The sequence below is a fragment of the Ambystoma mexicanum genome, chromosome 1q (assembly GCF_040938575.1).
Source record: "Ambystoma mexicanum isolate Mex_15411 chromosome 1q, UKY_AmexF1_1, whole genome shotgun sequence".
Taxonomy (NCBI): domain Eukaryota; kingdom Metazoa; phylum Chordata; class Amphibia; order Caudata; family Ambystomatidae; genus Ambystoma; species Ambystoma mexicanum.
Genome location: NC_090922.1, coordinates 1,304,582,172 through 1,305,539,864, shown reverse-complemented (window position 1 = coordinate 1,305,539,864; position 957,693 = coordinate 1,304,582,172). Strand labels below are relative to the sequence as shown.

At 46.7% G+C, this 957,693-nt stretch overlaps 3 protein-coding genes across 9 annotated transcripts; 1 reads left to right on the top strand and 2 right to left on the bottom strand.

Moving 5' to 3' along the window:
* Positions 1–87,739: 87,739 nt before the first annotated feature.
* Positions 87,740–433,088, bottom strand: IFT25 (intraflagellar transport 25). The gene is made up of 6 exons (XM_069642159.1): positions 433,065–433,088; positions 432,512–432,695; positions 304,457–304,563; positions 239,935–240,003; positions 184,877–184,920; positions 87,740–88,133 (listed from the first exon to the last, which is right to left on the bottom strand). The coding sequence occupies exons 2-6, from the start codon at positions 432,610–432,612 to the stop codon at positions 88,044–88,046; spliced, it is 411 nt and encodes a 136-aa protein (XP_069498260.1). The 5' UTR covers positions 432,613–432,695; positions 433,065–433,088; the 3' UTR covers positions 87,740–88,043.
* A 67-nt stretch (positions 433,089–433,155) lies between these two features.
* On the top strand, positions 433,156–733,934 carry LRRC42 (leucine rich repeat containing 42). 6 transcript variants are annotated; one of them, XM_069642154.1, is made up of 8 exons: positions 433,156–433,287; positions 447,934–448,409; positions 543,939–544,070; positions 548,259–548,377; positions 565,343–565,431; positions 604,674–604,787; positions 639,454–639,538; positions 660,234–660,698. In XM_069642154.1, the coding sequence occupies exons 2-8, from the start codon at positions 447,937–447,939 to the stop codon at positions 660,506–660,508; spliced, it is 1,287 nt and encodes a 428-aa protein (XP_069498255.1). In that variant the 5' UTR covers positions 433,156–433,287; positions 447,934–447,936; the 3' UTR covers positions 660,509–660,698. The 6 variants fall into 6 exon arrangements, with proteins under 6 accessions (XP_069498255.1, XP_069498254.1, XP_069498253.1 ...); XM_069642153.1 differs by lacking the exon at positions 433,156–433,287 and adding an exon at positions 433,322–433,399; XM_069642152.1 differs by lacking the exon at positions 433,156–433,287 and adding an exon at positions 433,402–433,650.
* On the bottom strand, positions 696,077–921,876 carry LDLRAD1 (low density lipoprotein receptor class A domain containing 1). 2 transcript variants are annotated; one of them, XM_069642158.1, is made up of 7 exons: positions 921,467–921,876; positions 878,969–879,029; positions 828,740–828,883; positions 820,301–820,438; positions 818,670–818,720; positions 738,345–738,473; positions 696,077–698,113 (listed from the first exon to the last, which is right to left on the bottom strand). In XM_069642158.1, exons 2-7 carry the CDS (start codon positions 878,985–878,987, stop codon positions 697,968–697,970), a joined length of 627 nt encoding a protein of 208 aa, XP_069498259.1. In that variant the 5' UTR covers positions 878,988–879,029; positions 921,467–921,876; the 3' UTR covers positions 696,077–697,967. The 2 variants fall into 2 exon arrangements, with proteins under 2 accessions (XP_069498259.1, XP_069498258.1); XM_069642157.1 differs by lacking the exons at positions 818,670–818,720; positions 921,467–921,876 and adding an exon at positions 911,991–912,160.
* Between the last annotated feature and the right edge of the window lie 35,817 nt (positions 921,877–957,693).

Sequence of the window (957,693 nt, the reverse complement as noted above, 5' to 3'; positions counted from 1 at the left end):
CCCCAAACAGTTTGCCTTTCGCTGCTGCTGCTAACTCAGAAGAAGCCAGCTCTCCCAGTCTAGAGTCCAACTTCATTAGTATGTATCTCCCCCTTTCTGTTGCCAACGCCGTGTTGGCATTCCCCATCAGGCATAGGGTTCTCTGCGCCCATCCAACCACTATCTCCGGATCGATGGGTTCCTTCTTCACCTTGGGTTCTTCAGCGAGTTGCCATATCCTAGTGATAGGACCCAGCATGTCTAACAGTTTATCCTGACAGGATCTCCAGGATCTGTCGATTCCTTTCTTCATGTCCCTGCCATATCTCCCCAGGAACGTGATTATTCTCTTGTCGAAATCTGGGGTATCAGCCACCCCGTCCGGCACTCTAGGCCTGGGGCATTCAGCTCTTAATTTGTTTCTAGTCTGCTTGCTCAGGGGTGTTCTCAGGCTCTTCTTCATATATTCTGAAATTCTTTCGTGGGGTTCACACCTTGGGTGCACCAATTCGTCCGGGTCAAATTTGTCCTTATGGGACTCATCGTCTTCCCTCATGCCTTTTTTTTCCATAGGCTCCCACTCTTCGTTTTCTGAGGAGTTCTGACGTACTATATTCGTCAGATATAGAACTGCTTCTGCAGTATTCATCAGCTGATTCGCTTGAACTGATGTTATGTCTCTCATGAGACCTCGCCTTTCTCTTGTCCGCTCTGGACCTGCGTGTTAAACCCGGAGGGGTCTGGGAGCTACGATCCCTGCAGGTCTTTTTCTTTCTACCCCCTCTATCCCTGCATGCTTTCTTCTGCTCCGACAAAGCAGCCAGGTCCTGCATTATGCCCCTTTCTCTATGGGGTTTTTCGGCACTATTCATCCTCTGCACCGCTTCACTCAAGCGTAGACCGCTAACATGCGGTTCCTCAGAGTCATCAGAGTAACCACTCATCTTAAAATTGTGCTGTGTAATTAATGCACAGTTTTCTTGGGTTGCCCCCGTCAATTTGCTTATCTTTTGTTCGTAGCTAGGCAGGTCTCTGGTAATATATTTTTTCCTGGGACTCAGCCCGTCTCATTGAGAGAGTTAATTAGTATTCAATACTTTAAAAGGTATTACCTCCTAAAACAGGCAGTTGATGAGGGGTCTGCTCGTAGTTTCACTTGGGATTGAGCCTGTCACTTACTTTGAAGTGCAGCAATGGTTAATCAAGCTTGCAGTGCTGCTTTCGGCCACCAGAGGGCATCTGCAGTGCTGTGATAGAGCTTCGCTTTGCTCTATACCCCCGTGAAGTATGCGTTTAGCAAAGGCTGTCACTCGCTGATAAAGAAGTAAGTTTGTCCTTTTATCAGACGCTCGTAACTTGAAATTATTCCTGATCTCTATCTATCAATGTTCGCAATGGCGCCGGAACCGAAAAGTCCCGTCGCGCCGTTGTGAACGTTCCACAGTGCCTCCTAACTAGGCGAGATAAGACGCCGGAACGAAAATCCTGTTGCGTCCACTCCTATGCGGATATGTTCCGCCAATGATCCCTGCCGCGCTGCGTGTTTTGTCATACACTATCTACGCGCGTGCATACATGCATAATAAACGCTATAAACATTCACTCATAATGAGCCATCATATTTTGATAATAAGCAAGTTACTTATCTCGGCTGCTCGAGCAGCAAAGAAAGAGGAAGGACTGTGGTTTAAGCAGTGTTTATAGGAGATAGCGAGGTGATTGGACTGGAAAAATTACATGGTTTTGTGAGCTTATGAAAAACGGACTACAAATTCACTGCAAGTTTTGGGAATTGTAGTTTTTTATGTTTCATGTTGTTCATAATTGTTTATTGATACTTTGCTGCTCGAGAATAAAGGAAAGTTCAGAGCATAATCTGAGCCTACGAGTCTTGACATAGAATCTTATACCTAATGCAAATGCGTAGCTGCCACGTTTTTAGTTCTGGTCAAAGCTTGCTGTCTGCCACCTCTCGGCATAGATGCCAACTTTTCGCAGTGGGCTCGAGGGTCACTTGTGGATGGCCACACTACCATTGCCCGCGCACCATAAATTTGATTCAGATGGAATTCGGTCACCACCTTCGGTAGAAAAGCCGGGTTTGTCCAAAGGACTACCTTGTCCTTGTGAAAGACCAAGAAAGGATGCTCCACCGACAATGCCTGGAGCTCGCTCACTCTCCTCGCTGACGTAACAGCGACCAGAAAGGACACTTTCCAAGACAAGTACTTGAGGTCTACCGTAGCCATTGATTCAAAGGGTTTATGGCACAGCACCGTCAGGACTACATTTAGGTCCCATGGCGGGTGCAGATTACGAACCGGAGGGTAGAGGCGTGTCATGCCAGCAAAATGCCTCTTCACCACTAGATTAGTTAGAGAATAAGAACAAAGGTCTGTAGAAAGGTAAGCGGGAACTGCTGAGAGATAAGTCCTGCATGACAGAACATGAACCCCTGACTCTGCTAGGGAGGACACGAAGGACAGCACCGTGTCAATCGTGGCCACCCTCGGATCCAACTTCTTCTCCAAACACCAATGACAGAACCTGAGCCATTTACTCCTGTATTGAGATCTGGTCGATGGTTTCCTGGCTGCCTGGATAATGCGCATGTTATCCGTAGACAAACTCAGATGCTCTAAAGACTTGAACTCAGGTACCATGCTACTAAGCTGAGCGATTGTGGGGTGGGGTGCCACATCTGTTGTTCCCCCTGGTGAAGAAGATCGGGAGTTACTGGTAACCTGATCGGCGGATACACCGACAGGTGTTGAAGTTCTGAGAACCAAAACCTGGCCGGCCACCACGGGGCTATCAGTAGAAGGGAACAGTTCACAGAGTTCTTCAACTTCCAAATTGCACGGTGAACTAGAGGCAGAGGCGGGAAGGCGTAAGCTCTCATGTTGTGCCATGGAATCTCGAGAGCATCCCCCAGAGAGAAGGCTCCCAGCCCCCCTCTGGAGCCATTCTGAGGAAGTTTCTTGTTCACCGCCATGGCAAAGAGGTCCACCTCCGGTGTGCTCCAACGCGAGAAAATCCATGATAGGACATCCGCCTTCAACTCCCATTCGTAGCTGACCACTGTCCGCCGGCTGAGGGCATCCGCTGTGACATTCAGCTGGCTCGGGATGTGCACTGCAAGCAGCTAGACACCATGAAGCACGGCCCACTCCCAAATCTGGATGGACAGGTCCACGAGGGGGGGAGACTTTGTTCCCCCTTGCTTGTTTATGTAATACATTGATACCACATTGTCCGTTCTTATGCAGACCACCTTGTTGACAATGAGCGGTCTGAACGCCTTGAGTGCCAGAAAGATCGCCAGAAGCTCCAAATGATTTATGTGCAGGAGCTTGTCCTGAGGCGACCAGAGGTCCGAGACCTGAAGAAGATCTAACGTCGCACCCCACCCCAAAAGGGAGGAGTCCGTCGTGATCGTCACCATGGGGGCTGGGTCCTGAAACCCTGCGCCCACCGACAGGTTGCTGAGAGATGACCACCAGTCCAGGTCCACTCTCATGGAAACCGGAATCATTATCCGCTTGGAATCCGGGTCCACAGCCTGACGCTAGGAACTCCGAAGAGCCATCTGGGTCCATCTCATTTTGAGACGAGCAAGAGGAAGAGCCAGTACACACGAGGCCATGAGGCCCAGAAGCCTCTGGAACCACCAGGCCGACATGCTCTCCGACTGCGCAAACATCTGACATGTGGCTAACAGATCTGCCATTCTGTCCCCGGTCAGATACACTCTGCAGTCTATCGTGTTCCAACGAAAACCCAGGAAGATCAGGTCCTGTGAGACCGTCATGGGGGATTTCCGCCAGTTCACTGACAGCCCAAGATGGAACAGGAGCTGAAGGAGAGACTGGAGGTTGCCCGCTGCTGCCAACTGACAAGGGCTGCGTAAGTGCCAGTCATCCAAATAAGGATACACATGGATACCCTGGAGACGAAGATAGGCCGCAATCCCCGACATCATCTTCGTGAAGACACGCGGCGCCGAGCTGAGGCCAAAAGGAAACACCCAAAACAGGAAGTGCTCCTCTCCCAAAGAGAAGCGGAGGTATCTCCTGTGTGGATTCCAAATCAGGATATGCATGTACGCATCCTGACGATCCACCACACTGAGCCAATCGCCCATCTGCAAAGAGGAGCTTATCTGGCTGGGCGTGATCATCTTGAATTTCTCTTGGGGTAGGTAAAGATTGAACTGGGAAAGGTCTAGGATGGTGCGCAGGCCAGCCTGGTTGGGTTTGGGCACCATAAACAGACGGGAGTAAAAGCCCTCCCCTCGCTCCCCAAGGGGAACGGGTTCCACAGCTCTGAGGTCCAGAAGTTTCTGAACTTCGGCCTTGAGGGAGGGTGAGCCCGACAGCTGAAAAGGAGGGTTGAGGGGTGGGGTAGGGAGTAAAGGCAAGCGGAAGCCCGCTCGAGCGACTGACAAGACCCATCTGACTTCTGTGATGGTCTGCCACGCCTCCCAATGAGACGCAATGCGTCCTCCCACCGGGGAGCGCGGAAAACTCTCATTTGGCAGGTTTATCAGTGGCGGTGCCACCTGAACCTGATGAGGAGGCTGAGGAGCAGGAGAAAAAATGCGTGCGTTGTTGTCTACGGCGGTTATTCCACGCAGGAGTATCCACTCTGCGAGATTTGCAGTCGAGGAAGCCCCTAAAACCAGAGGAGGGTCGACTTTGTGACAACGGTCTCTGGGATTTGAAAGAAGCTTTGACCAGAACAGACAATGATTTAGCCGTCTGAGTGCTATCCTTGGTCCTGGTGAGCTCTACATCAGTAGTAGAATGGAAAAGCTCCTTACCATCGAATGGAAGGTCCAACACCTTGTCTTGCACTTCCTTAGGAAATGTAGTAGCATGCAGCCACGCCTGCCGTGAGGTATCAACCCCAAGCATCAGGCCCCAAGCCGAGGTGTCTACGTGGTGAGCCACAGCCTCCAGGAGATCCTGAGCCAAGACCCTGGCATCGGAAAGGCCTCCTTTGAAGTCCTCCAACTTCTCGACCGAGATGTACTCCTCAAACTCCGACAGACCTTTTCACATCCGCATGTTAGCTCCCGCCAATATCAATTCGGCGTTGGCCTGCCTGAGCTGCAAGGCCGAGTTGGCAAAGATTTTCGTCCCGAGGGAGTCGAGGAGCTTGTCCTCCTTTCCCAGAACCTGAGTAGCCGTCGTGGAAGAAGATGCTGCAGGCCTGGACTGCAAAGTGGCCGCAGCCACCACTGCGGAGGAGGGAGGCGGACAAGACGACAGGGCCACCTCTTCCGAAGAATGCAGCCTGTACCTCGTGTCAATCTTTTTATTGACAAAAAGTCTCGAGTGTGGCTTTTCCCAGACTCTTCGGACCTCGGCCAGAACGTCCTTCTGCATGAACAGGCCGGTACGCTCCAAGGGAGACAGGGTGAACGCCCCAGAAAGCATGCCCACCTGTGGAGCGGGTGCCTCGGGCACCGGAACATCTAAGAAACTCATCATGTCCAGTACCCGGTCATGAAAGGCTCCGATAGAGCGGGGAAGGTCCTTGTTGTCCTGATCACCTTGAGGGTCATCTGACAGGTCAGGATCCTGCTGAGTCGTGTCAGGCACTGCCTTGTCCACTGGGGACAATGGAGGAAAAGGCGGGAGAGCAGGGGGGCACCACGGGCAAGGGAGGCGCCGGCGGAACCACCGGAGGAACAGGTGGAGCCCGAGACGCCGGTGGACATATCTCCTTGAAAAGCCCTTTGAAATATTCCCTCAGGGGGTCGGTGCGCATAAGCGCTTGAAATTTACTGAAAAAGGCATCCTCAGGAGATTGTTTTGGGACCTGAGGAGGCTTCTCATGAGGAGGACAAATCCAGGGATGTAACGGGGAAGGGTGCCACACCGGCCCCTCCACCGACATATCCACATAAATCAAAGGAGGCGCCCCCGCGGGCAATGAAACATTGTGTGGAAGAGGCATCCGGGCATTCCAATCATAAACCGGCCGGTAAGGATGCGCACAAGGGACCTTAGTTTCACCCAAGAGACCGAGCCCTACACCAGAAGCCGATGGCGTAGTTGTAGGGGTAGCACCTAAAATGGCTGCCGTGGCGGGAACGCGTGCCATTTTGTCCTCATCTGAGGGGAACTGTGGCACGTGAGGAAGTGAGGCAGGGGTCCCCGTCGATGGATCAGGGGTCTTAATCTCAGCCTTAACATAAGGAACCTCAGCCGAGCCGGTACTATGAGGCCTGGAATGTTTTTGTGACATACCAACCGCCAACTGTGCCTTCGAAGGAAGGACCTCGGCACTGCCGGTAAAAGAAGAACTTTGCTTCTTTGCCCCCTCAACAGATCTGGTGTCACCACAAGAGCGGGAACGGTGCGCTTTCACCGACAAAGCCTTGACTGCCCTCTCAGAACTGTTGGTAGCTTTAGCCTCTGTACGAGGGACGTCGGGCCCAGGCCCGGTAACAGCCTTTTCTGCGCGGGCCTCAAACATCTGTTCAGTAACTACAAGCCCAGCCAAGGCCTCGGAGCGCACCCCGGTTTTGTTTTTGAGGGAAGCCGACAGAGAGGCCTCAGTGCAAACTACGGAACCCCCCGACTCAGTAGAACAGGGTCTACAAACAGCCCCCACAGGAGGGGCCTCGGAGCGTACTGAGGTGTTCAGAGGCCCCTTACGGAGACCCTCGGAGAAAACTCTGGTAGAATTATTAGACCCGACGGGCACCTCAGGGCGAACCCCGGTGACAGAGCGATCAACGCCCCTCCAGGACCGAGAGGAACCTGGAAAGGTATCACCAGGTCGGAGTGCTCTGAAAAGTAAAGAACTTACCGGGCATTTTTTCTTCTCATCGATGAATGCCTGAAAATGCGAAGGAGGAGTTCGTCGGAACACCTCCTCCCACCGCTCCAACTGACGTTGACGTGCCCGGACCGAAAGGGAGTCAGAGTAAAAACAGGAGTACCAACGGTGTTCCGGACCCAAACACTCTAAACAAAGAGGATGGGGATCCGCCCCCGCGAAGCGACGGTGACACGATGAACAATCTGGAAAGTCTAATTTGAAAGACATAGACAGACTAGTAAACGAACGCCAGCGAGAGCCAGAGAGGAAAAAAGGGAAGAAAACCTTCTGAGGATGCAAGTGCGTCCGGCCCCGATCGAGCAGAGAAAAGGACTGATGGGCAATGCGCGGGGCGGAGCCAAGGTGGGCGGGGTTACTGTTACGCTCACCTTGCTCCCACAGGGGTGTCGAGCGGAACTGGACAGCCACGGTCTCCACCAACGTGATGCGTAGTGCAGAGATGACTGACTGGACTGGCCTACCTAGCTTCGTCTGCTTGACCCGTAGAAGTAGGCTCCTAAAGTCAGAGAAAGGGAATTCGCCTCCCGTGGATTTGAGTAATAGCCCCTCACTGCGTCCCCATTTATCACCTCTGATATTCCCGTTCACAAAGCTCACCTTATAGTTTTGAATGATGAGGAACGCAGGGGCGCTAGACAAATCTTGGCTCCAAATCTCTTGGCGAAGGACCGTAAGTATATAGTTCTTAACAGTTCAAAAATGTCTGAATAATCACTCTTGTCCACTTCCTTTGTTTATCTTGCAGCTTAGACCCAAAAGAAGATCGTCTTGTGGCAGCTGAAAGCGTTCAGGTAAGAGTCTGTGTTATCCCACACTGTCTGTTAAATGATGCCAAGGTTTAACTCGCTGCTTTCTCTTTTCTCACAGGTGCGGCGTAAGAAGATTTGGCGTGCTGGTGAATAATACCTCTGGCGGTAAAATCAGGTGAGTATATGGTGGCAAGAGATTGTCCTTGTTTGTTCTCTCGGCTCACCTTGTTGTTTTCTTGTCTCCCTTAGGTGCTGCAATGCGGCAACATAATGATGGAGACTGCGCCGGATCATAGAGATGCTGCGAGGAACGGTGAGTATGGCGCGGCGCTGCTGCTGGCGATGCGACGTGTTTAAAATAAAGTCTGTTTCTGGTTCAAAGGTGCGATGAATCCAGAATCAGGTAAGAAATCCATTAATGTTCTTGTACTAACCTTTCTTCTTCTTTCCCTTCTTTCTAGGCGTTCTGGACTCGAGGCGGGCATGGCAAGAGGCTGGATGCTGACTGCAGGCACGGTGAGCATTACGCTGCAGGATGCAGAATAACGCGAAGCGTGTGCTGCTCTTCGGGCGTGGTTTAAATATCCTCCAAAGTAGTTCCAGGTAAGTATTCCTCCACAACCACTTCCGAGAAACAAAATAGTCCCTAGGTAAAGTAGTCCCTTCCAAGCCTCACATGGGCTTGGATCTCTTACAGCATGGTCTGCATCAGGTAAGTTTTAACATATGAGCATGGCGCCTATGGTGCCAGGACTGATGCCCCATATGAGCCTGGCGCCATAGATGCCAGGACTGTACCCATATAGCCCCTAACAGGGGTTGCTGGGCTTTCTCTGGGTAACATGATGCCTGCTTCTGGGGTTGATGTACTTAGTCTGGATGCCCGGGGGTAGGCATCATGACAGCACTCCCCACAAGGTCCCTCCTAAAGTCGTTCTTCCCCTTGGTCTTGGTTTGTCTGGGAAATTCTGGTGGAATCTTCTCACCAACCGAGGTGCATGAACATGGTCACTAGGTTCCCATGACCTTTCTTGTGGTCCCTAACCTTTCTAGTCGATTAAATAACAAAGTTTTGACTTAACCATTTTGGAGTCCAGGATACTTTTAACTTCAAATCCGGGTTCCCCGTCTATAAGGATGGGGTCAGGGGGCTTGGTTAGTCTTGTTCCAGGTTGTACTGGCTTCAGAAGTGACACATGGAAGATAGGGTGAATTTGCATACTAGCAGGTAATTCCAATTTGACGGCCACCGGATTGATAATGGCCTTAATAGAGTAAGGTCCCAAATATCTAGGGTTAAAGGTCCGCGTTCCCTTTAGAGGTATGTGTTTTGTGGCCAACCAAACTTGATCCCCAATCTGGTATTGTGGAGCATCACTTCTATGCTGATCAGCATTTTCTTGTATTTTTCTTTCGCTTGTTTCAAATGTTCAGTTGCTTCCTTAAAGGCTTGTGTAATAGTAGTGTGCAGATGGTTCACTGCGGGCATTTCTAAGTGTTGAGGGGAGTCAAGTTCTGAGGTTCGAGGATGGTGCCCGTATATGGTATAAAAGGGGCTTTGTCCAGTTCCAGAATGTACAGAGTTATTGTATGCGTATTCGGGAATCCATAGAATGTACTTCCAATACCTTCAGTCTGGTGTAACATACAACGCAGGTACTGTTCAAGAGTCTGGTTGGTCCTCTCCGTCTGACCATCGGTCTGAGGGTGGTGACTGGTTGATAACCTCACATCGATTTGCGCCAATTGACAACATTTCTTCCAAAAATGTGAAATGAATTGACTACCTCGGTCAGAGACCAATACGGAAGGAAATCCGTGTATTCGAACAATGTTTTCGAGCAACTCCTTGGCCAGAATTGAAGCAGAAGGTAATCCCTTTAAAGGAATAAAGTGGGCCATCTTGGAAAAAAGATCCACAATAACTAGAATGGTGTTAAATCCATTACATGGAGGTAGATCTGTAATAAAATCTAACGATAAGGTGTGCCATGGTGTAGGCGGAATATCCAAAGGTTGTAAGAGTCCAGCTGGTTTTTTCTTCTGACTTTTGTTTTGGGTGCAAATGCCACAAGACATTACAAATGACTTTACGTCTTTTCGCCAGGTGGGTCACCAGAATTTTCTCTTAATTTTAGCTTCAGTATTTGCGATACCTGGGTGCCCTTCCATCAGGGTGTCATGATAATTGGAGATGACTAGTTCTTGTAGTTCCTTGTGTGGCAGAAATAGTCACCCTTGATAATAAGGTAGGTCATTGATGACTGAGTAGTCCAGGCCTTTCTTTACCCAGTCCTGCAGGGCTGTTGGATCGAAGAGTTGTTGGATCTTTACCTGAATATCCTCTAGTGTCTGTAGAGTAGTTATGCCAAGAATTCTTTGTTCTGAAATTATAGGTACCGGTTCTGGGTTCACATATGCTTCTCCCATCCCTATTTGGGATAAGGCGTCTGCCTTGCCATTTTTACAGCCTGGTCGATAAGTGATCACGAAATCGAACTCGGCAAAGAACAATGCCCATCGAAGTTGGCGTGACAATTGGCCCTTGGCTGTTTTTAAATACTGCAAGTTCCGGTGATCAGTGATTACAGTAATGGTATGCCTGGCACTGAGAAGATAGTGCCGCCAAGCCTTGAAGGCGGATTTGATGGCTAATAACTCTTTATCGGTAACCGCATAGTTTAACTCGGGTGCCGAGAACTTTCTGGACCAAAATGTTACTGGGTGAAGTTGACCAGTTTCAGGATCCTTCTGGGACAGGACAGCTCCCATGGCTAAACTGGATGCATCAGTTTCAACTATGTATGGAAGTTCAGGGCGAGGATGCTTTAATACAGGTGCAGACATGAATTTCTCTTTCAACTCTTGGAAGGCATTTTCAGCTTCTTCGGTCCACAAGAAGCGTTTGTTTTTTCGCAAGAGTGCTGTGATAGGGTGTACAACATGTGAGAAATCCGGAATGAATCTGCGGTAGAAATTAGCAAATCCTAGCATGCTTTGTACTCCTTTAACTGAACTGGGTGAGGGCCACTTGAGAATTGCGTCCACCTTTCGAGAGTCCATTCGGACTCCTTTTGGAGTCAGGATACATCCAAGGAATTCAACTTCCGTAGCATGAAAAACGCATTTTTCCAATTTTGCATATAACTTGTGCTGGCGTAGTTTCTCAAGGACTGCACGAACGTGCTTCACATGGTCTGATTCTGAAGAGGAGTACACTAGAATATCGTCTATGTATATGACAACACAGACGTCAATGAGTTCACGAAGGACATTGTTCATAAAATACTGGAAGGCTGCTGGTGCATTGCACAACCCGAAGGGCATCACCTGGTATTCTAATAACCCGTACTTAGTGCAAAAAGCAGTCTTCCATTTGTCGCCTTTCTTTACACGTACCAGATGATATGCCCCTCTGAGATCTAATTTAGTGTAGATGCAAGCGTCCTTTACTTGGTCTAGTAATTTGGGGATCAGAGGCAATGGGTATCGGTTCTTAACCGTGATCTGATTCAATGCGCGGTAGTCTATGCACGTTCTGAGGTCAGCTTCCTTTTTTGGCACGAAGAACAAAGCTGAAGATGCAGGGGACTTGGATGGACGAATGAAGCCATTGGCACAATATTGGTCCAAGTATTGTTGTAGGTGAAGGTTTTCAGGTTCCGTAAGGGCGTAGATCCTACTACATGGAGGTTGTGCACCGGGTATGAGATCGATTTGACAATCGTATGATCTGTGAGGTGGTAAGGTGTTTGCCTGTCCTTTTTGGAAAACATCCTGGAATTCTTGATATTCCTGAGGTAATTGCACGACTGGAGTAGTGACTGAGGCCAGGCCTTTGTTCAAGGGTTTTTTCGGGTAACAAGTATGTGCACAATCCGGGAAGGTTATTCTCTTCTCTCGCCAATCAATACAAGGATTATGTGTTTCCAACCAAGGTATCCCCAGCATTATTTGGAACTGCGGGGCTTTGATTAAATCAAACACAATAGTCTCTCTATGCCCATCCTGACCCAATAGTGTCATCTCTGCGGTGGAATGAGTTACAGGCCCAGAGGCAATTTCAGTTCCATCGACTGTGGTGATGACATCCGAAGTGGTCTTTCTGCAGAGGTAGATTCATCCTAGAAGCCAATTCGTGGTCCACATAGTTTCCTATGGCCCCGCTATCAATGTATGCCCTTACTGTGTGCATACGTGATGGCTGCCTTGGATCTATAAGGACCATTGGTATGATGAAGTGCGAGGTCCGAGTATCCTTCTTCAAGCTCGGCAAGCGGACCTCTACGCTTGTCGGGCGTGGTCGTTTCCCGAGTCAGACTCCATATGGCTTTTATCAGCAGCTCCTGTCACGCTCACCTGATTCCCACGGAGGCGCAGGTCTGGCTTCGAGTGCTGATGCTTCTTCAATGGTGAAGCGCAGGACTCTGAAGATGGACAGGAAGGGCCCCTCTACTCTGGCTTTTCTAGCTCGCAGGAATATTCCCCTGTGCGTGAAAAGGGAGTATTACCTACTGACGGAATAATGCTCAAGCCTCCCACTCCCTTTCAACCCTCCACGATACCCTTCCACGATTCCCCGTGAAGTCTCACCTTAGGGTCTGGAAGGATGAGTTCATCCTGCTTCTGATGCAGGGGCGCGTTGAAACCCAGTTACTTCACTGGATTGAGGTTTGATGGGAGTTCAAAATAAGCTTGACTATTCAGGTGAGGCGCTGCAAGTTCAAAAGTTCAAGCTTAATAATAATGTTCATTGGGCCTCATTACGACCCTTGCGGAAATGGAAAAATGATGGCGGAAATGCAATACCGCCATCGAACACCGCTCGTTGCGATCATGACCCGTCACCGTAAAGTACGATGCCATTAGCGACACCGCAGTGAACGGCAACGCTAACTGCACCAAGTACGCGCACGCGCGCCTTGCAAAACCGGAATCACCGCCATGGCGCAACGGTACGCGAATTCTGACCCTAGCGGACATGTACTGAACGCCATCAAGCACGTCGTAAAGTACCATTCCGCCATGGCGAGAAATACGGCAACGCGAACCAACCGTAAATGGCCCACTGAGTGCCTGTACTCCACTCCCTGGCCTCATTGCACAACTCCTGGCAGGCGCAATGTACTCACACTATGCAACCAGTGAAATCCACAATTCACCCATGCATGCCAACGTAGAAAAGCATGCAGGGGCTCAAAGCGCCCCGTGAGTGGGCATCCATGTACGGCATGACACCATAGCCGTACTGACGCAGCACAGGCATGTGAAGCTACAATACATCAAAATGAAAATCAAGAACACATGACACAAAACAACAGTAGCCCCCCATCGCTTGCCACCAGCGCAAGGCAACATCCAAAACAGCATCCTGAGGGGGATTGCACCAGCCCTGTACTCATGCCAGTAAACAAACCAACCATCAGCAGAAGCATGTACCACACAAGTCGGCAGAGTGACTGAGCAGCCAGGCTCATCCCAAGAGGGGCCGATGGGAGCTGCAGGGCACAGATGGCATCAATACAGAAGCTATTCCAATGGACATGACCCCAGTCCCCCTCCAACAAACGCACGCAAACACAGTCACCTGTGACCAGCCACATTCTGAACAACCCATCATTCCACCAATCGACCTGGCTGACAGGCACCAGTCGGCCAAAAGCCAATCCCCCGCCCCTGAACAGCACATCATGTAAACAGTCACAATGGCAGCCCCTATCCGTGACCATACTGTGCTACGTAGGCAAACGCGGCCAGTACTGTACCACACAACTCAACTCAGAAGCCGGAACACAATGCAGATCATCACGCAATACATACCGCCACAAAGCGAAAATCGCCACATCACCTGCAAAGAACAACGCAACACGACAAATATCGGAATACAATTTAAATGCACATCCAAATGACAAAGGCCCCACAGCAATTTGCAAAATACCACCAAAACAACCATCATCACCGAGGGCTGCATCTGCAATAATTGACCGGCTTCCACTTGTGTGACGCCCTGTACCATCATGGCACACAGGGCCTACATCAACGTTCCAAAAGGCCACATGGAAGCGGCAAGAACCGCAGGTCCGTCCCATGAGGCAGGCACTAGTCGAGCTGAAAGGCCGAAATGTTGCACCTAGCCACCAGTACAGCGTAAGGGCATGTGGCCCATTGGCGATCGTCCCATATGATCGAAATGGTGCTCCACTGATTCACCCGAAGCTGCAGGAGTCGAGAGTAAAAACCATCTGGAGGAGTGGCGTAGAGATGGCATCTGCAATAGGGCAGGAGATACCTGTCACCCAAAAGAAACACAAATCAACCGATTGCATTACGGGACTCATGATGCATTACAATCTTCATTCAACACACCAAATCCACACCCATATGCATGCTAGCCCACTCCAAAGGAATATACACACCCCTAAATCAGTATCGAATCATAACGAAACCAATCGAGCTAAATACACCATTGTCAACGTCGGTTACTGTGCATGCGTCCGTCAAGATAGAACCCATGACATGGGATTAGTAACGTGCCCAGACACAAGTGTATGAAGGCGCGTCGAGACAGGGAGGATCCGACAAGGGCAGATAGACGTATGTCCCACTATGGCAGCCTTGCATCACATAACGCAGGGGAAGGGGAGTGAATCAAAAAACCCATGTACATGGCAGACCCTAAACGGAATCATCAGTCCATGCATCCACACATCATTCCCTCATACCGCAATGAAAACGCATGAATATTCACTCACATAATATGTGAAACTTCCATCGCGTCTGTGCGTAATGCAGTCCGCAAAAACCACTGTGCCCCTGGCCGGATCTGTAGTGTTGTGAAGCAAGATGGATTTGGGAACGTCCTGCCTTATCGTCCACTACGCTGTTGCGCATCCCATTCAATTCATATCATTCATTGCCTGCTCGTTATGGGCCATGTCCCAAGGACATTCTACAATAGAACGTTACATTTCCAGCCAGACCTGTGGGCGTATCCTCGCCGCTACTTCAAAACCCAAAATGCTGGCCTTCGAATTCCTCACTTGCAACATTACGTCGAAAAGGCTTCTGTGAACGCTTGCATTCACAATTACATCAATGTAGTGCGGCTGTGTGTCATGATGCTAACTGGATGCAATCACAAATGGCACGCCACGCCCGTCGGTGAAGTACGTTACTGTGCTGCATGAGGGTCGGCCATCGATCGAGCCCTACATACCACTGACTCTTCACAGGTATGTAAGCGGCTGCAATCATAGCATGTGTAACAATGGGAGCATAGCATGAAGATCAGTCAAAGTACATCACACTGCCATCGGGATTTGATACATGATTCAAATCCCAAGATGCCATGCGGCCAAATGCAGCCTTACGTGCGGGACGTGCTCGGCCAGAAGGGATTGCATCTGCCACAGATTCATTCAATCAGCACAGGTGGAGGCCATACAGGCCGAGAGCACATATATTGCAGACCCAAACCCCTCCCACAACCACTCCCACTCCAAAATGCTACCGGCAGGACTAGCGATGTTGGGCCTGGGGTACCAGATAGCACTGCAAGTGCTACAACTACAAGAAGACGACGAACAACAACAGGTACAACAACCGGGCGCACAGGGGAGACGGAGGAGAAGGAGGAGGAGGAGGGCAAGGCAGGGTCAGCAAGGCCCACAAGCACTGCCACTACCACCACGCAGGCGGCCCGCAATCCCACGCCTCCGAGCCGATCCGTTCAACCTCACTGCTGAGCAGATCCACACCCTCTACCGTTTGGACCGGGACACCATAATCGCCATTGTGGACATGACACATGCTGACCTCGTGAGCATGATAGATAGCCCAACCGCCATCCCACCCCTACTGAAGGTGGTGTCTGCACTCCACTTCCTGGCCACAGGCACCTACCAGCACACAGTGGGACAGTTGCATGGCATTTCACAGCCACTGTTCTCACGGACACTCTTCCAAGTGCACGATGCCCTCCTGAAGCACGCCGACGACCACATCACACTACCACGCACGTACCAGGAGATTACCAACGCTAAAGTGGGATTCCATGCACTTGGCGGCATCCCGGGTTGCATTGGTGCCATCGACTGCACCCATGTTGAATTGGTTGTCCCACATGCCATGGAGGTCCAGTACCGCAACCGGAAACAATTTCATTCAATCAATGTGCAAATGGTGTGTGACTCCAACAAGATATTTACGCATTGTTGTGCCAGATTTCCAGGATCTACCCATGATTCTATGGTCCTGAGGAACACAAGAATACCACGCTACATGGAGAGACACGCAGGGCACAGATCCTGGCTACTCGGTGAGTCTCATTCCATGCATGACATCGTGGCCCATTTGATGCGTCAATGACCTTGCAGGGGGGGGGGGGGATACTTAGCACTATCATTCCACTGACACCCTTTATTCGTCTCATACAGGTGATGCCGGGTATCCACTGAAGAGATGGCTCCTTACACCAATCCGGAACCCACAGAACGAGCATGAGGAGGACTACAACCATGCCCACTCACGTACCCGTGTGGTCATTGAACAGGCATTCGGCCTACTGAAGGCTCGTTTCCGCAGCCTCAGCAGGTCTGGCGGGGCACTCATGTACAGCCATGAGAAGGTTTCTAAGATGGTCATGGCATGTGTCATGCTGCACAACATGTGCATACGTAGGAATGTGCCCATGCCCCCTGACGCTGTACTGCATGCACCTGAAGATGATGATGATGATGAGGGTGGGGATGTGGAGGCACCTCAAGGAGTCCATGAGGCACAGGATGTACGTGCAATCCGACAGAGCATCATAGATGCATGCTTCTAGCAACCACGCATGGTGCCTATTACACGGAAAGGGGACCTGTGGCACTGTGTGTGTGTAGTACAGGCACATTGTGGACTGTACGCCTATGAAGGCCTCGTACGCAAATATCAATGTCCACACATGTCATTGGATGATAATGAGGTGCTGTATTGTTAATGTGATTTGATTTATACACCCTATGGACCCGCCACCCAGTGAAGCCCAACACACCCCCTCCACCCTACTACCTCCCCCCCCAACACCAGTGTCCAAATATGCATGCTGTCCGTGGGTAGACGCTATTGCAAGCCCCCTCTACGGGTATCAGGGGCACCCCTGCCCGTGGAGCGCAGGTTCCTGCCAGATCTGCGTTGGGGGCTGCCCTGGACGGAACTTGCCACGGATGATGTCTCTGCCTGCTCGCGTCCATGCATGTCTCTGAGGGTTTGTGAGAGCTCCGAGAGCACACGGCGCACAGCAGCAAGTTCAGCACAAACGTCTTTGGACGTCGCATGCAGTTCCCCCCTCAGGCTCTCGGTGCTTTTCTCCATTTGTGCTCTCAGGCTCTCGGTGCTTCTCTCCATTTCTCCCCTGAGGCTCTCACTACTTTTCTCTATTTGTGCCCTGAGTGTCTCGGTGGATGTTTCCATGGCTGCCCTGGAACCCCCGCATTCATTTGCATGGTCCTTGAGTAGCGTGGACGCTTCCTGCTGTTGCTCGATCAGCAGGTCGAGGGACTGTTGCCTCTGCTGGGCCATGGACATTTGCGGTGGTGTGACAGGGGGGCTGCTCAACACATGTTGCCTTGGCACAGGACTTGTGGGGGTTGGCCAGTCGTCGTCTTCAGGGTGCCCCTGCGTGGTTTCGTCATGGTGTAGGGGATGGAACATGCAGGGGGATTGGGAAAGGTCATGGATGGTACCTACGTCGCCAGCACTGTTTTCCGTGTCGGAGCATGCTGGCATGACAGCTGTGTCACCTATGGTGCTGCTACCACCAGAGGCAGTGCCATCAGATACGTTCTTTGGGGGGACCTGTGGTGCTGGGGTTGTGGACTTGCTGGCTGCTGGGGTGCCTGTTGCAGTCCCCTCCAGTGTGCTGCCACTTGATTCCTGCTGCTGCCGTGTCTTGATCCTTGCACCTGAGGTGGAGGCTCTTGGGACGTTGGTCCTGGCCCTCTTTGCAGGCGTGCTGGTAGGGGTGTCCTGCAGCTCGTCGTTGGTATCGGACCCTGTGGTGGAGTAAAGAGGGGCGAGCGTTAGTTATGGGTCTGTCGGATTTGGAATGGCAACGTATCAAATGCATTGGGGTGGTACATGAGGCTGATTTGGGACTGGGCCTTGGAGGTGGTCTCATTTTCGTGTGGATTGAGGATGCATTCATTTGGCTGCCTGCAGTTAGGGGGTGCATGCTGCACATGTAGGGGTTGTTTATGGCTTCTTGATTGATTTGTTTGTTCATTCTGACTTTTAGAGGGCGCTGTCAGGGCAAAGTATGTATTGCACTATGGGGTCACATGGTACTGCACATGTTCGTGTTTTGTGGATTTCGCATTGTTTCTCTTGGCCAACCTACCTGATTCTCCGGATGTCGGCACTCCTTTCTCCATCCCTCCGACTCCCTCTATGCTCTCCATTCCTATGGTGGAGGCGCAGATTTCCTCCCAGGGGGTCAACTTGATGGGCGACTCTGAACCCCCCCCCGGTAGCTGTGGCGATGTTCCTGTTCGCAGAAAGTATGCTGCGTACGCGGATCCGCAGGTCGTCCCACCGCTTGCGACATTGCTGTGGCGTGCGGGGTGTTGTCCCCACCGCACTTACGCGCTGTGCCACCAGGGCCCATATGGCCTTCTTGTTGGCAAGGGCCGTCCTGGTCATTTGACTGGAGAAGACGACAGCGGAATTTTCCTGGAGGGTCTCGGTGAGCACGGTCAGTTCCTCTCGGGAGAAGTGTACCTGCCGCTTGCGGTCACACGCTTTCTTGGCTACCTTTCCCATATTTATTTTTTTAACTGGGGTTGCTAACGGGTTGGGATGTGTGTCAGGGTCGGATTTTTTATGGTTGTGTTGGGATTCGGATTTTATAGTTGTGCGGCGTGCTGTTTCCCGTTCCGGGCACATGCTTTTACTTCCGTTTCCGTATATTTACGGTGGCCGTAATTTGCGGTGCACGCTCGTTACGGTGACCGCTCATTACGGTGACCGCTAAGATGGGTGGCGGTATTGCACCTGGTGCAGCGTACGGCGGCGGTAAGGGCCGTTTTGGGGTCATTTCCGCCATCGCAGCCTTTCGGATTCCGCCATGGCGTAATGCTCGTGCCCGATGGGTCGTGATTGGCCGCACTTTGCTCCTTCGTGCAATGGCGGAAACGCTATTTACGCTGTTGCGGTCCGGTCAGTCACTTTCCGCCAGGGTCGTAATGAGGCCCATTGTCTTATTGCAGCAAGCGCTAATGCTTATGTCTTTTTCCCCTTAGGGGCCGGGGTTCGGAATGCCGGAGATATGGCACCGACCCGAAGTGAAACGTGCAGTTCCAGTAAATGACAGGTAAGTTCTGGATGAGCGTTCAGGTAATGTTTTTGCATTCGCTCATTCAATGTCTGTCTTTTTTCCCCATAGGGGCCGGGGTCCGGAATGCCAGGAAGCGGCAGGACCCGAAATGAAATGAGAATGACCCAACAGGTAAGTCTTAGAAGGAAACTGAGCTTTTCCTATTCCCTTCCTTCTCTCACCTTGTTTTCTTGTCTTTTTCTCTCTAGCCTCTGGGAAGTGGGTGCAGATCCGGATGATCGCTGCTGAAGATGGAGGCGCCCAGGAAAGGTGAGTGAAATGCAGCGCTGCAGCGATCGAAGCGAAATGCTTTTAAAATGATGTCTTCCCTTTCAGGATCGTCGGTGTGATGTCTCCGTGATGCAGCTTTAGCAGGTAAGGTCTTCTTTCTCTCTCCAATTCTCTCTTATCCTCCTTTGCAGGCGACCCAGGATGCTGACAGGCGTGGCTGAAGTCCAGATGCAGGAGCTGACACGGTGAGCGTCCAGCTGCGAGGAGCAGAACAACGCGAAGCGTGAGTTGCTGATCGGGCGTGGTTTAAATAGCTTTGGAAGAAGTTCCAGGTATGTATCCTTCCACCGATCAGGTATGTATCCTTCCCCGACCACACCCAGGTGGAAAGTAGTCCCACAGGTAAGGTAGTTCTATTCAGGCCTCAAGAGGGCCTGGATGTAGCAGCATGGTCTGCATCAGGTAAGTGCACATTTAAACACTTGAACACATGTCTAGCTTTATGAGCCTGGCGCCTAAGGCGCCAGGACTGTGTCCAAAGGGCCCCAGCTTGGGCCCGCTGGCACATCCCTGGGGGGAATGATGCCTGCCTCAGGGGTTGCTGGGTCGGACCTGGCTCCTTGGAGGTAGGCATCATGACAGTACCGCCCCTCAAGGCCCCTCCCAAGGTTGTTCCCTCCGGGGGTTTTGGCTTGTTCGGAAATCTCCGGTGGAACCTTTGTATTAATCGAGGTGCGTGAACATGGTTACTAGGCTCCCACGATCTCTCCTGAGGTCCATATCCCTTCCAGTCAACAAGATAGAAGAGTTTTGACTTTAACACCTTGGAGTCTAAAATGTCTTTAACTTCGAATTCTAATTCCCCTTCAATTTGAACTGGGTCTGGGGGCTTGGACAGTCGGGTCCCTGGTTGTACTGGCTTCAACAGTGATGCATGAAAAACTGGATGAATACGCATGTTAGACGGTAAATCCAGTTTAAAGGCCACGGGATTGATTATAGCCTTGATGGGATAAGGTCCTATGAATCTGGGATTGAAGGTTCGCGGGCCCTTGAGGGGTAAATGTTTCGTTGCTAGCCATACCTGGTCTCCTACTTGGTAAGGAGGAGTTTTACTTCGGTGCAAATCAGCGTTTTCTTTATACCTTTTCTTGGCTTGCTGTAAATGAGTTGCAGCTTCTTTGAAGGCTTGGGTTATTGTGGAATGCAGATGATTTACTGCGGGCATTTCCAGGGTCAGAGGTGGATCTAGGTCAGAGGTCCGAGGATGGTGACCATACAAAGTATAAAAAGGAGTTTGTCCGGTTCCAGAATGCACTGAATTGTTGTATGCATATTCTGCGATCCAAAGGATGTTTTTCCAATTTAACTCGGATTGGTGTAACATGCACCGAAGATATTGCTCGAGAGTCTGATTGGTTCTCTCGGTTTGTCCGTCGGTCTGGGGGTGGTGGCTGGTGGATAACCGCACATCTATTTGTGCTAGTTGGAAACACTTCTTCCAAAAATGGGAGATTAATTGACTTCCGCGATCCGAGACTAATATGGAAGGGAAACCATGTATGCAAACTATATTCTCCAGAAATTCCTTGGCCAAGGTGGGAGCTGAAGGCAATCCTTTTAAAGGGATAAAGTGGGCCATTTTGGAGAATAGATCCACAATTACAAGGATAGTGTTGTAACCAGCACAAGGAGGCAGATCAGTTATAAAGTCCATTGACAAGGTGTGCCATGGTGCCGGTGGAATATCCAAGGGTTGAAGTAGGCCGGCTGGCCTTTTCTTTTGACCCTTGTTTTGGGCGCAAATTCTGCAAGACAAAACAAAAGACTTTATGTCTTTTCTCCAAGAAGGCCACCAGAAGTGGCGTTTGATTTTTTCCTCCGTTTTAGCGATACCAGGGTGTCCTTCCATTAATGATTCATGATGATGGGCAATAACAAGTTCTTGCAATTCTTTACTTGGCAGAAACAACCGCTCCTGGAAGTAGGGTAAATCATCCTTAACGGTGTAATGAGGACCCTTTTAACTCCATTCCAGTAAGGCTGAAGAGTCTAGAAGTTGTTTTACTTGCGTTTGGATGTCCTCATTAGTTTGCAATGAAGTTAGGCCTAAGATTCTTTGTTCAGGTATGATTGGCACAGGTTCTAAACTCGAATTGGGTTCTTCCATGCCAATCCGGGATAAGGCGTCCGCTTTACCATTCTTGCAGCCAGGGCGATAGGTAATTACAAAATCAAATTCCGCAAAGAATAGAGCCCATCGGAGTTGTCGTGAAGATTGAGCTTTAGCCGTCTTTAAATACTGTAAATTTCTGTGGTCCGTAATTACGGTGTTGGTGTGTCTTGACCCGAGAAGGTAGTGACGCCAAGCCTTGAAAGCAGATTTAATAGCCAGTAACTCTTTGTCGGTAATTGCGTAGTTGATTTCAGGAGGAGAACATTTCCTGCACCAAAAGGCCACAGGGTGTAGTTGGTTAGTTTCTGGGTCTCTTTGCGACAGGAGAGTTCCATGGCCGAACTGGATGCGTCGGTTTCCACAATGTAAGGGAGATCTGGGTGTGGGTGCTTCAATACAGGTGCAGAGGTGAATTTGGTTTTCAGGTCCTGAAAGGCTTGTTCGGCCTCAAGAGTCCATTCAAAGCGTTTGTTTTTCTTTAGGAGAGCTGTGATGGGTTGGACTGTTCGGGAAAATTCCGGGATGAATCTTCGATAGAAATTGGCAAAGCCGAGCATGCTCTGAACTCCCTTCACCGAGCTAGGAGATGGCCATTTGAGGATGGCATCCACCTTTCGCGAGTCCATTCGGACTCCTTGAGGTGTCCGGATGAATCAGAGAAACTCAACTTCTGTGATATGAAAAACGCATTTTTCGAGCTTTGCAAATAGTCTGTGCTGGCGCAATTTCTCAAGAACTGCCCTAACATGTTTTCTGTGATCGGATTCTGAAGAAGAGTACACCAGGATGTCGTCAATATAAACAATGACACAGACATCGATAAGTTCCCGAAGAACATCATTCATAAAGTACTGAAAGGCGGCAGGTGCATTGCACAACCCGAAGGGCATCACCTGATATTCGAAGAGCCCAAATTTGGTGCGAAATGCAGTCTTCCATTCGTCGCCTTCTTTTATACGCACCAGGTGATAAGCTCCTCGGAGATCTAACTTGGTGTACACACAAGCGTCTTTCACCTGGTCAATAAGCTCAGGGATCAGGGGCAGAGGATAACGATTCTTAATCGTTATCTAATTTAGGGCGCGATAGTCTATACATGTTCTAAGGTCGCCCTCTTTTTTCGGCACGAAGAACAGAGCTGAGGAGACAGGCGACTTAGACGGGCGAATAAAACCATTGGCTAGGTACTGATCTAAATACTGACGCAAATGCAGGTTCTCAGGTTCCGTAAGAGCATAAATCCTACTACAAGGTAGCTGTCATGATCAATACTTCCAAGAATGCAGGACCTGCCCAACATCCTTGGAAGCAGGCTCATAACCTTCATTCCGGGCACCAGCCGGCCCCTATTGGGACCTTTTGGGCCTTGTCCTGGCGCCGGTGGCGCCAGGCTCATAAAGATCATCGGTCCCGGCACTGGAAGCGTCGGGCTCATAAGATGTGTAAAAGTGCTTGGGTGGACCTACCTACAGCAGACCATGCTGCATACTCACCAACAAGATGACGTCCACATCCTCTTCTGACAGGGACTACTTTCTTACCTGGGTGGGGCAGGCTCCACTCCTTGGATCAGGAACACTGGGACTCTTCTGGAAACTGGAACTCTTTCCTTACCTAGGCGAGGCAGTGGAAGAAGACGCCTAAGCACTCCTGCACACTATTTAAACCACGCCCGATTGATGCAACGTGCTTCACGTTATTCTGCATCAGCAGCAGGACGCTCACCGAGTCAGCTCCAGTCTTCCAGTGAAAACTCCAGCTCCAGCACCTGTGGGAACAAACTCTTACCTTCCTGGGATCCTGTCTTCAGCCGCACCTGCCAGCATAAAAAAACAACAGGTTAGCAAAAGCCAACTTAAAGCCAAAAGCCAGCATTTTTACTAACCCGATCCATCGGCATCTTCCAATCCTCACGCCGCATTCCTTGGCAGTCCATCGATCCCTGTAAAGGCAAAGAACATTGATCAGTCATTTTGCATATTTTGATCTGCTTACCTGTGCGACGCACGCTCCGGATTCCAACAAGCGCTGCATACCCGCACCTGCAAATAAAGAAAGACAGTAAGGAGCGCTTTTAAAACCATCAGACGCCATTCTACTTACGTGTCTTCACGCGTGCCATCATCCTACTTACGCGCTTGCACGAACTTTGGCGTCCATGAACCAACGCCTACCGCATCCAAAACCTGCAAGAGAAAAAGAGACATTAAAGAGTGCATTTAAAACCATCAGCAGCCATTTAACTTACGTGCCTTCACGCGCGCCATCCACCTACTTACGCGCTTGCACGTACTTTGGCATCCATTAAACAACGCCTACCGCATCCAAAGCCTGTAAGAGAAAAGGACTTCATTAAAGGTGTTCAGATACATATAAGGAACCGATCGTGCAGTTAACGACGGCCTCGCGCTCAAAGTTGTCCTCTGCAAGTAAGAGGTTTACAATATCACCAGTGGAGTAACTGGTACCCGCGCCCCTGCTCCAGTCGCAGGATGGAGAGCCCAGCATTCACCTACTTAAGGTGAGCACACCTATCCTTTGGGCCTCAAGGAAAGAGAGAGTGAGGAAGAGAAGTCCGTCCAACCACCATTCATTAACCCCTTGTTCTTCTGCCTGCAGACACCTCACTCTTCAAGTCAGGCATACCGTGAGAAGAGGTCCAGCCCAGGGAACCAGCCGAGTCGTGCGCTTTACAATTGAAGACACGGTAACAACCCAGTCAAGATCTGCGCCTCCGTGGGAATCAGGTGAGCGTTACAGAACGCGAAGCCCACTGCAAATCTCCCACCCGGGCGCAATGGAAACCTCAGACACTGACCAACTAGCCCAGTTATTAGGGGAATTAAGAGCAGAAGTACAGGCAGCCCGTCAGGAAACAAATGCTCTGAGGAGAGAGTTAATTATATCCAAAGAGCGAACAGATGATCTCGCTAGACAGCTGTTACAAACGCAAGCGGGTCAAACACCCCTGCCTGCTTCGGGGGGAAGTTATACTTCAGCAACCTCACCTAATCCGGTACAAATTAATCTACCCGGAAATGTGCCTTTGGCTCCGCCCGAACGCTTCTCAGGTGATCCAAAAAAGTTTGCAGTGTTCATCAATCAGTGCCGCTTGCACTTTCTGTGTAGACCAGCTGCTTTTCCAACGGACCAGACTAAGGTAGCTTTCGTGCTTTCATATCTTAGTGGCAGTGCTGCAGACTGGTCAATTCCTCTGGTAACACAGGATGACCCAATTCTCCGTAATTTCCAGGCCTTCCAGACCAGTATGGAGAGACTGTTTGCAAGACACTCACAGGGGCAGGCCTTGGATAATGAACTCCTTTCATTACGACAGGGTAATCAGGGTCTCCTGGCTTATATTGCGTCATTCAACAGACTAGTAGTTGAAACCAGATGGCCCGAGGATAAGAGGATTACGCTTTTCTACAGAGGTTTGCGTGGAGAACTCAAAGATGTTCTAGCCCAGGTAGTGAATCCTCCACAAGACTGTTCTGAATATATTGACTTGGTGGTTCAACTGGACCACAGATTACAGAATAGGAAAGCAGATCGTTCCAGGTTCGAAGCTCGAGTTTTTTCAAGACCACAGAGTTCCACCAAAGGAGTTGATACCGTAGAACCTATGCAAATAGGGGTCGTAAAAGGACCATTAACCCAAAAGGGACGAGACAGAAGAAGACAACTGCAATTGTGCCTCTATTGCGGAAACTCAGGACATTTCCTTCGAGAATGCCCAGTGAAACCTTCGAAGAAGACAGTGGGTGCTTCCGATAAAGGTACCGAAAAGCCAGAGCCGGGAAACGACCTCGCCCGACAAGTGTAGAGGTCCGCTTGCCGAGCGTAAAAACCAGTTCTTTGACCTTGCATTTCATAGTGTCAATGGTCCTCATAAGCCCAGAGCGACCTGATCGTTTGCATGCTATTAAAGCATACATTGACAGCGGAGCAATCGGTAATTATGTGGACCGCGAAATGGCATTTGTCCCAAGGCAATTAAAGACGTTATTACCACAGTGGATGGCACGGAAATAGCTTCCGGACCAGTAACTCATACCACCTCGGAAGTGACGTTGTTAAGACAAGATGGACATCGTGAGGTGATCGTGTTTGATGTGATCAAGGCCCCTCAGTTTCAAGTTATCCTGGGAATTCCTTGGTTAGAGAAACACAATCCCCAAATTGATTGGCGAGCAAAGACAATTCGGTTTCTGGAGTGTGTCCCCACTTGTTATCCTCGGCTCGACATTAAGCTGGCAGCAACTACTTCCGAGGATCCCCAACTACCTCCAGACTACAGGGAATTCCAAGACGTCTTCCAGAAAGATCAAGCTAACTCCCTACCTCCTCACAGGTCTTACGACTGACAAATAGATCTGATACCCGGATCCACTCCTCCTTGCAGTAGAATTTATGCCCTTACCGAGCCAGAAAATCTTCACCTGAGACAGTATTTGGACCAGTATCTGGCTAACGGGTTCATCCGTCCTTCAAAGTCCCCAGCCTCTTCAGCTCTGTTCTTCGTCCCGAAAAAGGAAGGGGACCTTAGGACCTGTATAGATTACCGTGCCCTGAACGAGATCACCGTAAAGAACAGATATCCTCTGCCGTTGATCCCTGAACTCCTTGACCAAGTTAAAGGCGCCTGTATCTATATGAAGTTAGATCTCAGAGGAGCTTACCACTTGGTACAAATTAAAGAGGGCGATGAATGGAAGACGGCCTTTCGCACCAAGTATGGGCTGTTTGAATATCAAGTAATGCCCTTTGGCTTATGCAACGCACCGGCCGCCTTTCAGTACTTCATGAATGACATCTTTAGGGAACTTATAGACGTGTTTGTAGTTGTTTACATTGACGACATCCTTGTATACTCATCCTCTGAGGCAGACCATCGGAAACACGTCAGAGCAGTTCTTGAAAGGCTTTGCCAACATAAACTTTTTGCCAAGCTGGAAAAGTGTGTTTTCCATGTTACCGAGGTCGAATTTTTGGGATTTATTCTATCACCCAACGGAGTCCACATGGATTCAAGAAAAGTTGACGCAATAATCAAGTGGCCTTCACCAACTTCTGTAAAAGGAGTCCAAAGCATGTTGGGTTTCGCCAACTTCTACCGCAGATTTATTCCAGACTTTTCCCGAGTAGTCCAGCCCATTACAGCCCTTTTAAGAAAGAACAAACGTTTTGAGTGGTCTGCAGAAGCGGAGCAAGCTTTTCAGGAACTAAAAGCCAAGTTTACCTCCGCACCGGTTTTAAAACATCCCCGCCCGGAGCTTCCTTACATCGTTGAGACTGACGCCTCCAGTCTTGCAATGGGGGCAGTGCTATCGCAGAGAGATCCAGAAACTAACCAGTTACACCCCGTGGCGTTTTGGTCCCGCAAGTTCTCGGCTCCCGAAATCAACTACACCATCACAGATAAAGAACTTTTGGCTATTAAGTGCGCCTTCAAGGCCTGGCGGCATTACCTTCTGGGAGCCAAACACACAGTCACAGTAATCACAGATCACCGCAATTTACAGTATCTAAAGACCGCCAAAGCTCAATCCTCGAGACAACTCGCTGGGCACTATTTTTCGCTGAGTTTGACTTTGTGATCACTTATCGACCAGGCAACAAGAACGGCAAAGCTGATGCCCTTTCCCGGATGGGAGTTGATGAACACATGGTCAATCCTGAACCCGTACCTATAATTCCCGAACAAAGAATTCTAGGTCTGGTCGTCGCGCAATCCATTGAAGATGTTGAAGCAAAAGTCAAACAACTCGTAACTCCGGCAGATTTACAGAACTGGCCACTTAAAGGAGAAAGCTTCACGGTGAATAAGAGCCTACTGTACTTCCCAGGACGACTATATCTACCTTGTGCAGGGTTACAAAAACAGGTAATCTCTTGTTATCATGATTCCTTAATGGAAGGGCATCCCGGTATTGCCAAAACCTCAGAGAAAATCAAAAGACACTTCTGGTGGCCGTCTTGGAGGAAGGACATTAGAGACTTCGTAATTTCCTGTGTTGTGTGCGCCCAAAATAAGAGTCTGAAGGAAAGACCAGCAGGCCTCTTACATCCATTAGACATTCCACCATGTCCCTGGCATACCCTCTCCATGAATTTTATCACTGACTTACCTCCTTGCTCCGGATATAACACAATTTTAGTAGTTGTGGATCTATTCTCCAGGATGGCTCACTTCATCCCACTGAAAGGTCTTCCATCAGCTTCAGTTCTGGCCCGAGAATTCCTCGAAAACATTGTTCGGTTGCACGGCTTCCCCTCAGTGTTGGTCTCTGATAGAGGAAGTCAGTTTATCTCCCACTTTTGGCGAAATTGCTGTCGACTAGCTCAAATTGACGTAGGCTTTCAACCAGCCACCACCCCCAGACCGACGGACAGACCGAGAAGACACACCAAACTCTGGAACAGTATTTACGCTGCATGCTGCAGCAGTCAGAAGGCACTTGGAAGGACATCCTTTGGATCGCCGAGTACGCTTATAATAATTCAATCCATTCTGGAACCGGAAAGACCCCTTTTTTCCTCTTATATGGAATCCATCCTCGAACCTCCAACCTTGATCCACCCCAGGATCTCGGAACGCCCGCCGTAGAACATCTACATTCTGATATCACTCAAGCCTTTAAGGAAGCCACTACTCATCTTCAACGGGCTAAGGAGAAATACAAAAAAGGAGCGGACCAACATCGAAAAGAGGCCCCCCAATATCTAGTGGGAGACCAAGTCTGGTTGTCCACTAAACATTTACCATTAAAAGGACCACGCACCTTCAACCCGAAATACCTGGGACCCTATTTCTATCACAGCCATAATAAATCCAGTGGCAGTTAAATTGGGCCTACCTTCCCACATGAAGATACATCCAGTTTTCCATGTATCCCTCCTAAAACCTATGCAACCTGAGACCCGACTGACCAGATCTCCAGAACCTATTCAAGTTAATGGAGAACTTGAATACGAAGTTAAAAATATCCTGGACTCCAAGATTTCCAACTCGAAGCTATACTATCTGATAGATAGAAAGATTACGGTCTCCAGGAAAGGTCTTGGGAACCTTCAGAACATGTCCACGCACCTCGGCTGATCAAAAGGTTTCATCGAACTTTCCCCAACAAACCAAAACCCCCGGAGAAGACAAGCTTGGGAGGGGCCTTGAGGGGGGGTGCTGTCATGATCACTACTTCCAAGAATGCAGGACCTGCCCTTTTAAGCAGGCTCATAACCTTCATTCCGGGCACCAGCCGGCCCCTATTGGGACCTTTTGGACCTTGTCCTGGCGCCGGTGGCGCCAGGCTCATAAAGATCATCGGTCCCGGCACTGGAAGCGTGGGGCTCATAAGATGTGTAAAAGTGCTTGGGTGGACCTACCTACAGCAGACCATGCTGCATACTCACCAACAAGATGACGTCCACATCCTCTTCTGACAAGGACTACTTTCTTACCTGGGTGGGGCAGGCTCCACTCCTTGGATCAGGAATACTGGGACTCTTCTGGAAACTGGAACTCTTTCCTTACCTAGGCGAGGCAGTGGAAGAAGACGCCTAAGCACTCCTGCACACTATTTAAACCACGCCCGATTGATGCAACGTGCTTCGCGTTATTCTGCATCAGCAGCAGGACGCTCACCGAGTCAGCTCCAGTCTTCCAGAGAAAACTCCAGCTCCAGCACCTGTGGGAACAAACTCTTACCTTCCTGGGATCCTGTCTTCAGCCGCACCTGCCAGCACAAAAAAAACAACAGGTTAGCAAAAGCCAACTTAAAGCCAAAAGCCAGCATTTTTACTAACCCGATCCATCGGCATCTTCCAATCCTCACGCCGCATTCCTTGGCAGTCCATCGATCCCTGTAAAGGCAAAGAACATTGATCAGTCATTTTGCATATTTTGATCTGCTTACCTGTGCGACGCACGCTCCGGATTCCAACAAGCGCTGCATACCCGCACCTGCAAATAAAGAAAGACATTAAGGAGCGCTTTTAAAACCATCAGACGCCATTCTACTTACGTGCCTTCACGCGTGCCATCTGCCTACTTACGCGCTTGCACGAACTTTGGCGTCCATGAACCAACGCCTATCGCATCCAAAACCTGCAAGAGAAAAAGAGACATTAAAGAGTGCATTTAAAACCATCAGCAGCCATTCAACTTGCGTGCCTTCACGTGCGCCATCCACCTACTTACGCGCTTGCACGTACTTTGGCGTCCATTAAACAACGCCTACCGCATCCAAAGCCTGTAAGAGAAAAGGACTTCATTAAAGGTGTTCAGATACATATAAGGAACCGATCGTGCAGTTAACGACGGCCTCGCGCTCAAAGCTGTCCTCTGCAAGTAAGAGGTTTACAATATCACCAGTGGAGTAACTGGTACCCGCGCCCCTGCACCAGTCGCAGGATGGAGAGCCCAGCATTCACCTACTTAAGGTGAGCACACCTATCCTTTGGGCCTCAAGAAAAGAGAGAGTGAGGAAGAGAAGTCCGTCCAACCACCGTTCATTAACCCCTTGTTCTTCTGCCTGCAGACACCTCACTCTTCAAGTCAGGCATACTGTGAGAAGAGGTCCAGCCCAGGGAACCAGCCGAGTACTGTGCTTTACAATTGAAGACACGGTAACAACCCAGTCAAGATCTGCGCCTCCGTGGGAATCAGGTGAGCGTTACAGTAGTTGAGCATTGGGTACCAGATCGATTTGGCAATCATAAGACTGATGGGGAGGTAACGTGTTAGCCTGTTCCTTCTGAAAAACGTCTTGGAATTCTTGGTATTCTGACGGTAGCTGTACAGGGGTGGAAGTTGCTGAGGCTAGACCCATAGCTGGATTTCTTGGATAACAAGTTGGTTCACAATCAGGAAAACATATCTTCTTTGCTCACCAGTCAATTCTGGGATTATGTGTTTCTAACCAAGGAATTCCAAGAATTACTTGAAATTGTGGGGCCTTGATCACATCAAACACGATTGCTTCCCGATGTCCATCCTGACCCACCAGTGTCACTTCAACAGTGGAATGCGTTACAGGCCCTGAGGCTATTTCGGTTCCATCTACTGTAGTAATGACATCTTGGGTTACTTTTGGGCGGAGAGGGAGCTTAATCCTGGAAGCCAATTCACGGTCTATTTAGTTTCCAATAGCTCCACTGTCGATGTATGCTTTTATAGCATGCAACTGCTGAGGCTGTTTTGGGTCCACGAGCACCATTGGCATGACAAAATGCGAGGTCAAAGAGTTTGTTTTCAAGCTCGGCAAGCGGACCCCTACGCTTGTCGGGCTAGGTCATTTCCCGAATCAGGTGTCAATAAATCGTTATCAGTGGCTCCAACCACCTTCTTAGGTGGTTTGACTGGACAATTTCGAAGAAAGTGACCGGAAGTCCCGCAATACAGACAAAGTTGCATTTGCCGCCTTCTCTCTCGTTCCTTCTGCGTTAATGGTCCTTTAACACCGCCGATTTGCATAGGTTCGGATAAGTCTGTACTCTTGGAGTTAGCGTGGGTTTTGATCGGTACTCGGGTTTCGTACTTGAACCGATCTGCTTTTCTATTTTGAAGTCTGTGATCAAGTTGAACCACCAAGTCTATGTAGTCTGCGCAGACCTGGGGTAGATTTACAATCTGAGCTAGAACATCCTTAAGCTCTCCGCGCAGGCCTCGATGAAACAATGTGATCCTTTTGTTTTCTGGCCATCCAGTTTCCACAACCAGTCTATTAAAGGTGGCAACGTAGGACAGGAGATCCTGATTACCTTGTCTTAAGGATAGCAGTTCGTTATCAAGGGTCTGTCCTTGAGAGTGTCGAGCAAACAATCTTTCCATGCTGGCCTGGAAGCCCTGAAAATCCTGGAGAATGGGATCATCCTGATTTACCAATGGAATAGACCAATCGGCAGCACTGCCACTGAGGTAAGATAGTATAAAGGCTACCTTGGTCTGGTCGTTAGGGAAGGCCCCGGGTCTGCATAGAAAATGTAAACGACATTGGTTCATAAAGACGGCATATTTCTTGGGATCCCCCGCAAAACGTTCAGGCGGGGCCAAAGGCATGTGTCCAGGTAGATTGATTTGTACCGGGTTATTCAAACCCATTGATGTGGAAGTACCTCCGGAATTAGATAAAGGAGTGTGCCCTGCCTGGGCCTGCAATAACCTTTTGGCCAGGTCATCTGTTCTTTCCTTTGATAGGATCAGTTCTCTTTTGAGAGCGTTATTCTCCTGGCGGGCTGAGTGCACTTCTGCCCGTAATTCCCCCAAAAGCTGGGCCAGCTGATCTGTCAAGGAAGTCTCCATAACGCCCGGGTGGGAAATTGTGGGTAGGCTTCGCGTTCTGTCACGCTCACCTGATTCCCACGGAGGCGCAGGTCTGGCTTCGAGTGCTGATGCTTCTTCAATGGTGAAGCGCAGGACTCTGAAGATGGACAGGAAGGGCCCCTCTACTCTGGCTTTTCTGGCTCGCAGGAATATTCCCCTGTGCGTGAAAAGGGAGTATTACCTACTGACGGAATAATGCTCAAGCCTCCCACTCCCTTTCAACCCTCCACGATACCCTTCCACGATTCCCCGTGAAGTCTCACCTTAGGGTCTGGAAGGATGAGTTCTCCATCCTGCTTCTGATGCAGGGGCGCGTTGAAACCCAGTTACTTCACTGGATTGAGGTTTGATGGGAGTTCAAAATAAGCTTGACTATTCAGGTGAGGTGGTGCAAGTTCAAAAGTTCAAGCTTAATAATAATGTTCATTGCCTTATTGCAGCAAGCGCTAATGCTTATGTCTTTTTCCCCTTAGGGGCCGGGGTTCCGAATGCCGGAGATATGCCACCGACCCGAAGTGAAACGTGCAGTTCCAGTGAATGACAGGTAAGTTCTGGATGAGCGTTCAGGTAATGTCTTTGCATTCGCTCATTCAATGTGTTTGTCTTTTTTCCCCATAGGGGCCGGGGTCCGGAATGCCAGGAAGCGGCAGGACCCGAAATGAAATGAGAATGACCCAACAGGTAAGTCTTAGAAGGAAACTGAGCTTTTCCTATTCCCTTCCTTCTCTCACCTTGTTTTCTTGTCTTTTTCTCTCTAGGCTCTGGGAAGTGGGTGCGGATCCGGATGATCGCTGCTGAAGATGGAGGCGCCCAGGAAAGGTGAGTGAAATGCAGCGCTGCAGCGATTGAAGTGAAATGCTTTTAAAATGATGTCTTCCCTTTCAGGATCGTCGGTGTGATGTCTCCGTGATGCAGCTTTAGCAGGTAAGGTCTTCTTTCTCTCCAATTCTCTCTTATCTCCCTTTGCAGGCGACCCAGGATGCTGACAGGCGTGGCTGAAGTCCAGATGCAGGAGCTGACACAGTGAGCGTCCAGCTGCGAGGAGCAGAACAACGCAAAGCGTGAGTTGCTGGTTTAAATAGCTTTGGAAGAAGTTCCAGGTATGTACCCTTCCACCGATCAGGCATGTATCCTTCCCCGACCACACCCAGGTGGAAAGTAGTCCCACAGGTAAAGTAGTTCCATTCAGGCCTCAAGAGGGCCTGGATGTAGCAGCATGGTCTGCATCAGGTAAGTGCACATTAAAACACTTGAACACATGTCTAGCTTTATGAGCCTGGCGCCTAAGGCGCCAGGACTGTGTCCAAAGGGCCCCAGCTTGGGCCCGCTGGCACTTCCCTGGGGGGAATGATGCCTGCCTCAGGGGTTGCTGGGTCGGACCTGGCTCCTTGGAGGTAGGCATCATGACAGCTCCTACCACTTTCTTGGATGGTTTTACAGGGCAATCCCGTAGAAAATGTATTTGCCGTCTGCTTTCTCGTTCCTTCGAAGTCAAGGGTCCTTTAACCCCTCCGATTTGCATGGGTTCTGAGGCATCTGCTCCTTTGGGGGTAGCGTTAGGTTTAACCAATACCCGGTTCTCGAACTTGGCTCGGTCAGCCTTTCCGCTGTGAAGTCTGTGATCTAACTGGACCACTAAGTTTATATATTCAGCACAGTCTTGAGGTGGGTTCACAACTTGAGCCAAAACATCTTTGAGTTCTCCTCGAAGTCCTCGATGAAATAACGTAATCCGTTTTACCTCAGGCCATCCAGTTTCCACCACCAACCTATTGAAGGTTGCGATGTAGGTTAGAAGGTCCTGTTTACCCTGTCGTAGGGACAAAAGTTCGTTATCCAGGGCCTGTCCTTGGGAGTGCCAGGCAAATAGTCTTTCCATGCTCATTTGAAAACCCTACAAATCCCGAAGAATAGGGTCATCCTGATTGACTAGTGGAATTGACCAATCTGCTGCACTGCCACTGAGATATGATAATACAAAGGCTACTTTGGCTTGATGGTTTGGAAAGGCTCCAGGTCTGCATAAAAAGTGCAAGCGGCATTGGTTCATAAACACAGTGAACTTTTTCGGGTCCCCAGCAAAACGTTCCAGCGGGGCTAAAGGAATGCTCCCTGGTAGAACCACTTGCACAGGATTGCTTGATGAAACAGGAGTTGAATTCCTCCCGAGTCCAGGTGATGGTGTTTGCCCAGATTGGTTTTGCAGTAATTGTCTAGCAAGATCATCAGTGCGTTCTTTAGAAACAATCAGCTCTCTCCTGAGGGTATTAGTTTCTTGGCGAGTGGCATGTACTTCAGCCCTACGTTCCCCTAATAATTGGGCCAGTTGGTCAGTTTCTGAGGTCTCCATGACACCCGGGTGAGGATTTGTAGGAAGGCTTTGCGTTCTGTTACGCTCACCTGGTTCCCACAGGGGTGTCGAGCGGAACTGGACAGCAACGGTCTCCACCAACGTGATGCGTAGTGCAGAGATGACTGACTGGACTGGCCCACCTAGCTTCGTCTGCTTCACCCGTAGAAGTAGTCTCCTAAAGGCGGAGAAAGGCGGAGAAAGGGAATTAGCCTCCCGTGGATTTGAGTAATAGCCCCTCACTGTGTCCCCATTTATCACCTCTGATATTCCCGTTCACAAAGCTCACCTTATAGTTTTGAATGATGAGCTCTCCATCCTGCGAGGAACGCAGGGGCGCGTTGATGGCCAGTTACTTCACTGGCTTGAGGATATTGGAAGAGTTCTAGACAAATCTTGGCTCCAAACCTCCTGGCGAAGGACCGTAAGTATATAGCTCTTAAGAGTTCAAAAATGTCTGAATAATCACTCTTGTCCAATTCCTTTGTTTATCTTGCAGCTTAGACCCAAAAGAAGATCGTCTTGTGGCAGCTGAAAGCGTTCAGTTAAGTGTCTGTGTTATCCCACCCTGTCTGTTAAATGATGCCATGGTTTAAATCGCTGCTTTCTCTTTTCTTACAGGTGCGGCGTAAGAAGATTTGGCGTGCTGGTGAATATTACCTCCGGCGGTAAAATCAGGTAAGTATATGGTGGCAAGAGATTGCCCTTGTTTGTTCCCTCGGCTCACCTTGTTGTTTTCTTGTCCCCCTTAGCTGCTGGAATGCGACAACATAATGATGGAGACTGTGCCGGATCGTAGAGATGCTGCGAGGAACGGTGAGCATGGTGCGGCGCTGCTGCTGGCGATTCGACATGTTTAAGGTGCGATGGTTCAAAGGTGCGATGAATCCGGAATCAGGTAAGAAACCCATTAATGTTCTTGTACTAACCTTTCTTCTTCTTTCCCTTCTTTCTAGGCGCTCTGGACTCGAGGCGGGCGTGGCACGAGGCTGGATGCTGACTGCAGGCACGGTGAGCGTTACGCTGCAGGATGCAGAATAACGCAAAGCATGTGCTGCTCTTCGGGCGTGGTTTAAATAGCCTCCAAAGTAGTCCCAGGTAAGTATTCCTCCACAACCACACCCTAGTAACAAAATAGTCCCTAGGTAAAGTAGTCCCTTCCAAGCCTCACATGGGCTTGGATCTCTTGCAGCATGGTCTGCATCAGGTAAGTTTTAACATATGAGCCTGGCGCCTATGGTGCCAGGACTGATGCCCCATATGAGCCTGGTGCCATAGACGCCAGGACTGTACCCATATAGCCCCTAACAGGGGTTGCCGGGCTTTCTATGGGTAACATGATGCCTGCTTCCGGGGTTGATGGACTTGGTCTGGATGCCGGGGGTAGGCATCATGACAGTTACGGCCGCGTGCCGGACCCCGCGCATGAAAGAGAGGAGGGACACATTTTTGAAAAAAATGTGGATGCTTTTTACAAAGTGCTCCGGTCCCATCCCACAGGACGGAGAGATGTCCCACAAGTATGGAGGAAAGTGGACGGGACGTAGGAGTATTATGCTTTGCTCTCTCTAATTACCAATCGAGCAACAAAAAGTTTAAACATTAACAGTAAACACTTCCTGGAAGGACAGTCTTTACACATTCCAAACTCGAACGTGACCTCGCCCACCAATCCGGGCATGCCTTCCCACGTAAATGTCCGTAACCGTCGGTTTTCCTCCTATTTCTGCCGCTGCCTCGAGCTCCATAACTGAAACTTGCCAAGTCAAATGTGATGAACTGATCGTGCCCAACGTGGCACAACTTCATCAACTGGCTTACACTGAGCTGAATCCTGCTTGTCATCTCAAGGGCTTGTCAGCTTGTGTCCGTTTCTAAAGAAAACGTACACATTAGAAACACTTGTATCTGTCTGCTATCTGCCATGGGGATGGGAAATCACATGCACTCCTACTACTCACCCTCCCCATTCATTGGCATTGTTGCTTGCCTTCACCCGCATCGCTCGGTATGTGCCTATCGCCCTCTCTAGCCGCTCAGTGATTGCATGGGTGGGATAATACTTTGCCTCTATGTCTTTAATATAATTATGACTTTCCTGTACACTAGTCTGGAATATCTGCATTCTGTGTCAAGACACAGAGGCTTGTATTATGCTTGTTCAAAGCTTGCTTACCAAAAACAAACGGGCTTAAAATAAAAAGTCTTGAAGGTCGATTAATTTGACAGATCAGCGGTTTCATAATGTCCTGAAGCTGCGCCCTACTCACAAAAGGTTTTGAAGCCAAAAACCCTCTTGTTGAATGTGCTCAGAATGTTTCTATGTCGATACCTGCTTAGAGTATGATCCACTTGACCGAGCAAGCGAAGGTGGCCACTCACAGCGCTTTAAATTGCTTACGCAGGGTGACAAATTAACTGCTCTCCACAGTGGGCCTGAATAGGTTGGTTCTTATTTCATATTCCTTAAGGCTTCTGACTGGGCACAATTTAGGCTGCCAAAGAAAGCTCGGGAAAGAAACAGAGGTGATAGGTATCTTTGGCCTCTTCCTAAAGTGAAATGTCACTCCCTCCAGGGAAACCGACTTGCTGCCCACCTCTAATGCTCCTATATCCGACACTCTCCTGCATGCTATTAGACAAAGACCAACTCTCTTGCAGACTTCAAAAAGAAGTTGAAAACCTTCCTCTTCAATGCCCCTTCTTGATAGTGTTCATTGTATCTGACGCTGTTCTACTGTCTCCTGTTTACTGTTTGTTATACATATGCGCCTTGAGGCCTGCAGGCTATCTGGTGTGTTATCAAGAATTAAAATAAATAAAGAAGCATGGCCAACTTGGCAGAGAGCTCTTTCCTGGTCAGCTCATGATTATCTGGCCAACTCTGTTAACACTGCAACACGACATCCACGTCCCAAAGCGTGTATACTTAGGTTTGGGAGGTCAAATGGCTTTAACCCCTTTGAGTAGCATCGAGACCAGAGCCTGCTCCCCTATAGGAGTGCCTGATACGCGCTCGTGTCCCACAGACCTGAAAGTCGTGACGGTCCTGAATGCTTTCCCTTACGCTGCTAGTGCTGCCAAGAAATGGGCTACATATATCACATCCGCAGAAGCGGATGGACGTTCCTAGCCACACACCAATCGCGCTATTTCGGCCATGCTGCTCTTTAGCACTGGGTTGTCTTGGCACCCAGGATTCTCCAATGAGTCGGTCAGCCACTCCTGATAGGCTTGGCTTTCTCAAGGTACCCCGGAAATCAAACAAGCCACCAATTGGATGGTTCCCGCCAGTACCAACGGGTACCCAAGAATCCCAGGCCAACTGGGTTTCAATACCGGATCATCACATGACAGCTCCAGAAGTTCGGGAATCCATGCCTGACTCTTCCAAGCTGGCGTGACGAGGACCAGCCTTGACTTCTGCCTCTTCGCATGAACTAGTGTCCTTGCTATCATTGCGAATGGAGGAAAGGCGTAGACTAGGCTTGGCCACTGAAGGAATGCGTCCATGGCACCTGCTTCCGGGTCCAATCTCCAACTGAGAAAAGTGGTCAGTGGACGATTGAGCCTGGATGCGAATAGATGTCCAGCTGCCAATCGCTGGAGTCCCTGAGGTATTGGGAGTTCTGGTCCACCACCTGATTCGCTAACTCCCCCCCCCTCCAAGGTACTCTGCCCTCATGCTGATTTCGCTGGCTAGGAAGGGATGCCAGAACTCTTTGGCAATCTCTGCTAACATCTTGGACTTAGTTTCGCCCAGCCAATTAACGTACCGCACAGATGAGACATTGTCCATCTTCAATAAGATACAGCATTGGACCTGGTCTTCCGTCAGGCTCCTGATTGCTAAAGAGCAGACCAACAGATCCAGAAAATTGATGTGCAGCCTGGTCTTCGAGGGTGATCAACGCATCACTGGTCACAATCGACACCCGCAGCGGGCTCCCCAGCCCCTGCGGCTGGCATCAGATTCTATAATCAGGTCTGGCAGGGAACCGAAAATGTGCTTCCTGTTCCAGGCCTCGATGTGCTGCATCCACCATAGTAATTATGTCCTCGCTTCCATAGTCAGCGGGATCTTGTGTTTCTATAAGAAGCCCTGCTGAAGGTGTTAAATCTTCAAACATTGCAGTGCCCTGAAGTGAATGGGGCCGGGAAAGATTGCTTGTATGAAGGGCGCAGGCCTTCTGACTATCCTAGCTAACTCCCTTAGTGTTACCTGACCTTTGTGGAGAGTTGCTTTTATCTCCTTTCTGATATGGTTGATTTTTTGCAATGGCAGACTCAGTGTCCTTTGTTCTGAGTCTATGACGAACACCAGAAATTCCAGCTTCTGGGTGGGAATTACTTGAGATTTCTCCCAGACAATTCACCAGAAAACCTAGCCTATTCAGAAGTTGTGTCATCTCTGCCCCCTGTTCTCGCAGAAGCTGGGCGTGCTGCGCCATGATGCAGATATCATCTAAATACATTATCAATCTCACTCCACACTGCCGCAACTCTGTCTCCAAAGGCATTAACACCTTAGTAAAATACCAAGGCGCTGAGGACTGTCCAAAAGGGAGGCAGGTGAACTGCCATCTCTGTACCTTCCAAAAGAACTGGAGGAAACGTTGGTGCAGCTCGTACACAGGGATCGCTAGATAGGTGTCTCTGAGTTCTATGCGCACTAGCTAATCTACTGCTTGCAGAATGTCTTGCAGCAGATTGATGCCCTGCATTTTGAAATGCTGGTAAACCAGAAAACCATTGAGGGCTCCGAGGTTTATGACCGGCCTTATTTTCTCTTTCTTCTGCACCAGAAAGTGATTGCTCACAAAACCCCTGCTCCATAGTCTACCTGTCTGATGGCCCCTTCTTTTAGAAGCTTTGCGACTTCCTTTGTTTGGAGAGTACCAAGGGCATGGGGAGTTCTGCCTGTTCAGGCTCTGTGTAAACATCTAGTTGTAAGCCATGAACTGTAGTTAGCACCCAAGCTTTCCCAGCGATCTCCTGACATGCTTGCAAGTGCGTGGCTACCCTGCCACCTATCGCAGAATGGGCGCCCCCAGCGCTCTTTGCCAGAGCCTGCGCTCTCACCTGATTTATTGCCTTGAGCTCCATTGGCACCTCTCCAACCCAGACATCTACCTCTTCCTCTGCTGGGAAAGAAGGGGTTCGGTCTTCTGGAATCTTGTGTGCGCCAGGATCCCCTGTACGAGGACCTTCCTCCTGCATGGCCGGTAGAGCGTCCTCTTCCCCCGCCAGCCAAGCCAAAAACCTTAGTGCCGAAGACCTTCCTTAAGGTTACCTGTTCCTTATCCAATGCAGCAAAGGTTTGCACAAACTGTGTCACATCTTTAATAAAGGCGTCTCTGAAGAGGCATCCCTTCGCCGACGCGGCCACCTGAGAGGATGTCAATTCCCCTAACTTTGGGTCGATTTTTAACAAGATAGAGCACCATCTTTAGGCTGCCAGAGCACAGTTGGCATTCCCTATCACGCAAACTGGTCTCTGTGCCCATCCTGCTACTACTTGGGGGTCGACCTCACTCTTGAGACACTTGGCCTCTTCTGCCATCTCCATAATCTTAGTGAGCGGACCCACTGCATCCATAAATTTATCTTGGCAACTGCGTCCATAAATTTATCTTGGCATCCGGACCTGTCAATGCCTTTTCTGATATCTTTCGCATATTTAGCCATAAATGTTTGCATTGTGGGGTCGATAACCAGTGTATCCACCCCTCTGTCCGGAAGCAGGTGCCTGGGACATTCAGCCTGGAGTTTACTGAAGGCTTCCTTCGACGGCGGTGTCTTCAGCCTGTCACTCTTGGGCTTCTATCCCTCGTACGATTGCCAATTGCTTCTTTGGCTCTTTTTCAGACTCTGGGGAGCAATCCGAAATCTCTGACTCTTCATCTCCAGTACAGCCAGTAGTGCTTCTATAATAATCACCCCTTTGCTCTTTCTTCAAGGCAGAAGGTACGTCCTAGCACAGATTGCATTTTTTGTGGACCCTGGCAGCCTTTTCTTTGAACAGCCGTGCTTGCTGTGGCACTTGGGCAGAGAACCCGGGGGTGTCAAGGCTTTCTTCGCCACACAGGTATTGACTGCTCACCTCTGACTTTTGTCTTTTGAAATGGGCGGAAAGCCCTGGGGCCTTGCGAGAAGGAGAGCCAGTCCCACTGCAGGTCCGCTTTACCAGAGATAGGCCCCAATTCCGCCCAAAGCGCTGTTTGCAGCATTTGTTCCTGGCCTGCAAACAACCAATGCGAGCCCGATGGCCCTGCTCGTGGAGACTCTGAGCCCGAGGACGAATCTCTTAAATACTCCATCATCTGGCCTGACTGGGAATGCTCACAGGATATTAGGAGTACTTGTACAGCAGCTGCCAATGCTTGTGCCAGCTATATCGAATCAGGTTTCTTGGACCTGCCCAGTCTGCTGGCCGCCATTACTTCATGTCTGCTGCTGGTGCCAATGTAGGATCAGGTCTTCCTCAATCAGGCCTCTGAGCTGTGAAGCTGCGTGCCACTGGCAGCTGAGCCGTGGTGCCTGCAGGCCAGATGAGAGTGTGAGCTGCCACTCCGTAACGATTGACTGGTTAGGCACGTTGAAAATCCAAGTACTGCTGATGTATCTCACCAAGTGCGGACGTGTGGAGCGAGAATTCCGTTGACTGGAACTTCCTGATGGGGTTCCGACACTGGCCTTCCTGCTCTGACGTCCACCGCCTACAGCTATGCACTATCAGGAAAGCACACTCATGCTCCCAGGCGGGTAGCAGCTGTCTCACAAAGATGTGCTCGCACCCCCAAGCGGGGAGTCTCTTTGCTGCGTCATGCTCTTAATCTACCTTCACGTATGCTGCTTCAACTAGCGCGCATATTATGCATGTATTGAAGAGAATAAAAAACACTTCTTTTATCAGCTGCTCCAGCATCAAAGAAAGAGTAGGAACATGGACGGTTATGGACATTTATATGGGAAGGCATGCGTGGATTGGAGGGCGAGGTCATGTGTGATGAGTTGAATATTCAAGTTTGGAATGTGTAAAGACTGTCCTTTCAGGAGGTGTTTACTGTTAATGTTTAAACCTTGGTTTTGCTACTCAAGTGGTAATTAAAGGGGACAAAGAATAATACAAGTCTCTGTGTCTTGATGTAGAATTTAACAGAAGTGTATACAGCATTGTAAATTTGAGTAACCCTTTAATAGACATTCAGCTGAGAATGCGTTGTGAGGTTGGCTTGGCATCTTTGAAGGAGACACAGACAACGTATTCAAAGTTTCAAAGAACAATAGTATTTTATTAAAGAAAAGGTCAGGATGGAGGAAAACCTAACTTGCCCCATCCTAATGTGGGATTTCCCTACCTAAGAAACGAAGGAAAGTCTGTGTCCATATGTTGAACTTAAAAGTCTGTCTGTGTTCAAATCCTTTACTTGCCGTCACAACTAATACAAAACAATGTGCAGAGACGTCAAACATAACTCAAACAGTGTTCCAAACATAAAGGTCTGAGCTGTTTCCAGCTCTGGCTTACTCTTTAGCTTCCTTTCTCAAATGTCAACAAGTTCACAGAGGTCCAATTTATATTCCTTTGAATATTAGAAGAAATACAGTTTATACCTTTGTGAGGTCGTGGTGCCCTTCCCAAGTTCAACACAGTTGAAATGCTAAAATGCTGAAACTAGATCACTGTAAAGAAGCAATTTGTCTAAATCTCAAAAGACATACAATTGAGTGTGCGTTTCCCCAGACAACGCTAATAACCAACCCTACTAAAACCTCGCCCCTCCTCATACACTTCTCAAACCCTAACTAAACACAACCATACCTCTTAAACCACAGCAACCCACATGGACTTCGCTACATCGCAACAACAAACACACCAAACTGAGTCTTACACAACAGTACACGATGGACTCCAACCGGATACCACACCAAAAAGCTCAGCGAACAGTGTTCACCGAACTGAAGCTGCCAACAGCACATCACAGCTCCCTTGCTCTTCCTCCAGAATTTGTCCTACCAACGCGCCCTAACCTACCCCCCTGTTTTCAGATCCGCCAGAACGCCAGTGGACCACTACGGTGGGGATAGTACACGGTATAAATATCCTTTAACATTAACATGAACAGTTCCAGGGTAACACAGTTCCAGGGTACCAAAACCTAGGGTTGCCTTCCCCAACCTAATGACAACACGAAAAAGAAACAACTTGTAACTTTGTCTTTCAACTGGACTTTCAAATTCTTTATAACTCAAGGTTCCCTTCCCCAATTATGATGTCCATCATTAGTTGTCGCGCTTTCATCAAAGCAAACTTCCTTGTTGGCATATAGATGTTCTCTGGTCTAGGCGTCCTTTTAGACAATATGGTCCACCCATTACAGGTCACGCAACCAAGAAGTTCCAGGTTTCTTTCAGAGTTCAATATTTGGCTCAACAAGCAGTTTCCTAAACCATAGTTTCACAAATGTACCACATGTGTTGTTTCTTAATCTTGATTCTGTTTTATTCAAAGTCTTTCATTCAGTTTAACTTCCGATTTGATTTCAGTTAATTGTTCATCAATTGTAACTCATCTTACTTTACTTCATTCAGATAAAAATTTCAGTCTGCCATAGATGATGCTTTCACATATAGATGTGGCTTCCACTTAGTTAAAGGATAGTTCCGGGACTTTTTTTTTATTGTTCCTACGGTTCGGCCATGTGTTTTTAAGCATAAATCGGTAGATCGTAGAAAACTTTCCCATGGACCTTACCCGACTTTTCGTCCATTAACGCACTCGAAATCAGCCGCCATTTTCTGATAATCCTATCATTTCCCCCCATCGCCCTGGCTCACCTGCTTTTGCGGCACTAAATCAAATCCCCCGCCCCTGAGCCTGACATCAGCAGACGCGTACCGCCCATTTCCCAACGCCAAAGCACGTTTCGTGTCAACAATCGCTGCGCCTCAGCTAATGAAGTGTCACCATGGAAATGGCAGGACGCCTCTTTCCTCAATAAGTATAAACACACCGTTTCACAACACACAGCAGCAGATTTTCGATTCCATTCCTCTCTCTGTGTTACTTTGAGTATTCTGTGACTCGTTTCTGTGCTCTGGTCAGCTACCTTCGCCGCTTCTAGGCCTTGTGAACACCTGTACCATCTCTGTAAATTATTTTACTTTCTTTACCACACAATGGCTACAATAATGCCGTATATGTACGAGCCCGAGTACACCGAGGAGGAACTACTGGAAAGGCAAGCACGCGAAAACGATGGGGATTCGGACGGCAGTTGGGAGGACAAGTCAACGGATGAAGACCCTGGACCATGTCGCATGGACGGCGTCTCCACCTGGTGCACGTGCAATCGGTGCGAGCTAATGCCAACTGAGGAGGAGAACTGCTGCTGCCGTGAAAATTCCGGGTGCTTGGCCTACATTTCGGAAGGCGAGCCAAGTCCGCAATGCATCACCGAGCTGCCAGAGTTCAGGGAAGCCTGCCTCTCACGGACCGTGTTGAGGATGATGATGGTGCTTATGCACGAACTTCGCGGCACTGTTCGTCCGCGTAATCCGAGTAACGAGAAAGTATACTCTGGTTGTGATGTCAGTGATGCCACTACTATGTCATGGTCGTCTCCCACATATAAAATGACATCTACATATCATTCAAATGCATGTAAATTGGTTCCATATTGTGCATTTTCTAGATAGAATTATTTTCAAAGCAGAATGACATTTTTTACCTGAATCGACAGTGATAAGAAAGTTTTGTCATTTTAATACAGTTTGCATCTTTCATTTTCACAGGTGGTACAGGCTGGTGGCCTATCGTTGCTTCACTTGGTGGCTTCACGGGAGGCTCGGACACCGCGTTCGGAGAGTAATACCTGCCTGTGCGGTACTTGCCATTAGAGAACATTTCCCCAGCGACAGTGGACAATACCGCGGATTTTCCCTGGATGTGCTGCAACCGGAACTTTACAATGTGTAATGTTTATTATTTATGTTCAATTGAAATTAAGATCTAAAATAAAACCCAACATATATTTTAACAATGGTTGTTTTGATTTTTTAAATGAATCTAGTGTGTCTCCATTGAATAGTCTTCCTGTGCCTTGTCTTGTCACACCACATGTCTCCGGCCAGCATCCTCCCTCACGCTGGCCGCCCACCTTCAATCCACATAACCGTTGAACCCATATGCAGCAGACATACATATGTTATTTTGCGGGTTGGCATCAAGCCTCCCGGCCTTGCCTCCTCCCCCAAAAATACTTACCACACCACTTTGTTCAAGCGTTGGCAATAAAAGGAAGGCCGTTGGATTTTATTGATACAAAACATGGTTATAGGTAAATAATCAATATGGTTGATCATAATAAATCATCCTTTTGGGCACCGGGTACAGAGATGACCCCCTCTGGCCCGTGCCGCCTTGCCACCACAGGCCAGCCTGCTGCTGACTAACTGCCTAGGCATCCAGGGTCTCCAGGGTGAACTGCACCCATATATTCTCCTGGGAGGCTGAGGTATTTATAAACTCACCCCCCTGCCTTCCATGTACTAGATCCTTCAGCCTGCCTCTTACATGCAGTTAGATGGCCTCTCCTTGGTGAGGCCCTGCGGCAAACGAGTCTTGTCTGCACGACCAGCGCCCTAATCCACACCCCTCCCCCCGCCCTATCAAAGGCAGTTCGCACCGGGGTACTTGCGCTGCCAAGTGGAGCTGTCAGGGAGCGATAAAGGCCAAGAGGTGCCAAAGACCATGTACACTTCAAAGTGGTCTATAGAGCATGGGTTGTTGTTCCCATGTCTACCTCCAGACCCTGTGTCTCCTGCCAAGCATCCCCCTCACGCTGGACGCCCCCCTGCAATCCACATAAGTGTGTCTCCATTCACGAGTCTTCCTGTGTCTTGTCTGCACGACCACCGCCCCAATCCACCCCCCACCCTATCAAATGCAGTTCGCACCGGGGTACTTGCGCTTCCAAGTGGAGCTGTCAGGGAGCGATAAAGGCCAAGAGGTGCCAAAGACCATGTACACTTCAAAGTGGTCTATAGAGCATGGGTTGTTGTTCCCATGTCTACCTCCAGACTCCGTGTCTCCTGCCAAGCATCCCCCTCACGCTGGACGCCCCCCTGTAATCCACATAAGTGTGTCTCCATTCACGAGTCTTCCTGTGTCTTGTCTGCACGACCACCGCCCCAATCCACCCCCCGCCCTATCAAAGGCAGTTCGCACCGGGGTACTTGCGCTTCCAAGTGGAGCTGTCAGGGAGCGATAAAGGCCAAGAGGTGCCAAAGACCATGTGCACTTCAAAGTGGTCTATAGAGCATGGGTTGTTGTTTCCATGTCTACCTCCAGACCCCGTGTCTCCTGCCAAGCATCCCCCCTCACGCTGGACGGCCCCCTGCAAACCGCATAATGCCACGACATATACACGTCATTCATTCACAAACACACCCCTGTTTCGAATTCTTTATAACCCACTTCATATTTCTAATGAGCACTTCTTTGCGCTTTGCTAGTCAACCCGTGAAGGTGCTGGTTATCTGCTCTTCGTCTCTGTGAACTTCCGTGACCACTTCGAGGGAAACTCCTCAGTTTGCAACCTGTGAACTGCTCCCTGTTCTACGACAAGAAACTACTCTGATCCCTGCATCTAACTGTTTGTTCGTCAAGGTAAGGCCATGTACCATAATCATTTTGCGTCCAATTTCTTTTCGTTCAAGACAGTACATGCAAGGAACTAGTCACATGTTCTGAGTTTACATTGGTATTCATAGAGAATTGTTGATCTTTACTTTTCAGAACTTTCCACAATGTCTGCCTGTTCCATTGGCGGTTGCCCTTCGAAGACCCATAATAAATCTGAAGGTACTATAATGCATGTTTTCCCTAAGACAATAGATCAGATAAGAGAATGGGTCCGATATTGCGGATATCCACCGTCTGAGCTTGAAAGTAGAGTCCTAGAAGTCTTTGCGGACAAGAGGGGTGATCGATACCGCATCTGCAGCAGGCACTTTAGCTCAGACATGTACTCCACATCAATGCTAATAAAGAAGAACACACCGCGAGCGGGCGAAAAATTGCTCCCAACCGCTATTCCCACTCTATTCGTCCACATCCCTCCACTGGTGAGTCAAGTTAACGTATTTATCTCTCGGCCTTGCGGTAGTGTGTAGCATTAGCTAACAATAATTTCCCCATTTATGTATCCACTCAATATGAAGGCGGAAGATTCTCCAGCCGTGTCGTTATTGCAGTCATCAGCCACTTCAAGCGCCTATCGGGTAATCTTACTTGGCTATTCTGCCACTGACTTCTTTTAGGCATGTAAATCAATAGTTTTAATTGATCGTGTAATTATTTTACCTAATGGTACACCCTTGTACTCGTCCTCTAGTCTTTGTTTTCAGTTATAATTATTGTTATCCAAAATAATGCAAGTACTGTCTTTCAGGGAGATGCTGAGGAGTCCAACGTATTGACGACAACCGTTGATGTCACTCAGATGCTCGAGGTACGTTTCCGGACAGTTCCATCGATGGAGATCATCAGATCTTGCATTCTTCTTGTAGCGTGATTGTTACACACAATGTTTCTTTCGTTTTTAGCCATTGATATGTCCTTCTGTCGTCGCCCTCCTATGTGTCTTCTTTTTTCAATATTGTGTTCATTACTAATGAAAGTCCTATGTTTCAGGGAGTCGATGGAGCATTAGTCCAAGAAGAAGGGGGAGCATGCAGTTACGGGTCGGCGCAACAGCTTGCAGAAGTGTGCACCGCAGTTACATCGTCCCTTGATGTTCTTATGCATTTGGAGGTATGGATACTGACAGTTCGATCAAGCGAAATCATATGACCCGATTACATCCGCTACACTTCCTTCTTTATTAACGCAAGTACTATGTTTCAGGGAGATGACGGAGCTTCTTCTACAAGAACATCACCCCTAGTAGTTGATGCAGATCTCTGGGTGGTGACACTTCCAACGATCGAGCAAATCGAATCATATTTACATATCCATTATTTATTTTAGACAACTGATCATTTGTGCAGGTCTATTTAGATGAGCCGTTGACGCCTGCACAAAGTTTATGTTCTTTTTAACAAAATAGAAAACCATACTAATGCAATTACTGTGTTTCAGGGAGTTACTGAAGCATCATCTTCAATATCATCATCAATGGAAGTCTATGAGGAGCCCGAGGTATGGATCTTGACAGTTCCATCTAACTAGATCAACTATGCGTGAATAATTGTCGTTTGAATGTTCTACACAAAGCGTTCATTCGTGTTTTGCTATTGAGATGTACGTGGGTATTGGTCCCCAAGTACATTTTGTGTTTTCGATATTATTATACATACTAATGAAAGTTCTATGTTTCAGGGAGTCGATGGAGCGTCAGTGCGTGATGGATGTGCTTATCATGAAAATATAGTCGTTGCAGCGCAAGAGGAAGTGGAGACATGCACACACGAGTCGGAGCAACAGCGTCCTGATGTTGAAGTTCGAGGCAAGAAAGTTTCAAAGAAAAGAAAGCAAAAGAAGGTTAGTGTCCTGGTCACTATATTATGTTGTTTTTCACTGTTAATAGTTCAATACTGTAAGTTGTGTTTAAACTGAACATCCCTTTTCCAATCTGTCCTCTAGTTGCGAGTGGGTGTACGAACTAGATCTACACAGACAGTGAAGCGAACGAGAGATGTTGCTTGTCAAACCTTTTGGCAGGGACTTGAGACTGGAGATGCATCGTGCCAATGGGAAGAATATGAAGTGATTGACAACAGAGCTATACCACATCCAGCCATTGATAGTGAATGTCCTCTTGGTAGTTCGGATGCAGTCGGAGATCAATTCACAGAATCCACACCCGCAAAAACTAAGACCGCGAGAAAGTTGAAGAAATTGTCTTATTCACCCATCGCCGGAGAAGGAACAGATGTTGCAATGGAAGAGAATGAAGAGGACTACAATGAAACACCATCAATATCACTGAACATAGCGGAAGACGATATCAGAGATTCTACCTTTCATGTGAGTGACATGTCCTCAATGTTACAGGCCGAACCAGCTGGGATGCAGAGTGACAGTATAAGGAAAGAGGCCAAATTCATTGTATTCGATAGTTGTTTGATTGATATTATTATTCGGTTGAAATGTGGGCATTCGGTAGGTGGGGAAGTATGTGGGGAGCCATTGATTAATGTGACTCGTGCAATTCGAGGCACTAACCTTAAAATACATGCCACCTGTACAAAATATCATCCTTTCTCATGGTCTGCACAACCCATGCTGGGGCAACTGCCAGCAGGCAATCTACTTTGTGCAGCGGCTGCACTTTTTAGTGGTTCAAGTTTTAAAAAGTTAGAGTCTTTCTTTCAGTTTGTGGGAATCCATTTCATTGCGAAAACTCAGTTCTACAAATACCAAACCGATTATCTATTTCCAGCCATTAGCGAAGCTTGGAGAATGGAAAAAATGTCTATTGATAGTACATTCAATAATGTAATGCAAACGGTTCAGGCTAGCCGGTGATGGACAGTGCGACAGCCCAGGATTTTCAGCCAAGTACTGCACCTACCACTTTCAGGACATGGAAAGTAAGAAAATTGTGAGTTCGGTGGTCGTGCAGGTGTCACAAAGTACATCCTCAGTGGCCATGGAGAAAGTTGGCTTTGTAGCATCATTGCAAGAACTACAATCGCGGGGAATGGTGATCGACCTGATAGCCACGGACGGACACGTTTCAATTGCCAAGACAATGCGAGAAGAGTACAAAAATATAAATCACCAATTTGACGTTTGGCATCTTGCAAAAACAATCAATAAAAAAATGTCGGCTGCAGGTAAAAAAAAAGAAATGCAAGGTATTTCACAGCGGTCCAAGTCAATCAGCAACCATCTTTGGCGGAGCTCAAAAACATGTGGAGGGTCGTTGGAAATTCTACTGGAAAAATGGCGGTCAGTAATGCTACACTGTACCAACGTTCACCGTTGGAACACAAACCAACATTTCCACAATTATGAACATGGCCATTTGTCCACAGAGGAGGCACGGAAGAAGAAGTGGTTGATTCCTTCATCACCCACTCACAAAGCCATTGAAAAGATTGTATTTGATAAAACTATAACAAGAGATTTGAGGGGATTCACGGAATTGTGCCACACAGGAGATTTGGAGGTGTTCCACAATATGTGCCTAAAGTACAGGCCAAAACGATTGCATTTTGGCATGGAGGGCATGATAAATCGGACTCTTCTAGCGGTGTTGGCACATAACCATAATGTTGGCCGTCAACAAAGTAGGACGACCGGAACTTTAGGGACGCTTCGCTACAATAAGGCCTTCACTAAAAGAAGTAAACAATGGGTGATCAAACTAGTGTTTGAGGATATTCAATATGAGTTTATTGAGAGACTTATTGTTGACGTCCTAGATAGGCACATAAATGGAGTTGTGAACGAACCTGTGCAGGGGACAACTGCATTGCCACCCAACATTGCCTCTGTTCCATGTCCACCTAAAGAAGAGCTCATTGAGAAATACACATCACGGTTTAAATGATTGTAATTTGATTGTCTGTTCTCTCGAGTCTCCTCATGTCGCAGGCCCATTGAATATGTGTATCTATGTAATGTGTAAATAAAAGTGATTGCTCAGTGTACATGCAATGTGTCTATCCAACCTTGTTCATTTGCGCATTAAATTAAACCAAACAGTAATATAAATCATTTGTCAAAAAATATAGAATGTCTCCGTATTTATGGTTCTCTGGGGCTGCAAAGCACGCAACAAAATGCAAAGATGGAGTGTAAATTTCAAGTCCTGTGAGATGGCCTTACACTGAATGTAGCTAACTAGGAATGTGTGCTCGTTCAAAGTGAAGGTCAGCTGCTTTGATTTTTTGCTCGGGTGCCGGAATGGCCCACGACTCAGTATAAGGTTCTATTGTTATTTGACCTTGACAGGCCGGGACCATCCGGAAAGACTTCTTTTTGGGGGTGTGGGGCAATAACGTAAGAAACGATAATGAATATAATTTCAGAAACGAAAGCCATTTCATGTTCGTTCATTAGAAAAAATGACGTCGGCATAGAAGGAGTGGTATTTCGGGGCTGCCCTACGCACAGACACAATGGAAAATGCAAATATAATGTAAGTAACTCTTTAGATGAGTTTATACCGCAATTTAATTACTATACAGTAGCTTTAAAGACGGGTTAAGTTGTACTTGTTCGTTCTATGTGGCATATTGTTTTGTACCGCGCACTATCTTGAGGAGAACCATCTCCTTTTACGGAAGCACCTCAAAACCTTCCTCTTTGCTTCTGCTTTCTCTCTCCCTCTCCCCTGCTACAACTGGTCCACTGTCTGCGACCTTGGTCCTGGGCCCTTCCACTCTCCACCTGCACTGCCTCCCTGTCAACCCCTGCACTGGGGGACTGTCTCAGTATCCTACAGCCCCCCCTTGACGTATAATACCCAGTTGCACTGTCCTAGCTATGAAATAATTTCCCGACCTAATATATAAAATGAATAATTTTAATAAAGATCTGATGGTGAGACTAATTTCATTTTTTATGTTTTTCAAACAGGTACATCATCCATTATTGCATGTGTCACGAGTACCAGACACCGGCGGATGGGTTTTTTAACCGCCAGTTGCTTCTCCGCGTGAACAACGTTACCACCCTGACCATTTTATGGGACGATCGCCAAGTACAAGTATGCCCTTACGCGGTACTAACGGCTAGATGCAACATACAGACCGTTGTGGTGGCCTAGTGCCTCGTTGTTGGAACAGCCATGCGATTATCAGTGCGACCGAAGAGCTTATTTTATCGTAAACCAACACCCTGTATACTGCACACGAACATCGCTTGCCTCAAGACGAACTATTTTGGATCGAGAGCAAATAAAAATGCAAATCGCTGAATATTCTCAAAACATTTGATGTCAAATAAATGTACTTTGCCAAATGTACAATCTTGCCGTTTGCTTTTAAACCACAGTTTCATATTCCAAATTGTGGCGCTGTATTGTGAGATGATCTAAGACCCTGTGTACAGCAAAGGAACATCGCGTGCCTCAAAACGAACTTTTTGGAACGTGAGCAAATAAAAATGCAAATCGCTGAATATTCTCAAAACATTTGATGTCAAATAAATGTACTTTACCAAATTTACAATCTTGCGGTTTAATTGAAAAGTACAGTTTCATATTCCCAATTGTGGCGCGCTGTGTTGTGTGAGCTCATCTGTGTTGATTTCCTGGTTCTGTGTGGAGTCGCGTAGAAGACGCCTGGGCGCGTTTGCCTACGGAGCTCAGTCACGTCACGGATAGAGGCGGGGAATATGAATGTTTTGATAAAGTCTGTTTCAGGGGCAGGGGATTTGATTTAGTGCCGCAAAAGCAGGTGAGCCAGGGCGATGGGGGGAAATGATAGGATTATCAGAAAATGGCGGCTGATTTCGAGTGCGTTAATGGACGAAAAGTCGGGTAAGGTCCATAGGAAAGTTTTCTACGATCTACCGATTTATGCTTAAAAACACATGGCCGAACCGTAGGAACAATAAAAAAAAGTCCCGGACTATCCTTTAAATATACCTTTGCTTCTTTCTTTCAATCCTGTATTCAAATAAATGCCCGCTTGTTTGTTTCATTCAATGCAGTATCCGATAAGGGTTACTTTTGCTCATTTCATTTAGTTTGGTATTCGATAAAAGTAATTTGGCTCATTTCATTCAATTCAATAAGTTACTTTCATTTATTTCATTCAGTTTGGTATTCAATAGAAGTAACTTGCCTCGTTTCATTCAATTCAATCAGTTACTTTCACTTGTTTCATTCAGTTCAGCATTTAATATAAATCACTTGTCGTTACTTGTTTCCTTGACCGTTACTGTATTCACAGTCTCCTTCGAGCACCCCAGGAAGTTTAAGTGACCCTGACACTTACCCCGGACATGGGAGCTCCTTTTCTCCATTTTCCTCCTTCTGAGGGAAAGCCAAATAGCTGTGCGCTCCACTCAGCACTCAAAGGCTGCTATGCGTAACTTCGCCTTCGCCCCCCCGGCAGCGCCTGCTGCCCGCCTCCCCCTGTATGGGATCTTTGGTCTGCATTCACCATCCAGGGGGACTCCCATGATCTTATTCGACGTACTGGTGTCTCGCCTTCTCTCGCTCCTGCATGGTTTCCACTTACTTCTCTTGCCGTCTCCTGTTCCAGCAGCTCCTCCTTTTATACATCTGGCTAACATAATACAGGTGCGAGTTAGGGGTTTACATTACCTGAATTGACTGACCACAATTAAGCAAATCAGTGGGATATGCCAGACAGCTTCTTCGTCCCAGTGCTTGCATGAGTAAAGGAGGTAATCCTCGTAGCTCCTAGTGTTTCTTCCTCGTCTTAGTACTGTTATGTATCTTAAAGGGGGGATGAAGTGGAACACTCTTATAATGACCAATGAAGGTCAGAGAAAGGTTGGGTAGGGTATCATGAGGATATGGGGAATACCATGATTTGTTACAAAGTATCTCATCCTCACACTTTCTCTTCCTCTGTTTACCATGTCTGGTTTGATAATGTCTCCTACCCTAAGACCCTTAGGTTTCTCACATACCTCAATGCGGATTGGACCGTTCCGCTTCACAAGGAAACCGGTAGAAAGTCTTTACTACCTTGCCTGTGACTTCTCCGGGTTTCCGCTGGAGGAGGAGAATAAAGCACAGCCCAAGGCCTCCCACATACCCCGTAAGCTAGTTTAAGGTGTATCTGAGGGTTCCATTCTCATTCATTATTTTCCTAGTTCTGGGGAATTGCAATTTCCCTGATGAAAAAACCTCTGTTTCATTAGCAGCTTTAGATCTTATATGTGCTATCCCAATAAACCACTGATCGAACTGAGTTAATTATGTTCCTAAAACCAATGGAATTGGCACGTAATGAATTACAGCTACTACCACATGTACCTCTTTACCCAGAATGTAGATAGGCATTTCAACTTGTGGGTAGGTTTCAAAATGGCTGTGTACACAGCCTACCCTCTCTTCATTCTTTCCCTTCCTTTCTGGGAAAGTAACTCTGCTCGTAATGCACACCTCTTACTCCCACTGTCTAATTGAGCCCAAAGGGGTTTACCTTCAAGAATGGCAGGGATTTGATAAGAAGTCTTATGTCCTGTACATAAGAATATCTCTGATGGTTTCTTATCTCCCTGAATTTGCTTATATGCAGTTACTGGTAGCGATTGGGAAGAGTCACTTTCCTTTATTGGACAGTGTCTTACCACGTGTCCATACCCCGTACAAGAAAAACATTGTTTGTAGGGGTCAAGAAGGGGATTAATTCTTAAAGGATATCTGCTTCCCTTTTATTGTTCCTCTGGAGAGGCATTATCCTGTTCCATTGATGTTGTGATTAAGGGAAGATGGACAGATAGTAGTTCTTTCGGGGTAGATGTCAAGTTACTAGAACTGTTTGAAGTATTTTCCCCTATCTTTCTCTGCAAGGTTTCTCTCATAATCCCATGGATAACCGGATCTCTTAGGTTTTCATACCTTAAACTGCCCACCAGTTGGCCCCGCTTAATTTCCTTTGGGTCATCTGTAAAATTCTAAAAGATAAGCTTCAATTCACCTCCCCAGAAGAGAAAAAGAGAGATTTTTAAATCTTTCTCTTCGAGGGGTATGACAAACATACCTATGCCCATTTGAAAATTGACTTGTAATCCCAAATAGATTATTATTTTATCTCTTCCGGGCACTCGGCAGTCACATGGACAAAAGAGATCAGAATCATTCCCTTCTACAGTGTTCCTAGTAGGATGGATAGTTTGAGGACCCTACACCTTAAAGTGTAACCCCAGGGATTGGTTCCTATTGTATACCGGGCTTGAGGTTTATTCTAAGTCCCCCTCTATGAAATTCGACCAGTTGAAGAAAAATGTTTGGTGTTCCTTCATCTTTCTGTCTCCTATTCCCTTATTATCTCCTTGGAATCCTACGTTAGCAAACCTCTCAGGGAGCTTACTGGTTTACCAACGTCTTTGGGTTTCCACATCCTCTCTTGCCTCTTGTATTCTGGGGAGCATAGCTCTTTCCAGCACCCCTTGAACGATTTTATGGCCTTGGAACATCTTAAAGGGATTCTTTCTATGATTTATCATTAGCACTTTTACCTCACCTCAGAAGTTTGGGGCTATAACTCCTGCTAAGATATCGATCCCAAAATTCCAGACTATCCCCAACTTGGTGTCAAAGTGTGCCCCCCGGGACACACTGTATGTCTTGATTTCCAGAGATCCAGGTTACCCCAAGGATCTGGCACTCCACAGTCCGATGCTGTATGGTCCAAAAGCTCACCCCCGGTCTGAGGACTAAACTCAACTAGGAACCGGGAGCCCTCTTCCAGTACCACAGGAAGTACTTTCCCACTAATTATTGTGGCACCAGAACAGTGCAAGCACTGGTGTGGGAGCCCAGAAGAGAAAAGGGAAAACAGTGAGAGAAAAGGAAAAAGAACCACGCAGGAGAACTAAACCAGATGAAGGAAGGGCCCAGGGAGGGGGCAAACAGAGGCAGACAAGGAGATAAAATAGATGGGGCACCTCAAGACAAGGCACCTAGAACTGGCTGAGACTGAACTGGCATAAAGAGTAGGTAGCGTCAAGTCCCCAGGAACAAGGAACGTTGCTACGCATCAGCAGAGATGTTTGTTTCCCCTTAAGTACACCAGGTATCAGAGCGAGGCTCTGTAGTGTCCCTGAGGGCTCCATGGTGACAGGAGCAAGCCGCCAGTCTCCCTCGCATGCGCAAAGGCCGCAAGATGGTGGCGCCCAAGAAACGGGACTGAGAAACCAGACCAGGCAGCAACGGACCCCAAAGGAGGCAGTCCTGGAGTTGCCAGCAGGATCTCTATTCAAGGTAAGCGCGGTACTGCAGGGACAGCAAGGCCGGGACATGCTGCCCACCCCAAAGGGCAGACGGAGCACCATGCTTCCAAGGGCAACACAGGAAGAAGCGGTGGACCAGCCGGGGGGCATGGACACCAGACGCAGGTTGCCAGGAATTGTCACAAGTCTCGTACACTTTCCAGTAGACCAGGAAGAACAGGCGGCCACGATGGATGCAGGAGTCACAGATGTCTGCAACTTTATATTCAGGAGAACCCGACAACAAGCAGGGACGAGGATTGGTCTGATGAAAGTGATCGGGCGATGCAGCTTCAACAGGGATACATGGAAGATAGGATGTACTCTCCAAGAGGAAGGCAAGGCAAGACGGAAAGCGACTGCTGAGATCCGGCCAGAGATCTGAAAAAGACCAACAAAACGGGAGGCAAGCTTCAGTGGGATGTTGCGCAAAGGTAGATTCTTGGTTGACAGCCAAACCATGTCACCAAGCCGGTAGGATGGCTCTATATGATATGATAGGTTATTTATAACGCACTTAATACCCAGAGGTTTCAAAGTGCGGACCCAGGGATTGAACCTGTGTTGCTCCGTGTCATCTTGCTTCCAAGGCGAGCACGTTGCAGCTGGGCTATCCTCCCAAGACTCTAATGAACGGTGCCTGTCACAGTAAGTTTTGTATGTCGCCTTTGCTGCCGCCAGATGTCCAGAGACCTTACAATGTATGTCTTGCAGATGGAAGACAACGTCGTTGCTAGACACCACTGGACTGGGAATCACAGCATGAGTTGGTAGTCCATCAGGGTGAAACCCAATAGAGCAGTAATAGGGACTCACTCTGGTAGCCATGTTGACCGTGTTGTTATAGGTGACTTCTGCCATAGGGAGATAAGTCTTCCTAACAGTCTGCATACCACATGTATAATACCACAGATATTGCTCCAGAGTCGGATTGGGGCGCTCGGTCCGACCATTAGTCGGGGTGTGATAACCAGAACTGAAAGCAGTGGAAATCCTGATGAGTTTACACAAAGATGTCCAAAAACGATATGTGAACTGAGAGCTCCTGTGAGAGATGATTTTCTTAGGGAGACCATGGTAGCAAAAGATATGATGGAAAGACTCCTTGGCCATGTGCACAGCCCTTGGAAGTCCGGCCAAAGGTATGAAATGTGCCATTTTGGAAAAATAGTCTACCACGACGAAAACACACGTGAAGCCGCCAGACAAAGGTGGGTCCACAATGAAGTCCACCGAAATGGTATGCCAAGGGTGAGGGGGACCTCCAGGGGTTGAAAAAGATCTACCAGGTGTTTGTGGTCAGATTTTGACTGTGTACATACTGAACAACACAGGACGTATTCTTTCAAATGATGCTGGAGATCCGGCCACCAGAACTGGCGGTGAATAAATTCCACAGTAGCCTTCACCCCTCTATGTCCGGCTGTCCTGGATTCGTCCATTTGTGCCAACACCAGTCGCTGTAGGTCACAAGTAGGAACGTACAGGCATTCTCTGTGGAACAGTAAACCGTCCCGCATGCAGGTGCCATTGGACTGAAGAATTGTGGGATGCAGGGATCTTTGGCGATAGCCGTTCTGACCTAGTCTAGCAGAGTTTGCACTGCTGCAGGGAAATGGTTCACAGGAGACAACACATATCCTGGGGATTCACGTGCCACAACGTCCAATAAGGATCAAGACAGGGCGTCCGCCCTCTTGTTCCGCAATCTTGGAATGTATGTAATGAAAAAGTCATATTACAAAAAGTACACCCATCATGCCTTTCTGCTGTTTTTACACTGCTTGGTACATAAATACTGCAAATGTTGATGGTCAGTCCTGACTTGCACTTTGTGCGTACTACCCAAGAGATGATGTTGCCATTCCCCAAAAGCAGTCTTAATTGCAAGAAGCTCTTTTTCAATTACAAAATAGTTGCATTCGATGGATAACAATTTCTTAGACAAAAAGGCAACAGGCATTTCAGTGCGTGATTGGGGGTTGAATTAAAGAAGCACAGCACCTAGTGCCCGATCAGATGCGTCGGTCTCCACAATGTACGGTAGAGAATTGTCAGGATGTTGTAGGGTAGGAGCCGAAAGGAACGCCTTTTGCAAAAGAAGGAAAGCCTGGGTGGCCCCTTCATTCCATTGGAAAGGCAGTTTGATGGACAACAAGTAGGTCAGGTCTTGTGCTATCTTGGCAAAATCAGATATAAAGCACTGATAGTAATTTGCAAAGTCAAAAACTGCTGCAGGGATTTAAGGTAATGTGGCATTTTCCAATTTAAGATAGCACTGACTTTCTTTCCTTCAGGACTGATCACATATCCCAAGTACTCAATCTTTTACATGCTGAATTGTCATTTTTCCAGCTTTGCGAATAAATGGTTTTCCTGTAGGCGGTGAATCACCTCCTGCACGTGAGTAGCATGAGTCGTCGGATCGGCTGAAAAGATGAGAATGTCATCCAGATGGAACAACCGATAAGATCAGAAAAGACAGAGTGCATAAACGGCTGCAGCATTACATAAACCAAAAGGCATGACTTTATACTCAAAATGCCTGAAGGGTGTTTTAAAAGCTGTTTTCCATTTGTGTCCTGGTTTAATGCAGACCAGATGGTAAGCCCCTTGCAAGTCGAGTTTGGAAAAGATCTTGGCTTCATGCAGAGAATCGAGGATGTCTATGATCAAAGGGAAGGTATACCGATCTATCAGAGTGATATCCTTCAACAGATGGTAATCTATGCACAGACGGAGGGTGCCTTCCTTCTTGGGTTTGAAGAAAAGTGGTCAACCTACTAGCAATTTCGAACGCACTATGTACCTGTGTTCCAGACGATCATGCAGATATTTCTTCAATTCAGTTATTTCTGGTCCCGTGAGAGAGTAGATGCGACTGTTAGACAAGACCGAATCCGGTATCAGGTTGATTTCACAATCAAAACTACGATTGGGAGGTAAGTAAGTGCTTGCAGATTCCAAGAACACACCTCAATACTGGTGGTATTCCGAGGGCAATGCTAAACAAGAAATCTGTTGGATACGGGCTGCATCTCCCTGTAGTGTATCTGAGGTTACCACAGATGTTTGACAGGTCATGGGACAGCAATGGGAAGTACACAAATCGAAAGGCAAAAATCCAAACCCTGGTAGACCAATTAATTGCAGAGCTATGGGTCATGAGCTAGCGAATAACCAAGACCACAGGATATACCCAGGAAGCAATGACATCAATAGAGAGCCGTTCACTGTGTTGGTTTATGGAAACACACAAAGGCACTCTGTGCAATTTAATAAGTCCAGAAGCTAACAGCGTGCCATCTATAACCTGGATGTTGGAATGGTGTACCTTGGTGTTTCTGGGTAGGTTAATGCGAAGTAGAAAAGAGGCATCAATGTAGTTCCCTGAGGCTCCACAATCCAGCAAAGCGGGAACGATTAAAGTTTTGTCTGGTCAGCACCCCAGGTCAGGTTGACTTTCAGAACAAACAACGGGGCTGGTGGCATAAGACCATCAGCGTCTTCAGGAGTATGTGCTTGAGGCAATAGTGGACCCACCGTCTGCTACCATTCAAAGAGCAGGCCCTTCAGATTTCCTTCTGCATTTTCCCCTGCAGAGGTGACATGGCCAGAATTGGGAAGAGGTATCGTCGTCGTGCAGGAAGTGTTTCATCCTACCAGGAAGAAAGGGAAGATGCACCACCTGAAGAGTGGATGCTTAATCAGTGTAAGGGGGGAGATGTTGAGCCCTCAGCTCCCCTTACCTCGTCCAAGATGAAAGGTGCCAATACGGAAGACGAAGGGGAATATCCATTAAGGGAATTAAAAGCGGCGACGGGGTATAGTAATCCGATATACGAACGACCCACTTATAGCAGTAATGATAGCCCAGAGGACAGTAAGAGAAAAGAGGAGATCTTTCAGATCTTACACGACAAAGAGGGGAAAAGTGAGCGATCGAAAGTATTGACATAAATAGAAAGAGAGATTAAAAGATGGAAAATAGAGAGAAGGATAAAGCTGATGAGGTAACCCTCGTACAGAACGATTGGATGGGGGGACAGATATTGCTCAAACTAGATGAGAAAGCATTAAGGAAGTAAGGCAAAGAGAGGATCAGGACGAGCAGGATAAAAAAGACAGGGAACAAGAAAAGAGATTAAAAGAAGATAAGCATAAAAGGAAGAGCCGACAGCGGCGAGAACAGATGTATCAAGAGGAGCAACAAAAGAAAGAAGAAAGGGAAAAGGAGCAAAGAAAATATGCAACAGGCAGAGAGCAATAGAAGAAAGGCATAGGCAAGAAAGGGAAAGAGACGAGGAGGAAGCGCAGAAATGAAGGGACAAAAGAATACAAAGGCGAAGAGAAGAGGAAGAAAGGAGAGCAGGGGCAAGAAGAGAAGAAAAAAGACAGGAGGAGAGAGTTAGATGAGAAGCAAGAAAGCGAAGAGAATTAGATGAAGAATTAGAACGAAAGAGAAGACAGCAGGAGTGCAATATTAACCTCATTCAAAAGGAGCAAATAGAACCAAGTCCAGTAATACAATGGGGCAGTAAAGAAGAGTTCCTCCCGATACAGGGCGCAACGTCAGGGCCATCTAGAGTAGCCTTAAAAGAGAACTTTTATATAGGAAGCATCGGGGACAGGATCGATAAAGCATATCAAGAATTAATGGAAGGTTGTAAATCGGGAAGTCGAGGGAAGGGAGATCAGGCGCTGGTCTTCCAATCATGAATTGAAGAGGGAAATCCATTCAGCCTCGAGCATAGAGCCTTAGCCCTAAGTGGACTGACCTTAGATAAAGGTGAAGGGGATGAGACTCACACTAGTTGGCGTCTAGATATTTCAGATGAAGAAAGAGAATCCTTCCCTGGGGAATAGGAAGGAGGTGAATGTGCCCCGAAGGGAGGCCATTAGACAGACAAGGAAGTAAGATGGTCTGATCTAGAGCAACCAAAGGATAGGACGCCAGATCCTATAGCATATCCAGAGCATCCTAAAGGACGATCGTATAGTGAGAAGGGAGAATCCCCACCATATGTGAGCAGGTTATGAACGTTGCCAGGGAGGAGGCAGCCAGGAACCATTGTCCCTACTATGGATAGGCAGACGATGGGAGCAGATTGCAGGTTAGGGTTTATGCAGTTTCCCTTATTGGAAAAAGGGAGAGCAAGACCACAGTATATTCCATGGCTTCAGATGGATAAGGACAATTTAAGATGCAAACTCCCAAGTTTGACAACTGTTCGGGAAAATGGATTTAGGAATTGGAAAAATGACAAAAGGAAACACGCTAGCCATAGGGGACATTAAGGGTCTCTTAGCAGCCATTGTTGGGGAAAGTGCTAATGGAAGAGAGCAGGCTATTTGAGTGTGAGAACACAGAACACAGCACACAATAGAGCAATGTTTAATAGTTGCAGAGCAGATGTCTGGAGGGCTCTTAGGGTACAGTATCCAGATACGACAGACATGGGTGCAATCATGACATGTAAAATGAAAGAAGATGAAGATCCTCTCGCTTATATTCAGGACACTCAAGAGCGCTGGATTCTTGAAACGAGGGAACTGTGGGAAATATTTTACCACATTCTATGTCAGTGGTGGCCCGAGCAAGTACACAGGCAAATGAACAAGCAAGTGAGAATGGAAGCAAAGCCATGGGCAGACATACAGTTGACAATAGTGCATCACTGTCGGCTGTTGCAAGAGAAAAACAAGAGACACGAGGTTAGGAAACTTGAGGAAGATAAACTAGTTCAGAAGAAAATGTCAAAATACGCGCGGAGAAGGATTGGAAGTACAGCTAGCAGCGGGTACATCGCAGGTGAATAATCAGCACCCGATGGACCAAGAAGGGAATGGGTTTGTACCAAGAGGTAGAGGCATGGGATATAGAGGAAGGGGTGGATTCCAAAATAACCAAGGTGGGTTTCAAAACACGCAAAATGAGAATCAGAATGCGCAAAGAGGGTTCAACCAAGGGGGACTAGTCAGATGGGCTCCTCCTGTATGTTGGACTTGTGGGATGACAGGGCGCAATTGCGCGCCTATGCGGGAGGCAAGGGTATGTACAGAACGGCCAATTCTCAAGAGGCGGGACAGCTTATCCTCGCGGATATATAGCTCACAAGCTAGGAAAGGGTTTGCCCAAGACTAGACATTGTATCAGACACAGACGACCTCAAATGCAACAGGCACAGCAACCACAGCAACCACAAATGAATCCACCGCAAGGACAGTCAGAGCACACTCCTATGCAGATACAGCAGAATGCAAACACAGAATTATTGATACCTATAATATGGGGTGTCACTATGGTGGGCGGAAATCCTTTCACGGGCACGGAGGTATGCATGTATCCACAATAGGACATCTCACAGGGTGACTTGATGTCAGTACTATCAGTGACACCAGACTCCGAAGAGGAGCCAAGGGTCGTTGTGACTTTAGGAGTCAAATCTTTCTTGTTTTTAGTAGACACTGAGGCTACTCGTTCATGTATAGGAGAGGGAAAATATCCCATGTCGGGAATTGCCATAAATGCTCAAGGGTTCTCTGAAGCTACGAGTCGAGTTTGTTTTACTGATGAATTACAAGTCTCTGTAGGAGAGTGTGATATGCCTGTTCCATTGTTGTATTCACACCAGACGCCAGTTAACATTTTGGGAAGAGATTTGATAAGAAAACTCAACATAAAGATTTCTTTTACTGACGAAGGGAAAGTGTGTTCCACACCTAGAATACATTACATGAATGTGGGAAAATTTATATTGGCATTCACAGGCCAAATAGCTCTACAAGGGTTGTGATAGACCAAGAGGCTTTTCTTTAAGGGGTGAGCATTCTGTTGACATGGCTACCTGGCTTAGTGGGAAAAGCTATGAGAATACCTGATGAATTTTTGTCTAGGCCACAGATACCCATGGACGAAGAGGGGGTACAGACCATACCTTTAGAATTAGATGCAGAATAGTACGAGGGGAAATGGCAATGCTCGCTGGAACGGATGACGAGGGTAGACCATGGAGAACAGTGATAGCTATTGAAGAAGGGTGTAAGTTGATGTCACTGACGATGACATGTTTCACGACGACCAAACAGATGATGAAGTAGTGTTCTTTATGAGTATTACATATTGGGTTAGAATAGAGAAAAGGGCGATCCCACAGCGCATGGCGATAATGCGGCAGCGTCCAGCATTTTTTGACGAAGACTTGGAGAAAGTGCCTTATGGACTACAGGCCCTTATGACGTAGGCCTATTGAAGGGGATAGGGGAAGTTAAAATAAAGCTGAAACCAGGAGCAAATTGACCTTGAGCAAGACAGTATGAGGGGATGAGGGTATTTTTAAGACTATTTCAGCACTAATTGAACAAGGTATCCTGGCACCATCAGAATCATCAAGCAACACTGCGTGTATCCTGTGAAAAAAATCAAAAACGGATCTTCATTTATGTTTCACCAGACTCGTCTGAAACATACTAGGCTGCCCCAAGGGTACTGTGAGCTCCCTTAATCTTTAATAGGGTCCTACAGATGGACGTAGGCAATATTGTTTTGAAGAGTGGTGTGACACCGTACGTAGATGACATTTTAATTGGTAGCACCACAGAAGAGGAGTACAGACAAGACTTGATTCAGATGATGACTATCCTAGCAGATAAAGGATACAAGGTAGACAAAGAGAACTTACAGTACTGTCAAGAAGAGGTGTTATACATAGGCCAGTTGATTTCACATGAGGGAAAGAGAGTAACACCCGAAAGATCTGAGGCGATTATGGAAACTGCAAAACCGCACACAGTAAAGCAGATGCAACAGTTTCTCGGGCTATGTAATTATGTAAGAGCCTTGGTGTTTGACTATAGTTTGTACACAAGATGCCTTTTGCAAGCTTTAAAGAAAGCACAGGCAAACAAGGAGAAAATAGAATGGACTGCGGAAATGGAGGAAGGATTTGAAGAGTTGAAGAAAGCAGCTCCTGTTTTAGGGATTACAATTATGCTGAAGAGTTTTTCTTATTTTCACACACAAATGGAAAAGTCATGACTGCAGTGCTTACACAGAGGACTACATTGGGGTACAACCTCCTGGCGTATTATAGTGGAATTTTAGACCCAGTCATGAAGGGACACTTTCCTTGTGAACAGTCATTGACAGCCGCCGCATTCGCAATTGAGAAATCCACAAGTATTTTAATGGGCTGCTCTATGACGCTTTTTGTGAAACATGCTTTGTTTGCATATTAGAGAAATCCAAAGGTACATTAACACCCCAGAGAGCTTCGGCTTATGAAGTGATGATTTCAAACACAGTGATTATAATTGTCAGATGTAAATAGTGAACCCTGCCGCCTTTATACCTGAGCCAGTGGCAGAGGGCGAGCATGTGCATGACTGCGTGAATTATGTAGAGTTTTATGCTGATATACCACACGTAAAGGAAAATGCATTGTCAGGAGGGGAAATTCTCTTTATTGATGGTTCTTCGAAAAAATTAATCAAACAAGTGGAACAAGGCGTTCTGGCACTGCTGTAGTGAGGAACAGAGCAAATGGTGAGTTTGAAGTAGTGGCGAGTGCAAGACTACAGTCTCACTTTTCAGCACAAGCGGCAGAATTGGTAGCGCTTATTGTCGTGCTCGGGAATCATGAAGGACAGGAAGTGACGGTGTATAGTGACTCCGCCTATGTGACTTCAACCGTACACGCAGGATTAGCATGCTGGTAAAGGAGGGGCTACCTCTAAGCGGATGGCACTCCAGTGCAGCACGCCTCCTTAGTGGATAGGCTTATTAAGACACTACAACTCCCAGTAGCCATAGCGATAGTTAAATGCGCAGTGCATACAAAGCCAACTGATTTTATTTTTACGGGAATTAAGCTGCAGATGCAGAAGCCAAAAGAGTTGTGTATTCACCAGATATTTCATGTTTTGATACTCCAGATGTTAAAGAAAAGGTAGTCACGATTATGGTAGTGAACGAAGGACTTTATCATTTACAGAGTACACAATTAATGGAGATTCAAGGCAATGCACCACAGGAAGAGCAGGAATTATGGAAGCAAATGGGGCATTATTTATCCCCCACTGAAGCATTATGGCGACAGGTCAGCACTAGAAAGCCGGTCATGCCAGTAGCCATGTTAAGGGTAGCGCTACCCATGCGCATATAACTAGGGAAAGTCTTGCTGCAACAATTGCAGAAGACTGGTTTGTTCAAAGCAGTTAGAATATGTTGCATTTTATGCAGTAAATTGCATTTTATGTCAAAAGTTTACCGCTGGGCATACCCTGCAAACAATTAGAGGAGTAATTCCTCTACCGAATGGTCCTTTTCACCATTTACATATTGTAGTGCATGTTTGTAGTGGATACAGGTATCTGATAGTGGTGGTGTGTCCCTTCTCTAGGTGGATTGAAGCAGGTCCATGTACACACCCTGACGCCACTTGCATAGCAAAGCTTTTAGTACGTGAAGTCTTTCCAAGATGGGGAGCCTGTGAAGTGCTGAGATCCGATAATGGGCCACATTTTGTCAATTAAGTATTTGAACAGATAGGATTATTGTTGAGTATTAAGCACAAGTTTTCTTCTGCTTATCACCCGCAAGCGAATGGGTTATGTAGATTCTCAACGGCCTCCTTAAAGAAGGACTTGCTAAGCTCAAGTTGACGCTGAAAAAGGGATGGCTATGTTGCCTGCCCTTAGCTTTATATGCCCCAAGGAATGAGCCTGGTTCAGATCATCACCCCATTAACTAGTGACAGGGAGGCAAATGGGAACGCCTTTGACTCCTCCATCGAGGAGTAGAAGTGATGCCAAAAGTACATCAAAAACGTTAGGAAATGAATTACATGATTATTTGACATGTATGACTGCTAGTATCTCTCTCCTTTCAGATCAACTCAAGCGCCAGGGGGGTCGGTCTCTGTTAGGCAGAAACCTGTGCAGTTCCCTTAGGGACCACTGCAAAAGATTTAAGACTACAGGTGTTTGGCAGTAAACCCACTTGGTAGCAGACTGTACCACACAGATTCACTTGGTAGCTGTGGCTGAGCAGTCAGACTTCCCTCAAGAAGAGTTAGGCAGTATGCAGAGTATACACAATAGGTACAGAGACACAGTAGCACAAACAAACACTGACGAGAGCTTTGGTGTAAAAGTATATGATTATTTATTTAAAGACACACTTGGGATTTACATTAGCAAAAACGAGGTAAGTAAATTCAGCACACAGTCACTATCATATATATACAATCCTATTCACTTATTAGACAAGTCTTAGTGAGAAACACCACTTATTTTCAGACAGAGGTGAGCGCTTAACATAAGATGACACTCTAATAAGTTATAAAGAAAGGGAGGGAAAAAGGCAGAGTTAAGGAAGCACACAAGTTTCAATACTTTTAAAAGAACCACAGTAAGGCAGGATCGGCAGAGTTCTACTGGAGAGCCAGGAAGTCAATTGCAACGCCCACTCTTGGAGAGAGCAAGCAGAAGGGGTCCAGGTTCACACAGTGGGGTTATGCCCAAAGAGTCTTGTAGATAGTTCACACAAAAAGGATGAAATTTAAATCAGGAAAAGTTAGCTAGGTTGTCCCAGGCTAGCCCAGGTTAGAAAGTCGAGGCTTTACTGTCACCCCGAACGATCTGTCGCAAGGCAACCCAGGCGGGACACAGTACCTCAAGTGTGAAGGAAGCTCCAGCAGGGGCAGTTGTTCATGGCAGCAGGTGCAAGTCGGCATTTTGTCCAGAGGAAGAAGAGGTCTCGGCGTGGAGGAAAGATGAAGGTCGTTGCACTGCCAGGGAAGAAACCAGCCGCGGAGTCCTTCGGTTAAAAGGTACTCCCCTTCTCTTCACGATTGTGGTAAACCGTGGTATTCCGGTTGCCGGGGTGCTTGGCACAGGCAAGGCGGCCACGAGATGCTCCAGGAAGGTGAAAAGAAGGCAACACTGGTTATCCCCACCAGTAAAAGGAAGAAGACTCTCCGGACTGGAGATCTCCTCTGTCGTCGGGAAAAGTGGTGAGACGGTTCAGCAGGGCTCCACTGGTGGTGTCGTTGTTGCAGGTCGGCTCAGCTTCTCCCTCCTCGGATTCTTAGGTCCTGTGGCGACTTCTGAAGTTCCAGTCCCAAAGCCCTGCTTTTATGCAGCACACCCCCATTCACTCAGCCTAGCTGTCAATCAAACATGCTAAATGGTGAGCCGGCCGGCTCACCACTTGGGCAATCACACAAGAGTGCGACTTGAGTTACCAAGGTAACTCAGTCCAGGGTGCCTAAACCCCCTCCCACACCCCTGTGGTACCCAGACAGAGTGGCACCACTTTTGGAGGCTTCTGTGGAGAAGCCCGCCAAAAAGTGGAACAAAGGGATCGACTTGTGTTGGAGTCACAGAAGAGAACACAAATTCAATTTTAGAATAGAGTTCTGGCAAAAAATACCAACCAGTGAATTAATATTAATTAAATAACCCGGCGGTATGTTCGAGGCTATAAGAATTAAATAATTAAAGTTGGTAGCCTCGAACAATGGGAAAATCCCATAGGTATATATTCGCGGTCGAATATAAAAAGTAGTATCCACTGCCACCAGCCAAAACTCGATCAGGGGGGACAGAGACGTGCCCCCTTGAACAACAGACCCTGGGGAAATCGAATTGCCCCGACCACTACGTCCACAATATGATGGTTTGTACTGGTTTCTGTTCATAATTTGGGACTAGTAAAGCCAATGGTGACTTTACATGCCCTGGGAGACAGTAGTCAGTCCCAGGGTATGGAGTCTATGTTGGGGGGTCACTACGACACCCCTGGGTTACGGCACGGAGGGTGCTGTGTAACCCACATCAAAAACACATGAGACCCTATGGAGTAAAAGACCCCCATAGCCCATAAAACACATGGAAAGATAAAGGACCACCTCAAATCATGTCCAAGAGTGGGAGTAAAAGAATCTCACTCTTAGCAGCAGAGAAAAAATAAACCCCAAAAATCCAGCAAAGCTGCTGGGGGACTCACTAGGTTTGGGCAATTAGCCTTACAGAGAATTCTCCCTAACAGTCTCAGACAACAGATGAAACCCATTCAGCAACCAGATCTTCTGAACTTTTATCAGCACCAAGACTCTTTGCTGGCGACACCGTGTTGATTAAAAACTTCACTAGGAAGTGACACGAGCCAAGATTTGTTGGTCTATTTGTAGTAGAAAACATTACTCCCACAGCAGTAAAGGTTCAAGGCAGACAAGCGTGGGTTCACCTGAACGACGTCAAGCTCTACACCGGCGAGGCTGCAGCACCCCCAGCCATTGATTCCAAAGCAAGACAAGAAGAAAAATTTCAGCAAAGAGGAAGGGCGATAAGACTACGAACTGATTAATAAATGCAGATTTGCATTTGGACTGTGGCTCCCCTTGGACACTCCTTATAGATATTGTAGTAGGCGTGCAACTCTTTGCTTGAGCCACAGGAATCTTTGAGAATGAACACTAGAAAAATGCTGATATATCATGATTATGCCTAAACGACAACACTTGGTTAAAAATTGGAAACGTGAACAGTAACACGATTCGTTTCTAACTGAATATTTGTTTGGCTGAATTTATGGTCCTCCCAGAAAGTGCCGTGCATCGTCTTGTACTTGCTGTTTTTGTGTTTATTCATCGGGCTTATCCTGCCCTTGTTAGAAAAGATGTGGACATCCACATTTTTATTCATGATCCTAAAAATGGTCCTGTGAATAGAAGGATGCTATTAGCAATAGTAGATGAATTACTGTAGTTACAAATTCATTGCAGTTTTCTGAGTAAAGTGTTTTTTTCTTCCTTAAATTTAATTGAAAATGAGGAATGTCGAAGTTAACACTTTTTCGGATAATGAGCAAACTCAATGGTGTGGATGGAACGGATAGAGTGGATGGAACGGATGGAGTGTATGGAACGGATGAAGTGGATGGAACGGACGAAGTGTACTGAACGGACGAAGTGTACTGAACGGACGAAGGGGATGCAACAGATGAAGTGGATGAAACAGATGAAGTGGATGAAACAGATGAAGTGGATGAAACAGATGAATAGAACGGATTATACTCTATGGAGTGGATGGAAAAGATAAAGTGGACGAATGATGGAGTAGATAGAGTGGATGGAGTGGATGGAAAAAGAATGGAAAGGATGGAACAGATGGAAAGAATACAACAGATGAAGTGGATGGAATGTATTGAACGGATGAGTGCATAGAACGGATGGAGTGGATGGAATGGATGAATAGATAGAACGGATGGAGTGCATGGAAAGGATGGAGTGAATGGAAAGGATGGAGTGAATGGAAAGGATGGAGTGCATGGAAATGATAGAATGGATGTAAAGGATGGAGTGGATGTAAAGGATGGAGTAGATGGAGCAGATGGAGTAGATGGAACCGATGAGTGCATGGAGTAGATGGAAAGGATGGAGCGGATGGAGCGGATGGAGTGGAAGGAACGGATATAGTGAATGGAGTGGATGGAAATGACAGAGTGAATAGAGTGGATATAGTTCTGTAAATCTCTGCATCTCCTATTTATGCTATGTATATGCTAAGTATCTGTATCCCCGTGTTATCTGTATCACATGTTTACCCTATCCATCCATCCATCCTGTCGCTTTATATACGTATGCCGCTATGTACGCCCCCTGTCCTGCTCTGGTGCTTGGTCCCAGGCGCATTACTGATAACCACATCATACTACTACGTTTACTCTAGCCCATACACAATCATTCAACTAGAACACAGCTATGCTATGACACATTAGGCCTTGCTGTTCTCATACTAACATGACCCCACGAACACCTCATCATCCTAATAAAACACAGCTAGCTGAGCACATACTGGCTAGCTTAGGCGTCTCCTCAGGCCTAACACAGCCAGATCTCAGTCTGGGTGTCCACCCTCCAGACTTAACACATTCCAACTGATTTCTTCAGCACCACAACAACGCTAAGAAGCAGCTATCATGCAACAACCACACCAGCTGCACTCATATCCGGTGCGCCCACGCACCATACTACACTATCTCTCTACTGACTTGAACTGCGGTTCCCGAGGGCATTCAACTTACCAGCGCTTTGAGGTCATACCAATGATACATAATGCGCTATATAAATGCCAAGTAACATAACATAACATGTAACACCTGTGACAGATACAAACATCCTTTTTCTGAAAAACATCCCCATCTGTTGGACGTAAAAGCAACACACGCTGGCTCAAATACGTGCCGAGGAAGCAGCAGAGCGACGTGACATAAAAGCAACACACGCTGGCTCAAATACGTGCCGAGGAAGCAGCAGAGCTACTTGCAGCCAGACTTTAGGATGCACGGTTGAGAGCACAGCGATCGTGTTCTGCAGCTTCAGATCTGCTTCGAACGTGAAAGGCTGAGAGTAGCTGAGCAGATCAGCATCAAACACGACTCTGTGCTCAGCAATCACGTGATTATGATCGCTTTGCATTTCAGTACAACCCAGCTGATGATTATAGTTTGAGCCGGCATGTTCTCATCGGCACCATGACTGAAGTGTGTACTTATTGGAAGCCTCTGAAATGTGATGGAGAAACAAAAGGAATGTGTTGCACCGCCGGGAAAATTAAACTGCCTCAACTTGGAGAACCACCAGAGCCATTAAAAATGACCCACAAGCATTGTGAAATTAAACATATTACAAACATGTGCTTTCTCTTTTCTTTCTTTTCCATTTAACCAGGCTACCCTCAGCAATGCATGGCCGGGGACAGCTAGTATATATATAAAACATTACTCACCGTAATAATTTTTTGATGCTTGCACCTGCTTAGATTCACATGCTATGCATAGGCCGACATCTAGTGGAAGCTGCAGAGTATTACAGTTGTTGTTTTCAAAACTCGAAAAGGGACGTCGACAGTGCGTGCCAGTAATACTATCCGTAGCGTGATGTCTACTGTACCCATGGTGCTTCACGCATCAAGGTCCCTCAGATTATTTTGTTTCTGACATGAGGTTGCATGAAGTGTGCGTGAGTACAGATGTAGTAAAGCAGATTATGCATTAGATAAAGCCCAGAAAAACATCTATGCACCTTCTACTCCAAGGGGAGGGAGGGTAGGCGCATGTGAATCTAAGCAGATACAAACATGAGAAATACGATTACGATGAGTAATGTATCCCTTCTGAGGCTTGTGGAATCTGCTTAGATCACATGCTATGCATAGATTAGCGAGCAGTGTTTGGAGCAGGAGGTGGGTCGTGAGAAAGTACACAGGTAAAAAGATGTTTTAGCACCACTTGTCCCACCTGAGAATCTGCTTTAGAGTGTGTGTCAATGCAGTAGTGCGGAGTAAAATTATGTACTGAGCCCCATGTTGCTGCTTTGCAAATGGCATCCAGCGGGACATTTGCGATAAAAGCCAACGTAGCTCCTGTACCCCTAGTGGAGTGAGCTCTTGGTGTATAAGGCAGTGTTTTGCTTAAAAGAGAGTAGCAGCGCTGTATGCATCTGACTATCCATCTGGAGAGGGCGTTTTTGGAAATGCAGTCTCCCTCTCTGCCTGGAGCTACGGAGACAGACAGTTGGACTGTTTTCCTTAGCGGTCTGGTCCCCTCCTTACATCCAGTGTATGGAGTTCTTTCTCAGCTGAGCTTGTTGGATTCTGAAAGAAAGCTGGCAGTTCGATGGACTGGTTGACATGGAACTTTGAAATGAACTTAGGTGAAAACCTAGGGTGTGTTCTTAATACCACTTTGGCCTTGTGGATCACAAAGAAAGGGTTTTGCACTGCAAAACCTAGCAGTTCACTGACTCTCCTTATGGAGGTGATAGCCACCAGGAAAGCCGTCTAATACATGAGGTGTTTAAGGCTTGATTTATGCATAGGCTCAAAGAGAAGTCCCATGAGATTTGCAAATACTACATTGAGGTCCCAGCCTGGCAGCGGGTTTGAAATAGGAGGGTGGAGTATTTTTACTCCCTCCATGAATGCCTTAATGACAGGGATTTTCCACCATGACACATTACTCTGAGAAGTGGTGTACGCGGATAGAGCCACAAGGTGAACCTTTATTGAGTTAAATTCTAGCCCTGAGTCTAGTAAGTGAAGCATGTAATGTAGAATGTGAGATGGAGTACATTCTATCAGGTTTATTTGTTTTGACTGGCACCAAATTACAAATCTTCTCCACTTGTCAAAATAACAGTGTCTGTTGTTTGGTTTACATGCCTCTTTGAGGATTTCCATACACCATTGAGGTAGATTTAGATGTCCAAACTCTATGACTTCATGAGCCAAGCTGCCAAGTTCAAAGAGTGAGGTTGAGGGTTTAATGTTGTCCCCCCATGCTGGGGGAGCAAGTTGAACAGGCACGGGAGCTTGATCGGGTCGCAAATCGCCAGTTTGCAGATGTGGATACCAAGGTTGTCTCGCCCACATAGGAGCAACTAGGATTAATGTCATCTGTTCCTTGTGAATCTTGTTCACCACTTTGCTCATTAGTTGGAGTTGGGGGTAAAGTGTAGGCAAATTTCCCTGACCAACTCATCCACAGGTCGTTCTCCTTGGAATTGAGTTGGGGAAACCTGGACGCGAAGTCTGGGCATTTTTTGTTTTCTCTTGTTGCTAACAAGTCTAGCGAAGGGTATCCCCACTGTGTGAAAATGTGATCTACGACATTTCTGTCGAGCTGCCACTCAGGTATTACCCAAATTGACCTTTTACAATTGACCTTTTGTCCTAATTGACTTAATAATAGTTGTCCTAATTGACCTTCTGCACAATTGACCTTTACCTTTATTTTACTTTTATATATATATTTGTGTGGGGTGGGTTTGGGGTAATACATAATATAATGGGATTGGGTTGCAGGGGGCCTGCAGGGGTTTTTGGATTGAGTGGGAGGTTGCAGGGATTTCCCCCGTATGTATGTCCTAATTGACCTTCATTTCACGATCAATTGTGAAAAGGTCAATTCTCCCGCAATCAATTGGGAAAAGGTCTATTAGTATACATCCGCCACTCAGGCTCTTCTGGTAGAGGATCTCCACTTAGAGAGTCCGCTAGAGTGTTGTGTTCCCCTGGAACATGTTGGGATGTTAAGAACATATCCAGTTTGAGTGCCCACTTCCATATTTTCTGTGCTAGCCTGGACAGATTTTGAGAATGTGTGCCCCCCTGCTTGTTTATATAGAACATTGCAGTGGTGCTGTCTGTGAGAATTTGTACTGACTGATTTGTCAGATGTGCTTCGAAGACATGGAGCGCTTTGAACACGGCTAGAAGTTCCAGCAGGTTGTTGTGGTTCTGTGCTGTGATTTGAATCCATAGACCATGTGCTGTGTGATGAAGTTGATGCCCCCCCCCGGTGAGAGATGCACCTGTTGTAACAAACGCTTGCACCGCTGGGTCGTGGAAGGGTTTTCCCTTCAACAGGTTCTCCTTTGTCCACCAGCGTAGAGCTTATACTAGGGTTGGTGAAATGACCACTAGATCGTCCCACTGACCGCTTGCCTGAGACCACTGTTTCATCATGCATGATGCCATCATTCCGAGCAAGCGCATTGATTTACGTATGGTTATCTGGCGACCGGCTAGATACTGTGGTATTTGCAGCAGTGTGTTTAGTGCTCTTTCCTTTGATGGAAAGACTAGACCTTCTTCTGTTTTTATGACAGTTCCTAAGAACTGTTTGGTCGTGTTTGGTACAAGGCTAGACTTTTTCTCAGTGATAGAGAAACCCAATTGGAAAAGTAGGTTGATCGTTCTTTGGGTATTTTGCTTGCAAATTCGGGGGGTTTCTCCTGTGATCAGCCAGTCGTCCAGGTAAGGGCACACTGGGATTGACTCCATGTGTAGGTGTGCCGCCGCCACCACCACCGCCAGTACCCTGGTGAATACCCTTGGAGCGGATGCTATGCCGAAGGGTAGCACCTTGAATTGGTAGTGCTGGTTTGCCATCTTGAAACGCAAGAAATCTGTGCACCGGGAACATTGAAATATGAATGTATGCATCTTTCATAGCCAAGGTTGCTATGTAGTCCCCCTCACCTTAGCAGTGGGATTACTTCCTGTAGCGTTGTCATGTGGAATTTCTGTGGCTTGACATAGGTGTTTGCAGGGCGCAGATTTAAGACAGGGCGCATCGTGAGATCTTTTTTGGGCACAAGGAAGTACATTGAATAGATACCCTTGTTTACCTGGTTCGCCGGGACGATTTCTACGGTGTCCTTTGATAGCAACGCTCCACTTCTTCCAATATGATGCGCTGTTCTTCTTTTGAGGTGGTCCTTTGTTTTGGGGGTTGGTAGGCGAGTTGCTGTAGCAGCTCTATACAATAACCGCCCACCATGGTTAAAGCACCCACTTGTCTAAGGCGATTCCCATACGTGGGTGAAGTGTGTTATGCATCCTCCTACTGGAGTGGCATGGGAGGGAACCTGTAGTGGGTAGTCATATTATGGGGGTGTTGTGCCGCCACTAGAAGAGGAGGATCTACCCCTGCCACGAGATCTTGTCTGGCCTCTCTGAAAACCTTGCAAGGACCACCCTTGTGGCGAGTCCCAGGACGAGGTCTGACCCTAGTTGTACCCTGACCCCCGTTGTGAATTTTGCCCCATAAAGCAGTGAAAATGATGACCCCCCTCTTTGACCAGAGGGTTTATTGGTAAGTTGGCCCAGTGACTTCAAGGTGTCATACTCTTCTTTGGCACTCTTGAGGGCGTCTTCCACTGCCTTGCCGAACAAGACATACGATTCCATCGGCATGTTAAGAGGAGTAGCCTGTGTCTAGATTAAAAAGCCAGACTGGCGTAGCCATGCATGGCGTTTTATAAGCGTGCCCTCAGCTATTATCCTCCCCACATTATCAGCTGCATCTAAATTATTTTTGAGAATGCAGTTAGCAACAGCTTTCCCTTCTGCATCAGTGAGAGAGAGTTGTGATTTAAGGGGCTCTGGGGGTGAAGCTATGTCATCGGCTACTTCGTCCTACTTATGGCAGTTGAAGCTGACCAGTAAGGTGGTATTATTGGCAATCCTCACGTGGAAGGCTGCCGAGGAGGCGACTTTTATACTGAAAGTATACATTTATTTTACTTTCTTTGTCTGTCGTGCCTCTGACAAGGCTAGAGGTGTTCCCACTCGTTTGCTCATTGTTGTAACAACCAATGACTATGGTTTTATTTGACCCCTGATGTAAAGGGGGTCTGAGGGATCTGGTCGGAAGACCTTTTCAATGCGTGGATTTACAGCCCGTGTTAAGTTCGATGTTACCAAACGAGGGTTGGAGTCGCCACTGTATAGATTGGAGAATTGGAATAAACTGGTAGCAGATTTTTTATCTCCCAAGATGTTCTCTACAAAATCCTTGTCTACCTGGGTCTCCGGCGTATCTATTTTGAAATGTTCAGCTGCCGTTAGTAGCATATCATTATATTGGATTTGGTTGTCGACCGGTGAGTCTGCCACTGGTGGGTCAGAATGATCCGGCGACTGTATGACGTAGACGTCTTCATCGTCCTTGTCATAAAACTGGTCTACATCCCCATGTCCCCTTGGTCCTCAGTGTCCTTGTATTTTCCAGTATCCTTGAAGCTTTGAGTGGGGTCATAGTAAGAAATCTGCCCTGGGTCCTGCAGAGGGGTGCTGCTTGTAGAGTAAGTACAAGCTCTTTTGGCGGGGGGGTTGTGTAAGAGAGGCCCCACTAGCTGGTGGAGTCCCTTGAAGATTTTCTAAAACTTCTGGGTGGCTGTCTCATGACCCTATCTATTTGTTCTGCGGACCACTGGGATGAACAGGTTCAGTGTGTTTCTTGTGCTTTATAGCCCCTGAAATGGTCCCCTCCGCCTGGGTCATGGTCTTTAAACTAAGAGCCCTTCTTTTGCTTTGAGGACTTGTGATCCTTTATTTTTATTTATTTAGTGTATGTATAAAGCGCACAAACAGCCCTTGGGCATCATGGCGCTCTTACAGAAGGCTTACTTAGTAACATAAGTGCTTACAAAACATACATGGTAGTTAAAGAGGTAAGTGAGTGTAGATACAGGTGTTCATTACAGTCAGGTGGAACCAAAGATAGATGCATAACAGAGGAGCCATAGTGCATGTTGCAGGGCTGCTGCTCACAACAATGTACAGCGTTAATTTGGTGGGTACATGAGAGGTGCCATACCTCACATTGCAGGGCGGCTGCAAACAACAATGCAGAGTCAATTCGGTGGGCACATTAGAGGAGCCATAACCCATTTTGAAGGGCGGCTGCACACAGAAATGCAGAGTCAATTCGGTGGGCATAGTAAAGAAGCCACACTCCATGTTGCAGGGTGGCTGCACACAACAATGCAAAGAGTCAATTTGGTGGGCACATTATTGGAGCCATACCCCATGTTGCAGGGTGGCTGCACACAACAATGCAAAGAGTCAATTTGGTGGGCACATTAGAGGAGCCATACCCCATGTTGCAGGGCGGCTGCACACAACAATGCAAAAGAGTTGCTTCAGTGGGCAAAATAAGGCTGCATCAGGCATGCATGCATGGGATAACAAAGGTGCGGTGGATGCATGCTAGGGAGGCATAACCTTTTATTACATGGGCTGCATCAGGCATACAAAAGTACGGTACATTGTAAGAATGGTGCATCCAAGAAGGTCATAAGAAGCAGTACCTGCTAGGGAAGCCTAATCTCAGCGAGAAGCGAGGGTACCAATGAGAATCAGGTAAGCACGTTTAGTTAAGACCCAGCTCATGCAGAAGAGGTAACAGTGAACATGCGGGTAGTAGATTTGGCAAAGTGGGCGATGGGATGTCAGCCAGCCGCAGAGGGCATCTGTTGGCATGGTTGTAGAGAAGGTGCCTATATGAGAGGTACAGGGGTGTAATAGGGGCATTGTAGACTTTGCAGCATGCGTACAGGGCCTGTTGGATAAATACGGCAGAAGGAGAATGATAGAAGGAGTCGCTGGTGGTTACCGGCTGCGGCTGCATCGCACAGTGAATGGAAGGGATCAGGGGAACATAATGCACTGAATAATCACCTGTAACAGGAAGGCTGCAACCCCACTGTAATGGCATGTGGGATGGCTAATGTAGAAGGGACAGTGATCTGAGGCGAGCTTAGTGCGGCAGAGGGTAGGCAGTTACAGACAATTTGGTTACAAAGAAAATCACACAGTGAAACTATGGGTATTAGGAGCAAGTAAATCAATAAAAGTGAAGTTCATGGTACAAGCAGACGAACATGTGAAATGTTCATGTGTGTGAGCCCTCGGATGAACGGGATGTCTGGCTTCCTTAGTCATAATATGTCGTATGAGCAAACAATACAAGTTACTGGCACAAGAGCAATGGTAATACGTATTTACAAGTGAATGGAGGGGTTGCAAGTAGATCGGTCGTATGCATAGAGATCCACATTAAGAAATAGAACGAAAAAGCAACGGCATCACAGGTTACAGTCGAATCAAGTGGATTTACCGGATCTCATGGTGCAGATCTCAGAGGAGGGTGCAGGCAGAGGAGTACAGGAGTCGTTTAGATTCATAACGAGATGTGGATAGAACAGAGGTGCACCAAGGTGGCAGTGGACAGGTACAAATGTCGTGGTTGTAGGAGAGGCTGCACGGAGTGAAGTAGAGCTTACGTCTGACGTGACTGAATCCGGCCTCCCGGGAAGACAGGGAAAGACATAGCATGCAGCCTTTGACGTCCGACCCTTTAGTAAAGTATCCGGGACGTGTTCTTTGATGAGCTCAGACCTTTTTGAGCTCTGAGAGTACTTTGCAGAGGCCTTCGGCGCGTCTTTCAACTGTCGTTTATCGGCATGCATGTGGGCTTTCGACTGTCGTTTATCGGCATGCTTGTGGGCCTTCGACATGTCTTTCGACGCTCGGTCGTCTGCTGAGGGCTTGGATGTTTTGGACACAGCGCCAACAGACTTTTCTGTCGATTTCGGGGTCCTGTCGTGAGGTGAATGCTAGCGCGATGGCCCAGAGGACAGGGAACTGTCGGTCCTGTAAGGATATTTGGCGTGTTACAGCACAGAGTACAGCACTACTGCACAGGTAGCATTTTTTTTTTGATGCAGCACCACCACATGGGTGTGGTGCATTGCTATATGTGTTGCCAGAGTAACATGGACATATAAGTAAAGACAGGCTATTCAGTCAAAAACGATTTTTACATATAAGATGCAAATCTATTTTTACAGTTAAAAGCACACATGTGCACATTCAAAATGCACACTATTTTTCACCTGAAATGCCTATGTTGCAAGAGACACATTTGAAAATTAATAACTAACCTTATTAATAACTAACCTGACTAATAAAACTTCATTTAACATAACCCACTAATAAAAATGTGTCTCCACTGCAGAATTAGGCCTACTCTGAAAGTGAACTTTTAAACGCACATTCATTTTTTTTTCTTTGCTGCTCTGTCCACATAACTACAGGAAGCAAAGAGCTTGAAGGAACAGGAAATCAGTTTGTTACAATTGCCACTGTAGAAGTGAGCCATTGTGTAGTGAGGGAGGAGATGACATGATTGATTCTGATTGGAGCAGTGTCATAGCAAGTATCATGCTAGAGGCTGTGATTAGAACTTTGCTGGAGAAGCTTGAGGGGAGCGGGAGAACAATCGAGATCTTGCAGAGCTGGGAGAAGGATCTGTTTCCTGGCTGGGGCATTCCTGCTGCAAAAGCTGAGAGTTCCAGGCAATAACCCCGGTTTGAGAACAGCGGACGCTTGTTCTCACTGGGGTTGATATTCAAGGGAGCCAAATTCAGAAAGAGAATAGCCGGAGAAAACTCATGCTGAACAGATAAGGTAATTACAGAAGCGAGTGGGAGCTGTGCGAAAGTGTGCAAAACTGTTCAGTCAGTGTATTCGAGGGAGTCTCAGTCTCTTATCAGCATATTTAATGTAACCAATTGAATATATTCTTGCAGCTCTCTGTTCATTTTATCACAAATAATGTTGTACCATTTCATTTATTTCTGTAAAAAAGTTAAACTGTGTTTAAAAGAAATTTCTATAATACAAAAATATTTGAAAACAGATAGCTAGTGTGTATTATTTCTCTTTCATTTTGCATGGGGAAAGGTTTAAACGTGGGTAGATTTTTAAACAGCGCAATTGTCATTTTATGGTGCATGATTCTATTCAGTATGGACAGTCGTGAGTGACTGTTTGTAGCATAGCCTGTTGGAGGTACATGAGTCAACGGGAAGAGAGACTCTGTGGACATAGTTCCATACCGTATATAAGGTAGTGGAAATTACCACAAAAATACCACAATAGCCCATGGTGGCACACAACACTAACACTGAAAATGTGGTATCCCTAAAATGTAGGCCTGAGGTCTCTCTAGTGATCAAGAACAATCTAGATAAAAAACAAGGGATGTTGGATATTGGGGCCACAAATAAACCAACCACTATGCCAACCAGCCACGCAAACTACCGCGCACATCATCTAAATAGGTCTGAATTCTGAAATAATGCAATGTATTATTGTCATGTGTGACCCAATATGAATACAGAGAGTGATTATTGCTAAAGGTATTTTGGCAGTAAGAAAATACCGCAAAGCCCCAAATATCCACAAAATACCCAACAGTCCTCCGCCTTGATGCTGTGTGTGGCCTTTCGGTTGGCGTTGAAGTCGACTTGTGGCGGTGGCTGGAGTGCTTTGTGTGGGACTGTTTGTCCGTGCCAATGCCGCCGGGTGTCGTCACCGTAGCAGAGCCGCATGCCTGCCTGATAGGGTCAGGGGCTTGCACAGGGGCATCCAACTGATCCTGTTCGGTCTCATCTTCACTAAAGACGCTGATGCTGCCGTCACTGTAGGGACCCTCAACGTCCATGGCGGCTTTGGCCTGCATGGCGTGGTGGGGCCAGCACTTGGTCTTGCATTCCTTCAGAGTTTTGAGTTTGAAGAGCTTGCAAGATGTGCAGTGGCCTTCGTTATGGTCCCGTGGGAGACAAAGATTGCACACCGGGTGCACGTCTTTCCAGGGAAATGTTTTGGTTGCAAGATGGCCAAAATTTAAATGGTGTATTTTCATTGTATATGGGGAAGGCAGCCTGGCGAATGAGGTGGGTAGAGGGGAAAATATGCATTCTCTTAAGGAAGCTAAGAAATGAACCACCCCCCACTCTCGCTACTGTGAGAGCCGAGGCCCGGAGCGGCCTTCCGAGGCGTCTGAAATGTCCGTCGATCGAGTTCAAGAAGTCGTCGACATAGGTAGTCCTCGAAGCCGTCGCCAAAGGTCTTGTAGGGGAACGGCTAACAAAGGACAGTAAGAGTAAACTAGATTCAATATATTTTGTAAATAATGGCGATAGCCAGACGGAAACTGCGCTTTCAGCGACCGACAATGATGGGGGAAAAAACAATCTGAGGGACCTTGAAGCTTTAAGCATCATGGGTACAGTAGACGTCAGACTAGGGATAGTATTACTGGAACACCCCGTCGGTGTCCCTTTTCGAGTTTTGAAAACAACAACTGTAATACTCTGCAGCTTCCACTAGATGTCGGCCTATGCATAGCATGTGAACTAAGCAGATTCCACAAGCATCAGAAATATATATATATCCAAGCAAAAAGATGGGTAATAGGGGCGCAACTCTGGGTCCCAGCTGCAATCTGCTCAACAGTCCAAAGATCTTTTCCTCCTAGTGTGCTTTCATGCCTCAGCAATCATCAGGGAGGCTGATTGGTTTCAGGTGTTCAGGGTTGGATCCCTTTTTGGAAGTAGCAGTCGGTAGTAGCAAGGAAATCTGGTGTCTGTAGTATAGTGCCAGCCAGGATCCAACTCCAGTTTGGGCTGCCCCAATTTTCAACATCAGCCCTCAATAGGGAGTGTATGGGGAGTTACCAACAGTGTGCCACTCCAAAGTCAGGCATCTGTAGCCCGGGTGCAGCCCCTCTGGAGTTGTTTCAGACCTGGTCCAAATCTGTCCTGTGGTTTGGGCTGTGCGGTTCACCAAAAATTTACCCTGTTTGTCTATGGGAAAATTAATGGGAACTAGGCCGCAACTTTGTTTTATTTTGTCTTCTTAATACCTTTTATTTTCTTTAACTAATCTTTACAAAAACTTGCAGTCTGGAAGGACCTACACATCCCTAACCAACTTCAGAATTTCAGCCAAATACGTCACACAAGTCAAAAGTTATTAACAATAGAATATTTTGAGGTTCCGCGGGGAGGCCAACTCACCTTAACTACACCACCCTATAATAACCAGTTATTTTCCCATCTATGTGCACCATGAACTGAAGCCAAATGCTAAGTAAAGTGCTGTAACAACATACAAGGTTAATGTCTACATATGTAACACCTTTTGATTTTTAAAATTGTTTCCATCATTGAACCAAACCATGTGGCATAGATATGTCGGTGAACAAAAAGAAGTGTTCCAGATCAGTGATGTCATCGGTGATGTCATCAATGACATTTGTGATGTCATTTTTGATGTCCTGGGTTTTAGTCTTAGCAGTGCATGGAGGTGGCGCGAGTTATGGTTGCTTAGCTTATCATAACTGGTGCATTTCAAGGTTTTTTCGGTTTTACTTGAAACCATAACGTCTCTTTAACAACGATTTTTCAGTGAATATCATGGGTTCTTGTCAGTGCAACTTAACCATAACGTCCATTTAACAAAGTATTTCTGTGAATTTCATAGGTTTTTATGAGTGAAAATGTTTCATGATGTTACATCATTGTATATGTTATTAATAATTACTCTTTTGTAAACCTCCTTTAACAAAACTTTTTTTTGCAACGCATACGGATGTGTGTTATAATCAGCAGCTGATGCTGGAGATGCAAGTCATGGCTGAATTGTCTTAGGCATGAGGCTCGACCATGACCCCAACCACACCAAACACCTGCCGTTATCCACTGCACCTACCCTGCATCATAGTTCAGTGTTCCCTATACCCTCATAATGTGACCAATGGCCAATGCTCATGACTTGCAGCCATTGGCAGTTTCCACAATTCATGGGGCATGGGTTTTAGCCATGCCGCATTCCCAAATAAGCAAATCAAAGTACACATTTGTCCTTGCTCAGAGCTAGGCCCATTGTCAAAGCACCAAAGTTATATATACCACAATTTGTTGCCCTTACATTTTGACCCTTTAGAAAATATAAAACACAGGGCAGATTTGCAAAACCATGCTTTGAGGTCCCTGCTGATGCTCCTCGCAAATGTTTGCTGCAACCCTGTCCAGCACTTTGGGCTGTAGCCACGAGCAGTATTTGTTTTCCCATTCAAACCTAGGCCGATTCCGAAAAACCTTACTGTTAGGGAGAATTCTCTTCTAAGGCTAATTTCCCTTACCTATAGAGTCCCCCAGCAGTTTTGCTGGATTTGAAGGGTTTATTGTTTTCTCCCATTCTTAGACATATTGCTGATGTGTGTTTTAGGCTATTTTGGTGCTTGTGGTCTATGGGGTTTTTCTCACCCTCATAGGTATCATCTTTTTACATGTGTGTTACACAGCACCCTCAGTGCAGTGACACAGGGGTGTCCTAGCGACCCCCAAACAGACTCCATACCCTTGGACTGACTACTGTCTCCCAGGGCATGTAAAGTTGCCATTGACTTTACTAGTGAATAGTTATGAACAAAACCAGTACAAACCATCTTACTATGGAGGTACTGTAAAGGGTTAATAGTTTTTCCCTGGTGTTCATTTTCGAGAGGGTACCATCTAGTCCCTCTCTCCAAAGTTTCTGGGTGGTGGCAGTGGTTACTACCGTAAATATTCGACCGCAAATATTTCACTATGGGATTTTCCCATTGTTCGAGGCTACCACTTTTACTGACAGCCTCTAACATATCGCCGTTTTATTTTAATATTAACTTTGCTCCGGTAGGTTTTTATTGCCAGATCTTTGATAATAATTCTTTGTCGTGTCTTTCTCTGAAATCCTTAACCAGGTCGGGAGTCCTTTGTTCGTTCTTTTGGCAGGCTTCTACACAGAAGCCCTCCTCTCGGCGCCACTGAGTCTGGGTAGACAGGATGTGTGGGAGGGGGGAATAGGCACCCTGGACAGGGTTACCTTGGCAACCCAAGTCACACTCTGCCCTGATAGGCTGGGGGGTTATCCCGCCAGGTAGCCACCCCACTGTGTGAGTGACAACTAGGCTGTATGAATGGGTTTTTTTCTGCATAAATGCAGGGCTCCAAGGACTGGAGGACAATACGTCACCACTGGAACTAAGAAACACAAAGAGGAGAGAAGCTGAAGACATCTGCAACGACTGAACCACCAGTGAAGCCCTGCTGCAGATCCTCACCACTTTTCTCCAAAGACTCGAGAAGATCTTCACCTGCAAGAGTCTTCTTCCATTGAGCTGATGGGGCCAACCAGTTCACCAATCGCCTTCCAGGACCTGCCTTGGTCGAATTGTCACTGCCAAGCACTAGGAGACTGGATAGCCAGGCACCCGTACACCACAACCGCAATTTAAAGGAGCGTACCTTTTACTTCGTTTTGAAATCACCACAACTGGCTTCATCCCTGGGCAGTGCAGTAACTCGAACCCTCCTCCACGACGAGAGTCTCTCTTCCTCCGCTGGATCCCTCGAACTGCAGGAACTGCCAGGAACTACCGCCACTGCAGGAGCCTCTTGCACTTTCAAGGTACATTGTTCCGCCAGGCCTCCCATTTCGTTGGGTACTGCTAAAGGTGTTTAAAATCCTTTACTTACCTTCTGGGTTGGCCACCCCTTTCGTCTAACATTATCTTTTTACATCTGCAACCGCCTTTCCAACTCGTTAAACAAAGACTTGACTGCAGCTACTAGAACCGTTTGATCCTGGGCACTTGCCTTGTACCATTGACTCTGAGTGGCGCCAAAGTTATAAGCCATCCAAAACTGCTTTTCAACAACCCTGTAATTCAGTAATAGGCAAGGATGTCCCTAAACATCTGAGATGTTCGCAAACATCACAGTACTGTACCCGAACAACCGGGTACAGTACTGTGGACTTTACGGAATTTGGAGATGAAAAAACACCTGTTTTTTTGCTTTTTTATGGCCATATCCACTCCCATCTTCATCACCCCTCACCTCCCCAGAGATTGTTTCATTAATTTGACAAGTGCAATGTTATGTTTTTCAATATGTTTTTACTGCGATGTTTGCCGACAACGGGTGCGGTCTGCAAATACAACATGGTGGCTGTTTCCCAAAAATATGATGCACCTCACGCTTTTCACCACCCAATCAGCGGGCATGTCCGATGTCCACGGACCTCACACTGCTATCTGGGTCAATTGGAGGCCCGTCCGCAGAACGAACAGGGAAGTGAGTCCGCGGACCGAATCCAGATATCACAATTTTCTTTTTAACCTATTATCAGGCCATTTAAAAAAAAAAAAAAACTACTGGACGGATTTACACTAAATTTACAAAATCACGCTTTTGGAACCAAGCTGTCGCCCCTGCCGCAAATTTGGTGACATCCGTCCAGCAGTTTGGGCTGTAGGCGTGAGGAAACTTTTTTCCAATGCATCTATGGAAAAAACTACACCTTTTGGGACCCCTCTATAACTTTGCACCCCCTGGACGAAACCTCACCAGACTTCGCAGAATCATTCTGACGGGGCCATATACTTTCTTTGCAAAGTTTTGGGAGGATTCGTCCGGGGCATGGGGGCAAAGTTATAAGCCGTCCAAAATATGCTCTTCCTATGGGTCAAGCAACTTAACCATAACTACACGGCCGCTACCGTGGGCCATGTAATATGCATATATATATATACATATATATATATATATGTACATGTATATATACAGTAAGTAGTCGCAGTGCCGCAACCCACAGAGAAGACTTACCCAAAACCGCACAGAGGCGGTGCGGGACCCTCGATGGGACAACAGTGACAGCGTCGCCTGTGCTGCATGGAGGGACAATGGGGGTCCACCCTGCAGAGTTTCTGTACTGGAGTGCCAGAAGCCAGAACGGCAGCTTGCTCTGCATAGCCGGAGAGAGGATCAGAGACGATGGCAGAGAGGCGCTGCAGGACCTCAGACGAAAGGCCTTAGCCTGTGCCTTTGACAGCGTCAGCTCAAGTCCAGGATGTTTTGGCCTATGGAAGGACCCTGCTTCAAATCCCCATGGAGTACCCATTTTGTCACAGAACATTTTCATCTTACTGTGGAAATTCTGCACGGGAAAACTTCAAATGAGTCTTGGAGGAAATAAAATGGATTAGAGACACCTGCGAGTGAAAGAGGATAATAGAGGATCAGGGAGGATTAGCATACTTTGGGGGGCCTAGAAAGAAGGCGGAGAACTGCACATGAAGAGTGTCAGTGGGGATTTAGAAAACATTTAATGTCAAGTGTTTTCCCATTACCGTGGTAATCTGCAAACAATGCATTACTTTAGGGATGATTACTGTGGAAATACAAGGCTGCAGCCAGGTAAACACGGTAGGTTAATATTGGAATTCCCTAGGGGAAACTATAACGGAACTGAAAGGGGCCGCAAGGGGGCATGGGCAAATAGTCAGTGACCCTTCCACTTATGGTAGTGTTGGTGCGACAGGGACAGCGCCATTGGTATTCAGAGCTGATAATTTCATAATGAGGGACAAATGGGCCTTGCTGTAGACCGGGCCTAATTAGTGCTAAAGGTACTATGGACAAGACAATTGTCACAATGTGGAAGGTGCACATGGCCTAAGGGCACGGCCACTGGCTGGTGGTATCTGGTTAGTTACCAGACAGGAGGATATTGGACAAGGCCATAGGCCGGGTCACTAGTCATTGCAGTCTTTTGTAACTATTCTTGCAAGATGGACAGTGGCCATGGCGCTGGAGAAGATATAGTATAATAAAAGTTTAAAACCTGTGAAATTCAGTTAATAAAACGTTTGTTAAGACAGAGTTAAGATGATCTAAGTCATCGCAATAAAATCCTGGAAATTTGGGGGTTGGTAGAAGCTACAACCATCTTAACTTGGAGTAACCCCTGTTGCTCAACCTATGAGCACATGCATGTGATCACAGCAGGGATAAACAATGAGATGAAAAATGGCATCATGAGTGTCATGGCACATTCACTGCTCCCCTGCTGCATCACTGAAAATTGGTATTGTTAAGGAAAATACATTGCAGACTCCATGGAAACGTTTCCAATAACAAGATGGCCAACTGTAAATGGTTTTTACTGGAAGACACCAACACAACAGACTCCCGGTATCCCATTCATTCTGAACTGGCAGTGGATCTGTTTGCTTCCAGTAGTAAATATTTTCCTTGCTCCCCGCTCCCTCGTTTTCGTACCTGTTTCCCTTCCTTGTTCACCTCAATACTCTAGTCTGACCTGGCTGTCCCATATGTTTGAACATACCCTTCTGTCTTCCGTAAAGTTCCTACACTGCTTGGAACAATGGGGTATCTGTCCCATACAACTCATCCCATGAACATTGCATTGATTCCCGAAAAGACGTGCTACACTTCTAAAAAAAATAAAAAAATAAAAAAATCCTTGATGTCTCGAGAGATCTGGCTAATCAAGAAATATTATAGAGAAGTTTTTTTGGGTTTCCCTCCTTGCACTGGACCTTTACCCACTTGCTTCTTCCCAGCTGTATTATAATCTAGCAACACAGTGTTGTCTAGGAGTGAAGACTGTATCTCTATACTCCTCACTGCCAGAGCATCCCCAGGTGACCTTAGTCACTGACAATGCGTCACATCTACAGGAAGTGTGAGAGACTCTGAGTTAGGATGGGCGTTGGTAGGCAGTGAAAAGGTTTTCTTTTTGCTTTTGTGCGTTTAAAAAAAGCGACTAAAAAAAATAAAGGGGGGGGGGTTGGGGAACCCCCCATTCCGAACAGAAAAAAAAAGACATTCGAATGTTTTTTTTTTTCGGACATTATTTTTTCCACATTTTGACTTTCGACTTTTTGTAATTAGACTATTACTATAAACCATGGCCGTTACTTCCCACACCTGCTGAATTGCCTGGGCTTTATTGCGATTAATCAGATCATGTTAACTCTGTCTTAATTAAAGTTTTTCACTGAAGTTATATATAAAATAAATAAAGTACATTTCGAGCATTCAGCAAATTAGCCGAATCGCATCCAAAATAACCATAAGGGAGCTTGGTAAAATATGTTAGTACGCGTTTCCAAATAGTCTGGTGTGTTCATGCATTTTTGAAGATACAGACGACAAATCCATTCCTTGTGATTAAATCCAATAGCTAGTGTAACAGAAACCAACTAACACTCTGATTCCAATTACAGCGTTAGCCACAATAAACCCTCCAATCAAGGCTGATGCACTAGAGACTGACGGTTCAGTCACCCCAAATCAGCAACCTGCTGGGAGGATAATAATGGCATACCAGCTAATGTAACTGTTCAATATTAAGCCACTAAACTCGATTTGAGGCCAAGTGACTACAATATCTCCACAGGAAGTGAAACCATAAAAATAATTAATAGACTCAAGTGCGAGTAATGTCACCATTGACCATCATATTCTCTCAATACTCTACTTCCACTGCATGAATGTACCTACATTAAATAATGAGTTAATGTTCTACTATATCCACAACTTATATCTGGTGGACTGGATGAAAATAAGAACCAGGGGGGAGGGGAATATAAAAAGGGGCCAGGAAAACCGTTTATGATTATATGTCCAGAGAGCAGATAGCTAAGTAGTTATCTCACCTTCTGATAGAACAACCATGGACCAGATTTATCATGCAGGAAGGTATATAGTTCCTCATCCATTTTCGGGTGTCTTGGCAGTTGCATACCACAATCAACAATCATTTTCCTTTTGAACATTCTCAATTTCTGTTCCATATTGTCCCTCAGATGTTCTCAAACTATACTGATGGCCACAAAATCGTAAATCAGCTAAAGGTTATTTATTTAAAATAACAAATTAATTGATTAAACTATATTAAAAAAAAATTAAAAACATAAAATAAATGAATTTTTGAGTCAGACGAATAATGATATAAAAGCACCTTGCACGCTCGTTGACGCCATTTGGTTGTAAATCTTTGCCTGGTGCATGCATTGGGCTTGTTTAAGAAGTGGAATGATTTGTTAAAGTGTAGGCTGATGGTTAGGGTTACCAGTTCTTACTAAGGCACAGTGTATCATCAACTGGAGGATTTTGTGAAATCTTGGGGGATATCAACTTCTACCACCACAGGATGCATGTCTTTTGTTCCACCTAATTTATGAGGAACAATAGGTGTTGTTCAGAAAGTACAGTGGGATCTCAGGAAACATGATGGCAGTTTTACACATATGGAACTTCCTGGTTTTCCCGCAAATAAATTAGCGAAAGACACTTTTCGTGAAAAGGTTTTGGGGCTTGTGGTGGAAGGAAGCAAGAGAACGTGAAGTGGTCGAGCTCTGAGGGGGCACTGGGCAGGAGGGAGGAAGGTTGCCCACAAGCTCAGGTCAGGGGGAAAGGGAGTCTCGGCTACACTGTAACACACTGTAAGCAACTGTTACAATTTTGGTGACGGACACCTTAGAGAACATATTTGTTGAAAAAAAGGAATGGGTAAAAAAAAAATGTGTAAAAAGCGTATAGCTTGGCTTCATCATAGAACCACACATACAGGTACATTATCAACCAAGTAGGTTTTAAACTTTTGAATGTATTCATTGTGTACAGAACTTTCAGTGAATAAAACACATTTCGAATAAAAACAATACACAAACATTTAAATGCAAACAAGCATGAAGACATTTCAATAAAAGAACAAATCAGGGGGTGTTTATGGATGCAGGTCACGTCTGCTTTAATGCTGTGATCAATATGCAATTTAAATGTTTGCCAATATTTGGCGAAAAACTATATAGAACACAAGTTTACTGAAATGAAACATGACAAGATATATTTTCTATACTGCATGTAAGAATTGTAATCCATAATTTAAGTGAGCTACTAGACGTATATGACCTCTTGTAAGCATGTAGAGCTAGCTGCACAAGATATACAAAATGTACATTAAAATAGTTAACTAAGATAGTTTTTTGTTGTTGCAGAAATACACGTGGGGAGATGTTTTCCACCGCTCAATCTGCAGTCACCTTGTATACTGCAACAAAATGATCGAAACCAGATAATATTAGGAATCGCAGGTAGGTGGCTTGGACTGCAGACATCTGTATGGGAGAAAGATAGGTTCTTTAAACAACACAGAGTTTAAGCACAAGTACAGCCTTTCTATGTGTTGGTTCATACGTGTGCATTAGCATGCATAAATTACACATCCGCCATGTGACATGATCTGCCCGTATTGCCTCCCTTTCTAGGTTTCTGGCATTATGTTAGGTGGCCCAAGTCACAACAGGACCTTGACCCAGGTGCTGTTAATTAGAAATTCCCTTCCTACGCATAGTCTAAGCATTGTCAAAGGAAGTAAATTACTATATGGTCCACAATACTTTGGGAGTGCAAGGTACATTCCTGGAATTTATCGCGGACTAGAGCAGGCTCTGAAAAAGGCTGCAGAGGTTTGTAGAATTACACCCAGGTTCAGTAAGAGCTCAGAGGCTAAAGAGAATGAGTACTGCACCCCAAAGGACCCTGGTAAATGCCACCTGTGAAATGAACACATGATTTATGACAAAGGCACTACTAAGCTTCAGCGCCAGGTAGCTTAAGTGGAGTAAATGCTTCAACAAGGAACGATGAGCATCAGTATGGTGGTGCCTACCTAGAGGAAGGCTCTAATATCACTGCGGTCAGGTTATCCAGCTCCTTGCTGCAGATGCTCAACAGTTATGCAGCTCTGAGGAAGACCTACCATCTAACGAAGCAGGATTGATCAGCACAGCTTTTGTGATGTCTGCCATTACTGAGCCATGGAACACATTGATTAGCTGTCTAGTAGCCAATTTCTCTTCTTTGAGGGAGATGGTTGTCAGCAAGAGGCTGGAAACAGTGCACCTGCAGGAGGTGGAATACCTCACCATACTCACGCGGCCCTGGCAACCATATGGCAGTTTGCATCAGATACAGATACCGTTAGTGGCGACATGGAATCCTTTTGATGCTGCAGAAGCTCAAGTGTTCCAGTCGGTGCAGCAGAGCATCAGCTGCTATAGTCGTGAAGCACATTTAGGTGAGTCTAGCAAGCTATGAGCCGATACTTTCAGCAGGGACAGGCCTGTACCAAATGACAGGAGGGATTCCTATCCCAGCACTGACAGTCTGCACACTGCTGGCATGCTGAATAATGCCGGTTACTTCCCACTTTCCATCACAGGTCGCTGTGCTAGTGTCTGCACTGAGGGGAGTTAGTAGTCTTTTTGTTGCCAATGCAGGTGCTGTGACCACAAAAAGTATTTCCCATCCAACAATCCTCCACTGTTAGTCACTATCGGTATGCTGTCTACCTGCAGTCTCTATCCTCCTCTCTTCTCTTTTTATATTGATATACAGGGTTTCACCCTGTCTGGGAGGAAACAAGGACCCCTTCTGACCTAACTCAAGCTATGGCCGATCCTATCCCAGAGGGGTGGTGAGAGAGTTGGGACCTCTTGATGTGCCTTGCTTGCAAAAAGTGGTACCAATGTCGATCACTCAATGCCTTCTAGTGTCTATTCTGGCCAGAGTTGTCTTTTATTGCTTGTAGGACTTTAAAATCTAGAATACAGCACAGAGACAGAGAAACACAACTAGCAGATAGGACACAGACCAGGAGACTCCAGTGCACAACAGCCTCCAGTAAACTAGCAAAAGAATAACGAAATTCCAGACAAACACCGACTTAAGCAAACTGCAAAGACTGCATAAAAACCTGCACACAGGGGGTAGGACTAACAGGACTTTTGAAACGGAGCAGTGTGATGCCCCAGGGTGGGGGAAAGCAAAGGGCTAGGCTGGCCCAAAGAGCCAGTTCAGGCACACAACAAATGGGTAAGGGTGGGGTGTAGGAAAGAACCAGATGTCATGGGTATAAAAAAACCTGTGAAAACTAGACTGAGTGAAATGTTTTCGGGTGAGGTCAGGAGATGTGATGGCAGACCGAGAGACCAACAATGGAGTGGAGTGCTGTTATGACCGGCTCTTGGTCATAGGGTTCACTCCAAAGGACACTCAGGATACTCAGGCCAGGTACTCTTAGCGGTTACCTTATTAGCTTCTTAGGTTACAGGATCAGATGTCATCAAGTCATTGAGATACAAAGAGGATCAGGGACAAGAGCCCACTGGCTCCCACCACCCAGGCTCACATCTTGTAACTGCCTGGGTTAGAACCAATTCAACTCTAAACATTTTAACCTCACACTCACAACCTACATTCTAATGATGACATCGATCCTGGCACAGCATACATGCAAGCACAGGAGCCAAACCTAACACCTCCTTTCCTACAACAAACAAACATATGTCAAACTCACCAGACTTCCTCGCTCCAACCATGTTCCACTTACCACCGGGAAATTGAACCAGCAGGCTTAACTAACATCCTACGACAGGCCCAGCCGCCACAACTAACACTCCTAACCAATCAAAGCAACACAATGCACCTTCTGTTCCCACCTGCCACGAGGAACCTCAAACTGCCACTTTCGAGCACTAACCGCCCACCTTGGCAACCAAAACAAACACTACCAAAACCCAACCAAACACACAACTCCTTCCGTTCCTCCCTGCCACAAAGAAACCTCGAACTGCCACTTCCGAGCACTAACTCCCAAAACCGGGAAAAACCAGGTACTGTTGTAACAACACGCAACACTTACTAACAACCCAACAATCTACCCGGGTCAACTAGGAACTACACTTACAACTCAAACCGCTGTTAGACCCACTCAGAAGCTCAAGCAAACACAGCCACACCAAGTCACCACTCACTCACCCAATCACACCAAAAATAAAGGCAACTAGCTGTCACTAAAACAACCACAACTAGACCCAACTGCAAATGTTGGCCAGACATTTGAGCCCTTCTGAACAATTCAAAACCCCCAAAGTGAACACAGCCAAAGATGAAACGTTGCCAGGGTTCTGAGATTGACCAAGAGGAACTCAAGAATAATCTCAGAAACCACCTAAAAATTCAAAAAGAAAAACACAAGATGCAATATCACCTGCATCTTCAGAATTTCAAACTAAATCCCTGGACCCTAACAACTCCATGAGGTCACCAAACAACATAAAAGCTTCACACAGCTTCAGGCACTAGTCCCCTGCTAGATGCCTCTGGGCTTCGCAAGACCACAACCCAAAATAACGTAAAAGCTACACTAAGCTTCAAATGAACGCCACAGAGCCACAATTTACGACAACATGAAAGCTTTGCAATGCTTCTGGTACTAGTCTGCTACTAGGTACCTCTGGACCCCACAGAGTCACTAACCAAAACCCATCAAAGCTCCACCAGTTTCCAAACTAGCCTACCTCTAGTATATTTGTATCTGACTTTGCAGGGCCACACACACACACAACACCACCAACTCCGCAGAGTTCTTTGACCAATCACTTCTTGGTCATGCACTCACCCAAAACATTGATGAAACGTTGCCCAAACGTAAATCAGACACCAGATACACAAGATACAGACAACCCCCACATAGAATGTTAACTACTAAGCAGCGCTGCAGTCGCTCTAGCAGTCATCATGGATAGTACTAAAACAAACACACAAACAACGGCTCACATATACAACTTCATCAAAATGGTTATGTTAAACATAGTATTGGGTGATCAGTACTTTGAAACATTGTACATCCAAGTCACGTTTCCTAAAAGTCCATGTCACCATTCAACAAGCAACCTAATATGCTAAAATGCCTAAAAACGTTATACTAAGCATTGCATTGGCAGATGTATAATCACATTTTAAATTGCAGATCTCCTTTTCTAAAAGTCCTCATAGCTATTACACGGGCAACTCTACATGCTGAAAATCCTCAAAAATGTCATGCTAAGCAAAACATGGAAAACATCACTTTGATCATGCACCCACCTGATAAGAGACCCAATAAACCTTTAGTTCACCTAAAAGCCCATGTTGTCACTCTGCCGGAAACAACGCTACAAGCTGAAAACATTCAAGTAATCAAAGCAAATATGTAAAGTAGCATGAACTGACTAACACTTTAATTATATGATAAGACATGTCTAAAACCACATAACACAAAAAGCACACATCAGGCATCACGTACTAAAACATTCCCAAGCACTTCCATTTAAAACAGCGCCACCCATTGCAAACTGATTCCACCCTGCATAGCCCGAAAAATATACCTCTACATCATGTATTGAACAATGTGAACCAAGTGGGACAGTTCATTGCTATCCACTCTACCAGAAAACGATAATATGCAAAAGGAATTAACCACTGCTGTCTAAGCTTTGAACAACACCGTTCCTGATTACAGAACAATACTCCTACCCGCCAGAATGTCACCCTTTTCCTTTTGATTTTCCATGTCACCCTTCTTGAGGCGACAAGACAAACTATTGCAGACTTTCCACGCAAAGCAGGACCAAACCGCATCCCGGTTTATTTGCTTCCGAATGGAGGAGCGTCACATACACAAGGAAATCGAAGAGCTTCCTGGTCACGTTAGGCCACGTCGATAGGTGCCCTCTTCCACGCTTCCAGAGCACTGCAGCAGCTTTACTGTATATCCAGATCGTGACCCCGCACACTCGTTGAGCTTCAAAAGACCCAACGTTCGATCTGATCACAGACACCTCAGGCCCCATGATGACGTCACCACAGCAGCGGCAGTCCCTGCGCCGCGCAGAGCTCCACAGCAGCAACGCCGCTTTGGCTGTCAGCGGAACCGCTGAACTCCATGACCACCAGACTGCACTTCCAAAACGAGAATCCAAAACGAATACAGACCAGAGCGCTCTCAACTCATACAGCATGCCGGTAAGAACATTTCTTTTAACGGAAAGTGTGTCTTCCCTCCAATGATGGACACACGCTCACTTTGCTCCTTAGTGGACAGCAACACAGCCTGTTTTAATCAACTTTGGGTACTCACGCAGACTTAGGCAACCCTGCCTGGGCACTCATGCCCCCTCATGTGCCAGGGTGACTACTGGAACAGGCTGTCTGGCAATTCTTCCCGGGGCCTTTCATCCTGAGTCCCAGGCAGGCCCCTCATCCCAAGTCCTTGGGAGCCTTTCCTGTCAGCCGCTCCTGATGGCGCCTGGCACTGGCAGGAAACTCACGTCCCAGCGCACCCTTGGGACAAGCTGCCTTATTCAGCCCTGGGTGGCTGCCTCAAACAGCCCTGGGTGGTGGGCGCTAAACAATCTATGGGGGGCAGTGGGCTCTCCCTCTCTCAACAGTCACTTTTATCCTCTTGCCTGCACCACCCGCAGCAGAGTCCTCTTCTTTTCTCTCACATGACATCACACAGGTACCTGCTTCTTTTTACTTCCAGCTGTCCACTCCAAGGTCCTTCTTCACCATACCTTGGACCATCCTCGTCGCCAATTGTTATGACTGGCTCTTGGCCATAGGGTTCACTCCAAAGGACACTCAGGCCAGGTACTCTTAGCGGGAACTTTATTAGCTTCTTAGGTTACAGGATCAGATGTCATCAAGTCATTGAGATACAAAGAGGATCAGGGACAAGAGCCCACTGGCTCCCACCACCCAGGCTCACATCTTGTACCTGCCTGGGTTAGAACCAATTCAACTCTAAACATTCTAACCTCACACTCACAACCTACATTCTGATGATGACATTGATCCTGGCACAGCATACATGCAAGCACAGGAGCCAACCCTAATAAGTGCCGAGATGTCCATGACGGTGTTGGAAAAATGCTGAGCTACAAACACTCTGGTGGCAAAAAGATCAGGCTAGCTTTAATACATTGAAACACATATTGTGTAGTGAGCCTGCCTAAAAGTGACCGTTTTCAATAAAGAGTGCATCCTCCAGACAGATGCTTCTAAAGTAGGCATAGGGGTCGTTGAATCCCAATAATATAATGGGATAGAGCATCCCGTTTTATACATCAGTAGGACGCTCTTTGCAAGGGAAAAAAATGATGCTACCATCTAACTTGAGGCCCTAGCAATCAAATGGGTGCTGGGTTATTTGAAATATTATCTGACAGGGAGAACATTCAAATTAATAACTGACCACTCACTTAGCTCAGTTTGTGGAAAGCAACAAACCCTAGGATCATGCGCTGAATTCTTGATCTCTAGCCTTTCTGTTTTCATGTGGAACACAAAAAGAGTAAAGCACAGGGAAATGTCGATTTCCTGTCCCGATTTCCCTTAGAGGGAGATGGGGAAGCCAGCAGAATTAGATGCAGGGTATGTGACGATTCACAAGGTGTCGTCACTTCTCCCCAAGTGGTTTGTCTCTTCTCATGAGGCTAGGGAGTTGAGGCCGCTACCCAATAGTTCCCATAGGGGTGGTTTAATGCATGGTGAGGAACTCTCTCCTTGGGGATACGGACGACCATCTTGGGGTTAGCCCAGCAAATAATAAAACATCTCCACATTCTCTAGCCCATCCTTCTATCCCCAACCTTCTTGTTGAAAGCAGAACCATATACTATTGTGATGCAAAAGAAACAAATGGCCTTGAAAATACGAAGACGAGGAAGAATACAGAAAACACAAAGACTGCTCCCAATACTGGTACTCCGACAAGGTGGACCCAAGGAGGCATAGAGATCAACCTATTAAAAGTAACAAGGGTCTTTGACAGCCTGTCCATCAAGAACGTGCTACAATGTATAAAGACAAACAATGAACAACAGTTTTGATCAATCCCAGGAAGGAGCTCAGCTGCAGCGCCTGTTGGGAGAAGCAACAGACACGGAGAGCGTTCGACGTGGGAAATCTAAAGACTGGTTGCCAACCCAAAGAAAAGAGGAACCGAGGACACCAGTGGTCAGCTGTGTGAGTCCTCACAGGGTTCTGCAGGAGCTGACCGGGACACGATACTAAGAGCAAGATGATTCGAGCAGCCCAGCAACTGCAGATGCCCTAGAGCTGCAGAAGCAGACGGGCAAAGCCGAGCCAGCCGAGAAGTGAGACCGCCATCCCTGCAAGCCCCATTGACGTATCGAATCCCGAAAGCATGTAAAGGTTGGTACGGGAGACCCGGAGAGGACGCGGGATGCAGTCAGGAGGCCCGCAGGCAATCCTTACCTGGCTTTGTATTAGGGATACCGCCGACAGGCTCCCGAAGGGTCGAGAGTGTATCCAACCACCTCCTCCTTGTACCAGTGGGGAAGAGAAGCCCACTGACCACCAGGGAAATGGTCTGGGACCCGGTCCACAATACCAGTGGGGAAGAGAAGCTCACTGGCTACCAGGGAAGGGTCTGGGACCCTGCCCACAACAACAGTAGGGAAGAAGAGACCACTGGCCATACACGAAAGGTCTAGGACCCCAACAGGAGTAAACCAAAGCCTAGAGGAAGTTGTCCTCATTATAGTGACGGAGATAAGTCCACTAGTTACAGGAGAAGGGTCTGAGACCTCAATGTGAATGAACAAAACTCTTGAGGGACTCTTCCTCCTAACAGTGGTCAAGAGGAGACTACTAGAGCCCAGAGAAGGGTCTGGATCTGTGATAAACCAAACAGTGTCTCACTTACCAGTCTCCAGGGATCTCTCTCTCAGGTGGCCAGAGCATGGCCATCACCTTTGGATCTAGACCCTGGAGGTGGACCAGTGCGTGAGGATCCCCTGGGTGAGGGATCTTCAGAGAGTGAGGGTGAGATAAACAAGGGTGAGACACAGTATTCCCCCCTTTTCCGTGCTCATACCCCATCCTATTTTATAGGATTCTCTAATGTTCCAGCTGCCCCGCACCCTTTCTACACAAACACTGGGCCGAGGAAGAGGAGGACAGAGTAAAAAGGTTAACACTTGCATATCTCATTGGACATGTCCCGTTAATAAGGTCAGGCAAAGCCAGGCATTTGCCAGTAATCATATACATCTGATGGTTATAGGTGATCGGACCAAAAACACAGAGCCGAAAAACAAAAGGATTGAATCAAAAGGATCGAAAGTCAAAGTCTCGACATCTGGTATAAAACATGTAAAAAGTAATTTGGTTAAAAAAAAAGTATCGAAGGTTAGATAACATAGTACTAGAAAACTCAATCGATAAAGGGTTACAACAATAGGTAGGAACGACGAGTAAAGAACCTTGTCTAGACAGCATATGCACAGGTGACAGTTGAAAACAAACAGTGCGTGAGAGAAAGTGACTAGGAAACACGAGCTGACACGAGAATCTTATTACGTGACTGAAATCATCAGGTAAGCAAAACGCATGAAACTAATGAAATAATAGTAAAAAGACACACATTAGAGTCAGGAAACAATAATTAACGATACCTTTCGCTATTTTAGATACATAATGAGTGCGAAAATTGAATATATACAATCTCAAATGGGAGGAACTCAATTGGTGTACGAAGGCTACACATATAATCGAGAAATAACACGTAAAGAATCCACGTATTGGAAATGTACCGAATATCGAAAATTAAAATGTACAGGAAAAGCGATCACAGAAGGTCAAAATATCAGATGTACAGTGTCGGGGGGGATTCTGCCGGGGTCGGCCGGGCCGTCCGCAGACCTCCGGGCAGGGAGGCCCCAACTCCTCCCGTGTATATCTCGGATCGAGACAGAGTATGAGGCACACACAAGGAGCAAGGCAACTTCTGTCGTTTATTATGCAAACGGCAGGGATGGGTCAAGGAGCGCACGCGTTCGTCCTGACACACACACAATAGTGGGGCTCGCAGGCCCTTTTTACTACATTATGACGCGCTACTTGCGTCATTCCAAAAAGTTACCAAAAGAACCTATCGCCACTCAACTTGTCGGGGGGGATTCTGCCGGGGTCGGCCGGGCCGTCCGCAGACCTCCGGGCAGGGAGGCCCCAACTCCTCCCGTGTATATCTCGGATCGAGACAGAGTATGAGGCACACACAAGGAGCAAGGCAACTTCTGTCGTTTATTATGCAAACGGCAGGGATGGGTCAAGGAGCGCACGCGTTCGTCCTGACACACACACAATAGTGGGGCTCGCAGGCCCTTTTTACTACATTATGACGCGCTACTTGCGTCATTCCAAAAAGTTACCAAAAGAACCTATCGCCACTCTTGATTGGTTGCTCGAGTGGTGGGGTTAGTATAGTAAGCATATAGAGAATGATATTAGTGGTTAAGGTGTAGTCAGGTGGTATATCTGGGTTGTCCCTACAATTAGATACATAAGAATTGTTACATGAAGACCCCTGAGGATTGGCTAACGTTAGTGACGTCTGAGATAAGAACCTCATGTTCTGATTGGTGCATCCGTGAGCTCCCCAGCCTGGGACCACCGTTGTTCCCAGCACACGGTGCACCTGTGGTTGCAACAGTGTTTCAGTATGGGTACGTGCAGGCAATGTGAGGATTTATTCATAGGTGGGAGACTGACCGTTCCCACTGTAGCAGGTGTCCATTGAGCCTTTCAAGTGTGTCGGCCTGCGTCTCGTAGCGAGGTACCCAGACGCCTTTTCTCTCCTGGGTTTTGGCATCTCGTCAGGTTCGGCTTGGTCACGTGGGGAGGGACCGTGTTTGAGGCATAATTCTGCACAATTAATATTGTTTTTCCACTGTATGTCTGGTTTAATTTGCAGATATGATTTTAACATTGGTACGTGGAGTGCGAGGTTGCAACATCGTGCCTTTGAAGATTTGTTTCTTGACTGTGGGTTTGCAACATTACGACCTTGGCTGGTTGCTCCACTGGGTTCTTTCTGCAGGCTCAGCAACCTGACTTTTGCTTTGTTAATGTCCACGGGAACTCTTGCTTGGGGCCTACTTGGGCCTGGTGCACGAGTAATCCATTTAGTGCATGGATGCTTTAGGTTATAGTGGCATACAGTTTCATGGCCAGTATCGTGTTTCCATTATATCTCTCATGATGGTAACGGGTTTCAAGAGAAGCGTGAGCAAGCGTTATAAATGAGCTCATGGTGCGTCTTGCGTTTCTGCATTCTGAAAGCCTATGTAAAAATAATAAAGATGCACGTCCGTGAATAAGCCTGTCGCCTACGTCAGAGCACTGAGTATGTTCTTCGTGTAGATTGGTGTGGAAATGTTTAGCGTGTATAATAGTTCAGCGGTGCTTCCCGTTATCTAGGTCGTCATGGCATCTCTAACGATGTGTAGATTTCAGTCTAGTTGGTCCGTGCCGCAGGTGTCGGCATGGCCAGTGCGGGCTGTTGGGCAGGCAGATGGACACATCCGTATGTTTCTGTACCAGGGTATTTGGTCATCTGGTAAATGGGCAAACTCTTCTCGTGGCGGGTGTCTGGGCCGCGACCCTCTAGGCCAAGCGCGAGAGGTGAAGGACGGGAGTCTGGTTTTCCATTCTCCCACTTCAACAGGATAACACAACCAAATGCCTGATACTACAGCGATAATAATTAAAAAGTCGATAAATGAAATTTAAAAAAATGCGGAAGCAAATCGAAACGAAGCAAGTAGCTCAATAGTGAACAGAACATATGGAAAAATTCTGCTGCATGTAGCGGCTCAGATGCCGAACACAAAACTACTTAAAAGAAGCATTAATAGACACAAACAGCAGAAAGAAAACCTGCCGATGGCGCCACAAAACTATCTTAACATAAATGTACCTGATATTTTACAAAAAACTGAAAATGGGGAAGTTTCTGTTTGCGACATTGGAGATTAAAGATGAAAAAATATTAATTTTTACTACTGATACTAATTTGTCACATCTAGGAAATTCAAAGATATGGCACGGAGATGCAGCATTTAAATCATGTCCGGAATCCTTTCTTCAATTTTATAGCGTACATGGTACAATAAATGGAAAAGTAATACCGTTAGTGTACTTGTTAATGCCAAGATAAACCGAGGAACTATACAGATGGGTATATGCGAAAATCAAAGAAGCAATACCAGATGAAACACCGAATACAATAGTGATGGACTTTGAACAGGGCCAACTGAAAGGTTTTCAAACAATGTACCTAAACACTCACATACAAGGATGTTTTTTTCATTTCGGACAAGCAATATGGCGAAAAATTCAAAAGCTAGGCCCAAGAACAAAATACAATGAAAACAGTGATTTTCAACACCAAATAAAACACATATTTGCTTTGGCATTTGTACAGGAGGATAAAGTGATTACATATTATGAAACATTGATTGCAACAGCATACTTCACAATAAATGAGGATGAATTACCTGATTTGTTAAATTATTTAGAAAACACATGGATAGGGCAATTTACAAGAGAAGGTACAAGGAGTAGAGCCAAATATCCAATTTCAATATGGAACGGTTACCGAGCGGTAAAGGAAAACTGGCCAAGAACAAACAATATTCAGGAGGGTTGGCACAGTAAAATAAACAAAGAATTCAATGTAAATAACCCAAATTTGTGGTATTTCCTAAAACAACTTAAAATGGGGCAAACACAGGAAATAAAAATCGCACAAACTATTTCGCTTGAAAATACTCAAAGAGAAAAAAAAATACAGAGATTATGAAGAGAGAATAACGAGTATAGTGAACAATTTCGAGTCAATGGAATCAATGAACTATTTAGAAGCAATATCTTATAACTTGAAATGTTAAAATGAATAAGCAAAAACTCACTCAAATCACTGAATCTGCAATCCAAAAAAAGTAACACAATCCAAGAAATCAATAACGAACCAATCCGAGACATCAGAAATCCATAATCCGAATCCAAAATCCATCCAAGAATACAAATTTTTATTATGGCCCATCTTTTAAGACAATACCATTTTTGAGTGAACTTTCCCTTTAAGTCAGAACCCGTTCCTTGCACAAATCCTCAGCCTATCGCTGTTTCTCTTTGGGTAGAAAAATCACAAACAGTGCATGCACCTTTTACCAAAGGCCTCTTTCATATGTAGCCACCACCAGAACCCTATTTGATGCTCCGATGGCTAGCGAAGAAAAACATATCACCTTTGTTCCTGTGACACCCTGGTTTTTGACAACTTTTTCTGATCTAATGTTGGGGAGGAATCAGGGAAACGTGACTTTCATCTCACCTCTGTAGCCACAAAAGAGTAAGACCTGGATTGACTGTGAAAGCACACAAGACCCAAGTGCCTTCTACTTTGTCAGCACAGCTGGTCATTGGTGGTATGGAAGCGGGTGCCTTCAACAACTGTTCGCCAATCTTCCCCATCTTTGGCTTACTTGAACCAGGAAAGCTAATTTGCTTGATCTGTTCAACTTTTCAATCAGCACAAAATCATGTGCTGCATTTGCAATTTTATTTGCCATCAGTTGCATGTAGGCTGGTCTCTCCCGATTGACCACATCTTCCCACGACACATTATCCTCCCTTTCAGCCTCATGAATAGAGTACTCAAGGGAGTACTTCCAAGGCCTGACTGTTGTGAGTGAAACTAATTCATCACTTCACAGATCTTTTTCATTAATACTTGAGGATATTGTCGACCTTTTCTCTACTTCGCCTCTTTGTGCATGTCCCTAGCAATTGCAATGAAAACCTCAGTTAATATAGTGATTAATGACAATACCTTCTTAACAAGGAGACATGCTGAAGACAAGTCCTTGATGAATCACATAGGACCTGGATATATATGACCTTGATGGTAGTCTTGAAAGCTGACTCATCCACAGAGCCACTCTAATCTCCATTAGTGCCGATGGAAACGCCTGAACAACCTCAACTGCCAGAAATATCAATGCTGGATCTTCTCGCAACAGTAACAGTAGCAGCAGGATCTTCTCGCAACAGTGACAGTGGCAGCAGTTTGGCTGGTCTCTTCTTCATCAACAGGAACATTGTTGAAGAAATCTTCACCCAAAAAGTATATTGTGACAAATCCTTGGATGTTGTCCCTTCTCCCAGGGGGGAGAACCCTTCTGATGTGGCCAGGGTGGTGCCGCCACAGTCCATTAATACCCATGGTGGTGGTGCACCATGGGAGGATCACATGGAGAGGGAACACCCTCCTGGGATGAGGGATGACACTCTAGGAGGAGGCGGTACACTTCCGCCACAATCACAGCTCTCTCAGCCTCTTACCCTCTCAATGGTGCAAGACTCGTCAATACTTCTATGTATGCAAACAAAGTAGAAGTTTGTCCTCCTTTCAATTATACTGAGACGATGAAGAGCAGTCATGACATCCGGTCGAAGCCGATGAACAAATAAAAAGCAAGGAAGGACTCCAAACGAAGACCAGTACTCCCTGGAGGAGCTGCAAGGAAGAGGACCGTGTTTGCTGCACCTGGGAAGGAAGCCAGGGCAACTAGGGCAAGTTCGAGAGATTTGCAGCCGGTCCCGAGATACTGGCTGGGACGGAAGGCTAGCGGATGAAGACGGCAGGTGATCGATCCCGTGGTGTTGGAAGCGAGATGACTTACTGCGCCCTCACAATATATTCATCTAAGTTGAAAATAGAATTTAAGATATGCTGATGAAGTAACTAAATGGAAAATGAGACTACATGGCCAGGCCATGAAATGTACAATATATAAATAAACTGCAATAACTTCATATTGTCGTGTTTGGTGTGCACTTATAAATTACTAGTTGTCAAAAGTGAATGGGTCCCCTCTCAGCCTGCGGTGTGAGGCTGACCATGTTGGAAGACAGAGCCAGTCCTGCCCAGACAGGGAAGAAGGCAGTCGGGAGGGCCCCAGTCCCTGTTCCTTCTGTTAGTGATACGCTTGGCAAACAAATCTGCACAATCACCCCATGCATACCCAGCACGATTCTGAACAGTGTCTTTCCTTGTGTCTCACAGACTCCATAATCCCAGCAGCTGTTAGAACATCCAGCTTTCACCAGAAAGGCAGAGAGTGGAGCGAGTGAGAAGCAAAGAGAACCACTCAGCAGTCCGAACGTAGCAGGCCCCTACTTAACCCACTGTACTTGGAGAATCAGTACGGGTGCGAAGCAGTTCAGTAGGCTCAACGCACCCAGAACTGGCACAACGCGGGACACCCACCAATACACACTTGCAAAGGAACATTACACTTATCAGCGTGGGTGCCACAAAGTGGCACCTTTGTCAAATCGTCAATGTCCACCAGCCAGGATGGACTCACATGAAATGGGACAGTGACTGTTGCGTACCGCCATTGCCAGAGACTGGCGGACACGCTTTAAAAAAGGGGGAGGGATTCCCTTGGGTTAAGAAATGGCAGCGATTGTCCCAAGAACCAGTTGAGGCAGAGGGGCAATTGAAGGGGAAAAGGCAGGTCATAAGAAGGATGCAGACACTCACGGACATTTCCAAGATGATTTTATTAAAGAATAAGAATAAGGCCTAACTTTCCCTATCGCTATGGAGTATTCCCTACCTAGATTACTAACTAAGGTGCTTGTCAGTCATTAGTTAATGTCCAAAGGAATAGGTCAGCTGTCCAAAACTAATCGTAGCTGACCCTACCACTATTTTAACCAACTAAGGTCAGAAGAATGACTCGCTTCTCCTGATGGTTAAGTTTTGCACTTGTCTTCTTTTCTTTAGAGTTCTTGCCAATATCTAATTCTTAGATAGTCTCTCGTTCTTCTCTGTATCAGTTCCTGTAGTCCTCTCATGGGACTTGTGGCAAGTCATAATAGTTATAATAAGGTGGCAGACCAATGTTTTCCATTTTAAAGGATGTTTATTGAAATAATAGGGATAATGCCTAACTTTCCTTATTCTAAGGGCTTCCCTACCAAACACAACTTAACTAGGGTGCTCGTCGCCTGTTTGAAAGTTTAAAGTTAAGTCTGTCCTCCGTCCAAAAAACAATTCTTACTGACCCTACCACATATACTAAATAACTAAAGACCAGGAGAATGATTCCATTCTCCTATGTTTGTTTCACCAGGAAGTACTTCTCAGTATCGGATTTTCAGATACCTTCTTGCTATTTAATGAACCAGTTTGTACAGTTCTTTCAAGGGATTTTTCAATGTCTTTTTATTGGTTCCCTTTGAACTCTTATGTTTTTCTCTTTGATCTCTCAGGTCTCTGAATATTTATTTACTCTGTTCCTCTCACTTATTACTGAAAGTGTTTTCCTGACACCAGTTCCTCCAATTTCTTAGCTCCATCATTATTTGTTATCCCTTTTTGTATCTCTGTCTTCACGCTGGGATCTGTGTAATGTACCCAGTGACCTGTTTCACTCCTTTTGTAACCTTTCAATCCACTGGGACAAATTGGTGGAGTTCCTGAACAAGTCTCATGCTTCTAATTATTTATATAATCAGTGGGAGTAGTATACTGCTCCACTATGTTATTCTTACTCTTCTTAATGTATTCTCATTCACTGGGACAAGTAGGCTGACCTGATTCTTTATATTTGCTCCCGTTATTATGAATATGGATATGGATATTATTTATCCTCTTGTTTTATGTGCCTTGTCTCCCACTCTCCCAGTCAGCTGTAGTGTAATAGGGCTGTGCCATCGGGTCGGCACTCACCTTTGGTGTTCCTCCGTCATTCATCAGAATGTCGATTGCAGTCGTTTCATCTCCTCGTTCCAACACACTTCGGTGTCCTTCTCCCTGTGTGGTCTGAGCGTGGAAAGGTGTTGCCATTCCATTTCCTTCTCAGCCACCACCAGGTAAGTACTCTCTATGTGCGTCCACTTCTGGCTTAGGCGCTTCCCAACCACGGCTTCTCCCCTCCATGCAGGGACCGTTACTTGTTTATCAAGCGTCCTTGGACCTGCCCCTCGCACTGCGCAGCTCGGGCACTGCGAGATTCCAGCTGCTCGCTTGCATTGAGAACAGCGTTCTCTCCCAGTTACCAGCTTCCTTCCAGCTGGTTTGAAACTACCTGGTCTCTCTCTGGGTCTCTGGATCCTCCACTTTTTATGATGCTGCTCTGGGTCCTCTCCAGTTTCAAGTAACAGTCCTTGTTTTGTATCAGATTAAAACTCATCATAACTCCTTTGGGTTTCATCATCCCTTTGTCAGGCAATTCTGTATTCGTCTCAGTGACAGATGAGTATTTCTCTTCAATAGAGGTGTTGCAATAATAGATGTAGGAGGATTGGGGTTTTCTGGTGACGGACATAGCAATAGGTTGGTTCTGAGTGTAATGGAAAGGGAGTTCCTCATCGGAACGGGAATCCTTGTCCCCAGGAGGGGAGTATCACCCTGTTAGGTCCCGCTTACCGCCACCCTTTGGGGGAAAAGTTACACAGCAGGCTCACCTCCCTAGCCTCACAAGGAAAGGCTCTCTCCTGGGGTAAAGTGACTGAATCCCTCGATTCATCACAGATTTAGTTTATGTATAAACTTTTCACATACAATTAAAATAAAAAATGTTTCTTTCTAAATAACAATATAGATTCTTATTTGTAAAATATATATTGCTTGAAAACACATCAAAATATTTGGACCAATTCCTTTTTCCATTTGTAGAGACGCTGCCCTCATACATTAGAGATACATCAGCCTACCTTCAATAAATCGACCAAATACTATGAAAGCTGGGCTATCTGCTTATCACTCTTGATGTTGTTGCCCTCTATCAATCACATAGAGGGTATTGAAGCAGTCAAGAGACATCTCTCAACCAGATCGTTGAGCTTCAGAGACCATGTTATTAGACATGCTGTCTTTCTGCCTCACACACAATACGTTTATGTTCGAGGGTTATTACTATAAACAACTATGCGGGACAGCTATGGGCACAGCAGTAAGGCTCATCCTCAATGTCTGAAAAATAGTATACCTTATGGGGAATTTTTGCGAATGAGACGCAATTGCAACGAGTCAACAACATTCCAACAAAATGCAATAACAACAGCAGCCAGATTCTTTGCCAGAGGCTACAAGAGGTCCACCATAAGCAAAGCTTATAATCAAAGTGCTAAACAAACCAGGGAAGAGATACTCAAGAAAAACAAGGAAAAACGTAAGTCTAAGGTTCTGAATAACAAACATGAAAATATCCCATTTATCACAATTTATAATAATGGAGCCAAGGAAATTAGAAAGATTCTAGCTAATCCTTGGTTCCTCTTACAAAGAGATTTGGATGTTAGCAAGTGCATTCAAGCAAATGCTAGTGTGACTTTTCGAAAGGCGAGATCTTTCAATCAGAGTGATCGCCGAGCCTTTTTCAATCTACTCCCATATTATCCACAGTCCCTTGGTTGACCAATATACGAACAGGGTTCCAAAAATGCACAAAATGCAAAGCATGTAGACATGGTCTTTCCACAAAACAATACAAACATCCACGAACAGGAAGAACCGTTTTCTGCTTTGATTGGCAACAAATATTGTACTAAAAAGAAAAAACATTGCTGCTAAGCACTATGCACTTTATGAGTCAGAATTGGGCTTATTTTGAATAGAATGTTTGTGCTATTAAGCGCTATGCAATTCACATTATGAAGGCTCAATTGTCTCTGTTATCAAACAGATACTATTGCTGCTGAGCACTATGCACGTTACACCACGGAGGTATGATAACCAGGATATGATCTGCTTGGATTGGCAACAAATATTTGAAAAACCCATTGCTGCTAAGCACTATGCACTTTAGGAGTTGAAATTGGGCTTATATTCAATAAAATGTTTGTGCTATTTAGCACCATGCACTTTATATTACTTATGCTCAATGACGGTCATAATGGCTCAAATGGATACTATTGTTGCTGAGCTCCATGCATTTCATAAGTTATATGACTATTGTATGTACGTACATTGTGTCACTTTTGAAAAAAATAAAACATGCCGGATATCCAGCAAACTCGTGTAAGGAGCATTGGCAAGGACTTGAGATCATGGTTTTGCAAATGTGTCCATGTTTTATTTTACTTTGACAAGTTTCATAATCTAAGTACAAAAAATAGTGATATACCTTTGGTGAATGAGGTGTAGCCTGTTGCCATGGGCAGTGGCCAGATTGTCCGGTTCATGGCATAAGGTCATGACCTGAACAATCTGGCTACTGGCCATGACCAGGAGGGACGACCAAAGGGGTTAAAGTGGCCAAGTCCACCAGGCACCGGCTATGTGGTAACGTTTTTTGAAATTGGGATAGGTTAGAAAGGGAAAAATACATTTGCTCGTGGGTACAGGTTGAAATGCTGGATGGGATAGCAGCAAATATTCACAAGCAGTGTCATCAAGTACTGGAAAGCATGGTTTTGCAAATATGTTTTGTTTTTTTTAAAGTATAAATTGTAAGTACACAACACAGTGATATAACATTGGAGTCTGGGCAATGGGCCTGCCGTCTGCAAGGAGAAATGTGTACTGTAATTTGCATATTGGGGCATGTGGCATGGCCGAAGCGGTAGGTCTGAATGGGAAAAGATATTCTGGTTGCGGTTACAGCCTGAAGTGGTGGATTAGATTATAACAAACTTGCGATACGAGCATTAGGAAGGACCTGCAGGCATGTTTTTTAAAAATATGTCTTGCGTTTTATTTTTCCAAAGTGTAAGAATATAAGTAGAAAAACTAGTGATATACATTTGGTGCCTGGGTAGTGGCCCAGGCCTTCAGCAAACACAAATGTGTACTCCGATATGCTTATTGGGGAATGAGGCATGGCTGAAGCTTATGCCCCATGGATTTGGAAACTGGCCATGGCTGCAAGCCACGAGCACTGGCCATTGGTTACATTATTATGGCATAGTGGACACTGAACTAGGATGCAGGGTAGGTGCAGTGAACAATAAGGGTGGTTTGGTTCAGCTGGGGTCATGGTGGAGCCGTATGCCGTAGGTAATTGAACAATGATTTCCATCCCCAGCATGCCCTGCTGATGATAACAGACATAAGTATGTGTTGCAAAAAATATGTTTCTTAAATGAGCTTTATAGTCCTCTCATATATGTGAAAAGAGGAATTATTAATAACTTATATACAGTGATGTAACACCATGAAACATTTTCCGTTATAAAAATCTATTACATTGACACTACAAACTTTGTTAAAGGGATGTTATGGTTAAGAAGCATCCCAGCCTTAGGATTCCTTTGCTCCAGTAGTTACCCAGTGGCGTCCCACCTTGGCATTTCCCTCCTGGGTTCTCAAGAGCTGTAGCCCATCCGTACTGCCCCTTCTATTTATGCACTTCTCTCACTGCACAATGCATATGTGCATTTATAGGAGCATCGTGTAACTTTTTTTGGGATAAGTAAGAGAAATGTAGATGGAAAAGATTTGTAAAAGATTGTTAAGTGGCAGCTGGTGTGTGGAAGCTTAATATGGTCATATGGTCTTTGCCTTCTGCAGGCCGGCATGGAAACGCAAGAGGGGCTGTGTACAGAGCCCCGTTTTCCCTTTCCATGGTGGCCATCTTGGAAAAGGATTTCCATTCCTACAGCGTGATGCTGTGCACGTCCCGGTGTACCCGGGGGTGCTAATGGCCTTCATCCCCCATTGCAGGGGCTGGAACAGGGGATAGCGGTCTGGAGCCCTCGTTATCCAGCCTCGCTTCGCTTGGGCCGATAACTTGGGTTGCTGGGCCGTTATCCCCTGTTCCAGTCTCTGGAATGGGGGGGATGAACGCCACATTATTCCCATTCACATAACACATAATGCTAATGGAAATGTTGGAAAATCTTATTGAGTCTATGTACTTTACTGAGAAATGTAAAGTAGATGGAATCTATACGCTTATTTTTTTAGTTCTGTTTTTTAACTGTGAAAGGTGGTTCCTAAAGGAACCTTTTTTGTTGTTGTTAGAACGTAAGGTGGGGTGGGAAATGAGGGAAGAGGCACCAAGCACTAATATGGAGGGGCAGGTGGACAGGGGAAGATGTTGCGCGTATGTTACATCTAAGGTAGGGGGCAGTGTTTCTCATGCTCCTGGATTACAGTCTCAAAAGCACCTTGAAATTGCTGCCCCTGCAGAGTGGTGTTTTGCAGTATATACAGAGGACTGTTGTCTTTCAAAGACATGGATCAACAGCTTCTTTTATTGCTTGCAAGGTAGCAGGTGGGATTTTGTGTCCCACAAAAGTAGGCTGTGTGGTTACAGTATTAGATGAGGAAGATGAGGTGGAGGAATACAGCCTACTACTTTCTAAGAAAGGAACAACCTTACAGAGAGCATTGCAGTGGTTGGATTTGGTGTGGCTGCGCATGGAGGTGGTCCCGTAGGAGTACTGTCCAGGCAGTGCGCAACTGAGTACAACGTTGCACTCCGTGCATTTCACTTTGATAGCTTTTGCCTTTGGTACATTCCCACAGTTTGTTTGTTTATTATTTATAGGGTGCCCGAAACCCTTAGGTAGCTGGGCGAACAACATATCAAGAATACTTAAAGCGTGGTTACAGTTTGCTTAGTTACAGTTTGCTAGTTACATGCATTATATACAATAAATATATATTATATATATTTGTTACATACAGGTATAGACAGGTACAGAGGAACTTTACAGGTACAGTTACACAGTAACACAAGTTAATAGATGAGATGAGGGCAGGGCAAAGAGGAGGCATCATGGGTCTAGAGGTCATTGTGTCTTAGCCAGGTGTGGGTATTACGTCTAAAGCTATCATACGGCTGGTCCTTTCTAAATTCAATTGGTAGTGCACTCCAGTGCTGAGCTGCTTGTACAGGGAAACTGTTCCCTCCTGGTTTTTTTTTACGGAATCTGGGTATTTGGAGGCAATAGGAGTTGGCTGTCCTGGTTGGTCGTGCAGAAGATTTTCTTGATATTCTTTCCTTAAGATATGGGGGGGCTGCATTATTTAGACATTTGAAGGTTAATGTAATGATTTTGAAAAGGATCACATCGCTGATTTTTAGCCAGTTATAGTTTCTCCTAACGTTCGAGATATGCTCTCTAGTAGGGAGGTTCAGGGCCGTTCTGAGCGCATTATTTTGCAGAGTTTGTAATTTGTTAATAATGTATTTATTTGCTCCTGCATACAGTGCATTGCAGTAGTCCAGTTCTGATAGGATGAGGGCATTGGATAGGGTAATGCAGCTTGCTAGTGAGAGAAAGGATCTACAAGCTCTAATAAGTTTGCCAGTATAGGCGGTGGATGAGGCCAGGGAATTTAATTGTTTTTTTTTTTAGGGATAGTGTGGAATCCAGATAGAATCCAAGAGTTTTCACTTCTTTGGCGACTGAGATTATATTACTGTCGATTTTGAAGGTGCTGTAGTTAGTGTCAAGTTTCTTTGAGGTTGTTGGAGGAGCCAAGGATAAGAATCTCAGTTTTTTCGTCGTTCAGACAGAGGCCATGGGTTGCCATCCATGCCTGAATGAGGGTCTAGATCTCTTTTACTAAGGCTGTATCCACGGAGAAATTGCCCGAAAGGGGAATGAGGATCTGGGTGTCATCAGCATAGTTTGTATAGGTGACACCCAGCCTGTCCAATTTGTCAAATAGAGGCTTAGTAAAGATATTGTACATAGTTGGCGATACGCATGAGCCCTGGGGAACTCCACATGTTGTTTGAATAGGATCTGCCGAAGCTGAGGTGGAGAAGACTCGTATACTTCTATTGTCGAGAAAGGATTGGAACCAGGCTATAGCTTCACTTGAAGAGTGGGCGGCCGATGCTAAGTGTTTGCAAAGTACTGCGTGGTCCACTAAATCAATGCTGCCGACAGATCAAGGAGGAGTCGCATAGCTGTGTTTCCTTTGTCATTGAGCTCATCGATTTGGGCTTTGAGATCTATTAGTGCAGTCTCTGTGCCGTGCTGAGGTCTGAACCCAGATTGTCGAGCGCCTAATAGTCTCAAGGTACTTTTGAATTTGAAGATAGGCCACTCTATCAATTATCTTCAGGAGGAATGGGACTGTTGTGATGGGCCTATAGTTAGTGGGGATTGATGGGTCTAAGGTTTGTTTTTTAAGCAAGGGTAGAACCCAGGATTCTTTTAAGCTACTTGGGATGGTGTTGGATGAAAAGGAGGCGTTGATAAGTTTAGTGATAAAGGGTGCTAAGTCTCTGGCTGCATCCTCAATTATTTGGGCTGGGCAGTTGTCGCCTTTGCAATTAGATGGCTTTAGTGAGGCAATGATTTTCTCCGTTTCCTGAATGGAGACTTTAGAGAATTTGAATGGTGGTAGGTTGGGTTTGTTAATGGGAATGGAAATGATAGGAGTTTCACTGAGTGGAAGCAATGGTTTTTTTTGTTGCAATTTTTGATTGTAGTGTTTTGATTTTATTTGCAAGGGCATTTTGGATATTAGTTCACCATTGCTTATCTTTGGGTACGTTATCCGGTGGATGTATGGGAGATTCTAATTCTCGCAGGATCACAAATAGTTCCTTCGTGTTGGAACATGCTTTGGAGATTCTTTCATTGTAAACTTCTTTTTTAGTTTGGATCATTTCATTCTTATAGTTGGTAGCACAGAGTTTGAGTTTGTTTTCTTCCGTTGGGGAATGTTGCCATATCGACAGTGGTAAAGAACTGCCACACCCATGATTCTCTCTGGGTGCTAGAGGTAGGCACTTTCTCTACCCCATCTTCTTGGTCCTCTTCATTGTCTTTGGAAGAACTACGCTTTTTTTGTTGTGTAGGTCTTCCGGCTAGTGGAGGTGGTGGCTCTTGGGGAGGAGGGATGGCAATAGCTGATGTCATTTTTAAGATAAATAGCAGTTTTGATAATATTCTTCCAAGTATGTGCTCTGTACGAGACTGTTAATGGATAATGAGTAAGTGCTGGAGTTGTGCAAGGGTAAATTTTGAGCTCGAACGTTCCTAGATCAGTAGAAAATGCAGTTCTGAACTGTCTGCAAAGCACGGACCTGATCGCAAAGGGCGGACGCGTTCGTGAACATGTCATCATTACGCGCGCATGCAAGGTCACATGAGACGATCCAGAAAGTCTGTGATGACGTCACAACAGTGGAAAAAGTGTACAGAAGTGTTAATAATTATGATAACAGGTCGGAGCTGGGAGAGTTTTAAGGTTTAAACTTTGTAAATTGGAAATTAGCATGCACTGGTAATACCCATGAAATTTACTTTTAAATTTTATTTTTTTAAAGGGGTGTTATGGTTACAAGTAAAACCGAAAAACCCTTCAAATTAGCCAGTTATGGTAAGTTAAGCAACCATAACTCGTGCCTCCAACGTGAACTGTTAAGACTAACACCCAAGACATCAAAGATGATATCACAAATGTCATTGATGACATCACTGTTGACATATGTGAAGTTAATTTGATGAAAGGTCCCTACAAGGGACAACTTATGATGTTGGTAACAAGATGTCAGGGGTGATCGGGAGATCTATCATGAACTACTTAATCTATTAAAGAATGTACTCATCTAAACAAAACATTGTATTCTAGTGTTGTTGTTAATACAGGAACCTAATGATACATAGACATAGGCAATGGTTGCAGCATTCACCATAAAAGTACAACATTTTTAATCTTGTAATTTTGGATAGTAAAATAATGAATACTACCTTATCAGAGTTTTGAGTAAGGTTAAACATGTAATAAATAGCTAACAATTCATGACTTAGTACACACTTCTGCTAGTAGAAACAATACATATGAAGACCCACAATGCATACAAATCAGAGGCACATACAGGGAAACTAAAGTAAGGAATAAAGAAACAGCATCACCAGAAAAGGTTAATAACATTAAAGTTCATCTTCATGTATACAAATGAATTGTGCGTTTGAGGGCTTGTTATTGCCCCATGTACGTGCACCATAAGCTGAGACCAAACCCTAAGGAAAGTACTTTAAAAAAATAAAACAGGACATGGTTAACGTCTAGGTATAAAGCACCTTTTGAATTTTAATATTCTGACTCTCAGTGAACAAAACCACTTTCCTGGGCAATCTCGTGGAAAAGCTGGCCATCTCCCAGCTTAATCTTCACACTGACTCAGTTGGTTATCTCCATTACCATTAGACTGGCTTCAGAGCAGCCAGAGGCACGGAAACCGCTCTCCTGAACATCTGTGAAGACCTGCTCTCTTACCTGGATTCTAATCTCCCCTCTGTCCTCATCTTACGCGATCTCTCTTGCCTTTGACACGGTCAACCATGCCATCCTGCTCAATTGTCTCCATGATAACCTGGGTATCACCAATCACTCACTGGCCTGGCTGAACTCCTTCCTCTCTGATCGACCCTCCCAGATCCAACTTGGGTCCTTCCTTTCCTCTATCTCACTCTCTGCCTGTGGTGTTCCCAGAGGGTCAAACCTCTCTCCCTGGCTGTTCAGCCAATACCTGGAACCTCTCGCCCACCGCATTGTCGCTCTCTGCTCCAACTTTCAGTGCTGTGTGGATGACACTCAGCACATTTTCAGGCTCCCCTCTACCACCTCTTCTCCTTCTCTCATCTCCGACTGTCTGTCTGCTATCCATAAGTGTTGTGTGCGCCAGCGATCTCTGCCTTAATGCCAGTAAGACAGAGATTGTCCTCATCTGCACACCTGCACCCTACTTTCCTGTCGCTCTCTGGCCGGCCTCCCATAGCCCTCTTCCTGCTCCCACCTGTGAGGCTAAGAACCTCTGGTTAATCTTCGACTCCAAACTCTGCCTTTCTCCTCGCATCTCTGACGTCTCTAAGAAGTCAAACTACCAACTGCACCTCCTCATAGGTATTCTTCCTTTCCTCTCCTTCCCCCAGAAGCTCGCTGTCTCTAGAGCTCTGGCTCTCTCTAGGCTGGACTACTGCAACAGCCTCTTTCTAAACCTGCCTGCTTCTACTCTCTGCCCTCTGCAACTCATCCTGAACAGGACTGCAAGACTTGTCCTTGGCTTCAAGCCCAGGGCCTCCCTCTGGAACAGCCTCCATGAAACTTGAGAACCATCTCTGGTTCCGGAAGCACCTCAAGACCTTCCTCTTTGCTTCTGCCTTCTCTCTTCCTCTCCCCTGCTGTTTCCTGTCTGATACTGCACTGGTCACCTGGATACCCTCGGATTTCGGGCCCAGGTCCCTGCCCGCCCAGTTGCACACCTGCACTGTCTCCCTGCAACCCTTGCACTTGGGTCTGTATCTGTAACCCTACAGTCCCCATACCTGCACTTTTGGACACCTGCTGTCTGCACTTACCCTTGCACCTGCCACCCGCCGCACTTCTTGTTATTGTTTTGATCCCATGTACAGCACTGTCCCCGCCCCCTTCTCCTGGCACTTGCCCCTCCCCCGTTCCCTGCACTTGCGCGATCTTAATATCACTTGGCCTAGTAAGATCGAAGCTCTGTCCTCCCTAAGTTCCCCCTTCCTTGAAACACTTGTGTATGGGCGTGTTACAAATGCCATATCATATCATACCTGGCCTAAATATGTCAGTGAACAAAGACAAGTGGCCCAGATATGTGATGTCATCAGTGATGTCATCAATGACATTTGGGATGTCATCTATGATGTCCTGGGTGTTCGTAATAGCAGTGCATTGTGGTGGTGCGAGTTATGGTTGCTTAGCTTACCATAACTGGCGAATTTGTAGGGTTTTTCAGTTTTACTTGTATCCCTAACGTCCCTTTACCAACGTTTTTCATTGAATTTCATAGGTTTTTATTAGTGCAACTTAACCATAACGTGCCTTTAACAAAGATATGTATATTATGGTTAAGTTGGTGTTTCCATAGGAAGAGCATTTTTTGGGTGGCATATATATATATATATATATATATATATACACACACATACACACATATCTATTACATGGCCTGCGGTAGCGGGCATGTAGTTATGGTTAAGTTGCTCATCTCATTGGAAGAGCACTTTTTGGGCTGCATTTATCTGCAAAGTCTGGTGAGGATTCGTCCAGGGGGAGCAAAGTTATAGGGGGGTGCCAAATTTTCTTTTTTTCCCATAGACATAATAGGAAAAAACTTTGCTCACGCCTACAGCCCAAACCGCTGGACGGATTTTCACCAAATTTGCGGCAGGAGCAGCGGCTTGGTCCCGAATGCTTTTGTTAATTTGGTGTAAATCCGTCCAGTAGTTTTTTTTAAACGACCAAAACGTGAGGCAAAAAAATAAGTGATATCTATGTCCGCTCCGTGGACAGGACACCGATTGGCTAACAGACTTGCGTCATGTCCGCGGACACACAACGTGTTCACTGATTGGTTGGGGTGAAGCGTGAGGTGCGTCAGATTTTTAGAAACGCCCGCCATCTTAGATTTGCGGACATCAGCCAGTGTCCGTGGACATCGCGGTTAAATCATATTAAAAAACACAACTTTGCACTTGTCAAACTTATCAAATAATCTCTGGGGAGCTGAGAGGTGATGAGGATGGGATGGAATATGGCTGCAAGAAGCAAAAAAACAGGTGTTTTGCGCCGCGAAAGTCAGCGTACTGTTCTGATGTTCGCGAACAGTCCTGTGAAAGTTCGCAGACACCTCTGCATTACTGGTTTGGTGAAAAGCAGTTCTTGGATGGCTTATAACTTTGGTGCCACTTAATGGAACTGCATGTAATTCTGCAATTACTGACGTGATCCCGAATGAGTTTGCAAAGTTTGGTGGGATTCTGTCAAGAGGGGGCAAAATTAGAGGGGGGGTCCCAAAATAATGTAAAGGCTTATAAATGAGGTGCCATTTGACGAATATACACTTAATTTGGCAAACTGATAATACATATAGATATAAATGCTTTTGCAAGGTTTGGTGGCATTTTGTCAAGAGGGGGAAAATTAGAGGGGGGTCCCAAAATAATGTAAAGGCTTATAAATGTGGTGCCATTTGACAAATCTACACAAAGGTTTGCAAAAAGATTATAGATCTAGATATAAATGTTTTCGTAAAGGCTGAATGGATTTTGTCAAGTGGGGGCTAGGTTATATGACGATTGTATGTGCATCATTTGACCCCTATGAAAAAATAAAACATGGATGGATTTCCAGCAAACTTGTGTAAGGGGCATTAAGAAGGACCTGAAAGCATGGTTTTGCAAATGTGCCCGTGTTTTATTTTTTGACAAGTGTGATAATGTAGGTACAAAAAATAGTGATATACCTTTGGTGACTGAGGAGTAGCCTGTGGCCATGTGCAGTGGCCAGATTGTCTGGGTCATGGAATAAGGTCATGATCCGGACAATCAGGCTACTGGCCATGACCACAAGGGAAAACACATGGGGTTAAAGTGGCCATGATCGCCTGGGACTAGCTTTGTGGTAAAGTTATTCGAAATTGGGATAGGTTTGAAAAGGAAGAAAAATGTGCTCGTGGTAATATGGTCATAGGGTTCTCTTTTTGCCTTCTGCAGACTGCCATGGAAAGCGAAGAGAGGCCCTGTACGGAACCCTGTCTTCCCTTTCCATGGTGGCCATCTTGGAAAAGGATTTCCCTTCCTACACCACGACAAAAAATCCCTTTTTTTTTTAGCACCCTGAGTTCCCACTTTGGGAACCAAGGATGCTAATGGCCTTCATCCCCCATTACAGGGGCTGGAATTGGGGATAATGGTCCGGAGACCTTGTTATCCACCCTCGCTTCGCTTGGGCTGCCAGGCCGGTATCCACCGTTCCATCCCTGGAACGGGAGATAAATGCCACAATATTGCCATTAGCATAACACAAAATGTAAATGGAAATGTTGGAAATCTTATTGAGTCTATGTACTTTACTGAGAAATATAAAGTAGATGGATTCTATACGGTTTTTTTTCAGTTCTATTTTTCAACTGTGAAAGGTGGTTCTTAAAGGAACATTTCTTTTATGGTTTTTGGATGAGTTTTTTTGGCAGGAGAGCTTAGAATGAAAGGTGGAGGGAAATGAGGGAAGAGGTACCAAACACTAATTTGGAGGGGCAGGTGGACAGGGGAAAATGTTGCGCTTGTGTTATTTCTAAGGTAGGGGGCAGGGTTTCTCATTCTCCTTGATTACAGCAGTGGTGGTGTCTCTTGGGGAGGAGGTATGGCATTAGCTGATTCCATTTTAAGATAAATAGCAGTTTTGCTAAAAGTATTTACTGTGTACTAGATTGTTAATGGATGAGTAGGAATAGGTGTTGGAGCTGTGCAAGGGAAATTTGGAAGTTGAAATTCCTAGATCAGTAGAAAATGCAGTTCCGAACTGTCCGCGAAGCACGGAACTTATCGTGAAGTGCGGACAGTTCTCGGACACGTCCTCATGCCCCACGCCAGCATATGGTCATGTGGGACTCTCCGGAAGGTATGCAATGAAGTCAGATGTTCGTAGACATTATGGTTAAGTTGCACTAATAAAAACCAATGAAATTCACTGAAAAAACTTTGTTAAAGGGACGTTATGGTTCCAAGTAAAACCAAAAAAAACCTGAAATTCGCCAGTTATGGTAAGCTAAGCAACCATAACTCACGCCACCACCGTGCACTGCTAAGACTAACACTCAGGACATCAAAGATGACACCCCAACCCCCACTAAAAGTGCCATCTATTACAATAGAAAATGAATGGAGGTCCTGAGACTTCCTCTTCCGCATTGATAACACCCCAGTTAAAATATTACGAATAGAACAGGAAAGGGAACAGGTAAGTGCGGGACCAGGTAGTGTGACATCAGATAGGGAAGAAGGAGAGGAAGACGCAGAATGTTGGAGTGACATTGAGGGATACGGAGAAGGAGTCATGCGAGGGGGCATGCTAGCGCAGTATCTGACACCTTGTGTGGGGGAAGAGGAGGCAGGGTGACAAGGGAGGCTTCGGAACAGGATGGAGAGAATGGCTTTAGCAAAGAAAAAAGGGACAAAGGTAGGTAAAGGAAGAGGGAAGACAAATGTAGAGATGCCTTTAATTCACAAGAGGGCGGGATGGCCCCATTACATACCCTGGGCACAGATGGACAAAAATTATGTATTGAAGACGCTATCCCCACTTTCTGGGCGGGCGGGGAAATGGATATACGTCTTTGAGAAAAATACTGCTGTGGTCCCTTTAGCTATAGGGCATGTTAAGAGCTTGCTACTGTCAGCAGTGGGTGACCAGGCAGACAGCGTGTGGATAAAGGCGGGGTTCCCAGGAGTGACAATGGATTGTAACCGGTATGATGGGGCATCGTTCAATAATGTGAGGGCACAGGTGTGGGATGCACTGCAGAGAACCTTTCCTGATACCCCCCCGATCTACACTCAGTGATGCAATGCACAATGGGGGAGGATGAAGAGACTGCCCAGTACATTCTTCGGGTGCAGGACTTGTGGAGAACGGAGACGGCACAGCTTGGGACCAGTCAACCTCCCTCTTTCACTTTATTATCAAGCGAGGCCTCCCGAAGGAGGTGCAAAAGGCCTCAGATATAATTGCTGGGATTGAAGCCAAAGGCTGGCCAGAAATACAGAGCATCATAGTACACCATTGTAGGAGGATCAAAGAAAGGGAGAAAGAAATCGCGCAGAAAAGGCTGGCAGACGAGGCCAAACTCGTACAAAATAAATGAGTGAAGGTCGCGGCAGTAACAGCCGCCCTACCTACAGAACGACAGGGAGAAGGGGAAACGGGACAGTAGCATTACAGGCCAGGATGGCAGCAACTTGGGCAGCAAATGGGCAGGAACAATTGGCTAGAGAGGAGCAGTACGAGGGCCCCTGTGGCAAGGAAGGCCTGGAAGAGGAAGAGGTGGGTACAGAGGGCAAAGAGGAGGGTACAGAGGACAAGGTCCCAGAGGGAGGAGGAGGAGGGCAAGGAGTATGTTGGTCATGTGGTAGATGGGGCCATTTTGTGAGGAAATGTCACACTCGTCCCATGGCATATTACCCAAACACAAAAGATTTGTTAATGAACAACAGTTTGATCACTCCCACCCAGTAAGCCTGTATGGACTACCTATGGGAGGGTACGGACTGGAAGAACAAGCTGACGCTCATCTCACACAAGGGCCCAGGGCACCATCTGAACACCACCACCGCAGCAGAGATTAACACGTCAAAACCAAATGGGAAACACACACGGTTACCCGTTCGTCACTACTGCCAATGGAGCGCCGGCACCAGCACCATTTAGGGGAACAGTCATACTTGGGCAGAATGTCTTTACTTTCCAAGGGGCAAACACACACCCAGACTAGGCCAGCCCACAGAGAGCACTTGCATGTCCAGTCCTACTAACTACCCTACGTCCAGACGAGGAAACACTGGTGGAGGCGGAGATAGGAAACAGACAGTTCATCTTCATGGTGGATTCAGGAGCGGAAAAATCGTGCCTAATGGAGGGTCGGTTTCCGCTTTCAGGCCGGAAGTTGGAAACGCAAGGTTTTTCTGGGGTTGTGGTCACAGTTGCATACAATAAAGATTTGTACATCCCGGTGGGGGGGGACAGTGCGAGCACCCCTATTGTACCATGAAGACTCGCAAATAAATTTGCTGGGGTGGGACCCTCTTAGCAAGCTCAATATGACCTCCTTCACTGAAAGAGGCATAGTGTGTTCAACCCCGGGGATATACCCCCTCAGGGCAATGTTGCTGATTAACACAACAACTAACGAAATAACAGTGAGAGGGGTGCCGACCAATGCAGACATGTTTGTGTATGGGATACAGGTGTTGGCGTACCTGAAATAACACGGCAGGAATGGAGGGTGCCCCATTGCTGCCCCAGAGATACTGCCAGATATATTTTTACCCTAGATCTGCAGGGAGTGCAAATATCAGCGAAACATATTGTGGTAATAGGTCTGGACACGCAAGGCTGCGAGTGGCAATCAGTACTATGCATAGACCCCAACATACCGATGCAAGACTTAACAGACAAGGACCTGTTCACCGACAATGATGGGGAGATCATAATGGAAATATGTATGCCCTGTGACATAATGGTTCAAAACAGACAGATGTCGAACTCCCTAATGGCCATTGTTGGTGTACCACCATCATTCTTTAATGAGGACATGCAACAGGTACCCACAAACCTGTGGACCATCAACCCTCATGATGTAGGGCTCTTCCAAGAGGTGACCCCCGTCAAGATCAAACTCAAGCCCGGTGCAGTACTACCCCGGGTAAAACAATACCACTTGTCGAGAGAAGCAGAGGAAGGAATAAAATAAACAATCCATGAACTGTTACAACAGGGCATCATTGTGCCATCAAATTCACCTTACAATACGGCTATCTATCCGATCAAAAAAGCAAAGGGCGGGGCTTGGAGGATGATAAAGGACTTACGCCCACTTAATGACGTCATACAGAAGGAGTTTCTCCTTGTCCTGAATCCCGCATCCATTTTGTGCAGCATTCCAAAATCCGCCACATGCTTCACAGTGGTAGACTTGAAAAATTATTTTTTTCTCGATACCACTTCACCCAAGCTCACAATACCTGACTGCATTCACCCTAGGGGATGTTGGGGAGAATTCTCTTATAAGGCTAATTTCCCAAACCTAGTGAGTCCCCCAGCAGCTTTGCTGGATTTTTGGGGTTTGTTTTTTTCTCCTGCTAAGAGTGAGACTCTTTTCCTCCCACTTTTAGACATGATTTGAGGTGCTTTTTGACTTAGTATGTGTTCATGGGCTATGGGGTAACCTCTTTCTACTCCATAGGGCATCATCTGTTTTTGTATGTGTGTTACACAGCACCCTCAGTGCAGTAACACAGGAGTGTCATAGTGACTCCCCAACATAGACTCCATACCCTGGGACTGACTACTGTCTCCCAGAGCATGTAAAGTCACCATTGACTTTACTAGTCCTAAATTGTGAACATAACCAGTACACACCATCATATTGTGGAAGTACTGGTAGGGTAATTCGATTGCCCCTGGGTCTGTTTCTAAGGGGGCACTGTGCAGTCCCCCCTTGTCGAGTTTCTGGCTGGTAGCAGTGGTTGCTACGCAAAATATTCCTTTGGAATATTCTCTATGGGATTTTCCCATTGATTTTAAACGCACCACTTTTTGGTGCAATGTTAAAGATACTGCTGCTTTATTTTTATTTAATATTCAATCCACGGTTGGGTCTTTTTGCCAGAACTCTGTTCCAAAATGGCGCTTGTGTCCGTCTCTGTAACTCTGACCAAGGTCGAGCCCTTTGTTCCACTATTTTGGCGGGCTTCTCCACAGAAGCCCTCCAAATGGTGCCACTCTGTCTGGGTTCCATAGGAGGGGTCGAGGGGGGATTTGGCACCCTGGACTGAGTTGCCGTAGCAAAGACGTCTCTTGGTCGATATCGCCCGTGCCAAGCATCCCGGCGGCCGGATAGCCAAGCTTCACCACTTTGACCGTGAATAAAAGGACTGCAACTTTTAATCGGGAGCTCCGCGGCTGGTTTCATCCCTGGGCAGTGCAACGACTCAAGTTTCCTCCCCGACGAGACCCTCTCTTCCCCTGGTCGAAACAACGAACTGCAACCACTGCCAGGAACAACTGCCACCGCTGGAGCTTCCTCTCTCTTAAGGTACTGTGTCCTACCTGGCCTCCCTTTCTACAGATTGCTAAAGGTTACCCTTAAATCCTTGGCTTCCTATACTGGGTTGGCCCCAGACCTTCTAACTTTGTTTCTTGAACTAAACCAACCTCTTTTGAACACTGTGCAAAGACTTTTAGTGCAACTTAAACTGTGTGATCCTGGGCACATTTCACTTTGCTCCATTTAAAGTGGGCCTGGCCTATGAACTTTGGCTCTACAGTATATTCTGCCTTTATTCCCTTGCTCTGACTGAAAATTGTTGGGACTGTATTATTCTTATGCTCTGCCTTTTTCTCTCCCTCTAACCAAACTATTGGAGTGCCATCTTAGTTAAGCGCTCACATCTGTCTTAACAAATAGTGGTGTTTTAACTCTGACTTGTCTAATAGTTATTAAGGGAGGTGTGTATACTTTATCTGACTGTGTTTTAACTTGCTTTTGATTTAGAGTGCTAGTGTATTGCCTAAAGTGTGTTTTAAATAAATAACTCTATACTTTGGATACAAAGCTCTGGTCAGTGTGTGTTTGCTCTACTGTGTTTTTAGCCCTATTGTGTATACTCTGCATGCTGCCTTACTCTTCTTGAGAGAAGTCTGACTGCTCAGCCACAGCTACCATGTAAATCTGGGTGGTGCAGACTGCTACCAATTGGGTTTACTGCTTACTCCTGTAGTCTTAATCTTTTTGCAGTGTTCCCTAAGAGAACTGCACAGGATTCTGCCTAACAGGGGGGAAAAGATATGAGCATTGCAGATTACTGCAGGGATATTGCAAAAGTCAGAATATTTTTAACAGGATCCTGCACGAAGATCTTGGCAATATTGATGTCAAAACCACAGTGATACAATACGTAGATGATCTTTTGATCTGTGGTGAGAGTGAGGAACAGTGCAGAGCAGATTCAATCACATTACTAAAATTGTTGGCGGAGAAGGGGTACAAGGTGGACAGAGGGAAGTTACAGTACTGTCTAACAGAAGTACTGTACCTGGAACTAATATCAAAGGATGGCAATCGAATACTCCCAGACAGAGCAGCAACGGTGCAAGCAACAATAAGGCCACACACAGTGAAAGACATGCAAAGTTTTCTAGGCATATGTAATTACTGCCGAGCATGGATATTAGACTACGCAGCATACACGAGGCCCCTACTACAAGCACTAAAGGAAGCACAGAGAGAAAATGTACCCATTACCTGAACACTGCCTTCAACACACTAAAGGACCTCATTTCCACCACAACGGTCCTCGTGACCCAAGATTACGAACGAGAATTCTATCTGTTCTCGCACTGTGATGGAACACTCATGACAGCAGTACTGACACAAGGCATCCTTAGGACACAAGCCTTTGGCCTACTACAGCGGTACCCTTGACTCTGTAACGCAAGGACACTTCGCGTGTGAACAGGCTCTCGCAAACCGCTGCCTTTGCGATTGAAAAAGGCACCACCATGGTGATGGGATGCTCAGTGACATTGTTCTTTGATCATTCTTTGTTTGCAATTCTAGAAAGGTCCAAATCAACACTTATGACACAGAGGGCAACAGCATATGAAATAATACTCTCAAGCTCTAACATTCACATAGTGCGCTGCAAAACAGTAAATCCAGCCACATTCATTACTGAGCCATGCACAGTAGAGGACATGCAGGAACATGATTTTGCAACAAATGAAGAGGAGGGTGACGACATTCCCAAAGCAACAGAGAATGCCTTAGAGGAAGGTGAGGTGTACTTTGTGGATGGGTCGGCATCTATTTGCCCAGAGACAGGTGAAAAGCATGTGGGTGCAGCAGTAGTGAAAATGGAGGAAGGGGAATATGAGAGGATAGTTTAAAAACATTTGCCAATGCATTATTTAGCACAAGCAGCAGAACTCTTAGCACTAATTGAAGCCTTGCGCACAGCAAAGGGATGTGCAGTGACAATTAATTCAGATTCAGCTTATGCAACCACAACAGTGCACGCTGGATTGTCTAGGTGGAGAAGGAGGGGGTTCAGAAGAGCAGATGGGTCCCCAGTACAACATGCAGAACTGTTGAATGAGCTGATAGAAGCACTAGCATAGCCATCAGTTGTGGCTTTGGTGAAATGCCAGGCACATATTAATAACAGTGATGTCATATCTTTAGGAAACGCGGCGGCGGACGCCGCTGCAAAACAAGCAGCATACTTCCAAAAACCCCAAACAGCCGAATATGTACTAAAAGAAAAAACTCAAGAGGAAAAGGAAAATGGATATAACTCGTTGCCCAGCGCACAAATAATTGACCTACAAAAGAGGGCCCCAAGTGAAGAACAAGAGATGTGGCCGAAGAGGGGCTGTACCCAGTAACCCACAGATCTCCTATGACGCCAAGATACTACAGGGAAGGTAGTAATGCCTGTGGAACTATTACAACTTGCCTTCCAGCAATTAGATTTTCCGGCACACACAGCAAAACAACACATAGCCGCAGACATCCAGGAAGACTGTTTTGTACCAAACTAAGGAACACATAGCTAAAATGGCAATTGAATGTGTAACATGTCAAAAATACAATTCTGGCATGACTCTCAGGTCACTGCCCTGCCCTGTTGGACCATTCCGTGAACTGCACATTGACTATGCAGACATGGGAGAAAGGTGCAATGGAGCAACATACTAAATAGTGGTGGTCTGCCCCTTTTCACGCTGGGTAGAAGCAGGACCCTGCGCACATCCAGAGGCAAAATGCGCAGCAACATTTTTAGTGAGAGAAGTGTTCCCACGATGGGGCTTTTGTGATGTCATACGTTCTGACAACGGAACACATTTTGTTAATTACCTCTTCAAGGAAGTAGCGCCTCTGCTAGGGATTAAACACAAGCTATATTCCATTTACCACCTGCAAGCAAACGAGATGGTCGAAAAAATCAACAGTCTCCTTAAAAGTAGGTTGTCAAAATCATGCCACACCCTTTGGGTGTATTGCCTGCCTTTAGCATTGTTTCAATTACACACGCAGTCAAGCAAAGACCACCACTTGTCACTGCACGAGATAACAGGAAGACGCATGCAAACTCCATTATCCCCAATAAGGACATTAACTGATGCTCACAAGACCACCACAATTTTAGGGGAGGAATTTAAGGATTATTTAGCACAGTTTACACGGGCAGTAAGGAGCATAGCTAAGCAGATTGCACCTCAATTCAAAAGAGAAAGTGAAACTGACACAAACACTGTAGCTGCAGACAGCCCCATAACACAGTTAATGCCCGGGGAGCTGGTGTATGTGAGGATCTTTGTGAGGAGATTGAACTCTCCAAGATTTCATGGCCCTTACGAGGTATTATACTGCACCCCCTCGGCAGTAAAAGTTAAGGCCTGAAGTATTGGATACACCTCTCAGATGTTAGAAAAGCACATGGCAGTGCAAGGACAGAAGGGGAACAGCCAAATTAACACAAGGTGGCTGTATCCTAATGCGGTGCATTGAATTAACATGACGTATTTCAAAATATCAGCAACATGCAAAAAAGTAAATACAAGTATGACTAAAAAATGAATAAGTAAATAAGTCCATAAATGATTAAAAGTACATATAAATATGGCTCTCTTTCTCTCACTCTTTCTTTCTCCCTTTCTCACACGCTCTCTATCTAAATGTTCTCTCTCTCACTGTCTCTCTTTTTCTCTTTCTCCCTCCACTTTCGCGTTTTCCTCTATCCTAATGGACAAAAAAGATGATATTGCATAACTGAAAGTGCACTTAACCCATTGTATTTCACACTATAGGTACAAACATGGCAGAAACAAGGGTCCTCAATGACAACGCTGCAACTGTAGTTAGAAGTAGGGGAAATGTTAGCGCTACTAGAGCTTATTCTCATGAATGTGGCCTCTGGTTTACGGCCATCACGTTATCAACCTTATTATTATGCTTCAGACTTTGTTGGTCTATATCTTTTATTTTAGTGGGTATAAAAGAAGGGGGAGGGGGTAGAACTGGTGCAAGAAGGAACCCACTTAGTATGGGATGGGCTGAGACTGATATGGGCCCATAATATACCCACGAACCTCACCACCCTGCACAAGAACCGCACAATAAAAGCCCCACAGGGTCAATACACAATACTGAATGCTGATGAAAATCTGTCTGATGTTTACAATGAAGATAATTTACTCTCTGATTTATTAATGCTGCCCATTGATGGTCCACAAACAACATTTTACCCTACCTCAGGCAGCAATTACATGCACCTTAAGTCTCAAACCCCCACTCTACGTACCCATCCTACAACACAGTATTGGCAAGATAATTATAGTCAAAACGAAAGAATGATCCTAGGTTTTTTTTCCTATTCGTTATCAGAAATTAATTAAATTACACACTGGCCAAGGTGGGGGGGAACAGAAGGAAAAGGGGGGCAGGGCAGAAGAGGTATGATGCATACCATGGCCTCACCAATCTAACAAATGGTACTCTGACATGAGTGCCATGGGTAAACAAGCAACTAATAAGAGTTGCTACTTGTGTTCACTGATCCCTCCCGCATCAGGAACACCCAAAATTTGAATACTCCAGAAAACCCCCATAGCGGATGCCCAGTGTCTCATTCATCTGGCACTCTGTAGAATTTGAAGTACCTTCCAAGCACACACAGTAGCATTACAGCTGATCCAGAAGCGAGAAAACGTGTCACAGCAAACCCCAAGGAGTGATCTGCATCAAAGAGCCGTTTTTTGTCATAAAAGGGACAATGTTCACGGGAAACAGATGGCAAGAAGAAACAGTGATGTGCAAAGCAGAAGCACTGCAGGGACAGTCCGAAGAAAAATGTCACTGGACAGAGAAATTATGCACTCAGGTCTGGTCTCAGCACATTGCCAAACTGACATGGGTAACAGCTCTCGAAAAGCCAATCAAGATCCAACGTGGAATACAATACGAACTTTGTTTCCACGGAGAAGGGAAGGTGCCCAAAGGATCAAACAAACATTGCAACAAAACACTTATCCTCCCTGACATGTAGAAAGGAATGGCTGCTCTAATGGGCAATTACTGGGTATGTGGCAAGGGAATAGTTTCTTACCTGTAACTCCATTTCTCCAGCATTGGTATCTTTCATGGATTCACATGCTTAGAATATTCCCCGTCGTCAGGCTGGGAATCCCCGGTACATTATATAGACCCTTTCCCGTAGGAAAACTTTTTCGACGCTTATGCGTCCTATCCACCTCGTTTTGTATCATGCGTGCCCGTGCCGTTAGGACGCCATGATACAAATACAGGACCCGCCCCCGCGCTCCCTCAGATTTCGGCCCCCAAAGTAGTGGGGGAACCAGTTTGCATGGCCAGGGGAGGCAGGCGGGCGCATGTGAATCCATGAAAGATACCAATGCTGGAGAAATGGAGTTACAGGTAAGAAACTATTCCCTTCTCCAGCATCGGCAATAGTTAACATAGAGAACGAACAATATTCAATCATAATTGCAACCAGAACTAACCCCTCAAGCGGGGCCCACCTTATTGGAATAGGTGTCGAAGCACCGCCTGTCCCATTCGAGTATCTTCGGCATGTTGTTGTGGCAGGCAGTAATGGCGGGTAAAAGTGTGTGTAGCCGCCCAGGTAGCCGCCGTGCAGATGTCCCCCAGAGGGACTCCAGACCACAGCGCCGTTGACGATGCCGCCGCTCTAGTGGAATGAGCTCTTGGGCGTCGCAGAAGAGGCTTCCCAGCCTTGGAATGGCAGTATGAAATGGTAGACGATACCCATCTTGACAGTCCTTGCTTTGAAATGGCTTTGCCTTTAGCACCCAGACCATAGGCCACGAACAATTGCCTCGTTTCCCTGAAAGGTTGCGTGCGATGAAGATAAAACTTGAGAGCCCTCTTCACATCTAATGTGTGTAACGTACGCTCCGCTCCCGAGCATGGCTCTGGAAAAAACGTAGGTAAGACAATAGAGGAATGTTTATGGAATACTGAAGGCGCTTTCGGTATGAACTGTGGGTTAGTGGCAAGGACCACCTTGTTCTTAAAAAATCTTAAGTATGGTGGGTCTACCAGTAGAGCTTGGATTTCCGAAATACGTCGGGCTGAAGTGATGGCCACCAGGAAGGCCAATTTCCAGGACAAAAACTTTAGAGACGACAATGACATTGGTTCAAAAGGAGGTTTCATAAGAGACGCTAACACCAGATTGAGGCTCCACACCGGAGGAAATCTCTTCTCGGGAGGGAAACTCCTGAACAACCCTTTAAGGAAGTGCTTAATCAGGCGGTCGCTGAATAATGGTGCGGAATGTCGTTGACGTGTAAACCTGGAGATGGCGGCCAGGTGTACTTTTATCGAAGACACCGATAAGCCCTTTTGAGCTAAGAACAGCAAGTATGGAAGGAGCTGTTCCGGCATAATCGACTGCAGAACCAAACCTGGTTGATCCACACACCACTGACAGAAACTCCTCCATTTGTACGAGTATGAAGTGTTTGTGGAAGGTGCTCTTGCCGCTTGCAGAATACGACGACACTCCTCCGGAATCGTTAGCTGGCCAAATTCGGCGAAGTCAGGAGCCAGGCCGTCAACTTGAGGCTGTCCGGGTCGTGATGCCAGACGATACCCTCCTGTCGAGACAGAAGGTTGGGGATCTTCTTGAACCTCATTGGCTCCGCTGCAGCCAAGTGCAGCAGGTCTGAGAACCACACCTGTCTGGCCCAATACGGGGCTACCAGAATCACTCGACATGGGTACTTGAGGATCCATTGCAACGTCCTCCGGATAAGAGGAAAAGGAGGGAATGCGTACAGGAATTTGTTCGTCCATGGAAGGAGAACGCATCTCCCAGTGAGCCCTGCTGAGGCCATCTGCTTGCATACTGCGGGCATTTTCTGTTGTCCTTCGTCGCGAACAGATCGATGGAAGGAGGTCCCCACTTCTTGAATGCATGTTGTAGTTGCTGGTCGTTCAGCACCCATTCGTGAACCTCGTTCATTTCCCTGCTGAGGGCATCTGCCTCCACATTTCTCACGCCTGGTAGGTGGAACGCCAAGATTAGCATGTTGTGTTGCAGGGCCCAATGCCAGATTTTCTGTGCCTCTGTCGACAGGGACCTGGAACGTGTTCCTCCTTGTTTCCTTAAGTAAAACATTGTAGTCGTGTTGTCCGTCATGACACGCACCACAGAGTCTCTCAGTTGAGGAAGAAAAGATTTTAGAGCCCACCGCACTGCTCTCAGTTCTAGCAGGTTGATATGCAGGGAGGACTCTTGTAACGACCACCGGCCTTGTACTTGTAACGTCTCCAGATGAGCTCCCCATCCGCTCAGCGATGCATCCATCACCACCGTCTTCTGGAACTCCGGTTCCACCAGAGGCATTCCTTTCGTTAGATGAGTAGAAACTCTCCACCAGCGAAGTGCTTGTACCAGTTGTTCGTCGATGACCAGTCTGTCGGACCAGCGACCTTGGCTCTGCATCCAACGGTCCGCTAGAAATTCCTGGCAAGGTCTCCTAAACAGACGGCAGTTGTTTATCAACGGAATGCAGGACGACATGGTCCCTAGCAGGGACATGTATTTGCGCACCGACACCCTGGTACCGCATTTCCATTCCGACACCTTGCTTTGTAGCTTCTGTATTCTTTCGCTGGATGGTCTTACAAGGCTTGTGTGCGTATGAAACTCCGCTCCTAGAAAGACCAAGGTCCTCGAGGGCTCTACGGAGGACTTGCTGAAGTTTATCGCGAAGCCCAGTTCCTGTAAAAGGGACATCGTGGCCCCCAGACTGTTTCGTGTTTGTTCCATGGACGAGCCTCTGACCAGCCAGTCGTCTAAATATGGATAGACATGGTGACCGTCCTTCCTTAAATGGGCCGCTATGGGGGCCAAGCACTTGGTGAACGTCCTGGGTGAGGACTTGAGACCGAACGGGAGGACCTTGAACTGAAAATGCTTTTGCCCGACGACGAACCTTAAATATCTCCTGTGTCGTGGACGTATTGGGATATGAAAATATGCGTCCTGAAGATCTAGCGATGACAGATAATCCATGGGTTGCACTGACCTGATAACCTCCTGGAGCTTTAGCATTTTGAATTTTGAGCTCTTTAGCCATTTGTTGAGTACCCTCAGGTCGAGAATGGGCCTCCATTTTCCATTTGGCTTCTTGACGACGAAGAACCGGGAATAAACCCCTTGTCCTTCCTGTGCCACAGGAACCCGTTCTACCGCTCCTTTTTGTAGCATAAGCGCCACCTCTTGTCTTAGAACTCGAAGGTGGGGCTGGGCCGAAAACACTGGCGGAAGACTTGGAGGCTTGTTTTTGAATTGCAGCGCATGACCCATGCGAACCGTGTCCAGAACCCATCGATCTGTGGTGATGCATTCCCATTGGTCGATATGATGAGACTCGACCCCCCAGGACGTTCCGAAGGCCGTCATTGGTTGCTGGTTTGCTTGTCCTTCGTCGACGAGGGACCCGAGCCTCGTCGTCTGGAGGCTTGATAATCTCTGCCTCTACGTGCCGACTGGGATGCCCGTCTGTAGCCTTGTGAGGAGTATGAGGGCCTGTTAAATCCACGGTCCCTAGAGGCTCCAAAGCGGGAGTTTCCGGAGGCGCCCCTGAAGGGGCGAAAAGAGCGAAAACTTTTACCTGTCTGGAGGGCGCCAAGAGACCTAACGGTATCCGTGTCTTCCTTCATCCCCTTCAAGGCTTCATCAACCTTGTCTCCAAACAGATGTTCTCCTTCACATGGCATGTCTAGAACTTTTTACTGGACTTCAGGTCTAAAAGTAGTACATTTGAGCCACGCTTGTCGACGAAGTACTACGCCATGATTGATTTGTTTGAACCCCGACTCTGCTAGGTCCACCGCAATATTAATTGCATGGTTCGAGGCCTCCTCACCATCCCGTACTAGTAACATGGCTGCTTTGCGATGTTCTTCTGGCAGGTGTTCTAGGATAGGGGCTATTTTATGCCACACCTCCCTATCGTAACGCGATACAATCGCCAAGGAGTTGGCTGCTCTTACCGTCGTGGCGCCGACTGAGAGCACCTTTTTGCCGAAAGCGTCCTGTCTCCTTGCCTCGCTTTCTGGAGGGGTTGAACATTTTTGCTGTACTCAGGCCTTCCTAGCCGCTGCCGCCGATACTACAGAGTCTGACAGTGGCTGTGATGTTAGACATTTTGGAGTGGACTCCGGAGCTTTAAACTTTTTCTCAATACGCCCCTTAATAGCCGGTTCCGAGAACGGATGACGCATCGTTTTGAGGCCTTCTTGCAATACATGGTCCAGGATTGGGATGGCAAATACCGATTTCCTCCTTTGACCCATGTGATCAAAAAGAAAACAATCTTTCTTTTGCTCCTCAGGAATTAAGCCAAACTCGGAACACGCTTTCCCCATCATTGCATGGAAGGCTCCCACATCATCCGGAGGAGATGGTTGTGCCTGGCTCCTCGTAGACTCTACCTCTACATCCAAAGTCCATGTTGGGTCTCTCGACGGTGACAGGGAGATGTCCGACCCTGAGTCACCTCGTATAGAATCGGACTCCGATAGCTCACCCTCCTCCTGCACTCGAGGACGATCCTTCACCACCTGGGAGGCCGAAGGGCTTTTGGTCGTCGTGCGAGCTGCTTGAGCTTGTTCGTCGACGGAAGGTGCAGAAAATATCGACGATGAAGTGCCAGGCTGAGGGATCTGCGTATCCAGGCGCTGCAGGAGCTTCTGAAGTGTATTAAGCACATCCAGAGACAAAACCGTCTGGGGGGTCAGCAACGTCGAGGATAGAGGGACCACACCCCCACTCGCACTCGTCGTCGACGTATTGGAAGGCCGTAGGCCCAAGTCCGACGGCTGCATAACCATGTCACCTTCTCCTTCCACCGACGACCCCGGCAAGGCCGTGTCTTGCAGCAGGACCTCAGGGGGGGCCGGTTCACAAACCTCTGGCTGCCAGGCCATAAATTGAGTCCCCGTCGACGAAGGAATCCCCACCGCTGCTGCCTGAATAGTAATCGGCATCGTCAGCGATACCGGGGTCGACGAGCCAGTCGCCGGCACCGAGCCTTTAGACTTTGTAGCCGATTTCGTTGCCGACTTCCCTGCTGAAGCGTCTCGACTCACGGAAGACCTAGGACGGTCCCCTGAGGAGGATTTTGATGCCGCTTGCCTCTCCGTCTTAGAGGATGAGGAGGACTTTTTGTGTGATGAGGAAGACCCAGCATGCTTCCCCGCATGCTTGTCCGCAGGGCATTTTTCGGCAGGCCTCACCTTCTTCGAGGGAGGTTCCGACTTGCTCCTGGAGGCCGTGGAGCCAACTTCTGATGCCGGATAGGCACCCGCTCCGTCGTTAAGCCAGTCGACCAACCTTCTTTTCCGGTCTTTAAGGGTTTTTTGGGAGAAACCCTGGCATATCTCGCATGTATCCGCCGTGTGGTGCGGGTGGAGACAGTAGATACAATCCATGTGGGCATCACCTTCATAGACTTTTTTGAGTCCACATGTCGCACAAGGACGGAATAAAGCTTTTCCGGACATATTTTCTTCAGAACGTAACTTTGCCGAAGCGAAAACACAACCTAACTTCAATTAGCAGTAACCGCGAGGATCCCACTACTTTGAAAGACGGTTGAAATCTGAGGGAGCGCGGGGGCGGATCCTGTATTTATATCATGGCGTCCTGACGGCGCGGGCACGCATGATACAAAACGAGTTGGATAGGACACATAAGCGTCGAAAAAGTTTTCCTACGGGAAAGGGTCTATATAATGTACCGGGGATTCCCAGCCTGACGACGGGGAATATTCTAAGCATGTGAATCCATGAAAGATCCAATGCTGGAGAAACAGGCATACTTGCACCTCCCACCGTTATGGAGAGGTACTTGTGCCCTGGCCACGCTGCACTCAGCCCTTATGGCAATTCCGGAGAGTCATATCCAGGGGGTGAGGGTGCCCGCCGGCATGTCTCCAGTACTCTAGTCTTCAACCGAAGAACCCCCCGCGTATAATGTGGTGTCAGAAGACAAGCTACAGGACAGAGTCTCACGCAGAAGAAGGGCTTCGAACTACATCTCTAAAGACTCTTCTGATCTTTTGGCAGAGATCCCGGACCAGTTCAAACTTTTTAATACAGCAGAGACATTTTTTGCATCACTCATACCAAGCAGCCAAGCATGAGCAAATGCCAAGTGATTGCAAATAGTCCGGTGGTAGCTGATCCAGTTAGCAAATGACAACGAAGAAGGGTTCAACATCATTAAGGTGGAACTCAGAGCCCTGCGGCTGATGACAATGCAAAACAGATATGTGCTGGACCTACTCACGGCAATGGAAGGCAGTGTTTTCTGAAAAATCGGGAGTGCATGTTGCACATTTGTACTTTCTGCAGACGCTAACAATGGGACATTAACACATGTGATAACTACGGTACACAACCTCGGAGAAAGAATGACGAAAGAAGGGGGTGTGGAGAAAGGTGATTGGTTTGACACCATTTTTGACTGGGTACCATCCTGGTTCGGGACTGCAATGAAGCTACTGGTACCCATCATAGTATTTTTGCTACACATTTTTTGTGTGTGCCAGGTAGGGGTTTGTTGTTGTGCTAAATCCATACCCAGTAGTGCAATGATGATGGTGACAGTGGGCAGTCCAACAAAAGTATCTCATGATGTAAAAGATGTACAAGTGGGATAAGCCAGAGCCTAAATTCTGCATTACAGCAGTATACAACACAGGGGACAGAGTGGATCATTTGTGGCACACAACTATTAAATGGTATAAAGAGGTTTGGGTAGATTTATAGGGGGATGGTGGGTGTATATATATATGACCTGCACTCCTGATGAATATGCAAGAAGGGGTGAAAGCTTAAGATCGGTCTGTAGTGCTTGGATGCCAATAAAGGGAACTCCGGCATGGGATGAAGCTGTGATGGAGCCAGAAGCACGTAGGAGTACTAACAAGCAAGGTTATTCATTACTTAGGAGTAACAAAAGGGGAGAATGTAAGGGAGGAAGGGTATTGTATGCCCCCCCTGTACATTCTGCATGAAATTAGTCTATTTGCTCATCCCATCGTGGGGAGACGTCCTCCTTGTCCTTCTCTGACGACAGTAGAAGAAAGCCATGGGGCGATACACGAAGACTCCATTTTGTGTCACATCCGACATCTTTTTACTAGGCCACAAAATAATCTCTACAAAGCCTTCTCTCCCCTGTCCAGTGCCGCACACAGCCAGCTCTGACACCCCCACCGCCTCCTCTCCTCTCTGCCCCGTGCTGGCCATTTATCACAGATGGCCAGGCACGAATTGTTGCAAACAAGAAAATGTATTTTTCATCTTCCTCTGAGCTCACTGGCGTGACCGAGGTGACTTGACTCGTGCACTCATCCCTCTCCACAAACCTGTTCCTTGACCCCCACCTTTAGGAATTATTGCTTGCACAACCTACTGCCCCTCTACTCTCCTTTTATGTAGCAGTGATGGAACCCGTCCCCACAGCCCACCCTAGATTGCCCCCCATATAACTAACCCAGTGTGATCATATATTCTCCATGAACTAACATCTATCAATCCATTGGTTTGAACCATAAATTACCCGGCGAATAAATCCCAGATTGAAACCCCCGATAAGGCACCTGGGAAGAAAGGACCACCACACCCCTGGCCCCACGCAGGCCTAGTTTAAGAATGTGCATGTTTGCTCACAATTTATAGGCGACCCCGCATTCTGGTATAAGTTTTATGTTTTGCATTAATCTTTGCATGTCAATGACCACTGTGTAGTTGTGGACCCAGCCTGACCTTCACCCCTCCCAGATGAGCCCAGCTGACCTGAGCGCCACGAGAAGCAACAGCACTGCAACAGCCAATCAAGCTGCACCATCCCACTATGGTCTATACTGTATTGTTTAATGAACCAATGAATTGGCACCATGTATCACCTATACAATTCGTCACTGAGATAAGATTTGGTTTTAAAATGTGTTGTTTCTGTATTATTGGCAGAGCGCTCTCAAAGCAGCAGAGTCCTCTGCATGCCCCTTTAACATTTGATAAAGAACCTTTGTTTGACTTGTAATCTTTCTCCTGGTCTCATTCCCTACTGAGGTGTGTCAGTTTATTCTGAGTTTGGGATTTACTTTGGGGAATGACCACCTTCACTACCTCTTTCCACAGCATATAAAGTGCGTTCTATGCTCCCTAATTATTAGTTATTAGGCAATATTTCCAGAAGGATTCACTCTGACTGGTTTCTAACTTATAAACATATTTTCCTAGATTGCACATATAGACTGGTCCAAGCTCCTTACATTCATTCAGAATGTGTTTCCATGTATCAGTCACATTGGGCCTCATTACGAGGTCGGCGGTAACGCACCAGTGCTACCGGCGGTTTGCCGCCGACCTGGAAACACTGAATCCGCAGCCTGACTTCCCGGTGCCACCGGGACATTGCAAGTCCCGGAGAAGCGGGAAGTCAGGCGGGGGATTTGGTAAGTCCCAATTCCCGTGGAGGGAATGTGAAATCGGAAGCACTGCCACCATTGGTAACGGTGCCAGTGCTTTCATGACAACTCTGCCTACCGGGGCTGTTGCACCCGGTGCAGCGGCTCCGGCAGGCAGACTTGTAGTGTGGTGGTCCGGAAACAAGGGTATCGGTAAGCTTACTGGCACCCTTGTTTCCGGACTGCCACACTCATAATGAGGCCCGTTGTGTATTTTACAGATTTGGAAGGATAACCTGTCTGTTGATCATTTTAATTCAGATCCTAGCACAAACAAATACGGGTCAGTAACAGAAATCTATACATATCTGGAGAAGAACAAAGAAGCAGATATTTTTGTGCAACCTTAAAATCATAAAATCTATCTATAAGTATAGGTGCATAGCTCTTCATCTGTGTCAAGTGCTCAAAATTTTGAAGCCAATTTCATCTCTTGGTCTTCCTCAAAAAAGATTGTTTCAAAGTGCAAAAATCATTGTTCCAATTAAGACACCAACATATTGTATCAAAGAAATGTGTTACAGTATTAATATATCCTTTGTCAATATTTTTCTTCATATTGTCACCAAGCAATGAAAGCAGGGGGCATTTTGGATTAGACATAGGGGCCCTCATTACAACACCAGCGCTAAACCATGGCGCTATTAGCACCATGGTTGGTGCCGGTGTTGTAACGGGTCTGCCATGGTTCAATGGGGAATTACCACCCCATTCCAAGGTTGGCGGGGCGGCAATTCCCCATTGAACCATGGCCCTTCCCCATTCCCATTTTCGCCCCATAGGGCTCTATGGGAATGGGGAAGGCGCTAAGTACGGTACCGCAAATTGTGGTACTATACTTAACACCAAGGTCCCTTTGCGGGTCCCTACTTTAACGGCTGGTGTAGACCAGCCGTTAAGGTCGGGTCCCGCAAAGGGACCTCGTAGTAAGGCGCTAAGTGTTTAACGGCGCTGCAGCCTTTTACAGCGCCGTTAAACACTTAGCGCCAGGGTCGTAATGAGGCCCAGGGTCTCATTACGGGTCTGGCGGTAACCGTGCCAGTGCTACTGGTCGGGTTGTCGCCGGACCTGTAAATTTTAACTAGCGCCTGACTTCCCTGGGCCACTGGGAGATTACAACCCAGAGGCCCAAAAAGTCAGGCGCCGGTAAAATAGAAGTCCCCATTCCCATAGAGTGACATAGGACTCTATAGGAGTGGGGGACGTGGAAGCACTGGCACCGTTGTTAATGGTGCCGGTGCTTCCGTGACTGTCTGCCTACCGTGGCCGCAGTGGCCAACAGGGTCAGACCTGTCCGGCAAGCCGGCTCCGGCAGGCAGACCTGTAATATGCTGGTCCGGAAACAACTGTGCCGTTAAGCTTACCGGCACCCTTGTTTCAAGACCGGCAGGGTCATAATGTGGCCCATAGACTTAATAAATAAAATGCCTACTTTTATCATAACATTGCTTTTTAGTGAGGTAAGGCTGATTTCTATCTTTAATAAGGCCGTAGGGACACAGACAGGCAGGCCCAGGATTTTCCTCCATAGTCTACCCTCAAGAACAACCAAACTAGGTCCCGCAAGGTTAATGCTTCAAGACCGTACATAATTGCAGGGCTGAAACACGGTCTATATAAACGAAGAATTCCATCTAAACTAAAACCCGCTGTCTGTGTGCTGAACTTTGATATGGCCTGTGTTAACAATGCTGCATTATTTTTCTTACTCATTATACATTCATCATGTATACATTTGGAATCCATATCGATGCCCAAATACTTTATTTTTTTTAACAACATTTTAATATTTTCACATTTTCAAACAACACAGCACACCCGACAGTGAACGTTATAAGTGTAAAAACATATGCATGAACATATATTTACCACCGCCATCCCATTCCTTCCCCCCTGTAACTCGAGCTTACTCCATTGCACTTCTAGTCTTACTCCTCTATGGGTGCCCCTCCTTCCATGCTCCCGGAGGTATCGTGTTCGCTTGGTCTGGCTCGGGTGGACTCGGTTAATGAGGCCACTAGCTGTCTCCAGGCCATCAACGTTCCCACTTCATCATCCTCCCTCATGCAGGCCGCTTCATACCATGCTGTTTCCGCTTCTGCCCATTTCAGGAGGTCATGCCACCACACTTCTATCCTGGGTCTCTGACCCGCTTTCCACCCCATGGCTATTCTATGTTTGGCCAAAATATAAGCCAAGTCCTTATGTTTGCAGACATGCTTCATTTAACGTGGTCTGGTAAATCCTCCGATCATGCACGCCCACACCGATTCTACGTCTAACTTGACCCCTTTCTCAGAGAGGCAGTAAGTGACCTCCCACCAAAATTTCTGAATCTCAGGATATGCCCAAAACATATGCATCATCCCTGCATTTACTTCCCCACATTTGGGGCACATTTGTGTTTCTGTGCTCTTGAATCAGGCTATCTTTGAGGGTTCATGTACGCCCTATGAGTTACATATAGCTGGATCTGTTGTAATCTCGCGTTTCTGGACACCACCTTGTGGTACCGCTGTGCTCTTTCCCGTTGCCCGTCCTGCATGGGTTCTCCCGCATCCTCTTCCCACTACCGTCTCAACTGGGGCACCTCCTTCCCCACCCTGGACATTACCAGTTCATAAATCCGGGATACCTCGTGCCCTCCCTCCGAGATGTCATATATTGTCTCTATGGCCGAGTCTGGTTGGTCTTCTAGTACTATTTCTGACCATGTGGCTCTTATCTGCCTTACCAGCCTAGTATAGGTAATGTACTGCCCAGGGTGTACTCCGGTTTATTCCATTAGTGTTGTAAATTCCAGTGCCCTCCCATCCCACCACACATCTCCCAGTGTTGCTATGCCCACCGGTTCCCAGTATCTGCGTATTGTCTTTCTTAGTTGTGCATACTCTCCCTTCAGAGCCACTAGCAGCACTTGGGGGGAACACAGAGTCAGGTTCCCCATGGCCTGGCATGCCTTGCGCCATGTCCTCCACCCCAATTCTAACAGCTTCGATAGCCCTTTGAGCTCAGATTTGGGCAGCCATATCAATTCTTTCAGAAAGAAGGGTGGGCATTGTGTCCTCAGCAGTCTGGACTCTGCTGTTGTGTCTTCAGCTAACCATTTTGCCATGTACTGTAGTTGTCCGGCCAGATGGTATATCTAGAAGTTAGGCATTTTTATACCCCCTCTCTCTTATACGCATTTTGTAACTTCCATATGGCAATTCTATTTCTAGTGTTGTGCCAGATGAAACCTCTACACAGGCTCTGTAGTTTACTGAAAAAGCGTTTGGGCAGCATATATGGGATATTCACAAAGAAATGTAACAGCCTAGGCAATACGACTATTCCCATCATAGCCAGGGGGAGTTTAGCCCAGAACTTCATACTGTTTTCGATGTTAACTACTGCTTTCTCCGTGTTATGTATATGTTCCTCTTCTATCTCGTGGTAAATATCAATCTCCAGGTATCTAAACGTGCTAGTCTCCCAGGGTATTTGTAATACTGGTAGGTTGTCCTGCGCAATACCTTTATATCTCCCTAAGAGGAATATGCACGACTTCTTGGGGTTAACCGCAATGCCGGAGAATGACACAAATCGTTCCATTACTTCGAGGATGTATTGCAGGTTTTCCTCTAGATACAACAGCATGTCGTCTGCGTACTGTGATATTAGGTGCGGTCCCTCCCTAGTGTGCACCCCTATCTCTTCATATTGTTGCCTCAAATATATCGCTAGGGGTTCCAGTGCAAGGATATACAACATCGGAGACCATGGGCAGCCCTGTCTGGTGCCCCTACTGAGCTCCCATTTGTCCGAGATGATCGCTCCCGTTTTGACTCTAGCAAGAGGCGAGCTGTACAACAGATTCACCCACTTCAAGTATCCAGGCCCCATTCCATATTCCTTCAGGGCCGTCATCAGTCAGGGCCACCTTACTGAATCAAAGGCTTTCACCGCGTCTAGTGAGACAATTGCGACCTCATTTACATCTCTTTCAGTCTGTTGGATGACGCGATGGAGCTGTTTGTGGTTATCAGCTATACTCCTACACGGGACATATCCTGTCTGATCATGATGTATCAGTTTGCTTATAACCTGTCTGATTCTGTTTGCTAGCACCACCGTGAGTATTTTACTATCTTGGTTCAACATGGACAGCGGTCTGTACGAGCCACAATCTATACTAGGCTTATTTGGTTTGAGAAGCGGGATGATTATTGCCTCTCTCAGGGATTCCGGTAGTTTCCCTATCTCAAAGGCCTTGTTTAACATTGCCATCAGTGGGGGGAGCACCCCCGACCTATATGTTTTATAAAACTCACTAGGGAGCCCATCCTTCCTTGGGGCTTTGCCAGTAGGTAATTGTCTCACCACCATTTCTATCCCCACCAATGTAATAAGGGCGCCTAGGTTCTCTTTCTCTTCAACACTAACCCGATGTCCTCCACTATCTCCCTCATCTCGTTATCATGCACTCCTCCTGCATCTTCGTATAGGTGTTGATAGAATTGTAGGAATCCCTCATTTACGCTCTCTTGGGTATCCGCCATTAGACCACTCACTCCCCTGATCTCCCTCATCACTGATCTAGGTGTCTCCTGTTTGTATAGCCATGCCAACAGCCTACCCGGCTTATCTCCCCCAGCATGTTGTCTTTCTACGTATTTCTTGTAGTTTAAATGGCATATTCTCTCCCAGTGTTCCCCGCATTCTTGCTGCAATTGGCTCATAGCTTCGGCATCGTCCTGTGAGGTGCCCGCTTTACTCATAATTTCTTATAATTTCTTTTCTGTTTTTTGCAGCTCTTTCATTATGCCCCCTTGGAGCCCTTTGGATTTTGATATTGCTGCCCCTCTCACCACTACCTTAAATGCCTCCCACAACGTACTTTCCGATTCTACGCTACCGGTGATCTTCTCAAAATATTCTATTATCTCCTCTCTTAGGTCCTATGTGAACCCTGTATCCTTCAGTGTCTCTGCCCTAAGCCGCGAGGTTGGGATCTTGGCTTTGGGGTGCTGGTGTTGCCACGTTAAGATCAAGGGCGAGTGGTCCAATAAGACCCTTGCTTTATATTCTGAGCTCACTATCTCCCAGTTATGTTCCGGGTTGGCAAACATGTAATCTAGTCGTGTATACAGGTTTTGTGGGGCGGAGTAATGAGAGTAATGCCTATCCTCTGGGTGGTATTGCCTCCATATATCTACTAGCTGAAGATCGCCGAGCAGGGTTCTCAGGGTTTTGGCTGCCGGGGTAGGCCTGTCTGGTTTCCTATCTGATCTGTCCACTCTGGGGTCTAGTGTACAGTTGACATCCCCTCCCCATATGACTGTGCCTCCTATGTACTGACTAACGTTACCGTACAGGGTCTTGAAATAGGCCACTGTATCCTGGTTTGGGGCATATGTGTTGATTATACACAATTCTCTATTGTCAAGCATTCCTCGCATCGCCACCATTCTCCCACCTGGGCCTACTGTGGACTGTATTAACTGAAAGGGCACGTGTGGCGCGACTCAAGTTACCACCCCTCTGGCATAAGCCGAATACGTTGCTCCATCAGTGGTTACCTTCCATTTCGTCTCTATCGTCCTTTGTTTTTCTCTTCTGAGGCGAGTTTCTTGCAATAAGGCTATGTCTATTTTTTGCCTCATGAGGTATAACATGATCTTATTTCTCTTCAGATAGCTGTTGAGTCCCCCCCTGACATTCCAGGTTATTATCTTGAGGTCTCCCATCCCTTATCCGTACCCCATCCAGCCTCTCTCCTCCCTTGTCCTCTGTAAAAGGCACTTTAGCGCTTGGGTGTAAGCTCGTGCCCCAAAAAATGCCAATACAAACTCCCCAAACTTTCCCCCTCCCCCTGTCCAACCCATCCCCAACTACACCCCCCTTCCACCAATCCCCAACTGATGCCCAGCTCCATCCCTGGATCTCATGCTATCCCGCATCTTGCTCCTTTCTTGGCTACTGCCGATACTAGGTGCACAGCGGGGGGTTATCGCCCTACTGGCGATCCAACTACTCTAACTATTAGGGGAAGGTCGTGCTCCGACTGTTCTACTCCCGCTAAACAATAGCTCATCACGCATTAAACATACTTCGTTGAAGGTTTGAGCCACTATGTTCCAGTCCATCCAAGTCCTTATGTTGACATTTTAAAATCGCTAGTGCCTTCCCATTATTGGCAGACCCATGTAGCTACATTACATTTCCCGTTACCGCCCCCCCTTTAGGCTAGAGTTACTGGTATAGCGTTGGTTCACTTATCCTGTCCGCCTCACTCCGACTCCTTTTCGTCGTTCGGACAACCCTGGGTATTAGCCAGTTTGTCGCCTCCTCTGGGCCATCGAAGAAATGTGCTTTGCCCTTGTGTAAGATCTTTAGCTTTGCGGGGTATAACAGCATATATTTAAATCCCGCCGCCCTTAGTCACCTCTTCACTGCAACATAGCTAAAGCGCTGTCTCTGCACCAACATGGTATAGTCACGATACAATGTGACAGTCGCTGTCGCTCGTGTTATTGTTCCGCCCTTTCGAGAAAATTCCAGGATCTTTTCCCTGTCTCTATAATTTAAAATCTTTGCAATGATCGCTCGTGGGGGGCTCCCGGTTGCGGTCTCCGTGTTAGGGCTCTGTGCGCACGTTCGATTGCAAACCCTTGGGAGAGCTTGCCAGCCCCGGTTTCTTGGATCAGCATATTTTCAGCATAGGCAGTGGGGTCTGGTCCTTCTTCTCCTTCTGGCAGTCCCACCACGTGGATGTTGTTGCATCTCGCACGCCCTTCTGCCTCTTCCGCTCGGTCCTCCAAATTACATACTTGTTGTTTTAGTATGTGGACCTCCTTCTGTGTTGTTCTTCACCGAACTCTCGAGAGTACTTGTGCGCTCCGCCAGCTTCCTGACATCTTGCCGCAGAAGTTTAATATCCACGCCCAGCGCATCAATCTTGAATTCCAGTGCCGCTTTGAGATCCGCTATCGTAGTGGTCCACGAGGATTTCATGTCCGTGATGGCCTGCAGGATCAACTGATCCCCCCGTGGCGGGGCTGACGTGTCCTGCGGGTCACTTTTCGCTTGTGCTGTCGTGGTCGAGGATTGTGATGGTTTAGTGAAGATATCCATTGTTGGTTGCTTAACCTTGGTCTTGCCGCTCTTTTGCGCCATAATCTATGCTACCTGCCTGTTGACTCGTCCCTCTGAGTCTTATGTCTTTATTGCCCTGCTATTCTTCTGGTGGGCTGTAGACCCCTTATTGCTGGTGTTTGAGGCTTCCGGTGGTACAGTTCCTGATCGCTTATGCTCTCCCCCTTTGGGGGGAGGGGGAGTTCTTCCGTATGTGACGATCTGCTGCCTTATTTACGCTGGCCTACTGGCCAGTGCTGCCTTTTGAAGGATCCCGTGGAGGTTGTCTGCTGCTTTTCGGTTGGTTTCATGCAGTTTATGGCAGAGCCTGCCAGGCGTCTCTCCAGTGCGCTTCCAGGTTGGGGCAGTCGGTTACCTGCTTTCACTTGCCCAGGGCTGCGTTGCCCTTACTCCCGTTGTCTTAGGGCCCTCCCCGTAGTGCTTTCTCCTTTTTCAGTTCCATCAAAGTTGCCCCTCTGTGTCTCACTCTTTTGTTTTGCTGTAACCGTCCTGGTGTTTCAGCCTCAGCAGTCTGTTTACGTGCATTCGATTAGCACTTTGCGGATCGCGGAAAGAATGAGCTTCCAGCCGTAGCTCTCTTTCCCATCGGCTGCGGGTCCCTGTTCTCTTTCACACAATGGGGGTGAGATTTGCTCTTACACCGTGTGTCCACTGTGTCTTTTACAATCGACCAGCAGCTCACTTGGCCATCGGGCGTTCAAGGGATCACACGCCCGCTGTTCAGTGTTCTGCTCGGCTCTTACAACCGCTTGTAGGTGTCATTCGTCGCAGTCACGTTGTGGCCCCTCACAGCTTTCATTCCAGCTCGTCAGCATCCCTTTGTTCTCGAGCCGGCACCATTTTAATGATTCCCTCCTGTGCTGGCCCTTTATATGGGCTGGACCTCCATTTGTCTTGCGTGGCAGTCTATTGTTACCGTATGCCTTTGCCTCCTGGGGTATATTAAATGATGGTGCTGGCAAGTGGCTGGTGCTTGTATGGTTTATTCCATTAATAAATGATGTGATTAACTGTTGAGATACGTGTCTCAGGCCCAGATATCCTCCTTAGGCTGTGCCTGTGTTAGCATCCATTGTGTGTTCCCACGTTGGAAACCGGAGCCTGTTTCCACTGCGGTCTGCCTCCGAATACGTGCTGAGATTTGTTTTCAATATAGTCCGCCCATCCGTTGTGAATGGGGCCAGTTCACCTTCCGGTTCACCCTGTCGGCACCGGAGCTCGTTTCCACCGCAGTACGCCTGCATATGTTACCCAGTACGCCTCTGTTTTACCTTTGATGCCTATAGCTGTGACCTGAGCGCACCGGTTGCGCTTAGGCTTGCTGTGGAGAGGCGGGGTACTCAACTTTGATGTGGGCCTCATGTCTGCTGTCCCTCTTTGTCGCGGGACGTCCGTTCCTCGGACTTACGGCGCCGCTCACTTCTTCAATGCCGACGCCTTGGCGTCCCTCTGGCTTCCATGCGGTCACCTGCACCTTGGCAGAGCCCACGTCCCGTTGCTGAACACCCAGCTCCTCCTCCGAGTTACGAGATGCTTCCAGCTGGCCCTTTCAATTGTTATTCCTCTCGTGCAGCTGATCTCGCACCTTGGCCCCGGGCAGCTGACTCGTCTGTCTCACCACGTTCTGATCAGACCGGCACAGCTCCTTTGTTGTTCAGTGCGCCTGGGGTCCATCCTTGCGCCCGCCATTTTGTTTCTCTGCCACCAGCCGGAGTATAATTGCTTTTAGCTCGTACTCAGCAGTCTGCCTTCCGCCGCTCTTTTACTTGCTCACAAATCTGCTCGCAGGCTTCATGCGTTGGTAGCTTCAATTGCAGGGGATTTAACCTGCTATTTTCCAGAGTATAGTCCGGATCATGTCGGATCTCAGGAGCACGAGAAGAAACAGGTCTCTACAGCATGGCTGCTGGCCACGCCCCCCCGATGCCCAAATACTTATAGTTATCAATATAATCAAAAAGGCACTCTGGTGAGAAAAAACTGGTTTTGTTAAGCCTCTTATTTCCAAAGTACATAATTATCTGTGTCGATTTTTAGACTATTTTCCGCTGAATGTCGCCACAATTCAGCTATAGATCCATTGAGCCCAGAATAAGCATGGCTAGTAATGTGTGTATGTACATCATTTGGCCGGTATCTTAAGACCCGTTTTAGGCATTCTGATAGATCTGCAATGTACAGGTTGAACAGCGGGGGCGGGAGAGGCAAAACACATCCCTGTTTTACAGATGTTTGTTTTTATGGGGCTTGACACAAACCCCCTGCTGTCTAACCGTACCTGCACACTCGTGTCCACGTGCAAGAGTTTCAAGAAATACAAGCATAAGCAGCAATTTTGAACAGTTTCCCTCTATTAACAGAGTCGAAAGCAGCTTTAAAATCAACATAAAGGACTTATAGCCCAGGAGCATCTCGAATCTTAGATCTAGCAATCAATAGGTCAACCAATCTCAAACTATGAGATGTTGAGGACCAGCTCTGAATCCATTTTGGGAGATATCCAATATTCCAGCTCCATTAGACCTTTTTGTTAGTGCATCAAGTAAATAAGATGCAAATAGTTTTCCTGTGATGTCTAACATAGACAACAGTCTATAGCAAGACGGCTCAGCACGTGAACCCTTCTAAAAAATGGGTACCGTAACCTTTCTCCAATTTATGGGTATTGTAGGGGAGGACTGGTCCAGGAGACCCCCCTCGCCTGCACTTTCTCCCCAGGTGAGGGCTATGGCTCTTTGGGCGTCCCCTCATGCCACCCGGGCCCAGGTGGTGGAGGGTTCACCCACTGGAGACATTGCCCGCACGTATTAATTGCCCACATGTATTAAAATTTAGCTAGGCCCAGAAACCATTTTGTCTGGTAAAGATGGTGTGAGCTCAGCGCACTGTAGCGCGGCCCCCACCCTTGGAGGGTTTCAGTCATCCTTGTTGCCGCAGCACCCTGGCAGATCCGCTGCGAGCACGTTCCCACGAACAAGACGGACATGAGCTAGTGTAATACACTAACATTGTAACAGTTCACCTCCCGCAGTGTATCATCGCTCCCAGCATGACCCGGCCAGCAGGCCTGGGCAATGAAAAGAACAGTAAAATAGTCATCAGGTGGCAGACAGTCTTTATATATTAATGTTGAGACCACTCGCAAAGTATGCTTTCTTCCACAAAATCCCTCATATTACAAAAACCTGTAAAATGTATAACCATAAGAAAGCATGCTTCCATGATATAAGCAATGGCGAGCCCACACCATTGCAGTTGGGTGCTAATAATAAAGGAACGCACCAGGAATCTATTTGTTACGTGTATCACTGGGAAACTTACACCCCATGGGCTTGCGCCATAACTGAACTAATGCTGCTAGAGGACATAAGAAGACGAATGTAACCATACAAAGGGCCCATGTGAAGGATGCACGAGAAGGCGCATATTATGTGTGCATGTCTAGGCCCCACATGTGCCACCACCGTCACGAACAGTGGCGGGTTACTTTCTATGTTCTCCACCAATCTTAATTCTACCTCACTTATTGCAAATATATATGCATATAACTAAATACTGTACTTGTTAAAACATAATGTATGAATAAGGTGCTCAGACTGGGTATAATAGAGACACATCCAGCAAAGTTTAAATGTAGGTTTTGTATTGCTTTGAATAAGTATTATAAAGTGTTCAAATGTTTGTGATGTCTTTACCTAAATCGGCAACACACGAGGGAGATACCTTTGTGAAATACGTGCAAGGCCATTCCCCCTCCCACCCTGCGAAGGCTGCCAAGGCATGAGAGCAGAGGCCGCGCCGTGCTGCTTTACCTCCCCCAACCAGACTGGAGCCTCTTCAAAGAGTTGTAACCCCCTCTGTAGCACCCAAGGCCGCCGCCTGCCACCTGCATTATTTACAGCACAGCAGTAAACCTCTGCCTGAACACACGTGCCCACTCGTAAACCTCACAACCCACCGGACCATCTCAGACTTATGGCCCTGTGCAATCAGGACACCCAACACTTTGACAACACACAGCGGAACATCCATAACAACTTCTAACAAGGCAGAAAGACCTGTACCGTCCGTCCCAGGCCCTGAAGCTTAGCCCCTTGACCTAATGCCCCGGTCAATAGGACACTGGTAACCATGTCTTGACGTATTACCTCCAGACCCCTCACAAGGTGCATTCCTCCTGTGTTGCATTAACCTGTGGTATAACCTACTGAAAGATTTACTAAAGAAAATAATATTGAAATGACTGAATGACTGCGGTATGCATGGTTTAGGGCAAATAAGTCAGGAAAAGACATTCATCTCTGACACTGGCCGCGATGGCACAACAACACCGCCCGGATGAACTCTGCCACCCTGCCAGGCCCAGCCCAACCCACGAGGCTGACCAGTGACGTCTTCCAGCCAAAGCCAACCACATCGCAGCAGCACCTATAGTTAGTCGTCGCCACCCAATCCCCTTGAACTTGTGCCCCCTATAGTGTGTAGGTTCTTATGACGTTTTTTGTAAATATATAAGCCTGTCTTTGCTATTGTCAGACAGAGCGCTCTCGGAGTCTGCAGAGTTCTTTGCATGCCCTATTCTGATTGATAAACTCCCATTTACGCTCACCCGCACTCTGTCTTGGCCTTATTCCCATTTTGGGAGATTCCTTCATTGTCTCTCATTGCGGGGAGGATCGTGCTGTTTGGGGACGCTTGCTTTCAGTGGTGACCCCGATAGCGTGATTTTTATTTCTTCCTAACTCATTATATCCGTCCCCTTTTGGCACGAGAATCTCCGGTCGAAAAGGGATACGCACGGTGAGCCGGCTCCGGGAGGCTGCCCGCCAACGGCGACCGGTACACTAAGAAGTGCGCACTCAATAGAGAGAGGGTACGGGATCCCGGTTGAAAAATCCCCTTTGAGTACCGCTCGCCGGAGCCGGGGCTGACTGTTGAGCTGACGGCGACACTGCCTGGACGGACCCAGTTTCGGAGACTATCGGTTCAAGACGGGCACGTGAGTACCGAGTGCGAGCGATTGTAAGGGGAGCGGGGAGAGAAGTGTAGGACAGGTAACGAAGAGGGGGTACGCAGATCTACTAAGGATCATCTTAAATTTTCCTTGCTTTTTCTTTGCATATGGCCATTAGGATTAAGAGGTGAATAAGAGATAAAAGTGACGGGAACCTAGCTCCGGAAGGGGGTGGAAGGCGGCGCCGCATAGTGCTATATTGACTAGTACTGGGAATATATGACGAAGTGAAATACAAGATGAAAGTGTTCAGCAAAAGGAGGCACTGAGAATATATTAGTGATCGCTATTACTTCTTTCTTTTCTTTTTCTTTAGGGGCAGGGGGAGAATAAAAAGCGAGATTAGCACGAACTTGGGAAGAAAGTAAGAGAAAAAGGGTCCTTCTAGAAGGGGGAGAGCAGGTTAAAACATATACATATATGCATATGCGCATTCATCTATCCAAATAAGACGGACAGGGACAGCCGGCTAGGGAGGAAAGGGAGGGCAGCTTGAATGGTGCATTGAGTGTTACCAAGAGGTGTGTGCACCTCGTATGTGTCAGGGGACAATTTGATGTTGTGAATGTGCATAACGGTTATAAATGTATAATAGTTAAATGGTCATGGTAAGTGTGACCGGATAAAACTTTTTTTTTTTTTGTTGTTAAGGCAAAAGTTGATACAGTGAAGGGAGTGTGTACCTTTTTTTTTGATTTCCGGATTGATATTGTCGAAATAAATGATGGGTTGCCCTTGTATGTGCCCCCCCAAGAGAACAGAGTAGACGCTGTGTATAGCTAGTTTTGTATTGTGCAATCAGGGGAAGGGGGGAGAGCCTGCCCAAACGAGCCCAACCTTGAATGTGAAGTAGCATAAAAAAAAAATATATATTGATACTACATTCACATTGTAGTTGCAGACACACAGAGACACACAAGCACTAGGAGGGCACAGAGATGGGGGCTGAAACACCCTTATCACATATTTGTAAGAGTCTCCCAGGGTACGCGGAGCGGATTAAGAAATATCACAACCAATGGATAACTGAGTTGAAGGGAGAGGGGTTACCCCAGATATGGCCAGAGGGAGGGTCATTTGATAAAAGTGTTCTGGATATGGTGGCCACATGCATTTATTTGAAGTACAAAGGAAAGCAGTTGCAAAATAGGAGGGAAATATTAGATCTTTGGAGGTTATTTGAAGAGATACCACCGCCTAAAACACCAGCATTAAATCCTGATCTCCCATCCACCACAGACAATCCACTGATGATACAGAAAGATGTCAAAGAATTGTCAAGTGTAGCGCCACCAGTAGAGGTAATAAGTTTGTACCCGATATTAAAAAAGCCTGTACCCGCAGAAGGATACAGTGATCCGACGTATGTGCCTCCCCCGACAACCACTACACCCCACCGGCCCACTGCACCCCCACCATACGAAAGTACGAGGGAGCGAGGCCAGGCGAGTACACAAAGGGTGGACATAGAGAAACTCACAGATGATTTACAGTCAAGACTCTCAATAGCAAAAGATGAGCTCTCAAGGATAAAAGACATGTGCGGACAAACAGCACTTAATGCGGCTAGATCAGGGCGCACGTCTAGAGCGCCAGGTGAGAATAGAAAACCTGAAGAGGGGTGGAAGAAAGGTGAGATACTGTTCAGAAATGAAGAAGAACCAACACGCATAATTGAAATAGAGACACGCGAGGGAGATACTGACAATGATGAAAGGCCTATGGGGGATAGAGAGGAATTACTATGCGACATAAGGGACGAGTTAGAAGAAAGTGACAGGTTGAGCATGGCAATGGGAGGGGGAAGCGAAGGGGGGGATGGTACATGTTCAGTGAGAACACTGGACGATGAGTGGACGGGACGACTAAGGAACAGAATAGGGAAAATGGCATCACTGGGAACATCAGCAGCCAAAACGGGCCCGGATGCCACGACGAAAGGAAGGCTACAGCTCCCGTTGATACACAGGGGAGGAGGGAGGCCTAACTATATCCCATGGGCACAGATGGATAAAGCCAATTTATTAAAGCTATTGCCCCCATTATCAGGAGGGGCAAGTAAGTGGATATACGCCTTTGAGAAACATACTGCTGGGGTACCCCTAGCTATAGGAGATGTGAAAAGTCTGCTCGTATCAGCAGTGGGCGATCAGGCTGAAAGAGTATGGGTTAAAGCCGGTTTCCCGGGAGTAACGTTAGACTGTGACCGCCATGATGGGGCCTCCTTTAACACAGTGCGTGCTAGGGTGTGGGATGCCTTACGCAAAACATTCCCAGACACACCGGACTTACAGTCAGTGATGCAGTGTACAATGAATGACGGGGAGGAGGCTATGGATTACATTTTTCGGGTCCAAGAGATGTGGAGAGCGGAAACGGGCACGCCCTGGTATCAATCGACATCTTTATTTTACTTCATTATAAAAAGAGGGCTCCCAAAGGAAGTGCAGAAAGCGCTCGACAAGATAGCAGGTATTGAAGCAAAGGGATGGCCAGAAATTCAGAGCATAATAGTACACCATTGTAAACGAATAAAGGAGAGGGAGAAGGAGGTGGCGCAGAAAAGATTGGCAGACGAGGCGAAGCTAGTACAGACAAAGTTGGTGAAGGTCGCAGCAGCAGTAGCCGCGCTCCCACACAGCAGGGAGGGAGACGATGAGGAGGAGGGGCTGATAGCACTACAAGGAAGGGTGGCAGCTAATTGGGCGGGAACAGGACAGCGGCAGTGGAATGAGCAGGAGCAAGGTGGAGGTCCGCAGTGGCAAGAGTGGACCCCTCGAGGGGGACGAGGTGGGTACAGGGGCCGAAGAGGAGGTGGAACGGGGTACGGGGGAGTGGGAGGAAATGGATGGCAGGGTCCTAGAGGTGCACAAGGAAGTTGCTGGAACTGCGGGCGATGGGGGCATTATTCTAGAGAGTGCAGAAGCAGACCCAATAACGGGTTCCAAGAGGTAGAACAATATGGCCATCCCCACCCGGGAAGCCCATATGGCCTCCCAATGGGACAACAACAAGTAAGAAACCCAGGCCAAGGTAATGCTGGCCAGCAACAGGGACCCCAGTATAGAACACAGAACCACCCACAAAACAATGACAATATGCAATATACGCCAGGTAACCCTTTCGCGACAACAGCAAACGGGGCCCCTGCGCCAGCCCCTTACAACGGCATGTCAGTGGTTTCAGGAAGTGTCTTTAATGAGGGGGGGGGCGATGAGACACCCCGCATAGGACAGCCCACAGAGAACACTTGAGTGTCCAGTTCTATCTACCACCTACAATGCAGCAGAGGAACCATTGGTAGGGGCGCAGATAGGAGACAAGCAGTTTATATTTATTCATGGTTGATTCGGGAGCGGAGAAATCATGTGTCAGAGAGGGCCGGTTCCCGTTATCTAACAGGAAGTTAGAGACGCAGGGGTTCTCTGGGGCTGTAATTGAAGTTCCTTACACAGAAGCTTTGGATGTAACAGTGGGGGGCAAGACTGTGAAGGCACCCTTACTGTATTACGAACAGTACCCAATACATTTGTTAGGGAGGGATCTTCTGAGTAAACTTAACATGACCATATCATTTACTGAAAGAGGAATAGTGTGTTCTACACCCGGGATATGCCCCTTGCGTGCGATGTTGGTAGTGCAAGCCTACACAACCACACAGGAAATACGAGGGCTGCCACAAGATGAGGAAATGTTTATTGAAGGGCTAAAAACTTTGCCCTCGTAATTCCAGAGCTACGAAGCATGGATTGGAGGATTCCAGCGGAGTTCCTCTTCCGCCCCATAGTGTGTCCCAATGCAGCACCAGGATCAGTGGTATCGTTGGACTTGCACGCTGTGCAGGTATCAGCGAAAAGGATCGCTGTGATTGGAGTGGACAGGGAAGGATGTGAGTGGCGCACAGTGCTGTGTACAAACGCCAACCTCGCCCTACGAGAGGTAACAGATGAGGATCTCTTTTCAGACACGGAAGGGGATGGTGAGATAGTAATGGAAATAGCGATGCCCTGTGACATTTTGATCCAAGCCAGGGAGATCCCCGTCCAATTGATGGCAGTGGTAGGAACACCACCGTCATTTTTTGGTGACGACATGAGGCTTGTACCAAACAATTTATGGACAACAGGCCCCCATGATGTAGGGCTGTTGCACGGAGTACAACCTGTGATAATAAAACTAAAGCAAGGAGCAATTTTACCCCGAGTTAAACAGTATCCATTGTCCCGTGAAGCTGAAGAAGGGATAAAAGAAACAATAAATGCACTACTAGCACAAGGAATAATAGTGCCTTCAAACTCCCCATGTAACACATGTATTTATCCAATCAAAAAAGCAAAAGGAGGGTCTTGGAGGATGATACAGGACTTACGCCCCCTCAATGATGTGATTCAGAAAGAGTTCCCTCTAGTGCCGAACCCTGCATCAATACTATGCAGCATCCCAAAAGCGGCATCACATTTCACAGTAGTGGACTTGAAAAATGCATTTTTCTCAATACCCCTGGCTGAAGAGAGTAGATACCTTACAGCCTTCACACTGGGGGGTAAGAGATATGAACACTGCAGACTACCACAGGGATACTGTGAGAGCCCGAGCATATTCAACCGCATATTGCATGAAGACTTGGGAAACCTATCAGTTGAGAGTACGATTATTCAGTACGTAGACGATTTATTAGTGTGTGCACAAGACGAAGCAACATGTAGAAAAGATTCAACAACGCTCCTGACTTTACTGGCCAACAAGGGATACAAGGTAGACAAGGAGAAGCTACAGTACTGTCTGACTGAGGTCCTATACCTGGGACAGCTCATATCAAAAGATGGAAAAAGAATAATTCCCGACAGGGTAGAGGCAATAAGATCAGTAGGAGAACCCACAACAGTGAAAGATATGCAGAAATTCTTGGGGATGTGCAACTATTGCCGAGCATGGATACTAGACTATGCGGCATACACGAGGCCCCTCCTGCAAGCACTCAAGGAAGCACAACAGGAGAATGAAAAAATTAAATGGTCAGAAGAAATGAGCCTATCATTTCAATCATTGAAAGAGCTAATTTCAAGCGCTCCAGTACTAGCAAACCCTGATTATGGACGCGAATTTTACCTATTCTCAAACTGCAAGGGAACACTCATGACAGCAGTACTGACACAAAAAACATCCTTAGGACACAAGCCATTGGCTTACTATAGTGGTACTTTAGATGCCGTGATGCAGGGCCATTTCGCGTGCGAACAATCACTAGCTGCAGCCGCATTCGCGATTGAGAAAAGTGCCACAATAGTAATGGGTTGCCCTGTGACATTGTTTGTGGAACATTCATTATTTGCAATACTTGAGAGATCAAAAAGCACACTGACCACACAGCGGGCAACAGCCTACGAGATTATATTGTCCAGCGCCAACATACATATAGTGAGATGCAAGACAGTGAACCCCGCCACATTCATTACAGAAGCGTGCACATTAGAGGATATGCAGAACCACGATTGCGCAACCTACACAGGAGAAGGAGGGGAGGACACAGTGGTGTGTGAGAATGCTCTAAGCGAGGGGGAAGTGTACTTTGTGGATGGGTCTGCATCAATTGATGTGGACACAGGAGAAAAACACGTTGGCATGGCAGTAGTGAGGTTAGAAGACGGTGAGTATGAAACACTAGTACAGTACCGCCTCCCGTCACATTACTCTGCACAGGCAGCAGAACTGATTGCACTCATAGAAGCACTACATGCAGCAAAGGGTTGTGCAGTGACAATATACACAGACTCAGCTTACATGACGACAGTACATGGAGGTCTAGCAAGATGGGGGCGTAGGGGATTCAGACGGGCAGACGGAACACCAGTACAGCATGCAGAATTGTTAAAAGAGTTAATTGAGGCCCTACAAAACCCTACTGCAGTAGCAATAGTGAAGTGCCAAGCCCATACATCCAACACAGACGTTGTGTCTTTGGGGAACGCGGCAGCGGAGGCTGCCGCCAAGGAGGCTTCCTATTTTCAGAAATATGACACAGGAGAGTACATGCTTAAGAATAAGACAACCGAAGAGCCCCCAGAAGGGTACAACATGATGTCCATATCACAAATACTAGAATTACAGGAAGGAGCTAGTGCAGAGGAAAAATTGACGTGGACAAAACGGGGGTGCAGCCAGTCGGGAACAGACCTACTATGGCGGCAAAATAACTCAGGGAAAGTGGTAATGCCACTACAGTTACTAGAAGTTGCATTTCAACAGCTACACTTCCCTGCACATAATACCAAACAGCACATCGCAGCGGAAATACAGGAAGAATGGTTCGTGCCCTGTCTCCAGGAGCATGTGTCTCGATTGGCAATGGAATGTACAACATGCCAAATATACAATTCAGGAATGACATTACGCACGCTCCGGGGAACAATTCCTAAACCCATTGGCCCATTCAGAGAAATGCATATAGATTACGCAGACATGGGGGAAAGGTGTAACGGCGCACGGTACATGATCGTGGTTGTGTGCCCATTTTCAAGGTGGGTGGAAGCAGGACCCTGTGCGCGACCTGACGCCAAAAGCGCCGCCAAGTTCCTAGTAAGGGAAGTGTTCCCACGCTGGGGAATTTGTGACGTGATTCGCTCAGACAACGGCACTCATTTTGTGAATGAACTTTTCAAGGAAGTTACTACATTATTGGGAATAAAACATAAATTGTGCTCGATTTATCATCCCCAAAGTAATGGCGTAGTGGAAAAGATGAACGGACTGTTAAAGGGCAGGTTATCAAAACTATGCTTCTCATTGAAGAAAAATTGGATTTACTGTCTACCCCTGGCGCTATTTGAATTGAGAAATCAGCCAAGCAAAGACCACCATTTGTCCCCGCACGAGATCGTGACCGGGAGACGAATGAATACAGCACACTCTCCACTGCGCGAACACTCAGATGCTCACAGAAGCGCCGCAATATTGGGAGATGAGTTCACAGACTATTTAAGGAAATTGACAAGGGCAGCGCGCGCCATAGCAAAGCAACTCTCCCCACCCTTCACTAGAGAAGAGGGAAACGTAACAGGATCTGTCACGGAGCCAGAGCAACAGCTACAGCTGATGCCAGGCGACTCAATTTATGTCAGAAGCTTTGTGCGTCGGTGGAATGCACCACGATTCCATGGCCCATACGAGGTAATATTTTGCACGCCCACAGCAGTAAAGGTGAAGAGCTTGAGGTACTGGGTGCACTTGACCGATGTACGGAAAGCATACAGCAATGTACAAGAGGAGATAGATGAGGAGGCACAGACAACAGCAAACGATGCAACTGAGTAGAATGTCTAAATATGAACTTGTGTGTGTGTGTAAGCACTGGACTTGAATGGGAGAATAACTGATAAGGATATTTAAAAAAAAAAAAATGTTTTCTTTTTATCTTGATGAGTTGTATGTAATTAATGAAATGACCAAATTATAGCCTGTATACACCCTTGTCTGTGATTACCCCTCCCCGCATCCCCACCCGCTTCCATTCCCCGTCAAATATATATTGGCACCGATGGTGCTAGCAAAATGTTTACATGCATGCACTTAATGCACTTTTATATCTCAAACAGGAGCTTCCATGGCATCTAACGGGCAGCCTGCAACGGATAGAATTAGTAGAATGAGAGAATTAGTACATGAGAGATGCAGATATTCGTATGAGTGTGGATTATCTGTATGCATCACATTATTTTTTATGATAATGTTTGGCCTGGTTACATATTGGTTTATAGCGTTCATCTCTATCGAGATGAACGAGGGGGGAGGGAGTAACAGCACTACCGGGCCCAATACAACTACAAGTGTCAATACTAGGGAAGGTGATTTTTTTGATATGGGACGGAACTAAACTTGTATGGGGGTATCACACCACACCATCCAGTGTTGTCACCTTACAAAGAAACCAGCCACACGGTGGAATGCAGAACAACACAGTGTCTCCACCAGGAGTATCTAATTACAATGCCCACAGTCTAAATGACCGAAACCCGTCTGCCATATCATGGTTGTATAACACCCCCACCAGCCAGCCTGCCCCCATACTAAAAAACAACCTGCCAGATAACGTCAGGAAAGAAGACGAAAAGCTACTAGCAATGCACGAAATATTATATGATGAATGGGCCAAGGGGGGCGGGAATGAGAAAGGGGGGTCTAGTTTGTCCCTTGCCCAGGGAGTTGGGAAGTACATGAGGAACAAGAACAACAGACGGAAGAGGGAAGCAGGGAGGAGGAAGTATGATGAGTACTATGGGCTAGGTCTAGATAAGATGGAAGACCCACGACACCCCCATCAAACAAATAAGTGGTATGCAGACATGAGTGCCACAGCTAAACAGACAACAAACGAGAGCTGTTATGTCTGTTCCCTCATCCCTCACGCATCAGGTACACCCAAAGTATTATTACCCAAAGAGTTGCCAATTGTAGATGCCCAGTGTCTCCTTCATCTCACGTTATGCAGGATTAAGAACACCTTCCAGGCACACGAAGTGACTTTTCAAATGCTGCAGAACGAGAAAACGTGTTACCCAAAAACGGCAGGGGTGGTATGTTTGAAAGAACCATTTTTTGTAATAGAAGGGACACTTTTTTCTGACAACAAGCGGAAGGATGAAGAAGTACTGTGCAAAGCCGAAGCACTGAGAGGTGTGGCACCGGAGAAATTGCAGTGGATAGAAGAAACATGTACACCAGTATGGAGAGAACACATTTCAAAACTAACTTGGGTAACTGCCATCGAAAAACCTTTCAAACTACAGAGCGAAATGGACTATGGACTGTGTTTTAAAGGAGAAGGGAGGACCCCCATGGGAACAAACAAGAACTGTAACAAGACCCTCACCATCCCAGATCTAAGAAAAGGGACTGCAGCCCTCATGGACACGTACTGGGTATGCGGCAACCAGGCATACCTACACCTCCCCCCGTCATGGAGCGGCAGCTGCTCAATGGCCACTCTGCACTCAGCCCTAATGGTGATACCAGAAAGCCACATCGATGGGAGCAAAAGGACACAGGAACGCATGCAACAGAGTGTGGCTCAACCAACTGCAGAGTCACAAATATATGTCCTGTCTTCCGGAAGCAAGGGAGAGGTGCTGACCCGTAACAGACGAGCATCAAATTACATATCAAAGGCATCATCAGAACTATTGGCTCAGATCCCAGACAAATATCGATTATTCAGCTCAGCAGAAACATTTTTTGCCTCGCTCGTCTCAAGTGTCCAAGCAAGGGCAAACGCAAAATGGCTCCAGATAACCCGCTGGGAATTGATTCAGCTGGCAAACGACACTGAAGAAGGATTCAATATAATAAAGGTGGAACTAAGAGCTTTACGACTAATGACCGTGCAAAACAGGTATGTCCTGGACCTGTTGACGGCGATGGACGGCGGTGTTTGCCGAAAAATAGGAAGTGCCTGCTGCACTTTCGTACCTTCTGAAGACGCAGAGAATGGCTCCCTGTCCCATGTGATCGAAGCAGTCCACAACCTAGGAGAAAAAATGAAAATGGAAGGTGGAGCAGGAGACAGTACATGGTTCGACAACATCTTCTCCTGGGTCCCCTCATGGCTTGGAACAACTGTGAAATTTTTGATACCAGCTGTTGTGTTCCTCCTTTTACTTTTTTGCCTGTGCCAGGTGGGTCTTCGAGTTTGTGCTAACGCAGTACCAAATGGTGCAATGATGATGGTGACAATGGGCAACTCACACGGTACAATAAAAACGATGCAAGAAGCACAAGTACAAACAGGGATAGATAACACACCCAGGTACCAACTGGTGCCTATGTACCACAATAAGGATATTGTAGATAAGTTGTGGCACACCACCATCAAAGAGCCCCGTATACTAGAATGGTATGAGGAAGTTTGGGTAGATTTGGAAGGAGATGGTGGATGTATATATGTAACGTGTACCCCAGATGTATACGCCCGGAGAGGTGAGAGCTTAAGGGGGGTGTGCAGAGCATGGATGCCCATCAAAGGAACTCCTGCATGGGATGAGGCGGTGATGGACGAAGCAGAATGCAGGAGGATAGAAGATTTAAAAAATTTGTTACTTTAGTAACGAAAGGGGGGAAATGTAGGGGAGGACTGGTCCAGGAGACCCCCCTCGCCTGCACTTTCTCCCCAGGTGAGGGCTATGGCTTTTTGGGCGTCCCCTCATGCCACCCGGGCCCAGGTGGTGGAGGGTTCACCCACTGGAGACATTGCCCGCACGTATTAATTGCCCACATGTATTAAAATTTAGCTAGGCCCAGAAACCATTTTGTCTGGTAAAGATGGTGTGAGCTCAGCGCACTGTAGCGCGGCCCCCACCCTTGGAGGGTTTCAGTCATCCTTGTTGCCGCAGCACCCTGGCAGATCCGCTGCGAGCACGTTCCCACGAACAAGACGGACATGAGCTAGCGTAAAACACTAACATTGTAACAGTTCACCTCCCGCAGTGTATCATCGCTCCCAGCATGACCCGGCCAGCAGGCCTGGGCAATGAAAAGAACAGTAAAATAGTCATCAGGTGGCAGACAGTCTTTATATATTAATGTTGAGACCACTCGCAAAGTATGCTTTCTTCCACAAAATCCCTCATATTACAAAAACCTGTAAAATGTATAACCATAAGAAAGCATGCTTCCATGATATAAGCAATGGCGAGCCCACACCATTGCAGTTGGGTGCTAATAATAAAGGAACGCACCAGGAATCTATTTGTTACGTGTATCACTGGGAAACTTACACCCCATGGGCTTGCGCCATAACTGAACTAATGCTGCTAGAGGACATAAGAAGACGAATGTAACCATACAAAGGGCCCATGTGAAGGATGCACGAGAAGGCGCATATTATGTGTGCATGTCTAGGTCCCACATGTGCCACCACCGTCACGAACAGTGGCGGGTTACTTTCTATGTTCTCCACCAATCCTAATTCTACCTCACTTATTGCAAATATATATGCATATAACTAAATACTGTACTTGTTAAAACATAATGTATGAATAAGGTGCTCAGACTGGGTATAATAGAGACACATCCAGCAAAGTTTAAATGTAGGTTTTGTATTGCTTTGAATAAGTATTATAAAGTGTTCAAATGTTTGTGATGTCTTTACCTAAATCGGCAACACACGAGGGAGATACCTTTGTGAAATACGTGCAAGGCCATTCCCCCTCCCACCCTGCGAAGGCTGCCAAGGCATGAGAGCAGAGGCCGCGCCGCGCTGCTTTACCTCCCCCAACCAGACTGGAGCCGCTTCAAAGAGTTGTAACCCCCTCTGTAGCACCCAAGGCCGCCGCCTGCCACCTGCATTATTTACAGCACAGCAGTAAACCTCTGCCTGAACACACGCGCCCACTCGTAAACCTCACAACCCACCGGACCATCTCAGACTTATGGCCCTGTGCAATCAGGACACCCAACACTTTGACAACACACAGCGGAACATCCATAACAACTTCTAACAAGGCAGAAAGACCTGTACCGTCCGTCCCAGGCCCTGAAGCTTAGCCCCTTGACCTAAGGCCCCAGTCAACAGGACACTGGTAACCATGTCTTGACGTATTACCTCCAGACCCCTCACAAGGTGCATTCCTCCTGTGTTGCATTAACCTGTGGTATAACCTATTGAAAGATTTACTAAAGAAAATAATATTGAAATGACTGAATGACTGCGGTATGCATGGCCTAGGGCAAATAAGTCAGGAAAAGACATTCATCTCTGACACTGGCCGCGATGGCACAACAACACCGCCCGGATGAACTCTGCCACCCTGCCAGGCCCAGCCCAACCCACGAGGCTGACCAGTGACGTCTTCCAGCCAAAGCCAACCACATCGCAGCAGCACCTATAGTTAATCGTCGCCACCCAATCCCCTTGAACTTGTGCCCCCTATAGTGTGTAGGTTCTTATGACGTTTTTTGTAAATATATACGCCTGTCTTTGCTATTGTCAGACAGAGCGCTCTCGGAGTCTGCAGAGTTCTTTGCATGCCCTATTCTGATTGATAAACTCCCATTTACGCTCACCCGCACTCTGTCTTGGCCTTATTCCCATTTTGGGAGAGTCCTTCATTGTCTCTCATTGCGGGGAGGATCGTGCTGTTTGGGGACGCTTGCTTTCAGTATACATCCAGAGTCCATTACCTTCATGAAAATAACTTCGAGGATAGATGCCAAAGTCTCTGGGTCACATTTTAATGCAACATTACCTAACCCATTTTGGCCTGTGGACCCTAGATGATTTTCATTTAAGAATGTGTCCTAGTATATCTTCTCTTGCTATTTGCATTCTTATGTCCCCTTTGTTATAGTATAGGACATTATTACCTTCAATTTCTCTGTGGCAATAGTTAATGTGGATATGTTTTTCCCATTTGAATTCATTAATAGGATTAACAACAAGGCCACTTTTTTCCCCTTAGCGGTCCACAATATTTGCCAAATACTTAGCGTGTTTCTAGTTTTTAATGCAGCAATCATTGTTTTGTCACAGAGAGGTGCTGCCTGACATGCGCCACCACTTTATCCAGTAATAATAACGTTTCTTAATCCTCCTTGTTAATTTCAGTTTCCAGGTAATATTATTACTGGATTTGGTTATGTGGTGGATGTACTAGAGCATCTGCCTCTTAGTGTCTCTAATTTTGCTGTCATAGATTGCAGATGTCTTCGCCTCATGTAATATGTAGTTGGCCTTCTGCCAAGCTACCCCTGCTGTAAATTCGTGGACCTAGTTTTCAATTTCATCAAAATTCATTAAATATAAGTTCTCCAACCATTCATAGTCCAGCCCACTAGTATACCTAGCAGTTTTATCAATGTTTCAAACTGTCCACCTAATACAGGAGCCAGCATGATTTACACTTATATCGCCTAGTCTTTTCTTTTCTTTCATTTTTTAAAAATAATTTATCATTTTCAATCCATCAAATACAAGCAGTATACAACAGTGTTAACAAAATATGATACAAGTAAAAAACAAAGGAAGAGTAACGCATGTAATCCAATGAGCGATATTGCAAAAGCAGAACATAGCAATCAAATCATAACATCTCATATTGTTGTAATAATACAGAATAACCCAAACCCAATTTACACCGCCTAGTCTTTTTAACATGTGTGATTGAAGTTTAAAATTACAGTTCATGGTGTATGTGGCGCGATCACTGAATGTATTCCCTCTAATTTGTAGATTCTCAATATAGAGCATCATCTTTCTATTTACAAAAAAAGTAGTCAATTGCCACTAGATCAGGTGTAATTATCAGGCACATCACCCCTAGAGTGACCATTCATTATTACGAGGTCCCATCCGCTTAGATAGTTAAGGCACAAATGACCCTGCTTGCTGGTTTAGGGCCGCAACATTTTACTTTTGCTGGCAACATTACTCACAGGAGATACATTTCTATTGCAGACAGAGTGGGCGCTAACATAACTCCCCAGGATAAGTATATCCTTGTTTTCACCCTCTCTACAGTCCACAAAGATTTCAGTCAGGGTCTCGAAGAGTTACTCAGTCGAAGCCTCACCAGGGGGATTGTAAATGTTCATGACAAATATACCCTTGATGAGAAGGTTGGATCAAGGCCCTTGCTAATACATTGTTAGTTTGTGGAAATATTTTAATTCTTCTGGCGCTTAGATCATTTCTGACACCTATCACTAGGCTGCCATAAGGGCTTCCATATCCACCGTTCTTAGCTTGCGTTTGATAAATATGGTAGCCATTGTAAGGAACTCATGGTGGCAACAGTAACGACAGACACACGTGATCACAGTTCAAGGGTGTTTATTTATTTTTTTTTTTAATTAATTTATTTTCAAGATTTACAATAACCAAACTATACATCATCAAAAGTTCAAACAGAGTATTAAACATAACACTCAGTGTTTAATAGGTACAGAAGCAAAAAAAAAGTCCAAATCATAAATAAATATTGAAACATTTCAGATAATACAAGACACATTTTGTACTATTCCTAAAATAAAACACCTAATCTCAAAATAATTCAACAATAAGTGCAACATAGAACATTACAAAAACATAAAGACCACACACAAACTACATAAGACATAACAAAAACAAAACAGGGGGAAATCCTCAACTGATGCACATAAATAATATCAGATAGTCGGATCCGATAGAAACAACTAATCCTCAGATACATAGTCACCATATAAATCTGTAAATGGTTTCCAAAGATCTCAATACTTATTTTCCTTTCCTTGTCTCACAAACATCACCCGCTCAAAGTTTGACAATACCAACAAATCATTAATCCAATTCTCCACTCTGGGCTTCTTCCTCATCTTCCACACCATCAGTATTTGCTTCACTGAAACCACAAGTGCTTTATCAACCAATTGTCCATACTGACGAGCAATCGCACAACGCCCCTTACCCGACAACAGCAACACCTGCATAGGCATCCTGGGAAAATGTATGGTCAATATCGCCTCCAGCCTATCTAACATTTCCACCCAAAATTCTAACACCTGAGGACAATACCATAACATATGAATCAACGTTCCCTTCTCCTTCCCACACCCCCAACACAGGTCATCAGCAGTCAATCCTAACTTATACATACGCAATGGAGTCCAATACAGATGCCCTAACACTTTCAAATGAATCAATCTCAACCTGAGATCCAACCTACTTCTATAACCTACATTCCACATAAATTCAACCTACTTCTCCTTTTCCGTAATATCACAGCCCAACTCCTGTTTCCACCTCTCCAATGCTCTCTTGTCAGCATCAACATCCTTAGAACATATCGGCATCAAGCTAGTATAAGTGCATACCATTCGCGGCGATGACATAAGAATCTGACGACCCGCCAATACCACCTCCAAGGGACCTGACAGCATTGCCAATCTTTCACTCAATAGAGCTTTCAACTTCACACACCTATTCAGCTCTCTCCCTGCCAAATGAAACATCCTCTGCAACTCCTCTAATGATAATATACGACCATCACGCACCACATCACTGATACATAAAATCCCTTTTGAGACCCAACTCCTCCAACAAAAGGTTTTATTGGCTAATTGTAAACTCGGATTAAGCCAAATGACGCTCCATAGTGTAAGTACAAGTTCCCTTGAAAGAGACTCAACCACCACACCAAAACCTCTTTAGTCACCGCAATAGTCGGAAACCTACTACTCCTCCCAGGCAGACATCCCATCGAGGTAACAGCACGCAATGGAAAACCATTCAATTTATACCTTTCAATAAGCACCCACAAGGGTTCCGGTCCTCTCCCTATCGAAAAATAATATGCAGCCTTTTTCAAAATATACCCTCTATAGTAGCATTCCAAATCTGGGTACCCAAAACCCCCATTTTTAGTACTACGTGTCAAAATAAACTTAGGAATCTTAGGTCTCTTTTTATCCCCCCACAGAAAGTTCTGAAGAACACAATATATACTAGCCAGCATCTTTTTGAACATTTCAGAGGCAAAGATTGCACAACATAAAGTATCTTTGGCAAAAGAGTCCTCTTAATAGCATTGACTTTAGCCCAAATCCCCATCGGTAATCGTTCCCATCTTCTAATATCCTTACTCAAGGCAGCCACCAATTTACCTACATTAAATTCCACCATTTTTTTGACATCCTTAGTCAGATAAAAACCCAAATATTTCACATGGGACGTAGTCCATTTACAATGCCAATCCAAAAAGTAACCACACACACAAGTACTAGCGATTGGAAACACCTCCGTTTTGTCCCAATTAATTTTATGCACCGATAACCCACTCATCCTATCAAAGATATTTTTCAATACTACCCTACCTCGCTCAGGATCCGCAAGAACCACCACCATGTCATCTGCATATGAAAGGACTTTAACTTCCACGTTACCAAATTCCAGGCCCCTAATACTTCGCTCTCCACGTATATATGCCAACAATGGCTCCAAAGCAAGATTGAACAAGTTGTCATGCCGCCGTCTTTTGGTGGTCGCTGGCGGTTATGGAAGGCTTGGCGTTGGCGGCGCCATTAGATGTTCCGTGTGTTTTTCCTTTCACTTCCTGGTTTGGCGGTCTAGTCTTTTTCTTCTGTGTGTCTTTCCTTTCACTTCCTGGTTTAACGGTCTAGCCTTTTCTCTTGTTTCCGTATTTAACCACGCCCCTCTCTGGGCTCTGTGCGTTGCAACTTTGTTTCTTTCGCTTTGTTGCCGTGCTACTGTGTTTCCAGTACTTTTGCCTGTTGCCTGGTTTACTCAGTAACTAAAGCAGTGTTTCTTTCTACTGCTTCTTCCCCTTCCTTATTTACCTGTTTTTTCTGTTCTATCGATTCCCGTGCCTTTCGGGGCTCCTCTATCCCTTCCTGTTTTCCGGATCTCGTTCCGGTATCTGGCAGTGGTGTGTTCCTCCATCCCGGTTCCCCGGGCTTCTCCTGCTACAACTTCAAATACTACAGCTTGACTGCTTCGGAAAGACTTTCCTGTTTTCACTTGCATTCCGGACTCACCAGTCAACTCCTCCGGCACTTATTCGTTATCAACAACATCCGGCGAGAGGTTTTTTTAAGCGGCTGCTTTTTTCCTCTCTTCCTGGCATCTTCGGGACAGGGGCCGGCTGTTTCCCTGTTTATCAGGGAATCAGGGTGGCTTCTTCCCGCGGACGACCGTATCTCTTCACAAAGAAGAAAAGACCAAAGGACAAGTCCTACAGACGAGGAAATCTTCTGGAAGAAACAGGTGAGGAGAAAGGGGAGGTGGACATAGACTTATCTGATTTGGAGGAATCTCCGTTATATCCCAGCACTTGTGACAGTTTGCAACGCCCAGAAGAGAACACAATGTCTATCTCGGAACAGGTCCAAGATTTGCTCACTGCAATGCAGAATGTGACATTAGAATTACAGACTGTGAAAGCCGAAAACGCTGCTTTGAGGCAGCGTGTCGATCACTTCGAACAGTCCCGGAGTGACCTGCCTCCCATGCCCTTAGCCTGCGGTAAATACGATGGCTCTCCAGCTAGATTCAAAGAGTTCATGGAGGCATGCATAATCTATTTCACTTTCAGACCACAAACATATGCCTCAGACTCAGCCCGCATAGGTTTTCTAATTTCTAACCTTACGGGTAACGCCCTTTCTTGGGCTACCCCTCTGGTGACCAGTGCCAGCCCTTTACTCCAAGATTATGCCGGGTTCACTGCCCAATTCAAAATGGCTTTTGAAAGGCAAGAGTCTGCGGTAGTCGCCAGTGAACAGTTACTGGATATTCGACAAGGAAGTTCGGACCTTCTGACATACATCTCCCGTTTTAAACGGGTGGCTGCTGATGCAGGCTGGCAAGAGAACGCTCAGTACACCATCTTTCGCAGAGGATTAAGGGAGGACCTTAAAGACGAATTAGCAAGGGTTAACCGACCAGCTACTTTAACCGACTTGTGGTCTACTGTTATTCAGCTGGACTTCCGCATCTCAGAACGACGGTCTGAACGTCGAAAACAATGTGGATTTCCTGCTACACCTGATCCTGGGATTCCCTCTCCCTCTCCCACCTGTATGTCGAAAGAGGAACCAATGCAGATTGGAACTACCCGAGGGCCACTCACCCCGGAAGAAAGAAGAAGACGCAGAGAGAACAACCTGTGTATGTATTGTGGATCCAATCAACATATTCTTAGAGACTGTCCTAACGTGCCTCCCAGACGTTCGGGAAACGCCAGTCCTCGGAACTAGTCGGGACAAGTTACCGAGGGGGATTTCCTGGTCCCTTCGTCTCTTTATCAGTCACACCCACGCCGTCCACAGAAGACAACCGTCTTATGGTAGTTGGAGTAGAGTTAAGCCTCTCTCAGCAGTCCTGAGCACTACTGGACTGTGGTGCTGCCGGTTGCTTTATGGATTTGGTTTGGGCGGAAAAGGTTGGCATTCACCGTTTGCAAAAAGACGAGGATCAAAAGGTGGAGGGTGTAGATGGCAGACCACTCAGCTCGGGCCTTATCACTCATACTACACCTCCTATGCAGATGAAGATCCTACATCACAACGAAACCATTCAATTTGACCTCATCCGAGCAGCACATTTTCCATTGATCCTGGGAGTCTCGTGGCTTCGGAAACATAATCCGACCATTGATTGGACAAAGAATCAACTGTCATTTACATCAGCCTTTTGTCGTAGTTCATGTTCCTCACAGACCCAACATACTACGGTTCATGTTTTTCCGGAATTAGACTCTAGTTCGGAGGTGCTAAAGGTAAACAGTATCCCCAGAGAATATCTCCGCTACCAGGAGGTGTTTACGGACGATGGTCCTCAGAAGTTACCACCTCATAGATCAGAGGATTGTCAGATCGTTCTCCAGCCCAACGCTGTTGTACCTTTTGGAAGGATGTTTTCTCTTTCTCTTAAGGAAAAGAAGGCACTTAAAGAATACCTGGATGCTAATTCACATCATGGCCTGATCCGACCTTCGTTTTCTCCTGCTGGGGCTTCACTTTTTTTTGTTCCAAAGAAAGGTTCCGATGAACTTCGCCCTTGCATTGACTATAGGGGTCTTAACCAAGTTACTCTCAGAGATAGGTATCCCATGCCACTGATCGGAGACATCCTAGAAGCTGTTCAAGGGGCGAAGATCTTCTCAAAGATTGATTTAAGAAGAGCCTACCACCTTTTGAGGATACGATCCGGTGATGAATGGAAGACGGCCTTTCGCACTCCCTTCGGACACTATGAATATTGTGTTATGCCGTTTGGTCTTGTCAATGCACCATCTGTATTTCAGAGATTCATGGATCGCATTTTCTCCGATCTACTTTTTCATTGTGCTGTCGTCTACCTCGACGACATTTTGGTGTATTCTAGAGACGCTCAACTTCATACTAAACATCTCCACCAAGTCCTTCAAAGGTTGCAAGACAATCTACTCAAGGCCAATGCTGACAAGTGCATTTTTCAGGTCTCCGAGGTCAACTATCTTGGCTTTATCCTGTCTTCAGAAGGTATTCGCATGGATCCCGCTAAGATCGACGCCATCTTGCAATGGCCAACACCTCATACCATCAGAGACGTCCAAAGGTTTTTAGGTCTAGCCAATTTCTATCGCAAATTCATCCAAGGATTTTCGGATCGAGTTCTACCCATTACAAGGTTGCTAAAGAAGTCATCCATGCCCTTTACCTGGTCTTCTGAGGCAAATCGGGCTTTCCAACTTCTCAAGGAGGAATTCTGTTCTGCCCCGGTACTTCATCAACCAGATCAGAATCTAAGATTCATTGTGGAAACTGACGCCTCTTCTGCAGCAATTGGGGCAGCTCTCCTACAGGAACATGAAGAGTTAGAATATCCCGTTGCCTACATGTCCAAAACACTGAACAACAGCCAAACACATTATTCGGTGATAGAAAAAGAACTACTGGCAATGAAATCCGCATGCGAAGAATGGCGACATCTCCTACAGGGAGCTACTCATCCTTTTGAAATCAGAACAGATCATAAGAATCTTAAGGTTCTGCAAAAGATGGAATGCGTCAACTCACGTCAAGCTCGCTGGGCACATTTTTTCTCCCAATATGATTTCGTACTGACTTACTTACCAGGTTCCAAGAACATACTTGCTGATGCCCTTTCCAGAAGACCAGTTCCAGACAGGGTTCTGAAGGAATTTCCCAGTCTCATGCTACCAGAAGTTAAAGTGATCTGTTCTGTGGAGTCATTCTTGGACAGAGTCCGTAAGGTCACGCGGTCCACTTACCCTCTTCCGAAGGATCTATCCATGCAAGGTGGTTTATGTTTTCAACAACAACGATTATTTCTACCAGACAGTTTCACCCGTCAGTCGGCTTTAAAATGGTGCCATGATGATCCAACAGCAGGACACAGAGGTGTAAAGAACACCTTGGAGTTGCTTCTTCGCAGGTTCTGGTGGCCTGGGATGGCCAAAGAAGTTACAACCTACGTCAAGTCATGCCCGGTATGTTGTCGGTCCAAGTACAGCACTCAAAAGGCAATAGGGTATCTCCAACAACAGGACCTTCCAAAGAGACCCTGGAGCGTTATTTCTACAGATTTCATTGTGGATCTGCCACCTTCAGAAGGTTGTTCATGCATCATGGTAACGGTCGACTGCTTCACTAAGATGGCACATTTCACTCCTTTGGCGGGTCTCCCTACTGCAGCTGAGATGGCGGTTGTGTTTGCCAGAGAAATATTTCGCTTACATGGTACCCCGGACAAGATTATTTCTGACAGGGGATCTCAGTACACCTCGAAGTTCTGGAAGGAACTTTGTGAAAGACTGGGTATGGAACGTGCTTTGTCGTCCGGTTTCCACCCACAGACCAATGGACAGACAGAAAGAACAAACGCCACTCTGGAGCAATATCTTCGGTGTTTCGCTAATGCCCAACAGGACAATTGGGTTAGTCTGTTGGTTACTGCGGAGTTTGCCTATAACAATGCAGAGCACAGTGCCACTGGTCTCAGTCCTTTCTTTTGTTCCTATGGTTTCCATCCCAACTTTATTCCTTCTCTCTCTTTTCCTCCTTCTACAACTCCATCTGTTGATGCCCTACTTACCAGTATCTCGGATGCTCACAAGTCTGCCACGAGTTGCTGGCGAGCTAGCAGTCTCCGGTACCGAGCTTACTGCAACCTTAAGCGCCAGCCGGTTCCGGCATGGCGTAAGGGCACCAAGGTCTGGTTGTCTACTAGGTTTCTGCCTCGTTGGCTACACCCCTCTAAACTATCTCCCCGCTATCTGGGTCCTTTCCCTATACTTCGCCAGATCAATCCTGTGGCTTTTCGTCTCCAGTTGCCAAAACATATGCACCGTCTCCATCCGGTGTTTCATTCCTCCCTCCTTAGGGAATGCAAGGGTGATCCCTACCTTCGCTCTTTGCCACGTGATCCGTTTCCCAAGGTGATTCCTTCTGATGAGTATGAGGTGGCCTCCATTCGGGACTCCCGCTATCATCAGGGTCGCTTGGAGTATCTCATCCACTGGAAAGGATATCCACACTCAGAGGACTCCTGGGAACCGGTGTCTCATGTTCACGCTCCGGCATTGATTCAGCGGTTTCACTGTCTGTTCCCGGGTAAACCGGGGGGGGGTGCCGCTTGGTAGGGGGCATACTGTCATGCCGCCGTCTTTTGGTGGTCGCTGGCGGTTATGGAAGGCTTGGCGTTGGCGGCGCCATTAGATGTTCCGTGTGTTTTTCCTTTCACTTCCTGGTTTGGCGGTCTAGTCTTTTTCTTCTGTGTGTCTTTCCTTTCACTTCCTGGTTTAACGGTCTAGCCTTTTCTCTTGTTTCCGTATTTAACCACGCCCCTCTCTGGGCTCTGTGCGTTGCAACTTTGTTTCTTTCGCTTTGTTGCCGTGCTACTGTGTTTCCAGTACTTTTGCCTGTTGCCTGGTTTACTCTGTAACTAAAGCAGTGTTTCTTTCTACTGCTTCTTCCCCTTCCTTATTTACCTGTTTTTTCCGTTCTATCGATTCCCGTGCCTTTCGGGGCTCCTCTATCCCTTCCTGTTTTCCGGATCTCGTTCCGGTATCTGGCAGTGGTGTGTTCCTCCATCCCGGTTCCCCGGGCTTCTCCTGCTACAACTTCAAATACTACAGCTTGACTGCTTCGGAAAGACTTTCCTGTTTTCACTTGCATTCCGGACTCACCAGTCAACTCCTCCGGCACTTATTCGTTATCAACAACATCCGGCGAGAGGTTTTTTTAAGCGGCTGCTTTTTTCCTCTCTTCCTGGCATCTTCGGGACAGGGGCCGGCTGTTTCCCTGTTTATCAGGGAATCAGGGTGGCTTCTTCCCGCGGACGACCGTATCTCTTCACAAAGAAGAAAAGACCAAAGGACAAGTCCTACAGACGAGGAAATCTTCTGGAAGAAACAGGTGAGGAGAAAGGGGAGGTGGACATAGACTTATCTGATTTGGAGGAATCTCCGTTATATCCCAGCACTTGTGACACAAGTAGGGTGACAACGGGCATCCCTGCCTAGTTCCCCTAGTCAACCCAAAAGCTTCAGAAAAAACACCATTTACCCAAATCCTAGCCTTGGCACCACTGTGAAGACAACTGATTATCCCTAGAAATCCATTCCCAAATCCCATCTGCCTCATTGTAAACTGCAAAAACCTCCAACTCACTCTATCAAACGCTTTCTCAGCATCCATAAAAATCAATGCTGCATCTGATAGATCTTCCTGTTTCAAACTCATGATATCAATCTAAGTTCTGATATTATCATAACCAAATCTATCCCGCAAAAACCCCACTTGGGATGTATGAATCAATTTCCCCATACATTTTTCCAATCTATTAGCCATAATCTTAGCAAATATCTTCACATCCACATTTAGTAATGAAATGGGACGATAATTGCTACAATTCTTCCGATCTTTCCCCTCTTTCAGTAACAAGGTAATCATTGCTTCACACATCGACTGGCACAGATCACCTTCATGTATAAACAGATTAAACAACCTACATAAGATAGGAGCCAAATAAGTCTCAAATTTCCTGTAAAATTCAACAGGAATACCATCCATTCCTGGCGATTTACCCACTCCTAGCTGCTTAATAGCCAGTAAAACATCATCCACCTTAATATCCATTTCTAAATTCCTGCTTTCCTACAACGACAACTTAGGAAGATCCAAATTCACAAAGAAACTTTCCAATTCCACCTCAGACGGAAACACATCCTCCGAATACAATTTCTCATTAAATCCCTTAAAACATTTACAAATATCAATATTTTTCATTACCACATCACCACGCTCATCAACAAGACTTTGAACAAAAGGTTTCTCCGTCAGACCCTTCAACTTATTAACAAGCATTTTCCCAATCCTATCTCCACATTCCCAGAATTTTTGTTTCATATAAAAAATACCCATCTCAGTCAATAGGTCATTCTTACTAGCCAACAATCTCCGAGTCTGTAACATCTCATCTTTATCCTTAACCATCCCTGATTGCGCATATATTCGTTGCAAATCCGAAAGCCTATTTTCCATACATTTCAATTCATTCAAATGCTTAATCTGCAAGTGTGCAATTTTGCTTATAAATTCCCCTCTTAATACAGCCTTAAAACTATCCCACACCGTCCTGAAGTCTGTCGACCCTTCATTCTCTTCAAAATACCTCTCCATAACCGTCTGGATACTCTCACAAACCTCCCTATCATCCAAAACTCCTACTTTAAGATGCCCCCTAATATATGTGGGAACCTCCCGATCCATAACCACCCGCAAGTCCATAAGAGCATGGTCTGAGATCTCTCTTTCCCTAATGTTCACAGCAATCGTTTTATCCAACAATGAATCAGACACCAAAATGTAATCTATCCTAGAAAACGTATCATGCACTGGAGAATAGAATGTAAATTCCCTTGAAGAAGGATGAACTTCCCTCCAGACGTCCACTAAACCGAACTTCTGCAGAAAAAAATCAAATTCCTTACAAATACCAAAATTAGTGTACCTACATTGACTAGTACGGTCAATTTTATAATCTCTAACACAATTAAAGTCTCCCCCTAAAATAACCGTCTCACCATGCATTTCACTGAGTGAACGTGAAATGTCCTCAAAAAAGCACTTGCTCGGAGAACACGGCCCATATATACACCCTAATGTGATCTTCATACCACAACACTGGGTATCAACAAAAATCATTCTACCCTCTCCATCCATTACCACTTTATCAACACTGAATTGCAAACCTTTCCTAAATAGGATGCTGACCTCTCTCGATTTAGACAAATAATTAGAAAAATGCCTACGAAATCTTGAATTAAGTAAAAGATGATTATCCTCATCCATCAGGTGAGTCTCTTGCAAGAACACAACATCCGCTCTGGCCATCCACAGTCTCGCCAAAACCTTCCTACGCTTACGCGGGCAATTCAAACCCTTAACATTCCAAGTCACCACTGACAATGTACCTATCTCCCTATAGTAACCTACTCAAAAGACCAAACAATCCGAAACAGGATCACCAACAATTGAACTCCAAGTCAGCACTGAAATGAACAGCGACACATGTACCTAAATTTCCAACAACCCGATTTAACATAATATTCAGTTGAGGATCTCCAGCGACAAACAATTCACAAAGACAAAACAAGATAAACATACGAACACAAACCATCAATAAACATTAGTATCTGGATGAAACCTCCAGATTGCACACGAGTGCGCCCCCCTCCCGCATATAGCATATTCCAACCCATCTCCTCCAGGATCCGAGCCCGTAAAATCAGTATCATCATTAAGTTCCTTCTCATCAAACAAACCCTCTAACCTAGCTAACATATGGAACTCTCCAAGTAAACCCACAAAACCCATCCAACATAGTGTATCCACATAGAGGCATAAAAGCTACAAAAATGCTACATGTAATTTACAGTAAAAAAAAAGAAAAGAAAAGAAAAAAAAAAAAGGACAAAACAGTTGTACTACATTACGCTATAGCAAACAAGTTCCCCATCATATGAAGTCAGAACCCAACCAAGTGAACAACTTAACAAATGCAAATCTCAAGTATATTCTAAGCATATGTCAAAACAATTCTGTGTTTATTAAACTGTATGCACGTTGGAAAAAAGCATTATACTAAACCTAAATCAAAGATGGGGGCATGCGTCAACCATCAAATGAAAATAAGGCAGTCCTTGTGGGGTTGTGTCAAATAACAAGGCCCTATACTAAAAAACCTATTGCCAAACCTTACAACTAATGCAAAAAGGGTGTGGGATGGTTTTCAAGAAAAGAAAGAAGTGTTCACAAATAATTTCAGGATGCGCTAGCTTGGGTTTCCCTTACCCACGTTTTGAGCACGGGGAGAAAGTGGGATCTTGGAGCACAGTACACTCTCGAGCTTCCCCAGCACGAGACGACAGTTCCACTTGCAGCTATCAAGGCAGTCAATGGCAAAGACTGGTTTCTCCTGAAAGTCTCCTGCCTTCGAGGGCCTGGCGTATTTAATAATAATAATAATAATTTGGCATTTATATAGCGCTACAAACCCTCAGGTATCTGAGCGCTGCTTATTGTTACCCACGGTGTGTGGTGCTCATTTATAGACCTCGGAAGGAGGAAACGCTGAGTTTGGCGCTTAATAACAAAAGTTCTTTCAACAAAAAAGAAAGTGTGTTACCTGGTTTTACTTCAGGTGAGGATTCCTCACCGCTGGGTCCCCCTCTTCTGGGCGCTGATCCCTCTTTACTTTCAGCATCCCTCCTCCGGGTTCACTATGGTTTGTCCTTTATTAACCAATCTTAATGTCTTTTTAAATAGTTCCAGTGGACATCCCTCGGCCAGATTCACCTTTGTCAACACTGTGTTTCTTGGGACTTCAGACTTTGCCACCTTCACGTCAGCATCTCTCTTCCGGTTTCCTGCTTGCCAACTTCACATTCATATTTACTTTCATGTTTACGGGATTCACTTCCCTTGCTTTCTCATGTTGCAGGATTCACTTCCCTTGCTTTCTATATAGTTCTTAGGTTAAAGGCTTTCAGCTGTACAGGGATTTTGCTTGACCTCCTGTATGACCACTTTGACTTATCTTGGCGGCTCTTCTACAGCCTTCTGGTATCTGTAGTTTCACTCAGAAGGGGATCGACCAGAGTTTCTCGGAGCAACACCAACGTGGTGCAGGTGCCTTTCTGCAGCTGGTCTACCCTTTACAATTTTACAGTTCTTTAAACTTCTCCCACTTTGCGACTTTCATTCACCACAGCCCGGTTCTGATCAGTTCTCCTTCGACTCACTGGCTGTGATGAACTGCTTGGCTTTCCACATAGCTCGACTCAAGGCCGGAAGCAGGAGTCTCCCTCGCTCTGGCTCATCAGCGTCAACACGCTCTGTGTACCGTTGACATCTGCTGCAACACACTTGGGCTTTTGTATTCAGTCTTACGTTTCCTTCTGTGGAGGTTTCACAGGTCTGCGTCAAAAAGGGCAAGTTGCGTCTCTCCTTGCTAGCCTCTCGATATTCACCGCCTTTCTCCTCCTCTTGAACTGCCGGGTCTGGATAGCTGTCTCGTCGTGCAGTCTACCTTGCTCATACTGTGCTCTCTTGCTCCACCTTTTATCCCTGTGGGGAAGGGAAAAGGCTGTTGTGTGTGTGATTCTGATCAATTGCCTGACCCTTGTATTGGGACATGCCAGGTAAACGGCTCTGGTGTTAGTCTGTTCTCTTGTGTGTCCTGCAAAAGTGTGTGTGTCGGAGGGAGGGGCAGAGGTTTTGAATGTTCTACGTGGTAGGTGTTGAAAGAAGGGGGATAAGGCATCTCAACCGTCTGTGTCCCACTCCCACAGGACCCCCCATTCAGGTGATCCACCTTCACTGGTCACCCCTAGGAACTAGATCCAATAGCAATGGCCATGTCGTGGCCACCTGGATGACAGATCCCCAGGGACTAGCTAGGGAGACACCTTCAGGTTTCTCACACCATCCACAAAAATGTTATTTAAGAGACAACTTTCTTGAAGCAGAAATATATTGTTTTCTATTATCCGACTCAACGAGCTTTCTGAAGTTAACAAATGGGAATGAATATAGTGTTTATCCTAAGGGCTTCTCTGGAACTTCAGTTGACAGTTTTCTCTCTCTGTTTTGTTCTACTCTTTGCTTCTTGAATAGCAGGGTACTTTTCCCTCTACCCAAGCTAGTGATACAAATGCTTTTGCTCTCCTTCGGGGTTTCTATGATTCTTTTTATCGCATTAATACAGTTCAATTTCAACAAGTTTGTTTTCAAGCTTTCATCACTTATACTGGGACAAGTCTCTCTGATTATATAACAAGCCTCTTTTGGCTTCTCGGTCTTCCCATTACCTTCAGTATTGCAGTGGAATGTCTCTGGGGCACGTAGATGCTTGGGACCTTTTTTTTTTTCTCTCTCTCTCTCCTTCCCACCTCTCTTCCCCCTTCGTCCCCACCAAATCCACCCCATCCCCCGCCCCACTATGCAGACCATTTCCTGCTCCTTCCCTGGGGTGGTTTTGGTGTTGTTTGCGGTGTGACCACGATTGCGTCGTGGTCACACCACCACTGAGTTTTGTGGTCCAGCCATCCCAGTTTCTCACTTTTGGCTGGGTTACCAGTGTTTCCTTCTCCTGCTCAGAGCAGTTCTGAGCATTGCATTTTCTGCGGTTTGCTTCAGCCTCACCTTCTTCAGGTGTTATTCTTCCATGGGGCCTCCCCTTGCTGTGTCTGCCTTTCTCCCTCTCTCTTTCTCATTCAGCGTGTCCTCCCTCTTCAACCTACTCGTCAGAGGTAATTGGAGATTTTTATTTAAAGAGACAACTTCTCTTTCTTCCTGGTAATGGCATAAGTTAACTTTCTCTCCAGTCAAGTCTTGATACTTGCAATTATTTTGGTTATTAGATAGTCCCATATATGCCACCATGTGGAGTGGGTTAGGGAGTTCCTCACAAGAACGGGAGTCCTTGTCCCCTAAGGGTGAGTCTCTCCCTTAGGCAGGGTGTTGCGGAGCGGGCTCACCTCACTAGCCTCACAGGGGGTCCCCCTTGGGGAGAAGGGATGAATTCCCTCAATTCGTCACACAGGATAAAAAGGAGGACAGTAAGCACAAAAGTGTGGATTGTTTGGGTGAAGTCAAGAGAAGAGAAGGAGGACCAAAAGACTGAGAGAAAGAGAGAGAAGTAGGAAGTGAAATCAGTGGGTGGAGGTAGGAAGTAGAGAGAGAGAGATGGCAGTGGGGGCAGTAAAGAGCATCAGGGAAAGGAAGGAGAGACCGTGGGTGGAGTGTAGGGAGGATAGTAGTAAGAGGACAGATAGAGCATGGGAGGGTAAGACCAACTTGGGCCTAAGCTTCTGGAGGGCAGAAATCCCCTGAAACTCCATCTTGGCTAATCTTAAGAGCAGGGGCCTTCGAGACTGTTCCCTGAGGGAGTTTAGATAGATAAGGCGTCCGCCTATAGGCCAACATCTGGAATCAGACAGTTTGTAGAAAGTAGTGCTTACCGATCACTAGTGACCATCCTGAATCTAGATGAGAGAATAAAAGACGGTCCTTTTGTACAAAAATAATAGAACCCTGGCACTGTTGTTAAAAACCTTGAATGTCTTTAAGAGTTGGTGTGTCCATGAGGCCATCCCCAAACGAGGATGGAAAAACCTTTTTTTTTCCAAGTATTTCACAGAGACGGCCCTTAAATAACTATGTGGTGGTTGGATCATTTGAGGCTCGGCTTAGCACATGGTGGAATCAATTATACACGAGGCTGTACATGTAGTACCTCATACCTTTCATAAATGGCACTGAATGGCATTACTGAGGCATTTGAGGCTGCACTTTACCTGTTATGGCAGCAATTAGTCATGTGAGGCTCTCCCTTACCTATGGTGGCCATACCATGTGTATGAGTCATTAACTAACATTGAGTGGTATCTGGATATTTGAGGATGCCCTTGGCATATGGTAGTAGCAACTGGATACATAAAGCTATTACATAAAGCTATAACTAATATATTTTGACTGGACATAGGCCGTAAAGCTATAACAGACTAACGAATTGCAGGCATTTGCCACTTCTCCCAAAGGGGAAGGCCCCTCCCCCCGAATCCCATGAGGCATTTACCTCTTCAACCATGCCCCAAAAGGACTTATACGAAGGAGGAACCAATATGTGTTATTGTGAAACAGAAATTGAAACTATCCCTTTAAGGGAAGAACTTTATTTTACTGAGACGAAGATGATGAATAACGAACAAGAGGTCACAAGAGAGAGCAAGAAAGAAGAAGGTAAGCCAGGGAAGGCCCACGTCTACGTCACCTCTGCAACGGGAGGAGACTGGAAACTCTGGAGAGCCTGCGAGTTTCAAACAGGCTGTCAAGCTGGAGAGAAAGCAGAACAGTAAACGATGGCATTGCCACTGAGAGCCAGTGGTGGAACAGAGATACTAGCAACCACGCTGATACAACTACGCGGATGAGACCGAGTAACAAACCGTCAGGAAGGAAGAGACAGAACAAGAGGTTGGAAGAGGAAAAGGCTGTGGATGAGTGAAACAGAAAAGTGAACCCGAACAAAACGGTACGCCAGTGACGTTATCCCCAAAAGAAACATATAACAGGGAAAGCAAGAGACTGGGAGGAAGAAGTGAATGAAAACCTTTATATGAACATTCATACTCGTCCCAGTCCATATAATGAAAATATGTGGGAAGGAGAGAAGTGAATGAGAATCCTTATCAGAATATTCACATTCATCACAGTCAAGACAACCAGGAAGCAGCCAGGAGAATCAGAAGAATAAAAGGAGATTGTTAGAGTACTTATACTTGTCACAGTCGAGATAATACTAAGAACAAGAGGAGAGGAGGAAAATCATTATGAAACCATTGCTACTTGTCCCAGTGAAGACATTTGAGAGTGTAATCCAAAAAGAGAAAGAACTGGTGGATAAGCATTATGAGAGTAATCATACATGTTCCAGTCACAACAAGAAATGTATAACTATCCAAAGGAAATAACCTGCAAGAGAAAGACAACTCAAAAGACAATCTCAGAAAGCTTGGATAAATGTACCCTGGGAAAAGGGAAGAAAAACTTTTGGAAATAGAATTAAGGAAGAAAGTAACCAAGAAAGAATAGATTCCAACAAGAGAAGAGATGTTGAGAGGAATCAAAAGAGTAAAGAAGTACTAAAAGAACTGTAGGAACTAACAAAGAAGTTACAAAGAACTAGTTGAAGAACTATTTGAAGATCAGTTATTGAACATATCTTTGCAAGGAGCAAGGACCCAGGAGAAGGGAGCCATTCTACTGTGCTTAGTTCTTAATATAGTGGTAGGGGCAGTCAGCGTTAGTTTGAGACAGTGGACAGATTCTTATAAGACATTCACGGATGACTGGCAAGCACCATAGCAAGTTTGTTAGGTAGGCAAGCCCCATAGAAGTAGGGAAAGATAGGCATTAACCTTTTTCTTTAATAAACACCTATTCAGAAATATCTAAAAAGAGCCTGGGTCCTTCTTCTGACCCGCCACAAGACATAAGATAGCAGTAGCCTCAAACAGGCTACATTTGGCATACTATATTGTGGCAGCATCTGGGAATGTGGGGCTTTACTTGGAACATCATTTCTAGACCTGAAATGTGCAGCTTTCATTGGTATAAGATGGCAGCAAATGGCCATGTAAGGCTGTAGCGGCATAAGCATGCAGTGCCTCTGGCCTATGATGGTTCAAATGAGGTTACCGCCGCCATAACATGACCCCCTCCATGGCATATCACAGCAGCAATGTAGTTCAAATGTGGTTGGTTCCTAATAAAGTCTTATGTCTGCATTAGTACTGGTTTGGCATTTGATCATATGTAAGTTTATGTAAATTTTCTTTACACCAGCCACTCACGTTAGGTGATATCGTTTGGGTTGAATGTCATGTGATGTTTTTTCATGTGATGTCATCTGGGTCAAAGGTCATATGACCACTTTGTTTCATCTCATTCAGTGTGCGACGCCACTTCTGCTACCCTGGCATTTTAGGGAATTGACATCCCTGCTAGGATGTGCCTAGGATGGTATGTTATTTTACATCCGACCATAGAATGTCAAATGAACAGGTGTTGTACATTAACAGAATATATGATGCCATTCATGAAATAGCTTGTAATTTAGCCTTCAAGGCTTCCTAGGGGGTCATCATCACAGGATTACTGACCAGCTACACAGTTAATGGCCTGAGAAGAGGGCCAGGACCATACATTAGAAAAACGCAGTTATCCATGGTGATAACTACTCCGGCAGTTGGAGGCGTGGCTAGCAGCCAATGGAGTAGGTCGGCTTCTGGGACTACTCCTGTCCGATCCTACAAGATCTGACAAAAAGACAAGCTTACATAAAGCAAATATAACAGATTTTGAAGGAACTTTTGGGTTGATATCACTTAGAACCCTTGCGACCTGATTAAATGCAAAAATGTGCACTGTCGCATTGGTGTGCCATAGAACGGAGACTTCGAGTTCCTCAACTCTGTTTGTTTAATTAGGAAACCAGGCTGCTGTGGTCACACCTTATTACTGCGCCAGAAAAAAATTTATGCTGGAGACTAAGTCCAATTGCTGTTGTGTGATAAGAAAGTTTAATTGATCTGCCCTATGGATTACACGTGTTTCGGCAAGGTGCCTTTCTCAAATCAGGGCTTATCCAACTTTATTTCTCTTGATCATTACTGGAAGTGTAATAACGGGGATCAATCCCAACTGCAAATATCATTGCCGTGTCCCGCGTTCAAGCGAAGTGTTGCTGTGGTCTAGAGACCTTGAGGAAAGAAAAGACGGCAGGCGAAAGACACGATCGCTGTGGTGGGAGCGAGGACCTGGTGCAACGAAGGAGGGACGCTGGAGACCGGGCTCGTTCAGCAGAGGAGCAAAGTGAAGCGGCTACTGGAAGACACAGGGACACTGCGGCCATGCAAGGCAAGTGCTGCGCGGACCCCCTGGTGTGCATCTGATCCACCCCTCTCTGGAAGCAGGTGGACAGTAAACCGGTTCACCCCATCAAAGCGGTCGGAATGGTTGCTAAAAAATCCCTTAGAGGCACACAAAGGAGCCGCATGGGCTTCGTGGCATGCTGACTGGCCACATTCGGAGCACTGGGTACAAGGAAGGAGGGGAGCGGCCAGGAAAGACGAACAGAGGACCTGGGCCGGGTGGTGAAAATATACCAACAGCCCCTGCTAAATGAGGTCAGAAGCTGCTAGGAGAACGGACAACACAGTGAGACATAAATTGGATCACCCAGAAAAGGTGGCAGGAGGCCTGCAGGACATTACTCCAGAGGTGCGCAAGGGGGCAGTGAGGGATATGTGGCGTGCTGCCTTTTCGCGTCCGGAGTACTGGACACATGAGCGGCCCAGGGAAGTGAACAAGGTAATCCGGGCCGAGGGGTGAAAATAAGATAACGGCCTCAGCCGTAAGGGGCCACCAGATGGCAAGGAAGGGATATTAAGCTGCCAGAAGGTAGCAGCTACAAGAGGGGCAAATATATGAACACAGGCCGGGCAGTGATATAGCGGGTACGGCCCCCGCCACACTAGGCCTGCACCGGAAAGAGGAGAAGATTAACAGGTGGCCCATTAGCAGCAGCTGTAAGTGGAGTGCATATACAAACCTCGGCCGAGTGGTGAAACAAAGAGCACCCCCCCTGCCACATCGGGTCTGAAGAGGCCAGGACAAGTGTCCACAGACTGATTCAACGCTGCAGGGAGGAGAGACAGCGGGATCCCGAGCCAGGTGGCGAGCTTTGAGGAACGACCCCTTTTGTGCTGGAACAGAAGTAGCCAAAAAGAACAAGGTAAACGGCTTGCTGGAAGCAGTTACTAAAAAAGACACAATAATACCTTTAACACTAACATTAAAGCTCTAGACATGGGCCTGATAGACAAACCCTGACGATGTAAACACAGGGTAAATTCCACAGGTGCGCAAAGCACTGGATACAGAGAAGCCTCAGGAACCTGAGGCCCGGAGTCAGCCCCTTCCCGGGGAACCACACACGAGGAGCCCATCGACCATTGCACGAGCTCATAAGCACAGCGCCTGAAGCAATATACAATCAAGGGCTCTAACAGCAGCGTCAATCATGCAGGAAGAGATTGAAGACCTCCTGAAAGGTGTCAAGCTCACAGAATGCCTCCCAAGCCGGCTAAAACCAAAATAAACCAACCAACCATGGACAGCTTTGCCATGTCCAAGCAGCAGGCACCTGGGGGAGGTATGGAACTGGCGCTAGAGAAAGAAGGGGGCGCCATGGAGTTACACAACCAAGTGATGCTGGTCAAAGCGGATTTAAAGGCCACATTGGGGACACAGATTGAAGCGGTGAAAGTAGACATAGGATTGCTGCGCCAGAACATGCAGATCCGAAGTACGCAAGTGGATGTCCATGTTCTGCAGCAAAAGGTTAGCCTTCTGGAGAACAGAGTAGAAGAAGCAGAAGGACAGGCCCGGAGAAATAATATACGCATAGTAAGCCTGCCTGAGGAAGAAAAAGGCACAGACCTGACAACGTATGTAGAGAACATGCTGCTTCAGGAAATCGGGCCTGGGAAGCTCAAACAGGCCTTTACTATCGAGAGCGCACACAGGGCACCAACTAGGCCCCCGACCTGTGGGCGCCCCCGAGACCAATTATCGCTAAGGTCCTGAACTATAAGGACAGGGAAAAAATACTGGCTTATTCAAGACAAGGCAGAGAATTGAAGAGAGCCTCAGCTGACCTGCCAGTTAACCCAGACTATACGTTTTGAGTGCAGAAGAACAGAGCACAATTTTCAGCGGCTAAGAGTAGGTTCTGCGCTGCTGGTTTGAAATACATGCTGACCTAAAGATCCATACGCAGCTACATCGACACTGAAGTGTTTCGGCCATGTGGGGCTGGGTAAGAGCCCGAAGTAGTGGTGGTCAGGCGAAATCTTCAAGCCTGAAGGACCTGAAATCCTCTGAGTCGGCCCATGCACCTTAGTGCCATGGGCACCACACAGTACTGCAAATAATAAAGGACTCCCAAGCACAGCACCACAGCTGCAACCACAGCAGACGATTACTCACACGGACAGTACCACGCTCAGCATTCATCCTGATGAAGGCCACCACTACTTCGGGCTCTTACCCAGCCCCACATGGCCGAAACACTTCAGTGTCGATGTTCCGTGACACAACTGTTAAAACCCTGTTGTATATGTGTTTGTAGAAAGTGTTGTGTAAACCGTCTTGTTCAGCAACCCCAGACCTAATACAGTCCTGGGCAGAACTTTGTCGAATCTTGTCCCTACTTATTTGTATTTTGTACTTGTGCATTACTTTGGAAATTTTACCTCGATACTAGAGAGGTTGATACACATCTGTATTTCCTGTGTTCAAAATAACATCTGTCCGTACTACTTTCGTGCTTATCGAAAGTCATGTAAATATTTAATTTTATCATCTGTGCAAAAAATTGGTTGGAGGCAAAATAAAATAGTGTTTTATCCAGATAGCTGCGTATGGATCTTTCATCCTGATTCCTAGCATTTTGTATACAGGTACCCTCCTGGGGATATCAGGACTCTGCCAGGCGCCCTTTATATATCTTTTGTCTATACAAAAACAAGACCTGGTTCTTTGATCTCCCGGAGGAAGCGCAGGCGTGGATTGACAGGGAGAGAATAGGCCCCTGTAAACATGAAGAATTTTTAGCGAGCAAATGAAGAAGGAAAGTATTTGGTTCCCTGTATTCCGCTTTTGCTCATGGGGTTTTGATATGGATAGCGCCCTTGGTACCCTTCAAGGTTACTCACATAAAAACGGATAATGAGGGAAGGATGGTGCTGGTGCAGGTCCTACTGGAACAAGAAGACACATGTCTGGTTAACACATATGCCCCTAATCACAGCCTCTCTAAGTTTTTCCAGACTCTTTATTCATGGCTGGGACCCTATAGGGATAGTAATATGATATGCAGGGAGACTTTAACTGTGCCCTAAATCCCACCCTAGATAGGTCAGACACTAAATACACTAAACTAGCTCCGCCTGCCAGGGAATTACAGACGCTCCTGGACTCCTTTGCTTTGGAAGACGCCTGGAAAGTCCTCCACCCAAACCCCAGACACTATTCACACTTTTCAGCGCCACATGCAGTACATACAACGATAGATGCATTTTTTGTGGGAAATGACCTGGTGCATCACATCACGCCTGCCCAGTCTCATGGTAGGGTCTTGTCGGATCATGCCCCGCTCCGCCTACAGTGGCAATGTGTGCCCGCCAGAGCCCCGATACCCACGTGGAGGCTTAGGAGTGAATCGTTGCAAGATCTCCAATTTCGCGATTGCATTAAAGACTACATCACTGAATGCGTCTCGTACAATTTGGGCAGTGTACCCAGTGCTGGAACTTTTTAGGAGGGACTGAAGTTGTTGGTTAGAGGGGTCGCTATAGAGGGGTCAAGTAATGTCCAAGTAAACATCAACAGGCAACTGGCCTTGACTGAGGAACAATTGAGGGAATTAGAGCAGTCTCGAGAGCAACACCCAGACAGAAATGCAAAGGTTAGAGAACTAAAACAGAAATGCATGGATTGTTGGGAGAGACTGGGCAAACATAGTTTTGATAAATACACAGAGATCAGCATATAGAGGGGCACAAGCCTGGCTGATTACTAGCTTGGTTATATAAGAAGGATGGGCAACAAGGCCCCATACACTCGATAAACACAGGACAAGGGAACTTATGCCACACCCAAAACAGGGTTAATGGTGCGTTCCGTGAATTTTACCAACAACTGTACCAAGAGGGACCCCCGACACCAAGCACCCACCTACTGCTTTTGAGTAGATTGCGCTCCCAGGATTGACCCAGGAGGAGAGAGATAGCTTAGAGGCACCCATCACTGTGGAGGACATACACAATACAACTGTGGGTTTGCCGACAGGGACGACGCCAGACTCGGATGGGCTACCTAGCGAATTCTATAAAGAATAAACACATGTATTGCCCCACCTCTTGCTTAATAACTTCAATGACTCTTACGAGGTGGGGGTTCTTCCACTTAGCCTGAGACAATCCATAATTATACCTCTCCTCAACCCTCATAAAACCCTAACGGAATGTAGCTCTTCCAGGCCCCTCTCAATGCTTAATCAGGATAACAAGATATTGACACCCATATTAGGAACCAGAATGAAAAAAGGTGATACACAAGTTAGTGCAGCTGGATCAGACAGGCTATGTTCCAGGCGTGGCCTGGAACCTGATGAGATTCCATCATGTGATAGATAGGACGGCGTCCTGGGACACGCCGTGTGCCATAGCTACACTGGATGCAGTGAAAGTGTCTGATTCGGTGAGATGGGACTGGCTATATGCCACTCTGCACAGATTGGGCTTCGGGCAGACATACATTAGGTGGATCCAACTGGTATATACGAGATCGATGGCAAGGGTTAAAATGGGCAGATGTATTTCTGGAGCATGGGAATTAGAAAAAGGTACAAGGCAAGGCTGCCCATTATCACTGCTGCCGTATTTCCTCGCCATGGAACCGATTGCCCAGTACCTCAGGACAGAATATGGGGAGGCAGGAATCGAAATAGATGGGGCAAGACACTTGTTATCCCTAAACGCTGATGACACACTACTATATATTCAGAACCTTGGGGACAATCAGGAGCTGTTGCTGGATGCCTCAGAACTTTTTGTGCATCTGTCATAGATTACAATTAGCATGGACAAATCAGCATTATTCCTGATAGCGTGACTGAGCAAAATAGGACGCAGCTTGCTGCCTGTGCTCGCCCTGCAGTGGAAAGTTTGCACGTTCAGGTATTTGGGAGTTAATATATACCTCGATCCAGTGGAAGAACACTTATGCAACATGCTACAGGCCCAAGATGGCATCAAGGGCTCTATGAAGTTCTGGGCTAAACTACCTCTCTCTGTGATGGGTAGGGCGGCCTTGCTGAAGATGGTGGTATTGCGCAGACTATTATACTTCTTTGTGAATGTCCTGTTTCATATACCTAGATCTTTTTTTAAGGCCCTGGAGGGTGTCTGCAGAAGCTTCCTGTGGCAAAATGGGCGGAAAAGAATAACGTTGTCATCACTATACAGGCCGTATGCGGTGAGGGGTATTAGGATCCTGCATTTCGAATTATATAATATAGCAGGGCAGTTGCAATTTTTTGTGGATTGGCTTGCAGAGGACTCTACCTCGGACACATTGATGTTGCAATCCACGGGGCAGTGCTATTATCTAAAGGAGTTACTGTGGGCTAGTAAGCCTTCCGGCAGCCAATAACCACACCTGGTGTCGCTGGGGGTGAAAGTATGTGACAGGGCCCTGCCAGTGATGGGGCTGAGGGACCCATTTTCGGTGCAAATTCCTTTGGTCTTGATAGTGTCATCTTCGACTTAGCCAAGATTGGTTATACATACATACTGGGAAGCCTGCGGGGTGGCCACCATAGGGGAATTGTTGCAAGACACCGCTTTCATACCTTTCTTAGAGCTGGCAGGACAGACGGGCATTCACACCGGCCAATATATGCTATATAGTACTATTAAGAGAGGTATGGCGTAGGTGGCCCGCATACAGCGAACTACTAGAGAAACATTCGATAGTAGATATCCTATATGACATAGCAGAGGGAGTGCATACTATAACGCAAATATATGACCTTCTAGTGTCTGATGGGCCTGCCCCCCCCTCTAGTGACAAGGGGCAAATAGGAAGAGGATCTAGGTGTAGCCTTCAGAGAAGCGCAATGGGGGAGGATACTGGGATCCCATAAGAAGGTGCGCGACTACAGTTCATACAACTACTGGTGACGCATAGGGCATATATGACGCCTCCGCGGATATTAGGGTTTCCAGGGGCGGCAGTACAAGGATGTCCTAGGTGCAATACGATAGACGCAGGGATGTTTCATATGTTTTGGGCGTGGCCATTGGCGGGCCAGTATTTGCAGGACTATTTGCAGGAGGTCGCAAATAGACTACAAAAAAGAGGAGTGGAATTGGATGCGCTTTGTTTTTCACACCCCATAGGCCTGAAACATGTTTCTAAAATGAAGAACCTTGTGTGTATCCTGGCAAAATGTAGAATTGCTATGGCCTGGAAATCGCCCAGAGGCCCTGGAGTGGAGGAATGGTGGAGAGACCTGCATAGGTGGGGAGCGGCCGAAACAGTAGCATGGAGGGGGGTGGTGGGAGGGGACACGAGGAAGCCACGGTGGGAATCACGGAATGGGAAGTTTTGTTACAGACAGTGTTCACCAAGGCAGCCACGGAAGAGGTAGAGGCGAATTGACCCGAAGAGCGCAAAGGGCTCCTAAATGTTTGGAATGTAGTGCGTGTATGTACAAGTGCGATACAGGCAAGGTAGGGGGGGTGGGAACTGGGTGGGTGTGGAAAGGCAAGGTGGGGGAACGTTGGGGTAGAGTTTAGGACATGTTGGAATGTGACGGTCATTGAGTTGTATAGGATTTTGCTGTGTTAAGTTTTTATTTACGTTTCTGTAAAAATCAATAAAACAAAAAAAAACAAAAAAACCTTGCTCCAACCTTAATAAAACAGTGAAAACTCAACAAAATGGAAAAGAAATAAAAAATACTCATGTCATGATTATATTTGTATTGGTAATAACAGTTAAGTCAAATACCTTAATATGATCAAATTGAAACCTGTGTAAAGTTTTCCTTGCATAATTTCTAGAACACTGAGGTTAGAATGTTGAAACAAACATTTGCTTTACTTTAATGTTTATTTGTGTAAAATATCTATTTATTTACCCTTTTCAGCTTAACCTTCAGAGAATTTGAAAGTGAGTTTTGAAAGAGAATTCGTATATCCTTGTAGTTTGTGACAGCACCTGCTGCTGTCAGAATGTTTGCAATACATCTATAACATAATCTACTGACTGCAATCCAAATATTCACATTGGCTAAGTGGAGGTCAATAATGTACACAAGGGGTTAATTACATCTAACTTTCCCCCACCCTTAGACTAGCACCCAACATCCATTGGGGTACTTGTTGGAAACAAAATCAAAGCATGAGGACAGGTGAACTGTTCCCAACTCTGACAAATGATGTATGTCTTTACTTCTTCAGCATTCCCTTTGCCATACATTCACTCGGTGATATTTACCTCTTCATACTTTACCTTTACTTTACCTCTTCATACCTATACTTCGTCTGTCTTCTCTTCTTCTGTCATTCACTTTGTCATTACAGAGGTAGACTCCTGTAACCCTAACCTTACCATATCCATTGCCACCTTGAAAATGTGAAGATGCAGACGAAGTAAAGGTAAGAAGTAAATACATGAAGAAGATGAAGTAAATATAGAAGAAGTAGTGTAGAAGTGGTTTTTCAGGTCAAGTAAAGGGGGAATACCTTCTGAAATAGGTTTATACTCACTTTAAATTCTTCCGTTTGAAGTTGTCCTTCTATATGTTCAAGGGCTAGAACAAGTAAAGAATAGTGCAACAGCTATTATTATTTTTCAAATATGGTGCATCACTAGACAACAGAAAACTGTTTCAGTCAAGCTATTTTTAAAAACTACAAACGGTTTTAATAGAAAGGTTTATTATTTAGAGCTCGTTACACAACATAGCATTTCATTAAAAGTCACCACTCCATATTTTAAAAATGCCTGAAATGGAATGACAACACAACAGACATAGAACTAGCCAGTAAATGATAAACAGACAAAGATTGTCACCCCATTTTAACAGGCATCCCAGCATAAGACTTGGATGCTGCGGCACATCATTTTACTAAGCCCAAATCTTCTAAAACAGGGATGACTAAGTAACCCCATGGCAGAGGATTCAGAGGTAAATATGAGCCCTTTTTTTCTATAGAGCAATATAAACATTATAAACATACATTATAAAGATTCAGGGTCCTCCAGAAAACATGCCTCTGCCAGCCCAGCTCATACCTACTTGGTTGTTCAGCTTTCGACACCCCCATGGAATGAGTCTATGAAAGTAGGATGCATACAAAGCGGTTCAACAATCCACTCGCATCTTTTAATCTCAGCTAAATTTCCATAGGCTGTCAACATTTCCGCCAGGGCGGTCATTGAAAATGTGCTTCCTCTAAATGGCAGTTATATTTATACATCTACTATATACTAGACCATCTCCAGTCAGATGTTTGTGCTAGGCCAGATACCATGTCTTTTTTTGCGGACAGTTACATTCAATCTGTCGAGTATCGCCTTTAAGCAAAGATGGACTTTTGTGGTACCATAGAATGCTTCTGCAGTCATTGCACAATATGATGATCAGTAGTCGGTCATCTGTGTATATATATCTGAGGCCTCTGTCCTATAGCTTTGTTCTTTGCAGGATGATTATTCAGTTGTGTTTAGACTTTCTCAGGCCTACCTACTTCCACGACATTCAACAAACAGAATAGGCCTATGTATGATCTGTTGGCGGTCTCCGGAATGGGCTGCAGTGTTTTACCCAACTGTTCTTTGGGGGTATTACATCATCACACACAAGCCCTTTTGTCCATCACTTATTACATTGACAACATTTGTTACTGGATGAGTTCCATCACATTCTATTTGCTCATTATCAAGACTGCCTTCTTGACATCAGACAAACGTAACCACGTGAAGCAGTTGATTGTGATTCAGTATGATGCTAAATATTACTATACATTATTAATTCAGATACATGGAAAATTGATTTATAATTGGCCTCTACTGAGGAAAGGTTGCTCACTGTAGTCACTACTGTACTCCTAGTCCAAAGTCCCCTTTCCTCCATGCTTATAGGAGATCCCACATGGTGGAGACAGGATAGGCGCCCAAGCACAGCAACTGCTTGCTCTTCTGCAGACAGAGGTGGATGACACATGTGAAGCGCAGCCACGCCCATTCAAACACTCCCCACGCTCATTCCTGCCAGTCCCGTTATCTGTGAAGAGGACCCAGAGGTCTAACTGTACTTTAAGGAAGGAGGGAGTATGGAGGAAAGGGGACGTAGTTACTAGAAGAACAGTCGTCACTACGGTGAGTAACTTTTCCTTACTCTTATGTTTTGTCCTCTTCCCTTAAAACATATTGAAGAGTATCATATATCATTGTACCCCAGGCAGGATGAGCTGAAACTGGCTCAAAAATGTTTCAAAGGGCCGACATTGGGCATCAGCTCTGAAGCGGCTGCCCAAGGAATAATATTTGCAAAAAGCTGATGGGGTACAAAATAGATATTTTACAGATTGCTTCCCATGGTCCATTTACCACTCGTGGATGGATCAAACGTTAACCAGTGATTACATTGCAGTAATGTAACACGATGGCTTTCTGCATAGCCCAAACCCAGGTCTGATTTGCTGAGGCGCACAGTCTAACTGATTTCATGCCACTTTGCTTGTTTAGGTAGTACATCGTAACTACATTGTCCATGAGGATTAATACAATGGAGCATCTTAACAGTGTCAGTAAGGCTTGGAGCACCAGAAATATCGCTTTCAGTTCTAAATAGTTTGAAACCACCATGACAGAGTTTGATCGAGGTTCAGGAAGTTGTTACTGTGGCGAGCCCATCCCTGGCCTACTCTTGTGTCAGGAACACCTTTCCCACTTTGGATTCCGAGAAAAACCCCTATGAATTCCAGCGTTTGCAAAGAAGCAGGGGTGGCCTTTCTAACATTGAAGGAACAACCTAAACTGAATGAACATAGGCTCTAAGAGGTATTGCAGAATAGAGGATACCTGTTCTGGTGACACCGCACTGACCAACCAATCGTCCAGGTAAAAATATAAACGTATTCTCTTCAGTCAAAGGAAAGCTGCCACTGCAGCCATCAGCTTGGTGAAAACTCTGGGCACATTGAAATTCGTCTTCGTTGATCAAGAACCAGACAAAATTCCATTGAGGGGGTCAAATAGGCGCATGTAGATGCATCTGTTGAGGGTCCGCAGCGGCCTGACTGCCACCCGGGTGTAGGGAAGTTCCTATGTGGGAAGATGTTATCATCTTGAAAATAAGAAAAGAAATTTTAAAAAAAAAAGAGTTCCAGAAATGCCCAAAGGCCCACTGTGTTCTTTTTAGGAATAGCAAAGAACCTTGAAAATAATCCCAACCTCCTCTCCCCCGAGAGTGGAACATGATTTATTACTTTAATGTGGAAGGTTTTATATATTTCCTGAAGAGGAAGAATAGAAGAAGATGGTAGAAGGGGGTGAATGGGAAGACAATAGCCTCTGCCCACCAATGAGAGAACCTATGTGTTGCTGGTTATCTCTTTCCACCTGCTCAGGTGATAGCGGACTCTGTCCTCTAGCGAGTGCAGCAGATCCTATGCCTCATGTCCCTGACAATGTAAGATCTGGTGAGGGATGTGGGTGCTTCTTATGGGTGACACTAGAGGACTTGACCATCTGTTGGGCTTTGGTCATGAAACCATCTGAAGCCACCCATGTTTTTTGATGAAAAGGGCAGCCTATGCTGCTGAGATGTACCTGGCTCGGCTGCAGCTTAAGGGAGAAATGTATACATTTCACCATTTGGGCTCTTGTCTTTTTCTTGTTGAGCATATGTATCTGGATAGAAAAGCTTGAACCATTAAAGGGAAATTCAAGGTCATCTGTTTAAACGTCTGGCATAAACTCCCCCATATTCTCAGCCAACGTCCATGCCCCAAGCAGCAGTGTACAGATGAAGGTAGTACTGCCACTATCATGTCTTGAGCCACTTGACGTGCCTTATCTAAGGTGCCTACAGTCTAAGGTGCCTGACTGAGGCACTTCAGAGGATCTGTCGCCGGAGCAGGAGCTCTTCTTCCACTTTTCACACGGCTGGAAGCGCTGCATCTGCCCATTGCGTGAAAGTAAGGCTGTGTGCCCTGGCCCTACTCACGCCTCGCCACTGACGTATTATTTTTACAATTTGCGCCACTACGTGCTACATTTCACAGCACTGCAGCACCCAAACTGTGCTATATCTCTGATGCCCCATTGATCGCCACGATTTGAATAGTGATCCCCGTGCGCATAGTTAACCACGAGGGAATCACTGCCCCAAGATGACCACTGCTTTCTCCACATCGGACCACAGCCTGCCCTCTACCCTTATGTGCTGATTGGCCAGTTGCCATTATTTCAGCCAATCAGGATCGTCGGGTAGGCGAAGCCGGTGCACTCGAACGTGCAGTCTAAGGTGCCTGACTGAGGCCGACCGAGGCGCTGTAAGCCTTGGCCAGGAACCTTTCTCCAACACCACCCCCTCTCCCTATTGAACATACCTTCAGCACCACTGCCTTGAAATAAGGTAATCCTGTATGGTATGCATATAAGCTTGGAATCATCACTACAATACTCACGCTACTATCTTTACTATGACTATTTACTCTGAGTACCTGCATGATACGCTTTTTTTGTGAACCTTTTCACAGCAATCTGCATCTTTTTGCCAACATCCATTAACATGGTATTAGTGTATACCCCTCTATCTGCTGCCTATTATATACCGCACCAGCATATATAAATACATGCACTTCCGCTGTATGCGTATGAATTTATGTAGGTACTACTCCTACATCCACTCTCTCTACGTTACCGCTGCCATCATGTGTCCTCCTTGTCATAATACGACTCTGCGTTCTGCCTGAATATCAGCTTCTGCTGAAATAAGTTCACACAGTAACTAACAGTGCCAGCCTTTGCATGCCACTCAAGTACATTGCCAATATCTTACATGCTACATGTACAGCTCCTCTCAACTTTCTCACTAAGCTTCAGCATGTTCACTACAGCTACCAGCCAAATTATTTGCATTTCATTACTTATATTGAGTTTCACACTCTGCCTTGCTAGACGTCACACACTGGCCCTTGGGGACTTACCTACCATGACACCCCCCGACCTGCCCAACAACACGATAACTAAACAGCCTTTAGTTATGGATGACTCTCCACACCAAACTCCGAGTAACCCTTTTACAACGGAATCTAGGAACACTCGTCTTAGAGCCAGACTAGCCAAAATGTATGAACCCCCTAGAAGCTCGATACCCATCTCTATAGGAAAAAGGACACCTAAAACCTTGCCTGGCCTAATGCCTGTAAGTACCGAGTTAGCACATACCTGCCCTCCTAAGACAATAAGCTGCATAGTCCAGCACTTGAATCCTAAAGACCAGTCAACTTCCCACCCAGTAACTACAGCTCTCACTAGCCCACCTATTAAAGGAGCTCTAATAAATTCTAGATCCCTAGTAGCTCATGCCACAGAGATTACCGACCTGATTCTAAGGGAGAACCTAGACTTCCTCGCCATCACCGAAGCTTGGCTACATGCCGCAGCAGGCCCTATGCTTATGCTAGCAATCCCCAACGGTTATACTATCTTGAGACAAGACAGACAAGGGACTAGAGGAGGAGGTATTGCCATTATCTGCAAATGCAGCCTCTCTATGAGATTAGCCCCCCTTACGACATTCAATCGTGTGAAGTATAATCAGTCAAAGTACCTTTATTTAACTCTCAAACCCTTAATATCCACTTGATATATCGCCCCCCGGGCCCAACTGGGACATTTGAGGAAGACATTAATACAATTAGCTAATAACCCCAAAAGCTCAACGCAAGTACTACAATCAGGTGACCTTAATCTGAGTTTCACTGACCCTTCGGATCAGCCTGCCCTGGCAACGGCAAATATTCTATTAGAACTAGGTTTCACCCAAAGAAGCACAACCCCCACCCACAACAAAGGTAGAATACTAGATTGGGTGGCAGACCACAATTGCCATGCCAAAATCCTCTCCATCTCACCGCTAGCCTGGACCGACCACTACCTACTCTCATTTACGCTCTCCACCAATAGACCCCAGCCCACACCTGCCCCGATGGCTCCACCTACACTAACCACAAACAAAAAGAGTATCACAGCGGATAGGCTTATCCCTGCCTTACTCCCTACCCTTAACTCTCTTCCTGACAGTGCTGACCCAGAGAGCTTGGTTGAGGAATATAACAAAATGATAGCCTCCTCCCTGGACCAGACCGCCCCCCCTTAAACTCAGACCAAGTAAGCCAAAAAACCATCTGAACAAATGGTTCACACCATTCCTAAAAAACCCAAGACAACAAAAAAGAAACTGCGAGGCTGCCTGGAAAATACCACCCACGGAAGCCAACAAATGAAGGCTCACCAAACTCTCATCCCTCTACAAAAATGAAATCTGTCTAGCTAAACGGACATCCTACGACACTCGTATCTCCCAAGCTAACTCCAATATGAAAGAATTATTTACTATTCTCAACAAATTAGAGACTCCCATCGCTATACCAGACACTTTTAATAAAGATTAAAAAAATGGTGCTAAGACATCCAACTGGCACTTGCTAATAAAGTATCTACCTTACAAAATAAAATATCCCAAAAAAAAGATTCTTTAAAGAACCCACCATCACCCAAAATAACTGGGAACACAGCCGAAGCCCAACCTACCCGATTATACTTCTCCAAAGTATCTATCCTTGAGGTGGAAAGAATGATTCTGTCCTTCAAACCATCCAATTGTCAGGGCGATCTCTGCCCTGCACAGCTCATTAAGGATGCGGCTCAAGACCTATCACCTTTCATATCCAAGCTCATCAATGCTTCCTTTGCCAGCGGCACTATCCCCACTAACCTCAAACAATCAAGGGTACTCCCACTCTTAAAAAAAATGACTTTAGATCCCTCAACACGTACCAACTATAGGCCAATAACAACAGACCCTTTTCTTCTAAAAATATTAGACAAAGTGGCCTACACGCAAATACAAAAATATTTCGACTTACACCACCTGCTAGGAGCTAGACAATCAGGCTTCCGCCCACAACATGGAACAGAGACTGCCCTCATTGATCTCAAAGACCCAAGTCGATGAGAGCTTACAGACAGTGGCAAATCAGCCTTGCTCCTCCTCCTGGACCTCTCAGCTGCGTTCGATTTGGTGGATCATACAATACAATGTAACCATCTCGCCACAGCAGCACACATCTCTAAAGACGCCATAACTTGGATTAGATCTTTCTTAAGTGGCAGAACTAGGAGGGTCTTCTCGCCCTCTGCAGTGGCAGACCCCATACCCATCACTTGCTGCGTACCACAGGGGTCCTACATTTCGCCCAAACTGTACAATATCTTCACCAAGCCCCTTTTCGATGATCTGGACCATCTTGGTATCACCTACACTAATTAAGCAGATGATACCCAGATCCTCCTCCCACTTTCAGGGGATTATGACAAGGATTTGGCCTTGGTGAACAGAGTGTACATCATCATCCAGGCATGGATGGCCACGCACGGTCTATGCCTGAATGATGATAAAACAGAACTCATCATCCTGAATACCCTTACTAACTTAAAAAAACTGGGTCTTGACTACTCCTCATTTATAATCGACGGAAACCTCATTAAGGTAGCATAGGAGGTAAAAACATTAGGTTTTTATCTCGACTCTACGCTCTCATTCTCCAAACAGGTCAACATGTTAGCGTCCTCTGCGGCCTACATGTGCAAACTTATCAGATGAGGTAAGCCATTTCTCTCTAATAACAGCTGTACCATCCTGGCCAGAGCCCTCATCCTGTACCGCTTGGATTATTGCAACTCCCTGTACATAGGTTCCAACAAATCCATCATTAGAAGAATCCAAACCTTACAAAACAATGCCCTGAGAGTGGCATTAGGTATTTCCATAAGAAACCACATCTGTGAGAGTAGACGACAGAATAACTGGCTCTGAACTAACGCCAAAATCCTCCTAAAAACGTTGTCGCTTACCCATAAATCTCTTAATAATGCCGCCCCTATCTTTCTTCTGAGAGATTCCATAAACAGACATCCCTAAGACCCACCAGATCAGCAAACAGGGATTGCTTGTCCATCCCTAGATTTAAACTATCCACGATTGGAGGTAACAGTTTTCCTGTTAAAGCGGCTAAACTATGGAACTCCTTGCCTCCTACACTGAGAATAGACCAGTCTTATCTGAACTTCAGAACCAACACTATCCTGTGGCTGAAATCCAACGACCATTAATTCACATGATGTATAACCCTCTGCCTGTGCAACTGAATTGTAACTAATAGCGACCACTGGCTACCACCAGCTTGTAACCTCTGCCTGGTGTACTTTATCTATAACATTTGTAAATATTTGTATATTCTGCCATTATAAGTAATGTATTTCACTCATGATTTACCATATGTTACCCTGTGGAGGCAACTATAACTTTGTACATAATGTCTTGTAATACCTGTAAATAGCGGTATACCCTGCTTTGTAATTAATGTATCACATTTTTGATTCTTTGTAACTAAGCTTCGCACTGTCTTGTAACTGCTGTGCCCTGATACCTTTGGGTCTGACGCGCATTACAAATAACAAACAAACAAACCTCCAATTTTTTAGCCATTGGTGAAACCAAAACGGACTTCTGTGGCAGTGCACCCTACCACATTGGGTCACAAATGGATACCTGAACTCTCATGATAGGCTTTCAACAACACAGGAACCTCCACTATGTCATCCACTGAAAGATTTACCTCCCTTGGATCATCCTCTGCCCAGGAGGAAGTGGAGGCAATAGGGGAGGTCGATCCTTAGTTCGCGGAGGCTACTAAGATATTGGTGGCAGTGAAATTATACGAGGCAGCAGTGGCAGAAAAGGGGGTGTTGGTAGTAGTGGCGATACAGTCTTCATGTGTGGCATTGTTGGAGCCGAGACGGGCACCAATCCACAAGCCTGAGGGGATGTTACTTGGGGATAGACAGTTGAGCACACACTAGACCTTGGCTGAGGCACATCTGGCATTAGAACCTCCCACATAAAAGCCTTTGAAATACTACTCCATAGGGTTACAGTGCATGAGATCCTGGAAACTCACGAAAAGAAATCCTCCCTTGAAGAACCTCCTGAGGGACCGAAAACGCATCTAGACACTGTGATAAGAGGGGCCACGTAGTCCCTAAAACTGGGCTCCACTCCACTGGAGGTAAAAACCTGTCGGAGTCACATGCCCCTGCCAAGTTAGAACCTGCTGGAGAAGTGTCTCCCAGTGACTGGCCTTGATCAGAGCCAAAGACTGTAACCACTGAAGGACGGCTGAGACGCAGAGATGAAGACAGTGGAAACTGAGGCGCATCCTAAAAGTGACTGGAGTGAGGAGCTTGGTGCTACCACATGGCCTTGAGAGGCATTTGTAGATAAAATAAGCCTCCCTTCTCCCAGCATAGACCAGTGAGAAATATCTTCCATCTAAAAAAAGGTAGCAATGTTTGAACGTTTCCCAATATGCTCACTTGCCATGTGTTACTGAAGAATCAGGTTTGACTTTCAAGCGGTGCATTCCACGGAATATCTGAGTTATGTATAATATATGATATGATAAGGCATTTATAACGCGCCTATACACAAGTGTTTCAAGGCATGATGAAGCAAGGGAGGGGAACCAAGGGAGGATGGATAACGATCCTACTAGGCCAGGTATCATTCAGATCGCGCAAGTGCATGGCAAAAGATGATAACACTAAGTAAGTAGCGGCCAGCATGTGGCAAGTGCATGGGTAAGTGCAGACATCAGGTGTCAAGGGCTAGGAGGGGGACTGTAATACGGAACAGTCCCCAAGTGCGGGGGTTGCCAGGTGGGCAGTGCAGGTGTGAGACGCTGGTGGGGGAGGGACTTGGTCCAGAGATCAGAGGGTGTCCAGGTAGCCAGTGGAATTTCAGTTACAGCTAGGAGGTCAGCAAAAGAGAGGAGGAGAAAAAGCAGAAGCAAAGAGAAAAGTTTTGAGGTGCTTCCGGAACCGGAGATGGTTCTCCTCAAGTTCAAGGGAGGCAGGGGGGCTGTTCCAGAGGGAGGCACCAGCCGAGGAAAGAGATCTACCACCAACTCGTTGCTTGGCGAAGCGACTCACCCTGAGGGAGTTGGAGGCGGATGAGTGAAGAGCTCGAGAAGGAAGATATTTAGGAAGAGAGAGTTGAAGGTACTGAGGCCCCAGGCCCCAGAAGGCCTTGTGGACGGTGCAGAGGGTTTTTAACTTAATCCTCGCAGCCACTGGGAGCCAGTGCAGAGATTTCAGTCCTGGAGAGATGCGATCCCTGGGCTACAAATGTTTGTAATTTAATGTGTGATGTGATGGATCCTTCACTGAAGCCCTACCTAAAGTATCCTCCAGGATGGCCAGGGAAAGGCAGATGCTTCCTGATCCTGATCTTGCGGGAGGATCACACAAGAGGAGAAAAGGGGAGTGAGAGATAACTATTGGATGAGGTACAGTATTTAATCTCTTTTCAAGATGACATCCTACCAATACCACAGTATGCAATATTTGTTGTCATCATAATTCTAATGCCCCAAAAGGAGATCATCTGAATGTGAACGAATTCAGCCATGAACCCAATAGTGTTTAAAGTAACACACATCCTGTTATAACCCAAGAAATGGTTACAAAGTCCCCTAGCTCCCAAAAACCTAACAAGAAGAAGTTGTATAGTAAAGGAAGTCTTAAGACCAAAGATCCATGTTCCTCTTCTCAAACCTGCCTTATGACTGACTCTTGCAATATCCCTTTGTTAAATGTTGCAGAAAGTGGAAATTAAGTTTGTAGAGTAGAAGAAGTTAAGAAAACAGACTTATTCATTAGAGACTTCAAGTACCATAATGTCCTCAGTACTGGGACGAGGAAGAGGGGTGCAGAGGAACAAAGATGTAGAAGTGGTCAGCTAATTAACAAGAATGGCCTACACCTGAGGGAGACTGGGAGGCTTAAATGGCCCCCTCTGGTGCAGTTAATATGGAAGCAGAGGAAGCAGGAGAAGCAGTAGAAGAGGAATTGGACAAGGCTGTGCATGCTGGGGGGAAGAAGAAGAAGATGAGCCAGAAAACGCTGGGACCGGTGCACGTCCTGAGAGGGTCTATGCCTTTACTATCCCAAACTGAAGCATGGGGTAGAAACGCTTACCCAGGAAGACTACGTTGTGCAGAGCTTTCTTAGCAGGAAGCGGACGTAGTTGCACCGGAGACTCTCGAGGGTCAGAGTGACTCTAAATCTGCATGGTGGAGGCGGCTGGGCGACCGAAAAGAGAAGGTGCACCGGGTCGGGAGAGGCCACGGTTTCAGCAGTCCTGCAAACACGGAGAGGAGCACCTGGAAGCGACTTACCCGGTGAGTCTGAGCCAAGCGAGTGACTCTGGGGCGCTCCAGTGCAGGCCGCGTGTTCTGCGCAGGCAGGATCCCTCGCGAACGAGTAAAAGGCAAATTAAGCAATATTACAAATACTGAACTGTTGTTAACGTACAAGAACAAGCTAATAAGCATCACAAATACCAAACTCTTGCCAATTTACAAGGGCAAGCTCATAAATCTTACAAATAACAAACTGCTGCAAACTTGCAAGAGTGGCTGATATTCAATCAAACGAAACCTAGAAATGAAAATGTGAGTTTGGGCAAACGCCAACCACCAGGTGGGGAGGCCTTATAAGAAACCCGGGCATACCACCAATACCCAAGCCAAAAGACCTTGAGAAACAGGCAAAAATCACTTTAACAAAGGTTGCCAAACACAAGTGGAGAATGACGGAAACCCACAGGATTATAAAGGTTGTAACTCAGGTGCTGGGGTACCTATCTGTGTGGTTGATATAAATTCACAGTGCTTCAGCCAAGGCAGAAGCAGGTAAAGATTTTATCCTGAACATTATTTTCGGTACTGATGCAGAAGGGAAAGAAAGGTGTCAAACAGGCAGCCCTTATGGAGTTATCCAGAGGGAGATGAGCATTGTTTGTGGAGAGGTCCTAATGAGGATCAATGTGAATGTTAAAATGTTTATACTAAAGAAAACCATTGAAGCTGGTGTTATTCTACTGTGAAATATATCATTGAAGCACTTCTCTGTTTCGGTTCTGAAGAAATAGACGGCCAGGCAAGTATACCCATAGGGCAAGAAGTGATTGCCCAGAAGAAACCTGGTAAAAGGATATGCCAGTGGGTAGAAGGTGCTCGGGCTGAAGATTGGTACAATTAGAAAACAACATGCCGAGTTATGACATTTGGGGAAGAATTGTGAAAGCTGACTGAAGAAAAGTTACAATTCTTCCTGCAGTTATTTTTGAAGCAGACCATTCTGACCAAACTATTTGTTGTTGCCAAAGATGTAAACACGTTCTTATTCTAGGAGAGTTTATGACTTTTTTCCAAGATACTTTAAGACAGTTCTTATTCCAGGAGGGGTGAGAGCTTATGACTTTGTCGAGCTACTTAATAGAAACAACAGAACTTTGTGTTCAATTAGATTTCCTTATGTTTCCTTTGAACTGTGGAGATAACTAGTGTCAACCAGGCTATGTTGTAAGTATATCTGTTGAATTGAGGTGCCATATAATACCTTTTTGCTTTGATTGTTGTATAAGTGTGAGGGGTAGATATCCCTTGGTTAGAGAGGTCCCATTAGTTTACTTTAGGCAGGGAAATCCTTGTTAGGGTAGGGATAGTGAGGGGTTCATTCAACCCGTTTTATTTAATAAAACGGCAAAAGTTGAAAACTCTTTACAAAGTTGTCCGCCTCACATGTCTGTCCCCTCACCTTGAATTTGAAAGATCATTTTTTGCTTGTAATCTGTCATCCATCAGCATTTAAAGAGCACATAGAGCAAACATTTTATTCCAGCTGCTATGCAATTCTCTTCGCGAAGTGAGACTTGTCATTCAATAACTTTTGAATATCCTTGTTCTATGCAGAGCTGATGTGCTGGATCAAGGGAGCTTTATTAGAAACAAGATTGACATCATTTCTATCTTTTTTTTCTTCTTTGTTGAGTTGTGACTTTTGCGAGAGACACAAGTGTGGCCATTAACGTTGATGTTGATTAAATAATTACAAATGTTGAAAATGTATTATGAAAGCTTTATCTTGAAATTAAGGTTATTGAAAGCTGGTGTATCAACTTTACCAGGGGATTTATTTTACTAATGTGGATTTAGCATTTCAATTAAAATATATGTTTTAATAAAAAATAATGTTAAACAAAACCACTGCCAGCTAATATTTCCAAATATTTAAAGCACATTTTTTACCAGAATCATATGGTTCATTGTGCCCAGTTAATCTGGTACTGGGCTCAGTTGACCTGTTCCAATCGTGTGCACGTTTCTGAAGCAGGTAAAAGAAATCTGTAGCAGCAGTAACCAAAAAAGCCAGCAGAATGCTGTAATGGGACTGAGGCACCATATCCACTAACTATAAATGAGAATCATTAGCAGATTATTTTAATTGAATGTATACATTCCCCAAAATATGTAGCATTGCATAAACTGTGTATTAAAAAGTGTCCTCAAACTGCCAGTCTTTTTAATGTTCTGTACATAACAGTTACTTTCCCAATCTTTGTGAAAAATTGCTAGTTTCCAAGAATTAAGGATTATATGTTGAGAACTCCATGACAAATGTGACCAATGACTCACTGCAATTGGAAATCGCATGGAGTACGACTGATGGTTTAAATTGGATCTAATAGTGCACAGAGATTCAAACACAGTCACAGTGCAAGTGCTACATGAAGGAAGTACACAGGATTTCTGGCAGGGCCTGTTGAGGCGCAAGGCTTGAGGCATCATGGTATCAGTGCAAATGCTTTAAGAATCGTTGGCTACCTTAGCACAGTTATTCATCACATATGTTTGGGCAGATTAACCAGTCATTTCTGTGTCCCATACACCTCCGTGTACAGACTGGACATCACTCAGCAGGGAAAGATATGAGATTTCTTATTTGACCGGGTGTTATTCTCCTTTCCTATTCTATCAATTCCCATGTGTCGCGGTTAGCTGGCGATATGTGTACATCATCTCTGTTTAAAACTCTGCTTAGATAACACACAGCTAACACTACCATAGACAGAAAAGCAAGCAATCTCACCTTCATCGTGAAGGCCTTGCTCACATTTCTGACTGCCCACAAAATAATCCCACGTGCATACAGGCAAATTACCTGGTCCTCAATGGATTAAAAGTGGAATTATAATTGAGGCAACCTTTATCTAACTAGTGCAGGAGAAATCTCCAGAGTGGGCTAGACTTTCTATTAAAAGCATTGAGGGTACTTATGGGAAGCCGTTCAGGTCAAAATTACACCTTTATGAATGTGGCATATTGAAATGAATACAACCTGCATTGAAATAGGTATGCATTGAAATGAGTACGACATGTATTGAAATGAGTATGACATGCATTGAAATTCAACGAATAAGACATGCATTGAAATTAATAGAACGCCCATTGAAATGAATATGACCTACATTGAAGTGAGTATGACATGCAATGGAATGCATATGACACCCACTGAAATGAATATGACACACATTGAAATGAATATGACACACATTGAAATGAATATATATGCATTGGAATGAGTAAAACATGCATTGAAATGAATAAGACATGCATTGGAATGAATAAGACACCAATTGAAATGAATATGACCCACGTTGAAGTGAATACAACATGGATTGGGATGAATATGACTCCCATTGAAATGAATAGAACATGCATTGGTATGAATATGACACACATTGAAATTAATATGACACACATTGAAGAGAATGTAAAATGCATTGAAATGAATATAACATTAATTGGAATGAATATGACACCCATTGAAATTAATATGACACCCATTGAAATTAATATGACGAATTGAAGTGAATGAAACATGCATTGGAATGAATATGACACTCATTGAAATGAATAGGACACACGTTGAAGTGAATGAAACGTGCATTGAAATGCATATAACATGCATTGGAATGAATATGACATGAATTGAAATGAGTAGGACACAGAGTGAATTAATCATGCATTGAAATGCATATAACATACGTTTGAATTACTATGACACCCATTGAAATCAATCTGACACATTGAAGTGAATACAACACCCATTGGAATGAATACGACACACATTAAAGTGAATGTAGCATGAATTGGAATGAATATAACATCTATTGTAATGATCGAGACATGCACTGAAATGAATACGACACAGATTGAAGTGAATATAACATGCACTGAAAAGAATAGGACATACAATTAAATAAATAAGACACACAAAGTAAACACGACACATGTTCAAGTGAATAGGACATCCAATAAAACAATTATGAAACCCATTGAAATGAATATGACACACATTGAAGTGAATATAACATGCATTGAAATTAATATAACATGCATTAGAATGAATAAGACGTTACCTCCACATCCCTCTTCCTCGTCCTAGTACTTACGTTTGAGTTGGTTCCGCGCTTACTTGAACTTTTCAAGCTGGCCTCCTCTGGCCCCTCAGCTACCAAGAGGTACAACCTCCCAACCAACCAGCCCACAGCAGTTCTTTCATTCCTGCCAGAACTGGTGAATCCTCTCTGTGCTGGGCAGGAGGGGCAACGGCTGGCAGTCCTCACTCAACGGCTCCTCTGCAGGGCTTGGAGGTTGCCCAGGTGTAGGGATGCCTGCTAGGCCCCCTGCGACGCTGTGGGTTCTGGCAGATGGAGTCCGGTAGCCAAGAGCAAGCAGGGTGTCCTTGTCGGCCTCCGGAAGTTGGCCATTCTGCTGGCTTAGGGCCGAGGGATTCCGTGCCCTGCGCTGAGCATCAGTAATTTGGTGGGAGCTGGCGGCAGAGCTTGCAGGTCTCTCTTGGTGGCCACCAAGCTTCCTTACACCTGTCCGGAGTTCAGGTGTACCCTTACTTGGATGACTCGTTGATCAAGGCCGGTTCTTGGCTCCAGGATGGCTTTTCTTTGACTAGTCTGTCGGGCCCTGTGCAGGTGGGGTTTCTTGCTCAATTTTCTGAAATCTCACTTGTACCCTTCTCAGACTCTAAAGTTCATCAGTGCACAGTTCGGCCTTTCTGCTGTTGTGGCTGGGACAGTCCTGAGGGCGTGCCAGTCCTCTACACTTAAGTCCTTTGACCATCATTGGGCACATTTTCTGGCTTGGTGTTCCCCGGAGGATGTCCTGGGACTGGAGTGCGGCCTCCCATTTCGAAATTTCTTCATCAAGAGTTGAGAAGAGGTTGGCGGTCTCTACTCTCTGTTCTCACTTGGCGGCCATTCGAGATTTCCGGGTTTGCTGGTCCCCTCTGGCTCGGAGGAAGGTCTCTGGTCTCGAGGATCTTCAAAAGCTGTAGCAGATTGTCGTTCTGTGGACCCGGTTGGGGATCCCCCGTGAGACTTTCCTTTAGTTCTGTCATGATGCAGAAGGCTCCATTTGAGCCCCTGGAGGAGATGGAGCTGAAGTGGTTGACGCTGAAGACAACCTTCCTGACTGCCATTACTTCGGCTCAATGTTTGGGGGTAATTGGGGCCCTCTTGCATAGGCCTTCATTTCTGGTGGTCCAAGAGGAGGTGCTGGTGCTGTGCTGTGACCCCTCATTGTTTCTATTGGTTGCATGAGGTGGTTCTCCCGGCTTTCTTTCCTGCTTTGCCCTCTACTGAGGAGGAGGCTTGACATTGTCTGGATGTCAAGTGAGCGATCTTACCTTATATGTCCTGGACTGAGTAATTTCATCTCACTGATCATCTCTTAGTCACCTCTGGGGCGGGGGATTTGGGTCGCTGGGCTTCCACTCCAATGATGAGTCGGTCGATTAAATCTTTGATTTTGCAGGCCTAGGAGTCTGCAGACCTCTGTCCTGCAGGGGGGGTCCAAGGTCAGTCCACGAGAGGGCTGGCTGCCTCCTGGGCACACCTGTGGGGGGATCCTTTGTTGGACATTTGCTGAGATTACACATGGGCTACACCCAACACATTCATTCGGCATTACCAACTCAACGTGAAGGGGCCCCTGTCTACTTCCTTTGGTTTGGGTGTTCTGGAGGCTGTGTCTGGATGAGGTGGTGGCAGGAGTCATGGTCAGACTGCCTTTTGCTTTTTGCTGTCCTTAAATAAATTGGTGGTGGGTGGGTTGCACATTACCCTTGCTGTATGTGTCTTTTGTGATGGGCAAGGGTGTCCTTTCTGTTTCTGCTTTTGTACAACTCAAAGGTAAGTACTTGGATGAGGAAGCGGGACGTGGAGGTAATGCTCAGATTGATTACCGGTAATCTTCATTACTCCTAGTCCTACTCTTCCTCTCCCCAGTACGGACTTCACTTCCCGCCCGCAGGATGGAGGTTCCCATTCCCATGCCTGAACGTCAACCTGAAAAATGTATTGAAGCCCACTGTACTTTCAGTGATTTAAACATGCAATAAAATAAGTTGTGTAATAAACTCAGATAGATATGGAGATTCTTTGTCACAAACCTCCAGCTCGTTGTTATTCATGATGTGGAAAACATTTTATTAGTGATATAACGCAACTTTTATTTTTGGTTTTTGCATGTCATGATGGATATAAACAAATCTTTAAATCGTTGCTTTGTGTTGCTCACTTTAACTATCATAGATTTGCAAGGTAACTGCTGCTTTGCGAGCTCTTTGAGTTGGAAATGTTTCATCATGCTTGTTGCAAGATTGATGCAACCTGAGCCCCTTAACAACTTGCAGAGCCACGGGCGTTGTGTGTGTGTCTGCCTAGCTGTGACTTGGGAAAATGGCAGTGCTTGATTATCTGGTCTGAGCTGATTCCGTATTTGGAGTCAGGAGAAAGAGAAAGCACTTTGGAAAAAACAAACAAACGAGCGGGCCAGGCCCAAAGATATCATTAAACAAAAACACCAAGATCACAACAAAAGATAAACCCTCCAACCGCACATGCTGCCAGCCCTGTCAGGCTGAGGCAGCTGAGCCCAGGACAGTTGTGCAAATAACAGTACTAAACACAGATACATAGTGTGCAGAGGCCCTATGTACAGAGAAATCTAAGTTCTTAACTCTAGCCTTAAAGAAAGACGAGTGACCAGCATTCAGTGGGAGGCTTTGCAGTTTTCATTTCACTACAATATGATTGGTTGACTATGTCATGTGCTTCTCAGCGTGTTATATTCACAATTTAGAGCACCTTATCCATTCCAATACATGTTACATAAATTTCAATCTGTGGTTTTAAGAATTTCAATCCAGGTTATATTAATTTCAATGATTGTCATATTCATTTCAATGCATGTCATATCCATTTAAATGAATGTCACAGTAATTTCAATCAGTGTTAGATTCATATCTATCGATGTTACATTCATTTCAGTGGGTGTCAAATTCAATTCAATGCATGTCCTATTAATTTCAAAACATGCTCGCATTACTTACTGGTAATTTTCATTACTCCTAGTGCTACTCTTCCTCGTCCCAGTAGTAACCTTTGAGTATGTTCCGTGCTCAATGCTAGCCTCCTCTGGCTGCACCTCCCATCGCAGCAGGTATAACCTCCCAACCAACCAGACCAAGGCAGTGATCCAAAGCCCAGGCATGGGAACCTTCAACCAGCTGGCGGGAGGGAAGGAAAGGGAAGTCTGTACTGGGGGGAGGAAGAGTAGGACTCGGAGTAATGAAGATTACCGGTAAGTAATCTGAGCATTTCCTCCACATGCCTCTTCCTCGTCCAAGTACTTACCTTTGAGTTGAACCAAAGCAGAAACAGGAAGGATGCCCATGCCCATCACAAAAGACACACAGCAAGGGTAATGTGAAACCAACCCAACACCAATTTATTCAAGGAACAGCAAAAAGCAAAAGGCAGGCTGACCACGACTCCTGCCACCACCTCATCCAGACACAGGGATGACTAAGTAACCCCATGGCAGAGGATTCAGAGGTAAATATGAGCCCTTTTTTTCTATAGAGCAATATAAACATACATTATAAAGATTCAGGGTCCTCCAGAAAACATGCCTCTGCCAGCCCAGCTCATACCTACTTGGTTGTTCAGCTTTCGACACCCCCATGGAATGAGTCTATGAAAGTAGGATGCATACAAAGCGGTTCAACAATCCACTCGCATCTTTTAATCTCAGCTAAATTTCCATAGGCTGTCAACATTTCCGCCAGGGCGGTCATTGAAAATGTGCTTCCTCTAAATGGCAGTTATATTTATACATCTACTATATACTAGACCATCTCCAGTCAGATGTTTGTGCTAGGCCAGATACCATGTCTTTTTTTGCGGACAGTTACATTCAATCTGTCGAGTATCGCCTTTAAGCAAAGATGGACTTTTGTGGTACCATAGAATGCTTCTGCAGTCATTGCACAATATGATGATCAGTAGTCGGTCATCTGTGTATATATATCTGAGGCCTCTGTCCTATAGCTTTGTTCTTTGCAGGATGATTATTCAGTTGTGTTTAGACTTTCTCAGGCCTACCTACTTCCACGACATTCAACAAACAGAATAGGCCTATGTATGATCTGTTGGCGGTCTCCGGAATGGGCTGCAGGTGTTTTACCCAACTGTTCTTTGGGGGTATTACATCATCACACACAAGCCCTTTTGTCCATCACTTATTACATTGACCACATTTGTTACTGGATGAGTTCCATCACATTCTATTTGCTCATTATCAAGACTGCCTTCTTGACATCAGACAAACGTAACCACGTGAAGCAGTTGATTGTGATTCAGTATGATGCTAAATATTACTATACATTATTAATTCAGATACATGGAAAATTGATTTATAATTGGCCTCTACTGAGGAAAGGTTGCTCACTGTAGTCACTACTGTACTCCTAGTCCAAAGTCCCCTTTCCTCCATGCTTATAGGAGATCCCACATGGTGGAGACAGGATAGGCGCCCAAGCACAGCAACTGCATGCTCTTCTGCAGACAGAGGTGGATGACACATGTGAAGCGCAGCCACGCCCATTCAAACACTCCCCACGCTCATTCCTGCCAGCCCCGTTATCTGTGAAGAGGACCCAGAGGTCTAACTGTACTTTAAGGAAGGAGGGAGTATGGAGGAAAGGGGACGTAGTTACTAGAAGAACAGTCGTCACTACGGTGAGTAACTTTTCCTTACTCTTATGTTTTGTCCTCTTCTCTTAAAACATATTGAAGAGTATCATATATCATTGTACCCCAGGCAGGATGAGCTGAAACTGGCTCAAAAATGTTTCAAAGGGCCGACATTGGGCATCAGCTCTGAAGCGGCTGCCCAAGGAATAATATTTGCAAAAAGCTGATGGGGTACAAAATAGATATTTTACAGATTGCTTCCCATGGTCCATTTACCACTCGTGGATGGATCAAACGTTAACCAGTGATTACATTGCAGTAATGTAACACGATGGCTTTCTGCATAGCCCAAACCCAGGTCTGATTTGCTGAGGCGCACAGTCTAACTGATTTCATGCCACTTTGCTTGTTTAGGTAGTACATCGTAACTACATTGTCCATGAGGATTAATACAATGGAGCATCTTAACAGTGTCAGTAAGGCTTGGAGCACCAGAAATATCGCTTTCAGTTCTAAATAGTTTGAAACCACCATGACAGAGTTTGATCGAGGTTCAGGAAGTTGTTACTGTGGCGAGCCCATCCCTGGCCTACTCTTGTGTCAGGAACATCTTTCCCACTTTGGATTCCGAGAAAAACCCCTATGAATTCCAGCGTTTGCAAAGAAGCAGGGGTGGCCTTTCTAACATTGAAGGAACAACCTAAACTGAATGAACATAGGCTCTAAGAGGTATTGCAGAATAGAGGATACCTGTTCTGGTGACACCGCACTGACCAACCAATCGTCCAGGTAAAAATATAAACGTATTCTCTTCAGTCAAAGGAAAGCTGCCACTGCAGCCATCAGCTTGGTGAAAACTCTGGGCACATTGAAATTCGTCTTCGTTGATCAAGAACCAGACAAAATTCCATTGAGGGGGTCAAATAGGCGCATGTAGATGCATCTGTTGAGGGTCCGCAGCGGCCTGACTGTCACCCGGGTGTAGGGAAGTTCCTATGTGGGAAGATGTTATCATCTTGAAAATAAGAAAAGAAATTTAAAAAATAAAAAAGAGTTCCAGAAATGCCCAAAGGCCCACTGTGTTCTTTTTAGGAATAGCAAAGAACCTTGAAAATAATCCCAACCTCCTCTCCCCCGAGAGTGGAACATGATTTATTACTTTAATGTGGAAGGTTTTATATATTTCCTGAAGAGGAAGAATAGAAGAAGATGGTAGAAGGGGGTGAATGGGAAGACAATAGCCTCTGCCCACCAATGAGAGAACCTATGTGTTGCTGGTTATCTCTTTCCACCTGCTCAGGTGATAGCGGACTCTGTCCTCTAGCGAGTGCAGCAGATCCTATGCCTCATGTCCCTGACAATGTAAGATCTGGTGAGGGATGTGGGTGCTTCTTATGGGTGACACTAGAGGACTTGACCATCTGTTGGCTTTGGTCATGAAACCATCTGAAGCCACCCATGTTTTTTGATGAAAAGGGCAGCCTATGCTGCTGAGATGTACCTGGCTCGGCTGCAGCTTAAGGGAGAAATGTATACATTTCACCATTTGGGCTCTTGTCTTTTTCTTGTTGAGCATATGTATCTGGATAGAAAAGCTTGAACCATTAAAGGGAAATTCAAGGTCATCTGTTTAAACGTCTGGCATAAACTCCCCCATATTCTCAGCCAACGTCCATGCCCCAAGCAGCAGTGTACAGATGAAGGTAGTACTGCCACTATCATGTCTTGAGCCACTTGACGTGCCTTATCTAAGGTGCCTACAGTCTAAGGTGCCTGACTGAGGCACTTCAGAGGATCTGTCGCCGGAGCAGGAGCTCTTCTTCCACTTTTCACACGGCTGGAAGCGCTGCATCTGCCCATTGCGTGAAAGTAAGGCTGTGTGCCCTGGCCCTACTCACGCCTCGCCACTGACGTATTATTTTTACAATTTGCGCCACTACGTGCTACATTTCACAGCACTGCAGCACCCAAACTGTGCTATATCTCTGATGCCCCATTGATCGCCACGATTTGAATAGTGATCCCCGTGCGCATAGTTAACCACGAGGGAATCACTGCCCCAAGATGACCACTGCTTTCTCCACATCGGACCACAGCCTGCCCTCTACCCTTATGTGCTGATTGGCCAGTTGCCATTATTTCAGCCAATCAGGATCGTCTGGTAGGCGAAGCCGGTGCACTCGAACGTGCAGTCTAAGGTGCCTGACTGAGGCCGACCGAGGCGCTGTAAGCCTTGGCCAGGAACCTTTCTCCAACACCCCCCCTCTCCCTATTGAACATAGCTTCAGCACCACTGCCTTGAAATAAGGTAATCCTGTATGGTATGCATATAAGCTTGGAATCATCACTACAATACTCACGCTACTATCTTTACTATGACTATTTACTCTGAGTACCTGCATGATACGCTTTTTTTGTGAACCTTTTCACAGCAATCTGCATCTTTTTGCCAACATCCATTAACATGGTATTAGTGTATACCCCTCTATCTGCTGCCTATTATATACCGCACCAGCATATATAAATACATGCACTTCCGCTGTATGCGTATGAATTTATGTAGGTACTACTCCTACATCCACTCTCTCTACGTTACCGCTGCCATCATGTGTCCTCCTTGTCATAATACGACTCTGCGTTCTGCCTGAATATCAGCTTCTGCTGAAATAAGTTCACACAGTAACTAACAGTGCCAGCCTTTGCATGCCACTCAAGTACATTGCCAATATCTTACATGCTACATGTACAGCTCCTCTCAACTTTCTCACTAAGCTTCAGCATGTTCACTACAGCTACCAGCCAAATTATTTGCATTTCATTACTTATATTGAGTTTCACACTCTGCCTTGCTAGACGTCACACACTGGCCCTTGGGGACTTACCTACCATGACACCCCCCGACCTGCCCAACAACACGATAACTAAACAGCCTTTAGTTATGGATGACTCTCCACACCAAACTCCGAGTAACCCTTTTACAACGGAATCTAGGAACACTCGTCTTAGAGCCAGACTAGCCAAAATGTATGAACCCCCTAGAAGCTCGATACCCATCTCTATAGGAAAAAGGACACCTAAAACCTTGCCCGGCCTAATGCCTGTAAGTACCGAGTTAGCACATACCTGCCCTCCTAAGACAATAAGCTGCATAGTCCAGCACTTGAATCCTAAAGACCAGTCAACTTCCCACCCAGCAACTACAGCTCTCACTAGCCCACCTATTAAAGGAGCTCTAATAAATTCTAGATCCCTAGTAGCTCATGCCACAGAGATTACCGACCTGATTCTAAGGGAGAACCTAGACTTCCTCGCCATCACCGAAGCTTGGCTACATGCCGCAGCAGGCCCTATGCTTATGCTAGCAATCCCCAACGGTTATACTATCTTGAGACAAGACAGACAAGGGACTAGAGGAGGAGGTATTGCCATTATCTGTAAATGCAGCCTCTCTATGAGATTAGCCCCCCCTTACGACATTCAATCGTGTGAAGTATAATCAGTCAAAGTACCTTTATTTAACTCTCAAACCCTTAATATCCACTTGATATATCGGCCCCCGGGCCCAACTGGGACATTTGAGGAAGACATTAATACAATTAGCTAATAACCCCAAAAGCTCAACGCAAGTACTACAATCAGGTGACCTTAATCTGAGTTTCACTGACCCTTCGGATCAGCCTGCCCTGGCAACGGCAAATATTCTATTAGAACTAGGTTTCACCCAAAGAAGCACAACCCCCACCCACAACAAAGGTAGAATACTAGATTGGGTGGCAGACCACAATTGCCATGCCAAAATCCTCTCCATCTCACCGCTAGCCTGGACCGACCACTACCTACTCTCATTTACGCTCTCCACCAATAGACCCCAGCCCACACCTGCCCCGATGGCTCCACCTACACTAACCACAAACAAAAAGAGTATCACAGCGGATAGGCTTATCCCTGCCTTACTCCCTACCCTTAACTCTCTTCCTGACAGTGCTGACCCAGAGAGCTTGGTTGAGGAATATAACAAAATGATAGCCTCCTCCCTGGACCAGACCGCCCCCCCTTAAACTCAGACCAAGTAAGCCAAAAAACCATATGAACAAATGGTTCACACCATTCCTAAAAAACCCAAGACAACAAAAAAGAAACTGCGAGGCTGCCTGGAAAATACCACCCACGGAAGCCAACAAATGAAGGCTCACCAAACTCTCATCCCTCTACAAAAATGAAATCTGTCTAGCTAAACGGACATCCTACGACACTCGTATCTCCCAAGCTAACTCCAATATGAAAGAATTATTTACTATTCTCAACAAATTAGAGACTCCCATCGCTATACCAGACACTTTTAATAAAGATTAAAAAAATGGTGCTAAGACATCCAACTGGCACTTGCTAATAAAGTATCTACCTTACAAAATAAAATATCCCAAAAAAAAGATTCTTTAAAGAACCCACCATCACCCAAAATAACTGGGAACACAGCCGAAGCCCAACCTACCCGATTATACTTCTCCAAAGTATCTATCCTTGAGGTGGAAAGAATGATTCTGTCCTTCAAACCATCCAATTGTCAGGGCGATCTCTGCCCTGCACAGCTCATTAAGGATGCGGCTCAAGACCTATCACCTTTCATATACAAGCTCATCAATGCTTCCTTTGCCAGCGGCACTATCTGTAACGCTCACCTGATTCTCGCAGAGGCGCCGGTCTTGACTGGGCGACTACCGTATCTTCAAAGGTGATGTGTAGCACCCGGTTGGCTCTTTGGGCTGGACCTCTGTGCACTGTATGCCTGACGTGTAGAGAAAGATGTCTTAGGTAAGTGAATGCCGAGCTCTCCATCTGCCTCGGGGCAGGGTGCTGTAACCAGTTTCTTCACTGGATAGGTAGCGCAGGCCTTTTGACTTCAGAGGACTGCTGTCCGTCGTTTACTGCACGAACGGTAAGTTTCGAGTCATTCAAATGTCTTTAAAGTCTTTAGTAATGATGTCTCTTGTTTTGCAGGGTTCCGGCGATGGCGGATGACGGGCTGAAGTGAGTTGAAGATGGAGCCCGTGTGATGAATAGAAGCGCCTGGAAGCACGTAAGTAAGCGCTTGTTGCCTGCTTCACTATGCGCTCTAACTGTCTTTTTATTTTGCAGGTACGAGTTCGGAGCGGCTGCAGGGTGCCGGAATACCCACTGGATTAGATGTGGAAAGGAGTAATGGCACGTGAGTATTAAAGTTCCCCAATGTCTTTAAACGCACCTTGTTTTGTCTTTCAGATGCGGGATGCAGCGCCGAAGGCCTCCGGAGCGTGCAAAGAGTTGGTAAACTTTTGTCTTTCAGATGCCGGAATGCAGTGTGAAGACCTCCGGAGCGCATGAAGAGTAGGTAAGCCTTTGCCTTTCAGATGCCGGAATGCTAACCTGTTCTTTCTTGTCTTTATAGGTGTTGCTGAAGACTGGATTCAGGATGGTAAGCCTTTGCCTTTCAGATGCCGGAATGCTAACCTGTTCTTTCTTGTCTTTATAGGTGTTGCTGAAGACTGGATTCAGGATGGTAAGCCTTTTTCCTTAGGCCCAGGACCGGATGCAGAAGACACGATGAGCGTTCTTGCTGCAGAGGTTGCAGAGTAACGCAAAGCAAGATTCATCCACCGGGTGTGGTTTAAATAGCCTCCTGTAGTGCTTAGGTGTCTCCTTCCACAGCCACGCCTAAGTAAGAAAAGAGTTCCTGGTAAGAAAAGAGTTCCTGCCTTCCAGAAGAGTTCCAGTGTTCTGAATCTAGGGAGTGGCTCCAGCCGCACCCAACAGGAAAAGTAGTTCCAAACAGAAGAGGATCAGAGGCTCAACTGGCAGGCAAGTAAGCAGCATGGTCTGCTGAAGGTAAGTCCACCCAAGCATTATGAGCCCGGCGCTTCCAGCGCTGGGACTGGGCATATTTATGAGCCTGGTGCCACTGGCGCCAGGACTGGGTCCAAAAGGTCCCAATTGGGACTGGTTGGCACTCGGAACCTGGGTTATGGATCTGCTTCCAAGGGAGTTGGGAAAACCCTGACCTTTTGGAAGCAGATATCATGACAGTACCCCCCCTCAAGGCCCCTCCCAAACCGGGCTTCTCCGGGGGTTTTGGCTTGTCAGGAAATGTTCGGTGAAATCTTTTGATTAGGCGAGGAGCGTGGACATATTCAGCAGGTTCCCAGGATCTCTCTTGGGGGCCGTAGCCTTTCCAGTCAATTAGGTAGAATAGTTTAGATTTGGAGATCTTGGAGTCCAGAATGCTTTTGACTTCAAACTCGAGTTCTCCATCCACTAGGATAGGTTTTGGAGATTTGGTTAGTCGGGTTTGAGGTTACACAGGTTTTAATAGAGAGACGTGGAAGACCGGATGTATCTTCATGTGCGGGGGCAAGTCCAACTTGACCGCTACTGGGTTTACTATGGTAGTGATGGAATAGGGACCAAGGTATCTTGGGTTGAATGTGCGTGGCCCTTTTAGAGATAGATATTTGGTGGATAACCAGACTTGATCCCCTACTTGATAGTGAGGGGCTTCCTTCCGATGTTGATCTGCTCCTTTCTTGTATTGTTCTTTAGCCCTTTGAAGGTGAGAAACAGATTCCTTAAAGGCTTGGGTGATTGTAGAATGCAGGTAGTCTACTGCTGGTGTTTCAAGATCTTGGAGGGGATCCAACTCCGAGGTTCGAGGGTGACTGCCGTACAAAAGAAAAAACGGGGTTTTCCCAGTTCCCGAATGGCCAGAGTTATTGTAGGCATACTCGGCTATCCAAAGGATATCTTTCCAAGTTTTTTCAGTTTGTTGCAGCATGCAGCGTAAATACTGTTCCAGAGTTTGATTGGTCCTCTCGGTTTGTCCGTCGGTCTGAGGGTGGTGACTGGTCGATAGTCTCACATCAATTTGAGCCGACCGACAGCAACTTCGCCAAAAATGAGAAATAAATTGACTACCTCGATCCGAAATTAGAACCGAAGGAAAACCGTGCAGTCGGACAATGTTTTCGAGAAATTCTCGGGCCAGAGTTGCTGCTGTTGGCAAGCCTTTGAGCGGAATGAAATGCGCCATCTTGGAGAATAAGTCCACGATTACTAGAATCGTATTGTATCCGGAGCATGGAGGTAGATCGGTGATGAAGTCCATAGAAAGCGAATGCCAAGGGCGAGGTGGGATGTCAATAGGGCATAAGAGGCCTGCTGGTCTTTCCTTTTGACTCTTGTTTTGGGCGCATACTCCACAGGACATTATAAAGTCTCTGATATCTTTTTTCCAAGACGGCCACCAGAAGTAGCGCTTGATCTTTTCTGAGGTCTTGGATATACCGGGATGACCTTCCATTAAAGAGTCGTGATAACAAGAGATTACTTTTTTCTGTAAATCTGTGCTGGGTAGGTATAATCGTTCTTGGAAATACAATAAGTTGTCCTTTACTGCAAAGTCCTTTCCCTGCAGATGCCAATTCTGTATGTCTGCTGGAGTTACAAGTTGCCTGGCTTTATCCTTAACTTCCTCTATGGATTCTGTGGCGATTACACCCAGAATTCTTTGTTCGGGAATGATTGGTACAGGTTTAGGGTTGACCAAGTGTTCTTCCACTCCCATCCGAGAAAGGGCATCGGCTTTACCGTTCTTTGTACCAGGTCGATAGGTAATTATGAAGTCAAACTCGGCAAAGAATAATGCCCAACGGAGTTGTCTAGAGGATTGGGCTTTTGCGGTCTTCAAATATTGCAGGTTTCGGTGATCCGTAATCACAGTAACGGTGTGTCGGGCCCCCAGCAGATAATGCCGCCAAGCCTTAAAGGCAGACTTGATAGCCAGAAGTTCCTTGTCAGTAATCGTGTAATTGATTTCAGGAGGCGAGAATTTGCGGGACCAAAATGCCACGGGATGCAACTGATTGGTTACCGGGTCCTTTTGTGATAGAACTGCCCCCATGGCAAGGCTTGAAGCATCAGTTTCCACGATGTAGGGGAGTTCGGGGCGAGGGTGTTTTAAGATTGGTGCAGAGATAAATTTAGTCTTCAAATCCTGGAAAGCTTGTTCCGCCTCGGTAGACCATTCAAAACGTTTGTTTTTCTTTAACAAGGCAGTGATGGGCTGGACTATTCGAGAGAATTCGGGGATAAAACTGCGGTAAAAGTTAGCGAAGCCTAACATGCTTTGCACACCTTTTATGGAGGATGGTGATGGCCATTTGAGAACTGCATCGACCTTCTTTGAATCCATACGCACTCCGCCAGGTGATAATATGAATCCCAAGAATTCAACTTCAGTCACGTTGAAAACACATTTTTCCAACTTAGCGAAAAGTTTGTGTTGACGCAATCTTTCGAGGACCATTTTCACGTGTTTCCGATGTTCAGATTCCGATGAAGAATAAACGAGGATGTCGTCAATGTAAACAACAACACATACATCTATGAGCTCTCTGAGGACATCGTTCATAAAATATTGAAAGGCGGCCGGGGCATTGCAAAGTCCGAAGGGCATGACCTGATATTCAAATAGCCCATACTTGGTGCGGAAGGCCGTCTTCCATTCATCACCCTCTTTTACTCGTACCAAGTGGTAAGCTCCTCTAAGATCCAGCTTTGTATATATGCATGCTTTTCTGACTTGGTCCAGGAGTTCAGGGATCAAAGGTAACGGATATCTATTCTTAACGGTGATCTGGTTCAGGGAGCGATAATCGATACAAATTCTAAGGTCTCCTTCCTTTTTTGGAACGAAGAACAAAGCTGAAGAAGCAGGGGACTTGGAAGGACGAATAAACCCATTTGCCAGGTATTGATCCAGGTATTGTCGAAGGTGAAGGTTCTCAGGCTCGGTGAGGGCATAAATTCTACTACAAGGAGGAGTAGATCCAGGTATCAGGTCTATCTGGCAGTCATAAGACCTATGAGGAGGTAGAGAGTTAGCCTGATCCTTCCGGAAAACATCTTGGTATTCTAGGTATTCGGGAGGTAACTGGGGAGTCTCTGAAGAAATTGCGGCCAGTGCAACACCAGGTGGAGGGTGACAAGTAGAGACACATTCTGGAAACTGGACCGTTCTTGCTCGCCAATCGATCAGAGGATTGTGTTTCTCTAACCAAGGTATTCCTAGAATAATCTGAAACTGAGGGGCCTTGATCACATCGAACACGATCTTCTCATGGTGTCCATCTTGACTTACTAGCGTCACCTCTTGAGTGGTATGCGTTACTGGCCCGGAGGCTATCTCCGTACCATCCACCGTAGTAATGACGTCCTTTACAGCCTTGGGACAAAGAGTTAGATTCATCCTCAAAACCATTTCATGATCCACATAATTGCCGATGGCACCGCTGTCGACGTAAGCTTCAATTGCATGTAATCGATCCGGATTATCAGGGCTAATGAGGACCATAGGTATCACGAAATGCGAGGTCACGGAACTGGTTTTCACGCTCGGCAAGAGAACCTCTATTCTTGTCGGGCGAGGTCGTTTCCCTGCTCAGAGTTTGTAACTTTGGTAACTGCAGCTCCTACTGCCTTCTTGGCAGGTTTCACCGGACAGTCTCGAAGAAAGTGCCCTGAGTTTCCGCAATATAGGCATAATTGCAACTGTTTCCTCCTTTCCCGCTCCCTTTGTGTTAGAGGACCTTTCAGACCCCCTATTTGCATGGGTTCCCCGGAGTCTACTCCTTTGGAAGGAGTTGGCGGTTTGGAAAATACTCGAGCATCAAACTTGGAACGATCGGCCTTCCTGTTCTGCAGCCTGTGATCTATTTGAACGACCAAGTCTATATAATCCGAACAGTCTTGTGGGGGATTCACTACTTGGGCTAAAACGTCTTTGAGCTCTCCACGTAGACCTCTATAAAACAGCGTAATCCTTTTGTCCTCAGGCCATTGAGTTTCCACTATTAGTCTATTGAAAGATGCAATATAAGCCAAAAGGTCTTGATTACCCTGTCGCAACGAAAGAAGCTCATTGTCCAAGGCCTGCCCCTGTGAATGTCTTGCGAACAGTTTTTCCATACTAAGCTGAAAGGCTTGAAAATCATGGAGAACCGGATCATCTTGATTAACTAGAGGGATCGACCAGTCTGCCGCATTGCCACTAAGGTACGAAAGTACAAAAGCTACTTTTGCTTAATCAGTTGGAAAGGCTGCTGGCCGGCATAAGAAGTGCAACCGGCACTGATTGATAAATACTGCAAACCTCTTTGGGTCACCAGAAAATCGTTCGGGCGGAGCCAGAGGTACATTCCCAGGTAGGTTGATCTGCACTGGATTCATAGAGGATGTTGAAGGAAGATTTGCCCCTGATGCGGGTAACGGGGTCTGTCCGGCTTGTGACTGTAGCACTTGTCTAGCAAGATTGTCTGTTCTCTCCTTGGAAATAATTAGTTCACTTCTTAGAGCATTCGTTTCCTGACGAGCTGCATGCACTTCTGCCCTTAGTTCCCCAAGTAACCGGGCTAGGGGGTCAGTATCCGAGGTTTCCATAGCGCCTGGGCGAGAGTTTTGCGGTAGGCTTTGCGTTCTGTAACGCTCACCTGATTCTCGCAGAGGCGCCGGTCTTGACTGGGCGACTACCGTATCTTCAAAGGTGATGTGTAGCACCCGGTTGGCTCTTTGGGCTGGACCTCTGTGCACTGTATGCCTGACGTGTAGAGAAAGATGTCTTAGGTAAGTGAATGCCGAGCTCTCCATCTGCCTCGGGGCAGGGTGCTGTAACCAGTTTCTTCACTGGATAGGTAGCGCAGGCCTCTTGACTTCAGAGGACTGCTGTCCGTCGTTTACTGCACGAACGGTAAGTTTCGAGTCATTCAAATGTCTTTAAAGTCTTTAGTAATGATGTCTCTTGTTTTGCAGGGTTCCGGCGATGGCGGATGACGGGCTGAAGTGAGTTGAAGATGGAGCCCGTGTGATGAATAGAAGCGCCTGGAAGCACGTAAGTAAGCGCTTGTTGCCTGCTTCACTATGCGCTCTAACTGTCTTTTTATTTTGCAGGTACGAGTTCGGAGCGGCTGCAGGGTGCCGGAATACCCACTGGATTAGATGTGGAAAGGAGTAATGGCACGTGAGTATTAAAGTTCCCCAATGTCTTTAAACGCACCTTGTTTTGTCTTTCAGATGCGGGATGCAGCGCCGAAGGCCTCCGGAGCGTGCAAAGAGTTGGTAAACTTTTGTCTTTCAGATGCCGGAATGCAGTGTGAAGACCTCCGGAGCGCATGAAGAGTAGGTAAGCCTTTGCCTTTCAGATGCCGGAATGCTAACCTGTTCTTTCTTGTCTTTATAGGTGTTGCTGAAGACTGGATTCAGGATGGTAAGCCTTTGCCTTTCAGATGCCGGAATGCTAACCTGTTCTTTCTTGTCTTTATAGGTGTTGCTGAAGACTGGATTCAGGATGGTAAGCCTTTTTCCTTAGGCCCAGGACCGGATGCAGAAGACACGATGAGCGTTCTGCTGCAGAGGTTGCAGAATAACGCAAAGCAAGATTCATCCACCGGGTGTGGTTTAAATAGCCTCCTGTAGTGCTTAGGTGTCTCCTTCCACAGCCACGCCTAAGTAAGAAAAGAGTTCCTGGTAAGAAAAGAGTTCCTGCCTTCCAGAAGAGTTCCAGTGTTCTGAATCTAGGGAGTGGCTCCAGCCCCACCCAACAGGAAAAGTAGTTCCAAACAGAAGAGGATCAGAGGCTCAACTGGCAGGCAAGTAAGCAGCATGGTCTGCTGAAGGTAAGTCCACCCAAGCATTATGAGCCCGGCGCTTCCAGCGCTGGGACTGGGCATATTTATGAGCCTGGTGCCACTGGCGCCAGGACTGGGTCCAAAAGGTCCCAATTGGGACTGGTTGGCACTCGGAACCTGGGTTATGGGTCTGCTTCCAAGGGAGTTGGGAAAACCCTGACCTTTTGGAAGCAGATATCATGACACTATCCCCACTAACCTCAAACAATCAAGGGTACTCCCACTCTTAAAAAAAATGACTTTAGATCCCTCAACACGTACCAACTATAGGCCAATCACAACAGACCCTTTTCTTCTAAAAATATTAGACAAAGTGGCCTACACGCAAATACAAAAATATTTCGACTTACACCACCTGCTAGGAGCTAGACAATCAGGCTTCCGCCCACAACATGGAACAGAGACTGCCCTCATTGATCTCAAAGACCCAAGTCGATGAGAGCTTACAGACAGTGGCAAATCAGCCTTGCTCCTCCTCCTGGACCTCTCAGCTGCGTTCGATTTGGTGGATCATACAATACAATGTAACCATCTCGCCACAGCAGCACACATCTCTAAAGACGCCATAACTTGGATTAGATCTTTCTTAAGTGGCAGAACTAGGAGGGTCTTCTCGCCCTCTGCAGTGGCAGACCCCATACCCATCACTTGCTGCGTACCACAGGGGTCCTACGTTTCGCCCAAACTGTACAATATCTTCACCAAGCCCCTTTTCGATGATCTGGACCATCTTGGTATCACCTACACTAATTAAGCAGATGATACCCAGATCCTCCTCCCACTTTCAGGGGATTATGACAAGGATTTGGCCTTGGTGAACAGAGTGTACATCATCATCCAGGCATGGATGGCCACGCACGGTCTATGCCTGAATGATGATAAAACAGAACTCATCATCCTGAATACCCTTACTAACTTAAAAAAACTGGGTCTTGACTACTCCTCATTTATAATCGACGGAAACCTCATTAAGGTAGCATAGGAGGTAAAAACATTAGGTTTTTATCTCGACTCTACGCTCTCATTCTCCAAACAGGTCAACATGTTAGCGTCCTCTGCGGCCTACATGTGCAAACTTATCAGATGAGGTAAGCCATTTCTCTCTAATAACAGCTGTACCATCCTGGCCAGAGCCCTCATCCTGTACCGCTTGGATTATTGCAACGCCCTGTACATAGGTTCCAACAAATCCATCATTAGAAGAATCCAAACCTTACAAAACAATGCCCTGAGAGCGGCATTAGGTATTTCCATAAGAAACCACATCTGTGAGAGTAGACGACAGAATAACTGGCTCCGAACTAACGCCAAAATCCTCCTAAAAACGTTGTCGCTTACCCATAAATCTCTTAATAATGCCGCCCCTATCTACCTTTCTGAGAGATTCCATAAACAAACATCCCTAAGACCCACCAGATCAGCAAACAGGGATTGCTTGTCCATCCCTAGATTTAAACTATCCACGATTGGAGGTAACAGTTTTCCTGTTAAAGCGGCTAAACTATGGAACTCCTTGCCTCCTACACTGAGAATAGACCAGTTTTATCTGAACTTCAGAACCAACACTATCCTGTGGCTGAAATCCAACGACCATTAATTCACATGATGTATAACCCTCTGCCTGTGCAACTGAATTGTAACTAATAGAGACCACTGGCTACCACCAGCTTGTAACCTCTGCCTGGTGTACTTTATCTATAACATTTGTAAATATTTGTATATTCTGCCATTATAAGTAATGTATTTCACTCATGATTTACCATATGTTACCCTGTGGAGGCAACTATAACTTTGTACATAATGTCTTGTAATACCTGTAAATAGCGGTATACCCTGCTTTGTAATTAATGTATCACATTTTTGATTCTTTGTAACTAAGCTTCGCACTGTCTTGTAACTGCTGTGCCCTGATACCTTTGGGTCTGACGCGCATTACAAATAACAAACAAACAAACCTCCAATTTTTTAGCCATTGGTGAAACCAAAACGGACTTCTGTGGCAGTGCACCCTACCACATTGGGTCACAAATGGATACCTGAACTCTCATGATAGGCTTTCAACAACACAGGAACCTCCACTATGTCATCCACTGAAAGATTTACCTCCCTTGGATCATCCTCTGCCCAGGAGGAAGTGGAGGCAATAGGGGAGGTCGATCCTTAGTTCGCGGAGGCTACTAAGATATTGGTGGCAGTGAAATTATACGAGGCAGCAGTGGCAGAAAAGGGGGTGTTGGTAGTAGTGGCGATACAGTCTTCATGTGTGGCATTGTTGGAGCCGAGACGGGCACCAATCCACAAGCCTGAGGGGATGTTACTTGGGGATAGACAGTTGAGCACACACTAGACCTTGGCTGAGGCACATCTGGCATTAGAACCTCCCACATAAAAGCCTTTGAAATACTACTCCATAGGGTTACAGTGCATGAGATCCTGGAAACTCACAAAAAGAAATCCTCCCTTGAAGAACCTCCTGAGGGACCGAAAACGCATCTAGACACTGTGATAAGAGGGGCCACGTAGTCCCTAAAACTGGGCTCCACTCCACTGGAGGTAAAAACCTGTCGGAGTCACATGCCCCTGCCAAGTTAGAACCTGCTGGAGAAGTGTCTCCCAGTGACTGGCCTTGATCAGAGCCAAAGACTGTAACCACTGAAGGACGGCTGAGACGCAGAGATGAAGACAGTGGAAACTGAGGCGCATCCTAAAAGTGACTGGAGTGAGGAGCTTGGTGCTACCACATGGCCTTGAGAGGCATTTGTAGATAAAATAAGCCTCCCTTCTCCCAGCATAGACCAGTGAGAAATATCTTCCATCTAAAAAAAGGTAGCAATGTTTGAACGTTTCCCAATATGCTCACTTGCCATGTGTTACTGAAGAATCAGGTTTGACTTTCAAGCGGTGCATTCCACGGAATATCTGAGTTATGTATAATATATGATATGATAAGGCATTTATAACGCGCCTATACACAAGTGTTTCAAGGCATGATGAAGCAAGGGAGGGGAACCAAGGGAGGATGGATAACGATCCTACTAGGCCAGGTATCATTCAGATCGCGCAAGTGCATGGCAAAAGATGATAACACTAAGTAAGTAGCGGCCAGCATGTGGCAAGTGCATGGGTAAGTGCAGACATCAGGTGTCAAGGGCTAGGAGGGGGACTGTAATACGGAACAGTCCCCAAGTGCGGGGGTTGCCAGGTGGGCAGTGCAGGTGTGAGACGCTGGTGGGGGAGGGACTTGGTCCAGAGATCAGAGGGTGTCCAGGTAGCCAGTGGAATTTCAGTTACAGCTAGGAGGTCAGCAAAAGAGAGGAGGAGAAAAAGCAGAAGCAAAGAGAAAAGTTTTGAGGTGCTTCCGGAACCGGAGATGGTTCTCCTCAAGTTCAAGGGAGGCAGGGGGGCTGTTCCAGAGGGAGGCACCAGCCGAGGAAAGAGATCTACCACCAACTCGTTGCTTGGCGAAGCGACTCACCCTGAGGGAGTTGGAGGCGGATGAGTGAAGAGCTCGAGAAGGAAGATATTTAGGAAGAGAGAGTTGAAGGTACTGAGGCCCCAGGCCCCAGAAGGCCTTGTGGACGATGCAGAGGGTTTTTAACTTAATCCTCGCAGCCACTGGGAGCCAGTGCAGAGATTTCAGTCCTGGAAAGATGCGATCCCTGGGCTACAAATGTTTGTAATTTAATGTGTGATGTGATGGATCCTTCACTGAAGCCCTACCTAAAGTATCCTCCAGGATGGCCAGGGAAAGGCAGATGCTTCCTGATCCTGATCTTGCGGGAGGATCACACAAGAGGATAAAAGGGGAGTGAGAGATAACTATTGGATGAGGTACAGTATTTAATCTCTTTTCAAGATGACATCCTACCAATACCACAGTATGCAATATTTGTTGTCATCATAATTCTAATGTCCCAAAAGGAGATCATCTGAATGTGAACGAATTCAGCCATGAACCCAGTAGGGTTTAAAGTAACACACATCCTGTTATAACCCAAGAAATGGTTACAAAGTCCCCTAGCTCCCAAAAACCTAACAAGAAGAAGTTGTATAGTAAAGGAAGTCTTAAGACCAAAGATCCATGTTCCTCTTCTCAAACCTGCCTTATGACTGACTCTTGCAATATCCCTTTGTTAAATGTTGCAGAAAGTGGAAATTAAGTTTGTAGAGTAGAAGAAGTTAAGAAAACAGACTTTTTCATTAGAGACTTCAAGTACCATAATGTCCTCAGTACTGGGACGAGGAAGAGGGGTGCAGAGGAACAAAGATGTAGAAGTGGTCAGCTAATTAACAAGAATGGCCTACACCTGAGGGAGACTGGGAGGCTTAAATGGCCCCCTCTGGTGCAGTTAATATGGAAGCAGAGGAAGCAGGAGAAGCAGTAGAAGAGGAATTGGACAAGGCTGTGCATGCTGGGGGGAAGAAGAAGAAGATGAGCCAGAAAACGCTGGGACCGGTGCACGTCCTGAGAGGGTCTATGCCTTTACTATCCCAAACTGAAGCATGGGGTAGAAACGCTTACCCAGGAAGACTACGTTGTGCAGAGCTTTCTTAGCAGGAAGCGGACGTAGTTGCACCGGAGACTCTCGAGGGTCAGAGTGACTCTAAATCTGCATGGTGGAGGCGGCTGGGCGACCGAAAAGAGAAGGTGCACCGGGTCGGGAGAGGCCACGGTTTCAGCAGTCCTGCAAACACGGAGAGGAGCACCTGGAAGCGATTTACCCGGTGAGTCTGAGCCAAGCGAGTGACTCTGGGGCGCTCCAGTGCAGGCCGCGTGTTCTGCGCAGGCAGGATCCCTCGCGAACGAGTAAAAGGCAAATTAAGCAATATTACAAATACTGAACTGTTGTTAACGTACAAGAACAAGCTAATAAGCATCACAAATACAAAACTCTTGCCAATTTACAAGGGCAAGCTCATAAATCTTACAAATAACAAACTGCTGCAAACTTGCAAGAGTGGCTGATATTCAATCAAACGAAACCTAGAAATGAAAATGTGAGTTTGGGCAAACGCCAACCACCAGGTGGGGAGGCCTTATAAGAAACCCGGGCATACCACCAATACCCAAGCCAAAAGACCTTGAGAAACAGGCAAAAATCACTTTAACAAAGGTTGCCAAACACAAGTGGAGAATGACGGAAACCCACAGGATTATAAAGGTTGTAACTCAGGTGCTGGGGTACCTATCTGTGTGGTTGATATAAATTCACAGTGCTTCAGCCAAGGCAGAAGCAGGTAAAGATTTTATCCTGAACATTATTTTCGGTACTGATGCAGAAGGGAAAGAAAGGTGTCAAACAGGCAGCCCTTATGGAGTTATCCAGAGGGAGATGAGCATTGTTTGTGGAGAGGTCCTAATGAGGATCAATGTGAATGTTAAAATGTTTATACTAAAGAAAACCATTGAAGCTGGTGTTATTCTACTGTGAAATATATCATTGAAGCACTTCTCTGTTTCGGTTCTGAAGAAATAGACGGCCAGGCAAGTATACCCATAGGGCAAGAAGTGATTGCCCAGAAGAAACCTGGTAAAAGGATATGCCAGTGGGTAGAAGGTGCTCGGGCTGAAGATTGGTACAATTAGAAAACAACATGCCGAGTAATGACATTTGGGGAAGAATTGTGAAAGCTGACTGAAGAAAAGTTACAATTCTTCCTGCAGTTATTTTTGAAGCAGACCATTCTGACCAAACTATTTGTTGTTGCCAAAGATGTAAACACGTTCTTATTCTAGGAGAGTTTATGACTTTTTTCCAAGATACTTTAAGACAGTTCTTATTCCAGGAGGGGTGAGAGCTTATGACTTTGTCGAGCTACTTAATAGAAACAACAGAACTTTGTGTTCAATTAGATTTCCTTTTGTTTCCTTTGAACTGTGGAGATAACTAGTGTCAACCAGGCTATGTTGTAAGTATATCTGTTGAATTGAGGTGCCATATAATACCTTTTTGCTTTGATTGTTGTATAAGTGTGAGGGGTAGATATCCCTTGGTTAGAGAGGTCCCATTAGTTTACTTTAGGCAGGGAAATCCTTGTTAGGGTAGGGATAGTGAGGGGTTCATTCAACCCGTTTTATTTAATAAAACGGCAAAAGTTGAAAACTCTTTACAAAGTTGTCCGCCTCACATGTCTGTCCCCTCACCTTGAATTTGAAAGATCATTTTTTGCTTGTAATCTGTCATCCATCAGCATTTAAAGAGCACATAGAGCAAACATTTTATTCCAGCTGCTATGCAATTCTCTTCGCGAAGTGAGACTTGTCATTCAATAACTTTTGAATATCCTTGTTCTATGCAGAGCTGATGTGCTGGATAAAGGGAGCTTTATTAGAAACAAGATTGACATCATTTCTATCTTTTTTTTCTTCTTTGTTGAGTTGTGACTTATGCGAGAGACACAAGTGTGGCCATTAACGTTGATGTTGATTAAATAATTACAAATGTTGAAAATGTATTATGAAAGCTTTATCTTGAAATTAAGGTTATTGAAAGCTGGTGTATCAACTTTACCAGGGGATTTATTTTACTAATGTGGATTTAGCATTTCAATTAAAATATATGTTTTAATAAAAAATAATGTTAAACAAAACCACTGCCAGCTAATATTTTCAAATATTTAAAGCACATTTTTTACCAGAATCATATGGTTCATTGTGCCCAGTTAATCTGGTACTGGGCTCAGTTGACCTGTTCCAATCGTGTGCACGTTTCTGAAGCAGGTAAAAGAAATCTGTAGCAGCAGTAACCAAAAAAGCCAGCAGAATGCTGTAATGGGACTGAGGCACCATATCCACTAACTATAAATGAGAATCATTAGCAGATTATTTTAATTGAATGTATACATTCCCCAAAATATGTAGCATTGCATAAACTGTGTATTAAAAAGTGTCCTCAAACTGCCAGTCTTTTTAATGTTCTGTACATAACAGTTACTTTCCCAATCTTTGTGAAAAATTGCTAGTTTCCAAGAATTAAGGATTATATGTTGAGAACTCCATGACAAATGTGACCAATGACTCACTGCAATTGGAAATCGCATGGAGTACGACTGATGGTTTAAATTGGATCTAATAGTGCACAGAGATTCAAACACAGTCACAGTGCAAGTGCTACATGAAGGAAGTACACAGGATTTCTGGCAGGGCCTGTTGAGGCGCAAGGCTTGAGGCATCATGGTATCAGTGCAAATGCTTTAAGAATCGTTGGCTACCTTAGCACAGTTATTCATCACATATGTTTGGGCAGATTAACCAGTCATTTCTGTGTCCCATACACCTCCGTGTACAGACTGGACATCACTCAGCAGGTAAAGATATGAGATTCCTTATTTGACCGGGTGTTATTCTCCTTTCCTATTCTATCAATTCCCAAGTGTCGCGGTTAGCTGGCGATATGTGTACATCATCTCTGTTTAAAACTCTGCTTAGATAACACACAGCTATCACTACCATAGACAGAAAAGCAAGCAATCTCACCTTCATCGTGAAGGCCTTGCTCACATTTCTGACTGCCCACAAAATAATCCCACATGCATACAGGCAAATTACCTGGTCCTCAATGGATTAAAAGTGGAATTATAATTGAGGCAACCTTTATCTAACTAGTGCAGGAGAAATCTCCAGAGTGGGCTAGACTTTCTATTAAAAGCATTGAGGGTACTTATGGGAAGCCGTTCAGGTCAAAATTACACCTTTATGAATGTGGCATAAAGTTGGCTGTAGAGTTGCAGTCTGTGGCAGTCACTCCAACCTTTTCCTCAGAGACAGGAGTCTCTCTACCGTGTCTACTCGCATACGTGGGAGGTCCTACAAAAACCCCACCTAGCCGCGGAGCGGCCGCGGAGTTGGCTGTAGAGTTGCAGTCTGTGGCAGTCACTCCAACCTTTTCCTCAGAGACAGGAGTCTCTCTACCGTGTCTACTCGCATACGTGGGAGGTCCTACAAAAACCCCACCTAGCCGCGGAGCGGCCGCGGAGTTGGCTGTAGAGTTGCAGTCTGTGGCAGTCTGTGCACGTCTGAAACAATGGAAACAGCGGCTCCACCAGCAAATTCCACCCTTATTGCCAAAACCACGGACCGAGACCCAAAGGCCGTACAAGAGGGTCGCCAGCTTCGAAGTGCGCACCCACGCCTCACTGTGGAAAAAAACCCACAACAACACAGCGTTCAATCCCATCTTACGCCGGGAAACTCTCAAAAACACTCAAAAACTCAAACAGGCTCAACTGTGAATGCCCGTTGGAAACAGGATTCCTTAGAAAGATCCGGGCCCAGTACTTTAATTACAAATACAGAAACTACTCACCATGAGTTAGCCCCAGGAGAATCGGAGGACCCGCTCCGGCGGACCTTGGAGGACGCCCTCCTGGCCCCGGTTCCGCCGAGCTCGGACCCCGAGGGTGACTCATCGATGCTCCTGAACCCGCGCCAACGACCTCCTGCACGGGCCACGGCGGAAAACAGCGGCTGCAAACCGCGGTCTTGCCCGCGACTCCCACCCCTACAGCCTCGGGACCCGATGGCCTCCGAAGGGAGGATCGAGAACCGAGAGCGGGGGGAGGGGCTCGCTCGGGCGGGGAGCGTGGATCGCATGCCGCAAAGTGTCCTGGAGGACGAGCGAAGTTCGGCTCCTGCGGTAAAGGCCCTGGCAACGGCCTCCCCGGAAAGGACCCTAAGCGAGGCAGAGCACCCGCAGGTCTTTCTGGGGGCGGGGCCGACTTCCAGCGCAAACCCCGCGGCAGGACGCGTCGCACAGTGGGGAGGGCCGGACGGCCAAAGAGTCACACTCACCGCCGAAGAGGACGTTCAATCACCTCGGCAAACACGAAATGGCCAAAAAGACCCCTCAGCAGAGCCTAGTAGCTCCGAAAGTCAAGAAAGAATCAAGGATAATCATGCCAGCAAGACACCAACAAAATCAAAACCCAAAGTACTCCAAAGCAAGTCTCTGAATACTCTTTCTTGCGCCTCAGTTGTCGATCACACTGCCCCAGGCAACATAGGATATGAAGAGCAGGTCCCAGCTCTGAAAGAGCCTCCGAAATCACTGCCCGCGCCCCCGGAGGCCTTGAAAAAAAAAAACGCACTAGAAATGAGACGGAACCTTCGGACACAGGAAACGAAATTTCCACTTGGAAGAAAGTCCCTTCAAAAACTACAAAAAAAACTCAAAAAAGTACAACCAAACCATATACGTCAAAAAACCAAAAAAATGGCCAATTAATAAAAAATCACCGGGGCCAGAAACCAACAAAACCATCGGTAGCCACCCTTGTAACAGACTTCTTCCATGCTTTTGCGCCAGAGACGCACCTGAGGCAAGCGGACCTCACCGACGAGGAAATACTGGAGGCAATAAAAACGTGCCAACCACCAGAAAAAGCAAGAAAAATATTTGTCCCGATAAACACCTGTGTGCAACACCAAAATCTTGCAAATGATATCCAACCCGCATCTCCTTTAAAACAAGCCTCACAGGCGAAACCAGCAAACAAAACAGTCCCGCTTTTACACCAAACACCGGGTACCCAGGCCACACCTAAGAGGAAAGCCACACCGGAATTAGTCCAAGCTACTGTCCACTCGGAAAGGTCCGATGACATGACGCTTCCAGCCTCACCTAAGGAAAATCTGACACCAGCCATTTGCAAAACCAGTCAGTTAACCAGTGAAGAACCCTCACTGTCAATCCTCCTTAACCCAACTACCTCTCTCGAAACCATAGAGCAGACAGGGCCCCAGCCCTTGCAAGACCCATCTTCTGAACCACGAAAGCAACCTATCCCTCTACTTGACCACGAGTCTGATACGCGCCCAATCAAAGCTGTTGCGATTAGCCAAACTAAGGATCGACCGACCCGCAACAGGCAAGGGGGCTCATTGCCCGCCTTCCCCCCAAACCTACATTTATCTGGGCGTCTCAGTGGTGGCCTTTCGGACCTTCCCTCTTCGCCTACAGTAAGACGGATTCTAAATGAGTCCAGTACACTCTCGCCTGCTCCAAAACAAAGCCCCTTTCCCCAGGGTCCTACAACGGAGCCGGCATCGCAGCACAAGAGAGATCTTCTCCCAATAATGTCAGCTATCACCATTGCAATGAACCCGTTTACTAAATTGTACGAAAACATTAACGAAAATCTGAAAGACAATTCAGCCATTCAAGCCACAATGCTCACGAAATTAAGCTTTCTGGAAGGTTACATCACCGCCCTAGATGATAAATTCAAAATCTTAAAGCAAGCCATAGAAGTTGGCTTCAAAGAAATGGTAATCCCTCCCACCTCACCCGACTTAGGGACTAAACAGGGAGTTCAAATTTCCCCAGTCGATCATTTAATTTCATCCCCCAGCACTCTCCTCAATATCCAACTGACCGCTGGTCTCTTAAGCCCGGAACATCAAGAGGTGATTGATATCACAGAAGAAACAGCAAACACACCGCCCCCACCAAAAAAGCCAGCGAGTGAGTCTGATCTCCCTTACCCTTTGTTTACAGGCATGAGACGGGAAACAAAACAAACCAACCCTAGTGGAAGGAAGTCTGAAACACACCATCAATCCTTAACACTGCGACTAAACTCTGGGTCAGCAAAACAGAAAGAAAAAACAAAAACCTCGGCCCGGAGCCCGTCTGCACCCCAACAAATCCAAAAAGTCTCTCTTAGACCTCTAGAAACCTTCCTAGAAGATGAGGTTCTGATGAATCTCTCCCAACACCTTGATGACATGGAAGACCAACCACCCGAAAAACATGAGAAAACACACAAATCATTAAAGCAGCAGCCTACTTCAACAAAAACTGATCAAATTGCAAAAAAAGAAAACTCAAAAGAACTGTCTGAAGAGGAATCCCCGTATCATTTCTTCACCTTGGAAGAGCGCAGGAAACTTCTCCATCGTCGAAAACCCGCCACCTCTCGTAGCCCAACGAGCTCTAGAGTGGTGTCATTCACATGTCCTGCAGTTCGCGAGGGGCAAACTCGGAAAAAGCTAACCTCTAGCAACCAACTTAGCCCACAGGATGCACGACAATTTCGGGACCCTTATCAAAAGTCCAAAGAAAACTCACACTCAGAATCAAGAAAATCAGAAAAGAGGGGGCAACACTTGCGGTCCCATTTTACTTCAAGGACCGAACAACATCGGAAAAGACCGGACCCTATAGGGGAAGCCCCGATTAAGCTTGAACAACACGCAGAAAACGACGATGACATTATTCTGAACAGACGAGGAATCCTCACGCTATTTAGCCTGATTCCGTCCCTCCGGAAGATCAAGTCCTCAGATTTAAAAATCATAGATCCATATCATTCGAATAAAAGAGCAAAAGCCTATATTCATCTAACTTCGAAGTATATAAGGTCAAAAATTGAGGATGCAACAAGCGACCTGGCTGCGCTAGGCTATACTGTGCAAAGAGACCCGCAAAACACGGAAAAAACCAACGCAGGAAAAAAAAAAATCGACCCGAAAGTCCAAAACGGCGGGGCAAGAGCAAAAAGTGGAGCCACAAAGCCTCCCACGGCTAACCCGAACAGTGGTAAATTCATTCTCAAAGTCATCTGAGAGCCATCGAGAACCAAAACCCGTCACTCCTAGGCGCGACAAGTCAATCGTGTCCACAGAAGAGTCGTCCCCGAAGCGGGATCATCCAAAAGTAGATCGTTCAAATTCGTCCAAGATTGAGTCAAAGTTGGAATCCAACAGGTCAACCCTCAGAGCTCAAATAGAAAATGCCTCCACAGTCCAAAAATCAACCGCAAAACTACAGGAGCTGTGGGCCTGGCTCCCAAAGGCCCTATTACAAGGGTCCAAATCCAAATAGCAATTCGCAGAGATCCCAGTAGAGCCAAAGGGAAATTGGAACGTCAGCCGGCTCATACCTTCATTAAATTTCTGCTCATGGAACACGAGAGGTCACTTACATCTCACCACAACGGGCGATGCAAACTTAGCTTCATTTGACATCATTTGCCTCCAAGAGACTTGGCTCAGGAAAAATCCAGCTATGGATGGGTTCGATATAATTCTGGCCCCAGCCAACAAAGGAGCCCTAGGCCGGCCGACTTCAGGTCTTCTTCTGGCCTGTCGACAGGGAATCGGGTGGACCCTCAAGTCAACCCTCCAAGCAAATCTGTCAATCCTAGCAGTATTATGCGAATGGTCTGAGAAGCCCCCCTGCAAACCGCTGCAAATAGTGGTGATTAATACTTACTGGAACCCGGCGGCAATAAACCATCAGTCTTACCTCCTAATGATGGAAAACCTGATTGACGATATCCAAGCAACACGTCAAGTCTTCTCAATTATCATCTGCGGCGACCTGAATGCCAAATGCCCTAGAGAATTGCGAACACTGGATGCATCCTCGCAAACTACAACAGCACTGAAAAGAGGTCTCCTATGGTCTTCCTTGATGTCCTCTAGGAAATTCGAAAACCTGAACTTCGCCTTCCCAAACAAAAACCGTCTGCCAACTTGGGAACAAGGCCCACTAAAAGCAACCATAGATTATATCTATGTATCCAGACCGCTTTTGAATAAAGTTCAATCCTTTGAAGTCCGACAGACTACAGCCAGCGACCACAATCAGCTGACAATGTCGCTGGCAAATTACCACAAGGCGCCTGAACTCTATTCTACGGAAGTAGAACCAAACGCCCGCGGAAACCGACTAAACCTGTCGACCCGCGCGGTCAAAACTCTCCTGGCAAACTACACTGGGGAAGACAGACCTAAGGGCGTAAAGAACCTTGACTACGTACCTTTGCTGTTAAAACACCGAACGAACTCCAAACAGCTTACCTCGGACCACGCACCCCCAAAACACGCCTATGATGCCACCTTGGTGACCAAACGAAGGGAGTTGCGAAAACTTAAAAGACAATTAGGAAACGACCCGTCTAACAAAGAAAAATTAAAAGCGGCAACCTTAACTTACAAATCATGGGTGAAAGAACACCGTTACCGCCTTTACCAACAAGACGCGGAAAAAATGTTAACAGCCATCAATGGTAACAAAGCAAAAGAATTCTGGTCCTTGTTGAAAGCCACAGAGCCTTCAGTGAACAACTCCATAATTAATGCCATGCCAGAGCACAAATGGATCACGCACTTCTCCTCGGTCTTTCAAGCTCCCGCTCAAATCATCTGTCGGGAACTCACAGCCCAGAAGACAGCCTGGATTCAACTAAACGACCGAGAAGAAATTAGCGACCACATAAAAAAACTGAAGATCTCCAGAGCTGTGGGCCCAGATGGGATTTCAAACATCGATCTGAAAAACAACTACACGGAATGGGCAACCTTGCTAGCCTCAATCTTTCAGAAATGTTCAGAGCAGCAATCTTTGCCGCCATCCTGGACAAAAGCTATCATCGTCCCGATCTATAAAAAGGGGGACATCACAGACCCCCGAAACTATCGGCCTATTGCCCTGTTGGACTGCATAGGTAAAGTCTACGGAAGTCTACTCCTGAACCGTTTTCAATCTTGGGCCGAAAAAGCCCCATGCAACGACAACTACCAATCGGGTTTTAAGAAAAATACTGGAACGATGGCAAACATCTTAGCGATCAGCACCCTAAAAAGCAAAGCCTGGGAAAAAAAATCACGGATTTTCATCGCTTTTATCGACCTAACGCAGGCTTTCGACCTCGTCGACAGACACCGCCTATGGGACAAACTGGAGAGCTGGAATTGCCCTCAAGAAATATTCCAACCAATCAAAGCTCTCCACACGGATACCTCCCTCAGGGTTCGACTCTCCCAAAGAGGCGACCTGTCAGACGAAATCCGGACCGGGCGTGGGGTAAAACAGGGATGCCCGTTAGCACCCGCTTTGTTCCTAGCATACCTTGGAGATTACGGCGATTCTGTCGACCTGGAACACACGTTTCCGCCGTCCCTTGCATCCTCCAAAATAAGCTACCTCTTGTATGCTGACGATCTAATCCTTCTGGATCAGACCCAGATCGGCCTCCAGAGACAACTAACAAGCCTCCTGAGTTACACAGCCGAAAACAACCTAAAAATAAATCGAGAAAAAACCAAAATAATGATTCTGGGTGGAGGACGGAAGACCAACAAATCCTCCGAAAAATTCAAATGGTACTTAGAGGGCAAAGAGATCGAGTCGGTGCCCGACTACAAATATCTGGGCGTCCAGATTGACTCTTCAAAAAATGAAACATCTATGCAGCTCGCTTTGGAAATAAAGTTGGGGAAACTAGCGTCACAAGCAAAAGCAATAGATACAAAATTTGGAAAATTTTCGTGCATCCCCGTAATAGACTTCTACAAGAAAAAAGTCGTCCCCTCAATTACCTATGGAACAGAGGCCATGCCAACAATCCCAGAAAGAACTTGGCAAAAACTGGAGAGCAAGTTCTGGAAATCAGTATTAAATCTTCCACAGTCTACATCCATTGCTGCAATTAGACAGGAACTCAGCCTTCTGTCACTAAGAGCAACAGTAATCCTAAACTCTCTTAGGTTATTCAGGAAATGCATTACGGCCGACACTGACCAAATATTCGGTCTACTGAACACAGAACTACAAAGCGGCAAAGTCACAATGCTAAAAACATGGAAAAACAATATATTGTCCACCTTAGAATCAGTGACGTGCTCTGAAGTTGACCTCATCTTAAACCCCCTGAGAGTCTACAAGAAATTGAAAGAACTAGACTGGATTCAGACCCAAGACCTAGTCAATAAAAATAAACTCCTCTTCCACCTCCCCACCATGCATTCAAAACTCAATGAGCCGATGAAATATCTCCGGAAATTTCCAAACAGGAGAGCAAGAAATTACATGTTAAGAATGCGGCTAAACTTACTGGAAACAAATGAGATCCTGAACATCAGAGGTCTTTCCGACTCAAATACATGCCGTTTGTGCAATGCCGAACTCGAATCTATCAGACACCTATTGATCTCATGCCCAGCAACCCTAGACTTAAGATCAGCCTACATAAAGCACTTTAGCCCAGAAGAATATGGATGGGACGAAGCAACGTGTTGGAACAGATTGATTGGTGGGGACCGAAACTGTTGGTTACTAGCCTCAACCAAAATTCTGCAACTCACCATGCAGAGGATAGAGTCCAAACAGCCTCACCTCTCGTGAAATTACTGGACATTTTCTGGACTTTAGTGAAAGTTACTTCAGTGAAAGTTATTTTTTCTTCATCCCCCTTTTGTAAAGTTCTAAATGAACAACACACACAAAAAAACAAAAAAAAAAAAAAAAAAAAATGTGGCATATTGAAATGAATACAACCTGCATTGAAATAGGTATGCATTGAAATGAGTACGACATGTATTGAAATGAGTATGACATGCATTGAAATTCAACGAATAAGACATGCATTGAAATTAATAGAACGCCCACTGAAATGAATATGACACACATTGAAATGAATATGACACACATTGAAATGAATATATATGCATTGGAATGAGTAAAACATGCATTGAAATGAATAAGACATGCATTGGAATGAATAAGACACCAATTGAAATGAATATGACCCACGTTGAAGTGAATACAACATGGATTGGGATGAATATGACTCCCATTGAAATGAATAGAACATGCATTGGTATGAATATGACACACATTGAAATTAATATGACACACATTGAAGAGAATGTAAAATGCATTGAAATGAATATAACATTAATTGGAATGAATATGACACCCATTGAAATTAATATGACACCCATTGAAATTAATATGACGAATTGAAGTGAATGAAACATGCATTGGAATGAATATGACACTCATTGAAATGAATAGGACACACGTTGAAGTGAATGAAACGTGCATTGAAATGCATATAACATGCATTGGAATGAATATGACATGAATTGAAATGAGTAGGACACAGAGTGAATTAATCATGCATTGAAATGCATATAACATACGTTTGAATTACTATGACACCCATTGAAATCAATCTGACACATTGAAGTGAATACAACACCCATTGGAATGAATACGACACACATTAAAGTGAATGTAGCATGAATTGGAATGAATATAACATCTATTGTAATGATCGAGACATGCACTGAAATGAATACGACACAGATTGAAGTGAATATAACATGCACTGAAAAGAATAGGACATACAATTAAATAAATAAGACACACAAAGTAAACACGACACATGTTCAAGTGAATAGGACATCCAATAAAACAATTATGAAACCCATTGAAATGAATATGACACACATTGAAGTGAATATAACATGCATTGAAATTAATATAACATGCATTAGAATGAATAAGACGTTACCTCCACATCCCTCTTCCTCGTCCTAGTACTTACGTTTGAGTTGGTTCCGCGCTTACTTGAACTTTTCAAGCTGGCCTCCTCTGGCCCCTCAGCTACCAAGAGGTACAACCTCCCAACCAACCAGCCCACAGCAGTTCTTTCATTCCTGCCAGAACTGGTGAATCCTCTCTGTGCTGGGCAGGAGGGGCTACGGCTGGCAGTCCTCACTCAACGGCTCCTCTGCAGGGCTTGGAGGTTGCCCAGGTGTAGGGATGCCTGCTAGGCCCCCTGCGACGCTGTGGGTTCTGGCAGATGGAGTCCGGTAGCCAAGAGCAAGCAGGGTGTCCTTGTCGGCCTCCGGAAGTTGGCCATTCTGCTGGCTTAGGGCCGAGGGATTCCGTGCCCTGCGCTGAGCATCAGTAATTTGGTGGGAGCTGGCGGCAGAGCTTGCAGGTCTCTCTTGGTGGCCACCAAGCTTCCTTACACCTGTCCGGAGTTCAGGTGTACCCTTACTTGGATGACTCGTTGATCAAGGCCGGTTCTTGGCTCCAGGATGGCTTTTCTTTGACTAGTCTGTCGGGCCCTGTGCAGGTGGGGTTTCTTGCTCAATTTTCTGAAATCTCACTTGTACCCTTCTCAGACTCTAAAGTTCATCAGTGCACAGTTCGGCCTTTCTGCTGTTGTGGCTGGGACAGTCCTGAGGGCGTGTCAGTCCTCTACACTTAAGTCCTTTGACCATCATTGGGCACATTTTCTGGCTTGGTGTTCCCCGGAGGATGTCCTGGGACTGGAGTGCGGCCTCCCATTTCGAAATTTCTTCATCAAGAGTTGAGAAGAGGTTGGCGGTCTCTACTCTCTGTTCTCACTTGGCGGCCATTCGAGATTTCCGGGTTTGCTGGTCCCCTCTGGCTCGGAGGAAGGTCTCTGGTCTCGAGGATCTTCAAAAGCTGTAGCAGATTGTCGTTCTGTGGACCCGGTTGGGGATCCCCCGTGAGACTTTCCTTTAGTTCTGTCATGATGCAGAAGGCTCCATTTGAGCCCCTGGAGGAGATGGAGCTGAAGTGGTTGACGCTGAAGACAACCTTCCTGACTGCCATTACTTCGGCTCAATGTTTGGGGGTAATTGGGGCCCTCTTGCGTAGGCCTTCATTTCTGGTGGTCCAAGAGGAGGTGCTGGTGCTGTGCTGTGACCCCTCATTGTTTCTATTGGTTGCATGAGGTGGTTCTCCCGGCTTTCTTTCCTGCTTTGCCCTCTACTGAGGAGGAGGCTTGACATTGTCTGGATGTCAAGTGAGCGATCTTACCTTATATGTCCTGGACTGAGTAATTTCATCTCACTGATCATCTCTTAGTCACCTCTGGGGCGGGGGATTGGGGTCGCTGGGCTTCCACTCCAATGATGAGTCGGTCGATTAAATCTTTGATTTTGCAGGCCTAGGAGTCTGCAGACCTCTGTCCTGCAGGGGGGGGGTCCAAGGTCAGTCCACGAGAGGGCTGGCTGCCTCCTGGGCACACCTGTGGGGGGATCCTTTGTTGGACATTTGCTGAGATTACACATGGGCTACACCCAACACATTCATTCGGCATTACCAACTCAACGCGAAGGGGCCCCTGTCTACTTCCTTTGGTTTGGGTGTTCTGGAGGCTGTGTCTGGATGAGGTGGTGGCAGGAGTCATGGTCAGACTGCCTTTTGCTTTTTGCTGTCCTTAAATAAATTGGTGGTGGGTGGGTTGCACATTACCCTTGCTGTATGTGTCTTTTGTGATGGGCAAGGGTGTCCTTTCTGTTTCTGCTTTTGTACAACTCAAAGGTAAGTACTTGGATGAGGAAGCGGGACGTGGAGGTAATGCTCAGATTGATTACCGGTAATCTTCATTACTCCTAGTCCTACTCTTCCTCTCCCCAGTACGGACTTCACTTCCCGCCCGCAGGATGGAGGTTCCCATTCCCATGCCTGAACGTCAACCTGAAAAATGTATTGAAGCCCACTGTACTTTCAGTGATTTAAACATGCAATAAAATAAGTTGTGTAATAAACTCAGATAGATATGGAGATTCTTTGTCACAAACCTCCAGCTCGTTGTTATTCATGATGTGGAAAACATTTTATTAGTGACATAACGCAACTTTTATTTTTGGTTTTTGCATGTCATGATGGATATAAACAAATCTTTAAATCGTTGCTTTGTGTTGCTCACTTTAACTATCATAGATTTGCAAGGTAACTGCTGCTTTGCGAGCTCTTTGAGTTGGAAATGTTTCATCATGCTTGTTGCAAGATTGATGCAACCTGAGCCCCTTAACAACTTGCAGAGCCACGGGCGTTGTGTGTGCGTCTGCCTAGCTGTGACTTGGGAAAATGGCAGTGCTTGATTATCTGGTCTGTGCTGATTCCGTATTTGGAGTCAGGAGAAAGAGAAAGCACTTTGGAAAAAACAAACAAACGAGCGGGCCAGGCCCAAAGATATCATTAAACAAAAACACCATGATCACAACAAAAGATAAACCCTCCAACCGCACATGCTGCCAGCCCTGTCAGGCTGAGGCAGCTGAGCCCAGGACAGTTGTGCAAATAACAGTACTAAACACAGATACATAGTGTGCAGAGGCCCTATGTACAGAGAAATCTAAGTTCTTAACTCTAGCCTTAAAGAAAGACGAGTGACCAGCATTCAGTGGAAGGCTTTGCAGTTTTCATTTCACTACAATATGATTGGTTGACTATGTCATGTGCTTCTCAGCGTGTTATATTCACAATTTAGAGCACCTTATCCATTCCAATACATGTTACATAAATTTCAATCTGTGGTTTTAAGAATTTCAATCCAGGTTATATTAATTTCAATGATTGTCATATTCATTTCAATGCATGTCATATCCATTTAAATGAATGTCACAGTAATTTCAATCAGTGTTAGATTCATATCTATCGATGTTACATTCATTTCAGTGGGTGTCAAATTCAATTCAATGCATGTCCTATTAATTTCAAAACATGCTCGCATTACTTACTGGTAATTTTCATTACTCCTAGTGCTACTCTTCCTCGTCCCAGTAGTAACCTTTGAGTATGTTCCGTGCTCAATGCTAGCCTCCTCTGGCTGCACCTCCCATCGCAGCAGGTATAACCTCCCAACCAACCAGACCAAGGCAGTGATCCAAAGCCCAGGCATGGGAACCTTCAACCAGCTGGCGGGAGGGAAGGAAAGGGAAGTCTGTACTGGGGGAGGAAGAGTAGGACTCGGAGTAATGAAGATTACCGGTAAGTAATCTGAGCATTTCCTCCACATGCCTCTTCCTCGTCCAAGTACTTACCTTTGAGTTGAACCAAAGCAGAAACAGGAAGGATGCCCATGCCCATCACAAAAGACACACAGCAAGGGTAATGTGAAACCAACCCAACACCAATTTATTTAAGGAACAGCAAAAAGCAAAAGGCAGGCTGACCACGACTCCTGCCACCACCTCATCCAGACACAGCCTCCAGAACACCCACCCCAAAGGAAGTAGACTGGGGCCTCTCCATGTTGAGTTGGTAATGCCGAATTAATGTGGTGGGTGTAGCCCATGTGGCATCTAAGCAAATGTCCAACAAAGGTACCTACACAGGCATGCCCAGGAAGCAGGCATCACTCTCGTGGACCGACCCTGGACCCGCCCTGCAGGACAGTGGTCCGCAGACTCATAGACCGCAGAATCAAAGATTACTCGACCGACTAATCATTGGAGTGGAAGCCCAGCAACCACAGTCCCCCCCGTCCCAAAGGTGACTAAGAGATGATCAGTGTGACGAAATTAGGACAAATAATGTAAGATCGCCCACTTGACATCCAGACAATGTCAAGCCTCCTCCTCAGGAGAGGACAAAGCAGGAAAGAAAGCCAGGAGAACCACCTCCTGCGGCCAATGGAAACAAGAGGTGATCTTTGGCACAAATGAGGGGTGACAGCACAGCACCAGCGCCTCCTCCTGAACCACCAGAAATGGAGGCCTACGCACGAGGACCCCAATTTCCCCCAAACACTGAGATGGAGTAATGGCAATCAGTAAGGTGGTCTTCAGCGTCAACCACTTCAGCTCCTTCTCCTCCAAATGGGCTCAAATGGAGGCTTCTGCAACATGACAGGACTAAAGGAAAATACCACCAGGGATCCCCAACCGAGCCCACAGAACAAGAATCTGCTACCCCTTTTAAGAGCCTCGAGAACAGAGACCTCCCTCCCTGCCGCAGGGGACCAGGAAACCTGGAAAGCTCGAATGGCCGCCCAGTGAGAACAGAGAGTAGAGACCGCCAACCACTTCATGAATGATATGATATGATTTTGCATTTATAACACGCCTATACACGAGTGTTTCAAGGCGCAAACCCCGTATCCCCTGATGGTTGATGTAAGCCAGAGTCTAAGTGTTGCCTGTCCGATCCAGAACATTCTATCGAAGACCTAAAGACCACCAAAGCCCTTAGAACGGCCGCCAACTCCTTCCAATTGGAGGATTTCTCTTGGTCCCTGGGGATAAGGGCACACCCCTCCGGATATGGGACCAGATCAACCACCACCGGAGGGGTGACGCAACTAGGATCAGACAGTTGAACTGAAGAGATGCCAGTTGCCAATCGAACAGAAGATGATGCATCAACAGTCTCAAATACAGCCGGACCCAGGGGACCACAAAACCGCAGGAAGCAATGTGCCCCTGGAGACATAACGATTCCCTGGTCAAAGTCCAATCCCTGTCAATAACAGACTGCAGTAGACACTGGAGCCCGGGAGGCCCTGTCCAGTGGGAGCCGAACCAGTCCCTCCCTGGTGCAGAACTGTGCACTGATGAACTTTAGAGTCTGAGAAGGGCACACGTGAGATTTCAGAAGATTGAGCAAGAAACCCCAACTGCACAGGGCCCGACAGACAAGTCGAAGATGGGCCAACCTGGATCCAAGACCCGGCCTTGATCAACCCATCATCCAAGTAAGAGTACACTTGAACTCCGGTCAGGTGTAAGGAAGCTTGATGGCCACCACGGGAGACCAGCAGGGTCCGCCACCAGCTCCCACCGAATTACTTATGCTCAGAGCAGGACACCGAATCCCCCGGCCCTAAACCAGCAGAATGGCCAACTTCCAGAGGCCGACGAGGACACCCTGCTTGCACTTGGCAACCAGACTCCATCTGCCGGAACCCACAGCGCTGCAGGCAACACCCCGGCAACCTCCAAGCCCTGCAAAGGAGTCGTGGAGTGAGGGCTGCCAGCCGTTGCCCCTCCTGCACAGAACGGAGAGGATTCACCAGTTCCAGCAGGAACAAAATAACTGCGGTGGGCTTGTTTTTTGGGAGGTTATACCTCTTGGTAGGGGAGGGGCCAAAGGAGGCCAGCTTGAAAATAAAAAAGTTCCAGTGAGCACGGAAGATACTCAAATGTAAGTACTGGGAAGAGGAAGAGGGGCATGGAGGTAATGTCTTATTCATTCTAATGCATGTTATATTAATTTCATTGCAGGTTACATTCACTTCAATGTGTGTCATTCAATTCATGGGGTTTCATAATCATTCTATTGCAGGTCCTATTCACTTCAACGTGTGTCTGATTTATTTAAATTCACGTCCTATTCTTTTCAATTCATATTACATTCACTTCAATGTGTGTCATATTAATTGCAATGGGTTTCATAATCATTCCATTGCATGTCGCATTCACTTCAACATGTGTCATATTAAATTTCAATGGGTGTCATATTTATTCCAATGTATGTCCTATTCATTTCAATGCAGGTCTTATTCATTCCAATACATGTTATATTCATTCCAATGCATGTTACATTCACTTCAATGTATGTCGTATTCACTTCAACGTGTGCCATATTAATTTCAATGGGTGTCCTATACATTTCAATGCATGTTCTATTTATTCCAATGCCTGCTACATTCAATTCAATGGGTGTCATTTTCATTCCAATGGGTGTTGCATTCACTTCAATGTGTCATATTGATTTCAATGGGTGTCATAATAATTCATATACATGTCCTATTCATTTCAATGCATGTTCATTCCAAAGCATATTATATGCATTTCAATGCATGTTTGATTCACTTCAATCGGTGTCATATTCATTTCAATGGGTGTCATATTTATTCCAATGCATGTCCTATTCATTTCAATGCAGGTCTTATTCATTTCAATGCATGTTATATTCATTTCAATGCATGTTACATTCACTTCAATGTGTGTCATATTCATTTCAATGGGTGTCATATTCACCCCATTGCATGTCATATTCACTTCAACGTGTGCCATATTAATTTCAATGGGTGTCCTATACATTTCAATGCATGTTATATTTATTCTAGTGCATGGTACAATAAATTCGATGGGTTTCATATTCATTCCAATGGGTGTCCTATTCACTTCAATGTGTGTCATATTGATTTCAATGGGTGTCATAATAATTCATATACATGTCCTATTCATTTCAATGCATGTTCATTCCAAAGCATATTATATGCATTTCAATGCATGTTTGATTCACTTCAATGGGTGTCATATTCATTTCAATAGGTGTCATTAATTTCAATGCATGTTACATTCACTTCAATGTGTGTCATATTCATTTCAATGGGTGTCATTTTCATTCCAATGCATGTCTTATTCATTCCAATGCATGTTACATTCACTTCAGTGCATGTTACAGTCACTTAAATGCATGACATATTCATTTCAATGGGTGTCATATTCTTTCCAATGCATGTCCTATTAATTTAAATGCATGTCTTACTCGTTCCATTGCATGCTACATTCAATTCAATGTGTGTCATATTAATTTCAATGGGTGGCATATTCATTTCAATGGGTGCCATATGCATTCCATTGCATGTCGTAATCACTTCAATGTGTGTCATTCATTTCTATGGGAGTCCTATTCATTTCAATGCATGTCTTATTCGTTGAATTTCAATGTATGTCATACTCATTTCAATACAAGTCATATTCATTTCAATACATGTTATAATCATCTCAATGCATGCCTTACTCATTTCAATGCATGTTGTATTCATTTCAATATGTCACGCTCATAAATGTGTAATTTTGACCTGATCAGCTTCCCATAGGTACTCCCTTTTTGAGAACCTCACGCCCCTAGTGGACTTTCTCAGCCAGCCCCACAGTTTGAAGACCAATGCTCTAGGGAAACAGTGTATTGAAGCATAAAAAACAACGGGAGGTGCCTCAGAAGAGAGCAGCCGAAGTAATGTCAACAATCACATTGAGCCCCTTTGCCCCCTTCGAGAGTCAAACTGGATACCAGTTACGCATTAAGAAGCTTTCCATAATCCACAAAGCGGATTGGAACAAAACTACACTGAACAGGGGTGCCCCAATGAAAGGGTGTGTGGGTCGGTGTACCTCTGTGTAGGGCCGGAGGTGTTCTAAAGGTCAAAGCGGAAGGAAATACATACTGCGCAACTAAAATCACACGTATACGGAGGTAATGTAAATTATTAGTACCTCTGCATTTACAGCAGTAATTGTAAACATTCTAGTGCTAAAATACACGCTGTTTGTGTGCTTATAACTTACTTCTTTCATCGCAAAGTTCAAAACTGGAGGGGTCTTTTGATGTGCTTCTTTCAATTCTTAAACGCTTCACTGAAATATAAAAGCAAAATGCGGATATGTGATTTTGTACCCATTATTGACCATCAGAATGTTAGTCCTCGTACAGAGATGGAACACTCATTTGAAACCTGACCTGCAACATGCCCACTTAAGTAACAAGCAGGGAGGAGGGGGGCTTTACCAGCCAGTAAAGGCCAAGGGCTCGAATTACCTTAACATGGACCATGCTACTATTTTCCAGCCAGGTAAGCCTTCCCCTGTGGGCATATAACTATTAGTGTCCGGTGATACTCAGTGTGTCGTCCCTGGGATACTAAATGGGGAAATGTAGACAACGGCTGTAGTTCGTGCGTGCCCACGAAGGTGTGGCTTGGTATAATGGCGAGGGACCAGGCAGCATGGAGACAAATAGTACATAAGTGGCCAGTGGACATAGGCTGTGGTAGGTGTGGGAAGCAACGTAGGCACTGCTGAGGGGAGCCCACTGGTCATTACAGGTAAGGGAGGAAACTGCGGCCATTACCTGATAGTAATGCCCACTTCTTAGCCAATTGGGACGCAAGGATGCCATGCACCGGGTAATACATTTTCATAGGTGCGAAACAAAAAAAGCTCTATCAATACACTGAAATCATGACCGAGTTGCAGCATATGCATTTCTAATGGAAAACATACACACCGACTTAACCTTGGATGCAAATTCTGAGCAGCACAGCAACGCTCCCTTCTCAGCAGTTTGAAGCCAATGATAGTGTATACCCACGAATAATTTAAATAGCAACACAATACCTTTCTTTACAGGAAAATAAGCAGGGTATAAACTGAGTGAACTCATAAGCACCCTCTAACTAACAAGTGCTAGAAGAAAGGGGATTGACTCACTGAAGTGTAATCATTTCTGGGTCAAATGCATCCTTTGTGTGCACATGTCCTTCCCGGTCAGGGTTCTTTTATGAAAGGTTTCTTTACTGGTCAGAGAGACATTGGAGACCGGATTTCCAGATAGGTTTCACAGATGTCCAGAGTCATTTAGTTTAAATGCTCCCATGGTTTCGATTGCTGAAGCTTTGTTTCCCTTTATTGACCTAGGTCATAGAGGTTCAATGTTCAAATTACAGTCCAATACAGTGATTTTATCCAAATTGCTTAATTCTCACTGATGAATAAGGATAGTATCCAGCGAGTTGGAAGTCCGAAAGAAATAATTGATGACGTTTGATCACATTCAACATTTAGGTTATGTTTAAAGTGTGGCAGAACCTTTTCAATTGTTTCTCAGAAGGCAGCAGTGTTTCTCTGCACTGCTACTGTTCACATGAGAATAAAGGAATCGAGGCTGTGAATCTTAAGGGGTTAGCCAACCTGCACACTTCCAGATGTTTGGCCTACAACTCCTACGATTCCCTCATCCTGGACTATGAAGACTGGGGCAGATGTTTGTGTAGGCTAAAACATCTGGAGAGTGATAGGGTGGCTACCTCGGGTGTGTCTATTTCACTAATCCAATTATGATCACCCACATAGTGAAATGGTCATAGAAATACTACATTGATAGTCATATATATTAGGACCAACAACTACATGTTTGTATAATTACATTAAAACACAGCATACAATGGATGGCTGATGAGACCACATTTGATACCCGACTTCTACAACCAGCCGTCTCCCAGATACTACTCAGAGACTTATTCTGGGTCCCAGTGGATGTGACCGGGAGCAGCCCCTACCTGGTGAAGCTGGGAGTGTTGATCTGGAAACGGGCCTGCAAGGTTGCGAAGATGGAAGACCCATACTCCCCGCAGATCCCCATAGCAGCCATCATGGCGTGCAGGCAATGGGGTCAGAATGAAGTACGGCGACGGTGGGAACCCTGAAGAGTGGCCACCCTGGGGGACTTGGTAGATGACCAATGGATCCTAACATTCGACGAGCTACAGGCAACCTCAGGGCTGCCATCGGGACAGTTCCTGCTCCATGGAGCTATGGTGTGTATGCTCATAGACCGGTGGCCAGGTGAATAGAGCTTAGTGACTGGGTATGAGACCATTGAAAATATGCTGACTGCAGCTGAAGGGGGACACGAAACCTCAAGGCTTTATGACACATTACTGAACAGCACAACTAATATAGACCTCAAGAGCAAAGTGAAGTGGGAAAACGAAATGGGCTTGGAATTCGAGGAAAAAGAATGGGAACACATCGCTCAGTACCACAAAAAGGTTTCCAGGAACGCCTGACTGCAACTCATACAATTCTACGTTCTTAATAGAGCGTACCTTACGCCAGAAGTGATCTCCAAATTCAAAGGGGCGAGAATCATTGAATGTCCTAAGTGCCGCAAACCCTGCGCAGGAATGACACACATGTTTTGGGGATGCCAGGTGATACAAACATTTTGGGCGCAGATTGCTGCAAAAGGGGCCGATGCAGACATTGAACTGGAAGTGCAAACACCTGCAGCATGCATTCTGGGCAGTTACAAAAGAGGAAAAAAGAACAAACCCCTTAACAAACTTAAAGACTTGATGTACACCCTGGCGAAGAGACGCATTGCTTTGGGGTGGAAGAGTGCTAGGGGCCCAAGCATCACACTGTGGTGGGAGGACCTTCGCAAATGGGTGACAGCAGAAACTGGGGCGGGGGAGAATGCGCTGCGCGAACAGAAACTGGACACTAGTGAGGACTTACACCAATGGGTGGCGTTCACAGTGCTGTTACTGAGCCCCAGGGAGAAAGAAGATATTTCTAACGATACGGGCAGTTCATGACGGCAGTCTGGTGTGAGCAGAACTGATGTACAGACAGTGGTCTTGGGGGGGAGGGGTGGGCGGGATAAGGGGGAAGTTACAAGTGTAATTCACAAAATGCAATAATATTATTGTTCCTTTGCAGTTTATGTTGTTAAAACCTAATAAATACATTTAAAAAAAAATGTTTATATAAGAACATCTGCATTTAATGTATTCATTTAGCATTGCCTCTCCTTCACGCAAGCCTGAATAGCAAGCCCCCACCTGAAATAAAACCCCACTACGACAGAATGCACACTAAGGAAGTACAAATCCAAATTTGGCTGAAAGAAATTAACTCGGATGACTCAATTTGACAAACCATTCATTTACATGACTGATTTTACTACGGTCGTCGAAGCCTTGGTCTTCTGCAACTTTTGCTGCAGCAATGCTTTTATTTCTGGTCTCCCCGCCCCAGCTCTGCACCCCTCCGCCACAACACGCCATCATAGGACGAAGAAAGTCAACCACATCTGACCCCTCCGCAAAGAGCCCAACTGACTTCCCCTCCAGGGGCCAGATTACAGAAACTGTGCACCGGTGCAAGTGCAAAGTTTCATGGTATTAGCACTAGGGCAAAGATTGCCCATTTTCAAAAATACTTCGACATATTAGAAAATCTTTGCACCATGACAACCGCAGTTTGGCATGTTACAAGTACTCGGCAAAAATGTCCCTAGTGCAAAAAAGATATGATATGATAGGTTATTTATAACGCACTTAATACCCATAGGTTTCTAAGCGCAGACCCGGGGATCGAACCTGTCTTGCTCCGTGTCGTCTTGCTTCCAAGGGGAGCATGTTGCCCCCGAGATATCCCACCGAAACATTGTTATAGCTACATTATGTAAAGTGTTTATCTTCAAACTGGTGGATGAACACAGCCACTGAAATACTGAAGCAGTTGTATATATTCAAAGCTGTTTGTTTATGTTCAGACACGGGCCTCCTGCCCAGCCTATTGTACCATGACTTGTTAGAATGTCAGGTATGTATAAAGGGAGCCGACTTGGTGAAGCACAGACAGTTGCTGCAGCCTGATTGGAGAGGGGCCTTTAGATGAACCTTAATAAAGAAGACAGAAAAGTATATTGTGGTGGACTTAACTTATTTCTGGATACAACATTTGACGACAAGCTGGAGTGTGCTCCCTGTCCCCATCTTCAAGTTCTCGTCTGGGGATCCACTGCTGCTTTTTCCTCTCCTCTTCCACACACCATTTGGAGCGTTACAAGTGTGGATTACTACCTTGCCCCCGTGGCATCGTCTGGACCAGGTGTGGTTGGCTGTTTTTGCCCCCTTGCATCTTCTGGATTCATTGAAAATCTTCTGGTTGCTTTCTATGTGCCACTGCCTTGAGCACCAATTCCCAGGGTCTCGAATGAAAAGGACCCATGGCCTGATTCAGAACTTGACGCAGTGAAGGTGCTAAAAAGCACAATTCACTGCGCCAAATGAACACGCAGCACTATACTCAAGTGGGCCTGGGCGTCCTCGTAGTGTACGACAGTGCACCGTCTGGATTGCGCCTGTTTAAGTTGTAACAGGCGCAAACCAATCTCTGCAGCATTTTTGTAAAATAACAAAAGGATAGTTATTTTACAAAAATAGGGTGTATATGAACACTTTCATATACAACAAAGCTTCTTGTGGCACTCCTCCACTATAATGGCACCAAAATGGTACCGCATGTGTGCACTATTTTAGCGCACATATTAAACTGGAGGAGTGCCACAAGAATACCCTTAAATAAAGCCAGGTTACGAATGTGGAGGTTGCTAGTTTGGTTTCCAACCCATCCTAGCAACCGCCACATGGATTCCGAAAGTGGCACATTCCTTCCGACTTCGGACGAATGCGCCACCTTCAGAATAGGTCTAAAGTACCGAAAAGGTTTTTAACCCTTTTAATGACCTTTTCGATACTTAACACCAGTATGAGCATCGGGGCCTCAGTACGAGAAGTACCGTCTCGCCACAACGCCTGCATCAGGACCCTCCCCTGAGCACCCGGGAATATCAGCGAAACTCCTGGCGGTGCCGGATACAGGCACCGCTATTCCACAGCGAGTCCTCCTGCTTGTTATGTGTTCTGCCGTGGCAAAGCGAGAGGAAATGACCCTTCATCATCATCTTGGATGTCGGACGTGCACCAGGAAGTGTGCGTCTCATACTGCGGATTGGCCTGCGGCCCCCGCTTGATATCCTGAACCACGGCGGTGATGAGTTTTGACTTCTTGTCGGCAAAGTGAGGTCCCCTGCTGATATTCCAGGCTGCAGCAGTGATTGCAAGGATTTGCTTTTGTTGCCAGCAACACTACTTATCACTACTAATCAGGAAGCTGCCCGGGACCATGAAGGAGGAGCAAACTCCAGCTTCCTTCATTCACCACTGTTTATTTTCTCTGCTTCATACTTGACTTTACATTTGGTCTTGCACTGTATACCTGGAAACTGCATTCCAAGTGTGGGCATTCTGCTATACAGCACTATCGCCAGGGCCATAATTGGCTCCAGGCTTGATTATTGCAATGCCCCGTTCGTAGGTACCTCATGCAAGAATGTTGCTAAACTTCAAATTGTACAAAACAATGCCCTCAGGGCCGCCACTGGTCTCTCACGTAGAGATCACATCTCAGAGCTCAGAAGACATGTCCACTGCTTCCAGTCGGGGAAAGGATCATCTTCAAAGCTCTTGCCCTCACACACAAGTGTCTCCACGGCCAGGACCCCCCTACCTTGCAGAAAGAATCACCAAACCCATCACCCTCAGGCCCTCCAGAACTCCTTATTCTAACTTGCTATCCGTTCCTAGAACATGCAAAGCTCGTGCAGGAGGTTCCAATTTCCCCACCATGGCCGCCACCCACTGGAACTCACTACCCCCTCACATCAGGCTCATTGACTCACACTCCGCCTTTCGCAAGGCCATCAAAACAAGACTCTTTGTTTGATTGTGTAAACATATATCACTGTATCTATGTAACATTCTACTCTTCATTGTACCAAGTCTTTCATAGGGCGGCTTCTTTGTAACCCTTAATTAAGCCGTCTTAAGCTCCGATACAGCGCCTTGATGCCTTTGGGCTGCAGTGCGCTCTAGAAATCTAAATAAATAAAATAAATAAATATACAGCCACTCACTCACGAGTGTCTATGTATAGTGATCAATCAAACTTTAGATGGTGCTGTAAGCCCTGCTCTGCATTTGGTCCAAGCCCTGCTTTGCATTTGCCCATCTGTGTACACATATGTTTCTGAATTGTGTTTGGAGGGGCAGTTGGAGCATCTGTTGTATTTGTGGTACACGTTGGTAGGAATTGAGTGCCCTCCCTATCCAATTCTTGCATAAGCCAGGGGAACCCACTAATTAAGTGGGATGTCTGGAAAGAAGACTTTCCGGACTATGAAAACATACTGAATCTGTTGGTTGCCTCCGTGACCACCAGTTTGGTATTACAGCAGCCAGAAGCACAGAAACTGCTCTCTCCTGGACACCAGTAAAGACTTGCCCTATAATCTCGATGCTAACCTTCCTTCTGTGCTCATTCTCCTCGATTTATCCTCTGCTTTCGATACAGTCAACCACTTCATCCTGATCAATCTTCTCCGTGACAACTGCCCATCACGGGTCAGGCCCTAGCCTGGTTGACCTCCTTTCTCTCTACCACCTCTCTCTCTACATGTGGTGTTCCCTAGGGTGGTAACCTCTCATCCTGGCTCTTCAACCATTACTGGCACCTCTGGAGCACCTCATCTCTACCTTCTCTTCTAACTTTGTCTTATGCGGATGACACTCGGCTCTCCTTCAGGCTCCCCTCAGCCTCCACTTCTCTCTCGCTCATACGTGCAGTCTATCCGCAATCCTTTTCATTGGGACCCCTGCTCCCGCTTTCCCTCTTTCACTCTGGCTGCCCACCCTGAGCCCTCTACGGCACCTTCCTGTGAGTCGAAGAACCTTGGGGTCATCTTCGACTCCATCCTCTCCTTCTCTCCTCACATCTCTGACATCTCTAAGAAGTCACACTACCAGCTGCACCTCTTCAGAGGTATTCTTCCTTTTGCCACTTTCCCCCAGAAGCTCACTGTCACCAGAACTCTGGTTCTCTCTAGGCAGGACTACTGCAACAGCCTCTTTCTAAATCTGTGTGCCTCTACTCTTCACCCTTTGCAACTAATCCAGAACAGGACTGCAAGACTTGTCCTTCGCCTCAAGCTCAGAGACCGCATCTCTCCAGCTCTGAAATCTCTCCATTGGCTCCCAGTGGCTGCAAGGATCAAGTTCAAGACCCTCTGCATCGTCACAAGACTTTCTGGGGCTGGGGACTATACTACATCCAACTCTCTCTTCCTAAGCATCTTCCTTCTCGAGCCCTCTGCACATCCACCTCCAACTCTCAGTTGAGATGCTTCTCCAGGAAGAGAGTGGGGGGTATATCTATGTCCTTGGCTGGGGCCTCCCTCTGGAACAGCCTCACTGCCTCTCCCAAACATGAGCAGGACCGCCTAAGGATCCGGAACAACTTAAGACCTTCCTCTTCGATTACGCTTTCTCGCTCTCTCTCCCCTGCTGATACTCCTGTCTGCTGCGCAAACTGGTTACCTGTCCACCCACTGAACCTCACGGGCACCAGGCTCCTGCACTACCAGTAGCCCCTTGCACTGCCTCCAGGCCTCCCACCCACTTAGGCACTGTATTTGCAACCCTACAGTCCCCTGCCTGCCTGCATTTACTTGAGCCACCCTGGCAGCACTTACCATGTTTTTGCCACTGCACTCTCCCCCTTCAATTCCCCCTGGCACTTCTCCTCTTCCATCCCCCTCGCACTTGCATGATCTGAAAGACACAAGGCCTAGTAAGATCGCTTGTTTTGTCCTACCTCTGTCTACCATTCCTTGTCTTGTCACGCCTAGAAAAAGTTGTGTACAGGCGCGTTATAAATGACTTATATCATATCATATCATATCATGTCATGTCATGGCAGTGCATGGGCCCAATTTTAGCATGGAAAGGCGCAGAGCCTTACTTATGCATAGGTTGGGGTTTGAAGGCAGACGCATCTTAAAGAGCCTACCTGATCTTAATATCCCAGCTGCTAGTGATGAGGGATCAGCAGATGTACCAAATGCTTTTGATTCTATCATCAAAAAACTGGCCAGACATTATGTAAAATAATTGAGCATCGTATTACAGATGTACAATTTTTCTACCAGGGAACAATTAGAGGGGGAATCTGTGGAAGTGTTTATAACTGTTGCACGGGAATTGGCTTACACCTGTAAATTTGGCCCAACGTATGATGAAAGACTGAGACGAATACATGAATACACTCATGATAGTATTTGACACGGTTCACTCATGTACAGTATGAATATTTACAGCAATAAGTCTGTCCCCTCATTCGTAGACCTATAAACCACCAAACCGCAATTGTTGCTCGTGTTAAGGTTCCCACTATACATAGTTCCGTGCATTCCTATGGGTAGTGGGGTCCCCCGCATCGGGGCTACCGCTGGGAGCGGGCAAGTTCTGCATCCTTTCAGCCATGTAATTTTTAAAAGGGCTCCAGTAGTCCATCGGTCTGCGTGTTGTGTATTTTGATTCTCTTTTCTCACACATGTTCGTGGAGTTCAGCCATCTCTGAAAGCATGGTGCGCAGCGTGTTCCCCAAGTCCTAGCAATTAGAAATCTACCAGTTACTGATGCCTAACAGTTTCTTTTCCGCTCAAGAGCTGTCCTCAATAAATATTACGGAAAGTTTGTGAATGGATTTGCTGACAAGTCTAGGAATATAAGGGGACTGTGTCAGAAAGATTCTCCTTTTGTATGGTCTAAACAATGGCAGGAAGAATTTGAGAACATTAAGAAATGTATCATAAATGCTCCAGAACTGAGCAACTTTGATATTACATGTGAATCTTTCGTGTGCACTGATGCCAGTAACACTGGGCTGGGTCTGTTTTACTGCAGGTGCAGGAAGGCAGTGTTATAGCGTATGCATCTAAATGTTTAAAGGGAGCGGAAGCGAAATACTCATTGAAAAAGAGGCTCATGCGTGTTATGGTCCATTAAGAAATTCAAAGCACTTTTATGAGGCAGGAACTTCACAGTGTATACAGACCACAAGCCACTCATAAGTATTTTCAACTCCATAGGTTTAGACGGTGTGTCTAGAAGAATACTCACGTGGGTCACTGCTTTGCAAGGACATCAATTTGTGGTGCAACACATTTCTGGGAAAGGCAGTCATAGCTGATTTCTTGTCTAGATATGAAAGTTATTAGGTCGATGGAGAGAATATCATGGACGAGGAGTTGGAAGGGGAGGTATTTTGGACATGTGGTCCCTCCATTTTGGAAGCTGAATGGATAGGCAAAAAGTAAAGATATGCCATTGAGCAAAGTAATGGAATTTGTGCAGAATAATTGGTCTAATTGGACTATGGAGGATGGTTTGAGTCCGTTTCATAAAGTCCAAGATGAACTGTTGAGGGAGGATTTTTGCTTAGATCATATAGATCCGGTGCAGATTATTAGAAATTGTTCATGAAGGACACTTGGGCATGCCCAAGGCCAACGGACGTTTAAGGGCTAACTACTGGTGGCAAGAGTTGGACAGTCAGGTGGAGAGCTTAATAAATAATTGTAATGTGTGTAAAGAGTCCGACAAGACATTGAGGTGTAGTACTCAACCATTGAGACTGAATTTCCAGAGATGCTTTGGTAGTTTGGGGCCGTTGATATATTAGGACCAACAACAGGATCTAATGGAGTAAGGAAATATATCATAGTTTTAATGGATATGTTCTCCAAATCGGTAGAGACATGCATTGTACAGGAGGCAGACACACATGCTGTAGTGTCATTTCTGGATAGTGTATTCCAGAGAGGACTTTCCCAGCAGAATTCTATCCAATAACAGGGTTTAGTTCAGGTCTCGTATGATGAAACCATTTTTGACAAGCATTGGCATTGTTCACCTCAAGTCATCTCGCTTTCATCACAAAACCAACGGGATGGTTGAGAGGTTGAACAGTACCATAATGCAGGGCATCTGCATGGCCGTAAATGAAGGGAAAGTTTGGGAAAATGAAGTTACCAAAAGAGTATATGCCTACAGATTGGCTCCCCATGCAGCAACAGGTTTGGCACTGTTCAAAGTTCTGAGGAGGAGAAAGGCCCACGTGCAGTGTGTTCACTGTTGCTGGGGAGGTCTAGGTTTGTAGAATGGGACCATGAGGCTTTAAGAGAAAGAGTGGAGAGCAAGAAGGAACTTATGAAATAAAAGTTATGATGCCCAGAAGAGGACCAGACTGGTAATAGTGTCTGAAGGGGACATGGTCTGGATTCGCAAGCCTGGCTTTGTGCACAAGAGAGAAAGCAAGTATGAAGGACCTGTAGTGGTAAAAAAAGATTTCTGTGGGCCTGTCGTTCTGGAGGATAGAAGAGTGTTCAATAAAGCCAGAGTTGCATGCAATAGATGAACCGGGTTTCTGCTCTCAGTTATTAAAAGGAGGGAGATGTGTTATATTGTGTACATCTACATTATGTAAAGTGTTTATCTCCAAAATGGTGGATGCTAGCAGCCACTGCAATACTAAGGCAGTTGTACATATTCAAAGCGGTTTGTTTATGTTCAGATGGGGCCTACTGCCCAGTCTGTTGTATTATGACATGTTAGAATGTCAGGTATGCATATAGGGAGCACACTTGGTGAAGCACATGCAGTTGCTGCAGCCTGATTGTGGAGAGGGGCATTTAGTTGAACCTTAATAAAAGAACACAGAAAACTATATTGGGGTGGACTTACCTTATTTCTGGATACTACAGATACATGTTCACTGCATTTTTGCACCAGGGCAAAGTTTACCCTAGTGCTAATATGGAATGGTATTAGCACTAGGGCAAACTTTGCCCTGGTGGAACAATGCATCAAAGATATATCTTTTTACACTACAGCAATGTTTTCCCTGGTGGTTATACCATGCTAAACTGCAACAGAAGCGTCGCCCCAAGTGCACTTAGCTGAGCAGGCAGAAGTAGACAAGCAGTAGAGGTGGAAGCTACCAGGTAAATAAGATGGAACAGATGAGCAGTGGCGGTTCAAGCCATTAGGTGTGCAGAATAGGGAAGACTAACAGCAGAGGCTTGGGCCTTCCTGATGTGATCATGCAACAGCGTTCTGACCCGCCAGGGTAGGAGAATGCATGGCAGGGAGGTGGAGACAGGAGAGAAATGTCAGCTCTGACCTAATTGATGTGTGCTACCTGTCTTAATACGTTCCTGTATTGCATGTTATGTAGAACATCCTCAGACATGAAGAGGAAACCTTTGGCCCATGTCCCTTTTGAAGTCTCCAGCTGCTCCTTGCAATGCCCTCATGATCGCTTATTATCAAAGACCCCAGCATTGAGGACAACCTAAGTCACCAGTGAATACGCATTTCAACAGATACATACTTCAAATAAATTAGGGAAAAGAAAAAGCGTGCACAGAGAAAATGTAGAGCAGGACATGGAAGACTTTGACAGGTAACATGAAAAGGATGATGGGAGCAGAGAGTAGCACCAACCGAGACTTTGACTTTGGGCGTTATGGCTATGACCCTTTGCGTAACTGTAAGCTGTTGGGGATAGCAGCTACAACTGACAGGATTGTTAGGCTGAGACAACAGCTACTTCATCAGATGTGAATCAGAGAGCAGATACCCAATTCGAAATTCATAGTCAGCAGTGACGGGACACTCCATTCGCTTGAGATTAGGGGAGGGCCTTAAGCTCCAAATAGTACCATCTCCAATGGTGAACTACTCCTGGATCCATGGCAGTTTTTTCGTAATCCAACCCCTGGGTCCGGCTTAAACCCTCACTTACTAAAGGGTATCCTCCTGCAGAGATTCTTGTAATGGCGGCTTTTGGACAAAGATACTGTCAAAGCTCTGCTTCTCAGGAACCAGATTGTGACTTGGCAAAGTTCTAATAATACAGCAAGAGGTACACTCTATACCCGCAAGATCTAACCCACTGAGAGGAGTGACACCTGATGGAAGAAATCCCAGGAGGCATCAACGCTACTTGACACGCTCCCCTGAGATTGGAGATGGTATAGGTCCACATATTTGCAGGGAAGAGAGAGGGCAAATGATTACTTCAGGACAGATACATTCCCTCTACCTCCTGTGGTAGGAGACAGACAAGAAGACATGTTTGAACTGGAGGAATATTATGATGATGGTTCCCTACTCTCAAAAGAAACTAACAAACTAGTGCTCGACAGGATGTCTTACAATACAAGAAATCCATCCCCTGTTCGAACCTAATCTAACCTATTGTCTGTCCCTTACCACAAATACAAAAAGGTAACAAACTTAGCCCTAAGAAATTACTCACAGTTAGTTGGGAAATGGTGACTGGTTCTGTCCCCACCCAAATCTCTCAGTTCTCTCTTAGGCTATAGGTCTGAGTCTTTCTCTTTCGCTCGTAGTGCTTAGTCCAGGTGCCTACCCAAATGTTCTCATCTTTTTCTCCAGGCAATTTGCCTGGCTGACTGTGCGGGTAAAAATTTAGATCGGTCCACACTCTGTGTGTGTTCTCCCCATCTAGGAAAAGAGCTTCTTTCTACTTGGGTATTTCTGCACTTTAAATGGCAATGTCTTTCACCCGACGTAGGGGTTATTTTAAGATACTGCTTTTCGTCTATTCTCCTTTCCTTGATTAACTGCGGCGGTTGGGTTTCTTAACCCTATGTGAGCTATCACTGCTCTCAGCCCTACCTGGGCTATTTGGCCTCTCAGCCTTTTTTGTTTTATCTGATCCCTCATCCCTTCATATCTCAGTTCTCAGCCATGTGTGGGCTATGTGGTTTCTTATCCTTTTTTGCAGTTTCGGTTTTCTTCGTGGGGTATCTGGTGGCCTTACTACCTCCTCCAGCTCTTGCCCTGTAATGCATACTTTTTTTCTTGGAGGTGGTGTTCACCAGGGCAGAAGGCCTCTCTGCCTGGCGCGGACCTGTGCCTTAGACATCTGTCTAGTCCTCCCCAGTGGAGTTTGAGTTTCAGTTCCCCCAGTCTTCTTCTGAGAGGACTTCACCATCTGTTATGGAGGACGCCGGCATGCTGCTTCCGAGGTGGCCGCATCTCTTTTCCTCGGCAGCTCTGAGCTCCTCAGGCTCCCCAAATTTCTGGAGATTGCAGAATTCTGTGTGCTGGCCCGTTCCTCTGCCCACCACACATCATGCATGGCATTGCTCTGCCTCCAGACTCCTCCTCGGAGGGAGACCTTCCCTCCTCTGCGTGTCTACAGAGGCTTGCTTCGCTCAGCCTCTGGCTAGTTCTTCCCTTCAGCATTGGTCTAACAGGGCCTTTTTGTTCCTCCCTGGAATGGGATGGGATCATCCATTGGTTCATTACTTCATGTGGGGGAGCAACAATAGCAGGTCAGAAACTAAAACCATCCATTTCTAAAGGGCCCCGTACATTACTGCCTTGATCAAATCCCATATATCCAACAAACACTTTGGGTTCTGTTTTATAGGGACATAGAATAAAACCCTTTCTTTGGGATTCAATGTCCCCTAATGGGGGTTCACCCCCAGTGGGATCCTGCTTGTCCTGTCCCCTAGAGAGTGTAAAGACTCATGGGCTCACCTCCCCAGTCTCAAAGATGGAGGCCCGCTTGTGGAGAATGGTCTAATTGCCTGGATTTGTGTCACACCCTAAGCATAGGAAGAATTCCAGTTACCTACATGTTCATGAGGACCCACTATGAATCTTAGATGGACAAAGACTTGGTAGTTCAATGCCCTCAAAGCAGAAGTTGCTGTGTGGTCCAGGTTTGAGGTCTGGGGGAACTCCCCCTGAAATAGACAGCTCCCAGTGCCCAGAAGAAAAATCATACAAAACAGGAGAAGAACAGAAGGGAATAGTTTCTTACCTGTAACTCCATTTCTCCAGCATTGGTATCTTTCATGGATTCACATGCTTTGAATATTCCCCGTCGTCAGGCTGGGAATCCCCGGTACATTATAAAGACCCTTTCCCGTAGGAAAAACTTTTTTTTTGACGCGTATGCGTCCTATCCACTTCGTTTTGCATCATGCGTGCCCCTGCCGTCAGGACGTCATGACATTAATACAAGCCCCGCCCCCGCGCTCCCTCAGATTTCGGCCCCCAAAGTAGTGGGGAAACCGGTTTGCATGATCAGGGGAGGCAGGTGGGCGCATGTGAATCCATGAAAGATACCAATGCTGGAGAAATGGAGTTACAGGTAAGAAACTATTCCCTTCTCCAGCATTGGATCTTTCATGGATTCACATGCTTTGAATAGATTACATAGCAGTATTACCCCCAAGAGGAGGTGTGCATGCAAACCCATATACATACTCCGTAACAGGCCATTCCCTATGATCATTTATACATCAGTAATAGTTAACATAGGAAACAACTGACCACATACAGTTATAAATTCCACAGGATGCAACCCCGTCGCCGGGGCTTACCTTACTGGAATAGGTGTCGAAGCACTGCCTGTCCCATCCGGGTGTCTTCGGCATGTTGCTGCGACAGGCAGTAATGGCGGGTAAAGGTGTGCGTAGTCGCCCAGGTAGCCGCCATGCAGATGTCCCCCAGAGGGACTCCGGCCCACAGAGCCGTCGACGAAGCCGCCGCCCTAGTTGAATGAGCTCTTGGTCGTCGTAGAAGAGGCTTTCCTGCCCTTGAATGGCAGTATGAAATGGTAGATGATACCCATCTTGATAGTCCTTGCTTTGAGATGGCTTTTCCTTTAGCACCCAAACCATAGGCCACAAATAGCTGTTTCGTTTCTCTGAACGGTTGCGTACGATGCAGATAAAACTTGAGAGCCCTCTTTACATCCAAAGTGTGCAGCATGCGCTCCGCTCACGAGCTTGGCTCCGGAAAAAACGTGGGCAACACAATAGAGGAGTGTTTATGAAACACCGAAGGAGCTTTCGGAATGAATTGTGGGTTAGTGGCTAGGACTACCTTGGTCTTGAAAAATCTCAAGTATGGAGGGTCTAACATCAGAGCCTGAATTTCTGAAATACGTCGGGCTGAGGTGATGGCCACCAGGAAGGCCAATTTCCACGACAGAAACTTTAGAGATGCTGATGACATCGGCTCAAAAGGAGGCTTCATAAGAGACGTTAAGATCAGATTGAGGCTCCAATCCGGAGGAAATTTCTTCTCTGGAGGGAAAACCCGAAAGAGGCCTTTAAGGAAGTGCTTAATTAGGCGGTCGCTGAACAGTGGTGCCGAGTGACGTCGACGAGTAAACCTTGAGATGGCTGCTAGGTGTACTTTTATTGACGACACCGACAGGTCCCTTTTTGCTAAGAGCAGCAAATATGGAAGGAGCTGTTCCGGCTTAATCGATTGCGGAACCAAACCTGGTTGATCCTCACACCATTGACAGAAACTTTTCCATTTGTACGCGTATGAGGCGTTTGTGGAAGGTGCTCTTGCTGCTTGTAGGATACGGCGACAGTCCTCCGGAATCGTTAGCCGACCGAATTCGGCGAAGTCAGGAGCCAGGCTGTCAGCTGTAGGCTGTCCGGGTCGTGATGCCAAACGACACCCTCCTGTCGAGACAGAAGGTCGGGGGCCTTCCGGAATCTCATTGGTTCCGCCGTTGCCAAGTGTAGTAGGTCTGAGAACCACACCTGTCTGGCCCAGTATGGGGCCACCAGAATTACCCGACATGGGTACCTGCGGATCCACTGCAACGTCCTCCTGACAAGGGGAAACGGAGGAAATGCATACAGGAATTTGTTCGTCCATGGGAATGAGAACGCATCCCCCAGTGAGCCCTGTTGAGGCCATCTGCTTGCATATTGGTGGCATTTTTTGTTGTTCCTCGTTGCAAACAGGTCTATGGAGGGATGTCCCCATTCCATGAACACTTGTTGAAGTTGATGGTCGTTCAGCACCCATTCGTGAACTTCGTTCATTTCCCTGCTGAGGGCATCGGCTTCCACGTTTTTCACTCCCGGTAGGTGGAACGCTAAGATTTTCATGTCGTGTTGTAGGGCCCAATGCCAGATTTTCTGTGCCTCCATCGACAGGGACCTGGAACGTGTCCCTCCTTGTTTTCTCAAGTAGAACATCGTAGTGGTGTTGTCCGTCATGACACGTACCACCGAGTCCTTCAGTTGAGGAAGAAAAGACTTCAGAGCCCATCGTACCGCTCTCAGTTCTAGCAGGTTGATATGTAGGGAGGACTCCTGCAAAGACCACTGGCCTTGTGCCTGTAAAGTATCCAGATGAGCTCCCCATCCGCTCAGCGATGCATCCGTCACCACCGTGTTTAGGAATTCCGGTTCCAGTAGAGGCATTCCTCTCGTTAGATGAGTCGACACTTTCCACCAGCCGAGAGCTTGAACTAGTTGTTCGTCGACGACCAGTCTGTCGGACCAGCGACCACTGCTCTGCGCCCACCGGTTTGCTAGAAATTCCTGGCAGGGCCTCATAAATAGACGACAGTTGTTTATTAACGGAATGCAGGACGACATGCTCCCTAGCAGGGACATGTACTTGCGCACCGAGACTTTGGAACCAACTCTCCATTCCGACGCCTTGTTTAGAAGCTTCTGAACTCTTTCGCTGGATGGTTTCACTAGGCTTGTGTGTGTATGAAACTCCGCTCCTAGAAAGACCAAGGTCCTCGAAGGCTCTACAGAGGATTTGTTGAAGTTTATTGCGAAGCCCAATTCCTGTAAGATGGACATTGTGGCGTGTAGACTGGCTCTCGTTTGTTCCTTGGATGAACCCCTGACTAGCCAGTCGTCTAGATATGGATAGACGTGATGACCATCCTTCCTTAGATGGGCCGCTATAGGGGCCAAGCACTTGGTGAACGTCCTGGGGGAGGACTTGAGCCCGAACGGGAGGACTTTGAACTGAAAATGCATTCTCCCTACGACAAATCTTAAATATCTCCTGTGTCGCGGGCGAATTGGGATGTGAAAATAAGCATCTTGAAGATCTAGAGAAGCTAGATAATCCATTGGTTGCACTGATCTGATAACCTCTTGGAGTTTTAACATTTTGAACTTTAGGCTCTTTAGCCACTTGTTGAGTACCCTCAGATCCAGAATGGGCCTCCATTCGCCGTTCGGCTTTTTGACAACAAAGAACCTGGAATACACTCCTTGTCCTTCCTGTGCCACAGGAACTCTTTCTACCGCCCCTTTTTTTACCATAAGCGCCGCCTCTTGTCGTAGGATCCGGAGGTGGGGCTGAGTCGAGAATAAAGGGGGAAGACGCGGAGGCTTGTCTTTGAATTGCAGTGCATGACCCATGCGAATCGTGTCTAGGACCCATCAATCTGTGGTGATGCATTTCCATCGGTCGAAGTGAAGAGAGAGAGACTCGACCCCCCAGGACGTTCCGAAAGCCGTCATTGGTTGCTGGTTTGCTTGCTTTTCGTCGACGACGGACCTGAGCCTCGCCGCCTGGAGGTCTGATAGTCCCTGCTTCCACGTGCCGACTGGGACGCCCGTCTAAAACCCTGTGAAGGCTATGAGGCCCTGTGAAAAGCCCGGTCCCTCGAGGCACCAAAGCGGGAGTTTCCAGAAGCACCCCTGAAGGGGCGAAAAGAACGAAAATGTCTCCCCGTTTGCAGGGCGCCGAGGGACCTAGCAGTATCCGTGTCCTCTTTCATCCCTTTCAGCGCTTCATCAACCTTTTCGCCAAACAGGTGTTCCCCTTCGCATGGCATGTCGAGGACTTTGTACTGTACTTCAGGACGGAAAGTAGTGCATTTAAGCCACGCTTGTCGACGAAGCACTACGCCATGGTTGATTTGTTTAAACCCAGCTCTGCTAGGTCAACTGCGATATTAATAGCGTGGTTAGAGGCCTCCTCGCCATCCCTCACCAGTAACATTGCTGCTTTCCGGTGTTCTTCTGGCAGGTGTACTAGGATAGGGGCTAGTTTGTGCCACATTTCCCTATCATAGCGAGACACTATCGCTAAGGAATTGGCTGCTCTGACTGTCGATGCTCCGACCGAGAGTACCTTCTTTCCAAAGGCATCCTGCCTTCTAGCCTCGCTTTCAGGTGGCGTTGAACATTTTTGCTGGACTCTGGCTTTCCTAGCCGCCGACACCACCGAGTCAGATAGAGGCTGTGACGTTAGACATTTCGGAGTGGACTCCGGTGCTTTAAACTTTTTCTCGATCCGTCCTTTTATGGCTGGCTCCGAGAACGGATGGCGCATCGTCTTTAGACCTTCTTGCCACACGTGGTCAAGGAATGGGATGGCAAACACCGATTTTCTCCTTTGACCCATATGGTCAAAAAGGAAACAGTCTTTCTTTTGCTCCTCCGGAATCAAGCCGAATTCCGAACAAGCTTTTCCCATCATAGCATGGAAGGCTCCCACATCATCCGGGGGGGATGGCTGTGTTTGGCTTCTCGTAGACTCCAACTCAATATCCGAATTCCATGTCGGGTCCCTCGAAGGTGACAAGGAGATGTCTGACCCCGAGACCTCGAGTATAGAGTCAGACTCCGACAACTCCCCCTCCTCCTGAGCTCGAGGACGATCTTTTACCGCCTGGGGAGCCGACTGGTGTTTCGTCGTCGAGCGAGCCGTACAAGTCTGCTCGTCGACGGAAGGTACCGACAGAATCGATGATGACGTCCCAGGTTGAGGGACCTGCGTATCCAGCCGCTGGAGGAGCTTCTGGAGAGTATTAAGTACATCCAGAGACAAAACCGTCTGGGGGGTCAGTAACGTGGATGGTATCGGCATCATACCCCCGCTCGCACTCGTCGTCGTCGTCGCCGACGTGGAAGGCCGTAAGCCTAAATCCGATGGTTGCAGAACCATGTCACTTTCCCCTTCCGCCGAGCAGGCCACGTCTGGCTGCAGTAAGACCTCCGGGGGGATCGGGTCATAGACCTCCGGCAGCCAGGCCAATGACTGAGTCTCCGTCGACGAAGGAATCCCAACCGCTGCCGCTTGAGCGGTAATGGGCATCGTCAATGACACCGAGGTCGACGAGCCCGTCGTCGTCGTCGAGCATTTAGACTTCGTCGTCGATTTCGATGCCGACTTCCCGGCCGAAGCTTCTCGACTCATGAAAGACCCTGAACGGTCCCCTGAGGAGGATTTTTTCAGCGCCAGCCTCTCCGTCTTAGATGAGGAGGAAGAGGAGGGCTTTTTATGTGACGAGGAGGATCCAGCATGTTTACCCTTATGCTTGTCCTCGGCGCGACTTTCCGCTGGCCGTACCTTCTTCGATGGAGGCTCCGACTTGCTCTTGGAGGCCGTGGAGCCAACTTCCGAGGCCGGGTAGGCACCCGCTCCGTCATTAAGCCAGTCGACCAGCCTTCTTTTACGGTCCTTAAGGGTTTTCTGTGAGAAACCCTGGCATATCTCACATGTATCCGCCGTGTGGTGCGGGTGGAGACAGTAGATACAGTCCATGTGGCCGTCTCCTTCATAAACCTTCTTTAGGCCACATGTTGCACATGGGCGAAACAACGCCTTTCCAGACATAACCAGAATTTAACTTCGCCGAAGCGAAACAGACAAAACAACCTAGTTTTCACTAGCAGTAAAACACGAGGATCCCACTACTTTGAAAGACGGTTGAAATCTGAGGGAGCGCGGGGGCGGGGCTTGTATTTATGTCATGACGTCCTGACGGCAGGGGCACGCATGATGCAAAACGAAGTGGATAGGACGCATACGCGTCAAAAAAAAAGTTTTTCCTACGGGAAAGGGTCTTTATAATGTACCGGGGATTCCCAGCCTGACGACGGGGAATATTCAAAGCATGTGAATCCATGAAAGATCCAATGCTGGAGAACTGCTAAATATCTAGAAATAAGATCAAAAGAAGGTTGTCTTCTGGAGTAGCGGACTGTCGGTCGTTAGGTAAAAGGAACACTGTGAGAATGCTGAGGTAAGGGTGTCCCTGCCCTTTATTGCCTGGGGCTTAACGCACCGAGTGTCCTAGCGCTGAGGGTTGGTGTAAGGAAAGAAACCTCCAGTTGCAGGAACATCCTTCCATTGCTGTGCCGGCGTCCAGGACCTGAAAGGTCCGGATATTGCTGCTAGAACAGCAGATGGAGCTCTTCATGGATTTGCTCAATTCTGAATACATCATCGCAATTCATCCTGAACTATCTTAATTCCTAATTTTTGCTTTGCATTTAATTTGGAACGGATTGGACATTTCATACTGGAATGCACAAAATACATGTCCCACAATGCACCTGTTGGTGGTTGGGAAAACATGGATATCGCTGTATAAGATCTTCAAAAAATAAATTTCCCAAAAGTCCAAAAGGCTTGTCTTTCTTCCACGTTCCAAGGATGAGGAAGATTACTAGTCAGGTTTTCTTTCAGTATTTAACCACCTGGATCCAGTAGTGTTTTGTTATTTCAATATGCAAACTTCCACATCCCTTTGCTTTGAACCCTGGTTTCCTTCTGAGACCAGGTGCTGCTGTCTGCTTTTGCCAGTACCTACGCCAGTTCCCTTGTTATCTGACTGTAGTGCTTTGCTCTCTGCCCCTTTGCCTTTTTCCCCGCAGCCCCTCTGCTCACTGCTCGCAGTCTTTTGCTCTCTGTGGATGGCTTTCATGCCCCGGGGGAGGACTGACATGGCCGGTAACGGCCCACCAGCCCATTCCATGGTAGCATCGGACCTTGATTCGGGCTTTGGGGGCTTGACCGGCAATGTCTCCCCTCCCACCAGGGTATGAAAGACACTTGCACGCCAATCTTGGAAGGACAAAAAAAAAGAAACAAAGATGGCCAGCTATAGGGAAAAGGGGCCAAGTCCCTTTTCCATTTCTATGGTGGCGGTCGGAGAGGGAGATGCGGCACACCAGAGCTCAAACAAGATGGTCACCGCCATAGGGGAAAGGGACCAGGTCCCTTTTCCTGTACTACGGTGGCGGTCGGAGAGGAAGGTACGGCGGACCAGAGCTCAAAGCTCTGGTCCCGCAGTTAAGTGGGAAATTGCACCACCCGGGGTAGGGTCTCGGGTGGCTGGAACAGCAGGTGGAAAAGAACAAATTACTTACCCTTGGTAATGTTCTTTCGAGGAAATGTTCCGCCGACGTATTCCTCATCTTTTATATATTCTTATGTCTGCTTTTTCCCCCATAGTATCGGATGCAGTGAGTCGGCGACTCGTGGCCCACAATGGTCTCCGTCCTGTCTTCTGTAGTGACATTGATTCTGGTATAAGCAGCTTGCATGCTGCTTGTTCATCAGTTCAAGTTTTTCCCGCCTTATGCTCAGCCGTCTTGAAGGAATGACCCAGAAGTTGAAAGAGAGGAAGGTGTAAGACATGGAAATTCTCGCCAAGAGAGGGGGTGGTATGGGAGGGCATTGAGGAATGAGTAGGAGGAACATCCAGTCGAAACAACATTACCTGGGGTGAGTTATTTGTCCTTCAAATGGATTGCGTCATCCCACTTATTCCTCATCTTTGATAGACTATCAAAGCAGTGTTTTGAAGAAGGTGGGCCATTTTATTTTTTATTTCCGATTAATTCTGTGAACCAAATCTTTACCAAAGCTTTCCTCCTGACCTGACATAGAATCCAAGCAGTAATATTTGCTGAAAGTGTGCAAAGAAGACCAAGTGGCAGCACTGCATATGTCCCGAACCAGCACCTCTCTCTAAAGTGCCGAATTAGTGGACACTCCTCTGGCGGAATGCACCCTAAAACCATCAGGTAGGTCTTTACCAGCCAAAGTATAGGATTGAGAAATGCATAACATTAACCAGTGAGGAGTGGTTTGCTTGGTAACCGCTTGTCCCAATTTGTGACCTGAATAGTCCATGAAGAGCTGGTCATCTTGCCTCACTTTGGACATTCTAGAAATATTGGAGCTTGAGGCCATCTTTGGATCTAAACACTGCAGCCTCTCTTCTTCCTTAGAGGGATGAGGAGGTGGGTAAAAATCAGGCAACACAATCTTCTGAGCTAAATGGAATTCTGATACCCTGAGAACCACCTTATCCTTAAAAAAGGTTGTGAAAGGTGGTTCAGAAGAAAGAGCCTAAAGCTCACTCACTCTGCAGACTGATGTAATTGCCGTTAGATAGCCTTAAATGTTAGCATTCTGAGTGGACAAGAATGCAAGGGTTCAAAGGGTGCTCCCATTAGGCACTTCAACAGCAAATTCAAATCCCATACTGGTACAATAAAAGGGACCGGAGGAAAGATAGTCATCAGTCCCTTCAGAAACTAAACTACTATCAGGGTTTTAAAATAGGAACCCTGACCAGTCGAGCGCTTAAAAATAGAAAGCACTGCTAGTTAACCCTTAACAGTGGAAACCTGAAATCCCTGAGGGGCAAGATGTAGTAAGAATGGTAACACAGATGGAATGTTGCAATTAAAATGATCAATATGGGGGGCGTGGCTAACCGCCATGTGAAGAGGACGTTCGCTCCTTGCGCTCCGCTTGATGCGACCATCATAAGCTGCTTTTAACTACTTTTTTCGGGGGCTCCGAACCCCACGAACCGCCTCATCGAGGGCCGACATCCTGCTGCACCTGCGGGTCGATTCCTGTGGCCCTGGAGGACCGGTCTCGCCCTATAGACCGTGCGACACGATCCCGCGGACCAGGGCCAAGATGGCGGCTCCCGAGCCCTGCAAGATGCGGCGGCCCGCACTCTAAAGCCGCTCGCGCCGTAACACTCAGCTGAGGGCCGAGGACACACGAACGCCCAGCTGGACTGACGAGGGGGGCCTGTGGGGCACCCGTGAAGCTTGGAGCGCGAACGACGGTGCCAACGGGACGACCAGCCTGGAACGTCCCGGACGAGGGCGTTGCCAGCCACAGAACCGGGAGCCAGGGTCTCGGAGGCCCTTCGAGGTGAGCGGGGGGGACTAACGCAACCGACACATACAGGCGTGCCCGGCCTGGTAACCCGAAGAAGCGCCCCCGGCGCACACTATCCGTCCCCCCTGTGCCTACGGAGCCGCCCACAGCATACAGCGATCCGCCATCGCGGCCCACCCGATACGGCTTCCTCGGCCACTCCATCGCGGCTCACCCCGGCCACCTCGGTAACAGCGAAGCCCGGAGGCTCAGTCGACATGTCTACCAAAGGAGCAAGGGCTAAGCAACGTCAGACCACCATCGACACGTTCACGGCGGCGGGGCCCACAGCGCCAGATAACATGAGCGAGACTCTTGCTGCAGACCTACCCGACCCCTTGGGGCCTTCAGCGGAACCTAGTAACACACAGATCCTTGAAGCTATCAAACTTTCCCAGGCAGCCGTGGAGCATAAAATAGACGCTGTCGCCATAGACTTGAACCTCCTGCGCCAAGACGTCCGATCCCTGGCCGGCAGAACAGAGGTGCTGGAGGCCCAGGTCCGCGAGAACACGGAAGCTAAGACAGTGCTCCTCAAAGATGTCGATGCACTTCAACAAAAAGTTAAAAACCTAGAAGACAGGGTCGAGGAGGCAGAGGGGCGCGCACGCCGCAACAACATTCGCCTCCTGGGGCTCCCGGAGGGCATCGAGGGATCGGACCCCACGAACTTCGTAGAGAATCTCCTGATACAGGAGATTGGAGCAGAAAAACTCTCTCAGGGCTTTGTAATCGAAAGGGCTCACCGATCCCTCACATCGAAACCCCCTCCTGGCAGCCCACCCAGACCCGTGATCGCAAAAGTACTTAACTACAGAGACCGGGAAACCATCCTCACCTTCTCGCGGTCAGGCGGCCAGATCTGCAGGGGTTCAGCCAAGATATCCATCTACCCTGACTATACATTTCAGGTTCAAATGAAGAGGGCACAGTTCATACACACCAAAGCAAGACTGAAGGCTGCAGGCCTACGCTACATGCTCCTCTACCCCTCCAGATTGAAGGTGATACGAAACAACAGAACTCACCTCTTCGATACTCCGGCAGAGGCCCGAGACTGGATGGACAGGGAGCAGATCCCAGAGGTCGAAGTCAGGAAACGACAACCCCGCTGAGCCCCGTCTCTCAGGGCCCCGGTGCCTTTCGGAGGCCCCACCATGGAACGGCCACTTACGCCGCAGCTGACCGGATTTCATAACACGAGGCGCCCGGACGAACACTCTCCTACCCCTGGAAGTTCTTTCTTGTTAAGGGTACTCATTACCCGCCCGTAGGGCACCATGCGACCGTCCTTCGGTCTAAAGGAGCGGAAACGGGTCTGTCATAGTGAGGAGCTCCTCACTCGACCTGGTTTATGTTGGGGAAGTTCACAGTTACGGGGGGGAGGGATAGGGGAAGTTGGCACAGTTGTTAAGTGCCCGAATCAGGGACAACCAAGACCACCAACATCCATTTCAGTCAGCACGGACGAGGCACCTACCCTCCGCTGGATAGGCTGGCAGTCACTGAAGCAGAAGTTCAGGGGTGCAAGTAACCCGGCTGAGACCCGCATGCTCGAATCTCCAGGAAACCACAAGACCCCCACGATCCTCCGGCCACTGGTGGTGCTCCCGGGGGCGTTGGACATAGCCACCAGAATCCCAAATCTCACATGGCCGATTCGTTGAAAATCCTGACGTGGAACGTCAGAGGCATGAACAGCTTCGTGAAACAACGGCGCATACTCTCCTATATTAAGAGAAGCAAAACCAAAATAGCCCTGCTACAAGAAACACACCTTACATCGGACAAACTGAAAGCATTGGCAAAGGCCTGGCGTGGTACCCTGATAGGTTCCTCCTACTCCTCCTACGCCAGGGGTGTCCTGATCTGGGTGGACCCCTCTGTCCCCTTCCGGTTGGTCGGCTCCAAAGCAGACAATGAGGGCAGGATGGCAATTGCATGTGGCACCATTGAAGGGAGAGAGGTTTGTCTAGTCAGCACTTATGCACCCAACCATGATGCAACCACCTTCTTCCACTCCCTGTATCCACGCCTCGGCCCTTACAGGGACCAAACCATGATATGGGGGGGCGACCATAACTGCACCTTAGACCCCCTGAGAGACAGGTCGGACGATAAACATACACGCCCTTCCCCGCCTGCCAAAATTCTGTCAAGGTTGATACAGCAGTTACAACTCCGAGACTTGTGGAGAGAACAGCACCCAGATGCACGTGTGTTCTCCTTTTACTCCCCTCCTCACGCAGTCCACACTAGGATAGACTACCTTTTCGTGAGCCTAGAACAACAGGCAACGTTCGGCGGTGCTCAGTACCAGCCCAGAGTACTGTCCGATCATTCCCCACTAGTAGCCACCTGGGAGATCTACCCGCCTAGACCCCCGGTCCCCACCTGGAAACTTAGGGCTGAAGCTCTCCTAGACATAGCCCTTCGCGAACACATTGCTGATAGGACTGAAGACTATTGGGAAAGGAACCTCAACAGTGTTAAACACATAGGCACCGCCTGGGAGGCATACAAGGTGGTCCTGAGAGGGGAGATGATTGCAACCATGGGCGGAGCACTGAGGTCGATTACTTCCTCCTTAGAACATGCAGAGAATGAGTTGGGGGAGCTCGAAGGCAGACTAGACCCATCCCCAGAACATTTACAGAAGGTGATTGACCTCAAACAAACCTGTCTCACGCACTGGGAGTCCCTGGGTAGGCTGAGCTATGCCAAACACACTGAACGTACCCACGCTCTAGGTGATAAACCTGGTAAACTTCTAGCTTGGCTGTACAAGAGAGAAGCCCCCAGAACACCCATTTGCCAAGTACTCAAACCAGATGGCTCCCTAGTGCACACCCAGACTGAAATTAATTCGGTGTTCTCTGACTTTTACAGCAATTTATACGCCGAACCCCCACCCGTGGACGTCTCCGACATAGAGGACATCCTGGACGACATAGATCTCCCCAGGCTAGAGCCCCATATGACGGACGCCTTGGACGAACCCATCACCCCAGATGAGGTCAAGGCAATCATTAGGTCACTCCCAACCGGTAAGTCCCCAGGCACTGATGGCCTCCCTGGGGAATTTTATAAATTGTACGAGGAGACCTTGGCCCCACTGTTGGCACAGGTGTTCAACGAAGCCTACGAGCGGGGTGCCCTCCCCGACTCCATGAGGGAGGCGGTGATTGTCCCTCTCCTGAAACCCGGGAAAGACGGATCGCACTGCGGCTCATATAGACCCCTCTCCATGTTAAATGTCGATTGCAAGATCCTAACCTCCCTGCTAGCTAGTAGACTGCGAAGGGTAATTCCCCACCTGATCCACCAGGACCAAACGGGTTATGTGCCCGGTCGCTCCATAACAGAGAACCTGCGTAGGTTGCACCATATTATGTACAGCACGGAGCAGAGGCCTCAGAAATACGCGGTGGCGTCACTAGACGCCACCAAGGCCTTTGATTCAGTGCGTTGGGAATGGCTTTATGCCACTATGGCTAAAATGGGGATAGGACCTGCCTTCCTGAAATGGACCCGGCTAGTCTACACCAACCCCACCGCTAGGGTGCGCACGAACAGGACCTTCTCAAACAAATGGGCGTTACATAGAGGCACTCGCCAGGGCTGCCCACTCTCCCCGATGCTATACATCATCGCCACCGAACCCGTAGCCACGTACCTTAGGCAGGAATACGGAGATGGGGGTATTGTAATCGACGGAGTGACCCACCTCGTCTCTATGTATGCGGATGATACGCTATTGTTCTTACATAACCCCGAACACCTCCTGCCCTACATCCTAGAAACACTGGACGGATTCAGTAGATACACGGGTATCCGTATTAACAAAGATAAGTCCTGCCTCTACCCGCTTGCCGCCCTACATAAAGATGGCCCTGGATCCCTCCCCTCCCTTGATCTAGAATGGCAAGCGACCTCCTTTAGATACCTGGGAATCACCATACACCGGGACCCATTCACGGAACATACACTTAATACGGTGAGAGCCAAAGACGCTCTAGAAAAATCTATGGAATTCTGGGGTAAGCTTCCGCTCTCGATGGCCGGTAGGGCCGGTCTTCTCAAAATGGTTGCTCTCCCCCGCCTACTATATAACTTTACAAACGTTCCCTACAATATCCCCCCCTCCTTCTTTAAAAACATAAACAAACTATGCAGACGGTTCCTTTGGCAGGAGGGCAGACACAGGGTGGCGCTGGACACACTCCAAAGACCTTACGAGAGGGGAGGAGTTAAGGTCCCTAATTTCGAATTGTACTACCTGGCGAGCCAGCTAAGGCAAGTGATGAGATGGATGGCCGATGAGACCTCCTCGGACACTCGGCTCCTCCAACCTGCATTACCCTACCTCCTCCTGAGGGACCTACTGTGGGCACAGGGCAGATTCACACAGCCCCTTCCATACTTAATTAGACTTGGTATAAAGCTCTGGAACAGAGCGTGCAAAACTGTGGGGCCAGCTGATCCTTTCTCACCTCAAATCCCTATAGCAGCAATTATGGCTCATCAGCCATGGGGCTTTCACGAATCACGCACCCAATGGGAACCTTACGGAGTGGCCACCCTGGGAGACTTAATGCGGGATGAAGAGATCATGCCCTTTCCTGATCTCGCTGAAACTACGGGATTACCCGCTGGCCAATTTTTGCTCCATGGGGCAGTGATACACGCCATTAGGGTCAGATGGCCGGAGGCTACCACCCCCATGACGGAAAATACGGTCATAGAAACACTATTGAACACAGCCGAGGGCGGCCATGAAACCTCGCGATTGTACGAAACCCTGCTCCAGGGCACGACTAACACCGAGCTTAAATGTAGAGCAAAATGGGAAATCGAATTTGGCTTAGACTTCACGGATGCCGAATGGGAGAAAATAACCCATTACCATAAAAAAGTCTCCAGGAATGCCCGATTGCAACTCATTCAACTGTACATCACTAACAGAGCCTACCTAACACCAGAGGCTATATCTAATTTCAGGGGAGCCGAGGTCCAGCTATGCCCCAAATGTAGGGAGCCGAAGGCGGGTATGACGCATATGTTCTGGGGCTGCCCGGAGATACGCCACTTCTGGACACAGGTTCAGGGGAGGGTGGCGGACGCAGACATCGAGCTAGAGGTGAACTGCCCCGCAGTATGCATCCTGGGCAGATGCAAACGCAACCACAAAAACAAACCTCTGAACAAGCTCAAAGACTTGATCTACATAACTGCGAAGAGGCGCATAGCCATGGGATGGAAGAGCCCTAGGGCCCCGCATGAGGCATTGTGGTGGGGGGACCTGACTAAATGGATAACGGCGGAGACTGGCGCGTGGGAAACGGCAATCCTTGAACAAAGGCTAGACTCCAGCGGAGAACTACAACGCTGGGTGGCCTTGACTGAGCCGCTTCTGCATCCTAATAACTCTGACGATGCCTCGGATGGATCGGACTTCCCTAGCCATCAATCTGGCCTATCGTAATGGGACAATAATGTTTACTTGGTCTTGAGTTGGGGGGGTGGGGGAGGGAGGGTTACGTTACTTTCTGATTATTCGTCTGATACTCAAGCGATGTATACTTGTTTTTGTTAATCTGTTAAAACCAATAAATACATTTAAAAAAAAAAATAAAATGATCAATATTCTTAGCTCTGCACCAGCTGCAAAACTTGTTCCAACGGCTGCAGTACAGAGACTGTGTTGCTGGCATTCTGGGCGAAAGCAACACCTCCATTACATGTTCCAGAAGGTCCCAATTCTTGTATTTTACATTCTCAGAAACAAGGCGTGATGGTTCTGAGTACTGATTTCTGGATGAAGAATGCAACCTCCTTCTTGTGAGATCTCTGGGGAAGACGAATTGGAGGGCAGATAGCCATCTCTAGAAGGTCCGGGTACCACGTTCTCCTGGCCCAATCCAGAGCATCAGGATCATGGATTTCCCAAACTTCCTCAACCTCCTGATGACATGAGGAATGAAGGGGACTGGTGGGAAATATGAAGGCATCATGAAGTAAGACACAGATAACAGATTCAAAGTTCAAAACAAAACGGTTTATTAAATCAAATGTCAGGATGGTTGAGTCTAACTTTCCCTATGCTAACGTGGGATTTCCCTACTTGAATGAAACTAAGGAAAGTCTGAGTCAAAGAGTTCAACTTAAAAGTCTGTCTGTGTCCAAAACCTATCCTTGCCCTCACAACTAAAGCTAAACAATGTGTAAGACTATCACACATAGTAAAAGAAATGGTGATTAACACAAAGTTCTGAGTTTCTTCCAGCTCGTAGCTTCCTTCTCAGCTAGGACATCATTTAGAGGTCACACCTCCCTTGCTACTCCTGTGGTCTCCCTTGCAACTCCAAAAAAAAAAGGGAAACAAATCTTTTTTTTTTTTAAATGTAAGCTCCTGGGCTGAAGTCAGCACCATGTGGCTCTTTGTTTTTGGAGTGGCTGGCTTTCTTGTTCAGACCTCTTAAAAAAAAAAACAAAAAAAAAAACAGGGGTTTCAACAGGCGTGACCCTAAATAAGAAAGAATAGGAATAACAAATAATGTGTCTTTCTGGAATTCTATTATAATAATTGCTAAATTCATTAAGGGTTGATTTCAGGTACACTTCAGGGGGCGAGTCACTGATTCAGTCTGTTCTTAAACACCTCAATTCACAATGCAGACAAAAACATCCAAAAAGCATTTAGAGTAGAACAAGCATCCATTTCGGACTATGCATTTTTCTTTTTTGCAAGTTGCAAATAGCAAGCAACAGCATGTTTTTTCTGCTGTTTTCTTTAATGATTTTCACAAGGGTACAACGTCCTTTCATCGCCTGCATTTTCATCCCCTGGCATTTTAACATGCATATTACAACGAATATGCTCATCGAATTTTTTAGGGCGTGTGGTAAAGGGCAGATAAGGGTTTGGGCGGGTAGGCAATAACCAAAAATAAGTGCGGGAGGGGGTTTGGCGGGAAGGGAAACGCCCCCGCCCCCCCAAAAAAAAAAACAATGAGCATTTTCTATGGAATGTGCACATTAAAATGACAGGGAATGAAATTGCAGGCGATGAAATGACATGGAACCATCACAAGACATTCCATCCCGGTGTCCTCGGTCACTTGACAAAATCCTTGTGCCTAAAAACTTTTGTACATAAACTGGCCTTTGATTTCATTGTGCCACAGTGAATGCCTTGTAATGTCTATCTTTCTTATCTGCATGGCATGCTGTTCAGGATGTTTGTTTGCATGTATGATGTAACAAGTGCCCAGAGTATGGGATGCAGTTTGAGGCCAACCTCTGAAGCCTGAAAAGTAGATCCATGCAGGCTTGACATGTGGCAACTTTGCACCAGACCTGCAAATGAACTGGCCTGCTGTTAAATCTGGTACCAGCGTAATGGTATCCACTACAGAGTGTAATTTTCTATCTGACTTTGAGAACATTCAGACATCTAATTGCTCATTTTACTACAGCTGGTAAGATAGCTATGGCCGGTAGGATAACTCAGTGGGTTGAGCGCTCGCTGCAGCGGTGTGCATGTGTGTGATCGGCAGGTTGCAGGTTCAAATCCTGACATAGCCAACTCAGTCTTTCATCCTTTTGAAGTTGAAACATGAGTACAAACACAGGTTGGGTGATATTGTATGTATATGTGTTCTATATAAAAGTACGTAAGTGTAAGAGCTATACAATAACACATCATTATCATTTGGCTTTGGACATCTGCTTGCATTCACAGTAATTTGGTAATATGGACCTATACACACTAATATTAACGATACATATGGTGATCCATTCTTGAATGAAATGTATATCACATTACAGTGAAATCGTAACCATATTTTTCGTAGTGTACTTAGGAACAATGCTATGTGATGCCACTTCCTGTTTTGTCAAGGGGTGAAAGGTCATGCTCCATTGCTTACTGTGATGTCACTTTAGGGGTGGGGTCAAATTACAGCACTTCCTGTGATATCAGAGGTCAAGGGTTGTGTGACCATGGCATTTCGGTGAAATGACGTCCCTGTTTTCAGCTCCCCTTCCCCCAAGTTCAAGAAAGTTCCACAAGTCTTGAAATTACCTTTCCCAAGTTCACACAGTTCCCCAGCTCCTTGGGGTTCCCTTTCCCAAGTTCAAGGCAATATAGTTCCAAAGAAAAGGGGTCATGAGGTTCCGTCCTCAAGACAACATTGTGATCATGCTGGGAGCAGTTTTGAGAGTACTTTGGCGGTGATGCCAAAGGAGGTAGAAAGATCTATCTATCAAGAACCTAGCCTAGCCGGTGTGAATGCAGATTCAAATTCAAGTCCTTGCAAGAAAGCGACACCTGCGCCTAAACTTGTAATCACACAATCTAAAGATGGGACGGGGGGGGCGCCCTGGAATTAAGAAAAAAATAAACTTGAAAAGCCCTACACAGCAGCATAACAGAGAGTCTAGGACATTTCTAGGAACTATTTTTAAAGTAGTCAACTAGTGACCAGGAAAAAACCCAAGACAACTGGTGGAGGAGCTAAGTCAAATTCGGTGGACACGGACCAAGCGCCCAGGGGAAATCAGCTACTACGCCCATATTACGGCACTGCCCGGGAATCCTGCCGTTGAATGCTTCAAGGTTCCATCAATCTAATAACTCTATTCGGAGAGGCCAGATTGATCTGGTACAAAATGAGAGTTCCCATGGCACTGGACCTGAGGAGTAGAAGGAATGACAACAGGCCTATTTTTCAAGGCTCGACGATCCACCTGCTTTTTGAATCGAGGTTTGAGGAGGAGTAAAGTGTTCCGCTTAACAGGTCAAGAATCCTGTCGCTACTTGCCTCAATTCTTGAGCTATCTTCGATCTCAACGCAGTATATGAAATGTGTCCATCTGTTGGATAGAGGCCATTTGGGCAAATGCTCGGTTCATTTGGTCTCCAAATTGATTGAAAAAGGTGTCCATTCGCATTAAAAAGACATTCTGCTTTTAGGTTATGAGAGCTACTACATGGACAAGGGGTTTTCACAGACGGACCACCCTTATCACAATTTGACCTGCCACTTTGAACATGATCGTCGGTGGCAAACTCAAAAACGCACTCAGATGCAGGATGGGACTGGCTTGTGAATACCCTGCATCCAATCCCATCCGCTCAAACAGGATTCTAGGGTCAGATACTATGTTGGAACACAAGAGGGTATAATTCATTCAGGCAAGAGGATCAGCCACGGCGGCTGATAAGGCACAATATTTTAATCCTACAGGAAACATGGTTGTCTGAGAATCCAGTGATGGGTGGCCGCCTTATCAATCGCAAAAAGGCCCCAAAAGGTGTAAGGGGCCACCCAAGAGGAGGTCTCTTAACATCAGTTACCATAAGGCAGGGGCGCTCCATGAGCAACTGGCAGTGCAAATCGGAAGCTCTTTTGGCCACAGAACTTACAGATAAATCAACACAGGCCATATCACACATGATGATAGTGAATGTTAACTTCAACTCAATAGGTTCCCCAATTGAGGAGGTGAACAATGAATTGGAAAATGGGTTGATAAAATGGCAGAACAAGTATCCGAACACCCCAATGGTGATAAGGAGGCATGTTAACTCTTGGGGAGGAATCTGGGTCGACTATGGTAGATCTACCAGTGAGCTCAGGGAAGAGGGGGGACCATGGCAGGACATTCATCTCTAGATGGGGGTTTGATCAATCTCATCTTCAATTCAATGGTATCTGGGCTAAAACACAATACCTGTCAGAATTTAGGCATCATATTCTACAATTTACTATGTTTTTCTGGGTAATATAAATCAAGGAATGTTTGTTCCTTTGAGACACTGAAGATGCCTTTAAGTGGTCATTATATGCTCCGCCTCATACTTAAGGGGGGGGCCTTATCAGTACCGATACCAGTGGCCAACAGATTTGGCTATAAATGAAAACAATAATAGGGTGTGGAAACTTGGGAATGTTCATAAAGCCAACTCCACATAAAATTGTTGGTGGGCAACATGTTCCGATGAGCATAAAAATAAATTGTGACACCCTAGAGACTTTTCTCATATATTAGCAAAATTGGGTACGACTATTTCAGAGCCAAGTTCACCTGACATGCGCCCATTTGTTGCGACCCATAAGAATACCTTTGATATAACCATCAATGATAAAAAGAAGGAGGTAAGGCAGAGGCTAAAGGTTCTGAGGCTAGCCACGGGTAACATAGCAGACTTTGCAAGAGGGAAAAGCACTATTAAATCGGCATATATAATGTGGCTGAAGAATTAAAGAGTGCAATCTTAAATCACGGAAAATCGGCGTCGAATTAAAAATATTGTAGACAAATATACCTCTTTGATCTGGCGCATCTTGAATGGCATGGATAGTAAACAAGTAAACTTGCAAGATAGCTGCGTACCGGAGGAAGATTGGTGTGCATATATGGCCAAGAAATATAATTATAGGGGGGAAGATACCTTCGGTGACTGTAATGAATCCTTAGGGTCAGGCATCTGGAATTCAAAGTTTGATAAATTAGACATCAGTTTGGCCATTACAAATTTGAACAACTCCAGAGCAATTGGCCCAGACGGGTATCAAATAATGTTTACAAAGAAGATCCTATTTTATGGTCAGACATTCTATTTAGATTGTTTGCGCAGATTGCCTCAGGAGCCGAATGTCCCAACTCTTGCCAAACAGCTACCTTAGTGCCTATTTTTAGGGTTCCATGTGTTAAACTCGCAGCAAAAATAGCCGTTTACACACAAAAAATCGCAGCAATAAGGCTGTGGTTTTGCTGCCGCAATCCATGTAAAGGATGCGGGGACACCCCCGCAACCCCCAGACCCATTATACCATTTAAGGGGAGCAGGGGACACACCCGCAACCCCTGCTCCCCTTAAATGGTATAACAGGGTATACCTTTACCGGGTCAAACCACAGCATTTTTGCAGCGATTTTTTGTCAGGTGACATTTATGCAGCGATTTTATTACTGCATACCATTTTTAGGGGTGGGGATAGATCAAACCCTTCCAACTACAGCCAAATCGCCCTGACAGACGCAGTAGCCAAACGTTTTGCCAAACTGGTCTTAAAAGATCTAACAAACTTGGTAGAGGGAAAAGGGATATTAAGTCCCCTACGGACGGGCTTTATAAAGGGTGTGGGGACCCTGCTAGGGCTATGCCACTATCTGCTTGTACCTCAGATATAGGTGGCAAGTTTGGGAGAACCCTGTATGTGGCAGTAGTAGACCTAACTGCAGCCTTTGATAACATCAACACTTCCATTTTATGGGCCAAATTAAGAAAGTGGGGAATAGGGGAGGGTCTTCTGAGAATGATTCAGCTACTCTAAAGGAACAATTCTGTTAGGGTAAGACTGACCACTCAGGGGGCTCGCTCATCCGCAAATACCTGTCACCAAAGGCATCGGACAGGGATGTGTATTGGTACCTATCCTTTTTAACCTTCACCTAGCGATATGTGAAAGAAGCGTTTAACTTGGAACGGCTACGCCCCCAAATGGCGAGGCCTTAGGGTAAATATCACCTACGAGGACAATCTAATACTCATGGATTACGCCCCAGCAGGCTTATAAAGACTCCTAGACGGCATTCAAACCTTCCTAGGGAAAAATTATCTAGAGATTAATCCTCAAAAATCCTACACATTGACTTATTAAACTAAACACAAATCATATAAGTGGAACGTGAATCAGACTAGAATTAAGCAAGTAACTTATCTAAATTATTTAGATTTTCCCATCTCAACCAAGAGTCATTTTCTAATACAAAAGCGGAAAATGGAATCGAAAATAAGCCCTTGTATTTCACTGATGAAGGTCCTGAAAAATAAGCCCAGGGACATAAAAACTGGGATACCGGCGAATGCTAAGCGAAAAAGTGAGATAATGTGTTCTGCGTTGCCTGTGATTCTGGACATGTTCCTCTGTGAGTTTCCTGCAGCCACTGTGCCTTTAAAGCACCTACCCAGAAGACTTTGCTGCACATAAAATCTGGGATACCTGAGAAGCGAAGGGTGAGATAAAATGTTCTGCGGTGCCTGTGAATATGGAAGCGTGCCTCCGTGAGTTTCCTGCAGCCTACCCAGAAGACTTTGCTGCACATAAAAGTGTTCCGAAGGAGCTGGCGCAGTAGGCAGGGATGCGGCTTAGAAGAAGCAGACAAAACCTATATACCGTGGTTAGAAGTAAAACATTTTTCAAGATTCCTGGTAAGCACAGAGGGTTGGGGAGCGCAAGGCTAAAAGTTGATATAGGGATTTATCATCAGAGAACTCCCCTAATCCCTCCCTGTGCTAACTTTCTGCGAAGAGAGGCTGGTGTGCTTTCAATTGTTTATAAGGGGTGTTTATAGTAAAGCCGGTACGCCCTTGTAAGAATTCCAAGTGGTTTTTTCAATTAAAATATGAAATTAAGAAGCAAGGCCAAGGGAGGAATGCAATATGAGGAGGTTTTTATTAACTCCCTACCAGAATCAGAAACAGAAGAAGCTTGCAATGTTTTTGACATACGACAGGACTGTGATGAAACAACTGACCAATTGAGACTGGGGAAAATGAACCAGCCCCGAGTATGCCTGTTAAACTCTTCCAATTTGGATTACACCCTAAACAGCCACTCGATCCATAAGAAAATTGGGGAATGCTTTATTACAAATGTGGGCGTAGCGCCTAAAACAGCTCCCTTACAAACTAAGGATGGGCTACTAGCTTTGGACGGTTTGAATGCCCCTCCAGATTCTTCAACCCAGGGCAGGAAACCCTTCCCTCCAGGTGAGGACGCGTCTTCCCGGGGCTACTTGGACAGAGTCTCCTTGTCTAACACTCCTGAGCTGTTAAATACCCCCATGGAGAAAGACTACACTGGGGACTTGGATCAGTTAACTTAAATTCCTCAGTGGGTGGCAATCCAATTGAACCTTGCACTGAACACCAATCTTTAGCTGCACTGAATTTTGTATTAATGTCACTGGTTAAATTATTTGCCATTTTAAAAGAAGAAGCAAATAGCAATACCGAGCAAATTAAGAAAATAACCTCTATTTTAGAACAATTGCCAAGAAGAGACAAAGTAAAGCTCTGTTTTAACAATGAAGTGAAGGAGATAGTTAACAACTTGGTGGACATACAGACTGAATTTACTCAGTTGCCTTTCCATGGAAAGGTCCTTGATTCAGCAATAAGAATTGAAGACATTCAAAAAGAAATCACTAAAATGAGTTCACGAAATTCCCCTTGGGAGAATTCTGAAGAGGAAGAAGGCGATCTTAGTGTACAAATTATTATGAGGAGGCTGTGCAGAAATACTATGGAATTAACAGCCCCTAGGGCAGAATCGCCGGCTTTCATGGATACGCCTCCTGATGTGGAATTAATTGAGGAATTCCTCCAGGGGGGCTCCTTGGAACAGGATTTAGACCAACCCTCGGTCCAATGGGTTAGATTACCCTAGATCTCGAATCTATAAACCAAAGTCAGTTGAACAAACTAAAGAAGAAACAAGAAAATATGGGAAAAATAAATTGTATGACAAATTTGAAGAAAAGAAAGCTAAGGGGATGAAACAACAGAAGTGCCACAGAAACTTAGCTGCAGCACAAAATACACTGTCCATAAAACACAGTGAAAGCAAGAAACGACCCTTGTCAAAAGAAGGTCTAAAAATAGCCCTGATATTCTTAATAAATGATAATGCGAGGGCGGTCAAGGGTAGTAGAGAATTTTCTTCACAGTATTCATTAATAGACATTGACGGATCAGTACTCTGCCTGAAAGATAATGAATCTCCATCGGGGAGGCTGTCGAGCCCCAGCAAAACAAGACCAGGAAATTCTCTAGTGGAAACAGAAAAGGAACTGCCTTTTGTAAACTCTGAGAATGGAAATGTTCCTCAAAGCCCGAATTGAAATATATGGTTGTTAGCTACGCCAAAAGAACATATTTCCGATGACCAACCGGTCCAGGCCTTGCAGGACTCTCGGCAGGTCGGTGAGTCAGGACATATCATGTCATGATATATCATACCAAACAGAAGGGTGACCTGGCCCAATGGATAAAACCCAAACGTTAAATCTATTGACCGCAGGGAAGGAGATCCACTAAAGTTGTGGACATCCCTCAAGTGGGGAGGAAGAACAATACTCTAGATAAAAACCAGGAGCAAGCAGGTTCTTCCCCAGCTAGTTACACACATAGTAATAACCCCCAGCATCCTTCTACGAAATCTAACGAAAACTGGAAGAAATCAGGCCTAGCTAAATTAATGGCAACTGTCTCATCCGGAACATTAAGGGGAGAATCAGCAGCCCGAGAGGCTCTAACAATGAAAGAATTTGATGGACGTCGAGAGCAATACAGACATATGGAAGGGAAATGTCCCACTGACTAAGTGTGCTTCCTCCTCATGGAGACATGCAGGCTCATAAGAACTTCAGGAATGTTTCATCACGGAAGCTCTTTTTGTAGATAGGGACTTAAAAGTTCCTAAACAGAATTAAGATTCTGGCAATTTTGCATCACATTCCAGGTCTTAAACTATGCTCCCGAGATATAGACTGAGTGGAATTTTGTGATGCAGAGAGATGGGAAGTCTCGAAAATTATGGTCTACTGTAGGCTTATAATAGAAGAAATCTTGTATTAAATTGACGAAATTCGTCAACAAGGTTTTGAAATCTGTAACATAATCTCATCGACCACCCAGGAAGGGCAGGAGCCCCCTCGACGCTGGACTCGTGCCCAGTATCCATTCCGTGATCCGCACAGCGCGGAATGAAAACATACGACAAACTTTCCTGCTGCAACAAGTAAGCACTGCTTATCACCAGATTACACAGCTTGAACCTGAGAATCACGCATTGTTGATGTTCTCTGATATGCTGAAATCACATCTCGACCATTCTAAAATGGCCACTGTATTCGTCTGATTAATCTGGAGGCTTGCGCTTCCATTACTGAGCTACTGATTGTCTCCTCTGTTCTATTTACCTACACTTCCCCAACTGGAGGCGGAAGCCTGCCGCTCGTTTGAAAGGGCTGTGACTTAAAAGGGCCTGTCTGTGGCTGTCCGCGGCGGGCTGTGTAGGAGCTGTGCACTCCCCGACCTAAAAATGGTGGTCCCCCTGTGCTCGGATTTGTCCTTTGACACCAGTATGCAACGCTAGCATAGCAATAGACTAACACCGCCTCGCAGCATTCTTTGATCTGCACCATAATCTACGTTGCCAGCCCATCTCCAACAGGACACACCGACTGGGATCGAGCAGGAGCTCTCCCCACCTCACTTCATGCTGCTGGAGCAACACGGAGGACCAGTCATCCCAAGGTAAGCCTCAGGGCTTAATTGGGAGCACAGAACTTTGACGCTCTCCCCCCACGCATTTTGTACAATCCAAGTACCATTTTAACCGTGACCTACGCAACTCCCAAATTTGAAAATCTAGCGGTTATCCATTGTTGCCCTCATGTTGTAGTAACCTTACAATCTACAGACTGTTATCGCATTTATTCGCATACTCCCTTCCTCCCTATTGTGATTTGACACTAGAACGTGTTACTAACATCCCTGCCACTTAGGGATCCACTACCCCTATGCCTATTGTGCCTTACCATCTGATTTATGCATCTAGCCTATTGTGCCTTACCATTTGACCTATGCATCTAGCCTATTGTGCCTTACCATTTGACCTATGCATCTAGCCCATTGTGCCTTAACATTTGACCTATGCATTTTGCCTATTGTGCCTTACCATTTGACCTATGCATCTAGCCCATTATGCCTTACCATTTGACCTATGCATTTTACCTATTGTGCCTTACAATTTGACCTATGCCTTTTGCCTATTGTGCCTTACCTTTGGACTATTGCATTTAGCACATAGCTAAGTTCTAGCATGCTCACTACAGCCACCTACAAGATTGCCTGTATTTTACCTTTCACATTGAGTCTTACACTCTGCTTTATAGGACCTCATACAATATCCATTGGGGACCTATCAAGTATGCCATACCCCGCATTAACTAACAATACTATAATTAAACGTCTCCTACCTTTGAACGACCTTCAATGCCTAATCCCGAGCAATCCTTGCACAACGGAGGCTAGGAACTCACGTCTCAGAGCGAGACTAGCCAAAATATACGAGCCTCCTATCAGCTCGCTACCCACCCTTACAGGAAAGAGAACCCCAAAAACCTTGCCCGACCTAACCCCCACGAGTACAAAGGTAGCATATAACGGCCTTCCTAAGACTAAAAACTGCACAACCCAGCATTCCAAACGTAAAGACCATCTAACCTCCTACCTAGCAACTACAACTCTCATGAGCCCGCTAATTAAAGGAGCGCTAATAAATTCCAGATCTCTAGTAGCACATGCCACAGAGATTGCTTATCTGATCCTGAGCAATCATTTAGACTTCCTCGCAATCACTGAGACATGGTTGCACGCTGCAGCAGGCCCTATGCTCATGCTAGCAGTTCCTGAGGGCTATACAATCTTAAGACAAGATAGACAAGGGACCAGAGGCGGAGGCATTGCCATTATCTGTAAATGCACCCTCTCTATGAGATTAGCACCCCCTTACGACATCCATTTGTGCAAAGTTCTTTCTGTCAAATTACCATTGGTCAACTCCCAGACTCTCAATATCCATTTGATCTACTGCCTGGACATTTGAGGAAGACATCCATACTATACTCTCTAGTAACCTCAAAAGATCTACGCAAGTACTACACTTGCGGACCTCAACTTGGGATTCAATGACCCTTCGGATCAGTCTGCCTTAGCAACAGCAAACATCCTATCAGAATATGGCCTTACCCAAAGAAGCAAAACCCCCACCCACAACAAAGGGAGAATACTAGATTGGATAGCAGACTACAACTGCCATGCCAACATCCTCTTCACTTCACCAGTACCCTGGACTGACCACTACCTACTCTCACAACATACCTGCCCCTAGGGTTCCACCCACCTCAACTAGAAATAAAAAAGTGCATCACAGTGGATAGGCTCATCCTTGCTATTCTCCCCACCCTTAACTCACTTCCTGACAGCACCGACCCAGAAAGCATGGTCAATGAGTACAACAAAATGATGGCTTCCTCCTTAGATCAGATTGCCCCTCTCAAACAGACCAAGTAAGTCAAAAAACAAATCAAACAAATGGTTTACACCATTCCTAAAAAATGTAAGGCAACAAAAAAATAAACTGCGAGGCTGCATGGAAACTACTACCATCGGAAGCCAACAAACTAAAGCTTACAAAACTCTCATCACTCTACAAAAAAGAAATCTGCCTAGCTAAACGGGAATCCTACGACACCCGTATCGCCCAAGCTAATTCCAATATGAAATAATTATTTACTATTCTTAAAGAACTAGAGTCTCCCATTGCAATACCAGACACTTGCACCAAAGATAAAAAATGGTGCTCAGATATCCAACACGCACTAGCTAATAAAGTATCTACATTACAAAATAAAATATCCCAAAAAAAGCATCTTTAAATGTTCCAACCACACCTAAATTATCTGTGAACACCGCTGAAAACTATACCATCCAAGTTAACTTCTCTAAAGTATCGATCATCAAGGTGGAAAGAATTATTTTGTCTCTCAAACCAACCAATTGCCAGGTTCATCTCTACCGGCACAACTCATCAAGGATGCGGCTCGAGACCCGTCACCTTTCATATCCAAGCTCATCAACCCGTCCTTTGCTACCGGCACCATCCCTACTAACCTCAAAGAATCGTGGGTACTTCCACTTTTAAAAAAACCTACTCTAGATCCCTTAACTCCCACCAACGATAGGCCAATCACAACAGTCCCTTTCCTTCTAAAAATACTAGGTAAAGTGGCCTACATGCAAATTCAAAAATACTTGGAATTACACCACCTGTTAGGAGCCAGGCAGTCAGGCTTCCGTCCACAACATGGAACGGAGACCGCCCTTATCGATCTCAAAACCCAAGTCGACGAGCTTAGAGACAGTGGCAAATCAGCTTTGCTGCTACTCCTAGACCTCCCAGCTGCTTTTGATTTGGTGGATCATACAATCCTATGCAACCATCTTGACCCAGCAGCACACTTCTCCAAAGATGCCATAACTTGGATTAGATCTTTCCTAAGCGGCATAACAATGAGGGTCTTCTCACCCTCAGCAGCGGCAGACCCCATACCTATCACCTGCGGGGTGCCACAGGGGTCCTGCATCTTACCCACAATGTACAATATCTTTACCAAGCCCCTTTTCGGCGATCTGGACCATCTTGGTATCACCTACACTAACTATGCAGATGATACTCAGATCCTCCTCCCACTTACAGGGGATTACGGCAAGGATTTGGCCTTGGTAAATAGAGTGTACATCATCATCCAGGCATGGATGGCCATGCATGGTCTATGCCTGAATGATAAAACAGAACTGGGTACCCCTACTAACCTAAAGAAATTAGGACCCGACTACACCTCCGTCATAATTTATGGCAATCTCATTAAACTAGCCCAGGAAGTAAAAACATTAGGTTTTTACCTCGATTCTACTTTATCCTTATCTAAACAGGTCAACACGCTAGCGTCCTCCACGGCATACACTTGCAAACTCATTAGAACCGGTAAGCCATTTCTCTCGAACAATAGCTGTACCATCCTGGCCAGAGCCCTCATCTTGTCCCGTCTGGACTATTGTAACGCCCTATACATAGGCTCTAACAAATCCATCATTACTAGAATCCAAGCCCTACAAAACAATGCCCTTAGAGCGGCCTTAGGTATCAGAAGAGAGCACATCTCCGAGAGTAGACGACAGAACAACTGGCAAATGACAAACTCAAATTTAGTTTGGTATTCAATATTTGCCTTTTCAAGTGTTCACCACTAGCAAAATATTCAAAAATATTAAATTTGTTATCCTGAACTATACTCAATTATTTTCAGATCATTAGATATTCATAGTTTTCTTATTTCAGTTCTTTCGGCATTCTAAGAATACATGGCAGAATTAGCAAGAGCTTCCCTCGCTCTCCCACTTACTGCGGCGGCTGTGGGCTTCGGGCGGAGCACAGCTTCCTGTTTTTGCCATCTGCAACCGGAGCTCAACCAGAGATTTAGACCCTCTCACGGCCCGCATTCGGTATAGGCATCCATCTCCTTCTCTGGACTTGCACACTTCCAGTCCTAGCTCCGACTTGCTTCTCACCAGTCCGTTTCGTCCCATACTCTCCCTGCTCACACACAGGTCCCCTTCCAAGGTGTGCAGCCCCACCTGGCCAGCAGGTGTGGGTCAGTAAGATCAATTGCCTGATCTCTAGTCAACTTATTAGTGGGATATGAATTCCTTCCCCAATGGTATGCATTCACAGTCTTCTTCTTCGTCTCAGTACCAGAGTGGTGAACATACCTATTGGTAGTCATTACTCCTAGTCGCCACTTCCTCGTATCAGTACTGTGACAGGTCAAATGAGGGGAGATGTCTTACAATAAATAGCCCATAAAGTCTGGTGGAGTGTTAGGTTGGTTCTCAGAGGGAAAAGGGGATACCATGTCTCGCTTACCTCCCCCTTAACCCCTCTCTTCTTCACCCCCTTTCTAGTGCTTCTGGTTGGATAATAACTCCTGATGTGTTTTTAATGAGTGGCATAGGCATAGCAATATCCCATAATAATCTCTGGTAAAGAGGGTTCACCATGAAAGGGAAATGTTTAATACTTTGTCTCACCTGGGAATATCTCATCCCCAATCCCCAAGGACCCTCTAGCCTAGTGATCCTCCCTCGCTTCTCAACCCCCAGGGTCAGGATCCGAAAGCAATGGCCTGTCCTGGCCACCTGAGAAGAGGACCCAACGGCAGTAGATGTGAGGACGCCCCGAGGTTCCTCACAGAACGCGTACAGGAGTGGAAAATCACAGTCCACTATGAACACGTCCCTTAGAGCTCTGAGAAAACTCCCTGGAGCAGAACAGGTCACATTTCCTGTTGATACTGGACACAAACAGATCCACTTGAGGGGTTCCCCAGAGGGCGAAAACCTCCAAAAGGACTTCCTGAGATAACTCCTACTTGTGGGAGACAGCGCTCGGCCTGCTCAGAGAGTCCGCCGCTGTCAGCGTTTCTCACCACATTATGTGGCTCTGGGAACGCGTTCGCCCTTTGTCTCTATGGCAACGCAGGAATTTCATGCCAAGATGGCCGTCACGCATGGCCATCACGGAACCTCAGAACGCCGGATCAGCTGATCTAACCGGCACAGAGTCTTCTCTAGGGGTAAAGACGCTGTTTGTCTAACGAACGGGGCGTGGCAATGTGTCTATTTCCCGTTGCTACGGCACTATTGTTTTCCACGTTGTTTCTTCATCTCGCCTCACTCCTGGTAAGCTCTTTACCTTGCATGACTTTCCTGCTCCTTTTACGCCGCGCTACCCTGCAAATCTCCTCCTCTTGTTCCTTGATCCTTCTATTTTCATCTGTGCTGACTGTGAACTCCCTGTTCTCCTGGACTATGTGCTTCACCTAGCAGTTCAAATTTAGCTGCTCTCTGCCTTCTACTGGACTTTGTTTTCTCTGTTGTGCTGCTCATCTTCCACCACATTTTTTATCGCTTTAACAAGGGATTTGTCCTCCTATACTTTTGGGACCAATCTTCTAGGCAGCCGCTTCTGCTCCTGTTACATTTTCAGGAAGCGAGAGTGGCTTCTATAGAAGACTATGCTTACCTCTTCTCATCTACAGCCGGAAAAACTGCCGACAGAGAGATTCTCTCTCGTATTGCCCAAAACTGGAGCTGCATTGTCTCTCTGCACAGTGGCAGTGACCCCACACCTCTTCTCTTGTTTTTGGTAATACATTTTGACTGCGTTGTCCATCATTATCAGGACAGTCTTTCCCCGTACAGAAGGCAGAAACCAATGACCACTGATTAATAGGTCGTTCATGTGAGCACCCTACACTGAGAGGGAGGCATCTGTCACAACCGTTATCTACGGCCATGGTTGCCAAAAGGGTTCTCCTTTCATTATGTTCTCCCGACAGGCCCCACCACAGGAGATCCCGTGCAACCTTGTTCTAGACTTGAAGAAGGTCGGTCATTCTGCCGGAGAACTGTAACCACTGGGATCCGAGGGCCCATTGAAGGGACCTCATTCTCAAACGGGCTTCTGGCACCAGGAAAATGCAGGATGCCACGAGACCAAGCAACCTCAGGAAATCAACTCGGGGGGCAAGGCTTTCCCAGAGGAAGAGTCCAGGACCAGTCCAATAAATATAAGCTTTATGAAGAAGGTGTCACATCGGACTTCTTGAAATTTAGGGAGAAGCCCAGCTTGTGAAGGAAGTGTCAAGTGTATCTGAGATGATCTTGTGCTTGCTTGGGAGAGCAAGCCCTGATCAGCAAATCGTCCAAATAGGGATAGATGTGAATCCCACCCCTCCTTAGGCTTACTACCACCACCGCCATCAGCATGGTGAAGAACCTTGGGGCGTAGGTGAGCCCGAATGGCTGAAATTGAAAATGAGAACCGTCAATAGTGAATCTTAGGAACTTTCTGTGCTTGGCATGGATTGGCACATGAAAGTAAGCATCCTGAAGTTCCAGTGACACAAACCAATCCTGAGGTTGAAGGGCCTGAAAGATCTGTAAAAGAGTAACCATCTTGAACTTGTCCTTCCTGAGGGACTTATTCAAGCGTCTCAAGTCCAAGATGGGTTGGAGTCCTCCATCCTTCTGTCATAACATTAAACCCTGGCCAGGGAACTTGGGGCCTCTGGCCCTCGCCACTGTATTTCTACAAGGCCCCAAGGGCCCAATCGTGCCCCTCTCGGGTACCCTCGAGCCAGTGGCAGGTGAAGTTTCCATTGGGCAATGGACCAACATGGCTGCCCCCACAAAGATCAACGTGGAACTGCAACATGCAGTCTAGCATCCAGGACGTGGCCCACTCCGAAGGCACCTGGGATACCTGCTGGCTATTTAAACCACGCCCGAGTAGAGGCACGCGCTTTGTGTTATTCTGCTCTTGGAGCGTGACGTTCACCGGGTCTTGCTCAGAATCTTTGGCCTGCAAGGGCGAGAGAAGAAGAAGAACCACGTTATTCATCCTTACCTGCTCTGCATCCTGCTCCTTTATCAATCCGGAATCTTCCCTGGAATCCGTTATCCTCCTCCTGCAACATCCTAGAGAGGAGAGACGAGAAGAGGACAATTAGTAAGCGATCATCCATCTGCTCCATCGCCTCCAGGCTCTGCTTACTTACCAAGCTCTCCTGGAGGTCTACCGCCATACGGTCCTCTTCCATCCGATGCCCTGTTTCCATCTGGCGACCTTCCAGGAATCTTTCGGCGACCTGCAAGGAAAGACAGCACAGGTTAGCCTTAGTCAAAGGACGCTCATAGTGCTGCGCCCTGCGCTTTCTCTTACCTTCTCGAGCTCAGCCCTCTATATCAGCGCAACGTCTCTGTCGCCCCTTCTGCATCAACAAGAAAGAAGGTGAAGGTTAACCGGGGCAACTACAATTACAGACATTAATTCTTAAGCAGACTAGAGACTTACCTCAAGAGTGGAGTCGCAGCCGGTCTGGACTCCCGGGCCTAACCAGTGAAGTAACTCAGCGGAACGGTGCCCAGCCACGACGCGCCCCTGCTCAGCACGGCAGAGTGGAGAGTGCACCTTATCGAAACAAAAAGGTGAGAAAGACTCCAAGGGGGGTAACAAGGGGAGCACGCGGAAGGTGGGCCTCGAGAGAAGGTGTTGTAGCTAAAACCGAACTCCTGTCTTCCAGAACGAGCCCTCGGCAGCACGAGTCCCCGGGGAAGGTGCAGCGGCCCCAGAAGCATCCCAGACCAGTCGGGTGGTGTCCCTGTGGATACAAGGTGAGCGTTACACCTTCTTCGGGATTAGAAAATAAGGAGAGTACCAACCTTAATTCCTCTCTGCTACAGGCACTGACTCTATTGCACCTTTTTCCAACAGGGTGAGAATCTCCATTAGGATGAGCAGATCCGGACCTTTCAAGGATTGACTTCCTGAGGGACAATCTGGAGGTCTTTTTAGGAACGGCAGACAGTAGACGTGAGCCACTCTCTGCAGTTCTCGAGCATCGGTGGTTATGCCTTGCCAAGTCTCCAAATGCTGAGTCAGCCTGACACCCACCACAGTCCTGCGAACCAAGGAGTCAAAGGGGTTTGGGGTTGTTGCTGAGTCAGAGGGTGAAGAAGTAGAGGCTGAAAGAAAAGCCTTTCCTCTTTGTCCTCGTGAACCACAAGGTGCTCTCCTCTGACCTCTCTGTGAGAATTGGCCTCTTCCCCTAGTAATTGAAGAATAGAACTGAAAAGGCCGGTCCCCCACAATTATGTCAAGACAAGACCCCTGCGATTGTAGAGGCTGACGTATCGCTGTTCCCAACGATTTAGCTGCCGCCTTGGATGCCTGTTATTTCTCCAAGGTCTTGTCGGCCTTGGAGCCGAAGAGCTGGAAGACATAAAATGGCATGTCCAATAGTCTCGACTTGGTATTGTGAGAAATCAGAAGGACTCACCCACTAGAACCCGAGGATCTGTCATCCAGGTGGCCAGGACAAGGCCATCGTTTCTGGATCCAGTTCCTGGGGGTGGACCATTGCGGGAGGATCACATGGGTGAGGGGTATTCGGAGAGTGGGACACTGGATGATGAGACGCGGTATCCCCTTCCCTGTAAAACCTTTACCCCATCCTACCCTGTAAGATATTTAGGAACTCCCCCTAACCCCCTTTACAACACAAACACTTTCTCACAGACAGCCCGCTATGAGAGAAAACAGACTAACACCCGAGCAGTATACCGGACGTGTCCCAATATAATGGTCAGGCGAGGCCAGGCAATTACTGACCATTACACACATCTGACTTCCATTACACTTCCCCACATGGATAAAAGGCGTAGTACGAGAGCACACTCTATGTGAGGCAAAGCACACGAGGAAACAGCAGTGTCGAGACAGCAGCTGAGCAAGAGGGGAAAGACGGCAAAACCAAAGGGGATCGCAAGGAGAGAAATTCCTTTGACCTTTTCGACACGGAACCGCTACTTTACAGACAAAGTTTGGAAAAGTAAATTAATTTGGTCCGAGCCTGGCTGACATGATTTCCAATATACACTACTAACCACAACCTTAAAGGATATATATATGAACAGAAAGGATAGACGAAGGCTCCCGGTTGGTCTTCTCAACCTTCAAATGAAGAATCCTCAAGGAAGAATCCTTTCTAATGATTCCACTCACTGTCTGAAATATTTACAGCCAGTGTGAAGAATCACTCGAAAGGATGAAAAACTAAGCACCCCTCCAATCTGTTATAAGAAAAACACTTGATAAGTAATAGAACCTTGGCCAGACTTCTCCTAATAACCACTATTATCTGCACTAACCTTTATTGATTAGATGACTTGAAGTAATGTGAAGAACCAGGAATACCCGGATGGATCCAAAGGAAACAACGACAAGGAAGGGAAGGTTAGTGGGAATCTAAACCCGGGCGGAACGAGGGCCGCACTAGAGTCGGGATGGTGCAGTCTGGATAGCGTTCATTGTTCAATGGACAACACACTTTACATAAACTGATAGTTGGTTAGGTTCTCACTCATGTGCAGTCAGTGATTCATCCTTGAACTTAGAGGAGTCCAAATAATATAACATAAGAAACAAAACTTAAACCCAATGGTTTGAAAAGCAGCTTCTCATTCTGAAACTACTATAACTTAACTTCCAGTCCTCCAACAGTAGTAAAATGAGATAATAGAATTCCAACTACAGTCTCATACCTTAAATGAAAAAATGCCTTCATGCGCGGTTATAACAGCTCTTGTGGAGGATTAACTGCAGCTTGAAGTGTAGGCGGGAAGAGATAGCTGTTCTTGTAGGAAACCGCCTCAGACGTGTAGAATAGGAATGGTACACCGCCGTCTTCTTTCACGGGGAAGCAGGCGACCACGAGGAATGCAGCCAACAGGAACGCGGACGGCAGAGAAGCCGCCGCAATTCTTTCACGTAGAAATAGGCGACCATGAGGAGTGCAGCCAGCAGGAAAACGCGGACGGCAGGAAGCCGCAGTGTAATTGAACTGTGCTTAGAATGCACTCGAGGAAAGCCGACGCAACCGGCAGGGAAGCCACAGCGTCAATATAGAAGTGCTTAGGGAAGCACTCGACTCGCTTAAGCTGGCGAGTACAAAGGAGTAGTCAGGAACATCCGCTGGGAAGAATACCAACTTGGAAACAGGATACTCTGCAAACATCAAGGAATTCCGTTCGGGACGACCGCACATAACGCAGGAAAGCTTAATAAGAAGCAACTAGCGTTCTGAGAAAAGGACCTAAATACGTGCCCTAGGCACGTGACTCAACCATGTGATTAGCTTCAGTAACGTTTAACAGGAAGTTTGGAGAACAGTCTCCATTTGGTATAAAATGGCTTGGCCGCCGTTCTAAATGCATAGGGATTCCTACTACCACCTTTCATAGGTGAGTGCATGACACCGGCAGAGGGAGACCAATTGAAGGTTTTGTGTTAAAGAGGGTCTGAGCCCGGCAGAGGAGGACCGGGGGTGAACAATAAATCACCTGAGAAGGTGGATAAGTGACAATCTTGAGAAGAAAGGAACTTTAATGTTTTGCCATGTTGCATCAGGCCCTATGAAATAAGAAGACTTTGAATGGCAAAGAGACTTTGGCACAGAAGGTCCTGATGTTGAAGTTTTGAACTGCATCCTTGTGTTAGAGAAGCCAGAGATTGTGCTAAGTTCAAGTGTGCCGCCTTGTCCCGTGCTGAAGGGAAGCCAACGGCCTGAATGTCTTGACATATACTTTCTTGAAACCTTTCTTTTGCATAAAATTGTTTCCTACACTATTTGTATTTAGAATTAAGGATTGGCAATAGGTTTATTAGCATAGGCCCTTTTATTTTGCTAGACTCGACTAGGACTGCGTTATTATTCGATAGTCGTAGCTTGCTCCCATCTTTAGAGTTAGGATTAGATGGGCCTTTTTCAAACCCAGTTGAAGTTCAATAAACACCCTTGAACTGTCTTCACTTGTGTCTGTCTCACTGTTTGATACCATGCCTTCCTTGCAGCGTCAGATGTAAAACCTGACTCTCAGCCATGCAAATCTTCTGTGACAGTACTCACCGCCACGGCTCTGCTTATGCAGTCCAAGGAATCTAATCCAGACTGGAGAGACTGACACATGGCACGTTTTCCATTTTGAACAAGGTTTTAAAAATCTTCTCTCCTCCTCCCCTACAGGGATGTGCTCCGGTGCCAAAGCCGCTACATCCCACAAGGTGTGCGTGTACTTGACAAGAGCAGAAGTTGCATTAATGATATTCAAGGCCATACTGCCTGCCACAAACACTCTCTTTTCAAAGTCATCAAACCTCTTATCATCCCTATCTGAAGGGATAGTTGCGTAGGCCACCGCCTTAAATGTTGAAGTGGCTGCCTGAACCACCAGGCTCTCTGGGTAGGGAGATATGAAAAAAAACTTGGATCAATTGAGGCAGTTCTCTATTTCCTTGCCAGATCTTTGTTAACAACCGGTGTAGTATCTGGTTTCAACCAGTTTTCTAATATATTGGTTCGTAATGCTGTGTGAAAAGGCAACACAGGTTCCCTTGAAGGACCTCAAATTAGAATGTCTGTGAGATCATCCTTCTCAAAGATAGCCTCTGGTCTGCCCCAGCCCAGATACTCTGTGCCCATGATATGATATGATATAGCATTTATAACGGGCCTATACACAAGTGTTTCAAGGCCCATGACTGACCTATAGGATGGGTCAGCATGTCAACAGAATCTAGAGTGGCAAAGTAGGTTTCTGGCGAGGTGTCAACGCCACTAGCCTCTGAGTGTGCACAAGATTTTGCATTCTGGATTCCTCTGATATTAATTCCTCTGGCACATTAGGAGTGCCGTACTCCATGCCAAAAGGCACATCTGCCTCTTCCTCCTCTACCTCAGATATAGACCCTATGGACCTGAAGAAATCTGGCCTTGGTAAAGGCTTGAACAACTTTGAAAAATCTTTCAACGAATCTCGAAGACTTTGTGGGCATCAAAGACGCCGGGCGTGTTGACAGTTTCAGCGGTTTTGAGAGCAACACTGGCCTCGACTGGCCTGGTGTCCGCTCGAGGAGGAAGGTTTTATGAGGAGACAAAGCTTTCTTCAACAAAAGTCGGGGAAACTTACTGCGGGGGCTCTTAGGCGCACGATTATTGGTAACTGAAGGCGCCCTGCAGGCCTTACTAGGCGTGGTGGGATCCAAAGCCTTCTTGAGTACTTCCGAAGGGGCGTTCGGAGGTGCCTTTTTAAACACGTCCAGCATCTGGAGACCAAAATTCTCCAAATCAGCTCGATATGCCGACTTGCTGGGAAAGCTTATTTTCTTTCTGTCAGGTGAGGAGTCTGTCAAAGACGATCGTGAACGATGGCAACGTTTCTTTGCTTTTTTTTTTAATTCAAGGATGAAGCGGACGAGATCGAGATCTCAAGCACTTCGAATGTTTAGAGAGCTTCTTCGCCAGAGAAATCTCCCTGTACTCGTTTGACGACCTGCTTTTGGAAGGGGTTGTTGAAGGAGATTTAGAAAGAGGCCTACCTGCAGCGAGCGAGCTTCCCCCTTCCTCTCCCTCAAGGCCTTCACAGGAACCGCAGTTGTTGATTTTATGATCAACTCCCAGACTCCAAAGGCAGATTCGAGGTGGGTCCGTAATGGACATTTAGCTCCACAATCAGAACACCTTCTAAAATCAATTTTCAGTGTAGACATCGTCGAAAACCTTGGAGATACTGAAGATCGCAGTGAAATATCGCTGAGGTGATGAACCGTCCGAAGCGTGCTGAGCATATGGAAAAATGGAACTAAGGAAACCGCCGGCACGCATGCTACTTATACCAGCATCAATGTCATGACCGAAAACAGGACTGACGCAGTTGAGGGGCACAAGTCCAAAATGCACAGACCCCAATACTATGGCGAAAAAAAAAATTCTGAAGCTCCAAGCAGACTTATCAATGGTGAGGAATACGTGGGAGGACACAATCCATTTGAATGTATATTCTCGCCTGCTATTTCAGCTACCTGATTGGTCAATGGCTCTTCCCTGGGTGCGAATACAGTTTCCTTGATTTCAGTCCAGTTTTCTGTCCACAGTTCCATCCTGACCAAAGTTCCTTGATTCCAGTCTGTAGTTTCAGTCCATAGTTTTCCTCATTTTTAGCCGTAGGTTTTGTTCTTAGTTTCCTTGATCGCATTCCATTATTTCAGACTGTAGTTTCCTACATTACAGTACGTAGTTTAGTGGACAGTTAACCGATTCCAGTCCATAGTTTCCAGTTCTCAGTGAACTTGTTCTTAGTCTGCAGTACTCTTGCTAAATCTCTTGCTGCTGGTTTTCTTTGCATTCCCTGATTTCTGTGTCAAGATCCCCCTAATAATTTGTCCAATATTCCCTCTTGAACTGTACTCTGCCTATGGCCTTGAGTTCTATTTGTTGTCTTAAACCATTAGTGTCTTAGCTATCCTGGGAATTTTTGTAAAAGGTTAGTTTTTCTGTGCTTGCTCACAAAAGTACTTTGTTTAAGGTTTGGTTCTTAGTAGGCAATCTCCAAACCCCTCAGGTTTGCATCCTCTTGTTTTCCTCGAACTTTGGTCTCTGTAGTCTGCATTTACAATGGGACTAGTAAATCTGCAAATTGCAGACTATAAAGGATACAATCAGAAATTAATAGCATACTCTTGCAAGGAAAAGGAAAATCTGATCGCTCCGAATCTCTGTCCCTTTCTTTTCTTGCATCTCTCTCTTGTCTATCGGGACACATTTATTAACAGTATGCTTGTTCCCATTTCATGAGGCAGTCACTTTTCTGGACTCATTTTGGTTATTGTTGTATGGTAACAGCTTCCCATTTCGTGGGGCAACACTGTTATTGTCTGCACTCCGGGACCCTCAAGATGGTCAATTTGGCATATACGGCATGACTGGCGCCAATAGCAGCTGCAACATTTCACTGCGCTACTATCGTTCGTCTGAACCACGGGGAGCGGTCTAGACTGCCAAGATGGCGAATACCTCGCCCGCAACACTTCAGGTGAGCCCTGCCTGTTGGTGGATGCTTTTTCCTCCTATTAGTCGGTTTCTCCTATTGTTCCTTTCCATTATCATTAATGCTTGTCTGTTCCCTCATGTTCTTCCTCAAGGTCCTTTGTAGTTTCTCATTCTGCTTCTGTCTTTACCACTGCCTCTTACTACTAGCACATCAAAGAGTTCTACACTCACATTTTGCCAGATCCCTGGTGCCTCTTTCTCAAGAGTCCCATCAAGTTATTCTTGGTGGTAGAATCCGTGGTCAAAGAGGTGTTTTGTCTAAAGTGGGCACACCTTTGGTGGTCACCTTGACCCCGCTAATTGGGCTCACCTAGGCACACAGTGGCGTCCGAAATAGATCTGCCTAAGCTCATCTCTTCCCAGCTATTTATGGAAAACAAACGTGTGTATGTAAGTTGTGGTCCATACCCTTTTCTGTTTGCTGCCTTTATTGCTACTATATACTTTGAGCCTATGCTTCTGTGTCTGCGGGACTCCCTGCCTTACTCTATACCATCCTCGCTTCAGCTTAGGGGTAACCATCCGAACTGAAGACTCAGGCACATATTGTGGTTAGAGCTGCTCTGTAATGCCCCCAGGAAGAGAAGGCAAAGGCCTCAATAATATAGGTAAAAGGTGTGCACCATGGGATGGTTGGTAAAAAGACAGTCAATTTTACTACCAAGTTAGGTATATTCGACCAGATCATTTGGGCTAAGACACAAACCTTCTTTGAGTTCGTCAATGATGCACAGCTCAGACAAGCTAAGTTTCTGGTGATGAGGAAACCATTTAGTGTAAGGGGACTTTCTATTACACCAACAAGAATGAAGGTAGATATCATGCACAACTATCCTGTTCGGGATTGTTTTGCTTTCATCCTTTGCTTATGATTTCTTGACATGAATGGCTAGATTGAATACAAATCATAATTACCTATATATAAACACATAAATCTTATGACTAGATTCAAATTAATTCAAAATGTATTGGCCAAGTCTCTTTCATAAACCTAATCATAGAACACATTTTCAATAAAGGACCCTTTGTTTTTTTCACAAGATCACAAGGGCAAATGTATATTTCGAAGAAAGCTTCAGTTTATAAAATAACAAAAAGGGACCTGCCCACATCACTAAGAATATTCTCTTAACAATTATAACGTATTTAAATTCACACTCTTTAACCATCATTCATCCAAAAATGCCTACTGAATTCAGACAGGGTTGTTCATGACACATACTTCCTGCAGAGATCATTTTTAAAAACATTTACATTAATGATATCTTCATAATGTTGATATTTTGTACACTATTTTCATATTTCAAGAACATCTAGTCAACATGAATGTTTCTGCAGACTATGGTTCCCAGGGAACAACACTTAATTCCAGGGATCGTTGATGAAAATCTCTTGTTGTTTTATAAGATTACATTATCAGATGGAAACTCTGGACGGTGAAATCAATTATTCACTGTGTCAACTCTCCTTGTAATGCTTAATACCTCCTATGGTACTGGGTATGCGGGATCCCTCCGGAGGGGACTTCCCTTGGGGGCAGGAATACCTCACAGAGGGGTGCAAGTCATCATCCCTCCCCAGTCACTGTAAGGAAGGCATGGTATCAAACAGTGAAGACAGACAAAAGTGATGACAGTTCGAGGTGGTTTATTGGACTTCAATGGGTTGGTTGAACGCCTATCTAACCCTAAATCTAAGGATGGGAGCAAGCTACGACCATCAAATAATAAGAGTTTCTTTCAATATAAAAGGGCTTATACTAATAAACCTATTGCCAAGCCTTACTTCCAAATACAAAAGGTGTGGGAAAACGATGTATGCAAAAGAAAAGTGATCAAGAAACAATATGTTGGGATAGTTGAGCAGTTGGCTTCTGTTCCCCACATTTTTAGCACAGGACAAGGTCACACACTCGAGCTTCGCACAAACTCTGGGTTCTGTGCCATGAGGATGCAGTTCAAACATAGGTAACTGGGCCTTCTGCGCCAAAGTCTCTTTCCCAATAAAAGTCTCTTTAGCAGAATGTCTGGTGTAACAATCAAGTACCAAAGGTGCCTTTCCCATCAGGATTTTTACATTCACAAGTTTTCATGTTTTTACTGTTAACCACGGGTCTCCCTCTGTCGGGCTCGGACCCCCCTTAAACACAGTTTCACAATTGGTCTTCCTCGATAGGGCACGAACAACTGGTATTCCTCGATCTGGCTCGGAACCTATAATCTCACTTTCTTCGCTTTCTTTCGTTATCAAAATTCGAAGACTTTCGACTGTGCGATGGATTTTTCTTAAACCATTGCAGGACCACTTCATCCATAAAGTTCATTGCTTTTGCTTCTGCCACTTCTTGGCTGGGTACAACAAACAGAGACCTCCGATTGAGCACACCCGCGGTGCCGGACCACTATGTTACTTTGTCTCATACCTTCTCGGATTCATTTTAAAGTTCAAACATCCATGGGCAATTGAACTTTACTCGTGTCTCTCATTACACGCGTTAATATTTTTCGCTCTTGCGCTCTTCATACAATGTTGCCACTTGCAACATTGACTTTAATACAGACCGATCTTGCATCGGTTCCCCCAACTCACCGCCTGTGTTAATCTCTCTAGCGCTGCTTTGATCCTGGTGCCAAGGACGGTACCACAGCAGCTGCTGCTCCTACCCGACTATTCATGTAGGCTGACTTGGGTATCTCCGACACACAATGCAGGATTCGTCAGTCTAGTTTCCTGGCCTTATGCCTTTTAATCTTAAGGTTTCTGGAAAGTAACAGTTTCTTGCCGGAAAGGTCAAGGGTATCACCCTCCTTGCTCTCCCTTCTCGGTTTGCCACCTTTGTCCCCTCGTTCAGCTGCTGCCTGGAAAACACTGTTCCTTCGTGTGCTTTGCCTCGCTCAGAGTGTGCTCTCGTGCTCCACCTTTTATCCGTGTGGGGAAGCTTAAGGGAGGTCAGGTGTGAGTTGTTAACAGTAATTGCCTGACTTTGCCTGACCATAGTAGTGGACTTGTCAGCTACAATGCTCGGGTAGGAGTCTGTTTTCTCCCGAGCGGGCTGTCTGTGTGAAAGAGCTTGTGTAAGGAAGGGGGTTGGGGGGAGTTACAGTTCCTAGGTATCCTACATGGTAGGATGGAGTAAAGGTGTCATAGAGGGGGACACCGTGTCACGCCATCAGGTGTCCCACTCCCACTCCCACTCCCTGAAGACCCCTCACCAAGGTGATCCTTCTGCACTGGTCCACCTGCAGGGTCTGAATCCAAAGGTGGTGGCCATGCCCTGGCCACCTGAGAGAGACCCCCAGGGACTAGCCGGTGAGACACCTTCTGGTTTCTCACAACACTAATAACCCTTTGTGGGGAATGCAGACGCTAGGGTGTATGAAACTGCTATATATCCCTTAATATTGGGCGAGTGTGCTTCTGACCCATGCGCTGCCTGATATCCATGGAAGACAGCAGTGACGAGAGAAAATCAGCCCTCTAGAGGAGTGCCATGTAAGGGACCAATAAGGAGAGGACTTCTGCAAATCCCACAGAGTTTGCCTACACCGACACGTCCACAGGAAGGGAGGCTGGCAAGGAAGGGAAAACACCAGATGCAATTTTCCAGCCTGCTGTGCACACTAGGGAAGTGCAGCCATGCACAGTAGTCGAGTAGCCATAAGTGTGCCGGCCTGCAAGGACAAGAGAGCAGCATACCTCAGAGGGACGAGGGAAATCCTCAAAGAGAGGCCACCTGCCCAACTCCACACAGAGTGGGCAGAGGAAAGGAACCACCACTGGTAGGAGCAGAGTCAAGTTGAAGAGTTGCATAAGTGGCTACGCAACGAGAGGCAAGTCAATCAGACTTCAGATCCATCCCGAGCAGCGCTGGTCAATCCAAGCAGGTACGTGGTGGCTCCAGGGTGTTGGGCAGTGAAGCGAGAAAGGGACAGGATATTTCCAAAGCGGGGTTGGAAATAAAGAAACCAAAGACTGGGGAGAAAGAAGGATACAGACCTAGGAGTGGGGAGGGAACGAAGAAGTCCCAGAGTGAGGAAACTTGAACGAGGCAAACCCACCATTGGGGTGAGAATGGTGAAAGCCCAGAGTGGCCCAAGAGAAAGAGAAGTCCCAGAGCTAGGAGGGATGGGACGTGGGAAAGAACCCCAGAGTGGGGAAAGAAGCAAGCAACTGCAGAGTAGGGAAGTGAGAAAGAGGCACGCCCCATAGTGGGGAAAGGTGGAAAGACACCAGAGTGGGGATTAAGAAAGAGCTGAGCCCCAGAGTGGGGGGAGAGGCTGACGGAATGATTCCCAGATTGGGGAGTGAGTGTGGAACAGACTGAACAAACAGTTAAGACAAATGTCTCTGCGAAGGGAAAAGACAGAGAAAACACCAAATTCAGAAGCAAAGAGACTTAGTGGGAGTTCCGGGACGGCACTCCAGTACGACATGAACCGTTTGCCTGAACTGTACACATAGACAAGGGCCTACGGTGAATAAATATATGGTTGGGTGTCAGAAGCCAGCAGCCAACCTTTTCCATTGGCAGTTATCATATGCCTGTCTTTGCTTTATGGTTTTCTCTTCCAGAGATATCGAAAGAGACTAGGTTGGGTCAGGATGACGGACCATGCACTTTGTATTGCATTGTATTGTATTGTTTATTTATTTGTAGAGCGCACCGGGCCGTTAGGCAACTGGCCGCTTGCGAGAATCTTAGGTTACAGTTACAGCGAAATCTTACATTTCTTGTGATAAGAAGTCTTAGGTTACATTTATATAAATATCTTACATTTCTTATATTACAGTTTCATAGGAATCTTACATTGACATACAGGGAATCAATTACAATTGAGGTTATGTTAGTATTAACAGGGAGGAGCATCTATAGACAGCGTTTAGCAGTGGAGACCGGTGGTTCATGGGGTGTGGCATCAGCGGTCATTGGAGAGTAGCCAGAGTTTAGCATTAGTTTTGATTACGTGAAAGGAGGGAGTGGCTCTTAGAGAGTCTGGGATAGAGTTCCAAAGTTGAGCTGCCATTACTGGGAAGCTTGAGCCTCCAGTTCTTTTGCGATTGAAGTTTGGGATTCTGACACTGTTAGTTTGGGCTTTTCTGATGGGGCGTTCAGATGTACGCTTGGTGAATTTCTCTGTGAGGTATGCAGGTGCTTTATTGTTGAGACAGTTGTGTGTAATGTTCCGCGTTTTGAGTTTGATGCGGTCATTGAAGACCAACCAGTTGGCTGCTCTTCTTTGGTCGGATTGTGTTGTCCTTTAGGAATGCCTAGTGCTGTTCTAAGGGCATTGTTTTCCAAGGTTTGTAGTTTCTTGGTGTTGTGTTTACTGGTGCCTAGATAAAGTGCATTGCAATATTCTAGTTTCGAAAGGATAAGGGCTCGAGCAATGGTGATGCAACTATCCGTGGAGAGAAATTGTTTACATGCATGAGTAAGTTTACAGGTGTATCTGGTTGCTGACACAGTGGCATTTACTTGCTTGTCTAAGTTAAGAGCTGAGTCTAAGTAGAATCCTAAGGTTTTGACTTCCTTGGCTACCTTAATTGTGATACAGCCAATAGTGATGGATTTGTACATGTGGGAAAGTTTGTTTAGTTTATTAGGGGAACCAATGATTAAAAGCTTGGTTTTATCGTCGTTAAGACATAGGCTGTGAGTGGCCATCCATGTTTGAACGATTTGATAGATTTTGTTTATGAGGATAGTGTCTTTGTCGTGGTCTCCTTGGATTGGGATGAGGATCTGGGCTGTCATCCGCATAATTAGTATATGAGACACCCAGTTTGTCCAAGATATCGAAGAGTGGCTTTGTAAAAATATTATACAAAGTCGGGAAGACACATGACCCCTGAGGAACACCACATGTGATGGGCACTGGGTCAGCATCTGAGGTGGGTGAGAATACTCTTATGGTTCTGTTGATCAAGAAGGAGTTGATCCAGGCCGTCGCCTTGGTGGAGAAGTTGGCAGCCGATTTGAGGTGGTTACATAGAGCTTTGTGATCTACCAAGTCAAATGCGGCTGATAGATCGAGGAGTAGAAGAATGGAGGAGTCACCTCTATCTTTGCGCTCAACTAGTTGAGATCAAGGAGAGCCGTCTCGGTTCCATGTCTCGGTCTGAATCCAGATTGTCTTGTGCCCAGTAGGTTATTAATCTCCAGGTACGCTTGAATCTGTAGGTAGGCAGCTTTATCTTAGATTTGAAGAAGGAATGGAACTGTAGTTATGGGCCTGTAATTCGTTGGGACATTAGGGTCTAGGTTGGCTTTTTTTAAGAGGGGTAGAATACAAGCATCTTTAAGGTTGGTAGACACACAGCATGATTGAAAGGATGAGTTGATAAAGGAGGTGATGAAAGGGGCTAGTTCTTGTGCAGCTTCTTTGATAATAGGTGCTGGACAAGTGTCGCCAAGGCAACGTGAAGGTTTAAGGGAAGTTATGATGTTCTTAGCTTCTGCGATGGAGATCGCTCTAAAGTTAAAGTGGTTTTGTTTGGGTAGTGGCAAGTTCTTGTAGGATGACTTCTTGAGTGGAGAGTGCAATGTTGTGGAGGGAGGATGTTTTGGCTGACATTTTGTCTTGTAGCATGGTGATTTTATTACATAGGGCGTTTTGAATGTTGGTGCACCAGACTATCTTTGGTACATTAGTCTACAGGTGCAATGGGTGATTCTAATTCTCCAAGAATGGAAAAGATTTCCCTGGTGTTTGCTTTTTTGATTCTGTCGTTAAAGGTGTCTTTTTTTGCTTGAATGATTTGTTTCTTGTAGCTATTAGTGAGGGCAGTAAGGAGATTCTTGTTCTGCGGAGAGGGTTTTTTTCCAGCAGGTTTCTGCTTGTCTTTTTTCTTTGCGTAGGGCTTTTAGTCTAGGGGTGAACCAGGTGTTGAGATGGGCAGGAGGGTTAGTTTTTGTAAGTTTCAGCGGCGCAATGGCGTCAATAGCTGAGTTAATGGTGTTGTTGTACAGGTCCACAAGGTCATTTGGGTTAGTAATCAAGTTGGAGTGATTAGTGATGGGCTAAAGCAGGGGGATGAGGTTGGTGACTGTTAGTAATCAAGTTGGAGTGATTAGTGATGGGCTAAAGCAGGGGGATGAGGTTGGTGACTAATATTTTTTTTTACAATGGGTGAGGGCTGGAAGTACCAGTCGTAAGGTTGTTTTGGATTGGGGTAGGTCCGAGATGGTTAACGAGATCAGGTAATTATCGGTCCAAAGATATCCGTTATAAGGGTAACGCAGTTGATATCTGCTACCCAGCCCAATGAACGGCCTTTAGCATGCGTGGGGCTGTTATTACGGATGGTGAGGCCTGCTTCCAATATTGTGTTGGCTAGGATAGAGGCATTAGTGTCTTTAGGGTCATTGTAGCCTAAGTTGAAATCACCAAGTAGGATGATTTGTGTCCCCGGTTTGGCATTAATATTTAGAAGGGTGGTTATGTCTTCTTCAAAGGAACCTAGTGGGCCCGGTGATCTATAGATAAGGTGCACCGTGATGGTACGTGAGGCGGAGAATCCTAATTTTAGGGAGAGTAGTTCTGCTGAAGGCACAGTCATATGATCTATTTCTTTGATAGTGAGGTCGGCTCTACAGATAAATGCTATACCACCTCCTTTGGAGGTTTCTCTATCTTTTCTAAGGATAGTGAGGTTTAGGGGTATGGCTAGCATTAGGGCAGGGCCAGCAGCTTTGTGTAGCCATGTTTCAGTCACTGCTAGGGAGCCAAGCTGGTTGCAAGTAATGATATCGGCAATTTCAGAAGCATGGGCTATCAGCGATCTGGCGTTGATGAGGCCACCCTTGAGGTTGTGTGTTACTTTCATGGAATCACTAGTGTGGTCATTGATGATCAGGGTTTCAGATGGTTTAGTGCGAGGTTTCTGAGTATAGATAGGTTTAGTTTTAGATGTGTTGGGGCAGGCACGTGGAGGCTTAGGCAGTCTAGATCCAAGTCTATAGTTTCTTAGGATGGTGGGGCAGATCTGGCGGGTCTGAGTATAAGAATCTAATGACTGCTGATCAGGGGGCTTGATATGTGTCTTGCTAGTTGGTTCCCTAGCTGAAGGGAGTCTATAGTGGAGAGCTGCCATTGTGGATAGGGCCATAAGTGCAGAGAGGATGGCTAAGGAGCAGGTGGATGGATTGGACATAGGAGATGTCATATCTGAGTTGGTCGGGGAGTTGGCCGATTTATCGGCAGGTGTAGGGCAAAAGGGTAGGCTAGTTCAGGATGGCAACAGTCGGCAACAGACTAGACTAGTATAGTATGACGACAGTCAGCATAGGGCCAGGCTAGTACAATATAGCAGTAATTAGCATAGGGCCAGGCTAGTACAATATAGCACTAATTAGCATAGGGCCAGGCTAGTGCAATGTTAGCATAGGGCCAGTCTAGTGCAGCGTAGCAGTGATCAGAATAGGGCCAGGCTAGTACAATATAGCAGCAGTCAGCATAGGGCCAGGCTAGTACAGTGTTAGCATAGGGCCAGGCTAGTGCAGCGTAGCAGCGATCACAATAGGGCCAGGCTAGTACAACATATCAGCAATCAGCATAGGGCCAGCCCAGTACAATGTTAGCATAGGGCCAGGCTAGTGCAGCGTACCAGCGGTCAGCATAAGGCCAGGCTAGTAGTTGAAAAAACCATCCTGTCTTTGAAACCCTCTAACTGCCAGGGAGACTTGTGCCCGGCACAGCTTATCAAAGATGCTGCCCGCGACCTATCCCCTTTCATCACAAAGTTAATCAACGCCTCCTTTTCTACCGGATCTATCCCAACCAATCTGAAACAATCCTGGGTACTGCCTCTCCTAAAACAAAAAACACATTCAACCCAGCCACTCCCACAAACTATAGACCCATAACGACTGTACCATTTCTGCTAAAAATCCTGGACAAGGTTGCCTATGTACAAATACAGAAGCACCTGTAAGAACAGCACCTGCTAGGAGCCAGACAATCAGGCTTCCGTCCCCAACATGGGACTGAGACGGCTCTTATTGACCTTAAAACACAGATCGACATGCTCAGAGATAATGGCCAAGCTGCCCTACTCCTCTTCCTCGACCTCTCTGCAGCATTTGACCTGGTCGACCACTCTGTCCTCTGCACACACCTACACACATCAGCTCACTTCTCCGCCAAGGCCATCACATGGATTAGATCATTAATTAACGGCAGAACCATGAGGGTTTTTTCGGCCACAGATGCAGCAGACCCCATACCCATCACTTGCGGCGTACCTCAGGGATCCTGTGTCTCCCCCACACTGTACAATATATTTACCAAGCCCCTTTTCGATGATTTGGATCATCTCGGTATCACCTACACTAACTATGCAGATGATACCCAGATCCTCCTTCCGCTTTCTGGAGATTATGGGAAGGATTTGGCCTTGGTGAATAGGGTGTACATCATCATCCAGGTATGGATGGCCACACATGGACTATGCCTGAATGATGATAAAACCGAACTCATCACCCTGGGCACTACGGCTAGCCTAAAGAAACTAAGCCCTGCCTATTCATCGTTCGTGATCGATGGCAACACTATCAGGGTAGGACACGAAGTTAAAACTCTGGGCTTCTACTTAGATTCCAACTTCTCCTACAATAGACAGGTGAATTCATTAGCTTCCTCCACGGCCTACACGTGCAAATTGATCTGTGCAGCCAAACCCTTTCTATCTGACTCCAGCTGTTTGACCCTTGCCAGAGCCCTTATATTGTCCCGTCTGGACTACTGCAACGCTCTTTATCTTGGGTCCTCAAAAGCTACCACTGGTAAATTACAAATTCTCCAGAATAACGCTCTTAGAGCGGCGCTAGGCATCTCTAGAAGGGACCATATCACAGCATACAGCCAACAGAACAATTGGATATCCATCAAGGATCAAATTCTCCTTAAAACTGCATCACTCACCCACAAGTCCCTCAATAATGCTGCTCCTATTTACCTCATCGACAGATTTCACAGACAGACGTCTCCGAGACCCACAAGATCAGTATATAGAGACTGCCTCTCTGTCCCCAACTACAAACGTTCCACCATAGGAGGCAACAGCTTCCCAGTGAAAGCGGCCAAATTGTGGAACTCCCTACCACCAACTCTCAGAATGGATTTACCTTACCAAAACTTCCGTTCCAAGACTATCTCTTGGCTGAAGACGCAAGCTATCTAATACTCAGAGCCCCTATGTCGCATATCCCTGGCCATTTGTGCATGATGTATTCACCTGTGTTAACTTGTATATTTCTTGTGCTCATGTGTATGTCTATATTATCGTTGATGTAACTAAGTTTTGCAAATCCATGTTACTGCTGCGCCCTGTTACCCCAGGGTATTTTGGCGCATTACAAATAATAAACATACAAATAATAAACAAACAAACAGACAGTACAACATATCAGCAATCAGCATAGGGCCAGGCTAGTACAATGTTAGCATAGGGCCAGGCTAGTGCACCGTAGCAGTGGTCAGCATAGGGCCAGGCTAGTACAACATATTAGCAATCAGCATAGGGCCAGGCTAGTACAGTGTTAGCATAGGGCCAGGCTAGTGCAGCATAGCAGCGATCAGCATAGGCCCAGGAAGCTGGTGCAGTGTAAAAACAGTGGTCAAGGGTCTAGAATCGGTAGGTAATTATAACAGTTTTACAGAACAGATAGCAACGGTAATGCAAGGCAATGCAGACTGAGCATAATCACATGGAACAGTTTGCAAATACAGGCACTATTTGGAATGGGAGATTTAGTAAAGGTCTTTGGTGAATTTATTGCAAACAGTGTCTGTTATTATGTGCAGGGCAATGGTATCAGGGAGTAAACATGTTGAAACAAACGTACATAGAGTGGCACAATGCGATATAGGTGGATTAATGGATGGTAAGTTTATCGTGAGAAGATGAGTGCACCAGGCGGCAAGTGCAACTCAGTGTCTCATAGTCTAGACAACATCAAAGCTTAACGATGGAGCTCGATCATGTTGGTATCACCGGAGATAACAGGGAGATGGATCTGCAAGGCGGGAAGGTCTTACTTTTGTATGTGCACACAACCTGACAGCCCAACAGGCTCCTTTTTGCTTTTCCTTTGTAGAATAGGGCTGGTGCTTATAGATTTATAGACCATATCTCTCAATTCGGCCCTCTTACGCAGGGCACTTACCTTGTGCAGCTTCTTCCGCCTCCCTTCTTCTGGAATGCTCAAAGTTCTTCCTGTGGCCTCTGTTCGGTGGTGGATTCCGCATGGTGGTGGTCCTCCATTATGAGGGACCTGGAGGATTTGCGGGCGGTTGCAAGAGGGGCTTAGTGGTTGTTCACCCACTCCTGGGTAAGTACTCATTTTTGGTATATAAACTGGAGGACATCACTAGATTAAAACATGTTTTTTTATAAACAAACTATTTCTTTCTAAAGAATCTGTATTTGCCGCCATCCTTTGTTTTGTCTCCAAGTCTTCCTAGGGCTCTCTGGAAACTGCCCTACCTCTTGACATTTGGGATGGACTCTGGGAGGTTGAGGAAGTGGCAGTTGATTGGTCGCCTGAGTTAATTTCTCTGGCTCTTGGTATATGACATCCTTTTTGAACAATTAATTGGACTATTTTGCTCATGCCTCTCTGATTTTTTGGGTCCGCCCTGCCTGTAGGAATATATCCAGTTTCCTTTGGTATAGCAGCAGAGGTGTATAAGTGCATCGTACTCCCTTTATCTTATTTTCTTCAGCAAGTTATGTTTTTTATAAATAAGGTATTGTATTCAATTCAATCTACTCATCAATATCAAATACATGATACAGGAAGAATCAAAGTGAACAATCCTGAACAGGTGATGAAGGAAACAGACATTTCTAACAGATTCATAAACGCATTAGCATATGTTGCTGACCTAGCAGGAAGGGAACCTTAAAGAATGATGCTCAAAATGAAATAGTAGAAACTACCTTTTCAGCATGAAGCCCGTTTGACAAATACACACATACATTTTAAGAAAGGGAATGTAGGAGTGGTTGGTGCCCAGAGGAATTGCTCAAAGAAGCAGTGAGGTTTAAGCTACTTCTGATGAGTGAATTCAAGCATTGGATTAGCAAACATCACTCTACAAAATTCTAAAAGAGACTTAAACAGGTGTAGAGGTCTAGGAGCCGCTGGATAGCCCTCAACACCACCAAACTATATGAACAAGGTCTCCCTTCTCCGCCCACCCGCACAGAGCACCTTGGACTTGATTAGGATGCTTGATTTCTTGCCAGTCGCAAAGGGATGACTACTGATCATTGGGTATTGGAGTTTGTGACACTAGGATAAAGAGTTCTATTTCAAGCAAAGCCATCACATGGTCCACATCATGAAGACATATGCTGAAAGTGGCCAGGGAATATAGATTGAAGTCAGTGCAGCTCCAAGAATGGCAGATAACTAGTCAACCAAATGTTATTCTTTTACTTGCTGGGAAACATTGTTCTAGTCTGCCTAAAGGGTTGAGGCACATTCCTGTCCTGGTATGTATGCTAAATCAAAACCCAACTTCAATAACCCCAATACAAAAAAATACAAAGAACAGCATTCCAGAAAACACACAAAAAAAACGAATAGCTGGTTTAGATGTGCAAGGCGGACAAGAACGAGATGCCACCAACCATATACGTACAACGCCTTACCTAAATAACTCTGCACAGTAAGCGTACTGATTTCTGTGAGGCCTCGAAGACTGATGATAAACTCTTGTGGGAACATTCCTGTTGTCGTCCAACAGGTCCCAGAATTCCTGTTGAGCAAAGAGAATGTTAGATTTGTGCCCAATCTTAGGTTTGTACATTTTTCAAAACAAACACATTATTTGAAGATCGGCTGATGACAAGGCGCTTCTCCTTGAATTTTCTGGATGTTTCCCTTCCATATACAGCTCAGAGAACCCCCACATCAAAGAATGTCTCAGGGGATAGGATTTCCACCTCTTGGGTCCTAAGCTTGCAGTTCTAGGGCCGGCAGCTTTAGGGTTTTACAGACAGGATTTAGACAGCCATGGTAACTGCAAAGCTGGAAAGAGAAAAGATGAGGGCTAGCTGAGACTGGAAAGGGGTGGACAGAGGAAAAAGTGTACTGATTTTGTACCTGCAATTAAAATGATGCTAACATGCACATAATCTGATATTTTTACCTAATTGACCCCCATTATAATAAGTGTTAAGGTTAAATAAATGTCAATGCCTGATATACAATCACTCAGCCTTATGCCCTAGACAACATTTAAATGGAGCACCACCTATAAGCTGAAACTATTGCATTGGAGTACAGGTAGAAGGGAGATGGCATGTGAGGAGGGACACACATCTACTGGGTGTTTGATATTTACCCACCCATTGATTTCCCCTATGGCCATTTCCAGCCACTACCTGCCTTTCCCCACCCAAAACACATCCTCCTAGGATCCCTTTGAGGTTGCCCCATTTTTATTTATTTTTTTTAATTTCTTTATTGGGTTTTCAACAAATATTAACAAACAAACGATCATTGATTAGTCAATGCAGTATGCATAATTCAAAAACAACATAATATAACGTTCCCAAACCCACCGCCCCACCACCTCCCTCCGAGACCTCAGTTACATCCACAGTCTTCTTCTGGACCTCATGCCGGGCCGGGACTGTCCGTACTGACCGAGGCGCTGTCTTGAGCCGCTGGGTGGAGCAATGGCACTGGTAACGCTACCCAACGGAGTAGTTCATCACTGGAGTCCAGCCTCTGTACCTGAATTGCTGTCTCCCAGGCCGCGGTCTCAGCGGCTATCCATCTTTTGAGGTCACCCCACCAAAGGGCCTCGCTAAGGCCTCCGGCGCTTTTCCATCCCATGACTATGCGTCTTGTCGCTGTTATGTATATCAAGTCTATAAGTTTATTTAGGGGCTTATTCTTACTGTTCCGCTTGTAACTTCCCAAAATGCAGACTGCTGGCTCTTGAATTTCCACTTCTATCTCCGCGTTTGCTACCCTCTCTTTCACCTGGGCCCAGAACCTCTGGACCGTCGGGCAGCTCCAGAACATGTGGGTCATTCCCGCCCTCGGTTCGTTGCATTTGGGGCATGTCTGGGTTGTGGCTCCTTTGAACCTCGATATGGCGTCATGTTTCAGGTAGGCCCTGTTGGTAATGTACAGCTGGATGAGTTGGAGATGGGCATTTCTAGAGATTTTTTTATGGTAATAGGTTATTCTCTCCCATGCTTTGTCCTCAAATTCAATGCCCAATTTCCTCTCCCACCTCTCTTTACATTTAAGTTCATTCTTGGTCGTGCCCTGCAGTATGGCTTCGTATAGTCTGGAGGTTGCATGGCCCCCCTTAGCAGTGTCCAGCATCGACTCAATGATATCGTTCTCAATGACTTGGTCGGTGGCCTCCAGCCATCTGTTCTTCAAGGCCTGTGTTACTGCTCTGTGGAGCAAAAACTGGCCTGTGGGCAGGCCTGTGGACTCGCTGAGGTCAGTGAATGTCATGAGCTCCTGTTCGTAAGTGAGGTCTCCTAATACTGCCACCCCATAGGGTTCCCACTGGGTGCGTGTTTCTGTGTGTCCCCATGAGAGCTTAGCCATAACTGCTGCAATGGGGATCTGCAGGGAATACGGGTCTGTTGTCCCCACAGTTTTACAGGCCCGCTTCCAGAGCTGGGTTCCAAGTCTGACCAGGTACGGGTAATGTCTCAGAGCCCCCTTCTCAACCCATAGCAAGTCTCGGAGTAACAGTCGAGGCAGAGCTGGTTGGAGAAGTCGGGTGTCTGAGGTGGTTTCATCTGCCATCCATTGCGTCACATGCCTTAGTTGGCTAGCCAAGTAGTATAGTTCGAAATTAGGGACCTTCAATCCCCCCCTCTCATAGGGTCTATGGAGAATGTCCAGCGCCACCCTGTGCCTACCTCCCTGCCAAGGAATCCCCTACAGAGTTTGTTTATGTCTCTGAAAAAGGAGCGGGGTATGTTAAAGGGGACATTGGAAAAGCAATGCAGTAAACGGGGGAGTGCCACCATTTTGAGGAGACCCGCCCGCCCCGCTACCGAGAGTCGGAGCTTACCCCAAAAATCCATGGACTTTGCAAGGGCATCTTTAGCCCTAACCGTGTTAAGAATGTGTTCGGTGCTAGGGTTACGGTGTATGGTAACCCCCCCAAGTATCTAAAGGATGTCACCTGCCATTGAAGGTCTAGAGGGGGCAGGGATCTGTGCTCCTCACTATACAATGCAGCAAGGGGGTAGAGACAAGACTTGTCTTTGTTGATCTGAATGCCCGTGGGTTTGTGGAAACCATCTAAAGTCTTTAAAATGTAGGGCAGGAGGTGCTCGGGATTGTGCAGGTACAGCAGAATGTAGTCTGCGTACATAGAGACGAGGTGTGTCTCCCCGTCTAGTTCAATGCCTCCATCTCCATACTCCTGCTGGAGATATGCAGCTACAGGCTCCGCGGCAATAATATATAGCATAGGGGACAGTGAGCAACTCTGCTCTGTAAAGGGGCCATTTCTCTGAATATGTCTTATTGGTGCGCACTCTGGCAGTGGGATTGGTGTAGACCAATTGGGTCCATTTAAGGAAGGCGGGTCCGATCCCCATCCTAACCATGGTGGCATATAGCCATTCCCATCTCACCGAATCGAAGGCCTTGGTGGCGTCTAGTGACGCCACAGCATATTTCTGAGACTCTCGCTCGGTGCTGTATATGATGTGGTGCAACATGCGCAAGTTTTCGGTGATGGAGCGCCCTGGCACGTAGCCAGTTTGGTCCTGGTGAATCAGCAGGGGGATCACTCTACGTAATCTATTTGCAAGGAGTGCATTTAACATAGATAGTGGTCTATATGACCCACAGTCCGTCCCATATTTTCCAGGCATCAGCAAGGGGATTATTATGAGTTCTCTCATGGAGTCAGGGAGGATACCGCGTTCGTAAGCCTCGTTGTATACTTGCGCTAGCAGTGGGGCAAGGGTCTCCTCATATGACTTATAGAATTCCCCGGGTAGGCCATCCATGCCCGGCACTTTCCCAGATGGTAAGGATCTAATTATTGCTTTCACCTCGTCGGGGGTGATTGGGTTGTCTAGGGCTTCAGCCATTTGTGAATCTATTTTGGGTAGCTCTATGCTATCCAGGGCATCCTCTATCTTGGTGTCAGTGGGGGGCAGGGTCTTGGAGTATAGGTCATGATAGAACTCGGAAAAGACCGAGTTAATCTCTGCCTGGGTGTGCGCTGTGGTGCCATCAGGTCTGTGTATGTGGCAAATGGAAGTCCTAGGGGTTTCCCTCTTGTAAAGCCAAGCTAAGAGTTTACCGGGTTTATCTCCCAGCGTGTGCGTTTTTTCAGTGTGCTTAGCACACTGCGGCAGACAGGTTTGTCGCAGTTTGGTTATTTCCTGTAGATGTTCTGGAGTCGAATCTGCCCTGCTCTCCAGCTCCCCCAACTCTTTTTCCACGCCCACGAGGGAATTCATGATGGACCTCTGGGCGCCCCCCACCGCAGCAATCATCTCTCACCTCATGACTACCTTATATGCCTCCCACGCGGTACCGACACATTCAACACTGTCCAGGTTGTTTTGCCAGTATTCATCGGTACTGTCTTTTATGTGTTCGCGAAAGGCTGCATCGAGCAGGGCTTCGGCCCCAAGTCTCCACATGGGAATTGGGGGTCTGGGCGGGTATACCTCCCAGGTGGCCAACATGGGGGAGTGGTCTGACAGCACCCTTGGCAAATACTGTGCGTCGCTAAACGTGGCTTGCTGCCCCAGACTGACTAGAATATAGTCCAGACTAGTGTGGACGTTGTGTGGCGGGGAGACGAAGGAGTATTCTCTTCGCTCACGGCCCTGTTCCCTCCACCTATCACATAGTGACAGCTGGCTTATTAATTTAGACAATATTTTGGCTGGGGGGGGTGGGCGGGAGTGCTTGGTATCAGACTTGTCTTTGAGGGGATCTAGGGTGCAATTATGGTCTCCCACCCAAATCATATTGCAGTTTACATAAGGGCTCAGTCGAGAAAACAGGGAGTGGAAGAAAGCGGTGGCATCATGGTTAGGAGCATAAGTGCTAACCAGACATAGTTCCCTCCTTTCCATGGTACCTTGCACAAGTGCCATCCTGCCCTCCTCGTCCGTCTTGGTGCTCACTACTCTGAATGGGATGGTCGGGTCGATCCATATCAGGACCCCTCTTGCATAAGAGGAGTAGGAGGATCCGATCAGGCTCCCTCGCCATGTCTTGGCTAGCGCCTTCAGTTTTTCCTTCGTTAGGTGTGTCTCCTGGAGCATAGCAATTCCAACCTTGCATCGTCGCAAATATGCGTGTATCCGGCATTGTTTCACAAAGCTGTTCATGCCTCAGACGTTCCACGTCATTACTTTTATTCTTTCAGCCATAGGCGTCGTGGTGTCCGTTGCTCCTCCTCGGCCTCGGTCGAGGTCCTGTTAATGATGTATCTGTCGTGAAGTTATCCTGAGGTCTCAGTGTTTTTTGTTCAAATTTCCCAACGTGGGTGCTAACTCCCCATTTCTCCCTCCATTTTAACAAACTTCCCAAACGTAGAACTGGTCCAGCGAGGTGACCCTCGTTATGACTGTCCCGTTTCTGCTCCCTAGGAGCAGTCATGGTCTTTGGGTGCCCTACGGGCGGGTAAAGGTACCCTGAAAAGGAAACTCCTGGGGGTTGGGGTAGCTCTTTCTTCAGCGTTCCGCATAGTAGGATCATATCAGCCGCTTATTAGGCTAGGTCCTTTTGCAGATACGCAGTTGTATTAAGAAAAGTTCTCCTGCAGTTTTGGAAGGCGGTTCAATGCGGCTTCCGCCTTTTGTCTTCGATGTCAGGTAGTTGCTGTCCATCCATCCAGTCCCGTGCCTGTTCTGGGGTGTCAAAGAGGAGGGCCCTGTTGTTGTGTATCACCTTTAGCCTTGAGGGGTATAGAAGCATGTATCTCAATCCCGCTGCTTTCAATCTGGCCTTCGTATGTATGAACTGAGCTCTGTTCATCTGTACTTGGAAGGTGTAATCGGGATAAATCGCAATCTTGACAGAGTTCCTCTTGATCTGGCCACCTGATCATGAATATGCCAAAATGACCTCTCGGTCGCTGTAGTTCAGTACTTTCGCTATCATAGGCCTAGGTGGACGCCTGGTGGTGGTTTCTTAGCAAGTGACCTATGAGCCCTCTCTATGGAGAAGCCCTGCGACAGCTTTTCCGCGCCGATCTCCTGCGGCAGGAGATTCTCCACGTAGTTGGTGGGGTCTGGGCCTTCAATGCCCTCCGGCAGGCCGAGAAGCCGGATGTTGTTGCGGTGAGCCCTCCCTTCTGCCTCCTCCGCTCCGTCCTCCAAATTTTTGACTCTCTGCTGGAGGCCATCCACGTCGTGTAGGAGTTGGGTTTTTGCTTCCGTATTTTCACGTACCTGGGTCTCCAGCGCTTCGGTTCTACCAGCCAAGGAGCAGACGTCTTGGCGTAGGAGGCCCGGATCTGTGGCCACAGCATCGATTTTGTTCACCATTGTTGCTTGGAATGTCTTAATGGCCTCCAGGAGTTGGGTATTGCTGGGTTCGGCCACCGCTACAGTGGGGCCAGTTTCCATCTCAACAGATGCCGTGTCTGAGGCCTCAGGGTTGGGGAGTCTGTTGGCTGTGAAAGCATCTATGGTGGTCTGGCGCTGCTTGGACCTAGCCCCCTTCCCTGTCAATTTGTCCAGGCGAGACATTCCCCTGGTTCCGGCGATGTCTGTGGGCTTTGGGCGCTGAGGGCTGTTTCGGTGATGTGCGCTTTCCTTTGTGGCCTCGGGTGTGGTTTGCGGCTTCGAGGTGTGGAGGCCTGAGTTGTGCGTTGTCTGCTACTGGAGTCTGCCTAATGCAGCGGGGGGCTAGCTTACAAGGTCCCGCTTGATTGCCGGCGCGTGACTTGGTGGGGGGCTCACACAGAGGGCCCCAGGCCAGTGCTCGGCAGCTCCGCGCATTCAGGTTGAAGGAGCCGCAACCTCCGCTGCTCACCACCCCCACTCCACGAGTGGACTGTAGATTCGCCCGGGGCCTCCGGCGGGTAGGGGGGGCCAGGGACCCTTCCAGAAGGGCGACCCGTCTCACAGCTAGAGATCCGGTCGGGTCTGTTGTGGTTCGTTTTTTAGGGTCTCCGGCCAGCCCTCGTGTGCCCCCCGGGTCGTTGGAGTATTGGGGATGCGCAGGCGGTGCTTGCGGTGTGGTCTCAGCTGGGCCGGTCTTGTCCTCCGCTCACCGGCGGGACGTATCCGGGAGTGAGGCGGGGCGGCGGGCCGTCTGCACTAGGCTCAGTGCGCAGCCCCCCCGCTCTGCTCTCACCTCTTCTGGCGGGTCCGGTCTGGTCTTCGTGGCTCCCCGCAGCCGGGACGGTGGTTTCCTCCTATTGTCCACGGTCCTCGAGGGTCTCGGCGGCCCATGCAACGCCGCCGATGCCCCGTTCGGCAGTTGCACCACCAAATCGCTCTACCTCTTCCTCTCACGAGCGATTGTGCAGGTTTTTAGTTTCACGGTCCATTGGGCTGGCGCTGGGCTCCCCGGGCTGAGTGTGTGAGAGCCGCCATCGTGGCTTCTTGCCGAACAGTTATTCGCGGGCAGCAAAACAAGTCTTTCGGGCTTACACCCTTGTGTGTGGTGAGTCTAGGAGCTTCACGCCGGCGTCCGCAGCAATCGTGGTGCTTGCAGGGTCTGTTTAATGTTTCAGAGCCGTAGGATACAGCTTATAAGTGGCACATCTAGCAGAGCTTGCCGAAGTCGCATCCTCTCTACATGGCAGTTAGCCACGCCCCCGAGGTTGCCCCATTGTGGCTGATCCATAAGTCTGTTGTTCTGGCTTCTGATGAGGTGACCAGATCTGTGTTCCGCCAAGCAAATAAAAAGTAGTAGAACAGAAACAAGATTAGAACGTTGAGATGGTTCCTGCTGCACATGATGTGAAACTGTCACACCCCGGTCTCTGTGCTCCTTCCCACCTGTGCGGTCATCTCAGTCCGGACGCTCATTTTGGGACCATTTTCGTCTTTTCCAGCGTCTGGCGGCCCCATTTTGGCACCACTGGAGGTTGCCTAGGAAATGGGTCAGAGCGAAAGAACGAGGTAGCAGTCATGTGTCTAGTCAGCTGGTTAACCACGCTACGCAGGCAAACAGGCTCCGCCCCACGTACCCTGCTCAAAAGGAAGCCAGTTGTTCATAACGCTGCTTCTAATCGTAGCGTTACTCGGATCTTTGTTTTTGTGAACCTATTGACCTCGGATATTCCTATCGACCATTCTCTGTCTTCCCCTTTGTACCGCTACTCATTACTCTGGCTGGCGATACAGTGCAGAAGGCCGTCCATCATCCTGGTCAGTTTCCGCAAGGTCTTCTATTCAACACTCCGGCCCGATCGGCGGTGGTGGGGAGTAACAGAAACACCATTATGTTGCTGGATGGCCAAATCCATACCTAGGGAGAAACACTGTCCTGCTAGAACTCTGCAGAGAAGCTGAATCCAAAAAAGCATGAAAGTGACAAGAACCATGGTGTCAAGATTCCACAAGTGATGGGGGGAAGTATGCAATGCCCCAGTACTGTGGATGGTGGGAATCACAGGAATAAAGCAATCCAGAGGTTAAAACCTCTTTATTTCAGGACCTTGCTTTGTGTTTCATGCAGGCAAAAAGCTAGGTGTAGGCAAACCAGCCTCCAAGCCCTTAAATCCAAAGAAAGAAGCAACAAGACTACAACTCCCAGCAGCCTTGCGTGTACGAGAGTCATCAGGAAACTTCAGGGGAACGCCTTGCTGAAAGCGCATGCGCCCCGGGAACACGTGGGATGCCGCTTGCGCTACGGACTTCTGAAGAGGCAAGACGTGTTTCCAGCGGGCTCCTGCAGGCAACTATCAGCGGGGCCACACCCCGCCTGCGACTTCTGCAGGCCCCGCTGAATTCTCCAGATAAGTGCATCTTTCAGTTCTTTGTTTACTGTCAGCTCGAACACTCGTAGAGTGCGTCGGGTGTTTGTGGGGAATTCGGTTTCACTGACAGCGGTGGTTCGAAGCCCGGCTAGTGTATATTGGAAGCCGAGCAGCTCCGCACCCGGTAGTGAAAGCTATTGAAGTCGAGTCTCTGACACTTTAACCCTACTGATCCTTTGGTCGGAGCACCGGCACTGTTAACCTGCTAATTGGCGAGTCGGAACTCTCGCACTAGCTACACGTGCTTCTTCTAACGTTTTGGTGTAGTTTACTTTGAAACCAGGATTTGTGATATCTATGACTATTAACCTTGATCCTTGAATGCACGCTCACTCTTGTTTTTGGTTCTTTGTAGCGGAGTTCCGTTGTTCGCACAGCACGATAGAACCCTGGTGAATTAACCCCGAGTCTCCCGCTGAACAATCGAAGCCAAGTGCTTTATTTTTGACACAACTAATGTTGTTTGAATATGTTTGTGATCTCATGTTCTTGTTGTCCGATGGGTATGTCTGTAATACTCATTTAACTCAGACAGCAGAAAAGGCAATGCAGTTTAATTGTGAACTTTTGGGGGACTCTAGACAAAGTGTTATCTAGATTTCTAACTGAAGAACGTGAATTCAAGTGAAGGAGTGAATGGGCGGAGTTTCAGCTGTCTTATGAAAACCCAGGAGGGGCATCTCTTCTAAACCTCTCAATCTTTCCTTATCCCTCCCATTCCCCCTTTCCTACCCTGTTACCCGGTTTGCCTAACCACCCCATCCTATCCAACCTGCGGACCCTAACCCTCTCTCCCCGAAGGGTCAAGGAAGCCTGTGTTGTTAACACCCCAGGCCCGAAGACCCAACGGGGAGATAGGTGTACGTGCTACCTCGGTGCAAGGCCAAGATCATGACAGGAGCGCAAGACCACGTATTGTCAAGCGCCCAGGTAGCACGTCGCCATGGAGGAGGTGTTAAATGCCCTAAGAGACCTAAAAACCGACTTGCTTGCCACAAGGCAGGACTATGTCAATTTGGCTGGCCAAGTTCATACGTTGACTGTGCAGGCAAATGCCCAGGCCACCCCATTGCCCGCGGACCATGCACCACCCACCCCGTCCAGGTGCATGTATCTACCGAGCCCCCGCTTCCCTTGTCTGCCCCAGAACGTTACCATGGGGATCCTCAAAAATGTCATCAGTTTGTAATGCAGTGCCAATTGCACTTCATTACAAAACCAAATGTGTTTCGCACTGCCCAGTCCCGCACGGCCTTCATGATTTTGTATCTCGGGGCGATGCTGCCTCTTGGGCCACTCCGCTAGTTACGAAAGATTACGCACTTCTCTATCAGTGGGACATGTTTTTAGAGGAGTTTGGGAAGATATTCAATCGAAGGGCCGCCACTCTAATTAAGCACAGAGAATTGCTCACTTTACGCCAAGGGGGTAAGGATTTGGTCACCTATGTAACCACCTTTAATCGGTTAGCAGTGGAAACAGACTGGCCCCAAGAGAAGCGCCTAGCCATGTTCTACCAGGGGTTAAGGGATGAGGTAAAAGACTTGATAGCCCAGGTAGATCCACAACCCGAAACATGCTCCTCTATGATCGATCTGGCCTTACGGTTGGATCAAAGACAGTTTGAAAGGAGGCAAGATAAGCGCAAGTGGGACACCAAGCCAATGGTTCGATTGGATCACCAACCAAAACCTGGTAAGAACGATAAGCCCTCGGATGAACCAATACAAATAGGAACGATTCGAGGCCCCTTAACTAAGGATGAAAAAGACAAGCGACGACGAGACAAGCTCTGCCTTTACTGTGGGAAGGCTGGATATTTTGTCCTGGAATGTTTGGCAAAACCCAAAGGTGAGCAGTCGGGAAACGCGAAAGCTCGTCAGTGAGGGTGGCCCCGGCGAGTCGATCTGAATACACCCCTAGTTCCTTAGCTAATACACTGCAAAGCAAAGTTGCACATGTAACCATTTCGGGTTATATCACTTGGCAAGACCACCGGATACCGGTGTCTCTGATGCTGGACTCTGGTGCTACCGGAAACTTCGTCGATGAGATCTTAGTGGCTCAACTGGGAATCCCTTTGATACCCAAAGAACGAAGTGAGGAGGTTAAATCCGTGGATGGGTCACCATTAGTCTCAGGCCGTATTATCAAGCAAACTCATTGGGTACGTTTAGAATGTAGTCCACAACACTTTGAGGACATCAGATTTGACGTTATTGCAGCACCACAGTTTGGCATGATCCTGGGTCTGCCATGGTTGAGAACCCACAACCCCGAAGTCGATTGGACCCAAGGATCGGTACGTTTCTTGTCAACGCATTGTAAAGAATACTGCCATCTTGGTAATATCGAAGGTTCAGTGCCCCACGAAGAGCAGCATGTAATTGGAAGTGTTGAAACGACCTTACCATCTGTTTATCAGGAATTTAGGGATGTCTTCAGTAGAGCCGCTGCAGAAACCCTACCACCTCATCGAACATTCGATTGCAGAATAGATTTGGAACCAGGAGCGGCCTTGCCCTGTAGCAGGATTTACGCTTTGACGGAATCTGAGAACGAGCACCTAAAGGACTACATTGAGACAAATTTGGCCAACGGCTTTATACGTCACTCTAAGTCACCTGTGTCATCACCCTTGTTCTTCGTTCCTAAGAAAACCGGGGACCTAAGAACGTGTATAGACTATAGGGCTATTAATCGGATAACCATAAAAAACCGCTATCACTTGCCTTTGATCCCTACCTTACTGGATCAAGTGAGGGACGCCCAGACATATACCAAGCTGGACCTGAGAGGAGCGTACCATCTAGTGCTGGTGCGTGAGGGGGATGAGTGGAAGACTGCCTTTCGGACCAAGTTTGGTCTATATGAATATCAGGTCATGCCATTCGGCCTCTGCAACGCTCCCGCTGCCTTTCAGCATTTTCTGGACGAGGTCTTGCGTGGGTATTTGGACGTGTTCACTATGGTCTATATTGACGATATTTTAATCTATTCACGCAACATCAAGGAACATCAAGTTCACGTAAAAGCAGTGCTATAACGTTTGCGAGAGCATCGACTCTATGCAAAATTAGAAAAATGCGCATTCCACCAAACCACAATTGAATTCCTAGGATTCATTTTATCACGAAGGGCGTTACAATGGACCCGAAGAAAGTCCAAGCCATCACTGAGTGGCCTTCCCCCACATCGGTAAAAGAAGTACAAACGGTGTTGGGATTTGCCAATTTCTACCGCTGGTTCATAGAAGGATTCGCAGCTAAAACACAACCCATTACCCGTTTACTCAAGAAAGGCATAGCCTTCCGGTGGGACGCGGCCACAGAGGCAAGCTTGCAAGCTTTAAAATCTGCATTCACAACAGCTCCTGTACTACTCCACCCCGATCCCACGCATCCTTATATCATAGAAACAGATGCTTCCAGCTACGCTCTTGGCGCAATCTTGTCCCAGAGAGACGATTCTAGACAATTGCACCTGGTAGCCTTTTACTCACGTTCCCTGTTACCAGCCGAAAGAAACTACGTGATTGCCGATAGAGAACTCCTGGCCATCAAAGTAGCGTTTGATGAGTGGCGCCATTACTTGATGGGAGCCCGGCATATGATTACAATACTAACTGACCACAGGAACCTACAATTTCTTAAATCAGCCAAAGCTTTGAGTCCCCAGCAGCTTCGATGGGCAATGCACTTCGCTGAGTATGACTTTGTGGTCACATATCGTCCTGGTACTGAGAACAGAAAAGCTGACACTCTGTCTCGTTACCCAGAACCCGACCCAAGTCTCAATAAGAAAGAAGAACCAAAGCCAATGGTACCACCTGCACGTATTGTTGGAAGCATTGTAGTGGACGATATGTTCAATAACATACGAAAAGCCTTGTCAGCTCAAGAATTAGTGCAATGGGATAATCCAGGAAAAAAGCAAACGATAAAGAATGGTCTGCCCTTCTTTGGATCATCCCTGTACTCATCAACCCCTGCAATTCGTAGACAGGCCATTAGGTGGTGTCATGACTCGCCCTTCGTAGGGCACCAGGGAGTGGCCAAAACCCGAGAATTGGTAATGCGTCATTTTTGGTGGCCTCGTAGGACACAGGATATCCAAGACTATGTTCACACTTGTGAGTGCTGTTTAAGAAATAAGTCTGACCACCAAAAACCAGCTGGCATGTTACGGCCTCTGCCCACTCCCCCAGTATCCTGGCATACCGTCTCCTTGGACCTAATTGTTGACTTACCAGCAAGTCATCATTTTACCACCATAGTGGTGATAGTGGATTCCTTTAGCAAATTGGCACATTTCATACCTTGCAAGGGGGTTCCCACGGCAAAGGAGCTTGCAGACCTTTTCCTTCAAAACATAGTGCGCCTCCATGGCATTCCACAGCACATCGTTTCAGATCGAGGTTCACAGTTTACTTCTCGCTTTTGGAGAGCATTTTGCGACTCAATGGGTATCACCTTGTGGTTGTCCACCAGTTATCACCCTGAAACTGATGGGCAAACCGAGCGAGTGAATCAGACTTTAGAGCAATATCTGCGCTGTATGACCTACGACAATTACTCCTCTTGGGCAGAAGTTCTTTGGTTAGCCGAGTTAGCATATAACAATGCTGTACACGCCTCCACTAAAGTGACACCATTTTTTGGCACATATGGTTACCACCCATGGTTCCAGCCTTTACCCCATGTTATAGACGCTGTACCAGCAGTTCAAAATCATAGACAACACTTAGTAAAAGTATGGCACGTCATCCAAACAAATCTAGAGAAAGCTAAACAAGCATAGAAGACCTATGCAGACCAGAAAAGACGGATTAGCCCACCATACAAGATTGGGGATCGGGTATGGTTAGCCACACGAAACTTACATTTGCAAGGCCCTAGAAAATTCCAACCCCGATTTGCGGGCCCTTTTCCCATCAAAAAGATCATAAATCCTGTGGCTGTTCGTCTGACCTTACCACCTAGAATGCATGTACATCCAGTTTTCCACGTATCCTTGTTGAAACTTGCCCCAACCACTGTGCGCCTCAGAAAACCTCCACCCATCATGGTAAATGGTACCCCAGAGTTTGAAGTAAGAAGCATACTTGATTCCCGTGTTGTGCGAGGTGTTTTATATTATCTAGTAGATTGGTTGGGATATGGTCCCGAGGAACGCTCGTGGGAACCAGCTACAGATGTTTATGCTTCCCGTTTGATCCGTGTATTTCACCTGAACAATCTCTCTAAACCAGGACCTGTTGGGAGGGGGAGTACTGTCAAGATTCCACAAGTGATAGGGGGAAGTATGCAATGCCCCAGTACTGTGGATGGTGGGAATCGCAGGAATAAAGCAATCCAGAGGTTAAAACCTCTTTATTTCAGGACCTTGCTTTGTGTTTCATGCAGGCAAAAAGCTAGGTGTAGGCAAACCAGCCTCCTAGCCCTTAAATCCAAAGAAAGAAGCAACAAGACTACAACTCCCAGCAGCCTCGTGTGTACGAGAGTCATCGGGAAGCTTCAGGGGAACGCCTTCCTGAAAGCGCATGCGCGCCGGTAACACGTGGGATGCCGCTTGCGCTACGGACTTCTGAAGAGACAAGACGTGTTTCCAGCGGGCTCCTGCAGGCAACTATCAGCGGGGTCACACCCCGCCTGCAACTTCTGCAAGCCCCGCTGAATTCTCCAGATAAGTGCATCTTTCAGTTCTTTGTTTACTGTCAGCTCGAACACTCGTAGAGTGAGTCGGGCGTTTCTGTGGGGAATTCGGTTTCACTGACAGCGGCGGTTCGAAGCCCGGCTAGTCTATATTGGAAGCCGAGCAGCTCCGCACCCGGCAGTGAACGCTATTGAAGTCGAGTCTCCGACACTTTAACCCTACTGATCCTTTCGTCGGAGCACCGGCACTGTTAACCTGCTAATTGGCGAGCCGGAACTCTGGCACTAGCTACTCGTGCTTCTTCTAACGTTTTGGTGTAGTTTACTTTGAAGCCAGGATTTGTGATATCTATGACTATTAACCTTGATCCTTGAATGCACGCTCACTCTTGTTTTTGGTTCTTTGTAGCGGAGTTCCGTTGTTCGCACAGCACGATAGAACCCTGGTGAATTAACCCCAAGTCTCCCGCTGAACAATCGAAGCTAAGTGCTTTCTTTTTGACACAACTAATGTTGTTTGAATATGGTTGTGATCTCATGTTCTTGTTGTCCGATGGGTATGTCTGTAATACTCATTTAACTCAGACAGCAGAAAAGGCAATGCAGTTTAATTGTGAACTTTTGGGGGACTCTAGACAAAGTGTTATCTAGATTTCTAACTGAAGAACGTGAATTCAAGTGAAGGAGTGAATGGGCGGAGTTTCAGCTGTCTTATGAAAACCCAGGAGGGGCATCTCTTCTAAACCTCTCAATCTTTCCTTATCCCTCCCATTCCCCCTTTACTACCCTGTTACCCGGTTTTCCTAACCACCCCATCCTATCCAACCTGCGGACCCTAACCCTCTTCAAGAGGGTCAAGGAAGCCTGTGTTGTTAACACCCCAGGCCCCAAGACCCAACGGGGAGGTAGGTGTACGTTCTACCTCCGCGCAAGGCCAAGATCGTGACACATGGGGAGGAACTTGTGAACACCACCAAGAGCAGATGAAAAGAAAGACACCATTGGGCGATAGGAGCAAGTGGGAAGTGACGAGGATCCAGACACAAAGCCAATGTCCAAGACGGAGGATGCAGAGTGAGTGTGTACCAGAGTGTGAGCAGCACTGAGAGACTGAAATAAAGCCCAGCAGTACCGCATGTTGGGAGTTGTGACACCAGCACACTGCACCAGAGGAACACTGAATGACAGAAAGGGCAACAGATAGAATATTGGAAGCAATGAGGCCAAAGAGGGATGGGAGGGGGGAGAGGGAGTGGAGAGAGAATAACAATGAAAAATTATTTCTTGGAAGTAGCAGTTCCAATTCTTAACAATGAAAACCATGTGGTGCTGAGAATAGCACGAGAACCAAGGTGAGCTGTCTTCTGGGAGTTGCAGTCTGTTGTAAGGCCACACAGCCTTGCATGACGGTAGTCCCCGGGCCCCCACAGAGGGACACAAACACGTGTATTCCGTACGGGCACTGCCTGTGCATTGTTGTGCATGCGCGGGCTGCCCCATTTATTCCCTGCGATGGAGTTATGTCACGCCGTCGCGGGCGTAGCGTGACCACATCACCACATCCCTCCTTTTTCATAACAATGAATATAACAGGCACACATAACATGTTAATACTGTAACCATTTAACATTGGCATAGCTGAACTTCAAAACACTACACTTCAACAGTCTGTGACTAGTCCCAGTTCAATAATGATAACATGTTAGTCATCCAACACATAGTCCATCAGACGTGTCGGACAACATTGGGGCCCCCTCTGTGGATACCTCCAACCTGTTTGCCCTCGGGCTTAGTCTTCCTCCCCTGGGCCCGGATCTGTCAGTCCTGTCGGGCTCCAGGCGTGCTCAGGATATGGGTCAGTCTTGCTCTGCACTGTGCTTAGATCGACGGGGTGGTTGCCACTAAGTCTCTTAAAGAAACTGGAGTTTCGGGTCACTTTGCTTCTTCCCGTCCGAGGCAGTCATCATGGACCATTTTACTCCCATGACGTCCAGCGGCTACGGGTCATAGGGCAGCGAGATCTTGCCTTCCAGTTGCCGGTTCCCGACTGGCACCTCATCTCCCAGCGATATGTCGGGTGGTTGCAACTTCACCCTGATGTTCTCCCTCTCATTTCAGCTCCTGCGGTCATCGGCCACCTGATCCTCATTGATCACCTCCGGTTCTCTGTCTGCCCTATCTTGCAAGAGACCGCGCGGGCACCTTCAGAACATTACTTGTGCTGGGGCAACTCCGATGGAGCTGTGTGGAGTGGCCCTTCAAAAATTGACATAGGGCTCGATGCAGAGACTGCCCCTGTCCATTGGCAATCCGGAACGGTGTGCAGTCATAATGTCGACAAAAAAATGTCGACAGACAAAAATGTCGACAAAAAAATGTCGACTTTCTCTTTTTTTAATTATATATTTATTTTAGGGGTTTGGGAGCTAAAAAAAAAGGGAAAAATTTAAAAAAAAATTAAAAAAGGGGGGTTGGGGGGGGGGAACCCCCCATATAAAAAAAAAAATGCATTGAAAAAAAAAGTCGACTTTTTATTTTGACATTTTTTTTTCGACATTTCGACTGTCGACATTTTGACTGTCGACATTATGACTATAAACCATCCGGAACACTTTGTTCAGCGTCCACATGAAGTGTTCAGCTTCCCCATTTGCTATGGGCCACAACTGAGAGATCTTCTTGTGTTTGACTCCGCACTCTCTCAGGAGATTAGCAAGACTCTTCCCTTGAAAAGGCGGGTTGTTGTCGGTGCCTCTGGATATCTGCTCCATTCATCAATAGCTACTAGGAAGTGTACATCTCTCTCTATTGAGCCAAAGTCCATGTGCACTACTTTCCACGGCTTGGTCCACTTCGGCATCAATTCGATCTGGGGTTCCCTCTGCACGGGAGCTGTACCCTGACACCACACACAGTTCCTCACAAACTCGTCGACCAGTAGATCCAGATTGGGGAACCACACCTTCATCCTGAGTCAGGACTTAGTTTTGGCTGATCCCCGATGCCCTGATGTGCCAGTGATATGACATTGGCAACCAGCGCCGATGGTATGACCATCGTCCAGCCCCTCAGCAGCAGCCCCGATTCCGTGAAGGACAGCTCATTCCTCACCTTCAACAGCTGCTCTAGCGTGATCTTCACCTCCTGTGTGCGCTTGTCCAACCCCATCAGAGTCTAAGTACCCACCAAGAACTGGATAGGGTGTCTTGATCTTGGTACAGCCAAGCTGAAAAACCAGGGCCAAGAGTGGCCCAGGTCTCCTCACAGAGGGTGACATTTCCGTTGATACGCACCTCTATCCGCTAAATATAATATACAGAGGTGTAGATCTGTTGAAAGAGCGAGAGAACTACACCATCAGTGTGCCGGGCTGTAAGGAAAAGGATATGTTTTAGAACAGGGTCTAAGTAACAAAAGAACCAGAACAAGAGAGAGTATTTCTCCTTACTTTGGACTGGGTGCTTCTGTTTCTGGATGGTGCAAGGTATTCCCCTGTGATCTACAAAGAATGGTGAATATTTAATGAGTAGTGGGGCAAGGTATTCCCCTGTGATCTACAAAGAATGGTGAGTATTTAATGAGTGGGAACGGGAACTTCCTAGGTAGAATTGGAGTCACATGATGATTCTGACAGATAGAGCATGCAGCAATGGAACGTAGGCCATGAACGCGTCTCCTCTAAGCGTTATATCGACATGTCAACTTCCATCGTTGGTAAAGTCGAGAATGCATATAACGGTATGCACGGGATGAACGTTTCTGTAGAGGGGAGGAGGTAACGGAGTGTCCCTGGTTAGAAGGAACCGTGACACAGGGCCCACTTCCAGTCTCCTTTGCTGAGGGCTTCCTGGAGTAAGCAGAAACACTTCCAGCTGAGTGGTCTGCCATCTCCTGTACCGACACGGAATTCGGAATGCTGGACTTCACCACCATCCTGACAAACTCCTCGACGTCCATCTCTCTATTCTCAGACTCCACTTCAGACTTCCAGAATGTCTGGACACTCTGGCGTGGTTTGCTGCTGGTCGATACACCAAGAGCAGAGACAGCATCCACCACTTGATTTGTGCTGGTGGTTTCGATGATGACCCCGCCAAGATTGACAACGGCTTATGGTCAGTCACCACTGTCACTGGCCTCCCCAGTACATAGAGCCTGAAATGCATGCACCCCTTAGAGCACAGCCAGTGCCTCCCGCTCAATTTTGGAGTACCCCTGTTCCGTGTCTGTCAGTGCTCTGCTTGTGAATGCTACTGGCAGGGCATCCCCCTTCGATTTCTGCTGGGTCAGCATCGCTCCAAGTCCAAAAAGGCTTGCATCGACTACGATCTCTGATGCTAAGGCCGGGTTGAAGAACGCCATGGCGCTCTCAGCCGTCAGGGCCGACTTGATCTCTTTGAATGCATTCTGTTCCAGTGGGCCCCACTGCCACGTGCTCTCTTTCTTAGTCACTTTTCGAGGGACTCCGACAACGTCGTTAGACTCCAGATTAAGCACCCGCAGTATGTCACCAGACCAAGGAAATGCCTCACCTCCGTGACTGACTCTGGTGGTACAGCTTCTTTGATGTCCTTAACTTTCTTGGGGTCTGGTGACACTCCCCCCCCCCCCCCTTGCTGAAATACAAAGCCAAAGAATTCAATCTTCCCCTTGAAAAACTCAAATTTTAACTCATGCAGAGTTAGTCTCAGGGACCGAATCCTCTCTAATGTTTTCTCTTGGCTCTCCATGTGCTCAGTTTCAGACTCAGCAAACACCAAAATGTCATCACTGATGTTGATCACTCCGGCAGGTCAGCGAGCACCCCCGTAAGATGTTTTGGAAAACCTCTGGTGCCGACGATACGCCAAAACTAAGCCGCTTATATCTGCACAAGCCCCTGTGATCGTAAAGTTTGTGATGCATCACGACTCGGGTGCATGACCACCTGATGATAGCCCGCTGTCAGGTCCAACTTGGAGAAGAACTTTGCTCCTTGTAACTCTGCGACGATGTCGTCCAGAATGGGCGTGAGGTGCCATTCTCGCCTGATGGCCTTGTTGGGAAGGCGCGTGTCCACACAAATCCAGACTGACTCCGGCTGTTTCGGCTTCCTTACCACCACTATTTGTAACACCCACAAGGACGGCCCCGCTACAGTCTCGATGATGTCCATTTCCACTAAGCGTTCCGTCTCCTTGTCTACCTGGTCCCCAAGATGAAACGGGACCCTCCTGTGTGTGAGTGCCATGGATGGATTCATCAATGTGTAGCTTAACGGGATAACCTATCAATTTACCAACACCAACAAACACCTCTTCAAATGTCTACATTAACTCGTGGATGTCCTCTACATAGACCCCATTTGTGAAGCTGACAATCTTCAGGGCCTCTGCTGCAGCACAGCTTAACAGCGTGTCCTTACTGACGTTGGTATCGAAGAATCCCACTTTGATGGTGTTCGGCCCATGGCCCACTCTCGAGACGAAGAGTGGGGCATCAAAAGTGAAAAACCTAATTTTCTCTTGTGCTAGGGATGTTGGGCCTGGCAGCACCTCATAGTGTTCCACAGCCATTACGCTCATAGAGGCGCCCGTGTCTATCAATACCGGGATCTTGCACCCATCCACCGACACCGCACATCTCGGCTGCCTCTTCCTCTTGCTTTTCAAGTCACTGAGGCTGGAGATGAAAAACAAGTCTTCCTCTTCATCCTCCGGGTCCAGTTCATGAGCCAGCTGGTCCTCATCGTGATCCACCTGAGCAAGCCTCAGGAATCTTCTCTGAGCAAACATGCCCATTTTGGCAGGGCCTCGTGGGGTGACAACCGGCCCTGGGTCTTTGCACATGCGCACAAAGTGATCTACTGATCCACATCTCCCACACACACGCCCTTTGGCTGGGAAATCAGCTGCATGCGGGAGGTCGTAACTGCACAGCGTGCATTGAGCCAGTGTTTCTGGCCCCCTGTCTCTCCTGGGATCCATGCCTCGCCGACCACCCCTGGTCCCTTGCTGGCCCCCTATCGCGCAGACATCTTCCCGCTTCACCATCTTCATGGCCTCGTCCATCCTGGAAGCTCTTGTGTCCGCCAGCTCATAGGACCGTCCCATTTCAAGGATTCTCACCACGGTGAGCCCCGGCTCCCTCAGGATCTGTCTCCTCAGCTTCCCTGAAGTGCACCCCTGAAATAATTGGTTACCATCTCTTCTTCACTGACCCATGCGCACATGGTCGCCAATTGCCTCAGCCTGCCGTGGAATGAGTCCAGCGACTTGTCATCCCTCTGCTTGGCCACACACATCACAAATCTCTCGTAATCTAAATTTACCAATGGGATGAAATGGTCTCTCAGAGAGTCCTTCACTACTCCATAGGAGTCATCACCGGCCTGAAGGTCTCAAACAGCTTCAAAACAGCCAGACGCGCAGCGTACAGAAGTGTCGACTTCTTTGCCTAGTCATTTACCTCCACAACCGCAGAGATGTACATCTCCAGGCACTTCAGCCACAGGTTCCATCCTGGGCCCTGGGTCACTGGCACCCCTGAAATGTCAAATTCTGGCATAGCAGCCAGTGCCCCTTGCTGGCGACGCACATGGGCCACGGCCAGAGCAGCTGCGGCTGCCGCCTGGCCGTCCTGCATGCTGGCGTAGCACTTCCCTCGCAGTGTCACGCTGTGTGCACAGGCACTCCTTGTCAGAGGCTGCAACTCAGCGTGGCTGTCAATGAGATGTTCGCAGGAACAGCTCCAGAGAAAACATAGTAAACATGGTAACATATCAAACTGGTTCTGGCCCAACGCAGGCAACATCGGGTGGCTTAGTCTTGACCCTGTCAGTTCGAGCTTATTAACCCATTATATAGTCTTTGAATCGTGCCAGGCACCTCCCGTTACTCAGCTGGGGTATCTGCTTTCGCCTGCTTCCTCTGTGGTGTGATCTTTGACCCCGTCTGGTATCAGTGTCTCATCTTCCCACATGCCTCCTGTTCCTGGCTCTGCGTCCGAGGTTCCGGTCAGAGGTACCCCTTCAGCCTGTTCTCCTATTCCCTCCTTTTCACCAACCTTTTGGAAGAAACTGGAGTTTTGAGTCACTCTCCCCATTGGAACTGTTGCGGTCACCATCAAACCTTTGACTTGGACCACCACCAAGGGGCAGGGCTCGTAGTTGACAGATAGCTTCCCCTCTGGGCATCGATTACGCACCAGTACTGTATTTCATATGGCTATGTCAGGTGGCTTGAGATGCCGTCAGAGGTTTTCTTCTTCGTTGTGGATCCTCCGATCCTCCATTGTTCTCTCATCGTCGATGGTTCCTGGGGGTCGACCCTCTATGTCTGGGATGTGCCCCCTGGGGAATCTCTGGAATAGCGCCTCCGGTGGGGCCACACCTGTGGACAGGTGAGACGCAGATCTGTATTCCTGCGGGAACTGGTACAGGGTCCTCTTTAGCTCAGCCCCTCCATAGGCCCGGTGCCGAACTGGCATGACCTTTCGGTGGGCGATTCCACAGTCTGCCAGGAATTCTGCGAAGCTCTCACCTTGAAATAGGGGCTTGTTGTCCAAGCATCTAATCCTGGGGGAGCGGTGTGTTGCAAACATCTTTCCCATCACCTGCGCAACATGGTCAAAAGATGTGGATTCAACTAGCTCACTCTCTGGATACCAAGACCATTGGTCTATCATCACTAGGAAGTGCATCCCACGGCCTGTGGACCCAAAATCTGTGTGAACAACATCCCACGGGTGGTCGCTGCGAGGCATGGACTCTATGACTCTATTCTGGGCTCTTTGTTGACTGGGGCTGCTGCTTGACACCATATACAGTTTGCCACGTACTCATCCACTTTTGCTTCGAGGCCCGGAAACTAAACCTTCAAACGTAGCCTCTACCAGCGCCTATGGAAGATGAGCCCTCGTTGATACCTTGTGTCGGACACCCGCCACAGCTGCTCTAGGTCTTGCTGCACTCCTTGGGATCTTCGGTGTGGGCTGTAAAGTATGGTCTTCCAGTCTCCATTGGCCATAGCCGCTTTGACCACTTCAAAACATCAGTCACAGTTTGATGCGTCTGCCACCTCTTGAATGGAGAACACTACAGGTTTCGTGGCCTCCACTACCATGCGCACATGTTCTTTGACTGCCATCTGTACGGTATCTTCCAGTCCCCCCCTGATCCTCGGGGGGACGCGAGAGGTTGTCCACTGGATTGTGGGCCCCAGGCCTGTATGTCAGGAACACCCCATACTCCATCAGTGCAAACACCCAACGTTCGATCCTCAGGGGCGGTTTGGGCGAGGACCCCACCATGATGGGCAGTAGCGGTTTGTGTTTGGTTACTACGGTTACAGGTTTGCCAAGGATGTAAATGCAAAAATGTCAGCATCCACATAAGACAGCCAGTGCTTCCCTTTCGATTTGGGAGTACCGTTGGTCCGTGTATGGTAGCGCCTTGCTGGCGTATGCTATTGGTCTCATCTGTCCTTGCGCATCCTGTTGACAGAACCGCTCTCAACCCGACAGTGCTGGCTTGAACAATGATCACTGACTCTTTCTGCGGGTCAAATAAGGCCATGGATTCCTTTCCAGTGAGTGCCTGTTTGATGGCTTCAAAGGCGGTCTGCTCTTTCATGGTCCACTCCCACACTCTTTCCTTTCTCGTTAGCAGTCTGAGAGGCTCTGAGAGGGTCGCCAAGTTCTGGAAGAAGCGACCGCAGTATGTCACCATAGCTAGGAACTCCTAGCTTCAGACACGTTCCCTGGCGGGCGTGCATCCTGGAGGTATCGAATTTTCTGCGGGTCCGGGGAAATGCCATTCTCATGAAATATGAATCTGAAGAACTCTATGCTGTTTTTCCGGAATTCGCACTTCTCTCGATGTAGAGGGAGAGGGAGTCCGAGGAGCTGAATCCTCCCTAGTGTCTTTGAGCTGTGCCATATGTTCTGCCTCCGATGTGGCGTACACCAAAATGAGGTTGATGACCCATACAGACCTGCCAAAGCCCCACGTATCACGTTCTGGAATAAATCAGCTGCAGAAGAAATCCCAAAGCTTAAGCGTTTGTATTATGATATGATACGGCATTTGGAAAACGCACCTATACACAAGTGTTTCAAGGTGTGATGAGGCAAGGGGGGAACAGAGGGAAGACCCACAACGATCCTACTAGGCCAGGTGTCATTCAGATTGGGCAAGTGCATGGGAAAGGGGAAGGGGAAGGGGGGAAGGGGGGAAGTGCGGGCGGGGGGGTAGGGGATCGGGACAGTGTAGTACATGGGAATATAGAATAAATAAACAATAAGTAAAAGTACGGCCAGCAGGTAGCAAGTGCAAGAGTAAGACATAAGGCCTTGGTGAGTTGTGAAGGTGGTGTTGTAACGCGAGTCCGGTTGGAGTTCAAGTTGGTGGTACCCGGACCGCAGATCCAGATTTGAAAATACTTAAGCACCCTGCAGTTCCCCCACCACGGTGTCAAGAGTCGGGGTATGTGCCGTTCCCGCCTCATGGCTTGATTCAGAAGTCTCATGTCGACACAAATACGTACCGACCCTGGTTGCTTCGGTTTGCCTGCAACAACGATGGGGGAGACCCATGGGGTGGGTCCTTACACTCTTTCTATGATGTTAGTCTCACTAGGTTTTGCAGTTGCAACTCTACCTGCTTCCTGAGGTGGAAGGGAATCCAATGGTGTTTCAATGCGGTTGGGCAGATCATTTCATCGATGTGCAGCTTGATGGGTTCACCCCGCAGCATGCCAACGCCCTCGAACAACATTTTTAACTTTACAAGTACTTTTTTGATATCTTCAGCATATATGCTAAAGGCGAAGTGAGCAATCCCAAGGGCCTCTGCTGCCGCACAGCTCAGTAATGAGTGAATACTTATATCGGTGACAAAGAATTTGGCTTTAATTTCCTTCCCTTCATGGGCCACTTTTGAGAGAAATACACCTTTGAGAGGTATTGGTTGGGTGCCACCAAATATGAAAATCTTTCCCCGGGCTTCGGACAGTGCTAGAGGCCCCCGTGAGGGCTTTGTAGTGGCGGGTCGCCATCACACATACTGATGCTCCCGTGTATACAAGTACTGGCGTCTTCCGTCCTTCCATGGATGCTGTGCACATGGGTTGTCATTTTCTTTTTTCATGGAGTCTATGCTGGAGATGAAAAAGATCTCTTCTCCCTCTTCCTCTTCTTCTGCCAGTTCTTGATTTGGTGCCTCATGTTTGACAACTGCCACTTGCCTCTGTCGCCTCAGAGTCTCACTGGGCGTCCTGCTTGGTCCTCTGGGGATAGTCACAGGTGTGGGGGATTTGCACATCGTCGTGAAGTGACCTGCTGTTCCGCATCGTTTGCATGCGATTCCCTTTGCTGGGTATTCCCCTGCGTGCCGAAGGTCATAGCCACACTAGGGTCAGGGCATCAGGGTTTTAGCTCTTCTCGTGTTCCACCAAGGTTTTGTTGGACCAGCACCTTGTGGTCGGACTATTACGCAAACGTCCACCACTTTGAGTGACCGAATTGCAGCGTCCATTTTGGTGGCGTGGCTTTTTCCGCCAGTTCGTATGATCTTCCCATTTCCAGTATGCAGGCCAATATCAGACCAGGCTCACACAGCACCTGGCGGCGCAGCTTCCCTGAAGCGCACCCTTGTATCAGTTGGTTTCTTACCATGGCCTCCTCAATCTCCCATGTGCACATGGTTGCCAGATGTCGGAGCCTGCCATAGAAATGATCCAGGGATTCCTCCTCCTCCTGCTTGCACCCCCCGCACATAAACCTCTCATAATCCTGGTTTGCTAGCGGCAGGAATTGTTCCTTAAGACTGCCCTTTGCTGTCTGATATAAGTTGGGCGTGAGGGACCAAGCGGAGTAGAGGAGGGTTGCAATTTTGGCCTCGTCATCAGTCTCACGGTTGCTCTAAAATACATGTCCAGCTTTTCTATCGAAAGCACTCATTTTGGTCCCAGACTCGAGGGGATGCCTGAGGTGCCAAATTCTGGCATCGGGCCAGTGTGCCTTGTTGGCGTTGTGTTCACCTCCCCTGAGGGGGTCTCACAGCACCCTGTCCAGCTGCCTGTTGACCTTGCTCGTCACTGATGGTAGCAGGTTGCACAGGCACCTCCTACGAGAAAGAAGGCTGCGACTTGCACCGGTTGACGCACTTAGGGGGCCTCGTCAGTTGCTGTGGTGCATCAGCTCCGTTCTTCTAAGGGGCCACCACGCTGTAGTGTGGAGCGAGCCAGTACCTCAGATTCAGTACGTCTACCTATACTGTCGACCACTTACTGGGATTGAGAAAAGGAAAAATGTCCTTGTTGGGAAAGGGGCCCTTGTGGCCCTGCTGGCAGTCTATTGTCTTATAGGCCTAGATTGTTGGTTCCAAAGATTTCTCACACAGCGAACGAGCACTCCACGTGTGGAGACGCAGCCGTTGGGAGCACAAAATGGCAGTGTTTGCCGTACCGTGGTTGCAAATGCACCTGAGAAGCGTCGGATTAGGTCGCCGGAGGCAATATCAGCGTCAGAGCGCCTTCCCCCTGCCCAGGTGCATCCTCGTTTCCAGTCTTGTACTTTGCTTAGTGAAACATTCAGTATTCTCAGAAAGGACTGTATCATAGAGAAGATTCTTTTAATTTCTCTCCACAATTTGTTTGCGTTAGTCTGAATATACATTACATACATACATGTGAAAATCCAGAGATTACCTAATGGTCTCTCTTCCTTGTAAAAGCCCTAATTGTGGCTACTCACAAGTAATACAAATAAAAAATATACACATTAATTTGACTATAACCGCAAGGGCTATCGTGAAAGCGTTGACATGACGTATTTGTATGCACGCTAGAGAGTGCAACCAGTATGTAAAGAATGCTTGGGGTTCATACCGACCATTGGTTGACACGTTAAAATATTGCAGACCTTTTAAGAAGTGCACATATTGTTCATGAAAGGTATAGCAACCTGTGGCGAGTCACATATAGGAGACGGACAAGAAGACATGCTGCAAACTTAAGCTGTTTTATTAAAGGAAAGAATAAAATCCCTGATTTAAACTAGGAAGATATTACTTCCCCCTTTTCTTGACTTGTGGTGGCGGGTTCCTGACTGCTACACATTTGTATATTTTGTTCTCTTTCACGCCTCGGCCTGCTGGTATATGATATAAGTCATTTATAACGTGCCTGTACACAAGTGTTTCTAGGCGTGACAAGACAAGGAAGGGAAGACAGAAGGACGACAAAATAAAGATCATACTAGTCCTTGTGTCATTCAGATCGCACAAGTGCGGGGCGATGGAGTGGGAGAGGTGGCAGGGGGAGAGGGGCAGGGTTGTCACAAGATTTGATGAGGCCTGGGGCAAAACATTTGGTGAGGCCCCCTTGCTATTTTTTGCACTGGGCCAGCCGCAGCACCCCTGCAAACAGGAGACTCGAGAAATCCCCCCTTGAGTTTGTTTGAAGGATCCCAAATATGATTTATTACTACAACTGCAAATCAACTACAACAAGGTTAGATTTCTCTAATGAAGAAAGGTTTATGCCAGACTTACTTTTTTATCATATGCATAAATATATATGGGATGGCATGACGGCATGTGGTGCATGACGCCAGCATTAAGGAGCACCTTGCCCCTGTGTGCGCATTAAAACACACATCATATACAGTGACAGATGTACAGTGGAGGCTGGTACATTTCTGAATTTAGAGGCTTAAATGTTTGCAGCAATTATGCAGGATCAACAGAGCACAGTGAGGGAGGCCAAACGAAACAAGGGTTGCTTGAGTGGGGTTCTCACTCCCAAGAATGTTTGAAACATTGGGTTAAAATTATGCATTTTACAACACTTTCTTTGCATAATTTTTGGTGGGGAGGGCAGGAACTGGGGGAGTATTGCCATTTGGATTTGCATGGTCATGATAAGTCAATGTGTGGGCAAATAACTTTCACATCTACAAGCTATGTGCCGCTCCTCATATGCCATTTCTTCCTATCTGTACTCAATGCTGTCATTGGGACGGATCTTCCCAGATCCAGGATCTGGCAAACAATTACTCACCAGATATCAGATACAGCTCCAGAATCTGGGAAACCTATGTGCACTATATGTTTATTTTAGAATGCTGTTGTGTGTTCGTGCTTTAAACTATTTTGACCAGGGATTTGAACCATGGTCGTGAGCATCCAAAGTGAGACTTTTTCTCACAAGACCACTTGAGGGTCTGAGCGGGAGCCCTGTGAAATCCCTGGTCAATGTTGCACTGTACGGGAAACATTGATGTGCATTTTTTAGGATTAAAAGGGGTGCAGGTTTTCAACTTTGCTGACGATAAATCCTCTGAGGGGAAGAGGCAAATGTTCCTGTGGATGACTAAAATATCTAACCTACACCCTCCTAATCCTCCCGTTGCTGGACCCGGCCTCTTTCACTGCAGTAGGAGGGATGCCCCGGGAAGAAAGTCTATTTCCACCACTGAATAGTTTTGGCTTATTGGTGGCACACCCCTAATAACCCAAACAAAAAGAATGCCATGCAGTGGTAGAACACCATTGAGCAGATCAGGCTTTAGTCCCCTCCTAAAATGTTGGACTTTGTTGACTTGATCTGGTTGCATGGCCGGCACCAGCCCCTGGCCACTTTGAGGCAGAAGGCTTCTTTCGAAAGTGTCGCCAGCTTGTAGCCCTCGTTAAGGAGCGGCATCAACATCACACATGCAAAGCACAAAAACCTAGCCATGCAATATCAACAGACTCACTTTGATAAAACCAAAGTCTTAACTTCTGGTCTCAGCTTTTAGATAGCCCACCTGTCCAGAGATAATCATAGCATTATGAAAGTCAACAGCCTCTGAATTGGGGTGAAAGGTACAACTAGTGGCCAAAGGGAAGGTGCAATAGCTATTCAACTTCCTAGCTGGGCTCAGGGAATTGGGACGGCAATGGGAGCAGGGCTGGTGGAAGATTTGTCAGGGCTGGTGAGGGCCCCCCTTGCCGTACTGGTTGGAATATTGACCAAGGCACCTGTGGAGTGCTTAAATAAACAATGAAGGCACAATTTATTTATTTATTTACATATATATATATATATATATATATATATATAGCGTGCAGACAGCCCATGGGCATTGTGGCGCTGTTACTTGCAGGAGCTTAGTTACAGTGGTATAAGAATGGTAGCAGTCATTGGCACATTAGGATTGATACAAACATAGTAGTCATTACAGCTCATGCATTTTTGGTCATTACATTGCAGACATTTGATTGGCAATCGTGGTGCTGCGAGGGACCTTAAGTGAAGAGGATGGTTTTCATAGCTTTACGGAAGGCAATGAGGGAGGGCTCACTTCGGATTGTGGGAGGTAGGGCATTCCAGTGTGTTGGTGCGAGATAAGGGAAGCTGGATCCGCCTACCCATACAATAATGTAGCAAGGTGGGTAAAAGCTGCAGATTATCAGTAGCCTTCTGTGTCATAAGACTGCCAACATGGGGGCCCATTTCAAATATAAAAGCTGAAAGACCCAGATGCCATCCCTCAGTGGGGAGACCGACAGCGCAATGGGTTTATTGGCCCCACTCACTATCCACTTTCAAAACTGTCATCCAACACCTGCTGGGCTGCCAAAAGAGCCGTGGCCAGACAGAACAGGGCGCAAATGGTAAATGATGCCTGGGCTTCGCTGTTAATAAAAGCCCTGCGAATACGAACATAAAACATTTCACTATTAGCAACTGAATTCATATGCATACATTTTTAGGTAATTGAAATTGTCATGTGGGGTTACCACTTGCATACCAGTGGAGTGATTAGAAGGGAAATGGTGACATGAGACATCTCATTCTCACAGCAGTTCTTAAGTGTGACGTTTCAGAAATTAAGGCGAGAGTTAGTTGCTTGTAACATTGAAGCTTCACCAGAATAGTCTCATTTGAATGTAGAAAGATGTTAGATGCCACCACACAAGTAAGTTTGCCCCTCCCTCACAGTCTCTGAAGTTAGTGCCTCTCCCAACATTTTAAGTGTTAGTCCCCATCTCCCCTGAAATGTTTGCCTAGGTGCACCTCTGATGCTATGACCCCAACCCTTAATGAAGTGTCCCACAGGGAGGCTACATTTAAGGGTCGGGATGCACACAAACATACAACACTTTCACCCATGCATTCATCCACCAGTCACACAACTCCTTGCATGCATGCATACATAAAACCAAACACAGCATTGACACAAACATAAACACCAACATGCATGCATTAATTCATACACATATACATACTAATTTAAATACACATATATACACTCTGAAACGTAGACATGCTGCCTGACAGGAGAGAACTCAGCAGAGTTTTCACGCTGAGCAACGTGAACACACTGACTGGAGAGGAGTCCTCTCTTGTCATTCAGCATGTCTACGTTGTCAGCTGAATAATGGGAGGAAGCAGAGCTCACTTCTGAGCCCTGCTGTTTCCCATTATTTTGCTGTTTGTTGTGGAGCCAAGCGGTTTCTCAACAAACAGCAAAATCATTGCAGGGGCAGAGAGCAGACAGCACAGTCCCTCGTGTGAATAAAGGACACGGGTGGACTGTGCTGCCTTTTACTTTGGAGAGGGTGCCGCAAGGCCCCCCACAAGCACGAGGCCAGTGGCAGTTTGCCCCTCCTGCCCCCCCTCATGACGGCCCGGGAGGCGGGAGGGGAGAGTGCAAGGGCACACGTAAGTGCTGCCGGGAGGTGGCACATAAGTGCAGAGAGTCAGGGGACTGTAGGGGTGAAGATACAGTTCCTAAGTGATGGGAGGTCCGGAGGCAGTGCAAGTCAACTGGTCGTGCAGGAGCCTGGTCCCGTAGGTTTAGTGGGTGTGTGGGATGTTTCAACCCACTCTGCTCTGCCCTGCGGCATCACTGTGTGCTGGTGGCACCAGAATCAGCAAAATGGCCGGAAATTTCGCTCTACCAAGCACAAAAAGATGGCTGCCAAATCTACCATGCATGTTGTCAGTGGTGGAATGGAGACCGCACTTCTGAAACATGTCATTGGGCTGCCCAACATGTAAAAATGGAGCACAGATGAAAAGCAGTGCTTGCTCAAAGAAATCCGAAATCTTGCAGTTAAATCTTTTCTTGGTTGCTGAAAATACGAAATGCTAGTCCTAAACACCCACAAACATCCAATTTTCTTGTTGGATGTCCCATGCTATTGAATACAAGAAATTATTGTGTAATTGCAATCCTGGAAAGCTGAATTGGTCACAAAAACATCCACAGCCAGTTAGCCTGCTTGGGAAAGCTGTCAAAATCTGGGCGCAGTACAGGCGGCCGCCTGAAGGACTATTTCAAAAGCCTGCATTTAAACTGTAAATTTGTACCATTAAGATCTAATGTCTAAAATCTAAGTGACCTGTTATCAAGAGCAAACTAGGTTGTAACTATTTAAACTTCATGGTTTAGAGCCTGGAATCAGTGTTCTAGATGTTTGTTTTAAAAATTGCAAGATTATTTTCAACAAAGAAAAATGTAATAAATTGACTTTTAAAGTAAGCCTGATTCAAGTCAAAACTACAAAACAACTTCCCCCACTGGGCAAGGCACCTCCCTTCTGCTCTCTGGGCCAGGAACTCACATTCAGGTGTTGATTAAGAGGGGAGGGGCACTGGTGCTGCTCTGGAAGAGCGCAATGGGCTTCCTCCCAGGCATGGAGATGCTAATCAGGAAGGATTGTAAAGCGCCTCTGCCAGAAGGAAGTGGGCGGAAATTGCTGCTGCAGCTGCAAGGAGGAAAAGGAGGCGGGACAGACAATTTTGTTGATTCACAAATGGACAAAAAGCAGATCGCTAATAAGACGGATAATTCACTGTGGACAATTGTAAAAAAAATATATAAACCCCAGACTTCTGAACCTAAATTTTTGCTGCACATTTTAAGAGGAGCCAGAACTATGCTATGTTCTGGGACATAACTGTAGAAATTGTGGATTTATAGCAAATGTATTTATGTCAGAAGCATGAAACTTCACACGCTGATGCCCACACACAATGCACACATGTGTACCAATTTTGGACAAACTAGGTATTGTATCCCGGACAAAAAGTGCAAAATTCTGTCAATGTCAAATCCAGACCCAAGATCCTACAGAGACGGGGCTTGGCAGAATATTTGCTCCACAAAATATGTGATCTAGATATGCTATTGTTATCAAGTTTGTAAAATTGTAAATATGTATTATATGAAAAGTATATTTCCTGTTTAAAAACCAAGGGGAGGATCCCCTGCCTCATAAAACCACATCATCATGGTGACACACTGTTTTCTCCTACAATCAAGGGAGAGGAAAGATTCTAGCCAAGAGCCAACCTAGGGGGGATGCTTAGGATAATCCAGCATACACACCCCTTTTTCAAATGCATAAATAGAGACAGCGGAGGGCTTAGAGACCAACACATTCACCCACCAACCGATTGCTGGCAGAGCACTTTGCAAGAGAACTATCCATATTCCAGACTCCAGAAACTTGGCAAGCAGAAAGGCCCATTCTAAAGCTGAACCATTCTCAGCTTGGCCTTGAAAAATCCAGAAACCAGAATTTACCCCAGACCTCTAAGGGGAACCAAAGAACCGCCTGTCTGTGCTGTACTGCTTTCCTGCTAAGAATTATTGCCAGAATCCAAAGACCCAACCCAGTAGAGCCGTGCTGTGACCAGATAGCTGTGAATCAGAGCCATTGCAGATCCAGTCTAGTCCTACCGTGCGGTGACCAGAGAGCCTTGCTGATTGCAGACCAGAGCGCCTTGCTGTACAGTCCGGTGTGCCCAGCCGAATTCCTGTCCAGAAATCTTGACTGACCCGAATCCCTGACGGTTCTGTCCAAACCTATATAGTGAGTATCCTTAGTATAGGACTGTCACTAGCCATGTACTGTCCATAGTCATCCCTATCCAAACCCATCCTCTATGATATCCAGAACTGCATTGTTAGAATATTTCTGAATTGCCTGAACTCTCTCTCATCCATATTATCTCCTTCTGTACTAGTAGTGTTACACCGATCTTTGCGCGGATATATTTTCTGATGAAGACGAGCGTCTCGGCAGGCAAAAACCATCCAGAGACGTCCTGGGCTGGTGGCTGTGCTGTCATGTAGTTTGCTTCTTCAAAGTCCGGCCCTAGTGTAAAGAAATCCTGTTTGTCTTTTAAAAGCGCATCTTTGTTTTACAATTTTCCTCTATCTGAAAAAAACCACCTCCACGAAAACGTCCATAACTTCTTCAATTTTCATGCTAGAAACTGACAGGCCGATTCATGGAATAATTAGCACGGCGCAAGTGGCCAAAAACGTGCGATTCGCAGTGGAATAGCGAAAATCGCAGTGCAAGTGCGAAAATCGCACGAAAAGCAGCGCACATCGATTCATGGAAGGCCGTGCGCGAGAAAACCATCGGATGTGCGCTAAAAAAGTGTGCGGCGCACGTTGGCGCACAGGCCATCTAACGGCGTGCGCCAGGTCACAGCGAAAATCGCACATAGCGCGGCGCACACAACAAAAGTAGGCGGAACACGGGGCGTAACACTCGGAATGGGGAACAACTTGCCAAAATGTTGGCGTCACGGGGGAGGTACAGGGTGCAAGTGCACGGAACGCCCACACGCTCGCCTACAACACGTATTCATGGAATTGAATAGGGCAAAAAAGCGCACGGTCAAACCAGCGCACAGGCACAAACACGACCGCCACAAGAAAGCAGGCGGTAGCGTCTCTGCGCCTGTAATAAATGTGCGCCAAAAGGTGCGCCAACAAATAGCACCTATATACAGCTATGATGAATGTCCTATACTGTGGCCCTCCAGGACAAATGACGTGCAAAGGGGTACCCACAAACACGGACACCCGCTGACTGAAAAATAACGTGTGCGTGTATTTCGGGGTGCGTGGGAAGTTTCACACGCGATTTGGCAGGGTAGGTGGATTTCAGGGGTGCGCGGGAAGTTCCACACGCGATTTGGCTGGGTACGTGGATCTCAGGGGTGCGCGGGAAGTTTCACACGCGATTTGGCAGGGTACGTGGATTTCAGGGGTGCGCGGGAAGTTCCACACGCAATTTGGCCGGGTACGTGCGTGGGAATTTCCACACGCGATTTGGCAGGGTACGTGGATTTCAGGGGTGCGTGGGAAGTTCCACACGCGATTTGGCCAGGTACGTGCGCGGGAATTTCCACACGCGATTTGGCTGGGTACGTGTATTTCAGGGGTACGCTGGAAATTCTACACGCGATTTGGCTGGGTGCTCCCAGGTATTCCCTGTACACCCTCCACGGCCCCTGCAGGCAGCCGACACCACAGGGGACTACCCTGCACACGTGCTCATGTCACCCAGCACCCCCAACCCCCAGCACTGTGGGGCACCCTCCACTAGGCCCCCACTCATGTCTCCCTGCACCCCCACCCCCCAGCAGTGCAGGGGCAGCCTCCACCAGGCCCCCACTCATGTCTCCCACCACCCCCACCCCCCAGCCACCAGGGGCAGCCTCCACCAGGCCCCCACTCATGTCTCCCACCACCCCCACCCCACAGCAGTGCAGGGGCAGCCTCCACCAGGCCCCACTCATGTCCCCTATCACCCCCACCCCCCAGCAGTGCAGGGGCAGCCTCCACCAGGCCCCCACTCATGTCTCCCACCACCCCCACCCCACAGCAGTGCAGGGGCAGCCTCCACCAGGCCCCCACTCATGTCCCCTATCACCCCCACCCCCCAGCAGTGCAGGGGCAGCCTCCACCAGGCCCCCACTCATGCCTCCCACCACCCCCACCCCCTAGTAGTGCAGGGGCAGCACCACCAGGCCCCCACTCATGTCCCCTATCACCCCCACCCCCAGCCACCAGGGGCAGCCTCCACCAGGCCACCACTCATGTCTCCCACCACCCCCACCCCCCAGCCACCAGGGGCAGCCTCCACCAGGCCCCCACTCATGTCTCCCACCACCCCCACCCCACAGCAGTGCAGGGGCAGCCTCCACCAGGCCCCACTCATGTCCCCTATCACCCCCACCCCCCAGCAGTGCAGGGGCAGCCTCCACCAGGCCCTCACTCATGTCTCCCACCACCCCCACCCACCAGCCACCAGGGGCAGCCTCCACCAGGCCCCCACTCATGTCTCCCACCACCCCCACCCACCAGCAGTGCAGGGGCAGCCTCCACCAGGCCCCCACTCATGTCTCCCACCACCCCCACCCCCCAGCCACCGGGGGCAGCCTCCACCAGGCCCCCACTCATGTCTCCCTGCACCCCCACCCCCCAGCAGTGCAGGGGCAGCCTCCACCAGGCCCCCACTCATGTCTCCCACCACCCCCACCCCCCAGCCACCAGGGGCAGCCTCCACCAGGCCCCCACTCATGTCTCCCACCACCCCCACCCCACAGCAGTGCAGGGGCAGCCTCCACCAGGCCCCACTCATGTCCCCTATCACCCCCACCCCCCAGCCACCAGGGGCAGCCTCCACCAGGCCCCCACTCATGCCTCCCACCACCCCCACCCCCTAGTAGTGCAGGGGCAGCACCACCAGGCCCCCACTCATGTCCCCTATCACCCCCACCCCCCAGCAGTGCAGGGGCAGCCTCCACCAGGCCCCCACTCATGTCTCCCACCACCCCCACCCACCAGCAGTGCAGGGGCAGCCTCCACCAGGCCCCCACTCATGTCTCCCACCACCCCCACCCACCAGCAGTGCAGGGGCAGCCTCCACCAGGCCCCCACTCATGTCTCCCACCACCCCCACCCCCCAGCCACCGGGGGCAGCCTCCACCAGGCCCCCACTCATGTCCCCCATCACCCCCACCCCCCAGCAGTGCAGGGGCAGCCTCCACCAGGCTCCACTCATGTCTCCCACCACCCCCACCCCCCCGCATTGCAGGGGCAGCACCACCAGGCCCCCACTCATGTACCCTATCACCCCCCCCCCCCAGCCACCAGGGGCAGCCTCCACCAGGCCCCCACTCATGTCTCCCACCACCCCCACCCCACAGCCACCAGGGGCAGCCTCCACCAGGCCCCCACTCATGTCTCCCACCACCCCTACCCCACAGCAGTGCAGGGGCAGCCTCCACCAGGCCCCCACTCATGTCCCCTATCACCCCCACCCCCCAGCAGTGCAGGGGCAGCCTCCACCAGGCCCCCATCCATGTCTCCCACCACCCCCACCCACCAGCCACCAGGGGCAGCCTCCACCAGGCTCCCACTCATGTCTCCCACCACCCCCACCCCCCAGCAGTGCAGGGGCAGCCTCCACCAGGCCCCCACTCATGTCTCCCACCACCCCCACCCCCCAGCCACCGGGGGCAGCCTCCACCAGGCCCCCACCCATGTCCCTTATCACCCCCACCCCCCAGCAGTGCAGGGGCAGCCTCCACCAGGCCCCCACTCATGTCTCCCACCACCCCCACCCCCAGCAGTGCAGGGGCAGCACCACCAGGCCCCCACTCATGTCCCCCATCACCCCCACCCCCCAGCAGTGCAGGGGCAGCCTCCACCAGGCCCTCACTCATGTCTCCCACCACCCCCACCCCCCAGCCACCAGGGGCAGCCTCCACCAGGCCCCCACTCATGTCTCCCACCACACCCACCCCCTAGCAGTGCAGGGGCAGCACCACCAGGCCCCCACTCATGTCCCCTATCACCCCCCCCAGCAGTGCAGGGGCAGCCTCCACCAGGCCCCCACTCATGTCTCCCACCACCCCCACCCCCCAGCAGTGCAGGGGCAGCCTCCACCAGGCCCCCACTCATGTCTCCCACCACCCCCACCCCCCAGCCACCAGGGGCAGCCTCCACCAGGCCCCCACTCATGTCTCCCACCAACCCCACCCCCCAGCAGTGAAGGGGCAGCCTCCACCAGGCCCCACTCATGTCCCCTATCACCCCCCCCAGCAGTGCAGGGGCAGCCTCCACCAGGCCCCACTCATGTCCCCTATCATCCCCACCCCCCAGCAGTGCAGGGGCAGCTTCCACCAGGCCCCCACTCATGTCTCCCACCACCCCCACCCCCCAGCAGTGCAGGGGCAGCCTCCACCAGGCCCCACTCATGTCCCCTATCACCCCCACCCCCCAGCAGTGCAGGGGCAGCCTCCACCAGGCCCCCACTCATGTCTCCCACCACCCCTACCCCTAGCAGTGCAGGGGCAGCACCACCAGGCCCCCACTCATGTCTCCCTGCACTCCCACCCCCTAGCAGTGCAAACGCAGCCTCCACCAGCCCCCCACTCATGTCTCCCACCACCCCCACCCCCAGCCACCAGGGGCAGCCTCCACCAGGCCCCCACTCATGTCTCCCACCACCCTCACCCCCCAGCCACCAGGGGCAGCCTCCACCAGGCCCCCACTCATGTCTCCCACCACCCCCACCCCACAGCAGTGCAGGGGCAGCCTCCACCAGGCCCCCACTCATGTCCCCTATCACCCCCACCCCCCAGCAGTGCAGGGGCATCCTCCACCAGGCCCCCACTCATGTCTCCCACCACCCCCACCCCCTAGCAGTGCAGGGGCAGCACCACCAGGCCCCCACTCATGTCCCCTATCACCCCCACCCCCCAGCAGTGCAGGGGCATCCTCCACCAGGCCCCCATTCATGTCTCCCACCACCCCCACCCCCTAGCAGTGCAGGGGCAGCACCACCAGGCCCCCACTCATGTCCCCTATCACCCCCACCCCCCAGCCACCAGGGGCAGCCTCCACCAGGCCCCCACTCATGTCTCCCACCACCCCCACCCCCCAGCCACCAGGGGCAGCCTCCACCAGGCCCCCACTCATGTCTCCCACCACCCCCACCCCACAGCCACCAGGGGCAGCCTCCACCAGGCCCCCACTCATGTCTCCCACCACCCCCAACCCACAGCAGTGCAGGGGCAGCCTCCACCAGGCCCCCACTCATGTCCCCTATCACCCCCACCCCCCAGCAGTGCAGGGGCAGCCTCCACCAGGCCCCCACTCATGTCTCCCACCACCCCCACCCACCAGCCACCAGGGGCAGCCTCCACCAGGCCCCCACTCATGTCTCCCACCACCCCCACCCCCCAGCAGTGCAGGGGTAGCCTCCACCAGGCCCCCACTCATGTCTCCCACCACCCCCAGCCCCCAGCCACCATGGGCAGCCCCCACCAGGCTCCCACCCATGTCTCCCACCACCCCCACCCCCTAGCAGTGCAGGGGCAGCACCACCAGGCCCCCACTCATGTCCCCCTGCACCCAGGTCCTCACAATCCCCAATCATGTGCGTTATGGTCAGCCTCCACAGCCAAAAGGCCCTACCAAGTAACCCATTCACCCACATGGAAATGGAAATTACATGTTACACCCCCAATGTTCATAAAGCAAATGAACCCACGTCCGTCACACACAATGGTTGCAATTGAATGGGAAAACACCCAACATGACATGCATGAAACAAATGAGATGATACCACACAGTGAAGTTTGAAAACAAAATTGTATTAAAAAAAATTGAATGCAAATGAAATGAAACAAACTACAATGGCAATAAAAAAAAGATAAGCTGCATGTCCGTCAAAAAAAATTAAAACTACAAATCCAAATTAAAAAAAATGTTGTCCAAAGTCACATTAAAAATAAAATCAATCCGAGAGAGAAAAATAAATGCAACGACCATTGCTCCATGGTGAATAAATAAAAACAAAAACAATAAAACAATCCAATGAAGAATTATCTACAAAACATCCAAGGGTCCATGATCCCAACTGAACAAAGGAAACCTACAAAAAACCCTAACTAAAATGCAACTATATACAAAAAGTGGAGCAGTGTCCGTCGACTCCAAATCATAAGAAGAAACAAAGGAAACCTAAAACTAAAGAACTATATTCAAAGGCGGCGGGCAAGTCCAGCGGCTCACTCCATGGTGTTCCGGGACATGGGCATCATCAAACTCCTCTTCGATGTCCCGGAGGCGGTCCTGTTCCATGGCCCCGAGGGTCCGCAGGGACGACGCCATCTGCTCCTGAAACCCCCTGCGGATTGCCTCGAGGCACTTGGCCCGCCTCAGGGCCCTCCGCATGGAGTTCTCCGCCCTGACCATCGTGAGCCGCGCCTCTTCCGCCCGCCGCCGCTCCGCACCAATCTGCTGGCCCAACCGCAGCCACACGGAAGACACTTCCCGTCCTTGGTCCTCCTGCCCTCCGGCCGATGCCTGCCCCTCCGATGTTGATGGCCCCGAGCCATGCTGCCTCCCACGTTGACTCTGCTGCTGCCTCCGACGCAACTGCCTCTGCCAGCACGACGGCATCCAGGCTGATGGAATCCACCGATGCCGTCGTGCACGTGCCCTGCCAGATGATGCCGGCACATCCTCCATCTGCTGGGGTACAGTTGCTGTGGTGTCCACCCCTGCTGGACCTCCGACTCCCGACTGTGGCAGGGATGGGATCCCCACCGAGCTGGCTGCATTGGTCAGGGCAGGTCCACAGGGGGCCCTGGTGGCATCTGGGCCGGAAGACGGCAAGGAGAACGACCGGCGTATAGCCTCCACAGAGGAGGAGAGGGCCGCCAGATTGGCCGACACATGCAGGAAACCCCCGAACATGGAAGATCCCAATTGGGCCACGTCGGCATGGTGCTCTTCGTGATGACGTGCGTGCTCCTCCCGGGAAGCACACACGTCATCACGAATTGCACCCGCGCGCATCGCGACCCCAATCAGGACCTTCTCCATATGGCCACGGGTCCCCTCGTCCACAGGTGGAGGGGAGTCAGGTGACATGGACATCCCCTCTACCTGCGGACGGGCCTGGGACGGGGCATCCCTGCTGGTGCATGGTGGTGCACTCACAGGGTCAGGGACAGCGACATGCACAGGCCCCTCCATGGTGACCTGTGCTGCCTCCTGCCCCTGCCCCTGGACTGCACCACTTGCACCAGCAGGGATGCCCCCACCAGGCCCCATGTGTGCCTCAGTGGCGGCCTCCTCCTCCTCTGTGGAAACCACCAACCTGGATGGCTCCTCACCGTCTTCCGCCGTAGCAGGCCCCTGTGGGGGCTCACCCACCCCTTCCGCTGCAGCCGTGGGGGCATCCCCGCCGCCTTGCTCCACAGCGCCGTCTCCGCCCTCTTCTTCGCTAGCCGCTGCGTAGAGGGAGACATAGAACACAAGCATCAGGGTACTGTACAATGGCCCCCTAGACAGGAAGCAATAGCAGATGAGTACCACTGTCAAAGTACACTTCCATCATGTCCCTCCACAACACATGGGTCAGTCCAGGCAAAACACACACAGTAACAGGCATGGTGCATGCCATGGACATTTCCATACATGTCCAATGGACTCTTGAAACATACAATGATATGGAACTCACATGCATCATGGGTCATGCCTATCACATGCACACACTTCACCTCAGTCACATCCATCTGACCTCATACACCCCAAACACAGCAGATACAAGGATAACTAGGCTGCATCAGTGAATCTGTGCATTGTCACAGACATGTGTCATGCATCCATGGCATTCACAAGTCACAGACACGCAGGTCAGGCACACAGACATGGCTACCATATATGTACCTGGCATCAGCACCCATCCCTCACCCCCACCCATGTCCAGGAACAGAGACTGGCATGCTCTCATGTGTAAAATCTGCATAGGGCTCCCCATGTCGCATTTAAACACATGCACCGACCATGTGGTTCACACATACTGGTCGCACATGCATTACCATGATGTCCCTGCACACATACATGCGTACATGGCCTATGTCACACATACAGGCAAGTATCAGACAACCAGCACACCGCAACATGCCCTGTCTCACACAGCAATGCTTGGCCACTTACCGCTCAACTCCAGACGGGTCTCCCTCTCAAAGATCTGGGCGTGGAGCGCTGGACGTACGCGTTCCAGGACCCTCATCTGGATGGAACTCATGAGGCCCCGGCCCCCCTCCACGAGGCGCCGGGCCTTCACGAGGGTCCTGGACCTCAAGTCCTCCCAGCGCTTCTTGATCTTCTGGACGTTGCGGGTTGCCACCCCCTCCGCGTTGATGGCAACCACACAGTCGGCCCAGATCCTCTCCCGTCCTTCCTTGCTGGCGCGGGACGATCCAAAGAGGGCATCATACTGCCCCAGGACATGCTCCACCAGGACACCAACTTCGGTGGCAGTGAAGCTTGTGCCCCTCTGGCCTGGGGTTGCCACTGGTGCCAGATGTTGAAGTGCCCGACATGGCAACCCCAGAGGCAGGAGTGGGTGGGCAACTGGGTCCTGGGGCTGGGCTGTGGAGCGATGTTATCCCAGTCGGGAGTCTTCTGTTCCAGCAGGGGTGGACACAGCAACTGGACCCCTGCAGATGGCTGATGTGCAGGCACCAAATGGCAGGGCACGGTGGCAGCAGGTAGGCAGGCAGGCAGCAGCAGATGGCACGTGGGAGGCTGCTCGGGGCACTGGTGGGCAGTAATTTGGCCTTCTGGGCAGGAGCGTGGTCTTCCGTGTGTTTTCGCGTGGCCAGCTTGATACGGAGTGATTTGGCACGTGAAAATCCTGCACGTCAGCGTGAAATTCGAGGAAAGGCCCTTAGCGCGTAAGCGTGTCAGCACGCATACGCGATTCTATCGGACCAAAGGCCCTCAGCGCGCAAGCGTGTCTGTGACGTGACCCGCACGGGTGTTTCCCTCATAGCACATGATGATGGAGCACACGTGGAAAGACTGCACGTCAGAGTGTCATCGCGTGTAATTGGACAAAAGTGCGCGTACACGCGATTGGCCTATGTACGTGTATTTCAGGGGTGCGCAGGCACTTACACACGCGAGTACATCAGCGCACGTGTATTCCGGGGTGCGCGGGAATTTCCACACGCTATTGGCCTGGGTACGTGGATTTCAGGGGTGCGCGGGAAGTTTCACACGCTCGCCTACAACACGCGCAAAGAAACACGTACGCCAGTAGGAAGCAGGCATACGTCGACCCGCGACACATAAATTTGCGCGCAAAAAACTAACAAGCTCAGACGCCAGGATGAATATACCGTTCCTAGCAGCAGTGGCCGTGGGCTACCAAAGGAGGAGGAGGAGGAGGATAGTCAGGGCCAGAATTTTCACACCCAGAACCAGCCTTTTTGGGATACCTGATGACCAGGTGTATGGGAGGTACAGGTTTCCACCACACATAATACTGGACCTGGTGAGTGAGTGGGAGGATGACCTCACATCACCCACCCTGTGCTCCCAAGCACTCAGCCCCCTGTAGAAGGTCCTCAATGTACTGCACTTCTTAGCCACTGGATCATTTCAGCGGACAAGTGCCATAGTGGGTGGGGTGTCACAGGCCACGCAGTCACGCTGCCTACACCAGGTCTTGAACATCATCACTGCACGCCCATCAGTCCGCAGGCACATATACCTGCCCAGAACACCTGCAGAAAGGCATGCTGCCGCCCTGGATTTTTACGGTGTGGCACGATTCCCCAAAGTGCTAGGTGCCATCGACTGCACCCATGTGGCTCTACGTCCCCCCAGGGCATCTGAGCACATCTATAGGAACCGCAAGCACTGGCATTCCATCAACGTGCAGGTAATATGTAATGCCAAGGGAATCATCACCTCAGTATATGCCAACTATCCCGGGTCCACCCACGACAGCTTCATTTACCGAATGTCCACCCTAAGCCGGGACCTAGAAGCTGGGCGGCATGGCGATACATGGCTGCTTGGTGAGTATGAATGCCACTGCACATGCATGCATGTCAGATACTGAGCAAGGTCACAACCCCACCAATGATACCCATCACCACCTCCACAGGGGACAGTGCCTACCCTCTCAGCCCCCACATGATGACGCCAATTCGGAACCCCACCACGCCACCCGAGGTAAGATATAACACAGCCCACATTGCAACCCGGGGCATAGTGGAGCGCACATTCGGAGTGCTTAAGTCACGCTTTCGCTCCCTTGACCGTTCTGGCGGGCAGCTGTTATACGCTCCCCCAGTAGTGTGCAGGATCATAGTGGCAGCATGTGTCCTGCACAACGTTGCAACACGCCGGGGCCTGGCCGTGGACATGGTGGTGCCCCCACATCCCCAACCACATGCACGCCCGCTGCGCATGGGAGGGGAAAGGGCACGGGGGGAGGCAGCCCGTACACAGCTAGTGGCTAATTACTTCACATAGAAATCACATCCCTGTGGAGTGCACACTGCCCTGGCACATACCATCTGACAATCAATGATGACTCAACCTGACAATGATCCTGAATGTCTGGAGAATCAACCGTCAAAACCATATCAGCCTGAGATTGTTCACCTGGAAGTGTTACAATGTGTGCATCCCTACCTACACAGACACCACCAATGCAGTTTCGTGAAAAAACACATTCATGCAGCTAAAATGAATACCCACTTGCAAAATGCAACATGAGGAAAGTGCCATATCACCCAACCCATCCCCAGCACCGCCACACGACACACCATGCCAGGTCATGCTATGTGCGGGTAAACAAAGTAATCCCCACAACATGACACAAGTGTCACAAAGTACAGTGTCCCTAATTGAAACTCGCGACACCTGAAATGCTCACAGTAATGCAGGACCAACAACACACTTGAGCAGGTATTTAGCAATAACACTTATCAGCTACTGACCCTCAAAACTACCATTAACATGACATTACGAATGTAAGAAATTAGTAGTCTCACCACCTGGAAATGCCTGCACTCCCACCACTTCCAACTGTACAGTGTGCCGCCATGTAGACTTGTAGGTGCACTGCTGCCAACATGGACTCCATCTCCAAAGTAGAGGGCCTTGTGTAGACATGAGGAAAGGACCTGCAAATTAGGAGGTAGACATGGATGATGAGTTACACATCTATGCAACATGCAGTGTACAACACAACAGCAATATGCACTAGGAATGTATACACAGTATTGACTAGACTACCCACATATGTAGTGGGAGTCCAATGTCACCATGTACGTCAATGTCACTTGGGCACACCCTTTGCAAGCCCATGGAAACGGGAAGCAGGAGGGGTGTGTGTGACAAAAACCCAAGCATCTGAACCGAATACATGACAAGCCTGCATGTGCCCAGCCACAATGCAGCGTATGCCCACGGGAGCCACACAAGGCAACACACTGTCCCCAAAAAAAAAAAAAATCAAAAATGGCCATTAATGGGCCCGGGGGGGTTAGGGAGGCCACCCAGGAGGTCCGAGGACAGGGTGCACACCAAAACCCACCTGTGTGGATCTTGCGAAAAAAAACCACCTCCATGGGCTCATGGCCCACACGGCTACCCTATTGTGGGAGTATCACTGCTGTCGCTATTCTCACCCTGTGCAGCTGCATCCGGAGGTGGTGGCACTATGGGAGGCAGCCCACGCAAGGCCCTAGTCTGTTCCTCCATGGCTGCAAGCATGCGGGTGTGGTAGGTCTCGTTCTGGAGGATGAGTGTGCGGAGGTCCCCATGCAACAACTCACGGGATGCCTGGACCTCCGCCCTAGTTGCCTGCATTTCAGCTGAGAGCGTACGGGTGAGACGCTCCAGCTGCTGTTCTGTCCTTCGGTTTGTTGAAGCCTCAAGCTCAACAAGAATCGTCCTGAGGTGAAGGAGTTCCAGCCTCAGGGCTTCCCTGTGGCCCTGGGACTCTATGGAGATGGCTTCCTGCAGAGTCGCCAGTGCCGCCCGCCTGCCCCTGTTGGACGCCAACATGTCCTCCCTGTGTGACTGGCAGATGGAGTCGGTTGCCTACTGTAGTCGCTCCATCAGCCTTTCGGGGGGGGACAATGGAAGTGGCCACCCTATCCATGGCCTGAGCCATCATCTCTGATGATGCTGCCTGTTGGGTTGCCATACCGTAAATGGATTGCTCCCATGCGGTATTGCCAGGTGGCGTACGGCCACCACGCCGGCGGGCACCACACCTGTCTGTCCGAACTGCGCCTTGCTGTGCCGGCACTGCCTGAGGCTGCAGGACTGCATTCCCCCTCTGATCTGCTGGCCCAGGAACAGGATCAGATGTCGCGGAGTGTGACCCTGCATCCGTAACCACCAAAGGCGTACCTGCCAACACTGACATCCCCATTGAGGGTTCTAACCCTGGTGCAGGTGGGTCAGACAGAACAGAATCCCTCCCAGGAACACTCACCTGCGACGGCACGTAGGTCTCATCATCCGAATCAACACCTGAGTACAGCTCGGGGGAGGTGCAGCCAGAGACACCCCTTGAGAGCACGACCTGCAGCAGTTGTGGGTTCTCACCCACCACCACACCACGTCCCTCACTGGTGGTCGGTCGGCCCTCAGACCCCTCCTGGGTCTGCACCATCTCCACAACCCCAGCAGTATCAGGTGCGTCTTCCCCTGCAAAGACATAAAAGAAAACAAATGGAAACAGGCATTAGCACCATGGCACACAATGAGGGCTGAGAAGCAACAGAACCAGTACTTGATTGACACATGTCCCACATGACTAAAACCCTCCCATGCATGCACCCTCACTGCGTATGAAGGGGAGGAAAATGGCACACATTGATGACACCAAGATGGAAGTTGAACACATTTGCTGCATGCTGCCTAGCAGTGGCATCACACATTGGCCTGTGATTGCCAGGTGAAATACACATGCCATCACACAGATGGCATGTACCATTGCTATTGAGTGAAGATGGAGAGGCGGGCAGCACTTATTCATTCAGTCCAGTTCCCTCATGTAATAGCTTTTCTAATTCAAACAGGTCTGATTTTTCACCTGGAGCTGCCAGTCCAAAATGGTCCGATTGCACAGGGACATGTCTAAACAAATGATATCCAGGTAACAAAGTCACTCCACTTTACCATAGCCATGTCAGACATGTGACTAGAGGACTGAGAAATGCCTAGTAAAAGTGGTGGAATGCAAACAATCTGCCTGAATGAACAGAGAAAAATAAGCAACAATGTTGTGGCAAGGTGACACTTCAAGGGCAACTGGCATGCTGTTGGGCTAAATGTCTACTGTTGGCAGAAGGGATACTGCTATGGCCAAATGCTGCTGCGCAGAATGTATTGCATGAAGCACATGGGTGACCCAAACAACTCAGGCGCACACACCCTCACCTGGCACACAAACAAAAGCCCTCACACACACACCATGCACATGGATGACACACACATGCATGTGCACTCACCGGACAATGCCTCATAATCTGGCAGATCTCCCACGCCTTGGATCTGTTCCTCCGTGACGTAGGTCCCAGCGACTGACTCATGTGGAGTGAGTTCCATGTCTTCTACTGGAGACCCACCTCCAGTCACTAGAGTTGCGGCATGACTTGAGGCCAGCTTATTCTTTTCCCTGCGCTTTAGGTCATTCCAGCGCTTATAGCAAACATTGACTGTGCACCTCACGATTCCAAGGGCACTTACGATGTCCGCAACGGTCTGCCAGTGTGCCTGGCGTTGTGCAGGTGTGGTCTTGGATCCTGCAACAGTGACCATTTTGTTATCATGTGCGGACACATACTCGACAAGTGCATTCAGTTCGGCATCCGTGAAGCTGGGCTTCCTCGACGGGCCGGACTGTGTAGCCGTGTCTGGGGCATCAGCCTGTGCCGGACGAGCACTCTTCCTCTTCCGCTTGGAAGATGGTGGTGATCATGAGTGTCCTACGCCGCTCTGGACACTAGGGGCAGGAGCCCTGGTGGACTCTGTATCAGGAGTGTGGGATTGCACACTCAGCATGGGAGTTGGTGTCAGGGGGAATGTCAGCAGGATGGACTAGGACCGACACTGTCCTGGCTGGGTGTGTGAGAGCTGGGGTGGATGGAGCCGCAGCTGCCCCTGCAGCCTCTCCACCCTGCCTACTTGGGGCAGCAGATGACCTTGCTGCCCCTGATCCACGTGGCCTGATGACATCAACGTGCACCAGCGCACGTGTCATAGGCCTGCTGACCTGGAAGTCAGCCATGGAGTCAGCCAGGTCTGGTGCCACAATGGGCTGGTCCAACAAGGACTGAGCATGGATGGTGTCAGCCACATCACCCTCAACCAGGGGGGGCGGGGGAGGGATTATGGGTGCCCTTGACTGGTCCTCCACACATGGGGGGACAGGGTCACCCTGCAAGTAACGACCACGTCCCCTACCGGATCCACCACGGCCACCACTTGTGGCTCGTCCACCTTTGCCACCCTTACGGATTCCTCGCCTCCCAACCATGGCACTGATGTTAATGTGCGTATGGGAGTGGCTGTAAACTATTGTCCTGGGCAATTGGGGGTCAAAGGGGTTGGGTACCAGATGGTAATCGTACCCTAGTGCTCTAGCAAGGCTGAATGTGAGCCCTGGGGAAAGATGACGGGTCACGCAACGCACAGGAAGCCCAAAAAAGGGAGATAACGTGCACGCAACCCCTCCTAGACCACGTGTGCGGAAAAATAAACCTGCACTACGCTGTGGCACCCAGTAACACAAGAATGAACGTATGCGTGTCACACGCAGCCTAGAATGACCTCTGAAGGGGTAGGCAACACAGGGGGCAAGCACAGATGTTAGATACGTGCGTGACTCACCGTCTGCCAGGAAAAAGAGCGTGAAAAAGAAGCGCGTGTGCGCGTTGGCAACACCCCCGCCAAAAGAAGAATTGTACGCTGTCTGAGGAGACAGGACAACAGTAGAAGGGAACGCTATTTGAGGGAACAGGCCCAGGAAAACCAGAAAAAGAGAAAAAAGAGAAAAAGCTGTCAGAGGTAACAGGGAGTATGAACTTGAAACGCCGTGAAGTAAATTGCGTGTGAAATGACAAGAAGTACAGATTTCACCCACTCGCTCTCCACGAAAAGCACGTACAAGGAAATGGTGTTCTACACGTACCTTTTATGCAGGCCCACACGTCCAGCGTCACTTCCGCGTGTACGCGCTAGGGCCATTTCCACCAATTACACGCTTTGTCACTTCCGCGTGTACGCGCTAAGGCCATTTCCACCAATTACACGCTTTGACACTTGGACGTGTCTTTCATTTTTTTAACACGCAACATTTCAAACATGTGCCATATTCAACGTGCACGTGACTTCATAGACGCGCATACGCTGGTGGCCTTTGGGCCAATGAATGTACAGACGTGTGCTGACGCGCTTATGCGCTAAGGGCCTTTCCTCGAATTACACGCAGACGTGCTGGATTTTCATGTGCAAAATCACTCCGTATCAAGCTGGCCACGCGTTCACACACGGAAGACCACGCTCCTGCCCAGAAGGCCAAATTAATGGCCCCCAGAGCCCTGAGCACGCTCCCACCTGCCATCTGCTGCTGCCTGACTGCCTGCTGCCCACGTGCCCTGATATTTGCTGCCTGCACATCAGCCAGGGGTGATGTTGCTGTGACCACCCCTGCTGGAACCGAAGACTCCCGACTGCTTTTCCATCGCCCCACAGCCCAGCCCCAGGACCCGGTTGCCTACCCACTCCTGCCTCTGGGGTTGCCATGTCGGGCACTGCAACATCTGGCACCAGTGGCAACCCCCGGCCAAGGAGGCAGAGGGGCACCAGCTTCACTGCCACCGAAGTTGGTGTCCTGGTGGAGCATGTCCTGGGGCAGTATGATGCCCTCTTCGGAAGGTTGCGCGCCGACAAGGAAGGACGGACTCGGATCTGGATGGACATCGTGACTGCCATCAACGCGGTGGAGGTGGCAGTCCGCGACTACGAACGTGTCAGGAAGCGCTGGGAGGACTTCAGGTCCAGGACCCTCAACAAGGCCCGGCGCCTCCTGAAGGCAGCGGATGCTAAGGGGCACCGGGGCCACTTGTCGGAAGATCAGATGAGGGTCCGGGAACGCATATCCCCAGCGCTCCACGTCCAGGTCCTTGAGAGGCAGACCCGTCTGGAGTCGAGCGGTAAGTGTACATGCATACTGATTGTAAGCTGTGCGTGTGGTGTGCCAGGAGTGTGCAGGTTGAACATGTATTTTTATGTGGGCAAGTAGGGGGGGGTGTACAGGGCCGTGAGGGTGACACATGCGAGGGGTCTCATGTGTGACACATGGATGGTGCTTGTGTGTGTGGGCTTGCATGGCACAGGATGTGGAGGAATGATTGTCAGGTGTGACATGGATGTCGATCGGAACACTGCGACAGTTGGCGGAGGTGTACACATGCATGCAAGTTTGGTGGTGTGTGTGCATGTGTAGTGCACTCCCTATGTTGCATGTGATGTGTGGATGACCTTTGGCTGCTCATGCGTTGTATGTGAATGGATGGTGCTGGCTGTTGCAATATGGCTGTGGTATGGCTCATGTGTGCAAGTTGAAATGACATGTGTGTTGGGGATTGTGATGCCATGTCTGAGGTTTACCAATGCCACTCATGTATAACTGTCATGTGTGTATGAGTCCATTATACAGTGCCCTGATGCCTGTGTTTTCTTTCTCCCTGTCTGCAGCGTCAACTGATGAAGAGGGCGGAGAAGGTGCTGTGGAGCACAGCGGCAGGGGTCGCACCACCAGCCGGAGACGCAAGGCCCGGATCCCCTCCCAGGTTCTGATCTCGTCGGGGAGTGAGGAGTCCGGTGCCGTGTCCCAGGCCGCAGCTGCCGAGGGGAGGTCCAAGAGGCGGAGGTTGGAGTTGGACTCCTCGGCAGCAGAAGGGGCAGCTGGGACCCCACAGGGCCCAACGGAGGAAGATGGCACGGAGTCATCCAGGTTGGTGGGGGGTTTGGAGGAGGAGGAGGCCGTGCAAGCGACAGAGGCGGGGTCTGGAGGTGGGGATTCCACTGGTGCTAGTGGTGCAGTGCAGGATCAGGGACAGGAGGCAGCACAGGCCGCCGCGGAGGTGCCTGTGTGCAATCCTGGCCCTGCTCCTGTCACTGCATCATCTTGCACCAGCGGGGATGCCTACCTCCAGACCCGTTCTCAGGGAGGGATTGGCTTACAACACCTGGCCTTCCTCTCCCTGTGGATGTGGCTATCTTGCACCAGGTTGAGCCTGTCCAGGGTGGGGTGGCGTTGCGTCAACGGGCCATGCGAGCTGACCTGCAGTCTTTTCATGATGAGTCTGCACGTCTTCTCGCATGGCTCGTTGACTGCGTTGACCCACTGGGACAGCTCACCAGGGCTGGATTCCTCCGTTTCCTGGACCTTGTTCCGACCCCCTCCTCCACAGAACCCCCTATGCCCCAGTCGTCCTCCATGCCATCTTCCCACCCATGTGTCACCTGGGTGCCCTTTGGAGCTGCCTCCGACCGTGCGGCCAGGCTGGTGGACAACAGATCCCTGCCACAGTCGGGAGTCGGACGTCCAGCAGGGGTGGCCACATCAACGACTGCACCCCAGCTGGAGGAGGATGTGCAGGCACCATCGGACAGGGCACATGGACAGCAGCAGCTGCAGCAGCAGGAGGCTGTAGGTGGGAGCCACGATAGCTCGGGGCCTTCAACATCGGAGGGGCAGGCATCGGCCGGAGGGCAGGAGGACCCTGGACGGGAAGTGTCCTCCGTGTGGCAGCGGTTGGGCCACGCCATAGATGCGGAGCGGCGGCGGGCGGAAGAGGCGCGGCTCACGATGGTCAGGGCGGAGAACTCCATGCGGAGGGCCCTGAGGCGGGCCGAGTGCCTCGAGGCAATCCGCAGGGAGTTGGAGGTGAACATGTCGGCGTCCCTGCGGACCCTCGGGGCCATGGAACAGGACCGCCTCCGGGACATAGACGAGGAGTTTGATGATGCCCTGACCCGGAACACCACTGAGTGAGCCGCTGGACTGGTCCGCCGCCATTGTATATAGTTATTTAGTGATAGGTTTCCTTTATAGTTTATTTTTATTTGGAGTCAACGGACACTGCTCCACCTTTTGTATATAGTTCCATTTTAGATAGGTTTTTTGGTAGGTTTCATTTCTTCTGTTGGGATGAGGGACCCTGAATACTTTGTACATAGTTGGACTTTGCATTTGGATATTTTTTTTTACTATGAATATTTTTTTCAACGGAGCAATGGTTTTCTATTTCTTTTTTCCCTTCATTTCCTTTTTATGGACTTGAACTTTGGAAGAAATTTTTTTGGATTATCATTTATTGATTTTAATTTGAAAAGGGACAGCCAGCTTAATTTTGTTTTTTTTTACTTGTGTATTTTGTTTAATTTTGATTGCCATTACTGTTGTTTTTAATACATTATTTTGATTTTTTCATTCTTCAATGTGTGGTTTCATCTCATTGTTTTCATGCATGTCATGATATGGGTTTTCAGGTTCACTTGCAACCATTGTGTGTGTGTGTGAGACACATGTGTTCATTTACATTGTTTCCATTGGAGTAGTATCAGGGGCACATGTAATACTTGGTTGTGTCTTTGGGCTGTGGTGGCTGGCCATGAGGCCCGTGCTTGAGGATTGTCAGGGCCTGTGGGCAGGGGGACATGAGTGGGGGCCTGGTGGAGGCTGCCCCTGCACTGCTGGGGGTGGGGGTGGTGGTAGACATGGGTGGGAGCCTGGTGGGGGCTGCCCATGGTGGCTGGGGGGTGGGGGTGGTGGGAGACATGAGTGGGGGCCTGGTGGAGGCTGCCCCACAGTGCTGGGGGCTGGGGGTGGTGGTAGACATGGATGGGAGCCTGGTGGGGCCTGCCCATGGTGGCTGGGGGGTGGGGGTGGTGGGAGACATGGGTGGGGGCCTGGTGGAGACTGCCCCTGCACTGCTGGGGGGTGGGGGTGATAGGGGACATGAGTGGGGGCCTGGTGGTGCTGCCCCTGCACTGCTAGGGGGTGGGGTGGGTGGGAGACATGAGTGGGGGCCTGGTGGAAGCTGCCCGTGCACTGCTGGGGGATGGGGGTGGTGGTAGACATGGGTGGGAGCCTGGTGGGGGCTGCCCATGGTGGCTGGGGGGTGGGGGTGGTGGGAGACATGAGTGGGGGCCTGGTGGAGGCTGCCCCTGCACTGCTGGGGGCTGGGGGTGATAGGGGACATGAGTGGGGGCCTGGTAGAGGCTGCCCCTGCACTGCTGGGGGGTGGGGGTGATAGGGGACATGAGTGGGGGCCTGGTGGAGGCTGCCCCTGCACTGCTGGGGGTGGGGGTGATAGGGGACATGAGTGGGGCCTGGTGGAGGCTGCCCCTGCACTGCTGGGGGGTGGGGGTGGTGGGAGACATGAGTGGGGGCCTGGTGGAGGCTGCCCCTGGTGGCTGGGGATGGTGGTAGACATGGGTGGGAGCCTGGTAGAGGCTGCTCCTAGTGGGTGGGGGGAGACATGAGTGGGGGCCTGGTGGAGGCTGCCCCACAGTGCTGGGGGGGTGGGGGTGGTGGTAGACATGGGTGGGAGCCTGGTGGGGGCTGCCCATGGTGGCTGGGGGGTGGGGGTGGTGGGAGACATGAGTGGGGGCCTGGTGGAGGCTGCCCCACAGTGCTGGGGGGTGGGGGTGGTGGTAGACATGGGTGGGAGCCTGGTGGGGGCTGCCCATGGTGGCTGGGGGGTGGGGTGGGTGGGAGACATGAGTGGGGGCCTGGTGGAGGCTGCCCCTGGTGGCTGGGGGGTGGGGGTGATAGGGGACATGAGTGGGGGCCTGGTGGTGCTGCCCCTGCACTGCTAGGGGTGGGGTGGTGGGAGACATGAGTGGGGGCCTGGTGGAGGCTGCCCCTGCACTGCTGGGGGGTGGGGGTGATAGGGGACATGAGTGGGGGCCTCGTGGAGGCTGCCCCTGCACTGCTGGGGGGTGGGGGTGGTGGTAGACATGGGTGGGGGCCTGGTGGAGGCTGCCTCTGCACTGCTGGGGGGTGGGGGTGTTGGTAGACATGGGTGGGGGCCTGGTGGAGGCTGCCCCTGCACTGCTGGGGGGTGGGGGTGGTGGGAGACATGAGTGGGGGCCTGGTGGAGGCTGCCCCTGGTGGCTGGGGGTGGGGTTATAGGGGACATGAGTGGGGGCCTGGTGGTGCTGCCCCTGCACTGCTAGGGGGTGGGGGTGGTGGGAGACATGAGTGGGGGCCTGGTGGAGGGTGCCCCACACTGCTGGGGTGGGGGTAGGGGGTGGGAGATATGAGTGGGGGCCTGGTTGAGGCTGCCCCTGCACTGCTGGGGGGTGGGGGTGGTGGTAGACATGGGTGGGAGCCTGGTGGGGGCTGCCCATGGTGGCTGGGGGGTGGGGGTGGTGGGAGACATGAGTGGGAGCCTAGTGGAGGCTGCCCCACAGTGCTGGGGGGTGGGGGTGGTGGTAGACATAGGTGGGAGCCTGGTGGGGGCTGCCCATGGTGGCTGGGGGTGGGGTGGGTGGGAGACATGAGTGGGGGCCTGGTGGAGGCTGCCCCTGCACTGCTGGGGGGTGGGGGTGATAGGGGACATGGGTGGGGGCCTGGTGGAGGCTGCCCCTGCACTGCTGGGGGGTGGGGGTGGTGGTAGACATGGGTGGGGGCCTGGTGGAGGCTGCCCCTGCACTGCTGGGGGGTGGTGGTAGACATGGGTGGGGGCCTGGTGGAGGCTGCTCCTGCACTGCTGGGGGGTGGGGGTGGTGGTAGACATGGGTGGGAGCCTGGTGGGGGCTGCCCATGGTGGCTGGGGGGTGGGGGTGGTGGGAGACATGAGTGGGGGCCTGCTGGAGGCTGCCCCACAGTGCTGGGGGTGGGGGTGGTGGTAGACATAGGTGGGAGCCTGGTGGGGGCTGCCCATGGTGGCTGGGGGTTGGGGGTGGTGGTAGACATGGGTGGGGGCCTGGTTGAGGCTGCCCCTGCACTGCTGGGGGGTGGGGGTGGTGGGAGACATGAGTGGGGGCCTGGTGGGGGCTGCCCATGGTGGCTGGGGGGTGGGGTGGGTGGGAGACCTGAGTGGGGGCCTGGTGGAGGCTGCCCCTGCACTGCTGGGGGGTGGGGGTGATAGGGGACATGAGTGGGGGCCTGGTGGAGGCTGCCCCTGCACTGCTGGGGGGTGGGGGTGGTGGTAGACATGGGTGGGGGCCTGGTGGAGGCTGCCCCTGCACTGCTGGGGGGTGGGGGTGGTGGGAGACATGAGTGGGGGCCTGGTGGAGGCTGCCCCTGGTGGCTGGGGGGTGGGGGTGATAGGGGACATGAGTGGGGGCCTGGTGGTGCTGCCCCTGCACTGCTAGGGGGTGGGGGTGGTGGGAGACATGAGTGGGGGCCTGGTGGAGGCTGCCCCTGCACTGCTGGGGGGTGGGGGTGATAGGGGACATGAGTGGGGGCCTGGTGGTCCTGCCCCTGCACTGCTAGGGGGTGGGGGTGGTGGGAGACATGAGTGGGGGCCTGGTGGAGGCTGCCCCTGCACTGCTGGGGGGTGGGGGTGATAGGGGACATGAGTGGGGGCCTGGTGGTGCTGCCCCTGCACTGCTGGGGGGTGGGGGTGGTGGGAGACATGGGTGGGAGCCTGGTGGGGGCTGCCCATGGTGGCTGGGGGTGGTGGGAGACATGAGTGGGGGCCTGGTGAAGGCTGCCCCACAGTGCTGGGGAGTGGGGGTGGTGGTAGACATGGGTGGGAGCCTGGTTGAGGCTGCCCCTGCACTGCTGGGGGGTGGGGGTGGTGGGAGACATGAGTGGGGGCCTGGTGGGGGCTGCCCATGGTGGCTGGGGGGTGGGGTGGGTGGGAGACCTGAGTGGGGGCCTGGTGGAGGCTGCCCCTGCACTGCTGGGGGGTGGGGGTGATAGGGGACATGAGTGGGGGCCTGGTGGAGGCTGCCCCTGCACTGCTGGGGGGTGGGGGTGGTGGTAGACATGGGTGGGGGCCTGGTGGAGGCTGCCCCTGCACTGCTGGGGGGTGGGGGTGGTGGGAGACATGAGTGGGGGCCTGGTGGAGGCTGCCCCTGGTGGCTGGGGGGTGGGGGTGATAGGGGACATGAGTGGGGGCCTGGTGGTGCTGCCCCTGCACTGCTAGGGGGTGGGGGTGGTGGGAGACATGAGTGGGGGCCTGGTGGAGGCTGCCCCTGCACTGCTGGGGGGTGGGGGTGATAGGGGACATGAGTGGGGGCCTGGTGGTCCTGCCCCTGCACTGCTAGGGGGTGGGGGTGGTGGGAGACATGAGTGGGGGCCTGGTGGAGGCTGCCCCTGCACTGCTGGGGGGTGGGGGTGATAGGGGACATGAGTGGGGGCCTGGTGGTGCTGCCCCTGCACTGCTGGGGGGTGGGGGTGGTGGGAGACATGGGTGGGAGCCTGGTGGGGGCTGCCCATGGTGGCTGGGGGTGGTGGGAGACATGAGTGGGGGCCTGGTGAAGGCTGCCCCACAGTGCTGGGGAGTGGGGGTGGTGGTAGACATGGGTGGGAGCCTGGTGGGGGCTGCCCATGGTGGCTGGGGGGTGTGGGTGGGTGGGAGACATGAGTGGGGGCCTGGTGGAGGCTGCCCCTGCACTGCTGGGGGTGGGGGTGATAGGGGACATGAGTGGGGGCCTGGTGGAGGCTGCCCCACAGTGCTGGGGGGTGGGGTTGGTGGGAGACATGAGTGGGGGCCTGGTGGAGGCTGCCCCTGCACTGCTGGGGGTGGGGGTGATAGGGGACATGAGTGGGGGTCTGGTGGAGGATGCCCCACACTGCTGGGGGGGTGGGGGGTGGGAGACATGAGCAGGTGTGCAGGGTAGTCCCCTGTTTTGTGGGCTGCCTGCAGGGGCCGTGGAGGGTGTACAGGGAACACCTGTGAGGACCCACCCAGCCTAATCGCGTGTGTAACTTCCCGCGCACCCCTGTAATACACGTACCCAGCCAAATCGCGTGTGATAATTCCCGCGCACCCCTGTAATACACGTACCCAGCCAAATCGCGTGTGATAATTCCTGCCTACCCCTGTAATACACGTACCCTGGCTAATCGCGTGTAAAACTTCACGCGTACCCCTGTCATACACGTACCCAGCCAAATCGCGTGTGATAATTCCCGCGTACCCCTGTAATACACGTACCTTGGCTAATCGCGTGTAAAACTTCCCGCGTACCCCTGATATAAACGTTACCCGCTTTGCGTTCCTTGTTTGGCAGCCCTGTAAACTGGTCCAGGGTTAGCGCAGCCCTTTGCAATGATTTAGCGATTTTGATGGCTTTTCCTTGCGCGAGGGCATTCTTGGGGGCGTTACTGGCGCTTCTGCAGGGTCACTGCGATACTCTGTGCCACGGCTGGTTTGGGAGCCTAAAATCCATGAATACGCTGTGCGCGGAAATCGGTTTTGGCGCACGCGCCTGGCACAGACAATCGCACGCGGACACTCTGCGCCAGCCGCTTGCAACACTTTTCTGCGAAATTCTATGAATTAACCTGTAAATTTAAGTGTCTGCTTGTAGCTAACATCCTAAACTTTCCCAAAACCGCATCCCAAATCCTTATAGTTCTCCCGCGATCGCGATTACAACGCATGGAAAAGTTTGCCGCAAATTTTGTCTCAGGAGATTTCTATAACGTGTGAAATAGCTTTTCATTGCACCCGACCTCAAAATTAAGTTTTCCCATTGCTAATTGCTTTCAAATCATTGCTAGTGGTTGTCTACAACCGGATAAAGTGGCACCCATTAGAATTTCAACAATTTCAGTGATTTAAGCCCATTTTTAGTGTTTTCCCCATTCCATTCCAAGCCAACTTTAAAACCATTGTGACAGTTTTGCCAATCAGTTCTGTTACTCTCTTGTGTTTGCTGGGGGGAATTTGGGATTGATATATTTGCTTGAATTCTGCATTCCTGAAACCTGTTCTCTCTCCTCCGATCTCTCTACATTGCATATTGGTGGGTTGAGGGGTGTGCAGGGGGAAATAGTAACCACACTGCTATTTGATTTGAATATACACCCAAATGTATTCTTTCTGTGCTACATTGTTGTTGCTCATTATTACTCCTTATGATTAAAGAGATTGTTTAGTGTGACATCACCCCATTGGTGATTATTGTATCCCCATTAAAAATAGTGTGATTATATTGTGAAATATAAATAAATATTTAAACTTTGCAAACCAGCCCGATTCCTGGTTCGGTGTGACCGAGGGGGTTCAAAGAGAGGGGCGTGATATAAGTGGTACATCGTTCAGAATAAAAGAACCTTTAGACACAAATAAATAAATAAATAAATAAATAAGGGTTTTAGTTGTGCATTCCACGCTAGGCATTGACTTAGGTGAAGTGCCGGATTGAAATTACTTACAAGATTGGGGGCTCGTCACAATATTTCTGAATTAGACATACCACTTGTGACAGTCTAATACTGCGTGCTAACTGACGGGGTACATAAACCCTGTTGGGCTACCACACTGTGCTACACTGTGAAAAGCACCCTTCAATAGGAACACTCTAAGGAATTTGGTCTGTTTGCAAGAATAAAATAACTTCTGTAAGTCAGAAAGGAAATTAATATTTCCGGAATGGTGACCCTGGTAGAAATTAATATGCCAAGGGAACACCTACTGCATAAATTATTTGTCAGGGGTGAATGGACAGAACAGGATCAGAATGTTTGGTTGCAGGAAATTAAAGAACAGGTCACTGCCACATGATTGGGCCTATGGCAGGATCACAGTCTATTACACATGGCACTGAGTGAACTGTACATGGCCCTTAAGGTAAAAGAAGAGCAAAGTAAAATCGCCAAAATAGCGGCACATCTGTACCTCCATATTGGAGCAATACAGGAAAAATATGCTGAAAACCTAGATCTGGCAAATAGGCGTGTCCAATCACTAGAAAAAGCCCAGCAAAGGCTACAAAGAAAATGAAACCAGGCAGCACCTGATAAAAATAAAAGGAGATTTGGATATCCTGCAGTAGGAGAAGGTAGAGCAGGATACCAAAGTACTGGCGCTGCAGAAAGAGTGCCAAGAAAGTTTGGACTCCCTACTACGGAGCCAACAAAAACTGGAGCAGCAACTCAACTACAATAGAGGATGTGCAGAGCAGATAGTCAGCCTGCAAAACCACCCAGACCAAGAAAAGGAAGAAAATAGTAAATTAATTCTCAAAGACCTTGACACCCAGTCAGAATTTGATGAAGAGCGCCAGAAAGCTGGTGCAATTCAAAAACAAAGGGATGACCTGGCTGCACAGAGGGGTACTCTCATTCAGGAAAGGGATACCTTAGGCCGGGAGATCAGTTATTTAAAAGCCAAAATGGAAGAAAATCACCTGGCCCTTCAGGGACTGGGTTAACTCCAAAAAGACCATGTAAAACTGTTAGAGCACGCCAGGAGGGTGGAAGATGCTTTAGCCAAGAAGGACCAGGCCATTAAGGACAGGACTCAGGAGGTAACCCTCCTGCAGCAAAGATTGGCCCAACATTCTAAAATTACTAGGACGCTATGGAATGGTTAGACTCGCTGAGCTGCCCCCAAGAGTCGGCACCCAGAAGGAAGACGGCGCAGATAAGTAATACGCGACTGTGGCACCCAGGGTGTCGCAGTCTATGACATTGGGACTTGAATATAGTACTTGATATACTAGTAGCCCTAGTATATGTATACCCTGCAGGCGTGGTATACATATGTATATGTATACCACGCCTGCAGGAGGCGTGCTACTAGGGCTACACACATAGGCAAGATCCTTGAGCACGGGAGACTTAGCTAATGTTGTAGGAGCCTGACGGGACAAGCCTTCATACCCCCACAGTGAATAGATTAGTTGGGTCACCGGTAGACTGATGACATCCTGCCGGGTTCCTGCCCTCGGCATTCCGAGGCAGGTCCAAATGCAGGGGAGCCTGAGATCCAGGGATGGAGCTGGGCATTTGTTGGGTTGGGTTGGGGAGGGGGTGGGAAGGGATTGTGTGCAGTGTTTCATAGTTGTGTAGGGGCGAAGGGGGGTTAGTTGGGGAGTTTTTGTTGCAAGCGGAAGGGAAACGAGCCAAATCTTGTGTCAAATCAGGCGGGAGGAGAAACTGAGGGGGGAGGCGGGATATCCCAGAGATGGCGTTGGGTAGCCTCAGAGTAGTCATTTGGAATGTGAGGGGCCTCAACAGCTATTCGAAGAGTAATAAAGTGATGATGTACCTAAGAAGGATGAGGATTGACATATCATTGTTACCGGAAACCCACCTCACTAGGGAGAAGCTGGAGGTGGTTAAGAGAAAGTGGAGAGAGTGCACTACGGGAGCCGCATACTCATCTTATGCGAGGGGAGTCATCACATGGGTGGCACCGCATGTACCATTTCAGCTGATTCAGTCCACAACGGACCCAGAAGGCAGAATGATAGTAGTGCGGGGGATGTTGGAAAACAGGGAAGTGAGCATCATAAACTTATACGCCCCTAACCAAGATACAGCGGCTTACTTCAGGACCCTATATGGCAAAATTAGCCCCCTGTTGGGCGGAGCGATCCTATAGGGAGGGGACTTTAACTGTACATTAAATCCTAAATGGACAGATCAGATGGTAGACCAGACAAACCCACTCCGGTCGCAAAGGCGCTGCAGGCCCTGCTGAAAGATTTTGGACACAAAGATGTCTGGAGGCAGCTACACCCAGCAGATAGGCAGTACTCACATTACGCAGCCCCACATAACTTGCACACGAGGCTGGATTATATGTTTGCTGCTGCTGAATCGGTAGGAGAAATGACGGGTGCTGAGTATAAGGCCAGAGTGCTCTCTGACCACTCCCCCTTAATCCTGGAGTGGCGACATCAGCCCCCTAGAGCGAGAATCCTGACATGGAAGCTCAGAGCTGAGGCCCTGCAGGACTCGGGATTCCGGGATGACCTGAGGGAGGCAATTACTGAGTATTTCGACACTAACACCGGAAGCGTTCAATCGGTGGGAACCTTATGGGAGGCATTCAAAGTAGTAGTGCAGGGCGTAGCCATATCAAAATCCAGAGGGCTCCAAGGGGGCATAGAACGGGAGTTGCAAGAAACAAAGAGGGAGTTGGAAGACATGATGCGTAAAGGGGGTACCTCACAGGAGGATAAGGCAAGGATGATGCGGCTACAACAAGCCAGCAGGGAGCACTGGGATAGATTATGTAAGTTGAGCTATAAGAAATATGTCGCAAGGCAGCACGCGGGAGGAGACAAGCCGGGTAGACTGCCGGCCTGGTTATATAAAAATGAAACATCACAACCAGTGATCAGGAAAATCAGAGGGGATGAGGGCCAGAGCAAAGATACCCAGGAGGGAGTAAACGAAGAGTTCCTTAGATACTATAAACACCTCTATGGGGACGCAGGGGATGAAATGGAGCAAGAGATTCAGGAAACATTAGAGGACATAGGCTTGCTCAAATTAGACGATCAGAAGCGTGCAGATCTGGACGCCCCAATCACATCAGAAGAACTAGAGATAGTGATTCAGCACCTGCCCACATGCAAAGCCCCGGGGTCGGACGGGCTCCCCAGCAAATTCTATAAAGCATACAAACAAGAGTTGCTCCCCCGCTGCTGGCCGTGCTTAATGAGGCGTTTGAGCACTGTAGGATGCCGGAGTCCCTACGGGAGGCGGTGATCATCCCGCTCTTAAAACCAGGTAAGCCAAGCACAGACTGAGGGTCATACAGACCCCTATCGATGCTTAACCAAGACAGCAAAATCCTCACAGCAGTGCTGGCGAATAGGCTTAAGCGAGTCATCGGTAAACTAATACACCCTGACCAAACAGGATACGTGCCTGGCAGGAACATAACCGATAATCATAGGAGACTTCACCACATTATCGACCAAACAGAGAAGGACCCCGGCGAACTGGTAATTGTCTCGCTGGATGCCATTAAGGCCTTCGACTCAGTCAGATGACCTTGGTTTCTAGCGGCTCTGAGAGAATATAGGATGGGGCCAGGGTACCTGAGGTGGGTCAAAAAGTTATACAGTTCCCCAATTGCAAGGGTCAAAACGGATGCTAAAATCTCAGACAAATGGCAACTGAGCAGGGGCACTAGACAGGGTTGCCCCTGGTCGCCCATGCTGTATATCCTTGCGTTGGAGCCACTGGCAGTCTGCCTCAGACAATACGAGGAGATAGGGATCCACACGGCGGGAGGTTCGCATCTCATATCATTGTATGTCGATGATATACTGCCATATCTGCGCTTCCCAGAGGATAACCTAGAATATGTCCTGGAGGTGATGGAACGATACACCACCCGCTCGGGCATAGCAGTGAATCCCAAGAAATCTAGCATGTTCCCCCTGGGGAGGTACAGGCGTGTCCTACCGAGGAGCCTACCGGTCTTGCCAATACCATGGCATACTGAGACTTTCCGATACTTAGGTATTGATGTATACCACACGACGGGAGAGGAACATAAACACAATATACAGAAAAGGCAGTTGAAGGTTTTAAGAATAGCATGGGATTTTGGTCCAGATTACCCCTGGCCATGATGGGTAGAGCGCCCCTGATTAAGATGGTGGTCCTGCCCAGATTGTTACACTTTTTTGTAAAAATCCTGCATGTGATCCCTAAACGCTTTTTTGTTAAACTCAACAGCCTGTGCAGGGGTTTCATATGGCACAATTCCAGGAACAGGGTGGCCCTCTGGAAACTACAAAACTCGTGTGACAAGAGGGGTATAAACCTGCCGAATTTTGAGTTATACTACTAGGCGGGACAGCTGCAATATGTGGCCAGATGGTTGTCTGAGGAAGAAACGGCTGAAGCCAGGCTGTTATGTAAGGACACCGCCCCCCTCTTTCTCAGAGAGACGGTGTGGTTGCCCAAACCAAAAGGTACTAGGTATGGCGAGGCTGTTGGTGCTTGGTTGGGAAATGTGACGTAGAGAATGGCAAATTGTGGGAGTCCCAGCCCCATGCTCCCTGCAGATGCCGCTAGTGGCGCTATGCGGAGAGGACTCCCAATATCATGATTCCTGCCCCTCATGTCCCCAGCCCTCCAAGATGTCAGGCTGGAGCCAGGCCACGATCACCTATATGGCCCTCAAGGGCCTCTCCATCCCTCCAAAGACCCACTTGGAGACAGACTTGGCGCTTGTGGCACTAGACTCACTCACTCCATAGGATAACATTTGGGATTGGACTTGTAGTGCATTTATGGGGACAAGATGGATGCCCCCACATATTTCGGTTCCCAGAACTGCATGTGCAGTCTAGTCTTTTGGGTATGGTTCAGCCCAGAGACACCTGGGATACTCAGAGACTATTTAAGCCATGCCCAGGCTGAGAAACATGCTTTGTGTTTTCTGCACCTGCAGCGTGACATTCACTGTGTTCGTATTGGTCTCCAGTAGGCCTGCATCTTTCTTCTGCACTCAGCTCCTGCAAGAACAAGAACACCGTTAGGAACAGCCTTACCTTGCGGCGCTTCTGCCCATCATTCATGGCTTCTTCTGTTCTGCGGGCATCTTCGGCGGTGTCATTCCCATCCCGGCATGTCGCTTCTTAAGGAAAAGGGAAAAGAACAGAAAAAAGGCATTAGTAAGCCTTCAGCAAATCTTCGCTTATTTTTAAAGACTGTACGAGCTTCAAACGCTTACCTAAATCCCAGCCGCTCTGGGGGAACTCTGTCTCCGGAACTTCTCATCCATCTGCAAGAGGGAAAAGACACTCCAGGTTAGCGTGGAAACATCTAGAGGCGCTACATACCGCGCTTACTCACTGCATTTCTTCTTCACAACCAGCATCCACGCTGAAAACGTTGCAGCACCTAAAAGACACAAAAAAATAACTCAGTTCAATACAAATACAAAAGGGTCGCATCGCGCATCGCCCTCTCACTCACCTTCAGCGCTACTCTTCTCAGCAGCACATCGCCATCCCCGGACGCCGGCCATCATCTAAAGAAGGAAAGGAACGAAGTTAGAGAACTGTTCAAAAGACTAATTATACTTACCTGTCAGACTCTTTCCAGTGAAGTAACTAGGCAGCAACGAGCCCGCATCAATCAACGCGCCCCTGTGCTGAAAGCAGGACGGAAAGCACACTTTCCAAGAAAACAAGGTGAGCAGTGGATCAAAGGGAAGGGTTGGACCCCGTGGAAGAAGGGGTTCAAGCACACAGAGACAATAGGGAGTTAAACTCTACCAATCCTGTGTTTCAGGCCCAGTCTTCAGTCGAGTAGACTCCAGGGAAGGGTTCAAGGTCATAAGAGGTCAGAACAGGCAGAGTGAAGTCCCCGTGGATACCAGGTGAGCGTTACACCCAAATGATAAAAGGGGTCCGTAGATACTGGGAACCGATGGGCCTGGCTACCCTCAGAGACATTTGGCAGGAGGGAGTGGCATTGGATTTTCAGAGGCTAATGTAGGACACCGGGGTACACAAAGGCCAACACATCACTTACTCCAGAATTATTAAACGGGTGCGAGAAAGGTGGCCGGAGGCAGTGCTTGCGGAACAACCCGATGCAACCATTGAGACAATGTATGATATCTCGGAGGGTGGGCACGAAATATCTCGCCTATATGAACTACTGGGGACTAGGTTGGGAAAGGAGCTGCTGCAATTAAGGCGAGACTGGGAAGAGGAGGTGGGAGAACCCATGTCGGACGGGCAATGGGATAGAGCCCAAAAGGTATCACAAGAAGGTGTCCCGAAAGGCGAGGCTTCAGCAGATCCAATTATATGTCACTCAAAGAGCATATATGACCCCCAGTAAAATTGCAGGTTTGGACGCCCGATGGCACAGAAATGCCCTCGGTGCGGGGGGGGGGGGGAGCTGGGATGTTACACATGTTTTGGGCTTGCCAGAGGTGGGAAGGTTCTGGACAGAGTTGAAGATACGTTTAGCGGGAAAGGGGATTATGCTGGAGGTGGAGTCAGCTTGGGCATGCATGCTTGGGGGATTTACCAGACCACACAACCTGAAGCACATCAGTAAGATGAAAGACCTGGCCTACATCCTGGCCAAACGGAGAATTGCAATGGGCTGGAAGGCAGCCCAACGGCCTAGAATCGAGATGTGGTTGGCGGACCTCATGAAGTGGGCGGAAGCAGAAACTGCTGCGTGGTATGAAGCAGTCAGTAGGGGGGGGAGTGGGACCCCTAATAGCATGGAGACAATTGGTGGCCTCGATGGTGGGACCCTCCCAGGCCGACCACAGTGATAATGACACAGAAGAAATAATGGAAGGAGAAGCAGGACGATGACATGGAAGTAGGGCTCGAGTTAAAGGTGTCAGAGGGGGGAGGACTGAAACGCTTAATTTGTAATGTAATCTTGTGAAGTTGAAACATGGATGTCCTTATTGTTTGTAATGTTTGGAGTGTTGTTAATAAAATAATTAAAAAGAAAAAAAATATTCTAAAATTACCCAGGAAGCACAGAGAGACAATGAGGCTCTCTGTGAGAAAAATGACAGGCTCCACAGACAGGTGGCTATGAAGGAACAGCTAATAGAGGCTAGTAAGGCATTGATAGAAGAGCAAAAGGGACAGATTCTTGCATGGCAACAGGGAGTAGGGTCTGAGAGAGGGGAGGTCCGCTGAGAGAGGGAAACACCCGAGCATAACCTCAGGAACCCTAGTACCAGAGACTTTCATCTCCAACTCCCTGGACTCTGCCACCCCCATGTCCACTAGCACACATGAGCCAAGGGCCACGGGGATGGCAGACTTCAATCCAATGAGGAATATGGGGCTCATAGATCAGCACCTCCTAGGAATGGATGGGCGGGCATCTGTGTATGGTTTCCCAAGTACTAGGGCCATCTTCTCTGATCAGGGAGACTCCAAGGAGGCGAGGGTCAGAGAAATGGATCTTCAAAAATATAATTTACCCAGAGACCAGATGGTAAAATTTGGTGGTGAACTCCACGAGAATAGGCCCACTAAGGGCATCCTGAAAACCTCTTCCCAGCTAGGACAGTGGGTGGGGATGGGGGGTACTCCACCAATCCTGGGAGCAAGGAAGAATCAGAAGACTCTTCTGAGCACCACAGGACTCAAGAAATTAGGCCCCCACATTCTGCCAGCCATTCCCTAGCTCAAAGAATCCGGGAGAGCCTAGAAGACCAGACAGGTAGCAGTGCCTCTGAGTCAGAGGATGAGTGGGCCAGGGTCACCCGAACTAAGAAAGCCAACAAGGTCAAGAGGGCCTTGCTCAAGGATCCCCTAAAACAAATCAAAGCCATTAGGATCGTCATCACGCCCCATCATAAGAATGCAAATTATTCGGTTTGGGAGCACCTTGAGCTGTTTGAACAAATGATGGCCACTTTCTATTTGAAGGACAGCCAAAGCTGTATTCAATATGTAAAGTGGACATTTTCTCCCGAGTACTCCAGCTTCTTTGCGGGGCTGGAGGATCAGAATAATTCCAGATGGTCCACCTATAGGGCGGCCATCTTGAAACATATTTCTATTCACAGGAATCCTCAGGAGGCTCGCAAAGCAGCCTATAACTTGCAATATGGGGAAGATCAGGCCCCACAAGAATTTGTTCAAGAGTTAAAGCGTGCCTTTGTGCAGACCACTAGATGGGTGCGCACTGACATCAAAGAGTTTGTAAATACTTTCTTCCATGCTCTCCCTAAGTACATCATGACCCAGCTAGTGAGAGACTTTCACAAGAAAAGATCACTAGACTGGGTCATTGAACAAGCCACGCACATTTATGAGATGCAAAAGCCAGTGGAAAATAAAAATAATCCCAAAAGCTCCAAAACAACCAACACCCCTGCTACTGCTAAAGTGGCGGAAGAAAAGGTTGCCCCCATTTTAGATTTAGAGATGGGGGGGGCCTAAAAACCTGCCCGCACAGAATCAAAACAACCCCAAACCCAGAAGGCCCTCGGGTCAATCACAAACAGGGAACCAGGGAGGCAATCCCACAAATGGGACCCCTAACTCTCCTGACTACATCAGCCCACGCTACAAGGGGAATATACTCATCCTGGGTTATATGTGGACTCCTCCGGCCCAAGTGGGGGGGGTCCAACCAGACAGCAGCTAACCCAGGGAACTTCCCTCCTCACTTACCCCAGAAGGCAGTAATCCCCCCAAAACTGGACAAAATTTATTTCCAAGGTACCCGCCAAACTTTAACCCTCAAGACAATCCATCCTTCTTTCCCCACTTTCCTGAGCCCAGACAGCCAAATCCCAGAGAGGGGAGGCCAAGGGTGGAGGGGTACCCAAACCTTTCTAACCTGGGGTATTTTGGGAGAAGGGATAGCTACCCTTCCCGGGATCAGCCCAGGGGAGACATGAGGACCCCGTACCAGCCAGAGCGTGTGTCACAACTAGAGCACCAGGTCCAAGACATGGCACAGGATCTGGGTCGCATGCTGAGGGTTCAACAGAACCCTCAGATGAGCATGGCGGCGCAGAATGCCTCCAATCCAGGACCTGGTGCTCCAGAGCAATGACGGGGGAAGAACCTCGACGACCCACCGGTTCACAGGGAGGAGGCACAAGGGGAAGGGGGTGTAAAGCCTTGGAGGAAGCTTCCTTTCCCACTTGTAAAAAGCCCCTGGAAACCCACGAACCGGAACCAGAATCTCCTGCCCCTGAAAGTCTGCAACTCAAGGAGCAGAGAGGGGGTAGGAGAAATAAAGAGCCCAAAAAGACCCATTTTGAGGAGGAGGAGGTACAAATCTTCCAGTTTGAAGGAGAGGGATCCTCAGAGGATCCTGGGAAAAGGATCTTCTCCTTCAGGGATGGGGGAACTCCTCCCAAAGAAAAATGGGTCCCAAAGGATTCACATCCAGACTGGGTAGATGTGGGGACTGAGTTAGCACTGCCCTTTATCAAACTCCAGAATCACTAGCATGAAAATCCCCTGGTTCAAACCCATCCTGGTTTCTGTCTCCAAAAAGGGGGGGGCAGCCCAGAATCAGAGCCAGGGGAACCGAAAGCTTCCCCCATATCTAGCTGTCACCTTCCAAACATCTCCTGCATAGCAGGTGTATGCGCAGAATTTCCATAGGCAACAAGAGCATAGTCCATAATTGTTGGGTCGTGCGAGATGTCCCTGCCGCATTTTACTTAGGCAGTGACATTCTCAATCGCTTTGCCATTAGTTTGGACCTAATAAACTTCAAAGCCTGGTACTGATTAGCGGGTAATCCCATGGACTTTGATGACCCAGAGAAAGCATTTAGGTCAGCTCAACTGCTGCCTTATGCAGTTGAAATTCAGATTGGAGAGGACGTCACCATCCCAGAAAGGACCCGACAATTCTCACTGGAAGTGAAAGTTAAAAGAGGACAGAAACTGAAAAACCCTGACGCCTATATTCATCTGAATGCTCACTTCCAACAGCAAGGCTTGGGGGTAAACCCAACACCACTAGTCAATACAGAACACAACACCATTCCAATAGAGGAGGATAACAGCGACATAAAGAGTACCACTCTAGCCGCAGGCACCATTATTGGAATGGCGGTTGATGACCGACATTTTTCCATAGATCTAGATAATGAACTGTTAGGACCAATCCCCAAGGACTGTTTTGACAGTGATAGTGACGATGACACAACACCAGACAGGATCTTTACCCGGCTTGGGGGGAATTTCCTGGTGTACACTTCCTGCCCTTATGGTAAGGAAGATGTGACCTGTGACTTCGGGAGGGATGAGATGATATTCCAAGTCCGCGAGGACTGCCTTCCCCACCTGAAGCCACCAGTCCAAATCAGCACTTTGACCAGTGACTTCTCCACCCAGCTGGAGGAGGCAACTGAGATAGCAAAACTGGAAGTCTTTCCAGGCTTCAAGCAGATGGTTGAAGAGAGGGTCAACCTTGCTGATGCCTGTGAGACTCTGGAGCAAAAGCAAAAATGGAAACAAGTTTTCTTATATTTTCAAGATCTCTTTGTAGTGGACTCATATGACTATGGTCGCACCGACATCCACACAACAATTCCCACGGACCCTGGCATGACTCCAGTGTTAGTGAAGCAATATCGATTGCCTCTCGCATCAATTGAGTCCCTTACTGAAATAATAAAGAACCTTGAGTCCTATGGGATAATTCGTCCAGTCCACAGCACCTTCAATAATCCGGTGATGGGGATTTTGAAGCCAAACGGCCAGTGGAGACTCTGTGCCGACCAAAGGGAGCTCAACAAACAGGTCCATACTTCCCGATGGCCTCTTCCCTACATTGACCAAGGGCTGGCCCAGGTCCAGGGGTCACAGGTAGTCATTGCAATAGACCTGACCAATGGGTACTGGACTGTACCTGTCAGTAGGGAGGACAAATACAAGCTGGCTTTCACCTTCGGGGGGCAGCAGTCCACATGACCCCGACTCCCTTAGGATACATCAACTCCGGAAATGAATTGAACATTTTTCTACACAAGGCCATGCCCGACCTGGGTGAAAGGGGTAACCTGGCCTATGTAGATGATGTTTTAGTCAAAAGCTCAACTGTGGAGGAACACATAGCGGAGATCACAGTGGTGCAGAACCCGTGTCAATTTCTTGGGGCATGAGATTACTCCTCAGGGTCTCTGTCCCCAGGAAAAGAAAGTGGAAGCACTTCAGAAATTAAAAGACCCCACAACTCTGTGGGAACTAAGGAGCCTCCTTGGACTGACTAATTACAGCAGAAAGTTCATTGAGGACTACACAGAGATCACAAGACCCCTGATCCATCTTTTGAAAGGGGGGGGGTCAAGTGGGAGTGGGGTCCAGAACAAGCCGAGGGAGTAAGGCAACTCAAAAGAAGCCTCTCACAAGCGCCTTGCCTAGCTTCCCCTGTCAAAAACAAGGAGTTCTTCTTGGAGACAGGGTTCTCAAATACATGCTTGACTGCATTATTATATCAAAAGCATGACAAGGTCAATAAAGTAATCTCCTATGCGAGTAAAACTTTATCCTCTGTGGAGGAAAAATTCAATGATTGTGAGAAGGCACTCCTGGCAACGGTGTGGGCATTGAAGAATTACCACCCGTTTATCCAGGGGGAACACATCATAGTGGAGACTCCATACCAGCCTCTGCAATATCTCCAAAGTGACAGAATCCGGGCCGGAAATGTGAGTAATTCCCGAATTACTTCCTGGATTCTGTCAATGCAAGGCTTTCCTGTGGAGGTCAGATATGGGCAAAACAAGAATAGTCCCCTCGCGCAAGGTCTGGCTGACTTGCATGATTGTGCCAGAGAAAACTGTCTCGAGGATGAAAGTCTTAAAATCAAGGACAACATGGAGGCATACCTTAATTCCCCACACAAAGTCTTTGAAGAAGACAAGTGTGAGGGAATGTCCACTGTCTACGTGGATGGATGCTTCTACCATGTTGACAACAACGGGGAAAAAGAACTTGTGGCCGACATAGGGAATGCATGGGTGAATGATGCCCCAGAACCCTCCGCTGGGTACAAAATCGGTCCCTGAAGTAGTCGAATGGCAGAGTTGATGGCTGTGCATCAAGCCACCCTCACTGCTGTCCAACACCAACTCCACGAACTGGCCATAATCACAGATGATTATGTACAGAACGGGTTTGTGGAGCACCTGGTTAATTGGAAAACCAGAGGCATGCTATGTGCTAATAACAAACCATTGAAACATGGGAAACTAATCCAAAATATTGATGATCTGGTCACCTCGAATGGGATGACCATCTGCTGGAAAAAGATCAAGGGTCATTCTAAAGTAGAGGGACCAGACAAAACTGGAAATGACCTGGCTGATCAGCTGGCCAAAACCGGAGCCATCCAAGGGGATCTACTTGAGATCGAGTCCCTGTTGGGGGAAATCAAGGTCACTGCTATCACAAGGTCCCAGACAAATGCTCACAATGAACTCTCAACTGCACAATGGAGTAACGAGACCCCAGATACTGATTTGATTACGGCTCAAAAAGGGGATCCAATAATTGGTAAGTTTTATCAACACATTGAGGACCTGGAGAACTTTCCCCGGACGGTTACCGATTACACAGGGAAAGAGGACCTCAGAGTGTTGATGAAATGTCCAAAAATGTTCCAAATCCAAGACGGTTTGTTGGTGAGGAGATCCAAAGTTGGCCGATCATTCCGAAGCCTGATGCTAAGACAAGCCCATGATGCGGCCACAGCCGGTCATAGGGGGTTTCATACAACACTTGAAATCTTAAGAGGTTGCATACTGGCCACACATGGGGCAGGACCTCGACCAATACTTGAAGGGGTGTCTTGTGTGTGCACAATTTCAGCCAACATCCCTCACACACCCTGCGCCTCTCCAAAAGAGGGGGATGACACTGCCTTGGTCAGATTTACAAGTCGATTTTATCGGGCCCGTGATTCCCTCCTCTAGGGGGAACAAGTACATGTTGACCGTGACATTCTTGTTCACTAAATGGGTGGAATATCTCCCGGCCCCAAATTGCAAGGCAGAAACAGCAGCTGCCCTGATGATCAACCACATGTTCTTGCGTTTTGGACTACCCCAAAGGATCGAGTCAGACCGAGGTAGCCACTTCACTAGCGAAGTGATGACAAAGATGTGGGAGATACTTGGGGTCAAAAGGAAATTACACATTGCCTACCGACTAGCCTCTAGTGGTGGAGTTAAGAGATACAAGGCAATTGTGAGCATATTAAAAAAAATTGTGGCAGATTCTGGACAAGTTGGGACATTTGATTACCTCTTGTCCTAATGGCCATCAGATCTACCCCGTCTTCTGCAACTAAAATGTCGCTGTTTGAGCTGATGACTGGACGAAGGATGGTGCTTCCCCAGCATCTGCTCTACAGAACCCAAGAGCAGACCTTGAGCAATGCCTCCACAACTCATGAGTATGTTGAAAATCTGAGAAAACACCTTCAACATGCTTTTGCCTATGCTCAGCGAAATCTAGAAAGATCTGCGGACAGTATGAAGACCCACTATGACCTTAAAACAACTAGAAAAGAATACCAAGTAGGAGACCGGGTCTACTTGTACAATTTCCAAAGGAACCAGGCCAAACAGCGCAAATTTCTTCCTAGCTGGCGGGGACCTTTTGAAATTGTAGACAGAATCTCACCAGTCGCCTACAAAATCCGTATCCCCAAAGGCAGTTTGGCAGAGGGGGAAGATAAGTGGGTCCACGTTAACCAGCTGAAGTGTTGCCATCATCGGCACACTCTGCAGCAACTAGATGATTAATCTGGAAACCCAGAGGGGGAAATTCCAGCTCCCTAGAAAATTCTGATTGTAAAAACCATTCCATCTGCTATAATTAGTAATAAGTATAAGCGGTTAGGATTGTATCTATCAAATGTACGCGTCTGCCCCACTACATGAATAGTGGTAGGGAAATATCTACAAATATGCTCTGTTTTGTCATCCTAGGACTGAAACCATGGATATTAAGCCCAAGGAGGACCACTCGGGGACCAGGAGGAAAGACCCAAGGGGCCCGGGGTATTGCTCCATACACTTCCATCTGGAACCTGCGAGGAGAACCTGTCGATCCACCACTGATGGGAGAAGTAGACAAAAATGTTCCACTTGGACCGAAAAGAAAACTGAACATCCCAATCTCCCGACTTCCCCTTGACGGGCGGTCAAGAGTCAAGTCGCGAGGGGGGACTTTGTGGGATGCTTCAACCCACTCTGCTCTGCCCTTTGGCATCACTGTGTGCTGGTGGCACCAAAATTAGCAAAATGGCCACGAAAACCCCATGCGTGCCAAAACCTAAGGAAATTGCGCTCTACCAAGCACAAAAAGATGTCTGCCAAATCTACCATGCATGTTGTCAGAGGTGAAATGGAGACCGCACTTCTAAAACATGTCATTGGGCTGCCCAACATGTAAAAATGGAGCACAGATTAAAAGCAGTGCTTGCTGAAATAAATCTGAAATCTTGCAGTTAAATCTTTTATTGGTTGGTGAAAATACGAAATGCTGGTCCTAAACACCCACAAACATCCAATGTTCTTGTTGTATGTCCCATGTTATTGAATGCAAGAAATTATTGTGGAATTGCGATCCTGGAAAGCTGAATTGGTCACAAAAACATCCACAGCCAGTTTGCCTGCCAGTACCAGCGGCCGCCTGAAGGACTATTTCAAAAGCCTGCATTTAAACTGTAAAGTTGTACCATTAAGATCTAATGTCTAAAAGCTAAGTGACATGTTATCAAGAGCAAACTAGGTTGTAACTATTTAAACTTCATGGTTTAGAGCCTGGAATCGGTGTTCTAGATGTTTGTTTTAAAAGTTGCAAGTTTATTTTCAACAAAGAAAAATGTAACAAATTGACTTTTAAAGTAAGCCTGATTCAAGTCAAAACTACAAAACAACTTCCCCCACTGGGCAAGGCACCTCCCTTTTGCTCTCTGGGCCAGGAACTCAGATTCAGGTGTTGATTGAGAGGGGAGGGGCACTGGGGCTGTTCTGGGAAGAGCACAATGGGCTTCCTCCCAGGCATGGAGATGCTAATCAGGAAGAATTGTAAAGGGCCTCTGCTAGAAGGAAGTGGGTGGAAATTGCTGCTGCAGCTGCAAGAAGAAAAGGGAGGCGGGGACAGACAATTTTGTTGATTCACAAATGGACAAAAAGCAGATTGCTAATAAGACGGATAATTTACTGTGGCCAATTGTAAAAAAAATATATAAACCCCGGACTTCTGAGCCTACATTTTTATTGCACATTTTAAGGGTGAGCCAGAACTCTGTGCTATGTTCTGGGACATAACTGTAGACATTGTGGATTTATAGCAAATGTATTTATGTCAGAAGCATGAAACTTCACACACTGATGCCCAAATACAATGCACACATGTGTACCAATTTTGGACAAACTAGGTATTGTGTCCCGGACAAAAAGTGCAAAATTCTGTCAAATCCAGACCCAAGATCCTACAGAGATGGGGGTTGGAAGAATATTTGCTCCACAAAATATGTGATCTAGATATGCTATTGTTATCAAGTTTGTAAAATTGTAAATATGTATTATATGAAAAATAGATTTCCTGTTCAAAAACCAAGGTGAGGATCCCCTGCCTCATAAAACCCCATCATCATGGTGACACACTGTTTTCTCCTCCAATCAAGGGAAAGGAAATATTCTAGCCTACAGCCAACCTAGGGGGCACGCTTAGGATAATCCAGCATACACACCCCTTTATCAAATGCATAAATAGAGACAGACACATTCACCCACCAACCGATTGCTGGCGGAGCACTTTGCAAGAGAACTATCCATATTCCAGACCCCAGACTCCAGAAACTTGGCAAGCAGAAAGGCCCATTCTAAAGCTGAACCATTCTCAGCTTGGCCTTAAAAATTCCAGAAACCAGAATTTACCCCAAACCTCTAAGGGGAACTAGAGAACAGCCTGGCTCTGCTGTACTGCTTTCCTGCTAAGAATTATTGCCAGAATCCAAAGACCCAACCCAGAAGAGCCGTGCTGTGACCAGATAGCTGTGAACCAGAGCCATTGCAGATCCAGTCCAGTCCTACCATGCAGTGACCAGAGCGCCTTTCTGATTGCAGACCAGAGTGCCTTGCTGTCCAGTCCGGTGTGCCCAGCAGAATTCCTGTCCAGAAATCTTGACTGACCTGAATCCCTGACGGTTCTGTCCAAACCTATATAGTGAGTATCCTTAGTATAGGACCGTCACTAGCCGTGTACTGTCCATAGTCATCCCTTTCCAAACCCATCCTCTATGATGTCCAGAACTGCATTGTTAGAGTGTCTGCTTGTAGCTAACATCCTAAGATTTCCAGATAACCCAAAACCGCATCCCAAATCCTTATAGTTCTCCCGCGATCGCGATTACAGCGTGCAGTAAAGTTTGCCGCAAATTTTGTCTCGGGAGATTTCTATAACGTGTGAAATAGCTTTTCATTGCACCCAACATTAAAATTAAGTTTTCCATTGCTAATTGCTCTCAAATCATTGCTAGTGGTGGTCTACAACCAGATAAAGCTGCTCCCATTAGAATTTCACCAATTTCAGCGATCTAAGCCCATTTTTAGTGTTTTCCCCATTCCATTCAAAGCCAACTTTAAAACCTTTTTGACAGTTTTGCCAATCAGTTCTGTTTCTCTCTTGTGTTTGCTGGGGGGAATTTGGGATTTATATATTTGCTTGAATTCTGCTTTCCTGAAACCTGTTCTCTCTCCACCTATCTCTCCACATTGCATATTGGGGGGTTGAGGGGTGTGCAGGGGGAAATAGTAACCACACTATTTGATTTGAATATACACCCAAAAGTATTCTTTCTGTGCTGCATTGTTGTTGCTCATTATTACTCCTTATGATTAAAGAGATTGTTTAGTGTGACATTACCCCATTGGTGATTATTGGATCCCCATTAAAGATAGTGTGATTATATTGTGAAATATAAATAAATATTTTAACTTTGCAAACCAGCCTGATTCCTGGTTCAGTGTGACCGGGGGGGGGGTTCAAAGAGAGGGATGTGATATAAGTGGTACATTGTTCCGAATAAAAGAACCTTTAGACACAAATAAATAAATAAGGGTTTCAGTTGTGAATTCCACGCTAGGCATTGACTTTGGTGAAGTGCCGGATTGAAATCACTTACAGGTGGCCAGATAACCAGTAGTGCAACAGACAGGGACATCAGCAAGAGCGAGGGAGAGAGAAAGCAGATGCAAAAAGGAAGGTCTCAAGTTGCTTCCGGAACCTTAGGTGGTCCTGCTCAAGTTTGAGATAGGCAGGGAGGCTGTTCCAGAGGGAGGCCCCAGCCGAGGACAGAGATCTACCCCCCTCTCTCTGCCTGGAGAAGCGTCTGACCCTCAGAGAGTTGGAGGCGGATGAGCGGAGGGCTCCTTAACACGAACGTAGGCAAAGCACCATCTGGGCCGGCATTGCTACTCTGTGGTGGGCCCGTGCGGGGACAGAGGCTGGGCTAGGCACATCATCTACCAACTTTGCTGTAAGTAAGCCTGCCTGGGTGGGCAAGAGAGGGCCGGATTGGCCGGGGAAAGAGACTAATGGAAACAAGAGAGGGTAACATAAAAAGGACAGTAACAAGGAAGTGTGGGTTGTTCGGTTGAAGTCAGGAGGAAGAAAAGAGCAGCGTGGAGGCGATGTCTTAAAATGGTGAGGTATTGATTAGTAACTGCAAGTGGTACTATGATGTGAGTGTGCGGGACGGTGTGGCAGGTAGGTGAAGTATTGTAAGGAGTGAATGTGAAGTTTTCCAGACTGAGTGAAAGGAGGGTGTTGAGTAGGATGTGGATGGGGTGGAGGAGAGATTAGTAGTGTGGAGGCAGGAGTAGTTGTGTGGAGGAGAGGGGAAGTAGTGTAGAGGCAGGAGTATCTGAATGGAGGAGGGAGTAGTAGTGTAGAAGAGGGAAGAGTAGTGTGGAGAAGGGATGAGTAGAGGAGCAAGTAGTGGGGTAGAGAAGGAAGGAGTAACTTCAAAGAGTGGAGGCAAATCCTAGAAGGGATGAGAAAAGAAGGGGGAAAGAGTTGGAAGAAGAGAGTAGTGAGGTAAAGAGGGAGAGGAGAACATGAGCATGGTTGAAGAAAGACCCAGTTATACAGGGTGTGTGCAAGGCACAATTTCATACCCCTTTAGAACACTAACAACTAAAAAAATAAAAGGCTGTTTTTGGAAGCCCCTGAGGTAATTCAGTTAGAGAAGGCATCCAATCTTTAGATACGCATATCCAGTAGGGGTCAATAATCACCATCGACTAACCTGGAATCAGGTGCCTTGTTGGATGAGAGAGGAGGGCCTATTAAGAATCTCTCAGCCTGGGAGTGTTTATTGTGCCATCTGTGACACTACATCCCCAGGACTCTAGACAAGTGCTCCAGAGACAGTGTCCAAGTGCCCTCTTGTCACGTTACGTATGCCACAGCTCATGTATTGTCTGCATCAACAAAGAACACCCCTGGGCCCTACTTGAAAAAAACACCATGGCTCTGGCATTCACCATCAGCACCTTCCAGTTGGAGGAATGGATTTGCCCCTTTGAAGCCACATCTCTGGGGGATAGCTCCTCGTCCTGTGCCACTGGCATCTGAGGTAAAAGTGATTGCCATTGATCACACTAGAGGAAACCCATTCCTTATTGTTCCTACATCCATCTACTAATGAAAAATGTCCTTTAGGGCCTGAACACTGGCAGCAGCGCTTCGAAATCCTGAAAAGCTGATCACCAATGTCGATGAAGATGAGCCAACAGGGGCCTCAGGTACAACTGTGCCCACTGCCTTACAAACACACAGGGCGCCATATGCCCAGTGCCCTGAGCCACAGCCTAGCCAATACCACCTAAAGGAACAATCCCGCACAACTCCTGCAACAACCTCAGAAGATAAATCTCTCTATCCAACTGAAACAAGATCCGCTCCAGGTCGATCCAAAGTTTTGCCCCAATAAACCTTAGATCCTGTGATAGCACCAGATTGAATGTCCCCTGATTGATCAAGAAGCCCAGAACAGTCTGAAGAGAGCATGTCCCCTGCACCACTTCAGTCAACAGAGTGCTCGATGGAGCCTTCACCAGCCAATTGACCAGGTAGGGAAAAGCCTTGTAAGCCTTCAGATGTTGAAAAGCCACCACCGGGACAAAGACCGTGGTGAACACCATCTGGGCTGACCATAGCCCAAACATGAGAGCCTAGAACTGCAAATGATGCTTCCCCATTGAAAATCGCAAAAACTGCTATTGCAACCTTCGGATCAGGACGTGGAAGAATGCAACCTGAAGGTCGATGAAGTTTAACTTTTACCCTTTCCATACCAAAAGTATCATCTATTGAAGTGTCTCCATCATGAAAAGAAGTTTGGACACAAATCTGTTGAGCCATCTCAAATCCATCACAAAGGGGAATTTCTCTGGCACTTTGGGCCATAAAGATGATTGAATAGAATCCTCGACCCATACAGGCCATGGGCACCCTGCGGATGGCCTTCTTGGTCAACCATTTTTAGATCCCTTCCTGCAATGCCTTGGGTGTGTGCCTGGCCATGGTCTCAGGCTAAATCCTGAGTGCGGACCCCAGTCTAACCACTCCATTGCCCCAGGAAATGGATGACCAAATGTACAACACGTTGCAGAAACAATGCAGTCATCGCCCACCTGGCCTCTATGGACTACCAAGACTTCTGCCACTTTTGCTGAAGGCAGAACGCGGAGGACCACCAATCCTCCTTTTCCTTCCCGTTCTGCTGCTTACGTGACTGGAAGACCAAGGTCTGCCAAAACCTAAGGAACACAGGCAGCTGAGAACAAGACGACTTGGCCATAAGACTGAGCTTATCAGTGCCTATGTCTGTCTTAAAAACCTTGTGAACTTTGTCTTCGAGCAGCTGCCCCAAACAACTTGCACCCCTCAAAAAGCAATTTTAAAGTAATCGCCTCCTGGTAACCTTATGAGAGGGAGTCTCTGGTGTGTAGATGCCTCCTAACAGATACAACCGCATCCATAGTCAAAGCTGCTATCTACACCCCATCAAATACAAAGCCCGACAAGAATTGAACTTGAAGTTGCATGTCCTCCAAAATGGATGCACAATTCGCCTGCTCCACAATTCCGATGTCCAGTCTCTAAAACACTTCTCTGAAACCGTCAGGGTTGCATAAGAAGGATATGTATTAGTGAAAAGAGGCAGATGTGCCCCAACAAAGGATTATTTAAAAGCTGCATCCACCTTCTTATTCACAGGATCAGGTATTGCAACTTCCTCCATAGCTATGGAAGATCAACTGACTAAGCTGGTCAAAATGGGATTGATCATCACTACTTCTGGCAAAGTGATGTCCTTCCCTTTCCAAGGATATCATTTGGACATAAACCTCAGCATTGAGATCCGCTCCGAGTCATGCCAATCTGACAAAACCTAGTCCCTGTTATCTGGAATTAGCGGCAACCCCAACTTCTGCGATTTCTTGAGCTGCCAGACTCTCGGATGACCACCCACCCTGACCCAGGAACCTCCTAAGTGGGGAACCCAATGCATCTGTTATCTAAGCCAGCACCGTCCCCAGTGCATCCCTACCCCAATATTTACCTCTGCGGTCCCTGTCCCCCTTCAAACGGTAAGACCCACTGGACAAAAACAAATCTGAAGAAGGAGATGACAGATGAAGGAGAGTAAGACAGCCAGCCACTTGGATGCCAACATGACACATTTCTGCATTCTCCTGTGAGGGGTGACAACTCTTCCCATGCCTCCTCTGCTTACGTCCCAAGACCAGAGGGTGCACAGATTAACCAAGATCCTCCTCGGAATGTAGTTCCACAGGCTTGTGATTACAAGACGCTTCCTCCTAGCATTTGACATACTTCCATGAACAAGTATCAAACTCCAGAATACACAGCTGCCACAGATCCACCAACACCTCACTGCCCAGCTACACATTAACTGCCCCACAGAGGTCCATTGAAATAACACTGGCTATACACACAAACCATTATTTCAATTATCACCAGCAGATGCATGAGGTACTCTGCAACAACCGCAGTGCAGCTTTCCGGCACAAGAAACCTCATTGGCGTCTAGGCACTGCCAATTAGAGGCACACCTGCCATGCTCGCTCAAGCACCCCTCTCTCTCTCTCCTTCTGCCACTTCCATTAATAAGTGCATGTTTGCCTCCTCCAAATTCCCTATCTACCTCTCTGACCTTCATCACTCTCTCTCCTCCAATGCAAAATTCACTGTTCCATACAATGATATGATATTTTATTTACATTGCGCACGTACACTGGTGTTTCAGAGCGTGACCAGGCAAAGGGAGGGGAACAGGGGAGAAAATAAAAACAACAATCTTACTAGGCCCAGTGACATGGAGAACGCGCAAGTGCATGGGGAAGAGAAAATGGGGAAAGTGCATGAGAGGGGGGAGAAATTGGAAAGTGCAGAGCATAGAAGAGAACAAGATAAATAATAAGTAAGTAAATAAATAAATAAATAAGGTGGTCAAAAACAGTGGTAGTGCAGCCTGTGAGTGGCAAAGTGAAGGTTAGTCAGATAGGGTGCATCTGATAAGTGCAGAAGAAGAGTGGGGGGGCTGTATGGGTACGGATACAGGCCCCAGTGCAAAGGCTGGCCAGGAGGCAGTGCAGGATGGTGGCAGGGTGAGCAGATACCTGGGCCCGAAGGACAGAGGGTGGCCAGGTGCAACATTGCCGAGAGAGAAAGCAGATCAGCAGGGGAGAAGAGGGGCAAAGGCAGAGGCGAAGAGGAAGGTCTTGAGGAGCTTCTGGAACCGTAAATGGTTCACCTCAAGTTTCAAGGTGGCAGGGAGGCAGTTCCAAAGGGAGGCCCCAGCCGAGGACAGATCTACCCCTAGCTCATTTCTTTGAAAAACGACTGACCCTGAGGGAATCAGAGGTAGAGGAGCGAAGGGCTCGAGTGGGGAGGTATTTACGGAGGGATAGTTGAAGGCATTTTGGCCCCAGGCCCCAGAAAGCCTTGTGGACAATGCAAAGGGTTTTAAATGTAATCCTTGCATCCACTTGGAGCCAATGGAGGGATTTCAGAGCTGGAGAGATACGATCCAGGGCTTGAGGCCAATGACAGGTCTCGCAGTCCTGTTCTGGATTAGTTGTAAAGGGCGGAGAATGGAGGCAGATAGATTTAGAAAGAGGCTGTTACAGTAATCCAACCTAGAGAGAATCAGAGTTTGGGAGACAGTGAGCTTTTGAGGGAAGGAGAGGAAAGGAGGTGCAGTAAGAAGTTAATTCTCTCTACTCCTCTCACTTCCCTCTTACTACATTCACTCCTAAAACCTCCTCTCCAAGGCCTTGGATTAAATCTACCATCCACATCCTAAAAACAACAATGAGGAAAGACCTTCGCACTTGGCAAAGATCTAGACACTCCTCAGATCTCCAACTCTAAATAACTGCTCTTCAAAACTACTCCTCTGCTCTCAGCTCCGCCAAACGTGACTTCACACTCTCTCTCTCATTTCATCTCAATCCTCTCAACCTAGGCACCTCCAAAAATCTCTCAACACAATTCAACCCACCTCCTACACTCTACTTTGCTTAACGAATTTCAAACATTCAAGAGACCCTTGCAAATTACCTTTTATCTATCACCCCCACTTGCTCACTTTTCCACACCACCTCTACCTTTCTCTCCTGCGACAATATCTTCCTTTTCCACCAACTAACCCTGATGAGATTCTTGACCTCCTCTGGGCTAACTCTTCATGTTCCCCCATCTACCCTCTATCCCCACACATAGCTCCCAGTGTTTCTCCATGTCTTACTTCCCTCTTCAACTCCTCACTTGACAGTGCCTCTTTTCCATCATCCTTCAAATCAGCTACGGTCATCCCTATCCTTAAGAAACCTGGCCTAGATCCTAACTGGCCTGCCAACTTTTGTCCTGTCTCTCTTCTACCTCACTATTCCAAACTCCTATAGAGCGTGAGGTTTTCAACATTCACTGAGTTCCTTGACACACACAACCTCTGGGATCCCCTTCAATCTGGCTTCCGACCTCTGCGCTCTACCGAGTCAGCTCTCCTCAATATCAGCAACTACATCTCTTCCCCTCGTCATGCTAACTGTTCATCTATTCTTATTCTTCTCAACATCTTTGCTGCCATCGATACAGTAAACCATTGTTTTGTTACTTTCTTTATTGGCACACTTGGAGACAATAGCATATTACATTTGGATTTTGGTAACATCTGGGGGGGGGGGTTAGTATACAGGACATTAATGAGTACGAGTGTGAAAGTCCTGGCTACCCAGGGGATCAAACATCATCGGGAGCAGTTTGCATGCGTTACATAATGGAAGACTCATCAGGGACAGACGTTGATCGCAGTAGGTAGGATTTCCGTGGAGCCCAGATGTCTTTAGGGTGAGACGCGAGTGGTTGCATGTGTGCCCATTGTTCCTCCATATCGTCAGCCCACACCACATCTTTGAACCAGTGATCTTTGTTGGGAGCCTGCGCACTCGTCCATCTCAACAGAATGCAACATTTCACCAAGAGCCGACATAGCCGCACAAATTTACTCCTGACAGGAGAGGGTGGGTCAAGAACATGGAACAAACAGTAATGGCATGGGTTCCAAAGGCATACAGGTCTTTTCAGACAATATAGCACATATATCCTTTCAGAAAGGGGTGAGTTGGGGGCAGGCTCAAATCATATGAAAATACTTGGCGGAAGGAACCCTACAATGCGGGCATACCCCAGACCCTTCCCCAGAAAAGGAGTGTAATCGGCTCGGGGTGTACTTGATAGCGGTGGAGTACCTTTCGCTGAATCAGTCGAAACTGAGTTATATGATAGCCTGGTTGTTTGTGAGCACATATCTGACCAGAGATCATCGTTAATTTCTACTTGGAGATCCTCTGCCCATTTAGTACGTGCAGTGTAGTGTAGTGTGAAGTGTTTGTGCAGGCTTGGATGAGTCGGTGCAAGGATGACACCAGGTTACGGCAATTATGTGCAGATATAACTAACCCAGGTAATGAATCATTTTCAGGCTCTGCAGGGAAGCAGCCCCACAGCTCTCTGCAGGCCATACATAGCCCAGCATATTGTAACCACAGCGAGAACTTACCGCACCGCAGCCCAGGTATATCAGTGGTCTGGATAAAGTTCCCCCCAGAGTACAGTAAGCCTACTGTACAGACGCTGCGCTGTGTCCAGGCTTTACAACAGCCGGTGTCTAACTGTGGTAAAGTGGGAACACAGTTCCAAAGGGGGAAGCTTTCGTGGTAAAGAGCCATGGTGCCGGATACCAGCCATATTTTGTGCCAGGCAAGCGATGTGAAACTAGCGGGGTCAAAAGTGCATTAATCTGCAAATCTCGCCGGGAGAACAAGTGAGCGAAGATCCCGGTCACCCGCCGAGAGTTTCTCCAGGTGTATGTGGGGGAGGGGGGAGGGGTATCAACAGCAAACTAGGGTGCCGCAAATTGTGCCTGCGCAGCCATCCAGTACAGTCAGAAATTGGGGGCTGTGATCCCTCCTTTCATATCGTTGTGTCAACGTGTCCCATTTGAGCCGCACCACCCCGGAATGCGAGACAAATTTATTAATTTCACTGTCTAGTTCTTGAAAGAATGATTGTCCGAGCCACAGTGGTACATTAAAGAAGAGATATAGGATCTTGGGGAGTACTATCATTTTTAATAGAGCTATGTTTCCGGCTAATGTGACAGGTAGAGGCGACCAGGACATGAGTTTAGGTAGGAGTTGAGACATGTATGCAGCAAAGTTGTGTTCATGTAATGTAGAAGCATATCAGGCTACTGCCACGCCCAGTGGATCAGTGTCTTTTGCTGTGCCTGCGGTAGTTGGAGTGATTGGGAAGCCGCATAGCGCATAGCAGTAGTGGGGGCAGGCGTGACAGGGAGGACCAGTGTCACACCCGCTGCCCCGATCAACAGCAGCTCACACACCCAGGGTGGGCCCACACTTACCCCCGGCGTATAATGCAGTTCCACTGCGTCACAGAAGGCTCTGCACCAAGGGATCCCATGGTAAATCCTCCAGTATCCGACCCACGAATCACGGCACTAGCGTGGTTGTAGAAGGTCACTGGTGTCTAAAAGAATGAATAGGGCGCCACGGTTGACGGGCCGGATCCCTATGTAGATGTAGTCCCAGTCGCAGAGAGCAGCTGCAGGAGTCTTCTCTCCGCTGTAGAGCATAGCTCGGTTCACACCATCAGCTCAAGTGTCGCGGCGCCAGATTAAATTAAATATGCAGCTCCAGGACCACAGGCTTTCAGGCCGGGGAGCATCAGCGCTGCGGATCAGGTTGCGTGCAGCACCAGGCACAATCTCCGCAGTAGACGGTCCCTTTGAGGGTGTGTCGCCACCGAGTGGTCCTGGTTTTAAGCAGTCGGCTGGCGCGCGGCAAATTCAACATTCGCCACATCCTGCCCAAGGCATGCAGAGGGGTTGGAGGGTCTCAAAATTATGCCAACGTTGCTGGGTATGCTCCGGTCAACTGCTTGCACTGGGTGCCGGAGCTCTAACAGAGAGCTGCCATCTTAGATGCCACGCAAAAGCGCCTCCCACAGTCAACCATTCTAACCTTCTCTCAACACTATCTATCCTAGGCATCAGGGACAATACCCTTACTTGGTTTACTTCATACCTTTCCCCAATACACTTCCAGGTGCCCTGGAAAAGCCTTACCTCCCTACTCACCCCCCTTACGGTTGGTGTTCCCCAAGGGTCAGTACTGGGTCCGCTTCTCTTCACTCTCTATATCTCTGCTCTTGGCACCGTGATCTCCTTCTATGGCTTATTTTATCAACTCTTCGCTGATGACAATCAGATCTTCTTCCCCTTTCCCTCCTTATCTGACGAACTACGGTCCAAATTCCCTCTAATCTAGCGGTCTATCTGCCAGCAAATATTGGATGACATCTCATTCACTTATACTCTACTCTACCGAGACTCAGGTACTCTACTTCCCATCGAAACAGACTCTCTCTTCATCTTCTATTCTTCTCTCCCGTCTACCTTCCCTACTCTGCTTCTGCATGCACGCAACTTTGGTGTAGTTTTCAACCGATCTCACAACTTCTCACTCTTCATCTACAAAAAATAATATATCTTCTTCCCTTTAACACTGCTAAGCACCTAATCTATTTAGTACTCTGTTGATCAGACTACTGTGCCAGTCTATTCGATGGCTTTCCCAACTATACTTTTTCACCTCTCGACAAAGTCCTCAACTGTGCTGTCCAAACACTCTTCCCTGCTGCATTGTCACCACCCCAGCCCGTCACCAGTTAGGCTGGTTATCTATGAGACGAAAAGGCAAAGTATAAACTCCTTCTCATTATCTTCAAAACTATACACAGATTTCCCCAACCATACCTATTGGCCCATCTCACTCCCTACGAACATCTCCAGCTCACTTCCTGGCCACCTCTTGTGCACCTTGTGCTCTCTCTCGTTTCCGCTCTCTTCCTCGTCTCATTACCTAACTCTGGAATGCTATTCCTCTCCCTCTCTGCAATACTCCCACTCTATCTCTACTTAAATCAAACCTCCTACCTCTCTTCCTTTCTGAAGAACCACCTGCATAGCATTTTATGCCACCACATCTGCCTGTTCTCCTCTCCCCCTGCCTCTCTACGACAACCCCACAGCACTTATGCCTCACCCCTTCATCTTACAAGTTAACACGTCCTCCACTATCTTGTTCTTAGATCATGCTCTACTGTCTTAGTCCCTGGTTCATGTTTGTACCTCCCATGCATCATCTGGTCTTGTATCCATATCCCCTCATTCATTGTTAGGACACTGGTCCTTCGCTCTGTAAATCGCTGTTAAACAGTTTTGTAAGCATTTTTGTGCAAAAATGCATTGTTTTCCCTGCAATTTTCATTAAATAAACATAAAATAATCCTCATGCCAAGCAACAACAAAAAAAAGAAAAAATGCCGACCCCCTTGCCTGCACTGAAAACCTCAAACAGAGTGTCACGAGATGACACCCTGAAAGGAGAGGCACAGAACACCCAGGAAGGGTTTCGGGTGGTTGTGCCGAAGTAAGGTGGACAGAATAGTACAGACACAGCTGAAAGTAATGAGAACGAAGAGTAGTCAACTGTAGCAAGGAATAAGATACAACAGAATGGCTTCCCTCTAGGGGTGTATGCAGATATAGGAAAAGAGTATTCCACGAACCTTAGGAAAAACTCTAGCCTTCTGCACAGTTTGCTATAACAGAGGCCCACGCTGTTTGCTCATGGCTTGGAACAGCAGCTATGGGTGTCTGTAATATAGAAACGAGACAAGGGAAGGGGCAGAGGTTGACTGATGGGAACCAACAGACAAGCTCTGTACAAAAGGGTCTACAAACAGTACAAGAGAAGATACTTACAGACAAATCCAGGAAAAGGAGGTTGATAGCAAACTAGCAGAAGGAAATGAAGGGAAAGTCGTGTAACAGGATTGGATAGCAGAGGACAGTAAGGAACAAGGTTGAGAGCTCAGAGGAGTAGGAAAGCAATGAGCAAGCCCACAGGAGCAGGGCTGTAAGGTAGAGAGCCCAGAGGGAAAGGGCTTAGGGCAGCAGAGTAAAGTAGGCTGCACGGCAAGGAACCCAGAAGGGCCGGGCAGCAAGGATTGAGCCCTGAGGGGCAGGGCCGCTGACCGTAGAAGGTTGCAGAGGACTGTAGAGGGCTGCTAGGCCGAGAACCCAGCGGAAAAAGGTAGGTAGTAAGCAGCGGAGCGTGATCAGCTGCAAAGTAGGAAGCCCAGAGGACAAGGGCTGTAGGCAGCCGGAGTGAGGCAGGCTGCAGAGCAGGGAGCCCAGAGGAAAAGGGCTGAGGCTGGAAAGCAGCAGAGCGTGATCAGCTGCAATGTAGAGAGCCCGGCAAGGCAAGGGTGGAGGCTGGAAGGCAGCAGAGCGTGATCGGCTGCAATGTAGAGAGCCTGGCAGGGCAAGGGCAGAGGCTGGAAGGCAGCAGAGCGTGATCAGCTGCAATGTAGAGAGCCCGGCAGGGCAAGGGCGGAGGCTGGAAGGCAGCAGAGCGTGATCAGCTGCAATGTAGAGAGCCCGGCAGGGCAAGGGAGGAGGCTGGAAGGCAGCAGAGCGAGATCAGCTGCAATGTAGAGAGCCCGGCAGGGCAAGGGCGGAGGCTGGAAGGCAGCAGAGCGAGATCAGCTGCAATGTAGAGAGCCCGGCAGGGCAAGGGCTGAGGCTGGGAGCCCAAAAGGCCCAGGGCGGAAGGTAGAAGGCAGCAGAGTGTGATCGGCTGCAAGGCTGGAGCCTGCCAGGGCACTGGAACAAAGGCAGGTGTAAGCAGGAAACAGCATACAAAGTTTGTAGCTCGAAGCAAAAAGGTGCCGGAAGGACTCTCAATGCAAGAGAATGAGCTCCTGCAGGCAGCAGCTTATATACCGCCCAGCCCAGCACAGAGGCAGGCTAATTGGTCGCACCTGGCTAAGCACACCTGTAGACAATCGGCCACCTCCCTTCTCTGTTCCTGAGCTGGTGGAAGCAGAGGAGATCCCTAGGGCTTCTGGGGATTGTAGTTCCAAAGACGGCGAATAGGAATGGCCAGGAAAAGATGGTTATAGCCAAGTGCATTGTGGTAAGTGTAGTTTGTTGGGGAAAATAGAAAAGCACCAAAGTCTCGCAAATGGGAAATAAGGTCCATATTGATCGTAAATGTATGCGCCCATGGCGCAGGCATGACACAGAGACGGGGTGGCTTGTTTCCACAGCATGGTCCTGGTATCCCTGAATCACAGCACCACACCCTTAACCACCACATAGCCAATCACTCCCACTGCGAGCCAAGCAGGGACTGCTGAAATATTGGAACCAACAACCACATTGAGTGGGTCCTAGCTCTATCTGCAAGCTCACCAGAGCACTCGAGCCCCATATCTACAGGCTGTGCAGTGATCCTGGAAATAAAACCGCACTAACGGACCGAGCAGAACTCAGCTCCACCTATGTACCAACAGTCTACTGGTGCACCATGCAGGCCATGGAGGAATAGGCCTTGCCCAATTCCATGGATGAGCAGCCCAATTCAACAGCTGCAAGGCAAAAGTGAACACATTCTTGCACACTCTGACTAAGCAAGACTGAGCTCTGCACAATGAAGAAAAGAACTGTGAAACCTGGGCACACCACCAAAGCCGGTCAGGCTCGTCCTACCTGTGCAAGTGCGCAGGACGATTTCCTGTTCCAAACAGGAGACCTCACACAACAAAGATAGTGCCTTACCCCCATGGGCTGCTGGAACATAGTCCTACCTCAAACGGGCCCCCATTGATAATCAGAGAGACCAGGAGGCACAAACACGCTGCTTCCCTCTCCTTTCGCCCATGCGCAAGGGAGGGTACACACACAGCCACCAAACATTGCCCATCAAAGCCCAGAAAGAGAAACGACCTGGTTACTTATCGGTACTCTTCATTACTCCTAGTCCAACTCTTCCTCATCACAGTGCTTACTAGTGAGGTCCTGTCCACCCCATTCCAGGTATCCATACCATCTTTTAACTAACACCCATACCTTCCCCACCAACACCGAGAGTAAAACAGCCCCCGCCCCTACAACATGTTAGTTTCAATACCTCCCCAACATATCATGGAACGTTTTGCACCAGGGGGGCATGGAGGGTTGAGATACTGTGACGTGGAAGAGCAGGACTAGGAGTAATGAAGATTACCTGTAAGTAACCGGGTCATTGCCTCCACGTCCCCCTTCCTCATTCCACTACTTACTAGTGAGACATACCAAAGACAGCAGTGAAAAATTGATCCATGAACACAAAAACATAGTCCAACTGATGTGCAGTTGCATCACCAACTTTATTTTTTTTTAAAACATACAAATTCTCCCCCGAGTCGCAGTCCTAGCACTCAACACACGCTCCCCAAAAGAGGAAGACCCTTGCATGTGCAAATTGAAGCGATAGTGTCTGCTAAACTTATTCGGGTCGGCCCAGGTAGCAGCCCTGCAGATCTCCTGAATCGTCTCCTTAATTGGCACTCCCCTTGCCTTTGCCCAAGATGCTGCCATGCCTCTTGTAGAGCGACAGTGAACAGTAGCTGGCAATGAGATCTGTGCCCCAGAATAGGATAAGGCAATAGCACGCCTAATCCAATGGCTAATCATAGGCAATGATGCCTTCAGGCCAGGTTTCGTACCACCAAATGTCACAAACAGACTGTTAGACTGTCGAAAAGATGCTGTTCTGTCTAGGTAGGCCAAGACAGATATGTTCATGTCCAATTTATGCCACCACTCCTACTCAGGAGAGGTGGGAATGAGAAAGAAGGACAGAAGCACAATATCCTGTTCCTAATGGAACTCCGAAAGGACTTAAGGCAGGAAATGCAGATCACTTCTGAAAACCAGAGAATGCAAGAGAACTCACAGTGACGGAGCCATGCACAACAATGCTCCAATTTCACCCAGCCTTCTTGCTGAGGTAATGGCCACGAAGAACAGTGTTTTCCATGTGAGAAACTTGATATCAATTGACGCCACTGGTGCAAAGGGAGAGTCCTGCAAAACATGCAAAAGCAAGGGAAGGTCCCAAGGGGGAACATCAGTACACACCATGGGTTTAGACAAGAGGAAACTTTTTAATAGCCAGGAGACCAACGGTTCACGCCTGGAAGTGAGAACCCAATACCCTTTGAAAGCCTGGATTGCCACTCACTGGGCCCTAAGAGAGGACACTGCCAGGCCCATGTCCCAGTCATCCTAAGGAAAGGTAAATCAAAAAGGTACAGTGCAGTCCAGAGCACTCACTGACATCCTAGCGCACCACCTTGCAAAGTTCTTCCAAAGCGCCTCATATACCTTCAACGTCGAGGGACGCCTGGACTTTTGAAATGCCATCACCAACTGCGGAGTCAAGCCATGTCTGTGAGGCAGAAGGCTCCAGCCCCATCCAGAGCGGGCACAGGGGCAGGAACCATCCCGAGCCACAGCCAGGCTGAGAAGAAGAGGGTAGCAAGAGCGCCTTGGCCACACCGGTGCCAGCAGAACCAACTCTGACCCCAACTCCCAAATCTTCAGCTGTTGGGAAGCAGCTGGGATTGGAGGAAAAGCATAAAGAAGCCTATGCGGCCATTCCAGTGTGAAGGCATCCACTACCCAAAGCCCCCGAAGACAGGAACCAGGAGCAAAACTGGAGCAGTTGAGCATCCATCGGCCATGCAAATAGGTCCAGAAGTGGCAACCCCAACCTACGACAAATCAGGCGAAGCACAGATCTGCCAAAATCTAATCAGACAATGGGAAAATCCTGCTCAGGCCGCCAGCCTGGATGATGTCCATCCCCGCGGCCCCCTGATATGAACTGCCTGTAAAAACAGCAGGTTGCTTTCTGCCCAGCGTCCTAACCAGAACGCTACAGACCCTGTTGATTGACATACACCAATGCTGACGTATTGTCTGTCAGGACCAGAACAGCCGACCCCTGGAGGAACGGTAAAACGCTTTTTAGAGGCAGGAAGATCGGCGTCAGCTCCCTCCAATTGGACGATTGTGAAGCCTGCCTCACCGTCCATCACCCCCGAGGACTCTGGGCTCCAAACGCTACTCCCCACCTGAGGCCACTGGTGTCAGTAGTAACAATGTTTGGTAAGGGGTGGCAACATAAAAAAAAAAAACTAACAGATTGTCCAAGCCCATCCACCACTGAGCTGACCCTCAGATACGGGCAAAAGGCAATCCATGCTCCATACATCTGGGACCGTCCTCCAAGAACGATGCAAGTGTGACACCAGCGGATGCATGTGAAGCCGTGCCCACGGAATCACAAAGACACATGCTGCCATGTGACCCTACACTCCGAGAACTTCCCTGGTCATAACCCAGGCCTTGCTCAACAGAAACTCCAAAAGATGCTGCAGGTGGACTGCCGGTCCATTGGCAGCAGAACCCACCCCTGTGTGGTCCAGAAACAGGCCCCTGTATACTGTAGATCCTGAGAAGGTTCCAAAAGAAATGTGTCCCAATTGATAAAGAACCCAGAGATTTAAACACTCCATAGATGATGGTCACATGTTTCATCAACAGCTCCCTGGAGGAAGCATTGATGAACCAGTCATCCAGGTACAGAAACACCTGTATCCCCCTGGCATGAAGGAGCACCACCACTGGTCCCAACACCTTTGTGAATACCTGGGGAGTTGTCTTCAGGCTGAAGCGAATGGGCCGGAACTTGAAATGCCTGCTCAGGAAGAGAAAATCACAGATACTTCTGATGCAACCTCCGAATCGGCACATGAAAGTACACGTCCTGGATATCCAAGGACACCAAAAAGTCAAATTTATCGATCAATGAGAAGATCCTCTGCAGATGCTCCATCTTGAAATGCAGAGTCTGCACAAACTTGTTCAGTCTCTTGAGATCTATGATCAGACAGAACTTGCCAATGAGTTTGGGCACTACAAATATAACAGAGTAGCACCCCATACCTTTCTCCTTCCTGGGAACCTCTTGGATTGCCACCTTCTTCAATAGTTCAAAGACACTCTCGGCCAAGGCCAGACCACACTCTGCCCTCCTGGGAAGCAGAGTTGCGAATGGAGGAGGTGAGACAAATTCGACCGGGTATCCCCACCGGAAAAAAATCTTGCTCACGCACAGATCGGCAAAGACGGCCCTCCGAGCTGGCCTGTTAAGAATTTCAATCAGGCAATACATCCTGGTCTCAGCCTAGTATGCAATGCGCAAATTAAATACTTATTTTATTGTGTCTATAGGTTCAATATTCTGAGTGATATACCACTCATATCACACCCCTTCTCAAAATACCCCCAGGTCACAATGGACCAGAAATCAGGCTGGTAAACGTAATATTTATTTATTTATAATTCAGATCAAACATATGTTTAATATATGGGGCAGCAATCACCAATGTGGTGACAATACAAATAAGAAAGTAGGTAATGCAGTAGAATTCACTTTTAGCAACACCAAATATAAAACACAGATAAAAGAAAACTTTTGGCTTGTTTGGAAAAATGGTATTTAAGTTAAGATTTCCCCCTGCAAATTTCTCAACTCACAAATAAGCAATTCTACACCGATGCAAGGAAGCATCAGGTGTTCAGGAATAAAGAACAGTGTACAGGATTTGATCCAACCTTCCCTCCCCAAACAATAGAGAAAAACGGGTTGGAAATCTTACACTTTTAAAATGACATTCGAAAATGGCTGAGCAAAACAATGAAAAGTGTGCAAAAGTCCTGAAATCAATATAAATCTCTATGGGAGCAAAATGGGAAAGATTAACAATCATAAGCTATAGTATGAGCAACAGTAAACACTTTGAATCTTAATGGAAGTTTGGAAATAATTGATATTGAAAATCACATGTGTAAAACTTTGCAGAAATGCGAATTCCCGCCTAAAATTCACTAAACGATTTTTAAGAAAAACAGGTGCGGTTTTTGTGTTGGGATGTAGCTTCAGGTTTCATGTTTAAGTCAGAGTTGAAATGAAGTCTCTATCTATTAAATTGAGGAAGTTATGCAAGGTTGAATGAGAGATGTTTTAAAAAAATAGAGCAGAGAAAAAACAGAAAATCGGTTTTAAAATGACAGGTTAATGTTACTTAAACTAGATTTAATGGCTAAGAAAAAGATAATGCCACCCGTGAATCTCCACAGTTACACGGCCACTTGTAACCCTTCATGTGGCGGATACCCCGTTTTCTTTATGGAAATTACTTTATTTGATCAAAATCACTAATGACTTATGGTCTAGTAAAACAAAAATGAAGATAAGATTGGCGCTAACACTAGGAATTCCAGACAGAGTTGCAAGAACGGTTCTGACGATATAACAGGTTCTTAAATTAAAGATAGGATGGTTTAGCGATTGAGATAGGACAAGGCAAGGCAAAATATGCTATGGTTTACTAGGATTCCTATTGATACTTACAGTCCACTTTAATTTGGACCGTCAAGGACTCTGGTCATCACACGGATCGGGTCTAAAGGACAGCAGGGCACATCTGGTGGAATTAGGTCAGCTGGGCGGTTCTGGTCACCTGGTCTGGCACCTCAGACTGGACTGCACTGGACTGCGCTAGTGTTACTCACCACACCAAGGTTCGGAAGACTGAAACCGGACCTCGAAGACAGACGTGGTGGAACTCTCGGAGCAACCAGTCTCGACCTCAGCTACCCTGATTTTAGTAAATCAGGCTTCCTCAAAAGAGGGGCTCTTTTCTATGATGTATCCCTCTGCTGTGTTGATAAAACAGACAGAGGTATCAATCAAATAAAAGAGCGGGGTAGACACACAGCTGAAAGGAAACCACAGAAAGGGTTCTAAACGGTACAGATAAGAATAACAATTGTAAGACAATCAATAATTCAAGAATACCTGAATAACAAGTTGGTTGGAGTAGCAGAGTAGATACAGAGCCTAAAAGGAAAATGCAAAGGACAATAAGGAACTAGCTTAACTGAGGTAAGGACTCCCCTTGAACCTCTAGGGAATGCACAACTAACCTGGAAGGAGATGGTTGAGGAGCCAAAAGGGAAATCCAGTTGGAAAGGACACGATGACAGGAGAAAATAATAAACAGGGAAGTTAGTGAGGAAACACCCGAACGGCACAAGGGACGCACTAGGTACAGGTTGGTGCAGGTAACTGGAAAGCGTCCTGAACTGCACTTGTAAGATAAGAGTACAAATCCAGCACAATGTCCAAGGAAACAAGTAATTTTCTTCACAGCAAGAGTAGGCAGTGTTTATCCAAGAAGCAACAATCACAGGAATAAATGAAGACAACTTGAAATGAAGACACACTTGCTAAAAGCAATTAGTGTCAGGCGATGATTGTTCCTATACTGCCCTTGTGGAAGGAACCAAAGAGCTACAGAGCATAGGAAAATGACTTCTGAAAGCCGTCAACAATCCAGGAAATGTTCCGAGTCGTAACCACGTGTAGAACCAAAGTCAACAGGGTAATCCGTGAACACTCCGAGTGGAAGGCAAAGTCGAAAACCAGGGAAACTAAATTGGAAGGTTTGAAGAAGGAATTTAGCTCGAGGGCTAAACACGTAAGAGTACGTGTAGACTACAATTAGTAGCACCGAGCCCCGAGAGGAACCGGATTAAGAAGGCAAGGGGCGGGGCATCGGTGTACGCGTTGTGCGTAATGCGCGTCTCAGCTGACACGGCCGATACTGATGCCGACGTCCATACAGTCTCCATGGAAACCGATAACGCTGCCACAGCAATGTCTTTCCCCGGACTGTGTGAGCCGGTGTAACTGCCGAGGGAGACTGGCGAGAGCAGCGCTGCCGGAGCGTAACAGCTAGTTACTGGAGACCGGAGATCAGTGGGATGGCGAGTTTGGAGCAGGCAAGCATTTATGGTAGCAAGCCAGACTGGATCAAATTGCTTACCTGAAGTTTTTGGATTGCTTCAGAATTTGGGCCCAGCTGAAAAGGAGTTCAGCAATGTAGCGGCCTTGGCTTTGCAAATAAATCTGTCTGTGTCTGTGTGTTGTGAGGTTCCCTTATTTATCATGCCAAATGGCATCACTCAAATTTATAGTAGGGGGAGACTTACTACCCACACCCACAAGGCTATGATTGGGCAAAAGCACAGTTCCCACCTTGCTCTTTGCTGGTTGGATGACAGAAAGGGCTGTCATGTTTTATGAGATGACAAGGAAACCTCCCATAGTTATTGGGGCTAAAATCTAACTTTCCCACAAATACACATTTATGTAGTTATGCCCTCTAAGAAAATCGGATACATAAATTACCTATTTCGTGGGTCACATTCTAATCCAACTCCCAAGTTGGTGGGACCTGGTTTAGTCTTTCTGTTGAATTTTCGCAATTTTCAACATAAAAGGTTTGGCCTAACATTTCCCAATTCTGTATATAGAGGCGCAATTAACCCTAGAATATGGATACCTAATATTATATTTGCAACATTAATAGTTTCTGCGCAATTGGTCATTCTTCATAACTTCAGTTCCTTACGCAGTAAGAAATTCTACCAAGTTTTCAAATGAGTAGCAGAAATTCAGATTTAAATGTATGTGCTTTCACTCTTTTTCTTATTCTTGCTGCCAAGTTAAATGTGTTGACGTTAAGTGGCAAAATAAGCATTTTAAACCCAAAAGTTACATGTCCGTTACATGCCTGCCATTGTCTTTGCATGGGGCACAGACAAATGTCTAATGAGGTCCTTTGTTATGAGTATGCGAGGCCTCCCAGCAGCAATTAGCCTTTCCTGCCAGCAGTGGAGGTGTCAACCTTTCTCAGGCTCAGAACTGTCAGAGCAAGGTTGTTTTTTTCATATAGTTGATTAATCCAGACTAGACTTAGCTTTAAGTTTCACCCTTTAAATCTTTCATTCAAACATATAAAATCAACACAATTTATAGGTGGATTTTTAACATTAGCAATCCTTTGACATTCTTAAAGAAATTAAGCTTTTACACAAGAACATACTTTAAAACAGGCGATTCTGCCTTTCTTTCATGAAAAAGCTAAACTGATCTCTTTAAATCAGATTTTCCTCTGCAGCAAATACCCATTTTAGTCAGCATTAGTTCTTCCCTTGAGTGCTGGAATTGTTTGCAGCCTGGATACATGCATCATGCCTTTATTTAGAGTTTCTCTCTGCACAGCTGATTCTGATACTTGGTGAAAAGTTTAGCTGCGTTTTTCCCGTGGAAATGAAAACAAGGGTTCCTGGGTTTCTTTTTCAAAGATACATTTTGTAGCAGCTGTCATTAAATGAGGCCCGGTTCCTCTGAGTCACACTGGATCGTCCTGGGCATTGCAGGCCCCTTTTAATCTCAATGATTCAGTAGAAAAGAATGGACCTAGTGCCAAAAGCAGCACTTTTTAAGGTTGAAAAGCTAACATTTTAAAAGGCATTTTCGGTTTTCAGCACAATGATGCTGTTTCTTTCCTTGGCTCCATGATGAATGTGGCAGAGCCCACTGGCATGCTCCTGCAGTGAGAACTCTGTTTTGACCCCCCCCCCCTGACTGTGTGTGGCAGGGTGTGCATCATTTTTATGGTTGTGACTCAAACTCAGTTTTGAAGATTTTGGTGCGCACAGGTCACAACGTAATATTTATTTATTTATAATTCAGATCAAACATATGTTTAATATATGGGGCAGCAATCACCAATGTGGTGACAATACAAATAAGAAAGTAGGTAATGCAGTTGAATTCACTTTTAGCAACACCAAATATAAAACACAGATAAAAGAAAACTTTTGGCTTGTTTGGAAAAATGGTATTTAAGTTAAGATTTCCCCCTGCAAATTTCTCAACTCACAAATAAGCAATTCTACACAGATGCAAGGAAGCAGCAGGTGTTCAGGAATAAAGAACAGTGTACAGGATTTGATCCAACCTTCTCTCCGCAAACAAGAGAGAAAAACGGGTTGGAAATCTTACACTTTTAAAATGACATTCGAAAAAATGGCTGAGCAAAACAATGAAAAGTGTGCAAAAGTCCTGAAATCAATATAAATCTCTATGGGAGCAACATGGGAAAGATTAACAATCATAAACTATAGTATGAGCAACAGTAAACACTTTGAATCTTAATGGAAATAATTGAAATTGAAAATCACATGTGTAAAACTTTGCAGAAATGCGAATTCCCACCTAAAATTCACTAAACGATTTTTAAGAAAAACAGGTGCGATGTAGCTTCAGGTTTCAGGTTTAAGTCAGAGTTGAAATGAAGTCTCTAGCTATTAAATTGAGGAAGTTATGCAAGGTTGAATGAGAGATGTTTTAAAAAAAATAGAGCAGAGAAAAAACAGAAAATCGGTTTTAAAATGACAGGTTAATGTTACTTAAACTAGATTTAATGGCTAAGAAAAAGAGAATGCCACCCGTGAATCTCCACAGTTACACGGCCACTTGTAACCCTTCATGTGGCGGATACCCCGTTTTCTTTATGGAAATTACTTTATTTAATCAAAATCACTAATGACTTATGGTCTAGTAAAACAAAAATGAAGATAAGATTGGCGCTAACACTAGGAATTCCAGACAGAGTTGCAAGAATGGTTCTGACGATATAACAGGTTCTTAAATTAAAGATAGGATGGTTTAGAGATTGAGATAGGACAAGGCAAGGCAAAATATGCTATGGTTTACTAGGATTCCTATTGATACTTACAGTCAATGTTCCCTCTAAGCTGTGCGCATGTGCGCTTGCCCAACTTCCTTTTGGGTGCCGCTCAGAAGATTTTTAGCAGCGCACAAAGACAATTCTCACCTATTCAAAAGGATTTAATAAGGCACAAGCCACAGCAATTACCTAAAATGTTCTTTTTCTTAAAATAAGCAACTAGTCTTGATATTCTGCTAATTTGCATTATGCTACTATGCACCTAAATCCCTAAAAGCAAAATACAACACAAGAGGTTACAAACTAATATGAACTGGCTCCATGAACAGAAGAATCTAACCAAGATGTGCCTGCACACATTAACCAAAAATGTTCCCTCCCCACCCATGACTCCTAAACCTGACTCTACCACACTTTTACCTTGTGGCTCTAACGTCTGCCCCAGAGTACATTAGGATACTACCGGACAACCATGACTCTTCCTCTCTTGGCTCTGCGAAAGGTTAGCAGACGTGTACCTATATCCACTTGTTTTATTCTTGTTGTAACATGAATAACGTTCATGCGCCAGAATTTCTGTTACTCATTGTGCCTTACCAAAAGCGTCACCTACACTATATAATCGTACTACCAGCTCAAATATCGGATACTGACTTAAGTAAGCAGGCTATTTGGATGTGTAATCAAATTCCATACTTTCTCTTCTTTGTACAAATGTCTTGCAAGTGATTTGAAGCGGCCCCCTTGTAAGTTAACACATTATAAAACTCAAATATTAATTTGCCCTCTAAAGATTTTGAAAAAACAAATGTGATGCTCAGGATCTCCTACTTTAGCTTTGCTAACATCACCCTATAAGTGGAGAGCAACATTACAATATCATTTACTTAGCCTACAAGGGATAATGGGTATGGACTATGCCTGGGATTACTCATCCATAGTATTAGCGCTCCGGATATTGAGACAGGAGAATGCTTTTCACACAATCTGCATCGTTTCCAAGTGTTCAGAGTTCCTTTGGGCATAGATCTTCACACATTACATGGTAACTAGTTTCTATACAAAAACAGTTTCACTGGCACTTGTGTAATCCTGCACAATGATTTCAGTGTGGGGTATTTTGCAAACAATCTTTTATGAACTGCAAAAGAATTGTGTACATGCAGAGTCATGACATTCTTAAAATGCACCTCATATGTTGAGGCATTTAAATATGCCTTGCTTGCAAAATATTGTGGGTCTGCAAATATCCCAGTGAGTGTTTACTGCTACAATCCCTCACTTGTTACAGTGCTCTATCAACTAGTATTAGCGGCTGGCACAGGGGCCGTGGAAGGGTATGGGTGGAAACATCATTCCTTGTAGGTTATGAACGAAGCAACACATTTCAAAGACCAAGTCAAACGCTTTGGTAGTACACTGAAGGTAATGTGTAGCGTGTTTGCTAAAGGATAGGAAATTCTAGTACCCATCTAGACAACAGCACCTTCTTTTTCTTTCTATGCTCAACTGCTGAGGGCTTTTCAATATAACCATGTGTTCTGTGTGTGCAGTCTCTAGCACCTCCATGCATTTTATGTAACCGATCACAAATACTTAAAAAGGCATATACGTGTGATTTTCTTCAACAGGGCTCCATAATACACCTCAGTAAGGCTCTTGTTTAATTTTATCTAGGCTGTGGTGCGGAAGATTGGGCAAAACTATACACTTTACTATGTGCCCTGTTATTTCACACCCTATGTCAGGGGTACAAGCAGGGCTCTAACCAGATTTTGCTCCCTACTTGGAGTCAAATGATTTTTCAGGGAGTAAAAAAGGAGTTAGCTTTACCAATAGGGATACTTTGTGCTTTTAAAAGATGTTCTTTCCCCATAAATTCCTTTTGAGATTGTGCATTAATATTATTAGAGCTCCTTCCTTCCTATGCCACTGCTCTACTGGTCACTAATTTGAAAACATATCAGTGGAGCTTTGTGGGTTGAAGCAATGATATGTTCATTGTTTCTCGCTTTCGTTACGCAGATTTTCTTTTTTTTAGGGAGTAAAAATGCATGGTGCATAGGTCTCTTAGCTGTAAGGCTGGTGTTATTACTACCCACAGGAGAACGTAATGTGGATAGTAAGCAGAGGCACAGGAATTTTGGATCATCATATTCTAAGGTGGAGTTATTCTGATGCAATTATCATCCTTACACAAATTCTTAGAAGCATGTTCTCCTGGACCTTGTATTACTTCATTAAAGTGGCACTTGAACTCCTTTCTGCATGTTTTTGCCATATTGCTTTTAATGGCCATTAATCCATCCGCAAATGTATTCTGTCTGAGTTTCTTGACAGCCACATCAGTTACGAGAGATATTTGCGAGCCCCAAATGCCATGGACGTCGTTCACAGCAGTAACAGGCTGACAGGCCAGCCTATTCAAGGAGTGTAACCCACCTACCCCAACCCACCATCGAGATCCAACCTACCTAACGATCAATGAACAATAACGCATCAGCCTTGATAAACACCCCTTGGGTCGAAACGCGTGTCGGCTGACCACAAGATTAGCGCATCAAGAATGAAATTCCTTTAAAAAAAAAAAATAAGAATACAAAGAAACATTTCTTTAAGAATAAATATTGTTCGCACAAGCTATCTGGGAGCACAACTAAGAGATATTTGTGTTTTGTAATACAAATGAGTGATTTTCCAAAACATACAGGGCCTCATTAATACTTGGGACGGTATCCCAGCGTAAATCTGTCAGAATACCACCCAAACAAATTACTGTTAACGCCACTTTGTCCGAAGGAATTTCCGCCGGATTGCAACTGGTGGTGGCGGTGTAATTCCCCATTCATATAGAGTCCATATTGAGTCCATTGGACTAAATGTGGCTTTTTGGCGGAATTACCGGAGTGGAAAGTCCACCGATTTCAGCGTTGAGTTGGAGGATTTACCTCCCGGATTTTTCTGGAGGCAAATCTTCCACTCCAGGCCCGAAATCGTAAGTTGGTGTAGTGATAAAGTTGGCGGTAATGGAGTTACCACCAACTTTACCACTTACCACCAAACTTGTATCGAGGCTGACATTTTTCCCTGCGCAGAAGTACGCAGAGGTACTGTGACAGATATTGAAGTCTTGGACTGGTTGATGAGTTTTCTGTTTAATCACATAGTACATATTTTATTTTAGTCTATGTGTTTTGAAAGTGTTTTAAGATTTTTAAAGAATTACAGTGGCTGGGAAGAGGAAATTCCTTTCCAAACTCTCTTCTGCGACGGTAACTCACAAAGTGGCTTAACTCATTGGTCAGTTGGACACATGGAAAATAATGTGCGCACAACAGCCAACCGGTTGCGCACATAGCGAAAAATAATTAGAGGGAACATTGCTTACAGTCCACTTTAATTTGGACCGTCAAGGACTCTGGTCATCACACAGATCGGGTCTAAAGGACAGCCGGGCACATCTGGTGGAATTAGGTCAGATGGGCGGTTCTGGTCACCTGGTCTGGCACCTCAGACTGGACTGCAATGGACTGCGCTAGTGTTACTCACCACACCAAGGTTCGGAAGACTGAAACCAGACCTTGAAGACAGACGTGGTGGAACTCTCGGAGCAACCAGTCTCGACATCAGCTACCCTGACCGAGCGTGGTCATTTTGGGCTGTTTTCTTCACCATTTCAGTACAGTGATGTGGTGGGGCACATTGGAATGGGTGCTAATATCCCACAGGCCAGAAACAGCAGACCCGGGCCCCAATACATTTGGCGTCAGGAATTTTGCAAAGGCCCCAGAACAAAGGGTTTGCCAGTTTTCTGCAGCCATTCAAGCGACTTCCACCAGGAGTATTCCGAAAACACCCCCTGGACACAGCATGACTCAAGCCCTAGCCCTGGGTTTCACCTCAGAGCGCCGATGAAGCTCATCAGCGTGCTTATCCGCTTTGAACACATGATGCACCCGGTCCTTCAGAGAATCATCAAACAACAACTTGCCTTCAAGTGGAATCTTGAAAGGCACCGCAGTCTGATGTCCATCAGAATACCTGTCTCAGAGGAGCAAGTGACGGCGGCCCAAGACTGCAGCCCCCATGGTCACTGCCGCAGCACGGACCCCATCATAAGCCAAATCCAACATGAGCTCCACCTGTGACTGCAGAACCTGCAACAGGGGAGCACAGTCCGCCCCTTCTTGCAGAGCTAACTTACAAAAACCACCCAAAGCAGTCTCAGCCATGTAGGAGGCGTACGTTGCAGCCAGAAAGGCCATGTGCACCACAGTGTTAGACCTTCTTAGGGCCAAATCCACTTTTGTGTCCACAGGCTCTCAGATGGCCGCCTCATCATCCGCCATCGATGAGCAACCCACCAGGCTAGAAAGGATAGTATCCACCTGAGCGCCTACAGAAGCGCACCCCCCTCTACATGGAAGGGTTAAAGCTTGGCTATAAAGTGAGGGATTAGCACCTTTTCAGGGTCCCACCAATTCTTGAGGACTTCCTCCTGAATCTCAGGAAGCATCGGTATTCCCGCCCTGATAGTATGTTTAAACTGGCACGGGGGAGGCCTGAAACCGGATGCCGCTCTAGGCATGGGGTCGGTTGATGAAACCCTATTTATTCCCGCCACCTGCATTACCACTGCAGCCAGCACCTCCTTATCCAGATACTTCGCTTGATGCTCCTCACCATCGGCCGACACCTCAGAAGATGACTGATGACAGCACTAGAGTCTTGAAATGCCTTGACTTCCATGCGCCATGCGAAGGGACTTGCGGCAAATGCAGACCAACAAACTTTCCGACAGTGCAGGAGTCCTCTTACGCTTGGAGGAAGTACGCCTGTCTGAGTCCACAGAGGAAGACAGTGAGCTTGCTGTGTCGCCCTCTACAAGCATAGGTTTACAGTGCCTTTTCCAGTGACCATGGAAGCAAAGTACAACAGGCAGAAAACTTCAAGCAACCAACAGCAAAAACTCCCGAAAGACAACAGCAGAGATCAAGCAAAACTTCAGCTGGACCCCTTCTAGATTAGAGCACAGAGTACCAGCACAGCAAAAGGCCAAACGAAGTGTAGCAGAGCCCCTTTAAATAAGGCAGCAAGGACAAGCAGGTGCAACCAATTTCCAATTCGGCCAGCACATGCTGTGGCCGCACCTTCATGCGCCTGAGCCAATCAGGCAGTCTGGGGGTGCAACAGCCCATCCGGTGCTGTGCATTAGTCCACTAGGGTGGGGTAGGTATGGGGGTTAATTAAAAGATGGAATGGACTCCTGGGATGGAGGTCGAGACCTCACAAGTAAAAACTGGGACTAGGAAGAAGGACATGGAGGTAAAATTAACTAAGGGGGATTGGTGGGTAGAATAACTCGTGAGAAGGATAGGAACAGTTTTAATTGGAAAGGGATGCCCGTGGAGGCTGTGCCCAAGAGTAAGTACTAGGATGAGAAAGGGGATATTGAAGTAGGTCCTACTGTAGTGTCATGTGATACGTAACAGACCAAAGTGGGGCCTGTGAAGCACCATTACCATGTCTTGTCATCATTAACGTGCTGCGCTGCGCCATGCAGCCAGATCACATGACCCCATAACAGTGGCAACAAGGGTTGGTACCCAGCAAGCGCACCTGCCGATCGGACGGTATTAAAGCATCTGGGACTCCGATCCACACTGAGTCCTGCCCCACATATAGCCTCGTACCAGCAACAACTGGCATTTTCCAGAATTCTATGAACGCTCAAGGCTTTACACTGTCAGCCCCACGTAAACAGCGGGGTGGAGACTCAGACACCCAGGGGATTGGTGCGACTCTCACAAGGGTGCTCGTGCACCGCCCCTCGCCAGTCACGCCACCCAGGGGGCGCTTTTATGAAAATAAAGGTGCCTGCGCACCCAACACACTTGTGCGGGAAATCCCAGTTCCCAAACAGGGGCAGCGGCTCCCATGCTCGTGCACCCCGAAACAGCGCCTGTGTTTACACACACATCCAAAGTTATGTCAGCAGAAAACTGCAACACCTGCACCGCCATGCCAGCAAAGAGGGTCCTCGCAACAACGCAGATCACTCGCACCCCTGTGTGAGTTTGACATCGACAGAGCGCCAACTTCACTAGTGCCACAGTGAGAACTATGGTGGGAGCACCAGGATATGTATTTTAACACCACAGTGGAGAAAGACGATTTGACAAATGCATGCTGATCTATTCAGCAGGACCTGTGGTCCACAAGCTGTTCAAGATCCTGCGCCCCACGAACGACTCATATAATGCAGCTGTCAAGGCGCTGACTGACTACTTCGCCCCAATGGTGAACACAGACTACGAGAAATGTGTTATGCACACTACTATGCAGCAAAATGAAGAAAACCTGGACAAATACCACAGTCGGCTGAGACAACTGGTCAAAACCTGTGGGTGGCAGAACGAAGAGGAGATGAGACTCTAGATCATTATTCACTGCCACTCAGCAAAGCTTTGAAAATAAATCTTGCATGGACCAGGAATTACACTCCCCATGATCCTTGAACTGGGACGCTTCCACGAAGCAGACATAATAGCCTCCAAGATGGAGTCGGCTCTGAAATCGGTCAAACCTGAAGAAGATGTGTGCTCAGTGGGGAGACAGTCCCCAAGAACTCAAGGAACAAGGAGCACCTGGCAACAGAAGAAGCAGCGAACCCTGCCACTCCAACTCCCTGCCCACAATGTGGGTATGATCTTCCACACGAGAAGGACTGCCCAGCAAAAGGGTACACCTACACGAGGTGTGGGATCCCAAATCACCTTGCGCAAGTTTGCAGAGCCTCGGCCCCTGCCAGTGTACCAAGGGGAAGGGAATGCCCCAGAAAATTCCCACAAGAGAAGGCGAGCCAATCCGCCAACACGACATCCACTGACTCACAAAAGGACCCGCCAGGTGCGAGCATAGAGGATGAAGAAGAAGATGTTTTCTTCATATCAGCTGTACTTACTGTTGGTGGTCGTGGGAAATGCCAACCCTGCTGCGCGGTGACCATTTTGAATACCCCCGTTCATGTGCACCTCAGTCAACGTAATGGCCAATGAACAATAAAGGACATTACCAGGCCCCCCCTGTACTCCAAGACACAAGAGTGCGTATGTTCACCTTTGGGGGCAAGACTCCTCAACCACTAGAAGGCTCTTTCATTATTGCAGTTCAGCACCATGGTGTGTCCATACAAGCCAGATTCTATGTCCCTAAGGTAGCAACCCAAAGGCTACTTGGCTGTGCAGCAGCCGAAGCCCTTGGTCTCATCCACTTCACCCATGGAGCATTCGTAGAGGATGCACAATTGCACAATTGCTACTGCAGAAATTCCAGAATATACTCACCGGAATAGGATGGATGGAAGGCAAACCAAACCGGCTCTACATTGATGATACATTGATGATACAGTCCAGCCGGTGGCTCTGAAACACAGAAGAGTGCCCTTTCACCTCCACAAAAAAGTAGAAAAGGAGATCCAAGACCTCGTTGACCTCGACATTATCGAGCAAGTTGAAGGGCCCACACCCTTGGTATCCCCAATTGTCATTGCCCACAAGCCCAAAGCCCAGACAAAGTCCGTATTTGTGTGAACATTCGACTGCCCAACAAGGCAATCACAAGGGAAAGACACCCGACGGCCACCCTAAATGACATTGTCACAGAGCTGGAAGGAGCAACGGATCTTCTCCAAACTTGACCTCCGATCTGGCTTCCACCAGGACAGTCGTTACATCATGACCGTTACCACCAAAATCGGCCTCGACAGGTACAAATGGCTGAGCTTTGGCATCTCATCCGCCGCAGAGGTGTTTCAGAACGCCATACGCAGAGCACTGGCAGAACTAACAGGTACCGTGAATGTAAGCGACGACATTCTACTGCACCCCATATTCCGAAATTGAACACGTGAAAAGGCTAGAGGAAGTCCAAGCAAGGATCCAGTCCCTAGGCCTAACTCTCCAACGCAAAGAAATGCGAGTTTCTGAAGAACAAGATCAAGTTTTTCGGTTTCATCTTCCAAGAGGGAGGACTATCCGCCGACCCGGCGAAAGTCAAAGACATCCAAAAAGTCAGACCCCCAGAATCCGTATCAGAGGTAAGGAGATTCCTGGGGATGGTCACTTATTGTGGTCACTTCATTGAGAACCTGGCCCCTCTGTCCAAACCCCTTAGAAACCTCACAAAGCAGTCAACAGCATGGAGGTGGTCGGCCCTGGAACAAATGGCGCTCGAGAACATCAAGAAAGCACTATCTGAAGAATGCATATTATCGTTCTTCGACCCCCTAAAGAACACAGAAATCATCGTGGACGTGAGCCCGTTCGGACTTGGAGCCATCCGCACCCAGGCCAATAAGGACTGCACACCATGCACGGTGGCATATGCCAGCAGATCACTCACCTACTGAGCAAAGATACTCCCAGATAAAGCTGTTTTGTGGGGATTTTGCCACTTCCATGTGTAGATCTATAGGAAACCAGTGAAGGTGGTCACAGACCACAAACCCCTTCTTCCCATGACGGGCGTTCAGCAAACCCTCCACCATGCATAGAAAAATGGTTGCTTGCACTCCAGGAGTACAACAATGAGTATAGGCCAGGACAAAGCTATGCTCAACACTACCTGTCCCGGCACCCCAAAATATCAAACGCAGCCACCCTCCCTCCCCCGAGGAGGTTGCGCCAGCTGAGGAACACTTACAGCTCATCATAGAGTTCTGTCCCCAACTCAACGGACATGGCCGAAATCAAGGCAGCCTCAATAATCCTGCATGACGCCATGGAGTCGGGACAGTGGAGGTCCGCTCTTGAAGACCTAGGCTCAAGGACACAGGAAGCTAAACACACCTTAGAGCAACTGTGGAAAGTACGATGCTAACTAACGTTCACAGAGAATGGACTCCTTTTCAGAGGGCCCCACATAGTCATCCCTACCGAACTGACCGACAGAGTGATCGCCCTCGCCCATCACGGGCATCAAGGTGCTCCCAAAACGAAAAGCTGCCTTAGGCTCAAGGTCTGGTTCCCAGCATTGGAGTCGAAGGTAGAAGATTTTTATCCGTGCCTGAAAATGGTGCCAAGCTGTCGCTCCACACATAAGAGAACTACCAATCCAGTGCATGCCTCGAAGCGAGGAACCATGGGAAACCATCCACACGGATTTTGGATCGACACAAAGAGATTTGCACTTCCTAGTAATGATAGACCAGTGGTCACTTTATCCTGAAGTTCAATTTGTACCATCCCTGGCTCTCCAGGAAGTCATACTGATAATGGAAAAGATGCTTGCTAATCATGGCTTCCCCAAAACAATATGTTTGTGCAATGGCTCCACATTCCAGAGTACAGGCCTAGAAGAGTTCCTGGCAAAATGGGGCACTGATCGTCAAAAAAATCACACGTGTGTTGCCAAGCGCAAATGGCGAAGCAGCACGTTTTATGCGCACGCTCAACAAATGCTTTCGCATAACACATGGACAAGGGACAATTTCTACTTGAGTATAGGACAACCCCACACTGCTTGACAGGAGTAGCCCCGGCAGAGGCCCTATTTCGAAGGTGTCCTTGCAAGTTTCTACCTGAACTGGAGTGGAGAACTCCAGGAACAATAGACAATGAAGGCGTGCAAGCCCGGAGGGAAGCCGCGATCCATAAGGAGAACAGCAGGCGAGGGCTAGTAGAACATGGCATGGCGGTCGGAAACACAATCCTAGTAAGAGCTCACCACCCAGAAAGAAAATTATCCCTCCCACACAAGCCCTGACCTCTAAAGGTCGTGTCGGTGCAAGGTTCACAAATAACAGCCGCAGACAACCGTGGGCTGGTTACACGGAACTCCAGCTTCTTATGATAAAGAGGCCTTCTTCGTGCCTTTTCAAACAGAGCGAAGCTGGGTCTGTGAAGCACCATTAATGTGTCTATCATCATTAATGTGTGGTGCTGCACCAAACATACTTGCCAACCCCGATTTAGGCAGTAGGATACTGCTTTTTAAGCAGTCCTACCGCCTACCGATTTAGTGGCAACAAATACTGATTTTTTTGCACAAAAATCTTTTTTTTTTGGACTGGCTGCCTGAGGCCCTGTACAGCATGATCAGATGCTGGCATGTTCAGGCAAAGCCATCACAGATGCGTGCTTAAAGGCACACATGCCGGCATGTTCAGGCACAGCCATCACAGATGCGTGCTTACAGGCACACATGTTGGCATGTTGTTGCAAAACCAAAGTAGGCGTGTCCTTAAAAGTCTAATACTGCCATTTTGGGACAAAGTCGCCACAGGTCTATCATTTTCAGAGTTATCCATAACAATTTTTAAAGTCGTGCCAATGGAGTTTACTGTATTGTATTGTGTTGATGTGGCTTTGCAGGGCATGGAGCTGCAATCAGACATGTCAGCGCTTAATTGGCTGATTGGCATAACATAACACCATCAAAGTGTTTATGAAATTGATGTCAGGCCTAACAGAATGTGACGCAGGTCTGTAACTGAGGAGTGTTGAGTGCTGGGGTGTCAAAAAAGGACTTATGAGCATACTGCCAGGTCCGTTTTACTCACAGTTTTAAATACTTAGCCCCAGTCAGAGGCTGGGAGAGCGTGCCCGAAGCTTAGCCTTACTCAGACCCCAGGCAGAGCCAATGAGAGAGTGTGCCCGAAGCTTAGCCCTACTCAGAGCCCAGGCAGAGCCAATGGGAGAGCGTGCCCGAAGCTAAGCCCCACTCAGAGCCAATGGGAGAGTGGGCCCGAAACGTAGCCCTACTCAGAGCCTAGGCAGAGACCAGACATGCCTAAAGCCAACTTTTCCCAATGCCTGACAGTAGCATACTTGCCAACCCTACCGATTTAGGCGGGAGCTTACCGCTTTTTAAGCAGTACTACCACCTACCGATTTAGTGGCAACAAATACCGATTTTTTGTTTTGGCCTGGCTGCCTGAGGCCCGGCACAGCATGATCAGCATCCTCTGATGGGCGTGTTAATGGCCCATCATTTTGATTGATCATTTCGTGCCTGGCCAGTGTGAAAGAGACACTCTACACTATCATGTGCAGCCCGTAGTCCAGGCAATCACTGTCAGCGTGAGACGCCTGCCATTGGCATCCCGTGACATTCTCTGGGCAGAGGCTGCTGTCTACCTCATCGTCGCGCTGCGAGCTCCGAGCTGGCTTCTCTCACTAGAAATTCTTCGCTGGTCTCGGTCTCTGCTCGGCTGAGCTGCAAATATACCGCTGCTAGTTGCAAACCCATCTTCTCCCATATTTCTGTGGGTAACATTTGTGAATTATTACTTGGTAAGTGTTCAGGCAAAAATGAGGGTGGCAGATCAAAGGATAGCACTGCGAAAATGACCATGTGTAGTCAGGCTCCGGAGGCACTGAAAAAGGAAAAAAACCACACCCTCTGCAGTAAATGTGTTTCAACTCTTGTGGAACAATTGCACACACACACACACACACACGTTAGGCTGCTTTTCCCTATTGATGTTTTTTAGCCAACAGCCTCTCGTGACTGGCTCTCAATAATGTGATTTGGCTCCTGACTTAGAGTTGGAAAAAGGACTTGGGTTAGTGCAAGAATGCCCCACACTTGTGCAGAAGCAACTTCATGAATGGAGGCGCCTGGACACTTGAATAGCAAGGCTTTTGGGTAGGGGGCCATGTCCGAAAGCCCAGTGTCCTGTCATCTGGGGGCAAGGGGTAGAATCATGTCAGTGCTGCCTTCCCTCCGGGGCCCGGGACAGACCCATTAGCTCCATGACGTAGATTGAAACTTAGAAGGAAAAGCTTGACTGAAAGAGCAGAGCAACATGATCTGGGGCGGGAGCTAAGCATAAATGGGGGAGATGGAGAGTGGGAGAGGGGTGAGAGAGATAAGCAGGGGGTCATTAGGAAGGCAATGAGCGAGTGCTTGTACAAGAGAAGCCTCAAGAGAGGGGTAAGAGAAGAAATCTGGAAGTTAAGCAAAGCGATGGGAAAAATGAAAGGATCAAGGAGGCTGTAGGGGGAGAGGAAACAGGCAGGTGGATGAGAAAGATGTGAGGAGGAAGGCAGGAGGCACTGAGTGGACATGAGAAAAAACAGGCAGATGGATGAGAAAGATGAAAGAAAGACAGGAGGCACTGAGGGGATGTGAGAAAAACAGGGGATGAGAAAGATGAGCGGAAGGCAGGTGGTACTGAGGGAACAGGAGAAAAAACAGGCAGATGAATGAGAAAGATGAAAGAGGGCAGGAGACACTGGGGGGACATGAGAACAACGGTTAAAAAGCCAAGCAGCGATTAAGGGAGCCCCCTTTCTCCCCAGCAACTGCCCCATGTTGCCATTTAGCATTCTCATGGGGCTTGCCTCACAAGCTGTATTTGTGGGAGCCCTTGCGGCTGTCACTTCCGTTGGGGTCAGTGTTACGATTGACAGTTTTGACAGTAGTTGGTGTGATTAAAACTAAATGTAAGTTAATACATAGTGATAACATGTTGTTCCAAGTATTAGTAGTGTTAGATTCCTCATGTGGAGCTTAGAGATATTGTGAGCTCACATGTGTTCCATATAGAATGTTTACATACGTTGCTGTATTCCATAAACAGTTGTTACTCAGTTGAAGTTTAGCTGTGGAAGTGCCTGCTGTCGCGAAATGTTACTGCAATAAAATCCACTGAAATACAAGAATGGTGTGGAGCACTTACTTAACATTAGCGACGAGGGTTAACTGGACGGTGAATCCCTGCCCCGACTGCAGCCAGCGTTCATTGTCAGCTGGTGCCCCATCACGAAGTATGTATGGCGGGGCTGGAAGGCTTCCTTTGACACTATTGTGTCAATTCCGGACCCAGCGGGCACCCCTGAGAGCGAGGCGCGACCCCAAGTCCAGCGGCCTCCGCCTCCAGCGTGCCGCGCCTGGCCACGAGCATTTGTCCTTGCTTCCCCTGTGCAGGCATAAACAGAACGGGCATTGCTGAGTTTCACCGCACCCCAAGAGGCCCCATTGAGCCCAGGCGGCCCTTCCCTCATCAGCTGCGTGCGAGCCCTGGCCGCTGCCGCGTTGTTTGTTTTTGTCTTCCTCGCCCTGAGAGCGTGTTGATGGGTGTGGCCTTGCAAGCACAGCAATGGCGCCGCCGGGGCCCAAGCCTGGACTGCTATTGTGACATCCGTTGCATAGCAACGCCTGTTCAAGGAAACCAGCATTCCAGGGACATTATGAGGCAAACAATTGTATTATCTGTTCAGCATTACAGATAGTATTGTGCCATCAGGCAGGCCAGCAAGTAAAATTAAGGACTGGCACAGCTATTTCTGAAGGACATTTGTGCAAGACAGAGGGATCGCAAGTCACAGTTAAACCAGACAATTACAGTGACTATATATATCTGTTGAAGCATGGCAGCCACAATACCCCTGCCCACGTCGTTCTTATCTGAACCCGGCCACCCACCCATCAGGTGCGACAGGTGGAAAGACATTTTTGAGAACTATCCCATGGCAATGGGAGGAGATAGGTTCAGTTCCGCCAGGAAGAAAGCGCTGCTACTCCATAACTTGGGACCTGAAGGGCACAGCATTTTTGATGGACTGGCTAGGACCCAAGGAGCAGAAGCGGGTGATGATGAATATGCCACAGCCCTAAAACAATTGGAAGAGCACTTTGAACCAAAAAAGAATGTGACATTTGAAAGGCATACATTTTTTCAGCGCACACAAGAACCATCTGAATCAGTTGAATCCTCTATTGCATCCTTAAGGACTGAGTCATACCTGTGACTTTGAATTATTGACTGACTCACTCATAAGGGACCAGCTTGTGAGATGCACGAATAATATGAGGATTCAGGAAAAGCTGCTGGCCAAGGACATCAAGTTGGCCAGGAGCATAGAGCAAACAACTCAATATATTATGCAATTGAAGGTCGATAAGCAGACCCCTCATGCCGAATGTGCGGTAGGTCAAAGGAGGAAACCCAACTTCAGTACAAACAAAAGGGAAGTGTGGAACTCGAAATGCACAAGATGTGGCAGCCCCAAGCATGGCCCAAATTATCCCACCAGCCCAGCCAAGTATGCTGAGTGTTTTAGATGCAAAGGCAAAGGACATTTTGCTCATGTATGCAAGAGTTCATCCATCAATATGGTGGAACCGAGAGGAAACAATGTAACAACAAACCAGATGACACACAATGAACAAGAGATGGCGAGCACACAAGAAACGATTCAGAGACACGCATTTGAAATCTCAGCCGGCTCAAGGGGACAAAAGGGACCGGTGGATGAATTTGAAATCGAGGGGTGCAAAACGATGATGAAAGTCGATACAAGTTCACCATGAACCATCATATCGAGGGAAACCCTAAATAAAACACTGGGGATAGGCCAAGATTTGCTTACACCGACTGAGGTCCAACCCTGCGGTTATGGAGAGTCGTCAATAGATATACTAGGACAGTTTCATGCGCAAGTGAGGTATAAAGACAGGAAGTGCTCGGCAGACATATTAGTGGCAGAAAGAGGTGCCTCATTACTTGGATGGGAGGAACAAAGAAAATTAGGAGTGAGAGTCCAAGCAAACGCACCTGAACCTGTCACCATCGCTGAGATTGAGGACACATGGTCCAGAGATTTCCCAGAAGTATTCACGGAGAAATTAGGCAAGCTCAAACAGTTTGAACATCACATTAAACTCAAAAGAGATGCCCAGACAATTGTTCACAAAGTGAGACATGTACCCTTGAATATGAAAGGACAACTACGTGACAAACTTAAAAGCCTCATGAATAAAGGAGTGATTGAACCCGAGACTGCTACAGAATGGTCGTCACCGGTGGTACTAGTCACCAAAAGCAATGGAAAGTTAAGATTATGTGTGGACTTGCGGAGTTTGAACCAGAACATATTAGTGGAAAGGCACCCCCTACCCAATATTTCAGAAATAATTGCTACATTGGGTGAACCCAAGTGGTTTTCCGTGATTGATCTGGCGGCAGCTTACCACCAGGTACCACTCTCTGAACAGTCACAACACCTGACAGCATTCATTACTCCTGAGGGAACATTCAAATTCAATAGGATGCCATTTGGACTAGCATCGGCGGCATCATTATTCCAGAAAGTTATGGAGGAGATATTGAAGGGCTTAAGCAAAGTAACGGTTTTTCAAGATGACATATTGGTGTTTGAGGAAGATGAGTGTGAGCATGATAGAGTGTTAAGAGATGTGTTAAGTAGACTCAAAAAGGCAGGTTTAACAGTTCAAAGAAGTAAGTGTAAGATTGCTGTCAAAGAGGTAGAATATTTAGGCCATAAAATATCAAAAGATGGCATTTCACCAAAAGAATCACTTATTGAAAGTATCGGTAATGCTCCCCAGTCCAAAGATAAGGACCAGTTGCGTTCATTCATGGGTCTGGCGGAGTATTACCACAAATTTGTAAATGGGTTTGCGGTGATATCATCTCCATTAAGAGAATTACTCAAGAAAGGTCTGAAATATGTGTGGTCTGCAGAATGCCAAGAGGCGTTTCTATCAATCAAGAAAGGAATAACACAAGCACAATCCCTGGGGGGGATTTATTTCAGGCAGGAAAACCACTCAGTTGATGCTAGTATATTAGGATTGGGTGCCACATTAGTTCACTATGATTCAGGGAAGTTTGCTTCAAGACCACTGAGAGGTGCAGAAACAAACTATTCGGTCATAGAGAGGGAGGCATTGGCTGTGGCATGGGCCATTTCACACTAAGTTTTTCCTATGGGGCCAGACATTTCAAGTAAGGACTGACCACAAACCATTGGTTCAGTTGATGGGCAGTGTTGATTGGGCCAAGGGACCCCCAAGAATGTCCAGGTGGATGGTGGAATTACTGGGATACAATTTCAAAGTATGCTACATTCCTGGAAAAGAAAATGTTGTGACAGACTGTTTATCGAGGTTACCGGTGGGATGTGATGAAAACACTGAAAGTACTGGTTGTCAAGAGTTCAATATATCTGAAATTCAGTGTAATGCCATTGACAAAAATGAATGGGTAGGTGCAGACAAAGAAGATCTGGTATTGAATCAGGTTAAATTGTGGACAAAGGAAGGGTGGCCTCACAAAAATGAGATTGAAAGAGGGTATGAGAGATACTATGAAGTTAGAGAGGAACTGAATATGACTGAAGATGGACAAAAACTCAGAAGAGGAAGTAAATTGGTACCTCTTAAGGGAGTCATATCCCAATTAATTGAAGTAGCTCATCAAGGGCATTTAGGTATGGGAGGCACAAAAAGGTATCTGAGGCAATCATTTTGGTGGCCTGGATTAGAGAGTGAAGTAGAGAAATGTGTCAGAAACTGTAAAGAGTGTGTGAAGAGTGATAAGGGCAAAATTGTGAGAAAAGCTCCTTTGATTCCAGTGTGTGTGCCCAGTGAACCTTGGCAGAAAGTAGCTGTTGATTTGATAGGACCTATTCAAGAACTAGGGGAAGGTTATAAGTACCTGGTGGTATTGGTAGATTACCATACAAAATGGATAGAGTGGTAAGCCCTTCGTGATGCTACTACAGCAGAAATGATCTTATTCTTTGAAGAAGTGTTTTACAGGGAAGGCTTTCCCTCAGTAATAGTCACCGACAACCATGTACAGTTCTGCTCGGATAGGATGTTGTCATTTCTGAGAAAATTCCGTGTAAAACATGTGAGGACAGCCATAGACCATCCCAGGGCCAATGGCCTAGTAGAGAGGGACAATAGATTTGTGAAGAGTGGGATTCCACTGGCAATAGCTTCAGGTTTAGAAAGGGCAAAAGTACTTAAAGAACTAGTCTGGAATTATTGTACAACTCAATCACGAAAATATCTCCATTCATGTCATTGAAGGGTAGACAACCTGGTACAAAACTTTGTCCAGGTTGGATGGACATGGCAAAGGGTGAGGATATGGATCGTGAAAAAATCATGGTCCTCATTAGAGAGGAAAACAAAAGAGGTGATGGCTGTAGGGTTTGGAATGAATCTTAACCTCTGGCATCGCTCTGGGCAACCCTCCAGACCATCGTGCTTCGCCTGCCAAGCCATTACAAAAGGGGAAAGACCATATGCAAATCAGGCTTGGTCCCACCCCCAAAGGGGTAGTCCAGCCCAAACTGCTAACTCACATCCCTTCTGCACGAGACCACAAGCATCCCCAGGCATGTTTCAGCCTTGTTGGGCGTCATCAGTGAGGAGTAGTGTAGGGAAGGGTAGGTCAATAGGACCCCCCCTCCCACTGCATGTCCCACTCTGGTTAAGACCCATGACTCGTCGGCAGCCCACCGGCCCCCCGGGCCCAGGCGGCTGCAGACCGACACGTGGGGCTGCACCACCACGTTATGTGGCAGAGCATAGATGCCATCTTGTATTAAGCCATCCCCATCTTGCTAGGAATGTGCAGATCTAACCCAAGGCAGAGCAACCCTGTACACTGAACGCTGCAAAGTGACCCCCACTTGACCGCGCTCACAGAGGCCCACACTTCCCCCACCTCCCACTGCATGGCAGATCCGCTGAGGACTCGTTCTCACTAGTCACTATACGCGAGCAAACGACAAAATTAAACACTGGAGCTGTTAACCTTCCGCAGTACATCATTGCCACAGCCATGAACGGGAACATTAGGATGTAACTGAGACCAACCCAGGGTACCTTCCTGTATGGGGCTCGCTGTGAAACTACTAATGCCCCTCATCGTAGTTTTTACTTGTGATTTTTTGTGTGTGCCAGTTGGGTCTTCGATGCTGCGCAAATGTAGTCCCCAATAGAACAATGATGATGGTGACAATGGGCAACGTCGGAGGAAGGGCACGGGCGCAACAGGAAGCCCACGTACAAACTGGAGAGGCTTCAGAATAGAATGGTGCCCAAATATTATGACGGGGATACAGTGGACAGGTTATATCATACCACAATAAAGGAGCCCCGGGAACTAGAGTGGTACACGGAGGTATGGGTGGACCTGGAGGGAGATATGGGATGTATATATATGACCTGCACCCCGGATGAGCATGCTAGAAGGGGGGAAAGCCTCCGGGGAGTGTGCAGAGCCTGGATGCCCATAAAAGGAACGCCAGCCTGGGAGGAGGCAGTGTTGGCTGACAAAGAGCGTGAACGACTGGGGGAGCTAAGGTATTCGTTACTTAAGTAACGAAAGGGGGGAAATGTAGGGAAGGGTAGGTCAATAGGACCCCCCTCCCACTGCATGTCCCACCCTGGTTAAGAGCCATGACTCGTCGGCAGCCCACCGGCCCCCCGGGCCAGGCGGCAGGGCGGCTGCAGACCGACACGTGGGGCTGCACCACCACGTTATGTGGCAGAGCATAGACACCATCTTGTATTAAGCCATCCCCATCTTGCTATAAATGTGCAGATCTAACCCAAGGCAGAGCAACCCTGTACACTGAACGCTGCAAAGTGACCCCTACTTGACCGCGCTCGCAGAGGCCCACACTTCCCCCACCTCCCACTGGATGGCAGATCCGCTGAGGACTCGTTCTCACGAGTCACTAGACGCGAGCAAACAACAAAATAAAACACTGTAGCTGTTAACCTTCCGCAGTACATCATTGCCCCAGCCATGAACGGGAACATTAGGATGTAACTGAGACCAGCCCAAACCCTGCAGGCTCTGACCCTGCACCAAGCCCCACCAACTATAGACGGCGTGGCGCCTCGCACCCATACCCACCCCGAAAACCCTTGCAACAGGAAGAAACAATTTATGTAATATGTGCCTTGTTGACTAACGTTCGCTGCTAATGTAAAGGAGAATGGGTAAAGAGAAAAATATGCAACCGATAGTGTATATAATGAAGAGATGTACAAAGACTGGACAGCTGATAACAGTGAACAATAACATGTGTTGCTCTCTTTATACACACACCTGCCTGACACTACCTCATGTTCGTATGTCAACTGTAGATGTGAAATGCTATGTAAAAAAGTATGATCCCCAGCTAGTATCCCATTTTAATGCAAATACATATGAGTGCTTTTAGAAACCCCACGTGTTGTTAGTCGCCCCTCACCCGTACGACAGTAAACCGCCTTGTGCAAGATGCCACGCACAGAGCTGCAAGGCCATTTCCCCCTCCTCCTCCTGCCCAGGCCCTCTCGAGATAGCCAGTGTTCAAACAGCACAGCTTTGCCTTCCCTCCCGATCCTGCTGGACCCATTTCAAGCATCCGCCCGCCTCCCCCGTGTCAGAGGCCACCACAGCCTGACTCCATGACTTACGAGCTACCTGGTCCTAAATCCCACCGCCTTTCAGGCATCAGTCACATGCCCCCCACGGGCCAGTAGTACCTCCATCGACCCCTAGTTAATGACCCTAGAAAGGAGGGCGCCCACATGTGTACCAAGCCTGATTTGCATATGGTCTTTCCCTTCTGTAATGGCTTGGCAGGTGAAGAACGGTGGTCTGGAGGGTTGTCCAGAGCATTGCCAGTGGTTAAGATTCATTATAAACCTTCCAGTCATCACCTCTTTGTTTTTACTCATTAGAGAGGCACAGAATATGTATAAACAAAAGTTTGATATTGTGAACAAAACCAAAGAAACAAAATGGGAGAAAGGTGATTTAGTTTTAAAAATCCCAGAATAAGTTCCAAATGTGTTGAGAGCAAATTCCTAGGACCAAAGAAAATTGCATCTGGGAGAGGAAATGTAGAGATATTAGAAGGGAGAGAATGTTGGTCAATGTTGAAATTGGTTAAGTGATTATCCAAAGCCAATGAATGTGAGAATGTGGAGTACAACAATGATGCCAGTGTTAAAACCATAAACAGAGAGAACAAAGAAAGGGAGCAAGGTCAAAGGGAAGAAGATGTAAATGATGATGATGATGAAAGTGCAAGCACAAGTCTGAATTTAAGTAGAGTAAGAAACAGACAAACATGGCTCAACGACTTTTTTGTAGAATTAAATTTAATTGGCAATCTGCAAGGGAGGGGATGTGTTATGATTGACAGTTTTGTCAAACCGTAGTTGGTGTGATTAAAACTAAATGTAAGTTAATACATAGTGATAACATGTTGTTCAAAGTATTAGTAGTGTTAGATTCCTCACGTGGAGCTTAGAGATATTGGGAGTTCACGTGTTTCATATAGAATGTTTACATACGTTGCTGTATTCCATAAATAGTTGTTATTCAGTTGAAGTTTAGATGTGGAAGTGCCTGCTGTCGCGAAATGTTACTCCAATAAAATCCACTGAAATACAAGAAAGGTGTGCTGCATGTTGCCAGTCAGCAGTTGTATAACACAGCAATATATTTTTCTCTATATTACTTTTGTTCTGGGGCTTGCCTTACAAGTTGCATTTGCAGGAGTCCTTGCGGCCGTCACTTCCCTTCGGGTATAAAGAAGTGTTATCACCTTGTTGTCTTTTCATACCGGATCCTCCACAGCAGGCACGTGTTCAAATAGAAGGATTTATAGTTTTTCAGTGGGTATTTTGTGTTTCAGCTCCCTGCTGGCTGGCCATCTGGTGATTATCAGCGGGTATGATTGAAGAGGAAAATATGTGTTAATGAGGAAGAAGCTGGTCACACTGCTCACAGCTCATTTATTTGGTACATTTCTTTCTAATGATGGGTCAGAGGATTTTTGGATAGGCCACCAGGCAGTCCTTTCCTGTGATCTCTTCAAGGCCATATGTCACTTCAGTCATTTTCTGTGATGACATAAGGCCAAAGTTCATGTGACATCATTTCATGGGATATCATCATTATGCTATGTTATGTCTTCGACTGATGTGCGCATGCACGAGCCTCGGTCTGGCCACGCATGCGCGTTCGTAATAAAGATGGTCCGTGTGGCAGTTGCTGCCGGGACCCTGGAACGTACAGACGTGTGTGTATGAGTCTCATTGCATGCATGCGCGCAAACGCTAGTACAGGGCGGCCCGAGGCACGGGGAGCCCCCATCACATTGGCGACGAGGCGGGACACAGGAAGAGAAACGCTCGGCACGTATAACCGTGTCTTTATGGGTATTTTTCTTCACGTGCGTTACGAATCTCACACAAGTGATGGCGGCCATTTTGTTTTGGATGTTGAAGGCGGTTGCGGCCCGCGAGGGTGCTCGTGCGCTGCCTAGACACTGAGGTAAACAACCCCTCAATTTTTGGACACCCTGCAATTTTCCTCAAGAGGGAGGATTGCACTTTCACCTGAGCTAACAGGTTGTGGGAGAGGAGCAAACATCTCACATCGTCACAGCAACTTTGCCCAAGAGGTCAGGTACATCGAATCTGAGTGCAGCCAGGTTTGCGGCCTCTAACACGTACTGAGGTGCCTGTGCGACCTGTGAACATGACAGACAGCGATGGAGAAACTCCGGCGGCTGCTAAGTGGCAAGAAGGCAGCATGGATCCATACAACCAATCCAAGAATTTGACACCTCGGGCCCACCGTCAAAACTGGGTCCGAGATGGCTTCTATGGATCAAGAAACTTGACATGTTTTTCGCTGCCACTGGGGAGACAGATGATGATGCCAAAGTGGCCACGCTGCTATACTCGGCGGGCACAGAGGTACTGCGCATTTACGAATCTCTTTCCTTACCCGCAGTGAGCTATGATGCTGTCAAAACATTGACTTTGATAGGGTTGTCATGTGCGGGGAGAAGCAGCACGAAGAGGAGTCGTTAGATCAGTTTTGTGCACGTTTGAGACAGCTAGCCACCATGTGCAGATGGACGGATGCAGAGTTAATGATCCGCCATCAACTGATTCAGGGTTGCAGTTCAGGTAAGCTGAGGAGGCAGGTCCTGAGGGAGCCTGGCATGTTGCTGGCGCAGATTTTGGACAGTGGAAGGGTGTACGAACTTGCCGAAAGTAGAGGAGCTAAGATGGATGCGGCCACACGCCCAGGCAAGCATGAGGACGCTTTTGCTGTTGGGAAACAACCCCAATCGAAGCCCAGGTGGAGTCAGAAGAGGCACGAATCAACAACACCGCAAGGTAGCTCTGCCATTTGCCAGTATTGTGAGTATGACTTGCCGCATTCGGAAGACTGTGCAGCTAAGACAAGAGCCTGCGGAAGATGAAATATGACGGGGCACTATGCCAGGATGTGCAGAGCTGCTGCCCCGGTGGCCACGCAGAGAGGGCCCGCTATGCTGGGCGGCGGGTTCAGGAAACAACGCAGTGTCGCTGCCGTCGAGCAGGATGTCCAAAGACTTAACATCGCGGAAGAGGAGGAGGAAGATGAAGAAGTATTTTTCATCTCAAACTTGGCTACCAGGACCAAGAAGCGCAGACAAACAAGGTGCGTTGTAGACATTCAAGGGGTCCCTACACAGGTGCTAAAAGATACAGGAGCCTCGGTGTGCGTACTGGCCACTGAACATTATGACGCCATACCAGGTCCCCCTCCGTTGGACAAATAAAGAGCAAAAATGTTCACGTTCGGTGGTGATGATCCCCTACCCATCAAAGGGGTGTTTGTAGCCCCTGTAGCCCGAGAGGACAAAGTGATAAAAGCAAGGTTTTTCGTCACTGATGTCAGCCCACGGTCGCTGTTGGGTTGTGCGGCCTCGGAAGCATTGGACCTGGTTCACTTTGCGCTTGCGATCTACCAAAGGGACGTCGAGTCACTTCTGGAGAGGTTTGAGAGTACCTTTCAGGGGATTGGCCAACTGAAAGCGGAGCCAGTGCGACTACACATAGATGATGCGATCCGCCCCATGGCGCTGAAGCACCGACGAATTCCGTTTCACCTCAGGTCACAGGATGAAGACGAGCTCAAAGCACTAATCAGCATGGACATTATTGAAAGGGTGGAGGGGACGACTACTTGGGTCTCGCCAATCGTGGTGGCGCCCAAACCCAAACAACCGGGCAAGGTACGCAACTGTGTGGACATGCGGCTGCCCAATGCAGCCATTAAGCGTGAACGCCACCTGACCCCCACAATAGACGATATCATCAGCGAACAGTAGAGGGGAACTAAAGAGGACCCTTTTCGAGTTTCTCAGAGAATACCGAACGACACCCCACCAGTCCACCAGAGTGGCTCCAGCAGAGGCTCTGTTTGGGCGCTGCCTGAGAGGGCTCCTCACCGAAGTAGAAGGGCGTGAGCCGGGTATTATAGACAATGACAGAGTGAGGGAAGATCGAGAAGTGCACAACGCTAAGGAGACCGAAAGGAGAAGAATGTAAGGTAAGGAGACAGTGGTAGGAGACTCGGTGCTGGTATGAAACCGCAGGCCAGCAGGAAAGCGGTCATTGCCCTACGAACCACAACCGTGGGCATTCACCCATGTTAAGGGATCCATGGTTACCGCGGCAAATGCAAGAGGAACTATCACCCGCAACCAATCCTTTTTCAAAAAAATTGACAATCGGCCCTGCAATATCGACCCTGCAGTGCCTGCATGACCAGGAGGAGGAGGAGGAGGAGGATGGAGTCCCTGAAGATGACCCACCCATGGATCAGACGCCAGCAGTCGGGGACCCCACCACCTATCCCACAGGGGGAACGGAGGTACCCTGCGCGACAAGGCCGTGCTATACCGGTTTGACTCAAGGACTATGTCCTAGACTCTGGAGACTGAACGGGTGACTGTTCCAGGCTAATGATCCACAGTTGCAAGTGTTAAAGGAATGGTTTGGTCAAAATGTTTTATTGCCCCTACGGGTCGGCCATGTGTTTTTAAGCCTAAGTCGCTCAATTTTAGAAAAATTTCCTATGGACCTTACCTGAGTTTTCGTCCATTAAACGCACGCGAAAACAGGCATCAGGGAGCTGTCATTTTGTGATAATCCTATCATTTCCCCCATCGCCCTGGCTGACCTGCTTTTGCGGCACGAAATCATATCCCCCGCCCCTGAGCCTGTCATCAGCAGACGCGTACCGCCCATTTCACAACACCAAAGCACGTCTCGTGTCAACATTCGCTTTGCTTCAGATAATGACGTGTCGCCATGGAAATGGCAGGACGCCTCTTTCCTCAATAAGTATAAACAGACCGTTTCACAACACACAGCAGCAGATTTTCGATTCCATTCCTCTCTCTGTGTTACTTTGAGTATTCTGTGACTCGTTTCTGTGCTCTGGTCAGCTACCTTCGTTGCTTGTAGCCCGTGTGAACAGATACCAGTACCACCGCTATCAATTATTTTAGTTTGTTTAACACACAATGGCTACAATAATGCCCTACATGTACGAGCCCGAGTATACCGAGGAGGAACTACTGGAAAGGGAAACACGCGAAAACGGTGGGTCTTCGGACGGCAGTTGGGAGGACGATTCAACAGCTGAAGAGCCTGGACCTAGTCGCATGGACGGTGTTTCCACCTGGTGCACATGCAATCGGTGCAAGCTAATGCCAACCGAGGACGAGAACTGCTGCTGCTGTGAAAACTCGGGATGCGTGGCCTACATTTCTGAAGGTGAGCCACGACCGCAATGCATCACCAAGCTGCCAGACTTCAGGGCAGCCTGCTTCACACGGTCCGTGTTGAGGATAATGATGGTGCTTATGCACGAACTTCACGCAACTGTTAGTCCTCGTAATCCGAGTAACGAGTAAGTATACTCTGCTTGTCATGCCACTCCTATTTCATGGTCTTCTACTATATCCAAAATTACATATACATATCATTGTAATGCACGAAAGTCTTTCAATAGTGTGCAGTGTCTAGATAGCATTTGTCCGAGCAGAATGCCATTAGTTACAAGAATTGTCATTGACAACAAACGTTTATTAAACTTATCTTGGTCATTTAAAAACAGTTTGTTTCATTCCTTTTCACAGGTGGTACAGGCTGGTGGCCTATCGTTCCTTTACATGGAGGCTTCACGGGAGGCTTGGTCACCGCGTTCGAAGAGTGATACCCGCCTGTGCCGTTCGTGCCATAAGAGAAACATTCCCGAGTGACAGCGGTCAGTACAGGGGATTTTCTCTCGCTGTGCTGCAACCTGAACTGTACAATGTGTAAAGTTTTGCATTTTTGTGTCATCAAAATAAGATACAAAATAAAACACCACATATATTTTAACAACGTTTGTTTCGATTTTTTAAATGAATTAAGTGTGTCTCCATTCAAGGATGGATGGCAGACATCTGTGCTCGGAATGGGTGAAGTTCAGGTCACTGTGAAGCGGGGTGGTCACTATCTAAGCTAACATAATCTATTATCAATAATGCATGCACTAAATAACACTTGTTCAAAGTCTTTCAGTCGGTTATGTCTCTATAAAAGTCACACATATATCTATACTATCAATTAACATCGGATTATACAGGCCTTAGGTCAAGGGTCTTGACCACTATAATACACTGGTTGAAGTGTGGGTCTGTGCTCACAAGAATCTCCGGTATGTGGCATTTGTTATTGATAGGCAACGATATACTGCAGTAGGGTCTAATGTTAGTTGGGCATCTGCTAGGTGGGCATCATGGCGTGGTCAGTGGTCTGGCACATGAAGAGTATACCTTGCAGGGACACAGGGTCAGAATGGCAGTAAGTTTCCACTGGCGAGGGTGCGTGGGCAAGGAAACGTTTGTGGAGATGAACGAGCTATGTCCTTGGTTCAGGCCGGTTCACATGCAGGACCGTGATCTCAGAGAGTGATGTGTTACATTTATTAGCTGTTGCAAATACCTCTGGAGTTTTGCAGTCAGAGTGGGAACGAGGGTGTGGGCCACGTGCTCTGCGCGCTGTACTATCGCAGTGAAGCCTGGTCACCAAGATGGAGTGGAAAGCGGGTACAAAAATGGATGCCCCGTTTCCTGCTCAGTGTTCCCATCTACGCGAATGTCATCCAAAGTTAACATCACATAAGGGCAAGGGACGATCCCACTACTGGAAGCATTTGGTACGAGTTTCTACCGAGAAGTAAAGGATGAGAGGGGCCTGATGGCCCCTCGCTCTCACACACTTGCCTGCATGCCCCAGGCCCTCTATCAAAGGCGGTTCGCACCCGGGGATGAGCGCTGGCATGGGGGGCTGTCACGGGCGCAAACGGCCAAGGTGCCGAACAGCATGTACACTTCAAAAAGGTATCCCACGCCCAGGGGCCCATCGCTCACATGGCCTCCTCAGACCCCGTGTCTCCAGGCAGGCCTCCCCTGAGGCAGGCCGCCCCCCTGCAATCCACATAAGTGTGTCTCCATTCAGCAGTCTTCCTGTGCCTTATCTGCACGCCCCAGGCACATCCATCCCACCCCCCTCTATCAAAGGCGGTTCGCACCCGGGGATGAGCGCTGGCATGGGGGGCTGTCACGGGCGCAAACGGCCAAGGTGCCTAACAGCATGTACACTTCAAAAGGTATCCCATGCCCAGGGGCCATCGCCTACATGGCCTCCTCAGACCCTGTGTCTCCCTGAGGCAGGCCGCCCCCCTGCAATAAACATAATACCACGACATACACACGTCATTCATTCACAAACACACCCCTGTTTCTAATACTTTATAAACCACTTGACATGTCTCATGAGAACATCTTTGTGCTTTGCAAGTCAACTCCTGAACCTTCTACCTGAGAAGCACTGAGATCTATGCTAATCTGCTCGTCGCCGTGCTATCTGTGACCGCTTCGAGCAAATTTGTCAGTGTGCTACCTGTGGCCATCTACCTGTTCTCCTACAACATACTGCTCGGCCTGCTGAATCCAACTGTTTGTTGGTCAAGGTAAGGCCATGTATCCTAGTCATATTTCGGTCATTTTTACATTTCAATCTATTTGCTATTACAGTACCCAATAGAGCTATGGTCATTGGTCTCATTGCTATTGACTTGAGTTTCAATTGTTATGCTATCAATAGATCTATTTATTTTCATCTGTGTCAATTGTCATCGAATTGCATCCTTCGGGGGTCCAGTCTATAATGTAAGCATGGTTCCTTTTCGTGCAAGACAGAACATCCAAGGGACGAGCCACATGTTCAGAGTTTAGTCACATAATTTAAAAAATGTCTGTAACTTATGCAAATACTAAGCTGCACATGATGAACTGGTATAGTTCCGGCGACCAAAACAAACCTTGCATTGAGCATGGTATGTTTCATTTACTTTTTTATGACATTTTTATTCATCAAGGTTTTAGAATAATCTTGATATTTACTTTTCAGAATTTTCAACAATGCCTGCCTGTTCGATTAGCGGTTGCCCTTCGAAGACCCATGATAAATCTGAAGGCACTACAATGCATGTATTCCCGAAAACTGTTGATCGAATAAGAGAATGGGTCAGACATTGCAGATATCCGCTGGAAAGTAGAGTCCAACAAGTCTTTGAGGTCAAGAGGGGTGATCGATACCGCATCTGCAGTCGGCACTTTCCCTCAAACATGTACACGACATCTTGGGTAACAAAGAAGAATAAACGGCGATCGACACGAAAACTGCTCGCAAACGCTATTCCCACTCTATTCGTCCACAATCCGCTACTGGTGAGTTAAGTGTTTTTAGCTTTAGGCCTTGCGGTAGTGTGTAGGTAGCCGAATGGATTCATTGATATTTTAGATGTTGTTTCCAATTTGTAATACTTTCGACATTGATATGAGTGTATAGCTTTTTGAATAATGACATTTATCAATATATTATTTTTAGATTTCATAACCCACAAACAGAAATCTATATATGGGCACAGGGAACTGTGCTATATTGCGTATTACTCAAGTATTCTGTCTCCTTACATGGCAATTTTAAAAGTTGGCTTTTCATTATCAAACAATTTACCTTTACAACTTCTTGACTATCCCTTGAATCTGAAGCAAGAACATTCTACTTCCGTCACGTGCTCGCAGTTATCAACCACTTCTAGCGCGTATCAGGTAATCATACTTGGCTATTCCGCTAAAGACTTGTTTTATGCATGTCAAGTAAGAGTTTGTATGTATCGTGTGAATATTTTACCAATTATTTGTTTAGTGCTTTCCAATTGATATACACCTTAGTTGTCGTCCCCTGGTGTTTGCTTTCAGTTATAATTAGTGTTATCCATACTAATGCAAGTACTGTCTTTCAGGGAGATGCTGAAGCGTCCACCACATTGACAACAGCCCTAGATGTTCTTCAGCAGCACAAGGTATGGATACTGACAGCTCAATCGACCATGATCATCAGGACTGGAACACTTGTCGCTTGATTGTTCTACACCATGTTTCATTCGTGGTTAGCCGTTGATATGTACCTGTGCGGTCGACCGCAAGCATGTGTTGTGTTTTTAATATTGTAATCCTTACTAATGCAAATACTATGTTTCAGGCAGTTGTTGAATCGTCAACCCACGCATTTGATGCAGGGCCTGACATTCAAGTAATTCTGGTGGAAGCGGGACCATGCGGATACGAATCGGCGCAACAGCTTTCGGAAGTGCGCACCACATTGACAACAGCCCTAGATATTCTTCAGCAGCACGAGGTATGGATACTGACAGCTCCATCGAGCGTGATCATATAACGTGATTCCATTTGCTATACTTTCTTCCCTATTAACGCAAGTACTGTGTTTCAGGGAGACCATGGAGCTTCCACTAAAATCACAAGATCGCATTTAGATGAAGCAGATGTAAAGAAATCGGAGAAATAAGTCGATTAAATCTGATCATATTTAAATATTCCTTGATTCTTTTAGACAATGCAACATTTGTGGTTATCTCTTTATATGTACCTGTGCCGTCGACCCCAAGTGTGTGTTATGTTTACAATATTGAAAACCATACTAACGCAAGTACTGTGTTTCAGGGAGTTGCTGATGCCTCCTCTCCAATACAATCATTCATGGCAGTCCATGCAGAGCCAGAGGTATGCATACTGACAGTTCCATGGAACTAGGTCATCAGAGCTCGAATACTTGTTGTTTGATTGTTCTACACAATGTTTAATTCGTGTTGAGCTATTGAGATGTACCTGTGTGTTTGTCCTCACGTGTGTTTTATGCTAACAATATTTTGATACACAGTAATGCAAATACTATGTTTCAGGGAGTCGATGGAGCCTCATTCCGTACTGTCTATGCGGATACAGAAAATATAGTCGTTGCAGCGCAAGAGGAAGGGGAGACATACGGATACGTATCGGAGCAACAGCGTTCAGATGTTGAAGGTCGAGTCAAAAAAGTTGCAAAGAAAAGAAACAAAAATAAGGTTAGTTACAAACAGTTCCTAACTTTACAAATTTTTTTGTGCTGGGGACTATTTTATGTTTTTTTCAAGTCAATTGTGCTATACTTTATCTTGTGTTTAAACTGAACATCGCTTTTCCAATCTGTCCTCTAGTTACCCGTGGGTCTACGAACTATACATACACAGACAGTGAAGCGGATGAGAGATGTTGCTTGCCAGACCATTTACATTATGGAGGAACTATTCATTCAGACGCGGCGTGTTGAGACTTGGGATGCTCATGTCCAATGGCCAGAACATGAAATGAATGTGCCCGGAGAATCCAGCAAAGTTGTATTGGACCATTGCTACAGTACGACCGCACCACCGCAACAACATGATACTGGATGTATTGAAGATAGCTCTGAAGTAGTCGCAGATCAATTCACACAATCTACACCCGCCAAAAAATTGCCTCCAAAAAAGCTGTCGACATTGTTGTGTTCTCCCATCAATGTTGAGGTAGCAGATGTTGAAATGACAGAGAATGAACCAGCAGCAGCATTCACTGATGCATCATAACTTGATAGCAGCGATATTTCTTTCAAATGTGGTGATATGTCCTCAACGTCACAGGCCGAAACAACTTTGACACAGGATGACAGTCTAATGAAAGAGGGCAAATACATAGTATTCGACAGTTGTTTGATGGATATTATAAGTATGCTGAAATGTGGGCATTCCGTCAGAGGGAAAGTATGTGGGAAGCCATTGATTCATGTGACTCGTCAAAAACAAGGCAGTACCGTCACAATACATGCCGCCTGTAGATTACATCATACGTTCTCATGGTCTGCACAACCGATGCTGGGGAAACTGCCAGCAAGCAATCTACTGTGTGCTGCTACATCAGTTTTTAGTGGCTCCAGTTTTAGAAAGTTAGAGTCTTTTTTCAGTTTGTGGGATTCCATTTCATTTAAAAAAACGCAGTACTACAAATACCAACATGATTATCTGTTTCCGGCCATTAGTGATGCTTGGAAAATTGAACAATTGTCTCTAGCAAGTACATTCGAAGGCAAACGATTCAGGCTAGCCGGCGATGGACAGTGCGACAGCCCTGGATTTTCTACCAAGTACTGCACCTACCACTTTCAGGACATGGATAGTAAGAAAATGGTGAGTTCGGTGGTCGTGCAGGTAACACAATGTACATCCTCAGTGGCCATGGAGAAACTAGGATTTATAAAATCAGTGGAATATCTACAATCGAGGGGAATGCACATCGACCTCATAGCCACAGACAGACACGTTTCAATTGCCAAGACAATGAGAGAGCAGTTCCCACATATTAAACATCAATTTGACGTATGGCATCTTGCTAAATCAATCAATAAGAAAATCTCGGCTGTAGGGAGAAAAAAGGTTTGGAAAGTATTTCAGAGTGGTCCCAGTCTATCAGCAACCATCTTTGGTGGAGCTCCAAAACTTGTGAAAGGTCAGTGGAAATACTATTTGAAAAATGGCGGTCACTGATGCACCACTGTACCAACGTCCATCGCTGGTCAGAAAACCTACATTTCCACCAATGTGAACATGGCCCTTTGTCCCCAGTGGAGGCACGGAAGAAGTGGTTGAATCCATCTTCACCGACACACAAAGCCATTGAGAAGATTGTTTTTGATAAAACTCTATCAAGAGATTTGAGGGGACTGACAGAATTCTGTCACACAGGAGGTTTGGAGGTGTTCCACAATATGTGCCTAAAGTAGAGGCCAAAGCGCTTGCATTTCAGCATACAGGGCATGAGACATAGGACTCTACTTGCCGTCTTGGCCCATAACGAGAATCTCGGCCGTGAACAATCTAGGACTACGGGTAATGTAAGGATGCCTCGCTACACTAAGGCCTTTTCAAAAAGAAGTAAGCAATGGGTGATCAAACCAGTCTATGAGGAAATGGAGTTCGACTTTGTCAAAAGCCTTATTGTTGCTGTATTAGAGAAGCACAGATATGGAATTGTGAACGTTTCTGTGCAGAGCACTGATCCATTGCCACCCAACATTGACACTGTGCCATGTCCACCCAAAGGAGAGCTGGTTGTGAAGTACAAATCCCGGTTTAAATAATTGTAATACGATTGTCTTTTTGTAAATAAATGTTATTGTACAGTGTGCATACAATGTACGCTAACCCTAACCCCTACCTTCACCATCCTGGGTGCCGAACAACCTGGGTGTCATCTTTCAATTCTCTCTCTATTCACCTCATATTGCTGACCTTGTCTATATGTGTATGTATATATTTTTGTCGATGTAACTAATTTTCGCAATCTCTTCTAAATGCTGGGCACTGTTAACCAAGGGGAGGCTTGCGTATTGCAAATAATAAAACAAACAAACAATAAATCTCACTTTCAACTCAACTCCTCGGGTACTTTATACTTTCCCTGACCTTCCCCAAAAAATTAAAAGTTTCAATAGTTATGGTTCTTTAGGTCTTCAAAGCTCGCAGACAACGAGGACAAAATTGGGGGCCTTAGAACGCGCCAAGCGAGCCGTTGCAGATGGGAGAGAAGCCAGTTCGCATTTGCACATTGAGGCGCAGTACATAGATGGATTCGAACCTTCAAGTTCTCACAGATGGCTTTACTACGGGATGTTGCAAAGAAAGAATGTATGCTCATTTCTAGTGAAGGTCAGTGGCTTTGATTTTCAGCTCACGCCCTGAAGAGGCCCACAACTCGCGCTGGCAGTATAAGGTTCTATTGTTTTTTGACCTTGAGAGACCGGGACCATGCCGAAAGAAATTCATTTGAAGGGGGGGGGGGGGTCGGGTGCAATAACGTATGAGACGATAAGGCAGACAATTCTTAAACTAGACCGAGTTTCATGGTAGTTCAGTATACGAAAAATCGTTGTCAAGAGCACAGAGGGATTTACGGACTGCATTACGCAGAGACACAATGGAAATTGGAAATATAATGTAAGTAACTCTTTAGACGCTTTTATACCGGAATGAAGAATTAATGAATGGATGCATGAATAAATGAATGAATGAAGAGCTTTGAAAACGTTTGTGGGATCGTCCTTGTAGCGGGCACATGGGCATGCAGGTCCACATTACACACGCATGTAGACAAAAAGTAGTTTCTCATTGTGTACTAACCTCCATTTATTTAGTTAGTTTTCGCATTGATTTTAGAGCTTTAGAGCCGAACATACTCCATTGCACTATCTTTGAAAGCAAATAGTTTCAGCTCGGCCGAAATAAATAAAATGAATAATATTAATAAAGATCGGCTGGCGAGACTAATTATAAATTTTATGTTTTCAAAACAGGTATATACTTCCCTTTTGCCACTGCCACCAGTTTCAAACACCGGCAGATGGTTTTTTCAACCGCCAGCTGCAGCTTAATGTAAACAACTGCACCATTCTGATGATCTTATGGGACGATCGCCAAGGGCCCATATGCCTTTACGCGGTACTAGCGGCTAGAAGCAACAAATCAACCTTTACGCTGGCCTAGTGCCTACTTGATGGAACAGCCTTGCGGTTCAACGTGCGACAAAAGTGCTTCCTTGAACGAAAACCAACACCCTGTGTAGCATAAAGGAACAGCGCGTGACTCACGATAAACTTTTACGGATTTGCGGATAGAGATAAAAGAAAATAAATGACTTTCGGAGTTCATATAGCAATTGCTGAATATTCTATAAACATTTAATGTCAAATAAATGTACTTTACCAAATTTACCATGTTGATTTTTGATTTTAAATTACAGTTTCATATTCCGAATTGTAGCGCGCTGTGTTGTGAGCTGATCTGTGTTGGTTTCCGGGTTCTGTGTAAAGTCACGTAGAAGACGACTGGGCGCGTTTGCCTACGCAGCACAGAAACGTCACGGAGAGAGGCGGGGAATATGAATGTTTTGATAATGTCAGGCTCAGGGGCGGGGGATATGATTTAGTGCCGCAAAAGCAGGTCAGCCAGGGCGATGGGGGAAATGATAGGATTATCACAAAATGGCAGCTCCCTGATGCCTGTTTTCGCGTGCGTTTAATGGACGAAAACTCGGGTAAGGTCCATAGGAAATTTTTCTAAAATCGAGCGACTTAGGCTTCAAAACACATGGCCGACCGACCCGTAGGTGCAATAAAAAATTTTGACCGAACCATTCCTTTAATACTGTTTCTGAGTATGGTTTAGTTGCAAGTTATTGCACTATTTTGTTTAAAGAAAAAGAGGGATGTTAAGGCTTCGGCTGATGTGCGCATGCACAAGCCTCGTTCTGGCCACGCATGCGCGTTGGTAATAAAGACATCCGTGTGGCAGTTGCTGCCGGGACCCTGGAACGTACAGACGTGTGTGTATGAGTCTCATTGCATGCATGCGCACAAACGCTTGTACAGGGCGGCACGAGGCACGGGGGGCCCCCATCACATGATAGTTACTATTTTTGAAACTTTAAGATTCCTACAGATTTTCGGTCACAGAATGTTGCACGGCTCTCAACCATTTGTGTTGCAAAGGCGGGTGAAATTACCCGATTTTGTTTTTGGCGGGTGAGACGCCCAATGGAATGAATGGGCATGCAGGAGGCTTGGCGGGTGAGTCAGCCCTTTACAAGGCGGGTGACACCCGCCAAAAGCGTGTGAGTTGAGAGCTATGATGTTGGCATGTATGCACCACGCACCAGAACACACAGCCCCATAACACCTACACTCATTTAACCCTGGTTTAGTGCAATGAATACAGCTGTAAATTTTGTGTAAAGAGGGAGCACTTACCCATCAATGATGTGCTCAGGGGGGTGTTTTTCGTCACTGGAAGTGGCTAAAATCACTTTAGCTCCATTTGAAGCCAGGCAGGCATCCTCACTTTTACTCATGTCTGAGCTTACTTTCAGCGTTAAACACTTTCAGACGCTAATTGTACGAGAATTCGCAGCACAATCCTCTACAATGGATGTTCCTGGAAGAGAAAGAACAGCAGAGTCCTCTGGTCTCCAGGCAACCAATACGATTCCGCAACTTGCTTGCAATGGAATAATGCGGCGGCCATCTTTTGATAAAGCGTGTTTTTCTCAACAGAGTATGCTACACTTTTAAACGATAGCATTCTCAGATATATTCATAAAATCATGAAACACTAATGGTCATTATGAACTAATTCATTTTAGTAATCAAGTACATGTAACTTTAAGTATGTAGAAACGAAAATTAAAAAACAGTCTGAAACCAAAAAAACTATAAAAGTTACGGTAAATACGTTCTTTACAAAGATGTAAACGTCGTTATTTGTATTACTCAACAAAGAATATGCAATTTCAAGATGGCCAACCCCAGAGCTCAGTTGAACACCTTCATTCAGTCCTAAGCTCGGCTAGCGTGCCGTCTGCATCTGAACGAAAATGGGCGGTGTTGCAAATTGGCCGTCATGCCTCTGTTTTTGTTAGACAGTCTCTATACGTTTCCCTTATGCACAACGTGAATGTCATCCGTTTGTGACAATTGTTATGCGCGGTCTAGTGTTTAATGTTTGAAGGGCCAGACCAGCATACCAGGTAACAGCCATCATTTCTATTGAACTAGGTTGTGAGTAGACACAGACAAAAGACTCTAAGTAGGGGGGTTACACTTTTCAATAGGATAAAAAGACTACTCGGCACGGCGAAGGTTGGCTTTCAGTTTTAAATATTATCGTTTTACTGTTTTGGGTGGTTTCTCTGTTACAGTGTGACTTGAAAGCAACTGTACCGTAGTGATAACATGTGGCTACAGCCTCGCTATCTTCTGTTTTCGTGAGACGATTTATCATCTGTAGGATGCGACCTTTTACAATTACGTTTCTTGTAATTAAAACAGTAGTCTTTCCTTGGATACTTCATTCACGAATTTGAAAACGTGTTCGCATGTCTGTATTACGAGTAAGCGTTCGTTGCTCCTTTTCTAACTTATTTTTGAAGCAAAGTCATTGTTCTTTCTAAATTCCTAAACGTTCCAACACGGAGTTGGAGAAGTTTCCAATATTGTTAAAATGTATTTAAATCTGTAGCTGGAGCAGGTACTGTTATCACGTGCTGTTTTCTAGTGCTTACATTTTAAACGTGGAGTCCTAGCATGTCCGACTGAGACCCGTTTCTAGGGGCGGGCAGTGGCTGGAGGCAGTCACATTTATACTGTGTTCAACAGAGACGGGACAAAAGCCTGCCCGGATCATATCCGTATATTTCCCATGATGCAATCAATGGCTTAGTATGCTGATAAGGTTTAAGGGGGCCGGGGGATCTCTCTGCACCTCTTTTTGTAAAACTAAACCTGCTTAAAAGTGTGATTATTTCTGCATAGTACTGACATGAAATAATGGAGGAGGGTTGGGCGGTTAATGGGATTACTTCTGTGTGTGTGTGCACACTTTATTTACTGTGAACAAATGTTTGTGCAAAGGTAGAAAACAATTATTGTTGCAAGTTATTGACCAAGCCAACAGTTATGACACTTGTCTAGTGAAAAGTTTTTTTTTTCCTTATTGCTTCAGGTATGGATAGGCTATGATAATATAAAACCTGTGACTGGTATCGTCACCATAAGGAACGAACTCACATAATTTCAGGTATTCACACAATTGGCCAGCTCGTATCATCACAGCAGCAACAAACGCATGTTAGTAGGTATTTCCAGGGTTCAAAATTGAGTGAGGGCAGTTCAGGGCTATTTAGCGCCTGCTTGATTGATTGTTTATTTGTATAGCGCCTATACACAATGTGTTTCAAAGTGCTTCAAGGAGGGAGGGAACATGGGGGGGAAAAACAAATTACATTCTTACAAGTAATTGAAACAATTCAGAATGTGAAAATAACTATCGTACTAGGCCTAGGCGACATTTCTGATAGTGCAAGTACTGAAACATTTATGGAGGGGAGCGGGAGGGAAAGAACATGAGAACAAACAAGCAATAACATTAATGCATGATGACAATTGATGTAGTGCAAGTGAGAAACAAGAGGAAGGGGAGGATGGACAGACAGGCTGCTATCAAAGTTCAAGGGACACATGATAGGAAGTGCCAATGGCATGAGACCCAGAAAGAGGGGGGGGGGGGAAGAGGGGAGAGGGGTGATGGAGAGGGGGACAAGACATGCAGCCATCAAGCATGTCTAAGCAAGGATATGAGGTAGCAGAGTGCAGAGAGGGAGGGAGACCACACCAAAGGAGAAACAGGGGAGAGAGGGCAAGAGGGTCGTAAAGGCAAATAACAAGGGAGGGGCATGGGATATGGAGGGGTAGGAGGAGGAGAAGGGGGCAAGGGGACAATTCAGGTGGGGAGGGGGGACAGGGGAGCAACACGGAGCATGGAGGAGGGGTAGGGGGACAGGGGAGCAACACGGAGCATGGAGGAGGGGTAGGGGGACAGGGGAGCAACACGGAGCATGGAGGGGGCTAGGGGGACAGGGGAGCAACACGGAGCATGGAGGGGGGTTAGGGGGACAGGGGAGCAACACGGAGCATGGGGGGAATGTTGCCTAGCATAGCCTGGTTAGCTTAATACCAACAACTAGCAGGAGCTACTTTTTTAGCTCCCCGGATCAATAAGTGTTGAACAAACGCATCTGAATTTAACTCTGTGCATTTGGGACAATCTATGAATACACATTGGGACATATCTATACAATATTTTAAACATACAGGGTCATAAATAATGGACATAATTCTGTGTTTGCATCTTCTGTTGAAATTCGAATTGCGGAACACTATGTATTGTCTCCTCGTTCCCCAGTGGTAGCTCCTTGTCACTGGCCAATGCTGGGTGCCCAGGAGCTACTTTTAGCTCCTGCTTATCCAATCGTAATTTCGATCCCTGAAGGGCCTGGTCTGTGCCACAAGGGTTTTAAACTTGCCGCATGGCATTGTCCCATTCCCAAAACCAGCACTTTGCATATGAGCTATCCCTTCGGCATGCAACTATTTGCCAGAAGTAACATTTTTATGGCCAGGAACTCCCCCCATTAGGTAGTTGTTGCCATCACATGCTTGAGTACTCCTGCAGTTTTCTAGATCTTGCCTTCCTATACTCTGGTAATCTCCTCATATACCAGGTTTTTCCATTAAATGTTCATGCACTAACACCATTGGGCAGGTTTTGTTATACTTTGTCTACGTACGCCGAACATATTTGTAAAGACTGGAGGGGGGGTATCTGTACTCCTGCCCTATAAATGGCAGAGTAGAAGCACAGAGCACCCCAGCCAAGATTCTCTATACGGTAGCAATGGACGAGCAATCAAGGTTTAAGCTCTCAGGAGGTGATGGGGGCTGATTCTTAAGTACAGTGTAGTCCCCCAAACCCCCACAAAGAAATGTCCACATACTATGTTATGTGATAACATTCTTTATATATATATATATATATATATACACACAATCAATAATACACTTTGTGCTTGGAAAATCTTATATGGTAAATATGTACAATATATATGTGGTACCCCAGTTAACTCTTGACTCCTTTAAAATGCACCAACTACTGGTAGTTTCAATGGCATACAAGTCAAATAGTAAAGTGAATCAACAACTGACGGAGGGAGGAAGATAAGTTGGGTTAAACAATAACAGAATACTGGGTCCCTACCACCAGACACAGTTCTGTATGAGGATCCGCTACCTGGACCTGGGCAACCTGTAAAGTGCATCAACAAGCCCAGTCCATATGTTTAAAATAGTCTTGTTTCCTTATAAACATGTTCCACTACCCCAATGTACCTGGTTTAGCAGAGATTCGTCGACGGTTCATTGATGGATCCTCGTGGGTGAACTCCCTTTAAAGCAGGATCCACAGGGCGTTGAGATTCCTCGAAGAAATGTGAACATGGTCGTCGGGACAGCAGTCTCAACCTTCGCAGTGCTCGTCGATGATCGATCGTGGACGTCCTGTGAAGATGAGGCGTGCGGGGCACCTCGATGACAATAGTTTGTTGCCACAAAGCAGATTGATGAAGAACGTAGGCCCAGCAAGGGTGTCGGCTGCGTTTGGCGTCAGAGATCTGGACTCGACCACGGCTGGCTTTGGGATCTTTGTTGGCGTCTTTTTGGAATTCAGGTGGTGGGAAACGCACCAGTGGATTCTCCTTGGCTGTCGACTACCTCGACTTTCTCTGGCGGGACAAAGCGGCAGATGGTGAGGGCAAGGGAGTCCTTTGTTTAAAAGTGTCTTAGACAATGGTGGTGCGTTGCGGCTCTGATTGTCGAGCAGCACAGCGTCAAGCTGTCCCTGCTTCTGGGAAACACGACTTAATGGCCTTCCAGCGGTTACGGCGGTCCTCCGATGATGAACTTCGATGTCCGGATGCTTCACTTCAGGTTCTTGGCGGACCCCGTCTCCGGTCGGCAGCCTTTCGAGGACTGACTTCTAGGGCGCCTTGAAGAAGATTAGCTTTTGCACGATGTTCCCTCGCAGCTCGGGAACAGGTCTACTCCAGACCAGTTCACTAGTTTCCCAATGGTAATATTTCAACATAATGCAAATGTCTTACAAACATTCTCAGCGAAACATCTCTTAAACCAATAACATGTTTCCTATTTATTCAACTTGGCTCCACTTTACATGCAAGGTTGTGAAAGTATAGGCTGTGTAGGGTCTGTGCCTGTAGACAACAGCCAGCTTGTAGGTTTGAATTTAAAATAATATTATCATGGATCTGATTGTATTCTGAACCCACGTGCATACTGTATTCTCAAAATATGTGGTTGCAGCTTTCACTGAATATGTAAGTGTGACTTGCACTAAACAAGAGTATATTACTTGCAGTCTGTGTGTGTCTCTGTGGATACAGTTATGTATTTAGTTTAAAATTCACGTTTGTGTATGCATTTTCAAGCTACTTGATATGATATGATTGTTTATTTATATAGCGCCTATACACAATGTGTTTCAAAGCGCTTCAAGGCAAGGGAGGCAACAAGGGAAAATACAACCACATTCTTACAGGCCATGAACAGTAAGGATGTGAAATTAACGATCGTACTCGGCCTGACAACATTTCAGATAGTGCAAGAGCTAAGACATAGATAAGGAAGGGAGGGGGAGAGTGAGAAGGAAATGGAAACAGACAGGCGACCACCGTACTAGGCCTGACGACATTTCTGGTAGAGCTGGAGAAAAACAAAAGGTGAAGGAGAGGGGTGCAGAAAGGGCGGGGAGGAACAAAACGAGCGACTATCATACTAGGCCTGACGACGACATTTCAGAAAGTGCTGGAAGGGAGGAAAAAACCAGTTATGGGAGGGTGGAGGAAACAGACGAGGTTGCTATCATATTAGGTCCAGGGACAATTCTGATAGAGTAAGTGCATAGAAGAAAGTAAGGGGAAGAAATAGGAAAAGGGAGAAGGGAAAGGAGGAGAGAAAAGAGAGTAAGCAGTCAAAAAGAGTGGAGAAGCAAGAGTGGAGAGCTAATACAATTGCAGAAGTGAGTAGTAGCACATGCAAGCCAGGATACAAGATGAAGATGGGAACAGCATGATTCAGGGCCACCATGAGTACAAGATGGAAAGGAAGTCCAGCATGAGAGTTGAGAAAGAGTGACGCACCGTGAATGAATGAAATCCATAAAAGTCAAATCCAGCATTGGCCACAAGACCGTGATTGTGAGTGCAAGTTTCAATCGGTATGCCTGCACAACTATAATGCATGTGTGTGGTTTTTAGCCTGCCTGTATTTTCAGGCTAAAGATATATTTATTCCCCTTTGGTATGTAAAATGTTAGAACCCCTCCCCCCACTTTCCTTCCACGTTCCACCTGACTCTGCCTGTGCAATGAAAGAAAATGGAATGCATGTGTTTGCACTTCGCCCAATTATTATAACTAGAATTAATTCTTTATACTCATTTTATGTTGTGGAAACATCTGATCTTCAACAAGGCCTCCCCCGGCTGCATAATATCCTAGGCGATAGCGTTTTGCACAGATAGTATGACCCACAATGTGTCTATACCAGCTTAAGCCACTACCTGCACTTATTCATTAAAGTGACACCAAGATGCATACACTTTCAAATTATGTTTTTCAATACAAAGTAGTCTGTGCCGTAACAAAATAACCTCCCACTTTCAATTCTGTGTAAATGGGCAACACAGGGCATCGATGCGGTTTTCAAATAGCATTCCCTGAAGTTACCTTTCTTTTATCATCCCAGATTTAACTCTGTTCAATGTATATGGACAGTTTGGGGTTGATGGGGGGGTTTATGGAAAGTTGTGGCATTGACCTATCAAATAACATGTATCACAATAGTTCTACCAGTAAAACGCCACAACCACTTGCTTTAAATTGTTTACTCCCCAACCCAACATAAACTCTTTCCCCCTCCCCTACTCCCATCCTATCCCAAAGGTAGCAAGCCAAATTGGCTCGTAAGTCCAGTGTGTCCCGCTTCAATGTCCATTTCATCAGCGCCATGCAGTTAGAAGTACTTTCTGTGTGCAGAACCGGGCCCCAGTCTGGGATATAACTTGCACCTTGTAATTGGGCATTCTTTTATATTTGACAAGTGGCGACCCCTATAATTCAAAGCCCCTAGCGGCCCCTTTCTCAAACACATCAATTAATTCTCTCCTAATCCGCTAATGTGTTCTTCCTTGGGCCATATTTGCCTAGGAACACTGACCAGTCTAGTTCCCGGGAGGGAGGGAGATGGAGATAGATAGATATGCATGCTGTGGTGAAGACTCAACGAGATACATTAGACTTGGATCCTATGTCGAAACACTCCGGGACTCTTCTGTGGGTATCGCGTTGTTTCGCCGACAATAATTACTTTCTGGTAATTTACTACAAAGTAATTACTTTGACATTTCATGAAAAAATATAGCTATTTGTGGGTAGTGGGTAAAAAGGGCCCTGGTAGCTCTGGCGTAGGGTCAGTTATGACGTGGACGCGGGGCATGAGAGGGACAACTCCAAATTTAACAAAAAAACAATTCAATGAAGGATTTTGAAGTAATTACTTTGTGGTAAATTGCCACAAAATAATTACTGTCGGCAAAGTGACATGGAAAACTTCTATGGATTTCACTGATTTACCACTTGATTGATATACTTATGCTTGTGGTTGATGGCCCCAGAGCCCTTTTGTAATGGAATATATGGGACTGTCTGTCATATCCAATGCTTCCAATTGTTGAGACTTCAAAAATGAGCAAGATAAAATATGTTGCCCTTGAGAGAAAAGAACAGCTGGCTCTCTAAGTGAAATGCCTAGATCCACTGGGACGAGTGGATTTAAGGAGAAGCATTCCTTTGGGGAAGGGAGAGAGGATTGTGTGCTAAAGCAGGAGAGGTCCCCTGATAACACCACTTTAGCTGGAGACCATGCCGTAGATGAACAGCGCGCACAAAGTTCAAACTTGCTCGGAGCTAGCAACAGAGAAGCTATCCGCTTGGAGGCTGAAGGAAAGAAGACTCTGACCGGAGCTGGAGTAACGGTGGTGGCATGCTGCCCAGCTAACACCGCCGAGGGGAAGCCGCTACAGCTGATGCTGTCCCCCAATGAAGAATGCCAAAGCTGCGATAGAAGATGTGCTGCGTCAGACGAAGACGCTGGCAAGGAGAGGAATGAAGAAGGGGGAATGCCCTGAGGTACCTGAACCGTAAGCAATCCCGAGATGTTCCCACCTGAAAAAGAAGGTAATGGGGATCCCGGTAAGAATGAAAACTGAGGCGGGAAGCATTCTAGGAACTTTTACACTTGTCCCAGTAGAAACGAGCTAAGTGAGAAAGTAAATCTGACAAACCATGAACTGTAAAAGTGAAAGAAAGCAAATCCTAACCCACCCTGAAGGGGAAGCCAATAGAGTTGAAAGAGGAAAAGATTTGTTGCTAAATGTGAATTACATAAATAACTGAGGGGGAATACTAACTAATCCTGAAGGGGTGACAAATAGACTTGTAGGAAAGATTGAAACACAGCGACACAGAGCAACACCGGTTCGATTCCCTGGGTCCGCGCTTAGAAGCCTCTGGGTATTAACCTTGTAAAAATAACCAATTATACATTTCGAGGGAAGTGAGGAAGGCTGGGAAGCCTTTATGATCTACAACTTAAAGGAAACGCAGCATTATCCTGGAAAGAAGGGAAGGTTGCACCAGAGTACAAAGTGAATGACTGGTATAAGAAAGACAGAAAGACAGGAGCAGAAAGTCCAAGAAGCCTTCATGAGACAAAAACCGACCAGAATCAAGGAAAGTTGTTATAACAAAGAAAGGGAGCAGCAAAAGCCGTTTGAGAGATTTGCATGAGCTAATATAAGCAAAGGCTATTTGAAAATTGCATTTTAAACTGAGTTCAAGACTAAAAAGAACAGTGCAAGAAGCCCCTGCCAGAAGAAGGGAGACATTATTCTCCTGCCCATATTCTTTTTGGTTCAACTTAGTGGGTAGGATCAGATAGTATTCGTTTTTGGACAGGATTTAGAAGCCGACTGATGTGCACCTTTAGTGCACCTTTAGTGTCATATTTTAGACACTAAATTTTAGATGGTAAAATATGTAGAGAATACCCCATAGCGGTTGGGACAGTTGGGTTTTCACACTCTCATTTACACTATAATTTAATAAAGTCATTTAAAGATGCCCTCTGCATGCTTCTGATCTGCCACATTTTTCTCAGATTGCATTGCCAAGCTTGTCGCTGGAACAGGCCGAATTGTTGGGTGGGCCTTTGGTGGAAGTGGACTGGGAGTGGTGATTGCTTCTCTGAAATCTCAGAAAAATGCAGAAGGAAGCTGCTGGCAGAATTTTACAAAGCTTATAGTGATATACTAGTGAATTTGAGGCAGTCTATGAGGCCGGGACTCTGCCCACGAGTATGCGGGAATCTGTGATGGCATCTGTACTCCAATCTGTGAAGCCATAACAATTCTGTGAATCGTGTAGACCACGGTGCATCCCTTCCCGGGGGGTCCCTGAGAGCTCAGCATGAAATGTTTAAAAAAAAAAGAAAAAAAAAATGTGTTTTGTTTTTAGATTGGAAGAAATGGGCAGGGGCGGCTCACATGGTCAGGCTGAAGCATGAAACTGACTCGGGCAACAATGAAAAAGTGGCCTGCAGTTGTAAATGGATATTTATTCCTTTAGTCACAGACTGGGCCTCATTACAACTATGGCGGTACGGTAACAACGGTGCCGGTAAGCTACTGGTACCATTGCTACCGTACCGCCATAGTACGAGTTGTGCTTGCGGGTGCCTGACAGTCCACCAGGTCTGAGCTGGCAGGCTGTGCGGCACCCGTGAGCACAGCCGAGCTCCCCATTCCCATTTAGCCCTATGGGGCTCAAATGGGAATGGGGATCTACTGGTACCGGCAACCGCGAAAGGGCAATTACTAGGTCCGCCTAACTCGGCATGACCCGGTAATTGCCCATTCGTGGGTGCCGGACCCAGATGCAACTCCGGCGGCAGCCGTGCCAGTTTTACCGGCACAGCTACCGCCAGGGTTGTCATGAGGCCCACTGTTCAGGACCCAAGGGGGCGCTTTATGTTAAAATGTAAGTAAATTGTGATATACTCAGCAACAATGGTAAAAATTACTAACTGCATAGTGAAGTAACTCAAACTGGCCCACATTGGCCAAAATGGTGGCCCATTTTGACTGGCCCACACTAGCATTTTACATTTTTGGTACAGGCATTGCCCTATAGGCCAGTCCGAGCCTGGCGTTTTAATCCATAATGGCGAGCGGGCGCCTACCCAGTGGCTCCTCACCCATTATGGAGGATCTAAGGAGCCAGCCCAGTGAAACAGTGAGCACTCCCTCGGCTGATTCTTTTCAGCTGAGGGAGTGCTCCTGGGCTGGCTGAACTGTCAAAGGCATTTTGATTCTTCAGTTCAGTTCTCCAGCCGCACATGCTCACTGAGCCATGCAAGGCTGGGGCGTTTTGCTTTGCCAGCATTACATAGCTCATTGGAAATGTTGGCTGGGCCACTGCATGTCTGTATGTCCGAGGGGGAGCTCCTGCGCCTCCTCGCACATACGGACAGAGCAGCCTGGAGCAGGGTGTTTCAGCAACCACATGCAGGCCAATGCAGAAGGTACGTTTATGTTAATTATTTTTATTTAAATGTGTATGGATGCGTGTATGCTTATGTTACGAGTGAGTGTATGGTGATGGATGCTCGTCTGAATGATAGTGATTGCTGTATGAATGTACAGCGCCTTGCATACACACATAATCATGTTGCTTGTGTTAGGCCCAGTGGGACCCAGGGGACAGGGATGGTATCTTTTTACTGGACATCTATCATAGATGTCCAGTAGAAAATGTCATGCCTGGGCCCCCCAGCACCAATTGCAAACTGTTTGGCTATTTACCCATTTTATTGTTAAAAGTATGCTCTACAATGCAACATTTTAACCCATTATTTAAAAAACTTCAGGGGGGAAAACCCCCCGAACCCCCCTTTATTGGTTCGGGCTCCCTCACTATGCTCGGTCGCTATGGCATTTTTGGGGGAAATAGTTATGCCCCTCCACTTAAAAAAAATCACCAATCACCACTGGCCCTCTGACTGTGTTGGGAACGGGATGGGGGGAACCCAGGAACTATGGTGGGAGCACAATGGCCGGGAACCATGGGATAGTGGTGGGAGCAGAGTGGTGATAGCCCAGGGTGTGTGATGGGGTGGGGAGAGACCAGGGACTGGGTAGCAGTGGGATGAGGGAGCCCAGCAACTGTGATGGGAGCAGGTGATGGCACGCAGTACATACTGTCCATTTGGCATTTCTGGGGGGTCCCGGCCTGCCAAAATTTTGCTCAGGGGGGCCACGGCCAAAAAAGTTTGAAGACCACTGGTGTAGACCATTGTCGATGTTGAATCAGGAAATCAAGATTCTTACTGCCCTGCTTACTACGAATAGTGATCTGCTCCCTTATACATTTAAACCAGACAGAATTCGTGCCAGGTAGGAATATGTCCCTGAATTTGAGGAAACTTCATGTGGGACTTGATCACATAAGGCTCACTATGCGGTAGCCTCGTTAGATGCTGTTAAAGCTTTTGATTACGTATATTGGAACGGGATGTATGGTACTCTGAGTACATTTGTGGTTGGTGAGAGCTTCTTACGATGGGTGAAGTTGATCTATACTGTGCCTATGGCCAAAACTGGTAATGTATGTCGGAACCGTGGGAGCTGTAGAGTGGGACGAGACGATGTCAGTCGTCCTGGATATTCATTTTAGCACTGGAACCAATTGTAGTGCATCTATGGTCGGAGTTTGAGGACACATGAACACTAGTGGATGGCAGAAGGCGTCTGATTTCTCTACATACACATATGTTACTCCACATGCAGAGACCTGAACATAACCTGCCGCTGATAATGGTGGTGTTAGATAATTTCGTTAAGCTTTCCGGTATAACTATAAGCCACGATAAGTCATGCATTTTACCGTTGTCCACGAAGAAATGTGAATTACCTGAGGTAGGCATTCATTGGGCTGCTGACTCCAGTATTTGGGAATCAACATCTGTCATAATATTAGTGATTTACATGATAGCAGTACGGTAAGAGCATTGGACGGATTGGTGCGATCTGTGGGCTTTTGGAAGAAGCTTTCATTGTCCGTAAGTGGGTGTATGGCGCTGGCCATGATGGTGGTCTTGCCTCGTCGCTTGTATTATTTCATGAATGTCCCATTTGATATTCCCAGATCCTTTATCAAATTGGTGAATTCTGTGGTTAGAGTTTTTTTTCTGTTTTTGGGGGGTTCTGGAAGACATAAGATTGCGATGGTGACACTCTGCTTGAGATATGAGGAAGGTCGAGTACAGCTCCCATGGTTTGAACTATATTACCTGGCAGGCCAGATCCAGTATCTGTCTTGGTGTCTGTCTGATGAAGCCATGGGTGATACAGATTTGATACGGGTAGCTATTCGGACGGTTATGCCGAAAGAGGCATTATGGATATCAGATAATTGTTTGTCATGTCAACCTTCTTTCTTGTTGTTGAGCAGGATGCTCTGACTCAGAATGTGGAGACTTCTAAAGCTACGAGACCTGTACTCCACACATTCCGCTTCCAGCCACCATCTGCAGAGACGTGGGGCATCTTGGTCTTATGAAGACGTGGAAAACCATAGGGTTGGCCACATGGACTATTTTTAGAATTTTTGAGGTGGTAAGGGGGTATGATCTACACCCTGGGCAGTTTTTGATGTATATGGGACTAGTGAAGCTGTCTGGGAAAATGTGGCCCGACTCGTCTGAGGAACCAAAGATGGATGAGACGCTTGCACTGCTGTACGAGATAGAGGATTGCTGGAGGCGAGTGTTGAGGTTGTACAAGAGACTATTGTCTGGTATAAGTGGTGGGACGTTCAAGGTTAAACCATCATGGGAGACGGATTTGGGTTCAATAAAGAGGTTGTGGACTGGGATAGGGACCTGCTATATGTGCGACAGGCCTCTAGAAACGCACAACATAAACCTATACAATTCAATGTCCTACATGAGACCTACATGACACTATACACACTGTTGAGATTTTCTCCGCTGGTGTCTCCCGGCTGCCCCATGTGCAGCACTGACCTGGCAGATTTCATTCATATGTTTTGGTTTTGTCCAGTGATCCAAGGCTTTCACGGATCTGTACGATAGAGACTAGAGGGGGCAGATGGAACTACATTTAAATGGACACCTGAAACGTGTCTGCTTGTTATTTATTCTCGCTCAAGAAATGCTAGATGTGTGACTAAATTGTTGGACCTGGCCTGCGTATTAGCAAAATGTAGGATAGCTGTGTTTTGGAAAGAGAAAGCAGGCAGTTTTCTTTCTTTTTTTAAAAACATTTTTTTTGTGGTGGGAAGATATGAAAAGATGGTACACGGCTGAGACCACGGTGTGGTATAGAGCTCTAAGGAGGGGAATCCCACAAGTTTAATGGCAACATAGTGGAATGGAACGCTCTTGTGCAGGCTCTGTTCCATCCCTCGCATGATATGCCCCCCTGAACAATTAGCCTGTTGATTGGATATAGTGTTTTTGAGCCTTTTCTCTTTGGGGGATGGGGTGACTTCTCTTAGTTTGCTTTGAATGGTGGAGACATCCACAGGATATGTGATGTAATTTGTAGATGGTAAATGGAAACCCGGGAAGTGGCAATGTATGATATGACTGTACATGCTTGGGTGGTTGCTGACAAGCTGTTTTTTTTCTATACTTTTGCATTTTGGTTTATATTGGATGTATGTCGGTATGTGATTATTCTGAACATTGTATTATGAATGTTGAATAACAAAAGGATTTAACCAAAAAAAGCGCATGATTTCTGGTTCAGTGAAATCATCCATTGTACCATGGGCCGACCTGGCCTCAGAAGTAATGCACTACCTTGTGTATCTTCTCTCATGAAGCGCCAAGTGGGGGGGACAAACCACTGCACTTGGCAGGCGTGATTTAGGTTTAATTTCTACAGTACTAAAAGGACCCTGCACAGGAAGTCTTGGGCGTAAACAATGACTCACATTCGCACGCCACAGGGTGGTGGGCACTCTTTGCGTAATATTTAGATGTAGGCTCTCTCGAGCCGTGTACCCATGGCTATTGGGCAATAAGTGGTCCCCAGAACTTAGTTGCTTCTTTGGAATCTCTGGATGATGAACCTTTGTGTTGGCACCACCAGCTTTAGACACAAAGAAAGCTTCTAAAGGAGTTGGAGTTACATCGAGAAGCACTCTCTACTCGAGAGCCCACTCTCCACATTCAGGTTTGCATTGCTAATTCTCTTTTCTTCTATGTTTTTCACTACTCTTGTAATTTCTCCCACTTTCGTCAACTGCCCTGGGTCAACATGGCCTTCACGTGCCTTCCTTCTGTTTTCACCACCACCCCCTTCAGTTTTTGTAACACCTCCTTCCGATATGACCACTTGCCCAACTCTTTACTGTCTCTTCTAATGTTACAAGCTCTTTTTCACACCCTAATGATATGGGCTTATCCTCTGTTTTTACTACTTTTTCCGGATGTTACTACACCTCCTAAACATTCTCCACCTTCTCCTGTTAGAGCAACCTCCTCCAGCTCCTCACCCCTCCTCCTGATGATGATACCTCCTCCTGACTTTCTCTAACTACTCCCGATATATAGCCATCTCCTTCAACTCTTCACCTCCTCCTCCTGATGTGAATTCCTTCTCCAGACTCTCACCAACTCCTCCTGCTGCCTTCAACCCCTATCCACTCCAACCAACCACGATCCATGTATGGTGCATCAAACTAGTCCAACTAGTAGCCACAACCTGCCACAACACCCAAACTGCTAGACTGAGCTGCTTCTCTTATAGAGGGAGATCTCCCCTGCACCTACGTGGGACTCTGGGTGAGGTGCTGCACATGTGGCTCCCCACTGTTGAAGGGTTGGGATTGTATGCATCTTTGAGCCTCATTTGGGATGAATTAAGGTTGAGGGTCTAACCTAACTCTAGTTATGATTGACATCTTGGATTTCGTGCAGGTCCCAGGAGAGCCACCTCTGTCCAGACCAACCCCAAATGCTTTTGCCGGGCATGTGAGTAAGGTTGGGCGTGTGGGGTTTTATAGCTGGTTTTAGTATTATTCTCTTGTTTCTCATAGTGTTGGGTGTTTTTGAAGATCCGCTGACCCAGGCTTGTCCGGGAACAATGCAGATTTCCGACGAGGTGGGTTCATAGAGCTGCAAGACCATGGAGAATCCGCTAAGGTTCTCATTTTGTGGTACTGCGTAAAGGAGCATGGTTTTAAGGACCCTTACTGGGGAGGGTGCTCCTAATGTTGTTGATTGCAGCTTAGTGACGCAAAAGCAAAGGAGAGTGCTTTTCTCCTACGATCCCGGGGAGGCATCTGGTTCCCTGAGCCACTCTCCAGGATATCCACACAGTCGGGATGGTAGGGGCAGAGGACATTTTGAGACCCCCTTCAGAACTGCCCTACTAAAAATCCATGGCTTTCTTTTTCTATTTTCTTTAGTACATTGTACTGTAAAGTTCCCCACTCGGCTGCATGATTCTAAGTATGTCTTTGGATGGTAAAATGCCCCCAACTCCCAAAGGGACGATCTGGCTCGTTCATATCAATTCAGTCTTGTAATCATACCCTAATTGATGCTCTGTGTACTAATTTTTATGTTGTTGCATTTAAGATGACTGAATATTCCATTCTCTTTTTGTGTTTAAAGAGCATGTCTAGTGGTTTTCATTCCGAAGTCAATTCCTTGGAAATTGGGCCAGTCTATGTGCGTGAAAATGGGAAGCTTCACCTCGCAAATGAGACATCGGACAGGGACAGAAATGTCAAGCATAAGCCAAAAGGTACACTACGGCTGTTTACCAAAGGATTTTCTGTGGAGCTGTGTATGAAGAAGGATGACCCTGCCACGCAAAGGAGTGATCACTTCATCTTCACCTACACTAAAGAAGGCAGTCTGCGTTATACCGCTAAATCTCTCTTCAACATGGTGCTGGGCTTCATCTCGGACAATGTTCATCATGTAGACTCGCTGCTCGATTTCCCGGAACAAATAGCGGAAAAACTTTTTTCTGCAGCTGAAGCGAGGCAAAAGTTTGCAGAACCTATCACAGGGTCTCGGGCTTTACACAAGTTCACTGAAGCCTATGGAAAACTGGTACTTAGTTCATTATGTCTTCGGAACAGGTAAGAATAAGCAAATTATGCATTTCCCTTGTAAAATAAATAAGAATCTTTGATGCCCACTTGATTATATTTTGAACGAAAACTCCCAATATGAATACATTCCGTTTTTCGTTTGCAGTGTAGTCTGAATAATTGTAATTATGTTTCACAGTAACTCCAAATAATGTAGCCTTGTTCTATAAATATACGGCATTGAAAATACTATTGCTATTTCATATTGCGCTCCCTTGTTCCCACCTCCAAAATATTTTTTTAAATGTTGCCACTTATAAAGTGTGGAACAAGGGCACTCTTGGCATACCCCTTGGAACATCTTGGATGGAAAGCCTCAAACTAGAGTAACATTTCAGATATGGAGCTGTTTTTCTAGGAGGAAAAATTGGGTGCGGGTGCCGCCTGCTCTGCGTACACTGCGGTAGTCCGCGTATAGCGCTATGAACGAAAGGCTTGGAAAACACATTTTTCTTTAAAAAAATAAAATAATTTTCATTGCTTTAAACAAACACAACCAACACAAACCATACAATAATTCCATTCTTAAATAAATATCATGCCATATTTACCACTGTTACCCACCCCCCCCTACCGCGGTATTCACCTCTTTGGGTGTCTCCCTTCCTTCTCCCTCTGAAGAGTCTTCCTTATCGGGGTCAGTTAAATTGGGGTCCGACAAGGTTGCTACCAGCTGCTTCCAGGCTCCCAGTGTCTCAGCTTCTTCCCCTCCTCTATTGGCCGCCTCACTCTATATCACTGTTTCTGCGTCCACCCATTTCTGGAGATCATGCCACCATACGTCCACTTTCTGTCCATTAGCTGCTTTGCACCCCATGGCTATTCTGCGCTTAGCCAGTACATAGGCTAGGCCCTTGAGTTTGCTGATATGTGCTAGCTTACGTGGTCTGGTGGAGCCCCCCAGCATGCATGCCCACACAGATTCCACCTCTGTTATCCCTTTCTCTGACAATCGGAGGGCCACCTCCCCCCAGAATTTCCTTATTTCCGGACACGCCCAGAATTTGTGTATCATTCCCTTCTCCGCCTCCCCGCATTTGGGGCAGGTTTGTATCCCAGCATTCTTGAACCTAGCAATCATTTGGGGGGGGTGGGTCAGGTACGCCCTATGCATAATATAAAACTGTATTTGGAAAACACATTTGAGGTTATTTGATGGCTGATGGAGGGCTTAGAAAGGGTGGAGCTGTGAAATAAAGATGCCATGGAGCTGTTTTTTTTAGATGAAAAGGGGGTTTACAGCTGCCTTCGAGTCTGCGGTCTGTATTGGTGTCTACAGACATAATTTTAACTGCAGGGGGTTCAGGGCGAGCTTTGTTGTTTGAGGGTGTATTGTACGTACTTGTTATATGGTTTAATATATTGTGGTGGTTGTGGTTGTGGCCAGTGGGCAGATTCTTGGGGCTACAGCCCCAAGAATCTGCCCACTGGCCACAACCACCCCAGTAGTAATGTGTATAGTAATTATAGGTAATGCAGTGGGGTGTATAGAGTGTTTGTAATATTGAGGAATTATATAATTGAACTGTATATGGTATTTATGATTGTAGTAATTGAGGATAGTGCTTATGGAATATGTATTTGTTTATACTTGGTATGGTTACTTAGTTGCATGCAGTAATGAAGGTGGAAACTCTGGTTCATTTTCTGTGGAGAAAACCCAGTACATGGATAGTTTAGGAGCTTTAATTGCATACAATTTACATATGCATTTATTTTTTTGACCCTCATAAATAGTACATTCTATGTACTATGTTTGGTACAATATTAGCGTTTCATACACTGTTGCTAATCATTGGGAACAAAAATCCATACAGGGTTAAAAATTAAAAACGATTATAGTTATGTGAGTGTAAATATGAGAGTATGTTTGTTTGAAGTGTGATTAAGGGAATGTTTGAAGTAGTTAGATACCTGTTGATGAAGAACCCCTTAGAAGAAAGTGGGTCCTTCTACTGCCATGTCTTCTTCTTGCTTATAGAGAAGTGCCTCAAGAAGGGGTTGGCTTCAGCCCCTTTAAGCTCCTCTATGGTCCTCCGGTTAGAGGTCTATTGGCCCCAATCAAGGAGGGGTTGGAGAGTGCTCCTTCCCACAAGCCAGTGAGAGTCACTGACTATGTGTTAGGTCTCCGAAGGAGAATGACACACATGATGACAGAAGCATCTGATAACTTGAAAGCAGGTCAGGCTCTGGTTAAACATTGGCATGACCAGAAGGCCAACATGGTTGAGTTTACTCAAGACCAGCTAGTTCTAGTTTTTTTTTTTTTTTAAACAATTTTTATTACATATTTTACAAACAAAACCAATACAAACCAAACTTGCAGTGAAAATATCGATAGTACTGTGTTCGCATTGTTCATTACACAATTTTCGTCAATACTCCCCTTATCCCACCCCCCTTACGAGCCTATTTATTCCATTCACTTTGTATCCGCACCGCGTGGTGGGGTCTCATTTTCAGTGGATTCTGACAAGTCTTGTATCATTCCAAACAGTTCCGTTTCCATGCCATCAGGGTTCCTACCTCTTCCTCGCCCCCTATGTTACTTGCCTCCTGCCATACTATGGTCTCCGCCTCCGCCCACTTCTGCAAATCCTTCCACCACATCTCCACACGAGGCCTATGGCAAGTCTTCCATCTCATGCCAATCCTCCTTTTTGCAAGCACATATGCTAAATCCTACAGTTTATCGACATGTTTAAGGTTCTGCGATCTGGGGAATCCCCCCAATAGGCAGGCCCATGCTGAATCTATGACTATATTGACCCCCTTTTCCACCAGCTTCCCAGCTATTTCTTTCCAGAAGCGCTCAATCACCAGGCAGGACCAGAACATATGTACCATATCAACCCGTTCTTCGTCGCATTTGGGACATGCTTGCCAGGATTTTCAAACCTCAAAATCCTCAGGGGTGTCATGTATCCCCTGTGCTTAATATATAATTGAATCTGTTTTAATCTAGCATTTCTTGACACCTATCTAGCACGCTCCCACATCCCGTCCTCTATCGGGACTCCCACCTCCGCCTCCCAGTCTAGTCTCAGTTGCGTTAGTTCTTTCCCAACTTTGGACATCATCATTTCGTACATTCTAGAAATCTCATGCCCTCCTTCCGTTATATCATATATCATGTCTACGGTAACATCTGGCTCTTCTTCTAGTACTGTTTCAGGCCAAGTTGTCTTAATTTTCTGCACCATTCTGTGATATGTAATATATTGACCCACATGTAACCCCACTTCCTCTCCCAGCTCTTCAAAATTTATGATAGTCCCCTCCTGCCAAACATGTCCCATAGTTACCAGCCCCACAGATTCCCAGTGGTTCCTAATTGTCATTCGCAGCTGCTTGTCTCTCCCAGCCAACGCAACCAGCGGTATCTGCGGGGGGCATGGGGCTGGGTTTTCCATCATCCGGCATGCTCGGCGCACGATCCTCCACCCCAGCACCATCATCTCAGAACGCGCTTTCATTTCTGTCTTGGGCAGCCAAATCATCTCTTATATATAAAATGGGGCACAGTCTGCTCTAAGCAACCTGGATTCAGGGGTCGCTTAATCTGAGAACCATTTAGCAATATAGTGCAGTTGGCTCGCTATGTAATAAACCTCAAAGTTAGGCAGTTTTATTCCCCCTTTTTCATAAAAGTTCTGCAACTTCCATAGTGCCACCCTATTCCTGGTACCCTGCCACAGGAAATCTCTGCATATGCCGTTCAGTCTGGTGAAGAACTTTTTAGGTATTAGTACGGAATGTTCCCAAAGTAATGCAGGAGCCTGGGTAAGACCACCATCTTGAGCATTGCACCTCCCCCCATCATTGCTAGAGGCAACTTCACCCATCATACTCTTTTCAATTTTCACTATGGCTACCTCAGTGTTGTGCTTATATTCTTCTTCCACCGTGTGGTACACATCTATCCCAAGGTACCGAAAAGTATCAACCGCCCAAGGGGCTTGCAGCACCGGCAACCGCCCGACAGGGCTCCCTTTATAACTACCTAGCGGGAACATAACAGATTCCTGAGGGTTCACTGCTATGCCAGACAGCCCCGCATACCTTTCCACAACCTCCAGAATGTATTAGAGATTCTCCTCCGGTACAGCAGCAAATCATCTGCATACAAGGAGATCAAGTGTCGCTCCCCTCCCACCTAAATGCCTATAGTTTCGTACTGTTGTCTCAGGTATATCGCCAGAGGCTCTAAAGCTAATATGTACAGCATAGGGGACCATGGGCACCCCTGTCTGGTACCTCTACCTAATTGCCATCTTTCAGAGATAACTGCACCTGTTTTGACTCTAGCCAGCGGTTCACTGTATAGCATCTTTGCCCATCTTATGTATCCAGGCCCCATACCACAGCCCGCCAGGGCTGCCAACAGCCATGGCCACTTGACAGAATCAAAGGCCTTCACAGTGTCTAGGGACACTATTGCCATTTCACCCTCATTCTTACTCCCCCATTCAACCACCCGGTGGAGCCGTCTATGATTATGAGTGATGTTCCTATTCGGGACATAGCCCGTCTGGTCGGGGTGTATTAGTTTGCCAATGACTCTACGCAGTCTGCTTGCCAAGACAGCCGTCAATATCTTGCTGTCCTGATTCAGCATTGACAATGGTCTATAGGAGCCACAGCTATGTCTGGGCTTATTAGGCTTGGGAAGCGGTACTATGATCGCTTCTCTAAGTGACTCTGGCAGCCGTCCTATCTCAAACGCTTCATTTAGCATATCCAACATCGGGGGGGGAGTACTTCTGCTTTGTATACTTTATAAAATTCACTTGGAAACCCGTCTGTCCCCGGGGTCTTACTAATGGGTAGCTGTCTCCCCACCTCTTCTAACCCCTCCAAGGTGATTGGTGCATCCAGCTCCTCTCTCTCTTCAGCACTTAATTTAGGCAAACCTATATCTTCTAGTGTATCTACTATTTCTGCATAACTGCTTTTCTCCTCATCCTCATATAGTTCCCTGTAATAATTTGCAAACTCCTGATTTACTACCCTACCCTGCCATCTTCTCTTGTTATCTTCCTAATAGTAGGTCTGAGGATCTCGCTCTTATATAACCATGCCAAAAGCCTTCCTGTTTTGTCTCCTCCCGCATGCTGTCTTTCTATATATTTTTTGTAATTAAGATTACATAATCTTTCCCATTGCTCTGCACATGTCTGTTGCAGTTTAAGTATCAACTCCATGTCTCTTTCAGTGTCATCTCCCCCCTTCAATGCCTTTTCCAATTCCCTTTCTGCTTCCTGTAGGTCAGCCAGGATTCCTCCCTGCAGGCTTTTAGATTTTGCTATTGCTACACCCCGCATCACCACCTTAAAGGCTTCCCATAGCGTGCTCGCTGAGTCCACGCTACCCGTGTTCACCTCAAAGTAGTTTATAATCTCCTCCCTTATGTCTTCCCTAAAAAGGGGGTCTTTAAGCGCCTCTGCCCGGAGACGCCATGTCGGGATCCTCGCTCTTGGGGGGCAGTATTGCCAACCAATAACCAAGGGCGAGTGGTCTGACGGGACCCTCGCCTTATATTCTGCCTGCACCGTCTCCATCATTATTTCCGATGTGGCGAAGACATAGTCCAGCCTCGTATGCAACTGTTGCGGGGCAGAATAGTGCGAGTACTGCCTTTCTTGGGGGGGTTTCATTCTCCATACATCCGCCAGACCAAAGTCGTCTAGCAATGTCTGCAGCGCTTTTGCCGCCGGAGCAGGTCTATCAAACTTCCGATCTGATCTGTCTACCCTAGGGTTTAGTACACAGTTAAAATCCCCACCCCAGATCACCGCACTCCCCATACACATGCTAAGATTAGTACTCAGGGTTTTGAAGTATGTTGCCGTATTCTGATTGGGGGCGTAGGTGTTCACAATACATATCTCCCTGTTCTCCACCAGTCCCCTCAGCATAACCATTCTCCCATCTGCTTCCGCAGTTTCCTGCAACAAGTGAAATGGGACATGCAGCGCCACCCAAATGAGCACTCCTCTAGCATAGGCAGAGTACGTGGAGCCCGCCATGACCCCTTTCCATTTCTTCACCAGCGTTCCCAGCTTTTCCCGTGTCGGGTGAGTCTCCTGTAGCAACGCAATATCTATCTTTTGTCTGCGCAGGTATAACCTAACCTTATTCCTTTTTAGATAACTGTTGAGGCCCCTGACATTCCATGTAATTATTTTAAGGTCACCCATGGCTTGTTAGAGTTCCCCTTCCCTCCCCATCAGTGCAGGCCAGTGCCCCTTCCCGTTTCTGTATATATAGGCTTGTGTCCCAGTTCAAACTTCCCCTAACTACAAACACCCCTCCCTCTTTCTCTCCCGCCACCCTTCCCTTCCCCAACTTCACCCCCCCCCCCCCCAACAGTTGCCCAGCTCCATCCCTGGATCTCAGGCTCCCCTCCATCTAGCACTTTCTGGCGATAGCCTGTACTCGAAGCTCAGCAGGGTGAGGTAGCCCTAATGGATAACCTACTACTACTACTACTATTTGGGGGGGGGTAGGGTGCATGTGTTCTGCCGCTCCTGTTCGCTGTAATTAACCACATGCTATTGTCCAATTTGTCTACGTAATCAAAGCTCTATATTCTAGTCCAATGCCGCTCAATAGAGTCAAGGGTATCCAAACCTAGCTTCCGCGCCACCCATCCTGGAGACTGCTGCGTCTTGGCAAACACATCCATCGTGGGCTGCTTGCTCTTGCTCTTGATCACTCTCCCAGACATCCTGCGACCCGGGGCGAGTGTCCCTTGTCATTTCGTACTCTATTCAGCCGTGTTATCTGCGGGTTACTCCTGGTTTTCGGTTAATATTTCAGGGTACCCTCTTGTGGTCCTGCGCACTGAGTGATCCCCTCGAGTGGGTTATGTCCTCCCACGTGTCAGTTAGCACGTCTGCCTCACGGCGCAATTTCACCCTTTGCGCCCTCCAGCTTCCGCTCTTGGAGCACAGCCCCTGTGTTTTTGTCCACTTATCTGGCAGTGCCTGGGTGCACTATCCGTCTCCTCATGCAGGTTATAGGTGCTCTCCCTGCCCTTTGTAGTGCTATGGTTCCCAGACCCCTTCACAGTGCAGGGCAGGCGTCTAGCGCACTTAGGTGCCACAGTGTCTCAGCTTCCCACAGGGACACAGCACCCAGCTATCCTTCGTTAAAGCTGTATGTCTATTAAGGCATTTAAGTTTCCCTGCAGACCAAGGGCGTTTATTATTTCCTTTCCATGTGAGTAATCAGCATTTTTTACTGAAGCTCCTGTTCTCTGCTCTTTATTCACGTGGGCACGGTATCGCCTCCAAAGCTTCATATGCAGGGATGCGACAATGTTTCCTCAGCATCTTCTCCAGCCCGGCAGTGTCTTTTGGCTGCGAGCAGTGCGGTCGCGTTGATGCTGCACGCAGGCAGTGTCTCTTTATTATCAGCTACGTGCCACAATGTATCGGCTACGTGTCGCCCCAGCGCCCTTATATTTTTTAACTGTTAATATGTGGCGCTGTTTCTTTGTGTACCGCGGGTCCTTCACAAACCTTGTGTGGCGGCTTGAGGCGCTGCACGAAGCTCCGGCTGGCCTCACCTGCACCGCACGGGGCTCTGGAACCCCGTCGGAGTCGAGCGAATGCCACGATAGTTGCCGTTTCCCCGGCTCTCCAGAGCCCGGCTCGCCGCTCTGTCCTCCTTTCCCATGCAGGGCGCTACTGCCTCAGGCAGCGCCGTGAGCCGCACAAGGCGAACACAGCCCTCATTAGCCCCAATGGGCATCGCACCGTCTCCGTACTCCGGTCTTTCGCTTCAGCTGCCTCCGCCCCGGTTTATGCCGTGGCCTCCATCACATTTCCATATTTAGTCTTCGATTCTGCCCCGCAGCGTTTCGGCTGGGCCGCTGCCTCAAGAGATATTATTAAAGGATCTCTAACGTTCGTGTATGTGTCCACTCCGTTCGGCAGCCGACTTCGCTACAATGTTAGTTCGGCAGTCATTTATTACAGTACAAAATGCAAGCTTCGATTCGTTAGCGACCTTGCATCTGCCTCCGCTCGCACACTCCCAGCAGGTATGCGTTCGGCTCGCTGCTTCCTCTGATCTTGCCCGAGGGCACACGGTTACATCAACGCCGTGCAGCCAGTCTTCCGTGGAAGTGCAATGGAGGCAACCACCTCACCTCCTAATCCTCTGTTCACAGGCTTTCAGTCCTGCTCCGCTGCCTGGCAATTCCCCCGATGATGAAGCGCCGCCCCGAGGATCGCACCAACGCCAGTGGGCACCCAGCGAGGGGCCGCTCAATGTCCACGATCCAGCTCGATCGTTATAATGGCCGGGGCTTTGTTGTCTGCCATTTTGGGTCCATTAGCGTCTCCAGAGCCGCATGATCAAAGTTCCATATAGTCAATGCTAAAATTCACCAGGCGGAGGTCTCCATCAATAAACACACTAGTAAGTGAGTTTAACAATCATTTATTGCAATGCAAAACTTCCGCGGAAGGGCTGACTGCAAGATACACCATAGGGATGCTATCTAGAGTGAGCTACTAACATTACAGTGAGCAGGCTTTTTATAGGAAAACGTTTACATTGAGTCTTATGACTGGCGCAAAGCCCAGGCATGTCCTGACATACAGTTTCCTGCCAAAACACTTTTGGCTGTTATTCCAGCCCTTGCGGTGACAATTTACAAAGGCCGGACATTTGCAAATGGTCATTACTCATATAGCTTATCTAAGCAAGTCAAAATATCCTTCAGGATGCACGTGTAATCTTTAACATGCGTGATCGTAAAAACAAGCTAATTCATCACATTTGACACAGTGGGGAATTTGCAAACTACACATATCTTACCGCGGTAGTGATAATAATATCCATTCATGGGCTGCTGGACAATAGCAGGACATATCTTTTACAGAATGACGCACGAGCTCTGACACAAGTTCCCCTTCCCACATATCCCAGAGAATAACAACTCCGAATATAGATACGCTTTATGCTTATGTTTCGGGAAAGAGTGCGGATGCTAGCAATCATCATTCATAGAGGAGACCCCAGGGTCAATGAATGCATGCTGACTCGCACGGCAGCTTTAGACAGGACGGGAAGTGCAAGAGTTTTAACAGACATTATTTATGTAGCCTTTACAGGAACGGAGAACAGAGGGGACATTCCTAAGCCTGTGAGTAATATCTGTTCCAGGCGAAAACCCTGGGCCTCGTGTGCGGACACAAAAGCAGTTGGTTTAACATGGACATAATGCTATAACATGGGCAATGGGTTTAAGTCTTGCTGAGGCAAAGAAACATGACAATTACATGAATTTGGTATTTACAATATCCGCTGCACTCGATGGGCTCGTTTCCTTCAGCAGTTGTAGGGCTCATGTTCCGACGCATGCACCAGCATTTATGGAACATATAAGTTACTTTGCACGCATTTTCACGGATCGACGTCGGATCAACAGGAGCAGCTGCACTCGGACATGTCCTACTCCATGGCTGCTTAGCCACGCCCTCCCGACCAGATAGTTCTAGTTATGGTACCTACAAGGCAGAGGGCCTTACAGGACAAATGGATTGGACCCTTCAAGGTTGTGGGCAAACTTGAGAGGTCAACTATTTGGTGGACTTCCCAAGGAGGCCCCCAGGGTCTTTCACACCAACCGCCTAAAGGCATATGTATCCAGACCAGAAATGGGAGCTTTGCTCTTAGCATCTGATCAAGAGGAGGAGTAGAGCAAGCCTCTACCTGACCTTCTCAGGGGGAAGTCTTTAGATGGAAAAATAGGAGATAATCTCTCTTCTGACCTGACGTTCAACCAACAGGAGGAGTGCAATGTTTTATTAAATCAGATTGCCTCCCTGTTTCATTGACAACAGGCTTGACCCCTTGGGGCCAGCATGATATTCTTACTGGTGACTGTTTACCTGTCAAAAGCAGGGGGTACAGAATGTCAGACCATGTAAGAACCCACATAAAGGAAGAGGTCAAGAAGATGCTTGGTCTTTGGGTAATAGTCATCTACAAGTCCATGGGCTAGTCCTGTTGTACTAGTGCCAAAGTCAGGATCCAAGGAGTTGAGATTATATGTGGACTACAGAGCTCTTAATGCAGTCACCATGAATGATGCCCATCATTTACCTAGGACAGATGAACTGGTGGATAAACTTGGTTCAGCCAAGTACCTCAGTACATTTCACCTAACATCAGGCCATTGGCAAATGTCTCTGACAACCAAGGAGAACTGCATTTTCAACCCCAGGAGGCCTTTATCAGTTTAAGGTAATGCCTTTTGGACTAAAGAATGCACCTGCTACATTCCAAAGGATGGTAAATTATGCCCTGAATGGGATAGGGGACTTCTGCATGGCATACCTGGATGACATTGCAGTGTTCTGCCCTACTTGGAAAGAACATATTGACCACCTAGGATATGCATTGCAGGCTTCTGAGCAGGCCTATCTGACCATAGAGGCAAGCAAATGTCAAATTGAACAGAGTAAAGTGGTCTACCTTGGACATGAGGCAGGAGGAGGTGAAATAAGGCCATTACCTAGCAAAGTACAAGTTGTACAAGACGGGGCCACTCCTACTACTTGCAAACAGGTGAAAGCCTTTTTAGGTCTCACTGGTTACTATAGGAACTTCACATAGAACTATGGGACCATAGCTTCTCCCATGAATGTGATCTCCTTACCCAGATTCCCCAAGAAGGTCAGGTGGAATGAGGAGTGCACCAAGGCATTTGAAGGACTTAAAACCCTTTGTCAAGGTCCAGTCTTAAGAGCTCCTAACTACAACCAATCCTTTATTGTACAAACTGATGCTTCAAATACAAGAATAGGTGCAGTCCTGAGTAAGCTGGATGAGAGAGGCCTATCTGCTTCATCAGTAGGAAACTGAAGGACCGTGAAACAAGGTGGGCAACCATGGAACGTGCATGCTTTGCCATTGTGTGGTTTAGACCATACTTGTATGGGTCTACTTTTGTAATTCAAACAGACTACCAAATCTTGAGATGGTTAATGCAGATGAAGGGGGCGAATCCTAAATTGTTAATGTGGTCTGTCGGCCTTCAGGGGTTTGATTTTACGATAGAACATACGTCAGGATGTAATCACCAACATGCTGATGGTCTCTCCAGAAAGTATGACCGACTGGAGTAAGGAGATTAATCCAGGAGTGGATTAAATCCTGCTGTCCCTTAGTCTGGAGGGGAAGAGTGTTGGGGAGAATTCTCAAAAATATGCTAATTCCCTTCTCCCTTTAAGAACCCCCCCACCTCTTTTTGCTGAACTTGAGGACTTTTAATTTCTAACCAGAAGAGAGTGAGCCCTTTTCTCACCCTCGCATGTATTTTTATTATTATTTGGACTGTTTCTTTTAAACTTTGGAGTCTGACAAACTCCATAGGCACCCTCTTTGAATTGTGACACACAGCTCCTTCAGTGCAGTGGCACAGGGAAGTCTCTTAGATTTCCCAAAGGTTTAAATACCTTCTCTTGGTGAAACTACTGTTTCCAAGAGCAGTGAAGTGAAATTGACTTTACTTACATTTTTTACTTTCTAGACCCAGCACACACTAGCTTACCATACTGTGCTGCAGGGGTTACTTAGTATCCCCTTTGTCTAGTTTCTCATGTAACATTTTTATGTTATCCTTTCCACAATTAATGGCTGGTGGCAGTGGTTTACTTTTAACTACCTTTGAGTGTTTTTACAGCGGGCTACGTTCGCAGCTGCAGTAAAGCACCCATGGGGGCCCATTTTGTCAAATGGCCCGTGCTTATTTTTCGCCATTTCTTGTTGGAAAGGTCCTTCTTGAGATTTACTCTATGCACCAAACTAGGTTTGATCCCTTTGTTCGTTTTGTCTTTGGCAGGATTCACAAGTAAAGCCCGCCTCTGGCTTCAGTATGTCTGGCAGGGACAGGAAGTGAAAGAGGTGCCAGACGGAATGCACCCAAAGGTTATTGGCCGGCTGGCTGTCCGGCAAGGACAGCCACTCTGCTCTGTGTTTAACAGCTAGGCTGGAATGAATGGGAGAAACCGTCTTAAAAGGTGAGGCTTTTTGGCTTGGAAGTCGATCACTGTATGAAGGAACCCGAAGAAGAACTTGGAAGAGACGCCTGCTGCAACTCCTGGACTGTTGGTTTGCCCGGTGAAGCCCTGCTGCTGTGCTGAAGCTCAGAATTCGCCTCGAGTAGAGAATCCCTGCAAGGACTACTTCTCCCTTTGAGTTGGTAGGGCCAATCAACTCCAAAGTAAGCCCGTCCGGACATCCTCTCGGAGCTGGCTGTATTTCCACTGCTGCTGCTGCTGGAACCGAAGTGCCAGGGAGAGGAACACCAGATTGTGTGTGTTGCTTTGAAGTCAGAACCGAGCGCTAGGAAGATCCTCTGGGCTTCCCTGATGCAGGACTGACCAAGCCTGAGCCACCTCAACAGACTGCTGGACCCCAGAAGCAAGGAAAGTCTGAAGTGGTATCCAAGAACCACAGTGTTGCTATTTGCTGTCAGACACAAGGAGCTGAAACACTGAAGGACCGCTGAATTGAAGTTTATCTATTGCTGCCGCTGACCATCCCATTGCAGAGCAGGAGTCCCCTGATGTCCTCCCTCTTGCCCCCACGACTGAGGCTCAGGAACAACAGAATCTGCAGAGCTGTACAGGAACATGAGCCAGCTGGAACCATTTCTTCTAACCAGAGGTACTGTAAAGTCTAAGATAACTTGCCTCTTGTTGTGTATCCTTGCTTGCTCTCAGTTGAGACTAGGACTGTGCCATATAGCATATTTAGTATTCAGCCGAATACCGAATATTTTATCAACTATTCGGCTGAATAGTTGCTTTATTTAATAAATCATGTTCCAAACTTGAAAAAACACACCTATTAAAAAACAAATGAAGCACCCTTTTAAATGCATTCTATACTTTTATTTCTCTTCATTGTAATTAATGTAACATTTTTATTTCAAGTATAAAAGCCAGAAAAAAAGCAGTTTTAACCAAACGAAAGGGACCAAATGTACACAAGGTTGTTGCATATTCAAAACCAGTGCCAGTTAAAGTAGGAGGCTTCACAAATGTAAAAGCACCACGTTGCAATGAACAAAATAGATAATGCAATTTGCAACTGCCTTTGTGGATCAGACGCATTGCATTCTCTATCCAGTTGCAAAGTCACTGCAGTGGAGTTTCGAAACTTCTTTGAAGCTCACGTAGAAATGTATAAAATGGTTCATGTCAGCTCATGCAGTACACAAGTCCAGAGGAAATCTGAAATGCTTCAACCCCCATCTCACAACTATTCACCCCACCCAACAAATGCTGCTCACTTTTCACTTATCCTCGGCACTCATCGCCAATACACAAACATATATGCAACCTATCATTCCTGATAAAATATCAGATAATGTTAAACTCAGGACTCAAGTGCTTAAAAAAAGAAAAGCGGGGACTGTGACGTACGCAATGGGAAGTGACATGACAGGAACTGAAAGTATCCTAAAGTGAAATATGCACATTTCTTTCAGTTTGTCTTTTCCATCTGAAAAAAGTGCACATTGCTTATAGACATTCGCCAAAGGAAAAGATTTTCCGGTATTCTTGCAGGCTAAGTATAAAAGATGAGAACTTTTTAAGAATCTGTACAAAACATGCCCTAAAGAGCAGATTACAATAGAAGGCATTTTACAGCTGTGTGATAGTCTGGTCTTGTGACTAAGTGTCCAGTCTAATTCTATTCAGGTTTGCAAACTGAAGTCTATATTTGCCTTTCTGAGTTCTTGTTACATTGTTTTCAAATGAGAATGTCAAAATATTCGACAAGAGCCGAATAGCAAGAAACCATTTGGCTGGAGCCGAAAAGCTTTTTTTTCAGCTAGGATTCGGCCGAATATCTCAGAGCCGAATTTCGGAGCACCCCTAGTTGAGACCTGTCTTGGTTACCTTGCAGAGTTGCTATAGCTTTGCCCCTCGCAAGCCTTCCAGCTAGTGGCCCTTCAAGTGTTCTATTTTCTACAAACATTTCTAAAAATATTGGGCAAGACCTTTTACCTAACTGCAAAGATCTTAGCTCCCCTAGGCATTGTTAAATGAACGGTTCATAGTGATAATTTCGACAACAAAAATGTCGAAAGTCAAAATTTCGAAAAAAAAAATGTCGAAAAAAAGTCGACTTTTTTTTTCAATGCATTTTTTTTTCGAAATGGGGGGATCCCCCAACCCCCTTTTGTTTAAATTTTTTTAAAAAATTTTCCCTTTTTTTAAACTCCCAAACCCTCTAAAATAAATATATAATTAAAAAAAACGAAAGTCGACATTTTTTTTTTCGACATTTTTGTCTGTCGACACTTTTTTTCGAAATTATGACTGCCCACCTAAATGAACATTGGCTGTCCTGGCTCCCTGAGTGACTCTTCATTACCTCTGACTTTGTGCTTTATCTTTTTCCCAAGAAAAAGTTAATTTACTGGACATTGGAAGGTTTCAAAAATACTTACCTGTTTATGAATTATTTGTTAACCTTTTGTTTTATTCCCCTATCTAACATTTGCACCAAACTCCGTATTGCTCTAAATGTACCATTGATAAATCGATGTCCACAGTGTCCTAGCTATTTAAGTCACCTGAGGGTGTAGGAAGTGTCTGTGTGCCATCCCCAATAGGTGGTATCTGATTTAGAGAAACTAAGATTGTGTTTTTAAAGTATATTTTGAGTGTTACATGTTTTGCTCCCTTCTGTAGAAGGCTTATATAACTGACTGTGAAATTAATAATTGTTTTATCAAGAAACATTGAGTGTAAGGGTTTATTTGAATAACTACTGTGAACTCTGCTCACTACATTACTGCTCACATTGACCCCTCTTGAGATAAGCCTGGCTGCACAGCCACATTACCAACCTGTGTAGTTCAGACTTATACCAAAGGTTGGGTCCCTATTGCCCAGAGGTCAAGGTTGTTGTAGTGCACCTCTTGCCTAATAGTTACATATTTGAATGTTTATTTTGAATACAAAATACAAGTTACTATTATAGATATGTTTTTTCAAAATGTCTCTAAAAATGTCCATGTACTTACCTGTGTGTGTGTGTCTAGTGTGTTCTGGTGAAGCAGTGCCTGATTGGATATGCAGTGTGATGTCACTATGATGTGATTGGGTCTGTACTATGTGCTTTTCTGCCACACGGTAGCCATTTTCTGTCACCAAATCCTTTGTTTGCAGTCTGAAGTTGCAAAAGGTAGACTGATTTTGTTAAGAATAGTGCGTTCCATCGTTTAGCAGTGTCGTTTCCTTGCGGTATTACATGGAGGCAGCGGGCAGTCTTCCAGGGATCGAGGAGGTTGCCAGTTGAAAAGCGTGTGGTGCATCATCATTTTTTAAACTGTCACCATGTTGGACCCGCGAACAGCGTCTGCTGGCCGCGGATAGCACGGTGGGGAAAAAGACTGGGAAACGCATTTGGGGTTATTTGGTGGTCGATGGAAGAGCTGGAAAGCGTGGGGTGGTTAAATAAAGAAGATATGGAGCTGTTTTTCTAGGAGAAAAAAGTGGGTGCGGGTGCCGGCTGCTCTGAGGTAGTCCGCGTATAGCGACATGAACAAAAGGGTTGGAAAACACGTTTCAGGTTATTTGATGGCTGATAGAGGGATTGGAAAGGGTGGGGTGTGAAATAAAGATGATATGGAGCTGTTTCTTTTAGGTGAAAAGGGGGTTTGTAGATGCCGTCAAGTCTGTGGTCAATATTGGTGTCTACGGACATCATTTCGATTGCAGGGGGTTCAGGGCGAGTTTTGTTATTTGAGAGCGTATTGTACGTACTTATATGGTTTAATTTATATTGTGGTGGTTGTGGCCAGTGGGCAGATTCTTGGGCCCCCAAGAATCTGCCCACTGGCCAAAAGAATCTGCCCACTGGCCACAACCACCCCAGTAGTAATGTGTATAGTTTGTTTGTTTGTTTATTTGGTATAGCGCAAAACCAAACCCACAGGGTAGCTGGGCGCAGACAATACAAGGATACTTGAGAACTTGGATACAGGAAAATACAGTTATACAGTTCACATTAGTAACAAAGGTGCATGTACAAGCAAATGCGAAAATACAGTTAAAGCTAGTTAACCAGAAAACAATTAATCTAGTTACGGTCATCAGGGGTCTCTAGAGCAGGTGGCAATGGGCAGGTCGAGCTAAGTGTCATTGGAACGTATCCAGGGGAGGACTTTCCGCCTGAAGCTAGGGTAGGATTGGTCCATTCTGAGATCCAGAGGGAGTCTGTTCCAAGTTTGCGCAGCTATGACCGGAAAACTGGAGCCGCTAGCTGTACTCTTTTTGTATCTAGGCACCACTAAAGTATAGGCATTAGTCGTTCTAGTGGGACGGTTTGAGATTCTCTTGTTGACTCTGTTTACCAGCTAGGGGGGAGCTATGTTGTTAAGACATTTAGAGGTGAGGGAGAGGGATTTGAGGGCAATCCTGTCTTTGATTTTTAGCCAGTGGATATTTTTCCTAGAGGTGGAGATATGAGCTCTATTAGGAATATTTAAAGCTACTCTAATAGCGTTATTTTGGAGAGTTTGGAGTTTATCAAGGATATACTTGTTAGATCCTGCATATAGAGCATTACAGTAATCCAACTTGGATATGATGAGTGCATTAGCTAGTGTAATGCAGCTAGTCTCAGTTAGAAATGGTCTGCATGCTCGGATCAATTTGCAAGTATATGCAGTGGAAGATGCTAGTGAGTTAGTTTGTTTCTTGAATGTGAGCGCTGAGTCGAGATAGACCCCGAGGGTTTTGACTGCAGGCATCACTTTGATGACATTATTGTCGATGTTGAATGAGGCATAGTTCGGGTCAAGTTTTTTGATGGCCAACTCTGAGACGAGGATCAGTAACTCAGTTTTGTCGTCATTCAGGCAGAGGCCGTGAGATGCCTTCCATGCCTGAATGAGGAGATATATCTTATTTACTAAGGACGTGTCTTTCAAGAAGTTGCCCGAAAGGGGGATAAGGATCTGAGTGTCATCTCCGTAATTAGTGTAGATGATACCCAGTCTGTCCAACTTGTCAAACAAAGGCTTAGTAAAGATGTTATACATCGTCGGAGATCCACATGATCCTTGAGGGACACCGCATGAAACTTGTGTGGATCAGCGGCTGCTAGGGGGGAAAAGACTCTCATTGTCCGGTTTGCAAGGAAGGATTTATACCCAGGTTATGGCATCACTTGAAAAATGAGCGGCGGAACTGAGGTGATTGCATAAGACTGCGTGATCTACCAAGTCGAAGGCCGCAGATAGGTCAAGGAGGAGTAGCATAGCTGATTTGCCATTGTCCTTCAACTCGTCAATTTGGGTCTTCAGGTCAATCAGGGCTGTTTCAGTACCATGAAGGGGATGGAAGCCAGATTGACGTGAGCCTAGTAAATTGTTAGTTTCTAAGTAGTCCTGAATTTGCAGATGCGCTACTCTGTCAATAATTTTAAGCAGAAATGGGACGGTGGTGATGGGTCTGTAATTTGTCGGTATTGCGGGGTCAAGTGTTTGTTTTTTTAGCAAGGGAAGCACACAAGATTGTTTTAGGTTATTGGGCACTAGGTTAGACTTAAAGGATGCATTGATGAGTTTAGAGATGAAGGGGGCTAGGTCTCTAGCTACATCTTTTATAATTTGGGCAGGGCAATTATCTCCTTTGCAGTTGGATGGCTTTAGAGATAGTATGATTTTTTCTGTCTCTATTATAGATATTTGTCTGAAGCTAAATGGGTGAGGGGTATTAGGCTGGTTTGGAGGAAGCTGTGGCTGAGGTGTAGGCTTTGTTGGCAGGGAAGCTTTTTTATTGGCAATTTTGGTTTGGAGCAAGCTAATTTTACCCGCCAGGGCATTTTGGATATTAGTGCACCAAAGATTATTTTTAGGAATGTGATCAGTCGGGGGTATGGGTAATTCCATTTCACGGAGGATGGAGAATGGCTCCTTGGTATCTGATTTAGCCTTAGATATTGTATCATTAAAGGTATTTCTTTTAGTGCTTATGATTTCCTTTTTATACTGTTTGGCGAGAGTGGCTAATTTAATTTTGTTCTCCTCAGTGGGTGAGTGTTGCCAAATTGAATGCAGCTTTCTTTTTTGAATTCTGAGGTCTTTCAAGTGTGGTGTGAACCAGTTGTTTAGGTGAAAAAGTTGTTTGCTTTTGCGTATTTTGGTAGGGGCAATCAAGTCAAGTGCCTTAATCATCGTGCTGTTGTAGGCTTCCACAAGCGATGTGGGGTCTGTGATGTTATCTAGATTGTCGAGAGTGGGGAGGAGGTGGGTAATTAGTGGTCAGTCCAGGATTGTGGCATTATGTTGGTAATGCTAATGTTGCAATTCCGATCAGCAACCCAGTCTAAGGTCCTACCTTTGGCATGAGTAGGGGAGGAGACTTTTTGTGTTAGGGCATAGTCATTCTAAAGTGAGGCAACAGATAGGGCGTGTTTGTCATTCCAGTCATTAAAGCCCAGGTTAAAGTCTCCCAGTAGTAGAATTGAGCCTGCCGGCGGAAGTTAGTGTTTAAATAACACTAGTTGCTAGGCAACTGGAGGAAGCCGAGCCTTGTCTTGATGCCGCGTCGCGCCCGACATTTTGTTTCAGGAAAAAATGTCGGCGCGGTGCTTGGCTGGATGGGTCAGTTCCAATGTAGGAGCAGCGTGGGCAGATGGAGGGGCCCTGGCAGGGCTACTGGTCTCACTTCCAAGCCTGGGTGGGATGGCCCGTTGCGGTCGCGGTCACTGCGCTGCATCCAGGTGTTGGAGTGCGTGGGTGGCTGCTAGTGGGGGCTCCTGCCCGCGCCACCTCTGAAGATCATGAGGTTTTTAGTAATTATAGGTAATGCAGTGGGGGGTATAGGTTGTGTGCATTATGGCAGAATTATATAATTGAACTGTATATGGTATTTATGATTGTAGTAATTGAGGATAATGCTTATGGAATATATATTTGTTTATACTTGGTATGGTTACTTAGTTACATACAGTAATGAAGGTGGAATCTCTGGTTCCTTTTCTGTGGAAAAACCCAGTATAATGTGTTAGGCAGGATAGTTTAAGAACTTTAATTGCATACAATTTTACATATACATTTTATTTTACCCTCATAAACAGTACATATGTACTATGTTTGGTACAACATTAGTGTTTCATACACTGTTGTATTGACATTAAATAATCATTGGGAACAAAATCCTATACAGGGTTAAAATTTAAAACTATTATAAGTATGTGAGTGTAAGTGTGAGAGTGTGTTTGTTTAAAGTAGTTAGATATCTGTTGATGTATTGTAACTACATTAGCCTTCAGAATAAGCTTTGTAGTAACAAGAATTGTGATGGCGTATTTGAAGTGTATTGTAATGAAGGATAATTTTGAAGTAGTTAGATACCTGTTGGTGTATTCTTACTAGATTGACTTTTTAAAGTACTATTCTAGTATTATGGATGAAGTTAGACACCTGTTGGCATATTCTAACTATTAATTGTGCTAAGGGTTAGTGGGTACATTTGGGTTGAAGGAATATTAAGTTGGCATTTGTTAGGTTTGCTGGTAACCTATGTTTTGGAGTAATGGAGGTGTTGGTGCATTCACACCAACCTCTTCTTTTTTTGGCATATGCAGAATAGTGCCCTGAGGTGGTTGTGGCACCATTGTGGTATATTATGCTTACTGTTGTGAAGTTTTGTTTGCCAGATATATTTGGCCATGTGTAAACCTAATGAGCTTACAGTTATTTTTGGTACCATCTGCATTGTCATCAACACTTGCCACCTGTTTGGACTGCTACTATAGGATGGAGTGACCACTAATTTTCCTCATACAATATTCTTATTTTCAAAGGTAATCAATTAACAGAACAATGTTACACTGATGTTCAGCAGCAACATAACTACATAAAAACCATATACAACATACAACACATCTTCCTAAAAACACACTTCTTAAAACCTGATCATAAAGTGCAATGTGTTTCACAGTTCACATTTAAAATATTGACAATTAACACCTTCTCACCCTAACATTGTGCAAATGGAAATGTTTATAGACATCATATAGATTCAACCACCTATTTACCCAACAGGTTTCATTCTAACATCCATTGAGAACACTCCATGGAACTTCTTCAGGGGCTCCTGTTCCTTCTGAACACTTGACAACTTCTACATAACGGTGTGTACATTGTGTGAACTACTATGCTTCTGCGGTCCATGCAATCTGTATTCGCAGTCCTCTTCTAGTGGTCAGGGTCTTGTTACTCTCTCCTTCCTATACCTTTACGGGTTTCTCATTCACCCTTTGTTTACTAAGACAAGTTCTTGTCTTGTTTATCAGGATCTCTTTTTGATTCTGGCAACCGTAGAACAGTATCTTATTATTTACTGTTCGTCTAACACTTTTTGTGGACAAAGAAAAAGAAAAAATGGCGCAGGGATTACTCGCAGATATCCTAGACTGTGGTTCATTTGCGCGTTGGACGTCTGTTCTGACTCCTCTGTGAGATGCGCAATGCTCCCTCTTTTTGTGCCTGTGAACACATATTGAAAAATGTTTCAAAAACCCCTCCAAAATGGACCTTCACTATTGTGCGACTGCACATGCCTAACACAGGCTCTACTCACTTGCGCCCGGCTGGTACAGTGTTTTAGGCCGTACTTCCCACTTCAGACCTTTCTAGTCGCATACACTTTGTTTCCAATCTCTCCATGAGCACTGATGATTCTAATCGCCTCTCTCCCTCTCTGGTTTCCGAATCTCTGCAAGAGCGTAACTTTAGTATACTACGTTACGGCACAACTCAAATCTATCTGCATTGAGAATTCGATTATAAATGCCCCAGATTACTCCTTACCGGGATAAAGTGTACCATGGCTAGCTCCATGTAGACCCTGGGCACTCGTCAAAGGTTGCAACCGTGCCCGCAGGGTTCTGCTACTTATAATGTATGCACGTGTTGGCCCAAGCGACCAAGTCACGTTGGTCTGCCTCTTCTGGTACATTGCGTCTGTGCTAGCAACCCGCCATCTTGCAGTGGATTATTTCTTAACTAATCGGTCCCCTTAACGTGTGGAACCACCCTTGACCATCGTGTCCTGTACATATCTTTTATTTATTGTTGCTCATTTATAATACGGACATCGGTGCAAACCTACAATTCCCTTCCCATTGTAAGCACCTAACAGCCCTTTTTGCAAACATCATTCCCATTGTCATTTCCTTATTGCATCCTATAGACCTATTGCGTTATATTTTAACTTTTTACATGCCGGTTGCTTACTTCCTATCTTGTAAAAAATGTTCACTATATTGCATTGCATGTTTCGCCTCAGAGGCCTATTTGTATCTGAGGACCACATCTAAATCTTATGCCATTCCACACAGTCATTCAGCCCATCTGCATTGTACCTTAGAAACAGTAGTATGACCTATTGGCTATGTGAGTTTATTTGTATGCTGGGACGATTGTCTGAATTGCAAAAATGGCATAATATGTCATGATTTGCATTCTGCAGAAGCTGGTGAAATGAAATGGATTCACAATTTGGTATGGATACCTATACAATTGTTCATTAGGGATATGCTCTTGTGAAACATGGTTGCAGACAGTGCATGTATGTTTCCACGTGTTTGAAATCCGGAAGATTTCATTCATAGGGATGTTTTTAGTTTACAGTACTTATAGTAAGTACATTAGGAATTGAGGATCTTCTATGTGTGTTTATGGTACATCTTACCATTCCTGCACAGTAGTCCAATTCTTGCCTCATACCTTTATTTGTGGCATTTCTATGAAGGACGAGCATTTGCAAACACAACTGGTCTGAGCCGTTTAAGTAAATGTCAATTATTGGTGACAATTGGAAGAGAATATTGATTGCTACATTTGCATAGCAATTTATTTCAGTGGAGCAGAGAGTTGTGTCCCTGCATCGTTTAATGGGCCTGCAGATTTTGTGGGAGCAGAGATATTTCACATTTTCTCTTCTGATGGACGTGCAATTGAGTTAGTAGTAGACAGTTTTGTGGTTGTATTATTTGATTGAGAAGCAGTTGGATGTTATACATTTTGTGTGTATTAGTTTTCTTTAAAGGTTTTCTTTTTTGAGGTAGAGGGTACAGATCTAGATGGGCGGTGTACAGTGCACGTAGCCTGTTCTATTCTAGGATGCATGTAATGTCAGCCTTGACTTTGTTTGCATCAAAGTTAACTAGCAATAGACCATTCAGTGTACAAAGACGTGAAAGTGCTACGTAACTCATACCTTATTTAAAGACTGTGCTGCCAATGTCCATCAATGAGTGATCTAGGGTTAGACCTTGCTATTTGTGAATAGTGACAACATATGCTAGAGAATTGTTCTCTGCATACGTACATGTCTTTGAAAAGAAGAAAACGTGCTATTGTGTGGCCAATTTTTCTAATTTCTGCAAGTTCGTCAAAGTGGATGTTGACAAACTGAAAGTTGTTGTCATGTGGATATGTTTGGAAGCCAACAACCGTACCAATTGCTCCATTGACTAAACCTTGTTTTACATCAAGGTTACATTTTAGAATTACTCTGCAGTTTACAGTTTGCTTGTTGACACAAATGGAGTGTTGTACCCTCCACTTCTAGTTTCTGTAGAGCTGATATGTGGTATGGGTTGCATTTATTTTTTTAACATTGTCTCGTTGAATTCACACAGCTTGCAAGGGTTGGCATTAAGGACGTGCATTTTATAGTTTAATTTAATTGTTCCGTGACATTAGGAGCAGATCTGTTTTGCCCATATAGCTCATGGATTAGTCTACTATTTAAGATGGATTTTGCATCTTTAGTAAGCAGACTAGTTGTAATGCTTTTTAAAATGTTTGCATAGGTGAGGTCTGTAGACTAGCGCATGTTTTGAGTTTGTTCTCTGTACTGAAAATGTTGCCAGAGTTTTACATTTCCAATGCTGCCAAGTGTGTTGCGCCATTGTTTGTGTCCTAGTGTTTTGAAAATATGTTGACCTTTTACTGGTTTTAACTGTAAGAGATCGATGAAAACAATAACGCATTTTACTCCAAACAGTTCTTCGTAGTCAGTTTTTAGGACTTCTTGCATTCTGAGGTGAATTAAAGCCACCATGAGATTGGAAACCATGCTTACTTCATCTGTTAGGAGCACTTATAATTTGTAGTATTCTAATTTGTTTTGGTGTTATACTGGAATGAGCAGTAGTGGCATCTAAAACTATGTGGGCTGTTTGTTACGTTTTTTTAGAAATCTGCGATTATTTTTTTTTTTGATTGAGCCAGCTTCACAACTTGCATACAGGAGCAGAGGTGTATACAATTTTACAGGTACACGTTTTAGTTTCATGTTTAAAACCATTTTCAATTTTCTTCAGTGACTTGTAGATAAATGTTGAGTTGTTCATCATTTAGCTGTGATTTGAGCACTGCAAGTCTTCTTCAGATTGTTTATATTGATACATGGTATTTTCTACCTCCGTCATGGCTATTTCTGCTTCATTTAGAATGAGTGGTTCTCGGATTACTGTGAGGGAAGGTTTATTGTCCTCAGGAGTGTCTTTATCAAGTTGAGCTTCATTTTCATCCTCTTATTGGCATTCATTGTCCAGCATTTCTTTGTACTGTTTGAAAATGACACTTGTTATACTGCTTTCATTTGCTCTGAATGCAGCTTCAAATGAGTCATAGTTACCTCATAGTAATCAGAGTAATAATTCTTCTTTTCTCCAAGGTTTAAAAAGTTGCAGTAGGGCCATGTAATACAGTTTTCTGTGTTGCAGAGATTTAAATGATAACTTTATATGATTAATTAGGCTGGGTTTAGTAAGTTTTATTAGGCTTCCTTCACAAGTTGAGACTGACCCTTTGTCAATTTTCTCATCTGGTGTGATATTGTTTTTGTAGGACTAGTTGTGTGCTATGTCATACAGGCACTTGTTATCCAAAGCAGTACTTCTGTTTGGGTAGTATGTGTCAATTAAATCATTTTTTAAAATGTCCTGGCTGTTGGGATTATTTGTGGCTAGTGTTTCTATCTATTGGTAGGATTTTAGTACTCTTGGAATGGATCTTAACCAGGGTTTAGCCAGACAATGTGTTCACATTTGCCATATAAGACTGTACCTGTTAAACTGGCTGCATTTTTATACCGAAGCTGCATCATTTTTGTGCCAGCTCTGTTTATTCAGCTTTGATGAGATGGGCTGTGATTTGGTGAAATGGGCTGTGACACATCTTGGCAACTGAAGTGGAATTGTCTGCAATGTATTGTATGTCTATGTTTGCATTCCACAAGAGGGCAGTTATTGCATTGTAATCATTGATGTACTTGGATGCTTCGTTCATTTTAATGTTGTAAGTGTTTTTACGGGATTTGCCTTTTACACTGTGTCTAACCGAAGACCTCAAGTTTTTTACTGGTCAATGGAAGCCAAAGGGACATTTGGTATAGTATTTAACTTGTTTTAATATCTACGCCGGCAGTATTTGCCACACTTGTTTTTGAAAGCGTAGGATTTGTGTGTGTAAGTCACTATCTGTAGTTTCTGAAGGGATATGTCGCATGTAATGTATTTTTCAATAAACTGTAAAACAGTGGCTCGCTGTCATGGCCAAATTTGGGAGCATCTTTTATGCACAAAAGGATGTGTTGTGCTCCTCTGGATTGATATTCTTTTCTCCAAAAGAAGTGTTGCACTTTTCCGATCGAGTGTAGTTTTATTGCAGATGAAGGGCAGCATGCCCGTGAAGCGATGGTGAAAGTACCTTGATACATTGGTACGGTCAAGAGAACAGAGTTGTGGTGTTTTCAGATCTATAGAAGCTTTATCTTGGTTTGCAGTGCGTAAGAAGTTGTGCAAGTCATCCCATGCGTACTCTCCACAACTTAAAATAATGAAACATGTGGGTGGCCTAGGTTTTCTTAGCATACAACGTACATCAGCGTGATATCGGTATTCATTTGTACCATGAATGTTTGCCAAGAGATTTCTGATACTTACTGCAAAACCTCATCTTTGTCTTTTTATTTTTGTCCTTTCATTGAAACCTCAATGCACGTAATACATTTCAGTGCCATATTATTATCCGCATAGTAAATATACATTGAAGTTCCATCTTATAATCCACCCCCCCAACAAAAATACCAAAAAAAAACAAAACAAAAAAGAATGTAAACACATTAAAAAACTCTAAAGGTTCAATCACACAAATGATCAAGTTCAACTCTGTATGCTCCCAATTATAGATGGATGTTTTCTGCTTCGACTTATGCACAGTTGTCTCGTCTGCTTTAAAACCGATGTTTCAAGATTTGTGGGCGACAAAACATATGTTCTCTCTCCTGAACATAATCCGGAAACTGGGCCCAAGTGTGACAAAATCTCGCTATGTGATCCGATCGGTAGGCAGTAAGCTTTTCCATAGTTGTAATCTCCCACATTTTTACCCACCAGTATGAAATGCAGGAGCCCTCTGTAGACTTCCAAAAGCGTGCACGGTTTATCCGTGCAGGCCATCAAAATCAGATCTGCTCTGGCCCCTATCATTGGACATGTGCCATCTTCTGGGACATCCCTGAACAACATGGTCAGTGGAAACGTAGGGAGTACACTTCCTGTAATATCCTTTATTTTAGACCGAGAAGTCTGTATAATCGGGCAGTACCACAACCTATGAGCGAGATCTCCCAATTGTGAACACCAGTGGCAACAACGGTCTGAGTAATCGCGGCGAATCGCATAGTCTTTGAGGGGCCATATACCACCGGTAACATAGTTTAATAGCCAGTTCTCTAACAAGAGTACACGTGGAGCTCTTATAAGTTCCAGACTATATTTCTTGCCACGATTTCACTGAAATTTCCATCCCAAGTTAATTTTCCCAGGGTGACATTTAAGGCAACTTACCCTCTAGGGAAGCTTTTTCTAATAATCAATAACGGGTGTGTTTCGCGGCCCTCTAGCCCCGAGTTATATTCCTGTAGGTGGGCGACATCCTGCCTGTTTTACCTGACTGTTTGAAATCCAATGGCGCAGTTGTGCATATCAGTGTCTCGGTAACCCAAACCTTTCTTTATGGTCATAAACGTAAGTGGAATCCCTCTCTTAATCGTAGAATCCCGGAACATTCCTAACGTGCAAATACCCTTTTCTCCCGGCCCGGAGAAAACTCTGGGTTTTGAAGAACTGGGGAAAGGGGACCTACGCCCACCTTCAAGCCCAACTGGGAGCAAGCCTTATCCCAGGGACCGAAGATCGTATTAACTGATTCCAGGAGGTTTCCCTGACTAACCCTCACTGATTTAGGGAGGAATGGTAGATGCGCTGGTGGAAAAATAAGTCGGTCTGTTCTAATGCCTTCCATTGTGGCTGCCGTTCTTACAATGCCCAGTTTAACATTGGGACTATCTGCAAGGCCCGGAAGTAACGCTGGAGTGATGGTATCCCTAGCCCTCCCAGCTCCCTTGACCTCAGAAGCACTTTGTGTGAAATTCTCAGGGATTTGCCCTGCCAGATGAATTGTCCTGCCGCTTTTTGTAAATCTAATCTCGTTCTGGTACTGTGATTGGTAAGGCTTGGAAGGCATAGAGGAGCCTCGGTAATAAGGTCATGTTAATCACGGTAGCGTGCCCGAGCCATGAAATCTCGTACCTATCCCACAGTCTAAGCACCTTCTTGGCCTCCCAGAAGAGCACAGGAATATTGGCACCCAGAAGGGCCCTATAGGAGTTAGGAACACAAACCCCTACGTACGTGATCTCGCAGTCAGCCCATGTTACGCTCACCTGATTCCCACAGGGGCGTCGATCTGGACTGGCCCGCTGTTGCTTCCACCAGAGTAACACATAGAGCCGAGATGACAGACTGGACAGACCCACTTAGCTTCGTTTGTTGGACTCGTACGAATATCTTTCTGCAATGGAGAAAGGGAATTAACCTCCCGTAATCTGAGCGTTAACCCGCCTTCCCACTCCCCTTGTCTGCCCACAGAACACTCCTGAAGTTCCCTCTTAATCTCACCTGAAGATTTGGAAAGATGAGCTCTCCATCCTGCATCGAGCGCAGGGGCGTGTAGACGACCTGTTACTTCACTGGCGTGGAGGAATTGGTGAGTTCCAGTATTGACTCTAAGTCCAATTGTTCGTAAGAGTTCAAAAGTCTGATCTTCACTCTGCCAGATTCCTTGCAGGTTGCGGATTTAAACCACCAGAAGAGTTCCAAGTGGCAATTGGTAAGACCCTGGTAAGTCTATTGTGGTTCTCCCCTTTGGGGCCGGGGTACAGCGATGATGCAGAATTAACTGCGCCGACCCGAAATGAGGTGAGTACCCCCCTGTGGTAAATCAGGTAAGTCTTTGGGGTTAGGTTGTATTGTCCTTGTTTTTTCCCCTTAGGGGCCGGGGTGCGGCGGTGATGCGGTATTGACTGCGCCGACCCGAGATGAGGTGAGTACCCCCCTGTGGTAATCAGGTAAATCTTTGGGGGTGATTTGTATTGTCCTTGTTTTTCCCCTTAGGGGCCGGGGTGCGGCAGTGATGCAGAATTGACTACGCCGACCCGAGATGAGGTGAGTACCCCCTATGGTAAATCAGGTAAGTCTTTGGGGGTGGTTTGTATTGCCCTTGCTCACCTCTCTGTTCTTGTCTCTCCCACAGGTGTTGAAGAATGGCCTGGAGATGCTGGATTCGCGATGGAGTAAAGGAATGCAGCCTCGGTTGGCGAGTTCAGCGCGGCTCTGCGAGGTGCGTGGCAATGCACCTGAGAAGGCTTCTCTCTTCCAGATCGATGATGTGCTGGATCAAGGATTCAGGTAAGGGTTTTGTTCTGACCTCTTCTCCTTCTCTTTTTCTTGTTCCAGGGCTGAAGCGGGCGTGGCTGAAGACTGGAGCTGCTGAAGACACGGTGAGCGTTATGCTGCAGCAAGCAGAATAACGCGAAGCACGTGTGGCTGTCCGGGTGTGGCTTAAATAGCCTTGGAAGAAGTCCCAGGTAAGTATTCTTCCACAGCCCCACCCGAGAGGAAAGGAGTCCCTGAGGTAAAGTAGTCCCTTTAAGCCTCATTTGGCTTGTGGCTTCGTGCAGCATGGTCTGCATCAGGTAGGTATGCAGCATGGTCTGCAACAGGTAAGATTTCTGTAATGAGCCTGGCGGACTTTATTCTTATGAGCCTGGCGCCATAGGCGCCAGGACTGTAGCCAAAGAGCCCCTAACTGGGGTTTCTGGGCATTCTTCAAGTGGCATGATGCCTGCTTCTGGGGTTGCTGGGCCTGGTCTGGCTTTCCGGGGGCAGGCATTGTGACAGCACTCCCCCTCAAGGCCCCTCCTAAAGCTGTTCTCCCTCTCGGCCTTGGTTTGTCTGGAAATTCTTGGTGGAACCTTTTCACTAATTGAGGTGCATGCACATGGTCACTAGGCTCCCAAGATCTTTCTTGTGGACCATACCCTTTCCAATCAATGAGATAGAAGAGTTTTGATCTCACCCTTTTAGAGTCCAAAATATTCTTGACTTCGAATTCGGGTTCCCCGTCTATGAGGATAGGTTCAGGTGGGGTGGTTAGTCTAGTTCCTGGTTGCACAGGCTTAAAAAGAGACATTTGAAAAACAGGATGAACACGCATATGACCAGGCAGGTCCAACTTGACGGCCACTGGGTTAATAATAGCCTTAATAGAATAAGGTCCCAAGTACCTGGGGTTAAAAGTCTGTGTTCCCTTGAGTGGTAAGTACTTGGTGGCTAACCATACTTGGTATTGCGGTGCTTCACTCCTCTGTTGATAAGCATCCTTCTTGTATTTATCCTTAGCTTTTTGTAATGAGCAGTTGCTTCTTTAAAGGCTTGTGTGATAACAGCGTGGAGATGGTCCACCGCAGGCATCTCTAAATGCTGGGGAGAATCTAAGTCTGAGGTTCGAGGATGGTGACCATATATGGTAAAAAAAGGGCTTTGTTTAGTTCCTGAGTGTACAGAATTATTGTATGCATACTCTGCGATCCAAAGAATGTCTTTCCAATCCTCCTCAGATTGATGTAGCATACAACGTAGGTATTGCTCAAGAGTCTGGTTGGTTCTCTCAGTTTGACCGTTGGTCTGGGGATGGTGGCTGGTTGAAAGCCTAACATCAATTTGTGCCAGCTGGCAGCACTTCATCCAAAAATGTGAAATAAATTGACTTCCCCGGTCTGAAATTAACACGGAAGGAAAACCATGTAGACGGACAACATTTTCAAGGAACTCCTTGGCCAGGATTGAAGCTGAAGGTATTCCTTTTAAAGGAATGAAATGGGCCATTTTAGAAAAAAGATCTACAATAACTAGAATGGTGTTATAACCTTTGCACGGGGTAAATCCGTGATAAAGTCTAATGACAAGGTATGCCAAGGAGTAGGTGGTATGTCTAACGGTTGTAATAATCCAGCGGGTTTTTTCTTTTCCCCTTTATTTTGAGCGCAAATGCCACAAGACATGACAAACAACTTGACATCTTTTCGCCAGGTGGGCCACCAAAACTGTTTCTTGATTTTGGCTTCAGTTTTAGCAATGCCAGGATGTCCTTCCATCAAGGTGTTGTGGTAATGAGAAATGACAAGTTTCTGTAGTTCCTCTAGTGGCAAAAATAGCCGGCCTTTGTAATAAGGTAGGTTGTTGGTGACAGAATACTCTGGGCCTTTCCTTGCCCAGCCCTGTAAGGCATCGGAATCAAAGAATTGATGGACCTTTTCTTGAATGTCCTCCAGAGAGTGTATGGATGTCAGACCAAGGATCCTCTGTTCAGGAATTATGGGTACAGGTTCTAAAGCTCTTTCTGTTTCTCCCATTCCTATTCGGGACAGGGCGTCAGCTTTTCCATTTTTACAACCTGGTCGATAGGTTATTACAAAATCAAACTCGGCGAAGAACAATGCCCAACGGAGTTGGCGTGAAGATTGGGCCTTGGCTACCTTTAGGTATTGTAAGTTGCGGTGATCAGTGATGATCGTAATGGTATGCCTGGCGCCCAGCAGATAGTGCCGCCAAGCCTTGAAGGCGGACTTGATGGCCAACAGTTCCTTGTCGGTTATAGCATAATTTAATTCGGGAGCTGAAAACTTTCTTGACCAAAACGCCACTGGGTGCCGCTGGTTAGTTTCGGGATCCTTTTGGGAGAGCACTGCTCCCATAGCTGAACTGGATGCATCTGATTCCACTATGTAGGGAAGCTCTGGGCGCGGGTGTCGTAATACAGGAGCGGACGTGAATTTCTTTTTTAACTCTTGGAAGGCGTTCTCGACTTCTTCTGTCCATGTAAAGCGTTTATTCTTTCGCAATAGTGTAATGGGATGTACAATGTGTGAGAAGTCCGGGATAAACCTGTGGTAGAAATTGGCAAAGCCGAGCATGCTTTGCACTCCTTTGACTGAGCTTGGCGAAGGCCAATTAAGAATTCCGTCCACCTTCCGTGTATCCATCCGGATTCCTTTCGGGGTCAGAATAAATCCAAGAAACTCTACTTCCGTAGTGTGAAAGATGCACTTTTCCAGTTTAGCGTATAACTTATACTGGCGTAACTTTTCTAGGACTGCTCGGACGTGCTTTACATGATCGGATTCTGATAGGGAGTATACTAAGATATCGTCGATGTAAACGACTACACAAACATCGATGAGCTCTCGGAAGACATCGTTCATGAAGAACTGGAAGGCTGCTGGTGCGTTACACAGTGCGAAAGGCATCACCTGGTACTCAAATAATCCGTACTTGGTGCGAAAAGCAGTCTTCCATTCGTCACCCTCTTTGACGCGTACCAGATGATATGCCCCCCGAAGGTCTAGTTTTGTGTATTTACAAGCGTTCTTTACCTGGTCTAGTAGTTCAGGGATCAAAGGCAATGGGTTACCGATTCTTGATAGTTATCTGATTCAGCGCGCGGTAGTCAATGCATGTTCTAAGGTCGCCTTCCTTTTTTGGCACGAAGAACAAAGCGGAAGATGCAGGGGACTTGGACGGGCGGATGAAGCCATTAGCAAGATACTGGTCTAGGTACTGGCGCAAGTGGAGATTTTCAGGTTCCGTGAGGGCATAGATTCTGCTGCAAGGTGGTTGTGCTCCTGGTATGAGATCTATTTGACAATCATACGATCTGTGCTGTGGTAAGGTGTTTGCCTGCTCCTTTTGAAAGACATCCTGAAAGTCTTGGTATTCAGCAGGTAATTGTATGGCAGCTGGGATTATTGGGGCCAGTACTCAATTTAGAGTTCTCTTTGGGTAACAGGTGTTAGCACATTCTGGGAAGGTTAGTCTCTTCTCTCGCCAATCAATACAGGGATTGTGTTTTTCCAACCAAGGGATTCCCAGTATCAGTTGAAACTGTGGAGCCTTGATTAAATCAAACACCATAACCTCTCGGTGTCCATCCTGACCCAGCAAAGTCATCGCTGCAGTGGAATGAGTTACGGGCCCAGAGGCAATTTCAGTTCCATCAACAGTGGTGACGACATCGGTAGTGGTCTTTCGGGTGAGAGGTAGCTTCATCCTGGAAGCCAATCCGTAGTCCAAATAGTTTCCTATGGCTCCACTATCTACGTACGCCTTTACCGCGTGCATGCGTGATGGCTGCTCTGGATCTATAAGGACCATGGGTATGGTGAAATGCGAGGTCAGAGTGTCCTCCTTTAAGCTCGGCTAGCTGACCTCTACGCTTGCCGGGCGTGATCGTTTCCCGAGTCAGGTTTCAAGTGGTTTTCGTCTGCTGCTCCTATAGCTTTCTTGGGTGGTTTTACAGGGCAGTTCTGAAGGAAGTGACCAGTAGCTCCGCAATATAAACATAATTGCTGTTGCCGTCTTCTTTCCCTTTCCTTCTGGGTTAAGGGTCCTCTAACCCCCCCGATTTGCATGGGTTCTGAGGCATCTACCCCCTTCGAGGGTACGTAGGTTTTAACCAAGACCTAGTTTTCAAACTTGGTTCGATCAGCCTTTCTGGTTTGAAGTCTGTGATCTAACTGGACCACAAAATCTATATATTCAGCACAGTCTAAAGGCGGGTTCACGACTTGGGCTAAAACATCCTTGAGTTCTCCCCAAAGCCCTCGATGGAATAATGTAATTCGCTTGGCTTCAGGCCATTCGGTTTCCACAACTAATCTATTGAAAGTTGCAATGTAAGATAAAAGATCCTGATTACCTTGCCGTAAGGATAAAAGTTTGTTATCCAAAGACTGTCCTTGCGAAGGTCGGGCGAACAGTCTTTCCATGCTAGTTCGAAAACCTTGGAAATCTCGAAGAATCGGGTCATCCTGATTTACTAGCGGAATGGACCAGTCCGCTGCACTGCCGCTGAGATATGACAGTACAAAAGCTACCTTGGCTTGATCGTTTGGGAAAGCTCCAGGTCTACATAAAAAGTGTAAGCGACATTGATTCATGAATATAGCAAACCTTTTAGGGTCTCCGGCAAAGCGTTCAGGCGGAGCCAAGGGAACGGCTCCAGGAAGGTTTATCTGCACAGGGTTACTCGGTGGCACCGGAGTTGGGCTGGCCCCGAGTCCAGGTAGAGGTGTTTGTCCAGCCTGGCTTTGTAATAGCTGTCTGGCCAAATCATCAGTTCGTTCTTTTGACACTATCAATTCCCTCCTGAGGGCATTGGTTTCCTGGCGGGCGGAATGCACTTCGGCCCTTAGTTCCCCTAATAATTGGGCCAACTGATTGGTTTCCGAGGTCTCCATGACGCCCAGGTGGGTATTTGTGGGTAGGCTTCGCGTTCTGTTACGCTCACCTGATTCCCACGGGGGCGTCGATCTGGACTGGCCCGCTGTTGCTTCCACCAGAGTAACACGTAGAGCCGAGATGACAGACTGGACAGACCCACTTAGCTTCGTTTGTTGGACTCGTACGAATATCTTTAATCTGAGCGTTAACCCGCCTTCCCACTCCCCTTGTCTGCCCACAGAACACTCCTGAAGTTCCCTAATAATCTCACCTGAAGATTTGGAAAGATGAGCTCTCCATCCTGCGTCGAGCGCAGGGGCGCGTAGACGACCTGTTACTTCACTGGCATGGAGGAATTGGTGAGTTCCAGTATTGACTCTAAGTCCAATTGTTCGTAAGAGTTCAAAAGTCTGATCTTCACTCTGCCAGATTCCTTGCAGGTTGCGGATTTAAACCACCAGAAGAGTTCCAAGTGGCAATTGGTAAGATCCTGGTAAGTCTATTGTAGTTCTCCCCTTTGGGGCCGGGGTACAGCGATGATGCAGAATTAACTGCACCGACCCGAAATTAGGTGAGTACCCCCCTGTGGTAAATCAGGTAAGTCTTTGGGGTTAGGTTGTATTGTCCTTGTTTTTTCCCCTTAGGGGCCGGGGTGCGGCGGTGATGCGGTATTGACTGCGCCGACCCGAGATGAGGTGAGTACCCCCCTGTGGTAATCAGGTAAGTCTTTGGGGGTGGTTTGTATTGCCCTTGCTCACCTATCTGTTCTTGTCTCCCCCAGGTGTTGAAGAATGGCCTGGAGATGCTGGATTCGCGATGGAGTAAAGGAATGCAGCCTCGGTTGGTGAGTTCAGCGCGGCTCTGCGAGGTGCGTGGCAATGCTCCTGAGAAGGCTTCTCTCTTCCAGATCGACGATGTGCTGGATCAAGGATTCAGGTAAGGGTTTTGTTCTGACCTCTTCTCCTTCTCCTTTTCTTGTTCCAGGTGTTCCAGGGCTGAAGCGGGCGTGGCTGAAGACTGGAGCTGCTGAAGACACGGTGAGCGTTACGCTGCAGCAAGCAGAATAACGCGAAGCACGTGTGGCTGTCCGGGTGTGGCTTAAATAGCCTTGGAAGAAGTCCCAGGTAAGTATTCTTCCACAGCCCCACCCGAGAGGAAAGGAGTCCCTGAGGTAAAGTAGTCCCTTTAAGCCTCATTTGGCTTGTGGCTTCGTGCAGCATGGTCTGCATCAGGTAGGTATGCAGCCTGCTCTGCAACAGGTAAGATTTCTGTAATGAGCCTGGCTGACTTTATTCTTATGAGCCTGGCGCCTTTGGCGCCAGGACTGTAGCCAAAGAGCCCCTAACCGGGGTTTTTGGGCATGCTTCAAGTAGCATGATGCCTGCTTCCGGGGTTGCTGGGTCTGGTCTGGCTTTCCGGGGGCAGGCATCGTGACAGCCCATTTAAAAGGGAGGGTTGATTGTAAGGTATGCTGGAGTTCAGGCGATTCAGAGATTACAAGCCCCACTATTTTCTCATGATTTATGCGGAAGCTCGAAACGAGAGCAAACTCTTAAAGAAGTCCAAGGAGTACCGGAAGAGATGCTACGGGATCCCGATGAAAGCAGACCATGTCATCAGCATATAATGCAGTTTTATGTATGCTGGCCCCAGTATATGACGATGAGCGCACACTCTCTGCACCAGGGGTTCGATTGCTAGGGCAAAGACTAAGGGGGAAAGGGACAGCCTTGCCTTGTTCCATGTCCCAAGGGATCAAATAAGAACCGAGGGCATTGACTTTGTCTGGTCGCAGGAATTTGGAAATGCGCCATATCCATTTGCGGTTAGGAGTGCATGTAGATATTCCCAAACGCCTGATGGGCATCTAATGACAAGAGACAAGCCACCCTCTATTCGAGGGGCCAGAGAGATCAGGTCTACCACCCTATGGATGTTATCATGAGCCCTTATGTTTTTATTGAAGCCAGTTTGCTCTGTATTAACTAATTGCAGGCGGGATTCTCCCAGCCTGCCAGAATGTTGCTGTAAAAGCTTTGCATCAATATTTAGGAGGGCTATCGGGCGATGTGACGTATATTGTTTTGTATCCTTTTCTGCTTTTAATAATATGGTTGTAGTGGAATCCGCCATGGAGTCTGATATTTTCCCGGACTTTAAGAAAGAGTCCGAGTTTTGCAAGGTGTGGTGCCAAGAAATTTGCAAATGTTTTGTAAACTTTGTTGGGAAAAGCATCTGGGCCCGGAGCTATAATCCAGACGTGGAACCCTTGCTCACTGTTCTTAGAGAGGCCCAGCTCCCCCTCACTGACCAGGCCCAACCAGGCCGAAACATGTGTCTCAGCTTGCTGTTGGTACTCCTGTTCAGAAGAGAATTGCCTGGCATTTCAGTGCTGGACTGCCCTTGGGCAGGACAAAGACTGATATGCACTAGAAATGTCTCTTCTGTGAAAGGATGGTGAGCTAAAGACTCTGGTTGAGACTCTAAACCGGGATATAGAATCCAAGCGATTTGCCCGTGGCTGAAAGTACAGCGGGCAAATCGTTCGTATGAGAAAGGTGCAAACTACCAAAACTTTGCACCTTTCTCATGCGAACACACATACATTCTCACACACCCACAACACAACCATAACACTCACCCCCACCCACACCCTCAGCACACCCCCACCCCCAACATAAACAAACTGTACTTACCTTCATCTTCACGCTGGTTCCCTGCAGCGCCAGTTCCCTTTCACTTCCGTGATCGGGAACTGGCGCTGCAGGGTCCTTTTTATTTTTATTTTTTAACGGAAGGCTGCGGGGGTGTCTCCCGCATCCCCGGCTCACTAAACCATAAAGTATAGTGAGCGGGGCGATGCGGGGGACAAACGCGCAGCCCCCGTTTTTATTTTTTCTCAATGCTACCACCAAAGGTTCAAACTTTTGGTGTTCGAACCTTCGTTGGTAGCATTTTTAGATCTTTTGGTTCATGCGACCCTTTAGATGCGCGGAAAACATCCTAAACCGGGATATAGGCTGGTAGAGAGACACTCCCATGACCCCCCTTGTTTGTGCATATTAAGTAGTTTTGAGTTCTCACCCTAAGTTAATAGGGTAATCCAGACGTGGAAACCTTGCTCACTGTTCTTGGAGAAGCACAGCTCCACCTCATTGATGAGGCCCAACCAGGCCGAAACATGTGTCTGGGGTTGCTCTTGGTACTCTTGTACAGAAGATAATTGCCTGGCATTTCAGTGCTGGACTGCCCTTGGGCAGGACAAAGACTGATATGTACTGGATATTTCTCTGTGAAAGGGTGGTCAGCTAAGGACTCTGGTTGAGACTCTATCCCGGGATATAGGCCGGTAGAGAGACACTCCCATGACCCCCCTTAACCCTCTTTGCATTTTCTTGTAACTTTGTATTTTATTGACCCCTCCCCCCTCCTACAGTACTGGTACAATATAATGTGCCTTTTTACTGCTTCCCTATCCCCTTTTAATTTCTTTCTCCATTTCCTTGTCGTCATCCCTACCGTGCCCTATTTTCCGGGGTTGGAGCGGAGTTCAACAAATTTGTTTTGCTAACCTGCACCAGACAGGTTCTGAATTCTTGGAGGTCTCTGTGAGCTTAGCCCTGGCAGAATAAAGATTAGATGGCTGCATGTTGAAAAGAGTGACCTCCATGCTGCTTCATTGCTATCTGGTCAGTACCCAAAAAACCTGCCTGTGTCGGCAAACTACCTGACAAAATCTGTGCGTGTATTTCTGCTCAACTCGAGCTACCTCTTGAGAAGTACCATTTCCCAGACTGAGGAGAACTGCATCCCAGCAAAAAAGAGGAAGTACTAATGCGTAGACCATAGCTGGTGAGACCAACCTGGAGGAATCTGTGAGTAATGCTTGTGTGTTGTTTTGGGACAACCAATATGTTGAGCTGTAGAGCTGCTGGTCAAAAAGAAGTCTGTGAGCAATGGGCACTGAGACCGATGAGGTGGGGAAGAAACCCTGTACTAAAGGAAGAATGAGAGACTTGAGATGCTGAGGGAGAGGCATGATTGGCAAAATAACACTGTGGTGAAGATGTGCCATTATGGTGTGGATTATGGCATACTGCATGTCCACGACGCGTAGGTAAGGAAAGAGTGGGAAAGAAGGTGCTGACAAGTGAGGGAGATGACACTGGAAGGCCGGCCAAGTGCACTGCGACCTGCTGGGGTTGGAGAAGACTGTAAGAATCGCTCTAATTCAGATTGTTGAGCACATAGAGTAGCCAACAAATTCTTCCAAGTAATGTACCCCTTTGAGTGGGCTGAAGGGGACACACAAAGGGGTCTATTAGTGAGAAGATGGAACACCAGACGATGACCGCAGGCTGCAGAAAAAAGGAGACTAATCAGTGCGCGTGGTAAAACCCAAACCGTGATTGTTGAACAATTATAAGAAGAACTAACCTGAATGGCAAGTTCAAAAGGATCTGGCAAGTGGATTTAAGGCCATCGTTCTTGGGAATGCAATGCCAGCCCTAGAAATAAATGTGATATGCTTAGGCTCAGGACAGTGCTTAGAAGCAAAGAAGCAAATATGGTAATGGAAACAGTACTGAACACAGCTTACCATGGGTCTGTGATGGGACAGTGATTGGAGTCCAAGTGTTCTTCCCACGTTTGCCGCAGGAAAGAGAAAGAAAAATACCTAAACTGCCGGAACGAGGACGCCTAGGACTAAGGTGGCACTAGTCTCTAGTTTCCAATGGGCCACCGGAACCCGACAGCACGTGGACTCCTAGGATTTCCAGGAAGAACGCGCAAGAGAAAGTCTCTAGGCCGTGCATGTGGAAGTTCCAAAGTAGCGAAGCAGCAATCCAGGAAGGAAGAACCGAGGTCTGCAACTGCGGGCGTGGTACAGTACAAAACGTGAGATGTAACCAATCTATAGAACAGCGGTCCGGGTCATGAACAGGAGTAGACAAAGCAGAGGTTGGAGTCGTGAGGCAAAAGGAAGTAGTGATTCAAAGCCGAAGTCATCAACATAGAAATAGGTAAGTAACAGGGGGTCGGACGTAGGCAATCCGGGGACAAAGCAGGGTTCGGTTATGAGTACAGAAAATGAGCGCAAGAACAAAGCTTCCATAAGACAAATCGGAAGCACTGCGGCAGGAATGGACGAGGTTTAAATGATACAATTCACGTGAACCTGCCGATACGCACCAGGTGACGTGATAAGTGGAGAGGACGCCAGCATCTCCAGGGCAACCTCCAACGCTCCAACATTCGGGATCTACCCGTAACGAAGACCCAATGCGGAGCACATGAAAGACGCTGAATGGGGCACATCAAAGGGACGTGGTGCATATTAACAGAACAGAGGTTGTTGCTTTTATTCCCTGCTGCGCTATATGATGCCTTGATTAACACAGCGTCTACTGGAAAGCAGAACATCAGAGCAAGAAGTATCCGGCAGGCGAGCAGAGCTTGCGACAGCAGTTTCCCAACTCCAGAAGCAGAGCAGAAACAGTGGGAGCCACCGGGCGAAGGCGCAGACCGCTGGTGAGTGGCAGAGTGACACGCAGACAACGGGGAGCTCCGAAACGGGGCGAAGGCACGCGCCGGTCCATGTACTTTGAATTCCATCCTGAAAGCATATTTATATTCAACTAAAAAAGTGCATTTTGAATACAGAGCGGAAAGGAAACATTTATATTTGAACTTTAAGAACAAGAATACATTTCAAATACACAAGTGTTTTCCTGTAAGAATGAAACTTAAACTTTAAGCAACACAAGTAACTATTGAAATGAGTTAACCCAAGAAGAACAATGGGTAACAATTTCACGTAGTATCCAGGCTTTTCGAATAAATAAAGATAGGTTCCAGGCAACGGCAGTCGAGGCAGCATTCTATAGATAATATAGGGCAGGGTGGTACTGGCCGAAGCCCCTGTCCTTGAACATCAGTACTAGATAGTTCTTCCTCAATAGGCGATACACCAGGCAAAGGAACAGAAAATGTGCCAAGTCCTCAAATCCAGTCTGGCACTTAAGACATTTTGAATTAAGATTCCTACCTGATTTCTTAGCTAAAAGCTCACCCAGTGCAATGCACCCAAATTGAGCTCTACTAATATGTGCCCTTTGGTACTTGTAATTAGACCAAACAAGATACTCATTTTATTGAGTTTGTTGAGGTAATCATCACTTGTCTGTTCATGGGTTTCAACATTCACAGCGTCTCTTTGATGTCAATTATCCACTCCGTAGCATGAAGGAGGATGGAGAATTATTTTCTTAAATGGGGTTCCTAAAAAAAAAAAAATAGTGTGTGGGGTTTGCCAATCGTCCTGATGCATAAGATGTCCATTTTGTATTGGAGTTTGAAAGTATATACAAGTGCAACCTATGATTAAACGTGTGTACTGAAAAACGCCATTAAAAACACAACTATCAGGCAGGATAAATACCAAAATGTTTACGTTATCCCAATTCGCTGTGTCACATTGTCTAATGGAAATCACGAAAAAGGGTAAGCCTTTTGGCCTTAAATCAAACCATTATTTTGATATAAGAATGGTTAATGCAAAGAGGGAAACAGTTGAGCAAACTAACGATCACTATTCCATTGATATCCATAGGCTTAGAAAAAAGAACATTCTTCAGAGATATAAAAATTACTTGAAATCACTTGAAATCCAGTTGGATATCAACGATAATCAAAACACCTCAAGAAACATTCAGCAATAGAGCAGATTTTTGGGCACCCATCAACAATAGGGTGGGATTATCAAAGCATGACTTATGTCCCATTCCGGCTGAATCTTGGATGGCCTATTATCAGGCAAATGTTTTCCAAACCGAACAGGGATATTCACATAGATCACACCATCATAGACCCTGCAGTCATGGGATGTTGTCCTTGGATTGAAGAGGGCCTTTTATGGGTTATTACCAAGATGAGGGCGACTACGGCGCCAGGCCCGGATGGCCTGGCTCCAGCATTGATCAAGAGTGAGCCAGACACATGAGTTCTCCCACTGGGGAAACTTTTCAAATCAATCTTTAATACTCCCCTTTTACCTCCAATATGTTGGGGGGGGGGTCTATTATAATCCCTGATTTAAAAGAGGAGACGCCACTGATCCTGGTAACTACAGGCCGATGGCTCTTCTAGACGCAACAAGTACAATCTTCTCATCCCTTCTACTGAAAGGCCTTAACAACTAATACACTTGGGCATCATTACACGCTATCAGGTAGGATTTAGGCCCTGCATTGGCACTGCTCTAAATGCCACCATCATGACCCATCTTCTGGCAGCTGTTAAAAATGGCTCGACTGGAACGACCTACATGGCTTCAGTCGACATGAGCAGTTCCTTCGACAGAGTTCACAATGCCACTATGGTATTTTGGGAGAGAGAGTTGGATATAGCTGGGTCCAAGGCCCCAGAACGCCTTGTGGGTGATGCAGAGGGTCTTGAGTTTGATCCTAGCAGCAACCGGAAGCCAGTGGAGAGAAATGAGGGAGAGATGTGGTCCCTGGGCTTGAGGCCAAGAATGAATTTCTCAGTCCTATTCTGGATTAGTTGAAGGGAGAATGAATGAAGATTGAGGAAGAGGCTGTTAGAATAGTCAAGCCTAGAGAGCACAGGGCTCTGGAGACATTGAGTTTCTGGGGGAAGGAGAGGGAAAGGAGATTACCTTTGAGGAGGTGTAGCTGATAGTGGGCCTTCATGGCAAGGTCTGTGATGTGATGAGAGAAGAAGAGGGCGGAATCAAAGATGACCCCAAGGTGTTTTGTCTCACAAGAGGGTGAGTGAGGGTACCCAAAGAGGGAGGGAGGGAGGGAGGGAGGGAAGGAAGGAAGGGAGGGAATGGAAGGGAAGGAAGGAAAGGAAGAGAGGGAAGGAAAGGAAAGGAAGGGAAGGGATGGAAGGGAAGGGAAGGAAGGAAGGAAGGAACGAACGAACGAGCTGTGGTCCCAATGAAGAGGATCTTGCTCTTACTGACAATAAGGCAGAGATCATTGGCAGAGCACCATTACTGAATGGCAGTCAGACAGTCAGGGATGAGGGAGAAGGAAGGGGAGGGAAGCTTGAAGGAGAGCTTTGTGTCGTCTGTATAACACTGTTAGTAGAGAATGAAGAGGTCAAATGGGCAAGGTAGATGTTGAAAAGCCACGGTGAGACGATAGAGCCTTGAGGGACGCTGCAGGTGGAGAGTGTGATGGGGGAGAGCAAATAGCCCAGTTGAACCTGGGAAGGTTGGTTAGAGAGGAATGTCAACCAGTCCAGTGCCAGGCCAAGATGCCATGGATCCGATATGTCCAAGTGGCATGATTGACCGTGTTGAAGGAGGAGGAAAGATCCAGGAGGATAAGAACGGAAGGAAAGTTGGAGCCCAGATTAGAGAGCAAGTCATCACGGGGTGTTCAGTAGAGCAGTTTCTGTACCTCTGGCAGCTCTGAAGCCAGACTGGTGGTTGTGGAGAGAGCCGATAGATTCAGTATCTTATATCAGATGGGAGATGGCACGCTTCTCCAGGAGTTTGCCCAAAAAGGGGGTAATAGAGATGGGGCGATAGCAGGGCAGGAAGGGTCCAAAGAGGGCTTTTTAAGGAGGGGATGCACAAGGGAGTGCTTAAGGGGTAGAGGGAAGGCGTGGTTCAGAAATCGACCAGGGAAGGCACAAAGGAGCCGATGTTGTCCTTGATAGTTTGGAGGAGCAGGGGAGCAGCTGTTTGGAGGAGACTTTCATAGAGAGGACTAGTCTAGAGACCTCATCCGGTGCAATGGGAGAGAACGAGGAGGGAAGTGTGGAAGGGGAGAGGGAATCGAGGGAGGTATGACAGCTGGGGAAGGAGGAGGAGGGGGGTAGAGGATAGTGAGGACAGTGTATCCTAGGTTTTAGAAAGGAAGTGGGAGGCCAGAGAGGTACAGGGGGTCAGGGGTAGCAGGGGAGATGTGGAGACTGCAGACGGATTGGCAAGTTCCTTGCAGATTTTAAACAGTTTGCCAGATTTTCTATTGGTGCTAGAGATGTGGGCTTGGATGTGAGCCATCTTCTTCGAGCGAATGGAGAGTCTGTATTGCCTTTGGAGCAGGCGACAAGCCAGTTTGTCAGGATGAGTCTGATGCCAGCCACTCTGCATTTGGCTAGGTCGGAATCATACCAGGTGTTGCACTTGGAGCCAGACTTAATTCGGATGCTCATGACAGGGGCAGGGATATCCAGGGTGCTGGTGATAGAAAAGTGAAGATTTGCAAGGGCAGAGTCGGTGTGGGAGTCCATGGCAGGAGTGGGATGGGGGAATGAAGGTGGCCACAAAGGCAGCAACCGACACTCGCTTCATCGGTCGAATGACCGAGAAGGAGACGGGCAGTGCAGGCAGAGGCTGATCGGGGGGACCTAGGAGATCAAGATGAGAAGACGGGAGGGAATGGTCAGACCAGGAGAGGGGAGTAGTAAGAAGGTTGGCGATAGGAATGTCTCTGGGGATGAGAGCATCCGAGTTATGTCCGGCAGAGTGCTTCGGACCGGAGGGCTGAATGGTGAGGTAAAGAACATTGCATAGGCTGCCTAATAGTCCAGTGGCCATCTCGGAGGTGTCAAGGTGAATATTGAAGTCACTGAGGAGGGGAAGTTTGGAGGTAGAGGCAAGAAGGGAAGATGTGCGGTCAGACCACTCGAAGAGGATGACCAGGCCAGGGGTCCTGTAGATGGTGGCGAGAGTCAGCGAAAGGTTAGCAGAGACGCCGAGCCTGCAGACAATGCAGTGGGAATGATGGTGGCAGGGATCCAGTCATGGAAGATAAAGGCCTGTCCACCTGCAGACCGGTTAGGCCTGAACTTGGAGAGGATCTTGTAACCCCCAGGCAGGCATGTGTCAAAAGCAGTGACAGAGCTGGCAGTGAACCACGTCTCAGTGAGGGCAAGAACATCGAGGTCAAAGTCTTCGAGAAGAAGACTGATATCAGAAGCGTGTTTGATGGCAGAGCGAGAGATGAGGGTAGCTAGGTGGACCAGGTGTGATGCTGGAAATATATTGGAGGGACAGGGCCTCCCTGTCCTTGTCCTGTAGTGCTTTTTCATTTGTGTTCTGCCCAGGAGTCCATGTGGGACTCCTGGCAGTGCAGCTCTTCTTATTTTTGGTTTGGTGTTCTTATTTTTGGTTTGGTGTACAGAACCATGGGATAACCTTATGGTACCCATGGGTGGGGGTACAACCCTGTGCCCCTAGTGTATATTTTTGGGCACCTGTTTCTGGCCTACAGAGCAGGGTATGGGCTGGTTGCAGCTCCATGCTGAATTTTACAGGTGCTCGGAGTATCCTCCATTTTGGGATACCCAGGCCCTGCCATTGGAATCAGTTGATTCTGATGGGAAACAAGATGGCCCATGTGGCCTCTTGCTTTCTATTGCATGTTACCTTGTTTTCCCAAAGTCCTGTGAAGCCCTGACTCTGTCCCTTCCCCCTGACTGGCTGCTGGGTGAAGTTCCATATTGGTATTGTGGTGAGGTCCAGGCCAGACTGGCTGGAGCCTTCCCAGTGACTATATGTTGTGGGTACACCCTGTGGGTGGGACCTGGGTGAATGGAGTGTGTGAACAATATGCACTTCTTGTTGTGGATGTCTGGTTTCTAGTATGAAACGCAATGACTGAGACAGCCCTTCCCGAAACTGGTATGAGCAGTGTGTAGTGTTGAATGGCTGGGTACTTGTCCCAATACACATTCCTTGTTGTGAGTGCCTGAGAGGGAGGGGAATGGCCTGAATGCACTGTGTGCCTGATTGTCTATGCCTGATTGACTGACTGACTGCTGAATGCCCTTCTGAGTGATTGGTTGCCCGAGTGTAACCTAGCAGAATGAATGGGAGATCAACAGTATACCTGGGGGCCTCTTGCTGCTAGAATTCATTCAGAAGCTGAAGTTGAAACTGACGCTTGATCTCAAAGCCGAGCCCGAAGAAGAAGGTTGACTGCTGTTATCTTCACCGCAATCTGAAAGCCACCGTGACGTTGAGACTGATCCAAGAGAGGACCTGGTTAGGCGCCCTCTTCCCGTGCTCCGAGGGACCATGGAGCACCTCTAACCTTCGCCGAAGCTCCCTGGAAGTAAGACCCTCGACAGGCTGTAGACTGGGACCACCGAGGAGAATGAAGATAAGCACCGGACATTCCGTCCACCGTCTTTGACCAGGGTTCACAGGTTTGCTATAACTCATAGAGGCCCGTCGAAGCCGTGTTGCCCAGAAACGGGGACCGCTTGACTCCGTGCCATGGATGACCAGAGCAGCACGCTCCATAGATTAAGGAATTTGATTCCCGGACGCGCTCGTCTGCACCGCAGACCGCCTTATTCCGCCGTCGAAGGCCAGGCCATTGATGCGCTGAGGAGCATCCGCCGGTGGGTTTCCCGCCACCCAAAGACCGCAGAGACACAGGACGACTCGACGCCCTTGCTGGGCCAAAGTTCTTCACAAACTCTTTGTGGTCCTGAACTTTTGACATCGAGGTGCCCAGCACACCTCTTCCTTGCAGGACGTCTTCAAACTGTCGTAGACGAGCACCGCCAGGACCGAAGCTGCCGCCTCAATGCCGAGTTCACTTCGAGGGATCTCGACGATCCGTGGCTCCTGCTTTAAAGGGAGCCGCTCAATTACAGGTCCATTGGGGTGTAGAAACATTGTAGAAGGGAATAGGACTCATTGAACAATATATGGATTGGGCTTGTAGTATATCTTTATTTTATATGTTGCCCAGTTGGGGGGTAGGGGGTATCTCCACACAGAACTGTCTAGTGGTAGGGGCCAGTATTCTGCCAATTGTTCTAACCAACTGCTTTCCTCCTATGTTTATTGTTGGTTACCTTTATTCATTGATTTGTGAGACATTTGACCAGAGTACAGTTGATGCACTTTAATGAAATCTGATAATAATTGTGGTACCACTTAGAACTGCATATATTAGCCATTGTAGATTAACTGAGCACAAAGTGAGTTATTGTGATTGTGTATATAACATTGAACCTTAATTATATAAAGACTGTGTTTTGACTAATACAGTGTGTGGAGATTCCTTTGTGGGTGCTTGGGGACTACACTGCACTTAAGAACCAGCGCGCATCACCTCCTGAGAAGCTAGGCCTTGATTGCTCGCCCACGTTTACCAAATAGAGAATCTTGGCTGGGGTCCTCTGTGCCTCTCCTCTACCATATAGAGAGCAGGAGTACAGACACCCCCCTCCAGTCTTTACACTAGGGAGGTAATGGAAAGTGGTATGCCCATCAGAGGGGGAGAAGGGGCGGGGGTGGGGAGCGCCGGAGAAGTGGCAGAAGGGAGGAAGTTGATGAGAGAAAGAAGACGCCTTTCAAGAAGGAGACGGTTGGGCTGAGAACCCTGGGCCATGACAGTGCCATTATGATAGACATTAATGATGCACCTGGAGAATGAGATGCCCGCCAATAGTATTTCCCATCTCGTGCCTCCATTAATGGGTGAACAAGGAGAAAGAAGAGAGGACAGAGACCATATGTGGAGTCTATAGGTCTGGGGAGGGAGCGACAAAGAGGATAGAGTAGCAGTTAGAGTAAATAGGTGAGATGGAGAGCACCATGGAAGGAGAGAGCAGAGAGATGTAAAGAAAGAGAGCAGAGAGAACAGAGAACTGCACAAAGCACAGCAAACTCACCAGGCAGCCTCGCAGCAGACAGATGCCGATAGGAGCACACAGTGTCTTTTCTGGACTCTTCAGGGCCTCAACGGCCAGCCTGGCCCTCCTTCCAATGGGACAGATGCAGCAGGTGAAGGCCTTAGGTTCTTGTCTTCCGGTAGGTAGGCTTCACGGAGGAGTGCTTTGGCAGCGATGTCCTACAGGCAGCCAGGCAGCAAGAAAGGCACAGGCGAACCAGCGGCACAACGTTGCACAGTTACCGAAAAAGGTATTTGCTGCTCCAGCATCAGAGGGAGGAAGGCAACTCAGGAGAGATAACACTACTCCGGAGTACGAGTAAAGAGACCTCATTAATGAAAGCATATTTGATGGTTATTTCAAGGTCACAGTCTCTCAGCGCTCTTCAAAGTTTCACTGTAGCTGTAGCTGGCAGTGCAATAAGGGGATTCTCTCATGTTTCTCCTGATCTTCAATAGTTCAGGACCTTGGCGGGATAAACATGCTCTCCTCTAACAGTTACCGCCTAGAACAATATCCATCCAGCTTTCTACTCAGTAGCAGTTCCAATCACGTCCATGTTATTGAAGGGTTAACGGTTGGTGCCTCTGACTGTAATGAAATTGCACCCGGCTGTTCAACAGACCCCCACTTTCGAAACAGTTCACAAGAAGTTCACTGGGTTTAAGCTGGAGATAAGGGGAGTGGGTCCCACAGAATGGGCTAACGGGAACAATAGAGAATAGCTGTGGCCCTCTGTATAGCTTGAGACCCTATGTGCAGATAGTCACTATGCCGTGCACGCTGCAGCACACAATGATGGTGTATTTTAGATTGCTACAAAATCAATACATTTCACACTAAGACTCTAATCACTCAATTCTCACAGTGCCTAGAGGCAGCCTGAATACCAGTATTGCATCCAAATGCAATAAAAGCTGAGCATGTTCGTTCTACAGCGCCGTGAGGTAAGCTGCTTCCGAGAGCGCAGGACAGGTCTCAATCCCAGACCACTGCACACAGCGCAAGGAATGTGTCGCACGAGCACCGGCTCAGGCGAACAGCAGCGGGGGCCACAGGGCTCTACCGTGACCTTTACTCCAATGCAGAGGTCACCACAGCACAGTGTCGTGAACGAGGCACACAAAGGTTGGATTGGTCAAACACCATGGACCAATTGGACTCCTATGGGACCTATAAAGAATATGCCAAATTCCCAAGGAAAAGGCAGGACATACCAAATGATGTCTATCGCTTTCCCTTTAATAAGGCAAGCAGCCTCTATATGCGTTTTCGGCTAAACTAACTACCCACTCTAGAACGTGTAGGGTGTTGGGCAGCTGAGGGGTTGCATCGTCTATACTGCAGACTTTGTGGCAGTACAACCACCCTAGAAACTCTTAAACACCTGGTCCTTGCATGTCCTACAGTTGACATCAGAATGCATCACTTTAAGACTGTCATCCCGGAGGGCACTAATTGGCTGGGTGAGATTTTCTGGGCCAGTCTAATGTGCAAGACTGTGTGGTTTATTTTGTTGTTGGTTTAGTGAAGTGCTTACGGTTTGCAGTGCAAGAGTGGATGTGTTTGTTTAGGGTTTGAGAGGTGTGTGCGGATATTTGAATTTTTTCAGCTAGGTTAGTGGGGTTACCTCGTTCTTTTAGGAGTCTGTTGGTGTCTTTGGCCTTGCTGTCTGCTGGAGCATTCAGTATCTTTGGCCTTGCTGTCTGCTGGAGCATTCCTCCTGTAGTTCATTCGTCTGGTTCTGCACGAGGCGGTCTCCTATCTCTGTGGCTGTCTAGTGTTCTGTTGCCGGGAAGGTGGTGAGGGCCTCCCCCAACCAGGGTCGAGATTGCTAAGGTTGTGGGTTGCTCTTTGGTCGTAAGTGGGCTCTGCCTGGCATCGCTTCCCTGAGCTCCTAATGCACGGTCCCCTCCCTACGAATTCTAAGCGCTCCCAGTACTGTCTGGTGCTAGTTAGTAATTAATGCTCCTTCGTCACCAGCTACACTCCCTGTACCTTGGGCCTTGCCCAGCGAAGGAGTTTGGCTTGGGAGGGCTGAGCCCTGGTGATTTATCTTTTTTTTTTTTTTTTTGGCTTTTCAGTTGGTTCCGTCTGATTCTGTGGTGAAGAGCCAGGTTTTGTGTAGTTTGCTGAATTTTAGGTGGCCCTTTTATATTTCTATGTCTTTTGGGCGGGTGTTCCAAATTTTCGCTGCCAGGTGAGAGAAAGAGGAACCCCCAAGTTTTTTTTTTCTTCCTTGTGTATGGTTTTGGTTTCAGGCAGATGTTGGTTTGTAAACGGTTATTTTCTTTTGTAGGAATTCTGCTCCCTGGCCTTCATTTGCCCTATGCGTTATGTACATTGTTTTTTAACGTTTTAGGCTGCTTGTGTTCATTAGGCTGCTTGTGTTCATCCAGTCGTAGAGTTCTTTGAGACATTCTCCCAGCGCTGTGTTCTTCATGTGTATCTTCAATTTTATAGATGATTTGTGTTTCGTCTGTGTAGTTGTAGCATGTGAGTTTTTTTTTTTGATGACCTTGATTAGTGGAGCCAGATAGATGGCTGCACAAACTCCAAACCATCCAAAACAATGCTCTACGGCAGCACTAGAGATTGAAAGACATGCCCACATCTCGGAAGCCAGAAAATTAGCCCACTGGCTTCCAGTTAAGGACAGAATTAAATTCAAAACACTTTCTATCACCTAATGCATTGCCAAGAAGGCTCCCCAGTACCTCACGGACGCCATCAGAAGAAATGTGTTTACCAGACCCACCAGGCCCACCTACAAACACCGCCTCCTCACTCCTCGCTTCAACAGAAGAGCAGGGTGCGCCAGTTTCCTTTCCCATGCCTCAGCGCTCTGGAACAAACTACCTCCTTACCTGCAAAATGAACCATCGTTCCATGTCTTCAGGAAACACTTGAAAACTTTGCTATTCGACTAAGATGTGACTCTCATGTAGCTTTTTCCATCTCTACCTAGTGCCTCCTTCGCAACTACCGCCTAGATAGCTGTGGGGTTTGTGCGCTGCTACAAATGTACAAAAATGAAAAAAGGTTGAACAGTGGTGATAGGGATGATCCTTAGTGTAATCCACAGTCGGTGTCCTGTGGAGTGGATTTGAAGGGTTTTGGCCAGACTGGTTCTGTTCTGTGTGCGAGGAATGATTTCATCCAGAGTAGGGCTAAATCTGTTATTCCTATTTCTTCTATTCTCTTGATGAGGATGTTGTGGCTGAGTCTGTCGAACGCTGCGGAGAGGTCGCGCAGTATCAGGGCAGAGTTTGTGTTGGAGTATGCGTTTGTCTTTAGGTCATCCCAAATAGAGTGCTGTTTCTGTTCCTTTCGCGGGTCTAAAGCCGACTTGTGCCTGGTCCAGCAACTGGTGTTTTTCTATGTGTTCTTGTGTTAGATTGTAGACGTAGGTTTCTAGCAGTTGTGCTGGGTAGGGAATGTCTTTGAATAGGTCTGTAGTTGGAAAGGTCTTCCATGTCTCCTGTCGTGTCTTTAAGGAGTGGTTTGATGTGCGCTGATTTGAATGATCGCAGTACTTTTCCCTATTGCAAGTAACAGGTTCAAGAGGTTTCTGTAGTATTCCAATGGTGTGCCCTGTATGAGGATGGATTTGTAGATGTCTGGGGGACAGTGCTCCATTGTTGGAGCCTGCATTGTTGCTATGTCTTACCAGCTTGACAAATGTCTCCACTGATATTTATGGGAAGCTTTGGAGTTCGTGCTGTGGTTCCTCGTTTGACGGGGATGGTTGTGTGTTTAGGGTGACGGGTCTGATTTGTATGAATTAATGGATGTCGCTGAGTTTTTTGTTTGCTTTTTTAAATTTAATTTAATTAAAAAAAAGAAATAATGGTCCATTGGGTCGTTGCATAGTTTCTGTGAAGATAGCAGAGTGTTGTTGCATCCCGTTGGGATCCTCACTTCCTTTATGATGCTGAACAATTCTTTTTGGGTGTTGCCAGCTTTGGTGATTCTGTTATCCTAGTCCTTTTTGGACTGTTGAATTTCTTTTTTGTAAGATCGGATTCGTCATTGGAATTGGACTCTTTCTTTGGTGGTATTCTTTCCTCCATTCTAGTTTGTGCTTCTTGTTGTTCTTTATCCTGGTTCTGAGCAATGGTTTCGGCAATCTATTTATAAAGTCGTTATGTTTTTCTGTTGTGGTCAGCTTCTTGCAAGTTAATGGTAGTTGGTTTTGTGAGTTCAAGTTGTTGTATTAAGTTGCTCGCTTTGACGGCCTCCCAGTTTCTTTTTGTGATAGTTGTTCATTGGGCTGGTTGGCTGCTTTAGTTGGTAGCATGATCACAAATGGAATGACGAGGTGATCGCTACAGAGTATCTGAATTGGTGGTACAGTGGTGATAAGATTTATGTTGGTGAAGATTGCGTTGTGTCCCGCTGTGTGTGTTGCTCCAATTGTCGTAGTTTCATGGCTTTTAGTTGCTTGATTATCGGTTTTTGTGAGTCCGCGTTTTCTTCTTCAAACCTGATGTTGAAGTCTCTGAGGATTATCAGATGTTCATGTTGGATGACTATGTTGGTGATGGCTTCTGTAGTTGTCAGATAGCACAGCGAGTAGAGCGCTCGCTTTGACATCCGTTCAGAGCCTGTTGACACAGGTTCGAATCCCGGCAGGGCCAAACTCCGCCTTTCATCCTTCCGAGGCCGATAAATGAGCACCACACACTGGGAAATAATCAGCGCTCAGATACCTGAGGGTTCGTAGCGCTATATAAATGCACAAACAAACAAAAACAATGTTGCGTTGTATGTCGGTGGTCTGTAAATCAGTATGAATTTTTTGTTTGTTTTTGGGTTTATTGTAAGTGAAGGATCATGGATTTACAGTTTTTTGTTGTTTATTGGTTTGTCTGCTTTTATTTTCAGGTGTTTCTTGAATGCTATTGCAAGACCTCCTTTTTTTTTTCATTTTCTTTTTAACTGTGTGCACGTTGGGTAGGCAGCTGTGAGTGTGATTTTTGTAGTTGTCATCAAACCATCTGTGATGAATAGGACGTCGATACCGTAGTCGCAGAGCAGGTCGTATATTTCTGTGGCATATTTTGACATTGATCTTGCGTTGATTAGGTTGCAGTTGATTTTTTGTGGCATGGTTTAGTTTTTTTGATATCGGTTTAGTCTTGTGATTGCTGCATGGGTTTGCTCCCCTGTTGCTCTGTGTGAGATGGTGGTTCAGTCGAATCTGTGTTGTTGGTAAGTAGGTCTGCTAGGTTAAGTATTGGGTTCTTGTTTTCTTCAGGTTCCTCTTCTATATTTTGTTTTAGTTCAAGGAGGTGTCCTAATGTTTTTGTGATGTATGGAGTATTGTGTTAGTATTCCTTCTGTGCGTTTCTGTTCTTTTTCTGCACGGCTCTGTTATGTTGTTGGTACGTCTCGCCTCGTTGGTCGGATTGACTTGTTCCGGTGAGTGGTTGGTCATGAGGTATGGTGTTGGGTATAAACTTTTCTCTTCTTGTGGCGTTTGTTCTCTTGTCGACTGTGCTTGTGGTGGTGTGTTCCGCAGTTGTGATTATGTGGTGTGATTCCATTTGGCTTATATGATATGATGAAATGATATTTATAATGCGCCTATACATATAGTGTTTCAAGGCACAAGGAGGCAAAGGGGCGGGGGGAACAAGGGAGGACAGACAAAGATCCTACTAGGCCAGGTGTCATTCAGATCGCGCAAGTGCATGGTGAGGGGGAAAGGAAAAGTGCACGGGGGAAGGGAGAGGGGAAAGTGCAGTACATGGGGAAAGTGGAATAAATAAGATAAAAAAAAGACAAATAAACAGCCAGTTAGTGGCAAGTGCAAGGAAGTGCAGACATAAGTGCTGGTAGGGGGGCTGAAGGGATACAGAAAAATGGTCCCCAAGTGCAGGGGTTGCCAGGGAGGCAGTGCAGGTGGGCAATTGACGGGGCCAGGGCCAGAGATCAGAAGAGGGTGGCCAGGTAACCTGTTCAATTTCAGTCAGTAATTCAGCAAGGGAGGGGAGGAGAGAAAGCAGAAGCAAATAGGAAGTTTTTGAGGTGTTTCCGTAACCGGAGATGGTTCTCCTCAAGTTTCAGGGAGGCAGGAAGGCTGTTCCAGAGAGAGGCCCCTGCCGAAGAGAGTGATCTGCCACCGACTCATTGCTTGGAGAAGCGACTGACCCTGAGGGAGTTGGAGGCAGATGAGCGAAGAGCTCAAGAAGGAAGATATTTAAGAAGAGAGAGTTGAAGGTATTGTGGCCCCAGACCCCAGAAGGCCTTCTGTACAATGCAGAGGGTTTTGAACTAAATCCTCGCAGCCACTGGGAACCATTCCTTCTCCTGTTTGTCTTTCGCCTGGTCCTGTTAGTTTTCATGGTATGTTGCGTTCCTTAGTGGTCGGTGTTGTGATTCTTTAGATTTAGTTAATTGATCCGTTTATTAATATACCTATACAACATTAAAAACAAACATTCATGAAACACAAGGCATACTCCAAAAATACAAGATAAACTATAAATTCCTCTCCAATAAAATTCATCCCGACTAAAAAGGGGGACATATTCATCACATCATAAAATAAACAGGTTATTATTAACACATCAAGATAAACATTTTAAAATATCAACTATACAAAGATAAAATGTGACCATAAAAAGAGATTGATATCGTCCCCTTGCATAACATTTTCCCACAAATTGTCTATATTGTTAATATCAAGAGTTATCATAGGACTTAAGGAATTTTGCACGCAAACCACAGCCACATAGGCTTGCACATCACAGCCACATAGGCTTAACAGGGAAAACCATGATTTTACTCTTTTCTATGTTAATATTTAGACCATTAATGTCTGCATAAACAGCCAACGCATTCAGCATCCTCTGCAGGCCTGATGGTGTATAATGGATCAACAAATCGTCCACATAGGCTAACCACCCCACAACACAATTGCCTACATTTACCGGATTTGCTATCAAATTCTCAAATACTTGTTGCATATTTGCCAGGTATAGGTTAAACAGGCTTGCCGCCACTATGCAGCCCTGCTTATCCCCACACCTGGTTGGCATCCAATTACAGTTTCCTCACGGCATACAATCGGATGCATACAGAGGTATCCGAATATAGAAGCATCAACATTAGGAAGCAATTTGGGATTTTCCACAAGTGTAGCTTTTGCCATAATCATTTCCACAATACCGAATCGATCGCTGCCGAGAAGTCTATAAAGGAACAGTAGACATTTGAATTTCTGAATTTCCAAGAATATTCTATGGCTGATGTTAACACTATTAAATTATGGGTAGTGCTGGCTTGTTTTCGAAACCCAATCTGATTTAAGGGCAAAATGTTGTTACTCAAGATCCACTCATTTAACTCCAATAGCAGCACCCGTGCAAGTATTTTTTAGAAGGGACATCGAGCATAGCTAACATCCTGAAATTAGCGGGGTCATCCCAGGGACCCTTTTTTTAGATTGTCAGAATGTGGCTGTCCTTCCATGACTTTGGAATGATTCTAGTTTTACTAATTTCATCAAACAACATGTGGAGGGCAGTGGCCCATAGTTCTGTTTCCAATTTTAACAATTTGTTGCAAATCCAGGTTTTCTAAACCCTTGCCAGATAGCAATCCATCAGTCTTCTATGTCCCTTTGTTCTAAGTGCCATCGGGTCCCGGAGCACGAGAATTGTTAAGTCGCTCTATGATAACAATAATATCCAGTATAGAGGATTTACAAATCCATGATTCAGATGGCCATGGGAAGATTTTACCTTCACTTTCAATTTGTCTCAAGGTGGCATTATTGTGGGCACACCTCCTCTCTTCAAATATACAGTTTATCATTATATCCCTTTTTTCGGCACTTCTTAGTATCGCCCATACTCTTGACAAATTTTTGGATCAAACTATTTCAGCAATCTGTTGCCATCTTTTGATCTCACAGACTCGCTTATATTGTCTCAGCCAGCGACGAGATCTATTTTTTATGGCTTTTACACTGGCAGAGACATGGCCAACAGTTAATCCTGCCTGAATATCGGTTACTGCTATTGTAATGGTGCGACGCATTTTCTTTTTCTCGTGTGTGATCATCTTAACTTTATAATGTCTGTCATGGGGTACTATTATTAGATCTCTCAAGAGAAGATGTATATACACGAGACTGTTGCACCTGTTTACTAACAGTTTCCATCATAATAGAAAATTGTGATACCCGCAAATTGCTATCCTGTTGATCAGCAGAGTATGTTTCTACTATTCATTTTGGTAGTCTTTACTAGCAGGTGAGCGGTATCTAAATTCTTAGGATTCCATTTTATTCTATTGTGTCTGTCGTTTAAGTACAATTGGCCATTATTTTTATATTCACTCAGAGTTCTGTTACCTAAAGGGATTGCCAAAAGGGTACAGAGTGGCATGTGTTCACTCTCTTCTCGGAGGACTATTCCCATATCTTGGATGTAGCTGAGCCCATTACTATTGACAAACACGTAATCAAGAGTTGATACTAAACACCCTGCAATTCTAGTAGGTGCCATATTTACATCACTTGGTGTATTACCATTTAACTTTGAGAAATCGTAGGAATCAAGTAACATGCACCACGGTTTACCTTGTTTTATTGTTGGTAGGCGTCACAATCGACGAAGATTTATATATGTTAGATTGAAGTCTACTGGTTTTAATATTTTTTTGCGTTCAAGTCTCTGACAATCGATACTAGATAGTTATGATTGTACTGTTGGAGAATATTAGTTACTACGCATACATTATTTTATGTTGGGAGGATCGTACACATTCACAAGAATGATTCCTATATTTTGGCAGGACATCCTGGCAACTTTAATATTTGGCGTAGATGCAGTAAGCCTAGTTACTAGCCATGGTGATTTAACCGTGATTATCAAGCCACCTTTTGGTTGTCGTCTTTTCTGTTCAGTTGCTAATTCTTGTACTGTACTACAACCATCAAATAACATGGTGTGTGTGAGCCAAATTTCTTGGCAAGCAACAATGAGGAAATTATCTAACATAGCAACCAATCCATCATCTTCATCATCAAACCAGTGGGCATGTCCTCTTGTATTCCATGTTAACATCATCTCTTCATCATCGATGCTCATTCATAAAGTGGGGTTTAAAGGCTACTGATAGACACTGCCAATAGCCATTTTCCGTTACCTCTGTTGTCTTAGCTATTTGGTCACTACCCTCATTGCTAACTGGCAACACATGCAATGGTGCAGACTTTGGGTTGATACTTTGAGTAGGTGATTTTGTGGGGGGAAATATTATTTCCTCAAGTTACTGGTACTACATGTTCATTTACATTTAGATTGCTGTGTGTACCACTATGCAAAGCATTATGCTGACGCTCCTTAGTTGTGGGTATTTGCACAACTTTACAAGAATAACCCAACCTAAATAGGTCTTCCAGGGTGCGGTCAGCCGGAAAACCATATATTTGTGATATATTCTTCTACCACATCAGTCTGATCAACAATCTTTATGTCACCAGTTGTAATAGTGACTGAAGGAACTATGGAATGGAGTATACACAGCACTTCTATTTAGTGGTAGTTGAAGTGCTTCAGGGAAAATGTGCTGCATTTGTAATGGCCTCACTGTTACTGCTCCCACACTATGTGCTTTTTTATTCCTCGCAATATTCCACAGATCTTTTAGGGTGCTTTGAGTTTTATTTTGGGCATCAGGTATCATAGGTGTTGTTAAACTCCTATTTTGTATGCTTGGAATCAAACTTAATACAGGGATAGACCCCATAGCTGATCGTGGTACTGATTCAACAACCTTCAAAATTTCGATAACCTCAAAAGGGGGGACATCCTTATCTCCCTGCACAGGCCTATGATCTCTTTGTAGTTGTGCAGGCCTAGGCTGAGAGGAAGACTGGGATTCCTCTTCAAGTATCACGGGCATGAATGTTTTCTTAAACTTCTTGCAATTATTCGCATATTTCCTCAATTTGATTTTGTTATTATACATGAAGACATGTTTAACAGGTGTAGGCAAGCGCTTTGAACGGGTGGTATTTCTCATGGGTGTCATACACATTCCACGTTGACATACTGACTTGCCTCTGGTATTTATACTTTATTTATGTAGATTTTGCCAAAACGAAAAATTTGCGGAAAACCTTTCTGTGCGCGGTATTCGCGATCACGGGAGAACTATAAGGATTTGGGATGCGGTTCTGGGTTCTCTAGAAAGCTTAGGATGTTAACTACAAGCAGACACTTTTAGTTTCTAGCATGAAAATTGAAGAAGTTATGGGCGTTTTCATGGAGGTCGGTTTTTTCAGATAGAGGCAAATTGTAAAATAAGGATGCGCATTTAAAAAAACAAACAGGATTTCTTACACTAGGGATGGACTATGAAGATGCAAACTACACGAAAGCAAAGCCACCAGCCCAGGATGTCTCTGGATGGTTTTTGCCTACTGAGACGCTCGCCCTCTTCAGAAAAATATATATCGGCGCAAAGATCGGTTTAACACTACTAGTACAGAAGATAATCGGGATGAGATAGTGTTCACGCAATACAAAAATATTCTAAAAATGCAGATATCATAGAGGATGGGTTTGAATAGGGATTGCTATGGACAATACATAGCCTAGTGACAGTCCTATACTAAGGATACTCACTACATAGGTTTGAACAGAACCGTCAGGGATTCAGGTCAGTCAAGATTTCTGGACAGGAATTCTGCTGGGCACATCGGACTGGACCGCAAGGCGTTCTGGTCTGCAATCAGCAAGGCGCTCTGGTCACTGCATGGTAGGACTGGACTGGATCTGCAATGGCTCTGGTTCACAGCACAGCTCTACTGGGTTGGGTCTTTGGATTCTAGCAATAATTCTTAGCAGGAAAGCAGTTACAGCACAGCCAGGCTGTTCTTTGGGTCCCCTTAGAGGTCTGGGGTAAATTCTGGTTTCTGGAATTTTCAAGGCCAAGCTGAAAGTGGTTCAGCTATGGGAATGGGCCTTTCTGCTTGCCAAGTTTCTGGAGTCTGGAGCAAGGGAGATGTCTGGTCCTCTGGCCTCCGGTCCTCTGGCAGGGTCCTCCACCAGCAATCGGTTGGTGGGTGAATCTGTGTGTGTCTGTTTAAGCCCTCAGCTGTCTCTATGCATTTAATAAAGGGGCGTGTATGCTGAATTATCCAAGGCGCACACCCTAGGTAGGCTAGTGGCTGGAATCCGCTCTCTCCCTTGATTGGAGGAGAAAACAGTGTGTCACCATGATGATTTGCTTTTATGAGGCAAAACCTCCTCCCCTTTGCCTTTTGAACATGAAATCTAATTTTGGTATAATACATCTTTACATGTGCACAATCTTTAGACCAATAACATACATAGATCACATATTTTGTGGAGCAAATATTCTTCCGAGCCCTGTTGCTGTAGGATCTTGGATCTGGATTTGACAGACTTTCACACTTTTTGTCCGGGACACAATATCTGATTTGTCCAAAAATTGGTACATATCTGCGCATTGTCTGTGGGCATAAGTGTGTGAAGTTTCATGCTTCTGACATAAATACATTTGCTGCAAAACCAGCATTTTCACAGTGCCGTCCCAGAACATCACACAGAGTTCAGGCATCTTTTAAAATGTGCACCCAAAAATCACATTAACAATGTGTTTAATCAGTCTTTTTTTAAAATAAGCTTTCTGTGCTTGTGAATCCACAAGTGACTGTCTGTTCGCACCTCCTTTCCTCCTGGCAGGTCTGAAGCAATCCGCCCCCTTCCTTCTGGGAGAGGCCAATCTTGACACTTCACAATCTGCATAGCCTTTCAGCCAAGGAAGGTCCATTGTCTCTTTCTCCTGCAGCCCCAGATCTCCTCCCTGATTTAATTCTCACAAAGGTATGACTTCCTGGCCTTGGTGGTAAGCAGGAGAGAGATGCCTTTTGTTGGGGGGAGGCTGTGGAACTTGTTGAGTGGCTTTGAGTTCAGCTTAAATTCCATGTCATTTTCTTACATTTTTCTTGGTTTAAAACAAAACTTGCAATTTTCACACAAGCAGCTAGAACTCTTTTATTCCAGCTTCTAAACCATGGAAATTAAATAGTTACAACCTAGGATCCTCTTAATAACAGGTCACTTAATTTCTAGACATTTGATTTCAATTGCACAAGTATAAACATCTGATGCAAACTAATGACAACTGTCATACAGGCGGCTGCTGGTACTGCGCCCATATTTTGACAGATTTTCACAGGCAAGCACACTTTTTACTGTAGATATTTTGATGACAGATTCCGCTTTCCATGACATTGTAGGTTCATAATGATTTCTCTTTCCGCTCTGATAATCTCTTCCTACTCTCTCCTCCTCCTCCCTGTGCCCCCTCCCGCTTCCGATCTTTCCAACTCCCAACTCCTTGCTCCCTTCCACTGGAACCTCCTCCCCCTTCACATCCGCTCTTCCCATTCCTTCCCTTCCTCTCGCTCTTATCCCTCCCCCTCATTCCTCACCTCCTACCACTACTCTCCCTATCCCGCCCTACCTCCTTCCCCCCCACTCCCTGCTCTCTTCTAGTCCTAGTCTTCTCTCTCCCCTTCCTCTCACACTCATACATTCCCTCTCACTCCTGCTCTTACCTCCACTAACATCTCCCTTTCCCTCCACTAACATCTCCCTTTCCCTCTCTCCTCTGCCCCTCCCTACTCCCTCCTCACCTCTGCAATATTGTAAATTGTTCTTTACACTGTTTTCAAGTTATGATTCAATTTCATATTATGCTTGTTGTATTTTGCATGCATGTTCTCATGTAAAGCACTTTGGATTAAAGGGCTATATAAATTCAATAAAATACAAAAATAGTAACACCCAGCAAGGATATTGGATGTTTTGTGGTGTTTTGGACCGGTATTTTGTATTTTCAGCAACCAAGAAAAAGGGATTTAAGAACAATTTCTGGGTTTTCTTCAGTAAAGCACTGCCTTTCATACAGTTGCCAGTTTTACTTGGTGGGCAGCCCAGTGGCATGTTTCAGCAGTGAGGTCTCCATTCCACCACTGATACAGGCAAGGTAGATTTGGCAGCCATCTTTTTGTGGTGGTAGAGCACAATTTCCTTTAGGTTTTGGCGCGCATGGGGTTTTCGCTGCCATTTTGCTGATTCTGGTACCACCAGCACACAGTGATGCCGCAGGGCAGAGCAGAGTGGGTCAAAACATCCCACAAAGCCCACCTCGCGACTTGACTTTTCACCGCCTGTCAAGGAGAAGTCGGGAGATTGGGATGTTCAGTTTTCTTTTCGGTCCAAGTGGAAAAATGTGTCTGCTTCTCCCATCAGTGGTGGATCGACAGGTTCTCCTCGGCGGTTCCGGATGGAAGAGTATGCAGCGATAACCCGGGACCCTTGGGTCTTTCCTCCTGGTCCCAGAGTAGTCCTCCTTGGGCTTAGAATGCATGGTTTCCGTCTATATAGGATGACAAAACGGAGCATATTTGTAGACATTTCCTCACCACTATTTATGTACTGGGGCAGACGCATACATTTGATGGGTACGTGAATGGTTTTTACAATCAGGATTTTCTAGGGAGCTGGGATGTCCCTCTGTAGGTTTCCAGATGTTCCCTCTAGTTGCTGTAGAGTGTGCCGAGGATGGCAACACTTCAGCTGGTTGATGTGGTCCCACTTATCTTCCCCTTCCTCCAAACTGCCTTTGGGGATACAGATTTTGTAGGCGACTGGTGAGATCCTGTCTACAATTTCAAATGGTCCCTGCCAGCTAGGAAGAAATTTGCGCTGTTTGGCCTGGTTCCTTTGGAAATTGTACAAGTAGACCCGGTCTCCTACTTGGTATTCTTTTCTAGTGGTCTTAAGGTCATAGTGGTTCTTCATGCTGTGTGCCGATCTTTCTAGATTTCGCTGAGCATAGGCAAAAGCATGTTGAAGGCGTTTTCTCAGATTCTCAACATACTCATGAGTTGTGGAGGCATTGATCAAGGTCTGCTCTTGGGTTCTGTAGAGCAGATGCTGGGAAAGCACCATCCTCGTCCAGTCATCAGCTCAAATGGTGACATTTTTGTTGCAGAAGAAGGGGTAGATCTGATGGCCTGTAGATCAGGACAAGAGGTAATCGAATGTCCCAACTTGGCCCCGAATCTGCCACAAACTTTTTTAATATGCTCACAATTGTCTTGTTGTATCTCTCAACTCCACCACTATAGGCTAGCCGGTAGGCAATGTGTAATTTCCTTGTGACCCCAAGTATCTCCCACATCTTTGTCATCACTTCGCTAGGTCGGTCTGACTCAATCCTTTGGGGTAGTCCAAAATGCGAGAAGATGTGGTTGATCATCAGGGCAGATGCTGTTTCTGCCTTGCAATTTGGGACCGGGAGTTATTCCACCCATTTAGTGAACAAGCATGTCACAGTCAACGTGTATTTGTTCCCCCTAGAGGAGCAAATCAAGGGCCCGATAAAATTGACTTGTAAATCTGACCAAGGCAGTGTCATCCCTCTCTTTTGGAGAGGCGCACGGTGTGTGAGGGATGTTGGCTGAAAATGTGCACACACAAGACACCCCTTCAAGTATTGGTCGAGGTCCTGCCCCATGTTTGGCCAGTATGCAAACTCTCGCAAGATTTCTAATGTCGTATGAAACCCCCAATGACCGGCTGTGGCCGCATCATGGGCGTGACTTAGCATCAGGCTTCGGAATGAGGTAGGGACCACCCACTGGTCATGGCCAGCTATGGATCTCCTCACCAACAAACTGTCTTGGATTCGGAACATTTTTGGACATTTAATGAACACTCTGAGGTCCTCTTTCCCTATGTAATCCGTATCCGTCAGGGGAAAGTTCTCAGGGTCCTCAATGTGTTGATAAAACTTACCAATTATTGGATCACCTTTTTGAGCCGTAATCAAATCAGCATCTGGGGTCTCCTTACTCCATTGTGCAGTCGAGAGTTCATTGAGAGCATTTGTCTGGGACCTAGTGATAGCAGTGACCTGGATTTCCGCCAACAGGGACTCGATCTCAAGTAGATCCCCTTGGATGGCTCCGGTTTCGGCCAGCTGATCAGCTAGGTCATTCCCAATTTTGTCTGTTCCCTCTACTTTAGAATGACCCTTTATCTTTTTCCAGTAGATGGTCATCCCATTCAAGGTGACCAGATCATCAATATTTTTGATTAATTTTCCATGTTTCAATGGTTTATTAGCACATAGCATGCCTCTGGTTTTCCAGTTAACCAGGTGCTCCACGAACCCGTTCCGTACATAATCCGAATATGTGATTATGACCAGTTCGTGGTGTTGGACAGCAGTGAGGATGGCTTGATGCACAGCCATCAACTCTGCACTTTACTACTTCGGGAACCAATTTTGTGCCCAGCGGAGGGTTCTGGGGCATCATTCACCCATGCATTCCCTACGCTGGCCACAAGTTATTTTTCCCCGTTGTCAACATGGTAGGAGCATCCATCCACATAGACAGTGGGCATTCCCTCACACTGGTCTTCTTCAAAGACTTTGTGTGGGGAATTAAGTTATGCCTCCATGTTGTCCTTGATTTCAAGACTTTCGTCCTCAAGACAGTTTTCTCTGCCACAATCATGCATGTCAGTCAGGCCTTGCGCGAGGGTACTCTTCTTGTTTTGGCCATATCTGACCTCCACAGGAAAGCCCTGCATTGACAGAATCCAGGAAGTAATTTGGGAATTGCTCACATTTCCGGCCCGGATTCTGTCACTTGGGAGATATTGCAGAGGCTGGTGTGGAGTCTCCACTATGATGTGTTCCCCCTGGATAAACGGGCAGTAATTCTTCAATGCCCACACAGTTGCCAGGAGTGCCTTCTCACAATCGTTGAATTTTTCCCCCACAGAGGATAAAGTTTTACTCGCATAGGAGATTACGTTATTGACCTTGTCATGCTTTTGGTATAATACTGCAGTCAAGCATGTATTTGAGAACCCGGTCTCCAAGAAGAACTCCTTGTTTTTGACAGGGTAAGCTAGGCAAGGCGCTTGTGAGAGGCTTCTTTTGAGTTGTCTTACTGCCTCGGCTTGTTCATCACCCCACTCGACCCCCCCTCCTTCAAAAGATGGTCCAGGGGTCTTGTGATCTCTGCGTAATCCTCCATGAACTTTCTCCTGTAATTAGTTAGTCCAAGGAGGCTCCTTAGTTCCCGCAGAGTTGTGGGGTCTTTTAATTTCTGGAGTGCTTCCACTTTCTTTTCCTGGGGACAGAGACCCCGAGGAGTAATCTCATGCCCCAAGAAATTGACACGGGTTCTGCACCACTGTGCCTTTTGAAAGAGCTTTGCTCCGGCGGCCCTCAACTGTGTCAGAAAATAACAGATCTCCGCTATGTGTTCCTCCACAGTTGAGCTTTTGATTAAAACATCATCTACATAGGCCAGGTTACCCCTTTCACCCAGGTCGGGCATGGCCTTGTGTAGAAAAATGTTATTCATTGCTGGAGTTGATGTATCCGAAGGGAGTCCGGGTCCATGTGTACTGCTGCCCCCGAAGGTAAAGGCCAGCTTGTATTGGTCCTCCCTACTGACAGGTACAGTCCAGTACCCATTGGTCAAGTCAATGGCAGTGAATACCTTGGACCCCTGGATCTGGCCCAGCCCTTGGTCAATGTAGGGAAGAGGCCATCGGGAAGTATGGGCACATTTGTTGAGCTCCTTAAGTTCAGCACAGAGTCTCCACTGGCCGTTTGGCTTCAAAATCCCCAGCACCGGGTTATTGAAGGTGCTGTGGACTCGACAAATTATCTCACGGGACTCAAGGTTCTTAATTATTTCAGTAAAGGACTCCATTGATGCGAGAGGCAATCAATATTGCTTCACAAACACTGGAGTCATGCCAGGTTCCGTGGGAATTGTTGTGTGGATGTCGGTGCAACCACAGTCATATGAGTCCACCGCAAAGAGATCTAGAAAATCTAAGAAAACTTGTTTCAATTTTTGCTTTTGCACCAGAGTCTCACAGGCACAAGCTAGGTTGACTCTCTCTTCAACCATCTGCCTCAATCCTGGAAAGACTTCTGGTTTTGCTATCTCAGCGGCCTCCTCCAGCTGGGTGGCGAAGTCCCTGGTCAAAGTGCTGATTTGGACTGGTGGCTTCAGGTGGGGAAGGCAGTCCTCGCAGACTTGGAATATCACCTCATCCCTCCTGAAGTCACAGGTCACATCTTCCTTACCATAAGGGCAGGAAGTGTACACCAGGGAATTCCCCCATGCCGGGTGAAGATCTTGTCTGGTGTTGCGTCATCGTCGCTATCACTGTCGAAAACAGTCCTTGGGGATTGGTCCTAACAGTTCATTACCTAAATCTATGGAAAAATGTTGGTCATCAACCGCCATTCCATTAATGCGGCTAGAGTGGTACTCTTTAAGTCGCTGTTCTCCACCTCTATTGGAATGGTGTTGTGTTCTATATTGACTAGTGGTGTTGGGTTTACCCCCAACCCTTGCTGTTGGAGAGAAGCATTCAGATGAATATAGGTGTCAGGGTTTTTTAGTTTCTGTCCTCTTTTAACTTTCACTTCCAGTGAGAATTGTCGGGTCCTTTCTGGGATGGTGACTTCCTCTCCAATCTGAATTTCAACTGCATAAGGCAGCAATTGAGCTGACCTAAATGCTTTCTCTGGGCATCAAAGCCCATGGGATTACCCGCTAATCGGGACCAAGCTTTGAAGTTTATTAGGTCCAAACTAATGGCAAAGCGTTTGAGAATGTCACTGCCTAAGTAAAATGCGGCAGGGACATCTCGCACGACCCAACAATTATGGACTATGCTCTGGTTGCCTATGGAAATTCTGAGCATACATCTGCTAGGCAGGAGATGTTTGGATTTGGGTGTTTCCAGGTCCATTTCCCATTTGTCTATCAATTTAAATGTGGGAATGGCTGGATCCTTGAAGATCTTACCGTTGTTCACACACACTCGGGCGAGAACAGTTCATTTAACTGAATAGGGATGAACAACTGCTATCCAATTTTCTGAATATCAGCCAGGCTTTGAGCTGATTTCTCATCTTCCTGGACTGTAGGAGTGGGATTTTCTGACTGTGAATTTGTGAAGAATTTCAGAGTGTTTCCTTCCAGTGTGGAATGCCACCTTAGACTGGACGGAAGGTTGATTTCCAGAAATGGAGAGGACCCCCCCATCACCAGTTTGTTGTCCTACTACAATTACTGTCACGTCTGGGATTTGGTTGTTCTGGAAGTGAAACTCCATTTGGTCAGGTTTTTGTTCAACCATGTGGCATGTGCCGTTTAAACTAACATGGTAGGCACTCGGTTTCAATTTTTGTGGTCGGCTAGTCTGGGTCCAGAGGACCTTGTTTACACAATCTATGAAGGGAGACAATCTACGCAGGATGTCATTCCCTAGTAAACAAGGTGTGCCCTCTAGAGTCACAACTATGACCAGGTGCTTCACCTTGTGTCGCCCAATTTTAATGTCCAAATCCGCAGTCCCCTCAACGGGAATTTTCTTCCCGTCGAAGTTCTGAAGTTGTCCAGGAAGAGGGGTGAGAGGAATTTGGTATTTCTCCACCCTTCCCGAATTCAGTTGATCAAAGGCCCTTTTTGACAGAAGGGTAGCTTGGGATCCAGTGTCCACCAGTGCCAAAATTGTACACTGCCCCTGTATTTGGACTGGGGCATAAATATTCCCTCCTTTTCCTCAAGGGGGCAAAGCTAATGTACATTTTTGGACAACTGGTGGGTTAGTTTCTTGGTTTTGGACACTGACAGGAAGTTGATTCGGGTAGGATTCTGTTTGCCAAGACTCCAATCTGAAAGAAAAAGGTGACAGCTAGATATGGGGGAAGGTTTGGGTTCCCCTCGTTCTGGGCTGTCCCCCCCCCCCACCCTTTTTGGAGGCAGTCAACAGGATGGCTTTGAACCAGGGTATTTTCCTGCTGATGATTCTGGGGTTTGATTATGGGTGGTGCTGACTCAGTCCCCACATCTACCCAGTCTGGTTTTGGATCCTTTGGGACCTATTTTTCTTTGGGAGCAGTTCCCCCATCTCTGAAGGAGAAGATCCTTTTCCCAGGATCCTCTGAGGATCCCTCTCCTTCAAACTGGATGATTCGTACCTCCTCCTCAACATGGGTCTTTTTGGGCTCTTTATTTCTCCTACCCCCTCTCTGCTCCTTAGGTTGCAGACTTTCAGGGGCAGGAGATTTTGGTTCCGGTTCCTGGGTTTCCAGGGACTTTCTACAAGTGGGGAAGGAAGCTTCCTCCAAGGCTTTACACCCCCCTTCCCCTTGTGATTCCTCCCTGGGAACCGGTGGATTGTCAGGGTTCTTCCCCCGTCATTGCTCTGGAGCACCAGGTCCTTGATTTGAGGCATTCTGCGCCGCCATGCTCATCTGAGGGTTCTGTTGAGCCCTCAGCATGCAACCCAGATCCTGTGCCATGTTTTGGACCTGGCTCTCTAGTTGTGACACCTGCTCTGGCTGGTACGGGGTCCTCATGTCTCCCCTGGGCTGATCCTGGGAAGGGTAGCTATCCTTTCTCCCAAAATACCCTCGGTTAGGAAAGTTTGGGTACCCCTCCACCATTGGCCTCCCCTCTCCCGGATTGGGTTGTCTGGGCCCAGGAAAGTGGGGAAAGGAGGATGGATTGTTTTGGGGGTTAAAGTTTGGCAGATATCTTGGAAAGAAATTTTGTCCAGTATTTGGGGGATTACTGCCCTCATGGGTAAACTGAGGAGGGAAGTTCCCTGGGTTAGCTGCTGTCTGGTTGCCCCCCCCCCCCTTGGGCTGGAGGAGTCCACACATAACCCTGGATGGGTCTATTGCCCTTGTAGCGTGGGCTGATTTAGTCAGGGGAGTTAGGGATCCCATTTGTGGGGTTGCCTCCCTGGCTTCCTGTCTGGGATTGGCCAGAGGGCCTTCTAGGTTTGGGGTTGTTTTGATTCTGTGCGGGCAGGTTTTTAGGCCCCCCATCTCTAAATCTAAAATGGGGGCAACCTTCACCTCCGCCACTTTAGCAGCAGCAGGGCCGTTGGTGGTTTTGGGGCTTTTTGGATTATTTTTGTTTTCCATGGGCCTTTGCACCTCATAAATGCGCGTGGCTTGTTCAATGACCCAGTCTAGTGATCTTTTCTTATGAAAGTCTCTCACTAGCTGGGTCATGATCTACTTGGGGAGAGCGTGGAAGAAAGTATTTACAAAGTCTTTGCTGTCAGTCCGCACCCTTCTAGTGGTCTGCGCAAAGGCACGTTTTATCTCTTGCACAAATTCTTGTGGGGCCTGATCTTCTCCACATTGCAAGTTGTAGGCTGCCTTGCGAGCCTCCTGAGGATTTCTGTGAGTAGAAAAGTGTTTCAAGATGGCCGACCTATAGGTGGACCAACTGGAATGATTCTGATCTCCAGCCCCGCAAAGAAGCTGGAGTACTCTGGAGAAAAGGTCCACTTTATATATTGAAGACAGCTTTGGCTGTCCTTCAAATGGAAAGTGGCCATCATTTGTTCAAATAGCTCAAGGTGCTCCCAAACCGAATACTTCGCATTCCTATGCTAGGGCGTGATGATGCTCCTAATGGCTTGTATCCTTGAGCAAGGCGCTCTTGACCTTGTTGGCTTTCTTAGTTCGGGTGACTCTGGTCCACTCATCCTCTGACTCAGAGGCACTGCTACCAGAGGTGCCTGTCTGGTCATCGAGGCTCTACCGGGTTCTGCGAGCTAGGGAATGGCTGGCAGAATGTGGGGGCCTAGTTTCTTGAGTCCTGTGGCGCTTAGAAGAGTCTTCTGATTCTTCCTTGCTCCCAGGATTGGCCGAGTACCCCCTCCCCCCCACTGTCCTAGCTGGGAAGGGGTTTTCAGGATGCCCTTAGTGGGCCTACCCTCATGGAGTTCCCCACCAAATTTGACCATCTGGTCTCTGGGTAAATTATATTTTTGAGGATCCATTTCTCTGGCCCTCCCCTCATTGGAGTCTCCCTGATCAGAGAAAATGGCCCTAGCACTTGGGAACCCATACACAGATGCCCGCCCATCCATTCCTGGGAGGTGCTGATCTATGCGCCCCATATTTCTCATTGGATTGAAGTCTGCCATCCCTGTGGCCCTTGGCTCATGTCTGCCAGTGGACATGGGGATGGCAGAGTCCACGGGGTTGAAGAGATGAAAGCCTCTGGTACTAAGGTTCCTGAGGTTATGCTCAGGTGTTTCCCTCTCTCAGCGGACCTCATCTCTCTCAGCCTCTGCTCCCTGTTGCCATGCAAGAATCTGACCTTTTTGCTCTTCTATCAAGACCTTGCTACCCTATTAGTTGTTCCTGCATAGCTACCTGTCTATGAAGCCTGTCATTTTTCTCACAGAGAGCCTCGTTGTCTCTCTGTGCTTCCTGGGTAATTTTAGAATATTGGGCCAATTTTTGCTGCAGGAGGGTTACCTCCTGAGTCCTGTCCTTACTGGCTTGATACTTCTTTGCTAGAGCATCTTCCACCCTCCTGGCGTGCTCAACAGTTTTCCGTGGTCTTTATGGAGTTCACCCAGTCCCTGAAGGGCCAGGTGATTTTCCTCCATTTTAGCTTTTAAATAACTGACCTCCTGGCCTAAGGTGTCCCATTCCTCAATAGGAGTAACCCTCTGTTCAGCCAGGTCATCCCTTTGTCTTTGGAGTGCACCAGCTTTCTGGCGCTCTTCATCAAATTCTGTCTGATTGTCAAGGTCTTTGAGAATTAATTTATTATTTTCTTCTTTTTCTTTGCCTAGGCGGTTTTGCAGGGTGACTACCTGCTCTGTGCAGGCCCCATTAAAATGTATTTGCTGTTCCAGCATTTGTTGGCTCTGTAGTAGAGAGTTACCTCCACTCAGGTAATCTCCCTTCTTTTTTTGTTCAGGGGGGGGGGTCTGTTTCTCACAAACGAGAGAGCAATCAAGAGCTACATACAAAAACAAGAAACAAATTACCCCACTCTCCGTCTATACATGTAGGGCTGTGTGGTATTTTCTAGTGTACAATACCGAACATCATTTTCTCCTAAAATTACAAACTACATTGCAGTTGTCACATAGCATACTAGGACACAATGCACAGTTCTGAAGAACCACTCACTACCAAAAACATTTTTATCAAAAAATTAATTTTTAATCAATATTACAAAATACATATTATATATACATAAAACCAGAATAATTATTCACGGACACAGTTAAAAACAGAATTTTTTTCTGTGGGGGGATTGTTTGTCGTTAGTACAACACACCACATTAGATTGTAGCAGTTAGATAAAAGACTTCAGTTGTTTACTAGTCTAATACAATAGTCAACATGTTTCGGCCCTTGTGTAAAGTTGGGCACTCTCTCTGGTGTTTGTCAAACCCTTGATGTTATGGCCTTCTTGAGGACAAGTATATTTCTTCAATGTAATGTTATTGCTTCTGTATACCCCATATACAAGTGTGTGTCTATGTTCTGCAACTAATTCACAGATGTTTGTCCTCCTATACAATAAACTATACGAAACGTGCTTTACAGCGGTGGAATCTCCACCCCAACTTGGGTGATTGTTCTTTGGAACACAAATTGGCTCAATCATCCCATTTTGGACAACAGAGTCCTCATCAGCAATGGCACCATAAAAAATCCTGACATCTGTATTAGGACTTGCCGACAGTTACTACCACTGCTGAGGCTATAATGCTCTGTCTGGCAGCCAAGGACCACCTTCCCACATTCACTACAGGGTGGTTCCGGACTAGGGACTGACTTGCGAAGGAGGACAAACATCCGTGAATTAGTTGCATAATATAGACACATACTTAAGGGTTTGACAAGCACTATAGATAGTGCACAATTTTACCCAAGGGCCGAAACATGTCGACTATTGTATTAGACTAGTAAACAACCGAAGTCTTTATTTATCTGCTACAATCTAATTTGGTGTGTTGTACTAACAACAAAGAATCCCCCTACAGAAAAAAATGTGTGTTTTTAACTGTGTCTGTGAATATTTATTCTGGTTTTATGTGCATATATAATATGTATTTTGTAATATTGATTAAAAATTAATTTTTTGATAAAAATGTTTTTGGTAGTGAGTGGTTCATTAGCACTGTGCATTGTGTCCTAGTATGCTATGTGACAACTGTAATGTAGTTTGTAATTTTAGGAGAAAATGATGTTCGGTATTGTACACTAGAAAATACCACACAACCCTACATGTATAGACGGAGAGTGGGGTAATTTGTTTCTTCTTTTTGTATGTAGATCTGTAGTAGAGAGTCCAAACCTTCTTGCCATTCTTTCTGCAGCGCCAGTACCTTGGTATCCTGCTCTACCTTCTACTGCTGCAGGATATCCATATCTCCTTTTATTTTTTATCAGGTATTGCCTGGTTTCATTTTATGATTCTAGGCTCTTTTGTAGCCTTTGCACTGCAGAGTCCAGATCAGTTTGGGCTTTTTCTAGTGATTGTACACACCTATTTGCCAGATCTAGGTTTTGGCATATTTTTCCTGTATTGCTCCAATATGGAGGTACAGATATGCCGCTATTCTGGCAGTTTTACTTTGCTCTTTTACCTTAGGGGCCATGTACAGTTCACTCAGTGCCATGTGTAATGGACCTTGATCCTACCATATGTCTAACCCTGTGGCGGTGGCCTGTTCTTTAATTTCCTGCAACCAAACGGTCTGATCCTGTTCTGTCCATTCACCCCTGACAAATAATGTGTGCAGTAGGTGTTCCCTTGCCATATTAATTTCTACTAGGGTCGCCATTCCGGAAATATTAATTTCCTTTCCGACTTACAGATGTTATTTTATTTTTGCAAACAGACCAAGTTCCTATTGAAGTGTGCTTTTCACAGTGTAGCACAGTGTGGTAGCCCAACAGGGTTTATGTACCCCGTCAGTTAGCACGCTGTGTTAGACTGTCACAAGTGGTATGTCAAATTCTGAAATCCCAGCACGAGCCCCCAATCTTGTAAATGATTTCAATCTGGCACTTCACCTAAGTCAATGCCTAGCGTGGGATGCACAACTGAAACCCTTAATTATTTATTTGTGTCTATAAGTTCTTTTATTCTGAACGATGTACCACTTATATCACGCCCCTCTCTTTTAACCCCCCAAGGGTCACACAGAACCAGGAATCAGGCTGGTTTGCAAAGTTAAAATATTTATTATGTATTTCACAATATAATCAAACTATTTTTAATGGGGATACAATAATCACCAATGGGGTGATGCCACACTAAACAATATCTTTAATCATGAGGAGTAACAATGAGCAAAAACAATGCAGCACAGAAATAATACTTTTGTGGGTTTGTTCAAATCAATAGCAATGTGGTTACTCTTTCCCCCTGCACGCCCTTCAACCCCCTCAATATGCAATGTAGAGAGATAGGAGAAGAGAGAACAGGTTTCAGGAATGCAGAATGCACAATTCAAACACATATATCAATCCCAATTTCCCCCCAGCAAACACAAGAGAGAAACAGAACTAATAGGCAAACTGTCAAAATGGTTTTAAAGTTGGCTTTGAATGAAAGAGGTAAAACACTAAAAATGGTCTAAATCACTAAAATTGTTTAAATAATAATGGGAGCCACTGGTTGTAGACAAACACTAGCAATGATTTGAGAGTAAACGGCAATGGAAAAACTAAGAGTTCAGGCAATACAAAAATATTCTAACAATGCAGTTCTAGATATAGAGGATCGGTTTGTATAGGGATTGCTATGGACAATACTAGTGACAGTCCTATACTAAGGATACCTACTACATAGGTTTGAATAGAACCGTCAGGGATTCAGGTCAGTCAAGATTTCTGGACAGGAATTCTGCTGGGCACACCAGACTGGACCGCTCTGGTCTGCAATCAGCAAGGCGCTCTGGTCACCGCACGGTAGGACTGGACTGGATCTGCAATGGCTCTTGTTCACAGCACAGCTCTACTGGATTGGGTCTTTGGATTCTGGCAATAATTCTTAGCAAGAAAGCAGTAACAGCACAGCCAGGCTGTTCTTTGGTTCCCCTTAGAGGCCTGGGGTAAATTCTGGTTTCTGGAATTTTCAAGGCCAAGCTGAGGTGGTTCAACTATGGGAATGGGCCTTTCTGCTTGCCAAGTTTCTGGAGTCTGGAGCAAGGGAGATGTCGGGTCCTCTGGCAGGGTGCTCCGCCAGCAATCGGTTGGTGGGTGAATCTGTGTGTGTCTGTCTAAGCCCTCAGCTGTTTCTATTTATGCATTTAATTAAGGGGCGTGTATGCTGAATTATCCTAGGTGCACCCCCTAGGTAGGCTATTGGCTGGAATCCGCTCTCTCCCTTGATTGGAGGAGAAACAGTGTGTCACCATGATGATGTGGTTTTATGAGGCAAAACCTCCTCCCCTTTGCCTTTTGAACATGAAATCTACTTTTGGTATAATACATCTTTACATGTGTACAATCTTTATACCAATAACATACATAGATCACACATTTTTTGGAGCAAATATTCTTCCAAGCCCCGTTGCCGTGGGATCTTGGATCTGGATTTGACAGACTTTTGCACTTTTTGTCCGGGACACACTATCTGATTTGTCCAAAAATTGATACATATGTGCGCATTGTCTATGGGCATACGTGTGTGAAATGTCATGCTTCTGACATACATACATTTGCTGCAAAACCAGAATTTTCACTGTGCCTTACCAGAGCATCGCACATATTTCTGGCATCTTTTAAAATGTGCACCCAAAAATCACATTAACAATGCTGTTCATTCTATAATTTTTACAAATTCGCACAGTCCTTTAATCAGTCTTTTAAAAAAATATGCTTTCTGTGCTTGTGAATCCACAAGTGACTGGCTGTCCCCACCTCCTTTCCTACTGGCAGGTCTGAAGCAATCCACCCCCTTCCTTCTGGGAGAGGCCACTATTGACACTTCACAATCTGAATATCCTTTCAGCCAAGGAAGGTCCATTGTCTCTTTCTCCTACAGCCCCAGATCTCCTCCCCTGATTTAATTCTCACAAAGGTATGACTTCCTGGCCTTGGTGGGAAGCAGGAGAGAGAGTTGAGTGGCTTTGGGTTCAGCTTAAATTCCATGTCATTTTCCTACATTTCTCTTGGTTTAAAACAAAACTTGCAATTTTCACACACGCAGCTAGAACTCTTATTCCAGCTTCTAAACCATGGAAATTAAATAGTTACAACCTAGGTTCCTCTTAATAACAGGTCACTTAATTTCTAGACATTTGATTTGAATTGCACAAGTTTAAACTTCTGATGCAAACTAATGACAGCTGTCGTACAGGCGGCTGCTGGTACTGCGCCCATATTTTGACAGATTTTCACAGGCAAGCACACTTTTTATTGTGGATATTTTGATGACAGATTCCGCTTTCCATGACATTGTAGGTTCATAATGATTTCTTAAAGGAGGTGACGGGTAACACCCAGCAAGGATATTGGTTATTTTGTGGTGTTTTGGACCGGTATTTTGTATTTTCAGCAACCAAGAAAAAGGGATTTAAGAACAATTTCTGGGTTTTCTTCAGTAAAGCAATGCCTTTCATTCAGTTTCCATTTTTACTTGGTGGGCAGCCCAGTGGCATTTTTCAGCAGTGAGATCTCCGTTCCACCACTGACACAGGCAAGGTAGATTTGGCAGCCATATTTTTGTGCTTGGTAGAGCGCAATTTCCTTTGGTATTGGCGCGCATGGGGTTTTCGCAGCCATTTTGCTGATTCTGGTGCCACTAGCAGACAGTGATGCTGCTGGGCAGAGCAGAGTGGGTTAAAACATCCCACAAGTTTCTAGATACTTCTTTTACTTGTGGAACCTGTTTCTGTTAATCGGTGTATGCTGTGTCTAGTTCTGAGAGTGGCTGCCTTGCTTATGTCTTGGAGTGCTCGACCTGTTCATCCTGTGTTAGGCAACATCATACGAGTGCCTTTAATGGATACCAAAGCCTCATTATAGAAATCCGATGAGTGTGGTCTGGATGAGGGAGGAAAGTCGCAATTATTTCACAAAGTATCTTTAATATAATTGTCCTAAATATATAGTACTTGATTTTATTTGATTTAATTTTATTTATAAAGCGCAATAAAACAGGCCCAGGGGCAACCGGGCGCATACTCTTAAACATGTTACAAAAAGCAGTAGTTACAGTGAGTTACAAAAATATACAGCATATATACATGTACCGAGGGGTACCATTAACAGCGTATAATACAGGGACAGAGCAGAGAGAAAATGTATATACAGAGTCGGAGAAGTGGGCTGCGGATTTGAGATGCTGGCAGAGTATTTGGTGGTTGACCAGATCAAAAGCCGCAGAGAGATCGAGGAGAAGAAGAGCTAGCTTCCCATTGTCCTTTAGTGGCTCCATTTGAGTTTTCAAGTCGATCAGAGCTGACTCCGTGCCATGTTTAGGGCGGAACCCTGATTGTCTTAAGCCCAGGAGATTGTTTAGTTCAAAGTAATCCTGAATCTGCAGGTAGGCTGCGCGGTCCAGGATCTTGAGCAGGAATGGGACTGTAGTGATAGGGCTGAAGTTAGTTGGGACATTAGGGTCAAGGGAGGGTTTTTTGAGGAGTGGGATAGCCCATGCATCCTTTAGGTTGTCGGGGGACAATACCCGTCTTGAAAGAAGCTTTTATGCTGTAATGAACGGGGCTAGCTCATGAGATGCTTCCCTGATAATAGGTGCTGGGCAGGGGTCGCCTTGGCAATTGGAAGGTTTTTAATTGTTTCTGATGTTTTCTACTTCGAAAGTAGTGAGTGGGGAGAAGGAGAAAGGTTTATGTGGATAGGTTAAATGTGTATTAAGTGTAGGTGTGGTCGGTGGTTGGTCAAGCTGTAGGGATTTCTGTTTGTCCCTGATTTTAGATTGGAGGGTAGCAATTTTACCCAGGAGTGCTGACTGAATGTTGGTGCACCAAGTGTTGTCTTTGGAGCAAGAGTCAGGGGGGGGGGGCTGCAGGTGTCTCGAGTTCCTTAAGGATATTAAAGAGTTCCTTAGTATTGGACTGGGCTGACATAATGTGGTTATTATAAGAATCTTTTTTTGCCTGGAGTACAGCTTCTTTATAGTTAAGGGTGGCTATCAGAAGACTGTCCTTGTGGGCGTCAGAGTGGTGACTTCTCTAGCGTGACTCTGCTGTGCGTTTCTCTTTGCGTAACACTCTCGCTGGAGAGTAAACCATGAGTTAAGGTGTGCTCGTTGTTTGGGTTTCCTCAGTTTGAGCGGGGCGATAGAGTTGATGGCTGCAAGCAGTGACTGGTTATACATGTCGGCTAGGTTGGTGTGGTCTGAGCAAGTATGAGGAGCATTATTTAGTGTGGGAAGGATAAGGGGGAGTAGTTTTTCTGTCGTAATGTTCTTTTTATTTCTAGTGAGGGTGGCTGGGGCGACCAAAGGCCTGGGTGGTGGGGCTGCTTCGATGCTGAAAGTGATGACATGTTGGTCAGACCATAAGCAAGGGGCGTTGGAGATTACGCTAATATTGCAATTAGTGTCACTAAGCCAGTCAAGGGACCGCCCTTTAATGTGGGTGGGTTCCTGTATGTGGTGAGTGAAACCTAAATCTGTTAAGGTATTGGCTAGGTCGAGGACCGCAGGATCGTTAGGGTCTTGGTGTCCTAGATTGAGGTCGCCAAGAATGATGGTTTGGGAGATGGATTTAGCATTGTTGAGTACTAACGTAGAGATATCACCCACAAAGGATGTGGGTGGGCCAGGGGGTCTGTATATTAGGTGGATGGTAGCCGTTTGGTTAGCTGAGAGTCCGAGCTTGACAGAGAGTAACTCTGCAGTTTCCACCTTAGTGCTTGGGATGGTTCTAAGTCCTAATGAGTTTCTAGCGATGAAAGCAATTCCTCCACCTCTCGAGGTGCAATCACATCTGATGATGGAGTAATCAGTGGGGATGGCCAATGAGAGTGCCGGGCCGGAAGCCGCGTGCAGCAAGGTCTCGGAGATGGCGATGAAGTCGAGTTCCTGAGTTTTGATAAGATCAGCAATGTCCAGAGCGTGTGCGCAGCTAGGGATCTTGCGTTAATCAGGGCAGCTTTAATTAAACCAACGTTGCTTGATGAAGCTGTGATGGTTTGAGGGTGATGGGGCGTGGGTGATGTGGCAGTTTGTGGAGGCGGGCTGTGCAGATGAGTTTTGAGGTATGGGCTCGGGTACATGGGGTGTCCCTTCTTACCCATAAGTCTAGATCCTAAACTTAGGTTTCTAAGAGTGATAGGACATGGTTGGTTTGGGTGAGGGTTTTTTGGCGAAATGGACGAGCCATAGGGCTGGATCGTTGAGGTAGATGTTGTGGTATTGAGGTGCAGTACTTTGGTAGGTATTGGATGAGGTGTGCAATGAGCTAGGTGCAGCTAAGTTGGGAGGTGGTAGGTGTGACAACCTGGTAATTGACAACACTGAGAGTAGTACTTGTAATGAGGACAGCAGTGACCTTAGGGAGGACCAACGTGGTAGCATGTTACCGAGATTAGAGAGGAAAGGGCCACCGGGTCTGTGAGGCAGTTATAGGTAATGATATTGATTATAATACTCTAAAACACTTGAAGTCTATAGGTTTCACTAATTGAAAGCTCTATCAGTACATATCAACATCCTTGCTCACTGTTTTATCTAAATATTTTATAAGATGCATCTTTTTCAAGGTACTTCCATTCGAAGCACGTGCGGAGGACGTTTTGGGACAGTTGTAGATTTTTTTGGGGGGTATTTTATTTGGATTTATGTAGCGCTTTATGCACAAACTGCAGATGTTCATTGGAGGTCCAAAGACCATGTTAATACAATGGCGAGAGCAAGGATGTGGCATTACAGTTAGATTTCTGGTATTGCTTACCTCCTCAATGCTTAGATCTGAATGGGGCCTCTTTATCCTCCTCCCATCCTCTGCTTTACAATCCGTGTAAAGCAGTGGACCTGACGAGGGAGGGAGAAAAGATTTGCTCTCTCTCCATTTTTTGAGTATGATCTCCTTGGACAAGATGTGGTAGGTCACAGTTTGAGATTTCCTCTTGTCCCTTTTCCCTCATTCTTTTACCATCATCTCATCTCCTTCGATCTGATGGAAGTGAAGACACTACTAGAACCCATTCCTGTCATAGCCCGACCATCTGAAAATCAAAACTGGTCGAGGCTTGAAATGCCAGCACCATCCACCAGTTCTCTTCATTCCCTTTACAATAAGTATGGCACTACTTTATGAAATGCTCTATAGCTAGTTTTGGGCTATAACCAATAAAATAAAATGGAACTAAGCTTAATAGTTCTGCCAGCAGCAGCTCATCCTTTTATTTTTCCCCTGGGTTTGTACATCTAACAAAGATATGCAGACTCTGTACGATAGAGGACCAGTATTTGTTCAACTGCTTTACACAGATCGAATGTTCAGGCGGGGAATAGCTGCTTTAGAAGCCAGCCCTCCCCCAACTCAACTCTAATACTGAACTTGTGGGCGGTCTACATGACCACCTGTCTGGATTCCGAGCATCCAGAGGGATGGACACTGCTCTCCTGAACACCTGTGAAGAACTGCTTGTATCTCTTGACCCCGATTCCCCTGCTGTCCTCATCTTACATGATCTCTCTTCTGCATTGTTGGGTGTTCTGACCCACGTTTGGACTATTATGCTACAACATTTGGTGCTGTGGGCTTAGGAAATCCAAGATGGCCGAAAAAGCCCACATGTGCGCCAAAATCTATGAAAACCGCGCAGTTTGTGCGCACACCAAAATGGTCGCCTGACTTGCCACCCCCCCGTGCGGGTGTGCTGGGTCAGAAGAGCCATGAGTAAAATGGGATGCCAAAGAGAAAAACAGCAGTGCCTGTTCGCTAGAAAGCACTTTAAAAATCACCCTTTGTTTCTCTGAAGGCAAGCTCAGAATGCCCATTTCAAACATTGCAGAATATCCAACAATCTCACTGAACACCAGCAGACATTTGACAGAATAAAGTCTTGTGGGCATACAAAATCTGGAAAGAGGATGAGCCTAAAATAATGTTCATAGCAAAACTGGCTGAGCTGTGGATTTCAGCAGTTTAAGTAAATTTGGACTGAAAGACACTAAAAATCTAAATGTTTAAAAGAAATGAGTGACCTACTTTTGAGTGTCACATAGGTTGCAATTGTTTAAATGTCATAGTTTTAAACTTAGAATCAGCATTCTAGCTGCATGCGTAAAAATTGGAAGTTTGATTTGGACAGGAAAACTGGCAGCCAAAGACATTTAGCTGAGGCCTGGCTTAAAAAGAGAGGGAATTTTGCCCACCAGCTACCCCCGACAGGAGTTGAGACTTGCACAACAGCTGTGTTCCCAGGCCTAGCTGCCTTTTGCTGTTCCCACCAAAAGGGATATGACACTTCTCTGATTGAATTACCTGGGCTCTGCAGGAAATTGAACAAAGCCCTGTCCTGACTCAGGCAAATGTTTTATTGGGGGGGGGGTCGTAAAAGTGGCTTCCTCCTGGAAGGAAAGGGGAGGAGCACTGCCTGCGAGAGCAAGCTGGCTTGGCAGAACTGGAAAAACCAGAAATTCAACCTTGTGCTGGGGGGAAACCACACCCCTTTGGGGCCAGAACATAAATCTAAAAAGATGGATCATTCATAGAGCGGACTTGTGAAAATTTTATAAGTGATATCATTATTCTTGTGATTTTTCTGTGCACATTTGAAGACGTGTTAGGACCCGGTGGTATGTTCAGGGGGGTTTTTAGCGGAAAAGAGGATATTACTCAAAATGTATGTATGTTAAAAATCTGACACTCCACCACCTAATGCCCACATGCTTTGCGAACATTTGTGTAAATGCGTGGACAAATCCAATATTGGTAACCCGACCAAAAAGTGAAATATGTTTGCCATTTTTGAACCCAAGCTCCTAGAAACGACAGAATTGGAACAGGGGCTACCATCAGTAAATGTGATGAGTGCATGTAATTTCAAACCACTGTGTATCTATGAAATATGTCTTTAGGTCAAATATAGATTGTGTGTAAAGTTGACAGGGGTGGGTTCTCTGTATCATAAACAGACCTCATCATGATGACACTTCATTTCATTCCCCCAATCAAGGGGAAGAGGAGGAAGTGGCCAATGACAAGTGGAGAGGGGTAGGGCCTAGAAAGCTAGCCTCTCCACCCACTTTCAAAACACATAAAAGCAGACAGTCAGGACAGATATGGACATTCTATTCCATCTGCTGCGGGACGCTCTGCCGGGAAAATCCATACTTTACCTCCATCAACCTCCAGAGAGCCAACATAGAGACTTCAATCTATCCACCTTCAGAGACCAAGACTTTACTTCAGAATTTGTAGCAGAGAGGTAAACTACAAGCTAAATCCCTCTTTAGCAGGCCTCAAATCATTGCCACTATTCACAGCCAGGCGAGCTGTTTGAATTCTTTGCAAGAACTCTTGCCATTTGCCAGAAAGCAGTGTTGTATCCAGAGAGAGACCAGCTGAACCGGAGACCGCTGTATCCGGACCCACAGACCTGATCAGATCCAGAGTGACCCAGACCGCTGTTAGCAGAACCAGAGAGCTGACCCAGATCACTGTGAAGTGCCGAGACCAGAACCGGAGTCCAGTCCGAAAACCTGACCAGATCCGTGGCGAGGCCTATTTCTAAATATATTGTGAGTACCTAGCAGAACTGTGCAGAACCAACCTCTTAGTTAAAATAATATAATTCAATCTATTTTAATCTAACCAGAACTGCCTCCTAGAAGTTGTCACCTGTCATTTGCAAAGCTGTCACTTGTCATTTTCTAGCTGCAAGCTGTAACCTGTCGCTTTGAACTTTTAAAATTTCAAATCCGAAAAACTACCTTTTATTTAATCGTCCGTATCTCTGGAACCGTTTGGGCTAGGAACTTGGTTTAACTTTCCTCTGAAAGCTTAGAATCTCAGCTTTCAACAAGCCTAGAGCCTACTCCTCATACTTTTACCGTAATCACGATTCTCGCACTCGCGAATTTTACCGCGATTTGCAATTTGGTTAAAAATCCAGCAACGTGTGAAAACAGCAGCTTCATTGCTTTCCTTTGCCAAAAATTCGTTTAACCTGCTAGTTACTCCTAGATCCTTGCTAAAGTGAGCCTGAACTCATCCCAAGTATATGTCACTCTCCCTGAACCTCCTAAAGGGAATTAAAACCATTTTCAGCATATTTCTCACTGCATTGTCACCATATTCAAAGCATTTTGCCTGTGTTTCAAAACTCCTATCTGTTGTATAAACTGCTGGGGGGGAATTGAACTGAATTCTATTTGATTGCATTCCTAAGAACTGAGTCCCATTCTATTCATCTCCTTACATTGCATTAAGGGGGGGTGAATTGTCCAAGAAAGTGATTACATTGTCTTTTGCTGAAATCCTATCAAGTAATTTTCTGTACTGCATTTCATTCCACTTTGCATCCATTTGAAACCATAAAAGTATTGTTGCTATCGTATCCATCCTATAACCACTCATCATTGATTATAAAGAAGTGCTAGTGCCGGACTATCCATTATTGATTACTGCTCAGATTAAGTGTGATATTCAATTATTAATTTATTATAAAGTGTGATATATATATATTGTTTAAATTATCAAATAAACCTTTTAACTTGCAAAACAGAACTACTTCTTGGCTCAGTGGGGTCAGGGGGATTCCAAGAGAGTGGTGTTATATAGGGGTAGTCATCCAGAACTCATGAACTGGACATAAAGATATATCAATAAGGGTTTCCATTCAGTATCCCAGACTAGGCATTGACTTAGCTGTAGTGTTGAATTGAATCCTCTTACAGCATTTAACACAGTGAATCATTCCATCCTCATAAAAAGGCTCCATGACATCCTTGCCATCTCGGAATGGGCACTGGACTTGCTCCTTCCTTACTGACCGTTTCTCCAAAACCATTCTGGTTCTTTTCTCTTCCCCTTCTTCCTCCGCTACCTGTGGTGTCCTCTAGGGCTCCATTCTATCGGCCTAGCTCTTTAACATATACCTTTCTCTGCTGGCACGACTCATTTCCTCCTTCTCTCCCAACGTTACGCTGAAGATACACAACCTTTCTTCAAACTTCCCACGGACGCCCGTGCACCCTCCTTCATCCCTGACTGCCTCTCTGCCATCCAGGCCTGGTGCACTGCCAATGACCTCTGCCTCAATGCCAGAAAAACAGAGTTTCTCCTTATTGGGCCCCCTGCACCATACTTCCTACCTGCACTCTGGCCTTCCTCCATGGGCCCCTCCCCTATCCCCTTCACTGCAGCTAGAATCTCAGAGTCATCTTTGACTCCTCCCTTTCCTTCATCCCTCATATCCAGGACATTGTCAAGAAGTCCCACGTGCAGCTCTTCCTTATCAAAGAGATTCTTCTCTTCCTCGCCTTCCCCCAGAGACTCAATGTCACCCATGCTCTGGGTCGCTCCAGGCTAGACTACTGCAATAGCCTCCTCCTTAATCTACCTTCCTCCACCCTGCAACCCCCCTCCAGCTAACCCAGAATAGGGCAGCGAGATTTATCCTTGGCCTCAATCCGAGGTGCTGCATCTCTCCTGCTCTACAAAGCCTACACTAGCTCCCGGTTGGATTAAATTCAAATCCCTCTGTATCATACACAAGGCTATCTGGGGCCGTAGCCCACTCTATCTTGAACACTTCCTGACCAAATACTCTCCTTCTAGACTCCTCTGTTCCTCCGGCACCAACTCCCTGTGTGTTAAGCGCTTTGCTAAACCGAGCTGGTGGGCGAACACTTTCCTTGGCTGGGTCGCTCCTGTGGAACAGCCTCCCTTTCCTTCTTGAGTAAGACCTCTGAAAAAACCTCAAGACAGTTCTCTTTACCTCCTCAATCTCCTCCTCTCTTCCCTGCTAATCTTACAGCAGCGTGACTGATATGCAGAGCCCTTGCGTGTTCTCAGGTCCTTAACCCTCCCGCCCTCCCATTTCTCATCCCAGCCGCTGTCTTTCTACTGCACTTACTTGGCTCACCCACTCATCTTTGGTTGCACTTATATTCTTCTCCTCTTAGCACTTACCCTGAGCACTTCTCCATGAGCATTTAAAGCACCTTATCCATAACCCCTACCCCCTCTGCACTTGCACGTTCAGAACACTCACAAGGCATAGCAGGTACATCTCCCCTTCCCTTATTCTCATTCTTGTTTGTACTATTATTGATCCTTGCTGTAGTTCATGGTCTTCCCCCCACCCTGTTTTGAAACAGTTTTGCTAATTGTATAATCGCTTAATAAGTGACAAATGAATAAATCGAGACTCCTGAATACTGTAAGATGATGATAAATTGAAAAGCTAAATGAACTAAATTGTGGTGATAAACCTGAACCCGACTGAGGGATGGCCACAGTGAGTTGATGGTCGTAAGCTGATTGAGGGAGGCTGACGTTATCAAAGGGGATCAGAGCCCGGTTGAGGGGATCCTCAGGTGAAGAGTAATCGCCCGACATGAAGATTTAAAGAAGGAACTTTTTGTTTGTTGTTTGTGATGCATCAGGCCCTCGGAAGCAAGACACTTTGCATAAAAGAGACTTGGGCACAGAAGGCCCTGATAGGAGAAAAAGAAACTGTAAACTCAGGCCGGTGAAGCCCAGAAATGTGCTTGTCCCGTGCTTCAAAAGTGGGGAAGGGAAAACGTGGCTATAACATCCTGACTTATACTTTTGAAAACACTTCTTTCTTTCTTTGTGAGCATTAGCCCACACTATTTTGTATTTAGAAGTAAGGTCTGGCAATGGGTTTTTGTTAGTATAGGCCCTTTTATTTGACTCCAGTAGGACTGTATTATTATTATTTGATGGTTGTAGCTTGCTCCCATCTTATATTTAGGTTTAAATTATTGTATTGTTTATTTATATAGCGCCTATACACAGGCAAGTGTTTCAAAGCGCTCAAGGAGGGTAGGGACACAGGGAAAATACAACAGTCGCTCAGAGCCCTTGAACATATGAGACGATAATAGTGTTCACAGTGCATAAAATACATTTAACATTATGGGATATAGCAAATAGGCCTGATGGCGATTCTGAAGTTTTAACAGTACAATTAGGGGTGAAGACACAGAGAAACGGACAGACGATTTTCAGGCTTGGTGCATAAGGATCGAGCAAGTGCACAGAGGGTGAAAGGGAGGGGAGGGTCTAAGTGCACCTTGTCGGTTGAGACTAGGGTAAGTGCAGAGCAAGCCACTCTCTTGGGTTAATTTCTCAGTGCGTTGAGTGTGGGTGGGTTGTAGGGCCCTGAGGCAAGTGCGAGAGAGGACTGGCGAGGGTGCCGGGGACCGGTGAGACTGAGGTACATGAGGCAGCCAGTCAGCATGCTGTAAGGGATGGGGGGAGAGAGGGATAGGACAGAGAACTAGGTTAGCTGGGTAGAGCGAGAGAGAAGGAAGAGAAGAGGTCTTAAGGAGTTCACAGAATTTTTGGAGATCCGGCTCAAGACGTAGGGTGGCAGTGAGGCTATCCAGAGGGAGGCACCTGCTGAGGATAAGGATCTCCCACCAAATCTCTGCTTGGAGAACCTGCTCTTTTGCAGAAGGTTGGAGGTAGATGAGCGGAGGGATCCAAGGGGCAGTATTTAGGTAGGCAGCGTTGAAGGTAGGCGGGTCCGAGGCCCCAAAAAGCCTTGTGGACAATACAAAGGGTCCTGAATTTGATCCATGCAGCCACGGGGAGCCAGTGGAGGGATTTCGGATCAGGAGAGATGTAGTCCCTGTGCTTGAGGCCAAGAATCAGTCTTGCGGTTCTGTTTTGGATTAGTTGCAGAGGGTGCAGGGCAGAAGAAGGGAGGTTGAGGAAGAGGCTGTTGCAATAGTCCAGCCTGGAGAGAACCAGGGCTCTGGAGACAGTGAGCCTCTAGGGGGAAGTGAGAAAGGGTAGAGTACCCCTGAGGAGGTATGGTTGATAGACTTTTTAGAGATGTCAGAAATGTAAGAGGAGAAGGAGAGCATGGAATCGAAGATGACCTCAAGGTTTCTTGCTTCACGGGTGCAGGTGCAGGTGCAGGGCCAAGGGAGGGCCGGCCAGAGTGAATGTGGTAAAGCAGGAGCAGGGGTTGCAATGTGAATGAACTCTGGATTACTGGCGTTGAGGCAGAGGTCGTTTGCAGCACACCATGACTAAATAGCAGACAGGAGGAGAAGGAGGAGGAGGTAGCTGAGGGTAGCCTGAAAGATAGTTGCATGTCATCCACATAGGACTGGAATTTGTAGATGAAGGTGGCAATCACTTGTGCCAGGGCAGCCATAGAGACGTTGAAGAACCAGGAAGATAGGTTAGATCACTGAGGAACGCCACAGGTTGAGATAGTGATGGTTGAGTGAAAGGCTCGTAGTTCCGCCTGTGAAGAGTACTCGGAGCGGAAGCAGGTTAACCACGCCAGAGTCTGACCTATAATTCCTAGGGTGTCACAGACGTGCAATCGGGATGTTGTGGTTAACCATGTCAAAGGCAGAGGAGAGGTCAAGGAGAATGAGGATAGATGGGGTGTTAGTGTCAAGATTTGAGAGCAGGCCTTCACGGGTGGATTTGAGAGCAGGCCTTCACGGGTGGATTTGAGAGCAGGCCTTCGTGGGTGTTCAGAAGAGCAGTTTCCATGCTTTTGGATGCTCTAAAGCCAGATTAATGGTCATGGAAGCAACCAATACATTCAGTGTGTAGGGTCAGCTGAGAGATGGCCAGTTTCTCTAGGAGTTTGCCCTTGAAGGGAGTGATGGAGATGGGGCTGTAGTCTGCCGGAATGGAGGGATCGCCAGAGGGGTTTTTGAGCATAGGATGCACAAGGGAGTGCTTCAGTGCAGTTGGGAAAACTCCATTGGAGAAGGAGAGATTACAGAGATCAGCCAAGGCTGGAGTGAGGGAGTCGATGTTGTCTTTAATGGTTTTTGAGGGGCAGGGGTCCACCTGTTTAGATGAAGCCTTCATAGATCGAACCTGTCTGTAAACCTCAACCGGTGTGACCGGTGAGAGAGAAGCGGGTAAGTGGCGGGGGGGACAAGGGAGGCTCCAGTGTTGGTGTATGCTGTGGTGTGGAAGTGATGGTGGAAAGGATGCCTTGGGTTTTTGTGGTGAAGTTTGCAGCCAGGGCTGAGCAAAGGTCCTGGGTGGGTGTAATCGAAGAAGATGCAGCTGTAGGATTGGCCAGCTCCTTGAAAACTTGAGTTCCGCCGTGTTATTTGATGCCATGGAGATGCAGGCTTGAATATAGACTCTTTTCTGGGTGCAGATGCAGAGTCGATAATGCCTTTGAAGGAGGCGGCAGGCCAGTTTGTCAGATGGTTTGCCCAACGCATTCCAATTCCGCTCAGCTGCCCTACACTTGTGTTTAAGGATAGCCAGGTCGGAGTCGAACCAATAATTGCACTTTTTGGAAGGCTTCAGGGGAAAGCGTGTCAAGGGTGTTGGAGATGGAGAGATTGAGTTTAACGAGGGCTGTGTCAGGGTTGGAGTCAGCCAAGGGAGTAGGTGGAGGAGAGTAGGAGGAGGCAAAGGCAGCCACTGTACTTTTTTCATGGGTCTGTTAACTTTGAAGCCCAGTGGCTGTGCTGGATGTCTTACTGCAAGAGGAGAGGAGAGCTTAAGGTGTGTATGGAAAAGAGTGTTCAGTCTAAGAAAGGGAGGTAGTGAGAGGGGTAGAGAGAGTGATGTCAGTAGAGATGAGCGCATCCAGAGTGTGGCCCGCGGTGTGCTTGGGGCCGGAGGGAAGGATGTAAAGGGCAAGAGAGTCACAAAGGTTGCGGAAAGGACCTGAGGAGTCGGGAGAGTCGAAAGGGATGTTTAGATCACCCATCAGGAGGGAGGAGTGAGGAGGAAGTCGAGGTGGTCAGTTGAGTGTTTGACGGCAGAGCGTTATTTCACCCATTTTTACAGTTTAATAAACGCCATTGAACTGTGATCACTTGTGTCTGTCTTGCTTTGATACCATGCCTTCCTTACAACTGCTTGTCACTCTTAAACTATCCGTTTATGTACGTTGTCACATTTTGTACATTGAATTCCAGCAGCAACTGGCTCGCATTATTTTATGGCTGCAGTGTGCTGTGAGTCGAGCAGCTGCTGTAAGATCAACATTTTTAACTGATCTCTAGCCTATGGTTACCTCCATCTAAGATATTCTGCATAAAAGACCATACATATAGCCCACCCCTAATGAAGTGCCATTAGGTCCGAAATGCTTTGGTCAAGTATTCATCTACCTCTGTGTAATTGGGTGGCGCACCTTAAGACGAAGGATCAATAAATGTTATAATCTCCAACAACGTAAATTGTCATCACAGAATCGTTTTTTAGGAGAAATCCTTTAATTTTCAGCATTTTTTTTGCTTGTGTGCAACTAGTTCTGAGGAATTTCTTTCCCCATTCCTCCCAGTTTGTCAGACAAGTTATGTCATACACATTTGTTTTTGACTAGGAACTCAAGTCATTTGTGCCTGGATAGATGCTTCTGTTGGAAAGGCATTTCCTTCTATGCAATGTGCCTCAAATTGTCAACAACCAGGTGTGCACTATGGTGGAATGGAGAAAGAAACAGCAACATATGTAGATGATGTTTTGTAAGGTGTATTTCTGGTTGTAAGAACTGAATTGCTTTAACGTTCTTGCCACCATTTTATTATATTAGTTATTTATAATGCGCCTTTATCTGGATGATATAGCAGTCTCCAGTGCCACCTGGAAACAACATGCAAGTGCCAGATTGGTCAATGATCAGTGGTCTACCTTGGACATGAAGTAGGTGGAGGGAGGATTCAGCATCTATCCAGTAAAGAACAAGCAGCACAAGACTGGCCTACCCCCACTACCCAAACCCAAGTGAGAGCTTTCTTAGGACTCACTGGGTACTACCGAAATTTCATGGCAGACTATACCACCATAGCTGCCCCTTTGACTGCTCTCACTACTCCAAAGAAGCCTAAGAAGGTCTCTTGGTTTGAGGAGTGAGAATGCCTTCAATGGCTTAAAAGACTGTCAGGCCCCTGTCCTCAGGGCCCCCGACTACAAACCTGCTTTTATTGTGCAGACCGATCCCTCGGACACTGGGATAGGTGCTGTACTATCACAAATAGATGAGAAAGGCAAGGAACACCCAATTGGATTAATTTGTCGCCAGTTTAAGGACAAAGAGCTCAGGTGGTCCACCTTGGAGAAAGAATGTTTCAAACTGACCATAAACCCTTAAAGTGGATAATGAACATGAAGAGAGAAAATCCAAAGTTGGTCAGGTGGTCCATAAGCCTGCAAGGGGTTGACTTCACCATTGAGCACAGCCTTTCAAGGGGTGGATTAGTTCCCCTTGTGCTTAGTCTGTGAGGGGCGAGTGTTAGGAAAGGTTCCATGTATGTGCATTTTTCCCTCCATTATGGAGCCCCTCCCCCCCAAACCTTTTGCTTTTGTTTGGCTATCCTAACCTGACTTTTCCCAGTGGAGCCCAGTCTTTAGCTGAACTCCCCTGGGATTTTGCTTACTTGTTATGGAGAAACTGACACGTTCTTCAAACTGTCAGTACTGGGAAACTGTTTTCCATAGTCTTTGCCGATGTTGCCATTTTTTGGTAACTTTTTAACTGTGCACAATGAACCTCCCAGTACCGCGCGCTGGCGTCCCCTTTTGTTTTATGGTCCTAGATAACCTCGAAGGATTGTACAAATGTGCCTGGGACGAACTGATGGCTCCATTACTTTTCATAATATTTTACTTCTTTTTACTGAGTTAAACTGTGCCTACAGTGTTTGTCTCAAGACTGTGGCCAAGTCCGAAAATGGCCAAGCCACAAAATTCTGTGCTGTCCCACAGTGACCCTTCACTTCACCCAGGTCAAGTAAACCAGGCTTTTCTTATTTGGGCATGCAGCTCCCGCGAAAACGGATCTCTTTTGCAGGCTTCTGCCTGTCACGTATGTGTCCACATCAAGAGGGCTGGGACTGTCTAGTCCCAATCCACACTACGGGTGCCAGGTAGTCTGGAAAGCCTGAATGACTGAGACCACTGTCGGCCATGATTTGTCCACATCTGGGATGCCTGCAAGTAAGCAGATCTTCTATTGGAAGTCCTCGATTATGGCGTAAAGCTAATTTTGTATAAGCGAAGGGGCTCTGCAGCCATTCCAGGTTGATCACCAGTGTTCTCACTCAACTACAGAAGGAGCCAAGTCTCCTACCCGAACAAACAGACTTGTGAAACCGCCGGAGACGCTTTGGAAGGTTTTGGCAGTCTTTGCCCTCTGCTGTCCCGGCGGGCACCTTCTTTCTTCTTCGATCAATAAGGCCTGCCAAGGCGCTTTGCCCCTTTTGGAGTAGTGGGAACAACTACTCTCTGACCCCTCTCTGACCCCCTGCGTACCCACCGAATGAGCCCCTTCAGAAGTGCTCCTGGGCCATCCAGCTAATTGGCCAGCTCTACCTCCAGGTAATCTGCAGCACCGCCGCCATTTTGAGTGCAGTACCGAGAATTGGGACATCGCCTGCTTGTGGTCCTGTGTATTCTCCCTCCACATTTCGCAGGCCTAGCTCCTCTGTGTCCGTAACACTGCCCGCATCCATGGTCCCCGCGTCACTACCTGGTGGTGACGGTCGCTATAGTTCCCTGCTGTTCTGCTCTCCTGTGCCCTGTAGCCAGTTGCACCAGAATTTTCTTCAGATCTTCTTCGGAAGCTGAGAAAAGGCAACTGTCACGTCACGGACCATCGTTCTCCACCGCAGCCGCTGAGAGCCATAGCACCCGCAAAACTGCAGGACTCAAACCTACTAGCGACCTTGACTAGAGTGGCTAAGTTTGGTCCGGACTGTGCCGAGGGTCGGTGAGTACTTGCATAACTTACCGGTGTCCCCCTGGCACGGCTCATCGTTTTTACACACGAGTATCCCTTAATGGTATTTGAAATTGGCTGGGTTAGCCTGTGCTCCCCATCTATTGTCACCTTTTTGAACACTGCTTTGCCGCCAAGGGCAGGGCCTACTCAGATAGTGGGAACCAATTTTTCACCTCCTCAAGCCTCTTCTGACTTGCTACAGCCCCACAAGAAAACCTGCTTTTTGTTCATCTGCACAATCGTGCGTTTTTACGCACAACCGTACTGTTGAGCATAAGGCTCCCACTTCTTAGGGTTGGACTTGAAAGTTAGGGAACAAACACTGAAGAATGACCTAATGCCATTTGTGCGCTAACTTAACCCTCTCTTCAGAGGTTGTGGATTCTTTCTTCCAGTTGAAATTGAATTAGGAACTGTGTTGTGTGTGTATATATATATATATATATATATATTTCTAATTTTTTTAAGGATTTGTATGATAACTTTTTCTCATTGCCAAAGTTTCTTGCGTCTATTTGGTCTGGCTGACAATAAATGTATAGCTATTTTTCATATACACTTGGTTTGTTGCTGTATGTGCTCATTGAGGGCTTCTGATCACTTTCACCACTCCTGAGACGTAGTCTTGACCGCCTGCCAAGCTACCTAGATTGGTCTAGCTTGTCTAGAAAGCTCCCCTGTTTCACTAAACTGAGGGTTGCCTCCTAAACCTGTGCCCACCAGGTTGGAGTTTAGAAATCCATCTAAACATTCCTTCTCTCTGACAGCACCTGACGAGGTTTCTAGACAAGTCTGATCTATGAAAGTGTCGTCCAAACAGATGCTCCCCTGCTCCTCCACAACCATCAAGGATCATATTGACACCCTTGGATGATTTTCTGTAATCACTCTTTCACCACTGGAACTTCCCCTCTGCGCTAAGCACTCCCTTGTACACCACCTCCTTAAGCATCCGTCTGCCGATCCTACCTACCCAGCAAACTATCGCCCAATCTCCATCACCCCTTTCCTGGGCAAACTCTTGGAAAAGCTGGCCATCTCCCAGCTTACTCTGTTGGTTGTCTCCATGACCATCAGTCTCGCTTCAGAGCTGCCAGAGGCACGGGAATTGCTCTCCTGAACACCAGTGAAGATTTGCTCTCTAACCTTGATTCCAGCATTCCTTCTGTCCTTATCCTCCTTGATATTTCCTCTGCTTTTGACACGGTCAATCATGCCATCCTGATCAATCAATTCTGTGAGAACATGTGCTTCACAGATGAGGCCCTGGAGTGGCTGACCTCCTTCCACATGGACCACCCTTCCGAGGTCCAACCTGGTCTCGTTCTCTCTGCCACCTCTGTCTCTACCTGTGGCGTTCCCCAGCGCTCTATCCTCTCACCCTGGTTTTTCAACCACTACTTGGCCCCTTTGGCTCTCCTGATCTCTACCTTCTCCTCTAACTTTCAGTGTTATGTGGATGGCACACAGCTTTCAGTCAGGCTTCCCTCAGCCTCCTCTCTGTCGCTCATTCTTGACTCTCCGCCATTCAGGATTGGTTTGCCTCCAGCAATCTCTGCCTTAATGCCAGTAAGGCAGAGATCCGTCTCATTGGGAACCCTGCCTTGGGACCCCTGCACCTGCTTTCCCTTTCACTCTGGCCATCCGCCTTGGGCCCTCTTCCTTCACCCTCCTGCAAGACAAAAAGCCTTGGTGTCCTCTTCGACTCCGCTCTCTTTCTCTTCTCACATCTCAGACGTCGCCAAGAAGTCCCACTACCAGCTACACCTCCTCAAAGGGACTCTTCCCTTTCTTACTTTCCCCCAGAAGCTCACTGTCTCCAGAGCCCTGGTTCTCTCTAGGTGGGACTATTGCAACAGCCTCTTCCTCAATCTACTGTCCTCTACTCTCCGCCCTCTGCAACTAATCCAGAACAGGACTGCAAGACTTTTCCTTGGCATCAAGCCAAGGGACCGTATCTCTCAAGGCTAAAAGGATCAAGTTCAACACTCTGTGTATTGTCCACAAGGCTTTCTTGGGCCGGGGTCCACACTTCATTCAACGCACACTTCCAAAATACCGTCCTTCGCGAGCACTTCACCCTGCTACCTCCAACTCTCTAAGGGTTAGATGCTTCTCCAGGCAGAGAGTGGGGGGTAGATCATTCTCCTATGCTGGTGCCTCCCTGTAGAATGGCCTTCCGCCCCTCTCAAACTTGAGCTGAACCACCTGAAGTTCCGGAAGCAGCTCAAAACTTTCCTCTTCTTCTCTGCTTTCTCTCTTTCCCTCCCCTGCTAACCTACCTGACCTGTCTGCTGTACCGACTGGGTGCTTGGCTACCCTCTGTCTCACTGGGTTTCAGGCTCTTTCTTGATCACCCTTGCACTGCCTCTAGGCCTACCACACACGTAGGTGCTGTAACGGTAACCCTGCAGTCCCTTGTTCTCCTTGCACTACCCAGAGCTGCGCTGCCATGGCTGCACTTACTCGGAACATTGCTGTCCGTCCTGTTTTCCCCACCCCTCTCCCTTACACTTCACTTCCCCTTTCTCCTTGCACTTCTCGTTCTTGCACTTGCACCATCTGAATGACACATCTATTAAGTCATCTAGTAAGGTTGTTGTCTTGTCCTCCCTCTGTCTTCCCTCCCTTGTCTTGTCGCTCCTAGAAACACTTGTGTACAGGTGCGTTATAAATGACTTATTCTATCCTACAATTTATATGGAGCCGATATGGACGATACGCTTCGTGGTTGTCAGTTTTCATCCCAAACTTGGCAGTGAGCGCATTGCTTGGCTCTCATATGCCGATGATACCGTGCTATTAAACCAAACACCACTGGGCTTGCACTGCTCCACGGATGCTCTTTGCACTTATGCTACCACCAATAATCTTAATATTAACCAGAGAAAAACGAAAATTATGATAATTGGCAAGAATGGGTGTAATAAAAAGACATTGTCTTAGCAAATAGGGGATGACAACTTTGAAGTTGTTTAATTCCTAATCAAGAAACTTCCTCCAGTCTCTTTCTATAATAATAATAATTTAGCATTTTATATAGCGCTACAAACCCTCAGGTATCTGAGATCTGCTTATTATTACCCATGGTGTGTGGTGCTCATTTATCGACCTTTGAAGAATGAAATGCTAGTTTGGCCCTGTCGGGATTCGAACCTGCGTCAGCAGGTTCTGCACGGATACCAAAGCGAGCGCTCTATTCGCTGTGCTATTTGACCGGCTATGACGCGGTTATCCCCCCTAAACTGTCACGATCCATGCCCCTGACCCCCTCAGGTATAACAGCCCCTTTGGCGCCAGGCTCATTATCAGGAATAAAACAATACCAGTTTTGGACCTTAATCCAACATGGAGGCCTACTACACAGCTCAGTTCTTTAGAACCAAGCCATGCACTCCAGTGTTTTGGGTGTGGCTGGGCCTGGAACTACTTGGCTAGGAACTACTTTACCTGGGCTATTTAAATCAAACCCAAACAGCAGAACACACTTCGCGTTATTCTGCACTCCTGCAGCATAATGCTCACTGTGTCCAGCTCGTGCTCATCTATTTCTCTATCAGCCTGATCCTGAAACCCTAGATCCGGATTCCATTAATATCCTGGAAGAACAAGAACAGCATTAGCAAGCTCTTGCCTGTGAAGTAACCGGTCTTGAATCCATCCTGCGCTTCGCTTACCTCGCCCATCTCCGGAGTTCGCTGCAACCTGCAAGGGAGAAGGAACAAGGTCAGCATTAACAAAGCACTTACCCGGGCAAGCAGCGCTTCAATCGCTCATCACTCCGGAACATCACTGCAACTTGTACAAAGAAGAGAAGAGAACACAGGTTAGCAATTAACACCAATAAACAGCGCAGTGCTCCGCGCATCAATAACTCACTGTGGTCTTCGCCATCGGCGCAGCAACTCCGAGATCGCAACACTCCCTGAGACATTGTTAGGGAACAGCATAGTGGAGCAAGAAGCTGAGAAGACAGAGAACACGGAGGGAAAGAAAGAGACAGAATAAAGACGGAAAAGACATTATAACTCAGCTGGAAGACAGCAGTCAGAGTCCCAGCAGGTCTGGACCCGACATAAGGGCACACGGACCAGTGAAGCAACTAGGTCCACGGAACGCCCGCACCAACCACGCGACCCTGCACAGAGACGCAGGACGGAGAGTTCAACGCACAAAAACCTAAGGTGAGCAATAACCCCAAGGGAGGGGATTTGGACCAGAGGGAGGTGGGAGTCCACCCATCACAGAACCAGTATCTTAACCCTCCATTCTCCTTAACGTCTGGCACATAACCAAGCAGAGAGGGGTCCGGGATAGCGCTTCGACCTCCATCCAGTATCGTGTGCCGCCCCTGTGGATACCAGTTGAGCGTAACATAAACCTCCATGAAGTGGCAGGTCATCTAAAACTTCATAAACAGAACAGGGTGGTCAATCTGTGGAAGGTATGTTTGAGATTTACAATAAGTGTGTATTCCAGGAGTGTTATATGGGCTAGAGGTTTTGCCCTATTGTCATGTTGAAAGCCTCAATAAAGTGGAGGGGAAGCTGTTAAGTTCTATACTCTGGGCTTACCTTGAGCTACCGCTGGAGGCAATGAGGCTAGAGCTAGAGCCCCCCATCTCTTATCTCGCTTTGGAACATTGCCACATGCTTATTGTTGGCCAAAATACCTTGGCCAGAAAGTAAGGTGCAGTATTTGCTGGAAGTCTCTGCTCAGAATGAATTTGCTGGAAGTGTGGGATATTTTGACCCATTCCGACATGCCGCACTGCACCACTCTACAATGGGGAAAGAAACAGCCAGAAATGGATGCGCTAACCCCTGTGTGCGCAAAAATCTGCAAAACTATGTGTGGGTCACAACCACAAAAGGCTGCACACCCCTACCACACACAGTCAAAGTGGGGGTGAAAACAGAATTCTCACTGCAGGAGCATGCCAGTGTGTGACATTTAACATGAACCAAGGCCACAGAATGGGGCTAAATACCGAAAATGCTTTTTAAAATGCAGCTTTGCAACCTTCAAAGTGCTGTTTTGGCGCTAGATCCATTGATTTTCCAGTGAATCCTTGAGAGTAAAAGGGTTACAGATCACCCAGTGTTGGATTGAGGGGCTCAGTGGAGCCGGGCCTCCCAGACTGACAGCAGCTAAGAAATGTATTTCATGAAAAAGCAGCCCAGCAACATTGTTTTCAGTTCCACAGGGAAAAATGCGGCTAAAATGGCAACATGTAACAATTTCAGCTGTGCAGAGAGAACTCCAAGCAAAGGCTGGATACATGCATCCAAACTGCAGACAAATCCCAGCACTTAAGGACAGAAATAATGCTGAATAAAATGTGTGTGCTGCAGAGGAAAATCTGATGTAAAAGCCTCAGTTTAAATGTGTTTTTCAGGAAGGAAGTGCACAATTGGCTGTTTAAAAGCATGTTTTTGTGAGAGGCCTAATTCTTTAAATGTCAAAATTCACCTATAAACTGTGTTCATTTATATGTGTTAACGAAGAAGTAGGTAACTTAAAGTCAAAACCCAGTCTTGAGTTAATTAAATATTTAATTCTGAGCTGACAGCCTCAGCCTGGGAATGGGGGAATGGTTGACACCTTACTACTGGCAGGAAAGGCTTAATTGCTGCTGGGAGGTTTTCGCATACACATGACAAAGAACCCATCAGACTTTTGTCTGGAACTCAGCTAAAGACAATGGCAAGTTTGAACACTCCTCCCTACAGGGGACGGGCAGGAAACTTTCCTCTCAAGGAGGATGACCCTCACCCTGATCAAAGGAATTTGACAGCTGTTGCCAATTGAAAGAAAAGTGAAAAAAACTGCTAAGAACTTTTGGTGGTTAAATGACTATTTGTACTTAAGCTTTAAAAACCTTTAACTTTGCCACATGAAGGAGGATAAAAAGTTGGTGGTTGTAAATCTAGTTTTATGCTCTTTCTTTGAAGACGTGACTGAACCTGGTACTGCATAAGGAACAAAAGTTATAAAGAAACACTAATTGCACCAAGACTATTAATGCTACAAAGCTAATATTGTATACCTGTGTTCTAGGGGTGATTGCACAGATATGTACTGAATTAGGAAATGTTAGGCCAAATCTTTATGATTAAAATTATCAAAATTCCACAGAAAGACAAAGCCAGCTCTCACTGACGTAGGAGTTGGATCTAAATGTAACCCATAAAATATGTAATGCATGTGTCTGATTTTATTAGAGGGCATAAGTATAGAAATGTGTATTTGTGGGAAAGTTACATTTTGGCACATCATAAATATGATAGCCCTTTCTGTCTTCCAACCAGAAGAAAACAAGTGCCTTTGAAACAATCACAGCTGGGTGGGTTGTAATTCTGCCCCTACCATAAACTTAGTGATGTCACTTGGCATGATAAACATGGGAACCTCACAACACACAGACACACACTGATTACTGACTACATCCTGATTCCGCGTGACGCCCTGTTCCAGAATTCTTCATCTTGTCCTGATCCAGACTACGTTGCAAAACCAAGGCATCAGCATTTGCTGAACTCTTTTCAGCTAGGCCCAAATCCTGAAACCATCCCCAAAAACTTAAAGGAAATTCTGATCCAGTCTGGCTCACTACCAATCATGCTTGCCTGCTGAAACTCACCATCCCGCTAATCTACAGTGTCCAGTGACAAGAAGAGCCAATTCAATCCATTGCGAAACAGTGCATTTGACCCGTTTTTATTAAAAATCGCATAGTGAAATTTAGGTGGGAATTCGCATTTCTGCAAAGCTTTTCCACGTGTGTTTTCCCATTCAAAGTATTTCCAAACTTCCATTCTGATTCGAAGTGTGTATTGTCGTTTGTTTGTTAGGATCTTTTTAGTGTTGCTCCCATAGGAATTATTTTTATCATTTTAAGGATTTTTGCACACTTTTCATTGTTTTTCATAGCCATTTCAACTGTCATTTTAAATGTGTAAATGTTCAAACGCTTTTCTCTCTTCTTTGGGGAGGAAGGATTGCATTCAAACTCTATATACTGTTCTTTTATTCCTGAATACCTGCTGATTACTTACCTCTGTGTAGAATTGCTCATCTGTGAATTAAAAACTTTGCAGGGGGAAATCTTAACCTAAGCGCTATCTTTTCACAAGCCAAAACTGTTCTTTTTCCTGTCTTTTCTGTTCTGTATTGCTATAAGTGAATTCAGTTGCCTTACTTCTGATTTGTATTGTCACCACATTGGTGATTTCTGCCCCATATATATATTAAAATTGGTGTGATTTGAATTTTAAATAAATAACTAATACCTTTACCAACCAGCCTGATTCCTGGTCCACTGTGACCTGGGGGTATTTTGAAAAGGGTGTGATGAGTGGTATATCACTCAGAATATTGAACCTATAGACACAATAAATAAGTATTTCATTGGTGCATTACATGCTAGGCGAGACCTGGGTGTATTGCCTGATTGAAATCCTTAACAGAAGTCTTTGCTCAGAATGAACGCATCAGACCAGGGAATCGAGCATATAGTGAGTTTAGCTGCTTCTTTCACAGACCATCCTGATGCAGTTGATATGATTATTCTGATAGAGGAAGAAGCAGTTGCCTTTTTCTCTAAATTGAAGACTAAGACCTTGCTGTGGGATTGCTTTCAGTCGATAATAAAGTTAACCCTGAAGAAGAGTTGTGTGCTGTTTCCTAAACAGAGCTTCTCTCCCAGTCTTCCTCGCAGTTACCTCATTGAGCCACATAGCATTGCTCTAAGACCGTATATCACAAATGTAATATTCTTTCTGTTTTCGAACATTGTGGTGCTTTGAAAGGTATCCCCATGATTCCAGGCTTTGCCGTCTGTCGATGAGAAATTATCAGGCATATTTTGACAAGTTGTCGTAGCCTGGAGCAACCCTATATTGGGGGATATGGGAATTCTGCCAGTGCATTAGACAGTCTACGCTCTGATGAATCATGATCGGCTATTTATTCGGCAGAATCATCAATGATTACAGCAGCTTCTTTCTGTATTTGTGAATGGGCACTTCATTTTAACATTGCTTGATTTTCCTGGACCATTCAGCCTATATTGTAATGTTGTATGAATTCATCCTGTTTTTTTTTTCTTTTTGACATCGAGCAACTTCCCGGAACACATTTAATAGTGTTATTAGATAGTGACTATGTTTTGATGTATTTTTATTCTTTTGTATTCACTCATTTTATTGTCATGATTAAATATGTATTATCAAATACGACTCGTTTATATTGTTGGTGCAAAAGGCTTATTGTGTAGCCAAACGCACTTAATTTTAAAAAAGGGGGTACCGACATGCACTGTCTCTCGAAATAGTAATTTTCGCTTTTCCTCATTTAAAACAGGCATCTTGTCGTATCTGAAAAACTAGAAGACATCAAATCCTTCCAACAGCTGACGAGCCTTGACCTTTCTTTTTGCAAACTTGGAGATGGCCATGAACTCCTTGAACACCTCACCACTGAACCCTTATCTAGGTAATCACACCTGCATTGCACTGATGGTTACTTGACTCTTGACACACTACAGGAAGTGTAAGTAATGATGTTTCACATAGCCAATTCATTAGTAGGCATTTTGTTAGAAGTGAAATAAAAATTGTTTAATTTCATGATCGGCAGTTGCAGTAAAGTGCTCGACCAGAGAACATATCCTAGTCAAAACCGACATGCTTAGAGTAGGATTACAACCAAAAAGCGACAGCCGAAAGTTGAAAATATTTACCAGAAACGAATGCAAGAGCATTTCTTTTCTTTGCAATTCAGGCATACACCAAGCTGTTTTGTACAGACATGCATATGCATGTTCTACCATGAAGCTTTTATCTAATTTCGAAAGCAGTCTTTCTTCCGAATTAGGGATTTGCCTGCATTAAAATGTTACTGCACTAACTAAGCCACATAACTACACCTCTGAAATCCACACAATGGTCCTGTGCCCATCTACAAGTTACTGTAAAACCTTAGGAGATTCAGCCCGACCAATAAATCGAGTACCTACAGACATAACTTTATGAAGGAATAAGGTTAGCTTTTGCACCCATGAATGAAGTAAGCTATGTGATCTATGCCAGCGACCTCTAACAAAAAGTGTACCTCATATTATTTTAAGCTTCTTAACAGATATTTTTAACTAGTTTATAAAGATGGTGCTATGAGTGACACAGTGGAAGTCCTGCCACATGCTGTGAGAAATGTCCAACCTGCATTATTCCTTGCTTTGACTCCCGAATACGTAAGGTCCGACTTGATACCACCCAGTTGGTGTTTGTTTGATCATCTTGCATATGACATGACCTGAGTAAGTGAACTATTTTTTTAATTTTTTTATTTACTTGATTCAATTTTTACAAAATACATTTTTTTACAAGATAACGAAAAACAAACATTTCCCATCCTTTCCAGTTTTGTTATGTCCATTCCAACTTTAGGAAAGAAAAAGATGAGGATGAAAAGCAGAGGTAAGAAAAAGGAATAATCCTTTGCACTGAGTTAATTGTAGACTTGAGGAAATGTCTCCCTTCCTGTCTGGCGGAAAAAATAAGGAATCTGGCCTCATTCGGGATCTTCAAGTTTCGAGTTCACAAAGAATTGCGAAACTGCAATCACATAAGAGGTGCTGTCTCCCTCTATTAATCTATTCCACCAGTCCTCTTCTCCACATATAGTCGACTCTTTGAATATGTGTGCTAGGTGTCTGCTTCTCAGATTCGTCAAGTTTGAGCATGTCAGTAGCAAATGTCGCAATGTCTCAATTTGATCCTTCTTTTTGCAAAAACGGCAACTGTTTTCCATCGAGATTTTCCTTATCGCTCTGATTTCGTTTGTTAGCAGGAGATTCATTCGGAATCGCTTAAACACATTTCTCTGGCGTCTGTTCAGGAACTTTTTTAGATAATTCGACATGTCGTTTATCTTCCTTGTTGTTGGTGGCTGGTGTTCTATTAGTTTACTTCTATTTTCTAGAGATGTCGTCTGGATCCAGTCTCGTTACCACAGTTTTTGTTTGACTTTGTCTGGATTTTGTAACAGTTCTTCCTCAGAGCTTTCTAACTCCTCTAGGATTTTTAGATTTTCTTTCACCCAGATCATCAACAAGTTGCTTCTTTGGTCTTCAAGTTCAGTGTGAGTAATGGTCGCTACATTTGGGCAATTGGAAATTATAATCTTTCTGTGTAGCATTATTGTGTTTCTTACCACCATCGACTCTAATGATGTTAAGTCGAGTTCTTGACGTATCGTTGAAACAGGCGTTGACGCTCGTAGGTTCAATGTACTTCGCCAGAAGAGCCCTTCAATGCGCTTCCAGAATTTGCGCGGAATCATCAGCATAGCATCTGCGCCATAGATTAGGGAAGGAACCACTTTGCCCTTGTAAAATTGTATCCAGGGGATTGTTGTGAATTGACAGAATCTTCCGTCTATCGCTTTGGCCTGACTTGCCAGCTTTTTCGTTCTTTCCAACAGATGTTTTTGTATTGGACATTCTTGTCTGTTGTTGCTAAGGATCACCCCTAGGTACTTGAATTCCCTCACATGTTCGATCTTCTCCCCTTTCAGGGTCCATCTGAATGTTTCGGTATGGATGTTATGTTTTTCCATGTCATTACTTTGGTTTTCGTTTTGTTAATTTCCAAGTTGTTCTTTATGTAAACTGCCAGCTCGTTTAATTGACGCTGCAGGCCAATCGGTATGTTATCCAGTAAGATGAGGTCGTCCGCATAGAGAAGTCTCGAGATCTTAGATCTTCCTACTGTTGGTGGAAATGAGCGGATCACTAGTTCTCCATCTTTAATATCCCACAGGTATACGTTGAATAGCGTCGGGGCAAGGGGACACCCTTGCGTTACTCCTCTGGCCGTGTGAATTTGTTCTGAAAGAGCCCTTCTCGATTTAAGCGTACCCTTATGGAGGTGTTTTGGTGAAGAGCTCTAATGGGTTCCAAAATGCCTTCCGGGCAGCGTTTTGCTCTTAATTTTTCCCATAAGATTTCCCGGTTGACCTGGTTGAAGGCCTGGACCAGGTCAACAAATTCCAGATGGATTTTAGGACTTCCTTCGTGAATCTTGCTTTTTAAGATGCTTAACAACAAGATATTTGGGGCTGTCCCGGCATCCTTCACAAATCCCGATTGCAGTGGGTCCTCGTTGCCCGAGGTTCTTGCCCATTTTTGGAAACTTTCCAAAAGTAATGAACCAAACATTTTTCCAACAACGTCGAGGAGTGCTATTGGGCGATAATTCTTTGGTTCCTCTCTTGGTCCGTGTGAACTATTCACTCCCGTATGTCCTGAATGTATTGCAACCCTGAAACCTAGAGCGAAGGACATAGAAATACGCTTGCTAACTCCTCCACTATGAATTTGTCCGAGACCCATAGGTTCGGCTTAAAGTAGTTGGAAACATGCTTGTTTCCTTCATTAGATGTTAGTGAGTGATGCTACAGTTGATGTACTAATCTGAGCTGAACCTCTTTCCTACTTGTCATGACTAAATGCGTTCCTGTTCTGTAAAATGTAAGTTATTTGCAGAGACCATAATAATGCAAAGGCGAAGTACACTCTGAGTGAGAAGATACTTGTCAGCACGCACAAGTAGACCTCTTTGGGAAGCACAGTGACATCAAAATGATGTAATTTCACAAAGCAGTATGTTGGAAGGCCACAGAATGTAGTACCAACATACGCCACTTCACCACTATGGAATTCTCGCAACATGTCCTCATAGAATATATATTTTTGGTTTCACTATGCATGAAAAGAAACATGAGGATCTTGAACACATTTCGAGATTGGTTACAATGGTAAAACTAGTGATGCCAACTTTTTTGGGAAATTTCACCCAAAAGAAGGGAAATAGATTTTACACCAAAATTGGGGCAGGTCAGCCAGAAATCAAAATAAATGGCTGCCACCCACTAATTCATTGGCCAGAGTTCACAACTTCCAAAGGCATCGTTTTATCTCAATTAAAGTATACCCTTAAATACTACGTTTGTGCTTGCACAAACCTCGGATCCCATAGAAACCTAACTTTATATTTGATATTGCCAGACATGGGTCAGCATTTCGAGATTCTTGTTTGTATTTCTGAGAGAAACACACAAAGTATTGAGCATGGCTGTTAATAAAAGGAATACACACATGTATTAACATAGGCCCTGTTGTGGTGGCTGCTTGCTTTGCAAAGTTGATTAATGTGACTGGGCAAACAGCAAGTTGGTGGTCAGGCCTCGGACTACATGCCCCCACTCAAACGATTGGGAGTTCTGACACATATTCTCAGTGGTTGGTGGTGAGATGGTCACACTCTAACGGTGCACATATGTTCCAGATCTGGCACACATGGGATGCACATGCCAATTTCGGTTGGGTGATATTTATATAGCGCCTTACAGAGCACATATTTACATACAATAACACATTATTATTATATTATGACTTGTTTCCGGTGCATTGCCACTGTGTCAGTGCCAATCTTGAGTTTGTGCGCCTTACGTAAAAAACCTCTGATGTCCACAGGGTTATATCCTGTCAAAATAATATACATTCCTTCCTTTTGAGGTAACTATAGTGGTCATGTGACATCTGATATCAGTAAAGTGTTTTGAGAATTGTATAGACAATGGAATACTCTTTGATGTTATTTTCTTTGGTTTGACTTGTAGTCTTATTCAGCTCTACCTGAGGGATAACGGTCTATCTGATGCAGGCATTCGAAAAATGACGGCACCAGTTCGAGTGATGAAGCGGGGCCTTCCGAACCTTCAAGTTTTTGATCTGTCTTGTAAGTTTAGTAATATGTGTATTTTTTACACCCTTTAATTCTTGGACTTCTAAGTTTCAATTGAGTGATTTGAATGCAATGAAGAGTAAAAGGGAAAGATGGATTTTTTTTTTTAATATACAAACCTTATGCTGCGTAATCTCAGTCCGTGATCGCTACACCATTTTTTGTTACTGTCATTAGTACATATATATTTCTGACAGCCAAAAAGACTGACTATTTTGGCTGTTAAGAAAATGCTGCTGGACAACCGATCCATTCATATAAGAGGTTCTGCATCATTTGGCCAGTGCGTGTCTCCTTTTCGTTCAAACAGATGCAGCTACCTCCTGGATCATGAAGGGTATGGAAAAATAAAATGGCACCAAAAGGGCATGTGCGCTTCTGCTTGTTGTGGTGTTGTACTTTTGTGCTCTGTCGATAATTAATCTTTTAGGTCGTATTTATCTTCACTGGAAGGTGCAGAACGTCGCGAAACTAAGCGTGACAGGCAAAAACCCCGCCCTCCGCGATGCCCCATTAGTTGCAGAGCAAAATTCAAATTTTTTTCGATTTTAAATTACATTTCCGCTGACTATATTAACTCTCTGGTGCAAACTTTCTCCCAAATGCACCATTACTTTTGTTGATGTTTTGCAAAGACGTGTGCTTCCATCCCACACTAGAAGTTGATTGTGACGGTGCTCACATGTATAATGACTTTGCAGCTACAAACCATCCCATCCACCACACCTCGCAAAGAGTATCCTAGGGGTTTAGTTTAATTTTCAGGTGCTGACTGGCAATTGGGGAAACCCTGTGCTTGAGAACTGGCCACTAACAGGAATGCAAGTGTTTTGGAGGCCCTTGCCCATCTGCAAAACTACAGTCCCACTAATAGGCCACTACTAATCTGTTGATTCCTTATGCCAGTCTCCCTACTGTCTGGGACCTCAGGCCTTCCATAAAGCCTGTAATGCATGGCCACTTCCCCCAAGTACTGGCCCAAAACCTACCACCAAAGCCAGTTAAACCTGTCCATATGAGCCATGGCCATGCTGACCCGAGGCCATTCTGAAACGGTCTGCTACCCAAGGCCTATGAGCGGTGGCTGGACCCTATAATTCAAAGTCTTTCAGGGCCAGTTACCCCATCTCTGACAATCCCACCACCACCTCCCAAGGCCTTGAATCTATGCAAGTCTCACAAGGACTGTATAAGAAGGGGCTTTCGCTTCCCTGCAAACAAAACAAAGTAAATAATAATATTGAAGAAAAAAACTCGATCATTCATAATAACAGTGCATATCTGTAAATATATTTTAAGATTTTTTTTGGATTTATTTAATGTCTCGCTATAAATTAATTGCCATAGTCACTCCTAAATAGAATTTTTTACACTCACCCCCGTGAGTCGGGAGGACATGGGCGGTAATGGCCCACCAGCCTGAGCTTAGATAGGCCAGAACGAAGAGAGGGCCCCGGTGAGGGCTGTGGGCCGTTACCGGCCATGTCTGCCTCCCCCGACTAGGGGGTGAAAGCCATTCACACCCCAGAGTGCTAATAGTGTAATTTTATTTCTTGGAGATGGGCTCTGCTTTTTTTGCGCAAGCCCATTCTCTCGGGATAGGGGTGGGAGGGACAAGATGGCTGCTGCCATAGGAAAAGGGACTTCGTCCCTTTTTTCTATTTCTATGGCGGCCAGGGGATGGAGGCGCGCCGGGTCTGGAGCACAAAGCTCTGGTTCAGCAGATAAGTGCGGAGGGGGGGTATTTTATGGTTTTGGGGGCAAAGAGGCAGGGTGGGGATGTGGGGAGTCAACAGGGAGAGGCTACTTGTTGCCTCCCACAATCAGCATGGCACCAGCAAGGGTAGGGCCTTGGGTGGCTATAAATAGCGAGCAGACACTGTGTATTTCCATCTGCTGGTCCAGCCACCTGATTGGCTAAGCACCCTTCCCTGGGTTCGAATCAAGAATCAAACGCATCTAATACAGCATTTTTGTCATTAGCTATGACTGAGAAACTCCGTACCACTCGAGACTTTGTATGGACACCTTTGTTGTACATCATATATCATGAGGTAATATTGGCTCAGATCAAGAGTGATACCTTCCTGTCTTGAGTATCGGTGGAGGGGGAGGATGTTACTAGGCAGCAAGGCAGCCGTCTGACTGTCCTGCCTACAAAACAAAGCTCCCTGGGCCTATAGCACCTGCCTGCAAGTCTGAAGCCATCTGGTTTTCAGAGGGTCATGTGACACACTGCCTCCTTTGTTTAGTCTATCCTGGGTGTCCAGCCTGGGCATGTGCAGCCAGACCAGCCCGGGCATCTGCAGTCAAAAGGAACACCTTGTTGGGTCTAGAAAGGGCCTGGCGCTAGAACTCTTGCTCATGTCGGTCCTTTGCTGAGCTCAACATTTACCTGACGCCTGCTTCCACGCATGGGTAGCCCTACTATGTATTGACTATCCTCTCCCTATGTGTTTCTCATACTGTGCAGGACTGTTTTGGCCTGTTAACTGTCTTCTAGCTACCAATAGCCCCATTCTTTCCCAACTAAAAAAAAATAAAATTCTCAGCCAACCTTCCCTTTCTGCTCACCCACCTACCTTCTCTTGGACTGCAATCTTTCCTCATTGTCTTCACTTGCCTATTTCATATACTCTTTGGCATGCACTTTGACTTTGCTCCATTCCTCCTTCTCCTTCCCTTCTGTTATAGCTGTCAGCCTCAACTCAGTCTAACTTTTGCCTCACTTTCCAGCCTCCAAATCTCCCTCGTTTCCCCCTGCACTCATACCCCTTAAACAAGATGCTTTCGTTCTCCCAGGATCTCAAACCTCCTCTATCCCCCCCTTTCCTCCTGCACAACACTTGCTCCCCTCCTCCACATTTCCCTCTGATCATGCCATTGTTCACTTTTCGGTCCCTCCACCTTTTAGGCTTCTGCTCCCCTCTTCAATGACTAAGTAGAAATTCAGAAAGGACTCTCTTGCCCCTTTCCTTAAGGATGCGAGGACCCCTCTCCTATCTCTGGCACCTATTCATGCCTTTTCTGTGCTTTTTTCTGGCTTTCATTGCGCATGACTTATGACTAACACTATCCCTCCACTTTCATTCCTTCTCGTCCCCTGTTTATAGCCTTGATCGCATCTGAAATTCAGATCCTCAAGTCAAACATGTGCCTTGCACTGCGATGCTGGTGCAAATTATGCACCACTACCATACATGAATTCCTATACTGAGCTCTTCTTTGCCCTGGACTCTGCCAAATCCTTTTACTTGACAAACCTGATCTCCTCCCTTTGTAATTACCCCCCGCAAACATTTATCTACCCTCTAAGTTTTGCTCACAGCTCCCAAGCCAATATTCATCATCTCCTCCCTTTCTTCTCATGACTTTGCTCACTATTCTTCTGCCAAAATTCATGACACTTTCACAGTCCTCCTTTCTCTCCCTCCCCATCCCACCTTCTATCTACCACCTCGTCCCCCTACCTCTTCTACTCTTAACTACTTCTCCCCTTCTGCTCCTTTTGAATTGGCACCCATACTTTGCAGCACAAACCCATCTTGCGCTCCTACTAACCATTTTGCTCCCAAAATAGTCAAAACGTTGTCGCAATCTCTTGCTCGGATCTCTCTGAGTTCCTTAACCTCTCTCGCTTCGCTTGACGCTTCCCTGCCTCCTTCAAATGTGAAACGGTCTTACCCCATATTAAGGCAACCCTTCTGCTCACTCAAACGTTCCACCAAACTATGGCCCAGTTTCCCTCCTTCCCCATTATTCAAAGTTCCTGGAGTGGACTGGCTTCAACCAGATCACCAAGTACCTTGAGGATTATGGCCTTATCTGGCATCTGTAAGTAAACACTCCTAGACTGCACTCCCTAATGTCTTCAACTTTCTCTCTGATGCACACCACTCCAAACTCTCTTCTATACTCTACTCCTCTCATATGAACGTATTCATCCTTTTGGACCTCTCTACCATTTTGAACACTGTCTACCACTCCCCTCTCCATTCACTCTCCAGAACCTTGGGTTTTCGTAAATCTGCTCTCAGCTGCGTCTCCCCCGACCTGGAAGAGTGATATAAAATCTACTGGAACTCACAAACCTCTGTCCCCACCCCTCTTCCTTTCATTGCCCCCAAGGTTCAGTCCGTGGACCTCTTCCCTTCACCCTCCATACCTCTGCCCTAGGAAAACCTCCCGTTCTTTGACTTTCACAATCACCTTTTTGCTGGTGACATTCAAATCTTTCTGCTTTCCCTCGTTCACCACATCTCGGAACAGATAACAAACGGTCTCTCTGCAATTCATCACTGGATGCCTCTCTACTGCCACATGCTGAACTCTTCAAAAACTGAAGTCCTCTTTCTCTTGGCTTCTAAAGCCATACTTCTCCTCGCCACTCTCCTTCCTGCCTGACCTGCTAGCTCTCTTGCCCAAGGCTCTCAATCTTTGGGTCCTCTTTGATAGTGACCGGTGCCTGCAACAATTCATCACTACCACTGCTGCTGCTTTTTAACCTCCTCAATATTTGGGAAATGTGTCCCTTTCTTGCTGTTATGCTGCCTCAAGCATGCCACTGCTGCAGCCTGCAGCGTCTTAACTGGCACTGCCAGAGAGGGTGGTGGCTGTAGGAGGCAGTGCCGGCACCACCATGTTCTCTGTGCTGGGCATGCGCGGGAGTGTGGTCTGGTACCCCACCCCCATGCAGTCCGGTGAGCATCATCCATTGCCATGACACTCGAACCGTAGGCTAACCATATCAGGAGCAGGGGTACATGAAACCCACAAACACACGGACGCGTCTTAACACGTTTGTAGCCTCAGTCATATGGGACCTCTTTACCTCTTGTACTGCTCTTCCTTCTGATCTCTTTCCCTGCTCGGGTTTCTTTCTCTTGGTCCTCTTTTGCCCACCTTGCCTTTGCCCTGCCGGTCTCCTCTTGGTTCTGCCTGGCTGCTTGACCTGCCTCCCACCAGCAGCCATTGTCCTCCTGATGAACCGCCTCCTGCTGTCTCCATTCCAGTCCTTCAGCTTAATTCTACATCCAGCTCCCCCAGCAAGCGCTTGTTGCTGTCTCTGTGCCACGTTAATCCGGTGAGCTGTACCCTGGTGTGGGGAACTGGCTTCTGAGCGCCTGTCCTGTAAACACCTGAGGGGGGGCTTGGACACTGGTCCCTTTGCCATGCTTACAACCTATAGGAACTCTGGATCGCCTTAGAAGGTCTAAAACTGGATTTCCTCACCCAGAACTATTGTCAAGACCAGGAGCCCAGCAGCGATGAGACCAGGTACTTGACAGGTTAAGACGCCTACAGTCTCCTGAATCCATGAAAACTGTACAGGAACTACGAGAGAAGCTACATGCCCATCTACTCTAGAGGTTGGTTCTCTGAAGCAAGTAAACACTGTTCTTGGAGGTGCCATGAATAGACTTACTGTAGTTTCCTTGGCCGAGAACATCGTGTCTCATACGTCTTCCCTAAAATATGATGGTGATCCGAGAAAGTTAATGCAGTTCCGATTCAGGCCTTATCACTTCATACACAATAAAGCCAAAATCGGGTCCATCGTGACCAATCTAACGGGCAACGCCCTGGCATGGGCATCTCCGTACGTATCAGCCAATAGTCTGATTAAGTGGAATTTCAGCCTTCTTGGCTGCGTTTCAGTTGCCCAACCTGGCAGCCACCGCCCAGAACCAGCTCCTCCACCTGAAACCGGAACACTCCGATCTGGTTACCTACCGCAGTAGGCTCAGTCAACTCGCTGCAGATTACCAGTTGACTGAAGTACACAGTGCACGCTGTTCCGAAGGGACCTACGTGAGGACTGCAAAGACGAACTTGTTCACTCACCAGAATCTGAGTCCCTTCAAGGCAGAACAGACCATGTCATTCAGGTAAACCACAGACTGACAGAGCGATGAGGTGAACAGAGAAGAGCTGGAGAAGGATCATTTCGGCCTATGCCCGCTCAAATCCTGCTCCCAAAAGACACCACAGAGGAATTTATGCAACTGGATGCCTTGCGTGGTCCGCTGTCTGAAGCAGAACAGAAAAGACAACGCCTCAACTGGTTACGTCTTTATTGGATGGCAGTGGAGATTACCTAGGTTGTCCCTTGCGGCCCCCCCAAACAAGGGAGACACCCAGAGTGCCTGTTGCAAGAAGGGAACAACAAGCCCACTCATCATTGATAAACGCCTTCTGAATTCCTCTACAATGCCTATGAAGCCTTGTCGTCTTTTGTCTTTGGAGGTGTGGCTACAGTGGAAAAACAGATCTACATCGGTGTCCAGGTAAGACTTGCTCGAATCCAGGGCCTGTGGGAATTACATCGATACATGTTCGCCCTTCAATCTGGCATTCCTTTATGGACCAAACCTGTTGCTTGCCTGATAGAAGTAATCGAGGGCTCTCCGCTGGCATCGGGTCCTGTGTGCTAACATTTGGTACCTGTTTCATTATATATTACAAACCACCTTAGATGTGGAAAAAGAGTGGCATCTGGCTATTACCTGATCTCTCCAGGTAATTCAAACTGTATAAAGACAATTGATCAGGGTGACCCCGGTTGTACAAAAGGGCACAAAAAATAATTTGGTAGTATTTATAACATGGATCTCATACTTAGCATTTTAAAAGGGGTTCAATATCGATGTTGAGTTAAACATCCAATACTTGAACATGCCCGGTGGGTGAGGCGGACACTAATATACATAAAAGGTCGACACAACTGTGTTTCGGCTTATAGCGGTTTTAGATGGCAATGGATCTGGGTTATTCATAACCTTTCTTGTGGTGTAAATCATGCTTCGATAATGTAGCACGTGATATCAAATGTTGCCGCGCTGTTGGCTGCGGCCACGCAAGTCCACCTGTGGTGTGTATGTACTCAGACTTTAATTGTCCTCGTTTTGACCCCAATCATGGAAAATATTCTGCCCGGATACTCGGCTAGTGATTCGGCAACCGCTTGACTTTCGGCTTCTCTGGGGTCCAGGCCTGTACCACGGTCGCGGGAGCTTCCCTCGCTCCTGCTTATTGGCATAGGCTTGCCCTGTGTACTGTTGTGCTATTGTTCGCAGGCTAAGGCTTTCTTTCTCAAAGGTTCCGTGGGTCTGGGACAAAAAGGGCATGTTCACTTCTCTCCTCACCACCCTCTCGATTCCTGCTGCCTTTCTCCTTCTCTTAAACTTGCACGCATGATTAGCTGTCTCGTCATGCTGTCTGCCGTGCTCGTACTGTGCTCTTGGGCTCCATATTTTATCCCTGTGGGGAAGGGAAAGGACTGTCGGGGGTGTGTGATACAGGTTCATTAACTGACTTTGCCTGACCCTTGTATTGGGACATGTCAGGTAAAAACGGCTCTGGTGTTAGTCCCTCGTCCTTTGTGTTGTGTGAAAGTATTTGTGTCGGAAAAAGGGAGAGTTAGTGGTTTTGAATGTCCTATGTGAGAGGAAAAGGTGTCAAAGGAAGGGGGATAGCGTGTCTCATTCTCACTCCTCAAGGACCCCCATCCAGGTGAACCTCCCTCAGTGGTTCACCTCCAGGAACTGGATCCAATAGGTTGCCGCATCCACCCAGTGATCCATGTTTCTTTATTGAAGCCTTATCTGGAAGACACTTATGGCAGTGGTCCATACTTTCCTGTATCCCTCGATGGCTTGCCTGAGTATGAGATACAGGACATTTACGATTCCTGCCTTTGGTACAGATGTTTGTATTGCCTGGTTGATTGGAAGTGTTATGCTGCCTGTGATCGCTCGTGGGAACCAGCCTCCCAGGTCCATGCCCCCTGATTGGTCTGGCTGTTCGTCCTCTGGTTCCCCTGGAAACCTGGTGCTCTGGGTTCTTCGGTGGAGGGTGTCATGCCGTCTCTGACATGGTCACTGCCGCAGCCCGTGGCGTCTAACCTGGTGGCACCTGCAGTGCAGGGAGACTGGTGAGCAGGGTGGTGGCAGCAGGAGGTGGCCCAGGCCTCAGCCAGAATGGGGAGAAAAAGTCACAGGGCATGCCATGGGCACTGCCATGTTCCTTGCGCTGTGTATGCACAGAGGACCAGCACCACACTTCCATTCGTGCGCAGTCCAATGAACTCCGTCGATTGCTGCAGCAATGATGCACAGAGCCGTAGGTTGAGTACCGCATACAGGAGTACATTAGCCCCACAAACGAGAACACAGACACCTCTTGACGCATTCTGCATGTTTGTAGCCTGCCTGTATGCTTTGCTCGGCCCTACGAGACCTCTGTCTTCCTTGTTCTGCTCCGTGCATCTCTCTCCCTGCTCATGTTTATTTCTCTTGGTCCTCTTTTGCCTGCATTGCCTGAGCCCGACTGGTCTCCTCTTGGTTCTGCCTGGCTGCTTGACCTGCCTCCCACCAGCAGTCCTCCTACTGATCAGCCGCCTCCTTCTGTCTTTGTTCCAGCCCTTCAGTTTACCATTCTGCATCCAGCTCCCCCAGCCATCACTTGTCGCTGTCTCTGCACCACGTTAATCTGGGGAGCTGCATCATGGCGTGGGAGTTTCTGTGCCATAAGCACCTCAGAGTGGGGCTCATGCACTGTTCCCTTTGCCACACTTATGGCCTATAGGAACTCTGGATTGCCTTAGAAGGTCTAAACCTGGTTTTCCTCGCCTGGAACGATACTCAAGAGCAGGAGCCCAGCAGCGACGAGACCAAGTACTCGACACTTACTAACCACTCTACGACAAACTCTGTTCTCCAGCATGGAGTCTGGCATGGATTCACATGCTCATGAATGAATATTCCCTGTTGTCAGGCTGGAAATCCTTGGTAAAAGCTAAAACAGTTTCATTTTCACTTACAAACTGTATTTCTCCTTTAAACCAATCACTGTCCTCTGGGTCATACTGCCCCCATCCAATGACCGTCCTTTCCCTAAGCCACTCCTCTGCCAGCCATATTCAGATTTTTACTGCACACTTCAGTGTTGGGAGTCCTCAAGCACTACGTTTTTTCAGGTTTTCAACAGAGAAATGTTACATTTTTGTTCCAATGGAGCCTCTGTGCTCTCTTCTCCTTCTGCCAACAGCAGGGATCCATTGTCAGTGAATTTCAGCACCCCTCAAGGGCGAAGATCGTCGAAGATTCTAGAAGGCCATCGGGCCTACTTCGTGCCCTCTGATTATGAAGGAGTCAACGGAGGGGAGGGCCCTCTTCAAGCCGTGCACCAAATGCGTGCTGCGTAGTGTGTTTATAGAAGACCAGCACCTGCAATGCCTCTACTGCCTGCATCCAGACCATAAGGAGGTGGAGTGCGAAATATGCCCTGGGTCCTCCAAGGAGACTACGAGGGACAGGCATGGTAGACTGGCGGCGTGTCTTAACCCCAGGGCCTCTCCTCCGAGCAGGGTCATGCCTCACCCAGGACCGGCCGATACGAGAAGCTTTCTAAGTACTTTGAGGGTGCTTCACCTGTGGGGGCCCAAGACCAGGAGAAGAACTGCAAGTCTGAGTCCTCCGGGTTTGCGCAGAAGTAGGTCCCAAAGTGGATAGGGCACGATCAACATCACCCTCCGCCCCCATTGCCAGCTGGCAATCAAGCTCCTTCTCAAAGTAAATCTACCTCTGGCTAAACTGCGGGAGTAGTTGGAGAAGCCGCGGACTCAGGAGAAGAACGAACAGCCCAAGCTGGCTCAATCAGCGACGGCTGCTATAACGACGGCTAAGGGTGCTGACCCACGGAAGGTAGCCCTGCCCCCAAGGCGCGACACTGCCGGAGTGACTTTTGGAAAGTCTGCTGGCACGCCAGAAGGGGGTAAACTGGCTCAGGCCCTGTTGAAGCACCGCAGGAAAGGAAAAGGGTTGGCGATAAGGCCCCGAAACAGCCCTCCCATGCTGACCAGGAGTCCACGGTCCACGAGGACATGGAAGAGGAGGATGACGGCGACGACGGCGCAGGTGCTAGTTTTCCGTTCCCGCCTGCTCGGCCGAGGGACGGGTCTTTGGACATTCTGTCGACCCTGCACACCTTGGTGTCAGAGATCCAGAGGAGGATGCCCCCGGTTCCGGTGGCCCCCCAGGTCTCTGATGAGCCTCCAACGACGAAGAGGAAGCGTCATCCGACACCCCCATTTCAGCCTCCACATCCGGCCCATTTCCCCCAGCAGACCCAGACCCGGGGACGGATGCGGACATGACTAAGGATGACGGCGAAGATATTGTTGCAGCAGACAGTGAGTCTCCACATTTGGATGCTCCACCTAGGGTGTCGCCACCGGATGAGGTAGGGTGTTTCCACTATATGATCTCGGGAGCCTCTGAGCTATTCCAGCTTGTGCCCAAGAAAACCAGAAAGGAGGGTTTCTTGTTCCAGAGGCGCGAGGCCAAGAGGAAGACAATTATGGAGGTGCCCCTTCTGGACGACGTGTAGGAAGAGGGCCTGGCCCTCATGAAGAACTCTTTCACGGCTCCAGCCAAACGGGATAGGCTGGAAAAGAAGTATGGAGTGCCGGACTCGGCACCCAAGTGCCTGAGCTGGCAACCATCGCCGGATTCAGTGGTATCAGCGGCCGCGAGGAAACGGTCGATTAACCAGTCCCCATTGTCTTCGGTCCGTGTCCACTATCAAGACGGCGAGCGCACTGGCGATCCTATCCACGTACGACAGGGTGCTGTGGTACAAGCTGGGGCCTATTCTAGAGTTCCTCCCCGACGATAAGAGGATGGAGGCAATCGCTCTCGTCCAGGAAGGGGCAGTATAGCATCTGATCACGCCATCACAGTGGTGTTGAACGTCGCAAACATGGGGTTCTGGTAGATGGGGAACATTGTCTGCCTTAGTCACAAGGCTGGATGAAGGCCACAAATTTCCGGCAGGAGGTCCAGGTCAATGTGTTGGACATGCCCTTTGACGAAGAGAACTTGTTTGGGAAGGTCGTCAAGCCCTTCCAGGCCATCGAGGCGGATATGGAGACGGCCCATTCCCTGGGCACTCTCCAGTAGTATTGCTCTTATTTTCACTCCTCCGGGGGAAAGTATAGCAGGTCTGCCAACGGTTTCTCCCCTTTGTACCGTCAGCCCTCCAGATCCACGACTCAGGAAGCCTACAGAGGCCATTCCCAGGTCTACGGTAGTGGAGGGCCGCATTGTCGTCATCCCGCATGGCAGGACACTGGTGCCGAAGCAGGTCTGAACCGGCAGGGACGTTGGGTCCTCGCGCATGCACCCCAGTGGAAGGCCGGCTGACTAGGTTCGTCAGCAGGTGGAAGAGCCCCACCGCCAGATAGGTGCTAGGTGCTCTCACCCAGGGGCACATCCTGGATTTTCAACGCAGGTGTCCGTGGATACCACCGATTACCCCTTCAGAAACAGCACATCCCTGAGCTCCTGAAAGAGGTATGGGCCATGCTGGGAAAAGGGGCAATAGAGCTAGTTCCCCAATGGCACCAGGGCTCCAGAGTCTATTCCAGATACTTTCTGGTCAGACGGAAGACCGGGGGCTGGAGGCCCATCCTAGACCTGCGACGCCCAACAAATACCTGAAGTCCCAAAAGTTCAGGATGGTCACGCTGCAACCCGTGCTCGGCCAACTGGAGGAAGGAGACTTCTTGATGTCACTCGACCCGGAAATGCCTATTTCCACATCCCATTCACAAGAATCATCTGACGTTTCTTCATTCGTAGTGCAGGTCAGAACTACCAGTTCAAGGCTCTATCTTTCGGATTGAAGTTGGCCTCCAGAGTATTTACAAAATGCCTGGCGCCGGTGGCTGCCCATCAACGTCCACGAGGCATACTCGTATACCTGTACCTCGACGACTGGCTCATTCGGGGCTGCTCGCAGGAGTTTGCCGTCGGACACATGGAGACAACCATCCAGCTACTGACAGATCTGGGATTCTCCATCAACTTTCCGAAGTCCTACTTAACACCATAGCAAAACGTGTTGTTCCTAGAGAGTCTCGATAAGGTGTCCTGTCCGGCGTCACCCTCAGAGGGGAGGGTAGCAGCTATTCAAGGGTAGATGCAGCGACTGTTGTCGACGAAGACTGCCACGGTGCGGGCCATCAAGTCGTTGCTCAGCATGATGTCCTGCATCTACATCATCTGACTCTGCAGGTTGCAGATGCGACCTCTAAAGGAGTTTCTGGATGCTTGCTAGATACAGGTATCCGGAAACTTTGCAGACAAGATCCCTCTCGACAAGTTCCGTCGGGCAATAGGATGGTGGGGCGTCTGCTCCAACATCGCCGAGGGCACAGGTTTTTAAAACCCTCTGTACCAGGAGACGGTCCGCACTAGCGCTTCCCTGGAAGGCTGGGGAGCCCACACTGGACGTCTGCATGTCAGAGGCCTGTGGCTGCCAGAAGGATCTCCATATCAACATCCTGGAACTTCGGGCAGTGTTCTGGGCCCTCAATTCGTTCCTTCCGTCTCTGAAGGGCAAGGTGGTGAGGATCTTCATGGCCAACACGACCACCATGTTGTACATCAACAAATAGGGCAGCACTCGATCCCCATTGCTCTCCCAGGAAGCACAATACTTGCACTTGGCCGTCGACAAGGGATGTTTCTCGTCCCTCTTCACCTAGCAGGAGGCGAGAATACCATTGCAGACTCCCTCGGCAGGTAATTGCACTCCTGCCACGAGTGGGAACGTTGGCAGGTGCAGGAGGACCGCATCTTTGTCGAATGGAGGAGGCCCCAGATTGATCTGTTTGGGACAGCGGCGAACTCCAAATGCCAGATATTTGCCAGCAGATTCCACCAACCGGGAAGCCTGTGGGATGCGTTCTCTTTCCCTTGGGAAGGGCTGTGTCTGTACGCGTTCCCTCCGTTTCCTCTCCTGCTACGAGTCATCAACACACACAAACTGTGCCAATGCAGGATGATATTCATCACCCCGGCGTGGCCGAGGCAGATTTGTTACCCAGACCGTCTCAGACTGTCAGCGTTGCCTCTGGTCAAGCTGCCAGTGGCTCCGGATCTTCTCACCAGAGAAGGAGGCGCAATCCTAAATCATTACCCAGGATTTATGAACCTGAGGGCTTGGCTCCTGCAGGCCTAGCGTTTGGAGGATATGAGTTGCCAGTGGACTGCCCGGAGGTCCTTTCCAGGGCGTCGTCGACCTTGAAGTGCTACGGTCACAAGTGGAAGCGTTTCGCTACATGTTGCAGGTCACAGAAGATTACCCCTTTGAGGGTCACAGCCCTACAGATCCTGCCATACTTGCTATCCTTGGCCAAGGCTGGACTGGCGCATGCCTCCATCAAGGTACATCTGGCATCTATCTCTCAGGTCGCCCGGAAGATCTTCGCTTTGGTCCCATCGACTCGTCAATAAGTTTCTCAGATCTTTCGTGCCGGCAAAGGCTCCTGCCCCAGCATGGGAACTCAATGTGGTTCTGACGAGGCTCATGGGGGGGGGTCCTTCGAGCCTCTCAGGCCCGCTCAAGTTCCTCTTGTGGAAAGTGGCTTTCTTGGTGGTCGTCGCCTCTGCCAGAAGGGTAGGTGAGATCCAGGCCCTATCCTGCAAACAACAATACCTAACTTTCTACAAATAAAGGGTGGTGCTACGTACGCATCCCTCCTTCATGTCAAAGGTTTCGTGGGAGTTCCACCTTCACGAGCCTTTGGTCTTACTAGTTCCTTTCCAGAAACCTTTCTTTGTCGCCAGCGGAAGCGGCCTTGCACTCGCTGGAAGTTGCTCGTGCCCTGAAGTTCTACGTCTCGCGCACAAAGAGTTTTCGGAAAACTTCACAGCTGTTCTCGAACCTTGGTCCTGTGAACCATGGGAAGGCCTTGTCCAAGACTTCCATTTCAAGATGGCTCTCCGCTGCATCATGCACTGTCATCGTTTGGCTAACCGACCGCTGCCCGGCCATCTGAGAGCCCACTCCAGCTGAAACATCGCTGCGACAACAGCGTTCCTGTCCGGTGTGCCCCTGCTCGACATCTGAAGGACTGCTACGTGGAGGTCCACTCGCACCTTCATGAAATTCTACTGCGTCAACAGGGATTCCAGGGAAGAGTCCAGAGTCGGCCAAGCAGTGCTACGCAACCTGTTTGCTTGAGGTGAGTCTGTTCCAGGGGTAAGTGTAATTGCTTCTGTTGTGCCTTGCCACCTCCCGTGGTTGTGTAATGTTGTACTGATATGTATTTGTTATTCGTGAGCATCTGAATCCATGCCAGACCCCATGCTGGAGAAGGTTTAAGTTACTTAACCTGTAACTATAGTTCTCCAGCATGGGTCTGGCATTGATTCACATGTGAACCCTCCCGCTGACCCCTCTGCTGCTCTTCTTGGTCATACTGCCATTTTACGTGCTTACCAAATCTGAAGATGGCTGCCAGAGGTCGGTGTTAGGGAGAGGACTGTCATTGTATGGGGGCAGTATGACCTAGAAGACAGTGATTGATTTAAAGGAGAAACGCAGTAAATGATAGTGAAAATGTTTTTTCTCTTACCGAGGATTCCCAGCCTGACGATGGGGAATATATTCATGAGCATGTGAATACATGCCAGACCCATGCTGGAGAACAATCGATACAGACAAGTAACTTGAACCCTTGTGCTTGCCAAACGTCCCTACTATTGGAGCCTACTTCTTGGCCTTCCTCTCTACGCCTTCCTCCCTCTAGACAAAGTTCTCAACTTCGCTACTTGCTACAACCTGCCTAGATCCTCCCCCAGTTCTACTTACTGACCTGTTGGTTGACTCTTTGTACAACTGCTCCCTTTTCAAGTTCCTTCTCCTATTTTACAAAGCTATCAATGGTCTCAGTACCTGTCTGATTGAATCTCCATTTACTCACTATTTCGTTCCCTCCGGTCCTTCTCTGCTCTCCCTATGTCTCTTGCTTCTGCTCCTTCTCCCAACTTGCCCCCTCCAGAGGTATGTGCTGCCGATTGCACTCAAAGCCAGCCAGTTTGTGGATCTCTTCAAAGCTCAGCTTAAACTTCAATGTCTTGCTTAAGAGGGAGCTCCTTCAACCCCATCCTCCCTATCTGACCCTGCCACTCCCTCTGGTGACGCTTAATGTGGTTTTGTATATTTTTATAGTACTCCTTAGTTTGAAGCACTTTTCCCTCTTAAATTAATGTTATCTTTGTAGTCACCTCTTTTACTATATACATTTATTTTCTGTTGGTTTTGTCTCTGCTATATGTCGCACTTTTTTATACCCTCATAAACTGGCTCACCACTTGTGTTCATCTGTCTGCTATCGTACAGACACCCTTCATGGGAATGCTTCTGCCATCTCTAAATGTGTGATTGTATTTCATTTCTGTTTGCAATGTGCACCCGTTATTCAAATAAATACAAGTAAATGCAAATTCATACATTATATAACAAACTTAAACGAGGCTCTGAGTATCCTTGCAAAGGTACTGGAGGTCCAAGTTCAGCTTTGGATCAAGCTGATACTTTGGGACCATGGGTGAACTTGCAACATAATTGTGTAAGGTGCACTGCAACTCCATTCATAAATCAACACCACATGAAAACGTGGAATAAATGTTGAAGAGTAAATAACTAGTGCCTTTCATGTTATTTGTTATCAAACCTGGTAAAAAAAAATCAACATTGCCCCATTTGGAAAATAGCCTTTCCCCTTGCATAAAGTGCCATGATATAAATTGACTACTAAAAAACAAATGGAGAAAAATAATTTGGCAAAAATGTTGCTCTGTACGTTGCTTTCAAACAATAGTTTAACATTTTGTAACTGTTTATTCTCTTTAAAATAATAGTGTGCTGTGTGACATTTGAACGGTTTGAAAAGTAATTTGGGCATGAGACTTTTGAATATTGCAACATATGGGACAGTTTCCACGACAGACAGCATGTACGTATGGCTGTAAATTTGCATTTTCCACATTCTGATGGAGGTTGGGTGGATTGATTTGGATTGATGTTGTGGCAAGTGATTTCTCTACTCCCAAAAGCAAAACACAGCAAATTTCATTGTGAACCACAGTTGTGTTACTTGTGTCGCTATCTCCCCATATGATATTTCTATGAGGTATGTAAAGAAGAATTAGAAGGCAAACGTGTGGGAGAAGGGGGAGACCATAGCAGTAGGGGCAGAGTACGGCGTGAGGATGCAGATGGCACACAGACACTTGGAGCAAAAGGGGCGAACACAGTAAGGAGGGTTTGGAAGAGGTACCACACTTTGAGCTCTATGGGGCAGAAACAGACTGTAGTGGATGGGAGGAGGAGTGAACACACACTTGCCTAGAGACAGAAAGGTATAGGAACCAAGCACCAGACATGGATGATGGACTTGAGAGATTTAAACTGGCTTGAAGCGCTACAAGATGCAGACACATGCAGTGTGAGGGATATTCAGAGACTAAAACAGAGGCAAATCCTTGGAACCAGCCTGGTCAGCTAGAAAGATAGGGAGAAAGTATTGCAGAAGCAGACGCAAGCATCAGGAACAGTACAGGAGAGAGCAGAGAGGGAAACAGAGCCTGGCAGAGTCACTGGTAACGAGGTGGCACTGTAACCGGGTTGATTCGAGGAGGAGGGGATGTCGGATCGGCCAAAAAGCTGGGATTGTGGAACCAGTGTCCCCTGCATGAACATGATGTCAAGAACAAAGATTAAGCAAAAAAAACACAACTTAATATGAATATCCTTTTTATTGTTTGAGGCACACCTGCTTTGGGGTCAGCAGCATATTTTTCGTATGAGGGATAAACACTGTGAATCTCGAGGTACAGTAACCCGATAGGCTCCTGCAATAGAGCCAAAAAGGCAGAGGTGGTTGGAACCCCCTTAAAAGTAAACTTGAGTATTTTGTTGCTATATATTTCTTCCCTATACTATAGCCAGTTTGGTATTTTGTCCTGGAGGTGAGCCTGAAAATTAGTGGTTACCAGGTCTTTAGCCTGAGTTCACATTTTGGCTGCATACTCACCACTTGATAGTTACCTTTTCTTTATAAAGAAAAAGAAGTGCATTCTTAATTATGTACTTTTTACTTTTCAGGCAACCCCAACATCACAGAAAGAGGGGTGGCATTTCTTTTTGGTTTTAGGAAACTTAATTGTTTGGACGTTTCAGAAACTGGAGTCCAGGTAAGAAATACACCACAGCATGTCCTCTGTTATGAAAAAGTCAAATTTTCATGTGTCGTATTCTATTTCTAAATTAGTTCCCAGTTATTTTGATGGAGCACATTTCACCTCTGACTTGAGTGCTACACAAGGTGTTATCCAGCCTTTGGACTGGCATCTTGTAATGGCTCAGTACAGAGAGTCGCAGTCTGTTCGCCGGTCTGTCCTTCCATCTGTATTAGTCCTTGGTTAGGTGGTGTTGAAAAAGCCACATTTTAGAGATTTGCAAAACTAGAGAATTGTGGTGGCATTCAGAGCCAACACCAGGATCGAGTTCCAGAGGTAGAGTGCGTGACAAGAGAAGGATCGTGTGTTGGTCCTATCTATGTATAATTAACATGTTACTGAGCTGAACCTTTAAATGCATGTTACTAGGTTTTATACCGCTCACTGCTGCAATTTGCTTGATATCCAAACTGTCTGGCGGATCTGACAGTGAGGAAAGGTGTGTTAGGTTAGTACACAGAGAGGGAAAATCAAAATAGCTTTGTTGATGTGCACCGTTTATTGTTAAATAAGAATTAGTGCAGTCCAACTGGTGTGGTAATAACACTGGTGGCAGGCGGTGGGACTGGTGTAGAGTGAATACAGTGACGATTGGTTGTAGTTGCGCCCATATACACCATCCACAAGGCTAGCTCCACCAAAAAGAAAAGTAAACTTGTAACAAAATAATGCCAGAAATGGATAATTTTAATGAACAGTCCCTTACTGCACTTACAATGGAGCAATTGAAAGATGTATGTAGAACAAGGGGACTTGAGTTTAAATTGAAGTTCATTGCAAAATTGTTTAATCACCAAAAACCTGGAAGTAAGACCCATAACCCCTACTCCCAACCTTGATATGGAAGAAATGTATCAAAATGATTGTTTAGGGCTTAGCCCCAATCTGCCAAATGTGTCAGATGGTGAGGAAGATCCTCCAGAAGTGAGTGACTCCCCTCTACAGCCTTCTCCTGTAATTTAACAGACTCCTATCATGACCCCCGTGGGTCACACTACAATCCCAGAATGTCTCTCACCTGAAAGAATGAGACTGGAACTAGAATTCTAGAAACTTGCAGTACAGTCTGAGGACAAAGACAAGGAGAGAAGGCTTAGAGAGAGGGAAATGCAGCATGAGTGTGATATGAAAAAGATGTCCCTTGATTCTGCTTCCTTCACATGGTCTTCTCGGTCTACTAGTCCCAAGAGACCTCCACTACCAAAAGAGGATGCAAGTATGCATGATCCTAAACTTGATGTGTTGGATTGGTTGAGTACATTTGAATTCACTTATGGTTTGCTGAATATTTGTGAGAATGATTTAGTTGCATGGATCATGTCTAGGATCCCCCGGAATGGTTGTGATGCTATTATCGAGTGGAATGCTGCTAACAGAAAAGATTATGGTCTGGTCAAGCAGGCCCTTATTGCCAGATTTATGTAGACTCCTTCTCAATACAGTAAAAGGGTTAGAGACCATAAAAAGAAAGCTGGTACCCCTTGGGCTACCTGGGTTTGTGAATGCCTTAAAAAGCTAGATGGTTGGGGTAAGGGTTACAAGTGAACTCCTTTTGAAGGAATGTGAATTTGTTTTTACTAGAGAACATTACTGATGCCTGCTCTCCTGAGCTGAGACAGCACCTGGCTGACTCAAAGGAACTTGATCCCAAGAGACTAGCTCAAGCTGCTGACTAATGGGCAGCCAACAGAGCCGCTCATAAGGATTCTGGGCAACTCCGAAAAGGATGAGGGGGGTAAAAAAAAAAGCACGGGAAAGATAGTAAAGAAAATACTAAGCCTCCACCACCTAAAGGGGGCCATAAGGGTAAATTCCATGGGAAACCTTATAGGGCTAGTGAAACCGCTAGGCCATACCAGGGGGAGGTTATCAGAAACCCCCATTCCAGAAAAGCTTTGGTAAATGTGTGGTTTATGGGTCTGGTGACCATGTGAAAGGGGGACCCAGATGCAAGGGTAAACCTTCAGGGGTCCACACTGTCTTCTAAGCCTTCACTCCTGAGGAGGCGGCTCCAATGACTGGTGCTCTCTTTCACCTGCTAGCTGATGACCCCATTGGAGTTCAAGCTAGTGTTTCTTTAGTGTCTTTTTGTCTGTGGGAACAACATAATATAGTTGTGTTTAACACCATATCTGACAACACCAAAGAATATTGCAAGGACAGTCTACTTTTAGATGGCCTGGAGACTCCTGCCATAAGAGACACTGGGGCCAGCATTACAGTGTTTTGAAGAAAGTGTCTTCAAACCTGAGGATGTAGCTAAGGCACCCAAAGGTCCTACTAAACCTGCTGGAGGCCCTACCCAAATGGTTCCTATATTGCCAGTCCTTATTCAGTTCAATAACATGACTGTACAAATTCCTGTTAGTGTGCAATCTGAAGTACCTGAGAGAGTTCTGTTGGATAATGACTCGAACACTCTTGGAGTAGTCTCCAGTACCCCCAGAGATTGGCCAGAGCAGCAACCTTGAGAGACTCTCAGTTTGATCCAGCATCTCAAACCAGCAGACAGGCCAACCTTCCACTTCAAGAAAGAAGAAAGCGACTAAGGAAAAATCCAGAGTCTCTGGTAAGAAAAAAGGTCTCAACCCCAAACCTGCTCTAAAAACAAGGACTTTTCCCGAGAGGACAGTCCCAGGTCACCCCAGTGACCCCATCCCCAGATGAGACTGACTGGTTGGACGACCCAACTCCTGAAAACCCAGCTACTGGTGAACCAGAATTGGAGGAGATCCTTCCCTGCTTGGAAGATCTGGATACTAGAGACCATCCTGAGCTGCAGACTTTGCTTGCTGAAGGTGGACCTCTAGGGTAGATCAGCAGAGGACAGAGAGAGTGTTCCGCTTTTTAAAGTCTGAGACACTAGGCAGTTTCGTAGCTGGAAGGTCAAGCGCCAGGGAAGCATAGACTCTACTGGAAGGATGGACAAGCTACTACTCCTAGCACATGAGATACTTCTGGCTGGTCACTTGACTTCCAAGAAGACCAGAGAGAGGCTTTCTCTGTACTTTTACTGGCCCAAGATGGGTGCAGATGTTGATAAACCTTGTAGGAGCTGACTCACTTGCCAGACCCTCTGGAGTTTGTTTTGAGATAGTGGGAATTGACATTGTTGGTCCCCTAGAACCTCCAACCTCCTCAGGCAATCTATTTCATATTTGTTGTGGTAGACCATGCTACCAGGTACCCGAAGGCAATACCTATGAGAACCGTTACTGCCCATGCAGCGGCTAAGGTCCTGCTTGGTATTTTATTTACAAGGATTGGGCTTCCTAAGGAAGTTCTTTCTAACAGGGGGTCACATTCTATGCCCCGCTACATGCAGACCATGTGGAAAAACTGTGAAATAACCTACACATTCTCAACTGCCTATCACCCACAAACAAATGGTTTGGTATAGAGGTTGAACAGAACAATGAAGAGCATCATAGGTGCTTTAGAAAAACCCCAGAGAAGAAAGCGGGACCTGCCATGCCTTTTATTTGCTTATAGAGAGGTACCTCAAGCTGGAGTGGGTTTCAGCCTCTTTGAGCTTTCTACGGTTGTCCTGTCGGAGGCCCTTTGGCCCTGAGTGTTTGGAGAGTCCTCCATCCCTAAAGCCAGTCTGCGGCACTGACTATGTACTAGGCCTCAGGAGGAGGATGGTGCTTTTGATGACTGAAGCAACAGAAAACTTAAAAGCTGGTCAGGCTCTGGTCAAACATTAGCATGGCCAGAAGGCCAACATGGTGGAGTTTACTCCAGATCAGTTAGTATTACTTACGGTTCCTACAAGGAAGAGGGCTTTCCAGGACAAATGGATAGGACCCTTCAATGTTGTAGGCAAACTTGGAGAGTTTAATTATTTAGTGAACCTGGGCAACCCCGAGGAGGCCCTTGGAGCCTTTCACACTAACCGCCTGAAGGCATATGTCTCTAGACCACAACTGGGAGCTTTGCTTCTAGCCTCTGATCAAGAGGAGGAGGAGAGTGAGACTCGCCATGATCTCCTCGGGGGACACCCTTCAGATGAAGGAGTTAAACTTTCTTCAGATCTGACACTTCAGCAACAGGAGTGCAAAGTGTTGAGCCAATAACCAATCAAAGGTTTTATTGGCTTATATCAAGACATCAGATAAAGACCCCCAACACAAACAACAACTCGGGCTTAACTGCCAAAGCTTGAGCAATAACATAACAGGGCGTTCTATATTCTAGAATGAGCCTACCTCATATGCTCATTTAGCCATAGTGACATCTTCTCCTTTTAAATGCACAGCATAACTTAACTAATACACAACACACCCCCCTCCCTTATAAAAAAAATAAAAAAAATAAACATTCTTTGTCTTAGATGATAGAACTTTACTCACAATTACTATGTCGATTTGTATCTTTTACTTTTGCAACTCTAGACATATTCCAAACTTGCCCGCTTTCTAACCTCACAGCATATTCGAAAACTTGGACAACCCTAACGGGGTCAGAATAAAGAGGCTCTCCTTTCTTTGACAATACAGGTCTCCTTATCCTAATAAGATCTCCTACTTCAACCACGGTTCTCCTTCTTGGATGCCTCTCGTTAATTTTCTTAAGCCATTTGTCCTTGCGAGCATCCATCCTTTTCCTCACATCATCCACAACAATATTAGTCTCTCTTGCCCTACCTAGACAAGCTGGTGACACTAACGTGTTCGCCCTTCAACCTCATAAGTTCAAAAGGACTTCAGGACCAGGTGCCATCCGCAACGCATATAACCGTTCTCTCACAGCTACTTTCCTGTCTAGACCACATGCGTTCGCTCCCCTTATTGCTTCCATGAGACGACGATTGACTCTTTCAAACATACGATTCCCTTGTGGATAATATAATGGAGTTCTTTTGTGCCTAATCCCACACTTGTCAAGATATTCTTGAAACAAACTCACTGTAAACTGCTGACCATTATCCGTAAGAATACTTCTAGGTAGACCTTCTCTCTCAAATATACCTTCCAAAAATTCTATGATGCGTTGACATGTTACATCTCTCATAATTTTGAATTCTATCCACCTCGAAAACGTGTCCACCAGGGCAAGGACAAATCTTCCTCGCCCCACACCCATGTCAACAGGGCCCAAAACATCCATCGCCAAATCCTGCCACACTCCCTTGGGTGCACATACCTTCCCCATCGGTTGGGATACAGCCAATAAATTCTTTCCTGATTTGATACAATCAGTACATGCTCCAATCATCCTTTCAATTTCCCGGTCAATTCCTGGCCACCAATAGTCTGCTTTTACTACTTCTTTGGTCTTGTATACACCTATATGTCCTTGATGTTCAGATTTTATCAACCTTTCCCTCAGACATCCAGGAACAACCAGTTTGTCCCATCGATACAACAGTCCATCCTTCACCGACAATTCAATTCTCACTTCCCACAGTGATCTTTCCTCACCAGACAACAGTCTTTTTTTCTGGCCATTCCTCTTTTACAAAAGTCATAATGCGTTTCCACATTTCATCAGACTCCAACACACAAGTCCATTCTTGTTTTTGTATAATCCCTCCCACTGTTGCAAAAACCATATTGCCCTCCTCAAACACTCTGTTGCTTTCATTACTTTTGATGTCCTATATTGTCATGCCTGCGCTATGGGCGCATACATTGGCGATCAATATAGACTAATGGTTATTCATTTATCTACAGAAAACTCTTGGATCAACCGCTATTCACTTCTTGGACTTTATTTCCCATTTGCGAGACTTTGGTGCTTTTCTATTTTTCCCAACAAACTACGCTTACCACAATGCACTTGGCTATAACTATCCTATTCCTGGCTATTCCTATTTGTCATCATCAGAACTACAATCCCCAGAAGCCCTAGGGATCAGCTCTGCTTCCACCAGCTCAGGAACAGAGAGGGAGGAGGCAGATTGTATGCAGGTGTGCTGATCCAGGTGCAGCCAATTAGCCTGCCTCTGTGCTGGGCAGGGCGGTATAAAAGCTGCTGCCTGCAGGGGCTCAGTCTCTTGCATTAAGAGTCCTTCCAGCACCTTTTTGCTTCGAGCTACGGATCTTTGTATGCGGTTCCTCCTTACTCCTGCTTTGGATCCAGTGCCCTGCCGGGCTCTCTGCTTTGCAGTCGATCTCGCTCCGCTGCTACCTTCCGCCTTTGTCTTCCAGGCTCCTGCCTTGCGGCCGATCAAGCTCCGCTGCCTTCAACCTACAGCCTTCGTCCGCTGGACTTCCAGTCTGGCAGCCTCTACAGTCCTCTGCAGCCTTATACAGCCATCTGCCCTGCTCCTCTGGGCTTACTCCTTGCTGCCCGGCCCTTCTGGGCTCCTTGACGGGCAGCCTGCTTTACTCTACTGCCCTAAGCCCTTTCCCTCTGGGCTCCCTTCCTTACAGCCCTGCTCCTTTGGGCTTGCTCATTGCTTTCCTGCTCCTCTGAGCTCTCAACCTTGTATCCTGCCGTCCTCTGCATTCCACAACAGCTTAGCTACATTATTTACTTTCAGTTATTGCAGTCCCCCTGTTTCCTGACTGTTGCTCCCTTGCTTTCTTCCTTGTTTTCAACCCTCTGTTCTTTATTCCTATCCAATCCTGTTATACGGCTTTCCCTTCATTTCCTTCTGCTAGCTTGCTTATCGACTTCCTTTTGTTAGTGTCTTCTCTTGTACTGTTTGTAGACCCCTTTGTACAGAGCTTGTCTGTTGGTTTCCGTCAGGCAACCTCTGCCCCTTCCTTTGTCTCCTTTCTACGTTACAGACACCCATAGCTATTGTTCCAAGCCTTGAGCAAACAGCGTGGGCCTCTGTTATAGCAAACTGTGCAGAAGGCTAGAGTTTTTCCTAAGGTCCGTGGAATACTCTTATCCTATATCTGCATACACCCCAAGAGGGGATCCATTCTGTTGTACCTTATTTCCTTGCCACACTTGCCTACTCTTCGTTCTCTTTACTTTCAGCTGTGTGTGTACTTATCTGTCCACCTTACTTTGGCACAACCACCCAAACCCTTCCTGGGTGTCCTGTGCCACTCTTAACAGAGTGCCTTCCGTGACATCTATCTTTACTCTAGAGGCATGGTCAGCCTCTACATTCTCTTTGCCAGAAACCACCTCTATGGTAAATTTGTGGCATTGCAATCTCGTTACCCAGCAGGCAACTCTCCTCGAGACTTTGTCAAGACCTTTGCTCTCAAATATAGCCGTAAGTGGCTTATGGTCAGTTCTTAGTGTAAAGTCCAGACCCCACACACAATTTTTCAATTTCTCTATGCCCGAATGGCACACCAAAGCTTCTTTTTCCAGAACAGAATAATTGAGTTCTGCACCTTTCAACATGCGAGAGGCATGCATCACAACTACCTCTGTGCCATCAACATCCGGTTGTAACATCACAACCCCTATACATGTATCACTAGCATCAACTGAGAGAATGGTCCTCTTCCTCATATCGTACATCGCTAAAGATTTCGCCATGTCAATTTTGCTTTTAATTTCTTCGAATTCTCTCTCACACTCCTTGTTCCAGTCAAATTCCACACCCTTTCTCAACAATGCCCTTAAACTAGTCACACATCAGCATAGTTCTCAACAAAACGGTGGTAAAACTCAATAGTTCCCAGAAATGATCTTAATGCCGCTTTATTTTTCAGTGATTGCATTTTCACAATAACATCCACCAAATCTCTTTTTGGCCCGAGTCCTTGCTCTGATATTTCATGACCCAAGTATTCTACGACGCGAGTCATAAAAACACACTTCTCACCTCGCAAGGTTATACCTCTTCCTTTGAAAATTCACAAAACCACATCAACCCTTTCTCTCAACTCTTCCTCACTCATTCCACATATGAGGACATCATCTTGGAAGCACCATATTCCGCTCACATCTCTCAAAAATGTGCCCATAACTTTTTGAAACACTGAGGATGCGGATATCAAACCAAAAGGCATGCACCGAAATTGGTAAACTCCCTCATATGTAATAAATGCTGTTAATTTCCGAGACTCGACATCCAGGTTTATCTGATGAAAGGCACTTGCCATATCAAGCTTTGCAAAGAACTCTGCATGACCAATCCTACTCAAAAGTTCTCCCATATTAGATAGTGGGTGTCGGTCGGCAACAACACACCGATTGAGTTCCCTCAAGTCAATGCAGACTCTCAAATCCCCATTAACTTTTTTTACTACCACTACAGGAGAAATCCACTCCACAGCCTTGGAAGGCTCAATAATGCCTTCTTTTTCCAGTTTCACCAACTCTTTACGTACAACCATCCGCATCGACAACGGTAATGGTCTTAACTTAGCAGCAACAGGTCTACTTCCCTCTTTCAGGACAATTTTGTGCACCATCCCTTTGAGGCATCCTACACCGTTGTTGAAAACCTCTGGATACTTTCCTATCACCTCATAACCTTTAATGGTGTCTTTATTTAACTCGGGTAGCTTGGCTCGTTAAGAACTTGCTCCTCGCTATTGGGATCTAATCTAATACATAGCCCCCTCTGCTCTCTCCATCTAAGCTAAGTTTCAGCCTTTTTAGTAACATAGATTCTTCCATGTGTTATCCTCCCTTTGAATTTAAATTGGGCATCACAACATCCCAGAATATCTATTTTGCCTCTATTGTACCCACCCGGATTCTTGTCAGAGGGCAATAAATCTCTCACACAACCACCTATTACTTTTTAATACACCACTCTAGACATCAGTGTGATCTTAGAACATGCATCTGCTAGCATTTTTACTAAATGTCCATTCACCTCTACCCAAGCAGAAGGATGTTCGCATTCATCAGACTCAGCACAACGTACCATGTGTACTGTAACAATTTCATTTTCTGATATCTCTCGCTCTTCTGACGATGGAGCATCGCATTCATCAACGAATAAAGCACCCTTTCCTCCACCAATCTGATAATTCTTACAACAATTTTCAAAATGTCCCCCACTTCTTGCATATGCTACAATTTGCATGCCTCCCAGGACAAATAGGAGACGTAGACGGATGACGCGCACTGCCGCATCGAAAGCACAATCTATCATCCCATTTCCTTGCATACTATCCTTTTTGAGGCATTTGTTTCCCAGCTCCCCACCACCACCTTTATTCTGATTGGTCTCATAACGCTTGGAGGACCTGACCTTCTGTTTCTTTTTTTCCTTTGTATTATCTTTTCTTTTATCCCCTACTCTCAAGACTTCAGTGGATTGGGGTATCTTGTTCTCTTTAACAGACAATTTGGCCACACACTGCAAAGTATGTTCAATCTTTTTCGCAATACTTATGACTTCTTCTAAATTGGGATCATCTTTTAACCAAATCTCCTCACGAATTCTATCATTGGAACAATGAAGCTTAAATTGATCCCATATGTGTTCATCCAGGCCCATACCAAATTTACAATTAAAAGATAAGTGTCTTAAAGCCGTAACATAATCCTCAACAGATTCCCCTTCATGTTGAAATCTCATGCCAAAGTGATATCGTTCTAGCACCGTACTTGTTTTGGCTTCAAAGTGTTTGTCTAGTTTGGCTAATGCTTCATCAAAATCATTGGCACCTCCTTCCAAATCCAACTCAGCAATGTGGGGGAGAGTGTCATAGATCCTCTGACCCTCATACCCAAGGAAGTGCATTAACATTGCGACCTTCCGTTCAACTGACATCCCATTCCCACACGTAGCTTTCACATAATGCACAAATCCTCTTTTCCAGGGTGCCCACTTGATTCTGGGTGGGCCCGGTGTGGGCATAAACATTTGCGGGCCAGGAACTCCAGACAATGCCATTACTCTTGCTGGCTATATGCACGCAGTGGTGGTGCTCCACGCCAAAATAATTTATGCAACCAAAAAAAAAAAACTGTCATTCACCACTCGCCACACGGATCCTTTCCCTTCAATCTGAAAACTACAAGATTTCAGAACAGTACAAATTGTGGTTCACAGTCCCGTTTTCTTGAGACAACTTGGGTCAGAAGCAAGTCACACTCTCTCAATACAGACTTGGCGCAGCGTAGGATTCCCTTTCTCAATGTACCCCGAGGACAGCTCATCACATGCCACTTCGCTTTGCCAAGGCTCACCTGTGATCACGGCGCTGCCTTCTCGTGTGGGCCCTATGCAGTCATTATGCGTGTCCTCTTTCAAGCACAATCCAAGGAGAATAGGGATAATCAAACCAGCGAAGCGTTTAGATCCGAAACGCAGCGTTCCGCTAGCCCGACTCTGCTACTGCTTCCGGGTATGAACCGATCTTCTTTTCACGTGACACACCACGTGGCGGGCTCCGGCCGCGTCACGCACCATGTTAATGCAATGCCCAAACAAGGGATCTCAGGCCCTGGACCAATAGAGCTTCACAGCGCCCGATCTGGTGCCGGCTCGGAAGCCCCTCTCAGTCGTCAGGAGAAATCCTTGTGGCGCCGTGGTCCCCGCACCAGGGCCGCGTATCCGGAACTGGGCAGAACGCGTTTCGGGCGCCGACACCGCACAACAGCAGGTCACCTGCAACGAACCAAGATGGGTTTCGTATGCGCACAGCTGACTCGCCACAACAGCTGTGGTGCGTGCTCAGTGGTGACTTGTGGAACTGCCTTATACGTGGTTATCGTGCTCTCCCGTCCTGTTGTATTGGGGGTTAGGATGTTGCAAATTGGTCCGGGAAAGCGGGGCTCACTTCTCTGATCCCATCCTTGTCGCCATTGTTGAGCCAATAACCAATCCAGGTACGTTTCACAAAGGTTTTGTTGGCTTATATCAAGATATCAGATAAAGACCTCCAACATATACAACAACTCAGGCTTAACTGCCAAAGCTTGAGCAATAACATAACAGGGCGTCCTGTATTCTAGAATGAGCCTACCTCATATGCTCATCTAGCCATAGTGACATCTTCTCCTGTTAAATGCACAGCATAACTTAACTAATACACAACACAACGCTCTGTTAACTCAGTTTGCCTCCCTGTTTTCTCGGACACCAGGCTTGAACCCTTGGGGCCAGCAGGATATACTCACTAGTGAGTCTCCATGTCAAAAGCAGGGGCTACAGAATGTCTGATCATGTCAGAACTCACATAATGGAGGATGTTAACAAGATGATTGACCTTGGGGTTATAGAGCCATCTACCAGTCCATGGTATATTCCATTTGTACTAGTGCCAAAAGCAGGAACCAAGGAATTGATATTCTGTGTGAACAATAGTGCTCTGAATGCAGTCCCAAAGACGTATGCTCATCCTTTACTAAGGACAGATGAGTTGGTGGATAAACTTGGAGCTGCCAAGTTCCTCAGTTCATTTGACTTGGCGTGAGTCCAGCGAGTGTCCAGTCTCTCCCAGTCGCTGTTGGTGTTTGTTGTGACCCCTGCCTTGCTGTTGCATTTGCTTGCGTCCCTTTAAGAAAATTGGACCACCCATATCTGGACAATGAGCACGTAGTCACTCCTGGGTCACTCCTAGAGGCTGACTATCGCACACTGTTTGTACTCAACCCGTAGCCTCGACCTGAACGGTGATGCTGGCCCTTTCTACTTCCCCCCCACTTTTCTGCACACTGGGTCTCAAACACACGAACAACAGCGGCTACAAGGCATCGCAATAGAGGAGATCAGTGGCGTGTCTTCCGAATTTGTGGTGGTGAGTGCTCATCTAATTGTTCTTTATTACCTTGTACCAAGTGCTTCAATAAATAGTTAAACAAAAATATACTTTTTCAAAGGCCACTGCTTAGTTGGTAGTTACTCGCGATACAATAGAGTTTGGCAGTTCTACCATAGTATTGGTACTACTGCGCACTCGCGTTAAGACACAGATATAAGGTAATGGTATTTAGTTAGAAAAACCACATAAAATAAAGTATTCTAGTAAGGAAAAAGTTTGGTTAGTCCTACAGTAGCAGAGCTTATGATTCTAGAGATGTTTTCTCAGCAAACTAAAGCTTTCAAAGTCCAATCCCTAACTATATGCAAACGTTAGTTCAGAGAGGGCTCAAAGTCTTACGAAGCAGCAGAACAGCAAAGGTTCCTGTGGATACTTTCAGTCTCTAGGATAGAAGACCCTGTTAAAGGACTCACAAATGGGACACAAGGCGACAGCTTGGGTTCGAGGTAAGCGTGGACTACTCTTAGTGCACTTCTTGGTTTAAGGTAAGCAATACCTTTCCTCCCCACAGTACCGTAGGTTAGAAGAAATATTTGTGGCTGGATTCTCCTCTGTGTAGCATCGATGGACGCTTTCTCTGGATTACTCGGTCTGGTGACGAGAGGGCGGTCTCTGAAGGGGGTGTCTCGGCAGCAGTCTCGAGAGAAGACTTGGCACGGATTTCTTCAGCTTCTTTGGTCATTCTGCAGTTTGGGTGCCTTTTTTTTCTATGCACCAACAAAGGACAGGATTCGCCCCCGACAATCTTCTTGGATTCCTTGAGTCCTGCACTCTGGTGAGGGGACTTGGACGAGTCGGATAGTGTCTTTGTAGGTACACCTGGAGCTCAGCAAAGACATTTGGGTGGATACAGCCTCTCAAAGACGATGCACTGCAATTTGGCTCGGTAATTGTATTCTTCTGCAATGCCAAGGTAGGTCAGGGAACTTGGAAAGGGAGGATGGAGTGTCCTTCGTGGGTGAGATGTAGTAATTCTTATGTTTTTTTTCTCTCCTGTAGCTAAGGGCAATCATCCTGCTGGTTGTCCTTCTTTCTGTTCAGCTACTCTAATCACACGTTTATTACCTTGCGTAGTTGGTTTGGTCAGAAGAAAGTGCTGTTTCTTTCCTGGGCATGCCTTAGGAATCATAACGAGTATGTTGGAGCCTCCAATGACTTGTCTTCTTTCTAATATGAAAAACAAATTGGGAAAATTGTGCCTTTTCATCTGAAGTCCGTTTAACTGCTTATTGACAATCTGTTTATTTACATATTATAATTGACTGTTCCAGGTTGGTCCTGTGCCTGTTGTGAGGGTCAGAGGTTGGACAGGGCAAATATCCCCGGCCATAATCACTGCTACGGGAGTCAGTAATATTAGCACATTGGTATTGGGTTTTTCAGTTGAACACAATATGGTGATAGGCAGGTGATGCTTAATTAAAAAAGCAAATGTTTGCAGTGTCCTGGCAATGCTATGTTTGCATGCTTCCCCGCCCTTTTGTCACAGAACTTAATGACAGGCAGGTTATGTGGGTAGGTGTGCCTTAATTCAGAGACACTACTGTGCATGGGTAGAATAGCTAATGAGACAGAGAAACGGTGCATTATACAGTGTGTTTCATTCTGTCTAAAATCTTCAGCTCAGTAATACTGGTTATAAAGCTCAACAGCTATAAATCTCTCCAACTTAAAGACAAACGACTTCAGTCTCTAATGAATGTATCCTTTATCACACCTCCTATTGCCATCCAGTGACTTATGGCTGTGAGGCAGTTGGCGATGCGTCTCAAAAGGGAAAGGAGAAAATTGATTGATATTTTATTTCTATTTCTATCGCGCTCCTACACAAGTGTTTCAGAGCACAAAAAGGATGTAGACGTCATCAGCTAAGAAGTGGTGATGAAAGTCAAATGGTGATATAGGTTGAGGTGAAGGACCTAGGACATATCTCTGGGGGACTTCCACCAGTAGGGGCCTGGGGGAAGAGGTGTTGGCACTCCATTATATGGGGGAGCAGTGGTCAGAGAGGTGGGGGTGCTACTCAGTTGATTGTGTTGTCTTTAAAGCCAGGGGAGAGGGGGATAGATGGTCAACAGTGTCAAAGACTGCAGAAAGTTCCTTATCCTGTAAGTATCTTGTCCTACGAGTTTCCAATAAAGTACAAAATATAAAGTGTCCCTATACCATACAGTGCCAGTGATGGCTAGAATAGTTGACCTGAAACCTGACCTTCAACAAAAAATCAAATGGCTCATGCTTAAATTAAAAATATACTACTGGAGGAGCTGGCGTGCCTCTAGAACAAAACATTATCATTTTATTCATAAAAATATTAGAGATCTAGATGCTCTTAACATAATCCAAATCTTGGGTCAAGTGCTTGTTTAATATACGTTGGCAGCCCAAATAGTTCCTCTTGGTCTTCAAACAACAAATACTTTTCAGCTCCTCTATAATTGCTACCTTCTGCTGTACTTATCAGTGCACAATCCACCTTGTTCTTATCTGATACAATAATTGTCAGAAGAGTTAAAAACAAATTGGTGACCCATCAACAATGATCATCTTCATACCATCTGGATTTTCTTGTCCTCGAGGGGAAATGGTGCAAAAGTAATCTTGAGATGAAAGATCTATTGACTTATTTAAAGATCAAGTCTGGATGTGGGGCAGCTGCGGAATCAAAGAACTTCTGGTATTTTTGTCAGCCAGTGCTACTTTGATGTAGTTAGTCTATCGCCTTGTCAGGAATAGTTTTGGTTGCCTGAACCATTCTTTTCAATAGGCTACCTATAATATGTCACTCAGTACTTTCAGACAATTTTGCAAACTGGTTGTATAATTTGGTCATAAAATCAGCTAAGAGTATCCATCTATCGTCCCTCCAGAGCTTAATCCAGAGTTTTGTAACCTTTGAGATAATTAGATCATTATGATGGGCCTTGTGAGTCTCCATATGATTATTATTTTGGCAATGTAATTAACCCCAAAGATGCTATTTTCTATAGAGGCTAAGCAACCCCTTGTATGTTCTTCCCAACTATCGCTCCCATATAGTGCCTGAGCAATTGCCTTGGCCTTATACACTTTCAGTGCAGCCTTAATGGATATATTCCATTTGGTTATAAAATGCTAGGATACTCCCAGTATGGTATCATAAAAATAGTGCTGGGATTTGTGCTCTCCTGATTTGTAGGATTCATGGTGCATTTGATGCATAGCATGAGTTTGAAGTAGTCAAATGAGGGAACAACATCTACTAAACTACCCTTTATTTTGAAGTTTCATTGTGAGTGTTTCTGTTTGCTTGTAATCCCAATTTCCTGACTTAAATGTGAGAGAGTAATCCTTGCTGAAACCATCAAAAGCATTTAATTACTTAGTTAAGCCTATTTCATTTTTTTCAAAAATCACCACGTTATCTGCAACCAAAGTTGAGTAGCTTGGTTCTTAAGACTTGGGATGTCCATGGAGACCCTCTGCAATGGCCCATACAGGCCATGAAGAGGGGCACCATGACCCTGTACTTTATCACCCGCTCTTCTTGGAAAGATCTAGTCCGTTGTCTAGTACATAACTCCAGCTTTGTTGTCCCTATGCAGTACAATGATGCTAACCAGAAGCCCCGTAGGCATTCTTAGCTTCTGTAACACCTTCCATAGTTCATATCAAGTAGATAATGAGCTGTTCTAAGGTCTGTCAGACATATTTTTTTATTTCATTTGCTGGCATTAGAAAAGTTATGTTATTGTGGTTTATACTGCACATCACTTCCATTTGCATAGTCTCCACATGCTCTGGCGCATCTGAAAGAGAAGGGAGTGGGTTGTAAAATGCAAGACACCTTTGCTGTTGTGTTGATGTGTGCAGATCTGTTTGTAAGTGCCATGTGACAAGAGCATAGAGGCATTTATGTCCAGAGGGGAGCCTTACATCCCTTTGGTGTTAGGTAGAGCCCCTCAATGATCACACCAGAAAAAATACAACCCACCAAGGAAAAAGGCCCAGCACACCTCTTGCAAGGAGAACAAGGTTTAATTTCCACAAAAATAGAAATGTGGCAGCAAAGCACTCTGCTGTCACGGAACGTTCTGCCCAAATCCACACTTTATGAAGGCATACAGCGTCATCAGTGGCGTAAATTACATAATATACAAATCCAAGTGGCTGGTTTGATGAGACCCTATACACAGGCAACCTGCTCCATAAGGGATGCCAGGCCATTGGTCCCAGCACCTTCTGTCCATCATCTTCCACGTGGGTTTCTACTTGCACGTCACCAGGCATAAAGCTACAATTAATTGGTCAGGCTCTGTCTCTAACCTAATGTGCACCTGGTACTGCAGACAAGGGCAAAGAGGATACTTTGTAGTCATTGTATCTAACGAACTATAGATAGATTCCAGACGCGATGACGTCCATCCAAAGCTCCCCACTCTAGTTTTAAATTTGTTGTTTTGCCCCTTCCGGACCAAATCACATGACCTATGTTGAAGGCAACTGGTCCCTGTTTTCTGATCGATTGGAAGGGGGGGGTGTGGAGTGTGATGCTGGAAATGCATCGGAGGGACAGGGCCTCCCTATCCTTGTCCTTTACTGGTTTTGAGCGTGTGTTCTGACGTGTTTTCCGCGCAGGAGTTCATGTGGGACTCCTGGCGGTGCAGCTCTCTCCTTTGGTTTTGGTGAACAGACCCATGGGATACCCCTATGGCACCCATGGGTGGGGGTACAACTCTGTGCCCCTAGTGTATGTTTTTGGGCTCCTGTGTGTGGCCCACAGAGCAGGGTACGGGTTGGTGCCAGCTCTGTGCTAAATTGACTGGTGCCCTGAGCTTCCTCCATTTTGGGATGCCCAGGCCCTGTCATTGGAATCGGAAGATTCCTGATGGAGGCAAGATGGCCCCCATGGCCCCTTGCCTTCCATCGCCTGTTACCTTGATCTTCCCGAAGTCCCGGGAAGCCCCGACTCTGTCCCTTCCCCCTGACTGGCTGTTGGGTGGAAGTTCCATATATGGTAATGTGGGGGAAGTGCTGACCAGACTGGCTGGAGCCTTCCCAACGACCGTATGTTGTGGGTAGGCCTGCGGGTGGGACCTGGGTGAATGGAGTGTGTGACGAATACGCATTCTGTGTTGTGGGTGTCTAGTATCTGGTGTTTGACACAATGACTGAGACAGCCCTGCCCAAAACTGGTATGAATGCATTGTGCAGTGTGGAGTGTTGAATGGCTGGGTACTTGTCCCAAAACACATAACTTGTTGTGAGTGTCTGGAGAGAGGTGAATGGCCTGAATGCACAATGCACCTGATTGGCTGCCTGCCTACATGAATGCCCTTCTGTTTGAATTGCCTCAGTGTGACCCAGCAGAATGAATGGGAGACCAACTAATATATCTGGGGGCCTCTCACTGCTAGAATTAGTGTTCAGAAGCTGAAGAGTAACTGGAGTGAAACTGAAGCTCGACTTTGAAGCCCTGCTGGAAGAGAAGAATTGCTGTTGCGCTCCTTCACAATCTGAAAGCTGCTGTGTCTCCAAGGACTGACCCAGAGAGGACCTGGTAAGGCGCCCTCTTCCCGAGCTACGAGGGACCATCGTGCACCAGCTGATCTTTGCCAAAGCTCCCTGCTAGACAGACCTACGACAGGCTGCCGACCCGAGACGGGACTGCCGCGGAATCCCAAAGAGAAGCGCTTGGACTGTTGTCTGCCACTGTTGACGACCGCCGTCGCCGACCGGGTCGGCTATGCTCCCGTTGCCTAAGAACTTCATTTGATCCAAGGACGCCCTCGTCTGCATCGTCGCCCGTCTTATCCCGCTGGAGAAGGCCTGACCGTCGATGCGCTGAGGATCATTCGCTGGTGGGGTTCCCGCCACCCGAAGACCACAGGGACGCCGACGACTCGACACCCTTGCTGGGCCATAGTTCTTCAAACTCTTTGCGGTCCAGAACTATCGACATCGAGGTGCCCCGCATGACTCTTCCTTGCAGGACGTTTACGCTTTCCCATCAACGAGCACCGCTAGGAAAGAAGCTGCCGCTTCCCCGTCGTAGCTCACCCTGTTCTCTGTCGGACGTTCAACGACCCGTGACTCCTGCCTTAAAGGGAGGGCACTCAAGAAGGGCCGTTGATTCCCCAACGAGGAGCGCTACAATGCCAGGTACTTTAGGGTTGCAGAACTATTGGAAAGTCTCTTGTGACCAATATATGGACTGGGTTTGTGGTATATCTTTATTGTACAGATTGCCCAGGTGGGGGGGATCTCCACACAGTACTGTCTAGTGGTAGGGGCCAGTATTCGGCCTATTGTTCTAACCAACTGCTTTCCTCTTAACACTATTGTTGGTTTCCTTTACGAACTGATTTGTGTGCCATTTAACCGTACAGTTGATACACTTTAAAGAGATCTAATAGTAATTGCGGTACCACGTAGAACTGTATATTTGCCATTATAGATAACCGAGTACAAAGTGAGTTATTGTGATATTGTACATAACCTTGAATATTAATTATATAAAGACTGTGTCTTAACCGATACAGTGTGCGGACATTCCTTTGTGGGTGCTTGGGGACTACACTGTACTTAAGAACCAGCCCGCATCACCTCCTGAGAAGCTAGGCCTTGATTGCTCCTCCATTACTACCGTAATAGTGAATCTTGGCTGGGTTCCTCTGTGCCTCTCCTCTACCATATAGAGACCAGAAGTACAGACACCCACCTCCGGTCTTTACACTGGTGGCAGCAGTGGGATGCTTATGGTTTTAAGAATCAGTGTATAACCATGCCACTTACAAGTATATCTGCACTTTGTTAAATTGAGGTTTAGTTGTGTACAAGATAACTGCATTCCAAGCAATGGAATCTATAGCGGATGGTAAATTGACTCGGATGAGTTTAGAGGCTCTCCAGAGTGCTTGTGAAGCCAGGGAGTTGGACTTTGTGGATAAGTCTAGGGCTGAGCTGATAGCTGTCCTGGTGGACTACCAGACTGATAGTGAAACTCTTGAAGTGGGGAATGCAACCAATGAGGACTCTACCCCAAGGCTTGTCACTGAATCTGTTTCTGGGAATGCCACCATTCCTGCTGCCTCTGTTCCAAACCCCAGCACTTCCTTGGAGCTTGAGTTATTAAGGATGAAATTGGCCTTTGAATACCGCAAGTTGGCAATAGATGCTGAGCTCAAGAAAGAGGAGTTGGCACAGCAAGTGGAACTCAAGAATAGGGATCTTGAACTCCAAGACAAGGACACTGAATGTCAGCGAATCCAGTTAGAGAAAGCTCCAGTGGAGACTTCAGCTAAACCCGTTGAGAGTGTCAGGTCCCCAGCAACCAAGTTTATGAAAGATTTGGTTGGTGTGTATGCAGAGGGTTCTGATATCCTCCAATAGATTGAAGCTTATGCAATTCATGATGTTGATAAGGGAGATTGGGCTAAGTGTTTGTTAAGCAGAGTGCCTCTGACTGGATATGACTGTATTCTGAAACTGAGTGTGGAGGAAAGGGGTCAGTATGAGTGCATGAAGTCTGCTTTGATTGCCAAGTTTGGCAAGACACCTACCCAATACCTTAAAAGGTTCAGGGAATTTAAGAAACAAGAGAATGTGTCTTGGATTGATTGGGTGAGTGCTGCACATTTTTCGGATGCCAGTTCACCAGAGCTGCGTCAGTATGTTGCTGACCAGAACATTTTGGACCCCTTTAAGCTGGCTAGGTTGGCTGACAAGTGGGTCTCCCACCGGGTGTCCCCTAAGGACTCCAGTGGGAAGGACAAGGACAAAGAAAAGGGGACCTCTCAGAAAGCTGTGGAGTCCCAGAGGCAATCACAGTCGGGTAAACCAAAACCTTACTCTCCTAAGACCCAAAGACCTAGTGGGGATACGTCTGGTGTGGGTGGGAGTAAGAGTAGTGGTCCGCCTGCTACCAAGCAGGTTCCCAGTGGTTCCAATACCGTACCCCCGGCACTTGTTGGGATTGTGGGGCTCTGGATCACCGAAGGGGTGCCCCAAGTGTAAGGGTAAGGCACTTGGAGTCCAGGCTGTCAGCCTGACCTACCCCTACTCCGTACCTGAGGTGGAGGCCACTGTCCTCCCCTCCTCTACTGGGATCACTTTCGGTGCTCCCGTAGAGATTTCCTTAGTGTCCCTTGGGGCCTGGGACCAGTACGTAGAAGTACTGGCGACTATCCCACAGAACACTCGTAGGTTTTTGAGAAGTGTCCTCTTGAATGGCCAGCCTTCTACTGGTTTGAGAGACACCGGGGCAAGCATGACAGTGACCCTGCTCAAGCCAGAGGACTATGTCGGTGCTCCTCTGAGAACCACCAGGTTAGCTGGTGGGCCTCCCAAATTATCGCCTGTAGCCTTAGTCAACCTTACGATTGGAGACAAGACAGCAAAGCTTCTGGTCCTGGTTCAGGACAACGTGCCTGCGAACATTTTGTTAGGAAACGATTTGGCCGAGTTGGGGGATGATCACGGATGGTCTACCCGTGGCTGCTGTGGTGGTCACCCGATCGCAGGTCACACAGGGTCTGGCTGCGAGCCCGGTATCCTCGCCGATGGGGAAACCCAAGGCACGAAGGAAACGGAAGAGTAAGAAGGCCACCTCTGTGGAGGGAGCCCCTGCTCTTCCTGCTTTTCCGACAGCACCCATTGGGATTCATGGTCTGGACGGGCTGAATCCAGTGGTAAACCCCGTCTCAACTCCTGTGGGAGAAGAGCCAGAAGACTTTCCTGTGGGAGAGGTACTCAACCCAGAGGACCACCCCGACCTTCAATGCTTGTTAGCTGAACGGGGACCCTCCCGGGAGGACATCTGTAAGGGACAGACAGAGAGAGTGCCACTCTCTCTCTCTCTCTCTCGAGGGCCTGAGGAAACGAGCCCTGTCCCAGGCACAAGGAGAAATGCCTAGGACATTCAGGATTTATTGGGAGGGTGAGCTCCTTGTTAGTGAGCCCACTAAGCCTGAACCTGGTGCCCTCAAGAGGTTGGTGGTACCCCAGGTTTACAGGCCCTTCCTGCTGCAGCTGGCGCATGAGGTGCCCTTGGCTGGTCATCTTGGGACCAAGAAGACTAAGCAGAGGCTCTCTGCCCATTTATACTGGACCCGGATGGGAGTAGAAGTGGAGTCCCACTGCAGGACCTGCCCAACCTGTCAGTTGTCTGGCAAGACTGGAGGCAGTGTCATTGCCCCACTGCAGCCCTTGCCAGTGGTTGGCACACCTTTTGAGAGGGTGGGCATCAACCTTGTCGGTCCCCTTGACCCTCCCACTTCAGGTGGACATCGGTTTATCCTGGTCTTGGTCGATCATGTCACCAGGTACCCTGAGGCTATACCCCTTCGGACTATTACTACCAAGGTGGTTGCTGGGCTCTCCTGGGCATTTTCATCCATGTTGGATTCCCTAAGGAGGTTGTCTCTGACAGAGGATCCAACTTCATGTCTAGTTACATGAAAACCATGTGGAAAGAGTGCGGGGTAACCTACAAGTTCTCCACCTCTTACCATCTCCAGACCAATGGTCTGGTTGAGAGATTTAACAAAACTCTCAAGGGCATACTAGGTGCTTTGGAAGCGCCCCTAAGGTGGACATGGGATCTCCTCCTGTCATGCCTGCTGTTTGCTTACAGAGAGGTACCTCAAGAGGGTGTTGGTTTCAGCCCCTTTGAGTTACTCTTTGGACATCCTGTGAGGGGGCCCCTTGCCTTGATCAGAGAAGGTTTGGAAGCCACCCCTCCAGGTCCTGCCAAGCAAGTGGGGGACTATGTGTTAGGCCTCAGACAGAGGATGACACAGATGATGGGTCAGGCAACAGCAAATCTCAAGGCCAGCCAGGAACTGAATAAGTACTGGCATGACCTTAAAGCTTTGCAAGTGGATTGCACTCCGGGACAGGAAATCCTTGTGATTGAGCCTACCAAGTCTCCAGCTTTGGCAGACAAGTGGACTGGACCCTTCAGGATTATCTCCAGGTGGGCAAAGTCAATTATCTGGTTGACATGGGAGTCCCTGGGGTAGCCCCTCGTATTCCATGTTAACAGGCTGAAGCCTTTCAACAGGCGAGCAGAAGTCTCATGTCTCTTTCTAGCTTCAGAGCAAGAAGAGGATGAGAGTGAGCCACTTCCTGATTTGCTGCATAGCAGCCCTCATGGTGGCTCAGTGGAGGGAGTATGTCTCTCTCTCGATCTGACGACAGAGCAGCAGAAGGCCTGCAGGCAGTTGCTCCGGCAGTATGTCTCTCTGTTTTTACTGACACCAGGCCTTACACCATGGTGTAGGCACGAAATTGACACTGGTGACAGTGTGCCTGTCAAAAGCAGGTGCTACCGTATGTCAGATACAGTTAAGAACCACATCCAGGCTGAGGTCGTCAAGATGTAGGATCTGGGTGTTATTGAACCCTCAACCAGTCCCTGGTCCCAGGAGGTTCTGTGTGGACTACCGAGGAGTCAATGCCGTCACCAAAACTGACGTGCACCCATTGCCCAGGGCTGATGAGCTCGTGGACACCATAGGTGCTGCCAAATTTGTCAGCACCTTTGACCTTACCTCAGGCTATTGGCAAATAGCTCTGACGGACCATGCCCAGGAAAAGATGACATTCACGACACCAGAGGGACTCTACCATTTTAGGGTCATGCCTTTTGGGTTGAAGAATGCCCCTGCCACCTTCCAGAGATTGGTCAATCATGTGCTCAGTGGGCTGGAAGCCTTTTGTGTGGCCAACTTAGACGACATTGCTGTCTACAGTTCCACCTGGGAAGAGCATTTGACACATCTGGTTAAGGTGTTGCAGGCCTTGAAAAGGGCTTACCTCACTATCAAGGCCACCAAGTGCCAGATAGCTCAGGGGAAAGTCGCGAATCTTGGTCATGAGGTAGGAGGGGGTCAAATCCAACCTCTCCCCAGTAAAGTACAGGATGTACATGACTGGGAGACTCCCACTGCTCCAACCCATGAGGGCCTTTTTGGGCCTCACTGGGTATTATTGCAATTTCATGGCAGACTATGGAACCATAGCTGCACCCCTGACAGCTCTGACTTCACCCAAACAGCCTAGGAAGGTTAATTGGACTGAAGACTGTCACAGGGCCTTTGATGGCTTGAAAGAAAGTCTGTGTAGGGCACCCGTGTTGTGTGCGCCTGACTACAGCTGAACCTTTATCGTTCAAACTGACGCCTGCGACACCGAAATTGGAGCTTTCTTGTCCCAGTTAGATGACAAAGGAAGGGAACATCCTATCATATTCATCAGTAGACAACTCAAGGGTAGAGAACTTAGGTGGGCTACTGTTGAAAAGGAATGTTTTAGTATAGTTTGGAGCCTTAGGCGTTTTAGACCCTACCTTACCGGGTCTACCGTCAAGGTCCAAACAGATCATAAGCCCCTGATGTGGCTTCTGCAGATGAAGGGTGAGAACCCGAAACTGCTCAGGTGGTCCATTAGCCTGCAAGGGCTAGACTTTACCATAGAGCATAGACCAGGGAAGAGTCACGATAATGCAGATGGCCTTTCCGGAAGGTATGTTGACCGTCTGGATGACGGTGTCTATCTCGTGGGAGATTAGGCACCCTAACCTCAGTTTGGGAGGGGCGACTGTGATGCTGGAAATGCATCGGAGGGACGGGGCCTCCGTATCCTTGTCCTTTACTGCTTTTTATCGTGTGTTCTGACGTATTTTCTTACGCGCAGGAGTTCATGTGGGACTCCTGGCGGTGAAGATCTCCTTTGGTTTTGGTGAACAGATTCATGGGAAACCCCTATGGCACCCATGGCTGGGGGTACAACCTTGTGCCCCTAGTGTATGTTTTTGGGCACCTGTGTGTGGCCCACAGAGCAGGGTACGGGCTGGTGGCAGCTCCGTGCTGAATTGACTGGTGCCCTGAGCGCCCTCCATTTTGGGATGCCCAGGTCCTGAAATTGGAATCGGTAGATTCCTGATGGAGACAAGATGGCCCCCGTGGCCTCTTGCCTTCCATCGCCTGTTACCTTGATCTTCCCGAAGTCCCGAGAAGCCCTGACTCTGTCCCTTCCCCCTGACTGGCTGTTGGGTGGAAGTTCCATATATGGTAGTGTGGGGAAGTGCTGACCAGACTGGCTGGAGCCTTCCCAACGACCGTATGTTGTGGGTATGCCTGTGGGTGGGACCTGGGTGAATGGAGTGTGTGACGAATACGCATTCTGTGTTGTGGGTCTCTAGTATCTTGTGTTTCACACAATAACTGAGACAGCCCTGCCCGAAACTGGTATGAATGCAGTGTGGAGTGTTGAATGGCTGGGTACTTGTCCCAATACACATAACTTGTTGAGAGTGTCTGGAGAGAAGTGAATGGGCTGAATGCACTATGCACCTGATTGGCTTCCTGCCTGCATGAATGCCCTTCTGACCGATTGGTTGCCTGAGTGTGACCCAGCAGAATGAATGGGAGACCAACTAGTATATCTGGGTGCCTCTCACTGCTAGAATTCGTGTTCAGAAGCTGAAGAGTAACTGGAGTGAAACTGAAGCTTGACCTTGAAGCCCTGCTGGAAGAGAAGAATTGATGTTGCTCTCCTTCACAATCTGAAAGCTGCTGTGTCTCTGCGGAATCCCAAAGAGAAGCGCCCGGACTGTTGTCCGCCACTGTCGACGACCGCCGTTGCCCACCGGAGCCGCCATGCTCCCGTTGCCTAAGAACTTTATTTGATCGAAGGACGCTCTCGTCTGCATCGTCGCCCGTCTTATCCCGCTGGAGAAGGCCTGACCGTCGACGTGCTGAGGAGCATCTGCCGGTGGGATTCCCGCCACCCGAAGACCACAGAGACACCGACGACTCGACACCCTTGCTGGGCCACAGTTCTTCAAACTCTTTGTGGTCGAGAACTATCGACATCGAGGTGCCCCGCACGCCTCTTCCTTGCAGGACATTTATGCTTTCCCGTCAACGAGCACCGCTAGGATGAAGCTGCCACTTCCCCGTCGTAGCTCACCCTGTTCTCCGTCGGATGTTCGACCCGTGACTCCTGCCTTAACGCTTGACGAGGAGCGCTACAACGCCAGGTACTTTGGGGTTGCAGAACTATTGGAAAGTCTCTTGTGAACAATATATGGACTGGGCTTGTGGTATATCTTTATTCTACAGGTTGACCAGGTGGGGGGGATCTCCGCATAGAACTGTGTCCTGCGGTAGGGGCCAGTATTCTGCCTATTGTTCTAACAAACTGCTCTTACCTCTATTGTTGGTTTCCTTTACGAACTGATTTGTGTGCCATTTAACCGTACAGTTGATGCACTTTAAAGAGATCTAGTAGTAATTGTGGTACCACGTAGAACTGTATATTTGCCATTATAGATAACCGAGTACAAAGTGAGTTATCGTGATATTGTACATAACCTTGAATATTAATTATATAAAGACTGTGTTTTAACCGATACAGTGTGCGGACATTCCTTTGTGGGTGCTTGGTGCACTGTACTTAAGAACCAGCCCGCATCACCTCCTGAGAAGCTAGGCCTTGATTGCTCGTCCATTGCTACCGTAATAGAGAATCTTGGGTGGTGTCCTCTGTGCCGCTCCTCTACCATATATAGAGAGTAGAAGTACAGCCACCCCCCTCCGGTCTTTACAGGGGGGTCTAACAGTTTTATGATTGGTGGTCTGGGGCTGACTGGTACCTTGAAATGTTGGGTGTTTTGGGACGGGGCATCTGGGTGCTGTTACTAAGGGCGGGGATGGGGGAAGGTTGGAGCCTGTGCTCTCCTTCTCGTGGGATCACTTTTCACAGAGAGCTCTCAACCCCCTTGTGGCCTTGCAGGGTGCATTCCTTTTGGTAGCCGAATGCTGGCAACATGAAACAATGAAGGGTGTATAAATATCTGCAGCTCTGGCTTTTCTCACCATTCCCCAAGCTACAACCTATTCCTGCATGCATACAATTATTTCCATATGTGTGGCTTGGGCTTGCGGCTGTGGCTGCAGCGCAAAGCTAGGCATCTATTTCAATATGACTTTTACTGTCTAAGATGGCGTTTGATTCCCAATGTACTCTGAAGCCAAAGTATGCACCACCCTCCCTGCACTCTAGCCCTTGTTGATGCTCCACTCCCCCTGTAACCGTCCCAAACCTTTACTGCACACTTCCAGGCCTCTGCCTCATCCGAAAGCACTTGGGGGTCTGGGACGATTGTCCCTCTTTCTCAACATTCCCCCCTTTTGTTAATACTACATTAACGATCTCCCAGGTTGGCCTTTTGTCCTTCTTAATCATTCTTTCCCTTTCCAATTTTTCAGCTTCCAAGTATGGAGGTGACCCTTCCTTTCGTACCCATGCGCTGCATACAGGCTGTAAACTTTCTCCTACTTGTGCGTATTGATCGGGAGTACATGTTATTTATTTCTGAGGCTTGTGGATATACTTAGATCACATGTTATGCATAGGCAGACATCTAGTGGTAGCTGCAGAGTATTACATTTTTTGTTTTCGAAACTCAAAAAGGGACGTCAACAGGGCGTGCCAGTAATGCTATCCCTGGTGTGACGTCCACTGTACCCATTGTCCTTCAGGCGTCGAGGTCCCTCATAGTCGAACGCATATCGCAAGTTACTTGTTGGCTGACCCCATCACTTACTAATGTTTTAGTTTCGAGGGGATTGGGTCCTCCGACGTATTCCATATCTATGACAGGTAATCGCCACATTTTGCTTCGGAAAATGTCCTGCATCGATGATGTCGATACGCTGTCCTCGAGGGCCTCCGTCGAGCCGACGTCACCAGATGTTATAAGTAGGACGAACGACGCCCGTAGCCTCAGTTCCGTTTTTTCCGCAAACGTGTTCGCTTTGGAGATCTCGGCGTGCCTCGGTTCTTCTGAGTTGTTCTATTGGTTCTTCGAACCAGTTTATTTGTGAAGATGTCCATGATGTCTTTGTCGTCTTCTACCCAGCGGCCGGATTTCAAGAAGTGTCGGGACTGCGGTTTCAAGATGTTGCTGATGGACCTGCACGACGCCTGCCTCTGGTGCCTCGGTGAGGACCACGCCACGGACGATTGTGGCGATTGCCAGGCGTTAACTCTGAAGGCCTTGCGGGAGTGTAAGAAGAAGCTTTCTGTCGGTAAGGTGTCCAAGCCCCGGAAGTCGAAATCCACTGGGCTTTCGACTGACGATTCGAGGGGCGACTCTCCGCATCGTCGGCGTAAGTCTAGTGGGTCTCGGTCCCGGAGTGGGTCCCGCCATTCTTCTGCGTCTTCGAGGCACTCACGGAAGCGCCGTCATCGGTCGCCTTCCCCTTCCCCGTCCTCGTCTGAGGAATCCGCCCGTCGGTGGGTTGCTTGTCCCACCAAGCATTCCACTCCTGCGGAATGGGATTCATTGGAGATGATGGCGATTTTTCAGTCGCAGGGCTCCGTTCCGTCTGTGCCGTCGAAAGACGCCGGCAGGGAACATGCTAGAAACACAGTTTGCACGCCTTCAAGCTCGAGCGGTCGTTGCAATCACTGGGAACCTTTGAGGTCCCGGTCGGACAAGGTGGATCGCTCTAGCCATGCCCGCTCCAGGTCCCGGTCCTCGACGCCATCTAGACCGTCGGAGCCTGTGAAGTCTTCGATGAAGACATCGACGACTTAGGCACCGAGACCGTCGAAGGACTCTCTCGATGCTCCGCCTCCGAGGAAGCCATCGACGCCGAAGCTGTCGAAGGACACGCTCGGGGCTCCGCCCTGGAGGCCTGTGTCAAAGCCATTGGCGCCACGCTAGACGTAGACGCCGATTCCGTCGACACCTTTCGAGGAGGATTTTTCGGAGGTGCGCCGGAGACCGGTGGAAACTCAGAGAAAGGCCCTGCAAAAGTCAGTAAGGTCTGTATTCGAGCCTTTTTCTGTGCCCTCATCCAGGGATTTATTCCAGCCTCTGCATTACATCTCTGGGGTGGATGAAGGGTCTGATGAAGGTATGGTTCCTGAAGAGGTTCCTGACAAACTCATGTCTAGTCATAGCCAGCTAGAAGACCTGCATCAGTCCTTGCACAATGTCAGTGGTCTGGACACCTCTCCGGAGGTGGAGTTCGGTAGGCCTGAGCCTGGTACGCACGCCAAGTCCTCGTACCGGTGCCTTATGTCGAGGGTGACGGAAAACTTGGGGTGGTCTGCGCCACCAGTGGATTTTCTGCAGGATGACCTAACGGATATCCTTGACCAAGGTCCCCCAACTGACCCGGTACTGCCATTCCATATGGCCTTGCAAAGAAGGGTGGCAGTGGCTTGGACTGCTCCGGAGAGTCTCCTGGCAGTGAGCAAGTCTTTGCCGGAAAAAATACCATCCAGCCAGTAGCGACCCCAGCTACTTCACTACGCACCCCACTCCGGAGAGTTTGGTGGTGCAGGCGGCTACGGCCACAGCAAAACCGGCATCGTACCCTACCATCCCTCCTGATACGGACGACAAACATTTTGATGGCAGGGCGAAGAAAGTGTTTTCTTCAGGGGGTATGGCTTTATAGGCAGCCAACTCTGTGTGTGCCTTAGAACGTTTCCCTCATACTCTGTGGAATTGTCTCTTTGGCGGCTGAACACATTCCCGAAGGGGAGGAACGGGATTGCTTTCTTGCTCTTGCTCAGGATGGCAAGGATGCCATGTGTGAATCCGTTCAGTCGGGTCTGGACATGGCAGATTGCGTCAGCCAGTCCATGGCGGCGAGCACCGTAATGCATAGATTTGCATGGTTGCGGAAGTCAGGGTTTGCTCCTGATGTACAAGCCCGGCTTCTCAACATGCCCTTTGATGGTGAAGATCTTTTTGCCAGCAAGGCTGATGAGAGCCTTGAGGGGTTGCAGACCTCCAAAGCTGCAGCAAAGTCGTTGAGCGCTGCAGTTCGCCAACCTCTGCCTTTTCGTCCTAGGGGACAGCAATGGAGGGGAGGTTCCTTTCTATATTACTCATCATTTGGTAGATCGAGAGGAGCTGCAAGTCAAAGGGGCCACCATAGGAGTACCAGAGCTGGAAAACAAGGTACTTGAGGTGCCAAGGCCGCTCAGGAAGTTGTCTCTTTACCCTCCGGCAATGCCGCAGCCGCTTCAGCTCAGTCATGAGGCCATGTCCCATGGTTCACCAGTTGGGGGAAGGCTGGCGCAGCATCACTTCAGATGTGTGGGTTCTGGAGATCAATACTGTCTTCTTTTCCGGCAGAGGCCTCACGACAATCCACCAGGGAAGCTCTCTTTGAGGAGTCCGGATCCGCTCCTTGCGCAGGAAATAAAATCCCTGCTGGAGAAAGGTGCCATAGAACTGGTGCCTGTAGCGGAGAGGAACAAGGGATGGTATTCCCCTTATTTTTTGATTTCGAAGAAAGGAGGATTGAGACCCATCATGGACTTGCGTGGTTTGAACAAGCTCCTCAGGAAGGACAAGTTCAAGATGGTTACTCTCTCTCAAGTCCTCCAGGCCCTTCAACCTCAGGACTGGTTGGTGTCTCTCGACCTGAAGGACGCTTACTTTCATGTGCCGATCCATCCCAAGCACAAAAAGTACCCGAGGTTCGCGGTTGGCGACTCAGACTTTCAGTTTTGGGTCCTGCAGTTCGGATTGACCTCCGCCCGAGGGTTTTCACCAAGCTCATGGTGGTGGTGGCAGCGTATCTCAGGAACGGGGGGATTCACGTCTACCCCTACCTGGACGATTGGTTGATCAGGGCGCGCTCTCCTGAGCAAGTCCTGGATCATCTGTAAGTCACCTGCCACTCCATTCACAAGCTGGGCTTCTCCTTCAACTTAAAGAAGTCCCACTTGACGCAGCGGCTCCAGTACATCGGAGCAGTGCTCGACCCGTCCCTGGGGCAGTGTTTCCCTCCCCAGGTGAGGGCTCATCACATTCAACAGATGGTGCACAAGTTTCAACATGCCCAGAGTCTCCCGGCGTTCGAGTTCTTGAGGTTGCTCGGCCTCATGGCATCCTGCATTCTTCTGGTGCCAGAGGCCAGGTTGCAGATGAGATCTCTGCAATGGGCTCTCAAGTTGCAGTGGTCACAGTCCTCTGGCAGGATGTCGGACCCTGTTCAGGTGCTATCCTCGGTCGCCCAGGATCTTCTGTGGTGGGCCATCGAAGGCAATTTGATGAGGGGGGCTCCATTTTGGCTACCCTGGCCGGAGGTGACGATCGTGACGGACGCATCCCTCACGGGATGGGGAGCTCATGCCAACGAGTTGACAGTCAGCGGTCGTTGGTCTCTGTCGGTGTCCAGACTCCATATCAATCTGTTGGAGCTGAGGGCGGTCCGGCTCGCCCTGAGAGCTTTTCTGCTGACTGTGCGAGGAAAGTATGTCCTGATTCTGATGGACAACACAGTGGCCATGCACTACCTCAACAAAAAGGGGGGAGGGGCAGGGTCACTTCCTCTGTGCAGGGAGGCGATGCAGCTCTGGTTATGGGCCATCCAGCAGGAAATTTCGATCTCGGCAGTTCATCTGGCCGGAGACGAAAACGAGACGGCGGATGCTCTGAGCAGGCAGAGCGTGATCTCTCACGAGTGGGAGCTGGCTCAGGAGATTCTCCTGGAGATCTTTGCCCTTTGGGGGACCCCACAAGTGGATCTCTTCGCCTCCAGTGTCAACCGGAAGTGCGAAAGTATCTGCTCGCGGGAATTTCCACCAAGAGGAGCCTTATGGGACGCGTTCGTGGTAGAGTGGTCCTTCCCACTGCTGTACGCGTTTCCTCCAGTCCCCGTCATCCCGCAAGTGCTGCAGAGGTTACGGAGGTTTGGTTCCCGGATGATCCTCTTTGCTCCGGCATGGGTCCGGAGAGCATGGTACCAGGACCTTCTTGACTTGTCCATCTGCCCTCCACGCTGTCTTCCCTACCAAGACGATCTGCTCTCACGAGAGGGGGGGTCAGGTTCTCCATCCAGAGGTCAGATTCCTCAACCTTCACGCTTGGCTTCTGAAAGGTTGAGGTATAAGTATTGGGACCGCCCTGAAGACGTGATGGAGGTGTTGCTTTCAGCCAGGCGGCCTGCAACAAAGTCCCTGTACCGTTGCCGTTGGAGAAAGTTCTGCGACTGGTGCAGGGTTAAGAATGTGGATCCTTTTTCATTTAACATTCCTGTGGTTCTGTCTTTTTTGCTTTCGTTAGTCCAAAAGGGCCTGCAAGTGGGTACCATTAAAGGTTACCTGGCGGCGCTGTCCATATTTAAGCGCTCGTCTGAGGAGTGTTCTTATTTCAAAATTCCTTTAATTTCTCAGTTTCTGAAAGGGCTCACTAATGTGTTTCCACCGTCACCTTTCCAGGTGCCCAGTTGGGATTTGAACTTTCCAGGCCCCAACAGGCCTTGCCCCCAACAGTAGGGAGACCATGTATATTCCTCTACACTCCCATATATTTTGCCAGACTGCCATCTTTATACACTATGGAGAATAATCCTTTTAAATTCTGTCCTTCCTGTAACTGGAAGTTTCCCTAGAAGGACTCGCACCGAGTGTGTAACCTTTTCCTCCCTAGGGACCAGGCAGAAAAACAGTGCAAGTCTTGCAAACTGTTTAGACTGAGAACATTGAAGGACGGCAAGATTAAACGCTGGGCCCACCACGCCATGCAGGCCGCGGCCGCCATGGACATCGAGGAAGCCTCCAGTGATGGCAGCGTCGGCATCCGAAGTGACGCTGAGGGCGATCGAGATCCAATGGGTTCCTGCGTGCGAGCCCCCGACTCCAACAGGCAGACCGGTGGTTCTGCTACGGAGACACCCAGCGGCTCAAGCACCCCCAGTACACATGACACCAAGCACATACCCCATTGCTGAAAGTCACGGTGTTGAAGGGAAGGTCTGAACATGCCTTGTCCTCTGGGCCATCACGGTTGCGATCACCACATGACAGGGCCCTGAAAGAGACTCTTAAGTCAGTTTCCGACACTGCGTCCAAATCAGGGAAGTCCTCGGGTTCTGGCGACTGGGCAGACACATCGACGACCCCTGGAAAAAGCTCTAAAAGGAGTGACTTAATTAAAAAGCACGTACCCGACACACTACTGAAGGCCAGAGCGTTGAAAAAAACTCTAAATCTTCAATGCCCCAAGCCTCAAAGTCATAAGGTACTAAAAGTAAGGATTATTCTACCCCTGAGAGCACCCTTTCAGGGGCAATGTATCGTAAACAAACCCCTGCCCCAAAACTTCCACCCACACTGTTAGGCAAAGTTTGAATGCAGTACCCTCTGGGAACACTGCAAACAACTATGACTACAGGTATAGGCAACCCAGCCTTTGGTATAAGCTTATACTACAAAGTTTTGGTAGCGTGTTGAGCAGCCAGGCTTATCTCAAGAGGGGAAATGTGAGCTGTAGTGGATTTACACAAAGATTCACAGTTACATGTATTCAAATAAACTCTCACACTCAAGGTTTCTTGCATAAACAATAATTTATCAGTCAGTTATAACGCCTTCTTCAGAAGGGAGCAATAAAATAGTAACACACAAATATACTTCAATACTGTAGACTCTGAATTTGTGAATCAGGCAATACCCTTTTGCAATGGCCCACAGACACAACCTACACCCACAGGTGACTTCAGTAAAAAGGGTGCTGGGGACATTAATATCTTACTGTTAGCGTTCAGAATATTCTTAAAAGGTAAGAGGCAAAAAAGTTATAAGAACACAAGAAATTTACAAATGTTCATAAGCAGGGCAAATATTTTCAGATAGCACTCAGTCATTAATTCAATAGGCTAAGCCAAAGTCAATAGGCCAAAGTCTTTGTATAGGATGCAGCACTTCAGGTAAGTAAGTGGAAAAGTCTTTGCACAAGTTCTTAGGAGTCTTTGAGAAAAACAACCACCAAATGTAGAGCCACAGGCTGATTAGTCAAAATATTACAAACCTTTTAGACAGAGATGGTGCACCCCTAACAGTATTTGTCCCCCAGATTTGGTTAGAAAGAAAGAAAAGGCTGCAACCTGGGCTTGCTCAGAGGCTGGCCTGGGCCTTAATACTTGGAAAAATACAGAGTCCTTGGTTGCGCTTTTTCTTAAAAAAATGCAATGGAATACTGTGTTGTAATTCTTCAATAATAATTATTTTTCATCAAGGGGTGGAAAAAAAATGATGTTAAGAGATCAGGTAAGGTACAATAATCTAAAGAAAGTTTCTTTGACAATCTAGTTCAGATTCACTGGTTGTCAATGATTGTTGTTCTTAATTCTGAATCAATACAATTACACTGAATTTTTGAAAATTGTGGCATATCTTCAAGACAATCTAGTTGAGATTCACTGATAGTCAATGGTCAATTGTTTCAAAGTCCGATTTGGTTTCTCCAAAACATTTTGAAAATCTGTTGCATGTACCTTCCTCTAAATAACTGAAAAGTAATGCGTGTACCCTCGACACGTGTTTCCCCGCTCTATGTGGCAAGCGGTTCCTCAGGGGGTATTTTAATAGTATTCCTCAGAAAATATGTTGACATTAATGTTATTTTGATGAAAATTCTTGTGTTAAATAGCTATTCAAGTAGCCCCTTGTATTTGTGTACGTGAAAAAGCCTTATTACTAACTCTTGATGATAAATCATGAGTTGATGGGGTTCAAGCAAAAGGTATGGAAGCTTTGTTTGTGATCTCCAAATGCTCTGTTCTTAAACACAAGGCACTATTTGTCCATGAAATAAGAAGTAGCTTGGCACAGTCCTGATTGCAGGAGATAGATCTGCTAGGAAGCTTGTGCATGGTCAGATTGCCATATGCAGTAGCTATTTAACACAAGAAATTTCATCAAAATAACATTAATGTCAACATATTTTCTGAGAGTTCGAGAAGGTTAGTGGAGGTGCCAGCGGGCAACTTTGGGCATCCATCTAGTGTAGCCATGGCAACGTCTCGGTACTTGTTGCCCTCCTGGTAAGGTCAGTGTGAGGATATGTCCTGAGGCACCCTTGAGTCGAATGGTGTTTTTGAAGGTGGACAACCGCTGCTTCTGGTTTAGTCGGTCAACACAGGGAGTTCATGAAAAGATAATGTTGAAACCTGATTATACTACACTTAGTTTTGATTCTCACTTGACAAGCTGGTATTACTCTGGTTAAACCTCACTCTGAGTTTTTGATGTAAAACAATACCAAAAATGTTGGCATGGGTATGAAGTTGGCACATTGATGATTTGGGGCCTTTTCTATTGGGAAAATGTCTGCTGACTGCCACAAGGATGTGAGGATCCTTCAGATGGTGTCTTTTCTCCCAAGGGGAGAATCCCTCTCCATGAGGCTAGGGAGTTGAGGTCTTTAACCAGTCCCCTGGGGTGCCAACATGAGGGAGGATCTCATGGAGAGAGACTCCTTTCCTGGGGATAAGGACGCCATTGGGAGGTGCTGCTTCTTTAAACCCCAATGCGGTAGGCTGCTGATGGTAATTGTATTTTATGGGTCTAAACTCATGTCTAAAACCATGTGTTAATGTGAAACATCGAACCATTCTGATGTTTTAGGTACTGAGACAAAGAAGCACTCGGACGATACAAGCACCCGGGAAAAGTACCAGAACAGCTGTAGTCAATGGAATGGACGTTATCGAGGGCATCAGAAACAAATAAAGGTGGAAGAGTACAGAGGAGAGTACCCAAGAGCGTACCGGTACCAGAGAGAGAAAACGAGTTTGAGAGAGCAGTTGAGGCGGAGGAAGAAATTGAGAACCGGAGAAAGATCTAAGGTGAGAAAGCCCAGAGACAGGCTTGAGAAGATCAAGCTAGAGATGTGGAGGGTGTGGTTCAAGGGATCGCACAAGGACATCTTGCAGGCTGATGGGGTGTTGACTGTGGAGAGAGCAGAAATGAAAAAGGGAATAGGTGGCCTGCATGGAGGAAGAACAGCAAACATTCTACAAATGAAACTTGCTGGCCGGTGGGTGAGAGTCAAGCCGAGCAAGAGGAGTGGCAGATCACACCGGTTAACCAGAAGTATATTGTCTGTAAGACGCTTGGAAAATGTCGTACCAGTCGGCCCTACGGAGAGACAGGAATTGGGTCATGGTGGCTTGGCCTGTAGTGGGTGGACCGGGCGGTCCAACAACTGCGCCGAAACTGCTAACACTAACCGTTTGCACAGCCACTTACACAGACCTGAACAGTATCCAGAGAGGTGGTGGCTGAATGATCCATACAGGGAAGGAAGGTGGAGTCCCTGGTCCGCTTCCCTACAGCCAGCTGTACAGGACACAGTAAGCAAACCATGACGAGAGTGGAAAAAGGCAATTGACCATCACGCAAACCCAGCCCGAACCAGAGAAGACTACCGACACCAAGTACGTGGTAACATGAATTATTAGAAGTCTGGCCGAGGGCCAAAAGCGCTTCAGAGGACACCAATAATATCACGAGGGTTATCACTCACAAAGATCAAGTGCAGTAAAGTAACCATGCTAACCATCACTTTAGCCATTGGGATTAAAGTCGGTGGTACAGCTCTGGAAACCAGACACCTGTTAAAACGTATTCAAGGGATTACCGTCTTGAGTACAATCCGAAAGAAACCGATTTTATCTCTTGCATACAAATGTCTTTCAAATCAGGCCCCCACTTATCTGACACAACGAATCCGGAATGCCCCTGTTTTGCGTTCGAATGGAAAAATGAATTGATTGTGCCTCGTTTCAAACTGAAGAAGTTTGGCGGCACCTGTTTTGATACTCGGCCACCTGTCTGGCGTAACTCTTGAGAATTAGGGTGAAAGCCTATACTGTTGTCTTCTGTGCCTGATACCTTTTCCCTTTTGTTATTTGTTGTCTGTCTGTGAGCGCACTGAGGCCTATGGGCATGATGCGCTAAAAAAGAATGTACTAATAATGGAGACGCAGAGGTCCTTCTGGGCACACCCCAGAATCATCTAGGGCTGGCCCATCAAACCAAACCCCAACCTGTCATTAGTCTGTTACACATTGCTGATTGGCCAACACCAGATCCTGTCAAGAGTCCTGTCCTTTCAGTTTATGACCTTAACATTGCCCTCCTGAAGATAAGAAAATTCATGGTAATTTTCTTTTTGCTTGAAAAACTAGGAGAATCGAGAATCCTGCGAGACTGTGAAGCCCTAAAGAAAACAATAAACCAGTTTTTTGTTGTACAATTTGCAGTCCAGTTCCACAAAAGCATGTTGCTGGAGAGTCGAGAGGGACTCCAGGAACAGCTTCATCGTCCCAGTGGGGCAGATCAAGAGATGTGCAAAACCCAGACATTGCGAAAACCTCATAAGGGAGCTACAAATCTTAAGAACTGTGAAAGGCATTGCGGAACCCGCTAGGAGAAGGGAGTCATTCTCTTAGCCCCACAAGAACATTGTGATTTCATTTTCTGTAGGGTTACAGAGAACCCAGAACTTTTGCTTTGAACAACCCGAGAGGTGTTTGTGGACACTTTGCATCCATGAGAAGGGAATCATTCTCCTGTACTTCAAACAAAAGCTGGACTTTATGGTGTTTTTGTTGTAGTGTGAGGGATAGAGTAGGAACCTTTGTGACCGGGACGGTGCCATTTTGTTTTGACTCTCTGTTAGGAAGAATTATCATAAATGTGCTAATTCCTCTCTCCCTTAGAGCCCTCCAGCTCTTTTGCTAAACTTTGGGACTTTGAACTTTTAATTCTGTGTGTTTTACTCTTGGGTTTTCTTTGGTTATGGAGTTTTAGACAACTCCATAGGCATCATCTTTTCATGTGCGTCACACTGCACCCTCAGTGCAGTGACACAGAGAAACGTTTACAGGCTTTCTCAAGGTTTACATACCTTCTCTGGGTTAAACTACTGTTTCCCAGAATAAGTAAAGTGAAATTGACTTTACTAGTCTTTTTAAAATCCTAGACCCAGCACACCCTATCTTAAAATAGAGTGCTAGAGGGGTTAGCTAGTATCCCCTGTGTCTAGCTACTCATGTAGCAGTCAAATGCTACCCTTTCCTATCGAAATGGCTGGTGGCAGTGGTTTTACAACGAACTACCATGATTTTTCCCGACCGCGAACACCAGTAGCGTTAAATCGCGGGAGCCATGTTTTTCAAGATGGCGTCTGAGCCCCCTTTGTTTAAACAGGTTCCGGTCTTTTTTAGGCATTTCTTTATGGAAAGGTCCATCTAGAGTTTTGCTCTGCGCGCCAAACCAGGTTTTGTCCCTTTGTCCGTATGCCTTTGGTGGGATTCTGGACTGAAGACCGCCTCTGGCGTCTGAGTGTCTGGTGTGGACAGGAAGTGAGGCAGGTGCCCGAAATTCACTGTGATTAGTCTCCTAGGAGACCCAAATGCACTCTGGCGTGATTGGCTGGCTGACAGTCCTGCAAGGACAGCCACCCTGCTGGGTGAGTGGCGGCTAGGCTGGAATGAATGGGAGGAAACTGGATAAAAGGCAAGTCTCTTGGCTTGGAAGGCAGAGTCGACCACTGGAACAAAAGATCCGAAGACGAGTTTTAAGAGGATGGCTGCTGCAACTCCTGGACCATTGGTTTGCCCGGTGAAGCCCTGCAGCAGGCCCGAATCGCTAAGTTCATCTCGACAGAGAAACCCTGCAAGGACAACCTTTCCCCTTGAGTTGGTGGGACCAATCAACTCGACCCGTAAGCCACCTTGATACCATTCTCTAAGCTGGTTGTATTTTCCTCAGAGTGCTGCAGGAAACTGAATAACCAGGGAGAGGGACACCAGTGTGTGTGCTTTACTACAGCTACCGGAATTGAAGATTTGCCAATTACCAGCTTTTTTGAGCAGTCCCCGTGCAGTACAGGAGTCCCCCCGACGTCCTCCCTCTTGTCCCCATGACTAAGGCTCAGGAACAGCGAGATCTGCAGGAACTGCCAGGAACAGAAGTCTTCAGCAACATCTTTTCTTCATATTAAGGTACTGTGCCAACCCGATTGAGAGAACTTGCATCTTTTTCTTCATTTGAAAGGTACTGTGAAACGAGAATGTGAGAGTACTTACCTCTCGCGCTAAAAGTGCTTGAAACCTTCGCAACTAGCAGGCCTAATCGGCTTGTGACTCAACGTATAATTTTTCTGCTTACAAACTACTACTAAGAACTTCTACAGAGACTTTACCGTTTACTGCTCTATCCCATTGACTTTGGTCTATTCTGTTGAATTGAATTGACTCTTCTGTTGAACTCAAAATATCTGCACTGTTAAAGAAATTGTGATTCTTTTATGTTCTAAACCTATTCCTTTTTGCGCTTCCTTCTAAAAGTATTCTGAATGCCATTTTGCTCCTCCTTCAAAGTAGTTTAAATGCCTCAGAATCTTAACGAGTGTAGTATTGAAGTGTATTGATGTATGATATTTAACTGCCTCCTTCTAGTGAATGTTTTATAACTGAATGTTGAATAAATGAATAAGTGTTTAACCAAGAAACCTTAAGTGTAAGAGTTTATTTGAATACTTGTGATTGTAGACCTCTGCGTAACATCCTTACAGCTCACATTCCCTCTTGAAATACGCCTGGCTGCTCAGCTCCTCTACGAAAAACTGTGTAGTACAGACTTATACCAAAGGTTAGTTTTGCTTACACCTGTAGTCATAGTTGGTGTACAAACACTGCCTAACGCTCACAGACCTCCTGACGAGCACCCAATGTTTTATTAGTTTAGGTAGGGAAATTCCCTTATAGATGGGGATTGAAAGGGTTGGTTTTTCATTTAATAAAAGTCTCTAACAACCACTATAGCACCACTTGGTCAGTCCCTTCATTTCTTGTCGCCACAGATGGCACTTCATGTTATTAGAACCAGTAAACAAAAGTGTTCTCCAAATTAGTTTCCTTTTTCACTAATTCATTATGAACAAAATATGTGCCATGAGCCTGAGGAGCTTCCCTGAAGTGAAGTTGGGTTAAGCCCCTGTCAGACTCTTAAAAGGGTGTTGGGGAGAGTAGATTGTGCCACAGTTCCTATACTACTCATGCACCCTACTCAGTTGTATAAAGGTTGTAAAATGATTTTGCCAACATGTCCCAGTAATACTTACATTTAAAGACCACAGTTCTCCCGATTTATTTGCAGTGAATTTTCCAAAATAATCTGTTAATTTCTCATAGTCTCCTAAAGCACCTTTTACTGTATAAGCTGGAAGCATCTGTTTTTCCTCCTTAACACTTCTTTCTTCTGTGGTCGTGTAAAATATTCCTTCAAATATAGGACGCCTGCAATAGAAATTAGCTACACATATGAATTTAGCATACCCATGGTGGTGGACGTTTCCTACTTTAAGATAAGCACTATACTTGTAGTCTGAGTCTCCAATAGCGCTGCATCCCATTTTAAGATTTTCCTGTTTACCACCTCAATAGGATCTAGTCACCCCAGTGTCCATGTCTAAAGGCTATTAACATACCTTAATGAAGTTCATTAAGGCACAGTTAATAGCTGGTACAATATGATAACCTGGCTAAAATGCTATTCAATTATTGACCTTGGAAACAACACTCCCAGTCAGCACTGTTATGCATTGAACTTGTGAGCCTGATATTTAAAGAGATCCTAGTTGGCATTCTTTCCAGCAAACAGACAATGCCCATTGCTTCTAAAACAAATAATTAAAAGACTTTCTTGAACAGAAACTAAACTCGCAAATTGTTTTCACAGGACAAGAAAGCAGTCCGTCAGAAAATTATGGACAATTTAGGCCTGGTTTATGCAGAAGATCCTTTAAAAGAATTTGATCATTTAAGCTGCAAGACACAAGGTTGGGCAGAACAGGTACTTTTATTTCAGCAGTTGTCATATCCATGCATTAATAAGTTTAGGATGTAAAATAAGATTAATGACGTTTTTATATTTTTTGGAAACTTTCTTTTCTGTGAATGAGAACTGCTGCCATTTCAGGAAGGCCCACCATGTTAAAGTATACGTGGGGGCAAACACCTACTGTTAACTTGCTTTTTGTTTAGGATTGGAAACTGAAAATGAGAGTTCAGTTTCGTAATTGCTTATAATACACAGTAGAGAGACTTGGAGACCTGAATCATAGTGAGGCTCCAATGAGTTTTACTATCCTAAATTCATTTTCTCATATTTTGTAGAGTACAGAGGTGGGGAGACAGTTTCTGTTTCGTTGGTTGGTTGTGTGTCCAAAGTTGCATACAGTATTATCATTGTCATTTTATGCAATGTTTCCTTAGTATTTTTCATCTCGAAATAAAATATATTTAAACTATTTTTATGTAAAATGGTGAAACAAATTTGGACCATTTTAAGCTTCCCAAATTTCAAAATGTTATTGGTGTTCACCAAAATGATAAACTGATATGGGTAATTTTGAGAAATTTGTTCTGAAAGTCTCCCCTGGAATTCTCCATGCAAAACAAAATAAGACCTGTTTTTCTTTTCCTCGTGTATGATCCTGAAACTATACTTGCCAAACTGTACATCTATATAACTGGATGTGGGTAAGTATCATGCAACATTTGGTGCACTTTGTTGTAAAATTTCAAAAGTTAAAGTGGAAAGGAGATACATAGGTGAATTAATGTGCTAACTGAATATAGCCCTCTCCTAGGCTCCTTTACTGATGTCACCCATGACCTTCGAGATCCTGTAGCATTTGTTGCTAACAATTGCTTGTAGTCATCTAAATAAACTTGAAGGTATGGCCTATGGCAAGTGCAGCAAATGTTATTTTTATTTTTTTTACTTATCAATTAATCCTTTAAATCCTGTTCTACAGTTCATAAATATGCCAGCTTAGTATTAAAATACAGCACAACACTAGCTTGTTTTACTTCGATCTTTAATTGTAGTAGAGGGTCAATAACCTACACTTTCAAAGGCCAAGAAGGCTGGTATTCCGTTATGAAAGGCTTACAATGTCTCTTCTGCAAACAAGCTTCTCAGTCATGTTTCTCAAGCCTCCCTTCTTGTCTCACCCCAATGCCTACACCCAACTGCTCCAGACTAGCAATGCTAGTAAAAGGTTATCCAGCAGGATTCCTCATCATGGTTTTGACAAGATTGCCTGTTGGCATATCCTAGCCCTTCTGCCTTAATCAGAAACTGAAGGAACAGTGAAGGCGATTCTCTCTCTCCATGGCCGCAATTATGGTTTAGCATTGGAAAAATATTATCTGCCTTGATGGGGAAGGCAAAGTGAAGATCATTTTAAAGGGTTATCACAATCCGGCTATATATAAACGCATATCTAAACTCCTGTTACACCTGGCAGATATTTCATTTTATTTGAAAATTATTTTTTCCAAAGCTCATGAGTAGTCCTTCATCCATTCAGTCACAAGTGGCAGAATGTAAAGAAAAACTATGGCAAAGGCCATAGTACTAGCATTGGAAAGCAGTTCTATGAGGGTAAAAGAAGCCTTGAGGATTGAGAGAAAGAGGGTGAGAGTACCAAGGGGAAAAAGGGACTGCGAGAAGCAAGAAAAAGGTAGGGTGAAAGTGTTGAGCTTGCAAGGCACTATCTGCCGATTAATCGATGCAGGTATGGAGAGGGGGGGCAGGGATGCACAGGGCACAAGAAGGGCAAACTGCACTACCCAAACCACCTTCTTAACAGTTCAGTAAATGTACAAAAACCGATATGGTGCTAAATACTCCTGTAGAAAATATTTGGAAAAGTAAAAAGCTTGTGACAGCAGACTGGTTACAACAGGGGTGGAATATCTTCAGTGGTTCTATGCCAGTTCTGTTTCAGTTCACATCTAAGAAATAGTTTCTTTTGGTTTCAATTTTAGCATATAGGTTTTGAGACATTGGACTACATATCACAGAGTCAGTGATGGCTACTGTAGTTATGGCTAAGTTGGAAGAGCACTTTTTGGGTGGCTTATAACCTTGGTATCATTACACCAATTTGCACATAGCCCCCACCCTACCAGGCCAGGTGCAAAGGGGACCTCAATGCTGTACAATAAGGCACCATCTTCTTTTCAAACATTTTTCAGCCATGGACCAGAGTGGTGGCCCACACTATAGAGGACGATGTGGCCTTGTGTCCACTTTTAGGCCCAATAGTAGCTATTGCATAGGCCACGGCCCACTCGGAGTCTAAGGAGGGCTGAAGCTAATGATGCCCTCTGCTACAGACAGTGTACCTTTGGAAGTACAGTGGCAATTTGCCATGGCCAGTAGCAACTATGTGTCTTGGGGCTGGGGGGGTGTCGATATAATCTAGTGTGACAATTCATCAGATGTCATTACTCCCCGAGGGGGAGCCCCATTCCACGAGGCCAGGGAGGTGAGGCCACTACCCGATAGTCCCCCTGAGGGTGCTATAATGCAGGATTTTATGGGGAGTTCCTCCCCGCCCTCCAAAAAGGATGACAATCACCTGGGTAGAATTAGGCACAACATCCCCAGCCTAACCTTCCCCAGCCCTTTACCATCTTTTAACCAACCTCCACTTGCTAGCACTTCCATTTGCTACTGTGCCATTATACCATTGACTGACTCCAGTACTGAGACGAAGAAGAATACCTGGGAGGCAAGTATTGACACGAAGAGGATACACAGATGCAGGAAGAACACTTCTGTGAACTCAGAGAAGCATTCTAGCTTTCTAGGAAGAAACATACTTGTACAGACTTTAAAAACCGAAGAGGGACTTGACACCATGTTCAGCGTGGGAGATTCAAAGGGTTGGAGAGTGTGACGCCGTTGGAGGAGGAAAGGCGTCTCTACCGGGTCCAAGGCAAGTCCCTGCCAGAAGCTGGCGAGGCTGTAGCACGGCCTCCAGGAGGAAGTGGACCGCCTGGTCTGTAACAGGTGCTGATACTGCAAGGAGCCAAAGGATGCAGAGCTGCCGCAGCAAACCAGAACCCAACGAAGACCAAGACAAGGTAAGTGCAGACCATAGGAGAGACGGAAGCCGGGCGGGAAGATGCCAGAAGGTACAGGAGAGAGAGAGCAGGTTGACCGGTGGGAGCACAAGAGGTTCCTGATGACAGATTAATGGCACCTGGGGGAAACGTGGACAGACAAAAGTCCCCTAATTTGAAAGAATATATGTGTGTGAACTTTGCATTAGAGGAAATCCTCTGTGTGTCAGTGATGGTAACAAACCCATTGACCACCAGAGAAGGATCAAGGACCCCAATGTGATTGTGCGACTGTTAGGGAGTTTTACTAAAGTCCTCCTATGGTAGGACTAGAGAAGACTCACTCTTAGCTGTACAAAGCTCCAATTCTTAGATTTGGCCTGAACCACCCAAAAGGTTTGGTAGCTATGGCTTAGCAGCCAGGCTTAGTGTAGGAGGGAGAGAAGGGCTGTAGGTAAGTCTGAAGAACTCCGGGCACACCGTTAGTTAAGAATACACTTGGGCACATTTTTAAAAATGCTAAGGCAACTAAACACAATATTAGAATCATAGGTAAGTAAACTTATTCCCATTTATACAGTAAGACATTTAAGCAGTGCTTGAGGCAATAGAAAACTTCAGCTGAATACAGGTAAGTAAAGTAGGAAATCAATTGTTGTAACAAACATTAAGTAACCCAACCCAGGTACTGGTAAGAACTTTTAAGCAAAGAAAGTTCAGAGGGCACAATTTACAAAATACTGCTGAAGCACCTGGAAATGTGATTGTTTTAAAAACATCAAATCGCACCCTTTCTAGGAGAGAGAAAAATATACCATTTGTAAATATTGTTTATATTGTGATGTTTTATCATTCTAACTGTTGTTATGTATGAGTGTCAGTAGTGGATATGGATAGGAGTGTCGGGACTAGGGCACATTGCCCAGTTCAGATGTGAGTGAGTTGTGATTTATTTAATTTACTTGCATTGAATTAATTGTTCTATGATTTGTTCATGATTTAGTCACTATCGACTAAAATACATTGTGATACTTTTGTAAATTGTGTCCCCTGGACTTTCTTTTCTGAAAATGAGTGTTGTATTTCCCCAATCCAGAGGGCGGGGGTTCCCTGCTCTTCAGTTTATTATTATAAGTACTTTTAAGCAGCCTATACTTTAAGAAGTCCAACCCTATCTGGGGATAAGAGTCTGAGTCAGAAGAGGTGCGGGGGAACCAGGGCCCTTGGCCGGCAAAACAAATGAAGGCAAGCACCGTCAGTTGTCAAAAATAGCAGGTTTGTTCGGTGATAGCAGGTATGTAAAATGTTTAGTTAAAAGCTGGTTTAGGTAGGTCAGGCAGACATCTGATGATTTGTAGACAAAAGGACCAGTGTGCTTAGGCCAGGAAGAACACAGTTGGGTTGTCCACCCCAATGTGTCTTGGAAAGCTAAGGAGGAGTCAGATTCAACAAAGCAAGCACCCAGTTTAATACCTGGGAGAGGACACAACCTTTTCTTAAAGAAAGAAGACTGCCACCGGCGGGTCCCCACGTGAGGTGACAGCAGCTCATGTTCGGATTCTTGTCCTGGAGGCTGAAGAAGGAACTTTTGGTGGGAGCAGACGGCCGGGGTCTTTGGATGGGACATCCAGCAGACGATCTTCACTGGCTCGTTGGGACTCTACACAGGCTTCGGTTCAGCGATGGTTGTCACACAGCAGACTTCTCTCCGTTGCTCGGTCCCCGACTTGGAAGGGGAGACGTGTCAGAGTGGGAAAGAGTAACTGAGGTCCAGCACAATGCCCACAAAGTTCCAGGCCGAAACCGCGCTTCAGGAGATAAAGCAGAGCAAATTGGTCCAGGTCCCAGAGTATTGGGGAAATTGCAGCCCAGGACAGTTGCAGCTCTTCGAGGGATGGCTCAAAATGCAGGTCTTCTCGAGACTGGTTAGTCCCACCAGTCCAGGGGAGGAAGTCGTCCGGTCTAGATCATCCCTGTCGATCAGAAGAGTAGGCTTAGGCTGTAGCAGTCACTCAGCAGTCCTTGGCGGTCGCTACAGACATGCTTCTTCTTACTCCGATTCTTCTTTCCATGGGTCGACTCTCTTGCTGCTCCAGAACCCTTGCCTTTATGCAGGAAACATGGCTGGAACATCCAATCGCCATACATGCAAACCTGGGGGCTGGCTTGTCCAGAAGGACAGCCAGCCTCCCAGTTTCAGAATGGATCCAGGCAGCTGCATTGCAGGACAAAAACCAGGGGCGGTACGGTCCCCTCCTCCACTTCCAGTCCTTTCAGGCACTCGAGAGCCTTCCCAGGCTTTTACAAGGAAGTTTGCCAAAGACAAAAGAACTATCCTGACCTCACCCACCGAGCACGACAGAAGAAGGCCCTAGAAAGGGCAAGCAATCAAGAGAAAAAGACCAGCACCATTTTATATCAATGTTGGCCCATGTGTCCCTTATCACAGCTGCGACAGCAGCCATGCATGCAAGTTTCACTAAAAATAGGTCGAAAATATCCACTACCACCAGCCACTCAGATGATCTTTACATTGTAACTAGAAAGTTACAGGAGAGGTGGAAAAAGTGATTCATTGTGTCCCCTCAGCACTCCACATAAGGTGGGGTGAGCTGATTCCACAAAATAAAAATAAGGCTACATAAAAGTATTCCCCTATACTTTGAAACAGTAGTTGTCACAATGGAAATAAAAAGGGCAGTGCAAAGAGCTGCCAACAACACTGCACAGAAAGTGCTGTGTTATGCAATAATATATTGCAGAGGCCTTAAAAGGTGGATGAAAGCATTACTTCAAAAAGATACATCCAAAAGGGATGAAAAAGGTTCACAGAGATTAAGTAAAAGACTGACTGAGTGTAGAAATAGGGTCCAGCTCACTCATGATAACTGGTAAAAAAAAAACAAGTGTCCAGCAAAAAGTGCTGGGGGAATCGCGTGGGGGGAATATTGCACACACATTAAATTCCACCTTAGTGATTTTTGCATCAAAGGACATCTTCCTCATGTTGGTCGTAGTCCCAAGGCCAATAACCTGTCAGAAAAGGGTTGCGGACCTCAACGGCAGATGTTCTTCTGACCCACCAAGAGGGAGTACCAGATTGCTTTGGACTCTACAATCGGGGTGTGAGACAAGACTATTTTGAACTGAATAGAACAAACAAGGAACTTGAACCCAGGAGAAGGGAGTCATTCTCCTTGGATGGGCCAGAATGATACTACTTTAGTTATAGTTTCTAGTGTGAGGGACAGAAGCAAGGTTTTTCTTGACAGTGGCCATTTTGAGTTGTTCGAAATTCGGACAATCATTCAATCTTTTAGTTGAGGCAGTAAATCCCCCCCACCCTGCCTCCTAGAGATCTTTTCTCTTTTTCACTGAAGAAATGCATTTACTCACAAATATGCCACCTTTGGGTCAGCCTCTTTCTTCTGCACCTTACAATAGCCAGTGAGCATGTGTCTAGACCATGCCAGTCAGCCAACTAGGTGATTTGGAGTGGGTGGGCTCTTGGGCAGGGTTGATTGCAAAGTAAGAGGGTTCATAGTTTGGATCAAGGTTTCATGGAGCTGAATCAAGGGTCCTGCTCAAGGCAAAGTATCCACTGTGGCCATGCCAGTAGATCTATCAGGTTATGAGTATATCACAGCTCTGCCACAGTTATACTGGCTATGCCAGGTAGTCCTATATGATGGCTCTGAGGTTCCAGGGGCAGAATGGACACTGGGAATGGCCTCAGGCCTTGCCTACTGAGCCATTTGGGGGAGGTCCATAGCCTATGACCAATGGGCAAATCGGGCGTTTCTATGGTAGGGGTGAAGGCCTTGCCCTGGTTAAAGAACCCTATGGACATGGCCCCAGTCCGTTTTAGCTGAAATCAAAGCCCAACTAAAGACTTTAAAAAAGGAAAAGCCCCAGGCCCCGATCGCCCTAGACCTGAAATTTATGGGGAAGCATGTGATTGGTCGGCACTGGTTTTAGTTCAGGTATTTAATTCGCTAGCCCGTTTAAATGCCACTCCCATTGCGTGGCAAAGGAGTTTGATTGTTCCTTTATTTAAAAAAAGGTGATTTCTCAGTCCCTCCCTGTTATCGTCCCAAAGCATAGTTGGATGCATCTTATAAGATGTTTTGCGGCTTGCCTAGTAGAGAGACTGTATGCATGAGTAATGAGAATCACGTGGTCCCAAACATGCAGGCAGGTTTCACAAAGTATACTAGACAGTATATCAGTGTTTTATTTTACATGCAACTTGCATCGGAATATTGAAGAATCTGGAAGTCTTGGCTTATGCAGCACTTCATGACTTGTCTAAGGCTTCCGATTCTGTAAGCCGATTGTTATTATGGAAGAAGCTAAAATCCCTTTTTGGTTCCATCTGTACTTTTGGCAGCGACTTAGGCTTTATACATAGACTCCAGGATATCTGTCAGATGTGATGGGCAGCACAGGTATTCAAGGGCATTTATCGGTAATAGAGGCGTGAAACAGGGATGCCCTTTGGCTCCCCTTTTATTCCCCCTATTTCTGTGCGGCTTTAATCCTATGGCCGTACATACCCTTCTAATTCCCCCTTCCTTAAATAGGGTTCAGCTAAATGCATTGTTACATGCAGATGATTCAGTGCTGCTACACTTATCCCCTAATGGTTTATAGATAAGTTTGAATTATGCCAACAAGTACTTTAAAGATCACGGGTTGACATTAAATCTTGGCAAATCAAAATTCCTGGCTTTTGGCAACAAAAAAAACGAAGAGCCCCCCTAATTGGTCAATTGAAAGTCAACAGCTAGAGGTAGTGCATGAATACAAATATCTGGGCCTGCTTTTTTTGCAATAACGGGTCTTGGAAAAATCCTATAAGCACAATTTCTAAGCAGGCTGTAGTGGCTCTGGGCATACTTATGAGTTTTTACCATCAATTTGGAGCGAAACGCCTGGATAAATGCCTACAGTTAATGCAGTTCAAGCTCAATAGAGCGATTCATAAGTATGGGGTGCTGCATCGTCTAACCCACTAGAAAAGGTGTAAAATAAGGGTTAGTAGGTTTACCTCCAAATACTCCAGCAGGCATCCTACCCTATGAATTGGGTGTGGTGAACATCACCCTTTTAGCAGAGCAGCACTTTCTGGACTTCTTTTTAAAATGTTTATATACTCCTTTAACGAACACTAATCTTTCCGCTGCGGTATCGGAACTCAGCAAATATCCAAGAAAAGTCAATGGAAACTGGTTCAGGAGCAGGCGGAAACTAATGTGCCGTTGGAGATTGACGTTTGAGGAAGTATGGGATGTGCATTTAAACTCTTAAAATCTTTTCACAAATCTTTCCTTATGAAAAGGGTAGCAGAGATTGAAGTGGGAGCTTTTCTAGAACGAGTGGTTACACTTCCCTCTTTACGATCTGGCCCGAGTGCTCCTGAAATCCTCACCATCAATAGTCCGACTACATGCTCATGTAGCTGTAGGCTATTGATTATGGCATGAATGAATGTAATACCTCTGCAAGCGAGAGTACCATGGTTAAGATTAGAGAAAATGTGACCCTGTGGCTTGGGTTGTGGGGGGTATTTTGCACATTTTTTGAACAGTCTGCAGGTTTACAATTCACATGAGGAAACGCTGGCTTAGGCTACATTTTAATCAGAACAATATAAGAACATGTATTGGCGCAATACATTTTTTCATGAATCGTAATGATGGCAAATTCTTATCCGATGTAACTAATTGTATTAAGGAAGCTTTTAAAATATCAAGTCTTTTATGGAGGATGAGAATTTAGTTTTGTATATTTTACTATTTGAAGGTTAGGGATTTGTATTCTCTACGGAGATATTGTATGTATTGTTGTGTTTTTAATTGTGCTAATGGATGCGGTGTCTTAAGATGTATTTCGAGGGGATTGGGTCCTCCGACGTATTCCATATCTGACATGTAATCACCACAGCTGTGCTGCTTCGGAAACTTTTTTTCCTGCGTCGATGACGTCGATGCGCCGTCGTCGAGGGCCTCCTCCGACGTCCGACGTCATCCGATGTGATAAGTAGGACGCACGACGCCCGTAGCCTCAGTTCCGTTTTTTCCGCGAACGTGTTGCTTCGTGATTCTCGGTTCACGCCTCGACTCTTTTGAGTTCTGTTCTTCTCGGTTCTTCGAACCTGTTCGTTTTGTGAAAATCCTTCGTGTGAAGATGTCTTCTACTTCGTCTTCGACCCCGCGTCCGGGTTTCAAGAAGTGCGGGGAGTGTGGGTCCAAGATGTCGGTGACGGACTCGCACAACGCCTGCCTCTGGTGCCTCGGGGAGGTCCACGACACGGATGACTGTATCGACTGCCAGTCGCTCACGTCCAAAGCCTTACGCGAACGTAAGAAGAAGTTGTCGGTAGGTCGGGTGTCCAAGCCCAGGAAGTCGAAGTCGGCGGGGCTTTCGACGGATGATTCCAGGGGTGACTCTCCGCGTCATCGGCGGAAGTCTCGTGGGTCTCCTTCTAGGAGTCGGTCTCGCCACTCCTCAGCCTCTTCGAGGCATTCTCGGAAGCGCCGACACCGGTCGTCTTCCAGGTCCTCTTCGGAGGACTCTGCCCGGCACGTCGCTTACCCCAACAGCCGTGCGACGCCGGAGGAATGGGCTTCCTTCGGGAAGAAAATGCTGGCGATTCTTGAGTCGCCGGGTACTAAGCCGTCCGCGCCCCCGAGTGGGGTCGGTCGTGAGAGGTCGAGAGACACCGCTCGCAAGAGTGGTCGGCACGAGTCACGGGAGAGGTCCCGTTCGGACAAGGGGACTCGTTCTCGACGTACCCGTTTCAGGTCCCGGTCCTCGACGCGTTCGAGACCGTGTGCACCTGTGCGGTCTTCGAGGAAGACATCGACGTCTGAGGCGTCGAGGGCGTCGACAGGCTTTCTTGAGGCTCCGGCTCTGAGGAAGTCGTCGAAGCCGTCGACGCTCATGTCGTCGAGGGACACGCTCGGGGCTCCAGCCTCGAGGGCTGTGTCGACGCCGCCGATGCTGGAGGCGCTGCATCTGACGTCGACACCGATTTCCTCGACGCCGATCCCGGTTCTCTCGCCGCCGGCGCCGATTCGCTCGACGCCATCGACGCCTTTCGTGTCGGAGGTACCCCGTGGCACGGGTGGACCCCCTAGGAAGGCTCTGGTTAAGAGCAAGCACTCTCGGGTGCCTTCTTTTCGCCACCTGGACTATATTTCAGAGGCGGATGAGGATTCTGATGGCCTGGTTCCTAGTCGGGTTCCAGATGACATTGTCTCGGGCCATAGTCAGTTTGACGATTTGAGACAGTCACTGCATGATGCCAGTAGACTGGACACCTCTCCGGAGGTGGAGTTTTGTAGGCCTGAGCCTGGCTCTCATGCCGATTCCTCGTACCGGCGCCTTATGGCTAGGGTTTCCGAGTACTTGGGTTGGTCTGCTCCCCCAGGGGAGTTTGTGCAGGATGATCTGACAGACATCCTTGATGTTGGTCCCCCAACTGATCCGGTACTGCCGTTCCATATGGCTTTACAGAGAAGGGTGTCAGCGGCTTGGACTGCTCCGGAGAGTCTCCCGGCAGTGGGCAGATCCTTGTCGCGAAAATACCGTCCAGCCAGTAGCGACCCCTGCTACTTGACCAGGCACCCCACTCCGGAGAGTTTGGTGGTGCAGGCGTCGTACCCTACCATCCCTCCTGATAGGGACGACAAACGTTTTGATGGCTGGGCAAAGAAAGTGTTTTCTTCTGGTGGTATGGCGCTTCAGGCGGCCAACTCCATTTGTGCCTTGTCTCGTTTCACACACACTCTGTGGAATTGTGTTGCGTTAGCGGCTGAACATATTCCCGAAGGGGACGAACGGGATGGTTTCCTTGCTATGGTCCAGGATGGTAAGGATGCCATGTGTGAGTCCGTTCAGTCGGGTTTGGACTTAGCTGAATGCGTCAGTAGGTCCATGGCGGCGAGCACCGTGATACGCAGGTTTGCGTGGTTGCGGAAGTCGGGGTTTGCTCCTGATGTGCAGTCTCGGCTCCTCAACATGCCCTTTGACGGTGAACACCTTTTTGGCAGCAAGGCTGACGAGAGCCTTGAGAGGTTGCAGACCTCGAAGGCTGCAGCGAAGTCGTTGGGCGCTGCAGTTCGCCAACCTCCGCCTTTTCGTCCTAGGGGACAGCAGTGGAGGGGTGGTTCCTTTCGCTATTACTCGTCCTTCAGTAAAGCGAGAGGAGCTGGCAGTCAAAGAGGCCAACGCAGGGGTACCAGAGGTGGACGACAGGGTACCCGTGGTGCCAAGGCCGCTCGGGCAGTTGCCTCTTTGCCCTCAGGTAACGCCGCGGCTGCTCCCTCTCAGTCATGAGGCCATGTCCCATGGTTCGCCGGTTGGGGGAAGGCTGGCGCAGCATCTTGTAGAGTGGCGTGCCATTACTTCAGATGTGTGGGTTCTGGAGATCATAGCCCACGGCTACTGTCTTCCCTTTTGGCACAGGCCTCGCGACAATCCACCGGGGAACCTCTCTTTGCAGAGTCCGGATCCGCTCCTTGCGCAGGAAATTCAAGCCCTGCTGGAGAAAGGCGCCATAGAACTGGTGCCTGTAGCGGAGAGGAACAAGGGATGGTATTCCCCTTATTTTTTGATTTCGAAGAAAGACGGGGGATTGAGACCCATCATGGACTTGCGCGGTTTGAACAAACTCCTCAGGAAGGACAAGTTCAAGATGGTTACTCTCTCTCAAGTCCTCCAGGCCCTTCAGCTTCAGGACTGGTTGGTGTCACTCGACCTCAAGGATGCTTACTTCCATGTGCCGATCCATCCCAAGCACAAGAAGTACCTGAGGTTCGCGGTTGGCGACTCGCACTTTCAGTTTCGGGTCCTGCCGTTCGGATTGACCTCCGCCCCGAGGGTTTTCACCAAGCTCATGGTGGTGGTGGCAGCGCATCTCAGGCAAGGGGGGATTCACGTCTACCCCTACCTGGATGATTGGTTGATCAGGGGGAGCTCTCCCGAGCAAGTCCTGGATCATCTGTCCGTCACCTGCCACTCCCTTCACAGGCTGGGCTGCTCCCTCAATTTAAAGAAGTCCCATCTGACGCCAACACAGCGGCTCCAGTACATCGGAGCAGTGCTCGACACTTCACTGGGGCAGTGTTTTCCTCCCCAGATGAGGGCTCTTCACATTCAGCAGATGGTGCACAAGTTTCAGCATGCCCAGACGCTCCCAGCGTTCGAGTTCTTGAGGTTGCTCGGCCTCATGGCATCCTGCATTCTTCTGGTGCCAGAGGCTCGCCTGCGGATGAGATCTTTGCAGTGGGCGCTCAACACGCAATGGTCACAGTCCTCCGGCAGGATGTCGGACCCGGTTCAGGTGCCGCCCTCGGTCGCCCGGGACCTTCTGTGGTGGGCCGTCGAAGGCAACTTGATAAAGGGGGCTCCATTTTGGCTTCCCTGGCCGGAGGTGACGATCGTGACGGATGCATCCCTCACGGGTTGGGGAGCTCATGCCAACGGGCTGACAGTCAGCGGTCGTTGGTCTCCGTCGGAGTCCAGACTCCATATCAATCTGTTGGAGCTGAGGGCCGTCAGGCTAGCCCTGAAGGCTTTTCTGCCGACTGTGCGAGGAAAGAGTGTCCTGATCCTGACGCACAACACAATGGCCATGCACTACCTCAACAAAAAGGGGGGGGCAGGGTCACTTCCTCTGTGCAGGGAGGCGATGCAGCTCGAGTTCTGGGCCATCCAGCAGGAAGTTTCGATCTCGGCAGTTCATCTGGCCGGAGACGAAGACGTGACGGCGGACGCTCTGAGCAGGCAGAGCACGATCTCTCACGAGTGGGAGTTGGCTCAGGAGATTCTCCTGGAGATCTTCACCCTTTGGGGGACCCCTCAAGTGGATCTCTTCGCCTCCAGTGTCACCCGGAAGTGCGAAAGGTTTTGCTCGCGGGAATTTCCTCCAAAAGGAGCCTTGGGAGACGCGTTCGTGGTGGGGAGGTCATTCCTGCTGCTGTACGCGTTTCCTCCAGTCCCCGTCATCCCGCAAGTGCTGCGGAGGTTACGGAAGTTCGGTTCCCGGATGATCCTCATTGCTCCGGCGTGGGCTCGGAGGACGTGGTACCCGAACCTTCTCGACTTGTCCATCTGCCCTCCGCGTCGTCTTCCCTACCGAGATGATCTGCTCTCACGGGAGGGGGGTCAGGTTCTCCATCCAGAGGTCGGATCCCTCAACCTTCACGCTTGGCTTCTGAAAGGTTGAGGTATAGGGATTGGGACCTCCCTGAAGACGTGATGGAGGTGTTGCTTTCGGCCCGTAGGCCAGCAACGAAGTCTCTGTACCGTTGCCGTTGGCGTAAGTTCTGCGACTGGTGCAGAGTTCTGAATGTGGATCCTTTTGCATGTGACATCCCCATGGTTCTGTGCTTTTTGCTTTCTTTGGCCCACAGGGGCTTGCAAGTGGGTACCATTAAAGGTTACCTGGCGGCGCTGTCCATCTTTAAGCGCTCGTCTGAAGAGTGTTCTTACTTTAAAATCCCTTTTAATTTCACAGTTTCTGAAAGGGCTCACTAATGTATTCCCTCCGTCACCTTTCCTGGTGCCCGGTTGGGATTTGAACCTTGTTCTTAAGTTTCTTATGGGTGCTGCGTTTGAGCCTTTACATTCTTGCCCTTTGAGGCTGTTAACTCTGAAAACTGTGTTTTTAGTTGCGGTTACTTCCGCTCGCAGAGTGAGTGAGTTACAGGCACTTTCAGTTAAGCCACCCTTCACTGTATTTCACAAGGACAGGGTTGTCCTTAGAGTTCGTCCTTCTTTTCTTCCGAAGGTAGTGACAGAATTTCATTTGGCCCAGAAGGTTGTTCTTCCGGCATTCTATCCTCCTCCGCATCCTGGTAAGGAAGAGCAAAGGCTCCATAGGCTTGATCCTAGGAGAGCTTTAAGCTTTTATGTTTCACGCATGTCCCGGGTCAGAGTGGACGATCAACTCTTTATTGGTTACGCTGGAAAGCGTTTGGGGCAAGCTGTGACGAAACAGACTTTGTCTCGCTGGATTATTTTGGCCATCTCGGAGTGCTACCGCTTGGCAGGTAAGGACCCACCGGCTGGCTTGTGGGCCCATTCTACCAGGGGTATGGCTGCGTCTACTGCCCTGCACAGGGGTGTTCCTATTCGCAACATCTGTGATGCAGCCACCTGGGCTTCAGTGCATACATTTGTACGTCACTATTCCCTCGATTCCATCCGTGCACATGATCTGGCCTTTGGCAAGGCGGTCCTTTGCTCTGCTATTTGATTGGCTATTCTAAATTTTGATTCTAAATTCTTTCCCTCCTCCTTGATCTGGTACTGCTTTGGGAGTCTGTCATAGATATGGAATACGTCGGAGGACCCAATCCCCTCGAAGAACAAGTTACTTTCTTACCTGGTAACGTTCTTTCGATGGGATGGTCCGACGACGTATTCCATATCGCTCCCGCCCTGCCTTCCCCGCTGCAGAATTTCTTTTGCGATTGCAGCTTACGTTCCGCAAGGCTTTGTGTCTGACTGGCAGTTGACTAGTGTCACACGTTCTGGGGGAAAAAACTACAACTGAGGCTACGGGCGTCGTGCGTCCTACTTATCACATCGGATGACGTCGGAGGAGGCCCTCGACGACGGCGCATCGACGTCATCGACGCAGGACGCAGAAAAAAAAGTTTCCGAAGCAGCACAGCTGTGGTGATTACATGTCATAGATATGGAATACGTCGTCGGACCATCCCATCGAAAGAACGTTACCAGGTAAGAAAGTAACTTGTTCTTCTCTTTGTGATATTGTGTTCTCTGCTTACATATTTCTTGCATGTTGTGGATGGTTTTATTTTTTGTGTGGTATGGTTATTACGTTGAGTCCCTCGACTGTTTGTTGCACTTTAAATTTGTATTTTTAAATTAGTTTAGGACCTGCAACCACGTCGCTTTGTTACTGTGGCTTGTATGAATTATAATGATATTTGTTCTTTGACTACATTTGTGTATGTTTTTATTTGTACGTTTGCATGGTATGCTGTAGTGCTGGATGTTTTCCTTTTTTGCATGCCATCCTCCTCATTTGCATTGCTGTATTGTATGGATGTGTTATTGTTAGGAGGAATTCTCATAAATGTGCTGATTCCTCTCTACCTTCGTGACCGCCAGTTCTTTTGCTGACCTTTGGGATATTGAACTTTTTAATTCTGTGTGTTTTACTCTTGTGTTCTTTGATTAAGGTGTTTTAAGATGACTCCATAAGCATCATCTTTTCACGTGTTACACAGCACCCTCAGTGTAGTAACACAGGGAAGCCTTTCTGGGCTCTCCCAAGGTTTAAATACCTTCTCTGGGATAATTGCTGTTTCCCAGCGAATGGAAAGTTAATTTGACTTTACTAGTCTTTTTAAATTCCTAGACCCAGCACACCCTATCTTAGAATAGAGTGCTGGAGGGGTTACCTAGTATCCCCTATGTCTAGAAACTCATGTAGCAGTCAAATGCTACTCTTTTCTATCGAAATGGCTGGTGGCAGTGGTTTTACAACAAACTACCATGAATTTTCCCGACCGTGAACACCGGTAGCTAAAAATCGCAGGAGCCATGTTTTTCAAGATGGCGCCTTGAGCCCCTTTTTTTTTAAACAGGTCCCTGTCTTCTTTTTTTCGCTGTTTCTTTTTGGAAAGGTCCTTCTAGTGTTTGTCTCTGCGTGCCAAACTAGGTTTGGTCCCTTTGTTTCTATGCCTTTTGGCGGGCTTCAGGACTGAAGACCACCTCTGACGTCTGAGTGTCTGGGGTGGGCAGGAAGTGAATGAGGTGCCTGAAACTCCCTGTGCTTAGTCTCCTAAGAGACCCAAATGCACTCTGGCGTGATTGGCTGGCTGACTGTCTGGCAGGGACAGCCACCCTGCTTTGTGAGTTACAGCTAGGCTGGAATGAAAGGGAGAAAAGTGTTTAAAAGGGGAGTCTCTTGGCTTGGAAGGCAGATTCGACCATTGGAACGAAAGAACCGAAGACGAGCTGGAAGAGGACGGCTGCAGCAACTCCTGGACCGTTGGTTTGCCTGGTGAAGCCCTGCTGCTGGTCCGAATTGCCAAGTTCATCTTGACAGAGAAGCCCCTTCAAGGACGACTTCTTCCTTTAAGTTGGTGGGACCAATCAACTCATAAGCCACCTGGATACCATTCTCAGAGCTGGTTAGGGGGAAGGACACCAGCTTGTGTGCTTGACGACAGCTACTGGAAACGAAGATCTTCTATTTTGCCAGCTTGTTTGACCAGTCCCCGTGCAGTGCAGGAGTCCCCTGACGTCCTCCCTCTTGTCCCCACGACTGAGGCTCAGGAACAGTGAGAGCTGCAGGAACTGCCAGGAACCAATGTCTTCAGCTGCATCTTTTCTTCATATTAAGGTACTGTGCCAACCTGATTGACAGAACTTATCTATCGCAGTGAAGGTTCGTGAAACGTTCCCAACTTGCAGGCCTAATCAGCTTGAGACCCAACATATGATCCTTTTTTGTACAAACTACTTATGAGAACTTTGGCGAAAACTTCACCGTTTTGTACAAGAACTGCTCTTTCCTATCCAAGACACTAGACTATTGACTTAGGCCCATTGAACTGAATCGAGTCCCCTAGTGAACTGAAACTATTTGCACTGCCTAAGAAAGTATTTGTGGTCTATTTTATTAACTTGTGCCTTTTTACTCCCATTTAAAGTAACTGAAATACCATTCTCCTCCTATTTCAGCAGAGCCTAGTTTACTGAGAAACTTATTGGTTTGTTATTGAAGTATGTTTGTGTATGATATTAAGTGCTCTCCTTCTAGTAAATGTTTTCTAAATGACTGTGTAATAAATTAATAAGTGTTTTACCAAGAAACATTGAACCACTGTGATTTTGGGGTCTCTGTGTAACATTGTTTACTGCTCACATTCCCTCTTGAGATGAGCCTGGCTGCTCAGCTCGTGACCATAAACTGTGTAGTACAGACTTATACCAGAGGTTGGTTTGCTTACACCTGTGGTCCTAATTGTAGGTGGTGGTCCCAGAGGGTACGGCATGCAATTCTGCCTAAGAGTTATCACAGATATTTTGTTTTTCGGCGGTATCGTTGTGTCCCTCTACTCTTAGTGCACTTAACTGAATAAGTGTGGCATATTTTTCATTCCATTTTGTCCTTCGCATTCTACTGACCATATACCTTACTAGGTGTTTGGTGTGGCATCACTTTCATTCTGCATTTATTTTTTTCATTTATTGTGGCTGACTGGGTCTTTGTTGAGGCAGACCATCTTGCGCATGTTGCAGAACAATTTTCATCATGCTGATTTTTATAATTTTGTTTTATTCCTCTGACCCTACTTCACGCTACTGGTTAGGTGTGTGTTTCTTTAGGGCCACAGATGTAGTTGTGCATTTTGCTGTATATTTTTAAAACATTTTTTTACCTTCTGCTTAGCTGTGAATACTTAGTTTAGCATGTCTGATATTTTAAATTCTAAGGCCTGTGTCATATATTGACCGAAATAATGCATTTTTATGCTCGCTAGCAGTCTCTAGCGCAGTTTTTTTAGCAGTGTTTAAGGCCGAAAACACTGACGAAATTTCAGCAAAATTGGCTTGAGTATTTTGAATTTGGCCAGATCAGTTGCTTCCAAAATGTGTCAATATTTCATGGACGAGAACCAAAATCAGATAGAACACTCTAAAAGTGACAGAGGGAAATCTAAAACGTCTCATGCTAAATCCGACAAAAAGTCGAGGGTGTGCTCGGACAATGATTCTCCAGCGCCTCATGAGACTAAACAAAAATCTTCGGTACATATATCGAGGTTGCCAGAGGACAAAAAGGCGGCCTCATTGTCAAAGTCAGCTATCGACTCGACGCGTCCTTCGACAACTTCGTCGAAGCCAAAAATGGCGTTGATACCTTCGGCCTCGACGTCAAAGCCTTACTTGACATCGAAGCCCTCCTCGATGACCTCAGGGATTCCTTCGAGCATATCGAAGCCATTGTCGATTCCTTCGACGCCTTCGTCGGGGAAATCTTTTATACCGGTTCCCAAGACAACTATGGCTAAAACTAGGTGTATTCCACCTTTACCAGAAAAAATGTTCCACCCTCAGCCCAGGCAGGAGTTTTTTAAATCTGTCTGCTATTTTTGAGGAACAAACCTCTGATGAGGAAATGATTTATTTTTTTATTTATGTTACATTTATAAAGCGCTCACACAGCCCGCAGGCATCGAGGCGCTGTTATAGGAATTGTTTGTTTTTCTTAGTTGCGTAATTGTGTTCTTTTTTTTTTTGGTCTTAGTTACGTATTTATAACGCGCTTAAACACCCAGAGGTTTCTAAGCGCGGACCCGGGGATCGAACCTGTTGTTGCTTCATGTCGTCTTGCTTCCAAGACATGCACGCTGCCGCTGAGCTATCCTCCCGGGACATCAGCTGGTGTTCGATTTGGTACAAGAGAAGTCCCTGAGGAACTAGTAGATCCTAATTCAAAAATGATAGACCTTTTGACTGCTTACAATCGGCCAGTGGTCTAGATACCTCACCTGAGGTAGAATTTGAAAGACCTGCCCCACTGATCATGCTGAACCGGGGTATAGGAACCTTATAGGATGAGTGATAGATTTTATGGGGTGGAAGTCAGTGTCTCCAAGATATGACCAGGACGACTTAACTGATATTATTGATGAAGGACCTCAGAAAGAGCCAGTCCTTCCTTTCCACAAAGCTCTTCAAAAGAGAGTTATGACAAATTGGGAGGCCCCTGAGTCTTTACCAGCTGTAAACAAGAAATGTGTAGGAAAGTATAGACCTGCTCCCCCGGATCCAGAGTATTTGTCAACTGCAAATAGACGATTGTCTTATCCCTCCATCCCCCCTGACGGGGGCGACAAAAAGATTGACGCCTGGGCGAGGAAAGCTTTTACTTCCGGTAGTATGGCCCTTAAATCTACTAATGTGACTTGTAAATTAGCAAGGTTTACTTACACCCTGTGGAGCTGTTTAGATGCAGCAGCTGATCACATCCCGGAGGGTGAGGAGCGGGATGGTTTCCTGGCGATAGTAAAAGATGGGAAGGAGGCTATGGAGGAGTGCTTCAAGTCCGGACTGGATACTGCAGAGAGTGTAAGAAGATCCATGGCATCTAGCACAGTCTTGCGTAGATATGCATGGCTAAGGAGATCTGGCTTTGCATCTGATGTACAGTCCAGATTACTTAATATGCCCTTTGACGGCTTGCGCTTGTTTGGCAGCAAGGCGGACAAGAGCTTGGAGAAGCTGCAGACCTCGAAAGCGGCAGCAAAATCACTCAGCGCCGCTATAAGGCAACCTCAGCAACACTCTTATGAAGGCTCATCTTCCTGGAAGAGTCGCCCTTTTCGCTTCTATTTCCCTTTTTGAAAAGGGAGAGGGCAGGCCGGTCAGAGAGGCCAACAAAGAAAACCCTTTTGTGGTGGAAAAGGGAGAGGCGCTAGATCAGCCACAGCAGCGGCTACTACCTCTTCAGCCACTGCTGCAGCCGCTGCAAAGCCACTTTGAGGTCTTAACCCACAAGACCCCGGTAAAAGGCAGAATCACTCAGTATCTGGATGAATGGCCGGGCATTACGTCAGATGCCTGGGCACTAGAGATAGTGACCCATGGTTACTGTCTTCCTTTTAATCAAAGACCTCAAGATCATCCACCGGGAGCCAACTCTGTCAAAATTCCAGACCCGCTCCTTGTGCAGGAGATTTTAACCCTGCTAGAGAAAGGTGCAATAGAACATGTACTTGTAGCGGAGAGGAACCAGGGTTGGAACTCCCCTTATTTTCTCATTTCCAAAAAGGACTGAGGATTGAGACCCATCTTGGACTTGAGAAATTTGAACAAATTCCTCAGGAAGGACAAGTTCAAGATGGTGACCCTTTCTCAGATCCTTCAGGCTCTTCAGCTTCAGGACTGGCCGGTTTCATTGGACCTTCAGGATGCTTACTTTCAATTGCCAATCCATCTCAAACTCAGAAAGTACCTGAGGTTTGCAATTGGCGGATCTCACTATCAGTTTCGAGCTCTGCCATTTGGGCTGACCTCAGCCCGAGGGTCTTCACCAAACTAATGGCGGTGGTGGCAGCGAGTCTCAGGAGGGAGGGGATTCACATCTACCCTTATCTGGACGATTGGCTAATCAGGGCAAGTTCACCCGAACGGGCCCAGGAACATTTTGCCATGACCTGTCACTTCCTACACAAACTGCGCTTCTCCCTCAACTACAAGAAGTCACAAATGATTCCGACCCAAAGGCTCCAATTCATCGGAGCGGTCCTGGACACCACCCAGGGAAAGCCTCGCCTCCCGAGGAAAGGGCTCACTACATTCTGCAGATGGTAACAAAATTTCGGAATGCCCAACATCTACTGGCGTTCGACTTCCTAAGGTTGCTAGGCCTCGTGGCATCCTGCATTTTTCTGGTGCCAGATGCTCGACTGAGGATCAGATCCCTGCAATGGGCCCTCAGGATTCAATGGTCCCAGTTTTCGGGGAGATGTCAGATCTTCTCCAAGTCCCGTCCAAGGTGGCGCAAGATCTCCTAGGGTGGGCACGCAAGGAGAATATCCTCAGAGGGGAACCTTTTTGGCAACCATAGCCGGAGAGAACTATAGTGACGGACGCCTCACTCACATGGTGAGGAGCCCACACCAACGATCTGACAATCGCGGTCATTGGTCTACATCGGCGTCCAAACTAACTAATCAACCTTTTGGAGCTGAGGGCAATCAGACTAGCGCTGAAGGCCTTTCTGCCCTCTGTACAGGGAAAGAATGTCCTGATAATGACGGAAACACAGTGGCCAGTACTACCTCAATAAAAGAGGAGGCGTAGGATCACTCCCACTGTGCAGAGAGGCAATGCAGCTTTGGTTCTGAGCAATGCAAGAAGGAATCTCTCTGTAGGCAGTTCACCTAGCCGGAAGGCTGAACACGGTAGCGGACGCTCTGAGCAGGCAGATCAGTCTCCCACGAGTGGGAGCCAATTCAGGAAGTCCTTCAAGAGATCTTCGTCCTTTGGGGAACCCCACAAGTGGATCTGTTCGCAACCGGTGCCAACCGGAAGTGCAAACTGTATTCCTCAAGGGAATTTCCCCCGAGAGGAGCTCTAGGGGACGCGTTGTAGTGGACTGGGTATTTCCACTCCTTTACGCGTTTCCTCCAGTCCCTGTGATTCCTCAAGTAATCAGGAGGTTGAGAAAGTTCAGGAGAACCATGATCTTAATTGTCCCGGACTGGGCTAGGAGGACATGGTGCCCGGACGGACCTTCTGGACATGTCCATCTGCCCTCCAATACGTCTTCCACAAAGAGAGGATCTGCTCTCTCAAGAGGAAGGTCTCGTTCTCCAGCCAGAGGTCAAAACACTCAACCTTCACGCTTTGCTTCTGAGAGGTTGAAATATAAGTATTGGGACCTCTCGGATGACGTTATGGAGATTTTGCCAGCAACAAAATCCTTATACCGGTGTCGTTGGAAGAAATTCAGTAACTGGTGCAGGGATAAGAATGTGGATCCTTTTCAATGTACCACTCCCATTGTGCTTTCCTTTCTATTACATTTAGCCAACTCAGGGCTCCAAGTTGGAACTATTAAAGGATATTTGGCAGCGCTATCTATCTTCAAGCGCTCCTCAGAAGAAGTTTCATATTTAAAAATGCCTTTAGTTATCCAATTTCTTAAAGGGTTAACAAATGTGTTCCCTCCTACACCTTTCCAAGATCCCATTTGGGATTTAAATTTAGTTTTAAAGTTTCTTATGTGTGCCCCTTTAAGCCTTTACATTCTTGTCCTTTTAAGGCTCCTAACTTTAAAAACGGTTTTACTAGTGGCTCTAACTTCAGCCCGCAGGGTGAGTGAGTTGCAGGTGCTCTCTTGTAAGCCTCCTCACACAATTTCCCACAAGGATAAAGTTGTTTTAAAGGACAAGCCTTTTTTCCTACCTAAAATAGTTTGATTTCCATCTGTCACAGAAGATCACTTTACCCTCCTTTTATCCTCCTCCACACGCTAGTAAAGAGGAGGAAAGATTCCACAGACTAGACCCTAAAAGGGCTCTGTTTCTACATATCTAGACTGGAAAGATTTAGACAAACAAATCAGTTGTTTGTCGGTTACACTAGACACAAATTGGGCCTTTGTGTGTCCACAAACCTCATCCAGATGGTTTATCCTAGCAATATCTGAATGTTACAAATTGGCTGGCAAGGAGCCTCCAGATGGTTTAAGGGCTCATTCAACCAGGGGTATAGCAACTTCCACGGCTCTTCGGAGGGGTGTCCCAGTGCGGGACATTTGTGCTGCGGCCACTTGGTCATCAATGCACACTTTTGCAAAACATTGTTTAGACACCACTTCTTACCAAGGAGGCCTTTTTGCAAAAGCCGTCCTTCATTCAGTGCATATTTAAAAAAAACTATGGTACTCCCTCCTCCAAATTACAACTGCTGTGGGAGTCTATCTAAGATGAGGAATACGTGGGAGGACACAATCCATTCCAAGAACAAGTTCCTTACCATCTGTAACGTTCTTTCGACTGGATGTTCCTCCCACGTATTCCTCATCAAACCCTCCCAACCTACCCCTCCGTACAGTTTTTACGCTTTTTGCACTTGTACTTCCTTAAGAGCCTGACATCTGCCGGCACAAAATACAACTGATGCGACCATTAACATCGAAAAAACACAACTGAACCAATGGGCGCGGCTTGAGCCCTTTATACAATGGATGACGTTGACGCTTGACGGCGGCCTTCGAGGGACCAAGCTACACGGCCTCGAGCACAGCGCCCCCTGGCGAACATTTTTTACGAAAGAAGTAGCAAGCTGGCGTATATGTCTAAGATGAGAAATACGTGGGAGGAACATCCAGTTGAAAGAACGTTGCAGTCGGTAAGTAACTTGTTTGTGTCATAAATTCCACCCAATCCTGGTCTTCCAGGTGTCTGGATCACCCGAAATGTTCCATGAGACCACCTTTATCTCTGTATTCGCACAGCCATTGCCTGCCACATGATTTTCACCATCAGGTTCACTAGGCGCCAGGGGCAGAGAATGTCAAGGTAAATTCAAGGCAACAGTGGACCAGCAATTAGATTGACTTAAGAGGGAGCCGATCTAGGACTTAACATACCTTAAGACTGTCATTATGTTCCCAACAATTCTGTTTAGTTTTGGCACATTAGTTAAACTACATTGTCCAATGGCGCTCCCATGCTATTATCTGGCCGCCCGTTTACAGATGTTTGCCTTTTAGTGGGTTGATGGTACTCGGCCGACTGTTATTAGATGGTGTTATTGTATAGGGTGCACTGGGAGATTTAGTCATAGTATCACAGTTTGGGGGTTATTTTTGACGTGTTTCTCAATCACCTTATTAACTGCTTGGAAATGGGGGGGTTACTTGGGGGTGGTGGATTTACCTCTGGCGGCTTAAGCTTACTCAGGGGGGCTGAGTTTAAATGTAATGAGCAGGTGATGGCACTTGGAGGGAGTGGGGGGTACTGCTCCATCAAATGCACACCAGCCTCCCCGCATAGACTGCGCTTTGCCGCAATTTGCCACGAGTCAAATTATTCTTGTACTCTCCTCTTTCCTGGAATATTGCTGGAGCAGCTAAGACATTTTTAAGTAATGACATACAACTTTATTTGATGAAGATGGATGTCATTTTATTTTATTTATTTATTGGTCACTTATTAGGCGCTTATACAATTAGAAAAACTCTCAAAGCACCCACAAGGCAAATAGGGTGGGGACAGGGGAGATAGCCAAAGAATTACAGCAAGGATAAATAATTGCATTAATAGTACAAACAAATATTGAGTATCGAGGGGAGGGAGACAAACCTACTATGACTTGTAAGTGTTCAGAACGTGCAAGTGCAGAGGGGAGGGATAAGGTGCTTTGATGCTCGTGGAGAAGTGCTCAGGTAAGTGCTTGCAAGAAGATGTAGATTGCAGCAAGATATTTTTGACCATTTGAAGGATATTGCCTTGGGCATCCCAGAACTCGAGATGTGAGATGCCCCGGTATGTGTGATGAGGGATTAATGTTTTATACTTGGTTACATGAGTAGAGAGTGGGCTCTAGTAATGGCCGGACAACTGACGATTGTCTGGAGCACTTCACATTTTGGGGCCATCATGAAAATTCATCAGTTGACTTTCTGCATTTCGGTTGCAAATTGGTCACTCATCAAGTAGTATAAGGTGATCATGGATTTACTCATTGGTCATCCTATAACCCTTACGATCAAATGGCATAATAATCCAATTCCAAAACATGTGGAATGCTGCACTTGTTACTGAACATCTTTGGAGCTTTTTTTTTCTTCTTAAATCCTGAGAACAAACCAATATTGCCGACTTCACCATATTTGCTAATGAGTTCATAAAAGAAGTGTATTTACTTGTAAGTTGTGATGCTCTTGGGGTTTGTGCAAGCAACACAGTATTGTCTTCATAAGATAGCACTTGAATTGGCATCTTTTAAACAGATTAGGCCTCCCTCACTCTGTTGAATTATGTTGTCCACATGGAATTGAGTATGGGTATGTTAGAAGATAGTTCTAGAATCACTCTTACATTGGTTGCATGCCTTGATGTATCCCTATGGCAGACTGGACACCATCTCTCATTGCTAACATCATCTGTAAAAGGAGGGCTGTGGCTGTTCCTTGAGTTCTCAACATATTAAAACCTCACTAAATCAAATTAATGCTGGCTCCTATGTTTGCTTCTAGCTCATGCAAGGATATAACTTTTTGTTTGAAGTATTTTGTCCAATGCCAAAGGGAGAGAATTAAATTGAATGAAGCACTTAATCAAAGTTATGATTGTGGACTCAAAAACCCAAGAATATCTTCTATGAAGAAATCACTTGTTAGACAGATGTCTCATCACAAGGGTGTGTTTTTATTTTTTCATGTTGGGAGCTGTTTTAGCTGTATAGTGTGGCTTTGTTCAACGTCAACAAAAATGTATAATGTGTGCTGCAGACTTTGAAGATCTAATGCATTTTCGTTTTTTGTGCCACATCTACCTGCATATTAGACGGAGAACGCTGTTTCAGACCTTAAGAGGGTGGGTTATTTTTTTTTATAGTGTCGTACAAAATTACATTTCTTATTAAAGGCAGAAAGGCCGGTAGTTGTCTGGGCCTTGTTATCTTATCTACGCCAAGCTTTGAAGATTCAGTCATATTATCTGGAGCGCTAACTGATGAATTATGCCATGCATCTTGTTTGCTTCTTCATTTAATCTGGTTTAAATATTCATCCGTTTTAATCTGTAAGTTAGTTTTTTGGATATGTTATCTTGTTTATGAGGATGATGGTATTCACAAAAACAACAAGTTTGCTCTTTGTCTTTCCTGGGTTATTCACCTTTTTTGCCTCGTGTAGGTTGTTTGTTCTGCACTGCTTGGTTTACCCTTCGTTGGGTAGGCAGTTGGTCAGTCCCGAGTGGACTACAGGTTTGCTTCAGCCCTGCTTGTTTTGTCACTTCTCTCACCCACCTCCTGGGGTATTCATATTCCCAGCTCCATGTGGGCCACAGGTTTTCCCAGACCTGTTTTGCTCCTTAAGTTTCTAACCCCTCGTGCAGTATGTGACGTGGGCTTAAAGCTTTCTCAACTCGATTGGGTGCTTGATCTTTGCCCCCCATCCAAATGTCTTTATGCTTTCTCCCAGAAAGTCCACCAGTTTGTACAGGTCACTTCAGGTTTTTCCAAGGCTTCTGTATTCTTTCTCTGTGCCTGTAGTAACAATCTCCATTCCTTTGCGTCAGCTTGTAATTACTAATTCCTGGATGATATTGTTTCTCACCACTTCTTGGGATCTCTGCTTTCCACCCCTGCTTGGAGTGTTTGTGCATCTCCATGCTTGGGAGGTTCAAGGCTGCAACATTCCACAGGGTACCTTGCTTCTCTGCTCTCCACTCCGACAGTGTAATGCTGCTCACTGCCTCTGCCTTGAAGGGGGACATTCCCCTCTCAGCGTTTCTACGCAGTTATGCTTCTTTCTCACTTGGGATTCTGCTTCTTCTGCTTCTCTGTTGTCAGTATCACAGGCTCTGTATCTTGCTCAAGATGGGACAAGCCATGTACGGAGTTGACATTGGTAAGTCCTATAAACACAGTTGCAGAGGCAGCTTTGGATGCCAGAGGGGGAGGCAAGGAGTAGGGAAGTAGTTTGAGAGGAGCACAGGCATTCTAAATTATTCAAGGTCAGTGGCAGCTGATGAAACTTTTCAGTGGAGGGGCACGATATTTCCCCCCTAAATTAGCACAAAGGGCCTCTAAGTAATGTCTGGAGGGTGTGAGAAAGGGGAGGGCGTTCTCACTTATAGACCCCAGGGATTCTTTGTTCAGGTGGCCAAGGCAGGGCCATCACCTTTGGAACCAGACCCTATGGGTGGACCAGTGCGAGAGGATCACCTGGGTCGGGGTACTTGGGGACTGCTGGAGGAATGCCCTCGAGAGAGAGATGCTGTATTCCCCCCCTTTACGACACACCCCTACCAACACCACCTCCACCTTTATAGGTTGTTGTAAGTCTTCTCCCGTTGCCCCCTCCCCAATTCCAGCAAGTACCCACATCAAGGGGAGGCATAGCAGAATAAATGCAAAACCCTATATTTCACAACAACAAAATCGTTCCCCCTTCTTCTGGCAATATTCTTCTTTCAACACCACTCAAAAAATGTACAACTCCCACAATTTCTACTTACACTCTAGAATTCCCATTTCCATACTAGAACACCAAAACTCTAAGAAGTGGAAAATGGGCGCAATGAAGATTAACCATAGAAACTAATCCACTAGGGATACCTATGGGCAATCGCCATTTTGTCCCGTTAATGAGGCCATGCAAGGTCAGGCCTCTGCCCACAATCATTCACACCAGAAACCCATTGAGCCTCCCAGACAGTATAAAGACAGAGCACACAGGCACACTCTGAGCGAGCTGGGGATGCTGGATGGAGCACAGAGGCCAGGAGGTAACTTCGAGCTGTAGAGAGCTTGCAAGGCCTGGAGGACCAAACACTGCCTAATTGCTAGGACTGTGAGTACAGGGAAGGCTGCAGTGTTGCGAGGGAGCAGATGGGGGTTTCCTGGCAGTGCTCCTACCAGAGCTCCTCCCCTGGGCCAAACAAGGAAGCCCAGGCCTTTGAAGGCCAGGTGCTAAATGTTAGGCAAAGTTTGAATGCAGTACCCTCTGGGAACACAACAAGCAACCATGACTACAGGTGTAAGCAAACCGACCTTTGGTATATGTCTGTACTACACAGTTTTGGTAGTGTGATGAGCAGCCAAGCTTATCTCAAGAGGGGAAATGTGAGCAGTAATGATGTTACACAGAGGTCTACTATCACAGGTGTTCATATAATCTCTTACACTCAAGGTTTCTTGGTTAAATACTTATTAATTTATTAACCAGTTGGTTATAAAACATTCAATAGAAGGAGGCAATCATATAATAACACACGAATATACTTCAATACTGTACACTCTAAGTTTCTGAATCAGATAAGACCCTTCTGGGATGGCCCACAGACACAACCTACAATCACAGGTAACTTTAGTAACAAGGGTGCTGGGGACATGAATATCTTACTGTTGGCATTCAGAATACTTTTCAAGAGGAGTAAAAGGCAAAGGTTATTAGAACATAAAACGTTACAATTATTCTTAGACAGTGCAAATACTTTGAGTTCACCAGAAGATTCAATTCAATAGGCTAGGCCAAAGTCAATGGGCTAAAGTCTTGGATAGGATAAAGCAGTTCTGGTAATTAACCAGAAAAGTCTCTGCACAAGTTCCTAGAAGTAGTTTGTAGAAAGAAAAATCATATGTTGGGTCACAAGCTGATTAGGCCTGTGAGTTGCAAAAGTTCCAAGCACTTTGACTGCGAGAGGTAAGTACTGTCAGTCTTGTTTTACAGTACCTTACAATGAAGAAAAAGAGGCAGATGATGACTTCTGTTCCTGGCAGTTCCTGCAGATCTCGCTGTTGCTGGGCCTCAGTCGTGGGGACAAGAGGGAGGACGTCGGGGGTCTCCTGCACTGCACTGCGATAGTCAAAAGCTTGCAACTGGCAACTTCAATTCCAGTGGCTGTAAGTAACACACACAAACTGGTGTCCCTCTCCCTGGTTCTACGGTTTCCTGCAGCAACTCTGAGGAAATTCAACCAGCTCTGAGATGGGTGTCCAGGTGGCTTACCTTGGAGTTGACTGGTCCCACCAACTCAAAAGGAGAAGTCGTCCTTGCAGGGGCTCCTCTGTCGATGTGAATTTGGCGATTCGGACCTGCAGCTGTACTTCACCAGGCAAACCAATGGTCCAGGAGTTGCAGCAGCCGTCCCCTTCAAGCTCTTATTCGGTTCCTTCGTTCCAGTGGTCGAATATGCCTTCCGAGCCAAGCGACTTGCCTTTTATTCAGTTCTCTCTCATTCATTCCAGTCTAGCTGCCACTCACCCAGCAGCTTGGATGTCCTTGCCAGACAATCAGCCAGCCAATCACCACAGAGTGGATTTGGGTCTCCTAGGAGACTAAGCACAGGGAGTTTCGGGCACCTCCCTCACTTCCTGCCCACCCCAGACACTCGGGTGCCAGAAGCGGTCTTCACTCCTGAAGCCCGCCAAAGGTGAATGAACAAAGAGACCAAACTAGGTTTGGCGCGCATAGACAAACTCTAGAAGGACCTTTGCAAAAAGAAATGGCAAAAAAAGAAGACCGGGACCTGTTTTAACAAAGGGGGCTCAGACGCCATCTTGAAAAACATGGCTCCCGCGATTTAATGTTACCGGAGCTACGAATAGTTTGCGGTAGGGAAAAATCATGGTAGTTCGTTGTAAAACCACTGCCACCAGCCTTCTGAGACAAAGGGTAGCATTTGACTGCTACATGAGTATCTAGACGTAGGGGATACTAAGTAACCCCTCCAGCACTCTATTGTAAGATAGGGTGTGCTAGGTCTGGGAATTTAAACGACTGGTAAAGTCAATTTCACTTTACTTACTCTGGGAAACAGTAGTTTATCCCAGAGAAGGTATTTAAACCTTGGGAAAGCCTGAAAAGGTTTCCCTGTGCCACTGCACTGAGGGTGCTGTGTGACACAAATGAAAAGATGATGCCTATGGAGTTGGTTAGACTCATAACCAAAGAAAACAGAGGTAAAACACATATCAAAATCCATGAGAGAGTGGGGTAAAAGGCTCACACACTCTTCAGGTAAAAAAAGCAAGTCCTCAAAATCCAGCAAAGTTGCTGGGGTCTCTAAGGTGAAGGGATTCGGCACATTTTTGAGAATTCTCCTTAACGTTAAACGTGAGAGAGCTGTTTTCGGGGAGCTAGCGAAATGGGAGCGAAATAAGAAAAAGTGCATTCTGGTACTGGCAGTCCAAAGACTTTTATTTTGTGTACTTGAGGGTTTCTGAGCCCGACTTGAGGGAAACCCCTGGAGAGGACAAGAAAGGAATGCACAGAGCCAGCGAGTTGGCAAGCGACATGAGACCAGTATGTGCTAAAGAAAGATTGAAGTGGCAAAATATCGCACAATTGAAGGCTGCACATGTGTGGATGAGACACAACATTCTCAGTGAAAGGTGAAAAGTCTGTAGCGATAAAGTGAATGAACTGTAAAAGCAAGGCGATTGAAATTGAACCCGAGAAAAGGGGAGAGTAAAAAGGTGAACGTTGAACTTTGGTGCATTATACAGTGAACTACCCGGACCAGGAAGCATTCGGGCAAATAAAAAAAGTCGGAAGTGGTCCTGCAGAAGTCTGTAGAAAAAAGCCACGCACATTTGAAAGTCTTTGACATCAGGAAACAGTCTAAGCCCGCATGAGGGAGACCGAAGGTGTAATAAGTTAAGGAAATGGAACCCTTTAAGGAGGGGAATTAAGCCTGGGGAAGGGGACCCCTGCAGGTTTTTGGTTTTCCTTTGAACGGTCTGAGCCGGACAGAGGGAGACGGATGTGAACTTTTTGGTGAACTGTGCTTTGGAAATTGGAAATTGAAGGCCAGGTGGGCCGCAATCCGCGTCTTGAACTGCCTTTGTGTTAAGAGCCTGAGCCAGAGAGTCTCGTCTTGCCTACAGGGACTGCCTTACTCCATGCTGTCCGATGTCGGGAGGAGAGCTGACTCAGCCATATATATTCTTTATCTTTGGACACTGACTTTCCTTTGCATACATATTCTCCTTTTCACACTTTTTTCACAATATGTAGGGCAGGTCATTTTGATTTCACAGACTCAACTAGGACGTTTTTTTTATTTTTTATTTGATAAGGCCTGCTCCCATCTTTAGAGATAGGGCCAGACAGGAGTTTATCCAACCATGTTCCTCAATAAAAACACCTTTGAACAGCATATCTCGTGTCTGCCTTCACTTGTGATACCATCCCTCCCTTACAGGGAGGTACTCGTCTCCCAAGAAATCTTTGAATTTCTGCATTTTTAAAGCACTATTTATGATAACAAATTGGGTAAAAATCCATATGATATGTTATCAGGTCAGTGATTAATTACTCTACACTATTATCAGTATGAGTGTTGAAATAGATCGAATTTATTTAGTATCATCTTTATTGAAATAATGGCAGCAGGTGGTATTATGGAGTACTGCTTGCAGTGTTTCAGAAATACCACTAAAGTTACCACTGGGTCTGTGGCATTTCTGTAATTGGGTGGATTTTTGTTAAATACCTCAAGCAGTTGTGATTACCGGCTTATTCCTCCCAAAACATGTTCACAAACTACAATGAGGCCCTAATGGAACTTGTATGAAGTATTTTCTCTGATGCCAAAGTCAATATGCAGTACATTTATTTTAGAAAAAAAGTAGCTCCATTTTTATTCCAAAAGCAATCACATGGTAATGGCATGTACAGGTAACACATTTATTCCTGCTTCTCTATTTTCATTCTGGGACAATTCTAAATCTAGCACTACAAGTACAAAATGCAAACCAACGCCAAGACCGAATGAGTCAATCTCACTCTCATGGAAACATTGTGAACTCTGTGTATGCACAGTACTCTCCGAAAGTAAGCATTCAAGGATAGAAGTATTTTCCGGTATTGTGTTGGAAAAACTGCAGATGCCATCTTCATCAGTATATTGCACCCTGACCCACACAGAACGCCTGCCTTTGAAGACACACTGTCCCAAAAAAAGCAAACTTCGACACCTATTGCTAAAATGACTTTGGGCTTCATTCAGAGTTCGGCAGTAACCCGCCGGTGCTACCGGTAGGTTTCCGCCAAACTCATAACACTGTTACGCTGTCTGATATCCTAGTGACACCGGGACATTACGAGTCCTGGCGGCCCGGGATATCAGGTGGCGGAAAGAGTCCTCATTCCCCCACAGGAATGGGGACACGGAAGCACCGGCACTGTTGCTAACGGTGCCGGTACTTCCGTGAAAACCATCTCTGCATGGGCTGGAACCCCCAGCAAGTCAGACCTGCCTGGTGCAACGGCTCCTGCAGTCATACTCGTATTCTGGCGTCCGAAAAGGGTGCAGGTACGTTGCTACCGGCATCCTTATTTCTGGACCACCAGGTTCATAATGAGGCCCTCGGTCATTAAGTAACCCATGCAGCAAGGCAGTCAAAAAAGCAGCTGGACAGCCTCCCTCGAAATAATGCCGCAGGGCAGGCCACTCTGTCTTTAATGGCTCTGAGTATAACCTTCCCCCCATCTCTATAGCAAATAGATAATTGGATATGTTTGCTATACAAATGGACGCAAGGTGAACAGAAACTCAAAAATAGTCTAATATCCCAGAAAAACCACTGACTTACGATGGCCTCCCATCTCCTACCCCTCCCAAACAATTGGCATTTCTGTAACATACATCTGCAGGAAAAGGATCTGAAACGCCTAATCGCATTTGCTGTTTAGTAGCAATTTTGTGCCATTTTTATTTATGGTAACAAACCCTCCTCCCCCATAGTCGCTCTCTTTTCTTTCAAAATACATAATTATTGTTACCTTGCCCTGTCACTCCTAAAAATTCTACAAAAAAGGAGGCAAAACGCCTGTGCCCCAAATAATGCATTGACATGCCGGGACGAGGGGAGTGTTGGGTTTTCAGGAAATAGACTGATGTGGCTACCCAGATTACTTGGTCAAGCATTGGGCTGAGAGGTGGTGGTGGTGGGACCAGAGGTGGTGGTAAAATTGAGTGAAAGTAGTACAATTCCAGTCTGGATGTGCTTGACACAGCAATGGTAACATTCAAGCACATGCCTGATTAGATGAATGTCCTAAAAGAAGTCAACTGCACATCACTGTACTGTGCATCCTTCTACAAATCGAAAATAATATTTTGGCCAAGTTCGCTTCACTTTTCAGCCAAAACTAAAAGCAGACGAGGTACGGTTTCAGCAATGTTGGCTTTCTTTAATGTTTTGTTTAGTGTTAATATTGGTTTTAGGTTTAATAATCTGTTAAACCTGATGGCATACTCAGCGTTCATAAACTTATACATTCGATACTGATTGCCTTATTTTTTAAAGAGTAGGTGTATTTAATTTTTCACATGCTTGTGTTTATAGATGCAGATTGTAGAGTCGAACCATGGTAACTCTGTACTTATGGTTAAGTTGGGCTCTCCCCTTTTAGATGCTTACAATACTGCCTGGAAATTTCCAAAAATACTATTCCTCGAACTGTGAGATTCTTTGATAGCCGGGTGTGAAAAGTTATATTGGGTTGCGGGGGCCCACAAAAGGTGCATTTCTGTGTTTTGCTCTAATCTACAGCAAAAACTGCAAGACGGATTTACAGCAAACCTGTGGAAGAAGCTAGCGTCTGGTACCACTTCTAATTTGCCCTTGGTCTGTTAACCAAGTTCCATAAAAGACCCCAAATTAGCCAACATTTCCAAAATAGAGTTAGTGTTATTTTGAGTTTGCAGACCTGCATACTGGACTCTACTTGGCGCATTTGTGTCCACAGACCTGTCTGGGTCTGTGCACCTGAGTAAACATTTATCCGAATGGTTACTTGAAAGTATGTCATTTGGATTTATGGTCCACAAACTTTGCCATAGGTCAGCTGTAAATCAAAATGAACAAATACATATTGCACCACTCTAGGACACACATTGCAGAGTCATGGGTTGTCTTATAGGAGTGCCCATACTCTGGGTATGCGCCAAGTCCACAAACCCATAGATTAGCCTTTTTAGGTATGTCCTAAAAAGGCCAATCTTTGGGTTTGTGGACTTGGCGCATACCCAGAGTATGGGCGTGAATCTGGCCACAGACCTAGTGGTGCCTAAGGACACCTCATATAGACCCAGAGTACCCTCTTAGCATTGCCTGTGTTAATGCCCAAGGACACTATGCCCTTGAAACTGTGTTCACTGGGAATGGTGTTTGGCCACCAGACACATTACGGCTCTTTGAGGTGACTGTTGCCATGCCCTTCGCTAATTGCCCAGTGGGCACTCCAATTCTTTAAGGTGCCTGGGGCATGAATACATGCCCAGTGGGCCTTGTAAGTTTGTTATGGTATATCAGTACAAAAAGCGTACATAGTCATTCTATTTAATGCCATTTGTACAAAAGACGTACATTTATACGTTTGGGCTCTTCTTTCTTTATGCAAGCTTGCTTTCAACAAGGAAAATGCAGTATGAATACATTGTTAATCTGTTGTGCGTTTTCCCAAGCAAAAAGATTGTCATGAAATGAAATCATTCCATGCCAAAAAAAGCCATTGGTTAATAAACAGATTAAGGGCCTGATTCATGGAAGTGTTTTATAATGGTGCAATCCCATAGGAAAACGTTCTATGAATCAGGCCCTGAATAGGCACTCTTGCTGCACCATCATTTTATTTCTTCAATGTGAACATTCTAGCTACTTAAGCATGTTAAGTTTTCAGCAAACACTGGCCAAGAAAAGAAAGGAAATGTACGAATCCCTAAAGCCATCAGAAAAGGCAAAGTAGGTAAGCATCTACAGAGAAGTTCAGATATGTTAACTTCTCAGAGATGGCTTGATGACCCAGCAATATAAACGTGTATCACATCCACAGCTCATTAGCTTTACATAAATGATTTTAATGTTAGAAGATGGTGAGATAAGGGAAGATGCACCACACAGCTTGTTTCAATAGCTTGCCTTGGGAAAATGTACCTGGCAACTTAAAAGGACCAATGGCAGATGCTGTCCATGGCAATGCCTGCACAGCATGAGGGTTAGGACATGGGAAACGCTCTGGTGCAAATATGCATCCATCCACGAATCCTTACGTCTAACAGAATTTGTTTTTGGCTACATTGAGTGCAGCTAAGTCAGTTTTCTTAACACTGATCAGTTTGTTTTAATGGGGTGCTAGACTGTGGTTTGCCAAAAACGTATGTTATATGAATAGGGAGGGATCCAAATTTTGATCTGTGTACTTGACTAGCTTTACCACCTTACAAATCAATAAATGTATCAGCACTTTGACTACTAGGCTAGAGAGTATGCCCTTGGTACTGTATTGTCGATGGTTCATAACGTAACACAAGCTGGTTCACTTTCACAAAAATCATATATTTTTTCAGGTCGTCCGTCAGTGGGATCAAGCAATATCTGAAGCAGTTAAGCCAAAGGATAGTTTAAAGTACAGAACAGCGGCACGGAACTTCTGTAAGTAACGTAAACAGTATGTTTTCAAAACCTCTTCTGTGAAAGTCTTTTTGAATGGCTAGTCAATAGCAGATGTACCAACATTAACAGAAGTGCTATGATAACTTTGCAATGTACCAGATTTGAAATTGAGTAATTTAGTTTCTCATCCTGAACTTGAAAAGTAAAGGTCTGTAAATATGTTGATGAACATTTGTACTGTGACCATCGCAGGTCTTCAGATACATTTGTAAATTCCACTCCCCAACTCCGTGCACTTGATCATCGTGGATAATCTTGACTTCTAACAGTTACCGAGTCCAAGAAACAATTGATGGACATGTGCAGATAAAAGCGGAGAATAGGAAATGGGGAAGAAGGAAAAAGCCAGAGTCTGCTTGGCCATTTGATGAGGGGCGATAAAATGATCCTTTGTAGATGTGTGACAAGCAAAAACATATCTGAAAGGCTGGTAATGTGTATGATATGGAAGTAGAAATCTGACTGAATTAATTGCCTTTTACTGTGTCTGAGGACGGAAAGGTGGATATATCCATTGGTGGTCTCCTATGCTCAATTTGCCAAAGGGAACCTGAAGGAAAGCAGCCAATGTGAAGTAATATGTTATTATATGCGTTTTAACTGTGCAAAATCACCTCCTTAGTGGTGTTCAAGTGAAAAGGTATGTCTGGAAGTTGTTATTTGGGTATATAAACTGTAGTCTATGGAGGAAAAGAGAAGGTGTGAAGCAGTGGGGCAAATAGGGGTCAGATAAAACAAACGGGGGGTGGGGGGTTCAAATGGAGGCATGGCAGGATAAAGGACGGGGTAGTGTTTGCAATACCTTCGGTGCATATTGTTACAGGCAGATTCAATTTATACATTTTAAGGTGTTTGAAGGAGATGGGAATATTACCATGAGGACAGTTTCGTGAAATTGGGGCCTCGATGTTCATGCATGACCTTTTTCCCCTTAAAACCTACAAACCAAGTGCTGCAGAGGTCTAGGAGAAAAGCAAGTGCAGGAATGATTGTGGAATGGAAGGTGGTTTGGAGGCAGGACTGCAGTGGTGACTGAAGAAGCTAGGAAGTGGCCTCAGGCACTGACCAAAGCTGGGAGAAAATGTTAGATGACTAGGCGGCCGATAGAACATGGGTGCCACTGATGGATTCTGCCCGCATTCCTGGCCACTGGACTGGCTGGTTGCTCTCCGCAAATCATAAATGAGCAGTAATGCTGCTTTCTGAGAGCATTCACAGGTGGTGTCGGTCCTATGCCCAAGTTAATAAGCACTGCTACATCAAGGGGCCTTTCAACAAGGGCCAAGGGAAGTTACTTCTGGGTAATGACCTGAGGAGGGGGCGGTATTGCCTTTGACGGTAGGAGTTTCTGTTTAAAACAAAAAAAGACATGGGAGAGACATTGGAATGTTGGGACAGAAGTATTCTACCAGCATTTATTATCCTTTGCAACAGCACTGTCTCCTATGACAAATGTCCACATTCCTGTGTTCTAATAAAGGTAGTGTGTGTCTTGGGGAAGGGCGTGTGATATTTTCAACCAGACCCATGAAGCTTGTTGTATGGGGATTGTTGTAAAGCCTTAATGTTAGACATCCAGATTGCACTTCTGAATCACAGACCAGCTGTAGTCTAGATTTGGTACCAGATAGGCTTTATTCGCATATGTACAATCTGTACAATACTCTGGTTACTCTTCTTGTATTTACAGCACGCGTAGACATAGACAGGAACATGGGAAGGTATAAAAGAGCTGACCCACCGGCCATCCATTCAATCCAGCTCAGTCCCCCAACTGACACTCGCAGAACATTCACACATAGATCCACCCAACATTCTCCTGAGCTGCATTCATGCAGCAACATTTTACAGCCAGCATCCAGGCCAGTGGGAAGTCAAGACTACACTACAACAGGGGTATGATTTAATTCCTCCCACAAAACTCCAAAGCAGTGATTCTGGGACTGGTAAGCCTAGTGGCCAAGTCAAGCATATATTGATAATCCTTGCTGTGTGGGCGGAAAGGTCATTTGACAATTCACAACGGCTCAGTGAGGTTACCTGCTCAGCTACCACATACCAGGGTTTATCGCGGTTGACATTCCTGGGTGCTTATGCCTTTTCTTTTAATGATAATGTAGCAGCGACCTTTGCACACACTCAATTTTCTGTAAAAACTACAAACTAAGATGTCTGCGATGGAAACTATTCAAGGCCAGTTAATCCCTTTTCTATTCCTGTACTATCCCTGAAACATGTGTTTATGGAGGCCATGGAGAAAAAAGCTGAAGTGGGCGGTGGTGGGGGATGACGGTTTTGGGGCAGTGTAGACCATTGGTGGTGTTGAGGGAAGGGGCACGAATAAAGTAGGCATTCCAGGCCACATGATTGACTGGACCCTCACCCCCCATGTGCTAATAGACTGTAAAAAAATCAATTTGGACGTATCACAGATGTCTGTATGCAGTGAAAGTCTGGCAGCCTTTTTGTTTGAAAGATTCCAGTGATGTGTGTATATCCTTAACTTTGCGATTGTCATGGTGTGAGGCCTTACTTCAAGGGGATTGGTTCCTCCAACGTATTCCATATCTGACAGGTAATCTGCTGATCTGGAATACGTCGTTGGACCATCCCATCGAAAGAACGTTACCAGGTAAGAAAGTAACTTGTTCTTTCACAATACCCGAGTGCTATTGTTAGCTTAGGTGTGAAGAAAAAATGCACGAGGGAACAGGAGAGTAAGCACCATTCTTTTTAAACCCTAGACCAGGAATGGGCAAGTTATTTAGACCAGACAGCTGGGAGGAATTACTGTAACTTTAAAACGAGGGTGAATTTTAAACTGTGATAATGTCTCACCTCGCCTACAAAGGAACAGCAGGCGAATGGAGGAAAGCAAACTCTGCTCTACCATAGTCTATTCTTTGATGACCAGGTAGCTGCTATTCGTAGTGCGATTAATACTATTCTTCCGCATTCCACCTTGCCCTATCCATCTGTGGGCGACTGTGGAGCTTAAGCTGACTGGTCTACTTTCCCTACTTTTATGGCCCAGGACATTTTAGCCACTATTATCAGCGTCACCCTCTAAACCTATCCCGCTTTCTATGTTGAAAGATGTCGAGTGCAATCATACCGTGGTTGGTCAAGGCAGTCAACGATTCACTTTCATCAGGGGTTATCCCTGATGATCTAAAACACTCCCTTGTAATACCCCTTCTTAAAACAACTACTTTTGGATCCGCTGATCCTTTCTAACGTTCGCCCTATTTCCCTGCTCCCATTTCTTATGAAACTACTTGCATCTCTGGTTTCTCCTCTTCTAGTCTCTTTTCTTGAACTATCTTCCTTCTTTAATCCCTCTTAATTGGATTTTCACCCGTGCCTAGGTACTGAATCTGTCTTTGTGTCAGTAGTTGCTGATTTGACACGGTTAGTGGACCGGGGGAAGAGGGGTGGGTGCCTTTATTCTATTAGATCTTTCGGCGGCATTTGACACGGTGGACCACCCCACCTTGGTCTCCCGTCTCTCTTCCACTGGCCTATCTGGTCAGTTTATGACCTGGTTTGCTTCTTTTTTGGCAGGCTGTTTACAACCACTCTCGCCTTAGCTACAGGCAGGAGCCCGCATTGGAGGAGCTGCAGGAGCAGGCTCCCACGACCGCCAGAGACCGAATGCTGCAGGAGCAGCTTGGATTCCGATCCACTGCGAGTGCTGCAGGAGCAGCTGTTCTCCGCCTACAATAATCACGGGCACCGCCACGTGAGCCACTGGAGCCACCCACATCCAAGCCCACCTGGCTCAGGCTCCCTCAACACTCACCCTGTGAGTCGAGCACTTCCCATGGGGAAAATGGCCGCCGAGGCCTGTTTACACCTGGTTGCCTAGCAACCTTGTTCAAACAACGCGCTCATATTTGCGGAAGGGTCGCCGGGAGGCAGTAGCCAGCCCCCCTCGCCCAAAGCCCCAGGAGCATAAGACTCAGCCTATCTGGGCTCCCTCACCCCTCTTGCCTTAGCCACGGGCAGGAGGAGCCTGCATCGGAGGAGCTGCAGGAGCAGACTCCCACGACTGCCGGAGACTGAATGCTGCAGGAGCAGCTAGGATTCCGATCCACTGCGAGTGCTGCAGGAGCAGCTGTTCTCCACTAACAATAATCACGGGCACCGCCACGTGGGCCACTGGATCCCCCCAGCCACTCACATCCAAGCCCACCTGGCTCCGGCTCCCTCAACCCTCATGCCGTGAATCGAGCACTTCCCATGGCGAAAATGGCTGCCGAGACCTGTTAACACCTGGTTGCCTAGCAACCTTATTCAAACAACGCGCTCATATTCGCGCAAGGGTCACCGGGAGGCGATAGCCCCCCCCACCCCCCCTTTCACCCAAGACCCCAGGACCATAAGGCCCAGCTTGTCTCGGCCTGTCCGGGCCGTGATGGCCGTCCGGCACACCACGCTAGCTGTGAGACTCTGCCTCTGTACCTAGTCCGAAGACTGCAGCGTACTTGATGAATATTGTACCACAGAGCTGATGTTCTCGAATTTACCTCCTCAATACGTGAAATTCGTGGTAAGCACATACAGACCACATGTTATTATTCCTGCTCTGTAGTAAATGTCTTCTGTGCTGTCCATACAATAGGCTATAGCGACCTCATACTGCCTATGCATTATACCGTATGCCTTGTATTGTTCAATTAGCATGTAATAGTGCTGCCTCACTTCCCTTACATCTACTACGCCCCCCATCTGCTCTCGCCTTCATCGCAGACCTGCTTGCACCCCTTCCAGGACAGGCTGCATCGTGCCCTAGCCGCCCAGTTTGTCGCAGTCCACTCTGCTTTATTTCTGCCTGTTGCAACTACATTTACAGACCAGATTTGCCAATTCTGCAGAATTCACCAGGCCTGCCCTGTCCTCTGATAGCACATGCTCATGCTAACGTTGGTCTAGCTTACTCTGTAGATTTTATTAGACCTGCCTATTCTTTGATTGTACCTACCCATGTTCAAGTCGGACCTGCCTACTCTGCGGACGCTACCAGGTCTGCCTTTCTCACTGATTGTACTCGCCTATGCTAATTTAGGACTAGCCTACTATGGTGATTATACTAAGCCTACCCACTCCATTGTCCACTGATTGTACTGTCCTATTTTAATGTCGGACTAGCCTACTATGTTGATTATACCCAGTCTGCCTATTCCATTGATTGTACTCGCCTATATTTAACGCCCGACTAGCTCATTCCATTTATTGTACTCGCCTGTATTTAATGTAGGACTAGCCTATTTTGTTGACCATACTAAGTCTGCCTATTCCATTACCTGTACTATATTATTGTCGCACTAGCCTATTATGCTGATCATACCAGTCTTCCCAGTCCATTAATTACACCTGCCCTTGCTTACACAGAAACGACTGAGATTCCTATCCCAGTATGTTCACCAAGGCCCCGAACTTCAGTACCAGAATCACATTACTTACTCTCAATATCCTATTGTGCGCTGCTAGACTCCTCACACCCCACCATCGATCCCCCCTGAACGTGACCAACCCTACAATGACTACAGATGCTCTATCGAACCCAACCCCACTTAGCATCTCTACCCTGAGACTATTCCTAAGCAATCCCTGTAATACAGATATTAGGAATACTAGATTCTAATCTAGACTATCGAAAGTATTCGCACCCCGCGCCAGATCTATGCCCAATTCTAATCTGAAAACAAACTATCCCCCTTCTAGCCAAAACACGACTAGCGCCAAACTATCCACCAATCATCCACCCTTCCTCGCTACATCCAAGAAGTACTGTACTCATTACCCCTAATCCTACCCAAGAGAGTAGACTCCTTAACTCATCTGCCATAGATCTCCCGATACCTCCGGTCAAAGGGGCTTTAATAAATACCAGGTCTCTAGTAACACATGCCACAGAGATTGCGGATCTGATTTTGGCAGAAAACCTTGCCTTTATCGCCGTCACCGAGTCATGGTTGCACACTGTAGCATGCCCTATACTTGCGTTAGCAATTCCCGACAGCTACACTAGTCTTAGGCAGGACAGACATGAGGCGCGAGGTGGAGGCATCGCAATCATCTCTAAATCCAGCCTACCCATGAGACTCACCCCCTCCCAAGACATCCAATCTTGCAAAGTTCTTACAGCCAAATTACCAATGGTTAACTCCCAGACCCTCACTATTCATCTGATCTACAGACCCCGTGGCCCCATTGGGACATTTGAGGAGGATATCTACACCATACTCTCAAACAACCTTAAAAACACTTCGCAAGTGGCAATCTCAACTTGGGCTTCCCAAACAAACATGCCACCACAACTGCTAATATCCAGACTGAACTTGGCCTGACCCAAAGGATTAATGAGCCCACTCACAATAAAGGGAGAATGCTAGATTGGGTGGCTGACTACAACTGCCACGCTAATATCACCTCCATATCCCCTCACGTTTGGACTGACCACTCCCTTCTGTCATTTACACTCACCACCACCAGACCCCTCCCCTTACCCCCAACCACCTTAACCAGGAACAAAAAGTTGATCACTCCGGGTAGACTAATTGCCGCTATTCTCCCCACCCTTAATTCTCTACCAGACATCACTGATCCCGAAATGCTTGTTGATGAGTATAACAAAATAATGACTACATCGCTAGATTTCATTGCCCTGCTTAAATTTAGACCAAGTAAGCCTAAAACTCATCTGAACAAGTGGTTCACCCCACACCTAAAAAACCTACGGCAAAAAAAGAAGCTGTGTGAGGTCTCCTGGAGCCTACTCCCTTCAGAAGCAAACAGAATTAAACTTACCAAGATCTCTTCCCTCTACAAAAAAGAAATTTGCCTGGCCAAACGAGAATCCTACAACAACCGAATCTCTCAAGCATGAAGGAACTTTTTACGATCCTAAAAGAACTAGGGACCCCTACCCCCATGCCAGACACTTGCACCAAAGACAAAAGCTGGTGTTCTGACATCCAGCATGCACTCTAAGAAAATAACTACCCTCCTAAATAAAATAGCTCACAAAAAAGCATCCCTTAACCCCTCACTTCCTCTTAACAATACACCTCCGATACCCTTCCTACCCGCTTCTACTTCTCCAAAACATCGATCTTTGCGGTTGAAAAAGTCATACTTTCACTCAAACCTTCTAATTGCCAGGGCGACCCCTGTCCAGCCTATCTTATCAAGGATACAGCGAGGGATCTAGCGCTGTTCATCTCAAAGCTCATCAATGCCTCTTTCATGTCGGGCACCATCCCCACCAATCTTAAAGAATCATGGGTGCTCCCATTGTTAAAAAAACAAACATTAGACCCTCTGATACCAACCAATTACCAGCCTATCACGACAGTACCTTTTCTTTTAAAAATATTAGATAAGGTTGCATACCTTCAAATCCAGAGATACCTGGAATTACACCACTTCCTAGGAGCACGCCAATCAGGTTTCTGTCCCCAACACGGAACAGAAACCGCTCTCATTGACCTGAAGGCCCAAGTCGATAAGCAAAGAGACAAAGGGAAATCAGCCCTCCTTCTCCTCCTCGACCTCTTGGCTGCATTCTGCCTTGTGGACCACAGGGTCTTGTGCAGCCATATAGACTCGGCCGCTCACTTGTCCAAGGAGGCTATAGTCTGGATAGTCATTTCTGAGCGATAGGACCATGAGGGTCTTTTCCCCCTCAGCAGCTGCAGACCCTATTCCTATTCCCATCACCTGTGGGGTGCCCCAGGGATCCTGCGTCCCTCACACGTTGTACAACATATTCACTAAGCCCCTTTTCGATGATCTGGATATTCTTGGTATCGCCTACACCAACTATGCGGGTGATACTCATTCTCCTCCCACTTTCAGGGGATTATGTTAAGGATTTGGCCTTGGTGAATAGAGTTTACCTCATCATCCAAGCATGGATGGCAACTCACGGTCTATGCCTGAATGATGACAAAACGGAGCTCATTATCCTGGGTACCCTCACTAACCTCAAACAACTAGGACATGAATACTCCTCCTTCATAATCAATGGCCACCTCATCAAATTGGCCAACGAGGTAAAAACAGTAGGTTTTTACCTCGCCTCAACTCTCTCCTTTACCAAAGAAGTGAATGCCCTGGCCTCAGCCACCGTCTACACTTGTAAACTTATCAGAACCGGCAAACCTTTTCTTTCCAAAAACAGTTGCATCATCTTCGCCAGAGCCCTCATTATGTCCCTGTTGGATTATTGCAACGCCCTTTACATTGGCTCCAATAAACCTATCAGGAGAATCCAAACCCTCCAAAATAATGCCCTTAGAACGGCCCTCAGTGTAGCTAGGAGTGATCATATATCTGAAATCGGGCGACAAAAAACTGGCTTTAGACTAACGACAAAATCCAGCTTAAAACAGTATCACTGACTCCTAAATCACTGAACAATGCTGCCCCCACCTATCTATCTATCTGAGAGATTCCACAGAAGGACATCCACTAGGCCCTCTAGCCTAGTCCACTCCAAATTGCCTCTCCATGCCCACATTTAAACTTTCTAGGGTGGGAGGTAGCAGCTTTCCCATCAGAGCAGCCCAGCTATGGAACTCCCGGCCGCCCTCACTCCGGGAAGATCAATCATGCCAGAACTTTAGATTTAACTGTATTAATAAGTCAATAGATCATTAAGGCCCAATCTCCTTCACCTCTCTTTACCTCTGTTACTTTAATGCTATTCTGCTCTAATTTAGTACACCCTACTCACATACCCACTCCTGATTGTATGATTTGTAACTGTTACCTATGCCTGCCTCTGCATATATTTGTTTGCATGGTGTAATTTATTTCTGTAACCCAAACTGTGAATTTCCTTGTAATCTCTGATACCTTGGGGTCTGGCACGCAATACAAATAAAGAAACAAACAAACAATCTGTTTCTCTGCCACCTTTTCAGTCCCAATCTGTATCTCGGTTATGTGGAGTCCCTCAGGGCTCCTTGTTGTCTCCCACTATGTTCAATATTTACATCGAGCTGCTTCTTGGCATCATCCACCCACATGGCTTCCTGTACTACTCCTACGCCGACGACCCACAGATTATTCTGCTGCTCGATCTGTCTCAGCCTGATACGGCTGTTCAGCTGAGGAGTTGCCTGGAGGCCGTGGGTGGATGAATGGCCCGGAACTGGCTTTAGTTTAACAGGGAGAAGACAGAGGTGCTGGAGGTTGGTACCCCTAATAATTCTCTGTTCTGGACCCAGAGTTCTGACCTGCTAGTTTGGGCCCTTTTCCTACACCGGTTACATTGGTAAAAGACCTAGGCATCAAGATTGTCTTCTTTATCCATGTTGGGTCAGGTGTCAGCCACTTGTCAAAAGGGTAATTTCAAGATGCGTGCACTCTGCAAGGTTTTGCCTTTTTAAATTAAACGGGTTTCCTGTTAAATTTCATGCCCCTGTAGTCTCCTCTCTGGTAATCAGTAGAATTGATTATTGTAATGCGCTTTATTTGGCAACACCACACTATTTGCTCCACTGTCTCCAGCTGCCGCAAAACATGCTGCTAGAATGGTTCTTCGCTCCCCGCGTGGTGCCCATGTGACTCCCATTCTTCAGCAGCTCCACTGGCTACTGGTATACAGAGCCTTTTACAAAAAAGGGGCAATTTTCAGGTGAAGTTTTGCTCTTCTGTTCCCATTAGAGCACTGCGCTCCCAGTCTTCTTTGCCGATCTCAGTTCCTAGGTGTAGGCTCTCTCGGGTTGGAGGACGTGTTTTCTCGGTGGCTGCGGCACAGGATTGACATTTTCTTCCTCTTCACCTGCGTGCTGTTGAGGTCTATTTTTTGTTCCGGCGGGCATTGAAATTTTTTTTTTGGTTTCCTGTGGGTACTCAGCCAGTGCGTGTATTGCTCAGGGTATAGCGCCATGATGCCTTTTAGGCGACCGATGTGCTTTACAAGTGTCGATAACATGCCATGTCAATAATAAGCTGAAAGCCTGGCGAGAAAATAGAAATTCAAAGCACCTAGCTCTCTATGGGAATAATACCCTTACCACCTCAAATCCATGGCATCGCCATTTGTCCAGGTCTCTTGACATCCAGCCACAAAGAACTTGCAAATTGCTTGGGAGATACCTGAATGTCTTCTCCCAGAAGCCAGAAAGTGTAAAAGGTGGTGCTACACCAGATTTAGATGCCACCTGAAAGAGTGATCCAACTAAAACCATAATTGATATCTGAGACCAGAAAGAAAATAATCAAAGGAGAGCTGACAAAAATGCTGGATCTAGGAGTAATTGAAAGATCTTTCAGTGAGTGGTCCTTTCCTGATTGTTCTTGTACCGGCAACAGCTGGTGGTTTTCTATTGGCCTTTGTAGTTATTAAATGAAATATCTAAGTTCGATGAGTATCCCATGCCCTGGATTGACGAATTGGTGGAATTCCTTGAAGATGCCCAGTTCACTTCCATACTGGACCTAGCAAAAGGTTACTGGCAGGTGCGCCTTGATGAAGAAGCCAAGCAAAAGACTGCCTTCTCAACACCGGAAGAGCTAGTCCAATTCATGATTCTACCGTTTTGCCTCTATTGTGGTTTCTGCTACGTGTGTAGAGATGTTTGTCCCTCCCTTTCCATGGTACCACCCTCCCGCTTTCTGTCTATACATCAGCTGCCTGCTACTCTTTCGCTTGCCCTCACTCATTTTATATAGCAGCAATCTACTACAAAGCTGTCTAATATTGTAAACGTTCAGGGACTTAAGAGTAAAAGTGAGATTGTGAAAGATCCATGCGATTTAGTTAGCAGGTCAGTGGGTGATCAGCAAATATGTTTCTTACCCTAGGTTACAATGGGAAAATGTATTGATTTGCGTCAAGATGTGTTGGAAAGTGTCCCTTAACTATTTGTCTGGAGAGAGAGTTCTTCACTGCACTGCTTACAATGGCTTCTAGTTTGTATGGAGCTAGAGTGGCTAGGCTGAGCTGGCGGAAAATGGTGAATCCTTTGAGCGTGGTGTACTGATGGCTCCAGATTTGGAGCTATATTACTTAGTGGCTCACGCACATTTCGCTGCTTATTGGTATGATCCGTCCCGACCTGTGGTACTTGTACTCGAAAATTATAGTACTTTATGCCATATGACTTGAGAACAATTATGTTTTGTGATACATTTGTTGAATCCTGCTGATTTGATCCGGTAAGTGGTACGGTCAATGCATGGTCCAGGTTGTCCCATTGTGGAACTTTCCAGGCATCACCCAAACGTTGGATAGGGTTGTTCGTGCTGGATGGGATAGAAGCAGGCTGTTTGTCTCCCTGGATGATTTTGCAAGTAAATCTGGTAAGACAAATATTGGTATTGCGGTCCTTTTGAATTAGGGCGACATTCATGCAGAAATGACCATCTGTTCCTCAGGAACCAGAGTCGCTTCTGTTTATAGATGAATTCAGGAGAGTGGTCTCTGGGCTATACAATCTGGCCCAGGAGAGTCAAGTGCTCATGAATACTGCATGTACAAGATGGGATTTAGATCAGGGGTTTTGAGATTAGCAAAGAGCGGTGGAGGAGATGTTGTATTCTCAATAAGGTGGTGTCCCTGAATTCTGGGCATAGGCTGATTCATTTTAAAATACTGAATAGGCTGCTTTACACGCCAGCTAAGTTTTCTAAATTTGCACCAGGTTCCATTGTGTTGTGTCCTAAATGTTGTGCAATGAGGGCAGATTTCATGCATGTGTTTTGGGCTAGCTCAAATATTCCTCACTTTTGGTTGGATATAGCTGGAATAATTGCAGCTATCGCGGATATCCCTCTGTATTGGCCCCGATTAAGTACTTGTTGGGGAATATGGCGTGCATAAAGGCCAAAAAATGTATTCTGCCCCATTGAAAGTCTTGTGCTGGCCCAACACAGGCTGATCGGTTGAAAGATTTGACATCTACTAATGAAATGGAAGAGAACTATTTGGCTACAGTATCACCCGCAAGTAGACCTAAAGACATTTGGACTCAATTCAAGGTCTATATGACCTCCAGAGTGGACTCAGAAAGGAATGGTGGGGAAGAGGTTCAAGGAGATATTTGATATGCAGTTATGAGCCCTGGGTAGTTTGTAGATTTACGCAATGCTGTCTACACTGTGGCTTGTATATGCATGGTGACTTGTTTTACAACCTGCCAACTTTAAATAAAGTTTTTTCTTTAAAAAGAAAAGTGTCCCTTAAGAAAAATATACTCGCCTAGGATTTATGAAAAAATGATTTAAAAACAGATTTAAATATTTTGTTTAGGTGTTAGTTGAAGTGAAGCTATTGTCAGCCCAGAAAGTCAACAGTGCAGGGCAAAGGGTATTCGTGTGACTCACAACTTATCAAAGGATTCCCTCCTGTTTACATATGTATTTAGTTTTTTATTTTGAAGTTTCATATACCTCAATAGAGAATTTGAAGCATCATATGATGGTAGCAGGTGTACATGTGGGGGTCATACTTTACCACATGGGTGACTATGCCAGGTGTGAGATGGCATTGTTGAGACGTTCGAGTTTGCCCTTGACAAAACCTTTTGGATTTTCCACTGCTTGTTCTTGACCTCCATTGACAGTGTGCTCCCTTTTGGCCTCAGCTCGGCACCACGTGTCTTTACGAAGATGATGTCGGTCTTTGCAGCTTTCCTCAGACTCCTGGGGATTCATGTATATCCGTATCTCGCCGATTGGCTCCTGCACACAAGTGACGGTTACCACGGACTACTCCCTTCTGGGGTGGGATGCGACTCTGGGCCACCTCGAAGTATTCGGCCTATGAACGCCTTGGGACAGGCAGTTCCACATCAATCATCTGGAGCTCCTGGCTATTTTTCTGGCGCTCACAGCCTTTCAACTGTTGATTGCCAACAAGGTAGTCCGCATTCACACAGACAATTCTGTCGCAATGTTTTACCATAAACAAGCAGGGTGGCACCAAGTAACCTCTCCTGGTGGATCCAGCGATACAAATTTGGGACTGGGACATTCAACACAAGGGTTGGCCCCAGGCTGTATATATTCCGGGTCACATCGATGTAACTGCAGACTCACTCAGCCGCCAGTCGGCTGCCAGTTACAAATTGGAAATGAACAGCAATGTTCTCTCCCAAAACCTTTGCCAATGGGGCACCGCCAGAAGTGGACCTCTTTGTGACTCCTATAAACAGGAAACTTCCTCTTTATGCATCCAGAGACAGCCTGGGGGCGTCCTCCTTGGGAGACACGCTCGAGATCCCATGGCACAACATGAGACCTTATGCTTTTCCTCCATTGCCTCTGATTCATCGGTCACTCTGCAAGCTCAGGAGCACATCAAATTGCACTCTCCTCTTCATAGCTCCTTGGTGGCCAGCCAGATTCTGGTTCTTGGAACTTCAGTATCTGTCCATTCTTCCCCCGATCAGATTGACGCTGATTCCCAAGATTCTTCACCAGAACGATCACCAGCTGTGGCACCCCTCCCCACAATTGTGCAACTTGGCGGCCTGGTGCCTGAATTCAAATCCTTAGCACAGTTCAATCTTTCCAAGGACAAATATGCGTATTATCCAAGCGGCCAGAAAACCTTCCCAGAGGGCTCGATGTATGAGCAAATGGCTCAGTTTTTGCCATTGTTGCTTAGCTAAACAGCTTACCCCAGGCATGCTATGGTTTACACTTTTCTATCTTTCGTGTCTCACCGCGCCGCTACAGGCATTCATGTTCTGTCTTGCAGAACTTACTTATTGGTCATTGCGGCCTACCTGTCCACGGACAGCTGTCCTTTTTCACTGACTAATCTGGTCTTTAAAAGACATTTTGCGGGTCTTCTTCACCTCTTCCCTCCGGTGCACACCCCTCATCTCAATTTGAATGTGGTCCTCACCGCGTTATGCCATAAACCGTTTGAACCCATGGCTACTACCGATCTGAAATTCCTTTCTTGGAAAGTCACCTTTCTGATCGCAGTGACATCCGCGAGGGGAGTAAGTGAGCTTTCGTTGGAGCACCCGTTCCTTACTTTCCACAAGGACAAGGTTGTGCTTCGCACTCATCCTGCCTTCCTGCCTAAGGTGGTTACCGATTTTCATCTGAATCAATTATCTCCTTACCTTTCTTTTTTCCTAACCCGGCGTCTGATGCCGAGAGAGTTTTACGCAACTTGGACGTCAGGCGAGCCTTGAAGTTTTACCTCGATAGAACTAGTGAACTCAGGGGCTCCTTACAACTCTTTGTCACATCCGGAGACCGAAAGGGGAAACCGGCTTGCAAAGCAACGATCTCCTGATGGATTGCCTACTGTATTTCAGAAGCCTATAGCATTCAGGGCCTTCAACCTCCGAAAGGCACCCATGCTCATCTTGTGCGTGGCAAAGCGGCTGCTGTTGCCTTCCAAATGTATGTCCCTTGGGAAACCATCGCCAAGGCAGCTACGTGGGCTACCCCATCAGCTTTTTGTAAGCATTACTGCTTGGACCTCAGCTCCAGGGCCGATACCCAATTTCGCCAAGCTGTTTTTAAGAACCTATTCCAGTAAAGGGTTTTTCTCCATCCACTCATATTACCTGTGAGGTCTGCTTGGGAATCTCCCACAAGTACGGAGGAAAGGGGACGGAACGTAGGAGTATAACAAAGTTACTCACTGTAGTGACTTCCTTAATCCTAGTTCATAGTCCCCTTTCCTCCATACGCCCGCCCGCCGTCCCCTCTAAAAAGTATCCTCCATTATTGCTTATATAGCCTCAGACCTGGTGATGGAAAAGGACGGAAGGGTGATGCGCGGGGCGGAGCTCAGGAGGGCAGGGTCACAGCCACGTGCGGTGCCCTGTGTAAAAATAAAAGTACAAAACCAGTTTTTATGCTTTTTTTACAAAAGTGCTCCGGTCTTGTCCCACAAGTATGGAGGAAAGTGGACTATGGACTAGTAGTAAGGCAGTCACTACAGTGAGCAACTTTGGTATTCCCTCCCGGGCCATTCCGGATAACACTTCCCCACTGTCGTTTACCCACTCTAAATGGTACTTAATTATTTTATCATGATATTGGGGCAACTTTTTACACATATGATTAAGAGGTGCATCCATGTAATCAAACAACATGATTTAGTTTCATTTTCTTGTTTTTTATTTAGAATACTTTTCCCTCCCGCTTTTACTCTTTAACCTCTCCTAATTATTTTTCCCCCTTACACTTACCCATGCTCCTACACAGCCACTCACTCTCATACGTTCCCTTTTAACTTGTTCTCACTGGCCTTCTTCACAGGCCCCACCCTTTCACACTACTCACACCCAATGGCTTCTCCACAGGCCCGTCTTGTTAGTTTTGATTAGTACACAAATGGCCCTCTCTACAGCCCACCGCCTTAACAACAACAGCCCTATGTTAGTATACCAAGCATGCAGTTGCTCCTCCCTTTGTTTGACCGCGCCCCCTGCAGGTGCTACAAAGCTCTGATATTTACACGTTAGTTCGGCTGTGGCCCATCTGTAATTTCCACAGCCACAATGAACCGAAAACTGCAACAACTTCCACCTTATCACGATCAACTGCTACTACTCGCAAAAACACTAGTGCATATGCCTCTTCCACTTTTTTCTTCTCTCTTCAAACTCTTTAACCCAAAAGAATATAAAAAAATGACACAACTATACCAATTGCCTGCACTACACGCAATTCTTTGTGTAAGAAGGTCCGCCACTTACTAAGCAACCCTCTGCTCTAACGCAGATGTGCCACCGCCCACTTATTCTCTATCGGATAAATGAACCTAAAATCTAAGACTACTATGGCCAATCACCCTCCACCTCTAGAGGGTGTGTCCTATACACCATAAAAATAATCACTCATGCACAAATGTCGTTCATGCACGGGTACACTCGCATAACCTTTTTAGGAGATTCTCTAATACTCTCGACCTCCGAGTCTTCCTTTAAAAGCCAGTACCCCTTCAGAGTGAAGGCAGCACTCTGACCAGGCAGACCTTCGGGTACTCTGCATCTGCGGGCCTCCTTGATATTTGAGCTCTAAGGACTTCGCAAACACTATCCCGAACTCCTGCGGGGGTACGGCTGGAATCCCCACGCCTGGTCTGGAGAGTTATGTATCTCGCTGGGGCCTCCAGAAATGTTCAGTGGGTTGCCTCGGAACCCACCAGTATAACATTACAAAAGTAGTCCAAATAGGAGTGTATGCCAGGCAAGCAGTAATGCAGTTTTATTCAGGGCCCCAGACGCAGCTGGAACAGCAATATTCAAACAGAATGCGGAATAGAACTGCATGAAAAGGCGCAGTCAGAAATGCCCCTAAATAAAAAGCTTTTAGAATCATCTAAACTAATTAACATCAATCATTTTGCAACATTAAAATGTCTCCCCGCAAGAAGCTGATTGGTAAAATCATATCATACCTCTTTAGAAGGGCATACATTATCTTCTATGATTGGGTCATGCAAACCATACCACGGCACCTCCTAGTTTCCTGTTGTGACGTCACAAGCCAATCCCCCATTCCCACATCATAGTGCCAATTTATTGAAACATTTGAGATGGCTAGCGGGTCTTTATTCATCTGTCCCGGTCATCTCCTCTATGTTCTCATGAGGAAGTCTTCTACCATGACACTGCCTTGACCCAAGAACAAGTTACCGTATTGATGTTGCACATTAGGAACTCGTCGACCTTCTTCCCAGGCAGAAATGTTCTCTGCTCCAATTTGAAACCGCCATGGGTTTTCTGAAACAGTAGATCAGGCTTCGTAAATTAATATGCCACATTATTTATTTTTACATTTGTAATGCGCACTAAGCCCTTGGGCATCAAGGCGCTGGTTACAGACAATTGATAGCTTGACATATTTCTTAATAGCTTTGTGGCATGGCATAGGTCATGTTGGCAGGTAGGGAATGTCTAGCTAGTTTGTTTAGGAGATCCCATGCATGTCGAAATCAAAGAACGGTTTGGTGAAAATGTTATATAACGTAGGAGACATGCATGAGCGACGGGGGTGGGTGACACAGAGACGGCAGGGGAGAAGATTCTCATGGTTCTGTTGGAGAGGAAGGAGGATATCCAGGTAGTGTTCTCAGGGGAGAAATGGGCTGATGAGTGGATGTGCTAGCAGGGTGTTTGGCGATCCCCCAAGTTTAAGGCGGCAGAGGGCTTCGATAGTACGAGGAGTGCTAGTTTACCAGCATCTTTGGATTTGTCAAGTTGTTTTCTTAGATTGAGGAGGGCTAATTCAGTGCCGTGGCCTGAAGCCAGATTGGTGCAGGCTGTTAAGCAGAGTTTGTATGCAGTACCGTTTGGGACCACTACACAAAACTATGACTAAAAGTGTAAGCACATAAGTCTGTACTACACAGTTTTGGTAGTGAAGCTGAGCAGCCAGGCTTATCAAGAGGGGAATGTGAGCAGTAATGATTTTACACAGAGGTCTACAATCACAAGTGTTCAAATAAACTCTTATACTCAAGGTTTCTTTGATAAATACTTATGAATGTTTTATAACTGACAGATAAATTAATAAGACGGAGGCAATTATATAACCCATAAATATACTTCAATACTATTTCAGAATACTTTTCAAGAGGAGTAAAAGGCAAAGGTTATTAGAACATGAAAGGTTACAATTATCTTAGACAGTGTAGATTAGGCCTGCGAGTTACAAAAGTTTCAAGCAATTTCACCGCGAGAGGTAAGTACTCCCAGTCTGATTTCACAGTACATTACAATGAAGAAAAAGATGCAGCTGATGACTTCTGTTTCTGGTGTTCCTGCAGATCTCACTGTTCCTGGGCCTCAGTCGTGGGGACAAGAGGGAGGACGTTAGGGGACTCCTGCACTGCACTTGAACAGTTAAAAGCTTGCAACTGGCAAACTTCGATTCCGCTAGCTGTAGGTAAACAAACTGGTGTCCTTCTCCCTGGTTATTCAGTTTCCTGCAGCACTCTGAGGAAAATACAACCAGCTCTGAGATTGGTATCCAGGTGGAGTTGATTGGTCCCACCAACTCCAAGGGAGAAGTCGTCTTTGCAGGGCTTCTCTGTCGAGATGAACTTGGCGATTCTGACCTGCAGCAGGGGTTTACCGGGCAAACCAACGGTCCTCTTCAAGCTTGTCTTCGGTTCTTTCGTTCCAGTGGTCGACTCTGCCTTCCAAGCCAAGAGACTCACCTTTTATTCAGTTCTCTCCCATTCATTCGAGCCTAGCCGTCACTCACCCAGGAGGGTGGCTGTCCTTGCCGGACAGTCAGCCAGCCAATCACCACAGAGTGCATTTGGGTCTCCTAGGAGACTAAGCACAGGGAGTTTCGGGCACCTCCCTCACTTCCTGCTCCCCAGACACTCGGACGCCAGAGGCGCTCTTCACTCCTGAAGCCCGCCAAAGGTGAAGGAGCAAAGGGACCAAACCTGGTTTGGCGTGCAGAGACAAACTCTAGAAGGACCTTTCCACAAAGAAATGGCGAAAAAGACGACCAGGACCTGTTTTTACAGAGGGGGCTCAGACGCCATCTTGAAAAAAATGTCTCCCGCGATTTAACGTTACCTGAGCTACGAATAGTTACCGGTCGGGAAAAATCATGCTAGTTTGTTGTAAAACCACTGCCACCAGCCATTCTGAGAGGAAAGGGTAGCATTTGACTGCTACATGAGTATCTAGACACAAGGGATACTAAGTAACCCCTCCAGCACTCTATTGTCTATTGTAAGTTTGGGTGTACTGGGTCTAGGAATTTAAGACTAGGAAAGTCAATTTCACTTTACTTACTCTGGGAAACAGTAGTTTAACCCAGAGAAGGTATTTAAACCTTGGGAAAGCCACTGCACTGGGGGTGCTGTTTGACACAAATGAAAAGGTGATGCCTATGGAGTTGTTTAAACTCCATAACCAAAAAGAAACCAACACAGAAAACAAACAGAATTAAAAGTACAAAGTCCCAAAGTTCAGCAAAAGAACTGGGGGTCTCTAAGGTAGAGAGGAATTAGCACATTTATGAGAATTATTCCTAACGCAGGCCTATAAGGTTGTGGGATTCGAGATGCTGTTGGATTTGTAGATATGCTGCTCTGTCCAGTAGTTTTAACAGGAAAGGTACCATTGTAATGGGACGGTAATTGTTGGGAATGTCCAGGTCTAGCGTGGGCTTTTTTAGAAGTGGAAATACCCAGGCATCTTTGAGGTTAGTTGGCACCACGCCTGACGCAAAGGAGGCATTGCTCAGGGAGGATATGAATGGTGCTAGGGCTTCCGCACGGTCTTTAATGATTGGGGCAGGGCAAATGTCCCCTTGACATCTTGATGGTTTGAGGCCCTTTATTATTGTGATGACATTGCTGTTGGAGACAGGTTTCAATTCGAAGAGGGAGACATAGAGCCTGGGATTTGGGGTTTGGGCTCAGTGATATTATTGTGGATAGGTAATTTATTTTTCTTTTGCAGGATCTTTTCTTATAGCATGGAGATTTTGCTTACTAATGCGTGTTGTATCTTAGAGCACCAGGTGATATCTTTGGTGCAGTTTGAATTGGGTGGGGATGTGGATTCCAGTTCTCGTAGTATGGAGAAGAGCTCCTGTGTGCTAGAATTGGCTTTGGTGATTCTGTCATTGTAGGTGGTGCTTTTAGCTTGGAGGATAGCCTGTTTGTATGCTTTTGTAGTGGCCAGGAATTGGATTTTGTTTAGATGATTAGGGCTGTTCTTCCAAGGAGTTTCTGTTAAGCATTTGGAAATACAGAGTTTCTTCAGATCTAGGGTCTACCAGCTGTTGGTGTGTGCAACTAATTTGGCTCTGCAAATGATCAGTGGGGCTACTGTGTCCATGGCTAATGACAGGGTTTGGGTTGGGTGGCAGGAATCATTATAAAATGATTGTGCATGTATTGCCTTTCCGTGGCACCCATGAGCTCTGTTTTATGGCCTTGAAAGTAACAAAGATTGCTCACTGCCTACCATGCAATCCTGGGATTATGGGATTTGCAATGTGCTACCAGCCCCTGCGGCTTCTAAGCAAATGAATGAAACAAGCACTTGTTTCTGAAAAATCATGCTTTGTGGCCTATTTGCCACCCTGCAGCCTAATGCTAAACCTTGTATACTTACCGGTGACCCACCTTTATTATCTGTTTCTTTCATATGAAATAGTGTTAATTAGGGTATTCTCCAGCCTACTTCAAATTACTGTGGCTATCGTGGAAGCACCCTCCCCATTCAGAGTGCTATTCCTGCAGCTGATCGGTTTGCGCCATTTTACCGTTTACCAAATTTTGATCCACCACTTTATAACTTGTTTAATTTTTGTTACATTTAGCCTTTTCCCTGCTGTCCAATATATTTTTTAATGGGCCAAATTTGAGTGGTAATTTTTAGAGGCATTTTTCAAATGCTGTTTTCACATTCTGCCATCTTTATACTTTTAGTTCCAGCATATCCAGAGTACTTTTTATTAAGACCTGTGACTCAACTCACTGTCTAAGTCGTGGCTTCACAACTTCAGTGTCCTTCCGTCTTTGATCCCATGGACCTTAAGGATCCTTAGCATCAATGTAGGAAACACAGTTTGTTCCTCTTTGTTCATATTGATAGACTTCTATTTTCTTCTACCTTTCCCTAATAAACAATATGTAATTGCTATAAAACTATGCTGTAAGAACTATTTATTGTACATAACACTTCTATTAATTATTTTTAAGATGGAAAAGTAAAGCGATTTTATCCTGAAGAAACACCTGCATTTGTAGATGCCATCACGTGTGGAAGGCTGCAATTTTATAGTAAAGTAACTGGACTTACCCATACCCCACTACTAGTGAAAGAGTCGGCTGATTTCAAAGATGCAGAAACGGAGAACACTAAAAAGAGGACGCATGACTCACAATCGAAGGAAGAGGATAACTCATCGAATACTGTGAAGCGCAAGTGTACACATTTCAGTTTGGAGGACTGGGACTTGATCAAAACTTATTAAACTCTCAATTCCTACACTGCTCCATATGTTTACCTCATCTGAAGCTAACCCCAAGCAGTCAAGTCTGTTGCTTTTGTCGATTCAGATATAGCTCCCAGATTTTTTCCATAATATGTTTAATGTATATCCCTTAGGAAGAGTTTGAAGATAGATTTTTTTTTTAATAAAGAATCCTTTTTTTAAAATAAAATTGATAGTAATTGCATTTTTTTTTATAGAAGACTTAAAAAAACGTATTGCCATTTTTGTTATGATAAAAGTTGTTTTGAGTGTGACAATTGCCTTATAAATGGGTTCCAGGCAAATGCCTACGTTGGATGTTGGTTATCAAAGGCAAGGAAGTAGCTACTGGCATTCCCCTCCACCATACCGTCTTAGGTGGTGATAACTGTGTACTTTGGTCTGTGATGAATGCTTTGGACTTTGATTTGGCATTTGTGTCTGCCGCCTAAACAAATTTGAGACTTCAGTACAAGAAGATCGCTGATTCCAATCAAGCGATATCTGGATAAAGGTAGTCTCCAACACATGATCATCATTAAGCTCATAGCTGCACCCACAGATACCTCAGCCTTGCACCTCGAACAAACATATTAATTCAAGCATAGGTACTGATGTAATTGAATTGTAACATTTTTATGTATAGATGTCTAGCTCTAGATCTATCTATTTTAAAGTGTGGTGTTATAATTTTCTTTATTCTTTTAACAAGATTGAGCTGTATTTTTGTCAATAACACATCCGTATTAACTTCTTAAATCTTCATTGTCTGCACTGCTCCTTTATGTCTCCCTGCTGTTCTTACGAGTGCTGTGCTAGATTGGGACCTTTTTCCCTTGCATACCTTGTCTCGAGGCACCTTCTGACTGCATCATATTTCTGCGTCACGGCCATAAAGGTTAGCGTGAAGCCTGTTTTGTCCTATTCAGGCCGAAATTTGGACGATCGGCATGAGACAGTTTGTTTCGTTGAAAGATGCATAGACAGACATGTTGAGTGACCTCTAAGTTTGTTGTGTGGGACTAATTAAGAACGGGCAAGACCTAATTGATGCCCTCCTTGTGGCAGAGTTATGCATTATAGGACCTGAGTCGGCTATCCCAGGGAAACATTATTGGCACTCACACATGAACCAGGCTTTTTGCCACTATGGACCTTAAATAAGATCCATTTGCATCATAGGTTCATCTTCTGATGATGCTCATTACTGATACTGACTCACTGTGGCCCCAGGTTAAAGCTGCTTTAGTGAATTCTCGATCTGTGGGCATACACGCACTTAAGTTACATGGCCTAGTTGAACAAAATAGTCTGGGTCTTTTATTCATTGCTGAAACTTAGTTTAACAAGGCCTTGCCTGCTAGGTTTCATTCCTTAGTTCCCCCAGATCATTCTATTCAACTCATTAACCGCCACTCGCTAAGAGGTGGCGGTGTTGGAGTTATGCAAGACCCAAGGGATCAGAGCATTTGATGCAGTCTCTCCCCACCTCTGGAATAACCCCCCAACCGATGTCTTTCAGGGCAAAGCTCCGGAACCATCTGTTTTAATAAGACACTTTGGAGCAACAACCTCTGGCATGTGCCTAAAGATCCAAGAAGCCATTTGGTTACGCATTGAAGGCCCTATAGATAAATAAACTTACACATGTGAATGTGAACATGTGTCAACTGGATTACTCCTGATATGTGGCCAGCTTTGAAAATGCTGTCATCCTGTGGTCATTATGAAACAAATCCTTAGTGTCTGTAAGACTGCTAGTGCCATTCTACACTGTGGTTCACTGTCTCGTCCACGCATGATAATCCATGTTACCACTGTCCTGCCACTTTCTTAGTACGCCATCTACTCCTCCTAATAAATTCCCACACCACTGATCCCTTTGCACTAAGCATGCACAATCCAGTATATCCCCCCCCCCCCACCCCGAGGGATCTTAGCTACCCAGTTTATACCAGGTCTGGACAGTAGAGTGCTTCAGGGACCAGTGATCACCATGGCCATTCTTCTTCCACACCAACCCATATACTGATATTGGAGGATCTTGAAAAGAATTGGAATGTGAGGTTAAGATGGGCGCTCTCTGGTGACATCCATTTCTGTTCCCCTACTACGTCGATGACAAAAGTAATTGAGAGTCTCTAGTTATCGAACATAAGCAATGAAAATGTGTGGGCCTTGCTTTTGCTGTAATCCAAGGCCCAGCCAAGAGGACTGCAACACAGGGGTGTTCCTGCTTGGTTCCATCATAGCGGAAAGTCAACGATATTGTCAGGAGCTGCCCTTTGCAATGTAGAAAAATGTCAGCAAGTCCGGTCCAGGTTCGGGTTAAGCGAAAAATCATAAATGGGTGCGGTGACTAGAAGAGGTCTCGCAGAACCCTTTCTTGAGGCAAAACATCGGCATGCATAAACTAGGCCTCCTTTTACTCCTAACTCTTGTCACTCAACAGCACACATTCACTGCACACAGCACACATACAAGGGTAGAAACCACAGCATTTGTGAAAATCATGCGCTCAGAGGCATGTGGCACGTTATAAATAATAAACAAACTATTTATACATCCACAGTTAGTTTCCCATCTGGAATCATTATGTTGGGACGAAGTCTCACAAGTAGGGCATTTGAATGTGTGGCTCTTCTCTCTTCTCCCCCCCCCCCCACAATGTCAGTGAAGGTCATTCTTTGTTATAGATCTCTAGGCCCAGCTAAAACATTTCTAGTTAATTCTGATCTTTTTCTCAATGACAGGAATCAAACACCATCAATTGGTGTGCATCAGAGATTTTAATATCTGGTTGGATGACCCCTCATTATCGGATTCAGCTGAGCTGTGTGCGATTCTGGGAGATTCTGGACAATTATGATATGAAACCTCTTACCAACTCACACGTGGCCCTGTAACTGCTATGCTGAATACCCAGGCTGTCTCTTGGTCTGGCCACTTTACATATTTTCTTATCGAAAAACAAAAAAAACAATTAATAATTTCAGCCAAACCTACAACCTTGCTTGGGCATCATAGAAAGAAGGATCTATTATCCTTGTGACTACCTCACTGGATTTGCAGTGGATCTGATCCAAGCAGGTGAGACTTGTATGTGAATGCTATGCACCCCCTAAACTTGGGGCACTGTGACCATTCATGGGATCACAGAGGAGCCCTTCCCTGTGAGGCTAGGTAGGTGAGTCCGCTACTTGATAATCCCCCTAGTGGTGGTAAAAAGAGGTTGGGCCTCACAGGGAGAGACTCCCCCCCCCCCCCTTTTGGGACAAGGACTTCATGATGGAATTCCCTAACCCTCTTGCCCTAAACACTATGAAACCCTTAAGATCTGTCGAGGTCCAGGCTGGCTGTACTACTGTGTGCTAGTGTGATATTCGTCCTCGTCTTCCTGTAAGATTAGACCCCATCAATATGAACCTTCCATCTAAACAGGATATGTATTATAAAGGTACTGAGAAGAACATTCACTGAGTCATGCAGAACACTCATGAAATATAGTGAGACGAGATGGCCGCTAGGAGGCAAGAGGAGTACCCAATTGAGCCAGACGACGGACAATGACACTCCGCTGGTGAGATCCCAGCTCAACAAGATAAAAAGCAAAGGAGGACTCAGTAAAGCAAGCAACAGCTGTGAAGCCTGGGAGATTCAAGCCGGGAGAGAAGACGAGACCTTGAAGGATCTACCCAGACACTGTGAATACGCCGGCCGCAGACCAGCAGAGTCCTTCTACGGCCGAGTGAGAGCAAACTGAAAGCTGGAATGGAAGCTGGAATCCAGGAGACGGTGGCATCACCTCAAGGAGGTGAACAGAGTTGTTCCACAACCACGTGATACCGCCTGCCCAAAATGCCTGCAGAAACACAGCAGGACTTCGGGAGAGAGAAGAGCGAAACCGAACAAGCGTTTACTGGTAACGTAGAAGCCAGACACCCCAGGAAGAACCAGTGACTTTCTCCGACTAAAGTAAAGGTAATCAGAGTTATGGGAGAACCAGTATGGTAGTGGGGGTGTGTAAAGCAGGCCTCGGGAGTGTTCTCATGTCCCAATAATTGCATTGAGAATGAGAGTTGTGAAGAAAACCTCAGGAGTCGTCTCCCTCCTCCCAGTATTTGAACTAAAAATAAGAACAGTGGGGAAGAATGCCTGAGAAGGAATCTCCATCTCAATAACTGTTTACTTTGGTGTCTGTTGGAACAGTCTAGAGAACAAAATCCCTAGTCTCAAAGAGGGTGAAAATAGTGTCAAAATCTGAAATAAACGGTGTGATACATTCGAGAGCCTTCAGAGAAGTCTGGCGGGAAATAGAAGGGCTCATAAGAACTATTGTGAAAAACAGATAGAACAGCACTTTGCGTAACGGAACCAGGAACAAAGAGTCGTTCTCCGAGGTTGTAATTAATGAATCGGTTGTAAAAGACGGTCAAGAGAAGGTTTGAGCCAGGAGAAAGGAGTCATTCTTCTGACATTTTCTCTTCCAAGAAGAACAACAAATGAACTGAGATAAAGACAATTGGACACTGCCCAGGGCTGATTCTTACTGAAAAAGAGGAAGAGATTCATTCTTCTGGTATTAGCTAGATTTTATTTCTGTTGATTAGTATTAGGGCTAGAGTAGAGGAGTTTTTTGGCCAGAGGATGGATATTCATTTGGACTTCCACCCTGACAACGATCACCCCGGTCAATTCTTGGTTAGGTAGGATCCATCCTCTAAAATTAGGGAACTGCAGGTGTTTTCTTCTTTCTTTGAATAAAAAAAAAGGAAAGAAATAAACATCCTCTAACTCCTCACTCCAGCACCCAAAAAACAGTCTAACCTTTGGCATTCCACATTCCTAGCACTACCAGAACAGTGATGTCAAATGGAAAGAAAATGGAGGAAATTCAGGAGTCCCTCATCTCTCACTAATGTGAAAACGGCCACCAAAAGTTAGCAAAACTTCGAAATGCAACCATAAGAAAACTCAAACCTCATTAAATAAACCTAGAGAGCTTTTCCAATGTTCTCCGTCCCCAACAGTATCCGTTATTATTCCTTTTGCAGCACAAGCTAATGCGTTCAGTCTGTTTTCCATGAATAAAATGATAAATATTAGGGAAACAATTGACCAGACTATGGTACAGTCTTCCTTTATTACAATCTCTATCCCTACTAGGCCTGCCCAATTTTACTTTAGTTCAGTCTCTCAGGAGAAAATTGCTGCTCTGACTAAAAATGTGAAACTGCCCACTGATTCACTTTTTGTTCTCCCAGCATGTGCAGCAAAAATACATCCCGAAGGTTTGGCTCAATTTATGACAACATTCGTTAATCACTCATTGGCACAAGGCATAATGCCTGCTGAGCTGAAACTTTTTACAGTTTCACTCTTGTTGAAAAAGCCAACGCTTGATGCGAATGATCTCTCAAAAACTACTGCCCATTTGCCTGCCCTCCTTGGCCAGCTAAACATTCTTGAAAAAGTGGTAACCAACCAGTTGCAGGAACATGTTGAAAAGCACTTTACTGCTCGATACCTAGATTTCCAACTGTTGCACAGAACCGAGACCGCACTTGTGGCAGTATGGGATGTTCTACTAAATGTTACTGATAATGAAGAACTAATCTTGCTGGTGATGCTGGATCCCTCGGCGGCCATCGACAATGTGTATCATGGTACTCTACCGTCTTGTCTGATGTCAGTGGGTGGAGTTTCACATCATGCAATACGATGATTCAGATGAGTTCTCACCAACTGTTTGCAACATGTGAAACTTTCAGGACATCACTCGGATGCAATACAACTGAGTTGTGGTGTCCCACAGGGCTCTTTACTCTCGCCTCTTCTGTTTAATCTTTGTCTTCAACCTTTAATGGGTATCTTAAGGGAAATTATGCCGACGAGACAGATTTATCTGAGAGTCAACAAGTCAGCAGAGTCTTTACACAAGGTAGTGAAATGTATTGAGGAGGTGGGGCAATGGATGTCCCATAACAACTAAACCCAAATAAAACAGATGTGATTCTGTTTGGACCCAAACATCCTATAGTACAGCAATCCATTTGTCCCCCACCACCTTGCTTTTTGGCCTCCAAATTGGCCTTTTTTTTCCAAAATCAAGAATCTGGGTTGTATTTGGCAATCAAATCTCAGCAGCCAGTTACAAGTTGGAGCCAAGGTGCATGCAGTGTTCTATTGTCTGGCTCCTACATTTGCCCTCCATTTGTCCCCCGGAAAGACGAATCGATTGTGGTTGGAGCTTTAATTCCAGATTAGACTGCGGAAACAGCACGCTAGTAGGCATCACTCATTGACAAATGTTCCAGCTTCAGAGGGCTCAGAATGCGGGAGTACGACTTTTTAAAAGTCTAAATCTGCTGTGATCTCTCACCTTTGCAGAACTCTCCACTGGCTCCCCATTAATGAAGGGATTGACCTTAAGATCCTCTTCCTAGTTTTTAAGTGCATGCACAGTCTTGCACTATGTTACTTTGCTGATAAACTGACCCGGTTCAAATCAATGCATTTGCTGTGATTAAACTTTCTTCTAATGATTCCAGCCTTCAAATATATCTCCAGGGGTTGTTAGGTTAATTTTCCCATCCTGGTCTCTCGCGTGTGGAGGGGCAATTAGGAGAAGGGCACGGCAGAAATTAATAAATACGGTGTCCGCTCATTTGGTCGAAAAAAAAAGATCGAATGACCATTTGGTCAAAAAAAATGGTCAATTTTTTTTTATTATTTATTTATATCTTTTTTTTCGTTTTGTTTGGTTAAAAAAAAATAATCTATAAAAACGGGGGTTGGGGGAGGGAACCCACCACCCAACCCCCCCCCCCCCCCCCCCCCAAAAAAATGTAAAAAATAAAATAAAAATGAATTCGACCATTTGGATTTCGACCATTTGGTGTTGACCAAATGGTCATTCGGCCATTTGGTTGTCGACCAAATGACTGGTAACCATAAATACACACAGACCTTCTGGTTCTCCGAATTATGCACAAATGTTGGTTGTCCCATCTGCCTTTTATTCCTCAAAACTGCAAACATAATTTATGGTAAACATATCCAATAACAAGCAAAGAATGTATACATATTTCATCTTATGTTCTCTTTGTTTTTGGTCATTAACAATGTCTAAAAACAGCCTCAAGGTTTGCGGGAAATCGGTCAGGGTGTGCAATTTATTATGTATTGGAAAGTTTACATAGCCTTGCTCTCAAGACACAAATGACCTTGGCTTGTTGACGGGGACGATGCACTCCCCCTTTATCTCTTCCTTCACTAAACCTTGACCATCGCTTGCTCACAGGCAACCTCCCTTTCCTCATTTCCCCATGGTTTATCTGAAATGTGAAGCGCCAGTCCCATTGCCAACATTTGTCTAAGGCAAGTGTGTTTCTCCAGCTTTAACAACAAGCTAAACATGGCAGTGCTTCTGCTTCAATGTTAAAATCAAAATGGCACCTGAAGGCTCCCAATTTTATAGTATTTAATTATAAACCATTACTCTGTAATCTTAGTCAGTCTTAAGATATTGTTCCTGACTAATGTGATGTACTCTCCAAACTCCTGTCTCAAGGAGTGTGTGCAAAGCTATTGTGGTAATGTTATTCATGCTACTAGGGCAGCAGGCTGAGATCAGCCTGAAAATAAGCAACCTATTGCCAAGTATGCCTGCCAGGAGAAACATTAAAATGTTTGACCCCCCAGCTACCAAACATGCTCATTAATTCTGCCAAACAATCCATAGAGTGGTCTGTGGGGATATGGGCAAGTTCCCAGATGTGTGCTGCGTGGTTGTGTACCTGCTGTTTGTTACTGGATACATAAGCAAAACAACGCTCTTTAATTGGAGCACAGACTCCCCTTTGTGCTGCCCGAGTCATGTCCAGGGCTAATCTAGTTTGCAGGACCATAGCCCTCATTTCCCCCTGTTCCTGAGTAAGAGCTCCAGTATGTAGCTTGTCTCATTGGCTACTATCTCATGCACTGCCTGGACTCTTTAGAGAGCAGTACCAATTATGTGTGTGTTGGCATATGTGCAACCTCCAAACCCTCCAAATATGCACCCTACTCACTTTACTAGAATCCCCTCAGATGTTAATGGTCGGTAAGTATCCACTATTGCAAATGCATCCTCTTTGCTTCTCTTATGCAGTGAGTGGGCATTTCAAGTTTTTCTTGGCCAGGTGGCGTGGGAATTATGTCCTTAAACACCTGCAACCCACGAGGAACATATGTGAGGGTGCATCATACCACCCATGGGGAAGGTGCTGCCTTATAAACTCCTGTTCCGTAGAGCCAAAACAGCCATGTTATTCAGAGCGCACAGGTTAGAATATAACTTGGTGGTGGTCATCTTGTAGTGATATTGCCACACTAACCTAGTGAGAACATTGCCCTTCACTATATCTACAGTATTCTTCATCTCGTTTTAAGAATACTGCTTAATGAAATTAGAGGCGTGCACGTTTTCAAACCAATGTTGCCTTTTCAGTTAATGTAAGACTGGATCAGTGCTATTGATCAATTTGTCTTCAAGACTGTCTGTTCACCAATTGTTTCCTGTCAGTAAGGCAGTGCCTTTTGCAAGCAGTTCTACTGTAAAGTTACACCCTGTTGTATTACCCAGCCTTCTCCCATCTCCTTCCTTTATCTCCACACAAAGAGGGATGGGGTATAGAGGATGTACTCTAAATATTCTGGATAATCTATTCTGGCCCTTAAAGGTAGTCAGATTTGGGGGGCTTTGCACTAAATTTGAGTAGTTTCATAGTGCTAGGGCAGAGACAGCAACAAGAGGATACGTATCTTCGGAATGGTGTGGCAGGTGGCTGCATACACATCAATAACTTCTAGTTAATTATAAAGCAGTAATGTATGCCAGTTTAATGTAGGGCTTACTCTCTAATAAAGATGATTAATTAGCATTGGCACAATGAACAAGGACGTTTATAATGATCCCCATCAATGCAATGGCTAATGTAACCTGACTGGCCCTCATTTTCTATTTTATTCCTATTGATCATCCTCCCCCTGTAGCTTCACTGGCCTAGTGGTGGCACAGATCCTTGCCTGTTCTTGACTCAGGTTTACCGGTAGAGTGTACAGGCAACAGGTCCGACCAGTGTAGTTGTGCCAATGGCTGCAATGTTAAGGGGCTATTGTCCTCCGTGTACATTTATTACGCGCATATATTCTCCTTTAGGTATGTGGGTATGGAGGCCAATATGTAATCGGATCATGCGTCACAAACTGTAGATAATGTATTTGGTTCCAAACCCAGTGTTGTCTCTATGTAGCGCTTCACACTCTGAGGGGCAGGTTATACAACCTGCTACAGTATGATCGTGTTGTACCTCACAAATATGGGAATGGCAGGGAATCCCACTGTGATAACTATCTGGAAGTGCGCATTCCCACCTTATGTATTTGATTATTGTGATACATTAGCGCTTCCTGTGCACGTTAGAGTTTGTGTACCTACAGTTCTTCTTTCAGCCTCCCTTCTCCAAATTGGCAGAAATTCCCAAAAGGGGTGGTTCTTGGGAACTGCTAAAATTGGTACACGTGTAGAACATTGGCTGAGGCACCTTTCATAATCCCAATAACAGTCGTGCACGGACCATTTGGCTAATGCATGCCTGCGTTGATAACCAGTGGGTAATCTGTAACGTGGGAATTTCCATCCCTTCAAGTTGAAACCTACACACAATGTCTAAGACCAGGGGTAATACCGTCCGATGTGTGAATGCTTACGTTATGGGGAAACTCAATTTTTCGCTGCCATTAGGTTCCGGTACCATCCCCGTATGGGGGAAATGTCCATACAGGATGGTTTAGTTTAGTTTATTTACTTCTATAGCGCACCTAACCCAAGGATATCTGGGTGCTTTTACTTAGACACAGCAAGTTACAAATATGCAATCAAGATATTACATGATACATAATTACAATATATGATATTCCAGAGTTACAAATTTACAATAGACACGACGTGAAGTCACCAGGTTTGGTGGGCACTAGAAGACGGCTGACTTGGGTTTCAGATCAGAGTCAAGCCTGGTTTAGACAGTGAGAGAGAATTCTAAAACAATTTTATATACAATGTAGCGAGAAGGTGACGGACAGAACTTTGCTGACAGACGGGTTAGATTAATTGCTGAGCGAAGAGCCAGGTTTTGACTTTAGCTCTGAAGGCCCAAAAAGAGGGTTCTTCTCTGATGGCTGGGGGGAGTGAGTTCCAACATTTAGCCGCTAGCACAGGGAAGCTGGAACCTCCTGCAGTTTTCATTTTATATTTAGGGATGTTGAGGTACAGGGATCTGGTGGGTCTATCTGACTGATTCATTGAGAATTTGGCCGTTAGGTATTTTGGAGCCGTATTAGAGAGGCATTTATGCGTAATGACTAGCGACCGTAGCATGATTGTCACGCACGTGTGGCCAAAGTGCATCCCATCTAATGGCTGTAATGTGGGAAGAGCGGGGGATATTCAATGCCGAGCCAAGGCCATTATTTTGTAGTACTTGGAGTCTATTTAAGTTCTGTGCCAAAGAACCTAGGAATAGGGTGTTGCAATAGTCCAGTTACGAGAGGATCAGGACTCGGGCTAGTGTCATTAAACTGTTGGTCGATAGGTAGTGTTTGCAGGCATTTATAGGTTTGTTGGTGTAGGCTGTGGTTGAGGCTGTAGTGTTAACTTGTTTTTTAAGGGATAGAGTGAAGTCTAAGTAGACCCCTAGTGTTTTGACCTCATTGGCAACGTTGATGGTATTCCCATCAATGTTAAAGGTCTTGTAGCGTTTGTCCAAATTGTTGAGCCGAACTTGAGAACCAATGATAATAAGTTTGGTCTTATCGTCATTTAGACAAAGGCTGTGAGCAGCCATCCAGGCAGTATGGGGACTATGGTCTAGGAGTATTTTAGTCACTACAGTGAGTAACATTTTATTAAGAGTCCAATTAGGGCCCCACCTACCTGGTTTAGTATGAATACGAAAGTGAGTGATTATCAGAACAAATGTGTTTGTCCTAAAGAGAAGAGTTGTGCAATTAAGAAATAGAGGCAGTCCAGAGAGGACCATGAAAGGTCACAGGAACCAATATACAAGGGCCTCGAAGAGCCCCTCTAAAGGTGGTGTCAGTTGTATCCTGGACACCTTCTCGTTCAGTGGATGTCGCAAGGCACTTGTATGATGTTGCAAATAATAAAATTGTATTTCTTGCAAACCACCAGAAAGCTTCGAGTAAGGATAACTGAGCAGGGATTATGTTCCTCAAAGGTATGTGAGGATAGCAAAACTAACCCAGAGATAGGAGATCAAAGGAGAGAAGTTTCACGAGACACTGGGCCAGTCTCTGGTAGGGTTGTCTCCCTGAGTTAAGGTTCAACAAGTGTTCATCAAGGTTCAACAAAAGAGATTAAGATTAATTTTGAACCTTGCAGCCATCGCCTCCTTTGTTTTCAAAAAACGTTTGAAGCAAATGCCATTGTCCAGAATACAAAGTCCCACAGTTTCTTGGGATGGCTTGCGTTCCTATGAGCTATTGACTCTGAGACACTTTGCAGAGGAGTGTCAGATCACTTTCAAATTCTTCCCAACAGTTGTGGTTCGGTTTTCTGGGCTGCTGTCCTTATTTCCCAGGGCACAATATCACTGAACATGTCCTTAGTCACCCTGCACCTGGTGCCAACCTTGGTGAATGGCTCTTGTTCCTGGACACCACAGGGAGCCTGCAGATCAGCAGCCGCCGGTTCCATACTACTGGGCAAGTGTGTTCAGTATCGTTGGTTAATTTACCAATCCCACCAGGTGCTGTTTGGGTGCTACTGGCAAGCTATACTTGCAACTCGGTTTCTCTTTCTCTGGATGTCATTTGTGGTCTTCCAACAGATGCGCTTCTCTATCAGTTAGCCTCACACTTCTTTCGCAGGTTCTGTAAGGTTGCCTCACTCTGCTTTCTTAGGTTCTGTAACGCTGGGCCCTGCCAGTTTCTGGGTGCAGGTCCAATACGCTCTCTACTTGTTCAGCCCTAGTAGCTTGACTTCTTTCCAACTCAGGCCATACCAGCTCAGCCCCAGCACCACCTATGCTTCTTATTTTTCCAACTGCTGGATCTTATTGCTGGCTTTCCCTATCCACCACCTTCTGTTGCCTGCCTCCTCAATTTGACTTCGAGGGCGTTGGCTTTTCTCCTGAGCTTCCCTGCTCTGCCCCCTCTTTTCTCAGATACCTTTGTCCTATTTTCTTTCTCCAGCCGTATTAATGCACCCTTCCTTCTTCTTGCCTTTTCCTTGGACCCTCCATCTGCATCCTTCAGTGCCTGTTTTTTTTTCTCACTTTTCTTCCCTTCTCTCTCCTGCAGCCTCATTTTGTCCCTCCCTTGCCTGGAAAATCTTCCCTTCTCTTCCTTAAACCGTTCTTTTCTCTTCCTCCAACCACAGCAACCTCACCCTTACAAGATTTCCCCCTTGCTCATTGGTCGTTCCCTCCTGGCATGACTTCCTATCCCTGCTCTCTCCTTCGTTCTCCTGCTCTGCGCCGCAATTTCAAACATCTTTACAGAGCCGGTAGCTTCCTCTGACTCCCAGAGTCCAGCCAGCTGGCCTAGTGCATGTGAGTCTGTCACCGTATCTTCTCGGCTATGCTTAGAAATGGTACCACTGCAGTCACCTTCCTTTTAGTAAAGAGATTTCTGCTAGTTTCCACCCCAGTAATAGCTTCGGTAAATGAGGAAACTAGAGCAAGACACTCGAGCTTCAAATCTTCCTCCTTACAATATGACTGTGCCCACTGCCTGCAAGTATCCATACCTTCAAGCAGCATTTATATGCTTTGTGTTTTTTTTTTTCTTCTGATCCTCCTGTTAGTAATGAGGGAAGATATGTTGGCTCCATATATTTACTTTGTATTTTTTGTATTTGCATACAGTTTGGATTTGTCTAATTTGCACTCTTTGCATTCGTTTGCTACATAGCCTGTTTGACTGCTAAGAAGTAGAATTGGGTTCTTTTCTACTGGCCTTTGCAATATTGACCTGTTTCACGGCACTGCAAAGGGCACACTAATGCCCAGACATCATTGAACAATGTTTTTGTTTTACTTATCTGGATACGCATGCTTGAACTTGCTGACTCAAAAGCATCTGTCATTTTTCCGACGACAAATATTTGAGCACTTCAGAACACTTATCACATTCATCAAAACTCATGAACGCACCTTGTTGGTTTAACTAGGTACTGTTGGCGGCATTGTCTACCCCCATTTTGTAGTCTCGACAAGTTCAGTAGGGTCACCTTGCTAATTTATTTGATTTTGGCATTTCAGTGCTGTACAAAATACACTGATGCTTTTGATAAGAGAACTTACTATAAATAAAGTTTCTGATGGACCCACTTGCTGGAAGAACCTAGGAGTTATTCTCTCCACTTCCTTGTCCATGTCAAACCAGGTCTCTACGGTCTGCCAATCTGCCCATCACCAGATCAGGATACTCAAGAGGGTCCTCCCTATGATCCCAGAGGCTATGCGTCCTCCTGTGGTAGCCGCATTAGTCCTCTCACGGTTGGACTATTGCAACTCCTTATACCTTGCCCAGCCAATGGGCCTTCTCCAACGTCTCCAGCGCATACAGAACCTGGCAGCCAGACTGGCCACAGGTTCCCCCTATGGAGCTCACAACTCTCCAGTGCTTCGCCAACTTCACTGGCTCCCGGTGGCCCAGCGAGTTAAGTTCAAGTCACTATGCATTGTCCACCGGGCAATCCAGGGCCTAGGTGCTGAGTTTCTCCAAACTAAATTTGTCCGTTATATACCAGAACGCAACCTTCGCTCCCTGAACACCAACCTTTTGGTGGTTCCTAAGTACAATCGGGAAAGACTCGGCGGCAGAGCCTTTTCCATTGCTGCGGCAAGGCTGTGGAACGCCCTCCCACTGCCACTCAAGTCTATCTCCAACCATCTGGCTTTCAGGAAAGCCCTGAAAACTACCTTATTCTAGCCCCCCGACTATTACTGCTCTTCCTGTGTGACAGTTTCCTCATCAGCGCCATGATGCCCCTGGGCGACCGTGCGCTCTACAAATTTAGGTAACATAACATAACATAACATGGTGAACGATGTCCTTCTATCCTCAGCTGAAGGCACAAGGCTACCACTGGAATTAAGGGAATGCAGTTTGAGAACCTATGGGTTTGCTTCTCAGTTTTATTTCCCCCACGGAATGTTAAAGAAGGTGCTGAAGACGGGTGTAACTTGTCTTGACACCTTTTTCCACACCCTGGTGTTTGGAGGGGTGGGGAGCGACAGGGAAAAGGAGTACCATTTCTTCCTCAAAAACGACTTGGTTTTGCACCAGCATGGTATTTTGATGTCAGTATAAATTCTATGGATTCCAATGGAATTCACCTGCTTTTTACACCTGCTAAAAGGCGAATTCCATAGCAATTCATTGTAAATGCTGTTTGCAATTTGTATTTGACATGCAGTATTTACACTAGGAAGTGCAAAACGAAACCAGCAATTTCGCCTATTTTAACCCCCTTTGCACTTCATAGTGCAAATGATGAATATTGTACAGATGTACACTTTTTGGACGCCCGTGCAAGCGTAATGTGTGTACCCTCTGTGCAATTAGTACTTTTATTATGAGTTCCATTACGTTTTGCATTTGTAAGTAACATACAGGGTTAAACCTGGAGGCTATGAATCATGACTTTGCGAGCCTCCGTGAATTACTGTGTTATGAACAGAAATCTCTGCAGACTGCCATGCTTGGCTATACCCAGAATTCCAGTCAATTGTGTTTAGGTACGATTAATGACACAACCATTGAAAAAGCCAATGGGTATGGATTGCATACATTGAAAAGCTGTTTTGTGTTGAGCAGTGCTGGGAAAACATCAGTGATCTACCCTTTTGTTCCTACGAACGTCTCAAAACATTTTGAGAGATTAGCCCAAAAAGGGTTTGTTGTGCCTAAGGTGTAAACGGAGGCCTGCAAGACAGGGTAGGCTGCTGCCTTCCCCTAGAGAGCCCTATGGCATGTCCTCAGTGGAACTCGCATGATCAGCCCCTGCAAAGCAGTGGGGAATGGTAAACCTTTGCTTTATCTTTTCTATCGCCATTGCTCTTGTTTTCTGGAAATAGAACATACGTGTATTTCTTGGGATGCTTTGGGAGGTACAGGCTCGCTCGAACCCCTCAAATCAGTTGCAGGTCACCAAACGTTGTTGCCCTGTGACCAGCGAACATTTGCAGGTCACTTTTTGGTCCGTTTGTCCAGCCTTGGTATTGACTATCAAGATACCTTTGTATAGGGTGTGTCTTGTGTAGGTAATGCCACTTTTTAATAGTCTACACACTGGGAACAAGGATTCTCTGATCTCCCACCTTACACAGAATGCAACCTGGTGGGAGGAAGTGGGACCAGCTACGAGAGGTTCTCAGCAGAGCCAGAACACTGTTTCAGTATTTTATTGCCAGTATGAATGAAATACAAGACACAGCCAATCGGCACGCTCCTCCCACCCCCAGTATTTAACATTTGTGTTCTGTATGGTCTCGGTGACTCACCAAACCGTAGCAACAATATTTTCAATGTATGCATGTGGTTGCCAAGTAGGAGACACAATGCATTCATATAGGGAAGCGTCAGTGAGTGGGCAAGCCACAATAACCCAAAGTGAACTTTAAAACAGCACCCTGCCCCTCCCCCTCCCATACTACATCAGGAATCCATAGCAAAGCATCAATTTCTCCTCCAAGGAAATCCGAGGAAAGACCCCAGTCCCCACCTGGTGCCATGTTATCCCCTCCTGGCCCGCAGAGAAAGTCAGTCAACCCTCCAAGCTTATTTATGTTGCTGCCGCACTCCTCCTTTATCTAATGATTTTCCGTGAAGCTCTAGCTTTAGTTCTGCTTCTGGGCGGAAATAGTCTTTTCCCTGGACAGTAAGAATGATGGACTTCTGAGCTTCCTTATTTGCCTTAAGCATGGCCCCTCCTTTAAGCCGACGTCTAAGGGTTCATATTATGAAACACAACTTCCTCTCATCACTTTCCTATTGCAGGTAGCCGTCAAAAAGATTGTCACTGCATTCCTGGGACCCAACAAACATCACATAAGCCTGCACAGTCTGGCAGTGTTGCACAAATTCATCAGGCAGCGGTGGAAAATATTGGGATCTGTTCTTTAGTAGTCCTGTTGGAATCATTGCTCCCCAACTCCTGATAGGTGGCTGTCCCGCAGATTACTTGGGTTTAAAAAAAGTAATTAAAGATACCCCGTCCTAATTTCCCTTTCGGTTGAGCCATCTTTAAAGTCAAATCCCTCGACCAGGGATTTCGACACCAAGGTGATGGGTATTTTAACTCTGCATACCTGTCAACACATCCTGAACCTCCTAAGAGCCCACCTGACTTGCCCGCAATACTAGACCGCTCACTGCACAAGATTTTGTCTCTGCTGTCACATGAATGCAGGACCTATGACACATATGTTATCTTAGCAGGATACTATCCTATCCATGCTCGTATGCCATGCCTCGGAGTGGAAGGAATGATATTGACCGCTCCCCACCCCTACGTCCGCCTTGGAAGAGGTTAATAATCTCCTGCCTGCTGAGGCATCAGCATGGCATCCACTCATTCCTCTGGTCCTCGCCTCCAGGTTCTCCTCCGCCTCGAGCTTGCACAGCCCTTATCCCAAAACAAAATGATGGCCTCAGACTGGTAAGGCAATGCCAGGAAGATGCTAGTGCTGCCAGTTTGTTGCACAATTCCATCTTCTGAGTGGACCAGTTCTGCCCCTCCAGGGTGCTTTTAATGGTAGAGCCCCAATGCTTCCCAGCACAAGGCTATATTTTAGTGGGTTAGCCCCAGTGTATATTAACAGGTCTGCTATGTTTATTGACAAAGTACCAGCCGCGGAGTCTGCTGAAGAGTCTTTTGGTCTGTGTTTGTGCAAGACTCTACAGCTTTTTGCTCCAGAATTTTTGAGGAATTGAAGCCCTTTTTGTCCTCTTTCTACTGCTATTACCTGGATAGTTCAAAATACCCAGCAAGCCGCAGAGCGGCCGCAGAGGCTTTTGGTCTGTGTTTGTGCAAGACTCTACAGTTTTTGCTCCAGATTTTTTGAGGAATTGAAGCCCTTTTTGTCCTCTTTCTACTGCTATTACCTGGATACTTCAAAATACCCAGCAAGCCCGGAGTCTGCTGCAGAGTCTTTTGGTTTTAGGCTTTGCCGGCTCCGTGGCGCTGCTACACTTCACTCCCAAAAGTCATCAAAGGATCCTCGTGAAGGAAAACCTCAGCTGGCTAAACCCGCACAGCATACCACCACACCCCTGCCCTTGTGGTGAGTGACAACACCTCCCCCCCTTCCCGCCCGTTCACTCACTCGCCACCCCCCCCCTCTCCCTTCCACGTACACAACCTGTCCTGCACACGTGTGATCCGCCGTGTTCGCGCATCCCCCCCGGCGCTTCTCCTTCCTCTACTCGAGGATCACGCTGAGTGCTGCGGCGAGACTCCCCCTCTGTCCGCTACCCTCCTCGACAGATCCTCGCCAACAACACCAGCACGCACTCTCACACCCGGCAATCACCCCATCGCGCTGCTGCCCCCCTTTCCATACTTGACAGATCTGCAAGACTCCTACATTCCCCCGTACCCGCACTAGGAAGACAACGCCCACCCTCCACGGCTTACCGCAACAACAGTGCTAACGCCTCCCGTCTCTCCCTCCATTGCTCGTAGACCACACTGAGAGCTCTTTGCCACTTCCTTCGGGAATTCGACTCCATTGCTCGTAGACCACGCTGAGAGCTCCCTGCCACTTCCTTCGGGAATTCGACTCTTCTGCCCGCACCATCCTCCTCCAGATACTCCAACAAAAAAAACAGACCTGTATTCGAGCCTGCGAACTGCCGTATAACAAGCCACAACCCCGGACGGCGCCTCGACCACCCGCCCCCCTTGCTCGCGGACCATGCTGAGAGCTCCCTGCCACTTGTTTTGAGAACTCGACTCCTCTGCTCGCACTGTCCAGCTCCCGCTACTGCAACAAAAAACCCAGACCTGTATTTGAGCCTGTGCTCTGACGGAAAACAGACACAATCCCAGACGGCACGCCCCCGAAACCCTGCCACCTTGCAGGATTATTGTCCAACGAACAACCAGCGAACCCACGCTGCAACCCTGAAAGCACGCCTAATCTACACGGCGCCCCAAAGCACTACTGCCTCAACAACGCAAATTATCCAGAAGATCAGACCTGCATACATAATTTGCTACAGACTGTCATTCCATTGGCGCTCTATTTCCAATCGTTTCTCTATGCTTATCCGACAGTGCCGCAATAGAGACTGCTCAGCACTAATCCTCAAGTACTGCAATCAGAGAGCGAACAAAGACTCCTAAGGTTTAAAGAACAGGCAATCGCAGCCCCCCCCCCCCTCTTGACCTCCTACACCACTAATCATCTAGTACCGTACATAGCGAATTCTTCCGTGCAAGAACGCCCGAAGCAGTTACTACACATGTGAACAACGAGATCTTTTCCAACCTTCTTACTGTCTTATTACCATCCGCTGGGTGCTGCACGAAGTACACCACCCCTGACAAAACCACTCCCAAACCTTAGAGACAATACGAAGAACATCACTCCTCTGCTTCGCTTTTTCAAACTTCAAGCAGACCCTCTGCTATATTCTCCAGACAACATTCCGGAGCCTGCAACTCAACCTACCACTCTGTCTATCACTGTGTAAACAGACTGAATGGACCAGTCCTACAGAAGAACTTGGATCACCTCGGTCAGGAGTCCGAAAGGGTCTGGCTCCTGGATCTACAAAGAGCCCCTACAACAACCTCTGCTCAGGAAACCGAAAGGGCCTGTCCTTGGGATTCTGTAGCCCACAAAGAACTTGATACTCATCGACCACATCTGTTGAAAGACCGAAATGGCTTGTCCCTTGGATCTTAACAGAGCTATTCAGGAGACCGAAAGGGCTTGTCCCTTGGATCCTGTAGCTTACAGTTTCAACATCACACTTCCTATTTCCTACTCATCGACCACACCTGTTGAGAGAGTGAAAGGGCTTGTCCCTTGTATCTTAAAAGAGCCTCTTCAACGTCCTCTACGCAGGAGACCGAAAGGGCTTGTCCCTTGGATCCTGTAGCTTACAACTTCAATATCGCACTTCATCCTCTGTTAGGAGACCGAAAGGGCTCTGCCCTTGGATCCAAACTAAAACGCAACAATCTCTATAACACAGCCTCTACCAAGGAAACCGAAAGGGTATATCCCTTGGATCATGCACCACAGTAACACCAACGCTCCCTTTCTCCGGTCAGGAGACCAAAAGGAAACTGTACAACAGCCTCAACGGAATCACTGTCATACTCTCACCCAGGAGACCGAAAGGGCACGCCCCGTGGATCCTGACAGGGTCCACACGACGGATCTCAATATAGACCCTAGAATAATCAAAGGAGAAATGTCAACTCGACCCAAACAGCAACCCACTGTGCGCCCTAAAACGAGACTAAAAACCAACTAAAAACCAACTAAAAACTCAACACCGCTGCCATGTCTGCCCTACACTGTTCACAATTAACCTTGGAACAATTACTCTCCAGAGCCCATATGACAAAATATGATCTGAATCACCATCAACAGAAAGTGGATCTGGACATTGAGCATGTCCCCATCACAGATGATCCCCCCGCCCCCAAAATAAAGTCTGATCTTCCGACTCCAGAACTAAATCGACAATCGAACGATCAACCAGTCTTACCGAATCAGATCAATATACAAGCACAAATCCATAGCACCATCACCATGATTGAACATCATGACATCCAAGGCACCAACGTCCACAACAATCCTGCACTAGCATTTGCTCGACTAGGAACCCCCCCCCCCACTCAGTCATCCAATGATGTACAACCAACAGAAAGTAACTCACAAAGCTACGTCGAACAGGAAGAACTACCATCACCGACGTCTCGAAACCTACACCCTCTCCAGCAGCAAAACACTACTGAAAGTGTAGAAAACGGAAAACCGGACTCCATTACTAACGATACTTCGACCAACGGTATTGCACAATCAAACTGCAACACAAAGGATTCTATTCCACAAGAACGACTTGTATCACCATAGGAGACACATTGGCCAGCAACCCAGCTTCTGCACCAACAGACAAAACAACCAACTTATCTCACAAGCCTCCTGTTGGCCTACACCGATTCATCTGCGCCATCTTTTGACTCACACAAATACGATACTTCTAATGATACTGCCAATAACCAACCAATCGAGCGTAACATCCATACACCCAAGACTCAGCCTGCCACCCTAGAAGAACTGCGTGCGATCACGAAAGATTCCAACATTCACCTCATTCAGATGAACCACGACTTACCACTATCTTACAAAAACCACCAACCAGTTTAACACAACAAACAAAGAAAAAGCAAGACTAGCCAAACTGGTGTGGTTACCCACACAGAACTCAATCAAACTTGCTCAAGCTCCAGAAAACGTCGACAATCAAACTACAACCAAGGCAAGAAGACTTTCAATGGATATTACAGAAATTGAATCAATCATGCTAAGCCTTGACAAACTAAAAGAAATGTTTGGCAACATAACAGGAAACCATCAATCACAGCTTACTTCGACCCCATGCTTAACACAAGGAATCGGTCAAAGACCCATCATAAGGGAAACCGAATTAAACCTATCAAGAAACAAAAATATTCCTACTCGATTCAATTATGATACAGATGAATCCTACTACACACCTGATCCTATGTCCAAGAATGAACACCCACGCCTCAACTGAGCGCACCAGAAATTAAACCTACCAACACGGCATTCAATAAACTCGAACACGAGGATTACACCAACCCCAGGATTCCGACTACCATGCTCGACCTACAAAACATGCTTATTGCAGTGCTCTCGCAATCCATGATCCCTTTTATGAAGTTACACAAAGCCATGAATGATAATATCAAGGCCCACGCAACTCTTTTAGCACAGAAACACTCCAAACAGATCTACACAGAGAACTTCATAACCACAATCGAATCTCGTTTGAATTTGGAAGCAGACCAATCCAATCGATGGCAACAGCGTCTGTCATAAATAGCAAGAAGCGATCGCCAAGAAAAAAACAATCTAAACACTGAGGTACTAGCTCTACTCAAAGCTCATTATCAACACCAAACAGCGCACGAAGCAACTATAAGGATTGATCAAGCTACATTCGCTCCCCCAGCTAACGGTACGTTCCAACAACCAATTGGTGGAGTCCGAACCATTGGCGCATGTCATACACAACGGAAAACTGAACCTGCCATAACCTCACATCCAGAGACCCAACATCCTAACCACTCCATTAAGAACACTACAGAGCAGTACAAGATCGCCTCGAAGGATAAACTAGCCACTACCATGAAACCAGTACAGTCAAAATCAAACAAAAAACGACAAACAGGCTCAAGAGCGTTCCTCAGAACAGTAAAGACAAACAAAGGCATCCACTACCAACAGAGAAGATGACGGCTCAAAGTCATTCATTACCCGCAAAGAAGATACCCTGTCCCTCCATGAAGGACAACAACAACCCAAACCAGCAGCAACATACTGGAGTCTTACAGACCCATGGACCGACAGACCCACCGTCCGAACATTCCACCCAAGATGAAGACCTCCTCAACCTTTCAATCCATGGAGACCAGATAACAGACGACACACCGCCACCCAGGCATCCCACAATGCCCTCAAGCTTCATAATAATAGATGAGTACACCACTAATTACGAACCACAATCATTGGACATGTATGAAGAAATTTCCGAGGGCTCATTACAAGAAACCTCAGATATATCCCTCAATCCCGGCTCCTTCGCCTCATCAGTATCAGAATCATATGACCAAATTTCAGACGACTCTCTCAGTTCACGTCCAGCAAGTCATACCGATTGTATATTTCCCTCATTTGTCAATCCGCTACAACAAAACCAAATCTATGAAATCCACATCGAAAATAAAACCAATAGCTCTGAACCACTAATACTCAACAGAACAAATACTCTCTGCCTTTTTGGAGCGATTCTACAACTACAAAAAATAACAACAAAAAAGATTGATCTAATAACTTTTAAAGACGACGTGCATCTGGACAATATCGTTGCTGAACCTTCCGACCCAAATGACCAAGAACTGATCCTATCAAAGCGTGCCCAGCTCCTCAAACCTGGCTTTAACTGCTGGGCATCTACATCAACAAGAAAACATCAACCAAGGAAGCAGATGAGCAACCACACTGAGGACCACACAGAAAATGCCGCAATTCGGACTCACATTTGACAACCGGAAGAAAGTAACGGAACAAACCGACCATTCAAAAGAATCTACGACTTTGAATCTTGATTCACAGAAACCGTATCCTCAAGAATCTCACTTAACTCCCAATTATAACAATCACTGAAACCGGATCTCATATGGTCACTTTTCTCATGGAACACTAGAGGAAACTTGCATCTGTTTACCCATCCTCAACCGATCTAGAAAATTATCAAATCATATGCCTCTAAGAGACTTGGATCAGTGAAATGCCAGCGTGCAATGGTTTTCTCACTTTCTAAATCCTGCTATAGTCAAAAAACAAGGAAGACCAGCATCAGGCCTACTTACTCTAATCAAAATAAACCCTCAATGGAAAGTACTGACCAGTGAAAACATCAATCCCTGGATCCAATTAACAATAATAACGATGATGGAGAACACTCAAACCCAAAAAACTGATGAAACAAGAATTGCTATACTAAACCTGTACTGGAACCCCGCAGCAATAAAGGAAGCATTCATTGACGGTGTATTCATTACAATTGACAAACTAACCGGAACCCACTATCACCTCAAAATAATACTCTGCAGGGATCTCAACATTAACGTATTCACACAGAATGGTACTCCCCGAACCTACGATCAACTTTCACCAAAAGCAACAAAGTGGATGAACGAAATACTTACCTGAGATCTCATCCTCCTTAACCATGCAAGGAACAACTTCACTTCATACGTGCCAACATGGGCCAGAGGATCCTCATCTGCAATCATCGATTACATATTCCTCTCACAAACCCTGCATGAATCGGTCAAATCAGCCCAAATGATAGTCTCTGACAAAAGTGACCACAATAAGTTAACAGTGTACTCACATCTCAGTACCAACCAAGATACAACCCTGAAAGTATGTCCAGTAGAAATTGACGGAACATCTTCAAGACTCTGCATCCCAAAAGCAGCGATAGCCTCTCTAACAACGAAACCTCTCACCTCAAATAAGACAGACCTCGAAAAACTGAACTACGAGTGGTTTCTACTCCCTTTCCAACAAACAGTCAAAAAACGATCACAAAAAATTCACCTCCATACATACAACCAGGAAATAGCCAAAAAGAAAAAGGCCCTGGCGAAATCGTTGAGAGCTGAAGAAAACATAGACAGCAGAAAACATCTTACAGATTTCAAAACTGAAACAATCATATAACAACTGGAGAAAATCGCAACAAAAATTCTTGCTGCAAACAGATGCAGAAACCATAATGAAGACATATAATTCAAACACAAGAGAACTTTGGAATCTCCTGAATGACAATTATCAAAAACAGCACAAGCTAACGGCCAACGTACCGCAACAAACATGGATTACACATTTTGCAAACATCTATGCAGACCGACCGTCCCAACTTGAAGAAGAACCAACCAACCATAAAGCAAAATGGACAGTAAGCGTCACCTATGACGACTTGATATCATGATCAAAAACCTAAATACATCCAGAGCACCTGGTCCTGGTGGACTCTCAAACGCTGTATTGAAGCAAGACCCTCCGGCATGGGCAAACTTCATGTGTCAGATAATAGACATCATAAACACACTCAACCAAATTCCAACTTCTTGGAGATTAGCCATAATTGTCCCCATTTACAAACAAGGACCCCGCGACCAACCACAGAACTTCCATCCAATTGCTCTATTGGACCTGCTTGGAAAACACTTTGCAACAACACTTCTGAGACAACTAACCTCTTGGGCCACTCAAAATGGCCGGATCTCAACACGGCAAACAGGCTTTACTCCCAATATTGGAACCAATATCAACCTACTATTGCTCCATCTCATCAAATATGAAGCCATCAACAATAAGACCACCATATACGCGGCATTCATCGACCTGAAGATGGCCTTTGACGTCATATCACGGCAGAACCTATGGGCAAAACTCAAAACATGGAACTGCCCCCGAACATCCTGGAACCAATTATTCTACTTTACTCAGAAACTTCAATAAAAGTGAGACTAACAAAACAGGGTATGACCACCAAACCGATAACCACATAAAACGGCCTAAAGCAAGGATGCCCTCTAGCAGCAACCCTCTACAATCTGTTTACAACAGACATTGAACAGCATTTGATCAGCAGCCAAATTAACCCGCCGAAAATAAATTCAACACCTGTCCCTGTTATGGCATACGCGGATGACATCATCTTGCGCAACAAAACTGCATCTGGACTACAAGCTGCCCTGACATCACTGAGTAAATACATGAACAACAACGAGCTAACAATCAACATCTCAAGAACAAAGACTATGACTCTAACCAAACCACAATCAAAAACAGCACACCAACCACAATTTAACATCAGTGGAATCTGATTAGAAAATATCACAGCATTCAAATACCTCGGCATATTAATCAACCAATCCAAGACTGAAGAACAATGGCTGGATAAAGTTGAACAAAAGGCACAAACACTGGCACGCCAAGGATGCACACTCCATAGAAAATATCGAAAGTTTTCATTCAGACCAATCATTGCCTATTACAGACTAAAATACACCCCGACAGAAGCAATGATGAATACTGAAAAAGTAAACTGGATGAAATTTGAGTCAACCATTTGGCGTAAGATTCTCCACCTCCCACACTCGTATCCAATGCCGAGAATACAATATGAACTAGCAACACAATCTATTGGATCCATTTTATGCTGGAAAAGATTAGACATCTATCGAAAACTACTATCTGACGAGAAAACTGCTGCAATTCAAATTCTGAAAACCCAACCAAACACCTTTAACAACACGGTGCTAGAAAAATGGAAAAACTCTATCATTAAAGAAATGGAACAGGAAGAGATATCCGAAGAACTCCTAATCATGCGCCCCCAACATGCCAAAATCAAACTCTTAAAGAACAATTGGATCAGAACCCTTCAAACGAGAAACCGCTACAAACAGACCCTCCAATGTAACAAAGACAACCGAAAAATACATGAACCACAGCCGTATTTGCTATCATTCCCAGACCAAACCATCAGATCAACATTTCTAAGAATCCGTTTGAACATTTTACCAACAAACTCATCTGGCCACAACAAGACAGATTGCCAGATCACAAAACTACTGCCGCTTCTGCAAAGCTCAAACAACACCGGAAACCATATTCCACCTGGTTATGGAATGTCAGTCCCTCGCACCTCAACGCAAGCAATTTGGCTCCTACTTCAATCTCGCATCGCAACAAATGAATACAGAAGAAAGATGGGCTGCCATCCTCAGTGGAAAGAACAACAAATACATGTACATGTACACAATTTCCCTCTTCCTCTCCAGCATCCTTGAACTCAACGTTATTTTTTTTCTTCTCATACTGTCTCCCCTCAACATATTCAATTCACAACGATGGAAAAGTTTGACACCAAACTAAAACATCAAAAAAAAAAAAAAAAGTACATCTCAGTAAGTCTGCCTTTTGTTTTATATGGCAACTTCACTTTTGATAGAACAGCACTGCACTTCGCAGCAGAATTGCTGTACTTTAAATGGAGAATGTGAGTACTTGAGTATGTTCGAACCAATCCCCCCTAGAAGTCTGATGGGAGTAGTAGGAGACTCCTGGTAAATAAACAGTACCACAGTCTCGTGTCAATAAACGCTTACATGTGGGCATTTTAAAGAACCACATTTTAAATCGTTGGATAGTATTGGCCTGGACATTGCTCATGTAACAACTTATTCCCCCTCTTGCACAGGGGTTTACCAGGTTTGAATTCTCTGGTTTAAAAACTCTGCTCCTTCGCTTTGGACAGGATTATTTGAGAGATTAAGCAAGTCCCTCATCAAGAAAACACTGTGTAGGAACGTTATAGAATAACTGAACAAATGTTATATAATACAGAATCGTTTCATAGATGAGCTTCGCCGCCTGGTATGCATGAACTAGTGTACTCCAGTATACTTACTAAGAATGGAAAAGTGCAAAAGTATACTGAAAGGGTTTGTACAGGGTCATGATTCCGTAGTCGGTGGTACCAAGGAAATCTGTAATTCATGGTTGATCATCCCATCTGTGCATAAATTGCATCCCTCCAAAGGATAAAAGGATATTAAGCAGAGAAAATGAAATTGTCTTAATGTGCCTTCAAAAAGGGTCGAATTAGGGCACACATCATTTCAATACTTTCTAAGAAGGGCAGTGGATAATGTGTGGGGACAAGCACAGGGAGGCCGGTGCGTGAAGGTAACAGGATTCCGAATGCTGATGGAAGAAAGCAAGAAAGCACAGACAAATTGTAAATCAAAGGTGTTGAATCTTAAAGTGGAAGAATAACAATTAAATGTTTTATTATTCAACATGTTATCTTAATACACGCCTATGGTTCCCACAACGAACGTTTTACTTTGTCTACTGGGAAAGAGTGATTGAAAGTGTTGTGAAGGTAGAAATGTTCCCTTTTTGGAAAGTCTATCTGAACATTTGATGAGTTGGGATCCCTCCTGACCCGTCACTCTCATGCTGTCTGAACTCTGCCAGGTGTGACGAATTGGAAGCCTGCATAAACCGATCCAGATACTGGAGACCTATGTGTATTTCTATTTATTTGAAGAAAAGGGATGTCCATTACGAACATAAATGAGTTGCAATAATACATTTATAAATGGCAGGGACTTTCCCACGAAGGATGCTTGTACAATAGGACAAAGAAGAAAACATGTGGTGAACCTGTCTATGAGGGAGTAAAAAAGTGGGACGTATACCGGGGACCAAACAAAAACAAAAAATATACAATTAAACCGGTGACTTACAAAAATAACATTTACCTGAGGGAGGCATGATCTGAAAATCTAAATGGATGAGGCAAGAGACAATGGAAAGCCTGCTCTACTCCTCCTACTGGACTTGTCGGCAGCATTCGACTTAGTTGACCATAAAATCTTAACGAACCATCTCACCACAGCGGCCTCCTTCTCCAACAAAGCTGCAGACTGGATCAACTCCTTCCTCTCGGACAGGTCTATGAAGGTTTTCTCCCCCACCGCCTCAGCTGATCCTTCCCCTATTATATTTGGAGTCCCACAAGACTCATGTGTTTACCCTACCCTCTACAATATATTCACTAAGCTCCCATTTGATCATCTAGATTACCTTGGCATATTTTATACAAACTACGCAGATGATACGCAAATACTCATCACTCTATCAGGCGACTATCAATCAGATTCGACTCCCCTAAATAACATTTACAGCAAAATTCAGGTCTGGATGGCCAAGCGCGGATTATGTCTCAAACCGAGCTTGTATTCATTGGTATAAAGTTGAGACTCAACAAGCTTGCCCTCAAATATCCCTCCTTCAATATTGATGGTAACCTCATCAAAGTCGACAATAAAGCCAAAACCTTAGGCTTCTATCTAGATGCTGCACTAACCCTAGAAAGGCAAATTAACGCCACCTCATCCTCAATGGCCTACACTTCAAAACTGATAAACGCGTGCAGACCATTCTTGTCCTCTAGCAGCTGCATACTCCTGGCAAGAGCTCTGATATTGTCCAACTGGACTACTGTAATGCACTCTACCTTGGCACTCACCAAAGGAACCTGCACAAGCTACAAGTATTGCAAAATAATGCACTCAGAACTTCCCTAAACATTCCTTGCTCCAATCATATTTCAGAAATCCGATGTAGCACTAATTGGCTCCCTATCCAAGATAGGATCACCTTTAGAACGCTTATGATTACTCACAAGTGCCTAAATAACTCAGCCCCCCCAAGTATCCGACAGACACATTTTCCAGGAATGAATCTACCAGAACCACCAGAACCAACTATGCCCATTGTCTCAACATTCCTAAATTCAAACTCTTCAAAGCTGGAGGTGCCAGTTTTCTTGGTGCTCGCAGCCAAGTCCTTGAACAAACTACCACCTGCACTAAGGACAGACCCAATGTTCCTCTCATTCCGGAACAAAGTAAAAACATGGCTGTTCTCTCAATCTAACTAACGATCGTGATTCCAGGACCCAGCTACCTTATTTGTTACGCCCATAGCTTAAGTATGCCCCGCATACTGGCCGCCTGTGGCTTATTGCATTACTATTTTAGGCTATGTATCCCATGAACACTGTACATTCTGTATTTCTATTCGTTTTATATATTTCTGTATATTACTGTGACTATTACTGTAAATATTATTGTATTTCGCTTCATTGTCGTAACCATGTTGTACCCTAAGAAAGGTGCCCAGATACCCTCGGGTTCGGTGCATTGTATAAGCAAATAAAACAGTGCTTCAAACTAAAGAGTACTATTTAAATATATGCAATTACATTATTAAGCGTCACTGAAGGCAATGGTAGGGAAGATGGGCGGGAGAGCTCCCTCTTTAGCAAGTAAGTGAAGTTTAAGCCAAACGTTGAAGAGATCCACAGTTCAGCTGGCTTTGTTATGGGCAGTGGGTTCCAGTGGAGCGAGTAGGGAGAAGGAATAGAAGCGAGAGAAGGCACAGGGAGGGTATGGAATGGTGAGGTTCAGTGCACAGGAGGATTGGATAGGGAGTAAACTGAGATACAATCAGGCAGGTACTGAGATGCAAGAGCATTGATAGCCTTGTAGACTAGGAGAAGGAACTTGAAGATAGAGCGGTTGTGCATGGAGAGCCAAACAGCATGTTGTTGGTAGGTAGAAGTGGGGGAGGTTCAGGGTGAGTGGCACAGAGTGCAGCTAGCAAAATTGAGGACTTTCTATAGAGGGAGGAAAGAGTCGATAGTAAGGCCAACATTTTTGTTAAATGGTTAGTAAGAAAAGAACACTTTGTCCAAATGTTGAGGATGTTAATACGAGCGGCAGTGGTAGTGACAAATTGTTTCAGTTGTAGGTTGCTATCAAAAAGGACCCCAAGTATGCGATAAATGTGTGAGCGAGCAAAAAGGTCTGGCTGAAGGAGAGAGCAGAGGTTACAGCCTATGGATGGCCTTGGGAGCCAGAAGAACGATTACTACATTTTTGAAGAGCTCAACATGAGGCAGCAGAAAGCTACTGAGTGACAAATTCCATTGAGATAGTTTGCAATCCATTCTGAGATGTCTGGAGGAGAGACTGGAGACAAATATCGGAGTGTCATTGGCAAAAAGGTATTGGTGAAAGCCAAAGGATGAGATGCGTCTTCCTATTAGAGAGGTATCGAAGGTGATGAAGCGAGGGCCAAGGACTGATCCTTGGGGAATGGTGAAAGGGTTGGGTTGGAGGTTTGCGAGTTACAAGAGATTTTAAAGCATCAACCTTTCAGGTAGGAGGTGATCCAGGCAAGAGCAGGTTTGTGAAACTCAAGGTTCTGGAGAGGGAGAAGGATAGAGGAGTGGTTGGCTGTCAAAATCGGCAGAAACATCCAGAAGGATGAGTATAGAAGAGAGTATGGAGTGTTGAGCATTAGAGAAAGTTGGAGACATGCATGAGTGTAGCCTCGTTGCAGTGTTTACTACGTAATCAAGCTTGAAGTGGATCTCCAAGGTCATTATGCTCAAGGTACTTAGTGATCCGGATGAAGAGCACCTGCTCAAGGACTTTTGAATATTGGGGAAGGAGAGAAACTGGGCGATAGCTTGCTGCAACATTTGGGTCAGCTGAGGGTTTCTTCAGTAGGGGTAAGACAGTTGCAGATTGGAAGGAGGCACAGAAGAATCCCGCAGAGAGGTAAAAAGAGTAGAGAGAAATATGGGCAAGTGATTAAGACCAAGCCTTTGACCATTTGGGGAGCAAAAGGGTCAGTCGGAGTGCAAGATGCGTTGGCACTGTGAAGGATGGGTGCTAATTTAATAGAAGAGAAGTAGTGGAGAGTAGAATAGGAAAAGGAGAAGTAGTTGACAGAAGGAGGGTTGAGGGAGAGAGAAGGGTTGAGATTTTACAGGACATGTAGTGAGCAAAGTCATTATCAAAAAAGAAGGCGGCGATGGATATTGGCTTGGGAGGTCTGAGCAAAGATTTGAGGGTATATGAAGGTTTGCAGGGATGATTGTGAAGGGAGAAGATTAGGCTTGTGAAGTAGGAGGATTTATCAGAGTCCAGTGAGGAGGTTAGGGCAGCAAGGGACTTTTTGTAGGGTAGTGATCTGTAATTTGCACCAGGGTCGGATGTGATGATTCTTGTTTGTTTTGACTGTCTGAATTTCAGAGGTGATCCAAGGGGGAGGATGGGAAGCTGTGAATGTGTGAGCAGTCAAATGGAGTCATAAGTGCATGGTGAAATTCGGAGAAAGCACAGTCAATGGAAGAGGCATGAATAGGGGAAAGAGACATGAGGGAGGTCCTCGCATTTAGGTAAGGGGCAAGAAAGTCTTTCCTCACTTTCCTATTAGTCATTTAAGAGGGGAGATGAGGAGTAGAACGTGGAGGGACCAACATGTTTTTGTGAACAGTGGAGTGATCAGAGAGAGAAGGGTCAATTGAGAGGTCAGCGGAAAAGAGTGAATTGGAGAGAAAGACAAGGTCAAGACAGTTCCCAGCTGGAGGTGGTAGACTGGTCATAGAGGGTGTGGTCAGATAGGAGGGAGCTAAGTTCAAGGCAGGCGGCTGCAAATGGTTTGGGGAGGTTAAATTGCACCAGCATGATAATGGGGATGTTGGTAGGAAATGGCTCAAGGAGAAGGGTCAGGTCAGAGAAGAAGTCGCTGAGAGGACTGTAAAGGACCGGTGGGGGTGTCTGTACTTCTGCTCTCTATATGGTAGAAGAGAGGCACAGAAGACCCCAGCCAAGATTCTCTATTACGGTAGCAATGGACGAGCAATCAAGGCCTAGCTTCTCAGTAGGTGATGCAGGCTGGTTCTTAAGTACAGTGTAGTCCCCAAGCCCCCACAAAGGAATGTCCACACACTGTATTGGTTAGAACACAGTCTTTATATAATCAATATTCAAGGTTATGTACATTTATCATAATAACTCACTTTGTACTTAGGAAAATCAACAATGGCAAATATATACAATTCTAAAGTGGTACCACCCTTTGTATTAGATCTCATTAAAGTGCATTAACAATACTGTAACAATGTCACACAGATCAATAGAGTGAAACCAGCCATAGATAGAGGAGAGAAAATAAGATGGTTGAGCAATAGGCAGAATACTGGCCCCTACCACGAGGCACAGTTCTGTGTGGAGATCCCCCCACCTGGGCAACCTGTAAAATAAAGATATAGCACAAGCCCAGTCCATATATTGTTCTGCAAGTCTTATTCCCTCCTATAATGTTTTTACCCCCCCAATGTACCTGGTGGAGTCGAGTTCTTCGAAGAGGCGTCGACAGATCCTTCTTGAGCGACCCCCTTTCAAGCGGGAGTCACGGATCGTCGAGAGGCGTCGAGAAACGTCGAGGAACTCGGCGTTTGGCGGCGGGGAATCGACCGCCCTTCTTGAATGCCTTCCCTTTCAAGCGGGAGACACGGGGCGTCGAACGTCCGTCGACAAACCGGGTAGAACGGCGTCGATGAGGCGGCAGCTTCGTCCGAGCGGTGCTCGTCGGCGTCGGAGCGTCGGCGTCCTGCAAGGCAGAGGCGTGAGGGGCACCTCGGTGACAATAGTTCTGGACCGCAAAGATTGTGGAGATGGAGGCCCAGCAAGGGCGTCGAGTCGTTCGAGTCTTTGTGGTCTTCGGGTGGCGGGAAACCCACCGGCAGGTTTCTCCTCGGCGCATTGGTCGTCCTCGACTTTCTCCGGCAGGATAAAGCGGTCGACGGTGCGGACGAGGGAGTCCTTCGATTCGAATGTTCTTAGGCAAGAAGCGGACGGCTCCGGTCGTCGGCGGCACGGCGTCGAGTGGTTCCCACGGCTGGGCAACACAACTTCGACGGGCCTCCAGCGGTTACACAAACCTGCGAACCCTGGTCGACGGCAATGGACTTCGACGGCGTCGATGTCCGGGTGCTTCACTTCGATCTCCTCGGCGGTCCCGTCTCGGGTCGGCAGCCTTTCGAGGGTCTGTCTTCCAGGGCGCTTCGGCGAAGATGGAGCGGTGCTCGATGGTCCCTCGGAGCACGGGAAGAGGGCGCCTTACCAGGTCCTCTCTCGGGTCAGTCTTCGACGATTTCGGCAGCCTTCGGATCGGTCGAAGCAAATGCAACAGCAAGTCTTCTTCTTCCAGCTGGACGTCGAGGATCAGCAGTTCCAGTTACTCTTAGAGTGAAGACTCAACTTCTGAATGCTTCTGATGCGTCTGAACAATTACCAGTGGTGAGAGGTCCCCAGATATACTATTCTGTCTCTCATCCACACTGCTGGCACACACTCAGCAGCCAATCATACCGAAGGGCATTCATGCAGTCAGTCAGCCAATCAGGCACACAGTGCATTCAGGCCACACTCCTCCCTTTCAGACACTCACAACAAGGAATGTGGATTGGGACAAGTACCCAGCCATTCAACACTACACACTGCATTCAGGCCAGTTTCGGGCAGGGCTGTCTCAGTCTTTGTCTCTCATGCCAGAAACCAGACAACCACAACAAGGAGTGTATATTGGCCACACTCCATTCACCCAGGTCCCACCCACAGGAGGTACCCACAACATACAGTCACTGGGAAGGCTCCAGTCAGTCTAGCTGGGCCTTCACAACAACACCATATATGGAACTTCCACCCAACAGCTAGTCAGGGGGAAGGGATAGAGTCAGGGCTTCCCAGGACTTTGGGAAAACAAGATAACAGGCAACAGAAAGCAAGAGGCCACAGGGGCCATCTTGTTTCCTATCAGGAATCAACTGATCCCAATGGCAGGGCCTCGGTATCCCAAAATGGAGGACACCCAGAGCACCTGTCAAAGTCAGCATGGAGCTGCCACCAGCCCATACCCTGCTCTGTGGGCCACCCACAGGTGCCCAAAAACATACACTAGGGGCACAGGGTTGTACCCCTACCGATGGGTGCCATAAGGGTATCCCATGGGTCTGTTCACCAAACCAAAAGAGAGAGCTGCACTGCCAGGAGTCCCACATGGACTCCTGGGCAGAAAACATGACAGAACACACGATAGAAAGCAGTAAAGGACAAGGATTCAGAGGCCCTGTCCCTCTGATGCATTTCCAGCATCACAAGGACCAAGCGGTCGATAGAGAGCCATAAGTAGTAGGAGGGAGGAGTTGAACAGTGGCATATTCAAAAGAGGAAGAGTTGGTGTCAGATGGGGTTAGAGCGGCAGTGTTGACGGCCTTATTTAGGATCCCCACACTGTTGCCATTCCCAATATGTCTGGGAATGGTGGGAGAAGGTAGTAGTCAGTGTGGAGAGCTGCTAGCGTAGCAGTCATGAGGGGAGATCCAGGTTTCTGTGATAGCAAGAAGTGAAAGTTGACGGTGATGAGAGTCCAAGTGGTTAGTGATGTAGGGACACTTGTTGCAGAGGGACTTTACATTCCAGAAGCTAAGTAAAAGAGTAGGATCTGTGTGATTTGACCGTGGCATAATTGTTTGCAGCTGAATTGACAGCAGCCAATTTTGGTGCAAACCCAATTTTAGTGCGGCCAAAATCAACAAATCCATGCCCCCCCTACCGCACCCTAATACATCCCCACTTAACATTCAGTGTTTGCTTTCATTCTGACACTGCGCTACCAGTTCTGTCCCTGCAATGCAGGTCAGAACTGACACTGCAGAGTCCTTTTCTCTGTTGTTTTTTTTGTAAAGTCCCCCACTTCCAATGTCCCGGACACCCCCGCAGCCCTGTTCCCATTATAGTGAACGAGGGGAGCGGGGGACACCTCCGCAACCCTTGTTCCCCTTGTTTGCTATAATGGAACCCTATGGCCTAGTTGACCGAATTTTTGGTTGTACAATCATTTCGTACAGCCTAAATTTGGTCAACTGGGCTATAAAGTAAAATAGTTTCCATCAAATTGGCCAATTCCAAAGAGTGATAGGAGGTGGGTGAGAGAAACAGGTGTTGTGCAGTATGTGACGGATATACGAGGTTGGAGATCCTGGGAGTGTCTTAATTGAGGGGTGCAAATGCAGGGGGGAAGCAAGACGATGAGGAAGAGTGATGCAGAAGTTAAGTCAAGGAGCATGATGATGGGTAGAAGAAATGGGCAAGTGAAGACAACGCAAAGAGCGAGAAGGTGAGCGGCATGGGAAGGGACAGGCTAGAATGGGGCTATAGGTAACCGAAACAGTTAGCAGGCCCAAAACAGCAACGTTCCTTGGTCCTGTGTGAAAAGATATTCAATCGGTGGGGGATCCATATGCATGGAAGCAGAGATCCCATAAAAGGTGAGCTCTGAGAAGTCGAGGCTTGAGCAGGAATGTTAATCGCAGTGCTCCAGACGGCTTCCACATTTGCAGGGAGCTCCGTTTTGTAGGCAGGACCCTCAGCTGGTGCACTGGGTCCTCTGGCAAAGTAGGATGTGGCGTGATCTAGCATGACCTACTGATCTCAGCACCTACTTCACTTTGTAACCACCCATAGCAAGCAAGCTAAATGCAATGAAGCCAGCCCACCCCTTCCAAACGATGTCAGAATATGCAGAATCATGTTGCCAAGACATCACCCAGCCATAATAGCCATTCTCCCCGGCTAAGCGGATGCTGCTTTCCCAGAGCTGGAATCGCTTACAGAATGTGGCCTTTGGCTATGCAGACAGAAAACAGATAACCAGTAGTACATCCCGTGCCCCGTTGCTTATTAGGAATAGGCTGGAGAATAGCGTCATGGAAGGAAGAATGCGAAGAGCTGCCGCCTTCAAAATCCAGTTCACGAGCAAATTCTGTGCCATGTTAATCACCCAGAGGCACACGGAGGGAGGGGAAGCAATGCAGGGCAGAGAGATATCCAAGACAAAAGCAAAGACAGCAAGTGACAAAAGATGGAAGCTTTGAAAATGCAAGCTGAAAGATGAGCTTACATTATAGTGTATGTTGCAGCAATCCCTTCCGCCCACCACCTTAGAAATACAAGGTAACAGGGCTCCAAAGAAGAACGCCAGTGTTTTGAGTTCACAAAGACTTTTATTATACACGTGACACTACATAAAAACAGCTGATAGTTGATACATAATTGAAAATCTAATATGCGAATACAATAATCTTCATGTATTTTACATGCCTCCCAAAAAACAAACAAATTAGTGCAAATTTAAGCAGATGAATTGTCTGTGTTGGGCACCAGATCACCCTTAGTAATGTTCTGTACTGCCTTACAAAATTAGGTGCAATCGTGGTTCCTTTACTGATAGAAAACGAGTCTTAACAATGGAATCCGAGAGCACATGTTAACATGGTTGACGAGTTTTCGATTTAATGTCAATAAGGAAGAAAAAAACAATTTAAATGTCTTGACCCTACTGACTATGTGCAATCTGAGTAGATCCTCTGCTGTTGTCAATGGATGTACCTGTACATCGGGATTCTGACTGAAGGATGTTCTCAACGCGTAGTCTGTATCACACTGCTCAGCCTATGGAATATGTGAATTAAAATACATGTATAGATGGGTGGGTATCAATTGCATATTTGTCTAAAATGCCCCTTAGCTCGTTAGCTTTCGTGGTGTAGTGCACCTCGAAGTGCTATCATGTTCTGTTGTATATATGCGCCTCCCTTTTTCTCCCCTCATTTACCAGCATTTTCAGGGGGTGCAGAGTAGCTTCAGAATGGGACTATAGAAGATAACAAATAGCAAGTTCTCTCTTCCCCTCAACCAACAGCAACCCGAAAAAGAGAAGAAAAATAACTGGTTGAGAAAGGTGTGTGCAAAGCATCCAAGTTATTAGACATCTAATAAGCAGCTCTTCACATTACAGATTGGAGAAGAATAATAGGCTTTTGGAAAAGTGTGGCATAGATTTTGAGCAACATTATTGACGCAAATAATACATTCTCAGGATTTCAAGTAAATTTGTTCAAATAGAGTAAGACCGAATTGCTCATGTAAGTCTACACTGATGACTGGCCTGAGCTGGAAAAGGGCACAGGGCCAACTCTGTCTGTTGGCAAGGAATGCTCTTAACTATGCCAGTGCAATTCATTCTTAACATTGTTGACTGTTCTGATTTGCATAGGATTAGTGGCGCCTGGACCAGGATCTTCTGTTCCAGAAGTAGGCTGAACATCTATCCATTTGTTCGCTATGACGTATGCAGTATGTATCTGGGGCGTGCGCTGCATTTCTTTGATCATTTAGATAATGATGAATATGTAAACAGACAAAAGACATGCCATACATGTTACTCCAACAAGTGCCTAAACCTAAACAAATACATGGTGCCTCTTCCTGTTACAAATGGATTCAAACGGAAGTGCGTGTTATGAATAATAAAAGCATACTTCACTGCATTACAGTCACTTTGAGGGAAAAATATGAATCTGCGTATGCACAGAAAAAAGCAAGATAAATGCTCTCAAAGTACCCCGGAAGAGCCACACTTCTATCGTACAGAAATCATTTCCATATTACTTAAAATGATCATGGCAGAAATTAGGAAACGAAAGTTAAGACTGAGCTACGTCCATGTAAGTATTCCGCCAAAATGAGAGGAATTGGAATTCTTAATGGCTCACCTGCAAGTTTAAAAACAGGTTAGGGGCAACACTAAGAGGGACACTGGATAGCCCATGCTTGCAGGAAGATGATGCTTTTCTGGAAGGGGCAACACCGAAGTTGTCTATGACTGTGGTCTTCTGAGCGTTGAACTGGAAGAGTATTTTTCTCCTGTTTTCCTTCTATAAAAGACTTCACCTTTTAACCAATCAGTTGCCATAGCAGATATCCCATTCCTTCACTATTATACCAGTGGTGGCCCCATTATCTTCTAATTTGTGTCATAAGAGTACACAACCGGCGACGGTTGTGTATTTGACAACTGACCTTCTAAAAGGCTTTGGAAGATACCACAAGGTACGCTCAGGCATGTTCATCTTTTCAGGCAATTACTGCATGGTCACTGTGCTGAATATTATACCGAAGTGGGCCCCCAATGAATCTATGATCTGGTTTGGAACGGTCTATGAGTGGACAGGTTGGGCGCAAGTGGCAGTAGAAGACATGCATTCACGATCTAAAAGGGAATAGAACAGGGATAGTAGAGTTAAGGATTTCCAGTGGACCTTCATTATGTCAGTTTTTACAAACATATTGATCAGACCAGTCTGAGCAGTGCTGGATGCCATCCCCACAGAGACTCCTGGGAATGCAGCTGCAGTACTCGAAGACGATGGATGTGCAGCTCCACCACTGCGGTCCACACGGAGGACAGTTGGCCACTTGGAAAAAATTAAATAAAAAAGAAGGTTAATTGAGAATGCTTCATATGTTAATGTATCACTGTAGAAAGTACTTTTTTACATAAATGGATTTTATTAGGCAGGTATAGCAATCGCAAGCTAACAAACACAAAATGCATAGCAACCATTGACAGACAAAGCATTCTTTGCATGCATTGTGCACTAGGGCATTGTGTACAGATGTTTTCACATTGATCGGGTCAGTCGGGGGCGGGGGGATGGAGCACATAATCAACAGGTGGACATAGGGCTTTGCCGCCCATTTCCTGGCCTACTCCCTTTATACGTACCACACACGAAAGGCATTCTCCACATTATCAAGTAGGAAGATGCATAAATCGGCCAAATCTGTAGAGCAACTGCGACAGGTCGTACAGGACACACTGCATCCGCGGCTCACTGCTGAATATCCAGTTATTGAACCCAAGATTTGGTGGGTGGCAGGGGTGTTGCTAGGTCTGGAAAAGATCTGTGGCCAAGCTAATGTCAGGACTGTCGGGACTCGGGGCTAGCTCGCCTTTTATTTGCAGCACCTCAGCTTCTATCCGGGGCTACAACCAAAAGACCTGGAGCTATAGACGCCGCCTTACACCCTACTTAACAACGCCCTCGTGGGTGGCATGGCATGGGACTTTCATCCCATCAGTGATCTCCTCCTGCCATGGCCACACCCCTATAGATATCCAGCCTCTATAGATACAAGTGCACCTCCTAGTCAGTGATTAGAGACACCATTCCACACACTTTACACAGAATACTGTAGGGAGGGAGTTTTAAAAACTGACTGTAATGTTACTGAAGTACACAGTGAGTTTAATGTGTCACAAGAAGTTCTACTATTCTATTGTAACACTAAAATGACATGAGCATTGTCAAAGACAACTGTTTTAGCGTTTTGGTAGCCCATATATGGTGCCTCCAAGGTCATTGGCAAAAGACCAGGTAGGTGGCCAAGATACCCAAAGGAGAAGATTGCCATGAAATTCCTGGTGTTCCATAAAAGCTCAATAACATAGCATACCTTCACATGAAAGTGAATTAAAATCTGCACCAAATTCGGATTTAAAGCACGGGTGCAACCAAGTCCAAGCTTCAGTGCCAACATGTATCCTCCCTGTCTGGAGTGCGACACCAAGTGGATGTGCTGCCATGATCATGGGGTAGACTGCCAGATCAGAGAGTTATGGCGCTGTTCCGCTTGGGGGTGTTCGCAGCTCGCGTCTGCTGAGTTTAGAACGGTGTGCTAGCTGCAGCTATAGTCTATGTAACAGTGTTGGGGTGGAGCAGCAGCAGGGGGGCAGGGATCGTCTTGGGACGGGGAGCATTGCTTTACCGCAGCGTGCGCCATGCATTCAAGCTGACAAACGTGCTGACTGTTGTTCAGTGCCGGCCAACTTAAAAGTGAAGTGCTGTAGGCTTGCAAGAAAATGGGTGTGCTCTGCTGAACAGGAATGCAGCTGTGTTTATATAATGGTGATGTGAGGGTGGGAGGTGCAGGTAGCGCTGGTAACATATATACAGGAGGGGGAGAAAGGGGCGTGCAACAGAATGTGTTTGTTTGGACTCCTTTGCAAGGTCAGGTATTAACACTGCCCACGTCAGTGAAATGTAACGAGTGTACACACTTGTGCTCTGGGCAACTACATCGGTCTCCTGATTGGCCCAAATGTTGTAAAACAAACAGTATATGGTGGATTGAAACAAAATATAACAAAATGTAATTTTATCGATAAATTCCACAAGTGTAGACCTTTGTCATACCAACCAGATATTATGCTATCCAACACCCTTACTTTGTCTCTTATAATTAATATAAATATCCGGGAGGATAGCTCAGCGGCAACATGCTCACCTTGGAAGCAAGACACACGAAGCAACACAGGTTCGATGCCCGGTTCCGCGCTTAGAAACCTCTGGATATTTAAGCGCGTTATAAATACGCAACTAAGACAACAAAAAATAAAAAATTACACTAACTAAAAAACAAACAATTCCTTGACACCGCCTCGATGCCCTTGGGCTGTGTGAGCGCTTTAAAAATGCAAATAAATAAATACTTGTAATTGTTCTTTTATAACGCGCTTAATACCGGGGACCAGTTTCTAAGCGAAAGCCAGCGATTAGAACCTGTGTTGCTTTGCATTGTTTTGCTTCCAAGACAAAAACGTTGCCCCTGAGCTATCCTCCCATTATCCTCATTGGTTTTGGCCAGACAGTGGTACAGCACCACCATATGTTTCAAAACCAAGAAAACAACTTATCTAGGGCCTTACTACAAGTTTGGGGATGTTTCTGGATGAAATACTGCCAAACATGTCTATTGTTATCACCGGGATACTCCCTCAGAACTGGATATAAATCGTCCTGATTCAAAGCTGGTGTTACTCCCCACCTGTGATAATTCCACCAACGTTTGGAGTTTAAGTGGAGGAAATGCCTCCTGTGAACTGCAGGAGGTACCTTTCCCTCCAAACTCGTAGCATGACGGTGAGGTCAAAGTGGCTGTAAATATGCAACCACTATTGTTTTGCAACGCCCCATCCTCATCCTTTGTGCATTCACCTTTCCTCTTCTTGATGTCCAAAAATGTGTCAAACTGTCAACATTGCACACAAGATAGATTTTACATTTACAATGTTAATACTTCTTCAAAATTAATTGATGAAAGTTTGTTTGAAAGAGAAATAATTGTGGAACAGGAAATGGTATATTTTGTACCACGTCTTTATTAGTAACCGGGGAGATAGGTGTTCACCCAACACCATTTTAAATTGCATCCTGCGCTTTATCAAGGTTGCCTCTTTCATACAGAGGGTGCGTTTCTGTAGAGAAAGTCTTCTTTGTCCGCAAGTTGCAAGGCAGTTGTTAATTTAAATGGTCACCTCACCTTGTTGTGTGACGGGGCGGCTGGGTCCCTACCAGGGTGGATTCCTGAGCCAGACCTGTGACTAGGGAGGGGCCCAGTCGCTGTTCCCTCCTTGTGTGCTTATCTGCAAGTACAAAGCACACTTGATCCTGCCATTCAAATTACTGGCCAGTGTTTTCTCTCTTCCCTCATAGGTCCACAGCAACCAGAAATCCATACAGCCAAGTAAACAATACTGCTAGTCAGTGGCGAGAGGTACAGTGGTGCACAGTAAGCCGACGGAGCATTACCTGCTACAGACAGGCAATCGGAGCATGCAGTGGCACCACTCCACGACTGGAAAGAGGGGATACTCGTTGCACAGGGCTGCCATCACAGTATGCCAGCTGACCTGTCACTCAAAAGGGGGTGGTGCTTAATTGGGAAGGTATGGTTACTGATGTAACCCGGCCCCTGGAGGAGAGCAAGGCAGAGGTTGGCCCAGGGAACCAAATGAGCCAAGGACCAATGGGAGGAGGAGGATAAAAGGAGACAAACCAAATGGGGAAGTGTGGGTATGTGTGGTGCATTTAAAGGCCCCAAACTGAAGTCCCTTTCACATGAATGGCAGGATTTTAAACACCTAAACAAAAACGGCCTGGCCTTTGTTTTTGGTTTTTCAAGTCAAATTAAAGAGCCATGTGGAAAGGGGCCTACCTGTCATTACCAATGGATAAGCAGCATTTTAATTTACAAAAGGAAGGAGGAAATAGAAGTTCCTGTCACATGGAAAATAGGATTTTAAACATTGAAAACAAAAACGGCATGGACATGTGTGTGATAATAAAAACAGTTTGAAAAAGTAAAAGTGAAAAAAATACTACTGCTCACAGAAAAATGTCAGGAAAACAAAAGTCCAGTCACATTTGAAGAGCCACTTTATCTTCATGAAAAAAATGTCAGCCCAAGGCAGACCCTTTTGCTGCCTGTGGGCAAAACCTCACAAGGAAAACTCCCACTGCCAGCCTGGATGTCACATCTCCCATCTAATGACCAACCGCAATAAAAAATGTCCTGCTAAAGGCGTCAGAATTCAGTGTTCTCCAGACCTGCTGGCTCTGAAAGAACGGACTTCAAGAAAAGTTACCCCTTTGGCTGGAGCATGACTAAAATGTGTGAAAATGGGGGCATCCACTTCAAAGAGCAAGCTTCCAGCACAAAGGAGACTGATGATTAAAAAAGAACTGGGCACAGGCTGACCCAGTGAAAACAAATGGCCAGAAGGCAGGAGTCTGGGCCATTTGTCCCACATGAAGATTCACAATTAATTGAAAAAGACTATTATCCTTTAGGCCTTTTTCTCAGCCATCATAAGGCGGATGGATTTCATCTATGTACCATGTTTTATGTAATTTCCAGGCAATTTTGGGGATATAAAATTCATCCACGTGAGAATCATGGAACTGTAACGGCTATCTAAGATGTGTTTCTAGCTGATCTAAGCATGTTCCAATTGTGAGAGTTGGTGAGCGGGTGGAAAATGAAATGAGGGATATGCTTAATAACTTACATATTCATAATTGATATGCTTTTTATGGAAACGGCAGAAAGGTGCCACATGGCCGTGCTACATGATAGATTTGGTGGCTGGCTTATCTAATTCCCCATGATTATCTGAAACTGAAAATCTGTTTAGTCTGGCAGTTGCTAGTAAAATTATGAAGTTGTGCTACATAACTAGTTATTTCCCAAAAAAGTTGAAAGGAGAACAAAGGATGATGACAAATGGGAATTGCCATATGTTGCTCCAGGCCCCTAAACCAATCCCAACTTGGAGGCTGGGTTTGGGAGGAGAGAGAAGGACAGCTGTCCAATCCCAGTGGCAGGAATTATTGCAGTGTACCTCCAAGATTGTAAAATTGATTGTGTCATTGCTGCTATATAAGGGGGACTGCAGTTTGACAGGGGAGACAGAACAAGGAGAAAGACAGGAGGGCAGCGAGAAGCGACAGGCCATCAGGAAGGCTGCTGAAACTTTCCATCTGACAGCTGTAATGAGACACTAGAGGAGATTGGTGAGAGTGCATCTGGGTGGAGCTGTCTATCTTTAAGAAGGCCTCAAAGCTGACTGTGTCCTATGGTGGACAGCGGAAGGCCATCTTTGAGAGTGGAGTGACCAGACCACTGCCCTATATTTCCAGAGTGTCCTGAGATGCAACTGGCTTTCCTGAACCTTAAAACGGGGGCTTGCTATGTAAGAAGAACTGAGCCCTGGGACACTAAAAGGTGTAGGAGTCTGCTTGCCTTGAACCCTTTCCCTTTATAGTGGTTGCGGGTGGTGGGGCAAAACTGTGTAGATCCTTAGCCTATGTAACAAAAAATATTAATTTAATGAATTCCCCATTTGGCAGAACACTACAGGGGTGAATTTTGTTAAAATTCAAAATTAACAAAGCTCACTTCCTAATGTGCGCTGAAAACTATAGCCTATCATTTTATTGGGTAATCCTTGTTGTCCAGCTGACTCAGACTTCTTTAAGGATGAGGGGTGTCTTTGTTCTTAAATCAGTCCAGCCTTTTTATCCAGCTTCCCCTACACGGGCCTTTAAGTAAGGGGGTGGGGGGGAGGTCTGAAATCCATAATTCCCCAAAGCATTTACATTTTTCTGTTTGACTTCGCAACCTAGACCAAAGCAAGGGGGGTCTGACAAACAAAGCGATAAATCACCCTGTGTTTATTTTAAACCAAAAGTGTGGACGAAATTATAATTGCCATATGTATTTTTACCAATCGAAATCATACAACATTACATAAGTGCTTTTGTTACTGATCAGTGTATTTATCTCGTGAAGTGAAATTTGCAGAAAGTAAGAATTGTGATTGTGTTCTTTTTAACTCACTTTTGTGATTTGTTTATGCTGAGAGAAGTTGATTGTGTTGTGCCACGGATAAAGTGGTTCTTGACATTTTCGTGCTAATTTCTATTACTTTTATTTAAATAAATACCAATATATTTCCCTTACATCGGCATGATATGTGTCTGAGATAGGGCTAAGAAAGAATCTGTTAAACAGTTTGTTGCATCACCACCTAAGTGGGGAGGGAAGGGACTCCCTGTGTTGAGGGTGGCTTCTCACTAAACTGTTATAAATTAGGGGCTTGGGACGGGATTTAGCTTCCTATTCCTGACCCATGACAAGTACATTATGACAGTCTATTCATTTTGATGCAATTGCATTAAGCTGGAGGGAAGGTCACCTTTAAGTGCCGCTAGGACTTGACTCCTGAGTTCCAGGGAGCTGTATTGGTAAAAAATTAAGAGTGTGTAAGAATTTACTTGAGTGAGGAAATCAAGCAGGAACACAGTGATTTTGCCCCTGAATAAAGAAGGTTTTATAAAAGCCAATTGTGAAAATAACTACTGTACAAATTGGGGAAGCCAGGGAGCATCTCCTAACTGAATTATTTCTCAAAGGAGAATGGGTTGAGGACGATGCAGGAAACTGGCAAAGAGAATTGTGCGGGAGGTTACCTCAGTAAGCAATGCTATTTGGCTTGAAGCCGGAATATTGCACAAAGCACTTGAAGCATTTTTTATGACCACAACTGCTTGTGATGAACAGATACAAATGGCACAGCTAACTGCTCAGTTATATTTTCAATTGCTGTTAGTAGAACAGCGTTGGCAAAATAGTGAGGCTAGTAGGATGAATCAGGATGGAGACCTGTCACAGGCCCAGGATCTTGTTTAACAGCTCAAAGCTGAGCTAAAAACACTGCAGAAAGAGAGCGCAGAGCGTGAAACCCAGTTCTTTCGACTGAGAAATTCACAAAAAGAGTGTGTAGAAAATCTGAGTGCACTGCAACAGAAGCTAAATGACCAGTCTGCTCTTAATAGTGTCTTTTTGGAGGACACTATCGCATTCCAATCAGAAATAAAACAATTGAAAACTGAAAATAGTCAATTAATTATCAAAGTGGTTTATTCCCAAAATGACTTTGATCAGATATATCAGCAGGTAAGTACTCTGAAACAACAGAGGACACAGCTGGTTCAGGAAAAAGATCCCTTCAATCAGGATAAGAGCGTCCTATTAGGGGCGTGGCCTGAGCTCGAGATGTGAGGACGTGTGGAGGCGAAGCTCCCGTGCAGATCCTCCATTGATCCTTTAAAACTACTGGCGTAGAGGTTATAGAGGACGCTAATCTGCAGATATTAATGTTGCGGAACCGGCATGGCTCTGATGGGGAAAAGCACAAAATGAATCGGACCCAGTAACCAGAAGCGCTGGCCCGCTGAAGAAGTGGCCCGGTGTAATCCAAGATGGCGGGCGGAGTGGAGCCCTAAGGCTGATTGCAGCAAGAGGTCGGAGCACAGAGAGCAGGCCCGAAAAAGGCGGGTGCCGATGAGGAGTAGCCCTGTCCTGGAACGGACTGCCTGGATGCCGCAGAGAACGACGGAGGCAACAGGACAGTTGCGGGAGCGGAGGTCTGGGATTGGACCACCCGACAGCAGCGAGGCGGGTGGCACCACAAGGAGTAGCCGGAGCTCCCAAGGAGGACAGCTACTGATAAGCCTGTGGAGCCGCAGCATTGCTGGAAGCAGCTCCTGAGAGCGGGGGCAGCCTGCCACGCCTGCAGCAGTGGGAAGACACACCAAGCCCGGACTGCACAGTGAGTACATTGGAGCCGGAGAGAGGCCCGGCTGCCAAAGCGACGCTGCCCGCGTCAAGCGGAAAGTGGGCGAGTGGGGGCCGGGGAGAGGGCGAGTCAGCGCTCCCTGATCAGCGCCACTCATACGTATAGCAGACTCCCAAGGAGAGGTGCTTGGCGAACATAGCACCAGCCAAGCACGGACCCGCTGCCCCCAGCCGGAAATGCCCTACACAATACAAATGGAGGCGCACTACCCCCTGGCCCACCACGAAGAGACACCATACTGTGCCTACCAGGCATATGCTGCAGTCCATACAGCAGCTGAAGGGCAAGGAGCACACACGCTCTGCCGCACGGATGAAGGTAATACTTAAGCAGGCTGGGCACAGCACACACAAATAAGAGAAGTATAGGACTATATTGCACCTGCCCGCCCCAAGTCCACACCATCTGATGGCCAGACTGCATTGATAGCTGAGCACCTGCATCTCTTATCAGCTGGATAGCCCCTGGAAACCACCTTCCCTCACCCATTGTGATCCACACTGCCTCATCAGATCAGACAGAGGTCCAATGCGAACGGAACCGCGACGCCTGGAACCAAGTGACACTACACAGGGGCACAACGACACAGAGAGGAGACATAGCTGGCCCTAGCACACCAAACGACAAAGCGGGCTGACGCAGCAGCCCACTTCGCCCGACTTCCTGCCGGGGTGAGGGCTCTCACAGGACTGCCAACAGCAACAGGTGAGACACTGGACCGCGTCCCACTGAAGAGGACTTCACAGAAGCATACGTGCACACCAACCCCAAGCACGACAGCTTGACTGGTGAAGTGGGAGAATGGAAGAAAAGGCTCCCACCAATCCCCTCTCTCCCCTGGCCTAGAGGATCGCAGCCCAGGCACCCGCCACGAGAAGAGTTTGCCCATCTACCAGACGAACAAATACCCTGGTACAAGAACATACGGATGTGCCCACCCGCGTGCCCGCCAGCCTGCCATACCCTTGCCGATGCCTGCGGCATGGAAGGACTCTATTGAATCATCCAGCACTAACTCAACACATCGTTAGAGATGCCATGACGGCCTAGCCAACGGTCAGAATACCCGTGCAACATACACACTGGACACTCCCACACCAATCCACACGAAGAACATACTCAGTGCTACGACATAGGTGACGGACACACCCACAGACGCGCATCTTTATTATTTTTCACATAGGCTTCTCAAAATGCAGAAACGCCAGACGCACAATGAACGCATCTAAAAAAGTTTGCTCACGCTTCTCCTAAATCCATGCGCAATAAGGAAAAGTATAATGAAGACACGATACTGGAGATAAAGCAATATGATACCATAACTTAAAGCGCCTGTGTATCAGATGGCTCCACTTATACACCAGGCCCAAGTAGGCCTCAAGCAAGAGTCCCTTGAACATCGAATGAGCCAGAGTTCGGTTGCTGATCCCGCAGAATGAGCCCGGCGAAAGCAGACAGTCAAGGGCACAATGTTGCTAATTCGCATGCCACAAGCCGGCGCCAAGGTCACACCTGCAATCAAGCCAGGCATACAGTGAAAAAAAAAACCAATATTAATCGTGCAGAATTCTGCCTCAACCACGGTCCCACCTCACGTGATCAAGCCAAACCTGACAGGGTGCCAGGCCCGGGAGGAGGGAGACGCCTGGATTCCCCGCTTCAAGACCCAGGCAGATACTATTAAGCGTCTCAAAGGACATCTGCAGCGGTGGGAGTAGCCAGCCTTCCAGCACATGAATAAATCTCACATTGTCTGCACATACCCATAGTGAAACATTGTTGCAAATGACAGGTGCACCGCGAGCTGGGAACAGCGATGTTCCCTGACTGGGGGGCTCGTGTGTGGACCAATCAGAACATGGGGCTCTTATCACTGACGCCACTAACATTGACCAATCCTCAGGGGTCTCCATGTAACAATTTTCATGTATCAATTTGAAGGGACAACCCAAGTACACCACCTGACTAACCCTCAACCACTAACAATGTTCTCTATACGTATGCTATACTAACCCTACCACTCGAGGAGCCAATCCAGAGTGGCGATAGGTTTCTTGCTAACTTTCCCAGGTGACGCAAGTAGCGCGTCATACTAAGGTAAAAAGGGCCTGCGAGCCCATGATGAAGAGTGTGTGTCAGGACGGACGCGTACGATCCTTGACCCCTCCCTGCCGTTTGTTCAATAAACAGCAGAATCACCTTGCTTCTTGCGTGTGCCTCATACTCATTTTTGGGATACACGGGAGGAGTTGGGGCCTCCCTGCCCGGAGGTCCGCGGACGGCTCAGCCGACCCCGGGAGAATTTCCCCCCGACAAGTTGGAGGCACTGCTGAGATCTGTTTGAGGTCTACTTTTATTTTTATCTTTTCCGAGTGCTCCCGTTGCGAGGAGGCCCGGCGGCGCGGCCCCCTCTGCCCCCTTTTGAGGACTACAGGACCATCGCGGAACTGCGAGAAGACCGGACAGCGCAATCCGGATATTGGCCTTCGGGAGCCGGTTGAGAAGTATCCCGCCCGCGGTTGGCAAGTGTCCAGACGTGGTCCAGACGAGGGGAGGTGGCGAGCCGCTTGGAGGGGTGCACGCAGTCGAGTGGCCCCGCATCAAGAGCACTTGGTGAGTATGCCACGCACAACAAGCAATGTGAAATTGTGAGGGAGGGGGGAGGAATTGAATACGGGAGGTGGGAGGTGTTGCACAGGTGCGCGGCGAAGGTTTGACAAATTAGTGTTGGCAATGAAATGAATGGTAGCCGGACAAGTGCGAGAGCAGTCCGCTACGTTACGGGAGAGAAGGGGGCGGAGCACGAAAACATCACGTGCGACCGCTCGGAGACACTGATTGGCCTAGGTCGCGACCACGTGAAAGGGTGTGTGTGCGTTCGCGGTTTTCTACGATTTGGTGATTATTGATCAATGAGTAGATGAGGATCCCTATTGATCGAGCCGGAAACTCGATAGATAGATGACGGTTCCCTGTAGGCGGTAGCTAGCTGGTTGCCCAATACGGAAGATAATTGGCTGGTTAAGCCCTCCTGTCGAGGGGCGTATCACACGCGAGGCGACGCAGCGTGCGCAGTCCGATTATATTGTTGATTACCTTGTTCCAGGCATGACAGGAAGACAGCTGTGGGGTTAACGGGGGTGGATTGAAAGTATATTTTGAACTTTAAAAAACATGTGAAGAACTTACCAGTAGTTTGAAAAAATCGGTGACGTCACCAGTAGGGTTTTCATAGGATATCTCGAGCACAAGGCATTTTTATTTTTGAAAGTGGGGGGGGGGGAGAGAGTTGTGGTAGGGGAGTGGAAACAAAGATAAACGGTAGTGAATCGACCGGGGGAAAGGCGGAAACGGGGGCGTGGCTGCGCACGGAGAACGCCGGCCACGGCAAGTGTAAAAGAGAGAGGAGGAGCAAGTGGAAGTGGGGCGGCTGTATAAGAACGTAATAAGGGGCACGCAGCCGCAGGGGGCTACGTGCGCCTCGGCCGCAGGGGGCCGTAAGGGTGGAAAAGAAAGAAAAGAATATACAAACGTGAATGCTATATTTTCCTAATTTTCGGGGCCAGGTAAGAGGCTGTATATTATAAACTGTCAGTAAGATAGCGGCTACCAAATAGAGGAAGGACAGCAAGTAAAGAGCTACCATGTCATACGGGGCAGGATCGGGAGGGTGGGGGAACACCCTCACTACCCCGCTACAACACATATGTAAAACATTGTCGCCCCATAGGGAGAAACTGATCAAGTATAGCATTGAATGGACACGGGACGGATAACAAAATGACGACACCATGGCCACCTAATGGTAGTTTCGATCCATATACCCAACATTCGCTATTGACCTATCTGCATAACACATACAAGGGGAAGAAGTTGACACACCACGTGGAGGTGTTTAACTTATGGAGAATGTTCCAAGGGTCCCGACCAGGACCAAACGGAATGTTTATTATGGGTGGAACAACGGAGGGAGAAAAGATTAAAGAGGAAGGAGAGAATGGGGAAAAGGAGAGTGAAAGCCCACAGAACACGGGGAATGGAGAAGAGGGAGAGAAGAGCAACAACATAAGTGAAAAGGAAATAAAAAAGGAACAGACCGGCGATATACCCCTAGCGAAAGTGGTGAAAAAGGAGGAAGGGGGGTTATATCCTTTAACAGAACTACGGGACATGGTTCAATTGAGGGCGGCTGAGGGGTACTCGAACCCGCCATACAGCCCGCCACCATATATAGACTCAGGTAGCCACACAGGAAGGGAACAGAATAGCACGACGGGATCCGCCTGCACGAAAATGCCTGCAGGGGAAGGAGGGATTAGCCAGGAACGGATCGCAGGAATAGGACAGGATGAGTGGGTAGCCGCGCAGATATTATTAAAATTACGAGGTTCATTAACAGAAGAGGAGGAGGAGGTAGTGAGGAAGATGGACGAGGATGACACCAGGAGGAGCAACGGGAAAGGGGAAAAGGGGAAAAGAAAGGGGGAAGAGCTGTTAAGACAGACGGAAGAGATCTTGGAAGAACGACTAGCAGGATTAAGGGATGAGCAGAATACACTGATCAAGCAGCTCGAGAAAGAGGAAAGAGAGAGAGCACGAAAAAAGAAAGAAAGCAAGGATGAGCTGGACAAAATAAGGGAACGAAATGAGGGGAAAAAGAGAGAAGCAGAAAGGGTGAAGGCAGTAGCAGAAAGGGTATCCAGAGCAGCACTGCGTGACAAAATGAGGGAAGAAGAAGAAGAAGAAAAGAAATTGGAAATATGTAGAAGAAAACTACTATCAGAAACGACAAGGAAATACGAAGAAAGAAGAATGATAGAGGGCATATTAGAACAGGAAAGAGCAAAATGGGAAAGAAAGAGAGAAGAAGAAAGAATAATGGAAAAGATGAGTATTAAAGCAATGGAGGAATTTATAAAGAAAAGAGAAGAAATTGGTAAGGAAATAGAGAAAAAAAATGAAGGGGGGAGAGAAGAAAGGAAAGGGGGGAGTGAAGTAAGAAAGTGCATATACAGAGACACAGAAGTAGCAACAACATCACAACAAGGGGGAACAATTGGCAAAGGAGGCAATGAAGGAATAGACTTAATAGACTTACAAACAGTAACGATTAAGGGGAACAAGACAGAATGGGGGTTGCCATAAATGAAGGACTTTTGCAGTGAGGAAGAAGGAGGAATAGAGAGGGAAGGGAGAGACAGTGGAAGGGAAAGCTTAGATAAACTATACATCACTCGGACAAATGGAGGATCACCTTGGATATGCAGGAGAAAGGAAGAACTGGAGGGAAGTGAGGAGGAAGAACAAGGAACAGTGGAAAAGCAGACCCGTGCAGCCACACCGTCACCATCCCGTCCTACATGCTCCACTACCTCACGCTTATTACGTGCGGCGTGCCCATCTAAACTAGCGCCCTTCCCACACGAACTGACACCCTATGCAGGGAAACTCAGAGACCTCCCTGTACGAAGGCAGAGAGAACAAACCACACGCCCATATTAAATAAAGGAAAAAATATAAGAAAGGGAAAAGAGGGAGGTGCAACAGCTACGTGCTATATGGACCCCAGTGACGACATAGAAGATAGAGAAGAAGAGGAGGGGTGTACGGATTCGATTGTGTGGGACCCAAAGGGCCAACAAGGACACAACCTAATGCCACTCCTGGAGAGGGGAGGGGTTAGACCACAATACGTCCCCTGGAAGCATGCAGACAAGGAAAATATAAAGTGCAGACTCCCATCATTAAGTGGAGGTGCTGGTAAATGGATATATGAAATGGAAAAACACACTGCAGGACAGAAGTTGGCAGTGGGGGATGTAAAGGGCCTTCTAATATCAATATTAGGGGATGCAGCGGATGACATCTGGAAGAGAGCAGGCTTCCCCGGGGTCACAATAACAAACACATCACACGATGGGGCACCATTCGCAAACTGCAGGCATGCATTATGGCAGGCACTGAGGGTACAGTACCCGGACACATCAGACATAGGAGCAATTACCTCGCGCAAGATGCGTGACAACGAAGATCCTGTTGATTATATCCAGGAAATTCAAGAGAAGTGGCGCATGGAAACTAGAGAGCAATGGGACAAAACACCAGCAATATTCTACCATATACTAATACAAGGGCTCCCAGAAGCAGTTCAGAAACAACTGAAGAAAGTTGTAGGGATGGAAGCAAAAACATGGCCAGAAATACAACTGACGATAGTGCATCATTGCAGAACATGGCAAGAAAAGATGAAACAAAAGGAAGAGGATAGAAAAACGGAAGAGGCTAAATTAGTACAGAAAAAACTTAATAAATATACGATGGAAGGTGCACTAATAACCACACCTACAACAATGACTCAAAACCCCACACAAGTAGTGGCTGCACAAGATCCCTCTCAAATACAATCATCACAGATCATAACACAACAGCAGCCGCCACTCCCGCCATATACAACTAACATGGGAGGAGGATACTCAACACCAGGAGCTGGGTATTATAATTACAACAGGGGGCGGGGAGGAATAATGAGAGGGAGAGGATACGGATATAATACACAACAGCAGGTGGGAGGACTTAGAAATTACTACCCCACCGGGCAACCAGTATACCAGGACAACACAGGAAACTTCCCATGGCAGAACAGGGAACCACCAGTGTGTTGGATCTGTGGATTAGTAGGGCATATGTCACGCACATGCAGAGTGAGAACAGGCACACCATCATGGAGTGAACAGGGACAACAAGGACACACAGAGGAACAGCAGGGCATCCAGCAACAGCAGACATTGCAACGGGGAAATGGACAACAACAACTGGTAACACAACCACAGCCACAGGTATATCCACTACCACAACAACAGGTAGCGATAGCACAACAACCCCAAACACAGCAGGCACAACAACACGCACAAATCCAAGATAATAACATATCGTCTACCAATACACAACTACAGCAAACACAACTGGGTAGGGTGACGGTCTTGGGACACAACCCTTACACAGGAAGTGGTCAATCATTATACCCCCAATAGGATAGCCCACAGACGGCCTTGGTGTGTCCCATCCTGTCAGTAACACCTAATAGTGCGGAGGAACCACGCATAGAGGTAACGATAGGTGACAAAAAATTATCATTCCTTGTTGACACTGGGGCGACCCGGTCCTGCATAAGGGAAGGTAAGTTTAAAATGTCAGGTGAAGCCATGAACACCCAAGGATTCTCTGGGGCTAGAGGGTTGGTTCCCTTTACTGATAACATTCCCTTATCTATAGGGGATTATGACATGTCAGTCCCACTTTTGTATCATAGGGCCTCACCAGTAAATATACTGGGGAGAGACATCATGAGCAGACTGAATATGATGATCTCCTTTACGGAGGACGGCATAATTTGCTCAACCCCAGGAATTAACATGCTCACTGCACGACAAATTATGCAAGCATACTGTGGACAGACAGTGGTTAGGGCTGAGCCAGTGGATGGTGAACTGTTCCAATACGGGACAGACATGGCATTTGCATGGATGCCAGGGATTGAAGGAAAAGTTTGGAGGAGACCGGAAGCCTACTTGTTTAGACCTGAAACGCCCACAAATGAACCAGAAGGAAAGGTGATTTCGGTGAACATAGAGAGTATAATAGCAACTGCTGATTACATCGCAGTACATGCCCAAGACCGAGAAGGAAGAGCATGGAGGGCGGTGATAGCACTAGCAGAAGGATGTAGACTCACCCAGGTGTCAGATGAGGAGCTCTTCTCGGAAGAAAAGGAAGAAGGAGAAATGGTGTTTATGATGAGTGTAGAAATATGGCTAAGAGTGACGTACAAACAAGTGGCACAGAAAATTGCAATGGCACTTGAGGCACCCACGTCCACCCCAGTTCCCTTCCTCGAGGAGGATATGGCAAAAGTACCCACATCATTATGGACTACCAGTCCCTATGACGTGGGGTGTATAAAAAGCATTGGGGGAGTAAGGATAAAATTGAAAAAGGGCGCAATACTACCCAGAGTGAAACAATACCCACTATCAAAAGAGGCAGATGAGGGCATATATGAAACAATAACGGCCCTTATTAACAATGGCATATTGGTCCCATCAGAATCACCATGTAACACAGCTGTGTACCCAGTGCGCAAGGCCAAGGGGGGGTCTTGGCGCTTCATACAGGACCTCAGGCCTTTGAACAACATAGTGGAAGCAGAATACCCTATAGCAGCAAACCCGGCCACAATCTTGGGCGGCATTCCAGCAGAGGCTTCACGATTCACAGTGATAGATCTCAAAAATACTTTCTTCTCAATACCCCTACACCCAGATTCACAAGACCTGACAAGCTTCACTTACAGAAACACAAAGTGGAAACACACCAGATTACCACAAGGGTACTGCGAGTCACCCTCAATATTTAACAGAGTAATACAGATGGATTTAGGAAACATTGAAGTAGAAAGCACAGTGTTGCAATATGTTGACGACATAATAATTTGCAGCACCAGTGAGAGGAGATGCAGAGAAGACTCAGTGAAGATGCTGACAATACTGGCTGAAAAGGGTTACAAGGTAGACAAGGAAAAATTACAGTACTGTCAGGAACAGGTACTTTACATTGGTCAGCTCATATCCCAATACGGAAGAAAGATTGCACCACAAAGGGCACACGCCATTTCAAAAACGCCCCTGCCACAAACAGTCAGGGTTGGGGTGGACAATGGAAATTAAAGAGGCTTTTGATGAACTAAAGGATGCAATATCCACTGCCCCGGTACTGGCCACCCCAGATTATGAACGACAATTTTTCATATTCTCACATTGCGACTCAGCAGTGATGAAAGCAGTACTGGCTCAAAAAACAAGCATGGGCTACAAACCAGTAGCGTTTTACAGCGGCCACCTGGATCCTGTGATGTTAGGACATTTCCCCTGCGAACAAGGTCTCGCCGCAGCTGCCTTTGCAGTAGAGAAAGCATCAGCAGTTACCATGGGGTGCCCAATCACACTGTTTGTAGAGCATGCACTATTTGCTATATTGAACAAGCCTAAGTCCACACTGACCACGCAGAGGGCGTCAGGTTATGAGATAATTTTATCCAGACCAGAACTATCTATTGTTAGATGTAACACTGTTAACCCTGCAAGGTTCATAGCAGAAGTAATTGAGGAAGGAGACTATGTACACGACTGTACGCAGACTACTGAAATATACTCATGCACTAGAAAGGTTGAAGAGAACGCACTAGATGGAGGTGAGCTCTTGTTCATTGATGGGTCATCAACAATTGACCAAAGTGATGGTATAAGGAGAACTTGGGCAGCCGTGGTAAAAATGACAGAGGTACCGGTGTGTGTGGCGATGAAATGTGTACAATTACCACAGCATTATTCTGCTCAAGCAGCAGAATTAGTTGCACTGATCTTGGCGTTGAAGGAAAGCTTTAACAAACGAGTGACCATATATTCTGACAGTGCATATGTCACATCCACAGTCCACTCAGGTTTGTCAAAATGGAGGAGAAGAGGGTTTAGGAGAGCAGACGGCACTCCAGTACAACATGCCCTCTTGTTGGCTGAACTAATTGTAATAAATGACCCCCAAGAGTTAGCATTGGTCAAATGCACCGCACACACTAATGGAGAAGATCATGTCTCAAAATGCAGCAGCAGACGCACATGCAAAGTATGCTGCATATTTTGGTGAGATATGGAACCCCCCAGAGTCAGAGAGAGGAAGAGGGAGGGGGGTAGCTAAAGAGATGTTGATAAGAGAAGGGTACACACATCTCCCGGCCACACAGATAATGGAACTACAAGCAGCTGCACCAATGGCAGAAAAAGAAATATGGGTAAAAAGAGGATGTACAATGTCACCAACTGACGGACTATAGCGCCAGGGTAACAGTGGAAAGATGGTAATGCCACTGACACTATTGAACACCGCCCTGAGCCAACTACACCACCCAGCCCACACAAGGAAGGAGGTCATTGCAGCACGAATTAGGGAAGACTGGTTCTGCCCCGAGTTAAACTCCCATGTGACAAACTTCATCAGCAATTGTCTCACATGCCAACAGTTCACGGCTGGTCACACACTGAAGGTGATTAAAGGTACTATACCCCGGCCAGAGGGACCCTTCCTACACATCCATATTGACTATGTTGATATGATTAACGTATGTCAAGGAAATAGGTATATGATCGTAGTAGTATGCCCATTCTCCAGGTGGATTGAAGCTGGACCCTGCTCACACCCAGACGCATTCAGAGCAGCTAAATTCCTAGTGAGGGAAGTCTTCCCCAGGTGGGGAGTGTGCGAGGTACTGCGGTCAGACAATGGCCCGCATTTCGCCAATGAAATGTTTCAGCACATCACATCCTTACTGAATATCAAGCATAAATTTGCATGTGCATATCACCCACAGGCCAACGGTATATGCAAACGCCTGAATGGCCTACTAAAGGAGGCAATTGCAAAAATACAGCAAACAACAAAGAAGAGTTGGTTGTATTGCCTTCCACTAGCCCTATTTGAGTTAATGAATAGACCAGGCTCCGACCACCACCTCACCCCTCACGAGGTGGTGACCGGACGTCAAATGCGCCTTCCTCTGACGCCAACCTCAAGAGCATTTACTGACTATGAAAGCACTGCAGCTGTTCTTGGTGATGAAATGTACCAATATGTGTCTTCTTTGATTACTAGTGTAGTGTTTGTGTCTCAACAGCTCGAGCGCACGCGGGGCGGGTCTAAGAGTGATCAACAAGAAGACGAGGACAGAGAACAAGAAAAAGAAAACCTGTGCAAAATTGCTAAAGGTGACCACGTATTACTCCGCAACTTCAACAGGAAGTGGAACAGCCCACGTTTCACTGGCCCCCAACTGGTAGAGGAAGTATCAACAAGAGCAGTAAAGCTACAGGACAAACGTGCCTGGAATCACCTACACGACGTAAAGATCTGCAAACTCCAGACCCGCCCTAGCGTCACCAACAGGGCCATTGGAAGAACAACAACAGCGTCACCGATGGAGGAAGAGATTTCTACCACAGCCAACGGCCCAAGTGTCTCCCTACCCCACCACCCCCCAGATTCCCCAGAGACAACTACTGGCATAGAGAAGGGTAATTCCCACACCGCCCACCCTATGGTCACACGATCAAAGAGTAAAGAGACTTCCGCCAGTTGAACCATAAACCCCCTGCCTATCGACGTCCCTCTCACTGCAGCAGTAACCCAACTGAAGGACATTATTTTTCACATATACACATGTAAACACTTGAATGTTCTCTTTTTCTCTCGCACATGCAGGTACCGTGTATTATTATACTGCTAAGAAAGTAAATAACTAACAATGTTCACTGCCCAGGGGTAGATGCTACCATCAGACGATAACTACCCTGAAGAATTATCACACCAATTTGTCTATCACATAAAAAGGCCAAAGTACCTAAAAAGAAGGAGGGTACGTGTCTACTACACAGCATTTCTCTTGGCCATAGAACAGTCGATGCCCCATCTCCACCCTTACTTGCCTGTCCTAAGAGATAGATCACTTAGATTGGCGTGGGAACAGCTCTTCGCCTGGGCACTGAACGACTACTTGATAGGGAGAGCTTGAAAATAACAACTAACACTAATAACGAGCATATTGAGAATTTTCAGGCGGGCAACTTTAACGTCGCAAGAATTAGCTGCCGGACTGCAGCAAGGTAAGAGCAAAATGCCGGTGAGATTAGCATCTGTATTAAAAATGATAGGGATTTTGATGATCACCGGGTTCTTGGCTGCCTCTGTATGGCAGAACAGTTGTGCTATCCATATTTTGGCTGTTCCGTTCCCAAATCTAACATACCCCCAACCCCGGCTGCAACAGGTGTTACGTCAGGTGGTACTAGCAAAATCCCACACAAGGGAAATAGAGTTAAACGCAGCACATACTCAGACAACAAAGGTATTGACGACTACATACAAGATTCAGCACACGTCTCGAACAACATGTGGTACCAACACATGACTCAAATAGGTAAGCAGACAACAGAAGACAGCTGCTACGTCTGCTCATTGATCCCATACGCCATGAGCGCTTCCCGAACTTTCGTTGCCACGGAAATTGATGAAAAAACAACACGATGTATAATATATTTGGCACTGTTCCAAACGAAAGGGAGATTTCAAGGGAACACGGTGCACCTGGTATGGAAAACACGAGACACATACCCGTACGAAAACAACTTCCTCAAGGATTACTTGAGTTACCACAAGGCCAGTTTGTACGCTGAAGCATTCAGATACATAACAAGCGGTCCTGAAAAAGGAGAAACAAAGAAAGTAACATTACAGTACCTACCATGTGATTGGTACGCCACTGAAGTTCCTGGTAAACAAGGATGTTGGGAAAGACCACTGATAATAATAACAGGGAAGGTGTACCTGGGTGACAAGTGGGACATAGGAGTGGTTGGCAGCAACATGATAACGAGAGAGGATACTAAGAGTATTGCTGAACACAACGACAGATGTTGGATGACCTGGGTCAAGTACGTACCCCTGCTAACGTGGATAGAGAAGGAAGACCCAATAACAATACTGCCACTGACTGCGCCTAAATTATGCTACCAACATAAAGGAGAAGTGGACGTGGGATACAACACCAACTGTGCAAGTGTGACGGAGTTACCTGAGGGGGGAGCAGGAACAGCAGTGGTGATGGACCATTACTGGGCCTGCGGAGATAAGGCATACCACACACTGCCCCCTCTGTGGAATGGCATATGCACAATGGTACACGTCAATGTACCATCACTAGTGGTGCCCCAGAAACATGTGAATGTGGCAAACTTTCCCAAAATGGATGAAGGAAACAAGAGGAAGAAGAGATCTGTACACTCCCAGAAGGAACCAGAAAACTAACACAGCGGCAACAACACTGTCCTGAATAGAAAGAAAAGACAAGGAGAACCTTTGACAGGAAATTACCTATGGGGACGGTCGGAAACAGCACTCACTTCAATCCCGCCAGAGCACAGACTATTCAGCAGAGCAGCAATGTTCTTCTCCTCAATAATACATCCGGGACTACAGGCTTACGCAAACGCAAAATGGCTCCAGATAACTAGATGGGAACTAATGATGACAATTAATTCTACAGTAAATGGATTCAACGCAATAAAAGAGCAGTGAGGATGGTAGCACTACAGAACAGATATGTACTGGACCTCCTCACAGCAATGGAAGGAGGAGTTTGCGCTAAGATAGGACAATCATGCTGCACATTTATTCCTGCTAACGATGCTGACAATGGTACACTGACGGAAGCAGTATCACAATTGGCCCAGATGCACTCCAAAATGATGGATGAAAGTAAAGGCGTGAAAAAGGACGACGGCTGGTTTTCGATATTATGGTCGTGGATGCCATCTTGGCTGTCAGATGGACTGAAGATTATAGTTGGATGCATTATTTTGGCTGGAGCTGCACTGATCTTGATAAGATTTTGGAAGGCCCGGAAGGCACGAACCACTGACGAGATGATCGAAATGGTTGGTATGCACCCCTTGATGCCAGCAGATGACGGTCAACACACAGGCATAATAATAAAGGAAAGAGAGAAGTTGCGCAACCAGATCATCACCAACCATCTGGACCCACCATCTGTGAAGCTCGAAAACCCAAGAAACCCAAGGAGCTACATAGGGAAGTGGGTATACTGCACACCTGGAGGAACGTGTGTATATATGTATTGGTCATTCGAAGACCATGTGAACCACTAGGGACATTTGGGAGCAGTAGCTAAAATATGGAGAGTGAGAGGAGATAAGGAAAAGGATATGTTTGTGGTCGACAAGTCGACCAGAGGGGGGACTGAAGTGGGAGAATGGAAGAAAAGGCTCCCACCAATCCCCTCTCTCCCCTGGCCTAGAGGATCGCGGCCCAGGCACCCGCCACGAGAAGAGTTTGCCCATCTACCAGACGACCAAATACCCTGGTACAAGAACATACGGATGTGCCCACCCGCGTGCCCGCCAGCCTGCCATACCCTTGCCGATGCCTGCGGCATGGAAGGACTCGACTGAATCATACAACACTAACTCAACACATCGTTAGAGATGCCATGACGGCCTAGCCAACGGTCAGAATACCCGTGCAACATACACACTGGACACTCCCACACCAATCCACACGAAGAACATACTCAGTGCTACGACATAGGTGACGGACACACCCACAGACGCGCATCTTTATTATTTTTCACATAGGCTTCTCAAAATGCAGAAACGCCAGACGCACAATGAACGCATCTAAAAAAGTTTGCTAACACTTCTCCTAAAACCATGCGCAATAAGGAAAAGTATAATGAAGACAAGATATTGGAGATAAAGCAATATGATACCATAACCTAAAGCGCCTGTGTATCAGATGGCTCCACTTATACACCAGGCCCAAGTAGGCCTCAAGCAAGAGTCCCTTGAACATCGAATGAGCCAGAGTTCGGTTGCTGATCCCGCAGAATGAGCCCGGCGAAAGCAGACAGTCAAGGGCACAATGTTGCTAATTCGCATGCCACAAGCCGGCGCCAAGGTCACACCTGCAATCAAGCCAGGCATACAGTGAAAAAAAAAACAATATTAATCGTGCAGAATTCTGCCTCAAACACGGTCCCACCTCACGTGATCAAGCCAAACCTGACAGGGTGCCAGGCCCGGGAGGAGGGAGACGCCTGGATTCCCCGCTTCAAGACTCAGGCAGATACTATAAAGCGTCTCAAAAGACATCTGCAGCGGTGGGAGTAGCCGGCCTTACAGCACATGAATAAATCTCACATTGTCTGTACATACCCATAGTGAAACATTGTTGCAAATGACAGGTGCACCGCGAGCTGGGAACAGCGATGGTCCCTGACTGGGGGGCTCGTGTGTGGACCAATCAGAACATGGGGCTCTTATCACTGACGCCACTAACATTGACCAATCCTCAGGGGTCTCCATGTAACAATTTTCATGTATCAATTTGAAGGGACAACCCAAGTACACCACCTGACTAACCCTCAACCACTAACAATGCTCTCTATACGTATGCTATACTAACCCTACCACTCGAGGAGCCAATCCAGAGTGGCGATAGGTTTCTTGCTAACTTTCCCAGGTGACGCAAGTAGCGCGTCATACTAAGGTAAAAAGAGCCTGCGAGCCCATGATGAAGGGTGTGTGTCAGGACGGACGCGTACGATCCTTGATCCATCCCTGCCGTTTGTTCAATAAACAGCAGAATCACCTTGCTTCTTGCGTGTGCCTCATACTCATCTTTGGGATACACGGGAGGAGTTGGGGCCTCCCTGCCCGCAGGTCCGCGGACGGCTCAGCCGACCCCGTGAGAATTTCCCCCCGACACTGGCGTCCCACCACAGTCTCAACCTGCAGCACGTGGACATGTTCCCTCCCAGAGGGAAAAAGAAAAACAGCATTATGGAATCCTTTGCCACAGTTAGACTGAAGGAACAAAGGCTAGAAGCCAAAGGGACCGAATCAACCCAACAAATTCCCAGAGAACACTCCAAGGGTACACAAATACTAGAGGCAATATCCGGGCTGTGCACCTTCATTGACACTAAGATAGAAGAGACATGCAACTAATACGCCACGATATGCGCAACCTTGCGGAACGAGTAACAACTACAGAATCAGAGCAACGCGAAATGTCCACTATGCTAAAAGATGCACAAGAAAGAATTGGGCAATTGGAGAGACACAACAGGATACTGGAGGAAAGGGCCGAAGATGCAGAAGGCTGATCCAGACGCAACAATGTCTGCCTACTCGGTGTTCCAGAAGGAACTGAAGGCTCTAACCCTACAAACTTCGTGGAGACCCTACTTCAACAAAAAATCGGTCCGGGTTGGCTCGCACAGGGCACTTCAGAAAAAGCCACCACCATGATCTTACCCCCGCCTGATCATAGCTAAGATCCTTAACTTTCAAGATAGGGAGATCATACTACTCTACTCATGAGAGGGGGGTGCGATAAGCAAAGACAATGCTAAGATTACAATATACCCGGACTACACCCTGGCGGTTCAGAGGGCAAGAAATTCCTTTGTCCCAATTAAAGCCAGACTACGACAGCTGAACCTCAAGTACATGCTGCTCTACCCTTCCAGGCTCAAGATTATATACAAAGGGAGAGCTATCTTCCTCGAGACTCTAGCAGCAGCAAATATGTGGCTTGAGCACAATAATATGGCAAGCGGAGAAGATGCAGCCGCAAAACAGAAATCAGACTGCTGAGGGACCCAGCTGGGGACAGACAGCTTCCGAAGAAAAGACGAACCACGCCAACTTATTGCTGTATTCAACTGTATACGCGACTACACACTGGACAGATCAATCCCCCCAACGCCACATCCTACCCAAACCCACTCCACATTCAACAAAACGCTGGAGAACTTGGACCTAGTAGAGGTCTGGAGAGAGCTGCACCCAAACGATAGAGAATACTCTTATTTCTCATCACCCCACACACTTTACACTCAAATTGATTACTTATTGATGGATAGGCAACACCTACCCAAGTGGAGGCAATATCTTACTTGGGAAGATCGATATTGGACCACTCCACACTACTAATGGCGTGGAAAATACGTGGACCTAAACCACCCATACCAATGTGGCTAATGCCGGCAGAAGCGCTCACAGACCGCGCCTTCAGAGAAGACCTCAGAGACAAAATACGAGAATATTTAGACATCATTGTGGGGAGCATGAAAGGCTGGGACACGATCTGGGAAGCATTAAAGGTGGTGGTTCAGGGGAGGCCATTGCTAGGGCTGGGGGAATCGGGAAGACACTTAGGAATGAACTTGAGGCGGGGGAGAGCCGGATTACACAGCTGGAAACCACTGCACCCCAGACAAGGGAGGCAGAGGAGGAACTCTCTGCAGTCAGAATGAACTGTCAAAATGCATGGGCCAGATTAACGAAGTTTGACTACATAAGCAAGTCCACGAGGGCACATGCTGAGGGCGATAAGCCGAGTAGACTTCTGTCGTGGCTATGCAAGAAGGAAGACCCGAAACCCCCAATCACTGAAATTAAAGACTCCAGTGGCGAAGTTCTCGTATCACAGCTGGACACCAACAAAGAGTTTAAGCAATTCTACACTCGACTGTATGGTCATGCCACAGTGCTACCACAGGAAGACATCCTAGGCACACTAGACGAGATTGGCCTGCCAACATTGAATGAAGCCCAAAGGGCCCAAGGTATACGACGTTGACCTGGCCCCCACCTTCCTGGAAGTGTTTAATGAATCATATGAGAAAGGAACGCTGCCGAACAGCATGAGGGAGCCACTTGTGGTACCGATACTTAAGCCAGGGAAACCCAAAGTTGAATGTGGCTCGTATAGGCCACTGGCCATGCTCAACTATGATATTAAAATATTAACGACCATATTAGCCAAAAGGCTTACAAAAGTTATAGGGACAATAGTGCATGAGGACCAACATAGGTTTATACAAGGCCGGAACTTCGCTGGGAACCTACGTAGGCTGCAACACATAATAGCACAAACAAATGGCTCACAAGAATCATACGCAGTGGTATCCCTTCACGCCACAAAAGCTTTTTACTCCATATGTTGGGAGTGGCTGCTAGAGGTCCTAAGACAATTCGGATTGGGGGAACCCTTTATACGATGGATTAAAATACTATACCAATCACTGGTAGCCCGAGTAAAGACTGGGAGGATAGTGTCAGTACTGTGGGATATCCAGAGGGGCACCAGATAGGGTTGTTCACTGTCCCCAATGTTATATATCCTGGGCCTAGAACCACTCGCCATATATATGAGGAAACAGTTCTTCGATGCTGGCATCAAAATAGGGGGCGAATACTACATTGTCTCATTGTACGCAGACAATGGGCATCATTACGAGTTGGGCGCAAAGGGATTACCTGCACCAGTAAGAACACCAGTGCCGGTAATCCCTTTGCGCCCTATTCCGAGTTCCCTTAGCGGGTCCCTTCCTTACCGCCTGGTCTGACCAGGTGTTAAGGACAGGACCCGTTAAGGGACTTTAGAGCTAATAACGGTATCGTTATTAGCTACTTCCCCATTCCCATTCATTGAGCCCTATGGGGGCTCAAATGGGAATGGGGAATGGTTTGGTGAATGGGGACTTACCAGTCCCTCCAAGGTCGGACTGGACCGGTAAGTCCCCCTTTCACCAAACCGGAGTCGGTACCGGTATGGGAGGCAGTCATGGCGCAAATAGTGCCATGACTACCTCCATACTTGGAATGAGGCCCAATGTACTACTATACCTGAGAGACCCCCATCTTAACTTGCCAACAGTCCTAGCGGTCCTAGAGAATTTTGCCCGATTGTCAGAGATCTCCTTCAATAGAGAGAAGTCCAGCGCATTCCCATTGGCGGGATTGGTCTGGGAAGGCGCGGCCGACCTTCCAATGGTTGGTATCCAATAGCAGCTACACACATTCATATATCTGGGGGTTAACATCTGGCAAACACCTGAACAGATGCACGACGGTAACACACAAATAGCAATGCATGGGCTAAGGAGATCAATGAAGTTTTGGTCCTAACTACCACTATCGGTGATGGGTAGGGCCGCAGTGGTCAAAATGATAGTACTGCCGAGGTTCCTGTACCTCTTCCATAATGTACATTGCTACATTCCAACCTCCTTCTTTCATTTGCTAGAGAAGTTAATAAGAGAGCTAATATGGGGCAACACCAGACACAAGATACCCCTCGACACGCTAACACTACCATATAAAGCGGGAGGTATCCAACTACCGGACCTTGAAAGGTACTATCTGGCAGCCCAGATGAGCCACGTGGCCAAATGGCTGGTGGTCGAGACCTCCTCTGAAACCAGATTGCTCAGGCAACCAGTGATGGCAGTGAACCTGAAAGAAATATTATGGGTCCCGGAGGGATGCCTGGGGAGGACCCCGATGTTAGCTGAACTGGGCAGGAAGATTTGGGACAGGACTCTGAAACTCACGGGGGGGGCACATCCCTACACCTCGGATATCCCGATTTCAGCAGGAGTGTGCAAAGGGAAAGCGGACCTAGCCCGGATGAGAATATGGGTGGGATATGGAATTTACACCTGGGAGGACACATACAAAGATGGGACCTTTAGAGACTTCGAATCCATGGTGGAGAAAGAGGGCCTACCCAAAGGCCAGTTCCTGTGGTACGGGAGGGCCGGGGAGGGGGCCAAGAAGCAGTGGAAAGAGTGGCCGGGTGAACCTGAGCAGGATCAACTACTAACCCTACTATACAATCTAGGGGACCGGTGGAGACCAATCTCTAGACTTTATGCCCAGCTAGCGAATAGACCTAACCCTAAAAGCGAAGCCCTGAAATCAAGGTGGGAGACGGACCTCGGGATAGACCTAACTGAAAAAGAATGGGAGAGGATCCTGTTGTACCCCCGGGAGGTGTCCAGGAGCACTAGGTGTAGGCTAATACAATTACAGATCCTGTGTAAAACATTCATGACACCAGGCAGAATAGCCAAATTCAGTCGAAACACTAAACCCCTGTGCCCCCGATGCAATTCAGAAAGGGCGGGTGTGGCACACATGTTCTGGAGTTGCCCGAAGACCCAAACTTTCTGGGCCAAAATAGAACAGACCTGTAAAAGAGGTGGGGTGGCACGATACGAATGGTCCCCAAAGGAATGCCTCCTGGGAGCATATCCAAGAATAAGCAAACTGAGACGCATAGTGAAACTGATGGACATGGTATGCGTGCTGGCCAAAAGATCCAAAGCAATGGCATGGAAATCTGCGAAGGGCCCACAGGTGGTACAAGGAACTTGAACACTGGACAGGAGCGGAGACAACAGTATGGGGTGAGGGGGTGGCCAAAGCGGGAGGGGAGGCAAGCCCAGCATATGAGGACTTGAAGGCCCTAGTTTGGGATGTGTTCCGCCCATCCAAAGATAAACTCCCCTGAACTGCCACTACCCACTGGAACCGCAAGTAGCTAAACAAACAACACCTGAGGCCCAGCAGGGGTGCACCTGGTCCTGGCACTCCTTACCAGACCAATATCCATGAGTTCCAGATGTCCAGACTGCATAATAAGGAGGGGTTATGAAACCTAGAACAATAACTTGGCTACGAAGACTGGTTGTTTAGTTGGTTTGTGTATTGTTTCTTTTCTTTATTACATATTGGTTACTGTGAACTCGTGCTTTACCATGCGCACGTTGATTGAAATAATAAATATACACCAAACGGGTGATGTATAACACAACTGCCAATAAAAAACATTTAAAATAAAAACAGAGTCCTATTACAGAGGATAAATCAGTTGGAAATGGAGGTAGAAAAGGAACAGCCACGTTCTCAGGAAATGACCAGAATTAGAGAAGAGAGGAATGTTTGTAGAGCAAGTGAGGCAAATAGAAGCTGAACTATCAGAGGCAGCAAATGTAGGGATGAACAAGAGAAAGAGATTAGTCTCATGAAGGAAAAGCGCCTTGAATGTGCACGCAGCCTACAAGGCTCACAGAGGGAGGATGAGTCTCTTCAGCAGGAGGTGCAGCAAACAAAGGATCGGTTGGTAGCTCAGAGCAGGGTGCATGAGATTAATCAGGCCTCAGTGTCAGAATTAAAAAGCCAGCTCTCTGACTACCAACAGCAAATAAATAAGGTGAGACACGGGTGTGAGAGCCTCACCAAGGAAATCGAACAATTATAAACAGGATGTCAGGCACCCTGAACAATCAGGATATGGGACAAGACCCATTAATCAAGGTGAGGCGCCCTTCCGAACAGGGGCCTCATGCCAGTCATTTACAACCTCTCGTGCACAAATGGGAACCAACCTCATGCATGCCACCTATCAAGAAGAGGCTGACATGAGGCAGTTAGAGTTACCCAGGCCTAGCCCAACTGATCAAGAAGGCCAGTCTCTGTCTGAAATTGGTGGGTATTCATCTCTTCCACACGGAAGGGAAAGTGTCCGGACCAGTGTGTCCTGGGATGTAAGGAATAATACGGTAAGTATTTTAGACCATGAAAACCCGTATGAGGAGAAAGTCAGAGAGTTAGATTGGCTGAAGATGCGACTACAAAGAGACCACCTTGCCCGCTTCGCTGAAGGAGAAAAGCCAGACCTTCAGCCTAGGAAGGGCATTCTAAAAACCTCTGTATATTCAGGGGAAGGGGGGAATTCCCCAGACTCCCCGGTAGGAGGGATGAGGAAACTGGGTTCTATCCTGAGCCTAAAAGGAACTCCAGGGAGAGTGACACTGAGAGTTCACTTTGGTACAGGCAAGAGGAGTCCAAACCCTGTAGTTGTGGGAGATATTCCCAGTCTCATAGAGATAGGGAGCGCCTAGAAGACAGGGAAGGGAGTACCGGTAGCAGTTCTGAGTCAGAAGATGAATAGACTTGGGTGGAAAGGAAGAAAAAGACAGCAAAGCAGAGCAAGGGTTTTGTGAAAGACCCAATATGACAAATCAAAGCCATAAAGAGCTTCCTGGCCCCATACCACAAGAATGCCAAGTATTCAGTAGCAGAGCACCTGGAACTTTATGAGCAGATGATGGCATCATTCCAGGAATGATGTGAATTGTACAGCATATACAAAATGGGCGTTCTCATCTGAGTACTCCAGTTTCTTTGCAGGACTGGAGGACCAGCATCATCATAAAGGGTCCACCTATAAGGCGGCCATACTGAAAAAAAATTCCACACATGTGAACCAACAAGAGGGCGGCTTGTAAGGCTGCATTTAACTTGCAGTGTGGGGAAGATCAGGTGCCTAGGGAATTTGTGCAGGAGTTAAAGTGGACATTTGCTCAGACTTACCGGCGGGTGAACACCAATAGCAGGGAGTTCATATTTCCATGCTCTCCCCAAATACATAAAGACTGAGTTGGTGTGCAACGTCCATGAGCATAGGACCCTGGATTGGGTGATGGAACAGGCCAACAGGATTTATGAGGTCCAAAAGCCTGCTGAGAGTAAAAATACTGTCAAAACCCCCCAAACCACCTAACACCCCTGCTACTGCAAAGGTGACAGAGGTAAAAACTACCCTCCATTGGATCTGGAGACAGGGAGGCCTAAAAGTAGCCCTCCTGTCAACAAGCAAAATGGAAAGCAGAAGGGACCCCCAGCCCAATCGAATGGCAGTCAGGCGGGGGCCCAGAACAATGATCCCGAAGACCCTACCACCTATATAAATTCTAGGTACAAGGGTACTAAACCAATCCTGGGGTATGTATACAATCCCCTGGCCCAAGGGGGGGAGGGGGCTAATCAGGTAAGTACTGCCCCGAGAAACTTCCCTCCAAACTTCCCTCAGGAGAGAAGTATCACTCCACTTCCCAATCTGAACTTTTCCCCCAGATATCCCCCAAACCAGAACTTCCAAAACAATCTTCCTCTCTCTCCCCGGTTCCAGGACAATAGATCACTGGACCTGGAGAAGGGAGATTCAGGATGGAAAATTGTGGGGGGAATTTCCAATACGAGAGGTATTTTGAGAGAAGGGACAGTTACCCATTCTGGAGCAGCAGAGGTATGACTCGAGACCTCCCTACCACCCAGACAAGGTCTCGCAGCTGGGGCGACAGGTCCAGAAACAGACGAATGATCTGGGGCACATGCTGAAGGCTCAGTCCAACTCTCACCCTAACCCTGCTTCCCAGAATTCCCCAACACCCAGGTCTGATGCCCCAGGGGGGAAACGGCAGGAGGAAACCTCCGATAAACCACAGGTTCCGGAGGAGGGGGCCTGGTTGGAGGGGAGATGCCAAGCCCTTGAGGAAGCTTCCTTTCTCACCCAAACAGAACCCCTAAAAACTTCTCAGCCTGAAAGAGTCTGTTCTACCCCCAAAATGTTAGAACACAAAGAGCAACGGGTAAGTTGGAGAGGCCAAAGAAGAACCCACTTTGTGGATCTCCGGATTATCCCCTTTGAAAGAGAAGAATCCCTGGAAGATTCAGGTAAGCAGACCTTCTCTTTCAAAAACAGGGGCAGACCTCCCAAAGATAAATGGGTCCAAAAAGAAACTGATTGGGACAGGGTAAGTATGGAGACCGACCATTCAACCCCAAACATGTGAGCCAAACAGAAGTGAAACGGAGGGTGTGTCCTTTATCCAAACAGGTTCTGCGAACTGTTGCCAGGTAACTGGGGACAGCCAAGGAGCTGGGGAAAAGGAGGATTCCCCAACAACTCCCATTGCGAGTAGCATTGTTTTTTTTACAGAACCCCGAACTCCGACACATAAATCTGCCCAAGATCACACAGTGTTGGAGTTCAATATTAAGAAAATGACCACCGGCTGTCAAATAAATCACACTCTCTTCTTTGCACCTTGGAGGAGAAAGAAGGCCTATCATATGCGCCGGTTAAGGTGCAGGGTCAGTATGAATCAACAGCTCTGGTGGATACTGGATATCAAGCCACCCTCCTGACAAAAAGGACCTTTGACCAACTAAACTTGGGACGGGGGGAGGGCCACCAAATACCACTTATGCCACTTCCCAGACAACTCCAAACATTCGACAGGAATGATATTTCTGTCGCAGGGACTGCAGATCTGGACATAAAAATTGGACGCAACGGCTGAAACATCTGGTGATCGTTTTGACTCCAGAGGGCACACCTCTGGACTCAGACTAACCGCCCTATTAAATTAAAAATTAGTACCAATTATGTAAGCCTGAATGGTACCTGTCACGTAATTGATCAACGCTCTGAAAATGTAGAGTTCCATTTAAACAATAATCAAGTCCCAGACATCACTGTCATCTCTGTAGCAGAATAAACTGGTGATGGGAACCCTTCTCCATTCTTGAAAATCAACCTTCCTCCCAGCTTAGGTGGCAATACACATTGGAAGGGAACACCCCACCATTTTACACCAGTCCTAAATCAGAAGAAACCTTGAGTCCCGTGAAACCAGACAAGGAAGAATCCGCTCAAAGTCTGACGGACATTCAGAAAAAGGGCGAGCAGTTGTTTTTCCCCATTCAGGTAAATGAGGGGGAGGAACCAGTGCTCGCCTGAGTATACATCATGGGACCAATCCCAAGCGATTGTTTCGACATCAGCGACGGTATTCTTCCAGAAAAGATTTTTACTAGGCATGGGGGGAATTTCCTGGTGTATTCCTCCTGCCCCTACGGTGTGGAAGAGGTGACCTGTGACATCAGGAGGGAGGAGGTAGTGTTCAGTGTCAAGGACCACTACCTTGACTCCCCTGTCCAGGTCAACACCATCAAAAGAGATCTCCCCACCCAACTGGAGGATAATGCTGAAATTGCCAAGCCAGAGGTCTTTTCAGGTTTCAAACAGATGGTTGAGGAAAGGATCAATCTGGCTGATGCCTGAGAGACTGAGGAGCAAAGACAAAAGCTAAAACAGGTCTTCCTGGAATTCCAAGATATCTTTTCAGTGGACTCATATGACTGTGGACGCACATCCATTCATTCATCCACCATTCCCATGGACACCGAGATGGCTCCTATATTTGTGAAACAATACCAAACAATACCTCTAGCATCCATGGAGTCACTCACAGAGATTGTTAAGAATTTTGAATCCTGTGGGATAATTCGTCCGATCCACAGTACCTTCAACAACCCGGTACTGGGGGTCCTTAAACCAAACGGCCAATGGAGACTTTGTGTAGACCTGAGGGAGTTGAACAGACAGGTCCACATGTCAAGATGGCCCCTTCCCTACATCGATCAGGGACTGACCCAGATCCAAGGGTCATTGGCCTGACCAACGGTTACTGGACAGTACCCGTGAGTAGGGAAGACCAGTACAAGCTTGGCTTTACCTTGGGGGGGTCAGCAGAACACGTGGACCCGAACCCCCTTGGATACATAAACTTCGGCAATGAGTTCAACATCTTCCTACATAAGGTAATGCCCGATTTGGGCGAAAGGGGAAACCTGGCCTATGTGGATGATGTTTTGATCAAGAGCTCAACTGTGAAGGAATGTATAGGAGAAATCTGCTATGTTCTTACCCATTTGCAGAAGGCTGGAGCAAAACTGTCCTTTCAGAAGGCACAGTGGTGTAACACCCGAGTAAACTTCTTAGGGCATGAGTTCACTCCCGAGGGTCTTAATGCCCAGGCAAAGATGATGGAAGCCTTAGTGAAATTAAAAAACCCTACCACTCTGCGAGAATTAAAAAGCCTTCTTGGACTTATAGTTGAAAGTTCATTGAAGATTACGCAGAGGTCACTCGACCCGTGATCCATTTATGAAAGGCCGGAGTGAAGTGGGAGTGGGGTCCAGAACAATCTGAGGCAGTTAAACAACTGAAAAGAAGCCTTTCCCAGGCTCCTTGTTTGGCTTACCTCTTACAGAACAAGGAGTTTTTCTTGGAGACAGGGTTCTCAGGTGCTTGCCTAACAGCAGTATTGTACCAAAAGCTTAACAAGTGCAACAAAATCATCTCATACATGAGCAAGACTTTGTCCTCTGTGGCGGAAAAATTCAATGACTCAGAGAAGGCACTCCAGGCAATGGTGTGGGTGCTGAAAAATTACCGCCCATTCATACACGGGGAGCACATCATTGTCGAGATTCCTCACCAACACTTGCAGTATCTACAAAGTGACAGAATCCGGGCAGAATCCAGGCAGGGAAGTTAGTAATTCCGGAATTACTTCCTGGATTCTGTCTATGCAAGGCTTTCCTGTGGAGGTCAGATATGGCCAAAACAACAAGAGTCCCCTAGCACAAGGGTTGGCCAACTTGCATGATTGTGCTCAAGAAAACTGTCTCGAGGACAAAAGTCTAATGACCAACAACAACATGGAGACATACTTAACTTTCCCACACAGGGGTCTGTGAAGAAGTCACGTGTCAGGGATACCCACAGTTTATATGGATGGGTGCTCCTACCATGTTGATGATAATGGAGAAAAAGAACTGGCAGCTGGCATTGGGAATGCCTAGGTGAATGATACCACAGAACCCTCTGTTGGTTATAAAATAGGACCCCGAAATAGTCAGGTTACAGACTGTTTATCAAGCCATCCTCACTGCAGCGCAGCACCAACTCAATGAACTGCTCATAATCACTGACTCTGATTATGTCAGGAAATGGTTTGTGGAGCACCCAATTACCTGGAAGAATCGAGGCATGCTTTGTGCCAACAACAAACCCCTAAAGCATGCCAAACTCATCCAGTCAATCGACGATCTGCTGATCTCCAATGAGATGTCCATCTATTGGAAGAGGTCATTCCAAGATAGAGGGTCCAGATAAGATTGGGAATGCAGGGGGATTTCATAGAAACAGAATCACTGCTGGGTGAAATCCAAATGGCAGCTGTCACCAGGTCACAATCTTGGACAAACAGCGAACTCTCAACAGCCCAGTGGAGTAAAGATACCTCAGATGCAGATTTGATTACTGCACAGAAAGAGGACCCGATCAATGGGACATTTTATCAACACATTGAAGACCCCCATGAGCTTTCCTCTAACAGAGTCAGATTATGCCAGTAAAGAGGATCTCTGGGTGTTGATGAAGTTTTCCAAGATGTTCCGGATCCAAGACGGTTTGTTGGTAAGGAGAGCCCTATGTGGCAGTGACCAGTGGGTAGTACCTACCTCAATCTGATGTTGAATCACTCCCACGACGCTGCCACTGCCGGTCATAGGGTGTTTCATATAACATTGGAAATATTGTGTGAGTTTGCCTACTGGCCATACATGGGCCAGGACTTCGACACTTACCTAAAGGGGAGTGTCTTGGGTGTGCTCAATTCCAACCCAGTTCACTCACACACACAGAGCTCCCCTACAAAAAAGAGGAATGACACTGCCTTGGTCAGATTTGCAAGTCGATTTCATCAGGCCAGTGATTCGCTCCTCAAGAGGAAACAAGTACATGTTGACTGTGAAATGCTTGTTCACAAAGTGGGTAGAACGTCTTCCAGCCCCAAAATGTAAGGCGGGACGGCTGCTGCACTAATGATCAACCACATCTTCTCTCATTTCAGCGGCCCACAAAGGATTGAGTCGGACCGAGGAAGCCATTTTACCAGTGAGGTGATGGCAAAGATGTGGGAGATTCTAGGGGTAAAAAGCAAACTCCACATTGCCTACCGCCGGGCCTCAAGTGGCGGGGTCAAGGGGTACAACAAAACAATTGTATCTTAAAGACGTTAGTGGCAGACTCCGGACCCAGTTGGGCCATCCGGTTGCAGCTTGTCCTGATGGCTATTTGGTCTACACCATCTTCTGCAACAAAGATGTCTCCATTCGAGCTCATGATCGGCCGAAAAATTTTGTTACCACAGCATCTGCTCTATAGGACTCCGGAGCAGACACTGAAAAATGCGTCCACTACTCATGAGTACATTGAAAATTTAAGGAAGCACCTCCAGCAGGCCTTTGCTTATGCTCAGCGCAATTTAGAAAGGTCGGCTGAAGGAATGAAGACCTATTATGATCTAAAGACCACCAAGAAAGAGTATGAAATAAGTGAAAAGGTTTACCTGTACAATTTTCAAAGGAATCAAACCAGGGAGTGGAAATTCCTCCCATCTTGGCGTGGTGCCTTTGAAATTGTAGATAAAATATCACCTGTTGCTTACAAGATCCGCATCCCAAAAGGAGAACTGATTGATGAGCTGAAAAATCAGATGCAAATATATATATATATATATATATAACAGGAGTAATTTACTTGGTATTATTATACAGATGAAGAAAACAAATAAAATGTGTTTTGTGAAATGGAAATTATATGTTATTGTTGTTGTATATTTTATGTAAATCTTCCAGGGAATAATGTGTGTGAAACTCTTTTTATATCTTTTATTAGAGAACTTACCTCCTTAATTTCCAGGCTGGAGGTGAGAGAGGAGTCTGGTGGGAATTCCAGGGACCTGAAAAGGAAGGAAAAAACAGGGTGCTGTGCCACGCCCTCCAACCCAAATATGGAAGGGGAGGTTGGAATGCCCACTCCCAAAAGAAGGAAGAAAAGGGGTGCCATACCACCCAACCAAGAGATGTAAGGGGAGACAGCAGACAGGAGTACCCACTCCCTGATGAAGGAAATTACACCTGATGAAACCCCATTCTGCCCTGCTCTTCCCCAATAAAGGGTTATGGAAGAACAGGGGCGGGGGCATGTGGGGTGCATTTAAAGGCCCCAAACAGAAGTCCCTTTCACATGAATGGCAGGATTTTAAACAATAAAAGAAAAATGGCCTTGCCTTTTAAGATGTGTTTCTGGCTGATCTGAACATGTTCCAAATGTGAGAGTTGGTGAGCGAGTGGAAAATGAAATTAGGGATATGCCTAATAACTAATACATTCATAACTGCTGGGCTTTTTATGGAAACGGCAGAAAGGTGCCATATGGCTGTGCTACATGATACAGATTTGGTGGTAGGCTTATCTAATTCCGCATGATTAGCTGAAACAGAAAATATGTTTGGTCTGGTAGTTGCTAATAAAATTATGAAGTTGTGATACATAATTAGTTTCTTGCCAAAAAGTTGAAAGGAGAACAAAGGATGGTGACAAATGGGAATTGCCATATTTACTCCTGCCCCTAAACCAATCCTGACTTGGAGGCTGAGTCTGGGAGGAGAGAGAAGGGTAACTGTCCAGCCCTAGTGGCAGGAATTATTGCCGGGTACCTCCACAAGATTGTAAAATTGGTGGTGTCATCGCTGCTATATAAGGGTGACTGCAATAGGACATGGGAGACAGAAAAAGGAGAAAGACAGGAGGACGGAGGAATGAGACAGACCATCAGGAAGGCTGCTGAAACCTACCATCTGACAGCTGTAAGGAGACACCAGAGGAGATTGCTGAGAGTGCATCTGGGTGGAGCTGTCTATCCCTACGAAGTCCTCAAAGCTGACTGGATCCTAGGGTGGAGAGCGGGAGGCCATCTTTGAGAGTGGAGTGACCAGACCCCTGGCCTATCTTTCCAGAGTGTCATGAGATGCAGCTTGCTTTCCTGAACCTTAAACAGAGACTTGCTATGTGAGTAGAACTGAGCACTGGGAAACCAAAATTTGGAGTCTGCTTGCCTTGAATCCTATCCCTTTATAGTGGGTGGGAGTGGTGGGGCAAAACTGTGTAGATCCTTAGCCTATGTAACCAAAAATATGAATTTAATTAATTCCCCATTTGGCAGAACACTACGGGGTGAACTGTGTTAAAATTCAAATTTAACAAAGCTCACTTCCCAGTGTGCGCTGAAAACTATAGCCTATCATTTAATTGGGTAATCCTTGTTGTCCAGCTGACTCAGACTTCTTTAAGGAAGAGGGGTGTCCAAAATTCCCCAAAAGCGTTCCAATTTTTCTGTCTGACTTCCCAGCCTAGACCAAAGTAAGGGGAGGGGTCTGAAAAACAAAGCGATAAATTACTGCGTTTATTTTAAACCAAAAGTGTGGGCGAAACTATAATTGCCATATGTGTTTTTTTTTTTTACCAATCTTGAAATCCTACTGCTACCCCTTTTAACCCTGCAGGAAAATCAACATTACACATTACATAAGTGCTTTTGTTATTGATCAGTGTAATTATTTCATGAAGTGAAATCTGCATCAAGTAAGAATTGTGATTGTGTTCTTTTTAACTCTCTTGTGATTTATTTATGCTGAGAGAAGTTGATTATGTTGTGCCACGGATAAAGTGGTACTTGACATTTTCGTGCTAATTTCTATTACTTTTAATTTAAATACCAATATATTTCCCGTACACAGGCCTGGTTCTTGGCTCATTGTTAGCTCGGGGGAGAGGGATCGAAGGGGCATGATATGTGTCTGAGAGTGGGCTAAAAAAGAATCTGATAAACAGTTTGTTGCATCACCACTTAAGTGGGGAGGGAAGGAACTCCCCGTGTTGAGGGTGGCTTTTCAATAAACCGTTACAGGTAGGTCTGATGATGTCAACGGTCGACCAAGAGACCAGGCGGTGGAAGAACAGTGGAGCAGAGTGTGGAGAAAGATAGCAGAGAGGGTGTTTTTAGGTGTGGTATTGTTGTTGAGAGAAAGTGGTACTTGGGTGTGAAATTGCATTTAAGGTGAGTGAGTAAGACAAAGTGGGAGAGTGAAACAGTGATAAAGTAGCGGCATGAGCGGGATTGATTCGGAAAGGTAACTGGGAGAGTGAAGGGAATGGAAGAAGGAGGGTGGAGTGTACTGAGTGAAGATTAGTATCGATTAGTGGGAGTGAAGAATAGAGGAGAATAGATCTGATGGTAGGAGGAAGGAGTAGGTGCAAGACATAGGAACATCGTAGCGAGAAGGGAGAGAAGGTAGGAGGAAGAGATTAGAGTAGAAGGAAGTAAGGAACATCATGGTAAGGAATACAAGAGTGTGAGAGGAGGGGGATCAAGTGAAACCTGGGTGGTTGAAAGACACCTATTTCTATTGAGTTTTGCCATTTCGTGGGACCCTCAGGATGGGATCCACCTAGTAGATCCCAGAGCGAGTAAGTTAGATAAGGCTTTAGTGACAATCTTGGGGAATAGGAGCAACTGTGGTGGGGTGGGAGAATCCCATGGGGAGATGAGAGAGACAGGGACAGGCCTTAGGCGGATCCTGTTGAAGAACAAAATAAAAAACCCTTCCTATTTGGCTGAGAAGTTAGTTGTTTCCAGAGGTTCGAGGTGTATCGGCAATCTGATCTTTTATGCTTAGACATTGACTTCTTCAAGCATTCTGGTCTCTCTTCACATGCCTTCTCAACATCTGCCCCTAAGCCTGGAACTCTTGTCCCTTCTAGCCATTGTATGACCACTGTTTTAGAGTTGGGGAAAGCATTAACAACACATCCTTTTCAAATAGCCTGTTACAATTTATTTTAATTATCTGCTTTCTAAGTGTTTCATTATACTAGATTATATTTTTTAACTTGTGTCATTTTTATATGCTGATTGTCATGTAGTCAATCTGTATTTAAGCTATTTGTATTTGTTTGGTTATACATCACCCTTGGGTATAGAGATTTACTCTAAAAACTTTAAATAAAAGAATAATAACCAAAATCATTTGGAATTCATTGCTAAACTTGATGCACCTTAAACAAACAGCACAAACAGATCAACATGAGTCTCTTGGTGGTGGAGATAAGGTTGTATATGAAGATTTAAGACACCAATACACGCGCTATTGGAAGCAATAACATGTCAAACAATTTAAACAGGCCAACGTCATAGGGCAGTATTGCCTCCATACTTGGGATTGTGGGGAAGAGGCCTCTCATCAAATAGGCTCCTCGCATTGCCTGGCCGGCCTGTGCTTCTTCATGAGTGGTTGACTCTAAACAGTAATGTTGCCTCAATGTACATCTGAACCTTAAAGAGTTCTGTGTAACCAGCCATTTATAGATTTGAATCCCAGGCTAACCTTCTTAGCCACTAACCAATGGTCAATAAAATACATTCAAATGTGTTGTGTTGGGTTATGATAGCCACTACTAAATCAGCATCAGGTGGCTACTCAATTTGTTCCATTTAGATGTTCAGTGTTGCTATTATTAATTGGACACTTTTGGTGTACCCCTAAAGTGATTTGTTTTAAAGTTCCAGGTAAACCAAGAAAATTAACCTTCCAGTGTCTTTTCCAAGACTTTGGTTGGCAAATGTAGAAGAGAATATTCATAGTTTTTAGTAAACTGAGCCCTTCAATTTTACGATGAACTATGAAAGTTAGGTGTTCTGTGTCTTCATTACCGCCTCATCCATTTTTCTACTGAAAACTCTTATCACGTGAAGATAAGAGCTTGAGTAAGAGACAAGCAACTAACCATGACCTTTAAAACTAAGAAATAAGTAATTCCCTAATCTTGATCTTGGTTATACTTATGCCTGAGCCAGTATTTGCGATTGATTTGTCTTCACAGAGTGTGGGTGCTTTGCTGAAGCTGAATATGGCTGTCAATTACTCTGATAGGAAGCAGTGTTTGGTCTCATTCAGCTGGCAGTTTCCAAACATAGCTTTATTACAAGATTTACAGCATGAAGTACAAAATGAGGTAATTTAATTACAATAAATCTTTACCTATGCTCATTCATAAATATGGAGTGAAATGCAGAAATTCAATTCATGCAAAACCTGAAACATGGTCCATAGTAAGAAATGGAGTTTGGGGACTAAGCACCAAAGTGACCACACGTCTATCTGTTCCCATTTACATGAAGATGGACATTAATTGGAAATAATGAGCCAATGGCTGGGTTATGGTCTTGTGCTTTGAAAGTTATAATTTATATTTCAATACTATTAAAAGGTGCACTGTTTATAAATGTATTGACAAATGCATAGTTCTCTGTACAACTGATTGGCCCTAAAAAAGTTCTATAGACAAGTAAAATGGATACATCTCCCTAACATGTTTGTCAAAAGGTCAGTATGCCCCTCCCAACATTAATTACAGTGTTACTATGTGTTTGCCAGTATTGCAATGATACTTTAAAAATAAGTCATGATTTTGGTGACTGATTTTAACAAACCACAGAATTTAGACCTAAGTCGTTTTCTAAATTAACGTTATTGCATTTATTTTTAGTTAATGCTTGTTACTAAGAAACACCTAATCCTAGTCTTGTTTATAAGAATCATGTAAGTAAAAGGAAGCCGTTTTATGAACGGACCAGTTGGTACTTACATGTTCCTATTTCATCAGAACAGTCTCCACAGTTATTGTATCCATTGCATTTCTCATCGTTGTAAATCCAATTTATGCCATTTCCACACCAGAAGAGTAAGTATCCCGGAAGACTCTTGGGTAAGTTACCTAGAGAAGAACATAGAACATACTGTAGTGATCAAACAGGAACTCACATACTGGTAAGTTGTACAAGGGTTTAATCAGTACACTCAAGGAACCCCGCAGCTCCCTCTTATCCACGCATCGACCATCTTCCCAACCTTCTGTAAACTGCAGGAAAGGATTACATAGGGTACGACATCCTTTAATCGCTGGTCATTTCAAAGGCTGGAACTTAAACGTGCACATTATAACGAAAATGTTCATCGAATTTTTTTTAGGGGGGTGTGGGAAAGAGCACAAAAGGGTTTGGGGGGGTAGGGAATAGGTAAAAATAGGTGGAGGACAGGGGGATTGAGGGGGGAGACCCCCCAACAAAATAATAATAATTTGATGAACATTTTCATTATAATGTACACGTTTAAATGCTCAGAGTTAAAATTACCAGCGATGAAATGACATAGAACCTTACATACAAGGATTCTACACATCACAAACACCTATAGCATGCCACAAACCCACACCACCTTAAAGAAACAAAGGAAAAGACCCAAACAGGATGAGTATAAAACAAAGGAAAACAAAGAAAGGAAATATAGACATAAACAATCAAAACTAAATTATAACATGTAAGCAACCGCGTATGTGGTAGGTGGACACCTGCAGGTTAGTCATGGCATCTCAGTCATTTCATCTTACAGTCTTGAAACTTTGTCCACATTCTTCTCATCCACTTCGTTCTGTATGTAGGTGTGGTGAGTGTCTCTAACTGGTTGTCTCGTTAGTCACCCCTCCCCCCCAGCTTTTGGACACCCTTTCTACACCTGAATCACTAAGTCATTTTACAAATCTGCATCCAATATACTATTTTTCCTGGAAGGTAACATGGATGTAAATATATCCCCTTTAGGAGCTCTACCACATGTTTGTACCTTTGCAAGTGTTTATTTCATATGGAACCTTCTTCTAGTCTTACAGCATTAGACCGCAACTAGATTATCTTTTTTGGTTCACAGAATGTTGACTCCCCTTTGAAAGAGTAGTGACCTTTCTTGACTCTAACCCACTCTCCTGGATTCTACTCTTGGTCTGTGAAAAGAATTCCTTGCATCATAATATCTTGTATCTGTCTTTAAATTGACACCGTTTTTCACTTTATTCCCTAACACTGATTAAGGTTGGAATTGACACATTTCCCACTCATTTGCTTCAATAGAAATATTCCTGTGTGATCCCATTAGGAGTCTACCTTGCACTCCAAAGCAATCTTCTAAGGGCCCACTTAAACTCAATTTTGTTTCTTATGGCATGCTCAACTGTTTCTATGATTACCCTATTACATCTTTCAACCATCCCATTAGATTGTGGGCAGTAACTGGAAGTACATTTCCAATTAATAGCTTTTTCTTTGGCATACCACACTTTCGAATGGATTGTGTCCTCCCACGTATTCCTCATCTTTGATATTTGTATCTTCAACTTTGCTGCTCCTGAAAAAAAATGTCCACATCTGAGGCCGCTGTGCTCCATGTCGTGGCGTCGATCTCCCTCCAGGGTTGCCGTCGAGTGTCAACATCATCAGCAGTACAAATGGCTCGAGCCGCGCCTGTTGGCTTCAGTTCCGTTTTTCCCAAAACTTTGCTTTGAGTGTTGAACGGCGCACTTCAGTTGCGTCAAGAAATGTTGTCTTCTTCCAACCCTTCAACCCCAAGGTCTGGTTTTAAAAAATGCCATGACTGCGGGGCAAAGATGTCCATTACCGATCCCCACCGGGTTTGCCTGTGGTGCTTGGGTTCCAAACACTGAACAGATGACTGCGGGTCCTGTCCAGCCATGACAGGAAAAGCTCTCAGGGAGCGCCGAGGTAAACTGGCGGTAGGGAGGGCAGCTTCCAAATCATCTTTGAAGAGGGATAAAAAGTCAGAGGAGTCTAGGGACTCGTCCCGGCACAAAAAGTCAACAAAGTCTCGGTCGAGGAGTAGATCGAGACAATCTTCGCCTTCTTAGTGGAAGAAGGTGAAGAAAAGACACCATAGGTCTCCTTCTACCTTTTCATCTGATTCCTCTACCGAGGCTATCAGGTGCCCAACCAAGAATGATTCCCCTAGAAAATGGGATGCTTTGAAGAGTGAAATGTTGCGTATATTGGAGAATGTGGCCTCGACCCCCTTGAAGGAAACATGCACAAGCCATCCCCCAGTCGCTCCGTGGGACGACTTAGGGAGGTCAAAGACTACCATGGCAAAGCCGGGTGTCAAACTGGCGAGTCGCTCTCGATCTGAAGAGAAATAGTTGAGGGTATAGTCTCGAGAACATAGTCCTTCTCCGATACCTCCATAAAAGAGCAAATCATCGACAGGGTCAGACCTGTTGACGCACAAGTCGAAGGCAGCGTCGAGCAAAACAGCGCTATTGCAGAGACCTTGGTCATTAGCGTCGTCGAAAGCCAGTGTCAGCGCCTTCCGCTGTCACTTTGAACCTTTTCGAGGCCTCTGCCCAGTCCGGAAAAGGTTTTTAAACCTACTCCGAAGAAAGACTTTTTCAAATCTATGGCCTCAATTTATGAGGAGGAGCAAACCTCTGAAGAGGATTCTCCACCCTTTGGTTTGCCTTATGGTATGCAAAATACTCCTGAGGAACGATTTAATCAGGAATCAAAGATCACTGATCATTACGATTACCTCCATTCGGATAGTGGTGTAGACACTTTGCCGGAAATGGAATTCAGCAGTCCTGACCCAGCTGAACATGCAGATTCTGCATACAGGTCCCTTGTCATGATGCCTACCCCCGGAGCACCAGGCCAGGCCCAGCACCCCCGGGAGCAGGCATCACGCCCCCGGGTAAAAGCCCAGCGGCCCTTTATAGGGGCTCTTTGGACTCTGTCCTGGCGCCGTTGGCGCCAGGCTCATGTTGGACATCAGTCCTGGTGCCATAAGCGCCTGGCTCATAAGGGGAAGTGTTTGGTGCACTTACCTGAAGCAGACCATGCTGCACACTCACCTGATGCAGACCATGCTGCATGAAGAACCAAGCCAAATGAGGCTTAGGAGGAACTATTTTTCTGATGGAACTTTTTTGTTACTTGGGTGGGGCTGTGGAAGAATACTCACCTGGAACTTCTTCCAAAGCTATTTAAGCCACGCCCGGACAGCCACACGTGCTTCGCGTTGTTCTGCATCACAGCAGCTGAACGCTCACCGTGTCTGCTCCTGCACCTGGACTCCAGCCACGCCCGCCTCGAACCTGGAACACCTGTAAGGGAATAAGAGAAGAGAAAGGTGAAAACCAAGAACTTATTCAACCTTCTTACCTGCATCCAGAATCTTCATGCCAGCATTCCTGAAGGAAGACTTCCATTTAAAAGCACCGCGTTGCTCGCTGCAGCACCGTGCTTCACTCACCTGTTCCCGAGACGCCGCCCGGCTCCATCGCGGGTCTCAGCACCGGTCGACACATCTCTGCACCTAGGGGAGAGAAGAAGAGACAAAAGGTGAGCAAGGGAACACAAGCGGAAAGCCGAATTTTCAACCATATTACTTACCGGCTTTTCTTGGTGAACCATTCCACATCTCGGGTCGGCGCCGCATCTTTGGCAGGTACCGCACCCCGGCCCCTAAGGGGAAAGGACATTTTCAGCCATATTACTTACCGGCTTTTCTTGGTGAATCATTCCACATCTCGGGTCGGCGCCGCATCTTTGGCAGGTACCGCACCCCGGCCCCTATGGGGAAAGGACAAAAGACATTACTGGGGAATTATAAAGACATTTAGAGGGGTTGCCCTCATCACTAACTCACCTGATTTTACCACCGGCAATTTAACCCCTCAACGCATCGACTTTGTTCTGCACCTGAAATAAAGGTCAGGAAAGACAACATGAAAGGAGGCTCACACTTGAACTTTTGCATCTTCATATTTACGGCGTATTACTCAGAAAAGTCAAGTGGATGTGCCAGCGCCATTCTGAAAACCAGTGAAGTAACTGGACGAACGCGCGCCCCTGCCCCAGAAGCAGGATGGAGAGTTCATCCTTCCAAACCATAAGGTGAGCTTAAACCGGGGGTATTGGAGGAATCAGAGAAGAACGAAGGGGGGAAGGGGGGAGCAAGCACACTATTCGGCAGACAGTTAATCCCCTTTCTCACCTGCAGAAGGATAATCCTACGGGCCCGACAAGCAAGATTTGGGGGTCGTGTTCAATCGGTGGTCCGAATTCTGCGCATCACGCTTGAAGAGGCCACAGCAACCCAAACCAGACCAGCGCCTCCGTGGGAGTCAGGTGAGCGTTACAGAACGCAAAGCCTTCCTACAAATTCCCACCCAGGCGCTATGGAAACTTCCGAGACTGACCAGTTGGCCCAACTACTGGGGGAATTACGGGCCGAAGTACACGCCGCTCGTCAAGAAATTAATGCCCTCAGGAGGGAAGTGATTGTAACAAAGGAAAGAGCTGATGACCTGGCTAGACAGCTTTTGCAAGGTCAAGCTGGACAAACCCCTTTACCCGTTTCCGGAGGGAACCCCCGCTCCTGTGCTTTCCAGTAACCTGGTGCAGATAAATCTACCTGGAAACATGCCGCTGGCCCCACCCGAACGCTTTGCTGGGGACCCCAAACGATTCGCCGTATTCATGAATCAGTGTCGTTTGCATTTCCTGTGCAGACCTGGGGCCTTCCCTAATGACCAGACCAAGGTAGCCTTTGTATTGTCATATCTCAGCGGCAGTGCTGCCGATTGGTCAGTTCCACTGGTAACTCAAGATGACCCGATTCTTCGTGATTTTCAAGGATTTCAAGCAAGCATGGAAAGGTTATTTGCTCGTCACTCCCAGGGGCAGGCTCTAGATGACGAACTTCTATCTCTGCGACAGGGCAATCAAGACCTCCTTTTCTACATTGCAACCTTTAATAGACTAATTGTGGAAACTGGGTGGCCAGAAGATAAAAGAATCACGTTATTTTATCGAGGTCTACGCGGAGAACTTAAAGATGTCCTGGCCCAAGTTGTAAATCCGCCCCAAGAATGCTCAGAATATATAGACTTAGTGGTCCAATTGGATCACAGACTGCAAAACAGAAAAGCTGATCGGTCCAAGTTTGAGACCCGGGTGTTAGTCATGACCCACGGTAACCTCAAGGGGGCTGAAGCCTCAGAGCCAATGCTAATAGGAGGAGTTAAAGGACCTTTAACGCAAAAGGAACGTGAAAGAAGACGGCAGATGCACTTATGTCTTTATTGTGGAGCCTCTGGACACTTTCTACGAGATTGCCCGGCAAGGCCGCCCAGGAAGGTGGTAGGAGCCGCTGATAAAATCCATGAAACCTCTGTATCGGGAAACGACCCCGCCCGACAAGTGTAGGGGTCCGCTTGCCAAGCTTGAAAACGAACTCTCAGACCTCGCATTTCACTGTGCCAATGGTCCTCGTAGATCCGGAACAGCCTAAGCGGTTGCATGCAATAAAGGCATACATCGATAGTGGGGCTATAGGAAACTACGTGGATCGTGAATTGGTATCCAGGATTAACCTTCCCCTGCGTCTTAAAACCAGCAAAGATGTCATCACCACAGTTGATGGAACCGAAATTTCCTCGGGACCGGTAACACATTCCACAGCTGAGGTGACACTTGTAAGTCCGGACGGCCATCGGGAGGCAGTTGTGTTTGATGTAATCAAGGCTCCACAGTTTCAGGTTATTCTCGGAATCCCTTGGTTAGAGACACATAATCCTCGAATTGATTGGCGAGCGAAGAGAATAACCTTTCCGGAGTGTGCACGAACCTGCTACCCAGAAAATCTGAAGATCAGTCTAGCATCAGTAACCTCTGTCTCCATGCAACTACCTCCGGAATACCAAGACTTTCAGGACGTCTTCCAAAAGGAACAGGCCAACACGTTACCTCCTCACAGATCGTACGATTGCCAAATCGATCTGGTGCCCGGTGCACAACCCCCTTGTAGCAGGATTTATGCCCTTACTGAGCCGGAGAATCTGCATTTGAGACAATATTTAGACCAATACCTGGCTAATGGTTTCATTCGCCCGTCAAAGTCTCCGGCATCCTCGGCTTTGTTCTTCGTGCCAAAAAAAGAAGGCGACCTTAGAACATGTATCGATTACCACGCATTGAACCAGATAACTGTTAAAAATCGTTACCCTCTGCCTTTGATCCCTGAACTCCTTGACCAAGTGAAGGACGCTTGCATATACACCAAGTTAGATCTCCAGGGGGCTTATCATCTGGTACGAGTAAAAGAAGGCGACGAATGGAAAACTGCCTTCCGTACAAAATATGGACTATTTGAATACCAGGTGATGCCTTTCGGGTTGTGCAACGCGCCTGCTGCCTTCCAATTCTTCATGAATGATGTCCTTCGGGAACTCATCGATGTCTGTGTTGTCGTGTATATCGATGACATTCTGGTGTACTCCTCTTCGGAATCTGATCACAGAAAACATGTCAGGGCCATCCTTGAGAAATTGCGCCAGCACAAACTGTTCGCAAAGCTGGAAAAATGCGTTTTCCATACCACCGAGGTTGAGTTTCTTGGATTCATCCTGACACCTAAAGGGGTCCGAATGGACTCACGGAAAGTGGATGCCATCCTCAAATGGCCATCACCTAGTTCGGTGAAAGGTGTCCAAAGCATGCTTGGTTTTTTGCCAATTTTTATCGCAGGTTTATCCCGGAATTTTCACGGGTGGTGCAACCCATCACTGCACTCTTGCGGAGCAATAAACGTTTTGAATGGACCGAGGAAGCTGAACAGGCCTTTCAGGAATTAAAAGCTAAATTTACGTCTGCACCTATTTTGAAACACCCGCGCCCTGATCTCCCATATATAGTCGAAACCGACGCATCCAGCTTAGCCATGGGAGCTGTCCTGTCTCAGAGAGACCCCGAAACCAACCAACTGCACCCCGTAGCATTTTGGTCCAGAAAGTTCTCGCCGCCGGAGATAAATTATGCAATCACCGATAAGGAATTATTAGCCATTAAGTCCGCCTTTAAGGCTTGGCGGCATTATCTTCTTGGCGCCAGGCATACCATCACTGTGAAAACAGCCAAGGCTCAGTCTTCACGACAGCTCCGATGGGCTTTATTCTTTGCTGAGTTCGATTTTGTAATCACCTACTGTCCCGGCTGTAAGAATGGCAAAGCGGACGCGCTATCTCGAATTGGAATGGGAGAAATGGACACAAACTCAGAACCTGTGCCGATAATTCCCGAACAAAGAATCTTGGGGATAACCACTTTACAAACCCTTGAAGACATTCAAGCACGGGTAAAACTATTCCTGGACTCTTCAGCCTTGCAGGATTGGATCAAGAGGGGATCTGCCTTTTCAATCAACGATGGCTTACCTTACTTCCAAGGACGTTTATTTTTGCCAGAAAAGGAATTGCAAGAACTGGTTATTTCCGGTCATCACAATACTCTGATGGAAGGACATCCTGGCATTGCCAAAACAGAGGAAAAAATTAAACGACAATTCTGGTGGCCGTCCTGGCGAAAGGATATTAAATCTTTCATGATGTCCTGTGGAATTTGCGCCCAAAACAAAGGTCAAAAAACAAAACCCGCCGGTCTTCTTCAACCCTTAGACATTCCACCAGCACCTTGGCACACCTTGTCACTAGATTTTATCACGGACCTGCCCTCTTCTAATGGATACAATACTATTCTGGTTGTGGTGGATTTATTTTCCAAGATGGCCCATTTTATTCCGTTGAAAGGATTACCTTCAGCTTTTCTTCTTGCCAAGGAATTCCTAGAAAATATCATCCGTCTGCATGGATTCCCGTCCATACTAATCTCCGATCGGGGAAGCCAGTTTATTTCTCATTTTTGGAAAAAGTGTTGTCAACTGGCACAAATCGATGTAAGACTCTCAACCAGCCACCACCCACAGACCGATGGTCAAACGGAGAGAACGAACCAGACCCTTGAACAATATCTACGATGTATGTTGCACCAATCGGAGGGTAATTGGAAGGATATTTTATGGGTGGCTGAATATGCATACAATAACTCGATACACTCTGGAACTGGTCAGAGTGTATCAGAGGGTCCAGCCCCTTTTATACCATATATGGACATCACCCTCGTACTTCAGACTTGGACTCACCTTTGAGCCTCCAAATGCCCGCAGTGGACCATTTGCATTCTACGATTACTCAAGCCTTCAAGGATGCTACTGCACACTTACAACATGCGAAAGGGAAATACAAAAAGAATGCGGATCTGCATCGAAAGGAGGCGCCTCCATACCAAATAGGGGATCAAGTATGGTTGGCTACCAAACACTTATCGCTCAAGGGACCTCGGACTTTTAATCCAAGGTATTTAGGCCCTTACTCGATCAAAGCTATAATTAACCCAGTGGCAGTCAAGCTAGATCTACCAGCTAACATGCGGATTCATCCCGTTTTTCATGTGTCGCTTTGAAACCAGTGCAACCAGGAACCAGATTAATAAAGCCACCAGAACCAGTCCAGATAGATGGGGAGCCTGAATTCGAGGTGAAGAACAGTTTGGACTCTAAGATCTCAAAATCAAAACTTTTCTATCTAATTGATTGGAAGGGGTACGGGCCTCAGGGAAGATCTTGGGAACCCAGCGACCACGTACATGCACCTCGGCTAGTAAAAAGTTTCCATCGGAATTTCCCGAACAAACCGAAACCTCCTGGGGAAAAGACTTTGGGAGGGGCCTTGGGGGGGAGTGCTGTCATGATGCCTACCCCCGGAGCACCAGGCCAGGCCCAGCACCCCCGGGAGCAGGCATCACGCCCCCTTTATAGGGGCTCTTTGGACTCTGTCCTGGCGCCGTTGGCGCCAGGCTCATGTTGGACATCAGTCCTGACGTCATACGCGCCAGGCTCATAAGGGGAAGTGTTTGGTGCACTTATCTGAAGCAGACCATGCTGCACACTCACCTGATGCAGACCATGCTGCATGAAGAACCAAGCCAAATGAGGCTTAGGAGGAACTATTTTTCTGATGGAACTATTTTGTTACTTGGGTGGGGCTGTGGAAGAATACTCACCTGGAACTTCTTCCAAAGCTATTTAAGCCACGCCCGGACAGCCACACGTGCTTCGCGTTGTTCTGCATCCCAGCAACTGAACGCTCACCGTGTCTGCTCCTGCACCTGGACTCCAGCCATGCCCGCCTCGAACCTGGAACACCTGTAAGGGAATAAGAGAAGAGAAAGGTGAAAACCAAGAACTTATTCAACCTTCTTACCTGCATCCAGAATCTTCACGCCAGCATTCCTGAAGGAAGACTTCCATTTAAAAGCACCGCGTTGCTCGCTGCAGCGCCGTGCTTCACTCACCTGTTCCCGAGACGCCGCCCGGCTCCATCGCGGCTCTCAGCACCGGTCGCCACATCTCTGCACTTAGGGGAGAGAAGAAGAGACAAAAGGTGAGCAAGGGAACACAAGAGGAAAGCCGAATTTTCAGCCATATTACTTACCGGCTTTTCTTGGAGAACCATTCCACATCTCGGGTCGGCGCCGCATCTTTGGCAGGTACCGCACCCCGGCCCCTAGGGGGAAAGGACAAAAGACATTACTGGGGAATTATAAAGACATTTAGAGGGGTCGCCCTCATCACTAACTCACCTGATTTTACCACCGGCAATTTAACCCCTCTACGCATCGCCTTTGTTCTGCACCTGAACTAAAGGTCAGGAAAGACAACATAAAAGGAGGCTCACACTTGAACTTTTGCATCTTCATACTTACGCGTATTACTCAGAAAAGTCAAGTGGATGTGCCAGCGCCATTCTGAAAACCAGTGAAGTAACTGGACGAACGCGCGCCCCTGCACCAGAAGCAGGATGGAGAGTTCATCCTTCCAAACCATAAGGTGAGCTTAAACCGGGGGTATTGGAGGAATCAGAGAAGAACGAAGGGGGGAAGAGGGGAGCAAGCACACTATTCGGCAGACAGTTAATCCCCTTTCTCATCTGCAGAAGGATAATCCTACGGGCCCGACAAGCAAGATTTGGGGGTCGTGTTCAATCGGTGGTCCGAATTCTGCGCATCACGCTTGAAGAGGCCACAGCAACCCAGACCAGACCAGTGCCTCCGTGGGAGCCAGGTGAGCGTTACATCCCTCATGAATAGGGTCAATGAGTACATGGGCTGGAGCAGGAATTCTCCCGCCTGCAGCAATACGATATGATGGATATTCTAAATCAAGGCCCTCAGAAGGACCCAGTATTACCCTTTCATGCAGCCCTTCAGATTAAGGTCATGGCAAACTGGGAAACTCCAGAGTCAGGACCTGCTGTAAAAAGGAACTTTGCCAGAAAATATAGGCCTTCTAGTATTGATCCGGACTATTTGACCAAGCACCCTACACCTGAAAGCTTGGTGGTTCAGGCGGCAACATCGACCAGGCCATCTGCTTACCCCTCTATTCCCCGGATAGGGACGACAAGAGGATTGTTGCCTGGGATCGGAAGATTTTTTCAACGGGCAATCTGCCCTTGAAGTCGGCCAATGTTACTTGTACTCTTTCGAGGTTTACTTAAACCCTGTGGGAATGTATTAGCATGGCGGCTGAGCACATTCCGTAAGGCGAGGAGTGCGACTGCTTCCTGGCTATAGTTGAGGATCAAAAGGAGGCAATGGGGGAGTGTCTCCAGTCAGGACTGGACACTGCTGACAGTATCAGCAGGTCCATGGCTTCTAGCAACGTACTACGCAGATTTGCGTGGTTGAGAAAGTCAGGCTTTGCTCCGGATGTGCAGGCCAGGCTTCTCAACATGTGCTTTGACTTCTTGAGGTTGTTCGGCAGCAAGGCAGATGAGTCTGGAGAAGCTGCAGACCTCCAAGGCGTCGGCTAAATTACTTAGCGCCTCCATACGTCAACCTCAACAACAACCCTTTTCAGGCTCATCTTCGTGGAAGGGTCGTCCTTTTTGTTTCTATTCCTCATTTGGAAAGGGAAGAGGACAGGCTGGACAAAGGGGACAGAAAAGGTTCCCTCGTGGTGGACGAGGAAGGGGTGCCAAATCAACCCCAGCAGTGGCATCTTTACCCTCAGCCGCTGCTGCAGCGGCTTCAGCCACCTCTAAGCCACTCTGAGGCCTTGACCCACAAGACCCCGGTCGGAGGAAGAATCTCTCAGCATCTGAACGAATGGGGGGTTATTACTTCAGATTCTTGGGCACTGGAAACAGTAGCCCAGGGTTACTGCTTTCCTTTTCAAACAAGGCATCAGAATCATCCACCGGGACCCAACTCTGTCGAAATTCTGGATCCGCCTCTTGTGCAGGAGATTTTAACCCTGCTAGAGAAAGGTGCAATAGAACATGTACCTGTGGCGGAGAGGAACAAGAGTTGGTATTCCCCTTACTTTCTCATTCCAAAGAAGGACAGAGGATTGAGACCCATCTTGGACTTAAGAAATTTGAATAAAATTCCTTAGGAAGGACAAGTTCAAGATGGTTACCCTTTCTCAGATCCTTCAGGCTCTCCAACTCCAAGACTGGTTGGTATCATTGGAACTTCAGGATGCATACTTTCATGTGCCAACCCATCTCAAGCACAGAAAGTACCTGATGTTCGCGTTGGTGGTTCTCATTATCAGTTTCGAGTTCTACCATTCGGGCTGACCTCTGCCCGAGGGTCTTCACCAAACTGATGGCGGTAGTGGCAGCGAGTCTCAGGAGAGGGTGGGATGCACGTCTACCCTTACCTGGATGATTGGCTGGTCAGAGCATGTTCTCCTGAACAAGCTCTTGAACATGTCATCATCAACTGTGACTTCTTACATAGACTGAGCTTCTCTCTCAATTAGAAAAAGTCCCATATGATACCATTTCAAAGACTCCAATTTATTGAAGCAGTCCTGGATACCTCCTTTGGGAAAGCCTCGCCTCCCGAGGGGAGGGCTCAGCACATTCTGCAGATGGTAACAAAGTTCCAAGATGGCCAGCATCTGCTGGCCTTCGATTTTCTGAGGTTGCTCGGCCCCATCAGTGGGCTCTCAGGACTCAGTGGTTCAAATTTTTAGGGAATATGTCAGATCCACTGCAAGTTCCGAGCAGAGTTGCTCAGGATCTTCTGTGGTGGGCTTGTAGGGACAAGGGAGAATCTTTTTGACAACCATGGCCGGAATTAACAGTAGTGACGGATGTCTCTCTCACTGGGTGGAGAGCCCATGCCAACGAACTGACAATCAGCGGTCGTTGGTCTCCATCAGAGTCCAAACTGCACATCAACCTTTTGGAGCTGAAGGCAATCAGACTAGCGCTGAAGGCCTTTCTGCCCTTTGTACAGTGAAAGAATGTCCTGATAATGACAGACAACACAGTGGCCATGTACTACCTCAACAAAAGAGGAGGTGTAGGGTCACTACCACTGTGCAGAGAGGCAATGCAGCTCTAGTTTTGGGCAATTCAAGAAGGAATCTGTCTATCGGCAGTTCACCTAGCCGGAGAGCAGAACACAGCGGCGGATTCTCTGAGCAGGCAGAGCACGGTCTCCCAAGAGTGGGAACTAGCTCAGGAAGTCATTCAAGAGATCTCAAGTGGATCGGTTCACGACCGAGGTCAATCGGAAGTGCGAATAGTATTGCTCAAGGGAATTTCCCCTGAGAGGAGCTCTAGGGGACGCGTTCGGAGTGGACTGGGAGTTTCCGCTCCTGTATGTGTTCCTCCAGTCCCCGTCATTCCTCATGTGATCAGGAGGTTGAGAAAGTTTGGGAAACACATGATCCTAATTGCCCCGGATTGGGCCAGGAGGACGTGGTACCCAGACATTCTGGACATGTCCATCTGCCCTCCAATACGTCTCCCACAGAGAGGATCTTCTCTCGCAAGAGGAAATTCGGGTTCTCCATCCAGAGGTCAAGACACTCAGCCTTCACGCATGTTTTCTGAGAGGCTGAGATAGAAGGATTGGGACCTCTAGGATGACATAATGGAGATTTTGCTTTCGGCCAGAAGGCCACCAACCAAATCCTTGTACCGATGTCGTTGGAATAAGTTCAGTAATTGGTGCAAGAATAAGAATGTGGATCCTTTTCTATGTGGCAAACCTATGATGATTTATTTCCTGTTGCATTTAGCCAATCTGGGGCTACAGATTGGAACGATAAAGGGATATCTGGCTGCGCTTTCCATTGTTAAGCGCTCCTCTGAAGAGGTCTCTTATTTCAAGATGCTATTGATTGTGCAATTTCTAAAGGTTCTCACTAACGTGTACCCTCCAGTCCCATTTCATGTGCCCTTTGGGATTTAAATTTAGTTATTAACATTTCTCACATGCATTCCATTTGAGCCTCTACATTCATGTCCTCTAAGGCTCCTAACATTAAAAACAGTCCTACTAGTGGCTTTAACATCAGCCCACAGGGTGAGTGAGTTACAGACTCTCTCTTGTAAGCCTCCTTACACCGTTTTCCATAAGGATAAGTCAAACCATCATATCTGCCTAAGGTAGTCTCTGACTTCCATTTGTCGCATAACTTTACCAACCTTTTATCCTTCCCTCATGCAAATAAGGAGGAAGAAAGACTGCCTATTTCATGTGCCCTTTGGGATTTAATTTTAGTATTAACATTTCTCACATGCATTCCATTTGAGCCTCTACATTCATGTCCTCTAAGGCTCCTAACATTACAAACAGTCCTACTAGTGGCTTTAACATCAGCCCACAGGGTGAGTGAGTTACAGGCTCTCTCTTGTAAGCCTCCTTACACCGTTTTCCATAAGGATAAGTCAAACCATCATTTCTGCCTAAGGTAGTCTCTGACTTCCATTTGTCGCATAACTTTACCGACCTTTTATCCTTCCCCTCATGCAAATAAGGAGGAAGAAAGACTGCACAGGCTAGACCCTAAAAGGGCTCTGAGCTTTTATATTTCAAGACTTGCAAAATGTAGACAAGAGGATCAACTCTTCATTGGGTATACGGCCATAAATTAGGCCTGGCAGTAACCAAACAGACTATATCCAGATGGATAGTTTTAGCAATTGCAGAAATTACAGACTGACGAGTAAAGAAACACCAGATGGGTTAAGAGCTCATTCCGCTAGTGGCATGGCTACTCCTGCGGCTTTGCAAAGGGGTGTCCCGATAAAAGATACCTGTTCTGCAACCACCTGGTCGTCTATGCATACATCCGTAAAGCATTACTGTTTAGACTCAACCTCGTTTCAAGGAGGTCTTTTTGTAAAGGCTGTTCTTCATACGGTCCATGACTAGATTAATTGGCACTCCCTCCTCCAAATTGTCACTGCTTTGGGAGTCTATCAAAGATGAGGAATACATGAGTGGACACAATCCATTCGGAGAACTAGTTACTTACCCCTGGTAACGTTCTTTCGACTGGATGTTCCTCCCACGTATTCATCGTCCCTCCCAGTCTACCCCTCAGTTCAATTTACGTGTTTTACACTCTGCGCCATCTGAGAGCTTGCGGTCTTGGGGTACGCTTCGTCAATGCCTCGATTGATGGGAACGGAAAAAATGGAACTGAAGCCAATGGGCGCAGCTCGAGCTATTTGTACTGCTGATGACGTCAACATTGGACGGCAACCCCCGAGGGACATTGACGCCACGACATCGAGCACAGCGCCCTCTGGTGTGGAAATTTTTTTCCGAAGCAGCAAAGCTAAAGATATGAATATCAAAGATGAGGAATACGTTGGAAAAAATCCAGTCGCAAGAACGTTACCAGGTGTAAGTAACTTGTTCACCTTCACACTTCTAAACTATGGTCTATTGTCAATAACAGTCTCATGAGGATACCCTTCCCAATGAAAAATATTTTCTGAAAACTGAATGACTACGTAACTAGAGGTATGTTTTACTAATTTTATTTCTGGCCATTTAGACAAATTATCTTTTAAAACTATCATGAACTGAATATCTCTGCTCAGTGTATGGTAAGGACCCAAGCTATCCATTCTTAAAAAGCCCCATGGTTCCTTTGGAGGCAATATGGTCTGAGGTGCTGCTTATTTAATGTTATGCTCTAATCTGAATTCAAACATGGCCAACACGCGCATACTTTACAAACATAGGAGGGGACTGCACTCCAATGAGGAATACATTTTGAAAGTATGTAAGTAAACAAGTTATTAAGAATATTCTGTGATTTTTCACAGGTGTGCAAATAAAGAAAAATAGGACTAACTTAATTCCCAAACAAACACTGGCCTCCACAACTGTCTGGGCAGAATCTGCTCAGAACACGACCTGCAGTCTTCCCATATTTGGACCAAAGGTTTCAGTATGATGGCTCACATACTGTAAAAGTGTCTCATAACAGCCTATAGAAGCAGTTGAGACAACAAAATGTTATAACAACAAGAAAAGGGATCAAAGAGGGGGGTTTCCTACAGGACCTAAGATCCTGTGCACAGTTAAACAAACTAGATATATAGAAATCACAATGTTTCAGATTAGACCAAAATAAAGAACCATATAGCCACTATGGCTATTCATCATTCTTTGCAAAGAAGCAATACCGCAGAATCAAAAACAATCCTAATTTACAGATCAAATGGCAAGTATGACAATCAAAGTGAGGGTAATGGTGTAACAAGATCCTACACGTTTTGGGGGCTCAATGCCCCTTCATCAGAGAAGCACCCTCTAAATATCTGAAAACCAGTAAAGAAAATGAGGAAATATTAGCAAGTAGTTCTTGAGCACGTTATAACAGTTGTCAACTTCTAGTGGCATTAACTAGAAAGAAAGGAAAACAATAAGGATCTCAACCTTGCTGGTGTGTCGCTAAACCATAACACACACAATTGTAAAGGAGTAATGAGTTGGAAAAGACACAGGACCTCATTACAAGTTAACCGGTCCAGATATAATGGTGCCGGTAAAACTGTACGGCACCATTTCCAGACCGGCTAACAAGTTCTATGGCAGTATGGTGTTACACCGGCCAGGTCTGACCTGGCGGGCGTAACACCACCAGCCGCAGACAGATGCGGAAACACTGGCACCATTACCACATTGTGCCGGTGTTTCCACTTCCCCATTCCCGTGGAGTCCTATGGGACTCTACGGGAATGAGGATTTACAGAATGCCGGCTCCAGAATTACTGGATCACCCGGGCTGTGATGCCCCTGTATTTCCGGCAAGTCCGGAGACGGTAAATCCCTACGGGTCTGCCGGCAGCCTGCCGGTTTAACGGCATGGCTATCGCCGGACTCATAATGAGGTCCACTGACACTGGCCCTCATTACAAGTAAGCTGGTCTGGATATAACGGTGCCGGTAAAACCGTACTGGCAGCTTTTTCCAGACCGGCTAACTACAAGTTCTCTGGCCGTGTGGTGTTACACAACTGCCAGGTCTGACCTGGCGGGCGTAACGGCCCCGGCCACAGACTGATGCAGAAACATCGGCACCATTACCACATGGTCTCGGTGTTTCCACTTCCCCATTCCCGTGGAGTCCCATGGGACTCCACGGGAATGTGGATTTACAGAATGCCGGCTCCGGAATTACCGGATCACCTGGGCTGTAATGCCCCAGTGATTCCAGCAAGTCCAGAGCCGGTAAATCCATACGGGTCCGGCAGCAGCCTGCCAGCTTTACCGGGACGGCTTCCGCCGGACTCGTATTGAGGGCCACTGCCCGGTATCACCTGCGAGATAAAAAAAAAGCTCAGTCAGAGTCTGTGACCTAGGGATCACTCTTCACCACACAGAAAGTGTATGGGAAGTAAAGAGGTACCTTAACACGCACGTACTGACAACAACAAAAAGACGTATATATCTCGTGATAGATTTAAAAAATGTTTTACAAAAAATAATTTTCATACGATGCAATAAATGCAAATGATGCCATCTTTGGTGAGGAAACTCACTTTCTTTTAATGTTCAACAGTAGAAAAGTATACAATCTATAACCCTATATGTCCCTATGTTGAAAATGGTATACAAATTAAAATCAATATAAATCAAATACCTCAATTTGCAAAAAGAACACATTATCACAATGTTCACACATCATCAAATATTGAACTAATTTTCCCACAAACTACAAGAGATAATTCATAAATATTAGTTAATTGCCACAAAGCATTACAGGGAAAGAGAACGTTATTCCTGTATCTACTATTTTCCCTACTTTTCCAATTGGTTTTGGCGTATATCCTGCCCGATTCTATTGGCCACACCTTCTTCAAGGACATATAACAAACTTTAAAGTTCCTTATTTAACATCTCTATCGTTGGCCTCCATATTCCAATTTCCCGTATCTCATTTCTTTGTTTTCGGTGTTCATGAGTTGGACAAAATTGTGCATTTTTCAGTCCACAAGCCTGTACTGTACATTCAATTGCTAGATCAACACCTGGCCACCAATACCTTTCTCGCATCTTTCTTTTAGTTCCTGTGATCCCAAGGTGTCCCTCATATTCTGTATTGATAGGTTTGATTCTAAGTGTTGTAGGTGCTACCAGTTGTCCTCAAACCAGCATGGCTTCTTCTACTAACAACTGATCCTTCACCTCCCAGTAAGGGAATAATCCCTTACCACACTCTTCTGCACTGTCTCACATTTCCTTGTTCACTCACATATTTTTGCTAATGCAACATCACTTTCTAAGTCTTTGTGCCACTCTTCCAAGGAAACTATGGCCACATGGTCGACTGTAATTAAATTTGCTAAGTTTAGAGGTAAACGGGAGAGAAAATGTGCTACCTTGGTTTGTGTTCTCCACGAATGTACTCTACCCTGAAATTATATACTTGTGGTTTTTAAATATGCCTAGCTATCGTCTGAGCTGCTCTCGCCATTCCTTTGACTGTAAGTACCTCAGTCAAAGGCTTGTGGTCAGTGTGGGTAGTAAACTTTGTTGAGAGTGCTGTATGTTGTGTATTTGATTGTTACATGTGCATGACCTGACTGGGGTGATACCATTCCTTTGTAAATGCAATCTTATGCAGTAACTATCTGAATAACTACCTTTCATTTCCAAGCAGGACGGACTGCGTTTGAACCTGCACTTCATTGCAGAATTATCTAGATTTTAAATTGTGCTAAACATCACTTTATCGTTTTGACTGGATTTTGCAAGCACTTACCACCTCACACCATCTTTTCCACAATTTGCCTGTGGCAACTAGCACTGGCTGCAGCTCTCCTTCCAGCTCCCAGCTGCCAGCGAGTGTTGTAGTTCTAAAGAAGTACATCTCCCGGCAACACCAGCCCTCTTAATGTCGGCGGTGCATTAGTGCTGTCATGTTTGAAGAGGCCGGTTGTCGCCGGTTTGCACCTCAGGTGCGCCGCATTTTGCACCCAGAAGTCCTTCTCTCCCTCGCTGTGCTGGCTGCAGATCTCCTTCCAGCTCCGAGCTGCAGGCAAGTGTTGTAGTTCTAAAGAAGTACATCTCCCGGCAACACCAGCCCTCTTAATGTCGGCGGTGCGTTAGTGCTGGCATGTTTGAAGAGGCCGGTTTGCACCTCAGGTGCGCCGCATTTTGCACCCAGAAGTCCTTCTCTCCCTCGCCGTGCTGGCTGCAGATCTCCTTCCAGCTCCGAGCTGCAGGCAAGTGTTGTAGTTCTAAAGAAGTACATCTCCCGGCAACACCAGCCCTCTTAATGTCGGCGGTGCGTTAGTGCTGGCATGTTTGAAGAGGCCGGTTGTTGCTCGTTTGCGCCTGAGGTGCGCCGCTTTTTGCACCTAGAAGTCCTTCTCTCCCTGACCCAAGCTATTAGATCTGCTCTTTGCCTTCCGTTTTATCATGTCCAACATTCACCACATCATCGGCAAACTGCGGGCCTCCCATGCAGCAGCTTTTTCAAATCGCCATATTTATAAAAAAACATGCTGAGATTTTGGCAAAATATAGCCTGTATGCTATTCCATCTAGCACAGGGTTGCATCCCTTAGCCATTGGTAAAACTGCCAAGGTAATAACGACTTTGGGTCCTCCTTTTGGGCTGACTAGTGTGTTGGCTGATTATACACTCCCCCAAGCACACACAGAATCCCCTTCACCAGGCACTTGGGATTCTGAACCTGTCCAGGCTGACTATACACGTTTTGGTCTTGGTAAGTCTGCAGGATACGTGACAGTCTCCGGTGTGAAGTTTATCGCTGATTTCTGCTCCTATAGTCAGAAAACAGAGATCCCTTTACTCAACCTGTTGCCGAATGGTTCTTGGGCTCCCGTCTCTGCTGATTTTATTGAAGTTAGCACTTTAGGTAGGCACACTCTGCAGAAGGCCTCCCTCAGTTTCTCCCTGTTGAACACACACTCTTTAATGCGGCATGGGGTGAAAATCCATGATCTACTTACGGAGACCACTCCAGACGTTGTGGTTATAACCAAGTTGTGGTTGAATGAAGCAACACCCACTAGTGCCACCCTGGCCATTCTGCCTGACTTTTCTATCTTCCATGCTGATTGCCCGGGCCAAAGAAGGGGGGGGTGTAGCTGTTCTATTCAATAAGCATCTTGACCTACACATTGAATCTTCTGAAGGCTGTGAAAGCCTATTGGTTAAAATAAAAATTGATGACAGTACGTCCCTTACTAGCCTTGTGATTTTTCACCCCCCTAGAGAGACCCCTTTTTTCGAGGAATAATTCATCAGCCTACTTAATAACATCTCTAAAGAAAACTTCCCTGTGATTGTCCTAGGGGACTTCAATCTCTGGGCTAGCTATCTACAGGATAAGCAAGCAGTGTCCGTCCTTTCGGCTCTTGGCACTATCAAATTCTCAGAAAGGGTCAGTGACCCTACACACAGAGGGGGACATACCCTTCATTGGGTCCTAACACAACAACTGTTGGTTAACAATACCATTGTATCTCCATGTCTCTGCTCTGATCGCTTTTTAGTGAGTACTTCTATTCTTCTCCCCACAGCTCCACTGGGATTGGATGCTGGACCAAGACCTTTTAAAATGACCAGTAACAAAAAGAAATGTCACTGCGCAGAAACTATCAGTGCAACCTGTTTTGAGGCTCTCTCCTCTCGACTCTTTCAGCAACACTAATGATCTTGCTCACCACCTGATTACAACCATCAATGAGGCCATTGTGGCTCTTGCCCCAGAAGAATTGAAGTTAGTGAAAGCTGAAACGAATAGAAATCCCTGGTTCGGTTCAGTGAAGATATCCTACATCTCAGGCGCTCAAAAGGTCTGCTGAAAAGGAGTGGTGGAAGCACCCTTCCCCTCTTACCCACCTGTGTTATAAACATACAGTTAAACAATTTAAAACAGCAATCATCAAGGAGCTCTTTTCAGTCTTGAAAGAATTTGAGGGCAAACCCATGAGAAAACCGGCACCCGGCAAAGACTATGGGCCTCCCTCATTACACGGATGGCGGAGAACCATGGCGTTATTAGCGCCATGGTTCATGCCGGTAAAATACCGGCACCGCCTTGGCGGAAAGGGGAGTTACCGCCCCATTCCAAGGTTGGCGGGGCAGTAATTCCTCCTTTCACCATTGCCCTTCCCCATTCCCATTTTTGCCCCATAGGGCATAATGGGAATGGGGAAGGCGCTAATTACGGTACCGCAAATTGCGGTACCGTAATTAGCTCGCTGGGTCCCTTTGCGGGTTGGTTTTTAACGCCTGCAAAAAGCACGCGCTAAATCCCCCAAACCGCTAAGGGACCTCGTAGTAAGGCGGTAAGGATTTACCGGTACCAGTATTTTACCGATACCGGTAAATCCTTACCGCCATCCGTGTAATGAGGCCCTATGTGTGGTGCCAAATGATCCACCAGGAATTATCCTAAAGAATCATTAGCCATCAACAGGCTATTTCGGCCCAACAGCGGCTCCTCATTGCCAGGACCGTTTCTCCAGCCCTGCTAAACTCCTCAGTGACCCACAATAACAATAACAAAGCATCTGCCCCATTCAAATTTGAACATTACTTCAAGGCTCAAATGTGCATGATTGTGGCCGGCAGGAAACCCAACGCATGCCATAGAGATAGCTATCCCTCCAACATCTTTAAGGACTGTATGGATGTCCTAGCCCCATGGGTTACCAAACTGATCAACCCATCATGTACCGAAGGCAATGTTCCCCCTCCTCTCAAGCAAGCATGGATCACACCTCTCTTGAAGAAAAACAATCTGGACCCCTCTATCTCCAAACACTACCGGCAAATAACTAATGTCCCTTTTTTGTTAAAAAACTTGGATCGTGTGACCTATCTGCAACTATAGCAGTTCCTGGAATGTAACAACATCCTTAAGCCCCGGCAGTCCCGCTTTTGATCCAAGCATGGCACGGAAACCGCCATGGTGGACCTCAAATCCAATCTCGCCAGTATAATCGACAAAGACCTATCAGCAGCCTTTGACCGGGTTGGTTGATCATTCTTTACTGGTGTCCATGTTGGAAGAACAAGCTCATTGCACAGACTTTGCCACACAATGGATATTCTTTTTGGGACCTCGGACTGCCAGAGTGGCAATGGAGGGCGTTAGCCTACGGCTATCACCTATGGGGTCCTGCAGGGGTCTTGTATATACCCACATTATTTAATATCTATGTCATATCCCTTCTTTCTCCCTTGGGTGACCTGGGTGTTCAGTATACCATCTACACTGATGACACTCGGGTCATGCTTGAGTTATTAGGCATCTATGCACAGGATGTTCATGTTATTAACTCAATATATGAGTCAATCCAGACATGGATGACAACCAACTCACTTGCCCTTAATACCGTCAAAACTGAGCTATTGATCCTGGCCTCAGCACAACGACTCAAAAAGCTGCACTCTAACTAAGAGTACTTTAACATATCTGGAAGCAAAATTGCATTGGCCAGTTGTGTTTAAACACTGGGTGTTATTCTTGATGCGGAGGTCACTATGAAGCCTCATGTCGCTCACATTCAAGCAACCTGTGGCTACATCACGAAACTACTTAACTACATCCGTCCATACATTTCTCATATCTCTTAGCAACAGATCCCTGCTTGCTACTGCCCTCGTGAACTCATGCCTAGATTATTGTAATAGTCTACTGCTGGGCACATCATAAGCTAATATCAAGGCTTTCCAGATGACCCAAAATGGATCCATCCGGGCGGGCCATAGACTATCCCGGAGAGACCACATTACTGAGGCATGGAGGGGGCTTTACTGGCTCTCAGTTAATCATTGTGTGACACATAAACTACTCACTCTGACCTATAGGTACCATAACTATGAGGCACCTCAATACCTCATGGATCGCCTAATAGTCACTTGCCCATACCGCACTCTTTGGTCTTAAGATCAGGCAAAGTTGGTGCAACCCATGTTCAAACTCACCAGTTTCAGTGGAGCCATATTTGACGTCCAGGCACCTTCTGCCTGGAATAAGCTTCCACTGGCCCCTAGATCAGTTAACTCCCTCAAAGAGTTTAAGAAATTGGCCAAGACCCATTTGTTTAATCTCAAACTAGGTTAATATACTTGTGAACTTAGTCTGCTCCTTTCTCCTGCCAACTCCTTTTCTTCATTTCGTTATCTGTCCTGTCTATGTTTTATGTGCGCCATGAGGCCTAAGGGCGAGCAGTGCTATTAAACAATTAAAATTAACAGTTGCCCCCTATATTTACACCTATAATGTTCAACTCCCCAAACACAAGCTAACAATTCCCTTTCTATAACAGAGTATCTTGTTCCTGTTTCTGATACTGATCTTGAAGCAGGGCAAATGACTCTTTCCATGCCTTCTGTTATTTGTGAAAGCACCACTCCCAAAACCTCGGTGCTAGTGTCAACCATAAGTATAGGTGGCTTGCTAAGGAAAAAAAACTCCTAAATGAGGACGTTTGACTATTTTTTCACTTAGTCTTCCAAGCCTGCTCACACTGATCATCCTATGAGAATGATGTTGTTTTTAGGAAGCATCTGTATGGGATAAGTCAACTCTGCAAAGCTTTCTAGAAACCTATGAGAATACTTTGGAAAACCAAAACAATGCCATATATCTTATTTTTCAGTGGGTTTATAGGCTTCTATGAACTCTTTGCCTTACCTTTTAAAGCATCCCGTTAGGTTTGTATCCTTTCCCACTAAACACGTCTCCTAAATATTCCACTAATAGTAAACACGTCTGAATCTAGAACACAATTAAACATTTTACAAATCACTGGCATGGGATATTGATTGACACCAATGTTCTTGTTGAGATCTACAATATCCTCAATATCCACATATACCCTAATTTTCCCATTCTTTTTCTGCGCCACAATAATCGGGGTCACCCAGTTGGCAGCATCAAACTGTCTGATGATCTTTTCATGTACCAGGCGTTCAAGTTCTTTTTCCATTTCTTCCCTTTCTGCAAGTGGAATTTGTATAAACGTGTGTGTAATTGGAATCGCTACAGCTTTTAGAACTATTTTATGGGCATATCCTCTTGGGCACCAAATCTTTTTATTGGAAACCCCTGGGAACATATCTACTTACTTTTGTTCCGGTTCCAGATACAAGATACAATGGATCTTCTTTGTTTGGCTCTAGTTTAGTTATAAAGGCTGCTTGGTCCCTCCACCCAAGCACTTCCAGTCAATGTTTTTGCCACAAAGTTTTCTTTGCCTTTGAGTTCAATAGTCTTGGAACATACCAATCATGTTGTTATGTGATCCTTCGAATGCTTCCATATTTTTTATGACGGCTTTTCGTAGTTTCTCCTTGTTCTTGTCTCAGCATATCGTAACACCTCATTTTCGAAGTAATCCAGTATAGGGAGCAGTTGTCTACCATCATTTTGTTCAGAAGCTGGTTGTTGTGCAGCTCAGGAATTTCATGTTAGATTGTGCTTCTGACCTAGCATCGACAACCAGTAGGTGTTCCTCTTTTGAGCTTTCTTCCTCTTGAAGGTATGCTACTTTCTTTCTCCACTGGCATACTACCGCGAAATGGCCTGTGATTCCGCAATTGGTGCATTCCTGGTTCAGTGCAGGTGTTGGCTAGAAGACCTAGTCTGCCACAGCAAAGCATTTATTGCTACCTGAATTCGCTCTTATTTTCCCCTTCCTCTTGTCAGTTTCACAAATGTTCTTTTCTGTAACTTCCTGTTTCTTCTTGTATATATTAATCTGTGTATTGTCTACAGGTTTTGAGAACCAAATACCTTCTAGGTTTACTTTCTTTTCCTTGAGGGTTTAAGAACACAATACTGCGTGTTTGGCTTTTTTGGAGATTGCAATGGTCTCGGCAAGCATAGGGTTACTGCACATCCACACTCGTTCAGTCATGGTGTTGTTGGTATGGATGATGATTTAGTCTCTTGTGAGTTCATCTTGTGTCCCCATGCCAAAGTTGAAATTGCATGTTGTTGCAAGTGTGCCAAGTGCCTCTAATATTCTTCCACGCTCTCTTCTGCCCTTTGTCTAGTGTTAAAGTTGTATCTGTTCATAGCAATGTTTGTTTTTGCTAGCATTCATCCAATTGCTTCAAAGATATTTCGTAAGCATGGCCCTCATTACGACCTCGGCGGTAGCCATGCCGCTACTGGCGGCATGGCTGCTGCCGAAATCGCGTCCGGGTCCATGTCCACGGAATGAGGAGTTACCGGGCCATTCCGAGTTCGGAAAGCCCGGTAATTCCTCCCTCTAAGGACCCGGACCCGGTCCTTCCCCCATTTCAGCCCCCATAGGGCTGAATGGGAATGGGAGAGGGAGCAAACAACGGGCCATTACGAGTTGGCCCGTTGTTTGTTCCCTTTTCCCCTCGCGGGACCCGATAAGCACACCTGGTTTGACCAGGCATTACTTACCAGGTCCCACGAGGGGACCTCGTAATGATGCGGTACGGGGTTAACGGCGCCATTAACCCCGTACCGCCAGGGTCGTAATGAGGCCCATAATGTCTGCACATTATCCTGCTGTAATGGGAATAGTTTCATTTGTACTTTTTGGCCTTGGGTGTGTAAAAGCAAAGAACATTTATTTTTCTGGCGTTAGACCTTTGTGGTCTACTGCGTTCAAGTAATTGCCCCATCGCTCCTTCCAATCCACCCATGAAATGGCTTGTTCCCCAGGTGTTGGCAGGAATGATTCGCAGGGAAGGGGTATACGCTAACAGGCATGGTTTAGCTCGCACTTGAATATACGATGGGTATCGAATTGGTATATTCACAATACTGTTCTTGGAGTGGCGTAACACTTTCTTCCTTTAATCTTTAGGCGTGCAGGAACATTTTCAACATCTACCTTATTTGTTATCAGGTCTCAAGTTGAGGGTGTGTGCTGCAAGGACGGCATCACCCCACTTTTATCAGAGGGCGGCCACCGTCCCCCAGGGTATTTTGGAGGCCATGTGTATAAGAAGGCACTTCAACTGTCTTTTTCTAAATTGTGATTTTAAGCACAACCTGAGAATTCGAACCGCGGTTGCTAGGTTCACTTCCCAAACTACACCATATGACCTAGTGAGAAAAAAACCGAACAGCTAAAGGTGAAATGTTCCATTTCGGGACTTCACTCTCCAGGGAAAACATTGACATTGATTCTCGGGGTTTAAAACGTGCACACTTTCTAACATTTTCAAACTCTGAAAGAAGCAAATATCCTCTATTCGTTTTGTGTATGAAAGGCAAATGTTCATTTGTTATGTGCAATTTCTATGGTTGTGCAAAAACAATTGAATTGAATGTTCATATTTCACCTTAATATGCTAATTTCTGGTGACGCCACCTCCAATTGCTCATATTAATGAGCCCCCGCTCTTGTTTTTTTTTTAGGACTTGACCCCTGTTTGTTATACATACGTGTCTGGCATCAAGGTTAAACCTGCAGGGCAATGCCTTCTAACATTGGCACCAATTTTGAACTACAAATACATTGCCGTGGTAACCATGGTTCGTTATGTGTGTAGGAATGCTGGGAGGTTGTTTTCTGTACTGACCGTGTAGGGCATTGTTTGAGGCGGCATGTGCACAGGGGTGTGACTTGGCTGCCGGTCACCGAGTTTCCTAAAGGAATTCCAAGGGCCCTTGTTTCTTGTCTCTTTTCTTTTTTGGTGCAGCGCGGCAATTTCTGACCTCCAAAAGGGCGCTATCCGGCCAGAGGCGTAGCCAGGATTATCTAACAAGTGCGGCCTGAAGCTAATGTAGTTGGGCCCACTGCAGTGACATTAACCTCTGTATATACCGACAAAGCGCTACTGAGTGAGCATTTACAGATTTTGGGAGGGCTTGCCCGCCTGGTCCCTACCCCGTCTACGCCTCTGCTTCCGGGAACATTGTATCACAGCATGAGCACAGCTTAGCTCCAAGATGGCTCGAGCGGGGGTACAGGGGCATCACATGAGTCCCCCCCCAGCACCCATTGTTGCCTAATAGGAATTCATGCGCTTTTAAGTTCTCTAAGAGCGTATTCTATACACAAAACAGACCCTGCAGTCCCCTCTTCCCCGCTGCTTCACTAACTACCCTTCCTTCTGGCAATGCACAAACCAGTCAAGGATTCTACGCATCCATCATAAACGCCTATAGCATGTCACGCCTACCTTTACTGTACAGACAAGTATGCAGTAGGATAATGGATACAAAAATAGAATGTAAAATATGTACATGAAATAAAACTGAAAACATTCAAACAGCTCAAAACAAGCAGGTTTGAACCCCTCCAAAATGTTGAAATAAATCATCGTAAATCTAAAAAAACATTTAGAATAAAAACTCAAGCAGTTTCACTTAGATTGTTATATTATTTTTAACATTAGCAAAATAGGCAAAACATAGGTTTGAAAGGAAAAAAACCATGCTAAGGAATGGCATTAGCGATACTTCTATGTATTGTGGCCATCTCCACTGCAGGCTTGCATCACTTGGGAAAGCCAGGTAAAAATTGTAGGAGAACGACAACAAGGAGGATGGAACTAGAAGTATAAACTTCCTGTAAGAGTATATCTCCAGTATTTGTGTCTTTCATAGATTCATACAAGACATCAATACACCCAGTAATGGAGACAGTAACATCAGGTCAAACTACTTAAACACACCAAGTCAAAGGGGTAATCTTGCTTCCATACTTCGGTTGGTGGGAAAAAGGCCTCTCATCAAAATAGGTTCCTTGCATTGACTGGCCAGCCTGTGCATCTTCACGAGCAGTCGAATCTAAACAGCACTGCTGCCTCAATGTATGCACATAACTTCATGTAGCAGCCTTGCAAATCTCCTGGGGGAGAAGTGTTGACCAACAAGGTGCACGTCGCTGCCATGTGTCTCATTGAGTGCGCCGACACCCTTCCTGGCAACGGTCCGTTAGCTTTTTCATAACAAAATTTAAAGCAGGCTACAATCCCACAGGCACCGCCTCTTTTTTTTTCGATATAACAAGTCCCTTGTTCTGGTTCCTGTAGGACACCAACAACTATGTAGGTTTCCTGAAAGTCTTTGTGCTGTCCAGATAAAACTTCAGAGCCCTCTTTTCGTCCAAAGTATGCAGTGCCTGACTGGGTTCTGGAAGAACACTGACAAAGATATACTGGGTTCACATGGAAACTGGACACAACCTGGAGAACAAATCGTGGGCTAATGCTCAAAACTGCCAGGTCCATCAGCTTAGACAGCTTCCCTTTCAGTTTCTACGGTTGAGCTGACTGTTGCATACCCGCAAACCTTTGAAGCAGATCCTTATCCACGAGAAGCTTAAACAATCATTTATGACCCATTATCTTTCTGTCTCTTGTGATGGCAACAGATGCTGCAAGTCAGATCAAAAATCAAAAAGTGGTGCCTCGCGAGTAATAATTAAAAGCAATTTCACATAGAATTCTCAATTGGGGTTATAGAAGTAATCATGGATATTTTCAGGCAGATGTATAAATATTATTAATATTTTAGAAAAATCACATTCCAAAAATACTAAAACAATTCACAAAGACGCACCGGTCAACTTTGCATAAAAATCATCCAAAAAATTAGTAGTCGCATAATTCAAATATTGTGCAAAAGACAGTAAATAGGTGGGTTTGAAGCCAGAGACATTTTTGATTTTGAATATCTGAATTGAATGTAAGGAAAACAAATGGAAAGCAAGCATTGCGAAGAGTCAAATAAGCCAGCATTGCTAAGAGTCAAATAAGCTAACATTATTAAGAGTTCAATAATCAAGCATTACCTAGAGCCAAGAATAATTGAGCAAGAGAACTAAGATAGTAACAAAGCTGGTGTGCAAGAGAGTACGTTTCCTAGCAGGAGAGGTACTGGGAATCCTATGATGGATTGTGCAACCTGAGCTATAAAAGCAACCACGTTTCCTAGCAGGAGAGTGTACTGGGAGCCTATGATGAATTGTGCAACCTGAACTATAAAAGCAACCACGTTTCCTAGCAGGAGAGTGTACTGGGAAGCCTATGATGAATTGTGCAACCTGAACTATAAAAGCAACCACGTTTCCTAGCAGTAGAGTGTACTGGGAAGCCTATGTTGGTCTTGAAAGTGAAAGCTACTGGAAAAGTGAATGTTAACAACATTTGTGATAATACAGCTTCAAGGGCAGTTGAAAGGACACTGAGTCAAGCCTCATAGTGAAGCTGAAACTGTGGCAGGGAACCTATGAAACCGAACCGAGTAAGGTATCGGTTGCGTGACCTGTAATGGGCGGACCATGTGGTCCATCAACTGCGTCTAGATTGAATACACACACCAAAGGAAAAGACACATTGTGATTGAATAAACGAAACCTATGTGAACTGAGATTGATGAAGCTGAATTGGTGACTAAACTCAAAAAGCTGGGGAAATATCCCAAGGAACTGTGTTATGTTGGAACATCAATAACTATCCAAAACAAGTGTATTGTTTTGAAACATTGGAAGACTTGAAAGCTGGGGCAAGGGAACCCCTTTGTTGTAAAGCGAAATATTTGAATCATGGGGAAGAGAAAATCCTGTTCCACTTAAGCGATGGAAGAAGCTCTGAACTATTATTTGGAACACTTCTCATTTGATGGTGACATCCCTACACATTGTATCCAGTTAAATGTGAGGGAAAGTATAGATTTTGGGCGCAGGCATACATTTGCTTTGGATTTCCTGACAAAGACTATCAGTTTCATTTAGGGAGGGAAACCCACCTTGACTTAGGTCAAGTTAGGCATTTTCTCAACCCTCCTTTTTAGTTAATAAAGGTTTGAACATCAAACTTCTTTCTTGTTGTCTGTGTCTCATTCATGATACCTTCGCACCTTGTAATGTCCAGGTGGAGGTGGCTTGCCACCCTAGACATCATGTCCTAGAAGGCCATATTGTTGCCCAGTTGGGATGGAGCTGGACATCTCCCTGGAAGTGGTGACTTCTTTCCATGGCACCTTTTATTTGTCTTTGTGAAACACCCCTCTGAGTCTTCCTCGAATTGTACGGGTGCATTTATGTGAGGTGCCACTCTGTGGGCCGGTGCCACCTGTCCCGCACTGAACCTCTGCAGAAACTCATAGATCCTATGCACCAGGGATGGAGGCAGGCCTTCTTCAGCATTTAGGTTAGCCAGGGGCCTCCTGAGCACCCTGTCTGTTCTAGATGGGTCTCCATTGTGGAAAAAACAAGGACTGATGACTGTGCCTCCTCAACAATGTCAGTGAATGAAGAGACTTCAACTGACGCTAAGATCTTGTCTTAAAAAGGGATATATGAGGGCATGGCCTGGAGCGCTGACGATGCGGACGCTCTTCTAATGCCCTTTGTGGGATGCCCACTGCTTCCAGCTCGAAAGGCAGCGAAAACTCTCTGCCGCACTAAAAAAGAAAAACCTGTGGTGATGCATAACAGCTAGGGGCATATGCTGTCCACTTTCTACACGCCTCTGATGCGACTGAGGCAAGATTCACCCGAGTTTCTCCTCCGCCCGCCGTCTCGAGGGTTTCAAGATGGTGGACGGGGCCGCATTGCCTGGGGGCTTCGAGAGGAGCGGAGAGATGATAGGTGCCCGCCCGCTCTAAACCCCTCAGCGGCGTTCCGCTGTCGGGAGGGTTTCCACCATTGACCGTGGACACCCCATCTGGCTGGCTTCCTCGCGTCCCTGGCTGCGGTAAACCGCAAGGCTCCCGTTCACCACCCACCCAGCCTCGATCCCACCTGCAGTGCCCGTCTTCCAGGCTTGCTGCACTGGAGCGGGGAGCCCGACTCCAGAGGGGCGCCTGCCAGCACGGGGGGACGCGGTCTGCCTGCTGCTGCTACCCCCCTCCCTCAACGGATGCTTCACCCGACACTTACACCAAGGAAGTGCTCGGAATTCTCCCGGAGTCCCACGAAGGTTCCTTCTGGGGCCCACCTTGCCCCCACCGGAGACGCTGCAAGGACCCGCAACTGCTGGATGATTTAGACCCAGCCAGTGACCATGCACCAACACCTGGGCCATTCTTGACGCCGGGGTGTGGGCCTGCTACCTCCCGCTCCGTGGGGGGTGAGGGGAAGTGGGTGCTACGCCTGATCCTGAGCGGCCGGCGGCGCAGCTGGCTGGAGCCCGCCCCCCACTCCCCGCTTTCACTTGGTGGCATGGAGGATCTATGCCGCGGCTGGGCCCAATGGGGGAAAAGCCTGGGGGCGACGCAGTGGGGAGAGGGGAAGGGCCTTCCTCTTACCCTAGCGATCTCAGCATATGTTCCCCCCTGGCTCTGCAGTGCGACCCTGCCTGGACTTTGGCTGGGGGTTCGTCACCTCCACCCCCTAATGGGACTCCTGGCCAGAAAAAAGAATGAGGCGGCCCCCCGGCTGGCATCACTATCGCCCCCCAGCTTGCCTACGCGGTCCCTCTTTCCTCCTTCTTTGAACACTTCCTGGGGTGCCCCGCCCCACATCGCAGCCCTCCTTCCTCCCCCTCAGCGGTTACGAAAGATCAATCTCACTGCCACTTACCTTCTGGAAGGACTGCTCTCTTTCTCACAAAGGTCCCCGTTGTTAAGATGGATTTCTGAACTCTGTCCTGGAGGGGAAGAGGTTCAGAAGGCCAGCCTAGTTTCTTGGAACAGGGTAACCTCTGGACAAGCCAGACCAATCAGGGTAGCAATGGCGGCGGTCAAGACTAGGTCTCAAGAGGGGTGAGGGTGACTGAAAGCCCGCAATGAGCACACAAAGCAAGGACACTTACAAATTACTCCAAGCAGGTGTTATATTAAAAATATAGACACATTTATTACAAGGCCTCTGTCACATTGACCATAGTAAAGAATCACGGTAAAACTCAAGTAAACCAACACATCACAATCAAATACAATATATATACAATTACTGAAGGGTCTAAAGAGTTAGAAGCACGAAATATGCAGATCACCTAGATGGGGAGGAAAACAGGCAGTGCAAGTAATCGTTAGACCCAGTTCGCCTTCAGAGGACACCTAACTAGAAGGAAGTCCGAGCCCTACGAAGAGTGGAGCCTTGTGCTCAAAAGTACCTGCACACGCTGGTGCCAACGGGCCAAGGGGAGTCTCTTCAAGGAAATCAGGCAGTTCAGAGCGGTGAACAAATAAGGACGAACAGATCTCCGCTACTCAAGCGCGGCCTCCACTTGTGGGCAGAAGCAGAGCGCGAGTGCGAAAAAGGCTTGCTGTTTAACACAGCGAGGAAAAGCTAGAGGCTACCGCAGGAGGGCGACCGGTTCCTAGCGTTGCTACTCACCGGTCCCCAATGCAGGCAGACCCAGGCTTCTCCGCATCAGTTTCAGTGCTGGCAGGTTCAGATATGAGCAGGGGACGTCTCGGCGTCGGGTAGATTCCGCGGCAGCAGAAGTTAGAGTTGAGGATGTCCCAAACGCAGTGAACCCGCACAGATTGTTACCACAGCAGGGCAACGCAGCGGCCGTGTGTATTTCAGCCTAATGCACACTTTCTCACTTCAGATCTGGGAATGACAAGTGTACGAAATCGTGTGAGAGTGCCAAGGACTCAGGAATACAACAGCAACCTGACGGCGGTGACAGAGCAAGGCTCCTGGGTAGGCTGGTCAGTCCACTGGATGGCCCAGGGACGCTTCCGAAGGCTTACGTGCAGGAGATGATGAAGATGCCGAGAATAGTTGTTCCCACTATTCCAAAGGGTCGAAGTACCAGTACAGGCCTTCTCGTTTGATCAGAGGCAGAATGGTCTCACAGGGCTAAAGCAGTGCAGAGGAGCAGTCCTTCAGAGGGTCACCAGCGATTCCTCTGTTCAGCCTCTTAGTTGCAGGATACTTGGCTCCTTTTTCCGTCGTTCGTGAGAACTCAGGAGATCGACATGGTAGTGGTGTTTCCAGCCTCCTTTTATCCAGAGTTCCCTTCGCGCCAAAACGGAGAGGACCCAATGGGAGATCTGCTCACAAAACACTCACACCATACGTGGACCTACCATGGACCACGGTGGTCCCAGGCATTCAAGACACACTAGACTCTCTGGCACCCAGGATGTGTATTGGGACCCGACATCCCAGCCCACATCCTGGAGGCACACACAAGGCATGCAGAAGCCCGCGAAAGCATCTGTGTTTCGCGGGAAAGTACATGCCCAAATAAGGATGGCCCCGGGTCGGCTCGACCTGGGGAAGGTGAAGGGGCAAGACGGTTAATGGACAGGACAAAGAACCTTGTGGCATGGCCATTTTGGAAGCCAGGCCACCCATTTTGGCCAAACGCGTGAAGCGCGGTTAACAGGGCAAAAGGGTGTTCAAAACACAAAGAAACGATCGCTGCCACCAGTCCCGTCCGTGACATACTTGCACAGTTTGTTATAAATCCTTCGAGAGTTTCTAGGGCCTGTAGAATGACTAGAGACCCAAGAGCGCGGTAATGTAAGTTATGGTGCCCTCTTGTGCCATGTTGCGCGAAAGCTGCAACATGAGAAAAGAACTACGTTTCCCGGTACTGACTGTCTTAAGGGCATGTCAGTTTCCCCGTAAGAATGGAGCGAAAGCCCAGAGGAGTGTTGCGGAAGGCTGCGCTTCTCTGGCGAAGTCTAGATCAGGGTGTAAAACAACAGCAAAAAGTTTGGGGGTTGCCACATGGAAGGAAAATTACCTACAATATGAAATCTTTCCTAACACTCGCCCCTCCCAGACTAAGGACAGGGGGAACTAATCCAGGTCGGGTTCAGGTCGGTTAAACATTCTGGAAAACCCATCAGCATTGCTATGTTGGACACCTGGCCTATGCTCAATAGTGAAGTCAAAGCCTTGTAGACTAATGGACCACCTAAGCAACTTTGGATTCTCTCCCTTCATGTTCATTAGCCACTTTAAGGGCTTATGGTCAGTTTGCACAGTGAAGTGGGTCCCATAGAGGTAGCTTCCGTAGGGCCCACACAACAGAGAACATTCTTTCTCTACTGTGGACCATCTGAGTTCTCTGTCCTTAAACTGGTGACTAATGAAACCAATAGGGTGTTCCTTACCCTTCTCATCTACTTGTGATAGTACAGCTCCTATACCAGTGTCAGAGGCGCCTGTCTGCACAATAAAAGGTCTTTGATAGTCAGGGGCCCCAAGGACAGGAGCCTGGCACCAGGAGTCTTTTAAGCCGTTGAAGGCCTTCTCACACTCGTCGGTCCAAGTTACCTTCTTAGGTTTCTTCGGAGTGGTGAGGGCAGTCAGGGGGGGGCAGCTATGGTGCCATAGTCTGCCATGAAGTTGCGGTAATACCCCGTGAGACCTAAGAAGGCTCTCACTTGGGTCTGGGTAGTTGGGGTAGGCCAGTCTTGTACTGCTTGTACTTTACTGGGTAGAGGCTGTATCCTCCCTCCACCTACTTCATGTCCAAGGTAAACCACTGAGCCTTGTCCAATCTGGCATTTACTAGCCTTTATGGTCAAGTGTGCTTTCTGAAGAGCCTGTAGCACAATCCCGAGGTGTTTCACATGGTCTTCCCAGGTGGCGCTGAAAACTGCTATATCATCCAGATACGCAAGACAGAATTCATCCAACCCATTCAACACATGATTCACAAGCCTCTGGAAAGTGGCAGGTGCATTCTTCAACCCGAACGGCATTAACCGTAATTGGTAAAGGCCGTCTGGAGTGGAAAACGCTGTCTTCTCCTTGGCATGTTCTGCTAAGGCTATTTGCCAATAGCCCGCAGTGAGGTCAAACGTGCTGAAGTACTTGGAGGCACCCAATGTATCCACCAGCTCATCTGTTCGAGGAAAGGGGTGTGCATCTGTCTTGGTGACAGCGTTCACAGCCCTGTAATCCACGCAGAACCTCAATTCAGAAGTGCCTGCTTTTGGAACCAAAACCACACGGCTGGACCAAGGACTACTAGAGGGTTCAATCACCCCAAGATTTAACATTTTGTTGACCTCGGTCTTAATGTAAGACCGTACTTTGTCTGACTTCCTGTATCCTCTACATTTGGAAGGAATGCTGTCTACTGTGTCTATGTTATGTTTGCACCAATTTGTCAAACCAGGGGACTGCGAAAACAGGGGGGAAAACTGCCTAAGCAAACTTTTCACCTCAGCCTGCTGATCAGAAGTCAGTTGAGGGGCCACTCGGACACCCTCAAAGGAGCTATCTGAAGGACCGCTTTGGAACAGGTCGGGGAGAGGTTCAGACTTCTCTTCCTCAACATCTGAAGCCAGTAGCAGTGCTGCGATTTCGACTCTTGGGGCGAAAGCCTTCAGCCTATTTACGTGGAACACTTTTGGAGCCTGTCCAGGCCTTCCAAGGTCCACTAAATAGTAGACCTCACCCAGGGGCTCCACCACTGTGTAAGGGCCTGACCATTTGTCCTGTAAAGCTCTAGGCCTTATGGGATTCATGATCAGGACTTGCTGACCAGGTGTAAAGTTGAGGAGGGAAGCTTTCTGGTCATACCAATGTTTCACCAGCGCTTGTCCTGCCTTCAACTTGTCACTAGCCAGACCCATCAGAAGTACCATCCGTTTCCTGAGCCCTAACATATAGTCTACTACGTTGGTAGTAATAGGGGGAGTGGGCATCTCCCATCCCTCCTTGACTATGGCTAAGGGTGCCCGCACAGGGTGACCAAACAGAAGTTCGAAGGGGCTGGAGCAAACACCCTCCTGTGGTACCTCTCGGTAGGCAAACAGTAAGCATGGTAAAAGAAGATCCCATTTTCTTCTTTGAGGTTCTTCCAGAGCCCCAATCATACTCTTTAACATTCTGTTGAACCGTTCCACCAGACCATTGGTCTGGGGGTGGTATGCGGAAGAGAACTTGTAGGTGACCCCACATTCCTTCCACATAGCCTGCATATACTTTGACATAAAGTTGCTGCCTCTGTCTGACACAACTTCTTTAGGGAAGCCAAGTAAAGATGCCAAGTAACGCTTTTGCAACTGACTTGGCAGTTACAGTTTTCAATGGGATGGCCTCAGGATATCTGTTAGCATAGTCGACCAGCACCAGGATAAACCTATTGCCTGAGGATGTTTGCAGGTCAAGGGAACCAACTATATCGATCCCTACCCTTTCGAATGGTATTCCCACAACTGGGAGTGGTACCAATGGAGCTTGGATTGTTGAGCCACTCTTACCAGATAACTGGCAGGAGGCACAACTCCTGCAATGACTTTCTACTTGCACCCCCATCTTGGGGCAGTAGAAGTGCATGGATAACCTTTGCTTGGTCCTCTTAATACCAAGGTGACCAGCAAGGGGCACTTCATGCGCCAGCTGCAGGAGGAAGGGTCTTACAGCAAGGGGAACCACCAACCTCCTATGGTCTCCTTCTGTAGACTCTGTGGGCTCACTGTACAGGAGTCCACCTTTCCAATAAATCTGATGCTTCCCAGGAGGTTCACCCTCAAGCTGGGAGCAGGCCTGTATCCTTAGGCCTTCTAGAGATGGGCACTCACGTTGGCCTTTACTGAATTCTTCCCTGTCAGGACCACCTTCTACTAACAAGTCTTTTAGTTCAGGATTGTCATTGGGGTCAAATACTTCAGGTATCGCCGCCTCCTCGTCAGGTCCGGGCGATTGACCAACTTCCTCAACCGCAATGGTAGGTAAGTTTGGGGGAATATTTTCTTTCCCCCGGTTTGATTTTCATCCTCTTTTAGCCTTGGGTTTCCCCTTTGGCTGGGGCAGTGCATTGGTCTTGGCCAAGGCTGCCCGTGTTTGAGACTGTGTGCAGGGTCTGTCAGCAGTGTCTCCTACGGGCCCTAAAGCTCTGAGATCGTTGCCCAACAAGACCTTTCCTGGGACGTTCCTCTGAATGCTCACTGGAATCCTGACTACTGTACCATTGAGAGTAAGATTTACAGGTATTACTGGAAACATGCGAGGTGGGCCGTCAGCCAACTTAGTGGGCATCAGAGTAGCTCTGGCAACTTCCTCTAAGTCTACCAAGGCAGAATCCACTACAGTTTGACTGCACCCACTGTCCCTAAGAGCTGGAGTATCGACTCCATTGATTAGCACACTGTCTTTAAAGTAGTGCTGGGTGTCATCTGGAATCCTAGCATAAGCCTCTGCGACTTTAGGCTCCCAGGAACCCAGGGAAACTATAACTACCTCAGCTTCTATCCCACTGGGGAAGGAGTCTGAGGAGAAGGATGCTCCTGTAATCTCTTCTTCCTCGTAGGAGGAGAAGTCCAGATTAGCGGAGTGGACCCCCAAAGGTTTAACCTTACGCCGGGGATCCCCCTTCACGTGGTCAGTTGCTCCACAAGCAAAACAAGATCCATTGGGTCTGTTTACAAAGGGTGGCTTACTAAAACCAGAGTTCTGTTTCGGAGGCTCACCTCCACTACCCTGTGAGTTCTCTTGTGTCTTACCCTTATTTTTCTTTTTGTGGCCCTTTTGAGAAGACGATTTATCAGATTCTCCACCCTCCTTATCTTTGGACTTTTTCCCTTCCTCCTGCTTACCAGGATGAGTTTTGTCCTTATGGTACACTCGATGTGACACCCATAAATCTACTGCAATGGCAAGCTTCTTAGGATCTACCTCCTTTGAATCTGCCAAATGCTGCTTAAGCTCAGGGGAAGAAGATGCAAAAATATGTTCCAGCATGACAAGACGTATCATACCTTCAAAGGTAGAAACCTTATAACCTTCGACCCAGCCAGTCAAGTTTTTTAAGGATTCGGTTACATAAGATACCCAAGTACCACCTTCTTTTCTCTTATACTCTCGGAATCGTTTTAAATATTGGGCAGGAGTCTTTCCAAATCTTAATGAGAGTTTGCTTCAACATTGCAAAATCTGCTCGCTCAGCCTTTGACATTTCCATAATGGCACTGCAGCCAGAATGGGGCAGTCTGCTGAGTAACCAGGCAATTTTATCAGCATTGTCAACTTGTTGAACTTCACATGCATACTCAAATGTATTCAGCCAGTCCATAAGGTCATTCTTTTCCTCATACACACTGAGCAGATCTTTTGGAAACCTTGGATGAGAGGAGGCCCCAGACCCATGTCCAGGACCCTTGGATCCATTTGCAACTTGAAGCTTGGCCAGTTCCAACTGGTGATCCCTGTCTTTCTGTTTTTCTGCCTGTTCGATTTTTAGTTTGGCCATATTGAAAGCAAGCTCCTTCTGCCTAAACAGCAGCTCTTGCTTCTTGAATTCAAGCATGGCCTCCCCATCTAGGCTGGCCGAGGAAACATTGGACATTTCATCCTCCCTGAACCTCATGGTCTCGGTGGGCCAGTGTGTTGTAGTTGCTCGCGCTTCCGCGAGCCTTTGTCTTATGTCCCAGGCGCGTGGAAGCTCCGAGTTCCACGCTCGTGGCGGCAGTTGGTTTTTGAAGGGAAGGAGCTGGGAGGGGATCGATGGTCACGGTGTACGGGTTGAAGAATAAAGCATAACCAAACCTACCTGATACGTGCGTTATTACACTGGCGACGAGGATTACTTCAACCTCAACCCACGCGCCTTGCGAAGCCGTGGATCATCATTTGGTGCCCTCAGCTGGTCTCCCGAGCTGCGCTCCCGGACGAGGTCGAGTGCGGCCCTCAGCGTGGTTGACTCCAGCTGAGCGACCGCTATTCTTCGCTTTCGAGGATCCGGCCGAGCCGCGTTCCCGGACGAGGTCGAGCGTGGCTCAAGGAGGTGTTTGCTGATGCTCGAGTGCGGCCCACGGCCAGCTGGTCTCCCGAGCCGCGCTCCCGGAAGAGGTCGAGCGCAGCACACGGCGGAGAGTACAGCCGTTGTCTCCGGCTGAGCGACCGCTGTCCTTCGCTCTCAAGGATCCGGCCCGAGCCGCACTCCCGGACGAGCGCGGCTCAAGGAGGTGTGTGCAGCTGCTGCCCTGCGGCTCATAGCAAGTCGCAGACGACGGATCATAGCAGGTGAGAGGTGGACCCTGGGTGGGGGCACAGCCCTGCGGATCCTCATTGCCTGGAAGGGCGCTTGCAGAGACCACGGGTGTTACGTTGTTCGGCTCCGCCCTTTCCCTGAGGAAGCTAGCCCGAGGGTTTCCGACTCATCGGTGGGCGTGGTTGCACTACCTCGAACTCAAGGAGAGGAATGTTAACCCCTTGAGTGCAGAAGACGCAGGAACTGCAATTCCCTGATGGCCACTTCTGTTTCAAAGAGGAGGAAGTGAATTGTGACTGTCTGTGCGGCTATTTGTAACATGCAGATTCAACGAATTTTCTTCCATTAGAGGTGTCTTGAATGAAGTAATCCGTCATAAGGGTCTGCTGTTTAGGACAGGGTGTACAGGATAACACCTTGTGATCCAAGGAAGTCGGGTCCTGGTCACGTGCAGACATTTCCATCTGTTTCATTTGCGCTTGAGCTCAGTCAGTGGCTATGTCGGTTCCATTGACCATGCAGCACAGCAATGCTCGCCCACCTCCTGCTTTTCTTCCCAATCCAGGAGAGCCCCCCATTGCGTGGGAACTTTGGGTGGACACTTTCAAGGTATACCTGAGAGCACCAGGTGGTTCCAGAATGTCCGATGACGACAAGGAAGCGACCCTGCTCAATTCCCTTGGTACGGTGGGTTTGAGGGTCTTCAGGCACCTTCCAGGCCAGGATGTTTTGGCCTTGTCTTCTGGCGATGGAGATGGAGAGGGGGGGCAGGCAGTGGTTTTGGCATTTGAAACTGCTCTTAAGAAGCTGGAGATATGCTTTGGAAAGAGGGCTAACATTGTGCTAGAAAGGTATCGTTTCTTCTCAAGGGCACAGGGTCCTGGTGAGAACATTGATTCGTATGTGACGGCTCTGCGCACCCTCATTTCTACATGTAAGTTCACAGGCCTGGCGGATGAATACATTCGTGACCAGATCATGATGAGGACTAGTGACTCAAAAGTAAGGGAGAGGTTATGGACGGAGAAGGACCCTCCGTTGGAGAAAGTGATAGAAATAGCTCGTGCCCTGGAGGAGTCAAGGAAGAGCGTCAAGGAAGTGACGGAGAAGGTGGACATTGTACACATGGTTCAGCCACGCAAGAATGAGGAAAATCGTGCCAGGGACAGGGATCAAAGAGCGACGCCGAATAGCAGAGATCTCTGCAAGAAATGTGGTTGGAGGGGTCATGTTGCAGGAGCTAGGGAGTGTCCTGCTTCCGCTGTTGTATGCAGAAAATGCAAGGGAAGGGGACATTTTGCCCGCATGTGCAAGGCTGCTCCACAGAGGGAAGTTGTACGGATGGTGGACCCTGAAGAGGATGAAAGTAATGTAACGGTTGTAGGATATGTTAGTCCCTCCCCTTTGGCGGACGTGCTTCCAAAGGAAGGTGCGCCGTTGAGCGTGGGACCATCAAAAAAGAGTGCGTGGGCTACCCTTAGTGTGAATGGAGTTCCCCTCAGTGTGTTGGTCGACACGGGTTCTCCTTACACCATGATTTCTCCTGAGATGTACAAGTCCAAGTTCCATAAGGAGGTATCTAGTTTGAGTCCGTCTGACATCAATCCATGTGCGTATGGGCATGTTCCGATTAAAGTATTGGGATACGAGTGGGTCGATATAGAATTTCATGGCCGGAAAACCAGAGGAAAACTTTATGTAGCTTGTAAGGGTGACCCAGTTATTGGGTGGGATGAGCAGGCTGCCCTGGAAATGGAGGTTCGCCCTGGCAAAGCTGTCCCTGTTTTGTGTGTGAGCAAAGGAAGGGAAGGTGGCTTGGGTCAAAGAAGTGCGTTGACAGCCAATACTCTTCAAGAGAGGTTTCCGTCAGTTTTCTCCCCTGTCCTGGGCAAGTTGCGGGGTTTCTCACACAAGATTGTGCTCAAGAGGAGTGCCGTTCCCGTTGTGCACAGAGTTAGGCGGGTACCTATCATGGCACGTGAGGGTCTCCAGACAGAACTTAAAAAACTGATGGAAGCTGGTGTAATAGAGGAGGTAAAATCCTCAGAGTGGTTAGCCCCGGTTGTATTGGCACGCAAATCCGATGGTGGCATGAGGATGTGTGTCGACCTAAGAGATTTAAATTCCAGCATCTGGATCGACAGGCATCCTTTACCGAATATGCACGAAATGTTTTCGCTTGTGGGAGGGGCTTCTTGTTTCTCCACCTTAGATTTGTCCTCTGCCTATCACCAGGTGGATCTACACGTCGAATCACGCCCCCTCACTTCGTTCATTACACGGTTTGGAGCCTTCCGTTTCCGGCGGATGCCTTTTGGTTTGGCATCTGCCTCCGCTGTTTTCCAGCGAGTTATGCAAAAGTTGTTTTGTGGGGTGGATGGTGTGGAATGTTTTCAAGACGATATCTTGGTGTGGGGCAGGTCAGGTGAGGAACACGATGAGAGGATTCTACGAGTGTTGGGCATTTTGGAGAAGAGTGGTCTGACGGTCAAATTGAGTAAGTGTAAAATAGGGGTGGAGAGTGTAACTTATTTGGGACACACACTGGATGCCAAGGGGACACATCCCAAGGCTGCATTGGTGAAGGCGTTATGTGAAGTGTCTTCACCCACCAGTAAAGACCAATTACGGTCGTTTTTGGGATTGGCTGAATATTACAGCAGGTTCATTCCCACGTACTCCGACAAGACAGTTGCCATGAGAGCCTTGCTCAAAAAGGGTGTACGTTTTGAGTGGTCAGAGTCGTGCCAACTTGAGTTTGAAGACTTGAAGGCTCAGGTGGACCAGGCTCCATCTTTAGCTTCCTTTTCTCCATCAAGGAAGACAGTTTTGACAGTGGATGCCAGTGAGTATGGGGTAGGGGCTGTTCTCGAGCAGTGTTTTGATGGATCGTACCGCCCCATTGCTTTCGCGTCCAGAGTTCTTAGTGAGGCAGAACGCAGGTATGCCGTCATAGAGAGGGAGGCCTTGGCCGCTGTCTGGGCATCCAAACATTTTAGAACATTCTTGTGGGGGGTGGAATACATTATACGCACCGATCATAAACCCCTGGTGCATGTATTGACAACTAAAGGATTGTTCCAGGCATCCTCTAGGGTGATGCGTTGGATGGCCGACATGAATGAGTATAATTTTAAAGTGGAGTATTTACCTGGCACTAAAAATATGGTTGCGGATTGTCTCTCTCGTTTTCCCCGCCGCGATGTAGGCGTGGAAGACTCAACACAGGCTGTGACGGGTGACGAATATGTGTTGGTGGCCAAGGTGTTTCCGGCCGTCAGTGAGCAGGAGTGGGGTAGAGAGTGTGCACTGGATCCGGTGTTAAACAGCATCAAGGCAGCTCTCTCTACCGGTGCCGGCATGGATGCATTGGATAAATCGTTCGGTCAAGTGTGGTCTGAACTGTCTGTGGGTCCTTGGGGCATTGCAAGGGGTACCAGGCTAATACCACCTGAATCTCTCAAGGCAAAGTTGGTGGAGTTGGCTCATGAGGGGCACATCGGTAGATCTATGACAAAAAGAAGACTTAGAGAAGGGTATTGGTGGCCCAAGATGGATGAGGAGGTTGAGAAGGTAGTTAAGGATTGTGTGGCTTGTTCCATCAGCGATAAGAGCAAGACAACGTCGCCACAACCCGTTCAACCCGTGGAAGTGCCCCAAGACGTGTGGTCAAAGGTGGCCGTAGACATTATGGGTCCCATGGACACTTTGGGTGGAGGTTTCAAATATTTTGTAGTGTTGGTTGACTACACCTCTAGGTGGGTGGAGGCCACGGCCTTGTCCTCGATCACCACTGAGAAGGTGATTGACTTCTTGTCGGCGGTGTTTGACAGGGAGGGAGTTCCTGCTGGAGTAGTCACCGATAATGGTCCCCAATTTGTGTCGGGTGCCATGCAAGAGTTCTTCTCCAAACTAGGGATTCGTCACCATAGGGTAGCTTTGTACAATCCAGAAGCCAACGGGTTAGTGGAGCGGATGAACCGGTTCGTGAAAGGGGCGGTTCAGTTGGCCCTCGCCAATGGTTTGCCGTGGTGCAGTGTAGTGACTGAGGCACTTAAGGCTTACAGGGTTACCCCTTCATCATTTACTGGTGTGTCACCGTTTGAATTAATGAGGGGTAGGAAACCAGGGTCCAAACTCAGGGTAGCCGCTCTTGGGGGTGGTGTGCAAAGTTGCATCAACATGCAGGATGTTCTTGACAGGGTACGCATTAAACAATCCCGTTTTTGGGAGTGTCAGCTTTCCAAAAGGAAACCCCTGCGTGTGCAAGTTGGTGATCTTGTTGTGGTGAAAAATCCGAGATTTGTAGCTAAGGGTTTGTCCAAATTTATGAAGCCGTGTGTCGTGACCAAAGTAGGTCATGGTTACGTTAAACTGCAAGATGGTACCAGATGGAGTTTGAGGCGGGTGGTCCCTGTTAAAGGAAAGCTGGCGGATACTAAGGACCAGTGTTGTGAGGGTGGTGGAGCTACAGTTGGGGATGGTCTCGAGTGTGCGCCGGAGTGTGTGGTTCCCCTACCGAGCCCTTGGGGTTCCAGTAGTGGTATGGTAGTTCCTGGGCAGGCCACTTGGGTGGGGCGTGAAAGTGTGGAGGTGCATGTCCCGGGAAGTGATGGTGTTGCGCCATTTGATGGGGCGCCTTTTGCAAAGGAGGCAGATGAGTCTTCTGAGTGTGATTCCGATAATTTGGCTCTTGGCCCGACTGAGGTGGGGACAAAGGTTGCTGAGGAGTCTTCAGTGTTTGTGTCGGATAATTCGGTTTTAGTTGCAGCTGGAAGGGAACTATGTGAGGACTCTGCTCTTGCAGAAGCTTCAAACAAGGTGAATAACCGCCCGACCAGAATGAAGAAGATTCCAGCAAAGTACAAGGATTTTGTTTTAGAATTTGCAGATAATTAATTCTTGGACTGCATATATTTAAATAATCTTCTTTCTTATGTCTCCTTCTTCATGTTCCCTTGTTCCTTTCCAATTTCCCATTTTTCCTTCATTTATGTTCATGAGTGAATTTGTCCTCAATTGTTTTGAGGTTTATAGGGGGAGATGTGTTGTAGTTGCTCGCGCTTCCGCGAGCCTTTGTCTTATGTCCCAGGCGCGGGAAGCTCCGAGTTCCACGCTCGTGGCGGCAGTTGGTTTTTGAAGGGAAGGAGGGGATCGATGGTCACGGTGTACGGGTTGAAGAATAAAGCATAACCAAACCTACCTGATACGTGCGTTATTACACAGTGCAGCAGCAGAACTGTCAGTTCTACCAGTGAGAGCAGCCCCACCTCCTTCTGCACTGTCCTCGGAAGCTATAGCGTCAAGCTGAGCTTCTTGCCATGCCATGATTCTTTGGATCATATCCAATTTGGTGCCTTGAGAGGAGACACCTCTCTCAGCACACATCTTTTTCAATGTTTCTGATTTAGAAGCATTTAAAGTTAACAAGGTATTTGTTTCCATACTGTTAAATAGGACTATGGCCTTTTAAAAGTTATACTACGACAATTCACTACGTGTCCTGGTAGGAATAACTTGAAATGCCTTCGCTCGTGCGCAGCACTGGATACCTTCAGTCGTATCCCATCCCTGTACACCAATTTGTTAAAGATGGATTGGAGGGGCAGAGGTTCAGAAGGCCAGCAAGCCAGACCAAACAGGGTATCGATGGCGGCGGTCAAGACTAGGTCTCAAGAGGGGTGAGGGTGACTGAAAGCCCACAATGAGCACACAAAGCAAGGACACTTACAAATTACTCCAAGCAGGTGTTATATTAAAAATATAGACACATTTATTACAAGGCCTCTGTCACATTGACCATAGTAAAGAATCACGGTAAAACTCAAGTAAATCAACACATCACAATCAAATACAATATATATACAATTACCGAAGGGTCTAAAGAGTTAGAAGCATGAAATATGCAGACCATCTAGATGGGGAGGAAAACAGGCAGTGCAAGTAATCGTTAGACCCAGTTCGCCTTCAGAGGACACCTAACTGGAAGGAAGTCCGAGCCATACGAAGAGTGGAGCCTTGTGCTCAAAAGTACCTGCACACGCTGCTGTCAATGGGCCAAGGGGAGTCTCTTCAAGGAAATCAGGCGGTTCAGAGCAGTGAACAAATGAGGACGAACAGATCTCCGCTACTCAAGCGCGGCCTCCACTTGTGGGCAGAAGCAGAGCGCGAGTGCGAAAAAGGCGTGCTGTTTAACACAGCGAGGAAAAGCTACAGGCTACTGCAGGAGGGCGACCAGTTCCTAGCGTTGCTACTCACCGGTCCCCAATGCAGGCAGACCGAGTCTTCTCCGCGTCAGTTTCAGTGCTGGCAGGTTCAGATACGAGCAGGGGACGTCTCGGCGTCATGTAGATTCCATGGCAGCAGAAGTTAGAGTTGAGGATGTCCCAAAAGCAGTGAACCCGCACAGATTGTTACCACAGCAGGGCAATGCAGCAGCCGTGTGTATTTCAGCCTAATGCACACTTCTCACTTCAGACCTGGAATGCCAAGTGTACGAATCGTGTGAGAGTGCCAAGGACTCGGAATACAACAGCAACCTGACGGCGGTGACAGAGCAAGGCTCCTGGGTAGGCTGGTCAGTCCACTGGATGGCCCAGGGAGGCTTCCGAAGGCTTACGTGCAGGAGATGATGAAGATGCCGAGAATAGTTGTTCCCACTATTCCAAAGGGTCGAAGTACCAGTACAGGCCTTCTCGTTCGATCAGAGGCAGAATGGTCTCACAGGGCTACAGCAGTGCAGAGGAGCAGTCCTTCAGCGGGTCACCAGCGATTCCTCGGTTCAGCCTCTTAGTTGCAGGATACTTGGCTCCTTTATCCGTCGTTCGTGAGAACTCAGGAGATCGACATGGTAGTGGTGTTTACAGCCTCCTCTTATCCAGAGTTCCCTTCGCGCCAAAATGGAGAGGACCCAATGGGAGATCTGCTCACAAAACACACAACATACGTGGAACTATCACAGACCATGGTGGTCCCAGCCATTCAAGACACACTAGACTCTCTGGCACCCAGGATGTGTATTGGGACCCGACATCCCAGCGCACATCCTGGAGGCACACACAAGGCATGCAGAAGCCCGCGAAAGCATCTGTGTTTCGCGGGAAAGTACATGCCCAAATAAGGATGGCCCCGGGTCGGCTCGACCTGGGGAAGGTGAAGGGGCAAGACGGTCAACGGACAAAGAACCTCGTGGCATGGCCATTTGGGAAGCCAGGCCACCCATTTTGGCCAAACGCGGGAAGCACGGTTAACAGGGCAAAAGGGGGTTCAAAACACAAAGAAACGATCGCTGCCACCAGTCCCGTCCGTGACATACTTGCACAGTTCGTTATAAATCCATCGAGAGTTTCTAGGGCCTGTAGAATGACTAGAGACCCAAGAGCGTGGTAATGTAAGTTACGGTGCACTCTTGTGCCATGTTGCGCGAAAGCTGCAACATGACAAAAGAACTACGGAAAACAACGTTTCCCGGTACTGACGGTCTTAGGGGCATGTCAGTTTCCCCGTAAGAATGGAGCGAAAGCCCATATGAGTGCAGCGGAAGGCTGCGCTTCTCTGGCAAAGTCTAGATCAGGGTGTAAAACAACAGAAAAATGTTTGGGGGGGAAGGTCCAATACAGCTCCATTTTAGACTATCAGTGACCAAGGGACCGATTTGTCTACCACTTTTCTTCCAAAGGGCGCAGTGCCCTCCCTCTGGCCACGGCCAGCACGATGGCCAAAAAACCAAAGTCTGGCAGGAACCCAGACATTGCTGCAATGCTAATGTCGTCTGAAAAATATAAGAAGCAGGATCCCCCCACTCTTTCTCCGCAGGAAACTTCGAAGAACAAGGGGTCGCTGGCAACTAAAGACAACATCCGGGGATTCATGGACGACATCAAATCTGAATTCAGATCCTGTATGGTTGAATTGACCACTAAACTAGAAAGCACCAACCAAAGGGTGACGGAGGCCGAGCAAAGGCTGGGAGAAGTTGAAGACCGAACCCAAGATCATACATCCACTCTGTTAGAAGTCCAACGCTCAATCAGACTCCTTCAAGATAAGTGCGAAATCTTGGAATTCAAACAGGAGGATTTAGAAAACAGGGCCTGACGTAATAACCTCTGAATCCGGGGAATACCAGCCTCAATCCCAGACAAAAATCTGGCGGAATATGTGGGTGACTTCTTCCAATCCCTCCTCCCACAACTAGAGAAACCACAACTTCTCCTAGATCGCACCCATAGGTTGCGCCCTTGTCGCGGTGTAGAATCGGACGCCCCACCAGATGTAATCACCAGGCTATACTTCTTCACCACAAAAGAAGCCATTTCAGCAATTGGCCACACCAGGGATGAAATAACCTTTTAGGGCGTTCCCCTTCAGCTCTATCAAGACCTGTCTCTTCTCACCCTCCAGAAAAGACGATCCCTTCGCCCATTAACCACCTTCCTCCAGGACCAACAAATCCGCTACAGATGGCTCTTCCTCACGGCCCTGCAGTTCTCCTATAAAGGCACCCTGAGGAGGATCAACCACTTGAAGGACGCTGAGAAGATCATGCATTCAGCCTCACCTACAGACCCGTTGTCCCCAGCTTCATAAACGGTCATTGACTCGGACCTCACAACTTCCCCAAAGGCTAAGCAAAACTCATGGTCAAAGGTCCCGAGGTTCACAAGAAAGAAATGATCGGACACAGAGACGCGAGAAGCCAATTGAAATGCTAAAGCCCCGAACACGAAAACGCAGATGTACCCTGCCAGCTGGAGCAGTGGGCCCTACCTCACGGCTCATGCCCATTTCCAAGGTACAATCCACCTAGGAGTCCTTGGAATGATCCACTGAGCTTGCTATTAGCTCTAGCCATGTTGGCTGAAAACTGTTACTTGGCCCCGTTGGCCAGGGGGGGTGCCAGCTCCACAAAAGTACCCCCCCATCAGTTAATGTTTGGCCGTCCCGTTGGAGGCCTGAACAAAAACTTCAGAGGCAGGTTATTAAGCAGCAACAAATCCTACGATATGCTGACTGACCCCGCCACATCTCGCTCCCCCATCCAAACCAACCAATACCTCCACTTCCTGTTCCGGATCACCACGCACTGAGGTTTGTTTCCCTGAACGTTAAAGGGCTAAACTCTCCTGCCAAATGCAAATCAATCTTGCAAAAACTCCAAGACGACATTGCAGCGTTGGCCATGCTTCAGGAAACTCACCTTCTACTAGCAGACTTTGGGCGTCTACGCTCCCAACACTTCCCAAAACAACTCTTCGTCTCAGGGAATACTAAAAAAGGAGGCACAGCGATCCTCTTCAGGAAAGGGTTAAATCCCCAGATACTGGACACAATGTTTTGCCCGGAGTGCCGATTTATTGTCGTAAAGTGCTTACTGTTGGGACAGCTATACTCCCTCGCCTCAGTCTATGGCCCAAATACGGGCCAAGCTGCCTTCTATGAGTCATTGAGCTCCACTCTCTCCCCCTTCCCAGAGAGCTAGATTGTAATTGTCGGCGACTTTAATGGAGTTCCGGATCCCACAAAGGACAAATCACATCCACCCTCCTCCGGGGCCTTTGCCGCTGCACTGGCACTTCTACAGCTATTCAGCACCCTAGAGGTGGTAGACGCTTGGAGGATACTGCATCCCTCAGAAAGAGACTTCTCCTTCCATTCCTTTGTTCATAGAACCTTCTCCAGAATAGACCTCCTCCTGGTATCCCCGCAAATACTCTTTCGCCAATGATGTCACCATAGGCCCAAGGATCCTGTCTGATCACGCTCCGGTGTCCCTGGAAATCCGAGTGCACGAACCATCCCCTGACCGCGCAACGCAGATGGACCCTGTACGACCCAATACTTAACGAGATGCCTCTCAGAGACTCAATAGCGATTGCAATCAAGAATATTTTTAAGGAAAACCCCAGCGAAGACACCTCCCCAGCTAACACTTGGGACGCTATGAAAGCGGTAATTCGGGGGGAAACTAATAGCCCAGGGAGTGGCCTTTCATAAAAAAAAGGTACAGACACTTCTGATCCTCGAGGATGACCTCCGGAAAGCAGAGAAGACCCACAAGGAAAAAGCCTGGTCCCCAAAATATATATGCTATGCTGAACACACCGCACATCAACTGGCGAAGGCCAAGCAATTCTACTACGCCAAGAATAATAAGCCCTGGAGATTCCTATACGCATGCTCCTCTCTTCTGTAGCAATCCCGACACCAGCTCTCCGCAACATGCAGAGAAAAATGCTACAATTCATTTGGAGGGGGGAAAAGCTAGAATTCCCAAAGACACAATGTCGGGCAACGCAAGACTTGGCAGCCTTGGGGTCCCAGACCTACAGAAATATCAGATGGCAGCACAGTTGGCATGCATCCTTGCGTGGCAGGCTCTCACTAACCGCCCTAGGTGGGTGGACCTCGAACAATCACGCTTAGCTTTTCCCCTACACTTTCTCCCCCACATTCCACCACTGATGCAACGGCAATGGCAGAGCTTGCTGGCAACTACTAAACACACCATCTCTGTCTGGGACAGGACTTTAAAACAAAAGGGGATCTCGGTGGGATTGAGCCCCTCCTCTCAAGTATTTCTGAACACAGCTTTCTCACCTGGGGCTTCCCCTCAAAACTTCAGAACCTGGATTGCGGGGGGTCTGGAGAGCCTGGGACAACTTTTTGAAGGAGGACAACCCTGTACTTTTGAACTGTGCAAAGAAAGCTTTCGGCTTCAGGAAAAACATAGATTTACATATATCCAGCTACGTCACTGGTGCTCCCACCCACAAACTCATCAAGCAGCTACCCACCCTCCCACAGCAATAGAAATGACTCTTAAGGAACTCCCGACCCGAGACAGCATCCCCACGCTAAACAAACACCTCCAGAAGGACTTTCTGATTTCAAAAACCCGATCCATGGCACAGTGGGAGGCAGACTTGGGCCACCCGGTGGAGGACCAATCCTGAGTAGACATCTGGACCTGCGCCCACTCGTCATCAGCATGCATCACAGACAGGGAATGCGCATACAAAACTTTACTGCGCTGGTACTACTCCCCTCTGAGACTCCACCAGATGAACCATATCCTCGACCCGACCTGCTGGAAACAATGTGGCCAGGATCCTTCTTCCACATGTGGTGGACGTGCCCAAAAGTCCAAAGCTTCTGGAAGAAATGCCTATCAAATATTGCAGAAATCACTCAGACAAGGCTTCCCCTAGACCCCGAACCCATCCTCTTGGGCGTCCCAGTCCCTGGGATCAACCAAGATCAGACGCTAGAGCCAAATTGCTGTCCCAGTGCCTCCTGGTGGGTAGAATTGTGGTGGCTCGCAAATGGAAATCAGTGGAGGGTCCCTCCTGCCCCTTTGGTGGGTGAAAATATGGGACGTACTAATTGCAGAAAAGGTGACAGCGGCCAGGACAGGTCTTCTCCACTGCTTTCGAAACATCTGGGGCCCAATCCTTGACTTTGACTGGGACTTCCCAGCCCTGACCTACAAGCCCCTGTTGGCCCGTAGGGTCCTGGACGACAGAGACTCCCCGCAGGAACAAGAATGTAGCGTGCGACCCTAAATGGCTCCATAACCACAGGGAGGTAAGGGAGGATAAGAGAATTTGGGATCATTATGATGCATAACATGCTGTGATGAAAACTCTGTAATGTTACTATCCTGCCTTTGTTTAAAAAATAAACATTTTTTTTTAAAAAAAGGGATATAGATCTGCCGTAGTCTCAGGTCCCAGAGCAGTGGCAGGACTCCCTCAACAGCAGACTCAGATGATGGTCCACTGATGAGGACAGTAACTCAAATCTTGCCAGCGACCATTGAGACCCTTGACGGCAATGCACCAGACAGCAGAACTGTCAATGACTGCAGCACCTAACACTCCACTATCATTGCAGTGTCCCTGACAGTAACGGTCTGGGCTTGTAAAGCCTACTTTCTGTCAGTCCGGGTGGAAAGACCCTGGCATATCTCCCAGCAGCATCTTCCACGGAGATCCTTCGTGGGGATGGAGTTAGTAGATTCAGTGCTTGTGAGGGCCCTCCTGCCCAATATTTTTCCTTAGGTACTTCAGGCACAGTTTAAAAAGTGACATCCTTTGTTTGGCTAGGCTAGGCAGAAAGGCACATAGCTACAGAAACTACCCACCTACAACAGCCTACAGATCATTGGCAGCCAGGAAACATTGCATTTCTCGCAAAAACATCCACTCTTCTAAAAAGCAGAGCTAGACAGGAGCTCTCTCCAAGGATTGCTTCTCCAGCGGGGAGAAAATCAATCTGAAAGTGTAACTGCAGGTTTAAGAATGTTGGGTGGCAGCACCGGGTGTGTCACTATGGCCTGGCTGTGTCTCTTAAAGTAGCCTAGCCTGCTGTGCAGGCTCTGAGTGGACAAACTGGTTTTCTTGACATTATCAGACTGACAGGTGGGAATATTCTAAAGTATGTGAATCTATAAAAGCCCAATAGTACAGATGCATATCTGATCAAGTGGGGGTATGCGGAGGGGGTATCGGTATACTATGAGGAGGCTTAAGGAATGACTGGTGATGAGGGAGACGGTAAAGGGTGCAGCGGACTAGCTCGCCATGGTGCAATAGGGTGAAAAAGTAAGGTGGTGGTGTGGCGCAAAAGCCAAAAGTGAGGAATAGATATGGATGGCGAAGGGAGATTACTGTTGGGGAGGGTTAGCCCATCAACCTCGTTAAAGCACTACCACAGTAACATAGAGCAGTGAAGTAAACAAGAAAAAAAATTGTGTTTTTTCGAACAAAATATCAACAAACAGAGGTGAGGCAACGATCAGTGTTTTCACACTACAGCTAAGCAATTTTATTAATAAGATTGAAAATAAAAATGTTTTATTCTTTCATACATTGTCTATCTTCCTTAAAGGAATGTCATTCTTCTACATGGGTTTGTTTGAGTGATAACTTTGGTGTTACCTCCATACTAAACTACACTCTGGTTTCACACGAAAAGCCAGATTTTATATGCACTGTGATTCACCACAAGAAGAATGCAGGTGTTACAATTCAGGACCTGCTAAATACCTTCTTGGCACCCAAGGCCCCTTCCAATATGTGTTTATGAAGTATAATGCAACTGTATTGTGTTTCTGAGCTAACTCAGAGTGGCCATGGCTCTTGGACTATGTCAGTGTGCTATTAGTTGAGGAGGAATGCAAAGTGAGCACATAGCGCCACATCTGCATAGTGCCATGATTGAGCACATACATTTCAATGTAGGCAAGGTAACAAACAATTCCAAATCGAACAGGAATTATTGCACGTTCATAGAAATGCACGTACTTTTACTTGAGGGAGCAAGTTCATGAATGTATTATTGCTGGGCGATCTAAATCCAGGTCTCAATGATCCCTCCGATGACAATGCCCTAGCCATAGCCAACACTATTACAGCACTAGGCTTCTCTCACTGTGTCAACAACCCACACATATCAAGGCTGGAACTTTGGACTGGCTGGCAGATCTCAACTATCTATAAATAACCTATCATATCATATCATATCATAGCTGTAACATTAAGATCCTCTCTAACACACCATGTCCAGGATCCGACCATCACGTTATTTCCTTCATCATCCAGCAGAACCTCATCATAAACACCTCCTCAAAACAAGCACCACCCGCCCTCACCAGAAATACACGCAATATCACAGTTGAGAAACTACTACCCTTGAGACACCCTATCACTGATTTCATATATAACTCTAGCATTGACCCATCCACTTTGGTAGAGCTATATAACCAAACCCTCCTAGAGGCCATTGACAAAAGTAGCACCTCTGAGCATGCGCAAAGCCAAACCACTTGCCACCTACACTCATGGTACACCCCTAACCTCAAAACCATGCGCAGCACCAAGAGAATAGCCGAGACAAACTGGAAATAATATTCCAACAAAGAGAGCTTTACTTTTGCCTCCAAAAACTACAAACAGGCCATCCTCCAAACTAAAGTTGCCACCTACAATGAGAGAATTACCAAAGCCAACTCTGGAAGTAAAGAACTTTTCTCTATTTTACGAGAAATAGAATCACCTGTATCACCACAAGAATCTTGCCTCAAAGACAAAATCACCTTATTACAATAAAAAATCGAATTAAAAAAGCTGAATCTTTTTTTATTTTTTTTTAAACTTATTTTTGTTGGCACAAATGCCTTTAAAAAAACAGATAAAACATTACAAATTATCCTCTCTTCCCTCCTCAATATGTCCATATATCCCTCGGCTATCCAAGCCTTAACATCGTTTGCTCGCGGGCCGCGTTCAAGCCTTCATCCACTAGGGCCTTCTTTGATGCGTTGTCGCAGCTTATGTTCTTGTTTTAGGTATTACATCAGCAGCTTTTTCAGCAGGCTCAGAAAGCGAATTAGCGCGTAGTTCAGTTGCTTCTCCCGGCTATCAAACAAGGCTTGCCACCAGGCATCCACACTTGGCGTTTTGTATTTCATGAACTGTGGCCCCAATGTCAAGGATCTCTCCCGATGTAATCCCTTGCAATAGAGTGTCAGGTGTTTTAAGGTCTCTTCCATCTGATTGCAGAATCTACACTCTGCGTTGAAGTCTTCTGTTGTGCGTAACTCTCTTGACCACTCTCTTGTTTTAAGAGCATTTAGTCGAAAGTGTATAAACAGGGCTCTGCTGCCATTATCTGGGTACAATTCAATATAATTCTGCAGAGTATTTAGGTTTCTGGCGTCACACGGGACCTCTTTCATTAAGTTGTTGGACGACCTTGAGGCCCCAGTTAAGATCCAATCCAAGCGCCAGACTTTATTTATTGCAGCATTTGGATTTTCGTGTAAGGTTTTTAGATCAATGTCATAAAAAGCCAGAATTTCCTCGCAGCGTTTGTTCCATAGAGACAGTAGACACCCGGGATTTCCCTTACTTGGATTGTGCAATATTTCAAATTGCAAGGCCACTTTCTTCATGGTCACCTTTCGAAAGAGACTCAACAGGTTCCAGCTGACTCGTGCGTTGATTGATATTAAGTTTAGCTCGTATCTGATACATGCAGTTGATGTTCCCTTTGGTAATTGCAAGACTCTTATCCAGAATATGTTTTCTAGAGTGGACCAGACGTCCGAAGAGCATCCGAGAGCATTTTCTGCGCCAAAAATAAGGCCCGGCACTACCTTTTGGCAGTAAAAATTCCTTACAGGTTTTATGGAGAACTTTCCGTACTTCTTGTGTAGTACGCTTGCTTGACGTGCAAATTGCCGGCATTTAGTTTTGGCTACCTGTTCCCAGGGACTGTGATTCAGATTTGTGTTCATTTGCATGCCCAATTATCTTGTGTTTGTTATGTTACTTAGGCACTCTTTCCCCAGGTGCCATTTAGGTTTTTTCTGTTTTGATGTTTTCAGGTTTTGCAGCGTTAGCACCTCGCACTTCTTTTTGTTAATTTGTAGACCATTAGCTCTCACATATTGTTCCACGGCATCCATCTTTCGCTGCAGACCTATTGGTGTGACATCTAATAATATTAGATCGTCTGCATATAACATCCAGCTTATTGGCGCTCTGTGTATTCTTGGAGAGAATGATCGTACACTGTCGATTGCTCCTCCAATATCTGATAAAAATAAATTGAATATTATAGCAGCCAATGGGCAACCCTGTTTAACCCCACAGAAGGTGTTTATTGCTTCGGACAGGGTGCCTTTTTGATCTAGGCGAACTTTGAAAGCTGAATCTAACACCTAACCTATCCATTCAGATGCCTGCCCCTCAGAACTCCAATACTGAAGTCAAATTTGCCCTAGTCTCCATGTCTGAAGTATCAAAAATCATCACGAGCCTCAAACCATCCAGATGTCAAGGTGACATCTGCCCAGCCACACTGGTTAAAGACTGTGTGGCTGAACGTACTCCTTTCATCACATTTCTAATAAATGCCTCATTTGAAACAAGTTACTGTTCCAACCAACCTTAAAGGTGTGCGGGTTATCACGTTGCTCAAAAAACCCACCATAGATCTTAATATCCCGACTATGGTCCTATAACTACAGTACCGTTCTTACTCAAAATATTGGACCGGGCAGCTTCCTTGCAAATCCCGAACCACCTAGCAACTAACAACCTCCTTGGCTTTCGCCAATCAAGCTTCCGGCCAGGACATGGCACTGAATCAGCCCTCTTAGATCTAAAAATTCAAGTGGACGAGATTAAAGACAAGGGCAACTTAACTCTCCTCCTCTTACTAGACCTCTCAGCTGCCTTCGACCTAGTCAACCACAATATACTCTGCAAACATCTTGCTTCAGCAGCCCACTTTTCAACCAAAGCTATTCTTTGGATACAGTCCTTCCTATCCAACAGAACTATGAGGGTCTTAGCCCCTACTGCAGCAGCAGAGCCTGCCCCAGTCTCTTGTGGAGTTCCACAAGGATCCTGCATTTCCCCCTACACTTTATGATATCTTTACGAAACCTCTATTTGACCAAATGATGAAAAACCCGAACTACTCCCCATAGGCACACAAAACCGCATAAATAAACTAAACGACCACTTCAAATCCTTCACTACTGACGGCATCACTATCAAAGTCTCCAAGGAAGTGAAAACCTTGGGCGTTTACCTCGAATCTGCTCTCACATTAAATAGACAAGTCAACGCTACTGCAGGCAGCTTACACCTCTAAGCTCATTAATGCCTGCAGACGCTTCCTATCATCCGACAGCTGCATCATCCTTGCCAGAGCCCTTATATTATCCAGACTAGACTACTGTAATGCCCTTTATGCAGACACTAACAACCTCAACCTAAAAAACTCCAGGTGATTCAAAACAATGCCTTAACATCCCCAAAAACAAATCACTACTGCAAGACGGAACGCCCCCTGGCTGCCAGTGCAGGATCGAATCTCATTCAAAAACCTTTCCCTGACTCCCAAATGCCTATCCAACTCAGCTCCCAAGTATCTGGCTAACAAATTCATTAAAAACCAAACCAACAGACCAACATGCTCAGCCCATGCGCCTCTACTCACTATTCCTACATACAAATGACAGAAAGCAGAGGCAGCAGCTACCCAGTGGTAGCGGTCAAACTATGGAACACTCTACCTCTGTCACTAAGAGCCGAATCCTCCTTCTGGACCTTCAGTAAAAATCTGAAAACATGGCTTTTCACACAAGAGCGGTAAATGCACCTCTCATCATTTTCTAAAAATACATGGTCCTTGCCACTTTCTGTATACCTTACTCTGCTTAGATTGTTATCTCTTTTTTATTACAATTGTACCTTTTTTATTTGTATTTTTAAAGCGCTCACACAGCCCGGGGGCCTCGAATTATTTTTTTGTTTGTTGTTGTCTTAGTTGCATATTTATAACGTGCTTAAACACTCAGAGGTTTCTAAGCGCGGACCGGCGATCGAACCTGAGTTGCTTCATGTCATCTTACTTCCAAGGCGAGCAAGTTGCGACTGAGCTATCCTCCCTTGCATACCTTATCTATGAGGTAACTGCATTTACCTTACCACTGCTGTTTAAATCTCACTGTACCTGTCATTAATTGCACCCAGATGCCTCAGGGTTGGGAGCGCTATAGAAATGTATAAATAAATAAACACGGGCAATATTAAACAATGAGGGAGCATGTTCATGATTGTATTAACACGCTCACTATTAAACACTGCTACACAAGCCATCATATGCCCAAACTAAACTGTCATCTCCATGTTGGATTTTGGGGGCGCTAATCAGGCCGAATGGGCACAAACTCTGATACTTAGTGAGCCAAATAACTACTTGAGCGGACTTGCAGTCCCAGATTTTCCTATTATAAATTTAGTCCCAGTGTGCAGAGTTCAAACCAGGCCTGGACTAGCATCTCCCCCAACTGGAAGGGGGCATACTCCAGTAGTCGAAGTGTACGAAAAGTAGTGGAGCCATGTTCCCTGCTGGCCTTAACCCGCTTCCCACAAATCCCATTGCCACGCCCACGCACAATCCAAACCCCCAAACACACACACCTGCTGTTTAAGGAAATGATCAGTGCAGTGCACTGAAGTGCAAGTTTTAACTACTTCTTACACGGTTTCTTTTTAAAATAAAAGTATAGGAACAGTGAAACTTTAAAAAACAAAGTAGAGGAGCACAGCTCCCGCCCACTTCGACCGCTGGCATACTGTTGTATATGAAATGGATATATTCAGGTCCCGTAGGCGCTTTCAGAGCAATGGACCTTTTAAGCCAGCTATACCCAGTGCCAGTCCCGTGCTTAGAGGCTGGAGTCCGGCATGAAGCGCAATAAAAGAAACCAATTTAATGTGCGTGAGGTTTTTTCTTTACTGATTTCAAGCCAGTCAACCAGCTTTTTATGTTTCTCTAAAACCTTGACGGCTACTCCACTTCACTCTTAACATGGCTACTTGCTGAGCATGATACTTTTGCTGGGTGATGGAAGCTCCTGTTTCTGAATGCATATCGTCCGCACTAGGCCCGGTTTCCTTTATCCTGCCCATCATGATATAAAGTAATAGAACATTTGTTATTGGCACCACCAGTACAAACCAGTCTCATGCACGGTTCCAGATAAGATTTTGCACTGGGAGTATTTTACACCATTTGTTTGAAGTAGGGAGAAAATCATTTCTTTATCGAGTAGTTTGCATGTTCAATGTTAGTATATTTTTTGGAGGGTACAACAAATATTTTATTTCAAAACCAGATATTTTTGTAACTCTTACTCCTTTGCACCCAGTGTGTATTAAAAATACAGTCTTACCTTGTGAGGTTCCTTGTCAGATCTGGAGGTAACACTATGCAAGCTCTTTCCTGTGTGGTGTGTCGCTGCCTTGCTAGTACCACATATCAGATCCAACACCCATTGAGCGGTGCAGGGGGAAACAGGACAACTTCTCATTTGTATTGGTGCAATGTTTGAACCCTTTTTTTTGTGCAAGGGGGTCGTTGCCTGTTTTTAAAGAGAAATACGGCTGGGACACAGCTTGGTTGTAAATCTGACTGCATGTACTGAATATTCATGACCATTCTGCCTAGTCTATGTTGTGCAGTGTAGTGATTTGCTCTGAGTAGCTGCATTTTGCATGCACTGTGCCATCATCTAAATCCCCATTTTTGTTACCGTCAGTGACTTTCTGTAAATAGGTGTCTTGAGCCTCCTGAGTATTGTAAGGTGGTTCAGAAATAAGTATTGTGAGGGGGTAAACTATAAAAAAAAGCAGGAGGCACTAGCTTCCCTGTCCTAGCCTCCAAACTTTGGAACACCCTCCCCGCTGCCATCAGAGCTGAAGACTCCTTCAAGAAAAAAAAAATCTTGGCTCTTTGACCAGCAATAGTTGTGTTAGACATCTGTCCTACTTACCCAGCCCGCCTGTTCCCCTGCACGATTCCCGGTCTGCTACCTTCCCAACTACCTCAGGGATACTTCCTCTGCGGAGCCTAGGGACACTGTACCATGTGTAATATTTGTAATTATTAAGATTGTTATTATGCTGTATTGGTATACTTTTATTGTAATTTATCTCCCTGTATGTTCTTTTCTTGCAACCCTGTACAAATTGCGCCCTGATGCCCCCGGGCATGATGGTCTGCGCGTTATAAATAAACAAATACAAATAAAAATACAAATATGAGGGTTTCAGGCGACTGGTTAAGAAGACTGCGAGTGGCAAGGGTGTAGAGGGTTATTGCAGAAAGTATTAAACATTGCCAACATTATTTCAAATAAAAATATTCAGTTGATGCCTCAGTTATCACTAACATCTGTATATAACAAGTACACTGCAGCACTTATAAAGAAACAACTAAGCTGGGTTTGAAGAACTAAACAAAATGCATACAGAAAAATGACCAGGGAAACTCATTTGCAAATGAGAAATGTAATGAGGTAATTCGTTTACAAGAGGAGCTTTTCAGAGATTTCTGTAGCTCTCCTACCTTAAAATATTTAGTCTTTTTCTTTGTGTCGTCGATTGACAGATAATTTGGTCAGCAACCACATTAAATGGAGATCCATGTGCACGTGCCTGAGGACCCTCTACATGTCCATGCCATGGACCACCTTCCAGTGATGCATGAAAGGGCCTGGTTTCGAGCCCAGCCAGGAGATGACAAAGGCCAACAGAGAATCCCATCACCAAGCATTGGCACCAACAACACTAGGCCCCTGCCCAAAACACCTCCTCATGGGAACTCTTTCAGTTCACTTTAATCAAGCCTTACCATCAAACAGTGTACTCAAATGTGCCTGACCATGTTTTTTCAAAGCAGTCTTCTAAGAGTCAATATGACTTAATTGGAGTTGTAAACCAGCTACTAGTAATAGAAATGTGTTAACCAGGTCTGCCTTCAGCCATTCGATTTATAAGCACTATGCATGTCCTTCACTGAAACATGCAGTGGGAAAGCCAACAGTTTTGGCATTTGCCAGGCACTTCTATTGGATGCTCAGGTACTTGCACCATTTTTCCTCTGCTTCCATCAATGGCAAGTTAATACCACTACGGCAGTGCCTCACAAGTACCTTTCTCATTTCTACACGAAAGCCAAAACTGCTGGCATTGCCAATTAGTGATATTTATAGCCAGACTACAAATTCTGTGAGCTTTTCCTATAGGAACTATATTTCTGTTCATTTATTTTTTTCTGCTCATGGCTGAGGCTCCATTATGGAGCAACACATGCAAGTAAATGAAACTAAAATCAAGTTTATGCCATGTCTTCTCTAATTTCTGTAGAACCGCGGAAAGGCAACTGCAGTATTATGGATTTCTTTGCCAAAACAGCCAAAAGATCAAGGGTCAAATCAGCCAGTCCAATAAGCTGACTTCTCTATGCGAAAAAACAGAGTACCTGAACCACACATGAAGGTTTATGCAATCCAAGCTGTGTCCATGAAAGAGATGCCACAGCCAACCTATGCAGATCAGCAGAAACATTGTTTTGCAATAGTGAAGTTGTTTCGCACACTGTATTTCTGTGCCAAAAATAATTAGCCCTTTTTTACCCTTCAACATTGAATTGGCCTGCAGGTTGATAATGAAGCAGACATGGGATCTATTCTACATAGCTATTACACTCTGGCATAAATAAATGATTGCGTTTCCTATGAGAAGCTTTGTTCAATTATTGTGGAATGGATTCCAAAAATGTGTATTGACCAATCTACAACTGTTTCATCGCATTCCGTTTTAATTGTTTATATTGGTGCTTCAATCAGTGGTCACTAGGAACCGAGCCTGCATCGATGGCTCCTTCCGTTCCCTTTGATTGGACCATCACGCAAGAAAACTATTTTCAGGAAAAGGCGGCAGGCTGTGCCGGTGGCCCTGACGACAATGCCCTCATATAAGGCCATTGCCGGACTGGGCCTGTCCGGAAGTGGCCGGCGTGCTGGCAAATAACACTCCACCAGCAGAACGTTGTGCTCCGCTTCTACTACGGTAAGCCTGATCGCCCTTCGTCTAACAAACAAACTATTGACCTCCGCGTATCTTGGCGTGTGCTCCCTTTTCCCGCACTGACTCTGTGCCACTCGTCAAAACCCTCTATTCCTTCCGACCACAAGTGACTAGCTTCCTACGTCTTCGAAGATCAACGGCCACCCCTTAGCACCTTCCGCATCCTGTCCCACCCTGGCTAATCCCACCACCCGACTATCCTATGCTTTACTTCTGGGTACCCTTTGTCTGTATACTAGCCCATAACACTATATACCTCATCCCACATTGCATTGCAGGTAATATGTGCCCCCCAGAACATGTGACCTGATGAAATGTAATGTTAATCCACTATTGCGATTGTCTACCTTAATAACATACGTCCTTGTAGCATCCATCACTTGCAACGTAGCCCTTACCAAGATATGCTTTACTGCTGTTTTTTACTGAACGCTATACCTAGCCGCGTCCGTCTTCCACCATGATGTGGGCCGAATTGCATATCTCATGTCTTGTAGCCCCCTTCTTAAATATGCTTTACTGCTGATTTTATTCAAAATCGATTCTAGCTGTGCCCATATTCCACCACAGTGACTGTCGATATGCTGACCCATAGCTTTGCAACTTCCAGTAACACGCGGCTGCCCTCTGCCAAGTTATGCATTTCTCGGTCTCGATTCTTGACTCTACCACATACTTCTTATAGCTCTTGGTATCATGAGGAGCGGCTTTGCAAAGTTGTATCCATATACCTACTGTGTCTGTAACTGTGTCTGTAACCAAATGCCTGCATTTTGCGAATGCTGTACCATACTTTTCATAGCCCCCCACCTCAACATGAGAAGCGGCCTTGTGAAGTTGTTAGATATACCTGTATGTCTGTAACCATATCCCTGCATTTTACGAAAGCTGCAACTATACTTTTTATAGCTCCCCCCCCCAACCCCGCAACATGAGGGGCGGCCTTGTGAAGTTGTGACATATACCTACTATGTCCGTAACCATATGCTTGCACTTTACGAATGTTTGAAACCATATCCATGCACTTTCTGTAACTAGCACCTAGAGGCTCACAGGCTTTGTGCGCTGAAATTAATATACTAAATAAAGAGCCAAACACCTTTTTCCTAGATGTGGTAGAATTGATGCGAGGGGCTACAAAGTCTATCAAAGCCACACTTTTGAATTGATTCTCCAAACATGGGTTTAACCATCAGTTCCTGGCAGAACATTTGACAGGGTTATCCAGCGACTGTGCTAGGAAGAAACTCTGGTATTCTTGTGAGGCTATTCAAAAACTTTTCCCACGTTGTGAAATGGTGTTTGGGCCACTGAATTGAGTTGTTTGTCTCACACAGTTCATACTGTTCCTGGTCTTAAATTTCTAGTATCATTTTTTTTATGAACTGTCTGCTGTGTATCAGCATTCACACAAAAGTCAACATGAACTCTCTCAATGTGCAAAAGATTTGGAGGCTCAAATTCTTAGGATTGACAAAATCTTGTATTGCTTTTAGCCAGAGGTCCGTTAGAGCAGTTTGGGGAGTCATACCGCCATTTTCGATCATTTCTTGAGGGTAAGCTCATGTATGTCACGTGACAGCAAGCATTGTGTATCTGTGGATTATCTACTTTGTGTCTGGTATTGCAGATGCAGTACATTAAATTGGAGTTCTTTCTGAATCATTTCAGAGGGATAATGTGGCTCATACAAGAGCCTATCAGCTCATCAATTAAACTGTATGGTCCATTGAAAAATGCAATAACATGCTAGGCAAACATCCTTGAATGGTCTTTTAAAGGGGTGAAAATCAACCAGGGGTCAAGAGGGCAGGTGAGAATTAATCTGCCCCAATTTTACAAAAATGTGTAGATAGCTAACATTCATGATTACATACCATGACTGCAAGCAATAGGTCAATAAGTTGTCCTTGGATTGATGAATCTGAGGCTCTTGTTGCCCTGATAGATGCTCCTAATTTACAGAAGTGGTCCAGGAACATTGACAGATTATGGCTGCAAATCGAGAATAAATGGTTACATGTGATTTTAACTAATCAAATAGCAGTGAATGAAATTTTAACAAGAAAACAAATATTGAATTCTTTTTTAAATTGGGGACCCGCCCCCTTCGAAGTCCCCATTTCCCCATGCTTCTAACCCCTCCCACCGAACTCTCCCACACCTTTTAACCCTTTACCCCAATATATTTATTTTTCTGTATTTTTTTGTTAAAATTTCATTCGTTATTTTGTTTTTGTTAAAATCACCGTGTACCAGAATATACTGGGTATTCTATGCAGGAGCTTTTCTCTATATTACAAGCCAATAAGTGACGTTTTCAAGGGCTATATTGACAATGGTGGAATTGAAGGTCCCAAGCAGCTGCAACCCATGCAGAGGGCAGTAAATACCCTCCATCTTACCTCTAATGACTGTAAAAGGGGATTCAGTACAATGAATTTGATCGGGTCATCTGTAAGAAGTTCTCTTAGCATTATCCTTTGCTCTTCCTTGATGTTTCTAAAGCTCATGTCCCCTCCTCTGCCTCTCTGGGACCCTTTGCTTTATGTTAGCAGGTGTCTGCCTTCTCATTTCAATTCAATGCAGTTGATAACCTGAAAACCCAACCATATCCTCCATCCCGATGGACCCTCCTCCCCCAACCGGAAGAAGTATCCACGACAAAACGGCCACCGATCGTACGAGTTTGCACCGGTCCCCACTGTTACCACCATCAGCATGCACCACGAAAGGTACCTGGCCAGCCGACCTTACAACCCCGTGGCGGTACGAACCGTGGCCAGAGTGAGCAAGGAAAGACTAGATAGAGCTGGAGATGGCTACATGGACAGGATCGACTAACAACATTGCAAAAGCCATGCTGCAAGTCATTAGAGACGTCATGATGTCATAGATACATTAAACCGGAAGCACACGTGCACTCTGCACATTCACACACCAACCTACACGAAGAATACATGCGTACAGTTCTATGAAATAGAGGATGGTAACATATATATACTGTCTGCACGTTTATTATTTTGTCACCTAGGCCGCTACAGCACAGCAGAAACGCAAGATGCCAGAAGAGATCGGGCACATGCTTGCAAACGCTACTTGCTATTAACCCTATGGAAGGACAGGAGCACTCGAGGGACCTGACCGACCATGCCTCCCTATAACCTATGGACACTATGCAGAACACCTATTGAAAGCCGGAGTAGGCCCCAGGAAAATCCAGCAGGCCAGGATCATCTCACAGAACCCCCAAGCAGCGAGATGCTGTGCAAGCAGAATCGCCATGGCAGGCGCATCAGCAGCCAAGGCCACGATGCTGCAAACGACATTCCACACCCACTGAGCCAAGGTTAATACCAGCCACAGCAGGGACTCGTCTCTACAAAATACACAATAAATTGAGGTAATTCAGCCACACACACGGTGGCCTCACACGTGACTCGGCCAAAGCTGAGGTAATGCCAATACCCGCAGACTGGGAAAGCACAAGCAGTTTCGCGCCTGAGACAGAGCTTGCAACAAATCGCAACGATATCCGCTGGGAATGGAACGCTCTCATGGTAGTAGTTTACCCACACCATTGTTACTCAATGTCACATAGTCACACATTGCTGAAACACATTATCCATGGCCAGGTGTCTTGCAGGTTGGGAACGAAGTTCCTCCCAGGCTTGGGCGCCCGCGGCCTGTCCAATCAGAGCACTGTCGGCTAGAGGCAGGTAGTGGGAATCACTAGCCAATCACCGGGAGGGCTAGTGTATCAATTCCTGAGTAACAATGTTTAGGGCCGTCTCAGCGGCCTCCACTAATATTGTGCACTATATATCGCCATACTGGGCCTACCACTCAGGGAGCCAATCGTGTGTGGCGTTAGGTTCGGGGGCGGAACTCACTGAGTGACACCAATAGTAACGCCATTTACTTACAAAACCGGCCTGCGAGCCGGAGAACTGCGATTTTGCCTGGAGTACTCCATGTAGATGATCCCTGTGGTTTGTGCTAATAAACTACAGTAACACTTGCTCCTTGTGTGGACCTCGACTTCTTTGGGACAAGGGAAGGAGTTAGGGCCTGCCATTTACCGGAGGTCCGCAGACCCCAGGTGCAGCTCTGCCAGCCCCGGAACTACCCTAAAAAACCATTCATGCAAAGTAGGTCCTGTGGCCCCATTTCACTATAAGGTGGGCCAATGTGTGAGATTTTCTCTAATGGCAGCAGTTGTTACCATACAGTAACTGCTGCTGATGTGAGAAGAGTGTTAAACTTTGATCCCGTTTGCATTAAATAAATTATCCATATCTAACACCAAACTTGTGACCAAACTGCAGGAAAAATATGTACATATGCTATTAGTTACATAATGTAATGGGTAAACCTATTTATCTGAGTTGAGTTTTGGTCTGTTGAAATATAAGAAATGCCATGGTCACAATTCCTGCAAATACTTTATTTTTGTGTGTGCAGTGAGTTTGGGTGAAGCAGAAGGCAGGGTCCGAGTTCTAGATGCCGCCCAAAGACTCCTGGCCGGGAAATGCATGAATGCATCTCATCTTACAAACCAAATGCTCGAAGGTGTCATTATCAGTATTCACTGCTCCCTGGCATTTAAACTTCACAGCCCAGTAGCTGATAAGGTGGACAGAGTCTTGTGCATTGCAAGGGAGCTTTATGGGTTAAAAATGGCTCTCGGAAATCTATATGACTAATTTAGATTACTCTGAACACTTCCATACAGCCCATCTCCATAAAGATGTTTGGAACAAGATGGTGTACCTTATAACTGGAACTTCACAGGTGTGGTAGCTCTAGGAGGTCTCTCCCATGTAGTTATTTGATGGAATGAGTTGTTAAAATATGGTGCGTTACATGACGTGATGCCTGGTACTGCTACATCTCATAGTCAGGGAGGACACATATCATTCACATGTTCACTTAGCCTTTTCCCACACAGATTACATCATGGTGACAAACGTTATTCCCAATCCCTCCATAGGATGCAAGATTGTCCCTAGATCTCTGTCTGATCTTCCTTCAGTCTTCCGTTAGACACTGCATTTGTTGGCTGCAACCTGAAGATTCAATACGACCTATTTTTCATCAATCTGAGGCTGAGTGGATCTGAAATGTCTGCAAGTTATGCAAAATATTCAGGGTATATGTTAGAGGTAATGGCAAATCTGGGGAAAATGGAATCCCAAGCGCCATGTGGCAATCACTTGCACATAATGAAAGTACACTCAAGATGTTAGAGCAATGCTGTGTCTACAGTGGTTTGCCGCAAATTCTTAGGGGACTCATGAATGAATTAAAGATGGACGTCGGATGCTTTGGTGAGGGAGACAGCTAAAGGCACATGCTTTCTTGGTCTATTTGCAGGTTAAAGGGGGGATTATGGTATCACTGGGCCTGAAGATCACAAGGGCTCTCTTACCAGGAATGACAAAGGAATATGCCTGGTTGCAGAGAAAAACTACTAATCACTCTTTACTTCCAAACTGTCTAGAACTGGAGCAGCCATTTCTAAATTTCCAGATGAAGTTCTGGGATGTCTAGAGAAGAAACAGGGGAGGTGATAAATACACCAATAAATATGGGAAAGACTGTCTGGTCCCAATCCACACTACTGGAGCCAGTACGTCTGGTATGCCTGAATGACTGGGACCACTGTGGACCGTGAATTGGTCCACGTCTGGCGTGCATGCAAGAGAGCAGATCTTTGATTGGTTATCCCAGATTTAAGCGTGAAACTAATCATGTATAAGAGAAGGGGCTCTGCATCCATTCCAGGTCGATCACCTGAAGTTCTCTCTGAATTACAGAAGGAGCCAAAGTATCCTGAAATGCTAAAGCCGTGGAACCGCCAGAGACGTGCTGTAAGGTTTGGCACCCTGAGCCCACTGTTGTCCTGTCTGACCTCTGTTTTTGCATCGATAACTGAACGCCTGCAAGGGCGCTTCGAGCTTTTGAAGTAGTGGGAACAACTACTGTCTGCATCTCCTGATTAGCCTCCCAAAGAGCCTCATCGGAAGTGTGCCAGGGTTATCCAGCAAACTGAACAGCTCAAACCCGGGGTATCACATAGGAGTGCTGCCATCCTGAGTTCACACTCAAGGCTTAAGGAATCGCCAGCTTGTGGTCCTGGGCCCTCTCCCGCCAGATTTCATAGTCCTAGCTCTGCTGGGTCACGATTTAAGAGAATGCGCCATGCTGCAAGCATTTGCAGTCCCTGTGTTGCCCTGTTGTGGTGACAGTCGTTGTAGAAGCCTTGCCTGCCTCTCTTTCCCGCTGTGCCCTGAGAAGTGCAAACACTGGAACTATCCTCTTTTCTTCATCGAGCGCTGAGAAAAGGCTACTGTCCCACCACGGACGATCATCCTGCAGCCGCTGAGAGCCAGAGTGTTGTGCAACTGCTGGTGTTGGAGTTACAAGCGACTTGACCTACCCTGGCAAAGTTTGGCCTGGACTGTGTCGAGGGTCAGTGAGTACTTGCATCACTTACTGGTGGCCCCCTGGCACAGCCATTGTTCTTTACGCACGAGAATCCCTAAAAAGATACTCACTTTAGCTGGGCTAGCCTGCGCTCCCTAGCTATTCCCGAAACTCGAAAGTCGCTGTGCCTGCAAGAGTAGACCCTCCTCGAATAGTGGGACACTGTTCTTCATCACCTCAAGCCCCTTTCTGAACTGCTACAGCTCCCCTCATTACGCACTACAGCACGTTTTCAACACACTACTGTACTTTTGAGAACAAGGCTCCCCACTTCGTAGGGCTGGACTGCTCCTGGTTGCTTCACGGATTATAATAAAATCCCTATGTATCATCCACAAGGCTGTCTGGGGCCGGCGACCACACTTTCTGCAACTCTCTCCTACTAAATATCCCCCCTCTAGACCTCTGCACTGCTCTGGCACCAACTCTTTGGGCCTCATTACACGGTAGGCGGTGAGCCATGGTGCTTTTAGCGCCATGGCTCATGCCGGTAAAATACCGGCACCACCTTGGTGGAAAGGTGATTTACCGCCCCATTCCAAGGTTGGAGGGGCGGTAAATCCCCCTTACACCATTGCCCTTCCCCATGCCCATTTCTGCCCCATAGGGCTCTATGGGAATGGGGAAGGCGCTAATTACGGCACCGCAATTTTGCGGTGCCGTAATTAGCTCCAAGGTCCCTTTGCGGGTTGGATTTTAACGCCTGCAAAAAGCAGGCGTTAAATCCCCCAACCAGCAAAGGGACCTCGTAGTAAGGCGGTAAGGATTTACCGGTACCGGTATTTTACCGGTACCGGTAAATCCTTACCGCCATTCGTGTAATGAGGGCAGGATGTTGATCGCTTTCCTCAGCTGGCTACCTTCTTTGGAACAGCCTCCCCCTACCTCTTCGTCTTGAGCGGGACTTTCTAAAATTCCAAAAGATTCTCAAGACCTTCCTTTTTACTACCTCCTTCCCTCTCTCCACTGCTAATCTCACAGTTGCTTGTTTTGTGCCCAGGACGCTTATGCATCCTCGGGGCCTTGACCTCCCACACCATATCGGCCCAGCTTCTTTCTATCGTTAGCACCTGCCTCGGCTCACCCTCCACCCATGGAGGATCGCGCTTACCTTACATTGCACTACACCTGTCGTTCACCCTTGGGCACCCCAGCACCTATGCCATTCTCTCTCCCTTCTGAGCTTGCACGTTCTGAACACTCAAAAGGCACAGTAGGTTTGTCCTTTCCCTCCCCCACTGTATTTAATTTTTTAATGTACTTTAATTGTTTCTCATCCCTTATCCCCTCCCTGTTGCTCTGTGGGCGCTTTGAAACCGTATTTACTGCCTGTATAAGCGCCTGTGTTTTCCCCTCTACCATATTAGGCGAAACGTAACTGGATATATGGTAAATAGTGAAAGGCGTATGTGGTAACTATTTTATACTACTGTGCTTTATTTGTGTTTAATTATTAAGGCCTATAATAAATGTATATGTATTTTTTATATACACGTGTCTAAGCGGATTTTGTGGAGTTTTACTGTGTGTGCTCATTGTGGGCTTCTGATCACTCTCACCCCTCCTGAGACTTAGGGCCTCATTACACGGTAGGCGGTAAGGGTTTACCGGTACCAGTATTTTATCGGTACCGGTAAACCCTTACCGCCCTACTACGAGGTCCCTTTGCGGGTTGGGGAATTTAACGCCTGCTTTTTGCATGCGTTAAAAACCAACCCACAAAGGGACCAGGGAGCTAATTACGGTACCGCAATTTGCGGTACCGTAATTAGCGCCTTCCCCATTCCCATAGAACCCTATGGGGCAAAAATGGGAATGGGGAAGGGCAATGGGGGAAGGGGGAATTACCGCCCCACCAACCTTGGAATAGGGCGGTAATTCCCCTTTCCACCAAGGCGGTGCCGGTATTTTACCGGCATGGACCAAGGTGCTAACCGCCATCCGTGTAATGAGGCCCATAGTCTTGACAGCCTGCCAAACTACCGTGATTGGTCTGGCTTGTCCAGAATGTTCCCCTGTTCCACTAAACTAGGGTGGCCTCATAAACTTCTGCTCACCTGGTCAGAGTTTAGAAATCCATCTTAACATCATTGACTGCCATTTGCTAAAAATGTACGAAACATCTCTTTAGGCGGACCCTTTTCCTTACTCTGCACGGATAGCCCTAGTGATGCTCCTATGCAAGTTTTGTCCCTGCCCACTGTGCACAGAACAATCCTCACAGCCAGTTCTCATTTGATTTGATCCAGAAATGTCTGCCCTCGGTACAGAAAAGGCATTGGTTTATGTGGAATGGCCTTTTCTGTTCAAGATCCTTATCAGGTCTGGCATGGAAAATGCATTTAATTTTGCGGAAGACATCAAAATATTTGCAGAATTTGGCCAGATTAATCCTGCTGGCGTGGAATGGGAGGAGACTTAGTGGGTCATTTTGTTATAAATGCTATTTGCATGCAGGGGACCACTAACCCTCACGTGTTGCTGGTTCCCTGCATGCAATTGTATACACTGTCAAAGTTGTAAGGAAGGCATGGTATCAAAGCAAGACAGACACAAGTGATCACAGTTCAAGGGTGTTTATTAAACTGTAAAAATAGGTGAGATAAACACCTAATCTAAACCTAAATCCAAGATGGGAGCAAGCTACGCTCATCAAGTAATAATAATACAGTTCTAGTGGAGTCTAGTCAAATAAAAATGGCCTATACTAAGAAAAACCTATTGCCAATCCTTACCGCTATGCTACAAAAAAGTGTGGGATAATGTTCACAAGAAAGAAGTCTTCTCAAATGATAAGTCAGGATGTTATGGCCGGGATCTCCCTTCCCCACGTTTGAAGCACAGGACAAGGTGGGACACTCGAGGACAGCACACTTCTGGGCTTCTCCAACTCGAGTTTACAGTTCCTTTTTACAATATCAGGGCCTTCTGTGCCCAAGTCTCTTTGATACAAAGTATCTTGCTTCAGAGGTCCAGATGTATCACAACAAACAAAAGTTCCTTCTATTATTCTTCACGTCAGGTGATTTCTCTTCATCCGAGGAACCCTCTCAGTCGGGCTCAGATCCCCTTCACAACATCATCTTCCCTCAATCGCGCTCAGACCAACAGCTCACTGTGGACATCCCACAGTCGGGTTCACGTTTGTCACCACAATGCAGTTCACTTAGCTTTTCAAATCACAACTTGTCAAAGACTTTCAACTGTACGAGGGGTTTTGACTCGACCCTTGCATGACCACATTGACATATCTCGCTGGCCTCCCCTAAGGCCTCTTGGTTCTTGTGGTTTTCTCAACTCAACATATCGTCCTTGTTCAGGAGCGGGGCATTTGTTAGTCTTTCAAATGAGCGCCCATGCGACGCCAGACCACTCTAACCTTAATACCTTGGTTGTTCACAAAAGACCTTTGTCTATTATCTTCTTTTCTTTTACGCAAATGTCGCCACTGCAACTGAGAGCTTTAACAGAGTCCAGGCCACTATCGGTTTCCTCCGACTAACCGACTGTGCTGAACATTGTCTTTTCTTCCGCTGGAGTCAAGTACAGTACCACTGCGTCAAGCTCTTTTCCCTGCCCTGGCTATCAGTGTGGGAGGGCCCTGTGTACCATGGACATCTGCCACCCCAATCGCCAGCTGCAATTCCCGGTCTTACTGTTCTTTTGTCAAAGGATTTGCTTCTCTGGGTTGAAAAGGCCAATTCCCTCCTTGTAGTCCTTTCGGTTTCCACCACCTTTCTCCTCTGTTTGACCTGCTGTCAAAGAATAGGTGCTTCCTCGTGCATTTGGCCTTGCTCCAAGTGTGCGCTCGTGTGGGGAAGGGAAAGGGGCGTCAGGTGTGGGTAGTTATCGGCAATTGCCTGACTCTGCCTCACCCTTGTCTTGGGACATGTCAGGTAAATGGCTCTGGTGTTAGTCCGTTGTCTTTCGCAGGGTGAGAAAGAGTTCATGTAGGAAAAGTGGTGGGGGGTGGATTTTCTAAATATCCTATGGGGTAGGATGGGGAAAAAGGGGGTATCGCGTCTCACCTTTCGGGGTCCCACTTCCACTCCCCGAAGCCCCCCCCCATCCAGGTGATCCTCCCGCACTGGTTCACCCCAGGAACTGGATCCGATAGTGATGGCCGTGCCCTGGCCACCTGGATGACAGGTCCCCGGTGACTAGCGGGTGAGACACCTTCAGGTTTCTCACAAAGTGGAGTCTGCAAGTAAAGAGTAAAGCAAGGCGAAATCGCCTTTACTCTTAACTTTTTTTCTCTGCTATGAGAAAAATAAAACGCGGCCTGCAAAAACACTTTGCAGACAGTATTTTACAGAGTTCCAATGTAATCTGCCTGCAATACTCAAGGTGTACAAGCAAGGCGTATTCCATTGGAATCTTTGGTTTTACGCCTCCATGAAAATGAAATGCAAGAGTAAAACCAAATGCACATCTGAGGCGAAGGAGGAAAGCAAAGTAGAGATGCTAACTCCGTTTTCTTGCCCGCCTGCATTAGGACAGCTGTACAATGAAGTGGTGCATAAAAGGAAAGTCTAACCTGCTTTTACGCTTTCCTTTTATGCTCTACTTCATTAGAAAATGACCCCCCTGTCTTATTTAAAAGGCAAGTGAATCCTGTGAAATACATGAGACTTGTGATATGCACCGACAAAAAAGATAATTTTGGGGGAAAATGATATTAACATCTTAGAAATTATTGAAGCAAAAATGGGACAATGGATCCGAATGATATTTTCACCCATCGCCCTGGTATCCCTAGTGAAAAGGGTCATAGTTCCCAAACTCATATATATTTTCATGAAGATCTCATTGATTCCCTTACGAAATGAATGCCAATTCTTCTTTGGGTGACCAATAATCCCAACATTTCCTATGATATTCTCATCCGTCCATGTGAGCTGGGGGACTGACTGCACAAGGGAACTACACAATTTGGTGGCACACTCGTACAAACAAATTCCCAATTGTGGCAAAAAGTGTTTTCACACCCCGCCGCATTCATGTCCATTTTATGTGGTGTTAGTAAATGTCTCTGTTAAGAATTGAAAACCGTTCCCACTATCTGGGTGAATCCTGGTTTTAATGCCCCACATTTACACTGCGGCCGTCGAGTGGAGTTTGTTATCTTTGAAAAACAAAACAATTATGAAATCACTTTGATAAGATATTGATACCCACTTTGGGTTACTTGTATGTCGACAGCGCATTTATGTCATTGGAACAACTGAAGAGCAGAGGTGAAGTTAATGCTTTATATTCGGGTTTCTCATACTTTCAAGACAAGGCACTCCTTTGGAACCCGCAATATCATTTATCGCACAATATATACCAAATCTCCTGTGATAAATCCACGTTATTTCTACCATGTACAAAATGGCTATTACAAAGAAGATGGACACCATAGATGAAACATGCACTAGATTGAAATCTTTGCTGGATAGTCAATTCTAGACACATTGCTTTCAATTACAGTAACATACTCACTCATTTCAAGTGACTTTATCAGATGTATTACACTCCCAAAATGTTGCATGCTCACAATACTGCTATTGTCGGTATATGTAGGCAATGCACTGTGCCACAAGTTGATTGTATATATCGGACATGGTTCTGCCCCAAGATCAGAGTTTAGTGCAAATAATTTATACAAACAATGCAATAACAGGCAAGACTATTCTACCCTAACCACATAATTGGTGACTGTCTTTTTACTCCCAACAAAGTGATGAAATGACGACTCCTTAGTGTGGCATCAATAGTGGCCATCTCTTAGGTATGCAGAACATGGTACAGGTCCCTGAATCCTCATATAACACATGGATGAAAGAGTTTGTACTGTCTGAAAAATGGGTGGTATTGTATGGCTATGTACTAATCCCAACTTGGAAACCCAATGAGATTTTCCCCAATTTAAGGAACGTTCGACTTAATATATTGTTTTCTGCGGACATAGCTGGTTCTCAGGCTCTACAGGATGGACAGCTTTGATGTGGGTGTTTGTACATGTAAATTGATTTGTAGTCTTGCTATATGGTGAGATATCAAGGGTGCTGTGTATCTGTTTTGTTAATTACAGATGTCTGCTGATCCAATAATGTTTACGTGATGCAGTATTTGTTACAGTCTTTGGGCCTCATCACGACCCAGGCGGTAAGTTACCGCCTGGGCCGTGACTTTACCACCATGGCGTAAACTACGTTTACGCCATGGTGGTTGGCGGACTTACCGCCCCATTCGGACCTTGGTGGGGCGGTAAGTCCCCAATCCCCATTTACCCTTCCCCATTCCCATTTTTGCCCCATAGGGCATAATGGGAGTGGGGAAGGCGTTAATTACGCCACCGTAAATTACGGTGGCGTAATTAACTCCATGGTCCCTTAGCGCCATGGATTTTAACACCTGCTAAAAGCAGGTGTTAAATTCGCCATGGCGCTAAGGGACCTCGTACTCAGGCGGTAAGGGTCGGCGCTGTTTACGGCATAGTGTTGACTGCACCTTACAGGTGTTCTGTCTTATAAGTGTATAACCAAAGTATGATAGAGTTAAAAAAAATATCTATAGCTGCATCCGTTAAAATAAACATCTAACATTCTCCGAGGAGTAAGCACAAACAAATGCACCGGGGTATTGGCAAATGATGTTCTTGCCAATGTTTGTAGACTGGGAAGCAAAACATATATCCACTTCTTAAGCATTAAAGAAAGCTGATGTGCCATACCAACAGATGTTATTGAACTTGGGAAACTCATTACTGTACTCTCCTTTTGTAAACCCTAACAAGCTTTAGTGTTTCTTATGATGGGGACACTTCTTTACAAGCATATTTTATTATTGGAGACAGGTGGGATATGCAGCATATTCTCACTTCACTCCGCTGGCATGCCAAACACATACAGCCATGGAGCAAGCGGAACAGCCCCCTCAAATCCACACTCATCGTAATGATTGTATAGTTCTAATGACCCTACATCCTTCGTTCGGCTGCTTCCAAGTGTTTGTAGAGACAGTAAGAACAAGTTTCAACTTCTTTGCATAGCACCACTTTTATATATAGTGTATTACGCAGATGATATTTGGATTTCGGCTGCTGCCATTTGCTTGGTACGTAACAGTATTAATGAGGGGTGCCTCACAGTTATTTCATGACCCCAAATGCAGACCATTCCTGCTCCTGCCCCACTGGCCAGGCATCCCGCAGAAGCCAGGGTGAGAATAGAAACAAGTGGTAGGTCCACCGGTCTGACAAGCAAGACTAATTGGGCCTGCACCAAGTGATCCTATGAACTGCTCCCTTCCTTAATTCTCCTTCCATTCTAAACTCCTTTTTATTTCAGAAATTCTCCACTGCCCTTCTTTCACTTTCAGCCAGTTTCTCTTTCAACTTCCCCCAAGGAACAAGAGCATTAAAGGTTTCACAATGCTGCTAGACTATCTTGTACCCTGTTCCTTTTCCTCTGGACAGAATGGCTGTTTGGCAGTGGATTCCCAATAGGTTGTTTTTCACTGTTTAAACTTAGTCAACATGCCTGCAGTGTGTTAGTCTGGAAGCAGTGCAGTTACTGACTTAATTTCCTATCGGCCTTGCCACATAATAAAGATTTAGAGGAAATGATGAAAAAGATAGATAATCCATTTGACGTCCAAAAATTAGTAAAAAGGAGATTGAACAATTTCATACAAATTCATTGAATCATCGAACCAATCAAATAAAACCATTATTCAAAAGAAACCATGTATCCTTGTCTGAAATCAGGTTATTTCCACAAACAGCAACAAACAAGTTCTTGTTATGAGAGGACTTAAGGAAAATGGAGGAAGCCTAAAGAAAATGTCACTTTCTGTATGGCACATCTGAGAGTACCAGCGGTAAGACGCCAAGTGGACACGCAAATACTTCCAATCCCTCTATAAAAGATTGATGGATTTGCTTGCACACCGTTTTTTCCCAGGCGAGGAAGCAGGGGAAGAAGAAGGGGGTCTTGATTCCCTCAAAGTTAAATCCAGACCATGAGAGGTGGCAACAGGCAGGTGAACATAAAATAGTAGATGCTTTACCTATATTTTATCTGTACACTAGAGGCCTGACACCAGATTAGTGTTTTTACCAAAGGCTTATTGTTTGTGCCTGCATATTGGACCAGGTTTGCTATGCTCAAGTCAGAAATATAGACTTTCTTCAGAAAAATGGGACTTCAATGCTATTTTTCCCAACATACTTATGATCATCCTTCTGAAGTCAATACAGGCCTAAAGGTACCACCCACCATTTGTCTATCCAGCAATGGCATGGCCTCAGAGATCTTAACATACAGTTTGAGAGCGATTAGAAACATTGGAAAACAGCTTTCCTATATTTCTCAGAACATCGTAAAAAGAAAGAGACTTGCACTCCGTTCTCTGAAAAGTGCCCATACAATTACTATGAAACTGGCAGATAAAGGGAATGGATTGTGATACTTGGTACAATAGAGTAGGACAATATAAGCATGGGGCAACTACACAATACTGATTAATGAGAAGCTCTGCAGATGAATTGCAAATCACCATTCATGGATTGGTCGAAAAAGCCTTAACCAGGGGGATGGATCACTACACAAGAAGGGGAGTGTTTGGTGCGGAAAGACCTGTGGGTCCCGGCAAGTACGTTCTGCCAAACATACACACAAAAGTAATTCCCCAGGCAGACTGATTGCCTCCAAGATGGGTTCTACTTTTGAACCTTTATTTTAAACAATTACTTTTTAAAAGAAGCATGTTCAACATATTCCCAGTTCCTTCGGAGACACTACTCATTTGATCCAAAACATGGATGGGGTTATATTTTGTGGTAATTCCAATCTTTTTCTTACCCTGGATGCAGAAAGCCAACATTCCACAGGATGGACATCAGCAGTCCTGAGGATGAAGAGGTGGGTATTATTGAAGATGTACTCGGGCAAAGACTGAAATGACCGCCACAGAATTTGTTGGCTCTGGCAGAGTTCATACTCAATAAAAATGATTTCTTATGATAAGAACAGGTGGGCAGGAACGGTGCCCCTACTAGTGCCGATTAATAGCCTCTTATGAGAAAATACATATATATTGATTTGAACCAAAATCCATACAGTCATTTCATCAAAATGTGCAAACGGTATATTGATGATGTGTTTGTCATCTGAACAAACAGGTAACAGAGTTTAGGCTATTTGCTGAATCGTCAAATATTTGTGAGTCAGACATTAAAATTGCCATTTATTCCACGACAGTGGAAATTCTTTTCCTGGATTTGCTGATTTATCATGAAAAGGGACTTTGAGAGACACCAGTGAGTGCAGATGGAATGGAGCTCTAATCCACTGTCTCCCTTGCCCACCAAGGAACAACCCTTAAAATGGGCAAAAACCTCTAACAAAATGAAGCAAAATTAAAACTGCAGCACTATAAGGATGTCCAGAAGCAGCATTCCAAAAATTGCTGGCTTCCATGGCCAGATTGCGCGAAGACTGCATCTGGAAAATCACGGCCCAAACTGTGACGGATGTTGCAGTGACGTGGTCGACGACGAAGGTGCAGAGTTGCAGGACACACATGTCTGCATTCCACGATTGCTGCCGGCCCCACCAGAAGTGTGCACAGGCGGATTCTCAATTAGCAGGACATGGAGCCCCCCACAAAACTGACAGCCATGGCACACAGAAAATGCTGATGTGCAGTGCCACCAGAAAACCCACCCGGGGTCGGCCCAGTAGGTATCCGCCCCCCCGATCAGTGGTGGGCCTGACGGCTGAGAGTGGAGGTGCGCCTCCCAGATAAGGTCAGTGTTCCGCCTCCCCAAGTACAACCAGCATCACAAAGCTGATATCTTGCAGGACACTAACACGTAACGGGTAACACACAATAGATACAATGTCTGTTGGTGCTTAGGGGTTGAGAATTTAGCAACACAGCGGGCCGATCACAAGGCATAATCACAGGGTGAAATACAGTGCACCAAGCCTGCAACGCAACCATGCCGATTGCCTTCAGAGTCATGAGAATGTTACACAGAACTACATTGAAGCACATGATTAAGAACAAAGCGAGTGCCCTGAACGGAATAGGGGAGGACCCAGAGGAGTGACTAGCAGCGATTAGAAACCTGCGTAAGGAACTTGGGGACATTTGGAAGGGGAAAGCAATCACACAGCTACGTTATGTCAAAACAAACCTACTACGAGAAAGGAGACAAATCATTCTAGCAGCCTGCCTTTGGCGGACTAAGAGCGGAAAGGTCAGTTTCTAAAATCTGAAATGAGAAGGGCACAGTTTTCAACAAAGCCGCGTAAATTGCGCAAAGCTTTAGTGATCATTATGCCAGGCTCTATACAGCAGAAAGCAAGATTACCTCAAAAGGCTCTCCCTACCGGCAGTTCAGTAGCTAGAACAACAGTAGAGGCCGCCATAAACGGCAAAGAAATTCTCAAGGGTATATCCTAATTAAAAGCGGGTTCGGCTCCAGGGCAGGATGGGTAAACTCCAGCTTTTTATAAAAGACATAGCCCCTACTGGCCCCTTTCATAACCATACTTTACAACAGCATACTAGACGGCGGACGGGTCCTAGACTCATAAACACAAGCATGGATTATACTCCTCCTAAAGGGACAAGCTGAACTGTGGATCATACAGAACTATAGCATTGATAAATGTTGGTGCTAAGATATACGCCACTGTGTTGACCGAAAGACTGAACCTGGTAATCTCATAACTAATACACAACGACCAAGTGAGCTTCATCAGAAGCAGACAGGGGGCGGACAACATCCGTAAAACACTAAACCTCATTGCAGGGATCAATGATAGATCAATCGACCCTGTCTTAATATCAGTTAATGCTGAAAAAGCTTTCGACCGGGTCGAATGGCAGTTCATGGAAATCGTGTTGAGGAAAATAGGACTGGGCCCTATATGGCTTACAGGAGCCTTGGCACTATATCAAAACACTAGAGTGAAGATCATAGTTAACAGAGTGGCCTCACAGGAGTTCCGACTAACTTGAGGGACACGCAAGGGATGCCCTTTTCCCCCATACATTTTTGCCCTTACATTGAAACCATAAGCCACATCCATACAAATACAGGGAACAAAAACAGCGCCTGAAAATAGGGGATATCTAATGTAAATTAGCCCTATACACAGATGATATTCTGGTGTATATATCACACCATGACACATCAATTCCAGCCCTCGTCATGACCATCACCGCATATGGGAAGCTATCCAGATTCAAAGTTATCATGACAAAAACAGTAGCGTTACCATTGACAAAGAACCCCTACCCAAGAGTCGGGATCATATCGAATAATGGGCTACAGATCCAAACAGACACTATTACCTTGGGGTTAATATGACAATGTACTTCCATAACATGCGTGGTAGTAATTACCCGGACTTATGGGACAGAATAAAAACAGACCTCCAGAACTGGGCAAAAATCACACTATCATGGGCAGCTCACCTCACCACAATACAATGTAAGGTTTTACCTTGACTAGCATATCATTTTCAGGCACTACCCTTGATTGTGCTAACTTCCTTTCAGAAAAAACTCAAAAGTACACTTCTGACCTTCCTATGCACAGTAAAGAGACCATGTATTGCTTACAAGACACTGATCTTAACTAACGATATGGGCTGGGCCGGATAACCAGATTTTTACAAACACTATAGAGCCGCCCAACTCGGTGTCCTGGTAGAACACCTAAGGGAAAATAAAGAGAAACAATGGGTCTCAATGGAGAATCACCCTTTCACACCAGTCACCATGGGGGAATGGCTCTGGGTTCCTTATAGAAGCTTACTGAACAAAATACAGTCACGCCCAGTGCTATGGGTACTTCGGCATCTGGTTAGGAGATCTAGAGAAACAGGGGGAATCACATCATGCCTATCACCCCTCAGTTGCATATGGGCTCCCCCGATTAGAGACAAGATAATAGACCCTGCGAGATTCAAACCATACTCTAAAGCGGGTTTGGTTAGAGCAGGTCAAGCTTGGAAAGGAGGACACTTCCTACATAAATCCAAACTAGAAACCAGCCTTGGGATACCCGCCATACCGCCCCTGCTTTATCTCCAGCAGAAAGTGGTACTGACCACTGTTGGACAAATGACCTGCAACACCCCCTGACACAATTAAAAAAAAATCTTAACACATATGGTGACACAAAGGGCTTAATATCAGCAATATATTACACCCTCCTAACCAGGGGTCTCATTGGAACCCCTAACACCCAAAAACAGTGGGCTAACAATCTGCAACTCGATAACGACACAGAATTCTGGCCAGTAGTCTTTAAAGCACCATGGCCCTCTTCCACAGCAATGAGTATAAGATGCACAACCGTATTCTATTATTCAGATGGCAGTTGACCCCCTACAGACTATCAAAGATGTATCCCAATGTCAGCCCAGTGTGTTGGAGAAATTGTGGCATGACAAGCACATACTGGTACATGTGGTAGGTGTGTCCCCTTGTACAACATTAACGGAGAAAGGTACTAGCTTGGATCAAGGGAATAGATAGAATAAATAGATAACTATCACCACTCCTAGTGTTAGTCAGCATTGAGCAACAAGATGACACCAACGTACTGCTATCACACATGCCAAGAAACCTATTTTTGGCAGCCAGAGGTCATGTTACTCTGTTTTGGAAGAGAAGCTACCTTCCAACACATTGCCAAAGGTTAGCAAAATCGTATGACATATATGAAATGGAAAGCCTAACTGCGATACTGAAGGAATCACACGCACCCCTTGATATGGAATGGTTGCCATTGCTGGAACACTATATATCGCACATGGGGGGATAAGACACCACCAACTACTCCCAGATAAACCAAATGGCCAAAAAGAACAGACACACCCGATACTTACCTGATTACCCCAAAGACCTGAACACCGTAATTCCCCACACATCACACCACACCTGCTCGAGACTGCTCGAGACTGGCAACTTGATCTCCATCAACCCGATGAGGGGGGGAGGGAAGGAAGGAGGAGGATGATCTATTGTAAGTTGTTTGCCATTGTTTAATTGCTTCTGGATGATGTACTTAAAAAAGTGAAGTTATTTGCTGCAACGCATTCTGAAACTCTTGTAGCACCAAGCATATTTTCCTTGATATGCATCATGCCCTCTGTAAACCTTAATCTATATATATATTTGTGAAAGTATGTTTGTATGTTCGGGGTTGGCTCCATCCCCATAACAGTTAGTGGGCTGAAATTGTGGCCCAGGGTCGGCATATCAGTCTGGGGTGTACTGGCGATAGTGAAATTTGACCAACCCACCCATTCGCCCTGCACAGAGGTGAGTCTGGCCCTTTGCTATCAGTATAGGCAATTTTGTGAGATTGACGATTTTACGATTGTTGGCTCCAGCCCCACAACAGTTGGTGGGCTGACATGTTGACCTGAGGTGGGCATACCAGTCTGGGGTGTACTGGCGATACTGAAATCTGATCAACCCCACCCATTCGGCCTGCACAGGGTGGGGGCCGACCCTGTGCTATCAATATAGGTGATTTCGGGAGATTGATGATTTTAGGACACAAGGTCAGCATACCAGTCTGGGGTGTACTGGCGATAGTGAAATTTGATAGTGAAATGTGACCAACCCCACCCATTGCCCTGCACAGCGGTGGAGCGGGGTCCAGCCCTGTGCTATCAGAATAGGCGATTCCAGAGGATTTCCGATTTTGCGATTTCCCACCCCCAAAAAAAGGTTAAGACAGCAAAAGTAAAAATGCGGGTTTGTGGCTTTGCGTATGATCCCTATACAATTCCACGCTGTTTCACCAATATGCACCACATTTTGCACAGTCACCTGTTGGTACCCTCCCGACTGGCTACATGACATTTGGACACCCCACCCCTTTCCCCAGATTTCAGCAAAAGTCAATATTTGTTTGTGGGTTTGTGGCTTGGCAAAGCTTTGTTCCTTATACAATTCCACTCCGTGTGATCAATCTGTGCCACATTTTGCAGAGTTACCTGTACCTATGAGGGAATGAAAGCCTGGGCAACGCTGGGTATATCAGCTAGTAAAAACATATTTTTTATTTTTAAAAAGGACTTTGAAATCAAAGACACATACCAACTGTACAGACAGGAATACCTTGCTGCATTGGTTTAGTGACCGAAACTCCTAATAAAAACAAAGAAATTCAGATTAGAAGGTGCCCGGCATGGAGTGTTCAAGTAGCTATGAGCGAAAGAGAGCATGAAGAACTCCCTTTTTGCACATGAGTTGGAGGGAGATAGGACAAGGCAGAGTTCCTGTGCTGGAGCCGGTAGGAGGAGCATAAACATCTAGTGACTGCCGAGCTCCTCATGGAGTATTCAGGGCCTGTCCCTGCTACAGAGGGCACCCCTTCATATTTTTTTCCGACCCCAAAGCATGGTCTTCATTGGTGGACTGGCACACAGGGAACTATGGACATTTGCCGCAGGCATCTGCACCCTGGGCCTCTTTTGTGCAGGTACCTTAGTGTTCTGCTCCTCTTGCCCTCCACCCATGCACCCTATCCCCTTCCTCCCTCTCTCCTTAGCCGCAACATACCTTTGAAGTTAAGAAATGCGTTATAAAGCTTATTTTAAATCCCTATATAGGGAGGCATGTGCTTTAAAATTCAATATTTGGTCCAATTATTTCCACATTTTGTTGTGGGAGAACAACCCAAACCCTTAGAGAGGTTGGTCCTGCTTGCGTATGATATGGGGCCACTTTGAAAAAAACCTGTTTGTTTTCCAGTCCACTCCTGATGGTCTAAGCCACTAAGGAGAACCTCTTGTGAGAGAGACAGATGGGGGTTAACTTCTTTCGACCCTCTGCAGTGAATTTAGGGATGTTGGGACAGGCAACATAACTTTGAGAATGTATTTGCTCTGTATTTCCCAGACCTGTCTGCTACAGTTCTTCCAAAATGGATCTGGAGGAGAATGTGTCTCCTGTTCATTTAGATCTGAAACAAGAGACCCTGATATGATGGGGACCCTAACATCCTGAAACCTATACTTGAGGTCAGTCTCCTCGGAACCTAAAGCGGCTCCCATGCTCTGGTGTGCCTGTCCTAAATAAAATTGCCAGTTTAGCATAATTCCTCCTTCCATGATCTGTATGACAACTGGCAGTTTTCCTTTCTAGCAGTTAAAGATTCCTCAGATCAGGACAGGTAGATGTCCTGCAAACTGCCCGATATTATCCCCCAAATCTCCCACAAAGTTTCCCAGCCATCGGATAAACTATCTTCTAGCTGTCTGAGCAGATGAGAGTATATACCTCATACAGAGGTAAAGAGCGTAATGAGTATCGACTAAAACTGTCAAAGGGACACGCTAAGGAATGGTTTCACATAAAGATGCTCCTGGGTGTAATGTTGAATAAATACGATGACAATGATTTAAGATAAATAAGAAGACATATAATATAGTTTGGACTGTAGTTCTTGCATTCTGGTAAGTAGCAGACAGAAAATGTGAGACACAAAGCTAGCCAAGCGGTCACGATATATATAGAGATGTGCTGCACAACATCTACCATCCGCCCCAAATGGATAAGTGGAGACACTGTCACCGTAATTATTATGCCAGGTACTGGGGTAGGGGGACGGAAGGGCATATACATAGAGTCTGGGGGCTATTAACCCTGCAGCCCGTCTGCAGAAGCATCTATACACACAGCTGCAATTGGATTTCATACTTTACCAAGAAACAAAAACTACTTACTGCACAAAGTGTCTTCTTCATCTTCGCCATTTAAACAGTTCTTCATTCCATTGCAGACCTCCGAAGCTGGGATGCAGTTTACTCTGTCATCACATAGGAAGCCTGTAAGGTTAGCTGACGTCATGCAGTACCGATTTACTAAAAAGAAAGAAGAAAGGACATCATCTAACATATCGATTACAAAGTCAATATTCTCTTACAAGCTTCAGCCATACTTCAGCTGCTTTATAGTCATGTCCTAGTTCAAAAAGAATGTATTCTGAACCTGAGCGGGATAGTGATGCAAATGTTTTATTTGTGTGCTTGGTGATTTGTTTGTGGGACAAATACAAGGGGTTTTCAAAACTCACTTGAGCCATGCTTAGTGTAATTAATTGGAAAGGTATCACAGTCAAAACCTAACATCCAATTGTGAGCTGGCTCAATATGAGATGGATAGAGATGATTGCAAAACCATTTTTAGGTCTAAAAGTCGAAGAAAATAAATGAACTAAGCATAAGGGTTATGTGTACTGACCTTTTGCAGGATTTGATACATTTAAGCTAATACTTTGAACAAGGAAAGGGTTAAGTAGGGAAAATAGGGAGTTATGGAGTGGGAACTATTGGAGAAGGGAGACAATTTAAAAACAATGACTTTGAAAATAACAACTTTGGAGTAAGTTGACTACTCCAAAGTTGTCGATTTGTCTTTTGGGCAAAAGATGCAAGACTGTGCCTCTCCTTTGATCCTTTGTGAGGTCTGTAACACCTCTCTGCAGTAGGATAGCCTCACAGCAGGCTTCCACCATCTTTTTTTTCTCTCTGTACCTCCTCTTCCTTCCTGTTTCCTCCACTTCGTTCAGCACAAAGCACTTTGAGTATGATGCAAGAAAGAAAGCGAAGACCACTTGTCACAAGAACAGTGATTGGACTTCTTAAACCACGTTTGACTTTGTATAATCACCTATGGACTTTTACCTTTAAAAAGGGACAAAGGGGGGCGTGGCCTGGAGCACCGGGGATGAGGCAGCTCCTTTAATGGCCTCCATTTGAAGCCCGCTATTCTGCCTATAATGACCCTGTTTCCAGGCAGTAAATTCGAATAAAAGGTGATTCTAAGAGCCCCAACATATGATGCTTGGATGGTGGCGATTTAAGGCTCCGGCTCGCTTCTGATTCCAGGATTGCAGCGGATTCCTAGCTCACTCCCCCGCCCCCACTCCAGCATGTCTAAAATGGCAGACATGCGTCGCAAGACGAAGAGAGAGAGGACTCGGCTCACAGCCCAGCCGTCTCGGTCTGGAGGAGGCCCGGGGGGGTACCCCCACTTCTCAACTGTGAATTGCCCTTTCGGCTGCTGCCGCGGATACATTGAGCCAGAACCGAATTGGCACTTGCCTCTGAGGAGAGTGCGTTGTGGCCCCGACCCCCGGGTGCAGTCTTTGACATAGAAAGACCTGCTGCTTGCCGGGGGGGGGGGGGCCGAGCCGACCAACACAACCTGCGTCCTCCGAGCGCCCTCTCCGGTCCTCCATCTTCGGTGAGTGCTCCCATGGGGGGGTCCTGGCTCTCCTGCTGGGGCTGTGGACTGTGGATCTGGGGCCCAGCACAGCATGAGGGCGGGCTGGAGCCTCTTTTAGTGCCACATGAGGAGCAGACAGCTTGTAGAGTGCTTACCCCGTGGCCCGTGTGGATCGTGGACTGAATCCTCCGCAACCGAGATCTTACAGGAGGCAGTATCCGCCCATGCAACGAGGAGCACGTCACAGCCTCGGCCCCTGAGTGAAAACTACGCTGGAGCCAATGCTTGTTACAGCGAGGGGAACCAAACCCATCATCGCGCTCTGTTTCTTCTGGCAGTGCTCCCGAGCCTATCATGCTTTCTGTTAGCTGTGGCGGCCCTACTGTGGGGACCGCGGTGGACCTGGAACCCACCGATGCACGGAGGCGAGGAGATAAACTTCACATGTCTGTGCAGGTGCACCTGAGGTAAAGAATAGCCCCTGCAAAACCCTCCTGGCGCCTTGCAACTCAGAGCCACCACTTTGGGGACCATGTCCATTGCTCTTCTTCTCTGACCCTAACACCCCAATGAGCAACTACATCCTAGGGCGCCCCTGCCCACCATTACTCTGCCCATATGCTGGGTCGTCTGCTGGGGTAGCCCTGCAGTGTGGCCCACAGAGCCCAACATAACGCCAGCGGGGTTCCCTCACTGATCTCTGCTGGACTACCTCCACCTTTGAACTCCCGGGCTTTCTAACTTCTCAGCACTTGGCAAAAGCCCAGAGCTTCTGAGACCCTCTGCTTCACTTGGCCTGCAACACCTTAATGATTAGCCCACGCTTTTTCATTATAACTGCTACATTTAATGAACGGCCACTTCAACGTTCCTGAGCCAAGCACAGTGGCCTGTGCGGAGCGCTACTTCAGGTCCTGAGCGAGGGGGACCCACCAGGTACAGGGGGCCTGAATTAACAGCAAGACATTATCCACCCCGTCACCCTTGGAGGCTAGCAGACACAGTAACTTTCTCTACCCCAGACAAAGACCCGACGTGGCTGGGGTGCTAGCACCCATCTTCACTCAGTTGTGGACCTGTCCTGGGAGGCCTGCCTCGTAAGACTCTGGAGAGTTGCCAAGCCCCTTCCTCAAAATGGCTTTCACTCCCCCTCAACTGCCCCTCAACTGCTAATCTCTGGGAGGACTCTGCAGTATTCCCTGGGTCCTGACAGAGATGTCTATACACACTTAAATCCTTGAAGAGTGCGGACATTGCCACCTTGCTGCTCCCATCCGACAAGGGGAAAAAGACAGAACCGCTGAATTCCCCGCCACAAGCTTCCTTGGATAGCGAGAGTCAACTTGCTACTAGGGGAGACATCCAGGCTTTTATGCAGGACATTAAAGCTGAATTTCAGTCTGGCATGATGGAGCTCACCACTAAAGTGGAACAAACAGAGCAGAGGGTCGTAGAGGTGGAACAAAAAGTAGGAGAAGTGGAAGACCTGACCCAAGAACATGCGGCCACGCTCCTGGAAATACAGCGCACGATGCAAGCCCTACTTGACAAAAAAGGACATCCTAGAACACAAGCAGGAAGATTTGGAGAACAGAGCTCAGCGGAATACCCTCTGAATTCGGGTGTCCCCTCTACAGTCCCGGACCAGAAGCTGGCAGAATATGTGGGTGACCTCTTTCAATCTCTTTCCAACTCATATTGGACCGGACCCACAGACTCCGACCCCGGCGAGGGCTGGACTCTGACTCCCCCCCCTGTTGTCATCACCCGGGTCCATTTTTACACGAGCAAGGAAGCCTTCATGGAGATCTTTCAGGGCTCCCCTCTTCAAATCTACCAAGATCTAGCTATGGCGACTATCCAGAAGAGGAGATCCCTGAGGCCCTTGACACTATTTCTTTGGGACCAACATGTTAGATACCGTTGGCTGTTCCCCACCGCTCTCCAGTTCGCTTACAAGGGGGTCCCCCGAACGATTAGCCACCTGGAAGATGCTGACTCGATCTTGTGTCCCATCTCACCTGAGAAGAAAAATGGAACCACCCTTGACTTGCCAATGAGTGGCTCTGAAGAACTCCCCCCGAAACCGAAGCGTTGGACCTGGACGAAAGTCCAGAAGGAGAAGAATGGACGATGACCTTTTGGGGAGCCACTGAGCCATAACTTGAGTAACAACTAAGGCCTGGGTCACCACCCTCTATACAACAAGCCTTCATTTGGTGAACCCTGGAATAACAACATGCGTGGGGACATGGAAGAATCACTCATCGGCAGCGGGCTTCGCATGGCACATGCCCGACTCTGAGGTGAATGTCACCTAGAAGCCCTTGGAGTACATCACAAACTGTGTTAGCCCTATTGGCTAAGGGAAAGGCTGACCGGAAAAACTTGGCTTCCCACAAGGTTGATGTTACTGCTTCACGTTTGAAGCTTCAGTTAAATTCCTGGTTGCACTGTGACAACAGGATGATGGAAGTCCTTGATGGCGACTGAAGACCCCGTAGCCACGTCCCCACAACTGGCCCTGGGAACGCCCCCACCATGCCAGAAGTTAAACTTCAACTCTCTGAATACTAAAGGCCTCAACTCCCCCTCTAAATGGAAGTCCACACTGAAGTGGCTTCAAGATATGGAAGGCTTGGTGGTCTTTTTGCAAGAAACTCACATGCAGCCCTCGGATTCTACCCGCCTTCATGACAGAAATTTCCTGCTCCAAAACCTGGCATCTAATGGAATGAAAAAATGGGGTACGGCCATCCTCTTTGCCAGGGCTACCCGACCCAAAATATTAGAAACCCTGCGGTGCCCGGAGGTATGTTATGTGGCGGTCAAGGGCCTTATATATGGACAGCTGCATTCTCTGGTAGCGGTATATGCTCCTAATGAGGGACAAGAGGCATTTTATGAGGCATTGGGAAAGACCCTCTTCCCTTTTGGGGCAGGCCACATCATCATAGGAGGGGACTTAAATGGGGTCCCAGATCCCATCTGGGATAGATCACACCCGCGGCCCCCAAAGACTTTAAGCTTGCTATAAGCTGATTCCAATTGCTTCGCACCGTGGGGGTGGTGGATTCATGGAGTGTGCTTCACCCTGGCAAAAAAGATTTCTCCTTCTTCTCGCATGCACATCGAACCTTCTCCCGCATTGATCTCATACTGACTTCCCCTCAAATCCTGGCCTTTGTCAACGATGTGAGCATAGAATCAAAGGTGTTTTCTAATCATGCCCCGATCATGTTGACCTTCTGTTCTCATGACCCTGATCCGCCCCCTTGACGCTGATGCAACCTATGCGACCTTGTCTTGAACAACATGCCACTGAGGGACTCCATAGCCTCGGTGATCAAAAACTATTTTTGGGAAAACCCAACGGAAGATACTTCCCCGGCTATTACATGGGACGCCATGAAGGCAGTGGTGCGGAGAGAACTAATCGCACATGGGGCGGAGTTTCATAAACGTAAACAGATCCGCAGTAATCTTGAGGGAGTAGTTCAAATAGCTGAGGCCCACCATAAGCAGAAAGGCTGGTCCCCGAAAACCCAACAAGCCCTGCAGCTGGCCAGGAGGAAGTTAGAGGCCCATCATGCGGAGGAGATGGCACACTTACTGGCGAAATCCAAGCAAGTTTATTATGCCAGGATTATGCCAGGAACAATAAAGCGAACAAACTCCTAGCGGAGAAACTGGCGAAAGCACAGACAAGAAACATGACAGTGGGCCCCCGCAACCCCCAGGGCAAGACCCAAATCCGCTGAACAAGACAAACTACGAATAGCAGCGACACATCTCACAGACACCATGTCAGCAACGCACCGGGACACAGCGGAACAACGGCGATACTTGCAGGGTGCCATCCTCCCAAGTCTTGAACAGCCAAATAGGGAGAAACTAGATGCCCGATCACAGGTGAGGAGGTGGAGGCCGCCATTTAGTCCCTGAAACCGAGAGCACCGGGCCCAGATGGTTTCACCACAAGATTTTATAAAGTATTCCGCCCGCAACTGGTGGCCCCGCTAACAGCCCTCTTAAACTCATTTGGTGTGTCGGGATCCATCACCACAACCATGCAAGAATCCATAACGGTGATCCTGCTCAAACCCGGTAAAGATACTAAAGAAAATAGCTCATATAGGTCCATCTCCCTATTGAACATTGATGCAAACATTTATTCAAAAATCCTGGCGAATCGCCTAGCGAGGGTTCTGCCCAATCTGATAGATCCAGGCCAAACTGGCTTTGTCTACTGGGGACAATATCCAGAGGACTCTAAATATGGTGGACATCGTCTCCCAAGATTCTCATAAACTGGCAGTGCTGGCCTTGGATGCCTCCACGGCCTTTGATAAGGTGGACTGGTCCTTCTTACAGCTCACCTTGGAGGCCTTTTGTTTTGGTCCATATTTTTTCGCAAATTGGTCTTAGCAAATTATCAGGCCCCCTAAAACCCTCCTCCGGGTCAACCACAACCTATCGGATCCGATTTCCCTAACCTGTGGAACCAGGCAGGGATGCCCCCTGTCCCCACTTCTCTTTGCCCTGGTAATGGAGCCCCTGGCCCAGAGGGTTCAGATGGTCCTAGGCATTAGGGGCCTTACCGTTGGCACCTTCCAGCATAGGATTTCCCTTTATGCGGACATTCGTCCCTCCCTATCCGCAGCCCTTAAAGAGCTCTGTAGATTCGGGAGGGTGGCAGGCTTCGCTATTAATTTTGGGAAATCAGCGGCTCTGGGGATAGGCCTGAATCCAGGGGAGCAGGCAACCTTAGAACCTTTATGCCCGATCCAATGGAGTGGGAAATCCATTCCCTACCTGGAAGTCCAAATCCCATCTTGGCCCAGTGACATGTATTTATCAAACTTCCCCCCACTTTTTAAAGAATTAGAATCAGATCTCGAACGTTGGACATCACAGGAGATCTCGCTTATCAGGCGGATCACTGCTTGCAAGATGAACCTCCTCCTGTGGTTTCTTTATGCCTGCGCATCCCTTCTCACTTCGATCCCACTACCCTCTCTTTTATGTGTGCAGAGGCAAATGCTTGCCTTTATTTTGATGGGTAGGAAAGCAAGGATCTCCCAGAAGACCATGACAGGCAGCTCTAGACTTGGGGGCTTAGGGGTCCCTGAAATATCAAGTGGCAGCACAACTATCCCATGTTCAGGCGTGGGCTATAATCTCTGGGCATCGAAAATGGGTAGAGCTGGAGCAATCACGCCTCATGCTCCCCCTTAAATTTCTTCCACACATCCACCTTTATTGCGGCAGACCTGGAGGGATCTTATCTTCCACTAAACACTCCCTTAAAACGTGGTATTGGGCGCTGAAATACAAAGGCATTCCCCGTGGCTTGGTTACCCCCCTCCAATTTTCCACAATCCAGCCTTTTTTCCGGGCTTTCAACCGCTGAACCTCAAAAACTGGTCTATTGGGGGGCTGGAAACCCTGGGACAGCTATTTGAGGGGGGCCAGCCTTGCTCCTTTGAACAATGTAAAGCAGCCTTTCAATTGACCGAGGCAGACTGGTTATCCTATGCGCAGCTCTGACACTGGTGCTCTCATCCCCAGACTCGACAGGCGGCCACCCGGGCCTCTGCCCCCCTTGAACTCACCCTTCTGGATTTGCCACAGCGGGGTAACATCTCCACACTCTACACCTTGTTGAAAGAGGACAAACCTACCACGACAGCCCCCTATATGGCACATTGGGAGGCAGATCTGGGCCACCCCTTGGAGGACCAAACGTGGGTGGACATATGGCCTAGGATTCACGGCACTTCCTTTTACATCACTAATCAGGAATGTGCCTACAAATTGCTTCTGCGATGGTACTACCCCCGGCCTGCCTTCCTCGCTTTAATCGAGCCCTAGACCCCCAGTTCTGGCATAATTGTGGAAGGCGAGGCTCATACTTTCACATGTGGTAGTCATGCCCTACCGTGCAATCCTTCTGGACCCAATGCATCCCTGTAATTGAAGACATTACCCACGTGGTACTCCTGAGGGTCCAGGAAACCATTCTGCTCGGGGCCCCGGCACAAAGTGCCTATTCAAGATCAGGGAAGACAGCTAAGCTACTCACGCAGCTTTTACTGGCGGGGGAAAATCACAATTGCACGCACCTGGAAGACAACCGAGGCCTCATCATAAGTCCTCTGGTGGATTAAGCTTTGGGACATTTTGGTCGCAGAGCAAGTCACGGCGGCCAAGGCAGGCCTTTTAAACCGCTTTGCAGACTCTAGGGCCCCAGTTCCAGACTATGATCGGGACTTCCCAGCATTGACGCATAAACCCCGGTCTGCGCAATGGGCCCTGGGAGCAAACGCGGCACCAACAACAGACTAATCCGCCCGACCAGGCCTGAGGGGAACTTGAACGGGAGGAAGGTGGGGGGAGGGAGGGAGCTTGTTTATTGGGGTGTCTGGCAACACCCGCTTGATCATGCTGAATTGGACTCTAAGATCATCCTCCGTCTGACATATGCTTGTAATGTTTTACCTTGAAAACGGTTTAAAATAAACATGTTAAAAAAATGGGGGGTCAACGACTTCATATTTGATTAATCACTGGACTTGAATACTTCAAGAAGAATTTGTTGGGACCCACATTACCACAAAAGGCAAAGGAGGTATATCTCTTGACTGTGCATGTTTGGGATTACTCATGTATTGTAGTAATGTGAGGGCTGAGTAGGTGGTTTAGCCACTACTCATCCTTGTACTCCTGCTGGCAGAATTAATTTAGTCACAATTAAGTGACTAGAGGGGCAGCATAAAGGGAGAAAAGAGAGAGATGATACTAGCTTCGATCAGACCTTTAACTCAGACCCCGGGCCGATAACACCCGATCCAGCCTGCCGGATCAGGTCTTAACGCTATAATATGATCTTATTACTACCTATCAAAGTGGCACAGTGAACAAGCAATCCTGACCTGGAGTTCTCGCTGGAATTGCGAAAGTAGTGGCACAAGCAATAGCAACAGCAATGATTGCTAACACCACCAGAGCCACGGCAGAGATGCACAGGCACCGTCGAGAGCAGCATCCAAGGGTGCTGCAGCTCTTGCAGCAATCCGCTAGAGGAAACAGAAAAGGGACAACACATTAACACGTTCATATGTGAAAGATTCATGGTGTCTGCTTTCCTAGTTAAGGAACATTTGGAAAAGGTATTAAGCCAATATTCAATGCACCCTTTGAATATACATTTAGTTATGACAACTGGTAACATACATTAAAATGATCCTCTTTCGGACAGATCCCACATGACATTGTAGCATTTACTTTACATTTTTGCTGCAAAAAAGGAAATATTGCTGCAAAAAATGTAAATTATTTCTTCCGATTAATTAAAATCACATCCCAGTCGCTTTAAAACAAAGCCTCATTTCCTGTCACAGAGTTGGAAAATCATAATTTTTGGCACGGTCTGATTATCGATCAACTTAAAGTAAACTGTTAAAAAGAATTCAATCAATCAGCTGATTTTCAAAGATCCTGTACGGAAGCACTGAAAAAAAAACAGGTAAAGCATATCTAACCGAATGTGCACCAACGTGAAAATACTGAATGAACTCCAAAACCTTGTTTGTATATCATGAATTAGAATATCGACGCACAGGTTATATTTCTCACAAACCTACATACACAAGAATTATTCCCTCCCAAACTAAATTATCACATTTCACTATTGTTGATCTGTAAAAATTCACTAGCCTATATTATTTTCCTTCATGAAACCACTTTATTAGAAAAATTCACAATCGTATTGACAGGTAAGCCAAATAAATGTAGGCACTCCCGACCCCCGCCCAAGCGCAAATGGACCTCAGTTGACCAAGCTGATCTGTACAGTATGATAGGATATGATATGGCATTTATAACGCACCTATACAAGTGTTTCTAGGCGCTTCATTCAGATCGCACAAGTGCAGGGAAGAGTAAGAGGAGAGGAGACGTGCCGTGGAGAAGTGCAGGTAAAAAAGTGCAGCCAACGGGTGGCACAGTGCAGGTACTAGAACGTGCAGCCAGCGGGTGGCTTGTAAGTGCAAAGAAAGGGGACAGTAGTGTTACAGATACAGACCAGAAGTGCTGGGGGAGCCAAGAGGCAGTGCGGGATGCAACTGGAAAGGCATGGACCTGGTCCCAATTTCAGAGGGTGGCCAGGTGATCAGTGCATGGATCAGACGGGTCATCAGTAGGGGAGAGGAAGAGAGAAGGCGGAAGCAAAGAGGAAGGTCTTGAGTTGCTTCCGGAACCGGAGGTGGTTCTGCTCAAGTTTCAGAGAGGCAGGGAGGCTGTTCCAGAGGGAGGCCCCAGCTGAAGAAAGAGATCTGCCACCAACTCTCTGCTTGGAAAAGCGACTGACCCTCAGAGAGTTGGAGATGGATGAGCAGAGAGCTCTAGAAGGAATATGTTTAGGAAGAGAGATTGCGGTATTGAGGCCCCAGAAGGCCTTGTGGAGAATGCAGGGGGTCTTGAACTTAATCCTCGCAGCCACTGGGAGCCAGTGCAGAGATGTCAGTGCTGGAGAGATACGATCCCTGGGCTTGAGGCCAAGGACAAGTCTTGCAGTCCTGGTCTGGATGAGTTGCAGAGGGCAGAGGGTAGAAGCAGGCAGATTTAGAAAGAGGCTGTTGCAGTAGTCCAGCCTTGAGAGAACCAGAGCTCTGGAGACAGTGAGCTTCTGGGGGAAAGAGAGGAAAGGAAGCATATTTTTGTGTGTAAATTTACAGTCACTGGTGGCTTTATTTCCCTTGGGCAATTCCATTTATTTGTTTAAATTCTTACTATGATCTGCACTTTTGGCACCTTTATTGGGACTATAGCAATACTTGGACGTAGTTTTAATGTCAGTTTGGTGCCTCTTGTGCGCTCACAGTAAATTCAGAAAAAAAACACTTTCGAACTTGGTTTCTAAATTCAGTTTAGGATTATTCTTCTTGTGTTCAAATTAATTGTATTATATTCGCACAATGTCTTATTCTTCCAAAAGCAAAAATGGTCCGTATTAATTTCATACATATTACACTTTCATCCCTCTCGACACGTGTTTCCCCATAGGTTCTGCTATGGTTCATCAGGAGAGAAGACTGTAGAAGAAAAATTGTAACAAAGGTTTTTTAAGGAGGAAAAACGTAAATTTAAGAGGTGGAAAATACTCAAAATTAGACATAGGCAAAATTATTTACATCTCGAAAAAACAAGAAGTAAATATGAGCCTGTAAATGGCCTCCGGGCATTCTCTTATCAGAGATTGTGCTTGTACAACTTTTAAGTAATGTTACAGATAAAAATCACAGGTAAAAGCGAAAAACAAAACATTGTATGGAAAATAATACAATTAATTTGAACACAAGAATAAACCTAAACTGAATTTAGAAACTAAGTTCGAAAGTGTTTTTTTTCTGAATCTACTCTGAGCGCACAAGAGGCACCAACCTGACATTAAAACAGAGGAAAGGAAGAATGCCTCTGAGGAGGTGCAGTTGGTAGTGTGACTTCTTAGAGATGTCAGAGATGTGAGGAGAAAAGGAGAGTGTTGTATTGAAGATGACCCTGATATGCTTAGCCTCAAAGGTGGAAACCAAGGGAGGCCGGCCAGAGAGTACCAGGAAAAGAGAGAGCAGGTGTGCCGATGAGGAGAATCTCAGTTTTACTGGCATTAAGGCAGAGATCGCTGGCGGCACACCACTCCTGGATAGCAGACAGAGATGAGAGAAGGAGAAGAGTGTCATCCGCATAGCACTGAAAGTTGGGGAAGAGAGCGGCAATGCGGTGGGCAAGAGGTGCCAGGTATTGGTTGAACAGCCAGGGAGGGGAGTTAGACCCCTGGGGAACACCACAGGTAGAGATAGAGATAGACGAGAGAAAGGACCCTAGTTGGACCTGAGAGGGTTGATCGGAGAGGAAAGAGGTCAGCCAGGCCAGGGCCTGATCAGTGATATACAGGTTATCACGGAGCCGGCTAAGCAGGATGGCATGGTTGACTGTGTCAAAGTCAGAAGCGGGATCGAGTAAGTTGAGGACAGAGAGGGTATTAGAATCGAGGTTGGAGAGCAGGTCTTAACGGATGTTCAGGAGAGCAGTTTCCATGCTTCCGGCTGCTTTGAAGCCAGACTGATGATCATGGAGACAACCACCAGATTCAGTATGAAGATTAAGCTGGGAGATGGCCAGTTTTTCCAGGAGTTTGCCCAGGAAAGAAGTGATGGAGATCGGGTGCTAGTTAGCCGGGCAGGAGGGGTCGGCTGAGGGTTTCTTGAGAAGAGAGTGCTTCAGGGGGCAAGGGAAGGCTCCAGTGGCAAAGGAGTGGTGGCATATGTCAGCCAGGGCAGGAGCAAGGGTGTCAATGTGGTCCATGAAGGTTTTGGAAAAACAGGGGAGAACCTGTTTTGACGAGACTTTCATAGATCAGACTTGTCAAGAAACATAATCCCGGAAGAAGAGAGGAAAGGCAGAGAAGGGGGAGGAGAGGTTTCCTCAGGGGGGCAAGAGCCGAGAGTAGAGGGAGGAGGGGGAGAGGACGCGAGAGGAAGGATAGGATGTCCTGAGTTTTACAGATGAAATGAGAAGCCAGGGCCATGCAGAGGGCCTGGAAGGGGACAGGAGAGGTAGAGACTGCAGCAGGATTGCCACAGTACAGCCATGTACCAGAGAAAGCAAAGTTTCAGTGCACCCTCTTTTACCAGTGTGCAGCGAGAGCTCTTGTGCACCCTGTCCAAACACGCTGGCAGGATTCCTCTGAAATGTCCATCCCTAGCTCCCGTTCCCAAGTAATCATGTGGAGGAGTTTCTCATCAGGGGGTACATGCTCTAACAAACAGTAACAAGAGGAAATGTTCTTTGTTTCCTGCCCATCCCCTATCAGGAGTTCTAATCCATTCGGAGACTAAGCATCAGCTGGCCGTACACCACCATAAGTAATCCAGTGACGGATTTGGGAGTAGCGAAACCACTCTGTTTCCTGTAGATTCAACTTTTCTTTACACTCGACAAATTAGACAGGGGCCCCATCCTTGAAACATTTACCAAATCTTAGTGTACCTAGCGTTTCTCAGTTCATAAAGGCCCTGTTGTTCAAACCTGCCATAAAGTCGCGGATCTGGAGAGCCGGGGAAAGAGGCCCCAGCCCAGAACTAATCCCATATTGGCTACAAGCCTTGTCCCAAATTGATGGGGTAACATCTGTTGTTACTAGGAGACTCGGTTTGGAGCACCTGGTCTTTTTTAAAAGGAACGGAAAGGTGAGAAAGCTGGATGGATGAACTACATTGTTCTTTCGACTTCCATTTCGGAGTTATCTCTTCGGAAGCCCAATTTAACATAGGTACCAGCTGACCAGCTCAGAAATACCTTTGTATGGATGGGACGTTAAATCCTCCCATCCCCCTGGACCTGAGAAGAAACCTTTGTGGAACCTAGGGGTGCTGCTTCTGTCTCCATATAAACTTCCCAATTTCCTTTTGAAGGTCTATGAGATCCCGCTCCGGAACATGGAGTGGAAGCAACTGAAAGACATAGAGAAATTTGGGGAGCAGTGCCATTTTAGTAGCATTGATCCATCCAAGGAGATCTCCTTTAAGTCCCATTGCTTTAACAGATGTTTAGCCTCTTCCATAATGGGGGAATATTAGCTACAATCAGGCGATTCATATCTAGACGTAATGCGAACACCCAGGTAAGAAATCTCCCGATGAGGCCAGTGGAACGGAATTGAGCTTTCAGGGAGTTTGATTTCAGGAGCTTCAGTGATATTTGATGCAATGATTTCTTGTGATTTATATAAACATGTGAAGTTGTGCTAAACTCTGCCAGTATCTCCATTAGTTTTGGCAAGGCCGACAGCGAGTCAGTGAGGAAGCATAGAATATCGTTAGCATATAATGCCACTTCATTGTTAATGCCACAGAACGCAAACCCTTTGATCTGGGGGTGCAGGCGAATCCTCTGAGCCAGAGACTCCATGGCTAAAGCAAACACCAGGGGGGACAAAAGGCATCCCTGCTGGGTGCCCTTCTCAAGATTAATGAGGGACGACCATTGACCATTTACCTTCAACCTTGTTGAGGGGATCTGGAAGTTTGCCATCACATACTTGGAGAAGTTTGGCCCAACCCCATAGGGTGACAACAGCACACCCAGAGAGTCCCAGGACATACTATCAAAAGCGCAATGCGTGTCCAATGATCAGATCGAGAGTTTGTCCTGAGCACCAGTAGCTAAGGCTATAAGATCAACCACCTTCTGGATGTTATTGTGTGCACCCGGGTTTCAGAAAAAAACGTCTGATCATTATTGATCAAATATGGAGTACATCGCTCAACCTGGTAGCAAGCACCTTGCTATATAACTTGGCATCAGTGTTCAGCAGAGCTATGGGGTGATAGGCTGTGAAATCTTCTGGTTCCTTAACTGGCTTTAGAAGGAGGGAAGTAGCTGACTCAGCCATCAAATCTGTCACCCTATTCAACATATTGGTGAGGTGGGGAACCAGGGTGTGGGCAAATACTTGATACAATTTATTTGAAAACCTGCCAGGGAATGTGGCCTTACCTACACGGAGTGCCCGGAATACTCCTGCTCTGTTATCCAAGCTTCCTGTATGTCTCTAAGGACAATATGGAGGCATGCAAGGGCTACAAGGTATTGAGTGTGCGCAAATTCACCCTGATGATTAGATGACACCCTGCAGAAATACTCTTCTGTGACTGACAATTTCCCTGCCTTTGTAATTATTCATTGCCCCTCTCTGTCCTTTAGCGCTCCAATACAGTTTCGGGATATGAGCTTCTACAGCTTGGCTGCTAAGAGTTTATTAGCCTTATTGCTCTTACAATAATTAATTAAAGTGTTTCATAAGGCAAATAGAATGGCCAGCTTTCTCTGCAAAATGAGCTCCCAGTGCCCGCTGTGCCACCCGGAGATCTCGCAACAATCGCCAGGATCCCATTTGAATGTGCTCTCTTTCTTTATCCTTGACCTCTCCCTCCAATTGAAAACAATGGGCCATTATAACCATCCTAAGGGGCGCTGTTTGTTCAATTAGGATTCCCCTTATCACTGCCTTCCCAGCGCCCCATACCACTCGGAAGCCTAGATCCCTTGTATCATTTTCCTGGAAATAGTTGGCATGGAATTTCTCTATGTGGCTCCTCATTGCTATGTCCGGAGGACAAAATCAATAATTCTCCAGCAGGGCTTGGTTGGTGGGGGTGTCGTAATCCCATGATCTATAGTTAATCTGACCAGGGCTTGATCCGAAAGGGCTTTGGGGGGGGGTATCTCTATCCCTGTCACTTCTGGGATGAGAGTACTAGCCATTAGAACCATACCTAGCCTTGAGAAACCCTAGTGAACTCCTGCTCCCAGGGGTAAAAAAAGCACCGGGCTTCAATGAGAGAATGGTCACGTAACAGAGTCACCCTAGCCTGAAAATTCTTCCCATTTTTAGTAGTGCCCCCTAATGACTTATCAACGGTTGGGTCTGCCACAAGATGAAAAAAGCCCCTTACTATTATCTCCCCCTCAGCATAACCGGCCAGAATCCCGGAAAAATTGCCCGATAAGATATCCTGCCTATTATTTGGAGCGTAGATCAAGGCCAACATAATTCTACACCCATTCAAGAAAGCAGAAAGCAAAATATATCTACCCTCACCGTCTCTCAATGCATCCACCACCCTGATCAGAGCATCCTTGCAGATCAGTATGGCGACTCCACGTTTCTTGTGGCCACTACTGGCAAAATAAGTTTTGGAGTAGAGTTTGTTATGGGGCCATGGTTCATCACCCGACAGGAGGTGAGTTTCTTGGAGGAAGACCACAGTGGCTTTGAGAGCGCACAGCCCATGCAATACATGCCACCGCTTAATACTTGAGTTTAGCCCCTGAGCATTCAGGGAAACAAACGTGAGGCCAGGGGTTGCCATTAGTGATCCATTCAAGTATGATTCGAGACACCGCTGTTGAACCAGTACCATGAACTGTAAGGGGAGCCCACAAACAATAAAATAAGTGAACTTGCTCATTTGTGAAACAACACAATAGAAAAAACCATGCCAATAAAAAAACACTAACCATTCTTATACAAATGTCAATGCAAGAACAAAATCTTGAAAAACATAACGTTTGGGTGGGGTTCCTCAGGACAGCCCCCCAAGAGAGTGACCCCCTCATTCCTTCAGCCTTAGTCGGGCACTCAAGGAACCCATAGCATGCCAACTGCCTGACCCAATAACTAACACCGCCCTCTGGCAACCTAATATCGACAGGCAAAGGGAGCAACGATGTGAAGGGCTGCTGGCTCAAGAGTTCAATGCCGATTGTGGTATTCAAACAAGATCTCAATTACCCACAGATGTCTCTCCAATGAAGCTCCCCCTATCTGCCACCGAAAACTTCAAAAGCAAAGTCATCTAGACCCACTAGAGTGACCTATGCTCATCGCCTCATCCAACCCAAATTCAAACGAGCAAAAGAAGTTTCCCTACTATTGCATCCAAATAATGGAACCTACTCCCTCCGGCCCTGCGAGCCGAGCAATCATACTGGACCTTCCGGAGATGACTAAAAACGTGGCTGTTTGCATAAACGGCCAGGTATACTTTGCCTAGTGTACTGTCCTGTTGTACATTTGTTAAGAGTAACTGGTCTTGTAACAGCGCCTTGATGCCATCGGGTTTGATGCGCTTCATAAATGTAAAAATAAATAAATAAGAGATTGCACAGGAACCCCCATTTATAGCGCACTTTGTGATTGAAGCCAGGCTGTCCCCACATTAAGTTTGCACCTATTTTCCAAAGTGTAAGACGAGAGGTCTTGAAGAAGCGTTATAGTAGCTTCCCGAAAGACATGGGCCTCATTACACGGATGGCGGTAAGGGTTTACCGGTACCGGTAAGGATACCAGTGCCGTTAAACCCTTACCGCCTTACTACGAGGTCCCTTTGTGGGACCCTACCTTAACGGCTGGTTTTACCAGCCGTTAAGGACGGGACCCGCAAAGGGACCTTGGAGGTAATTACGGTACCGCAATTTGCGATACCATAATTACCGCCTTCCCCATTCCCATTGAACCCTATGGGGGCAGAAATGGGAATGGGGAAGTGCCATGGTGAATGGGGAATTACCGCCCCCACACACCTTGGAATAGGGTGGTAATTCCGCCATTCACCATGGCGGACTCGGTAAAATACCGGCGGCAACCATGGCGCTAATAGCGCCATGGTTACCGCCGTCCGTGTAATGAGGCCCAATGGCCTCTTTTTTCCTCGTTGCCGCCATTATCGCCTCTTTCTGCTGAAAAAAGTGCACCCTAGTTAGTACATCAGGCAGATGGTGCTTGACGCTGCTGAAAAGATGAGTAGACCCGATGCTTTCTGTCCAGGGAAATCTCAGAATCGTCAGGAAGGCCCATGAGGGAATGGAATAAATCCCAGGCATAATCTCTGAGTTGCTGGTCTTGTATCAGCCGAGGGACGCCTCGGATTCTAACGTTGTTTCTCCGAGCCCTATTGTCTAGGTCCTCCTGTTTGACCCAGATCAATTAAATTTGCTCTTTGAGGCCAGCCACCCAATTCAGGAGTTCCGCCTTATCATGGGCATACTCACAGACCGTGGTTTCCATATCATGGACTCTGGATTCCAACACCAGCATGTGAGTGTTCTTTTCCACAAAGGACTTGGAGAGATTGTCACTGGCAGCTTTCATCTCTAGCGTGATGTCTTGCTTAATGTTGAAGAGATCCTGTTTAGTTATCACTGCATCCTCAGAAGGATGAACCTCCACCATCATTGCTTGAGAAGTCTTAGCCTTACTATCCTGCATTGCGAGCAAGGTCTTGATGTCTCCAGACTTAGATTTTGGTTGGGGCTAGGACATTCTAAGCCAAATCTAATCCCACCTGGAAAGCAGCCCTTCGGGGCCTGGCCTCAAGTTGCCGGATCTGGGGCCAGGTTATCCAGGTGGGCAAGTGTTTTTCCAAATGAGGAATAAACAGGAGCCCTACGCCGCACACTTGTGGAGATTTGGAGAACTCGACCACCTGAGATCAACCCCAGCGCAGGACTGCAAAAAGTTGAAAGTCAGAACAGCCCTCACAGCTCACACCACTTCTATGAATAGATGCACCCATTGCTCCAGTTAAGTCCTCACTGGTGAACCAGCTCGTACTCCCCGCTGATTACCCTTAATGCCAACCTGCAAAAGCTCACCGCATTCCTGAGGCTCCCAATGCTCTGGGGAGGCAGCTGAATGTGGGTCCAACCTCCAGAAGTGCTACAAGGAGGCCGGCTCCACCTGTTGCCGCCCGATTCCTTCAGCAGTGGGGGCAATGCATGGCCTCAGTCCACTGGGGCTGATGGCGTCCTTGAGTCTCCGGAGCACGCACAGTCCCGCCTGCACGGGGGCCCTCTGCTGTCAATTCGTCCGTGCTCAGAGGCTCCAACATTGCACCATGTCACTGGTGAGCTGGGGCACCAGAAAATGACAGCCACCAGCTGAGGACACATGCACCCGCTACGGTCTTCCCTGATTCAGCCCACACAGCGGGACAGCAAGTGCTGATCGCAGGTACCTGCTTCAGACCCCAGCCTCCACGGCAACCTCGGAGAGTGCCTCTGCCATCTTGGGTGAGCGAGCATACATTTTGATGTATTGGCGTTTTATCTGCTAGCACTGCTCTGCCAGTTTGCTGAGTGGCACACCTCACTCTCGGTTGTTGGAGGATCCCGGGGTTGCGTGCGCCGAGGGGGAAGCCAGCAAATTAACACTCTATGGGGTCTCAATAGTGAGCTGTCCGACAGAGTCTATCACGGGCACGCCTGCATCGCATGCCGCCTGGTCACGCCCCCCTCCTTCCAGTGTTCTACGTTCAGGACTCCCCTGTGAGCATTTGTTTTCCTCCCTCTCGCTCTCTCTCCTCTTCCTTTGGTGTGTCCTCCCTCTTCAACGCACTCGTCGCAGTTAATTGGAGATTTTGATTTAGAGAGACAAATTCTCTTTCTTTCTGGTAACGGCATAAGTTCACATTCTCTTCATTGCAGTCTTGGAACTTATAATTATTTTGTGTATTAGATAGTCCCAAATATGCCATCATGTGGAGGGCATCAGGGAGTTCCTCATGGGAACAAGAGTCCTTGTCCCCAAAGGGGGAGTCCATCCCAGTGAGGTCCCACTTGCCTGGGCCCTTAGGGAGTGTGTCGCGCAGCAGGCTCACCTCCCTAGACTCAGTGGATGCCGCCTCCTTGAGGAGAAGGGACGAATTCCCTTGATTCGTCACACCTCCCACAGAATAAGATACAGATGGAGATTCCAATTTGCTTTCATATTTGAATTTAATGGTGAGCACTTCAGGATCACCAATGTGGAAGAAGCAAGTAATTTTCTCCACAAAATATTGAAGAGCGAAAAAAGACACCCACCACAAAGCCTGAAAAAGAATCGCAGTAAAGGTATGCAAGGAAATTCAGAAAGATGAATATGCCCTCCATGTACAAGGCACAAGGACTGTGGATGACATAAGGCCTGGGCGTGATAACAGGGGGCATTACATGGTAGTGGAACTATATTGAGGCATAGGAAATGTTATTAAATGACTGGATAAAGAGGGAAGTAGTGATATATTGGGACGGCGAGGCATTGTGGTCCCTTCCTGGTGGCCGGGGTAATTCAGGCGTCTAAGGGAATGTTTGTTTTTGAGTTCGGTTAAATTTATGTTGAGGGGGGAAAAAGGGGGAAGAAGGGAAAACTTCATGGGAGAACAGAAAAAACACTACACAGCATGCCGCTAAGAAAGATAACACGACTATCTGGAGGAGCATCACCTGAAAACGCCCTTAGAATAGCAGGTTTATGGGTCCTATGAAGGGGAATGACCCAGTTATAAAACAGGAGGTGACACTGAACATGAAGGAGCTGAATTCCCCAATAAAAAGATCACTGGTAGCAGGGGAGGTTGTAAAGAATGATTTTGAAACACTCTTTCTACAGGAGATAAGACTAAAGAAAGGGCAGGAACTTAGAATCCTGGGCAGCACATGGGGCAAACTTTCTGGGCATCAGGGAGTTGCAAGAAAGGTGGTGCGGGGATCATTTTGAGACATCCAATACACCTAGTAGTAGAGGGAGTAGTGAGATTTCTAGAGTACAGTTCTGATTGTTCAGGGCTACATGGTTAGCCTGAAGGTGACACTAAGCTCCATACCTAGCAAGTCAGTCAAAACAACTTTTATTCGGTATGAACCCTTCATGCTCCATATATAGCCCCAACCAGTGAAATATGCCTTTGGCGAGAGAACCTTAAGAGAGGCACAAGAAAAGTCAGAAAACTTAGAGATCATAGGAGGGGACATAAATATGCCGATTGTAACTGGGATAGTCTCCCATTAAGACAGAACCTTTGAGAACAAAGGAGCCTTGAAAGATTATACTCAAATCACATGCGTGATACATGGAGAGCGCTAAACACAAGGACAAAGGCTTACTCCTTCTTCATTCCACACAATACATACACAAGAATAGATTATATTTTAATGGCATGCAGTCAGGAGTATGTAGTACTGAGGAGCGAAATGCAAGATGGTGAATAGTCAGATCGCAAAATGATAATGCCTATTTATATAGAGGAATTTACCAGCAGGGACAGATTATGGCGATGTAACAATTTCTTGCGTAAAGATGCTGTGTTCACGAATGATCTCATGGAGGAGATAGAGCTTTACTTTTACAGAAATTGATACGGGCGAGGTGAAGCGGAGTACTATTAGGGTCGCTGTCAAAGCCACAATCAGGGAGTCACTAATAAGAGAAGGGGGGTGGAAGAAAAAACGGCATAATTGTGCCAATTTAAAGAGGGGATTAAAGGGATTGGAGGAGATAGTAGTGCGAGGAATAGGCAGGGAAGGTGAAATATCACTAGCCTTAAAGCAGAAAAAATAGGAACTAAAAGTGCTGGCGTTAGGAGAAGTTTTTGGTAAGCTTTGCTTCTTGAAGCAAAGGTTTTAAAAGAAAGCTGATAACGCAAATTCTATGTTGCCATGTAGACTAAGGGCCCAGAGGCAGGAAAGATGGGCTAATAAAAAAATGAGACAGGAAAGAGAATATAGATAGTACCGCAGGGGACATAACAGTGATTTTTGAGATTTAATCAAAATCTATGTAGGTAGGAAAAGAAAACTACAAAGCAATGGCCTATAGAGGCTTGCATCTACCCAGGTTAGGATACCATAAAATTAGATGAGCCACTGAAGATGTGATAACGTCAATAAACGGGATAGCATCATGGAAAGCCCCAAGGGAGGATAGACCTTTTATACAAAGTCTGTGGATGTCCTCACCCCACATCTGACTAAGATGTTCAATGGCATCCTGGAGAAGGCGACCATCACTGCTCCATAAGGAAGGGGAAGAACCCTTAGAATGTGCTTCATACCGCTCAATATCTCTCGTAAATGTGGACTCCAAAATGTTGCTTCTAGAATCAAAACAGTACTCCTGAAATTGATTGATAAGGAACAAGTCGGGTTCATTTGGGGAAGGCAGGGAGTGGATGTAGTCCAGAACATTTTATTCAGTGTTCAAGAGATAATGGTGAGGACCTGAAATTGCTCTCCTTGAATGCTGAGAAAGCCTTTGACCGGTGGGTGAACTGGACCTTCCTGCTTTTGGTACTAGAGCACCCTTGTTTCAGGCAGCATCTAAGTGGGCGATTGAAGCCTTATACTCATCCCCAGGAGCCCCGCTAGTATTAAATGGGAGGAAATCCATGTGGTTCAGGCCCGAAAGGGGAATGTGACACAGGTGCCCCTAATCACTCCTGTTGTTTGTGCTAGCACTAGAGCCCATATCGATGAGAGTGAGACAAACACAAAACATAAAGGGCATAAGCATTTAGGGGCGTGAATTTAAATTGGGGCTGTTTGGCCAATGACATCTCACTCCACTTGAATGAGCCAATCACAGCTATCCGAGAGATGTTTAGGGAAATTGAAAGGTATGGGGTCTTATCAGGGTTCAAAATAAACACAGGGAAATGTATACTGTTCCCTTATGTGAGATCGATAGAAGTAGACAAACGGGATCTCTAGATCTTGCATCTGAAAATACAGAGGAGCCAGCTCAAGCATTTGGGCATTACTCGGACCAGAAGGGTACTAGACTTCTACGAGGCAAACTACCCCCCTTCTGGATAAAGTGTACAAAGATCTCAACTCATGGACTAAGCTCAACCTTTCATAGGTGGGGAGAATCAATTCTATGAAAGTCAATGTACTCACTAGCATTCCATTTTTATCTCAAATGTTGCTGGTGAAGATACTGGCCTCGGCGAGGTAAACACTAGGCTACTCAAATTCATATGGCAGGGTAAAAAACCTAGAATCAGTGATCAGACGCTGATATTACCCGAGGAGTGGGAGGGGTGCAATTGGTTTCCAAGATATGGAGAATGACTACATGGCATCCTAATTGAGAGTTCTGATGGCTCACTTACGAAACGAGAAAGAAAAACTGTGAGTATTCCTAGATATCCAAGTGATGGCTCCTTCAACAGTAGAGGTATGGCTAGGTACCCCCGTGGAGAAACCTCACGCGGGAATTAGAAATAACAGCACACATGGAGACTTTGGAAATTATGGAGGAATGGGGAAAAAACAAGGAATCGGAGGATGACACCAACATCGATTAACTTGTGTACGAGCGCGATAGAAATAAAATATCAATAACTCAGATTCCAGAGGAGGTTTGAGGCCAGGCTAGATAGGGTAAGACAGATGTGGAGGGAGGGAAAATTCAAGACTCTCCAACAGTTGTGTCCTGATGTCCTATTTTTACATTCGAGAGATGCTGAGATATAAGTCTCAACCCCGGAAATAGAACTGTGATTGATGGCTCTTGATCATCAGTCTTTGTTCATGCCAACAACAAACCATGCACTGTGCTAGTGCTTTACACATCTGTATATGGCCTACTGTTTATCTCAGGCATGACTAAACACAAATGCCAGGAAATTATAGTTAAATAGAGCTCCCTTTGTTTAGGATGACAGTTCTGAATTGTTGCATAAATTAATGACACTTTATACGTGAATATTTGATGCAGTTTAATGTAATCGCAATCTTCTCAAAGCATGCACGTGTATCATATAAGCAGATATAATAGCTATTAGGGCATAATAAGCCGTCAGTCTGAACTACAGAAAGATTACTTTAAATATAGTAATTTTCGGTGAAAACAATGAAAATAGTCTACTAGGTTAAATGCGTGCCATTTTAAAAGCACATATTTTCTGCTCTCAGCCCTGTACATCACACCCAGTCTTAATACAGCAAAGCAATCACCATTGTTACTCATGTAAAAAGGAAAACAGCCAGAGGATAATAACTTCCTTTCTATCAGCCCCCGCTCAGCTCCCAGATCTGCAGTGGCGGCTCATGCGGTCTAAGAAAGGCAGTTAAAGCATAATGGTCAGAATGTAGCTTTCCACTTGGCTCGAGACACTGCTTTTTGGTCACATCCTCTATTTGTCTAGCAAATTAAACTAACAGCATGATAATAATAAATCATGTTGCTACGGTCTGTTCCTTCTTGCTAAGTGTAGCCGTACACTGCTTTTTAAATTTATTTTACAGACCATTGACTAAACGTGCTGCAAGTGCGTTTTTCCGATAGTTGTTTATACACCATGCACATTTGTAGTTTATCACAGTGGTCTCAACCCATATATCTGGGTTGGCTCACTCCTGAAGTCATTGGGCCTCATTACGCGGTAGGTGGTAAGGGATTACCGGCACCCGTAAGGTCACAGGTGCTGGTAATCCCTTACCAACCTATTCCGAGGTCTCTTAGCGGGTCCCTTCCTCAATGCCTGGTTTTACCAGGCGTTATGGATGGGACCGGTTAAGTGACTTCAGAGCTACCATTATTAGCTCCATCCCCATTCCCATTGAGCCCTATGGGGAATGGTTCCCGGAATGGGGACTTACCGGGCCCTCCAAGGTTGGAATGACCCGGTAATTCCCCATTTCGGGGACCCAGACCCGGAATGCGGTATGGGGGTAGCCATGGTGCTAACAGCACCATGGCTACCTCCTACCGCGTAATGAGGCCCACTGTGTGTGAGGTCATGAGGGCAGACATATCAACCCCCTCGATGCAGCTGAGCCAAACCAGGATGTGTGCATGTAGCGGAGCAAATACACACAAGTGGCTTTGCTAGGGGTAAACATGAGTTTCATACTGTAGCATCTAAAAACCCTTATTCACACTTTAGGTGCAATATTTTGTATGCAAGCAGCCCATATTGCCAGCAGAAAATAAAGTGTGAACATTTTGATCATTCGTTTCCGAAGCAATTGCTGCACTTACAATCACTCAAAGGTTTTGCAGACAGCGCCTTAACCACCTAGAAGTATATTTATAGGTGCTAAGAAAACCATATAAACGAATAAATGGATTTTATATGACTCATTCAGATTTTTTCCTACCATTACTCATTGCTTCAATATATGAAGGTGGGTATTTGGAAAATCTGACCTAGAACTAGAACTGTTAATCAGCTCAAATTAAATGTCTAATTGGGTTAAGTATTGTTGGGTTTGTCCCGAAGAGTGATATTGTATAATCAAAACGCATTGCTTACAATGCCTCATGGGGAAGACGCTATTGATGATTCAGAGGGTGAACTCCCTTTAGCTAATATATCCATGGCTATTATATGACTATTATATAAACACACAGAAACACATAGAGACAAGCTGCATGTACCTTTACCTAGTCCTGGTAGCACATGTTCAGTGGTTTGCCTCCTCTCAGAGCAATGGCTAGCCTGACTATACTGATGGAGGCTGCTTGCAAAAATCAATATTTCTCAATCTGAATAAGTGCAGCGCTGTTCAGGCTGCTTTTCATCCTCCCCACTGTAAGCCAGGCATGGTATCAACAGTAAAATAGACAAAAGTGACCACTGTTCAAGGGTGTTTATCTAACTTCATAAAGGGTTTGTAAAATGCCTATCTAATCCTAAATCTACAGATGAGAGCAAGCTACGACCATCAAAAAATAGTAACCCAGTCCTAGTGGTGTCTTGTCAAAATAAAAGGGCCTATACTAATAAACCTATTACCAATCCTTACCTCTAAATACAAATAGCGACGGAAACAGTGTTACGAAAAAGAAAGAAGTGTTCACACAATGATATGTTGCAATGTTCAGGCCACTGGCCTCCCTTCCCATGTTTTCAGCACGGGACAAAGCAGTTCACGCGAGCTTAGCACAGTCTCTGGCTTCTCAAGCACAAGGATATAGTGAAGTCATTAGCATCAGGGCTTTCTGAGCCCAAGTCTCTTTAGCTTTCAAAGTCTCTTTTTTCAGAGGGCCTGATGCGACAAACAAAACGTTCTTTTCCTCTTTCAGATTTTAACAAGTACTCAATTTTTCAGGCGATTCACTATTCACCGCAGATTCCCCTCAGTCAGACTCAGATCCTTTCAACACAATGTTCATAGATTATTCATGCATTCAATTTCTCGGGTGATTCACAGTTCACCCCAGATCTCCCCGAGCCAGGCTCAGATCCCGAAACCCCCTCAGCTGGGCTCGGATCTCGGATCCCCCTCAGTCGGGTTCTGATCCTTTTAACACAATATTCAAATAGTCTCCCTCTGCCAGGCTCAGACTAATTCCAATTTTCAATGTAACTTTGAACACAAACTTGCTTTAACCAAAGCTCTTAGCTGATCTCCCTCGGCCGGGCTCGGACCAACTTCATCTACTTTTTCATCAACTATCGAAGACTTTCGAATGTGCACAGCGTTTTGCTTGACCTGTTGCAGGACCACTTCGATTTCAAAATGCTTTATCACCCTTCACATTTGCCACCTTTCAGTTGGATACCTAACAGAGACTTTAGAATGAGCACACACATGCTGCCAGAAAATTCTGTCTAAGGTATTGTATCTTCATACACTGTTCTCTTCAGCTTTCAATATACAATGATGCATCCTTGGCTTCAACACGGACCAGTCTGGTATCAGTCTTTTTTTTTTAAATGTATTTAAATGTATTGCATTAAAAAATTGATAAAAAAAACATTTACTTCATTAAACAGATAATTTCATATAAACAGTACAATGAGGCCTCCCATGGGCCTACCAAGCTGATGTTTTTTGGCAGGCTGACAGCACACAGTGTACCCATCACATGCAGGTTCTTTGATAAGCCATGTTTCTTGAAGGCACACTATGTCATAAGGTTGTAACATTGATATCAGTTCCAGATTGTTAAATTATTGGGTGTGCCCTCTAGACTACCAAGCTACCAAGACAGAAATACCAGTGAATCTATTGCTAGAGACAGTGATTATCCTCCCTGGTGTTACTTGGTTTATTGAGCGTACCAGCTATCCACGGCCTGTCAGTACCTGAGAGATTATTTGCCTCCAGTATCTCAACTCTGTAAACTGGATGTGGTCGTTGTGAACCTGCCCATGGGATGTGTACTTCCCTCTTTTTAAATATTTGCTTTCGGTTGATCTTACCCGAATCATTACGAAATAAGACTGGAGCTTCATATGGTGTTACAGTGACAATCTTTCTCATTACCATTGGGTAGAGAGCTCTAGATTTGAAGGAAATGATCACCCTATCAGTTCTCCCACGCTCTGCGAAGGACACCCTCATAATGTCCTTTGTTGAAATTGCGTTGAGATTAATTATTTCTGAGAATAGTGTGAGCACCCCAGATCTATTTAAGAGCAGGGTTCTACCCTTTCTGGAATAAGAACATTCAATCAGGATATTAAAATCAGGGTATTCCAATAGGGACTTCTGCTCACGATAGATTTTCAGATCTTTCCCATGATTACTAGATTTTGTGTCGTCCGACTTTCTATTGATGGTATATTTAGACTCGGGTACCCTGGGCCCCCTTACAGTGGGGTAAGATTTATATTCTCCATAGTGATTGATGTGTTCTGGGAATTTGTTTCCACTATGAATGACTCATTTTCTGGTCCAAGTAATTATCAGTATTGGGGGCTAATGTGGCCTCGAACAATCTAGGGCCTACTTTATCTTTGTTCGCTCAAGAAATCGTTTCGTGGTCTGGGCCCTTTGCTCCTCTTAGTATGGACCTTATCTTAGTGGGGACTTCAAAGTGGGAGTGTACCCGTGATTTTGTTCCCTCAGGGCACAGTTTTTCATACAGATGGTTAAAAGCATTCACATCTATTGGATGTGTGTGCGAGTTTCCAGGTAGTTCAACGCGGGAGTAGTTAGATGTCAGCCTAGTTTGGGTCTCCTCTAAACCCATAAAAAGAGTACTTGGACCCGCATACGTTTCACCCAGGCTGTCTTCAAAATTTATATTGATCAAAGGGTTTGGTTGGTTGAACTGAACCCAAGCCAATTGTTTGGTGAACAGTCCTGACCAGGCTCAAATCGCTCGATCCAATGTTGGTGGAAATATGCTTACCACTGGATGTTCCACTCAAGGTAGTGGGTAAAGCATCATGGAGTTGGAATGTTGGAATAGTACCTACGTGACCTCCATCGCTGCCGTAGTTGCCCGTGACTAGTTGCTGAACTGGACAAATTGGAATCAATGCCTCATTTCTACAGTTTGGCCTCTGTCTGCGGCTTTGTTCACGCAAGAGATTAAGGGCCTCATTACACGGTAGGCGGTAACCATGGCGCTATTAGCGCCATGGTTGCCGCCAGTATTTTACTGTGTCCGCCTTGGTGGATGGCGGAATTACCGCCCTACTCCAAGGTGAGTGGGGGGGTTAATTCCCCATTCACCAAGGCCCTTCCCCATTCCCATTTTTGCCCCCATAGGGCATAATGGGAATGGGGAAGGCGCTAATTACGGTACCGCAAATTGTGGTACCGTAATTAGCGCCAAGGACCCTTTGCGGCACCCTACTTTAACGGCTGGTAAAACCAGCCGTTAAAGTCGGGTCCTGCATAGGGAACTCGTAGTAAGGCGGTAAGGGTTAACGGTCACCGGTAGCATTACCAGTGACCGTTAACCCTTACCGTCTTCCGTGTGATGAGGGCCAAAGTCTGTTCTTTTTGAATGCACTCCACATTTTATGATGGCTATAGTTGCTGTAAAGCTTAAGGCTTCAATGAGTTTGTCTAATAGCCTTGCATGTTGCACTGGAGTGCCGGCTGAGCCGAGGAAGCCCCTCCTCTTCTAACATGCTAGACCTGCATGTACTGTAGACATTACATAGGCGGAGTCAGAGTACACTGTCACTTCCTACTCCTCAAAGCTTTGCAACGCATCAATAAGTGCAATTAATTCAGCAGCCTGCGTTCAATAGGTTTATGGTAATCGTCTACTCATTAGTACTTCAAAGGTGCCCTCTCGGTCACTCTTACTTCTGCTGATCCTGAATGTCTCACCCCAGTTTGTTCGTCAATATTGGATCATGAAAAACCACTGCCCCTCTTCCCAGAGCATTTTCTCTAACATGAGGAAGGAACAAGTTACTTACCTGTAACTGTTGTTCTCCAGCATGGGTCTGGCATGGATTCACATGCTCATGAATATTCCCCGTCGTCAGGCTGGGAATCCTCGGTAAAGAAAAAAATCAGTTTCAATTTTGTTTCTGAACAGTCTTTCTACTAGTAACCAATCACTGGTCTCTGAGTCATACTGCTCCTCTAACTAAGCCCGTCCTCTGGCAGCCATCTTCCGATTTGGTAGTAACTTGTTCCTTCTCCAGCATGGGGTCTGGTATGGATTCACATGCTCGTGAATACCAGAATACATAGCAGTACACACAGCACAACCACCAAGGCTCAACATTAAGCATTTCAACAACTCATAATTAAGCATCTCTTACCTCCTCACCAGGCTCACCTTCAAGCGAACAGGTTGCACAGAACTGCCTGGCCGACTCTTGACTCCTCCCTGGAATCCCGGTCGACGCAGTAGAATCTCGTCAAGGTGTGTGTCGATCTCCACGTGTCGATCTCCACGTAGCAGCCCTACAGATGTCCAGCAGGGGCACACCAGACAGGAACGCCGTAGTAGGAGCGATCGCTCTGGTTGAATGGGCTCTCTGACGGCTGGCCAACGGTCGGTTTGCCAACTGGTGACAGTGACTGATGCAGCCGGAGAGCCATCTGGAAATGGAAGCCCTCAAGAGGGCCTTCCCTTGGTTCACAGGGTCAAAGTTCACAAACCGCTATGATGTCTTCCGAAAACTCTTTGTGCGGTCCACGTAGAACTGCAGCGCTCTAGCCACATCCAGCGAGTGCAAAGTCCTCTCAGCCGGCGACAAAGGCAACGGGAAGAAAACAGGTAACACCAAGGGCTCGTTGAGATGGAAGTCCGACGGCACCTTGGGCATGAATGAAGGAGTGGTGCGTCCTCAGCACTACCCTCATCTCGTGGAATGTCAGATATGGAGGTTTACAGCAGAGGGCCTGGATCTCTCCCACAACCTGCACAGACGCACGAGGTAGATGCACAATGACATCATGCCGAGCAGGGACTTGATGGACCTCATCCTGGCAACTTCCATGGTCAACAGCCGTTGCACCTTGCCCAGGATGGCCTTCGTCCTCTCCTCCGACGGTGAAGCCAACTGCGCCACTGTGTTGAGTCTGGCTCCCAGGAACAGGGCGTCCTGCGACGGTACCAAGTGGGACTTTGCAAAGTTGATTGAGAATCCCAGTTCCGTGAGCAGGTGGACAGTGTTCGATGTGTGGTCGACGGCGAGTTCTCTTGACTTTGCTTGGATGAGCCAATCGTCCAGATAAGGGTATACATGGATCCCCTGCAGGTGCAGCCATGCCGCCACCTGTGCCAGGCACTTGGTAAAGACCCTTGGCACCGACTTCAACCCAAAGGGCAGGGCCTTGAACTGGTAGTGCTGCCCTTGGACCACGAATCGTAGGAACTTTCGATGTCCTTTGTGTATGGGGATGTGGAAGTAGGCATCCTCCACATCCAGCGGCGACAGGAAGTCGCCTTCCTCCAGCTGTCCCAGCATGTGCTGAAGGGTAACCATCCAGAACTTCTGGGATTTGATGTATTTGTTGAGGCGGCAAAGGTCTAGGATGGGCCGCCAGCCACCGGTCTTCTTTCGGACGAGGAAGTACCACAAGTATACTCCGGAGCCCCAGAGCCTCTTTGGGACGAGTTCTATCGCGCCCTTTCTCAGCATGGCTCGTACCTCCAGAAGCAGCTATGGAACGTGGTTTTCTTTCCTGGCCACAGGTGGGAAATGGGGGCACTTCCTTTGGAACTCTAGAATGTGCCCGTGGGCCAGGGCATCCAGCACCCAACGGTCGGTGAAGATGGACTCCAACATGCCGACGAGGTTCGCCAGTCAGCCTCCCTCTGGGGTGCTCAAGTGGGGGCCCGAAGTCACGGCCGGTTCAGTCCTGTTTCGCCGAGGCCTTGCCACCCTGGGCTCCTTGGCAACGATATCCACCGGCCTTGCTGTGGCCTCTGTATGCTTACTGCGACAAGGAGCGTGCCGCCTGGCAATACGACGAGGAACTGCCGCCAAATCATTTGGAGGCACCTTAAGATTTGCCTCTGGAGGCCCGAAAGAACAGCCGTCGCTGATGGAGAGTGCCCAAGACACAGGCCGTCTCGGTGTCCGCCTTGATGGCCTGCAGTGACTCGTCCACTGCCTTGCCAAACAGGTTGTTTCTGTCGAAGGGCATGTCCAGTACCCTGGTCTGCACGTCCTGACGCAGTTGGTGGCCCCGAGCCAGCTGCGCCGGCGAAGGCAAACGCTGTTGCCCATCTGACGAAATCCCTCTTGTCGTCGGGGGTAAATCCAGGATAGGAGCGATCTTGAACCACAGCTCCCTATCACAGCGGGCCACGATCGCAAGGGCATTGGCCGCCTTGATAGTCGTCGCTGCCAAGAAGATGACCCGACGTGCCATGGCATCTAGCTTCTTCCCCTTGCCGTCTGGCGGGGAAGTGGAAGATGACGCCGTTGCCCCTGCCGCTTTCTTCTTGGCTGCCGCGGAGACCACTGAATCTGGGGTCGGTTGCACCCTGAGGGACATAGGAGCGGAGTCCCGTACCCAGTACTTCTTCTCGTACTGGTCTCTCTACGCAGGGGCCATGGACAGGTTCTTTAGAAGGGACAGCTCTTCGTCCCAGATGTTGTCCTCTTGGCTTCCCGTCGTTGGTAAAGAAATCCCTCTTTCTTCTGCTCCTCAGGGAACAGCTGGAAGAGCTCCGAGGCCCTGGCAATCATGGCGTGAAAGAAGCCAATTTCGTTGGGTCGGGATGCCCGGGCTGGAAATCCATTCCGTCGTCGCCACCGTCGTCCGTCCCTGTCGTCGCCGTCTCAGTCCCCGTCTCATCCCTCGTTGGAGGGGATAGAGGTGAAGGATGGAAGGGTGGGGGAGGATGGACTTGCCTCATTTGTTTGGAGGACTCCCTGATGGTCCAGGAGCTTCTGGATCGTCCGCTGTGGGTAAGGGCAACCTTGTCCTTATCTCTGTGCACAGGGTCTGAAAAGCCATCAAGATTGCTCCCGAATCGTCCTGCGGCGGAGGCATCGGTTCGGCATGGACGTGGTGTCCTCCGTTTCCTGGTCGCCCGCTGCTCCTCGTCGGCTCCACCATCACTCTCTACGTCCGCCTCGTTGGGATCCTTCCCGTAGGTCCTGAACTCCTCGAACCTCTTGTCCAGGATTGCTTTGACACCAGACAGCTCTTCCTCGGAGGAGGTATCTGAGTATCCACTGGGGTCGCCTCCACATGATTCGCCAGGGCCACCAGGACTCCCTCAATCGAGGCCTTAGCCGGGTGAATCTGGGCTCCACTTCCTTTTCACCGAGCCGGACATTGGCTCGTGGTTGACGGCGTCAGTGACATTTCGCCCTGCCTTGCAGCCGAGGAGCCCGAACCAATGGCGCTCCCGGTGCACGCGGACTTGCAGTGCTTTGCCTTTTGTTGGCCCCCTATCGCCAGAGCGCCCTCAAAGGTTTTAGGAGACCCCTCGGATTTCTTCTTCTCACCTGCTGCTGGGCTCTTCGCCTGCAGCCAGTCAGCGAGTCATTTACGACGGTCCTTCATGGACGGACATGTTCTTGCAGAACGCACAGTCCTCCCCCAGGTGTGACTTGTTGGCGTGCAGGCAGTAGAGGCACTGGGAGTGTTCATCCTCCTTAAAGACGTTATGCAGTCCACATCCTGGGCAGTTCCTAACAGCTTGGATCCAGAGGGCGTCGAATCTCCTTTGTCCTGGGCCATGTCCACGCGGGAAGGCCTCAAAGATCTTCCAGAATCCTCCAAGAAGTGTAATTCGATGAAAATTCGCCCTTGAGGGGCGTAGAAATTTCTGAAACAGGTCCCTGTTAATCGGAAGAAGAATCAGTGGAGCTTGAGGCTCGAATTGACTGAAAAAATAAGAGTAAACTCTTTGAAAAATCGCAATACGCAGTAAAAGCTCGAGAGCTAAGTACGAGGACTCCTAACACTTGAACGTGTGGTACAAATCTGAAGATGGCTGCCAGAGGAGGGGCTTAGGTAGAGGGGAGTCATTGGCTGGGGGCAGTATGACCCAGAGACCAGTGATTGGTTACTAGTAGAAAGACAGTTCAGAAACAAAGGAGAAACTGATTTTTTCTTTACCAAGGATTCCCAGCCTGACGACGGGGAATATTCATGAGCATGCAAATTCATGCCAGACCCCATGCTGGAAAATATCATTATATCATTCAGTGTATGTAACACAGTCATGCACATAATTATCTTCTCCCACCGGTTTAGCTACAAAATGTTGCTAGGTTCACTACACTACACCTTACAATTTTAATCGCTGGGTTTGAGATAATTACTTTATACCCTGATGTCCTTTGAGTGGTTAATGTGCTCTTGGGCTTCTCTAAGATTGCAAATAATGCATGCTCCGCAAACAGAGTTACGGAACATCCCATAGTTATGCCTGAAGTCTTTTTTATGGCAAATGTAGCAGCTGCCAAAGATTGCTCACAAGGATAGTGTCCTTTCATGACTGGATGCAAGATCCCACTGTAATAGGCTAATGGTTTTTGACCATGTCCCAATGTCGTCTTCTGTGTAAGGACTGCCGTAATGATTTCTCCATTTGAATGTGAAAATAAGTAAAATTCTTCGCTATAATTTGGAATCCCTAATACAGGATCTGTGCTAATCGCATTTATTAATTCATTAAATCCTTCAGTCATGTCGTCTGTCAACACCAATTTACTTTTAGCCACCTGTGCTTCTATAAGCGCTTTTAAAAGTGGTCTAATATATGTACTGTAATCAAAAACCCAGGCCCCGCAGTAATTGCATGGACCTAAGAATTGCTGCATTTGCCTGACCGTGTTCGGCTGCACGGTTCTCATGATAGCTTCTGCTCTTTCAGGTGTCACTCTTTTTCCTTCATACGGTATTAACTGTGGTATGTATAATACTTCGTCTCGACAATACTGTAATTTTTCTTTGTTTACTTTGCACCCTTTCTCTGCAAGTATCATCATAGGTTTGACAGAGCCTTCTCTGCATCTCTCTTCTGTCTCACTAAACACTAGAATTTCATCTACGTATTGAATAAGGGCTCTCTCAAGCTCAACATTTCCTAAGTCCACCTGAAGGATTCTGTTAAAGATGGACGGGGACCCACAGTACCCCCGAGGCAACCTAGTATGTTTCAGGAGAATTGTTCTATATGAACAGGAAGTCAAATCCTGTGAGTCTTCGTGTAAGGGAATTGAGAAAAATGCATTTTTCAAATCGGCAACAGTAATACCTGCCCGTTGGCGGGATATTGCATAATATTGTTGCAAGGTTTGTAACTAAAGGAACCTCTGCTTCGACTATATGGTTTAAAGGGCGAAGGTCCTAAACAAATCTCCACAGCCCCACCCCCCCTTCGATTTCTTAATAGGGTACATGGCAGTGTTGCACGGCAAATATGATGGTACTAGAATTCCCTGTTTAATTATTGCAGATATGGTTTCAAATATCCCCTCATCTGCTTCTCTGGACATTGGATACTGTTTTGCTTGTGGCAAAATAGCTCCTGGTTTATGTTTAATCTTCACTGCTCCTACTCCTTTCAATAGGCCCATGCCATATGGACTTGTGGTCCATAAGATACTTGGCACTTTTTCCATGTCTTCGCTGAAAAATGGTTGCTTTATTTTCACCAACGCCTTTCTCAGTTGTACCTCTATGCCCTCAACCATAATCCAATAAGGGAGACTTATAAAAACAAAATACCAATTCATCACCTTAATATTCATCCTTAAAAAGTTCCACATCTGTCAGATCTGTCAATCGGTATCCTTCGTTGAGGGCTATCACTGTAGTCCATCCTCTTCCCTCATCTGTTCCATGAAGCATAACCCTTTCTTCTCTTACCACTGCTGCTTCTAATTCTAAAGGAATAATGTGCCCTTCCTCATCATCCATGGGTATTTTTGCCCTGAACAAAAATGTATCTGGCAACCTTATTATTTTGCCTGTTAATTTAGGCAACTATGATAGTAGAACAGGAACCCCATATAAAAATACTTCCTCTCCTAGAGGGACTCCTCGTAAGGCTTTCCTTCATGAGAAAGCTAGGATGAGTTCCCTCACATTTAAATAGTGTATTCCCGGGGTTGAACACACTATGCCTTCATCAGTAAAAGATATTGCCATGTTAGGTTTTGTCATCAAATCACATCCTAATATGAGAGGGCGCTAGAGAGCCGTCCAAGATGGCGGCCTCCCTGTGAGATCCGTGGAGCTCCCTAAAAATCCTGATTAATCGCACGTTCCGTGGCATCCAGACAGCTTAGGATATCCAGCCACCGACAGCCAAAACGTTTCCCCACAGGCTCCTGCGGGCATTTCACTTCCCCTCTGTGGTCTCGCCCGTGTGCGAGAGGCTGTGAGGCCCCCCACCCCCTCCCTCCATTCATCTGACCGGAGAACGCGGCCTCGCTGTAGCCGTGGGGGACAGCGACGCGCGGAAAACTGAACCGGCCACCTCAACACGGGGCGAAGCCCGCGCCTTGCCGGAGTTCCTGCGGCGCTGTGAGGAGCGAGGGACCGCGTCTCCACAACGCCCTTCAGCTCCGGCCCAGACCACCCACCGTGCACCGCTGGAGCTCCTGGAGGTTCGGAGGGACGCGGCTGCAGAGGCCGACGCGCAATCGGAGGGCCGGCGGAGCCCGCTGGTGCCGTGGGAGTCGGCACAGGAACCGGAGCGGCGGCCCGGCAGGAAACCAGGTACGCGCGCCCTGCACCCCCAGCCTCAGTCGCGGGAACCCGCGGCGGGCCCGGCAGCTCCCAGATCTCCCGTGCTGCGGCCAGCGCGCCCTGTAACCCGACACCTGCCTCGGGGAAAGTCAGCGTTCGGCCGGGTGTGCGGCAGAGGCCCCCATATTCCAGCGCCAAGGCCATCCTGAGGTCGCACTCCCGTCTGGGGTCCGCTGCACACAACTGCGGGTGCACAACGAGCTCACCAGACAAGGGGCCACCCGGGGCCTTCACATTGCTTACCCGAGTGGCTCCACACGCATAGGGTGAAGGCCAGCTTACACGGATCATCCCATCACCCCCACGAAGCCGCAGACCCCACCTGTACTGCACACCCAGTACCCAACGAGTGAACTCCGGACCAGATATCTGGCGTAATCACACCACCAGAACCCGAGTGCGGCCTGGTCCAGTCTGCGGCAATACCCAAGACGTGCCTGAAGGAACACCAATAGGCACGTTACTCTGGAACTGCTGGCATCCCTCCTGCGGCCTGGCACACGGGGCTTCTCCACGCCACACTGGATAGAACCCCGGCCTTCCAGGCATTGTAATACCCTGTGGTCCTCCAGCTGCCCTTCGCGAGTGTGCCTCACGCTGGCTCCCTAGTGCTCCGCCATCCGTAGTCATCACAAAGATGGGAAAAATGACAGATCACAGCGAAAACTAAACTTTGAAGGCTGTTCCTCCACCAAGGCAACCGCCCCAAACAGCAGACCACAATCACCCAATCAAGAACTGCCTCATGAAGCCGGAGAGCCACAAGAACTTGATATCAGAGAAATTCTCTTAGAACTCAAGGCAGGAATAGGAGGCCTAGGCAGCAAACTAGACTCCCTCTCCTCTAAAGTCGACCAGCTCCAACATCGGTTAGACAAACATGCTGACAGATTAGATACGATTGAGCAGAGTCTCCGACCTAGATGACGCTCTTCGGCCCTAACCTCCAGAGTATCCTTACTAGAAGCGCAAGTGAAGGCGGTGAGCGCCAAGAACGAAGATCTCGAAGGACGCTCCCGACGAAATAATATAAGGATTGTCGGTGTCAGAGAACACCAGCCTAACCAAAGAATGGAAGAGTACGTAGAAAAAATCTGCACAGATCTATTCGGAACAGAGATCCTATCCAAACTCTTCGTGGTCGAGAGAGCCCATAGAGTCCCCAACGCAAGACCTGTCCCAGGAATAAATCCTCGGCCCATAATAGCAAAATTGCTCAATTACAGGGACCGCGACGCCATTCTGAGAGCCGCCAGAGACAAAGGCACGCTTCAATATGATGGTGACAAGATTCAATTCTTCCCAGATTTCTCCCAAGCAGTTCAGGCGCAAAGGCTGTCATTCACAACAGTAAAGCAAAGATTACAAGAGAATCAAATTCAGTACTCCATGCTTTTTCCAGCAAAACTTTGCATACAATACGGAGGCAAGACGCAGTTCTTCAACACGCCGGAGGGGACTAATGAATACCTAGACCGCAATGGCTGCAGATCTGCCCCAAACGAGGCAAACCCACAACGAGGAAACAGACAGAGAAGAGATCCGCCATAAAAGACACATTCTATTACTGGCTCACACAGGAGATATCTCGCTATGACAAGAAACATCTTCGCTGATACGGAACAAACTCACACTGAGGTTGGGAGCCAGCCTCCACTTGGAGGGCCACTAGCGCCCCCAGCACAGCAATGCCTACTGTTTTGTTCACTGGGAACTGTTCACTATGGGCCAGTTGGGAGTTGCCCAGACAGGGGAGGGGGGTTATTGTGTGGGCCTGTTGGGGGTTGCCTGCGCAGGGGAGGGATCCAGGAGTTCGCAAGTTGTTCTCGTCCTACAATCACAGATCCACATTCCGAAACCTGGAACACGTAACAGGCCCATCCGCGCCTTTAAGTTCTACTTGATCCGCTTGACTGAGGTGGCGCCAGCCCCCTCTTTGCTATTGCTGCAATCTGGGTTTACTTAGAACTGCTACTTGGAACATCCGCGGTGGCAACCAATCCGCCAAACTCAGGAAAGTGCTGCAATACTTGCGAAGGCACAAGGTTACTATCGCTATGCTACAAGAAACCCACCTTTCACCATCAGCAGAGCAATTTTGGGCCCGCTCATGGGGCTGCCATAGATACTTCTCCTCGTACTCTTCATATGCGAGAGGCGTTGCGATACTGATCGACAAGAAAACCAGTTTTAGCCTGATCAGCTTCAAGAAGGACAAAGAGGGCAGGTTCCTGCTAGTGCGAGGTCTCCTTGCTGGGAAAGAAATAGTTGTGGTGAACACCTACGCCCCCAATGTCGACGGACCGAATAACTTTAATTGGATTATGTCAAACCTGAGTGCGTATACCTCTGCAACGATCATTTGGGGTGCTGATCTCAACACCCCGCTCGACCCCCAAATCGACAGATCGCACAGCTCCAACAGCAGAATCTCCAAGGCCAGCCGCCAGGTCACAGAGATTTGCCAGGCCTTTGATCTATCCGATATCTGGAGACACACCAATCCGAATTCCCAAGACTACACCTTTCACTCAGCGGTTCACAACACCAGCTCCCGCATCGACTATCTACTGGTCTCGACCCACAGCCCATACAGTTGGGGTTCCTGCCAAATCCTGCCACGAACCCTCTCCGACCATTCCATGGTCACACTCGACTTTATGTTATCCGAGGCTCCAAGAACCCCCGTGAACTGGAGATTTAAGTCGGGCTCGCTGTCAGATCCTGTCTTCGCTGATGAGCTTCGCCAAGATATCACCACGTTCCTTGGGACAAACCAGGGGTCAGTCGATTCAGTCGGCACGTTATGGGAAATGCTGAAATGCTACGCGAGAGGCGTGTGCCTGGCCAAGGAAAATGGCATCCTAAAATTGATTAGGCGCGAGCTATCAGAAAGTGAACAACGCCTGAAAGACCTAGAAAACAAACAATCAACATCCCCAAACGTGCAGACCTGGGCCGATCTAAAGATAGAACTATCAAAATTCCAAGAGACAGCCGAACGTGAACTGAAATTTCTGGGTCGCAATCACAAGATCAGGCAATATGGGGAGGGACAGAAACCCGGGGCGCTCCTGGCCCGTCTTCTGAGGATAGATCAAACACCCCCTCGGGTGGAATGTATCCGAGGCACGAGTGGAAATTTGACATACACCGAAGAAGATATTGTAAGCACATTCCACGATTTCTACCAAGACCTGTACAGCTCCCATATCACTAGTAACCCCGATGAGCTTCAGAACTACCTTAACAATACCGAACTGTACTGGGTAATCCATGACCTACGCGAACCACTGAACGCACCCATCACACAGGAGGAAATCACTGAGACAATAAAATCTCTCCCAAACACCAAGGCACTTGGTCCCGATGGCCTCACAGGCAAATTTTACAAAGCCCACGCCCCCACGCTGGCTCCGCTTCTGCTCCAAGTATACGAAGAGGCCCTGGGGCGAGGGATCCTTCCACCCACCCTCCGCAAAGCCAATGTAATTCTCATACACAAATTAGGCAAACCCCAAGATGATTGCGCCTCCTACAGGCCGATCTCACTGATTAACCTCGATAACAAGATTCTGGCCAAGATCCTTGCAAACCACCTCCTTCCTCTCATGCCCGCACTGGTCCTGGGTGACCAAGCCGGCTTCATTCCTGGTCGTAACACGACATATGGTATCCGACGACTGTTTGGAGTCATCGCCACACTTGACCCCACACAACAGGCCATCACAGTGTTGTTAGACGCTGAGAAGGCCTTCGACTCTGTCGAATGGCCATACCTCTTTGCAACGTTCACACAAATGGGTCTGGGAAGACGTTTTATCAGGATGGTCTCATTACTATATAATGACCCCCGTTCTTACATCATCCTTGGCTCTACCAGATCCCCCGGAGTCAGGCTGGAACGTGGAACTAGACAGGGCTGTCCACTGTCAGCCCTTATTTTTGCCCTAATTATGAAACCACTTGCCTCTAGTCTAAGAACGCACCGGATTAATTGAGGCATCACCCTGGGCCCACATAGATTGGTCGTCTCCCTCAATGCTGATGACGTGATGCTCTTCATTAAAGATCCCCAAGTGAATCTCAACCCCATTATGCGCGCATCTCTGTTCTCAAAATAAACCATTCCAAATCGGTAATATTTCCGCTGACAATGGCCACATCTAGGTTCCGTGATGACCACGGATTTAGGTGGGAAAGCACCGGAGTGCGCTATCTTGGCATTCTCATGTCGCTCAACCATGACGAGATCTTTAGAGACAACTATGGACAAGTGGTCCAATCCCTCCGCGAGCGCATCCAGAGATGGAAGTCGCTACCCCTAACACTATGGGGGAGGGTCTCGCTGACTAAGATGATGATTCTCCCCAAACTCCTTTATTAGTTCACAAATATACCCCTAATACTCCCACGCACATTCCTTCAGAAAATTAAAAGCCTCATTTTAGAACTAATATGGGCGGGCAAACCAGCTAGAGTCGGCTAAGCGACGCTGACATTACCGGTGTCGCAAGGCGGCCTTGTACAAGTTGAACGCACCTTGGCCTCCCCCGATTTCTTAACAGCCGTCATCTTCAGCAATCTCTCGGTCCCGTATAATACGCTAAACACAGTCCTATCATCATATGTCATCTGGAAGAAAATCGCCCGTAAATACGAACTACAGATAAGATACTCGCCACTACTGCCCATCAAGTTTATCCCCGGCATTCCCCTGACTAACGAAAAAGTATTTTTGATTTGGCTGGGCAAGACCAACATCAAGACCTTTGGGGACCTCTTCCCAGACGACATGTTTATAACCCCACAAATGATCAGGGAAAGGGGCGGCACCACCTCGCTCGACATTTTTCTCTACTTCAGGCTGAGCCACACCTTACAGTCCCACTTCCCAACATTCCCCAAACAACCGCCGACATGGCCCCTGTTACACAATGTGATCCAGGCAAAGGGAGAGGGTCGATTAGTTTCCACAATTTACAGAACACTGCTCACTGACACAACTGTGACAGCCGTAAGGGCGAAACAGCACTGGGAGGCAGCCCTCCATGCCACAATACCTGAAGACGAATGGACCTATATCCTTCGACAAACCCAAAAAGTAGTGCTATATACTCGATTTAAACAGATCCACTTTAACTTCGTGCATCAAACGTACTACACTCCCCAAAAGAAACGAAGACACCACCCCGAAGTCTCCGACCATTGCGAAAGGTGTGGCACTCCCTCCGCTGACTTTATTCACCTCGCATGGCACTGCCCGGGAGTAGCCCGATTTTGGTCCTCAGTCCTACAACATACGAGTGACATAATCGGTGAGGTGCTGGCCCCTGATCCGACCTTCGCTCTCCTGAGTATGACAAAACACCTACAAGCCCCAGTGAGGAAGCTGGCTTCGCTGCTCCTAGTGCTCGCCCGCAGAAGAATAGCCCTGACTTGGGGACGAGGCCCCCTTCCTTTACTCACAGCATGGAAGAAAGACATCCTTTACTGTGAAGACTTGGATACTGACTTTATACGGACCTTTCCCCTGCATGCGCGTCCTCCCGACATTTGGGCCCCCTACATTAGCTACTTACTGTCGGCTCCTGATATCGTAAACGCTCAATCTTAAACCCGCAAAGCATAGACAGGTTGAATGTCAGACCCCCGATATGTTCACAAACACTCAGCAGAAAAGACTATCTTAAAGGACAACTACGCTGAAGAATGTTCGATCCACAGTTATTAGATGTGCATTATATGTGCTATGAATGTACTGATTTGTCTCTTTGTTATTTGGACCTGTAGGTACAGGTCGCTTCTGTTTGCTTTTGTTAAAACCGTAAAAATAAAGTTTAAAAAAAAAAATCACATCCTAATATATTCACTGGTGTCTATCTAGAATATACCAATGGCACAGACATGTTGTGTTCTCTTATATAAATAGGTAATTGTTCTGTAAATGGAACTAAAGTCATAGCCCCAGTAAATCCTTGAGCATTCATTGCAATACCCGACATCGAAAATGTTCCCTCACGGACACAGGAATTAGTATGTCTTGGTTTCCTCTTGGTGGTCTGGTGTTACTGATAGCACTCAACACATCAGGTTCTCCTATGGGCTGTCCTATTGTGGATGTAAATTCATCCCAGTGCCTGTGAAAGGATTTCCTCCAACCACAGTCACACACCCTAGTTTGGGTTTGACTACCTGTGGAGCTCCCATGTCCATCTGCCATTGTGATATGCTTATATGTTGCATTGGGATATATTATACCTGTTGAGTGGGTGCCTGTTGCATTTGCATGGGTGCTTGATGTTGCTGCCCTTGTAATGATTGTGTTTGCATTGGTATTTGTTGGAATTGCTGTGGTTGTGACACATATGTCTGTGTTGGCGGTTGTTGAAACTTCTGTGGTGTCAGCACGCGTGTCTGATTTCATGTGTGATCTTGGACATAATACCCTTGTGAATCTGTGTTATATTGTGTAAAATATCTGATCCCCCTCTTGAAGATTGACAATTTTGCTGTGGCATAGCTGCTCTACTTCAACAAACTCTAGCCATGTACCCTAACTTTCCACAATTCCACTGTTACTTCACTGGTTTGAAGGTACTGGAGGAGTTCCGGAGGAATATTGACTCCGGGGTTTATAAAGTTCAAAGAGTTCAATATGTCCGATGTTTACTCTTGTTCCATTCCCTTGTTGAATTGCAGCTGGTTCAAAAGAATGTTGCCTGGAGGCAGCTGATGGCGTTCAGGTAAGAGTCTGTATTACCCAACACTGTCCGGTAAAAGTTGCATGAGTTTAACTTGTTGTTTTCTCTCCCTTTATAGGTGCGGCATATGAAGATGAGGCATATTAAAGGGTAATGCCTCCGGTGGTAAATCAGGTAAGCCTATGGTGGCAAGAGATTGTATTTGTCGGCTCTCTTGGCTCACCTTGTTGTTTCTTTTGTTTTCCCCCAGGTGCTGGAGTTCGACGAAGAAAATGATGGAGGCAGCGCCGAGTCGAAGATGCTGTGGACTGGTGAGTATAATGCGGCGCTGCTGCTGGCGATGCGACGCGTGCTGGAATAATGTCCTTTCCAGGCTCGGAGACGTGCTGGATCCGGAATCAGGTAAGGAATTAAAATAATGTCCGTGATCTAACCTTTTCTTCCTTTTTCCCCTCTTTCTAGGAGCTCCGGATTCGAGGCGGGCGTGGCAGAAGACTGGATGCTGACTTGCAGGCACGGTGAGCGTTACGCTGCAGGATGCAGAATAACGCGAAGCGTGTGCTGCTGTTCGGGTGTGGTTTAAATAGCCTCCAAAGTAGTTCCAGGTAAGAAGTTCCCCAGAACCACACCCAAGTAAAAAATAGTCCCTGTAACAAAATAGTCCCATCCAGGCCTCACGTTGGCTTGGATTCATTTGCAGCATGGTCTACATGAGGTAAGTAATGACTATGAGCCTGGTGCCTATGGCGCCAGGACTGGTTTCTAAGATGAGGCTGGCGCCTAAGGCACCAGGACTGAGCCCAAACAGCCCCCAGCCGGGGCTGCTGGGGTTTTAACAAGTATCTGGATGCCTGCTCCCGGGGCTGATGGACTCGATCCGGATGCCCGGGGGTAGGCATCATGACACCTCCTTCGTTCTTCCCTTTCATTTACATACCTTGTCTCTCTCCTGTTTATATAACCTCTCTACTTCCTTCTCTTTCACCTTTTTATCTTGTTCTTCCCTTTTTTTCTCTTTCTTGATCTCCACCAATACCTTTGTCATCTAACTTAAGTAGTATTTGTCCTCCCACCCATTCATTCTGTACTATTGTTGTACCCTTAGCCATATGTGCTATTCTCCTTTCTTTCTCTACCTCTTCTTCTATCTCTGTCTATCCTTCCTCTGATCACGCTGCTTACTTTCATTGTGTGTCTGTATATATTTACGTTCTCTATTTTTGCTCTCTTCTTCTGTCCCTTCAATAGTATAGGCAGGGGGTTCATATGGTTGTTTAGCAAACCCTGCTGCTGATTTTAATTCCTTTAAAGAGTAAAATCCCTGCTCCTTATTCTCGATGTCCCTCAGAAGGGGAAAGAGGAGCTGAGTGTGTTACATCTTCCTCTTTATGTTGACTATGCCTCCACGCCTTATAGAGTGGGTCTTCCTTCTCATTCTGATACATTTTCCAGAGTTCTAATACTGCCAATCTCTTCTCTAGCTTCTTTCCCTTTCAGGTAGCATGCAAATATGTTGTTAAATTTCGTAATACTGGGGTACTACTGAGCAGCTGACAAGATGGCTGCTTAGACTCCGAGCTACATACTTCGGCCCGACAAAATTGTGTATGGAGGCAGCAGGACTGAACCAACTGCACCAGAAATGTGTCTGCTATTACAGCTGGTCGGATCGTTCGGTGTGAACAACGATACATAAAGTGCAGGCAGTTTGGAGAACTTCAGGGACGACAGTATCCGCTGCGGACATGGTTGATGATCGGGCACTCTCTATCCAGTGAGGGTGCTGGTGACCTGCTCTGGCTCCTCCCACGCTGGAGGGCTTACTCATCAACTTTGCGCTGCTTCCCGCAGCGCCGAAATACAAATCGGAGTGTGACCGGACAGCTGGTGGAAGCTGAGGCTGCATCCTGGGACGGCACGAGCTACTCCTTCTGCGAGCCTGGGCCGCGGTGTGCAATGAGTGCCTGTCCCTCATACTGAGCTGCATCAGCCCAAGACCATTGTGAGAGGAAGCAGGGTGGACTTTTCATCCTTGCTCGTGCTCACTCGCCCAGTACCATTGAATCAGCTGGGGCCATCCCTCTACCTACGTGCCGCAATTGCCCAAAACGGGCCCAGCTTGACCATGCAGGGCTGCAGACACTGCTGCTGTGCTTGTGCCCTACACCTGAGGAAGCCACGGGTATCATTGAACACCGGGGACTCCTGGGTGCCCCTGATCTTGTTGCATCATGTCTGGGTGTATATCCAGCCAGGTGTGGCACCAAGGTCTCCACAGAGGCGCACCTCCCATCCACTGGCCAGTTCCTCCACAAAACCTGGTAGATGACATCTCCATGCCTAACCTTTATAAAAGTGTGCAGGTGGTGGCGCTGTTTTGCCGACCCAAGGCCCCTGCTCTGCGGCCCCTGCTACTACCGCTGCCCTTTGTGCCCACTCCCATCGGCCATAACATGAGGCACTGGTAAAAAAACAGGGGCCATGGACAAATTTGCTAAGGTCGCTGCCCAGGAGGGCTCGGGCCCTACAACCAGCTCCTACCTTGGTCAGGTCCAACCCATCGCGCCACCACCTCCTGACCTTACATTCATGATGGAAGCCAGGGCTAAAGTCTTTGCTGCTGTACACAAGAAGCTAGAAGACATCACGGTTAATGTAGCATCCATGCGCTCGCAATTAGCAAAGGAGGCTGTGCACATAACGTAAGCGGAGAAGAGAATTAGAGCAACGGAGGATACTGTGCAGGGGTTACAGGTGACAGTGGCAACCTTGGCTAAGGAAATTAAGGGGGTGAAGAGTAAATGTGACGACTTGGAATCACGCTCAAGGAGAAACAATATTCGAATAGTGGGGGCCCCGCAGGATGCACTCTCTGGGGACATGGAACTGGCAGTGGAAAATCCCCTCAAAGATATACTGGGTGCCCCAGTGCTCTCTCCCTTCTTTGCAGTTGAACTTATTCATCCACCTTGCCAGGCAAACGAAGGAGCTAAAATTGGGCTCCCAGATGATCCAGAATGTTCTGTTTCAGTACAACACGAGCAACGCCAGTTCATCAAAGTCAAGAAATTACTGCAAGCCTGTACCATACAATACGCCATGCTGTTTCCTGCTTGCCTAACTATGAGAATAGACAACTGCCTGACTGATAGAACTGGTCATAACAGCAGTCCAGTAACCTCCGTCTTCAGATCTGTACATAGCATCTAGACTGTAAAATTGTTCTTCCACTCACGCATGTCGATATGTGATCCTGCAATAATGGTGTAATGCGGGCCGGAACTGCAGCAGCTACCCCCGTAGCAGTTGCTCAACTAATGTTGGTTCATGTTTGGTCCATGTGGCCTAGTTGGGATGTGTTCGAATAGAGATGTCTTAGTAAGTGTTCTAGCGCTGGTTGCACATTGCCAGTAAGAAAGGGAGTAAATCGAGAAAACAAGCTGGCAACAGAGTACACGGTTAAAACTGGCTGGAGTGATATGTGTGGCACTGGCACTGGGATATTCATGTGGCATCTATTTGAATTATCTATCCACTGCTATGGGGCTGAAGGTGATGAGTTGGAATGTTAGAGGGTTGGGGAACTTCACCAAATTTCGAAAGGTCATAGCCTACGCAAATAGACACAAGGTAGGTTTCCTGAAGGAAATGCATGCCATGGAAAGGGTTGCACCTGTATGGGAAACAAGCAGGTTCTTTACCGCATACTCTACTCAGTCAAGAGGGGGTCATGACGCTAATTCATAAATATGTGAAATTCTCCTTAAAAAAGAAGTACCTGGACACTGAATGCGCTGTTATTCTCCATTGCGTCATCGAGGGTCTGGAGTCTATGTCCCAAACATTGACACTCCTAAAATCTTCGATGAGGTGGCGGCAAACCTTGCCAGTTATATAGGGGTCCCTATCATATAGGGTGGGGACATAAATCTTATCCTTGATTAATCCGCAGACAGGGCCAGCGTGGTCCCCAGATCCCGGTCAAGGGCAGCTAGGCAACTCCTGGATCATATGGAACTCCTGGAGCTGGTCGACACATGGCGCCTACTACACCCACAGGAGCGACAGTACATGTTCTATTCATCAGTGCATGCTATTTCCTCACATATCGACACGTATCTGACGCCCGGCTCACTGATTGGCAGGATAGAGGACACTGCGATATTACCATGCACCATCTCGGACCATTCTCCTGTGGTACAGGCCTTGAAATCACACAGACCCCCAAGGTCGGGTAGCTCCTGGCGGTTCAAATCAGAGGCCCTCAACGGCATAGACTTTAAGGGGGAGCTAAGATCGGATATAGAGACCTACTTTATATGCAACACGGCTGGAGCAACCTCTGCTGGTGTACGGTGGGAAGACTTTAAGGCCTATATCAAGGGAATGTCGATCTCCAGAGAGGCTGGGGTCTTAAAAACTATTAGAAATGACCTTTAGCGATCTGAAAGTAAGCTCAAGTCCTTGGAACAGGAGTACTCCTGTCTCCCAAACCCATACATATTGGCACAAATACCCTCGGAACTGGAGCTCTTCGATGCACATTAGGGAGGTGTGCTACTTTTCACGCCCACAGGCAGCCAGGAAGTATGGCGAGGGAGCGAGGCCAGGGAGGAAATTGGCTAGATTGGCAAAATTAGACACGCCCAGGTGGACTGCATAGTGGATGCAATGGGTAACCCCCAATGGGTGGTCCAAGAGATACTCAGAGAGTTCTCTGACTTCTACGGGTCACTGTATACTTCTGCTCCTCAGCATGGAGCACAGGCAATACATTCCTTACTGGAATACCATTGTCGTGGCTTAATCCCAAGGCCAGGGAGAGCCTCAATACCCTCCTATCATCAGATTAAAATTCTCACAGTGGTTACCAATCTGCCCAAAGGGAAGTCCTAGGGCCCTGACGGTCTCAGGTCGGAATTCTACCAGGACCATGCGGCCTTGCTAGTTCCTAGACTCCTGGAGGTATGGGAGGAGTCACTCCATGACTCTATGCTACCTACTTCCCTAGATGAAGCCACAATAACCATCCTACTCAAGCCCGACAAACCATGTAACGAGTGTGGGTCCTACAGGCCACTCTTGCTCATGAATGTAGTGTAGATGCTAAAATCTATGCCAAGGCTCTCGCAAACGGGCTTCCTCCATTGATGTCCCACATTATCCACGACGAACAGGGGGGCTTTGTCCCGGGCAGGCCCACATCCCTGAATATTAGGTGCCTGTTTGATGTGATGGCCAGAATAGATCCTGTGGCAGAAGCTGTGGACATGACTATCGATGCCCAGAAGGCATTCAATATGGTATCTTGGGAGTATCTATGGGTGGTGCTCAAATAAATGGGTATTGGTGCTGAAATGCTTCATTACATCAAGCTATTATACACGTGTCCATCTGCTAGAGTCTTGGTCAACTCATGTTTGTCGGAACCCATCATGCTGGGCAGAGGCACGCGGAACAGTTGCCCACTTTCTCCGACACTATCTGCTCTGGTCATCTAACCAATGGCAGATATGATCCGCTCAGTCATGCACATCGGGGGAACCGCCTCTGCAGCACCTCCGAGATAGTCTACCTATATGGGGACAATGTTCTGTTGTATGTAAGGGACCCACAGACAAATCTAGATCCTATCCTCTACAACCCAATGGTATGTTTCCCCTCTGATGGGCCCCGAACGGGATTAAGTACTTGGGACTGAAAATCTCCAGGGCGAAATCCTCATTCCTGAAAGACCATTATTTGGAAACAGAGGGCTATGTGGTAGGTAGACCTGCTAGTTGGAGGGCACTCCCACTCATGATGGCTGGCAAATTGTCACTGGTTAAAATGGTCTTAGTGCCCAAACTTCTATACATATTTGCTTATGTCCCGGTCTGGCCCGGCAAGCTTTTTTTCTCCAGAATCCCCAGGCACTGCGCCCAATTGCTGTGGCATTCGGGTGCGGTCTGAAGAAGTGGTTCGATATGACTCCCTCTTATGTAAAGGGGGGCTTTGCCGCCCCGAACCTTGCACAATACTGGGTCGCGGCACAAGCTCAATTTGCCTCCTACTGACAAGAAGCTGCAACCACCCCACGTCAAACTCGAGCGACTAGCCGCTGATAGATCTGACCTTAAGTTCCTAGTATTGGACCACAGGTACAAAGGAGTCTAACTATTTGACCCAGTGTCCTCTACGGTGTTAGCCTGGTGCTCCATCCTTATAGGTGATGCTAAGGTTCATCCATATTACAAGTGACTTCCGCTGTGGCGGTTCCCAGGTTTGGGTCCAACGTGGGACAACACTGTGGTGGCCCGGTGGTAACGCTTGTGCTATAGGGCAGTTGCTGATCTTTTCCCTAATGGGAAATTCATTACTCAATTGGTGTGGCGACAGGGACACACTGGCACAGGGGTGGAACTTATGCAGTACTACAGACTGCGTGCAGCGGTGCAGTTGCTGTGGCCTTGTTACTGAGCAGAGCCCATGGAATCTGAGGAGTTAGCATTTATTGCTAATTTGAGTGGCAGTTGTCGGATACTATCGGCACTATACAAAATGCTTGTGAATAAACAATCTCCCTGAACCTCAGGGGTGCATAACAGTTGGTCTGACAATTTGGGGGTTGAGTTAACCGATGTTTCACTGGATACGCGTGTGTGAGCACACCAAAAATGTCTCCCTAAATTTCAGGTTTAGATGTATGCAGTATAAACTACTGAATAGACTATGTCTAGGATGTACAAGGGAGCAGAGCACTGGTGTCCCAGATGTCTTTGTGATCAGGCAGACCATATGCAAATGTTTTGGTCCTGTGCCAAGCTTGAAACATTCTGGGACGCTGTACTGAAGGCCCCATCGGAAGTGGTTGATGCCCCCCTGGAACGCTGCTCCCTGGGAGTGCTATGTGTTGTGTGGGGACACCTTCCGAACAAGAGGCTCTTTTGTGAATGCAGGTTGCATGATGGCCAAGAGATGTATATTGTTGAACTCGAAGAGGACTGCCACGCCCAGTGTCAAAGCTTGGTTGGTGGCAATCACGAGGGCGCAAAACTGTGAGGAGGTGTACATAAACTCACTACCCCCACATCCCGCCCCCCTGATGTATGGTGGGCGTTCAAAACCTACCTAGCCTACCTTGCCCCTGATGTATACATTGACTAAATATATTCACAAGATTATGGTCTCCCAACTCGATACTGTAACTATTGACCACTAGATGTTCCATAGTTTTCTATCCTTGTGTTGATTGTTTTGTACAAGTCTATCAGCCTGACTGTAATGCTAAGTGTAAGACACTTTACTCTGTTCGTGTTGCCAAATAAATAAAGGTTTAAAAAAAAATTACAAATCGGAATACTATGTATGATAATGAATTCCTGGAGGCCAAGGCATAAATGTTTTAAAGACCGTGCCCTAAATCCATTCGAAATGGTATTGCATAATCTTGGCTGTATTTCTTGGCAATTCCCTGCATAGGTGTGTGAGAGGTGTCTCCTCCATTACGACAAGCCAATTCAGGTTGTCAATACTTACTCAAATTGTTTTCTTTACTTCCAAATTAATTAAATATATCGTTTCAATATTTTTGAGTAGGCACCATCAATCACCACTCAATTTCCAAAAGATCAGGATGTTGCCCCTAACTTTTTTTTAATTATTTTTGAAAATATGATAATATGATTTATTCAATGCTATTCTCCCTACTCTTTCGTTTATACTTTCCGTTAATTATATTTATATTGTTCTTGGTTTTTTAGTATCTTTAGACTGTCTTCTTTACTTCTATGTTGGTTTTATCTAATTCAAACATTTCAATCGGCGTCAATCCTTTGTCAAAAAATGTGCCCAAAAAAAACCCTTTATTTATTTTAGCTTGCTCTATTGTTTCTTTTTTAAAATGTTTTATTTGTTTATTGATTAAAAAAAGTCAACCTCAACAAACCAAGACAAATAAAATACACGTAAGAAACATTCAATAAAGAAATAGATAAGAAAACATTTCATTAGTTAAACAAATAATTTCATATAAATAGGTCATTAAATAATGTTAACATCACACAGCGGATTCAAATCCTTCGAGGTCCAAAGTATTCAAAAGGTTAACCATAGCAGTTGCAATAAAAGTAGGGTACCCTTGCTAGCACACAGACCTAAAGTTATCACACTCCATAATTTCATACTGATGAACTAAAGTTGCTTGGGGTTGCTTCGGTTATCAGCTCACATAGCTCCTGAAGATATAGCCTGCGCCTAGGCTGTGTGACCAAAACAGGTGAAGAAGGCATAACATTCTATCTGTGTCCTTTTCACCTTTCTGACTTGGATCACTTCTGGTTTAGTCGTAGTGTGGAGCTGAGTAGGCGGTGTAACCACTAATCATCCCTGTACTCCTTCAAAACAGCAGACATTTCATCAAATGGATTCCCTCTATTGCCTTATCTAGCATTCCTGCTTCACCTTTTTCAGAAAGCTGAAAGGCCATCAGAAGCAAGTAAATGATCGGAAATACTTAATTTTGGACCAAAGAACCAAGAAAAAAATAATACCAGTAATGGGTTTAAAAGACTGACTGTGTAGAAAAGGATGTGAGCATGTGGGAGGATCTGCTTAATGATTTGGTACCTTTAGGCTTTTCTTTGGGAACTATGTTCCTCTACCATAGCAGATGAAGGAAATGGAAATAATCACTGATACAGGTTTGAAGGGTTAATGATATGGTATACGTTCTAACTGTATTCATATTACTGTATTTTATGACTGTACCCCACTACCCTACATACATCCACATATGTAGTTACTGTGAGGGTGCACAAGAGGGAGACTGACAAACAGGTGGCATAGTGATTGCAATAGACTTATATTTGAAATGAAAATAAAGAGAAAACCTACCTCTCACTATATCTATAGGGGGTTTCCCTGCCTCAACTAAAGTGTTAATGAGTCTTTCAGGATGTCCTGGTAACTTAGAGTCCATGGTCCTGTTTCAAAATGTCCCCATCTCTGTCCCTTACATTTATAAATAAACTAAATAGTTGTAACAACATTCTTGGTCCAGGAGAATGTCTCCCTCCTCCTGAACTAGGTGGTACCATTCTGGCTTTAAGTTCTCCACCAGGGGGAATGACTCCCTTTCCCAAGTTGTAATGCTTCACAAACAACACGATTGCAGATCCTCTAACAGTCTGTGTCAGAAGGTTCAACACTTTGTATCCCTGGCGGAATGACTCCCTTCTCCTCGATCACTGGCGTGATCCTCCTTGTAGGTTCAATTTGCCAGGAGAATGACTCCGTTCTCCTGACCTTTTTCAGCTTTGTTTTCCCAGTTCACAACACCCAGGGAATGCCTCCCTTCCTCTGGTCTTTCTTGGACTCTGTTTCACAGTTCACAACACCAGGGGGGATATCTCCCTTCTCCTGGCCTTTTTCAGGCTCTACTGTACAGTTCACACACACCACCAGGGGCAATGACTCCCTTACCCTAGGCTTTCTCAGTTCACAACACCAGGGGAATGACTCTCTTCTGGCAACTCTCATAGAGCAAAGATCCAATTGAGATGAGGGTACCAGACCCAGGTTCTCTTCTTCCCTCAGGGGTACTTGGAATACTCTCCTACCAAGTACTACGATGCAGGGAATCCTTCGTAATCTCCTTTTTCTTGTGGGTGCGTGACCCAGACCTGGACTTCTTTGTGACTTTGTTTTGGCAGACCAGATGCACTCTCCGTACTGCCACAGGAAAATTGACTTGCAATATACTTTCTCTTACTGTCTGCTTCAACAGTAATTTGCAACCAACCACTATTATGGTTATTATCAGTAATGGTATGAAACCAACCACTGTGTCAATGAAGATGAATCCTGATGCACTCTCTCGCTTCTTTCACTATTGTTGTCACACCCGTGCTTCTCATTCTCTCGTTACCTCTTTCTCAGGAGCTCTTTGCCGGTTCTTGACGGGTCTACAGGTCTTGATTGATTTGGGCTGTCTCTTTCCGTTTGATGTGCTCCTGCGCTGCTCTTCTGCAGGATGTTGCTGGTGGTCACAGCTTTTTTCAGTGACCATTCGGTCCACCCGCATTGGGTTCCGCCTCCGTCTTTCAGCTCCCAGTTCTGCTCAGGACTCTTTCCATGCCACTCAACCAAGGATTCCCCTCTCCAGCTTCTGGAGAGTGGGTTGCTTGCGGCTTCCTTGCCATCTTCTTGTTGAACTTTCCGGGCTGGACTGCCTCTCCTGCTGGTTGGCTGGCTCCTCTCATGTAGTCCGTTGTTTATTTATATATCGGCTGGTTGGCAAAGGTTGGCAAAGGTTGGCATTATGTTTTAAGTCCATATTCAATGTTGTTGGCCCATTGATCTTTATTCCTCTGCGCCTCCTTCTCGTCCCAGTACTTCCATCATCACTCTCCCTTGGGTAGTTCATGTTCTTCCTCGTCTCAGTTGAGTCAAGTTTATGGACCTACATAGGTACATGGGTTGGTTAGGTATGTGACTGGGGTTAGCAAAGTGTGGAGGGGTATAGGATGTTGGGTGAGGGGTATCACACCACGTCTCCCTTACATGTTTGTCCTCGTCCATAGAGGGAGAGTCTCACCCCGTGAGATCCTCCAGCACAGTACCACCCCCAGGGGGACTATCGGGTAGCAGCTTCACCTCCTTGACCGCATGGAAAGGGGCTCCCACTCAGGGAGAAGTGACGACATCCAAGGATTCGTCACAGTACTGTAGGGGTGCAGAAGGAGGAGACTGACACACAGGTGGCATAGTGGATCCTATAGACTTTTATTCACCAAGAAAATAAAGGAAAACCTAACTTTCCCTACTTCTATGAGGGGTATCCCTGCCTCAACTAAAATGCTAATGGGTCTTTCAGAATGTCCCTGTAAACTAGAGAGTCCACCGTCCTGTGGCAAAACTCTAACTCTGTCCCTTAAACTTATTGTATTATATTGTATTGTTTTTTTATATAGCGCCTATACACATGAACTGTTTCAAAACTCTCAAGGAGGGTTGGGAACAAGAGGAAGAGTCCTTGAAATTCGGAGACGATATTAGTCTGCACAGGCAGAGTAAGTGCATACAAATACATTTAACAGCTGAGAGTGAGACACAGCAAATAAGCCTGACAGCGATTCTGCAGTTTAAGGGGAGAAGACAGGGGAGAACAGACAGACGATCTTCAAGCAAGTTGCATATGGATCGTGCAAGTGCATAGACGGTAACAGGGCGAGGGAGGTCCAAGATTGCGGTAAGAGCAAAGAGAGCCACTCTCTTAGGTTATTTCTAAGTGCAGTGAAGGTGGTGGGTGTAGGGCCATGAGGCAAGTGCGATAGAGGACGGGCAAGGGTGCCTGGGACCGGTGATACTCTGAGGTACACAAGGCGGCCAGTCAGCAAGCTGTAAGGAAGAGGAGGAAGAGAGGGAGAGAGCAGAGAGCTAGGTTAGCAGGGTAGAGGGAGAGCCAAGGAAGAGGAGAAGAGGATGGTCTTGAGGAGTTTCCGGAACTTCAGAAGGCCAGGCTCAAAACGGAGGGCGGCAGGGAGGCTATTCCAGAGGGAGGCACCTGCTGAGGATAAGGATCTCCCTCCAAATCTCTGCTTGGAGTACCGGCTCAATCGCAGAAGGTTGGAGGTAGATGAGCGGAGGGTTCGTGAGGGACAGTATTTAGGTAGGCAACGTTGCAGCTAGGTAGGTCCCATGCCCCAGAAAGCAAGCCTTGTGGACAATGCAGAGGGTCTTGAACTTGATCCTTGCAGCCATCGGGAGCCAGTGAAGGGATTTCAGCGCCAGAGAGATGCGGTCCCTTGGCTTGAGGCCAAGGATTAAGTCTTGCGGTTCTGTTCTGGATGAGTCGTAGAGAGCGCAGGGCCGAGGAAGGGAGGTTGAGGATGAGGCTGTTGCAATAATCCATCCTAGAGGGAACCAAGGCCCGGGAGACAGTGAGCCGCTGCAGGAAAGTGAGAAAAGGCAGAGTACCTCTGAGGAGGTGTAGCTGATAGTTAAACGTTTTAGAGATGTCAGAGATGTGAGAGGAGAAGGAGAGAGTAGAGTCGAAGATGACCCCAAGGTTTTTTGCCTTGCAGTTGGGTGCGGGCACAGGGTCAAGGGAGGCCGGCCAGAGGGAAAGTGGAAAAACGGAAGCAGGGGTCCCAATGAGAACGATCTCAGTTTTACTGGCATTGAGGCAGAGGTCATTTTCAGCACACCATGACTAAAGAGCGGACAGACAGTCAGATATGCGAGAGGAGGAGGAGGTGGCTGAGGGTAGCCTGAAAGTTGTGTGTAATCCGCGTAACACTGGAAGCTAGAGGTGAAGGTGCCAGAGAGATGCACTTGCCAAGTGACACGTGCCAAGGCAGCCATATAGACGTTGAAGAACCAGGGGGTGAGGTTAGATCCCTGGGGAATGCCACAGGCTGAAAGAGCAATAGTCAAGAGAAATGATCCGAGTTCCACCTGGGATGGGTGGTCGGAGAGAAAGGAGATTAACCACATCAGAGTCTGACCTGTAATTCCCAGGGTGTCACAGGGACATGTGATCAGGATCTTGTGGTTAACCGTGTCAAAGGCAGAGGAGAGGTCAAGGAGAATGAGGACAGAGCGAGTGTTAGTGTCAAGATTTGCGAGCAGGTCTTCACGTGTGTTCAGGAGTGCAGTTTCTGTGCCTCTGGGTGCTCTAAAGCCAAACTGATGGTCATGGAAGCAGCCAACAGATTCAGTATGGAGGGTCAGTTGAGTGATAGCCAACTTCTCCAGGAGTTTGCCCAAGAAAGGAGTGATGGAGATAGGGCGGTAGTTTGCCGAAAGGGAGGGGTCGGCAGAGGGTTTCTTGAGCAGAGGGTGCACAAGGGAGTGCTTAAGGGCAGTTGGGAAAACTCCAGTGGAGAAGGACAGAGTGCAGAGATCAGCCAAAGCTGGGGAGAGGGAGTCAATATTGTGCTTAATGGTTTTAGAGGGGTAGGGGTCCACCTGTTTGGATGAGGCCTTCACAGACCAGACTTGTCTGGTGACCTCATCAAGTGTGATGGGGAGAGAGTAGAGAAGGTAAGAGGAGGGGGGCCATAGGAGGCTGCGGTGTTGGTGTATGCTGTGGAGTACAAGAGAGGGAGGAAAGGCTGTCTTGAGTTTTTGTGATGAAGTGTGCAGCCAGGGCTGAGCAAAGGCCCTGGGTGGGTGTGACAGAAGAAGAAGCTGCTGCAGGATTGGCCAGTTCCTTACAGACTTTGAAAAGTGTGGCCGTGTTGTTTGATGCCACAGACATGCGGGCTTGAATAAAGACTTTTCTTGGAGCGGATGCCTTTGAAGGAGGCTGCAGGCCACTTTGTCAGATGGTACGCCCAATGAGTTCCATTTCCGCTCAGCTGCCCTACATTTGCGTTTATGGGCAACCAGATCGGAGTCCTATCAAGAGTTGCATTTTTTGGAAGGCTTCAGTCGGACCCTCATGGCAGGGGCAAGAGTGTCAAGCATGTTGGAAATAGAGATGTTGAAGTTATGCCAGGGTTGGAGTCAGTCGCAGAAACGGGAGGTGGAGAGTAGGTGGAGGCAAAGGCAGCCACTGTCACTTTTTTCATGGGTCTGGTTACTTTGAAGCCGAGTGGCAGTGCCAGGTTTGTTGCTGCAAGAGGAGAGGAGAGGGTTGGGTGTGTTGAGAGAAGAGAGTGGTCAGTCCAGGATAGTGGGGTAGTGAGAGGGATAGAGAGAGGGATGTCAGTGGAGATTAGAACATCCAAGGTGTGGCCTGCATTTTGCGTGGAGCCATAGGGTAGGATAGATAGGGAGAGAGAATCGCATAGGTTGGGGAAAGGTCCTGAGGAGTCAGGAGAGTCAAAACGGATGTTGAGATCACACATCAGGAGGAGCTCAGAGGAGGAGGAGGGTAGAGAGGAGGCCAGGTCAACCCATTCCGAGAGGAAGAGAGTGGACTGTCCTGATGGCCGATAGAAGGGGGCCATAGTTAGAGAAGATTTAGGGGCGCGTGAGAGTCTGCAAACTAGGCCCTCGAAAGAGGAGTAGGCCTGAGTAGGGATGATGGACACAGGTTTCCATTCTGGGAAGGTAAGTGCCACCCCCCCACCTTTCTTCTTAGGCCTAGGCACAGAGGGGATGTTGTAACCTCCAGGGAGGAATGTGTCCAAGCTTGTAGCCTAGCTCTCCTTGAACTAAGTCCCTGTGATGGCAAGCACATCAAGATCCATGAGTTCGAGGAGGTTGCAGATGTCAGACGAGTGTTTGATGGCAGAGCGAATGCTGAGAGTGGCAATGTGGAGCAGCTTGCCATCTTTCAGGGTCTCTCTCGGGGGGTGGGAGGGTGGTGGGGGGGCACAGGGGACAGAAGTCCCGACCCAAGGGTGGCAGGAGGGCCAGAGGGCAAGTCGAGGAAGGTGAGGGAGCCAAGGCCGAAAAGGGGGCTGGGACAGTAAGGCAGGGTGAGGGTGCTGTACAGAGGAGGAGGAAAGCACAAATGGCAAGGGAGCCTGGCCGGAGGGAGAGGTGAGGTTAGAGAGACGAGGGAGTTTATAACTAAACTAGAAGGTAGTGCCAATGTTCTTGGCCCAGGAGAATGACTCCCTTCTCCTGGACTGGGTAGCACAATTCTGGCTGCAAGTACTTAACCAGGCAGAATGACTCCCTTTACCTGGTCCCAAAACTTTCCAGGGTTCTGTCATTTCATCAGGCATTTCAAAGCCTGCAATTTAAACGTGTTTGAAAGTTCATAACATTTCTTTATTTTTTGGGGGGTCCCCCCTCAATCTCACCTCCAGCACCTATTTCTACCTATACACAATCCCCCCAAGCACTTACCTGCCCTTTCCCACCCCCCCAAACATTTTTATGAACTGTCAAACACATTTAAACTGCAGGCTTTGAAATGCCTGACGATGAAAAAACGTTGTACCCCTTTCCAGACAAAGGATTGTCAATCTTGTATCAAAATATGTATCTGTTTTCTCACCTTGGGAATGACGCCCTTCCCCTGGAACACAATATTCTGTGGTCTGATCCTTTTTGCAGATGCAACTACCAGGAGAATGGCTCCCTTCTCCTGGTCTCTGTCTTCACTGTTTCTCACACAAAACAAGGGGGAATAACTCCCTTTCCCTGGCCTCTTGGTTAGATTGTCCTTTTTTCCTGTAGCACTGTCAGGAGAATTATTCCCTTCTCCTGGTATCTTGATTTCACAGTCATTTTACCCGTGTTGATACCCAGGGGAACAAGTCCCTTCCCCTGATGATCCTTGTTTCACAGTTGTCCTTCTTTTCCAATGGTTCATATAAAAGTATGGTTCTTGACCCAGGTTTCCGCAGTATAGCCCACTTGGTCCTCTGGCTTGCCAAGTACAGCCACGAGGGAGAGGATTGCTCTCTTGCCTTTTCAGATAGATAGTCCCAGTGCCAGGTATCAACATCTCTAAACTTGGGCAGACTCGGTTGACTCTTCTGCCATGTACTGCCACCAAGAAGATGACTTATGCTTCACATCTCTTGTGGGCGCAGGTCCTAGACCCGTATTTCTCAACAGCTTTATTCTGGCATACCTGGTTTTGGGCTCTTCCTTTTCTAGTCTCGCGGCTTCCTTCACCTTCTGATGTACTGGGGCGGATCCGCAGTCTCTGGTCCCTTGCAGACGGTGCGTTTGTACCTGAATGCACGGTCCAGCTTCTCCGTGAGTCTGCACCTCTGCTCTGCCAGCTTCCAGGTTTGCCTTTCAATGCCGGACCGTGTGGGGACGTCTTTGCCTTCTCACCAGCGTCCCAGTCAGAAACCCCTTCTTGCTTCCACGCCGAACCACTTCCTCGCTCACGGCTCATCGAGGGAGGTCTTGACAAACTTCCTAGTCAGTCTTCTGTTTTTGGGTTGATATTGGTAGTGGCCCTTAGTGGAGAACTAGAATGCTGACTCCCACTCCTGGTAGTGATCTTCAGAGTTCTGCACCTCCTCCTTGTCCCAATCTTTGTGATGTAATTCATACTTGGGTAGTCTGGGCCCTTCTTCGTCTCAGTGGATTTTATGTCACTGGCCTTACACAGGTACATGGGGTGGTTGGGTATTTTACTGGGGTGTGGTGTAAGTTTAGAAGGGGAAATTGGGAGGGGTTTATACAGCATTCTCCCTAGATGTCTGTACCTATCCGCAGAGGTGGAGTCTCTCCTTATGAGGTTCTCCCACTGTGTACCACCCCCAGGGGGACTATCGGGTAGACGCCTCACCTCTCTGGCCTCATGGGAAAGGGCTCCCCCTTGGGGAAACGGAGGACTGATGAATCTAGTGAGATCATCACTAAAACCCTGGTATGGGCCTCCTCTGATGTGGCCAGGGGAAGGCAGCCGCTACCTGATCCTAACCCTGAGAACAGCCAACTATCCCTTGTGTAATCTTGTTGTGTATATTAGTGTATATTAGTGTGAGGGTCAGAAACTTTTTAGACACTAGGGGCATTTTTGTTTAGCTTTAATTTGCTGGGCAGGGACATCCTTGTTAGGATAGGGAAAGATAGGCGTTTATCTCACATTTTTAATTGAAATAAAATGGCAACTTTTGAGAAAATGATACCTTTGTGTCCGTCTTGCATTTCAGACCCCTCACACAACCTCTAGGGATTTGACACAATACACATATAAGGGTGCAGGACTGAATAAGGGTGACTCTGCAGGATAAGTAGTGGACTGAAAGGAGATTCTCCTTACCACCAAGAGTCGAATATAAATGAGGCAGAGCTGGAGGGATTCTGTGTAAATGCCATCCTTCGAGATTGACAAATTGATTCATGGCCAGCCGGCATGCCTTGACAGACTTGCAACATAGACAGCACAATAACATATTACATTTACATGAAATGACAAGCTATTACTCTGGGGAAATTTCAACTGACCTGATGGGAGTCGTTTTTATAAGATTCAGTAGGTGCCATATGGGTTTTTGGAAATCTAGGGAACTTAATTCGATATCATTTTAGTTACACCGTGGGAATAGTTAATTGGTGTAGTGGTGTCTATTCGTATCAGTTGGGATGATTATTTAAACAGTAGAAGGTCTCCTGTTTTCTCTAGCATCCATAGTACGCCATCTACAAACCCACATCCCACAACTAGAAGCAGCAAACAAAATCTGCATTTGGCCAGACACAGTTCCCACCAGTGCCCATAAACACGTGACAAATATCAAATGAGAATTCTCTTTATAAGTGTGTAAGGAAATGCAGGTTCATGAATACCTTCTTCTCTGGGAAGCATGGACACCGTTGAACCAAAGGAGGTCCCATCGAAACTCCCTCTCTGGAAACAAGCAAAAATAGTTCCATTATTTACATGGGTACTGGAACTCTTCATAAAGTCGACATGAAGAGCTAGCGATTTTATCATGCAGTAAGCTTTCCTAACTACGCCATTCACCCACCACAGCTTTCCTTTTCATGAAAGTATCTCGTATTTTATAGAAAAACCAAATGTAATTTATTTTAAAAACAAAATAATAAACATTAAACAACTACTAAGTATAAGAATGTGGTTCACTGACAATATATTCAGAACTTTTTAACAAAATCCTTTGGGGCTCAATTTATCTGCTTAATTAATCCAAAGACACCGGCCCCCACCCTTAAATTAAAAATATCAACTCACGTAATTAACATCCTTACTAAATGTACAGATCAGAAGAATATGCTTTTGTCTGTAATTTATTTTTGTGTACGGGAGGGTAGCTCAGAGGCATCGTGCTCGTCGTAAAGACGACGCGGAACAACCCAGGTTCGATCCACAGGTCCGTGATTAGAAATCTCTGGGTATTGTTAACTGCCATGGGTCCCCCCAGTGCCAAGGCCTTTTTTGGTGATTTCGGTATTTCACCATGCAAAGCCTTCTAGCATTTTCTCCTTCATTAACCCGTTAAGTGCAAAGGACGAACTATCTCGTCCTTGGCACTGGGGAGGTAATCCCAAGGATGAGATACCTCGTCCTTGGCACTGGGAAGGTAATCCCAAGGATGAGATACCTCGTCCTTGGCACTGGGGAGGTAATCCCAAGGATGCGATACCTCGTCCTTGGCACTGGGGAGGTAATCCCAAGGATGAGATACCTCGTCCTTGGCACCTAAGTTAAGCGCGTTACGAATAACCAATTACTATAATAATCGTGCCTTATGGTCTTCCTTTCTAGATTTGGATTCTTGGTTCTTTATGAGATTATAGCTCGTTTTTAATAGTATCCTATGTTTCTTTGCACAATAATGCATGCTCAAACGCTCAGTGTTCCTGCTGCGACCATTTTGTTATTTGAAGTAATCTGGATTGGACTGGCATCTAATCACCAATGTTTTACATTTAATGCAATCCATTCAACTGCAGATGCCTTTCGCTGCTTAAGACATAGGCGAATGACATTATTTCTATTACATAATTGTTTTTTTTTAATGTGGTAGCCTCATTTTCCTTTTCCCTTAGCACCAGCAGTACCTGATCTTATACAGTGACATTTTTTCTAAAACCAGTTTCCTTCTTCAACGAAGTTCATTTCGAATTGCTTTTCATATAATCATTCAGCAAGGTTAGGAACTATGGATATATTTCGTATGCAATTACAAAATGTCATGGGGTGATAGTATGTTCAAAACATCAGCATTTAGGCATGATGGCTTCCTCTATTGAAACTGTTTTACATTTAAACATGATACTAGAATATGAATGCAAGGGAAATGATGGTGGTAAATGCACGGGCTTGAATTACACATTTTGAAAGTCACCTATTTTTGCTGTAAATCACAATTACACTTTCAATCCAAAAAATAGACGAGGCTACAGGGCCTATTTCTGAAATAGAGATCAAAGATAAAAGGTATAAAATATAAAAATAAGGCATCTGGTTACCAATTTTGCATGGCTCAAGAATTTTACTGCTGCTGCAGCTTTTTAACACACCTGTGGGAAAAAGCTGAGCAGTATCAACAATGATTCCCCTTTATGGCAAAGGAAATTCTTATAAAAGCAAACACGCCAATTGTGTTTTCTTGATGCTTTTATTGGGTAAGGTAAAGCACAGCATATAAAGACCCCCAACACATCCAAGATATCAGGCTTAACTGAAAATGCAATTGAGAAACAACAACTACTCTAAGGTTCTGCATTCCACATAGAACATTCCCTAGCATGCCCATTCTGGAATAAGCTGGTTAGTTGTACAATGCATCTCATAGCAAGACATTTTTACAACACATCCCCTTCCCCTATTTTATCAATGGAAATGTCTGGAATGGAAGCAAATGTTTACCTAAAGATAAATTAATGGGAAGCAATGATAGGAAGTAAAGGAAACAAAAGAAATATTTTTTTAAAGAGGATTCATCTCTTAATCTTCGCAACCAGGGGCACATTTCAGATTTGCCCACTTTCCAACCCAACAGCATTCCTGAAAACCTGCACAACTTTAACAGGGTCCGAGTACAGAGACTCTCCTTTCTTCGAGAGCACAGCTTTCCTTATACGGACCCAATCTCCAACTTCGACCACTGTTCTCTTCCTGGGATGTTTTTCATTAACTTTTTCAACCCACTTTTCTTTGCGCGCATCCATCCTTTTTCTCATCACATCCACAACCACATCTGTCTCTCTTGCTCTCCCCAACCAGGCTGGTGTCACTAAAGTGTTTGCTTTTCGGCCTCTCATGAGTTCAAAGGGACTCACCCCTGTCTCGAGACCTGGAGCCATCCGCAACGCATACAACCTCTCCCTCACAGCCACTCTCCTATCTAGGCCACACGCATTAGCTCCTCGGATGGCTTCCATAATACATCGATTCAACTTTTCGACCATGCCATTTCCTTGGGGATAATACAAAGGAGTCCTCTTGTGCTCAATCCCACATTTATCAAGATAATCTCTGAGCAACTTTCCCGTGAACTGTGGACCATTGTCTGTGAGGATACTCCTGGGTAAACCCACCCTCTCAAATACATCATCCAGAAATTCTATAATGCGTTGACATGTAACTTCTCTCATAATCTTAAATTCAGTCCACCTTGAGAAGGTATCAACTAGGGCAAGAATGAACCTTCTTCTACCCACACCCATGTCAACTGGATCCAAAACATCCATAGCTAAATCCTGCCACACACCCTCAGGAGTGTTGGTTTTTCCCATTGGTTGGGACACTGCCATCACATTTTTCCCAGATTTGATACAATCGGTGCATGCACCAACCACTCTCTCAATTTCACGATCTATCCCTGGCCACCAGTAATCCGCTTTTATCACTTCTTTAGTTTTACAAACGCCTATATGTCCTTGATGAGCAGATCTTATTAACTTTTCTCTCAGACACTGAGGAACCACTAACTTGCCCCACCGATACAATAATTCCCCTTTCACTGACAGTTCCATTCTCACTTCCCATAATGACCTTTCCTCACCAGAAAGTAATCTTTTCTCAGGCCATCCTTCTTCTACAAATGTCATGACACGTTTCCACATTTCATCTGATCTCAAAATATGAATCCACTCTCGTTTTTGTATAATACCTTCCACGGTTGCAAAGACCATTTCGCTCTCACCATACACATTGTTGCCTCAATCGCTTACACAGTTCTCCACTTTCACCCTCGAGGCATGATCAGCCTGTACATTCTCTTTACCTGCAACCACTTCTATAGTGAATTTGTGACATTGTAGTCTTGTTACCCAACCAGCAACTCTCCTTGATACTTTGTCAAGGCCTTTACTTTCAAAAATAGACTTAAGTGGTGTATGATCAGTTCTTAATGTAAAGTCCTGACCGCACACAAAATTCTTCATTTTCTCTATGCCCCAATGGCACGCCAAAGCTTCTTTTTCCAAAACTGAATAATTACGTTCTGCACCTCTCAACATACGTGATGCATGCATTACAACCATCTCTGTGCCATCAACATCTGGCTGTAACATCACCACTCCTATGCCCGTATCACTGGCATGAACAGACAGAATAGTCTTTTTTCTTGTGTCAAACATCGATAAAGATTTTGCCATATCAATCTTTCTTTTCATCTCTTCAAATTCTCTCTCACATTCACTGCTCCAAACAAATTCAACACCTTTCCTCAACAATGTCCTTAAACTGGTTATGCAGTCAGCATAATGCTCAACAAACCGATGATAGAATTCAATGGTACCTAAAAATGACCTCAATTCTGCTTTATTCTTTGGCGATTGTGTTTTCAGAATGGAATCTACTAAATTCCTTTTTGGTTTGAGCCCTTGCTCAGATATCTTATGACCTAAATAATCAACAACACAAGTCATAAAAACACATTTCTCACCACGCAAAGTTATACCTCTTATCTTGAAAATGTTCAGGACGACATCCAGCCTTCCCTTCAATTCTTCCTCATCTTTCCCACATATTAGAACATCGTCCTGAAAACACCACACTCCACTGACATCCTTTAGGAATTTCTCCATAACCTTCTGAAATACAGAAGACGCCGATATCAATCCAAAAGGCATGCGCCGAAATTGATATATTCCCTCATAGGTAATAAAAGCAGTCAATTTGCGAGATTCTGCATCTAAACTAATCTGATGGTAGGCACTCGCCATATCAAGTTTTGCAAAATACTTTGCACTTCCAATTCTGCTTAGCAACTCTCCCATGTTTGGAAGAGGGTGATGATCAGCCACAACACACCGATTAAGTTTCCTTAGATCGATGCACACTCTCAAATCCCCACTACTTTTTTCACTACTACCACGGTAGAAATCCATTTCACCGCTTTGGCAGGCTCAATAATACCTTCTTTTTCTAATTTCATTAGCTCCTCACGTACAGCTTTCCGCATTGACAAAGGCAAAGGCCTAAGTTTCGACGCAACTGGTTTGCTTCCCTCTTTTACAACAATCTTATGGCCCATTCCTTTTAGGCATCCCACTTTACTACTGAATACTTCCGGGTACTTAAGTAACAACTCATGGCTTCTGGTATTCTTTCTATTCGATCCACATATATTGGCTACATTAAGTACTTGTTCTTCACTATTGGGAATAACTTAATGCATAATCCTCTCTGTTCCTTCCACCCCAGCAAAGTTTCTCCCCTTTTTGTGACATACATTTTTCCAGAAGTCACTCTGCCTTTAAACTTGAACTCAGCATTACAACATTCCAAAATTTCTATCTTGTCTCCATTGTACCCATCAGGCATTATATCAGAGGGAAGCAGACGTTCTATGGAACCACCAGCCACATTTTCGAACACCACTCTGGACATTAACGTGATTTTTTAACATGAGTCTGCTAACATCTTAACCAGCCGTCCATTCACTTCTATCCAGGCAGAGGGGTGTTCACATTCATCAGACCCAGTGCACTTTACAATGTGAACAGTAACAATTTCATTCTCAGAAGTGTCACCCTCCTCAGATGATGCACCATCATATTCTTCAATGAGAAGAGTCCCTTTTCCACTACCAACCCGATAATTTTTGCAACAATTCTCAAAGTGACCCCATTTCTTGCAAATACTGCAATTCACATGCCTTCCAGGACATATGGGAGACATAGACAAATGTCGAGCACTACCACATCGAAAACACAATCTGTCTTCCCTTTTTATGTTACCCTGGGAGCTATCCCTCTGGGCACGTCTATTTCCCGGTTCACTACTACCCCCACCTATACTTTGAGTAGCTTCATGACGTCTATTGGGTTTGAACTTCTGCTTCTTCTTTTCTTTCGGATAGGCTCCCTTCTTATCACCCACCCTCAGAACCTCAATAGTTGACACTGACTTATTTTCCTTAACAGCCAATTTGGCTACACACTGCAAGGTGTGTTCAATCCTTTTTGCAATGCCTATAACCTCCTCTAAGTTGGGGTCGTCTTTTAACCAAGTTTCTTCACAAATTTTATCATTCGCACAATGTAACATAAACTGGTCCCTTATATGTTCATCTAGACTCCCACCAAATTTACAATTAAGAGACAAATGTCTTAGAGCCGAAATATAATCTTCAACATATTCTCCATCATTTTGGAACCTCATGCCAAAATGATATCTTTCCAGGACAGTACTCGTTTTAGCTTCAAAATGTTTGTCCAACTTAGACAAGGCTTCATCAAAATCGTTAGATTCCCCCTTCCAAATCCAGTTCAGGAATGTCTGGGAGAGTGTCATATATTCTCTAACCCTCATATCCCAAAAAGTGCTTCAGCATTGCCACCTTCTGCTCCACCGACATTCCATTTCCACAGGTAGCTTTAACATAATGTAAAAACCCCTTTTTCCAGGGTGCCCACTTGATCTTGGGCGGGCCTGGAGTGGGCATAAACACTTGGGGACCAGGGACTCCAGAAAGTACCATATTAAAGCTTCACTCCACAACACTGGATGTTCAATGTGCGATTGATGCCCCTTTTCCAGCACCAGAGCACCAAAAACAGTTAGTCTCTCCCTTTGCAAAAAAAATGAATGACAGTCCACCAAAACTGGAGTTAATTCTCCTCCCAGAGTGAATCTGCCTCTTTCAGTGGGATTCAGAGTATCACGCAAGTCAGCACTCTTGGCTACGGGGAATATTTTTCCTCCCCTGCAAATACATCTCCCCTGTGCAATCTCACCTGGAAATGTCCGTGCTCACAACGATCCCGGACCGGCTTCCCCTCAGGGCCCTGGGCGGGTTCAACACATCGCTAGCTTCACCCCGTCACACGAGACCACTAATCCAAAAGCAGAGCTCCTACCGCAGTGTCTGCCTAACATCCGTGCAGGTGACTCATTTGTTCAGAGCCACTATCCAAGGAAGTACACATACACGGTTCCTTCCACGATGCTTGCCTGATATCCTCACACGTGATGATCCACGTGACAGGCGCGCGCTTGGACGCGCGCACTGCCGCCGGTTCACCCAAATGCAGAGCGGTCCCCTATGATCACTGGAGAGCTCCTTCAAGGGGACGCGTTGCGCCTCCAATTCCACAAGACGCCGCCACCACAGGTCCCGATGAGACTTCTCTAGATGCGAAGTGCCTCACTTCCCTCCACTTCTCAGATTGGCAAAGCTGTTCGGGTCGGCACAACTCTGCTCCTCTGCCAAAAACGAGCGCGCAGCCGGCAAAACAACGCCACCAACGCCTCGGGCACCAGTTCCTCTCCATATCGTGACAGACGGTGAGCGTTGTCACTTTAGGCAAGCTGGTGTTGGGGGTCTCGATGGGGACAGACGTCAGAAAAGCAGGGCGGGCTTTACAGGAGCACACATCCCATCCTCGTCGCCATTCTTATAAAAGCAAACACGCCAATTGTGTTTTCTTGATGCTTTTATTGGGTAAGGTAAAGCACAGCATATAAAGACCCCCAACACATCCAAGATATCAGGCTTAACTGAAATGCAATTGAGAAACAACAACTACTCTAAGCTTCTGCATTCCACATAGAACATTCCCTAGCATGCCCATTCTGGAATAAGCTGGTTAGTTGTACAATGCATCTCATAGCAAGATATTTATACAACACAAACCTACTGAAATTGGCCACAAAAGCTTTTCTTTACCAAAAGCTTGGATAGCTCTCTACAGTGAATACTTGTGATCATGCACTTTCAGATTTCTATTTCAAATCTGGCAAGGAGTCCATCCAACACTTCAAGTTTGTATGCCCTAAAACCTGTCTAAATAATTATGAGATTAGGGCTCTAGACTTGCCTGAAAAATGCTAAACAACAAACAATAGTTAGCCCTGATGTAGTTTGTTGTGTCTATACATCTTTATGAAACTTGGGGACATAACATTTCCTTATTCAAATCTAGATGAATTTACAAAGAAATGCATAAATTATGATTAATCTTGAATATTGGTCCCGCTGATGCATATTACTGTGTTGTATATGTTATGTTTCTTTCTGCTAAGTATGACAAATGTTATTTATCTGAACACTCATGATATTGTTGATAGAACGCGGATGCAAATAAAAAACAAATGAAGTTGTTAAAAACGTCCCCCTGACTTTTAGGATCTGACCATCGGGTGCAATCCCTATTAATTAAAGAATAAATAAATGATGTGTCTTTTTACAAGGAAAACAGGCAAATATCCATCCCTTTTAATGCCCTGGATCACGCGGCCTTATCCTATGGGCACTGTATGGGGTGTGCTGTTTAGCACGGCTTCCACTGGCCAATGCCACCACTGGCCTGCACTTACTTATTCATTGGCAGCTTAGCACTTACCAGCTGCTCTCTCCCTAGTACTTCCCTCCGTGGAACAGCTGGCACTTACTCCCCCACTCCCTCATCCCTTCTCTCTCTCTGCACTTGCACGTTCTGAATGCTCACAAGGCCTAGTAAGTCAGCCTCTATCTTTCATTGTTTACTTGCGTTCATTCCCATGTTCCCTCCCTGAAACCCTGTAGGCGCTTTGAAACACAATTTACTTGATGTATAAGCGCCTTACAAAGGCACAATAAATAAATTAAATAAATTCACATGAGCATAGTCAACAGCAAGAGCCACAAGCTACTTTGTAGACAGGGTCTGCTGGTGAGCAAAGGGCACCTGCATTGGCTAGGTGTGAATGTGGTAGACGACCACGCTGCACGCAGCGCTTTTGCTCTTTGATGGATGCAGTGCAACATTACAAGCTACAGCCCCACTAGTCACTCCAAAGGCAAGGCACTGGTTGCTGCGCCACAATAACCTAGACAGGCTGCGCAAAAAACCTGTGAGTCCATGTCACAAATAGGAAGGCCTTCGAGGACCAACAGCAGCCCGAGTACTTGTGCTCATATAGGGAATTTTGGTAGGGGGCGGGATAGGAAACAAACAGCAAGGGGATGCATGGGAAATGAGGGGTCGGAGGGAGATGGGTTATGGTCAAGCAGTAAGGGAGAAAGCCCTCTTTTTTCCTGATGTAGGTGTCGAATTTGATAAAATAATTTGATAAAATAAAACCTTTTGTTTATCCTTTGGCGGTGCCACAGTGGAGTTACCTGGTGGATCCAAGGAGTAACGCTTTGTCAGAGCCAAAAGAGTATAGCAGACATGGAAGCTGGGAATAAGAGTATGGCACCCCAGGGTGCAAGACCTTGGGTCAGAGAAACTAAAATATGGGCTAAAAGAAGAAGCTGGAGAGGGAAAGGTTTGCTGAGACAAGCCAATCAAAAGGAAAATCTGGCCATCGACAAGTTTATTATTGGGGTGAATGGCTGCTGCGGTATCAAAGTTAGTTGGCCAGACAAAGCATGTAGAGGCATAAAGGAACTGGCTATTACCTGAATAGGAAGTTTGTCCGTAGGAATATTCTGAATAACAGATGCAGCCTGGAGGGAAGCAGGATTCCTTTCAGGGGTCCATTTAACCCTGTCTGCTGGTTCATTATGTACGCAACACCTATAAGTTAACACTCATCAATAAAACATCTGTGGCACTTAAAGTGTCCCCTAAACTGGTTTGATCTTGGGCAAGGAGGGAGTTGGGGAACAGAGGTACAACAACTGTAATTGAGGGGAGGCAACAGGGTAGAAGTGCAAGGAGACTTCTTAATGAGGGGATAAGTTGGAGTGAAATGAGGGGCATTGAATGAGCAGCAGGTGAAAGGACTAAGAGCTAAAGAAGAGGAATAAAGGTGAAGGGGAGACGAATGGCTGGGAGCGAATGATGAGGAGGAAATGAGGCAAGCGGGGCATGAGGAGCAGGAAGGAACTGACCGTTATGATGAGTGCTCCAATGTCGTTCTCGAACTGCGAGGTTCTAGAACAACGCTGGAGGCAGTTAGTTTAGACTTTGTACAGAGCGCACCCATCTGGGTGGTCTTGCAATAAAAATACCTCATTATAAAACTATGGTCTCCAGCATCATTAACATAACGGGTGGCGACGAGGAGACAAACGAAACGAGAGCCTCCAGAGACCAGACAGTTGCCTGACGCTGTGTAGGCAGAGTAAGCGAGAAGCTACCAATAGAGGGGTAGCAGAGGCATTGGTGGCCCAGCCGGACCGAAATCAGGAAGAGAAGTGGCAGCCGAAACCAGAAGAGAGGTACCCCAAATATAAGGCTTGATAAAAGAGCACTCACCGCGCACAAGGAGCAGCATTCAATAGCTGGTCCATGCGCGTGCCTGCACAACGCCTATGCCCAAAAAGCTAAGAGAAAAGGACCTAAAAATGTTCCGTAATGTGATGGTCATTTTTTTGTTGCTACATCACCATGACAACGCAAACACAAAGCGCGTTGATCGCTTAACTGATTTAAAGGCAATCAACATTACAAGATACGGCAACATACGGCTCTGCACGCTGAGCTATTAAAGCCACAGAGTAATTAGGTCCCAAAACTTGTTCATGTGATCGCCAGGGCAAAACACCCCAGAACAAAATGAGTGCTTTATTCATTCAATGAGATCTTGAATGTTTGCACAGTGTGGCGCGCTAAGTAAATAAACACACCTGAGCACACAAAAAAAGGTAAGAACAGCAAACAGGGCAAGAACAATGCAGAACACCCCTGCTCCTTGTGCTTTCCTCGCAAATCCTGGCAGCCCCACCACACCATGGAAGCAGTGGGTGGACACATTCCAGGTATATTGACGAGCCATTGGTGGAGCAAAATTCAACGATGATCTTAAGGAGGCCACTCTATTAAACTGCATAGGAGCTGAAGCGCTCATGATTTTCCGCACACTACCCAACCAGAGTAATAGTGATGAGGGAGCAGGGGATTCCGCTAGTGCCAGTAGCAATAGATGCTACGAAAGTGCACTCCATAAACTCTCCACACATTTTGGGAACAAGACGAATGTGGTTCTGGAGAGGTATCATTTCTTCTCCAGAAAACAGAATAAGGGAGAATCAGTGGATACCAGTGGATACCTACAGTGCAGCTTTAAGGGGGTTTCTGGCAACATGTAGGTTTACCGGCATTGCAGATGAATACCTAAGAGATCAATTAGTAATTCACACTGCCGATCCCCACTTCAACAAAGGTTGTGGCAGGCAAATGTCCCCACACTTGACCAGGCAATAGAGATTGCCAGGACAATAGAATTAGGAGATAGATGGATGACGACTGATCAGGGTAAACAAGATATGATGGAAATTAAGAGTGTGCAAGTAGAAAGAGATGAAGATGGAGAAGATATCACAGTAGCATTGATACAAAGGATGTCCACAGTGGCTTCCAAAATGAAACCTACTGAGAAACCTAGAAAAGAAAGAGATACTTTTAATAAAGTGAAATGGAGATGCTACAAATGTGGTCGGAGCAAACACCCTAATGGCGACAGAGAATGCCCAGCATATGCAGCAGAGTGTTTCAGGTGCAGAAATATTGGAAATTTTGAAAAGGTTTGCAGAAATAACAGAAGAAGTGGAAGAATAGGCTCAAGTATCAGAAAATACGAGGAAGGTAACTGTCCAAGTAATATCAATATCAGAGCCTTGGAAGAAATAGGTGGCCCAAGAAGCCTGTTATCCGTATCAAATTACTGAGAAGAACAGGAGGTACAAATACTGACAATCTGCTCAGAAGGAAAGAGAGGTCCATGGGTGTGCATGAATATCACTGAGATACCTATACAGGTGATAGTGGACACAGGCTCAACCTACACAATGGTGGATGTCCAAATATTCACAAAAGAGTTGAATGGGCGATCTGAAAATTTGTGGATAACCGGTATCAGAGCCACATGGTATGGCAAGAGTCCCATTAACATCTTGGGTTATACATGGGTCCACCTCAATTTTAAAGGTAGAGAGACATACTTTAAGTTATATGTGGCAGAAAATGGATCATGGGTGGGAGGAACAGGCAGCCCTCCGGATAAAGATGCACCCAGGAGAGGCAGCCCTGATATTGTGTGTCCCCAGCAAAGATTATAATACCAATGAAGTGGTAGTGAAGATGTATCGGGATGGTTAAAGGTTTCAAACATAGGATTGTTCTGAAGAGAAGTGCCAAACCAATCACACACAGAGTGAGAAACATTCCGGTTGGGGCAAGAGAGGCATTACAGAAAGAGTTGACTAAACTTTGTAAACAGAAGATAATAGAACCGATTGAGTCCTCTGAGGGGTTATCCCCAATTGTAATTGTACAGAAACCAGATCATTCCATAAGGATGTGTGTGTCAACCTTCGAAACGTAATGCCAATATTTGGATTGATAGACACCCTTTACCAAATATAAATGAGATGTTATTAACAACCATAAATCCCGCCAAGTACTTTACTACACTCGGCCTGTCGTCAGCATACCATCAAGTTGTTTTAGATGAAAGTTCTAAACATCTAACTTAATTTGTCACTCCCCTGGGAGCTTTCAGATAATGGCACATATCTTTTGGCCTAGCATCTGCTGCAACAGTCTTTCAGAGGTTAATGCAGCAACTTTCTGAGGGCCTCAATGGTGTATAATACTTCCATGACGACATTCTAATTGCAACCATGATGGAAGAGGAACACAATGCCAAACTGTTAGGAGTTCTGCAGGCCATACAAGAAAAAGGAACGTATGTGGGACACATCATACATTCTGAAGGAATTAGCCGAAGAGGAGTCTGGTTGAAACGATATCAAACATGCCTGCTCCTTCAAATAAAGATCAATTGCGCAGTTTCTTGGGGTTAGCGGAATACCATTAGATATTTGTACCACATTTTACAGACAGAACGCAGCACATGAGAGCCCTCATGAAAATGTCACCAAGATTTGTGTGGTCTGAAGAGTGCCAAAAGGAACTAGAAAACATAAAGAGGACCATAAACGGTGCACCAACAGTCAGTATGTTCAGCATCACAGCTGCTAATGTAATCACAGTTGATGCTAGTAATGTTGGCATGGGTGGAGTGTTGGAGTAAGTTCAGGAGAATAGTGAGGTACCAACTGCATTTGATTTGCATGTCCTATAGGCGGCAAAGCTAAATTATTCAACTATAGAAAAGGAAGCCCTAGGAGTGAAATTAATTCTGGAGCATTTTAGAGGATTGGAATGGGGTCTTCCAGTGACTCTTAAGACTGACCACAAGCCATTGATACACATTTTAAATTCTAAGAATCCACACTTAGTCTCCCCTACAATTTGCAGGTGGATCCTTGACATAATACAATTTAATGTAAGGGTAGTGTGCACGCCTGTAAACATTAATGTCATTGTGGATTGCTTCTCCAGATTACCATGGGATAGCGGAGAACAGAATCAAGACCAAGTTGATGAAAAGGACACGGAATGCACATTATTGCACATATTGAACCAGGGATATCGAAGGAAGAGTGGGCCTGAGCATCTTCTGAAGACCCTTAACAAAGATTACTATGCTGGACTGTACAGGAAGGATGGGAGAAGATTGACCATGCTCTAAAAGAATATGCACACATTCAGAATGAGATTGCGTAAGATCCTGTGTCTTTGTTTAGGGGTGACCGAGTAATTCCACCTGCAACCTTATGGAAGAGCATCATGGATTTAGCACATGAAGGCCATCTTGGAATGAACCTTATGAAAAAGAAGAAGGATCAGAGAATGTCATTGGAGGCCAGGGATGTGGAATGGAGTTGAAGAGTTGATGAGGAATTGCCAGCCGTGTGCAGTAAGTGACAAGAGCAAGAAGACGCAAGTGACTCCATTACAACCTGTAGAGATTCCAGGCATGGTATGGAAGAAACTAGCCATAGACATTACAGGACCCTTTGTGACATTGGATACACAAAAATATATAGTGGTGTTGATGGATTACACTTCAAAGTGAGTTGAATGAGGAGTAATGGAGGGCATGATTATGACAGGGATGATTGTGAGATTCTTGGAAGATATCTTCAGCAGAGAAGGAGAACCCAAAATATTGTATCCGACAATGGGGTCCAATTATGCCAGAGGGGATGCAGGCATTTTTTAAAGGATCGAGCTATTGAACATAAAGTTACTTCACTATACCATCCCATGGGCAATGGATTAGTGGAACGCATTAATGGATTTGTAAAGAACATAATACAACTTGCTGTGGCTAATTCATTATCATGGAGAGATACACCCAGTGAGGCACTAAATGCATATAGAATGACCCCCCCTTTCCACAACAGAAGAAGAACCGTTTGTTATGATGAGAGGGAGAGTAGCATCTAACAGGTTGAGGCCACCATGGTTGCCAACAAAAACAGTAAAAAGGTAGACATTGAGCATATTGTAAACAGAGTGAAAGAGAAACAAAAGAAATACTAAGCATATTATGATAATACCTGGCATACAAGAGAAAGTGAGTTCAAAGAAGGAGATTGGGTTTGTGCAAAGGAACCTAGAAAAATCTTAAAAGGATTGTCTAAATTCAGGCACAGAGAGGGTGAAGGCGCCAGAGCAGTCTGTGATTTTGGATGATCACAGAAGGTGGTCATGTGATGATGTCATCCATTCCAGAGAACAGAGAAGAGCAAATGATTTGTCACATGCCTTTGGATGTCAAGGGCAGACTCATGGTCAAGGACTGTTTACGGATACTATGATGGAGAGGAGTGGTGATGACTCCGGCAACTGGATGTCGTTGAAGGGCAGGAGAGTTGCTCCCAATTTCAAGAGTGACTATGTTTATTACTAACTGTATCGTTTTATATTTATTCCTCGATTACCCCGTCAATCGGATGCCATTGAGGAACAGGGTGAGTTGCTCCCATTTTCAAGAGTGACTATGTTTATTACTAATTGTATCCTTTTATATTTATTCCCAGCCCCCTTTCGAACCCTTTTCCCCACTTCCATCTTCATTCCCTGTTTATTCCTTGGAGAGGAGATGTTGTGATGAGCGCTCTGAAGTCGTTCTCGAACTGCGAGGTTCGCGAACAACGCCGGAGGCAGTTAAGTTTAGACCTTGTACAGAGCGCACCCACCCGGGGGCTCTCATAATAAAAATACCTAAGTATAAATCTATGGTCCCTAGCATCATTAATATAGGTGAAAGGACTAAGAGCTAAAGAAGAAGAGGAATAAGGGTGAAGGGGAGATGAATGGCTAGCCGTGAATGATGAGCAGGGAATGAAGGAAGAGAGGCATGAGAAGCAGGAAGGAACTGACTCACATTAAAGGCAGGGAAGAAGAATCCGGTACGAAAATGAGCGGCGGGGTGATGAGTGCAAGAAAAGCAATGACAGGCCAGGGAGGATGGGTAGGGCAGATTAATGCAGGACAGCAGAGAAGGACAGACGTGGGGGCAGACTATGGGGTAGAGAATGAGGGCCAGGGTAGTTGATTTTGGGAGGGGAGAAGAATGACTGGTGAGGCAATTACCATTTACCATGACTAATGCTAGATAGTGATCTGTCTGTCCTAAAACTACAAGGTTGCAGATGAAGCATGCTATCGAGAAGTCTAAGAGGGCATCTGGTCAGCAGTGCCCACAGTCTTGGTAAATACTTTTACCAGGTTGAAGAGTAAGCGATCCAAAATGTCTACCTTCCTTATCTAGAATACCATGGAAGAAGCTATGAGAGAGTCCAAGGTGGGATTAAAGGTTGATGCTGATAGGCAGATTGATTAACTCGCGGGGTGGAATATGTTTTTACAAATAAGCATAGTCAATGCCCTATCAGTAGAAGCATTTGTCATCAGGTTTTCAATTTCACAAGCACTACTTATGACGTCTGCATTACTTTTCATGTAAAACTGCGAAAATAAATTCAGCCTAACATTGAATCACAAGTATTGTATTTGGGTTTGCATAACTTTTCAGAGAACAGATTCAGATTATGTTTAGGGCAATTCTTGCTGATGAAGTGTTACCGTACACATTGGGTTGAAGAGTTCAGACCTTTTCCTGCAGGCACATGCTCTATACAAACACATTATAAAGTTAATGGAATAAGTCAGAACCTTCCTAACCAAGGATACTGAAAGAATTCAAAGTGTCTAAATGACAAATGACATGCACCTGGCTTTTTACATATAGAAACCAGAATCAACTTTGCTTGCAGCTGACAAGACTAAGCAAAATGTACACACTAAATAAATGCAAATCATTTTTTAAAGAGGATGCAATTTGGTTGCGAAATGGATTGGTCACCTTATTCACAGAGGTGGCTCATGCTTTAACAGAGAGCAGTGACTTTTTAGCAAATTATTAGATGGGGAGTGGGGTAAGGGTATAGATTAGGGTAGGGGGAAATGCTAGTGCCGCCGCCCGCATTTCAAGTCGAAAATTAGAATAAAACAAATTCAGCATTTTCTGCCTCTGTATTTTCCATTCAATCTTTTCATGGACAACCTTTCAGAGTTTCATGTCTGTTATGAATCCCCTATATATTATTGTTATAAACCTGAATAATACACAACGTGTCTACCTCTGAATAATGGAAAGCAGACCCAGGTATGCCTGGCATGTAACAGGCCCTGCTGGCCTGACATACAATATTCCAATTTGCCACTTCAACGTTACTAATTTGATCAACTTCAAAAGGATGAAAGGCTGAGTTCCTTTTCCCCAGATTCAAACATGGGACCTGCGGGTTACACATAGATCTCTGCAGTAGGTGCATTAATCTTCTGAGATATCTTACTGCTGCAGGGTTTAATGTGCTGTCCTTCCGTCTTGGATAATGTTCACAGATGCACAGAACTCCATTTCCTTTTGATAACCCCCCTGGCACTCCACCCAGCCTCACTAGACCCCTCCAGTTCTCCTCTTCCTCCTTCCTGAAACCTTTTAAAGTTATATGTTTTTTCCCCATAAATCAGCAAAACCTGCCAGAGCATATCCTGGACTTCCCTGGAGGTCTATGGCTCTTAAGGAGCTTCGAGCACATTAGGGTTGGAAGAAAGAAATCTGTGGGAACACACAAACCTACCAAAATCACATTAAGAGATTTGGGGGCGCCTGTGTATAACTTTGAGAAGGTATGCACAGGCTTATTTTTCTGGAACAATAACTGCACTTCTCAGTAAGTCACATTTACTGCATAATGGCCTACACCAATACTTCTCATACCATGGGTATGGCTAACATTGTGTCAGGTGTATCGACCCACGTTCAAGTTATTATGCTGCAACATTTGGTACTGTTGGCTTAGAAAATCCAAGATGGCCGAAAAGCCCACATTTGCGCCAGAATCCAGGAAAACCGCACAGTTTTTGCGCACACCAAAATGGTCACCTGACCTGCCACCCACCAGTGCGAGCATGATGGGCCAGAAGCGCCATGAGTGAAACGTGGTGCCAAAGGAAAAACAGCAGTGCCTGTTAGCTCAAAAAGCGCTTTGAAATTACCTTTGTTTCTCTGAATGCAAGCTCAAAATGCCTATTTCAAACATTGCAAGATATTCAAAAATCTTACTGAACACCAGCAGACGTCTGATAGAATGAAGTCTTGTGTGCATACAAAGTTTGGAAAGATGAAGAGCCTAAAATAATGTTTATAACAAAACTGGCTGAGCTGTGGATGTCAGCAGCTTAAGTGAAATGGAATTTAAAGCCACTAAAATCGAAATGTTTAAAATAAATGAGTGACCTACTTTTGAGTGTCACATAGGTTGCAACTGTTTAAATGTCATAGTTTTGAACTTAGAATCAGCGTTCTAGCTGCATGTGTCAAAATTGTAAGTTTGATTTGAATGAAGAAAAATGGGAACAAAAGTGACCTTTGGCTGAAGCCTGGCTTAAAGGAGATTGAATTCTGCCCGGCAACTACCCCCGAAAGGAGTTGAAACTTGCCCAGCAACTGCATTCACAGGCCTGGCCTGCCTTCTGCTGCCCCACCAAAAGGAGATTACACCTCTCTAATTGAATCAGGGGAGGGGTACCTGAGAGCAGGGAAACGGAACAATGAATTTCCCTTTGCTCCAAGCTATTGCTAAATCAGGGGGTCGTAAATGGCTTCCTCTTGGAAGGAAATGGGAGTGGCACTGCCTCTGTGATCCAGCTGAGCTTGGAGGAAGTGGACAAACCAGAAATTCCCCCATGTGCTTTGGGAAACCACACCCCTCTGGGCCAGAGCATAATTTTAAGAAGATGGATAATTCATAGTACAAAATTGTCAAAAGTATATCAATAATATCATTATTCCTGTGATTTTTCTGTGCACATTTTAAGAGGTATTAGGACTATGTGGTATGTTCTGGGGGGTAGTAGCGGAAAATAGGGTATTACTCCAAATGTCTGTATGTTAAAAATCTGACACTTCATCATCTGATGTCCATATTCCCTGCGCACATTTGTGTAAATTCTGGAAATGTTTAGAGACTGTGTTCTGGATGAAAAGGGCAGAATTCTGTCAGAAAAAATTGTACATAGATAAATATGCATTTAAGTCAAAAATAGATTTGTGTGCAAAGTGACAAGGGGAGTGTTCTTCCTGTATGCCATAAAAATGATGCCTGATGACACAGAATGACTCACAATTCAGTTCCCCAGTCAGGCAACAGAGAATCCTCTAGCCTATCAGGATCCTCAGAAGGTTGGGCATAGAAAGTCAGCCTTCCCACCCACTTTCAAAACACATGAAAAGAGCCACTGAGACCCAGGTAGGGACATTCACTTTCCACTTCAAACTGATTTCTTGCGAAGCGCTTTGCCAGAAGACTCCAGAACCAGAACTTAGAATCCAGACTTCAGAACTTGCAGCAGAGAGGCCTAGTCCAAAAGCTGAATCCTTCTCAGCAGGCCTCAGAATCCAGCCACCTAACCAAACTATTCAACAGCCGGGCTGTGCTGTTCGCTTCTGGCTAGAACTTTTGCCGGAACCAGAGACCCAGACCAGACCGGGGTGCCAGTACCAGACCCAGAAAGCAGAGCTGTATCCAAACCGCAGACTAGACCCAGACCAGACCGCTGTGCAGTGCCAGAACCTTTGCCAGAACCAGAGATCCAGACCAGCAGAGCAGAGCTGACCCAGACAGCTGTGACTTCAGAACCAACCGCTAGAAGTCCAGTCTAAACCAGTTGAACAGATCTTGATGGCCTATTTGTAATGTATAGTGTAAGTATCCAGCCAGAACTGTGCAGAACCAATCTCTTAGTCTAAAACAATCTCATCCCATCCATTTCAACCTATTTAGAACTGCATAGAAATTGTGTGTCCATTCTGTGATTTCAAACCTGTGAAAGTGTCATTTGTCATTTGAATCTTACTTTATTTCGGAGAATCTACCTCCACAAAATCGTCCGTATCTTTTGAACCGCGCTCAACGCACTTGGAAAAAGGGCCACGAATTGCAATTTGACTCAACTTCTTCTCCTGTCAAAAATAGCTGTCTTTTGCTGCAACTGCTGAAATTCGTTTTCAACCTGACAATCCCTCATGAATCACTGATAGTGTTGACCTGAACCAATCTTAAGTAGCTATCACCTACCCTGAATCTCCTATAGGGAATTAAAATCATTTTTAGCATATTTTCACTTCATTACAAATCACATTAAAAGTATTTCTGCATGTTTTAAAAGCATACCGGTTGCTCTAAGCTTGCTAGGGGGGAACTAGAATGTGAATTGCATTTGATTATATTCCTGAAAATTTTGTGCTCTCCTTCCATCTCTTTATATTGCATAGGGGGGGAGTGAATTGCCACAAGGGGAAAAGTGATTATATTATCTCTTGTTGAAACCATATCAGTTTATCCATGTGCTGCATTCTTTTCCATCATTGCATTTCCTTGAAACCATAAAGTATTCTCAGCTACCTTATCCTTTCTATACCAACTCCTAAGTCATTAAAAAAGTGTGCTAGTGTAATATTATCCATTGTTGATCACTGTCATATTCAAAAGTGTGCTATCAAATATTAATTTATTCATAAAAGTGTGATATATGTATATTGTTTAATTTTTCAAATAAATCTTTTAATTTGCAAATCAAACCTACTTCTTGGCTCAGTGAGGTCAGGAGGATTCAAAGAGAGGGGCGTAATACAAGGGTTTATCATCCAGATCTATGAACGTGTCATAAAAATATATAAATAAGGGCCTCCCTTGGGCATCCCAGACTAGGCATTGACTTAGTTGGAGTGCTGAATTGAAGTCACTTAGCAATTGATACCTTCAGTGCCCTGGTAACATGTGGGAAACATGCACTAGTTACTATTGGCCATGGTAGATAGTAGAGAATGAATACCATTGGTCCTTGTTAAGTTATGATAGCCAATGTTTATACTGTGCCCATCACCGCTCTTACAGTGCCTGACCTTTTCCAAAGGGGTGGCATATTGTGGCCCTGCTGGGGTGTCATAAAACTTTAGTCTTTGGTTAGTGAACGAGAGTGTGGGGTGTGGGAGGAGATAGGAGAGAGGTATTGGCCAGTAGACAAACTAAATGAGCAGGAAGAAAAACAAGCGATGCGTGGAGTTAAGTTAGTTGTGCTTTTAGTGATGTGCGTTTCATAACAGTGATTAACTATTGGTAGGCGCAAGGGAAAATTTCAGGAAAGCGCCCCTCGGTTTAAATCTCGCGAAAAGACGGGGCATGGTACTTAGATGTAGTTGGTGTGTGGTTGCATGATGGACTTTGGAGGTGGTCAAGTGGTCTCTTCTAGAAAGGAATAGAACATGTGCACTATTCAATCTTGGTCCTGGCAAATATTGAGATTCTGCGTTATGTATCCAATATCCTGATAATTCTACACTAGTTAATATTCATTAGACCCTACCAACAAAAAAAAGGCAATTTTTTCTGCTGTGCCCCTTAAACATGTTTCCCCAGTCCAATGCCTCTCTGGAGGTAAGATAAAATGTGATATGCACTGTAAATTCTCTTTCAATCTATCACGATAGTCTGTAATATCTTCTTCTTCGCTGGACAATTCCGGTTCACGCCCCTCCCCCGACTCCTCACCTTCTACCTTCTTCTTGGATTTCCCTTTCTTGGAGTCTGAAGGTCTCTCCTTTTTTTTGTGAAGATATGGACGTCCCCGGAAGGATGCCACCGTGCCACCATATAAGGGTGTAACGGGGGGAACCCTTCCGGAGTCACCAAGAACGGGGAAAACGCCAAAGGCACAAAAAACCCCGAAGAGGTCAAATCCAAAGGAATGAGGTACCGACTCGAGTAGCTGGAGTCTGGTGTGGTTGGAGGTTCCAGGAATGAGAGCGCCACTGAAGGGTGGTGCTAACGAAGGTACCAACAAGCAAGAAGGTGTTGCGAACAGGTTGCACCAAGGGCTAGGCAGAGGCAATCCGGCAAAACTGGCAGAGTTCTGTACACAACGGTAAACGTGAATGCAAGGGATAGACAAAGGCAATCCGTAGAGCAGACCGGGTCCTGGTACACAGTGAACGAGAAGGCAAGGTAGAGCGGAGCAGTGCCGATAACGAGATACCGGCTGGGAAGGGAGAAAAACAGGGAAGGGGAAAAAATAAGTAAAAGAGGGAGGAAAGGTAGAGGAAGAGGAGAACTGAAGGCAGCAGAAGGGGCAAGAGAAGGAAAGGGCTAACGGGGGAAAAACAGAGGAAGTAACAAGGAAGGCGAGGGAGCAGAACGCTGAAGCGAGCAAGAGCAAAAGCAACACCACAGGAGAAACCGAAAACGTTGCAACGCGCTCGCAACCCGGAAGTGGTGGAATAAATACTTCCGGTTACGTGCACGTGCAACAACTAGAGCGATACAGGTAAGAGTGAAGAATGTGATGGGAACGTCATGGCAGTCCAAAGCGCCAGCGGTTCCAAACCCGCCATCCCTGTCTAGATGCAACAGTATGCCCCCTCCGAAGGTGACCTCCCCCAGGTTTCCCAGGATGAAGGAAATGGAATTTACGAACCAAGAGTGTGCATGTATGTAAGAGGCCGGTTCCCAGGAATTTTCAGACCAAGGATACCCTTTCCACCACACCAGGTATTCTAACCTACCCCTACGGTACCTTGAATCGCAGATCTGGGTTACTTCGAATTCCTCCTGGGTGAAATCTGAAGGCAAGGGGATACTTTTAGGATGACGATCTCAAGTGTCCTCATGAAATGGTTTTAGTTGAGAAGCATGAAAGACATGGTGTACCCTACTAAGGCCCTTAGACAGCTTCAATTTAAAGGCCACCGGGTTGATCACCTGCGTGATTCTGTAAGGTCCCAAAAACTTAGGGGAGAGTTTGGAGGGGTGAGCCCATCGTGGTAAATATCTAGTGGACAACATCACCCTAGACCCCACCCCCCACCCAGGCACTGGGCGCCGGTGTTTGTCGGCTTGGGTTTTGGATTGTTCTTGGGCGTCTCTGAGATTCTTTTTTGCCTGAATATGGGTTTCCCGAAGGGTGGCTAAAACGGAATCCACTGTAGGTAAGTTAGAAGGGGAGTCAGAAATGGTTATTAAGGATTGCGGGTGATAGCCATAGGTACAGAAGAAAGGGCTAAACCCGTGAGCAGAGTGGAATGAGTTGTTATAAGAAAATTCCGCTAAAGGTAGAAGGAGGCCCAATTATCTTGTTGGAGGTTTACAAAACATCGTAAGTATTGCTCGAGGGTACTGTTGAGTCGTTCAGTCTGTCCATTGGATTGAGGGTGGAACCCGGATGTTAAGGCTCTTTCCACTCCTAGTCGACTACAGAGATCCTTCCAAAACCGGGAAGTATATTGGCTTCCCCAGATCGGAGATAATCTTTGTGGGTAACCCATGGCGGCGAAAAATGGCCTTGATGAAAACCGCAGCCATATCAGCAGGTGACGGAACCCCCGGTAAAGGGGAGAAGTGGACCATTTTAGTAAAGGAGTCTATTGCCACCATAATACAAGTGCATCCCTTAGATTGAGGCAGGTCCACAATGAAATCGGTTGAGATACAATTCCAAGGTTTGTCAGGGACCGTGCAGGGTTCCAACAGTCCTATCGGCCTTTGACGTACACTTTTGCTATGAAGACAGACTGGGCAGGACTGAACCTAATGAGAAGCATCTTTACTCAAACCAGGCCAGTAAAAATGTCTTTGTAGATACTCCAGAGTGCCCTTGGTACCTCTGTGTCCAGCCATCATGGAATCGTGACACCACGTCAAGGCCTGTTTACGAAAAGATCTTGAGGGTAGGTACAACTTGTCCTTTACAAAATAAAGGCCGTCCTTGATGTCGTATTTAATGCCTTTGGAATGATTATCCACTTCAAATTGGCCTCCAGAGGCTTCTCTCACCTGTTCCAAGAATGAGGATACAACACCGACTCGCTTGGTAGCGGGAAACATTAGTTCCCAAGAGGTATCCGATTTGGATAGGTAATTCCCTCGACGGGAAAGGGAGTCAGCCACCAGATTGAGATGTCCGGGTATGTAGGTGATGTCGAAATCAAACTGAGCACAAAAGTGGGCCCAACGCGCTTGTTGCGTGTTATAACACTCAAACTGTCTCAGTACTTGCAGGTTTTTGTGGTCTGTACGGATTGTGAAAGGATGTTCACCTCCCTGTAATAAATGTCGCCACTCCAGACAGGCAGACTTCATTGCTAAGAGTTTGCGTTCTATAACTGAATAATTCTTTTGACTAGCATTGAGTGTCTTGGAATGATACGAAATAGGGTGTTCCACTCCTTGATGTTCTTGCAATAGGACTGCCCCTATAGCAGACGCGGAGGCATCAGTCTCGACAATGAATGGTTGGCCTTGATCGGGTTGGCGATGGATAGGGGCGGTACAAAAGGCTTCCTTGAGGCTGCGAAAACTGTCTTCATCCTCTGTAGACCATTGAAACAGGGCTGAAGATTTCTTAAGCAGGGTGGTAATGGGTACAATCCTTTGAGAAAAATTAGAAATGAACTTCCGATAGAAGTTTGCCAAACCCAGAAACCTCTGTATGTCTTTGATAGATTTGGGAGAAGGCCACTCTAGAATGGCATCTACTTTACTAGGGTCCATGGCGATGCCTTGGTTGGAAAGAATGAAACCCAGATATGGTATGGAAGGGACGGAAAACACACATTTGCTCAGCTTAACCGAGAGATGGTTATCTTTCAACCTCCGGAAAACCTCCTTGACGTGTTCTTTGTGTTCTTCAACGGTGTTGGAATATACCAAGATGTCATCTAGATACACGATGGTGGTCTGACACAGTAAGTCGGAAAAGAGACGGTCCATGAATCGCTGGAAGATCGAAGGGGCGTTTACCAACCCAAAGGGCATCACCTGGTATTCATAGAGCCCAAACGGTGTCTGGAAAGCTGTCTTCCATTTGTCTCCTTTCTGTATCCGTAGCAAGTGGTAAGCATTCCGTAAATCGAGTTTAGTGAAAATAGTGGCCCCCTGAACGGCGTGTATGATTTCAGCTATCAGAGGCATCGGGTAACAATCTTTAATTGTTACTTTATTCAATCCCCTATAATCGATGCAAGGTCTCAATTCTCGTGTATCTTTCTTAGGGATAAGAAACAAGGAGGCCTCAGCAGGTGATTTCGAGGGCCTGATCAATCCATTGGCCAAGTTACTGCCCAGATACTCTCGGAGGTATCGTCTTTCTTCCAAAGTCAAAGGGAACATCCGACCGAAGGGCACCAGAGCTCCAGGAGTGAGTTTGATACAGCAATCTTCAGGTCTGTGTGGAGGGAGCTCTATCGGAGTTTTCTCTGTCACTACTTCCGTGAATTCCTGAAGATGATGCGGAAGACAGTGAACGGTTGTGGGTTCAACACTACAGGAGGCCTGGACAGTCTCGAATCTTGGTTCAGGTAGACACTCTGCCTTACAAAAAACAGATTGGAAGCTTAATAGATTTCTTGACCAGTCAATAGAGGGATTGTGTTTTTGCAGCCAACCTATCCCAAGATAAGGGGAAAGTGGGCAGCACGAATGATGTCGAATGAGATCCTCTCCGTATGTTGCTGTACATTGAGAGTGAGTTCTTCCGTAGAATGGGTGATCATTCCAGAACTTAGAGGTTCTCCATCTACGCCTTCTACTTTCTGGTCTCCAGGTTTAGCCACTCGAGGAATACCCATTTGTTCTGCCCAGAGGGTATCAATAAAGTTGCCGGCAGCTCCGCAGTCCAGTAAAGCATGTGAGGTTACTTCAGTGTTCCCCAGTCTTAATGTTACAGTAAGGACCATAAGACGGGAATCTTCTGGGATTCTCGAGGAGGACACGGAGAGGGTGGTATAAGGACTTGGGATAGCCCCTCGGAAGTGAGTCCTAACACTTACCGAGGGCGATCGTTTCCCGACCTTCTTGGAGGAACTTCTGGGCAGTCACGTAACAAATGGGTTGATGCCCCACAGTACATGCATAAGCAGCCTTCCCTTCATCTCTTCCGTTCCTCCGTGGTGAGTGGGGCTCTGGCAGTTCCAATTTGCATAGGTTCCTCTTTGCTTTGACGTTGAAGAGGCGAAGGAGCTTTTGAAGGTGTGTCAAGAGGAGGGGGTCCATAGAATTTAGTCTTTTTATTTTCAGCACATCGTTCCGACAGCCTGAAGTCGATCCGGAGGGTTCCAGTGATGAGATCGGTGAAGGAGGCTGGTCGAGCGATCCGTGCCAATTCATCTTTGAGATCCTCTCGTAATCCTCGCCGAAAAATGCCATATTGAGCCTGTTCCTGCCAACCTGCTTCTGCTGCGATTTGTTTGAAGGTAGTGATGTAGGTCAACAAGTCGGAGTTTCCTAGTCGGATGTCCAACAGGTCCTCTGATGCAAGGAAAGTGCTTTCTGTACGTAGGAAAGTCTCCTGTAGCAGGATCTTAAATGCGCTGTAATCCTGCAACACAGGATCAGGTTGGTTGACCAGAGGGGTAGCCCAGGCCAAAGCATTACCCGTCACGTGGGTTATCATGAACCCCACCTTGGCATGGTCAGAAGCAAAGGTTTGAGGACGAAACGAAAAGTGGAGGTTGCAGGCCTCTAGAAATTATTTTACTCTTTTGGGCGAGCTGTCAAACTTGCCCGAAACCAAGGGAAGTGGTGGTAAGTCTGTAGAGGGACGTTCTCTTTCTGTCATTTGCTGTTGTAAAGTGGTGTTAGCGGCCTTGAGATTCTGTACTTCCAGGTTCAGGCTTTGGACCGCAGCTACCAATTCCTGTACCTGCTGGGGCGTAGCCATCTCAGGTATTTATGGCGTTGCAAACTATCACGATAGTCTGTAATATCTTCTTCTTCGCTGGACAATCCGGTTCAACCCCCTCCCCAAACTCCTCACCTTCTACCTTCTTCTTGGATTTCCCTTTCTTGGAGTCTGAAGGTCTCTCATTTTTTTTGTGAAGATATGGACGTCCCCGGAAGGATGCCACCGTGCCACCATATAAGGGTGTAACAGGGGGAACCCTTCCGGAGTCACCAAGAACGGGGAAAAAGCCGAAGGCACAAAAAACCCTGAAGAGGTCAAACCCAAAGGAATGAGGTACCAACTCGAGTAGCTGGTGTCTGGTGTGGATAGAGGTTCCAGGAATGAGAGCGCCACTGAAGTGTGGTGCTAACGAAGGTACCAACAAGCAAGAAAGTGTAGCAAACAGGTTGCACCAATGGCTCGGCAGAGGCAATCCGGCAAAACAGGCAGAGTTCTGTACACAACGGTAAACGTGGATGCAAGGGATAGACAAAGGCAATCCGTAGAGCAGACCGGGTCCTGGTACACAGTGAACGAGAAGGCAAGGTAGAGCGGAGCAGTGCCGATAACGAGATACCGGCTGCGAAGGGAGAAAAACAGGGAAAGGGAAAAAAGAAGAAGTAAAAGAGGGAGGAAAGATAGAGGAAGAGGAGAACTGAAGGTGGCAGAAGGGGCAAGAGAAGGAAAGGGCTAACGGGAAAAACAGAGGAAGGTAACAAGGAAGGCGAGGGAGCAGAACGCTGAAGCGAGCGAGAGCGAAAGCAACACCACAGGAGAAACCGGAAACGTTGCCTTGATGAAAACCGCAGCCATATCAGCAGCTGGCGGAACCCCCGGTAAAGGGGAGAAGTGGACCATTTTAGTAAAGGAGTCTATTGCCACCATAATACAAGTGCATCCCTTAGATTGAGGCAGGTCCACAATGAAATCGGTTGAGATACAATTCCAAGGTTTGTCAGGGACCGTGCAGGGTTCCAACAGTCCTATCGGCCTTTGACGTACACTTTTGCTATGAAGACAGACTGGGCAGGACTGAACGTAATGAGAAGCATCTTTACTCAAACCAGGCCAGTAAAAATGTCTTTGTAGATACTCCAGAGTGCCCTTGGTACCTCTGTGTCCAGCCATCATGGAATCGTGACACCACGTCAAGGCCTGTTTACGAAAAGATCTTGAGGGTAGGTACAACTTGTCCTTTACAAAATAAAGGCCGTCCTTGATGTCGTATTTAATGCCTTTGGAATGATTATCCACTTCAAATTGGCCTCCAGAGGCTTCTCTCACCTGTTCCAAGAATGAGGATACAAACCGACTCGCTTGGTAGCGGGAAACATTAGTTTCCAAGAGGTATCCGATTCGGATAGGTAATTCCCTCGACGGGAAAGGGAGTCAGCCACCAGATTGAGATGTCCGGGTATGTAGGTGATGTCGAAATCAAACTGAGCACAAAAGTGGGCCCAACGCGCTTGTTGCGTGTTATAACACTCAAACTGTCTCAGTACTTGCAGGTTTTTGTGGTCTGTACGGATTGTGAAAGGATGTTCACCTCCCTGTAATAAATGTCGCCACTCCAGACAGGCAGACTTCATTGCTAAGAGTTTGCGTTCTATAACTGAATAATTCTTTTGACTAGCATTGAGTGTCTTGGAATGATACGAAATAGGGTGTTCCACTCCTTGATGTTCTTGCAATAGGACTGCCCCTATAGCAGACGCGGAGGCATCAGTCTCGACAATGAATGGTTGGCCTTGATCGGGTTGGCGATGGATAGGGGCGGTACAAAAGGCTTCCTTGAGGCTGCGAAAACTGTCTTCATCCTCTGTAGACCATTGAAACGGGGCTGAAGATTTCTTAAGCAGGGTGGTAATGGGTACAATCCTTTGAGAAAAATTAGAAATGAACTTCCGATAGAAGTTTGCCAAACCCAGAAACCTCTGTATGTCTTTGATAGATTTGGGAGAAGGCCACTCTAGAATGGCATCTACTTTACTAGGGTCCATGGCGATGCCTTGGTTGGAAAGAATGAAACCCAGATATGGTATGGAAGGGACGGAAAACACACATTTGCTCAGCTTAACCGAGAGATGGTTATCTTTCAACCTCCGGAAAACCTCCTTGACGTGTTCTTTGTGTTCTTCAACGGTGTTGGAATATACCAAGATGTCATCTAGATACACGATGGTGGTCTGACACAGTAAGTCGGAAAAGAGACGGTCCATGAATCGCTGGAAGATCGAAGGGGCGTTTACCAACCCAAAGGGCATCACCTGGTATTCATAGAGCCCAAACGGTGTCTGGAAAGCTGTCTTCCATTTGTCTCCTTTCTGTATCCGTAGCAAGTGGTAGGCATTCCGTAAATCGAGTTTAGTGAAAATAGTGGCCCCCTGAACGGCGTGTATGATTTCAGCTATCAGAGGCATCGGGTAACAATCTTTAATTGTTACTTTATTCAATCCCCTATAATCGATGCAAGGTCTCAATTCTCGTGTATCTTTCTTAGGGATAAAAAACAAGGAGGCCTCAGCAGGTGATTTCGAGGGCCTGATCAATCCATTGGCCAAGTTACTGCCCAGATACTCTTGGAGGTATCGTCTTTCTTCCAAAGTCAAAGGGAACATCGACCGAAGGGCACCAGAGCTCCAGGAGTGAGTTCGATACAGCAATCTTCAGGTCTGTGTGGAGGAAGCTCTATCAGAGTTTTCTCTGTCACTACTTCCGTGAATTCCTGAAGATGATGCGGAAGACAGTGAACGGTTGTGGGTTCAACACTACAGGAGGTCTGGACAGTCTCGAATCTTGGTTCAGGTAGACACTCTGCCTTACAAAAAACAGATTGGAAGCTTAATAGATTTCTTGACCAGTCAATAGAGGGATTGTGTTTTTGCAGCCAACCTATCCCAAGATAAGGGGAAAGTGGGCAGCACGAATGATGTCGAATGAGATCCTCTCCGTATGTTGCTGTACATTGAGAGTGAGTTCTTCCGTAGAATGGGTGATCATTCCAGAACTTAGAGGTTCTCCATCTACGCCTTCTACTTTCTGGTCTCCAGGTTTAGCCACTCGAGGAATACCCATTTGTTCTGCCCAGAGGGTATCAATAAAGTTGCCGGCAGCTCCGCAGTCCAGTAAAGCCTGTGAGGTTACTTCAGTGTTCCCCAGTCTTAATGTTACAGTAAGGACCATAAGACGGGAATCTTCTGGGATTCTCGAGGAGGACACGGAGAGGGTGGTATAAGGACTTGGGATAGCCCCTCGGAAGTGAGTCCTAACACTTACCGAGGGCGATCGTTTCCCGACCTTCTTGGAGGAACTTCTGGGCAGTCACGTAACAAATGGGTTGATGCCCCACAGTACATGCATAAGCAGCCTTCCCTTCATCTCTTCCGTTCCTCCGTGGTGAGTGGGGCTCTGGCAGTTCCAATTTGCATAGGTTCCTCTTTGCTTTGACGTTGAAGAGGCGAAGGAGCTTTTGAAGGTGTATCAAGAGGAGGGGGTCCATAGAATTTAGTCTTTTTATTTTCAGCACGTCGTTCCGACAGCCTGAAGTCGATCCGGAGGGTTCCAGTGATGAGATCGGTGAAGGAGGCTGGTCGAGCGATCCGTGCCAATTCATCTTTGAGATCCTCTCGTAATCCTCGCCGAAAAATGCCATATTGAGCCTGTTCCTGCCAACCTGCTTCTGCTGCGATTTGTTTGAAGGTAGTGATGTAGGTCAACAAGTCGGAGTTTCCTAGTCGGATGTCCAACAGGTCCTCTGATGCAAGGAAAGTGCTTTCTGTACGTAGGAAAGTCTCCTGTAGCAGGATCTTAAATGCGCTGTAATCCTGCAACACAGGATCAGGTTGGTTGACCAGAGGGGTAGCCCAGGCCAAAGCATTACCCGTCATGTGGGTTATCATGAACCCCACCTTGGCATGGTCAGAAGCAAAGGTTTGAGGACGAAACGAAAAGTGGAGGTTGCAGGCCTCTAGAAATTATTTTACTCTTTTGGGCGAGCTGTCAAACTTGCCCGAAACCAAGGGAAGTGGTGGTAAGTCTGTAGAGGGACGTTCTCTTTCTGTCATTTGCTGTTGTAAAGTGGTGTTAGCGGCCTTGAGATTCTGTACTTCCAGGTTCAGGCTTTGGACCGCAGCTACCAATTCCTGTACCTGCTGGGGCGTAGCCATCTCAGGTATTTATGGCGTTGCAAACTATCACGATAGTCTGTAATATCTTCTTCTTCGCTGGACAATCCGGTTCAACCCCCTCCCCCAACTCCTCACCTTCTACCTTCTTCTTGGATTTCCCTTTCTTGGAGTCTGAAGGTCTCTCATTTTTTTTGTGAAGATATGGACGTCCCCGGAAGGATGCCACCGTGCCACCATATAAGGGTGTAACAGGGGGAACCCTTCCCGAGTCACCAAGAACGGGGAAAAAGCCAAAGGCACAAAAAACCCTGAAGAGGTCAAACCCAAAGGAATGAGGTACCAACTCGAGTAGCTGGTGTCTGGTGTGGATAGAGGTTCCAGGAATGAGAGCGCCACTGAAGTGTGGTGCTAACGAAGGTACCAACAAGCAAGAAAGTGTAGCAAACAGGTTGCACCAATGGCTAGGCAGAGGCAATCCGGCAAAACAGGCAGAGTTCTGTACACAACGGTAAACGTGGATGCAAGGGATAGACAAAGGCAATCCGTAGAGCAGACCGGGTCCTGGTACACAGTGAACGAGAAGGCAAGGTAGAGCGGAGCAGTGCCGATAACGAGATACCGGCTGGGAAGGGAGAAAAACAGGGAAAGGGAAAAAAGAAGAAGTAAAAGAGGGAGGAAAGGTAGAGGAAGAGGAGAACTGAAGGTGGCAGAAGGGGCAAGAGAAGGAAAGGGCTAACGGGAAAAACAGAGGAAGGTAACAAGGAAGGCGAGGGAGCAGAATGCTGAAGCGAGCGAGAGCGAAAGCAACACCACAGGAGAAACCGGAAACGTTGCAACGCACTCGCAACCCGGAAGTGGTGGAATAAATACTTCCGGTTACGTGCACGTGCAACAACTAGAGCGATACAGGTAAGAGTGAAGAACGTGATGGGAATGTCATGGCAGTCCAAAGCGCCAGCGGTTCCAAACCCGCCATCCCTGTCTAGATGTAACACAATCACAATTTAACTGCGCTGGTGCAAGGATTTATGCTGCTCCAGGCAAAGTGGCGTTTTGGTGCACCCATCCCTCACAGTTGGTCCCATAAAAAGTCCCACCCTATGCAAACTGTTGCCTTCTTGTAGGACTAGACTTCAATGGAAAGTTCGAGGTGGACCAACTTTACATACATATTTTTAGTTTTTATAAAAAACCTTTTGCTCAAACATATCCCCCATTCTTCAACAACTATAAAATGGAAAGTTCAGGTAGGTCCAGCTATTCATTAACGACCCCAGTGCTTTAAGTGGGCCAGGGCCTGCTGTGGCTGGGCCCGGGCAGTCTCCAAAAAGTAAGGCTGAGCCGGGGCCCTGTCGGGACCCCCCAGTCCCACCTGTTCACAGCCACAGCCGTGACGGGAGATGAGCCTGCCGCCATTAAGTCAGGCAGCTGTGACTGACAGAAGTGCAGGGCAGTCACAGCTTCGCTCAATCTAGTGTGCGCGAAGCTGTGGCTGGCTGGCACTTGTGTTATTCACAGTTCAGGAAACGCAAAGCGTCCCCACCATGAACACCCTTTTGGAACACCCTTTTGGCTCCACTCCCTGTTGTGCCTTTTACAGCATAAGGCTGAAAGTAAAAATTCCGTTTCAGCCGTGTACTGTAACAGGCACAACAACAACAGGAGTGGAGACAAAAGGGTGTTAATGTTTGACCCATTAACTCCATGGAGGAGATATTAGCTTCTGAAAGCCTTCACTTCACGGAAAGCCTGTCATTGAGTAACCTGCCAGGCAGACCAATAGTGCTTCAAAGGGCGGCACAGTATTGTCGAACCGCTACTGATTGGGATTTGAAAACAGCAGCTGGTAAAACACGAGGAATCCGTCACTTAAGACAATTCTGATGTTTTACTCAAGGTTTCTAAAATTCAACCGGCAAAGAAAAACATTATTCTAGTGATACCGTATCTCACAAGTGTAAAGTGTGAGCATTATATTCTATACGTTCCCTCTATCGGACATTATGGAAACACACCTTGAGGTCCTGATGTTATTGCAGACAGTATTGGAAGAACCCATCCTTTCAACCCCAAGTGCAACCCCAGACATGTTTCAGCCTTGCTTGAATTGAGGTCTCTGCTTACTTTGGTGGATGGAAAACTCTTAATTAAACATAGCCACTGGCAATTCCTCGGGATACCTTCCATTCCAGAATTTTAAGTCAATCTGGACCATTGCTCAAGGGTACCAACCAAACGCAAATCAGTCTTCGTCCTGCCACTGCCGGGAGTTATCATTCCTAAATGCAAGTTCATGCCCCACTCTGCAAGGGAATACAAGGAACCCCTGACATATTTGGACTGTGGGGGGCCTGGTCAGGGAAGTGCAGATCAGTTTAGTATGCAAAAAGAGCAGGGGATCCATTTTAGGCCCACTTAAGGGGACTCACTAAATGAACAACACCAAAAAGTGTTTGATGGAAAGATGCCTTGGGTGGCACAGCTATGCTTAGATGTGGCCCTTAGCTGGCGGTGCCCTGAGCTCCTGGCTGTGTTTCACTCATGACAACCAATGAGGCTCACGCATGTCTGGAGTGCCTTATGGACTCCATAGGACATAGGTAGCAGAGATTCAGGATTGGCTGGCCGTTCTACCATTGGGACGTAGCTAGATTTGTTTAGGCGTTTGACTTTCTGTAATAAAAAAAAAACATTCTGAAAAACTGGTTATGATTTCTCAAAAACGCAACCTTTCCCATTTCAGATATGAAATGAGGAGCCACTACTGGATTCTATGATTCCTTAACTTTGCATTCTGGTTCTTGTAATTTCTGCATTCACAAGAGGGGACTCACAAAATAATCTCACATGGAGGAGGCACCACTGTACGCTGTGGGGCTACACTGCTGTATACTGTAGAATTATATCACACTCTGTCACTACTTACTACACCAGGACTTTAAGTGCTGCAGATAAGACACACTACAATTAAACGATTTGCCCAGGACCACACGTTTTGGTTGTGCCAGCATTGTTTCAGTATGGCTTAGTTATGTAGAGGCCACCCTTGTTCATTTTTACATGCTCTTTTTTAGACCATGCCCACCAGGCAAGCCGCGCCCCCACCTGAGAACCCCACTCAATTTCTTACCCCACTTAAAGCACTGAACGACCCTCATTCCATCTTTGGCGCAACGGACAATGACTGACACACTTGCCTGAGGGTGAGTTTTATTCATTTTGGCCGAGCCGCGCTTTCTTCTGTCTGCGTAGCTCCGTGAGGTGAAAGTGTCTCTCAGAAGTTGTGTTTTCTTGAGAGTTCTCGGCAGCTGCCGTCGCACTCCCTGAAGCGGTGGAACTGCTCCCCACCGTGTCCCATGGTTGCTAGGGAACACTGGCCGGAGACGCTGCCATTCTCCTTCAAGGCTGGAAAACAAGGAAGCGAAATCGACCCTGCCTGGGCTTTCCCTTTCCACGGCAGGAATTCGCGTGTCTAATAATATAGAGGGGCCGTGGATTGAATAATACAATGAAAATAAGAGGGGCGAGGATGGGGGAGGGGACCGGCCTTGTTGTTGCCTACGTTACTTTTATTAAAAACATGTTTACGGTAAACTACTTTAGTACGGACTTCCAACTTTTCTAACTTCAGAATTTAGAGACCCGAGTTTTAATCCTGCAGAAACCGTGGAGAAGAAATGCGATGGCGGTGCAGATTATAGGGCGGCCAAACCAGGTAAAGACTGGGGGCGCATTTGGGGGCAGGTGCGCAGCTCGGCCGTTTGCATTTTGACATAATGAACACTTGTCATTTAAGCAGCAGCACTGCAGGCACAGAGGCAGGGGACAAAAGCACGCCCTAGCTATATGCATATACCCGGCTTGATGGATCCAGTGGCTTAATGCTCTTAGTTTTTTTTTTAAGAAGGCTCCCACCTCCCAAATTACCATCTCTTTGTTAAACGAATCCTGATTAAATGGCCTCACAAGCCTGGACAGTGTGATCATGTCTGCCTAGCACTGGCATACCAGTATGGAGGGGTGGCAGTGTATGGTGAACTAAACATGTTTTTTTTCAAAAGTGTTATTGCTGAATGAAAAGGGCCAGAGACCACCTACAGAAATAAGCGGTTGCGAGGGGAGGGGTGGGAGATCGAAGTAAATGGGGGGAAAGGCATAATAAGAGGGCAGGAGTTGGCATTCATGTGTGGTTTTGTAGGAGGTAACTAGCTAATTTTCCTGTTTGTGGAATGTTTTGGGGCAATCAAGTGAGTGACTCCATGTCATTTGAGCACCATTGTGGTTTCGTTTGAAAGTCATTGTTTTCTTGTATGTTAATTCAGTTGAAATAATAAAGACTACAACTACCAGAATGCATTGATCTGTTACTGTAAAGCCCAAGACTGGAGAACCTGTTTTCGGGTGACACAGAGTAAACTTGCCAAACTATGCTGGTTAGTTGGAGGAAAAACCAGTTGGTTAACTATTATTTCCACCCATTATGTTTTTTTTTTTTTAAAAAAAACGTGTTTTTATTAAAAGTAACAATGGAGTGCAGCATGACAGCAATTTAACAATCAACAACAAATCATAGTGTTATACAGGCCCGCTAAGCCAGTAGCTGAGCAAATCTCCAAACATGCTCTAGTCTCTTGGACGGGACGAGAGGACCAGAGTACCCAGTAAAAAAATCTGTGACCGTCTACCATGCTATACCCAACCGTTCCATATAGGGTCTGTCTGTTTTCCAAGTGTCAGTTCCCCCAGGGGTCAACAACCTTACGTACGGTGTGAGTCACTGTACTTCCTTGCTAGGGCTGTGTGGGCGGAGAAGCACTCGAGAAAGCGGAGCCACATCGTATCCACGTGAGCATGTATGTGTCTCCAGCAGGATTGCCTTCAGACTCTCCATATAGTAAATTTCATGAGCATTCTCAAGCCATTCCTGTTATGTGGGCAGCGTGCACCGCTTCCAGTGGATGGTCAAGCAGACCCATACGGCAAGGAGCAAGTTCCTCTGCATGTGTGGAAGGACCAAACAATCATCACCACTCTTCTCGACCCCAAATAGAACCAATAGCGGGTCGGCTCTCTATCAACTCCATCAATGTCAGTGGCCCACCCAAACACCTCCTTCCAGTAAGTGATCGCCGAGAGACACTCCCACCACATGTGGTGCCAATGCGTACAATGTTGCCACAGTTTCTCTAGCAAAGGGGGCTTACGTTTGGGTACATCTTTGAAAGCCGCACAGGAGTCAAATGCCATCTGACAACACTGTGCCATTATGCATTTTATACTGGGTGGCTATGGGGGGAAATACCCAATAACACCGGGTATTTAGGCTGTACGAAAATCTCATATAGGCTAAAAATTAAAACAAATATGCCATACAAAACATTACAGATAAGAAGGGCAGTGGGGGCTGCTGGAGTGTCTCCCGCACACTTCTTTACTGTAATGTGAGCAGGGGTTGCAGGGGTCCCCCCGCTTCCGTCTCAAAGTAAAAAAAAAAAAAAAAGGAAAATTGGACCTTCGAACATTTCAGCTTTGGGAAAATCATGGTAAATCCTCTGGAGGATGGCCCGACCGCCCTGCATATAACTCTCCAGATATCAGTGTCCTCTGTAAATTGTACATCGGTAGAGCACTGCGCCTGAGTTCTAGGTGTACCCAGGTGTCCCCGCAGTAACAGCGCTGTGTAGATATGTGAAATAAGCCCTCTGGACCCCATATGTGTATTCAGGATATGCTCAAACCGGGTCAGAGGACGCTTCAGGTCCTCTCCCCAACATATGTCCGTCATAACCCTTGGTCAGGAATCTACCTTTTCTCCACAGCTGTCCAGCCCTGATGAGGCCTTACTCATAAAAGGCCTGGAACCTAGCTGGGTCCACTATCTTATCCCTTATGGAGGGTGACCAGATACAGCTAAGTGGGGAGGGCCATGAAGACACCTCAACCATCTCCCTCAACCTTCTCCAAAAGTGCCACACCACTGCCAGAACCGGGTGATCACAGATCCTCTGGCGGAGACGTCGCTGAGGGACCCACAACCATTCCCATAACGTAACTGGGGCGAATTAAAGGTTCTCCGGGGCCACCCACTGTCTGTCCTTGTTTTCTCGAATGTGATCTACCAAAACTCTAAGCTGGGATGCACGATAATATTCATAAAGATCCGGAAACCCAGCCCCACCCTCCCCCTTGGGCAGAATGAGGGTGAAGTATGCAATCCGTGGTTTCTCGCCTGCCTACAGGAAAATGAGAAGGGCCCTTCTTATATCTGTGTGGATGGGGGCCGGGACAATGACCAGGAGAGTGTGAAACAGGAACAGGAGATGTGGGAGGAATGTTCATTTTAATCACAGTTAACCGTGCTCAGTACAACTTTAATCCCGACCACTTTAGGTGATCCTTTGTAATTGCATCCGAAAGCGGTGTGAGGTTAGTCCCATACAGCTTTCCCAGGTCACAGTGATATAAACACTCAAGAATGTAATCTTTCCCTCCTGGATCTGCACACCCATCCCTTGGATGCCGGTAAGCAAGCGGGGTGATGTACTCTGCAATGATATTGCAAACGTTTTTGTGATATTTACTTTGAAGCCAGATAACCAACCGTTCTATGCAGAAAGGTGGCGACCAAGGTGCTTAGCAAGCTCAAATATGCCAAAATATTGTCAGCGTATAACGCCAGTTTGTACTCAGTCGCTCCCCTTGTCAGACCTCGAATCAGCACGTTTGAGCGCAAGGCTACCGCTTGTGGTTCCAGGGCCAGTGCAAAAATAGGCAGCGACAAGGACACCCCTGTCGCATACTGCCACTTAACTGAAATGCACAGGAAGCGACACCATTCACCACCACCCTAGCCCTTGCATGATGATAAAGCCCCATTGCCCCGCGATCGCGCTAGGTCCTATCGCCATCTTCACCAGAGTTGCCCTCTACTTGACCCTGTCAAATGCCTTCTCGTCGTCCACGGAGAGCAGGACGGTGGTCAGTCAAAAGGCCGAAAAAATAATACCGAATGACAAAAATCTCGAAAAAAAAATCTCGAAAAAAAAATATCGAATTATTTATTTATTTATTTATTTATATGTGTTTTTGGGGTCAGGTAAGTAAAAGAAAGGGTTAAAATAAAAAAAAATAGAAAAAGGGGGGTTGGGAACCCCCCCATTTCGAAAAAAAAACGTCATAAAAAAAAATTCGCTATTTTTTTTCGGCCTTTTTTTTCGAGATTTTTTTTTTCAAGATTTTACAATTCGGTATTATCACTATAAACCGAGCAGGACAGCGTCCTCTCTTACAGTGTCTGCGCCTACAATCAAGTCTAGGGTCCTGCGGATAGTATCCATCCCCTGTCTATCTCTGACAAACCCAACCAGATCATTGTGGATCAGTGTGGGGAGGACCATGATCAGCCTGCATGCTAGCAACCTGGCGTAGATCTTAGTGCCCGTATTGATCAGCGAAATGGGTCTTTATGATCTACATTCTGACGCCCCCTTGTCCTCTTTGGTGATGACTATAATCCGGGCCTGCATGAAGGATGTTGGGGTGACACCCCCAATCAAACATGTCATTGAAAAGCTTGGTCAGAAATGGTATTAATTGGGGGCCATGCCTCTCATAAAACGCCAGTTTTTAACTGTCTTGCCCGGTGCTGACCCGGCCCTCAGTCTTAAAATAGTAGTGCTCATTTCCTCCCCCGATATGGGTGTAACAACTGTAGTGGGAGATTGTCCAGGTATGCATGGATTGCTCCGTCGTCCGCATAGTCCTCCATATGATATGATATATGATATGGCATTTATAACGCGGCTATACACAAGTGTTTCAAAGCGCGATGAAGCAAGGGAGGTGGAACAAAGGGAGGATAGACAACGATCATACTAGGCCAGGTGTCATTCAGATCCCACAAGTGCATGGGAAGTGGGAAAGTGCGGGGGAGGGGGAAGGAACAGTGCAGTACATGGGAATCGAATAATAACAATAAGTAAAAGTAACGGCCAGCAGGTGCCAAGTGCAAAGGTGAGTGCAGACAACAGGTGTCAAGTGCTGGTAGTGGGACTGAAGGGATACAGAAACTGTCCCCAAGTGCGGGGGATGCCAGGCAGGCAGTGTAGGTGTGTGTGACTGGCGGGGGAAGGACCAGGGCCGGGTTCAGAGGGTGGCCAGGTAACCAGTGCAGATTCCGTTTCAGCCAGGAGGTCAGCAGGGGTGAGGAGGAGAAAAGGCAGAAGCAAAGAGAAAGGTTTTGAGGTGCTTCCGGAACCTGAGATGCTTCTCAAGATTCAGGGAGGCAAGGAGGCTGTTCCAGAGGGAAGCCCCAGCCGAAGAAAGAGATCTACCACCAACTTGTTGCTTGGAGAAGAGACTGACCTTGAGGAGTTGAAGGCGGATGAGCGAAGAGCTTGAGAGAAAAGATATTTAGGAAGAGAGAGTTGAAGGTATTGATGCCCCAGGCCCAAGAAGGCCTTGCCGACAATGCAGAGTTTTGAACGTGATCCTCGCAACCACTAGGAGGCAGTGCAGAGATTTAAATCCTGGAGGGATACGATCCCTGGGCTTGAGGCCAAGGACAAGTCTCGCAGACCTGTTCTGGATGAGTTGCAGAGGGTGGAGAGTAGAGGAAGGCAGATTTAGAAAAAGGCTGTTGCAGTAGTCCAGCCTAGAGAGAACCAAAGCTCTTGAGACAGTGAGTTTCTGGGGGAAGGAGAGGAAAGTTAGAATACCTCTGAGGAGGTGCAGTTGGCAGTGCAACTTCTTGGAGACGTCAGAGATGTGAGGAGAAAAAGAGAGTGTCGAGTCAAAGATGACCCCAAGGTTTTTAGCCTTGCAGGTTGGAGCAGGAGGAGGGCCAATAGAGGCCGGCCAGAGAGCGACAGGTGTGCCGATGAGGAGAATCTCAGTCTTACTGGCATTAAGGCAGAGGTTGTTGGCGGCACCCCATTCCTGGATAACAGACAGACAGTCAGAGATGAGAAACGGAGAAGAGATGGTCGAAGGTAGCCTGGAAATGACCTGAGTGTCACCCGCATAGCACTGAAAGTTGGGGCAGAGAACGGCAATGCGGTGGGCAAGAAGTGCCATGTATAGGTTGAACAGCCAGGGGGAGAGGTTAGACCCCTGGGGGACACCACAGATAAAGAAAAAGATAGTGGAGAGGAAGGGCCCAAGTTGGACCTGGGAGGGTCGGTCAGAGAGGAAAGAAGTCAGCCACGCCAGGGCCTGACCGGTGATACCCAGGTTATCACAGAGACAATTGAGCAGGCTCGCATGGTTGACAGTGGCAAAGGCAGAAGAGAGATCAAGCAAGATGAGGACACAGGGGGTGTTAGAATCAAGGTTGGAGAGCAGGTCTTCACAGATGTTCAGGAGAGCAGTTTCCGTGCTTCTGGCAGCTCTGAAGCCAGACTGATGGTCATGGAGGCAACCAACAGATTCAGTGTGGAGTTTAAGCTGGGAGATGGGCAGTTTTTCTAGGAGTTTGCCCAGGAAGGGAGTGATAGAGATTGGGCGATAGTTATAGTTATTCTACAACTGAGAGTAGAACTCTCCTAATCTGGCAGCCATCTCCACAGGATCAACCACAACTTCCCCTTTCACCTCCTTGATCTTAAGGACTGCTCTTTCCGCCCTCTGGTGCCTCAAGCGGGATGCCAACAGTGTGTGGGTCTTGTCGCCCTTCTCGAAGAACTTCTGCTTTAAAAAGTGGAGGTGTGCTATTGCCTTACCCTGCCATATATCTCTCAGCTCTCTCCTCAAGTATCTGATCTACTGCAACAGGTCATCTGACTTCCCTCCCAACGAGCCCTGCTCCGCCTACTTTCCCTTTATCTGCTTTTTCAGCTCAGACTCATGCAGTGTCCTTTCCCTCTTTTTGGCTACTCCCTCAGAGATAATAAGGCCACATAAGGAGGCCTTGGCTGCCTCCCACACTATATGGAGTGGCGAGTCCCCCATGTCATTGCGCAGGAAGAAATCTTCCCATTCTGTCCTGAACGAGTCCCTCAAGACTCTTTTTTGAAAGAGAATTTGATTGCAGATCCAGCGTCTGTCCACTGGGACACCCGGTCCCATGTCCAATGTTGTAATACACATGCCGTGATCGGACCAGTCCACTATCTGAATGTCCGCACCCATCATCAGGTGCGCCTGTGCAGCTGCAAACAGCATGTCCTTTATTCTTGTGGACGTTTTGTGGGGAGGCGAGTTAAAAGTATTACCATGAGAGCGGGGATGTGCCGCCTTCCATGTGTCCACGAGGAAGTGCTCCTGCAGTAGAGTGGACAAAGTGGCCCCTTCCTGTGGAGAAGTTGGCACGGCACCGCTCCTCACAGAAGACCAGTCCATAGCAGGATCCCTAATCAGTTTCAGGTCACCCCGACTGATCCAAGTCCCCTCCCCAAGCATCTAGCAAGGCCAGTGCTTAAGAGCAGAATGCCACCTGGCGCTGGTTGGGGGCATAAAGTGAGCACGAGGTGGCAGCCCTTTGGCCAAGTGATCCAGTCACCACCAACAGCCGCCCCTCCATACCCTTCTTAACTTGGGAAACCTGAAATCCAAGGTCACTCTGAACAAGGATCCCCACCCCTGCCTTCTTAGTCGGGCCTAAAGACCAGCAAGATTTCCCCAACCCTTTCCCCCCTCAAAGCACTCTCCTTCCCCATCCTAAATGTGTTCTCATGTAAAAAGAACACATCTAATGTACACTGTTTGAACTCCCTCATCACCATGGGGCGTTTCTGTGGAGAGTTGAGGCCAATGACGTTTAGCGAGCCCACCCTAATTACCTGCCGATTTCTCTGTATCGCAGTCATGTATTCTGTACATTAAACCTCGCCATAGCGAAGGTCCCAGCCCCAGCCACCGAAGCTCCTGTCCCGTAGATCTGCCTCCCATGTCTCACCCTGCTGCCCTCTGCCCTTGTGCCCATCTGAGAAAATAAACACCCTCCCACCGTTACCACAAAACCCCTTGTGGCATGCCCACTCCCAACCCTTTAACTCTTTAACTGTAGGCGTGACCCCCCCCCGTCTGGCTGGATCAAGTCACGCCCATGGAAGAAAAAATCAGGGACACCGAAAAAAGGGATCCATTGCCCCCGAACAATCACAACCATCACGTATACCCCCAACATGAATATCACATAACATCCAGCCTGTAAACTTAGCCAACAGCTGCTAATACTCCACCCTGATCAACAGGAGTCTCCCGGGGCCCCATTAGGGGGACCCTCAAAGGGATCTCCGGCCTCATTGCGACCATTGAAAGCAATAACAAAAAAAGAGTGACCAACTCGGCCGTGTCCAGTATCATGGGGTGTTAAACCTCCAGAACTTTCTCGAGCCCACTGCCCTGCCTCTCCTCGTGCAGACTGCCAAGTTCTCCTTGTGTGAGCCGTCATTGTGGTGCATCGCTTCCTTCCAGGCCTCGGTCATTCAGTGTGACTTGATGCAGGACTGCCTCCACCAGCGAGGTGACCCTGTATTCCTCTGTTTGGTATTCAAATGAGAGGGCAAAAGGGAAGCCCAACCTGTAGCTATGTTCTTTTCCTGCAGCCACAGGGTGAGTGGGCGACACCCCTGTCGCTTATTCAGGGTCATTTCCAAGAGATCTTGAAAAATTCGCACTGGGGAACCTTCAAACATGATCTGGTCTTTCTTTCTGGCCTTCCACAGGATGGCAGTGATGTGCCTGAAGTAATGACACTTTGCCAAGACCAATTTTGGTTCCTCTGGGTTCCGCCCACCCGGTGGATCCTGTCGAAAGTGGTCTCGGGAGAAGGAACTTCCTTGAAAAGACCTCTAATCAGCGATTGCACACAGCGCTCCAGAGAGAGGGCATATTCCCCCTGCCCCTCCTTCATGCCCAGGATGCAAATATTTGAGCGTCTCTCTGTTGTCCAGGTCATCCACTTTAAGCTCTAGAGCCCTTGCCTTCTGCTCAAAGTCCTGCATCTGCCCATGCATTTTCATTTCCATCAGGTCTTCCGACAGCTGATTGTTTTCTAGGCGTTTCAGCTTCTCCCCAACCTTGTCCACGCTGCCATTGAGTTCAGAGATCGCCACAGAGAGACCACTTTTTTTAAACCTAATTTTTCCAATAGCACACGAATGTCAGCCTTGGTGGATCCTGCTTGATCAGTGTCTGCATCCCCTGGGTTTCTCCGAAAACTGTGCATTTTCTCTACAGTGGTAGGGTCCAACATATAGTGCCCACTGGTGCTCCTGACCAAACCTCCTCACCGGCATGCCCTCGGGTGGGCTCTCGCACTGTGCGATGTGCTTGGCCCCTATGACAATGGATGCCTTTCAATTACTGCACTCCCTGCGATACAGACTGGGCCTGCATGGGTCGGAGCCCTGGGCTGCCTAGAAAGAGCAATGCAGTATCCTTGCCAGACCTCCACTCCACAGGGTCGCCCAGAACGAACAATGCAGGTTCCCTGCTAGATCTTCACTGCACAGGGTACCCAAATCCGCCGGGGGACACTCCAGATAACTCTCCCCCAAAAAGCCTCTCTGCAACTGCTAAACTAAGTGGCTGCCGTGCTCCTCACTGGCCTGCAGGTTGCGGCTGGTTGCTGGATTGCCGTGCACTGTTCTCGGGCTGACACGAACAGTGCTGGCTCTGGGCTTCACTGTCCGTTCTCACTCACTGCATGGCCCGGGCACCCTACACTCACCTCCTCCACCGTTCACCACCGCCCACCGAACCGGCGCTGGCACTGCCTCACCACAGAGGCGGGGTGGAACACCCCGCTCGTTAGTCCTCATGCTCGTCATGCGGGCCAGGGCTCTGCAGACTCCCCTGTGAGACAGCCCGCCTCAGTGACACCCGCTGCCAACACAGAGTCGGGCTGCAAAGCCGTTGGCTGCCCGCCGCTGCCTCTTGCTGCCCGCTATGCCTCTGCTCCTTAGGTGGGGGGGCCCAGCGACTATGGGTTGTCCGGCTTAACAGCGGGGAGCAGGCTACTCCGGGGCCCCACCGCCACGCCACCACCAGCAAGATGCCGAGCGTGACTTCTCTCCCTGACGAGCCGAATCCTGCGGCAAAATAACGTAGAACCCAGACAGCGTGGTTGGCTGATAGGCTGTTTCCTTCGCCCCCGGGCCTGAAACAACTATGTTTATAAGCTAGGTTACTGATCTAGCCGCTGGTGCCTAGAGCCCTGGAGAGACCCCTGCCCAAGATTCGAAGTGGGCCATGAGTGGATGACGGAGAACTCCCGGCAAGGAAGACTGCGGCCCGTCAGGGAGAGAAGTCACGCTCGGCGGTTCTATGTTATTTTGCCATGGGATTTTTCGTCGCGGGACTTTTCATCGCTGTTTTTTTATTGAAAAAAACTCATCGTTTTTTTTTTAATTATTCCCTTTCACCCACAAATATTTATTTAATTTTTAACCCCCCTCCTCCCCCAAAAAAAAAAAAATCCTGCGGCAAAAGAACTGTATACCGCTGTCTGCGCCCCCTGGCGGTCTCCCACCCATTATGGTTTTATTCTGTCTTTTAAGTTTTAGGGAAAGGGGTCAGGAGTTAGAAAAATGGTTTGAATTCTGAGCGGATTGTGTTTAAGGGGATTACTTCTTTTGTTTGTGTCGACTGCACATTTTGTGTGCATATTTACTGTGAATAAACACTATGTATAAATGTGCACAATCAAAAATCACATGCCCATGTAGCTCCACTATTTTCCTAGTGCTACAATCATTTGTGCGAGTTACCCGAGTTTGAAAAGTTTTGCTAGGACGTGTAACACTCAGTACATTGCAGGTATCATCATATAATAAGAAACTGTAATAAATGACCAGCTTTTGCCATCAAACAACAGCAACTATAATTTGCGGAATTATTTAGAGCTTCTTGTAGATGGAGTATTTATAAGCTCTAAATTAATCTGTCATTATTACCTGATGGTGCTCGATTCATCCCCCTCGGAATGATGAAGGGCCTAGTCTGCGCAACCAGGCGTCCAAGCCTGTTGCCTGGAACTGTCCCATTCCCAAAACAAGCATGGCGCGCATGACCTTCATCCCGCAGGCAACTGTTTGCCAGAAGTTAACATTAAATGCAGTGGTATTCAAACCTTTTTAGAATTAGCCCACTCTGAGTACAAATAATGTCACAAGCTATAACTGCTTAGAGTTTCAATAAAAAGAAGTCACCTTTTAAGCTCCTGCGCCCCCACTGGGCTTCCTTCAGACCAACCTAGAGAGGCCAGCCCCACCGTTTAAATGCCAGTGGCCCAGGAACAAGTGCACCATTAGGCATCTATTGTCATCACATGCCTACGTTCTAATGCTATTTTCTAGATATTGGGGGTCATTCCGAGGTTGGAGGTAAGGAGAAAAAGATGCCGGTAAAGGATTACCGGCATCGCTTACCGCTCCGGGCTATTCCGACCTGCAAAGCCGCTATTAGCGGCACCGTAAATAACGGTGCCTCTAATAGCGGCATGGGTGCGGGCACGTGGCCCATCATACCGGCAATAGCGGCATGCCGCTAAAGGGAGTAAATCGCAAGTCAGGCGGACAATCAAATACCGGCATCATGAAGGCGCAAATAGTGGATAGCGGCATGCCGTAAATACCGGCATCGAGAACCAACCGTAAAATGCTATGTGCAGTGTTCCCAACTGCCACAGGTGCACACTATCAGCACAGGTGGAGGCAATGGAGTCTGGGCCTGTACAAAAGGAGCACACCCACACACCACACCCCTTCCCATACCAAGATGATTCCAATAGTAGTAGCAATACCGGAGAAGTACTGTTTACTGGAACGCTGCGCTGCCACGCTGTTCTACTGCTTTACGGATATTTGCATCTTTTTTTCCTCGACTGTGTGTGGATGTGAAGGGACTTGGATCGGCCCTCGTGTAGATTGAAGGAGGAAGGCATTACTGGTAACACAGTGCTGCCTGGCTCACGGAAATAGACAAGGATTGTGTTCCGGATCCCGCCCCCTTGATACAGATGTCCCTCTTTACTTTCCATATAAGCACGGCGCCCTGCGCACCCACGCACGCACCGGAGAAGTACGCAAAGTACTGTTTACTGGAACGCTGCACTGCCACGCTGTTCTACTGCTTTACGGATATTTGCATATTTATTTCCTCGACTGTGTGTGGATGTGAAGGGACTTGGATCGGCCCTCGTGTAGATTGAAGGAGGAAGTCATTACTGGTAACACAGTGCTGCCTGGCTCACGGAAATAGACAAGGTGACTGTGGTTTACACGCTGCCTAGCGTGAATGATAGTGGCTGCCGTGTACTTTGTGTACCTTGTGTATTTTGTCGGCAGTGTTCACACTGGGTATGAATTGTTGGCCTTTGAGCATTGAGCCCTACACTTAGATTTGAAATCTTTTTTATTTTGTTGTAGGGTTGTGTTCCGGATCCCGCCCCCTTGATACAGACGTCCCTCCTTACTTTCCATATAAGCACGGCGCCCTGCGCACCCGTGCGCGCACTAGAGAAGTACATGAAGTACTGTTTACTGTTCATGGTGCGCGGTGCGGGTGCAGGGTTACTTTAATTGGTGTTTTTCGGAATTGTTGCTATTCTGAATATATAATCAGCTGGGTACTTCAAAGTAATTGGATTAGACTCATTTAAAATGGTTAATGGCCTTCGTAGTGGACGAAGGATTCAAGAGATTACTGGTAAAATGATAAATGATTCCATGGAAAATCATACTATTATGGTAGATACTAATGTAATGGTTAGCAGTGGAATTAATCTTTCCAACGAGGTGGGTACATCGGTGTGTGCTGAATTACAGGGTGAGTTGAGCTGCTATGAGCCCACTAATGAAATACCACTGTTGCACACCATTCCTAAAATTGACCCTCTATTGACATCTGGGATTGTGACTTATAAGCTAAAAGAATTGAATCAAGATCATGGCAATGATGTGGTGGGTGGGCTTTCAAAAATCCCTTCAAATGGAGAGTTACTCAATCAAATGGGCATTACATAGATTAAACCCAGCTTTTCTGATGTTTCAATTATTGTCCCTGCTATTGAGGCACTTTTGGACAAGATTTTGCATGGAAAATGTGCATGTGCACACTGATCCTCGTAATTCGCCTGTAACGAAAGTACAGGTACATACATTTTTTGATGATCATGTCATTAATAATGTGAATAATAGTGGCTTTAAAAATATAGAGACTAGCTCACCCTCAGAAATCGATAATACCCATAATTTGGCAGATGTTGTTTTGGGGGCTAATCTTGTGAAGTAAACTTCTGCGGAACAACAAACAAGTCTTTCGGCACTTGAAGTTGAAGCAGAACGTAATCTAATGGAGTCCTCAAACCTGGGAGTCGATTTCCCGGTTTTGACTAGGATCCTTAATCTTTTGGACAAGTGCCACAAGCGCACTCATGCACAATTTATTTACTCTCACAGTGTACTAATGGAGCTCCTGGCCAAGGTCAATCGGATTGAAGGGCTCTTATTTACCTGTGATGTTGTAGCTGCCCTAGCTATGGGAAAACAAAGGGGGACTGCCCAAATGTCTGACAAGTCCTCTCAAACACGAGCTGATTTACCAATGGGGCCTGTCACTGTAACAACTTTTGCCGCAGTTGCTGCGATAGATTCTAGGCAGGAGGTTGGGGCTACTACACAAACAACAAATCAATTGTTTGAGATGGTGTCAGCTAATGCACTAGCAATTCAACAGCTAGTACTGGGCTTAGCAAAGAAAAATCAAACTGACCAATCACCAGTCGATAAGTCTCTGACTGGACACGTGATGACTGCTTCACTAGTATAGACTGCTAATGGTAATTCAGAAGAACCTTTAGATAGCCCCTCAGCTTTGATTAACTTGATTGAGTTAGATGATGAGGTACAGAAATTTCAAGACCGGGACGAATCCTCTAAAGTGAATATGCGAGAGGATCAGGCTTAGGAACCGGTACTATCAAGAAAACAGAAAAGACTTCTATTAAGAGCTACTAAGCGTAGGGCCAATCAAGCTAAGACTTTAAAATTGAAAAAAAAACTAAATCCTTTGAAGGATCCTATAGAATCGTCACAAATTGAGGCTAATGATTCTATTTTAGAGGAGGAGAAGATTGATTTCCACCAACTAAACCAGGAATCAAGGGCGCATCTGAACATTGAAGCTGCCCAAAAGCCTGTTGATATTTGTAAGGTATCGGTGAATAAACATACTGAGAAACAGATTGGTACAGGGATGCATGTTGAAAGTTCTTGTGTTGCTAAACAAAAACAAACTGATTTAGTAAACATTTTTCTGGCCCTCTATATGAAGAAGGCCTCTAACAAAATCAAAGTAGCAGGGCCCATGAAACCCTTGAACAAGACATCTGTGAATAAATCTAATCAATGTATATCTAGTGACAAGATTGTAACTTCCAATAAGATCCATGGTTGTGAACCTACTAATAACTCATCTGTACAGGAGGGGCTGTTTAATAATGCTGGAAAAGAGCCAGCACCTTATGTGATTAATAAGGATGGCGTTAAGGTTGAATCCCAAGATATGCCCCAATGTAAGATGGCTAGAGACAGAACTAATTCAGGGACTCATGCGTCCACTCAGGAATCATTCTCTAACACCTATGAGACGATGCCTAAGACTGAGATAATGATTCAAACCCCTGATATGCCATCCATTATGGGCTGGGAAATAAAAACGCCAAGTAATGTAAAAGTAAGTTTAAATTGCTCTGCAATGCTCAAGGCCTTTCAGGCTATCCCAGCCCTACGTACCATCCGAAGTGATGATATCGATTGGGTTTGTTTGTCCCATAATCCGACTCGTATGATTTGTGGTTATCATTCGCATATCGTTATAAGATAAATCTGGGCACAGCGAGATGATTTAGAACTGCTAGGATTATTTCCTTGCTTATTTAATTCTAATGAACTAGCAGAAATGATTATAGCAACTCTACCAAATCCTCCACAGACTGAAAATATAACAGGTAGCCAACCATTGATTAATGAGGAGGTATTGAAACAATTTATGAATTTTGCGGCCTCCTTATCAGGAATGATGGGAATGCGACCGATGAATCCGGCTCCAATACAAACTGCTATGGATAAAAAGTAGGATAAGCATGTTTGGATGTCCTGCCTTTCATGGAACTCATGTGGTAGCTCAAACCTGAGGTCATGGTGTGCTTTGCTTGATTATGGCATTCGTCCAGGTATCTGCTTAATTCAAGAAACCATGACTACGGGTGAACTAGAGTTCGAAGGGTTTGATTCTTATTATCAGCCTGCTGTGAGGAGAAAATTAGGCCGCCCGGCTGGTGGCCTTGCAATTCTAATTGATAAAAAGCTTAGATTGGAATCATCTGTGATATGGGCGGATGCTTCACTACTGGTGTTGGAAATTGTGTATGAAAATGTCCAATGGCAGGAATTCCTGGTAGTTAATTTGTATTGGAATGATGCTCAAACCTCCTTCGATACTATCACTAATCGTCTGAATTCCATCTTTGAACAAGCTTATCGGCATAGACCAAACTTAAATGTAATTATTGGTGGGGATTTTAATTCCTCCTGCTTGGCCTTAGATAGGGATCTGAACAAAAAATCATGTGTGAATGGTAAAAAATGGTTGGACTACTTCATGTCATGGGATATTCAAATGGTTCCGTTTGAAATAGGAACCTATCAATATACCTGGACAAGAGGCCCTTGGACCTCATTGATTGATTATTTTTTTGTTTCCACAGGATTATTACAAATGAGTGATCCAATTTTGATTAGTAATTTATCTTTGGGAGATCACTTAGCTTTGAACCTTAAACTTAGACTGAAAATTAGGAGCCTTTAAGTTGCTCCGGCTTTATCTACCATTGAATTTGATCGAACACGTTTGACGGTTAAGTGGACCTCTAAAAGGTGTAAGGAAGTCACTATTAACATCCAAGAGGATCCCCTGCTTATTGGGAATAATACCGTAAGAGGTGTAACTTGTGTTGCTGCTGAATTACAGAATTCTGTAAGAATTGCTGCTCATGTGTCACTTACTGTGATTAGTAGAGACTCTAGCAATGTAGTGACGCATCGACATCTCTATTGTCAAAAAGTGGTAGATTTACGTAAAAAGAAACGGTTATTAATTAGGCAACTTGGCCTTCGTTATCTTGATGACAATACATTTCATTTCTTAAAATCCCACATTATCATGACATATAAAAGACAAATAAAAAACCTGAAGTATGAACTTATCAATGCCGACAACCAAAACCTCATTGCTTTATTACTAAAGAAAAACACCCGACAGGTTTGGGCGACTATTCGTACACTGGTAGGTAACTCGGATACGATTGAAGAACCAGCTATCTCAGCTGCTATCTGGTCCAGTTACATTAAATCTAAGTTTTCTATGCCATATGGTTTTTGCCTGGATTCATCTATGACCTCATTTAATTTTATAGGCATTGGCTGCTCGTGGTCTACTGAGGACATACATATGACAATTATGAAATCTAAAGGTTCCAGGGCCCCGGGGCCTGATGGTATTCCACCATGCTTAATTAAATTGAATCCTGTGTTGTGGGCAAGGATTTTTAAAATTGAATTTGATGCCATATGTTTTCTTGGTTATATACCTAGTTCTTGGTGTTCGGCAATTATAATACCAAGCTATAAAAAGGGCTCCATGAGCGAACCAGCCAACTTTAGGCCTATTGCCTTAATGGATGCCTCGGCAAAATTTTTTCAAGTTTGATACTTCAAGCCATTCAACAGCATATTAATAAGACTAATTTATTGCCTAAATTTCAAATTGGTTTTCGCCGACATATGGGGTGTCAATTAAATGCAACCATAATTGCCCATGTATACCAGATGATGAAAACATTCAATTCAGGCCCAGTTTATATGGCAGCTTTAGATCTCACTGCTGCCTTTGACTCAGTCATAAGAGAACTTTTGTGGGCGAAACTGATTAAGTATGGTTTTGCGATTCAGCTGGTGTCAATGATTGCTGCCCTACACAAACAAACCACTTATCGCATACGATTGACGAAATCGGGAGCACTCACTGATCACATATCAACTGAAATTGGATTGAAACAGGGCTGCAATCTTGCTGCAGTCCTGTTCAATCTATATTTACTTGATCTGGATGAGCAATGGAAGGAGGCTATCATTTATCCAGTAATATTAGGAAAATTGTCACTGAATTGGCTATGTTTTGCGGATGACCTACTGTTTTCCGATCGGACCCCTTTTGGGCTCCAGACAAAATTGGGGCTCTTTTACGCATATGCTAGTAAACATAATTTACAACTTAATCCCCAAAAATCATTCATTGTAACATTTGTTGAAGGAAGGAAAAGATGTGTAAACTTCACATGGTGTCTTAATGGTACCAGCATTCCTAGGTCACCTTCCATGCGCTATCTAGGCTATCATCTTGCTAGTAGATATTCATTGGAAGGGTGGAAGATGATTTTGAATAACAAAGCCAATCTGCTTACAACTCAGATGAAGCTGATACATCAACGATTGGGGAAATTTTCCTTAATTCCCATGCGTAAATTTTACCTTCAGAAAGTTGAACCTATTTTACTTTACACCTTGGATATATGTTTATATGATTTGGAGGGACTTTTGGATGTCATCCAAGGTGAAATGTTAAAAAATGTTTTGGGGTTGGCATCCTGTGTACCTAATGCCATTATTTGCCATGAATTGGGTTTCCTACCATTATCAGTTAAATGGCATTGGCGACTACTTCAAAATTCTGGGAAAATGTTATCTCCCCCTAAGGATTCGTTATATGAAGACCTAGCGAGTATGATTGCGAAAGGTCATCCTCCATCCTTCCTGAAATTCAGGTCAAAAATGGAAGAATTGTTAGCATCTACTATGATTAATCATGATGACCTGGTATTAGGATTACCATCATGTAAACTTAAATACTGTCGGTACTATTGGTGTATCCTAATTGAAAAGATCCATACCTTTAAATCCTATTATGAATATGCAAAATTCACTGGAAAATGGGGAGTTCCTCCAAAGTATCAGCACATCTTCCCATGTAATTTAGCAAGAAAGTCGTATTTGAGATTTCGTCTGCACCAACTACTGACAAATGAGAAATTAATGTTGTGGACTAAGTATAAAACTGACCCGAACAGAGGGCAATGTAGATTTTGTAGTACCTTAAACACGATTGAAACTTTGAAACATCTTACTGTGTATTGCCTGCACTTTGAATCTCAAAGGAAACATCTATTTGGTGAATTTCTCTACTCAGACTCCAGTATGAGCAGAGAAACGCTTTGGCAAAGATGTATGTGGGGAGCGAGCCAATCCATGATTCTATGCTTGACAAATTTTTTGTTAATCATTGAGGAAAAACTGATTGAAAAGTCAAGAATACCATGCGATGATGAATTTAAATTGAATGAGTCTATTGGCTAAAATTGCATGTTAGTCCCCAATACAGATCTCATATTAATCCACTACTGACTAAGAAATCCTATTACCAGTGTCCCTGAAATATATGTTTGGAAAATGTTTTTTTCGTTTTTATTGATTGCTTTTAATAGATTATGAAAAAGAATGAAATAGTGATGTGAGGTATTTTGCCTTACAGCATGTGTCAGAATATTGGTGATATGGAGGTAGATCCTTTTATTCATAATTGTGGTTGTGTGTAATGTGGCTCTCATTTGTTTATGTGTAATTAGATTTCGTTGTCAAATGTTTTATATTTTTGTCATTGGAAAGAAGAAAAAAAGTAAAGGTTTTTAACCATAAACAATAATTAAAAAAAAAAGTAGTAGCAATACTGGAGCTGGAGGACATGCTTGCATTGCAACACCAGCAACAACAACAACTGCAACAGCAGGCATCACAGAGGAGACACAGCAGGAGAAGGAGGGTGAGACAGGCCCAGCATGCCCCACCAGTGCAGCCAGCGTAACCAGGCAGGCAGCCCTCAATCCCTCGCATCAGAGCCAGTCCTTTCAACCTAACCCCTGAGCAGATCCACACCCTGTACCGTCTGGACCGGGACACCCTCACCACCATTGTGGACATGATACACGACGACATAGCCAGCCTCATTGAAACACGCACCACCATCCCCCCTCTACTGAAGGTAGTGTCTGTGCTCCACTTCCTTGCCACAGGCACCTACCAGCACACAGTGGGGCACATGCATGGCATATCACAACCCTTATTTTCTCTCATTCTGAAGCAAGTGCTGGATGCCCTCCTCAAGCACACAAGGGACTACATATCCCTACCACGGACTCCCCAGGAGATTTTTGAAACAAAAGTTGGCTTCCATGCACTGGCAGGCATGCCAAATTTTATAGGTGCCCTCGACTGCACCCACGTGGAGTTGTTGGTCCCGCATGCCATGGAGGTGGTGTACCGCAACCGCAAGCAATACCACTCCATCAAAGTGCATATGGTATGCAACGCCAGCAAGATCATCACACCTTGTTGTGCCCGATATCCCGGATCAACTCATGACTCAATGGTCCTGTGGAACTCCACGCTACCATGCTTCTCGGAGCGACATGCTGTACGACGTGCCTGGCTGCCTGGTAGGTTGCATGACAGGCACATGGCAGTGAAATTGGGGGAAGAAATGCACACACCACCATGGTGTCAATGTTTATGTGACAGCACCATGTGCACATCGCTGAACACTATGCCCCAAAGCATCCCAAACAGAACATGACACCTAAATCCCATAGGAATGATGTAAGGTCGATACCTATCACAACATGACTAACAGTAAACCATCCCACAACACGTGCACCACTCATCGGCGGACCTCACCCTCCGAAACACCATCCAGCAACATGCAGTGTATATGCACTATGTTGCTGTCTCCAGCGGATCACCACACAGGACAAGCATCCATGGGAGAGCATTGGACTGAACCACCAAGGGAATCCACTGTCTGTCACAGGGCTGCCACAACCACAGGAATGGTGCATGTCATCATGGGAAAAATCAGCGCTGAATGGCTAATATTGCAGAGCCTACTGCCAACGCTCCCAATCAGAAAATCCTGCAGAACACAACACATCACTAAATGGACACAGACACAGCTGTATGCTTACACAATGCATGAGCTACAAGATGGCAGAGCACACCATGTATCATCCTGAAGATGCAACCCACACCATTATTTCATGGCATAGGACACATTGAGGGCCTAAAAATGGCATGAATACAACCATGCATGTCACCAACGATAATCTGCAGGCATGTGTGACTAGTACAGCTGTCCATCATCAATCGACTGACATATAACTTTTATTGCCTCCCATGCAGGTGACAGTGGCTATCCCTTGATGCCGTGGCTCCTCACCCCTGTCCGATAACCCACAGAACAGGGACGAGGAGGACTACTATCAATCCCACACCCGTATCCGTGTGGTCATTGAGCAGACCTTTGGCCTGTTGAAGGCATGGTTTCGCTGCCTTGGCCCGTTGGGTGGGGCACTCCTCTACAGGAATGAGAAGGTGGCCAAGATCATCATGGCATGTGTCATGCTGCCCAACATGTGTATCCGACGCAACGTGCCCCTGCCCCCTGACAGTGAACAGCAACCGCCTGGTGATGATGAAGGGGATGAAGAAGAAGTGGCTGCACATCATTGCGGTGCTGATGCACAGGAGGGACTTGCTGTGCGTCAGTCAGTGATTGCACAATATTTCTGACACACATGGCTGCAGAGGGTAACATGATAGTTGGATAGAAGGCACTGGGTGTGGGGGTACATGACCACTATGCACTGTATATGAATAAACGACACATGCGCAATGATGAATGTCCACTCAAGTCTTTCTTGTAACACAATGGGTGTATTGAAATATACAATGAAAACAAAAGTGCACTAACCCTCCACCACCCTCACCTCCCTCCCCCTCAACTCCCCCACACACCCTCACCCCACTCCCTCCCACCGTTTCGCCCTCCCCCCACAACTCCCCCACACATGTCCCAACAAGTGTCTAATGCCTTCATCAGGCTGGCCAGTCTACTTTTTGGCACTCCCTGAACCTGGTGGCGGCATGTCCGGCCGGCGCAGGGTGCACGATGACCTGCAGAGTGGGCTGGTCTGGGTTGAGCTGGAGGACGATGGTGTGGCCGCCTGCTCCATCTGGGGTGCCGGACGTTCTGCCTCCATAGCATCCACGATGCGGCTGAGGACCTGCCGCAGGGCGGATACCTCCTCACACAGTTGGCTTGTATTGTCTGCAAAAATCTTGCCCAGGGAGGCAGTGTTATCAGCAAAAAATCTTGCCCAGAGAGGCAGTGTTTTCACGCCACTCCTGCCTTGCCTGGGCATTGTCATTCACAAACTGATGCACAAGGGCACTCAGCTCCTCATGATGCTGCGGCCCCGCCGGTACACCTGTGGAGGTGGAGGGTGCTTGGGTGTCATGTTAGACTTGGATGGGCGCCACTATGGGACTCATGGCCCCTTGGTAATACCCCCCCAGACTGCTCCAGGGTGGTGGCGTGGTCTGACTCCAAATATGTGATCTGGGGGGATGGTTCTGGACTTGGTGTGCAGGGTGTTCTGAGGATTCATCCTCCACAGGCACACACACCTCTTCCTGCACCTCCTCCTGAGCCAGGGGTGCTGTGGCTGCCACCTCCCCGACTGAGCTGGACTCTGCTGAGTGTGGAGCATCAGCTGTGTCCTGTGACAGTGGGACAGGGGTTGCGGCTTCCGTCTCATCTGCCCTTGGCGGCACCAGTGCTGTGGCATCCGTAGGTGGTTTCCATGGTGGTGCATGGCGGGCCTTGGGTTGCGCCTTTGAGGTGGAAGGCCTGTTGGCCTCATCCCGGGCCCTCTTCCGGGGTGTGGTTGGCTGTGGGTGTGAGTCCCGCACCTCGCTGTCATGGTCTGAGCCTTTGGGGGTCGAAGAGAGGGACGGCATGAGTGATGGTTTGAGAAGCATCATGCATACATTTTTATAATTGCACATCTACACATTAGAGGGTAATAGGCAGTTGAGTTTGGACAATCACGTTGCTTGATACATGGGTGGGTAATGCAGGCATCTGTCAGTGGTCACTCATTTTGGGGCAGACGTATGGTATGTGACATGCATATTTCTTGGGGCCTGCATGCAGTGTGACTCATGCCATTGACATCTTAGTGTGGTTTGTGTACGGTATGGCATTGCCTTGCTGCAGGCATCTGCATGTGTCTGTGCTGCGTACCACAACTTTGCTGGTAGTGTGTGTATATTGGGCCATGGCTTGCCTCTTTAGACAGACATATTGGTGGACTATCATCAGACTCTGCATTACAGTGCTTTCTTAGGACACTCACCTCCGTGCGCCGATGACGTGGCGCCACACTCTATGTCTCCAACACCTTCTATTGACTCCATGCCAATCAGGCTAGCACATATGTCCTCCCACCGGGACAGCTTTATGGGGGAGCTTGCTCCTCCGCCAGTTGACATTGCCTGGCTCCTGTTGGCAGAGAGTATGTTGCGGACTCGCAGCCGCAAGTCGTCCCACCGCTTCCTGCAGTCCTTGATAGTGCGGGGGTGTTACTGACCACGCTTACTTTCTGCGCCACAAGTGCCCAGATCTCCTTCTTGCGTATTATGGCCTCCCTCTTCATGCTCTGGGCAAACACGACGTCTAAATATTCTTGCAGTGTGTCAGCTAGCATGGTCTGCTTATCTTCATTGAAGAGCTCCTTGCACTGGCGGGAGGAGCCCTTCTTCACAGCCTTAGGCATTGTGATATGTTAGAGAATGAGATTTCACTAACAGCAGTACCATACAGGTCCTGGCTGCTGTGGATGGCAATGGATTGTGATTTTAAAGATGGCCGCCGTGCTCCTTCCCGTTCCTGTGCGATGACGCTACTTCCGGTTCCGCTTATTTACGGTGACTGTTACTAGCGGTTGCCGCTAATGCCGCATTGGTTCCTGCCGGTAGTGCAATCTGCAATTTACATGATGCCGCTAAGGGCCTTTTTTCGTGCCTTTTATGGCATGGCAGTGATGCCCTTAACGGCATGGCGCAAAGCTCGTGCACGCGAAATCGTAATAGCCCTCTATTAGCAGGCTTGTGACTACATGGACACGTTATTTGCTCCATGCCGGTAAGGACAGTTACTTACCTCCAAACTCGGATTGACCCTTATTGTCATTCGGTACTCGGGTACTCTCACCACATACCAGGTTTTCCCATGAAATGCTTGTGCACTCAAACCACTTGGCAGGTATTGCTATTTTTCTCTCGGATCATGTAGCAACATGTCTGCTTCACCTCCGAGCCTCTGGTCTTCCCCTGTAGCGCTCTGAAGTAATTTCAAGGAACTCTTTGTACCCTTACTTAATATAGCTGGGAACTGCCTCCTTTTCCACCACCGCCTAACTCTTTCCCTTTATTTCACACCCATCATGCAGTTGGAAAAGCCTCTGAGTGCTGTTTTTACAAATTGAAGAGAGTTTTGGCTCTTGTGAGACGCTCAATGATGAGCAAAATTGGTTAAAAAATAGAACGCGGAGCGGCAGTAGATGCTTTTGTGGCAGCAGACTACAAATGAATTCCAGTTTTCTAATATTGTTATATACATTGGGACTCAATACCAGTATGGAGGTAACCATGCCGCTTTTAGCGGCATGGCTACCCCCATACCGGGCATCGGGTCCGGGTTCCTGGAATCGGGAATTACTGGCCCATTCCGACCTTGGAGGGCCCGGTAATTCCCTTTCCAGGGACCCGGACCGGTACGTCCCCATTCCCTATTGAGCCCCCATAGGGCTCAATGGGAATGGGGAGGATGCTAATAACGGGCCTGTTAATGACGGGCCCGTTGTTAGCATCCTGGTCTGCCAGACGTCCTTAGCGGGACCCACGAGCAGACCTCGTAATGAGGCGGTAGAGGGATAACGCCGCCGGCAGCTCTAATGGCACCATTAACCCTCTACCGCCTGGGTCGTAATGAGGCCCATTGTCTACTTATTAATTTTAAGAACAAGTCAATAAAACAGTATTTAGATTGCAACGACAAGGATTTTGGAGAGGGAGGGCGGGGTAGCTGTAGAGGAGCAGCAATGTGTGGGTGTATTCTGATGTTTCGCTCTTGTGCAATAGTGTCTATAAACTGCCCTGGCTGCATGCTGTAAATCCGAGCGCCATGAGAACATTGGGAAACGGGAACACCTATTGTATTGCTCTAGGGGGGTGAGGCTTGCTTGAAACACTATAAACATAGAGCTATTATTAAACATAGCTTTCCTCGCCATCACATCCAATATCTCATCTCAACTCTATCCGACTCTCCATGCAGTTCTTTGTCAGCGCTCCATGTTCCAGAGGCTCTGAGTGAAAAAAGGCTCTGGGACAAGTGCTTTTCTGCTGTTTGGAGCCAAGTGTATGTGATGGCAAAATCACCATTTATTACCAAAGTGACTGTGCCAACTGCTTTAAGTTTAGCAGCTCTGCTGCTAACATTCACGTAGAAGCATGTATAATACTGGTTAGTATTTCCTGTGAGTAATCAGGCTGCAGGGTCTGATCGCTTGTGCCGATGGCACGCATTACTAACTGGTAATCTTCATTACTCCGAGTCCTTATTCTTCCTCTTCACATTCATGCATGCATTTAGAGGTGCTAGTACCAGACACATCTCTTTTAGTTAAACCAAATATTTTATCTTTGCTGTAGCTTCTCACCCTTCCCAATGGGGGGATATGTTTTACAGCCCTGCATCTACCACTTCCTGACAGTATCAAGGTTACTGAAAAGAGGTCAAAGCTCAATATCAAATCTTCTTTTATGTTTCACTGCTCCATTATTTGTGTCTTATTATAAATGTCAGGAATTTGCCATTTTCTGATATAAAATCGCGACCAGTTGCATTTCTTTTTCTTCTTGAAGATTGAGAAGTGAAACTTCAGTGATCTGGGTCTGCAACTTTGGTCTTTGGAATGTGACGCTGGACAAGGGGCAGTCACATACAAAGACAGTTATGCTTTATGCTCAGCCAGCGCGGTAGAAATGTTATCCAACATTTTAAGGAGTGCTTAAATTCATTTGCTCCTTTGGCTCTAATGTATCTACTGCTTCCGGGCATATCCACGCACTTAGCGGCTGTAACTGTAACCCTACAGCCCCTTGTTCTCCTTGCACTACCCAGAGCTGCGCTGCCCTGGCTGCACTTACTGAGAGCATTACTGCCCTATTTTCCCCTACACTCTTCCTTGCACTTCCCCCTCCCTTTCCCCTTGCGTTTCTCGTTCTCGCACTTGCAGGATCTGAATGACACAAGGCCTAGTAAGATCGTTTGTCTTGTTCTCCCATCTGTCTTCCCTCCCTTGTCTTGTCACACCTAGAAACACTAATGTACAGGCACGTTATAAATGACTCATCATATCATATCTCTCAGTTGAGCTTGCTTTCCAACTTTACTTAGGACTGGACAGGTTACCCATTTGTTGAAAAAAAGCTTGAATCCTGTTCTCCCAGCATTCATCCCGTTCCCTCCCTCCCCTTTCTAAGGAACATGTTTTAAAGTTGATTAGTATGAGTCAAATTGCTGCAGAGAGGCACATTATCTCCTGGCGGTTTGGGCATGTTTGACCAAATTCTTTTTGATCGCGGCCACTGACTGCAATTTATTTGATGGAGGCCCACGCCTCCACTTTTAAGGAAGCGGGGGACTCCCCTGTACTCCCAAAATTGCGAAATATCAAACATGGGGAGCAAGGACACCCCCGCAACCACTGCTCTCCAGGGTTGGTATTTTGCAATATATGCGACCAAATTGCCCCGAAGGCCAAATCACCCATGCAAAATTCGATCAAATTGGCCATTAGGTCAATTGTTTTAGGTCACATAGGCTAATACCTCTCCTGGCCCACTTCAAGTCAGCCTTTCGGCCTGGCTGCAGCAGTGAGTCTGCAATTCCAGATGTACTGGTGATTTCTATCACCTGCAAGATGATGATGCTGCCTATTTGCAAGTGCTGCTGGATCTTTAGGCAGAATGTAATACAATTCAACACGGGGGGCTACTTCGTTCCCTTCTTGGCTAGGCATGGGGATGGCAGTGGCCATTGGGTGGTTGCGTTCCTTCTTAGCCAATCCTTCACAGTTCTATGGTACAATATCGCCCCAAAGTTAAAATACTGCTGTAAAAACGAAGCGGTAAAAAAAATAAAAATCGAATTTCACATAGTAATTAATGTAAACCGTAATAATAACTATTTTAAAAACCGAGGTAAAAAGAGCACATATCCAAGTGCAAGATGTAAACAATGTGCAGCCCATTACGAAGGGAAATATCCTTCAGTTCCGTATATCTTTTGCAAAAACGTGCGTAAAAGTATTTAACATGTAAGTGGTTGATTTGCAGTTAATTTAATGGTGCAGCCTTACTAATGCAACACACATCTGTTTTGGCTCGTATGCCACTATATCATTTTATTTTTAAGCTGCCCTTTTCACAGAGATCTATAAACAACTGAAGTACTCATTGGCCCTCATTACGGGGTTATCGGAAAACCTGCCTGCAGGTGGTGGGTTTCCAGCAACCCCGTAACAGCCAGGTGCCACCGGGATATCACAAGGGCGTTGGCAATGGTTACTCCCCCATTTCCATGGAGTCCTACAGTACTCCATGGAATTGGGTATACAGAAGCACCGGGACCATTGCTAACAGTGCCAGTGCTTCCGTGCCAACCATGCCAGTAGGGCCGGTAGGGGCATGAGGGATCCGTCCGTGGCCCCTACTGGCATCGTTGTAGTATGGCGGTCCAGAAAGGGTGCCAGTACGTTGCTACTGGCACTCTTATTTCCGTACAACTATACTCGAAATGAGGCCCATTGTCTTCCTGTCAGTGTGCTGGGCACAGCTGATAAGAACTGGCCAAAGGGCAAGGTCAAAGGAAATAAACGTAGTATTTCTGCAATTAAATGGGGTTAAAAAATGTACATTTGTAGGGTGAAGTAACTAAAGTAGCATATCTTCTGTGTAGACCGATTTGAAATATCCTTATCAGTGCCGGCCCCAGACCTGCCAGCACCTTGTGCAAGATTTTTCAGTGTGCCCTCCCACTCTACCCTCCCCACCATTCTGAAAGCACTGGTGGGGACAGGCAGCAGCAATTGAGACGTGGCAGCCGCACAGATTCTGGTCTGGCTGATGATCTTCTGCTCTGGTAGCCCGGTCTATCAAAACTCTATTTAGATAAGAGGCAGCAGGGGGTGCAGTTTTGTTGTTCGACTGATAATTGTTCTTGATGGTATCAGCTGAGCAACAGAACTGAGCCCCAAGCTGTTCTTGTAAATTGTGTATTAGGGCACTGCGTGGATCTTTGATACGTGCTGGGCCAGACCGATACTTAAGTTTATATGACACTGAGCTGGAGCCTCCTGCTCAGTGTCATGTAAACTGGAGGCAATGCACCGGAGGGGGCCCCCTAGTGTGGCCGCTCCCCCTGAGCACACCTTGCGCGGGTCCTTACAACTTGTATTTTCTTTCCAGATGCAAAATACCTGTTCTGTTCTAGAAAGTGCAGTTATGTGCTTACCTTATGTTGTATAAGCCTCCCTTTATCGGCACTGTGTAATTTCTACCTTCTGCCGCATACTGAACATGGCGGAAATTAAAGGAGTTTGCCATCTTTGTTTTTCTCTGTACGCCTCTGCGTGCCTATCTAGCCATTCATCTTTTTGGCCTTCAAATGTGCAAGTTGCACATTTTCAAATTCAAGCTTTCTTTTTGTTATAGACTTTTGATGTTTTTTTGGCTATAGTTCAGAAATATATGTTGTTCATTGAAAATTCTGCGACTAAATGGTACATGTTTTTTGAAAAAGTCTAATTTTAGATCTATTGTTTTTATTGTATGTTCTAACCAACACGACTTCATCATTGCTCATTGTTTTTTATTTGACGTTCTAACGATTACCTCATTCACAGATAGTCGTAGTTGGATGGGCTCGCTCTCGCCTGCTCACTGTGCCATTTGTGTTGCCATAGAGATCGATACTGGCACCCTAGTTATTCAATCTAAATGTGGACCCGCTAGGGGATCTGGTTGCTGACTGGGGCTTCCCCATGCACGATTATGCTAATGACACCCACCTGTACCTGAAGGTTTAATTTGAGGGAGATGACATTGTCCCGGAGACTACCTCCATGCAATGAATATTTGATGGCTCCACATTTTCTAAAAACAAAATTATTTTAAGATATATTCTTTTGGGGGTTTTACATTCTATTAAAAAGTATTCTAGTCTGTCTTGGATATTTAATGCCACTGTTCCTGTGGCTCCTTCCTAATTCACTTCTTTTGTTAAATTTGTGGGTTTTATTTTAAATCTGTGTCTTTCCTTTTTTCTTTGGTCAAGGCAGCAACTGAAGGTGGTCCTGCATGCTGCGGCCATGTTAGTGTTGGAGGCCAGGGAGTTCAAACAGATTTCCCTCATCTTGAAACACCTACATTTGATTCATTAGGACGCTAGGATAGTGGCTTGTCTAACCCACAAAGCTGTTCACTACCTATATTATATATGTATATATATATATATATATATATATATATATATATATATGATAAAAAAGAGGAGAGGGGCGCACTCCAGTTCCCTGCACAGTAAACCTTCTCAGCTACAGGTGTTCTCCTCCGACCGGTTTCTGTGCCAATACACGTCATCAGGGAGGCTGTCTTAACTTGCAGCTCACAGCAAGTGCAGGTGTTAACACTTAGTGATAATTCTGCTGCAAGGACTTCTGGTAGCTGTAGTCATCAGGTTTGCAAGGAACAAACTCACACCCAATCCCATAAATGGGGAAAGGGGGGGAGTAGCCTACAGTGAGGCACTCCAAAGTTGGGCATATGTTACCCCGGTGCATATATGGTTAAGTTACGTTGCTGCACTAATAAAAACCTTTGAAATTCACTGAAAACATTTGTTAAAGGGACCTTATAGTTACAAGTAAATCCGAAACCCCCCAGAAATTCGCCAGTTATGGTAAGCTAAGCAACCATAACTCGTGCACTGCTAAGACTAACACCCAGGACATCAAAGATGACATCACAAATGTCATTGATGACATCACTGATGACATCACATGTGAAATACATTTTGATGAAAAGTCCCTACACAGAGTTGTGTTTATATTGTTGGTAACAAGATGTCAGGGGTGATCGGGAGACCTATCATGAACTACTTAATCTATTAAAGAATGTACTTATCTAAAATCATTGTATTGGAGTGTTGTTAATACAGAAACCTAATCATATATAAACATAGGCAATGACTGCCGCATGCACCATAGAAGTACACTATTTATAATCTTGTAATTTTGGATAGTACAATAATGAATGCTCCCTTATCTGAGATTTGAGTAATGTTAAACATATAATAACTAGCTAACAATTCAAGACTTACAACACTTGTGCTGGTACATACAATACATATGAAGAACCACATGCATATAAATCAGAGGCACATACAGGGAAACTAAAGTAAGGAAGAAAGAAACAGCATCATCAGAAAATGTTAATGACATTAAAGTTGATCTTCATGTATACAAATGAATTGTGTGTTTGAGGCCTGCTCATTTCCCCATGTATGCGCACCATGAGCTGAGACCAAACCCTAAGGAAAGAACTTAAAGAACATTTGACAAGGTTAACGTCTATATATAGCACCTTTTTCAATTTTAATATTCTGACTGTCAGTGAACAAAACCACCTGGCCTATAGATGTCAGTGAACAAAAGAAAGTGACCCAGATATGTGATGTCATCAGTGATGTCATCAATGACATTTGTGATGTTAGTCTTTGATGTCCTGGGTGTTATTCTTAGCAGTGCACAGTGGTGGCGCGAGTTATAGTTGTTTAGCTTACCATAACTGGCGAATTTCTGGGGTTTTTCAGTTTTACTTGTAACCATAAGGTCCCTTTAACAAAGTTTTGTCAGTGAATTTCAAAGGTTTTTATTAGTGCAACCTAACCATAACGTCCCCTTAAAGTTTTTTCATTGAATTCCATAGGTTTTTATTAGTGCAACTTAACCATAATGTCCCTTCAAAAAAGTTTTTCCACGAATTTCATGCTTTTTTACCAGTACGTGCTATTTTCCTACAACTTACTAATATAATACTTACCCAATATAGCAATATTTGTTTGTCCATTTTACAGAGTGTCACCTTAAAACGTTTCCATTTCCCACGTTCTAGAATCATTTTTAATACTTCTATACACTTTTTGCAGCAATTGCAACTAGTTTTGCATCCGTAGACGTCTACGAACATCTGACTTCATTGCGAAACTTCCGGACAGTGCCACATGACCATACGCTGGCGCGCGGCATGATGAGGTGTCTGAGAACCCGTCCGCACTTCAGGATAAAATCTGTACTTCGCGGACAGTTCAGAACTGCATTTGCTACTGATCTAGGAACTTTCAACTTCAAAATTTCCCTTGCACAGCTCCAACACCTATTCTTACTCATCCATTAACAATCTAGTACACGGTACATACTTTTAGCAAAACTGCTATTTATCTTAAAATGGAATCAGCTAATACCATCCCTCCTCCCCAAGAGATACCACCACTGCTGTAATCAGGGAGCATGAGAAACACTGCCCGTACCTAAGAAATGACACACGGGCAACATTTTCCCCAGTCCACCTGCCCCTCCATATGAGTGTTTGAGGCCTCTTCCCGCATTTCCCTCCCCATCTTTCGTTCTAAGCTCTCCTGCCAAAAAAAAATACATCCAAAAACAATAAAGGAAATGTTCCTTTAGGAACCACCTTTCACAGTTAAAAAATAGAGCTAAAAGAAACGTATATACTCCATCTACTTCATATTTCTCAGTAAAGTACATAGACTCAATAAGATTTTCCAACATTTCCATTTGCATTTTGTGTTATGCTAATGGCAATATTGTGGCGTTTATCCCCATTCCAGGGACTGGAACGGTGGATACCGGCCTGGCAGCCCAAGTTATCAGCCCAAGCGAAGCGAGGGTGGATAACGAAGTCTCCAGACCATTATCCCCCCATTCCAGCCCCTGCAATGGGGGATGAAGGCCATTAGCACCCTAGGTTCCCAAAGCGGGAACCTGGGGTGCTAAAAAAAAAAAAAAGATTTTTCTTCCTTCGGCGTCCCGGTGTAGGAAGGAAAATCCTTTTCCAAGATGGCCACCATGGAAAGGGAAGGCGGGTTTCCATAAAGGGCCCCTCTCTGCTTTCCATGGCAGCCTGCAGAAGGCGAAAAGAGAACCCTATGACCATATTACCACAAGCACATTTTTCTTCCCTTTCAAACCTATCCCAATTTCGAATAACTTTACCACAAAGCCAGTCCCAAGTGTACATTGCCACTTTAACCCATTGTGTTGTCCCTCGTGGTCATGGCCAGTTGCCAGATTGTCCGGATCATGACCTTATTCCATGATCCGGACAATCTGACCACTGCCCATGGCCATAGGCTACACCTCAGTCACCAAAGGTATATCACTATTTTGTGTACCTACATTATGACACTTGTCAAAAAATAAAACACGGGCACATTTGCAAAACCATGCTTTCAGGTCCTTGCCAATGTTCCTTAAACAAGTTTGCTGGAAATCCACCCACGTTTTAATGTTTTCAAAAGGGTCAAATGTATGCACATACAATAGTCATATAACCTTGCCCCCACTAGGCTACACCTCAGTCACCAAAGGTATATCACTATTTTGTGTACCTACATTATGACACTTGTCAAAAAATAAAACACGGGCACATTTGCAAAACCATGCTTTCAGGTCCTTGCCAATGTTTCTTACACAAGTTTGCTGGAAATCCACCCACGTTTTAATGTTTTCAAAAGTGTCAAATGTATGCACATACAATAGTCATATAACCTTGCCTCCACTTGAAAAAATCCATTCTGACTTTATGAAAACATTTATATCTAGATCTATAATCTTTTTACAAACCTTTGTGTAGATTTGTCAAATGGCACCTCATTCATAAACCTTTACATTATTTTGGGACACCCTCCCCTCTAATTTGGCCCCCTCTTGACAAAATCCCACCAAACTTCACAAAAACATTTATATATATATAGATCTGTTATCAGTTTGCCAAATTAAGTGTAGATTCGTCAAATGGCACCTCATTTATAAGCCTTTACATTATTAAGGGACCCCCCTCTAATTTTTCCCCCTCTTGACAGAATCCCACCAAACTTTGCAAACTCATTCAGAATTAGGTCGGGAATAAAATTGCTAAATTTCATGCAGTTTCATTAAAGGAGTAGTGCGCACAAAAATATTATTGCCCAAGCGTTTTGGCATGTGTATTTAAGCATACATTGATCTATCGTAAAAACTTTTCCTATGCACCTTACCATGGTTTTCCCTACTCTTACATATGCGAAATCAGGTAGCAGGGCGTGGCCATTGTGTGCTAATCTTATCTGTTGCCGCATCGCCCAAAGCTCAAGTGCCCTTTCTGCACTAAATCATATTCCCAGCCCCTGAAACTGATATCACCATTCCTAGCGATATTCTCCGCGTATATCCGTGATGCTAATGTGCAGCATAGCCAAAAGCAGCCAATCATCATCCACGTCCAGACGTCAGTTGACGCAAAACCCGGAATATCAACACACATCCTTTCACAGCACAGCACGTCCCAATTCTGAATACAAAACACTATCTTTAAAGGAAACCGTAATACTCTGCAATTTAGAATGTGCTTTTATTTCACAATAAACGCTCCGAGAACATCTGACGATTTCCATATTCAACCAAATTTTTTGTTTCTTTCTTTGTTCTCGATACACAAATGTTTATCGTGAGTCACACGGTGTTCCTTTCAGTATAAGCTCATTGGATGGAGGCACTGTGATTTTCAAGGCTTCATAATCAGCTTGTTGCTACACCACCGTAAATGATGTGAAGGTACTTCTTATTGCCGGTACCGCGAAAGGACATATGGGCCCGGGGCGATCATCCCAAAACAGAGTGGATGCTCGTCCAACCATTGAGGTGTATCATCAACTGCTGGCTGCAGAAGCCATCAATTGGTATCTGGAAATTATGACATTCGCAGTAGGGCAGGATATGGATGTGTAGAAAACATAACAGAAATGTGTCTCAGTAGCCGTTCTTAATTCTATTCTAATCGATCCATTACTTATGCACCATGTGAAAACTAAGGATGAACACAAACGAGAAACAATGCAAACACAGAGAAAACAACGTGCAATGTTGGAGCCAATGATGTGATTGAGAGGTTAGTGCTATGCAGTGTTTAGCTCGCAATCGGAGGCCGATGCAGAAGTTGACTGAAGAATTCGAATAACACATAGACAGCATTTTAATGTAACATTTGCCTAGAATTAGGCGTTGGTGGAACCTGTGCAAACACAGACGTGGACTCCATGCATTTCGGTGCTGGACTGCCCACATGCCATGGGACAAATACAAGTACACACCGGTTGTTTCTGAGTCTCCTCACCAATTGCCAAAAACAACAAGCCAGCCATCCATACCGGTCATAAAATGAAACCTTGACTCCTTTGTCTACAAATTCATCTACAGTAAAACTTACATAATAATGGGCATTTCCATTCTCTTGGCGTAACACGGAGTGTCTGTTCAGATCAACAATTTTTCATCAAATGAAATGAAACGTAACTTTGTCCAGTTTTGGAATGCTGACCCTTATCATGTTTGACATTTTTACATACCTCATTCCATTCCTTTCCTTACGAATCCTCCCTTTATTTCATAGGACAAAAAACAATACGGGCTTATGTCTAGCTTGCTTTTGGTAAATGGAAGCAACAAATTACCTCCGCAGGATGCAAGGTAGTAGACAGCTCAAGGCATTGACCTTGAGGCTCACAGCATCGATTCCCACGTGCACCACTGTAGCATTAGGACTATTTATGAAAAACAAGCACATTTTTTGCTTGCATACACAAATGCAACGCAAAATTTCCAGAGATTTACTCATTTTATGAAAACACTCGGAATTCATAATCCACCTGTCAGCTGAGAACGTCTCCAGTTTTCTGCTAGCGAGCTCCGCGCACAGGGAGCACCACCAGCCCCCACCTTTGCAAAGGCTGTGAACAGTGACTGCCCCCCGCCTGAGCTTTCCATCCCATGGCTATCCTTCGTTTCGCTAAAATATAGGCCAGGTCTTTGAGCTTGCACACATGCTTGAGTTTGCGCAGTCTAGGGAAGCCCCCCACCATACATGCCCACAAGGAGTCTACTACTAGTTCAATCCCTTTGGAAGCCAGTCGGCCCGTTATTTCCCTCCAATATCTCGCAATTTCGGGAAAAGCCCAAAACCTGTGTACCATCCTGGCATTTTCTACCCCACATTTTAGCTCGCTAGGTAGTACACCTCAAAATTGGGTAGTTTGATACCCGCCTGAACGTTTGGATTTTGTAATTTCCATAGGACTACCCGATTCCTAGTGTTATGCCAGATGAACTCTCTACACATGTTGTGGAGTCTATAAAAGAAGCGTTTTGGTATCAAATATGGGACAATTGCAAAATTGTGTAGCAGCCTGGGTAATACTATAATTTTAAGCAATGCCGCCCTCCCCATCATGGTTAGGGACAACTTTGTTCAGAATGTCATACTGCGTTGAATCCCCTCTACTGCTTTCTCTGTATTGTTCTTGTGTTCTTCTTCAACCTTGTGATATAAATGTATCCCCAGGTATCTAAAGGTGTCTACCGCCCATTCAATCTGTAACACAGGTAACGTATCTTGAGGCATTCCTGCATATCTCCGCAGCGGGAATATCACAGACGTGGGTTTACTGTTATACCCGATAATAGTGCATATCGAACTAACACCTCTAGTATATATTGTAAGTTTTCTTCAGGGTAATTTATATACAATAGCATGTCATCCGCATACAGTGATATCAAGTGCTGTCCTCCTTTCGTTGTAATGCCCATCGCTCCATATTGGTATCTGAGGTATGCTGCTATTGGCTCCAGCGCTAGGATAAACAGCATCGGGGACCAGGGGCAGCCCTGTCTAGTTCCTCTGCCTAGCGTCCACCTTTCCGAGACCACTGATCCTGTCTGGACTCTGGCAGTCAGCGCACTATACAATAATTTCACCCACTGCAGATACACCGGTCCTATCCCAAACTTTTTTAGGACCGCTAGTAACCAGGACCATTTAACAGAGTTGAAAGCCTTGACTGCATCTAGTGAGACTATCGCCAATTCTTGGGAGCTTCCAGCGGTCTGGTCTATAACATGGTGCAATCTCCTGAGATTATCAGAAATGCTCAGCTGAGGGACATACCCTGTCTTGTCATGGTGTATCAGGGCACTTATCAGTGGTTTCAATCTGTTTGCCATCACTGTGGTAAGGATCTTACTGTCCTGATTTAACATCAACAGCGGTCTGTAAGATCCGCAGTCAGTGTCTATTTTTCCCGGCTTGAGGAGCGGAACGATGACCGCCTCCCTCAGAGTCTCCGGCAGCTTCCCCCATTCAAACGCCTCATTTAGCATGGCCAACAGTGGTGAAAGCAGGTCTGCCATATATGTCTTATAAAATTCCCTAGGGAGGCCGTCGGCCCCTGGTGTCTTATTGGTGGGTAGGTTACGGATTACATATTCCAGTGGTGCCTCAAGCCTTTCTCTATCGGCTACCTCAAGCCTAGGTAGGATGATGTCTTCCAGCACATCGTTTATATCAATTTCTTCTTCCTCTGTTTTATCGATATACAATTTATGATAGTATCTCTGAAAGCACTCATTTACCCCTTCTTGTGTGTCCTCGAGTATGCCATCCTCGCGGCGCATCTCTCGGATCACCTGTTTTGGGGTCTCGCTCTTACACAACCAGGCTAGTAATCTGCCTGGTTTATCCCCTTCCGCGTGCTGTTTCTCTATATATTTCCTATAGTTGAGGTTACATAATCTCTCCCAATGGGATTTACATTTTTCGGTTAGGTGTCTTATCGCCTCAGTCTTTTCTGGGAAGTCCGGGCTCTCTTGCATTTTATCCTCAATCTCCCTTTCTGTGGTTTGCAGGGCTGCCGCTATGCCCCCCAGTAGGCCAGTCAACTTTGACATCACTGCCCCCCCTTATTACTACCTTAAATGCTTCCCAGAGTGTGCCAGCTGATGCAACACTTCCATCATTTAGTTCAAAGTACTCCTGTACTGCTTTTCTTAGGTGTTCCCTGAACATGGTATCCTTAAGTGTCTCTGCTCGGAGTTTCCATGTCGGTATCCTAGGCCTAGACGGCGAGATCTGCCATGTCACCAACAGTGGCGTGTGGTCCGATAGCACTGCTGCTTTGTACTCCGCACCCTTAATCTCTTCCACCATGGAACTAGACTCTAGTATATAGTCTAGCCTGGAGTATAAGTCCTGTGGAGCTGCATAATGTGCGTACCCCCTACATTTGGGGTGAAGCTTCCTCCATATCTCAGTGAGCTGGAAGTCTCATATGAGTGTGGTCAGGGCCTTTGCCGCCGGGTTAGGCTTGGTTATTTTGTCATCTGATCTATCCATCTTGGGGTCTAGTGTTCAGTTAAGGTCCCCTCCAGTTATGACCGCTCCTTCCATGTATGGGCTGACAATGGCATACAGATTCCTGAAATAAGGTGCAGTATCGTTGTTCGGGGCATAGATATTAATCAGGTTGACTACTTTATTGCCCACTATCCCCTTTACCAGCACCATTCCCCCATCCTTTCTTTCTGCAACAATTTGAAAGGGATGTGGGGCGCAATCCATATAAGGACCCCCCTAGCATATACTGAGTATGTGGCCCCTATTGTGGTCCCTTTCCACTTCCTCTTCATCAACTCTAGTTTCTCTTTGGTTAAGTGGGTTTCCTGTAGCATTGCTCTATCTATCTTTTGCCGCTGTAAATACATCATAACTTTGTTGCGCTTAATATAAGTGTTTAACCCGCATACATTCCAGGTCACAATTCTAAGGTCCCCCATTTCAGCTATATCCTACTCCGACCACCCTCCTCCCCAAATTCTTCCTGTACAAATTTAGTTGTGTTTGTAGACGTCCCGTGTTTTGCTCTTGTGTCATTTTAGTTGTTCCCTCCCTCCCCCACACCAAACTCGCCCTACAACTACCTCCCCCGCCACCCCTCTCCCAACTGTTGCCCAGCTCCATCCCTGGATCTCAGGCTCCCCTGCATCTCAACCCCCACCCTGTGTCACTGGTGTAAAGGTCGCTGCGGGTGGATACTATACTATAATATCCTACCTGATCTAACCTCAACGCGTGAAGTCGTGTTCCATGGTATCACTCCCATATGTTAGTTGCAGTGCACCTTGTCCTTTATAACAGATTGCCCTTTATCTGCCCAGCTTCTCCTGTTTTATCGTCCCTCTCATACCAAATAATATAGCGGGGTCCCATGCGCCCCCCCCCCCCACCCTCAAGTCCCATATTGGAGGGATGCTCTGGTTTACCCCACTGGGCCCCCTTCTTTGGTGAGAAAAAAACAGCTGGTCACTTATCCTTCGTCGTCGGCTCCTGATCACCGTCCCCATCTGGACAGTTCATCCCGTCCATCCACCGCGCTGCATCTTCCGGGGTCTCAAAGAAGAGTGCTTTGCCTCTCTGTAGAACTTTAAGACTTGCCGGATAAAGCAGTCTATATTTCAAGTTGGAGTTTTGCAGTCTCCTCTTTATCACCACGAAGTTCAGATGTTGCTTTTGCACCAAGAATGTATAATCCGGGTATGCCGTGATGGTTGCTGAAGCCCCTGTTGCTCAGGATCTTGGCTATGATCGGTCGGGGCGGGGGTCCTGGTGGCGGCTTCCTCGTCTGGGCCATGTGTGCCCTTTCCACAGGTATTCCCTGGGATAGCGTTCCTGCCCTATCTCTTGTATTATCATGTTCTCAATGTACTCTGTGGGGGTGGGGTTTTCTTCCCCTTCTGGAAGCCCCATAATTCGGATGTTGTTCCTTCTCACCCTTCCTTCTGCTTCCTCAGCTAGGTTTTCCAGGTTCTCCACTTTTCTGTTGTAAGATATATATCCCTTTGCTGTTCTCCTTGCTAGTGTCCGTGGTGGCCTTCATCTCATTCTCCAGTGTGCCAGTTTGTTCCGCTATGGTTCTAACGTCCTGCCGCAGGAGGTTGACGTTGATGCTGAACGCTTTTATCTTGGCCTCCAGGGAAATTTTCAGTTCTTCAAGGTTTGGATTCCCATGCGGTTTTCAGAGCGGCGATAGCTTCTAGGATCTGTTGATCACCTCTTAGAGGCTCGCTTTTGCCTGGCGTGATTTGTCCCGACTGCCTTGTACCTTCCCCAACCTGATTGGGATTGGCGAAAATATCCAGCGAGGATTGTTTCGTTTTTGTTTTGGTCACCTTGGACATCATTGTGCTTGTGATCTGCGCCGGTAACTTTACTTCCGTGACCCGTGGGTTTGGGTTTTCTTCAGTGGATGGCTGCTTAGGCGTCCCATCAGAATGTGCCCCGGGCCGGCTTATGGTCACTCTGGTTTGTCTCGGTATGTGCTTGGTTCGCCTTATATGTCTGGGAGACTTCTGGCCTCACATCTATGTGTATCTCGTGTTGCTGTCGGACTCCGGGCCTCCACGGTACCTTTTCTTGGCCTCTAGGCGCTCCCAAGCTCCATAGCCTTATCTTGCATCCAGTGCATGCTACACAAGATTTGTGGTATCAACCAGAGTGGTGTGAAAGAAAAAGGTCTTTGTGCTTTTTGTACAGTGCTATGGTTTCTCACCACGTACAGGCAGCGCAAGGATAGTTCCTTCATTTGCCAAAGGTTACACTCCACAGCCGCCCTCTCTCAGTATTCCAATCACCCAAGGGGGGTGCCCCAACTTCTGATTACTGTGGGCTAGGTCTCTTCCAGGTGGGACCCAACCCCAACCGGAGCCACTGCTGGGGCTCCCTTATATCTTCATATGTTGGGCAACCCCCCGCCCGATGATGAGGGAGGCCTGTTTTCCACCGTTGTGCACGGCCCTCACCAGTTCCTATACTCGTGTGTAGCCAGCGTCTGTGCTACAATGTCGCACCGCACGCAAGCGTTCTATCTGCGCTTATATATTTGATCTAGAAATGATTGCTCTTTTTTTCCAGCTAGGAGTGTGCTACAGGATTGGTATTGGCACTTTAAGGATGCAACTTATATAGTTTGCCGGAATGCACTAAGCACTTTATGATCAGAATGATAATAGTGGCTGCTATGTTTCATTTGCATTAAGCACTGAGCACTTTATTGTTGAAATAGTGATTGTAGCTGCTATGTTTCCGATGTATTTAGCATTTTAAATAGAATTTTCTCTTAAAAACGGGTTAATAATTACACATATTTCTTGATGAATAACTTTTATGCATTGTACACTTTTGAACAGACAACAGTTATATCATAATGAAGTATATATAAAGGCCTTACAACTATGCCATTAGAAACGAGCAAACCATTTTAAAATGGCCACCACAGTTTCTGTGCTGAATACTATACACAATGGGCCTCATTAGGACCCAGGCGGTAAGGGGTTTACGCCGGCGTAAACCATGCCGCCCCTTACCGCCTGAGTACGAGTTCCCTTAGCGCCATGGTGATTTTAACGCCTGCTTTTAGCAGGCGTTAAAATCCATGGCGCTAAGGGACCTTGTTGTTAATTACGCCACCGTAATTTACGGTGGCGTAATTAACGCCTTCCCCACTCCCATTATGCCCTATGGGGCCAAAAATGGGAATGGGGAAGGGTAAATGGGGATTGGGGACTTACCGCCCCGCCAACCTCGGAATGGGGCGGTAAGTCCGCCAACCACCATGGCGGAGTTGGCAGCTTAGCGCCATGGACCATGGTGCTAATAGCGCCATGGTCCTCCGCCAAGGTCCTAATGAGGGCCAATGTACTGCCGAGTAAAAGGTGTATTCCTGCTCCTCCTGATGGAAAAGCGCCAGGCTTCAATTAGTGAGTGCTCCCGCAATAGTGTAGTGAGAGCTAGCAAATCTTTCCTATCATCGGACGACGGGGGTAAAGATTTATCCATGAGTGGATTAACAACATAATTAAAATTGCCTCCCATCATTACCTCCCCTTCAGCAAATTCCCCCAGCCTCCTAGAGAGAGAGGCTAAAAACAAGTATTGCTGGTCATTTGGACCATAAATCGATGTCAAAGTTATTTTACGCCCATATAAGAATGCCACCACCATGATGTACCTCCCTCCCTCATCCCCCAAGAACTTCAGGGCCCTCAGGGGAGTACCTTTGCAGATCAGGATGGCGACTCCATGCTTTTTAGTACCGCTAGAAGCGCAGTAGATCATGGGGTATAGCTTATAATTGAGGCGAAATTCGCCAGAGGGCAATAGGTGGGTCTCTTTGAGGTCTGAGTGGACAGCCTATGGAATAGTGCTTTGTGTTTTAATGGGGCGTTCAGACCCTGTACATTCAGGGTCACGCAGCAAACGTCAGGAGTCACCATCAGGAGGCACTGCCGGTACATAGAATAGTCCCCCCCCCCACCAAAAGAGTATGAAATACCCTGGCTCACGCTAAAGGGTCAGGTCTAGTCGTGTGATGTAAAGTAAAAAAGAAAGCCCCAATTAACAGCACTCAAAACCATTCAACCAACAGTGTTGGGCATCTCCCACTCGGGACACCCATTTCACCACTCATGTTCCCACCTAATCCTTCGATAGACATGAATAAGTATATTAGCCCAATTGACCTTCCCGAGGTTGTTTTCCAGTTCTATGAAAATAAGGGAGCTCATTGGAGAAGAAATAGTATCACACGGGCGGGTGTCTGCCACCAACCCACCGGCCATCATTCTGGGGCCTCTGGACACGGCTCAATTGTCGGTTGCTGAGAAGGCTTTAGAGGATCAAGCCTTCCTCTGGGTTTCCTCCTCCTGTCTCGGGGGATGGAATCCAGGTGGGAGTCAACCCTCGCCGCGTCCACCGGGTGCTGAGACTCCAGCTCCTCCTCCATCAGTTTGCTTGCCTCCTCCTCTGAGCCATTTATCTAGTGGTGATTTTCGTAGTCAAATATCAGTTTGCTGGAGAACGCCCAGTGGTATCGAATCTTCTGGGACTGCAACCAGAAGGTGACTCTCTACAAGTGTCGATGACTGGCTAAGGTGAGAGGTCCTGAAATAATGTGAGGGAAGATCCCCAGAAGATAACAAGCTCTGTTTTTTAGAGCCACCACCATGATCGCTTCTTTTTTGATGGGAAAAAATGCACCCGGGAGAGGACGTCTGGTAGTTAGTTACTTCTTTGCTGTGTGGAAGTGTTCTAGCAAGGACTTAAAGAGGTTTTGCACATGGCCGGGTAGGTCTTGATCTTGGATGTTGTGTGAAATCCCAGAGAGATGAATATCATTTCTTCTCAACCTGTTCTCCAAGTCGGCATGTTTCACCTAGTTGTCCTCAAGTTGTTCCTTGATGGTCCCCACTTGCTTCGCCAACTCTGCGTGATGGTAGCCCTGTTCACACACTGTTTTTGAGGTCATCGACGCAGGATTCTAGGCCCACCAGATGAGAATTTAGGTCAGCAATTCACTTGGCCAGGGTCTATTTAGAGGATTTGATCTCCAATTTTATTTCATGGGTGATATCTTGCTTGAAGGCCAGCAACATGGCCTCAAAGTCCTGCCTGGAAAATGCAGAGTCCATGGAGGCCGGCGTAGGTGGGAGTGAGTGGAGTTCTGCCCGCACAGATTGCATCGCTGAGGTCTTCGCTTCCTGAGGGGTCAAGAACGCAGTGATATCCGATGGTTTCGCCTTTGCTCCTCCTTTGGGCACCGCCAGCCAAAGGTTGGGGCCTGAGACCCACAACAGCAGAGTTGGAGGGTGGGGGGAGGGATCTAGTTTCAGCAACGCCACAGGATAGGGGCTCCCACAGGAGGAGGATCTGGGCCCTGATCAAACACACATTGGAGGATCCTTGACTTCCCAAAAACCTTCACTTCCAAAAAAACGGATAGTAGACAAGTGAGCCCCACAACGCTCCAACGGCTCACAGATCAGCCGAGTGTGGGCTCACTCACCAGGACGCACTCAGGGCATAGGGATATGTCCTTGCGGGGGCTCCAGGGATCAAAGTTGGCTGGTGAGCAGGTGATTGCCTTCTCGGGAACTCAATCGGGAGCCTTCTCACCCCAGCCTGACCCAACCAGTGCTCCAGCGGGATTTCCTGGCTATGCTCCAATCAAGCAGTGCCTTTACTCACCCAGGCCAGCCCGCATCTCTTCTCCTTCCCCGTTCGTAGCAGCTGCAGGGCTGACCCGTCAGCAGGCACCCCCGCACGGTTTGAGTCCCTGGCCTGCGTGGCTCTGCCAGTTCAGGGAGGGTCACCAGGCTCCCGCCCGACACAGGAGGGTTCACCCCACGGGTTCATCGCCCCATTCGGCCCAGTAGTCGTTACGGCCCCAACCAGGCTGCTGACCGCTCCACCACTTTCCTGCAGGTGTCGCCATCTTTATTCTCTGCAGTGTCTGCCGAGCCAGACCAAGATCCCTGCACTTGAGGATTTTAAAGGGTGCCATACACCTCCAAAGCAGGTCAGCAGCCTCAGGAAGGCGGTAGGTGTGGATGAGGGGGTTTCAAGTAAATACAAACTGCAGCAACATTAGTGTTTCGGGCGCCCAGCAGTGATGTTTACAGCTGGCACGACTGCATAGTGTGCCGCCTAGCCAGGACCCTCGCAAGGTCAAGATCTAAAACGTAGCTTCGTAACTATATGGGGTGAATTCTGCAGCCGGGAAATGTATACCAGCTGATCAGGACAAATAACACACGGAAGTTTTGGTACATCATACGTATTAAAGGGATAGGTATGGCAGAAATGGAAGTGTGTAGTATAGCAGAGGAGCAATGGGGTGCCTTTATTGAACACACACATAGGCTGGACACTGAACCTAGTGAAAAGGGGTGGGGGGTTATCTCAATGAGGGACACCTTGGTGTCTGAACATATTAGGGGAGCTGATATCAGGGGCATAATAATTAAGATGAAGGCCTCGATGGCAATGGGTCCAGATGGAATTTGTAATGCGGTTATAAAATACGATTCCCCTTTGTGGGGTTCCCTGTCACAATGTCTCTTTCTCCACATATGTGAAACGGGAATGATACCCACCACCTGGAAAAGCTCTATACTTATTCCAGTACATAGGGAAGGCCCCCATGACCTACCAGCAAACTCCAGACTCCTGGCGATGTTAGATTGTAGAGCCAAGATATTTGCCTGTATACTTCTTGAACTCCGGGCTGATTGGGAGAAAAGGAAGGGTTTGCTTCCCTTTCTCCAGACTGGTTGCAGGAAGGGAAGTGGAACAACCCACCCGATTTGGGCACTGTGGACATTGATATCAGACACTCAATGTTACCCTGGAACAGTTCTATACCTCTCCTTTGTTGACTACTCGGCTGCTTTCGATAGCGTTATTAGATGTAAACTTTGGGAGACGTTGGCATGGTGGAGTATAGACCCTTTACCTTCAGATTTTATTAAACTTTTGTACCCCGACACAGATGTTGGGGTAAGAACATCTCAGGAAGGTATTCGCACCAAGCCATTTATGACGAATAGAGGTCTCAAGCAAGGATGCCCATTGACGCCCATGCTTTACAACATCTATACTGTGGAGCTTTCAATGAGGCTTAATGTTGCCCATAACCACCCCCTGCGTTATGGCACCAAAGTCTTGAACTGCCTGACATATGTGAATGATACGGTTCTTCTGACCGTACGGCTATAGGCCTACAACGTGCTTTGGAGGCTTTGCACGCATTGGCATCTGCGCGTGGCCCGAGACCTAACCCTTCCAAAACAAAGATTATAACAGGGGCATATGGGGCACCGTCTTTTAAATGGAATCTAGGTGGGGTCATTCTGGCACAAATTGAGACATACAAATACCTCAGAATGGGTATTGGAGCAAAAATGACACTGGCTCATCTTTTGGAGTGAGTCTCTAGAAAGGCTTGGAAGAGATGGTTGTCAGTTAAAAAGATTATTGATATGCATGGGAGACTCTCGGTGGAGGCCTGGAACCTGGACTCCCATCTCTCTTTTCATTTTTGGATAGTAGCGGCATGCACATTGTGGGCAAGGATTCAGAACTTGCTATCCCCTGCTCCAACCTATTTTCCAAATGCAGCTGGTACCGGGTCCTAGAGAACATGGTGATAGAACATTTTGGGGAAATCGGGCTATACACACTCCCTTCATCATGGCTGGACTTCCTATGTAACATTCTCACGCCAGGGCTTCTCTGTTGCATCCCCAAATATTTATTTTACTAAATGTAGTACTACTGCCTTGACTAGATTCATTCTTTCTCTGTGTCTAAACATACTCCCTGTGTTAGTAAATACAGGGGCCTGGCCCGGCATCCCAGGGGCCGGCCAGGCATCTCATGGGCCCAACGGTGGTGCAGACTGTGCTCTAAACAAGTGGAGTCGCGGAGGCACATCTTCACCAATTGCTCTGCACTCACAAAGGAATATGAGAAGGGATATACAAATTTTAGGTCATGTTCGACAGAACGATTCTGGAACATGATCTTTAGTGCAGTCATTGGTGACTGCAGCAGCCACCTATTACATCTGGCAACAGACGGTGGAAAAGATTAACATATTAACTGAGTAAAAAAACAAATAACTTTTAAGTATGTTTTATAAAGGTTTTATGCGATGTGTGTTTTAGCTATGTTTTCTAAACTGCAGGTTTTGATTGCTTTTAGATATACTGTTTCAATTTTAAAAGTGTGAAAGGCCGACATAGTTCTTCCAAATGGTCTTCAGAACCTATAACGCCCCGTCCAGCCTGCAGGGTAGGTCTAATGCCAACGAAAATGTATGGTCACAGTGTTGAAAATGAATGTAAAAGAGACACAATTAAACTAATGTGCATGGACGTATTCTGGACTTAAGAGTGAGGAATGTATAATAAGTACATTCGAATTTTAATATAGTGTACAATGTATTTATAGGCTAGTGTAGGGTTGTCCTTTATGCTATAGTAGGCAACATGAATTAGCTACCTCCCGCCAATTGTGACTTCTCAACTACTTTTAGAGGAAGCTAATGAGCTTGAAGGAAGTTGCCAAGTATTTTAGAGCTGCAACGATCCTGCAGATTAAATTTAATGTATGTAATGATGGCAAGGCCCCTAACATTGTCCCTTTACTGGTGCTGCAGTGCCAATGGGATCTGTCCATTCAGAATGGAGTTACAGCAAGGCAAGCACTCAAATGCTGCAATGCATAACCATCCATATGGACAGTGCTCAGTGTAACTCGCGTTGAATGGCCAAATACTACTTCTAATTGAAGACAACTGTCTCAGGGCATAGACCATCCCCACCTCTTCAGCAGACATAGGTCCCTCAGGGTAATAGAGCAGGTTCCACAAATACTTGGCTCCTGCTTTTAGATTTCAAGTACAAGCCTGGTCCCTTAAAGGCATACTACTCCCTAGAGAGCCCATTGCCTCGCTGACACTGGTGCCATACACACGTGACATTACATTGGCGTCGGCCCTTTTGGGATACTCATAAATATAAATCTTAATTAAATAATGTAATATGCTATTTAATTTAAAGTATGAAAAAGTATGCAGTACAATTAACAAGTCACCTTGTGCAGCTTGTTATAATTCACAATGCCACATTAGGTTTGAATATTAAGCATAATGATAATTTTTATTAGTTATCAATTAGGTTATATAACCCTTAGATATACAACGGAATCAGATAACTACATAATACTGAGCAGATACTGTTATTGTGACGAAACAGAGCACAGACTCATCGGCTGGCTCACTCACTGTACACTTGTTCAGGGCAATACAGGCGCAAAGGTGAAGATTAGCCCCAAGACCCAGCAGCCCTCAGACTCCAGATGTCTCCACTGGGAT

Coding starts and splice junctions, on each gene's coding strand:
- LRRC42 (XM_069642151.1), top strand. Junction 448,410..543,938: donor TCATTATGTCTTCGGAACAG/GTAAGAATAAGC, acceptor CATTTAAAACAG/GCATCTTGTCGTATCTGAAA. Junction 604,788..639,453: donor CACAAGGTTGGGCAGAACAG/GTACTTTTATTT, acceptor ATATTTTTTCAG/GTCGTCCGTCAGTGGGATCA.
- LDLRAD1 (XM_069642157.1), bottom strand. CDS start 912,011: ATGAATAAAACTCACCCTCAG. Junction 879,030..911,990: donor TGAATAAAACTCACCCTCAG/GCAAGTGTGTCA, acceptor GCTTGTTTCCAG/AGAGGGAGTTTCGATGGGAC. Junction 820,439..828,739: donor AATTCCAGCGAGAACTCCAG/GTCAGGATTGCT, acceptor CTTTCTTTTTAG/TAAATCGGTACTGCATGACG.
- IFT25 (XM_069642159.1), bottom strand. CDS start 432,612: ATGAGTAAAAGTGAGGATGCCTGCCTGGCTTCAAATGGAGCTAAAGTG. Junction 304,564..432,511: donor CCTGAGCACATCATTGATGG/GTAAGTGCTCCC, acceptor TTTGCTCAACAG/GAATTCTGGGACCTGTTGGA. Junction 88,134..184,876: donor TTCAAACGGAAGAATTTAAA/GTGAGTATAAAC, acceptor TCTCCCATACAG/ATGTCTGCAGTCCAAGCCAC.